Raw genomic sequence first — 1,069,961 nt, 5'->3', positions numbered from 1 at the left:
TGTGGCACCGGAGGTGGGGTTCATCTTACAGGCGTGCGCTTTAGAAGTGGTGGCAGACAGGACTACAATTTTAAGTCATCGTAGTCTTCGATGCTTTGGATTAAGAATTTCACTATTATATTTATGAATAAATCCAATATGTAAGAACAACATATAAGCATTGTTGATGGAATTTTAGTACTGCTTTGAATGAATTAAAGTTTCCAACCTTTTAATTTGGATGCGTATTACAATTTAAAAAAAAATGAGACGAAAGCTCTACCTTCCTTTTTTGTCTCAATACGATCAGTTTGTCCACCAAAAAAAAAATTGTCCAGAATTTTTTATTACAAGAAAATTAACAGACATCTGGATTTTTCAGAATAAACCAGACACCGTGGTTAAATAAAGGATGTAGATAGCGTATTTTACACTGTTTTCTTAATTTACCTACATTAATAGCTGCCCATGGCTGAAAGTTACGTACACCAGCATTCAACGAAATATGTAATGATATTTAATTAACCATTTCTTTTATTCAACGAATAATTCACAAGATTTAAGAATGTAATATTCTACTTATTGAACATCCATAATTCTGAAAACACTCCTGAGAAAATAATACAGCCAATAGAAAAAATCTTTTTCGAAAAAAGTAAGACACCCTTACGTAGCCGAGAAGATGTTTTCGCACAGTACTGATAGAAATATTTTAGATTTTTAATACCATACAACTGAATTTCTTAATAATAGAGCAACCATTACGCAAATAAAAATGTAATAAAGAATTAAAAAATAGTTAACGTTATTTTTTGTTTGCCGTAAATTTTCTGTGATTCAACAATTTCATTACCTTTACCTACTTCATATATTTTTTAGAAATCTTACAAAAGCAATTTTTTTTCATACTTACATAATTTTTGAATTAAAAAAAAACACTATTATACCTAATATTAATTAAGTTCACGTTCGCCACAAAGATCATACAAATCTTCAACATCAATTTTAATAATAAACTAAGAAATTACATATTTTATTAGACCATCAATCGAGGCAATTTATAACAGGGCTTCAAACCGTTATTTTTTTAGTTTCGGTTCAATTAAAAAATAATATATCGGTTCCGGTTTTCCTTCCGACAAAAATCACGTTTTTCCGGTTCCAGCCCGAAACCCTGTTATAGGATCAACTACTAGACACGGCTTATATACTTGCCGCCGCCCCTTTCAAATCATGCAAACCGGAAGCAGGTATGTTCGGAAAACAGAAACATTAATATCTTTGGGTTGCCATTTTATTTGTCTGCTCCGTTTTTTGCCCATTTCATTATTTACTCTTTTTATTTATCGTAATTTATTTTTTAATATGTTCACCTGTTTAGATTTGTCCCAAAGAAGAAGATACTTATAATATTATTATTATGTTGTGATAAATACAAAATATTATACCTAGCTAAATTAGCAACACCAGTTCCTTGTATTTTTTCTGACGGAAGATATTTGACACGGCCAACTTGGCGCTAGTGTTCCCGTTTTAAGAATGTCAGATATCTAACATGGCGGATTCCGAAACCGACGAAAACATAGGTGTTCGAAACGAAAATAACAGTAGAACGCTTATAATGTCCCCTAATGGACCCCGTAGTGTGACAATTTATAAAACAGATACTGGGTTCGGTTTTAATGTGCGCGGTCAGGTGTCTGAGGGTGGTCAGTTGAGGTCAATAAACGGTGAACTGTACGCACCTCTTCAACATGTCAGTGCTGTGCTGGACCAAGGAGCTGCGGAACAAGCTGGCATCAGGAAGGGAGACCGAATATTAGAAGTGTAAGTCAAACTACCCTCCAATACATTAACCCTCCTCTAAAATACCACTTTCGATTTTCATTTGTCAACTTTTCATTCGCCAGCTAGAGAGTTAAATGTCAAACGTTTAACTACTACTCCATATATTCTTATGTTTTTGTCTCTTTTGTGCAAACCTTTTCATAATATTATGCAGTTTTGTCGTATTGCCGAAGCGGAAATGATAGGACAGAATAATTAATACGATTATATTCAATTATTTTGTTATTTTGCGATTGTTTTGTGTCATTGGGAACTAGGTGTATGATTTGTTGGCTGTCAGATAATACCTACCACCACATCGATAATACAAATCAAATTAATCAAACTTATTTACAAAACAACAAACCCATACAATATAGTGTGGGAATTACATTTAAAAATTAAAACCTTTAATTTTATATTATTTTGAATATGTATCTAGATACCTACGTAATTTCATTTTTTCAGGTAATTATTTAGGTTCTTGTGAAGTTTTTCTTACCTAGTAGGCTGTGAATACAGTACCTACCTATCTAGAATTAATTAACGTAGGTACCACGAAAATAAACTACACGTCGAATGTCTCTTGTTAGCATGTTTAAAATTGAGTTGATAATAATATTATGCTATTTTCAATTTATTATGGCCAATGTATTACATATCACTAGGGTTCAAATTATAAGTGAATAGTCAAGTATGTTAGGGAAAGATGTTAAAAAACAAATAAATAATTCTTATCAATCATTACCCAATTCTTCAATATTGTTAGGTATCAGAGAAAAGCTCATATTCTGCATCCAATTCTCGTCCAGTTGCCATTGGACTCATTATCAACACCAGTGAAGATCATGTCACATTGGTTCGATCGTACTGGTACTCAGTGGCGCACCCAGGATTTATTATTGGGGGGGGGCCCAAGGAGGAGAATGTAAATTAGTCCCATAGGCTCTTTTTCTTCTTCATATAAATATTTTTACATATTTTCACAATACACGGCGATATATTTGTACAGTTTCTCCTAGTTTTTATTAAATTGGAGGCATAGTGGCGGTAACCGTTGAGCGTGTCATCAGCGACTGGCGGATTGGAAGTGAACAGCAACCATGCTGGACGTGTGTACCTAGTATGCTAAAAGATTACTTAAATAATATCTTAATCTAATAAAAACTTTATTAGGAGATGCAAGGCCATTATTCACATTGAGTTTGTCAGTCATTGTCATGATTCAATTTTATGGATACCTGACTTACAATATAATTTATATTAATAAATAAGACCATTATTACGTATGATATTCAGTTTTATTCAGTGTACCTACCTATAACTTAATTAGGACTTAAAACTTTAACTAAAGTTTATTAAGTAAATTAGCAGTGTACCTACTTACTACCTACGTATATAATTTAAGCTTAAGAAATTTGGCTCTCAAAAGAAATCTCAATCGTTGTACTGTTGATATTTGGCTCTATTGACTAATGAGTTTGCCGACCACTGGGCTAAGGTATTTGACGGGCCCCCTATCCACCGCTTAGATTAAAGGCAGTGTGAAATACTACATTAACGTTTTTCAAATTGTGTTTTAGTTCAAATTGAGGGTACTTATACAGTGAATTATTGTCAATTTTCAATACATCTACTTTAATAATAAAGCTGTCAAGTATCGACACATAATAATCAGAAAATATATTGGACAATTTTATAAATTAAAATGTTCATAGTCATGAAGTACAATAGCGCCGCAGGCGACTTTTTTTACTTTTAAAGCTAATTTATTATGTGTGTTTATCTCACTTATCTGGTCAACCCGACACGCCAGGCCCCCCACAGCCCGGGCCCCCAGGTTAGAGCATTGTCAACCCTCCCCAGCCATGACCTATAATCACTCCGAAATTCGGGTGGACACCGAGAATTTCATTAGGGAACGGGTTTCTAAAAAAACCTGACATTAGTGTTTCGAAATTTTTGTGTTAGAAATTAAAATCTAAGAAATTTTACTAAAAAGGGTGCTAGAGAATTACAAATCATTTTTTGCCGTGTTGTTTGTCTAAGCCCAAGGTATAGTTTATTGGCTTTCGATTTCAATGTGTAAAATCATTCTGATGATTTTCATATTTTGGGGGGGGCCAAGGCCGCCTGCCCCCCCCCCCCCCTGGGTGCGCCACTGCTGGTACTCTTTTCTTTTACCGCTTATACCTACGTAAGGGTGGAGGTAGTCTATTAAGATCCGCCATAAATAGAGCACACTAAACTTTGTCAGTCATACATATTTGTTTTCAATGTAATAAGACTATAATTATTTATAGATGTTGTTGGTTAACTTTTAAAATTCAATTATTAAACCCTGTGAAAACCAAGCCATAATAGATAATAGTCAAAAAATACTAAAATATATCTAAAATTATGCAATTAAATTATACATACCCAACTTTGGATATTTTATAGATTGAATAGGATTTTGTATCTATTATAGGCAATGTAATGTCATTGATTATAGGTAGTTTGTAGAATAGTAGGTATGCATTCTCAATCCAACGAAAGCAAATACCTAAGTAGGAATGAAAAAGTGTGCACAATTTCGTCGTATCGGCGAAAGTATACCAAAACTATTATGGTTTGGTTTAGGCAGGGCTTAATTAACTTTTAAAAACTAACTAACACCATCTGTAAATTGTAGTCTTATTTCGATGAAAACAAATATGTATGACTGACAAAGTTTAGTGTGAACTATTTATGGCGGATCTTAACAGCCTACCTCCACCCTTCGATACTGCCTCTTCTAATCCAAGTGAAATGGCCAAAGGAACTGAAAACTTTATCATTTATCATTAGTTCTTCAAATATGAACTTTTCAGTACTCATGAGACAGCTCAGAGGATCCTGAACATACACCTCTAATACTGCACCTCAAACGCATTAATTCTTTCTGCCGTTTATAATATGGAAAAGACTAAGCCGGGTCGCACATATAAACTCGTCTCAACTGCAATATGTTGAATATGTCGATGTGATTTTGTTAGTAAACACATATTTACGTAATGTACCCTCCGCACACTGCTCGAATGCGACATTTTAGTTTGTGTGATGCCCAGGTATTTGAAGCTGTCGACGCTCTCGTTGTTTGGCCGTCGCTAATCAGAGAGAAATCTGGATCAGGACAGGTGCTATTGCACAAAACGTTGGGTTTTTTCGCGTTGATTTTCAAACTAACGCGAGACGAGTTGTCATGCAGCCTGTCTATTGTCTCTTGAATTTCCTCGATTGAGTTGTCGAATGTGACAGCGTCATAGGCGTATTCTAGCGGGTCTATTCTATACACAAGGCGACTATCGACTGCTAAAGGGATAAAGACAAGTGATAGTATTTATTACATATTTGTATTGAAGTATTATAATTGTTACAATAAGTTAGCCGTCTAAATAGTCAAAACTGTCTATCTCGCTCTAAATTTTATCACAGCCAAGAGAGGTGCTGCTTAAATATAGCACTTATTGCAACAATTACATTACAATAAGTGCTAATACGTTGATACAACCCTACCCTAAGTTTGATAATATTTATCACTTTATCACTTTAGCGGTCGATAAGTATAGAATAGACCCACTGCTTCACTGCTCGATAGCTTCACCGTGGGGGTAACAAATATGCATTGGTCAAGTAGTATTGACTTCCGTAGTATGAAGTCAAAGAGGATGATGAAGAGAAACGGAGCAAGGACACAACCCTGTCTGACTTCGGTCGTATTACTGAACCATTTCGTGACAGTGTCACCAATCCCAGAGGATTTTAATTGCCACGATGATAGATAGACATTACGTGGACCGTCTAAATCGGATATCACTTCATTTCTGAACGTCCAATCACCGATCAACACTATTCATTACATCAGTTCAGATTTTGTTCACAATAGTTTAGGTCCGCGAAAATAAACATAATTTAAGGGCGGACATGCTCAGCGTGGGTCCAAATGGAGCTTTTATTGCATTTTCAAAAAAAAACACACACGTTAACATCATTTTACTCCCTACTTCAATTATAGTTTGTCAATTTATGCCTACGGCCGTATGTTGTAGCTTAACCACTGGACAATGCCAAAAGAAATGGCGTATTTAAAAACAACACTACCTTATTCTTAGGTCAATAATTATTACAAAGCAATCACTATTCGTAGGATGTTTATCTCACTTGAATGGTCAAAGACATAGCTTATAATTAGTATCTTTATAATTATCTTCAAATGTGTTAATCTTGCCAATTTTTTGAATAGTAAAATGCCTAATTCTTGTAAAATTTGGGATCACAGAGATTATCAATATATATTTTTTTTATTGTAAATATTTCACTATAATAATGTCGACATAAATTATACTAATGGTTTTATAAATGCATTTAAAAATTAATAAATGTAAAAAATCTTAACACCACTGCACATGTATGTACTGAAATATGACTATATTCTAAAACATTAGAGCGAGAGGTTTAAAAGAATACTATTTTATGTAATAAAAATAGTTTATGCAGTCATCAAATGTTTATAATAAATATAAAGGATAATAAGGCTTCAAAATTATATAAATAGATTATCTACAACATTTAAGGAATGTCCAGGATCATACTTTGAAAATGCAATAAAAGCTCCATTTTGACCTACGCTGAGCATGTCCCCCCTTAATACGCCAAATACAACAAATTTGTAATTCGGAAATGTACTAAACATACAAGTAAGTATGTAGTTATAATCCCAAGATATTTCTGGAACTAGACAAACTCCGTACATGCCAGCCACATTGATAGTAAATATTCGATTAGCATATTAAAATACATACAGGATTAAAAATACAGGAGATACTGTACAGAAATTTTTCAACCAGCAGCTCGTTAGAAATAAATACGGGTCTCAATATTGCTTCTGAAGGTAAAATTTTCAATTAATTCGTTGATTGAAAATATCGCTAACTACCCAAAATATGTCTGTCTATAACGCGAATTGTATTTTTAAGAAAACACTATCGACGAATGCTAAAACAGCGATACATCGTTGTTCATTATAACAACGAGAAATGCTAACAGCGATCGTTATTGACGTTATAATGCTTGTTTTATTTCGTTGGTTTTGCACATTTTAATAACATTTATTTACATTTTTTGATTGGAAATTTATTGGAAATTAAAGTTAAAGTAAAAAACGTGTTGAAAGAATATTCCGATGTCGTACAATCAATAAAAAGATAGGGTGATGATTATAAATAATACCTTTTTTTTTTCATCAACATTAATTAGTATAATAATAATGGTCTACTGGGAATATGAAAAAGTTTGAAAGTGCTGTTTTAGGTATGCAATTCATTTTAGTCTTCCGGTTCACTAAGTCATATTGTAATATATTTATTTATTTGTTGTCGGTGTGTAATAAATGTAATAATCTTATAAAACCGAGTAATAAGTAAATAATCAAATATATTCTAGGTAGGACTTAGGGAGGTTTAATACTGAATATTATTTCTTTGAAAATAGTATTAAATGTTAAAATATCGCGGGTTATGAGATTCTACGTAAATTCGGCGCAATATAATAATAATAATATGTAACGTGGAATCACAAAGTATGAAGCTAGAAGTACTTACAGAATATCGACGAAAATATTATTATATTCTTTCGGCCAAAATCGGCTTATCGAGAAAAAAGATCCTTTGTGTTCGGGGATTACCAGTATTGCCACAGAGAGCGAATTGCCTCGTTTTCTTCGCGTATTATTTATTTGTTTATCCCTTTCTTGTTTTTTTGCTATTTATCTTACAAAAACCACAATCTTCGTTCATGCTGAATGACATCGTACTACAGAGGATTTTATTTATTTATTTATTACGTTGCCAGCTGATTAATTAAAAGTTAAACGGCCTAATTTTCATGTCTACAATAATTGTTCTATATTCTTATTTTGTGACTAGACATAACAGGGTCGCGTTTACACTATTTGAAGGGGCCATAATAAATGTCATTGGGGCCATAAGAACGCCACCGATCAAAACTTTGTTTTAATGATGCTCATAGTGTTTTGGGATCCGGGGGCCATGGGCAGCCAGCCCCTTCAGCCTTATCGTCGCTATAAGAATGGTTTGTCGAATATCCTATTTTGTCGAAATCGACCTTTGAATGCAGAATGATTTTTTGTATCTAAATGGACCATAACCACCCTTTTCTTTAAATTGCTTTGTAATGATTACAGCATATAATAACATATAAAAATAACAATTTAAATACCTTCATGTATTTAAATATAGGATAATCAAATTTGTTTTTCGTCTCCTGAACATTTGACATTTGGTCTATTCGACAAACCAATCTTCAGCGACGTATATGTCAAATCCGGGCCTGCATTGCCACTAACACGGTGTACGTTTCGTTTGCTTTCAGACCACTTCCAATTTTTTCCCCTAGTTTTTGTTAAAATACACACTTAACTACTTACTAATAAAATTTAAAGATACATGTACCTAATGGTGGGTTTAAAAAATTGGAAACCCAAGGCACTGACTGATTTTGAGTCCCCCACGTTAAAAATACTATTATCAATAATTCATGGTGGAAATTCATTGTACCTACATATTAATAATTTTAATGAAACACATTTTTTGTACTGAATCCACTTTTTATATTAAACAATTGTATCGGTTTCAACTGATAAAAATAAAATTAAACTGACAAATAAAATACAACAGACATTTAAAATAACCAAATTCAAAAAAGGGAGACAAAACATTCACAAATATATTAAGTATTACAATAATATTAAATAAAATTAACCGCTGTTGTGTTAATCACCCGTTCAGCAAATTTTATGTTATTCAGTTAATATATAGATACTAGCTGACCAGGCAAACGTTGTTCTGCCATATAAATTATTTCTAGTGAATATTTTGGTTGTTAAATAAAAAGTAACGAATGTATCGTAAGTGTGTGGGGATGGGATCTATGACAGAAAGAGGAATAGAGCACTGTAGACGATGACCGCCGATAAAAACAAAAAACATCAACTTTTCTTGAAAAACAAAATTTTCTCAATTCAAAATGAGTAATGATGTTCATAATGAATGAATTACCTGTGACAGGATCTAGTTGTTTAATGTTTATGCAATATCCGTCTTGTCCCTTCCAGAAAATTAGCGGATATTGGAGAGCGTCGTATGAACGGTGTGTGTCAGCGATGAACTCCAGATTATTGTTTCTTCTTCGAATCACGATTTCTCGCGTCGATGTGCGGTCGCCAACCATGATTCCAGCAATGTCGTCAACAACAGTCGCATTGAATCGACGTATGTGCTCTCCAGCTGGTATTTTATCAGGATTGATGACAATAGCGTGATTGTCACTTTGCAATTCATGCATGTGTGCTTTGAAGAATTTCAATAATTCATTGTGCTCATTCAACAGACGCCTGGCATTAGGCGAATTGAGGCTATTGTAGCCGCAACGTGCATCCACATGATTGATGTCCTCACCGCCGCGCCCATGAAGTAGATTTGTAAAAATGTATGTGGTTCGTTTGGCATTAGCAGCAATGAGCCTACTTTGTGGTATACTTGACCTTTGATTTTGAACGTAGAATGGAATTGTTGACCATTTGCCGCAGTATTGTGAACTATTTCTGTTGCTCCGGACGAAGTCATTTGGATGCATGAATTGAATGTGCGAATGGACTTCAGGAACAGGTTTGAATCTGGAACCGTGCCAATGAGCAAGCTGTTCAATGGTTCTGGTGGTATCTCAATTTCTGGTAGTTGCACTTTTCCTGATGCGCAACACATCCCGGCTGACTCATGTTTGAATTTGAGCGCATGACAATGGGGACATTCTTTGTCCATAGCACCAATCAGCACTTTCGGATGAGCGGAATATTCAATATCTGGCTCGTACTCGAATGCGAGACGAAGGAACGAAGCGGATGTAAATGTTCGATGTACTTGTTGGCGTTGTCGGTCATTTTCTGTGCGTGTGTTAACTACGAACCGGCGCGCTTCGCTCCGTTCCAATTGTCGTTGTTGATTTCGTTCAGCTCGTGCCTCTTGTGATTGAGATGCACGCAATTGCGACATGCTTACACGCACGTTTTTGTTATCTTGTTGGATTTGTTCGTCTGTTCTTTCTACTCTACTATTTCGCATGTTTGTTGCTTTATTCGTTCGACGGCCCAAATGGCCCCCCTTGCGTCTTGCTGGCATTGTGCACTGTAATACACGCACATAAAAATAGATAAATTAAAATAAATCGTACAAAATTTTGCACGCACTGCGTTGTGATTTGCCGAATGAAATGTCAAAATGACGCGACGCTTCTCTTGAATTCTTCTCGGACGTAGTGCCATCTGTCATTCAACAACATAAATAATTTCGTTCTGTTTGAAATACGAACGACGGTTAAATTTTTTCATACAAAAATAATAAAATCGCGATTAAAAAATGGGAGGATGGGGGTAGGAAAGTGAAAATTTGAGGTTATAGGTATTTTTTATGCCAAATAATAAAAAAAATACAAAAAAAAAATTGTCAAAAAAATAAAAGAAAATTTTTCTGGATAGAGATACCCTAATCATCTAGCGGTATGAAATATACTTGTTGACCTATTCTCATACCTAACAAATATACATAAAAAAATTCATAAAAATCGGTCGAGCCATTTCGGAGGAGTTCGACCACAAACATCGTGACACGAGATTTTTATATATATAGAGATATAAAAATCTGCTCGTCGCATAATATTCTAACCTACAATTGTGCCCCTGATCACAGACCAGTTGGGAACCCCTGGTTTAGATATTATAGGTATAATCTCTAATAATTTATGTCAAACGCGTATGTCATTCGTGTAAAAAAGTGAAAACGCAGATTGCGGCTATAATCATATCGCCATGTTTTTATTCCAATCCGTCAACTTGTTACCGAACATCAAGTCGAGCACAGTAGAAATGTACCAAAAATGTCAACGGTCTAATTGTCTAATACAAGAGCATATTTCAGTGAAACGGCTAATAATTTTCAACTATAGCTGCGACGAAATTTCGGACTCGCTGCCAATCGGAGAGCGAAAGTCGAGCTGTGAACACGTCAATTTGTTTTGTGATGGCGTCGGGGGAATTAATTCTTAAATCGTGTAAATATGACTAAAAAACGTTACCCATTTACTTGAAAAATAAAACGTCAATGAATATATTATTATTATTAGATACTAATAGAACAATAAACATAACATTAAATGGACGCATGTTGAATTTTTATGACAAATTATGTTTTGTTCTGCTCGCGTCGTTTGGACAATCTTCACGTCGCGTAGTCACGATCGTTTTAGGCCCGTTTCAGACGGGACACCGGTGTCGCGCTCGATATAATATAGGAGGCCTTTGTATTATGTTTATGAAAGCCCTAGACCTAATGATTCAACGCGTGTTCGGTACACTTTTCCGTCGGCCGCTACATTCTCAAGCCGCCGATACACTTGTTTTTGTTACCGCAGTAGGTTTTATGTTCTAATTTATAACGCAAAATTATCCGTTGACTCATTAGCTCTGGGGCGTTCATAAACATAGTACAAAGGCTCTTTTATTCGAATACAAATGCCTTATTATATACGAGCACGACACCGGTGTCCCGTCTGAAACGGGCCTTAGACCGTGCCCCAGCTGAAGTATAGCCTTAAATTGCATAAAGCTCTTGGTATAGTTAAATTGTTCGTCCAAACGAGACAAAGGCGCTAGGATAATGTTAATCATAGCGTTACGACTCTTTGCAAGTAATAGTACATATTTTAACTGTTTGGCGAGCGGCTTTCGCTGATAACTGGTTATGCGAGTAGTCAAGCAGTTGAGGTACTTGTTGCTTTGACGAAGGAGTAACAAGAAGCAGCGGAGGGCCTCGGCTTGCACCTGCCGTCCCTGCGTTATGCACTCAGTCGCGGTGTGTGGCTGAATAGCCGTAATGCAACATTCTGCACTATCTCACGGCCCCTGCCAGTAGACGCACTGTCGCTGTTACGGCGACAATCAAACTTTTTTGCCAATGCAATAGTTATATTGTATAAATCTTATCTAAACACTTAGATATAATAATTACAAGATAAATACAACGTTTTTAAATTTTATGTTGAATTAGTATGCTCAATATGCTCAAACTTGTACTTGATAATATAAAGTAAATAAAAAACAAACAAATTTAGAATACTGAAATGTCATTTTGATATTTCATTTTGATTTCCATAGTAACGCACGTATAGATTAATAATTTAGTTGCTAGGTCCATCCCCTTAGCAATCAATAATAGTCTTTTACTTTTTACGGATTTTTCTGAAATAACTTTCGATTCCTAACATTATAACTATATATATGTATAATAAATATTTATTATTACCTTATCGATTACTTATGATGATGCGCGCATATACAGCATAATATATAGACCGCACGCCACTGACTGACGTAGTACAGTATAATGTTAGCAGTGGCGTATATAGTTTCACTGAAATGGTGATTTACCTTTTTAAATACTTGACTACTGTACGACAACATCTTCTTGGCTATGCTTCTAGGCGCTGTTGTCCACTAAATGGGAGGAGCTTTTAGTTTATAATGTCAATGCGGTTAAAAATGGGCGGAGCATGTTAGTTCACAGTTTTAACACGTAGCCAAAAAGATGTAGTACAATAAAAGAGAGGAAAGAAAATAGTGTTCTAAAAAAAAGAATCGGATATATAAAACAATTTTAATCCAAGAATTTGTTGCTATACGTATTATGGCAAAAAGTAACGATATCTATAATAATTAGCATGATATTATTTATTTTATCCTGACTAAAGATTATATGAAATTCATGAAATCCTATTTATTTTGTTCATGTAGCTGCAGTCATTAATATGTGTCGATGACTCCATGACCATTGAACACCTACCCGACGTGGTTATATGACATTGTCGTAATGTATTTCGCCACATGCACCAAAAGTTCCTTTTTAAAAAAAGCAGAATGAGTCAGTTTATCGTAATCCACATGGCAATCCTCCGGCTGTATGTGTATACGTTGTCTTTTTCAACAAAAACTACAACATAATAATTATAATATTCATTATCTGATTGTTTAACTTGTTTCTATCGAGATGTGGATTGGTGAATTGGTAGAAGTTGGTCATCACTTATGGCCGGGATAATCGGGGCTCGCGAGCAGCGTTGATAAAAATATGCTAGACAGAGTAAGAAAATAAGCTAGTTGGCAAAAAAAAGATAGATTGTCTTGTAATTAAAAAAAAAATGTCTAAGAACTAGCACTTCAATTTCTCCTAAAACAAAAATCTTATTAATACAAAGCCAATAATATGATCTTCCTAGGATCGGACATAGTAAAAAAAATATCGTATGTTACATTTATTTAATTTATTTGGTAAGACATTATAACGTACGAGGGCCAGCGTGTTGATTTTCAAGCAATCTTTTTAGTGAGAAATTTTGAACTGTTTGCGGTGTCGAAAAACGCTAGTTGTAAAGTCGTACGCCAGATGCGTGTTTTTCCTATTAAAAAAATGTTAGATCTGGCAAGAAAAATGTTAAACTGGCAATGGTGCTCGGGAGAGTCACATGGCTCCTGGTTTGTAGATAACGCTTGTAACCATGGCCAGTATTTCTATGCTGTCACCAAAGCCAAAAAATATATGTCTCTTGAAAATATAAAAATCGTTTCTGTACTCATATTAGGTTCTTCTGTGTTGTAAATCTGCCGACCCCTGACCTATGGTAGTCCTTCGGAATATGGACAATGACCGAATTTGTTGTCGTAACAACTATTTAGAAAGGAAAACCCCCAAATGTATTTGTTTTCATGTTTACCTCGATCTCCATTTTATTTTGTCGATTTGCCGGTGCACATACGATCCAGAAGCCCATAACGCCACCGCTTCTTAAACTGGGTGATGCAGATCAACTCTTCGTGGATTTTGCAACGTTTTATGTCTGTATTGTTGTTTTATAGCCGCCATCTTTGATAGCTGTTTTGACTATGCACGTATGACATACGCGATCTGTCATGTCGCATGCGACTACGTTCTTTTAGCCGGCTCTCACATCTAAACTCGCCTCGTCTGCCGCACAGCCATAAATCAAACCTTCCAAGAACGGCGATCCGGTGTTGCATATGAAGACCGCGCAGATCTACATAGCGACAGTCGCACGTGACCTTCGTAACGTATAGATATTTGGATGCGGCGGTCGGCGAGCCGGTACAGGAATGACCAATTCGTATGTGTTTGTATGCGACCTAGCGTTTTCGACTCGGAGCCCGAGAAGCATGCAAATTGTCGATTGCAATAGCAGATGTTTTTTTTCAAACTAAACAGTCGCATTCGACCAATTTGCGGAGCTCCATTTGGCAACATGTGATTTGTGAATAACGATGTCGTTATATCGACGTATTCGACACGTTGCAGGCGAGGCGAATTTTGATGTGAGAGCCGGCTTAATGTAAATGTTTTGGTTTTAGTACAAGTCGAAACATATTTCGTGTTTGAAATGGTCCATTTGTATAATACACAAAAGTGCTACTATCGACTGATGGTACTATATGAGCATTGAATTTAAATTCTAAAAACAGTAGTGTAGTAGGTAGTAGATGTGAAACAATCGCACAAACACCTAGGCTTTGAAGAAATCAGATAAATGTATAGTTACCTCATCGGGAACCGAACCCAGAGCCGTCGGCTCAACAAAATAATAAATTCAAGTTTCGGAGCTTAATTTTTTAATATCTTTTAATTGTAATTGATTGTTTGAGTGAATCTCCAATACCTATATTGTGGTTAAATTGCTCGCGGTTTTTGACTAATGCGAGCAATGTGCTATAAACGAATCTGCGATGCTACATAATTTTCAGCTTTTTAAATTCTTTGTCGTAGTAGTCTTTTTCACTCTCATAACACTTTAGTCTTAGGGTTTTCTTCAACGTCTTTAAATTGTGATTAAATATTAATGTTATTGTTTAACTCGTCGTGCATGACGTGCAAATTTTCTGGTTATCATTTTTACTTTATAAAGGTTATAGAGGTGACGATATGGAGTGACGTAGAATGCTGATACGTGTAATGTATTGTATGAAACTGTTTTTGTGATAGCTATTGTACATTATATACATCACATTAATTGTTTTTGTATTAATTCATCATTATCAGGGGTATCGAATTTGGGCGAAGTAGTATCATTGTGTAGTATAATAAAGTGGACACACGATAGTAGATTCCTTATCCTTCCCTGTTGAATTCCGCCCAAGCAAGACGTCCTATAACAATGTGTTAGGTACTCTGAACGCGTAAATTTATCTTGTCATTATTTTCGGGTGTGATATTCCTCAGTCCCCGTGGCAGCTAATGTGTTCACGATTAATAAAACTTTTCAAATCAAGCCATAAAGCCCACCAAAAATGCGTTCGGTGCGCTCACTACTGAGTAGGCCCCCTCCCACCCGCGCATTACCCTTCACCTATGTAATAAGGGGCCCAAGAAGCACAACATAATTATTATTACCAGCGTCTCTCATATCAAAGCAATAAAAATATTATATTATTTCTCGGGGCTTGTAATTACGCAATAACTAAACAATGAGTTCTCTGTTATTAAATAATGGCTTCTCGCCCGTCTATCGACGACGCTTCCAGAGCGTGATTTTGCTCGCCGTGTTCAATGAATGGACTACGTTGTATTTTCGTTAATTCGTCCGGCTGAAAAGCCACATAACGGTGACTCATGGGGCAGGCGGGCACAATGCGTCGTCAAATCCAGTGTGCGCTGGCGTATTTGATTACGTTGTATTTTCGATGATTTACACGCCACTTGTGAAATGTTGCGCGAGAGCCCCACTCGCTCCATTAAGTGGGTTTTACTCCTTATGATTATAATTTGTAATAATAACTGTTGAAAAATCTAAATGAAATTTCGAATCCGAAATATGTTTGACCGGAATCAAACATTGGCATTATAATACAAATAATGTAGATATATCTGCCTGGGAATGGACAGACCGCCTCACGACAGTGGCGAAGGGTGGAGGTACGCTGTTACGGTCCGACATAAATAGTGCACACTAAACTTTGTCAGTCATACGTATTTGTTTTCATTGAAATAAGACTGAAATTTACAGTGGCTAGTTTTTAAAATTCAATTAAACCCTGCGAAACCAAGCCATAATAGTAACAGAATAATATTGTTTATCTATTATACTTTGGTTTAGACAGGGCTTAATGAATTTAAAAAAAATGAACCTGAACCAACAACACGTGCTATATTATGTATTCTTAATCCAAAGAAAACAAATAAGTATGTATGAAAAAGTGTGCACGATTTTGTCGTATCGCCCAAAATATACCAAAACTATTATGATTTGGTTTAGGCAGGGTTTAATTGATTTTTAAAAACTAACCACTACCATCTGTAAATTGTAGTCTTAGTTCAATAAAAAAAATACGTATGACTAACAAATTTTAATGTGCAATATTTATGGCGGATATTAACAGCCTACCTCCACCCTTCGCTACTGCCCCACGTAGAGGTTTCTTAATAGATTTTTGACGAGAAATGGATGTTAGCCACTTACTCAAACTAGTGGGACCATTCTGACAAAAAACAACACGTGAGTTTTTCAGAGCCCGGATTCGCACCCGATACTTACGACCTCATAAGCGCACACGTTACAAATCGTCTATCACGGTGCGATAATGAGCGATGGGAGGGACGGACTTCCGCAACCCCTGGAGTAATATCCCCATGTCCGAATCGTCCCCGAAACATATAGTGTTATTTTTTTGCGATTTTTGGCAATGTCTAGCCGTCGTAATGTAATTTATATTCATACTGCTCCCGCCTGTTTCGTCATATTATCATAATTTTGTTTTTGGTTATCAATAATATCACTGTTTTTATCAAAACTGGTTTAATTAAAATGCTTATATGTTTTTGATAATTTTTGAGAATCGCCAGTTCGCGATCGACACTTACCTGGGCGTTTGGAATTCTCGTTTATTGTCCGTTTTGCGGGTCCAATCTGTTCGCGGGCCCCAACTATAAAATACGTTTTTTTCGACTCCTTGCAATCACTGCGGCCGAGTTTGCAAATATCAAAAGACTATGTTCATTTCGCACGTACATAAGTGTTTTTTTATTTATAAAATAATTATATATTAACGAAAAAAATACGTGAATGCTTATGACAACGCAATAAAGATATTTAAATGTATTTTTTTTAAATTATTTTTTAATAGTTTCGTTGTGCTGGACTTGTTAATAGTAATCCATGCATCGGTTCGAACGAATGTGACATTTAAAAGTGAACGTATAAGAAATTGACAATAGTGGCGAAGGGTGGAGGTAGGCTGTATATACGTTTTCATTAAGCTAAGACTACAATTTACAGATGGCATTGGTTAGTTTTTACAATTCAATTAAACAATGCGAAAACCAAACCATACTAGATAGTAGTCAAAAAATACTCGTCTATCTATAAAATATCTAAAATTATGCCATTAAATCATACATAAGTTTGGATATTTTATAAATAAAATAATATTTTTTTATCTATTATAATTTGAATTAGGGAGGGAGGGCTTAATGAATTTAAAAAATAACCAACAACATGTTTGATATTATGTATTTCTAATTCAACGAAAACAAATAAGTGTGCACAATTTTATCGGATCGCCTAAAATATACCAAAACTACATGGTTTGTTTTAGGCAGGGTTTATTTGATTTTTAAAAACTAACTGACATCTGTAAATTGTAGTTTTAGTTCAATAAAAACAAATACGTAAGACTAACAAAGTACAATGTGCACTATTTATGTGGGATCTTAACAGCCCACCTCCACCCTTCGCCACTGATTGACATAGTTATGTAAAATGTGAAATATATCGAGTGCATTTTCTGAGATTACTTTAATCATCACATTATTTTTACTTCTTTGGCGATGATTCGTTTTATCAGTTTATCGAATCATAAAATTATATTGTTCAGTGGTGCATAACTTGTTTCATCATGGTATGATTTTATAGAGAATATTTTGGAGTGCCAATCATCGAACTGACACCTTTTTAAAAATATTAAAACAATAATAATGTTTAATATAAGTAAATGGCTTGTATAACAAGCTAAGAAATCCTAGAAAAACTCTTTGTCCGAGTGGTACACACGTGACAAACAACTTTCGCTTTTTGGTGACAGTTGGGTTACCCATTAGAATTTGCTCATTGGAATAATAGTAGGTATGGTAATTTACTTGTTTGTAACCAAGCGATATTGTGATTTGTGACATATTATAATTCTAGTTTTTAATAATAAAATTGTCTTTTCTACTATCGGAAATAACGCATAAACATTATGCACCATCCGGGAAGTCAACTAGACAACTTCCACTTCCTGAATTCAATTTTGGTTTAGGCAGGCTATAATTGAAATTTAAAACTAACCAATACTATCTGAAAACTGTAGTCTTAGTTAAATGAAAACAAAATACGTATGACTGACAAAGTTTAGTGTGCACTATATTTATGTCCACCCCTCGCCACTGTATGGCAGAAATGTACCTACATAATATTCTGTGCCACGAAGTATGTAATTAATTAAAAAATAATAATCAATCAATTGATAAATATATAGTAATCATTGTGCTACTTTATCGATAGATTATAAAAACGTACATTGGAATCTAATGTTATCTATATAATGTATATTTTTTTAATAATAAATACGACAATGTTTTTAATTCAATAGACGACCTGAGATTATTGCTTAGAGCAAACGTTAAATTTTGAAGTTTTGTTTGTGGTGACACATATATGCGTTTCGTTGTTATGGACGTCATCGTCAATGAGTGATCCGTCAAGATGTTGAGCCAACTGCACAGCGTGTGCCATCCTGCGAGTTTCCTGCCAAAGGTCACATATCGTCAATCTGCAGCGATCCTCCCTCCTCGGTACTGTATTTTTTTTTATAATTTTATTGTATACCTATCTACAATCAAAAAAGTTTGAACTACTAAGTATGTATATCGTCACTGTTCTGGCAGAAAACACTAATTCGAAAAAATTACATATTGAGTTAGTACCAAAATGTTCCTTTTTTCAAACTTTACCGTCTGGAAACCTTCTTAATAAATAAAGTCTTTATTTTAAAGTCACCCTTTTTACGATTATTTAATAAACTCACACGATTGACCATTATTGCAAACATTTTAACAATTTCAAAGTCAAATTACTCAAAACTAGTATTCTCCAGTTAGTGTGTTCTGCCAGAACAAAGACGATATATAGTAGAGGGAATTATAGGCACTTTTATTAAAGCTTTTATTTTATAAAAACAATTATTACACTAAACAACGTTTTTAATGATATGGTTGAATTGCTGCTATCCATAGAAAATTAAGAATCTCTGTTAGAGTCAAAAAACAATAGCAGTTTTCCCTTGATGATACTTAGGTTACTTTGACTTGACTACGGAACAGATTAATAAAAATAATTCCGATATGCTATAACTCAATACACTTTGACGCAGGGTTTTGAATGTGTGAGTGTCCTATGAAAATGAACCACACATCATAGACGTGCAATAGTGTGTGTTGCAATTTCAAATACACCAATATTGAATGAGCGTCAGTGCATCAAACGAGAGCAGTTGATAGAACGAAATACAGGCGTATTTTTAACATGTGTTTAAGTTCATCCCATATTCTTCCACGCTCGAGATCGGTTGCCTGTATCTCCACACCCGTCAGGTATTTCAGTTGCCATTATTTCTGAGTTCCCTGGTATTGTCATAACTTCATTTATGTCGGCAACAGGAATACAAGACATCTATTTGTATTTATGTGCAAATAAATCTCAGCGCACAACTGTGAAATTTGCTACAAGTGAACTTTCGATGTCATTAAGATAAGATAATGCCCATACGATTTTCTTCAACATGTTCGCTACTACTGTGGGAAAACATCTTCTTGGCTACGCTTCTAGGCGCTGTTTTTACTAAATGGGAGGAGTTTGTTAGTTCACAGTTTTAACACGTAGCCAAGAAGATATTTTCGCACATACCATTGTTTTTCCCCACAGTTAAAATTCTAATTTTGCGCCTTATATTTCATTAAAGGTGGTCGAAAAACCTTCTAAAACCTTCTGCCCATAACAGGTATCTTGAGTGTTTTCTTTGATTCACTTCCCTAATGTAGTCAGCATTGATTATCTTCTTGTCATTCATCGGTGTACGCCTCCATTTAGATTATAAGCTCTTGTCGTTCAATATAAGTCTGATGTTTTAAAGTTTTATTTACTTGTTTTTATAATGTTTTTTATTTTCATTAAAATTGATGAGTTTTACACTTTGTACACCCATATAATCCAGTTCAGACGAATATACATTTGTCGCAATCAAATTAAACATACATGTATGTCGATATGGATTAGCCTTGATATTATGTGCAACATTTGTATGTAAAATATCGCAAATCCCTTGCGAGATCGCATCACTCACATAATACAATATCCAAATGATTGATTACATTTTCGTTACAATGGTACATTTTTTTCTTCTCACAAATTGTGGATTTTTATAAAACGTGTATTGTTAAACGAAAGAGCATACAATTGTGTTGGTTTATATATTTTATTACAATACCTACATAAAGACAGTAATTTCCATTCTATATTAATTACTTGTGAGTAATCGGTTAATGGTTAATCGACTAATCGCAGGGTATTACGTCTGTTATTTCGACCGGTTATGTTAGCGTTCTTGTTTCATAATGGGGTACCGGTACCCCAGCCATAAAGTGTTCGACATATTGTACCTACTGTACAATAAAATTTTGATTGAACATACATAATTTGAAAACACCTCGGATAAAAAATATTGAACTACTAAAGCTGGGGAATTTTAACCGGTGAGGATATTTCACGTGAGTGTGTTAAGACTGTTAAGGTGCAGGTTGTCAGTCATAATATATGATGGTCTGCCCTCGTATCGAGGTCATAGAGAAGAGGACCAGTCTGAAAGGCAGAATACCCGCTGAAATGCTTTGGAAGTAATAATCGAACATGAATTTTTATAGGAATGTTCCCACATATTAATGAAATTGAATCGATAAATGAATGATGACTCACAAGTCACAATTGAATCGATTTAAGTAGAAAGGATCTCGACTTCATTCAATTCAACTTAGAGGTTGATCAAATTTACTGTTTAAATGTGGTTCCCTCTTTTGAATTTAGTTACAACGGTCATTGGAGTGATCCGGACACTTACTTGATCTCTCTACCATGTCCGATCGTAATAAGATCATATGGGCATCCACAGGGTGGAGGTTTCTATTAAGAGACTTTATTTATACGAGAAGTTGATGACAGCCACTTGCTCAACTCATCAGGTCCATACTCTGACTCAAACACAAATTGAAAAACAATAGGTATGTGTATTTGTCAGACCCAGGTTCGAACCTGGGACCCACGAAGCTATAGGCCGACGCTTAAGATACTTGATTTAAAACACAAAAACCGATAGACAAGCAATTGATAAGCATGTCATGTAAGAACTACTAATTAACTTCGTCGAAATTATGTCGGACGCCCGTAGCTTAATCGGTAAGGCACATTGACGCGAATCCAGTGGTTACAGCGTCGTATTTTTTCAAAAAAATTCAAATTACGTATATTAACCCATAGCTTACGGGCCGCACAAATTGTGTTTTTGCTAATTACTTTTCAAATGCAAATTAACACGTTAATTACAAAATTAATTAAAAGGGCCCGTAAGCATTGTGTTAAATAAAAATCATCACATTACGTGTCTCACTCAGCTTATTATTAGTATATTGCAGTGGTCGACAAACTGCGGCTCGCGAGCCGCATGTGGCTCTTTGGCCCCTTGGTTCACAGCACAAGTAGTCTGCTTTGAAAGACCTGGAGAAAGAAGACACGATGATTTTTAACATCTGGAATAGTATTCCTGACTCATATGATCAGTTGAAAAAACTAGCGTTTGCTTTACTTTCCCTTTCCGGTTCTACATATTCATCCGAACAATCTTTTTCAAGCATGAACTTGATAAAGAGTAAATTGAGAAGGCGTCTTATTGATGAGAACCTGGAATCGTGCCTAAAATTAAAAACAACAACATACCAACCTGACTTCCCCAAACTTTTCAAGGAGATGGATATTAAGTGTTTGCCATGATTGAATTGTATATCTACTTACCTTACTTACAATTTAATTTTTATCGATAAATAAGATCGTTATTTAGTATGATATCAAGTTTTATTGAGTGCACTTATAGTTTAATTAAGATTTAAAACTTTAATTAAAGTTTATTAAGTTAATAAACAGTATACCTACATATATAGTTTAAGTTTAAGAAATTTGGCTCTCAAAAGAATTCTCAATCGTTGTACTGTTGATATTTGGCTCTTTTTACTAATCAGTTTGCCGACCACTGGTATATTGCAAGCACACGAGAAAATGTTTCGTAGCAACATTCGGTGACCACACTTATTTGGGAAACGCTGGTATAGAGACGAATATTGCAGACAAAGTTGTTAAATTCAATCTCTAGCAGCAACTTTTGACTGCCGGCCGTAACTGTCTTATAAAAATGATATTACAGCATCGTTTCACTGCTTTTGACAAGAGCTACAGGGGTGCGGATATTAAATATATCCTTTTATTAATACTAAAACAACATATAATCGTCGACATGGCGTAAATATAGTATCGTAAGCTAGTTGATATAATTAAATTCTTGTAGAGCTTCAAAGCAAATGTACTCATTATTAAAAGTATGATGTATAATATTATGTACCTATATGTCGAAGAAAAACGAGTAGGTATATAGAATATTATAGTTTCGAGTTTTTATATTTAGGCTCTATTAAGCCCTTTTGATTTATCCCTAAGGCCATTATATCGAATGAAAAAATAACGAGACTTTCTCATATTACAAAAATACGATATGTTCGTGATAATAATAATCATCTTAATACTAAATTTATATAGTCATTCGGGATGACCATTTAACAAAATTTGAAACTAAAAACATTAATAAGGTAGAAAAATATAATGTTTGAGTCTTTCACGGATGTTTTTTTATCGTAATAGATTTTTGGGTTTCCACCGTGTGTACTTCTTTCCTCGACGTTCCAGGCACGTTGCAGAGGCCATTATCAAGAGATGATATGTTTGAGATTCTTAGAGCAAGGTTTACATTCATATACCTACACTACACTTCATCATAAAACACATTAACATTTAAAAAATGAGGTTGTAACTTGTGAGATGCTGAGTGTTTTTTGTTGATACTAGACAACTCCATAATTCAAGTAGATTTATTAAAACTACATAAAATCTCTAAAAAATAAATCGAAGGCCTTTACTTAACACAATTTTGGAAACTCTTCTGTTATGCGTCACATATGCCATTAAACTTAGCGATGGGTAGGGGGGGGGGGCGCCAAACATACTGGCCGAGGAGCCTTTTTAGGGTGTGGGGCCATGATTACGACTAGGGATTCCAATCCCGGGCTATTTTCGATACCTATGAATCCCGGGATTGATAAACATAATCCCGAAGCTTTCGGGATTGATTTTTTTATCAATTGTTATGGAAAATAAAATATAACAGAAAAAATACTTTTAATAACTACATTAGAAATAAACTGAGTTTGAATGAAGTTTGATTTATACCCATGTGTAAGTTGCCGATTCATTTTATTTTTTCACATAAATTAATAAAAATAAGGAAGATTGGAAAAAACAATGCTTAGCACTATTAACAAAGTAATTCCACCATGATCTTACGGCAGTTTCATATTTGGCTGACTAATTAGATTTATGAAGCGGAAAGGCCATAAGTACACCATGATTTGCTTTACTATTTTAAATCTCGCTAACCCATTCATTAAATCTTCACTATCAAAAGCAGCAATCTCATATTAAATTCACATTATTATTTATATTACAATACTATTTACTCCATTAACTTATGTATTTCCAAGATTGAACGTATACAATATTAACAATGGAAAAAAATGCCAATCCTGGGACCAGTCCCGGGATTGTCAAATTGTAATACCGGGATCAGAATTTTGGCTCGGGATTGGATTCCCTAATTACGACGAACTGCATACGTACAATTTTCCTGACACGGTATACAAAGTATACATACACAGTTGTTTTGGCATACTATTGATGTTATTCTTATAAATAATTGTTATTATAATATGTATTTTAAAAAGGGGAACATAATATATTCGTACAATTAAAATAGACTGTTTTCACAGAGTTCCGACAACATATTTAAAAAATATAAAATTCACATCGGAAATGGGTGGTTTCACAAATGAGATACTTACAATAATTGCGGAATGGTAGATCTTTAATATGGAAATAAATAGTTCTCATTTTGTCAACACTCAAAAACGAATAGATGTATCGGCGGAAAATATATGTTGCTCTTTTTTGCGGTTAAATTAATATTTTAACATGAGTATACTTAATAGTTTTTTTAAAACGACAATTTATACAGTAATATCTTACTTTATTTGACAGATCTGAAATATTTTGACGTGACGTCTCGCGCAATGGCGTGACCATAGCGCAGGGGTCGGCAGTTTGTCTAGTGAGAAGAGCCACATCGTTAAGGAAATAGGATAACAAAGGTATCAGAGAGCCGCATATATAATATACATATGTATATGGATTTTTAGGGAGGGGGGGGGGAGTTCAAGATTTTTTTATTAAAAAACATAATTAGACCGGCGTCCATGCATCGCTTTTGATAGCTTTACTATATCTGGCAAATAGCTAGTTATTTTTACTTGAATACATGATGTAATTTTTCATCAGTTATTCTGCTTCGAAGTTTATTTTTTATTTGGTTCATAGATGAAAATGTTTGTTCGCATAATATATAATATGTAGAGCCAAAGATTGTGAGAATACCAAAAGCTAGTTTTTTTTAACGCGTCATATGTTTTAGGCAAACTATTCCATGTATCAAATATTATTGTTTCTATTTTAGGCAGTTGTTTTATATCTGTCCACTTGTGCTGATAAATTAAATTGGATTTCACTCTTTCAATAATTTCTTCCAAGCGGTCAGATCTGTGAATTTGTTGCTCCACAGTTCCTTGCTTTGTAAATCTATTGACTGCATCTGCAGTGAACCAGCATCTGTGTCGAACGGTGTCAAGTTAAGTTCATTGACATTTATTTTGAGAGCACGTACGATAAAAGCTATTGTAGTCTTACTTGCTATGAACTCTGAACTAAAACTGTTCTTCATTTTTCTCAATACGTTATAAGTTATAAGGCTGCTTGAGATGAGGTGAAATTGGAGTTTATGTTTGAAGAGCCGCAAACGTCAATGCAAAGAGGCGCATGCGGCTCGCGAGCCGCTTCTGCCGACCCCTGCCATAGCCCATCATTGTACTGAAATATTGTTTCGCTTTATAAATTTCCTTCTTTTATATGTGACTAGTTGTCAAAACTTAGTTGACTTATATTTTTTAGTTTATGTGAAAACAATTTTTGAAATGTTTGAATATTTTTTTTTATTAATTTTGACCAAGGCAATGTGCGATTAATGCCCACCATTTTTAAAATGGAGTCAATCCGATTTTGTCAACCCTGCGGCTGGCTCTGCCATGCGGCGAACTAATGCGAAGATAATAATCTTCAATGATTATTATGTGATGTAATTATGTCAATGTTCAAATTGTTATTTATTGATCCGATGCGCAAACACAGTTTATTGGAAAATGCCAAAGTTTACTATACACATCCGACCCGAGGGATGGCACTTATTATCTGGCCGTAGTTAAATAATTTATTTGCTCATTCTGTAGTTTTCTTTCTCAGCCTCACGACACTAACAATAAATTATTAAGTATAGTAAGTAACTGAGGCGTGGAATTTTTGGTTAGTGTCTAGTTATACGTAACTGTTACCCTTCTGGTTTATTAGGAGAATCCTCTCGGATGGTTAGGTATCTTTCATCTTTCAGACATTTCCTGCCTACCCAGGCGTATATAGTCCCGCCAAGTGCCATTGTCACATACGGTTCTGAAGACGGTGAGTTGGCCATTACGGGCCTGATAAGTGTTCGAATTTTAGTTTTATATGAGAAATAACTGGTATTTTTTTCAAAGAACTTACGAAACGTTAACCATGGAGGTATTAAATAAAAAGAGTGGCAAGAAATCGGCTTTCTCATACAACTGAATGAAGCAGGCCAACAATAGCCGACAACCTACGAGAAATAGTGACGCGATAAATAAAATTCAGTGCATCACGGAGGATTTACTTTGGTCATTATAATGTACCCATATAATATAATGTTAAGGTGGATATTTTGCCGCAGCTTGATTATCAGCCCGCCTCACCATACTTTTTCACCATACCAGCCTGCTTCACCATACTTTCATATAACCTGCCGCCCCTAGGGGTTAGCTGACAAATCACCATGCAAGTCAAAGCTTGAACAACTCTACCAAATTATGCAAATTTACTTTGAAAATCTGTCATCAATTCGCGCAACTTGTGAGGCTCATTTTTGGCTTGACGAGTTTGTTAATAAAAAAAATCTCACATTTGGGGTGGGGTGCGGTGGGATTAATCCAGAAAAGACACTATACATACATCCATAAAAATGCACCGTTTGTTGCGGCTTACACCCTGGTGGCATCATCGGACCTTATTTCTTCAAGCCAGAGCTCGCGTTACGGTCATTGGAGATCGTTACCGGACTGTGATATACTTTTTTTTTTATGTGGATGGCATTGATCTTGTCGAGATGTGGTTTTAACAGGATGGCGCTACGTGCCACACGGCGACCGCAACCATGTACTTATTGAAATTAAAAATTGTCGATAACTTGATTTCGAGAAATAGACCCTCCAAGGTCGTGCGATTTAACACCTGGACATCTGAGCACCTGGATTATTTCCTGTGGGTCTACGTGAAATCACTGGTTTTTTGCTGATAAGCCAGCAACAATAATTGATTGACTCCATCGAAGCCAGCATTGTTCGTGTTTTTCGTGATATGCGGTCAGCAGTGGTCGAAAAAGTGGCCTGAACGCGCTTCGTCGAGTACAGCCGTGGTGGCCATATGCCTGAAATCATTTTGAAATGTTAATCCCATATTACATATTATATAGATCTTGCGAATTAATTCTATAGGGCTTAAAAACACCTTTTATATTTTATATTATGTACATACTGTTGATTAATCTTTCCATCTAGATTGGTCAGGTGGACTATTGCTTTGAAATATTTATGTGAACCGTAGCAGCGTTTAGTTGCCAGTGTACTTCTCATAGACATTGACTTTGATAAGTGATACCAAAGTGTTATCCCATGCATTAATAGACTTTTTTTAAATACTTACCCATTGATAATTAGTGATTAGTAAGGAAACTCAGTTACAGGCATCTTCTATTAATAGTTAGATAAATTTATTATATTCGGTTTTGTTTCGGCATAACCTGATAACTGCGTTTTCTCATTTCATTTAATTTTATTTTAAGAGTAAATAATTACAACATAAAAAGAACTTTTTATATACAACGTTTTTACATTTTCTGTTGAATCATATAAACTTGACTTGACTAGCTTAAACGATCAAAAAAATTTGTACTTGATAGAAATACTGAATAATGAAATGTCATTTCATATTGATTTCCATAGTAACGCACGTATATATTATTTAATAATTTAGTTTCTAGGACCCCCTAGCAACCAATAATCGTATCGAAATAACTTTTCATACAAAACAGAATTAACTGAAAATGAATTCAATTCTACTTAAAGATGGCTAAAAGTATTAAAAAATGCATTGGCATCGTGTTCTGATACATTCTAAAAGTTTCAAATGTCTAGCTAGTCCGGAAGTTAGTTAAAAATCGATTGAAAGATTTGTACTGGACAAATAATAATACGACCTAAGAAAAACGTTGTAAAAAAATGAACTGAAATTTATGTGGGCAATTCAAAGGCTTAAAATGGCTCTCCTGTAAATTCAACATTTTGCAATTAACAGGTTATGCCCAAACATCACCGCTGTATCCCTGATTTGCACGAATATTAGTTTATTATTTTAATTTTAAAATATGGCATACGACGATATCAATCATAACGCACACAGATCAAAGTGCATTGTGTACAATTATATTCAACTGACATAATATAAGGACATATTTTTCCATTCATCTGTCATAATAACAATATTTTAGTTATTATCAATTGTAAACAGACCGACTGTCGTGTGCCTAGGCCCTAAGCCTAGACAGACTTATCATACATTGATATTCTGTTTTTATTGTTAATAATTTAATTAGTCTGGTTTTTAACGTCACAAAGAGTACGCGTACTTTGCAATGTTGTTAATATTATTTGTTACTTGTGATTTTCGTTTTTGAATTGTTGAAAATTATTGTGTATTAATCGTAAATAGCCAATAATAGTGCGTCATTGATGATTATTTCTCTCGTATCGTATTATTGAATAATTTCATATAATTTCGGAGCATTAAATTTGCAGACAAAGCAATCATATTGATGTTGTATTATGACTTTTTGCCAATACTCTTGCTTTTCTGTAAAATTCATTTTAGATTCACCATACAAATTCATTGTTATAAAATTATCTATATTGTTGGTAGGTGGGGACAAAATTTCCATAACACAGCGGCAATCACGGCTAGGGATTCCGATCCCGAGCTATTTTCGATACCTATGAATCCCGGGATTGGTAAACATAATCCCGCAGATTTCGGGATTAATTTTTTTATCAATTTTTATGGAAAATAAAATAAAAACGAAAAAATTACAGAAAAAATACTTTTAATAACAAATAACTAAATTAGAAATAAACTTGAGTTTGAATCAAGTTTGATTTATACCCATATGTAAGTTGCCGATTCATTTTATTTTTTTACATAAATTAATAAAAATGAGAAATATTGGAAAAAACAATGCTTCGCATTTTTAACAAAGTAATTCCACCATGATCTCATACGTTTTACGGCAGTTTCATATTTGGCTGACTGATTAGATTTATGAAGCGGAAAGGCGATAAGTACACCACGATTGCTTTACTATTTTAAATCTCGCTAGCCCATTGATTAAGTCTTTACTATCATAAACAGCAATCTTATATTACAATCACATTATTGTTTATATTACAATATTATTTACTCCATTAAACTTGTGTATTTCCAAGAATGAACGTATACAATATTAACAATAAATGCCTTAAATAGTATAAATTATATTAGATTTATTTTTGACCGATTTTATTAATATTATTTGTAAATATTAAAAAATATATTAACTATGGAAAAAATGCCAATCCCGGTATCCCGGGATTGTCAAATTGTAATTCCGAAATCCCGGAATCAGAATTTTGGCTCGGGACTGGATTCCCTAATCACGACTGGTTCGGTTCGCTTTCGATTTCAATTACATTAATTATTGGCATCTATTGACATTTTTTTATTAAATTTACACTATACTTGACTATACAATGAAATAATATTAAATTTAGATTTTTAAATCGATCATATTTCGGTTGTAACACCATTTTAAACACTTTATCTTTGCTTATATATAATATGTACATAAATATACAAGATAATTCTTTTTATACACTTCACATAAAATACCAGTATTCCGGAAACAATTATTAACGATATTAGCGTTAAAATTTCTTTTTATTATAGTTTCTCAAACTTCATTCGTGACTTCGTGTATTTTCTGGCGTTACTAAATTAAACATGTCTATATTTATTTGTCCACGTATTTACGCGGTGTAAATGAACACTCTGTCATTCTCGATAGTATTGACCTGTCGTCGCTATAGGATTGGTTTGTCGAATATCCGTTTTTGTCGAAATCGACCTTTTAGTGCAGAATGTTTTTTTTTTTATCTAAATGGACCAGAACCATCCTTTTCTTTAAATTACTTTGTAATGGTAATGAATACACCATTCGTATGCTGTAAAAATATCAATTTAAATATATCCATGTATTTAAATACCTATAGGATTATGAAATATGTTTTTCGTCTCCTGAACATTTGGTCTATTCGTCAAACCAATCCTACAGCGACGCTGTGTGTCTCTGATGACTTTATTAGAAATCGGGAGCATAAGTTGTTCGTTCTCCCGAGGTGCAGAAGTAACCAGCCTTCAGTGATGCCAATTGGGAGGGGAATAACTTTGTTTAACCTTCAAACAAATCGCTTCGGATGTTGAGTATAGTTGGGCATTGTTTTATAAAATCTTAAAATTAGGTCTACTTAGCTTATTCGGCATACTTCCACATATCTACTCCATAATTTTTGTTTTTACTCTTTATTGTACTGTGTTTAATATATAATGCGTATATTTCTTTGTTTTTTATATCGTTTTAATATTATTACTTACTTTGTTTTAAAATGTCATGTTGTGAACCTCTTCAATATATAATTTGTAAAGTTCACTATAAGTATATAAATAAATAAATTTGAATTTGCGAACAGTTCGCTGAAATAATTAGCGCTACGATCGAATTTGCAGTTTAGCTCCGTGGCCAACGCGCACACGATAACCACTTGTGTGTGAACAGGTCACAACGACACGTAGGTAAGCATCCCACCGGTGGTAATAACTGTATGCAAACAAATTGTAGAGTGTATGGACATGGGAAATTTACTCGGGAAAAACGCTGGTGGTAGTGATGATCCAAGTGGTAGGAGCGGTAGTCCTTCGCGCCTGCCAGCTCTGGGCTTTCCTTTTTTTAAGTCGCACCGTTCTTCGTTACTACTCAGTGTCCGTACTCGTCCCATATAAACAGTAGGTATAGTAAATACAGTCCGCAGCTCATGCGTTATCGTGGTTCGTAGTTCGTCCTGCAACGGTCCGGAAGGATAGTCTAGGAAACTGTCTTAATACAATACATATGATTTTACCACACTGCGAAGTTTTACAGCGGCAAGTTTTTACATTTGCATAGATTTAATTAGTTCTTAAACTTTCCGTTTCCTGTGTTAATGTATTATTTTATCAACACCTGATATTCATAAATGAACACAGGAAACTGTGAATTAACATAACCTAACTGCGCATATTCAGTAATACGGAAAGAAAGACTATCGATGTCTTTCCCTACTTTAGAATCAATACTTTACTTCCGTCCCGATTCAATATCGATAATTTTTGTGACAATATCAAGTCATACGGTATTTTTCATCCGCGAAGGAAAATAAAATTGAAGCCTCCGTCATTAAATGCGAGGTATGTTCATAAACAAACAGAAGGTTTGACCACTTTAAAATAACACAATATACTGGTGGAAATGGTTTTAAATGCGATGTTCGTTCATATATTATTATAAGCCAGAAGTAACCACTTAAAAACGCTTAAATGAGACAAATAGGTACGGGATAACAATGTTTAAATATTATGTTTATTAATACTATCGAATGAGGGTAAGTACTTGATGGAATTTGGATTTAAATTGTAATCGATTTAAGTTTTGTATCATTAATTCCATTTGAGTGTTTTTTTTCGTCCCGCCCTTCGGCATCTTCAGGCATTATGCGCACTAAAATGGTAAATGCACACTGACAATAGGTATTACGAATACAGTTAATTTCCGCTAATTTTGATGTTTGTTCATATACAAACAGAAGATTTGGACCATTGCCCACTGAAGAAGGAAGCCGATACATTACCGTTGTCCCGTTGTCTATGGATGACCTGTCATTGCCTGTAATTGTCTATAGAGTGCTCATACTGACGCGTCTGCCGTGTTCACTAGTCGGAGTATTCTTAGTTTCAGATTTCTTTCAGATTATTTTAACGTATCTTGTAGACCTTGGAGTTCATCTGATTTAGTGGTTATGTGTTATTAATAATTTGAACTGACGATAAAAGTAAGTAAACTTCTTCTGTGTATAATAATATCATAATAAACTAGGACGTTTGTCAATGTGACAGTCGATTCTAAACGACAATAACTAATAACTTATTTATTTTATACTCTTCAGTAATTATAGAATACCAAACTCTGCTTGCAAGTACGTTATCAATAAATAGTATGGCAGTGGACCACTCGTTGCTTGTGCAAAAAGTAATGCTCAGACTTTATTAATCTAAAGATGGCGTTGTTTGGACACAAAATGACAACTATTGGTGTCCATTTACACCAGTAAAATAATGTCTTTCGATTTGTACTGTTTACCCCTTTTGGGTAACCTAGCGCCATCTTACTACCTACCAATGGCGCTGTAGCATTCACTCCAATAATAAATACTACTTTAAATGACAAAACTTAATAAAGGACAAAGGACATCGCACTAGTAGTAATCGGGATTGTACTCTTCTCGTGACTAGGGATTCCAATCCCGGGATCCCGAATCCCGTTTTCCCGGGATCCCAAGCTATTTTCGATACCTATGAATCCCGGGATTGATAAACATAATCCCGGGATTTCGGGATTGATTTTTTTTATCAATTTATATGGAAAAGAAAATATAACAGAAAAAATACTTTTAATAAAAAATAACTAAGTACATTATAAATAAACTGAGTTTGAATGAAGTTTGATTTATACCCATGTGTAGGTTGCCGATTCATTTTATTTTTTCACATAAATTATTAAAAATGGAAAGATTGGAAATAAACAATGCTTCGCACTTTTAACAAAGTAATTCCACCATGATATCATACGTTTAACGGCAGTTTCATATTTGACTGACTAATTAGATTTATGAAGCGGAAAGGCCATAAGTACGCCATGATTATTTGCTTTACTATTTTAAATCTCGCTTATTCATTCATTAAGTCTTTACTATCAGAAACAGCAATCTCCTATTAAATTCACATTATTATTTATAGTACAATATTATTTACTCCATTAAACTTGTGTATTTCCAAGATTGAACGTATACAATATTAACAATAAATGTTTTAAATAGTATAAATTATACTAGATTTATTTTTGACCGATTTTATCAATGTTATTTGTAAAAATAAAATTTTTATATTAACAATGGAAAAAAATGCCAATCCCGGGACCAGTCCCGGGATCCCGGGATTGTCAAATTGTAATCCCGAAATCCCGGGATCAGAATTTTTGCTCGGGATTGGATTCCCTACTCGTGACTGTAAATTTAGACAAAAATAAAGATTTATCCAGAAGGAAGTATCACAAAAAGGAATATACAGAATTATTATATTATGTGGTTTTCAGTAAGTATATTATTATTCTGCATATTTTCCATGTCATTAATCAAGTAATCAATTGAAAATAAATAAACTTATTTAGACGATTTTGCCTTATTTATTATAATATGTAGATACTAAATTCCACTCGTCGGCGACAGAGGATAGCAGGACATTCACTCCGCAGGCGGGGTTGACCGCACGTCTGAATGACATTTTAATTTAGCCCAAAAACGCCGTTTGAAAGAGTTTCTAAATATTAAAAATAAAACAAAATATAATTTACACGGTATCTGCCGGAAGGAAATGCGATTAACACGAAACATACACCTGTCATTTCGATTGTCAGTATCATATTATTGATAATATTACACATAGAAAGAATATGAACGTATTACGTAATACGTACTGTAATTTGGAAGTTAGAATAGATCTTTATTTGTTTAGGTACGTAGTCGTATTTTGTTGTAAATAAGAAGTCTGCCATTTCTACTACTTTTGATCGCTGTGGCCCTGATCTTAGATATTGGTAGCATCGGTTGTTTGTTTTCCTACGGCGCAGAACTAACCTGCAATTATTGTTTATCCAATTAGGATCGCAACAACTGTATTCATACAAATCGATATATTATATTATGTATTCCACTTACGTAAAGTGACTTTAGACGAATGTTATTTGTATATATATTTAATTATTGTATATTTAGCTCATTCAGTGTAATATATTTACATGTAAATAAATACTTTGAATCCAAGAAATATCGCGTTTAAATAAGAATATTAAATATTTCTCCGCGATGTTTTAAGAAGGTTAAATAGCACAATCACAAGTGATAAATAAACTTTATTTTAATAAGTTTTAATTCCAATTTTCCGCATGAATTTGGCGTTGTCGACTTTTATTCATCCTCTTTACATCGAAGAAACTGAGACACCAATATCGTCTGCCATTTTGATTTTACATATAGGTATCACAAATGCTGGGAAGACAGCACAAAAAATGTTAAATTAAAATATAACTGCTCAACCGTAACATAAGTAACTCGTTTAATGATTTTCCATTAGTATTTAGTATAATTAATATGTCTGTGTAATAGTAACACCTATCGACATAAAATCTAACTAACGGTGTTAGTCGATATCACACCTTACAACCAAGCAGTTCATAAAATATAATAATTTCTCAATTGAATAGTCCTTCCTCGCATACTGTGTTTGTCCGCAATATACATAAAACTACCAAAATAATAAAGCCACACTATCGTATAATATTAAAATAAACATGAATCAATAAATTACCATAAAAATAGTTCTGTGTTATTTTATAAGTATCCATATAAAAAAATCTAAACTTAGTAATTGGATGTAATACCAAATTAAAATAACGAACAACTAGTGTCATTTTGTTGTACTTTAAAGTGATTAATATTATATTTCTACAATTATTATACCTACGTGAATATATCGCCCCTTGGAATCAGACTGTAGTATCTCAAAAATTACGGCTTGAGTTGACTATGAGTACACTTTTTATAACTATTCAATCTTCTATCCAACAGTCAAACTAGTATCTAAATTCAATTGTATTCTGGAGTTATTCATATAAATACGATGTTATGCGTCTATCAGTGGCGAAGACTCTATACCAGGCGATTATTTGAAGCCTACCTTATTGAGAAAAATATTTTTTAATTGCACATTGACTTTTTTATATAATCACTTGATTATATATTATATAAAATAATTTATTTTGCCAAAGAGAGATGCCGTATGCGTAGGAATGCTGTATTACACAGATAATAAAATTACAAAACCATCTGCAAATATTTTTAAAAACATACCACAGGGTGCCATCTGTCTTGACGTAAATAAAGGTCGGATTATAAATAATTCTCATTTTTTTCATATGGACTTTACGTCACGTAGCCCCGCCCAGTCTATCGAATTGTATGAACTAAGGTAAGCTTCGATCGCAGAGCCTAAAACTTAATAGTTAATAAATTAGATAATTTTAAAAAATAATTTATGTGGTGTGTAGTCGAATAGATATTAATAAATATAGACTGTTTTTTTAAATAAAATTAATTTTTATCTAATGATTTTTGATGTGTATAAATGTTTTGAAAAAATACGTAATTTAAACTGATCGCTTAATTTTATGTCGTCAGTGAGTTTTTGAAGTTCATTAAATTAGTGTGTCGTTTTCATTAGTGTGTACCTGTTCATTAATAGTAATATCGTATTATCTTCTCATTTCTCGCAAGTATACCTGACAACTGTGTTCTTTTTATCAGATCTCCACAGCCTACCTCTTTCCAAAAGTCACCCTTCGCCACTGGCGTCTATATATAATTATGTAGGTCCTAGAGTAGACTGTAGTATACTTATTGCTTTTTACTTTTCTATAAATATATAATAACAGTATACACGAATGTCTGATTCAGTTCTATTAGTGTGGTTACTGGGCTCATCGTTTTTATTTTACTAAATTATTTATAATTTCACCTAAATAAATATTCTATTATGTTGTATGGTTTGGTTTAGTGATGTTAAAATCTATATGATTTTTCTCATCTGGTTCCAGGGCGGCTATATGTACCTATATCCATTGCATTTAAGTGGATTTAAACTTAAACAATATAATATATCAGTAGCGACGGGTGGAGGTAGGCTGTTAAAATCGTTTTAATATTTTTTTAATGTTTATTTTAAAAAACATCGATTTTTATAAAAATATGAATGTTTATAACTTGAAATCCTTTTTATTTATATCAAATCGAGCTTATAAATCAAATGGATTTCATGTTGAATTAGTCAAAAATCTACACGGTGAAAAATTGAAAACTTAATAAACTAAATTTTAATAATAAATATGACCATAAAATATAATGTAATAATAACGTAACTGTGGATATAAATATGTAACAAATTCAATTTTTTTTTACAATTTATTGTAAGTCTATCTTTGACTTGATTAAAAACAAAATCTTTTCAATGTTTTCAGATACATATTTATTAATTTATACAGTTGAAATTGTAAATTATCAAAAATATTTACAAGATAAAAATAACTTTTTAATACAACTTTTTTTAATTTTCTGTTGAATTATTATGCTCAATATGCTCAAACTTGTACTTGATAATAATTAAATAAAAAACAAACAAACAAACAAATATAGAATACTGAAATGTCATTTTGACATTTAATTTTGATTTCCATAGTAACATTAGTAATATTAATAATTTAGTTACTAGGACCAACCCTTAGCAACCTTCTTCTTCTTCTTTGTTCATATCCGCCCCTTAACTGGAGCATACTCATAGCACGCGGCGCCTCCAAGAATCCCTGTCGCTCGCCAGTCTTCTTGCTTCGTTCCAGGTCAAACCAGCATCCCGTAGCTCCGCTGTATACACTCTGTAGATTATATTTAGCGGCCTTCCAGGTCGCCGGAATCCGGTTGGCTTGAAAAACAGGCAAGCCAGGTTAAAGTTCTCTTCTGGCATCCGCAGCACGTGGCCGAGCCAGGTCCAACGTCGCCTCTTCACTTTAAGCGTGATGAGAGGCTGCTTGGTGCGTTCTCTTATCTCCTCGTTGCTCCTAAAGTCATACCACCGCACACCCAGTATTCGTCGCAAACATCTGTTTTCGAAGCTCAGTTTACGGTTGTTCTGAGCCTTCGTAAGGTGCCATGATTCGCTACCGTAAAGCAGCACCGTCAGAATGCAAGCGTCGAATAGGCGGCATTTGGTTTTGACCGAGTACAATCGTGAGTCCCAGACATTTCGCATCGAGTTGAATGTTGCTCCAGCCATTCCCATTCGGATAGTGAGCCCTTTCTGCAAAATGCCATCTCCCGTGATGTGTACCCCCAGGTACTTGAAGCTGTCGACGCCCTCGGTGTTTTGTCCATCGCTAATCAGAGGGAAATCTGGATCAGGACAGGTGCTATTACACAAGACGTTGGTTTTCTTCGCGTTGATTTTCAAACGAACGCGAGAGGAGTTGTTATGCAACCTGTCGATTGTCTCTTGAATGCCCTCGATTGAGTTGTCGAATAGGACAGCGTCATCGGCGTATTCCAGGTCGCATAGCTTCACCGTGGGGGTAACAGGTATGCCTCGGTCGGGTGGTATTGACTTCCTTAGTATGAAGTCAAAGAGAATGATAAAGAGAAACGGTGCAAGGACACAACCCTGTCTGACTCCGGTCGTGACCCAGAACCATTCCGTGACAGTGTCTCCAATTCTGACCAACCAATAATAGTATTTACTTGTTACGGATTTTTCTGAAATAACTTTCCATACAAAACAGAATTAATTGCAAATTAATTCAATTCTACTTAAAGATGGCTAAGAGTATTAAAAGAATGCATTGGCTTCGTGTTATGATATATTCTAAAAGTTTCAATGTCTAGCTAGTCGGTAAGTTAGTTTAAAATCGATTGCAAGATTTGTACTGGACAAACAACCACCGGACAAACAAGAATACGAGCTAATAAAAACGTTGTAAAATGTCTCAAATTGCAAGCTTCGTGTATTTCCGCTAGGTCCCTCCGCTGGTATAAGGATCCCCCTTAAGAATGTATGAGAAGATTGTATAACTTTCCTACTTGAAAGTCAATGTCCTTGAATAGCAAAACAACCGAAAGTCTTTCCTTGGTAATGCGTAATAATTTTCGATTCGTGCATTTCGCAATCAATGCAGAAATTCGAAAATTTCAAATTGGCTGTACATAAATAGATGTTGCGCGATAATATTATAGGCTTTATCCTAGATTACCACGCGAGAATGCGCTAGAAAGATAAAGCGATTTCTAATTCTATTTTTTTAATGTTAATAAATAACTTGCTTTTCAATCGGCCCAGTTTTGTTTGTTTATTGACGATGTTTGTGTTTAATTGATTGATTCGGGATTAATTTCATTCAGGCTAAATATTTGTGTTGAACGGCTAATGTGGGTACCTAATGGAGATGTATTAATTCGTAAATAGCCCCGCACCATTGACGTATGCCAAGTCACATACTGCCATACAATATTACCGTTGACACGTTAGCAGAATGGGTGCATGTAAATTATACGAAAACAACTTATTTAGTAATATATAACATGTATGTCTAAAGATTCTGATAGGCGAATCCCGGGTCGCATTTTTCCGCGCGGTAAATTTGTACGAATTAGAAAGAAATAATTACAAGATAAAAAGAACTTTTTATGTAACAACGTTCTTAAATTTTCTGTTGAATCATATAAACTTGACTTGACTTGCTTAAACGGTCAAAAAAAATTGTACTTGATAGAAATAATACTGAAATGTTATATTGATTTCCATAGTAACGCACATATATATTAATAACTTAGTTGCTAGGACCCCAGACCCCTAGCAACCAATAATGGTGTCGAAATAACTTTTCATACAAAACAGAATTAACTGAAAATGAATTCAATTCTACTTAAATATGGCTAAAAGTATTTGAAAAATGCATTGGCATCGTGTTCTGATATATTCTAAAAGTTTCAAATGTCTAGCTAGTCGGGAAGCTAGTTAAAAATCGATTGCAAGATTTGTACCTGACTAATAAGAATACGAGCTTAGAAAAACGTTGTGAAATAGGTACTTACTGTAATTCGTAACAAATATCGTGAAAATTTTAAATTTTGGTTTTAATATTACATAATGACGATTATTCTTGGTAATTGTGCCGCAGGTGCCGTCGTGAGCTTTTTTTTACGAAAACAGTTTATTTCATGTAGAAGTAGGATGTTGAAGTCGTGCAAATAATGTTTGGTGACAGATTGAATCTGTTGTAGTGTCCCCGTACAGCCTCCGTATGTTTATTTTCTTCCCCGTTTAATCGAGTCCGATTCTCGAGGCCAGTCGATTACCTGTTACCGGTGATTGCCACTCAATCGCCACTTTGCTTGATCAGCACTTCAACTTTTATTGGAGATACGACAGAATTGCTGACTCTGCTATAATTCCTCAGTTCTGACGTAATTTCCTCAGTTTCGTTATATTTTACGTACACTGTTTTTTGAGGATTACTTTTTTTTATGTGTACCGTTGGTAGACTCTGTAAAAATTTATAAGACGATTTTGTGTAGCTTTTTGTGCTCAAAAATAATAGTTTAAACTAGAAGATTACATATATACAATAAAATTTAATTAAATAACTATTTATATCGGCCAATGGGTTGCCATATAAAGAAAATTCTATCGGATAACAAATATTATGTTGGTGTTAATCACCGTCTTAAATATTAAATTCACCTCTACACCTGATTCGTCTTAAAACATCGATTGTATTACGTAATTAGTAGTGTTTCTATCAGTGGCGAAGGGTGGAGGTAGGCTGTTAAGATCCAACATAAATAGTGCACTTTAAACGTTGTCAGTCATACGTATTTGTTTTCATTGAACTAAAACTACAATTTGCAGGTTGTGTTGGTCAGTTTTTTAAATTCAATTAAACCCAGCGAAAACCAAGCCATCGTCGTGAATTCAAGAATGAAAACCTAACCTAACAAATAAAAGAGGTTGGACGGTCTTTAATATACGGCCATATATTTCCGATACAACATTTCACGGTGCAGTGTGATACGGCGAACTGCATACCTACAAGTTTCCGTACACGAATTCGACCATGGTTTGTGAGACTTGCAAAAACCCTTGCAAATTATTTGTAGCATTATAGCGCAAGGTGGTGGTGATTCTGATGAATATTATGTTGTATTCATTGGGAAATGGGAACTGTTTTCTCCAAACTGCTATTTATGGCTGCATTGTTTGTAGTTTTACCGTGGAAAAAATATCACATGTGGACTGAACTTTTAAGCGTATATGCTGCTACTTGATTAAGATTTGAATCTAATATACTTATTTATTACCACGTTTTTATTAGCTCGTTTTCTTGTTTGTCCAGTACAAATCTTGCAATCGATTTTTAACTATCTTCCCGACTAGCTTTGATACTTTTAATTATTTTCAACTACAATATGTCAAATAGACTACTGAACCGTCAATCAGAAATTAAAGACCTTGGCATATTGTTTGACTCACGTTTATCATTTCGCTCGCACATCACTTCTACGGCATTGCGTGCGAGCAAGCTTCTAGGATTCGTCATGAGACAAGCCAAGTCATTCAAGAATCCAACTGTTTTACGCACTCTCTATGTGTCGTTAGTACGGAGTATTCTTGAGTATGGCTCCATCATCTGGAGTCCTTATGAAGTTTCCTATAAGCTTGTTTTAGAGCGTGTTCAGAAAATGTTTCTTCGTCATCTCTATTTTAAAGTTTATAATTATTTTCCTTTTGACACCTTCTCAAACGAGTATTTTCCGACTAACTTTCTTCAAGGCATGCTCACCTTTCATTCTCTTGAAGCTCGTAGGTCACTTCTGCTCTTAAAGCATTTTTCCCTGCTCTCACGTGGTATCATTTTCAATCCCGATATTCTAGAAAATTTAAATTTTTACACACCCGTCAATTACATGCGTGGTCGCAGCCATGACCTATTTTGGGTGAAAGCTGTTTCCTCATGTCAGGCTCACCAGGCACCAATAGCAAGGGCTGTGCGGTTGGTCAATGCACTCCCTAGAGATGTAGATATTTTTGGCGATCCATTATATATTCTGTTTTTTAAATTCTATTTTATTGTTTAATTTGTACTTTTTGAATCATTGTTGTTTTCTTAAATTTTATTTCTTTTGTATAAAACTATTTTTGCTTTCTTTTTTTCCTCCACTTTGTTTTTTCTGATTTTCCTAACTGATTACTTGTAATTTTTATTCTAAATGTCATGTTGTGAACGTCCTGAATTAATAATTTGTTATGTACTCAACGTGTCTTTTTCAAATAAATAAATAAATAAATAAATATATCAGAATACGATGATAGTGTATTCTTTTAATACTTTTAGCCATATTTAAGCAGAATTCAATTCATTTTCAGTTAATTCTGTTTTGTATGGAAAGTTAGTTCGGAAAAAATCCGCAAGGTGGCGCTTCGATCGAATTCAATGCTTGCACTTTTGCGTAACGGCGTTCGACGATTTTGAAAAAAGAATTAACTCGCTTTCTTGTTTTTTATATCATATCAAGTACAAGTTTTAAAAATATCATGCCTATATGTTATTCAATTAATAAATGTTTGAAATTTTCTTATAATTGCTCTCATTATTACGCAGTTGATCATTTTCTTTCAAGTTGATGGGATAATTCATCAAAAAAATAAAAATAAAAGTATTTATAATACATAGAATTGTCAAGTTTATAAAATTCAACAGAATTTAAAAACGTGGTATACCTATAAAAAGTTCTTTTAATCTTGTAATTATTTTTCATTTATCACCGTTTATTCATCGTTATTATTAGTGCTAACGATGATGTTTCTTCAACATCTTTGGTTGTGGTTTTGTAAGTTTGATAAACGCTGTATTAATGGATAATGGCGCGTACATATTAATAACATAACTATTATTATTATAATACATTGTTTCGAACTTGGAATCAGTTTATTTTTCTTGTAACTTCGGCAAGTTAATACTATGTGATTTCCAGTCGCGTGCGTGTTGTGAATCGAAAACAATTTGGCCACCAGTCACTTTTTTCATACGTCTCCCATAGAAAATACGTCAGTCAGGAACGATTTCCTCGGGAAATTCAATGCTTGACTTACCTACATCACTTTTTACTTTGCAGTCGTTCAATCTTTTTCGCATTGGCAGTGTGTCCACACCCCGTACAATAACTACCTGCGTATGTACAGACGTTTACATTCATACACCTACACTACACTTCATCATAACACATATCTCTTGATAATGGCCTCTGCAACGAGCCCGAAACGTCAGGGAAAAAAGGAAGAAGTACAAAGTAGAAGATAAAAAACAACCGCGAAAGTCTCGAACATTATATTTTGTCACATTTGGCAAAATCGTAATTATAATATTGTACTATTATTACAGCACGGTTAGCAGCACTCGTCATATATGATTTTTCGGTAACCGGACAAAACAGAACATGACAAAACAGGACAGTGACAAAACAAAAAATAACAAAACAGAACAGCCCGGGGAAAAATGAAACATTAATTTTTGTGAAATATATTTAGGTTAGGTCATTATTTCATTGTACCTAGTCACCCAATCATTTTGAATATATTATATTGATTAAGATGAGATATCCTAATCTTTCCGGCAACACCGAGTTAAGTCCCGTTTATTTGAGGCTTTCTAGCGATTAGGAATGCAGAAATTAGGTATATACCTAATTTGATTTATTATGGCGTATTGAAAATCTGTGCTAGTAAAAATATATTAACCTCCTATAGAGATAAGACAATTTCAATATTAAATTTATATTTTTCCTGAAAGGTCATAGTTATATTTATCGTTGTTCTGTTTTGTCACTGTTCTGTTTTGTCATGGAACCGATTTTTCTGAAAGATAGAAACGCACAACGCCGAGTTAAAATCGCTATCAACTGTTGTAATAATATGTACTCACAAGAAGTTTATATGAATTTGTCTAGTTATAGTTTCATTGTGATTTTTTTTATTCAATTCAAGCATTGATTATTCAGAAGTTGACCGTAATTTATTATGGCACTACCTTCTCTGTTACAGTAAAACTTTGGTGTGCCGGAAACCTTGTTGCACAAACTTTATACTGCAAGTCTTGTTTTTCAGAAAACTTTGTCGCTTTTGCACAAAAAACGTTTTAAGAGGAAACTTCGCTGGAACGCGAGAAATGGCAGGGTTCGGAGAAACAATAATAATTGTTCTTAACAAATCGCTAATAAATAAAACAAAATACGTATATTTTAAACTGGTGATCGCCCACGACTTTGTCCGCGTGAAATGTGAAAGAAAAAGTAGACGTATAAGTTTGACAATGAAGAAATACACCGATTCGTATTATTAATTAATTTTTTTATGGGTGGCAACATTTGTCACCCGGTCAGTCCAAGGAATTTTGAGGATGCGTCTATACAGCCACATCTCGAAAGCTTCAAGTCTCCGTGACATTTCTTGGTTTATCGTCCCTACTTCCATACCATAGAAAAGAATTGAGAGCACATAACAACGTACCATACGCCGTCTCAGACCTAGGTTAAGATCTCGATTGCTAAGGAGGCGTCTCATTTTGAGAAAGGCGCTCCTTGCGATCTCAATTCTAGTTTTTTTCCCTGAGACTGGTCCCATTTCTCATTGACCCATGTACCTAAATATTTATAATGGGTCACACGTTCGATTGGTTCGCTGTTAATGACAAAATTTGTGTTGGTGTCTGGTGTCTATTTTTGATACTAGTAATAGTTTTGTTTTCTTGGGGTTCATTTTTAAACCATAAGAATTACTGACCTCGTTAACCTTTTCTACCAGTTCATGTAAACTCTTTCAACTATCAGCAATTAGCACAGTGTCATCGGCATATCGTATATTGTTAATATTGTACCTTGCGTTTTACGTGGTGGATCTCTTACAAAATAAAACATTGTTTCCAAAACCATGATATGGGTATTTTCGCGACTAGCGGATAGCCTGTCTATAATAATGGCTGTTTTCGGTTGGTAACCTTGCTCGCATAAGGGCCGCCGGAAATAATTCTAGAAAATTATTTCCCCCGGCAGGCTGCAAGGTTGCCAGACAATCGACAGAGTAACTGATTTCCCCCTCGAATCTCCCCCTTCCATATTTTTTCCATTTCATTCTTCTCTTCCCTCTCTTGTTGCTCGTTCGTCGCTCTTGATTTTGCAAATTTCCGCTTGTGTTGCACTTGTCGTGCGTTATTTCTTAGGGATGCGCTGTTGAAGGAAAAGTATCTACACAATAAAATTAAAAAGAAAAAATATAATACGTGTTCAGTGTGTGTGAGTAATTTTGTATTATTGAAACTGTCCCAACATTTTCGGGTTCGAACGATCGCATTTCATTATACCCCAGTGGTTGAGCTTTTGTGGACTGTAATTTTGAAGGATGCTTGTGGATTCCGGATCTGGGGGGGGGGGGGGTTACACGAGAATACCAGGCACTTACCTATGATGTTGAGTGGGCTGGCGCGCGCTGGAACTGATCCCGGCTCGTGCACTCAGGCACTAGTAGCTAAATAGTTTCGGAATGTCACTCTCACTGCTACACTTGGGTTAATATGGATGATGATGACGTTTGTATGAATGATCAGACACCCTGTGCCGGTAACACGGCTTGAATAGGTGCTCTGATTTACTGAGTTCGTACGGAGACTCGTATTGAATTCTTGCTTAAGCGACGGCCACACAGTAGCAAGTTGACTCTTTCGTTGTCTACTAATAACTCGCTGTCATTAAATCACGGTCTGTTGATGACCCGTGATTGTTAAGTGCCTGGATCACAATAATAATAAAGGATAGTAGGTGTGACATAATTTTGCGGGGAATATGGATGGGTTTGGGATCCTAATCGGCCCAACCACCATGTTATAGCAACATACTTAATACTCTTAATTATTTTATAATATTACAAAATACTTCATGATATTCTCGAAAACTATACACTCGATTCAGTTATTATAAACATACCATATTATCGTGAAGTTCGATAGTTTAAATAATAATAAAATAGGCTTGATGTAAGTGCAGCGTAATCCCGGTCGCACATGGAAACTCATCTCAACCGCAACACGTCGAATTTGTCTATCTGATTTCGTCTAAAGGTTCAAAATGTGCTACGGGATGGGAGCATCAGTCTGATAACATTTTAAGCACCAAGAAAAACGACATTACAGACCTACAAACTTATCTTAATAATGGACGGGGGAGCCACAGTCGAAAACTACCCAATGACGACTCGCAACTGGACAGAATCTGACATTCGAATGATGTTTTCAAAATGGCGTCCATATGGTAGTTCGTAGTTCCATTTTTGACCGTTCTTTAGATCAGTTTGTAGGACTGTACACACTTTTTCTCCGTAGCGGCAGCTTACTGTGATGGCATGTGACAGTACGCGACGTGCATCATAATATATTTGAACCTTAAGCCTCACTAAACGGTCACCATATCCTCTAACTGTAGCTAAATAACTATATAACTGTCTGTAGATAGGTACGTACTGATGACCCACCTTTCAACTTTTTGTCATCAGCCTGAATCTATCCACTGCTGGATGAAGGCCTCTTCAAGCTGCTTCCACTTCTCTCGGTCCTGTGCATTGCATTGCCACGTACTTCCGCAGAACTTTATTATTTCATCGATCCAGTGGCCTCTAGGTCTACCTTGTGGACTTCTTGGAAACCACTGGATGACTAGATTTGTCCAACAATTGTCTCTTCTTCGAGCTGTGTCCATCCCATCTCCATTTAAGGCTTTTAATAAACTCTATTATATCGCAAACCCTTGTCTGCTTCCTTATCCACTAATTCCTCTTTTTGTCCATTAGTGTTATGCCCAGCAAGCATGTCTTATAGTTTGGTGGAAATATTCCAGACAATTTTTACATAGTTTCTAAAATATCCAAGAGTATTAATAAGACTACCAGAGTATCGAGAAACGTATGGATGAAAATGTAGATACTTTTCTGTCAGCATTGATTATTGGAGTGCTTACTGGGCTGCCTCTCAAATGATATCCTTCAAACTGTCAGGAAAAAGTCTACCCGTGCGGAAGAATTTTAATTGTACCCATATATACCTTTATAGGACATTGAAAAATAAATGTCGAATTTTTTAACTCAACCTATCCGACGATTCATTTTCTTTTTATAATAATATATAAATATTTTTATTTTACGTAAATTTAATCGAACGTCAAAAAACATCTTTTATTCAATGCGTCCTCTACTCGCGGTATGGCTCATTGGTTATTATTTTAAATTGTAATTCAGAATCTCGCACGATTTTTGGTTTTTGAATTCCGGAAATGTAAATGACGGAATCACCGGATTTCCGCGGAAGTATCTTTCAACAATAATATTCCTAAGGGTTATAACGATATCATACCTACATATTATATACAAATACACATTACAGAAGTCTTCGACTTACGCAAATTCGACTTACGTGAATTTGTACTTATGCGATTTTTTTAAATAATATGCTTTTTTTTTGCTGTAGTTTGTTTCTCTGTACTTGTGTTTACATGGAATATTATGTTATATAATATGGAGCATGTAAAAAAATTAGTAGTAATGCTTTCTACGATTATTACCAAGAAAAAAGGAATATTTATAGAAGAAATGGAAATATTGGTTATTTGGATGGAAATGTGCAGAAACAACAAATTTCGATAAGCCTTATACTCATACAGGAAAGCCTAGAGTCGTTTTGAAGACATAAAATGTAAAAAAGTATGATAGTTTTAATACATTCACTGCTAGCCACGGACGGTTTCAAAAATTTAAAAGACGTAATAAACTACACAGTATCAAAGTAACAGGTGAGGCTGCCGAGCTATGCAGATACCTACAGAGGAAGCTATGAATTTTATCAAGAGTCTAGCAGAAATCGTAAAAATGAGGATTACCTGCCACAACAATTTTTGGGGCTGAGGATTGCAAAATCATACCATTTCATCAATCAATATTTTTTTCTTAAATGTATCTATGTAGGTCCATTTTATTTTCACTTATCCTTTGCAACTAACACATATTATTTAAACAAATGCATGATTTTAAGTTTTATTCGACTTACACGAAAATCTTCGGAACGAATTAATCACGTAAGTCGAGGACTTATTCCTGAAAATGCTATACCTACTTACGGCTAATTTATTTTAAGACACACGTTAACAAAAACATATTTTTAAGATGTCGCACTTACAAACTCGTCTACATCTAGAACTTGTCGATGTGATTTTGTTTTTATTCATAAAATACATACTTAATGGACGTCGATGCGACATTTTTGGTAGAAAAAAACATCTGCTTGTTGCATAGGCACATGTGCAGGTGCTTCTTTTTCATTCGTTTCGGCAAGCCGCGTGACGTCGCTGACCTTGTATGATGCCGCATGTGTGCGCAGAAAAAAGTTGCAACATTTCCCGCTGTTTTGATTTAATTACGTCCATATCCCAGTCGTGACGACTTTCTATTTGCGACCGGGCTTAAAGTGCGGCCACACCGGCAACAAGTCGCGCGACAACTCGTTAAATTTTACGATAATTATCATAATTGCTTAAGAAATTTTACGATAATTATCATGCTTATCGTAAAATTTAACGAGTTGTCGCGCGACTTGTTTTCGGTGTGGACCCGGCATTACGCACAAAATGCAAATTTTTCCAAATGTCATTTATACAAAACAATCATTTTATTCTTCACGACAGTGGAAAGCGTCATGCACAACATATTTTTTTTTAATATTGGACATAATTTTTTGGTGATTTGTTTTTTAAACTCTCTAAGCACCGAGGTGTATGATTGATACATCAGTCTCCTGCAGCTTCGTTTCGGGACTGGTAAGTGTGGCATTAAAATATTTTCATTCTGGCACGTTTATAGCGTCATGGAAGCGGTCGCATCATATACATGCGGATGGAGATGGGGTAACTCAAATCATTGGCCCTTTTCCTGTACTGCTGTACTCCTGTTTCTTAAGCTTTACTAAAATTATCCGTGACCAGTATTCCTCCTTAAAAACGTCTATTTTTTAGCTTTTCTTCGTAAAACATGTTTTTACTGTTTTCCTCGAAAAACCATTGTCCTTAAAAATTCAGATTTTTTATAACTTTGCTCCCAAAAAAATATACAACAAAACCTTTTTTCGACTAGGTATGTACTTGCCAGTTTCTTGGATGACGAATGTTTTCTCAGGACAGACAAACATAAAGGACCAAAGTAGATTTTTCAAAATGAAATATATCCTAGTAGGTACCGTTTTCTTCTTGTAGTACTTCATATTCTTAAAAAAAATGTTGGCTCCTCATCCATAGTATAAGATTATGAAAAATAATTGATGATTTAAATAATCATTGTTTAGCAGATATATTGAATTTTATTTTGATGTTGACTGATCGCGAGTGGAGAACTACAAGGTTCTAAGTGTATTTTGTCCTTGATGAAACAAAAGTAACAATGTGGCAGCTTAGAATATACTACATTGTTGGATTTGTTTTCTCAAGGACGAATACTTAGAACCTTGTAGCATTAGGTTAGGCTCGCGTGATATCTTTATCATCACCTTTTTTAATCAAACCTTTTCATATACGAACAACAGAAAAAATGCTTCGTTTTTCGCAACCAATCTAATTAAAGTACAGTGCGATCATAAAAACTATTAATCGTTCTATATGTGATACTAAGTAATTAAATCTCAATAATGAGTGAAAAGATGAAACTGCGCGTGGAATTCGCCGAGGATCGACTGATGAGTTCCTACTGCTGCCGGAGAACTGGCTTCGTCATTTACGACGTCGAAGCGAAGATAGCAGCTGAGTCAACATCCTCTAGGTTTTTTAATTTTATTGGGAATATTATTCTAATATATATTCTTATTAGGGATTGCAATACCGAATGAAAATGTCAATACCGGTTTTTCGGTATTTCTTATTGAATACTGGTATTAATACCGATATTTCTTAAACATTAAAAAAAACAGAAGTAGGTGCTTAACAATAAATATAGCTATTAAAATCTTTTTAAAATATTATTTTATTCCAAAAACCTACATTTAAAAATATGTATTGATCATAATTATTGTAGAACTAGTGATTTTTTACAAATAATTTGAATAATACCTATATTGATAATTTTAACTAAAGCCCTCAAAAGTTCATCAAGTGCAAATACGTCCCGGCTGCAGGAAAAAGATGCTTGTACGGTCATCAACAATTATAGAATAATTGAACAATTTTGTCATGGATGTTTTCTATTTCAAAATAATATTATGATAATTCATCGTGACAATTACTTATTAATTATTATTAAATACCGGTATTGCAACCCCTAATTCTTATGAAGCACTGGCGGAAAAGTGTATAATCTCAATTCAAAAAAATACTTGACCAAAGTTAGCCGTAGGGCGTAGACCATTTACCCAAACGAATCTGTCACCCATTACTCTATACTGGTCCACATTTTTTTTTTCTTGATTACTCGTATACATTTATCTAACAGGCACTCTTCGCCACTATTATGTATGTTTTTCTGCCAGACTTTGGGTATAGGTACATGACTTATGTGACATATACTGTATCAAAAAATATCGATAGATATGATTTATTATGTCGATTTCAAGCTACAAGGAACAACATGCATTTAAGTAGGGTAATTCTTTGGGTGAAATCTAAAGCAAAATTCCCTCCATCGGTTCAGCCCCTCAGTATTGTTTATGTGTCTCAGCCTAAACCAACCATCTGTGTAATTAAGACAGATAAACGTTGTTAACGATTGTGGCTATTTTAAAAACTGAACATCGTTTTATTGTATTCTAAAGATACCATAATACCCACTAACAATTTTGCTTGCGATGTTTCGATGCATAATTTAAAAATTTGTTGTTTTTCTTTGTTTCAGAAATGGTGTGACAGTAGAAGGTGCCACCCACAAACAGGTGGTAGATCTGATCAAATCCGGAGGAGACTGTTTGACCCTCACAGTTATATCTGTAACACAACAGGTAACTTGTAATCTATATTAATATTATATTGTTTTTCTCCGTTTTTCCACTATTGAATGAGAAAGAAACGGTCTATTTGATGATTAGTATGTGTATAGAGCGCGCATGGTGCCTGAAGATGCCGAAAAGCGAAACCCAGGTCGCAAAATAATGACAAATGGAATAGTACAAAACATAAATCCATTAGAATTCTAATTGAAATACCATCAAGTACCGTTGGTTGATAGTATTAATATCATATCATTATAATTTGAAAATACAATATGGTGGAAAAAAAAAACCAATCTTTTAAGCTTAAAACAGAAAGAGTTTATTTGTCACAAATATTCAATATAGGACATATTTGTATTTGGAAATAGAAAGTTTCAAATCGCCACCTAAGTCCATTTGGCTTGGTATTAAAAAATAAAATAAGTATATTTCGATAGCTATATATGTCTTTGACTAATATGAACATGTGCATATAATTCAAGTACCATAGTCGATTCACCACGTTACCTATGTTCAAGACGTTGATGTCTTCTGTTTGATTGTCCAGGAAGCCGACCGGCTGGAGCCGTGCGACGATGGGCCCGGCTACAGCTATGTGGACTACAGCGAGAAACGCTCTCTCCCTATCTCAGTGCCCGACTACCAGAGCGTGGAGCGCGCCGCACAGAAGTATGTGGCATTTAACATCTACATGGCGGGGCGCCACCTCTGCTCCAGACGGTACCGGGAGTTCGCCAACCTGCACGCGCAGCTTCGGAAGGAGTTTGTCGGTAAACAACCAACACTATCTATTAATTGGGGTCTTGGCCGTCTTCCGAAAAGATTGTTTTATGAGAAACGGTTGTCAATTATTTGCTCAATTTATTAGGTTAGGTTAGAAATTAGATCACGAGTTGCAACTTCTATTGAAAGTTGGCTGTGACCAAATTGTGGTACATTTACCTATTTTGGGCAACTCGTATCCGTTTACCAACTCCTTCCAATTGAGCAACTTACAGAAGTTGCATATAAAAGAGGATCTACCTCTGCTGCCCTCTACCTTTCTCTGCATTATGAGCTGGAATAAATCATACTTCTCATTGCGGAAAATGTGACTAAGTATGAAGTCTTTCTGCGCTTGATAGTTTCCATAAGTACTCTTCGCTTATTGGCTTATCTTAAGACTTATATAACTCATTCACTGCAGACCAGTTAATTACTATTTAATTACCACATTTAACTCATTTAGTGCTGACACCGCGACTGGCACGTTTACGTTACTTGGCCATTAGATGTAATCAACATGATATTTAAATGTAAGTAATTAAAAATTAATTAACATGTCAGCAGTGATTGTGTTAATTAACATACTAATAGTATCTGATGGCCATTTAATGGCAACGCACCAGTTGCGTTGGATGCACGGAATGAGTTAATGGTGATATGATCGGCCCCGAAAATTCTCATGGTACACGGAGACAGCCCACATCAGGAAATAACCGGTATAAGTTTCTGATTGTCTACTCCTTTAACGTACAGTTTTCCATATTTATCTGCTGCTCCAAATACTCGCCTGAATGACGTTTACCTTTTCTTGATAGGGTAAATAATAAAGATACCCCCCTAAGCCCTTCTCCAAATCATAATGTAGATTTTGGCAAATTGTCAATTTTGTGTCGTAAATATTGAATCTCAATCTATCATATCTGACTCGCATCGGAAAGTGGGTCACAGACGCTGATTGTAGTTTTTTTGTTGTTGATAAAATATGGCCATTAAGTGTATATTATTATTTTTAATATTTACATAAATATTATTACCGCTTATCTCTTTAGCTGATAGCCAATTAAAATGAAAATTGAAACATTGTTCAATTACTCTTGTGCAAACATTTCACATCTCGTAATTAATTTTTCCTTTGACCATTGGTGGAAAACGCGGATGTGAAGCAGAAATAAGTAGGCGAACAGATTGTGAAAAATGAACTTCAATTGCCACGAAAATGATGGCAAACATTAGTGTTCTCCATATTTTTGTGCAGTGTCAAGTCATGGATCCTGAGAGCAAGGGTGCGGAAGGCAATTAATGCTTTCGATCAACTCAATAAATATAATATGTAACACTGAACTTTCGTTGATCATATTTGAAACGTATTTTATTTTATTAGAGTCGTGATGTCCTGGCATGTCGTTCCTCTGTCTTTGTTGATGTCATCATGAATCACTGATGTATTCATCCTTTCTATGATTTCCACCCAGCTGATGGTTTGGATCTTTCACTGTATCCAGCTCACCAGACTCTGCACAATTCATGATTAAAACAAACACTCATTTGCACAAATTAACCCAAGGATCTTTCTCAGTACCCTGCACTCAAACACCATCAATTTCTGACAATTAGTGGAACACAGGGTACATGTGTTAGCCCCATATGGCAGCATCACTCACACTCAGCAGTCTCACGAGAGTTTTGTACAGGTGTATCTTTGTTTTTCTGAATGATGGTTTTAAATCAATCTTTTGTAGGAGACAGTTAAAAGGACCTAGGTATTAGAATTGAATACTCTACATCTGATTTCATTGTTCACTTTATTATCGTTATTTACCAACGAGCCTAGGTACATAAATTCATTCACCTCTTCAAGAGCGACTATCAAACGTTAGGTGAATTTGGTTATGTTGGTAAATTTGGTTTTTTATGATCTTATTTTCTTCTTTTCAGGATTCAATTTCCCCAAGTTACCTGGAAAATGGCCGTTTGCTTTGAGTGAGCAGCAACTAGACGCTAGACGAAGAGGCTTAGAACAATATTTGGAAAAGGTAAGATAATTTGTTATGAACTCTATGTGGCTTTACAGCCCGGGGTGGAAATTGGCTATGTCAAGTAGACTTCTTCAGTTATCAACACCTAGTAGTCTCAGATCCTTCACAATCATCGATTCTTGAAGGGACAGGGACACTGCCTACGACCCTAGCCCGGCGCTTAACATACTGGTCCGTTCAGTCTGCAGCTTATTTTATGAGAGAATCTGATTCATATGACTTACAGGCCATCCATAGACTGAAACTGTATGCGGTTTAGAACGGTGTGCCATTCTAAACTTGATGTGAATGATTTCTGTTCATGGAAATATATTTTCACATAGTATATTATAGGCATCTGATCGTATCCATTTATAGTTTTTACCCTACATTTACAAACTTAGTGAAAATATATTTTCATGAACAGAAATCATTCGTTTAGTATGGCACACAGTTCTAAACCGCATACTGTTTCAGTCTATGGATGGCAGAATCTTCTGATATAAAAATACATCACATAATGTGTAATGTATATAAAGTTTACAGTATTCAAATCTACCGAGTATGCAAAGTACATATTTCTATAATTCTTTATATTTATATAATGTTTGGCCCATTGAAGTTCTTTAGTTTTGATAAAGCCATTTCGATGTAGATTGAGGATAAATGAAATGTAACACAAATAACTTAAATCATTCTCTGATTCAGATAAGTATACGCAATTAGATGCGACACACATAGCTTAGTTGGTAGAGCACCCGCTGGGCGTCATATTTTTTTCAAAAACGATTTTTTTCTAGTGGTTAGTTCTCTAAAGTATTTTCAGATTATGTATGTTCAATAAATAATGTTACATTATCAAATATTGTCAATTATTCTTTGAATAAAAAAAAATAGTTTATCTAGCAATTCTCAGAATTTATTTATGTGTAATAAATACTTCCCAGGTATTTATTGCCTGCACTGTATCAATTAGCTCCTCTGAATACATCCTGTAACGATATTTATTGGCCTTCCTGGATGCCAAAATCTTGCCGATATAAAGAAAAGACAGATAATTCATCCAATGTTCAAGTTAAAGCCAAATCTAAATCCACGTGTTGAACAGTGTTCCATAATCTGTTTCCTTATTTTTAACAAATCAAATCATTATATGCTTACTAATGTCTATTTTAGGTTTGTGCTGTGCGTGTGATAGCAGAATCAGATCCAATCCAGGAATTCCTGACGGATTCCGACGACTCGATCAATGCCTCCCCCGTAGACTTGAAAATTCTTCTGCCCGACCGGGAAGTCGTCACCGTTTCCGTAAAGAAGTCCACAATTGCCGAAGACGTTTACCGGGCCGTTGTGGAGAAAATTGGACTGTCGAAAGCAGTCGCTAAATACTTTTATCTCTTTGAAATCGTCGAATACAATTTTGGTGAGTGAAATAGTATAATTTAATTAGTTTTTATTATTATTGCTTATTATTAAGTTCAAACTGGAAAGTACAAGGAACCTTTTACTCAAAGTCGTGTATAGTGAGTAAGGAATACCTTTCATAGTTCACTCACAACACGGCTATGATGGCAACAGCAGTCACTTGCCTGCACATCAAACGACTGTTAACATCTGATGATAACATCGCCATCTTTATTTATTTTTTATTGCTGCCATCGCCTGTCACAGTCGCGTTCCTCGACTTGTTGCATTTAACCAGATTCAAATTAAATAACTGATCTTCTTTCTCAAATGGTGTAAGGGTGATGGTGGCTTGTGCTTCTCTGTGATATTATTTTATTCAATTCAAGCATTGATTGCACAGGAATTTACCAAAACTTATTATGTCCAAAAACGTTGGAAGAAGCTGCAAAAAGGACCCTTGGGCTATTGTTAGTTGCAATTTGTTTGGAGCAAACTTCACTATCTTTGCCCGGGTTTGTTAAAAAACTGCACGCATTGTGATACAATTTTTGATTCATTGAAACATTCGAATTCATAATTTATTATGCATTAGTGCTATGATTCATGAAGTTGCCGAATCCATTTAGTTACATATAACTTTAAATGTCATAATCACAACTACCTATGTCAAACGTCTGTCATTCCTATAAAAAAAATAACACAAAATTTCAATTCCGATGTGGCAACTAACAAAATATTAATTTTGTTCTAGCTACCAAATCCAACACACAAAAGAAATCCAGAAATGGCATTATAGTGTATTTCATAAGGCATCCTCTCATAGTCGATTTATTTTATTTTACATTTGTGCATTCTGGGGTATTCGAATGACTTTTAAACAATTCATTTGTTATTTCAGAACGAAAACTACAACCAGAAGAATGTCCGCACGCTCTCTACATCCAGAATTACTCAACAGCATCAAGTAGCTGTCTCACAATTAGGAAGTGGCTTTTCAATCTCTCCATCGAAGCCGAGATGCTGAGGAATGACCCACTGGCTGCCACCTTTGTCTTCTGGCAGGTGCGTCACCTTTCATTTCACTCTCAGACCTTCTCTAATCAATGCTGAACACATCCACATGATCAGTGTTGCCGAAAACGTTTTTTCCCAGATAAAAAACGCATTTGGCAAATACAGTTACTTATCGAATACCTATACCGAGCAAAAATATCGACAAAAATTTTCTTAAAACTGTTAATGTGTTGATCGTTTAAAAACATTTTCAACCCTAAGCAATAAAATCCTACTGTAGAACTATGCCGCCGGGATCGGATTACGTTTATGACACTAGTTAAGTGTCTAATTACCTAATTGGTGTTTTTGCCAATAACATTGAAAATGTATCCACGCATATGGTTGAAATTTCATGTAAAAAATCCAAGCTGAAGTCAGTAGGTACCTACCAGCGTTCATTACAACAAACAACTTCTTTTGTAGTTTATGAATGCCATGCTTGTTTCGGGGAAAAATTCTAATTGTGTATTATTGTTTGAATTGCGACTTTTTGTGTTATATGACTGCTCATTTAAAAATACCTATTCTCTGATATAACGAGTAATGCTTATAACGAGCAAATTCAGTCGGTCCCATCTTCCTCGTAATAACCAAGTTCGACTGCAGTTAAATCTAACATTTTTTGGTCCCATCATAGAGTCTACATATTAGCCGACTAGCTGCAAATATTAATTAATAAATGCCATCAAATTGTTCCAATGAATTTGTTCTTATTGTACTGTTGTCTTACAGGCGGTAGATGAGGTAAACCGTGGCACATGTGTGGCCGGTGAAAGACTGTACCAGCTAAAAGCTCTGCAAGATCTGTCCCGTGTCGGTGAATACCTTGCCCTTGCCCGAGCGCTGCCAGGATACGGCAGAGCTCATCTTCCACCCTGCCATACCGACTCGCGGAAGGAGGGGAAGGTCATGCCCACTGTTGGTGAGTGACTATATATCTTCACATCATATAAGAAACAGTATTTTATGTTGAGTATTAATTGGTCCATATAATTTTTTTAATTTTATTATTGAAAAATGATTATCATTTTCATTATTTGTAATACATACATTGTGACACTACCACCAAAGTATCACCTCAAGTTATAGTCGTCAGTCTATAGTAATTGATGAACTGTTTTTTATGATTGTTTATCTGTGTAAAATACTTATTTTAGGCTTATAACACTAACGTAAGGTTGTTTTTTATGTCAGTGCGGTAATAAATCTCACAGCACAACAGTTTAAACAAATTAATTCACAATACAAAATAACTTGCAGTTGTAAACATACCTTATTATTACCACATTAGCGTGAAGTTTTATATTTTATGCAGAAAACTAGTCATAGTCGAGAGCAGTGCCAAGTGATGCAATTGGCTTGATGTAAGTATAGTCGAGAATAGCAATTCAATGATTAATATTATACAATATATATTTAACATCCACGGTGGCCGCGCGGCTTAAGCGTAAGACTGTCACGCCGTGGGTCCCAGGTTCGAATCTTGGGTCTGGCAAGTACACATACTGTTTTCCAATTTGTGTGTGAGTCAGGGTATGGACCTAATAGGTTGAGCAAGTGGCTGACAATTCATTTCTCGTAAAAAACAAAATCTGTTAATACAAAACCTCTACTCTGTGGAGGCCCATATGATCCTATTAGGATCGGACATGGTCGGGGGGATTAATATTATAGTCTTGTATGTGTAATTGTCTTGAAATGCACAGATTGCGATTTCTTCTACTACGCACGGTTTTTTTTTTGACCATGTTGAGTCCCATATGATTTTATTAGGATCGGACATGGTTGAGATCCTAATAAAATCATATGGGCCTCCACAGGGTGGAGGTTTGTACGAGGGTGGGTCAATAAGTCCTTAGAAAAGCCGACAGGTGGCGCGACTAGTACTGTAAGCGGTTTGTTTTCATGCAGCGGCACTACCAATTCAGTATGCTGCGAAGTTTCAATCAGATTGGTCGGGTTGTTGTGTGTTTCTCGTACATTTAAAAAAAAAATTTGCTTGTGGAAAATGGAGAAAATTGAGTTTAGAGCTGTTATTAAACATTTTAATATAAAAGGGTTAACAGCAAAGGAAATAAAAAATGAGTTGGATTTAGTTCACGGCATATCTGCTCCTTCACTTGCAACTATTTATAACTGGTTAGATGAATTTAAACGTGGTCGTACATCAACAAAGGATGAACCACGCTCAGGACGTCCTGTAGAGGTGACTACACCAGAAATGATCAATAAAATCCACGATATGGTGTTAAGTGACCGAAGATTAAAGTTGAGTGAGATAATTGAGGTTACAGGGATCTCAAAAGGTAGCGTCATTTCTATTTTACATGACAAATTGGGCATGAAAAAAATTTCTGCAAGATGGGTGCCGCGTTTGCTCACAGTCGACAATAAACGCAATAGGGTGGTGGCCTTTAAAGCCCTGTTGTCGCTCATGCAACGCAATCCGGATGAATTTTTTCGTCGCTTTGTGACTGTAGATGAAACATGGATACACCACTATACTCCCGAGACGAAAGAACAGTCAAAGCAATGGATTGCGAAAGGCGAACCATGTCCAAAGAAGGCGAAAACCGTAAAATCAGCTGGTAAGGTTATGGCTACTGTATTTTGGGATGCACGTGGAATTATTTTCGTTGACTATTTGGAAAAAGGAAAAACAATAACAGGGGATTATTATGCATCTTTATTGGACCAGCTAAAAAACAAAATTGAAGAAAAACGGCCTCATTTAAACAGGAAAAAAATCCTCTTTCATCAGGACACACATGTTTACGATCAATGGCTAAAATTGAAGAATTGAAGTTCGAATTGGTCGACCACCCACCGTATTCGCCAGATTTAGCCCCCAGTGACTTTTTCCTTTTCCCAAACTTAAAAAAATGGCTAAGTGGACAACGTTTTTTTTCAAATGAAGAAGTCATCGATCGGACAAATGCTTATTTTGAGGACCTTCCGAAAACTTATTTTTCTGACGGTTTAAAAAAAATTGAGAAACGTCTAACCAAGTGTATTGAGCTCCAAGGAGATTATGTTGAGAAATAAAAAAAAAATACAAAAATAAAAACTGTTTTAATGCTTTTTTCTAAGGAATTATTGACCCACCCTCGTATTAACAGATTTTTGTTTTTACGAGAAATGATTGTTGGTCACTTGCTCAACCTATTACATAGGTCCATACTCTGACTCCAAACATAAATTGTAAAACCAGATGTGTATTTGCCAGATCCTGCGCACAAATTACATAGGGTAAATTTAATTATTCATACCGTTATTATTTCCAACTGCTCTTACATGCAGCTTATTGCATCATTTTCTCTCGCTTGGCGTCATATTTTCTGTCAAAACTATCACACTTATTTATGTTTATATTATGTAGTTATGTATACTAACTATATTTTTTATTCAAGATTTATTTAGAATGTAGCATCCTTTATTAATATACATAAAGCAAACTGGTCTGATTATGATGGTTATAGGTTTAATTTCCATTCTGTGCAAATATTTTTTTCTAAGCATTATATTTTTGATGTGTTATGAAAAATTATTAGTTTTAATTTGTCTTTAAATGGTTCCTCTCCAGAAGGTTTTTGTGTTACGAGATACCTTAACTAATTATGGTGTATTTTGTTGCAGGCTTTGCGTCACTGGCTCTGCACGCGTGCCGAGCTGACGGCTCGCTGGAGTCTCAGGTCCTGGAGTTCCCCCTGAGCTCGCTTCGCCGGTGGAAGGCCGACCCCACCACCGGCTCCCTCTGCCTGCACTGCCACAGGGCCGACAGACCTCCCCGATGCCTCAACATCTTTACTCCATATGTGAGCATATCTTGCCGTATTAAAAATATACCACTTAAGAAAGCTTTGATAATTTTAGCACGAATAAGAAAGAGTAGGAATGCCGTTGAGAGAGACAAGGCGATCCAACAGTCGTTACCTGTGCAACAGAAATATGATGTAGCCAACAAAACTATAACAATTGGACATAAAATTAGAAGGATTTTGGAAACTAGTGATTCATTAATTAGACATGACTAAACTCATCATCCTGTTCGTATATGAATGGCAGTGCCAATATATACTCTTGACTATCAAAAATAATTTAATTAGGTATGAGAATATATTTGAAATAAATAATATAAATTGATTGAAGTGGATAACGGAATATAAATAGTTAGTTTATGAAATTATTGATCAGTTAATGCTTACTAAATTTTATAAGAAAACCACTAGCGCCGTGCTTTGGAGAAATATAAAAGTTAGGAATTTCTGTACAAAATAGAATTTTAAATAAATTGAAAACATTCCAGTTTACTGCGTTATTCAGCATATCGGTTGTACGTAAAAAACCTATTTACAAAATAAATTGATATATGTAATTATAATCAGGGCTTCGAACCGTTATTTGTTTTCGTTTTGGTTTTCATTCTGGTTCAACTAAAAAAAAAATATTGGTTCGGTTCCGGTTTTCGTTTCGAAAAAAATAACAGTTTTTCTGGTTTCCGGTTCAGCTCCGAGTGATTAATTTTTAAATGTTTTTATTTGTATTAAAAAATATTTTCCACCATAATTTAGAACATTTTATAGTAGTACTTGAATGATAGCCCTGTTCCACGCTCCGAAACCAATGGTTATGTTGCACCACATGTCCATAGCCATAAATGTAAAAAGTAATACATATGTTATAAATATAAATTATGAGAATTATATCGAGATGCATCATGACAACTGAAGTGGGGAGTAAGATCATGTTAACGTGTGTGTTTGAACATGAACCGAATAAACCAATATTTTTTTTCCAGGTTCGGTTCCGGTTTTCGTTCCGACAAAAATAACGGTTATTCCGGTTTTCGGTTCAGTTTCAGTTCGTAGCCCTGAATATAATGTTTTCAACGTTTTGGTATCAATTGTTTTTTTTTTTTAAATAATAACTGCGATTAATTATTGTGTGTTGTCACTTTACAGTTCCAATACCTGAGCGACTGCCTGGACAGGATAGCCGAAGAATCAAAATGGGTGGACACGGGAGAATAACACGGCAACATCCCTAAGGAAACTATCCCTAAGTGAAGTGATTTCTCACTTTACCCCCTCTAAAACTCACAACCCCATCCCCTCCACACATATACAACAATATAGTATTGTCACAATTTGACGACATAAATAATATATTATTATACATAGTATGTTTGGAGAGAAGTGACCCTAGTATAAGAAGATTTCGCTTTATGTGCCACAGCTGCTGTCCAATTGATATTATTTAGGCTTATTCTGAATGCAGTGTTATATGTAATGCTAACTTATTTCATATGTTTCATTTGTGAATGAATGACACATTGATGAGACAACTCAAAACAAAGAGCGGCTACGCTAAATACAACTCATTAGTTTGACAGACCATTACGTAAGATGCGTCCTTCAATCTTATAAAAATTGCGGCCGCAGCCTGTTTTCAACCACTGTAAGAGAAGTGTAGAAAACAAGAGGCTTCTGAAACGTGTTTTTCCACTTTTCCTAGTCCCGTCCGTTGACATCCATGTTGGCTAATGGATAATCGTCTAATGTAGTCTCACCTGTCGAAGTATATTATATTAAGAGTTCCATGGCAAGAATAGTTTCAACAAATACTCAAAAAATCATATATAGACAAAATAGTGTCGAAACTAAGAATTATTGTCGCGGTTGACACTATTTTGTTTGAGGCCACTCATATAATGTGTAAAGCCGCATTTAGACCAAGCGAGTGAATGTTAGTTCTTCCCCCCACCCCGCTCAAGAAAAAGCGTTTACGTCAAGAGAATTTCGCTGGAGTGGGGGAAGAACAAACATTCGTTCGCTTGGTCTAAATGCGGCTTAAGGTTATGACATGAGCTCATTCCTTTCTTGTGCCATTAAAGTGACATTCTACATTGTATGTACATTACTAAACGTCTCGTCTAAATGTTGCATATCAATGCACAATTGCTTTACAGCAAATAATGGTACTTTGATAATGGTAATTGAACCTAACCTTATTGTATAGTATTTAATACTGTCTCTTTTGGATAGCGGTATCCAAATAACACATGTGTACATATTAAAGGTATCCGTAAAAACAGTGTCTGAATAGTCACTCGTTTATTTCTTAGGCTATGCTGATTTATTTCTGTAGAATAACACTGACCATATAAGTACATAATATAATATTATGTATTATAAAACGGCAAGTGGAGGTGAGGTTATCTCATTGTATTGATAAGAAACTGTTGTTCACCACCGCTCGAACATCACCACTCCATTTTTTGTATATAAGCCGTGCGCAATCCCAAAACTCCGCGATTTGGAATAATTGTTTCTGTCGAGCTTTTGAAATAAATACATTTTAAAACCTTTAGTATGAAAAAAATATGGTATTGACTCAGTAAAATTGGGTGAAATTAGACTTTAAATAAACTGGGTTAAGCAATGCATTCTTTTAACTTTAAATTAATACATTTTGATCGCCAATTATATATGATTTGATAATCATATAAAAACTGATCATTATTTTTAATCCATAAGACAGTCTTACATTATTCTGTATTGAGCAGATATAAATTGAACATACAGTAAGTTTCAATACATCTTTGAGCTGTCAGATACTGTTCAGTTACGAATTCACTGTATCATGTTTTGACATGAAACTTTTTGTTCAGCTTATAGATTATCAAAGATTAATTATGGTTGAATCCGTCGTGTCCTAACGACATGATTCTTATTACATCAGTTAATTTGTGTTGCATCTGCAGTACAAACTTCCTCAGTTAGCGCCTATGTCACAACAGTGGATTGTGAATTATCAAATTCACTATACCCCCGGAAAACCGCGCTGATCCTGTGATTTACTAGCAGCGATTATTTTACCGTTGTTATTACATTTTCCTGCCATAGGAAATGTTTAGAATACTTTAGTTTAATTAAAGGAATGATGCTAATTATAATTCTACTAGGGTCTGGATGTTATTAACAATTATTATAAAATCATGTATTACGTCATAATATATTTATCAATAAGTCACTGTATAAAATATAATAAACAATGTTTAGCCCCAAGAGGATGTATGAAGGAATGTTCGGTTCTTGATAATTGTCTTCTGTTGTATGCATGTTTCATTCTCGTTGACCAATTATTGATTACCTATTCTTATTACGCATGAAACATGACCAATCTTTTTTATTTTTTCTTAATTTAACGTTTCATTAAATAAATCTTGACATTTTTCTAAGTGAACCCTATATGGGTTTTAGCCTCCTCTAGCATCTGCTTCTTTCAGGTCTGCTTCATCTGCTTCACTCCAGTTTTGGACGTCTAAGGTCTTTAAATCGAACTCAACACTACACCTCCATCTTTCGTTTGCATACCGACTTCTTATATGTTCATTTCGCTGTCTCGCCTGTCCTGTCCCAATTAGATAGACCATACGATGCTCATGTATTAGATTTTATCCACCTCGCGTGTCATTAATAGATTCGAAGATACCAAACAGTACGCTTCGCTCAAATGAGCCTACTTAGCACATGTTTTTGATCATGCACCAAGTTTCTGTAATATAACATAATATGTCAATCGGTCTTTATTAGTGTTTTGTACAAAATGCATTTCATATTTTAGTTAAACATAGCACCTTCGTTCAGTATTTGTTACCTAACACAATTATTATTCTTCTCTTTATTTCGATTTATAGGCTACTCTGTTAATGGACTATCCTAGATCCTGCTCTGAAACGATTTAAATATGTCTATAACGAATTTTTGTTATATATGATAATCTTACCGTCATTTCTCACTTGTTTGGGAAATTATACAAATTTCAATGTCTCGTTAAGGGTGTATATACAGCGTTTCATGACAATGTACGTGCCCCATGGCAATGTGTGAATTTTAAATTCAAGTCACCATTACTTTGTGAACAGTTAATAAAACCATTATGTACAGGATTCTTTATAGCTTTATTTAATTGCAATACTAGTTTCTAGAGTCTAGAACTCAGTGAGATTGTTGGACTTATTGTTTTGAAACCCAGCAGTTCAATTTGTGGCTATTCATTTAAATAATATACTGTGGAAAAAAGGCTATTCACCATTCTGAGATTTGGCAATAGACTGAAATAATGTGCTCCGGACATGATCTTTAAAATTATATATTATCTAACTCCTCAGCGGGTACTTCTTATTTATGACTAATTTAATATCCAAGAATTTCTTTTTACAAGATTTCAGTGATATTAAAATTTTCACTTATCTTTCTGACTTTTTATGTGGTGTGTGAAAAAATATTTACGACCATTGTACAGATAGCTTCCTGTAATGCAACTTTACCTTACGTCATATATACATATATGTATGAGGATTCTTCTGTTTATAGAAAAACTTATAATTCAGTTACGGAGTGAAAATATTATTTATTTCAAATTATTATGTAAAGGTCGGTACTGACTTGAGCAAATTTGCGCGCATGAATCGTTTACGGATATGAACGTTCGTGCGGATTTAAATTTTTGTACGCAAACGTGTACACGCACGCAAATTTGCTCAAGTCAGTATCGACCTTTATACGTTATTTTCTTCCTTTGACAAAGAGAAATCATGATAATTATTATTTTTATTAAGGTATAATCTAATATAAACCGACGTTTACATGCGATATTGGTGTTATTATTATTATAATAAATGTTAAATTATAAGGAATTGTCTTCAAACAGATTCTGTATATTGTAATTTTTATGATCATGTTTGAATTAAGGAAATATGCCATTCTCTTAAGCATTTAATTTAGATAACTCTTAAGTATTCGAATCCACTAAACTTTTAACCGATTTGCAAACATCAGACTTTATTGTTACAATTTGTCACAGTATCCATAATCACTTCCACATCACCACTTTGCATCCGCCGTTACCATTTAATAACTGTCTCTTTTAGAATTGGAATCTAGTGTTTTTGGTGTGTCATTATAATAAACAAACGCAGCTTCATCCGAATTAATGTAATGCGAAATGTAAATTCAATTTTTATATCTATCGTGTAAGGCTTCTGCTACGTATTAATTACCCAGTGTGAAAATTACCCATATTTTATGAAATAGCGTTATATAATAATGATAACATAATATATATATACGTATGTATTTGCACCACAATATAGTACATTCCTAAATTCAATATAATGATAACAGTTATTTAAGAATTGCATTCTATAATACTCTATAATATGTAATGTATATATATACATAACTAGGAATTAAATCCAATCATTTCGGTGTTTACATTTCGGTAATTGGTGATCAATTTATATATTTCTTTCAATCACTTATTTACCATGAAATGAAATTAACAACACAACACGTGTTGTAAAAAAAATCGATTGAATAGTCTGGGATAAAATAGAGTCAACCGTCAACCTTTGGTTAAAATTAATTCGGCAAAGTATGCCATTCATAAGAAATGTCTCTAAAGACAAACTGAATTATAAAAATCATCTGATAACGGTGTTTTCGGATTCATAATTGGTGTCACACAATTTTGGGTAATTTTGACCCATCCGCCATGTACTAATTACATCACATTTTTAACCCCTCATTCGTTGTAAAATAAATTCATTGAAAATTTAAAATTTCAGTACCTATAATATTATATCACAGAATGTTATTCTCAGAAAATAACGAGTTTATTATATTTTGTTGGTTTTGTGGTGTCACATTTTTTTATGCCCGGGTCCCCACCTGTCCCCATTGCCACAAAATCATCACATTATATCAGACCTCCCTGCCCCATTAAGGTGTGATATTTCGATAAATATTTATTTGAAACAAAACTGCTTTTGTTAATTCTACTTTAATTGAGTCATTTACGTTGACAGCTGTTTCAGTCTATCTATGAATTGGTTGGTTATAATGCCTGTACAATTAATATATATTTGTAGTTTCAAACCACAAATTGGTAGCAGATAATGTCATGATAAATAAGCCATGCAGAAGAATACCTGTTTTCAGGTTAATTAAATTTGTTGTTTTGATTTATTTATGAAGAAAGTTTAAATGTGATTTTTATCAAAACTAGAATTAAAAGGCTTGACATTAATATCCCGGACCCTTCAATTATATATGAGCTGATATTATGATATTGCAGGACTACTTACAGCTAACTATCATTTCATTTAGGGATGAAATACTTCGTAAAATAATATTTTCTAATTATTGTGTAATACATTTTTACTGTACATAATTATTATGAATACCTTAAAGGGAGAAGTGTACTAACTTTAACTATGCCGTGTTATATATTGGGCTTTTAAATCTAAACTTTATTATTTTTAAGGAATACGATTTTTCCATTTTTTACGAAAGGAATTTTTAAAACACAAGAAAAAAGGGTAAAGTAACATTTTTTGGCTTTTCTTGTTGGGAGTATATAAAAAAAAAACCTATGTGATAATGATATTATGTGTAACTGTTAGATCTAAAAGTATTTATTATTTGATTATGTATGAAAAAATAACATGTGTTATAAGATGATTAGTCTAAATACATTTCTTTTATTATTGTTTTTGTTGTATTTTTATGTATGACTAATGAAGAGTAATGACATCTGTTGGGCACAGTTAAAAATGCCATCTTATTACCCATTTATACGAAAGCATTTATTTTTTTTGTAAATTATTATACCAGCTGTCTCGGTTTCATAATGTTTATTAGTCGTAAAAATATTCTAGAAAAATGTTTTGGGTGTTACTTATTCATAATATGTTTAGGAAAATGTCCTCCTTTGAATGTTACAGCGTCATTTTAACGAACCGTCTTTGATACACGTACGTGTAGGCAAAATATTAGCGAAATCAAAAATTGTTTATTTTTATTATCCGTTACTAAAATAATGACTAGCCAAATTTTTTCATAGTTAATTCATGTTGACTAAAAAAATATTGTATTCACTTACTGTAGCCATTTGAAATATTATTGATCGTGTAGGATATAATATGTATTAATTTCAATTAAGAAATATTTCATGTAAGACGACACCGTGTTGAGAAAAAATCTATATTCAACACTAAATTATATGAAACTTCTTTGATTTACCACATCTCCACATCTTTTAAATATACCCATAGCTCGTAATACCGGTTTGGTTTTTTTCTATTAGAAAACTTCCCTTGTTGTTTCAATGTGTATTAAAACTGTATTTTTATTTGTTGTTTGTTGATCAAAAATGATCAGATGTCTTTTAAAGTCTGTAACCGTGGAGATAATTAACAAACTTCCTTATAACACCGTCTCCCGTAGTCTACTACTAAAATACTGATAATCCGTCATCTCAGACCATGTCCGATCATAATAAGCTCATATGGGCCTCCAAAGAGTGGAGGTTTGTATTAATAGATTTTGTTTTTACGAGAAATGGATGTCGGCCACTTGCTCAACCTATTAGGTCCATTGACTCGTACACAAATTGAAAAACAATATGTGTACTTGCCAGACCCAGGATTTGAACCTGGGACCCACGACTCTATAGGCAGGCGCTTAAACTGCACGGCCATCGTGGGTGTTATAAGCTATAAACACATTATAACTTTTGGACGGAGCTTTATTCGGTCTCCGACATAACAAATACCACGGGTTTTTCTAGGTTCTCCTAAAAATGTGGAGAGCATGACGAATATGAACCAAAAATACTTGACTGGGCTCGTTTATCCTTTTGGCTGTCCACAAAACTATCAGCCATGAATTATGACTGATTTACTTACTCTTAACAATTTTTCTATGATTTTACGCCTTGTTTTTACTTGTTATTCTAAAAACACTCATGTAGCATTTCTCTTGTTACATAGTCTATTATTCTAAGTGTCTGAACATTCCAACTCTTTGAAGATTTTTTCACGTTTTATATTTTGTTTTGAAATAATTGTCGTCTCGTTGTGTTCCTTTCCTTGCATAGTTTTTAGCCTTACAGAACGCAATATTAGGCACTAGCGTTTAGAAGGTATTATTATCAATGTATCGACAAATTTCTCATATACATATTTAGAGGCTAAGGTGTCTTTTTGTTTTTATTACATTATTTTTTTAATCCTGATGAAATTGAAATGTACCTATACAATTTATTATTATCTTAATATCCTAGTTATTATATTATAATATATAAAATGATCATCTTTATTATTAAACATATATCTACTTTAAAATGATAATTGAAGTACCTATAATAAAAAAAAATATATGTTAAAACAATGTGTTTCATTTCCATTAGACAATCCAATCTCGGGATCCCGAATCCCAGACAATTTTCGATACCTATTAATCCCGGGATTAGTAAACATGATACCGAAACCTTCGGGATTGATTTTTCTATCAATCACAATCAATTAGTATCTCTACAAAATTATGTTAGTGAAGTGTATGTACCTGTACATGTCACATGAACTTTATGAATGTTATCTTTTCTTAAATAATAAAAAAAAAACTGTTTTACTTTCACATTATCTATATTACTTATTTACTCCATTAAACCCATGTATTTCCAAGATTGAATGTACACAATATTAACATTAAATGTCTTAAATAATAGTATAAATTATACTAGACATTTTTGACCGATTCTATCAATGCTATTTGTATAAATAAAATATTAACTATCGAAAAAAAAATGCCAATCCCAGGATCAAAATTTTGACTTCGGATTGGATTCCCTAATTTCCATCATTCACCCAGTAAAAATATCTATTTATACCATACAGCAATAACGATTCCCAATTGGGACTGCGGAACCCTGGAACTCCGCAACTGTCCTTCCAAAACCTTGCAAAAAACATACAACTGTAAACATTCTTGTAATTGAGTAAAAAAAGGTGAAACGAGGAGCATTTTGAAAGCTTAGTTTGATTACTGATTCGATATTGTGTCATAATATGTATTAGGATGCCATACTGCTCGTGAATCACTGGCTTTAGTGCGTGAAAAGTTCGATGGCCGCTTAATATGAAGACTTAGTGACTTTAATTGGCCATCAAGATATTATGACACTGTCAGATTTCTTTTGGAAGGTTACGTGAAAGGAAGTGTATATGCCAACAATCAGCAAACTCTTGCAAACTACATCCGTAACGTTATGGCCAAGATGGAGCTGAAATGTGTGAAACAGTCATCGAAAATTGGCATACGCAGATCGTAAGCCGCATCGTAAGGTCCGGGTATCATTTGAATGATATTGTGTTCCATGCGTAATTAATTAGAAAGACCAAATTGTCAATTGAAATAAATATATTTGCAAAAAGTTAACGATATGTTTAAAATTTGCACGCTATCATTACAAGTACCACAAAGTAGTGATGTATTCAGTATTGTGACACATCCTTGTTACAGGCGGGCTTCTCCCGGTGTAAAATAATCATTTAGTAGTTATAAACATAGCATAATTTTGAAAAACACTTTCTGAGAAAATATATTATAACCAAAAGAAAAAATCTTTTTGAAAAGAGTAAGCCACCCCCTGGCAGGGAATCGAACCCTGCATATCCTGGGTTTACTCCCCGTCCGTTGCATTTACCTCTATGCTACAAGGCGACGTATTAATTGCAACAAATTTTAACTATTGGCCTTTTTAATACGTACTCATCAGCGTTCTTCTAAATCAAGCTACTTTGGGAATCGGTTTTTGTTTTATTAAATCTGAACTTGCTAATAATTTATAATTAACTTTTTCTTTTATTCAATGAATAATTCACAAGATTTAAGAATGTACCATTCTGATTATTGAACATACATAATTTTGAAAAACACTTAAGAACTTCGAAAAACAAAAAACACTGAAGTAATAGGTATCTACTTTGATTTAATAAAACAAAAACCGATTGCTAAATTGCAACTAACATTTGAAGATAATTCTAAAGATACTGATTATAAGCTATGTCTTTGACCATTCAAATGTGATAAACATCCTACGAATAATGATTGCTTTATAATAATTATTGACCTAAGAATAAGGTAGTATAATTTTGAAATACCCCTTTTCTATTGGCATTTCCTAGTAGTTAAGGTGACGCATCAGTGAAACGCCAAATAATTTTCAACTGTATGCGCGACGAAATTTTGGACTCGCTTGCATTCATTGAGAAAACGTCGAGTCAGAAGCACGTCACTTTGCTGCGTGATGGCGACGGGCCAATTAATTCTAAAATCGTGTAAAGATGACTAAAAACGTTACCCATTTACTTTAAAAAGAAAACATGTCAATGAATATATTATTATTGTTACCAATAGAACAATAAACAGAACATAAAATGGACGTATGTTGGATTTACATGACAAATAATAGTTCGTTTGACAGGCGTCATTTACACCCGCGACCCGCAATCCGCGCATCGCCTAGCAACGATCTTTTTAGACCGTGCCTCAACTAATGCATGGCCTTAAGATACAACATACGGCCGTAGCCATAAATTGACAAACGATAAATGAAGTAGGGAGTAAGATCATGGTAACGCACGTGTTTGAACATGTATCGTTTTTAAAAAAAAAAAAAAAATTCGGTTAGGTACATGTTCTAAAATGTGATGAATGTCCAGGGTTATGCTCTGAAAACACCATAAAAACTCCATTTTGACCTACGCTGAGCATGTGCGCCCTTAAGACTTACCATATACATATGAGCATTTCTTAAATTAATGAATTTGCACAAAAAGGGCACTAAAAATAGTAAATTGCAGCATTTTAGTCTGTTTATGAGATTTACGTGTATTTTTTATTGCCTACTTGTTTGAGTATTAGACCTTCATATGGGTTGTCGACAAGGTAGAGATCACTGAGATTTCTGAATGCTGGTGTTGAATATTATATTCTTCGACCATGTCCGCCCCTTATTCGGTGTATATGGACCCCACGCGGCGCCTCCAAGAATCGCTGTCACTAGCCAGTCTTCTTGCATTGTTCCAGGCCGTACCAGCATTCCGTAGCTCCGACATATACACTCTAGATATTATTTAGCGGCCTTCCAGGACGCTGGAATCCGATTGACTTGAAGAACAGGCAGGCCAGGTTGAGGTTCTCTTCTGGCATCCGCAGCACATGGCCGAGCTAGGTCCAACGACACCTCTTCACTCTCAGCGTTATGAAAGGCTACTCGGTGTGTTCTCTTATCTGCTTGTTACTCTTAAAGTCATACCACCCACCGCACACCCAGTATCCGTCGCAAACATCTGTTCTCGAAGCTCAGTATACGGTCGCTCTAAGCCTTCATAAGGTGCCATGATTCTCTACCGTGAAGCTGCACAATCTGAATGCAAGCGTCGAATAGGCGGCATTTAGTTTTGACCGAGTACAATCGTGAGTCCCAGGCACTCCGTATCGAGTTGAATGTTGGCTTCAGTCAGTCCCATTTGGATAGCGAGCTCTGAAAATGCCATTCCCGTGATATATAATATGATATAATTACAGTAAACTCCTGATTATCCGTGCACGATACAGTGTATATGACGATATAATAGCTCTTAGGAAAATTCGAACTGATATTAGAAAGATTTCTGAAAATAAACCAAAATCACAGATTTTCTAAATAAATAATGAGTATTCATCATCATCAGCCTGAATCTATCCACTGCTGGATGAAGTCCTCTTCAAGCTGCTTACACTTCTCTCGGTCCTGTGCGTACTTCCACAGAACTTTATCATTTCATCGATTCATCGGGCCTCTAGGTCTACCTTGCGGACGTTTTGTACCTCTAGGATATCACTGGATGACTAATTTGTCCAACGATTGTCTCTTCTTCGAGCTATGTGTCCAGCCCATCTCCATTCGAGGCTTTTAATGAACTCTATTACATTGTGTAACGATGCATGTTAAAATCGGCAGCAACGTCTTCAATTATTGTCTCTGGTGCAGCAATTTTGTGCACTAGCAATAATCACGATGCGATTGGTACGGCCAGACATACGCTTTGATGTTGGTAAAACTGTCGAAAGCGGGTATGACGAAGGAGGAGAGGAGAGCAACGCCAAGGAACCGTTTGCGGCTGGGTACATGCATGCACGTATATATTATCTATGCATGCAGACCCTTGAATAGCAGACGCGGACCCGGATGGACGCATTGAAGTGCGGTCCCTGCGGTGGGGTGTCAACGCATTTAATTATCATGTATTCTTAAAGTGTAAATTCTGAAGTCGAAGTTGGAAACTGGAGACTTGGTCACGTCCCGTCACCAGGCGTGTAATTATAATTTGTATCTTTCGTATTATGTAATTTCTGTTATTAACGGGAGGTGCATTTACTGCGCACCGGTCCTTATTGTTGTAGATTGAACTATGTAGCTTGTGAGACGCAACGATTAGTTTTAGAATTTAATTCCCTGTAATCTTAAGTTTATGTATTTCACTGTATTAATGTGTATTCATACTTTGTGTTTATAATACAGTGAATTTGTGAAATATTGGTCTTTCATTTACTATTATTCGCTTCTAATATTTCAATAGTATGTCCTTTTGCAGTTGGTCTACATTAGAGAAAAACTTGCTGGCGCTCAAAAATGAATATTCTAATACTAGTCTTATGGTTAACAGTTCACACATGCACTCATTCAGGACTCATATTGAGTCTGGGAGATCACGCCTTGGTGATTGCTTCCAAGGGTGGGTTTCGCTGCACAGGAGAGCGCACGTGCCTACAACCCTGAGAAAGAGATATCATGACGTAAGAGCGCTCGACAGCAAAGGGAAACCTAGCTGTTGTGAAAATATTTAATTATTAATAGCTATTGCTTTATTTCTTTTCATTACAATCGCAAACCCTTGTCTGCTTCCTTATCCACTCATTCCTCTTTTTGTCCTTTCGCATTATGCCCAGCATGCACCTCTCCATACCACGTTGTGCTACTCCAAGTTTCTGGATCTCTCTTTTACTTAGGGTCCATGTTTCACAAGCATATTATGTGATTACGGGAAGAACACACTGGTAGAACACTTTGCGCTTTAGGCACAGTGGAAGGTCACTTTTAAAGACATTATTCAGGCGGCCAAAAGCACTCCAGCCTAGCTTAGCTCTGCGAACAATTTCATCAAATATACATCCATCTATAGACACTTATTTTTCACCTGTTCGAGCTGAGTGCCATTGATGAGGATCTCTTTTTGTCCCGCAAAGCAGTTGAACATGACTTTCGTCTTTGTTACATTTATTTTCAAACCTACTTTGTTGCTTACTTCAGCGAGTTCCTGCATTCTGCTTCCAGTCAAGTTGCCTGTAGTAACATGTTAAAATAATTGTCTTAAAAAGAAAAAATCACAGTTCGGATTATTCGTGTTTTTTGTTTATCCGTGCCGCCGCTCCCCAATATTAGCCCCGATAATCGGGAGTATAGTGTATATTATATAAGGGCAACTATGTCATAATACACTCTTACCCAACTATGACATTTCACGAATGAATAGGGTGTAATTTGATTTAAAACTCATACAAGACTATTTTTCAATGATATTTGTTTCAACATTCAATCTCTGGAATTCATAGATAATTAGTAAAACTAGTAATTACAAAAAAAATATGTTTTATTTCAAAATACTCTTATAAGCATTGACATGTTTAATAGACTTCATTATCACAGAATTTAGTTTTTACAAAAAAATATAAACACATATAGAAAACATAAAATAAATCATTTGTATTATATACAATAAATATATTGAAAGGTGTTGTCATGTTGAACCAGTCATGGTCATGATATTTCAATTAACTGCATTTTGGAATGAATAATAATATATACATACAATATTATAAATCACATTTTAAATCAATGATAATGCACATTCAAGACTGTAGGACCTCAACTGCAATTCATTTATTTTCAGAGGGATCCCTATTTGAAGATAAAATCGCATCGTGGCACCAAGGCATCTGCAAATATTTCAATTTCGAGATTAAATGCAAAACAACTGCAAGTCGTGAACTTGATAATGTGAAAGTGAAGTAACTGAAAGAACATGCAGTATAATGTAACCAAATATTATGGTTTTTTTTATAGAAACTCTATTTCTCCTAACAAAACGAAGACTTCAAACCCTAATATACCCAAAATATGTTTTTTGCAGATGCCATGGTTTTACACTCACAATGCGAAATGTTAATTCAAAATAAGGTTTCAAAGAATCTTTATAATTCTTTGGATAATATATTTATCAAATGGCCATTTCTTTAATTTTTTTTTAAATGACGATTAAGTCCCATTTGGTTCAATTTCAACTAACTTAAAGTTATAGTTGGACGTGGCTTTATACTGTCCGACAACAAGAAATCGGCGATAACATGAAGTCGCTGTAGTCGCATATAGAAGACTTCTTAGTGACGTACCTGTCATAGCGGCAACGCGTGCTTAAATAATGTATCGGCTCTACTTTTAGATGTGACTCCTTTTGTACTTCGCAATAAACCAAAAGTTTACTAATGATAATTCTAACATCACTCTTGATTGTTTTAGACATTTTTATTATAAAAAGCTCAAAATTAAGTAAACTGATAGATCCGTACACCATGGAAGCGTAAAATGAAATAATAAATTTTGGGCGTTCCTCACTTGAAAACGGAAGTGCGATTAGCAGCACTGGGGGAGATTGTAAATGTAAATTGTAGAGACTGTAAATTATTGTTGGAATATTTATAATTCCATACGGAGACAATTCACGGGTGGAGAACTACAAGGTTCCAAGTGTTTGTCCTTAGCGAAACAAAAGTAACAATGAAGCAGCTTAGAATACTACTACATTGTTGGGTTTGTTTTCTCAAGGATGAACACTTAGAACCTTTAGGCATAAAGCCCACCAAAGCGGCGCTCGGTGCGCTCACCACTGAGTAGGCCCCTTCCCACCCGCGCATTACCCTTCACCTATGTAATAAGGGGCCCAAGAAGCACAAAATAATTATTATTATCAGCGTCTCTCATAACAAAGCAATAAAAATATTATATTATTTCTCGGGGCTTGTAATTAATATTCACGATGACATCATTCTACCAGCGAAATATCGGACACGCAATAACTAAACAATGAGTTCACTGTTATTAAATAATGGCTTCTCGCCCGTCTATCGACGACGCTTCCAGAAGCGTGATTTTGCTTTACGTGTTCAATGAATGGACTACGTTGTATTTTCGTTAATTCGTGCCGCTGAGAAGCCACACAACGGTGAATCATGGGGCAGGCGGGCACAATGCGTCGTCAAATCCAGTGTGCGCTGGCGTATTTGATTACGTTGTATTTTCGATGATTTACGCGCCACTTGTGAAATTTTGCGCGAGCACCCCACTCGCTGCGTTAAGTGAGTTTTACGCCTTAGGCTCGCAAATTGTTTTTTACCCAAATTCAGAGATTTGGCTATCAGCCAATGACAATAAAATTCCCTGATCTGTACCACGGACGAGTTAACTCGCCAAAGCATGTATGTCGCGTTAGGCTACGGACAAATTAACTCGCGGGTTCTTGTAAACGTCGTAACTTCTGAATTAACTGTTCGTGTATATTTTCTAAACAATATTCATGATTTTAGTGTGAAAATATTCACGATAAACTCGAGAAACATGTTGATTTGGTAAGTTTTCACAAATATTTATCATTCTGTTCCTATTTTATATTTTTTAAAGGATCTATTTTATTCCAAAAACAGCTGGCCTACAAGTGTCCACCTAGTAAAAATTGGCTGGCAGTGATAAATACGAGCAATGAAAATTTTGCAGTCATGGCCCTATAGTCGTCAGTGTGTGAGAATACATACTACAAAAATATTCCATAAGATAGTTCAATTTAAAAATAATACAATATCGAATAGAATATAATATAATATAAATAAACACGCAAAAACCTGACTAAACAATTGGGAGGCTTATCAAGGTAATATTGGATACATACCTTTTTGATAACAAGCAAATTTTAAGTGATTTGATTATCTTACATTTCTATTCCTATTATCTATGAAACAATATTAATATTTTCTTTGATATGAAATTTAAACACAAAGAGCGGAATGCAGAAACATTTGTCATAACTAAAATTTCCTTAGCAGAAAACGCTATGCAGAAACATTGTCCTTAGTTAAGATCATTGAAAATTTGAAATATTGAAAATAATACCATATTTAAAAATTCTCTTTCCTATAGTTAAAGTAAATTATTTTATAATTGTTAAACGATGACAAAAATATGACAACTGCATTTTATAAATGCAATAACTATAAATACATATTAATATTTAATTATAATACTCTTATGTTTCCGTTATAAGTCATTATACGTGATTCCACAGGCACCGCAAGATATTTTGTTTAACATGGTAACACTAGCGTCAAGTGTCATTCTTCACCTGGCATTTTGTATTTATGCGGGCTGGCGTATAAAAGTAAAATAATATTCTGCAAGTACATGCCAAAAGAATTAACACTATCAATATCCATATTGAGATACATTGTTAAATGAATTTGAGTGTACAGACTGTTTTATAGACATGCGAATTTATTTTGACAGCAGCTGTCAGTGGTAAATGGTAATACAGAAGGGGGCGTGTTCATAACAAAAGTAGTCTATGGTTAAGGATTCCTTAACTCTATACTCAGGATTGTCTATAGTTAAGTCATGCTTTTCGGCGACTTATCCTTAGGATCGAAATCTCAGATTGTGCATTCCGCTCAAATTGTTTAAATTTCAAACTTTGCGCAGGTGCAATATAAATACTAGATACACATATTTTAAATTAAGTAATTTTTAGGACATATATACATAGTAGAACCTCAATTATCCGGACTAACTGGGGATAAAGATGGTATGGATAACGATAAATAATAAAAAAACCATTTTACATACGGAATAAGCCTTTTCCGTAACAATTTTTAATCGTACCATTCTCCTATAAACATATTATTATAAAACTGGTTGTTATATAGAAATATGGAAAATTGAGATTCTATTGTATAATTAATTCAATTATCTAGTCAAATTTGGACTAATAGCAAAATTGCTGTTTTTTCGAAAATTACTTGTACCATATTTTTTCCTTCTATATATATATATATAATCAGTGGTTATTTTTGAAAACTGGACATGTCCACTATTCACTCCTCAGAAATAAATGAACTTTTCAAATAAAAACACAGAGCGAAAACACGCACGCGACAAAAACCAAACTGTCAGATTGTATGACAACATACTTGGTCACGTGGTGTTTTGTGGCTATTTTTGAAAGTCAACAAAGTGTGTATGAGGTTATAGAATGATATTCCAATAATAACTCATTTTCAGCATTATATGGGACATGTCCAGTTTTGAAAGTTAACCACTGATATTGTAATAATTTATTTCAGAAGCAAAAATAATCTTCTCTATTTACTTTTCAAGTCATGGGTTATTTGTAGCAGTTCATCAATTCATAACAAGAAACTTGATTAAACTACTATACATCCACAAAAATAACAAGTGACATTCCGTTGTGACGGGCAGATCATGCATTATCTACTTGAGGGCGGCAAATGAAAGAAAGAATGCAAAATAGGTATCGTCACAATGAGAAGATTTTGCATTCATCGGATTTTTAATAATTTTTATTACATTTTTCTGCAAATACCCAGGAAGAAATAATAAAATGACAAAGGGAATGAATTCACATAAAATTTTAAACTTAAACATTGCAGAGGGCGATAATATTTTAAACCTGCTTAGGGACGTCACTGAATAACAAGACTACAAAGTATTCTTTCAATTATAAGTATATCGTTTGATAAAAGAAACAAAATAATTATGTTATTGTATCTGTCAGTTTAAATAAGATCAAATACTTTTGTATTATTTTTTCAGAATTTAGTTTATGTCATAAATTAACCTATTTTAGTAACTTTTGCAACAAGCGCTTATTATACAATAACAATATGATACTTATTTAAAAGACAAAGAGGGGGGATTTATTTGTGTAATAAAGATTACTTTATTAATTATTGTGAAATAGTTGCATTTTCGAAAACAACAGCAGTTATGTACACATTTTGACTTATTGCTATTTTATTAAGTAATCGTTTTCGCATTATTTTAATAAACTCACGACTTTTTCGTTTGTTTCAAGCATAAATTGTCACTTCACTTGAAGTATTCTAAAATATTGTAAAAATATGGATACCCTTATCATGGACACTGAATTGAAAAAATAACTCATAAACTGACTGCATACTGGGGTTCAAACTCGACTGGACATGTTTACGTTCAAAACTTTTTCTATGCTTCACGATAATACAATGGCAGTATCTGACGGGTACCGCAGATTTTTTACGAAATACATTGAATGTAGAGCGAAGCTTTTACTACAATCACTGTAATAAAGATAATTTGTGTCTTAGTATTTCATCATTATTATAACAGATGTCACTGTATGTTTAATTTTTTAGATTATGCAAATCAATCGACAGTGGCTAGTAATTTGAGTTTTAAGTCCAGACAAGATAACGAAATTTGTATGTGCGGCCTGTCGATCATGGCCTCATAGAGCGAGAAAACTCGCTGAAGGCATAAAACCGGTTAACTGGATAATATAGGTAATATTATAGTTACCACTAACATTATAACACCAGTGCATACTTTTAACATCAAAAGATTAATAATGAATGAAGGATATTTTAATTTTCAGAGACATAAAAACAAACATAATCTTTTTTATGGCCAAATGTGCAAGGTTACGGTCGGCAGAGAATAAAGAAAAAAAACTATATTTCCAAGTGAACTTTATACAGATATTCAACTCAATGAATATACAAGTCACAGAAAAAGGAATATGCTAAAGAAACTTTCACAAATTTTGTAAATTGTCAGATTTATTAAAAACCGTTAAAATTTTTATATTATCATGTTTTTTAAAATAATTAAAAATTTTATAATTTATATTCAACAAATGTAGGTAATAGATCGGGTGCTCTTAATTTTGCGATAATATTTACATTTCATAATCCTCAATTTATATTTTAAAATACATAAGTAATATCTGTTTGTATTTTGTATACAAATATTTCAGAGGCAATTCAGATTATATTATTTAGCATTGAAAAAATAGAGCCAATGTACTTAGTATATTTTATAATGTGGGCAGTATAAGAGATAAACTTTGATTAAGACTTATTTGTTTATATTTGACATGAACTGATACATTGTAAATGCATGGATTCATAAGCGTATCCAAGGAGTGACGGGTCGACGAACATGAGATAACATTTCTTGATTCTAAACAGGGGTGGATTCACCAGTAGTCTATTCAGACAAGGGGCGTCAAATTAAAAGATTCCATAACATAGTAATAAAATTCTTTTGTACTTTGGTACAATATTATAAAACTACTCATTGAAAAGAATGAGTAAAATTGCTGCGATGCAGTCAAAAAACAGTTAATTTATTGTTGGATATAAAATTGTTATAGTCTGTTTTTTTTCTTTCCAGACTGATTAAATCCCTTGGTTCATAACTTTTATACGGTGAATACAACATAAAAATTATCCCCTAATCACCCTTCCTCTACTAAGAATCTGGCAATTAGCTAGGATACCGATTACATCCTCTGGCAATGTCCATGTATTATGTCAGTAGAAAGGGAAGAGATTCCCAAGTCAGTCCAATCGCCCAGTTCAACCTGGTGGTCTACAAGGGAAAAATCTGAACATGTACGCGACGTCTTACGGCGAACGAGCAGGTCTCTTCATCAAAGCTTGACCATGATAAATTAAATTAGAATAAAAATCACACACTCCACCGCACACTAACCGAGGTCTTGAGAGGTTACAGGATACCTAACATTCGTTATACTACAGTATGCACATGTATTACAGACAGGTGGTGAAGACAAAAGCAAATCCCTGCTCCTTGGCAAGCATCGCATCAACAAATCGCTTATAATACATAATATATACTCGCTCAAAAACACTTTAGACGTCAGAATTAAACCTAGTAGATTCCCTATCCCTCATTCTCCGAAGGTACCAATTGGATTTGTCTTTTCGTTTTCTGTTGTTCATTTCGTCATGCTGATTCCACTTCCTGAACTCTTCTCTTGCGGTAGACATTTTGTAATACCAATCCGAATCGACATCGTTTAACTTCAAAGACTCTCGCTTAATCTTTTCAGAGTTGTTACCGTTCTTGGAATAATCCTTTTTAGATTTCACATCTTTAGATCGTTTCTTTTCCAACTTCTTCAACTCTCCGTCCTTATTCTTGATGTCTAGTTTTTGTTTCTTAACGGGTGATATATTATCAGAATCGACAGCATCCACTTTCTTCTCCTCTTTCTCTTTACGCTTATTATCCTTCTGTGAATTAAAATTAAGTAAGACTTTTCGTTGACGTTTTTGAAGTTTCTTATTCATTACAGACTCACAATAAGTTTTAGGTCCAAACGAAGAAACTTCATTATCCATCGGGATCTTCGAACACTCGACTTTATCATGTTTTTTTTTAAAACGTTTAGAAAGTTTTGAATTCTTCTCTTTATCGTTACGTGAAACTTTAGAATTGAACACTGATCGCTGAGTTTCCAAAATTTCATCCGATGTTTGATTTTCGACCCCGGAACTCAACCGATCGTTAATATTAAAGCTTTTGACGCTGGGATATGTCGATTCAAAACTGGAATCAAATTTATAGGAGTCGAAATCATTCAATTTCCTCTTGCGGACCTGTTTAATATTATTTTGAAAATAATTTTCTGTACGCTTCTCCGCATTCTCGTAGAGATTCTCACTGTTCAGAAACACGGACGGATCTACGGAGGGCCTCTGATTATGGTTCGATTGTAATAGCATGATTTTCGATTTAAGCATGTCGTTTTCCTGCTGCAGTTTTTGCATGTTGGATAGAATACGACTGACAGAATTGACAGCGCTCAGGGAGCAATCATCGGTGGTTCCCCACATGTGTCCGATGGCCAGAACGGTGGTGACCATGACGGTGCTGAGAAGAACAGCATTCAACATGGAGCTTACCCTGTCATTCTTTCTGTGGACGTACGATTTAATCTTGAAGTCCGATAAAAAGAATTCATCCGAGAGTTCTTGCTCGCTCTCTCGTATTGTGCAAGTAGAATTCGTTTCCATCTCATCGTCTTTGCATTTAGGAATAGAGAAGTCGCTGAATGCACTCGAGGATCGCATGCGGTCATTAGTGACTGTTCCGTCACTGAGATCCGATTCGTTTGCGATGGGATTTTCGGGCGTCGTGGTTGTCACTTCATTTTCGTCTTCACTTATCACGGCAATGCTTCCATCGGTATCCGTATCATTTTCATTATGAACTCTGTAAAAATAAAAAAATATAATTAGAAATTAAATATACATAATTTGAAAGAACTTCAGAAATGTTCGTATTAGAAATTTTTAAATGAGTGATTGATGTCTAAATCTTTTCGTAATGCGCCGGCTAGACGGCAGCGACTTGCCTGCGCAGTATAGTCTGTGCAAAACATACGGAATACTTTTACAGCACTTTTCGGTTTGCGCGAGCTACAGTTTTCCCGTCCATAAACACGGGCTTCCCGATACAAACCGGTTTGCGCAGGTAAGCTTGTGGTAAAGCATGAGCGTCCAGCCAGCGCTTAAGATTATTTTTTATTGAAGGCTTCAAAAATACACAATATTTAAGAATGTAACATTATTCATCGGATATATATAATTGAGAGATCCTAATACTTTGACCTTACAAAAGATTTTGACCAAATTTGAAATAACACCACAGATGCATTTCAGCATGTAGTATTTGAGCTAGTAGTTTAATTGGTAAAGCTATCTGCCCGGATTGCGTTAAAAGGTGGGTTCAGGTTCCATTTGGTTCAAAAAAAATTCTAGTAGGTAAATTTGGAAATTTCTTTCAACATAATAGGTTGTTTCAAATGATTTATGTTCAATGTGGATTGTTATACCCCGTTTACACGTGCATGGATGTACTGTGCACAGTAAGAAAATGTATGGGGAAACATGTATTATCCTGCAGTTGGCAAGATTGCGTGCATAAATCAAACAAGATTGGAAGATTCCGAATTTCCAATGCTACAGTAAGATTATTTTCAATCTGCGCCTGCGCAATGGAGCGGTCGTAGCGAACCCGCCGGCAAAAAAACGAACTACTCATTTTCAGATAGTAGTATAAAATGACAAACTTGTGTCTCGCTTACTCTTGAAGAATGAGATTGGAGAGACAGTCAGCACTTTTACGTGTAAACAGTTATTGTCATGATAGTTTAAAATAAGCACGATTGCTGACAGTAATTCCATGCATGTGTACAGGCGCTATTACATTCAAAAATGTTGCATAAAATAATAAAAAATAATCTAATTAGAAATTGAACATTAAAGAACACACTGTTTTATTTAATTCAGTCAAATGTTACAATGTTGCAATGGAATGAATGAAGAAATATAATACAATTTATATTCTTAGAAAATATTATTAAAATAATTCATGGCAATAAATATACTCATATCAACTACATGTAATCATTTACAAGAAATAAATTAATTGTAAATAAACTTGTAAGATGCCCCTGATTTATAATATGTACCCTCAATATTTTAGTAAAATAAAAATAAATCATGATAAAAAGCAATATATTATTATTTATGTACTTTCATCCATAATATCATTTCAGTCAGAAATTTCATCGATTCAGTTTCACTAAACAGTTCCACTTTCCGGAATATGTTCAGAAACCTCTTCATAAACCAGCGGCTCCACACACTGCCCATTGGCATGTACTACCAATAATGATGACAGATTTTTTGACAAAGTATGTCTTTCTGTAGCAGTGACAAATATTTTATCACTTTTGATAATGTCATAAGAACGGAAATATATTTTTTCCGATGCGGTGCCAATGAAAAGTCTGCCATTCATGGTAATATTAACCCATGTGTAATCCCCCGTTGGTAATGTCGATTGGGAGGGTAAAACAGTGTTCAACCAAATCGTCAGGTGAGTTTAGGTGTTCTTTGATTCATCTTATTGATCTTATTTAGCTCACTCGGTTGTACATTTTTTTGTTTCAATATTGTTATTGTTAGTTAATACTCTCAATTTCTTTGTTTTTCATGTCATGTTGTCAATGTCTTGAATCTATTACGTTTTTATTAGCTCGTTTTCTTGTTTGTCCAGTACAAATCTTGCAATCGATTTTTAACTAACTTCCCGACTAGCTAGGCATTTGAAACTTTTAGAATATACCAGAACACGATGCCAATGCATTCTTTTAATACTTTTAGCCATATTTAAGCAGAATTGAATTCATTTTCAGTTAATTCTATTTTGTATGGAAAGTTATTTCAGAAAAATCCGTAAAAAGTAAAAGACTAATATTGGTTGCTAAGGGGGTAGTCCTAGCAACAAAATTGTTAATATTATATACGTGCGTTACTATGGAGTCAAAATGACATTTCAGTATTCTATATTAAATTTGTTGGTTTGTTTCTTATCAAGTATAAGTTTGAGCATATTGAGCATAATAATTCAACAGAAAATTTAAAAACGTTGTATATAAAATGTTCTTTTTATCTTGTAATAATAATTAGTAACATTGACAGACAGAGCAACATGATGCCAGCATGACCTAGGAAGACGAAAGACGTCTGGCCAGCGATGGGGATGATCGGAGGCGCCGTGCGGTGTCCACATGCTCCAACTGAGGAGTGGGATATGGGGGAAGTAACGCTCAATACTTACATATTGTAAAATAAATAAAATTTTAATTCAAATGATTATCGACAAATCTTTAAACAATTTGCAAAAATTGTAACTAATCTATGTGACTGATATTTTACATTATTTAACCAAGGTGAATTAATTAATGTTTGTCAAACTGACTTAGGCATGAAAAAACTTGATAAGAAGTTTTACATAACAAAAAGGAAATGTTGTTAACTTACAAAATGACACATAAGACAACTAGGCATCATCTAAATCTAAGCTCAAAAGACCACGAAGCCATCCTAAAGAGATTAAAAAATGGATTACGCACTTACAACCTCCATTAGGAATGAATTGGTACAATAAAAGCTCTATGACAATAACTGTTTACTCTTAAATGTTTTATCACTTTGTTGAGAAGTGTTATAATTATAACTTAAGTATAGTCTCTTTAACATTGAGATTTAACCGATTACACTTCTGAGTCCTACACATTTATATTCCGTGACACTGCAACGATCTCGTGAGGGATACTGTATGCTTTCGGTACCCTCCATCCCTTCAAAACAAAAGACATTGTCTACGGACATTTCACACACGGTTATATGTTTGAGTTGCATGTCCCGCTGCCGCCCCGCGCCTGCGCGTTCTAGAAGGCTTTCATCAGTCTACACCATCCTTCCCTCTGGAGGGTACCGAGAGCATATGGGATCCCTCCAAAGATCGTTGCAATAATCAAATCTCTGCATGAGAATAGCGAATGCTGTGTCAGAATTTGTAACAGTATCACGGAATATGAATGTCTAGGACCCAGAAGATTAATCTACCACCCCAGGCGCCCGCGTATTCACTCTGATCGAGCACTAATGGATATGCTCATCCTTGTGGGAAACCAGCCTGAGAATGTGTGCTAAAAATTTAGCTGGGACGCTGAGTAAGGCAGTGGTGAAGGGTGGAGGTAAGCTGTTAAGATCCAACATACATAATGCACACTAAACGTAACTAAACGAAAACAAATAAGTATGATTGGAAAAGTGTGCACTATTTTGGCGGAATGCCTGTAGCATACCTAAACTATTATGGTTTGGTTTAGGCAGGGTTTGATTGAATTTTAAAAACTAACCAGCACAGAAAACTCATAAGTATTTTTAGTGTGCACTATTTATGTCGAATCTTAACAACCTACTTCCACCCCTTGTCACTGGAGCAAGGTGATACCACAATAATTTTCGCAGATATTCTAAATATATTTTTTTAATATCATTGCTAGGGAAACTAAAGTATATGATGAAATTCTTTTGAAATAAATATCACATTGAAAATAATATTATGTACCTACTTACATACATACAAAAAAAAAAAGAAATAAATTTATTCGAACAATACAAAGCACTTAAATGTAAAACTAACAAAAATGTGGTGCATGATGAGTCAAGCATCTTTTTTGAGTTACAATCCTAATAAAGGAAAAACTGACAAAATTGGCTGGCTTCCAAAAAAGTCACATTGCAAATGTTTGAAATGCCCAACGGAACAATGAGAGCTTGCAAAATGTATCTCTCTTATGAAAGTATGTGCAAAGTTTTCTTAGACTAACCAACTTCCTCGAGACAGTGGTAGACAACCCGCAGCCAGCCATGCTATTTATTGTGGCCCAGACTATATTATTAAATATGCGGAAAAACTATCCTAACATTATACCTACTAATAATTAAATAGACTGGATTTTCATTGAAGCATGGTAAAATGATTTAATCCATTAATTGTGTTATTAACAGACAGCAATTATATATTGTAAAGCAGAGGTATAGTTTGCCCTGGTTATAGCTTGGTGCCCACGATGGCCGAGCGGATAACGTGTCAGCCTGTACTTTTGTGTCCGGGGTTCGAATCCTAAGGCTATCCGCTCACGTGAATACTCAAAAAAGACGAGACTGAAACTCCAGTATGTAGTAATACCTCAAAAGGACTCATGTGTAGGCTGCGAACCGTGGACGAGATGCTATGATTTGTAAAATCCATTGTCTGCGGCATCACCTCTGCCGCATGGCGGGCCAGAAACCGTTTGTTGATATCGACTTGGTGGTCGTTTTCGTACTGTCCACTTGTCTCGTATTTTTGAAAAATGCATTCCTTCTAGCGGATGGGCAAAACATGCAGTCAGGGCAAGGGGAGGATTTGGCTCAAAAAAAATGCCAGCGCATCTTCGACCTTCACCGAGTCCCGTTAGGTACTCGGGGTGCATTTTGGGTTGCCTGACCGGCCACTAACCGGTAGGTAGGATTTTGTACATAGGGCTTGCTCTTTGCAAAGATCGCTTACGAAATGTTATTTGTGATATTATTTTGTAAGGCAGGGCTTTTCAACCTTTAGTTGGGGGTGTTTCGATATTTTTGGTTTGATTACTGATTTGATATGGAGTTCTGATGCGTGATTTGAGGCATACTTTGAGGGGGAGGATATATTTGGTGACACTAGCTAATATATTTCAATGGCGGCTCGCTGACGGCAAGACTGGAATCTCTCAGTTTCAAAACGTCAGCAACTGAAACCGAGGAGACGCGACATACTAGTCTCCCAGTCTCTCAGTTGCCAGTCTCTCAGTTGCCAGTCACCCATTAATCAGTGGTACCAATATCAAATTTTCTCACCAAAATTGGTAGCACTGAACTGAAATAAACAAGCAATAACAAGTCAACACATCAAAAGTTATAGATGGGTGGACCGATTTTTAATCTAAAATATGTGGCAGATGTTGAGAAATACTCCTGCCTGTATAATTACAGGTCGCAAAATATTCCCGTAAGGATATTAAGAAAAAATGCGTAGAATGAAGTAGGAAAGACAATGGGTTTGAGTTTGAGGTTATGAGATTATTAGGTTTCAGTAGCGCCGTGTACAGAGCATCAGTCATTGGCCAGTTTATGAGTTCCATCACCAACCAGTTCGTCAGATTTTAGTATCTGCGTGAGTGAATGCCCTAAGTTTGGCAAAGAAAAAAGACATGCTGTTTTTCATTGTGTGTTTGGACCTAATTGGTTGAGCAAGTGACTATCCATTTTCATCTTCATGGGATCAAACATGGTAAAAAAAGAAGAGACACTAGAGTATGTACCTATTACAATTATATTATTTTGACTTGGACTTAAGTCGCGGTTTTCGAATAAGCCAGTTCACCGGTCGGGTCCAGCGCATCTATTCTATACACAAGACTGCTATAGGTTAGTTACGTTAGTTGTAATAATTGTTACTATAAGTGCTATGTTTTAGCAGCACCAGATAGAACAGTTTTGACTGTTTAGACCAGTGGTAGTCAACCTGGTCCCTACTGTCCACTAGTGGGCGTTCCAGTTTTCATGGAGCGCGCTAATGGTTTTAAAAACATTTTCATTATGTTTTCATAAAATTCCCCGTGACAATTTAAATTTCAGAAAATATACTATTTGTGTAATAATTTAATTAATTAAATGTAATTTCATAAGACTTCATGCTTCTATGTATGCAAAGTATAAATAAAAAGATAGATTTAACTACAGTAAGTTGTCTTATAAAGATTTATTCTGCCAAACTTAGCGAAAGTATGATATAAAGTGTTTGGTAAGTTATTATCATTATGTGCTGTAACTTGCTGTAACACTGCTTTATAAATTTTATAAAGTAAAGTTACTTTCGTACTTTATAAATCATCATTACTGTGGAACCGGTGGGCGGTTAGAAAATTTTACTACCTACTAACAGAGATACAAAAGTGGGCGGTAAGTATACCCCTGGTTTAGATGGCTAACTAATTGTAAAAGTTACAAGTGCTAATACTTTCGGTAAGTGGCCATGAAATTTGACAATTTTCTTTTTAGACCAAACCTAACCTAACCTAACCTACCCCAACGTAATATTAACTCATATAATCTTAGTTTGTGATAATCAATGACATATTAAATGGACAACTCACTTCATACCCGGCGCGCACGAGAAATTGTGCATGAAAGTCATTCACAGATGTATAGGTAGATGTCACGTGACCATATGACGTATCCGTTTCCATTATGCGATACAAGCTTCGAGAATTTATAGTAATATAACCTTTATTGTAATGGCGTATTAGTGCCATGACTCATTGCGTTAGAAACAGATTCTCGGTTACTTACGACTTCTCGGAGATTAGACGCAAGTGAGCCCAGCGAATCACAGGCAACTGACTGTCCAATGGTTCCTGTCATTCAATTGCATTGAATAAACATTCATCAATATCTTAAAATGGCATTTTATAAATAATAAATAATACTAACACATGAAAAGTGATATCCCATCTTTCTTGGAGTGTTTAGTAGATTTTTTTACAATTTTTAACTAGGCACATTGGCATTTTGTAACTCAATAATAACGGTGGAGTCGAAACCTGACAGTCAGAAATTTTGTATGGGCAGACCCAGCGGTGTCGCCAGACCGCTTGCAAGCAGAATGTTCATTTGAGCGTAGGATACCGATATTAAAATATGAATTTCATTCAGTGAGTGTCATTTTATTTTCTAGATGCTTCGTCCATTACATTAATAATGTCATTGGTGGTAATGGTGTATCAAAATGTATGAAAATTTCAAATTTTCAATTAACGATTATTGGATCGAAAAGCCGATGCGCCGACAGAAAAGGGTATTTATTATAATTGTCTGCATGGTATACTGTTTTCGCAAAAAAAAATATATAGAAGCTCTTGGCTACCTCTGCGGCACAATTACCATAGTTTGAAAAAATGAAAAACTACCCTCGATAGCTGTTGATAGCAGTCTTGTGCAAATATAGAATAGATGGGCAGATAATATTATGATTCAATTGTTACGAAATACATTTGCACGTAAATTACCAAGCAGGCTAATAGATAAAACTTAATTTTACGGACATTACATCGCAATTGCGAAAATGTATTTCAAAAAGATACAGCAATAAAAATTGAACTGGGCCACGAAAATGTCGAAATGTCCATTGCACGTATGAGATTGTAAACAACTTTCATGAAGGACGAATTGTTTCAAATATGGCTTCGACATGCACCCGTAAATCTGATTAATCCCAATATAAATAATATTATAAGAAATGTAATATTTAAAATTATTCTTATTACTTAATTTTTTGAAAATTCACACTAGAAGTATTGTTAAATAATAAATAATTCTACCTTGTAGTGGTAATGAAACACGCCGATTTTTTCTATATGAAGGAAAAGGAATTATAGAAAGAACATCAATTTTATTGATATTGATGGGAAGAAATCATAGGAATAAGTGAATAAGGACTACATACAAAACATTGTCGATGAAAGTCCACGTCTCGCTGGAATCCGAATCGCTATTGCTATTGCTGACTTGCTCGTCCATTATACGCTGGAATATTGGACAATAAACGTCTTAAAAAATGCAATGTTTAAGTATTTCACTTTTATGCTAACAAACCGGGATATTCAAACGCATATGGCACGAGTCAGGCACCTCGTGCTTAATGCCGCACCGCGCTATTATTATTTCAACCTGTGATTGACGGTCACGAATATTTTAATTTGTGTTTACGACACAATACGAACACAACACAGTCTGCTTTGTTTTGTTTTCGAATTGCGTCACAGAATTTTTTGCCTGTCAAAACCATAAAGCTTAATATTGAAAATGGCTTCATCCGTATATTTTTTTCAAGTGGCAATATTGGTATTGTTCAAAACTTTGTCTTTGAAAATATTTTATTTTGTGAAAATAATCGGGATTGGTAGGTACCTATCATAGAGGTACTAAAGAATTGAGGGGAAACAAACGTCTTTCTCATACAACTGAATGAAGCAGGCCAACAATACCCGACAACTTACGAGAAATAGCGACGCGATTAAAAAAATGCAGGGCATCACGGAGCATTTACGTTGGTTATTATAACGTACCCATATAATTTAATGTTAACGTGGAAATTTTGCCGCAAATTGATTACCAGCCTGCCTCACTATACTTTTTCACCATACTTGCATGCTTCACCATACTTTCATATAACCTGCCGCCCCTAGGTACCTATACTGTCATCAAAAGTTATTGTACCTAGTATTTTTTACCGATTTATTATTTTTACAAATTAAAAATTGAAGATATACAAATTTACATAGGTACCTACCTACTGCGAGATACTTAAAACTTTTCATATTCAATATGTGTGTTACCCAAAAAAAATGAATTCCTCCCTTCAATCTCTTTGGTACGTCGATTGGTCGAAATATTGTCTCAGATCCAAAGAGATTGGACTCCTCCCCTAGAGGTAGCACACAAATGTCAGTGTGTACTCGTTTTGTGAGAGAAAGTTTTACTTCTCTGAAATTAGGTACACTTTGCTGCAAATGGGCCATACTTGGACATAAAAACGCCCCACTGAGTATTCTTTTTTATCAACACAAGCTTACAACCAATTTATGATAAACGTATTTTCATTATAAAAAGTTCCCGCAATAAAAACTTTATTAGGATTCAGGTTAAGAAAAAATAATGCAAATGGATGTAAGTATTTTATTTTTAATAACACAAAAAACACAATAATATTATGAAAAATTATTCACAAATCAGTTAATAGCAAATGGTTAAATATTGGAATAAGAAATATGGTCTTGTTTTTACATATTGTTATATATAAAATAACATAGCATTATTGTTTAGATAAAACGGTTAAATAAAAACACGAATAATTACAGTTAATTACAAACAAAAAAAAAGTTTATTATATTACCTACCTATTTACACATTTGTGTATTTTGAAAATATTTTATGAAACAAAAATATAACATGGGTTCGCTTTTGACATATTGTGTATAAAATTACTTGTTTATACAAACCTATTAGAGACAAAATATAGGTAGGTATGTTGAAAATTTGATTATATAGTTAATTACAATATTTTATCTATTTAACTCACTTTTTTAACTCTCATTTAACTTTAACACTCATTTAACGTCACTTTCCGAGAAATGCTTCCCACACAGTAATGAATATTTAGATGGCACCCAGCTCTCCCGCCCGACTGCATCAATCCACAATTTCCGAAGAACTTCATTTTTCGGAAATCTGAAATAATTTAATTTGTATAACATTATAAAATTGCTACATACACTCCATTACATACTTCATATAAATACAATTTTTTGTTTGGTATTCTTAAAAATATATTTAACACTGAAATGAAATATAAAATCTATGTAAATAATGAATGTCATTAACTAGCTAGTTTTTACTTTGAAAAAGACATCGTATATTTTGGGTTCAAAATAATATTATGCATACGGCCCTGGATTTTTTGCAATAAACAACTATTTGACGTTTGATGTAAAAGTTTTGAATTGTTATTGTAAAAGATCTTTTAGGAAAAACTATCAATGTATAAATAATTAATAGTATGCATATTGTTCCGAAATGCTGTTACTCATTTGTATTCTTCCATTAATAAACATTTTTTTACCGAATAATAACGTATAATACGTATAAATCGAGAGAATAACAATATCATATCCGCCATATTGTTTTACCACACGAACTTGAAGTAGCTCCAGAATACCAACATTACCAACTGTCTTTCTCCGATTCGCATTTTTTAGTACATAAATGATGGCGTGTTCCCTCTCCAGTCTTTCAATCTCTTTGCTCAGATCCTAATTGTTTTTGGAAATATATTCATTCGCTTAGCTCCAGTAGTAATACAAAAAACAATGCCGTGGTGACGTTGAATAATGATCCTATAGAGAACCTTGGTATATTATCTGACGCATTTGCTAAGCATTTTGAACCACTTTATAGCCCGATAGAAACGCTACTTGACCCCAATTCTGCTGGTCCGTCGTCTGCAACGCAAGATCTTCAAATCTCAGCATTAATTGACGACAAAGATATGGAATATGGGTTTTCAAATTTGTCTCCCAAAAGTTCATTTGGAGCAGATAGCTTGCCACCTTATGTTGTTAAGGGCTGTTACGAACATAATATATCCTTTCCGCTTAAACATACTTATATTTAATTTAATCATAGCATCCAGCACTTTTCCTGATGCATGGAAAATTACCCGCCTGAGGCCACTTCATAAAAAGGGATCTAGATCAGAGATCTCTAATTATAAACCAATAGCAGTTCTTTTGGCTCCATGTAAATTATTTGAATCGATATTACATATACACATCAACCCTCAAATAGACTCTCGCCTCTCCGATTCCCAGCATGGTTTTCGACTTAGGCGGTCCACAGTAACAAAATCTTATAGTGTATAATAATTTTATTTCAAATTCTATGGATAAGTCAATTCAAGCTGATTCTGTATGCACAGATATTTTCAAGGCATTTGATCGTGTTGATCACGATCGACTTGCGGACTGGCACCCGTCGCGAGCAGTCGCATTGTAAGCGCTCCGATACCCGCCCAGATCAACTCAACCTACAAGATACCTCGCATAATCTACAAGATACATCGCAGAAATCCGCCGACCAAGCAAATTACCTATTTGGTGCCACCGCCGCAAGTGACCAGACGACCAACCTACCTACTTCACAATGGAGCAGATCACCACAGAGATTACCAGACTCGCTGCATTCAAATCAACCAGGCTACGGGACCTCTTGATGCTGCACTTCCTGCTCTTGACGGCATATCAAGAGGAAGCCGAGGCAGCTTTTCACGCAGATCCACCCGCCCGACCACATACCAGGAGGACCAACAACGCTAGATCGAACACGTCTCAAATATCATCACACACATGGACCAACAGGAGCATGAAACACTACTACAGATCACCTTCACTCACGCCGATCAAGGAAGCAGACCCCGTCATATACACAAGACATGAGGACGACCGAATATCCGTCGTTATCAGGGGCTTCCCGATCGGCATCAACACGGAGGATGACACGGGGCAGGAGCCAGCATCCGATGCCTCTTGTCCTAATCAAACTCCGGGACAACGACAGAGGGAGGCTGATCTACACTCTACATCACGCATTACACCGCAGACTAAGCATTGAAACACCGAGGAGGAGCTGCAATACTCACTAAAGCCCAAATCGACTCAACTCTACAACTCAAACCCAAACCGACATATCACCAACGGTGACTCCCAAGCACCGCCTGGACTACACTGCGAAAGATAAAATTAACCTAGACGATACAGAACATCACACGGAGACTCTCACGGATGATGCCATCAGCCTATCATGCCTACGCCGAACTCCCACCCACACCGACCAGATCAACAACAGCGTCACTGTCTAGATCACCAACCAAATCACCAAGCACCAGAGATACCCCAGAAGTAGACTATTCCGACATCCAGATAACCGAACCTGACCAGACCATAAGCGAAAAGTCCAAAATAGAGCTACCCACTGAGCCACAACTCCAACAACTTCGCCAAGAACTGGAGAGAATTAAGACCACAGGCGAAAACGAACAAACATCCAATGTTCACATAAATGCAACAACTAAGCTCATGATTACCCTCGCTAAGACCGATAAAAAAGAAACCTCAGTAAAACTCTACCGAGAATTTCGCCAATTACTCAAGGATTACCGCCCAGAACAAGACGAGTATTTTAACCAAATACGAAAACCGAACACCGAAATAGTAGATACGCCAACTAAACCAGATTCGGATCCAGAACCAGACGCTGATCCAGAACAACCGGATTCGGACCCAAATCCAGACGCTGATTTAGATCAACCATTCTCCAAGCAGAAAAAGAAGAGGCAGAGAAGAAAGAACAGACGATAGAACGCGAATCCAAGCGGACGGCCGGTGAAGAACGAAGAACCAAGAATGAAGCATGCCGACAAAAATTAAAATTAAAATCAATTGAAACCACAACACTTGAACCTGGAGGCAACATCCTCTCCCGGTCCTCATCAAGAATCGGGAACAAGAATAAAATCGCCACGTAGAAGCAGTCATAACCTATATTCCAGACATAAGATGAAGGGGATGTGGGACTTGCCCAGGTGCCCTGAAACCGAGGATTATCAAAAGTCAAAAAAAAGTTGATCGCGATATTTTATTAAAGCTTTGTACATTTGGCGCGTCATGTAGTATAATAATGTTTTTTTGCTTCTTATTTGAAAAATCGCCGTCAATTTTTTGATTATCATGGGAATGAATCGCGGATGTTTAGAACAAACTCTGGTGTTCCTCAAGGTTCAAATCTTGGCCCAATTTTATTTTTAATTTTTTTTGATGATGTTGTCAAAGTTATAACCAATTCTTCTTGTTTGGGATTCGCAGATGATCTTAAACTTTTTCGAACTATTGAAACCCCATTATGCTGTGTCATGATGCAGTCTGATCTAGATGCTATCTCGAAATTGTCTATTTTGAATAAACTTGAATTCGCTACCTCCAAATGTAATATTATTTCATTCGGTCATTCAAGGCACGCCTTATTGTTCCCATACACATTATCTGGTATAATATTGAGTAGGGTAACGGAGATAAAAGATTTGGGTGTATTGTATGATGCAAAGTTCACTTTCAATCAGCATATTCTTAACATCAGTACTAGATCTAGCAAAATGCTTGGTTTTGTTAGGAGGGTTTCAAAATCATTAGAAAACGTCCGAGTGCTACGTACATAATTATACGTATCGTTTGTGTTGAGTATTCTTGAATATGCCAGCATTATTTGGAGTCCTAATAGGTCCATCCACACAATTAAATTGGATCGAGTCCACAATAGATTTCTTAGATTTCTCTACTTAAGAACATACGGGTTCTTTCCTTATGACAATGATAATAAAATGAATTTCCCGACTTGTTTTCTTCTGGGTATGCTATCAATCAGTGGCGCACCCAGGGGGGGGGGGCAAGGGGCCCTGGCACCCCCCAAAAATGAAAATTATCAGAATGATTTTAAACATTGAAATTGAAAGTCAATAAACTATACCTTTGGGCTTAGACAAATAAAAACACGGCAAAAAAATCATTTGTAATAATTCTCCAGCACCCTTTATAGAAAAATTTCTTAGATTTTAATTTCTAACACAAAAATTTCGAAACACTAATATCAGGTTTTTTTAGAAACCCAAACCCTAATGGAACTGTCAAAAAATTCTCGGTGTCCACCCGAATTCCGGAGTGGTGTAGGTCATGGCTGGGGAGGGCTGACAGGGCTCTAGTCTGGGGGCCCGGCGTGTCGGGTTGACCAGATAAGTGAGATAAACACACATAATAAATTAGCTTTAATAGTAAAAAAAGTCGCCTGCGGCGCTATTATACTTCATGGCCATGAATATTTTCAATTACTTATATAATCGTGCAATATATTTTTTGATTATTATGTGTCAATACTCGACAGTCCCATTATTAAAATAGATGTATTAAAAATCGCCAATAATTCATTGTATAAGTACCCTTAATTTGAACTAAAACACAATTTGAAAAACATTAATGTAGTGTTTCACACTGCCTTTAATCTTAGCGGTAGGTAGGGGGGGGGGCAAATATCCTAACCTGAGGGCCCGCTTCAGGATGTGGGGACCATGGTGTAGGTACACCGAGTGCAATAGAAAAAAGACCGATAAACGAGAAATTAGGCTGTGGAGAAGAAAAAGAGCCTATAGGACTAATTTACATTCTCTTCCTTGGGCCCCCCCTAATATTAAATCCTGGGTGCGCCACTGCTATCAATACAATCAATGCCACCTCTTTTTACTTTTTCGTGGGTTCATTTACAATCCGTATATACTGGCAATATATACCTTACGAAGGCTCAGAGCAACCGTATACTGAGCTTCGAAAATAGATGTTTGCGACGAATACTGGGTGTGCGGTGGTATAACTTTAGGAGCAACGAAGAGATAAGAGAACGCACCAGGCAGCCTCTCATCACGCTGAAAGTGAAGAGGTGACGTTGGACCTGGCTCGGCTAGGTCCTGCGGATGCCAGAAGAGAACTTTAACCTGGCTTGCCTGTTCTTCAAGCCGACCGGATTCCGGTGACCTGGAAGGCCACTAAATATAATCTACAGAGTGTATACGGCGGAGCTACGGGATGCTAGTTTGACCTGGAACGAAGCAAGAAGACTGGCGAGCGACGGGGATTCTTGGAGGCGCCGCGTGGTGTCCATATGCTCCAGCTAAGGGGCGGATATGGCTAAAGAAGAAGAAGAAGATATACTGGCAAATATTAATTTTCATGTTCCCACTAATATTACTCGCAACTCTACGGTCTTCATGATACCTCGTCGGAGGACAGATGTTATGTTTCATGATGCTGTGTATCGTGCGATTAACTTATTTGATGGCACCATAAAGGTTGATTTATTTTTTATTAACTACCTATATAATGTTTGTGGACGTGTTAAATAGAATAAATTTATAATTGTATATATTATCATGTTTCTTTAATATTTACGTAAACACATGCTGTCTTTTCTACTTTCTTGTTATATTAGTTGTTATTTGTAATTCAGATATTTTTATAATTTTGTATTTATTATGTATTATGGCGCATTGGCCAATCGCTGTAATGCCGTAAAACTCTTTTTCTAAATAAATAAGTATTACCTTTCTTCCTCTGTGATTGATGTAATAATAGCAATATTTTAGGACCATCAGTAAATATTATGGCATGTTTAAGTAGTATCACAAAAGGTACTGATAACTCGATTAGGTCCGTACCTATATGGCAGAAGCATATAAGTCATTTTTTCGCATTTTACAGGAGACGGTTTTTAAGGTTTAAAGAAGTGTCATAAATCAGGATATGAAGGAAATTGGATTGTTTAATGTTATTATTATGAAAAAACTAGTATAGTTTTAAAATATATATAATAAAATAAGAAAATCAAGTAATTTAATGAGTTATTGAGCATTTAATGACATATGAGGTTTTGGCATAAAAATATTTTCAACATTTTGACATATCATTTACAATAATAGATGTTTTATTATAGAAAACTTATGAAATTAAAACAAGATCTTGGAAATTAAATGAACACGTGATAAAATGAAACTAACAGTATTAATAATAGTTGGTAAAAACTAATATATTTTTAAAATATATTTATAAAAAAAAAGAAAATTAAGTAATTACATGAGTTATTGAACATTTAATGACATATGGGGTTTTGGCATAAAAATATTTTCAACATTTTGACATATCATTTACAATAATAGATGTTTTATTATAGAAAAACTTATGAAATTAAAACAAGAGCATGGGAATTAAATGAAAACATGATAAAATTAAACCAACAGTGATAATAATAGTTGGTAAACAGTTGTTTATGAGTATTACTTATAGTATTTATATAAAAAAATTAACAGGTATTAAAATTTATATTATAAAATGGATGATAAACCGGATCTATCAATGGCAATAAACTGATGAAGTCATCTTTCTTAGATTGATTTATTGGCAGAGGACTGTTATAGCATTGCTTGATTTATTAACAATGTTCCTTCTTCCTCTTGTCGTATGGCGTAAATCAAGTTGAAGAAATGGGTCATCTTCATGTAATGAATATTTAAATTTTATTAAACCAAACTCCTTCTCATACCTGAAACATCTAATTTTGTTCCAAACGACATTTTCTCCAACTGTATTAATTTTTTGCTTCACCAGTTGATTAGAAAGAAGGCTTGAATACTTGTAAATCTCATCCTGAGACATCTCTTTAACAATAAAAGATTTCTTGCCCCTTATTGTTCTAACAAACTGATACCAATCATGGGCAATATTAATTTCTATGTTGGAAGTTTTCTTGGCTTTTTCAATTCGTGAATGGTCAGTGTCACATTCAAGTCGCGTATGGCTGGGAGCAAATATTTATGATCCATGACATGGATAGTTGGTGATGTACTTACAAAGTAAGATAGAGCTGCAGTTATAATGTTATTTTTATTTTGTCCCGGACAAGAATCAGAGGATGCAATAACACTTTCAACAGTTGGACTTAAGGTATTCAGAAGACTTATCACACAAAACGCTATATTGTTCAGCTATTCCCTCGTGCCACATATAATAACATGAGGTTTGGTTCGATATGCAATTTCTTACGGTCAAATTATATGTGTACAATTACTTTTTATAGTATATATAGTGATATTTGAGTTAAGAGAAGGCGTTGGCAAACACTGCTGCAGGTCGAATGCTAAAAAAGCAATAATACCTTCAGATTGGAGAGCTTTGGTCTTATTGTTTTTTTTTAATTCATAACTTTTATCTGCCACTTGCAAACTTGTCGATTTTCAATTTTTGTTTTATTTGTAAATCTGTAGCACATTTTAATTGAATATTGTATGTATCACATGTTTTTCATGTGTTTTTGCTAGGTACTTTAAATTTATATCCGGTGTTTTATTCATCATATTTTATCGGTCATATTTTTTCCGTTTGCATATCACAGTTCATTTCAAACATGTTTAGCTGCCCAGACAGGTATTCTTTGGATGTGCGACGACGTGAATAATGACTTTCATGCTTAGTAAAGCTTTTTATGTGTGCAGTAACTTCTTCCCTTTCGTTTGTTTTCTTGTTTATGGGTTCGTGTTTTCCACGATTATTTTTCTTTCGACCATGTCCGATCCTAATAGGATCATATGGGCCTCCATATAGTAGAGGTTTGTATTAACAGATTTAGTTTTTTACGAGAAATGGATGTCAGCCACTTGCTCAACCTATTAGGTCCATACCCTGACAGACACAAATTGAAACACAATATGTGTACTTGCCAGACCCAGGATTCGAACCTGGGAACCACGGCGTTATAGTCCAACGCTTAAGCCGCGCGGCCAATACCAATAAATCCTGTATCTTTACTTTGTTTGTAGTGATTCCAAAGACATGTTGAAACATTTTTTTGCATACTTTATATTCCAGTCCCTCTGTACTGCTAATTCTATAAATTCAATAACAGCTGCCAAAAATGCAGAATACCATAAATAAGTCTGCGCATGCGTAATTTTATGTTATGCCAAAAGCGTATATGTCAGACATATATGCTTTTGCCTTGTTAGAGTTTGAAATTTTATATTATGCAAAAGCGTATATGTCAGAGATATATGCTTTTGGCTTGTTAGAGCTTGACATTTTATGACTTGTATTGTTTTTCCAAGTCGTTTTACGAGAAATCTATAGGTTTTAGAGATATATGCTTTTGCCATAACATAAAGTATGTATTTTTTGACATATTGGCATTCAAATCTCAAAATCGCCAAAACACGACTTATATGCTTCTGCCATATTGGTACGGACTGGTATTTTAATCTTTCGTCGATCTTCACCGGTCATAGCCAAAAGTGATCCAGACGAATTTTAAGCCACAGTATTTTGCAATGTTAATGGATCGCCTACATAATAATTATTACATAGACTATTTATAGGTACCTACCCACTACTATATTATTATGTCAGTGCCTTTTAAACCCCATATTATTTTATTTATAGGTAGGTACCAAATAAATTTTCTTATCACTTTCTTCTGTATCACTCATCTGTTATACTATTGTCTCTGTAATATTTTTTTCAACCGTTGTTGGTACTGTTGGTAGCAGTGACTGACCAAATTGTCTATGTTCAGTATTTAAAGCGCCAAACACAACACTTGTGTCGGTGAATGTCAATGTGAAAATAAGTCATTATCATTATCATAATAGATTAGTAGTATACAATTGAATTTGAATGTTTATTCCGACGATTTGTAAAGTTGTTTGTTTGTTTTTAATTTATAGAAGCAATCAGTGTTTCTAGGAAAAGTGGCACTAGGTGCGGTAACTACGCCGCCTGTATTTCAGGAGAAACTTTGTTTCAATCTGTAAAACTTTTATGTGAATCCATTGTCATGGAGGTTAAAGTGAATATCGATTAATGCAGTTTTAAGAGCTCCATCGAATTATAGACTCATGTGTATTGTAAAGATTTGAAAAAATAAGTTTGCGGTCTCAAAAAAGGTATTTTCATTCCACCGTCGCCGTGATGGCTGATTGGGATACCCTCGGCGATTTCAATGATGACGAGTTTTATATTGGAGCTCCATCGTTGACGACTCCAATATTGTGTCGTAAACGGCCGCGGGAATCTTTGAAGAGATGCATTGGAAGCGTTTACAACGAATATGGCAGGGAAGATTTCATTTATAAACATTGCCCCGGGTCCCCAGACTATGCACCTTATGATAGTCATGCGAGTTTCTTTAAGAGCCCATTGGGCGTTTTCCTCATGGAAATTGGCACCAACTTGGTTTCACAATTTGTCTACTCCGACATAAAGAAAAGCAATGTGTCCTCGTTGAATACAGATAATATTTTGAGCACAGCGTTAAAGGAAGAATGTGAACGATTTGATAAAATGAATCCGCAGTCTCGTTTCGAGATGAAGACTTGTAGACATTGTCAATTTCAAACGGAGTCTGCGTTGATTCTTTCACATCACAAAGAGATTCCCCACAAAGTTAAGAGCATGTACAAATGCAACGTCTGCCCATTTAAAATTGGAAACCTTAAGATTTTAAAGCATCACATGAAAACGGAGCATAATATCACTGTTAAGCTCCCGAAACCGACACTTTTACAGTGTTCATTCTGTGAATATGAAACGAGTTCTGAAGAAAAGTTGGAAATCCATAATTCCCGTTGTTTAGTAAAGTACAGATTGAACACGATATTGATGCCCGGAGAAGATTGGGAACCACCTGCTAAAATTGTGGGCATCGAGTTGATATCGTATGAAAACAACAATCCTCCAGCGAAGAAATTGATTAAAAAGCCACATATTATCGAAGAAACGGATCCAGTTTCTAAAATGTCAGATAAAGTCAAACCGATACTTTCAGTTAAAACATTGACAACTTTAAAGCAAACCGGAGACAATGAACCATTGCTATTTGATGATATGGAAAATGTTGATTCTTTATTTGTTACAAAGGCTGTGAAGAAATATCTTATGGATATTGATAAAAAGCAGATCTGTACTCCGCTGCTACCTAAAAATGAAAAAAAAAATACTCTAGACTTGGCATTAGCCAGAGACAATATTTTAAAACCTATATTGGATGTTAATCAAATATCAGCGCCGAAGCCAAAACAATCTTTTACAAAGGAAACGCAAAGTCCTGCTTTTAATTTAACGATTGCTGATGCAACATCCGGCGGCAAGAGTAATACAAATGTGGACGCAGTGACTATTAAACCTGCAAAAATAAATACCCTTGACAGATATCTGAAACATGTTACACAGATTCAAAAAGAACAAGAATTGAGAAACAAAATGATCAATGCAAAATTATTATTAGAGAATACAAATATAACCAAAGAAAAAGAAATCGAACACAAATTATTGATAAAAGATCTATTGCATTTGAGCAAAGGTATAACCGTTAACCAAGAGATTTTTAATGTAGATTTGCTATATTGTGAGATTTGCCATTACGGTTGTAATGATACACCAGATTTACTGACACATATAAAATCTAAACACCCATCGGAGATGTTTTGCACTCCGTTTGCAACTCCGGATAAGCTTTGTACATTTTGTTCTGAGTCTATGTACACTGATAAAGGTTTGGAACGTCATTTGTTGTTTGCTCACGGGTTTGTTGGTGCTGAATTGAAGGAGGCTGCGGACAAAAAAAAAGACTCGGGGCTATGCAGATACTGCAAACAGTTTTCATCGCAACTCTTGAAGCATGTAAAGATGTTTCATAAGAAGGCTTTTAATTCTGCGAAGGAAAGTGCTAAGAAAGTCTCGGTAGCAACTCAAATGTAACATAATATACCAAAATAATTTAGTTTCGTTGTCGTGAGTTGTGGTTTTTATATTTCAAAATACAGTCGAACTTGGTTATTACGAGGAAGATGGGACCAACTGAATTTGCTCGTTATAAGCATTACTCGTTTTATCAGAGAATAGGAATTTTTAAATGATCGGTCACGTAACACAAAAAGTTGAAAATAAAAAATCTGAAAACCATCGTAAAAATCCCCGAAACAAGCATGCCATTCATAAACTTCAAAAGAAGTTGTTTATTGTAATGAACGCTGGTAGGTACCTACTGACTTCACAAACCTTGGATATTTTTTTATTTCAACCATATGCGTGGATACTTTTTCAATATTGTCGGCGAAAACAACAATTAGGTAGGTACTTAGACACTTAACTACATTACCTTACTTTGAAAAGGTTCTAACTGACATTTTGGCCTAAAATGACTTTTTGGTGTGCAAAGGTTCCATTAGCCTTATTCTATCATATACATTCATTTCAGAGTCATCTATTGTCAAATATGGGAATTAGCAGCATTCCGGAGTTCTATCTACATGTCTTTTTATATTCAAAATATGACCATTCCAAATTTCAAACGCTCATAGTTCAAAACATGATCAACTGCAATTAGAATCTTTTCAAAGTAAGGTAGCATAAGTGCCATAAACGTAATGCGATCCTGGCGGCATCCCGTCCGGCCGGATTTTATTGCTAAGGGTCGAAATGTTTTTAAACGATCGACACTTAACAGTTTTAAGAAAATTTTTGATGATATTTTAGCTCGGTATATCCGATAAGTTGCTCATTATACTGCCCTTCTAAGGAAGAAGGCAGTAACTCGCAAAATTTGTGAAATAGAGTTATGAATTCCATCTGTTAGGTAATTTTGAAAGCTATATATTCTGTTCACTTTAAAATCAGTATTATCACTAAAATACCGTTAAAATCCTTAGTGAAAAAATAAACATCTAAAATAATACATTTTTTTTAGCAAAAAGGCATTAACTGCACCTATTCATTGCAGTTACTGCTTGTTTATTATTACTTTGTTTGTATTTTAACATCCTACTAATAAAAATTACCACCGTTTTTTATTAATTCACAGTACTAAAGTTTGAGAAAAACCAGATGTCATTTATCTCGAAAATCTGTGAGAGTCAGTTACTGCCTTATTCATTGCAGTTACTGCTTGTTTATTATTACTTTGTTTGTATTTTAACATCCTACTAATAAAAATTACCACCGTTTTTTATTAATTCACAGTACTAAAGTTTGAGAAAAACCAGATGTCATTTATCTCGAAAATCTGTGAGAGTCAGTTACTGCCTTCTTCCTTAGAAGGGCAGTATAACAGTGAATAAACATATGAAGAAAATCATAAACTAAAATGTCAACGAATGTTTCTTCATTACATCCGAGATCTCGCTATATCCGTGATCGTAATAACCGAGTTCGACTGTAGTATGATGGAATTATAGTAGCTTAAACAAATATGTTTGTTAATTCCACAGAATTATTGTTGTCGACAGTCGCTGTTTCAGGTAAATTGTACATATTACATTTCACCGTAGCACAGTTCGCCGTGAGCTTTCTTATCGGAAAAAGATGACTATACTATAAGGTCATCTCTATAGCACCAAGATGAAAAAATTACGCATTGTTCGTGAAGCATTTTCATAAGTGATTTTGGCAAAATTCATGAATGAAAACCTAACCTAACCTAACAAAATAATCTGGTATATCAGCTATTTTTTAAATTTGTTTGTAAACTTCCTAAAGGCTTCCTGTAAACCGCCGAGAACCGTGTTTTATGTAGACATGAATTGTATCTCATTACAATACAACTCAAAGAGGTTGGACGGTTTTTAATATACGACTATATATTTCCGATATAACTTTTCACGACGAACTGCGTATGCACAAGTTTCCGGACACAATTTTTCACATTTATATAATATGTAATATTATTATGGTGCCGTTCATTTTACTTCATAAGAATAATAGTTTGTTACCTAAGCAAAGATACTGCTTAAAAATATTTTCCCAAAAATACACATACAAAAATGTAATTGTAATGCAAAATTGTAAATTAGAAATCACCAATGGCGGCTCATCCATATGCATTGCGGAACTGCAGCACCCCCAAGCAAATTGAGAAAACTGTAGTATTATAATATACATAAATTTATGTATATTATATGAAAATATCAATATTATTTAAGCGTGTTCAACTCGCCCGCGCACCTATACATCCAATAATAATTATCATAGACCGCGATGAAAATAATGCATCGCGTGATTTCATGCAGTACCATTTTTGATAGAATATGCTCGAATAGGCGAAGGAGGGGCGCAGGCAGCGGGGCTCGCCGCTCAGAGCTTAGTCTGATACTGCCGCTTTGGCAGTATTTTTGTGTCGCGAACGTTGTCAGGTACCGCGACTCTGAGCTAGACGCGAGTCGCGACAGATGTTAAGAGCAACTAAAAGGTGATAGACCTTCTTTTAAGGAAAAAAGACAGAAGAATCAATTTTATAATGAAAAAAAAAACACTTAAGTATAATGTTTAATTTTAATAATTTTGATGTTAATAGTAAAATATCAACCAAATAAACATTTATTTTTATTTTTAATCAACCCCAGATATCCACGAGCCGCCACTGGAAATAACTAAGTAGTTTTGGAATATAATAATAATGTTAATTTCAATTTATTGTTGATTTAAATGTTTACAATGATTTTATTTTTGCTTCCTCACTAAAGCGTCAATTACATTGAGCTTCTTTACGAGCTGTTTGTTGGCGAATTTAAAAACGGGCTATCCAGCTACTGTGATTTGATGATTACATACAAAACTTTCTATTCGCTGAGAAGCCACAAGCCAGCGACTATTTTGACAGAACGTAGTTTGCTTTTTTACCAGGAGGTTGCTACTGCGCAGACGCAGTAGGCCCACACGCCGGCGTGTAGCGTGTAAAGTTGACCGGCTTTCAACTTTTCTCGGTAGAGTGTTTACAACCTGCTTGTTAGCTTGTTCGATGATTACACTGGGCGACTTTACAGGCAGATTTTAAATTCGCCAACAAACAGCTCGTAAAGAAGCTCAATGTAATTGACGCTTAAGTGATATTCTAACTACCTCAAATATTATCTTATCTCCTGTTATTGATCTGGAATGATGAATAAAACACTTCTAATTTATAGTTACCGGGGAATGCAGTGCTAAAATAACTGGTCACGGCATTAGGTGAATGTTTCAGTTGCTTTTTATTGTTTCTGAATTAAGTGTTACGCTAGAATGGATCTACAGGAGGAGGATTTAAACCGTAGATATGACAAAGTCATTGACAACACTTGTGGAAACAAACCTTTTGCCATAGATCGGCTAGAATAATAATTTATCTAAAATTATATGTAAAGCTAGCCTGTATGTCATTCATTAGTATTATATTAACCCAATGTTTACGGGCTCTTTTAATTAATTTTTTAATTAACGTGTTAATTTGCATTTGAAAAGCAATTAGCAAAAACACAATTTTGTGCGGCCCGTAAGCATTGGGTTAAATTGAATTAAGAAGCATCTATTTTAAGTTTTAACCTTGCAAATTTATTTTAACTTGTTTTGTCTTTGAGACATTATCAATGTACATTTTATTAAATATTATAGTTTGTTTGCATGTGCATGGATTTGCTGACAGTACGTATTATCGGGCAAGTTGCAAGACTGCGCATGCATCGACCAAAAAAGTTCAGCAGTTTCTGAATTTTCACACGATAGTTGCAACTTCAGGACAATATCAGCACATGTAATACAGTGGCGTCTTGATGGAAAAAATACAAACTACACCGCGCAGAGCATTTTGACGTTTACCGATTTTCATAGCCTGTCCGAACCTGTCAAATGGCACCACAATGACAACAAGAATGAGATTGGCTCATCTTGAGGTTAACCGATTTTCACAACCTGTCAAATAGTACCATAGGACATCGCGTCTCACTTACTCTTGAAGAATGAGATTGGCAAGACAGTCAGCACTTTTGTGTCTAAACAGTTATTATCGTAATAGTTTAATTTACACATTATTGGTGTAAGTAAATCCATACACATGTACAGGCGCAATTTTTAAATAATTGTTATTAGAATACCAAATGCACACAAAGTGCCGCTTGAAAATTTATGATTTTATGATTTGGTACAATTGCCATTTTTTTTTAATATACCTGACAAACGATCCTAATTATCCTCTAAATTTTTTGCTTTCAATACTGCCTTTATAAGATATATAACTTTTGAGCAAAAATTTTGGGGATTTTATGGGGGTCCATTTCAAGTCCTGGTCAGGATGGAGTTATGTTTTTAAATACATATTGTTTGTTTTCCATAGTTTTTTTTACATTTGTATAAATTCTGCATTTGTATAAATAATTCTTTTCGTTTGTTGCACAACTTTTTTCGAGTCATGACACCCTGTGTAATAAGGAAAGTAACATGCGACATTTATAAAAAAGGTATCTTCCACAGGACCGAAAAAGCACATTAAATAAATTTTACATGTTGATTATCAATCATCATAATTTCTTTCAGTTTACTGTTTAGTAGTCGGCGACCCCTAGAAACCACCCTTGGAGGTCCTTACACATGGGTTGAGAACCTTTGTTCTAAGCGGACGAAACTGAAAGTTGTATTTTATTTTAATTAAGAAAGAATAATGTAGTATTTGCAAAGATATTATGACCATTTTTGTGTCCATAACTGTATTGTCTCAATAATCTAATTTGTACCTAATATTGTTAATTATTTTAAGAGTAAAATAGATACTCAATTGATTTTTATTGTAATTAAATACAATATTACTATGTAATGTTAGTTATTATATTATTATATGAAAATGTTCCTGAATTATTTTATAAAAATAATTGAGATGGTTACAATTGAACGAATACAAGTGACTAAGTTGAGTAAATCAACTTCAAAGTTAAATATGCAATTATTGTAAATTCTGCATAACTGTTTTCAACATTCTGTTATTACTATTCATAGGTCATGTTAGCATTCCGTAGCTCTGCCATCTACACCCTGTAGATCAGGGATGGCGAACCATATTGAGAAGTGGGTCAAATTTTGTTAATTTTTTTTTTTTTAGTACTAGCTCGTGGGTCACTACGTCACATATTTCAAAATATATCCATAAAAGAAAATAGCTTTTTATAAAACTTTTTTTTATTAGAGACAATTTATTTGTACCCCTCCGAATACTAAAAAACATAAAGAAATAATATAGTATTTGTCGATATAAGAATTTAACTACCAAACTTCATTTAAGTACCGATCGTTTAAAATAGTTGTGTCGAATAAAATAAATAAACGCAAATTTATCATTAAAGTCGCTTTACTAAACTTGGTTACTATCCACTTGGATACCAATTGATTTATTTAAGAATGTTCATTTAATCTGACGAATCCGGTCCTGAAATGTGATAAAATTGTTTACATGGCAAATTACACACAGCCATGTACTACAAGCTGTCCGAATTTAATCAATATTACTCCATTAGTTTAGAATTATAACATACAGGCTGAAATATATAAAAAACCTATAAATAATTGCAAGATAAAATGAACTTTTTATATACCACGTTTTTAAATTTTCTGTTGAATCATATAAACTTGACAATTCTATGTATTAATAAATATAGAACACTGAAATGTCATTTTGACATTTCATATTGATTACCATAGTAACGCACGTATATATTAATAATTTAGTTACTAGGACCCACTCGGCAACCAATAATAGTGAGTAGTAAATATTACTTTTAACGAATTTTTTCCGAAACATACAAAACAGAATTAACTGAAAGTGAATTCAATTCTGCTTAAAGATGGCCAAAAGTATTAAAAAAATGTATTCCCGTCGAGTTCTGATATATTTTAAAAGTTTCAAATGTCTGGCTAGTCGGGAAGTTAGTTAAAAATCTTGGACAAACAAGAAAAAATCTGTAAGTACAAACAAGAATACGAGCTAATAAAAACGTGGGTCATTTAAAAAGCCTGCGTGGATCAGTGTCTGACCCGCGGGTCATAGGTTCGCTATCCCTGCTGTAGATGCTATTTGGCGACCTTTCAGGAGCATATACATAAAAATGTCCTCATCGTCCCATAATACATTATAATGGTATTATAATAAAATTTGCATGTTCTCTGTAAAATGATATGTTTTCGTGTGACATACAATAAAACATTGTATAAATTGGAACATTCCACATTCTATAAAATGGAACATTCCAAATTCTGTAAAATGGAACATTCAACAATCTATAAAATGGAACATTCCACATTTATAAGCTTATTAAAAATTATTTGTGTGTACTTTTGTTTTTTGTATGCGGTAAATTTTGCGTGAATTATGGGGAATGTTTCTTTCATTTTAATTGAATAAACAACATCAAAAATATAATTATTGTCTTTTATTATGTAATATTCCTTAAAAATATAATATATAATTTAAAGCGGTCCTTAACTATTCTAACATAGTATCTATTTACAAATTATTAATATCACTTATTATAAGTACATATTTCTTCAAATAATAGCTTTTCTATCTACATAATTTTTAGCTAATTTTTATAATATTAATTTTTTTACTAAATTTTAATAGCATACTTTATTGTAAAATATGCGTATCGTAAATGTTCATTCTAAAAACTTCATTTCGTCCTGTCTCCACCTCTTGACCATTTTTGAGATCTATAGGGTCATAACTGCAAATAACATGATCTTGAGTAATTTAAGTTTGAATGTTAAATAATTAACTACAATTTAATTAATTGCAGTAGACTGCTGAAAAATATGGCGGTCTAGCACATTAAATATTGTACCAAAGATGTAATATTTTTTCGGCAAAAGGGTCTCATGTAAGATAATGCTTCTAAATTAAAATTTGAAATATAAAATAATCATGGACACAATTGTGTAGGAGGTCACTGCTTCCAAGTAGCAGTTAATGCCATACAGCATTAAAAAATAGATTTTTTTTTCTATTCAACTGCATTCATAAGTCATTTTTGGGTTTTTTTGCAGTTATGACCCTATAGATCTCAGTGTGAGATAATATTACAAAAACTGTATATTCTTTAGCAGTTTCTAATGTAATATTTTTCATAAAGTGTATTGTCTTCTGATAAAAATATATTGCAGACGTCTATGGCACGAATGGTTTGTTTTATCCAATGCTTATGGTTAGGGATGACATATCGTCACCTTACTATTAAAACCTCGTAAGTCTGTTTGAGACGAATGTTGAGGGGAAGCAAAAAACGTAATAAAAACAATATTTTAAACACCTCTCTAATTGATGAATCTGTTAACACTGGTTGTGAAATATGAGGTTTTAATACCATGTTTGAGACCTACGAGTTTTTAAAATTTGTCTATACTAGTGAAGAGAACTGAGGTTTTGATATGACTTGAAATGTTTTTTTGTTTAAAATTTGTCGAACAAACTTGATTTTTCCATAATATCGGACTTACGAGGTCTTAATAGTGACAATATACAAATACATAGTACCTATTAATACTAAGTATAAAGTAGCATATTGGAAGATTTTTTCCGCGAAACGTTCTATTTATTTAGAGGTTGTCCATGTATGATAGGGGGGGGTGAGTTAAAAATGTAACGGCACAAAACCAACATAAGGAATTTATTTTTTTTATATATATTTAACAAATTTTGTAATGAATGGGAAGAGAGTTCAAAATTTAAACAAGGGGGTAAAAGATTTTGTGACAAATGTCAAAATTGTGTGACGTCATTTATGGACGATCCTTCAGGTACGCCGTACGGCCATAATCCTTTTTTAGGTTAGGTTAGCTTAAATTATTGATTTATCATTGACGTTTTAGGATCAAATAAAATGGTGGGTATTGCGTAATTTTGAACATACAAACTTAACGCAATCACAACAGATTAGAATTTATCAGAGTTTAGAGAGTATTTACAGTCAAACTTGTTAAGAAATGTGAAGTTTTCCGCCCCGATAAAGTATCATTTATGATAAGGGTCTGAAATGATAATATGCAGACACTAATCTATAGCCTCATGGAAGATATACTTCATTCGATGGGTTGGTGCATAGGTGTATGTCCAGTATTGAAAGTTATCAGAAGATCGAAGGCGACATATTATACATGTATTTAAAAAACAAATCTCCAATAGCCAATTTGGATGTACAATATTTTTACATTATAAAAATATAACATGGGTGTAATAAATAACTGGATATACAATTTATGTGTACCTACAACTTTTTGATAAACCTATGCATCTTTTGTTGTAATAAATAAATAGGGAACTACGAATAGAACGTCAGAACTGATGTTTGATTTCCCCTAACTAGAAGGAATGGCGGCATGTCTTTGGTTAATACTTCCAGCCACGCCATGTAGAGTGGAGCGGAGACTGTGCCCTTGCGGGGCATAGGCAGAGACATCACCACCAGCGACGCATCCATTGAGTTCTCCAGTAAAAGCTCCCTCAATCGAAGCTGTCTGTTGGTCTTTTCCTGCAGAGTAATTAACTCTGTGTCGGTTATTCGGCATTCTGAAAAAATCATATTGTAGGTATTAATACAAATAGTTTTCAATTAACTACGAAATTAATGTTACACTTAGTTATACCAGCGCATTTATTCCATACACAAGACTGCTTTCAGCTGCTACGGCAGCTATCTAGGGTAGGTTTGTATCGAAGTATTAGCACTTATTGGAACAATTACAAAAAGTTAGTTTTATTTGTTACAATATGTCCTATGTTTTAACAGCACCTCTCTTGGCTGTGCTAAATAGAGCGAGATACAGTTTAGACGGCTAACTTATTAGACTTGTTTGAAGTCAGTAAATTAAATTAACATTGAATTAACCTCTAAAAATTGATAAACCGTTGTCATACGAATAATTTGTTAAAAATTCCTCCCTCCCATAGATGTCAACCCCTCTTTATTTAGATGATAACCAGGACAAATACCCCTGGACATTACCCCCCCCCTATAAATAACCCTCCCGGACAATTAATAACCCCCTGTTTAAAACCCCCCCTCATAAAAATAAAAACAGATACAAAAAATTTACTGGACCCAACCAACAATGGATACAAAAATTTATTTCACAAATTTAACACCATATAAGTATTTTTACCTGATGTGTCAGATTCTGATTCTCTAAATCCAGTGATAAGACTATCAAACAGCTGGGTTGTTGAGGCCTTGGGCTTATCTGTGATATCTTGTACCATCGTCAGGCTTGAATAATCTATCCGGAACTTTGACAGTAAGTTTGCCATGCTGAAAATAAGAATTATAACAATGTTTTAGGTGAAAACAATCATTGAATCGCAGTAGTGTTATTGGATTTAAAGAGAAAAGTGCTGTGAATCTGCTCAACAATGTTTCCTCGTAAAAAGCCTGTTCATATATAAACTTCTTCGCTCTATGGAGGCTCCTCTATTGTTTGTATTGAGAGTTTGGGCTTTATCCAGAGTAATCCATATGAACTTTTCGTGTTGCAACACTTGATAATTGAAATTGAAAATTCTTTAGATTGGGACATTCAAAAATGGTGGCTTGTTTTGACATTGGGTAGTAACTCTGTATAACATACTGTCACATAAGTGTTTGATCGTGATTGTTCATCTAAATTCATAAAAACGTGGGTCATTTAAAAAGCCTGCGTGGATCAGTGTCTGACCCGCGGGTCATAGGTTCGCTATCCCTGCTGTAGATGCTATTTGGCGACCTTTCAGGAGCATATACATAAAAATGTCCTCATCGTCCCATAATACATTATAATGGTATTATAATAAAATTTGCATGTTCTCTGTAAAATGATATGTTTTCGTGTGACATACAATAAAACATTGTATAAATTGGAACATTCCACATTCTATAAAATGGAACATTCCAAATTCTGTAAAATGGAACATTCAACAATCTATAAAATGGAACATTCCACATTTATAAGCTTATTAAAAATTATTGAAATTGAAAATTCTTTAGATTGGGACATTCAAAAATGGTGGCTTGTTTTGACATTGGGTAGTAACTCTGTATAACATACTGTCACATAAGTGTTTGATCGTGATTGTTCATCTAATATTGAAATATTTTAATGTGGCTTATTATATAAAAATGATTTTAAGCTTTTCTTTCTTTAGGATCTTGGTAAAGCTCTGGCAAATAAATCTCAGAACACAAAAGTGGAAATGAATTTTCAATGTAGAATGATATACAGTTAATTTCATCATTAGCTTTAGTAATTTTTTAATCAGTTTTGTTTTCATATATTTAGAAACAGTTCTTACTTTCTCTCTTCTAGCTCCATTTCATTTCTTCTATTAGTAAGAGCAAATATCCTCATTTTGCAGCCTGCCCAATTGCTTCTCGTTGAAATAATATAAGGCAGAAGGATCGTGAGGCCTCCGTCATCATAAAGCCACCAAACATCGATGGTGCCTTTGTTGGGCTTCTTTTGGAAGACACTCATCTTGCTAAGGACTTCCTTGGAGAGCTGGACCCCGTTGCGGCTTTGGTAGATGATTTGTTTCTGGAGAGCCTTTTTCTTTGGCCGCAGCTCATTCAAAGCAAAGTGTCGAGCTGGAGCTATGAAAATTCAATATATTCATAGGCATTAATCTTTTATTAGCGGTGATCTTTTTCTACCAAAAAAATGTTCGAGAAACAAGCATGTATTTTAATCAAATCAAATTTCAAAAATATATAAAGGTATGGCGAATTCATTCACAGAAAAAAGGACTGTATTGGTAGGAATTCATTTGAACAGAATATTGCTTTCAAATCGAATTAAATATAGAAAATGTATATACCTAACAATTATACATATTTAGTGTCCACAGAAAATTAAGTTACATCAGACAATATGTTAATATTATGAATTATTTATTTTACTTAACATAACCTTACAAACATACATATTATTAGAAAATTTTTAGAAAAAAATCTTTTACAGAATGGAATTAGAACAAAAAAATTTGCTTGCAGAATGATTTGCTCCATTCAACAAGCTATCGCACCAGCGTCTCAATATTGTGGATAACTTCTAACAGACAAATTCTGTCAATATGGCCACCATAAAAAAATAAGACTTTTCTTTAGCAATCGAGACCTGAGACTGTGTATGGTTCGCTGTTATATCTTCCTAATCACGGAGAGTTGAGGCTTTCAAAATGTGACTGCATACACTTATCGACAAAATTTCTTGAGCTGAAAGGGTGACAAATGATTACATCCTCAAACAAATGGGAAAGGACTGAGGAGTTCTACGTAGTATCAAAACCAGAAAACTACGATACCAGTACTAGACAATTGGAGTGGTTCATGCCGGAAGTTTGTCAGATAAGTGAATACAGTACTCTCTCAGTAATCCGCCACCCCAAAAACCAGACAAGTGTCCAATTAGTGAAAGCGGCGGATTAGAGTGCATACATACAAAATATGGTAAAAATTAAAACAGGTACCTATCTCATAAAATTAGTTTATTTGAGAAATTTGTACTAGCAAATTGAGATGTCCGGGGTTCCAGCGGCTAGCTCAGGTGTCCATCGAACCCCAGATTCACAAAAAAAGGTATTTTTAAATTGAGGAGAAATTAAATGCAACCACGTCTGTCTCGTGCGTAACTTGGTATTATCTTATATTTTAAATTTTCTTTACAGGTTTATATATTTGGTTTTTACAATAAGTTTCGCAGGTCCGTACATGTTGGAAAAGGGACGCTTACTCCCTTTTTTTTTTCTTTTTAAATTTCCTGTACCCACGCCGACTAGTAAAAAGGACTCGTGATTGGCCAAATCTGATCGCATGATCTTTGATTCAGCGAATCACGAGCCTGACCCTGGCGCCGGCGCGCGAGGATTTCACCGTTGCGCAATGCGCGGCAAAATTTATTATATTTGAATACTTATATTTAGTCTTAAAATTATCTCTTTCATCCATCATCATTTACACTTTTTAAATTAAATTAAATTTATCTTAATTACACCTCCGCCCAATATGTGATTTTCACACACCGGACGAAGGCCTTTACTTATGAATAAAAAATACTTACGTGGTTGAGCAAAGAATCAGATTAGATGTTTTATGAAGCCGTTTCTAGAGGTCAGGGTTACGTTTCGACTTATAGCTACTAAATGATTATTTTACACCGGGAGAAGCCCGCCTGTAACAGGGTGTATCAAAATTATGGTTTTATTTATAATCAAAATCAAGTATTTACTAAATTATACATATTTGTGTCGCTGAGTTTCAAAACCCGCTATAACACCTTTTTGAAATAATTGAGATATATATATCAATGGATTCGTTATTAAAATCTCTACATGAAAATTTTATTGTCTCTTTCAAAGTCCGCTACGATTGACTGTCATTTATGAAAGAAAATCAATGTGTCAATCAATTCACGCTATAACACTATGTGTTACATTCAAAATCCCCTATAACACAACTGACCAATAAGAAGCGAGAATCAGACAAAATGCAACATGGCCGCCAGTACATTTATGTTGTGAGTTGCGGTAGGAGTGCGGTTTTGTTGATTTGATATTCTTACGATTTATAGTCTTAAAATGTGTGACGAATTTATAAATATGGTTAAATCTCCAGTTAATAAAGCTAGGAAGAGGTTGAGCCAACCAAAATCTTGGAAAGTCAACGAAATAAGCCGTAAATGGTAAGTTAAATTAGACATAAATGTGTTAAAAATGCGCGGGTCATCATATGAATTTCCAGTGGCGTGTAACTCAATTATGAACTGGTTAAAACTGTTCTTTTCTCTAATATATTTTTATAATTTATAATAATAAGTTTATTTTTCTGTATAAAACTCTATAAAAACCTTTTGATGGGTAAACGTTATCACCTTATCACTTATCACATATTCAGCAGTGGCAGTGTTATGTTATTTAGAATATTTTCAGTATGATTTTGTGAAGAAAACAGTTTGTTTGTCAAGCACGCCACTGTTTTAAAGAAAATATTTAGCTCTACAGTATTATTCAAATGGTTGCTCTGATATTAAATTTGAGACTTTTCATAACATGTGAGCACCAAATTCCATAAAACCGATTTATTAGTCAGGCACTAATGCGCGACGATAAACCATGTAAATTATTATATTTTGGAGCATTTTTCAATGGCAACCCGCACTTATAACTTATAAGCATAACAAATACCTTTCACATTCAAGTTCAAGTGGTGATGCTACTGGCTCAGCGCGGTGACAGATTATTTGACTCACTTATTTACATATTATCGACTTATAAAAAATGTTATTAAAAATAAAGAAAGCAAACAATTAATTTACTCAAGTAAAATATAAAATAAATGAATGAAACATGTTTGCAGTCAAATTATGAGAGTACCGCGTCACTCATATTTTTTAAAACCAATGTATATATTTTATTTTATATTATTTTTGTGAGAACGAAAAAATATGCTATACATACCTACAGTGTTTTTATGTAAGTTGCATTGTATTTTTAATTGAATTATTTTTACTGAACAATGAAAAATTGTAACATTTTTAATAATTTTTAATGTTTCCTAATTTTTAATTATGTCTTTTATGTAATATAGAAACAAGATGATAAGGTTTTTTTTTTCATTTTAAACTGCTATTTTAGAATATCTACCTACTTATAATACTATTTTTAAATGAATAAAACGTTTATTAAATAAAAATATGTAACTCTTTTTCATCCTACCACGCGCCACCAATGGAAGATTCCGACTTTAAGTTGTCAAAAAAGCCGCTATAACCAAACATTTAGTTAATCAATGGACTAGAATACAATATAAATAGATATGCAAAATATTTTCAAAAATAATCCATCATTGGGCAAAAAAAGAAAAACATCGATAATCCCTTTATCCATAAACTGAGAAGTTTTTATTGATTTTCTCAACAAAATGAAAAGGTGTTATAGGGGGTTTTGAAACTCAGCGACACATTTATAAACTAAGTTTATTAACTAAATATTAAACAGTAAATCAATTGACACAACCAGTTGTTCAGTGAGGCAGATAATATTCTTGAATGGCTTAGGATTCCTGGCTTTCCCTATGACCAAAAGCTTCATTTTGTGTGTCCCGGTTGCATTGGAGCATGGCATAATTGTAATGCGGTCCTTGGGCACTTTCCTCCCTGCTAGAGTATCCTCCAGATAACCTTGCCATTGTACACAGTGACAAGGATTTGTGTGTATACGCGACCGTATAATTATATTAGTAAAAGCTAGGCACTTGATTGTATTAGTAAATTCCAAGCACTTGGTTGGTTTACTCACGTTTTTATTCAAAAAAATCGATTCCAAATGCAATGTTAGGTGGAGGATACTCCATATTACTTTCTTCACGATGAACATACGTTTTATGAAGGAGAAGTTTCCAAAATAAGCCCGTCTCATCTGCGTTGTATACTTGTATGCGGTGGACTACTGAATTTGACAATCGAATACCTGCGAATTATAGAGCTTGATTTTGTGCTTTCAACTAGTACAAATAACGGTGGGTTATAGTAGTTGTAGGATAATCGAGCGGTGGATTAATGAGAGTACTGTAAGTGAATATTGACTACCAAGTATTAAATTTGGCTACTTACGATTGGGCAATGTGTTGCTGTATGCGGAGAGTGGATCAGTCTGAGTCATGTGCACTATATCGAGGTTTGAATCGGCGTGCATCATTTGACCTCCTCCATTCACAAGAACTCGATGAGCGACAGTGAGGTCTCCAGTGGAAGTTCCACCGGTGAGCACGCCTGCGGGAGTACCGGGCTCATCGTCACCGGTTATCTTGGAGAAGTCCAGTCCACCTGATAGTCTTAGGATTGTTACTGCCATTCTGTTGTCAAATGCATTGCTGAAAATCACAAGACATTAATGATTTTTTTAACTTAACTATATTTTATATATAACGATATATTTTATTAATTGAACTGACATTCAAATGGTATTAAGTTAAGAGAAATCATATCTAATCCAGACCTAGATAAATCTGTGTGTGAACAAACTATACAAATGTTCTGTAAACAATTGTCCCAATACAAATGTCCGTGCACAGTCAACTGTTTGAAACTCAACTATACACATCTCTTGAGGACAAGAGAAAACCTGGACGGCCGAAAGTAAGGTGGCCGGACTGCACTACAAGGGATTTAATGATGGTCAGCCAAAGTAGTTGGAAATGATGTGATTTATAAAAAAAACGCATCCTCAAAATTCCTTGGACTGACCGAGTGACAAATGTTGAAGTTCTCAATCGAATGGGGAAGGACCGAGAAGTTCTACGTAGTGTCAAAACCAGGAAACTACAGTACCTCGGCCACATTATGAGAAGACAAAAGTACAGCATTCCCCAACTTGTCATTCAAGGAAAGATCAATGGTAAGCGTAGCAGAGGACAGCGCCGCATTTTGTAGCTTAAGACCCACCGTGATTGGTACAAGTGCAGCTCCACTGAACTGTTTCGGGTAGCAGGCGACAAAGCTAAGATCGCCTTGATGGTGGCCGACCTCCGCTAGGGGATGGCATAATAAGAAAATAAAAAAAATTCTTTGTAGCACTGATGTAATATTTTTTTTTTCTCAGTGTGGACTTGGCAAATGTATCTCAGAGGGCAAGTGTGCATTTTGGTCATCATATTATAAAGGTTCCATTTTTTCATTTGACTTACTGTAAAACGTTAAAGTATCCATTCAGCTCTTCCCAATGACAAGTCCCCCAGTCTTGCTTGAAGCCCATCATCACAACATTTGGTGTGAGCTTCCCAATTCCAGCCGCTTGGAACAGAGCTCTCGCCCCCGACTCGAACCCAAACCCTTCCACCGATGCTACGAATGCTTTGATTTTCCTGTCCCTCAGCCATTCGTATCCTGATTTGTCTATTATTGCCTTCTTGCGATGGGAAACTTTTAACTGGAAAATAAAAGAATTATCGTACTACATAAATATTTTTATGCATCGAATTTAATTTTGGTATGATCACAATATTGAGCTCGATTTGATATAATTAAAAAGGATTTCAGGTTATAGACAGTTTTTATTTCTTTTAAATCATTGTTATTTAAAATAAATACAAAATACATTAAAAATATTTTGTATACATAAACTAAAACTAATATTTAATGATAAACATAGGCAACTATAAAATAATACAATATGTAATAATAAGATTGAAGAGCGAAGTCTTCACTGAGCCTTTTTTAAAGAGGCACCTAGCGGAAAAATACGAAGCTTGCAATTTGTGACATTTTTTTGATAATTTACAATTTCAACTGTATTAATAAATAAATATGTATCTGAAAACATTAAAAATAAAAATATTTTTTATTTTAAGTCAAAAACAAACTTACAATTGTAAAAAATGTAATAAAATGTGAATTTCTTCTATCTGACCGCACCCTATTATTATATATATTTTATGGTCATATTTATTATTAAAATTTAGTTTATTAAGTTTTCTAAGCATCACCTAAGCGATTTTTGACTAATTCATAGTTTTAATATTTTTTATATCTATTTTAAAAAACATCGATTTTTATAAAAAATATAAATGTGTATAACTTGAAATCCTTTTTATTTATATCAAATCAATTATTTTTATAAATATAAATAAAATATTTATATTTATATAAATAAAAAGGATTTCAAGTTATACACATTTATATTTTTTATAAAAATCGATGTTTTTTAAAATAGATATAAAAAATATTAAAACTATGAATTAGTCAAAAATCGCTTAGGTGATGCTTAGAAAACTTAATAAACTAAATTTTAATAATAAATATGACCATAAAATACATGTAATAATAGGGTGCGGATCGATAGAACAAATTCACATTTTATTACATTTTTTACAATTATAAGTTTGTCTTTGACTTAAAATAAAAAATATTTTTATTTTTAATGTTTTCAGATACATATTTATTCATTAATACAGTTGAAATTGTAAATTATCAAAAAAATGTCTCAAATTGCAAGCTTCGTATTTTTCCGCTAGGTGCCTCTTTAAAAAGGGCTCATGAAGACTTCGCCTTATTTTTTGTTTAATTGTATTTAGCTTTATCTTTGACTTCAAATAAATAATTAAAACATTTAAAATACATAATATATATTTTTTTAATGTTTTTAGATATGTGTAGATTAATTAAAACATTTTAAACGTAAATTATCAATAAATTAATTGTTTGCAAGCTTTATATTTTACCGTTAGGTGCCTCTGGTAGGCTGAGCATTCACCTTAATTAATATTCTCTCCTAAAATAGTAATTGATTATTTTATGACACAAAATATCGGACAAGAATGTTTTTGGTTGATTGGAAATATTTTAAGTTAGTTTTCTATATAGCCACACTAGATACGCCGTGAAATCGCTGCTTATCTTAGTGCAATGCCGGATTACTTTGATAATTGGTCAATAGATAGTACCATATTTTTTGCATAGATTTTTTAATAAAGACTTTTAATAATTTGATACAATCAACGATTCATCGATTGCAAACAATCATATCAATGCTGTATTGTTGAATAATATTTTTACCTGTGAAATATCTCCACAAAGAAGCAGTGAGTTGTTCTTTGTGATGAGATTAGCAAGATCCATAAGTGGAGGCCTCGTCTGCGGTTTTCCAGCCAGGACCAAGATTTGTGGGTGGTAATTCTTGACGTGTTCTGTGGTACTCGTCATTCTGTAGGCTGCTATCAGTGTTGTTTTGTAAGTCTGAGCTTGTGTTGACGAACCCCAATTGACATCTAAAAAGGAATATGTTTCATAATTAACCATTCTCAGTGAACAAAGTGTCAGCTGAATGTAAAACTATTCTAACTCACATTTTAAATATTTTAGAAGGGAGTTCTTTGAAACAACCTATTTAAGTTATTTATTATTTGTACAGATAAATGTATACAGTGAAACCCCGATTCTACGGTTTTCAAGGGACCCTAAAAAAACGATAAATCGTTTTTCTCCTGAATTTTTTTCGACGTCTTAAATTATTTTCAGTTCCCCAGCTAGAGTTCTAGTTTTCTTCTTGGTGTCATTTTAGTTGTGACTGAAAAATTCGTTATACGAGATAAGAGACAAGCCTGAGCGCCGACCGACCTGTGCAAACAAAGCGACGCGACTGAAAGGTCTGTATGTACATATAAACAATTCTACAAAAGCAAAATGAAAAATATTCAACAAAAACAGTCAATCGGGATAATATTTGTGACGGGACCATAATATTTAGATGATAGATCGAGGAAAACGATAAATCGGAGAACGGTTAATGCGGGATTATTTAACATTGTTCTTATGGGTGTTTGGCAGGACTTTCAAAAATGAATGATCCGTGCGGGAAAACGATTTATGCGAGAACGGTAGATCGGGTTTCCACTGTACTATTATTTAGTAGGACTATTGATGAACATAATGATGCACAAATGTGGCTATATAAATAATAAATAGCTTAAATAGGATGTTTCATGAACACTTCTGTAAAACATTTTAAATGTAAGTTAGAATAGTTCTGCATTCATTATGTCATATATCTCATATATCATTCATATATCTGCATTAATTAAAACATTACTATCCCTACTAGTTGCCAAACATAAAACAAACTTTAAAAGACCCTAATAAACCCTTGAAATTCCTTGGATTGACCAGATGACAATCAAACGAGAAAGGAAAACCAGAAAACTATATTTCTCACACTATGAAAGGATAAAAGTACTGCATACCCTAACTTGTCATCTAAAGAAAGATCAATGGTAAATGAAGCATACGATGACACTGTATTTCATGGATGAAGAACTTCCGTGATTGGCACAAATGCAGCTTTATGTTCGTGGTAGCAGATGATGGAGCAAAGATTGCTCTGATGGTGGCCGACTTCCGTTAAGGAATGGCACGATAAGAAGAAATTACGTTTTATTTTAATTAATTCAAAGTCTTACTATCAAGAATAATGATAGTTTAGTGTTTACATCATCAAAGATAAAAAAAAAATCCGTATAATACGAATAGACATCACAGAATGGGCAAAAGTAAAAAGGTTTTATCGTTGCTACTATATTATTGTTTTAAAAACTATTTTATAAAACAGCTTCCATCCAAACCCCACGCAAGTGTAAGTGGATATCAATATCCGGAGCTATTAAATTAGGTATTGTGACAGTTTATTTTTAAATTTCATGTTTATATTGAATTTAAAAAATATTTAATTTTCTGTTCAATGTTTTTAGTTGAATTGTGTTTCGTAATTTCGTTATATTTATATTAATTATATTAATGCTGCAGATCAACTCACCGGGTTTCCTGTACACCACAATCAGATAAAGTGCAAATATTATGATGAATGTTATGAGAGATGTTGTCCAGTCGATCAGGAACATGATCGCCACACACATTATAAAGCCAGCCAAACTCAGCCATACATTGTAATACTGAAAACAAAATGATGATAGATTTACATATTACTACATTTGAATACAAAAACTAACTAAAAATGGCAATAGATGTCAGTGTTGTCCAAATTTATGAATATTTTATACTTGATAATATGATAATCAACAGCTGATAGAGATGACTATTTTTTGCTTGTATAAAAAAAAGTTTAAATTTACTAATACATCCGTGCACCCACGATGGCCGCGTGGCTTAAGCGTCGGCTTATAGCATCGGCCAGGTTCGAATCCTGGGTCTGACAAGGGTGACAAGTACACATATTGTTTTTCAATTTGTGTATGAGTCAGAGTATGGACCTAATAGGTTGAGCAAGTGGTTGACATCCATTTCTAGTAAAACAAAATCTGTTAATACAAACCTCCACTCTGTGGAGGCCTATATGATCTTATTAGGATTGGACATGGACAATAATAAAATTAGATCTTTTAACAAATTCACATTTTATAATGTTTTTTGTAATTGTAAAATATTTTGCTTTTTAATGTTTTTTCTCTTGTATCTCACCTGACCGTGTCCGATCCTAATAAGATCATATGGGATCACAGAGTGGAGGTTTGTATTAACAGATTTTGTTTTTACGAGAAATGGATGTCAGCCACTTGCTCAACCTATTAGGTCCATACTCTGACTCATAGACAAATTGAAAAAGAATATATGTACTTGCCAGACCTAGGATTTGAACCTTGGCATCGTGGGTGATATGTATAGATTAATTAAACTACTTAGTTAACTTAATAAACTTAACTCTCAAATTGCAAGCTTCTTATTTTTCCGCTAGGTGCCTCTGGTATGCGGAGCATTCACTTTGAGAATGGAAATTTAATAAGAAGGTTGATATTAATTTAATTACTTACTCTGAATGTTGGCCTCCAGCCCAAAGGCTTAATCAAGGCAGCATGGAATGTACAGAAGTTGATGAGGGCATACGAAGCGAGATAGAAGTTTGATATCAACGGCGCAATTAAATTCAGCTCGGCTGGAATAATTTAAAAATCACTTTTAGTCACATTGTGAATAGCTAACGAACTATGTAATTTTATTACACTAGTCAGCTACATTCAACCGCAGGAGGCCACAGACAGTTTGAAGTTGTATTCATGCGGTGGAGGTCTGTGAAAAAAATACTTCTTACCTATCAATAAAAAGATGGCCGCAACGAAGAACGTCAGCACATATCCGCGGTACGGCTCTCCAGATTTTCCATATCCCTTGGAGAAGAAGATAAGTCCAGGGTAGATTCGATCAATGCCGAGAGCTTGGATCAATCTTGGAACGGACAGTAGATTGGTAAGAGCCGTACTCAGAGTGGCGGCGAAACATCCAGCGTAGATAAGTGGACCCCATCCCGACATCAATTGCATTACCTGTCAAAATAGGTAATTGTCACAGATTTTCAATGCAGAGGAATTATTCATTCATGAGCAAATTCAATAAGTAATAATTATAGAGGTTCATAATATTGTTTCCTGCGGATGTCACCATTAACCTATATCGAGACAAGAATCTATTTGGGGCCGTCCACGTCATCATGATGTTACACGATTTTGGCTATTTTTTAACCCCCCCATTGTCACATTTCATCACATAACATTTTACCCCCTGTCTATATTACGTCACATTTTTGAAACCCTTCACCCGTAAACGTTTTTTTTTAAATATTTATCCTTAAATCCCCTTAAATTTTTGGTTTATTGTATGACAACATCTTTTTGGCTATGTGTTAAAACTATGAACTAACATGCTTCGCCCATTTTACCCGCAATTCCATTATAAACTAACGAGCGCCTCCCATTAGACAACAGCGCCTAGAAGCGTAACCAAGAAGATGTTGTCGTACAATACTTTGTGACGTCGCATTTCCTCTGACCCCCCCTCCCCTCTCAGTTACAAATCATCACATTATATCAACCCACCCCCCCGAAGAGCGTGACGTCATATGTGGACGGCCCCTTTTATAATAGTCGACTAACCTGCGATCCCGTGCCACATTTCCATATTATATAACATATAAAAAATAAAATAAAAGTTTACACGTAGATTACTCATGACATTTTCTTTCACTTTATTATACCCCGTTTACACGTGCATGGATTTACTATTGACAGTAAGTATTATCGCGGCCATAACAAGAAAATGTATGGGTTAACATGTATTATCCTGCAGTTGGCAAGATTGCATGCATGAATCAAAAAAATTTGGAAGTTTCTGAATTTTTATGCGACAGTAGGATTTTTTCGATCTGCACCTGCGCAGTAGAACGATAAACGAATTTTCAGGATGACCGATTTTCACTACCTGTCAAAAAGTATGAAATAGTACCATAAAATGACAACATCGCGTCTCACTCACTCTTAAAGAATGAATTGAGTCAAGGAGAAGTCGTGTGAGCCAACCGACATTTTTGAAAAAAATGAGTTAGGTGTGTTATGGTATTCTACATGTCATAAACTATCATAAAAGTGAAGTGACCTAAGTAAATATATACTAAAATAGTGTTTTATTGGTAAAAATAAAAATATTCATTGAGCTACCGTATTATATTGTCAAATGGTGAAGTGAGCCAAGTCATTAGCTCACTTCACCATTCTCACCAACTGGTTAACGTGTTGTAATCCTATAGAAGTGAACACGGCTAACACGCATGTTGCTATGGTAACATGCTTGTTAGCTGTGTTCACTTCTATGCATTGATGTAAGTTTACCACATAATGGTGAACATGACTAACTTATCTAAAAGTGAGCCAAGTACTATTAGTGTTGAGGTGAACACGACTAACATAGGCTAAAGTGAGCCAAGTGACATTAATAAGTAAAGGTGAAGTAAACTCACCTCTTTTATTATCTTATCAATATTATCCATAAATACTTTTTTTCTATTTGTTTATGTAATAAACTTCCATTTAATATAAAAAAATGAATACAGCTCCATACAAAAAATTATGTAAAAAGTTCATTAAACTAAAACCTTCAATAAGAAAGTTTCATCATATTGTCATTTGGCCTACTTCACTTCTTGAGGGTTATTGTCACGATAGTTTAAAATACTCACTATTGCTGCCAGTAAATCCATGCTCATGTACAGGCGCTATTGTCTCTGTTTGTTTACTGTCAGAAATTACACTTTTATAGTCATAAGTTTTTTTTTTTTTTTTTAGAATTATTAATAACCATGTCCTTGCTTTTTCGTACAAGGTGGTTGTTAGTAATTTTGAACAATCACAAACACCCAGGCTTTGAGAAAAACACATAAATGTTTTTGTCATGACCGGGAATCGAACCCAGAACTCTCGGGTGGAAGACCAGCGCCTTACCCACCGCACCACGAGAGCCGCCTTATAGTCATAAGTTAATAAGTTTTTTAAGACTCATTATTATTATTTCCTCCGGCAATTGACTTGGTGTGTGTTTACATTATTTGTTGCACTTTAGTTATATATTATTTTATACTGAAACTTTAGTTTTAGTAAAAAAAATTAAATTACCTACTATGTAAGAGTTTGGTTAACACTTACGGAATAGCTGTTGTGTAGCCCATATGTGCAGTTTGGAGCGCAGTCTGATAAGGTTCCGTTTATCAGGTCAGAAATGTTTCCGGAAGCATCCCTGATGGCTGCTCCTCCAGCGAACATGACAAATATTGCATAACTCACCATGGATAATAATAGAGCAAGCATTGTTCCCTTGGGAATTGACGAAGCTGGATCCTGAAAAGAGCAATAATAATTACATATCAGTGGATATAAAACTTTTTCGTATAATGACCATTGCTCCACATCCTAAAGCGGGTCCCCAGGCTAGGATCTATGGCGGGCCCCACTACCTATCGCTAAGATTAAGGGCAGTGTGATTTTTTACAGCAGTGTTCCCCAAATGGTTTCCACGGAACCCTAGGGTTAAGGGTATTCCGTGTATTTTTACCGATTTTTAAATAAATCCAGTTGATTTATTGAGTTGTTGGCACTCAGCATATTATGAAGCACTGATCGCGACCACATTTTGTGGTAGGTACCCAAGTAACACGAAACCCTTCGCCATATTCGCCAGAAAACACACAAAATAATTATATAACAAAATTCTACGCGTGAATTATCATTTAATTACATCAATCAAAATATCACATCAAATTATATCGCACGGACACAAATTTTTAAATGTTAATAATCATTTAGGAAAATAGCGCCAAATTTGTGGTGTATTTTTCTCATTTAACTGGTCGTAACTGTAACTTGCCACGCCGGGCCCCCTCTAAGCCCGGGCCCCTAGGATAGAGCCCTGTCAGCCTCCCCCTTGTGGGGGCCATGATAATGACCGATAGTCAACATTAACGCAGTTTGATAAGCAAGGCCCTGGCCGAATTCAAATTAGCAATACCCGATGCAGATTAAAGAATAGTCTTCAATAAGACATATGTCTCAGCCGGCACCATTTTCATTTGACTAGCATCGGATAGAGTAGTTTGCGTCAAGTCCTGAAAGAAACCTCGATAGTAAATGTGAGGTATCCATAAAGGCATTTAGAAAAAAAAACATTTCACGTAAGAACTACCTGTTAAATTCGTCGTAATTAAGTAGGATGCCCGTAATTAGGACATTGATGCCTGGCGTCGTATTTTTTTTTCAAAAAAGATTTTTTCTTAAAGGTGTTTGGAGGAAAACTGAGGTGTTTTCAAATTATGTATATTATAGCGTAATGACTTCAAAAAGACACCCATAGATGGCACTGCCCATTGACTGGACACCGCAAGCGCTATGTAGACAGATTAGTTTTTAACTCTATGTTTACCAGCGTGACTTCGAAAAGAGAGTAAAGAGACCCATATATGGCACTGTCTATTGACTGGACGCCGTAAGCACTATGTAGACGGATTTGGATTTAACTCTATGTTGACTCCGTAATTGGTATCTCTTGCAGATCTCTCACAGTCTTACAGCCAATCAGCTTAGTCTGATTAGCTCTGACCCTTTTGATCATACAGGTCCTCTATTTTGAAACTAAGCATCTTACACTATGGAGATTCATTTTTAGTGATAAGTGTGGTTTCTAGTTGTCAAATATAATACCTACATGAACTGAACTAATCCTTTGGCAAGTTCATCTGGTTATTTGGTCGGACGAGTCATCTTATCTTGTTAATCTATTTTTGTGTACCGTTTGAAGTATTTTCAGTTATTGTTGATTAATCTCTGTGAACTCTGAATAAATACTAAAGCCGGAAGTGTTTCTATTTTTTAAATACTATAACTGGCGACCAACGTGGGCCCTGAGTGTTTCATATTATGTTATAAATAAATAAAACCATCCTATAATATTCAATATTATTATTTAGCAAATAGTAATAGCATCCCCACAAGTAAAAGTCACCGCACGCCGCTGGTAGATAGGCATTTTTATTACGAGTTGTTTGTTACTATGGAACAATGTAGTGAAAAATATTATGTTCATGTTCTTGTCCGTCCAGATTCATTGGAATTTAAATAAATACACGTAGGCGATGTAGGAATTTTAAAATTTGGCGCCCCCTAATTTTCAGCGCTTTGGGCGGTCACCCGTGTCGCCCTACTTACTGGGCCGGCTCTGGCACCATTGAAGAAAGAGATTAGAAGGGACTAATATACTAGTTATTGATATACTTTCTTACTTTTAGATCTCCTGAAATATTTGCTCCAGCCTGGATTCCGGTGACGGATGGAAAAAATATGGCGAACACCGAAAAGAAGTCCTGGTTCACCTTTTCACTGTATCTATAGTCAGGTCTCCAATTTGAATCGAACACATCCACTAGAAAAATAAATAAAAACAAATTCTGTTATGGCATAGTAAAAAAATCGGCATATTATGTAAATATATTTTAAGCTAAGGTTTTTATAGATTTATTTTAACAAGACTCTATAAGTACAACAGAACGTTATGAAATTTAAATTAATATTAATAGTCGGACCAGTCGGACAGTTTGTGTGTACGTGCCCTTAGGAAATGAGAATAGTAATAAATTACCGCTGAATCCAACAAATCCTTTTGATTTCTGCTCATCGCTTACTGGACCAATTCCCGTTCCGACCAAGAAATCCAAAATGGCTGCAAGAATGATCGCTACCAGGAAATTCTGAAAAACATCAAATTTGTTAGCACACTGTACAATCAATGTAGGTACATCATAGATGGGTCTAGGACGATTTGGCGCCGGGACAACTGGGCACGCAATCGAATGAAATTCAAAAATACCTAGACATTTAATCTTATTATTTATATTAAAATTATTATCTAATACTTAGTGAGAATGTAAATATACACACGTAAAAATAATGATTTAATTGTGCAAATGTTTAAGTTTCAATGAGAAGAGAGTTCTTCTATTTTACAACGTTTTTATTAGCTCGTATTCTTGTTTGTCCGGTGGTTGTTTGTCCAGCACTAATCTTGCAATCGATTTTTAACTAACTTCCTGACTAGCTAGACATTTGAAACTTTTAGAATATATCAGAACACAATGCCAATGCATTCTTTTAATACTTTTAGCCATCTTTAAGCAGAATTGAATTCATTTTCAGTTAATTCTGTTTTGTATGGAAAGTTATTTCAGAAAAATCCGTAAAAAGTAACAGACTATTATTGGTTGCTAAGGGGGTGGTCCTAGCAACTAAATTATTAATATATACGTGCGTTACTATGGAAATCAAAATGACATTTCAGTATTCTATATTTGTTTGTTTGTTTTTTATTTACTTCACATTAAGCACAAGTTTGAGCATATTGAGCATAATAATTCAACAGAAAATTTAAAAACGTTGTATATTAAAAGTTCTTTTTATCTTGTAATTATTTATATGAAGCCTCAGGCTTAATAATTCTCAATCCGCAATAAACAACATAATTTTAAGAGCAAAATTAATTAAAACCACTAAGTAGTAGATAAATGTCTCGTCTACTTAAAACGTGTAAAATCGTAACGAGCGTCTATTTATTTCATTCGATAGTGCGGTGCCAAATTGTCCTGGCGTCCAGTTGTTCCAGTCTCTCATAGATGGCATTGGCGAAGGTGGCCTGTTAGATGGATGTAAACGTTGAGTAAATGAAAAAAATAACCACTTGGAGGGTCATACACAGTGAATTTCATTATAATTATTTTAAATAAGTGGGTTAATATTTTCCTATATAAATTATAAAAAAATATACATTTTCTAGCAAAGGTTATTGGACGAACAGTTTCTAATATAAATAGATGTCAGTGGTGAAGGGTGGAGGTAGGCTGTTAAGATCCGACATAAATAGTGCACACTAAACTTTGTCAGTCAAACGTATTTGTTTTCATTGAACTAATACTACAATGTGTTGATAGTGTCTTAGTTAATAAAATTCAATTAAACCCTGCCTAATCCAAGCCATAGTAAATAGAAGTCAAAAAATATTAGTTTATCTATAAAATACCTAAAATTATACGTTTAAATCTTACATCATTTTTATCTATTATGGTTTGGTTTAGGCAGGGTTTAACGAATTTAAAAATACGAACCAACACCATCTGTAATATGTATTCTTCACTGAACGAAAACAAATAACTATGACTGAAAAAGTGTGTACTATGTTTGTTGGATCTCCCATAGCGTACGTAAACTATTATGGTTTGATTTAGGCAGGGTTTAATTGAATTTTTAAAACTAACCAGCGCCATTTGCAAATTGTATTCTTAGTTCAATGAAAACAAATAAAAGAATGACTGACAAAGTTTAGTGTGCACTGTTTACGTCGAATCTCAACAACCTAACTTCATTACTCGCAACCGATAGATGTTGCTGGTTTCTTATAAGGTATCTGGAGACTGGAGACTAAGACACAAGGAAGGAAGAGCTCATATAGTAAGCTGAGGGAGGATAATTGTGGAACCCAAGGCTTGACTTGGACAGTGGCGCCATTGGAAATTAGGATGGATTTTTGACAGGTTACACAGTTAGGTTTACCTGAGCCTTGCTTTCCCACTCCATTCCGACGGCGCAGATCAGGACCATCACGACAAGCGCTATGCAGCCTATAATTCTGACATCATTGTCGCCCCCGTCGACGATCTGAAGACCCTGGCTCTTCAGGAGGTCGTTGAGAGAATTGCAGAATCCTATCGTGTTCATACTAGCTGCTACAGAGTTCGCAAAAGCAAACACTATACCGACTGATGCCCCGAACTCTGGTCCGAGAGAACGCGATATTATATAGTAAATTCCACCTGAAAAAATAACGATCATTCACGATTAATACTTTGGACGCTGAAGACGCACCTGGCGCGTAATGATCAGGCGGCCGATCGATGTAATTAACGTGAATTTTAAAGGTGGTAATTAAAAACTCATTATCTAGTCAGCAGCAAATGAGACTGTTCACGAAATTAAGAACATCTGATAAGTATTTCTACATACACCTCCTACAAGTGTAGGGAAACCACGAACAGATTAATAAGACAGAGTTGCGAAAGCATTTTAGTTTATGACTTAAGGGCGATGCTTATACCAGCAGAATACCAGCAGAGGCACCTAGCGGAAAAATACGAAGCTTGCAATTTGATATTTTTTTTTGATAATTTACTATTTCAACTGTATTAATAAATAAATATGTATCTGAAAACATTAAAAAGATTTTATTTTAGGTATGGTCCCAATATTGAAGCTTGATTTGATATAAATAAAAAGGATTTCAAGTTAAAAACATTTATATTTTTATAAAAATCGATATTTTTTAAAATAAATATAAAAAATATTAAAACGATGAATTAGTCAAAAATCTACACGGTAAAAAATTGAAAACTTAATAAACTAAATTTTAATAATAAATATATCCATAAAATATAATGGAATAATAACGTCACTCGTGACATACAATAATTGTAAGTTTACCTTTGTCTTAAAAAAATAAATCTTTGTAATGTTTTCAGATACATATTGATTAATTAATACAGTTGAAATTGTAAATTATCAAAAAAATGTCTCAAATTGCAAGCTTCTTATTTTTCGGCTGGTATAAGGATCCCCCTTAATGAATGTCAGGTACACTGAATGTCCTCAAATATTACGAATATTGAATGCGATAACTAATGCATATTATTTTATCACAGACGAAACTATTAAAAATAGAAATTGTAACCTCTTAAAGCCACACTCGGAAGATAACCCACGTCTATTATTTTTGTGTTCCCTATGTTGCAAATTAAATGTTTCCTGTAATTTTATGTTCGTTATAATTAAATGTATCTATTTATTGTGAAAAGTATGATACGTTCGCAATATGAAATGAACATAATACAAATAAAGCAGTTGAAACAGTAGGTATGTCCATTTAAAAATTAAATACTTACTGAAAAGAATTTTGTAATGAAAAAAATCATAATATAAATTCACTCTCAATAAGTATAATTGATTTATTTATATAAAATTACAATTATGAATTCAGGAGGTTTAAATTATGACAATTAAATTTAAAGATAAGTGATTAAAATAAAGCAAAATGTAATGAAAATTTCAGAAGAGAGAGAAAGTATTACCTCCTTTTACTTCTCCATTTGTACTTATGGCTGATAATGAGAGGGTTGTGATAATGCAGACAACTGACGATATTCCGATGATTAGAAGAGTATATCCAATTCCTGACTGCGCCACTACCCAGGAAAGCCTGAGGAACAGCATCACCCCCCAAATGTTGAGAAGGCATGGTATCAAGACTCCCTGTAGATTATAACAACAAAATAACATCAGGGGGCTGGTTTCTATAAGGGAGGACGTGTGCCGCGTAGGTCAAAATGGAGATTTTATACTATTTTCAAAGCATGATCCTGGACAATGTTGTAGATAATCTATTTAAGTATATAAATTGAAAAAAAAACGATTTTTTTCCGGTTTGGTACATTTTCAAATACGCGCGTTAACATGATCTTACTCCTTACTTCATTTATCGTTTGTCAATTTATGGCTACGGCCGTATGTTGTAGCGTAACCACTGGGAAATGCCAATAGAAATGGCGTATTTCAAAAAAATACTACCTTATTCTTAGGTCAATAATTATTATAAAGCAAACATTATTCGTAGAATGTTTATCACATTTGAATGGTCAAAGACATAGCTTATAAACAGTATCTTTAGAATTATCTTCAAATGTGTAAATCTTGCCCATTATTTGAATAATAAAATGCCTAATTCTTGTCAAATTTGGGATCACACAGATTATAAAATATATTTTTTTATCGTAAATATGTCACTATATAATGTTAACATGAATTTTACTAATGGTTTTGTAAATGCGTTTAAAAATTAATAAATCTAAACAATATTAACACCACTGCACATGGATGTAAGTACCGAAATATGACTATATTCTAAAACATTAGAGCGAGAGGTTTAAAAGAATACTATTTTATGTAATAAAAATACTTTATGCAGTCATCAAATGTTTAAAATAAATATAAAGGATAATAAGGCTTCAAAATTATATAAATATATTATCTACAACGTTTAAGGAATGTCCAGGATCATGCTTTGAAAATAGCATAAAATCGCCATTTTGATCTACGCTGAGCATGTGGGCCGTTAAGCCGTTTCCACATTGGCAACAAGTTGTTGGCAATCTCACTAAATTTCGATTAAAATAATTTTTGGTCAAACAAATTTTGATAATTATTATTACAAGGAAATTGTCACATGTTTTATTGCAGTGCATATTTCTATTTCTTTTAACACTAACAAACAGTCGCTATTTAACTTAATAAACTGTGAGGTTATTTACCTGAATCCATCCTAATTTTATTCCGACGTGCTGATGACCTTCCGGTGCATTTGGGTCTACAACGTCTCCCGACTCGTCCTGAAAATAAAAACAATTACTTTACAATCATTATCTTAACCTTGTATTGACTGAAATAATTTAACCTAAGGTTACATTGTAGTAACAGTGACAGTAAAATGTTGTCAGGATTTTTATGTTTCGATTATTTTTTAAACTGAGATATTGCTACTTTCTCATGATGCAACAGCATCCTCTGCTTCGTGGAAAACCGTCACTGAGTGGTAATATTTGTATTCGTTCCTTCATTCGCCGCCTCTATGAAACGCATGACCTGCCTACCCCCACGAGTCAATACGTTTAATAAAATTATATAGTTTATTAGTTTCTTTTTTTCAATTGATAGAAAAAGTGTTACTTGCCCGATGTGCTGAATGAGGAGTGTGCGCTTTACTAATCGAAAGATCTACGAAACGATTCTGCCTGTAGCCATTGGTTTTTATTTCGTTTGTCGTGCAAATCATGACGGTTTGTTGTTACTTACTAGTCACGCTTGCATTATAACGGCGCTGATTTACGGTAGCGAATCATGGCTCAGAGCAACCGTATACTGAGCTTCAAGAACAGATGTTTGCGACGGATAATGTGTGTGCGGTGGTGGTATAACTTTAGAGAAGTAACGAGGAGAACGCACCGAGCAGCCTGTAGATGTCAGAAGAGAACTTCAACCTGGCTTGCATGTTCTTCAAGCCAACTGGATTCCGGCGTCCTGGAAGGCCGTTAAATACTATTTATAGAGTGTAACAATGCAAGAAGACTGGCTAGCGACAGGGATCCTTGGAGGCACCGTGTGGTGTCCATATGCTCCAGCTAAGGAGGGATATAGCCGAAGAGAAAGAAGAAAAAGACTAGTCACAGGGGATCACTTACATAAGAATTGTGTACCGAGTATAGTTAAAAGTAAATCGCGAATTTTTTGGAGTTTCCGAACCGAGAAAGGACTTAGTCAGGGATGTGTTTTATCTACCCAGTTATTCAATATATATGTAGAGCATATAATGCGGAGAGCCCTAGATCATTGGCAAGGCGGAATAACAATTGGTGGCCAGAAAATAAACAACTTAAGATTCGCATAATATGATAACACATTAATCGCTGCGGATGAAAGAGAACTCACAGAGCTGCTACACCGGGTAGAGGAAGAGAGTTGCAAATACGGCCTCCTTATTAATAGGATTAAGACCAAGTTAATGGTTGTCGATCGGGCTGACCTTCTACCAACAGCAAGTACACCACAACGTAGAAACAGTGGATGAGTTTGTGTATCTGGGATCGACCATTAGTGGAAAACGCGGATGTAAAGCGGGAATATGAAGGCGCATGCATACAGATTGCAAAAATGGGATGACACGTCTTACGACTACCTATAGTGAAGGATCGGGGAATTTCGATTTCCACAAAAATGATGCTTGTGCAAACATTAGTGTTCTCTATATATTATTCGGAGTCGAGTCATGGACCATAAAGGCAAGGGAGCGGAAGGCAATTAATGCATTTGAGACTTGGTATTGGCACCGAATGCTTTTCATTTCTTGGAAAGAATACTGGACGAACCAGTAAATCATCCAAAGACTGCAGATAAAGGAACGGCTCTCAACAATATGTCTGAGACGCATTCTGCAGTCTTTTGGACATATCGTCCGGTGCGGACCGGAAAACCTGGAGAGAGGGGTGGCCTCCAGGAAAGGCAAAGCAGAGGAAGAGCGTCTGCGCGTTGGAACGACCAAGTGAATGAACTGACTGGGGGGCAGCATTCATTCTGATATGAGAGAAGCGGAAGATCGAGAAGAATGGAAAGTCTTGGTCACTTAAAGGATGGCAAAATTAAAAAGTGGTCACAATCCTCAACCATGAGTGTACGACAAGAAGAAGATAGTTAAATATTATGGTATTATATTGTGTTGCACGGAGCTTTATATGTAAATTTGTTTGAGTGACTAATAATTATTAATTTCTAGTTTGTCTGTTCAACAAAGCAATAACACAACTCTAAGGCCGTTAATCTATAGAACTGATAATACCAAATGGTAAATACCAATAGGTACGATCTATTAAATATTTGTAATCACCACATCATAAGTTTTCATGCAAACAAATGAATTGTCATAACTACTAATAAATATCTTTATTTACAAACAGTTGCCACCCGTCATAATATAATAAACAAAATGAAACTAAGAACTGCAATAAACTTTCTGCTTTTGTAAGTAAACTATAATTGTGAAGCAATACAGTTTACACAATTCATTTGTCATTTAATTTCACAAAAAATTGCATACTTTTCGAATTATTAATACAGAGCGGAATTGAGACTCGGTTGTTCTTTTTTTTTTTTTAAATAAAATTTCATCTATAAAGGAATCTGATTTTTTAAATTTTAGAAGTTATACCTTATGGGTAGTGGGTGAGTAAAATTGAGAGCTGCGCGCGCACAACGTTACGAAAGTGCGCGACAGTATGAAGTTAGCTGCGAATCAGTCAGTTTGATAGTAGAATTTTTCCGTTGCCTAGGCAACGAATTTATTATTGTCGGCATTTGCAATTCCTTACGTAGACAAACGATTAAACGTCAGAGTGACAGTAATGTTGTTACTTTCAAAATAAAAACAACGAGATATAATTATAAAATTTAGTAATTTAAGTTAAAGTGTACAGAAATAAACAAACGGCTCTCCAATAAGCGGCCCTTTTTCTTGAGTGTGTAATTTAACAAGACAATTAAGAGCTAGTCGAAGAATCTAGGTTATCACAAGTTTTGTTTTTGCTTTGTTACGCCAAAGTAGTATAACTTCTAACGCACGTAAATAAGTACACACGCCGATTTTTTTTTATCAAACGTCTACTCTGTAGAGACATATGATTATCTTAAAATCAGACATGGTCAATATAATATATATATATATATTATATAATGTACCAGGGAAGTCAGAAATATTGGAAGTGGGTTGAATCCTGGGTGAGGATGTAATAAGCTTTAAATCTCGAGTGTGGAGGAATATGTAACACACGTTAAAGAAGAATTATGAAATTTTCAATAGCTTGATTTGTATCATAACGCACATTCAATATTGGTAATATTTCAGGACACTCAGCGCGCTTTGCGTTCTTGAGTGTTATGGCCTGACCGTCATAAAGTAATAGCATTTTTTTAAGTGAGCGATTATGTTTGCTGGAATGAAAAAATATTATGAGCAGACCTGTTAGAACCCCCATTTTTGATAGGTTAAAAAGTAAAAAAAAATGAATGGGATTCGATTTTAGTTCTTTAACAAATCGAAATACAAACCCACTTTTTTATACCCACCCACCCATAATATAATTAAATTAGGAATAGGTATTTTATCTCAATTATAAAACACAAAAAGGTGTATTTTCAAAAAGGCGTGCTTAAGTGGACATCATGATTTGTGGGTATTCAACTATATTAGTAAAAAAAAAAAAATTGTAGAAGATTACATCGAAACGTACAACCGTTATGCATATATAATTAATTAGTATTTTTGGAATAATTGTATTCCGATAGTTTAACAATAATATGAAAAAACATTAATTTGATCTTCTATATTCTCTAACAATGTCTCAATGTTAGGACGTGATAGGATGGAAGCAGCGCTCGAAATGGAAAGTTTTACGAACCGGAGCGCTCGATAATTTTACGAAAATATCAACTATATTATACTATACTACATTAATTGTAAATGTGATTTATAAAAATAAGTGTTATTTTTTTATTATATGAAATATCTAGCTCAGACGGTCAAATTAATATTTCCACGAGACGGAGCGATAATTTTGTGGATTTTATGAACCGGAACGGCGCTCCGGTGCGTTCCGGTCCATTTCAAGCTTTGGGTGGAAGAAGAGAAGAAGAATGTGTTCTCTAACATCGACATTATACCTACAAGATAAGAGGGTTATGATATCGGTTCTAAATTAATTGTAGGGTTCTAATGGTACCAATCTTCGGTTATATAACATACATAATTCTGAAAACACTCATGACAAAATATAGCCAATAGAAAAAATCTTTTCCGAAAAATTAAGACACCCGGCAGGAATCGAACCTACGTCTCTTGGGTTTCGCGCCCTGTGCATTAACTATGCTACGACTGCCATGCTTAATTGCGACCAATTTTAACTATTGGCCTTATAAATACCTGCTCATAAGCGCTCTCTAAAATGAGTTACGGTAGGCAATCGATTTCAAGAGACGTGGGTTCAATTCCTGCCGGGTGTCTTACTGTTTTCGAAAAGGATTTTTCCTATTGGCTATATTTTCTCATGCGTGTTTTCAGAATTATGTATGTTCAATAATTAGAATGGTAAATTCTTAAATATTGTGAATTATTCGTCGAATAAAATAAATGGTTAATCACAATATGTAAGATAAGTCATAATAATTCTGGAATCTGTCTTACAATTTTCATGAATGTACTACTAGGTATTTGTAGATAGATAACTAGATACATATTATTATTTACCCCTTAATCCAGCTCTGGTCTGAATTGAATATTATTTATACAATTTACATGGAATCATTAGCAAGTCGTGAGAATAGAATTGAGAGAATTTGCTCTTTTATCATAATTGTGTTTGAGATGGACGGCCTCGCGTGGCCGCCATTTTACCTAATGGACAACTCGTGACAGCTCACTGGTTACTTCCGACATTATCCGCTTCAGACTGCAAGCCGCCAGTCATAAACTAAGGCTCTATTCAGACTTGGTGCTGAAGTAAATGTTGTAACAAATTAGCTGGTAAAACTTTACGCAAAGAAGTTTACCAGCGCATCTATTCTATACACAAGACTGCTATCGGCAGCTATCGAAATATTAGCACTTATTGTAACAATTACAATAAGTTAGTCATGGTCTCCACATCCTGAAGTGGGCCCCCAGGCTAGGATTTTTGGCGGCCCTCCTACCTATCGAGAAAGATAATGGCAGCGTGACGCTCTATAGTAGCGTTTTCCAAACGGTGTACGCGGTAAAATTAATGTATTATATTTAATGTTTTTTGTATATTTTAATAGATCTATTTGAATTATGGAGTTGTCGAGTATCGATACACAATTATATATTGTATTGTAAAATTTTAAATAATAACAGTATTGAAGTAATTACTTTATTTTACTATTATAGAGAATTTGTGATTGTGTTTATATCATACATCTGGTCGACTCGCCGCACCGGGCCCTTCCTGAGCCCGGGCCCCCAGGGTAGAGCCCTGTCAGCCCCCCCTTTGTGGGGCCATGAAGCTAGTTGTAGTTGTTACAATAAGTGCTATGTTTTAACAGCACCTCTCTTGGGTGTGTTAAATTTTAGAGCGAGATGGACAGTTTTGACTGTTTAGACGGCTAATTTATTGTAACAATTATAATCCTTTGATACAAACATGTGAAAACTACCCTTGATAGCTGCCGATAGCAGTGTTGTGTATAGAATAGATGCGCTGATGGGTTGGGTAATTAATTATTTAGTTAGCTGATCAACGAATGTGTTTATGAATTAATATCGCTGTTCGGCTCGTATAGTGAACTTTGAAACCAAACTCAAATCCGTCAATTTGGATAAATAACCAAACGAAGATAAAACTGTGCTCTTACTAGCTTGCATATGATAAAAATAGGCATCTACCCACTTTAAATGAATATGGTAATAATTGGATATTTCGTAAAGGGGTTGGAATTGAAATAAAATTACGCTGTACTATGTGGCCAGAAAATAAACAACTTAAGATTCGCAGATGATACCACACTAATCGCTGCTGATGAAAGAGAACTCACAAAGCTGCTACACCGGGTAGAGGAATAGAGTCGCAAATACGGCCTCCTTATTAATAGGAATAAGACCAAGTTAATGGTTGTTGATCGAGCCAACCTTCTACTAACACCAAGTACACTCCAAAACCTCGAAACAGTCGACGAGTTGATATATCTGGGATCGACCATCAGTGGAAAGGGCGGATGCGAAGCGGAAATAAGAAGGCGCACACAGATTGAAAAAAATGCGATGACACGCCTTACCACACTATATGAAAGAATTGCGGAATTTCGATTGCCACAAAAATGATGCTTATGCAAACATTAGTGTTCTCGATATTTCTATACGGAGTCGAGTCGTGGACCCTGAAGGCAAGGGAACGGAAGGCAATTGATGCCTTTGAAATGTGGTGTTGGCGCTGAATGCTTCGCATTTCTTGAACGGAGCACAGGACGAGCCAGTCAATCATCCAGAGACTGAAGATAAAGGAACGGCTCTCGACGATATGTCTGAGAAGAATTCTGCAGTTTTTTGGACATATTGTCAGGCGCAGACCGGACAACCTGGAGAGACTGGTATTTTTGGGTAGCCTCCAGGGAAAGCGAAGCAGAGGAAGAGTGTCTGCGAGATGGAGCGACCAAGTGAAAGAGCTGACTCCATTCTGCCCTGAGAGAAGCGGAAGATCGAGAAGGATGGAAAGTGTTGGCGCTCAAAGGATTGCGAAATTTAAATGTGGTCACGATCCTCAGCCATGAGTGCACGACCGAGAAGAAGAGAGATGTATACTATAGTAGGTAAAGTACCAGAAAATTGATCTTGAAATCACGGGAATAATAGTGGAATCTCAGTGTTACGGAAGTAGTAGCGGTCATGCGAGTTCTGATTTTTATTTGACAGTCTATTTTTGTTAACCAAAACATAGCAAAAATGTATAAAATTGGTAATGCGTTAAACTTTTTATAGGCACATAAATTTTCTAATTGCATTTTTATTGTTCCAATAAATAACTATATTTCTCTTCATCAAAGATATCGTAGATGTTATTCCTTTTCATCACAATAACGGAGACGTTAAGCTTAAAAGTTATATATACGCAGTAGCGAGGGGTGGAAGTAGGCTGTTAAGATTTGACATAAATAGTGCACACTAAACTTTGTCAGTTATACTTATTTGTTTTCGTTGAATTAATAATACATATTACAGATTGCGTTTGTTAGTTTTTTTTAATTCATTCAGCCCTACCTTACCAAACCATAATCGATAAAAAATATTCTTCTGCCTATAAAATATCTAAAATTATGTATGATTTAATGGCATAATATTAGATATTTTATAGATAAACGAATACTTTTTGACTGTTATTCAATATGGCTTGGATTAGACAGGTTTTAATTGAATTTTAAAAACTAACAAACATTATCTACACATTGATACACCTACACGTGGATTATGCACGGCCGCCTTCCACAGCGCTGTATTGCGACATAATGAATATTTAATTGCTCACATTTTTTCCCGAACGGAGCCGCACGGGACCGATTATTTGCAACCATGAACCTCGGTGCTTAAGACTGACTCTAGGAATGTGAGGAAGTGAGGCAGCCGGCGTGATGCGCCCTGTGTACCCGCGTACTGATGCTTAAGATTTTAATCTGATTCTACGGAAGAGTCGGGATTATCCCGCTCTCCATACGACGCTGCAAATTTTTCAAATGCCGCAAAATTGGCCTCTGTTGCAATCAGGTCCGCGTGGCTAATTGGGCCCATGTGAGGACGGACCCTGGCAAACAGCTCCGCTCGTTCGGTTTCCATAAACAGGCAATCCCAGAGGACGTGTTCAGCGTCTTGTTGGTCATGCCCGCAGGTACAACCCGGCCCATCTTCGATTAAGCGAAACCCATGAAGCTTGGCGGCGAAGTTGCCATGGCCGGTGAGGAACTGGCTAGTCCAGTGCGACGGTTGAAGTCTCCGCGTTTGGTGCCTGCGGTATACGTCTGGAGAAAAACGATAAGTATGCCTCCAGTTCAATGAAAACATATTCGTTTGACTGACAAAGTTTAGTATGTATTATTTATGTCAGATCTTAACAGCCTGCTTCCACCCTTCGCCACTGATATAACGAATCTTTAGTCAGACTTACCTACGTATATAACTATAAACTATCTTAAAAATTATATTCTATTATACTAATTTTATAATATGTACAATAATTCATAATTAAACATCATAATGAAATAAAGTAGTGTATCTAATCCCGGGATTGAAAAAATTTAATCTCTAAATCCAGAGATTGTGAAAATTGGATCTCCTATTATTTACATGATATGTTATAATAATATTAGAGAAGTTGTAAATTAAAAACAACATATTGATAAGATATAAAAATGTGTTTGGACTGAATATGATAACTTTGTAATCATATTATACATTATTTCACAGAAGATCGATTTCAATCTTTCAAAATCCGCTTTATATCAAATACTTATTTACGATCAAAGTGATTACTTAGTCAAAAGTAAATAATTAAAAAAATAATGATAAATAATGTAATCATTATGTAGTCATATAACGTATCTCAAAATAACCCAAAAGTAATACAGTTTTAATCCATAATTTGTAACGTCATCTCAAAAACATACCATGTATGTTTCTTAGGTATTCTGAATTAAGTGTGTTTAAGGGGGGACATGCTCGTCGAAGGTCAAAATTGAGTTTTTATTGTATTTTCAAACCATGATCCTGGACACTCCTTAAACGTTGTAGATAATCTATTTATATAATTTTGAAGCCTTATTATCCTTTATAGTTATTTTAAACATTTGATGACTGCATAAAGTATTTTTGTTACATAAAATAGTATTATTTTAAACCTCTCGCTCTAATGTTTTAGAATATAGTCATATTTCGGCACATAACTGTGCAGTGGTGTTAAGATTTTTTACATTTATTAATTTTTAAACGCATTTATAAAACCATTAGTATAATTTATTACGAGATAATTTTTGTAAAATATTCACGATAAAAAAATATATTGATAATCAATTTCGGCCTACGACGAGCACGTGGGCCGTTAATAACTTATTCTAAATGCATCCCTAAATCTAGAATACAAAATAGTTCTATTAAGTTCTAATTAATTTTTATTTCCAACAACAGTAATAGTTGTATCACAGTTCATCGTAAGCTATTGTATCGGAAACCGATGGACGTATAAATAACATTGAGATCAAATTCATATCCAAATAAGACTCTTATCCATTTCGTCCATTTCGAAAAAATATCCATAATAATTAATCGGGTATTGATTGAAGGCAGTCGTAGCCGCCGGGGCTTAAAAAATATAACAAGTGTCACTGACTTCCATATTTACCCAACCTTCTACTTAAAACGTCTCGTCGCTTCAACTATGAACTAATGTACTTTTCCGGGTACATTCCTCATACTTAGACACTCCGCGTTATGATAATAGCGACAGACACATGGTCTGCAGTTGTAACTTAGGATGGTCACTTACGAGTTATTGTGAACTGCTGCATCCCAAAAACGGTTATCGAATGCGCGTAGCACAATGATCGTTAGTGTCCATTTGTGTCGTCCGCGCTGTTTTGTCTTTTAGACTCGTCGTGACAAAATATTAAAGCAAGAATTGGAGAACCCAGCTGGTTGCACCAATTTATGAGTACCACGGGTTTTAAGGAGGTCACAGGACATGCGTATTGTACAATGCCGAAAGGAGTGGGACCAACCCACTCAGAAGGTTATACAGTCAAATTATCCGGCTCATGAGGTCCTGATGAAGAATAAGAAGTAATCTTCCATTTACCTAAATAGTTTGTGTTTTTGGGTGGGGGTTCGGACCCAAAACTACCCCCTTTATGTGCGCGCCTGACCAAACCAATAAGAGATGGAAATTTTGGAATTGCAACACAATGATGTTTTAAAGAAAGTACCTACCTATTTTAGTAGGAAAATGTTATATTGGCGAAGAATCATTTTTTTGCCACAAGTTTTAGAAATGATAAATTTTCATATCGCATGATTGATTAACATAAAAATATGCATGCATCATTTTGAATTTACACATCAGATTTTAAAGTGGATATAGATAATTTGACCAAGGAAAATCAGTCACAAAAATTTCATTAAAACAGGTCAAGTTAAGGCAGTGATATATTATATAAATTGTGTTCTGTTTTTAATAGTGAAATTAAAATTTGAACTTTTCATAGGAAAGTTAATAATTATAATAAGATTGATCCACCGTGGGTAATACGCAAATAAAACGGTTTTACAAGGCCGCACAATACCATCTCTCTTTAATATTAATGCTCTGAGGCTGCGAAGCAATTAAAATAAGAATATCATATAATTATAATACCTTGGGATAATAATATAATATTAAAGTGTCGATAAAAATTACTATCATGACAAAAACAGATTTCAAAGTGTTGCAATTTCTCTAAAAATACGAGTCAATATTATTGTAAACTTACTCATACATATGGTTCTATTAACATTACTGTTGCATGTGCAATGTCAATCTATATATATATAAAACAAAGTCGGGTTAGTTACACCATTTATAACTCAAGAACAGCTGGACCGATTTTTATGATCTTTAATTTGTTGGATTTGTCTCCACCCCGAATAGCAGAATAACTATTAAAACATTGGATAAATCACAGAAAAAATGAATTATGAAGAAAATTCATTTTCTCATATATTTTGTATGGAACGGCTTTTGACTGATATCGATGAATTTGAAGGATGAACCTCGCGCGTTGAAAAAGTAAGAAAATCACAAAAAAATTAAATCCATATACAACGCCATCTCTGATACATGACAGAAACAATAAACAAGAAACAAACAAACAAAAGAAAGAATGATAGTCGAAACGACTAACTATCAATTGTGTAGTGTGCCCAACATTTCGTGCTTCATGTCAACAGCTCAATTTGCTTGAAAACGATACTCATTGGGATGTGACAATCGCTGAAGCAATTATTTTTGCATCGAGTACAAGGATGACATGTTAGAAGACATTTTACATCGAATTCGTGTCAGTTCAGGAAATCCCAATTTCGAGGTGAATGAGGAGATACATAACCAGGCTTTGCTTCTGATCGAATACATGTGTTACCTCATGTGCGGTAGTTTGTTAGTCAAGTTAGGAATGCCAACGCTACATCGTGGAATGAATGACGCTTTCAATCGAGAATTGGAACGTGAACGTGAATATGATCGAGATGCATTGAACCAATCAGTTCGAACGAATGTGCCACTGTTAAACCACCAACAGAAAGAAGTGTACGATACGTTAATGAAGGCAATTGATGATGGAAATGGTGGCTTATTTTTCCTCGACGCGCTCGGTGGAACTGGGAAGACATTCTTTATGCCATTGATTTCGTTTCCGCTGAATTTTTGCAATTTCATCTCAACTAAGGACGAACTCATCAACAAAGTGTTCCCGAACATCAATTCCAACACCCAAAATCACAATTGGTTGAGTGAACGAGCATTCTTGCGGCAAAGAACAAAGATGTGGATTACTTAAACTTTACAATTCAAAATCGAATCGTTGGTCCACTGCATTCCTTTAAATCTATCGACTGTGTAACAAACGAAGACGAAGCAACCAACTATCCAACTGAATTTTTAAATCCATTGGATCTGCTTGGTTTGCCACCACACAATTTACAACTGAAGGTTGGCTCGGTAGTCATTATGCTTTGATGTACCATCCATCCACGAGAAATAGATGTCAGCCACTTGCTTAACCTATTAGGACCATACTCTGACTCATGCACAAATTTAAAAACAATATGTGAACTTGCCAGACCCAGGATTCGAACCTGAGACCCTCGACACTATAGACCGGCGCTTAATCCACGTGGTCATCGTGGGTGTACAGTACAGTGTGTACAGTTCAATGTAATTAAAATACTTTTCATTTTGATTTGATTTTTGCACATTTATAGAACTTATTCATGTTGAGTATTCATTTAATTCAGCTAATAAGTTAACACAAGATTATTGATTCTGAGGCGGTGCGAAGTTCGCCGGGTCAGCTAGTATAAGAATAATTTGAAAAAGTGTTAAAGATAGGGTAAGACAATAAGCTAGACTAGACTAGATTATTGTTTTACCCTATCAGCGCATCTATTCTATGTACAAGACTGCTTTCGGCCCTCTACGGCAGCCAACTATGGTAGGAAAGTATCGAAATATTAACACTTATTGTAACAATTACACTAAGTTAGCTGTCTAAACAGTCAAAACTGACTATCTCGCTCTGAAATTTATCATAGCCAAAAGAGGTGCTGTTAAAACATACCACTTATTGTAACCATGGCCCCCACAAGGAAGGGGGTTGACAGTGCTCTAGCCTGGGGGCCCAGACTCAGGAGGGGCCCGGCATGGTGACTCGACCAGATAAGTGAGATAAACACACATCACAAATTTGTTCTCATAGTAAAAAAAGTCGCCTGCGGTGCTATTTTCCCTCGATAATGTTATTATTTAAATGTATGTGCTTGTACAATACAATTTTTAATTATATTTCGATACTCGGCAACTCCACAATTTAAATATATTAAAAGATACAAAAAAAACACTAAATACAAACATTAATTTTACCGCGTACACCATTTGGAAAACGCACAGTGCCTTTATCTTTAACGATAGATAGGGGGCCCCGCCAAAGATCCTAGCCTGGGGGCCCGCTTCAGGATGTGAGGGCCATGATTGTAACAATTACAATACGTTAGTTGTAATTGTTACAATACGTGCTAATATTTTGATACTTTCCTACCCTAGATAGCTGTTTTAGCGGCCGAAAGTTGTGTATAGAATAGATGAGCTGGCATATTATGGTGTTAAATCTAGCGTTTTTTGACACCGCAAACAGCTTAAAACTTCTCATAATAAAGTGAGATTAGTATTTTGTACCTTCTATCATATAAATAATTTTACATACAAAATCATTAAGTACTACATTTCTTACGTTCATTAATTGTATGACTAATTTTATTGGTTCTAAAATGCGAAACAATTTGAATAATTACTAAGTACATATTTTTTTGAAATGCTGGTTTTAGACACTTTTATCTAATATCACTAAAATAATGTAGCCATCGGTTCGATAATGGAAAATTGCTGGAATCTATTTTCAAATTGCTCTAAAAGCGTCTTTTAAAAGTTATTAATAAATTTTATGTCAAAAATATTTTCACCAATCACTTTTTCCATCCTTGGAAAAGGTACAAGAGAAATTTTCGAAAAAATATTTATCTAATACTGTATTTTAGCTTTGAAGGCTTTTATAGAACTAATCATTTCTGCTTTTTCTTTATTTTTTCCCTGAAGTTCAAGATTTAAATTGTTTAATTTATCACAAATTAATATCTGTCAAAAACAGCCAATGATGGTTATCTAATTGTTCGAATGTTTAACCTTTTGAAATGATTTTTTTTGTCTCAAATTTCAAAAATATGGGTATTTCTAGGTATAGGTAGGCGATTTCAATAAATAATTTTATTAAAAAATAAAAAAATATTTTTTTTCATTATTTAATACTTTGCCGGTGGCGCACGAAAATGGCTCCGCGGGCGCATGCGCGCTCGCGGGCACGCGGTTAAGAACCCCAGGTGTAGACCCATAAAAAGGTCTATAAATATATTATTTTATCTAGAAATGGTTAAAATGAGGGTTATAAACGGTGAAATCGTCACAAATAGTAGACATCGATAACCAATTTGGTTGGTACTCCATGTCTCCGTCGGTATGGACGTGGAATTTGGATCCAGAGTAATCACGAGAAGAATAGAGGCCTTTGGGCTTCGGTATCTAGGTACCATAGAAGAATTATGCGAATATGTTGGCCGCAGCGAGTGAAAAATGAAACTGTTCCACACAAAATCAATATTGAATGAATCATCGTAGAACTTGATACAACTTTATGCGCACCTCTAAATCTACATTCTACTTTACCTCCGTCGAATATGTATCCTTCAATACTGCCATTTAGACTTTAGAGAGTGGAAGTGTCAAAACAATAATATATTTTTTAATTAGGTAACTATTTTTTTTATTCAACGAATAATTCACAAGATTTAAGAATGTAATATTTTAATTATTGAACATACATCATTTTTAAAACACTTCTGATTATAATCAATAGAAAAACACTCACAAAAAAGTAAGACACCCCTACCAAAATTGAGCTACTATTGGCGATCGGCTTTTGTATTTTAAATCAAAGCAGGTATTAATTAAATTACTAACCGACATCACGGATCACTCCAAGATTTTTTGTTGTAACTTACTTGAACTTGCTAATAATTTTTAATTAAACATTTTTTTATTCAACGACTAATTCACAAGATTTAAGAATGTAACATTCTAATTATTTAACATACATAATTTTATAGTAGGATTTGTAAAGCCCTTCAGTGAGTATTGAAAGCCATTAGTTAAAACTTGTCGCAATTAAGTTTGACTCCTTTAGCACAGTGTCATATTATGTGCGTGGGCGTGATACCCGAGAGATGCAGGTTCGATTCCTTTCTTACTTTTTCAAAAATATATTTTCTATTGGTTATAATATATTTTCTCGGAAGTGTTTTCATAATTTTGTATGTTCAATCATATGATTTATTGAATATACATAATTTTGAATATTATAACCAACAGAAAAAATCTTTTTGAAAAAAGTAAGCCACCCGGCAGGGAATCGAACCCTGCATCTCCTGCGTTTACGCCCCGTCCGTGCATTACCTCTATGCTACAAGGTGACGTACTAAGTGCGACAAATTTTAACTATTGGCCTTTTTTTAATACCCACTCATCAGCGTTCTTCCAAATCAAGCTACTTTGGCAATCGGTTTTTGTTTATTAAATCAAAGTAGATACCCATTACTTCAATTACAAACCGACGTCATGGATTTCTCCAATATTTTTTATGATGTAACTTACTTGAACTTGCTAATAATTTATAATTAACTATTTCTTTTATTCAATGAATAAATCATTAGAAACCATTAGAATGGTACATTCTTAAATCTTGTGAATTATTCGTTGAATAAAAGAAATAGTTAATTATATAATTTATTTATTAAATTATACAGGTTGAAAGTGTAAACAACCTTTTACACGACCACTATAATTTAACAGGTGATTTGTCAACAAGAAAGTAGGAAGCGAGACTCGACAAACTGGCCAGTTAATTAATTATTGTAGTTTAAATAAGCGTCCGTAATTATTGTTTACCGTCACCGATTATGATCAAATAATATTGGTTATTGCCCCGCGCGTGTAGTTTCCCCTGATTGATCAATTTATGTCTTCTCGGTCATTGATTTTATTAATGATTCATAATATATTATAGTACTATGTTCATTTGTTCAACGAACCGGTGTATCTTGGCATAGAAAACAACATTTCATAACTCCTTCAGTAACAATAAAATTATTAACTCGCTGATAAAATTCGATGAAAGCAAAATACTTTATTCGCACATAAAAATAATATACTGATTTCATTAAGTGGTATCAACATTGGAAAATATATAATATATAGCGTCGTGGGTCTCAGGGTCGAATCCTGAGTCTGACAAGTACACATATTGTTTTGTGTATGAGTCAGAGTATGGACTTAAGGCTATATCTCAGTTGAGGCATGGTCTAAAAAGATCGTGGCTAGGCGATGCGCAGATTGCGGGTCACGGGTGCAAATGACGCATGCCGAACGAAATATAATTTGTCATATAAATCCAACATGCGTCCATTTGATGTTCTGTTTATTGTTCTATTAATTGTCAACATAACTCGACGGCCGCCCACGGTTCGTTTTGGCCAGACCTCAGTGCGTTTCTCCGAAAGGGTTACGTATCTGGGAGTAATTATTGATGACAAGCTGTCTTTCGTTCACCACGCCAAGACGGCCGTCTCTAAGGCCAATTCGGCCTATCAGAGAATGGCCCGAATGGCGGGCAGCAATTGGGGACTTAAGCCTAGAGCCCTTAAGGTTGCATACAGCGCAATTTTCATGGGAATTGCCGGTTACGCCTCCAGCATTTGGCATTCCCGAGTAAACTCCTTAACTCTCGTGAGACGCGCACTACTAAGCGGGCAGCGACTTGCGCTGATCTCGCTTACCAAAGCCTACCGCATAACTTCTACTGACGCGCTTGCCGTACTCGCGGGGGTGCTACCCCTCGATCTGCACGTCCAAGTCAGAGGATCGATCACCCTCCTCTTGAGGGGGATCAGCACAATACTCGCCGGTGTCCATCTGACACCACCGCAGAGATCCGAGGACGTTCCTTACAGGAAGACTGTAAGTGACATTGTGTACAAGACCGCATTTGCGGCATGGCAGGCGAGGTGGACCGCCTCCCCCAAGGGGCGGCACACTTACCGTTTTTTTCCAGACGTATTCTGCAGGCACCAAACTAGAAGACTCCAACCTTTGCACTGGATTAGCCAGTTCCTCACCGGCCATGGCAATTTCGCCGCCAGACTCCACGAGTTTGGCTTGATAGTAGATGGGCCGGGTTGTACCTGCGGGCATGACCACCAAGATGCTGAACACATCCTCTGGAATTGCCCGCTTATGGAATTCGAACGAGCGGAGCTGTTTGCCAGGGTCCGTCCTCACACGGGCCCAATTGGTCATGGAGATCTGGTAGCAACCGAGGCCAACTTTGCGGCATTTGAGAAATTTGCAGTGTCGTATGGGGAGCGGGATAGTCCCGACTCTTCTGTAGACTCATCCATTTCAATTCTTGACACTCAGTATGCGGGTACACAAAGCGCTTAACGTCAGCGGACAGCAGAGCCAGTCCAAAAACAAACATTTTCTTTCTTAACTTTCTTCTTTCAGCACTACGGTGCATGGTTGCAGCATCAGTCCCGTGCGGCTCCGTCTCGGGACGGAATGAGCACTTAAAATCACTTCTTTCAGACACGTTTAAAGTGTCATAGAAAGCGGCCGTGCATATCCACATGTTTACTTTTTCAAGTAAATGGAAAACGTTTTAGTCATCTTTACACGATTTAAGAATTAATACCCCCGTCGCCATCACGAAACAAATTGACATATTGACACCTCGACGTTCGCTCTCCGAACGCCAGCGAGTCCAAAATTTCATCGCGCCTATAGTTGAAAATTATTTGCCGTTTCACTGATGTATCGTCTTAATAGGTTGAGCAAGTGGCTGACATCCATTTCTCGTAAAAACAAAATCTGTAATATGATCTTATTTGGATCGGACATGGTCGGATATACTTATATTATTATCACTAGAAAATATCTGGTGGCAGTATCACCTGTCAAAATTCTTGGATTTGGGTCAAACTCAGTCATTTGTCAAGTGGTGATGCTTAGTTGATGATTCTTCATCATCTATAATGTTTCCATTTTTTGATTAGTTGTGTACGTATTGGTACACAATTTGTACATTGGTAATTTCTTATATAAACGCCACTTTGTTGATTTTTAATACTTTCACTTCGATTTATCCACTCCTGAAATATTTTTTTCAATATTTGAATCAAGCGTATTCTTATAGAAATTGGGGTGCCGGACGAAATCCCGATGGCCGAAATCCCGAATGCTGAAATCCCGAATCGCCGAAATCCCGAATGGCCGAATTCCTGAAAGCCTAAATCCCGAAGGCCGAAATCCCGAATGCTAAAATCCCGAATGGCCGAAATCCCGAATGGCCGGAATCCCAAAGGCCGAAATCCCGAAAAATAAAAAAAAATACAAACAGCAATAATTGCGCAATCTAATCACTTATTCTGAATTGCGCAAATTTTACAAGAGAGACAAAAAACCATTTTTTTGTAGAACAAATGGGTTTTTGTCTCTCCTGTAAAAATTTGCGCAATCTTAACATTTATCTTGAATTACGCAATTATTACTGTTTTTTTTTTTTTTTTTTTTTTGGGATTTCGGCCTTCGGGATTCCGGCCATTCGGGATTTGGGCCTTCGGGATTCCGGCCTTCGGGATTTCGACCCAAACCCTAGAAATTGATATAAAACCGTGCTTCCTGTCTGACATCATACTTATTTATACCTTTTCGTCAATCTCTCTCAAATTAATTATTATAATGTCGTTTAATACCTTCTCTATATACTGGATATACTAGTACTGCACTGTAAGTATCTGTCAAACTATTATGACACTATCTTATCATTTGTTTTTTGCCACAACCCGATATAAATGAACTTATTTATTTACATTTGTTTTCTATCATGCGTTACAGATAAATCAAGACAAATAATTATTATAATATGTAAGAGAAAGTGTAATAGGTGTTATATAATATTATCAAACTTTCTGAGATATTCGATTTATAGTGTACCTAGATATAACTTGTTGATTGAGTCCAAACAAGAAAGATAATATGAACCATAGTTTAAATTAAATTTTCAGAGTAAGGTTTATACATAAAACTTGTGCTATTGGAGTTTCAAGAAATATAACTTTAAAGTTTCGCAGAGTTGAAATCAAATGAAAGAAGTTCGGTAGGTAGATACTCTGTGTACATATTCTCTTCTTCTTTGTGAAATCTGACTCTTCAGTCAAGAAATGTGCCATTTAAAAAAAAAATAGTGTCAACGCACTCCAGTGGTTGATAACACCATATAAATGGTAGGTCTTTAACGGGTGGGAATTAATCGCACATCGCGTTCGTCAAAATTCACATCAACAAAAAATATTCAAACATTTAGAAAATAGTTTTCACATAAACTAAATAATACCAAACAAAAGTAACGTATCTCGTTTAAAAAATACAAGTAAACTTAGTTTTGACTAGGGATTCCAATCCCGGGATCCCGAATCTCGGGATCCCGAGCTATTTTCAATACCTATGAATCCCGGGATTGATAAACATAATCCCGGGATTTCGGGATTGATTTTTTTATCAATTTTTATGGAAAATAAAATAAAAGCGAAAATAAAACAGAAAAAATACTTTTAATAAAAAATAACTACATTAGAAATAAACTGAGTTTGAATGAAGTTTGATTTATACCCATGTGTAGGTTGCCGATTCATTTTATTTTTTCACATGAATTATTAAAAATGAGAAAGATTGGAAAAAAACAATGCTTCGAATTTTTAACAAAGTAATTCTACCATGGTATCATACGTTTTACGGCAGTTTCATATTTGGCTGACTAATTAGATTTATGATGCGGAAAGGCCATAAGTACGCCATGATTATTTGCTTTACTATTTTAAATCTCGCTAATCCATTCATTATGTCTTTACTATCAGAAACAGCAATCTCATATTAAATTCACATTATTATTTATATTACAATATTATTTACTCCGTTAAACTAGTGTATTTCCAAGATTGAACGTATACAATATTAATAATAAATGTCTTAAATAGTATAAATTATACTAGATTTATTATTGACCGATTTTATCAATGTTATTTGTAAATATAAAAATTTCACATTAACAATGGAAAAAAATGCCAATCCCGGGACCAGTCCCGGGATCCCGGGATTGTCAAATTGTAATCCCGAAATCCCGGGATCAGAATTTTGGCTCGGGATTGGATTCCCTAGTTTTGACAACTAGTCATATAGAAAAAGGAGGAAATTCACAAAACGAAACAATATTTCACCAAGCAAAATAATCCTTAGTCTATCTATGGTCATGTTATGTTTCATATCTGTCAAATAAAGTATAATAATTAGAGTACCTGTACGTTTTATAACTTTGCACCTTTTTTACACTTTTTACTATACTAATACGCCACGCTGCCTGATTATCTCGCATAAAATTAGATCAAATGATATTCACTTGTATTCAGTGACGTCCCGTGGGGGCGGCAGTTACTCAAAGGGTGGCAAATAGATGAGAATCATTAGGTATATATAGAAAGCTACCTAAACTTAGTAATAACGGAAATATCTTTCCATTAAAAAAATCAGCTCACTAGTTGAAAACAAAATATATTAATTAGGTATGTACTATAAAATCTTCAACAGGACTTTATTTTTTTGTCAGGTTCGCGATGTTTAGTTTACTTCCGTTGTCTTTGGAGGTCACGTTATTCACAGTCACTCGCGAGTTATGGAAGTTGTCAGGTGTATTTTTAAATGTACCTATCTGAAACCGTAGACTAACAATATTGTCTATTGAAGCAGAGATGATTTTATATTGGATTTAGTAGTATACCTATATCTTGTTAGTAATGTATCCATTCTACACACTTCTTAGATATTCGAGTCATGAAAGGATATAAAAAGTACTGTATAAAAAAATGTGGCGGCATTTTGTCTAGGGACGTCACTGCTTGTATTAATAAATGTAGTAATAATTAAATAAATAGGTAATATATAAAAAAAGTATTTTTGGAATATATTACATCATTTTCATCTTGGAGCCGGAGTGCAAAGTTATGAAGCATATACTCTAGTGTAGAAATTATTGTATTAATAGCCCCAAATCAATAAAATAGAATATGGATAGATAATATATTTTTGAAGACATACAAAATACCATTTATGCTCTATCTATATAATAATTATAATCTTTCATCAAATTGATCATTTATTTTTGAATGATTTAATAATATTATATCTCAATATATTACCATTGAATAATATACTCATGTTAAATAATATTCTTTTAATTATCTAATTTAACCGTAAAGAAGAGCAAAATATATTTTTGTCTATACATTTTGAGTGTTACAATAGTAAGTATATTGACATGTGGGAATTATTTCTTTCCATAGTTATAAATCTACCTTTTGACAGTTGTCGATCAGTGGCGAAACCATCCATTTTTTATGTGAATTTCATCTTTTTGAAGGTTGTCGGCACTTTGTGAAAACTGTCTATTTAATTGTACGAATATAAATATACCCCGTTTTTGAATAGCTCTGGTGGGGTTTTATCCAGCAATTGATATCCCGACTGATGACTGGTATATCGTTTGACTAAATGTATCTGCATAGTGCCAATAAACTTTCTCTGGAGCACATACATTTGAGTGCTTGTAAAATCAATAACACAAAAAATTAAACAAATAATTAACGAGAGTGTTGACATCTGCTCTTACACATTAAATTTATCGTTGTTCCAAAATACGCAAAGAATTTTCAAAGACAATGACGTAGGTCGGTTTTGTATTCGCGTTGATATTATTTATTAGCTATGGTTGATTAGCACAATTTATACAATGTAGGTACGTTCTTGAAACGAATTTAAATAGCTTTTATTTTGTTAGCGTTTATTCGGAATAATCAAATTTTCGACGATTGAAATGTTGGCGCCAATCAAAAATGCTGTGCGCGAAAGATTGGTTTTGAAAATATATTTTTTTCTTTAGAATATACACGCTAATAATAGGTAGGTGGATATTTTAGATAAATAACATGGTTATATAGTCTACTTTTAACGGTGACAAGGTAAAAATTGTGAATATTCAATTAAAAGTCGCGATCTTTTTCTAGTAATGGGTATCACATCAGAATATTATACAACATTGTTATTTTGGAATCCATTAACATTTGAAATCTAAATTGCTATCTTGGAACACCAGAGCATCTATTCTATACAGAAGACAGCTATCGGCAGCTATCGAGGGTAGTTTTGTATCGATGTATTAGGACTTATTGTAACAATTACAATAAGTTAATTGTAATTGTTACAACTAACTTATTGTAATATGACCTGGCAAATTACAGGGATTTTGAAACCTGCGTGTGGTGTCCTACTTTGGACTGGATATGCACTAAGAAGAAGAGCATACTTTGCGATATATTGAAACTTTGTGTTATATTATCTACCCTGCAGTCAAAAAATGATTTTTTTCGTTTCGAGATTTTTTTTAGTATTTTCGTAGTATATTACAATGGACAAGATTTTAGAGTGTCGTGAAATAATCTTAATAGGTACTCTCAGGGCGCCATGAAAGCGCCATGAAATAGAAAATGATTGAGAAACACTGAAATATAATATTAAGAAAAATAGTATAATTCTTAGTTATATTTTTGATAGAAACGGCTCATATAATATACGTAATTTTGTGATGTCAGTGTTTGATTATTCTCCATACGTGTATTTACTCCACACCTCTAATGTGAATACGTAATGGCATGGTTATGAATAAATGGATCACGTTTATATCCCAACGGACTGAGTTTTAACATTAACGTGTATGCGAGGAGAGTATAATGAAGGATCGATAGCTAATTTCGTTATATAAACAACATATTTTATGAAATAACATTTTGCAGTTAATACTGTTAAAAATTACTTTATTTTCAATATAATAATCGATTCTCACCTGACACAATTTATATCCAAAACAGGAAAGTAAAAAATACCACGTGGACAGTTAATAGTGATAAATACCCAAAAGGCTCAATATTAAACATACCTATATAGTTTATGGTTCCATGAATAAACAGAAGGAGATATAATAGAACATGAAAAAACAGAACGGTGGCAAAACAGAACAACGATAAACAGAACTATGACAATTATTCAGAGCAGAGGAAAAATATTACATTTAATATTGAAATTGTCGTATCTCTATGATATTATGTTGTATATATTTTTAATAATAATGTGGCGATAAGAAACGGAAATCTATCTATTTGAATATGTATTCTAGAGTAATAATATAAAGAGAGTGGGTATTATTCGCCAAAATGAAGCCGTATTTCTTGCGTATAACGCATAGTAGAACATCAATTTTATTATTATTAACTTAAGTATGAAACGTTATACCATCATGTTGCTTCTCAGTACGGCTAGCAAATTTAATCACAGCATAGTTAACCGTATTTTCTACTAAATTAACTAAAAATAATTACCACTAACTTTATATTTAATAGAAAAACTATAAATTTTAGCAATATGTGCTTGTAGTTTTTAAATGCCTGTAGTCATCCAAATCAATATTTACCGGTGACGTGTAGAAAAAATATTTATTTCAGTCATGCTTATTATATTATATTAACTCTAACGCGAATATTGCGGAGAGGAGCGTGCCGAATGCTTTCTCACTCGCACTTGTGGTTCTTTTTTGTTCAGACATTGGTCATCTGTCTATTAGTATTCTGTTTTGTCACTGTTTTGTTTATTCATGTGCCTGTTATATCATATTATTTTTGTCCGGTTGTTTATGATGACATTGATATAATAAAAAGACGTGAATTTTCCAAACTAATGAATAAACTAATGAACTAAGATAATGCACATTATAATAAAAAAAAATATTAACGTAGCTAATAGTAAGTGCTTGTGGGAGAATAAACCGCGTTAACTATTGTGCATAGATATACCAGATAAATTGAAGTATCATTATTGTGAATGTCCATTAAAATTGCGTAGGTATGTCGTACGTTAATAATGACGAAACGTCAAGATGCGACCAAAGATGGCGGTTTTATTGCTGCCATTTTATAATGCGCCAACGTTCAGAATATTAATTTTGATATAGTTACCAATTCAACTACAATAAAAAAACGTTGAAAATAGTGTTGTAATAGAAAAAGTTCATAAAACTCTCTGTAGTTATAGTGATATAGTCCAAACTCTTTGATAGACATACTCAAAGGTTTATGAGTTTTTTATTAGGCTGGGGTGCACATAATGCTTGGTCTTATATGAGGTAACTAATCCAGAGCTTCTCAACCAGTTTGCCGTGAGTGATTGGGAAGTGTGTCATAAGAAATTATTTTGTAAAAACAGTTCTGTCAAGTAACGATATATATATAAGTTTTCTCCAAACAAATGAATATCTGTCAATTAACTGTGTAAGTAGTTTTAATGGCGGTATATTATTTAAAATATCTGCTCAATTTAGATAAGATTTTTTTTTAAATTTGTAATATAAACTGATTATAACAATTACCTAGCAGGTATCCACTACAAGAAAAAATATTGAAGAAACCTTTTTCTGCTAGATGAACCTTATATGGTTTTAATTTTTAAAAACATATTTTTTTATTCAATTACAATTTTTATTCAAATAATTAACAAAATTTAAGAATGTTACATTCATCAATGTTAATTATTCAACGAATAATTCACAAGATTTAGGAATGTAACATTTTTTTTTAATATACATCTCTGTAACCATGTCTGATCCTAATATGATCATATCGGCCTCCACAGGGTGGAGGTTTGTATCAAAAGATTTTTGTTTTTACGAGAAATGGATGTCAGCCACTTGCTCAACCTATTAGGTCTATACTCATACACAAATTGAAAAAGAACAGGTGTACTTGTCAGACCCAGGATTCGAACCCGGTACCCACGACTAGAGTTGGGTTTCGGGAATTTCCCGACGGTAATTCTCGAGAAATTTTCGAGATTTTCCATCCCGAATCTGGAGAATTGAAATTTTTAACATTTCGGGAAATCGAATATTAATTGAAAAAAAAACGATGTTATATATGAAAAAAGGGGACACTAAACAAAGTGTACAGAAAACACAAAACGTTCAAAGACTGGTCGGGGCATTTAACATAATAATTAAGCCAACGTCAACTCAAAATGAGCGCAATTTTGGAACATCAGGGAATTTTGTGTCTCAAAAATGTACGTGATTGACAGTCTGTGTTTTTTGAAATTCTATTTTAATAAATACTGTTTTGAATTATTTTTGTTTTCCTACTTCTATTTTGTTTGTCATATTATATTATATTTTTCAAATCATATTTTTTTGGAATTTGTCTGTTTTTACACTGATTTTAGGATTTTTACAGGTTTTTTTTTTTTTAAATTTCTCGATATATTTTGAGAATTCTCGAGAATTCTTTTCTGGAAATCCAGAATATCGAGATTGAGATTTTCTCGGGAAATACCCAACTCTACCCACGACGCTATAGGTCGACGCTTAAGCCGCGTGGCCATCGTGGGTTATATGTTATATATACATACATAATTTGAAAACACTTCTGATAATTATATAACCACATGATTGGAAACTTCACTTAGTGGAGGTCTATTATGCTCTGCTTAGTATCGAATATGGTAATTTATTTTGTTTAATTTTCGTGTTCTTGGGTGTGTCGAAAATTTTATAACATGAATAGTGTGCCGTGACGAGAAAAAGGTTTAGAAGCACTGCGCTAATACACCATCAAAATTGTTCGCATAAACGAGTTTACTGTCCCCTTTTTATTGTTTTCGCGAAAAAATGACGTGTTGTACGAAAAATAAGAACGGCCTCAGACAAAATCGATCGCCGGACTAATTTGCTAATCGTCACTTTCGCGGTGTGATACTTGATCCCCCGGGGGGACTAAACAACATCTACTAATTAATCTGATTAATCCGCTTTGAAGTGAGACCAACAATTTGTGGTAGTTACGTATATTTGCAAAGTATGAAGACAATTTAATAAACCGCTTACAATAGGGATGTTCGACAAAAATATCGATTCGATTCAAGTAGGTAATAAAATATCGATTCTACACAAAGAATTTCGACTATAAATAGAAGGAATTTTTTACGTTATTATTTATATGCCTCTGCCATTCTGGGCAGTGTTGACCTGTATGTCCCTGATATCTTAGAAATAGGGAGCATCAGTTGTTTATTCTTCCAAGGTGCAGATCCAACCTGCCACCGGTAATGCCAATAATTGGGAGGGTGATATCTATGTTCAACTAAATTGCTTCGAGTATTGATATATTCCACTTGCGTGAGGGTGAGTTAAGGTGGACGCTATTTTATAAATTCTTAAAATACGGTCTCCTTAGCAAATTCGGTGTACTTATTTGAACTACTATAGATGTATAATTGTATTTTCAGTGCGTTTGTATGTTTATATTATGTTCTCTTTTTATATTTTCATTTTTATCCACTTTGTTACTTTTCTTTCTCTTTCTTTTTTATAACAATGTTTCATGTCATGTTGTGAACGTCTTAAACTTATAATTTGTAATGTCCACAAAATGTAAAAAAATATTATTTAGCAAATGCATGAAGTATGGTTAAGTTGGTATACTCCACAAATATTAATATCGTTCAGTTGGCAATACGATTTTCTGACACACGCAATGGCTGCCATTGTTTTATGTTCATTGTTCTTTAGGCGCTCATAGATTGCATAAAATGTGATGACACGTCTTACAACTATATGGAAGGATCGGGAAATTTCGATTGCCACAAAAATTAGGCTTGTGCAAACTTAAGTGTTCTCTATATTTTTATACGGAGTCGAGTCATGGACCCTGAAGGCAATTGATGCCTTTGAAATGTAGTGATGGTGCCGAAAGCTTTGTATTTCTTGGACAGAACACTGGACGAACCAGTCAACCATCCAGAGACTGCAGATAAAGGAACGGCTCTCCACAGTATCTCTGAGACGCATTCTGCAGTTGTTTCGACATATTGTCGGCGCAGACCGGACAACCTGGAGAGACTGGTGGTTTTGTGTGGCCTCCAGGGAAGGCGAAGCAGAGGAAGAGCGTCTGCGCGCTGGAGCGACCAAGTGAAAGAGCTGACTTGGAGCACCATTCATTCTGCCCTGAGAGAAGCGGAAGATCGAGAAGGATGGAAAGTCTTGGTCGCTCAAAGGATGGCAAAATTAAACAGTGGTCACGATCCTCAGCCATGAGTGTACGACCAAGAAGAGAGTTGTTTAGGAGTGGAGGGTGAACATATGAACGAATCCCGTCGTAGATGAGTGGCAAAATGTCCGCATAAAAAGCCGTGTGTGTGTATGAAGCTATTCTGTGGAAAATTTATATGTCGTGTATTCAGATCTATAGATTTTGTTGCAATTGGCCAACACAAATTTGTTTTTAAATAATATATCGGTAATTCGGTTATTACGTCATTGTCATACCTGACTTAATTAAGATAATCTTGATAGTGGTATGACAAGTGAAATTGCTTAAAACTAAAAAGACGCCATTGCTGTTATGTGCCATAGCAAAATTACATGGCCATAAAAAACAAAATTAAAAAAAATAAACACTAATCATCAAGATAAATAATATAATAAAAAATAAATCAAGAAGATCGACGAAGATAATCAAGAAATAAAATGGTTCTGTGATAAGATAATTGTTTGCTCGTTGAACGTATATTTATAAAATTCAAAAAAATATACATAAACTCACTTTAAATAATTAAAAGATAAAAAAAACTTTTTATATACAACGTTTTTATATTTTCTGTTGAATTATTATGCTCAATATGCTCAAACTTGTACTTGATATGAAGTAAATAAAAAAACAAACAAATATAGAATACTGAAATGTCATTTTGATTTCCATAGTAACGCACGTATATATTAATAATTTAGTTGCTAGGACCACTCACTTAGCAACCAATAATAGTGGATTGGATTATGGATTTCTTCCGAAATAACTTTTCATACAAAACAGAATTAACTGAAAATGAATTCAATTCTACTTAAAGATGGCTAAAAGTATTAAAAAAATGCATTGGCACCGTGTTCTGGTATATTCTAAAAATTTCAAATGTCTAGCTAGTCGGGAAGTTAGTTAAAAATCGATTGAAAGATTTGTACTGTATAAACAACCACCGGACAAACAAAAATAAGAGCTAATAAAAACGTTGTAAAGAATGGAAAACAATATCAATGCTATAATATAGTAGTAATTAAATAATGATATTGAAATATTTTTTCAGAAAACCGGGAAGGGTCGGAAACTGGGGGTAAAAATAAAAATCTTTGGGATGACGAAGGCTTTGAACAAACATATGTATTTTTTAATATTAATATTATCCACCAATATTACTTGATTGAATTTGAATTTAAATTCTAATGGATTTAAGTTTTGTACTATTTCATTTGAGACGTTTTTAGCGACCTGAGTTTCAGGGACTATGTGCATTCACCAATGGTAAATACACACTGCCAACAAATACAGTTTATTTTATCTTACATAATTAATCAATACAATAAAATAGGCAAAAACTTTGTTACCTACCTAGTGAAAGATCACGACTAAAATAAAAAATATAACAAACAAATTATGAATAAACAAATAGTTGACGTGTTTGTTAAAAACCCTACCACTAGGCATATACAACGTATTGGGAATTTATGGAGTTAACCAATGAAAATAATTGTCAATAATATAAGTAATAAATAACAATGGGTTTTAATAATCTATAATCGGTAAACTGAATGCAACAATCGCTGTACCAAAATGTCATCGATTGTTGCATTCAGTTTACCGTTGTTACAGATCAACACATATCCATATTTTGTAGCATAATAAAACCTGCAAAAGCTTTCAAAATTGCACACGAAGAAGCAACAAAAATGTTGCAACAATTTGCAACAATCTGTCTTTGCAAAAAAGTATTTTCCAGTTTTGTGAACTTAAAAAAACATCATACAGAAGATGATTGCACCCCGACGATTGTTTTAAAACTGCAATAACATTAAAAAGCTTCAATTTTGATGGTCCAAAAAGTGAAAATAGTACTTATCAATGGAAATTATTTTTATTATTGCCATAATAAGATTTTTTATTAATTTATCTGCTTTTTTATTTCGTTCTGTGTTATATTATTATCGTTTATTTTCTGTTTAAATAACGACACATTATTTAACTTTAAAATTATATTCTTTTAAAATGATTTGTCAGTAAAATATTTTTTTTTTGTTGGTTTTATGCCGTCACATATTCTGCAACCCTCTCTACTCTATACGTCACAATACCTACTCCATCCCCTTAAAGGATTGACTACAATATATGGACGACCCTAAAACCAATATTTCAAATCAATTATTGTACTTTATTAGTGACACGGTCATGGCCCCCACATCCTGAAGCGGGCCCCCAGGCTAGGATCTTTGGCGGGTCCACCTACCTGTCGCTAAGGATAAAGACACTGTGACTATCTACAGTAGCGTTTTCCAAATGGTGTACGCAGTAAAATTAATGTGTATATTATAGTGTTTTTTTAATATTTTAATACATCCATTTGCATTATGGAGTTGTCGAGTATCTATACACAATTAAAAATTATATTGTACAACCACACAATTTTATATAACAGTATTGAAGAAAACTTTTTTTACTATTAGAGAGAATTTGTGATGTGTGTTTATCTCGCTTATCTAGTCGACTCTCGGGCCCCTTCTGAGCCCGGGCCCTCAGGCTAGAGCCCTATCAGCCCCCCCTTTGTGGGGTCCATGGACACGGTATTATATTGTGTCTAGCCATAATCAACAATTCGGCAATTGTGCCGCAGAAAAGGACACGAGCTTTTATATATATTTTTTTTACGAAAGCCGTTTATTCCATGTAGACAATTATAATGAATTCCTTTTTCTGTCGGCGCATCGGCTTTTTGATCCAATAATCGTTAATAGAAAATTTGAAATTTTCATACATTTTGATACACCATTATCACAAACTAAGATTATATGAGGTAATATTAGGTTGGGGTAGGTTAGATTAGGCTAGGTTTGGTTTGGTCTAAAAAGAAAGTTGTAAAATCTCATGTCCACCTTTGCTTCACATTTACCAATAATTCAATGGTTCTAGCGGTAAAAAATAATGCACGAATGTTTTAGCTATTATAATCAGATATTAAGTTACATACCTTTTCCCGTATTTCTCCATGCAGTTCCCCCAGACTGGGCCTTTTTAAGGCCCGTTTCGAATTCCTGTAATTGTCTAGCCTCGGCAAGGCTTCCCTGGTCATCTGCGCCAGGGATCTCTTGCGTCCGGCGCCATCAGCGATCGATGAGGGGCCAATTCCATCGGCCCTCAAAGGAATCGTTATCACACTTGTGCTAAGAGCTCCGTTTGTGGATTTGTCAGTCATATCTGGCGCACCTACTTTAGTAATACTGAATCTGCCTTCCATTTTAAGCTTTACAGATAGTATATATCAGCAATTTTTGATAAATAAATATTATCTAATTGTTTTCACTGATTTAATCACTCATTAGCTTAATTTTTATCAATACATCATTTCATAATATTGTATAATTTTTTAGTTCATTCACATTATTATAAGAGTTATTTCGATATATATTTTTAAATCAAATAATTTCGGTTATATTAGCAAATAATATGGTAGTTAACTCGATGTGTTTCACTTAATTTAATCAAAACTGCTACAACAAGAGTTATGAACTTTTTAAAATTTGAAGGTTAGCTTTTATATCAACACATAATTTTATTATTATTATATTGTATAACTATTCAGTTCATTCACTGTATTATTGAAGAGTTACTGAGATATAACCTTTTAAATCGAATAGTGATTTATATTTAATTTTTATTAGTAAATATTATAACACAGAATTTGTTTAAAACTGGTACAACTAGAGTTACGACCCTTTTAACTTGAGATCTTGATAGTCTCGTCTAGGTTGTATTTCGATATATGTACGAATGTACAGAATTTCATGTTTGACGTTTTAAATAGATACATTAGGTAGGTAGTTAATTTTTCTTTCATAAAAAGAAGCAATTGCCGAACGATGAAAGTGTGCGACGAAATAATCTGAAAAGAGAAAATAAAAATATATTAGAAAATAATATGCAGCATTTACAGAACAAGTGAAAAATAATTTTAATTGAAATCTGTTACATACTTAATATATAATTATATTCTTTTTAATACTACAACAGGCCACGAGGCCAAATGCTAATAGTGTAGTGAACTAGTAATGGAGTGGTAGAAGTGAAACAATCAAATACCTGGGCTTATATAAACATATTGTGACATTATCGGGATTGAACCCGAAGCCCCCGGATGAAAAGCCAGTGCCTTATTTACTGGACTACGAGAGCAAATAATACAAATTTAAGTAGTCAGTCTACATTAATACATCTAATAAATAAAAATAAAGTAGGTACTTATTTGTAATTTAGAAATATTTGTCTTTTTATAAGCGATTTGATACCTAAGCCTAAAATATAGTTATATTTTTTTTCTGTCTGTTTAATTTGGTAGAGTTTATCTCGATTATCTCAAAAGTTTTTAAAACACTTGCAACATTCATAACGAATAATATAGCAGCAGTGGAGTGGTGAGGTGTGGGTAGAGGGAAAAACGCCTACACCCTACCGTTGTCAAATAACTATTTGCAATAATTCATGACGATTTTCCAATAATTATTTATCTGTAAAGTATACCTGGGATCACTCCAAGGCCGACTTTATTCAGGCCGCGGCACTGAATTGCGAATAACAATGGTAGTGCTAGTTATTGATTATCTTCGAATGTAATGCGGTGATCTGTCGGCAATAAATAAACATGGATTGCATATTTCGTTCAAATTATTACCATTTATTTCAATATGCAACAACCATAATTTTCTAGAAACAGTTTACCATATTGCATTCGAAGTATGAGCAATAACTAGCACTACCATCGCAGCTTACATTTTGATGTCACGGCTTGCTTTTGGTGGATCTTGAATGCTTGTAAAATGTTACACTATACTGACCAATGTAGATATTAGATACGTATTATAATGTATATTAAATTCTTATTGGTAATTCCGCGAAAAACTTTTAAAGCGGGACAGCATGTTTATTCCAGTGAACTGCCATCCTAAATTGTTTTAACTTCTGCTGAAGTCGTTTTAAGGAGTGATGATGTGGAATTATGTTCATACATTTTATAAAAGAGAAATTAGTAAACACTCTTATAGCTTTGTGTAATTATCACGTGTGAATGTAATATGTAGGTGTAAGTATATACCCTACTTGACATTTCCTTGTTTAGCACCAATAAATACTTGATAAAGAACAAATAAAAAAATATTATATGTTGTTGACTTGTCAAATGACTATAATATTCAAATCGTCGTATAAAACTCATGCTTTTGATTATAGGTATTATGTAGTATATTTTTTAACGTTTAAAACACTATCTAGTTTTATGAATCATAAATAGTTAAGTATACACAATCATTTACGACCAGCTCAATTACTTATTATATGTAAAAGGTTCAGTTATTGTCGTACAACGTGACCCAAAGTGGACTCGTCATCCCACGATGCGTGGCGTAGAAGGTCTACGGATGATCGTAGCAAGCGTAGAAGTTCAAAGAAGATTTTTTAAATTATGATTTTTCGATACTGAATGATATACACAATATGAAAGTAAGTTAGTTTCTTATCATTGAAAATACATATTTTTGAAAAATTACTTACTTACTAGAAAACATATTGAATCCAGTGCGATTTGAACTCTCATCATTCACTGTCTAAGTGAGTGCCCTTATTTTTTAATAATATATTTAAGTTTAAATAACAGTATTTCAAATTCAGTCATGTAAAATTTACCAGGTTTGCTATTTAAAGCAAGGTTATTACTAATTACTAACATCATTCAGAGGAGTTTCTCAAATGTTAAGTGTGACGTCCTTGAACTTTGAATTTATTTATTTAGAAAAGAGTATTATGACATTACAGCGATTGGTCAATGCGCCATAATACATAATAAATACAAATTATAAAAAATGACTTAATTACAAATAGCAACCAATATAACAAGAAAGTAGAAAATAAAGTAAGTATGTGCTTATGTAGATATTAAAGTAAAATTATAAATACAATTATAAATTTAACATCTTTAACACGTCCACAAACATGATATAGTTCTTCATGATATAATCACCTTTATGGTGCCATCAAATAAGTTAATCGCACGATACACAGCATCATGAAACCATTCGTCCTGCGATGGGGTATCATGAAAATCGTCGAGTTACCAGTGATATTGGTGGGAACACGAAAATTAATATTTGCCAGTATATACGGATTGTAAATGAACCCACGAAGAAGTAAAAATAAATGCTTTAAAAGGGCAATCACTCTTCGGGTGGACAAGGTTTGATAGCATATCCAGAAGAAAACTAGTTGGAAAATTCATTTTATTATCATTATCATAAGGAAAGAATGAAAGGATGAGAAATTTAACCAGTGTGAGGAAATAAAACCTTTTCCTTATTGTACGTATCGTAACGGAAGCTGGCCAACATTAGGACAATCTTTGTTTTATCATATGCTACCCGGAACCGTTCAAAAAATCTGTATTTATACAAATCTGTTGATGTTTCATAAGACGACAAAATTGGAAATGCTGTATTTTTGTCCTCTCTTAGTGTGACCGAGTTACTGTGGTTTTCTGGTTTTAATTATATGCAGAATTTCTCAGTCGTTTCCCATTCGATTGAGAACGCCAACATTAATAAAATTATCACAAGAATTTTGTGGATGTGTGTATACAGCCACATCCCGAAAGCTTCAACTTTCCGTGACATTTTCTGGCTTAACGTCCATACTCCATACCATAGAAAAGGATTGACAGAACATAAAAATGAACGATATGCAGTCTCATACCTGGTCTCGGTTGCTAAGGAAGCATCTCATTTTGAGGAAAGCTTTCATTGTGATCTCATTTCTAGTTTTTCTTATCTTAAACTGGTTCCACTTCTCTTTGACCCATTGTTCTAAAATTAATATTTAGGGGTCATGTCATAACATGTTTAATCGGTTCGCTTTTAAAAACAAAACTTTTGTTGGTATTTTAATTTGGCGCCGCTATTTTTGATTGTTTTTTTTTTTTTTTTACCCTGTCCGATCCTAATGTTGTACATATTATGAAGCCTATGTTTCTAATAACCTGATATGTTTACGTGGCGACAAAATCTAATAAAAAAAACATATCCGACCATGTCCGATCCTAACACGATCATTTATGGGCCTCCACAGAGTAGAGGTTTGTATTAACAGATTTTGTTTTTTACGAGAAATGGATGTCAGCCACTTGCTCAACCTATTAGGTCCACACCCTGACTCACACACAAATTGAAAAACAATATGTGTACTTGCCAGACCCATGATTCGAACCTGAGACCCACGGCGTGTTAGTCCAACGCTTAAGCCGCGCGGCCACCGTGGGTGTAATTTTTGATACTGTTCATAGTTTTGTTCATTTTTAAACTATAAGCCTAACTTGCTGACCTCATTCTACCATTTAATAATAACCTAAATTTAAAAAAAATAGCACCCGTTTGGTGCTATGACTCTCGAAGGCATCCGTTGTTTGTTCTCCCAAGGTCCAGAACTAACCTGCCATTGGTAATGCTAATTGGGAGGGCAATGAATCTGTTCAACCAAACCACTTCAGATATTGACATATTCCACCTGCGTGAGGATGAGTACAGGTGGGCATTGTTTTATACATTCTTAAAATAAGGCCTGCTTAGCTCATTCTGTGTACGTCCTTGTATATAATTATTTTTCTACTATACACTGTTCTACTGTTTAATTTTGATCTATTTCTTTTTCTGTATATAATTCTGTCTTATTAATATTTCTTTTCTTCTAAATATTATGTTGTGAACGTCTTTAATTTATAATTTGTAATGTTCACTATAATACTTCTGTAAAAATCAACGAATATAAAAAGAAAGGAATGAATATACTGATTCATTACATTATAAAAACGGGCAACCAAATTCGCCATCTTGGAAAGAGACGATATTGCGTAAAAAAATATCACGAGGTATTTACGTGTGCGTATAAACTTTGCGTGTGTTTGTAATTTTGTGTATTTTATGTTTGTGTATCATAAAATGTCGGCCATATTTTCCGGCCTTTCTGATTGCCGTGATTTGTACATTATGCTCATTCATTCTTTTTTTTTATTCGTAGATAAAAATAAATAAAATTTAAATTTGAATTGCTGTTTATTTTTAGTGACGACATTTTTGTTGGATACCAGGCAACCGGGGCACACAAACCGATCAAGGCACTCGAAATAGATGGCTAATTATTTGGAGATTTGCGGGATTCTGTAATCGATTGATCAAAACGGGCATAAACTTTCATACATGCGCACACTGATAACATTAATTAAAAAAGCATTACACTGTAAGGTTACATTACTGTTAAGCTTTTGTACACATCCTGTTGTACATTATATATTATTACATAGTTTTATATTATTATATTAAGTATACACATATTTCAATTAGATAACAACCCATATTGATAACACTGATAATTTATTATCATTTCGGTTAGCTTTGATATTCATCTGATCACTGGACCTTTTAAATAATACGCGTGTATGTATTTTATTGATTAGGATATTGTAATAATTGAGATAAAGTGCAAAGTTATATGAATGTTTATTTTATCATTAAAATCTGTTGTTTCAATGTACATATAAAGGTCATAGGATATTTGTTCTATAATATGGTTACATGTAAGTAGTACGTAAAACATTTCACCGTAGCACAGTTCGCCGAGAGTATTCTTATCGAAAAGAGATAACCGTTGTTAGTAGAGGTTTACTCAACTCTACAACTGACGTTGTCTATGCTCATTTATATAGCATAGACAATAATACGAACAGGGAATGACAGTCAATAATCCAGTTGCATTTTTGCCTTTCAACAATGTAGTCAATTTACGCGTGCAACTCCGTGTAATATTCAACTTATCATTATCATCAGCCGGGGTCAATCCACTGCTGGATGAAGGCCTCCCCAAGCTTCGTCCAACTCTCTCGATCCTATGTCGTTCGCTGCCACGTATTTCCGCCGAACTTTACCGGTTCGTTAATCCAGCGGCTTTATGTGCGACCCTGTGGCCGTTTTGTGCCCCTTGGGTACCACTGGATGACGGCATTTGTCCAGCGGCCGTCCTTTCGGCGAGCAATGTGCCCCGCCCATCTCCATTTCAGTTGTTTGGCAACGTCTATTACATCGCGTACTCCTGTCTGCTTCCTAACCAATTCGTTTCTCTTACGGTCCTTTCGCGTAATGCCCAACATAAAAATCTTTTTTTTTTAAACGGTACATGTTCAAACACGCGCGTTAACATGATCTTACTCCCTAATTAAATTTTAGTTTGTCAATTTATGGCTACGGCCGTATGTTGTAGCTTAACCACTGGGGGATTACAAAAGAAATGGCGTATTTATAAAAAACTCTACCTTATTCTTAGGTCAATAATTATTATAAAGCAATCATTGTTCGTAGGATGTTTATCACACTTGAATGGCCAAAGAAGTAGCTTATAATTAGTATCTTTAGAATTATCTTCAAATGTGTTAATCTTGCCGATTTTTTGAATAATAAAATGCCTAATTCTTGTCAAATTTGGGATCACAGAGATTATCAATATAATTTTTTATCGTAAATATTTTACTAAAATTATCTCATCATAAATTATACTAATGGTTTTATAAATGCGTTTAAAAATTAATAAATGTAAAAAATCTTAACACCACTGCACAGTTATGTACCGAAATATGACTATATTCTAAAACATTAGAGCGAGAGGTTTAAAAGAATACTATTTTATGTAATAAAAATAATTTATGCAGTCATCAAATGTTTAAAATAAATATAAAGGATAATAAGGCTTCAAAATTATATAAATAGATTATCTACAACGCTTAAGGTATGTCCAGGATCATGCTTTGAAAATAGAACAAAAGCTCCATTTTGACCTACGCTGAGCATGTCCCCCCTTAAGAGGACGTTCTACAGAAATGGCCTTGAGAATTGAAAATATGATTTTTTAACATGTGGTCCATAATATCTGGTCTACTAGTTAATATAAAAAGGTCGTGTCAAAGTTGTTTGTGTTAATAAATTTGCTCTGTGACTGATCCGACTCATATTTCACATTTATTTCATCAGGGCTGTCGAAGACATAAATCATAATATATATTTATAATTTTAAATTTTTATTTATAATATATATTATTTAAGTTTTGTGCATCTAATGCCGGGTCCACACTGGCAACAAGTTAATTTGCTGGCAACCTCGTTAGATTTTACGATAATTATTGTAAAATTTCTTAAGCAATTATGGTAAGTATCGTAAAATTTAATGAGGTTGCCAGCAACTTGTTGCCAGTGTGGAAATGGCTTAATATCCACTGTGGTTCACGTAGTGGCATGGACCTGGGGTTAGCTAATTCAGGAAGTCAACACCCATGATAGAATTTTTTCCAGTTTTGGTTGCATTATATTCCAAAACTCTTCTGTAAAAATCGTTTCCGAGTTTATAAATGGAAATTTCTCGGTGTACATAGTAAACAAACCTACGAATAAAAAAAGACAAAAAGGAACATACTGATTCATCGCAGTAAAATCTGGTAATCAAATTCGCCATTTTGAAAAGCGACGATTTTGCGTAAACAAATATCACGTGGTCTGTACGTGTGCGGCAAACTTCGAATGTGTTTGTAATTTTGTGCAAAGTGCGAATGTAATGTTTTCAAATAATTGATATGGATTAATTATACCATCGTATTATTTTCTCGAAATCATAAACATACTATAATAGTATTTGAGTATCAACCTATGTTCAATTTGAATTGGGTTATAATAATAATATACCCGTATATATATCAATAGTATGTTTGCTACAAAATCCACCCAAGTTATCAGTACGTACTTGCACAGGTTTGATTAAAAACCATGATGAAATTAACATTTAAAAAATATGAATGCTTAATATTATTTTGACAGCCCTGTTTTCTGATCGGCTTCATGTCGCAGGTGTTCATAAAATAATAATAATTCTCCGCGCGGCAGAAATTATCAGTAATAATAATAATATTTCTTGAAATAAAATCTCCGATGATTAGTGATTTTTGCGAAAAGATCGATTTAAATTGACGTAGTTACGACGCCGAGGTCCTTTTTATACTAAATTATATTTGAACGGCGGGCTCTTCAGCAGGCCCTTAAGACTCAATGGTAGGTCACTCTTGAAGATACTATTCAGACGTCCGAAAGCACTCCATCCCAGCTTTGTTCTTCGAGCAATTTCATCGTGCATGCTTCAGTCTATGGACACCTGCTGTCCGAGATAGACTTAGCTGCTGACTTGCTCGAGTTGGGTGCCATTAGTACAGATAATCGCAGGGTCCGAAAAACAGTTCCTCATCACTTTTGTCTTTGATAAATGTTTATCTTTAGGCCGACCGTTTGACTGACATCCGCGAGTTCTTGCACTCTACCTTGGAGGTCTTTCGGGTCTTGTGAAAGTATAACAACATCATCTGCAAAGCGCAGATAGCCTATATTCAAATTATAATGTAAACCTTCCAACGCAGCATAAAACTAATGTGATAGTCCTTTATTAGTGCCGTGTTTATCAAAACTTTATTTCTAAAATATAAAACCAAGAAAATACTTACACCGTGTATTATTCAACTGTTTCCCGAATATATAATATCATGCACACCCAACGCAACCTTCTAAATAAGATAATCTTAATATCGGGACAACGTCGGCATCTTCGACAAACCCCGATACCGTATACTATACGGTCTCCAATTTTATTAGATTCAATATGAAAATTAATTCAATTTTAATAGCTGATTTTGGCAAATTTCATTAATTCAAGAATGAAAACCTAACCTAAGAAATAATCCAGTATATCGGATATTTTCAAAAATTGTTTGCTGCTGGCTTTCTGTAAAGTGTTAACCGTCAAGAACCGTGTTTTAATCAGACATTAATTTTATGTCAGTAGGTACCATACGACCCAAAGAGATTGGACGGTATTTAATGTACGGTCATATATTTCCGATACAAAATTTCACGGTGAAGTGTGATACGGCGAACTGTATACGTACAAGTTTCCGGACACTTTATAATATTATACAACGTTTTGTTATAGCTGCTATAATTAACGATTTGATCTTATTAAAATACTCTATTGGATTCATTTATTAGACAATTGTATAAACAGGTAAAAAAATTAACGTACATAAGTTATCAGTATGGGGTCTGTAACAAGAGTGCTTAAAATTGGCCAGATGCCCAATATATAGGTTGGAGAACTCAATACACATTTTGTTGAATTTGCAATATATTCACATGGTCAATGATTAGGTGAGCGTCCCCTAATCAATAGATTTTACACAAAGGCGTCATAATTATCGACCCCATGATATAAATCACAATTTATTATTACGTTATACCACAATACTGTGGAAACATACCTACTCTGTAAAATAACAAAATAAATCTAACCTATAATCGGTACTTATTCTAGAAGGTATCACTTATTTAATGATAGAAAAACTACCCTTGCGATATTACAATATAACATATTACCGTGGGAATCTGGTCAGTTATTGACTTACATTGTATTATAATAATTATATTGGTTCACATCTTATATATAATAACAGTTTTTAGTGTAGTTGAAAATGTAACCATATAAAAATTTTAAAAGCCACAAATTTTGTTATAGTTCACGTGTTTATTGTCATCAATTCATGTGCGGTATTTGCGATTGTACACTAATGTTTATCTAAAGCAGGGGTAGTCAACCTGATCCCTACCACCCACTAGTGGGCGGTAGGGGTTTTAAAAACATTTTCATTGTGTTTCCATAAAATTCCCCGTGACAATTTAAATTTCAGATAATATCAAATATTGAAGACGCTGATACAACTTTCCAAGAAGGACTGTTAGAAATTAGATATGATGAAGAAAGTAAACATAAATTCGATAGTGGTGGATATGAAAATCTATGGCAAAATAAAAAAAAATGCCTGTCTTATATTCAAATATGTGGAAAATGATAATCAGTATATTGATACCTTTCCCTACCTCATATCTTGTGAAATCAGGTTTTAGTGCTGTTAATCATATTATGACCAAAGAAAGAAATTGCCTGAATAGTTCCGAAAGAAGAGACTTTTGTTTGTTCTTCACAAAAATTGAGCCAGATATTCAGTATTTAGTTTCGCAGCATCAGCCTCAGGGATCTCATTAATAATTTAATTAATTAAATGTGATTTCATCAGACTCAATGCTTATTATGTATGCAAAATATAAATAAAAAGATAGATTTAACTACAGTAAGTTATTTTATAAAGATTTATTCTGCCAAACTTAGCGAAAGTCTGACATAAAGTATTTGGTAAGTAATTATTATATGCTTTAACTTGCTGTAACTCTTTACAATTAAATTTTATAAAGTAAAGTTACTTCCCTACTTTATTAATCATCATTACTGTGGAACCGGTGAGCGGTTAGAAAATTTTACTAATAAGAGATACAAAAGTGGGGTGTAGGTGTAAAAAGGTTGACTACTCCTGACCAGAAGTTATTTAGTTTGACAAATGCAAATTTAGAAGCTTACGTTTTTTTGGTGCGTTTGTTTTTAGGGATTTTTAATTTTGATTCGCGCCGATTGTCATGACAAATCGTTGACTTTAAAATAGTAATTACACGCAACGATTCAGTTACCAATTCGATCGTGTTAACGCTTGGTTTGATTGGTTCATAACACACGTTGTGTTGGTACCTATTGATTACGTTACACTAAGCAGTGTTTTTTTCACTTTAAATGCCACTACAAAGAATATCAAATTGAATTGGACAAGTGACAAATAATTGTATTCGGACGAGTTCGCCTCCCTATGTGCGATGTATGGATATTATGGGAGTATTGCTGCAGGCTGTAGGGCTCTTCCAACATATGACTAACCCCAAAATCAATATAAGAGTGATAAGTAAATATGCTAGTCGTATTTCGATATCGTACCCCGGAATATGAACTATCAAGCGTAACGTTTTTTAACCCGGGGCAGCCGCGTTATCCGCTCAAACAGAGGACAACAGTTAAATATTGAGATGCGGTGATTTGGAAGTGAGATGTCGATAACGCGAAATAGTTTCAACAACTTATATAGGCAAAGTCCCTTTGATGAATTTAAAATGTAGGTTGTACTATATATCGCACCCCTAGTTTTAAAGTATGACAAGTCAAAAAACAGCATTCTGAGATAATTGGATTCAAAGATTCAAACCTTCTCAACTAAATCTAAAAATGTATGTACCAAACCGATTTTCTTGCTCAATGTGTATCAGGGCTTGTATTTTTGTATGAAATAATTATTATATTGAAAAATCATACAGAAAACATATTTTAGTAGTATTTTTGAAATGTCATAGTCTAAAATTGGACTATTTTGATAAATTTTGAAATAACCCATCATGCACACAACACAAACTAATATGAAACAACATAAAATCTCTTCAATATATTATGCATATCAAGTAAAATAATAAACAAAATGGTTATTTGAAATTTTTATTTCATAATAAAATAACTGGGATAGATAAATCATCACATACGAGGGTGGGTCAATAATTCCTTAGAAAAAAGCATTAAAACAGGTTTTATTTTTGTATTTTTTTTTTATTTCTCAACATAATTTCCTTGGAGCTCAATACACTTGGTTAGACGTTTCTCAATTTTTTTTAAGCCGTCAGAAAAATAAGTTTTCGGAAGGTCCTCAAAATAAGCATTTGTCCGATCGATGACTTCTTCATTTGAAAAAAAACGTTGTCCACTTAGCCATTTTTTTAAGTTTGGGAAAAGGAAAAAGTCACTGGGGGCTAAATCTGGCGAATACGGTGGGTGGTCGACCAATTCGAACTTCAATTCTTCAATTTTAGCCATTGATCGTAAACATGTGTGAACACGGGCATTGTCCTGATGAAAGAGGATTTTTTTCTTGTTTAAATGAGGCCGTTTTTCTTCAATTTTGTTTTTTAGCTGGTCCAATAAAGATGCATAATAATCCCCTGTTATTGTTTTTCCTTTTTCCAAATAGTCAACGAAAATAATTTCACGTGCATCCCAAAATACAGTAGCCATAACCTTACCAGCTGATTTTACGGTTTTCGCCTTCTTTGGACATGGTTTGCCTTCGCAATCCACTGCTTTGACTGTTCTTTCGTCTCGGGAGTATAGTGGTGTATCCATGTTTCATCTACAGTCACAAAGCGACGAAAAAATTCATCCGGATTGCGTTGCATGAGCGACAACAGGGCTTTAGAGGCCACCACCCTACTGCGTTTATTGTCGACTGTGAGCAAACGCGGCACCCATCTTGCAGAAATATTTTTCATGCCCAATTTGTCATGTAAAATAGAAATGACGCTACCTTTTGAGATCCCTGTAACCTCAATTATCTCACTCAACTTTAATCTTCGGTCACTTAACACCATATCGTGGATTTTATTGATCATTTCTGGTGTAGTCACCTCTACAGGACGTCCTGAGCGTGGTTCATCCTTTGTTGATGTACGACCACGTTTAAATTCATTTAACCAGTTATAAATAGTTGCAAGTGAAGGAGCAGATATGCCGTGAACTAAATCCAACTCATTTTTTATTTCCTTTGCTGTTAACCCTTTTATATTAAAATGTTTAATAACAACTCTAAACTCAATTTTCTCCATTTTCCATTTTTCCATTTTCCACAAGCAAATTTTTTTTTAAATGTACGAGAAACACACAACAACCCGACCAATCTGATTGAAACTTCGCAGCATACTGAATCGGTAGTGCCGCTGCATGAAAACAAACCGCTTGCAGTACTAGTCGCGCCACCTGTCGGCTTTTCTAAGGACTTATTGACCCACCCTCGTACCTACCGATTTTTTAAAATATATAATTGTATAAGATTATGATTACCTATTCAAGATTCTTGACATTATGTTATGAAAATTATTATATAATTTAGAATTAATCAGAGTAATTTCCATCACTCTCTTCGTGAACGAAGTCATTTCTTGCCACTTGAGTACTATTAGCGACTTTCAAATTATTGTAAAAAACGTGGTACGTCATCGGTATCATTTTTTTTGCATAAGGTTAAAAGATCTTGCTTTTTCTGCATGGTTATTCCTGGTGGCTAATTATAAGTTTTCAGTATAATTATCATATTCATAGGAACCGGACGACCCGTCATGCGATGCATTATATTAATTTCCTTATAGGAAGAATCATTAAAATTGGTTTTAATGAAAAAAACTATACGGTGATTCTTTTTTCAAATGCATGACTTTGATTGCTTGCCATGTTACCTTCGTACCTACGGTAGTTATAACTTAATTTTGTCCCAGCTCATCGGACAGCAATTTCAGGTCAAATATATCATCAGTTGCCATTGCATTAACTCTATAAGGTTCACCATTCTTTTCATCCATGGTTATAATGGGTATCCATTGAGCTGGTATGAAGACTGGAGCACTTTTAGTTTTTTTTTTTTTTTTTGAGTGCATCGCTATCCAGTATCCACTGATTTTGGGTGTGACCCGTGATCAAATATTTTTGCGTTACAGACTTTATATTTTCTGTTTCCAATAATAAATACAACGCAATTAAATATTTATTCTTATTTTGTCCAACACAGTTATCGGACCAAAAATGCCCATTCTAATTTAGAATTCCCTTTTCAAGTAATGGTTTATAAATACAACTACCAATTTCATTAGAACCTCTTTTAGCAGTCACTTCGTTCCAGATACAACAAAACCCTTTTTCGCAGCAATATCAAAGATAGTGAAATATGTTGCAAGTTTTTTGGTGTAATAGAAATTTAAGACTTCACCACAGGGTTATGAAAGAACTGCTTGCAAATCGAAGCATGAAACTATCATATCTGGATCAGGGATAGCTCCATTTTTTACGTAATTTTTTCTCCTCTCGTGCTTTTTCTTTATTTGGGTTATGATTATTGAACGAAGTTAATTGTTTTGTTTTTGTGTATTATTTAAAATTGTATATGCTGTGCTGACCATTGATCTTTTTTTGACTGAAATCGCCCAATATTAAATTCTGTGTTAAATATCGTAGAATACTGAGATACTATATTTATCAACAAACTACTGTCAAATTGTCAATGTTTTCAGAATGACCAGTCACCAGTGTGACCACAACACAAGTTTTATTTACTTTGTCCATTCCTGACCTATGATAATTCAAGATGTCATAGTCGTAAACTCGCTGAATTTTTGAATCCTAATTTAAGACCATAACAACTCAAAATAGCATAGTCTTTAAATATCACACAATACTATTTATAAAAATTATAGACTATTCTTTCTGTCTTGTATTTCCGTAGAATTTATTTAGACTTGTGATAGTCTTTGACCAGATAGATAATGATATTTTCAACCTTTCTGCATTATTAACTCAAAATGTCAATTTTTTGACTTGTAATAGTTTAAAACTAGGGGTGCGATATGTATTATATATTTTTAAGATTAAACAAACGGAAACAATATATAATAAAAAATAATGGGAGTTTTGTATGTGTAATATCTTAGTAAGTAATAATTAATGTTGTATTATATATCGCGTTTATAATATATACTACATTGTACAAATGTACATTATCTTTGTAAGTAATCTGTTGAAAATATTTCGCGTAATAAAGTAAAGTAAAAGTAAATTTGACAGCTTACAGGCGAGTAATGCGACAACTGTGACTTGACGAGTGACGCGGCGCTATTGTTAATTCTCCAAATCATCGCATCTAAGGCTATAATACCTCAGCTGAGGCATGGTCTAAAAAGATTGTGACTACGCGACGCGCAGATTATGCCAATGTCGCGTGCAGAACAAAACATAATTTGTCATAAAAAGTCAACATGCGTCCTTTTAATGTTATTTTTATTATTATATTCGTAATAATAATAGTATATTCATTGACATGTTTTCTTTTTCAAGTACATGGCGAACGTTTTTTAGTCGATTTAAGAATATATTCCTCCGATGCCATCACAAAACAAATTGACGTGCTCACAGGTCGACTGTCGCTCTCCGACTGGCAACGCCGCCGAAATTATGTCCCACATACTGTTGAAAATTATTTGCCGTTTCACTTATGTATGTCATTTCCATTTGAGATTTTTAGCGAAGTCTATTACATCGCAAACCTTTGTCAGTTTCTTTATCCACTCATTCCTCTTTTTCTCCTTTCGCGTTATGACCAGCATACACCTCTCCATACCACGTTGTGCTACTCTAAGTTTCTGGACCTCTCTTTTACTTCCATCCATCCGTGTCCATCAGTGGTGAAGGGTGGAGGTAGGCTGTTAAGATACAACATACATATTGCACATTAAACTTTGTTAGTCATCCGTATTTGTTTTTATTGAACTAAGACTACAATTATTTACAGATCGTATTGGTTGTTTTTTTTTTAAATCAATTAAATTCTACCTAAACCAAACCATAATAGTTTTGGATTATTTTGGGCGATACGACAAAATTGTTTATACTTTTTCATTCATACTTAGGTATTTGTTTTCGTTGGATTAAGAATATATATTACACATATTGTTGGTTCATTTTTTTTAAATTCATTAAACCAAGCCTAACCCGACTATAATAGATGAAAAGTATTATTCTATCTATAAAATATCCAAAGTTATGTATTGTTTAATTGCATAATTTTAGATATTTTATAGATAGACGAGTATTTTTGACTATTATTTCTATGATGGCATGGTTTCGCAGGGTTTAATTGAATTTTAAAAACTAACTAACACCATCTGTAAATTGTAGTCTTATTTCAATGAAAACAAATACGTATGACAGACAATGTTTAGTGTGCACTATTTATGGTGGATCTTAACCGCCTACCTCCACCCTTTGCCACTGTCATATACACGTTATGTATACCTAGAATTATTCTCAATTTAAAACGATAAAGTGTATATTAATATACTTTTTTGATATTAATATATTTTATATAATCATCAAATAAATATTGATTTATTAGATGAGAAAAGATAGGACGTAGTCATCATCATCATCATCAGCCTTAATCTATCCGCTGCTGGATGAAAGCCTATCCAAGCTGATTCCACTTCTCTCGGTCCTGTGCGTTGAGTTGCCACGTATTTCCGCGGATCTTAATCATTTCATCGATCCAGCGGCCTCTAGGTCTACTTTGCGGACGTTTTGTACCTCTTGGGTACCATTGGATGACTAGATTTGTCCAACGATTGTAAAGCCCATTTCCATTTGAGGTTTTTAGCAAACTATATTACAAAGCAAACCCTTGTCTGTTTACTTATCCACTCAATCATCTTTTTACCCTTTCGCGTTATTCCCAGCATGCACCTCTTTATACCACGTTGTGCTACTTTAAGTTTCTGGATCTCTCTTTTATTTATGGTCCATGTTTCACAAGTATGTGTGATTAGTCATTGGGCGTAGTAATGACAAATATATCTTTCATAATATAGCGTTGATAGATTATTTAGACTTAGCCACCAAAGGTAGCCTAAATTATTCATTTTCGACGTTCATGCGGCACGTGGGCTCATAAACTAAACACTTGAAACAGAAAAGATATAATATTGCACTAGGAATATAAATATCTCTACATAGCTCTCTTATGACTTATGACGTTGCAATGTTACTTAGTACCTAAGTGTACATAATTCGAATGATAAGTGTACCAAGTAGCTTATCGAAAATTTATCATGCATCGTAAAAAATACTAAATATCTGATGCAGAAAAGATTATAGGAAATGCAATAAAAGTAATTTATTTTTTATTATAATCACTAATCAGAATGACTTCGTACTAGAAACTAGAATGTAATTAGGTCAAGATAGATTTGTACTAGACCGTTTGGGGGCCCCACTCGCATAACCAATTAGGGGCACAACAATATTTTAACTAAATGAAATTACACAACGCGTTATTCTAAAATATTAGAGCGAGAGGTTTAAAAGAATACTATTTTACGTCATAAAACTACTTTATGCAGTCATCAAATGTTTAAAATAAACATAAAGGATAATAAAGCTTCAAAATTATATAAATAGATTATCTCCAACATTTAAGGAATGTTCAGGCTAATGTTTTGAAAATACCATAAAAATCTCCATTTTGACCTTCGTTAGGCATGTGGGCCCTTAAAGAAGTCCAACCTCTTTGGGTCGTATAGTACTGACATTAATTATATATATATATTATATTATTAATAAGGCCAATAGTTTAAATTTGTCGTCATTAAGCATAGCACTTGTAGAATAGTGGGAATGCACAGGGCGCCAAAACCAAGAGATGCTGGTTCGATTGCAGCCGGGTGTCTTACTTTTTTCGAAAAATATTTTTACTATTGGCTATATTTTCTCATGATTGTTTTCAAAATTATGTATGTTCAATAATTAGAATAGCACAATTCTTAAACCTTGTGAATTATTCTTTGAATAAAAGAAATAGTTAATTAAATATCTGTTTTTGCTTTGTTACCTTGCGCTCTGTTCATTTCGACACGTCACTCACTAAAATACTGTGTTCGGACACTTTTCAGTTACTAAATCATTTAGTGGTAACTAAATTACTCGCCACTCGACTAAATTACTCGACTAATCTGAACCAGCCTTTTCTGAGTTGTTTGTATTTACTATGTACAATTCTCTATAAACCTAGCCGAAAATAAGATCGGGAAAATCGCCTAAAACGATTTAAATGTCAAGAAGTTAAAATCTGTTAGGTGCTTCTATGTAAACATCTTCAATTATAATCCGCAATTACTTAGTTAATGGTTTGGAAAAAATGTCGCGTACTTACGATGTTCTGGCGGAGAGTTATAGCTCTCAATAAAATTCTGCGTCGCTAGGTAAAAAGGTCGTAAATTACTCGACCAAACAATTTCGCCTCATAAAAAGGCGATTTGAACACTTCCCAAGGTGAAAATTTTTCCGGTAAATAATCCATGTCATTTCAATGACTGTGACTTTGAAAATGACTGCAATATTGACTTTATTATAGTGAAACGTTGATAGTCATTGATAGCGAAGGCACGCCACGGAAAATGCCCGCTGCGGCCAATTGAGCGTACACGAACAACGTAATAAAGTCTTAATCCATATGCAGCAATTCAATTTGGTGAAAGAAGATAATATAGAAGCGGTCAGCTAATATATTTGTCTTCAGTCGAGCATTTCTGCCAATTTTTCAAAACGGGTCAAGGAAGATTTGGCGCCGGGACAAATGGGCGCCACGCAATCGAATGAAATTCGAAAACAACTAGACGTTTGTGAATTATATGTACTTTAAAATGTGTACTAGCGGAAAAATACTAAGCTTGCAATTTGGGACATTTTTTTGATAATAATTTACAATTTCAACTGCATTAATTAATAAATATGTATCTGAAACATTAAGTCAAAGATAAACTTACAATTATTGTTAAAAAATGTTATAAAATGTGAATTGTGTCACAGGACCACATCTTATTGTTACATTATATTTTATGGTAATATTTATTATTAAAATTTAGTTTCTTACGTTTTCATTTTTTTCTCGTAAATATTTTTGACTAATTCATAGTTTTAATATTTTTCATATTTATTTTAAAAAATATCGATTTTTATAAAAATATAAATGTGTTTAACTTGAAATCCTTTTTAATTAAATGAAATCTTATTTAGATATGGTACCAATATTTAAGCTCGATTTAATTTGATTTTACTATATTTTTTATTTTCTATACGTACCCCCATGTAACATGCATTGATTTAAAAGAATTAGTTTAATTGTATTTGATTTGATTTTGTTGTACAGTGCACAATCTTTGTATGTAAACAATCTGTGACTACTTTTAAAACTAATAATTATGTATTGTCTCCTATTGGAAACGTGTACCCTACCAGTGGCGCACTCAGGACTTAATATTGGGGAGAGCCCGAGGAGGAGATCGTAAATTAGACACATAAGCTCTTTTTCTTCTTCATATAATTATTTTTATATATTTTCACAATACACGGCGGTATATTTGTACAGTTTCTCCTAGTTTTTTTTTATTAAACTGAAGGTATAGTGGCGGTAACCGTTGAGCGTGTCATCAGCGACACGCTTGGACACAGCGACGGATTGGAAGTGCAAGTGAAGATTGGGCCCTCAGGCTAGAATATTTGGCGACCCCCCTACATACCGCTAAGATTAAAGGCAGTGTGAAACACTACATTAACATTTTTCGAATTGTGTTTTAGTTCAAATTAAGGGTACTTATACAGTGAATTATTGGCGATTTTTAATACATCTACTGGAGCTGTCATATTATCGACACATAATAATCAGAAAATATATTGCACAATTATACAATTAAAAATGTTCATGACCATGATATATAATAGCGAGAATATTTTTTTTTTACTATTAAAGCTAATTTCTGATGTGTGTTTATCTCACGCCCCCACGGGCCCCCCACAGCCCGGGCCCCCAGGCTAGAGCCCTGTCAGCCCTCCCCAGCCATGACCTACACCACTTCGGAATTCGGGTAGATACCGAGAATTTTTTGACAGTTCCATTAGGGATTGGGTTTCTAAAAAAACCCGACATTAGTGTATTAAAAATTAAAATCTAAGAAATTTTCCTAAAAATTTTGTTGCTGGAGAATTACAAATCATTTTTTTTTGCCGTGTTTTTATTTGTCTAAGCCAAAGATATAGTTTATTGGCTTTCAATTTCAATGTCTAAAATCATTCTGATAATTTTCGTGTTTGGGGGGTGCCAGGGCCCCTTGCCCCCCCTGGGTACGCCACTATACCCTACTATATCAGTATTTCTCGATGTGGGCGATAACACCCCTTGGGGGTTGGGACCTTCCAAAGTGGCGTTGAATATACATAAAGGTGGGCGGTGGAAGTAAAAATAAGTTAGGATAAAATGTTCGTTCGTACCTATATGTTTCAATTGCGTTGTGTAACATACAGCTAAATTCGTAGTGATTACTATATTTAACAATATTGGTAACAAATCGGTTAGGTAACTAAAAAAAGAAACAGATTAATCGCGGTGATTTAAGAACACTGCTGACAAAAATAGGGCTGAACATTAAATTTATAAATTGGTCGCAGCGCACCAGGATCATACTTTTCATTAAGATTATTTTTTAAATATCATTCGTAATTTTTAATATAATTATGTTTTTTCAACTTTCTATGTTAAATGCGAATGTTATAATGGTTGATTTCAATAAATAATTTTATGATTTACGCAACAAGGCATTTTATTTACAACAACATCCTTCTATAGTGGCAATGTAGCTACACATAATAAGATACATTATTCAGAAACATATACGTTCTTTTTAACACTTTTCGCTGACGATTTTTTGTTTTCAATATCCTGAATTTAGATTTGTTATGTCCACAATGTTATGTTTTCTTAAATAAATAAATAAACATGCCATGAGGTGAATGACAGTAGTGTATTTAGTAATAGAAAAGAAACAAACACAACCCCCCAGGCTGTAAGAAAATCACATAAAATATATATTGTCACCTCACCGAAAATCGAACTCGGAGCCCCCGGATGAAAGAGCCGCCATTTTCTGTTTGTCAATGCATCTTTCTGTATGTTTGTTTTAAACATATATATATGTAGCTGCAGAATAATAAGCGATCAAATATCTATTGTTTATAAAGATATCGAATTAGTATATTCCCAGCGAAGTAATATATTCCCAGCGAATCCATTTCCAGTAAAAAATCTTAGCTAAATCAGCAAGTTGTTTGGCGATATTAGATACGGTATATTATTACATCATATCACAGCACATTATACCATTACGGTGTATTAGCCGAATAATCATTTTTCATAGTATCATATTTTCTTACAACTGTAATAACAAATAATATTTCATTTCGCTACTCAATTTAAAACGCTGATTCTATAATTAGTCTAATATGATTATGTACCAGAATTTTATGTTAATGTGTTACTTTTTATTGTATAAATAACGAAGAATAATTTATCTAGAGGTCACTCGAATCAGAGTACTTAGCTAGTAACTATCATGTATAACATACTATTGTACCGATACGCTGCTAATAAATCTCACCCTGCTACATCGTAGACTTCGTCATTATCATCATCCTCTACCTACACATCGAACACCACACTAGAGTGACCCAACATATATATTCTGAAAAGAGGGCAGTGGGTCTAATAAGTTTGGAAATACCTACACTATATTATTAATTTGTCTTCTTTATTGTAACAAGATTTATTTATACTGTCCCCCGTAAATTGCCCATAAAAGATCCGTTCCTCCAAATAGCAATTAACTCACTTTTAGAAGCTGTGTTTTAAAATCCAGCCCCTGGTTTAGGTACGTAGTCTCTGATTGTTTAATTGAAATTAAAAAATGAAAAATATAATAATATATTAGTTAAATAATATATAACTAATGATTATTTAGTAATCAATAATTATTTTTGTACTAGTGTACCGTAAACATTCTGCAGTGAACTGTTACACTGTTCAAACAAGTTAATTAATTTTAGTCCCTCTGCCGATTTTCTGATATTGTCAATGGCCTTGGATAGAGTATTCATAATCCTTGACATTGAGGAAAGAATACATTTTTATAATATAATACACTCGTACATATTTACAATACAATTTATAATAAATACGTTTTGAGACTTCCCTTAGGTATGCTTACATACTGTAGTCTAAACGCAAGAAGATTATTATGTATATTTGGCCACGCCATTCTTGGTAGAAATTGGTACATGTAAGTTGTACGTTTGCAGTTCATCGTGAGACACTTATTCGTGCGCCGCAGTACGTGAAACATGAGTTCGTATGACATTTTATCAAATGACGAGTTCTTCGTTGAAGATTTCACCGTGGAATACATTTGTACTTATCTTACAAAATGCGGCGATAGTTTCCAAATAGTACTGTTCCAATTAGATTAACCCTAACCTAACCTAACCTAGTAAAGACATCTCCACATGTTGTAGCATACGTACAAATATACTCCACGGTGAAATGTTCAATGAAGAACTCGTCATTTGATTAAATGTTACACGAACTCATGTTTCACGTACTGCGGCGCACGAATGAGTGGCCTGCGGTGAACTGATTACGTACAAGTTTCCGGATACGGTAGAAATTAACGTGTGTCCTTGATAACTATCGTATAAATCGGTAGTATCAATTGTTTGTTCTCTCAACTAACCTGCCGTTGGTGATGACATTTGGGAGGGCCATAACTGTGTTCAATCAAATCGCTTTGGATATTGATATATTCCACCTATGTAAGGACGAGTATAAGTGGACGTTATTTAATGAATTCTTAAACTAACTAAGTAGACCGTAGCTCATTCGGCGTACCTTTATATTGTATATAATATTCCATAATTATTGTATTTACTCTTTATATTATACTGTTTTTCTTTATCTTTAAGTGCCATATTGTGAAGTCTTGAATTTATAATTGCTATTATAAATATTATTGAATATATTATGTAAAAAAATAAATTTGAAGTTGTGGCAATCAAATAATATACTAACATTATTTCTTTTTCATGTGTATTTCAATCAAAAGTTGGTAATTAGTATTTTAATTTAAGTACTTATATAAATTGAGGTTCTGAATAATGCTAACGTCTTCTTCTTGACCTTCTTTTGATTAAAAAGTAGATAATACAAGTACGGTCTCTTACATGGGACTAATCTTGACTACGGAACATGGAATGTCAACATTTGATTGAGAACCATGGTAGGGTGCACCTGAAACAATGTAGTGAAATCCAGGGAACTCAGAAATAATGGGAACTGAAATAAGGAGACCTAACGAGTAAGGAGAAGCATGCAACCGATTTCGAGTAAGGAAGAATACGGAATACATTTAAACACTTGTCAAGAATAGGTTATTATGTCGAATACTGACAACTGCTCTCGGTTTATGCATTGGCGCTCATTTAATATTGGCATATTACACACACTATAGCACATCTATAATGCGTGGTTCATTTTCGTAGGACACTCTCCCATTCAAAACCCTGCGTCAAAATATACTGTATTGGTATACAGCCTATCTGAATTCTATTTATTATCTGTTTTGTGGTGAAATCTTTGATGACTGAACCTATACATATTAATTTTCATGTACGCCAAGCGCAATAAAAAGCATTTTTAACTACATCCTACAAGCTAAAATGGCATGGTCTTTGCAAACTTAATTCTGTAGTCATTGCAGACCCCACGCAACAAAAAAGAGTACAACATAATCGAAATATTGACCTCTCAATAAAGAATTTTTATATTATTAAATAATATACATTCCTTGATTATAAATAAACTGATTGATAAGATAGTGTTAATAAAGTGTATTGCGAAGGACAAACAAATCGAATAGCTATTGATATCAGTATGATACTATCTATCAATGTTCGCATAGTGCGATTCATGTGCGAATAACAAGGGGCTAAGTAGCTAAAATCAATTTTTTTAGTGGAAATAATATCACAACTACTAGTGTCAATTTAATAGATAACTGGGAGTGAAAGAGTGGATAGGTACCCATTTTTTGTTGATAGCTTTTATGCATATTCGTTTTTGTCAACTGAGGGGCTTAATCACCGGGTCAATTATTAGAAATATTCATATTAGAACTCAAATCTGGATTAATTGGATTCCGGTTAACGTGGTTTGCCAATTAAGCCACACGTGACATACATAATCACGACGAAATTAACCAATACCTATGGGATTGAAGTGTTATCAAATTTTGTTAATTTGGCGATCGATTTGTGGTTTGAATCTAAGTACTTATTAATGATAGTTACCGAATAAACTATTTATTTTAATCAACGAATAATTCACAAGATTTGAGAATGTAACAATTTTTTTATATCTCTCTCGACCGTGTCTGATTCTAATAAGATCACATGGCCCTCCACAGAGTAAAGGTTTGTATTAACAGATTCTGTTTTAACGAGAAATGGATGTCAGCCACTTTCTCAACCTATTAGGACCATACTCTGACTCATAAACAAATTGAAAAACAATATGTGTACTTGTCAGAACCAGGATTCAAACCTGGGACCCACGACGCTATAAGCCGACGCTTGAGCCGTGCAGCCATCGCGTAGGACATATAGGACATACATAATTTGAAAATACTTCAGATATATACCTACAAGAAAAGTTTTTTTAATACGACACCCGACGGGACTATACGGGCTACAGACGTCCTATCTAATTCCGACAAAATTAACCAGTAACTACTTTTTACATGAAATGCTTATCAAATTGAGTAAAATTTTGGCTAACGGTTTTTGTATTTTAAATCAATGTATTAATTAATTGGCCTAATTATGTATATTATAACTAAACTTTGTAGTGATGCTGGTGTCGTGGTCGGTTATTGCACAGAGTTACTTGTAAATTGTACGTAAAACATTTCGCCGTAGCACAGTTCGCAGTGAGCTTTGTTATAGGAAAGAGATGACCGTATACTATACGGTCTCCAATTTCATTAGATTCAATATGAACATTAATTTAATTTTCATAGCTGATTTTGGCAAAATTACGTGCTATGTATTTTGTATTCGAAATTTCATTTTTCTGAATAAAATTGTACTTACTTACCTATGTTTTTTTTAAATTATTATTATTATTATTAATAGTTTTATATATTAGGTATAATCCCTTCTTCTCTCTTGTGAGGGTAATATTATGTATATATAATTACAATATATATTATGTATATATAATGTTTTCTTTTCCTAAATAAATACATACTCTGTCATCTTTATTATTGTATTTATTTATTCTTCTAGTAACTACAACATTATCTCCAAACACCTCATTATCCCAAAGTGGTGACCCCAAGGTAATACCACCGTTGCATTCATCAGCCTTATGGTGGAGAGAGTCCAAAAGAAATTTTTGAGACTCCTTTACTTTCGGCTGTATGGATATTATCTATGGCTCTATCCGACTGACTTTCTCTTAGGTATGCCTACATACTGTAGCTTAAAATTTTGAAGGGATTTTTATTTAGCTACATATTGTTCCGGCGTATAAATAACTTTGCCATTCTTAGTGGTGTTAGCTTGTGTGTCTCTGATACCTTAAGAATCGAGGGCATCCGTTGTTTGTTCTCCCAAGGTGCAGAAATAACCTGCCATTAGTGATGCCAATTGGGAAGGCAATAACCATGTTTATTGAAATTGCTTCAGATATTTATATATTCCACTTATGTGAGAGTAAATTTAGGTGGACGTTGTTTTATAAGTTTTTAAGATAGGGTCTATCAATAGTTCACTGTGTGTGCTTCCATCTACTTTTATTTTTGTTATTTTATTTTATTTATTTTCTTATTTTATTACTTATTGTATTATTAACTCACATTTTTCTGTATTTTTATTTAAAAAAATTAGTAAAACCAATAAAAGTAATTACAAGAGAAAAAGAACTTTTTATATACCACGTTTTAAAATTTTCTGTTGAATCATGTAAACTTGACAATTCTATGTATTAATAATTTAGGACAAATAATGCAATAAACAAATATAGAATACTGAAATGTCATTTTGATTTCCATAGTAACGCACGTATATATTAATAATTTAGTTTCTAGGACCACCCCCTTAGCAACCAATAATATTGGATTGGATTACGGATTTCTTCCGAAATAACTTTTCATACAAAACAGAATTAACTGAAAATGAATTCAATTCTACTTAACGATGGCTAAAAGTATTTAAATAATGCATTGACATCGTGTTCTGATATATTCTAAAAGTTTCAAATGTCTAGCTAGTCGGGAAGTTAGTAAAAAATCGATTGCAAGATTTGTACTGGACAAACAACCACCGGACAAACAAGAACACGACCTAATAAAAACGTTGTAAAATACCCGGTTTTTATCATTACAAAAAACCGGTATTCTAGTCCCTAATTTAGCGGTTATCGTTATCCAAATTCATGGCCGATACCCTTCAAGTGCCAACGAAAGCATGGATGTGTGAAGATAGCCGAATCGTAACACCGATGATTGGAAAATTGATAAACGGATAACAATATTCTACTTAATACTCTACCTAATATAATACCTTGATCATAATCAGGAAGAAATGTTTTTATCTCTATCATTGTACCTAACTATAAATTAAGATTACTTAATAAGTTTTATTTATAAATTTAATCTTTAAAGGCTTAAATTACTATCACTAAAATAACCTTGAGGTTTTGAGATATTCAACGTACATACCCACCTACTTTACTATTTATTCGAAAGATATTATATTATATATTATATACGGATATTATTTATTTATTTGTTTATTTAAGAAAACAGAACATTGTGGACATTAGAAATCTAAATTCAAGACGCACACAACATGAGATTTACGCTATAACCACAGAACAGATAATAAATAGAATACCGATAGGCTATATTCAATACGCCGCATCTTGATGCAGGGTTTTGATTGTGTGAGTGTCCTACGAAACTGAAGCACGCATTATGCACGTGGAATAGTGTGTGTAATACACCAACATTAAATGAGCGTAATTGCATAAACCGAGAGCAGTTTTTAGTACTCGAAGTAAAACGTATTCTTAACACGTGTGTAAGTTTAACCCGGATTCTTCCTTACTCGAATCGGTTACCTGCTTCGCCTTACCCATTATGTATTTCAGTTCCCATTATTTCTGAGTTCCCTGGTTATAACAAATATTACCCTCACAAGAGAGAAGAAGAGAATATAGGAAATAATAAAAATAATAATAACAAAATAAAATTAAAATAATTACCTACACCTGTACCTACAATTTTATACAGAAAAATAAAATTTAGAATACAAAATACATAGCGCGTCACCGAAAATATCTACGTCTCTGGGAAGCGCATTGACTAGTCTTGCACCCCTCGCTAATGGTATAGGCTTGACACGAGGAAACGGTTCCGATCCATAATAAATCATGGCTGCAACTAAAGCTGCAAGTCATTCCGCATTGCAAATTCATTTCAAGTTGAGGTAATTTCGTAACAATGTCAATTTAATAAACTACTTCTTTTATTCAACGAATAATTCACAAGATTTGAGAATGCAATATTCTATTTTATTAAACATACATAATTTGAAAACATCTCGTGCATATACCCACTAGAAAAAAATCTATTTTAGAAAAAAAAATACGACACCTGACGGGACATGAACCTGTAACCGCTGAATTCGCACCACTGTGCTTTTCCAATTAAGAAACGGACATCCTACTTAATCACGATGATTTTAACTAGTAGTTCTTACATAAAAGGCCTATCCCGTCGGGTGTTGTATTTTTTCTAAAAAAAATTTTTTTCTAGTGTGTATAGCACACAGAACAGATTAATAAATATAATTCCGATAGTCTATACCCCAATACAATACATTTTGAAGCAGGGTTTTGAATGTGTGAGTGTCCTACGAAAATGAACACACATTATAGACGTACAATAGTGTGTATTGCAACCTTAAAATATACCAATATTGAATGAGTGTCAGTGCATAAACCGAGAGCAGTCGTCAGAACGAATCAAAAGTTTAGAATGACGTATTTTTTACACGTGTTTGGGTTTATTCTGTATTCTTCCACACTCGAGATCTGTTGCTCGTTACTTCGCTTCCGTTAGGTATTTCAGTTCCTATTATTTCTGAGTTCCTTCGTTTAGTATAAGATGTTTTCAAATTTAATTAAGTATGTATGTACAATGTAAATTTTTCGAGAAATCAAAAGATATTCTTGATTTGAAGAATAATCTCGAGAAATTACTATCTCTACTAATTATAATAAGGTGATTGTGAGTCGTGAGCTGATTTCTACTAGGTACTTGCATAAAATAGAGATAATCTAACATAATAAAATAATATTAATTAGCATTCATGTTTGAAAATTTCTACATTATATTACGATAGTAATATGGATAATACGACATAATACATAGTAATTATGACTAAGTTAAAATTATATGTATGCAAACCACTTAATAACGCTATGGATGTCTAGATAACAATAATTATTATGTACCTATGACGGTGAAGTAGTTCCAACTAAATTGACAGTATATAGGTAGTTAACGAACACCTCCTCATAATATTTGTAATGCAATTAGGTACTTATCGTTTGCACATTAGTTTAATGAGTTTCTGTGTGTACTATCTATTATGACGGACACTGTCGTATCACGGACGCGAACCGAGCTGTATGTTTTCTTTAATTAGGTAATAAAATTCTGCATAATACATTATACAAATTCTGATGATAAAGGTAAAAATATTATTGGCGACAGTATTATCAACTATCATTGACTAGAACAGGATTGGTCAACTTTACTACGTGTGCGTGTCAAAATTATTATTTTTTTAGACGTCTGACGTACCGAGCATTTTTTCATTGGAAAAAAATGAAAAAGTTAAAAGAAAAAATACAATTCAGTTTTTTGGTCGAAGGCATATATTTTATTCTTTGAATATTTTTTTTCTTGTATTCAAAATTTTCAAAGAGATCGTGGCTTATTCGTGGATAATTTACAATAACTTTGGTAATACACAAAACGTTTAATCCAGTGACGGCCCTAGACAAAATGCCGCCCCTAGGCAGCGTAAAAATAAAGCTCCATTTTTTAATACTTTCAGCATTTTTTATCATCCTTTCATGACGAAAATATCTATGAAATGTGTTGTATGGATAGGTACATTACTAACAAAATATATACCACTAAATCTAATTTAAATGGCACCTCTGCTTCAATAGACAATATTGCGAGTCTACGGTTTCAGATACATTTAAAAATATACCTGACAACTTTCAAAATTGGCGAGTGACTTGCAAAAATATTTGCATACATTTTAAATTAGGTAAATATGTACCTACCTATAATTCGCAAATCAGCACGTATCATTGCTGGTCATCAAGGACGTGATATCCAAGGACAATGGAAGTAAACTAGACATCGGCAACCCGACAAAAAATACAGTCCTGTTAAACCTTGTATGTCAATTAATAGATTTTGTTTTCAACCAGTGAGCAGAATTTTTAATGGAAAAATATATCCGTTGTTACTTAGTTATAAGTTTAGGTAGCTATTTATGTATATACCTAATGATTCTCCCCTATTTGCCGCCCTTCGAATGACTGCCGCCCCCAAGTGACGCTCAATCTGCCTAGCCCCACGGGACGTCACTGGTCTAATCTAACATATTTATTTATTTTATGAATGTTGTTTTTGAGAGAACACAATTTAAAATTGACGAAGAAAAAGTCATACCAACGAAAAAACAATTAAGGCTAGTATATTGATTTCCACATAAATATGGGCTGATCTAACTTGGTTTATGAGAAATTTTAAGCTGCCTGTGGTTTGAAATAAATACTAGGTTTAACACCATATACCAGTATATGCGTATTTTGCAAGTTATCTGGCTATTAAAAAAATATTAGATCCAGCAAGAAAAATGGTAGTTTCCAATGCTGTTTGGCATACTACTATATACTAATATTTTGCAGAAAATAATTTTGTATCATATCTTTCAGAGTCAGATTCTATTCATAATGGAGACGATGTCCATGGATATTCAAGCAGTTGAAAAATCTTAAATTGAGTTTTCTCAAAAATGGCTTTTTTAACATGCGACGCACTGGCTCTCAGATACACGTATATTATATTGTGCCAAATTAATAATATGAACTAATAACTCGCACCCACGGTGGCCGCGTAGCTTAAGCGTTGGACTATAACGCCGTGGGTCCCAGGTTCGAATCCTGGGTCTGGCAAGCACACATATTATTGTTTTTCAATTTGTGTGAGAGTCAGGGTATGGACCTAATAAGTTGAGCAAGTGGCTGACATCCATTTCTCGTAAAAAATAAAATCTGTTAATACAAACCTCGACTCTGTGGAGGCTCAATGATCCTATTAGGATCGGACATGGTCGGATATATTTTTTTATTAGATTTTGTCGCCATGTAAACTTATCAGGTTATTAGAAACATAGGCTTCATAATATGTGGGCTAATGCTTCAAATACATTATCATCACGTTATGTGCTATTACGTGCTGTCACAGTAAGATGCCACTACGGGGAAAAATGTGTGATATCGCTTGTCTTGGTATTTAAAATGTTATCAGACTGATGCTCCCATCCAGTAGCCAAACCAAAATTTAAACCAAAATTGTCAGTTAGTAAAATCTGCCGGATTCGCCAGAATAACAATGAGGTTCCCTCAAGCGTATCGCGCTACACCATGAAGCGCACTAGTGAGTGAACCTTTATTTTTCTATTATCTGCAAGCCTACACATTTTCGACTAGCGTTGTTCTTTGTTTTCAGTGTTTTTTTTTCTGTGGATTTTCTATTAAATTATTATCTCTGTCTGTTGTTTACGTCTATTATCTATGGTCGCCTGGTTGGCTTTTGTTCAAAATATTATCTATGTTTGCAATGGAATATCGCAAGTTATTTCAACGTACGCACACGTAGAAACTGTTAAAATTAATTGAAATTAGCATGAATAATTATTCATATTACGTATATATTATACTGTCCAACAAGAAGATTTAGGCACAAGCCGGGGCGCTGTCGTCGACTAGATAGGAGGAGCTTGTTAGTTCACATGTTTAACACGTAACCAAGAAGAACTTGTTGGACAGTAGTTGGCACCAGAGATGGGAAAACTGGTCGATTTTGAAGACTAAGTATACTTACTACCAGTATAAAAAAATACTTAGTATATAAACTTGTTCCAAAATACTTACTAGTATTTGGAATACTATATAGAGCTTTTGGCGTGCGAATGCTGAAACTGAAACTAAAACCAACTCCATATTAGTATTTGAATTACCTATCGGCTCAGGGAACTCAGACTGTGTATCGCCTACTAATAGAATCGTTAAAAATATGCTGAGCGCCGCTTGCCGAAAAGTCCCATTTATTATAAAATTTTAAACACATTTTAAATTTATGAGTTTTTCTGTTAGCTTACAATATTCTTGTTAAGGCCATGCATTAGTTGAGGCACGGTCTAAAAAGATCGTTGCTAGGCGATGTGCGGATTGCGGGTCGCGGGTGAAAATGACGCCTGTCAAACGAAATATTATTTCTCATATAAATCCAACATACGTCCATTTTATGTTCTGTTTATTATTCTATTAGTATCAATAATAATATATTCATTGACATGTTTGCTTTTTAAAGTAAATGGGTAAAGTTTTTAGTCATCTTTACACGATTTTAGAATTAATTGGCCCGTCGCCATCACGCAGCAAAGTGACGTGCGTCCGACTCCACGTTTTCTCAATGAATGCGAAGCAAGTACAAATTTTCGTCGCGCGTACAGTTGAACATTATTTGGCGTTTCACTGATGCGTCACCTTAACAAAAATGAATAACAGTGATTTTTTTAAAATTTTAAACATGTTTTGAGCCGTCATATAACAAGCCTGTGCGTCATCTCACCACTGTGCTGCGACACAAAATTTAGGACCTATTATTCATACATTTGAACGCAATAGACTAATAAATTAAAATATACCTATATTAGAGTGATATCTCGTTCGTGCGCATTTAATGTCAATAGTGTTGAAAGTGTACCAACTCATTGTCATTCTTCAGTGAATTTACAGAGATGGTGATCGTTCAAAATATTATGCAAAATGACAAAACCATGTGACAGCACATAACGAAATGATATAATGACATTTTGCACGTTCATTGATGAGTATTATCACGATCTTAGAATAGGTGAGGTTTAGAAATAATTCAAATGTTAAACAATATAAAATGTCGTCGATATAGAAAATACTTTTATTTTCTCATTGCATCAGTGTTAGCTAAATAAATGATACCTAATATAGTTTAACGGTCCACATGCTCAGCGTAGGTCAAAATGGAGCTTTCATGGTATTTTCAGGGCATAACCCTGGACATTCCTTTCCTAACAAAACCTAACCTAACCGAATTTTTTTTTTTTTTTTTTAAAAACGGTACATGTTCAAACACGCGCGTTAACATGATCTTACTTCCTATTGCATTTATCGTTTGTCAATGTATGGCTACGGCCATATGTTCTAGCTTAATCACTGGGAAATGCCAATAGAAATGGCGTATTTAAAAAAAATACTACCTTTTCTTAGGTCAATAATTATTATAAAGCAATCGTTATTCGTAGGATGTTTATCACATTTGAATGGTCAAAGACTTAGCTTATAATCAGTTTTTTAGAATTATCTTTAAATGTGTTAATCGTGCCCATTTTTGAATAATAAAATGCCTAATTCTTGTTAAATTTGGGATCAAAAAGATTATAAAATATAATTTTTTATCGTAAATATGTTACTATATAATGTTAACATTAATTTTACTAATGGTTTTGTAAATGCGTTTTAAAATTAATAAATCTAAAAAATCTTAACACCACTTCAAATGGACGTACCGAAATATGACTATATTCTAAAACATTAGAGCGAGAGGTTTAAAAGAATACTATTTTATGTAATAAAAATACTTTATGCAGTCATCAAATGTTTAAAATAAATATAAAGGATAATAAGGCTTCAAAATTATGTAAATAGATTATCTACAACGTTTAAGGAATGTCCAGGGTTATGCTCTGAAAATACCATAAAAGCTCCATTTTGACCTACGCTGAGCATGTGGGCCCTTAAGTATTAAGAAAAATTTACGGATACACCTAAATTGACAAATATGGAATATACATTGTCTATAAAAGATACCAAGTGAGATATATCATAAAGTTCGTTAAAAATATCAGCATTCTTATAACTTTGTAAACGGGTTGATTTTTTATATCACTGTCGGATATACGACCATTATTATTGACAGATGTCCTTGGCACACCTTTAGTTTAACGGAGCAACGTGTGAGCACAATACGTATAAGTCCACGGATGATAATAGTTTTGAATTTATTGCAGTTTTATTAAAAATGATTATACTCGTGACCCTGTCCGATATTATTAATCAGTATCATATGGGCCTCCACAGAGTGAAGGTTTGTATTATTATAATTTGTTTATACCCAAGTCCTGAACAAAAACGAAGGATAAGTGCGAGTGAGAAAGCATTAGGCACGCTTATATCTCCGAAATATGCGTTAGAGTTAGATACAATTTCTACCGCTGAATTAAATATTTTTTGAACGCGTCGCCGGTAAATATTGATTTGAATGATTACATTTATTTAAAAACTGCGAGCACTTATTGCTAAAATTTATTGTTTTTGCATGAGATATAAAGTTAGTCGTAATTATTTTTAGTTAATTCAGTAGAAAATATGGTTATCTATGTTGTGTTTAAATTTGGTAGCCGTACTGATAAGTAACATGATGGTACAAATTTAATAATAATAAAATTGAGGTTCTACTGTGCGTTATACACGGCTTCATTTTGCTGAACAATATCCACTAGTTTTATATTTTTACTCTTGAGGTTTTTACGATAAATGTATGTTAGCCACTTGCTCATTCTATTAGGTCCATACTCTGACTCTGAATACAAATTGAAAAAAAAATGTGAATTTCTCAGACTCAGGACTCGAACCTGGGTCCCACGACATTATAAGCTGACGCTGAAGCTAATCGGCCATCGTGGGCGTATCTACACATGTAATCCGTCGCATTTCAGTATTGGTATACTACATTGGTATTATAGTACAATAATTCATTGTATTTTTATGTTTTAACAATTCTGTAGGAACACAGTCACTATGCTTTTTGAAGAAATTGTCATTTTTATTGATAATATATAAATTACAGATTCCCAATAGTTTGAGTCTTATGTGGAAAACTGTGATATTTGGTCAGGTCGAAAGTTAGAGAAGATGACGAAGAGTTCCCTTCAGATGAACGAAACATACCAAGAATGGTGCTAGTTTTCCACTGGCAGGCTCTGCATGATAAGAGGTGCCAAGCCGCGGAGAAATCTGTCAGCCATCATTCAAATCATCCCAACGTTGTAGTATTAATGTTTGTTTTACTCATCCGTCTTACTATAGTATTAACTATAGTCTCCCGACCATGTCCGATCCTAATAGGATCATATGGGCCTCCACAGAGTAGAGGTCTGTATTAACAGATTTTGTTTTTTACGAGAAATGGATGTCAGCCACTTGCTCAACCTATTAGGTCCACACCCTGACTCACACACAAATTGAAAAACAATATGTGTACTTGCCAGATAGAGGATTCGAACCTGGGACCCACGGCGTGATAGTCCAACGCTTAAGCCGCGCGGTCACCGTGGGTGTTAAAACAATGGCCCCCACAAGGGGGGGAGGCTGACAGGGCTCTAGCCTGGAGGCCCGGGCTCAGGAGGGGCCCGGCGAGGCCAGTCGACCAGATAAGTGAGATAAACACACAACACAAATTTGCTTTAATAGTGAAAAAAGTCGCCTGCGGCGCTATTTTTCCTTCAATAATATTATTACATAAAATTACCTATATGGTTGTACGATAAAAAAATTAATTGTGTATCGACACTCGACAACTCCTTAATTCAAATGGATGTATTAAAATATACAATAAAAAACACTAAATATACACATTAATTTTACCGCGTATACCATTTGGAAAACGCTACTGTAGAGCGTCACACTGCCTTTATCCTTAGAGATAGGTAGGGCGGCCCGCCAAAGATCCTAGCATGGGGGCCCGGTTCAGGATGTGGGGGCCATGTAAAACTATAGTCAACCAGTGGCGAAGAGTGGAGGGAGGCTTTTAAGATCGGACATAAATAGTGCACATTAAACTTTGTTAGTCATATCCAATGACATTATTAATGGACGACTCACTCAATACAGTAGTTAGCAAATAAATTCACGCATAGCGACATTCGCACGTGTATAGGTAGACGTCACGCAATTTCCATTATGCGACATCACGCATCGGGAATTTATAGCAATATCACCTTTATTGTAATGGCGTTAGAACAGTGTTTCTAGTGACAATCATCATTTGAGCGAACCCGTTCGAACCGAACCATTCGGCAGACCCGACACAAAGCATCGGGAATTTATAGCAATATCACCTTTATTGTAATGGCGTTAGAACAGATTATGCCATTCGGCAGACCCGACAAAAAAGTGAGTGTCATTTTTCTTTCCAGATGCGTCGTCCATATTAATATGTCATTGGTCATATCTATTTGTTTTTATTGAATTATGACTACACTTTACATATGGAGTCGGTTAGTTTTTTTAATTAATTAAACCTTGCCTAAACCAAACCAAAGTAGTTTTGGTAGAGCACTTTAGGCGATACGACAAAATTGTGCACACTTTTTCATTCATATTTATTTGTTTTCGTTGGATTAAACATACATATTCCACATATTGTTGGTCGATTTTTTAAATTCATTAAGCCTTGCCTAACCAAACTATAATTGATAAAAATATTAATATATCTATAAAATATCCAAAGTTATGTATGATTTAATTGCATAATTTTAGATTTTTTTATAAATTGACGATTATCTATTATGGCTTGGTTTTTGCAGGGTTTAATTGAATTTTAAAAACTAAACAACACCATCTATAAACTGTAGTCTTCTGTCGATGGAAACAAATACGTATCACTGACAAAGTTTATTGTGCACTATTGATAGCGACTCTGAAGTGCCTACCTCCACCCTTCGCCACTGTAGTCTACTGTATACAATAGTGTGGCATACTCGATTGGTGATTAACTGATTAAAATGTGGATTAGTGTTATTAATTGAGCCCTTCATTTACTAAATCGTCAATAAACAATAACCACCTACTGACATTAATTAATTTCATTGATTTGCGGTTAGATTGCTATTTTAATAAGTCAAATTAGAAATAAACGTTGTAATCCCCATATCTATTTGAAGTAGACACCTACATAGTACAATAATACCTAACCATAAATAATAAAATGAGTTTTATCACCTTTATTGTTTGTATAAGATAGTGATAATTCGAAATAAATCGTGTTCATTTTTATTTATCGCTTTTTGATACATTACTCTTTTACACTGCGAACTGCGCGTATTGAAATTCCATATTAGAATGTTTCTTTGTGTTGTTTATGATCAGTGACGTCCCTAAATAAAATGCCGCTCATAGGCAGCGCCAAAATGCCGCCTCATTTCTTTATACATTATTTTTATCATCCTTTCATGAGTCCAATATCTAAGAAATGTGTTGTATGGAATATACATACATCACTAACAAAATATCAGACTAATTATTAACAAATCTGCACGTGTCATTTCTGGTCACCATGGACGTCGAAGGGCAATGGAAGTAAACTAGATATCGCAAACCCGATAAAACCAGTGAGCTGATTTTTCAGACTGGCAAAAATATTTGGATACATTTTAAATTAGGCAAGTATGTATGTACCTACCTACCTATAATTCGCAAATCTGCACGTATAATTGCTGGTCATCAAGGACGTGACATCCAAGTACAATGGAAGTAAGCTAGACATCGTGAACCCGACAAAAAAAATACAGTCCTGTTAAACCTTGTATGTTAATTAATACATTTTGTTTCCAACCAGTGAGCTGATTTTTTTAATGGAAAGATATTTTCGTTATAACTAAGTTTAGGTAGCTATTTCTATAATGTATTCCAAATGATTTTCCTCGATTTTCCGCCCTTCGGGTAACTGCTGCCCCTAAGCGACGCTCAGTCTGCCTACCCCCACGGAACGTCACTGTTTATGATGTATGTTTTATGTAGTTTTAAACAAAAAAAAAATGAAAATCTTCTTAGTTGACAATAGTTCAATAATTGAAGCTTACCCCTCAATAATGATATATTATGTATGTTACATTTTTGCAGTTTTGAACTAAATGCAGATCTACATCACATTGCCTCTGTTTTGACATATTAATTTTTTTGATCTAGCAACATCAAGTTACTTGTTTTTGATCCGTTATGTTGGCCTCCCTACAATAATGATTTACGCATCTGTCAAAACTCAAAATGGACGATGACACGAGAGTTTTTGTTAACGCTGCGGATGCCAAAGACTTTACAGAGAACAAATCACATGGAAAATTGGAATAGTAATAAAAATAAATGATTAAGGAATTAAGGAGAGGCTTTTTAATTATAAATAATTTCTTATCAACAAAATAGTTTTATTTATTTGATTATCTCAAAATGCCCAAATGTAACATAGATCATTATTGAAGGGGGGGGGCTTCAATTATTATCCTAATAATGATACCACAGTCCACTGTAGACCCAGACCACCCCCAATATTGCTCTCCATCATCTCTACTTTGTCTTGAAACACTAGTTGAATACGCCGGGTCTAGGGGTAGTTTTCTACTCCGACTAGTAACCGAATTAATTTTTGTGTCGCTACAAAGATGTTGAAGAAACCCTTTTTTGTAGATTGACCTTTTATATATGAAAGTGAAGGTGACAAATAGGTTTATAGGTAATTCTAATGATTATATTAACTGTCATTTCTCATTTCATGTTAATTTCTAGCAATTTCGACACAGCAGTGGTGAAGGCCGGGGGTAAGCAGTTGAGATCCGACATAAATAGTGCACACTAAACTTTTATCAGTAATATTAATTGTTTTTATTAAACTAAGAATATAAATGGTTTTGATTAGTTTTTAAAATTCAAATAAACCCTGCAATCCTAAACAATAATATATTTAAGTAAAAAATATTCTTCTATCCATAACATACATAACAACTAATGATATATAACTTTACATATTTTATAGATAGTATTTGGTCAATGAAAATAAATACATATGACTAACAAAGTGTGAAATATTTTTGTCGAAATTCCACACCTTACCTCTACTATTATGGATATGGTCTAGGCATGGATTAATTGAATTTTAAGAACTAACCAATACCACCAAAAATTTGTATTCTTAATTTAATATAAACAAATAATTATGATTGACAAAGTTTAGTGTGCAGTATTTATGTCGGATCTCAACGGGCTGCCTCCACCCTTCGCCACTACTTCACACGTGTAGGGGCAAGTCGTGTATCTTTGGACATATTTTTTCACGTATCCGGAAATTTGTACGTAAAGAGTTCACCGCAGGACACTTATTCGTGCGCCGCAGTACGTGAAACATGAGTCGGTGTAACATTTAATCAAATGACGAGTTCTTCGTTGAACGTTTCACCGTGGAGTATATTTTTTACGTATGCTTGTAACATGTGGCAAATTTTATGAGATGTCTTTACTGGGTTAGGTTAGGTTAGGGTTAATCTAATTGGAACAGTACTATTTGCAAACTATCGCCGCATTTTGTAAGATACTCGTACGTACAATTCCATTCCAATCCGTACATTTCCACGGTGAAATGTTCAACGAAGAACTCGTCATTTGATAAAATATTAATCGAACTCATGTTTCAGGTACTGCGGCGCACGAATAAGTGTCCCACGATGAACTGCATATGTACAACTTACATGTAACCATTTTTTCATCATTCATGATTTTTTTCCTCAACAACAAAACATGATAGAAGAGAAAAATGTTTTTGTATTTTTGTTTATCAATCAATTGTTTATAAAATTCATATTTTTAATTATATAAAACAGCATCATATTCTGCATTAACATAAATTTTCCTTACATGGAGGTTTTCGTCAATAGGTACAATCTCATGTACCTTTGGACATTGATTGTACCTGTGGACACGCTAATTAAAAAAGGTTAAAGGTATCAATAAAACGAAGATTCATATAAAATCAAACGTTATTACAAACTGTTAAACGTTAGTACACTCTAAAAAGGTAATTAAAATATTTATTAATGTATAATAGGAATATGTGTCGCTAGATTTCAAAATCAGCCAAGTCCATAATGGATGAATATTAGAAAAAAAGCTTTTTGTTTTCTCAAATACACAGTCACAAGGGTGAAAGTTTATATTATTTCAAGTATAGAATATTTAAAATTAATAAATTCCACATTTTGATAATGCAGAAATCTTAGAAAGCAGTAGTTCTTCAGCAATTCACAAAAAAGTCAAAAATACCTAAAGGTGGACTTGGCTGATTTTGAAATGTCGTGAGTAAGATAATTACAAGATAAAAAGAACTTTTTATATACAACGTTTTTAAATTTTCTGTTGAATTATTATGCTCAATATGCTCAAACTTGTACTTGATACGAAGTAAATAAAAAACAAATAAACAAACAAATATAGAATACTGAAATGTCATTTTGGCATTTCATTTTGATTTTCATAGTAACGCACGTATATATTAAAAATTATTTGATAGGACCACCCCCTTAGCAACCAATAATAGTCTTTTATTTTTTACGGATTTTTCTGAAATAACTTTCCATACAAAACAGAATTAACTGAAAATAAATTCAATTCTGCTTAAAGATAGCTAAAAGTATTACAAGACTGCATTGGATATATTCTAAAAGTTTTAAATATCTAGCTAGTCGGGAAGTTAGTTAAAAATCGATTGCAAGATTTGTACTGGACAAACAACCACCCGACAAACAAGAATACGAGCTAATAAAAACGGTGTAAAAATGGAAAACAATATCAATGCTATAATGTAGTAGTAATTAAATAATATCTATCTAGTCGGGGAGTTAGTTAAAAATCGATTGCAAGATTTGTACTGGACAAACAACTACCGGACAAACAAGAATACGAGCTAATAAAAACGTTGTAAAAATGGAAAACAATATCAATGCTATAATATAGTAGTAATTAAATAATGATATTGAAATAATTTTTCAGAAAAACAGTAAAATGCAGTTTTTTCAGTCGCGCCTATAAATGATTTTTTTACAGTTTAAATGTGTTATTCGCATTTTTGTTGATTAATCACTACATGAACTGTTAATGTGTAATATTATGTACAATTAGAGTAACTCTGTTTTATAAGAAATATTTTTTTTTTTGGCATGACTGAAAAAGTTACGTTTTTCACTTATGACACATAGCGACATGGCCCCCACATCTTGAAGCGGGCCCCCAGACCAGGATCTTTGACGGCCCCTCTAACTACCCATCGCTAGAGTTAAAGGCAGTGCGACGCTTTATAGAATCGTTTTCTAAATGTAGTTTCAGGTAAGATTAAGTGTATTGGGTGTATTTTTAGCGATATTTTTGTATAGTTAAATAAATCCACTTGAATTATGGAGTTGTCGAATATCGACACACAGTAATCAAAAATTTCATCACACAACTAGATATCTGAACATGTTAAGACTCTACAAATAAAATAGTGCCGCAGACTACTTTTTCCCATTAGAGCAAATCTGTGACGTGTGTTTATCTCACTTATCAGGTCGACCCGTCACGCCGGCCCCCCAGGCTAGAGCCCTATCAGTCCCCCTTGTGGGGGGCATGCATACCGACACTCTCAGAAGTAGATATTATTAGACAAATTAGCATTTATGTATCTTTGTTATTCATATACATTTGAAATAATTCTGCAGCATCCATAGAATCTTCCGTAGCACAAAACAATTCTGACATACAAAACCGTCGCCGTCCTCAGCTACTGGTATATTTTCTTGATGTTTTTTTGACATGCATGCATGTTTCATGAAAATATTTCTTACATACCTACGTCACAAATTAATGCTTTTTGTTTATGAATGTGACCACAATTTCATTGAATAAAATCTTATGTGTTTGTCCTGTTACGCCATTCTGTTGTTTTTTTTGTTTTCTGTTTCTTTTTTAAAGCACTTATTTTCACATCTTTTTCTGGAGTATCTTTAAGTATTCGAGATTTTCCTTTCTTTCTTCCTCCCTGCTTAATTTTCTTTCTTTCAGCGGCCTTGGGAAAAGGCATAATTATTTCAGATGTTAAATTCTCACAAAACCCGAAGGACTTCCAAGGTAGAATGCAAGAACTCGCAGATGTCAGTCAAACGGTCGGCCTAAAGATAAATGTCTCAAAGACAAAAGTGATGAGGAACTGCTTTTTGGACCCTGCGATTATCTGTATTAAGGGCATCCAACTCGAGCAAGTCAGCAGCTACGTCTATCTCGGACAGCAGGTGCCCATAGACGGAAGCATGCACGATGAAATCGCTCGCAGAACAAAGCTGGGATGGAGTGCTTTCGGACGTCTGAATATTATCTTCAAGAATGACCTACCATTATGTCTTAAGCGTAGGGTGTTCAACCAATGTGTGCTGCCCGTGCTCACGTATGGCTGCAAGACGTGGACCCTCAACACGAGAGATGTCCAAAGCCTAAGAGTCACACAGCGAGGCATGGAGAGATGTATGTTGGGCATCACGCGAAAGGACCGTAAGAGAAACGAATGGGTTAGGAAGCAGACAGGAGTACGCGATGTAATAGACGTTGCCAAACAGCTGAAATTGAGATGGGCGGGGCACATTGCTCGCCGAAAGGACGGCCGCTGGACAAATGCCGTCATCCAATGGTACCCAAGGGGCACAAAACGGCCATAGGGTCGCCCTAAAAGCCGCTGGATTGACGAACTGATAAAGTTCGGCGGAAATACGTGCAGCGAACGGCACAGGACCGAGAGAGTTGGAAGAAGCTTCGGGAGGCCTTCATCCAGCAGTGGATTGACCCCGGCTGATGATGATGATTTCAGGTGTTACAGGCGTTGCAAATGAAGTTGATGGTATTGGGCTTTTTAAATACAATGGACGGTATTGCTTCGGTTCTTGTGGAATCTGTAGTAATAGCTTCTATAGTAAATATCATGATATTATTATCTTTGACAAGTGAAACCACGCTCTGGTCTGCCTGATATAAATGATTGTAAAAAATCTTAGTCGCTAAATGCGTTAGCATTGATTGGCCAAATTCCGCATGACCTGAGACCAGCTGTAATATTCTCAGGAGTAAAATGATTTCAGGCAGGCTTTACCAATAAAGCCTACCATAGCCTGCAGCATCCATTCTTCAGCTGCTTGATTGTAATTTTTTTAAACTGCCCAAAAACTCCTTTATCTAACGGCTGCATTTTGTGAGAAGTGTGAAGGTGAAGTGATAAAATAACTATACCAGATTCCCTCCGGAACCTCAAATTTATGTATTCAAAATAAAATAACTACAGTTACCTGTGTAAATAAAAAAATTCTATGTACCTACAACGCTTTATTTAATTTTCTTATTAAGATTCTTTTTTTGTTTAAAAATATATCAATTATATGATACGTGCTATACTTATATATATGTCCTTAATTTCAGAAAAATTAGATCGCGGAAGAATTTTCTTTTCCAAAGTAGATCTTATGTAAAAATAATTACAAGATAAAAAGAACTTTTTATAAACCAAGTTTTTAAATTTTCTGTTGAATCATATAAACTTGACAATTCTATGTATGAATGAATACTTTTTTTTTGGTACTTGATAGAAATATTGAATAAATATAGGATACAGAAATGTCATTTTGACATTTCATATTGATTTCCACAGTAACGCACGTATATATTAATAATTTAGTTGCTAGACCCCCTAGCTAGCAAGCAACAATAATAACTTTACATACAAAACAGAATTAACTGAAGATGTATTCGATTCTGTTTAAAAATGGCTAAAGGTATTAAAAGAATGCATTGTCGTCGTGTTCTGATGTATTCTAAAAGTTTCAAATGTCTAGCTAGTCGGGAAGTAAGTTACAAATCTTCAATCGTCCAATACAAATCTTGGACAAACAAGAAAAAAATGTACTGGACACAAAAGAAAAAATCTGTACCGGACAAACAAGAATACGAGCTAATAAAAACGTGGTAATTAGTTGACACCCCTGATATAGAGTATAAACTATTAAACAAGTGTACATATAACATATATTATATAATTGGGTGCATATGCGTTAAATTTAATCACCTTGAACGTGCGAATAAAATTGGGACCTATGAGTTTATCAACGTAGATTAGTTACGCTACGCAATATTATAAATTTATTGTAAGTGAGATTACAAATCATGCAAATACGCTAAACGCTTTAAAGAAGTTTTTGTGTTTTTGAATTAGGCTTTTTAATTATTATCACAGTTTGAATAAATACTTCCATTTATAATAATATATCACTCTTTATTTAATTACAATTTTTTTTGGTGTAGGTACCAATTGTTATTCTGGGATAATTAATAGCCAAGCCAGAGAAGATTAACCATCCCTTACGATGCTGATAAATGACGTCCATTCCGGTGATGTCACCGTGCGATATTGACAATATTACAATTGGTAAAAAGAAAATGTCTATTTTGGCAATAAATATAAGTTTAATAAGGATTCATCATCATTATTGAATCTTTAAAATGATCAAAAACGCAAAAAAACTTAAATTATAATCATACGAGTATTTCTATACATTCCTACAGCCTAGAAGTCATAATATTAATATATTTTTCAATGTGCATTTAAAATTTATGACAGGTACCTACATGAAATCTTGCGGATATCTATCAATTATATGTATTTACTGGATAATGCTATCGATTTTGAAAATAATAACATTTTAATTAGATGTTATATTGCTGATTTTAAGAACAGTCAAAATATGAAAATGACAAAGTACATTTATTAACTGAAATATTTGCAGTTTAATGGAGTGGGTAACCTAAGGTGACATTACAGTAACGGGAGGGTTAAGTAATTGTCGAATATAACCGCTCCTAAAATGGATTTCGTCCTACCTGGACCGATGCATATTTATTTTTCGTAATAAAGAAGTCCAAAAACTTAATAGTATCAAATTTCAGTTTCCTACCTTGAATATAGAATGTTGATTAAACTATACCCCTTTATGGAAAAGGGGAAACATTCAAACGACCGATATTTTTATTTTCTAAACACTTTATACTACCGTTATAAACATAAATTAAACGGTTAAATAATAACAAATAAACGAGTAATTTTAATAAAATACACAATATGTTCGACTGCAACAATATTATATTTTTGACAAAAAACCTGAGGAACATGGTCTACTGACTACTTATAAGAAAACATCCTAGAGATTTTTTTTGAACGAATGAGGTTTAAACTCACGTCTTTTATTTTCCAGGCGACTGTACTTATCGTTTAAGCTACCAATATACCTATACGAGCTAAAAGGAAAAGGGCCCTACACCAAGATAGTGGATATTTTTTATTATAGGTTTGCAAAAAAGATTTTTATTAATAAAATTCTAACATTCAATCTTGTATAAGTTTTTCTTTTATTGTTTTAACTTTACTGTCAATTCATGGTGGTGATGTGTTGTATCATTGATTTAAATTAATAAAACGCAATTTTTTTAGTACTTATTCCACTTTTAATAACTAACCTGGATCGGTGTCGTCCGCCTCAGAGGGAAAATGTCACTAAGTGAAAAGTGGAATAAGTATCAAAAAAATTTTGCATTTACATAAATATTATTTTTCAAAATTTTAACTATTATAGTTTTGTTTTACAATAAATAATGTTCCAATGATTGTTATAATTTTATGTTGTGTAAACAATCTACGTATATTATTTTAAAATCGGCTTCATTTTATTACTTTATAACGTCACTCTTACAACTTTATCATCCTCTGTGATAAAAACGCATTGATTATAAGTAGCTAGCAATTCAATGATAGTAGATTAATAAGTACTTACGTTTTATCAAAATTAAATTGTCAATCAGATTGTCTATTCAATATGTCCGGCCGACATTGAGAAATAACAAAACTTTCACAATAACCATAAAATCACTGATAAGAGCACACTTTACACAAATGTTCGCAAAATGAATGCATTTGCAACGGTGCGCGAAAACAGATTGCGGTTCTGATTTTAAATATTGTTATTTGATTTCCGCGCCACAATTATTTAAACGTGGAACGTCTCGAGCGACGACCGGATATGAAGTGCGGCGCGTCCGTCGGACAGGCGTCGGTTTTATAGATGATAGCTTCGAAGCTCTGATTTTCCAATACGCGTGCGTCCGTCAACCAGCTAATTGCCGGCCGATTCACGATTCGGACGTTTGAAACAAAGTTAGGTAGTAGAATACAGTCACCGGAATGTCAGATGCAGGCGCAACAGGTGTTTAATAAATATGAGATGGGTTTTGATTTACGAACGATATACCAGGAACCTTCTAGCTCTTCGCTAGCATATTTTTATGTTATCTTGCTACAATATTTTCGCCCCTGTTGTTTGAGAAGATTCTTCATCATCAGCTGGGATCAGACCACTGTATCAGACCACGTAGAGGTCTCCAAGCTGACTCCGTCTCTCTTGGTCTCGCGAGTTGCGTTGCTACATACAAGCTATTTCTACATATACCCTTAAGACATTTTTTTATATTTTCTACGATTGTATGACTAGATTTCCTGGCAAATTCCAATACATCGCATACCCTTGTTTATTCCTATAAGGGAATTATTTCGTTTTTCATTCTCATTTCATCATCAGAGAGCTCATTTTTAAGCATAATATGCAATTACGGAAAATGCACACCAGATAAGTGAGATAATTTTTTTTCTCAAATAATTATATCCCGACCATGTCCGATCCTAATTAGATCATAATATGGGCCCCCACAGAATGGAGGTTTGTATTAACAGATTTTGTTTTTACGAGAAATGGATGTCAGCCACTTGTTCAACCTATCAGGTCCATACCCTGACTCATACACAAATTGAAAAACAATATGTGTACTTGTCAGACCCAGGATTCCAACTTGGGACCCACGACGCTGCAGGCCGACGCCATCGTGGGACTGTAATAATAAAAAAAGTCCATAATTCAAGTGGGTGTATTAAAAAATACAAAAAAAAATGCTAAAGAAATACACTCAATACCCATAATTTTACCTTGAACACCATTTGGAAAACGCTTCTATAGAGCATTACACTGCCATTTACCTTAGCGATAAGTGGGGTAGCCCGCCAATGACCCTATTCTGGAGGTCCGCTACAAGATGTAGGGGGAATGGGATATATCACACATAAGCTTATTTATTCAGGCAAGTACGCAGTGACGCCCCTAGACAAAACGCCACCCCTGGACAGCGCCAAAATGCCGCCCTCTTTTTGTATACAGTATTTTTTATTATCCGTGCGCGTGTCGTTTCTGGTCACCAAGGACGTCGAAAGGCGACGGAAGTAAACTAGACATCGCGAACCTGACAAAAATACAGTCTTGTTAAACCGTTTATGTTAATTATTTAATTAATTATTTAATACATTTTGTTTCCAATCAGTGAGCTCATTTTTTTAGAAAGATATTTTCGTTATTACTAAGTTTAGGTAGATATTTCTATATATACTAAATGATTCTCCTCGATTTGCCGCCTTTCGAGTAACTGCAGCTCCCAAGCGACGCTCAATCTGCCTATCCACATGGAATGTCACTGCAAGTACGGTACGCATAGGGTTCTTAGTCTTGTAATATGGATGCATGATGTGTTTTTTTAAGGACTAGAGAACAGACGTCGGACACAATGGACCAGTCCAGCCGAAGGAGACCAATGGTCGGCTCAGTGACGTCCCGTGGGGGTAGGCAGATTGAGCGTTGCTTGGGGGCAGCAGTTACACGAAGGACGGCAAATCGAGGAGAATCAATGGGCATATGCAGAAATAACTAGTTACCTAAGCTTAGTAATTACGGAAACTTTTCATTAAAACATTCAACTCAATGATTGGAAATAATATGTATTAATTACTATAAAAGTTTTAATATTACTATTTTGTCGGGTTCGCGATGTCTAGTTTACTTCCGTTGTCCCTGGAAGTCACGTCCTTTGTGAACAGCGATGACACGTGCAAATTTGCGAATTATATTTGAATTATAGGTAGGTACATACTTACTTAAGTTTGTGTAAAATATTTGCCAGTCACTCGCGAGTTTTGGAAGTTGTCAGGTATATTTTTAAATGTATCTGAAACCATGGACTCCCAATATTGTCTATTGAAGCAGAGATGGCATTTAAAAATTAAATTTAATACCTACTTAGTTTATATTTTGTTAGTAATGTGTCCATAGAACACATTTCTTAGATATTGGACATGAAAGGATGATAAAAAATACTTTATAAAAAAATGTGGTGGCATTTTGGCGCTGCCTAGGGGCGGCATTTTGTCTAGGGACTTCACTGGGTCGACTTGAGTTTTACCGTCATCTAAGACGAGGTTTAATAAGCTTTAATAATACGTACTGTGATTCAGGTCATTTGTGGGTTAACATAAAAGTGCTTCACATAAAACCGGTTATCTTGTTGTTTCTCTGAATCTCCCGTGACCAATCGTTCGCGGAAATTAATTACTTATTTGTTTTGTTATGTTGTCATCCCTTGAAAGCATCCCAGGATAGCCACATTTCAGGAAATCAATACTCTTTAATCGAAGCCTCCATTGTATAATTGTAACTGTCACAACCATGGCCCCCAAGTGGGTGGGGCTGATATGACTGTAGCCTGGGGGCCCGGCGTTGCGGGCCGGGTCAGCCAGATAATTAATATTAACAGAAGACAATAGTTTTAATAACTGAATATACATAATTTGAAAACATCTCATGCATATTATACACACTAGAAAAAATCATTTTGTAGAAAAAAATACGACACTTGACAGGACTTGAACCTGTAGTTACCGATGTCATGACCCCCACAAGAGGGGGGCTGACAGGGCTCTAACCTAGGGGCCCGGCGTGGTGGGTCGACCACATAATTGAGATAAACAGACATCTTAAATATGCTCCAATAGTAAAAAAAAGTCGCCTGCGGCGCTATTTTATTTCGCAGTCATTACCATTTTAAAATACATGGTCGTGTGATGCAATTTTGGTTTAATGGATGCTGATAGTCGACAACTACACTGAATTTTTATTGACCTCGAATACCATTTAGAAAACGCCACTGTAGAACGTCAGATGCATTTAACCTTAGTGATAGGTAAAGGGGCCCGCCAAAGACCCTGGCCTGAGGGCCCGCTTCAGTATGTGGGGGCCATGACTGACGTCGGTTAGTAATTAAGGAATTAATTAATACCTACCTTATTTTAATATACTAAAACCAATAGCCAACCTTATAACGTAATTTGATAAGCATTTCATGTAACAACTACTAGTTAAAATCGTCGCAATTAACTAAGATGCCTGTAATTTAATTGGAAAAACATACTGGCGCGAATTCAGTAGATACAGATTCAAGTCCCGTCGTATTTTTTCTACAAAATGATTTTTTCTAGTGTGTATATGCATGAGATGTTTTCAAATTATGTAAGTATATTCAATATACTATAGAATGTTACATTCTGAAGTCTTGTGTCTTATACGTTGAATAAAATAAATAGTTTATTAAAAAAAGTTTTAACAACTTTACTGTTGCGTTTGTTCACGTTCCATACGCCACAAATTTGTTCCATGAATAGTAACAAAGTTCCTACCAATATTAAATGCGCACTTCGTTTACTTGACAAACTTCAATGCATATTATGATACACACGTATAATAAAAGTTGCTAGGGTCTTCATAACTTTGCACTCCGGCTCTAGGATGAAAATGATATAATATATTCTAAAAATATTTTTTTACATATGTTATCTATTTATTTTCTTATTACTACATAATTATATTAATATAAGTGAATAACATTTGATCTAATTTTATGGGAGATAATCAGGTAAAGAGGCGTATCCGTGTAGTAAAAAGTGCAAAAAAGGGTAATATATAATTATATAGTTTTAAATTTTAATAATGATAGTTCAATATATTTAGCCAATTATGTGGTCTATCTTAATCTTCTGCAGTCAGTTATCGCGATATTAAAGTTGCGTGAATGTTTTAGTTTCAATACGAGTCGAACGTGTTTCATATTCGAAATAACTAATACTTATTTTATATGAAACATTTTGTCGTAGTTAATAAAATGATATAGGTAACTCATTCATAACATTTTTCCAATATTTGTATTTAGAGTATCTGAGAATCAACAGTGCTCATACTCCATTTATGTTTTTATAACAAGCTCTGGTAAGGTTTTATATTGATTTTGAGATTGCGTGACATAACAAATTTTTGATTATAAAAAAACATATTAATTGTAACATATTTTTTATGTAAACAGAAATATTTAGACCTCTGTGTGAATCATTATTTTTTATATTATATTTGTGAGAAAACTGGTTTGACGATATCTATTACATCGCATATTAAATCTTTCTTGTATGTCCTCTTTTTCATTGTTATTTTGTAATCTTTTTACGTTATCCTACTGGTTCTGATTCTGCTGATATTATACTGGGTTCTATAGAATACCAGTTGCCCTCATATCTTATCACACTGCCCTCTAAATTAACGATGGGTAGGGGGGCCTGCTTCAGGATGTGGGGGCCATAGTCACAACATAACGCGGATACAGATACCATTAACTTTAATCTTGTCAATTTTCAACTGTCTTCTGAAAGCTTTCATTAAAATGTCAATTGGTAATTTAGTAATTAATTGATACACCTACTTACCTATAAAAGACCTCGAGGTTCATTGCAGGCTGAATGTTTTACAAATTGAGAATATGTTTATTTATTAAAATTATAATATCTATGTTATAAATTACAACGATTAAGACTGTGTGGATATTCAAAATGTATAATTTCTATAAAATCTTTCTAAATATTATAAAATAGGTATTTCCAGTATCAATTCACGTATGAATCAGAGTGCTGGGCACTCATCTAACGTGATAAGAGATAGATGGATATCTTTAAGTACCTATACTGAGAAGAGACATTATATATTTATGTTAAAGAAAGTGGCATTTGGAGTTCGTGGTATAATGATAAGTTCTACACACTTTCAGTGGAGGAAAAAATACGTGGCACATTATGAAAATACGGAGATTGCACTGGATCAGCTACGTGTATAAAACTGTGGCGAAGGGTGGATGAAGGCTGTTAAGATCCGAGATAAATAGTGTACACTAAACTTTGTCAGTGATACGAGAACTGCGACTGAGAGACTGAAAAAGTTTAGTGTCCCCTATTTATGTCTGATCTTAACATCATATCCTCCACCCTTCGCCACTGGTATAAAATGTAGAAGAAGTTAGCAGTAAGGCATGTTCGCATACTATGCGGGCAAGAGATGACCTGGCCTGATGAAACTGAGATCGCTGCTCTGCGTCACTGGGGATTTAAAGATGCTCGGCCAATGAAACTGGAAAGCGGTGGTAATACTACCAAAAATGATGTTGATTAAAAAAAATACTGATGTATATGTTTAATTTGAAAGCCTTTTGTAGATAAACAGATAATACAGAAGAAATTTTCTTGATGTTTTATTTGAGAACATTATAACTATTTTACTTACTGTCTTTCGTCGTAGCTTTTCACTCTCTTGAAGGTCGTAGGTCACTTCTGCTCTCACAAAGGAAGGTTTCCAATCTTGACATCCTCAAGAATTTGTATTTATATGCACCCCTTAATTACCTGTATGGTCGCAGCCATCTCTTCAGAATCAGAACTGTTTCCTTGTGTCAGGCTTATCAGGCACCATTACCGAGTGGTGCAAGACTAATCAATGCACTTCACAGAAACATAGACATTTTCAGTGATGTACTGTGTATTTTATTATTATTATTACAGCGTTTTTTCTTAGCTCGTATTCTTATTTTTCCGGTGGTTGTTTGTCCGGTACAAATCTTGAAATCGATTTTAACTAACTTCCCGACTAGCTAGACATTTGAAACTTTTAGAATATATCAGAACACGATGCCAATGTATTTTTTAAATACTTTTAGCCATCTTTAAGTAGAATTGTATTCATTTTCAGTTAATTCTGTTTTGTATGAAAAGTTATTTCGGAAGAAATCCGTAAAAAGTAAGACTATTATTGGTTGCTAAGTGGGTCCTAGCAACTAAATTATTAATATTAATATACACGTGCGTTACTATGGAAATCAATATGCCATTTCAGTATTGTTTATATCAAGTTCAAATTTTTTTGATCGTTTAAGCTAGTCAAGTCAAGTCAAGTTTATATGATTCAACAGAAAATTTAAAAACGTTGTATATAAAAAGTTCATTTTATCTTTAAATATTATTTTATTGTCTAACATTGTTTATGTTTTTTTATTATTTTCCTTCTCTCTCCTGAGGGTTAAATTTGGTATCTATATTTAGAACCAGCTTTTTTTAAATTCAAACCTCATGTTGTGTACGTCCTGAATTCCAATTTGTTATGTCCATAATGTTTCGTTTTTAAATAAACAAATATACTAGTCACGTATTAACAGGATAGCCTCCCCTCACGCGAATAAAGATACTAATAAAATAATGATTAAATATCTCCAATAGTGTCCTTATTAGGATTAATTCGCGTGAGTTATAATTTCACTCGTTCAATTTTTTATAGATTTTTTCCGACCAAGTTAGTTTCTCAAGTTTTCCAAAATTACCTATGTATTTTCAATTAAGTATTGAATAAAGAAAATATTTAAACAGAACAAAAATCTTTTTTAAAATTAGAAGTGCCTTCTTACTAAGAAATTGATAAACTATTTTTGTATTCAACGAATAATTCACAAGCTTTAAGAATGTAACATTCTAATTATTGAACATAGATAATAATTTCGAAAACACTTATAAATAAATATAATAAAAGATAAAAGTAAGCGAATCAATGTCAAATCTTGTGAATTAGTCGTTGAATAAATAAAATAGTTAATTAAATATTATTAGCAAGTTCAAGTAAGTTACAACAAAAAATCTTGGAGTGATCCGTGACGTCGGTTAGTAATTAAAGTAATACCTACTTTGATTTTAAATACAAAAGCCGATCGCCAATAGCAGTTTAATTTGGAAAGCGCTTCAGCGAGTATTAAAAACCATTAGTTAAAATTGGTCGCAATTAATTATTATGACTCCATTAGCATAGTGGTATATGCGTGTGGGCGCGATACCCGAGAGATGTGGGTTCGATTCCTGCTACTTTTTTCAAAAAGATTTTTTCTATTGGTTATAATATATTTTCTCCGAAGTGTTTTCAAAATTATGTATGTTTAAGAAATTGATAGTTTTGGAACATTGATTTGTAATAGAATATCTTACCAAAGACTAAATAAGTAAATGAAATGGGAACTCTGCCCTAATAAACTATAAAATTAAATTTTAGAGCAATCAGATTAAGAAAGTCCATTGAAGACCCTCGCATTGGATAATCCATGGAAAAAACGTCATTGTAAAACTGTATAGGTATATTTTTTGTCAGAATAATGTTTTAGAGGATATACCTAATATTCGCCTTGAATTCCGAAATTTCTTAGAATAAAAAAAAACAACACATTCATTTGCGTCCGATCTGAACTAGTTGCATCTCGTGATGAGAGGTCATGAAAAATATTGAATAATATTGTTTACAAAATACTTTTGTTTATTGAATACTAATGAATATTTTTGTGAAGCATTATTGGTTTGACAGGGTCTGACGTCATAATAGTAGAAATAATGATAACCAGTTTGTAAAATTAAAATTTCGTTGACTAATACCTAAATCCTAATACGAGAATACTCGTATTATAATAGTGAATAGACAATTAAAGTCAGGGAAAGTCTCTTTAAATCACACGAAACTCACACGTCATATGCAAATTATTTTAACATGTCGTCGATACTGTAAGTGGATAAACCCAGAGCGTTGGAGAAGGAGCACGGAGCAGTGGAGCAATGGGATTTTACCCGGAGTACAGAAAATTTGTAGGGCTCCACTGCTCAGGATGTTGTTTTTTATTATCCATTTTTCGTATTAAAATCCGATGAAAATATTACATTGTGATAAATAACTTTTTTGACAGAAGAGACAGATAATGAAAGACAATTTGCTGCCGAAATTTTGAAAAGGACGAATATTAAACCTTATTTCAAAACTACTTATTTTTTAACATTTGTATACATATTATTATATAAACTTTTTACCCGGAGCGGAGCAGACCCTGGAGCAGAGAGATCTATGACTCCAACCCTCTGGATAAACCACCACGTGTTACGTGGTTTCTTCAGCGTCACATTGTCAGTTTGTGAGATCATCGTAGTATCCTTATTTGCTTCTACCTAATAGTTCTCTCCATACCTACCAGCCACGCACCACACTCGGTCTAAATCAAGCGTATCACGATGCCAAACGTTTGGTGTGAAACATCGGTAATTGTTTACGTCTGGGAATATCTCAGGAGCAGATGCCTAAGACTAAGGTCACCACGCACTCAAGTGTACTTTGACTGAGTTTCTTCTTCTTCTTCCTCCACCTTGTCTCGTCCCAATGTTGGGGCATATGGCAAGCACAAGTTGGCGCCACTTCCCTCGGTCCATCGCCAACTCCTGCGCCTCCCGCCATGTCAGACCTGCAGCACGTAGGTCGCTTTTGTAGCACCGCTGAAGGGTGAGGGAGGGTCGGCCACGGCGACGGAACCCTTGAGGCTGTGCCACAAGGGTACGAAGTGCCGCACTCTTTGGCGGCATCCGGAATACGTGTCCCAGCCACGTAAATCGTCTCTTCGTGATATATTCAATCACCGAAGGCTGTTGTGTCTGCTCACGAACTCGGGTGTTTGTAACGCGGTCGTACCAATGTACCCCCAAGACTCGGCGGAGACATCGATTATCTAAGCTCAAAAGCCGAGACTCTTGAAGCTTTGTAACATGCCATGTCTCACAGCCATACAGGAGTACAGGTAGCACGCACGCGTTAAACAAACGACATTTGGTCCTCACAGAATACAGCCTTGACCTATATGCGACTCCAAGTTGGTTGAACGCAGAGCCCGCCACGCCCATGCGGATTCCAAGCTCACTAGTCTTAGCCGCATTCAGATGAAGACCCACACGTTTCGAGTTCGCGGCGAGCCCGTTCACGGTTACCTCCAACCTTTCGATCGTCGAGTCAAACACGACTGCGTCGTCTGCATACTCCAAGTCGCACAGTCTTTCTTCGCATAGATCGGTTGTGTCATCATGATGTAGGCGTATCCCACTGTCGGGGCAAACCGTCTTACGCATTATGAAATCCATCATGATGATAAAAAGAAAGGGCGCAAGTTTACTTTACTGAGTTTACTGAGAATTAATTTAATAAAAAAGTGCCCATGAGAGAAAGGAGCATGGAGAATCAACAAATATAAATGATTCATATTAATTTACATAATATAATATGTAAAAAGAAAGTTAAAACAATACAAAAATACTAAACCATGTTAAGAGATCTTTCATGTATTGTTTATCGTCCTCCAAAGTCATGAATAAACCCAAGCGAAAGCTTTTCATCTGGTCACATCATCCGCACCACATACCCATTCCTTTTACGAATTTTCTGAAATCTCTTGGTGTCACAAACCTTTTCCTATATTTCAGAATATTGCGCCCAAATGACGGACGTCTACAGCTCTGTGGACATTCAGTGGTGATACTTCAGCCAAAATCCACATTTAGCACATGGGTGGGTTTATATATATTACATATCCTCATAATATATTGACACATGTCCAGACCTGTTATATTTTTTGATTTTCATAATTTCAATAATATTCTTTCATGCAGATAAGAGTATTAATATATTTCCCACGCATTATACACAATATCATATTATTAACAATGACATTTGACGTTTGTATGATCAAACAGAAATATATTTAGTTCAAAAATGTCAAATTATTTACGCAGTTTCTTTTGTTTTGAAAAAAGCGAATAACATTCGAAAGATTCAAATCGACTGAAAATTTAAAGCAATACCAATGACCATATTTTGTACATACAAACTTCTTTTGTTTGTAGGTCTATATAGTAGGTTTACAATTTTATTTTAGGTGTGGTCCCAATATTGAAGCTTGATTTGATATAAATAAAAAGGATTTCAATATGTGAGGCTTTCACGGTTGTTTTTTTTATCGTAGTAAATTTTTGGGTTTCCACCTTGTGTTCTTCCTTCCTTCCCAAAAATGTACTACGATAAAAATGATTTCAGGCTACACACATTTATATGTTTATAGAAATCGATGTTTTTTTTTTTAAATAAATATTAAAACGATGAATTAGTCAAAAATCTACACGTCAAAAAATTTAAAACTTAATAAACTAAATTTTAATAATAAATATAGTCATAAATGTAATGTAATAATAACGTTATTCGTGACATAAATATGTAACAAATTCACATTTTTTGACAATTGTAAGTTTATCTTTACAAAAAAACATTAAAAATCTTTTTAATGTTTTCAGATTTATATTTGTTAATTAATACCTACAGTTGAAATTTTAAATTATCAAAAAAAATGTCTCAAATTGTAAGCTTCGTATTTTTCCGCTAGGTGCCTCTGCTGGCATGCCTCTCCCCCTTAAGTCCCGCCTAAACCAAACAATAATAGATAAAAATATTATTCTATCTATAAAATATTCAAAGTTATGTATGATTTAATTACATAATTTTAGATATTTTATAGATACCAAGACGAGTATTTTTTGACTATTATCATTATCTATGATGACTTGGTTTTCACAGGGTTTAATTGAATTTTAAAAATTAACCAACACCATCTGTAAATTGTAACCCTATTTCAATGAAAACAAATATGTATGACTGACAAAGTTTGGTGTGGAGTATTTATAGCGGATCTTAACAGCCTACCTCCACCCTTCGCCACTGCTTCTAAGTATGGTCCCAGTTATCAACTAGAGTAGGTACAACCGAAGTATTGAAAATGAAGTACAGTATCCAAGGGTACTCCATTTACTTCGCCAGCTCTACCATATATGTCAGGCACGACCAATTTTTAGGCTGTGATCTAACACGTATCCGGAAATTTGTACGTAAACAGTTCACCGCAGGACACTTATTCGTGCGCCGCAGTACGTGAAACATGAGTTCGTGTAACATTTAATCAAATGACGACTTCTTCGTTGAACATTTCACCGTGGAGTATATTTGAACGTATGCTGCAATATGTGGCGAATTTTATGAGATGTCTTTACTAGGTTAGGTTAGGTAAGGGTTAATCTAATTGGAACAGTACTATTTGCAAAATATCGCCGCATTTTGTAAGATACGTACAAATTTATTCCACGGTGAAATGTTCAACGAAGAACTCGTCATTTGATAAAATGTTATACGAACTCATGTTTCACGTACTGCAGCGCACGAATAAGTGTCCCACGATGAACTGCATACGTACACCTTACATGTAACCGATCTAACACCATTATTAGTCTTAAACTCTAATAAGCATTTGTATTATATTTGGACGAGAATAGTAAGGCGTTACAAATTAAGCACTCAGCCACGTTTTTCTTAGCTCGTATTCTAGTTTGTCCGGTGGTTGTTTATCCAGTACAAATCTTGCAATCGATTTTTAACTAATTTCCCGACTAGCTAGACATTTGAAACTTTTAGAATATATCAGAACACGATGCCAATGCATTCTTTTAATACTTTTAACCATCTTTAAGTAAAATTGAATTCATTTTCAGTTAATTCTGTTTTGTAAGAAAAGTTATTTCGGAAGAAATCCGTAACCCAATCCACTATTATTGGTTGCTAGGGGGTGGTCCTAGCAACCAAATTATTAATATATACGTGCGTTACTATGGAAATCAAAATTACATTTCAGTATTCTATGTTTGTTTGTTGTTGTTGTTGCAAAGTAGCAAAAAAATGATTTGTTGACAATTGCCTTATTTGTCCTAAATTATTAATACACAGAATTGTCAAGTTTATATGATTCAACAGAAAATTTAAAAACGTGGTATATAAAAAGTTCTTTTTATCTTGTAATTATTTATAAGTAGGTAGGTGTAGGTAATTTTTGACACTAACACTGCTGCAAAGTGATTTCATCGTGGCTGCAATGCCAGAAGAATATGTCCTTGCTCTACCTATTTGAAAACCTTCCCGACTGTCTGCAATTATCACACAGTTTCCGAATACCGCATGTCATTAACAGGGAACGCAGAAATAATGGGGACTGAATTACCTAATGGGTAAGGAGAAAGGTATATGCATTGACGCTCATTAAATATTGGTGTATTAAACACACTATTGCACGTCTATAATGCATGTTACATTTTCGTTTGACACTCACACATTCAAAATCCTGCGTCAAAATTTACTGTATTGGTATATAGCCTATCCATGGCCCCCACAAAGGGAGGGCTGACAAGGCTCTGGGGGGGGCGGCGTGGCAGGTCGACCCGATAAGTGAGATAAACACCCATCACAAATTTGCCCTAATGGGGAAAAAACTCGCCTGCGGCGCTATTTTATTTGTGAAATCTTAACATTTTAAAATGTCTGGTTGTGTGATGCAACTTTTGATTACTGTGTGTCGATATTCGACAACTCCATAATTCAAATGGATTTTTTCAATACAAAAAAAATCGCTAAAAATACACCGAATACCCTTAATTTTACCTGAAACAACATTAAGAAAACGATTCTGTAAAAATTCACACTGCCATTAACCCTAGCGATGGGTAGGGGGGCCCGCTTCGAGATGGGGGGGCCATGAGCCTATCGGAATTCTATGTATTATCTGTTATGTGGTTATTAGTAAAGACATCATTTACGTTGATCTCATCTGTAGCGAGTTTAGGGACGTTGATCAATGATTTTGAGGCCAACTACGATAAAAACTAAAATAAAAACCAGAAAATCCTTTAACCAAAAATAAATGTCGAGGATGACGCTGATGACGTCATATTATATTAATATGAGTGGATTATTTTTTGTGTACAAGTATGTAAGTATCTGTTATATATTTGAGTGGTTGTGATACGGGGCTGTTTGATGCTAGTTGCAGGGATTTTGCCAAGTTTTGGGTAATATTTTATACTCATAGTGTGGGAACTACGCATTTTTTTTCAAAGATTTTGGTGAGTATAATTTAATAATAATTATATGACCGATTTGAACTGTTTCTAGGCCCCCTTTTTAATTATTTTGACGAATCAATTGCATAATTTGCATTGAAGCAGTAGGATCTCACCAAATATTTTCTGAATATGAGTTAAACATTCATTAAAATGAACTCAATATTATGTAGTAGGTACTAATTCTACTTAATTTAATATTAATCAGGACCAGCTTAAGCGTCGGCTTAGAATGTCGTGAGTCCCAGGTTAAAATCATGGGTCTGGTAAGCTTTTCAATTTGTGTTGGAGTCTGAGTATGAATAAGTTGACCAAGTGGCTAACATCCACTCTGTAGCTCTACTCCAGCGATACTCAACCTGCGGCCCGCGGGCCACATGCGGCCCTTTAAGCTTTTATATGCGGCCCGAAACACATTTATTATCAGGAATTTCGTACATCTTGAGATTCGTTTCGACTTTTTCGACACCCGAAGAGGATTGTCATTATGGTCCACATCAGATCTGGTATAAGAGTGTTGCTATTGCACACGATTAATTTAAAAAACACACATAATTTTTAAAATCTCGAAAATATTTTGTAAAAAAGGGGTTTCATGATTTTTTCGTCACACCAGTAGTGATGCGGTCCACGTTACTTTACAAATATATGTATTTGGCCTGAAGAAAAAAAAGGTTGAGTATCATTGCTCTACTCTGTATAGGCCCATATGATCCTTTTAATTAATATTAATTAATACAACGTATTTTCACTAAGAATTAACAGTAAACATTCAATTCAAATTCAAATTCGATTTACATTTACATACCGTGAACATTACAAATTATAAATTTAAGACGTTCACAACATGACAATTAAAAAGAAACATTGTAAAGAAGAAATAAATATAGGTACGCAGTATCATAATAACAGTACGAAAAGTAAAGTAAAAGGTACAAAAATTATATTTTTTTTTATAAAAAATATAAATTATAAAGCATGGAAGCACACTGAATGAGTCAAGTGGAACCTATTTTAAGAATTTATAAATCAACGCCCACTTATACTCATTCAAAAACTAGAATTGAGATTGCAAGGAGCGCATTTCTCAAAATGAGACGCCTCCTTAGCAATCGAGATCTTAACCTAGGTCTGAGACTGCGTATGGTACGTTGTTATGTGCTCTCAATTCTTTTCTATGGTATGGGAATATGGACGCTACACCAAGAGATGTCACGGAGACTTGAAGCTTTCGAGATGTGGCTGTATAGACGCATCCTCAAAATTCATTGGACTGACCGGGTGACAAATGTTGAAGTTCTCAATCGAATGGGGAATGACCGAGAAGCTCTACGTAGTATCAAAACCAGGGAACTACAATACCTCGGCCACATTATGAGAAGACAAAAATACAGCATTCCCCAACTTGTCATTCAAGGAAAGATCAATGGGAAGCGTAACAGAGGACGGCGCCGCATTTCGTGGCTTAAGAACCTCCGTGATTGGTACGAGTGCAGCTCCACCGAACTGTTCCGGGTAGCAGACGACAAATATAAGATCGCCTTGATGGTGGCCGACCTCCGCTAGGGGATGGCACAATAAGAAGAAGAATACTCATTCTCACGAAGGTGGAATATATTAACATCCGAAGCGATTTGGTTGAACAAGTTATTGCCCTCCCAATCGGCATTACCAATGGTAGGTTAGTTCTTCTCCTTGGGAGAACAAACAACTGATGCTCCCGATTTCTAGAGATAGTTATTAGGGACACACAAGTCAATAGTACCAAGAATGGCAGAGTTCTCATTTACACCACACATAAGTCGAAAAAAATAAGTGGCCAAATACATAACACCATAAAAGAGATGTAATTATCAAACATCATTGCGGATCGAGTTTAGAGTGAAAATTTTCCAAATAACCAATCGATATGTTGGATCTCTTCGCAAAGGTTTGACAGTACTGCCCGAGGTGACGAGAAGTTATGGTCGATTAATAAATCTTGTTTACTTTCAGCATCAATCAAATAAATCGATGCATTCATTCATTAGATGCGTCAATCACATTTTTCGTATACAATTTGTAGCCATTTAGGTAATAGAGTGTGTTGACATTGTTTGACTAATTTATTTGTAATTAGCTATTAATTCAGCGATTTTCAAACTGGGAGGCGCAGACTGTCGCTGAGGTAGGCGCGAAAATTTTAACACAAATGTTGACACAGGTTTGCAGTTTGCAAGAGCATAGTTCTTAAAACGGCCGCTAGTTATAAACTACATAAAAACAGTCTTATAAAAGTTAGGTTGTTTACAAACCTGTCTGAAGATATGGTGACTTTTATTATACCTCACTTCTATACTTAGGTACTATTGTGAAGTGCGCTAGCTATCTCATGAAAAAATGATATAAAATGGTGAAATCATATTGAAGAGACAAATTTGTTTAGGAACGATAACTTTATTGCAAAACTTGTCTATTTGGTTCAAATTGAGTGAATAAATCAATGCAGGTCCGTTTGGTAGAAAAGAGCACTTTTTGCCAATAAAAATAAGCACATCAATCGCATTAAAAACAAATAAATTTAAAAATTAATATTTAGTAAAACCTTGTTTATTTTCTTAATAAGCTTTCTTTTCATTTTTATATTAGTATATTATTGTAGACGTAAAAATGTGTTTTTTAATTTAATGGAGGGGGAGGCGCCAAGATTTTTTTTTTCAAGGGAGGCGTAGTTACATAAAGTTTGAAAACCACTGTATTAATTAGTGTTAATTGAGGTGTATGTGATTAAACGAGTACATACAGGTGACATATAATTGAACAAAAATGAGCTTGGAACAGTTTTCACATCATCCAAAGAATTTATATTACCTATATATGCGCATCTATTCCATACACAAGATTGCTATCGGACGCTATCGTCGATTATTGAGGGTAGTTGATCGTATTGAGTTAGGTATTATAATTGTTACAATAACTTAGCCGTCTAAATTGTCTATCTCGCTTTAAAAGCTAGCACAGTCAAGAGAGCTGCTGTTAAACATAGCACTTATTGTAACAATTATAATATCTCAATACATAAATATGATAAACTACCCTCGACAGCGGCCGATAGTAGCCTCGTGTATAGAATAAATGCGATGGTTGTATCAAGAGGGTCGGAAAACTTGTGACACTTTCAGGGTGCACAAAAGCGATTTTGAAAGGGTCACGAATTTCATGTAGGTACTCAGAACTCTCTACAGTGATAGTAGTCTAGAAATTGAAATTAAAAATAAGAATAATTGTGCCAGGCAACAAAATGTCGCTTTGGTCCAATGAAGGTGTTGCGGTCTGAGGCATTGAATCGAGACTTGAAATGCATTATTTTGTACGAAACACTAATAAAACCAGTTGCTATGTATGGCTCAGAGACCTGTTGCATGACCAAAAGCATGGAAATAGTGCTGGGCGTATCTTCAGATTCATTAAGCCTCGTATTCACTAGGGGGCATAATGTCCCTCAACATGACGCGCAAAATAGAGTCTACACGACACTGTAACGTTGTGCACTATTAATTCTCCAACATAACACGCAACATATTGCGTCATTTCTACGTGACGTGGGACATGTTGCATGCTGTCGCTTCGCAAGCGAGCGCACGAGACACGCGTCTGTCCCGCGCCAGATCTGATGTTGGCGAGTGTAGACGGGTGCGCAACGTTTCGCTTAACATGAGTCCATGGTCCCCACAAGAAGGGCGCTGACAGGGCTCTAGCCTGGGGCCCCTGCGTGGCGGATTGACCAGATAAGTGAGATAAACACACTTCACAAATTTGCTCTAATAGTGAAAAAGGTGCTACTTCACTTCAGATGTTTTAAAATATTAAAATACGTGGTTTTGCAATGCAATTTTTGATTATTGCGTGTCAACAATACTCGACAACTTCAAGTGGATTTATTAAAAATACAAAACATCGTTAAAAATACAATGAATACCCTTAATTTTACCTGGAACACCATTTGGAAAACGCTACTGTAAAGCGTCACACTATCTTTAATCCAAGCAATAGGTAGGACGGGCCCACCTCAGGATGCGGGGCCATGAATGAGTCACTCGAATATCCACTCTTCTTTCTCTTTTAGTAAGTAGTTCCACACCCACCACATTTTGTTTATATTACGTTTCGATAAACTATTCGTTAGAATAAATACGTGGCCAACACTGACCTACATACAGCCAGTTGCTCCATTTGTCCCACAGTGAATACATGGATTGAATGACACATTGATGGGGTAGAAACGAAGATGTAATTACGAGATATATGCTTTGTACGGGGCCTGAAAATCGTAGTCCATTAAATTGGACCGATTTAGATGGCTGAAAGAAACTTACATTCCGGAAGGCAAAGGAAGACCTGATCGACCTTGTACAATATAGATGGATAATGTCAAGTTATTTACCTTAACATGTTTGTTAGTCTTGTAAAAAATCATCCTCTTTTCTTTCACGGGACCAAATAGATTCATGTACGTGTTACAAAACTTTGTATATTAATATCACATTGCAAATAATGCGAAAATTCCTGAATAGGTTTTTTGAATAAAGAACAATACGTCATTATAATGAGTTTTATATTATAGACACGCCGTAAAAGATATGACAGTTTCCTTTTTACAAAATCTAATACGAAAATAATATGGTACGTCACTTTTTAAGCAGCGGCTTCAAAACTGTTGAGATTAAAAGGACGGAAATATTTTTCTAGAAACATGATTTTCAATTATATTATATACGAGATACGAAGGTGGTAGTTTTAATGGTGTTAAAACCAAATTACTGAAACCTTCATTTAGATAGCGTTAAATGTGTGATAACTTCATCATCTTTCAATATAAGACATGTCATACTATTGTATATATTGTATCTACCTAGATCAGTGAAGTAGCTAGATATATTTGGCAGTTATGTAAAAATAATGCTAGTAATAATTGTGTGTATTCAATATATTATATAATGTTACATTCTATTAGGCGGCTTTTGTGGTGCAGTGCGTAAGGTGCTGGCCTTCCACCCGAGAGCTCTGGGTTCTTAATATTTATGTGATTTTCTCAAAGCCTGGTTGTTTGTGATTATTCAAAATTACTAACAACCACCTCGTACGAAAAAGAAAGGACATGGTTATTAATAATTCAAAACAAAAATGTTACATTCTCAAATCTTGTGAATTATTCTTTGAATAAAAGAAAATGTGTGAGTCAGGGTATGGACCTAGTAGGTTGAGCAAGTGGCTGACATCAATTTCTCGTAAAAAACAAAATCTGTTAATACAAACCTTTACTCTGTGGAGGTCCATATAATTCTATTAGGATCGGACATGGTCGAAAATTATTACCAAATTATTACAAGTACGTTATAATTAAAAATTTGGTAAGATCCGGGCGTTGGTTAGTAATTAGGGCAATTAATGATACATTAATTATTTAAAACACAAAGACCGAAAATCATCATTAACGCATATTGATTGGTTAAAGCGTATTAGCACGAATCCAGTGGTTACAGGTTCAAGTCACATCGAGCTTCGTATTTTTTTCAAAAAAAAAAAATCTAGTACGTATATATATGAGATGTTTTATATTAATACTATTGGACTGTGATTTAAGGCCCATTGTCAAACTGGGCCTCAATACGCCACTGTTGTAAGTATTCTAGGTTAGATTAATTTTCATGAATGTTTTATAGGTCATTAATATTAGGAGTACCTTAAATAAGAAGGTTATGTTAATTATTGTTGAAACTACGTCAATGACAAGATATATAATCAATAAAAAAAACTTTAAAAGTCACAAAGAAGATATAAGTAGTATTAGTTCAAAATGTCGTGCATGGAGTGATTGATCAATTAGCGCAATATATTTTCTTGCAAAAACAAAAAGATGGTTTGCTGAAAAAATTCTCACAACAACAAAATGATTTCATTTTTTATTTCTCTCATGAGATATGAGACAGTTATTACCTATGGTTCAGGTCTTCAGGACCCTCATCGATCTAGTTTCTTCTTGAACATGTCAATCATGAAATCTATTATTTGGATCAATTCCAGCAGGTCTACGTCCTTCCAGAAAATACAACTTTGATTTCTTCTCTTAAAGAATCTGATTAAAGGTTGTCCTCATAACAACCCTTTGTTGGAAACTTTTTGTTAATAATACTGGGAAAAATACAAAAATTACAACAATTCTTCCTCTTACTTTTGTTGTCGTTATTGGAAGTTGTGCGGTAACTTAATCCTGACGGACGGAACCTTCGCGAACCAAAAAAGCTGTATCACCATTCATGCTCCTTCACCGGTCACTCCGGTACTCCGTAACTTTGATGACTAAGAAGAAACACGTGGCATCCCTCGCTTAGCAATTTAGAATACGTTTGACTGACAAAGTTTGGTGTGCATTATTATGTCGGATCTTAACAGCCTACCTCCACTCTTCGCCACTGACTTATACTCTTATTCGTCGGGACCTCATGACTGAGGACAGCAAACGTCCACCAGTTGACGATGTCCCTCTGAAGCGGACGAAACCGGTCCTGGTTATTATTAAAACCACCTACGTTGAATAAGTACTATATATTAATGTGTTTTATTTTAATTCATACAATGTATTTCCATCAATAATTGACAGTTAATACCATAAACAAGTACGTAGTCACGAAAATAAAACGTCAAAACAGACCTATCATTTCTTCATTTTTACAGACAATTCAGTGGTACCAACGGAAAGAATATTATTTATTTTGTAACTACCGTTTCCTACCACTCCCATTAAATAATATAGGAAAATACAAATTCATAGTTTAAAAATGTTCCACTAACTAGTAATGTATTAAATCTCTTTGGTCTGATAGTATTGTGTAGAGGTTTTTCTCATCTTTGATATTTTATTTTAATTGGACGATTTGCCATGAAAATAAAGAAACCTATGTCATTGACATATTGGTGATTTGGAATAAATTATATTATAAATAAAAAGTGTTTTTTTTTGTCCACAATACCATTAAAATATGTATGTTAGTTGTGCGTGCGACTTGCCTTTGAGAAAGGAAAGTGATAAAATAATATAATGTAATGGTCGATTGATCAGATTCAAATAGATTATGATCGATTGCCAACCGTGACGTCCGTGTATCGATTCTCAGTTTTTTTGTACAAGCCAAAATATAATATCTCATAATATTATCTATGTAGGCACACTTAATTCCAATCATTTGAAAATCAACGCGGAGAATACCAACGTTAAAGGCGGACGTGCTCAGCGTGGGTCAAAATGGAGCTTTTTTTTCTATTTTCAAAGCATGATCATGGACATACCTTAAACGTTGTAGATAATCTATTTGTATAATTTTGAAGCCTTATTATCCATTATATTTATTTTAAACATTTGATGACTGCATAAAGTATTTTTATTACATAAAATAATATTCTTTTAAACCTCTCGCTCTAATGTTTTAGAATATAGTCATAATTCGGTACATAACTGTGCAGTGGTGTCAAAATTTTTTACATTTATTAATTTTTAAACGCATTTACCGTGTACGTGAACATGTACCGTTAAAAAAAAAAGACTTTTTTTTTCGGTTAGGTACATATTCAAACACGCGCGTTAACATGATCTTACTCCCTACTTCAATTTTAGTTTGTTAATTTATGGCTACGGCCGTATGTTGTAGCTAAACCACTGGGGGATGACAAAAGAAATGACGTATTTCAAAAAACACTACCATATTCTTAGGTCAATAATTATTATAAAGCAATCATTATTCGTAGGATGTTTATCATACTTGAATGGTCAAAGACATAGCTTATAATTAATATCTTTAGAATTATCTTCAAATGTGTTAATCTTGCCGATTTTTTGAATAATAAAATGCCTAATTCTTGTCAAATTTGGGATCACAGAGATTATCAATATAATTTTTTATCGTAAATATTTTACTAAAATTATCTCATCATAAATTATACTAATGGTTTTATAAATGCGTTTAAAAATTAATAAATGTAAAAAATCTTAACACCACTGCACAGTTATGTACCGAAATATGACTATATTCTAAAACATTAGAGCGAGAGGTTTAAAAGAATAGTATTTTATGTAATAAAAATACTTTATGCAGTCATCAAATGTTTAAAATTAATATATAAAGGATAATAAAGCTTCAAAATTATACAAATAGATTATCTACAACGTTTAAGGTATGTCCAGGATCATGCTTTGAAAATAGAACAAAAGCTCCATTTTGACCTACGCTGAGCATGTACCCCCTTAAGTAAAATGGCAGATGTCCAGATCAAAATTACTATTATCAACAATTATTATAACAGTTTTAGATATTTCGGGGTACCTATGCATAGTGACGTCCCTAGACAAAATGCCGCCCCATTTTTTATACAGTATTTTTTATCATCCTTTGATGACTGCAATATCTAAGAAATGTGTTGTATGGATACCACAGAAAAGACTGAGTTCCCTGATGGATACATTACTAACAAAATATATACCACTAAATCTAATTTAAATGCCATCTCTACTTCAATAGTCAATATTGTGAGTCCACGGTTTTAGATACATTTAAAAATACACTTGAAAACTTTCAAAACTCGCGAGTGACTGGCAAAAATATTTGAATAAATTAATTAGGTAAGTATGTAGTACCTACCTATAATTCAAATATAATTCGCAAATCTGCAAGTGTTATTGCTGGACATCAAGTACGTGGCATCAAAAGCCAACGAAAGTAAACTAGACATCGCAAACCTGACAAAAAATACAGTCCTGTTAAACCGTTTATGTTACCTAATAAATACATTTTGTTTCCAACCAGTGGGCTGGATAATTTATTGGGAAGATATTTCAATTATTACTAAGTTGATGATTAAATAACTAATGATGATTCTCGATTTGCCGCCCTTGGAGTAACTGCCGCCCCCAAGCGACGCTCAATCTGCCTACCCTCACGGGACGTCACTGCCTATGCATCACTGAATATCCAAATGGGAATGGCTGGAGCAGCATTATCTAGGACTATATAATTACAGTGGTGAAGGGTGGAGGTAGGCTGTTAAGATCGGCCATAAATATTGCACATTAAACGTTGTCAGTCATACGTCTTTGTTGTTATTGAAATAAGACTACAATTTACAGATGATGTTAGTTTCAAAATTCAATTAAACCCTGCGAAAACTAAGACATAATAAATAATTGTCAAAAACACTCGTCTATCTATAAAATATCTAAAATTATGCATTTAAATCATACATCATTTTGGATATTTTATAGATAATTAATATTTTTTTATGTAATGTGTACTTAATATGTATTCTTAATCCAATGAAAACAAATAAATATGAATGAAAAGGTGTGCACAATTTTCTCGTATCGCCCAAAGTATTTATAGGTAAATCGTTTTACAGTGGCACCATAGGTACGGCAATTGCGGCTTGCAGTTGTAGTGGTATTGTTTGCTAGCATTTAAACAGGCATTGTCGCAAGCAATTCAATACACGCGCGAATCGCCTATGGTGCCACTGTAGAATGATTTACCTATACCTATCTATACCAAAACTATTATGGTGTGGTTAGCTTAGGTTACGTTAAACTAACCAACACCATCTGTAAATTGTAGTATTAGTTCAATAAAAATAAATACGTATGACTAACAAAGTTTAATGTGCACTATGTATGGCGGATCTTAACAGCCTACCTCCACCCTTCGCCACTGGTAGGCATACTTTTAATTCCAATCAATTAAAAATCAACGTGAAGAATGCCAATGTTAAGTAGAATGGCACATGTCCTGATCCAAATTACTATTATCAACAGTTTTAGATATATACTTAGGTATTTAGGTACACATCACTAGGGATTCCAATCCCGGGATCCCGAATCCCGGGATCCCGGGATCCCGAGCTATTTTCGATACCTATGAATCCCGGGATTGATAAACATAATCCCGGGATTTCGGGATTGATTTTTTTTATCAATTTGTATGGAAAATAAAATAAAAGCGAAAATATATTAGAAAAAATACTTTTAATAAAAAATAACTGCATACATTAGAAATAAACTGAGTTTGAATGAAGTTTGATTTATACCCATGTGTAGGTAGCTGATTCATTTTATTTTTTCACATAAATTATTAAAAATGAGAATGATTGGAAAAAACAATGCTTCGCACTTTTATCAAAGTAATTCCACCATGATATCATACGTTTTACGGCAATTTCATATTTGGCTGACTAATTAGATTTATGAAGCGGAAAGGCCATAAGTACGCCATGATTATTTGCTTTACTATTTTAAATCTCGCCAATCCATTCATTATGTCTTTACTATCAGAAACAGCAATCTCATATTAAATTCACATTATTATTTATATTACAATATTATTTACTCCATTAAACTTGTGTATTTCCAAGATTGAACGTATACAATATTAACAATAAATGTCTTAAATAGAATGAATTATACTAGATTAATTTTTGGTCGATTTTATCAATGTTATTTGTAAATATAAAATTTTTATATAAACAATGGAAAAAAATGCCAATCCCGGGACCAGTCCCGGGATCCCGGGATTGTCAAATTGTAATCCCGAAATCCCGGGATCAGAATTTTGGCTCGGGATTGGATTCCCTACACATCACCAAATATCCGAACCGGAATGGCAGGAGCAGCATTATCTGGGATTATAATATTAATATCTACCCCCAGTTATACTCGGTCAAATTTAAATTTTAAATTATTAATTTAAGACGTCCACAGCATGGCGTTTAGAAACAAATACATATTTTTAAAACAGTATTATATAAAAAAAGAAATAGATCTGTATTAAGTTATTAAACAGTAGAAAAGCCAGTATGTTTTTCCAATTAAACTACGGGCATAATTATTCTAAAAAAATACTGGCGCGATCCAGCAGATGGGCATTTTCGCCAAAGTTTGTACATTGCGTTTTTGGCATGTCCCATGACTTTGATTGATTTTTTCATAGTTATTATATTATAAAATGTTGGAAAGTTATGTACTTTTAACATGCAAATTTATTAATTTACTCTATTCAATCAGTTAAATACAACTATCTGACCTGTATATATTTTTAATTGATTATTTAGATCGAAAGGTAGTGCGTTTTTACCATGTCCCACCCATAAATTCAAATAAACAAAGTCTGATTTCGTCATTAATTTTGAGTGTGTAAAATTAAATTCGTAGTGTTTTCAACAGCTTACATTATATATTTTTGGAAAATATATAGTTTTTTCGTAAATTTGTACCAATATTGAAAAAAAATCACGTTTAAAGTGTGTCCCAGGATATTTGAAAAAGTGGAACTCCACATTCCGTTACCACGATTTTAGCATGAAGGCGAAAAATTTTCACTATAAATATGTTTTTTTTTAATGTAGCAACATTTTTGTATAACACTGATCGCCATGTACACTTTAAATTGTTGGTGTGTGTCGGTATCGCTATCGGAACAGGTTGCTTTCTGGGTTGGTCATTTAAGAAGTTCCACTACTGTTACCACGATTTATAAGGTAAGAAAACACATATTTCTATTTCACATACTACACATATGGAGCTTATCTTTCATACTACAGATATAATAAAACATATCGCAGGTTTAACAATAAAACTAAGCTAAATTTTGGCTTCAAACACTTCTGAAACAGAATCCGTTACTTCCACTCCGAAACTATATTGGTGGTAACGTATATGTGGAATGTAAAAGTAACGAAATGGCATGCATAAAGTTGGGTTTACAGTGTGTGTTTAGTTCTTCATAGATTATAAAAAAAATTATTTTGTCTGTTCGTATGAAAAACAAAAATATTTTCATTAAAAAATATAAAAAATAACCTGACTATAATATAATAATATAATAAAGATTAAAAAAGTATGTGATATGTCTGAATACGCAAAAATAGCGCACATAAAAGTATGGAGATAAAAAAAAACAACAGAAGGAAAAGAAAAAACACCAGACTGAAATAATTGCGAGACAGGCACTGGCTCTGTCATACTCTTTCTGTTATACGCCACCAAAATTTTAAAACTTCTCCATACATTTTAGGCATAGAAATTTATAAAAATGTATGAAAAAGTATTTTTTTGTCACGTTTAACAGAAATGTGTACTCGATTAGATTTAATACCTAGAACTGTAGGTATTCACGAAATGTCAGAAAAGTACGTCTTGATTACAATCAACCTGTATAGCTACATTTTATGTTGATGAATACAATTAAATTTCAAGACAACATAAAGTCGAACTTGGTTATTACGAGGAAGATGGGACCGACTGAATTTGCTTGTTATAAGCGTTACTCGTTATATCAGAGAATAGGTATTTTTAAATGAGCATGTCACATTACACAAAAAGCCGAAAATAAAAAATTTGGAAACCATCGTAAAAATCCCCGAAACGAGCATGGCATTCATAAACTACAAAAGAAGTTGTTTATTGTAATTAACGCTGGTAGGTACCTACGGACTTCACAAACCTTGGATTTTTCAACCATATGCGTGGATACTTTTTTATTATTGTCGGTGAAACACCAATAAGGTAGGTACTTAGACACTTTACTAGTGTCATAAACGTAATCCGACCCCGGCGGCATCCTGTCGAATCGGATTTTATTGCTTAGGGTCGAAATGTTTTAAAACGGTCGACACATTAACAGTATTTTAGCTCGGTATATCCGATAAGTTGCTCGTTATAACAGTGAAAGAATTAAATGTATGGCGAAAATCATAAACCAATTGTCAACAAATGTTTCGTTATTACATCCGAGATCTCGCTATGTCAGAGATCGTAATAACCGAGTTTGACTATAATTATTTTCGTAAAAGTTATATACTCCGTGCCGCGCTAGGAACTCGCGTCTGAATCCCTTGCTGATTTTTTTTTTCATATATTGTTAATTTGCTTAAAAATATTTTTTATCTGAGTTACAAATAATATAAATGCCAAATAAAGTTATGGTAATGTATAGTGTGTCAAAATTATTACCTACCTTATTTTACAAGTATTGTGAAATTTATTATAAAATATGTCTATTTTAGTGATTAAGTTTGATTTGTTTTGTTATTTTGACGCACGTTGAATATTTATCTGTCTATCAAAAAATTCAAATAAATTTCATAAAACAAAAATTTGTTTTTATGGTAACATGTAACTTAAGCTTTACAAATTACACTCCGTTACCATTTCGTTCCATTCCGAAAATGTCCCCAAAAAAGTTGAACGTTAACTATTTTTCATTTGATTATTAAATAACGAAACTTATTTATTTTTCCAATAAAATTTAGTAAAAGTGATTATTGTCTTTAAAAAAATAGCAGAACGAACATTGATTGGTTTTTTCAAATACTAAAGGAAAAATGCTCTGCCATTATAGACATAGGGTAACGGAGGGGAACGAAATGTGCCCAAGAATTAAAATTCAATAATATTTTTTGACTATTTGTAGTTTTATTTTGAAGTGTATGGTTTTTTTTAATCTAATAGAGCTCTTTTAAGTGATAAAAAGTGTTTCATTCATGTTTTAAAAGCTAAGTTTCGTAGTCACGGAACGGAAACTTATTATGCCCAATTTCATAATAAAAATGATATAAATATTGTATTAATCAATATTTTGCTGAAAAATTGCTATCACCAATTCAGCAATAGAACAAGGAATCTGCTAGCTATATAAAAATGGTTAATTTGAGTGAAAAAATAATATTACCCAAATTTCAAACATGTACAAACTTTGGCGAAAATGCCCAGATACAGGTTCAAGCCCTGTCGGGTGTCGTATTTTTTCTACAAAATGTTTTTTTCTATTCAATTTATTTCAATTTAATTTAATTTCAATTTATTTAATTTTCAATTTTTTTTAACATATTGTGGACATTACAAATTATAAGTTTAAGACGTTCACAACATGACATTTAGAAACAAAGATATATAAATATAACAGTATTACATAAAAAAGAGATATATCAGTAGATAAATTAGATAGGTACAAGGAAGTACACCGGATGAGTTAAGCAGACCCTATTTTAAGAATTTATAAAACGACATCTACATAAACTCATTCTCACGTAGGTGAGAACATCCGTGTAGAACACCCGAAGCAATTTCGTTGAACATAGTTATCGCTCTCCCAATTGGCATTACCAGTGGCAGGTTGGTTCTGCACCTTGGGAGAATAAACAACTGATGGTCACTATTTCTAAGATAGTTATCAGGGACACACAGGTCAACACTGCCCAGAATGGCAGAGTTCTCATTTATACCTCGTATAAGTCGAAAAAAATACGTAGCTAAATAAAGATTTCTTCTAAGTTGCAGACTGCAGTATGTAAGCATGCCTAAGAGAAAGTCAGTTGGATAAAGCCACGGATAGTATCCATACAACCTCAAGTAAAGGAGTCTCAAGAATTTCTTCTGTACCCTCTCCACCATAAGGCCATACTTCAATTGATGCGGTGCCCAAACAATAGACCCACTCTAAAGTCTCCTTCGAACTAAAGAATTAAATAAAAGTTTTAATACCGTAACATCTGAAAAGACCCGGGAAGTGTGTATATGCATGATATGTTTTCAAATTATGTATATTCAGTATTATAGAATGTTACATTCTCAAATCTTGTATTTTATTCGTTGAATAAAAGAAATAGTTTATTGAATTATTTTGTTTCGAAAGTGAGACAAATTATGCCACTTTCTTGCGAGATAATAATTGAATTGACACACCAATAAGTCTTAAAAAGTTCGGGCAACATAATTAGTAAGTATCGCAACAACAAGTCGATGAAATAAAAAATATATTCGATATCACCTGACCATCGTCCAAATTTTACCGCCCGTAACCAGAAACAACCGACATTTTTCTCGTGCAGTTTGACGTTAGTTAAATATTGCGGGTTTTTTTGAAAATGGAATATTAATTTAATAAATCCCTAATATTATTATGACAGTTAAAATATGACATTATCTGTCAAATTATACTATACTCAGGGGTAGTCAACCTGGTCCCTACCGCCCACTAGTGGGCGTTCCAGCTTTCATGTTGGGTATGGGTTTTAAAAACATAAAATTGCCCGTGACAATTTAAATTTCAGAAAATATACTATTTGTATCGCCCTCGCATAAGTTTAGTTGACGTTACGTAAGTGAAACTATAGTGCGATCGCAAACAAAAGAGCCTCGTCCCAGAAAAGCGTTTGTTCCTCAAAAAAATTGACCCAGATATCCAGTATTTAGTTTCGCAGCATCAGCCTCAGGGATCTCATTAATAATTTAATTAATTAAATGTAATTTCATCAGACTTCATGTTTCTATATATGCAAAGTATAAATAAAAAGATATATTCAACTAGAGTACGTTGTTTTATAAAGATTTATTCTGCCAAATTTAGCGACGGACATAAAGTATTTGGTAAGTAATTATTATTATATGCTTTAACTTGCTGTAACTCTGCTTTATAAATTTTTAAATTAAAGTTACTTCCCTACTTTATCAAACACCATTACTGTGGAACCGGTGGGCAGTTAGAAAATTTTACAACTAACATAGATACAAAGTTGGGCGGTAGATAAAGAGGTTGACTACCCCTGCTATAAATGAAAGGTATCTCAATATTATACCGAAATCGACATTTTACATTATCATTTCAAATTTATTTACTTTTTACATACCTACCGTGAACATTAAAAAGTATAAATTTAAGACGTTCACAACATGACATTTAAAAACAAAGAAACAGTTTAAAGAAGAAATGAATATATGCAATATCACAAAAACAGTATGAAAAGTAAAGTAAAAGGTACACAATTGTAAAAAAATATATAAATTATAAAGCATGGAAGCACGCCGAATGAGCTAAGTGGACCCTATTTTAAAAATGTATAAAACAACGTCCACCTATACTCATCCTCACGTAGATGGAAGATATCAACATCCGAAGCGATTTGGTTGAACAGAGTAATTGCCCTCCTAATTGGCATCACCAATAGCAGGCAGTGGCGAAGGGTGACTTTTGGAAAGAGGTAGGCTGTGGAGATCTGATAAAAGGAGCACAATTCAATGAAACTTCAAAAACTCATTGACTGTTTGATGTGTTTAAATTACGTATTTTTCAAAACATGTATACCCATCAAAAATCATTAGATAATTTTTTTTTTATATAAAAACAATCTATACTTACTTATTTATTAATATTCGATTAAACGCCGTTGAAATTATTTTTTTAATTATCTAATTATTAATGATTTTGGACAAAGTGCGCAATCGTGACAACAATATTATGCGCGAATGTTTTAGGCTCTGCGATAGGAGCTTACCTTATTTCGTACAAATCAGCAGACTTGCTGAGGTTACGAGACGTAAAGTCCATATGAAAAAAAAATCAGAATTATTTCACACATAATCGGAAATTTATTTACGTCGAGACGTCGCGGCGTTTATTATTTATTTACGGCGCGCTATGGTATATTTTTTAATACCTTTGCAGATTGTTTTGTAAACTGTGTAATATTGTAATACATTCCTACATATACGACATCTCTCGTTGGCAAAATAAATTATTTTTATATAACATAAAATAATGAAGTAATTAAGTATATAAATATGTCAATATGCAATTAAAAAATATTTTTCTTAAGAAGGTAGGCTTTAAATAATCGCCTAGTATGGAGTCTTCGCCACTGATGGCAGGTTAGTTCTGCTCATCGCTATAGGTACAATACAAAACAAAACCGTTCGTATAGGAAGGTAAGGCAAGCCATGTTAATTGGAATACCCATGTTTAAATAGACACACATCATATATATAAAATAATAAGGAAAATTTATAAATTACTTCTGTACCTACCTTAGAACCAGTGTGTTTTAATAATTTTATTGTTGTTGATGTTGTTGAAAATGAGTAAATTTTGTATAAGTATAGATTAACATGTCTGTCAGGGTTACATGTTAATTGTACACATTACATTCCACTGTAGCACAGTTCGCCGTGAGCTTTTTTATCGGAAAAAGATGACCGTATACTCTACGGTCATCTCTATAGCATGAGATGAAAAAAATATGCGTTGTTCGTGGAGCATTTTCATAGCCGATTTAGGCAAAATTAAATAATGAAAACCTATCCTAACCTAATCTAACCTCATCTCACCTTACCTCACCTAACCTAACAAATAATCCAGTATATCGGCTATTTTCAAAATTTGTTTGCCGCTGGCTTCCTGTAATCCGACAAGGACCGTGTTTTATTTTGACATGAATTTTATCTCAGTACTATACGACCCAGAAAGGTTGGGCTGTCTTTAATATACGACCATAATGTATTTTTGATACAACATTTCACGGTAAAGTGTGATTGAGCGTCGCTTGGGGGCGGCAGTTACCCGAAGGGCGGCAAAGCGAGGAGAATCATTTATAGTACCTATAATATATATATAAACAGCTAGGTACCTAAACTTAGTAATAACGAAAATATTGTTCCATTAAAAATATCAGCTCACAGGTTGGAAACAAAATGTAATAATTAACATAAAACTGTATTTTTTGTCATGTTCGCTATGTCTAGTTTACTTCCGTCGTCCTTCAACATCCTTGGTAACCAGAAACGACCGCTTGTGGGCGGCAGTTACTCGAAGGGCGGCAAATCGAGGAGAATCATTTGGTCAGAATCACGAAAATCACTCTCCTTTAAAAAAAAATCAGTTCACTGGTTCATATCAGTTCACAAAATGCATTAATTAACATATAGGGTTCAACAGGACTGTAATTTTTTGACAGGTTTGCGATGTCTAGTTTACTTCCGATGCCTTTCGACGTCCTTGGTGACCAGAAACGACACGAACACGGATGATAAAAAATATTGTATACAAAAATGGGGCGGCATTATGACGCTGCCCTGGGGCGGCATTTTGTCTAGGGACGTCACTGCTAAAACAGTTAATGCATTACTTCTTTGGATGTCTATGCTTATTCGCTGTCTCAGGCACCTACTCAGTTGAATGGCACTTTCTTATTTTATCAGACAAGGGACGAATGATCACAGCCACCGTCTTCAAAGCAGACGGAACCCAAGGGACAGACAATATAATTAATAGGTTGTATTTTTTGGCTAGCCAAAAGAGCTGCCGAACTTGACGATTGAAGTGATTTATTCAGGTGAGAATATGCCGCGAGTGTATCCACCACAGTGGCATCCCAAACCATACACTTTCTTTCCTTCCATGGAATCATCGTCTCACCAGATCGCTTGCCATCTTGTCGACAGAGTGACATCAAGAGGATCGTAGGAACTACCGACGAAACCAAAGATCGACAGATTAATTCATCAATTTACAAACTGGGAGGCGCGGAGTGTTGCAAAGGGAGGCGCGAAAAGTTTAACACAAATGTAGCCACAGGTTTGCAGTTTGAAAATGCATAGTTTTGGGGCCCCAAGCTTGGGGCCCGGGCATAACACACATCACAAATTTACTCTAGTAGTTAAAAAAGTCGCATGCGGCGCTTCTTTGTTTCAGGACTATTAAATATTTTAAATATGTGGTCGTGGGTTGCAATTATTTTATGTGATACCTATATGATGATTGCTATACTTAAATGATAACTCCCGTGTATAATTTGGGAAACACTACTTCAGAGCACATCACTGCCATTAACCTCAGCGATAGGTAAGTGGGCCCGCCAAAGATCCTGGCCTGGGTGCCCGCTTCAGGATGTGGGGCCCATGATAAAATCCATTTGTCAATGAACGATGATGATTTTGGATTGACTACTATTGAAAAGTAAAAATTGATAGAATTATCATGCGATATTTCATTGAAACAAAAACCCTAGTTCAATTTTGATTGAATCGAAGTGAAGAATAATAAAATACTTTGTCAAGAAAAGCAATGCAAGTTGTAAGTAAAGTACTGCTATCATTGATTCGCAACATCATATTTATGCGAAATGGGATTTTCTGCATTATCTGCAATGAAATCCAAATATCGATCCGTTTAGTAGAAAAAGAGCACTTTGTGCTAATAAACAAGCACATTCATCGCATGAAAAATAAATTAATTTAAAAATTAATATAATATACGTAAGTAGTAAAATCTTGTTTATTTTTATAATTAAGTAAGTTTTTTTTTCATTTTTGTATTAGTACATTGTTGGCTATTTAAAAAGGTGTCTGTATTATTTAATGAAATAAACGGGGGGGGAGGCGCCATAATTAGATTTTTTCAAAAGGGAGGCGTAGTAACATAAAGCTTGGAAACCACTGGATTAATTAATCATTGATAGCAGAATGCATTATAGGTATTCTGATTTGATTCTGTGTCGATACAAAGATTAGAAATAGGATTGCATTGCAAATAAAAATATAACAACCTTCGTCAGAGTAATAATGAAATATGATGTCAAGGACAAATGCAGGAGTGTTTTAAATTTCCCAACGGGGTTTGAAATCATAAATAACGCAATGTTGTCTCTATATTATTATATTAACCTATTTATTTATATACATTGCGATCATAATTTTGTCACTTTATGAATCTACATTGTAGATATTAATTAACACAAAACACTATAATATATTATAATATTTAATGCACATGTTACGCCGAATGTGTGAAATTGCGTATTACATAAAATCGGCAAAATGTTGCCTATTTCATGAAAAATGCAAGCCCGTTGCCTTATTCATGAATTAGGCAAAATATCTGTGAATAAATATATATGATATAATAAATGAGTGCGTGAATACGGAAGTAATTTTTCTGAATAGTTCATGCATTGGGCACATTAGATAGCGCTACGCTGGTGTTTTTTGCAACTAAACCAAATGTGTCAAATGCTCACGCATTGGTCAAAATAGATGGTCGTTCTCCGGTGGTGATTTTTGCAACTAATCAAACTAACCAAATGTGTCAAACGTGAAACGTCATGGATTATGTAAAAATATACCAATCAATAACTACAATGACGTTCATATCCATTTACTATGTTCAAAAAAAACTAGAACTATAATATGATAACGGAAGAATTTTATTAAAAGGTATTTTCGGGATTTGATTCGTGCTTGGGTCTCAGGCAATGGTCGATTGTTTGTTTGTGATAGTACGATTTGACAGTTTGCTGACACTTGTTAGCTAACCTCAAAATGGACACTCATTTGAATTCAGAATTAAAAAACCTAACCTAACCTAACCTAATAATAATAATATTATATTATGTCCAATTATAACTAATAATACCATCCGTATTAAATTTACTTTTTCTGTCATGTTGACAGTTTAAGAATTCCATTCCCTGCCAAATTCACGCACTCGGCAGATAAATTGCCTAATTCATGAATAATGCAAGCCCGTTGCCTTATTCATGAATTTGGCAAAATATTGCCGATTTCGTGTAATACGCAATTTCACACATTCGGTGTAACACACATACCTAGATTAATAACGATTGCGACGATTGCGATAAATATAACAAAGTCGTGTTCAACTGCTTTGCGGGTCAAAAGAGATCCTCATCAATTGCACTCAGCTCGAACAGGTGAAAAACTACATCTATCTGGGACAACAAGTATCTATAGATGGATGTATATTTGATGAAATTGTTCGCAGAGTAAAGCTAGGCTGGAGTGCTTTTGGGGGCCTGAATAATATCTTCAAAAGTGCCCTCCTAATGTGCCTAAAGTGCAATGTTCAACCAGTTTGTGCTTCCCGTAATCAGATATGCGTGTGAAACATGGACCCTAAGTAAAAGAGAGATCCGGAAACTTAGAGCAGCACAACGCGGTATGGAGAGGTGCATGCTGAGCACAACGCGAAAAGACAAAAAGAGAAATGAGTGAATTAGGAAACAGCAAAGGGTTTGCGATGTAATAGAGTTCGCTAAAAACTTCAAATGGAAATGGGCTGGACACATATCTCGAAGAAAGGACAATCGTTGGTCAAATCTAGTCATCCAGTAGTACACAAGAGGTACAAAACGTCCGCAAGGTAGACCTGAGGCTGATGGATCGATGAAATGATTAAGATCTGCGAAAGTACGTGGAAACGCAACGCACAGGACCGAGAGATTTGCAATCAGCTCAGAGAGGCCTAGATCTACCAGTGGATAGATTCAGGTTGATGATGATAATGAGTATATTGCATTATCATGTTGCGTTTTGTTTCAATTGAGTCGTATAGTATCAAAAGTAGATCTGTGCGTTATTCATCATTTCGAGAAAATTACGAAAAACGTTTTGTTGGGTTTTTTAGTGTTATGAAATATGTTTCTACTTTTAGAAATTAGAAATTCAATCGAAATTCAACAGTTCTTCTTTTGTTTCCAAAGTATTAAACAGTTCTAATTTTGATACCAAGCCCTATTTTCATTTACAATTTTATACCACACAGATATGATTTTGATTCGAATATTATATTGCTAGTCGTACATTATGGTCAGAAGAATAATTTGGCATACTTAGTTAAATTTCGATATATTTGCGACAGTTCTACTTTTGATACTATACGACTCAATTAGAGAATCATTCTAGATTAAAGATGATTTTGACATTAGCCTGCGCAGGATTTACATTTGAAAAACCCAAAGATGTTGAATTAACCATTATATTATTAGGTTACATGTAAATTCCACGTATAATATTTCGCCGTAGCACAGTTTATCGTGAGTGTCTTACCGGAAAGAGAGTCCCGTATAGCATTAAGATAAAAAACATACGCGTTTTCCCTGGAGCATTGCAGACATTACTGTTGAATGTTTGATAATAACGCCGTCACTATAATCATATATTATTCGATTTTTGTATTTTGTATGGATTAGAGAAAATATCAGAATTTGATATAAATTATACTGTATAATTGTATTTCTAATTTACTTATCTAGTACCTATTTTTTCTGTCTTTCCCTTGTATTCCGGTGGATTTTATGTGGTCATGTCATGTCATGTGTTTCCCGTGTCCGGAAACTTGTACGAATGCAGTTTGCCGTATCACACTTCACTGTGAAATGTTGTACCGCAAATATATGGCCGTATATTAAAGACCGTCCAACCTCTTTACTAAAATTTACAGGAAGCCAGCAGCAAACAAATTTTGAAAATAGCCGATATACTGGATTATTTTGTTAGGTTAGGTTTTCATTCTTGAATTCATGAATTTTGCCAAAATCAGATATAAAAATTGAATTAATCTTCATATTGAATCTAATAAAATTGAAAACCGTATAGTATACGGTCATCTCTTTCCGATAAGAAAGCTCACGGCGAACTGTGCACAGTGAAATGTTTGAGGTACAATTTACATGTAACCTGTATTTCCGATACAACATCTCACGATGAACTGTGCTTCGTACGTACAAATTTCCGGACACAATTATTCTATCCCACACTTTAAAATATTTGAAAATAACAAATTGTTCTTAGCTGAAGAATAAAATTATTAATTTCACTTAAATCGGTGTATAAAATAATATGACCGTGTCTATATCCAACCGTTATGGAATAACGCACTTGCAACAAAGGTAAAGTGGTGAGATATCAGCAGTATGGTGAGGTGCGGGTAGAAGGGCGTGCGCCTAGGTCTAACCGTGGATTACTCATTGATTTAAATGATACAAATTAATTCAGAATATTGTTTATTTGTTATGTGTAATTTCGTAATTTGTAATTCGTAATTTACGGAGATGAAGACTTGGGGGATGACTAGTTTAGATTTTTTAAAACTATAGATATCTCATATTATTAGAGTCATGTGGCTGTCTTACTGTGAAATGTTTGATACATTAATTTCACCTAACTAAGCAACAACAAAAGGCAATAATAATTAATACGGCCACCATAGCAACAAGCCACACATTGGTTAGTGTTCTTTAATAATTAAAAAAAATTACATGTCATTCTAATTGGTTTAAATTGTGGCGTATGTAAATGCAAATGATGTCTTTGAGTGAACTGATATTCTACACGCAACGTTGCCAAATTAGCGTTGCTATTGCCAGATCTAGTTTTTTTTTTTTAAATAGGCAATCTAGCTTGGAAAATACACATTGGCGTATTTATAGCGTTAAGGGCCCACATGGTCAGCGTAGGTCAAAATGGAGCTTTTATGGTATTTTCAGAGCATAACCCTGGACATTCCTTAAACGTAGTAGATAATCTATTTATATAAATTTGAAGCCTTATTATCCTTTATATTTATTTTAAACATTTGATGACTGCATCAAGTATTTTTATTACATAAAATAGTATTTTTTTAAACCTCTCGCTCTAATGTTTTAGAATATAGTCATATTTCAGTACATGCATGTGCAGTGGTGTTAAGATTTTTTACGTTTATTAATTTTTAAACGCATTTATAAAACCATCAGTATAATTTATGTCGGCATTATTATAGTGAAATATTTACGATAAAAAATTATATTGATAATCTCTGTGATCCCAAATATGACAAGAATTAATATGAAAGAACTCTGCCATGCATATATATTGAACATCTGTCATAATGTACATTTTGAGTAGGTATATATATACCGATATACCTACCAACTAATGACTTAATAAATGGTAAGTCATTTTATTCTCAAAGATGATGCGGAAATACGGGAAAATGTATATAGGTACGAATTGATACTGAAAAGTCTAATTGAGGATTCATTAATTTGTAGAGACACACTACTAATTGTCTTGTGCTCTGAGATTTATTTAACTTTAACAGGACTGTACTGGGATAAAAGCCTCGTGTTAGTGTTACAAGTATAAAAGAAGTGTTTGTTTTAATTCACCATGATTATTGAGATTAAAATATTCAGAGCATGTGGGATGATGTATGTAGCCAGTGACGTCCCGTGGGGGTAGGCAGATTGAGCGTCGCTTGGGGGCGGCAGTTACTCGAAGGGCGGCAAATCGAGAAGAATCATTACGTATATATAGAAATAGGTACCTAAACTTAGTAATCGCGGAAATATCTCTCCAATAAAAAAATCAGGTTGGTTGGAAACAAAATGTATTAATTATCGCAGAATGTTTAACCAGAGTGTTTCTTTGTCGGGTTTGCGATGTCTAGTTTACTTCCGTTATTCTTGGACGTCACATCCTTGATGACCAGCAATGACACGTGTAGATTTGAGAATTATATTTGAATTATCGGTGGGTACATACTTACCTAATTAATTTATCCAAATATTTTTGCCAGTCACACGCGAGTTGTGAGGTGTATATTTAAATGTATCTGAAACCCGTGGACTCACAATATTGTCTATTGAACTAGAGATGGCATTTAAATTAGATTTAGTGGTATATATTTTGTTAGTAATGTATCCATACAACATATTATTTCTTAGATATTGGAGTCATGGAAGGATGATAAAAAATACTGTATAAAAAATGGGGTGGCGTTTTCGCGCCGCCTAGGGGCGGCATTTTGGCTAGGGACATCAATGTAGTATGTAGCCCAGCTATTTCACTGTCATTGTATACGCCTGAAATCAGGGTGCAGAAAGATGATGGGTGATGAAGGGAAATCCATTTAAATTCCAAAGATTACAGGAAACTTTCATGGTCATAAATATATAGATTACAAGACTATTCCTTAATATTATCTTCAATTGAATGAACTTAGCTGATAAAATTTTATGATGTTGTATTATTGAATTAATGCATTTCGAGTGTTTGCTTGACACTTGACATACATAACAATATGTTCTATCGATCATGACCTGTTAATAAACATAATGTTTTCTACCGTGTAGAGATAATAATTGGTAGGTACCTAGATCAGTGCTTCAAAACCGTGGCACGAGCACCTACTTCGTGTCCGAAAACTTGTACGTATGCAGTTCGCCGTATTACACTTCACCGTGAAATGTTGTATCGGAAATATCGCATCCTCGCAACTAAACCGCCACAAGTCCAAATTTACGTGTTTTGAGTTAATTACTACATTTCATTGTCTATCGTTAATAGTATATGTACCGAAAATTTCATATCTCTAAGTCATCAGATTCAAGTCAAAACTTCATTCAATATCTAAACATATTTCAAAAACATAGTACTTACAAAAATGCGAAAGGTAAAAACTTCAAAGCTGATTTTCTCTGTTTGACGTTTTTTGGATTGTGGCAGTTTAGTTGCGATGGTGCGATATATGGCCGTATATTAAAGACCGTCCAACCTCTATGGGTCGTATAGTACTGACATACAATTCATGTCTAATTAAAACACGGGTCCTATCGGTTTACACTTTACAGGAAGCCAGCAGCAAACAAATTTTGAAAATAGCCGATATACTGGATTATTTTTTGTTAGGTTAGGTTAGGTTTTCATTATTAAATTGATGAATTTTGCCAAAATCAGCTATGAAAATTTAATTTATATTCATATTGAATATAATAAAATTGGAGACCTCATTAGCTCTGGCGCGTTCATAAACATAATACAAAGGCCCCTTTATTCGAATACAAAGGCCTCCTATATTATATACGAGCGCGACACCCGTGTCCTGTCTGAAACGGGCCTTAGGTCCATACTCTGACTCTAAACACAAATTGAAAAACAATGTGTATTTGCCAGGCTCAATATTTGAACCTGGGACCCACGACGCTATAGGCCGACGCTTAAGCCACGCGGCCGATATTTTGTAAAATGTTGCTAATGTAAAAAGTTTATGGTTTTTACTTCTCTCATTTTTCCTTTAGTCTTTGTCAATGTAAGTATTTAGTGTTTTGAAAAGGACAAACTAGGTCAAAACATTTAAATTACAGACCTACAAACTTATCTGTAGAATGGCCAAAAATGGAACTACGAACTACCATAGGACGCCATTTTGAAAATTTCATTTGAATGTCAGATTTTGTCAAGTTACGAGTCTTGATTAGGCAGTTTTCGACAGTGGCTCCCCATCCCATTCTTTAGATAAGTTTGTAGGTCTGTAGGTATATAATAATATGTTGCTATGAAAATAATAATATTTTATCAGGCGCCCACGGAGAAAAATAGTTAGGGCTGTCCATTTCGAAAATATCTACATTATAATAATTTATTGTAAGTAGATTTTTTAAGGCGGTTTGGAGCCCATTAACAAAATCTAGCAGGTACTAATGACTTCTGCATTTATCCTGTCTACTGCCCACACTTTTCCAGGTATATTCCCCATATTCACACACTCCGATTTTTGAGTCTAGCAATAAGCACCTGGCTTGCGACTGTGAACTAAGGTGATCACCTGCGACTTATTGCGACCTGTCACATCCACAATGATAATCAAATGCGCGTGGCCTAGCGGTCATAATTATCAAAATCATTAGTGTCCGTTTGTGTCGTCCGCGCTAGCTATCTTGTCTTTTTGACATGCCGCTTCAGAATATTGAAGCAAACATTGGATGCCTCAGATGATTTCGTCTCGCGTGTCGTAGAATGCTGAGAGGAGTCAACACGTTGAAAAGGTTATTTGACAGCCAAATTAACCTGGTCACAATATTCAGTTATGAGGTCCTGATGAAGAAGAAGTTGTATTATTCCATTCACCTAACTAATTTGCACTTTTTTCATTCCTGGGGGGTTTGGACCTGAAACCCCCCATTGTGTCCAATATATTATGTAATAAATAATGGTTATAACTTTGCATAATACATTGAAAGTAGAAATACGTTTGTACCCTGTTTTGTATATAAATAATGTATGTGGCGATATTATGAAAACTGCTCCTTACTTTTTAATTATATTGTGTCGCTTATACTGGTTTAATCCTCACCACCTGTTATTTTAATTTACACAGATTCAGATAGGAATATTATAATAATATGCATTGTTTTGCATCATATCGACCAACGCCATCTATGATCTTTAATTAAAATTCAAGAGATAGTACTGCCATCTATAAAAATATTATTTTAGTACAACAGAAAGATGGTTTGTTTCTGAAGTGCGACAAAGAACATCTAGTGATGGAATTACAAAACATGGAATTTATGAATATTCACATTCTCAAAAAGTGTTATAAGCATCTAAAAACAATATAAATAATCATGATTTTTATGTAGATTCAAAGATATACTTACAAGTAGTGTTAGTGGTAATGCTTGGTAATTATGCCAGATATGTAGACACAAATGGAACTAAAACTTGAAAGGCAAGCATCGTTACATTTGTGTATGAATGATACATACCACACCAGAATTGTGTGAGCAATTTATCATTAAACAAGTTACGTGCCGAAGAATCATTCCGCAAATCCAAGAATTCATCGGGAATGCTGGCTACATCAAGGGAAGCAGAGAATGGATTTCGTGTCAATGTAGTTTCTTATTCTTTCAGCTCATGGAAGTAACGCTGAAGTTCGTTATCAAGGGATTGGAGATGCCCAGCAATATCCTCCAAACTTTCATTTATTTCACCTTCAGATTCATCTACCACACAGCAGAGTTTCTTAAACATGGCAATGTTACCAAGATTTATTTTTCTTCGCCAGTTTTGGCGAAACTCTCAACACATGTTTCAACCAACTGTGACAGAATAGCATACCTAGATTACTTATTTTAATTTTAAAAAAATGTATGAAATTATTCAAATTTCAAGACACCATTAAAAATGCATTATAGTGAATATTTTTTTTAGTTGACTGTATAAGTTGGCGACCCCACAGAAAACACGTTGCGACCCATAGGTTGGGAGCCTGTGCTCTATCATCTCTTAATGTTGATGAGTACTGGTCTAGCTTCGATATTATGCAGAACTACCCAATTCTTTCCCATTGATTTGATGACATAACATTCGTCACCGGATTAGTCCAAGGAAATTTGAGCATGCGTCTCCACAGACAGTAAAAGTGTCATAGGTTGCCATTCAGAATTGGGCATGTACAGTAGAACCTCGATATAACCGATAAAATATCCAGTCAAATGTGAAAATTGTTAAAAATAACCTGTTTAAATCCAAGCGTAAAGAATGTTCTGCACATGATAATAAAGTCACACCTCTCGCACTCAAATTCGAGTCATAATGCCGTCCTGCTCGTAGATTGAACGCAGTACTGACGTTTGCAACGCTAGCCGCTAATTATCACAGCAGTTTACTCGAAGTAAAGGATTTTGTTTGTGTCAGTCCGTTATATCGAGGTTCTACTATACTCACTTTTACACGATTTCAGTACCTAGTGTTTCACCATTACTGCTCTGGCTTTGGGAGCGTGCACCATTAAAGGATGTGATTAGGAATAAATCGATAAGACAAATATATTGAAAACTGATTTTATTCATAAAACTATGTCACATTTGAATTGAAAACATTTCATGTACATTTCTTCAAAACAATCCTGTGTATTTTGAATCAACGCTCAAGGCAACTGTCAATATATTTTATAACGGTTACCGCTGTGGTCACATCGCAGTGTGATCAAATTAATTAAATGGATTTATCGACAGCTTTATATAAATAATATATAAATATTACAATTTTTAAATCAAGTAATTTACTATTACTTAAATGCGAATGATATTGTTTTTTTCAATAACATAGACCTATTGAAATATTACTAATTAGTGAATCGGTAAAACTTTGAACGACTAATGTTTCACGTTTTCAGTACAGTTTATTTTTAAAACGGAATAACATTTATTTTAAATGGCAACATTTCACTGGCAAAAGAATGATAATGATAATAATATAATAACTACCTACTATTGCACTGACTATGGTTACTTATATTTTAGCCAACAGCTTAACAGAATTCCGTGAATTTTAATTATCCTTTTGCATTTTTGTATCGTCGGTTGTGAGTAATAATTTAAAGAAAAATAATTACCATCCAAATTGAGTTATAACGGTTTTAAAAACATCAACTGAAAATGTGCGACACTACGATGAAAAATGAAAACGAATCATTCAACGACTTTGGAGAATTTTATGCTGTCCAAAAATGAAATGACGTACATTTTATTTATACACAAATTCATTTCTACAAACATAAAACATACAAAAATATTTTTGAATTATTTACAATGATCAATATATTATTTTTGTGAAATAATATTTTACAACAATGATGATGGCCGGGATGAAATTTGATTTACGAACAGCTTTAGACGATTTAAAAAAAATGAGTCGCAAAAGTCAGACTATTGTAAAAAATATTATTACAAAGATTCAGACAATTCGAACTGGCCCAGGTGATTTGAAGAGGCCGAATGGTGTAATTAAAATACCAATGATGATGATTTTTAACAGCAGTGTTCGCAAGCACCAACGATATTATGAAGTACGTTCATTACTGCACTTTGTTTACATCTCTTCAATATGCAATATAAAATAAATGCGTAATAATAAAGGGTTTGGCTTTGTCCGATAACATGCGACAGGGTTACGTATGCCCTTACAAATGTCTTCCAGAATTTCACGAGTCACCGGTGTTCACTTTACTTAAAAAGACCAATGAATAAAATACACCGCAATCTGACTATTTCCTCTTCAGGATGTATAGTTAAAATTATATTTACTGAACTAATATAACGTTTATAACACACTTTTTCTCTGGCTACCGTAAAATTTAATAGACTCATCGAAGAAAAAAAAATTTTTTAGAACTAAATCTATGCTTAAAAAATAATAAGATACAAATTGTGACGCCGCCACGCCGTCGTGGTTCGGAAACCGACGGGCATCGTGACAAATTGCAGCCCCTGACTAATTATATTTACACAAGCGTCAAGCCGGAGGGCGGGTCCTATCTCTCGTCGTCGAATGTGAAACTATCATCGCCCCGGACGGAATCCCGGGGCGATTTCTTCTCCGAGTCATCATTCTGTCTTTCGTCAGTGCACATCATGGTCTGTACGAGGTGTTGACTGACAGATATGCTCGGCTGGAGCGGAATCTCCATCGAGTCATCGCTCGAAGAATCAGAATAATTCTGGGTCAATTCCGGAGAGGGCGTTGAATTGAGGTTTGGGGAGAGAGATGCCTGTTCCGGATCGCACGACACATGTAACCGGTCCATGTGAGAATCGCTATCGGCGTGCGGCAGGCATATTTCATCATTTGGAGTGTGGACGAGTCTATAAGGTGTGATAGGTCTTCCTGGACTGTCACCAGCCTCACTGGGAACGGACGAAGGTTCAATGACATCACTGTCGAGTGTTAAATCATCATTGGTGTGTTCTTCGTTGTTTAATGTCGCAGTCGCTGTTTCATGATATTCATTTATTCCATCACCATTGTTTGAAATAACAGGTAATGATGATTCATGATCTGTTTCATTTATAACGGAATCTGTCATCTCAAAATCTTCTTGTGGTTTCTCGATGTCATCATTTTGTTTCTCGAACTCATCTTGTTTCTCAAAGACTTCATTTTGCTTATCAAAGTCTTCATTTTGCTTATCAAAGTCTTCATTTTGATTTACAAAATCTTCATTTTGATTTACAAAGTTTTCATTTTGTTTTAGAAAGTCTTCATTTTGTTTCTCGAAGTTTTCAGTTTGTCTCTCCAAGTCTTCATTTTGTTTCTCAATTTGTTTTTCGAAGTCTTCGTTTTGTTTCTCAAAGTTTTCATTTTGTTTCTCAATTTGTTTTTCGAAGTCTTCATTTTGTTTCTCAAAGTCTTCATTTTGTTTTTCAAAGTTTTCATTTCGCTTCTCGAAATCCGAATTTTGATTCTCAAAGTTTTCATATTGTTTCTTGCATTCAATAACTGCCTCTGATCCAGTAACATTATCAGTGCTAATCTCGTCTGCAACTATTTCCATCGGTTCTATTCTATCACTCTCTTCAACATTATCGACTCCATCTTCGAAAACCCTAGTTTCTGTCTCGATATTGCAATTATCAGTCTGTGTAATATCGTTTTGCTGCATAACGAAACCGTCTTCAGGGTGATAGCTATAATCCTGTGAACAATTACTGTTTTCTGTTTCAATATTAACGTCTTCCGCCACATCATGCTCGGATTCAGCAATATAACTAGACTCTTTACTATTTTCGGGTTCGATCACTCGACTTTGCATTTCAGTTCTATCACTTATAAGTTCATCTACATCATTATGAGTTTGTGTTGAACAATCAATCTCCGGTTCGATTAAGTCAGTATTCCGTGAGGGACTAAGCCTTTCTGATTCTAAACCACTATACTGCACTTCTTCGTTACATTCAGGCAATTCTGTAGCACTTTGGGGCTCATCTAAAATCATTTCTTCGGAACTAATAATAGATTCGACAACATTGCTGTCAGGTTCATCCGCAAAGTCTTTTCCCTCACTTAAAACACTGGTCACCGTGTCGGTGACTTCATGTAAGATTGGTAAATTTTCATCTACTGCATGATGTTGAACCTCAGGTGCAATGCAGACATCGGAAACACTCAAATCTTCAGGTCGGCTAGTAATTTCAGTCACGTTTGATTGTTCCAGGCTGTCTTCGGACATTTTCAATTCTTCAGGATAATTGTCGACTTCAGTGACAGTTTCCTCGATAGAAAAACTGTTGACTTCTGCAACCATATTTACATCTGAATTGGTAACTTCTTCAGCAACATCCGACACTCTTTCAATTTCCTGGTTATTAACTTCATTGTGTACTTCTGAAGGTTCAGCACTACTCTGAATAGGCATAGGAGCTACAAAGGTTTCAACATTTTCAGTTTTACTGTTATCAACTATTTGTTCCTCGTCTGGCATAACAACTTCACCAGGCTCCTGGTGTAGATAGGAGTCAGATTGTTCTAATTCATTCAGCTGAAGATCGGTAGTTTCCACATTTTCGACATTATCATTCGAAACATCGGTATCTTTAATAATGATATCAGTGTCCTGAGCAGGTTCTGGTTCCATCAAAACAGGCATCGATTTAGTTTCGGAATATGCGAAGCCCTCTCCAGTTGATATGTAAGAATCTGCCGGGTCTTCTCTTGGGGCATCCGCGGGGGTCTCATTCGGACCAGGTCGATTATCTGATGTCAGCTCATCGACAGCGTCCTCGGTCAAAAGAGGCATTGAAATAGGGGAGTAGGTTTTGGATTGCACAGTTTCGGCAGGTGGCCGTGGATGATCGTCCGCATAACCGTCAGAACTTGAGTCGTCCAAGCGTGGCATAGACGAAGACAGGACGGGCATGGAGGGGGCGACCGTTGCCTCCCTCTTGGCCCTCTCGGCTTGACTAGATAAAATAGGATCAGAGCCCAATTTTGACGAAGACTTCTTGTGGATATATTCACTTTTTCCGGAGAGTACCGAACCAATTTTATCAGTTGTGTCTCTGTGGCAGTAACCGTCGTAAGTGTAGTCGTATCTGCCGCGTGAGGAGTCAGCGTCTGACATTCTCACACCTGGGGACAGCATGCTGTTGCTCAATGTGCTCGAAGACTGATAGACGACTCCGCAAGACAGGCTCAGAGGATTAACTGACACCTTGGGGGCTATCCGAGGATCCGTGACGGTGATGGGGAGGTCCAGTGAGGTTGGGACGCTCGGAGCCGTTACTCCTATCCCAGCGAGGCTATCTTCTAGATTTTTTGGAGGCGAGGGGATGCCTTCCCTGGACCCATCTGTCCGCCCGCCTGCTCTTCTCTTGGTCGGCACCTCCAGGGGAGACATGATGGGCTGGTTGAGGGTCGAGCTCGTCTCTGACACATGACTATGCACGGAGACCGAGGCATTCAAATTTTGGAAATCGGGACTCATGGAATCCATATCCGCAAGTGTGCCGTCGTGACCTCCAGGTACGACATTCAGAGAGTCAGAGACGAGCGGCTCCTGCTGGAAGACATCCGTTCCAGCTAAAGCTGCCGCCAGAATGTCCTGATTGGCAGATGGCTGAATTCCACGAGGGAAAAGGAAATCGTTCCCGATGGAGGTGTCTACTGGAGGGGCTGCGGGTTGGGCGGCATCACTCGCATCCAGCAGTATCTGTTGACCGCCTGAAAGGAGGCCGGCTATCTCTGGATTTCCAGCAAGAGCAGATATCAGTTGCTGGACGTCCCCCTGGAGGATGAGGCGCTGGCCATCCGCAGTCACTAGCTGCTGGCCCTCCCCAGACAGGAGTCCGAGGAGGGTTTGTCGGTCAAGGAGGATCTGTTGGTCTCCGGTGTTCAAGATAATGCCAGGTGTCTGCCCCTCTGCCGGTTCTCCGGGGAGGGTGGGTGGGAGGGGGAGCGGGGCGACAGGCTCTTCGATTCTCAAGCGGGGCGGTGGAGGGGGTTCCGTCACCATGGGGACCAGCTGGTTGTTTTCCAGAACGAGCGGCTGATTGTTGACAGGAGTTAGTGTCCCATTTTCCTCAACACAGAGGAAGAAGGAGTCAGGTGGGCCACCAAAGTTCTCTCCGGGCACTGCCAGCAACTGACTTTCAGCAGGGGAAGCGACTACCTCCGGCATCTCTTGGGGGATGGGTGCTGGGGCTGTTTCAACAGCTGGAATAATTTCCGGTTGAGGTGCGATCCTATCGGACTTCTGATAAGTGTTCGATAAGCGGTCAGGGTGGCGATCAGCTGTGACCATAGGCTGCGGTTGGACTGTCAGCCGTGGTTTCGTTTGAATGATGGGAGCCTTGTGTTCAGAGGTCCGGCTCATTTGCGCGCCAACTTCTGGTTTAGTGGTCAGCAGCTCCCGGAGTTTCTGCCTCTTCATGGGGGACTCAGATTGGATCAAAGCAAGCGGGGGCACGTTTCCAGTATAGGCGTTCAACCCTTTCTGCTTGACACCAGCTTGTTCAGCGGTCCGTTTGCTGTTAGTGTATTTCTGAATGATGAATTTTTGATTCTGCCCCTTGGGAGAGACTTCGGTGACCTGTCTGGGGGGCGGGACTGCAGCCTTTGGAGCGACAGACTTGTGCACAATTCGGCCTGTCTTCTGCATGTGCTCGAACTGTGCCACAGTGAGCTGCAGGACTCCACCTCTCTGCGGAATCACAAGGGGTCTCTCTCCAGGAGCCCGGATGATCGTTTGCCCTTTCCCTGGCGAACTCTTGAGCAAAAGAGTGGTGGGCTCTCCTTGAGTGCCTATTCCCGTTTTGTCCGACATCTGCTGGAGCAACCCCTGCTTGGATTTGACCATCGATGGCTTGGCAGGTGGCGAAGTCTTTAAAAGTTTGAGCTGCCGACCGGGTTGCGACAGAACAGTGGTGGTTTTGACGACACTCGACATCTTACTCTGTGAAGTGACTACACTTGATTGGGTGATCAGTTGCCCCTTGGATGTCAGAATGGTCTGACCGGGTCGACCCGTTACGAACGTCCTGGCATTGGGATTGTTCGTCATGATCAGCTGACCTTTTGTGGAAGCTGCGGGACTTTTTTTCGGGAGTAGACGCGATGGGACGAGTTGGCCAGAGCCTGACACGATGACGTTGCCCGTAACAGGATTCATCATCTGGCCACGCGGCGCAATGATCGACTGCGAAGTCACGTTGATGTTTTTGTTTCGATTGGTTGCAATCGGGCTAAGGATGGTCCCTTTGGAAGTGACGACACTCTGAGGGGTAATGGCTGTTGTCTGTATAGATTTCTTCGGGAAGAACAGCCTTTGGTGCTCAGAGGTGATAACTAACTTGGACTGGATACCCTGGGCGTTAGTGAGAATCATGATAGTGTTTCCGGAAGACTGCGCATTGGGCGACCTGGTTTGGACGATTTTGGCAACAGTCTTTTGCGGCTTCCCACCAGGGAAGTTCTCGGCCTGCGCCAGATCATTCACTCTTCCGAGCAGCACCTGTCCTTTGCCTGTTTGAGGATTCAGAATGATTTTCTGGGTTCTTTCTCCGGAAGTCATCTTCCCTCCCGACGGAACGATGATGTACTTTTCCGTTTTGAGACCTTGAGAGGCGGGACCGGTCTTAACTATTTTCCCAGTCGCCTCTTTGGGATCTTCCTGTTTGGGAAACTTCTGTTCGACGGCGGCCTGCTTGTCCATCAGAATGAGATTTTTGTAGGACTTAACTTTGGATTTGGAGAGAATATTCGGACTTGCTGATTTCTCCATCACTGGCTTCAGAACAAAGTTGGAGGAAGGCTTGGAAACAGTCGGTTCGGCGTTATACTTTTTGACTGGGCTCAGTATTTTGGTGACCGTATCGGTCTCTGGTTTCTTTATTATTTCAGGGACATCAGAGATTTTGATGAGGCCAGCTGTCTCCTGAGACCCGACCGCGGTCCCGAGAGCTTCCGGCAAAATCTCCTCAGAAAGAACGATTGGCATCGAATTAATATCAAACAGAATATCTTCATCTCTCTTGATCTCTTTGGGCTCAGCTGCGTGTAAAATCATTCCAGTAGAAGTGATAACGGCACCGCGCGGTTTGATGATAAGCTTCTGCTTTGCGGGGAAGAATTTTTTCACCTTATCGATTCGGCCGGGGAGAGAAGGTTCGATGGGCTCAGAAGCCGGCGTCTCAATGGTGAAAGTTTGAACGTTTCCGTCTTGCCCGGCAACAGTCTTATTGGACAAAACGAGCTTCTCATGCGAAGTATCGCCGAATCTGTCTCCGCCAGAACGTTGAATTTTGGGAACAGCTGTTCTCCTGATGATGACTTTCTGCTTTTGGCCTTTAGGGGGAAGGCCGGCGGTCTCGTTAAAGTTCAATATCTTCTCCCTTCCTTTCGGAGACATAATTTTCGGCGTGATAACTTTCGACGGCACATCCACCTCCGGCAGAGAGAGATTTGGAGAATCGGCAATGGAAATATCTTCAACATGTTCTACAGACGTCGCCAAAATATCTGGCTGGCTAGTATTCAAAGAATTGTCGATTGGGGTAGATTCCAAGCCGACATCAGGTAACACAGTTATCTGCTCCGGTTCATTGATGGCACCGGTAAAAGCATTAGGAGTAATGCTACTCGGAACTGGCTCACTGGCAAAAGTCTCAGACATCCGAACGAGAGACTCGGCAGCATTCAAACTGGGATCGCTCTCATTGAATTCCATGGCATTGCCTTGGACGGGGGGTGTGTCATCTGGTGGATTTGAGGATTTTTCAACAGACATCAAGCAAGATCCAGCCCTTGCCGGTAAATTGATAAGAGCTTCGGCTATCTGAAGATCGGATTCTGTAGGAACGTTGTCAGGCTTAATTTGCGGCTGTACATCCGATAAAACCGAAATGACGGTCTCTTCAGGAGGAATGACATTAGAAACTTCATCATCTTTATCGTTCTCGTCACTTTTGTGAATATCGACATGATTAGCAGAGGCATCAGCATTATGAAAGATTCCAGCAGGGACTTCTTCAATGGTGCCCAACAAATCGTCTGTCGTTCCGTAACTTTCCATCTTCTTTTCGTCTACCAAAGAATCTGTCTCGAGCAGTTTGTCCAAATTTTCACTACTCCATTTATCCTCACTAATATCGGGAATAGGTTTAACGGGAGACTTTTTTAACTCTTCGATGGCTATTTTTTTCGGCAACACTACTTCTGGAACAGACAATGGAGGCGTTGATTCTTTTTTCGGCGCCATGATTATTTTCATCTTCTTCAGCATAATCTTGGGCGCAAGTTTTGTCATTTTCACTTCAGCAACGGGCGGTTTCTCTTGAGCCGGTGGCGTCACGACCGGAACAGCAGCAACAGGTTCACTGTCGCTCTCACACGAAGCGAAACCATCAGCAGGTGTCGGGGCCACCGGGGCGTCTTCCATGTAAGTGGGCCTCTTGTCAGCCCCGACATTATCAGCTACATATTTTTCAATGGCATCCTGACTCCTCGAATGCCTGCTCCTAAAAAACGTTTTAGTCTTGAAGATGGGCAGCCTCTCTGCGCCATCCCTCTCTTTATCGGGAAATTTTATTGCCTTGCCTTTTTGAAAATTTTCCCCGAGCTTAAGATCGCCGGGCAGCGATGGAAGTTGGGGAACAGCCGTCTCCTGCAGCAGGCTGTCAATTTCCGCGTCCAGATCGCGACTCTCCGCCTGCTTCGTTTCTTCGCCTCCTGCGTCTGAAGATTCTTTTCCAGCGAGCCTGTCGATGGGATCTTCCGCACGTTCGGAGTCTACAGATTTCTTAATATCATCACTCTTTCCGGAGATCCGCGGTATCTTTCTTCCGAGGCTCTCGATGGGCAGTTCAGTGTCATCATCGTCGTCAAAATCAAAACACGAGGCGTACTTTCTGGCTCCAACGTTTTCAGTGACTTTGGCGGGTCCGGCTTCGCTCTCTTTGTCTTCATCTTTCTGTGCAGGCTTATCCGCACCATCGTCCGCCGCTTCTTCAGGCTTCTCCGTCTCCGCGGTTTGATTCTCGGTGAGCTTGAGCGAGCTGAGAATGTCCATAGATTCATCGCTGTCTTCGCTCCAATCAGCGAGAAGCGAATTCTTAATTTCTATATCTGTCTTTGGTTTTTTAACTTCCTTGTCTTTAATTTTGCCACCTTTGCGTTTGGCAGTAACAGGCGCAATATCATCCCCGATTTCATCCGTCACCGAACCCTCCGCAATATTTCTGGGCTTCCGAGGCTTTTTGTCAGTCGTCCCAGTGGACGATCTCCCGGGAGTCGATTCCGGTTTGACAGACTTCGATTTGATCGGAGAGGTTTTGATCTTGTGTTTCTTGGGTGGAGTGTACGGCACGAATCCGGCGCTGTGCGATTTGTTGTGCAGGATCATGACATTGAGCCGCGTGGCGGTGAAACTGCACGCGTGACAGGCGTACGTTCCGGGAGCAGGGGTGCTGTTTCCAGGCGGGGTCCTGGGGGAAGATTCTCCAGCCACAGGCGTCACATCAGAGTCTCCATACGGCCGCTTCAGACTGTCAGGCGTCGCCGGAGTTTCTTCTCGCTTCGGTTCCTGCACCAATATGTGCGCCTTGTAGTCTGACGTGCCTTTTAAAAACTGAAAACAAAAACAACATTGCATTTAATATTTAACAATATTCCAGACGTATTTAAAAATAACCCATCACTAAGATCAGTAATCACAGATCAGCAATCTATAAGTAATAGTGGAATGCAATAATTAAATGTACACGATTTTTCAAAATTGATGAGTTCAACAAACAACGGATTTTTGTGTTGTGTCCCTGTGATCGTTTAGTGCGCCTTGGGTATTGTCACTGTATGACAGCCTTAGATTATAGAAAAATATAGATAGAGCGATAGTGAGTGTTTGTTCCTGAACAGATGACGAAATTTTTCTAGCGCTTGGGTCGACCCCACCACGCGTCCTTCACGCCCCTTTCAAGGGTTTTTCGGAAATACGTGACAGTGTGCGTGAACATTTGCTTGGCGTAGTGTTGCCAGATTTCGAATGATTTTACAGGCGATTTATTTTTATATTATATTAATAAATATTAGCAGGGTGAATTTTGGTAATACGAAATATATTTAGGTAACACACAATCTCAAAAATACGATTAATATTTATTACATTCCTATAGGAGAAATAAAAAAAACATGTTTTCATAAAATTTTATTTATTATTAATCAAATAATACATTCAATTAACGATTCAAACATATTTGCTATATAAATTATGTAGCAGGTACCTACCTACTTAGAAGTATAAGTAAAGAAAAATATAAAGCGTCAATTACATTGAGCTACTTTACGAGCTGTTTGTTGGCAAATTTAAAAGCGGGCGATTCAGCTACTGCGATTGTGACAAAACTTTCCATTCGCTGAGAAGCCACAAGCCAGCGACTATTTTGACAGAACGTAGTTCGTTTTTTCACCGGGAGGTTGCTACTGCGCAGACGCAGTAGGCCCACACGCCGGCGTGTAGCGTGTAAAGTTGACCAGCTTTCAACTTTTCTCGGTAGATTGTTTACAATCTGCTTGTTCGATGATGACACTAAGCGACTTTACAGGCAGATTGTAAATTCGGCAACAAGCAACTCGTAAAGTAGCTCAATGTAATTGACGCATAAGTAAACACAAAAATACCACAACCTATAAAGATTTTAAAAATAGACCCATTATGATAATAATCGGTTTATTCTGAATTTTAAATATCGAAACATTAGGTAATGACTATATTGGAGAAAAAAAGAATTACAAATCTATGGATACATGCTTTCCCCTCCACCACCCGCCACGTCTCAACACCCTTTCAGGCATATACCGTGGCGTAACGAACGAGAAGCGTCCTTCAAAATTGTGCTGGTAGCATTCCCTTTCAACCGATGAATGGGAACACTACCAGAGGATGTGATTGGCACCCTGCTATTTGCCACATAAGCATGTATCGAATTTTATAAAGCCAAGCTGACAGAGGTTAAGAACTAGGAAGTCCAATGGTCTGGAGTCTTTTGGTTATCTCCATGCGCCACATACTATTCGGAAATAACAAAGACGTTTACACAAATCTAGTAAATCTAAAAAAATAACCTAGTCAAATCAGACACATAAAACAAAATTAATAATTCACATTTACGTAAATTTACAATCATATAGTAGGTACATCGGAGATGGCGCGTTTTAAAGAGGCAAGTGTCGCGTTCAATAAATGCTGGAGAACACGTTATGAGTAGCTAAAACTAAAAATGAGACATATTTAGTTTAAATGCGAATAAAATATGTACTGGAATTTGCTAGGAAAATAATTCTGAAAATTAAACATGAATTTTAATATAAAACGAAAATTCATATAGACATTCAAGGAATAAAAAATTATAGCCCTTGGTTTTGGATTAGTTTTTTAAAAAATTGTCGTTTTGTATACAAGTTTTTTAACAAACTCTGACGTTTCGAAATATAGTGTAATCTTATATTTAAATATTTTTCAATTACAATCCTTATTAAAGAAATCTTATGACCATTCATAACATCTTCTTGATGAAGCGATCCTAATATTATATCATTGCCAATAAATTTTTTCAATATTTGTAATATAATTGACATTCGCTGTTGAGATGAAGTTATTATAACGTCTTCTTTCACAAGTTTTTTAATAACGGCTTCACACGTACAGCATATCTCGAAAGCATCTAGTGAAGCATAACATAATCCGCCTTTATCCCTTAATCCTATTAATTTATGGAACCACAACTTTTCGGTAGCCATAAGGCTAGACGTGCAAATATCACACTTAATTTTTTTCAGTATATATTTAACTACACACCCTGATATATACCCTACAATATATTTACTCAACTCTGGCAAGTGAGCAGTGTCCAACAATTGTGATAAACTGCCTCCATAATATAAATATTATTTTAAAACAGATGAAATCAAAAATCACAAATCTGGCAACATTTTTACCCACACTTGCAGAATTCTGGCGTGTACGCGACATAGATTCGACGAAATGTAATCATGCAAGAAAATAATTTCAGATTACAGAGTAATATAGAATAATCACTGTTTATGAAGTACTTACAAGTGGAAAGTAATCCCATGTTCCTTTTTTTGGTTCCTAGATGTGTTTTGACATCGTTTTATAGAACAAGACGGCATATTTTCTGATTTTCGTGTAGATGTTGTCGGCACAATGTCAGTTTATCGACTGACTGCCATTTTCGTGGCGTGTTGGCTATGCACTTGCTAAAACATGACTCACTAAAATCGCCTATTGCGGAGGGCTTGATGACAGCATTTGTTCAGCTGTTATCCATTCGCTGAGCGACATGCCATGTCAAGTTTGTATAAATAATATAACAAAATTATAGAAATATTGGGATGTGGGCGACCATAATTGGCCCAACCATTGTAATTAAATCAAGAGCAATAATTGTAACAATGGCCGTATAGTGGTAAACTACAATGGACGACTTATTTTATGTGCAATTAATATCGTTAAGAATGGTAATTTTCATCGGAGAAGGTGTTGTGATTTGGTAATTTATACAGGAGGACTCGTATATAGAATATGAATAAAAATACCTTTTGGATGATTCTGGGATGAGTGATTTTTTGCTGGGAACCTGGACTCGAATCTGATTTCCGTTTTGCAGATCCTATAAAAAAAAACATTATTATTCTCAAAGATTCATCTCTCTCTCTTCAAGTTTTCTCTCTAATTACATCTTGCATGTGTGCATTGCAACAAGTTTTTGTGCGGTAAGAATATACTGTCCCAATGAGTTAGGTGAATGACTAAAAACTAAAGTTCGTTAAAAAAGTTAACTAACCTCTACCCTGTGTAGATAGATATATATTATGCTCTGCTTAGAAGTGAACAAAACTTAAAAATAAATAACGTAGATTAACAATTCTGTATCAGTGCACATTACCTATCGATAAAGATTTAATCCATCTTCGTTTTATATATTATAAAATTTATGAATAATAGAGTTTATATGAGTTGATAATAATATGTTACCAGAGTATCGGCCTCTCTTGAGAGGGGAATTGACGGGCGGTGTCTTGGCGGGCGTTCCGAAGATGCCTGCGTAGCTAGTCTTGCGAGCCTCCACGGCAGAGAACTGCTCGCTCTGCAGAATATCCTCGTCTCCGTTCGTGAGCCGCTCCGCCTGCACCACGTCCGTCGGGAACTTGTCCATGTGAGACATATGGGACTTGCCCCGGTGGAGATCTGTGTATTCAATAATTTATGTTGAAATTATTCGTGCTTCACATATTGGTTCACCAATTCTTTGTGGCCAGTCTCCAGAAAGAAATGTGAAAGAAATGCTACTGATCTACTCTCTGAGATAATTAAAAGGACACATTTTAGTACTTGACACTGCAGTGGGCGTCTCTTATTTTGATGTGCCAAGTAGCTCGCAAATTTCACACCGTGCCGTGCCTTCTATGAGGTTTCTGCCTCAAATTAGTGACATCAATAATATAACAAATTATAGATGTCAGACATGGTGTCTAATATCAAAATCCGTTAAGTCCACAATTCAATATTAGTGAGAAATTATATTTTGCACGTTATTGGTTGCTTTTAATGATTCGTCTGAATAACTCTCTCCCTTATTTTAAATAAATTCATGAAAACTAAAATTGGACACCTTAACAAGTATTTTATGTGAATATAGGGCGTTTATCGAGTCGTGGGTCCCAGGTTTGAATCCTGGGTCTGGCAAGTACACATATTGTTTTTCAATTTATGTATGAGTCAGAGTATGTGCCTAATACATAGGTTGAGCAAGTGGCTGACATCCATTTCTCGTAAAATACAAAATCTGTTAATACAAACATCCACTCTGTGGACGTCCATATGGCCCTATTACGATAGGACATGGTCGGTGGGGGGGAACATATCGGTAGTCATATGGCAGAAGGGACTATCTGTCATTTTCGAGAATGTTCAGGAGAGCAAAAATAAGATTTCAATTTACTCTAGTAAACAAAATAGTTGAGTGATATACATAAAATTTTAGAATTGTTTAACCTGTTGGGGTGTTATTTGTTTAGTTTAAGGAAAAACATAATTATATTCGGTTTAACCGAGATATTTGACAATATAATGCAAATGGCCCCTTTGCTATGAAAATGTTTTTGCAATTTTGTACGAAGTCTGATTTTGTCTTGTTCAAATTGGTAGTAAAAACATTAAATTTTTCCATTATTGTGAGATTGTGTATTTAAATCGATATTTTTTAGGTTGTAGAATATATCTATACCAGTGGTCCTCATATGCGGCCACAGTAGCTGCAGAAGTCCACCAGAGGACACACTATTTTCATTTCCAAGTTATACTAAATATTGTTCATAAGGTGCATATTAATTTATTTTGATGGTCCGCATGTGATGTATAACGTGCCATTGTAAAAATCCTCAGAAGTTTCTATGGCAGAAGTGCCAACTGGCATCTAGTACGTTATTTTTTTACATTTTCAGATGGCTCTTTTGACATTTTTAGAGTTTGTAGTGCACTTGCAGATGTGTCCTTTTGCCACATTGAAGATTAATGCATTTCAAAGCTTTTGTAGAAGAAAAACTTACAAAACAGAAAAATTTGCAGATGATCCCTTCTGCCATATGACTACCGATATATTATGAGAAATTGCATTTAGAATATGAATATATTTTTTTTAGATTTCATTAACCATATTATGTGACTAGACATATTGGTTTTTGTTATTAAACACCACGTATAGATCTGCATTATTTGTAGTTAAGGCTATACTTCAGCTGGGGCATGGTCTAAAACGATCGCGACTACGCGACGATTGTGCAAATGACAGAACAAAACATAATTTGTCATAAAAAGTCAACATGCATCCATTTAATGTTATGTTTATTGTTCTATTACTAATAATAATAATATATTCATTGACATGTTTTCTTTTTCAAGTAAATGCGTAACGTTTTTTGGTCATCCTCACACGATTTAAGAATTAATTCCCCCGTCGCCATCACAAAACAAATTGATGCGTTCACAGCTCGACTTTCGCTCTCCGATTGCCAGCCAGTCCAAAATTTCGTCGCAACTATAGTTGAAAATTATTTGCCGTTTCACTGAAGTACCGTCTTAAGCAATATATTTTTGAATATTGAATGACCTTGAAAGTGTTAAAATAGTAATAAACACAACAATGGCGAAGGGTGGAGGTAGGTTGTGGGGGGAGATCCGACATAAATAGTGCACACTAAACTTTGTCAGACATACTTATTTGTTTTCATTGAACTAAGAATGCAGATGTCATTAAATCATACATAAGTTTAGATATTTTATAGATAGGAGAATATTATTTATCTATTTCGGTTTGGCTTAGGCAGGGTTTAATTGAATTTTAAAAACTAACCAACACCATCTGCAATCTGTATTCTTATTTCAATCAAAAAAATAAATATGACTGACAAAATGTGCATTACTTTTGTCAAGTCTCCACAGCCTATCTCGACTATTATGGTTTTAGCTTAGGGAGGTTTAATTGAATTTTAACAATTAGCCAACACCATCTGCAATTTGCATTCTTAGTTTAAAGTCCACCCTTTGCCACTGAAACGCGATATGAAAAGGCTTTAGGAATTATTGCATATGATCTCAATTAAACAGTTTCAAATTTCTGTGATCATATTTGGAATCTATACGAGTTGTGTTATTCACAATTTGAAATAAAAATGTTACAAAACTGTGAATGTGCCTGCGTAAAACATATTGGGTATTGTCGAAAGCCGTCTTCTATGTGATATCTCAATGGATGACGATGTTAAAATCGATGCATTTGTTTGGCGTGTGCAGTTCGTAATGCTCGGTTACCATAGCATGCCACATTGGCGGAGGTGTTAGTTAAAGTGTTAATAATAAAAAAGAAAAACTCACCCATTCCTTTCTTGATAAATTCATTCTTACGGCTACAATTGTAGTTGAAAATTAAATTGGCGTTCTTCACATATTCACTAGAAGCAAAAGGAAAAAAAACACTGAAGCCTTTAAGTATATGATATGAAATTAACGCTAGCAATAGGGTTACTATGGTTAGTGTATTAATAAATTGAACGTAGTTATGCAGAATGTAGCCAGTCCACAATAATGTCGAGCTGAAATAATGGCACTTTAGTAACAACATGATTGTTAAAAATGTATGTAAAATGTCAAATTGTAAATAGTATTTTATTTCAAGAATAATGCGGCTTAGCTATTTTCAGCAGAATGTAGAGAAAACCTTCTCGCATCTGATCTATATTATCATATCTCATTTTTTTATTTTTTGTGGACTGGCTACTTTCTGCATAACTATGTCCAATTGCAAATCTTGCAGGTTCGAAAATATTCACACCGAGAATTGCAAACACTTGCATTACAATTACAAGCCCAAAAGAAGGTTTTTTTTAAACAAGTTTCTATTCCATCCACACTCGTTATGCGTTTGTGCTAACTGTCCCAGGTGTAACTTCCCAAGACTTTGGTTTTCTAGATTAGAAGACACCCTTTTGCTTGCCGTAAGACACTGTAAACTTTGTGAAGGCTGAGAAATCTTGTCTCATAAATATCAAATCGCAATGGCTGACTAGCCTGCTGAAGATCTTCCCTTTCAACCTGATATGACATGCTTTAGGTGCTTAGGTGCTGAGCCTTGCTCGAATGCGTGAGTAGCCTTTGGGCTTTTCAACTGGGGCTATCAATATGATTCACAGCACAATCGGGGAACACAAAAACAATGCAAGGTGAGTTACCTTCTGGGTGTAGTTGTACAAAGTTATGATTCTCGAGTGTGAAGAAATATGGGAAAAAATAATTTATGTTATTTTCAATATTTACATCTGTATCATAATATGGATTAAATGTGTTAATTAAATATCATGTTAATCATATCAAATGGCCAGGTAATGTAAACGCGCCAGTCGCGTTGTCAGCACTAAATAAGTTAATGTTTAATTAAGCCTATACCACGTTTACACGTGCATGGATTTACTGTTGACAGTAAGAAAATGTATGGGTAAACATGTATTATCCTGCAGTTGGCAAGATAGCATGCATGAATCAAACAAGTTTGGAAGCTTTTGAATTTTCATGACAGTTAAGATTTTTTTGATCTGCGCCTGCGCAGTAAAACGACTGGTGAACCTGCCGGCAAAAAAACGAATTTTCAGGTTGACCGATTTTTACTAACTGTCAAATAGTACTATAAAATGACAACATCGCATCTCGCTTACTCTTAAAGAATGAATTGGAGATAGTCAGCACTTTTACGTGTAAACAGTTATTGTCATAATTTAAAATAAGCACTATTGTCGCCAGTAAATCCATGCATGTGTGTACAGGCGCTATTAAGTCGGCTCGCACATCTAAACTCGTCTTGACTGCAATACATTGTATATGTCAATATGCTTTTGTTGGCATTCACAAAACACATGTAACTAAATGTACCGACGCACACTGCATGATTGTCACCTTTTAGTTTTGAAAAAAAAAACAGCTGGTACCACCGCATGCAACAATTTTGCAGGGCAGGTATAATCATCTAATGTTGCACTTCATCTTTAATTTTGGGTGGCCGTGTGACATCACTGTCCCGGCATGGCCTCACCTATGCGCACGGAAGAAAGTTGCATATTGCGTACAGTTTTGATTTATGACTATATCGTAGTCGAGACGGTTTTCTATGTCAGACTGGGCTAATATTTAATAACATTAAAGTTTGTTTGTAAATGTATTGCACATTCAATATTGGTAATATTTGAAGTCATTCAGGGGCTTTGTATATCTTGAAAACTACCGTGAAAATCTTGGCCTATGGCGAATGGCTTTCACATTTCAATCATACTAATCTGTTCAGTGGGCACAATTCATATAATTTCATGCTACAAAAAACAAAATTGTGTGTATTTTTAATCTAACCTGATTCAAAAAAGAAATTTTTCTCTTTCTTGACTTGAAACAGGGTGACATAGTTATTAATTGAATCATATTAAAAACATTCTAGAATAGCTATCAAGTGTTGTAAAGGCCATATTCCATTGGCAGACGCACAGACCCAACCCGATCCAACGATCGACGCCAACCGTCGTCGCTAGCTATTTGCAATTACACGCAACGATTCAATCTCGTTGGTCCTTGATTTGATTGGTAAAATAATACTAGTGTTGCTATTATTAAAAATATAGGTTGAGTGAAAACTAGATATTTCTTAGATTGGTGGCTACACTGAACGCATTCCCGCGCAATTTTACGTCAACAAAACTGAGCTGTCAGCTGTCAAACCTAGCGAGCATCAGATCTGTTAAAATTTATGCGGCCGTTTGACATTTATAGAAAGTTTGTATACTTATTGTTAATTTACATCATGAATAACTGGGCGAGCTTGAATCTCCAAACCAATTGAGTAATTCGAATAATCCAAAGACTAATTTATTGTAGCGAGTATGGCTATATTTCAACTGGCTCAGGCGGTCAGGACTCGCCGTAAACGAAAACACTGGGTCAAAAGTTGGCTAACTGAAGAACAGCGTGATCGCCATTGAATATGGCGGATTTTTTTACGTTCCACACTATATCTTTGGCGTGTATTTATTCGGCGAGGACTGTGTCCTCGGTGATACTCCATATATATTTTTTAAGTTTTCGCCATCTTGTAGTTGTTCAGTTGAAATCGACCAGTAGAATGAAATGAACGACCGTTTGCATGACTCAGGCGCATATTCGGCTATTTTCGTACGCTTTCGGCAATCTTCGCTTGATAATGAAAGGATCGCACGACGGATAATAGAAAATTTTCCACTTTCGACCCGATCGCTCACGATCCTTGAAAACCATAGAGAATAGAGTTTGACAGTCGTGGCAGACGATCGGGCCAGACGCAATCTGCCAATGGAATATGGGCTTAATACAGAGTGTTCGATAGATTTCCAGTTTATTAGTATAAATCTTTGGTAAAAATGCACAAAACAACTCTTTGATAGAACTTACAATGAGTCCTCTTCGAAGAACTTGACTACAGCAATGGGAGTTTTTCTGAAGGACTTGGTCATTTCATTGGGCAGTTTGTCGAGAGCCCACACTTCACCGGGCCACCAGCAAGAGCCCAACTTCACCCACACAATGTCTCCATCACCGTACGATACCTCCATCGTATCGCACATTTATCCTACACCTTAGTTTTTCATATCTGCAACAAAAGAAAGCCATTTAGTTATTTTATTTCACTTTGGTTTACCATTTGCTTAATTCGTAGAGCAGGGTTCTTTAATGTGTATTTGAACCAGTGCAAGGACCCAATGGGTTGGACGAATGGCTGAAAACTATTTCTCGTAAATATAATTACTATACAAACAAGGTTATAAAACCAGATATTTAAAATATGTTTTGGCCACCATGCTTAATGTGGGTCCAGTTCAGTGAATTTGCCTGCAGCTGGTGGGGTATCACCCCTACAATTGATTTACCATGTAGGATAGGCATGACAACAGTCCGTAATATAACTGGGGTCATTCGTTGGTCGGCCTATTTGTATTAGGCTATTTGCAGCCAATGAGGTGTCGGCTGATTATTATAGAGCAGTTTTCAGCCCCAATGAGATTTTATATTTCTATGATGTAGCTGAGACATTTGGACTCATATCCACAGCGCAAAAAAAAATCTCAAACCTCATTACCCTTTTCTGTACATTTTGGTAGTGGCAAATGTAAATTCAACCTGACAGGTGTACTGATTTTTCGAGGGTTGACAGTGTTACTTTGTCTTCTTTCCAACAATTTGTTCTTTACTATACCCAAGTATTATACAACAATTTTCTTCTCTAGAAATAATCTTTATTATTAAATAACATAAGACATGCAATGCAACACCATTTGCCATCAGCAAAATTGTGTTTTACAGAATACATTATACCTATAAAAGATTGATATTGTATAACTTTCAAATAAAGTATATTTGATAGGGAAGCCGAGGGAAGCCCTCGTAATCTAGTACATATGGTGCTAGCCTTTCATCCGGGGGCTCCGGGTTTGATTCCCGGTGATGTCACATTATATTTTTGATTTTCTCAAACCCTGGGTGTTTGTGACTGTTTCATACCTATGCATTACTGATAACACTACTATCGTTGGATTTCATGGTTTGTTCTAGTATTAAATGTATATACTTAATTATATAAACATAATAAATTTGAATTAAAGTTTGGAGCAGGTATTTTAATGCTGGGAGTGGACCAATTAAAACTGCTTAAATTAAGAAATTGATCTGCTTCAAATCCCTAGAAATTAGAACAATCCTGACCTGACACTTCACCATGAAATGTTGTATCGGAAATATATGGCCGTATATTAAAGACTGTCCAACCTCTTTTGGTTGTATAGTACTGACATAAAATTCATGTCTAAATAAAACACGGATTTGTCAGCCAGCAGTAAACAAATTTTGAAAATTGCCAATATGCTGGATTATTTGTTAGGTTAGATTAGGTTTTCATTCTTGAATTCATCATGAATTTTGCTAAAATTAGTAATGAATATTGAATTAATGTTCATATTGAATCTAATAAAATTGTAGACCGTATAGTATACGGTTACCTCATTGTAACACGGTGAAATAATGTTTTACGTACAATTTACATGTAACCATCCTGACCATAGTCAAAATGTAAAAAATTATAGGTATGTACGTAATGCTGAGAATGTTTCATTGCAAAAAAATGAAAACAGCTTAAAGTCTGCAATCATAATGTTAAATAAAATTAATGGATGTACCTAGTATATTTAATTTTGTTCACAGCAGTTTAAAAGTAACTTGTTTCTGGCAATTGCAGATTATCTGTCATTCTTGTCACTTATCTAACCCACCACGTTCCTTTTTCTATCCTCTTATTTTAATTGTATGCGTAAATTGTAAAAGATAACCTTAATAAATGAGACAATGTTGTGCATTTATATTAAACAAGCAATGTTTTTGTAAACTTCAATATTATCGTTTCTAAAGCCGCGTTCACACGGTCCAAGTACACTTGGATCGAGTGCCATCCAAGTGACAGCTTCATACTATATATTCCTATCCAAGTGCACTCGTACGAGACATCTTCATACTAATTATTCCTATCCAAGCTACTTGGACCGCGTCCTACTCATCCAAGTTAACTTGGATAGGAATAAATAGTACGAAGCTGTCACTTGGATGACATCTTCATACTAATTATTCCTATCCAAGTCTACTTGGATCGTACTTGGACCGTGTCAACGCGGCTTAAGTAGTCTTTGATATTAAAAAAATTCAGTCAAAATCTGTATGTAGTAATACTAATTATTGTATTTTATTCATCATGCATAAAACTTATTTAATATATTAATTGCCTACCTACCTACCTTACTTTTACTATTAATTTAAGCCATAAACAGCAGAGGAATAAATGATTATATTGGTATTAAATAAATGATAAAATTTGATGATTTCATTATTTTTTTATTAGAATATAAATCTAGGTATTTGACATGAGCTTATATTATTCGTGCCAGTGCAGTGAAATAGTGACAGGTCTCGTCCTAATGAGGACTTATATATTATTTTAAGTCTATTAAATAGTTTGACAGCAGTCTTGTTTACTCAAAATCAAGAAGAGTGCGACTGCATGTTAGGTTACTATGTGAAAAAACAACAGTTTTTGAATTACTATTTTTTTAAGGGAAAATGATTTGCAATGGAAATTTAAAGAATAGAAATTAATTAAAAATAGTGTCTACCAGGTCAGCGAAAGACAGAACGGCCTCGGCAGCCTTCGGTGGAGAAATGGCGAGGCAAATCACTTCTCGGTGGTGCGAGCTTGAAGATATTCAGTATTACGTTTCAGAAAAAAACAACATGGGAAGAGTTTAGAGCGGTGCCGGCAGGGAAATGAACGTTGCGTAAGGAGCTCCGGCCGCCGACCACTTCATCGATGCAATTGCGGTTAATATTAATAACAATTCACGGAGAAATCCTCAAATTAGCAACACACTGCATGTTTTTTCCACAATGCACTGTTTTGTTAAGCGTCATCAAATACAGCCAACCTTAAAACGGAATATGTGAGGTGAGATTATTTTGATGCAAACGTAGGGCTGCTGGTAAATTAAAATATAACCATACTCGAATGTTTGATTATATTAATAGTCGAAGTTCATTCACCATAAAACAAAAATGACATTTGCAGGACCGAGAGTACAAAATCAACGACACGACGCCATCTTAAGAACTGCCACTGAAAAGAAGTTCACTTTTTTGTGTTGGTCATCATGAATCGTGATGAAACCCAATCCACGCGTGTTATCACTTATCAGCCAGTTGAAATAAAATTCATATTATATAAATAAAATATTCTTCAATAGGCATGTACTGCAACTATGATAAATAGCAAGCTACTCTACCAAGAATACCGCGAGCTTATTATATTTAATCAAATATAACAAACAATTTGACGCAATATGATCATGGGGCTACATAATACCAGCAATACAATAATTACAAAGCTATTAGCGGCCTTTACACACACATTCTTTACCACATGCTCAGGAGCGTACGCGCCGGAACCCATTATTGAGCGCGTAATATCACACGTGTCAGATGTCTGGGGCCCGATTTCCTAACTATCGTCTCGTGTGGCACCAGACGACATGACGTAATTGTGACGTCAGCCAATACATGCCGCCCGCTCGAGCGTGTATTGGCTGACGTCACAATTATGTCATGTCGTCTGGTGCCACATGAGACGATAGTTAGGAAATCGGGCTGATGCTGCTACAATTCACATGTCAACTATATCCTGCGCGATAGCACAACGTTTTGCGCATGTTTTGAGGAGCGCGCGCCGGGATTGAGCGTCTAAAGGCATATCGCGCGTTCATTACGGCGTGATAGTGGAAGTCGTTGCAGCGTAGAACAATTCAACGGTTTTAGTAAGAGTGTGTGTGAGTGTGTTATTTTGACACACTGCATTTTGACATTAAGCTCACAGTTTCGTAAACAAACCATTCTTGAGATAAAACAATTCAATCAAATCATTCCGCACACAACACAACCAAAATATAACGCGTGAACAAGTTTAGCTTTATTTTTATATAAGAAGGCAACCTTGTAGTACAAGTAAGTACACACTTAATTTGTACATTATAAATGGATATAGGTACTAAGAAGAAATATTATACTAGCTGAGCTTGTGCAGGGGCAAGTATAAGTTTAAGTCAAAACAAAAAACGAAAAGTCTGGGTTAAAGACTATAGTATAGACGGTGTTTTGGTCACCTACCCTTAATTCGTGAATTACGTCAAAACTATCCCGATGATTTTAAAAATTATTTAAGAATGAACAGTAGTTCATCACTTGATTACAGATTCATCCTCATTATCCCCGATCTCCTAATTCATATTTGACATATTTTTGCCGTTGGAAGCTCTTGGTCCTTCGTGAAGAGCAGCAGATCATAATACCATAATGATGGCTCATATACCTACTTCATCTCTTCCGCTACTGCCACGTCGACTTTCCTCTACTTTTTTAAACTCTCCGAAAAGAACCCCTAAGGCTTTGAATTTTTTTTACTACAAAGTCTCTATTAGCCTCGGGAAATCCTCTCTCTTTGAAGAAATTAATTATTTTTGCATACGCCACATCGCGTTAATTTCTATTTTCATATGCCGCCGATTTGATTTTCCACAGACTTGGGAATATTTTATATATGTCCATAGGTCCGTAATAAATTGGCGAGAGAAATTGCGAACGTCCATTTGTGATGAACGTAGTAAAACGATTTGACGTACGGCACACGTATAAGATTAAACGTGGTAAAATGTGTTAAAAAACGACTTGACGCACGGGACGCGTGAAAGATTGGACGCGACTAACCTCACTTTTTCCGCTGTTTGCTACGCGACTTAGTGCTCGGTCGTAGTGGTTTGGCGGGCGCGGCGCAGCGGCGTCTTGCGAAACTCAAACGTATAACCGTGTGTATTATTATGCCCCAAAAAAGACACTGTCTACGAACATTTCACACACGGTTATACGTTTGAGTTTCGCAAGACGCCGCCGCGTCGCGCCCGCCAAACCACTACGGCTGAGCACTTAGACACACGATCATTCCCGTGCGACATCGCGTACACGAGGGTTTCACGCAGACAAGATTGTGTGTGTGCAGGCCGCTATGATCTTAATTTCCAAATTAAAAATAACATATACTTTTTGTGGCATCGTGACAATTATAATACAGCTTAAAATGTATTCTGATAGGATTTACCAAAGAGATTTGATCTCATTGAGATTTACACTAATTTATTAGCGACAGAATAGTTTGAACGTAGCAGTAATCAGTATAATTCTTTAGTACGAAATTTCTTAGGTGTGGCAACTTTAACGCCTGTTTTGTGATTGTTTATTATTTGTCAATTCAACAGATTCTCTCAGTTTTGCGAGACCTCCGATACTTATATTCGATTAATTCTGAAACTTGACTTAAAACACAGAGTAAGTAGTCAGGCGTATTATTCTAATTTTATTGACACCTCTTTGAATAGATTCTTTTTCATTGAAAATTTCTCTGTCGTCTGAAATCGTTTAGCTTATTCACCCAATTTGACAAACACAATATTTTTGCCAGCACGATTTTGAGTACCTATCTAATCTACCTACTGATTGTGACGTGAATATTTTTACCGGCGTTTGTGTTTTAATAATAAATACCACTCGTTCGGTTATTCTCTCTAAACCCCGCCGAACCTCGAGCTCGCTTACAAAAATCCATTATGGCTCTCTAGGTCTCGGATGGAAATAAAAATAAAATAAACCCTTTAATCGTCATTATTTCGTTTTAATCACGTATAATCTTTTTACGATGCATTTGTTATGAAACGTCATTCAACGTATACTCATTAATAAAGCCATGCACATGTCAGTAGGTACCTTCTACTTTGCTGGATGGCGGCATTTTTCTCGTGTTTTATTTTACTGTTCCTGACCTTAGAATTTTCTAGAAACTATGTGTTTGACATGGCGGCGATATATAATAATATTTCTAAATATCTACATTATATTGAATTCATTAGTCCCAAATAATATTTAGGGTACCTACTATTAGATTATACCTGTTCAATTATAGGCAACAAAACGCATGGCTACGAAATAGGCTATTATTATGTATGTATTTATTATCTATGGTTGTATTTTAAGAAATGTGTACAAAGTGACTGAATGTAGCTTTTTTTCGTTGGTAGCATGTCAATAGTTCAATTAAAATGATATAACTGAAAATTATTAATCATATTTGTTTAATTTTCACAAAGTAAACATTACAAATTGTATTTTTAATGCATTCATGCACCGCCATCTTTAGATTAATAAAGCCTGAGCATAACTTTTTGCGCAAGCAACGAATGGTCCACTGCCATACGATTTATTGATAACGTACTTGCAAGCAGAGTTTGGTATTGTATAATGACTGAAGAGTATAAATAAGTTATTAATTATTGTCGTTTAGAATCGAGTGTCACATTGACAAATGTCCTAGTGTATTATGATATTATTATACACAGAAGAAATTTACTTTGATCGTCACTTCCAATTATTAATAACACATAACCACTAAAAAGAGGGGCGAAAAGTAGGACCAGTCGTGTAATGTATCGGCTTCCTTCTTCAGTGGGCAATGGTTCATGACTTGCCATGAAAAAAATATGTATGTAGGTAAAAAAAAAAAAACCTATACTTACACCCCGTTTACACGTGCATGGATATAGGTAATGTGCATAGTAAGAAAATGTATGGGGAAACATGTATTATCCTGCAGTTGGCAAGATTGTGTACATAAATCAAACAAGTTTGGAAGGTTCCAAATTCAACACGCAAGTAAGATTATTTTTGATCTGCGCCTGCGCAGTAGAGCGATAGAGGCGAACATGCCTGTAAAATAACGAACTACTCGTTTTGAGCTTAACCGATTTTCAGTACGACCTGTCAGATAGTAATATAAAATGACAACCTCGCGTCTCGCTTACTCTTAAAGAATGAGATTGGATAGACAGTCAGCACTTTTACATGTAAACAGTTATTGTCTTGATAGTTTAAAATAAGAACGATTGCCGACAGTAATTCCATGCACGTGTATAGGTGCACAATGTGAATCAAATTAATATAAATGCAGTGTGGTACAGATAGAAATTTAATGTTGTGTGAATAAGGTCGTCTAAGGGAGGTTCAGGTGATAGGATGGGGGACGGCAGGTATTGGAATAGTTGGTATCTTCTGGGTCATGCCCTGTCCTTGTGGCGTCACATACGTCTTCGGACTTGCAGAATCCAATATAATAGCGCCTGTACACGTGCATGGATTTACTGGCAGCAATAGTGAATATTTTAAACTATCGTGACAAGTCTCTCCAATCTCATTCTTCAAGAGTAAGCGAGACACGATGTTGTCATTTTATGGTACTATTTCATACCATTTGACAGGTAGGTAATGAAAATCGGTCAACCTAAAAATTCATTCGTAGTTCGTTTTTTATGCTGGCAGGTTCGCCACTATCGTTTTACTGCGCAGGCGCGAATCGAAATCCTGTCGCATGAAAATTCAGAAGCTTCCAAACTTTTCTGATTCATGCATGCAATCTTCCAACTGCAGGATAATACATGTTTACCCATACATTTTTCTGTTATGGCCGCGATAATACTTACTGTCAGCAGTAAATCCATGCAAGTGTAAACGGGGTATATGGTAATAGTGCCGCAGATGATCGCATAACCATTTATCATTTTTTTTTGGCGGAAACAGTTTATCCCATGTAGACAATTATATTAAATACCTTTTTCTGTCGGTGCAGAGACTTTTCGATCCAATAATAATTGTTAATTTAAAGTTTGATATTTCATACATTTCGATGCATCATTATCACACACTAAGATTAAGTTAGGTTTGATTAGGTTGGGGTAGATTAGGTAGGTTAGGTTGGGTTTGGTTTAGTCTAAAAAGTAATACCCATTTTACACGTGCATGGATTTACTGCTGATAGTGAGTAATCGAGAAGCTTTCAATTTTTTTTTGATTCATGCATGCAATCTTGCCAACTGCATGATAATACATGTTTACACGTACATTTTATTATTATGGCCGCGATAATACTTACTGTCAGCAGTAAATCCATACATGTGTACGGGCGCTAAAAGTTATAAAAAGTCATGCGGTCATCTGCGGCACTATTACCAAAATTTTAAATGGTTGTACAGGAGGACCTCGACTTTCGCACATAATTGGTTCCTGAAAAGGTGTGCGAATGTTGAATGTTCGAAAGTAGAGGGAAGTAAAAAAAAATTAAATTGTGTGTATTTTGAAATATGTATTTATCAAGTAAATATAAGATGTTTAAGAGACATGTTTAAGTGGGGTTTGCGGATGTTTCCCTTAAAAAGTTATCAAGAGTTAACTGTTTGCCACTATTCTTTTTCTTATTTTAAGTGGTAAATTATTAACTTTACAATATTGCTTAACTGCTGGCACGAAATGTAAAGTGAACCAATCTTTTAATATTAACGCAGTAAACCCAGGTTTTTTTTTTATCTTTATTTGATTACTGGATACAATTCTTTATCCTTCCCTTTCAATGCCCTGGTATTTTCTGGTTGATAAATTAACATTGGCATCAATTTTAAATCACCAGCCAAGTTTCCACCAAGAAGCAATGTCAATCGGTTTTTAGAAGGTTTATGCCCAGGGGCAACTGATTCTTCCTTAGATAAGAATGTACGACTAGGCATTTTTTCCAAAATAAACCTGTGTCATCTACATTAAATATTTGGCTAGAGGAATATTCTCCATCTTCAATAATTTTGGATAATGAGGAAATAAATTCTCCGCGAAAATCAGCCGATTCTCCAGTGAATTTAATATAAACCAACCGTTACTTGCTTGAAAATTGTGTTAGAATCTTCTTTTAATCTAGCCTTCCAATCTCTGTGCAAACTAAGAGCCTTCGCTTGAATAATTGAAATATTTAGAGGGACATCTTTTTGATGTTGGTCGTCGATCCATGATGACAAATATTTTTCCATTTCATCCATAACTATGCCGTGTCTTTTGGAAACAACCTTTAAAGATATATTTCCACAATTTTGAACGTATTCTTTAATTTTTATTTTATTTTTCAAAATTGAACATAATATAGTAGTAGACCTGTTTGTATCATACGAACGTCCGATTGAAGAAAAAGATTCACCGCAATCAGAACGTCGTGCGAAGTTTATAAGTCCTTGATTTCTCTTTGTTCGTACCTATCAACACTGCAGTTTTTCTGTTTCTCACTTGTTTATAAATCTTATTATGTCTTAACCCCACGGCCAGCGCGACGTTTTAAAAAAACGTTTTTTTTTGAAATGTGCGAAATAGCGAATTGTGCGAAAGTCGAACGTTCGTAAGTCGCGGTCCGCCTGTAATTTTCAAATAAGTACTTAGTTGTAATTTTTAAATGTACCTAATGTGTGTATTTCTGTTGCAGATAAAATGGCTTGTGTTGTACCGTCACGATTTGCTTCCCTCAAGATTGTGGAGGACGATTTCGTTACCTCCAAGGTAAAGGAGACCAGCAAAGATAAGAAAAATGACCAAACCAAGAACGTAAAGAAGAATGACGACAAGAAAACTAAAGCTACTTCTAAAAATAAGGTAATCCTTTTTATATCACATATTTATCTGAGAAGAAGATGCAACTTAACAAATAGATATGTTGAATTTAATGTTTAGAAACCGACATGTTTAATGTGAGGCAACGTGGCAACCACAGAACAGATAATAAATAGAATACCGATTGGCTATATTCAATACGCCGCATGTTGAAGCGGGTTTTTGAATGTGTGAGTGTCCTACAAAAACGAAGCACGCATTATGCACATGCAATAGTGTGTGTAATACACCAACATTAAATGAGCGTAAATGCATAAACCGAGAGCAGTTTTCAGTATTAGACGTACAACGTATTCTTGACACGTGTGTAAGTTTAACCCGGATTCTTCCTTACTCGAGACGGTTACCTGCTATCGCCTTACCCGTTGGGTTTTCAGTTCCCATTATTTCTGAGTTCCCTGGTGGCAACTATGCAGCGGAGCCTCACGTTAAACTTGTCGGACTCTACCTCTACTTGATTTGCCACAAATAGTTTATTCCTATCTATATATTTTTCCGCCCATAAGTATTGAAATTACATCACAAGAAACTACAGTCGAACTTGGTTATTACAATCACGGAAAGAGCGAGATCTCGGATGTAATGGGGAAACATTCGTTGACATTTTAGTTTATGATTTTCTCCATACATTTATTCACTTTTATGACGAGCTACTTCTCGAGTATACCGAGCAAAACTGTTGTGTCAATCGTTAAAAAACAACATTTTTGACCCTAAGCAATAAAATCCTACCGGGCAGTTAACTAGACCGATGCTGCCGGGATCGGATTATGTTTATGACACTAGTTAAGTGTCAGCGCCCGCTGGCATAGCACTTCATTACAATAAACAACTTCTTTTATTTGTAGTTTATGAATGCCATGCTTGTTTCGGGGATTTTTACGATGGTTTTCAGATTTTTTATGTTCTATGGTTAAATAGAACGTGGCGTGAAAAATGTTATATAACAATATAACGAGTAATGCTTATAACGAGCAAATTCAGTCGGTCCCATCTTCCTCATAATAACCTAGTTCGAATGTAGTAACATCTATAATTAGTATTGGTCTTATGATTCTAATCATGTATAATCGTCATCATCATAAACCGGGGTCGATCGACTGCTCGATGAAGGCCTTCCTGCTATCTCCCTCCACTCTTTTCGGTCTCTAGTTCTTTGTCTATCCAGCAGGTTTTAGGGCCGTTTAGTGCCCCTTGGGTACCACTGTATGACAGCATTTGTCAAGCAGTTGTCCACTTGCTGAGCGATATGTTCAGCTCATTACCATTTCATCTGTTTAACGACCTCTATCACATCGCATACTCTTGTCAGCTTCCTTAGCCATTGTTTTCTTTTTATAAGTTACAGTATTTTTGCAAACGTCTTATAAAAATTGACCCCGAAATTATGATTGAATTTACTGAGATTCCAGGCTTGTGAAAAAGGGCGGTCAGGTTGAGACCCTTTTCTATGCCGCACGATAATACTATGGCAGTATCTGACTGGCCGCAGATTTTTAACTACACACGTTGGATGTAGAGCGAAGCTCATACTACAATTGCTGTAATGTCGAAAATTTGTGGTTTAGTATTTCATAATTATTTAAACAAATGTCACTGTGTGTTTAATTTTTTAGATTATGCAAATCAATCGACAGTGGCTAGTAATTTGAATTTGAAGCTCGACGAGATAACTCTTTTTGTGTGTATGTGCGGCCTGTCGATTAACGCCTCATAGGTTTAGATAACCTCGCTCAAGGCATGGAATATTTAGCCGAGCCAGGTTTAACATCGTTGCTTCGGCTTAGATGTGACAAGAGGGCTACATTGTCCGTTCTTTAATTCCATCGTACACCCTTTGAAAATAAATTATGGATGAATTTATTGGGATCCCATGTTTGCAAACGTTTCTTCCTTTTAATTTTCCTCAATATTGGGTCCAATTCAACGAGTACTGCTACGTGCTACTGTCTGAGGGAAACCAATGTGGTAATTCCTGCCAAAATGTTCATTATATGTAGTGGAACAATTTAACATTGTACATATGCAGATGCGATTTTGTCTAGTGTGCAGCAAATAGGGAAGGCGAATATGATTAGCGTCAATTGCATAGCTTTCTGTCTCTCGATGCCTGTCTGAGTGTGTCTTGTCTTGTCTATAGTAATTTTTGTGTGATCCCAACACATTTAGCAAGTTTTAACTTGTCTCTTTTAAGTGAAAAAACATTGAATTAAATGTTAGGTAACCTTTTATTTCATTAAGAGAGTGTAATTTGAATCTTGTAACTTGATAGTTAATGACTCCACAGACCTGTCTGGAAAATTCGCAAAGCAACCACACTAGCGAAAACATTGTACTTGCATTTGATGCAAATTTCGTGTTTGGTGTACAGTGAAACCCCGATTCTTCAATTTTCAAGGGACCCTAGAAAAAATACGATAAATGCGGGAAACTTTATAAGTTTTTTTTTTAAAAAACTCGTTTTTCTCCTGGATTTTTTCGACGTCTTGAATTATTTTCAGACTTCAGCTAGAGTTCTAGTTTTCTTCATGGGGGGCATTTTAGTTGCGACTTATAAAACTTCGTGATAAGAGATGTGAGGCAAGCCTGAGCGTCGACCGACCTGTGCAAACAAAGCAACGCGACTTATAGGTCTGTAATAGTCTGTAATCATAAATAATTCTACGAAAGCGAAATGAAAATTATTCAACAAATACGATCCATTGGGATAGTACTTGTGACGGGACCATAAAATTTAGATGATAGATCGAGGAGAACGGTAAATCGGGGAACGGTTAATGTGGGATTATTTAACATTGTTCCTATGGGTGTTTGGCGGGACTTTCAAAAATGACGATCCGTGCGGGTAAACGATTTATGCGAGATCTGTAGATCGGGGTTCCACTGTACACGTAACTGATATTTAATGGCTTCACGTTCTAAAACCTATCGCCTTTATTCATATGTATTCTATCTCACTCTAACACATATTGCGGAGATTATTTGCGTGCCGAAAGCTTTCTTCTCACTGACACTTATGGTTTGTTTTTGTTCAGGACTTACTAGACATATTATATTGCGATGTTTGGTATTTAAATGTCTGATAGTTCCTCTTTTGCCTAAGGGCCCACGTGGAATATAATGGTCGAACATCAAGAATTTGGTTTATTTTTTTGGAGCTTTGCCTGAATAGTCTCAAGAATCTTGCCTCTCGTTCTTGCATTATCATTACTGTCAATGTCTCATTTTTGTAATGGCATTAGGAGCCCACGTGCTGTTTGAATGACAAACATGAAGGATTAAAGGTATCTTTAAGGCCTAAGCCTGAGCAATCTGTAGATTTTGTAAGAAAATATCATTATAATGCTGTCTCCTTGTTGAATGCTAAATTATGGATAAACACTAGAGGTGAGTTGGAAATACTGTCACCAGTTTGTGTACTCAAGTCTCGGATGAAACTATCCATACTCAGTATGTGTGGCCCAATAAACTTGTTCCAAAAAACTTCTGTTGATATCATCGCGAGTCGCTCGCCAGTTGGTAGACTTTCAACACTATTGACATTAAATGCGCGCGAGCGAGATAGCACTTGAATATAGGTATATTTTAATTTATTAGTCTATTGCATTCGAATGTATGAACAATACGTCATAAATTTTGTGTCGCAGCACAGTGGTAAGATGATGCACAGGCTTGTTATGACCACTGAAAACATGTTTAAAATATTTAAAAAAGTTACTGTTATTCATTTTTGTTAACAAGAATATTATATTATAACCTAACAGAAAACAACTCATTAATTTTAAATGTGTTTAAAATATTATAATAAATGGGAAATTTCGAAAAGCGGAGCAGAGCTCAGTATATTTTTAGCGATTCTATTGAAACCGATATTGCAAATACTAATATGGAGTTGGTTTTAGTCCCAGTTGAGTATGAGACTTATGTCGCATACGCATGCCAAACGCTCTATATAGTATTCCAAATACCTACTAGTAAGTATTTTGGAACAAGTTTCGATAACAAGTATTTTTTATCCCTTACAGACCCAAGCCTAAAATTGAATACTTTTAACGGTTTTCTCTTTAAAACATATCTAAAATGAGTTTGAAAAAATCAAAAATATTTTTTTTTTTTTTTTACTTTCTTCGTTATTTAGAAAAAGCGACCCTCACATTTGTGATGGTCGGGTCTCAAACACTACAATAATAGGAATGGAAAGTTGAAATGTAAAATGTAAAGAACTGTTTTTTACGATTTTGAGACATTTTTTTATTTTTAATATGGGGCACAATGAACAATTATAACAATATATATTAAATACAATATTAATTAGTTAGAAATTACTAATAAAATTGATGTACAAGAATAAAACCTATGGTTGTAGTGGATGGTTGTGGTGCTACATCTGAGTTCCACAAATTACCATCGGTGTCAAAATTCGAATCTGATGAGTCATCTTTGTCGATAGTTGGCGGAATGTAATCAAAATCATTCTCATCATCGTCTTTTTACTCAACATCGGAATTATCTCCATTTCCTATTAAATTATTTATCAGCTTCAATATTTTCCATTTTGAAATCTAAAATAAATATAATAAATATAAACAACATGTATAACAACATAAATCAATATAATTAAGTTCTTTAATCTTCAAATAATATGAAATTCCCAATGAGTAAAAAGATGAAAATTGGTAATTTAGTGACTGTTGAGACCTGGCACTCACAAACGTGAGTCACAAGATTGAACATGTCAAAAACATAATAAATTAATAGTTATGACTTCAAAAACTAGTTAAATATGTTGCAGGATATGTTTATTACATTATTCATCCCAAAAATATCATTGGGAACAATTTTTTGGTAATAGAATCAATAAAGTACTCACACAGAATGCTCCTTACACAGTGCTGTCAAAATGTCACTTTGCAATGTTCCAGTGTCGCCAACCGACGCACGTGTAGAATTAAGGATGACTGTTTTCACTCTGCCAACTACACTCACTTTCATGTGAGCCAGGGCCAAACCACATACACTACCAAAATAATTATTTATTCCATACTAAAGTGACCCTCACAAGAGTGAGTGCAGGGTCTGTAAGGGTTATACTGGTAGTAAGTATACTTAGTCTACAAAATTGACCAGTTTTCCCACCTCTAATAAACACTATCCATTTTTATCAATGAATATACAATCTTATTATGTCTTCCCAGTGAATAGCGGGCACAATTAGTTATAACGCACTGCCAGCGTATTGTCGGTTCTCACAAAGTCCCGTTAGGTACTCGGGGTGCTTTTTGGGTTGCTTGACCGGCCGCTAACCGGTAGGTAGGACTTTGTACCCGGGGCTCGCTCTTTGCAAAGATCGTTTACGAAATGTTATTTGTAATATTTTTTTCTAAGGCAGGGCTTTTCAACCTTTAGTTGGGGGTGTTTCGATATTTTTGGTTAGATTACTGATTTGGAATTTGAAACGTTTTCATGCTAATAACATATATTGAAAAAAACAAGAAATTTTAAAAATCAAATTCAATAACTAATGAGAACCTTGAGCCTGATGCTGTGTGACTAAATATTTTATGTCTGGTTCAATTTTTGTTAAAAGCAAACGAAGGTCTCCTCTTTCAGTGATTTTCAGACGATTTCTTTGTTTTGTCATGGTGTTATTCTCCACACTGAAATCTGATTCAACAAGATAAGATGTGGGAAAGAGTCTTTGTTTTGTCATGGTGTTATTCTCCACACTGAAATCTGATTCAACAAGATAAGATGTGGGAAAGAGTATTAAAATATCTTTCATTGTTTCCCACATTTTTTTACACAAACTAGGCATTTTTTTATTTTGCCAAAGTTTTTGGCTTCCAGAAATATTGAAAATATTTTTGCTCTCCTCGTCATATTTCAGTTCATCAGTAAATTATATCGAGCTCTTCCAAATTTATGGTGAAAGGATTTATCATCCAATTATATGTCTTTAAATTTAAAATGTCTTTGAATCTTATTTTCATATCAATTGTAAGTTCGCTGATATGGCAACTAAACCTTTCGATTTCTTCTGGTGTTATATCTTCATTTATAGATAACAATTCGGGAAATTGATAAAATTCTTTCTTCAGAAGCTTACGATGGAGAAGATCAAGTTTTCCGATAAATAAGGACACAGCATTTTACAACTAATAAGTGTTTTAGTGGCACCTTGAAGCTGCAGGTTAATTTCATTAAATCATTTGCAAATATCTGCCAAATAAAAAGCATCATGCTTAACTGTTTTCAGTTGGTAGATATCTCCCTCGTGATTTTCCTCTAAAAACTGCATGATACTGTCATATAATGCTACAAAGCGAGATAGGCATGCACCTTTAGAGAGCCAACGTTAGAGAGTCAAAATTGCTCATCATTGTCCTCGCACAAAACAGCTGCACATTTGTGAGCATTATCTTACCTTTTTTTGCAAAGATAAAGCAATTATTTCAGCCTGCGTTCGGTTCCCAGGACGAAATTCTAAGAATTTGCAATTAGGCACGTGTTACTTTCTAAATGCAGCAATGAAAAAAGTCAATCCGATCACAATGTGTTTAGTCCATGGGTGAAGCTATGCCGAAAAACAAAAATTGTGAAGCAAAATTTCCAAAGATTTTGGGGTAAAAGTAAAAACTGCCCACCGCCCACCATGGAAGCCTTACGGACCAGGTTGACGATCCGTTGTCTAAACAGTCAAAACTGTCTATCTCGCTCTAAAATTTAGCACACCCAAGACATGTGCCGTTAAAACATAGCATTTACAATTACAACTAACTTATTGTAATTGTCATAATACAGTAAAACCTCGTTAATAAGAACACGGATAATTCGAAATTCTCGCAAAAAAAAGTCCCTTGAACATTATTTTCATATAAAACCATACCTTTAATTCAAATTTCGTAATTTGAAATGATTTGACTGTCCTGATATACAAAAATATTCAATACATCCTAACAAAGTACACTATTTCATGAGCCAGTCATTGAAAATTGTGACAGATTTTTCTTAAAACAAATTACTTATTTTAAGAAGGTAATATAAATAATCCTGACATTTTATGACCCATTAACACTCACGGAATCGGAAATTTCATGGGCACATCTATGATCGTAAACAAAATTAATGAAAATCAAAAAAAAAGTTTCAAAATTTTATTATTTTTCACCAAACATATCATATTTCGTAATTCGAATTTTTTTTCGATTTTCGGTCCCGTGGAATTCGTATTAACGAAGTTTTACTGTTAGTGCTAATATTAAGATACAAAAATATGAAAAACTACCCTTGATAGCGGTTGATAGCAGTCTTGTGTGTAGAATAGATGTTGTCATATAAGAGAAGGGATAAGGAGAAGGTGGGTAGGATTTATGACATTTGGCGCCCCACGTTGGGCGCCACTGTCATATTAGGAAAGGATTGGGAGAAGTAGGGAAAGAAGGTGTAAATTAATCAAATCAATTACGGGCGGCTAACGTAGTATAATATTCAGACCATTTAGAATACAAATAAAATGCTAGTTCGGTGGACCGTAACGTAATGAAATAATATAACAAATACCACAACAAATATGCTCTCAGCCCATCGCCGTCCTCACACGTGTCGGGACCATGGGCTTCCTTCGATCTCCTGGCCTCAGGGGGACGTCCTTCGGTTGGACAATGCGCAGGAACCATTACTCATAATGTTGATTTTCTTTACATTAATTTTTTTGTTGATTCGTGTCGTAGCCAAATCATCATCATCATCAGGGGCGCGACAACCCGGTGTGGGTCTTGGCCTCCTCGAACAGCTCCCTCCACCTGTCCCTATCCAGTGTGGCCGCTTTCCAATTCGGTACCCCCAGAATACGGCAGTCACTGGCAGCTCCATCCAACCAGCGAATCTTTGGCCTGCCTCTTCTTCTACGCCCTATTGGATTGCAGGACATCACTCTCTTTGCCGGTTCATTGTCATTCATACGGTGTACATGACCTAGCCATCGCATTGTTATCTTAATTGATTGAACTGCGCTGCAATCTTCGTACAGCCCGTAGAGCTCAGCGTTATATCTTCTCTTCGAATAGGTGCCGTCCCTGATCGGTCCATATATACGGCGGAGAATTTAGTAGCCAAATAATTGTTCATAATTATTGTGGTATGTAATAAGTAAACGTTTCATTTTAGCAAACCAATAAAGCGGCACCCTCTTCCCACAGCGGCTCCCAAGGCAAGAAAAAGCACCCTCCTCCGAGTGCCGAGCAGTGGGAGGCGTGGAAGGAGAAAGATAACCAGCTTGTAGATGGAAGTTATGAAGACGACTTAAGCCAGGTTGAGCATAATATATTTTATCTAACAGATCAAAGGTAATCATTATAAATTAGATTAGTTCTTTGAAAGTTTAATCTTCATTCTCGTGCCATACTCTTAGCAGTTGTCATTCATCATTCGGGCGATCTTTGCCTTATCGTCCGCTACCCAGAAGCACCTGCCTTTCTCAAAATGAAACGCCTACGTAGCAACCGAGACCTGAGACTGTGTGTAGTTTGCTGTTATGTCCTCACAATCCTTTCTATCCCATGGGGACATGGATACTAAACTAGGAGATAACACCGAGAGTTATGGCTTTTAAGATGTGGCTGTATAGATACCAGGGTCCTTGACTCAACACTACAAAAATATAGAGAACACTAATGTTTACACAAGCATCATTTTCGTGGCAATTGAAATTCTCCTATCCTTGCATAGTAAGGCTTGTTATCGCATTTTTCTTTGTGCACTCTTCTTGTTTCTGAATGGTTGATCCCAGATATACAAACTCGTCCACTCTTTATAGGTTTTGGAGTATACTTGCTGCTAGTAGAAGGTTAGCTCGATTGATAACTTGGTCTAATACCCCGTTTACACGTGCATGGATGTACTGTGCACAGTAAGAAAATGTATGGGGAAACATGTAGGTATTATCCTGCAGTTGGCAAGATTGCGTGCATAAATCAAACAAGATTGGAAGATTCCGAATTTCCAATGCGACGGTAAGATTATTTTCGATCTGCGCCTGCGCAGTAGAGCGATCGTAGCGAACTTGCCGGAAAAAAAACGAACTACTCATTTTGAGCTCCGATTTTCAATACGACCTGTCAGAGTATAAAATGACAACATCACGTCTCGCTTACTCTTGAATAATGAAATTGGAGAGACAGTCAGCACTTTTACGGGTCATTTTATAGTACTATTTGACAGGGCGTGAAAATCGGTTAACCTCAAAATGAGTTTTTTTAGCAACAGGTTCGCCACTATTGTTCTACTGCGCAAGCGCAGATATAGAACAAGTCCCAACCGTCACATGAAAATTTAGAAGCTTCTGAACTTTTTTGATTCATGCATGCAATCTTGCAACTTGCATGATAATACATGTTTATGGCTGCGATAATATGTCCTGTCAGCAGTAAATCCATGCAGGTGTAAATGGGGTATTATTTCTATTAATATTGGGGCCGTATTTGCGAATCCCTTTCTCTACCAGCACATCTATTCTATACACAAGACTGATATATAGACCGCTATCGGCAGCTATCGAGTGTAGTTTTTCATTTTTTGTATCAAAGTATTAGCACTTATTGTAACAATTACAATAACTTAGTTGTAATGTTACAATAAGTGCTATGTCTTAACAGCACCTCTTGGCTGTGATAAATTTTAGAACGAGATAGATAGTTTTGACTGTTTAGACGGCCATCTTATGAACTCAATTGTAGTTTTTAAACTTTTAGCATATAGAATTCCTATAACCATCTTTTTAAAAATTTTTACCTCATGAAAAACTGCTTGGCACGTTGGACAGTTGAAAAATAATATTTGGGAAATTTTGGCATGCGCACGTAAAAGGGTTCGCCAACTTTTACCATTGTGGAATTCTGATGCATTATTTCGGTTAAACTAAATAATTGTTTCACTTAGAGCTAGGCCACACTGGGCGACTCTGGTCTCGAGACAGTCGCGCGACTGTGGTCTCTCGGGCGACTTGCAGGCGACCAGAGAGGCAGCCATTAAATATTAATAATGAATGTACACACAAGTTATGCAAAAAATACGTCTCTCCGCGACGTGGCTGCCCGCGACTGATCGCCCAGTGTGGCAGCGCTCAATACATAGCTATATGTTTTCATACATCGCTACCGATCGCCCGACCAGAGAGACCGGGAGACCAGACCGAGCGCAAAAACGAGACTTTACTGATCGCCCGACTTTATTGCTTGCGCGACTACTGGGCGACCAGGTGTGGCATGGTCCATATAACTGCATACATCGGTCTGGTCTCGGCGACTGGTCTCGAGACCAGAGTCGCCCGGTGTGGCCCGGCTCTTAAACAGACCGAGTTTAATTTTATTTATTTCAAAATTCCCGCGCTTTCTTGACAACATTAAAATATATACCAATAAAGTTATTGCAGGATTACCTGCAACGAAGACCTTTAGTCGCGAAGGGGCCGGGAGTTAACATGGCACTTTTATATAATCCGCCCACAACATTAAACAAACCGACTAGTCGGTACAGACATTGGATTGATTGTGATATTAGAGAAAAAATTCGTTTTTGCCTAGTTAACATTAATTGATGATATAATATTTTTGTAGACATACAAAATACCATTTATGCTCTATCTATATAATAATTATAACCTGTCATCAAATTAATCATTTCGTTTTTAAATGAGTTTGTTTTTCGACTGATATTCACCCGATCCTCTTTTTGCACAGTTTCGAAATAACACGGTTTAAAACAATTACTGACCATTTTTTATTTACACTGATTTTTTTTTACTTTAACACGGTTTAAAAAAGCTAAAAAGAATAAAAATAGGTATGTATGTACATATTTAACAAAAAAATTGTGTTGCAATGGACCGCACGACACTGTTGTCATACATACATATGTATATACATGGCGCCACTAGTCAGTCACTTCGCGTTCGATACGAGAGGAAAAGCCGCGTGCTTCGGCATCAGTGTCATTAAGCCAACGAAAAACAGCAGTAAAATGGCACGTTTATTGTCAAGGAGCGACACTGAATGAATATATTTCTCTATGCTAAATTTAATTTAAATCGAAAACTGTGTATATTTTATGTATAATTAATAAATACATTCGATTTATTTTTGAGTTCAAGATTTTCGTATTTTGAGTTGATTTTAAGTAATGAAACCTATCTACCATTTTTGTATGGGCACCTTATCTTTTTTTACACGGTTTTGTTTTGCACGGTAGTCTTTGGAACGTATCGTACAATATAATATTATATCTGAATACAATAAGTATACTCATGTTAAAATATTCTTTTAATTAATTTAAGAGCTATTGTACGACAACATCTTCTTGGCTACACTTCTAGGCGCTGTTGTCTACTAAATGGGAGAAACTTGTTACTATATAATGGAATTGCAGGTAAAAATGGGTGAAGCATGTTAGTTCATAGTTTTAACACGTAACCGAAAAGATGTTGTCATACTATATATGTATTTTTCGTCGATATACTTATTCATTTTTGAATGTTTCAATCTATTGACAAGTGATAACTATTTTATTCCGTAGTGAAAATCTACTATTTGATGGTTGACGATCATTTGTGAAAACCATCCATTTTCGATGTGACTTTCATCTTTTTCAATGTTGTCGGCACACTTGGTGAAAATGGTCTATTTTATTGTGCGAATATATATACCCCCTTTTCATACCAGGCTATTCTTCTCTCCAAGTTGGACTTTGAAGAGAAGAAGAAAATTTACAAATCCACCAAGAAAGAATCAGACACCGCAAAAAAACTCGAAGAACAGCTGAAAGCGCAAGGAAATAAGAAATCGAAGAAGAACAAAACGATGAGTCTAGGCCAGTTTAACGAATTAGTAACGGAGAATAACGTTGACACAAACGTTGACGAAGGTAATGTCCTCTATTATTAATATTAATTAAGCCTTTATTAGACTATAAAAGATCTAACAAACCCTAGCCGATAAGCTTGTATTAATGAAGTTTTAAATAATATTGAAAAACATATAATAAAAAATGACAATTAACTTAGTGGGATCTTTGAATTGGATTTTTTCCATCTATTTTTCATAGTTAGGATTCTAGGTGTGGATTGTATTCTTAAACAGTGAGTCGTGATCTGTATTTAGATTTTATTATGTTCATTGTTGAAAATAATGATTTGCATAAATAAGTTGAACCAAAGCATAATAATCTATATATGAGGCGTCTAATTCCAAAAAGCGATAAGTCCACATTTGGTCAAAATCGAGAAAAAAATACGTACGTGTCCTTTGTATAATTTTACATAATATGTATTGATCTATAAATTCCAAAACGCGACATAACCCCATGAAAAAAAATATTTTAAATTTCGATTTATTACAAAAAGCGCCAAGTCCGTGTTTCATATTATTTAAAGCTTGGATGATTTCGCGCGTGTTTAATTCAACCAATAAAGGAACGTTCAATATTGAAAAGGGCGTCTCCCATGCAGCAGCATCTTGTAAACTCATAACAGTGCCACGGAAATATGTGCCTTATGCGGAGTAAATTAAAAAGTGAGAATAATGAGAATGAGTGAGAATAAAAAAGAGAAAGTTTTATTTTACCTATATTTATTACATTTAAGAGTTTATCGGCTGAAACAAATTGCCATATGGTTCTAATTTCGACATAGAATACAGCGGAAAAAATAATCTAACGTTAAAACAAATAATTGAAGCTTGAAACATAAAAACGTTGTTTCCCGAAAATATTGAATTGTGGACTTGTCGCTTTTTGTAATTAGACGCCTCATATATAGTATGTCCCAAACTTTAGGGAGAGATGTTTTTTTGCTTGTTCAATCATACATCGATGATACATTTAATCAACCAACACAAAGATTCAATTCAAAGATTTATTAATCGTTTTAAAGTATTCGAACAATTATATTTTTTTTTTTTTAAATAATGCACAAATGAGTCCATGGACGCACGCAAAAGTGCTCATAGAGTATTTTCCAGTGTTAAGGTCAGTACTGACTAGAGCTAATTTTGCTTGGGCTTAATTAGGCTTTTTCGATTTCATCAAAGAACTTGTGTGCTCAGTCTGGACAGTCAGTATTCACTCCTGTGTACGGCTGTCAGCTGTGCGCTTAAAATAATATTAATTAACATTGGAATGGAACAATGACGATAAACTTTTTTGAAACTTCTGATTATCCATGCACGATACGGTGTAAACAACGATATAATAGCTCTAGAACTGATATTAGAATATAATTTAAAGATTCCTGAAAACAAACCAAAGTCACAGATTTTCTTAATAAATAATGACTAATGAGTATTAAACATGTTAAAAATAATTGTCTTTAAAAATGCATAATAATAATAATGTATTTTAAAAAGAAAAAACAACAGATTATCCGTGTTTTTCTTTTATCTGTGCCACCTCTCTTTACCATGAGCCCGGATAATCGAGAGTCTACTGTATGTGCATTACTAAAATATGCTGCACTTATCACGTTACATTCCGTCATTGTTCACACCACTGGATATACACAAACAACTAAAACAACTGGATTGGGGTTTTACGCTCACGAAAAAGAAGTTGTGTGTTACAAAATTTTAATCCGCACGAATGTTCGTACGCGTATACCATTTGTGCACGCAAATTTGCTCAAGTCAGTACTGACCTTTAGATATATTTTTCAAATATCAGTAGATTGGCAAAAATGTATAAAAAATCGCCGATTTTACTTCATGACAATTAGATTAGTGGCCTTCATAGTGACCTATTGTTATAATCTCACAAGAACCTGATTTATACACAAACAACTAAAACAACTGGATTGGGGTTTTACGCTCACGAAAAAGAAGTTGTGTGTTACAAAATTTTAATCCGCACGAATGTTCGTACGCGTATACCATTTGTGCACGCAAATTTGCTCAAGTCAGTACTGACCTTTAGATATATTTTTCAAATATCAGTAGATTGGCAAAAATGTATAAAAAATCGCCGATTTTACTTCATGACAATTAGATAGTGGCCTTCATAGTGACCTATTGTTATAATCTCACAAGAACCTGATTTTTAAAAAAATCTTGTAAACTTACCTTTGGTTTAATATTAAATATCAGTAGGTAGGTGTACTGAAATAACTGTAATTATGTTAGGTACTTTTTTTGATATGTTTACTTTCCTGCGATTATAGAACCGGAGGACCCAGACGAATCTTTCCAAGAATGTAGAACGTTCTTCGACAGAGTGAAGAGGGACGCGACCGATGAGCTAGTTAAGGAAAATTTAAACAGAACCGAGACGAGGTCGCCGTCGAAAAAAGCCGGCCGAGAACCCCCTTCCAATGACGAGATCAAAGGCTCCAAGCTGCAGAGCGTCCTCGAGATCAAAGACAAAGAGATCGAGGAGCTCAGAGCGGAGGTGGACACCTTGAAAACAGATCTGCTCAAAGTCAAATCCAGAAACAAAAAACTCTGCAGTATCATCGGACAAGGAGAGAGTAAGGATACTTATGTCATTTCTTATATCGTCGCTAATTTTCTACAAACACCTATCTCAATTTTTGTCAGTTATGAGTTGTTTGATGTAATGAATTCGGAATTTTAATACGCACCTATTCCACTAACATGTATCTCAAAACGTACTTTATAACATAATAGAATTAAGCAATAACAAAAACTCGTATCACAATAAAAGACTTTTATAAATATTATAAACTCATATCTTGAGTTACGTGTTTGTAAGTATTCAGAATACTGAACTCCGACAGATGATTATACTTTATTATTTATTATTTTACTAAGTACTTTCTCATAAGTCAAGATATACATACGTGTTTGCTGCAGTAATATTCACAGTAAAGTTGCAACGCATTCTCGTATCTTTGACAATATGACTGATCGGTCGAAAGTATAGTGCGATAAATTGAAGAAACATTTTTTACATGAAAATATTTGAGGCGCCGAGTGCCAAAGGAGCTCAAGCGCCAACTTTACGATTTTTGACATTTGAATGTAGGTTTTTTCTATAAATCGATATGTATCATGCCACAAAGTCTTATCGCTCAAATAATTATAGATATTTTACAAAAGAGATTTATTTTCTGTGGCATAATTGTTTTGGTCGTTATGTCGGCACGCCACAGAAGCTTATCCGCCATTATACTATGGAGAGCGCGAGATCAAAACAGCTGTCAGATTTGTCTTATTGAATATACGTTCTCAACAGTGAAAAAAACTAAAAATGAGGTCAAGAAGGATTAGAAAAATAGTTTCGATGTGTGTTAAACCTGTAAACGAGGAAAATCGCGCTAAGTTTAACAAGTTTTATCCGTTTTACTTTCACATACCTACGTTGTTGTTTAAAATATTTTAGATTCTTTTGAAATATGGTTATTAACGTCATTTTAGTAATTTTGTCCACTAAACTTTTACTTCCATGAAGGAAAATAACTCTTACTTCTAATTTCATCTTGTTTTATATCCAATTACGATTGATATACACTAAAAAAAGTATTTAAAAAATCACCCGAATCCTTGAGAAAAAATGATGAGGTTAAATTTGAATAATGATTTTCTTATTTTGGCCAGTTTGGAGTAACGATTTGATTTAGTATTATTAATAATATTGGGTATATAGACGGTTATTACAAAAAAAACAATCCAAAGGCTTTGAAATCATTTCTGTAATGGCAAAAACGTATTTAATATTATAAGGCAAATTTTATGCCAAACAAACTCATGTAACAATCATAACAAATTTGACCATTTTTTTCAGTGTTTATTTGGCATAATTTTTTTTTTTATATCAAAATTTTTTTTATTGCTATCCAAACCCTTACATTAAAACATTTTTTTAAATGATTTATTTTTTTAAATTAATGCCATTATTTGAGTTCGAAAATGTTAATGCCACAGAAGCTTATGCAACAAAAAAAAGTATCAAGTGCCACCTTTTTTCATTTTTCTATATGCCAAAGAGGCTCAAACACAATTTTTTTGGAATCCAATAGATATTTTTCATTAAATATTATTGCAAATAAAACTTTAATTTTTTTAAATTTGCTTTGCTTAGAAAATAATTGTCCATTTCAACATTCAAGTTCAAAATTAAAAAAATAAATTCACTGAAAACTTGTCGGCCATTTTGTAGCACTTTTGTTAAATGGTGCTTGAGCTCCTTTGGCGCTCGGCGCCTCATTTGTAACTATACTAAATGGATATTTCATAGAAGAAAATTTATTTCTAAATTAATTACTGAGAAAATAAAGTTGTTATTTGCCTCTCCTGAAAAGTAGTATTTTTTGAGATACGTATTTGTAGAAAATTAACGACGATATATAATTTTATATTACTTATCCAAAAGATGAAGCCTGAATTTTGACCGATAAAAGAAGATGGCGACCATAATTTAAAATTTCCTATAGCTGTTGACACACGTCTTTTGTGATGCTGAAAACTAATTTGAAGTTAAATTTGATATTTTGCAAATAGATGGTATAATGAGTGTAATTGAGGAATAACCGATTTTCTGTTTTTTGGCTAAAGTCTCTATAGAATAGGGTTTTTCTTCAACATTTATAGTAAAATGATATCTGTTATTTGTGAACACAGTGAAAGACAAAGCGGAAGTGCTAGTGGAAGTGGAGAGGCTCCGGGAGGTGCAGGCGGAGCTGACAGCGGAAGTGGCCTCCCTCCACGCCCAGCTGGAGCAGCAGAAGTCCAGGGGGTCTGCAGTCAGACCCGACACCAAACAGAAGGACACTAAGGTATTTTTTTTTTTTTTTGTGATTTTACCGAAGCTTTGACTGCGACTCGCTGTCATATCGCCTCTTCTCGATCGAAGGGGATTCGTCGATCAGGTCCTCACTCCTATTCTGTTAAATAACTTTACAATTTTGCCTAGCTCTTCCGTCTTACCCACCGCCAGGACACCCTTCAATTCGTCGACATTCTCATAGATATCCGCAATTCGCAGCTGTACTCTGTGAAGTTCATATTTAGGGCATTGCAGTGCTATATGTACAATGTCCTCTAAAATATGACATTCATCGCAGAGCTGCGATTCGCTTCTTCCCATGAGGACATCAATTCTTTTGCCCATGGTGTGCCCTGTTCTTAGCCTCAGTATTAACTTAAGCTCATTCCTCGTCAAAGAAGAGTCCACAAACCAGGGCACCTCTCGTGGTGATGGTAGAATAGACTTACTCCATTTCCCCTTTTCTAATGATGCCCTATGGTGAAAATCTATCCACATACTTTGGCACATTTTCTTTATAGCCTCATTCCAGTCCAGGTTTTTTGGTATCTACTGATATGGTACCCCTGAATGCCCAGCTTCCTTTGCCAGATCATCTGCCCTTTCATTGCTCTCAATGCACATGTGCGATGGGATCCATTGAAGGCATAGATCTCCTCCTCTATTTTTCTTGCCTTCACTAAGGTATTGACCCTTTTGCATTACCACAGTGGAAGGTGTTAGGTGTTATCTGTCATAATTGTTGCAGTGGTCGTCGGACATAACTGATCTGATCGCTGACGCTCCTGCAAAGAAGGGGAAGATCGCCTGCACACTAGACTAGACCTATCGAATCAAAAATATTAAATTCATTTTTCTTTTATTATGTCAGCGTTTGTTGAATAAGAATGATAAAGAATAGGCCTTTCTATAGAGATAATGGTATCTTAGAATATGGATGGCAAATATAGATCACAGTACAATTTTTAACCTAATTATGAGTCAATTACTGATTCCAATAGAAAGTTTTAGCAAATTTAATACATTACATAGCAATATGTATTTGGTGAAAATTAAATTACATATGTATATAAAGGTCGGTACTGATTTTAGCATTTTCTACGAACGTTTGTGTGGATTAAAATTTTGTACGCGCAACTTTCTTGTTTGTGTGCATAAAACCCCGCTCCAGTTGTATACAAAACACATGCAGGAGTGAACATGTCCAGACTGAGCACACAAGTCCTTTGATGAAAACGAAAAAACTGACAAGCCACGGATAGTGTTTGTGTGCGCAAAAACATTTTCTACAAACGTTCGTGTGGATTAAAATTTTGTACACGCAACTTTCTTGTTTGTGTGCGTAAAACCCCGCTCCAGTTGTATACAAAACACATGCAGGAGTGAACATGTCCAGACCGAGCACACAAGTTCTTTGATGAAATCGAAAAAACTGACAAGCTACGGATTTTGTTTGTGCGCGCAAAAATGTATGCGCACGCAAGTTTGACCTTGTACTAATGTGAGCAAATTTGCACGCGCAGCGTTCGTGTGTGCAAATTTGTGCCAAGTCAGTACCAAACTTAAGGGGAGGCGTCCATATATGACATCATCCTAGGTGGGGAAGGGGTCTTAGTATAATTTTAAGAAAAAATGTAGTTTAAAACTTGGGTTTTAATTTCACTAAAATCAGGAACACTGTCTTTTTACTTAGCTGGGCAGTATTGTCCTTAATTTTAAATCATATGATTAAAACACGTAGCTACTGAACAATATCTTCGCCTTTTGTGGTTAATTAAATTAGACTCATCCATATTTGAAATGTAATGAATGTTTCTTTGGTTGGACCCCTTGGATCGTTAAAAAATAACTGCGATTGCCCACAAATTGCTTCGCGACCATTATATATTTTGATAGATACAATTATGCATGTTTTGTTTACAGAAAAAGAAAATTGAGAGGGAATCGTAGATCTTCCATTTTCACGTGCCATACCCACACTATGAAGAAAACAACAAAACAACATTTGGTGCAGACGACCAAAATAAACAAATTTATCATTGAGAAGTTTTTTTATCACTGCATTATGACAGATTTATTGACTTGAAATACCGCATTTATCATCCAGGATATACAGGCTAACTTTGAATGTTCAAAACTGTCACCAAAACCTATCGTAACCTCCACTAATATAATGGCTTCAATATTGTCTCTTATAACGGTTGTGAAGGTTCATTTTTAGCGTTAGCCTTGATTTAAAAAAAAATCTGGCTTAGAATAGGCGGACACCATACCCAATTAATATTAATGTATCAATAAACCATTTGTTTTATTCAATGAGAATAATTCACAAGATTTTGAGAATGTAACATTCCATATTTTGAATATATATAATTTGAAAACACCTCAGATATAGCCTGAATCTATCCACTGCTGGATGAAGGCCTCTCCAAGCTGATTCCACTTCTCTCGGTCCTGTGCGTTGCGTTGCCACGTACTTCCGCAGAACTTTACAATTTCATTGATATTACTCAGATATACCCACTAGAAAAAATCATATTTGAAAAAAATACGATGCTCGACGAATGCACATTTGGCGCGGTGGCTATATGGATTCAAATCCTGTCGAGCACCATATGTTTTTCATATATGATTTTTTCTAGTGGGTATATACCCAAGCGACTTTGGCAAAAAAAAATTATGTGTGTTCAATAAGCAGAATGGTACATTCTTAAATCTTGTTATTCGTTGAATAAAAGAAATAGTTAATTATAAATTATTAGCAAGTTCAAGTAAGTTACATCATAAAAAATATTGGAGAAATCCACGACGTTGGTTAGTAATTGAAGTAATAGGTATCTACTTTGATTAATAAAAACAAAAACTGATTGCCAGATTTCGAAGAGCGCTGATGAGTGGGTATTTAAAAGGCCAATAGTTAAAATTTGTCGCAATTAGTATGTCACTGCGTAGCATATTGGTAAATGCGACGGACGGGGCGTAAACCCGGGAGATGCAGGGTTCGATTCCCAGCCGGGGTGGCTTACTTTTTTCAAAAAAGATTTTTTCTATTGGTTATAATATATTCTCTCGGAAAGTGTTTTTCAAAATTATGTATGTTCAATAATCAGAATAGTACATTCTTAAATCTTGTGATTTATTCGTTGAATAAAAGAAATAGTTAATTATGAATAAATATATTTTTTTTTGAAAAAGTGAGTCACTGAGCTCGAAAAAATTGCCATACCTACATTATTTGACGTTACCATTTATTACATATTATAACTCTGACACTTTTCGTTTACTAATCGTCTTCGCCACAGATCTAAAGGCTTGCTAAAATGAGAGTCGCAGGTTTGCATAAAATAATATCGACATTCAGGATAGTTTGGATTTCTTTATTTGGCAACCTTTCAGAATTAAATACAAAATGGCATCCTGGTCAATAAATCTGGTATTTCATAGCACTCTCCTGAATATTATTCTTCAATATTTATTATTTTATCTCATTTGGATTGTAACGATATTGTCAAGTAACTCACTTCCATTGATTGATATTGAATGTAAGCGTAACGTATTATTATAAAAAGGGGAACCCAAATGTTTTAGATCTATTTTATCTCTTGGCGAGAAGTGAATGTTATATTTATATGTCAATTATTAACAATATGTATAAAATTTTCCAACAAAGCATGCATCACTCTTTCTACTAAATGGACTGCGTTATGCATCAGTGGCGAAGGGCGGAGTAGGCTGTTAAGATCCGACATAAATAGTGCACACTAACCTTTGACAGTCATACGTATTTGTTTTCATTGGACTAAGACTATAATGTGTAGATAGTGATTTTTAGTTGTTAAAATTCAATTAAACCCTGCCTAATCCAATCCATAGTAGATAATAGTCAAAAAAATATTTGTTTATCTATAAAATATTTATCGTTTATGGTTTAATTAGGCAGAGCTTAATGAATTTAAAAAAAGCTAACCAACACCATCTGTAATATGTATTCTTTATTCAATGAAAACAAAAGTATGACTGATAAAGTGTGCTCTATTTTTGACAGATCGCCCATAGCATACCTAAACCATTATGGTTTGGTTAGGCAGGGTTTAATTGAATTTTAAAAACTAATCATCACCATCTACAAATTGTATTCTTAGTTCAACAAATAGCTATGGGTAACAAAGTTTATATCGAATCTTAAGAGCCTACCTCCACCCTTTGCCACTGGTATGCATAGACACTAAAAATGAAGTAAACCCCTTATTAATCAAAATTGATTACGGAGAACAAAATATATTTGATATTACGAATTTCACGTTTGATATAAAAGTCGTCCTAATTTGAAATTGAATTACAAAATATAAAGTGTATTTGAAGTGCCTAGTTTCAAAACCCCCGAAACCGATTTTAGGTAGTTTTGAGAAAAATGAGAAATACTCATACTTATCTATTAAATCTGTGAACTTTATGTTATGAAAGAGTATTCTGGCTTATCCATTTTAGGGGTGTTTGAAAAGCACACCCAACCATTTTAACAGGTTTTGAAATTTACCCTAATTTTTGATCGTATGTATGATGGTTTTTGCCGTTTTTTAAAGTTTAATCTTTGGCCATATAGGTAACAAAAATATCCATCTAAATACATTACTAACTCAAAATTATTCAAAAACCGTTTTAGGGGGATTTGAAACCAGGCGCCTCGCCTCATTCATTACTAATTTCGATTAAACCATGTTTGTTTTAGCGGGGTTTTACTGTCATTAATTCAAACTCTTTCAAGGGAATGTGAATTTATTTTATTGCTTGTTTAAATATTATATTAAAGGGTTTATTAGCAATCATGTATTCTCTTCTTTTGGATCCGTTTATGCGTTGTGAAGTCCAAACGGACAATGTTATAATAATAAAAATGAATCTATTGTTCAGCCATACTATATCTTCGTTTGATGTCTAATCTAACCTATTATTAAATGCTCAGGTAACATCATATTTTAATTGGTCCACATACCAGTCACCGTAACATAACATTTCCAAAGTAGTTTTGTTACGTACTATGTACATTTTTTAAAAATATACATATTGTTTTTCAATTTGTGTCTGTCAGGGTATGAACCTGATAGGTTGAGCAAGTGACTGACATCCATTTCTCGTAAAAAACAAAATTTGTTAATACAAACTTCTACTCTGTGGTATGTAGTTCTCATGCAACTTTTTAATCAAAAAAAAAATTATATTTTGTTGGTTATGTAACGTCATATTCTCTAAACCCCCTTTGTCACATATCACATTATATCAGACCCCTTCGCCCCCTAGGGCGTAACTCCTATATTATATTGTATGGGCTGAAAAATATATATACAAAACAATTATAATTTAAGGTTTGGCTCTCCGGTGATCTTGCAAATTCACTTTACATCCCTTTGGCGTGACATTACAGTCTTTTATTATTTTAACATAGTCTATAAAGGACATATAAAGCATGTTCGCACTAATTACAGAATAGTAATTAGTATCATTCTGCAGTGTATTTACATATGTGGTCTACAGGCTTTTAGGATCACAGGGGCCTATCTACAATAACATGAACGCAATTAATGATTTTGCTACTATGAAATTCGTTAAATAAAGCACACTTCACTTAAATATATCTTGTAAACGGATATATGCACGACATAGATCTTTGTGTCATCAATAAATATAATTACGGCATTATCGAAACCAGGGCTAACTCAAAACATGCATTTTGGTAGTTAGGCCCCTTGTGATCCTAAACCTTGCATTATATATATGTAGTGTCTAATTTCATTTCTCTACTTGCTTAATATACTTCTTTTGTATTGTTAAATTTAAGATATTTACATTCCTGCTTCGTGCAAATATTTTTTCTCATTCATTCCAAAAAAATATCTTTTTTAGCTCCGTCGTTCTGTATGTAGTATTATGTAGTGGTAATTATTCTTCCAGCTCAAGAGCCAAGGCTAAACTAATTTATAATAATTCTGCAATTATTACGCTCTATGATGGGATTTTTGAAAAACATAGACATGTAGGCCATCCGCTCACGCAGAAACTAAAATCTGACGAACTGGTTGGTGATGAAACTCATAAACTGTCCAGTGACTGATGCCTCACATACAACGCTACTGAAGCCAAATAATCTCATAACCTCAAACTGTTAAACTCATTGTCTTTCCTACTTCATTCTAAGCTTTTTCCGGAATATCTTTACGGGCAGGAGTATTTCTCAACTTCTGCCATAAATTTTAAATTAAAAATCGGTTTGCCCATCTTTAACTTTTGACGTCTTGGCTTGTATAGTTTAATTCTAGCCTAGCATGATCAAGACTAGCATGCCGCGTCTCATCGGTTTCGGTCATCGACATTTTGAATCTGAGAGATTCCAGTCTTGCCGTCAGCGAGCCGCCATTGAAATACATTAGGTAGATACTGGAGTTTCAGTCTCGTCTTTTTTGAGTAGTGAGAGGATGGCCGTAGATTCGCTGTTTCAATTTTACCAGATCATGTCATGACTAACACATTTCAGTTTTTTATGGAAATAACGTAAAGTATCATTTTCACGTGACAGTCCTTCAAATATACCTGAAGTTTTATCAAAGGTAGTTTCTTAAGAAACGGTGTTCACCGGTTGTAGAGAAGTACCCAAGAGTATATGAATAGTTTAAAAGAAAATACACACACGGTTTATATTATATTTGGATAGGATGACTTTGAAACAAACGAGAATAATTTAATTGAAATTTTAAGGTGATGTTACTTGGCAACGGATCTTTCTAATAGAGAGAATGGGTCCAGAAATGAACTGGTTGTGAAGTTAGAATTGAATTTTATATTACATTGACTTATTCTCGGGTGTTTACTAGATGTTTATCATCATGCTACAAATACTAGAAAAGGCAAAATTACCTTACATACTATAAAAATATAAGCTACTGTCTATACCCTTTTTAAATATTTTAGAATTGATATGACATATTACATCCATGTTACTTATACTACATAATTGTAATATTGAGACAGCGATCTATTTAAAGTTTTTAGGTTGAAGCATTGTAGAGCAATATGAATGTGTTTCTTAACGTGTAAATTCGAGTCGTCTCAGTATACTTCCAGTGATCTTGCGTAAAATTCGGAAGAACCCATGAAAAACAAAACTAATGAATATTTTTTTATATATTATTATACTATTACATAACTGATATTTTTTATTATATCAATATAATTTTGTTTCCTTATATTTACCAGTTTATTTAGCATGGATTTTCAATTGAAATAATAAGCAGTACTGTGAGATTACCAAATTTTTTTCTACTTTGCTAAATTTCAAAAGCCTGACAGTGTGGCAAGCTAAAATAAACTTAGATTATTAAGATATTTATGTTCTACGTCAAGTGAGTTTGTGCCATGTTTTAGAATGGAAAATCTTTACATTTTTCACACTCAAATGGGTGAAGGTAATCTTTATCAGATTTTGGTTGTCAGGCATTCATTGAATCCATTGGGACCTTGCTCTGGGTCAAATAGTGGGTTTACACACTCTGTTAACTTGCACAATACGGCAGAAACTTTTTGGATTGTGCAAGTCGCACAACTCATTGCGTATATGCAATGCAATGATGCAGACAAAAATACAACTCTATTTAGACAAACTATTTGTCTGTGTAAACTGTAAACCCTTTAAAATACGCATTGATTTCAACAACTTCTCGTAGCTCTGCCGTATAATATGCTCTATAGATAGTACATATTTAGCTGCCTTCCAGGAAGGACCGGAATCCGGTTGGCTTGAAGAACAGGCAAGCCAGGTTGAGGTTCTCTTCTGGCATCCGCAACACGTGGCCCAGCCAGGCCCAACGTCGCCTTTTCACTCTCAGCGTGACGAGAGGCCACTTGGTGCGTTCTCTTATCTTATCATTACTCTAAAGCAATGATACTCAACCTTTTTTTTCTTCGGGCCAAATACATATATTTGTAAAGTAATGCGGGCTGCATCACTACTGGTGTGACGAAAAAAATCATGAAACCCCCTTTTTTAATAATTATGCGTGTTTTTTAAATTAATCGTGTTAATTAATCTCAACATATACGAAAATCCTGATAATAAATGTGTTTCGGGCCGCACATAAAAGCTTAAAGGGCCGCAGGTTGAGTATCGCTGCTCTAAAGTTATACCTCACACCCAGTATCCGTCGCAAACATCTGTTTTCGAAGCTCAGTATACGGTTGCTCTGAGCCTTCCTAAGGTGCCATGATTCGCTACCATAAAGCAGCACCGTCAGAATGCTATCCTCGAATCATGTGTCCCGGATACTGTGCCAGTGACGTCCCTAGATAAAATGCCGCCCCTAGGCAGAGCCAAAATGCCACCTCATTTTTTTATACATTATTTTTATCATCCTTTCATGAGTACAATATCTGAGAAATGTGTTGTACTACCAAAATAGCAGACTAATTATTCGAAAATCTGCACGTGTCGTTTCTGGTCACCAAGGACATCGAAGGGGAACGGAAGTAAACTATATATCACGAACTCGACAAAACCAGAGCTGATTTTTTTAATGGAAAGATATTTTCATGAATACTAAGTTTAGGTAGCTATTTCTATATATTCCGAATGATTTCCCCCGATTTGCCGCCCTTCGAGTAACTGCCGCCCCAAGCGACGCTCAACCTGCCTACCCCCACGGGACGTCACTGCACTGCGCATTGACTTCAATGTTGCTCCAGCCATTTCCATTTAGATAGCGGCATTTGTCGGCAAAATGCCATCCAGCACCTCATCTTAAAACATGGTGGCAAACTCGTAGAAAATATTTTTTGTTTCATAATTTGAATTGTTTGACTCCATTATATAATTTATGTCTAAATACTAATTTAAGCATATTCTTTTTGCATCTTATCTATTTCATTTCAGTATTATCATTGCATTTAATTTAATTCATATCTTGATATGACTATCGAAGCTTATACATATCGGCATAACTGTTCATTCATTGAAATTGGTCTAGTTAAGTATTATTTCTTTTGTATACAATTTTTATAATATAATGTCTAATCCGTCGAGTGGGTATGAATAATATATATATATAAAACACTGGCCGATGTAAATTAATATCTTATGTTTTAATTTTATTTAATGTTGTCGTATGAATAATATGTAGTAAAAAAAAAAAACTATGTATCCACAGTAAAAACAAATAATGATTATTCTTTTTGGAGATTTATATCAAAATTATTTCATTATAATATTATTATTGACATGTTATTGTTTGACATCTAAACTAAATGTTCAGAAATTTAAAGATTATTAGTTGACATGATTACATCTTTTTGTATGGTCGGTTGACTCGTCGATTCTGTTTATTACATTATTTTGAATAAACTATAACTTAATAAAGTTTGTGTTGTGTTTTTTTTTAACTTTTCATTTTATCATTATGACAGGCTAATTGACGTAACCCTCACTTTTCACCGAAGTGACATTTGATTGCAATGGACTTATTTCTGAATTATTTCATATCAAAATAATTCAAAACTAATTTTTAAGCCATTTATAACTTGACAAAAAATATTCCAGCCAAGTGCTGTAACCCTCTAATTGCAAGCTACTGGTGTGTCAATAAAAGAAAATTCTCAATGTATAATAAATATAATAATAAATAAATTTTATATAAACTAATAAGTAAATCCAATGCCCAGTTTTTTTCACTTCCAGAACAATTTTGATATTTGAGGGTTACGCCAATTGGCCTGTACAGTGACGATGTTATGAAATAAAGACACTGCTCATTTATTGTCATGTTTATTGAGAACCTTTTATGCGGCCATACTTAAATCGACCGTGTTTAGGAAAAAGGGCATAACCCTCACAGAACAAATTTTACAGGAGGGGCAAAAAACGTTTTTTGAATGATTTTAGTTTAATATTTTTTAAAAAATAGGCACAGACATTGGGTGCATGATGATTGATGATTTGGTGTAATATATTTTCGATCTAATAATAATTAAAGAAGTTATTACAGAACAATCATTAAAATTGAGGGTAAATGCTTTTTTCCTTAAAATAAAACTTGATTAATCTCAATTAAAACCTGAATTTAGATAATAATTCAGCATTTGCGGCTTCCTTCCTTTTTATAGAACGTGTATTTAGTTGTATGCATTGTTAATATCTAATAAAAGCATTTTTTGAAAAATCGAGGGTTACGCCCCCTTTTTCCTAAACACTGTCGAAATGAATTCATATGAAAATATTGTGGGGTTACTGCCAAAAGTTGGTAAGTCTTGAAATCATGTTATGGAGTATTGTCTGACAAGATATCGGCGATAGTAGGAAGTCGCTGTAGTTGCATGTGGAATACTTCTAGTGACGTATCTGTCATGGCGGTAACACATGCTATAGGCATGTTTAAATAATGTGTCAGCTGTCCTTTTGGATGCTACTTTTCTTCTTCGCAATAAACCAAAAGTTTATTAATATTTTATATATTTATTTTTATTATAAAACACTTCAAATTACATAAATTGATGGAGGGAGCGTAAAATGAAATGATAAATTTGGGGGCGTTCCTCATTTGAAAACGGAAGTGCGATTGGATCCACTGGAGGGGATTGTTAGTTCACAGTGTTAACACGTGGACAAGAAGTTCTTGTTTGACAGTAATTGCAATTTTTGTTTCTAGTATAGGTACATATTTATATATAGACACATAATCCGTTGTTCACTCTAAATACCTAAACTAGCAACTTACCATCTTTTCGCATCAACACCATGATATAAGTCTCTTTATTATTTACGTAACCGCAACATCGTCTGAAGTCAGGATACCATACAAATCAGTATGACCTGGAACGATAAAAGAAGACTGGATAGTAACAGGGATCCTTGGAGGCGCCGAGTGGTGTCCATATGCCGAAGAATAAGAAAAACAATTTTTATTTTATGTATATTTATTTTCATAAAAAAATCAATAATTAAATTAATACTTCAATAAAAATACATGTTTAATATACATATGAAATAAATTTATGAAAATTAATAGTGACAAATAATAGAGCGTAGAGTACACATTGAAATAATGTCCTTACAATATATCATTATCATCACTTTATATTATAAAATTATAAATAACGACTTCAAAGGTCTAGGACTCTTAAAACTGAGTTCAGACCTTCCCTATAACTATAAATACGCAAATTTATTTTAAATATTTTGTTAATATTATAAAAAAAACACAAGCGAATTTTCTGTGATTTTTAACTAATTTAACATTACAATATCCTCAAACTGAATGATATCAAGTATTGTTAAAAAAAACTATTTTAAATAATTTACACATATTATGGAAGATTGAGTTTTCATCAATAATATTTCGTTGTAATTAATCTTGTAGTGTATTTATATTTTTTAAATACATATTAATAATGCACTCAAAATCTTTTAAACAAACGATTATTAATTAAATAATTTTTAATTAACAATACATAATATTAATTAAGAATTTAAAATTTTTCATTAAAAATACATATCTTGGAAAAAGCATCAGAAAAAAATCTAAATTTAGGATTGATTTAAATTAAGAAAGCCAGTAGCCATTATTGACATATTTAAAAACACCTCAGCAGGTCTATTCTTAACGGTTATCACTGTGGCACATTTCTGTTATTTTCATTCTTACAAATTAGCGCTGAAGGTATTCTTTACACTAAACGGTTAGCGGTGGCTATCTCTAATTCTTAATATGGCGAAAATTTAGGTTGGTAAACATGTCGGTCAAATTCGGATATGTTCCTACTGCCGAACCCAAGCGGATAAAGCTGAACCAGCGCTATCTAGTCGGTAATGAGCCGAACACAAGGATTTTGTATTGACATGTCAGACGTATCAACATAACCTACTATTTTATTAGTCATAACAGTCAGATCTTGCGTCTCAATTCTCAATATGTAAAATTGACATACTCTGTTACATTCTCGAAGGAGGTTCAAGCGAGTGGCTGTTAAAAGATATCACCTTTTGACAGTTCAGACGGTTAACTTTTTTTACATAATTAATCGCCAGAATACGTAAAGTGATAAATGTGTTATATTTATCGCAATTAGCTTTGATGTTAAGAGATATGTTAAGAGATATGTTAGAATAGGCCTGCAGATAAAGCACATGTTTGGTATGATTATTAAATGTAACTAAAACCTCAGCTCGATCCAAGGATTTTTCTAATTGTTTTGTTTCTGAAGCATTACCAAGTTATGTGTTTTCAAACGATTCTTGCTTTGTGCTCATATTATGATTGGAAACTTTATCAGAGGAATTATTGTTTTTAAAACCAGTCAATTCTCTATCAAATAGACTGTTCGTAAACTGTCAATTATATTGTTATTGATAGAGTAGAGGTTATTTGAAAAAATATTTTTAGCTGTTGAGTATATAAATAATTTAGCCTAATACAACAGAAAAATATTTTTTACAGTATGAACTAAATGGAAGCACCTCATGCTTGATAGAAGTGTTGCCATAAATACGGATGTTTTCCCCTAAATATTGATTGGTGTACGAAATATTAATCATAATTTTTAATATTAAATTAGGTTCATAATATTATATTACATTTTTCAATCAATAACTATTTCTAGAAAAAATATGGCAGCCTGTTAATTCACAGTTTGGTGTGAACTTAATTTTATAACGAAAAATATAAGATAAGTTAATAAACTACCGTTACGTCAGTGGTCGTAATGCATCGGACTTCAAGTTCTAGCTTCAATATAAATGCATCAATCCGTATTTTCATTTTTAGTCTGTAGATTAAAAAATAATACACATTTTCCTTGACTTATGAATAAAGTTTTCCAACGAATTCCACCATTCATTACCTCGGTGGTGACCTGAGCCATTCCACAATTGTAAACATCGGAGATATGAGGTGTCTATTTTCAAATACCGATATGTCCACAATTTAATATTTGTGGTAAACAACGCTTTTGTACTATTTTTTCATTGTGTTTGTGGTGGATTTTGGAAGTTATAGCTGTTGAAACGTCAGATGTGACAATTTAATAATTATATTTACTGAACATTTTTTCTTTCGACCATGTCCAATCCTAACAGGACCATATGGGCCTCCACAGAGTGGAGATATATATCAACAGATTTTGTTTTGACGAGAAATGGATGTCAATCACTTGCTCAAGCTATTAGGTCCATACTCTGACTCATACAAAAATTGATAAACAATATGTGTACTTGCCAGACCCAGAATTCGAACCTGGGACCCACGGCGCTTAAGCCACGCGGTCATCGTTTTATAATAACATCAAAATTAAAATATAATTAATACCTTCGATTTACCACGTTTTATTTTCATAACACTGAAATATTCACCAATTTACGTAGTGATCACATCAGAGCTATTACAAACACTCAACGATGACAAGCCCTTTACTACCCGTTATTTAGATATCTCAAGTTATTCACACCTTGCAAAAAAAATGAAAGCACCTTCGTGTTTTGTCCTTCACCATGTCGGCTTAGTCGGTAGAGCGACAGTCCTTGTATAAATACGAAGACATGGGTCGGAGGTTTTAACACATGGCTGGTCAAAAAAATGCATGTTGTTTTCGCAATGTAAGGCAATAACTATTCTTCGTAGAAAATTCTGTGATTATAACATCCACTCTGTGAAAGCTCATATACCCGCGCTTAGGCGTGTTGGAACATGGTTTACTAAAAATTTAATTTCGTCACATCAAAGGTTTTAACAGATAAATAACGATATAGAATAAGTACATATTTTTTTGTTAGATTTTAAGCATAAGTCGTCTAGTCGGTATTTGGAAATAAACATATCATAAATGGGCGTTTAAAAAATTAATTAACCCTGGATGAGAACAATAGTATTGGATGTTACGTGGTATGCATTGGTATTGTAAATAATTATCAATTCTTGCCCAATGGAATTAATACATATCTGGAATTTTTAAAAATGCTTCGTCTGGTGTTTATTCGTACCCTATGGTAACCAATAAACGAAGAGCACAGCAAGAATTTTTTTTCATTCATCGGTTGGCCCCACTGCGTATAATCCTCAAAGTGCCGAAAGATTTCGTCTTCACAATACTTTTATAATGAAATGCCATTTAATCTAAGTCATGTTTATTCACAAGCGATAAGTTACATTCATATCGCTAATCGACCCTTAAAAGAAAAAGTTTACTCATAATCAGGCCGCTCGATGTTCAATATCATTATATACTCAATTTTATACTAATTGCCTCTGTTATCACTATACAAGAAGTCAGATTAAAATGCTTTTGGAATAACTGCACGTGTTTTTGTTCGGAATCTCTTTGAAGTAAACGAGTTAATTTTTAAAATATTTCGTTATTTTTGCATCAAAAGTAAGGTATTGTTGAATTATTTTTGCAGTCACTTTAATTATTATGCGTAATATATCATAACTTTACGTCAGTTGATCTATGCCCTATGGACACAATGAAAAAATTCCATTTTGGCATAAAAGTTTAAGCAACTTGTAAGAATAATTATGGTAATATTGTACAGATGCAAAACTTCAAAGAGATACATTACTAACACATCCTGACACAAATATACGATCCAAGCTTTCGTAAAACACTTTCGATATCCACTCTTCGTTATGGCTTACAAGTGATGGAAACATAACAGATCCAAAGTGTAAAACATTTCGAAGTTACTATCAAAATTCATACACAGTTTTTGAGATTCGGTAGAAAAACACTCGCGTAAAGCTAATAAAAATGCTACAACATCCAGCCATAAGATTCTAAATAACTGAAACAGCTACTGCCAACAACGCTAGATCATTGATGTCTTATTTTGTTTTTAGATGAGACGAAAACAAAAAAATTGGCTCTTGTACGTAACTCGTTTTCGTGCAACAAACTTCGATTCCCATGCTTCTTTTTATACAAGATACGGATTCAAACCAAAGATTTAGAAGAAAAACAGACATTGTATACAGTAAAACACCGTTAATATGTACACGGTTAATTCGGAATTCAATGTAGATCGAAATTTTTGGGAAAATTCATAAAATTTATATCAATTTCGAATTATCGGGGTTATACTGTATCAAGATTTGAAATTCAATTCAAAGCAATAGATAATATGATGAAATTTGACAGCAGAAATATATGAAGATGTGAGTTTTGTGTATAAATTGGATATACAAATTATATGTACTAATCGATAAATGAATGTGATGCTAATAATGGATTACGTAACAGATGCTAATAATTAAATTAGCTTGTGCCTTACATTAAAGTTGAAAACCAAAATGTAAAGTTTATAATGCAATGAACCATCATTATTTAAACGAAACATTGAAAATAACAGAATGTAAATATACGTAAGCAAAGAATGTCAACAGGTTTTCATTTTCATTTTATTTACATACACTAATGCCAATGTGAAGAATTTTAACTTTTCTATTGTTACCAATACAACAATCGTAAAAACATTCTAGAAATATTGCTATGAAGTGTTATAGTAGGTAAAAAGAATGTAAATATTATGTAGCATTTGTCCAAAATCTTTGGTTAAAAGAATTTAATTCTATCATGGCGCCTAGCATTTTATTCATTTTCTTTCTTGTGCCAATTTTTTTTTACGTCTCATATAAATGCAAAATATTAATGCGTCAGACGTACAGATGGGCAGAGACACACGCAGTTGTTTTGTTAAATACACATTATACTATCGCATATGTAGAAAGCAAAAAGTCGAGGTTGCAGATGACGGCGGCCTTCGTTGCCCGTGAGAGCTCGGCCATTTCACCGTCCCTCAAGTGCCTTTTTTGGAGAGAGCGAGAGGGTATCCGCAACGTGCGATGGCAACATTCGGGATGTTGGTTCATTGTAGCGTGCCGACGGACGCTGGAATCAATTCCGGTGTGAACACTTGGCCAGTCCCGTGCATGGGATGTGGAGGGTGGGCTTATACTTGTGATCGCACTCGTCGTCTGCCAGTAGGCGGTTGTCAGTTCTGTGCAGGCAGAACACGCGTCGCTTTCTCTGGTGAGTGTGATGATTCTAAAAACATATAAAATATAATCATGAGCATGTAGAAATGTATGAGCTCTGGTGAAACTCGAAAAGAAAAGATCATAAATTTCCACAGTACTAGAGAAAAATTATTAAATTGAGAAGTCTTTTAGTAGTTAGAATTTATTTTAATTTTTATCGTGGGAGGGACACAAAAGCAGTTAGTACATCGAGCCTCCACCTACCTAAATCCCAGTGGCGAAGGCTCCATACTAAGCGATTATTTAAAGCTTAACTTCTATTTTCAAGTATTTAATTTAAATAAATAAATATCTAAATTGTCTAGGACTAGGTTATAATAAAAATATTGAATGTCATCTATCGTCGGTATTTAGAAGTAGAGCGCTTAATTTAGTCAAGTTTCGAATCAAAAATAAATGACGGAACGTAACAACGTGAGTGCTATTTTTAGAATTATGTCGATCATAATCGAAGCCGAATTTTCTACCGCAATTCAGTTGCCAACTTCATACATGTCTGCGTTTTTGTTCCAGACTTGATAGCGTTACAGGACAAGCTTACGCGCTATGTTGATTTGTTTATTGTCTATGATTATCTTTTTAAGCAAATAATAAATAATAAGGATGATTAAAAAAAAAAACTATTGTGTTCGATCACATATAATTTATAAATTGATATTAAAAATAAATATTGTATTAATTCGCGATTATTATTTAGGTTACTTCAGTCATAGACAAACATAACATGCTATTCACAGTTCATGTCATATTGACATTTCAAAGCGGTGATAAAGTTTTATTTTATAATACGAGGGTGGGTCAATAATTCCTTAGAAAAAAGCATTAAAACAGTTTTTATTTTTGTATTTTTTTTTATTTCTCAACATAATCTCCTTGGAGCTCAATACACTTGGTTAGACGTTTCTCAATTTTTTTTAAACCGTCAGAAAAATAAGTTTTCGGAAGGTCCTCAAAATAAGCATTTGTCCGATCGATGACTTCTTCATTTGAAAAAAAAACGTTGTCCACTTAGCCATTTTTTTAAGTTTGGGAAAAGGAAAAAGTCACTGGGGGCTAAATCTGGCGAATACGGTGGGTGGTCGACCAATTCGAACTTCAATTCTTAATTTTAGCCATTGATCGTAAACATGTGTGAACACGGGCATTGTCCTGATGAAAGAGGATTTTTTTCCTGTTTAAATGAGGCCGTTTTTCTTCAATTTTGTTTTTTAGCTGGTCCAATAAAGATGCATAATAATCCCCTGTTATTGTTTTTCCTTTTTCCAAATAGTCAACGAAAATAATTCCACGTGCATCCCAAAATACAGTAGGCATAACCTTACCAGCTGATTTTACGGTTTTCGCCTTCTTTGGACATGGTTCGCCTTTCGCAATCCACTGCTTTGACTGTTCTTTCGTCTCGGGATCCATGTTTCCATGTTTCATCTACAGTCACAAAGCGACGAAAAAATTCATCCGGATTGCGTTGCATTAGTGACAACAGGGCTTTAGAGGCCACCACCCTATTGCGTTTATTGTCGACTGTGAGCAAACGCGGCACCCATCTTGCAGAAATTTTTTTCATGCCCAATTTGTCATGTAAAATAGAAATGACGCTATCTTTTGAGATCCCTGTAACCTCAATTATCTCACTCAACTTTAATCTTCGGTCACTTAACACCATATCGTGGATTTTATTGATCATTTCTGGTGTAGTCACCTCTACAGGACGTCCTGAGCGTGGTTCATCCTTTGTTGATGTACGACCACGTTTAAATTCATTTAACCAGTTATAAATAGTTGCAAGTGAAGGAGCAGATGTGCCGTGAACTAAATCCAACTCATTTTTTATTTCCTTTGCTGTTAACCCTTTTATATTAAAATGTTTAATAACAGCTCTAAACTCAATTTTCTCCATTTTTGTAAACAAGCAAATTTTTTTTTTAAATGTACGAGAAACACACAACAACCCGACAAATCTGATTGAAACTTCGCAGCATACTGAATCGGTAGTGCCGCTGCATGAAAACAAACCGCTTACAGTACTAGTCGCGCCACCTGTCGGCTTTTCTAAGGACTTATTGACCCACCCTCGTACAAAATTCAGTGTGTTACTGTGTTTTGAATGTGGATAAATTATCTCATATTGTACCGAAATCATTCGCCAGTGCTTTAAATATATAAGTATTTATTAAATTGTGTAGTGTCCCGTTCGAAGATGTGCGAACGATTGCATTTAAAAAAAATCATTCCCGAGTTTGACGTTTCTTCAAAAATTAAAAATTATCAAAGCTTGACCTTCCAAGGGTTCATTTAGATTTGAATACAGCAAAAAAACTTATATTAGACATTTCCACAACAATTTATATGATAAATATTTGTTTTTAACTGGCAGTTATAAATTAAACAAACTTTTTTGTTGGCGATGCGTATTGTTTGCTAAAGAAAAGTCTGCGTGGAATTCTACTGCCATAAGTGATTTAAATATTTTGACAAATTCAGTGGTGAAACCTATGACCAGTGTGTCGTTGTTATTAGTGTGCACCTATTCATCAGTAGTAATATCGTAAGTATTACCTTCTTATTTCCCATAAGTTACCTGACAAGTGTGCTCTTTTTCTCTGATCTCCACAGCTTACCTCTTTCCAAAAGTCACCCTTCGCCACTGCTAAACCCACCACTGTGCATATACCTAATTTGATATTTTCTAAGATGTGTTTCTTTGGATACTAGTCCTAAATAATGAGGTTAGAACGCGATGCAGATCCGTTGAGGTTAAGCGGCCGTGCTAACAAGAAAAACATGTCACAAGTTCTTTCTCTCTTCCACTTAGGCGTTCTAATAAGAATTATATATGTTTTATCACTGAAACTTAGGTCATCGAAATCAGCCCCAAAGTTAGATGCGTATCTTATTTCGCTCAGCTCTTAGGTTTCAGTTTTATTGGTCGAGTTGATAAATCATTTTAATACTACCATCTCGTGATGCAAATCCAAACTATACAGATGGCAAAATGTCAATTACATATTTTTGTATAGATGATAAATTTATTATTATAAATTTGTTGGGTTGTTATAAAAGGTGTTTTAATGTATATAATAGATTAAATAAATCAGAATACAGGAATAATAATTTATATTGATGAAATTAAATTTGTTTTTAAAATATTAATATGTAGTGAAGAGGACAATATACCTGTTTTAAGCATGGTGGACATTGAGACCATGGTCCAACTGACCAGTAAGCGCTGCACGACCTTGAATTGCAAACTCGCATCAGCTCCGAAGGTTTCCCATGGTCATTATTGTTAATGCAATACTCTTGGTCCACTACCGCTGCAAACCAATTAAAAATACACACATTAATAATAATCAATACTGATTTACATATTAGAAAATAGGAGCCGAAGAAAGTGTTACTGCGGTAAGTGATGAAATTAGTAGCAAACTATTTCTCATTGTAGATTCATGAATAGAAAACTTGTGCTCTGAGATTGGTTGTTTTATATAATGAACCATCATTAAGTACCTATCATGTGAATACGTAAATAACTTTAATGTAACAGAAATTAACTTAAATAATTACAAGATAAAAAGAACTTTTTATATACAACGTTTTTAAATTTTCTGTTGAATTATTATGCTCAATATGCTCAAACTTGTACTTGATATGAAGTAAATAAAAAACTAACAAACAAACAAATATAGAATACTGAAATGTCATTTTGACATTTCATTTTGATTTCCATAGTAACGCACGTATATTATTAATAATTTAGTTGCTAGGACCACCCCTTAGCAACCAATAATAGTCTTTTACTTTTTACGGATTTTTCTGAAATAACTCTCCATACAAAACAGAATTAACTGAAAATGAATTCAATTCTGCTTAAACATGGCTAAAAGTATTAAAAGAATGCATTGGCATCGTGTTCTGATATATTCTAAAAGTTTCAAACGTCTAGCTATTCGGGGAGTTAGTTAAAAATCGATTGCAAGATTTGTACTGGACAAACAACCACCGGACAAACAAGAATACGAGCTAATAAAAACGTTGTAATAAAATATGCCATTACACAAAGATGTTAAAAAAAAACCTTCTATATAGAGATGAAGCCTACACGAATTAAATTGAAGTTAAAAAAAGGAACTCTGGTTTACTGATTAAGTTAGCTACAAATGACAGCATTGCACATTCATTTGCTGAGAACTTCATATTACTGCTATGACAATTATTTCAAAACAAAAGACAATCTGTCATGATGAGTATCCAATAATACTACACTGTGGCATTATTATTTTGTTGAAAAATTTGTTTAAATCTGTTTATAACGGCACTCGAGTGAGTCATAGTAAAAAATGGCCACCATTGCGTGAGTATAAGATTCGGAATTGCAACTTAACGATGTTAATATTTGTGAAGTTTACCAACATAACCACGCTTCCTGCGTTTGGTAATAATTTAAAATGTCATAACAGGAGTAACGTATAAAGGCACCTTCAATTTATATTCCAAATTTCTGCTATTATATTGTTCGCTAGAATTTATGAATTTCCTCGATCTCATGGATAATGTTGTGATATTAATAAATAATTCAAATGAAACTGAATTATTAATAAAAAGTGTGGATTTCAAGTTAAATTCAATATGGTATAGAAATCTATTAAATTAATACAATTAAGATTCATTCATTTGAAAGGGCAGTTTTTAGTTGGAATATAGGAATGTCTGTTCTACCTGTATTGCCGTCATAACAGACGACAGGCCGTCTCATGACTCCGCCCCCACAAGTGGTATTGCAGGGCCCCCACTCAGCTGTCCCCCAGTGAAAGTTCTCACTCCGATTCTGAGGGGCTTTGTCCACCGTGTACTGGTACCGGACTCCAGGGTTGCGATGTCGTCCACGATAGATCATTTGCTAAAAGGTTAACATTGGAATATTTCAATTTGCTAATAATTGCATTGTATTGCATTTAATCGAAAATCAGAACTTATATTTGCTATCGTAGAGACAACTTAGATAATATTATTTCTTTTTATAATATTATTAGTTGTTACCTTGTTATAAATTTTTAAGTGGTTTATAAGCAATATTTTTACATAGATAAGAATGTCTTCTTTGATTGGTCCTGGAATCCTGATCTTCTCCCAATCTCTGTCACGTTCGTAAAGAGCCGGAGTACCAGCCACTAGATATTCTCCTGCCAGTGTGATTTTTCTGCAATTGAATAAGAAAATCCTGTTAATTTGAAATCTATAAAGCCAAAAAATTCAAATTACGAATCACAAAAGATAGCAAAGACATAATTTTTTTTTGTATTTTTAATAATAATAATTATTGCAAATATGTAATTTATTTTTCTATGCGTGTCTTACGAAACTTCAACTTGAGGCCATTAATTTCTTGATATACTTTCTCAAATATTAGTATCCACGATGGCCGAGTGAATACGTGTCTGGCTTATTATATCATGGGTTTTGGTTTCGAATAGTGCGTGATTGAACGCAAACAAAATAAATGGACAGGTATAGAAAAAATTTAATGATTCTAAACTTCACAATAATGTACTTCTCAGTGGCAGTTTTTCATGAAACAGATGCTTCATCAGAAAATATGAGAATCTTTAAAAGATCACAATCTGAGTGTAAATAATTACAAGATAAAAAGAACTTTTTATATACCACGTTTTTAAATTTTCTGTTGAATCATATAAACTTCACAATTCTATATATTAATATAATTTATGACAAATAAGGCAATAAACAAATATAGAATACTGAAATGTCATTTTGATTTCCATAGTAACGCACGTAATATTATTAATAATTTAGTTGCTAGGACCACCCCCTTAGCAACCAATAATAGTGGATTGGATTACGGATTTCTTCCGACATAACTTTTCATACAAAACAGAATTAACTGAAAATGAATTCATTTCTGCTTGAAGATGGCTAAAAGTATTAAAATAATGCATTGGCATCGTGTTTTGATATATTCTAAAAGTTTCAAATGTCTAGCTAGTCGGGAAGTTAGTTAACAATCGATTGCAAGATTTTTACTGGATAAACAACCACCGGACAAACAAGAATACGAGCTAAGAAAAACGTGGTAAAAATTACCAAAGTATAAGCATATTCTGTCAACTTTTAACATTCAATGACAGTTTATGACTAAAACCATTTTTTTACAAAGGTCTCTAAATCTGTTGGCTCTGGGCGTTTACATAACTAAAACTGTAACTGCTTCTTATTTAGATAATAATATATACTGACATATTATGTCAGTAACAATAGGACGATGTTGAATGAATTAAGAGTATCATACAATAATTAAGAAGTGAGAAAAATGCGTCTTCAGCTTCTAAGATGACATACCTTCTTCCATTTAAGTAGAATCGCCGAGACCTTGCGCTTCCGATGCCGATATAGTTTTTGGAATTGGACACCTCTTCAACTTTTATATTTTTTGATCCCGCCGGGATTACAGCAACCTGTTAGACCAAAAAAGAATCATAAATTATTAATGTAAATGTCCATAACTGACATTTTTTATAAATGACACTTGAATTGCAATGATGTGCAGAAGTTATTATTAGAATCATTCGGTGAACAATAATAAATTAGTCAATGAATAATTTAAAATTCACTTTTCAATGATACCCAATATGACATATTATAATATACAGTAAAACCCTGATTTTACGTTTTTGAATATCAGGAAAAATAAAAATAAAATTAGTTTTTTATTAAAAAATCTTTCAAATTGGTTTGGTCATATTTTTTTTTTTAATATTATTGTGAATGTCATAATGTAGGGTACTACAGTCCGACAACAAAAAATCGGCGATAACTGGAAGTTGCTGTAGTCGCATATAGAAGACGTCTCAGTGACGTACCTGTCATGGCGGCAACGCGTGTTAAAGGCGTGTTTGAATAATGTATCTGCTCTCTTTTTAGATGCGACTCCTTTCCATTGTAATAAACCAAAAATTTACCAATAATAATTCTAACATCACTCCTGATTATTTTAGACATATTTTTATTATAAAAAGCTTAAAATTACATAAACTGATACAACGCGGGAGCGTAAAATGAAATGATAAATTCGGGGCATATCTCATTTAAAAATAGAAGTGTAATTAGCTGCACTGGAGGGGATTGTTAGTTCACAGTTTTAACACGTGGACAAGAAATTCTTGTTCAACAATAGATATGGGTACAAATTTTTTTGGGCCGATTTTAGCATAAGTATGATCATTCTAATGGATTTAAGTTTTGTATCTACTGTTCTATTCGAGTCGTTTTTTGCGACCTGGGTTTCGCCTTTCTGCATCTTCAGGCACTATGTGCATTCATTGTCAGTATGTATTTGCCTTTTGGTGAGAACACATAGTGCCTGAAGATGCCGCAAGGCGAAACCTGGGTCGCAAAAAATGACTCAAATGGAATAGTACAAAACTTAAATCCAATAGAATTTAAATTCAAATTCCGTCAAGCTCCTTTGGTCGATAGTATTAATATTATAAGTATGATATAATATGATATTATATTAATCAATACGTATCCAGAAACAATTTGTAATATGGGTGCATATATCAAGATTGCATTCATGTCTTTGACCTATTCTGCTAAATGATCACATATAGATTTTGCATGAAATGCTGTTTCTAATAATTAGTAAAAGTCATTGGAAGATAGTGTATTGGATGGACTGGTCTCATATTTACCTCGCTGTATCCTGATTCTTTTGTGGTCCCTTTGCTGTAAATGCCCTGCACTTGTTTGCACTCGTTTCCGAACCCATTGCAGATACCGCAAGCATCTTCGGTGGCATTGGAATCCACGATCCAGTCGCAGCCAACTTTCCGGCATATGCCCATTATGCACATGTCTCTCGTGCCCAAATTGCAAGGCGTTCCGTCCAGAGCGAACTCTCCGAAAGGCACGATCACTGTGTCTTCTGCCGTGCTGCAGTACAGCTCGCAGGGCTCATCTGAAGATAAGAAATTGTGAAGAATATATTTTAAAACAATATCAAGTTCGATCACTTTGTATTCACTACATAACAGAATTATTTTACGATATATATTTCATCCGTATAGTAGGAAGGTTAATCAAGTATTTTTGGCGGCCATTGTAGTCCAATCCACAAGGCACAGGCTTATTACACAAGATTTCGGGATCAATTCCTGGTGAGGTTGTAATAAATAATAATATATTATGTGATTTGTTTGATGGGTGTTTCTGTGATGGATTTTAGTACATACTGTAATCGGTGCCTTCGTGGCATGTTGTAGTGTTAGAAAATGAGTAGGTACCAAAGTTTAACCGGATGGCTGCCAATGACGTCTTAAGACGTGAACTTTTCCGTGAACGGAACGCCGCTCATACAAAAATGACGTCTTTGGATGTCCCGCTTTAAACGGGGGGTAAATCAATTATTTTAAAAATACAAATATGTTGAACATATATTGGGAATGTCGTCAAATCTCAGAATTGAAACAGAATTCGTTTATATCACTTGAAACGTAAATTGATTTTATTTTTGCAACAAAATTCGCAGCATGCAAGGTACATACATACACCTACCGGCTGTAAAAAAGTTAATACTAGGAGAGATCCATTTTGATGGACATATTATCATTCTTCTCTGATCAATTTTTTGCCCAAGAAAATCATTCCATACAATATTCTTATTAAGCCCAATCTAACCATGTAAATTCATTCTTCCATATTTCAGGGACTATGAAATGAATAATTACTCAGCCCTACGTCAGCGTTTAATTGTGTTTTATAATAATTTATACTAAAAATCAGAGGGTTGGAGCGGACCCTTTGTTGAATTGCTCCGCTCCGGGATCTACTACTTGCTACAGCTCCGCTTCAGGGTCTGCTCCGCTCCGTGTAAAAAGTTTTAATAGGTATTATATGTATACAAATTTAAAAAAAATCAAAAAACAGATTTTTTTCTTTCATCATAGAACTGCACATTGATTGCAAAAACATTTCTATTTCCGCGAGTTGCCGTGTTCATTTTTAGGTACTATAACTTTCCCGCCAAAACTTTTTTGAGATTAATGCGAGCTGATTCTGCTGCGCTGATTACATAATGACGAACAGCATCGCATCATCATTTCACCTGCAATTTTTTGAAATCATTTATTCTCTGTAATAATAAAATAAAACATCCGGAGCAGTGGAGTACAACAAATTTTTCGGTGCTCCGGGTAAAACCCCATTGCTCCACTGCTCCGTGCTCTTGATCCAAGTTCCGCTCCAACGCTCTGCTAAAAAATCATATGACTGCTTTGTAGTAATTGTGAAATTTCTGTATAAACAAATATTTTTTCTGGGCAGACAATATTGTGGAAATTTTTGTTGTTATCAGATGTCAAGTGGCTCGTTCGCAGTTGAAATGGAAGGTAACTGGAGGAGGGTGGATACGATATTGTATGTATATTTATAAAGAAAAAACGTAAATTACCTTGATCAAAATATGGTTGCCATTTCTGCACCAGTTTGTCTTCATGAGTGGTGTTGTCATATTTGGAGCATTGCGATTGTCGGAATGATGGTTCACTCTTCGAACATGGATCCGTGTTGCATATTTGATATCTGAGAAAAGAATTGGCTATGATTAGCATAAAAGATTTAGTTGGTATTTCAAATTATATTAAACATGACAAACTATATTACAGTTGTTGAAATACTATGGAAAATGAACGCAATTTAGAAAGCACTTTAGCTTTAGAGAGTATTGTAAAGACTACTAATTAATCTTGTTGCAATTAGATAGGACGCACATAGCTTAGTTCGTAGTGCACGTGGGCACGAATTCTAGGGGTAACGGTTCGAATACTGCTGGGCGTCGTATTTGTTTTCAAAAAGATTTTTTCTAATCGCTGTATATTTCTCTTGGACAAGAGTACGCAATGTAATCGAGGTTGCTAAGCAGATGAAATGATAATGGGTACTAAACGCCCACAGGGACGCCCAAAAACCCGCTGGATAGACGTACTCATAAAGTTCGGTGGATGTACATTGTAGCAAAGAACTAGGGACTGAGAAGAGCGGAGGGAGCTGGTGGATGCCTTCATTGAGAAATAGATCGACCCTGGTTGATAATGATGATGATAATATATTTTTCTGAGGTGTTTTTAAATTGGATTGTATATTTTTTATAAATTGTGATAATGAAGTAATGACGTTGCGAGTGATCTCTAGCTACGGATGCGGATCGAATCCCTCATCTGGCAATGATGACATATCAATGTGTATAAACAAATCGATCATAAACTTTTATAGTTAGATAATTTTTCGAAATCACCCTAAACAATTTTCTGTGTGTGCGTCTGATAAATTGTCAAAAAATAATTTAACAATCTACCTTAATACCCCGTTTACATGTGCATAGATTTACTGTTGACAGAAGAAAATGTATGGGTAAATATGTATTATCTTGCAGTTGGCAAGATTGCATACATGAATCAAAAAAGTTTGGAAAATTCTGAATTTTCATGTGAAGGATTATTTCGATCTAGATCGTAGAACGATAGTGGCGAACCTGCCGGCAAAAAAGCGAACTACCAACGAATTTTCAGGTTGACCGATTTTCACTACCTTGTCAAATAGTATGAATAGCACCATAAAATGACAATATCGCGTCTCGCTCACTTTTAAAGAATGAGATTAGAGAGACAGTAAGCACTTTTATACATAAACAGTTATTGTCACGATAGTTTAAGGCACGCACTATTGCCGCCAGTAAATCCATGCACGTGTACAGGCGCTATTAGTACATCATTTTATAGAAGTGACATAGGTACCTAAATTATATCTGTAAAAAAAAAGTTTAATATTATAAAATAAGATTCGAACCTCGTTCTCTCTCCTGTACAAAAGTCTCCGCCGTGACTAGGCAGCGGGTTGTTACACTGTCTTCTGGTGATGGAAACTCCGGCTCCGCAAGTCCTAGAGCAGGCTGACCACGGACTCCACGCACCCCATCCTCCGTGTTCTGGCGGCGGCGGAGACGCTCGAACAACGCACTCCTGATTCTGGCACCACTGTCAAAATAAGACCATTGATAATTTCTTAAAGCAATAGGCAAAACTTAACTAAAAGATTATCGATAACATGTTAAAAAATAATTAAATTTTACACCTACTTACTGTATTTATGACATTTTCAAAATGCTTTATTGTTTGAAAGCACACAATTTAAAAAAAAAATTCACGATTACCAAAATGGTTTCAAGTTTTACATAGTTTTACACAGCTTCGTGGAGCCCCAGGTTCCGTGGAACCCGGTTGGTTGGCCTGAATCACTTGTCTATAACAATGGCAGAAATTGAAATGAATTACTAAAATCATTGCCGACATCTGATAAAGGATATGGCACGGAAAGAAGAATTTTATTGACCCTTAAGGTTCAAAATAATTATATTATTATGATGCACATCGCTTAATGTCACAGTAAGCAGCTGCCTATGGGAAGAAAGTGTCTAATGTCGTTTTTCTTGGTGTTTAAAATGTTTTCAGACTGATGCTCCCATCCCGTAGCACATTTTGAACCTTTAAATGAATATTGTCAGATTGTCAGCTAGTAAAATCTGCCGAAATCACCAGAACAACAATGAGGTCACCCCACGCGTGCCGCACTGCATCGACACCCGCATGACTCAATGAACGTTTTTTATCATTTTCTACATGCTTATACATTTTCGACTCTTGTCAAAATTATTGTTATTGTTTTTAGCGGTAAGCATTATGTATTTTCTATAAGAATGTTGTCTATTATTTATGGTCTGCAGGTTGGGTTTTGTTCAAAATATTATCTATATATGCAATATCCCAAGTAATTTTAACGTACGCACACGTAGAAACTGTTAAAATTAATTGAAATTAGCATGAATAATGAATAATAATTCTAAATACTAATACATTAGAGTTGGCACTCTCCATCATTGAATTTATAAAGATAGCAGTGGCGATAGGGTGGAGGTAGGCTGATAAGCTCCGCCATAAAATAAATAGTGTACACTAAATGTTTTTAAAATTCAATTAAACCCTGCGAAATCCAAGCCATAAAAGATAATAGATAAAAAATACTGGATATTTTATATTATTAAACTGGCGCTAGGGGCCGTTCAGGTCCATGGCCGACTGCACAACGTTTTTCCAGGCATCTCTGTCCAGCGCTCTCTCTTCCCAGTTGACTATCCCCAGCCTTTCCGCATCCCTTTGAATGTTGTCCGCCCATCTCCGTCGAGGGCGGCCAAGAGGTCGAGTGCCAGCTGGTGTGCCTTTGTAAATGCTATAGAGAGTTCTAGATCGTTCAGATCGTACAACGTGGCCCGCCCATCTGAGCCTTCTTGACCTCAGAATATTAGTGATTCTAGGTTGGTATCGGTCGAAGAGCTCAGCGTTTGTGCGGATGCGCCACCGGTGGTTCTCATTGACGGGTCCAAGTATTCTCCGGAGGATTCTGTTTTCAAACACTTGGAGCGCCTTTTCTTGTTTTTCTGTTAAACCCCACGTTTCACATCCATACATGACGATTGGCTTGATGACCACGTTATACACCCGGAATTTCGTTTTGATGGACAGCATTTTGGACCTGAACAGACGACTCAGCGCGAAGTACGCTGCATTTCCACTTCTCAGTCGGTCAGAGAGCTCTAGGGACATTTCATTTTTAGAGGTAATGTTGGAGCCCAAGTACTTGAAGAGAGAGGTTCTCTCGAACGAGGAGTTTCTTATTCCAATGTTTCCAGAGGGTTCAATGCCTCTTGTCATTTTCAAATACTTGGTCTTTCCCACATTTACTCGTAGGTTCAACCTTTTCGCTGTGTCCTCCAGAGGAGTGAAAATATCTCTGACTTCTTCTTCAGATTCTCCGAGCACCACCAAATCATCTGCGTAGCCCAATATTTTATGGGACCCATTCAGGGTAACTCCACCTTCTGCTTTCAGAGCTTCTCTAACGGCTTTCTCTAAAGCTAAGTTGAACAGCATTGGTGATAAGGAGTCGCCTTGTTTTAGTCCTGCTGTCACCTTAAAATATTCTGATATACTACCTTGCATATGAATTCTACTTCTGGATCCGTCCATGCATACTTATTTTATAGATAGAATAATATTTTTTATTTATTATTGTTTGGTTTAGGCAGGGGTTAATGAATTCAAACAAATTAACCAACAACGTGTGTAATATTATGTATTCCTAACACAACTAAAACAAATAAGTATGAATGAAAAAGTGTGCACAATTTTGTCAGATCACTCAAAGTAAGTATACCAAAACTATTATGGTTTGGTTTAGGCAGGGTTTAATTGATTTTCAAAAACTAACCAACACCACTGTAAATTGTAGTATTAGTTCAATGAAAACAAATACGTATGACTAACAAAGTTTAATGTGCACTATTTATGTCAGATCTCAACAGCCTACCTCCACCTTTCGCCACTGAGAGATAGTGATCGTTCAAAATATTCTGCAGAATGACGAAACCATAGATTAATTAACCGTAAATTTTTCGCCGTGACAGCATGACAGTACGCGACGTGCATCATAATGTATTTGAAGCATTAGTATCTTACCATATTATTTCCACAAGATGTTCCTGGTGCTGCTGGTCTTAACATCGTGATGCAGGTCCCATTGACCATACACCACAGTCTTAAGCAGATTTCTGACAGACTCGTACAGACTTCGTCGACCTCAGCACCGAATTGTAGCCTACATTGACGTCCTGCATCGTACAGGGCACCTAAAAAAGAAATATAAAAAGGTTAAGTAACATAATATAGCTTTAGCTGTTTGTTTCAGTGTCCCTCACTGTCGAGGACAGTGGTTCTCACGTGAAATTTAACTATGTCTGCACAATTGACATTGACAGGTAAAGTTCTATGGAAACGTCTGGTGGCCGCACCAAATTTCACTTTTGTTGTGATTGAAAAAATTAAAGCCAAATTTAATTTACTAAAAAAATGGATCAATTTATTTATAGACCGTAGATCCATTTAATAGAAGACATTTGAACATTTCAGTAGGTACCATTGGCGGCCTTAGGCCCGAAAAAGTGGTAGGTCAAATTTGAATATATTATCTTAATTTGCCTTTTCGTTGTATACTTAAAAGACGTATTGCAAATTGGCTTTTTATACATTATAGAAGAAGTGCTAGAAATTGTTATAAAAAGGAGGTTTTATAAAAATCGATGTTTTTTAAAATGAATATAAAAAATATTAAAACTATGAATTAGTCAAAAATCTAAATGTTAAAAAATTGAAAACTTAATAAACTAAATTTTAATAATAAATATAACCGTAAAAATAATGTAATAATAACGTAACCTATGACATAAATATGTAACAAATTCACATTTTTTTACAATTTTAAGTTTATCTTTGACTTAAAAAAAAGTCTTTTTAATGTTTTCAGATACATATTATTAATTAATACAGTTGAAATTGTACATTATCAAAAAAAAATCTCAAATTACAAGCTTTGTATTTTTCCGCTAGGTTCTCTGTTGGCATAAGGATCCCCCTTAATTAAATTAAAATTAAATTAAATACTGAAAATGATGTTGGTGGCCGCATTATGGAGTGTTTTTCGAAAAAAATAAAGACATCTTAAAACTGATTCCATGGTTTTTTGAAAGAATTGAACCAATTACCTGGAGGCAATTCTGGATAAATGTAGTCTACTTGCGCTGGACGATCAGCAAGGCACTCTCCCATTCCAGAACTGTAAGGAAAAAACACTATTAATTTTTTTTTATTATAATATTATACATAGGTAGATGCTATTATGTCAAAATAATCCAATGATTTTACATACTATAAGAGAAAATGTAGTTTAATACTTGGGTTCCTTCTCATTTCACCAAAACCCAAAACACTGTCTTTTTACTTGGCAGGGCAGTAATGTCATATAGATTATAGGGACTGAATTAAACTTCTAACAATAATATGATGCTACAGAATTATGATCTGAATATAGGGTAACCGGACAAAACAGAACACGACAAAATAGAACAGTGACAAAACAGAACATAACAAAACAGAAAATGACAAAACAGAACAGTGACAAAACAGAACAGCCAGGGTAAAAATGAATCATTAATTTTTGTGGAATCTATTTAGGTTAGGTAAGGTTAGGTTAGGTAGGTTAGGTCATTATTTCGTTGTACCTAGTCACCAAATCATTTTGAACATATTATTTTGATTAAGATGAGATATCCTAAGCTTGCCGGCGACACCGAGTTAAGTCCCGTTTATTTGAGGCTTTCTAGCGATTAGGAATGCAGAAATTAGGTATATAATTTGATTTATTATGGCGTATTGAAAATCTGTGCTATTAAAAATCTATCAACATAATAGAGATAGGACAAATTCAATATTAAATTTATATTTTTCCTGAAAGGTCATAGTTATATTTATCGTTGGTCTGTTTTGTCACTGTTCTGTTTTGTCATATTCTGTTTTGTCATGTTCTGTTTTGTCATATTCTGTTTTGTCACTGTTCTGTTTTGTGATGGAACCAAATATAGGTACCTACTTATCCTAAGACTGCAATTTCTGACTTTGAAAGGTATGAATCATTTTTATCTGTCAATGAAGTAACTGCTCGTCAGTTTCAATTTACACAACATTCTACACAGTGAGAATGCATCGGGACAGCGTTTCCCAAATGATATGAAATTAAGGATTCTTTGAAAAGGATATATGAAATCTTATTTCGGTATGGTGCCGATATTGAAGCTCGATTTGATATGAATAAAAAGGATTTCAAGTTATACACATTTATATTTTTATAAAAATCGATGTTTTTTAAAATAAATATAAAATAATTACAAGATAAAAAGAACTTTTTATATACTTACAATGTTTTTAAATTTTCTGTTGAACCATATAAACTTGACTTGACTAGCTTAAACGATCAAAAAAATTTGTACTTGACATGTCATATTGATTTCCATAGTAACGCATGTATATATTAATAATTTAGTAGTTGGTTGCTAGGACCCCTAGCAACCAATAATGGTGTCGAAATAACTTTTCATACAAAACAGAATTAACTGAAAATGAATTCAATCCTACTGAAAGATGGCTAAAAGTATTAAAAAGTTCTGATATATTCTAAAAGTTTCAAATGTCTAGCTAGTCGGGAAGTTAGTTAAAAATCGATTGCAAGATTTGTACCGGACAAAGAACCACTGGACAAATAAGAATACGAGCTAAGAAAAACGTTGTAAAATATTAAAACTATGAATTAGTCAAAAATCTGTATGAGGAAAAATTGAAAACTTAATAAACTAAATTTTAATAATAAATATGACCATAACATAATTATAATGTAATAATAACATAACTGGACATAAATATGTAACAAATTCAGATTTTTTTTACAATTATTGTTTATCTTTGACTTAAAAAAATATATTTTTCTTTTTAATGTTTTCAGATACATATTTATTAATAATTAATACAGTTGAAATTGTATATTATAAAAAAATGTCTCAAATTGCAAGCTTAGTATTTTTTCGCTAGGTGCCTCTGTTGGTATAAGCATCCCCCTCAATTATTATTTTCAATCTTTAAATTAAGAAAATGATGGAGTTTAAATGGCAGTACTCACTCGAGGAAGTTGGTGAGATCTCTCCTGCTGCACTTGGACCAGGCGACTTCAATTGTGTCCGCTTCGAAGATCGGAGTCATCACGTGAAGAGTTGACCCCACGCGACGATGGCATCCTATCTTCAAGGTGTCATGGTACATGCCGAAACTGTTGGAAACAATATTTCCATATTATACAAATTACTCTAACTGAACCAGTTTTACACATCTTAGCACCTATGTAGTTCATTAGGTAGGTATCAAAAGACAATATAAACTAAGTAGGTAATAGCGCCTATACACATGCATGGATTTACTGGCACCAATAGTGTGTAATTTATCGCGATAATTGTTTACACGTCAATGTCTCTCCAATCTCACACCCTGTTTACATGTGCACGGATTTACTACTGACAGTATGTAATATTGCAGCCATAACAATAAAATACATGTGTAAGTAGAGTTGGGTTTCGGGAATTTCCCGACTTTATTATTATTATTTATCCCGAATTCGGGATTTCTTTATTATCAAATATTAATTGAAAAAACGATTTTCTATATGAAAAAAGTGGACAGAAAACACAAAACGTTCAAAGACTGATCGGGGCATTCAACACAATTAAGCCAACGTCAACTCAAAATGAGCGTAATTTTTGCAACATTAGGGATTTTTGTGTCTCAAAAGCGTACGCGATTGTCAGTCGCAGCGATTGCGAAATTTTTAATAAGTGATGTTTTGAATTATTTTTGTTTTCGTACTTCTATTTTGTTTGTCTTCGTACATAAATAAAAAAAACATATTTTTTTGAAATTTGTCTGTTTTTACACCGATTTTAGGATTTTTACAGGTTTTTTTAAATTTCCCGATTTCTCGAGAATTCTTTTCTGGAAATCCCGAATCTCGAGAATTCAAAATTTCATCATTTCGGGAAATCCCGAATCTCGAGATTGAGATTTTCTCGGGAAATACCCAACTCTATGACGTGTAAGCACATATTATTATTGTGCAAGTTGCAAAATTGCATGCATGGATCAAAAAAGTTCAGAAGCTACTGAATTTTTACGCGACTGTTGGACTTGTGAGATTTCGCCTGCGCAGTAGAACTATAGTGGTGAACCTGCCGGAAAAAAATGAACTAGACCGCGGAAAACATTTTTGGTTTGGTGGACTCAAACACAAATTTAAAGCAATACAATATAATATCATGTATTTGCCAGACCCAGGATTCGAACTCACATCATTCTCACTCACAACTCACAACGTTATCTGGCCATTGTGACCATAAGAGTAATAAAATTATTGAAAACTTACTATGGTATTAAATATATTTATTTCAACATAATATTACTTACATTATAAATTATTGGTTTTATATTTTTGATAAAAAGTTATAAATTCAAATGTTAAACAGACCTTATTATTAAAAAAAACTACAAAACTACTTAATATAAATTATATTATAAGTAAAGGTATTAACACCAACATAAAATACCGTTTAAATATCTATGATAATATAATATATATTTGATGGCCCAAACATTGTCACCTAATCTTTACCCCGGCGGCTTTATAAAACTCGTAACTAAAATCCCTTGGAAAATCGTCAATCTATCTTTCTATTTCAGTTTAAGTCCTCGCCCTGTGTATGCACTGGTGTACACTAGGTGGGAAGAATTTGGTAAATTGAAACAAGTATGCGAGGTGACGAATGGAGTCAATAGATTAAGTAAATATTTAAATTGTTTAATTATGATTTCAAATAATATGGTATGTACCTAGCACGTAAGTTTTAAATAAAGAAATATCTTAATAATAAATATGTATACTGGTATGTGAGGAAGATGTAAAATTGTTATACTATAAAGGAGATGAATGCCGGAGTAAATGAGAATTGAGATAAATAAATGTAAGCGAGGATTAAAATATAATAATATGTATAGCAAAATTACCGAAGAGGGTTACTATTAAACTCAGTAGTTTTGTTTTGTATAATTAAATTCAGTAGCTGCATTTTATAATTTAAAATAAATAACGTGTTTAAATAAAATCTGTAAATTTAAAATAATACACGCACTGCACTGCGTATTCTGTCAATCACTCGATATGCGTGAATCGGGACTATTTTGATAGTGTGTGTGCACCGCTCACACCGATTCTAAACAAAGAGACAATTTTCGGCGGGAGATATGTTTTTATAATTTGGAAATTGAAATAACTTCTTAAATACTTAACTTTCTACATAGCTTTCTTCCGTAATTATGCTTTAAATAATTTTACCTAATTGTTTATAGATTAGAATAAGAGTTTATAACAAATTAAATGTTAAGGAATAATACGCGCGATCGCACTGCTAATTAGGTGGTGCCTCTGAAGGGGGACAGGCTTTAAAAAAATAAGGCCTCTCCCGAGATCGAGTGCGTCAATTCAAAAGTATATTAGTCTAAGATCAGTTCGATTCTGTCCTTCTAATAAGGTAGTAATGCAGTTCGATTTCGCTCTTCTAACAAGATAGTTGAGTTCGATTCGGCTCCTCTAGGAATATAGTATAAAACCCACGCTCCTTTATGGCGTGCCAGTTAATAACTAAATAAGTAAAAATTATCAATTGAATATTAAAAAATAAGTTCCTAAATAAATAATCCTTTTTATATAAAGTTAAAAATTAGATGTATAAACCCTGAAATGTTTTAAATGATAAAAACCGTGTTATAACAAAATAAATAAATAAACAGATTTTAATATTTTCTTTAAGACTTTAATTCACATTGTATACATTTCCAAAAAAAAACTATAAACATTTAATAACCACCCTATGGTACGTGCACTAACAAGTGAGCTAGCCAGATTTGTGTCGTGCTATTGAGGGTGTGTTAGTATGAGTAATATATAGCAATATCCGAAGTAATTTGGTTGAACACGGCCAGTGGCGGGTTTAGGTACGCGGAAGCCCGAGGCATAAGACTAATTCTGAGCCCCCCATAATAAAATATAAAATAAAAACCAAAAACTAATGCACTTAGTAAAAATATCAATGTATCATATTCCTAGAATTACAGCCTGCAACTAGTCCATAATAGATGAATAGGAGAAAAACAGCTTTTAGTTTTCTCAAATACACAGCCACAAGGGTGAAAGTTTATATTATTTCGAGTATAGACAGTGACGCCCTTAGACAAAATGCCTCCCCTAGGCAGAGCCAAACTGCTACCCCATTTTTATACAGTATTTTTTATCATCCTTTCATAACTTCAATGTCTAAGAAATATGTTGTATGGATACATTACTAATAAAATATATACCACTAAATCTAATTAAAATGTCATCTTTACTTCAATAGACAATATTGCGAGTCCACGGTTTCAGATACATTCAAAAATACACCTGACAACTTTGAAAACTCGCTAGTGACTGGCAACAATATTTGGATAAATTAATTAGGTAAGTATGTAGGTACCTACATATAACTCAAATATAATTCGCAAATCTGCACGTGTCATTGCTGGTCATCAAGAACGTGACGTCTAAGGACAACGGAAGTAAACTAGACATTGCGGACCCGACAAAAAAAAATCAGTCCTGTTAAGCCTTTTTTGTTAATTAATACATTTTGATTCCAACCAGTGAGCTGATTTTTTAATGGAAAGATATTTCCGTTACTACTAAGTTTGGGTAGGTACCTATTTCTATATATACCTAATGATTCTCCTCGATTTTCCGCCCTAACTGCCGCCCCCAAGCGACGCTCCATCTGCCTACCCCCGCGGGACATCACTGAGTATAGAATATTTAAAATTAATAAATTCCACATTTTGATAATGCAGAAATGTTAGAAAGCAGTAGTTCTTCAGCAATTCACAAAAAAGTAAAAAAAACCTAAAGGTGGACTTGGCTGATTTTGAAATGGAGCACACATTATTGACAATATGACAATATTATTATTTATTATAATTAGACCATGTCCGATTCTAATAAATTCAAAAACACAATTAAATCATAATATTAATATTATTACAAGCTTTTTACATTTTCTCGACTTAATTCCCATTAGGTACCCATGCTGCGATTGTTCAAATTACATCCCAAGATCCGTGTTGGACAAACATTTTGTAATTACAAATTAATATACTCATCAGTTTTATTATTTTTGAAAAAAAAAGAGTTTTTAATTTTTGAATCGCCTCCACTATACGGAAGGTGTAAGTAAGTATAGGGGAAACCTTGCAAATAAACCAACTGTCAATATGCATTCCCCCTACACAGTTTATACCTATAATTAATTATTTTTGAAACCACTTAATGTGTCTATAAAAAATGATGTATCGAGATAGATAGATGATAGTGAATAGTGATACAGAATGAGAATGGCTTCCGTGTAGGCACATATGCCGACATAATTATATTTAAAAGTGTTAAGTCATTTATATTTTTTCCTAAAGAATGTCACAATTTGTCGCTTTATTGTGAGTGCTAAATTAATATAAATCTTTCAAGAAGTGAAATGAAATCATCGATGAAATCACAGTACTTAATAAAACTCTTTTTTTAAATTTCGACCTTTTGTATCTAGTTATGTATTCAGATTCTTTGTTAAGATTTACAGTTGATTTTAAGAAAAATACAAAACAGAATGTTTGTTATAAATTATTAGAATATTGAGGTATATAATTATTATCATAAAATCGTTACTATAATAAATTGTTGTCAGGAATTATTTATTCAGATATGGAAAGAAGAAAGAGCAACGGTGTGCGGAAAATAAGTTGTAAATAATGAAGAATTTTTTGGGGGCAGCGAAAGCCTAAAGACAGATAATATTGAATTAATTATCGCACTGAATAAAGCTGGTAAGGAAATTGGACTTGAAAGCCCATGACGCTCACCATACGATTTTGCGAGTTAGTAATTTGAAATGGTAGTAATCTATAACGATTTACATAGATACTGCAGATTAGAGGTGAGTTGGAAATACTGTCACCAGTTTGTGTACTCAAGTTTCGGATGAAACTACCCATACTAAGTATTTGTGGCCCAATAAACTTATTCCAAAAACCTTGTGATGATATCATCGCGAGTCGCTGTTCTGTGCACTCGCCAGTTGGTAGACTTTCAACACTATTGACATTAAATGCGCACGAACGAAATAGCACTTGAATATAAGTATATTTTAATTTATTAGTCTATTGCGTTCGGATGTATAAATAATAATAGGCCATAAATTTTATGTCGCAGCACAGTGGTGAGATGACGCACAGGCTTAGGCTTATTATATACCGCTCAAAACATGTTTAAAATTAAAAAAAATTCACTGTTATTCATTTTTGTTAACAATAATATTGTAACCTAACAGAAAAACAGCTCATAAATTTAAAATTTAATAATAAATGGGACTTTTCGACAAGCGGAGCTCAGCGTATTTTTTTAGCGATTATAATGAAGCTGATACACAGTTGGTTTTAGTTTCAGTTGAGTATGAAACTTTTGTCGCATACGCACGCCAAACGATCTATATAGTATTCCAAATACTAGTAAGTATTTTGGAACAAGTTTCTATACTAAGTATTTTTTATACTGGTAGTAAGTATACTTAGTCTTCAAAATCGACACGTTTTCCCATCTCTACTGCAGATGATAAAGTTATACAAAACAGTTATTATACTCGTAGTTATATGGATTGGAATGCTTGGCATTATCAAAAAGGGGAGAAATCTGTAGATTTTTTAAAGGAACCGGAACCGGTGTACGATGAAGCTTGCACGAGGCGAGGAAGGTGTATAATCACGAACTTGTAGGATAATAATAATAATTAGAGGTTGTCAGTGACGTCCCGTGGGGCTAGGCAGATTGAGCGTCGCTTGGGGGCGGCAGTCACTCGAAGGGCGGCAAATCGAGGATGATCATTTGGTATATATAGAAATAACTACCTAAACTGAGTACTTAATAACGAAAATATCTTTACTTTAAAAAAAAAAATCAGCTCACTGGTTGGATACAAAATGTATTAATTAACATAGAAGGTTAAACAGGGCTGTAATATTTTTGTCGGGTTCGCAATGTCTAGTTTACTTCCGTTGCCCTTCGAAGTCCTTGGTGACCAGAAACGACACGACCACGGATGATAAAAAATATTGTATAAAAAATGGGGCGGCATTATGGCGCTTCCAAGGGGCAGCATTTTGTCTAGGGACGTCACTGGAGGTCGTGATCGAGAAATTTCATCTTGAAATTCTCGAGAAATCATTAATGACATTCTTGAATATTCGATAAATTGTCACTATGCTAAACTGCCAATTTGATGTAATTGATTTGTCGGTACAAAAAACCCTTCGATTTCTGATTTTGAATGGAATAATTTTGTTAAATTTTCCGGTTAAAAAACAATTTCTCAGCAAAATCTATTTTTGCCCGGAAGACCTAAAACGCGTTCTTAACCTAATACTTTTCCCTGCACACACGTTGTGTAAATAAAATACTGTTTATGTGTACATAAATGGCGAGACATTTAAATTTGTAGAATTTAACCTGGTATCTTTAGATTATTTGTCTCATAGACGACTGTTACCACTGTTACCAGCAAGTTGTAACACAATAGCTTCCAAATTCATTGGCAGTAGCTCGATTCCAATTAGAACTAAAATTTATGGACGGAAAAAAGGTTGCATTTTTCAATGACCGCATTTATGCATGAGTGACCTTCGAAAGATATATTTAATGTTTGATCATAAGTCAGCAGAAATCTCTGAAAGTCTATCTATATAATTATTGTTATTTTTAATCGGAGTTACCGATCTGCACTTTTTTAAATGTCATTGGTCAGCAGTGATTCCAAACCAGGTTCGGCGAAACCCTGGGGTTCCACCAGCCGTGTCAGGGGACAGAGTACAGAGAGAGCTTTTTTTGTATCGCGTTTTGCATATTATAATAAATTGTGAGATCTACCGCAAATTATCGAAAACAGATCGGCAAATTGGTTAGATCAGTGGTCGCCAAACGGTCGCTCGCGAGCTACCGGTAGCTCTCGGTAGATATTTTATCACATTTATATAATATAAATTTTATTATTGGACTCCGAAATGAAATATTTCTCGAACTAAGTTTCAAAGAAATGCTTAAAAAGTTGGTTCCCTCAAATATATCAAATAAATATATCAAAATAAATAATTAAAGTAGGCATTTTATGTTTTATTGGAATGTCCGATGTCCTAATTTATTTTAAGAAAGTAATATAATAATATTATGTACCTATGCTACGATAAAGGACGATGATAAACAATTATTATAAATAAGGAATATGTATAGGTAACTCACCAGACAATTTCAATTTCTAAAAGTAGCTCACATCCTAATTGAGTTTGGAGACCACTAAGTTAGATCATTTCAAAACGTTTTTCTCTACGTTAAATTAAGTATGTATATGCAATTTTAGATACCTAATTATTATTAAAAATAAAATTTTAATTGTATCTCGTATGGTATTTTATTCAGGATTTATTTAAAATTTAAAAACTAACGAACACCATCTGTAGTAGTCTGTAGATCTGATCAGAAATTGATGTAGTATCTCATTAAATTCAAAAACCTATATTTATTTATTCATATAGTGAGCTTTAAAAATTATAAATTGTATTACAAAACAGTATAAGAGTAAATAGGTACAAAAGTTAAAAAGTATACATGTAAGTACACCGAATAAGCTAAGTGGACCACATTTTAAGAATTTATAAAACAACGCCCACATATTACTCATCCTCACGTAGGTGGAATATGTCAACATTCGAAGAGATTTGGTTGAATAGAGTTATTGCCCTCCCATGTAAGTAGCCCGTAAGATAAGTAGTAAATAACTACCTATGCACTGTGACCCTGGACCACCATAGTCTATCTACTTCCAAAAGTCACTCTTCGTCATTGGGACTTGGAAGATAGAAATTTTTGTAGCAGCAAGAAATGAAGGTATAATAGTTAATACAACTCCATAGATATGACGATATTTTCTGCCAATATTTGTGGATGTTGTAAGCAGTAGCGTTGGGTGAAGGCAGGCTGTTAAGATCCACCATAAATAATGCACAATATATTTTGTTAGTCATACGTATTGGTTTTTATTGAACTAAGACTACAATTTACAGATGGTATTGGTTAGTTTTTAAAAACCAATCAAACCCTGCCTGAACCAAACCATAATAGTTTTGGTATATTTTGGGCGGTACGACAAAATTCTGCATACTTTTTTAGTCATACTTATTTGTTTTAGTTGGAATATTACACATATTGTTGGTTCATTTTTTTAAAATTCATTATGCCCCGCCTAAACCAAATTATAATAGATAAAAGATATTGTTTTATCTATAAAATATTCAAAGTTATATATGATTTAATTGCATAATTTTAGATATTTAATAGACAGAGTAATATGTTGACTTTTATTTATTATGGCTTCGTTTCGCAGCGTTTAATTAAATTTTAAAAACTAACCAACACCATCTATCTGTAAATAAAATTGTAGTCTTATTTCAATGAAAATAAATACGGATGACTGACAAAGTTTAGTGTGCACCATTTATGGCGGATTTTAACAGCCAACCTCCATCCTTCGCCACTGGTTGTAAGTATCTATGAGAAATCAAAAATCTGTAAATATATTATAAAACGTAGTGGGTAATGAATTTACGCCAGTCATGTAGGGGTTCCCTATGAATAAAGGTTCCTCCAAATAAAACGTTGGGAATCACTGTCTACTAACTAGTGGTTCCAAGAATTGTTCCTTTTTTGTTTAAAAAATATGCCGTAGATTCTTATTTAGAGGTCAAAATAAGAAAAGGTTAAATCTTATGTAATTTTATATCGGTTTGGTCGAAAGTTATTTTGTTGCCTTATTAATAAAAATGTAAATTAAAAATCCTCAACAACAAAACTATGTGCGGAATTTATAATATTTACATTTTACCATAATTAATAATTATTGTATCAATTAATACGCCAGGGATATCGCTTATTTTTTTAATTTTTAGTTATAATAATGTCCTAATGAATTTGAATTTACATGAGCCTGTCAATTACCTACGTGGTCGCAGCCATGATTTATTCTGGATCGAAACCGTTTCCGCATGTCAAGCCTATTAGGTACCATTAGCGAGGGGTGCAAGACTAGTGAATGCGCTCCCTAAAGACATATCGGTAACGTGCTATGTATTTTGTTTTCAAAATTTATTTTTTCTGTACTTATAAAAATGTACTTACTGAAATATTTTTTTTTAAATGTATTATTATTATTATTTTATATATTCTCTTATTCTCTCTTGTGTGGGTAATATTTGTTATAATGTAAATCTCATGTTGTGCACGTAGTGAATATATATTTGTTATGTCCACAATGTTTTGTTTTCTTAAATAAATAAATAAATAAATTACAGTAATACTTATTACTATTTTAATAATACGATTTTGTGTATTATGTATCAAAAGATTATGCTCGTTATGCATTATGTATTATTATTATGTTGTTTATTTAACTGACCACTAACGACAACAATCGCAAGCCATTTATATGAATTAAAAAGAAAAACAAAAGTGTCGCATAGATGGCGCCTGTCCTTGACATTGGCCATAAACAATAAACATTTCCGGTTGCCTGGGAAGCGCAATTTGGCGGGTCGCATCGAAGAAAGTAAATATTAACATGGTGTCAAGGTTAGCGGCTGCTGCTTCAGATGGTGGCGTGCCCGCAGCCGATTTCCACATGGCGATGACATCAGCGCAGTGAGTATAGCGCGGACACTACGCAAATCGGCGGAAAGCTTTAGGGACGGCGAAAATCGACCTGCGATTAATTTTATTATGGTCACATTATACGAACCGACGTGATTCCAACGCAATTGTCTAGTCCAGGGTTTCCCAAACTTTTTCTGCAATGGAACACTTCGCAAACCCGGAAATTTTAACGGAATACTTAAGTTTATTTTGCAGGTTATTTATTAGCGCAGCTAACCGTTCTGCCAATTTTGGCAACTGTCGTTAAACTGACAAGACTTGTCAGCCGGTCAGTTAAAAACAATATACCCCTTCTTTTTCATGCGCACGGTGTGAGAAACTATGGTCCTCCGTCTCCGGTACCTAGATCATGGCCTCCACATCCCGAAGCGAGCCCCCAGGCTAGGATCTTTGGCGGGCCCCCTACTTATCGCTAAGGTTAAAGGCAATGTGACGATCTACAGTTGCATATTTCAAATAGTGTTCGAGGTAAAATTAAGGGTATTTTTAGCGATTTTTTTGTATTTTTAATATACCCACTTTTATGTTGATATGCACAATTATGGACATATACAACAATAATCAAAAAATGTAAGTATGGCAAAACCACATATTGTTAAATGTTAGTACCCATACTTATAGTGAAGACATTTTTTTACTATTAGTATAATATGTTTGTGATGTGTGTTAATCTCACATGGCTGGTCGATCTCTCACGCCGGGCCACGTAAGCCCAGGCCCCCAGGCTAGAGGCCTGTCAGCCTCCCCCTTGTGGGAGCCATGACCTATCTAGATACTTAACGTCATAAGCATCGGTGGAGATTGATCATCACTCGCCTTTTAATAAAAAGTAGATTCTTTAATTATTTTAGTTGTACTTATTTTACTTCTACTTAGTAGAAGATCTTTAAATGTGTTACAGTGTATAAAACGTTTCCAAATGGCCGCAGAACACCTATTCAGGTTCGGCGGAACATAGTTAAGGAAACCCTGGTCTAGTCTAGTCCAGTGTTTGACGGTTTGACCGGAATTGTCCCGGTTTCACACATTGGATCGGGGCGTTTTGACATTCTGTCCCGGCTGTTCCGCGTATGAATGATTGTCAATAGGTAATAAATTGTCATGATTGACCGTAGTAGCGTATATTATGTGATGAGACAGCGGGGAAGAGTGCGCAAAAAGTTCATTCCAGCGAAAAGTACGGACTGGTACAATAAATAAATAAAGTTTCAGGATTCTAATAATTCTATATTATTTACTCATAGTGATATTATTGATGTTCTGATTTAAAGTATATTAGTTCCAAAAGTCGCGAAATGACCAATACTGTTCCAAAGTCCGTCTTTTGTTTTTTTTTTAAATTCATTTATTGCTTTAAGTATTTGGAGTACATAATATTATGAATTTTGATTTTAATTAAGTAGGTTCTATATTGTTTTATACAATGAAGTCTTTAATAAATAACTATTTCAGTGATAAAAGACAGTCAAAATCGTTTTTCGCAGTTTTCTCAAAAAGAGCAAAATGCAATAAGGCGGATTTTGGAACTGGACGCTTTATATAATATGGCATATTATATTATGTGGCAACCGAGAGAAGTGGAAGGAGCTTGAAGAGGCCTTCATCCAGCAGTGGATAGATTCAGGCTGAAGATGTCGATGATGATGATGAAAGAATTGAGATGTAATAATTTAGTGACTTAAGTTCATTGAAATGAATATAAGGGTGTTTAATTATAAGCCGAAAAGAGTCGTACATGACAGACTATTTGCTAATTATATTTTATTCTAAAGAAATTTTCCATAGGCAGTGACGTCCCGTAGGGGTAGGCAGATTAAGCGTCGCTTGGGGACGGCAAATCAAGGATTAATCATTTGGAATATATAGAAATAGCTACCTAAAACTTAGTAATAACGGAAATATCTTTCCATTAAAAAATTCAGCTCACAGGTTGGAAACAAAATGTATCTATGAATTACTATAAAAGTTTTAACAGGACTATATTTTTTGTCGGGTTCGCGATGTCTAGTATACTTCCATTGTTCTTGGACGCCACGTCCAGCAATGACACGTGCCAATTTGCGAATTATATTTGAATTGTTGATAGGTACATAGTTATCTAATTCAAAATTGATCGAAATATGTGTGTTTACCTGTCACTCGCGACTTTTGGAAGTTGTCAGGTGTATTTTTAAATGTATCTGAAACCGTGGACTCAAAAATATCGAGGATATACTGACAGAAAGCATTAAGTCATTAAAACAAGTTCTGAGATAATCAAAGGACTTTAATTTTTTTCAAAGCGTTCTCCCACGTACATTTTTTTATGATTTAAAAACATTTTTTGTACATTATAAAGACTAACCTTTATGGCAAACACAATGTACGACAATATGTTACAAGTCCTGTATTTTGTATACGCAGAACGCATTAGGTCATTATCATGCTTTCTATCAGAATAAAAAAATAACAATATGATTTAATGATGTTTCTATTTTCTCACCATTATATCCTATGCCTTTGTGCGTTTTACCAGGACGTAGAGCGTAAAATTGTATACATTTTGGCATTTAAAACAGAAAAACAGCAAAAACTGAGTTAATGCGTTCTGTCAGTATAACCTCGATATTGTCTATTGAAGCAGAGATGGTATTTAAATTAGATTTAGTGGTATATATCCATACAACACATTTTTTTTGCTATTGGTGTAATGAAAGGATGATCAAAAATACTGTATACAAATATGTGGCGGCATTTTGCCACTGCCTAGGGGCGCCATTTTGTCTAGGAACGTCACTGTCTATAGGTATGAAGTTTTCCGCAAGTCGATAAAACCCAGAAGCGAATTAGCATTAATTTCGCCTAATCGCACACATACATATAACACGGCAATTGGAGTTAATTGATTATGTTTCCAAAATTAATAATAGAACCACCCGAGGCCGTTATCTGGTGCCGAAATATAAATTACACCGGTCGGCAGAATTGACAGAACGCAGGCATATCCTCCGTTTATCTTAAGGCCGAGGTCGGACGCAGCAAAATAAATACTAAATTTATTTTATTACTCATCCGAAAAAAACCATGATCAATTATTTTTTTTATTAATAATAAAGAATATAATCCTCGCAAGGTCAACACTGCCAATATTTTATTTCCGCGCGTAAATGAACGGTTTTGACATCTGGTTTTTTGTCTATGATGTTTTTTTTATTGCAAATCAAAATGGGAACTATGATTATTTTGTCACTTTCTATTCTCTAAGTATAATATTAATTATAGGGAAATCTCAGCCAGATAAAACTTAAGAAGGTATAATAATTTTATTAGTTGCTCTGGTTACATACTTATGTACAGTTATTTATGTATTAGTGCGAGTGTTCATCTAAATAATAATTATGAAACATCTTTAAACTAATGCAGTGTGAGCTCTGAGAAATAAAATATCAGAGCACGGTTTCGAATAACGAAATCTGCAATACGAAATGGCTTGCGGCTAATTTAATCACTGGCCTTAGAAACCCTTTTCAACGGCGTCACTTTCATACGTATATCGTATATAACTCTATGTATTTACAAGGAAGAAAGATTTATTGAAAATCTTTAATAATTAATATTATTTTTTAACAACAAAACGTCATCATGAATTAGACCATTAAATCGCAAATAACAGTAAGTTAGTAGGTATACATAGGTATACAACGCTGCCAACGCAGGGAATGTATTTTATTAATATTTTTTGACCATGTCCGAACTAAGAAGATCATAAATATGGGCATCCACAGAGTATAGGTTTGTATTAATAGATTGGTTTTTACGTGAAATAGATGTTAGCCATTTGCCCAACCTATTAGGTCCATACTCTGACTCAAACACAAATTGAAAAATAATATGTGTATTACCCAGACTCGGGATTCGAACCTGGGACCCTCGACGTTATAGGCCGACGCTTAAGCCGCTCGGCCATCGTGGGAAAATGTTCCTGAATCGCTATTGACGCCAGGCATGATTTATACTTTATATAATGGCCTTGGGCTTAAACTTATTATGTCCCAAAAAACGTAACTGATCATAACGTATTTTAAATAAATGGTGCTAAAATTTGTTAGGATTTATTTTTTAATTCTATGGTGAATTCGACCCTATATAAAATATAATAATATATGATAGTAGGTTAAATCTTTTTCCTAAGCAGTAACCAGTGCTCGATTTGTAGATGATTTAACCCCGGATTACTGACTTCTTTAAATCGATGTTTATTTCGTGTTATATTATTTATTTTTTGGCAGATTTCAATTCATACTGGCAAAATTAAATAATATTATATAGGTATGTGATTATTATGTAAAAACGTGTTTTTGATTAGGATAAAGCATGTGTAGCCAACCTTTTCAGCAGCCGGGCCAGATTCTAAAAACGAGACTTCCTACCGGGCTGCACAACCGATTTTTTTATTATACAAAACAAAAATATATATTATATATTAATAAAAAAAACAAAATTGAGAATCCAACATATTTATTAGATTAGACGTTTTTTTTTAAAATAATACAACATAATATAAAAATAATAAATTTTAGTGAGAAGTTTGATTTTGTGTGGCAGAACTAAGTGCATCAATATCGATATCGAGTGAGGTTGTTCCTACACGCAAACAGTTTTCCAATTGCACATCAGTGATTCATGTTCTCACGCGGCATTTGATATGCTTCATCCGACTAAAAAGCTGTTCACACGTGTAGGTGTTTCCAAAAATAGCGAATTCATCAGTAGAGCATGTTTGTAAAATGCAGGATATTTTTCTCCTTGTCCAAATAGGTTTTGTAAAACTCTTCCAAAACAACCTGATGGAATTTCTCCTTCAACTGTTCATCGCAACATATTTCACAATGTTTCATTTGTAAATTTCCCGGTAATAAATTCACGTCTACGGAGAATGGCGTTGCAAATGCAGCAAAAAGCACATGGTGATTTTTAAAATCTTGAGCCAATATCGAATCTCAATTTGTGAAATTAGCACATCTAGCGGCAGCATTTGATAATATTTTTATTTTCTCACTGCTCCACGGGCCACAAGTTGACACCCAGTGGGCCGCGGGTTGGCCACCCATGGGATAAAGCGTTATCTTTAGTCGAAATCAAAATCTGATCAGAATAATTACGTTAAATAATATCATTAATATATAATGTAACTGGAAATACAAGAATTAGGTAATACCTACATACTAACTAAAACAGGAATTTGTTAATTTCGCAATTCCGATGCAAATCTTCTTTCGCGTTACCGAATTTAAACGAAATAATGAATTGGAGCGGAACATAACAGAAATGGCAAGTTATCTAAAATAATAATAATATCAATTTATTTGTCAAGTTGTGCATAATGTCAAAATGGCACATAGCGAAGAAAGAATGGGAGAACTGGACGCCAGGACAATTGGGCTCCGCACTTTCGAATGCAATAAATAGACGTTCGTTACGATTTTATACAGTTAATTAGTCTCTATCTCCTACTTAGTAGTTTTAATTAATTTTGGTCTTAACATCATGTTTTTTTTATTGCGGATTGAGAATTATCATGCCTGAGGATTTATATAAAAGTAAAAGAACTCTCTTCTCGTTGGAACTTAAATATAATATGTTTAAGTTCATATTATGAACAATTAAATCATTATTTACGTGTGCATATTTTAATTCTCACCAAGTATTAAATATAAATTTTATTAGGACCTCGTCTATTTATTTTAGAATTTCATTCGATTGTGTGGCGCCCAATTGTCTCGGCGCCGAATCGTCCTAGACCCAGAGAAGAAGGAATGCATGCATGTAAAAGAAAGAAAGAACTTGTGTATTATACGCTATAAGATAAGGTACAACTTCTATGAAAGTATGGTAAGCATAAGAAAATTCTTGAAATCGAATATAATATGGTAAATTTTGTTGAATCAGTAAGGCCGCTTTACCATAGATTAATCTTTGATAAAACGTAATATCGTGCTATTTACCTTTTATTATGTAAGACATATTTTATAAAATATAGACTATTACACTGTAAAAGATTTTATAAATTATCATTCATAAAATATATCTGCAAAAGATCATTGGGAGTGCGCACACAAAAAAAATGGTTTGGAGGATGGTCCATTTTGAAAAAGTATCAATATTTTTTATTGATTTTTAAGGCAGCGGGAGGGGATGTAGTAAGAAAATCTAGCCACTAAGACTGACTTTACTGACACAGTTACTCCACCTACTACTTAAAGCTTCTTGTCGCTTCAACCGCACTTTTACAGGTACCTGCATTCCCCATACTCAGATACTCATAAATTTTAGTCTAGCGATAACCACCTGGTCTGCATGTAAAACTAAGAGTGTTCACCTACGAGATATTGCGAGCCGTCGCATCCTTAAGTGGTTATCGAATGTGTGGGGTTTAACGGTCATGATTATTAAGAGTTTTAGTGTCCGATTGTGTCGTCAGCGCTGTCTTGTCTTTTAGAAATGCCGAATTGTAATATTAAAGCAAACTTTGGATGTCTCAGATAGTTACACTGATTTATGAGTGGCACGGGTCTTCCAGTGGCCACAGACCTTGCGTGTTGTAAAATACCAAGAGGAATGAGTCCAATCCATTGAGAAGACTGTTCGATGACAAATCATCTGGGAAACCATTCTTAATCAAGAGATCCTGATGAAAAAGAAGAAGTAATATTCCATTTATCCACTAGGCTTCTCTTTTTTTGAGGATAGTCAAGAGACTGTTTGGATTGTAGATCATCGGACATAAAGCAACGGAGATAGGATGATGCAACCTAATGAAAAGTTAATATTATACTGACTTGTGCCCTAGCTCATGAGTGATGGTATGTGCAAGGGTGATGCCATTGTCCTCGTTGACAGAACAGCTTCTGTCTGGTAAGCACATCCCAGCAACGTGCGCCACTCCCAGGGTGCTAAAAATAAGTAAAAAAATCATATTACAACTTTTGATAGGTACATAATTGATATAATATTTTATAGCACCAGAAAATAACTGTATTATTACAATTCTGATTACACCAATAACTGTGTTCGATGTTCGTTTGGTATATTTATATATTCCACTTGCGTGCGGTGAGTTTAGGTGGACGTTGAGTTATATATATATATATATTTTGAAATACTAGAAAAAAATCACAATGTTGAAAAAGAATACAACACCCGACGGGACTTGAACCTGTATTTGCAGGATTCAAGGTTCAAGTCTTGTCGGGTGTCGTATTTTTTCTACACACTGATTTTTTCTAGTGTATATATGCATGAGATGTTTTCAAATTATGTATGCTCAATATTATTATGTATTTCAATGATACAATATAATATGTTAAGTTCAAATAGGATGTGTGAGAAGATATTATCTTCTCACACAACCTATTTGGACTTCGACGATATACGATGCAGACGAATGTTTTGCGTACTTATGTTCATTTAATTTCGACGAAAACTGGACATACACTATCTTTCCACTAAGCCATAATATATCAGAGGTTGACACTGAAAAGTTTATTTATAGCACGTTACAATACAGGTAGTGAGTACTCGTAAAGCATAAAGTTTTATTCAAATTTTAACTTGATTTATTATAGGTATCAACAACTATAACTTGAGGTGCGGCAGTTTTTTCTACTTAGCTTGTTCGGCGTACTTTTATGATGTTTCTTTTTGCTCTCTTAGTTGGTAGGTCCTCTGTTTTTTTGCATAAATATTTTAACATTGTTACATATTTCTTTATTTCCTTGCCTCCTGTAACATATAGCGAATATCTAGAATATATAATATCTACGATTCATCATGCGACAATCCAAACCATTCAAGAATACAAATGTCTCACGTACACTCTACGCCTAGCGTAGCATTCTTGAATATGGGTCGATTATCTGGTGTCATTATGAGGTTTCCTATAAGCTTATTTTAGAACGCGTCCAGAAGAAATTTCTTCGATTTATTTATTTTAAGACATATACCTATTTTCCTTTTGATAATTCGTCAAATGATTATTTTCCGACTGCCTTTCTACAAGGCAGGCTTACTTTTCACTCTCTTGAATCTCGTAGGTCTCTTCTGCTCCTGAAACACTTTTGCCTGTTATCGCGAGGGATGGTTTCCAATCCTGATGTCCTAATGAATTTTAATTTACATGCGCCTGTCAATTACCTACGTGATCGCAGCCATGCTTTCATTAGCGAGGGGTGCAAGACTAGTCAATGCGCTCCCCAAAGACGTATACATTTTCGGTGACGTGCTATGTATTTTGTATCCGAAATTTTATTTTTCTGTATAAAATTGTACTTAAGTATGTTTTTATTTTTATTTATTATTATTAGTATTTTATATATTCTCTTCTTCTCTCTTGTGAGGGTAATATTTTGTTACAGATACTTAATGTAAATCTCATGTTGTCCACGTCTTGAATTTAGATTTGTAATGTCCAAAATGTTTTGTTTTCTTAAAAAAAATTTGAAGTTCAGTAAGTAGGTATGTGTAATTTTTTTTTTTTGAATTTGAGAATTATTTTATCAGTTTTTCTCGACTTGCTGCTGTCTGATACAGGTGCACAATTTTATTGCAGTGTTGAATAAAATTAGCTGCTGGCTTTTAAAGGGCGTCCCGCAAAGATGTGCGAAGACAGGAGAGTATGCAAGTCGTCTAAGCACTCCATTGATCGTGGCACGAGTCAAGAGACACTCCTATTCAACTTTGCAGATAGTTTGGCACTGGCCTGATCTAAAACTGCACGTAAAACTGCAGTCTGCGAACTTTTATTTGGCAGGTTGAGTGCATTGCTGAGAGTCATTTTAACAGGTGGCAATACCACGGGTTTCAGCCGATTGGATGAGTAGAATTCTTAAATGGTAAGCAACATCACGGTGATATAATATAAACTATCATATAATCATAGAATAATATTATCTATTGATAAATTGTCACACATGGATAAAAAATAAATATAATATTAATTAACTATTTCTTTTATTCAATGAATAATTCACAAAATTTAAAGAATGTACCATTATAATTATTGAACATATGTATGTCTATTCTGAATTTCTAATACTGGACTTCGAAAATATAGCCAATAGAAAAAAATCTTTTTTGAAAAAAGTAAGACACCTGGCAGGAATCGAACCCGCGTCTCTTGGGTATCGCGCCCTGTGCATTACCACTATGCTACGACTGCCATGCTTAATTGTTACACATTTTAACTATTGGCCTTTTTAATACCTGCTCATAAGCGGTCTCCAAATTGAGTTACGGTAGACGATCGGTTTTTGTATTCTAAAATTAAAATATTTATTACTTTAATTATTAACCGACGGATTTTCTGTTGTAACTTACTTGAACTTGCTAATGTAATTAAAGTAATAAACACTTTAATAAGCAACTACTTTCATGAAAGCTGAATGTGTTCTAGCATATTGTAACAAAAATATAAATATTCGTCATTTAATAATATTATTTTTAGAGATTTTGTCCTAAAATAACAATAAAAGTTTGTCAGTCGAAAATCCTCATCAATGTGTCTAGCAGGCAATTCGGATTAATTGAAAGATTTACTATACTTACATCCAAAACATGAATCGAATAAAGTCAACGACTTTCCTTTATTTAAAAATTTACTGATTTTGAAAGTCAAGAAAGAAAGTCAGTATGAAAAGAATGTTTATGGTTAATATAATATGTCAACAGATCATTTGAAAGAATTTCTTATAGTAGTAGTTGAGTAAAACTTATTATCATGTATAAATTTGTACGTTTCTTTAACTTTCTAAGTTCTATTGTCTGTCACAATAAATCAGAGTTTATCTTGACAGTCCCTCACGTGATTCGTCCGAAGCCAGACAGCAGTTTGTTACTACTGTTGAATAAGAACTTCTTACCCCTCCTGTTAAGTTAATCGCACTTCCGTTTTCAAATGGGAACGCCCATAAATTTATCATCTTATTCTACGCTTCCGTGGTGTACAGATCTATAAATTTACGTAATGTGATGCTTTTTATAATAAAAATATGTCTAAAACGATTAGGAATGATATTAAAATTATTATTAGTAAATTTTTTGTTTATTGAGAAGAAGAAAAGGAGTCGTACCTACCTAAAAAGAGAGCCGATACATTATTTAAACACGCGTTGCCGCCTTGACAGGTACGTCATTGATAGGCTTATATATGCGACTACAGCGACTTCCGGTTATTGACAAAATCTTGTTGTCGGACAGTATAATAATAATATATTAAAAAATGCGAAAAATGTTTTCATTATACAAATTTGGATTCCTGACGATTTTTGTAAAGCTTTTAGTTGTTCCCCACGCTATATAGTGCAGGATCCCATAGACTTGTCGTATACATAATATGCGGAACGCATTCTGACAATTGGAAAAGGTTTTAGGGGTCACCAAGATATATAATGTCGATGTTGCCAGGCGATATTAGTGGTCAATTTTTTTTTATTGAGGTTTTAATTTTTTTTCTTATAACCCACCAAAAATTGTTCTGAGTTCTTCAATAAAACCATGACCGAATCAGTAATTGATTGAAAATGCAATAATTGTACCATGCCATCGGCATGGTCGTAGAACGGTTCGTCCCATTTGAAAAAATAAAAATAGCGGGTACTGCAATGTGTTCAAAATTATCGATTCTTAGGATCCTCCTTGGCTTAAATTATATTTTTTAGTAGCATTTGTGTATAGAATCACCCAGATTGCTTTCTTTACCATGTTATATGCATATGACATTGTTTTAGTATTATGGTTAAAACAGAAATAGTGTAGGTTGCACATATAGGTTGGTGAATAAATGAAATAACGATAACGACTAACCACACTAAGTAGACACTTAATAAAAAAAAGAAACAAGTCAAGTGTTCAAACTGCTTTAAGTATAATGATCACAGTTTTTCCAACACTACTTACACATTTGCACAATGATATGCACGTCAAAGCCGATTTCTTATAGCTACATGATAGTGTACGGCAGTTAGAATTTATTACAAATAGTGGATCAGATGAGCTTTTCCATAAATTAACTTGTGCTGAAGCCTAACAGTGTAAATACAATGAATCATATGTGCATATCACTCTTGACAAATTTAAACTAAATCCAATATTTTGGGAAATAAATTTATATCGAAGTTCATCCGCTGTTGTTTTTTGTTTACATAATAAGTAAGTGCAAACTTTTTCCAGGTCTTGAAACTGCTGTGGTCTCCAACAAACCATTTCCTAAAGCTGAAAGTGCATCCTGAACAAAACTCTTTGACGAGATGGTTAAAGCTTGTTTTTTTGTACCTATGCAACTAGTGGTGTAGTAGCCGGTTAAAGAATGTAATACTGGCAAAATATTACAAATATTTTCACCAAGAGATTCAGCTGCCAAATGGCATCCTAAAACACGGGATTTCTTTTGAGATCCCTCAAACCATAATCCACGGCAACCAATCGTTGCAAGTTTATTCCAGAAATAAATGCCTAAGATTAAAACATCTGTATCGGGAGTGTGTTAATCTCCAAATTTTGCATTTTTTACAGCATGAAATATATAACAGAACATTATAGAATCTAATGATTTTGATTTTAAATCAATGGCGTCATTAAAAATTGATCACTACAATTTAAACCATTGTGTGGGGTCGTCAAATCCACCACAAATCTACAGCTCACTTTCTTCGTTGATTTTTGCAAATGTGGGAGCATTTTCGCAAATAAATTTAACAAGCTGTAATTTATTTTGAGGGCTCACAAAATAATCTTTGCAATTAATCCACAACATCTAAGGGAAAATCTTCAAGGATCTTTCTTTATCTTTAACGCTGTTTAAGGGCTTCAACACAAGTTTATTTATGGAAAAGCTCATCTGATACACTATTGAGCCTACTGATTTCCTACAACTTGGCTTTGAGTTACGAGAAAATAATTCGTATCCAAGAAAAATGACGAATGAACCTCTACCAAATTATTTAGTTAGGCCATGCAAATGTAATTCTAACTGCCGTACATTATCATGTAGTTATAAGAAATCGGCTTTGACATGTATATCATTGTGCAAATGTGTAAGTAGTGTTTGTAAAAACTGTGATCATGATACTTAAAGCAGTTTGAACACTTGACTTGTATCTTTTTTTTTTAAATAAATGTGTACGTAGTGTGGTAAGTGGTTATCGTTATTTCATTTATTCACCTACATATATGTGCAACCTACAGAGTTTCTGTATTAACCATAATACTAAAACTAATGTCATATGCATATAATATGGTAAAAAAGCAATCTGGGTGATTCTATACAAAAATACTACTAAATAAAATAATTTAAGCCAAGGAGGATCCTAAGAATCGATAATTTTGAACACATTGCAGTACCCGCTATTTTTATTTTTTCAAATGGGACGAACCGTTCTACGACCATGCCGATGGCATGGTACAATTAAGGTATTTTCAATCAATTACTGATTCGGTCATGGTTTTATTGAAGAACTCAGAACAATTTTTGGTGGGTTATAAGAAAAAAAATTAAAACCTCAATAAAAAAAAATTGACCACTAATATCGCCTGGCAACATCGACATTATATATCTTGGTGACCCCTAAAACCTTTTCCAATTGTCAGAATTCGTTCCGCATATTATGTATACGAAAAGTCTATGGGACCCTGCACTAATAACGGTATGCTTGGAGTTGATAAATTTGACAAACTTTATGGCAACATCGACGGATTGTTTCATTTTCACGATTTGAATTTCGAATGCGAACAGCGCTGCGGCTTTGACCGGATAAATTCAAATGATGTGAGATATTTTTTTAAACGTTTAAATATTTTGAGATCTTGTCATGGTTGCTACAAATATGTCAATCAACTTTTTTTTCTTATGCAAAGATTTTTTTTCTTTTCTATAATGATTTGAAAATAGCCAACGCTACATCTGCATGTCTTTTTATAACCTCGATATTTTTAATTTACTCATTACAGCCAATATACGAATGGTGTATTTTAAAAGTAAATTCAATTGCGAAAAGAAACACACCGTGGAACACAAAATTAACGGGAACTGGCTAACCCTAGGTATCAGTTTTGAATCAATTCGTCGCATATAATATGTATTGAATTGAAATGATCTCTAAAATTTGTTAAAAACACTATGTAACTATATTCATTACGATATATAGCGCCTGTACAGGCCGCATAGATTTACTGGATTCAATTGAATTGGAATTAAATTGGTAAACGTCAAAATGCTCTGCGCGGTGTAGTTTGCATTTTTTCCGGTATGTTCGTCACTATCGTTCTACTGCGCATACGTCATTCAAGTTGCGACTATCGCGAAAATTCAAAAGCCGTTACTTAAAGTTTTTGATTCATACTGCAGCTCGCACGATAATACGTGTTTAAATTTGCATTTTATCATTATCTTCGTGACAATACGTATTGCCGCCAGTAAATTCATGCACATGTTAACGGGGCGGTATACTTAGTAACAGCGAAAATCAAACAAACGCCAATTATATAAATTTTTAAGGCTCATTTCAAAAGAAATTAAAATTTATTTATTTACAAAATTACAAAATATAAATTCAAAGCGTTTACGACATGACATAGATTAAGTGTTAAGAAATTTCCAAATAAAAATACAGGGTAATATGAATAAATAATACAATAACAAAATAATATAAATGAAGTAGGTGGAAGCACACGGTGAACTAAGTTGATAGACCCTTATCTTAAAAACTTATAAAACAACGTCCATCTAAATTCACCCACGTAAGTAGAATACATCGATATTCGAAGGGATTTGATTAAACACAGTTATTGCCTTCCCAATTGGCATAACTAATGGCAGGTTAGTTCTGCACATTGGGTTACAAGATAATTATCAGAGACCACAAGCCTATACTACCAAGAATGTCAGAGTTTCCATTTACACGAAACAGCTCTGATAAATGTAAATGAATACAACCAGTTTATATAAAAAAAAATGGTAGGTACGAGTCTGTTATGGGGAAGTCAGCGGCAAACACATTTTGAAAATAGCCGATAAACTGCGTTATTTGTTAGGTTGGGTTAGTTTAGGTGAGGTTATGTTAAGTTAGGTTATGTTAGGTAAGGTTAGGTTTTCATTCTTGAATTCATGATTTTTGCCAAAATCGGCTATGTCAATTAGCACGGTACCCGCCTGGTTTCCCATAACCGACTTGTACCAAAAAAATATTTGAATAAATATGCAGTGAAGAATTTTCCAGCCGAAAAATTGTGGGCAAAGAATAAATTATACGTTCCACGATATTGCCAACCCTGCTCGAATACATAAATTGTATTAAACACCAAAAAAAATACTCATCATGCGCAAAAGAGCGATGATCCCATGCGTCTTAAATATTTCAGCGAAATAATATATTTTACGGAGAAATAAATCAAATAATTTATTGCTCGAAATTGAAAAGGAACAATGGCCTGCAAGATAATACAAATTTTGGCCGTTAACAAACCGGAGCGTAAATATTTTTACAGGGCATAATAAATAATTCGGGAGAAAATAACCACGCGATGAGAATATCAGATTCTTTTTTTTACAGACAAAGCATAAATCCATTGTTTTGTTTACATCATTGATGCAATGCTAGTGATAAAATAACAATAACACCTCCCGTCAAGAATATGTAGGTACAGCGCAGTCTTTAGGCAAAATGCCGCCCCCAAACAGACTCCAAACGGTGCCCCCTACCATTTTTAGTCTTAAATCGTATCTAAATCTATTTTAACCTATGATAATGAATTCGTTTATTTCGCGAAGGCGTTCTCCTACCCCCTGCCGACCGTGTGCCTAGGCAATAAGAAAAATCATGTCTCCTTAAGGTCATTTTAGACGATCAGTTCAGTTGTCCGTTCAGTCTCAGTTGACAGTTCAGTTGGGAAACTTGTAATGTATATTTAAGTAATCTCCATTTCCACGATGGTCGTGCAGCTTACGCGTCGGCCTATAGCGTCGTGGGTCCCAGATTCAAATCCTGGGTCTGGCAAGTACACATATTGTTTTTCAATTTGTGCATGAGTCAGAGTATGGACCTAATAGGTTGAGCAATTGGCTGACATCCATTTCTCGTAAAGACAAAATCTGTTAATACAAACCTCCACTCTGTGGAGGCCCATATTATGATCCTATTAGGATCGGACACGGTCGAAAGAATAAAAAAAGAATATTTACGTATTTTTTATCCAATAAAATTAATGTTATATGGTTCTCGACGGTTTAAAGGGAGCCAGCGGTAATTTTGTTTTGAAAATAGCCGACTGGATTATTTGTTATGTTAGGTTAGGTTTTCCTAATCCGCTATGAAAATTAGCGTGTTTCCCGCCTGGCTTCATGTAAACCGACTTGTACCTGTTATTTCTATAATAACTTTATAAACAAATTAGTTTTTATAATGCAAATTCTTATTTTCTCCAGACGTATTAGCAGGCATCAAACGAAGAGACTTCGACCCACGCACAGGACTATATTACGGCAAGTATAACGTGAAGCGTGGCCGTTTCGAGAACTACAATCCTCCCTATCCCTTTCCTTTTCGTTCCCTTTGCCGTGCAATCATTTGACGTCCTTTATTTGTGCGTGCTGCAAGTTCGTTTAAACGTGTTAATAATGCAAAAAGTGTTGAAAATTGGTTGTAGGAGAATTATAACCTACTGCGAAGAAGAAAAAAAATGATCTCATGTGGCCTATAAATAAGATCGATGATTTATAGTCGTTGCATTGACAGGTAGATATTCTTTGTCATTTCAGTATTACCATATAACCAAAAATATCCCGACAGATTGGAAAAAATATTGTTGTCTGGCATTGTCTTTCATTGTAGGTTGTAGGTAGGTAGTACATACTGAACCAATGTAGGGGGAAGAGTCTTCTAATACCTACTGGCAATCCTTTCATAATATATCGAAGCGCCACGACGGCGGCCATGCCACTTCAAGTTATAATCTTTGCACTCTAGTCAGTTTCTTACCGGCCATGGCAAATTCACCGTGAAACTCCACGGGTTTCGTATGACAGAGAATGGACCGGATTACACCTGTGAGTAGGGAATCCAATCCCGAGCCAAAATTCTGATCCCGGGATTTCGGGATTACAATTTGACAATCCCGGGATTGGCATTTTTTCCATTGTTAATATAAAATGTTTATATTTACAAATAACATTGATAAAATCGGTCAAAAATAAATCTAGTATAATTAATTTATACTATTTAAAACATTTATTGTTAATATTGTATACATTCAATCTTGGAAATACACAAGTTTAATGAAGTAAATAATATTGTAATATAAATAATAATGTGAATTTAATATGAGATTGCTGTTTCTGATAGTAAAGACATAATGAATGGATTAGCGAGATTTAAAATAGTAAAGTAAAGTAATAAAATAATCATGGCGTACTTATGGCCTTTCCGCATCATAAATCTAATTTTTCGACCATGTCCGATCCTAATAGGATCATATGGGCCTCCACAGAGTAGAGGTTTGTATTATCAGATTTTGTTTTTTTTTTACGAGAAATGGCTGTCAGCCACTTGCTCAACCTGCAAAATCTAATTAGTCAGCCAAATATGAAACTGCCGTAAAACGTATGATATCATGGTGGAATTACTTTGTTAAAAGTGCGAAGCATTGTTTTTTTCCAATCTTTCTCATTTTTAATAATTCATGTGAAAAAATAAAATGAATCCGCAACCTACACATGGGTATAAATCAAACTTCATTCAAACTCAGTTTATTTCTAATGTAGTTATTTTTTTATTAAAAGTATTTTTTCTGTTTTATTTTCGCTTTTATTTTATTCTCCATAAAATTGATAAAAAAAATCGATCCCGAAATCCCGGGATTGTGTTTATCAATCCCGGGATTCATAGATATCGAAGATAGCTCGGGATCCCGGGATTGGAATCCCTACCTGTGAGCATGACCACCAAAACTTTGAACACGTTATCTGGGATTAGCCGCTTATGAGATTCAACATATTTGATAAAAAATAGATTTTCTAAGATGTCACTGTATATAATTGAGTTGTTTAATAATATGGTTCCATCATCACTAAAGCGATTTGTCTTTTCTTTCCTATTTCTCCACTCAACTTCCAGACAAGATTGAATAGCGGATTATGTACAATGTCTATAATAAACGGGTAATACTATAGTTATACCCACAGTATGGTTTGTAATATATCCCGAGTAAAATGCTTTCATCGACGTATCAAATGATTGGAAAACTGACAGTTACATCTAACAGCCTCGCAGAAAAATAAAAAAATATCAAGTTTCCCGTGTTTATAATATTTCATTCGGGTCATGGTTGAATCCGAAATCATAATATATGACCGTGTTTATTTTGCGAATAAATCAAAGTCGTATAACATGTCATTATTTGAAGTTATACATTTTCTTTCATAAACTTTCTACGACATGAACCATTGGCGAAAAGCTCATGCAAAATTTTCACGTGAATAAACATGGCACACGTAAAAAAGCAATTTTAAATACGGAACATAATATTATTACTATCTATATGTATAATATAATTATAAAAGGGTATCAAATTAGTATACAGCAAACAATCATAAGATACTGTAAGTCCCAAAGACTACGATGGGCGGGACATGTGGAGAGAATGCCTAAAGTTAGAGCGCCAAGGATCATGACGAAGTGGCTACTCCAACGGAAGAGACCCAGAGGCCGTCCAAGAAGGAGATGGGCTGACGCCGTAGAAGTGGACTGGCTTCATATAGGAAGACCCGGTAACTGGAGAAGTGTGGCGAGAGACCGGAGTGAGTGGAGAGCGGTTGTGGAGGAGGCCAAATCCCACCCCGGGATGTAGCGCCGTGGAAGAAGATCAAATTAGTATTATAATTTTTTAAAACGTCATAGTACCTAGTCATTTTTGAAGTTATACTTCTTTTGGCGCGTTTGGAAAATCAGATCAGAGTGTATTTTTGGCGTGTGACATGACATGTAAACACATAATTATTTTTTTCACACGAAAAAAAAACACACTCGATTGGATTCGAGCCACCGATTGTTCGGTTATCAGCCGAACGCACTACCTTTACGCTACAGTATGATACTGCAATCGTGACGATTATACAGTATAATATTATAGGTTAGAATTGTTCCGTTGCCTAGGCAGCGAATTTATTATTGTCGACCATTTGCAATTCCTTACGTCAACAAACGATTAAATGTCAGATTGACAGTTGGTACTTTAAAAATAAAAACAACGAGGAACCATTATATAATCTAGTAATATACGTTAAAGTGTATAGAAATAAACCAACGGCGTTCCAATAAGCGGTCCTTTTTCTTGAGTGTGTAATTTAATAAGATAATTAAGAGCTAGTCAAAGAAACTAGTTTATCACAAGTTTTGTTTTTGTTTTGTTACGCCAAAGAAGTACCTATAACTTCTAACGCGCGTACATAAGTGCACACACCGATTTTTTTTCTAATTCCCACCAAAATTGACATTTGTTTTCAGTATTGCTTGGCAAATCATCATGGAAAGGTACACAGTTGTACAGCGTAGGTATATAATTCTATTCGAGCTACGTTTCGGGCATTACGTGAAATTTATGGTCAAAATTAATCGACATACAGAAATTAATACTTATTCTTAATTTAATTAGATAATTCGAGTCAAATGGTAATGTTTGTGATGTTAAGAATCCAATTCGTCAAAAATGTTAACGTACTGTTGAAAATATCGATGTTGTAGATGAAAATCCAGAACAATGAATTACATGTCGTTCTCAAGAACTTTGAATATCTTATGGGCTATGCAGTGGCGGCTCGAAGACTTTCTAGGTGGTGGGGTTCAGCCATTAATTATTAAATATACATACCTACCTGCTTATAATAATTTATGATTTTATTAATGGGAAATGAGTAATTTTTCATTGATTCAAGTATCTAAATCGTTACTTGTCTTAATCACATCTAAAAAGCGTGCTTAAAAATATCAACTTAATAAATAACAATAATAATTAATATAGACTTACCATTATCGGTTTTGATCAACGACATAGTACAGGGAGCTTTTTTATTCACCTCGGGGTTATTTGAATCGCTCCCGGTATGCGTATACCTACTAACGCTAGTGCATTCGCATCCTTTATAGAACGAGATTTATAATTTTAATCATATAATGAAGTAGGTATATTATATCTAATAATAATGATATTTGACGTGTATTTTTGACATGATAGGGATGTGGGGATGGTCCCTACGAGCCCTTAAGGTAGAGCCGCCCCTGGGGCTATGGCATTACATGGAGTTATTCTTCATAGATTTGCATTTGCGGGCGTTATAAAATACAATTAACACAATAAATTAAACCGAATGATCATTTTGGTGCGTCGAAAATTTGCTGATTGAGCTTTATAGAAACATGAAAAGAATATCCCTTATTTATAACTCTATAATAAGTCATAAAATAATGTTTGTTTGATTTCCCTTCCTACTTGGCCCTAACTTACATGCATATAAAAATAAAAAGATACAAATAATAAAATTGTTGGTTCAAATAACCTTACATGTCAATTCAAAATTAGAATTTTCACGACTAGGGAATCCAATCCCAGGATCCCGAATCCCGGGATCCCGAGCTATTTTCGATACCTATGAATCCCGGGATTGATAAACATAATCCCGGGATTTCGGGATTGATTTTTTTATCAATTTTTATGGAAAATATAACAGAAAAAATACTTTTAATACAAAATAACTACATTAGAAATAAGCTGAGTTTGAATGAAGTTTGATGTGTAGGTTGCCGATTCATTTTATTTTTCACATAGATTATTAAAAATGAGAAAGATTGGTAAAAAAACAATGCTTCGCACTTTTAACAAAGTAATTCCACCATGATATCATACGTTTTACGGCAGTTTCATATTCGGCTGACTAATTAGATTTATGAAGCGGAAAGGCCATAAGTACGCCATGATTATTTGCTTTACTATTTTAAATCTCGCTGATCTATTCATTATGTCTTTACTATCAGAAATAGCAATCTCATATTATATTCACATTATTATTTATATTACAATATTATTTACTCCATTAAACTTGTGTATTTCCAAGATTTAACGTATACAATATTAACAATAAATGTCTTAAATAGTATAAATTATACTAGATTTATTTTTGACTGATTTTATCAATGTTTTTTGTAAATATAAAAATTTTATATTAACAATGGAAAAAAATCCCAATCCCGGGACCAGTCCCGGGATCCCGGGATTGTCAAATTGTAATCCCGAAATCCCGGGATCAGAATTTTGGCTCGGGATTGGATTACCTATTCACGACTGATAAAGTATGCATATTTTGGAATCGATTTTAATTTGATGTTCTTTTATTTGGCTTAGCTGTCAGAATTGTTTTTATTTTGACATGTTGTATATCTAGATACCGATATTTTAATATTGAAGAATGTAATTACCTATTATTGTTTTGATAAGTAAGATGGATGTATATGGATCAATGAAATCAATCGTGCGAAGCCGGATACTTTGGTTAGTAGAATATAATATTACTATGTATTTATTTAATCTATGATTACAATTTTATTAATACTTGAAATTTTAACAGATTTCTACAGGGATTGAAGCAATAAGGTGCTATATTAAAAGGAGTAATGGTAATTTAATGTTGTACTACAACGACTATTCATTATTGAATGGTGATGGGTGCCTAGAGATTCTGGAACCTTTTTTTTCTTTTTAGTATGCTTGAATTATTGCTAACTTTGTATGATATCGTATATATAAGAAATATCACCATGGGGAAGGAATGCAACACGACGAATTGATTTATCAGTAAAATCCGTCGCCACCTACTATGCACCGTTAGTTTTGCTTCTTTAAAAATCGTTTAACATACGCTCGCTAACATTACAGTTATGAACAGCAAACTATCTATATTCTATACATATTGTTTATGTTATAAGATAACAATTATTTGAATCTGATTACGAGCGGCATTCACTGCCTACTAATTCACACTTTTTGTTGTTTTAAGTAAGTTACTCCACTAGATTCAGATAGGGGTTCTCCGAGATAAAAAAAAATGCTCCCAGGTTTAGCTAACCAAAATAAAAGTGAACAATCACTGTGGTACACCCGAGAGTTCTGGTTTCGATTCCCCGTCAGGACACAATATTTACGTGTTTTTCTCAAAGCCTGGGTGTTTGTGATTGTTCAAAACCTTCAACCACCTTGTACGAAAAAGGACATGGTTATTAATAATTAAAAAAAAAATCATTGTGGAAACTATGAATAAATAAAATATTCTGTGCAATAGAAACGTTGAATGAATATATTTAAAATAAAAGAAAATTTTGACATGCCGTTGACTTCTTGCTTTGGCTATATGCGATTTAAATTCTAAATAATTGAGGTTGTAGGTACCTATTATTAAGCATATTTTATAGTTTTTTTAGCTATTTTCAGTCATATTTTCACCGTTACATGTTAAAAACTTAAAAAAGTTAATTTTTAATGTTTTAGATTTGGACTAATATCTTCCCTTTATTTTACACAAATATATCGTGTCCGGAAACTTGTACGTATGCTACAGCGCTCAATATTTTATAAAAATGTTAACATAGTTATCTAATTGCTTGTGTATTTTATAAAAATAAATGTGCTATGCCGTGTCCACATTGGAAACAAGTTGCTGGCAACCTCACTAAATTTCGATTAAAATCATTTTTGGTCAAACAAATTTCGATAATTATCGTGAAATTTAATGAGGTTACCAGTGTGGACAAACTTTTAGATTTTTACATTAAATGGCAAATCTAGCTCACTGTCAATTTAAAATGTCCACGAGACGGAGCGATAATTTTGGGGATTTTACGAACCGGAACGGCGCTCCGGTGCGTTCCGGTCCATTTCAAGCCCTGCGTATGCAGTTCGCCGTATCACACTTCACCGTGAAATGTTGTATCGGAAATATAAACGGCCGTATAGTAAAGAACGTCCAACCTCTTTGGGTCGTATATTAGTATCGTAAAATTCGTGTCTAAATAAAACACGGTTCCTGTCGGTTTACTAGGAAGCCAGCAGTAAACAAATTTTGAAAATAGCCGATATATTGGATTATTTGTTAGGTTATGTGAGGTTAGGTTTTCATTCTTGAATTCATGAATTTTCCCAAAAACAGCTAAGTATGAAAATTTAATTAATGGTCTAATACAATAATTGGAGACCGTATATACAGTCATCTCTTTCCGACAAGAAAGCTCACAGCGAACTGTGCTACGGTGAATTAATGTTTTATGTACAATTAAATACTTGTAATCCAAAGATATATTATCTCCTCACAACATGTCATAATATTATGTTTCGCCTATCTAGTCATATTCGCAATATATTATGCATATTATACTGTTGAGTGATATACATCAAGGACAATCAATCACCAATAAATACAGCGACGGCCTACGTAACAGGATGCATATTAATACACATATTCAATTCAATTCATACAAATTTCCAAGATAATCATAACTGACTTTGATCTTCACTGATATCTGATATTATATTAGGTATACTATAACCATATATAAATAAAATAACCACGGCCGAAGCACATATTTATTGTGCGAGGCGCTTTTGTGGTGGGACACATTGGGTCACGCTCGACGAGTTCAGACGGACGTCAGATGATCCTGCGTGACAAGAGAAAGACGAAAGACAATAATACTCGTACAACAGATAGAAAGACTCACACGGAGATCTATCTGCTCGAGTGCAGCGACTGACAATGGTCCAGTGGACTAATTTAAACTAATCGGCCAGTGGCGATTTTACCACGTTTTTCTTAGCTCGTATTCTTGTTTGTCCGGTGGTTGTTTATCCAGTACAAATCTTGCAATCGATTTTTAACTAACTTCAATAAAATAAGGCAATTGTCAACAAATCATTTTTTTTGCTATTTTGAAACATACAAACAAATATAGAATATTGAAATGTCATTATGATTTCCATAGTATCGCAAGTATATATTAATAATTTAGTTGCTAGGACCACCCCATTAGCAACCAATAATAGTGGATTGGATTACGGATTTCTTCCGAAATTACTTTTCATACAAAACAGAATTAACTGAAAATGAATTCAATTCTACTTAAAGATGGCTAAAAGTTGCATCGGCATCGTGTTCTGATATATTCCAAAAGTTTTAAATGTCTAGCTAGTGGGAAGTTAGTTAAAAATCGATTGCAAGATTTGTACCGGACAAAGAACCACCGGACAAATAAGAATACGAGCTAATAAAAACGTTGTAATTATAAAATGATCCAACACCATCTGTTATAGGTATTATGTATTTTTAATTAAACAAAAACAAATAAGTATGACTGAAAAAGTGTGCACTATTTTTGTTGGATCGCCCATAGCAAACCTAAACTATTATGGTTTTGTTTTGGCAGGATTTAATTGAATATTTAAAACTAACCAGCACTATCTGTAAATTGTATTGTTAGTTCAATGAAAACAAATTTTGTATGAAAGACAAAGTTGAGTATGCACTCTTTATGTCGATTCTTAACAGCCTACCTCCACCCCTCGTCACTGGTTGACAGGTAGTACTGACATCTGGTAATATTGGCTAGTATAATAATAATAATTGTAAGTTTATGAAAGTAGGTAGGTACCTATGCTATTCTCCAAATAAACTATATTATTTTGTAAAAGGATATTCAACAAACTTGTATTTAAATTGCTTATGTCAGCGCTCCATTGGCGAGCCAATAGTCCGAGGACAATAAATCGTCCGATTTGTCTATGCTCTGCTACTGATCAACGAACGAATACAAAAGTCGAGCTGTCAAAAGTTGCGATTATCGTAATGTCTTCTGATAATCCTACGATTTTGTGTTATTTATGTAGACTTGCATAAAATTATATATAAGTGAAAACAATACAAGTTTTACGTTTTCCTTTATGAATTTCATAAATACAAATAAAAAAATAATTGATAAATCTCTCATTCTCTAATATGTAAATTAACATTTTTTTTGACCATGTCCGATCCTAATAGGATCATATGGGCCTCCACAGAGTAGAGGTTTCTATTAACAGATTTTGTTTTTTACGAGAAATAGACCCTGACTCACACACAAATTGATAAACAATATGTGTACTAGCCAGATCCAGGATTCGAACCTGGGACCCACAGCGTTATAGTCCAACGCTTAAGCCGGCGGCCACCGTGGGTGTAACAAATTAATCAATATAAATGTTTAAAACATTTTTTTTCGGTCCGAATGATCGCGTATTAATGTTAAATCGAATTTGCATAGTGATCGACGGACGGAGTCTGGCAACTCGGAGAGTAAAATATCAAACATGTTAAAAATCCAACGAGCCTGTTCTGCGGATTTAAAAGTCCGCAGATCTGGGGTGCTCCACGCGATAAAAAAGTCCGAAGACTGTAAATCGCCTGACTTGCGTGCCAATGGAGCGCTGGCATTAAACTTCATAAGCTTTCGTATAATACTTTTGCTCATTGTAAATTATTGAGTTTGATGTTCATACTAGCCATAGTTGTCGGTCTACATCTCGGCACGTCACACCATGTCATTCGAAATGACATGACCACGACATCGGAAGTCTAGTGGACAAACGGAGTCTCGTCTTACCATTTAGGACCAGTTCACAATAACACGCGCATGTCGCTGTGACTCTGCGTAAATACTTATTCAACCAGCAATTCTACGTGTTTTTACTAACCAATATAGGTAGGGAGCTACCTAATATGATTTTACATTGTCCAGAAAAATAACTGATTTTAAAAACATTAGTTACTTTGAAGTCGACGACAGATGAACAAAGTAAACAAATGAAAATATCGTTGCTGTCATTCGCAGTACGCACTAAAAATAGTTAAGGGTGGAGGTAGGCTGTTAAGATCCACTATAAATAGTGCAAATTAAATTTTGTTAGTCATTTATGTATTTGTTTTTATTGAACTAAGACTAAAATTTTATTTATAGATGGCGTTGGTTAGTTTTTTAATCAAATAAACCCTGCCTAAGCCAAACCATGTAAGTTTTGGTATATGTATTTTGGGCGATACGAAAAAATTGTGTACACTTTTTCACTAATACTTATTTGTTTTCGTTGGATTAAGAATACATATTGCACATATTGCTGGTTCATTTTTTTAAATATCCGAAGTTATGTATGATTAAATTGCATGATTTTAGATATTTTATAGATAGACGAGTATTTTTTGACTATTATCTATTATTGCATAGTTTTCGCAGGGTTTAATTGAATTTTAAAAACTAACCAAGACCTTCTGTAAATTGTAGCCTTATTTCAATGAAAACAAATACGTATGATTGACAAAGTTTAGTGTGCATTATTTATGGCGGATATTAACAGCCTACCTCCACCCTTCGCCACTGGTAGGTAAGTGTAGTTAATAACATTTCTTATTAGCTAACTTTATTAAATTCCCATTCCGTTACCTATAGTTCCATTGTTTGTGAGTAAACACAATTTAATGTGTTATATACGAGTATTATGCATATTTTGATCGTGATTTATTTTAATTCTGCAGGGGTCATTTTGGTATTTCACACAGAGGGAGTTTTTTTAGCATCTTAGTTCCTAGCAGCGGGCCTACCCATTATACATAAACAAATATACATAATAAACTATTAATTATACCAAAAAAGCTCTGCGAGGTTATTAAACATTAAAGTATAATCCGATACCCTACCTCCACATTAATATCAATAATACGGAAATGAAACCTCAAATACATTTATAATGAATGATTATTTCGAAGCTCAAATTAAATTTTAGTGCCGCGCAGCAGTAGGCAGGTTAATATTACTTAGGTACGTGCTCTATGAATAACTTGGTTAGTGCAATTGGATTACAACAAACTTTCGACTCACTCAACCGGAAAAAGCTCGCGCGTTCCGCCTGACGGGAGCTTTTCTGTGAGTAATCGCAACACAAAAATATTCGTACAAAAAATAACGTGAATATTTTCACTATCATAACATTGTTATGTGTGAATAATATATTTTTATATACATAGAAAAACTTACGGTTCTTGACTATTTAGTGGAAGCCAGCGGCAAATAAATATAAAATAATTACAAGACAAAAAGAACTTTTTATATACCTACAACGTTTTTAAATTTTCTGTTGAATCATATAAACGTGACTTGACTAGCTTAAACGATTAAAAAATTTGTACTTGATAGAAATAATACTGAAATGTCATTTTGACATTCATATTGATTTCCATGGTAACGCACGTATATATTAATAATTTAGTTGCTAGGACTCCAGACCCCTAGCAACCAATAATGGTGACGAAATAACTTTTCATACAAAACAGAATAACCTGAAAATGAATTCAATTCTACTTGAAGATGGTTAAAAGTATTAAAAAAATGCATTGGCATCGTGTTCTGATATGTTCTAAAAGTTTCAAATGTCTAGCTAGTCGAGAAGTTAGTTAAAGATCGATTGCAAGATTTGTGCCGGATAAACAACCACCGGACAAATAAGAATAAACCGAATAAAAACGTTGTGAAATAGCCGATATACTGGATTATTTGTTAGTTTTGGTTACCTATTCTTCGATTCATGAGTTTTGTCGAAATCTGCTATGAAAATTGCCGCCTAGCTTCCAGTCAATAAGCTTGTACCAAACGTACGTGAATGTATGAACATTTTTCGGGACAATACGAAATGTGGGGAAAGGAATACATATCGAGAATGTTTATAAAGTGAGTCATATTATCAATTGCAATCTGAGTTAGCACTGATTTATTGGGTAACATGCAGTCATTTAACAGTGAAACCGGTTCAGGAAGAAATATTGTGGAAGTAGTACGTATTTCTGCGCATTGTTCACATTCCTATGTAATGCTATGTATTTTGCAACTTCCAGGTGTCAACGGCACATTTAACTGGTCTAGACTGTAGAGCAGTAGCTGTCAACCATACCGTAGCAACATTGCCATCTGTGTTATGACTAAATTACATAATAAACTATTTTTTTATTGAACATACATAATTTTGAAAACACTTCTGAAGAAATATATTATAAACAATAGGAAAAATCTTTTTGAAAAAAGTAAGACACCCCACCCCGCAGGAATCGAACCAGTATCTCTCGGGTTTCGCGCCCATCCACATAAACCACTATGCTAAAGGTACTATAATTAATTACGACTTTCGCGTATTCTAAATTGAGCTACTATTTTTCTTTTGGTTATAATACATTTTCTCAGAAGTGTTTTCAAAATTCTGTATGTTCAATAATTAGAACGTTGCATTCTTAAAGCTTGTGAATTAATCGTTGAATTGAAGTAATTACTTAATTTAAAAAAAAAATATGTAGTGTGCGCAATATTTTTCATATTATGTATATTAATAAATTACATTCCTAAATCTTGTGAATTCGTTAAATAAAAAAAATAGTTAATTAAATTATTAGCAAGTGCAAGTACGTTATAATAAAAATTTGGAGTGATCCTGATACCGGTAAGTAAACTGTAGCAAAATTCGCCCCAACTATCGTCAATTTGCGAGTGATTAGGGCACTAAAAATTTGTTTTTTTTTCTATTTTGGCCACAACTCCATGGAACGATCCAAGTGACGTTTCACGATCGTCGTTAGAAACTGCCTATGTAATTTGAGCTCTATCATGCCAACAAAATAATCAATCTCTCAATTATTCTTTTCTATGGTATGGAAGTATGGACACTAAACCAAGAGATGTCACGGAGACTTGAAGCTTTCGAGATGTGGCTGTATAGACGCATCCTCAAAATTCATTGGTCTGACTAGGTGACGAATGTTGAAGTTCTCAATCGAATGGGGAAGGACCGATAAGTTTTACGCAGTATCAAAACCAGGAAACTACAGTACCTCGGCCACACAATGAGAGGACAAAAGTACAGCATTCCGGAACTTGTCATTCAAGGCAAGATCAATGGTAAGCGTAGCAGAGGACGGCGCCGTATTTCGTGGCTTAAGCACCTCCGTGATTGGTACGAGTGCAGCTCCACTGAACTGTTCCGGCTAGCAGACGACAAATCTAAGATCGCCTTGATGGTGGCCGACCTCCGCTATGGCATGGAACAATAAGAGGAAGATGCCAACATTGCCAACGGTGTACAAATGTTTATTAAGGGCTCGTAAACGAGCACTATTTTTTTGGCAATTTTATCGGCAATGTGCAATTTTTGATGCTCGTTTACGGGCCCCTTTAGGTTGTCAGAATTGAGCCCCAGAGATCCGCGCCACCCGTTTGAATATCGAATGTCATAGACTAAAATTTCAGTTGTTCTGCGTTAATAGACTTTGCAGTTTCTATATTTAGAGTATTGCCAGCGTAAACACAAATTATACGGCTCGCATTATTTCAAAATCACTCTGCGGCTAGCGCAAAATCACACGCGCGCGAAGTGTCATAAACTTTGCTTCGGCCGAGCCGGGAACCAAACAAACGTGCGTAAATCTATCATTGTAGTGTTATTTCGATTCTCCAGAACGTTTTCGTGTTCGTTTTTCAAAATTTAAAAAGAAAAAGAACATAAATAACGGATTTATGTCAGCACGCTATGCCAGAATGATAAATAGACAATATTATGTGTCATTCAATTTGTTTTATATAAGTAGATACCAGTAGTGAAGGGTGGAGGTAGGCTGTTAATGTCCGCCATAAATAGTGCACAACTTAGCTACCTAGTCATACTTTTTTATTTAATTAAGACTACAATTTACAGATGGTGTTAAGAATACGAGCTAACGAAAAACGTTGTAAAATGAGCCAACAATATGCGTACTAAAACAAATAAGTATGAATGAAAAAGTGTGCACAATTTTGTCGTATCGCCCAAAGTATACCTAAACTATTATGGTTTGGTTAGGCAGAGTTTAATTGATTTAAAAAAAATAACCAACACCATCTGTAAATTGTAGTCTCATTTCAATAAAAACAAATACGTATGGCTAACAAAGTTTAATGTGCACTATTAATGGCGTATCTTAACAGCCTACCTCCACCCTTCACTACTGGGGCCTTATGTTGTAACTTGCGAGTTGAAGTCGCCCGGTCGACATGACGTCATATGACATCATTGTGACGTACTACCGGAGTGAGTCAATAGCATTCGAGAAATTAACGCTACTCTAATACTGGCGTTATTCATTGTCCCCATACACAAATAGGTGTTTCAGCATAATAATATATATGGTGAGCCGTGAACATTGGGCGGCTCACCTCGATGCGTGTATTGAGCTTACGTCACAATTACATCATGTCGTAGGGTGACTTCATGTCACAAGTTATAACATAGGGCACCTGGTACCATGTAAATATGATAAAGAGAAACTTCTGTTACCATGTAAATACGACAAAGAGAAACTTAATTGGATAAAGCCAAGGATTATTATCCACACAGTCCCAAGTAAAGAAGTAGGTATACACAGTTTAATAGATGTTTTCGTTTTTAATATAATATGTTGCTTGTTTTTTGTAATGCACACAGCGGTTCAAAAAAAAACTTAATAACATAATTATGTTTAAAACTATACTATAATGAGTATAATAAAGCCATAATAATTTATATAAAAAGCTACTAGTAGATAATATTTATTTGAAGTATTTTCAGATGAAAAAATGTGACAAGGACGTTTGACCAATTAGATAAATATTTACTGTTCGAACAACTCGACGACAGCATTTCATCACCACAATGTTAAGTAGGTAACAAAAAATAAATGCATTAGATTTAGCACTCTATTTTCTCTCTCGATGATTGATAGCCTATGCTTCATATTATTATATTTTTAGGTTTTAATAATATATTGTATTATATAATATTTTCTGATACAGTTCAAATGATTTCTTATCCTACCAGTGGCGAAGGGTGGAGGTAGTCTGTTAAGATCCGCCATGAATAATGCACACTAAACTTTGTTAGTCATACGTAGGGATTGCAAATCTGATTTGCAAATTTGATTTCAAAACCGGTATCTCACTATTTTTCGATACCGAAATACCGGTTTTAAAAATCAGACAATACCGATATATTCGGTATTGAAAGTGAAAACAAAATGTATTAACTTACATAACAGGTTTAACAGGACTGTACATTTTTGTCGGATTACGCGATGATTAGTTTACTTCCGTTGTCATTAGACGTGTAAGTGTAAAACCATAATATTTTTGGTCTATTTTGGGCGATACGACAAAATTTTGCACACGTTTCTTATTCTCACTTATTTGTTTTAGTTGGATTAAAAATACGAGTACATATAAAAATAAATAAATACCATTGCTGGTCTATTTTTTTAATTCATGAAGCCCTGTCTAAAATAAACTATAATAAATAAAAAAATATTTTACATATAAAATATTCAGAGTTAAATGGTATGATTTAATTGCATAATTTTAGATATTTTATAGAGAGACGAGTATTTTTTGACTATTATCTATTATGGCTTGGTTTTCTCAGAGTTTAATTGAATTTTAAAAACTAACCAACACCGTCTGTAAATTGTAGTATTATTTCAATAAAAACAAATACCTACGTATGTCAGAAAAAGTTTAATGTGCACTATTTATGGCGGATCTTAACGGCCTACCCCCAGCCTTCGCCACTGTACCCAACCTATGTTAAGATTATATTTAAATCACATCGCGATGTGATTGTGGTCGCTAACCATATAAAATGGCAATGGAGTGGACATATCTATCGGCGAGTGGACAACCGCCTTCATACAGTTCATCATACCCAAGGGGCCTAACCGTCCACAGGGGCGCTATAAAACCCGCTGGATGGACGTGGCGTCAAAGAACTAGCGACGGAGAAGAGTGGAGAGAGTTAGGGGAAACCTTCGTCCAGCAGTGCATCGACCCCGAATGATGATGATGCAGCGGCGCGTTTCTTTGTCGCAAAAAACACAACCGATTCGTCAGAAAATTTAAACCAGTCACGAAGAAATTAAATTTTAAAAAAGATGGAATATCTCACAAACTGAGTGTAAAATATTACCACAAGCATGACAAAATTCCTGTATTTATAATTTGGAAAATCTAAAATACATTGTCATTTTTTTAATCTTATGGGGCTTCTAAATCAGTCAGTGCGTCAGGCGTCTACGTCACTAAACGCACCACTGGGCCAATGTAAAAGATTATGTTTCTTTACTTCACTTAAGGTTGTTGGCATGGCCCCACAAGGGGGGGAGGCTAATAGGGCTCTAGCCTGGGGCTCCGGGCTCATGGGGGGTCCGGCGTGGCGAGTCGACCAAATAAGTGAGATAAACACACATCACAAATAAAATAATAATGATTATATTTTAAAATATCTGATTGTGCGATATAATTTTGAATTGTGTCATTACTTAATAATTAGTGAACGCCATTTGGAAAACGCTACTGTAGAGCGTCACACTGCATTTAACCTTGGCGATAGGTAGGGGCCCTGACAAAGATCCTAGCCTTGGGGCCCGCTTCAGGATGTGAGGGTCATGGTTGTTAGTTTCAAAGTTGTTGAACCTCTATTTTATTCCACAATTTTGAGATAATCGCAAAAAACCATCGAATACATGTAGGACTGCAAACATATTGTGGTAAAATTAAAATGATATTGAAAGTTAGTCTTATAATATAAAAAAATGACCCAAAAAAAACGTTAGGATCCTCAGAGCTCCGATAACTGCTCTCTGCCCTACGACCTATGTGATTGACCCGGTAAGTATTTACCCATTGTCTTTGCTTTTTCTTTAGTAATAAATTAATCTAATATAAAATAGGCGTTACAATAATATATTTAATTCCCTACCGTTTACCACTAATATACTTCAATACATATTATATTGTAATATTACTTTGCTATAATTTGATTATCGTCAAAGGTGTTGCTAGCTGTTGGCAGTTACTCAAGCACTGTAGATCGTTATATAGGGGCGTCGATTTTTCACGTCTATTTTGTTTATTTACTGCGACGGGCGCTGGTTTTTCTTCGGGCGCCGGTCTACGCAAAACAAAGTGTGTTTGTTCTAAAAATAATATTGGCCATTGGATAACATAGAATGGAAGCTATGTTAAAATATCAATAAGTATATTATTTGTCTTTTTTTGTGATTTTACCGAGGCTTTGACTGCGACTCGCTCTCATATCGCCTCTTCTCTTCTAGAAGGGGATCCGGCGATCAGGTCCTCACTGTTAAAGAACTTTACAATTTTGCCAAGCTCTTCCGTCTTACCCACCGCCAGGGCACCTTTCAATTCGTCGACATTCTCATAGATATCCGCCATTAGCAGCTATACTCTGTGAAGTTCATATTTAAAACATTATACCTACTGCTATAATATGTACAATGTCATCTAAAACATCACATTCATCGCAGAGCTGCGATTCGCTTCTTCCCATGAGGACATCAAATCTTTTGCCAATTGTGTGCCTGGTCTTAGCCTCAGAATTAGCTTAAGCTCGTTCCTCTTCAAATGAGACTCTACAAACCAGTGCACCAACCGTGGTGATGGTAGAATATAATAGACTTACTCCATTCCCCCTTTTCTAATGATGTCTTATGGTGAAAATCTATCCACATACTTTCGCACATTTTCTTTATAGCCTCATTCCAGTCCTGGTTTTCTGGTATCTACTGATATGGCACCCCTGAATGGCCAGTTTCCTATGCTAGATCATCCGCCCTTTCATTGCCCTCAATATCCACGTGTATTATTTATCTTATATTGTGTATTTGTTTTGATTATTGACATTCGTTTAACACTTTTAACTCTTTGATAGCCAGCCATCTGAGTGAACTACCTGCGCATCTATTCTATATACAAAACTGCTAAGGGCAGGTATCGAGGGTAGTTTTTCATATGTTTGTATCGAAGTATTATAATTGTTACAATAAGTTAGCAATCTAAACAGTCAAAACTGGCTATCTCACTCAAAATTTAGCACACCCAAGAGAGGTGCTGTTAAAACAGCACTTATTGTAACACTTATTTTTCTTTCTATGACCATGTCCGATCTAATATGATCATATGGGCCTCCACAGAGTGGATGTTTGTATTAACAGATTTCGTTTTTACGAGAAATGGATGTCAGCCATTTGCTCAACCTACTAGGTCCATACTCTGACTCATACACAAATTGAAAAACAATATGTGAAGTTACCAGACCCAGGATTCGAGCCTAGGACCCACGACGCTATAGGCCGACGCTTAAACCGCGCGGCCATCGAGGGTTATTGTAATTGTTATAATCAAACGTGTTAATACTTCGATACAAAACTACCATCGATAGCTGCCGATAGCAGTATTGTGTATAGAATAGATGCGCCTATCCATGATTATAGATTGACAGCGTAATTTCGATTTATGGTAAAATATAAAGTGTTAATACCACTTGGTTTAAACACATAGTTCAAAAGCGAAATTTCAGTACCCACACGAACCTGGTAGGTATGATAAATAATATCGGAAAATGTATCCAATATAATTATTGTATAATTTTCTTTCCAGCTTAGTCTATCGCAGCGATTTCCAAACTGGGAGGCGCGGAGTGTCACAAAGGGAGGCGCGAAAAGTTTAACACGTCATGTAGCCACAGGTTTGCAGTTTGCAGATAAATATTTTATAAAACGGCCGCTAGTTATAAGCGACATAAAAACCGTCCTATAGAAGGTTGTTTGCAAACCTGTCTGAAAATATGGAGACTAATTTTATAAAACCTCACTTTTATAATACTATTGTGGAGCGCGCAGGCTATCTTGTGAAAAAATTAAATAAAAGGGTCAAATCATAATGTTGAAATTAGAGGAACGATAATTTTGCTGTTAAACTTGTCTATTTGATTGAAATTTTGTGAAAAAAATGAGTGAATAAATCAATGCAAGGACTACTAATGAATTCACTGATTTAAATAGACAAAGTGAAGGCATTCATAAAAAAATTGGAGCTTCGGAAATCAAAATTACAAAAAAATAAGTTAGCCATGTCTCCACTTTTAAATGATTTCTGCGCCAGATATATTGAAGCAAACAAAAATCGGTACCGTTCGGTTATCAGGAATACAGCGGAAAACACATTTTGAAAATAGCCGATAAACTGAATTATTTTTTAGGTAAACCTAACCAAACCTAACCTAACCTAACACCTAAACTAACCCAACCTAACAAATAATCTAGTGTATCGGGTATTTCCAAAATGTGTTTTCCGCTGTATTCCTGATAACCGAACAGTACCCAAAAATCTATTTACTGAGTTCTTGGTTAGTTTGCCAATGCACTTTTCACATTATTTTATTAATAGTAACGCTGCTTTGTTTCAGGGCTAGGTGTCTGTATTATTTAATGAAATAAAGGGGGGGCGCCAAGATTAGATATTTATAAAAGGGAGGTGGAGTAACATAAAGTTTGGAAACCACTGGTCTATCGGATTCTGAGTGAATCCAAAGTCTGGCGCTATTCCCGGAAACAAATCTGACCGCCACATGGCAACACCGAGTAGCCAAGGTCATATGATTTTACTACTTACAGTATACACATATAATTTGTATGTTATTTATTTACTATAGCCGTTTTCTTTTGAATCCGGCGTTTAATGACTGACTGAATTAACATATAATTACTTTTTCATGTTCCGTTTAATAGTAGGCAGTATAAAATGTTTTAATTGTACAAACAGTAGTATGTATATTTTATTATATCAACACTGGAAAACGATATTTGAATGAAATCAATTAAATTTTGTAAGGTTTTCCTTTTTGGTTTCAAGGAGCTTGAAGTAACAAAAGTAAAATAATTACAAGATAAAAAGCACTTTTTATATACCACGTTTTTAAATTTTCTGTTGAATCATATAAACTTGACAATTATTCAATGTAAGTATTAATAATTTAGGACAAATAAGGCAATTGTCAACAAATCATTTTTTTGCTATTTTGCAACAAACAAAATATATAGAATACTGAAATATCATTCTGATTTCCATAGTAACGCACGAATATATTAATAATATAGTTGCTAGCACCACCTCCTTAGCAACCAATAATAGTGGATTGGATTACGGATTTCTTCCGAAATAACTTTTCATACAAAACCGAATTAACTGAAAATGAATTCAATTCTACTTAAAGATGGCTAAAAGTATTAAAAGAATGCATTGGCATCGTGTTCTGGTATATTCTAAAAGTTTAAAATGTCTAGCTAGTCGGGAAGTTAGTTAAAAATCGATTGCAAAATTTGTACTGGATAAACAACCACCGGACAAACAAACAAGCTAAGAAAAACGTGGTAAAATGCAGTATCTCGAGCATAGTTCGGTAGAAAACTTCTGATCTTGCCACCAACTCTCAATCCACTGTTGAATGGAGACATTTCCTTGCTGTCTCCACTATTTTCGGTTCTTTCACTTTGTAGGTAATCTAATAATTATCTTTTGTGGTTACGTGAAAAATGGAAGTAAAACATTTCACCGTGGCACAGTTCACCGTGAGCTTTCTTATCGGAAAGAAATGACCTAAAGCCTTAAATGGAGATGGGCTGGACACATAGCTCGAAGAAGAGACAATTGTTGGACAAATCTAGTCATCCAGTAGTATCCAAGGAGTACAAAACGTCCACAAGGTAGAACTAGAGGCAGCTGGATCTATGAAACGATAAAGTTCTGCGGAAGTACGTGGCAACGTAATGCACATGACCGAGAGAAGTGGAGAAGAGGCCTTCATCCAGCAGTGGATAGATTCAGGGTGATGATGATGATGATATATGGTACGATAAAGGACGATGACAAAAAATAATTATAAAGAAGGAATATGACAACTACTGACCAACTAGACAATTTCAATTTCTGAAAGTAGCTCACATCCTTATTGAGTTTGGAGACCACTGGTATATTGGCTATTAATAAATATTCTAAGTTTAAAAATGAAACATAAACAAACCGAGGATTAAAAACGGCGAATGAAAATCAATTTAAAAAAAAAACGCATCAAAATAGCCATAAGTGGCGGATCGACAACTACTAGCAACACTTGACCAGTTCCCATTTCGCGTATTATTTTTTTCTGCGTTGTCTTTGATTTTATTTTTACAGCGATCTTCTAGTCGGGCACGTGGTCGAGCTAAATATAGCTGGCAATAATGAGTGACGCCATTTTGCTTTTTTTCAAAAGTAGTTCGTGACTCGCCCGCCCGATTCCAGAGGCGTTTGTTTGGACGTGATAATAATTTATTGAGGCGGGAAGGGTGTCGTAAGCTCTATTAACTACTGGCTGGGAACGCTCATCATTTCAAATGAGAATTTATGGACGTGATTAGATCAAGCATATTAATGGATTTAAGAATTAACGGAGAGCGAAAAAACTTCTTGATGTAATTTATCAAAGCCGTTTTAGTTTACGGCCAGTGTTAGAGCATCGCGGATGAAATCTGTAACGGAAACCTTGACTGATTAGTCACTGTTTTTGTAATTATTATTACACGCATTTTTACATGTTTTATTAGCTTCCGATGTAAACTGTGTTTAACCGTACAAATTATTCTTCTTCTTTCTTCTTTCACCCCTGTCACGACCCAGCGTTCAAGCGGCAAGCACAAGTTCGCGCAACTTCCCTCGATCCATCCCCAACTCTTGCGCTTCCCACCATTCCAGACCTGCAGCGCGTAGATCACTTTTGTCGAAATCTTGACGGAATCCTTGAGACTGTGCCACAAGGGTACGAAGTGTCGTAGTCTTTGGCGGCATCCGGAACACATGTCCCAGCCACGTAAAACGTCTCTTCGTAATTACGCCAATCACCGAAGGCTGCTGTGTCTGCTCACGAGCTCGGGTGTTTGTAACGCGGTCGTACCAATGTACCCCTAATATTCGGTGGAGACATCGATTCTCAAAGCTCAAAAGCCGAGACCTTTGAAGCTTAGTAAGATGCCATGCAGGAGCACAGGTTGCACGCACTCGTTGAACAAACGGCATTAGGTCCTTACAGAATACAGCTTTGACCTCCATGCCGCTCCAACTAATACGAAATACCACTATCGTCAGCAACCGTGGCACCCAAGTATTTAAACATGGACACCAGCTCGACGGGCAAACCCGCAACCCGCAAAGGAGTGTCGGCGTCAATGCATGCAGCACCGCACATTACTAACCGACTAACCGAATGCTATTCACATCATAATATTAATATACAACATGAGGATACAACGTCGGTGTTTTGTAAAAAGTGCGAATCAACCATTTTGAGGAAATTGAGATTTTAATGAACAAAAAACAATATGTACCTACCTCACTAGCTTTGTTGTGTAAAAACGGCGAATTTGTATCTCCACAGGAAAGTACTTACAACGATAATCGTAAGGGCGAATATCCACTTATAAGTGGTACGGATAAAAAGCGAATGTGACATTAGGCATTTAACATATTATATTATAAAGCCTACAATAATTATAAACACAATATTCTTTCTAAGCTTTATTATAAACTTGGTAGACATTTTATAATCATCATGTAATTAATAAATATATGTCAAAAGTTAAAAATCCTTTTACTGTAAAATAGCATTTTGGTTAATTCTCCCTTTTAATAAAACAACGATGATAATTTATAATCAACTATTTATTTTATTCAACGAATAATTCACAAGATTTAAGAATGTACCATTCTAATTATTGAACATACATAATTTTGAAACCCACGGTGGCCACGCGGCTTAAGCGTTCGACTATAACGCCGTGGGTCCCAGGTTCGAATCCTGGGTCTGGCAAGTACACATATTGTTTTTCAATTTGTGTGTGAGTCAGGGTATGGACCTAATAGGTTGAGCAAGTGGCTGATATCCATTTCTCGTAAAAAACAAAATCTGTCAATACAAACCTCTACTCTGTGGAGGCCCATATGATCCTATTAGGATCGGACATGGTCGAAAGAAAGAATTTTGAAAAACACTTTCTGAGAAAATATACTATAACGAATAGAAAAAATCTTTTTGAAAAAAGTAAGCCAGCCCGGCAGGGAATCGAACCCTGCATCTCCTGGGTTTACGCCCCGTCCGTGCATTACCTCTATGCTACAAGGTGACGTATTAATTGCGATACATTTTAACTATTGGCCTTTTTAATACCCACTCATCAGCGTTCTTCTAAATCTTTTTTAGATTTAGAATTTTAGAATTTAGAAGAACGCTGATGAATGGGTATTAAAAAGGCCAATAGTTAAAATTTGTCGCAATTAGTACCTCGTGTACATGATAATTATTATTGCTGGACATAATTTAGTAGTACATAATTTTCTTCAATGCGGCTAGCAGGAAAATTCTCTTGCAAGCCACTGCGACCTCTATTGCCGAAGTTACTATTTGTAGGTTCGGTTCACTTTTAGCAAGTAGGTCAATCGGGAATAAATGAGTTAATACTCTTAGTACTTTTTCGCCAAGGTTGAAAATACTTGAAAACAATGTGCGCATATTATTATCGGGATATAATGTATGTTTTATATCTCGAACTGTTCCGTTTATTTATTTTTTTAAAGTTCCGTATAGTCTAGCTAGAATGTTTTGGGTGGGAAGTAATAGTTTGTTTTCACAGCAACCAAACGCCGTTTGTTTTATAATAATATATTATGTACTGTAAAACTTATTTTCACCAACCATTTAGAATTTTAGATCGTAAAAAAGCGTAGGTATATCAATTAATCCAAACACATTAAGAATAATAATATTAAGACAGAATCATAGTTACAGAAATAAAACTTTTGGGAGTTGAATATCTTCTTTCTTCCTTTGACTAATAGGTACTATATACGCCTATACGGGGATAAACAACTCAATCCGTGTCAGCTGATTGATCGGCGATATTAAGGCTATTAGTGTCGCTAGATTTTGAAATCAGCCAAGTCCATAATAGATGAATAGGAGAAAAACTTTACTGCTTTTTGTTTTCTCATATACACAGTCACAAGGGTGAAAGTTTATATTATTTCGAGAATAGAATGTTTAAAATTAATAAATTCCACATTTTGATAATGCAGAAATGTTAGAAAGCAGTAATTCTTCAGCAATTCACAAAAAAGGAAAAAATACCTAAAGGTGGACTTGGCTGATTTTGAAATGTAGCGACACATATATACTTCAGCTGAGGCATTGTCTAAAAAGATTGCGACTACGCGACGCACAAATTGTGCAAACGACGCGTGCAGAACAAAACATAATTGGTCACAAAAATTCAACATGCGTCCATTTAATGTTATGTTTATTGTTATATTAGTAATGATAATAATATATTCAATGACACGTTTTCTTTTTCGAGTAAATGCGTAACGTTTTTAGTAATCTTTACACGATTTAAGAATATATTCCTCCGACGCCATCACAAAACAAATTGACGTACTTACAGCTCAATTATCGCTCTCCGATTGGCAACGAGTCCGAAATTTCGTCCCACCTATTGTTGAAAATTATTTGCCGTTTCACTGAAGTATGGCTGGCAATCGGAGAGCGAAAGTCGAGCTGTGAACACGTCAATTTGTTTCGTGATGGCGACGGGGGTATTAATTCTTAAATCGTGTAAAGATGACTAAAAAACGTTACCCATTTACTTGAAAAAGAAAACATGTCAATGAATATATTATTATTGTTACTAATAGAACAATAAACAGAATATTAAATGGACGCATGTTGAATTTTTTTGACAAATTCTGTTTTGTTCTGCACGCGTCGTTTGGACAATCTTCGCGTCGCGTTGTCACGATCGTTTTAGACCGTACCCCAGCTGAAGTATAGCCTTACCGCCACTGTTGTCAAAAATTGTAATATTTGATTCGTTCCTTCATGGACGTCACTGGTAAAGGGTGTTTCTTGAATTGCACTTTATGGTTCGATGACAGAATATAATATAGAAGGGGCGGGAAGCTTACGGTGTTTTGAATTTAGTTTTTTTTTTTTTTTTAATTAAACCGGGATTATTAGCATCTGTGGGATTCAAGTGAAACTTTTTATAATAAGATACGAGTATTTAAAAAAAATATTATGTCTTTTCATTCTTCAGTCTTAAATCTCAATTATTATATGAAACAGCGTTCTATAAACCTTACCGATGTAAGAATAGGTAGCAGTGGCGAAGGGTGACTTTTTGAAAGAGGTAGGCTGTGGGAGTAACCATGCTTGTCAGATATATTTACGGGATATAAGAAGATAACCCAATATTACTACTGATGAATAGGTACGCTAAATCGATGAAATTTTAAAAGCTTAATTGGTTTGTTATAATTAGTTTATAAAAATAAGCAATTGGTTTGAATTACTTATGTATTTTCCTAAACATTTATAAACGTAACATACGCTTAAAATGTATTACCTATCATCTTTGAAAATATCCGTTGCTGTGTATATATTATGTTCCATAACAATTTATAATTTAACCCGTAAAACTAAACATTTTAAAATACTTCTATATTTAAAACACAGACTTAGGTAGTTACAATATCAGATATATAAATTGTCTAATGAGTGAACTAATAAATAAATAAAAATCACGAGATAAATTATTTTATATTTTTAACAACAATCAATATGTGATTGACTCACATAGAAATTATTTTGAATAAATGTACTCTAGCAATGTAAGCGCTAAGGAAACAATTTGTAGATTTGTATGCAGGACGCCAGACATTTTGAAATTATGAGAAAAAAAAACTTCATATTGAAAAACCCGACGATTCACGCCAAAATAATCCTATACAATATGTGAAGCAAAACGCGGTGTGTTTTATTTTTTTAAACTTTCGAGAGATGGTGCTTATTGAAATATAGGAAAAGATCGTAAAAGTATGACAATTATACGATAGATGTCTTTCGGCATAATATTGAATGTATTACTATTTGTGATTATGAAAATAAAAATTATTTTTCTTAAGAAGGTAGGCTTTAAATAATCGCCTAGTATGGAGTCTTCGCCACTGATAGGTAGATATACTGTTCATATTATTATCATAGTACCTAATACAAAAACATTGTCACTGATCATTCTTTCCACAAGTATCAATAAGTAACGTAATGAAGAGTGACAGGGTAATTAGATAAATAATAATTCTCATAATAATTTAACTCAACTTAACTGAAGTGTTGACTATGTGTCTTTGACTTTGTAGTTGACAGTTTGCCATTTTGATTCGATTGTAAATCAAATTATTTTGACAGACTCAAGGAGCATTGCTATCGGCTATAAAAAAATGGCCGACAAGTTAGCATTGACATGTCAACTTATGTTTGTGACTTTTATCGCGAAATTCATCAAGTAATATAGCGGTAATTAATTCAGAGTTGTTAGCCATTGATTGTAAAGCAACTACTAAGCGATCGAAAGGCTCTGTATTCAATTTACTGAGCGCTACGAGTACTTTAACTCTTGATTGATGAATAAGCCGATGACTATTATCAGAGAGATAAACGAATGGATGTTTACAATAACTGCAGATTGTCCGTTGGACAGAATAATCTGGTGTCGCGAAACCGGCCCGAAATGGAAATTAATACGAAGTAGGGCTCGAAATGGGCGGAGCACCGTTCCGGTTCATAAAATCTCCAAAAATATCGCTCCGTCTCGTGGAAATATCAATTTGACCGTCTGAGCTAGATATGTCATAAAATAAAAAATCTGACAGGCTTATTTTTATAAAATACATATACAATTAGATACCAACGTTAATATTTTCATAAAATTATCGAGCGTTCCGGTTCGTAAAATTTTCCATTTCGAGCGCTGTACGAAGCGGATAATTTTCAGAAAATATTAACACATTTATCTAATTTAATATAAATTATATTCAAATAATAATTATTACGCAGTTTTCGATACTTCGGTACAGTGGCGAAGGGTGAAGGTAGGCTGTTAAGATCCGCAATAAATAGTGCACACTAATGACTAAACTATGTCAGTAATACTCGTATGTATTTGTTGTTGTTGAAATAAGACTACAGTTTACAGATGGTGTTGGTTAGTTTTTGAAATGCAATTAAAATCTGCGAACCAAGCCATAATAGATAATAGTCAAAAATTACTCGTTACCTATAAAATATCTAAAATTATACAATTAAATCATATATAACTTTTGATATTTTTTAGATATAATAATATTTTTACTATTATAGTTTGGCTAGACAGGGCTGAATGAATAAAAAAAACCAACAATATGACGTGTAATATGGTATTATTAATCCAACGAAAATAAGGAAATATGAATGAAAAAGTGTGCATAATTTTGTTGTATCGCCCAAAGTATATCAAAACTATTATGGTTTGGTTTTGGCAGCGTTTAATTGATTAAACTAACCAATATCATCGGTACATTGTATTCTTAGTTCAATAACAACAAATACGTATGACTGACATAGTTCAGTGTGCACTATTTATGTCGAATTTTACCAGCCTACCTCCACCCTTCGCTACTGATACCTACCTGGTTTAGACGGTCATATGGAATAGCAGTCTTTAAAATTATTGTATGCAAATGTTTTGTCAGCGCCGCAGGTGAAAAACGGAAATACGTCTTAAATATATACTATTTTTTACAATGAGTCTTGACAAGTTTCGTATTAAATTTAAATATGTATGTACTTAATATAACGTAAGTAAGTGAATTTATAAAATATTTAATTTTTACACGAAACGGAGCGATAATTTCGACGATTTCACTAACCGGAGCTGTGTTCCGGTGCGCCCCGTCCCATTTCGAGCGTGTGGAGACTGGTGTTCTTTTGTAACGAATCAGAATTAAAGAACTTTTTGACATAATCATATTAGTCAATTTTTCAGACACAAAACTTTCTCACGAGTATAGTGCTACATTAAATTGTATTCTCATTACTGAATTGAAATCAGCGCTCGAAATGGAAAAGTTTACGAACAGGAAGCGCTCGACAAATTTTCTGAAGATATTTACGTAGTTATGAAATCGTATGTGTATTTTATAAAAATAAGAGTGTCAGATTTTCTATTATATGGCCTATCTAGCTCAGACGGTCAACATATTTTTTCCACGAGCGATGATTTTACAAATTTCACGAGCCGGAACGGCGCTCCAGTGCGTTCCGTTCCATTTCGTGCCCCGATTGAAATGTACATGTTTCACATTGAATTTAGTTAAAAAAAAATAGTTAATGTCACTGACATGTTGTGTTTTGTCAAATAAATAATACTAAAGTCATACTTATTAGGACGATATTATTGGTCTGTTTGCTTATTGCTAAACATCTTGTAACTGTCTCTTTTTATTCAGGTTAAAAAAGTAAAAAAAGAAGGTAATCCGTAATCAGGTAAATTGATAAGATTGAATAAGATGTAATTTTTTTACTTAGTTAAATCATTTTCCGGGTTCCAATCTATTGTTTCAGTGAATGGTAAGTTTAGCTGGTATCATGAACTCCATTTACCTACAATCTCATATTTTATGAGGTTACGTACATTATTAAAGAAATATTAACATTATTAGCCAGATCTTCGGCTTCGAACCGGTGTAAATGTCTGAGGAGATATCGTTTAGATTGACAATATTATTTTAGTTTTTCGCGACAATCCCAGATTTCTTGGACAAATTGAGTTTTATCGGTTAATAGCCGTTGACAAGTGGTGTTATGTAAGTAATTATCAACATTCCGTATCTTTAATTAGGACATACGGTATTCTGTCAAAAAACTGAGAATATAGAAATATACCTACCTACCAACGCAATGTATTCATCTGCATTGTTAGTTAAATTCACTATTTTTTTTGACAAATGGGTATCAAGTCAAAAAGCCCTTCAATTGCGATGAAATTCGCGACTAACATTCAGTGCTTATGCAGATGTTATACGATCGCAAAGTTGCAATTTTTCTTTTGGCTCCAGTCCAATATGAGTAATTGAAAGGCGATCTGATATTTTGTACTTCACTCCGCGAGCGCAGTTCACTTCCCGGCTGGAAACACTTCAAAGAAAATACTTACATCAGAACCGCAATCGCCTATAATCAATTGAAATTATAAATTATAAACAAAACTTTACTTTGAAGATTTAAAAAAATGATTAACTTACTTTTATAATATAGATGTATTATTTATGTAGAAAATATAAATCTTTGACTATAACATTAATTCGTTGTTCAGCTAAGTTGAATATTCGGAGGGTGGTTTTTAAAACACAGTAAAGTTGGTCGCTGAAAAATGGTTGCATTTTAAAGTAGTCCATTGCCGTCTCAAGCAGAAAGCCGATACATTTACAACGACTAGTCCTACTTTTTCCGCCCCTCTCGTTGTTGTCGATGGATGACCTGCAATTGTTCTATAGAGTGCTCATACTGGCGCGTCTGTCGTGTTCACACAGGGAATGGTTTGATTTGGATAGATGAGTTACATGATAAATAATGCACTAGCATTAACACACCTTCTACAAATGTAATGCATATCTCAATGGTACATATTTTTTGGAAATCGATATTACCACCGGTTTTTGTGTGAAGGACTAGTCTGAATTTGACAGCTGATGAATAACAGGAATGTATATTATTTATTGATAACACTGATAGTTAATATATTTGATGGGATAATTTGTTATAATTCAATTTGAAACGAGAAAGGGCGAATCAATGTGTCAAGCAATCTGGGATCTGATTTTGACAGCTGAAAAGTGGACCACTCGTTTCGTTGCGTGTGCAAAAAGTTATGCTCAGGCTTTATTAATCTAAAGATGGCGGTGAGTAGTCACAACACTCTACTAATTACCATTCTAATTTAAATATACCGCCTTTTAATGACGGTACCCCTTTGGATTCGTCTAAATATTTCCGAAGAAAGAGGAGACAATCTTTTGTTCCTCACAAAAACTGAGCCAGATATCCCAGTAATTAGTTTCGCAGTATCAGCCTCAGGGATATCATTAATAATTTAATTAATTAAATATAATTTCATCGGACTTCATGCTTCTATGTATGCAAAGTATAAATAAAAAGATAGATTTAACTACAGTAATTTGTTTTATAAAGTTTTATTCTGCCAAACTTAGCGAAAGTCTGACATAAAGTATTTTTTTTCCGACCATGTCCGATCCTAATAGGATCATAAATGGGCCTCCACAGAATAGAGGTTTGTATAAACAGATTTTGTTTTTTACGAGAAATAGATGTCAGCCACTTGCTCAACCTATTAGGTCCATACCCTGACTCACACACAAATTGAAAAACAATATGTGTACTAGCCAGACCCAGGATTCGAACCTGGGACCCACAGCGTTATAGTCCAACGCTTAAGCCGCGCGGCCACCGTGGGTGTAAAGTATTTGGTAAGGTATTATTGTTATATGCTTTACCTTACTGTAACTCTGCTTTATAAATGTGATAAAGTAAAGTTAATTACCTACTTTATAAATCACCATTACTGTGGCACCGGTGGGCGGTTAGAAAACTTTACTACTAACAGCGATGACATTATTAATGGAGAACGCACTCAATACAGTAGCTAGCAAGTAAATTCGCGCATACGACATTCGCACATGTATAGGTAGACGTCACGCAATTTCCATTATGCAATATAACGCATAGGGAATTTATAGCAATATCACCTTTATTGGAATGGCGTTAGAACAGTGTTTCTAGTATCAATGTTCATTTGAGCGAATCCGTTCGAATCGAACCATTCGGCAGACCCGACAGAAAGCATCGGGAATTTATAGCAATATCACCTTTATTGTAATGGCGTTAGAACAGATTATGCCATTCGGCCGACCCGACAAAAAAGTGAGTGTCATTTTTTCCCAGATGCTTCGTCCATATTAATGCCATTGGATAACAGAGATACAAAAGTGGACGGTAGGTATAAAAAGGTTGACTACCCCTGAACTATATCATTCAACAGTGCGGTGCCCAATTGTCCTGGCGCCCAGCACCGCGATTTCCTAACTATCGACTCGTGTGTCAGCCGACGACATGACCTAATTGTGACGTCAGCCAATGCCAATACACGCTCGAGGCATGCCGCCCAGCACACAGTGCTCACCATAGATATTATTATGACGAAACACCTATATGTGTATGGTGACAATGAATAACGCCACTGTCTGACCAGCGTTATTTTCTCGAATGCTATTATCACTCCAGTAGTACGTCACAATGATGTCATATGACGTCATGTCGACCGGGCGGCTTGCACTCGCAAGTTCTAACATAGGGCCCCGTAGCTAAAGTGGTCGCACTACATAAAATAATAATTGTTATCGTATTTAATTTATGATAAGTCCATCCCTGAGTAATATATTTCAATACCGAATTAGAAGAAGGCATAAAATTTTAAAGGCCCGAGCCGGGACGATACGGGTCGCAATAAAAATCGCTTCCATATAGTAAAATGTAAGTTGGACTCCAATATTTTACAGTCCTACATACGCCTTACGAATCAATATCTATATGTAAAGTAGTAATAGGCATTATTATTAACTCTCACTCAGCCGTGAATAAGCAATAAAATCAAGGGTTTAACCTGTTTTATTGTCCATATTATTGACATGGAGTTTATTAACTTTTACTTTATAGTGCAAGGAAAACCAATTAAGTGCAAGTGACCAGTGCCACAGTAGTTATTTAATTATTTGTCACAAGTTACTACCGTAGAGAGACATTTGATGGCAGTTGTCGAAAATATGCATTATTATTATAGAACCCCCAACAAGAATGTCATTAACTGTTTACAAGATTTAAGAATGTAATATTCTTTGTTGAATATAGTATATCTACATTCTACATAATTTGAAAACACCACAGAAAAATATAAATGAGATCAGGGGTGCCATATCAGTGGATATTAGAAAACCTGGACTGGAATAAGGCTATAAAGAAAATGTGCCAAAGTATGTGGATAGATTTTCACCATAATTAGGGCATCATTAGAAAAGGGGAAATGGAGTAAGTCTATTCTACCATCACCACGAGAGGTGCCCTGGTTTGTAGAATCTCCTTTGAACGAGTTTCAGCTAATACTGAGGCTAAGAACAGGGCACACAAGGCCAAATAATTTGATGTCCTCATGGGAAGAAGCGAATCGAAGCTTTGCGATGGATTTCATGTTTTAGAAGACATTGTACATATAGCAGTACAATGCCCTAAATATGAACTTCACAGAGTACAGCTGCGAATTGCGGATATCTATGAGAATGTCGACGAATTGAAAGGTGCCCTGGCGGTGGGTAACACGGAAGAGCTTGGCAAAATTGTAAAGTTCTTTAACAGTGAGGACCTGATCGGCGGATCCCCTTCTAGAATAGAAGAGGCGATATGAGAGCGAGTCGCAGTCAAAGCCTCGGTAAAATCACAAAAAAAATAAATATTAATGTGATCATCGATCATCCACATAATGGAGGTTTGAATAAACAGATTTTTGTTTTTACGAAAAATTGATGTGTCACTTGCTCAACCTATAAGGTACATACTCTATTCCAAGCACACACTGGACAACAATATGTGTATTTATAACCTTATAAGTCTGACGCGTAGCCGCTCGGCCATCATGGGTTTACAATAATCATATCATAATATGACTGTGGCTAGATTTAAAAATCAGCCAAGTCCATAATGGATGAAAAACAGCTTTTTGTTTTCTTAAGTATTATAGTCACAAGGGTGAAATTGTATATTATTTCGATGTATTGTAGGTATCAATTTATTATAAAACGAATTAAATCATAAAAATTATCGACAGTCAGGGTTGCCTCCCCTAGCTCCTTTCACTCTTCACTACTCCTTTACACTAGTTCTACGCTGCCATGCATACCGCCGAACTTTGTGAGTTCGTTTATTCACCAGGCTTTAGTTTAGGGCGTCACTGTGGTTGCTTAGTGCCCTTTGGTAGGGAATGGGACAACTGGACGCCAGGACAATTAATTGGGCGCCGCACTGTCAAATGAAATAAATAGACGTTCGTTACGATTTTATACAGAAAGTCGACGAGGAATTTTAATCAGTTTCTATCTACTACTTAGTAATTTAAATTTATTTTGCTCTTAACATAATATTTTTGTTGCGGATTGAGAATTATCATGCCTGATATTTTATATAACAATACAAGAACTCTCTTCTCGTTGGAACGCACAATTAAATCATTATTTACGTGCGAATATTTAAATTCTTTTCAAGTAAGTTGGTATTAAATAATAATATAATAATTTAATTAAAAATAATGATATTAAATATATATTTTCAAAGTATCTATAATTCACGAACGTCTATTTATTTTAAAATTTCATTCGATTGTGTGGTGCCCAGTTGTCCCGGCGCCGAATCGTCTTAGACCCCCTTTGGTACTACTATATGACGACTTTTGTCCAGCGGTTGTCCACTCGCTGAGCGACATTCCAGTCTATCGCAATTTCATCTGCTTAGCGATCTTATCATCATAATATTGTTATATTTAAAAAAAAGATTGTTTATTTATTTTCTTAAACTAGATTTCAATTATTTTTTTTTGAAAATAAACATTAGATATGCTTCGAAAATATTATCATGTAGGTACATTTATCAAAATATACATATAGACAATTTTAATATTATTATTAGTGAAGTATACAAATAACATTTCATTATTTGGAAATTGCATTATTTATAAACAAATTATAAAAGTGAATTTGCCAATTTTCAAAGAAACGCAATCAAGTTTACAGGAGTTACATCGTAAATAAAACAATCGTGTTTCTTCGAAGAAAATGATTTGGATTTTCCACTATTTTATCAGATGTTGTTTGATTCTCTCATTTTGTTTGGAGTTAAATTCGTGGAAATGCAAAAAGGTTGAATAAATAATTTTATTTTACCGATAGTTGGAGACGTGCCAAAAAGTGAATTTGTGAGATACGGTAACTGCAGTTCCAAGTATTGGATATATTCATTAATTGAGATGTAGTTTTAAGAGTAAAAATCATTGCATTCAATTAAATTGCGGCAGAGTTGTCCAACCACAGCGCTATTTGATGAACAACCATACTAATTCTATTAATTAATTCTACCCACAACAATGTCAAATAAAAATAATTACAAGATAAAAAGAACTTTTTATATACCTACAACGTTTTTAAATTTTCTGTTGAATCATATAAACTTGAATTGACTAGCTTAAACGATCAAAAAATTTGTACTTGATAGAAATAATACTGAAATGTCATATGGATTTCCATAGTAACGCACGTATATATTAATAATTTAGTTGCTAGGACCCCAGACCCCCCCCTAGCAATCAATAATGGTGTCAAAATAACTTTTCATACAAAACAGAATTAACTGAAAATGAATTCAATTCTACTTAAAGATGCATTAAAAATGCATTGGCACCGTGTTCTGATATATTCTAAAAGTTTCAAATGTCTAGCTAGTCGGGAAGTTAGTTAAAAATCGATTGCAAGATTTGTACCGGACAAAAAACCACCGGACAAATAAGAATACGAGCTAAGAAAAACGTTATAATAATAAGAATTAGGCTATTTTTCCGTTAATTATAGGTATAACGGATAGCGAAAAAATGTACATAAACGAACGTGGTGCGCACAGATTAACAGATCAATAGGATATAAATGTAATAGCCAGTCGTCATGGGCTAAAGTTTTAAATCGCAAGAAATACAAAGAGTGTCGTAAAAAATGTCCTATATTGAATGCGCGTTTTGCTTAGGTGACACACTGTAATACATACGTGACTATTGAAATTAACATATTCATTAGCGCGTGCTCTTTATCCAGTGCTCGAAATATAAAAATTTTCGAACTGGAGCGTTCGATAATTTTCCAAAAACATTGAGTCATGCAGGTGTCGAAGCAGTGCAGTTCAACGTGAGGTGACTTCATTGTTGTTCTGGTGATTTCGGCAGATTTTGCTAACTGACAATGTTCGTTTAAAGGTTCAAAATGTTCTACGGGATGGGAGCACCAGCCTGATAACATTTTAAACACCAAGAAAAATGACAACACACTTTTTTCCCCATAGCGGCAGCTTACTATGACGTCACGTGATAGTAGACGATATGCACTATAATATATATTCGCGCTTATACGTTGAATAAAAAAAAAATAGTTAATTATAATTGTAATATTATAGTAATTATAAAAACACGATTTTTGTACTCGAAAAAGAAAGTATTCCAATGAATATTGGTCCAAGAACGACAAAAATTAAAAACAAATCGATAATTTTAATACTATCGACTGAAGATACTTGATGGAATTTGAATTTAAATTCTAATGGATTCAAGCTCTGTACTATTCCATTTTAGTCGTTTTTTGCGACCCAGGTTTCGCCTTTCGGCATCTTCAGGCGCCGTATACACTCAAGGTAAACACACACTGACAACGAACTCTCTTTACTCTAGCTTATATAATAAATCAATACAATAAAGTAGGTAAAAACTCCATTACCTACCTATCAAGTCAAAGGTTACAAAAAATACAATAAACAAATTATGAATAGTTGAAGTGTCAGTAAAAAACCTAATAAGGGTCGCAAAAAACGACTTAAATAGAATAGTACAGAGCTTGAATCCATTAGAATTTAAATCGATAATTATTTTAAATTAAGTGTCCAGAAATAAAATTTTATAATACCTATGGTGCGTTGCGTTTTGGTCACCGCATACAATCTCTCACCGTTTCGCATATCATCCGCATCAAACGGTCGACATAAGCTTGAAAGTGTAAAAAATCGATCTCGCGAAGCTCGCTCGTAAAAGAAATTAAAGTCATTCATTTTAATGTGGCTATTTTATGGAACTGTTTTGACAAATTTTCTCTAAGGACACAAACAAATGAGCTTCAATTAAGATCCCTTTGAATAATCTTGATTGGACAAATTGGTCGTATGTAAATCTAAAGTAATATTACGATTTAATGGTCAATTTAAATAATCTACATTCTAAAAGAATAACGCTTTAAAATGTCAAATGTATTTATTGCTTTTTCGACTGTTATTTCTTTTTAATCGTGGCACTTAACAATGAAATTCTATTTTGTACTTAGCCTAGTTTAAAGGTACAGTTTCTTCTTTCATTTGAACAGAAGCATGTTAGTGTTTTTTTATTGTTAATTACGCTTGCCCTATATAAAGTTATACATGTAAAATTTAAAATATATCAAAATTTACTATTAATTGAGTCAAAATTTACTTACTACAGCAAAATGATAACAATATATTAAATTACACTTTTTAATCGATATTGTCCAGACTACGAAAATAAACGACTTGTATAGGTACGTTTAAAGATAAAACTCGTCTCGAGAATTCTCGAGAAATTATCAGAAAAGTCCAATCTCGAATCTCGAGAAATAAATTATCTGAAATTTCTAGAATTCTCATTTCTCTCAATCTCAATCAAGAAATTATCACATTAATATGTGTAAGAAAATGTGACAATTCGATAAATTGGACGGGAGAGCGAAAAAAAAATATCGGCTGAGTGGACGGAATTCTTTAAATTCCCTAGGGAAAGAGTTTTTTGGTAGGAAGAGCTAAAAAAAGTAATAAATTTTATGGTCAGAAGATCTAAAAAAAAATTAAAAAACCGACCAGAGTACGTAATTTCGTAATAATTACGATTTCTCGAGAAATCAAAAACCAAAAATTCTTGAGAAAAGAAAAATTCTCGATTTCGTGAATTCTTTAATCTCCAGAAATGAAAGAAGTTGAGAAATCACAAGCTCTATGAATAGGTGTAAGAAATGGTAGGTATTTTATTTTTTGGAATGTGAAATAATGCATTATTATATTCTCTTCTACGCGTGTATGATTCAATTAGCAGTGGCTTATTCACTGAAAAACTTTTACAGACGTATTTTTGGGACGCTTCAGGTGATATTCTAAACAATCTAACCTTTACCTGGAGTATATCCAGGGATATGATTCCGGATCATAACACCGATTCCAATGGTATTCCATTATTGTATACTATTGCATTAAACTTTAAACAATAAAAATGTCAAATATTATGCACCTGATTATTGAATTTTACATATTATTATTGAAAGCCCCTGTCTATAAGCACTTTCGGAAACGCTTCACAGATTGAACGATCGCACAGAGGTCGAATTGGCAGTTTTATCTCAGAAGAAAACGATATTTCTGTCTGGAAATTCTAATTCGCATATTCTGAGCTAGGAGTGATGTTCTTTCAGCGAATAAGTGCCTATCAAAAGGAAATCAGGCAATTGATACTTGAGTCCCTTGCCAAGTGTAATATTTTATTTTCAAAGAAAGTGAATACATAACGTCGCGCTTTATACATAAGATGACAAGAAGGTTTAATAGGATATACCTATATGATGTTAGTTACAGCCAGTGGCGAACGGTGCATATTGTAGGGAGGTAAACTATTATAGGTATCAAAAAAAAAATACTGGGACAATCATACATAAGGGACATGAACTTTGAATTCAATGACATTCTTATATGCTACAGAAGGCTTGCAAAACGCGTAAAAATAAATAATTATATAAACTAAATCAAAACTGATTCGAAAAACCGTAAATTAGCACCGCCAGAACGTAATCGTGAGTTGACACTCCGTGTGAATGTTGCTCCAGTTTTTCGAATAGCGAGCTCTCAGTAGCGAATCGTAAGACTGAGCTTCGAGAATAGATGCTTGCGGTCAATGGCGAAGGGTGGAGGTAGGCTGTTAAGATCTGACATAAATAGTCCACAGTATACTTTGTCAGTCATACGTATTCGTTTTCATTAAACTAAGCCGACAATTTACAGATGGTGTTGGTTAGTTTTTTAAAATTCAATTTAACACTGCGAAAACCAAGCCATAATAGATAATAGTCAACAAATTATCGTCTATCTATAAAATATCAAAAATTGTGCCATTAAAACATACATAATTTTGAATATTTTATAGATATAAGATTATTTTTAAATACTATGGTTTGTTTTAGACAGGGCATAATTAATTTAAAAAAACTAACCAACAACATGAGTGTAATAATTATGTATTCTTAATTCAACGAAAACAAATAAGTATGAATGAAAAAGTGTGCTTTTGTCGGATCACCCATAGCATACCTACACTATTATGGTTTGGTTAAGGCAAAATTTAATTGAATTATAAAAAGTAACCAGCACCATTTGCAAATTGTATTCTTAATTCAATGAAAACAACAAGTATAACTGACAAAGTTTAGTGTGCAATATGTATGTAGGATTTTAACAGGCTACCTCTACCCTTCGCCACTGCTTGCGATGGATACTGAGTATGCCAAAGTAGCCTGAGTAAACCAAGCAGTCTTTCATTGCGCTGAGGGTGAAGAAGCAACAATGTGCCTGGCTGGCCTGTTCTTCAAGCCAACCGGATTCCGGCATCCTGGAAAGCTACTAAAAACCATCTACATACAATGTGTATACGGCAGAACTACAGGATACTGGCGTGACTTGGAGTAACGCATGAAAACTGGCGAGCGAAAGGGATTCTTGGAGATTCCGTGTGGTGTCCATGTTACAGTTAAAGGGCAGACATGGATGAAGAAGAAACCAAAGTGGACAATGGATATTTTGATACGCGCTTCTCTTTCGCTTATAAAAAAGCAGGAATAATAATTATTAGTGACCTAATTTTATGTTTTCTATAGACGCAGAATTTTCAAAATGCAATATATTTATTAGTAAGATTACTCAAAATGTACTTAAGGGGGAACGTGCGCCGCGTAGGTCAAAATTGAGCTTTTATGTTATTTTCAAAGCATGATCCTGGACATTCCTTAAATGTTGTAGATAATCTATTTACAAAATTTTGAATTGTATTATCCTTTATATTTATTTTAAACATTTGATGACTGCATAAAGTATTTTTGTTACATAAAATAGTATTCTTTTAAACCTCTCGCTCTAATGTTTTAGAATATAGTCATATTTCAGTACGTCCATGTGAAGTGGTGTTAAGATTTTTTATATTTATTAATTTTTAAAAGCATTTACAAAACCATTAGTAAAATTTATGTCGAAATTATTATAGTGAAATATTTACAATAAAAAATTACATTGATAATCTCTGTGATCCCAAATTTGACAAGAATTAGGCATTTTATTATTCAAAAAATGGGCAAGATTTACACATTTTAAAGATACATAAGCTATGTTTTTGACCATTCAAATGTGATAAACATTCTATGAATAATGTTTGCTTTATAATAATTATTGACCTAAGAATAAGGTAGTATTTTTAAGAATAAATACGCCATTTCTATTGGCGTTTCCCAGTGGCTAAGCTACTACATACGGCCGAAGCCATAAATCGACAAACAAATGAAGTAGGGAGTAAGATCATAGTAACGCGCGTGTTTGAACATGTACCTTAATAATATATCATTAATAATACCCGTTACACCGTTAATAATATATCATTTATCCGTATGTGAATACATATTATCGAAGCAAACTTATTTTTTATAATTAATTACTTATACAACATTTCGATTCCATGAATAATTATAATTTTATTTACTTGTCCATTCAATCTGGAAAATAACACGAATAGTTTTATTATTTAGCATAATAATTATGTATGCTATATTATCTTAGTTGATTTGTCGAGTAAATCATGTTTTTAGTTTTCCTTGATGGATAATTTTCTTGTTTTTCCTATACGTAATGTAAAATTTCAATATGAATATTAGATTATTGAATGTAGAATAGACGAGGAAATGCTGAATAAAAATGACCCAAGTGCATGAGTAAATCGACTTTGAATTCAAAATGTGATTATAAATTCTACATAAATATTTTTTTTAATCTGGTGCGTGCGTTTTTTCAAATGATCCATAATAAAATTACTATACTATGCTAAGAAAAAGCGAAATATTATAATATAATATCGTCTCTGTTCTGGTAGAACACACTAACTGGAGAATACTAGTTTTGAGTAATTTGACTTTGAAGTTGTTAAAATGTTTGAGATGGTCTATCATGTGAGTTTATTAAGTAATCGTAAAAAGGATGACTTTAAAATAAAGACTGTTTATTTATTAAGAAGGTTTTCGGACGGTAAAGTTTGAAATAAGGAACATTTTGGTATACTTAACTAACTCAATATATAATTTTTTTGAATTAGTGTCTTCTGCCAGAACAGTGACGATATATATGTTATATATTTTTATAAATCTTGTGTATATTCGGCTTAAAAATATATAGATTAACAAATATTATATTTACTTACCTACAAAATATTTGCAAATTAAAACTTTGTGACTACTGTATCCATTGTTGAGGTTGCTTGTTTGAAATTTTACGGTATATCAAGAATTCACAGAAGAATCACCTACGCGCGGCAGAAGTAAAACATAATAATAAACACGAAACTACAGAATAATCAAATAACAAAAGGTACCGAAAAACCTATTAATTTAAAGAGAAAAATTATTCTGTGTTTTCTGAGATTAGTAAAATCGTCTTCTTCTCATATATATATATATATTTTAAAATAGTAAATATACGTATTTATGTTATATCAATTTATTGATCAGACAGGAAAATTCTTTTCATAATATCTGTTGCCAATGATCCATTTTTAAAACTTGAATTTATTTCAGTTACTGAAATACTTAAAGTCAAATGAATCAAACACCTCCTCGCATATTATACTACCCTGATATTTAGTGATACGATTGGGGCTCCGTTTCCTATCGGCGTGTTTCGTTTCATACCGCAAAATGACCCCTAACCTCCCTTACAGGAACTTACAAAATATCTAAGTGCACTAATCCAATATTTAAGTTCTATTATCTCGAAAAATAAATCGACGACATACATGTTTTTATACCAGCTGAAAAAACCGTGTATGAGGAATCTATTAGCGATTATTTTGATGTCATTATTTCGTGACAATTTAAAAAAAAAAATTCCATCACCCGATTTTATGCCACAGCTAAAGAAGTTTTCATTCAAAACATGTTGAAAATCTCTGTGTTATGCAATAATATCTACTTAAAAAAATACAAAACGATAATAATGTATTCAGCCCATGTAAATAACGCAATAATTGATTCTTTTTACGATCGCAGACACTCATAGTAACAAAAAATGATTGCGATGAAACGTGATTGTGTCATACAAATGTGTGCATCGGTATTCGCATAGTAATAATATAAATGACATTCATTCAGAGCGTCATTGTACCGGCAGACAGATACTTAGTAACGTCGGTCGCTTCCCAGACGGGGAGTGCCCGGTTCGATTCTCAGTGGGTGTGTTAAAAAGCAGCCATCGAGTTATACGTGCACACAACAGGGACCTATTAAGGGGCTTGTTGCTGTAGGGCGCTATGCATACTAGGCGGATGGCCCTCATAGTCACCTTTTTTTTTTTTTTTTTTTTTTTTAAATTTCATGTTGTGAACGTCTAAAATTTATAATTTGTATTCACTAGGTATATGTAAAAAAAAAAAAAAATTGAAAGTTCCTAAAATCTAATGGTATGTCTTTTCAGGGCCAATATAACTTTTATTCATCGAGTTTGTGTCCAGCTATCACATTCATTTAGAATAATTATTGTTTATAGAGATAGATACTTGTAGTTTCGTTTACATTTATCTTCCTATATCTATCCACAAAATATCATATGCGACGCAATTTTGTAATAAACGAGCAAATCGATTTCAAAGTAGAACATGCGATTGTAAATTATACATAACTGTTTTCCACATTCTTTAAATAACACACTGCTCTCGTTAATTTGTTAATTGAAATATTGAAAAATTATTTCAATATGTAAATTTAATTCGAAATGATAGTGAAAATAAAATAAATCTTGTTGGTCAAAGTTGATTCTGTTTGTCGATTTTTGGGTTGTGTGAGTGAAAATATGACACATGTACTACTTTTTTCCCATGCGATGATTAAACATATAATCTTAACTTCAAGAAATCACCAAAAAAACAAAAAAAAATACCTGTATTTTATTTACATCTGATTTTCCTTATATTTTTTGATGTGAGTTATTTATTAATAAAAATAAAAAATCGTCAGAAGTCTCTTAATAAGAAAAAATCTTTTTATGGCAACTCTGAAGTGTATATTACTATAATAAGCCTACAGATGCTTTTATTGATGCAATTTTACAGACGCTGGGCGCCTCAATGTCTACCGACGACCCTGCTTACACACATACTGTACTGTTAATCGCATCCATTCATCTGTAAATGATATCTTGAATAAATTCATTTATTTATTTATATAGCGGTTACTTTTAAATATTCTGCATTGATTCGTTTCGCCTGTGTCTAAAAAGGCATTAACCGTACGCCAACGTTTTACAAACTGCGCTCTACAGAATACTGGACGGCAGTGGCGAAGACTGTCTGTTGTACGGAGGGAATTAATTATAATAAACGAAAAGAATTGTACTTGGTAGGTTCACATTTAATGTAGTACATTTTTGTAGTATACATAATTTAAAACATCAGTAACAGTACACATTTGAAATTATATACGCCCGAGAGTTTAAGAACATAGAACTACGTTTATTAGAGAGAGCATTTCGGGGGGGAAATATATTATTTTTTTGGTCAGTTGAAATATCACAGTTATGTGCTTAAAACGGCCGCTGAACTGCAGTAATCGAGGTCCGTTTTTCTCTATCCGTTTCGTCGACCATGAGAATTTTCTTGGATATAACATCAGGATACTCATCTATTTAAAAAATGGTATCATTCATCATATCAAAAATTCATATCGATTTCTTTCTCGAGAAATGAAAAAAGTCAATGTGTCGTCATCGTTATTCACAAAACACACGTTGCCAAATAGAGCTCCGCAGATAGGTCGAATGCGAATGTTTAGTTTGAAAAAAAAACATCTGCTGTTGCAATCGACAAGTTGCATGCTTCTCAGGTTCCGAGTCGAAGACGCGAGGACGCATACAAACATCTACGAATTGGTCATTCCTATATCGGCTCGCCGATCTCCGCATCGAAATATCTATAGCTGTGCGTTTCGAATTTCCAATGTTACTTGCGACTGCCGCTAGGTAGATCTGCGCAGTCTGCATATGCAACACCGGATCGCCGTTCTTGGAAGATGTGATTTATGGCTGTGCGGCAGACGAGGTGAGTTTAGACGTGAGATCCCGCTTATAGCGTAAGTTGACTACAAATTAATCCGCAGTGTGACTTGTGCTGTAGCTTGGAGTTAATTTAATCATTAAAATATTTACAAGATAAAAAGAACTTTTTATATACCACGTTCTTAAATTTTCTGTTGAATCATATAAGTAATGACAATTCTATGTATTAGTAATTTAGGACAAATAAGGCAATTGTCAACAAATCATTTTTTTGCTATTTTGCAACAAACAAACAAACAAATATAGAATACTGAAATGTCATTTTGATTTTTTGACCAAGAAGTTAACAACCAATAATAGTGGATTGGATTACGGATTTCTTCCGAAATAACTTTTCATGCAAAAGAGAATTAACTGAAAATGAATTCAATTCTACTTAAAGATGGCTAAAAGTATTAAAAGAATGCATTGGCATCGTGTTCTGATATATTCTAAAAGTTTCAAATGTCTAGTTAGTGGGGAAGTTAGTTCAAAATCGATTGCAAGATTTGTACTGGACAAACAACCACCGGACAAAAAAGAATACGAGCTAAGAAAAACGTTGTAATTAGTGAAGATTCTTCAGTGCAACTTTCATATATCGTCACTGTTCTGGCAGAAGACACTAATTCGAAAAAATGACATATTGAGTTAGTACCAAAATGTTCCTTATTTCAAACTTTGCCGTCTGGAAACCTTCTTAATAAATAAACAGTCTTTATTTTAAAGTCATCCTGTTTACGATTACTTAATAAACTCACATGATATAGACCATTTCAAACATTTTAACAATTTCAAAGTCAAATTACTCAAAATTAGTATTCTCCAGTTAGTGTGTTCTGCCAGAATAGAGACGATATTATGACTGTATGATTAATATTTTAATGGAGGAAGATTTAATTCAATATCTTTTATTTTGATAATTATAATAATCTTACTCGTATCTTGATAATAAGACGTACATACAGAATAATAATTTAGACACCAATTTCAAAATTTCCGTATGATTGATGATATTATTATGAAATTAAAATGTTAAGTTGGTTTATTTGTGCACAACACTGGCTAGTTAGGTATTTATGTATGCAATAATTTTTCCATGCACCCGTATAAAACCTATCACGATTATGTCAACGATGATTTGATTTGTCAAAGCAAATAATATTCTTAAGAAATCTCCAGATGTGATTGACAGGATTTGACTGCAATATTTCCATAATTTATTACATCGCTGCATTTTTATTATACGTGCGTCTCCGAGTTATATTTGAGGGGTTAAGAAGAAAAGATTAATGCGTCAATTTTTTTAAACTTTTATTTTTTATTTTTTTAAATTTATAATTATATTATAATGTTTGAGGCTTTCACGGTTATTTTTATCGTAGTAGATTTTTGGGTTTCCACCGTGTGCCCTTCTTCCTTCTTTCCTCGACTTTTCGGGCTCGTTGCAGAGGCCATTATCAAGATATGATATGTTTTATGATGAAATGTAGTGTAGGTATATGAATGTAAACGTTGCTCTGAGAATGTCGGAAGGAATCCAAATAGTTAAGAGCAAATGTTGCAAATAATGTCGTGTCAAACGTCGAGGAAAGAAGGGAGAAGGACACACGGTGAAATCCCAAAAATCTACATTAGTAGATGTATGCTAATATATAGCATGAGCATAACGTCATGTTTTATACAAATGGAAAATTAGACAGGTACCTACGTGGAAAATTATTTGTAAAAAATGAAAAGTTTTTTTTATTTTGTACCTATACTTTAACAACAAATTTAATATTGTGCCAAAATATTTAATTACACTTGAGTCAGTGGCGAAGGGTGGAGTTAAGCTGCTAAGATTCGACATAAATACTGCAAACTTAACTTTGTTTCAGTCATACTTATTTGTTTTTATTGAACGAAGAATACAATTTGCAGATGGTGCTTGTTATTTTTTAAAATTCAATTACACCCCGCCTAAACCAAACCATAATAGTTTTAGTATGCTATAGGTGATCTGCCAAAAAGAGTGCACACCTTTTGAGTCATATTTATTTGTTTTCGTTGAATTAAGAATAGATACTGATACCAAATATCATAATGCCTAAATCCCCCATCAAAAATCCTCCAATCGGCAGAGTTGGGAATATAATGATAATATTATTGTAACTGTAAATGAGTCAAGGCTAGACCAGGATGCACAGCGAAACAAACAAAAAGAAAGTTACCGTTATCTGTTTTTGGGCGGACGAAGGATCGAGTGTAGGTACGGTCAGTCGGTAACGTACCTTAGAGCCTCGAACGTCGCCTCTAAAAATACAACTTGCCACCTTTTCGCGCCAAAGTGTGCGTTTACAAAATAATGTTGCTAATAATTAATTGTTACTTCAGTTACTTGTCAAGCGAAATATACTGACGTAATAAATACTTAATGTCCCCCCTGAATCAGTGTTTTTAATAAGTGGAAAAGTGTAAATCAACACGCTACGTAAACCCATACCTATCAATACCTACTATTACATGTGGTGTAGATTAGTTTTTTTAAACCCATTAAGGGCCCACATACCCAGCGTAGGTCAAAATGGAGCTTTTATGGTATTTTCAGATCATAACCCTGGACATTCCTTAAACGTTGTAGATAATCTATTTGTATAATTTTGAAGCCGTATTATCCTTTATATTTATTTTAAACATTTGATGACTGCATAAAGTATTTTTATTACATAAAATAGTATTCTTTTAAGCCTCTCGCTCTAATGTTTTAGAATATAGTAAAACTACTAAAAGTACACTAAAAGTACACTAAACTTACATACCCACATAATTTTTAATTTATAATCGTTTTAAACACGGTCAAAATTGTCGCCCGTGGACTTATTCTTATTGTGTTGATAACCCTCCATTTATATAATATCTAGATTCTAGGTACACGAATATATTGAGTATTGACAATATACAGTTTAAAAAGATATTATAATAAAGTATAATATATTATATTATTGTAAATATAGTTCTTGGAGACAAAATCATAATAATACACAATCGCAAATATGAATACAAAACAGTCATATATTATGGACCGGTTAAAGACTGTTTGTTGAAGTGCATTCATTATTGTCCTTGTAACAACAGTGTGGCATTGTACAAGTTATATCTACCAGTGGCGAATACTCGATACTAAATGATTATTTAACGTCTACGCTCAACTTAAGTTAAATAGACATGCTACAAAACAGTTTGCCATGAAATAATTTAAGGGGGGACATGCTCGTCGAAGGTCAAAATTGAGTTTTTATTGTATTTTCAAACCATGATCCTGGACACTCCTTAAACGTTGTAGATAATCTATTTATATAATTTTGAAGCCTTATTATCCTTTATAGTTATTTTAAACATTTGATGACTGCATAAAGTATTTTTGTTACATAAAATAGTATTCTTTTAAACCTCTCGCTCTAATGTTTTAGAATATAGTCATATTTCGGTACATAACTGTGCAGTGGTGTTAAAATATTTTACATTTATTAATTTTTAAACGCATTTATAAAACCATTAGCATAATTTATTACGAGATAATTTTTGTAAAATATTGACGATAAAAAATTATATTGATAATCTCTGTGATCCCAAATTTGACAAGAATTAGGCATTTTATTATTCAAAAAATCGGCAAGATTAACACATTTGAAGATGATATGTCTTTGACCATTCAAGTATGATAAACATCTTATGAATAATGATTGCTTTATAATAATTATTGACCTAAGAATAAGGTAGTGTTTTTTTGAAATACGCCATTTCTTTTGTCATTCCCTAGTAGTTAAGCTACAACATACGGCCGTAGCCATAAATTGACAAACTATAATTAAAGTAGGGGGTAAAATTATGTTAACGCGCGTGTTTGAACATGTACCTAACCGAATTTTTTTTATTTTTTTTTAAACGGTACATGTTCAAATACGCGCGTCAATATCATTTTACTCACTACTTCAATTATAGTTTGTCAATTTATGGCTACGGCCGTATATTGTAGCTTAACCACTGGGGAATGACAAAAGAAATGGCGTATTTCAAAAAAACACTACCTTATTCTTAGGTCAATAATTATTATAAAGCAATCATTATTCATAAGATGTTTATCATACTTGAATGGTCAAAGACATAGCTTATAATAAATATCTTTAGAATCATCTTCAAATGTGTTAATCTTGCCGATTTTTTGAATAATAAAATGCCTAATTCTTGTCAAATTTGGGATCACAGAGATTATCAATATAATTTTTTATCGTCAATATTTTACAAAAATTTTCTCGTAATAAATTATGCTAATGGTTTTATAAATGCGTTTAAAAATTAATAAATGTAAAATATCTTAACACCACTGCACAGTTATGTACCGAAATATGACTATATTCTAAAACATTAGAGCGAGAGGTTTAAAAGAATACTATTTTATGTAACAAAAATACTTTATGCAGTCATCAAATGTTTAAAATAACTATAAAGGATAATAAGGCTTCAAAATTATATAAATAGATTATCTACAACGTTTAAGGAGTGTCCAGGATCATGGTTTGAAAATACAATAAAAACTCAATTTTGACCTTCGACGAGCATGTCCCCCCTTAAGCTAATTCCGAGAATCGCGAACTACACGTCGTAACATAACTCGTTATGGTTTTTTACACAACGAACAATTTCGTTATGATACGAGGGTGGGTCAATAAGTCCTTAGAAAAGCCGACAGGTGGCGCGACTAGTACTGCAAGCGGTTTTTTTTCATGCAGCGGCACTACCGATTCAGTATGCTGCGAAGTTTCAATCAGATTGGTCAGGTTGTTGTGTGTTTCTCGTACATTTAAAAAAAAAATTTGCTTGTGGAAAATGGAAAAATGGAAAATGGAGAAAATTGAGTTTAGAGTTGTTATTAAACATTTTAATATAAAAGGGTTAACAGCAAAGGAAATAAAAAATGAGTTGGATTTAGTTCACGGCATATCTGCTCCTTCACTTGCAACTATTTATAACTGGTTAAATGAATTTAAACGTGGTCGTACATCAACAAAGGATGAACCACGCTCAGGACGTCCTGTAGAGGTGACTACACCAGAAATGATCAATAAAATCCACGATATGGTGTTAAGTGACCGAAGATTAAAGTTGAGTGAGATAATTGAGGTTACAGGGATCTCAAAAGGTAGCGTCATTTCTATTTTACATGACAAATTGGGCATGAAAAATATTTCTGCAAGATGGGTGCCGCGTTTGCTCACAGTCGACAATAAGCGCAGTAGGGTGGTGGCCTCTAAAGCCCTGTTGTCGCTCATACAACGCAATCCGGATGAATTTTTTCGTCGCTTTGTGACTGTAGATGAAACATGGATACACCACTATACTCCCGAGACGAAAGAACAGTCAAAGCAGTGGATTGCGAAGGCGAACCATGTCCAAAGAAGGCGAAAACCGTAAAATCAGCTGGTAAGGTTATGGCTACTGTATTTTGGGATGCACGTGAAATTATTTTCGTTGACTATTTGGAAAAAGGAAAAACAATAACAGGGGATTATTATGCATCTTTATTGGACCAGCTAAAAAACAAAATTGAAGAAAAACGGCCTCATTTAAACAGGAAAAAAATCCTCTTTCATCAGGACAATGCCCGTGTTCACACATGTTTACGATCAATGGCTAAAATTGAAGAATTGAAGTTCGAATTGGTCGACCACCCACCGTATTCGCCAGATTTAGCCCCCCCAGTGACTTTTTCCTTTTCCCAAACTTAAAAAAATGGCTAAGTGGACAACGTTTTTTTCAAATGAAGAAGTCATCGATCGGACAAATGCTTATTTTGAGGACCTTCCGAAAACTTATTTTTCTGACGGTTTGAAAAAAATTGAGAAACGTCTAACCAAGTGTATTGAGCTCCAAGGAAATTATGTTGAGAAATAAAAAAAAAAATACAAAAATAAAACCTGTTTTAATGCTTTTTTCTAAGGAATTATTGACCCACCCTCGTATTCTGCTAGTTAGTGTAAATATCATACTAAAATTTACATCATTTTCAATCCATCTATGTTTCGACAGCAACGTTTACCATGATACAGTATAATATTTGTTTTAAATATCGAGCTTTTAGCAAGATAACATAATTTAATTTTTATTTTATTTTATTTATTAAGGAAACAAACAGTTACATATTGATTACAAAAATTTAAAATATAATAATGAAAAGTTATTGCAACCAGCAAAGTTTCCATGTGTACATTATAATATACTCGTAGTTAAGCCTAACAAGATAGAGTAAGAATAACATAAATATAAAGAAATTACATAAGAAAATTACATGAGAAAAATGAGGATGAATAATGAATAATTAAATTATATACAAAAAAAGTAACATAAAATATATATAAGTATATAATATATATATCTATTTATACCAAATGTTGGAGATAGCGCGTTTAAATGAAATATGTGAATTATTAAAAGGTTCAACGGTGGAGAATACATATTATAATTTAAACAAGAACGCCGAATAAAAGAGTTTTGTGCATAATTAGAATCGCTACGACTGACATGGTACAAAGTTTGGTTTCGCGTAAATCTTGATGGACAATGGAAACCCACCCTTTCGAGTAGGTTTGGCGAGTGAACAAAACCATTGATAATTTTAAAAAGAAAATATTGATCAGATATATAGAACGTCGACTTTCCAAAGATGGTACCATAAAATTTGCAGTGGACGAAATAGAATTAGATAAATCATAACAGTAAGCTTTAAAATTGACGTGCTTACGAAATCGCTTTTGTACCTTAAACCTTTTAACATAAGTAAGTAAATTACTATAATTAGCATAATGGTAAAAGTCTGTTAATACAAACCGTGGCATTAGTTGTATGTGTATGTTTTGATTAAAACGATTATCACACACCTCTTGGAACACAAAAATAAGGGAAATGGATTACCCTTTGGGTGTGGAAAAGCTTAATTACATAAAAAAACTGCAATCAGAAAATATGCTCAAAAAGCACTATCTTTGATTTATACAACTTAAGCCCCCCAGCAGCTCATCTGTCGATTTTTCTAATTTATACCAGTTGAATTTTTTATATATTTTTTTGAAATTAACCTATGTATTTTTTTTATATACAATTCCCATCCAATTTTAGATATTTTCTATTACTGTTAGATACTGTTCGCCACTGAGAATATAAATTATGTATTATGTTTTATATTATAAACGTGACATTGAACTTCAATGCAGATCCTGGGACGGGTGTGTCTGATATCTACTGTACATATTCCTAGAAAAATTCAGTATGCCATTCAATCGATTTAATTAATTCAGAGCACATCAAATGAAGAGCTGAGAGAGATTTTATTATACTATAGGTACTCTGCGCTCATAAATAATTAACGTATGGAGAATTATTATGGATATCTCTGAGAGGTGAGTACTGCGAAGAATCTTTGGCGCTGTTCAAAAATATGGCATTTGGAGGTCAATATATAATTTGGTCTTAAGCGTATGGTGTTCAACCAATGTGTGCTGCCCGTGCTCAAGTGTGGCTGCGAGACGTGGACTCTCAACACGAGAGATGTCCAAAGGCTAAGAGTCAAACAGCGAGGCATGGAGAGTTGTATGTTGGGCATCACGCGAAAGGACCGTAAGAAAGACGTTGCCAAACAGCTGAAATGGAGATGGGCGGGGCACATTTCTCGTCAAAAGGACGGCCGCTGGAGAAATGCCGTCATCCAATGGTCAACGAAACGGCCACAGGCTCGCCATTAAAAGCCGCTAGATTGACGAACTGATAAAGTTTGGCGGAAATAAGTGGCAGTGAACGACACAGGACTGAGAGAGTTGGAGGAAACTTGGGGAGGCCTTCATCCAGCAGTGGATTGACACCGGCTGATGATGATGATACGATTTGGAGATGTACAGATTTTATGGGGCGAACAGATCGCGTGGGATGGTAGATGGGAAATAAATGATAACATCCAGCTATATCAGTGGTTCTCATGTGCGGCCACCAACATCATTTTCAGTATTTAATTTAATTAACTGGTCTAACGTTAATTATGCGATATTGAAAACGAGTTTTGACCAAGTACGTAAAAACCATTTTAATAATATGCCACGGTTGAAAAATTTTGGTCGAAGTTGTACGTTGACCAAGAATCAAGTCAATTCAAAGAATTGGAATTTTTTTCTACTACTGTATACTGTGAAATATCATTCAGTGTATTGCACTTCATAAAAAACAAATATCGACGCCAGTTGACAGATGTAAACTTAGAAACCGCCATGCGGCTCGCGTTGGAAAAAAGGAGTATTGAGAAATTTCCATTTGCATTATTTTTAAATAAATATAAATATGTATTAAAATGTTCAAATGTCTTTTATTAAATGTACTTGTCTATAAAGAAATTGATCCATTCTTTTTAGTAAATAAAAATTACCATAATTTTTTTCAAACACAACAAAAGTGAAATTTGGTGCGTCCACCAGACGTTTCCATAGAACTGTCGATGTCAATTGTGCTGCCACAGCTAAATTTCACGTGAGAACCACTGAGCTAGATCTATGTGGAGCGAAGAACTATGCATAGTAGCTTGGGATAGTCTTCATCAAGCAATAGATCGACACCGGCTGATATATGTTCACAAGAAGACGTATCAAAAGCTTTATAGGGATTAATTCTCTGTTGCTCAATCTGCTTTCCCAATGTTTTAGAGCCATGATTTTATTAGTATTGTCTGAATTTACTGACAAACCGTTCACAACGGTTTTTTTTCATTTAAAATAAATTATTATTAATATGCGATTACAATAAATCAACAACTGATTACAATCGTTCATTAAAATCTATAATTACATAAATTAAAAAAAAACCAGAGCATATGGAATAAGCTTACATTAGATATGCAGTTTATTCGCATATTAATATAAAACACTGTATGTATACATTTCTATTTCATCGCAGCGCAGAACTAATATACATACTCTAAACAAAATTTTAACAAGGATTATTGTTTGATAATTAAACAACAACCGCATTCAGAAAAGGTGAGATAAGTCAATTAAGATTGGCAAGCGATATATTATTCTCGGAGACGACGTTTGGTGTCCATATTCTCCGCCATGTGAGGGAATATGGGCTATAATTTGGATACACCTATATTTAGGACTTCCTATCATCATATTTTTTGGCGTAATAAACGAGAAACTCCTTTAAAATTTTCGCTGGGAACGTCGCAGGAAGAAATTCTCAAGAGCTTTTTGATATATCAAGCGTGATAGATATTATTTTATCGGTACTAAAAATTCAACATGGCGATTTCCGACAAAGTTTTCAATCCCCACTCCCCACTAGCAACTGAAAGCTCTTTCCATTGTTTGAAAAGTTCCATTTTTTAAAGGAAATTTTAAAAAGCTTAATTAAACGTACGCAATGAAAATATGATCACAATTCATAAGTAGTTATTGAAAATGTGCATACTTTTAATTAATACATAAATGATATCTCTTTATTGTAAATGCAAGAACTATGTAAAAATGTGACTATGAAATATTATGGGTTCGTTTTACCGTGATTTATCGAGGAGATTTACATTTTCCCCAAACTGGTGGAATGGCAGTCAGAAAAGGTTACATGTAAATTATACGTAAAACATTACACCGTGGCGCAGTTCGTCGTGAGCTTTCTATCGGAAAGAGATGACCGTACTATACTATACGGTCTCCAATTTTATTAGATTCAATATTATGAACATTAATTCAATTTTCATAGCTGATTTTGACAAAATTCATGAATTCAAGAATGAAAACCTAACCTAACCCAACAAATAATCTAATATATCAGGTATTTTCAAAATTTGTTTGCTGCTGGCTTCCTGTAAAGTGTAAAGTAAGCCGACAAGAACCGTTTTTTATTTATACATGAATTCTACGTCAGTTCTATACGACCCAAAGAGGTTGGAGGTCTTTAATATACGGCAATATATTATTTCCGATACAACATTTCACGGTGAAGTGTGATACGGCGAACTGCATACGTACAAGTCTCCGGACATTTTTTTTTCAATTTATTTTCTGAAGGGTTGGCTATGTTATAGTCTCCATGCTTTTATCTTGAGATGGACTCGATGACGACGATGGAATCGGCTTTGGATAGTCCTAGATAAAGGCGAACGCTGGAAGAGACCAAAGCTCTGTTGGGATGTAGCGCCAGAAAGAAGAAGAAACGCTGATCGTTTTGAGAAGACATTTAATTAATCCACATAGGTTATACTTCTTAGGGATATTAGGGATTGTAATACGACCGGGATTCCGGTATTGATCGATACCGAAATACCGATATTTAGAAATTGAAAAAAAACCAAATCAATGATTCAATTGTCTGACAAAATTGAAATAATAACAATAAAATCCAGCAAATATTGATTTTGGGCGCAAAAGCTTTCGGCAGGAAGTATTTAACAAAAGCTCGAAAAAGTGGATTTCTTGGCAAGAACTACAAAATGCTCTCTCTCGACTTTGATATCTGGACTGAAATTTCTTTCATTTTGTACGAAAAGCACAGTGACGTACAGTGACGTCCCTAGACAAAATGCTGCCCCTGGGCAGCGCCAAAATGTCGCCTAACTTTTTTATACAATATTTTATATCATCCGTGCACGTGTCATTTCTGGTCACCATGGACGTCGAAAGGCAACGGAAGTAAACTAAGCATCGCGAATCCGACAAAAAAATACAGTCCTGTTAAGGCTATACTTCAGCTGGGGCACGGTCTAAAACGTTCGTGACTACGCGACGCGAAGATTGTGCAAACGACGCGTGCAGAACAAAACATAATTTTTCATAAAAATTCAACATGCGTCCATTTAATGTTATATTTATTGTTATATTAGTAATAATAATAATATATTCATTGACATGTTTTCTTTTTCAAGTAAATGGGTAACGTTTTTTAGTCATCTTTACACGATTTAAGAATTAATTCCCCCGACGCCATCACAAAACAAATTGACGTGTTCACAGCTCTACTTTCGCTCTCCGATTGACAGCGAGCCCGAAATTTCGTCGCTCCTATAGTTGAAATTTGCCGTTTCACTGAAGTATGCTCTTAAACCTTTCATGTTAATTAATACATTTTGTTTCGGACCAGTGAGCAGAATTTTTTTATGGAAAGATATTTTTGTTATTAGGTTCTAAGTTTAGGTAGCTATTTATATATTATCCAAATGATTCTCTTCGATTTGCCGCCTTTCGAGTAACTTCCGGCCGCAAGCGAAGCTCAATCTGCCTACCCCCATGGGACGACACGGGTCTAGGACGATTTGGCGCCGGGCACAACTGGACGCCACGCAATTCGAAAATAAATAGACGTTAGGTACTTATACGTACTTTAAAAAAAAAAATATTTTTATTTATATTTAAATTATTATAATTATTATTATGATTTAATAGTTGGTGAGAATTTAAATATGCACACGTAAATAATGATTTAATCGTGCATATTATGTTTAAGTTCCAACGAAAAAAGAGTTTTATTTTTATATAAAGCCTTAGGCATGGTAATTCTCAATTCGCGATATAAAAATATTATGTTAAGAGTAAGATAAATTAAAACTACTAAGTAGTAGATAGAAACTGAATTCATCGTCTACGTTCTTTTTACGTGTTTACGACAGTGCGGCGTCCAATTGTCCTGGCGTCCAGTTGTCCCATTCCCAGACGACACTGGAAAAGCATTAGGGTACCATGAGGAAATAACGATTACCGGTATTCAATATGAAATACCGAAATACCGGTTTTTTTAATGTTTTCATTAGGTATTGTAATCCCTAACGACCTAGGTACCTAATATGTTACGAAATTGGCAAGCGGAATCATCCGACGGCGTGCGTACAACGCGGTAAGACGGCCGGAATGCAAGAGCAAGATTAACCCGACGCATTAATTATAGTCACAGACAATTATTTTCCCCTCCGAGAGATCGAATTGTCGATTGCTCGGACCATTGCGTGCCTGTCAACCGGCTGCGAATGGGCGCATCTGGATTCCTTTATTGTCTGACTGCCTTGCCAAGTGTACTGAACAGACTGCACGGAGCCGGCAAAACTTAAAACGTTTAATTATTCTTGCAGTGGATTCTATTATGAATACTTAATCGGTGTCGCAGGCGAAATATTAAATGCATTGTCTGTACGGCTTACTAATTATGCTGTTTTTCATGCCAAAATTAATGTTTTTTTTATTATTCGTTATATAAACGTTGTCTACTACTCGCGAAAATCCACACGACAACTCAAATTAATCATTTTTTTAAATCATCATTAGCCTGAATTGATCCACTGCTAGATGAAGGCCTCTCCAAGCTGATTCCACTTCTCTGGTTCTGGGTCTGGCAAATACACATATTGTTTCATAATTTGTGTTTGAGTCAGAGTATGGAACTAAGTGGCTAACATCCATTTCTCGTAAAAACAACATTCTGTTAATACAAAACCTCCACTCTGTGGAGGCCCAATGATATTTTTAGGATCGGACATTATTTAAAAAAAAAAAAGTTAATGTTTCTGAGTGATATCATGCTCGAGACATATTATGTTTTGGACATAGGTAATTAGACTTCAGCATGGCCCCCACGTTCTGAAGCGGGCCCCCAGGCTAGGACCTTTGACGGGCCCTCTACCTATCGCTAAAGATAAAGGCAGTGTGACGCTCTACAGTAGCGTTTTCCAAATGGTGTACTTGGTAAAATTAATGTGTACCTATATTTAGTATTTTTGTATATTTGAATTCATCTATTTGAATTATGGAGTTGTCGAGTATCGATACACAATTAAAAATTGTATCGTACAACCACATAATTTAAAATAATACTCATATTGAAGATAAATGACTTTTTTTACTATTCGAGAGAATATGTGATGTTAAATTTGTGTGTTTAAATCACTTATCTATCTGGTCAATTTGCCACGCCGGGCCCCCAGGCTAGAGCCCTGTCAGCCCCCCCTTTGTGGGGGCCATGTTAACTTCAGCATAGATTTGTGGTCGTGTATATCATACTTAGTAAGAGGTACGTTTTCAGTCTATCTAAGCGATGGTGCCCACAGAACGCGTCAGGCGCCGCACTCGCGCAAAATTTCTACAAGTGGCGCATAAATCATTGAAAATACAACGTAATCAAATACGCCAGCGCCCACTGGATATGGCAACGCATTATACGCGCGCGCCGCATGAATCATCGTTTTTTCGCGAATCACCGCTTCTCGGCGATACGAATGAAATAAAATACAATGGAGTCCATTCATTGACCACAGCGAGTAAAAACACGCTGCGCGAGGCATTGTCGATCGACGGGCGGAAAGCAATTATTTAATTACAGAGAAGTCATTGTTTTATTTCATTGCGTGTTCAGTTTATCGCTGGTTGAAGAATGTCGTCGTAAATTTTAATTACAAGTCCCGAAATAATATAATATTTTTATTGCTTTGTTATAAGAGGCGCTGTAATAATATTTATTTTGTGCTGCTTGGGCCGCTTATAACATAGGTGAAGGGTAATGCGCGGGAAGAGACGTGTGATTATGGTTATGAATAAACACTGCATTCGCCGACTTCGCGCGCCCGACGCGTCTGTGGGCACCATCGCTAAGGGTGGCAAATTACCAATACATATTGTAACTGTACCTATACTGTTTTACGTCAGTTTTATAATTCATCCTTCAGTAGGTATTTTACAGTTAAGTAACGGTTACCAGGTATTTAAAACAATACTTACATCAAGCGTACTACATATCAAAAAACGGTTGTGAATCACTGCATTAACTGATTAAAAACAACTCTTTAACGAGAAGTAATATATGTGGGGATCATGGTGTGGTGGATGAAGAGGTCGAGACTTGCTGGTTGCTCCAATGGATGGAGGAGCGAGTTTTATTTGCAACGTAAACAGTCGGTACAAGTGTATGTTACAGTAGTTATGTTATAATACTTATGATACTGTTCTGAAGTGCGAGTCTCGGTAAAATGAGATGTTGTGCGGAGCGATACAGAGACTGAGATACTAACAGACCGGGAACTTATATTCTAGTGAAATGTCCGATGAATTATGATCCGCTATTTATTCACGTACTCACAATCAAAATAATACTCGTAGCTTGAAAAGAATATTTAGGAAATAATTATTATAATTGAGTCAGCTATATGGAAGTTGCGTAATCGGATATTAGTTGACTATGTGGAAATAATCATTGCAGTCAGCTATTTACTGAAATTGCTATAATTGGACAGTACGGGAAATGGATATTAAGGAATTTATAATTGCGGTCAGTTATTTAATACCGCCGATCAATATGCTGATACGTATTGAGTTGTTTATCCCCATCTAATATATAAAAATCAATATTTGTTTGTTTGTTTGTTTGTTCGTATTTTATGCGCTGCCATACCATTCATCCGATTGCGATAAAACTTTGTTAACTTATTGCTTGCACTTTCGCGAAGAGTATAGGCTATATCTTATATATAAAATGATCTCTGTCTGTCCGTCTATATGTCTGTTTGTCTGTCTGTCCGTATGCGTTTCTATACTATTCATCCGATTGCAATGAAACTTTGGTAAGTTGTTGTGTGCACACCCGCAAATGTTTCTGAATTAGAAAAATAATCATCTTTTCTTCTTCATTCTATCTTCTTTTATTCGTATGGCTCCTATATCATTCATCCGATTACGATAAAATTTTGACCAGTTGTTGTGGTAACACCCGAAAAGGTTTCTGAATTAGTACAACCATCTTCTTCTTCTTCATTCTATCTTCTTTTATTCGTATGGTTCATATACCATTCATAAAATTGCAACGAAACTTTCGTCAGTTTTTATGCCCACACCCGCGAAGGTTTCTGAATTAGTTTTTTCTTTAACCATTTTCTTCTTCTTCTTCTATTCTATCTTCTTCTATTTGTATGCATTCCTATACCATTCGTCTGATTGCAATGAAATATTTTGATCAAGTGTTGTGCTTACGCCCGCAAAGGTTTCTGAATAGGTACAACCATCATCTTCTTCGATTGTATCTTCTTCTATTCGTATGCATTCCTATACCATTCATTTGATTGCAATGAAATTTTGATCAAGTGTTGTGCTCACGCCCGCAATGGTTTCTGAATTGATACAACCATTTCTTTTTCTTCTATTCTATCTTCTATTCGTATGCGTTCTTATACTATTCATCCGATTGCGATGAAATTTTGACCAGTTTTTGTGCACACACCCATGAAGGTTTCTGAATTAGTACAACCATCTTCTTCTTCTTCTATTCGTATGCGTTCCTATACCATTTATCCGATTGCAACGAAACTTTGGTGAGTTGTAGTGCGCATGCCCACAAAGATTTATGAATTAGAAAATCATCTTCTTCTTCTATTCGAATGCGTTCCTATAACATTCATCCGATTGCGATGAAACTTTTGTCAGTTATTGTGCGCACACCTGCGAAGGTTTTTAAATCAGTATTATACAAAATACAAAGTTTGCTGTTTGTTTGTTCCATCCAATTTTGATTTTTTTTACTACGTAATAATACTATTAATAACGTTTGCATATTTTGGATTCGATTTTAATTTAGTGTTCTTTTGTTTGACCTTTACTCCTATTAGAATTACTTTCATATTGCCATATTGTATTACACAGATATTTTGGTATTAAAAAGATAATTACTTATTATTGAATTAAATATTAATTATTGAAGCCGGGTCCTTCAGCTTGTATATTATATAAATTACTTTAAAGATGTCACCACTTCTTCGAATTTCCAAATAGGTACATATTTCGTCATTCCAGATAACAAATCACGTAGGTATATACTACTTATTGTGTTTTATTAAACAATGCGTAGTTTCGAAAAACCTCTAAGTATATTATATTAGTTACTACCGCGATAGAGAGTATACAATACAAACACTTAAGTACGAGATAAACATAAACAAAATACCCGGTTGTAAAACACACTCTTACTTCATTGTTTTCATTTAAAATCTCAATAATAAATCTCTCCTAAGTACTTTGACATTCTACAAATTTGTGCGTAGACACAAGTATGGTTGTAATATTGTCATCTGCTACTGTCAAGTGATTTATCATTTTCTAAAACGCTGCCTGAGTTATTCAAAATATAAACCAATGCAGCTTGAAACACGAGTAATACATTATCTGTCTTAAAAGATTGTAGCGTTGCACAATGATTATATCGCGGTGCATTTAAACAGAATGCAGTATCTCAGAATGCATTGCAAACGGAAATTTAATAAAAGAGAATATTATGAAAATTAAAGTTTTTTTTTGTGATTTTACCAAGGCTTTGACTGCGACTCGCTGTCATATCGCCTATTCTTTTCTAGAAGGGGATCCGTCGATCAGGTCCTCACTCTTATTCTGTTAAATAACTTTACAATTTTGCCTAGCTCTTCCGTCTTACCCACTGCCGCCAGGACACGCTTCAATTAATCGACATTCTCATAGATACCCGCAATTCGCAGCTGTACTCTGTGAAGTTCATATTATTATTATATTATATATTATTATTAGCACTACAATAGTGCTATATGTACAATGTGCTCTAAAACATGACATTCATCGCAGAGTTGGGATTCACTTCTTCCCATGAGGACATCAAATCTTTTGCCCATTGTGTGCCCTGTTCTTAGCCTCAGCATTAACTTAAGCTCATTCCTCGTCAAAGAAGACGCTACAATCCAGGGCACCCTCTCGTGGTAAAATTAAAGTTAAAAATCTATAATTTTATTTTAAATGGGCGGGGATTGATAGCACATCGCGTTAATCAAAATTCACATCAACAAAAAATACTCAAACATTTATAAAATAGTTTGGTTGGGCCAAATATGGTGCCCGTCATTCCTTATTTCCCCATCTACCTCATATCCTTATATATTTTATTATTGTCACAAGACCAGGGCGACCAGAAGTTATGGGTCATGATACGACCGTGATTGCGAATAACATTTAGTTAGCTCGAGTGACATCAAGAAAGTGGATGCGAGCAGGCTTGTTATAGCTTTACCGTCGTTAATTGGCAACTGGTAAATTGATCGTCAACCGCTGTGCGTACAGGTACGGGTGATTCGTCTATCGAGTACCTTTTCCACTTCTAAGGCAGTTATATCAAGACAACGGGTTCATATTATAGGATTATTGCAGTTAGCTGTTTACCGCCGTTTACCACAGAGTGACTCAGACAAAATACATATATTCGACCTTTGTTGCGCTAAATCTGATACGGTTTGAGCCAATGTCGCGATATAATCCATCCTGAACATTCATCCATTCACAAAGAGAAACAATTTTAGCTCAGCACTCCATTCCTAGTCACGGCAGCGACAAACAGAGAAATTATGACCAAAACTACTGTCGACATCCAACAGAAAGAAACCCTCTCATTGCTGTAATGTCACCTTAGTTCCAGACCATTAAACTGAAAATATTTCAGTTAATATGTACTTCGTCATCTTCATATTTCGGCTAATTCCAAGAATCAGCAATATAACATTTAATTAAAACGTTATTATTTTAAAAATCTATAGCATTATACATAACATGATAGATATCCGTTTGATTTCATTTACCTGCCATGACAATATAAATGCACATTTCATACATAACGTCTCATTCCATTACTTAGTATATTCGACAAAGAGAGACATGCTCAATAGTGAGAAATAAAAATATGAAAATAATGTGTCAGATCAACATAGTATTATGACTTGTAGTTGTAGGCTTTAAGAATGTACGCAAATACTTGAGTGATTACAATTAATTAAGTTTTGATGCTTTTTTGATAATTTTAAACTTAGGTAAAACAGATGATAAAACTTTATTAGACTTATTTATGATGCCAAACTAAGCATTTCTCTTTTTTCTATTGTAATATTAATTGTCAACTTCGTATGGTAGGTACCCCAAGGTGACTTCAGCGGTTCAGACGGAATTAATCATCAACGTAAAGGGAAAGTTAAAAGATTAAATGAAGAAATTATGGTAATATTGCCACTGAATTTAAAAATATATATTTTGAGAACAGCTGAGAAATAAAATACCTACTTAACGTTCAATTAATAATTTAATAATGACATTAATATTATCTGTTGATTTATTTATACAATGCTTAGAAATGATACAGTTTTTTTGGCTGTGCTCGTTTGCAAATTAAAATCATATTTAAATGATAATCATTTGCTTACGTAAGCTTTTAAATTTACATATGGCGTTGAATAGAAAAATCTCAGAATGTACAAACAAAAAAATCTATTAAAACATGATACACAGTGGGAACGAAAAAAAATTGTTCTGTGGATATTAATTATTTCGCTTTATGAAAAACATATTTTTACATAATAATATATGGTCAAATGATATTTTTTCAATTGAATTAGTTTTTATTTAAATTAAAATTATATAAGATTGAAGGAGACTTCATAATATTAAGCGATACATCAGTGAAACGGCAAATAATTTTCAACTATAGGCGCGACGAAATTTTGGACTCGCTGCCATTCGGAGAGAGAACGTCGAGCTGGGAACACGTCAATTTGTTTCGTGATGGCGACGGGGGTATTAATTCTTAAATCGTGTAAATATGACTAAAAACGTTACCCATTTACTTGAAAAAGAAAACATGTCAATGAATATATTATTATTGTTACTAATAGAACATTAAATGGACGCAAATTATATTTCGTTTGGCATGCGTCATTTGCACCCGCGACCCGCAATCCGCGCATCACCTAGCCACGATCTTTTTAGACCGTGCCTCAACTGAGGTATAGCCTTAAAGCGTCAAGATTTCTCAAAATTTAAATTTTGACCGCCCTCGTAGGTACTTGTTAATAGTCATTTTTTATTCAATGATGTGAGAACGTAAAATTCTTCGTAGTCCACCCCCATTGTCACATTTCGTCACATAACCCCCTGTCTATATTCCGTCACATTTTTGACACCACCGCCTTAACGTTAAAAAACAGATAAAAAGTTGTTTTTTAATATATACCCTTATAACCCCGATCCCTAATATTGTGTTTTCAAATCTTTTTATATTTTTGTTTAGTTTGTGACGTCACATTTTCTCTGACCCCTCCCCCCTAGAGGGTGACGTCATAGGTTTTGGGAAAGCATTAATGGAATTATTATATCACAATCCTTAAAAAAAATTGAACCAAATGGGATTTGAACACATATCTTTCGCTTGCAGTGTTTTATTCTTTATTCAGTACCTATGCATCGACCAGGGAACTCAGAAATAATGGTAATTGAAATACCTAACGGGTAAGGAGTAGCAGGTAACCGATCTCGAGTCAAGAATACGTCATACGTCGAATAGTGACAACTGCTCTCGGTTTATGCATTGACGCTTAATATTGGTGTATTACAAACACTATTGCACGTGCAAAATGCGTGTTTCATTTTCGTATGACACTCACACATTCAAAACCCTGCATCAAAATGTGGTATATTGAATATTGCCTATCGGAATTCTATTTATTATCTGTTCTGTGGCATCGACTTATTATTTTGATTCATCTGCTGAAGCCTTTGTTAACCGAATTATGCTCTGTAGTACCTATATGCTAACATCGTATATTATAATATATAGTTAGTATTCCATCTTGAAACTCTATTGCACCTTACGATAAGTTAGAATCGGCGGGACAATATACTGAATTGATTTGTCGCCACAGCTGGGGGTTAAAAGCGGATCAGTTTACACGACGAAGAAATGAAAAGCAAAATCCGCGGGATTATAGAACAAATTTATATGGTTGACTTATTTATGGTACGGCAATTTAAATAAGTGAGTACTCGTGCAGTCTCTCTTGTTCTCAATCTGTGGTACGGTATTGATAGATTAAAAAAAAAATCATACCTAATGATAAGGCACTGTTTTTTTGTTTAATTGAGGCATGTGATTTCAACAGATATAAGTGACAACTTAGCTGTTTTCTATAAAATGTTATATTATTTTAATACGTACAAATAATAAAAAAAATAACTGATACACTAACACACTTTAATAATTAGAAATTTAATTAGAGCATATCGTAGAAAATAATGATGACCGAGCGGCTAACGCGTCGGTTTATAATATTGTGAGTGACAGGTTCGAATCTGCGGTTCCTGCAAATACACATATCGTTTTTAATGTGTGTTTGTAGTCAGAGTATGGACTTGATGGGTTCAGCAAGTGGTTAATATTCATTAATTGTCGTAAAAACAAAAAAAAAAATAATACAAACCTCCACCATGTGGAGGCCTAAATGATCTTCTCAGGATCGGATATGGTATAAAATATTATTTAATTTCTAACATTTCACGATGGCCGCGCGGTTTAAACGTCGGCCTATGACGTCGTGGTTCCCTGGTTCGAATCTGGGTCTGGCAAGTACAGATATTGTATTCCAATTTGTGTATGAGCCAAGTATGGACCTAATAGGTTGAGCAAGAGGCTAACATCCATTTCTTGTAAAAATAAAATCTGTTAATACAAAACTCCACTTTGTGGAGGCCCATATGATCTTATTAGGATCGGACATGGTCAAAAAAACAAAACATCTCCTGTGTACCAACTATTAAATAATATGCTGTTGATATGGAATTTGAATTTTTGTAGGTCTTTCGTGTCGTTAAAAAAATCTACCCGCATACAAATTTGACCGCGACTCCGGTATTGATTTTAGCTTCCTATTAAAATAAATAATCGCACATTTTTAACAAAAACATATCTGATGGTTTTAAAAATATTTTTTTGTTTGTTCTACGATATTTGAGAAATGTATATTGACAGCACTTTAACGTAACAGTGTTTATTTTTAAAATCATTGTTATTGAGGTTTACCACATGAATACTGGTTTAATTATAAATTTGTCTAATATTGATCTTTTTTCGATTAAAATTGGTAAGCACTTACGATATAGTTGGGTACAAATAATATATTTTGATTTGGCTAATTAATATACCTAATGTTTTTACAAAAAAAGAAATCGCAGTTGATCGCTTTTTATGACACTATCAAAATATAGTAGTCCACGACTCCAATTTTGACCCAACTATCGAAGTATCCATTGACCCTTTTTTGATGGGAAAGAAATTATTTTTGAAAGCTTAAAAATATTAATAGGTAGGTAAACATGAATTATTAAAAACATTTTCTTCTGAGATAGGTAGTAATAGTCTTCAAGAATCATGGTCCTATCTACAGGTGTCCGATAATAGTAAGTTATTGAAAATTTGCAAACACTCTAATTTGAAAACATATACACACTAGAAAAAATCACAAAGGGAAAAAAATGGCGCTAATCCAGCAGATACACGTTCAAGTCCCGTCGGGTGTCGTTTTTTTCTACAAAATGATTTTTTCTGGTGTGTATATGTATGAGCTGTTTTCAAATTACGTATATTCAATATAAAAAATGTTATATTCTCAAATCTTGTGTCCTATTCGTTGAATAAAAAAAATAATAGTTTATTTAACAACATATTATTATTTATCTTTGAAATAAATTTATAGACTTGATATTATGTGCACTTGGATACCTTCGGCCCCAATTACTAGATTATGTGCAACGGTTTCAATATAATATTATGCTATTAATACCATCGACTGAAGGTACTTGATTTAATTTGAATTTAAATTCTAATGGATTCAAGCTCTGTACTATTCCATTTAAGTATTTTTTCCCACTTAAATGGAATAGTACAGAGATTGATTCCATTAGAATATAATATTATGCTTTAAATAAAATTTTATTTTAAATACGAGTACATAAAAGCAAATGGATTTTTATGGTCAGTAGAAATTAATTTCATTACTCGTCTATGTTATATTCTGAATTTGTGTTGTAGTCCAGTTCTACTGGTAACATTTGCCTAAATCACCAATAAGGAAGGCTGGCTACCTGTGCAATGTTGCCTAATTTATGAAGTTACCTTACTGTAGTTTATTAAATTTAAATTAGCGTATTTTTAAAAGTTTACAATATTTACTGTAAAATACAGTTGCAAAATAAAAACGCATACATATACTAAGTTAAAATACGCGGAAATTTACAAGTAATAATTTATTAATGAATATAAATTTCAAAATCAATCTATTATTATTTTATTCAGATATGCCGTTGTCTAAACACTACATTCCTTTACACAATATAGAATATTTAAATCTGTCCATATTTTTAACAGTACGTATGAAATTATAGTAAAAAAATCTCATTATATTTTAAGTTATGTTGGACTATAAATTTGAACTCTGGAAGGAAAGGAAAAATTTACATATTATTCGAAATGATGCCCGTTTCTGTGAATGATTTCATATTATTACTATTTTATACCTTTGCAGTTTTTTTCTGAATTTAATTATCGTGAAATGTGATACTATTTACATAAATAACAAAAAAATAAATAAAAAAAATTGAAGGGGCACTGAATGATTTATATATATCCTGGTGGGTTATGCAACCGGCCCAGTGGAATTTTATTGAATGGGAAAATAAACGAGTGTAATTTATTCGTGGGGTGTGGGCGTTGAAAAGTTGCAATATTGTTTTAATCGCGATCGGTACAGTTTGGCAACATCTTTAAAATCAAATTACCATTGCATTATTTAATAATACAAACAGCCATAAATTATTGAAAATAAACAATTGGCTTTCAGAATGCAATGAAAAGTGATTCTAAAACTTTTCCATGGGTGACATGTAGGGAATCCAATCCCGAACCAAAATTTTGATCCCGGGATTGGCGTTTTTTTCGATAGTTAATATAAATTTTTTATTTATACAAAGCATTGATAAAATCGGTCAAAAATGTCTAGTATAATTATTATACTATTTAAGACATTTAATGTTAAAAGCATACATCAGTGAAACGGAAAATAATTTTCAACAATAGGTGGGACGTACTCGTAGCTGTGAGCACGTCAATTTGTTTTGTGATGGCGTCGGAGGAATATATTCTTAAATCGTGTAAATATTACTAAAAAACCTTACACATTTACTCGAAAAAGAAAAAATGTTAATGAATATATTATTATTATTATTATTACTAATATAACAATAAACATAACATTAAAAGGACGCATGTTAAATTTTTATGACAAATTATGTTTTGTTCATCACGCGTCGTTTGCAGAATCTGAGCGTCGCGTAGTAACGATCTTTTTAGACCATGCCTCAGCTGAAGTATAACCTTAATATTGTGTACGTTCAATCTTGGACATACATACGTTTAATTTAAAAGAAAATGGAATTCATTCAATATGCCGTACAAAATAGCCTAGAAGGCGCGGGTTCTGAGGTAGAGCGTAGGAAAGCAATAATAAATCAACTAAATAATAATAAATTAGTCGATGAATGTAAATAAAATACGAAAAAAATAATTTTAATTTGAAAGGGTAACACACAGGTTGAGGATTACTAGTAAAATAAATATTATCTCGGTTCCTAGGTTGTGTGCAAGGTTAACAGAACAGCTCTCGGTATTGATTCATTTATCGATACTAGCTTTTCTTATTTTCTTCCTTTTTAGTTATTTTCACCCACTGGGGTTGTGTACATTTATTGTATTCTTGGTTTAATTATTGTAATATAATAATTACTGTTTATCATATAATAATAATAATTTATTATATCAACATATTCAATTATAGACGCCTTAGCAACCAAGGAATTTCCAGACGCTGCATAAACATATTGAATAGTATATACAGTGAAGCCACAGCATGCGTGAAACTCCACAAACGATCGCGTAAATTCCCCATTAACAAAGGTGTCCGGCAAGGTGATACCATTTCACCTAAACTATTCACCGCTACTCTTGAGGACTTATTTAGGAAACTTGATTGGGAGGAAAAAGGTGTTCCAATTAATGCGGAGCACCTCAGTCACCTGCGCTTTGCAGATGATATTGTTATACTCTCACAAGACCCGAAAGGCCTCCAAGGTAGAATGCAAGAACTCGCGGATGTCAGTCAAACGGTCGGCCTAAAGATAAACGTCTCAAAGACAAAAGTGATGAGGAACTTTTTTTCGGATCCTGCGATTATCTGTATTAATGGCACCCAACTCGAGCAAGTCAGCAGCTACGTCTATCTCGGACAGCAGGTGCCCATAGACGGAAGCATGCACGATGAAATTGCTCGAAGAACAAAGCTGGGATGAAGTGCTTTCGGACGTCTGAATAGTATCTTCAAGAGTGACCTACCATTATGTCTTAAGCGTGGGGTGTTCAACCAATGTGTGCTACTCGTGCTCACGTATGGCTGCGAGACGTGTACCCTCAACACGAGAGATGTCCAAAGGCTAAGAGTCGCACAGCGAGGCATGGAGAGGTGTATGTTAGGCATCACGCGAAAGGACCGTAAGAGAAACGAATGGGTTAGGAAGTAGGCAGAAGTACGCGATATAATAGACGTTGCCAAAAAGCTGAAAAGGAGATGGGTGGGGCACATTGCTCGCCGAAAGGACGGCCGCTGTACAAATGCCGTCATCCAGTGGTATCCAAGGGGCACGAAACGGTCACAGGGTCTCCCTAAAACCCGCTGGATTGACGAACTGGTAAAATTCGGCGGAAATACGTGGCAGCGAACGACACAGGACCGATAGAGTTGGGAGAAGCTTAGGGAGGCCTTCATCCAGCAGTGGATTGACCCCGGCTGATGATGATGATATCAACATATAAGCATTAGTTTATTGATGGCCCAGTGCTCTAAACTTGGGTTCACATGCTGCCAAAAAATATCCTTCGTCTAAACTCTATTCAGCTATTCATATGAGTGTAAAACTCAATTCAGTTATAAGAAACAAAAAATGTTGCGTTTGCTATTGAATTACTAAAAATAATGATATGTTCGATAAAGAGACATATTTATGATATTTTGTAGAAGGGCGACTTTATTCCTTGGAGAGGCCCTGGTTAATAACATCATAACAACTGATTTGAATAAAAAAAATGATATTATGCCGATTAATGCATTTTGGTAACCAAACGTAGGTACAACATGACAATAATAATGAGATATAAAAATCTTCTTTTCATAAAGTTGTTTCATTAGAAAAAAATATTAAAATTTATTACGGTAACTCCGGGTCTTAAAGAGTTAAAGGATTTCAAAGGATTGAACGTTATTTATATGCGATGCTACGACCACGAGATACTTAATTCTGTATTGTATTGTAGGTTCGTGTAATAAATGGATAAAATAGTATAATGTAATGTTAGATCTTTACTGAGTTCATGTTATAATAGTGTATAGAAATATTGCGAAACATAATACAGACAAGACAACTTATGAAGAATCAAAGCTTGTATGTTCGTGTATACCCCAACAATATATATATATATATATATTTAAATAAATTTGCATGAAGGGTTGTGGAAATAATTGTAAATCTTTAAGATAGGTATGTAGCAATTCTTAGAAGGTACAATACCATTTTGCAAATCATAATATTATATATGAATTAAGTTACTCTTTTCCCACGATGGCCGAGCGGCTAAAGCATCGGCTTATAATGTCGTAGGTCCCAGGTTCGAATACTGGATCTGGCAAATATACATATTGTTTTTCAATTTGTGTTTCGAGTCAGAGTAAGGGCCTAATAGGTTGAGCAAGTGGCTTAGCATCTGCAAAAATCTGTTAATACACAAACCTCCACTCTATGGAGGTCCATACTATGATCTTCTTATGATCGACCATCCAGTAGGTTGTATCATGAAATTCCTTACTATTCCTTTTAATTAAACCATAAATGATTTAGTGCAAAGATGCCCAGTTTTGTATGTTTTGAGAAAATCGAATTTTAAGATTTAAGATGCATGAGAAATGGACATATTATTATGTATTTGAAAGATACAATATTTTCTCAAAATATATTATCCTATTTGAATGTACAATATTTTTACAGTATATAAAGATACGATGCAGACGAACGTTTTGTGTATGTTAACTCAATTTCGACAAAACCTGGACATAAAATATCTTCGATGTGATATGTCTGCTCATCTTAACTTGGAGATCTTTACGTATGTCACCCGATGACTTTCATATCTTAATATATGATATTGACTAATAATAACAGCCGTATTCATATAGTCTTGAACCGCGCTCAACGCAGTTAGTGGTTTATCGGCCGAATAAGAAAACTATAAAAAATGCATACGTCACGAAGATGCGTACAGGAATGCGCACCAAACTTAAAATGGCGGCGATCTGCGTGATCTGTCAGTGTCACTTTAATATACGTCTAAAATGAGTTCATCACAACAAGCGTTTTGTAGGTTTAGTTCGTCTTGATTGAAGTCGTCGTCGTTGGGCTATAGATGTATACGTGATGTTAAAAATGCTAAAATTGTAAAAATGTATACAGACATCGAGGATCGATGGAAATGGTAATATTGTCAATGATCCCGCGAAGCTGTATTGCCATATTATGTAAATGTTTACTGGGTATACTTTATCATTTTGTGCATTAAGTTAAGTATAAAATAAATATGGTATTATAACAAATAAATTATTTAAAGTTCATGATAATGATTATTCATTTATAATTATTAAATTTATATGGTACCGTATGCACAGTTTTACACCTATTCACAATTTCAAAATTTTAATTATCGGGAATCAAAAATTAAAAGTTGTTAACATTACATAGTCACGGCATGACGATTATTACGTCAGCGACGTGACGTCACTATTCAATGGACTCTATTTAGGTTTATGCATAATGTGACCATTTATTTTTGTCCTCAAAACGGGACATCTACTTATTTTTAGGTAATAGTATGTGTATTCAAGAACACGCATATTTCTTCATAGTTGTTATTTAATAATGAAAAGCAGGAATGAACACGATATATATATATATATAAATATATGGTTCTGATTTCAAATAGGAATGAAATTCTTGGCAGGATTTTTTTTAATTTTCTTTGGTTTATAACATAGCTTTAAGAACTGTGACTTGCAACTGTGTTTTTTCTTGTTAAAGACCCTTTCTACCAGTGCTTTTCTATCGGTTTTTTTTTTAATTTTTCGCGCCTTTTTTTTGAAATTGTTACCGTGGGTTGCTCTCTTTCTGAAAACGGGACATTTCGGCTTCCCGAAGCTGTGCCTAGGGATAACGGAATAGGCTACCTAAAACGGGACGAATGGTCACATTATTTATGCATGCAAATTTGCATCAAATAGCTTGAATGCAGTTTGCTGTTATATGCATACGCCAGTAAAATATTAAAAAAATGTTGGAATGATCCATTTGAATGTCCAAAATAATAGCATTTTCAGTATGCATTTAATTCTCACCCTACATTAATTCTTGAAATATATTATTTCAGTAATTAAATGTCGCTAATATCTCAAATACGTTAGTCGATGTCGCGCAATCTCGAGTGGCATCTCATTTTATAAGCTTTGAAATGTAATATTATGCAGGATAAATATAAATCCGAACAAGACATTCCGGAAGTGTTACTTTTGGCAGACCGAATGGTGACTTCGGAATAATATTATGATAATTATTTCGCTGACTCTTCACGCAGAGAAATGAATCTCTGCTAAATTTAATGCGGACTTAAGTATATTATTTGTCATCGTGCCGGAGTATAACAACAATTTCTTTTTTCTTTCGACCATGTCCGATCCTAATAGGATCATATGGGCCTCCACAGAGTAGAGGTTTGTATTGACAGATTTTGTTTTTTACGAAACATGGATGTCAGGCACTTGCTCAACCTATTAGGTCTATACCCTGACACACACAAATTGGAAAACAATATCTGTACTTGCCAGACCCAGGATTCGAACCTGGGACCTACGGCGTTATAGTTCAACGCTTAAGCCGCGCGGCCACCGTGGGCATAATTAAATAACAACAATTTAATCAACCAGAAATTTTATAATTCTGCATATCTGAACAAATATAATAATGTGTAAAAATAATTAATGTCAGAAATCAATTAACATAATTATAAGATAAAAAGAACTTTTTACATACAACGTTTTTAAATTTTCTGTTGAATTATTATGCTCAAACTTGTAGTTGATATGAAGTAAATAAAAAACAAACAAATAAACAAATATAGAATACTGAAATGTCATTTTGACATTTCATTTTGATTTCCATAGTAACGCACGTATATATTAATAATTTAGTTGCTATGACCACCCTCTTAGCAACCAATAACAATCATTTACTTTTTACAGATTTTTCTGAAATAACTTTCCATACAAAACAGGATTAACTGAAAATGAATTCAATTCTGCTTAAAGATGGCTAAAGGTATTAAAAGAATGCATTAGCATCGTGTTCCGATGTATTCTAAAAGTTTAAAATATCTAGCTAGTCGGGAAGTTAGTTAAAAATCGATTGCAAGATTTGTACTGGACAAACAACCATCGGACAAACAAGAATACGAGCTAATAAAAACGTTGTAAAAATTGGAGGTGTTCCCTGTCTTTTGATGTATGCAACATCCATAAATCCAGTCATGTCTCTAGGTAAAGTGGCGCCCTTAAGGCGATGTATTTACCTACCAGACTCACCTAGCGGAAAAATATGAAGCTTGCAATTTGAAACATTTTTTTGATAATTTACAATTTAAACTGTATTAATTAATAAATATGTATCTGAAAACAATAAAAAGAAAAATATTTTTGAAGTTATACTTCTTTTGGCGCGTTTGGGAAAACAGATCAGAGTATATTTTTGGCGTGTGACGAAGTTGCGCGCGCCGACGCAACACATAATTTATAATTATGATTATATTCATTTTTTCTCAGGTGTACATGCGCATGCGCATAGTGTCATTTAGTTAGTCGTTCAATACAGCCAAGTAAACGGCACGTGTTGTAAACATAACCAATATTGTGTTATAATAAATATATATGTTTATATACAAATTTCTGGAGACTAAGATTCTACACTTTAATGTATATTCATAAAACTTTATTTATATTGGAGTGTATATTTATTTTTCATTGTAAAGATTGTGTATAAAGATTTGAGGCTATATTTATGTAAGTATTATGTATGAGTAAAATTAAATATCAATAAATAAATAAATTTTGTGAATGTTGAGTTGGTAAATAATTCAAAAAATATATGAAAATTTGATTTTTATTAATTCATCATGGGCACTTCTGAATCAATTATAACCGCTGTATGGCAAAGATGAGTTTTGGTCCAATACAATAATTAAATTACAATTATCATGTGCTATATGAGACACAGATGAATCGATGAATGTACTATGAAAAGACTTAGGTAACGGCTTATTTGGTTTTGTTACGCCAAATAAGTATAACTTCTAACGCGCGTACATAAGTACACACACAGATTTTTTTTATTTGAAGTCAAAGATAAATTTACAATGGTAAAAAATGTGAATTTGTCAAAGGACCCCATCTTATTATTACAACATATATTTTATGGTCATATTTATTATTCAAATTTAGTTTATAAAGTTTTCTATGTTTTGACGTAGAGATTTTTGACTAATTCATAGTTTTAATATTTTTTATATTTATTTTAAAAAACATCTATATTTATAAAAATATAAATGTGTATAACTTGAAATCTTTTTTATTTATATATATTATAACTTTTTAGGGTTGGTGAATGAGTCCGAAATGTTGTTGGAATCCACAGGACGAGATATCCAACATGGCAACCTAAATGCCCACCGTGTAATAATTATGTTTTGATAGTGTTTTATCATTATTTTTTATGTTTTATTGTACGTTGCTAGCACAATCAACTAATATGTATATAATAACATAATAAGTTTCTAATGTACCTAAAAACTCATCAAAATAAAACGGGGTTAAAACATTATTTACATACTATAAATACATGGAAATTTGACATTGTTAACACCGCGACAAGAAGTAATCAAGAAATCAATGAAATAATAGTATTATAAAAGAGGCCATACCTACAAGGGACACTCTGCCTCGCGCATATGTCCTTTCTGGTGATCAAGATGGCGACATCGTGATGATTAGGGTGGGTGTCGTCCGCGGGATTCAGATCTCTCTGCCAGCGACAGAAGTTGGACAGCGTCGTGTCCGCGTTGGTGGTGATGTTCAGCCGTGGCTCCGGCGCTTCGTCTTCCAGAAGGATGATCTTAACCACGACGATGTTGATGTAGTTTCCGATCGTTGGATCCTGGTAGAGAGATGAGACCTGGGCAAGAAATGGCAATATGATAATATATTCAGTAGGTACAAGATAGTACCTACATACATATATAAATGATTTTTAGATTAATTTTTAAATAAATAAAATACACACATGTTATGTATACTATTAATATATTGTATAGGTATACATATAACACTACAACAGACCCCGAGGCTCAATAACTGTAGTATTGTAGTGGAAGTGAAAGAATCAGATAAATATCCAGGCTCATAAATGTATTGTGACCTCAACGAGAATCGATCCCGGAGTCCTCCGAGGAATGGCCAGTGACTTACGCACTGGACTACGAAAGAGAAACATTATGTGACTAATGCAAATTTTCAGTACCTACCTATTAGAATAATATTTTCTTTGATACGAGTATTACCAAAACTACCAGTGTTCAAAAAGTCCGCCAAGGGATCATTCACATAAATGATGACAAGTCTTAAAGGCTGGCTCTGATTTTTATTTAATGTGATGGTATGTGAAGATACCTCCACTTTGCCCGGGTTTCTCTTACTATTAAATTAATTCAATGTCGAATCTAAACCAAAGCATATAAAATTACTTACCATATTCATAATGGTGAGCAGATAGGTCTCGACGTTTCCTTTGTGGTGGAAATCTGTCATAGTGCTATCGGCCACCAGCAATACCTCTACGTGTCTCTTTCGACTGACGGACCGCGGTCCACGGCCAGCCCGCTGACCGCGACCATCACTTAAGACATCGTTCGCCTGCTATAAAAAGACAAAATAACACAGTGTTAGTAAAATGAGAAATAATCTTACAAAAATGGCCATATTTCTTCGTTGTATTTTAACCATTAACGGCGAATTAAATACGTTCATGGTGGCCGCGCGGCTTAAGCGTTGGACTATCACGCCGTGTGTCTCAGGTTCGAATCCTGGGTCTGGCAAGTACATATATTGTTTTTCAATTTGTGTGTGAGTCAGGGTATGTACCTAATAGGTTGAGCAAGTGGCTGACATCCATTTCTCGTAAAAACAAAAATCTGTTAATACAAACTTCTACCCTGTGGAGGCCCATATTATGATCCTATTAGGATCGGACATGGTCGAAAAAAAGTTAGATAGGGGTTTACGGCTGAACCAATCTGTTAATTTTGTAGGGAAAGTTTTAAACAATTATACAATAATATATTCTACGACGGGTATATAAGCATAGATAGCAATCTCCGAAAACTCGAAAAAAAAGTTGTGAGTACAGTTCCATAGAGATTATAATTGCGAACCAAATAAATAATATTTAGTGGCAAACCCAGCATTCTCTCATTAAAACGCACCTTTGAAAATCGCTTTTAAAAGCAAAGGCAATAATCTCACTGTCCTTTCAAAAGCATACACAGCAATCTCCAATTCAACCAATCAAATGCAAGGGAATGTCACGCCACAGGATGGCCACTCCATACTAAGCAGACGGTTAGCGGTGATTTTGTTGGTGCTAATTTTAAATCTTTTTAATATCCTTTTCCAAGGTTTTCCTTCGAGCTGATTAACACACAGCAAATGTGTCGGTATTTTAGAAAGTTTTATGGTAAACACAGCAATCTCCAATTTTGTAAGATGCAAAGGCAACAATCTCCACCGCTTGGTAGCAAAAGCAGCAATCTACCGATTTAAAAATTAATTATCTTTTTATAGAATTAAAAAAAAACTGAGAATGAATTATTAGTTCCTTGATATTAAAATACTAAAATCATGAAATTTTCTTTAATATTTATAAGTTTTTGGACTTTTTCTCTCAAAAAGATAAAAGTGGGAGATTGCTGCCTTTGATTTTGTACCTCTCATATTCTCGTCATATGTATAAACTTTTATTGATAAAAACAGAATATTTTATACTATAGAATTATTACAATATAAATATCATATTTGTCTTGACTTATCTGTCTGTCTGTAACGTACGAGAGGAAATGTGTGAACATGTTCTGCCTGCTATGTTTTATAGGCACAATGCAATCTGTCATTTAAGTATGAATTTCGTCGTTTCTGTTTGCTAATCGATTGGTAAATATTATTGGTATAACTATTATTAAAAATCGAAGAAAATACGCATGGCAATGTCGACATTATTTTTTTTATAATATTTCTTTTCAACATAAAACAATCACGTGCAATAGGTTCGCCATCACTGGCCTATATCGTCTCTGTTCTGGCAGAACACACTAACTGGAGAATACTAGTTTTGAGTAATTTGACTTTAAAGTTGTTAAAATGTTTGAAATGGTCTATCATGATGGATGACTTCAAAATAAAGACTATTTATTTATTAAGAATTTTTCCAGACGGTAAAGTTTGAAATAAGGAACATTTTGGTATAACTAACTGAATATGTCATGTTTTCGAATTAGTGTCTTCTGCCAGAACAGTGACGATATAACATAATATTACGCATATTAATATTTGTGTTCATACATTTAATGCAGAAAGATGCATTTGACTTTTCCGTTTGTTTAATCTGCGCTAGATTTATGGCGCGTAAATATTTCTAATAAACCATAAACAATAAACAAACTAGTCCAGACTATATAAACAATTCTATGATTCATGGCATAGATAGATAAACATATTAATAATGGCACGACTGGGCGTCGATGTCAATTGAAATAGTCCATTTTAGTAAAGCTTGACCCCGATATCAAGTGGAATGACGGTGTGATGGGGCGATTTGACTATGATGGTTCCAGAATGATCTGATATGATGATGTGTGACGGGCCGATGAAGATTATCGCGAAGTATCCATATTATAATGGGCTTGCCAATTAAGAAAACGATTATTCAACCCAGCATTTGACCATAGACAATAATTTGCCACAATATTATGCAATTTTTACGTTCAGTTGTATCGTCCATAATTATTAGCCGTGTCGCACATATAAACTCGTCTCGACTGCAACACGTCGAAAATGTCGATGTGATTTTGGTGGTATTAACGAAACACAATATGTACTGAAAAGCACACAGCTCGAATGCGATATTTTAGTTTACTTTAGTTAGTAAAAACAGCCGATGTCGCAAGCAACAAATTTCACTCGGCCGCTCTAAATTTGTCGAAAAGGAATCTGTGTAGCTGAGAGCAAACGTTGCTCTGGGTAATACTGAGTGATATTTACTGTGTCAGTTGTGATCATCAGATATATCAGATCGGATATTGGATATTGCGCAAATTATCGTTGGAAGCCATGACACTTTATCTTATAACTTATGCAATTTCTAAACCCATTTGGACCTGCTTTCACTAGTTTCTGCATTATTTTTCACCCTTGTATCCATTAGAAATATTTTCAAATTATGTATGTTCAATAAAAGAATGTTACATTCTTAAATCTTGTGAATTATTAATTGATTGAAAAAAGTAGTTTATTAAATTATTAGCAAATGCAAGTACGTTATCAGAAAAATTTGGAGTGATCCTAACACCGGTTAGGTAATTCAATACTTTGGTTTAAAATAAAAATGCCGATTGCCAATAAGTAACGCCATTTAGAAAGTGCTTCAATGAGTATTGTGAAAGCTATTAGTTAACTTCTTTACAATTAGATGGGACACGTGTAGCTTAGTGGGCAGAACACATGGGAGCAAATCTTACTGGGTGTCTTTTCCAGTAGTTTTTCTATGGTAGATAAAATAGTCATCATGATTTATGGCACTACAATCCTTGGTGGGTCTTGGCCTCCTTCAAAAACTTCCTCCATCCCGGACGATCCAGCTCGACACTCTCCAATTAGTTTGACCGAGCATTTTCAATCTTCCGTGGTACAGTCCGATGAAGTAGTAGTCATTGGATATTTAACGCAAGTATAGTCAAGCTCGCCACTTTTGGAATTAATTAACTTTGCTAATGGTAAAAAAAATGCTAAGAAACCTCTTCAGAAGGCAAGAGAGATTCATGTAGAAAAGTAGAGAGGCAATTGAATAAAAAATATTACTAATTAGTAATTAAATACACCATACGAACATATAATTATATTATTTAAGTAGCAAGGCGTCACGAGGGTGTTTTGATAAATTAATCAGTTAGCTTAACAATTAAAAGAAATATCGCGGCGCTTTTGAGGGTTAGTTTAATGTGACAGACGGTCAATCAAAAAGTCGCGCGATGTTAGATAGCTTTGTGTGACTTGGCCTATTGTGATATCTAAACTAGTCGACGTTTCTAATTGAGAGGGTTATAAAACAGTTAACGCTGATTAAATATTAGCACTACGTATCCACTTATTAAATAAATGACCACTTGAGGAAATCTCTAAAGCGCAATGAGAGAAGTTACAATAGTTCATAATAAATTATAATATGCACATAATTTTGAAACAGTATTAATAAACATAAGTATTACATAATTTTGAAAACACTTCTTTGCGCAGGAATCGAACCTGCATCTCTCGGGTATCGCGCCTATGCACATATGTGTCGCTAGATTTCAAAATCAGCCAAGTCCATAATAGATGAATAGGAGAAAAACTGCTTTTTGTTTTCTCAAATACATAGACACAAGGGTGAAAGTTTATATTATTTCGAGTATAGAATATTTAAAATTAATAAATTCCACATTTTGATAATGCAGAAATGTTAGAAAGCAGTAGTTCTTCAGCAATTCACAAAAAAACTCAAAAACACCTAAAGGTGGACTTGGCTGATTTTGAAATGGAGCGACACATATACCACTATGCTATGCGATCCGTGATGTCGGTTAAGTAATAAGTACCGACTGTGATTTAAAATACAAAAGTCGATCGCCAATAGCAGCTCAATTTAGAAAACGCTTCAGAGAGTATTTAAAGCCATTAGTTATAATTTGTCGCTATTAAGTATGACATCTTCAGAATAGTGGTATATGTGCATGGTCGCGATACCCGAAAGATGCACGCTCGATTCTTTCGGGGTGTCTTACTTTTTTAAAAAGATTTTTTCTATTGGTTTTGGTTATAATATATGTGTCGCTAGATTTCAAAATCAGCCAAGTCCATAATAGATGAATAGGAGAAAAACAGCTTTTTTCTCCCTCAAATACACAGTCACAAGGGTGAAAGTTTATATTAATTCGAGTAGGTATATAATATTTAAAATTAATATATTCCACATTTTGATAATGCAGAAATGTTAGATAGCAGTAGTTCTTCAGCAATTCATAAAAAAGTAAAAAATACCTAAAGGTGGACTTGGCTGGTTTTGAAATGAAGCGACACATATTTTCTGAGAAGTGTTTTCAAAATGATGTATGTTCAATAATTAGAATATTACATTCTTTAAATCTTGTGAATTATAGGTTGAATAAAAAAAGTTTATCAATATTAATAAATTAATTATAATTAAACACAATTAGACGTTTTTTACATTTAAAAAATAAGCCAACAAATTTTAAGTGCAAGAACTTTTCAGTGCACTCCCAACGAAAATCGTAAAAAAATATCACCGAGTGAGAAATAAATAACTATATCTACAACACCTACAATTTTTATTTTATAATGAAAATCAAAAATTAAGATTTAGCGTCATTATTCATTACTGCAGATAGCAGTGGCGAAGAGTAGAGGTAGGGTGTTAAAATTCAACATAAATAGTGCACACTAAACTTTGTCAGTCATACTTATTTATTTTCATCGAACTAAAGACTACAATGGGTAAATATTATTTTGTTAGTTTTTTAAATTTAAGTAAACCCTGTCTAATCCAAGCCATAGTAGATAATAGTCAAAAAATATTCGTTTATCTAGAAAATATTTTTATCGATTATGGGTTGGTTTAGGTAGGGCTTAATGAATTTATAAAAAAATAACCAACACCATCTTTTGTAATAATATGTATTAGTAATTCAACGAAAATAAATAAGTAGGACCGAAAAAATGGTAAAAATGGTCCGATAAAAAAAACTTTTTTTATCGGATCGCCTATAGCATACCTACTTAAACTATAATAGTTTAAGCCATAATAATTATGGCTTACGCAGGGTAAATTTTTTTTAAATTAACTAATACTCTCCGCATGTTGTAGTATTAGTTCAATGAAAACAAATACTTATAACTGACAAAGCTTAGTGTGCACTATTTATGGCGGATCCTAAGAGCCTACCTCCACCCTTCACCTCCAAAAGTTTTTATTAAAAATACGTTATTTTCATATAGTAATATAGATTAACACAAAGACGTGAAAGAAAACCTTGCTATATTATACGGATGGAGATTCAATATTATTCCTAAGCTGAAGTCAACCTGACAGCAGCTGTTATTAGTTATTGACAAAGATATTGAAGAAATCCTTATTCTGCCAGATGGAGTCTTTTGTCGGCTCCTTATCAAGTAAATTTTAGGTTGTTGTAAAGGACATTTTTTCTAATATTAATACTATCGACTGGAGGTACTTGATGGAATTTGAATTTAAATTCTAATGGATTTAAGTTGTGTACTATTCCATTTGAGTAGTTTTATATATATATCTTTTGTGTGTGTTTGCCTTTTGGTGAGTAAACACAGCGCCTGAAGATGCAGAAGCCCGGGTTGCAAAAAACGACTCAAATGGAAAAGTACAAAACTTAAATCCATTAGAATTTAAATAACGATAGTTGAATCTATAAAAACAAACTTGTATCACTAATATAAAGCATTTTTATCTAACTGTGATCCTAGAAAATAAATATAGCATGACAAGAGTATGATGTTAACTACTAATATAAAATTTACGAATCCGAAGTAAAATATAAGCCAATTTAATCATTATTCTTTTTAACCACTTTTTAAGCATCATTTCTAAGTTTTCAAAGATAGTTTGACAGTTTTGATGAGTAAATTACATAATATTATTTGAAAACTTACCCTATTATGCCTTTCTGGCCTCGTCTGTTGGATCAAGAGTTTTCCTGGTCCTTCTCTGTACTGGACTTCCAGGGCATCTCGCGGAGGCTGTTTGGTACCGCAGTTCTTATTCCTCCTCTTGCGATGCCCTCGTCGTTTCTTTCCTCCTCCTTTCCTCTTTTTATGCTCTCCATTTTTCTGATTGTTTCTCCTTTTGTGATTATTAAATTTGAATTGGTTATTGTTGTGTCCAGGGTTTCTCACGGCAGACCGCTTGTAGATGACGTGTGGATGATCAGCGCCGTCTTCAGTTGGTGTATGCTGGAGAGAAGGCTCCACCCAATATTCGCCGTGCTCCGTTCGCAAAAGACCAGCCTGTAGAAAAACAGAAAAACATAATTATTTAATTGTACTATAAAACTGACGGTGTGCCGCAATATACATTGTGATGCGAGCAATTAATTGGCAGGTGTGCTATAATTTTTAAAGTGTGTTTATGTATGTGGTTCATTTTCATCTATTGGGGAAAAGACAATAAAGAGTATTCTCAGAGATGTGAGAGAAATCGTCATAGTCGATTTTCACTATCAAAAATTGAAATCTTTAATAATATTTGAGTAGCTCTTTCAAGCATCGATTTAGACAAAAAAAAGTATTCTCTTTTATTACTTATCATTATCAGTTATTTTCTTTTATTTAGTTTTAAAATAAAATATGAATAAACATTTTAACCCATTGCCAACCGGAAAGAGATGACCGTATACTATACGGTCTCAAATTTTATTAGATTCAATATGAATTCAATTTTCCTAGCTGATTTTGGCAGAATTCATGAATTCAAGAATGAAAACCTAACCTAACCTAACAAATAATCCAGTATATCGGCTATTTTCAAAATTTGCTGCTGGCTTCCTGTAAACCGACAAGAACCGTGTTTTATTTAGATATGAATTTTATGTCAGTACTATACGACCCAAAGAGGTTGGACGGTCTTTAATATAGGCCATATATTTGCGATGCAATATTTCACGATGAAGTGTATTACAATATTAGTATTACAAGTGTATATACAAGTTTCCGGACACGTTGCCAACGATGGGTTGACGATGCAACACATATAGATGAACAAACACTGACGAATCCTATCACATTTTAATAGTTCGAGAGAAAAACTTTATATAGAAACACTAGTGAGTACTATTTTCTATATTCCTTTTAACACTATAACAAACTATGCGGCAACAATGACAGTAGTGTAGTGAAAGTAGTGAAATATAAGTGTAGTAATAATGAAGAATATCAGAAAACCGGACAGAGTGCAGGCGTCTGCATGATGCGACCAAGGTCAACGTCTATATAATTGTTATGAAACATTTCTGTTGACATGACGTCAGTGACGTCCCTAGACAGCAGGCCGCCCCTAGGCAGCGCCAAAATACACCTCATTCTTTTTTATTTTTATTTATTATTTTACTTTTTTTATTATTTATGTTACACAGTATTTTTTATCATCCTTCCATGACTCCAATACCTAAGAAATGTGTTGTAGGGATACATTACTAACAAAATATAGACGGTAATTATTCGCAAATCTGCTCGTCTCGTTTCTGGCACCAAGGATGCCGAAGGGCGACGGAAGTAAACTAGACATCGCGAACCCAACAAAAAAATTACAGTCCTGTTAAACCTTTTATGTTAATACATTATGTTTCCAACCAGTAAGCCGAATTTTTAATGGAGAGATATTTTCGTTATTACTAAGTTTAGGTAGCTATTTCTCTTCGATTTGCTGCCCTTCGAATAACTGCCGCCCCCAAGCGACGCTCAATCTGCCTACTGTCATCTCCCTCCATTTTCGAAAGTGAAAAGATGCTGTCACTTTTATTTTTTCGTCTGGGTTCGGGACTTGGAGGTGGACAAATAACACACCGGAATTGTGGTCAGAAACGACGAGTTTTATTTGCGTTAATATCTACTAAGTTACTATATTTTATATATTTTTTTACAGAGGACGAAATGTATATGTTTACGATTTGGCTGTCTGCCACGTTCTGTCGCGCCAAAAAAAAACGGCCGCTTACGAAGCGATACCAATGCGGCCGTTGCCAATATGAAATTTTGCCGCCAACCATGTACAACGTTGCCGGTTTATTATTATTTATTTTCGTAATCAACCCTTACTATTTGTCGGCCCGGTACTGATTAGGGCTTCTCCAGATTCACAGAGACATCCCCAAATGGGGACCATTTGGGAGTGTAACACTACCCCCACGGGACGTCACTGCATGACGTAATAGAATAGTTTGTCGTTACAAAAAAAGGTTACGAAGCACTGCTCTAGAGATAGTGACTCAGTTCAATTAATTAATTTCAATTAAATTAATTAATTTGCGAAAGTACACTGAGTCGTAAATATATGAGAATTTTCAACGTCATCCAAGACATATGACATCACGAATTAAAGCATGAAGTTCAGAGTAGTTACTTAATAATATGATCAACAATTTGTTGAATACTATTTTACGTGAAACCGGTTCTGAACTAGATACACACACTTCCAGTGGCGAAGGGTGACTTTTGGAAAGAGATAGGCTGTGGAGTAACCACGCTTGTCAGATATATTTACGGGAAATAAGAAGTTTACCCAATATTACTACTGATGAATAGGTACACTAAATCGATGAAATTTCAAAAGCTCAATTAGTTTGATATAATTAGTTTATAAATAAGCAATTAGTTTGAATTATGTATTTTCCTAAACATTTATAAACGTAACATACACTCAAAATATATTTATTACCTATCATCTTTGAAAATATCCGTTGTTCTATAACAATTTATAATTTAACCCGTACAACTAGACATTTTAAAAAATACTTCTATATTATTTAAAACACAGACTTAGATACAATATCAGATAACTGACCAGTAACTGATAAATAAAAATCGCGAGATAAATTATTTTATATTTTCAACAACGGTCAATATTTATATGTGATTGAATCCCATAGAAATTATTTTTTAAATTACCTTTTTATTAATAATTATTTGAATAAATGTGCTCTTGCGGACGTAAGCGCTAACTAAGCAACCTATGATTTCAGAATAAAAAGCCAGACAGTGACTGGCGTCGCGTGACTGAAATGCATACAAACCAAATCTTAAATTCCCATCGAATATTTCATAATATAGTTGAAGCCAAGCGGCGCTATTCGCGTTAGTTATGGTTATAAACCTTACTAAATAAAATAAAACTATGTACTTCCAAATTCTGACGATACGTCATGACTCTCAATTGTCTTGGATTTTTCAGTGTATTTATTTATTTTTTAAATTAAATTATTTACTTGAAGATCTATTTTTCTTAGAAGGTAGGCTTTAAATAATCGCCTACTATGGAGCCTTCGCCACTGTACACTTCACCACAATACAAAACTGCTGTATACATTCCAACCATATCCGATCCTAATAGGATCATATGGGCCTCCACAGAGTAGAGGTTTGTATTAACAGATTTTGTTTTTTACGAGAAATGGATGGCAGCCACTTGCTCAACCTATTAGGTCCATACCCTGACTCACACATAAATTGAAAAACAATATATGTACTTGCCAGATCTAGGATTTGAACCTGGGACCCACGGCGTGATAGTCCAACGCTTAAGCCGCGCGGCCACCGTGGGCATCACATTAGTGATAACTAAATTTATTTGATAATCTATTGAATTCTATTTATATTATTTACTAGTTATTATTAATTTATTTTATTGTGTTAACTGTCAATTCATGGTGGAAATGCATTGTATTATTAAATTAAATAAAACGCAAATTTTATCGTACTGATTTCTCTTTTATTAAATATAACTTGACCGGTTTCGTCCGCCTCGGAGGGACATTTTCAGCTTCAATTTGCGTTTTATAAGAATTAATAATAGTTGTAATTGGTTTATTTTTTACTATTATTTTACTAACATAATCAATAATCGCTCTATATATGAGTATATCAGTGGCGAAGGGTGGAGGTAGGCTGTTAAGATCCGCCATAAATAGTGCACACTAACTCTGTCAGTCTTACGTATTTGTTTTCATTCAAATAAGAAAACAATTTACAGACGGTGATGGTTAGTTTTTAAAATTCAGTTAAAAACCCTGCGAAACCAAGCCACAATAAATAATTTATTAAATTATTTATAAAATATCTAAAACTATACAATTATTAAATCATACATAACATTGGATATTTTATAGATAGAATAATATTTTTATCTATTATAGGTTGGTTTCGGCATTCGGGCTTAATGAATTTAAAAAAATTAACCAACAATATGTGTAATATTATGTGTCCTTAATCCAATGAAAACAAATAAGTATGACTGGAAAAGTATGCACTATCTTTGTCGGATCTCCCATAGCATACCTAAGCTATTATGGTTTGGTTTAGGCAGGGTTTAATCGTTTTTTTTATAACTAACCAGGAGCATCTATAAATTGTATTCTTAATTGGATGAAAACAAATAATTAGTATGACTGAAAAAGTTTAATGTGCATTTTTATGGCGGACCTTAACAGCCTACCTCCACCAATCGCCACTGCTATTAGCTGCCAATTGAATTTCCGTCTTCATAAAGTTCGTATGTATAACCACAATTCTAACTCCTTTAGCTATTAAAATAATTGTGTTAATATCCCAAGTTAGTGCAAATACAGTGATATTCGTTCCTCAGACGATATTGATGCCCATATTAAATGTATTTAAGGCATATAGCATGGGTAGCCAACCTTTTCAGCAGCCGGGCCAGATTCTAAAAATCAGATTTCCTACCGGGCCGCACAACCGATTTTTTTATTATACAAAACAAAAAAGAAATATATATTATATATTAATGAAATAAAAAAAATGAGAATCAAACATATTTATTAGATTGGACTTTTTTAAATAATAAAACTTAAACAAAATAAAAATAATAAATTTTAGAGAGAAGTGTGATTTTGTGTGGCAGAGCTAAGTGCATCAATATCGATATCGAGTGAGGTTGTTCCTACACGCAAACAGTTTTCCAAATGCACATCAGTGATTCATGTTCTCATTCGGGATTTGATATGCTTCATCCGACTAAAAAGCTGTTCACACGTGTAAGTGTTTCCAAATAGCGAAGTCATCATGAGAGCATGTTTGTAAAATGCAGAATATTTCTCCTTGTTATAAAATTTCAAACCAACCTGATGGAATTTCTCCTTTAAATGTTCATCGCAACATATTTCACAATGTTCCATTTGTAAATTTCCCAGTAATAAATTCACGTCTACGGAAAATTGCGTTGCAAATGCTGCAAAAAGCACACGGTGCTTTTTAAAATCTTCAGTCAATATCGAATTCTGCTCCACGGGCCACATGTTGACACCCAGTGGGTCGCGGGTTGGCAACCCATGGCTTATAGTATTCCTTATTCTTTAGTTAATAATATTACACAAACATAATACTATATTTAAGCAAATATTTGATGTCTTGTATTCTTTTGTGTGATAGTTGTTTTTTGTAAATTAGTATCCTTAAATATAAGTTAATGGACACTACATACTGACTTCGGAATTGTAAGATTTTAACCTTAAATTATTTTTTATTCAAATAGCGTAGAACGTAAACATATTATCCATACAGCACCTTGATTTTAAATCTTATTGCCTGTAATATTTTAAGGACGGCTTCCAAAATACTAATTATTATGTATTTTTGAGGATGATCCTGTCTGTTTCGGTAAGATGTGTAGGACAAAACTGTTATAATTAAAGTCTTGATAATAAGTGTGACAACCGAAATAGTTCTCGACTAATAAACTATTTTGTAATATTTTATCAACAATAATTATAAGCTGTCAAAAAGGGTTACATGTAAGTTGTACGTATGCAGTTCACCGTGGGACACTTATGCGCCGCAGTACGTGAAACATAAGTTCGTATAACATTTTATCAAATGACGAGTTCTTCGTTGAACATTTCACCGTGGAATACATTTGTACGTATCTTACAAAATGCGGCGATAGTTTGCAAATAGCACTGTTCCAATTAGATTAACCCTAACCTAACCTAACCTAGTAAAGACATCTCATAAAATTCGCCACATGTTGTAGCATACGTACAAAAATACTCATGTTTCACGTACTGCGGCGCACGAATAAGTGTCCTGCGGTGAACTGTTTACGTTAGAGGTGGGAAAACTGGTCAATTTTGATGACTACGTATACTTACTGACAGTATAAAAAATACTTCGTATCAAAACTTGTTCCAAAATACTCACTAGTATTTGGAATACTATATAGATTGTAGAGCGTTTGGCGTGCGTAGTCTCATACTAAACTAGAACCAAAACTTAACTCCATATTAGTATTTGAAATATCGGCTTCAATAGAATCGCTAAAAATACACTGAGCTGGTCTTTTCGGAATGTCCCATTTATTATAAAATTTTAAACACAGTCATTTAAAATTTATGAGTTGTTTTTATGTTATGTTATAATATTCTGTTGACAAAAAATGAAGAACAATCATTTTTTTATTGTAGACTGCGTCACCTCAGTCACTCACCACATTTCCGAGGGAATAATATGCTGCTACAGAAAATTTATGAACTATTGTTCATACGTCATAAGATGATGTCATTCGCATGCATAGACTAATAAATTAAAATATATTTGTATTCGAGTGCGCATTTAATGTCAATAGTATTGAAAGTTTACCAGATAGCCAGCGACTCGCGATGATATTATGTTCATTGGGCCACACGTACTGAGTATGGGTAGTTTCATCCGATACTTGAGTAGACAAACTGGTGACAGTATTTCCAACTCACCTCTAGTTTACGTACAAATTTCCGGATACGGTCAAAAAGAGTTTAGAAAGATTTAACGCTACATTCCATATGCGTTTTTTTTCTAAATGCCCATTCGAAAATGTTAGATCCAGCACCAAAAAATTAACACTTAATTGGCAACGATAGATACAGCGCTCTTACGATCAATTAATGATTATTTGTATATATTGGCGAATGAAACAATTTTTGTTGGCGAAAAATCATCAATTTTAACTTGGCCAATGAAAAATTTCACGGTTAGCAAGAAAAAATTGCCAGAAATCAATTTACCGTGCGTATTTATTTATTAACGGCCGGCTCTGTGTATAATCAATTTGATAATGATATGTTTTAACCACGAAAACTACACATGTTAATAAATATATATATATAAAAAAAACAGAGTAATAAATGAGTTAGCGAACATGTTAATATTGAAACAAGATATTAGATGGCATATGGCAAACAGGGGCAGATTGGCAACAACTTTAATCAATATTTATATAGGTAATATTAACAATATTGAGCTGTATGTCTAGTATAAATAAATATTAAAATAGTGGTTAAAACGCATTTCTTTTTTCTTTCGACCATATCCGATACTAATAGGATCATATGGGCCTCCATAGAGTAGAGGTTTGTATTGACAGATTTTGTTTTTTACGAGAAATGGATATCAGCCACTTGCTCAACCTATTAGGTCCATACCCTGACACCCACAAATTGAAAAACAATATGTGTACTTGCCAGACCCAGGATTCGAACCTGGGACCCACGGCGTGCGCGGCCACCGTGGTAACGCATTTAATGAGGCATTAATCGATACAACTTAGTCGCAAAATCTCAAAATGTAAATGTTTCGTTATAGGTATACGCTACATGCGAACATCCCATATATGGTAACAATATAAGAAATATGCAGTCTGTACACCATGTCACTACATATTATGTTCACGGTTATTGGTCGTGTATGAATGTTGCTTCACTGTACTTTCATATACTTACTTACATTTCATGTATAGTAAATAAGTCGCCGGTGGCGCAATTTTTTATCCTAGATATAAATTAAAAAAGTATACTTGCTCAATACTACATATTTTTGTATTTAGCCTTTTAATTGCTCTATAAAAATGTTGTAGACAAAAAATTAAATAGTCACTGAAAAAACCTCAATATTAAATTGAACACGTTAGCAGAATGGGTTAAAGACATGAATGAAAATTTACGATATCAACCCTTATTGAAATGTACATATTATAATTTATCTTTGGTATGAAAGTTAATGGATTAACTGATAGACTGGTGAAAAATAATAAAAAATGTTGAAGGTAGCTGATGGAAAACCATTGTACAATAATCCACATGGTATTATATTGTTCAGGACCCGTTTCGTAAGCTTTAAAGAGTATTGACTACATCGTTTTATGATATCTAATTCACGTAATTTATATACAACAAGGGCGAAGAAAAACATGTTACATAAATATATTATATGTGTAGGCATACTTTGTTTTTATAGTACCTATCTACATATTGCTGTATAGATACAGACATCGATTGATTACTAGTTCGACTCTGGCGGCGAATTAAAAATAATGAATAAATGATAACATTTATTTTGCATGTAGCCTTGCAAAAAAAACCAATGATTCTTTCCAATATGTAATACACTATCTATATTTACATAGGTATGTATACGCTAATGATTTTTATTGATTATGTTGTTTTTACATATCTATTTACATTGAATAAAAAATGTACATGATAAATTTGGAATGACTTGGTATTTACATTAAATTGCATCTAGACGTGTGTATGTGTTTTTTAGATTTAAATTTTTAATCAATAAAATTTGTATTCAAACATTAAATTGGATGTTTTAGTAAGTATCTAGTAGGGATTTCAATACCGGGATTTAGGGTACAGTATTTTAAATTCAGATTCCCGGTATCTTAAGTATTTATTTCAGTTCCCATTATTTCTGAGTTCCCTGCTTAGTAACTAGTAGGATACAATTATTCATTGAATCCGCAAAGCTATACCGAAAAAGGTGTACTTATTAATTTTAGATAATATGTACCATTTTACAACGTTTTTATTAGCTCGTATTCTTATTTGTCCGGTACAAATCTTGCAATCGATTTTTAACTAACTTCCCGACTAGCTAGACATTTGAAACTTTCAGAATATATCAGAACACGATGCCAATGCATTTTTTAATACTTTTGACAATCTTTAAGTAGAATTGAATTCATTTTTAGTTAATTCTGTTTTGTATGAAAAGTTATTTCGATAGCATTATTGGTTGCTACGGGGTCCTAGCAACTAAATTATTAAATAATATAAACGTGCGATATGGAAATCTATATGGAATGACATTTCATTATTCAGTATTTCTATCAAGTACATTTTTTTGATCGTTCAAGTTTATATGATTCAACATAAAATTTAAAAACGTTGTATTTAAAAAGTTCTTTTTATCTTGTAATTATTGTAGATTGACTTCAAGTATTTCCATCCGATAATCAATATTTAAAATATTGTTTATCAGTTTGTTTCCATTCGTATGAAAAAAACAGACGAACAGAAACGTGAGAAGTGAGAAAAAAGCTTTTCAAACTTGGAACGAAATAAGATATCTTTGAATTTATTACGTGTCTGAATAAACTTTTACTAGCAAGAAAAACTGAACTTTCTAAGTTTAAGTGTTATTTATATACGTAACAAATGTAAAAGTGTTATGTAGTCCCAGAAAGAAATTTATAAAAGACAGTGAGAATTTATTACAAAAAAAGATAACGAGGTAAAAAAAAGTTTTCAGCTGATATAGATTCAAATTTTAATTTATTAAAGTTTTTCAGTTTACCATTATCATTTTTTGCGATCCGGATTCCGTCTTTAGGTGTTTTCAGGTAATATTTTCACACCCACCAATGGCAAACGTATGATATAGGTATACATAATATACGTATACCTACATAATTTTGAAAACACTTCTGAGAAAATATAGGTACTATAACCAATAGAATTTTCGGTACTGTTCGGTTATCAGGAATACAGCGGAAAACATTTTTTGAAAATAACCGATAAACTGGATTATTTGTTAGGTTAACCAAACCCAACCTAACCTAAACTAATCCAAACTAACAAATAATCCAGTATATCGGGTATTTTCAAAATGTGTTTTCCGCTGTATTCCTGATAACCGAACAGTACCGAATTTTCTTTTCTAAAAATCGTAGGAATCGAACCTGCATCTCTTGGGTATCGCGCCCATGCACATATACCACTATGCTAAAGGCGTCATACTTAATTGCGACAAATTTTAAATAATCACTTACTCTTCTGAAGCGCTTTCCAAATTGAGATACATTTGTTATTTATAAAAGGTTGTGAAGATACATTATGCCTGGGTAAAGCTTTTTTAAACACCCACGATGGCCGCGCGACTTAAGCGTTGGCCTATTGCGTCGTGGGTCCCAGGTTCGAATCCTGGTTCTGGCAAGTACACATATTGTTTTTCAATTTGTGTATGAGACAGAGTATGTACCTAATAGGTTGAGCAGGTGGCTCACATCCGTTCCTCGTAAAACCAAAATCTATCAATACAAACCTACACTCTGTGGAGGCCCATATGATCCTATTAGGATCGGACATGGTCGAAAGAAGAAGAAAAAAAGCTTTTTTTTACCCATCCATTGAAACTTTTGTACATAAAAGTATAAAACAACAATTTTCTAAGCAAAAGCGATAAGTATGTAGAAGAGTCAATAATTTTTCACAAAACCATTTCGGTGTTGGACTGATCAATCGCATCCCCAGTATTTTTACTCTCAGTTTACCATACATATTTAAGTATGTTCTAATTATTTTCCCGAAGTTAATGACATATTTTTGCATGTTCAATACTGATGAGAACTGTTTGAAAAAGTGCTGGAGCGCGCTTGGACCTGGAAAAAAAGTTCCGGGTCTCTACGCCGGCCCCAAAACACCAATGCTGTTGTATTTAAGAAATACTATTTAAATAAAATATTTATTTTATTCATTGAATAGTTTGGAGCTGTCAGTTAGCAATTACGGTAATTAATTGATACCTTGATTAAAAAAAAACATAAAAACCGATAGCCAACATTAACGCAATTTGATAGGCATTTCATGTAAAAACTACTAGTTAAATTCGTCGTTATTAAGTAGTGTGCCCGTAGCTTAATTGGTTAAGTACATTGGCGCAAATCCAGTGGAAACAGGTTCAAATCTCATCGGACGTGAAACAGGATTTTTTGTAGTAGGTAGGTATACCTATGAAGGGATTTCAAATTATGTGTATTTAATACCATTTAAAATTTAAACAATCTTGAGATATCGAGATATGAGTACCTATGTCAAATAATGGTACTAGCCATGTACTATAAGCTGTCCGAATGTCATCAATATTACTCCATTAGTTTAGAATTATAACATATAGGGTGAAATATATAAAAAACCTATAAATAATTACAAGATGAAAAAAGCTTTTTATATACCTACCACGTTTTTAAATTTTCTGTTGAATCATATAAACTTGACAATTCTATGTACTAATAAATACTTTTTTTTGTACCTGATAGAAATACTGAATAAATATTATAGAATACTGAAATGTCATTTTGACATTTCATAATATTGATTTCCATAGTAACGCACGTATATATTAATAATTTAGTTGCTAGGCCCTTAGCAACCAATAATAGTGAGTAGTAAATATTACTTTTAACGATTTTTTTCCGAAACATACAAAACAGGACTAATTGAAAATGAATTCAATCCTGCTTAAAGATGGCCAAAAGTATTTATTAAAAGAATGCATTGTCGTCGTGTTCTGATATATTCTAAAAGTTTCAAATGTTTAGCTAGTCGGGAAGTTAGTTAAAAATCTTCAATCGTCCAATAAAAATCTTGGAAAAAATTTGTACTGGAGATACAAGAAAAAATCTGTACCGGACAAACAAGAATACGAGCTAATAAAAACGTGGTAAAATAGTCAACGTTGATCAAACGGGGCAGGTACCTTAAAATCATAGACAGACATCTATACGTATTGTTATTATAGATATACGAGGAAACTTGAAAAAGATTAAAAATAAAATAAAAGAACAGTACAAAATAATGTAGTAGACAAAAAAAATGTATCTACTCGTATTTTTTTTTAGAATAGTAGTTTGAAATGAATGGTTTCAGGCATTGCATTCGAATTTGGTACAATTATTATCAATTTAATTGCCATTATCATAGACATTGCTGCAATTTTTTTAACCGCAAAAAATGGTGCAGAAAATAATTAGACGATAAAAAAGACATTAACGATTGCAGGGCAGGTACAGACTTTGAGATTCACATCAGTTATAATTATACTACATAAAACTAGGGTTGTACCAATGACAATAAGGATAATAACATTATTATAACTATATACTATTTACGATATATATTATTATATAGTATTTCTAGGTGAATTGTTATGTATAACTACCTACCTATTATAGCCGCATAAAAATTACTCTTTCAACCACACAATTATTTTATTTTGTCTATGGACATCAGTTCTAAAGCAGGTAAGTCCAAATTTAAGTAGACTGTGAGATACAATCCACAATACATAATAGTGTTGCAAACGGTACTATAATTATTATTATAACACTATAATTTTATTTTGATTCATTCAACATAAAATACCATATTATTTTAAACCCAAATATGCTAAAATATCATAATTTTGAAGAATTCAAGACGAAAAATGTTTCTGTACTGTAATTTTTTTCAGAAATACTATATTTCTTACAATTTTGTATTATAATAATCATATAAAATCATAGCATCACTGATATACATACAATTCATGTAAATGTTAAAAGTAAGCCTCCTTAAAAAGCTTTTATCTTCTGATTCAATCAGCTTACTATATTATACTATATACTTATTAAATGCTCATCCAAAATTGAAAACGATAGCGTTTTTTCATTCCTTGTATTTTTTTATTTCGATAATTATTATGTTTCCGATGTCGGGAATAATTTAGGCATTTTTTAGATTTCTCCTGTCCTGCGACAAATTCACATTTCATTACATATATTTACAATTATTGTAAGTATATTTTTGACTTAAAATTAAAAATATTTTTCTTTTTAATGTTTTCAGATATTTATTTATCAATTATTATAAATTATCAAAAAAATATCCCAATTCGCAAGCTTCGTATTTTCCCGCGAGGTGCCTCTGGTAGGTAAAGACATCGCTTTAACAACTATCGCTACTGAATGATATTTTAATATTAATTTTATAAAAATATATAATCAGTATAATCAGTAAAGCTGTCCACCGACATAACCACAAGCCGTTGAGTTTTTACACGGTGCATGGTACATAGGTGCACTGAGGTATGCGGCATCAAACACGACGGCTAGACGTTATAGGCTGTAGGTACACATGTTTGATAATTTTAAATAAAATTTTTGAAATAAAATCATGACCAGCTTTCTGCCGTTCACTGTAAAGTACCATAAGTCCTAGTGTGATAACGTATATAATATACAATGTCGTTTTAAAAATGCTCTCTTGGTCGGAAATTGAACATTTGAAAAATGTACGCAATATTGTCAGGAAAAAACGAACATCTATTATGGCAACCCTAATAAAAGGGACGTGAGTTCAATCTACGGATGGTACTAAATTATAATAGTATTTTTCAGATCAGGATATAGGATTCGATTTATAGATGACGCAATATGTAATTTACGAAATGGAACCTATCATCTCAAAATAAGATTGAATCTTGACTACAATGATTACAATAAAGAGCACAGCTGGGCGTCTTGTAGAATTGTATCACAATTTGTAGTTGTATCACTAAAACTTGAACTATGTTTATATATTATTTAAATTATTGACGAATGACAAATATGATTTAAATGATAAAGTTCGGGGGGACATGCTCAGCGTAGGTCAAAATGGAGCTTTTGTTCTATTTTCAAATTTCTATGATCCTGGACATACCTTAAACGTTGTAGATAATCTATTTATATAATTTTGAAGCCTTATTATCCTTTATATTTATTTTAAACATTTGATGACTGCATAAAGTATTTTTATTACATAACATAGTATTCTTTTAAACCTCTCGCTCTAATGTTTTAGAATATAGTCATATTTCAGTACATAACTGTGCAGTGGTAAGATTTTTTACATTTATTAATTTTTAAACGCATTTATAAAACCATCAGTATAATTTATGTCGACATTATTGTAATGAAATATTTACGATAAAAAATTATATTGATAATCTCTGTGATCCCAAGTTTGACAAGAATTCGGCATTTTATTATTCAAAAAATGGGCAAGATTAACACATTTGAAGATAATTTTAAAGATACTAATTATAAGCTATGTCTTTGACCATTCAAGTGTGATAAACATCCTACGAATAATGATTGCTTTATAATAATTATTGACCCAAGAATAAGGTAGTGTTTTTTTGAAATACGCTAGTCCACCCTTAATGAATTAAAAAAAAAACCAACACCATCTGTAATATTATGTATTCTTAATTCAACGAAATAGGTAAGACAAAATTGATCGCTGAACGTTAAAAAGCGGACACGTCCAGTTTTGATTATTAACCACGTCTCATATCCATATTAACTATTATTTTAATATTTTTTTACAAAAAAAAAACATCGAAAATATCAGACATTAACTACACAAGTGAAAAGCAACTTCTTCTTGTGATACGAAATCCGCCATGACACTTTGAGAAATAGAGCTCTCTGATTGGTTAGAAAGGCCTTGGTGACATAACTCACATTACTCGTTGAAAATGTGAGTTATGACACCAACAGTCAATTTTGTCAATGATTTTCACATGGTTTAAACGTTTAAAGTGACTTTTGATACCCTACTATTTTTCTTTATATATATTAATGCCTTTAGAATCACTATATATTTAACTAAAAAATGACAAAATTGCAAAATGTGAGTTATGACTCCAGGCGACTCAAATAAGTAAGACTAAACAGTGTACACTATTTTTGTTGGATCGCCCATAGTTGCATACCTAAACTATAAAGTATTTAACTCTAGTCTGGTTTAATTGAATTTTAAAAAGTTACCAGAACCATCTGCAATTTATATTCTTAGTTCAATGAAAACAAAATAAGTATGACTGACAAAGTTTAGTGTGCACTATTTATGACGGATCTTAACAGCCTTTTCCACCGTTCGCCACTGGTAAATAGCTCTTATTGGTAGGTACCTTGATCTAAAGCAAAAAGATAATATTAATGCATTTCATTTCGTCGTAATTATGTCGGACGCATATAAGACGGAATCAAATGGATGCAGGTTCGAGTGATAACTATTGTCATACTTTTATTACAACGTTTTTCTTAGGTCGTATTCTTATTTGTCCGGTGGTTGTTTGTCCGGTACAAATCTTGCAATCGAGTTTTAACTAACTTCCCGATATTTGAAACTTTTAGAATATATCAGAACACGATGCCAATGTATTTTTTAAATACTTTTAGCCATCTTTAAGTAGAATTCAATTCATTTTTAGTTAATTCTGTTTTGTATGAAAAGTTATTTCGATACCATTATTGGTTGCTAGGGGGTCCTAGCAACTAAATTATTAAATAATATATACGTGCGTTACTATGGAAATCAATATGAAATGACATTTCATTATTCAGTATTTCTATCAAGTACAAATTTTTTTGATCGTTTAAGCTAGTCAAGTCAAGTTTATATGATTCAACAGAAAATTTAAAAAAGTTGTATATAAAAAGTTCTCTTTATCTTGTTATTATTTTCTAGTAAGTATGTTTCTGAATTGTTTGAAAATTATATGATTATAGCTTATTTTATAATTTTTGAATCTCCCTTTCAAGACGTCTTACTAATTGTATGTGTCTACGTTTTATTTATAAATCTCACATCATCTGTTCCTAATTCAGCTACAACACATGAGGGCACAAGTAACAAGTCCGTTAGTTATTGCTATTAGCCATCCCCGTTAAGGGAAAATGACTCATATAGCCATAGATAATCGGCCATTAGCATTTTTAAATTAAGAAAACGACCCATTGTCTATTCCCTCCGACTAATCGATTGTCTATTGTTTTCACATCAGCTGCTAATAGAGCAGGGCTAGGAAACATTTTTGTATTAAGATTGACGATTAAGACATTAGCAATTATATTGCTGAATTATGCTCGTGGTAATTATTCAGAGTTCATTGTCAACGACCTTGTGGCGGTGACATCGAATGACCCGGTCACTAAAATCGTCTATTCAAACCAGAATCGTACTCAGATAATTTATCAGTGAAAAACAAACATTATTTAACAATTTACACACATATCACCATGTTTAAACCAATGACGATCGTATGGGCCTCCACAGAGTGAAGGTTGTATCTATTATTGACAGATTTTTATTTTTACGAGAAACAGATGTCAGTCACTTGCTCAACTCATTAGTTCCATACTTTAGGTCCAAATTAACACACTAAAAAATTAATTATTATATAATTTTGCCCGAGTTGGGATTTGAACTCCTGACTTACGTTATTATAAGGCTACACGTTACTACTTGGTCATCATGGTCGTAAACATACAACGACAAGAAAATAACGCATGATAATAAAGTTATTAATAAAAGATATCAAAGTATTGATGGTTAAATAGATTGGTATGGTAGGTATACATAATATCGTAGGGTTACTGCTAAAAGTTGGTAAGTATTGAAATTATGTTATGTAGAAATTGCAATTTGAAGTTTGACATACCCTCTAACATCAGGCAGAATGTTGAATTGTGCTAAATGTGTGTGTGTGTGTGTTCTATATTATATCGGATAAGCTTGATTTTTTTCTAGTATATATACATATTTATATAATTAGACACATAATCCATTGTTAACTCTAAATACTTAAATTATCGACATATAAACTTTTGGCAGCAACACCACGAATTATGTACTAATTTAATGATATATTTTCAAGACTGATTTACTAGTAGGTATAACATTCTTTTTATTAATAACTAGCGATGGTTCCCGATTTCGTCCATGTGAAATACGAAAAGAAAACGTAGACAGATGTTTAAAATGAAGTAATAGTCTCATTCGTAATAATTAATATAGTTCGATTTCGCACCTAACCTCATATTGTTGCAACTTATTGACACAATAGTTCGATTTTGAGTTTCATAAATACAATACGACGCCCACGGTGGCCGCGCGGCATAAGCGTTGGACTATAAAGCCGTGGGTCCCAGGTTCGAATCCTGGGTCTGGCAAGTACACATATTGTTTTTCAATTTGTGTGTGTCAGGATATGGACCTAATAGGTTGAGCAAGTTGCTGACATCCATTTCTCATAAAAAAAATCTGTCAAGACAAACTTCCACTCTGTGGAGGCCCATATGATCCTATCAGGATCGGACATGGTCATTAAAATACAATATTAAAAGTACGTTATTTCTTACGATATCATAATGATTGATCTATGTTCGTAGTAACAATGTATTTTATAAGCTGTGCAAGTTTCAACAATATTGGTCTAAACTAACAGAAATTACGATTTTTTTTTTACTATATTTATAATTTTGAAAAACCTCAAATAATAAGTAAAAAAATAATAATAAGAAATATAACTTAAATATATAAGAAATATAACTTAAATATATATAATATAAATATAAAGAAATATAAATTAAAACGCTCACTATATTCTTTCGAATGCTACGTTTTGCTATTCAGGGCATGTTAATTCATACCAATGGGTACCATGTTAATTCATGGCATAATATATTTCTTACCAATGGGCACCATCTTAATTCATGGCATAATATATTTCATACCAATGGGCACCATGTTAATTCATGGCATAATATATTTCTTACCAATGGGCACCATGTTAATTCATGGCAACATATTTTTCTTACCAATGGGCACCATCTTAATTCATGGCATAATATATTTCATACCAATGGGCACCATGTTAATTCATGGCATAATATATTTCTTACCAATGGGCACAATGTTAATTCATGGCATAATATATTTCTTACCAATGGGCACCTGACTTCAAAAATCAGAGTAAAAATGCCACATCTTTACGTTAATACTTATGTTAAGTCGACAATGATACAATTAGCGAATAAACAACACTATCTTATCTATGACGATTATGTATTTGCGATGGTTTAATCATTGGTTGTCATACCGTATCTAAATCTTTATTATATTTAATGTAAGGTCGTTATTGACTCTGTGAGTAATGGTTACTATTAAGTAGTGACCTGACTCGAATAAAAATCGGCAACACGGATGTGTAATATGTATTCTTAAGGCTATACTTCAGTTGAGGCATGGTCTGAAAAGATCGTGGCTAGGTGATGCGTGGATTGTGCAAATGACGCGTGCCGAAAGAAATATAATTTGTCATGAAAATCCAACATGCGTCCATGTAATGTTATATTTATTGTTATATTTATAATAAGAATAGTGTTAAAGACATGTTTTCTTTTTTAAGTACATACATAAAGTTTTTAAGTCATCTTTACACGATTTAAGAATATTTTCATCCGACGCCATGACAAAATAAATCGACGTGCAGACACCTCGACTCTCAGTTTCCGATTGGCGACTAGTGAGAAATTTCGTCGCACCTACTGTTGAAAATTATTTGCCGTTTCACTGAAGTACGCTCTTAATCTAACAAAATCAAATAAGTATGAATAAATTAGTGTGCATAATCTTGTCGTATTGCCCAAAGTACACCAAAACTATTCTGGTTTGGTTCCTTCTTTCTTTCGACCATGTCCGATCTTTAGGATCATATGGGCCTCCACAGAGTGGAGATTTGTATTTATTAGGTCCATTCTCTGACTCATACACAAATTGAAAAACAATATGTGTACTTGCCAGACCCAGGATTCGAACTTGGGACCCTTGACACTATAGACCGGCGCTTAAGCCATCGTGGGTGTTTGGCTTAGGCAAGGTTTAATTGATTTTTAAAAAATAATCAACATCATCTATCATCTTATAGTCTTAGTTCAATAACAACATATACGTATGACTAACAAAGTTTAATCTGCACTATTTATGGCGTATCTTAACATCCTACGTCCACCCTTCGCTACTGGTCGGTACTTATGTCGTTTTTGTATTTAATTTTTATGCATACACAAGCTTTTGGCTTAAAATTTTTAGGAAAATTTTCAGACGTCGAAGTTACTTGAAAAGCTTTTTTGTTGGGTCATGGAAAACGTACAGTATTTTTTCTAGAGATTTAGTTTGGAACGATGTATTTTGGATACTACTTACTTACTAATGTGTTGTAAAATATATTGTGATAATCTAAAAGAAAACTGTTAAAAAAGAGCACATCGTTGAGAAGGCACGAGGTATTCCATCGGCGGGGAAATAACATAGTAACTTACTATTATTTGGTGTAGTCTTTTAGAAAATATTTAGATATATTTATCGGTTTGCAGAGCAGGTAACATCTGTGGCAATTATATTAACTTTATTTATCTTTCACTGTGGCATGAGAAGGTGCATATTTGTCATAACGCGAAAATATCACAAAATAAATCAATGGTTAATGAGGCAGATTCGAATACATGATGCTTAGCAATTATTGTACAATGTATATCCTATTAGGTTACATGTAAATTGTACGTAAAACATTTCACCGTGGCATAGTTCGCCGTGAGATTTCTTATGGGAAAGAGATGACCGTATACTATACGGTCTCCAATTTTATTAGAGATTCAATTTGAACATTAATTTAATTTTCATAGATGATTTTGGCAAAATTTATGAATTCAAGAATGAAAACCTAACCTAATCTAACCTAAAAAATAATCCAGTATATCGACTATTTTAAAAATTTATTTGCTGCTGGCTTCCTGTAAAGTTAGTGTAAACCGATAAGAACCGTATTTTATTTAGACATGAATTTTATGTCAGTATTATACGACCTAAAGAGGTTGGACGGTCTTTCATGTGCGACCATTATTACAACATTTCATGGTGGAGTGTGATACGGCGAACTGCATACCTACAAGTTTACGGACACGATCCTATTAGGTATAGTGATGATCATTTTCTACCTAACTATATTTATCCCTAAGTGGCCGCAAACATTTTTTATGACATAGGGGTAGGCCCAGACATGGCCCCCATATCCTGAAGCGGGCCCCCAGGCTAGGATCTTTGGCGTGCCCCCTACCTATCTCTAAGGATAAAGGTAGTGTGGCGCTCTACAGTAGCGTTTTCCAAATGGCGAACGCGGTAAAATTAATGTGTATAATTAGTGTTTTTTTTACTTACATCCATTTGAATTATTATGGAGTTGTCGAGTATCCATACACAATAAAACATTGTACAGAAATTGTGTAAAAACATTATTGAAGGAAAATAGCGCCGCAGGCGACTTTTTTTACTATTAGAGCAAATTTGTATAGTATGTGTTTATCTCACTTATCTGGTTAACTCGTCACGCTGGGCCCCACCTGACCCCGGGTCCCCAGGCTAGAGCCCTGTCAGCCCCCTCTTGTGGGGGCCATGGTCCCAGATATATATTTATGATACATAACTGCTGTTTATTTTTTCAGTTTATAATATTGACTATATATTACTTTCCTATAATTAATATTCATTAGTTAAAAAGCAATCCGCTTCTGTGGCAGACTCAACACTGTTCGCTGAACATCTTCATTGTGGTGATAATGGCAGAGGTTCAAATAATTGGCGTGGGCACTCATTACTTTCAAGGCCAGTTGGGTACAACGACCAACGGCTTACGACTTGTGACTAATGGCAACACACGCGAATAAAATAGAATTGATCCCAATCAAACGGTTGATTTCGCATCGATGCCGGGAGGACGCGTTTCCATACAAGGCGAGAGGATCCTAAATCAGATGATCTCAATGGCGGGTACTACGCAACGCGTGTATCAATCAAAAAATCTAATTAGATTTTGTAATAGGTAGGTAGATGGACTAGAAAATTACAGGATTATAATTCATGCAATTTATTTCTAAATCGATATAAGCCGGCCGGCCAAATTCCATAAATTTTTATACTTATTTTGAAGATACTGTAAAGTCAAACAGTGAAGCACGGATTTGTTATGAGTGGATGTTACCAATTATAATGTTTGAGGCTTTCACGGTTGTTTTGTATCGTAATAGATTTCTGGGTTTCCACTGTATGTATTTCTTCCTTTTTTCCTATAATGGATACAGGACACAAATTTGACTTTGAAACCAAGATATTGGGTCGGAACTCGGAATAAAGGATATTTTACACGATTGGTAAAGGAGGCCATTGAAATCTACAGAAACCCTGAAAATATTAAGGCTATACTTCAGCTGAGGCATGGTCTAAAAAGATCGTGACTAGGCGATGCGCGGATTGTGCAAATGACGCGAGCCGAACGAAATATAATTTGTCATAAAATTCAACATGCGTCCTTTTAATGTTATGTTTATTATTATATTCGTAATAATAATAGTATATTCATTGACATGTATTCTTTTTCAAGTAGGTACCTGCGGAACGATTTTTATTCATCTTTACACGATTTAAGAATATATTCCTTCGACTATCAGTCTCCGATTGGCGACGACTGCGAAATTTCGTTCCACCTACTGTTGAAAATTATTTGCCGTTTCACTTAAGTATGCTCTTAATAGGGATGATGGGTTACGGGTAAAAACGTCATGGCTTCCAACACTATCAGCAAAATCAAATATTCGAGATCTCTGGTCGTAACGATTGACACATTACTCTGAGCAATGTTTGCTCAATTAATCGAAACACAGAGATTAATATTCGTTCGGTAATGTTTGTGATGTCTTTTAAGAATTCAACCCGTCGAAAATGTAAACGTACTGCTGAAGATATCGATGTCGTGAATCAAAGTGTGGATGAAAATCTAGAACAATCAATTACACACCACTCTCAAGTACCTGCTTGGACTTTATTATGATACTGCATGGAATATTATTCATAAAGATTTGCACTTGAAGGCGTATAAAATACAGTTAATACAAGAACTTAAACCTAATGACCGTTTGGTGTGTCGAAATTTTGCTAATCAACTTGAAAAAAAAATATAAGTAGATAGATATCTTATTTAATAACCCTTTATATTGATAATTCGATTCACGAAACTTAACCAATAGCATTAAAAGATAATCATACAATCAGTAGGTGGTTATTTTCATCAACAACGCGGGTGGTTATGGCTCCAGCCTCGGGGCTATCGTCTACCTCCTTATTGGAGTCTGCAGAATGGCTCTTCCGGCCGAGCGACTCTTACCTTTGCCCAAATCGGGACCCCAGCCATATAAACTCTCGTACCGAGCCAAATACAGATTGTACCAGCGTAATGTGGTCGCTTCTTTACTCAGATGTGAAATTTATTACTCTCCGAGTATGGGTTTATTAAAAAAAATAATGTTAGAGTTTGAGCGTTTGATTTTTCTATAATGGTTTGATGTAAGGCGATTAGCCTTGTATTGTGCTTGTTCCCGTCAGCGTTGCCAATAGTGCTATCGGCTAGATCGATCATTTTTAAATGATTCACTCAGGGGTGGATATAACCAATTGGTGACCCTTAAGTTGTGATCAAATTGAGATGCATGTCACGTCACTGTCACGCTGTCACGGCGACAAATTTAGTCCACGGTTTCGTCATTTTGCAGAATATTTTTTCTCTCACCTCTCTAAATTCAATTATAGAGACTGCCAATTCTAATGTATTAGTAGGTATTTTGAATTATTGTTAATTTTTTATGCTAACTTTAACTAATTTTAACAGTTTCTACGCGTGCGCACGTTAAAATTATTTGCAATATTATATCCATAGATAATATTTTAAACAAAACCCAACCTGCAGACCATAGATAATAGACAATATTCTTATAGTAAATACGTAGTGCCAACCACTAAAAACAAAAAAAACGTGATTTTGATATGATTCGAAAAAGTGTAGACATCTAGAAAACGATAAAAACGTCATGAAGGTGTCGATGCAGTGCGGTTCAACGTGAGGTGACCTCATTGTTGTTTTGGTGATTTCGGCAGATTTTGCCAATTACTGACAATGTTCGTTTAAAGCATAGAGGTATTAAATAAACAGAGGGGCAAGTAATCGGTTTTCTCATACAACTGAATGAAGCAGGCCAACAATAGCCAACAACTTACGAGAAATAGCGACGCGATAAAAAAAATGCAGGGCATCAAGGAGGATTTACTTTGGTCATTATAACATTCCCATATAATATAATGTTAACGTGGAAATTTTGCCGCAAATTGATTACCAGCCTGCCTCACCATACTTTTTCGCCATACTTGCCTGCTTCATCATACTTTCATATAACCTGCCGCCCCTAGATTGGGCCCCTCCATAGAAAATAAACAACCGGAAGGCGCGACAAGGTGATATGATTCAGAGGGCGGTAGTATAGGTAAAAATGTTTTTTTTTAAAACATGTTTTTTTCAATTACATAAACTGAATCGTATGTTGAAATATATGGAGTACCGACATGTATGTTGCCTAGTACTGAAAGGTGGAAAAAAATACAAATGCATCACAGTTGTACGCAATAAAATGAAAAGCATAGTTTTAAAGTCTCAAAACGATGGGTCAGTTCAGTGTAATTGTACAATAAATCGTCGAAGAAGAGAAGAAAGAGTCGAGAAGGCCACTATGACTGTAGCCAAAACCTAAGTTTGTGACTGAGAATGCAATTGTTTCTTTAGTCCTACCATACGGGTCTAGGACGATTTGGCACCGGACAACTGGACGCCACGGAATTCGAAAATAAATAGACGTTAGGTACTTATAGGTACTTAAAAAAATTCAATATTATTATTTATACTTCAATGATTATATTATGATTTAATAGTTGGTAAGAATGTAAATATGCAGACGTAAACAATGATTTAATCGTTCATATGTTTAAGTTCCAACGAAAAAAGAGTTTTTTTATTTTATATAAAGCCTTAGGCATGGTAATTCTCAATCCGCGATAAAGAATACATTATGTTAAGAGTAAAATGAATTCAAACTACTAAGTAGTAGATAGAAACTGATTAAAATACCTCGTCTACATGTGTCTACGACAGTGCGGCGTCCAATTGTCCGGAGGCCAGTCGTCCCATTGCCTACCATACGGAGTGAAAGCGTGGACACTCACAGGAATAACGCTCAGAAAAATGGAAGCTTTCGAAATGTGGATTTATAGACGAATGTCGAGGTGATATGACAAAAAAACAAGAACGTTGGCATACTTACAACATGCGGCATCCTGAGAGATATCAACTGTTTCCATCCCTATTGATACCAGAGCGTTAGAGCGAAGCTCGGGGCAGTGGAGGAAGGGAATGGGACGATTTGGCACCGCGAACTGGCCTCCGCCGATTGGCCTCCGGTAATTGGCCGCCGGTACAATCGGACGCCGGCCCAATTGGACGCCGACCCAATTTGACGCCGACCCAATTGGCCTCCGGGAGGATTGGACGCCGCACAGTTGAATTAAATGCGCAAAGGAATAGACGTACGTTACGATTTGTTGGAGTAAATAAGCAAGTCAGTTTAATATGCTTCTATAGTCTCAGTAGTTGTACCTTATACATTTCGCGCTTGACACATTTTTAATATAGATTGAGAATAATTATTATGCCTTATGATGTTTATTAAAAGAAAATAATTCTTGCCTCGCTAAAACTTAAAGATGTGCATAATCAATTAATTTATTGTCTATACATGGGTACTTATTTATATTTACAACAAATATTAAAAATAATGTTAGATGTTAGAATGAAAATTACATTATATTTCAGCGTTTTATCGACTTAATATTATAATAAAGCTTAAACATGTATATGCTTTTTATGCATAAATGCGTATTTTAAGATAGTATGAAATTGCAAACAAAATATTAAATAAGTTATATGCTAAGTATAAATGTTTCAGTAGTTTGATTGATAAACTACTTAGGTACTGGATTTCGGTCATTCGGGATTTCAGCCTTCGGGATTTCGTCCGGCACCCAGTACCTAAGTAGTTTATCAATCAAACTACTGAAACATTTATACTTAGCAGATAACTTATTTAATATTTTGTTTGTAATTTCATACTATCTTAAAATACGCATTTATGCATAAAAAGCATAATATACATGTTTAAGCTTTATTATAATATTAAGTCGATAAAGCGCTGAAATATAATGTAATTTTCATTCTAACATCTAAAATTATTTTTAATATTTGTTGTAAATATAAATAAGTACCCATGTATAGACAATAAATTAATTGATTATGCACATCTTTAAGTTTTAGCGAGGCAAGAATTATTTTCTTTTAATAAACATCATAAGGCATAATAATTATTCTCAATCTATATTAAAAATGTGTCAAGCGCGAAATGTATAAGGTACAACTACTGAGAAGATAGAAGCATATTAAACTGACTTGCTTATTTACTCCAACAAATCGTAACGTACGTCTATTCCTTTGCGCATTTAATTCAACTGTGCGGCGTCCAATCCTCCCGGAGGCCGATTGGGTCGGCGTCGAATTGGGTCGGCGTCCAATTGGGCCGGCGTCCGATTGTACCGGCGGCCAATTACCGGAGGCCAATCGGCGGAGGCCAGTTCGCGGTGCCAAATCGTCCTAGACCCGTGAAGGAATGGGGTTTTACCCAGAGCACCGAAAATTTTTAGTGCTCCACTGCTTCGTATGTTTTTTTTATTAGGATTAAATTTTCGTCCTAAAATCCACTGAAATTGTTATATTTGTCACTTTGCAACTCTGGAATTTCGCCGAGTGAGAAATAGCCTCACTTTATTTAACAGAAGAGGCAGATAAAGAAAGACGATTTGCTGTCGTCGGTCTTGTTTAATAAAATTAATAATGTAAAGGACAAATAATAAATCTTATTTAAAAACTACCTATTTTTACATACATAAAATACCTATTAAAACTTTTTTAGAGCAAAAGAGCAGACCCTGGAGCGGAGCTGGAGTATGTATTAGGTCCCGGAGCGAAGCAACTCAAAGAAGAGTCGGCTCTAACCCTCTGCTCGATACTCAGATGTTGTGTTACCTTTCGGAGCTTTTTAGATGGCTGGTATTAACCGGAAATGCTTTCCGAATATCAACTATGAACAACAGACTATGAGGAAGAGTGGAATCAAATAGCAGAGACTTTAATCCAGCTGTGAATAATATTCGCTAAGCTCGTTTTATTTTCATGGCCGTTTCGCCTAATAAACAAATAATTTACTGGTAGATAATATGTACTTAAAGTCAGATATTTATAGTATTATCTATGCTACCATTATAAACAAACCATAGGCTTTGTTTCTCATTTAGTTTTTTTTATTTTACTTGTATAAAGAAATACAAATATGAACATTACCGTGAGTTTAACAATTAATTGTCGGATAATTATATTTAAAAAAAACGCAACACAATACCTGTAATGTTGAGGAACTGATATAAAAAAGCGTATGAATAGAATTAGTATAAAAAATGCCTAATTACACCAGCGAGTTGGTCAAATTGATTAAGTACATTGTACAAATCTGTAAGGAAATTAGCACGTTTTGAAAACGTAGTTTTTTGTTGGGTGTGTTTAAAGCTCTATGCCACAGTGTTCTCCAAACTTACAGCTTGCTCGCACCCCTTTGAAGACACATAGGTAACACTTTAAGTGTCTAAGACGATTCGGCGCCGGGACAACTGGGCGCCACGCAATCAAATAAAATTCGAAAATAAATATACGTTCGTGAATTGTTTTAAATTTTTTAAATTTATTTATTTGTATCATATTGTCCACATTACAAATTATAAGCTTAAGACGTTCACAATATTACATTTAGAAACAAAGAAATATAAAACGGTATTACATAAAAAAGAGATAGATCAGTATAGAGATAGATAGTAAGTTATTAAACAGTAGAAATGTGTAAATACAAAAAATATAAATTAGATAGGTACATGGAAGTACACCGGATGAGTTAAGCAGACCTTATTTTAAGAATTTATAAAACAACGTACACCTATACTCAGCTCACGTAGGTGGAATATATCAACACCCGAAGCAATTTCGTTGAACATAGTTATCGCCCTCCCAATTGGCATTACCAGTGGCAGGTTGGTTCTGCACCTTGGGAGAATAAACAACTGATGCTCTCTATTTCTAAGATAGTTATCAGGGACACACAGGTCAACACTGCCCAGAATGGCAGAGTTCTCAGAGTAGGTATGTTTAAAATATATATTAAACATTATTATTTATAATAAAACTATTATATTATTATTTAATACATGTTGAGAATTTAAATATGCACACGTAAATAGTGATTTAACTGCGCATATGTTTAAATTCCAACGAGAAGAGATTTCTTTTATTCTTGTATAATGCCTCAGGCATGATAATTATCAATCCGCAATAAAAAAAACATTATGTTGAGAGCAAGATGAATTAAAACTACTAAGTAGTAGATAGAAACTGATTAAAATTCCTCGTCTACTTTCTGTATAAAATTATGACGAATGTATATTTATTTCATTCGACAGTGCAGCGCCTAATTGTCCTGGCGCCCAGCTGTCCCATTCCCACTTTGAAATCTAAATTAGTAAAAAAATGTCTCAAATTGCAAGCTTCGTATTTTTTGCTAGGTGCACCTCTGGTAGGTAGAGTATTCACCTTAAAGCGCCACGGACAAAATACTGATTAGATATGTCATAGATTTTACCAGCATCCTCAGACAGCTTGGACTACAAAAGGTAGTCTTATAAACTAATGGAGTTATAGTATTAGAACCAGAGTTTTGGTGCGGAGTTAGGTTAGGTTTTTTACCCGGAGCACCGAAAATTTGTAGTACTCCAGATATTTTTTTTTGTTATTATTAATTTTTCACCCTAAAATCCAATGAAAATATTATATTTGACACTTTGCAACACTGGAATTATTTGAAATACGGAAACTGCCGAGTGATAAATAAACTCACCCTTTTTTTGACACTGGAGCTCGAGCAAATATTAAGTCCCGGAGTAGAGCAACTCAAAAAAGGGTCCGCTCCAACCCTCTGATTAGAACACTTCGTAATTTTAGGTATTGTAAAATTGGTGGGCACAGAAAAAATATTTTGTTCGTTGGCGCATTGGAAGATTTGAACATGGTGGTTATAAACTTTTGTTTGTTTAATGCTTCTTCATTAGCTGCTGTTTTGACATTTAAATATTATTTTTTTATAACAGACGTGATTTAAGTAATCGCTCATCTAAATATTCAAGATAGTAATAAGTAGTTCTTATAAAAAAAACTTATTTTATGCTTGTATCACTATTTACTGTGGTTATCTAGATTTAATCCTCGGACTTATTGGTCCTTTGAAATAGTTTCAATAAGTACATTAGTGGCCAAGTCAGTTCAAAGAATTTTGAATATAGGTCTATATGACATCTTGAAGGCCGCAATTCTTCGAGATATTATTTGTTTCTTATTGTTTTCACTTCCATGGCATATAAACTATTTAAACTTCTTCTGTGTGAGGTTTTATTAATCCTCTTTGGGTGTATTACATTTTTGTCAAAAAATAAGGATATGCGGTAGTATTGTGTGATAGTTACAGAATGTGTTCACGTGATATACCAATAGCTAATTGAAGCCTCCCCCTCATAAATGATCTATGTTATATACGGCCATTTTGAAATGATCAAATAAAATTATTTTGTTGAGAAGAAATTATTTACAATAATTGAAAGGCTTCTCCTGAATTCTTTTTATTCCTCTTCCACTTTTCTGTGTGAAGTCTTTTTGCATCCGGAGGAGGAACAAAAATTCTCGTGTAATCCTCCATTTTGACAAATGCATAGATAGATCATTATTGTAGGAGGGGTGTGGGGCAACATAACGGATAAAATAATTACAAGAGAAAAATGACTTTTTACATACAACGATTTAAATTTTCTGTTGAATTATTATGCTCAATATGTTCAAACTTGTACTTGATATGAAGTAAATAAAAAAACAAACAAACAAACAAATATAGAATACTGAAATGTCATTTTGACATTTCATTTTGATTTTGATAGTAACGCACGTATATATTAATAATTAAGTTGCTAGGACCACCCCTTTAGCAACCAATAATAATCTTTTACTTACGGATTTTTCTGAAATAAATTTCCATACAAAACAGAATTAACTAAAAATGAATTCAATTCTGCTTGAAGATGGCTAAAAGTATTAAAGAATGCATTGGCATCGTGTTCTGATATATTCTAAAAGTTTCAAATGTCTAGCTAGTCGGGAAGTTAGTTAAAAATCGATTGAAAGATTTATACTGGACAAACAACCACCGGAGAAACAAGAATACGAGCTAATGAAAAAGTTGTAAAAAAGTGACTTAATGTTGATAGATCAAAAATAAATATGCCAAAACAGAGGCAAAGTGATGTAGATCACTCTTGCATATTTAGTTCAAAACTGCCAAAATGTAACATAGATCATTATTGAGGGGGAAGCTTAAATTTAATGTTATGTTAGTGTAGCGATGTCAGCAACGCAAAAACTTTAAGGCTATACTTCAGCTGAGGCATGGTCTAAAAATATCGTGACTAGGCGATGCGCGGATTGTGCAAATGACGCGAGCCGAACGAAATATAATTTGTCTTAAAAATTCAACATGCGTCCTTTTAATGTTACGTTTATTATTATATTCGTAATAATAATAGTATATTCGTTGGTATGTTTTCTTTTTCAAGTACATGCGGAACGTTTTTTAGTCATCTTTACACGATTTAAAAATATATTCCTCCGACGCCATCACAAAACAAATTTACGTGCTCACACCTCAACGATCAGCCTCCGATTGGTGACCACTGCGAAATTTCGTTCCACCTACTGTTGAAAATTATTTGCCGTTTCACCTATGTATGCTCTTAACCGCGTACGACTTCGAACCTTTCGCGTGCAATTTGGGCGATTCGTACAGTTTGAGAAACACTGCTATATAAGAAAAAGTTTTCTTGATATGTACACGTTAAACGTTACGAATTAGCGATGTTGTTGGCCATTAATCATAAATTTAGAATGTACGGGTGGTCAAAATTCTGTATTGTGTGATTTTCAATTGAAAATATTTTAGCGTACCTACGCGGACAATTGACCGCCGTGAAAAATTGCACACGTGGACAGATCTCATAAGCTTCTCTAAAAAAGTTATTAGATGTTATATTCAAATTTAGAAGAAAAGTATTTATTTCAATTTATTTAGATACAAGAGTTTAATATCATAGATTTGAGTAGGTAGGTACATAATAGCTAAAAATTGGTTATCACTTGGTATTCTCCATGCCATATAGATAATATTAGTGTTTCTACAACATGTGTTTCGCTCACTGTAAAAGCTTACCACGTGTCGTAGAAACAATATAAGTAGAGAAATACCACGTGATAATTAATACATTCTAAATACATAATTTTATAAACACTTCTGAGAAAATATAATATTATAACCAATAGAAAAAATCTTTTTGAAAAAAGTGAGACACCCCGCAGAAATCGAGCCTGTATCTCTCGGGTATCGCGCCCACGCACATACACCACTATGCCAAAGGAGTCATACTTAATTACGACAAATTTAAACTAATAGCTCTTAGAACTCTCACTGAAGCGCTTTCCAGATTGAGCTACTATTGGCGATCGGCTTTTGTATTTTAAATCAAAGTAGGTATTACTTTAATTACTAACCGAACGTCACGGATCACTCCAAGATTTTTGGAGCAGTGGAACTTTTCACAGAATTTTTCAGGTAACATTAAGGTTATTCGGTCTATTTTTAGCGATTTTTTTGTATTGTTGTATGAATCCATTTTAATTATTGAGTTGTCTAATATCGACACACAGTAATCAAAATTTGCATCACACAACTAGAAATTTTCAAATGTTAAAACTCTACAACTAAAATAGCGCCGCAGGAGACATTTTTTCCACATTAGGGTAAATTTGTGAGGTGTGTTTATCTCACTTATTAGGTCGACCCGCCACGCCGGGCTTCAAGGCTAGAGCCCTGTCAGCCCCCCCTTGTGGGAGCCATGCGGTGGAGCAACAGGATGTTGGCATGACTTCAAGAAGACTGGCAAGTAATAGGTATTTTTGGAGGCGACGTGTAGTGTCCATATTATACTCCAGCTTAGGGGCGATTATTTTTATTACAAATTTATCTAATGTTAAAACGTCAAAAAAATATCCATCATGTCGGTAGAAAATTATTAAAAAAAAATATGCTTAAAATTTGCATATCAGAATAATTAAATGCAGTATGAAAGGAATGTTTATTAATAGCCGCTATTTGTAGATACATTGTGGATTTATTTGTAGAATCAAACATAATATAAATAACAAAAAAAAAACAGACAAACACACAAATGTTTTTTAATTATTTTTTGACGTCTTAATGATAATTTGTCAAAATATTTCCGTGTTAGAGGAAATCACTTTAGCAAAACAACAATGGAAGAAACAAGACAACTTCTGATTTGTTTATTACTCTCATTATTAAATGATTTTATCCTCGATTATTTCAAGGGTAAAGTGGTTGACTAAGTAGAGAAGTCTTAATGGTGCAATGTACTGGTTTGATTATTAATATAAGACAAAGAACATATTTCTTGGAAGCTGTACTTTAATCTAAACGCATTTATCAATCAATGATTATATTTTATTAGGATTTATGAGATCAGATACATTAAACCGGTCATGATTGTTTTTAGATTTGGTGGATTAAATACAAGTTAATGACGCTTAAAATTAAGCACAAACATATCCGAAAAGGTTGAAATTCATGTTATTATTCAGATCAGTGATATTCAAACTGTGTGACGCAGCGCCTTGGGATGAAAAGAACGCGCTAATGCACGATCAAAATGATAGATCCCGTTGCTGCTTCGTTTGTGACTTTCAATATTTCTTATCATGATATAAAAATGATTTAGATAATGTATAGTTCATACGGATTCAAGATCGAAGAAAAATGAGGATAGCTGCAGTGATGTACCGTATGGATAGGATATAATGCGTTGTTTGGGGGCGGCAACTTAAGGAAGGAACGCGAATAATAAGCTACTTTTTACCAACAAGATTTAAAAAAACAAAAAAACTTTGCGTGTCTCTTATATAGCAAATTAGAAGACTATGGGGCGATAGTTTAAGTCTATTTAAGGGTGGGTTGATAACAAGATTAAAGAAACTAGGGAGAAAACAGCAGTCCCACAGATTCCATCAATTGGTATTTTTGAGGGAGCTGTGATTTTCTCTCTCACAAAAACGGCTCTGAAAAAGTTTGTAAACCATTGAATTCTAGAAAGCATGAATGTTTTGTTGATTATGTTTATTAAATTTTGTTTTATTTAATTTATGATACAATTGTGTACGATAAAAATATGTATGTGATTAAAAAATCATCGGCCCCAGTGTTTAGGTGGTAGAATTCATTATTTATTATTTCGATTCGAAGTTTAAATTTTTTCTGACAACACACCTTTTCGAGTCGAGAATTAACGGTAACTACGTTAATACCTAGTTAATTTTATTTATCGCTATATTGTTCAAAGCACAGTTTTGTAGCCTAAAACAGGTGTCTAAATCAATACCTCAAAATGGTAACTTCTTTTCGAGACCACGGTGTATACGGATTAATCTATTGAGAGTATAAAACCAGTAAAAACACTGTCTAGTAAATGATGTAGGTGTCAAAGAATCCAGTAGTTTGGATTATAAAGATTATCTAAACTTTAATAATGTGATAATTATATCGCCGCGAATGAGTTGGGATTTGCACCTGCGACGTCCGGTTGGTAAGCCGTCGGCCTTCTCAAAAAAATGCGTGGGATTTCACTAAAACAGCTATTTATTATTATAAATAGTTGATTTAAAAAATATATAAAAATTCTTAATAATATGAAATTGATATCGGTAGTAGGCTGTTAATTGTTTATCATTCGTTCATAAATCCACTACAGGTTCGCTAATGTTATTTTATATTTAGTGGTTTACCATAGTGAAAAATAATATATATATTTATGTACACAAATCAGTTAAAGCATTTTCAATTACATATATTTCAAATTTCATTTTATTTAAACATTAAAAATCCTCTTTCATCAGGACAATGCCCGTGTTCCCACATGTTTACGATCAATGGCTAAAATTGAAGAATTGAAGTTCGAATTGGTCGACCACCCACCGTATTCGCCAGATTTAGCCACCAGTGACTTTTTCCTTTTCCCACACTTAAAAAAATGGCTAAGTGGACAACGTTTTTTTTCAAATGAAGAAGTCATCGATCGGACAAATGCTTATTTTGAGGACCTTCCGAAAACTTATTTTTCTGACGGTTTAAAAAAAATTGAGAAACGTCTAACCAAGTCTATTGAGCTCCAAGGAAATTATGTTGAGAAATAAAAAAAAAAATACAAAAATAAAACCTGTTTTAATGCTTTTTTCTAAGGAATTATTGACCCACCCTCGTATTACATAAGCACAATTATTTTTTTTTTAAAGATATTAACACGAAAGACATTTGAAAGCTTTTTAACGATAATACCATACTTTTTATAACAATTATAACAAGGGTCGTTTCTTTAGATGATTTAGTCATTTAGGGATGAGAGTTACACGTTCAACAAAACTCCATTTCTGTCCACATATCCAAACATATCCAAGCTGTGATCGGGACGGCTGATTTGCTAGCACAAGCCAATAGACAAAATGCTCATCGATGAAAACTCCATTCTACTTTTATGCTTTTCTGCCATTTGTAAATCACCATAATAGCTTCGGTAAATTTTCTTTTGTACATGTATTTTTTCCTAAAGAGTATTGGACGGGTTTGGGTCAAAATTCCGAAGGCCGGAAACCCGAAGGCCGAAATCCTGAATGCTGAAATCCCGAATGGCCGGAATCCCGGAGGCCGAAATCCCGAAAAATAAAAAAATAAAAACAGTAATAATTGCGCAATCTTAACACTTATCTTGAATTACGCAAATTTTACAAGAGACAAAAAAAACATTTTTTGTGGAAAAATGAGTTTTTGTTCTACAAAAAAAATCGTTTTTTGTCTCTCTTGTAAAATTTGCGCAATTCAAGATAAGTGTTAATATTGCGCAATTATAACTGTTTTTATTTTTTTATTTTTCGGGATTTCGTCCGACACCCGTATTGGACACGCTTAACGATTGATAAAAAACGTGATATTGTGTATAATATAAAATAATACATTTTTATAAATATTATCGAATATTTAAAAGATTATAATGGCAATACATAATAGTAAATCATACTTAAAGTACTGGCATTTTAACGTTGACGTCTTATTACTATGAGTATTATGTTTTTATATTTATTAATATGTATCTTTCGATAAAATCAATAATCAATTGAATAAAATTACGATAAAATCAGCGATGCTAAACTTTCCACTTATTTTGTGATTTTTATTTTTTTATTTTTTAAAGGGAATCACAACAAGAAATAGATTTCTTCTGCATAAACCGAGATCAGTTTTCAGTATTCGACTTAAAACGTATTCTTGACACGTGTGTCAGTTTAACCCAGATTCTTCCTTACTCGAGTCGGTTACCTGCTATCGCCTTACCCGTTATGTATTTCAGTTCCCATTATTTCTGAGTTCCCTGGTCATTCCTATACCAATTCGGTCGCCGCATCTCAGTACATCCACATTTCAAGAGGCTACGTGCACAGTCTTCATATGCAACATCGGAGCGACGTTTTAGAAGGTTTTATTTATGCATGTGGCAGACGAGATGAGTTTTGATGTGCGAGCCGGCTTAAAAGATAATATTCGGATCTATTTTACGAAGTGGAAACGTGGACACTTACAGAAACAACGCTCAAAAAAAATATTGTAAGTCTGTCGCGAAAGTATAAATAAATACGTCCCGATGTATATTGGTTGGCGACAACTGCTTATGCGTAGGAGACATTAAACAACATATTTATTATATTAATCAGAAATTAAAAATATTCGATGACAAATATTATTAAAGGTTTTGTGCGTGATGGTTTCCAGTATCCATCCAGTGTAGAGTGAATTTAAAAATAATAATATTTTATTATAAAATTCTTAATAAAATTTATAACTGACATAAAAATATACTTAACTAAGTATTTTTTTATGTATCGTTTAATATATTTAAATTATCGGTAGCTAAATACCGGTCTGGCAAATACGCATATTGTTTTTCAATTTGTGTGTGAGTCAGGGTATGGATCTAATAGGTTGAGCAAGTGGCTGACATCCATTTCTCGTAAAAAAAATAAATCTGTTAATACAAATCTCTACTCTGTGGAGTCCCATATGATCCTATTAGGCTCGGACATGGTCGAAAAAAAAATATACCGTTTAGACACACATATAATATAAATAATTACAAGATAACAATAACTTTTTATATACAACGTTTTTAAATTTTCTGTTCAATTATTTATTATGCTCAGAAGTAAATAAAAAACAAACAAACAAACACATATAGAATACTGAAATGTCATTTTGATTTCCATAGTAACGCACGTATATATTAATAATTTAGTAGGACCACCCCCTTAGCAACCAATAATAGTGGATTGGATTACGGATTTCTTCCGAAATAACTTTTCATGCAAAAGAGAATTAACTGAAAATGAATTTAACTCTACTTAAAGATGGCTAAAAGTATTAAAAGAATGCATTGGCATCGTGTTCTGATATATTCTCAAAGTTTCAAATGCCTAGCTAGTCGGGAAGTTAGTTACAAATCGATTGCAAGATTTGTACTGGATAAACAACCACCGGAAAAATAAGAATACGAGTTATTAAAAATGTTGTAATATGTGATAATAAAAGTAGATTCCTTTAATCAAAATCTTTAAAACATTCATAAAAGCTTGTATTATAATAATTATTGAGGCTGAACACATCGTTAACACCGAATTGAAAAAGTCTCACGTCCACGGAGTCTGCTGCATACCTACATCAAAGAAATAATATTTGCATTTCTGCATAATGTAATAAAAATATTTATGAATATTTTTCTACTATCACATCCTGTCATTAAAAATAATTAACACTGCCAACGTGTACATTAAAAATTACAAAATATATTATTGGGAGTTTTTTTTTGCGACTTCTATGTCAAGTCTTCTACGTCACAACGGTCGATTCTGGAACTAAAACGCTCTCCCCGCTTTAAATTCCCCGCGCACATAATTCAGTGTGCGTTCGATATCGTGTGGAGTTTTATTAACAATAAAATACATAAACCTTACCGGGAAAAGACGAAGGATATTGTTATTCATAATATATAAGTATTGTGAGGAGAAAAACAGAAACAGAAAATAAAGCTTTAAATTCCTCTCAATATTTCCAGGGATTGTATATCTATGAAAATTCGGTAACCGAACAAAACAACATAACAAACAGAACGCCAGGGGAAAAATGAAACATTAATTTTTGTGGAATCTATTTAGGTTTGGTTAGGTTAGGTTAGGTCATTATGTCGTTGTACCTAGTCACCCAATCATTTTGAACATATTGTATTGATTAAGATGAGATATCCTAAGCTTGCCGGCAAAGTCCCGTTTATTTGAGGCTTTCTAGCGATTAGGAATGCAGAAATTAGGTATATAATTTGATTTATTATGGCGTATTGAAAATCTGTGCTATTAAAAATCTATCAACAATGTTCAGTTTTGTCATTTTCTGTTTTGTCATATTCTGTTTTAGTCATGTTCTGTTTTGTCACGTTCTGTTTTGTTACTGTTCTGTTTTGTCATGGAACCGAAAATTCAACACGCAAAGATCACGTGACGTAATAGTACCAGCGCATGCAGCGCTGTGACGTAGACGACTTGATATATAAGTTGGTCTGTTCATATTTATTTATGTGGTAAAGTTAGAGGTTTTATTAGCTGTTATGTTGTAGGGATTTTGTTATGTTTTCTATAATATTTTACACAAAAATTCTGAGAAATACGCATCCTTTTAAGAATTCAGTATAATTTTACGACTGTTTTGAATTGTTTCAAGACCCTCATTTTAATTTACTGAATAATCAGCTGCCTAATTTGCTTAAAGGAAAATTGCCCTTGGTAAAAATAATAATAAAATAAAACATTATTTTTATAAATGTGTTTTTATTCATAAATGTGTTATTTTATTATATTTCCCAGCATGGAAGTATTCATAATTTGATTAAATTTATTAAGTAAGTGTTCTTTGATCAGCATATCTCAACCTTGACACATCATCAAAAATGGTCAAATACCTATATATGTACATAATAATAATTTTATAATACTGTTTAACGATAATCAATAATTACTACTCTATCTATACAAATTCACGCGATGTCACGCATTTTCACTCAAAGATGACTTTACTCGTTCTCTGCTACAAAGTCACGCTAATTAGATGATTAATAATTGATATTTTATATCAGTTAATGTGATTTTATCCACTTCATAATTATTTAACTATCCCTGGACATAGTTAAAATATATTGCCGAAGAAACATTAATAATCCATAATATATTATAAATTAATCAGAAACTGAACTGAAAGTAAGTTAAAAGATAAATGTCTCGAAGACAAAAATAATGATAAACCAAAATCGATCCTCATCAATGGCATGGGGTAGAAGTGCACGTTAGACATAACACGGAAAGATCACAAAATAAATCAATGGATAAGGAGGCAAACAAGAGCGCTCGATTTGAAAGAGGTCGTTAAGGGGATGAAATGGCAATAGAGTATACATGTCGGTCGGCGAGTGGAAAAATGTAGCCATACAATAAAAAGTACGCGCTGAATCGACAGATTCATAAAGTTCGGTGGATGTAGGTACGTAGAAATGATGAAATACGGACTGAGAAGATGGAAAAGAGCTAGGGTAAGCCTTCATACAGCTGTGATAATAATAAATGTGAAATTGAAAATAACCAAAACCTATTAATTGTGAGGAGTATGCGAATGTAGGTACAAACAGTAAAAAGTACAGCTACAATAATAATTAGAGGTTTTGATTGAAAATTCTCGAGAAATAATCAGAAAAAAACCAATCTCGATCCTCGAGAAATTAAATTACTTACCGAAATTTCCAGATTTCTCATTTCTCGAGAAATTTAATTTATTCTAATCGAGAAATTGTAATTTGTCGAAATTGCCAACCGCAACTGGAATTTAATAAAAACTGAATGGAAGCTATCTAGAATTGATTTTTCGATAAAAAAAGCCTTGACTTAAATTTACAGGTTATTTTTTTGGCCGGAAGAAGTAAAAAAAGGTGTCGAATTTCAATCGATATGGAATTTCTAAAATTAAAAATGATAATCTGAAGATTTATCTCGAGAATCTCGAGGAATCACAAGCTTTATTTACAATATTGTCAGTATGTGAAAATCATGACAGGTAACTTTACTCATTTGGTAGGACTGACAGTGGCGCACCCAGGGGGTGGGCCAGGGGGCCCTGGCACCCCCCAAAATTAAAATTATCAGAATGTAATTCACCAGCACATTTATAGAAAAATTTCTTAGATTTTAATTTCTAACACAAAAATCTCGAAAATGTCGGGGTTTTTTTAGAAACCCAATCCCTAATGGAACTGTCAAAAAATTCTCGTTGTCCACTCGAATTCCGGACTGGTGTACACCGAGGACAATAGACAAAAGACCGATAAACGAGAAATTAGGCTGTAGGTATTGTGTTGAAGAGGTTTGTGTATGCAATAATACTTTTTTTTGTCCATTGTCAATTAATATTTTGGAACCTCAATATTAAAAAATCGACAATAAAAATTCGGCGAAAAGAACGACTAAAACCACCACAGTCGGCGGTGGTGTAAATCAAAAGAACATTTTTTTCGGTGGAATTTGGCATACATATTGTAGCTCTTGAGTCTAGACCAGTGCTTCTCAAACTTTTTCATACCACGGGCCCCCGAAATCAGAAAATAAAAATTCAAAGCTCACCTCCCCAAAAATTTTAGTCTTTAGTGACCAACAGTCAGTGGCGCACTCAGGGGGGGGGGGTGGCAAGGGGCCCTGGCACCCCCATTTTAAAACATTTTAAGCTTTTACCAAACTTTAACAAACCCCCGTTTTAAACATTGAAATTGAAAGCCAATAAACTATACCTTTGGGCTTAGACAAATAAAAATTTCTTAGATTTTAATTTCTAACACAAAATTTCGAAATACTAATGTCGGGTTTTTTTAGAAACCCAATCCCTAATGGAACTGTCAAAAAATTCTCCGTGTCCACCCGAATTCCGGAGTGGTATAGGTCATAGCTTGGGAGGGCTGACAGGGCTCTAGCCTGGGGGCCCGGGTTATGGGGGGCCCGGCGTGTCGGGTTGACCAGATAAGTGAGATAAACACACATAATAAATTAACTTTAATAGTAAAAAAAAGTATTTATTATAGCTATTATTCTTCATGGCCATGACCATTTTCAATTACTTATATAATTGTGCAATATATTTTTTGATTATTATGTGTCGATACTCGACAGCTCCACTATTAAAGTAGATGTATTAAAAACCAATAATTCACCGTATAAGTACCCTTAATTTGAACTAAAACACAATTTGGAAAACGTTAATTTAGTGTTTCACACTGCCTTTAATCTTAGCGGTAGGTAGGGGGGCCGCCAAATATCCGAGCCTGAGGGCCCGTTTCAGGATGTTAAGACCATGGTGTAGGTACGCCGAGTGCAATAGACAAAAGACCGATAAACGAGAAATTAGGCTGTGAAGAAGAAAAAGAGCCTATGGGACTAATTTACATTCTCCTCCTTGGGCCCCCCCCAATATTATATCCTGGGTGCGCCACTGAGGACTGATGTACATAGACAAATTTCAATAATAATAATAATTATGTATGGCTGCTAAGAGTAAATACTATGTGACCATAAAATTATTAATAGGTAGGTAATAAATAACAAGCCACCTAGTAATAGACTGCAATTTCAGCTTATGATAAATCACTAAAATAGAGTCATGGATGCCATAATACCATATTATTTAATAATATATTTACAACGAATGATACGATCTAATAGAATAAAAAAACGAATTAAACATGTTTACATAGCATGTTTATTTTTTGTGCATTGTAAATAATGGATTAAATATAATGTTTTTGCGTAAAAGATCAAGGTGGATATATTATTTTTCCCTACCTGCCGAATAATTTCCCTGTCGCTAATAAAACGTTGTTTTTTTGACAGACACGATTTTTTATTTATTTTTTTTGATACCCACAGACAACATAATATTCTCATAGCCTTCAATAATTAATAATGCCACAAATAAATCATCGCAAATTAATTATATGACTTTTATTATTGAGCTTAGTGGCAATACTTCCTTGGTCGCTTCCAATACAAAGGCGTAGTCATACATTGCACATTTTCGATACATTAATTATTCATGCATTCACTCATTTGGCGACATGATGTTAGTGAAAGCATAGCAGTGGCGAAGGGTGGAGGTAGGCTATAGAGATTCGACATAAAAAGTGCACACAAAGCGTTGTCAGTCATAGTAACTTATTTGTGTCCATTGTACTAATAATACCACAGAACAGATAATAAATAGAATACCGATTGGCTATATTCAATACGCCGAAAGTTGAAGCAGGGTTTTTGAATGTGTGAGTGTCCTACGAAAATGAAACACGCATTATGCACGTGCAATAGTGTGTGTAATACACCAACATTAAATGAGCGTAAATGCATAAACCGAGAGCAGTTTTCAGTATTAGACGACGTACAACGTATTGTTGACACGTGTGTAAGTTTAACCCGGATTCTTCCTTACTCGATATGGTTACCCGCTATCGCCTTACCCGTTGGGTATTTCAGTTCCCATTATTTCTGAGTTCCCTGAATAATACTATTGCAGATGGTGTGGGTTAGTTTTTAAAATTCAATTAAGCCCTGCATAAGCCAAATCATAATTTTTTTGATATCAGATAAAAAAATATTCTTCTATCTATAATATATATATTATAAAATTATGCCATCAAATCATACATAATTTTAGATATTTTATAGACAGAAGAATATTTTTTTATCTATTCTGGTTTGGTTTAGGCAGGGCTTAATGATTTTTTTTAAAAAGAAACCATTATCATCTGTAATTTATGTAGCCTTCATTCAACGAAAACAATAATAAGTAGGCTGAAAAATTGTGCACTATTTTTGTCGAATCTCCAAAGACTACCTCTACTACCATGGTTTGGCTTGGGAAGGGTTTAAGTGACTGACAAACTGAAAAACTAATCAATATCATCTGCAATTTGCATTCTTAGTTTAATGAAAATAAATAAGTGTGACTGACAAAGTTTAGTGCGCATTTTGTCACATCTACAGCCTATCTCCACCCTTCGCCACTCCAGTATAGAGATATTCAAACAAAAGTCACAAGTTACAGCAACATAAAATCACAAACACACCATGTCAATCCATGCCAATGTCATTCATTAGCTTGGTGGGTGTCAGAGATTCTACCCGGGAAAGCATACCTACATACAAGGCACAGGTCTCAGCGGTTTGGAAGTCTCCGCGCTCACACTAAACGGACGAGTTTAATTTCCACATATGCAGCATGTTACATGCACATCGGGTATGTCTGCAGCGTATACGGTATAATAGGCCTTTGATGTATTTGTGGGGAGTTGGGCTTTTGGAAGCAGAAGGGAGTTCCTAACCCAGATGTCGAAAGACAGTGACTTCTGTTAGCAGACGACAAATTTAATCATAGATTTCCCTGATAGTGGCAAAACTCGGATAAGGGGTGAGACAATAATAACAAATTAATAATAATTTTTAATATTTTTGGCAAAGTTAATTAAGTATAACGTGAATGTCGAATTCGTCAAAACATGTTATAGAAACAAAGTATTACATATCAATAGACATAACTATTAAAATCTATTTAAAACACTCTTTTATAGGAACCTAAAGTACCTACCTAAATTTATTTTGTTGACCTTTGTAAGTATGTATAGCTCATATTATTTTAGAACTGCTAATTTTTACAAATGCTTTAAGCCCGGGTACAGAGAAATCTGTCTGAAATTTAACGTTTGTTGAATGTACTATTAAAGTTGGATCAATAGTTATAGAATAATAATTGGAAATATTTGCCACGTCGAATGTTTTCTTTTTCGAAATAGGTATGTTAATTCATCGCGACAATTATATAAGTATATTTGAGAGATTTGTTTTAATGTTATTTGACTTTTGTTGATTTCAGTCAATATATTTGCGTTAAACTAAACGAAGACCCAATAGAGCTATGGAACCACAGACACACAACATCCGCCACAGGATCAATAACGCAGAAATTTATTCCAAACATAGACAGCTCTGCCATCACTCTTGCCAGGAACTTAAAAATATCACACGAACTCACACAGATACTAACAGTCCACGGAGCGGTGCGAGCTTATCTAAAAAGATTTAAATTGAGGGATGATGACTGTTGTCCATGTGACGGCAACGCATCTAAAACTGTGTGGTATGTCATCAACGACTGCCCTATACTTGAAAGGAGAGCGATGGACTTTCAGGACTCGATGTAGACAGCATAATCATGAAATTGACCTCCAAAAGCCTCACGAAGTGGGTACTAAGTAATAGAACAACACAAGAAACACTACACAAAATATTTAATCCTGGCCATAAAGAAAATTAAATATAAAAATGGAGGAACCTAATTAGCCCCACATCAATGCAACTAACCCACCTAACCACCTTGTACGAAAAAGCAAGAGCATGGTTATTGATATTAAAATATATATATATTTGCGTTTTGGCAGCATACAACTTATACACTAAATTTAATATACAATATCGCGACAATTATATTAGTATACCTATTTGAGGGGTTTTGTTTTAATGTTATTTAATTTTTGTTGATTTCAGTCAATATATTTGCGTTTTGGCAGCATAAAACTTATACACTAAATTTAATATAAGTACAATATAATAGTAGTAAGTAATGAAAAAATAACATTAAATTCATTTTTGAAAAACATATACATGTATGCTTTCTTAATACTGAAAATACCGATATATATATACCTATATCGGTTTAAAAAATATATCGATACATAATTGAATACCGGTATTGCAATCCCTACTGAAACCCGCTTATTTGTTACTAAGTAAACCTATCAATAGTTACTCTATTTTAGTGAGGAGTAATTAAATGTTATTATTTATGGCTGATAATATTATTATATTGATTTTAATAACATCTAGTCATTTAAAATTCACATGTTTTGCAAAATTCCCACTTAACACTTCACCCAGATGGGAAATAATTTTCATTCAGTGAGCCATAAAGATAATTCGTATGGCGCCAACTGTACCTACACTATGATGTAATAAATTTTAATAAGTAATACATAACACAATTCATATTTTAAATCTACAAGAAAAAATAGAAGGAACAATATGGTAACATGCCTACATCTAATTTAAATTTTAGCTGTTTTAGCTACTGTAAGAATAAAATAACACTCTCTGCTTTTGTCTTGTCTTTGCTTTCGGACTGGTTATTATTCTTATAAACTTAAAATAATAATAGCCACTCAATTTGACACAATGAAAACAAAAAAAAAGACCAAAATAAATAAACAATTGATTGAAGCTGTCTAAATACATCCAAGACAAAAGACATTAATCTCGATTGACTTGTCCAAACATTAAAGGCGTTACATTGGTACTAGTGAACTGGGGTCAACTATATGACGGTCATCGACATCTCTATTATTTTAATTATATTGACTTCCATAGTGATTAAAGCTTTAATTAGAATGTTATTTATTTCATTTCGAATAATCTTTTAAATACGCGCGCGCGCGCCATTTTTGGATATACGAAAGGAAAAAGAAATATTATGTATTTTTTTATTACCGCAAGCTCTTTTCATTCTGAAATATACACGAGCATGGGTAAGTGTTTATAATCATTCATTTCAAATACTTTTAGATTAATTATCACATTTGAGACTAGCACGGACTAAATTTCCCATATTTTACGGATACCTCGCCCCATCTACTTATTATCTTGTCGTAACCCGTTGCTCTGTGGCATGTCATCAACGACTGCCTTATACTAGGAAAGGAGTGATGGACTGTCAGGACTCTATGTAGACAGCATAAACATGAAATCGACCTCCAAAAACCTTACGAAATACTAAACAATAAAACAATAAAACAACACAAAAACACTACACAAAATATTTAATTCTGGCCATAAAGAAAATTAAAGATATAAATGGAGGAACGTAATTAACTACACATCAATGCAAAATGCAACTAACCCTCCCAACCACCTTGTGCGAAAAAGCAAGGGCATGGTTATTAATTATATATATATATAAAAACCCGTTGCTCACCATCGTGCTTTTACTGGTACATTTTTCACATGACGTATACACTTCGCGCTTTGATTCATACGATGAACATCACCTGTTTTGCAGCTAAAGCTACGAGTCATTGTAACCCGTTGGACGCAAAAGTGACAATCGTGTGCGCGTGGGTTTCGGAGCAATTTCACACTCTTCTCAGTTTGCTTGTACCTTAAGCCCTAAAGTCTAAAAGAAGACTTGAAATCTAGAAAAAAAAACTCCTGGTAATTGGTCAGGTCGAAGGTTGGAGCGGACAAGGAATAAATCGTCCAGATGGACGGGCCAAATCAAAAGTGTCATATTAATGTGTATATTGTATGACTTGAAATCTTTTTTATTTATATCTGTAGTAATCATACCACTCAGTATTAAATTAATGACACACTTTAATAATATGTAGGTTTTGTTGTTAAAACAAAACATTATAACCATAATAAGTTAGTATAATCAGTAGTGTTTGTTTTGATTTGGTATTACGACAATATCTATTAATTATAATGAAAGAACTGCATTAATATAAATAAGAAGGAAAATCTATGAATCCTTACTCAACTCATCGAGTCCGTCACGAGATGTGCTTGTTGCTATTGTCACGAGTTCTTCACTCGACATAGTACATCCGTTATTCCACTCAAATCAAACCTCTTGATCATATCGATCTCATCAATATATCATTACCTCGCAATTATAATCTCACGTCATCATCCTTATTAATGTATTCCGTTTATTCTTGTATCAACCAATAAACTATCCTCTTAACAACCAAACGGCAACGACCTCCTATCTACCACCACTAGCTTATCTACCTCCAAATATCGAATAGTTTCTGTATGGTCACAATTAATATAGAATCGCGATAATTTGATATAAAACGTTTCATTAATTAATTAATTTTCGGTGGATGACATATTTACCAATAACCTACTTTACATGAGCCGTATGATATAATATTACACATGCGTAATTTTAGTTCGTCTTCATGAAGCGATGTCTTAAATTTGATAATAAGAAAACTAGTTTTTGTTTTCTTTACATGTTTTGTATTGTTCTAAAAATCGTCGCAGACCTAATGGGATTGCGCAGGTAGACTCTGCTTACACAAATCATTGTAAATATTACAGGTATTTCACAAATCAAACTCACTGACACCTTGCAAAAACCGGTTGTTGTGAGATGTCATGTTGACAGTGGTCCATTCACGCATGGACAATGTTTGCCAGATGACCGAGTCTCACTCGGCATACTTAGCATTATTTCATTCTCTCGGTTTTATTATCATTTCAAGCCTTCGAGCGATACCTAATGAATGATTATTACTAGCTGTTTCGTAATAAAACAATATAATTCAGTATTTTACAATCAAAATTGTCAGTAAACCAGCTACTAAAATGAAATATGAATACATTATGTTTTTAGCGTATAAGTACTTAGACACATCATTGCATTATGATATCTCAATATTTAAGGGTGATAGTCATATTTTTAGCAAAAACTGTAATTAATTTTAAATATTTAGTAAATACATTAAAGAGAGTCCGATTTTATTAGTTCATCGTATTTTAAGGATATTTTTATCATTCAAATATGGTTTGACAAGATTGTTATTAATATTTTTAGTTAATTTATACCTATATTATAATGTTTGAGACTTGTTGTTTTTTTATCGTAATAGATTCTTGGGTTTCCATCGCGTGTATTACTTCTTTCTTTCCTCCATGTTTCGGGCTCGTTGCAGAGGCCATTATCAAGAGATATGCGTCAATCCGATTGGCTAAGAGAAAAAGTTGCTCAGAATAATGTATCAATCGTTACGACCAGAGATACCGACCGGATCGAATATTAGATTTCGCTGACAGTGCCGGAAGCCATGACGTTTTTAACCGTAACCCATCATATCTATTAATATTTTCAGGGTTTCTATGGATTTCGAAGGCCTCCGTTACCAATCGTGAGAAATATCCTTTATTCCGACCTAGTATCTTGGTTTCGCAGTCGAATTTGTGTCCTATATCCATCGAGTGATCGGCAATAATTGCTGACATAGTGTAGTGTTTAAGTCGATATGCCCTCTCGTGTTCACTCACACGTTTAACGTTAATGAAATAAAATGACAATTTATAGCTCTCTGTCGTCCATTGAAAGATAAACTGTAGTAAAAAGGTTATAGGGCTTGTTTTTCTTTCGCGGAAAATTGTTGTTCTTTGTTCTCAATCATACATTCTACGACATTTATGGTACGCTGCAGAGTATAATCTGAACAACAGGAGAGAAATAAGAAGAACGAGGCAAGGTGATAGTTTAAATACCAATAATGATAGGATAAGTATGTAATTAACTGCATTTATAAAAAAGTGTCTACGTATCGTATATGTCAAATTGATTGTGAAAAAACTAAATAAAATAAAAATTAAATTATGCCAAAAATCCGAATACGTGACGAAATAACAATGGTGGCAACACTCAGTTTCCAACGCGAGTAGACGTTTGTAAAATGTGATTGACCCTTGCATGAGACAGGTGTTTATAAGGCGTGGGTGTTGGCCGGTTTGAAATAGCATAACCACAACTCAAATAATATCGTGTAAGCCTCTTACGCGAAGTGATCGTGGCAAAAAAATGATCCACTTGTTACGATGAATCTGAAACATAAATGCGTCTACGGGCATCTGGATATAATTATTTTTAATATCATTTTAAATCCAGTGACATGTGAAAGAAAAAAAAACGTGATAACTGAACATAACATTTTTTTGTTTATTATTTTTATCTTGAGATGTCGACATATCATTATTTATACTCGAAGAACATTTTCTTTGTACCTTTTAATTATTGATTCATTAACAAATGTCTTATACAAGTATATAGCATTAATTTTCATATTTACATAGATATCGACACCGACTCATAATTCTGCAGTTTTTAAGATACCTATCACATGATGCTGCCTATCGTGCGGTATGCATATTTGAAGATTCCATTTAATCTTAATTATCTAATACATTTATAAATATTTGTATTGTATGATTTTATATGTTGTTTGCATACTCAGTATTTTTGTCTTTTAATTTAATTTTCGTATTGTGTTCTTTGTACTTTTACTTTACCGTGTATTATGGCGTATTGGCCATACGATGTTTTGCCATAATACTGTTTACTGAATAAATAAAAAAAATATCACACTTTATTATATATTGTAAAATGATAAAAATATGTAACTAAATGGATATTGAATTTATAGTTAGATATCTATTTCTAGGCTTCAATATAAAGATCACGTAGAACAAATTTGTTTTAGTTATAGCGTTTTAGCTGAACGCCGTTGAATCATTACCTAATTAATCTGTGGGCATTTGGATATCGTGTTAAAATAATTAAACGTGGTATGTAACATGAAATAATATTAATTCGTTACATATTTGTAACGCTGTAACGCCTGTAACTAATTAATGAAATAATATTACACAATGAAACTTAATTTTATAGCGAGACATTTAATAAAACGAGTAAGCAGTTATTTTTTACGACCTTCAAAGCAATACAGCCAATATTCAACAAATTTAATATTATTATCTTTTTAATTTAATAAAATACTTATCTCGATATATCTAGAATTATTATAGGAAATATATAATTCGAAGTGGTTGTTATTATATTATGTCATTTTATGGCAAAGTCAGTGTTTTAATGATTGTAATATAATCTGCATTTTCCAAGAATTTTTAAAAATATACATTAAATTAATGTGCTATTTAAATTATCTATGATTCTGTTTCCCTTCTAATTTTGAATTTTTACCACATATTAATAATAAGATACAGTATGCATATTTCGGATTCGATTTTAACTTGACGTTCTTTTGTTTGGCTTTTTCTGCTGTCAGAATTATTATTTTCATTTGACATATTGTATACAGTTATTTTTATGTTGAAAAATGTAATTATGGATGATTATTGTTGTGTTAAATAAGAATATTATAATACATCTATCTATCACCGAAGTGACCTTAGTGAGTACTTTAGTTAGCATATTGAATGAAGGTAAGATTTTTGCTACCTTTTTGATAATATGTTATACAATACAAAAAAATATGTACCTAATGTTTAAGATTTAAAAATGAAATTAACACAACAAGGAGGGGATTTTTAATCCTGTGATTGATATTCCCAATTTTGACTCTGATTCCAGGACTTTCAGTGTATAATATGATATGAAGTTACATTTTTTCAGATTTTGAATAATTTACACTCAATGAGGTAAGTCGATATTTACTATCAAAATTGATAATCTTAAATTCATTGTCCCTTTTAAATATTAAATGAATAATATCTACCATATTTTAAATTTAAATAAACAAAAACAACGTTACCTATAAGCAGAAAATTATTGGGTACTGTTCGGTTATCAGGAATACAGTGGAAAACACATTTTGAAAATACCCGATATACTGGATTATTTGTTAGTTTGGGTTAGTTTAGATTAGGTTAGGTTTGGTTAGGTTAACCTAACAAATAATCCAGTTTATCGGGTATTTTCAAAATGTGTTTTCCGCTGTATTCCTGATAACCGAACAGTACCAATTATTGTAATATCACAATTTTTGTATTGACTTATAGAGAAACTAACCATTTTCTAAACTTCATAATACTATGAAAGCTATTCTATTCTAATACACGAGGCGGCTATAGGCAGCTGTCGACGATAGTTTATCATATCTATGTATTGAGGTATTATAATTGTTACAATAAGTTAGCCGTCTAAACTGTCAAAACTGTTTATCTCGCTCTAAAAGTTAACACATCCACGAGAGTGACTTAAAATATAGCACTTTTTACAGTTTATACGGTTAACTTATTGTAATAATTACGTATCAATATATAAATATGACAAACTACCGTCGATAGCCTCCGACAGCTACCTTGTGTATACATAGAATATAACCGCTGGTTATGTACGATACCAATTATAATTTTGTACTTTTACTTGAATATATTATTAACAGAAGAAAAATAGAAATATATTAATATGGCTTATGATTTTTGAAGAATAGAATTTCACCCAGTAGTAAATTCCACATACCTATTTATAAGTTTATATACCAATATACTTTAGCTTATTTTCTATTCAGATATTGAAATGTCACTAACAGCATGTCGAGTCATAAAAAAGTAGGATTATCAAATTATCATATTCAGTAGTCGATGAAATATAAATGATTAAACATTGAATAGGCCTTTCGGAGGTAAGACCTCACCACAGCCTTCTCAATGCCGCCGCTCCGCCTCGCGGAATGAAGTGACATCATAATTTTAACAATCCGTAGGTAATAATAATAAATAATATTGTTATATGAATGCACAGAAGAAAGGTATATTCGTTTGCCAATATTAAACCTACACGCGTATGCCTTATTTACATAAGCATGGCCAGCTTTAGTATATAAAGCCATGCACAAAATTTGACGCCAAAATTAGGTGGACCTCTTTCGAAACTGTCAAAATCAAAAGCACACGCTCAAAAAATTGATACCGTTTGATTCAATGACAATTATTTTGCTTATTGGATATTTTAATTTATTTAAGAAGTATCATTGTTTGTTAAATATCTACGTAGAATTATTGAAATCAATGAATATGTAATAATAAACTATTTCTTTTATTCAAATGAATAATTCACAAGATTTTCGAGGATGCACAGATTGGCGCGACGCCAATGGTTATACGGGTTCAAACCCGTCGAGGTTCGTATTTTTTTATGTTGAATATGTACCTAATAGTTAAATCATATATTTTTTCTTAAGATATTTTTTGAGCACTAATTATTATCACTTAATACTTTGGACGCTGAAGACGCACCTGGCGCATAATGGCGGCCGATCGATGTAATTAACGTGCATTTTAAAGGTGGTAATTAAAAAAATCATTATCTAGTCAGCAGCGAATGAGGCACTGAAAAAGGTTTTTTCGTTAATCGCAGAATAACGGTTTGTATCATATAATTTTAAAAAATACTCAAAAATCTGATTGAATCATTGTTTTTGGTTTTTATATCGAATAATATGTTCACCCAGACCCGGTCTTAGGGCGATTGGAACGATTAGGCACAATCGGGCCTCGCGCTCTATGGATGGGGGGGGGCTCACGACCTAAGTGATTTACGCCAGAGAAATATCGAGGTTTCTTTAAGGACTTTGACATGCAAACTACTCTACTTGATGCTAAGTCAAAAGAAATTTGTGCCGGCTGAGAATAATGCCTTATTGAAAAACTATTCGTCTACACTCACATCGGGTATTGCTAATTTAAATTCGGTCTGGGCCTATGAAACCACTTTACAAAAACCCTGGGTATTTTTTGTAGCGTAAGGTGGTGGTGATTTTGATGAATATTTAGATTATATTTTTTATAGCCGCGGTTTTCCCGTGGAAAAAGAAATCTCGCATATGATTGATAATATACTAAGCATATAGTTAATCTAACTTAGATATGACAGCAATCACTAGATCTGAAAGTCATGAATCATAGTTATATTATGTCACCAATTTTATTAATTTGATTCTTTTTTATAATACAGATTTCACACGCTTGCGCAGTAGAGAATTAGAGAATCAGAGTATGAAAAATTCAACCAAATTATTCAAGAACATCTTCAGTACCTATGTTTCTGATAAATATATTAAGGAAAACAGTTTTATCAGCACCACGAAAGATGGAGTACGAAATAATATTCCTGGGTAAATAAAATAAGTTATTTGCTCTCTTGAATTTTTTTATAATTATTTCTGATGGATGAAAATTTCAAATTTGAAAAAGTATAATTGATTTTGTCGATTAAAAGCAAAAAAGGGCTGATGAGCAGGTATTAAAAGGCCAATAGTTAAAAATTGTCGTAATTAGTGTGTCACCTAGTAGCATAGTGGACAATGCGCGGACGGGGCGTAAACCCAAGAGATGCAGGTTCGATTCCTGCCGGGTGTCTTACTTTTTTTAAAAAGATTTTTTCTATTGGTTATAATATATTTTCTCAAAAGTGTTTTTCAAAATTATGTATGTTCAATAATTACAATGGTACATTCTTAAATCATGTGAATTATTCGTCGAATAAAAGAAATAGTTAATTTAAAAAAAAGGTTGGATAAGTAGATATGTTATTTATGTATTGAGTAGGTATTAAATGTCCAGGAAATCGTTTGTATAGTATATAGTTTTTTTCGTTAATTGTTAGGAGTGTTAGGACCAGCCCTGGGTCCGCTGAGTTTTTGCGCCAAACTTTGTGCATGGCTTTATCTTTATAGTAAAGAAGACATGGTACTCGTACCTACGTATATTTACAGAGTACACATTTGCCTTAAAATCACTTATTCTTAAACACGCGTGGGTTTTGTTGATATTAATACTTACATCCTTCGTGAATATTGTAAAGTTCATTCACTATCCAATGATAGTATGCAAATTATTAATGTTGAATTTGTTGGTACTATCGCATGAATGTGTTTATAATAAATATGAATTTTGCTTATTGAAAATGTATACTTGACAACTATTGTATAGAAATCGTCGCTATAGGATTTGTTTCCCAAATATCCATTTTTGTCGAAATCGACATTTTAATGCAGTTCAATTTCTTTTATCGAACTCTACCGAAATCATTTATAAAAAAAATATTTTTTTATCTAGGAACAGAGATATTTTTTTGAAAAACCCGAATACGCCATGTTAAGTTACAATTACTCCGTGTTGTTCTCCCGAATGTCCAACTATTCGTACCTGAATATCCAAGTTAATTTCGGTCGAAATAAATCTCTGGCTGAGTTTTTATTTCCCGAATATGACTTTTAGCCAATCAAACCGCGCTGACGCCGTGCATCTCGCTCCCACATTCACGCTGTCTAGCTCTAAAACAATCACGCCCACTCTCATATTTTTCGGCCGTCTGGAATCCTCTTTCAAATTTCGTCTTATTGATATTGTTTTTAAAGTTACTATTGTTTTAATAGTGAATTCATCTAATTTTAAGAGATCGTTTATAGCTGATACATCACCAGTTTGCCCTGAACTTATAGTAAAGTTATGGAAGTGAGTATTTTAACCTAAATAACTGCATTTTGTTTTGATAAATGACACAAAATCCCAACGGTTATATGAATTCTACAGTATGACCCGGCAACTACTATGACGTAAAAAATAATTATTATTTCAAATTATTATTAATCAAACATTGTTTGTCTTTATTTTACTTTTAATCTAGGTATTTCTATGAAAATAAAGGCGATGCTATGATTTATTTTTGAATGCGCTGATAGTTAATTTAATTTAATATGTATGTTAGTAACTATTTATTTGGTGAATATTATATACTTAGGATATTGGTACCTACCTAATATTAGCAGCCAATGGTAATTAATTTATAGATGCTATTATTTTGTGTTGTCATTCCAATAGTAAATATATAATATTTATTTGGTGGTTTGTAATAAGTTTAATTGTTAATTATAGAAATATATAGGTATACGAATATACAGATATATATACATAGTTTTTTTTTTTTTTGAAAAAGTATTAATATAACATTGTTAGCAAGTACGAGTAAGTACCATCATAAAATATTGGAGAAATCCGTGACGTCGGTTAGTAATTGAAGTAGTAGATACCTACTTTTATTTAATAAACAAAAACCGATCGCCAATAGTCGCTTGATTTTGAAGAATACTGATGAGCAGGCATTAACAGGCCAATAGTTAAAGTTTGTCGTCATAAGTATGTCACCTCGTAGCATAGTGGATAATTCGTGGACTTGGTCGTAAACCCAGGAGATGCAGGGACTATTCCTGCCGGGTGTCTTACTTTTTTCAAAAAGATTTTTTCTATTGGTTTTAATATATTTTCTCAGAAGTGATTTTCAAAATTATGTATGTTCAATAATTAGAATGGTACATTCTTAAATCTTGTGAATTATTCGTTGAATAAAAAAAAAAGATTATTAAAAACTATTTTATTACTTATTACGAAAAAAACCGAAAAAAGCGAATGCCGCATGTTATTATTACCTACGAACTTGGGTTATTACGATCATTAGGTATTTAAATAGTAAAAGTAATCATTACCAATTATCGTGTAAATAAATATAACATTTGAGGTGCGTACTTTTTAACCACTCAGTAATCCGTGGGCCGTGCAGCAATACGCTACGGTCTTAAGTCCCGAACGTCCATGATTTGTCCCGAATATCCATTATTCTGAGAGAGCGCTAAAAATTTCCCGAATATCCACAACGAGTACTTGTAAATAAAACGCATTTTCTGTGCATTTACTGATTTATACCAGTATATCATTCTTGGAATCTATTCTTAGATAATGTTGCAATCATACAGTGTAGAAAGAATGATTGATACATCTACTGATATTTCAATATACGACAATGAAATTTGTTTTTCGTCTCCTGAAAAATTGACATTTGGTCTATTCGGGAAACAAATCCTATAGCGACGAAATGTTAACACCCACATGGAAACGTTCAATTATTATTTATGTACATCTTATGTTAATTAATATATACACAATGGATACTACTTAATCCACATAATTGAATAACGATTAAAACAAGATTGTCCACTCAGTAAGATAGATATTTTTAAGTATTACAAAGATACAGTGGGGTATGCAGGTCATGTGCTGCATAGGGGTAGTAGATGAATGAACGAATATAAATATTACAACTTTTGAAAGCAGTAGCGGTATTCTATGAAGCAGACGACGTTGTCGCTTCAACATCATCAATCTTAAAGAATAATCTTAACAATAAAAAATCCTGACAGCATAACTATTACTGTGATATTTGAACATACATAAGGGTGCTGGCGGGGTAAGCGAAGTGGGGGCCCTTTCTCATGATAAAATGAGTGTATTATTTATTATTCTTATATTGTGTAGGTACATATAAGTATCTGTTTTAGCCGCGTCGCACATCTAAACTCAACATGACTGCAACACGTCGAATATGTCGATGTGATTTTGTTGGTACTCACAAAACACATGTAACATAATGTACCTCCGCACACAGCTCAAATGCGACTTTTTAGTTAAAAAAAACAGCTAGTCTCAAATAATACCAAAATTTCTCAACGACAAATGTGGGGAAGCTGTTTTTCATACGTTTTGGCTAGCTGCATGATGCCACTGTTCCGACATGTTCTCGATTGTGCGCACGGAAGACAGTTGCAACATTGCGCCCAATATTGATTTATGACCATATCCCAGTCGAGATGATTTTCAATGTTCGTGGGCATAGCCCCTACATCCTGAAGCGGGCCCCCCTATCTATCGCTAATGTTAAAGGCAGTGCAACGCTCTACAGTATCGTTTTCCAAATAATGTTCCAGGTAAGTGTGTTCCAGACTTTTCGTCACTAGTGGAGCAAAATTGTGATGTGTGTTTAGCTCACTTATCTGGCCGACTCGTTACGATGGGCCCCTCTAAGCCCGGGCCCTCAGGTTAAAGCCCCGTCAGCCCCCCCTTTGTGGGGGCCATATTGTGCGTGGGCGTAGGCTTTAGTTAGAAGTATGATACTGATTTTGTGCAGGAGACATTAATTACGATGTCAAAAAAATCCCACGTTAATTTATGTCTTCTTACGTATAAGTAATATGATTTATAAATTACTGCACCTTATTCTATCAGTTTCTCGTGTGTCACTGATTATTTGTGTTAAACATTTTCACATAATAGATTGGGTATGTTTGAATGGCAAATGGCGAACGGAAAGTGACATGAGGCGAAAATGACGAATCCGGTTGCGACAGACCTGTGTTGTAGCGGTGAGTGGCCTGCAAACGACCTCAAACAATTAGCACCACTCAGAGAACTGTTTGCACACGCATTTGAACATCTGTCCAATTGACAGGCGTTTTTGATTTCGTTTTTATGGCCCTTGTTGACAAAGTTTACGGGCCATTTGAATTTTCTGGGCTGGTAAATTAACGTTCTTAAACGGTCCGTAACAAGACTGTCAAAACCACAAGATAGACCAGTGTTTAATAAACCATTTCTTATATTCAACGAATGATTCACAAGATTTTGAGAATGTAACATTCCACATAGGTATTGAATAATATGTATAACTTGAAAATACCTCAGACATATACCCACTGGACTCATGGTTGTACTCGGTCAAAACAAAATGCCGCCTATTCGACGCTTGCATTCTGACGGTGCTGCTATACGGTAGCGAATCATGGCACCCAGTGACGTCCCTAGATAAAATGCCGCCCCTAACCAGCGCCGAAATGCCGCCAGGTTTTTATTTTTACTTACAGTATTTTTATCATCCTTTCAAGAGTCCATGTGTTGTGTGGATACTTTTACTAACAAAATATCAGACTATTTATTCGCGAATCTGCACGTGTCGTTTCTGGTCATCAAGGACGTCGAAAGGCAATGGAAGTATTCTAGATATCGCGGACCCGATAAAACCAGTGAGCTGATTTTTTTAATGGAAAGATATTTTCGATATACCCACGATCGGCCTATAGACTTATAGGCCTATAAAATTCGTTATTACTAAGTTTATGTAGCTATTTCTATATATTCCAAATGATTCTCCTCGATTTGCCGCCCTTCGAGTAAATGCCGCCCCCAAGCGACGCTCAATCTGCCTACCCCCACGGGACGTCACTGATGGCACCTTACGAAGGCCCAGAGCAACCGTATACTGAGCTTCGAAAACAGAGAATTTCAGGTTGGTAACAATCCACTCAGCCACGAGTGAACTGTTTCGAGGTCCATTTGAAAAATCATCTCACAGATCGTTTGTGTGGTGATCTGCGTTATAGAAAATCACCGCCGGCAAAAGTGCTAAGTGTAGTTTTTAATCGTAATACTTCTTCCAATATAACCTGCAAATAGTTAGTGATGACATTTTATGTAATAAAATAATAAGAAGGAATATTGATTAGTGAAGCCACTAAGTAGATATGATTTACGAAAATGAGATTAGCGAGAAAAATTAAGATTTTTGAAATAGACAGGAGATAATTTTTCAAATTTGGTCAAACCCACTGCTTGACAAGTGATAAATTGAGTTATTTTCTTTCCTTTTTTCCTTTCATTAAGGCTATACTTCAGTTGATGCATGGTCTAAAAAGATCGTGACTAGGCGATGCGCGGATTGTGCAAAATGATGCGTGCCGAACGAAATATAATTTGTCCTAAAAATCCAACATGCGTCCATTTAATGTTATGTTTGTTATTATATTACTAGTAATGATAGTATATTCATTGACATGTTTTCTTTTTTAAGTACATACGTAAAGTTTTTTAGTATCTATACACGATTTAAGAATATTTTCATCCGACGCCATGACAAAACAAATTGACATGCGGACACCTCGACTGACGGTCTCCGATTGGCGACTAGTGACAAATTTCGCCGCACCTACTATTGAAAATTATTTGCCGTTTCACTGAAGTACCTACGCTCTTAACAGTTTGTAGCATAATGAAGACGTCGTCTTTCTGGTCACCTTCATGACGTATTACATTCACCAATATGTTGTCTGCCTTTGGGATGAAATGATTGGATTAAAATGTATTTGACACAGTTTGAAAATAAACTTGTTGGATTTGGCCACTATCAAAAATCAGTCCAATATTTAGCAGGTTTTTTTTTTTAAAATGATTTGCTGTTGAATTTGGTAGGTTCTGAAAACCACAAAATTTAAGTAAAAAAAGTAAAGTAAATATTTTTTTATTCCCAACAATTTTTTGGAATTGACCACTTTTGAAAATTTTCTCCTGATTTAAGATTGATTGTTCTACGATCATCGGCATAAGTCGTCAAATCTGCTCGTGTAATAATTAGAGCATGATCCCCACAAGGAGGGGGGGGGGAGGATGATAAGGCTCTAGCCTGGGGGACCGGCGTGGCAAGTCGAACAGTTAAATGAAAAAAAACACACACCACAAATTTTCTCTAGTTGTAAAAAAAAGAGTCGCCTGCGTGCTATTTCAAAATATGTGGCTGTGCTATGTAATTTGATGTGATATGATGATTGATATAATTAAATGATAATTCACGTGCTGAATTTTATTTTATAATTATTTTAAGTGTGTTTCCTGACGTAAACTTACAAAATGGCTTTTCATCCAATATGGCGAAGGGTTCCATGTTACCTGGATACCACAAAAGGAGGTCGCTTCTGTACTTCATAATATGTTGAGTGCCGCGACTCAATAAATCAAGTAGATTTATTTAAAAATCGCTAAAAAAACACGGAATACCCCTTGGGTTCTGTGGAAACGACTTGGGGAACACTACTGTAGAAAATCACACTGGTCTTAACCTTAGTGATAGGTAGAGGGGCCCGACATAGATTCTGACCTGGGGGCCCACTTCAAGATGTGGGGCCCATGAATTAGAGCATACAAATTATTGTAACATTCCCCTAATATTAAGGTTTACTTTAGCTGGGGCACGGTCTAAAACGATCGTGAATACGCGACGCGAAGATTGTGCAAATGACGTGTGCAGACCAAAACATAATTTGTCATAAAAAGTCAACATGCGTCCATTTAATGTTATATTACTACTAAAAATATTATATTCATTGACATGTTTTCTTTTTCAAGTAAATGGGTAACGTTTTTTTAGTCATCTTTACACGATTTAAGAATTAATTCCCCCGTCGCCATCACAAAACAAATTGACGTGCTCACAGCTCGACTTTCGCTCTCCGATTGCCAGCGAGGCCTAAATTTCATCGCACCTTTAGTTGAAAATTATTTGTCGTTTCACTGAAGTACCGTCTTAATTTTCTTCGTGAAATAACTAGAGTGAAAATGTTACAAATTGACCTCATGCGATAAAATGTGTACGGATCGATTCTGAAAGATATTTTTTATTAAGGCTTCATAAAACCAAATGCGTTAGAGAACGTGTTTACCAAATATTTATCTATAGTGGAACTATCACCGAGCGTTGGGTAATCACAGCTGTTTGCAATTATAAATAAATTTAATGGACATTTGCACAATCCACTACTGACAAGAGCAAATTAGCTGTGTCAACGGACATATTAATTTCTAGGGGCATACAAATCACTCAATACTATTTTATATTTCATCTACCATTAATTTGTCTGAATTAAACGCGGATTTGATTTTAGTATTGGATTCTGAGTATTGCGAGCAGTGTTTTGCCAACTGCCTTTGACAAAAATATGGTTGATATTTTATAATTAATACAAATTTATGGAAATTAGCACTTCAAAGAAAGAAATATTAATTTTGAACATAGTTTTAGTGTGAGCAAAATATGCCAGATACGTACATTACCAGAGGTCTAGGACGATTTGGCGCCGGGACAACTGGACGCCATGCAATTCGAAATTAAATAGACGTTAGGTACTTATAGGTACTTAAATAATATATTATGATGAGAATTTAAATATGGACACGTAAATAATGATTTAATCGTGCATATGTTTAAGTTCCAACGAAAAAAGAGTATTTTATTTTATATAAAGCCTTAGGCACGGTAATTCTCAATCCGTAATAAAAAAACATTATGTTAAGAGTAAAATGAATTAAAACTACTAAGTAGTAGATAGAAACTGATTAAAATTCCTCGTCTACGTTCTGTATACGTGTCTACGACAGTGCGGCGTCCAATTGTCCTGGCGTCCAGTTGTCCCATTCCCATTACCAGCTAAATGCCTATTAAAAATTCTAGATCTGATAAGAAAAACGCTAAGTTGTCAATGCTGATTGCGAGACAATTTTACAATACGTCACGGGTAAGACCCGCATATCGAATGAACAAAATATCGATAGGTATTTGGCATCAGTAAAAGTATCAATTATTTTTGAATGGTACTTCAATAATTTTGGAATTTCTGGAACCGGAATGGCGCTCCGGTGCGTTCCTGTACATTTCGAGCCCTAGTTGGTACCAGTAATATAATAAATCTATAAGCTCTGTCAATATAGCGATCCAGTACTTTTTTAGTTATAAAGGAACAAATAAAAAAAATGTTAAAATTATGATTTAAGGCCAATATTTCGAAATTAAAAATAACTAATTTATTAACACATTGATCGCCAACTAGTTTTACATAAAATAGTTAAAAAATGATTATTTGTCTCTAAGGTATTATTTGATAGGTAATGAAAGAATATAATGTTTTTTTTCATTTTGATGATTTTTTTACGTAAATATTGGTTTTTATGATGTGCCGGCCACATGTGTCCGTCGCGGCGCCAACAAGTTAATTTATTCTATTGCGCCGGGCCGGCCACTTCGCCGGTCACCTGTCCATATGTGTTGACGAGAGCATGGTGCCATTTCGCGGTCGAATTATATTTAGATTTAGATAGTATAATAAACAGAAAAGGCACAAATACGGAATAAAAGTTTTCAAATTGGGTAGTATAATACCTGGATACACATAAACTGGAAATATACGTATACATACCTTATAATCATTTTTTTTATTCTATTTTTTTATTATTTACATATTTTTTATAACTTACATTTTTATAATCTATTTAATTTTAATTTTTATATCAACAAAAACACATTTAAAATTTAAAAGGAAAACTATTTTTTTCATTATGTACATTCTTTACATTAGTGAGCCTATATTTTGTGACTGGGAAGACATATTTTCAGGCCAAGTGGCAGTAATATACAGAAGGGCCATGCCGGTCACCGCGTATCGAAAAATGCACAGCGCGCGTGCCCGCCGGCGCTGTAGAACAACTCTACGCAGGTCTTCTTTGCCGGTCACCGGTGACCCCCATGGCCCCCTGAACGTAATCCAATGCCGGTCACCGGTGACCCCCATGGCGATCAACGTGTTAAAAAAAAATAGTATGGAATTACAACAATTGGCCAATGTGCCATATTAAATAATAAATACGATATACATATATTATTATATACATACTAAAATAAAATGATAAAAACAATTTTAAGTTTAACCTATTTAATACGTCCACAAACATTAAATAAAATAATGATATATAAAATAATAAAAAATCTATCTTTATGATGCAATCAAATAAATCGCACGATACACAGTATCACGAAATATCACTATAGTGATATTGGTGGGAAGATGAAAGTTCATATTTGCCAGTTATAGACGGATCGTAAATGAACCCACGAAGAAGTAAAAAGAAATGCTTTACAAGTGCAATCACTAGTCAGACAGACAGGTATTGCATTGGTAGCATTAAGCATACCCAGGTAGAAAACGAGTCGGAAAATTCTTTTTATTGTGATTAACATAAGGAAAGAATCCATACGTCCTTAAGTAGAGAATATTAGTTATACGTTTTGACTTGTCGAAGCTATTAAAACATGTCAGCCAAGATTTTTCAACATTATAATATGTTACTATAATACGTTACTACCAGGGAACTCAGAAATAATGGGAACTGAAATACACAACGGGTAAGGCGATTGCAGGTAACCGACTCGAGTAAGGATGAATCCGGGCCAAACTTACACATGTGTCTAGAATACGTTTAACGTCGAATACTAAAAACTGCTCTCGGTTTATGCATTTACGCTCCTTTAATGTTGGTGTATTACACACACTATTGCACGTGCATAATGCGTGCTTCATTTTCGTAGGACACTCACACATTCAAAAGGCTGCTTCACCATGCGGCGTATTGAATATAGCCTATTGGTATTCTATTTATTATCTGTTCTGTGGTTACTACAAACAACAAAAGGTTGGGTGACCCTGGATTAGATGAATAATTATTGTTAAATTATTTTTTTATATACGCGGAGATTCGGAATGAGATACAAAAATATTAAATAATGCATGCAATTGTTTCATCGTGTTTTATTTCTCACTAAAATAGGTACCGACCTACCTGCATGAAGTTAAGTAAGTAGAAATTTGATGCGCATGAAAATTAATAAACTAAATATCTAGCGTTTTTTCAACACATTTAAAGCTGTTGGAGGCATCAAAAAAGCTAATAAAAAATAATACATAAGTATATAGGAAAAATATAATGTAAACGCAGCAACGAAAGAAAATTTTCTAGGTAAAGACCTTTCGATACAGTAACTGTAACTGAGTCTCAGTTTATAACTGTTGTTTAAGAAGAATACTTACAATAGACCAGACATACATACTGGTATGTTTATTTTAATATTTGTATTGAAATACATAATTTTGTAACAATAATAGTACTATTAACACCCACGGTGGCCACGCGCCTTAAGCGTTGGACTATAACGCCGTGGGTCCCAGGTTCGAATCCTGGGTCTGGCAAGTACACATATATTGTTTTTCAATTTGTGTCTGTCAGAGTATGGACCTAATAGGTTGAGCAAGTGGCTGACATTCATTTCTCGTAAAAAACAAAATCTGTTAATACAAACCTCTACTCTGTGGAGGCCCATATAATATGATCCTATTAGGATCGGACATGGTCGGGAATAGTATTATTATTGACCGTGCATAACAAATCATATCAAATAATAAAATTAAATCGTCTGCTATTATACTATACGGTTAATAAACGTTGATTGCGATGATTTTTGTTTTATAATAAATTCACTAATACAATTATTTATTTTCACCAGCTTTAAATAATATAACTAATAGACAATATAATCAAATCTAAAAAAATGAGACAATCGAATATCATTATTACAAAGGTATAAATACGACGTCATGTGGCTATTTGTAGGTACATGAGAAACTAGAGAGGGAGCAATATACCGAACCGAGAGGTCACGAGTTCGAATCTCCGGGTTCCAAAACTAAAGGTCGGCACATCAAGGCCATTTCTAATGCTGCAATTTTTTATGCCGCTGCGAATGCAATGAAAGTAAAAATAACGATTTAAAATAACAGATATACTATTATACCTATATAAAAGAAATCAATTAAGTCGAAAAAAACAAAGGTCGCGAAAGATCACATCGTTTTTTCTAGTTTATTGTTCTGTAAATAGGATTTTTTTAGCGTCATTAGTTTTATAAACAAGCCATATTGTCAATTTTATAAATTCAACGTTTAGTTTGCATTTATTATTCACATTTTTCTTTTTTTAGAATAAAATTATTGACAACGATAAAATAACTTTTTTTCCGACCATGTCCGATTCTAATGAGATCATATATTGGCCTCCACAGAATGGAGGTTTGTATTAAAAGATTTTGTTTTTACGAGAAATGGATGTCAGCCACTTGCTCAACCTATTAGGTCCATACCCTGACACACACAAATTGAAAAATAATATGTGTACTTGCCAGCCACAGGATTCGAACCTGGGACCCACGGCGTTATAGTCCAACGCTCGTGGGTGTCAAAAAAATATATACCTATTGAAATGAGATATACCTATTGATATTTGTACAAGGTTTTTTATGGTTTTTATTTTATTTTAATCTTGAGAGGCTTCAGGCCTCTGCGTCCCTAAGCCCGCCTCTGACTACATAATTAATTTGAAAACGGCTTTCACGTAACTATAAATTGGAATGGTTAATACCTACTTCCATTTCAAAATCTCAAAGAGATCATATTATTGAACGTATACATTTTTTACATGTCCACCACTCAATTCCTATGGTGTAATCCAGGGGTCGGTAGAAGCGGCTCACGAGCCGCATGCGGCTCTTTGCATAGACGTTTGCGGTTCTTCAGACATAAACTCCAACTTCGACACAAATGCAGGTTCACTCCAGAAGTAGTTTATAGATTTAAAAAGCAAGAAACTATGGAGCAAAAAATTAACAGATCTGACCAACCAACCCGCTTGGGAGAAATTGAAAGAGAGATATCCATTTTGATTTCTCAACATAAGCGGACAGCTATAAAACAACTGCCTAAAATAGAAACAATAATATTTGATACATGGAATAAATGCCTGAAACATATGACGTGTTTAAAAAAACTAGCTTTTGGTATTCTCACAATCTTTGGCTCTATATATATATGCGAACAAACATTCTCATCTATGAACCAAATAAGAAATAAACTTAGACGCAGAATAACGGATGAAAATTTACAATCATGTATTCAATTAAAAATAAATAGCTATTTGCCAGATATAGCAAAGCTATCATAAGTGATGCATGGAAGCCGTTCTAATTAATTTTTTTAATAAAAAATATTGAACTTTCCGCCCCTAAAAATCCATATTCATAATAATTATGTATATTACATATATGGAGCTCTCTGGTACCTTTGTTATCCTGTTTCCTTGATAATTTGGCTCTTCTCGCTTAACAAACTGCCGACCCCTGGTGACCAAAGCGTCGGAGATGCCTGATGTATATAATTTTAGTTGAATAAATACTTAATGTACCCATATAAAAACCTTTATAACTTGCAATTAGTTAGTTGTGAATAAGCCAGTAGGCCCTAGGTAGGCTAGGTAGGAGCATTAATGACTACCTACTTCTTCATTAATCAGCTGATTCCGACCGTCTTTCACACCGCGCTGAGCAAGTCAAAGTTCATTGTACATTAAATCGCCCATATGTATTATACGGACCCAAGCAAGTTTAGAGGTCGCTTTCCGAGAACCGCATTCAAATGAGCGATTCTCTTAAAATGCCTCTTTCAAGTTGCCAGCATGATAACTAATTCATTTTTCCTTTTTTATTTGCAACACTGCTCTGCACCACTCCATTTTGGATGAGTCAAACACGGTTAATAACTAGAAAAATTATAAAAAAATAAACAATGAATTATTTAATTAAAATTAAAGGGGGTTTTTAAACATAATAATCTGCAAATTTTATTAACACATTTGCAAATAAAACATAATAATTGCAAGATAAAAAGAACTTTTTATATACCACGTTTTAAAATTTTCTGTTGAATCATAATATAAACAATTCTATGTATTAATAATTTAGGACAAATAAGGCAACTATCAACAAATCATTTTTTCGCTATTTTGCAACAAAAAAAAAATATAGAATACTGAAATGTTATTTTGATTTCCATAGTAACGCACGTATATATTAATAATTTAGTTGCTAGGATCACCCCCTTAGCAACCAATACTAGTGGATTGGATTATGGATTTCTTCCGAAATAACTTTTCATACAAAACAGAATTAACTGGAAATGAATTCAATTCTACTTAAAGATGGCTAAAGGTATTAAAAGGATGCATTGGCATTGTGATCTGATATATTCTAAAAGTTTCAAATGTCTAGCTAGTCGGAAAGTTAGTTAAAAATCGATTGCAAGATTTGTACTGGACAAACAACCACCGGACAAACAAGAATACGAGCTAAGAAAAATGTGGTAATAATAATAATATGTCTTTTGAGTGGAACGTTTGTCTTGCCCTCCATTCTCAGACATGTATGAAGGCTAATAATGTCGTGGATCCCAGGTTCAAATCCTGAGTCTGGCACATATTGATTTTCAATGTGTCTTAGGAGAATGTGGACCTAATTTGGTTGAGCAAGTGGCTAACATTCATTTCTTGAAAAAAAAAAAATCTGTTCCATGGAGGCACTTCTTAGGATCGAACATGATCATTTTTTTAAATTAAAATTTGAATGCATATTCTGTAATGTCACCTATTAAAATATTTTTACATTGTCCATTAACACAATGTAATATTTTTAAAATCGATACTTTATTAGTTTGCGTCTCCAATAATAGCTTTCTTCTACGTATAAATAACAATTGTCACACATTCGATGGGCGAAGTAAAGCCATGCAGCATGCACGCACGCTAATGGAAAAATCGATGGATCGATCTGCTCACTGCCTATGATTTTTAATTTTGTTTGTCGGGTAAATCATGACGGATTTTCGTCACAGATCAATGAAGCTCACCCTCTTGGGAATTTTTGTGTACCGTGCATTATGAGCCGGCTAGACGGCAGCGACTTGCCTGCACGGAACACTTTTACAGCGCTTTTCGGTTTTCGCGTACAGTTTTCCCGTCTATACACACGGGCTTCCAAATACAAACCGGTTTGCGCAGGTAAGCTTGTAAAGCATGAGCGTCTAGCCTGCGCTTAATATAGTTTTATTTCAAAAACAGTTTTTAATATAGGTACCACACCAAACATTAAAATTCTATTTTGAAAAATCAAATGGATCATTCCAAGAATTTTACATTTATGTAAAAGGATTTTTCGTACATTGTCAATAATACTTACTTTTGATTTTTGTCTGAATGAATAGAATTTTCGGAGTCAATAGAATCTGATGGATGACAAAGATACAATTTGGAGTCAAGAATGGCGCAGTTTGTAAAGGTGGAACGGTTACAATGGTTAGGTCACGTCGCAAGAATGAAGAAAACGCAGCTCCCACAAATCCAAATGACAATGGAAGATTCAGGTTGAGATAGCTTGACTGCGAATATACTTCTCTATCTTCTAAAACGAAGAACTACAACTCAGGATAGGCAAGCGTGGATTCTGGAGGCGAGCGTACTTCATACAAGATTGCGAACAATGGTGGTAATTAATTGTGCCAAAAGCGCAAAGTGTTTAACCAGTGTGTGCTTCCCGTAATCACATATGCGTGTAAAACATGGATCCTAAGTAAAAGAGAGATCCAGAAACTTAGAGTAGCACAATGTGGCTTGGAGAGGTGCATGCTGGGCATAACGCGACATTGAAGTTAAATTCCCTCCACCAAAACCCGCCCCGTACCACCCTCGGTCTTAATCGAGAGTATCACGGGACCCATCAATTGGTGATGTGAAGCATCTAAAAATTGGCCTGGGAGTGTCCTGGGAGAAGATGCCCAAGACTTAGGTTGCTACGCTCAAAGTGAGCTCTGACTGAGTTTACTGAGTTTACTCTAATGCAAAGTGCCAGGGAGAGAAAAAGCACATGGAATTAATGCGACAGAACAAAAAGAGGAAGTAGTGGATATGGAAGCAGACAATGGTTTGCGATGTAATAGAGTTAATTAAAAGCCTCAAATGGACATGGGCTGGCACATTGCTCGAAGAAAAGACAATCGTTGGACAAATTTAGTCATCCGGTGGTATCCAAGAGGTACAAAACGTCCGCAAGGTAGACCTAGAGGGCGCTGGATCAATGAAATGATTAAAGTTCTGCGGAAGTACGTGGCAGCACAACGCACAGGACCGAGAGAAGTGGAAGCAGCTTGAAAAGGCCTTCATCCAGCAGTGGATAGATACAGGCTGATGACGATGAATTAGTAGTTATACTTCGATTATTTTAATAAGCTACGTATGTTATGTTAGTAAAAAACTTATCTACGCGTATCCGGGCGGTGAGTTATATCAATTAAGTTACCGATACAACTGCTAATCACGAGAAATTGTCCTAACCTAACAACTACTAAAAATGTGTTTAAGTACTATTTATAAGGTCTTTAAGTAGCTAATATGATGTATCAATTTGCCGTAACCATGCAAGGAAAACACATATTTTTACAGTAAGAATATAAACGGAAACAATTTTCTTCATAAATCTATCTAGCGCCTATCGACGAGTCAGTGTCACCTTTGAAAGTGAGCACCTGCAATTTTGACAACTAGGAAATAAATTTGAAAGAAGATAATATATGCATTTTATGATACTAAAATGACAGTTCACTGTATGCAAATTTTAAATTCTTTATTGGCTCTTTATCTGTTGACGTTGATATGTGTACAGATGGACGTTAGAATATTCACAAACTTTCTTTAAACCTGTAAGCATTCATTACAGATTAATAATTTCCATAAAGCTGGTAATAAATATGCCGATTAAATAGCTAGTCTTTATAATGCGTCGATCAATGTCAGCGCGTCATTTTTATGTCGAATGAATGGGAAATAAAGCTTTTTTGTGTCGTAAAATTTAATGATGGTATCTGATGTTAATCGTTATTTTGACTCTTCGGCGATACAAAGAAAAGCCGCTGCCAGGAGCTCAGTCACTTGTCCAATAAAATCCAGATAATTTGATATATCAAGGCAATTAGTCTTCGTATTTTGTAGTTGACTTTTAATGTTATTCTTTTCTTTGAATATAACGTTGTTTTTGGTTTGTATAACTCAAAGATATTCAAGAAACCTTCTTCCGTTTGAATACAATAAAGATGAAACCGTAGGTTTAGGCTTTTGATTAGATTAGCTGGAAGTCATTTTACTTTCATCATCATCATCTTCACTAGCCTGAATCTATCCACTGCTAGATGAAGGCCTCTCCAAGCTAATTTCACTTATATTGTCTTGTGCGTTGCGTTGCCACGTCTTCTTCTTCTTCTTCCACGGCGCTACATCCCGGGGTGGGATTTGGCCTCCTCCACACCCGCTCTCCAGTCACTCCGGTCTCTCGCCACTCTTCTCCAGTTACCAGGTCTTCCTATATGACGCCAGTCCACTTCTACGGCGTCAGCCCATCTCCTTCTTGGACGGCCTCTGGGTCTTGCCACGTTGCCACGTACTTCCGCAGAACTTTACCATTCCGTCAATCTAGCGGCCTCTAGGTATACCTTGCGGACGTTTTGTACCTCTTGGATACCACTGGATGACTAAATTTGTCCAACGAATGTTCTTTCTTCGAGCGATGTGTCCAGCCCATTTCTATTTGAGGTTTTTTGCGAACTCTATTACATCGCAAACCATTGTCTGCTTCCTTATCCACTCGTTCCTCTTTTTGTTCTGTCGCGTTATGCCCAGCATGCACCTCTCCATACCACGTTGTGCTACTCTAAGTTTCTGGATCTCTCTTTTACATAGGGTCCATGTTTCATACGCATATGTGATTACGGGAAGCACACGCTGGTTGAACACTTTGCGCTTTAGGCACAGTAGGAGGTCACCTTTGAAGACATTATTTCGGCGGCCAAAAGCACTCCAGCCTAACTTTAATCTGCGAACAATTTCATCAAATTTAATATACATCCATCTGTAGACACTTGTTGTCCCAGATTTTACATTGAGTACATTTATCCTACGGTGGCCGGTATGATAGAACGAACGTCTTAAATGCCGTGCTTTTAATGTGTGTTTAATTTTGTATAAGGACGCATTTGGTTTTGTTCGAATGCCTAACAATGATTTATAATATAACCACAACCATTTGATAGTAAAAATGCTCCATTTAGAAACGTAACTGGCTCCATTGGTATTCAAATACTATGTTGAGCTTTCAATAAGAATTACTTAAGAGGTTTTATGGCGATCAACGATTCAGAGATTTTATTTATAATTTATTTAGTAGTGTGATTACAAGCGTATAATTAAACTTTACGCATGAATTTGAGATATATTTCGATCAATGCCGAGTGTTCAGAGCCGCGATGAATAGGACGCAAATTAAAACAATTATAACCAACCTTCGATTAGAAGACGAAGATCAACTTATCATCATAAAATCAGTCTAGACACTTTCCAAATTTGGAAGTAGGTCTCCACTGAATATAATTGAACATTGTCTTCTATGCGATTTTTCAGACAAACTTCACATAAAGCCTCGAATGCATCGTTATGTATATATTTTTTTTAATTGTGTGTGCGGATCATAAACTCACCCGAGCAGTAGATATAGTACAAAAAGATAATAATATGTGCGCAAATATTCACCATTTTTGCGTAGATAAATGAACTCGTCAAATTATTATGCTACGAAAAAAGTACGCATGTAAATTGCATAATATTCTAATATTTTAGTGCTACCTATATCTCGTTTGGTTCCCATATATTATAACATTTATATTTCAATGAAAACAAAAGACTGATATTGCATACTTACTACTTTTTACATTTTTTTATGTGCGAAGGTTAGAAACAATTGAACGGTCAATTTTTTACACCTTAGAGCAGTGGTATTGAAACTGTGTACCGTGGCGCTCTCCGAAAAAATAATATTTCCAGAGAATGGATTATAATATTATAATCGTATGTTTTTGGAGGCTGTCTTCTTACGTCGATAATAAAATATAATTTGCTTTTCTTTTATCGCCGTGGTTGACTATTGATTCTTTATTTTAGTCAGCCATCTTTTACAGAAATACAGTAATAAACAAAGATCTCGACTTTTTTTCTCAAAATGTTGTAAATTAGTGGGTCATCGGAAAAACCTAAGATGAGAATATACATTTCAGAGAGTCGTGAAAGAATTTTTGTTTTAAGGGAATTTTGCTTGAAAAGTTAATGGATAAGGGCAGTGTACCAGACTGAGTGTTCAGTTGAAGAAATTGGCTGTAAAACACATAGTACCTGCCACAAGGCTTGCAAAGGAAAGGGTAAGAAGGGTAAAGTGTTTCAGAATTTTGCAGTATTTCAGAGTGATTCCAGAGTCATCGTGGCCACCTTCCATGAGAGAGGCAGTAGACTGTCAGTGTTGCTAACCGAATGATTCTACATAAAATGTATAATGGTAATTGAAAATTATCTGACAGTTGACGCGATGTGTAACACACTTTCAATCTAACTAAAGGAACTTGTGAAACAACTGTGTAAAAACTAGAATAAAAAAAGTTGAAGTGGAGTAGAAGATGAAGTGATCAATTATTGACATAGCTATAGTTGCAATCCTAAACCACGAGAAAACGTCCAAGAATGTGTGATTTAATATACGTAACTAAATTTTGATTTTCATGTTGTTATAGGTACTAACATTAATAAGCTTCGCAAATAATGGTGTCGACTGGACCATTGATGAACAAAATTGATACAAAATATGTTATTAACCCTAGCTGTTCTTTGAATGAGTGAATGATGATTTCGAGGTCGAGTTAACTGCTAGATTTCGTACACGATTTCTTTCGCCGACCAAACCGTGCGCAAACCATCGGTGACATGGAATAATAATTATAATAATAAAATAATAATTTAAAGACAATTTAATATTATCAAGATATTGGTCGGATTTCAATAATGAAGGATATCGACAAAGCCTGAGATGTAGTTATAGAATGTCAAGATACGTTGCAACGTTAAATTGACATACATACCTACATACATCAATATAATATGATGACAGCTTTTGTGAAAGACGCGAAGTATTCATGCTATATTGCACACGAAGCCTTTCTATGTCTTGCCATTTTTAAAATTTTTGACTCCCGATATTTATTGCAATGTTTTTTATTTGTTTTCATACCATGAAAAACGCGCATTGTATAATAAAATTATAAAATGTTAATTAAAAATAATTTAATGATTGCTTTATTTGTAGTTCATTGTATCATTTAACGTATTGTATACTTGGTAAGATAGAAGAATACTAGATCCATATTTTTTTTTATTAATATGGTAATACAATTCATATTTTCTTCAAAACGTCCTCTGCTTACGTTTTAGATGTGTGTAGTGAAATTAATATAATGTAAGACATTGTATTTTCATACTGCGAGTGTTTTATAGTATGTATTTAAATATTATTTTTGTCGTAAACAAGTGAACGACATTTAAAATCTATTTAAGTATTCAATTTTGTTATGTTCAAAATGAACATAACTAACATTCATACTCTGGCAACCCCGACGAATATTTATGGTCACGTCATGGAGCAACGCGATTAATGACAGATGTCGCTGTTGGAATTTCCGGCCGCAACGGAGGTCGCAAGGTGCGAACGCAGCAACCAGGCTTTTTGATTCTGTCTGTCATCCAGTATAGTCGTGCTCTGCTTTGGTTCTACCCAACATTTATAATGGACGTCACTTAAAGCAGCACGATTGCAGCCGCAGTGCTTGAGGCCTCTGTGTCGTTCCAAGTTTGGTATTTTAAAACTATTATTATTTGATTCACTTATCTTCTAATGTTTCTTTTAAAACTTAGCTGCTTGCCTTTATTATAGTATTTCCGTATAATGTAATATTCTTGTTTTTTGCTATAATATAGTTTCGGTCAAGTACATAAATTGCTCTTTCATTTATTATTTCCCCTTTATTCCACACTGTTATAAAATTATTATCTTCCACGGTTTCAATATCGTGTGGCGCCCAGGTACATCTTTTAACCATAGATTGCACGTGCCTTCAGCCGTGCAATTCCTTTTTGTATTCTAATTTAATTTTTACAGTTGTCAGTTGCGAGGTTACGGAAGTAATTATTGTTCAGCTTGAAAAGGATGCATGTAACCCATGGCTCTTGCTTATGTCTCATGCTCTTTGCTATTTAACTAAACTTTACTTCAATCCTACTTAGAAACTCTTCCCATTTATTTTGTAGTTGTGACGATAAGGATCACAACTACAAAATATTAATATATCAATTTATAATTAAAAATTACATAATATGCCAATTTTCAAGCGGATGCATAATATGTCACTAATCCGTGGCACAGCTTTAAGCGTGTACTATATTCGTATACATGGTAAAATAATATATAAATTTAGGGATTTGTGACATTCCGTACAGCAGGCTCTAATAAAACTTATTCTTGTTTAATTTAATACATAATCGAATTAGAGTTTATAATATGTTTTAATTACTTATCTAAATAGTGTTTACCGATCACACGATACATAATATTATTTTATATGCATATAATATTATATTATATTCAGAGTGCAACAGTTCTTTGGACAGATATGTAAGTATACAAGACAACGACGGTTTGAAATATCAAGAATCGGCTTGAAGAAAGAAGGTCCCCATCTCAGGGCTTCACAATTCTGTTAACCATGCTGACGTCCAAATTCAAAGATACACCGAGAGGAGTTTTTCAGCAGAGAAGAATCGTATCCGGAAATTTGTACGTAAGCAGTTCACCGCAGAACACTTCGTATACATGAGTTCGTGTAACATTTAATCAAATGACGAGTTCTTCGTTGAACATTTCACCGTGGAGTATATTTGTACGTATGATACAACATGTGGTGAATTTTATGAGATGTCTTTACTAGGTTAGGTTAGGTTAGGGTTAATCTAATTGGAACCGTACTATTTGCAAACTATCACTGCATTTTGTAAGATACGTACAATATTGTACCTATTCCACGGTGAAATGTTCAACGAATAACTCGTCATTTGATAAAATGTTATACGAACTCATATTTCACGTACTGCGGCGCACGAGTAAGTGTCCCACGATGAACTGCATACGTACAACTTACATGTAACCGAGAAGAATGCGGTAGATAATAAAGAAAGGTGCAGAATTAATAAACGAATACATAATATTATGAATTTCTATTCTAGAATTAGTTAAATTATACTTTTGTTTCACAATTTTACATACAATTTCTCAGTTTCTATAACTCTATATCAGAATCAGATAGACAATTTCATCTTGATTAATATATTGGAATGGTTGTTTATTTTGTAAAGCATAATATTGACTGAAATACTGGGTCTAATATTGGATCAGCTACCTGCGTAAAATGTTATCACGTTATTAATTTATTTTGCTTTCATTCGTCATTCACTTTAGACAAAAATAAAAAATATGTTGACATAATAAAATTATGTATGTTAATATTATAATAATATCAAAAAAAAATACCAAATGCGTGAGTGAGTTGTCTACCCCTTTGACGTGCGGCTTATTGAAAGGCTCATGCAAATCAAATATAATAATATAAACACGGCTGTGCATTTTAATACGAGAGAGAGAAAAAAAAACGTAAAAGATCACAAGGTCTTCTCAAATCTTTTCATGAGAATTAAACATGATGATGAATCGCTGATTAGAACTGTGGAGATTAACAATTTGTTGAAATTAAATACTGGTTAATGGCATTGTCCGCTGACTTGTGATTGAGACAAAGTGGATCGAGTCGACTGGAATGTTTTTGTTTTTGTTTCGGTTTATAAAGATAAAGATGTAATTCAAAGTATAATAATATCTTACGTTTTTTAATTTGACATTATTCTTTTTAACGTAATATTTCAGTTATTATTTGCAATACAAAGTAAATCATTATTTTCTACAGTGGAATTCAAATGTTATAGGGCAGAGATTCTTAAATTTATTTATCCCACTGCCTCCTTTACAGAAAAAAATACTCAACGTCTCCCTGGAAGGAACAAACAGAAAGATTCACTGAAAAATAATTTACTACAATTATTTTAAATTTTGCCTCTACGTGCTCCTCTCTCCCACGGATACTCTATTTTAAGGTAAAGTAAATTCAGTCAAAGCACATTTAAGTGTATAAACTGGTAATAGGTGAGGTGATAATAAATAACGTGACTGCTCCTGAGACATTCCCATTAGCAAGGGGTGCAAGACTGGTCAAAGCGCTCCCCAAAGACGTAGACATTTTCCACTTTTTGACATTTTCGTTGATGTGCTATGTATTTTTAATCGAAATTTTATGTATAAAATTGTACTTTATGTTGTGTTTTTATTTTTATTTTTTATCATTTTAATTATTTTATATAAGTATTCTCTTCTTCTCTCTTGTGAGGGTAATACCTATTAGTTATAATGTAAATCTTTGTTTTGTTTTCTTAAATAAATAAATTTTAATAAATAAAAAAAATATGCTTCAAACCAAACGTAGGGTCCTGTGATCGCCCGATTAAGACCGGGTGTGGTTTGGTGGGGGCATTAACTTCAATGACAAATAATTTGCCCACTTTTTATGTAGGTATGTACCTATCTATATTTCTACAACATAGTAAAGAAATGTGTTGTAATTTCACAGAATTCGTATTACACACAGAAGAAAACATAATTATAAGTACTAAAAAATACGATAAGAATGAATTAAAAATAAGGATATCGAGAAAGAGGGATCTTATGAGCTCCTATCAATTTATTTTGTTCGGTTCTACTTTTGTCGAAACGGTTTTGAAACATTCCCTTTACTACTTTAGGACCTTTAGGCAATAAAATCCAAGCGCGTCGACTGTCATTAAATATTGAATGAATGCGTGTTTCGTCTACGTGACAAAGTTTAATGCATATTATAATAACACACGTAACTATTGAAAACAAAAAAGTTTTTAACACGTGTTTAAATAATTTATCCTATATTTTCACTCCAAAGCAGTGCCCTGTTATACCATACACGGTTAAGTTTCCACTATTTTTTATTCCTTGATCACTAGATGATCTGCCGTGTTATTTAGATACATACTAGATATATGTGTGCAATACTAAGTATTTTTTTTCTTCTATAACTGCGTGTTATAGTTTATTTTCCCCGATGTGATCTGTTTGTATGTTTAATGACTGATAATTGCTTTTCTGAGAAACGTGTCGATCCGCGGTGAGAAATAATTATCTTCAATTAAACCACTGCACTTTGGATTAGATTTATCTGAGCGAATTAATCATTTTAAATTACACGCGGAAGAGGGTTATTATTGGAAACTGCCATAGTGTTATTTTTTTCACCGCGGCACGTCTCTAATCATCAGCTGAGATTGCAGAGCTGGAAATGGAATCGGAACCGAACCCTAGAACCATCATGAGAACGCCGTTATTATTTTTGAACTGAAAACGGTAGGTACATTTCATTAAAAATCGAGAGAATCTTTTAATGTATTCTCTTTTATCGTTTTCATTGAGCATATCCGCTCCTCAGAGGCTATGGACACCACGCGGCGCCTTCAAGAATCACTGTACCTCGCCAGTCTTCCCAGGCAATGACAGTATCCACCGTATACACTCTGTGAATGATATTTAGCGAACTTCCAGGACGTCGAATGCCGGTTGGCTTGAAGAAGAGCCAAGCCAGGTCCAACGTCCTTTCTTCATTTTACTGCCACACACCCAGTATCTGCCGTAAATAGCCGTTCTCAATAGTATACAGTTGCTCTGAGGCTTCCTAAGGTGCTGTAAATCGCTTCCACAAAGCAACACTGTCAAAATGTATCGTATAATATAAATTTCATTTGGTTTTAATTGAGTCCCAGACATTCCACATCGAGCTGAATGTTGCTGATAACGTGATAACGATAGTGAGCTCTCTTTTCTGTTTTAGTCATCATTTACTTACTCATGTTGGAAATAGTGATTCCGAAAAAATATTATACTTACATACTATCTAAGTTGCTAAATCAAAAAGGCGTAAATCAACATGTGTAGGTAAAATAGTGAGGATTATGAGGTTAAATTATTTAGAATGTTATCTCAATTATCAGAAAGCATGTCAGCAATAGTTATTTTATCATTAAGTTACAATTACCTACTATTTGGTGGGGTAGTAAGTGGTATGACGAAACCAACAACATTCTTATTTCACTTTTTATACATTCCAGCGTAATATTTAAAACATGTTTATTTTTACTGATTTGGTTGAAATCTAGAAATTATGGAATATATAATCTACCTGGCAATAAATAATAATATCCCGAAAAAAATGTAGACATCAATTTTTATCTGGTTTTGAAATTAAAATAAAATATCCATAATATATCTATAACATAATAAATAATATTGATACTAATAATAAAGAACCGTACCTCAGAACTGAACCTCATTATTGATTTGTTCACTTGCACTAAGCCTGGAACCCTTTGAAAAAACTGTGGGTTCCAACAGCTCTGTCTGGGAAGCGTGTTTTGGAAATAACATTAACTGAGATTTATTATTAACCTCATGATACGGGAGACAGAAAAAACGATAAATTGATTAGATTGTACTCTAAAAAAAGTGTCGAAAAAACACTTCGATAATTAATTTTTAATAAGAAGCTAGAATTTTCAATTAACACCTTCCATTTTCAAGGGCATTAAAAGAGTTAAAGTCTACCTAAATCAATAATAGTTACACCACAGAAATGTGTGCTTACATAATGGATAAATAACATTATTAATTAACACAAAGCATGAAATCAATTATAAGATATATTATTTATGTTCTTCGAATCTTGCATTTATAATCTTACTTAGGTGCTCATTATAATTATTATTATTTACGTATATACAATATACTTGATGGTTTTGAAACAATGTTTTTGTTAAGGGGGAGTGTATGTATTATATATATCTGCACAGCTATATTTATCACTTTAGCACGTTTCCGTTATTTTTATTTGTCCAAATTGACACGAAAGCAATTCCATACAAGCGGTTTTCTACAATATTGGGTAAATTTGTAATACGGCGAAAATTAAAGTTGGTAGACACGTCGTGTGAAATACGTATCTTATTTGCGGACCTCGGTCAATTTCGGGTATGTTCGTGCCGGCGTATATATGGTTTTCCCACCCGAACCTCGAAATTTTATTAGTAGTGTCATTGCAGTATGTACAATAAAAAAAATACTATACCACTTGCCACTTGATATTTCACAGCTCGCGGGGAACTATAAATTCAGACAGTGGTCATGACCAGTGACCAGTAGTTATTTTTCAAAATAGTCGCATCTCAATTTTCAATATGTAATTGACGTACTCCATATCGCTCTGAAAGTTAACACAGAGAGGGGGTGGTGTTAAAAGATAGCACTTTTGACAGTCAACTTCTTGTAATAATTAACTCCCTGAATAGGTACACAAATGATATTATTATGTCAGAAAAGCCTCGCAAGTGCAATTTAATAGAGTTGATTTATTTTGTTGACATCATTATTTCCGTCCAGTCCCATATACAGTCCCACCATGACGCCAGGTTTATTAATATTATAATTACTGTAGTTTAAAATGACTTCGTATACATATCATTTAACGGGGGATCGTAAAATCCAAAAGTACAAAAACAAGGACTACAATAATTTTGTAGTGGAAATACTTTAGCTACGAGTGCAAGTAGTTCTTTCAATAAAAATCTAAATGAAATGAAAATTTAAACCGAGGACTTTCAATGGTTAGAACAAGGTATTTCGCTCTCTCTGTCATACTGACAGTATCAGAGAGTCTGAAAGAGAATGGCTAACGTAAGCTACGTGCATTGTGGATTAATGACATACCTGTTATTTGCTACGGTTTGACGTTGGTCTACGATTTCACAATATTTTCTAGATATTTATAACAATTGCAATCATATATTGTTTTAGTCATCATAAACTGATAGCTTAATTTTTAAATTGTTATACAATCGATTAGTACATTAACGAATTGACAATTTTCTAGATATACCATCAACTAACCACGAATTTGTAAGAAGTGAATTGACAATGCCTAAATCAGATATGTATATAACGAATTTAAAAAGGGTGTACACGGATTTGTAAGTTTCACTATCGCCATGCATATTCTACACACTACATTTTTGATTGCCTGGCGAGCATTATCAATTACCCGTACGGCATTCAGATAGGTAAGAAGTTAGTTAATCCCAAATCGGAGTGGAATCCGCAAAGTAAAGAATATATTGTTTATATGAGGAACGGTTGTTAGACATTACTTTAACTCGAAGAGTCATTATTTTCAGGTATTTCGGGTATCATGAAGACCGTAGAGCTACGAGTGATATTGGTGGGAACATGAAAATTAATAATTGCCAGTATATACGGATTGTAAATGAACCCACGAAGAAGTAAAAAGAAATGCTTTAAAAGAGCAATCACTCTTCGGGTGGACTGGGATTGCATTGATAGCATACCCAGAAGAAAACTAGTCGGAAAATTCATTTTATTGTAATTATCATAACTAAGGAAAGAATCCGTATGTCCTTAAGTAGTGAAATCTAAGAAAGCTACTGTGGACTCGATCCAACTTAATTGTGTGGACGGACCTGTTAGAACTCCAAATAATGCTGGCATATTCAAAAATACTCAACACAAATGATACGTATAATGTACGTAGCACTCAGACGTTTTCAAATGATCTTGAAACCTTCATAACAAAAGCATTCCGTGTTTGAAGAAATCATTTCTTATACTTATTTGATTATTTTTTTATTACCACAGATGGGATGGGATTCGTACCCACAAATCACGACTTATCTAGACAGATTTTTCGCCAATACTAGATCGCGGGTACTCAAGCGATAACGTATAATTTAGTTTCTGGGAGTGTTGAGAAAGTCAAAACAATGCCGACGATAAAAAAACGTTTAGCCTTTACGACCTGTTCTTCAGTGAACATAAAAAAATACGCAAAAACTTGAATATTGAGCCATCGAGTGCAATCCGCATTGACAGATTATCGGCGACATGTCAAAAAGTCGTTTAATATTTTTAAATCCTGATCAATGAGTTGGAAACACAATACGACTCTGCGATACGGATTTTGCGTTTAACCTGTTCTGTTCAATTTATAATAATTAACCACTAGTGACCGGTCACTAGGAAATGATGAAGACAAGGGCCGGATTGTGATTCCTTGGTGCCTAGAGCAGACGATATCTTCACATAAAGAATATTCTTTTAGGTGAACGTGGTTGTTTTAAAATTTAAAATAAAGCCATACTTTGGTAAATAATACTTTTAATTGTTAGCTTGTATTATATAATTAATCTCACCTTCGTCACGCCCGATGGCCACGCGGCTTAAGCATCGGCCTATAGCGTCGAGTGTCCCAGGTTTGAATGCTGAGCCTGGCAAGTACACATATTGTTTTTCAATTTGTGTATGAGTCAGAGTTGGCCTAATGGGTTAAGCAAGTGGCTAACATCCATTTCTCGTAAAAACTAATTCTATTAAAACAAACCTCCACTCTATGGAGACCCATATGATCTCATTAGGAATGGACATGGTCGAAAAAATATAATAAATTATATTCGGTATACTTTCCATTGGAGTTTTCCATTGAATCATAATTTTGAATAAATTGGAAAATTTTGTGTTCCGTAGATATGTGCCATCAAATAATATACCTATATAGGTATTGGTTTTTAAAGTGATTTAATACCACAGAAAAGAATTTATACAATGTATATTCGAAATCCAGTCGTTACAGACCCAAAAGTTTGAAACCAGTTTTGGTTTATGATAAAGGTCATAAAATACAACAAATCCAAATCCTCTGAAATGTCCTGAAATATTGTCAATATTGAATTCGCGTTTCGTTTACGCGACAAAGTTTAATGAATATTATGATGCACACGTATAACGTGTTTAAGAAGTTTATCGCATATTTCTCCATACTCAGAAAGACCCACTTAATTTTGTGTTCCTTGTTGAATACATTATAATATTATCTTAACGTTCATTAATTCCCATTCAATAATGCTAAAATACAGCACACGGGGCCTTAAGAGTTATAGAAGGTATGTTTAATTTACATAATAATTAATAATAACAGCTTGTATAATATATATTTTTTAAATAAGTAATATTTATGGCTGTTTATTTAAATACAATCCGCGTGAAAGAGTTAGATTAAAAAAATCGCGATGTTTATCAAATTTTCGCAACTTATTTTAAAGCTGTCAACGTTTTTTTTATCCGTCTGACGATCGTGTTGATATCAGATCGCCAACGAACAATGACTATGGGGAGAATATTTCATCACTGATCCACCCAAAGATCAATATTGAAAAATAATATATCTACCGACAGCTAATGATAAATGAGTCCCCTGACCTTTGCGGGTTAGGTATTTCAACGCATGGTAAGAATACGAACTCATAAGGGAATTTTTGAAATATGATTTTATTCGATTAAAATTAAGAAACATACCTATATTAATTAAACTATCATTTTATTAAATGAATAATTCATTAGAATATAGCATTCTTTATTGAACATACATAATTCGGAATACATCAGAAACACATCTAGCTATTAGAAAAATAAAACAAAATAATACTGGTGCCGAGCAGGATTTGAATCCGGATCCATCGGATTCCGGCTCAATTTTATATATTTTTTCAAAATCTCTCCATATCTTATACTAGTAGCGAAGGGTCGAGGTAGGCTGTTAAGATTCGACAGAAATAGTGCACATTAAATTTTGTTAGTCATGCGTACGTATTTGTTTTTATTGAACTAAGACTACAATTAATTTACAGATGGTGTAAGTTAGCTTTTAAAAATCAATTAAAGCCTGCATAAACCAAACCATAATAGTTTTGGTATACTTTAGGCGATACAACGAATTTTTCCCCATTTTAAAATTCATACCTACTTATTTGTTTAAGTTGAATTAAGAATACATATTACAGATGGTGTTGGTTAGTTTTTTTTAATTAATTCATTAAGCCCTTCCTAACATCCTTTCATGGTATAATTTTAGATATTTTATGGATAAACGAACAATTTTTGACTGTTACCTACGATGGCATTTATTAGGCAGGGTTTAATTGAATTCTAAAAACTTACAAACACTATCTACACATTCAAGTATTAGTTAAATGAAAACAAATATGTTTGCCTGAGAAATTTAAGTGTGCACTATTTATGTCGGATCTTAACAGCCTACCTCCACCCTTCGCCACTGCATACAGACTCCAAACACTTACAGAGGAGATTTAACTCTAGCCTTATTTAATGGCTGAGAATAGATGAGGAAAGTTGGAAAACGTAGAAAATTTTTAAATAACCGTATCCAGATGGTCATTGATTCTAAATTTAAATAAATAACTTATTATGAATTTTTGTTTGTTGGTTACATTTCCCGCAGGAAGTATTAAAACTAAAAAAAAATATGATATTTGGACAGATCAAATTTCAGAGAGGACGAAGAAATATGTGGATGAACTAAATCAAGAGTTTTACGGGAATTCTATTGCCATAAACTCTTCGTGCTGGTAAATGTCCAAAAGGGTTGGAGTTGGGCCTTGGAAAAGACTGGTCGGTATCCAACATATCTGATTCGCAATGTTTAGTCATAAAGCCTCGACAAAGAAGAAGATATAATTACTTGAAACTAAAGAATAATCTTTCATAATACAGGTAAAAAATATTCGGTAAGGTAGTTTGGCAACGGCAATTTTGTATTTATGTGGAATCGCCAGGCACTTATTCTGTCTTTTGTGATACTGCTAGACAATAATGAGTTGAATCAAAATATATTTTTCAATCTCATTATTGACATCAACTTCCGTTCAGTAAGTTAACAGTTCGTAACAGCTAAGTACCTACATTGAAAATTTTTAAGAGGTTGGGAATTAATTGAGAATGGCTTTAGACGAATTCATAGACCGATGATGATTGTAGATTAATCATAGACAATATTTGAATTTAATTTCAAAGACCGTTGACAGTTCAAACTATCGTTAATGCTAATTTAATCGCGTTGGCTTATTTTAGACGGCACATTGCATCAGTGGTGTATCTGAGAATATTAATCTCATTAAAAAAATTTTATAAAAAGGTCCAATTATTATATAATTTAATTTAAGTGAAATATTATTGTTCTCACAAAATAATGTCGTAACATATCTGACATCAATGCAAGATACCTACTGACATATTGTTTGCAACTTGTCATCACCTATAACAGGATTTTTTCATAAATACGACTATTCGATGTATTTTGGTATTACAAAACATTTTAAGCAGTCGCGGGTTTGAAGTTTAGAACCCTCAATTCACAAATACGCATTTATACCAGAGCGTTGGAGCGGAGCTCGGAACAGGAGAACGGAGCAGTGGAGCAATGGAATTTTACCTGGATCAGGAGCGGAGCCGGAGCACCGAAAATTTTTAGTACTCCACTGCTCCGGATGTTTTTTTTATTATTAAATTTTCGTCCTATACTTAATTCGATGAAAATATTATATTTGACACTTTGTAACACGCAGACGGCGGAGCAGACCCTGGAGCGGAGCCGGAGCAAGTATTAGGTCCCGGAGCGGAGCAACTCAAAAAAGGGTCTGCTCCAACGCTCTGATTCATACAGCAACGGCCGTTCTATTAAATACGACAACGCTCACAAAAATCCTTTTGCTAGTACGTATGTAAATCCGTTTGTAGGTATACCAGGGAACTCAAAAATAATGGGAACTGAAATACATAACGGGTAAGGCGATAGCAGGTAACCGACTTGAGTATGGAACAATCCGGGTTAAACTTACACACGTGTCAAGAATACGTTTTACGTCTAATACTTAAAACTGCTCTCGGTTTATGCATTTACGCTCATTTAATGTTGGTGTATTACACACACTGTTGCACGTGCATAATACGTGCTTCATTTTCGTAGGACACTCACACATTCAAAACCCTGCATCAAGATGCGGCGTATTGAATATAGCCTATCGGTATTCTATTTAATATCTGTTCTGTGGTATATACCTATCCTTTTAATATGTGCATACCTTCATGCCTGTCTAAGCAAATTCTGTATAATAATTGTGTAATCAGAATTTTAGTAAACTTAAGTTTTATAAACAATTAGAAAATGTTAGCGCAGCAGGTGAAATTTTTGTCAATTCAACGGAATCTACTACTTATCAAAAACTGTGTTATTGGCGTTTTCTTAATTTTCCGTTCTACGATAACGTGCTGTCCGTATATAAATGAAGATCTACATAACTGTGTGACATTTATCATTGGAAATGGATTATAAATTGTTCGCGGTATCACAACCCGCCCCGCACCACATTCGGTCTTAATCGAGCGTATCACGAGGCCCTACGTTTGGATGTGAAGCATAAACAGTTGTTTACGCCTGGAAATGTCTCAGGAGCAGATACCCAAGGGCTTGAGTATACTAAAAGACGTAATTTAATAAAAAGTGCCATGGGAAAGAAAGGCACGGAGGCTTTACAGACATAAATGAATTTAATGATTATAAGATACAAAAAACAAGCCTAAAACAATACGGACAAATAAAACTATGTGAAGAGTTCTTCACGTCCGCAATAAGACGCCGCAATTTTTTTAAATGCTATATAATTGGCCTCTGTGCCTAACTGAAGGGGGAACAACTGGTTGGGCTGACTTAGCCCATTGCCAAACAGTGTCGTACGAATTATGTGTTACGAAAATTCCAATAATTATGCCTAAATATATTCCACTCTTTTCTGCCTTTTGTAATTTGGTCTAATGCTTTCGGCTAATTTTACTTTCGTACAAATTACATGTTGCCGCCGTAGCAAAATATCATTATGTACGGTGGTCGTGGGGTACATTGGCACCCGACATTGCTACCAAGCGGTTAAACGCGGTTAACTAACGACGCATTGTATCGAAAGATGGTTAATAATACTTCCTACTGGCTTACGAGGCTGCACTTCACTATATTTTAACCGATTTATACAGAAAGTATCCAACCTACAACGACAAAAAAAGTATGTATGCATGTATAAATACAATGTAGTTTTTTTATGTCCACTCATAAAATTGCGAAATTTATGCGATACGTATTTCGCGTTCATTTAAAAGCTAACTTAACGTGCACACCTACTTAAGTAACTATCCGTCGCTGTAGGATTGGTTTGTCGAATAGACCAAATGTCAAATTTTCAGGACAGGAAACAAATTTCATTATCCTATGGAGGTATTAAAATTGTTGTTTTTACAGCATATGAATGCTGTATTCACTACAATTTAATTCAAAGGAAATGATGGCTCTGGTCTATTTAGATACAAAAAATCATTCTTTATTAAAAGGTCGATTTCGACAAAAACGGATATTCGACAAACCAATCCTATAGCGACGTATCTACGAAATTCACATAACTCAAATTTTACAAGAGTCACAAAACCGTTTTTATTATGGTTTTCGGTCAAAGTTAAAATACAAAAAAAGGTATTGGTAATTTTTCAGTGCATGATAATTAATAATATGGTTTTTATATACCTACTTACTCTGATATTAATAAATGAATTAATTAAAAAAAAAACAACAACAACAAATTATGGTTAAGTAATTTTTGTCCCACGACAATTCCTTTTTGTTTTTTTAATCGATAGTTAAATTTAGATAATACATCGGAATTTGCAGCTTACATCCTTTGCACACAACGTGTATTTGGGTTACGCCCCCTTTTTCCTTTCAAAATTCGATGTATTTTTAATGCGAAGAGGGTAGAGATACCGAGAGAAAAAATGACTAAAAAAATTGATAAATTGACATACTTAACACAATCACTGATAACCTTTTAATTACCACATTTAAATTACACGTTAATTATATCTAATGGCCAACGACTCCAAACGCGCCAGTCGCGGTGTTAGCACTAAATGAGTTAACTAAAATTCGGTTTCGAAATATTTAAAATAACTATGAATCAATTGTAGTTTAAATGCACACCAATAGTTGTATAGTAAATTTATGATCATAATATGATGTTTCCTCTCTTTGCTGATGATACGAGACGGTGGAAACCGCAATGTTAATCTGTAAATATGATATGCGTGAATGAATTAATTATTAGTTTCATACTAGGTAGGTACCTATAATATAAATAATTTTACCAAATTTACCAAGAAACCACAGTAATGAAAATAATATTACATTGTAAGTACCTACTTGTGGAATCAAAGAATGATAAATTGAATGCCAATTATTATGCCGGATGTATTTATTGTAAGAAAATTTTCAGATCTGAAAAACTTAACTAAGTTTATGCGTTTTTGCTTTGATTTGGAGCATGACTAGTTGGTGTCTAGGCACTAGTCCTTTATCGTCTTTATCTCTGTATGTTAGTAAAAATACGTGCGTGCCAGCGCTCAAATTGGAATAGTTTACAAACCGGAGCGCTCGATAATTTCACGAACATATTAACATAGTTATCTAATTGTATGTGTATTTTATAAAAAAAACGTATGTTAGATTTTGTATACTATATGCATATCTATCTAATACGGTCAAATTAATATGTCCACGAGACGGAGCGATAATTTTGGGGATTTTACGAACCGGAACTGCGCTTCGGTTCGTTCCGGTCCATTTCGAGCCCTGGTGCGTGGGGTCTTGCGCTTGGATGGCTGATGTAGTTCCCTCGAGTAACATTTTATTTTTTATGCTTGATTTAGATTATTTTAATACCTAGGATGGATGGGTGCTGGCTCTAGTACTTATGCCATTTATCAGGCGGATCACCATATTTTCTTTTAATTAACTATTTTTTTTATTCAACGAATAATTCACAAGATTTAAGAATGTAACATTCTAATTATTGAACAATATATTTATTAATATATTTTCTCAGAAGTTTTTTCAAAATTATGTAGGTATGTTCAATATTTTATTATTATGTATTTTATACTCGAAGGCAGTTTGGTCTCGTTAATGTTGTGGTTTATATACTTTATGGATAACTGCGTTCATTCAGAGCTATAGCTTATTTAAAATAACGAGTCATTATATCGTCATACTCCCCGTCGGGAACAATGTGTCTTTAATAACCATTCCGCCGATATGTTTATGGTAAAAAAATACACTTTGTTTATTTCAAGATCTCAAAATACCGATGATGTATTGTATATTATATTTTTTTATCTCAAATAAACGATACAATTGTTCCGTTGGTTATTTTCAATACAGAATCGTTAACGGAACTTCTGAAAGAATATGAATTCTGCGCATGCGTCACAAGGAAACTGACAACGTTCTAACAGTTAAAGTCATTTATATTAAGTATCTACCTATCAAGAATGAGATCGTTAAAGTAATAAATATATTTATTAACAGTGGCGGTTTTATATGGCCGACATATTATTATTAGAGGCCCCCTTGCGAAAACTGCTGATGCGACCGTCATTGACAGGGTAGGGTGCACGCAGGAGTACGTACTCGCTCTGATAAGGGGTCCTTAAAATGAGCGTAGTTATATACAAAGCAGCTAGGCCACGATTTTGAAAAATCAGTTATTGTTATTTCCATAATCTCACACGTTTGTTTTACGTTCTGCACAAATCAGTCAAGCTGCTATCATACAAAAATCTCATATAAATGCGTTTTAAAGATTTTTAAAAACGCAGAATATGACATTTTCGATCTGCATAAAGCGACCACATGATAATATTATGTACTTAATTATTAAAATCCTGACTGTGTAAGGTGTATTTTTCTACATTCAATTAATAAACATTATTTTCTCAATTACATTATATGTTTTTTATTTTATTATAATTATATAATATATATATATATATATGTATGTAAAAATTGGTGCAGGAAGCTAAATATTAATTTATAATTTATAAGTTTTTAGAATTATTTTCAGAACTTTGAAATTCCCATAATGCTTGAGTAATTTAGAAGGTTTTTTTTAAGAAAATAAATGCAATAATAAAGATTTTTCTTACAAAAATAAGAGTTAGCTGCATTCCGGAATGACTATTCTAAAAAAACGGTTTGCACAATACAGCCTGGACCGCTAAAACACTAAGATTTTATGCTTGTATCTCTTTAAAAGTTGCAAAAAAATAAATCATATTTATATATATAATATCTATCTTTCAAAAAGTATAAGGTAGGCTTTGTAGATTTAAAGAAACACAATTTATATAAAAGTGCTTCCATCTCTGTTTGAGGTTTGTGTGGACTGGCTGCTTTGCGTTTAACTACGCTCAAATATCATTCCGTATAATATATTACGCCCAGAGTCCCAGACATAGGTACTTGTAGGGATATTCAGCTTTCCAGTAGTAGTACCTATTCCAGTTTGTACATTTCTGTAGGACTCACTTGAGCTACATTTAGTTTAGTCAGCAAGTAACGTGGACAAAACAATGTTATGAAGGTAAAAAGAGCCGACTATGTTGATTATTAGTTGTTACGTGAAGGTACGGCACAAACAATTTAACATTCTATATTTAATTGAATATGACTTATTTCTCTTTGAATGTCGTGACGGTTGAGATAATTGTCATGTGATCCATTCAATTTGTAAGCAAAGCTGTGATTGGTTGGTATTTTGAACTAGATCAATTAAATCGTTTGTTCGATCAATTAAATTATTATGTTATTTAATAAGACAAGTACCTACTCCTGGAAGGATATTTTTTCTAGATGCCTTTATAGATACCTCTCATTTACTATAGAGGTTTCTTTAAGGACTTTAGGTTTCTTTAAGGACGTAAAAAAAGAAAAATTTGTTAATACAAACCTCTACTCTGTGGAGGGCCCATAGGATCCTATTAGGATCGGACATGGTCGGAAAAAAAGATAATGTTTGCCTACTTTTTTATTTGAGGGAGAGTGTGAGAGGATGTTTATCATGGCAATAGCTGCATATTATTTAATATTATATGGTAAGTACCTATTTGCTGATATAGTGAATCTAACATTGTGGGCGATATGAGGTTTGATACAAATGGAACAACAATATAAAATAACTTGCAGCTAATTTATCATACCTAAGTATATGTTTTCATTATATACGGCAAAGAATTGTTGGCGAAAAATTATTGCCGAAGAATTGTTAGCGAAGAACTGTTGGCGAAGAATTATCGGCGAAGAATTGTTGGCAAAGAATTGTTGACGAAGAATTGCGATCGAAGTAGTTATATTCCAAGACCCGAGATCACTATCTGTGTATGTGTTACGCCGAATGTGCGAAATTGACTATTACATGAAATGGGAAAAATTTTGCCTGCCCGTTGCCTTATTCATGAATTAGTTAAAATATCTGCCAAGTGCGTGAATTCGGCAGTAATTTTTCTGCCTAGTTCATGCATTCAGCAAATTAGATTGTAGCGCTACGGTGGTGTTTTTTTGCAACTAAACCAAATGTGTCAAATGCTCATGTATTGGTCAAAATAGATGGTTGCGCTCCGGTGGTGTTTTTTGCAACTAATCAAACTAACCAAATGTGTCAAATGTCATTGATTATATAAAAATATATCAATCAATAACTACAATGACGTTCATATCCATTTATATGCCCAAAAAAATCAAGAATTATATGATAACGGAAAATTTTTATTAAGAGGTATTTTCGCGATTTGATTCGTGCTTGGGTATTAATCGTGCAATGGTTGATTGTTTGTTTATGATAGTATGATTTGATAGTTTGTTGACACTAAACTTGTTAGCTAACCTCAAAATGGACATTCAGTTGAATTCAGAATTAAAAAAACCTAACCTAACCTATTAATAATAATATTATATTAAGTCCAATTATAACTAATAAAACCATCCGTATTAAATTTACTTTTTCTACTGTCATGTTGACAGTTTAAGAATTCAATACCCTGGCGAATTCACGCACTCGGCAGATAATTTACCTAATTCATGAATAAGGCAACGGGCTTGACTATTACATGAATTAGGCATAATTTTGCCCATTTCATGTAATAGTCAATTTCGAACATTCGGCGTAACATAGTATATTATATCGATAATATAATACTATTTTCCTCTCAGATGCGACACCAAACATCGAAAATGACAGGATTGATGCTCTCTGTACAATAAGTCAGTCTGTCTGGCCTCGTTTTTTTCTAAATATTTATTTGGCAGCCGCGTCTCTGAATCTGCAGACCACTGTATCAAATTAAATTTATGGTCATTGACTGCTTCAGCGGTAATTTTTGGCTGAGGCTATTTTAACACACGCTACGATGTACATTATAGGTATATACATAGATAATTATTTTCATTCCCAGACGCCGCGATGATTTTCTGCCATTGATATTTTCCGGTATGTCTGTCACTTGGCGATTTGATAATGCTGTGGCTCTCAACCTTTTTTTTTGGGTAGAGGGATTTTTGTGGGATAATCGGCTTTTCAATACAACTCGACACTTTTTCACAACTTCGTAGCAATCTGTCAAAAAATGATATCGAAGACGTTTACAATGTTTTATTACTTAGTTTTTTTTAATATTCGACATAAAAAAATATATTGGTTGCGCTAATAGATATTATTTATTTATTTAAAAAAGACATGTTGAGTACATAGCAAATTATTAATTCAGGACGTACACAACATGACATTGAATAAATGAACAAAAATAACAAGTAATCAGCTAAGAAAAAAGAAGGTAGAGAAAAAAACAAAGCAAAATATAGTTTTATACAAAAGAAATCAAAAATGTCTACATCTCTAGGGAGTGCATTGACCAGCCGCACAGCCCTCGCTATTGGTGCCTGGTGAGCCTGACATTAGGAAACAGCTTTCATCCAAAATAGGTCATGGCTGCGACCACGCATGTAATTGACGGGTGCATAAAAATTCAAATTTTCTAGAATATCGGGATTGAAAACTATGTTGAAAAATGCTTTAAGCGTAGAAGTTGTAAAATTCCCACCAAACATTTCACCATTTGTGTAACTCACTTTTCACTCACGAGTCACTTTTAGCAATTTTAGTTACCATTCGACCAACAACACGTAACATCACCGTAGCTCACTCATAAATTAATAATTAAGGTGATGTCTTTATGTACATACCAGAGCTAGCGGAAAAATACGAAGCTTGCCATTTGAGACATTTTTTGATAATTTACAATTTCAACCGTATTAATTAATAAATATATATCTGAAAACATTAATAAATTATTTTAAGTTAAAGATAAACTATAATAAATAAAATATTAAATGTTATAAGATGTGAATTTGTTACAGGATCCCATCTTATTATTACATAATATTTTATGATCATATTTATTATGAAAATTTAGTTTATTAAGTTTTCTATGCTGACCTTAAGGCTATACCTCAGTTGAGGCACGGTCTAAAAAGATCGTGGCTAGGCGATGCGCGGATTGCGGGTCGCGGGTGCAAATGACGCATGCCGAACGAAATATAATTTGTCATATAAATCCAACATGCGTCCATTTAATGTTCTATTAGTAACAATAATAATATATTCATTGTTTTCTTTTTCAAGTAAACGGGTAACGTTTATAGTCATCTTTACACGATTTAAGAATTAATACCCCCGTCGCCATCACGAAACAAATTGACGTGTTCCCAGCTCGACGTTCTCTCTCCGAATGCCAGCGAGTCCAAAATTTCGTCGCGCCTATTGTTGAAAATTATTTTCCGTTTCACTGATGTATCGTCTTAAGCGATTTTTGAATAATTCAAAGTTTTAATATTTTTTTTTTTATTTTGAAAAACATCGATTTTTATAGAAATATAAATGTGTATAACTTGAAATCCTTTTTATTTATGTCAAATCGAGCTTCAATATTTGGACCATACATAAATAAGATTTCATACCTAAACAAGAGATTTTACATGCTCACTCTGCTATCCTTATAAGGAGGCGCACGGGATTGATGTAACAACCATGCATGATGCTTAAAGAAAGAATTTAGAGAGAAAAGAAAAGGGTTGGACTGCTCAGCTAGTCTCGGTGACATTGGGTGTCCTCCGTATATGCAAACTTAATATCAAGATTTGAATACGATGATGATTCTGAATGAGCCTGCTCTGCATACAACGCTGCAAATTTAATTTCTCAAATGCCTGAAAGTGGGCCACGATTGATATAAAATCACATGGAAAACAGCTTTAAATTGTATCTTCTTCTTATTGTGCCATCCCCTAGCGGAGGTCGGCCACCATTAAGGCGATCTTATATTTGTCGTCTGCTACCCGGAACAGTTCGGTGGAGCTGCACTCGTACCAATAACGGAGGTTCTTAAGCCACGAAATGCGGCGCCGTCCTTTGCCACGCTTCGCATTGATCTTTTTACTATTTTTGACTAGTTTTAACTGTTTCGAGGTCCCTTTTTAAATTCTCTGATGAATCTATTGCGCCAGCTGCGTCAAAGGTTTTGACCGTACGGCTAAAAATCGAACGGTGACGTCATTCTTTTAGTGGCGTGAAGAAGAGTATATGGGCCCTTTTCACATTACATGACGACGGTTAAAAACCGAAACGGTGACGTATAGCAGCCAGAAATTGCCACTGCATTGCACGGAAGCCGGACATGACTGTGGTATTGGACCTAATGCACGCTTTCACAATATTATTGTTATACGGTTTTAACCAAACAGCACAACACTCAACCACAAACTAAGTTCGTGGCGGAAAAAAACCGTGCATAAACTATATAGTGAGAAAAGAGAGTGAACTTGTTGCCAATCCGGATTTTGACCGTTCGATTTTTTTCCGTACGGCGAAAACCTTATAATGTGAAAGGTAGATAAGGTTTGACATCAGCAACGAAAATAATAATAAGTGAGATCATTTATTTTTACATACATTATAATATTAATATTTCACAATATATAGACGAGGATCATCATTCATTCCATCATAATACCCGTTTTGAATGACAAACAAACGTTTAAGAGGTCGGGAATGCGAACGGAGTTAATTAATGGTGAATCGGTAAGCAAGTCACGGAGTCGAGACTCAAGACTTCACTCCAGGATTTCTTTGGCCAAAGTGTGTCACATGCATTGATACATCAATGGTCACACAAGACAATGGCAATTGTTTTAACCGACTCTAGAAATTTCAAAGAGATCGTATCTGGCCACGTAAGTTGTTCTACCAAGAATTGTAACAAAAGTTATTAAGTAACTGACTGATTATAAAATGACTACTGCAGGTAAATACGTAAGGGTGTGGACGATAATATACGGAGGGTTATGTTTAGCGTACTAAGGCAATATACCTTCAGAGATTTATGCAGTTCTTTGATTACATTGCCAAAAAATGATATTATGCCAATTTAATTAGGCTTATTTTTACATGGTTTGCTCACACAACTTGACGAGTTTAGTCGGGTTTATGTCACGTATATCGTCTATGAGCTTTTAAAATTGCATCGAGCGGTGGAGCTTTGAGCGGCGCGCGCAACTCAAACGTATAACCGTGTGTGAAAATGTTCGTAGAAAATGTCTTTTTTTGGTAATAAGTTTGAGTTGCGCCTTCCGCTCAACGCTCCGCCGAACGCGCCTACGCTGAACGGCGTCTCAGAGCCAAAAGGCACTGGCGCCAACTGTGCATTAACCAATTATGCCACGAGCGTCCTATATAATTACGACAATTTAAACTAGTAGGTCATTCATGAAATGCTTATCAAATTGCACTATTATTGACTATCGATTTTTGTGTATTAAATCAAGGAATATTAATTACCTTAATTACTAACCGACGCCCGGCTCTGGCCAAATATTTTCTGTTATACTGTCTACTTGACCATGCTAACAATTTTTATTATACCATTACTTTTATTAAACGAATAATTTACAAGATTTTGAGAATGTAACATTCCACATATTGAACATAAATAACTTGAAAACACCTCAAATAAAAATCATACGGGTTCAAATCCCGTCGAGCATCGTATTTTTTTTCAAAATATGATTTTTTCTAGTGGGTATATAATATCTATTACCTGAGGTGTTTTCAAGTTAGGTATATAAATTATGTTCCATGGCCCCCACAAGGGGGGGGGGGCTGACAGGGCTCTAGCCTGGGAGGCCGGGTTCGGGAAGTGCCCGGCGTGGCGAGCCGACCAGATAAGTGAGATAAACACAGATCACAAATTTGCTGTAATAGTAAAAAAAGTCGATGCAATTTTTTACTGTGTGCCGATACTCGACAACTCCATCATTCAAATGGATGTACACGTACATATTAAAAATATAAAAAATCGCTAAAAATACACCATTTAGATTACGCTACTGCAGCGCGTCACACTGACTTTACCCTTAGCGATAGGTAGGGGGGCCCGCTTCAGGATGTGGGGGCCATGGTATGTTCAATATATGGAATGTTAAATTCTCAAACTATTGTGAATTATTATTCGTTGAATAAAATAAATGGTTTAATAAAAGTAGAAGAAATTAAGATTATTTTTATTATGACAGTTGACATAATCTGTGGGCCGTGAAATGGTCTATCAATTCTAAACTATCCTAAACGCCAATTTTTCGAAATACGTTTTTTACATCAATCGATTCTCTATGAAATTTCCAACATTTCTGTGTAAACCTAAATGCATAGGATTATATTGAATTTAAGAAACAATTATTTTCATGCCACTTCTTAAGTATCCTAAGTGACATTATTGGCCAATGTATTGAATTTTTCATAAATTTGAAATTTGAGAAAATTCCCCATAATTTATTGTAATTTGAAACACAAAAAATGATTTTTTAAATATTTCGATATTACAGAACTATATCGAATTAAGTATAGGTTCATAATTTCTAAATTTCGATCGAATAGACCAGGGGGGGGCAAACTTTTTGGATGGAGGGCCAAATTCAAGAATTCAAAATGAGCGGCGGGCCGCAAGTAAAATACCAATTTTAGATATACACTATTTATTATCACGAAAAATAAACATTACAAAAAAAATAATGAGAAGAATGAAACTGTTGTACATTTTTTAACATTTTTTTAAATTCAGGGTGTTAATTTTGTAGTTGATATGCTCAAAACTGCTTGTAAATGTGCATCGGAGATATTTGATCGTAAATTTTTTTTATTGAGTATTGATTATTTATTTTTCTTGCATAATCTTTAAGTTGGTCGAATTTGTCTGAATTAAGGGTATTATAAAATTTGGAGATTTCTTCACGACGATGCAATTCTCTTAAATCAGTGTCACACTGCAGATCAATAATATCAAGTTGTAGCTCTATCGATACACTATCAAAATCTATTGAAAATGGATCACATACTATTGGTAAACAAATTTCAATCTATTATCAATATTTTTTAAAAAAATATACAAAAATATTCGTAATCAGAAGTACAATTAATGATGGCGGGCCGCAAAAAATACCCGGCGGGCCACATGCGGCCCGCAGTTTGCCCCCCCCTGGAATAGACGAAATATTGAACAGATTTATGTATGTACCTATACAAAAACATTCATAATAATAATTGTGAAGCGTTATAATAATGTAGGACTGTACTAATTAACAGCCTCATCAATCATCGTCATTAATAAGATGCATGGTGTATAATATAAAAAACCTATCGCCTGTTGTAAAGCTATATTAGAATTAATTCGCCTGCAGACTTCATTTGTTTTATTAGAATTAGACAGACATACGTAGCTGGCGCAGGTCAAGTGGTATTGCATCTAAACAATAATTAAAATTGACTGATAGCATAAGCCAAAATGAATTATTAATAATAGCATAACTGCATGATGAAAGAAATTCTTGTTTAAATTCCGAGCAATAAAGAACGAAAATAAATCACTTATAATGCAGATAAGTCAGTGGCGAAGACTCTATACTTGGCCATTGTTTACTTTAAAGCCTACCTTCTTAAGAAAAATATATTTTAATTGAATATTAACGTATTTAAATGATAACTTGATGATTTTATATTATACAAAAATAATTTAATTTGCCAACGACATCTATTGTATATTTTAGGAATGTATTATAAATTGACTACCGGCTAGGGCTAGATGGACATATTGTATCTACTTCTGGCCCAATAGCAGTGGCGAAGACTCCATACTAGGCGATTGTTTGAAGCCTACCTTCTTAAGAAAAATATTTTTTAATTGCATATTGACTTATTTATATAATCACGTGATTATAATATATTCTATAAAATAATTTATTTTGCCAACGAAAGATGCCGTATGTGTAGGAATGTATTACACAAATAATAACAAAGGTTTTAAAAAATATACCACAGCGCGCCATCTGTTCTTGACGTAAATAAACGTCAGATTATGTTTAAAATAATTCTTATTTTTTTTCATATGAACTTTATGTCACGTAGCCCCACCCAGTCTATCGAATTGTATGAACTAACGTAAGCTCCAGTCGCAGAGCCTAAAACTAAATAATTAATAATTAGATAATTAAAAAATAATAATTCTGTGGTGTTTAATTGAATATTAATAAATAAAGACTGTTTTTAAAAATAAAAAGAACTTTTATCTAATGATTTTTATGTGTATAAATGTTTTGAAAAAATACGTATTAATTAAAATTGATCGCTTAATTTTATGTCGTCAGAGAGTTTTTGAAGTTTCATTAAATTAGTGTGTACCTATTCATTAGTAGTAATATCGTATTATCTTCTTATTTATCGTAAGTATACCTGAAAAGTGTGTTCTTTTTATCAGATCTCCACAGCCTACCTCTTTCCAAAAGACACCCTTCGCCACTGCCCAATAGTAACACAAAGGATTCAAGTAATTTGCTACATCTTACGCACACAACACATACACACAATATCACGTAAGGATTTTTGATATTAAGCCCAACAGGCTCTTTTTGTATATATGTAAACATTCATTTCGGCGTGCTGGATTCGTCCCGTGGTCCCGGGGACTGAGCGTTCGAGTTTCGACTCTTGTAGACAGAATTCAGCGTATGCACTAAATTGACTAAATAATATTCACGACTGAATAACTAATCACCAATCCTCTTAAAATTCATGTTTCTCATCGAGTTTTGATTGTGGTCCAAAATGTAAAAAACTATGTGCTTCAGAAACCATAATAAATTCAGCGCAAAATTTCTTATGACATGAAATAGTAACTATATTTTTTATTCAACGAATAATTTACAAGATTTAAGAATGTAACATTCTTTTTATTGAACATACATAATTTGAAAACATTTCTGGAGAAATTTCTTTTTTGAAAAAAATGCAACACCCAGCAGGAATTGAACCTGCGTCTCTCACGGTTCGCGCCCACGCAATGCTATATGCATCTCATCTAATTGCGACGAATTTTAACTAATGTTCTTACAGGCAGGCGCTTTAGATTGGGTATATTATATTTCGCAGAAGTGTTTTCAAATTATCTATGAAATGAAATATGTTTAAAATCGACAAAGTTTACAGATTTAATTCTGTTGATGGCCAATTAACGTAAGATGCAATTTGGATAGCATTTACGCAAATATTAAGTATCACATCAAAGAATAAACTACTAAAATAACGGAGTAATTGTATTTTATAACTGTGCATTCTATTCTTAAAATAAAATACACATTGATTGTTTTTTTTTCTCATTTTATTCGTAAGACAGATACCGTCTTTTTTCAGTCATCCAGCCAAAAAACACAGTCGTCTGGTAAAAACGGTCCAAATTCAAAACATGATATTAAATTTGTTTTGAACTCTAATTGTAATTAAACTTTTTCCTGTTGTCTTCAATAGAATTAATACAGTCTTATGCACCCTTTACTTAGATAGCAGAAATGTGTTTTCTTCATATCAATTTTAAATACATTTTATACAGATGCCGTTATTTTATTCAAAGTATTACCCAATCACATTCTAAATGTAATGTGTGTTAATAAAATGCTTTGGGGTAAAAACCTTTAGCCAGTAGCAGACATTTATAATTATTATATGTCAAAGACAATAAATACTACATATTTTTATTCTCACTATGATATTTTATTCTACATACATAAACTTACCATCAAGCATTGAATGCGTGTATAATATAAAATGGTGTTTAGGTGCTTCAACCATATTTGGAAATGGGACCGGAACCAATCCACGAGAACACTTTGATAATTTTGAAACCGGAACCGTAATCCTCGATTCCGAATAAGAACCGGAACCCTTGATTTCGAACCGAAACCGGAACCCATTTTAAATATTATATTCAATCAGTTATTCCGAAATATATCATAATTAATAAAATATTATTATACATTCCGGACTCCGGTGTAATTTAGAAATATTTTTTTACTAATGTGGCTCAATATCAAAATATTTGTGGTTTCCGTATGCAGGGCCGGTTCAACCATGTCACTACCTAACCAGGACAATATTTTTCTTGTTGTTTTATCGCGACACATTATTTAAAATTTAAACTTATAGTTTTTCCACAATATACACATAGCTAGATAGGTACGTAGGTACCTATAAATATATTATATTGGTTTTACGTAAACTGAACCGAACCTGGTACGATTTGTTTACTGGAATAGATACTTATTATCAGTGACGTCCCTAGACAAAATGCCGCCCCTAGGCAGTGCCAAAATGCCGCCACGTTTTCTTATACTTACAGTACTTTTTATCATCTTTTCATGACTCCAACATCTAAGAAATGTGTTGTATGGATACATTACTAACAAGATATATACCACTAAATCTAATTTAAATGCCATATCTGCTTCAATAGACAATATTGCGAGTCTACGATTTCAGATAGTTACATTTAAAAATACGCCTGACAAATTCCAAAACTCACAAGTAACTAGTAAACATTTTATTTGGATAAATTTGAAATTATGTAAGTATGTAGGTACCGACCTATATTTCAAATATTATTTGCAAATCTGCACGTGTCATTGCTGTTCACCATGGACAAGTGTCCAAGGACAACGGAAGTAAACAAGACATCGCGAACCCGACAAAAAGTCCTGTTATAACTTTTATAGTAGGTAATTAATACATTTTGTTTCCAATCAGTGAGCTGAATTTTTGAATGGAAATATATTTCCGTGATTACTACGTTTCGATAGCTATTTCTATATATAAATAATGATTCTCCTCGATTTGCCACCTTTCGGGTAACTGCCGCGCCCAAGCGAAGCTCAATCTGCCTACCCCCACGGGACGTCACGGCTTATTATACCAAAAATAATTGGGTTTCTATCAGCTCTGATTTTGACAAAATACATGCGTGTGATGTGAAGGGCAAGTGTCAAACGAAAATTTTCTTTAAAATATTGAATTTTTACTCAAGATTTATTGAAGCAAAAACGGTAATATAGTTTTAACATTGTAAAACTTAATTCTTCTGCTAAGTAGATATGTATTATATTGAGAGTTGTTTCGACATTAAAGACCAACATAGCATCCGCCAATAATCCCAAATGAAACCATAGATTTACTGCCTTTCAACATCGATCGGATTTTTTGACTATAATAGTCTTTTCCTTGTGCTGGTCATATTATTTTGGGAATACAAAAATGCGAATTGACTCACGTCTCGTGCTGATTTTTAATGTTCACTGATCGTCTCAGCGATTTGGACAACGTGATAGTCAACTTTAGGAATCAGTAATAAAATAACCAATAATTCTTAGGTAAAATTTACATTTTTTTAAATCCATGATGCTAAAATAAATAAGCATGTTATTACAGTTATAAGCTAGAATATTTTAAGCCTCATTGGTGGATAACGATTCACACAAACATTGAACATACAATAGACAGGAGCATTATAGAATTATTATGTAGATATAAATGGAGAAACACCAGTCCTAGATCAGAGAAGATTCTGCCAGAATCAGCAAGATTGAATTTGATAAGCAACATAAAAAAGAAGATAAAGATAATATGAAAACAATTATTTTCGTTAATAATATAATAACAATAATAAAACAGTTGTTAACAATTAGAAACTGCAGGGCTATTCTAACATATCACCTTATTCCAAAATCAATAAAGAAAAGTAATAAAATATGCTTTGTTGTATTCCGTTAGTTATTTTCATGGAATATGAACTGTCAGTCGTCAGGATACGGACAGCCGCGTTACCTGGCTAAGCGAGATGGAGGATGACAATAACATATTGAGATGCGGCGATTTGGGAAATTAATAATAATATTGGAAATGAGCTAGCAATATTTTTAACAAATTGCAAGGGTAATGTATAATACAACAGTAAAACTAACTGAGGTATAGTTCATACTTAATTCAGTTATTTTTTATGTCAAACAATCGTCAAAGTGATATAATATTAAAGAAAATGTTAATGACATGGCACGTGGTATGCAGCATTGTTATATTCTTGGAACACAATTGAGATTTCTAAAAATCTTGTTGAAAACACAAAAATTAGGAGGCATATTTAAGGTTTTTGAACTGAATTACTTAGTACCTACTAGAGAACGCAAAAATAAGGGAAGTGGGTATAATTCACGAGTGTGGAGGAATATGGGATAAATTTAAACACGTGTACGTATTAATTATTAACGGTGGTATTTGAGAACAATCGGCCGAAAACCGAAACTGCAGTTTAAATGCTAGAAGATATCAATATTTGGCCACGTGTTTTTTTCGACTTATACGTGGTGTAAATGAGAACTCTGCCTTTCTTCGTAGTATTGACTTTATTCCTTGTGTGTCCCTGATAACTATCTTAGAAATCGGGAGTATCAGTAAGTTGTTTGTTATCCCAAGGAGTAAAACTAACCTGCCATTGGTGATGCCAATTGGGAGGCCAATAATTCTGTTCAACCAAATCGCTTCGGATGATATATTCCACCTACGTGAGGATGAGTATAGGTGGACGTTGTTTTATAAATTCTTAAAATAGAGTATGCTTAGCTTATTCGGTGTACCTACTTCCTTGTGTCTAATTTATATTTTTTTGTATTATTTACACTTTTCTACTATTTAATAAATTAATAGTGATCTATATCTTTTTTTTATATAATACTTACTGTTTTAATAATATTTCTTTGTTTCTAAATGTCATGTTGTGAACTTCTTAAATTTATAATTTGTAATGTTCACTATATTATGTAAAAAATAAATAATAAATAAATTTGAAGTTTGATTTTGAAACAATAAAATTTGAATTTGAAAGCCTTGGTCTCTATGATGGCATAATATCATATTACTTAGTTCTGTGGTAAATGGTGATTTTTTTTCGACCGTGTCCGATCCTAACAGGATCATATGGGCCTCCACAGAGTAGAGGTTTGTATTAACAGATTTTTTTTTACGAGAAATGGATGTCAGCCACTTGCTCAACCTATTAGCGATGGTGCCCATAGAACGCGTCGAGCGGGCGAAGTCGGCGTATGAAGTGTTTATTCATAACCATCATAATCACACGTCTCTCGCCGCGCATTACCCTTCACCTATGTAATAAGCGGCCCACGCAGCACAAAATAATTATTATTACAGCGCCTCTCATAACAAAGCAATAACAATATTATATTATTTCGGGGCTTGTAATTAATATTTACGACGACATTATTCAACCAGCGAAATATAGGACACGGAACAAAGAGTTCCCTGTTATTAAATAATTGCTTTTCGCCCGTCGATCGACGACGCCTCGAGCAGCGTAATTTTGGTAGCCGTGTTCAATGAATGGACTTCTTTGTATTTTCATTAAATCGTATCGCCGAGAAGCGAAAAACGGTGACTCATGCGGCAGGCGGGGCGCAAGGCATCGTCAAGTTCAGTGGGCGCTGGCGTATTTGATTACGTTGTATGTTTGATGATTTACGCGCCACTTGTAGAAATTTTGCGCGAGCGCCGCACTCGCTGCGTCAATGGGCTTTATGCCTTAGGTTCATACCATGACTCACACATAAATTGAAAAACAATATTATGCGTACTTGCCAGACCCAGGATTCGAACCTGGGACCCACGGCGTGATAGTCCAATGCTTAAGCCACGCGGCCACCGTGGGCGAATGGTAATTGGTGCATATTATACTATTTTCAGCGAAGAAAAGTTTTACCTCTCTGACAGAGTTATACGATACGAAGACCGACTTGCAAATTACCTAGATGTATTATACACAGAATATAATAATATGCAATAGAATCTATTGTATGAAAAAAAAAACCAAAGAGAATTTTAAAATGCATCCAGTTTAAAACGGAATAGACGAACATAAAAACAAATTGGACGAGTCTGCACTGTCCATTGACCATTGATTATTTTTATGACAATGGTTGCAAATAATCACTTCTTGATCAACTATAAATAACCACAAAGAGTGCATTGATTTCCAACGGTAATTCAAAATATGTATCAACCAGAGCGTTGTAGCGGCCCCTTTTTTGAGTTGCTCCGCTCCGGGACCTAATAATTGCTCCGGCTCCGCTCCAGGGTCTGCTCCGCTCCGGGTAAAAAGTTTTATAATATGTATATGTTAAAAAAATAAAAAAATAAGTAGTTTTAAAATAATCTTCATTTTCTTTATTAATTCTATTAAACAAAATTCCCGGCAGCAAATCATTTCTCATTATTTGCCTCTTTTGTTAAAAAGTGAGGTTATTTGTCACTCGGCAGTGTAACCATATTTCTAGATTCTGTGTTGCAAAGTGTCAAAATATAGTACAATTTGCATTGAATTTTAGAACTTTTAAAATTTTATAAAAATCAATATGCGTCGATTTAATGTTATGTTTATTGTTATATTAGTAATCATAATACTAATATATTCATTGACACGTTTTCTTTTTCGAGTAAATGCGTAACGTTTTTTAGTCATCTTTACACGATTTAATAATATATTCCTTCGACCCCATCACAAAAAAAATTGACGTGCCCACAGCTCTACTATCGCTCTCGGATTGGCAACGAGTGCGAAATTACATCCCACCTATTGTTGAAAATTATTTGCCGTTTCACTGATGTATGCTCTTAAAGCATGTGCTGCTCTAGAAATAGTAGCGTACCTAGGACAGATATATGTATGCAATGTTACACGCTGATATTTTTACTTGTTATTGACAAATATATTTTTCTGTAAATTACTATACTAAACATAATATATAAAAAGATCTCTAACCGATGCATCTGTCAAATCAATCACAAGCTTTTCCCACAAGATTCAGCTGAGGTGTGAAAATAGTTTTCCGTCGACATATTACATGAAAAGTTAAGCTACATTTAAAAATAGCTTTCCGATAATTCATGTCAACTGAAATGAATAAAAAAAAACACGTGAAAGAATCTATTTTTTGGCAAAGCAAAGTGTCCATTGACATCAAGTATTTTTTATAAATGCTTCGGAAATTCAAATTGGAGCACATGTCTTAACCCTTTTAGAACTGTGGCAATTTGAAAGTGAATTGAAATATTATATAGCTTACAAAACATACATAAGTTTGAAAACGCTTCAACCAATAGAAAAAAATATTTTTGAAAAAAGTAAGCAGGAATCGAACCTGCATCTCTCAGGTATCGCGCCCACGCACATAGACCACTATGCTAAAGGAGTCGCACTTGATTGCGGCGAATTTTAGCTAATGGCTTTTAATACTCTCTGAAGCGCTTTCCAAATTAAGCTACTATTCGGCCTTTGTATTTTAAATCAAAGTAGGTATTACTTTAATTACTAACCGACGTCATGGATCACTCCAAGATTTTTTGTTATAATTTGAACTTGCTAATAATTTTTAATTAACTATTTTTTTATTCAACGAATAATTCACAAGATTTAAGAATGTAACATTATAATTATTGAACATACACAATTTTGAAAACACTTCTGAGAAAATATAAGTTATAACCAAAAAAAAAATTTTTTTTTAAAAAACGTGAGACCCTCCAGGAATCGAACCTACATCTCTCGGGTAACTAATATTTCACAAAGTTCCGCTTCGGTGCATCAAAATAATTTTGCTTCAGCTGAAGAACATTCGAATTTAGGTCCAATTTAAGTAGGTTCTGTCAGCAGCTCTGATTAAAACTATTATTTATCATTTCTAGTTGATGTAACATAGTAAATAAGCCATTGATTCGCCATATCAGAATATAGTTTAACATCCCCCGCAGGAAGCTCTTTATTTAAATACATTTTTATAATATGCATACACACGTAACTTGCGTGCGATAAAGAAGCTTCTTTATCGCGCGCCGTAGTGACAATCACGCGACAGCAAGGCAGTAAAAGCTTGTTGCATGTGAGTGAGGTTTTTTTTAAGGACAGTCGCGGTGATGAACATAGCAATAAACTTATTATTTTCCAATGAGTTACCTGTTGGCATAAGTAAACATATATTGTGTATGTTTCAACAAAGCGTTTTAAAAGTGTTGAATACTCCCCTTTACTAAGTATTATTACCCCGAGCTGAGTACACACTAAAACAATTATTACTTTGATCTGGAATAACGATAAGTAACTAATGTGCTTTCGTTGCTCACAATGTGTTAATTAAAACATTATAAAAAGATTTCTGAAAAAAATAAACTTTCTCTTTCAGCTGAAACCACAATAACCTCTTTGGCAATGAGTCCTGAGCCAATTAACGGATAAACATAAACGCATTTTTCACAAATTAAAATAAACAGACTATGCAATCTACTGAGGTCGCTTGGCGAATTTCGAAGACGTTAGATTAAACGCTACTTATTATTATAATCATAGAGTAAAATGTCCACTCTGTGGAGGCCCATAATATGATCCTATTAGGATTTGACATGGTCAAAAGAAGAAAAGAAAGAAAATGTAAGTCAAAGTGATTTTTAAATAAGTAAATTTACGTTTGTCCTACTGTAACTGGGTATAAGTATAATTAATACAAGTTAAATAAGAATATTTTAATAAAATCAATTACCAAAATAAACATACCTACATAATATTAGAAAAATGTACCAATTATGGCTTCAACCCTTAACTATTTCTGAGTTTGTTCGTTCACAATGTTCAATAAAGAATGTTACATAATTAAGAGCATCCATAGAATAGAAATGAATAAATTATTAGGAAAAAAAAATACATGAAAAACCATGTGAAATGTAACTTAGAGTTGGTAGTTTAGTATGCAGAGTTCTTACCAAGTAAGCAAAAGACGTGTTTTTGAACCCAACTCGGCAAAAGATTTTTTATTGTATTTCTAGTAGGTATATTTGTGAATTTTTTTCAAGTAATACATATTAAAAACGTTGTAATATATACAGGAATGGGTTACCTCCCTATTTATACCTTAATCTGTTCTGTGATCCCCACCGTATTCGTCCGTAGCCAAAAGTGCGGTTTGTTAGTAGGTAATAAAACATGATGTTATTTGTAATGAATATACATCGTTACTGAAAACACTCGTAATATTTTTTTATGTTATTCCGTAACTGATTATGTAGCTAGAAATTTACGATAATCGCGGTAGAGAAAATTGGGAGCAATGCTAATAATATCAACGAATTCATAAAAAAAAATCTAAAATAATATTAATACCGCAGACGAATAATAAGTTAGACGAGTTTTCCTGTAATGAGTCAGTCCCAATTTCATCCTGTCATTTTATTCTCGTACGCTAAGAAAAAAATGTGAAGTTTTAAAATTGGATCATTAGAGAAAATTCAGTCGCTGTAATAGAGAACGGACGTAGGTTATAATTGGACTGTATGCTTCAACGCCACGGCAATAATTGGAGCTAACTATCATTTGGGGGGGGCTTAAAAACTACTACCTCAAGTAAATATATAAGGAATTAAAATATGTTTTTTAGCGTATGAACTCTAAACTGGGATATGTCACATATAGTTAGAGGCTTTCGGAATGTGGCTGTATATAGAATAGACCAGTGGTTCCCAAAGTTGACTGGGCTCTGACCCATCTAACAAAAAATTCCAATCTTGGGACCCACCTCTTAGCTGTCTTAGAGAAAAGAGGGCATACATATTGGTAATGCTCAGATTTCCTAGTGGCGAGTCGTCGAACTACTTAATGCTGTCTTATTTGTTCTAATTGAAATAATTTTTTTTATAAGTGTTACCAATATGAATGAAAGACTGTTGAAATAAGAAACACAACTTAAATAAAAAAAAATATTAAGTACCTACTAAAATACCTACACCTGCAAGGTATTTTACAAAGTTATTTCAATGGGAAGGATGTATTTGTTTCTTATTTTTCTTCATTACAGTTTTAGCATCAACTTCAACTTAAGTTACTTTTAATCGCAGTGAGTTTGATATATCCAATTTATTTCGGTATTTAGTTTTAATGTTAACCATAGCCGAAAACCCGACCTCACGTAGATATGAGGTAGTAAAGAGGTTGAGGACTTTCATAGCTTCATCGAACAGGCAAGGGTAATTATAAGCAACTGAGAGCCAGAATTTCGTTAACTGCTTACGATTGAAACTATTTTCAGTGACGTATCTTCTGATAAATCAATGAGTTCTTCACTTGCTTTTGTTGACATACTAGATGGTAAGTCGTCTTGAAAATTTTTTTAGGAATTATAAATAGCTGAATAAAATATCAAATTTATCACTTCCTATTTTTTTAAATTCATGTATACAGTGGCGAGGGCCCACTCAATATTCGCTCGCGACCCACTGGTGGGTCGCGACCCATAGTTTGGGAAACCATGGTATAGACGCATCCTGAAAAATCCTTGGACTGATCCTGTGACAAATGCTCCAAAATCTACGACTAAATTGTATCTGGACGACTGCTTTTTTATTGTATTATTTAAAATTGCATTTTTTTATTCATATCTATATCGTCACGTCACTATTAAAACCTCGTACGTCTGTTTGAGAAGAATGTTGAGGGGAAGGAAAAAACGTAATACAAACAATATTTTAAACACCTCTCTAATCGATGAATCTGCTGATACTGGTTGTGAATTACGAGGTTTTAATTCCATGTTTGAAACCACGAGACCTACGAGTTTTTTTTTAATTTGTCGATAGATGAACAGTATACTAGTCTAGAGAACCGAAGTTTTGATATGATTTTAAATGTTTTTTTGTTAAAATTTTGTCAAACAAACTTCATTTTTCCATAATATCGGACTTACGATGCCTTAATAGTAAGATGACGATTTATATACTTTTTATGTTTTTATGCTTTTTCCTCTATTTTATCTATTCTATTTTATCTGTTTTTCTTTTTTAAACATTTTCAATAACTCTCCAATTGTATACATTTCAGCTGTACCTATTATTTGATCTAATTTACTTTGATTTATTATGCTTTTTGTGTCCGCCTGTTATTGGGACCATCGCACTACATTATAATTAATTATGTTTATTCTCTGTTGGTCTTGGTGTTGGTATATCCTGTTGGTTGACATAAATAAACAAAATGTTAATGTCCTCAAATGGGAAATAACTGAGAAGTTATGTGTAATATCGAAGCCAGAAAATTACAGTACCTCGGCCACATTATGAGAGGAAAAAATACAGCATCCCCCAATTTGTTAAACAAGGAAAGATCAGTAATCAATGTAGCAGATGATAACGCCACATTTCGTGGCTTAAGAATCTCACTGATCGGTACGAGTGCAGGTCCATCAAACTGTTCCGGGTGACAGGTGATAGAGCAAAGATCCTGATGATGGCAGACCTTCAATAGGGGATATCACCATAGGAAAAGGATAATATACTAACTACCGTGCATTTTATTTAGACGAATTTCATGACTAACCAAATTTTTGTATGTTTCCCTTTCGAATCATTTTTGTGACCCGGATTTCACCATTTGGTAGCAAATTATTTGATTTCAAAGTAAACGTTGCCGACGACAACGCAATATCTCGTGATTTAAGAAAATGTCCCTCGTAGTCCAGTGCGTAAGGCGCAGGACTTTCATACGGAAGCTACGGGTTCTGTGATTTTATGTGATTTTCTTCCGGTGTTTGTGATTGTTTCACTTATATTTCTACACTAGTGTCATTGTGCCTCATGGTCCGTTGTGGTGCCAAAAAGAATATATTATATATAACGCGTCAGCTTATAATGTCATGGGTTCCAGGTTCGAATCCTGGATCTGGCAAATACACATATTGTGTTTCAATATATGTTTGGAGTCAGAGTGTGGACCTAATAGGTTGAACAAGTGGCTAACATCCATTTCTCGTAAAAAGAATCTGCTAATACAAACTTCCACTCCGTAGAGGCCCATGTGATCTTCTTAAGATCGGACACGGTAAAAAAAAATATATATATATTTTTAAATAAAAATAATTTGTATATACGTTTTATACAAATAAGAGTTTTTAGCTTGTAAAGATGGACGTATTGTACTAGTTCGAAAATATAGTAGGTACTTACAATGGAACGCTCGAAATATAAAAAGTCGTAAGTATATCAAAAATATTTAATTGTGGACTTATCGGTTTTCGAAAATATACGTCTCGAATATTTAATTATATCTTACAAATTATTAATCGTATCATACCGACTCTCATCCACCTTGTAAGCAGCATATCGTCACCTCAATACTACAACTAGATAACTTGATTTTCACTGTTTTTGAGATAGCTATTGAATATGACTATAACTAAATATTAAATAACTTTAAAACAATAAATAATGCCTTATACAAATAAAATATTATATCTACAATATTGAACATTATTTAATTGTTCCCAATTAGACAAGCATAATTTTCCATTTTAATTTTAAATACTAATTATAGCCTATATAGTGGCCTAGATTTATATTAATCAAGTAGAGTTTAAATTTCATTTTCCCAATAATGACCAAATCAGAGTTACAGTAAAAACAAAACAATGATTCGGTTGGTCGGTGGTGTGCGTGTGAATTTTTACCCTTACTAGTGCTACTAATTACCCCTGGTAGCCGATGTACTCGTAGCGCTGACGACGGTATACGTATTCGTACGCATACAATCCACGAACCGAATCATTGTTTTGTTTTTACTGTACCTAGTTGTAGTATTGAGGTTACGATATATATTATATCCCCAGGGGTTAATACAGTTGCCAAAAATTGACACAGTGATGATAGCCTGTCAATAAGTTATCAATTGATATTGCATGTTTTAAAGGCGTAACTACACAATACGGCGCCAATTGCATACTTCCGATTGTGACAAGACTTAAAACAATGTTTTATGTTCACGTTTATTCATGTTTGTTGTCATGTTCATGTGACCTCTTCATTGGTCGCGCGACCCGTGATAAATGCGGCTGTTGTATCCATAACAAAGATAATAATAATATACAGAACAATATAATATTATTTACAAATTATTGGTTTAATATCGACGCTGAAAAATACAAACTAATTAATATAAAGTTGATGAAGAAACCTTCTCTAGACCTCTCAACCTTTTCACGTCACAACATATAGGTATATTATATAACAAGTAAACTAATAGATTTTTCGGGTTTCATTCTAGTTGAAAAAAGGCAATTTTGGCTGCATTGTTTAAAAATTTAAAAATATTGGTGAAAGCTGTGACGTCGGTTAGTAATTAAAGTAGTAGGTACCTACCTACTTTGTTTTAATAAACAAAAACCGATTGCCAGAGTAGCTTGATTTCGAAGAGCGCTGATGAGCAGGTAGTAAAAAGGCCAATAGTTAAAAATTGTCGCAATTAGTACGTCGCCTTGTAGCATAGAGGATAATGCGCGGACGGGGCTTAAACCCAAGAGATGCTGGTTCGATTCCAGCCGGGTGGCTTACTTTTTTCAAAAAAGATTTTTTCTATAGATATTCTTCTTCTTCGATGGCGCTACAGTTCAAGTAGAGTCTAAGCCTCCTCCACAGCCTTTTCCAGTTTCTGATTTTTAGCAGCTGGTTGGCATCTTTTGTAATGTTCTACGTAGTATCAAAACCAGGAAACTACAATACCTCGGCCACATTATGAGAGGACAAAAATACAGCATTCCCCAACTTGTCATTCAAGGAAAGATCAATGGGAAGCGTAGCAGAGGACGGCGCCGCATTTCGTGGCTTAACAACCTCCGTGATTGGTACGAGTGCAGCTCCACCGAACTGTTCCGGGTAGCAGACGACAAAGATAAGATCGCCTTGATGGTGGCCGACCTCCGCTAGGGGATGGCACAGTAAGAAGAAGATTTTCTAGATACTTTTCCCGCATGCCATAGCTTCGCCACTGCTGTTTTAGGTAGGTATAGACAAGACGCTTTGGGATATTCATCTTTGAAAAAACATTATAGAACGGTATATTATATACGTGGGTTTCAATTTACGAAACATACAACATATTATTACCATGAAAAAGAGTATGCAATATAAAAAAAAATTGAGTCGTCAACTCATAGATTGAAACCAGTTACATTTCACATTGCATCAGATATCGCAATTTACGATAATAAATAAACAGCGCTGCAAAAACAGAGTGATTTGCCATAATATTATAATTATTATATGAGTGAAGGTTTTGCAAATTGATTTAATTACGGTAATTTCTGGCTCACCTGTCTACCATTAAACACCGCTTTTCAAAATGCGCACCTGTGTTTCTTCAAAACGATCGAATTAAACGATTATCCAATCGAAATTTTTTCCCCGCCTACTTCCGATTTCTTAAAAACAATGTCACAAGATTACTGAATACAATTTACGATTCCCTACTTGCACCAGTGGCGAAGATTTTATATTATTTATTTTATTATTGAAATTTATTTATGATACAGTGAATTAGAAGTAACATACTCATGAAATGTTTTGTTATAAGTGTATTTTTTACAACGTTTTTATTAGCTCGTATTCTTGTTTGTCCGGTGGTTGTTTGTCCAGTAAAAATCATGCAATCGATTTTTAACTAACTAGCTAGACATTTGAAACTTTTAGATTGTGTCAGAACACGATGCCAATGCATTCTTTTAATACTTTTAGCCATCTTTAAGTAGAATTGAATTCATTTTCAGCTAATTCTGTTTTGTATGGAAAGTTATTTCAGAAAAATCCGTAAAAAGTAAAAGACTATTATTGGTTGCTAAGGGGGTGGTCCTAGCAACTAAATTATTAATATATACGTGTGTTACTATGAAAATCACAATAAAATGTCAAAATGACATTTCCGTATTCTATATTTGTTTTTTATTTACTTCATATCAAGTACAAGTTTGAGCATATTGAGCATAATAATTCAACAGAAAATTTAAAAACGTTGTATATAAAAAATTCTTTTTATCTTGTAATTATTTTCTATTGTAAGCATATTTTATAAAGTTATAATTTTAATACACTTCGCTAAGTTATCGATGTTATGTCATTTACCGTAATTGCCTCCTGATAGACAGAATGGGTCCCAGGTTCGAATCCTGTGTCTGGCAAGTACACATATTGTTTTTCAATTTGTGTATTAGTCAGAGTATGGACCTAATAGGTGGAGCAAGTGGCTGACATTCATTTCTCGTGAAAAACAAAATTTGTTAATACAAACCTCCACTCTGTGGAGGCCCATATGATCTTATTAGGATCGGACATGGTCGGAAGAAGAAGATAGACAGAATTTGAAGTACCTCAGTTTAAACGTAAATAATATATAAGAAATAATTCGTATGAATCATAGACCATTAATTATGAAATAAGAGGTCAAAGCACTTGCCCGGAAAGTGATAGACGTGAGTTCGAGTCCCACTCGGTTTAGATTTTTTTTTTAGAATTTTTACTAATGAGGTTTTTCAAAATTAAGTAATTATGTTATTTCTATTATAAATAAAAAATTTTAATTATTTGTTATTTTATAATAACATGACGCTACTGTCGGTTGCGGATACTCGATACTATACAAATATACTGCGTTTCCCTCGAGTCGTAACAAAAATATAATGTGAGAATCTGATAAACATACCTACCTACTTTTAATTTTAATAATACCATGCGATTATTATTTTTTATTCAACGCTGAGTGTATATAAAGATTTCATAAACACAATTTTGAAACACCTCAGAAACGTACATATTAGAAAAAAGGTAAGCCCGAGTGGGACTCATATATATATAGAGTATTGAAAACAAAAAATATTCATAAATATAATCAAAAAAGACTAGCGTCAGACATCTGTTTATGGATTATGACATCTGATTATGGATTATGTTAATCATATTGTAATAATTTATCTTGATTGATCATAAAGCAGATTGACTCTTCCACAGAGTGTGGAATTTGATGTAACTCAGGGTTAACATACATCCTAATTAAATCATTCTTATATTCATATTATGTTACATCAATAAACGCATAAAACCTATGTAAAACTATGTAAAATTATCTCCCATATAATATTATTATCATTTCATTTTATTTACATCGAAATGACCTCCACGTGTCACTGGAGACTATCGTTAATTTATATCGATTTACGAAAAAGCTCGCATTAAAAAACTGAAACACGTAATATTAATATTTATTTCGCTAAACAAAACAAAATTTCAAAATATCGGTCACCCACAATATAAATAATAAAAAAACACTTTATTCTGAATTCAGACGAGGCTCATGGAAATGGTTTCGCGATAATATTAATACGAAACCTTGGAACAGATACCGAAATTTGAAACTTATGAATATGTATAATTTTTCAAAAAAAAAGAGGCTTGTCTATCAGTTGATAAAACGTGTTGCCAATACCGAGAATATATTAAATTTAATATTCGCGATACTATTTAAGTCATTAATAATAGACCTACTATTTTGTTTCAAAGTATTTCTGGCTTCAACGTTAATTTTATTCAAAATATATAATTTTGAAAAACCCCAGAGAGATATTCTTATAAATTTATAAGAAAAAACTGCTAAAAAAAGTTAGACCAGTTATTCGATTTCGAGCTCACATCTTCCACTGTTCTTCTTCTTCTTCGACCATGTCCGATCCTAATAGGATCATATGGGCCTCCACAGAGTAGAGGTTTGTATTAACAGATTTTGTTTTTACGAGAAATGGATGTCAGCCACTTGCTCAACCTATTAGGTCCATACCCTGACTCACACACACATTGAAAAACAATATGTGTACTTGCCAGACCCAGGATTTGAACCTGGGACCCACGGCATGATAGTCCAACGCTTATGTGATTTTATTCATTGAGCTATCGATCCGTCTATACTCTATATCAGTGCTCCGCAACCGGTGTGCCGCGGTGCAATAGCCAAATTTTCGTACATGGCTGGTAATATATTTGAGCACCTGCATGAACTTAATAAAACAATGCCAGGTCAGAATGAAAATATATTGACGTGCTCCGATAAATTAGAAGAAGTCAAAAATTAAATGGAACTTTGGCAGAAGGAGTTAAGACAAGGATCTCTACAAATGTTCCAAAGGAACTACCAAACCACCATTGAAAACAAGCAATTAATTTTGGATCCGTCTCAAAAACATTGAACTTTGCTGCAAAAGAAATTTTATCAGTGCTTTCATACAATAAATGCGACAGGATACGAAACCTTTTGCAACCAATGCCGAAAATTCTATAGAAGCGCTTTTCCTATAAATTTGAGAGGAATTTGCTGAATTGATAAACGACGGGACGCTAAAACTGTAGTTCGCCGATGTTCCATTGGCTATTTTCTGGATTTCGGTTAATAAAATAGTATAGACTCTATATAACACATGCGATTTAATTCTAATAACTATATAATATCCGAGGTGTTTCATCATGATTGTATAAGTACAATGTTCAATAATACCAATATAACGTCTTAAATGTTGTTATTTAGATGAAGTGGCGAAGAATGGCTTTTGAAAAAAGATAAACGATTACAATTGAATAAAAGAATAACAATATAAATACTTTTTATTATAATACAATCGTAATCAAAGGCAATCACATTCGAATATTTTAAAAAATAAAACATTTGGGAAATAATTTTTGTGGGTAGATAAGATGATGTTTTATATATTTCTACAAATTGCGTCCCATGTTCATAATATAAATATTGCTTACTATTTATCACAGGCTAAATACTTTTATAGAATATTTAACTTTATTATTGACGAATGTACCTATAATAGAATTAATATTGTTATTATTTTTAAAAACTTCTAATGTTTAAATTACTTTTACGTCAAGGTTACGTTAAATAATCAAGATTCGCTACTAGCCCTTGCACGCTGACTAGTTACATAATAATAACGATATATTCAGATGCATTTACTTGGTTGGATTCCATTTTTTGTAATATGAAATAATATTTTGAAATATCCCCGCAAGTGAAAATTATTTTGGAAATTTTGATTCTCCTATTTCGGTTTTTAGTTAATATATTATATTTAGAAAATTCAATAAAATAAACGTATTGAATAAATCGTTTTTGACAATCAATAATAAATAATTCTAAATAATTATTTGGCTTGAAGCTTTCTTGTGCTTGTATCGTTTCTATCATAACGGACCCTGCGATTATCTGTATTAATGGCATCCAACTCGAGCAAGTCAGCAGCTACGTCTATCTCGGACAGCAGGTGTCCATAGACGGAAGCATGCACGATGAAATTGCTCGAAGAACAAAGCTGGGATGGAGTGCTTTCGGACGTCTGAATAGTATCCTCAAGAGTGACCTACTACTGTGTCTTAAGCGTAGGGTGTTCGACCAATGTGTGCTACCCGTGCTCACGTATGGCTGCGAGACGTGGACCCTCAATACGAGAAATGTCCAAAGGCTAAGAGTCGCACAGCGAGGCATGGAGAGCTGTATGTTGGGCATCACGCGAAAGGACCGTAAGAGAAACGAATGGGTTAGGAAGCAGACAGGAGTACACGATGTAATAGACGTTGCCAAACAGCTGAAATGGAGATGGGCGGGGCACATTTCTCGCCGAAAGGACGGCCGCTGGACAAACGCCTTCATCCAGTGGTACCCAAGGGGCACGAAACGGCCACAGGGTCGCCCTAAAACCCGCTGGATTGACGTACTGGTAAAGTTCGGCGGAAATACGTGGCAGCGAACGACACAGGACCGAGAGAGTTGGAAGAAGCTTGGGGAGGCCTTCATCCAGCAGTGGATTTACCCCGGCTGATGATGATGATGATATCGGCTTGTTACGTTCGTTATACCCCACCCCCCTTCGCACTCTTTCTTGACGAACAATTTTTATACTAGATCATTACATTTTGTTTGTTTTACATCCAATTCCTGAATCACGAAATCCTGGGATTGAAATATTATAATACCATAATCACAGGATTGAAAACATTCTCTCCGGGATTACACTCGATGGCGCTCAGATATATTTTTTTTAAGAATTTATCTCTATCTAATCTGTTTTAGTTTTCTGAATTATTTTTCCTCTTTCGATATTTTTAGCATTTATTTTAAGCGCCGCGATAATTATGTATTCCATATTGTCATTAAGCGAATTAAACAAGAGCTTTGTTGTCTGGCAACACTGATTAGCCTGGATCCGGTCTATCGACGCAGCGTATTTTTGATTATCATTTTATGCAGATTTTGTAAACTGCTGGAATTCCCAAGATATATTTTTAATAAAATTATATCTGAATCAAAATAGATTGTGGACACAGTCCTTGTAAATGGATCTCAGGTCGAAAGAGTAAAAAATACTTATACCTTTATGGGACAGCCAATTTTAATGGGGGGGGGGGGGGCGGAGATATAGATCAAAGAAAAGAAAGAATATAGATCTAAAACAACACCACTTTCTTCTTTCTTATTGGGAGTTATTATTTTTAATTTTACTGATTAGATTAATAGGCAGTAGTAGTGGCGTACAGTGAGATTTGCTCGTGGGTATACCTTTTATTTAATACAAATTATCAGCACCCCAGACCGTTGTCGGTACCCTTTTTTAAATGATACTATATTCAGTTACATCATTTCAGAGACAGAAAGTCAAAATGAACGTTTTGACATAAAATTATTCAAGAAAAACACAATCAAAATTTATAATACGTATGCATACATATAAAGCCATTAGAAAAAAATTTATACAGTACATTACAATATTATTGCATACCTACTACGTTGTTTAGCATTTCTGGGCATGCTCCACATTCATAGCATCTATTGACTGCCTTCATGCCTTATATTATTTTATCAATCTTGTGTGTTATGTACAATTTCACTGTAATTAATAAATGTTTAAATTCTAATGTATTTAAGTCTTGTATTATTCCCTTTTAATAAAATGGAATAGTTTTTGAACAGTAATTGAATCACATGGAATAGTACAGAACTTAAATCCATTAGAATTCAAATTCCATCAAGTAGTTTTGGTCGATAGTGTTAATAAAATACATATTTACTTATATAATTTCAGTTCTTTCCAAGTTGTTTTATTTTCAATATAAATTTTGGAAATTTAAAAATGACATACATATTTGGGAATATTAGAAATAAGAACATTTGGAGGACCACTTTATTCCGAGATTGTTCATATATCTAAGATGGATTAGGCTTTAATATTCATGAAACGTAAAAGGGTGGGAAAAATTATCTGAATTAAATTAAATATTATTAGTAGGTATACTTATTAGTTTGCTTTTAATAACAACATAATAATGAACCCTTTTACGTAGACCAAGTTGAAATTATTTGAATGCAGCCTTATTGGACTTAGTAACATGAAAAACTTCTTCGTTTAACCAATGTGTTCATCAATTCTAATGTAAGACTACGAAACATTTACCATAAAAGAGTTACACAACGCGATATGAAGATGTTATGCATGTTGGATAAAACATACATTATTAATTGTTCCATTTACAAGTTGTAAATGTAGCCCCTGTGAGACATGACATCTTACTAAGCTTCAAAGGTTTCGGCTTTTGAGCTTTGAGAATCGATGTCCCCGCCGAATCTTAGGTGTACATTGGAACGAACGCGTTACAAACACCCGAGTTTGTGAGCAGACACAGCAGCCTTCGGTGATTGAGGTAATTACGAAGAGACTTTTTCGTGGCAGGGACATGTGTTCCGGATGCTGCCAAAGAGTGCGACACTTAGTACCCTTGTGGCACAGCGTCAATGGTTCCGTCGTCGTGGCCAGCCCTCCCCACCTTGCAGCGGTGCTACAAAAGCGATCTACACTCTGAATGGCGGGTGACGCAAGAGTTGGCGAATGCAACAATGCTGACAATGCTGGGTCGTGACAAGGTGAAAGAATAAGAAATGTAGCCCCTGTCAAGAACGAGTAATTATCATTTTAATAGTAGGTACCTACAATAATTATTAAAAAGTGAAAAAAAAATGAATTATTTTTTTATATTTTGCCCCTAACATATTTTCCGTTATAATTTATTTAAAACACCTCCAATGTAATTTAAATTGTCTTTTAGTTCAATTTATCTCAAGTAATGTCAAACGAAATCTAATTTATTGCCTATTTATATTTTTTTATCAGTAAAACTTTACAAAATACAGAGTATAAAGGAAGATAAAAAATCCCAAATGACCGGTCGATCAATTTAAGAATGTGATTTAATAATAATAACATAATAAATGACAATCAATCGGAATTTTTGATTGCAAAGTTTGAACAAATTGTCTATGGTCAGTCGATTTAATTTAAAATGATATGTCATTGTAATAATATTATTTGAAATACTTATACGATGTTTTATTAGAACATATTAGTATGCCATTAATTCACGTAATTGTCTATGGTGGCTATCGCCGACAGTGTTTATATAGTTGCTGACGTAAGTATAAGTATGTCTCACACGGTCGTGTTCTTTCTTTCTTTCTTTTAGTCACTCGAATTATCAAACCTTACTTACAAATTAGGGATTGCAATACCGGTATTTCTTTTTGAATACCGGTATTGTCGGAGTAGATTTTTGGGTTTTCACCGTGTGTCCTTCTTTACTCGTTGCAGAGGCCATTATCAAGAGATGATATGTTTTTATGAAAATTTAGTGTAGGTATGTGAATGAAAACGTTGCTCTAAGAATGTCAAAAGGAATCCGATTAGCTAAGAGCAAACGTTGCTCAGAGTAATCTGTCAATCGTTACGACCAGAGATACCGGCTCGAATATTGGATTTTGCTGATAGTGCCGGAAGTCATGACGTTTTTAACCGTAATCCATTATCCCTATTAATATTTTCAGGGTTTCTATGGATTTCAATGGCCTCTTTTAGAAGTAACTACTTACTTCGTAGAAATAAATACTATTACTAAAATCTATATACAACACTTTGTTTGTTAATTGCTATTAATATCTACATACATTTATTATGTTGACCTTTATAATCATTTATAGATCATAATATTTTAGAACTATTACTGATAATTTTTACATATACTAAAAATTCATGTACAAGAAATTTTTTCTCATTGGATGTTGGATGTACTACCAACGTTGGATCAATAGTTATAGAATAATTGAAAATATTTACCACGAATGTTTTCTTTTTCGAAATATTTTAATTAATCACGACAATTATTATTCTATACATATCATGTACCTATATTAATTTGAGGGATTTTATTAAAATATAATTCAACTTTTGTTGATTTCAGTCATATTCGCATTTTCACAGCAGTCAACTTAAACAATAAATTTAATATATCTACAATGTAGTCGCAAGTAATGAAGAGATATCATTAAATTAATTTTCGAAAAAAATAAACGTGTACCGAAAATACCGGTATTTTGGATTTTTGAAGCCGGTATTTCGGTATCGATAAATAATCGAATACCGGTTTTGAAATCCCTACACCCTAACATTTAGGGAAACTTTGACATATCGATCTAAGTTTGCCCTACATGTCTAACTTTGGTCCGTGTATCTAACTTTGACCCACCGGTCTAACAATGACCCAATCGTCTAACTTTGACCCAGACAGTTGTAACAATAAAATAGTAGTGAAAAAGTCTTACCAGTCCATCGCAAGCTGAGAGCGCGACGGTGGACGCTGGTTGTCCGGCGATATTCCCTCGGAAGTGGCACTTTGAAGACGTGAAGTCGGCATTGAAGCGAGACCCAATGCCACCTCCCCTTCTCTCAACCACCAGATGAGGGGAGATAAATCTCAGTTCGGGCCTGTTGATAAAAAAAAAATACTCAAATTAGTACCAACTCTCATACTTATGCGTTAATACCGCGTGTATGAAATGAATGTCAGAATTGTCAACATAGTTTTTCTGTTGTTCCTATTTCTTACTAATTTCCATATGTTTATGTCCTAGTGTCACCGTGATCATGTGTTCGTATCCGTCTTTCTAATGCCTGGTCCACACCGAAAACAAGTCGCGCGACAACTCGTTAAATTTTACGATAATTATCATAATTGCTTAAGAAATTTTACGATAATTATCATGCTTATCGTAAAATTTAACGAGTTGTCGCGCGACTTGTTTTCGGTGTGGACCAGGCATAATGTCCAATGCGTAACTATGGAAACCAATATGAAATGTCAAAATGACATTTCAGTACTTATTCTATATTTATTCAGTATTTCTATCAAGTACAATAAAAAGTTTTTATTAATACATAGAATTGTCAAGTTTATATGATTCAACAGAAAATTTAAAGACGTGGTATATAAAAAGTTCTTTTTATCTTGTAATTATTCTGTATAAAATTGTACTTAATTATGTTTTTATTTTTATTTTTATTTTTTATTATTAGATATTATTATTTTATAATACATTCTCTGCTTCTCTCTTGTGAGGGTAATATTTGTTATAATGTAAATGTCATGTTGTGTAGGTTTTGAATTTAGATTTTTTATGTCCACAATGTTTTGTTTTCTCAAATAAATAAATTATGAGTAATAAAAAAAATCTATCGGTTAACTTGGTGACTACACTAAACAGTCTTCCCTCATATTCAAATAATGTCACCGAAAACATTTGAGATTATATTTAGATAAGATTTAGGGAACAGGTTACTGATTGTTTTTACTGGTACATATATTACATCTATTTCGTATTATTATTATTATCATCTATTAAAAATAATAAATAAAGTCAAGCAAATATCATTATAAAACCATACGTCAAACTGAGATCGCTAAATCTGACGAATTTAACGCCATCGATTGGATCATGCTAAAATAGAAACTGATCGGTCCAGACGGTCAGTGGGAGTCTGCTCGTATCAGTGGCGAAGGGTGGAGGTAGGCTGTTAAGATTCGACATAAAGAGTGCACACTAAACTTTGTCAGCCGCACTTATTTGTTTTCATTGAACTAAAAACGAAATTTACAGATGATGCTGATTAGTTTTTAATATTCAATAAACCCTGCCTAAACCAAACCATAATAGTTTAGGTATGATATGGGTAATCCGACAAAAATAGTGCATGCTTTTTCAGTCATACTATTATTTGTTTTCGTTGAATTAAGAATATATATTACAGATGGTGTACCTATTCATTAAGCTCTGCCTCAGCCAAGCTATAATCGATAATACATATTATTATATCTATAAAATATCTAAAATTATGTATGGTTCAATGGCATACTTTTAGATATTTTATAGATAAACGAGTATTTTTTGATGTTATCTACTATGACTTGTATTAGGTAGGGTATAATTGAATTTTGAAAACTAACAAACACTATCTACACATTTTAAGTTCAATGCAAACAAATACGTTTGACTGACAAAGAATAATATGCACTATTTATGTCGGATCTTAACAGCCTACCTCTACTTTTCGCCACTGGCTCGTATGGAGCCTTTGTAGTCAATTAAAAGTAAAACATGGATACATTTGCATTTAAAAAATAAACGTCTGGTTTAATAATAAATTGTCTTATACCTACCTATTTTGCTTCAACGAATAATGACAATAAAAAGAAACAGTGATTAACTTTCACCAATCAAAAAAAGCTCCGACATTCTTTAGGGACCGTTCACAACTTACTGATAAGTTGTCTGTCACATTGATTGCAATTTTCGGTACCTACGCATTGTGCATTGTGCCAAATCCACTCCAAACCGGTAACATTTAAGCATTAATAAAAACTTGTACATTTTTAATAAATCGAATGGTATATTATGTGCACCTATACAGTTTATTATTTTATACAGTATACACGATCAATCTTGGTTTAAACAGTTCATTATTTATGGTGTTGACAGGATAGCATTGAGAATTGGCAATAATGACATCATACGTAAAAATATATCATAATTACTGACATTAATAAAATTCGGTAAAAGCTATGGTTGAGAAATAACTTATAAATTATGTATAAGTATAGAAATAATATATCATTTTATAAAACAATAAATAAAAACAAGCTTAAGAAAAAAAACTTTAATGCAGTATACTGTACTCGAAATGAAATTTATTATAGGATTTTCATAATCTTAATTTTCTTTAACTAAATTGATACTTGAAGCGCCTAGTTTCAAAACACCCTAAAACGATTTTAGGTAGTTCTGAGAAAAATGATTTTAGGTAGTTTTGAGAAAAATGAGAAAAACTCATGTCTATTAAATCTGTGAACTTTATGTATTTATTATTTAATACGTATATTAAGATTAAAGAGTATTTTGGCTTATCAATTTTAGGCGTATTTGAAAAGCACACTCAACCATTTTAGCGGGTTTTGAAATTTACCCTAATTTTTGATCATACTACGTATTGACGGTTTTTTTGGCTTTTTTTAAAGTTCTATATTATAGTATATATAGGTCGCAAAAATATCCATCTAAATACATATCTAACTCAAAAATGTTCAAAAACCGTTTTAGGGGCTTTTGAAACTAGGCGCTTCACTTATTGTATAGCCTGGGACTAATATTCGCCGGAATATTTTATTTTTCAAGTGTAATCATAAAGTTTTTAAATCATGTTTAAATAATTTTGTAATACAATTATTAAACACGTAAAAGTGAGTTAATTAATATCGTGCAGTTTTGCTAGGTAGTACAACTATACTAAGTAATCTTTTGGTTGGAACTGAAGAAAATGGTCACGAAATATGTAATAATGTATGAATTAGTGATCTAATTTCTAAGTAAAATAAAAAAAAAAAGTAGTTTAATATTATTTCAATATTGCCGATATAAAAAAATACATGTATTTCAATATTTCCGTGCGAACTTTCGAGGTTTTTTAATAACGTTTGAACATATTACTAACTTGGCGACCCTCGTAGTCCAGTTCATAATGGTATATTACACCAGGGTTTCCGGGTGAGGTCACAATAATATATATTTGTGCTTCCGTGAATGTTTCACTACTGTAATTGATACTCCAGTGACGTCCCGTGGGGGTAGGCAGACTGAGCGTCGCTTGGGGTGGCAGTCATTTGAAGGGCGGCATACCGAGGAGAATCATTTGATAGATATAGAAATAACTACCTAAACTGAGTACGTAAATGTATTAATTAGCATAAAAGTTGAACAGGACTTTAATTTTTTGTCGGGTTCGCGATGTCTAGTTTACTTCCATTGCACTTCGACGTCCTTGGTGACCAGAAACGACACGAGCATGGATGATAAAAAATGGGGCGGCATTATGGCGCTGCCCAGGGGCGGCATTTTGTCTAAGGACGTCACTGTGGTACCCTCGTGGTATATTAATTTGTATTGTCACTTAAAACTAAACGAAAATTCGAAAAAAAAACATGTAGATAGTTGATTACTTCTCAAGGAAATATATATCTTTCGATATAATGTATATATTAGGTAAAAAGGTGAGTCGAAACCGGGCGATTTGTTTGCATTCAAATAATGTTTTGTTATGATTGTAGTGTGACGAATTTTGGTATTACATTTTTTTCCTCCAGATGATTTTTACTTATTTACTTAAAAAAACTAACAAATAAAAATAGTCTAGTTATAATAATATAATAATAAATGTTGCATACAGAGCTTGCAAATATTGCATCCACTAAAAACCAAAAAAATATATATTTCGTCAAGTGGATTCCAGTTAGCTTCGAGATCCATATAAGGATTTGACGCTGAAGCCAGTCATTCATTATTGGCAGTAATGAAAGCTCGTCTCAGGTTTTTATGGAGTACGAGAAATGTCTCTTAAAGTGGTGGAAATTCTGTGTCCTACTTTAATCGTAAATAATGTATATTACTTTATATGCTTAATTTGGATGAATAGATAATATGATAGATACTCAATTAATTTATTATGTAACAGTCTACCTAAAGGTATAAAGATCGCTAGTAAAATATAATACTTGAGACTTGTGGCGACATAAAAGCATGGATAAACCCTTGGGTAGGATTATATAATTTAGTACCTTAGTATGGCACAAGGGTTAATAATAATTAATCTTTCATAGGCCTAATATTTAACAAATTAAATTTTAATTATGCAATACTTTTTAAAAATTACATTTAAAATGCTAGAATAGAGCAGAATATTATTAAGAGCATACTTCAGTGAAACGGCAAATATATTTCAACTACAGGTGCGACGAAATTTCGGACTAGCTGCCAATCGGAGAGCGAACGTCGAACTGTGAACACGTCAATTTGTTTTGTAATGGCGTCGGGGTATTAATTCTTAAATCGTGTAAAGATGACTAAAAAACGTTACCCATTTACTTGAAAAAGATAACATATCAATGAATATATTATTATTATTACTAATAGAACAATAAACATAACATTAAATGGACGCATGTTGAATTTTTATGAAAGATTATGTTTTGTTCTGCACGCGTCGTTTGCACAATCTTCGCGTCGTGCAGTCACGATTGTTTTAGACCGTGCCCCAGCTGAAGTAGCCTTGACACTAAGATACAATAATATAATTTTGCATAAATCAAAAATGCGTATTCACACCACAAAATTTGAGTCTAGATTGCAGGATTTAGTTTCAAACAAACAATAATATTGCATAAATCACATGGTGAAAAAACTTATATACTATTTTTAATACAATAATAAGAGTAATAATATTGTATATTTAGTTAAAAATATAAGTTTACGCAATGAAGTATTTTTTTATTTTATTGCCGTATGTTTCTTAAAAACAGAATTTTTTTACAAAAAGCCGGCCCGCCAAATATATTTGATTTCAAAAAGGACCCTTTGACGAAAAAGTTTGTGAATCCATGCTCTAATTATTAGAGCATGGGTTAACAAATATTATATATTAAATATTAGAGTCTAATAATATATGAAGATGGAACCATGCTATCTGCATTTTAGTAATTTCTCATGGCGTTTTTTCTTTATTGATTTCATGTTTTGATTGATTAAAAACATGATTCATTGGTTAGGATGAGCTGTGCATGTTTCGGATATTAGATGTTATTTTTACTGAAGACGGGAAGACAGCTGACTGATTACTTGCTACGCTTTGCGGAAGTGGTAATCAATTATTACTGTACTACAACATCTTCACAACGTATAGCACACTTGAAGGAAACGATTTGTAAGAAAAACTGATTAATATTGGTAATAAATAGTACATAGGTACAACCAAATAAGTTATAAACTCTAAATATTCTAAATGATAGTTGTATAAACAGATTATTAACAAATTCATGTCAAAATTTGATGACTATTAATTATTATACTAATAAAAGTTCATTCGATATAAGGGTAAACAGATTTCAATGCTTACATCATCATCATCAACTTCAGCCTGAATCTATCCACTGCTGGCTGAAGGCCTCTTCAAGCTGCTTCCACTTCTCTCGGTCCTGTGCATTGCGTTGCCACGTACTTCCGCAGAACTTTATCATTTCATCGATCCAGCGGCCTCTAGGTCTACCATGCGGGCGTTTTGTACTTTGTGCTTACTTCAGCGAGTTCCTGCATTCTGCTATGGAAGTCTTCTGAGTCTTGCGAGAAAATTACTATGTCATCGGCAAAGCGCAGATGACTCAGGTATTCTCTATTTATGGGGATCCCTTTGTCATTCAAGTCAAGTTGCCTGAATAAGTCTTCAAGGATAGTTGTAAATAGTTTAGGTGAGATTGTATCACCTTGTCGGACTCCTTTGCTGATAGAAAATGCGCGTTGGTTTATGGAGATGTTGTTACGCTACTGTATATATTATTGAAAATATTTATATAGCGCCCGGGGATTCCTTGATTTCTGAGTGCATCGAGTATTGAAAATTTATTTATGTAATCGAACGCTTTCTCATAGTAAAACCCATGGATAGCGGCAGCTTGTATTCCTATTACCGCTCTGATTTCTCTGATGACTTGGGACGAGAAGAGAGAGAGAAGAGACGGAGAACGAGAGAAGTGAAATCAGCTTGGAGATTAGCGAGGCCTTCATCCAGCAGTGAATAGATTCAGGCTGGTGATGACATAATAAATTTAAAAAAAAAATGTGTTTTGCTTTGTTATATTAATTATACCTATAATTTTTTTAAACTTATAAATTGTTTTATTTTGGCTAGGTAAATAAGATACAAATCCACATTAACAAAATATCTTTAGAGGCAGAAGGATTCAAATCCACACTACGTTTTTTATTTTATTTTTTTTAGATATAAAATTGTATTATATTTATTCCTTTCTTACATATTCCAGAAGTACTTTAATTGAATTAGAATAAAAAAAATAATGATCATTATATGTATATTTTCTTAGAAGTTATGAGAAGTCGTTTAAAATAAAAAATGTTTTTTGGCTCTCCTGAACAATTGGGTATTTGGCACTTGAGGTACAGAGTTTATTGTGCACGTCCCAATTTGAAAAAATATACACTAAGAGCTTCTAAAAGTAAACCAACTCAATAAGCATCTAGAATAAAAATAATAATTTAAATATTTATATTCCGAAATGAATTGACAAAAAAAGAGTTCTATTGTAGCCATGAATCTGATGGATTTGACATGAAACGAAATAGTAATTGAAATATAACTCAATTAATGTCATAAAAGACTTGAAGTCAACATTGAAATGATAGATTGCATCTGTGTACGATTGAGTTGAAGTTTTAATCAATCAATTTATTATGACGTCTTCTGTAGACGCAATCTCAATTTTTCGATTATTGAAACTCAAACATATATTATATTATGATATATTATATGTAATAATGAATTAATAAATTAATTGAAGACTTATTTCCTTTCATACAAAAAACCCACTGTTTCTAATTACAATGTATAATTTAAAATTACTTTGTATATTGATTGATATTTGAATTTGGAATATTATAATGATATAATAAACATAATTTATTCGTTTATATCGATAGAATTTTTAGGATGTTTGGAAATCAATAATTAGCTGGGGTCAATCAAAAGTTGATTCAAGAACTCTCATAGTTTCTTCTATTCCTCTCACTGCCATTTGTACTAATTATTTTTTTAGATAAACCAGAAAACCTTACATAAGTCGGTGCTAGCGTGATTAGGAATATAATTCTCGAGGGTTTTACGTGACATTACTAAACAAACACTAAAAATTAGTCGCTCACCACATCGTTAGTAGTAGTAGTGACCTACACCAAAGTAGTACAATTGTTGCCATTTATTATCTCAGAAAGTAGATCGACGCAATATGTTTTTGTATTCTATCTGAAATCCGACTAAGAAAAATCGATTGACGATAATTTCAGATCGATGAGACCAATAATAAAAATATAGGCGAGTGTAGTAAACTGAGCGGCCTGCGTCCCCTTTCTGCCCCGGCATACTTATTGGGCTCTACAGTATTATGACGAAATTAATTCAATTACTTATTGCATAATGTTTTATATAACTATATAATTATATAGTCATGATATAGCACAGTGTTGCACTGTGTGTGGCCCGCGGGCCAGATTTGAATAATTATGCGAAAATGGGGTCCCTAAAAAGTTTTTGGTATTCAATTTTAAGTCTCGTGCGAAAGAAATGTAAATGGGTAATAATCAGTGGCGGCTCGTGGATAAGATATCTGGGGGTGCTGCGTTTGATTAAAAATAAAAAAATGTTTATTTGGATTATATTTTACTATTAACATCAAAATTAAATATACTTAAATAATTAATTATATTAATAAGTAATTAAAATAAAGAACTTTGCATAAATTTCTTGCAGAAATAAATTTTAACAATGTTAATACATCATGAACGCAGATACGGCGATACACTGCCAGGCCTGCAGTACCGATCAGGCTCCAATATTGATATTTTCATATAATATACATAAATTTATAAACTTATATTATAATATTTAAATTTTCTCAATTTGCTTAGGGGTGCTGCAGTTCCGCAGTGAACATGGACGAGCCGCCACTGATAATAATTATACATTCTTCAATAGGTGCTTATGAATTACTCAGTTTACCATAATTGAATATAAATTACAACTCTGGTTATTATCATCTCTGTGGTTAGTGGGTACATTCGAGTTTTATTTCTCTGATTCAATGCGTTGTTTATTAGAATCGTACTGCACGATTGCAAACTGCATAACTGCAGTAACTAACAAAGAAGCAATAATCTTCCCAGGTAGGGTCAACACACACGAAGGTATAAGGCACGTCGGCTTACGCAAAATGCATGTAAGCAGGTAAGCACCTGTCACGTTGTGGATACGTACCTATACGTAATTTGAGAGTAGGTAAATTCTCACCGATAGAAGAGGAAGCAAGATCAATTCTCTTTCACACAAACCCCCACCCTGCGGCCGTTGCTGATACCTACTTGTACTTTGGCGGACAGGAGGGTTGCACCTTTATCGATCTCGTTCACTTTTACCCTGACTTCTCAACTGGATGGATCTTTCAACTTAACCTACTTTTTGTACATGGCCGGACGGACGCCGGCCACATAAAAATCAGTTTTTCTTTCACTTTATTGAACTTTTATTAACATTAATTTCTAAAATTCAGTGTCTACAATTTGAAGGGATGCAGAGCAGATGAGTACCCTATTATTTTTATTTATAATGTTTCTTGTAGAATAGCATGTCTTCGCATAAAAAAGATCACCGAGTCTCCTTAATTTCAATTGTAATACTTGTCAAAATAAATTTAATGTTTTTTTTTCCCTATAATAAACGACTATTGTTATCTCTAAATCTAGTGTTTTCTTTATTTACATGGTGTTTAATTATGTACACACTTAGACAGCACTTGGCGCCCTTTTTATCAATTCAATTTTATCACACACTTATAAGTCTCTTTTATACATAGTTTTCTCAGTCTATTTAAATTCCTTTTTTTCATATTTTATAGATGCTAGTTCTCTGTTAATCACATACAATTGTCAGCGCGATCTCATGGCCCTGAATAATTCAATTATCCGATTTTACTATTCACGCTTAAATCTAATCATGCTCTACCTTTAACTTGCAATTTCTACAATTTATATTTTTATTCACACATTCTCTCCTCTATTTTATTCACATATTTATTCACCATTTTTTACGTAATATTACAATTGGCGCTACAACTTAGGACCGATTGTTGAACTATTTGAACATCGATTGTCAATTGTGTGTGATTTTTCAGTGGAACTTGTATTTAATTTAATTGAGGCTTTCTCAATTGTTTTATTCTCTTAAATTATTTCTTTTATTCTCATAAAACGGATGATACGTGATCTTTGGCTTGCGGAGATAGATATTTTAATTACTATGTTAGGTTATTTTGTAATCTATATTTTTGTATATTTATTTCAGCAGTGCTAATTTTTTCGCTTAGATATTTTCTATGTTGTATTTTTTTTAACTAATGCATTATTACATTTTATCATCATACTAGTTTTTAATCAGTGTATATATAATTTTGTTGGGAATATTGTAGTTTATAAGGAGACTTATAATCTATATTGTTAGGTTTGTTAGTCAGAAAATTTTCATGTCCGACGGCATTTGACTCTAGTTATTAAATCTGTTATAGTATTTTTTCTTAGTGAATTGTTTGAATTATGAATTTTATGAATGTCCGTTGAAAAATGAAATGCTTGACCGCAAATCCTATCTAAACATAGTTTTTGGTTCTGTGTTTTCTCAAATTTTGGTTAGAAACTATTTTATAGATGCATTAGTTTGAATTCTATAAATAATGCTAGGTTTATATATTTTTTCTTAGCCAAAAATTCTTAATTCATGTTATGTTAAAGTTACTGGATTGTATTATCTTCGCTTGATTATTTATATTAATTACATTGTTCGTTTATTTTCTAACATCCAATTAAAAGTACATAGATAATATCAATAGTTCAGTGAAATTCATATAGTTTTGTTTGTTGAGGCCGTAGATGCTTCGAATGCAGATTTTTAGTTTGTCCACATGGCACTGCATTTTTACTGTATATTAGGTACGGGGCAGTTCGCATCTTTCATTTCAATCTTACCTTTCGAAGTGTCAACATCTCAGAACTTAATTGTGTTATACTATCTATACCTACTCTTTTATATATTTTCTATACTAGCTTACATTGTGCTTAGTGTCTACAAGTGGTTTGATTTTTGGTAAGTTTTTGAACTTTTATTTTAATCTTATGTTTGAACTTATATTCTTTTCAGTAATTATTTTTCATAAAAAGTGTATGGTTTGTAGATAGCTTGCGGCATTGTTCATTGCAAAATCTGCTTGGTGGTTATTTTTCTGGTTATTAGTTATTATTTTAAATCAGTGATTGTTTTATATTATTGAGTGTCATATTAAATTAGATAAATCTTCTGTTTGAATAAGTTTAATATTTAAAAGTTTCAATTAAAACTTAGTTATTAAAATTTTAATCAATTTTAGCGTCAGTGAGTGTATTGTTTAGTTTTAGCAGATTAGAATATCTACTAGACCTAGTCTTTTCTCAATTAACTATTACATGTGTTTATAAACATAATTAATTTCATCGTCTTTTATCTTTTATTGCTGATATTCTATTATAGAGCATGATCAGCAGGTATTAATATTTTTTTTTAAATATCCAATTTGTTACAAATGTTTCTAATTTGCTTTTTAGTAAGTTTCAATTTAGTGGTAGATTTGTCTACATTTAATTATATTAGGAATTATTATCATCGCAAACTTTAATTAATATAATATCATAGTTAGATAGCTTTGTTGTAATGGCGGATTGTCAATTCATTTTGATTATTTTTCTCTTATTATTTCGACTGTAATTTTTTAGATAAACTACGTAGGTAGGTATATGAATTTATTTTCCCGCGTAAATTATTTCCGTAGATCTCATTCTATTTTTTCATAAAGTTTTTGTTGTTAAGGCAATGTTAAAATTTAATAACCGTCATTTTTGTCAAAATGTGTAGTTATGAAAACATTCATGTAGGTATATTCCTATTACTTCCAAAAACCCATTTCAGGTATAAAACCTTAACATTTTGTTGCAAATAGTCAGGCAGGGACAAAATAGAATTATAGAAAAATAGTAAACAAGGTCGTTACCTACTTTATGCATTTCAGAGTAATTTGAAACCGTCATTATGTATTTTACCCTTGGTTTTTTTTCCACAATTAACAATTGTTTAGTTTTTGTATCTCTCACTTAAATAATATTATTTATCTGCTTTCCAATTATATTTACGGCACTTCGGAGAAAAATTCTTTGAATTCACCGCATTTATTTGTTATTGTTTAAAATCTTTACCATTTCTAGGTAGTGGGTTTATTTTTATTAGCCTATTGTCACATTTAGCTCTAGACCCTCTTAATTGCACCCCAATTTAGTTTTGGGACTTTTACAACTTTATTGTTATTGCTTTCTCTAAAATATTTGAAACGGATGTGTTTTTATTTAAAATGCAGTTTATTTTGCACAGAAACACATTAACTCAAGGTTTAAAACCCTCGATTTTATTACGGGTATTTCTTAGCATTCTGGTTTTGTATTGTTTTTTATTGCGGTTGGAGAAATTTGCTGCATTTTTATTGTTTTGAACCACTTAGTTCTAGGTATCTGATATTTTATTACATTGTTTACTTAGACCTTTTTTAATTGCCCCTATTTAGGCATTCGGTTTTTCTTTTGACCATATCCGATCCTAATGGATGTTATCGGTTTTCACAAAACCCAGTTCTTGTAAATGCTTTATTAATATTCTTTTAAACAAATGTCTTTACATTTAAAATACATTAATTTTATCTACCTAGTAAATACATAAACCTTTGTATTATTCCAAGTAGATTTTAAATTGTTTTTTGTAAACTTTAGTAACTTAAAATAAGCTAATGGTTATATTTACCTACTGTTCAATAGATACTGCTCAGTATAAAGTTTCAAGCATTCTCATTACTATTACAAAAATATAATCATATTATGCAGTGGTAATACCTACTTTTTAAAACTACTATAATCTGCTTACAATGATTCTCACGAGAGTTTTTTTTCTCTTTTCTCTGCATTCTTATTAATTATCACTTAAAATACAGGCATTTTATTTAATTTTTTAATTTGCTTATAGTTTATTTCTCAGATGGGAAGCTATATAATGCTATAATATTATTACAGTAGCACACCTTTTTTTATTTTTTTGTCAATTTAGAAAGGAAATAACCTAGATATTTTTTCAGATAAATTAAACCTCGAAGAGGGCTACAGAAATAAGTTACATCATTTCCATCATTCTTCTTGACTTAGAAAGAACGGATTTCACCATATTTCGCCCACCTTCAATACATCGCAGAGGATTTTTGCAAAAGCTAAGTGTCTCTTTTAAATTTGATTGTTCATATGTCATTGTTATTGATAGGTCTGCAGTAATTAACTTTTAGTGTGTCGATCTTCAAGAAACGCGTCGAAGATTCATCAATTGCTTTACAGATTTATAGTTTTTTTTGGAAACTTAGTTTTTTTGTTTTGTTTACAGCTTGTTATTTTTTTTCGCAATAGATTGCATTTCAAGCTATATTTGCTTTTATTTAACTCAGATTTACTTATTACAATATTAAGTTTAGTTCGGCGATTGTATTCCCATTTGACAGGGGTTGTCATTTATTTTTGGTGTGAATCATCTTCGTTGGTGTGAATTATTTTCATTGGTGTGAATTATTTTCATTGTTGTGAATCATTTTCGTTGTTGTGAGTTATTTTTCGTTGTTTTCAATTACTTTCGTTGTGGTCTTCGTCCGTGCTCTCACATTCGTGTGTAGTTTCCCTGTCTAGCAGTTTGATTGTTTTTACATACTCAAGTACACTTTATTATTGAACAATGGAGGATACTGTTGCACAGCTTCCAATCAGCATGGCGGAGTCATGGAAGCCTAGCACTCTCAGGTCAGCTCTGATTGCGAGAGGTCTGGAACCAGCGGATAAACTGTCGCTGATGCAAGATCAGGCGCAAACGTGGAATGATTCTATTGCAGCTAGAGAGGAGCTACAGAAGAACACGGAGATCGTTTCAGATATCTCGCAAGAGGACAATCCAGAATTTCAGCAAAAGGCGTGCTCACACAATTTCCACCAGTCTTATCTCAAATCGTATAACGTTTCATTCGATGGGGAATCTTCCGTACACAAATTCGTGCTGCGGATAGATGAGCTGTTAGAGAGTCGCAACACTCCTAACAGCATGCTGTTAGCGTGCTTTCCTGACTTGTTAAAGGGAGAGGCTTTGACGTGGTTTCGCATGACGAAGGGTCAATTTAAAAACTGGCAGCAATTGCGTGCGGCTTTATATTTACAGTTTGAGGATGTGGCAATTCTCACTGACTTGGCGAACAAAATTCAAACTCGCAAGCAGCGTAACGATGAGAAAGTTACGAGTTTCATTATTAGCATGCAGGAAATTGCCAACCGCTTAGGAACCAGGTACACAGACGAGGAGGTGTTAATTTTTATACAGAAAGGCCTACTGCCTAAATACCAGGCGGTAGTCATAGCTCGGGAAGTGAAGTCGTTTACAGAACTATCGGCTTGCTGCAAAAACGTGGATCGTATCACCGGAACTACTACAGCGCCGGCGGATACGAGAACCAAACCTCATAGAGGCAATGTGGCGGCTGTTCAACAGAGCTGCATTCCCTCATCTACAGCAAATAAAACTTTTTCCAATAGGCATACCAGCAAACCGATCGTCACTCAAGCAGCGAATATTATTTGTATGAAGTGCCAAAAGACAGGGCATCACTATTCTAGTTGCAGGACTATTACTCATCTTTTATGTTTTCGTTGTCGTAAAAGCAAGACAATCACAGCAAAGTGCCCAAATTGCTCGACACCTACGGTCGCGCAAGCTCAAAAAAACGAGCACAAACATTCGGAAGCCGCCCAACCGTAATTGAACAAAAGGCCGAATGGAAATCGTGGCTGAAAGTAGTCACCGATTTTTATAATTATTCTTATTTAGCCCCTATGTTACCCTGTGATCATGACGATCCAAGGCCTTTTGCAGACATATTTGTAAATAATGTTAAGTTGATAGGTTTATTAGATACGGGAGCCTCCGTTAGTTGCATTAGTAAAAAAGAATCGGAAAAATTATTAAAAATAGGCTATAAATTATTACCTTCTAGTATGTATATTAAAACAGTCGACGGTAGATCCCAACTCGCGAAAGGAGAGTTGCGGGTACCTGTCACCTTTAATAATATAACTTTTAATTTATCTTTAGTAGTAGTAAATAACATTCATCCAGAGCTCATACTAGGTATAGATTTTTGGAAAATTTTCAGTATTGCACCTCATGTTTTCTCATCACTGCAACAGCAGGATAACAAACATACTGTTTCCTCTGTTTGCACATTAAATAAAATTGTTTTAACCGACACTCAGCATACTAAATTAGAAAATTTAAAGGAAAAATTTTATGCAATATCTTTTGAAAAGGTCGGACTAGGTAGAACTCATCTGGTTTCACATAAGATTGAAACAACTGGCCCGCCTATTAAACAGCGTTATTACCCTTTGTCACCAGTCAAGCAGCAGCTAGTTGAAAAAGAGCTTGATGAAATGCTAGCCTTAGGTGTAGTCAAGCCATCAATTTCTGCTTGGTCAAATCCTATTTTAATTGTACCGAAAAAAGATGGAACAGGACGACTTTGTCTCGATTCCAGAAAACTTAACAGCGTCACAAAATCAGATAATTATCCTCTACCGTACATTTCGCAGATTCTGGATCATCTTAGGGATGCGAAGTTTATTTCTTCAATAGATCTCTCTAAAGCCTTCTGGCAATTACCTTTGTCACCAGAGTCTTGTGAAAAGACTGCTTTTGTTGTGCCCAGACGGGGACTTTTTGAATTCAATGTTTTAGCTTTTGGTCTCAGAAACAGTAGTAACGTCATGCAGCGTCTTTCAGATAGTCTTTTTGGACCGGATTTTGAGTCAAGAGTATTTTGTTATTTAGATGATATTTTAATAGTTTCGGAAAATTTTGATAACCATTTAATTTTATTAGAAAGAGTCCTTCAAAAATTTATCTCATCAGGATTGACAATTAACTTTAAAAAATCTGAATTTTGCAGATCTGAATTGAAATTTTTAGGTTATGTAGTAAATGAGCGCGGTCTGCAGTGTGATCCAGTGAAGCTGGAGAGCGTAAAGAATTTTCCAATTCCAAAATCTTCAAAGGACATTAAATCATTTATAGGCTTATGTTCTTATTATAGACGTTTTATTAATAACTTTTCTTCTATATCTGCCCCTTTATCCCGTTTAACAGGACAAAAGAAAGGCATCTCAAATTTTCAATGGTCATCGGAGGCTCAAATAGCATTTGAGGCTCTGAAACAGGCTCTAATTACAGCACCTGTTTTGTCTTGCCCAGATTTTGGATTGGAATTTTCTGTACATTGTGACGCAAGTGCATACGGTATTGGATCAGTCCTGACTCAAAACTTTGAGGATGGCGAGCATCCGATTGCTTATTTCTCTAGAACCCTTTCAAAATCTCAACGTAATTATACAGTAACCGAAAGAGAGTTATTGTCTATTATAGAATCAGTACACCATTTCAGGCAGTATATTGATGGGTGCCATTTTACTATCTACACAGATCACTCAAGTTTAAAGTGGCTCATTAGCTTAGATAATCCGTCAGGTAGGCTAGCGCGCTGGGCTACTAAACTTTTACAGCTTGATTTTGATATTAAACACCGACCGGGTAGGTTAAACACCGTACCAGACGTCTTGTCGCGATTAGAGCTGGCGGAAGTCGCAGCGCTAAACAAAAAATCTGAAGACGATTGGTATGGCTTTAACTTCGAAGGATGTGGTGCGAATCCTCTTAAGTTCCCTCGTTTCAAAATTTTTAACAATAAGCTTTTCAGATTTAAAGCAGGTGATCTTCCACTTAGCGATGAAAACTGGAAGGAATGTGTTAAGTTTCCTGACAGGATAGATTTAATTAATAAATTTCATTGTGATGTTAATTTAGCTCATCTAGGTATCTATAAAACGTTTAAAAGAATTGCTTTATACTATTATTGGCCCGGAATTTTTAAAGATGTAACTAACTTCATTAGTAAATGTAGCATTTGTAAGAAATTTAAACATTGCACCAAACCACCTTCAGGTTTGATGACAAATCCTAAAATAGTAGATCGACCGCTACAAACGCTGTCGATTGATCTAATTGGACCTTTTCCCAAAGCTATGGATGGAGCTATGTTTATTCTTTCCGTGGTTGATGTATTTTCAAAGTACGTTTGGTTAAAGGCTTTGAAAAAGGCAACCTCAAAACCGATCATTCAATTTATGGAGTCTGAAATTTTTTTGAAGCACGGCGTACCTTTTTGTATTTTAGCGGATAATGGTAAGCAGTTCATCTCTAAAGAATTTAAAGTTTTTTTAGCTAAATATAACGTTCCAAAATTGTTCCTAAATGCCTTCTACTCTCCACAGAGTAATACAGTGGAACGCTTTAATCAAACCATAAATACCTCTCTAGCCATTTTAGTTGGTAAGAATCAGCGTCTTTGGTCAGAAAATGTGATTCATGTACAAACAGCGCTGAATTCTACAGTAAATATTGCCACTAAGTTTTCCCCTTATTTTTTGTTACATGGAAGAGACATCATTCTTGATGGTCGCTTTCATTTTCCTCACCATGTACCAACTCATGCAACTTCTGGTCAACCAAACATGGTCGAGCAAGATAAATTTACTAACAAATTACTCGAACTCCCATTTATTTTTGATATAGTACAGGAAGAATTATTTACTAATTTCTTTAGAAACGCCAAACGTTATAATCTCAGGAGGAAATCAATCCAATACAGCGAAGGAGATACTGTATACAGGAAGAACTTTGTGCAATCATCGGCAGCTAATTATTTTTCTAGTAAATTGGCGCCGAGATTCGTGGAAAATGTTGTTTTAAAGAAAATTTCGCCTTTAATCTACTTGCTTGGAGATAAAAATCTCAAACCAATAGGGAAATTTCATATTAAAGATATTGCCAAATCAGCATAATATTTTTTAAATTACTATTAATCTTTTCATTCAATCTAAATATAACTAATTTTAATTGCACATTACTTTTAAATTTCACTTTTTGTTAAAATTGTACAATACAATTTAAATGATTTTGACAAGCTACTTTACATTATTTTTTTTTTTCTTAAACGCTAAGATTCTACTTAATTGTGCTTGTTAATATTGCTACCATTTTCTTTCTTTTTTTCAACATAATTTTACTTTTGAGTAAGCTAATCACTTAATTTGCATTTATTAATCTTGGAATTAACATTGTCACTCAAAGACAATAGAAAATTCTTTTTTTTTCAAACTCATTTCGAAGGGGGTGATTCTACCCATTATCATGTCTAGAAACTAAGTTTATTCTTATCTATATCTATGTTAATGATTCTAATGTCATATATTTTTTTTTTGCAAATTTTCATGAATCATGATTAATTATGCTCTTATCATATATCGAAACTGATATTTATAATTTTTTTCTCAATGAACTTGTGTTTAAATTAGGTGTGATGATTTTGTAATTTTGTATTGTAAATAATATACTTAAATGACGTATGAATTTCTTAAAATATTGCATTTAAGATAATACATTTACTTTTTTCTCTTTTCCAATTAGTTTTATCTTTTAGTATTATACGTTACATCTGATATCGAGATTTCTTTTCTTCAAAATTAAGATTAAAACAAAATCTTACAAATTATATTATATGTTTTCAAATATTCTTTCAACATGTTGTGACAATTTTAATCTACATAATTGTTTTATCTCATTCAAGGTTCACAACTACAACACTGAAAAGCTTTTATTGGATGAAAAGCAATGTCGGCTTGCAGAGATTTGTGTCGCAGTATTCCAGTGGTCAACAGCCAAATGCAATCCTGTTTTTTTTAATTGTGTCTATTATTTTATGGTTGAGGACGTTCAACATCTTCAATTTTAAGTTTTGCTAGGTTGTGGTCATGAGGGCTTTTACGCAAATGCTTGCAAGGACAATTCAGTTTTCACACTAAAACATGTATTTTTCTTTCTTTTTTATTTCTCTTTTTACAACTGTACTGTGTACAGAATTTTTCTTTTAATTTATTGTTACTTGACTATCTAATTTGTTAAATCAATCTGCAAAATGGTTTGGTTTCACTTTAGGGTTATATATTTTTTATTTTTAGTATTATTAATTAATTTTGTGAAATGAAAATTGAGCTTGTATTTGATAGGAAGTAAGTGTTAGTGACTATAAGTTCAGAGGTCTAGTTTTTTTTCAATCTTACTCTATTGTGGATGATTTCTATGCAAAACTTTAATTTTCATACATCTCCATACTCTCTTTAACTGCGAAGTCGCGGACATTTAGGATTGGTCCTTTACTTTGTAGTTTATCTGTGTCGCTCACAGATACTTTGATTTGGGTCGGGAACATTTAGTGAGGAGCTTTACCCAATCACTCTATTTAGTCATTAGTCTTATGGCATGAGTTTCATAAGCTATTGCACTACTATTCTTATTTAAGGTTGAGAAGAAGCAGATCTTATGAATGAATTTGTCACGTAACGGGCTCTAAATTCAGAATGTTTTCTTTGCATGAAAGCATAGTGGTTGGCTTGTCTAGCTTAATTCTCGAAACATGAGTAAATTCTTTGTTTTGTTATGGATTTTACTCAAATTAGTAATTATCTATAGATATCGTTGGTGGTATCTAACAGTAATTTCGCACTAGCTTACGATGTAGTTTTTGATGTGGCTGTGTTGCAGCTCTCGTTTATTATGATTTCTTAATAGATTCGTTTATTTTGTAATTCTCGCACATTTTTGTTCATGAATGGTCTCACATTAGGTTAATTTTAGTTAGTAAAAAAAATGAGTCCAAGAAAGGGCATATTTGTCGTAATAAGAGAAGTCTCTTTGTTTTTCTTTGCAAGCTTGATGTCCACTTCTACCTTGCAGTAATTAAGTTAGAATTAAATGTGAACCTACCCTTGGTTGTCTCATGTAACATGTCAAATGATTTGTGCATGGAACTTCTGATGGATATACAACGAGCAATAATTCACAGTTATGTGACTTGTATAAAACTTAGTGTACCCTTGAAGAAAGAATTGTTGAGGTGTGTTGAGGTGTGTTTCGTAGAAGATTTCCACGCATCATCACGCTGGATTAGTATCCTCGTGGGATAAACAGAAAAGTCTGCATACTGATCTGAAATTTCAATTGTATTTAGTTTTAATTATAAATGTACGGACTGCTTGCAATCAGTGAGATAGTATTATAACCGTTGAGTGAAAACCTTGAAGTGAACACCATTCCAGCAACTAAGAAATTCATGGGAAGTAGAATTTTTATTTGTGGCAGTGGCTTGTATTCTTTTTATGCATTTCATTGTACTGCTTCAATCTTTTATGTTATTATTTTTTCCACCTGTTATCCTTATGTGCTTATCGCAGGATCTACTGGTTATTAATAACAAATCTTTAACGCAATAATTGACTTGGTCGCTTTCTGTTTTTTTTATACCAACACAATTTTTTTGCACTAAATCAACTTCCCAAGAGTTATCTTATCTTTATCTAAACTTATCTATGCATTTCTCTTTGTAAAATATTACTTATATTATCAAAGAATTGTAACTTGATACTTTACATCTTTAAACTTTTATGTTGTATAAGTCATCATTATTATGATGTTGCTTGTGCAATACTAGATTTTGTATTATTTTAAATATCACATTGTCTACTTAATGTAATGTATTTACCTAAGCATTACCATTGAACGGTAAGCTATTTTATCAAATCAGTCTACTAAATTGTAAACATATTTTCCCTTTGTTTTTGAAGCTATTTCAACTCAATCAAATGAGAATGTCATAAACTATGGCGAGCTTAAAGATAAATTAATTAATGTTCTCGATATCACGTAACGGTATTAAACTGAAGACTGAATTAAAAATAGTATTTTTTTTTGCTGGTAGTTTTTTAATTTGGAAATGGACATACTGATAGATGTTATTTTAAATTGCTTATGTATCGTTTTCTTTCATTTATTTGATAACTTATTACTACGCTTTAATTTTATCTTGGCTTGTTCTTCATAAAGCTTTTTATTATTGACGAATCATTTATCATCTTTTGCAAATGTTTTCTATTTGAAAACTTAAAACCATTTTTTTTGCTATGCTGGCAGACTAACAACATGTATAAATTGTATTGGTATTGTTTAGCATAAGTTTTTGAATTTTTGTATATTTACTGTATAATTTTATTATTATTTTTTCTGAGACTTTTTGAGACTTCGTGATCAATTTTACTTTCTGGTATTTGCTATCATTATCATCAACATCAAGATTTTTTTTTCTCAACGTGAAAATGACAATTTTACCTTTGAAGAAACATTCAGTGAAAGTGAAAACAAGGAACGTAATTTCCTTTAGTGAAAAAATAAGGAACGAAATTTCCTTAAGTGAAAAGAATCCAAAGTGAACAAAACGCCTGTGTTGCGAAGTGTTTTTCTCAAACGATGCTCAAAGATTTTCGAGGAAAGACAAACCCTTGGAACAAACCACTCTGCAAGATGAGGAACTGCTCTCCACTACTGATCTTGGGTCAGTGTATCACACGATGGTCTACTACTTAGCTACTCTGGCAGAGGCAACTGAACTTCAATGGTCGAGATGCTGACGAGCCGTGGGCAAATTCAACCACGATAAGTCACACCATGAACAGCTGACTGCCAATGGAAACCCTGGGAGGAGTTCAATCTTTTTTTTCTTTGAGTGGAAAAGGGGTGTTGTCACGTTGTGGATACGTACCTATACGTAATTTGAGAGTAGGTAAATTCTCACCGATAGAAGAGGAAGCAAGATCAATTCTCTTTCACACAAACCCCCACCCTGCGGCCGTTGCTGATACCTACTTGTACTTTGGCGGACAGGAGGGTTGCACCTTTATCGATCTCGTTCACTTTTACCCTGACTTCTCAACTGGATGGATCTTTCAACTTAACCTACTTTTTGTACATGGCCGGACGGACGCCGGCCACATAAAAATCAGTTTTTCTTTCACTTTATTGAACTTTTATTAACATTAATTTCTAAAATTCAGTGTCTACAATTTGAAGGGATGCAGAGCAGATGAGTACCCTATTATTTTTATTTATAATGTTTCTTGTAGAATAGCATGTCTTCGCATAAAAAAGATCACCGAGTCTCCTTAATTTCAATTGTAATACTTGTCAAAATAAATTTAATGTTTTTTTTTCCCTATAATAAACGACTATTGTTATCTCTAAATCTAGTGTTTTCTTTATTTACATGGTGTTTAATTATGTACACACTTAGACAGCACTTGGCGCCCTTTTTATCAATTCAATTTTATCACACACTTTCTCTCCTCTATTTTATTCACATATTTATTCACCATTTTTTACGTAATATTACACACCTACTTACCTGGTTGTTAGTTAGTCAGGCACTTACGTATTGATTATCGCGATTGTTTAACACGTTGCGGCGGTCGTAAAGAAGCTGCCGGTACGTATGCGTTAACGATAAATGATTATATGCTATGGTACGCGACTGCTTGCGGCAGCGCTTCTCAAAAGTCTAATCCGGACAGGAGGTGGGAAAACTGGTCGATTTTGAAGACTATGTATACTTACTACCAGTATACAAAAATACTTAGTATCAAAACTTGTTCCAAAATACTCACTAGTATTTGAAATATCGGCTTCAATAGAATCGCTAAAAATACACTGAGCTCGGCTTTTCGAAATATCCCATTTATGTACGTATGGAGTTTTGTTAACATTCTCGTATTTAGGGCTTGAACAGACAGAGAGCGGTCAGGCTTTCTGCGTTCCGCGTTCAGAGTTCTTTGTAGTGTATGGACTTCGTCGAAACTGTGCACACAGCAGACAGTCAGACTACGTCGGTCCACACACTATAAATAACGCTGAACTCTGAACCCGAAACACAGAACGTCTGACCGCTCTCTGTATGTTCAAGCCCTTAACATTGCCATTAGCATAACCCCTTCGTTGCAAGCTCACACACGACTTACAAAAACAGCGTTGCCGGATATTTTTTCAATGGCGTGACACTTATCTATTCTTCAAGCAAACCGGATTCCGGGGTCCTGAAAGGCCGCTAAATACTATTTATAGAATGTATAAGGCAAAGCTACGGGGTGCTGGTATGACATGGAATGACGCAAGAAAACTGGCTAGTGAGATGGATTCTTGGAAGCGCCGTGCAGCTCCAGCTAAGGGGCGGATATGACCGAAGATACTAAAATAGGCGTATTTCTGACAAATTGAGTGTGGGGCCCTGTCGTGCCGGACCTCACCGTAACCTACTAAATACTGAGGTTGTCTGACTGCCAAATCACCCGTGCCACGATTCTAAGCCATTTGATCCAGATAAAGAAAAATATTTAAAGAACTATGCACAAGTTTGAGAGTCACCGGTTTTTATGACTATAGAATAACCTCAATATACTCGTAGCATACTATAAAAATTGAAATAACTTTACGAGAGCGTTAATAGTTAACTTATAAGTAACTTATTGGGAAATTTTGTTGAAGATTATATCAAATAGATAATAAATTATGTGTTTATTAGTTATGCAATATTGAAGGTAACAGTTTTGATAGCGGCGATAAGGTGGATAAGCCGTAATAACACTAATAACACCAATAACGATAACACTTAATCGAAGATGGCCTGAATAATTAAAAAAAATAGTTACCTCCTAATAACTGTAATATTTCTCAATTCGAGTAAATTTAAATGGCGTCCACCAGTGGCGAAGGGTGGAGTAGGCTGTCGAAATTTAACATAAATAATGCACTTTAAACTATGTCTGTCATACTAATTTGATTTTATTGAACTAAGAATACAAATTGCAGATGATATTGGTTATTTTTAAATGCAATTAAACCCTTCCTAAATGCTTCGAATAGTTGCTATATCTTGTTTTGAAGTTAAGTGTCCCTAGTACTTGGACAATACTTATTGAATTGCAAATATATTCTGTTAGACTACGTCGTCTGTCGACAATATACATACAATATAATATGTCAATCAGATTCTACTATATTAAATAATAAAATATGTACATAACAATACATCTTATTTACTTGTTTCTGTTTAGAGTAAGTAATAATATAACTATCACTTGTTTTAATCTCGCTGTAAAAGTTCGCTGTTTCTCGCTTTGTGTTACTTATGCCTTATTTCAAAATCGACAGACAGGCGCATAGCCCAGTTATTTTAATATTTTATGTTACTATTAGACCCGTAGGGATGTATTTATCGGACAAAATCTTCCTTTTTAAAGACCCAGTGTGATCGCGTCTCCATTTATGTGCTCAAGTCATATAAACCTTGGGTCTTACATTCTTCCTGCTACGTCCCGATGCCCGTTCGACTCTTTTCTTTCCCTGGTTCTTCTTCTGCCATGTTTTAGTGTTTTAGGTATTTCAATGGTCGACATATCTAGTCAATTACATTTTCATCAGCTTTATGACGTCTAGCACATCGCGTACCCTTGACTGCCTCCTTATCCATTGATGTACGTGAGCACTGGAATATATAAGAGCAGTCGTTGCTATATCGTCTGCTACACGGAGGCTTTGTAGCCGCACAGTGCGACTATAAGCTAAATAACTTAAACATGGACCTGCGCAGAAGCACACTTACTTTCGTGCGCATAGAGTAGGCGTGTAAACGCTACGTCTATGTGTGAAAAGTCTGTTTTACACGATACAATAGTATATTTACAGTTTTACAATGAATACCCCATCTCGATTGGGGTATTACAAAAAACCTTTACAAAGACAAGCACGAGAAATTATTGTTTTTAATGTGACCGAATATTTTATAGTGATTAAAAAACAGTGCAATTTATAATATTGTTAAATCGGCAAACGAAGCAACTGAGGTGCTCATTAGCACCAGTAATGCGGTAAGGCAACGGATCGATAGATAAGATATAACATCATTTTTTTTTGGTTCTTTCGGTTATTTCTTAAGTACACTCTGAATAAATTGAAAAAATGCTGTGAGCACGATATAAAAATCGAAGATTTTTATAGGACAAGTGATTTAGGAATAGACACAGAAGATTTGATAATAAACATTGGTGCAGAGTCGTACGACAGCGATGATTAGTATTTTCAGAACAGAACAAATCAGATGAGATGTTATAGTAATGCGCGATTTATATTGTAAGTAATTTAATAATTCATATTAACGAATTGATACGTGTAATATGGGCTGCTGTTTTCGTAACTGACCGAAAACTTGTGAACCCAACCGAACTTCAAAAACGCCATGCTTATGTTGTCTAGTTATACCTCCTCTGCTACGTACACCGTTAATATGTCCTTGGATAAGTAGGAATTGTAGTAGGTACCTACATAATAATATGTCCTCTCATGTGGCACCTACTGTGGTTTTTGGTTTTGATCCTTTTCCATTCGTTTCCATTCCTGACGTTCGTTAATAATAAAGGAAAAAATAGGATTTTAATTGACGCTATCAGTTAAGTTACATAACATTACCAATAAATTATAGTAAATTAGCTAGCGTATCATCAAACCCGTTTAGATTAGAATAAATGTAGAATATTCGAATAAGATAATGGAAATATTCACGGCTATAACAGTATTTAGTAATGAATATGGTAGATTATTTTAATTAAAACGAGATACCTAACAAATTAAAATATTATTAAATTAATTACAAACATAGTTCACAGGTGATTAAAATAATGCATTTCTTTAATTCCAACAAATATATGAATATTTATACAAAAGTCATTCATTACGGAACATTTTTTATTATTTAATAGAATTTATCTGATTTCAAAATAATAATTGTTTTAAGTTAGACGAGAGGAATGCAGTAAAATGCAGATATGAAAAACCTTTTATCAGTAATTTAATTAAGTATATAGTAAGTATTAAATATTTCATAATCCACTTGTCAAGAGCTATATTATAATCCCAAGACGACTGCAATAGCTGACTGAATTTGCAATTCTGGGTTAAGGATTAGTATTTATTTCCACCCACGATGACCGCGCGGCTTGAGCGTCGGTCTATGGCGTCGTGGGTCCCAGGTTCGAATCCTGGGTCTGGTAAACACACATATTGTTTTTCAAATTGTGTTTGAGTCAGGGTATGGACCTAATAGGTTGAGTAAGTGGCTGACATCCATTTCTCGTAAAAACAAAATCTGTTAAGGCCTCTGTGGAGGCCCATATGATCTTATTAGGATTGAACATGGCCAAAAAAATAATATTTGCAATCCGAATCCCGAGATTGGTGAAGATAAAATAAATTTTCCATAACAAACCTTGTTAGGTATTATGGCAAAGACAACTAAATATTAACATTAATTTCTCAAATTGTGGTAGAACCGTTTAAATTACCAAAAATATATACGATACATTTTTTATGTAGAATTTGACGATCTTTATTTTATCTCAGAATAAAATTTCTGTAAAGATAACGGTTATGAAAATATTACCCAAAAACGGTTTTGGTCGCCATTTTACCAAAATGGCGTCGTTTGCACTAGAATGCCAAAGTGGCACCTGGCAGATTCGTAAGCAAGCGATATCAGGTCACCCTCACTCATAACCAGACTAATAATAATCAATTGAGCAAACATTTTAGGATTTAACACCCAAGATGTCAGCGTCTCAGCTATGCATAGATAATAATTATTCAATTCAGATGGTTGACTACGAGCTGCGCTTTATAATAATTGCTGCAATACTGGCGACGACAGGAAAACCAACATAGAATTAATACACGCTTCGTGTAATTAAACATAATTAGAAAAATGTCTTTCTAATTAATCAAAATCTAGGTTACATAGTTCGTTAATTAGTGAGCTTGAAAAATCTTGAACAGCATTTAGGCCCAATTATCTTGTTGTTTATGTTGATGTTGTTTTTGCCTCTGTCGAAGGGCCTGGACGTTTGTTTTCATAATGTGCAGGGACAAATATAACTATTAGGCGGCTCTGGTCAGCGACGTCACTAGCCAAATTCCCACCCCCTTTCATTTCAGTCTCAAATTATATTACGCGAAATTGTTAAGTGTATACCCATAGAGGTATTACATAAAAGAGGGGCAAGGAATCGACTTTTTCATACAATTGAATGAAGCAAGCCAACAATAGCCGACAACGTACGAGAAATAGCGACGAAATAAAAAAAATCAGGGCATTCCGGAGGTTTTACTTTGGTCATTATAACGTACCTATATAATTAATAATGTTAACGTTAATTTTGCCGCAAATTGATTACCAGCCTGTCTCACCATACCTTTTTATATAACCTGCCTGCTTCACCATACTTTCATTTCACCTGCCGCCCTTAGTGTATACCTATTTTATCATGTATCTTAAACTAAATAGCGAATGTAACAAACATCTTGAAAAAAATAACGTAAATACAATCTACTGTCCGCGTATGGAGTCGTGGGTGTTGGTTCGAATCCTGGGTCAAGCAAAGTCATATATTGTTTTATTTTATTTGTGCTTGGAACAAGAGCATAGACCTAATAGGATGTGCAAGTGGCTAACATTAATTTAAGAAACCTATTCGTGAGGCGGCCAAGATCCAAAACCAACGAGATAAAAAAGAATCTGCAATGGGAAATGACTAGTCAATTTAATCATTAGGCTTGGTAAACTATTTTCTGCATCAGTTTCTCATGTAATATTAATACATAGAAGATTTTTGGTATTAACATGGTATTGTTATTCAGAAGGTACCTACTCTTTTTGATTTATGTTATATGGGCCCAAAAGTATTTTTTTTTATCAAGGCAGTCTTAACCTTGCACGCTCTGTGACGTCAAGTCGCGCGACACAGGTTTTTAAATATTTAATATTTCGGTTAATGAGCATTTTACCTATTTTATATTAGGTAGTTGGCTATTCCTGAAATCACCGATAAAACAAATATAAATTTAATTATATATATATTATAATAATATATAAAACAAGCATTTTCATTTCATGTAATATACACATTCCTTATTCTGGGCTAGTCGTGTTAGGTCATTAACGCCTTGGAGATAGTGCCACTTACAAAGTTTGTGTAGCCAAAATAATCTATTTCAGCCTACACACCTCAAAATCTTTCCGTCTACCTATTATTAGCTGGAGAAATCATATTTATCATTGCGGAAAGTATGTAATTTTTCTATGTTTGGCGGTATAAGTACTCTTGGCTTATAGGCTTGACTGAAAACCTTCTCATTGGTAATGTAATTAACCCAAGAAATTGGTAGTCATCGTATCCTAATATATTTATCCAGTCTTTTGATTGTACAACTCGACAAATAGTAGGAATGATTTCACAATTATTAAAAAGAATATTGTATCTACTTTATATATAATTATTTATGAAAGAAATATTACCAATACAATAATTCAATGTTATCTTTACAGGTGTGATATTTATTATATTATATCTATTAGAGGTTTCAATTAGGGATTGCAATATCGAATAAAAATCTCAATACCGGTTTTCGGTATTTATTATTGAATACCGGTTTTAATACCGGTATTTCTTAAACATTAAAAAAACAGAAGTATGTGCTTATCAATAAATATTGCTATTAAAATCTTTTTAAAATGTTATTTTATAGCAAAAACCTACATACCTACATTTATTATGTTGACATTTAAAAATATGTATTGATCATAATTGTAGAACTAGTGATTTTTTACAAATAATTTGAATATATTGATAATTTTCTAAAGCCCTCAAAAGTCGATCAAGTGCAAATAAATCCGGCTGCAGGAAAAGCTTCTTAAATTCAACGCTTGTAAAGCTATCAATAATTATTATAGAATAATAATTGAACATTTTTGTCACGGATGTTTTCTATTTCGAAATAATATTAATAATTCATTGCGACAATTACTTACATACAAAAATTATATTTGATGAAATTTGTTTTATAATTTTTTTCACCTCTGTTGGATTCACTACATAATTTATAATTCATTTACGAAAAGTAAACGAGTGTGCTTTCTTAATAACGAAAATTCTGGGATTTTGGATTTTTAAAACTGGTATTTCGGTATTGATAAATACTGTAATACCGGTTTTGAAATTCCGGTATTGCAATCCCTAGTTACAATCCGAATAAATTTATTAATATTGTACCTACCTAATACTGTGATTGAAAATATGAATATCCTGGAATGTTGGGATTATAGTTTTTCACAACAACAAAAAAAACTGGTTTAGTCAAGTAAATAAGTATAATTATTACATAATGTCATATCGTGAATGATGGTTGAAAATGTGACAGAACGGACGAAACGTGATTTATTAGCACAGTAAGAGAATGGTTGAATAACTTGTGCAGTATTCCCTGACAAAGAATGCACGATTAGTCAGCGCATATATTCGCACGAGGATATCAAGTTACACACTCTTTATCAGGTAAGCAGGAGGTGTCAGTGTGTTTCAAACGGGTTAATAACATTAACACTAAGCAAAGGTAACCACGGCGGTGTTTAAAAAGCATAATTTGTTATTTTTAAAATTTAACATAAATAATATAATAGTCGTGGAAAAATCTCAGTAAACATAATATATTCTTAGAAAAAATCGTGGAAAAGCGGCCTGTCATATTTTCTCTGTCTGTATGAGTGCTCGCACTATTATTGAGCTATCGGTGCACTGATTATGCGTGCAAATTAAAGTTAATATCGACGTCATTGGATGTCGCTAATAGTATTATTTGACTAAACGATTTTTTTAATTCGGGGATTGGAGTAAAAAAAAATTAGCATGCTCTAGTTTCACTCTATGTTACGAGAAAAACGTTTTATTCGAATAACCAAAGTAATTTATTTAAATAAACAATTTTGAAAGAGAGTTCCATATATCAATATTGAACATACATCATTTTGAAAACACTTCTGAGAAAATATGTATATTACTTTAATTCTTTCTATGCCGCAATTAGTTAATTGATAGTAATTAACATAAGAATCGGTGTAATTAAGGCGTCCAAAGACGCTCTGGGCACTTAACCGGTTAACCAATAGAACACATCTTTTTGAAAAGTACGACACCCCGCAGGAATCGAACCTGCATCTCTCGGGTATCGCGCCCTTGCACATAGACCACAATGCTAAAGGCATCATACTTAATTGCGACAAATTTTAACTAACGGCTTTTAATACTCTCTGAAACGTTTTCTAAATTGAGCTACTATTGGCGATCGGCTTTTGTATTTTAAATCAAAGTAGGTATTACTTTAATTACTAACCGACGTCACGGATCACTCCACGATTAGTTAAATATCAATATTGATTTTATAGAATATAATTTTGGATAATAAATAATCATGTTAACCGTTTTCCCTATAAGGTATAGGTATCATTTAAAATTAAAAAATAGCAGTTAAATTTTTGCGTGTGAAGTGGGCAAGTTAAATTGTAATATTTTTTTTATTATTTATAATAATACAGTTGTGTTTACACCCATGAAGAGGTGGTCCTGGGCTGAAACGTAGGTATTGACGCCCCTAGAAAACATAACTGGTCTATAATCCCCTTTACCTACATGGTTAAACCCTAACCTAGTTATTAATAGTGATATAATATGATAATAATATTCCATTCGTATGTAATATTCCAAATTCAAAATCTCCTAGCCCACACCGCACTATATATTTTGCTTATATATGGAGCAATACCGGGTGGCTAGTATGTAATTAAACATAAACATAATTGAACATACATAATTTGAAAACGATCTCATGTATATACAATATTATAAAAAAAACATTTTGTAGAAAAAAAATACACCAGACGGGACTTAGTAAAATAATTTAGTAAAATACCCGTAGCTTAATTGGAAAAGTATACTGGCGCGAGCCCAGCAGATACAGGTTCAATTCCCGTCGGGCGTCGTATTTTTTCTAGTGTGTATACTCTATATGCATGAGATGTTTTCAAATTATGTATGTTCAATATATAAAATGTTACATTCTCAAATCCTGTGTCTTATTCGTTGAATAAAAGAAATAGTTTATTATAAATATAATTATAAATTAATGTGTAAATTCTTACTTGAGATCCAATCGCAGTGGCCTCCCCCCGACTGTGATGTTATAATGAACAGTCTCCCGACTGGTGAAGTCATTCACATCATCCTCATCATCATCATCGTCGTCGTCGTCTACTGAGAGGTTATTTTTGAGGCTTCGCTTGGAGCGGTGGACCTCATCGTGCGTGGCTCTAAGGTCTCGCGACAGAAACCCTCCGTCTTTCGCTACCCTTACTGGGACTGTGACCTCGTAGTCTTCTTGTGCTACGTATTGCTGAGAGTAGAGGCCTGGAATATAAAGAAAACATCAACTATTAATAATTATTATGATAGTTATTTCTTCACTGTTGATCCATTTAATAATTCACCTACTTCTTTTAAACTAGGGGTTGCAATACCGAATGAATATATGAATACCGGTATTTATTATTGCATACCGGTGTTAATACCGGTATTCGTCAAAACTTATTATAGAAAAAAAGAGGTACCTATCAATAAATATAACTATTAAAATCTATTTGAAATACTATTTTTTTGCAATCTATAAATTTTTACAAAATAGTACTCCGGGTGCAGGAAAGTCTTTCTGAAATACAACGTTTGTTGGATGTACTATCAACGTTGGATCAACAGTTATAGAATAATAATTGGAGACATCAGCCACGAATGTCTTCTTTTTCGAAATATGTTAATTCATCGCGACAAATATATTTGAGGGATTTTGTTGTAATATTATGTAACTTTTGTTGGTTTCAGTCAAAACGTTTGCGTTTTAGCAGCATACAATTTATACACTATATATGTATGCAATATAGTAGTAAATACTGAAAAAATTGCATTAATTCATTTTCGTGTATGCTTTCTTAATACCGAAAATATCGATATTTCGGATTTTTGAAACCGGTATTTCGCTATCGATAAATAATTTAATACCGGTTTTGAAATACCGGTATTGCAATCCCTATTTTAAACACGACATTCAACCACTTTCTGTTTTCATCTGTATTTATAATATTATGTTATCGTGATATAGAAAAACTAGTATCTGCAACAGTGTTGCCAACTGTCATTCACAAAAATATTCATGATAGAGTAAGAAAATAATATCTAGAAGGTAGAATAAAACGTTACATTTTTTTCAAAATTGAAACCAGCATTTCAAAAAATGTGCCTCAATAACAGAGAGCAAAAAAGTTTATTAACTAAAAAATGACAGTGATAATTTAATATGAATGCAAGCAATATAAGCACTTAATTAAAAAAAAAAATCTAAATGAAAAGTATCTAAATGATATAATTATATTATTTAACTAATACTAATGATCATAGCAAATAAATAAATGAAAAATCATTAATTATATGTACAGTATATTATGCTATACCAGTTATCTATATCAGAGTTTCTCAACCGGTTAAGCGCGGTACACTGGTGTGCCCGCAAGAATGTATATTTTATTCCAAACAAGCTGAAGTACCCGGGTTCGCACAGGGTCGCGTCGTGGATACATTTAGCTTAGATATTTAAAAAATAATAACAAGTAATCATCTTTTTAATATTAAAATATCTGTGTAATACAATATAATATGGCAATATGAAAGTAATTCTAATAGGAGTAAAGGTCAAATAAAAGAACACTAAATGAAAATCGAATCCAAAATATGGAAACGTTATTGATAGTATTAATTTGTAGTACAAAATTGGATGGAACAAACAAACAACAAACTTTGTATTTTATATAATACTAATTTAGAAACCTTCGCAGGTGTGCGCACAACAACTGAAAAAAGTTTCATCGCAATCGGATGAATGGTATAGGAACCATACGAATAAAAGAAGATATAATGAAGAAGAAGAAGAAGATAGTTTTTCTAATTCAGAAACCTTCGCGGGCGTGCGCACAACAATTGATCAAAATTTCATTGCAATCGGATGAATGGTATAAGAACGCATACGAATAGAAGAAGAAGAAGATGGTTGTACTAATTCAGAAACCTTCGCGGGTGTTGGCACAATTACTGACGAAAGTTAAGTTAAATAAATGTTAATTGTATGTATTAACTATTCCTTTTATGGTGTTAATTATCAATATTATTCTTGGAGGAGATACATTGTATTAATTTAAATTTAAAAAAATATATACCTTTGTGTTAGTACCTACTAATTCTATTCAGTTTAATAATAATCAGTATTTCATTTAATCCATTTCAAATGGATATCATCAACTGCTGTAGAATATACAATAATATTTTATTAAACTCCTCATAACTTCCATAATTATTGCAATATTAAATACCTAAATAGGATTATATGAAAGGCTAGATAAAATTGATAATAATAATATATATAGATACCCCTTTTCTGTGTCTTTCTTTCATACCTGAGGATCGTGACCACTTTATAATTTATATACTAAAAAAATATTGGCAATTTTTTTATTGAATACAATGATAACAATTAATATTAAAATCTGATCAATTTTAAATGGTCTTTCAGAAAATATGAATATAATCGTATTCAGCAACTTAATATTCAAATAATGCGAGTTATATGCATTTTAATCAATATTAATAATTGTATATTCTATACCTCTATTCTAATGTATTCTGTGTATTGTGTATTATTATAATATATATATATAAACTAAGTGGATTATTACTACATAATATTTTTTTTTTAGAATTATTAATAACCATGTCCTTGCTATTGCGTACAAGGTGGTTGTTAGTAATTTTGAACAATCACAAATACACAGGCTTTAAGAAAAACACATAAATGTTTTTGTCATGACCGGCAATCGAACCATAAATTCTCGGGTGGACGGCCAGCGCCTTACCCACTGCACCACGAGAGCTGACTACTACATAATATAATGACGTTTTCTTTAAATTAATTGTATTAAACATTCTTCAGTATGCATAGAGAATTGTATAATTTCGTTAGTGTGCCGTTAGACGAAACAGGTTGAGAAGCACTGATCTATATACTCAGAAAATGCATTGAATTAATTTGACAGAGATAACTTTACTGTTTTAGCCGTAGCACTATTATTGCATCCTTGCACTAGTTTCGGGGGAAAAAAACTGCTTGTTATAATGCATTTTTGTTGCTAATACTAATCAATAATGATATTCACTGTTTATTCCTACTTTGATCTAGAAATGTGATGAAATAAACACATAGAAAAAAACATACAACATGTAATATAGCTGATGGCAGTTTTTTTGCAGGTATCACGCGTTTAATGACAGCATGAAATTATTATCATAGAGGTTTATTGAATTAAATTACTTTTATTATCTATGATTATGAATTATTCTTGGAAATTATTTTATTGCTTGTTGCATAGTCTTTAATCTCTAATCAAGAGTAGCTAATGTGCTGAAATGTGTATTACATTTATAATTAGTATTTATTTAATAATAAATTAAATATAAACACTACGTATGAATTGGCTTACAGAGGTATACCTTATTCCTTGATATTAGAATATAAAAAAAAGAATTTGACACAGTTCACTTGTTTTTTTAGAATGTTTGCTGAATTTATAATAATAATAATTAGGTATTATCTTTATTTGAAGTCAATTTACACAACTTCATCACCTAAGTATGCCAGTGTTTCCTAACCGGGGGTATATTAGGGGCTCCGCGGGAATTAGGAAAAGCTTACTCCAAAGATAAGTAGGTACACCTTGAAACCTTTTTGGTAGTATTTATAAAGTCCCTATTTGGAAAGCTGAGCTTGTTTAGCTATTAACTAGCAAGAACTAGAGTGAATCGTTTATAGGAAGACAAGTTTTCCGTAATACTATTTTTTAGGAATATTAACAGCTATTTGGAGGAACAAAAAATAATGATATCAGTTGTTTTAAGAATAGTTAAGTATATTATATTTTTAACACGAAGTTATTTACTAACCTTACTGGCAGTGACCAGTAAGGCGTGCCAGTAAGCTTAAAAACTAAAAAAATGTTTTCGAGTTTGATTCTGCCTGAACGGAATTTCTTAAATCTCTTTGTTCATGTTTTTTCGGTATGGAGAGGTAAAATCACAACCTCTAGATGTGACAGTGAAATGTGATTCTGTATATATTTAAAAAGCCTCAACTTTATGTGATATCTCCTGGCTTAACGGATATAATATCCATGCCATAGAAAAGGATTGGGAGAACATCACAGCGAACCAAATGCAGGTCTAGGTAGAGGTTTTGTTTGCTAAGGAGGCGTAACTCAATTTTTGTTTTTATTTCATGAAACTGGTCCTATTTCTCACTGACCCGTGTCGCTAAATATTTATATTGGGCCACACGTTCGGTTTTTAGTCCATCGTTAATTGCAAGACCTGTGTTTGGTGTTGCTATTTTGGATTATAGGTAGAACAGAAGAACAGTTTTAAAAGAAAGCGTCAGTAACATTTTTCTATTGAGTTAGTGCAACTAGACATTGTCCATCCGCAATTGATGTACAACAAATTAAATTTATTTTGTTATATTATAAGCTTGCAGTTCATAATATTACACATGTGTATCGTGATAGAGCCAATAATAACAAATAAAACGATAAAATTAATAGTTGAGCGCAATAAATTAAAAAAATAGATTTTACTATAGACCAAATAAAAAATGGTTTACCTCGACAATAGTGAATAAAATAACTACACACTATAATAACATATAAAAGCACCAACTGCATATAAAAAAGATTTTTCCAACACCTTTATCCACGAAATGATAATGTAAATCATATTAAATTCCACAAGATCGTTCATTATACGATTTATACTTTGGATTATACACCATCATCTAGACTTAACGATTTGTCTTTTAAATTATCCAGAAACAGGCGGGATCCTTCTCCTCTCTAATTGCAGAAACTATCCAGGAATTAAAATACCAAAAACTTAGTTTTTGTAAAGTATTTTTGGAAACCGTATTTACTTAGGAAATTAATATTAATTAAAAATAAATTATAAATATTGCAGTATCAAAAAAACAGTATGCAAAGTAAAGTAAAAGAAAAGAAACATCCGAAGCAATTTGGTTGAACAGAGTTATTGCCCTCCCAATTGGCATCACCAATGGCAAGTTAGTTCTGCTCCTCGAGAGAACAAGCTCCCGATTTCTAAGATACCTATCAGGGACACACAAGTCATTACTACCAAGAATTGCAGAGTTCTCATTTACGCAACGTATAAGTCGAAAAAATACGTGGCCAAATATTGATATCTTCTAGCATTTAAACTATAGTATGTAAGCATACCTAAGAGAAAGCCAGTTGGATAAAGCCACGGATAGTATTCATATAACTTCAAATAAAGGAAATACATTATAATAAATATTATGATATTATTATTTTTGGATAAATATTTATTAATTTTGGACGTCTTTTATTACAAAAATTTAGACATTCGGTGATGGATCAGTCACTATATTCTGTTAATAATTGTCAATCAGATGTTTGGCAAACAAAAAAACAAAAAAATGTGCAAATACATTACATACTTATATTTATTTAGGTTTATTACCTATAAATGATTCACTAATTTAAGCAGTTGTCTTGACTTCGTAAGTGTCTCTTTTCTTGAGGCGTTCATACATTATATTATGAGATAATTGAGTGAAGTAATAGTGATAATAAGTGTTCGATTATGTATTCGGCTTTCTGGTCCACATAATATTATTAAAATAAATTTTATTGGCTTTTTAAAAAATCAGGTCAAGTATGCTTATTATTTTTCAGAATAAATTGACAACATTTTTGCGGCAAATAAATTGCAGCGCTCTGTATGACCGCTGCAATCGATAAATTTTATTGCACGAGGGTTCAATTATTTATCTGCAAAAAAAATGATGACTAAATTATACGCACAGACTCTCCGATTTGCCGAATCGTCCGATCGTCGTGTGTAAGTCGACAACCATAAATAACTACTAAACGTAACGATTCGAGCACTGGCTAGATAGTATTGTTATATGTATGTTGACCATGGCTCTAGCCAGGGGCCCGGCGTGGTGAGTCCACCAGATAAGTGAGATAAGCACACATCACAATTTTGCTTTAATAGCAAAAAAAGTCTATGTTCCTTCAATAATGTTATTATTTAAAATTATGTGGTTGTACGATACAATTCTTAATTGTGTATTGATACACGACAATAATTCTATAATTCAAATAGATGCATTACAATATATTTAAAAAAATACTAAATATGTATAGGTACACATTAGATTTACCGCGTACACTATTTGGAAAACGCTACTGTAGAGTGTCACACTGTATTTATCCATAGCGATAGGTAGGGGGGCCCGCTCCAGGATGTGGGGCCCATGATGTTGAGTAGGTAGTAATTATTTTTCAGAAATATAATGAATACCCAATATTAATACTATCGACCGAAGGTACTTGATGGAATTTGAATTTAAATTCTAATGGATTTAAGTTTTTTACTTTTCCATTTGAGTCGTGTTTTGCGACCCAGGTTTCGCCTTTCGGCATCTTCAGGCGCTGTGTATATTCACCAAAGGAAAACACACACTGACAACGAACACTCTATATGCAGACCCTATTTTAAGAATTTATAAAAAAATACCCACCTGTACTCATCCTCACGCAGGTGGAATATGTCAATATCCGAAGTGATTTGGTTGAACAGAGTTATTGCCTTCCCTATTAGCGTTCCAAATAGCAGATTATCTCTGCACATTGGGAGAAAAAAAAACTATGGTCCCATCCTCACGCAGGTGGAATATGTCAATATCCGAAGTGATTTGGTTGAACAGAGTTATTGCCTTCCCTATTAGCGTTCCAAATAGCAGGTTATCTCTGCACATTGGGAGAAAAAAAAACTATGGTCCCGATTTCTAAGATTGTTATCAGGGACACACAGGTGAATACTACCTAAATGGCAGAGTTCTCATTTTCACCGCGTATAAGTTGGAAAAAATACGTGGCCAAATATAAATATTAATGAATGATCAAGTGTGTACTAAAGAAATGAGTAAACTAGTTTAAATTATTATGCACAAACGTAATTATATGAACCAACAACTTCTCCAAACATTTTCGGTTATTTTCGGTAATATTCGTAGGAAGTCGTCAGATCATAATCGCTGAGTCGGGGTGGCAAGTGACATCTCTCCATCGAGTCGAATGGTCGGTGGGAGCCGGAGTGTCTGCTCGTGTAATCTGGCTATGTCGGCAAAAATAATGCCGTAAAATATTGCGCGGGAATTTTTCAACTGTCAAGCGTTTAGACAGGATTTAATATTTCAGCGGAGTTGAAATGACACGAGGATTTACTCATTTAGTTCGAATTTCAAAATAGATTGTTAAAATAAATATTGGGCACGTGATAGGTTGAACTAATGAGACAACTAATAAAATTTAAATTTTGACATATTTTAATTTTTCACAATATATACCCACGTGTGGCATTTTAAGTATGAGGAATATATACAATATTAATGAAGTATTTCACTTTTCAAAATTAACACAATATTGACTACAGCAATAGTGGTATTACTATAAGAATAACTCGCCATAACGGTTGTTTGTGCAACTAAAAATCACAATTGCGTAGGTATAGGATACATTACCTCTCTAGTGCTCATTTAGGAAGGTGTAGTATTGACTTCTTTGCCAGGAGGATAGGCACACAAGGAAGACATTAAGGGTCTACGTAATATTACGAATTTGTGGTATCTTTGGGAGCTACATCTGAACAATCTGTAGAGTTTTTCCATATGAGAAATTATGACAGCCGAGCAGATAACGCGTCGGCCTGTAATGCTGTGGATTCCGGGGTCGAATCCCAAGCCTGGTAACAAAAAAATACATGTTTTTCAAATTGTGTTTGAACCTACAGTATGGACCTATTGGGTTGGGAAAGTGGCTAACATCCATTTCTCGTAAAAACAAAAATCTGTTCATACAACATCTGCTCCTTGGAGGCACATTTAGCATCGGACAAGGTATAAAGAAGAAAAGAAAAAAAAACACTAAAAACTCTATTGGAGTTTTTAATCGACTCATTTTACGTTTTGTTTTTGCCATTATACATTATATTATATATGATCATGTCCGATCCTAATAGGATCATAATATGGGCCTCTACAGAGTGTAGGTTTGTATTAATAGATTTATATTTTTACTAGAAATGGATGTCAGCCACTTGCTCAACTTATTAGGCCCATACTCTCACTCTTATACACAAATTAATACATTATCTACTTGTGATTATTTTTTAATTTGAATTACGTCTGTTTTGGCTTGTAATTTTAGTAGACTAATTATTGTTTTGTAAACTTTTTTGATAACTTAAAGGATACATTTCTGTCGAATTTCAGCTCTTTACCTCGGAAGATATCAAATTTTTGACTACCCTAGCAGGGATTCAAAATGATGAGTATTATTTATAGTACCTACCTATATAGAATTGAGTATCTCTACATTCTCTACTTGTAAATATTTCAATTTTCAATTTCAATTTCAATTTATTTATTTTTAACATATTGTGGACATTGCAAATTATAAGTTTAAGACGTTCACAACATGCCATGAAACATTATTATAAAGAAGAAGAAAAAGCAATAAAAGCGATTAAAATGAAAATATAAAAAGAGAATATAATATTATAAACATACGAAAGCAGTGAAAAGACAATTATACGAGTACATATAGCTGTATAGAGAAGTTCAAAGAAGTACACCGAGTTTGCTAAGGAGGCCATATTTTAAGAATCTATAAAATAGCGTCCATCTAAACTCACCTCACGCAAGTGGAATATATCAACACCCGAAGCAATTTGGTTGAACATAGTTATCGCTCTCCCAATAGGCATTACCAGTGGCAGGTTGGTTCGGCACCTTGGGAGAATAAACAACTGATGCTCTCCATTTCTAAGATAGTTATCAGGGACACACAGGTCAACACTGCTCAGAATAGCAGAATTCTCATGTATACCTCGTATAAGTCGTAAACGTTAACGCCCACGGTGGCCGCGCGGCTTAAGCGTTGGACTATAACGCCGTGGGTCCTAGGTTCGAATCCTGAGTCTGGCAAGTACACATATTGTTTTTCAATTTGTGTGTGTCACGGTATGGACCTAGTAGGTTGAGCAAGTGGCTGACATCCATTTCTCGTAAAAAAACAAAATCTGTCAATACAAACCTCTACTCTGTGGAGGCCCATATGATCCTATTAGGATCGGACATGGTCGAAAGAAGAAGAAGAAAGAATGAGTCGTAAAAAATACTGTCGTGTCAGAAAAAAAATTCACGCGAGAGTATTGTTGGCGGAAAAAATAGTATTCTTAGAGAGTATTGTACGTACTTATCGAAAATATTTATACAATTTTGATATCCTTAGCTGTTGTAGTAAACTAGTATGCTTGGTCAGCAAAATACAAGTCGCTCCAATTCCTTTCATGAGTAGGTAAGTATTTGTTCGGAGAATTTATTTCCCACACTAAAAGCAAAAAAAAACATCGTACGATTTTTTTTCTGCTAAATTTAATATCAGAGGGATCAACGAACTTGACTTGTCGCTGACAGTGACAAAAATAATACTAGTTAAAATAAGTGAACCACATTATTTGGCATAGCTCGCTTGCTAATCAGTTTTGCAACCATTAGACAGCTGTTGAAGATCTATTGGGAAGGTGTGTCAGAAAAATATTGACAGTTAGTATTTTGATGTCACGTGTCTTCCGTTTGAAAAAAAAATTTCAGTGGACAAATCCGACCTAAAATTGTAGAGTTTTATTTATTTAATTAAGAAAACTTTGTGGACATAATAGATCAAAATTCAGGACGTTCACAACATGAGATTTTTTTTCGACTATGTCCGATCCTAATAAGATCATATAGGCCTCCACAGAGTGGAGGTTTGTATTAACAGATTTTGTTTTTACGAGAAATGGATGTCAGTCACTTGCTCAACCTATTGGGTCCATACTCTGACTCATACAAAAATTGAAAAACGTGTACTTGGTAGTTAAGTGCTTAAGTTAGTTTAAGTTCAAAACCAAATGCACAATACATCATTGTAAATATCTCTGTCGTTGACTGGTCTTGCACTTCTCGCTAATGATGCCTGATAGGTTTGACTCGAGGAATTTTTGAACTGACTAGATGGGAGTTTATACCTTTTATTAACATGACGATTTGTTAACATTTCAATGTGTATGATAATATATATATATTCCATCGAGGCTAGAGCAAACACAGCCAAAAACAAAATAATATGTTCCTATGTTACGAGTCTAGAAATGTGGAAACACTCAGAGACCGCGCAATGGAAAATGGCCAGATCAGAAATTTTGTGAAATTAATGATGTAATCACATAGAGAGTGAAATTTAAAAAATCTGCAAAAATTAAAAAATAACCAAATTTGTACGGAAATATAAAATACAAAATAAAATGAATCCTAGCTATATTGCAGTCAACTCCTAGTTATAAAACCGTCAGACGCTGGATTTAGCCTATTTCAGTGGTGTCACTACGTATACAAATAAGTAAAAATATGAAAAAATATGACTTTTTTCCGTTTTTGAATTCCACAATTTCACAATTCTAATAAAATTTGAACATTATAAGGAATTTAATAATGACAATTGATAATATATCAGAAAAAATATATATTTATTTACTTTACGATTGCTGGATTATTCTGTCCTTTAAATATAAACCAGAATTCAAAATTATAGTTCGTATTATTGAACGATATTTATATTGATTGTGAAATAAAGAGTGTCAATCAACTACACAAGTTGTTTTTTAATAAGCCTGTGAATCTGTCCGCGTGGTCAATTTATTGTCCGGGTACGATTATTAACCGTTATCTTTTTTTAGTACCGCGCCAATAAATGCCAATTATTCAAATCATCTCCTTTCAATTATTATTCTCCGGGCAAAAGAAAACCCAAGGGAAATAAGCAAGACAGCAACTCGGTCGACTGTCCGCTTGACAGTTGGGACAGATAAATGACTTCTGGCTAGACTGTCTCCAGACAAAATCTCGACGCTTTTAGGTTTAAAAATAATGAAAGAAAAAAATCAATATAAACCAAGTCAGAGGAACAAAACGGGTTTTGCTTGCATACCTAACGCTTGCAAATTGACTCACGTTATCTTGCCTGCATAAAAATATAACAGTGTTTTACCTTTTACCTGGTATTTTAATTAAATCTGTGAATTAGATAACAGTTTAATACTAATGCATTAAATTTGCTGTTACTTTAGTTTAAAAGCAAAGCCTCAGATTTCTTTTATTTTGTTAACTATCAATTCATGGTGGAACTGCATTGTATTGTTTTTATTTATTAAAACGCATTTTTTGTAGTGTTTTTTTTTGTGTGTCCTAATCTATTGATTAAAAGTGGAATAAGTACTACAAAAAAAAATGCGTTTAATAAATAAAAGCCTCAGATGTATAGAATGTCGAGTTGCATAAAATCGACATGTTTAGACCAAAATAGAACGACATCTATAAAACTATTAATAATAAAATAACTAAGTTTATCATTCATTATCATAATTTTTGCCATTTTTACAATTTTGTAAAAAAGTATGAAAACTGTAGAATATAAATTGAATAATTAAAGTTAATATAAACTTTAAATAACGTTGCTTCATCAGTGGTTAATTAAATCAGATACAGTATACCTAGTAAGGTGTACTCGCTGCGTATATTTGTACATCGACATGGCAATAAAGTAGTGTGTTTACGAAAGTAATTTTAATGACAACGTTGTTGATAATATAATAATGAGAATGATTTAATACTGATAGTCTTTCGTATTTGCGTATTTAATCGACACTCAAAATATTTTAAATATGTACTTGCAAGGTAACCATAACTTTTCGGTTATCATTATAACTATGCGCACCACGTTTATTTTATTTTTTCGCTTTTATCTCTTAGCTGCAAACTTGCGACAAAGTAATCTGCAATGCGAAATGACTTGTAGTTAATTTAATCGTTAGTTTTAGTTTTTTTTCAGATTCACTTTTATAAATTTATGCTCTCACTTATTACAAGAAGGGTTTCATCAATAAATATGTTGTCCTTGCATCTTACATATTATTATATACGTGAGAAGTATTGGCTAGATGGGAGATCACCTTTGAAAACATTATTCAATATACAATAATGTTTTTCTTATTACATATTTTTATATATTAACTATATTTTTTAAATTGACTTTAGGTGCAATTACATGCGTAGTTTATATTTTTTCTTTTACCAACAAATTGTCTTTAGCATGTTTTAATGCGACATTATATGACAGATGATATTATGTATGAAATAATTACAATAGTTATTTCCTTCAATTTAGTTCTGAGATGACACAAAATAGTATTAAACTAGTTTTGTATTTCTAATATTATTTTGTCATAAAATATATATTATGCAGATTCTAATATCCCTAGATATTACACACTAACATGTGGCACAACATGTTAAGTTGTCTTTCAATCAGTAGTGGACGTTTGAAAATAGTTACAATGCAATATAATTTGAAATGACAGAAGACAGACTCTTTAAAAAAATTACAGTTTTTTAAACTCTGAAGATATTGGTGACCCAATTTGTAATTTTAAATATGTACATATACTTATAAACACCCACGATGGCCGTGCGGCTTAAGCGTTGGCTTGTGGCGTTGTGGGTCCCAGGTACGAATCCTGGGTCTGGCAAGTACCCATATTGTTTTCCAATGTGTGTGTGTGATTCAGAGTATGGATCTAATAGGTTGAACAAGTGGCTGATGTCCATTTCTAAAAACAAAATCTTTTAAAACGAACCTGCTCTCTGTGGCGGCCCATATGATTCTATTAGGATCGGAATTGAATTGAAAAATAATTACAAGATAAAAATAACTTTTTATATATCACGTTTTTAAATTTTCTGTCGAATCGTATAAACTTGACAATTCTATGTATTAATAATTTAGGACAAATAAGGCAATTGTCAATAAATCATTTTTTTGCTATTTTGCAACAAACAAACAAATATAGAATACTGAAATGTCATTTTCATTTTCATAGTAACGCATGTAGGTATATATTAATAATTTTGTTGCTAGGACCCCAAACTTAGCAACCAATAATAGTGGATTGGATTACGGATTTCTTCCGAAATAACTTTTCATACAAAACAGAATTAACTGAAAATAAATTCAATTCTACTTAAAGATGTCTAAAAGTATTAAAAGAATGCATTGGCATCGTGTTCTGATAATATATTCTAAAAGTTTCACATGTCTAGCTAGTCGGAAAGTTAGTTAAAAATCGATTGCAAGATTTGTACTGGATAAACAACCACTGGACAAACAAGAATACGAGCTAATTTGACATTAATCGTTAGATTATTAAAACGATTTTTTTATGTCAACGATAAACTTAAAATAAAAAAGCCGCTATACCTAACATAATATGAATTCGTTAAAGAATTCCATATTATTTTATGGCTGTATTTATAATTCAAAATTTGTTTATTAAGTTTCACTCATATACTAAAAATATTTTAAATAATTTAATATATAATTTTAATGTATTTTATTTTATTTTATAGGTATTTAAATTAAAAAACTTTTCTAAAAATTAAAAATGTGATTTTTTAAAATATCAAATCGAGCTTCAATATTGTGAACATACTGAAATTAAATTTGAAATGATCCATAATCCTGTGACAATACAAATAAATTTATAACTGTAAAAAATACACGATATAATACGATTTCTTAAATCATTTTTCATCTACTGAGTCCTATATTATCAAGTTTTTTTACGATGTGACAAATATTCAAATGTATTTTCGAGTGCAAGAATAGAATTTTACGTAATGTTTTTGTTAACGGCTAAAAATGCAATGCGTTGACTTTCCACTATGATTAACGGAGCCCTTAGCTCAAAATATTTCCACAAAATGTAAATAATTCGATCAGATTGCAATTTATAATGTAATTTGATATAACGTCAACTAGCATATTTTGATAAATAACCATGCCCTTGCTTTTTCGTACAAGGTGGTTGAGAGGGTTAATTACATTGACGTGCGGTTAATTATGTTCCTCCATTTTTATATTAATTTTCATATTTTTGTTTGCCACGGCACGCCACTGGCACTGGTCAGTTATCCCTGCCGTATATCATAATAGTATTGTGTGGACATTAGTGCAATGAGCAATGACACCTCAAATGACAATGCTTGTCCAGGCGGATGAACCAGGCCCTGATAGAAATAAGTACCATATTGTATTTAATAAATGTATGACTATAGATACTAAATTATATTATGGCGATAGCAAGATGTAAAATTTTATAAAAAAAACAAAAAATAAATCACAGAACTGGTCACATCAAAAGTCCCAGTGAGACCGGCAAAGCATCATTAATGCAACAGCCTCAAGAAGGCATGCAAGTTCCAGGACCACACGAAGTGCTACGTGGTCTATTATAAATATTATGCCTGGATAATTAATAAAATATGTACACATATGGTATGGCCACACTAGAAATACGTTATATTTAAAAGGAAGATTAAAAAAATGAATCTCGTCAATTAAATCCACATTTAAATAAAGATTTTATATGATTTCCTAACCTTGTTAATGGAATATTGGAATGCATTAATACATTCTCACGGATCATTGGCAAAATATGAAAATTTTTGCCTTTTACAGAAATACAAGAATTTATATTTGCATGTTAATGATGTTATATTTTATTGCAATACACGTATATAGTTCAGCTGTATATAATATACATAAAATCGCATACACAGTTATGTTTTTAATTGACTGAAAATACTCAATAAATATCTCCGAATAAATGTCCAACATCGAAGGTTTGACTGTTTTATTACACGGGACATGTAAACACCAGCAATTTATTGCTTGTTTAATACAATTTAATTAATAACTAGCAACCGAAATTCGGAGTCCAGTAAACAGAAATACAGGACTGAATCGAGGTATATTTAACGCCACTTCTAGTCGATATCAAAAAAAAGTTTGTACACAAATTATTTAGTGTGTTAAAGCAAGTACCCAACATGATTACTTAATAGGGTGTTTTTTTTTTAAATTCAACGAATGATTCATAAAATAATTTAAAAATTTAACTTTTTGGAAACACATCAGAAAAATAATATGGTACCGGACCGGATTCAAATTCGGCAAATGTGCTTTATCAATTTAGCCACTCGCACCAGTCGCACCATTTCAAATTACGAAGAATTATTAACTAATTGTCATGCAAGTAAAGAGTGAGTTTTCAAATGCTGTTATGTATACTGGCCCTGCCATGTAAAAATACATTTTTTTTAGGTTTAGCGAAATGATAACCTAAGTTTTTAAATACAATTTTCTCTTATAGTACTTTATATAAAAATATTGGATTATTTTAATATAATCTTTAAATATACACTGTATATTTACTATTTAGAGATTATGTCAAAACAATCAAATAATTTCACATAACATAAGAGATAGGGTAGTATGAGACTTGGGTTCTAATTAAAACCAAATACACATTATTTTTACTTAGCAGGATAGTATGGTTATAATTTTATTTTAATCTTACTTGTTACGTGACTAAAATAACAAGGAAATATGTATTATCTCAATTCGACCCTGGTGAAAATAAAAATAAATTATTTTTACTATTGACCACTTGTTTATTTAGTGATTAACGATTCTGGCAGTGGTCCACTGGTATGCATTGTATTTTTATTGTCAGTTTAGTTTCGGATAAAATAATACTTTACCATTTTGAAAAATACATTCGAAACTTAATATTATATTTGACAAATTTCACATGTTGAGAATCAGGTCTGGCATCAACACGTATTTTAGTATAACTCACCAAAAAATTATGAGAATAATACAGGTATTTTTATTATCTTATATATCGCATAGGTGTTTGCGATATCGATAAAGCGCCGCAGGCGTTATGATTTGGGTAACGTATGAAAAAAATATTTTACACAATGTTTGAAAATTCCGCTTACTGTATTAATATTTATAGTGTTGCCATATACAAGGATGCGTCAAGGGTGGCTACAGCTTCCTCCCAAATAAAAAAAATAGTTTTAATATCATAGAAGTCAAAGATGAATTTAAACAATTATACATATTTTACCTATTAAATTTAATAATATATCATCCTGAATGATAATATAAAACACGCCTTCAATCGATATATACTTATATGTATCGAATAAATCACTTAAGCATATTAATTTATAAAATAATATTGAATGGCACGTAAGGCGCAGGCGACTTTTTTCATCGTAAAGCTAATTTTATGTTTTTAATAATAATGTATTATCAAACTTTAGCCGCCCCCCGAATCCTACCGCCCGGGTGTTTAATACGCCTGTTTGGCGCCTCTGGCGATATTTTTCTTAATTAATAGTAATTAACAATGGCCCAACAATTAACATTATACGTACATCATCATCAACCAGAAACGATCCACTGTTAGATGAAGACCTAATGTCTCTAATACATCCCATTATTCTCGGTCTTCGTCGCTTTGTACATCGTCCGAACATGATAAGTTTATCGATCCAGCAGATCGACGGTTGTCAACTTCTCGAGCGGCAGTCCACTGTATTTTCATCAGCTTGGTGATTTATCATATCGCATATTTTTTCAGCGTTATGCCTAACATGCAACTTTCATGGCACATTGCATTACACAGGGTTTTTTTTTTCTTGCGTTATATACTTATATGTGCTTCTTGTGATCATATATTATGTGGACCTTCAGTAAAAGGAAACCTTCAGGAAACTTAAGAGCATACATAAGTGAAACGGGAAATAATTTTCAACAGTAGGTGGAACGAAATTTCAGACTGGCTGGCAATCGGAGAGCGAACGTTGAGCTGTGAATACGTCAATTTGTTTTGTGATGGCGTCGGAGGAATATATTCTTAAATCTTATAAAGATGACTAAAAATGTTCCGCATGTACTTGAAAATGAAAACTTGTCAATGAATATACTATTATTATTACGAATATAATAATAAACATAACATTAAAGGGACAAATGTTGAATTTTTATGATAAATTATATTTCGTTCGGCTCGCGTCATTTGCACAATCTGCGCATCGCCTAGTCACGATCTTTTTAGACCATGCTTCAGCTGAAGTACAGCCTTAAGAGTAGCACAGCGATGTACTTATGTAGAGTTGCATGCTTGTCATAAGAAACGAAACACATAACAACGAAAACAAATAAGTATGAATGAAGAAGTGTGCACAATTTTGTCATATCGCCCGCAATATACCAAAACTATTATGGTTTGGTTTAGGCAGGGTTTAAATGATTTTTAAAAACTAACCAACACCATGTGTAAATTGTAGTCTTAGTTCAATAAAAACAAATACGTATGACTAACAAAGTTTCATGTGCACTATTTATGGTGAATCTTAACACCCTACCTCCACCTTTCGCTACTGCTAGACACATAGCTCGAATGGTCAATCGATGGAAATACTAGTCATCCAGTGAACATGTCGATAGGTAGAGCCACGGAATTCATGAAATAAATTCTGCGGAAGAGAGAGAAGTGGAATCAGCTTGAAGAGGACTTTATCCAGCATTGGACAGATCCAGGCTGATGATGATATGGTGATATAATTATAATTTAATTTATTTCAACATCTAATTCAAATATTTGATCTGATCTTCCGATTCTAACACAAACAGTAACCAACGACGTAATGTTTATCGCAGAATATAATTATTTTTTTTACTAGAAAATTCGAACAGCTGTTAATACAAGTCAATAATATTATCGCATGTTTAATAAATGATTGATTTAAACTGGTATCTAACTGAGTTTGCCAAAACAATTAATATTTAGTGTCAAACAGCGTCTTCGAGATCGCAATGGGACTAGGAAAAATAATTCACCGCATAAATTGAAAAAAAATATTTTTGATAAAAATATGACTGTTTTCATTTGTAATGTCAAATTTTTCAAAGCTGTTTCGAATACATTGTAATAATATATTATATAAAATTGTGAGTGAATTTTTTCTAATAGGGACTTCTATTTTACCACGTTTTAATTAGCTCGTATTCTTGTTTGTCCGGTACAGATTTTTTCTTGTGTGTTCAGTACATTTGCCCAAGATTGGACGATTGAAGATTTTTAACTAACTTTCCGACTAGCTGGAAATTTGAAACTTTTAGAATATATCAGAACACGACGACAATGCATTCTTTTAATACTTTTAGCCATTTTTAAGCAGTATTGAATTAATTTTCAGTTAATTCTGTTTTGTATGGGAAAGTTAATATATACTTGCGTTACTATGGAAATCAATATTAAATGTCAAAATGACATTTCAATATTCTATAATATGTATTCAGTATTTCTATCAAGTACAATAAAAAGTTTTTATTAATACATAGAATTGTCAAGTTTATATGATTCAACAGAAAATTACAAAGGTGGTATATAAAAAGTTCATTTTATCTTGTAATTATTTAAATTTGAAAATTACGAATTAAGACAAAAACAGATGAAAACTCCAATAAAAACAACTCTTAGTATACCAATAATAATAATAATAAATAAATAAAAAACAGCATAATCATTTTAAGAGGTTCTATGTCCAATTTATAAAACATACATCACGGTTACAATATGTAAATTTTACCGTGGCACAGCACAGTTCACTGCAAGCTTTCTCATCGGAAAGAGATGACCGTATACTATACGGTCTCCAATTTTATTAGATTCAATATAATGAACATTAAATTTCAATTTTCATAGCTTATAAAATTCATAAATTCAACAACGAAAACCTAACATAACCCAACAAATTGTCCAGTATATCGGCTATTTTCAAAATTTGTTTGCTGCAGGCTTCCTGTAAAGTATAAATTCGAAATTTTATGTCAGTACAATACGACCCAAAAAGGTTGGACGGTCTTTATTATGCGGCCATATATGTCCGATACAACATTTCACAGTGAAGTGTGATACGGCGAACTGCATACATACAAGTTTTGTTATACGATACATTATATTATAATCATGTAATCATTTGGTACGTATTCACCACAAAATTGATTTGCGACTCGTTCACACGGTGAGCTTTATTTTGATAAAAGCTCACCAAACACATTTTATAAAAAAAACTTACCAGAAATTAAATTTAGTAGCACTTGTTTAATTGTTAATAATTATTATGGATATTTTAATGTATTTTTTCATTACATACATGTTTAATTTTAGCATTTTTGAAAATTGTGAGTTTTTAATTATTAAAATCAGCGTAAAGAGGAACATCATACGTCATATAAATGTGGCTAATAGTTATCAGTGTGTTGTACTATTTAGGCATTGTCCACATGCCGCAATTAGCCGCGAGTGAATGTGGACACCTCAATGAGGTCATCTGTACCTCGACCGCGCGCATCAGTCGTCACGGCGCAAGTGCATTGTGGACTGCTCAATTAGTTTACATTTACCTGGAAAACGCGCCATGTGGACAAGTCCTTATATCCGAAAGATGCATGTTATCGCAAAGATAGTTAACAACCATCGCATATAACGAATAATAATTTATATTATTTTTATTTAAAAAAGACACGTTGAATACATAACACATTATTAGTTCAGGACGTTCACAACATTACATTTAGAATAAAAATTATAAGTCATCAGTTAGAGAAAAAACAAGGTAGAGAAAAAAAACAGAGTAAAAAATAGTTTTATACAAAAAAAACAACAATAATTCAAAAAACAAAAATGATACGAGTGTCCTACTTTCGTCAGATGATGGCTTATTTTACTTGAATTAACAATTTCTTTTATTCAACTAATAATTCACATGATTTTAAGAATGTACCATTCTAATTTTATTGAACATACATAATTCTGAAAACAGTCATTAGAAGATTATAACCAGTAGAAAAAAGGCAAGAATCGAATCTGCGTCTCTTGGGTATCGCGTCCTGTGCATTACCACTATGCTACGACTGCCATGCTTAATTGCGATACATTTTAACTATTGGCATTTTGCTACCTGCATACCTGCTCATAAGCGCTATACAAATTGAGTTACGGTAGGTGATCGGTTTTTGTATTCTAAATTAAAGTAGGTATTGTGTAAAGGGTATCTTACTATTTACAAAAAAGATTTTTTCTATTGGCTATAATTTTCTCATGAGTGTTTTCAGAATTTTGTATGTTATTTTACTTGGTTTCACTTTATCTTTTGTGCGCCGAGATACGTACGGTCAATGGCGGGTGTGAAACGTCTGAACTTGACATTGCTTGGCCTGTCCTATCAATCGACGTCGAATCGCCAAAGATGCAACCTAACAGCTGACTTGGAAGGCGATCAACCATATTGATACGCTCATTTAAAAGCTTGGCAACACTTCAAGGATTTTTCTCAAAGAAATTCAAGGAACATATCGACGGATTATAGTCTACAACGTGGAATTTATACGGATTAAAATTTTGATTTGATGACAAATTTGTGCGTACTTGAAAAAAAGTAACCTTGTGTAATAGCTTATATTTTCGACACTTTAACCTACTTAATATGTTGCCAATTTCAATCAAATTTCCGAATGCCTGTCCAGTGTGGAGTATAAGTAAAGACTAAATGTCAGCATACTGATGGATCTTAAGACCGTATTAGGATAACGAATCCGATAGTAGGTACATAATTATAACATAACATTTAAACGCGCTATCCACAAAATTTTGTAATTTTAGTTTTTTGTATATAATTTAATTATTCATTATTCTTCCTCATTCTTCTCATGTAATTTTCTTACGTAATTTCTTTATATTTATGCCATTCTTACTCTCTATCTTGTTAGGCTTAACTATGTTATAATTTATACATGGAAACTTTGCTGGTTGCAATAACTTTTCATTATTATATTTTAAATTTTTGTAATCGATATGTAACTGTTTGTTTCCTTAATAAATAAAATAAATAAATAATAATACGAGTGGTCAGGCCAATTGTGTTCGCATTGATTCTTTCCTCCCGCCAACCCTCGAATCCTTATTTATTATTGTCGCAAGACCAGGACGACTAGCAGTTACGGGTCATGAGACGACCGTCATTGCGAATAACATGCAGTTAGCTCAAGTGACATCAAGAAAGCGGTCGTGTGCGGGCTTGTTATAGTTTAGTCGTCGTGAACTACCGAGTGACTCAAAACGCATCTATTAGACCTTCGTTGCGCTGAATCTGATACGGTTTGAGTGAACGTCGGGTCTATCATCCATCCTGAACTTGTCATCGTCATTCCTCGTGAAACAGAGTGAAACCGTGAGAGTGACATTCCGTCCGTTTACCAGTGCGTGACCCTCTTTCACACTATGCGGTTTTGACCGCGCGTACGTAAAATCCATTAAAAAAGGTTTAAAATATAATTGAGTTCTAGGGTATTAATTAGTGTATTACTTAGAGTATCTGCGTGTTATTTTTTATACAATGCGATCTGTGATTTATGCATGGATTTTGACTTCGTCCTTTCCGTTTGCGCATCGATCGGTACATATTATTGGTAAAAATATTATTAAAAATCAAAGAAAACACGCATGGCTATGTCGTATTCTTTTAGAATGTTATTTTATAACTTCGTTAAAATAAATATTTAATTGCTATTATAATTGAGGCTTTAAGTTCGGTGACATCCATATTTCGCCATTTTAAGATAATCGTAAAAACTGTGTAGCGCATTAAATTTAGAACTGTAAGTAATCGAATATTTTCGTTTTGAAAACGTATAAGGAAACAGTTAAAAAAGCAAATAGCGGAATAAAATTTTCTTAACGTAATTAAAATGAATAAAAAACCACGTTTAAAGTTTGTCGTAAAATATAAAAAAACCGACGGCTGATGAATATCAACAACATTGCAATCAACCCACGGTTTAATTATATATCATTAACTGATCTTTATTTGATATTTTATGAATATATCTCTACATACGATGGAAAAATACCATAAAAAGTAAATAAAAATAGAAATTTCAAATGAATAGCCACAATTTTATTGTCTGATACCAGTATTGAAGGGTGGAGGTAGGTTGTTAATATCCGCCATAAATAGTGCACATTACACTTTGTTAATCATACGTAGTTTTTAAAAATTAATTAAACCCTGCCTAAACGAAACCATAAGAGGGCTCGCACATCAGAACTCGCCGCATGCGTCTTACGACGAATTCGTCGATGTGACGTCATCGTAAACCAAGAAACAAACGTTATCAAATGGAGCTTCGCAGATTGGCCGATGCAACTGCAACGCGAGACGATCCGCAGATGCAACATGTCGCATTTGGTACAGTCTGCATGTTGTATATAAAAAAAGTCGACTCAGCGCAAGCGCACAATTGGCGGATCGGCCATTTCTCTCCAGACTGTCGCCGCGTTCGGAGCAGCCACGATGCGGCGAATGTCGATATCGCTAGGCAGATGTGCGAGGTTGTATGAAGTAACGCCGGCTGCCCGTTCTCAGACATTTTGATTTATGGCGGTAAGGCACACGAGGCGAGTTGTGATGTGCGAGCCGGCTAATAGTTTTGGGCGATACGACAAAATTGTGCACACTTTTTCATTCATACTAAACTATTTTCGTTGGATTAAGAAAACATATTATATTGCTGGTTAATTTTTTAAAATTCATTAGGCCCGGCATATTAGGCCAAACTATAATAGATAAACAATATTATTCTATCTACAAAATATTCGAAGTATTGTATGATTTAATTGCATAATTTTAGATATTTCATAGATACACGAGTATTTTTTGACTATTATCTATTGTGGCTTGGGTTTCGCAGTATTTAATTGAATTTTAAAAACTAACCAACACCTTCTGTAAATTGTAGTCTTATTTCAATGAAAACAAATACGTATGACTGACAAAGTCTAGTATGCACTATTTGTGGCGGATCTTAACAGCCTACCTCCACTGATCTGATAGTGCAGATTACGGTTATCAATAGGTAGAAGTATTGTCCTAAACATGATGTAAAGCAATCTAGAATACGGAATTTATTAACAATATTGTAAAGTAATTTCCAACCAGGTTTCCATAGATGCCACGAGAAAATTACTGCACCATTCAACAATAATATATTATTAATATACACGATTGTAGGTTTCCATACTATATACAATATACATACCTATAAAAAAAGTAGTATTTTGGAACACTTCAGAAACATACATAATTGAAAATATAATAGAAATTATACCTGCTGAGCAATATTATAACGACATTAATATATACATATCAACCGTGTTTAGGAAAAAGGGCGTAACCCACACAGAACAAATTTTACAGGAGAGGCAAAAAACGTTTTTTGAATGATTTTGGTTTAATATGCATGTGCAATATAATGCATGATGATTTATGATTTGGTGTAATATCTTTTCGATCTACTAATAATTAAAGAAGTTATTACAGGAAATCATTAAAATTGCGGGTAGTAAATGCTTTTTTCCTTAAAATAAAACATAATTAAAGCTCAATTAAAACCTGAATTTAGATAATAAATCGGCATTTGCAGCTTACTTCCCTTTTACAGAACGTGTATTTAGTTGTATACCTACATTGTTAATATCTAATAAAAGCACTTTTCGAAAAATCGAGGGTTACGCCCTTTTTCCTAAACACAGTCGATATTAATTTTTTTAAACCGAAATCTATTTACTCATTTAATGCTAACACCACGACTGGCGCGTTTGGAGTACTCTGCCATTAGATATAATTAACGTGTTATTTAAATGTGGTAATTAAAAGGTCAGCAGTGATTGTGTTAAGTATATGATTATATGTCAATTAATAATAGTTGGATACTCAATTTGTAACCAGTAACCCAGACTTCAAAAGAAAATGCTTGTCTAAATAATGATGATACCTAAACCTATCGAAATAGCTATCGACTAAAAAAGTAAATTTGTTGGGTTTAATATTATTAATAATATTGTTATTAAGCCTCTTCAAATTTTTAAGTATGCCAGACAAATAGAGGGAGTTTCCCAAGATTTTACAAATTATCTCAAGGTTTCTACAACCAAGAAAGGTTTCCAAGTTAAGTACATATTAAAATAATTACAAGATAAAAAGAACTTTTTATATACTTACCACGTTTGTAAATTTTCTGTTGAATTATATAAACTTGACAATTCTTATTAATAATTTAGGACAAATAAGGCAATTGTCAACAAATCATTTTTTTTGCTATTTTGCAACAAACAAATAATATATAATACTGAAATGTGATTTTGATTTCCATAGTAACGCACGTATATATTAATAATATAGTTGCTAGGACCAAGCCCTTAGCAACCAATAATAGTGGATTGGATTACGGATTTCTTCCGAAATAAGTTTTCATACAAAACAGAATTAACTGAAAATGAATTCAATTCTACTTAAGGATGGCTAAAAGTATTAAAAAATGCATTGGCATCGTGTTTTGATATATTCTAAAAGTTTCAAATGTCTAGCTAGTCGGGAAGTTGGTTAAAAATCGATTGCAAGATTTGTACTGGATAAACAACCACCGGACAAACAAGAATACGAGCTAAGAAAAACGTTGTAAAATGGAGAAACATAATTAATGTTAATAATAATTTTGTATTGAAGTGGATAAATTATGTAACACGGATTATGTTATAGTATCTACCCAAACAAAAACCTTCACGAGATCTGTCGATTTAGAAATAAGTATGACTTTCAGTCACGTGGGAGGAATAGCAGAAGCTTCTAAAGAAGTCATGGTGCAAATTGCCATAAATTATTTCATGAAAAGCTCGCGTAAAATGGATTAAGTACTATATCACACGCTTTACGAGCCTTTTTGACATATGTTCATATTTCATAATTAGTTGTACATTACTAGCATCTCCATTTGAATATTTATATGTAGAGCAGGGTACTTAAACATACTGTTAAAAATTTGTTATTTGACTTGTATATTTCTTATGTCATTGCCGTTATGGACGGTAAATAATTGACATGGCGGACAAATTTTGATCAGATGATTGATATGATAACATAGTATAGTACCAAAGTACCTAAATATTCCTAACATAGTTTAAATGAGGCTTGTAACTTGCAATACAATTTGCAATTCAAATGGTTTTAGAATATATTGGGTGATACGACAAAATTGTGCACATTTTTTCCTTCATACTTATTTGTTTTCGTTGGATTAAGAATATATTATTACACATATTATTGCTGGTTCCTTTTTTAAATTCATTAAGCCCAACTATACCTAATAGATAAAAATATTATTCTATCTATAAAATATCCAAAATTATCTATGATTTAATTGCATATTAAATTTTTAGATATTTTATAGATACGAGTATTTTTTTTACTATAATCTGTTATGGCTTGATTAACAAATACGTATGACTGACAAAGTTTAGCGTCCACCATTTATGGCGGATCTTAACAGCCTACCTCCACCCTTCGCCACTGACTCCTTTGTGTATGGATATGCTTTATGACCAAGGTGCAGAACTAACACATCATTGGTGTTGTCAATTACTAGGATAATAGCTGTATTGAATCGAATTGATTCATAAATCGATATATTCAGATATTTTATAAATTATTAGAGTACCTAGGGTCAATTAAGTTAATTCAGTGTATCTCTCTGTATTGGGAGATCATTTTGTTTTCATGTTAACATATTATTATTTTTATTAAACCTAAAAACGTTTGATTAATTAAGCTTTTGAGTTTCACACGCTTCCCGGTAGAGGCGCTAGTATTTCGCTAGCGGTCGTCTATTTTAATAATTGTGACAAATCTAAAACATAATGAATGTCCGAACTTAACGTCGCAAAGTTCCGTTATTTATTGTTTTTTTGGCTTTCAAATATTATCGTTGGGAGCATTATGTTTTATATAAGTATTTTTTTTTATTTTGTATGATACTGCGTGTTTCAAAAATTACCCTCCTGATTGTTGGTTAGCCTAAATGCCCTAAATATAATAGCAGTATAATAATGTCACAAATTCATTTATTATAATATATATCCGCACATATTTTTGTAGAAGATTTACTGCTTTAGAATTTCAAGGATAATAACATTAAACTTTTGATTTTTGTGTGTCGATTCGAGACAACTCCATAATTCAGGTGTATGTATTAAACATACACTGAAAACCCTTCATTTTACCTCGAACGCTAGCGAACAGAAGCGTTTTACATATGGTGTTACATTTTAGTGATGGAGGGGTGGCAAAGATCTTATCACGGGGGCGCACTTAACGACTTGGGGATAATGCATATACCGATAAACATAGATTATTCGTTTACTATGAAGTTGCATTATTCGCATCCCGTCTTTAATGCACTGTTTCTAAGTAACGCATTACCTATATACTTTCTCAAACGGACATCACTGCATTTTAGATTAGTAAATAATATACGATGTGCTGTAACGTACTGTAACACAAGTTCTCTCTATTACCAAAAAGGTTTAAAATTGTAATATTTTATCAATTTTTTGAGCATTCTTTCTTACTGGTTTAAAAACAATAGAAAAAATGAAGCGCATAGTTTCAAAAGCCCCTAAAAAGATTTTAGGTGGTTTTGAGAAAAATGAGAAAAAAAACATCTATTAAATCTGTGAATTTTGTGTATTTATTTTTTAATTCGTTACATTCTAAAGAGTATTTTGGCTTTCCATTTTAGGGGTACCTATTTAAAGCACACCCAATCATTTTAGCGGGTTTTGAAATTTACCCTGATTTTTGATCATACTTAATACGTATTGACGGTTTTTTGCGTTTTTTAAAGTTCAATCTTTGGTCATCATATAGGTAACAAAAATATTCATCTAAATATATCAGTGGTTAATTTTCAAAACTGGACATGTCCACTATTCACTCCTCAGAGATAAATGAACTTTTCAAATAAAAACAAACACAGAGCGAAAACATGCACGCGACAAAAACCAAACTGTCAGATTGTGTGACAATATACTTGGTCACGTGACTCAATACATTCCCGCGATTAGCTGAAAGTGACACGTCTCATTTCGAATGTCAACAACGTTGGACGTGTCCCTATTTGAATGTCAACCTACTTTTTGAAACCTCTTTTCAATATGAAATCGGTGTTTTGTGGCTATTTTTGAAAGTCAACAAAGTGTGTATGAGGTTATAGAATGATATTCCGATAATAACTCATTTTCGGCATATATGGGACATGTCCAGTTTTAAAAGTTTACCACTGACATATCTAACTCAAAAATTTTCAAAAACCGTTTTAGGGGTTTTGAAACTAGGCGCTTCAAATATAGTATTAAAGTTCTGGGCCCAGTGGCGTCCGCGACATGTCAATTTAGATGACCTGACAGTACAGAGTGTACACGTTTTATGCCAATTATGTAAGCCTTTGAAAAGTCGTTAACACTGTTTGGACAACTGGCAGACGCTTCGTGAATTATTGTTGTTGTTTCTCAAACGCACACAAAAACTTGTTGCAGATAATAATTCGCATACAGTGTGTACAGAAAGCATTACTGTATTATTTGATTGCAATAAATCATTATTTTACGAGCAAATATTGGACGCGCATGTGGCGTGCATTAATAAGATAAGCAGACGACTCTCCCGGCACAGACGGTTGGCTATTTTTGTACGCCGAATCTACAATAATTCTACAATATTTACATTCGGTATACATGTGTTGCGAAATTAAGGCCCGCGCCAAATACGATAAAAATGCAGTAAAAACTGCATTAACACATCTGTACATAAACTGTCTCTAAACAAAAAAGAAATTGGGGAAAATGATTAAATTTGGCATTTTAAATGACAAATAAATAAATATAACACAAGTGATGTTGAAACCACATCACTTTTAGAATTTGTCAGTGAAACCCAACCGGTTGCTCCCAGGGAGGCATTCAGGCAGACAGAAAAATAGGTCAATTTTGAAAAACAAATATTCGTAATATTTTTTATTGATTTTTTAAGGGGGATTATCAAAAAAAAACCGCATTTGTCCGGGTGTATTCCCTGTACGCAGGCATTCCATACGTTGAATCTTATTATGTCTGCATGTAAAACTAGGGGTGTTCACTTACAATATATTGCGAGCTGTCGCATCCACATGTGGTTAACGAATTCGCGTGATTTACCGGTCATAATTACTCGTAAAGCAAACGTTCCATTTTTACCAATTTATGAATGCCACAGGTCTTCCAGTGGCCCCAGACCTTTGTGTCGTAGAATACCGAGAAAATGCCTGATAAGGCTGTTCGACAACCAAATTGTCCGGGTTACGATCCTCATTTATGAAGTCCTGGCGAAGACTAAAAACAAGTAATATTCAAATTACCTATCTAAATAATTTGTATTTTTCCGTTTCAGGAGGGCTTCGGACCCGAAAACCCACCCTCGTGAGCGCGCCTCTGGATGTGAATGAAGCTACTGAAGAATATTTTATTTTTCGAAATTAACCTAACCTAACAAAGTCCCTGAACAAATTGTGTATGTTCGATAAGAATACTGTTAAATGGGCAAATAAAAGTTAGTACAAAATAATTTAGATTTTTTTTTAAATTATTATTATTTAGGTACTTACTGTATATGAATTAATATTTTTTTAAATTTATAAAATTCTGAATTTCATGTAAGTATAAGTATTATTTTGTTTTAGTACAAACTGAATAAACTCGAGTTGCAAAAACAATCAATATTGATATAAATTTCACAATGTTCATTATGCAAAAGCTGTCACTAACAGGTATATGGTAGAGGTAATTTTCTGTTACTAAACTGAATAATATAGAGTTATTTTTACTATGTTTAGTCCTAAAATGCAGAGCGTTGGAGCGGAGCTCGGAGCAGGAGCACGGAGCACTGGAGCAATGAGATTTTACCCGAAGCAGGAGCGGAGCCGGAGTACTGAAAATTTGCAGTGCTCCACTGTTCCGGATGTTTTTTTATTATTAAATTTTCACCCTAAAATCCAATGAAAATAGTATATTTTGACACTTTGCAACACTGGAATTATTGAAATACGGCAACACTGCTGAGTGATAAATATCCTCACTTTTTTGATTAAAGAGGCAAATAATGAGATACGATTTGCTGTCAGATTGTGTTTAATATAGTTAATAATGAAAAAGACGATTATTTCAAAAACTACATATTTTTTATTTTTCAACATTTGTATACTTACATAATATTATAATACTTATTAAAACTTTTTACCCGGAGCGGAGCAGACCCTGGACCGGAGCCGGAGCAAGTATTAGGTCCCGGAGCGGAGCTGGAGCGGAGCAGCTCAAAAAAGGGTCCGCTCAAACGCTCTGCTAAAATGTTATTGTACTTTAAATTTTTTAAATCAAGATTGATATCTGAACATTCACATTCAGACGTACAATAAAACTAAAATGTCAAGTAATACATTACTGATGTTATATTTTTTGTACGGCGTAACATTTTTTTAAAAATAATAATATATCAAAATGTAATCTGATAAAAAAAGGATTTTTTAAAATTAATTAGTGTAGCAATAAATTAAAATTCACAAAAGGATTCCAACAATAATCTGTCCAGGCACAGAAGCGATTCGTTTGTTAAAAGGACACGCAAAAAATACTGTTTCATTTTTAAAACAACCTACACAAAGCATGACAGATACTAGATATGAATCATATTATATTTTATTACACTTTTGTATAATTTTAAAAATAAAAAGGATGTAGTTGTATTAAATGTATATTTTTTACCGTATATTTATAACACAGATTGATGTAAGTACCTGTCTAATTTGTTTGACGTCAAATAAAAAGATCAAGCCGAATACAATTTGCAAGATCAATTGTTTTCAAAGATGATACCGCAACGATTATCTTAATAACCTATAATATGCTTAGCTTTATGGAATTTATTCCATAATAGAAATATATTAGTTTGATAAAATGTATCTATAATTTAGTGTTCACAACAGTGGTGCGAAGACCAAATCCATGTGTAGTCCTGCATTCATTGACGCCAACACTCCTCTGCGGGCAGTGACGTCCCGTGGGGGTATGCAGATTGAGCGTCGCTTGGGGGCGGCAATTATTTGAAGGGCGGCAAATCGAGGAGAATTATAAGGTATATGTAGAAATAGCCACCCAAACGTAGGAACAGCGGAAATATCTTTCCAATATAAAATTTAGCTCACTGGTTGGAAACAAATAATTAACATAAAAGGTTTAACAGGACTGTATTTTTTTGTCGGATTCGCGATGTCTAGTTTACTTCCGCTGTCTTTGGACGTCAAGTTCTTGATGACCAACACTGATACGTGCAGATTTACGAATTATAGGTAGGTACACTTATCTAATTTAAAATTTATCTAAAATATTTTTGCCAGTCACTCGTGAGTTTTGGAAGTTGTCATGTATATTTTTCAATATATCTGAAACCGTGGACTCGCAATATTGTCGATTCATTGAAGTAGAGATGGCATTTTAATAAAATTAGATTTAGTGGTAATTATATTTTGTTAGTAATGTATCCATACATCACAGTTCTTAAATATTGGAGTCATGGAAGAATGATAAAAATACCTACTCTTTAAAAAAAAATGAGGCGGCATTTTGGCCCTGCCTAGGAGCGGCATTTTGTCTAGGGACGTCACTGTCTGCGGGTATCTGGTCTGCCCGTCGAGCTGATGATCAGGTGTAAATACTTAGTTGCAACAGTTGCCAACGTTTTCGTCTTTCCAGTGAACTTAGAATCCTCATGGCTATGGCGGGAAGTCCTAGGGGTGCATTGGTATGGTAGTTCGTGAGTGAATATGGCAGTCCTCGGTGATTGAAATAATCATGAAGAAACGTTTCACGTGGCTGGAACGCGTGTTCTGGATGCCGCCAGAGAGTGCGACACTCATACGTAGCATAGTGGATAATGCGCGGATTGGGGCATAAACAACCCAGGAGATGCAGATTCGATTCCTGCCGGGTGTCTTACTTTTTTCAAAAAAGATTTTTTCTATTGGTTATAATATATTTTCTCAGAAGTGTTTTTCAAAATTATGTATGTTCAATAATTAGAATGGTACATTCTTAAATCTTGTGAATTATTCGTTGAATAAAGGAAATAGTACATATTATTTATTAATAAAAATGATTTTTTTTAATCGGATGGTTTTATCGGTTAACCGATTGGTTATTCGCAAAAATCGTTAATCGGTTAGTATTTTTCCACCGGGTAATTAGACGCCCTTTCTCATCAAATATACGAATACACCGCATTTGTTATCATCCTTAATTTATTGACATATTTTTTTAGTGTATTATTTAATTTATAACATGGTTTTTGTGTTTGTTTAAAAAAAAACATCTAAATTATCATAGATATTGTGAATTATTTCAATTAATTATTATTAATGCCCACACTATATACCTTATAATTCATAATATTTTATAGGAAAATTAAAATGAAACTCGTGTTTATCTCGACGTTTGTTTATTGTTTATGCACACAAGCGACGATGATGATGGGTCATAGTTAATCCTTCAATTTTATTAATGGCTTTCCTTGTGGTTTCATTAAAAATATTAAATTGAGCAAAACAAAAAAAAACACAAGGAGCCAAGAGTTCTGAAGGGTTATCGCTGAGGTTGGAATAAGACAGATTATGTTGAGGTTAATTCAGTGTCTTTACAAACAGTTCGTCTCAAATGATGGGCCCACAGATTGAATGTTATTAAATTAAATCGAAATTCTTAGATATAAATAGCCGAGCAGTTGCAAGTAGGAACCAAATATAGCCATTGTAACACAGTATTGCTAACTATCAAATTAATAATCTACCATAAAATAAAAAAAATACAAGAGAAAAAGAACTTTTTATATACAACGTTTTTAAGTTTTCTGTTGAATCATATAAACTTGACTTGTCTAGCTTAAACGATCAAAAAAAATTGTACTTGATAGAAATAATACTGAAATGTCATTTTGACATGTCATATTGATTTTCATAGTAAAGCACGTATATATTAATAATTCAGTTGCTAGGACCCCTGACCCCTAGCAACCAATAATGGTATCGAAATAACTTTCCATACAAAACAGAATTAACTGAAAATGAATTCAATTCTACTTAAAAATGGCTAAATGCATTATAAAATGCATTGGCATCGTGTTCTGATATATTCTAAAGGTTTCAAATGTCTAGCTACTCGGGAAGTTAGTTAAAAATCATTATTTGCAAGATTTGTACCGGACAAAGAACCACCGGACAAATAAGAATACGAGCCAAGAAAAACGTTGTAAAATAAAACAAATTTTAAAAACCCTAGCCGTATAATAGGGATGAAACCCACAGAAAATAGAAAGATCATTTTTCTCATTGTACGATTATGGTCACCGGATATTATATTGAATAAAAACTAAGATATTTTTTTACGTAAATCCATGACGAATACGGCATCGTCATAAATGAGAACATTTCGATATCCCATTTCAATAAGGAAACAACTCAAAATTTCAAAGTTTTGAGTTAATAATGCCATTCGATATAATATACATATCTTCTCTTTATAATTCACGAAAAAAGAGTCAAAAATTTCTTCAAAGTGTAATAAAATTTCTGGGTTAATTACTTATTAAACTGTAAAATTTCACCGTGCATTGCTGAATTCCACTAAACTAAATATAAAAAATATACATTTTCATAAAAATCAAGGTATTAAAATAAAAATGAGAATTTCTGCAAAAAAATCAAACGCCATTTATCTTGGACAAGTTTTTTTTGAGTTGTTACCTATTGAAATGTGGTATCGATTTATGCATTTTACATATTAAGCGTGAGACATTAATGTAATTCGCAAATAAATACCGTAAGAAAAATACTTCAACGGTGTTTGCTGTCAATTCATGGTGGAAAGACATTATATTAATTAAAAAAAATCAATATAATTAATTTGATGATTGATTTGGAATGCAGTGGTAAGATGCTGGAGCGGGGGGGGGGGGGGAACCGCACAACAGCATAAAGAATACGCACTCTACGTATCTGGTAGTCCCATCCTCACTCTGCGCCGATGATATAGAGTTAAACTTCTTGCTTGGCTGAGCAGGTACCATAGCATGGTGTAAATACCTGCAGCTACATCCTGCAGTTTCGACCGTTTTACCCTAATGCAGGGGTGGCCAATCTTTTGCATACCATGCGTCAATTTTGTTCACAGATGAGTTCAGATGCGCCATACAACTCAAGCACCTTTTCTACCTTCTTACGTTCATGGTTGGGGTTGGAAAATAGGGTAGGAGTAGGATCTGCTTCGCTTAGGAGAAGAAAAGGAATAACTGAATCACGCAATTAAATCAATTAATTTACGCCAGTTCAAAAAACATACGTTTATTGGAGCACCAATCTACGATAGTCAGAAATGATCTCTTGGACGAGAGGGAGATCGCTGTTGTGGATCCCGCTGATGGTGCTACTGCCAAAGCGTCTCGTTTGGTGAAGGTATCTCTCGACCACAGTTGTTGGATGTGATGAGTGAGAGAGAGCACTGAGCGGGATGGAGAACTGAGAGCTTTTGAGCGTTTGGTTTTCGCTAGCCTTTCAATGTTTGGTGTTAAATTTGTTACTGCGAGCAGCAACGAATTCTTCAAATTTGAATCAGATATTCGTGACCTTGTTTTGCTTTTAATCAATTTCATGGATGAAAATGCTTGTTCACATCTGTATGTCGATCCAAAGCGATATATTATATAACTTTTGGCAAATTTTCTTAGCTCTGGGAAATGTTCACAGGGTAATGAACGCTAGAAATTAATTACGTCAGAAACATTTTGATCTGGAAAAAGCTCATCAAATTTCATTTTCAATAATGAAATTGTTCTTAAATCAATTAGTTCCATTTGTATGTTACTAGGCATATGCATTACATTTTGTTTACTAAGTGAAAGTGAGTTTATAAATGCGAGCATGCAGTTTTCATGCAAAATCATGAAGACGACTTTCAAATGACCTTTGCAATATCTTGAAATTTTCAATATATTTGGTCAAATTGCTATTATCCGCAGCACATTAATTCTGCTTTTTCAAGTGTGGAAATTGACTCAAATCCTCATTTTCTAACTGAGAGGAACAGGTTTAATTTCATTTTTTTTCAGTTATGGCGCCTACTTCAAAAGAATAAGTAGGCGCAAAGATGCAATGCGCCACTTGTAATCATCCAATGCGCCACGGTTTGGCCACCACTGCAGTATAATGTATAGTTACGTGATAGTTCACTCTTGGCGGTATTTTAAAAATTATCCTACCCGTTAGTAAATTTAAAAATACATGCCTGTCTATGTCACACCACGAGAAGTCGCACCAAAGTTAGATATTGGCGCATACAAGTTTGGTACGGTCGACAGTTTCATATACCTTGGATATCTTGTAACTCGACATAATGATATTACTGAAGAAATCAACAAGAGAATTATGTCTGCGAATAAATGCTACTTTGGCCTGTTAAGACATTTTAAGTCCCGCATGCTATCTCGCCGAACTAAAATCACTCTTTACAAGACACTTGTAAAGCCAGTGCTCACCTACGCATCAAATCTGGACATTAACTCTGCGAAATGAACGAGCCCTGAACATCTTTGAAAGAAAAATTCTCCGCCATATATATGGACCGATCAGGGATGGCACCAATTGGAGGAGAAGATATAATGCTGAGCTCTACGGGCTGTACGAAGATTGCAGCGCAGTTCAATCAATTAAGATTGGGAGACTGCGATGGTTAGGTCATGTGCACCGTATGAATGACAATGAACCGGCAAAGAGAGTGATGTCCAGTAATCCAATAGGACGTAGAAGAAGAGGGAGGCCAAAGATTCGCTGGTTGGATGGAGCTGCCAGTGACTGCCGTATTCTGGGTGTACCAAATTGGAAAGCGGCCACACTGGATAGGGACAGGTGGAGGGAGCTGTTGGAGGAGGCCAGGACCCACACCGGGTTGTCGCGCCCCTGATGATGATGATGTTAGTAAATTTACGGTACGTAGATTATGTTTATGACGTATGTTGTTAGATATTTTTAAAACTTTCACTAACTGTATGAATTTTAATCATCCGATTAATTATGATAAACTTTTTCACCTTGGCAACACGAGCTTTTGATTTACCGACGAGCTTTCACTTTAATTACTATGAATTTCGTTTGATGACGAATCGTTTGTGCTCGGACTCGACGGTGGACAGGCGCCAGTGGGAATCACGTCGAGTTTAGACTTTTCTGAAGACACAACACAAACTCTGATGAGATTTGTAATGATGTTTTGTGTGGTTTTTGAGTGAGGTTAATACCTCGCTTGATTAGGGTTGCCAGGTTACAAAAAACACGTCGAGGTACTATTTTTATTTTATTTAATTAATTCAATGAAGATTCGTACTGTGGGATGTTATAAGTGCCAGCATTCAATCAAATCATTGATGTTTATTTTTTTTATTTATATATGAACTTGAGAAGGTCGTTATGTCTCGCTATCTAATATCCCTATTATAATAAAGGGTTTTATTATACACAGTTTTAATTAAATTATATTTTTATTTAGCGAATAATCTACAACACCAAACTTAAGAATGCCATACTTTGTATTGAATGTAATAATATATAATTTGGTTTAAATTAGTAAATACGCTCCCTAAAGACTTAGACATTTTCAATGATGTACTTTGCACGGTGGCCGCGTGGCTTAAGCGTTGGACTATAATGCCGTGGGTCCCAGGTTTGAATCCTGGGTCTGGCAAGTACACATATTGTTTTTCAATTTGTGTGTGTCAGGGTATGGACCTAATAGGTTGAGCAAGTGGCTGACATCTATTTCTCGTAAAAAACAAAATCTGTCAATACAAACCTCTACTCTGTGGAGGCCCATATGATCCTATTAGTATCGGACATGGTCGAAAGAAAAAGATTTTGCATTTTGTTTTTGAAACTTTATTTGTCTGTATAAAATTGTATGTTTTTTGTTTTCAAAATTTTATTTTCCTTTATTAAATTGTACTTAAGTATGTTTTGATTTTATTTTATTTTTTGTTATACCGAACTTAAGGTGACGCATCAGTGAAACGCCAAATAATTTTCAACTGTAGGCGCGACGAAATTTTGGACTCGCTCGCATTCAGTGAGAGAATGTCGAGCCAGAAACACGTCACTTTTCTGCGTGACTCGTATTATTACTGTTAATATTTTTTTTTCTATTTTCTCTTCTCTCTTGTGAGGGTAATATTTGACGTATAATGTTAATCTCATGTTGTATACGTCTTGAATTTAAATTTGTTATGTCCACAATGTTTTGTAATCTTAAATAAATAAACAAATTTATTAGAAAAAAAATTAATTGTACCAAACTCGAACACACATTGCAATCTGGCCTCTATCGATTATTTATATAAGTATAGATATAAACAGTTTTTTATCCTATACCTACTAGCTAATCGGTACTGTTCTATATGTCAACAAAATAATGTGTGTGAGACTTACTATAACAACGTGGAACATTAATCATATATCACTATTAATAATAATTTGTAAATAAGTTGATAATATTTAGCTTGCCCACTCCACATACAGACAGTGACAGTAAATACTACATTAATTTGTTTTAAAAATCTTTCGCGTCAATGATTGTTTAAGTCATCAGTGCTAAAAACGCGCTAGGCATGATATTTAAAAATGTGGTAATTAATTAGTGTTTATCTGTAATAATGTACACTGTATCGGATTTAATTTCATAGTTTCGATGTCTTGGTATATGCTTTACGTTTTAAAATAGGTACGAAATAATGTTAAATAAAATTATTTACACTAATTTTTGTAAGAAATGCGGTGAATTATTGAATTCCGTGAGTAATGTATCCATCCATCCATCACAAAAGAAATTGACGTGCTAACAGGTCGACTATCACTCTCCGAATGGTAACGCGGCCAAAATTTCGTTCCACATAGTGTTGAAAATTGTGACAATTGTGTGAAAAATATGTACGCTCTTAATTAAAATTAATCTACTTACCTATATTATTTAAAATTTATAATTACATTTTTTAAACGTAAATGAAATAATTTTTTTGTAAAAATTACCAACGAAGACCATTGTGCCAACCCTAGTCTAAATTATTATTTTTGGGGGCAGGGAGCCAACTAATAATATCCGGCGCTTCGTTTAATTTTTTATGTTTTATTGTTTATTTTAAAACGAGAAAAGATTTCAGACGGATGGAGATGAGGCAAGGTCGCCTCGTGACGGATTACCCTCGCTTAACAAAAGAAAACAAATGCTATTTCGTGCATTCTAGTAATTTAGTATTTTTTTTAAGTAATTTGGTTTGGTTCCAGCAATTTGTGATAGATTCGGTATGGCAAGGTATAAATGACTTTTTTGTATTGTGAAAATTAGCAGTATCTGTTTTTGTCTTACACAACTTTAAAAAAAATCTTGGACATTGTTATTTTTTTTATTTTTTATAAAATGGTATTTAAGTACCACATATATATTATATCTACCAGTGGCGAAGGTTGGAGGTAAGCTGTTAAGATCTGACACCAATAGTCCACAATAAACTTTGTCAGTCATGCGTATTTGTTTTTAATGAACTAAGTCTACAATTTACAGATGGTCTTAGTTAGTTTTTAAAAATCAATTAAGCCCTGCCTAAACCAAACCATAATAATTTTGGTATATTTTGGGCGATATGACAAAATTGTGCACACTAACACCCAAACCCGGGTCGCAAAAACGACTCAAATGGGATAGTACAAAACTTAAATCCATTAGAATTTAAATTGAATTTATACTGTGTTGATATCACAACACCGATAGACGTCTAAAAATATGAAAGGATTGAATACTCGTATTAGAGAATATCACAAAAAGATTCATAAGAATACTTATGAGAAGAAGGATAACCGTTGCCTGAAGATTTTTTTTTCATCACAAACCAGTATCCATCGATTACAACAGTTAATGAATAGCACATCAGTCTAATTATAATTACAAATAATCAAGAACGTGTCTCTAAAGAATCAATTTATTTTAAATTACATAATAATATTATTATTATATAATACCCTTCACTGCATAAGTGCATAATAAAATGCAAATAGTATGTTGTTGAGAAGTCAGTAGAAGATTAGAGAAGAGACATTAGCAATTTAAAACAGGCAGCTAGCAGTAAACACAGGTAAATAAGTACAGCTGTTAAAGACTGTCATACCACATGATTCCGGGCAGTCAAGCAATATTTTGCTTCTTTCGGTGAGATTTAAGAATACAAAATTGTATAAAAAGTATAGTTATTTGCAAATAAAATCTGTACAGACCTATTGATACCTCCTGCAATATTATATAGGTAATTCATCTGTACACTTTTATGGAATTCATCATGAAATAATTCCAAGAACATTTATTTACCTTGATATATTTCGTATGTTTCTCTGATTAGCGACGGGCACAACGTTGAATAGTTTTAACTAGCGGCTAAGTTATGTCACGATATATTTATGTAGTTTTCTCAAACCCTACGTATTTATGTGATCGTTTCACTTCTACTAGGTACCTACTGCACTTTTGTTCCACTACTACATAATTATAACAATTGGGCCTCATATTGTAGTATTCAAATTCAAATATTTTTTTACATAATATAGTGAACATTACGAATTATTAATTTAAGACGTTCACGACATGACATTTAGAAACAAAGAAATATTATTAAAACAGTATTATATAAAAAAACAAATAGATCAGTATTAAAATATTAAACAGTAGAAAAGTGTACATAAAAAAATATATATAAATTAGATACAAGGAAGTACTTACACCCAATGAGTTAAGCAGACCCTATATTAACAATTTATAAAACAACATCCACCTATACTCATCCACACGTAGGTGGAATATATCAAAATCTGAAGCGATTTGGTTGAATAGAGATATTGCCCTCCCAATTGGCATCACCGATGGTAAGTTAGTTCTGCTCCTTGGGAGATCAAACAACTGATGCTGATGTACATAGAATATATCATATATATTTCTATTATTGAACTTTACTGAGGTTTACTGCAGTGAGTCATGGCACCATCCAAAGACACGTCATCGCAACCGTATACGAAGCTTTGAGAATAGATGCTTGCGTTTGATATTACATATTATTATTACATATTTGAAATATAACGAGTAGATAAAAAGGGGGACCATATAGCCTCCCATCTCATTTTAAGTAAAAAAAGCTACGTTTGACCTCGTTCAGGTACATGCGACAGATGCCTCAAAGGGGACTTTAGCTAACCTGCCTTTTATCTGATGTAATATATATGACATGCCATAGAAAGACGCGTGAGGATGGCAAGCATCAGAGCATTCTTCCACGCGCTGTGTGGTGCCCACGTGGCGACCAGATAAATGATATAACCACACATCTTAAATTTTCTTCAATAGTAAAAAAAGTCGCATGCGATAAAATTTTTGGTTGTTGAGTGATGATACTCGACAACTACATAATTCGATGTGTTAAAATATCGCTAAAAATACACTGAATTTTATTTGATCTCGAACACCATTTGAAAAACGCCTCTGTAGAGCGACAGACTGCCTTTAACCTTAGCGATTGATAGGGGAGACAGCTTCACGATGTGGGGTCTACGTGGCACTGATTAAACATAATAAATTATGTATGGGTATTGAGATAGCTTTACATACTATTTTTATGATTTACTAGCGTTGTGATTCAATAACCCGTCCGCCTTTAGTCTTTAGTGTGCCTACAATACAAATGATAACACTTACTTAAATTATATTATGCCTACTTTTTTAGGTATACTTTTCACACAATCACTGGAATCACTTCGTGAAACAGAGTCTAAGCCTAAGTAATATTATTATACTTTTTCAAAAAATGAATGCGTAACAATGAAGCAACGAGGCGCCACTGTAATTTTGTACGCCTATGACTGGCATGGAACAAATAGGCGCCAGGCGCCAAGCCCTTTCTCAGGGATCTACAACATTTTAATTAAAATAATACGTTATATTTAACAGAATTAAATTAGTATGGTTAAATATTAATATCTCAAGTGCAGGCCGGCATAGCGTGGTGCATTACCACAGTATATTGTAGTAGATTATTATTATCAAAATAAAACTGGATAAATCAGTAGTTGTGTATTTAATTAATTTGCAATTGATTGAATTCCGCGTCCGACAAATTAACATGTTGTGTTTTTAATAAGCAATGAAAGCAAACTGTTAACTCCTCTTATGAAACCTACTCGAGATGCATTCAAGATCTACACCGGGCTACCTATAGAACTATAAAATGATACAAATTAGACAGCTATTAAAACGCCTAAATGTCCACTAGATTATTTAGAAAATTATACAAAAATTCAATTAATTTTCATTATATCCATTCCTGAAGAACACACGACTAAGGAACACAACAGTAAGCTTACCTTATCAGCGCATCTATTCTATACACAAGACTGATATCGGCGGGTATTGATGGTAGTTTATTATATATTATGTTTGTAGTGAGGTAATATAATTATTACAATAAGTTAGCCGTCGGAACAGTCAAAACTGTCTATCTTGCGCTACAAGTTAACACAGCCAAGATAAGTACTGTTAAAACATAGCAATATGCAATACAAAAATATGAAAAACTACCATCGATAACCGCCGATAGCAGTCTTGGGTATAGAATATAGGCGCAGGTGTGGTATAACGGGAAGTTTGTTACGTCAGTATAATGCGCATTTCATATTTTATAAAAGTCTTCTCATTTTGTGTCCCTTGGTTTTATGGCCTAAAGTAAAAATCCAAACCATGCTTTAAAACTGCTATCACAGTCCACATCCGGTAGGGCATTCATTTCCCATTTATTTTGTCTTACCCGATCACTAATCATGATATACCTAATATATTATGTTAAATTCTATTCAAACAATTTTTTTTTTACGACCATGTCCGATCCTAATAGGATCATATGGGTCTCCACAGAGTAGAGGTTTGTATTAACAGATTTTGTTTTTTACGAGAAATGGATGTCAGCCACTTGCTCAACCTATTAGGCCCATACCCTGACTATCACAAACATTGAAAAACAATATGTGTACTTGCCAGACCCAGGATTCGAACCTGAGACCCACGGCGTGATAGTCCAACGCTTAAGCCGCGCGGCCAACGTGGGTGCTTCATACGTTAATAAAAATTGTGTGGATACAATAAATTATTAGGTAAGTATCTAATATTTTCGATCAAAGCCTCCGTCCCTCTCAAAAATAATAATATAATATTACGCATATATTTCTCGACATACATCCCCCTTACCATTTTCCTGTGTTCACATCTGGTTGACATAATTATAAAGTCATTGAAAATATAATAATCAATAACATTTCAATATATTACATTAATCACTTTAATGGTGTTAATTGACAATAATTCTTAGTAGAGATAATTATTGTATTAATTAAACAAGTCACGTCGCATACACATTAAAAACAATTAGTTGAAATGTAGAAGAGTGGTAGAATGATACCTTTTCTTATGAAACTAAATCATTCTAGGCCATCGGTGCCATACCGATGGCCTATTATAAAAAATTAAACAAGTCACGTCGCATACACATTAGAAACAATTAGTTGGATAAAATTAATAATTTATATTTCAACTGTTGACAATATCTGAAATTTGAGATAATAATGCATCTAATCTTGGGATAAAATCACTTTTTTTAAATTATACTCTTTTAGCCCTTATATATTAACTCGGCTACCGTCTATTTTGATTGCTTGCCTCTTCCAATAAAGATTTCTAGACGTGATTGTTATCAGCCAGGAATATAGGGGTAAAAAATAACAAACATTGTCTTTGGAAATTCATGAAACCTTTTTTTTATGAATCCAAATCATTCTAGGCCATCGGTATGGACTCCTGAATAAATGTCGTATATTATCCTTTCATCATTTTCAGTTCTTATCTACTGCTGTGTACATTAGGTGTAATACTTAAATGAAGGGAATAAACATATATATTTATATTAATTACTACAAGTTATTACAAAATTATATGTGTAGTTTTGATTAAACGTCAGTAAGCAGCATTAACATATTTTATCAATCTTTCAATTCAAATTCAATCAATCAAGTCTTTGATATCCGTTGTTAAATTATATCCTGCTGTATACAGTGAGACAGCATCAGTTGTTTGTTCTCCCAAGATGCAAGACTATCCTGCCATTGGTGATGCCAATTGAGAGGGGAATACCTCTGTTCAACCAAATCACTTCGGATGTTGATATATTCCACCTACGTGAGGATGAAGATAAGTAGGCGTTGTTTTATAAATTCTTAAAATAGGGTCCACTTAGCTCATTTGGTGTGCTTCCATAATTAATAATTTATAATTGTCATAAATTTTGTATTTTTTAGTTTACTTTACTTTTCATACTGTTTTTATGATAGGTAGGTACTGCATAATATATTTATTTCTTCTTTACACTGTTTAGTACAGGGCCTGAACAAAAACGATGCATAAGTGCGAATGAGAAAGTATTCGGCACCCTTATAATCTCTGCGACACGCGCTGAGTAAGATAAAAGGTTTACAGATGTGTAAGATGATTTGCTGTGGTGTCGCCGCCAAATCTTAGTTTGTTGCATAGCTAAGCGTCGATAGCCTGCGAGCGTGTATTGCTAAAATTGATATTTTTTTATGTTAAACATAAAGTCAGTGGTAAATATTTTTAGTTAATTAAGTGTAAAAGATGGTTATGTGTGTTGTATTAAAATGTGGTAACCGTACTGATAAGCAAGAAGATGGTATTACGTTTCCTAGGTAAGTTGATACATGTTCGTGATAATTTATTTGTATATTATTATATATATTAATATCAGTGACCTAGTGTTTCTTTAAAATAACTTAAATTATGGATATCTTTACCTAATGGTTGCATTTTGACCGATTAAAAATACTATATAACGTAAAAAAATAGAAAATTATATTTTAATTCTGAGCGTCTAGTGCGAGCACTTTGGGCGAGCACTAGCGAAATGGTCTATGGTCTCAAACACTTGTGTACGAATGCGTTCGCTCGCCCACAAACCAAAAGCACGGCACGCATCTTCATTTAGCAATGCAATGGGTGGCGTCTAGATGTATCTATAGTCTAAGGTTTAGTACTATTTCTTTGTTTTGAAATGTCATGTTGTGACCATATTAAATTTATAATTTGTAGTGTTCACCGTATGTAAAAATAAATAAATTTGAATTTGAATTGAATTTGACAGTATTATACGAGTGACAGGAACTGGAGGTGCAGTGTTTTATGCTCCAACTAAGGAGTGAGCATAGGATCAAGAAGAAGACGTCGTATACTATTCATATCAACTTCACATATAGCTATATTAAATTTAAACTTACCTCACTAAAAACTTATAAGTCGCATATTATGCAATATCGCTTGATTAGTTAATTAGATACGGAAACTACTCAAAACCCGCTTTACTAAAACAATGGTGCCTGAAATTTTTTGAAATGTTTTAGAAAATTTCGAAACAGTTCAATTAACAACGACTTTTGGAATATGTCTACATACAATTTCATGCTTTTATACAAAGGTGCACACTTCTTTGACTATGCCGTCGGACTATGATTATTAGTACAGATTGGTCTGAATCCGATGGATGAATGCTCATGTGACACTCGGTACATAAATGTTAACAGGTACGTTTCGTTGGAATTCCAAATTATATATGTATTTATTACCAAAAAAATACTAATAATTCCAGTTAGCTAATAATCAAAAATAATTTCATGATACAAAGAACTTTTTATATATAACGTTTTTAAATTTTATGTTGAATTATTATGCTCAATATGCTCAAACCTGTACTTGATATGAAGTAAATAAAAAACAAACAAATATACAATACTGAAATGTCATTTTGATTTCCATAGTAACGCACGTATATATTAATAATTTAGTTGCTAGGACCCTAGAGCCCTAGCAACCAATAATGGTATCGAAATAACTTTTCATACAAAACAGAATTAACTGAAAATGAATTCAATTCTACTTAAAGATAGCTAAAAGTATTAAAAGAATGCATTGGCATCGTGTTCTGATATATTCTAAAAGTTTCAAATGTCTAGTTAGTCGGGAAGTTAGTTAAAAATCGATTGCAAGATTTGTACCGAATAAACAACCACCGGACAAATAAGAATACGAGCTAATAAAAACGTTGTAAAATAGTTTTTGGGAACATTTTTTCGGTATTGATTTCGATACCGGCCAATGATCTTTAATATGTTAAAATATGCATTTTTTCAGTGACACGCCTTCTTAATAGTATATAATATAGCCTGCATTATGAACCTTGACCTCTTTTGGAAGCGATTTCGACTATGACAATTCAGTGTATCACAATGCAAATGGATTGAATATATCACAATACATTTGAATTGCATTATTTATGAACGGTTTGACGTATCTCTCCGAGCCAAATTATTAACATAGTCATTATATTATATATACCAAAGAAGCTATAGAAAACTTTCTCTATATAGACAATTAATAGACAAATCATTTCGCATTAGGTACATAATATTCATGTACATAAGTATTTCAAAATTCAAAATTATAATTCCTTAGTACGAAGTAGATAAAGTTATTTTTTTGACAGTTGGACAGTTGACTGTAAGCGTTGTTTGTTGAGACAGTAGAAAGAATTTGTTTATGTTTACAATAACGCCTGTACATGTAAACTATCGTGACAATAACTGTTTACACGTAAAAGTGCTGAATGTCTCTCCAATCTTATTCTTCAAGAGTAAGCGAGATGCGATGTTGTCATTTTATGATACTATTCGACAGGTCGTACAAATCGGTTGACCTAAAAATGAGTCTCTATGAGGTGTAGTTCGTTTTTTGCCGGCATGTTGCATATAAGTAGAGGAGAAATTTTTGAGATTTTCCATCCCAAATCTCGAGAATTTAAATTTTTAACAATTCGGGAAATCCCGGATCTCGAGAATGTTTTTTCGGGATTCGGAATTTCTTTATTATCAAATATTAATTGAAAACAACGATTTTCTATTTGAAAAAAGTGGACAGAAAGCACAAAATGTTCAAAGACTGATCGGGGCATTTAACACAATTAAGCCAACATCGACTCAATTTTTGCAACATCAGGGAATTTTGTCTCAAAAACGTACGCGATTTACAGTCTGTCTTTCTTGAAATTCTATTTTAACAAGTAATATTTTGAATTATTTTTGTTTCCTACTTCTATTTTGTTTGTCTTCTCACATAAATAATTTTTTTTTTTTGAATTTGTCTGTTTTTTACTGAATTTTATAGTTTTTTTTTGAAATTTCCCGATATCTCGAGAATTCTCGAGAATCCTATTCTGGATATTTCTCGAGAAAATCTCAAACTCGAGATTTTCTCCTCGGGAAATACCCAACGCTACGTGTGATTCCATTGATGAAATAATAAAATGTATTTGTGTATTTGGCCACCCCATTAATTATGCCGCCCGAGTGCAGCGCACCCTAATACCCCCGCTTGGCACGTCCCTGGCTGGCATATGTATCAGCTGCATAACAATGTAATTAACATATAACAATTCCAATTTGTACAGATATTATAGAACAAAGAACACGTATTTGATACTGGTTATAATAACATTATGCATCTTGACTGTCTGCGTGATAATAATTTCACTGCTCGCATTAAAGACAATGTCAGAATCGTAACAATTTGCAGAATTGTTAACATGTCCTAGCAAACATTCTGTTTTACATAAGAATTACTAAAGTTAAATGTCAATTATACGACCGCTCGACAACAGTAGGTACATACATATTTAATTTATTTTACGTCATTTTCGTATCATTTAGCTGTTGATATTGAGGCTTAGGCGTCCCGCACATAGATAATACAGGCGACGTCAACTTAATTTAGGAATAGTTCAACAAAATTACTTTGCAGTTATCGCATACAGAAGCGATTTATTCCATATAAATATAATACCTGAAGCGCCTATATGTAGATATTTAGTTAGATGCATATTTTTGTGACCTATATGATGGCCTAAGATTGAACTTTAAAAAACGCCCGAATTCGTCAATACGTATGACCAAAAATTAGGGTAAATTTCAAAACCCGTTAAAATGGTTGGGTGTGCTTTTCAAATACCGCTAAAATGGAAAGCCAAAATACTCTTTAGAATTTAACGAATTAAAAAATAAATACATACAGTTCACAGATTTAATAGTTATGATTTTTTTCTCATTTTTCTCAAAACTACCTAAAATCGTTTTTCTCATTGTTATCAGAACTACCTAAAATCGTTTTAGGGGCTTTTGAAACTAGGCGCTTGACATGTCAAATTTAATATTACAACTCCATTATTCAAGCTGACTAAACGTCATTAAAGAAAATAGTATCTGACGAAGAAGCAGCCATCTGAATATATACTAAATGGGTATACATATTGGGTGCATCGATTCTTCTTCTTCTTCTTCTTTCTCGGCACTACATCCCGGGGCGGGATTTGGCCTCCTCTACAATTGTCCTCCACACGCTCTTTTCCCTGGCTGCTCCTCTCCAGTCTCCAGCCCGCCCCATCTTTCTCCAGTCCTCTTCGATACAGTCAGCCCACCTCTTCTTTGGTCTGCCCCTAGACCGTTTCCACTGTGGGATCCACTTGGTCATGATTTTTGGCGTCCTGTGCTCAGGCATTCTCTCAACGTGTCCAGCCCACCATAGTCTTTGGGATCGACAGAATTTCACCACCGTTTCATGTTTTGGGGGTGCATCGATTATAATATTCATATATTCATGCACACTAAATAATCTTGTAAGGGTACAAACTTCTCAATCTACTGCCCAAAAAATATTGTTATTATTAGCATATTAGCATCAGACGTTTTTTGACAGTCACAGTATCAAATCGATTTTAGTATGATTAACTTAATAACTACATATACTATAATATTATTGGCCTGATGCTTGATTCGTTGATTTGATTACACTTAATTCATTCTAAATATTCTAAATAATTATGATTGTTCTTATATAAATAAAACAAACTTATTTTATGCTTGTAACACTAGCTACACTTGATGCATATTTATATCTAAGTCCAGCCTAAGGAAAAACATATCAGAGTACGAGTGTGATGGAAATACATCTGCAATGTGAAATAACTTAATAGAGGAAGATTTTAATTATCGAATTTTGAATATTACTCTCGACAGTCATTGTCGTGAAGTACCTTTTGACAGGCGGGTAATGGTAACTATAACCGAAACCAAAAAACAGGGCCGACTTTATCATAGGGCTAAGCCCAGGACCCCCGAATTGATAGAGGACACGGAGCCCAACAATAAATTCAAATAATGCTGTTGATACGAGTATAATATCCCACCGAGACATGGGCGAACACCTAGAATTTGTGGGGAATCACGTTTAATAATATAGTATAGTATAATAGAGGAGATATCGTGTTGCATTTCAGTTGTTATTTTTAGAACGTTTTTATTAGCTCGTATTCTTGTTTGTCCGGTGGTTGTTTGTCCTGTACAAATCTTGCAATCGATTTTACCTAACTTCCCGACGAGCTATACATTTTAAACTTTTTGAATATATCAGAACACGATGCCAATGCATTCTTTTAATAATTTAGCCATCTTTAAGCAGAATTGAATTCATTTTTAGTTAATTCTGTTTTGTATGGAAAGTTATTTCAGAAAAATCCGTAAAAAGTAAAAGACTATTATTGGTTGCTAAGGGGTGGTCCTAGCAACTAAATAATTAATATATACGTGCGTTACTATGGAAATCAAAATGAAATGTCAAAATGATATTTCAGTATTATATATTTGTTTGTTTTTTATTTACTTCATATCAAGTACAAGTTTGAGCATATTGAGCATAATAATTCAACAGAAAATTTAAAAACGTTGTATATAAAAAGTTATTTTTATCTTGTAATTATTTATTACATTTTAAACATGCATAATGAAACATACACAATAATGATCTTTTTTAAAATCACGTTTCAATAAGCTATGTTTGAGGGAGGCAATGAGTATTAGCCCAGGGCTCCTTCAAATGTAAATCTGGCCCCGGGTGATCAACCATTATTGCTCCAACATAAATAATGTTACGAGCTTATAGTATATATAGTATATAGTTGGGTTGAGTTAGGCGACTTAACCGATGTCCGAAGTCACTTATAGTTGAAGATGTGTGGAAAAAAGTAGACAGTATGTATGTATATGCAACTATTATTAATTGAACTTCAATATTTGGAATCTCTACCTACTTAACTCCAAAACTGTTTTAATTTTTGAAGTTATACTAATCTAGTTATACTATAGATCAGAGTGTATTTTTGGCGTGTGACATGTAACACATGATTTATTTTTTCACACAAAAAAATACACTCGATTGGATTCGAACCACCGATTGTTCGGTTATCAGCCGAACGCACTACCTTTACGCCACAGTGTGATACTACAATCATGACGATTATACAGTATAATATTATAGTTTAGAATTGTTCCGTTGCCTAGGCAGCGAATTTATTATTGTCGGCCATTTGCAATTCCTTACGTAAAAAAACTATTAAACGTTATAGTGGCAGTTGTTACTTTAAAAATAAAAACAACGATAAATAATTATATAATATAGTAATATAAGTTAAAGTGTATACAAATAAACCACCGGCGTTACAATAAGCGGTCATTTTTCTTGAGTGTGTAATTTAACAAGATAATTAAGAGCTAGTCGAAGAATATAGTTTATCACAAGTTTTGTTTTTGTTATGTTACGCCAAAGAAGTATAACTTCTAACGCGCGTACATAAGTACCTACACACACCGATTTATTTATTTATTTGTGTAATGAAACAGAAAAATGATCTCGCTACAAAACTGCCTTGTATATTACATATATAACAATATATAATTATATATATATTATAAATTATAAAGAAAGAACGTAATTTGAATTCGTTCGAAAAAGAAACGTGACAGCTAGCTATCTAGTTCATTCAAATAAAATGATTTAAAATTGAAAGAATCACGACTATTTTATTTATTACTATTTTTTTAAAATAAAGAACACTATAAACCAAGTGTAATACTATACTGTTCTATTTTATCATAGACAACTTTGACGTAAACAATAATTTACCTAGTCATAGGTAAATTATGAGAAATTCTAATAATATTCATGAATTATTATTTATTTATAAAATTAATTTAATGAATTTGAATAATATGCAGTCGCTATTATATAATATACATACATTATACCTACATATCATCACGGAATTATTAGACACGTATATGGACATCGTTGATGAAAATAAACTTTTATGATATAACGTGATAATGTCCCACTCAGGACATTGTTATGTGATATTATGTCATATTATGTGACACGGCATTGCTATGATAAAATATGTTCATACCGACGTAATGTTAAATGTATATTGTAAAATTATACCTATGTACCTACATAATAATTATGTTGTGATATATTTTAATTTAGACATTTTTTTTCGATACACAACACATGGCAAGCGACTAGTTTTCTATATCGTATTATTAATCTGGGTGGACGTGCTGGATCCTGAGGCAGGAGTACGCTTGTATGAGCAAGTGAAGGTTCCCGATAGGATTTTATAGCATCGCGTTTATTTGACGCAGGTGACGCAATCGATTCGTCTGAAGATTCAAAAGGGGGTCTCGAAACAGTTCAAACCAGTCACACAATTATTAATTTATATAAAATTCTTAAAAATGTGCATATAAAATAATACTCAAATCATAACAAAATCCCTGTAAGTGAACTCAAAAAAACCTATAACATGACCACTCAACTAGATAATGTCCGTAATTATTAATTGTATAAAAAATAAACAACTGATATTATTATAATATTAATGTTGTTATTTTTACTTTGTACTTACTGAATTTAGGTATGATTTTTATTTTATTTAATGATTTTAGCTCTCAAAATCTATCAATGCCTCGGGCCTCCAAGTCTCTAAGTCCGCCACTAGGATTTTAGAGCAATTGTCGAGTGCCGAAGAATCAGTATTTGAGTTATAAGTAATCGCAAGTTATCGACAAACGAATAATCTGTACCAAAAGTAATAATGAAAATGGATTTAGTGCGCTCTTCTTCTAAAAACAAGAACCAACTGCTAATAGTTGACCACGGAAATTTGACGATCCTGCTGTCAAAACACTTGTTTAGTCCATATTTTTCAAAAAGCTTTTTGAAATTAAAAAAAATTAAACTTTATTATAGGTAATCAAAAAGTTTGGGAAACTATGGAAAATACCTAATATTTCTTTTTCAGATTTTTTTAGACAGTTCGTATTTTATAGATTGTTTTGTTTATCACTATCTTGAATTTAAAAATAATAGGACATGTCTGGTTTTGATTCTGAACGTCAAAATAATTAAGGCTATACTTCAGCTGGGGCACGGTCTAAAACGATCGTGACTGCGCGACACGAAGATTGTGCAAACGACGCGTGCTGAACAAAACATAATTTATCATAAAAATTCAACATGCGTTAAATGGATGTTATGGTGTTATGTTTATTGTTCTATTTGTAATAATAATAATATATTCATTGACATGTTTTCTTTTTCAAGTAAATGGGTAACGTTTTTTCGTCATCTTTACACGATTTAAGAATGAATTCCCCCAACACCATCACAAAACAAATTGACGTGTTCATGGCTCGACTTTCGCTCTCCGATTGGCAACCAGTCTGAAATTTCGTCGCACCTATAGTTGAAAATTATTTGACGTTTCACTGAAATATGCTCTTAACTGTAAATCATACTCAGCTACAGAATTATTGCTGTGGTTACTAAACCAAAATGTCTTGTTTTTTGTGCCTATTTATTACCTAATTTATGAAACTTCTGCATTTCTTAAAAACGAATTAATAATTTTATTATGAGAGGTTTATAAAAAAAGGCGTTACCGAATAACTATGTTTTATTGCCAATATAAAATATTATTTTAATATTTATGGTCGATTTCGGGTGACCTTCGATTGTTTTATTTTCCTTCATATTTACATGAAATTTCATTGTCGCAACACCAACTTAGCACTTATTAATATTTTATTAGGCTGTTATTGAACTCAATTGTTGAAAAAAAATCGCGTGTTTTCATTGAAAAATACAACACTAAGATGGAAGTGTGAATAATTTGTTTACGAAACTCGTTCTGAGGTAGGCGGATAAAAGAGAATTTTCTACGTAACATTAGACAGGTTGACCATGGTCTCGGTGTAATAAAAAAATCATTAAAACCTTTTCTACTAATAAAACTTTCTTTGAAGAAAAACTGTAAATTAGACAGTATTTAAATTATGTAGTTAACTCTTTAAAAAATACATAAATTATTGAAGACAGCAAACTCGTAAACATGGTAAATAATTAACTTATGTCTTGACTTGTGTCTGCTACATTGCTAAATCCTCACATTCTTTTATAATATATGACATGAAGGTATACTAGACCAGGAGATATCATTCATATCAGGAAATATCAATTTTGAGGCCTTCAAGATATGGCCGAATAGAATATTAATGTATCCTCAAAACAGTCAAAACTAATGAACTGACAGGGTGACTAATATTGACGTCCTCAAATGAATGAAAATAAAACGAGAAGTTTTACGTTGCATCAAAATTATAAATATTCTGCACCCCAGTCCATGTTGTTTATTTAAAAAGAAAACATTGTGGGGATAAAAAATCAAAATTCAGGAGGTTCAGAACATAACAAATATTACCCTTATAAGAGAGAAGTAAAAAAAAAAAAAACAATTTTAGATATCCGTCAAACAATTACGTTTTGTAAACAGAAATATTAATTACAGTTTAGGAACCAAAACCAAAAATAACTAAATAATAAAATTTACAAGCATTTGCAATAATTTGTTAGTGGTCAATGGTTTTTGAAGAGTTATGTTTGGATTAACAGATGGGGTGAACACGATAAGCGTGTTGCCATTAATCTGTAATGAATACAAATCTGTAGTAAAATGGCAATACCCAATATGTCCGTTTTTTGGCAAATTGAGTTATGTATACCACCAGACTCGTCTAGGTGAGATCTACTAGCTGTCAGAATATGGTATGTCTAGTTCTTATAATATGTTCAGAGAAATAAGCTGTGTCAATATGTGATTTGTCCATTATTTGAATTTCTTAAGATGGAAAACTATGATATGTCATGACGTGACTTATTTTGGCTTTCTACATTTTTACACTTTTATCCCAGATAAAAAGGAAATTTATGACATGTATGATAATATATCATATTTGGTCACCATTTTTGTAATTCTCAATTTGGCAGAATACGATGTGTCTCTAAGCCTGCACTCACTACCCTGTAAAGCTACCCACAACGAAAGAGGCTCCAGAGTTTAACGAGTTAGAAGATTTAGATCCGACCTGTGGTGATGCTTAATGTAAAACAATTGTAAACCTTGTGTCTTTTGCGTTATACAATGTGATCTTTTTATTACAATAAAATTATATGTTTGTTAGAACATGCAGTCTTCTTTCTTTTAAAAAAAACCTTAAAAATCAACTTAAAAATACAATAAACTACTATGTAACTTGATCAATATTGCCATGTCATATCATGTTTTGCCACCTAGGTTAGATGGTAAAATATGATATGTCATGAAAGCCTGGAGATATTTTGAAAATTTCAGCATTTTTTCTATAGATACCTCAATTTAAAAAAAATATTCCTCTGTAAACAACAACTATTTTATACACATTTAACAATAAAGTAAGGCTTTCAAAATTAAAACTCTGATTTTTCAGGGCCCGTCAATGTTTAAAATTGCTCTCCTGAACAATTTATAAAAAGGAACATATTGGGGATTGCCATCTTACTACAGAAATTATGGTTTGGATTTTCGAATAGGTATCTACTTTATTCGCAGTTCGTGCTTTTGAAATTTAAAAAAAACTGATAATATAACTATTAAATTAATAATTAAAGTTAATATGTACCGAATTAAAATTAATTTATAATTTTATACTATGCAGTTTTCATAATATGCACTCTTACCAATACCTAATTTTCAAAAAATCGGAATTTAAAAAAACGGGAAAAATTTTGTTTGCGGGAAGTAACGTATTCAATTTATTATTATACGTAATAATAGCTACGTTATTCACGGGTTTGTTATCTATCATTTTTATTTTTATCTATGCATAGCTTGGTTACAATATGTAAGTTGTACGTAAACCGTGGCACAGTATGCCGTGAGATTTCTTATCGGAAAGAGATGGCCGTAGACTATATTATTATGGTCTCCAATTTTATCAGATTTAATATGAACATCAATTCATTTTTCATAGCTGATTTTGGAAAAATTCATGAATTCAAGAATGAAAACCTAACCTAACCTAACAAATAATCCAGTATATCGGCTATTTTCATTTTTTTTGCTGCTGGTTTCCTGTAAAACGTAAACCGACAAGAACCGTGTTTTATTTAAACATGAATTTTATGTCAGTACTATACGACCCAAAGAGGCGATAAATTTCCGATACAAAATTTCACGGTGAAGTGTGATACGGCGAACTGCATACGTACACGTTTTCGGACACTACATAGATCACGTCGTTAGTTAGATTTATATAACGTCTAAAATCTATGCATAAGGCCAATTCAATTCTTTTAGAGAACTTTCATTGTATTTCACTGTGACAAAGCACAAAATTAATTATCACAAACGTTTCAGCAAGCGTTGGTCACTTTTTCATTCAAAAAATAACCATAAATAGTCTATTGTCAAAATGTTTTATGAACGTCAATAGACAAACTTCCATCCTTGAGCGCGTAACAGGTAGCAACGGCCTGAATAATTTCGACATCAATCATGAATAAATCACAAAACAAAAACGGGCGATTGAAATTCACTCACGTAAAATGTGGTCACCGCATCTGTTTATTTATTTTTTTCACTTCCTACATGGCGATTTTTCTCAACTTACAGTTCAGTGTGTCCCAAAGTGTGGTACGCGTGCCCCCTTGGGTACGGGAAGAGCTTGGTGGGGGTACGCGCTGCACCGGGCTTTGGCTGCGTCCATGCTAGAAGGTTTATAAACTTTATCGCATACGGAAGAAGAGCAATTGTTGAAATTAGCTTCATTCATTAGTGTACTTATCATTCTGGTTGCAAATGCAACATGTGAATCCAGTTTTAACAGAGAAAGTCCTGAAATACATCTTGCCTTTTCCAACTTCATATCTATGTGAAGTTGCTTTTTTCAGCATTAGTAGACATTAAGTCAAAAAAAGGAACTGGCCTTTGGATGTGGAACCGCATCTCAGATTAAAATTAACAACCAGGGAACCAAATTTAATTATGATAATCTGTCTCAACTTAAACAATTTCATCCTTATCATTGATTATAATGAATATTATTGATAATATAACTTTTATTTATTGTGTTTATATTTTGTTATGAATGAATTTTATTTTTAGTTTAGTATTATTTTATTTATGTACTAAAAAAGGATAAAATAAATAATATTTGATTGTTATTAAAGTACACATATGCAATTTTTTTACGTGGATTACTGAGTGTTACGAAAATTATAGAAGGGGTACACAGATGTCGAAAGTTTGGGAAACACCGGCATACACCATCGCCTCGTGGCTGAAACGTCTTGTGTCATTTTTCATACAGGAAATCCAAGTCTTCAACGCCCATTTTAGAGGCAAACGCTGTCATATTTATTAAGACAGATCATGTTAATAATAATATTACGTTAATTAATCACGTTATTCAAATAATTCTGCGAGCACATCTAAATATTATTTTTTTTAAATGCTTGAATGAAAATGTATTTTTGGTATTAAAATAATAATTTACTTATTTACAACTGACAGGTAAAAGTGAACAAACCGTATGGCTGTCGTTTTAAGTCAGTTCTAGCGGTTATTCGAATTAATCATTTTTTCCTGTTGCATTTGCGTCATCTTGATGATAAATTAATCCGGTTATTAGGATTCACTTTCACATTAATATTACGAAAACTGCATACAACATAATATGTACCTATAGCTAAATACCACCTATGAAGTGTATAAAACAGGGATGGCGAACCTATGACACGCGAGATGATTTTACATGGCACGCGATATATATTTATATCTATTTAAAAAATGTTTTTACCAATAAGTACTTAAATAATATTTAAAAATAATGACGACATAGTCATGCGTATTTTCTTCGGTTTTTCATATTATGTATCATATTTTCATATATTTATATCGATGCGCAAACAGAAACAACAAAATTCATGCATAAACAATGTCAAATCGCATTATATAAGAAATTGCAGGCAAATCCTATATTCAAGAATAATCATTACGTTTACTGTAAATATTATAAAGTTGCATAGGTCGGTCCTTAGGATAATTAAAAATAAAAATATTCAATCGACAAACCTTATGAAATTAATTATCGGCAGTCATTCAAATAATGTAACTGCTTGTTATTTTGCCTCAAACGTAATCGCTATAAATGGAAACCCGTTCAGTGATGGAGAATATAATATGAATGAAGATTGCCTCCACGATCTCTTTGACTAATTTGAAAACAAGGAAACATTTCAAAGAATAAAAGATATGCATTCGGTTAGAAATACGGTGAAACATAGAATATCAGAAAATCAATTGTAATTTTAAAACTTTTTTTAATGGAATTCTTAAAAAACTATTTTTTCGAAATATTTTAAAAACTTTTTTTTCGCCACGAAAAAGTGCGTGGCACGTCAGGCAGCTGAAAAATATTATTTCGGAAATTTTGGCACGCGTTCGTAAAAAGGTTCGCCATCCCTGGTGTAAAACATTAATTTATCAATACCCACAAAAGTGGATATACCCGGTGAAACTTCTTCTTCCTTCTCCTATGTATCAAGCAGTTATCAAACAGTTTAGCACATCAACCAGTTCCAACGTAAACCAGTGCAAACCGTAAACATGAATAGATTTTAAAAATGAGATTACAGACATTTTAAACAGTTGAATGGGATCATAAGTAACAAATCCTGTCACCTTGTCGTGTGCTTATTCCATTTTCCGAGCCATTCAATATTCGAAAATAGAATTCACTCAGTTACACCCTTTCAGTTTAATTAAGGACCGATTAACTTCGAGCTGGATTCAGATCACCAATCCAACCCTGAATAAATATATTAAGAATTTAATTAAAGACAGTTAAATTTACCCTATTCATTTATCTACATTTATTTTTACAAAAATATACCTAGCGTTTGAGGAACTAAATATACAGATTTAGCTAAATAAAACGAATATTTCATTTATTTTGTGTTCAAATTAGCTGTAATAATTATTGTAATACAAGCTACCTGTGTCGACTGCCCAGTTCCGAGAAGGCTGACCGTATGTTTAATATACGTATATGTTTAATGTATTCTCCCTGTCTCGTTCTCAAGACATAATTATATGATTATTGTGAAAACAATACTGTTTATAATCAACGAAATATGTGATATTGCAAACATCTGTAGCGTTATCGTTACTTTAATCGGGAGCATTTTCGGGAGGCAAGAGAAAAAAATACTAATCAGATTACTGCTGCCATTCAAAATATTTTATAAAGTGTAAAACTGCAGTATAACTCATGGTCATGGCCCCCACATCCTGAAGCGGGCCCCCAAGATAGGATATTTGGCTGCCCCCCCTACCTATCGCTTAGGATAAAGGCAGTGTGATGCTCTATAGTAGCGTTTTCCAAATTGTGTAGGTATGCGGTAAAATTAATATGTACGGGTACCTATTTAGTGTTTTTTTTGTAAGAATATTTTAATACATCCGTTTGAATTATGGAGTTGTCGCATATTGATACCTACTTAGACAATTAAAATTGTTTTGTACAACCACATAATTTAAAATAAAAATATTTAGTATTGAATGAAAATAGCGTTGTAGGCGACTTTTTTTTTTTACTAGTGAAGCAAATTTGTGATGTGCGTTTATCTCACTTATCTGGTCAACTCGCCTCGCCGGGGCCCTCCTGAGACCGGGTCCCAGGCTAGGGCCTTGTCAGCCCCACCCCCCTTGTAGGGGCCATGCTCATGGTACTATAATGATTTATCCAGTTAAAGATTCACACGAGGTAATAATTGTATTATTGTTCATACAAAGAGACATGTCAGTTACTCATCAACTCTTCTGACAGGCAAATCTCGTTTAATTCAAAAGCAAACAGATTTAAGATGATAGCATTATTATAACAGCACAAAATTATGTCATAGTACTCGTATCGTAATAACGTAATAACGTCATAAAATAACACAAGTATAATATTTACCCCCATTATCTTTTTGTAGTACCGGTGAGTTATCGCGTTATCAGTTATCAGATGGCGGGATTTATCTGGTTTTGACAGCGTCGAATTCAGTTACATCCGTATTTATATTCAAAATTTAATTCATTATCTATATATTTTAATAATTTCATTTAATTGTGCGTCTGTGAATTCCAAAATGCTCACATTTGATGACCGTTTTGACTATTTCCACGATGCATAATTAAGCAAAAGAAATAATAGTTATTTTTTTTCTGTGTATTTATTCCGCTATGACAATCCCACGATGGCCGGGGTCTAGGACGATTTGGCACGGGACAACTGGACGCCACGGAATTCGAAAATAAATAGGCGTTAGGTACTTATAGGTACTTTCAAAAAAAATATATATATATACGTGCATATGTTTAAGTTCCAACGAAAAAAGAGTTTTTTATTTTATATAAAGCCTTAGGCATGGTAATTCTCAATCCCCGATGAAGAATACATTATGTTAAGAGTAAAATGAATTCAAACTACAAGGTAGTAGATAGAAAATGATTAAAATACCTCGTCTACACGTGTCTACGACAGTGCGGCGTCCAATTGTCCGGAGGCCAGTCGTCCCATTCCCGATGGCCGCGTGGCTTAAGCGTCGGCCTATAGCGTCGTGGGTCCCAGGTTCGAATCATGAGTCTGGCAAGTACACATATTGTTTTTCAATTTGTGTATGAGTCAGAGTATGTTCCTAATAGGTTGAGCAAGTGGCTAACATCAATTTCTCGTAAAAACAATAAATATAATAAAAATAATAAACAGATTAACATTGATGAAACTGCGACTGCTTATAGACTACGTTGTTGGTACCAATCGTCTCGATAATTTAAAAGGTTCAGAAGTAAATAGGTATCGTGGGTAGGTAGAGTGGTAGCTGACTTAGATGGTTGGGCCATGTACACAAGATACACGAGTCATGTAAATTATGTAAAAACTGGCATTCGGAAAGCAAGAAGGCAAACGAAGATCTGGGAGATCTTGCTAAACCTGGATAAGCTAAGCAGATGTATACCTACTAGGGAAGGGATTACAAATTAACACCCTTCGTTTTATGGCGGCATTACTCAGGATACGTCTCCCGCCTGCGCAAGCTCGTAAGAACCATTTAGTCACAAATTTCTTAACGACTCCCAGATTCCATTGACTCAGTTGAATTGAATAGTTTTTTATGTCAGTTCCGGCTTCCTTTTCCGAACTACGAAGACGCGTTCATCAGCAAATACTTTTTCACACAAACGCGATGACGTGTAATAGAACAAATTTTGAACCACAGTGTCTCAGCAAATTAATTCACCTTCTACATTGTTGGTCCTGCAACAACCATCCCCAACAAAAACATGGGAATTCCCCGTATTCCCTGAATCAAAAAGCGGTTCCAAAGAGTTCTAGCAACAATACGAAGAAGTATAAGACAAGGTGGTCCGATGGCAGCAATGGGGTGGTGGAATTATAGTATTGTGATAAAAAAATATGCTATATTTATAATTAAATACTTACAAGATAAAAAGTACTTTTTATATACCACGTTTTTAAAATTACTGTTGAATCATATAAACTTGACAATTCTATGTATTGATAATTTAGGACAAATAAGACAATTATCAACAAATCATTTTTTTGCTATTTTGCAACAAACAAACAAATATAGAATACTGAAATGTCATTTTGATTTCCATAGTAACGCACATATATATTAATAATTTAGTTGCTGGGACCACCCCCTTAGGAACCAATAATAGTGGATTGGATTTCCGAAATATTTTTTTATAAAAAACAGAATTAACTGAAAATGAATTCAATTCTACTTAAAGATGGCTAAAAGTATTAAAAGAATGTATTGGCATCGTGGTTCTGATATATTCTAAAAGTTTCAAACGTCTAGCTAGTCGGGAAGTTAGTTAAAAATCGATTGCAAGATTTGTACTGGATAAACAACCACCGGACAAATAAGAATACGAGCTAAGAAAAACGTTCGTGTTCTGATATATTCTAAAAGTTTCAAATGTCTAGCTAGTCGGGAAGTTAGTTAAAAATCGATTGCAAGATTTGTACTGGATAAACAACCACCGGACAAACAAGAATACGAGCTAAGAAAAACGTGGTAAAATAAATCAATTCGGTTCTGTAAACGCTTAGAAAACCCATTGTCTAGTTATCACGTTTTACTTCTTAATACATAATATTATGCAAACGGTTAAGTTCACTTTCTACACTTTTCGCCGGGCAAAACGTTCGAGAATACTTTTTATAATTTGCGTATGACCTTGGAGGTATCAGTTTTTATCTCGTCTTTTGTCCTCAATTCGAGCTTATCATTTTAATTTTGGCAAGTACACATGACGGAAACAGGCTAACTTTACTTAGATGGTTTTTATTAACACCGGTACTTATCACCAGTCTGAGTCGATATACGAACGCCTCCCTAAGCTACCTTTTCTCATTACCTACCTTTTTACTGTCCGGTATTTTTCTGAAATGAATCGGTTAGTCAATCCAATCCCGTATAATTTTAGTACTTCTTGGGTAGATACATAGAAATCTATCTTATTTAAGCAAAAAAACAGAAAGATGCTGTAAAAAATTTGTGGTTCTTTGTTTACCTATCTATATTTTTACTTACTAAACATAAGTACATAGAAAAGGAAGGTGGTGTTATAAATCAGCGACTGTGTTTAGGAAAAAGGCCGTAACCCTCGATTTTTCGAAAAGTGCTTTTATTAGATATTAACAATGTATACAACTAAATACACGTTCTGTAAAAAGGAAGTAAGCCGCAAATACCAAATTATTATCTAAATTCAGGTTTTAATTGAGCTTTAATTAAGTTTTAGTTTAAGGAAAAAAGCATTTACACTCAATTTTAATATTTTTTCTGTAATAACTTCTTTAATTATTGTTAGATCGAAAAGATATTACACCAAATCATCAATCATCATGCACCCGATGTATGTGACTTTTTTTTTTTTTAATATTAAACCAAAATCATTCAAAAAACGTTTTTTGCCCCTCCTGTAAAATTTGTTCTGTGATGGTTACGCCCTTTTTCCTAAACAAGGTCGAGATGATGTCTACATTGAAACATAATTAGAATAAAAAATACAAATACCAATAATCCTAATGAGAAGTATGAACCTGGTGTGAAGCCACAAATTTATTAATGTTCAGCTCTATTTTTGTCATCAGCATTCTTAAATAACCAGGATTTGATATTTGCAGTCGGTTTCTTAGAGCGGAATGCAGAAATATTTGTCATAACTAAAATTTCCTTAGTACAAAACACTATGCAGAAAGATCGTCCTTAGTTAGGATCATGTTGTCTATGGTTCACCTCGTCTAAATAGCATCGTTCGTTTTTTCACCTCGTCTTAAAAGCTTCGTTCGTTTTTTCTATTGAAAATAATACCATATTTAAAACTTCTCTTTCCTATAGTTTAGGTAAATTATTTTGTATGACAAAAATATGACAACTGCACTTTATAAATGCTATAACTATAACTATAAATACATAATTATTATTTAATTATCAGTCATTATACGTGATTTCGCAGGCACCGCAAGATATTTTTTTTAACATGGTAACACTAGCGTCCAGTGTCATTCTGTCTGGCATCTTGTATTTCTGCGGACTGGCGTATAAAAAGTAAAATAATATTCTGCACAACATTTGTCATAACCAAAATTTCCTTAGCAGAAAACACTATGCAGAAACATTGTCCTTAGTTAAGATCATTTCTATTGAAAATAATACGTTAAACGATGACAAAAATGTGACAACTGCATTTTATAAATGCAATAACTATAAATACATATTAATATTTAATTATAATACTCTTACGTTTCCGTAATAAGTCATTATACGTGATTCCACGGCACCGCAAGATATTTTTTTAACATGGTAATACTAGCGTCAAGTGTCATTCTATCATACTGGCGTATAAAAGTAAAATATTATTCTGCAATACATGCCAAACGAATTAACACTACCAATATCAATATTGAGATAAATTGTGAAATGAATTTGAGTGTACGGACTGTTTTATAGACACGCGAATTTATTTTGACAGCAGCTGTCAGTGGTAAATGGTAATACAGAAGCGGGTGTGTTCATAATAAAAGAAGTCTATGGTTAAGGATTTTTTAACTCTATTATAGTCAGTATAGTCTATAGTTAAGTCATCCTTTTCGGCAACTTATTCTTAATACAAATTGTCAAATAAATGAATCAATATTTTAACTTATTTTAAACTAATTATAGTAGCCTGGTCAAACTGTGCTATAACACCGTCCCCCTTTGGGAATCACTGAGCTAGAGCAACGCCGGATACATCTGATGGAATATATTATTAAGTTTTTGTTAAAATGTAAAATTTTCGAAGCGTCGAAAATTTTCAATATTTTTTACGAGGCGAAACACCGATAACTTACAAAGTTAATATGTTTTCCTTAGTATGGTTGCACAAATTTTTAATCCCGTTTCACATATAAATTGACCTCATCCTAAATAAACCGTCGCTCTCAAAATATAATTTGCTTACAGCATCTCGGAAGCTTTAAAAATAGAAATGACCCATTTTGATATCAATCAAATCATTATAATATTAAATGAAGTCTTAATGATTTCCCATGCAGCTGTATTAGCTGCAACGGAAGCTGTATGAATAATAATTTATCTCGGAAACATTTAATGTTTTGATTTACGAAACGCCACTGCCCCCAAATAAACTTTAAGATTAGACTGACCCAGTTCAATACAAATTATCGATTATCCTATGACATAACACCTATACGTTTGATAATAATAAAACAAATAGCAGGTAAAAACTTCTTAAAAATACTGACTTTAAGATGTAGTTATCACTGTGATATTCCTATGCATTATTACGGTTTAAAATAAATAATTGTATTACCTAAGCACACCAGGTTTCTTTTTTTTTTAATTCCCGCGTTTTTTGGGACAAAAATCGTAAAAATACCAATAGAGTTAGAGACTGCTACCAAAGGAAGAACCTTTAACGGCCCACATGCTCAGCGTACGTCAAAATGGACCTTTTATGGTATTTTCAGAGCATAACCCTGGACATTCCTTAAACGTTGTAGATAATCTATTTATATAATTTTGAAGCCTTATTATCCTTTATATTTATTTTAAACATTTGATGACTGTATAAAGTATTTTTATTACATAAAATAGTATTCTTTTAAACATCTCGATCTAATGTTTTAGAATATAGTCATATTTCAGTACGTCCATGTGCAGTGGTGTTAAGATTTTTTAGATTTATTAATTTTTAAACGCATTTACAAAAATATTAGTAAAATTAATGTTCACATTATATAGCGACATATTTACGACAAAAAATATATTTTATAATCTTTGTGATCCCAAATTTGACAAGAATTAGGCATTGTATTATTCATAAAATAATTAACATATTTCAAGATAATTCTAAAGATACTGATTATAAGCTATGTTTTTTATCATCCAAATGTGATAAATAGCCTACGAATAATGATTGCTTTATAATAATTATTGACCTAAGAATAAGGTAGTATTTTTTTGAAATACGCCGTTTCTATTGGCATTTCCCAGTGGCTAAGTTATAACATGCGACCGTAGCCATAAATTGACAAACTATAACCGAAGTAGGGAGTAAGATCATGTTATCGCGCGTATTTGAACATGCACCGTTTAAAAAAAATATTTTATGTAATAAAAATACTTTATAAATATAGTCATCAAATGTTTAAAATAAACATAAAGAATAATAAGGTTTCAAAATTATGTAAATAGATTATCTACAACGTTTAAGGAATGTCCAGGGTTATGCTCTGAAAATACCATAAAAGCTGCATTTTGACCTACGCTGAGCATGTGGGCCCTTGTAGATAGTCGAGAATGGAACGCGGGTGGATGAATACTCCATATTATCTAATCTGCCCAAATGTAAATTTCTATTAATTTCATTGTTTAAAAAAAATCGAAATAGTCAATTTTTTATTCTGTTTAGGTACATACTGTCTAATTTCTAACACCACAACGCGATCGAAATTCCAGGCTGCATTCAGAGTGCATTGAAAACATAAGTGAATAAAACGGACCGAACAACCTGGAGAGACTAGTAGTTTTGGGATGGTGAATCACATGAAGAGCATTGGCGCACTGAAGCGATCATCTGAAGGAGCTGACTGGGGTTGGGATTCACTCTGTTGTGAGAGTAGCAGAAGATCGAGAAGAGTGAAAAATCTTGGTCGCTCAAAAGATGATAAAATTGAAAGGTGGTTACGATCCTTAGCCATGAAGGAACGACCAAGAAGTGAATATGTTGTTATTATCATTCTGCGTGTTCTGTTTTACTATTTTATTGTACCTATAATGCCTATGTTTATGCTTCCTGTCTTATGTGCCGTTTATAAATAAACGAATAAATACTTAAATAGATCTGGAAACAGAAAAATTATATTATTGATTTAATTTAATAAAACGCATTTTTTAGTACTTTTTCCATTTTTACAACGTTTTTATTTGCTCGTATTCTTGTTTATCCGGTGGTTGTTTGTCCAGTACAAATCTTGCAATCGATTTTTAACTAACTTCCCGACCACTTAGACACTTGACACTTTAGAATATATCAGAACACGATGCCAATGCATTATTTTAATACTTTTAGCCATCTTTAAGAAGAATTCAATTCATTTTCAGTTAATTCTGTTTTATATGGAATTTTATTTCGGAAAAATCCCTAAAAAAGTTGCTAAGGGGGTGGTCCTAGCAACTAAATTGTTAATATATACGTGCGTTTCTATGGAAATTAAAATGAAATGTCAAAATGATATTTCAGTATTCTATATTTTGTTTGTTTTTTATTTACTTCATATCAAGTACAAGTTTGAGCATAACAGAAAATTTTAAAACGTTGTAAGTATATAAAAAGTTCTTTTTATCATGTAAATATTAATAAATAAACTTGGACCGGTTTCGTCCGCCTCAGAGTAGTTGAAAATGTCCCTCTGAGGCTTATTGAAGATTTATTTATTAAAAGTGGAAAAAGTACTAACAAAAAAATGCGTTTTATTAAATTAAATCAATAAAACAGTGCATTTTCACCATGAATTGACAGTTAACACAATAAAAGAAATTACTTACAGAAAAATTAATTACCATATTATTCAATGAAAAAGGTTTAAATAATAATATGGCAATATTGTCGTATGGTGCATATCTTCAATAAAATAAACAACGTGACGTCTTCATTACAAGAAAAATTAAGGTGACATTTAATTTCTTTGTATACTTTTTAATACCAATCACATGCATGATAGCTACAATGGCGTATTCTGGATTTAACTAAGACTTATTTATAACGTTATAACTTTACTACCTGCGTCAGACTATTACAGCGTCACTACCGTTGTCATATTGTTGAAAGAGTGTTATTTCAACAATAATTTTATTAAGTTATAACTGAAAATAAAACGTTATCATTTTAACGCATCAATTATTTTAACTTTTCGTCGCTACGAGTATTTATATGACACGGAACCTTCACACTGGCGCCATTTGTTTGTCTTATCTCGACGTATGTTTTGTATATTATTGTATCATAGATGATATTATTATACACATTAATTTATCTATCTATTTTGTTAAACATCGAGATAATTAGTGTTTTTTTATATTTAGTTTAGATAAATTTGTAAACATTATCAAAACAGACCACCACGAATTGCCAATATCTCCTATTTTCACGAAACGTTTATTTTTATTTCAATGTCATTCAATATTCAGAAATCTAAACATTTATAGGATGTATACTACATACTGTAAAATAGGTAACTTCTTATTTACGTATAGAATAGTAACTAAACCATCCATAGATTATTGCCATATAATATAATAATATAGTGACATGTTTTTATTGTGATGTCGGTTAAGAAGTTTAGTACTTCCATATTAAAAAATTGACGCTCATGATAACCGCGCGGTAACGTGTCGGATTATAATGTTATTGGTCCCAGGATCGAATCCCATGTTTGGAAAAAAAATACATGTTGTTTTTTCAATGTGTATTTGGAGCTAGTAAGTATGACTAAGTATGATTGTAATAAATTGAGCAAGTGACTAACATCTATTTCTCGTAAAAATGAAATCTTCTACATTGTGGGGGTCCATATTATTATGATATTCATAAGTTCGAGCATGGTAAAAAAATATTCGATACCATAGTTCAATAGGGGAATAACTCAAAAAACCTTGTTCCAAGATAATGGCGTTTGAATTTTTTGTAGAAATTCTGATGTTAATTTTAAAGCCTTGATTTCGATAAAAATGTATATTTTTTTATATTTAATTTGGTGGAATTCATCAATGCACAATGCAATTGTACAGTTTTATGAGGAATTAACTAATAAATTTGATTATATAACGGAATTACTGATAATCTCAGAAAGGGTTATTAGATTTTATGACACATGAAGACATTTTCGACTATTTATTTTTGCTGAATTATAAAGAGAAGACCTTTCTGCATTGAATAGCATTCTTAACTCAAAACCTTTAAATTTTGAGTTGTTCCCCTATTGAACTATGGTATCGAATTATTATCAAGTACCTACTTAATTTAATTTTACAAATTCATATATTATTTCTGATGTTGTTATCATAAAGTTATAATAAAGATCCTAATGTTCATTTTGTGTATATTCAGTATTGAATAAAAATAATCGTATTAAAATATGTACATTTTGTTAATCCTGTAATCCTGAGGAAATTATTACTATAAGCTTATTGCTTCAACACAAACTTTCTCCTTTATCATTTTTTTTACTAAGATAGTGTATATTATATTTACACACAGAGAAAAAATCTTAAGTAAGGAAAACAGATTTTACCAACAATTTGATATAAAGTAATGCAATTTTTAACGATTAGAAACAAAAAGGCTAAGCCACAAATTTCATATCATAATTATTTTATAGAGGTTCATTTAGAAACTATTTAACACTTTTTAATGTAGTTTAATTTATCCTTATTAATTACAGAGATAGGAGCGCGCCAAAAGGAGGTGTTATGGGTGCGAAACATCTGGGTGGCATGGCTCAGGGGGCGGCAAAATCCGAAATAATGTTAATAAAAAATGAATGCTATTCAATTGGGTAGGTACATAATATGCTCCATCGCCACACATCTAGCAATTAAAGACACTTGTCTTTACATTATAATTCAGAATGTTATATTTACGTAACATGTATGATAATTTTAGTTATATTTTGAGTAGTAGTTTCAAGTTTTCTTTACTTTTGTCATATTTTCACTATTTTTTTTATTTTTAATATTTTTGAGGGGCGGTAATTTCGGGCTAGCACCCGGGCGATAACCACCCTTGGCCTGTCTCTGTACAAAAATAATAATGTATTGTACCTATGTTCAGTTTAAATTTTTAACCGAAATTGAATTTTTTTATACACAAACCGCTCATCTGAACCATACCTTAAAATTATTAGGAAGGTATCTAAGTATATGAGCAAAATATTTTTTTAGTAACTTTATTTTTTTGCTTATTTATTAAGTGAAGAAGTTTTCCCGAATAAAACTAATGTAAATATATGTTTTTATTGTTTAAATTATAAATATAATTTTTACAGAACATGAATTATAATTTTCACGCATTCTTTAAAACTAATATGGCAATGAATGACCTTCCTTGCATTTCTTTGGAGAGTTTCTGTATGTTTGGTATGTAACCTGTAGTTTTTAATTTCAAGCGCGACTCCAAATTCTCATCGGTTATTATTTGGCTTCCTCTAAATGCTATTTATATTGGTCATGTTTGAAAATGATTGTTCACATACATATTATATAGACTCGAATATGCGTACGGAAAGCTATTCCATGTATTAAAATAGTAGTATATACCTTATATAGATCTTTTAGAGCGCTCCACTAACTTGTGTTGTGAAATTCAATTGCATTTTTCTCTCGACATTAACCCTCAATTTTGGTGGCAAGACCTAGAAATTTGGAGCTCCATTACTCTTTGCTTGTCCACCAATCCACCAATAAAATTGTATTTCAAAAGTGCTCGTGTCAATATCAAATGGAGAAAAAATGTTATTGGACGACTTTTGCAATGGGCGGCTTTAAAACAACAACAATCATACCTTTTTGCATCAACCATCACGGTGGAAAAATTAGGTTCGCGATAATGTCATTATATAATAATATAATAAGTGTACAAAAAATAAAAATTGTAAATTTTGCAATAGTTTTTGTAAAAATTGTGAATTGGGAATTTGGCAAAGAGCCGCACGCCAATACCGAAAGAGCCGCATGCGGCTCGCGAGCCACGGATTGCCGACCCCTGCCTTAGGGCCTAGATCCTAAGAATCCTAATGCATAGTGTGCGATTTAAATCAAAAAACTTAATTTACGTGTTCTACCGCTTTCAGTCGATATATTCTATTTTTTCATAATATAACAGAGGTTTTTATTCGAATGTGATTGACTGATGAATTATTGATATGTATACTTAATTAAAAATGACTTATATCGAGATTACACATTTTTATCCCCATCACTAAAACGTGTGTCAAATTTGTGTTGATTATCATAACAACTAATGACTAAATTACGTAGGTAACTTTTATTTACGGGGTAAATTGGATACTTATCAATGTAATCCCGTTTTATCGATTAATAATTAATGTGTCAAATAAACGCCCACTTTGGAGAAGATGGGTCAGTAATACAATGTCTGATTGCACGCGGATCGGTGTCACGATCGCTTCTGGGAAAAACGTCCAACGTCCACTTTCAAGAATGCTAATTCGACGCCCGATACTGTAAATCTTGTATCACCTCACCACAGTCAGGTGCCGTGTTATTTTATCTCCACTTCCGTGTTTTCGATAAATGATAGTGTACGTTTTTTTATTAGATGTTATCAAAATACGTAATTTGTATTCTTCGCGCGTTCGATGCATTGAATATTTTTGTTGTTCTTGAGTTATTAACCATTTATTAAGAATTAACTACAAAATCTTGTTTTTAGTATAGCTGTACCTAGTAGTTGCAAAATGATCCATAATACAGTACAAAGACGACAATGTAAAAATTTAGGCAATTCGTTATGGTATTTCAATTGATCATTTTTAGTGTACTAAATCTAAACTTAATTCAATTCAATATATTCAATTTATTTATTTTATATATTGTGGACATTACAAATTATAAGTTTAAGACGTACACACAATGAAATGAAACTGTATAAAAAAGGAAAATGAAAATATTAAAAGAGAACATAATATAAACATACAAACGCAGTGAAAATACAATTAAACATTTTTTTTTTTTTTTTGACCATGTCCGATCCTAATAGGATCATATGGGCCTCCACAGAGTAGAGGTTTGTATTAACAGATTTTTTTTGTTTTTTACGAGAAATGGGTGTCAGCCACTTGCTCAACCTATTAGGTCCATACCCTGACTCACACACAAACTGAAAAACAATATGTGTACTTGCCAGACCCAGGATTCGAACCTGAGACCCACAGCGTGATAGTCCAACGCTTATGCCGCGCGGCCACCGTATTATATAGTACATAGTAGTTCAAAGAAGTACACCGAGTTAGCTAAGGAGAGCCTATTTTAAGAATTTATAAAATAGCGTTCACCTAAGCTCACCCTCACGCAAGTGGAATATATCAACACCCGACGCCATTTGGTTGAATATAGTTATCGCCCTCCCAATTGGCATTACCAGTGGCAGGATGGTTCTGCACCTTGGGAGAATAAACAGCTGATACTCTTAATCTACTTCTTATTATCACTTTCATGCTGGGATAACTATCGATTTTAATGATTTATTTTTAGAATGAAAACGTTCAGTATAAATTAACTATTTTTTTAATATTTAAGAATGTAACATTCTATTTATTTAACATACAATGTAATATGTTCTTAAATCTGGTGACATATTCGTTGAATAAAATAAAATTAAGTTAATTAAAAATTATTTGCAAGTACTTAAGTTACAACAAAAAGTCTTGGAGTGATCCGTGACGTCGGTTAGTAATTAAAGTAATACCTACTTTGATTAAAAATACAAAAGCCCATCACCAAATACTATCTAAAATTGGGAAACGCTTCAGTGAGTATTAAAATGTCAATAGTTAAAAATTGTCGTAATTAAGTATGACTCCTTTAGCATAGTCACAGTGGACTATGTGCGTGGGCACGATACCCGAGAGATTCAGATTCGATTCCTGCAGGGGGGGGGGGTGTCTTACTTTTTTCAAAAAGATTTTTTCTTTTTGTTATAATATATTTTCTCAGAAGTGCTTTCAAAATTATGTACTTATGTTTAGTTTAAAGTTTAAAGCCTTCAACTAAATGAAAGTTAAAAATTGGCTCAAAATGGTGCACAGCCACTTTGGTGGACTTGCTTTGACTGAGGATAAGCAATATTATTGAGAATAAAAACTATTGCAATCATATTTAAATTATTTATTAATACATTTTAAGTAATTTAATTTGTTAATAATTAAAAAAAAAACAAAATATAACCGACACCATCTGTAATTTGTATCTATTATTAGTGCAATGAAAACAAATACATATGATTGACAAAGATTCATCATCATCATCATCATCAGCCCGAATCTATCCACTGCTGGATGAAGGCCTCTTCAAGTTGCTTCCACTTCTCTCGGTCCTGTGCATTGCGTTGCCACGTACTTCCGCAGAACTTTATCATTTCACCGATCCAGCGGCCTCTAGGTCTACCTTCTGGACGTTTTGTACTTCTTGGATACCACTGGATGACTAGATTTGTCCAACGATTGTCTCTTCTTCGAGCTATGTGTCCAGCCCATCTCCATTTAAGGCTTTTAATAAACTCTATTACATCGCAAACCCTTGTCTGCTTCCTTATCCACTCATTCCTCTTTTTGTCCTTTCGCGTTATGCCCAGCATGCACCTCTCCATACCACGTTGTGCTACTCTAAGTTTCTGGATCTCTCTTTTACTTAGGGTCCATGTTTCACACGCATATGTCATCACGGGAAGCACACACTGGTTGAACACTTTGCGCTTTAGGCACAGTGGAAGGTCACTTTTGAAGACATTATTCAGGCGGCCAAAAGCACTCCAGCCTAGCTTCACTCTGCGAACAATTTCATCAAATATACATCCATCTATAGATACTTGTTGTCCCAGATAGATGTAGCTTTTCACCTGTTCGAGCTGAGTGCCATTGATGAGGATCTCTTTTTGGCCTGCAAAGCAGTTGAACATGACTTTCGTCTTTGTTACATTTATTTTCAAACAGCACTATGGACCATATCCAAGTCGTCAGAGAAATCATAGAGCGGTACCAGGAATACAAACTGCCACTATGCATGGGTTTTATAGACTATGAGAAGGCGTTTGATTCGATAAAGAAATGTTCAATACTCGACGCACTCAGAAAACAAGGAATCCCTGGACGCTATATAAATATTTTTAATAATATATACAGTAGCGCAACAGCATCTGTAAATCTCCATAAACCATCGCGCAGATTTCCTATCAGCAAAGGAGTCCGACAAGGTGATACAATCTCACCTAAACTATTTACAGCTACCCTTGAAGACTTATTCAGGCAACTTGACTGGAATGACAAAGGGATCCCCATAAATGGAGAATACCTGAGTCATCTGCGCTTTGCCGATGACATAGTAATTTTCTCGCAAGACTCAGAAGACCTCCAAAGCAGAATTCAGGAACTCGCTGAAGTAAGCAACAAAGTAGGTTTGAAAATAAATGACAAAGATTAATGTGCACTATTTATGTCAGGTCTCTACAGTCTACCTCCGCTCTTCGCCACATTTACTAAATAGTTAAATATTATTACGAAAGTAAAATATAAAAGAAACGTAAGTAGGTACATTTAGTAGGTACCAGTTTTGCTTATTAAATGGGTACATTTTAATAAATATTTGGCTATTAGGTATATCATTCAGAAGATTAATATTCTGTTTTATTCGTGTGTTAAATTGTTTAAAAGTCCTGCATTACATCCACTTAAAATATGAGTCATCATCATCAGGGGCGCGACAACCCGGTGTGGGTCTTGGCCTCCTCCAACAGCTCCCTCCACCTGTCCCTATCCAGTGTGGCCGCTTTCCAATTCGATACCCCCAGAATACGGCAGTCACTGGCAGCTCCATCCAACCAGCGAATCTTTGGCCTGCCTCTTCTTCTACGCCCTATTGGATTGCTGGATATCACTCTCTTTGCCGGTTTATTGTCATTCATACGGTGCACATGACCTAGCCATCACAGTCTCCCAATCGTAATTGATTGAACTGCGATGCAATCTTCGTACAGCCCGTAGAGCTCAGCATTATATCTTCTCCTCCAATTGGTTCTGTCCCTGATCGGCGGCGAATTTCAAAAATGTTCAGGTTCAGAGTACTGATTCATGAAAAAGATTCTCTACAAAAGTAGCACAACACCAAAAACTACCTCAGGGTATTATTAATCTCTTATTGGTCATAAACTCATTTTTAACGTATCATAATATATCTACCTACGATTAGCTGACAAACGAGGTTGCGTAAATTTAATATCAGATTATACGTCCAAAAAATCATTGCAAGAAGATAGATTGAATCGCTAAAATAGGGGACGACCTTTTGTATTAGATAGAATAATTAGTTACTAATCCAGATGTAGATATTTACAGAAAATTATTAATATACTTAATTCAGGGGTTACTTGGTGTTAAATCATGACAATTTATAAATACATAACTACTAGGGCAATACCGGTATTTAAAAACCGGTATTCCAGTATTTATCAAGACCGGTTTTAAAAATCCAAAATATCGGAATTTTTCGGTATTAAAAAAGCACACTCGTTTACGTTTTTGAAAAAGAATTATAAGTTGTGTGCTGCTTAAATGAAAATATATTGAGTGAATCCAACAGAGGTGAAAAAATAATAAAACAAATTTCGTCAAATATATTTTACAAATTATCATAATGTTATTTCGAAATAGGAAATATCCGTGACAAAAATGTTCAATTATTCTATAATTATTGATGACTGTAAAAGCGTTTAATTCAAGAAGCTTTTAATGCAGCCGGACTTATTTGCGCTTGATGAACTTTTGAAGGCTTTAGTTAAAATTATCAATGTATTTAAATTATTTGTAAAAAATCACTAGTTCTACCATTATGATCAATATTTTTAAAAGATTTCAATAGCTATATTTATTGATAAGCACATACTTCTGGTTTTTTAATGTTTAAGAAATACCGGTATTCAATAAGAAATACCGAAAAACCAGTATTAACGTTTTCATTCGGTATTGCAATCCCTAATAACTGGTATAATAATTGGTATTTACCACATATAATGTAATTGTCGCAAATAAATATTTATAATTCTAACGTGCATACCCCGTTTGTAAATAAATAATATATAATATGAGCTGAATATAAATTAATACTATACACAACATGTATAAACAAAAAAAGGCCTGGTATTGGTAGTTTTCTTTGTTTATTTACTTACGTACTACCCATTGCTATCTGCAATTTAATGTGATTATTCATCTAAATAAAGTTCAATATATAAAGAAAGACATAGTATGTACTTTTTTAATGTCTGTTAAAATTCAGGTAAACAAATCTCATGTCCAGGAGCGCGCATAGGAAAATGGTTGGGGGGGGGGGGGGGAGGATTATAAATATCCATATTTTTTTTATTAATTTTTAAAGCTCTGAAAAGGGGTAGGGTTAAAAAAATCTATCAGGTGCTACTGACTTCCAAATTTACTCAGCCTTTTACTTAGGAGGGGCGGATCTGGACCCTAAATCCGCACATCTTGTGTACGCGCCTGTTCATCTCATAATAATTCATGTTGAGTTTGATATAATTGATTTTGAATTTATTTGGTTTACTTTCATTGTAATATGAAATGTCCTATCTCATTTCGTTTCTTCAACATATTTAAGACGGTACTTCAGTGAAACGGCAAATAATTTTCAAATATAAGTGCGACGAAATTTCGGACTGGCTGCCAATCGGAGAGCGAAAGTCGAGCTGTGAACAAGTCAATTTGTTTTGTGATGGCGACGGGGGAATTAATTCTTAAATCGTGTAAAGATGACTAAAAAATGTTATCCATTTACTTGAAAAAGAAAACATGCCAATGAATATATTATTATTATTAGTAATAGAACAATAAACATAACATTAAATGGAGGCATGTTGACTTTTTATGACAAATTATGTTTTGTTCTGCACGTGTCATTTACACAATCTTCGCGTCGCGTAGTCAGGATCGTTTTAGACCATACAGCTGAAGTATAGCCTTAATTATGTTGTATTATATTATTTATTAGGCTTTTTATATCATCAAAAGTAGGTGTATATGTTTAGTGAACACACCTTCGTACAGGTATGCATAGTAAGTCATAATATGTTGATGCATAATTCATAAAAAAACCTGTATAAGTGTTTAAAATGCAATAAATGCACATAATCAATTATTGCACATTTTTATTTTACCCTAAAGCCAGGTATGCCCCATTTTCCCCTCCAACGCGTCGGCAAGTTGTCACGCCGAAAGCAAAATAATTACACGACTTATAACGTTGTTTGTTTTAACAGCGGCCGAGCCGGTGTAGCGCAAAAAAAACACGTCATAACATTTACAACCGCAAACAGGTGGTCCGTTCAAAAATGAAGCAAAATGCGAATGTTGCCCGTCGGTGAGAACTTGCCCTGTGATACCGTTCCGTTATCAAAAGTGTTCATCTTTTATGGACGTGAAATTGGTACATGTTGTTTTATCGGGTCAATTCTAATATTTGGGGGTTTTCAACACGTACACAAATGTTAAAAATAAATAGTTTTCAAATAAGGTTTATTATTCGTCCTTTGCATTAGTAATAATTATATTACTTATTATATGATCTGCCTCTTCCATGGTAATTTTCACATTAAGAAATACACAGAGTTCCGCGGAGTATCATTTGGGGAACACTACTATAGAATATTACACTGCCCTTAACCTTAGCCCGTCAAATATCGTGGCCTGGGGGCCCGCTTCAGGATGTGGGGGCCATGGCCTCTTCTGTCAAAAGAGTGATGTTATTTAACACTAGGCAGTGTTGCCGCATTTTAAATAATTCCAGCATTGTAAAGTGTCAAATATAACATTTTCATTGGACTTTAGGACGAAATTTTAATAATAAATAAAGCATCCGGAGCAGTGGAGCACTGCAAATTTTCGGCTCCGAGCTCCGCTCCAACGCACAGGATTAATATTTACACTCAAGATATGATTTGATATTCGGAATAGTCTATCTCATGCGAGCAAGCATAAAAATGGTTTGGGGTGGGGATTCAATTTAAAAAAATATATACACAATACATATTTTTATTTGATTTATATAACAGCAAAAGTGGGCGGGGTTGAAAAAATCTAGCAGGTGTCACTGACTTTCACATTAACCCGCAACTACTTATAGCTTCTTTATTCTCCTTACTCAAGAATAAATATTTCAATTAAAATTGTGTTTTTTTTATTAAATAATAATTATCGATTGATTTAAGTATTTTAAATTATTTTATGGGGGCCTGGTGAAATAACATGAGGGATTGCAATACCGAATGAAAATGTTAATACCGGTTTTTCGGTATTTGTTATTTAATACCGGTATTTCTTAAACATTAAAAAAACAGAAGTAGGTGTTTATTAATAAATATAGCTATTAAAATCTTTTAAAAATATGTTATAGCATAAACCTACATACCTAAATTTATTATGTTGACATTTAAAAATATGTATTGATCATAATTGTAGAACTAGTGATATTTTACAAATAATTTGAATATATTGATAATTATTTCCCTCAAAAGTTCATCAAATGCAAATGGCTGCAGGAAAAGCTTCTTAAATTCAACGCTTGCACAGTCATCAATAATTATAGAATAATTGTACATTTTTGTCACGGATCTTTTCTATTTCGAAATAATATTATGATAATTCATCGCGACAATCATTTATATAAATATATTTGATGTAATTTGTTTTATTATTTTTTTCACCTTCGTTGGATTTACTCAATATATTTGCATTTTAGCAGCACATAACTTATAATTCATTTTCAAAAACGTTAACGAGTGTGCTTTCTTAATACCGAAAATTCCGGTATTTTGAATTATTAAAACCGGTATTTGATAAATACTGGAATAGCGGTTTTGAAATACCGGTATTGCAATCCCTAAATAATATACACTGTAAAAAAAGATGGTACCTATTCGAAAATTTTTGGAAAATTCTGTTCTACACAATTTGTTCTTTATGAGTTTTACGGTGGTAGTTTTTTATTATTGTATTACAGGCCGAATACATTATGGATGGTTTAATAATTATTCTTTATACTTTTCAGTAGGATGTATTAAATATTTATACTTATGTTTATTGTTATAAGGTTATAAGTCGAATTGAATCAATTCCATTTTAAAGTTTCAGTCGTCCGAAATGAAAAAGATGACAACTCTAGTTATAATACTTTTATTTTTAATTTGCGTGATAAAATTTAAAAAAAAATACAGATCAACTATTAAGCGACCCAATTCAATTCTGTGGCTTGCGAGATAAAAAAATGATATCGTATATTAAAATTTACATATCATTATATTGTGTAAGAGATTTTATTATATTAATTTTTAAGTGTAATAAAACGTAATAATAATAATAGATATCAGCTTTTGAAGCGTTTTAGAGAGGCGCCACTTAGATATGGCAATCGGCCAAAACATCTCGCGATTGAAATAAACCAATTTATCATGCCACTATGCAAAATCGATCATTTATATCGAAGTGAATTCATTTTTAAGATATGTATTACTTCATCGAACCGATTTTAGGGCAGTCTCGAGCATGGCAGCCAGAAATCCCCGGAAATAATCGACACAGTACCATCCAATATAGGGTTGGCGAACCTTTTTACGTACGCGTGCCAAAATTTCCCAAATTTTTCAGCAGCAGTTTTCATGGGGAAACAATTTTTTAAGGATACTATTAATAAATGAATGTTAGAAACATGGCATACATATATAAGTAGATATATCACTTTTTTCAATTGTGTCACTAAATTTCAAAACCGACGATAACACGTTTTTGAAATAATTAAGATATGTACCTATATCGTTGGATTCGTTGACATGAAAATTTTATCGCCTCTTTCAAAAGCCGCTATGATTAACTGTCATTTATTAAACAAAATAAATGTGTCTATCAAATCCTGCTATAACACTACTGAAACATTCAAAAACCTTGTTAGTTCATATAGTTTTTATTGATTTTCTCAACATAATGAAAAAGCGTTATAGCGGGTTTTGAAACTCAGCAACACGCCATACATTTCGGTGCACAAATTTAATTTGGAAACTGTCTGCCAGAATTACTACTACTAACTTTTTTATTTGATACAGTCAATTTTGTGAGTAAAAAGTGTGGTAAACTATTGTTATTGTATAACTTAGTTTGGTTCTTTATGCATAAATTGACATCAGAATTGGTCAGTTCAGACGAGGCATTCTCTTGCTACAGTGGTCTCAAACATTGTAAGTCGATCAAATCAGAAGTTCGCGGCGCGGGTTCCCCCACCGCCTGATGAGGTAAGTGCGATAATATTATATGTGACGCACAACGCCTAAGAACCGACCTATGCAACTATATATATTTACATTGAACGTAATGCTTATTCTTAAATAGTATTTTTCTCTTCAAAATAAAACATTCGCGTGCCATGCAAAATCATCTCGGGTGCCACCAGTGCCACGCGTGTCATAGGTTCGCCACCGCTAATCTAATAGGTCCACCTATGCCTCCGGTGTATAAACAAGGAAAGGGGCTGACAAGGCTCTCTCTACCTTGGGGGCCAGGAGTGGTGAGTTGACTAGATAAATTTTATAAACGCACCCACAAATTTACTCTAAAAAAGTCGCTTGTTATTTCATTAGAAGAGTATTAACATTTTAAAATATGTGTTTGTGCTTGGGATGTGCGATGCAATTTTTGATGATTTTGAGTCAATACTCAACATCTCCATAATTCAAGTGGATGTATTTAAAAAAAATCTCCAAAAATACCCTTAAATTTACCTGGAACATCATTTGGAAAACGCTACTGTAGTACGTCACATTGCCTTTACATAACCCTAGCGTTAGGTTAGGTGCCCATAGGTACAACTGAGCGTAGTTATACGCAAAGCAGCCAGTCCACACAAACCTCAAACAGAGGTAGAAGCACTTTTATGTAAAATGTGTTTCTTTAAATCCACAAAGCCTCTGTATACTGTTTATACCTTTTGAATGATATATATTACACAATAAAATTTAATATAAATTTTGGTGTTTTAGCAGTCCAGGCTGTTTTGTGCAAAAAGGGTTTTTTAGAATGTTCATTTTTGAATGCAGCTAACTCTTATTTTTGTAAGAAAAATCGTTATTTTTGCATCTATTTTCTTTAAAAAAAAACCTTCTAAGTTATTCAAGTATTATGGGAATTTCAAAGTTCTGAAAATAATTCGAAATACCTGTAAACTATACATTAATATTTAGCTGCCTGGCACTAATTTTTACATGAAAAGTCTATATATTATATTATATATAATATATTATATAATATATTAAAATGAAAAACATATAATGTAATTGAGAAAATAATGTTTATTCATTTAATGTAGAAAAACACACCTTACAGTCAGGATTTTAATAATTAGGTAAGTACATAATATTATTATGTGGCTGCTTTTTGCAGATCGAATACGGCATATTTTTAGAACGCATGTATATGACAATTTTGTATGCCAGCAGCTTGGTTTCTTTATGCAAATCGAAAATGTCATAGTATTTAGTGTGAAATTTTATTGTCATTATCTTCCTAAATAATATACTTCTTAATAATTTTAGAATATCGAATTTGCCACTCTGCAATAAACAATATAATGTTATACTTCATCAAAGGTAGGTATATAATATATATGAAGCATTTCACCAACATCCCTACGCCGAAAGTTACCGCATTCCGCTTACTAGTACCCAGGACCAGATTTTCACTTAAAGTAACCCTGGACGTATAGAGACAAATCGGAAGATTAAAAAATCAAAACGTACTTAAATTTATCACATTTTATAATAGGTAATCTTGTATTTAAATTGAAACATCAAGAACAGTGACAAAACAGAACAGCCAGGGGAAAATGAAACATTAATTTTTGTGGAATCTATTTAGGTTAGGTTAGGTCATTATTTCGTTGTACGTAGTCACCCAATCATTTCGAACATATTATATTGATTAAGATGAGATGTCCTAAGCTCTCCGGCAACACCGAGTTATTCGAGGCTTTATAGCAATTAGGAATGCAAAAATCTGTGCTATTAAAAATCTATCACATAATACAGATAGGACAATTTCAATATTAAATTTATATTTTTTCTGAAAGGTCATGGTTATATTTATCATTGTTCTGTTTTGTCATGTTCTGTTTTGTCATGTTCTGTTTTGTCATGTTCTGTTTTGTCTCTGTCCTGTTTTGTCATGGAACCTATTAGAGGTAGTGAATGTATTCCTATTCAAGTTAATCTAGATTCTAGTTAGAGGAAACTTTTGTCCTTCATCAATTTTTTCATCATTCATCATTTTTTTCAATCACCTGCCAAGAAACTCTGGGTTTCATCCATATTAACCCCATTGTAAACGCAGTCTTCAGTACTTTTCAAGAAATCATCAGATTTAGTACGAAAAATATCGTCATTATTTCTGAATGAAAATGAAACTCATACTACAACGAAAAACACCAAAATAACCGTGAAAAGTCTGTTACGTTAAAGTCAGTCATATTATAATTTTAAAATTTGGTTCTCAAAATGTATATTGAGCCTAAAAACATAATAAATAAATTTATTTTAACTTGCCCCGATACTCAGTTTATGCCAAGTTTACTCTATATTCACGTGTTTATTGGATAACTGCAGAATAAAAAATTTATTGTACGAGGGTGGGTCAATAAGTCCTTAGAAAAGCCGACAAGTGGCGCGACTAGTACTGTAAGCGGTTTGTTTTCATGCAGCGGCACTACCGATTCAGTATGCTGCGAAGTTTCAATCAGATTGGTCGGGTTGTTGTGTGTTTTTCGTACATTTAAAAAAAAAAATTGCTTGTGGAAAATGGAAAAATGGAAAATGGAGAAAATTGAGTTTAGAGCTGTTATTAAACATTTTAATATAAAAGGGTTAACAGCAAAGGAAATAAAAAATGAGTTGGATTTAGTTCACGGCATATCTGCTCCTTCACTTGCAACTATTTATAACTGGTTAAATGAATTTAAACGTGGTCGTACATCAACAAAGGATGAACCACGCTCAGGACGTCCTGTAGAGGTGACTACACTAGAAATGATCAATAAAATCCACGATATGGTGTTAAGTGACCGAAGATTAAGGTTGAGTGAGATAATTGAGGTTACAGGGATCTCAAAAGGTAGCGTCATTTCTATTTTACATGACAAATTGGGCATGAAAAATATTCCTGCAAGATGGGTGCCGCGTTTGCTCACAGTCGACAATAAACGCAATAGGGTGGTGGCCTCTAAAGCCCTGTTGTCGCTCATGCAACGCAATCCGGATGAATTTTTTCGTCGCTTTGTGACTGTAGATGAAACATGGATACACCACTATACTCCCGAGACGAAAGAACAGTCAAAGCAGTGGATTGCGAAGACAAACCATGTCCAAATAAGGCGAAAACCGTAAAATCAGCTGGTAAGGTTATGGCTACTGTATTTTGGGATGCACGTGAAATTATTTTCGTTGACTATTTGGAAAAAGGAAAAACAATAACAGGGGATTATTATGCATCTTTATTGGACCAGCTAAAAAACGAAATTGAAGAAAAATGGCCTCATTTAAACAGGAAAAAAATCCTCTTTCATCAGGACAATGCCCGTGTTCACACATGTTTACGATCAATGGCTAAAATTGAAGAATTGAAGTTCGAATTGGTCGACCACCCACCGTATTCGCCAGATTTAGCCCCCAGTGACTTTTTCCTTTTCCCAAACTTAAAAAAATGGCTAAGTGGACAAGGTTTTTTTGCAAATGAAGAAGTCATCGATCGGACAAATGCTTATTTTGAGGACCTTCCGAAAACTTATTTTTCTGACGGTTTAAAAAAAATTGAGAAACGTCTAACCAAGTGTATTGAGCTCCAAGGAGATTATGTTGAGAAATAAAAAAAAATACAAAAATAAAAACTGTTTTAATGCTTTTTTCTAAGGAATTATTGACCCACCTACGTAAGATGTCTGACTCACTGACATAAAGGTTTCATCAGACGCCATAAATCCACGACAGGAAAGTAAACTTGTAAATTAGCACTACTATCCATCATCTTAAAGGTGTGTATTCGATAACACTTATTCAACTTCGATGGATACTCGTATTATCAAAACTATTGATTAAAAATCTTGTGATCTTTCAACGATTACAGAGAAACACATTTCAAACATAAAAATATTTATTGAATTTGATAGTTTCAGATATTTAGATTTTGGATACAAAATTTTAATCTTTAACTGCCGATAAATACTTTTTAGAGAAAAAGATTTTTTCTATTGGCTATATTTTCTCATGAGTGTTTTCAGATGTTAAGTTATATTATAATAACCAGTTAACACTTTTATGTAAATATTAAATTCACACCAAATAGCAAATCCCACACCAAAGCATATTTGCTCATATAGGTAGTAGTACCAGGTAGATAATTTTTGATGTATTGAATACAATTGCATACAACAAAATCTGAAATCTTAAGTCGGCTTTCAAAAATGTGTTGTTTAGTAAAATACAATCAACACGTTTCTATGAACTATTATTTTCCATCGTTACAATTATAATATGTGTCAGATAAACCTACGAAAACCGATATGTATGAATTAATTAAAATCTTACCCGTATAGCTGTCCTCATTACTTTTGGGTGGCGAAAGGTCCTCCGCGTTTAAGACTTGCGCGCCAAAAAACTTTACATCCCTCTCTAGCGCCGCCGCGACGCCGAAATCGGAATGGACGTCGTTCGTAAGTAGGGGATCGTCTCTGATAATTCCCCCGAAGCACTTCACAATAAAACTCGCACACCACACTAACAACATCGTTCTCATCACCACACCCATCGTGAAAGATTTCGTTTAATGTCCCCGGCGGAAGTGATGTGACTGAAGCACTCGTAAATGACTTCCTGTTTCGGACCGGAAGTGAAGGACGCGTCGCCGCCTCAGCGTAGCGGAAGTGAGGTCCTGAGCTTCTTCATTGTCTCGAAGACGTTTGCAAATCAGCAGAGAACCTGAAACATAATTATATATTATATTATTATTCAACGTGCCTAGTGTACGATATGACACAAACATTTACCAAAAGGCAACAGTTTCCGAGAATCGAAAAAGGTTTTATAGATTTGACCAGGGGTAGTCAACCTGATCTCTACTACCCACTAGTGGGCGTTCCAGCTTTCATGGTGGGCGTGAGGGGTTTTTAAAACATTTTCATTATGATCATTTCACAATTAATTGCAAAAAGTGGTTAAAGCTATAATATTGGAGAAACTATAATAATGACGAATTGAAGAAATTCCAGTTAATGTTGAAAAAAAATAGTATCCTCCAAAACTCTTCATTTTCCATGCAATTGTACGAGTCTACCATTGCAGATAATATTGACGAAAACAATACATTCCTTCCCTACTTTATAAATCACCATTACTGTGGAACCGGTGGGCGGTTAGAAAATTGCACTACTAACAAAGATTCAAAAGTGGGCGGAAAGTATAAAAAGGTTGACTACTCCTGGATTAGACGCATCAGAAATATTATTTTTAAATCTAAAAACTTTGTACTTTAGATTCATAGTATGAAGTTCAACTAGTGGTAATTGAATTGGAATTAAGTAGACATTAAATAAATTAATTCTGTACGTTGGCGCATTGAACAATGTAACTACAAACAAACTGGCAACCTATTTTTACATATCGTCACTATAGGATTGGTTTGTCGAATATCCGTTTTTGTCGAAATCGACCTTTCAATGCAAAGTGATTTTTTGTATCTAAATGGACCAGAACTATCCTTTTCTTTAAATTGCTTTGTAATGAAAACAGCATTCATATGCTGTAAAAATATCAATTTAAATACCTCCATGTATTTAAATATAGTATAATGATATTTGTTTTTCGTCTCCTGAACATTTGACATTTGGTCTATTCGACAAACCAATCCTTCAGCGACGATATATGTAGTTATAGTGTATTGCGAATAGTAATAATAAATTATTGTTAATTATATATTATATAAACTACTTTTTGGCCTGTATCATTGATGAAAGGCGTTGTTTTATATCAGTGCGGCCCTGGTAAATATACCTATGGCAGAGTAAACGTATGATTTTTTTTGAATCCATTTTTTCCATTCACTCCCTTTTCCTTTGTCATCTACGTAGGTATTTTTCATTATCATAATATAATTTATCAAATTTTGATTAAGTACCTACTTATTTCCAAAAATATTAACTATAATCTCTACTTTAAATTATATATCTCAAAATTTAACACTGCTTAATATTCATAACATATTTTAGTGATATATTTTGGTTAATATATTTTTCTTATATACTCATGCTTCATAAAATCATATAAAAGTATTATAACCTCACTGGGTCGAACCCGGCAAACCCGAGAAGCCAATGTCTTAAGCCGCATTCTCACATGTCGATTTATGTAAATCAACTATTTACTGCCTGTTGGACAACGGTTGAAACTTAATTGATAAGCGAGAATTACATTATCATACAAGGTTAATCAACCTATAATACCCACAATGGCCGCGCGGCATGAGCGTCAGCATATAGCTTAGTGGGTCCCAGGTTCGAATCCTGGGTCTGGCAAATACATATAATACTGTTTTTCAATTTGTGTAGCGTCAGAGTATGGACCTAATAGGTTGAGCAAGTGGCTGACATCCATATCTCGTAAAAACAATAATCTATTAATACAAAAACCTCAACTCTGTGGAGGCACATTATGATCTTATTAGAATCGGATATGGTCGGAAAGACATATTGTGGGCATCAAAAATCATTAATTGAACATTCACAATATGAAAATTTAAATGTTTTTAACACACTCAAAATCATATTATAAAGTAAATAATACACTAAGAAAAATATATCAATTAATTAAGGATTAAGTGGCTGATATCCTTGTCTCGTGAAAACAAAAATCTGTTAATACAAAAACCTCTACTCCGTAGAGGCCCATATTATGATCTTATTAGGATTGGACATGGTCGGTAATCAGTTTGTAAGTTGCATTGAATGAAGTTAGGTCCTTTTTACGTTTAATCGATTCAACTGTGAATTTGTGACTACAATTCATTGACACGTGGGAACAATTTGTTTCGACTTTCGCCACTTAAAATCTTGAATTCGACTAACGATTGAACTCGTTGAGTGCGGACACCGCGCCTGGCCGACGGCCATTAGAGGTCAATATGTTATCGGATAGGGCAATTAAGGGGTAATTAGTATCACAGCAGTGAATGTATTAAACTGTGGAAACAATCATATTCAATTTATTCTTCGATAAATTATATTGTTCAACATTGAAAAGACAGTTGATCAACAAAATCTGACGTGTGGGAACGCGGCATTACGCATTGGACTACGAGGGTCGCCTGTCAGCTGTAACATTTTTAATATTTCATTAAACATATATTTGCTGTCGCTTTGCATGTATTATCAAAAATAAAGCTTTCAAGCGAATAGGTTTATAAAATTAATACTTATTGTATATTTATATATGATATAAAATGTTTATGACAGACGGTGTATCATTAAAAATAGTGTTGCCAATTAAAATTACATCACATATTACTTAATAGTGATAGACGATTTTATTGTAGGTATAATAAAAAAACATACCAAAAGAATAAATCGACTTCACGTTTGAATCGCCCACTATATTATAATATATCTCGTCTAAAATATACATTTATATGATTGACTTTATATATGCTACGCCTAATATGTGAAATTCCGTTAAAATCTTTTTAGAGTTTCATCGACTCACATTTTTTAAAATATATCTTAGCTCTGCTGTATTTCTAAGTAATTACTGCCATTGATCTACAAACTTCATAAATGTCATAATAATTAAAATACCTAATATAAACTTTTATTTATAGACGGTAATGTCTATAATATTTAGAAGATCTCAACATTTTTACTGAATCCGAGAAAAAATTCGGCACAACACACCTTAAGCGTCAATGACATTGAGCTACTACATTTACAATCTGCCTGTAAAGTCGCCCAGTGTCATCATCGAATAAGCTAACAAGCAGATTGTAAACAATCTACCGAGAAAAGTTGAAAGCCGGTCAACTTTACACGCTATACGCGGGCGTGTGGGCTTACTGCGTCTGCGCAGTAGAGCGTAGTAGCGACCTCCCGGTAAAAAAACGAACTACGGTCTGTCAAAATAGTCACTAGCGTGTTGGCTTCTCAGCGAATGGAAAGTTTTGTGTGTCATCATCACAATCGCAGTAGCTGAATCGCCCGCTTTTAAATTCGCCAACAAACAACTTGTAAAGTAGCTCAATGTCATTGACGCATTACATCAGGGGTAGGTACTGAACTTGCTTAAACGCTCACGTTTTGGAAGGTGAATAATTGTAATAACTAGAGCTTGTGATTTTTCGGCAATTTTCATTTCTTGAGTTTCAAGAATTTTCGAGTTCAATAATATTTGTTTTCTCGAGAATTCTTGAGACTTAAAAAAAATATATATGATTACGAAATTGCATCGCCCTGTCGAATTTATTTTTCATTGCGTAGAATGTTTAGATCTTCCGGCCAAAACTTTTTTTGTTGAAACGAGTATACTCAAAATGTCGACCCATGATAATATTTTACACGTGAATTTCATGTAAAAGTTATTACCTACTTCCTTCAATTACATTATTCTGCCATTTAAAATGAATGCATGCAAAGATGTTGCATATTAATATGGTTTACATAATATTCATAGATCGTCAGCCAGTGGCGAACGGTGGAGGTAGGCTGTTAAGATCTGCCATAAATAGTGCACATTAAACTCTGTCAGGCATACGTATTTGTTTTCATTGGAATAAGACTACAATTTACAGGTGGTGTTGGTCAGTTTTTAAAATTCAATTAAACCCCTCGAAAGCCAAGCCATAATAGATAATAGTAAAAATACTCGTTTATCTACAAACTATCTCAAACAATGCCGTTAAACCATACATAACTTTGGATATTTTATGGATAGAATAATATTTTTATCTATTATAGTTTGGGCTTAATGAATTTAAAAAATAACCTCTTAGCTCCTTAACGTTCTTAGCTCGTATTCTTGTTTGTCCGGTGGTTGTTTATCCTTGCAATCGATTTTTAACTAACTTCCCGACTATCTAGACATTTGAAACTTTTAGAATATACCAGAACACGATACCAATGCATTATTTTAATACTTTTAGCCATCTTTAAGTAGAATTGAATTCATTTTCAGTTAATTCTGTTTTGTATGAAAAGTTATTTCGGAAGAAATCCGTAATCCAATCCACTCTTATTGGTTGCTAAGGGGGTGGTCCTAGCAACTAAATTATTAATATATACGAGCGTTACTATGGAAATCAAAATTATATTTCAGTATTATATTTGTTTATTGTCTTAGTTGTCCTAAATTATTAATACATAGAATTGTCAAGTTTATATGATTCAACAGAAAATTTAAAAACGTGGTATATACAAAGTTCTTTTTATCTTGTAATTATTTGAAATCAGTAGCTAAGATGAGATGGTGCTGTTTAATAATTTCCTGTCGCGAAAAGAAGTATTGGAGGTCACAGACAGGTGCAACAATGGGCTATAGTAATTTGATAATGCATCACACACAGCTTGCGGCGCCCTTGGATATTGTTTTGGCGCCCTAGGGCGCCGCGGCACACAGTGTGTATATCACTGAATTAATATTTTTATTAGCAAAAAATCAGTGGGTATTGTAAAAATCTCAAGTTCAATTATAGCTCCATTTTCTCAAAAATATGTGTGAATGATAATATTTATTTTACTGGGGTATATATAATAATATAATATATTATTATAAGGTAAGGTATGCACATTATTTTACATATATTTATGGTTATGGCATAGTGTGGTTATATATCAAATAAAATAACCGACTATTAGGGAATTTGAATCGGTCATTAAGAACAGGTATAATAAAGAACATACATATGACAATATAACACATACTAGATTATAGAGTATTGGTCAACATCGCAGATTAGGCATGCCATAAAAATGTATATAAAATGATAATTTAAATAATATATTATCATATTATGAGTGTAGATTTAAGTTATTTGAATGAGATAATCTCATTACATTGTCTTGGCACATATATATCACATTATTTGTGTCTCGAGAAGTTTAATGGGTATATGATTTACTTTAAAACCATTAAAATGACCACATCGCTCGCATTTTTTTAGCTTTATTTATATTTTATGTAGTTTTGATTTAGATTTTGTTCAGTTGGCACGTGGGGGGCATGGGCTCATCATAGTATCGATCAAGGTCAAATATATAAAAATATATTTATAATTGAAGTACGTACCTCATTTTCAAAAACCTTAGAGCAATTACTAAAATTGGGGTTCTAAAAATCATTATTACTTTCCGAAATGAATTAGGCTCTTTATTCACTCCGGATTTTTACACTTTAAAATACCATTATACCTGATTATTTACTTAGGCAATAAGGCTTTTACTTTCTTTTGATGGATTAAATTGCTATATAAACAATAAATAACTGTATTCCTTGTCAGTGTGTATTTGAAACTCCTAAGTGCGCATAGTGCCTGAAGTGTCAAAAGGAAAAACGCAGCAAAAATGACTCAAATAAACTCAAATCAATTAGAATTTAAATTCAAATTCCAACCGTTCCAATACCTCAGTCAATAGTAATATATATTTTTAATAATTTTATTATTCTCATTATTGTAATATTAATAATATTCTCCAGCACAGTTTATTTCTGTCTATTTCTGGCTCAATATTTCATGTGTCTGCCTTACAATACATATTTATATATTACGAGATTTGATGGATATGCTTCAAAGAATTAACACTATCATGAGATTATTTTTTCTTAACAATAAATATTTTTAATTAGGACACATTCCCAGTTAACTGTTTGATTTATAATAGTCTAATAAAATGCTTGATAGATTGTTGAAAAACAACCTAAGTATATAGGTACCTGCAGATATCGTTATTTTTATGAGTCTGTATCTACTTTGGTAACATCGGTTCTTATTAATACTTATATGAAATTTATATTATAATACGATACATAATAATATAACTTTTAATAAAACGTTGTTGAACGTAGAATTAGGCCCGTTTCAGACGGGACACCGGTGTCGCGCTCTTATAAATATATGAGGCCTTTGTATTAGAATAAAGGGGCTTTTGTATTATGTTTATGAACGCCCCAGAGCTAATGAATCAATGCATAATTTCGCGTTATAAATTAGAACACAAAACTGGCTGCGGTAATAAAAAAAAGTGTATCGGCGGCTTGAGAATGTAGCGGCCGACGGAAAAGTGTACCGGACACGCGTTGACTCATTAGCTCTGGGGTTCTTATTAATAATAATGAAATTTATATTACAATACGATACGTAATATAACTTTTAATAAAGCGTTGTTGAACGTAGAATTAGGCCCGTTTCAGACGGAACACCGGTGTCGCGCTCGTATATAATATATCGTCGGTGTTCTGTAAAAAGGGTGAATTAACCAAAATGCTTTTTTACAGGAGGATTTTTAACTTTTGACATTTATTTGCTAACTACCTGTGGATGATTATACATGTCTAACATGTTTATAATAAAGCTTAGAAAGAGTACTGTCCTTATAATAGGCTTTATAATATAATATTTTAAAAGGCCTAATATGTCACATTCCCTTTTTATTCATAATACTAAGTGGATATTCGCCCTCACGATTATTGTTGTTAAGTGCTTTCCTGTGGAGATACAAATTCGCCGTTTTTACACAACAGAGCTAGTGAGGTACATATTGTTTTTTAATTAAAATCTCAACTTCGCCAAAATGGTTGATTTGCCCTTTTTACAAAACACCGACGATATGAGGCCTTTGTATTAGAATAAAGGGGCCTTTGTATTATGTTTATAAACGCCCCAGAGCTAATGAGTCAATGCATAATTTCGCGTAATAAATTAGAATATAAAACTGGCTGCGATAATAAAAAAAAGTGTACGGCGGCTTGAGAATGTAGCGGCCGACGGAAAAGTGTACCGGACACGCGTTAGCTCATTAGCTCTGGGGCGTTCATAAACATAATACAAAGGCCTCCTTAATTAATACGAGCGCGACACCGGTGTCCCGTCTGAAACGGGCCTAAGATGTCTGGCACTTGTGATAAATTTCTCGGGTCGGGTTATTAACTCCAATTAGCTGCACACAATAATTTTCAGTGAGGTATCACAAAACAATTATAATGGGGATAACTTTATGATTTAAGATGTATAGCCAAAATCAACGTGACATTTATTTCCCAATTCAGAATAATGTAATATTCAAAATGGGTATTTGCCTTTGCGATATAAACTCAGCACGATCAGAAAGTGTCAACACTATGTTTTATTTTTAAATTTACTCCATATTTTTTGTCAAGTTGCATTAACCTTTATACCAGTGGCGAAAACTCCGTACTAGGTAATTATTTAAAGCTAGCCTACCTTCTTAAGAAAAATATTTTTGAAGTTATACTTCTTTTGGCGCGTTTGGGAAATCGGATCAGAGTGTATTTTTGCGTGTGACATGTAACACATAATTTATTTTTTCAAACGAAAAAAAACGGACTCAATTATTGGATTCGAACCACGATTGTTCGGTTATCAGCCGAACACACTGCCTTTACGCCATAGTCTGATAATGAAATCGTGACGATTATACAGTATAAAATTATAGTTTTGGATTGTTCCGTCGCCTAGGCAGCGAATTTATTATTATATGTACGAAGAATTGTTCCGTTGCCTAGGAAACGAATTTATTATTGTCAGCCATTTGCAATTTCTTACGTAAACGAACTATTAAACTTCATAGTGGCAGTTGTTACTTTAGAAATAAAAACAACGATAAATAATTATATAATTTAGTAATATAAGTTAAAGTGTATAGAAATAAACCAACGGCGTTCCAATAAGCGGTCCCTTTTATTGAGTGTGTAATCAGCGCTCGAAATGGACAGGAACGCACCGGAGCGCCGTTGTGGTTCGTGGAATTCCAAAATATACCGTTCCGGCTCGTGGATTCATTTAAAATTGCGTTGCGGTTCGTTAGATTGAGATATTTATGTGTGAATGTATGTTTTAAAGTTTTTGTCAAAATTTAAAATTAACGAAGTTATGTCATGCCGGGCGTGCAAGGGTTAAAAATAAAATTTATGACATCCCTAAATTTCTTTCAATTTTCTTTTTTGTGTCGATACATCCGTGTCTAAATGCATTGTCTAAACACTCCAAATAATTGCATCATCATCAGCCTGAATCTATCCACTGCTGGATGAAGGCCTCTTCAAGTTGCTTCCACTTCTCTCGGTCCTGTGCATTGCGTTGCCACGTACTTCCGCAGAACTTTATCATTTCATCGATCCAGCGGCCTCTAGGTCTACCTTGTGGACGTTTTGTACTTCTTGGATACCACTGGATGACTAGATTTGTCCAACGATTGTCTCTTCTTCGAGCTATGTGTCCAGCCCATCTCCATTTAAGGCTTTTAATAAACTCTATATTCAGGCGGCCAAAAGCACTCCAGCCTAGCTTTACTCTGCGAACAATTTCATCAAATATACATCCATCTATAGATACTTGTTGTCCCAGATAGATGTAGCTTTTCACCTGTTCGAGCTGAGTGCCATTGATGAGGATCTCTTTTTGTCCTACAAAGCAGTTGAACATGACTTTCGTCTTTGTTACATTTATTTTCAAACCTACTTTGTTGCTTACTTCAGCGAGTTCCTGCATTCTGCTTTGGAGGTCTTCTGAGTCTTGCGAGAAAATTACTATGTCATCGGCAAAGCGCAGATGACTCAGGTATTCTCCATTTATGGGGATCCCTTTGTCATTCCAGTCAAGTTGCCTGAATAAGTCTTCAAGGGTAGCTGTAAATAGTTTAGGTGAGATTGTATCACCTTGTCGGACTCCTTTGCTGATAGGAAATCTGCGCGATGGTTTATGGAGATTTACAGATGCTGTTGCGCTACTGTATATATTATTGAAAATATTTATATAGCGTCCAGGGATTCCTTGTTTTCTGAGTGCGTCGAGTATTGAACATTTCTTTATCGAATCAAACGCCTTCTCATAGTCTATAAAACCCATGCATAGTGGTAGTTTGTATTCCTGGTACCGCTCTATGATTTCTCTGACGACTTGGATATGGTCCATAGTGCTGTATCCTCCTCTAAATCCGGCTTGTTCTCTCGGTTGGTTCTCGTCTAGTACATTTGGCAGACGGTTTGAGAGAATTTTTGTGAACGTCTTGTAGAGAATAGGGAGAAATAATTGCATACTTACATAAAAAAAGTAACTACAGCTGCAAGCTACAAAAGAATTGTGCCTTTGCTGACATTGTTTGAAAACCTTTTGTACTTAAATAACTTAAATTCAATAAAAAATAAAGTTGGCACCTACATATTTGTATAATAATTTCTAAAGTATGAAATATCTCAGTACAGTCTCGCTTTTACCTTTGACTGGTATGCATTGCGAATTTACTTACCTACTAATTTATTACTTATATTTTATTGTGAGTGATAAAACTTATTTATTTTCATCGCCATCTAATCGCCGTGTTAATTTTATACCCACGTCTATTTTTGCGGGCAAAATTTTCGGTGGTAAAATTAATATGATAAAGTTTGGTAATTTAAATCGTACAATTCCGCTAAAATCTACTTATTAGTGATAATCGCTTGTTTTTTAAAACATTATTTTTTGTCGTTGGTATCCAAACTGATTTAACATATAATGCTGTTCACCAGTGGCCACAAGCAGAATTTTTTCGTTTTGAAAATGATAAATCTTCTCTTCTTCTTTCACCCTGTCACGTCCCAACATTGGGGCATAGGGCAAGCACAAGTTGGCGCCACTTCCCTCGGTCCATCGCCAACTCCTGTGCCTCCCGCCATGTCAGACCTGCAGCACGTAGGTCGCTTTTGTAGCATCGCTGCAGGGTGAGGGAGGGCCGGCCACGGCGACGGAACCCTTGAGGCTGTGCCACAAGGGTACGAAGTGCCGCACTCTTTGGCAGCATCCGGAATACATGTCCAATACATATATACAGTCCATATATACAATGATAAATATGAGTGGATATTTATAAATTTTATGAAGGTTTAATTAAGTAGTAGGTACTTCTTGTAAATCTGCTAAAAAAATAAGAATTCACTCCGATAAGCATTTAAGATCGACAATACAGTTGAAACAGGGTTTTCTGATTCAATGTGATTTCGACAATTGACTCGACGTGTTAAAAAATATTTATGACGTGTCGTAAACCCTTATTTTTACAATGAATAATAAATAAATGCACCATTATGCCATTTTCCTACAAAAATGTTTTTGGTATGAAACTATTGAATAGCCTACCGTAATTAGTTTATTTTTAAGGGACGTTTCTATTGTGTTATAATTACATACGTTGTAACTTGCTACTTTAAAAATTATAGAAATAATAGATACCTACTATGTAGAGAACTTTTATTTAATTTTTGTTTGTAAATTTGTTTAAAAAAAAAGGAATATCCTCCAATAAAATTTTATTACTATCATAATAATAAATTATTGTTCTGTATTATCATTATTCATCACCGTGGCAATAATAATGACTATAATGAGACAAGGTAAGGACAAACATCACAAATTGAATCGTTTAGTTTAAAATACACTCACAAATTAGGTAGGTACGTGTTCAGTGCGGACAACAAATAATTTTAGATGGTAGTCATAGATTAAATAAATACGGTGGTAAGTTCTTTAATCTGAGGTGGTAAGTGTACGTATATTACAATAATGGTAACCAAAGCATCATCATTGTAACATATATGTCATGGTCTCCACAACGAGGGGCTGAAAGGGCTCTAGCCTGGGAGCCCTTGCTCAGGAGGAGCCCGGCGAGGCGAATCGACCAGATAAGTGAGATAAACACACATCACAAATTTGCTTTAATAGTAAAAAAAAGAATTTTCTTACAATACTATTATTTATAGTTATGTGGTTATACGAAACAATTCTTAATTGTTTATCAATACTCGACATCTCCATAATTCGTATGGATGTTTTAAAATATACAATAAAACACTAAATATACAGATTATTGTTACCCCGTACATACTGCCTTTATTCTTAGCAATAAGAAGGGGGCCCCACCAAAGATCCTAGCCTGGGGCCCAGCTTCACTATGTGGGGCCTATGGTATAGGTATATACATACACTACAATATTAGTCCTTATAATGTTGAATAGAGGCAGGTACCTACTGATTAATGACAATTTTATATTATTCTATAGGAATCGTGTTTAGCAACTCGAGTTGCACCTTCCGTCATGTTTTATCTTATATAATTAATGATACTTCTTCTTCTACTCTGTCATGTCCTAATATTGGGGCATAGGGCAAGCATTGGCGCCACTTCCCTCGGTCCATCGCCATGCGCCTCCCGCCATGTCAGACCTGCAGCAAATAGGTCGCTTTTGTAGCACCGCTGCAGGCTGAAGGAGAGGCGGCCACGGCGATGGAACCCTTGAGGCTGTGCCACAAGGGTACGAAGTGCCGCACTCTTTGGCGGCATCCGGAATACGTGTCCCAGCCACGTAAATCGTCTCTTCGTGATAACTTCAATCACCGAAGGCTGCTGTGCTCACGAACTCAGGTATTTGTAACGCGGTCGTACCAATGTACCCCTAAGATTCGGCGGAGACATCGATTCTCAAAGCTCAAAAGCCGATAATTAATGATACACCATTGGTAATTTAAAATGCTATAATTACGTAGTTTGGTGTTGATGGCTTGAAGCTTTTCTTAGAAGTAGGTATGGCCTAATGGCCCTTATGGTGGAGAAGGTTCAAAAGAAATCTTTGAGGATCCTTTGTTTGAAGCTGTGTGGATGCCACCCATGGCTTTATCCGATTGATTTATCTTAAGAACGCTTACACATTGTGTTCAACCAAATCGCTTCGGATATTGGTATATTCCTCCTGCGTGAGCACGAATTTATGTGAACGATTTATAAATTCTTTGTTTTATAACTTCTTAAATAATTAAATGGCATAGTTAGCTCTATCGGTGTACAGATATGTACTGTATAAATTTTGTATTTACTCGTCTCTGTATAGGTACCTACTATTTTTTCTAATAGTTGCTGCATCTATTTCTTTATTTTTAAACACCATTTTAATACTATTTCTTTGATTTTTTTTTAAATATTCTGTGCTCGTCTTGAATCTTTAATCTGTAAAATTTGTTATATGTAAATTAATTTTTAATTTGAATCTTTATGGTAGGTATGTGGATATGTTGTTTTTTAAGTTTAATTAATTAACAAACTGAACTATCCCTAATGAGACAGTAATATAAGTTATAAGCAGTGACGAGTGGTGGTAGAAGTAACATGCCTGCTGATTATGGGTGGTAGATAAAGTAAGAGTAAAGAATAATACAATTCTTGACGGTATACTTTGTTGAGACGAGGTTCTTTCGCCTGCGGCGCTGACAATCCTTGCCCACTTGCTCAATATACATCCACGTAAGAAGTTCAAAGTTTATTGTTGCATTTATACATCCAACGTACGTACGTATGTAAAGAAAAAAATTAAGCATACGGTTTTTTCGGAAAATTATAGAGCGTTCCTGTTCGTGAAATTTTCCATTTCGAGCACTGTGTGTAATTTAAAAAGATAATTAAGAGCTGGTCGAAGAATCTATGTTATCACAAGTTTTGTTTTTGTTTTGTTACGCCAAAGAAGTATAACTTCTAACGTGCGTACATAAGTACACACATTTTTTTAAATAATAAAATCGTTTTGATAAATCTATATTTTTTGCAACTTGTATAACAGTAATATTTGGATATTGGGAATTTCTCCTTGATAACTTGATTATTTCATATTCTTCAAAAATAATATAATATGCCAACGACATTTTGTCGTAGGTATATATATGTGTAGGAGTGTATTATAAATTGACTGCCAAGTAGAGTTAGACGGACATAATAATATGGTATCTACTCCTACTAAACTAATATTATTGATACTAATACTTAGCAGAAACCAACACGATCATACAAAGGCTTCAAAACATAATTTCGTACATTTCACGCACACAACACATACATACACATACTATCAAAACATTCTGTTACAATATGACCTGAGGCTTTTTGTATAAAGCTCAACAGGCCCTTAGTTTTATATATTATGTTATTTAATTATTCGACGCGCTGAATTCTTTCCGTAGTCCCGAGGTCTAAGCGTCCGACTCTTATGATAACACAATTTTCTAGATCGAGTTTGAATAATTGCGGTTGATACGGTTGGGCATTACTTTTTTATGTTAATTATTTAAATATGTTAACGCGCGTGTTTGAACATGTACCGTTTGAAAAAAAAACGATTTTTTTCCGGTTAGGTATATGTTCAAACACGCACGTTAACGTGATCTTACTCCCTACTTAATTTATCGTTTGTCAATTTATGGCTATGGCCGTATGTTGTAGCTTAAACACTGGGAAATGCCAATAGAAATGGGGTATTTCAAAAAATACTACCCTTTTCTTAGGTCAATAATTATTATAAAACAATCATTATTCGTATGACGTTTATTACATTTTAATGGTCAAAAACATAGCTTATAATTAGTATCGTTAGAATTATCTTCAAATGTGGTAATCGTGCCCATTTTTTGAATATGTCAAATTTGGGATCACAGAGATTATAAAATATATTTTTTATAGTAAATATTTCACTATATACCTAATGTTAACATTAATTTTACTAATGGTTTTGTAAATTCGTTTAAAAATTAATAAATGTAAAAAATCTTAACACCACTGCACATGGATGTACTGATATATGACTATATTCTAAAACATTAGATAGAGAGGTTTAAAAGAATATCTACTATTTCATGTAATAAAAATTCTTTATGCAGTCAAAAATAAATATAAAGGATAGTAAGGCTTCAAAATTATATATATATAGATTATCTACAACGTTTAAGGAATGTCCAGGGTTATGCTCTGAAAATAGCATAAAATCTTCATTTTGACTTACGTGGCGCACGTGGGCCGTTAACATCAATTTGTTCATCAAATTTTGTATTGTTCTTTGCGTGGTAAAAAAGGTTGCCGACCTCTGTCGCAGTTTATCGTAGTAAATGTTCAAATTTATGTCAAAAAATACATTAAACAATAATATTATTACCGATAAATTTACATTATAATAAAAAACGCAATCGATTGCTGCTGAATCCAAATTACATAACATTACTTAGTGATTATCTAGTATGTTTTATAGATACACCCCTCTGACATTAGACCCACGATATATTAAATAAAAATAAACACCTAATAAATATTTATCTTTTTTGTTTTATTAAAACACAATTAAATTAACAAGACATTGTCAATTTTTCTGCATTTTATGTGTTTTTTATTAAGCGACATGATAAAATTGTTTTACGTCTGTTTTATCGCAGGAGTTTTTTTTTAACATGAAAACAAGAAATACATTTGCGGTTATATAATGATTATTATCATTTATACCTCGTCGATTTTATAAATGCCTTGCAATCAGACGGGCATACAGAAAATGGTAGAAGCGATTCATCTTGAAAAATATTCATGATATTTTTTATTGATTTTTAAGGTTTGCGGGTGACTAACTTCCACATTTGCCCCGCCCACTAATTATACCTAGTCGTCGCTTCATCTTCGAAATACTGCACTGTTATCATAGCCCCCACAAGGGGGGGCTGACAGGGCTCTAGCTTATGGGCCCGGGTTCAGGGGGGTCCGGCGTGGCGGGTCGACCACATAATTGAGATAAACACATACCTTAAATATTTCCTAATAGTAAAAAAAAGTCGCCTGCTGTGATATTTTACTTCGGGGTTATTACTTTTTTAAAATACAAGTATGGTTGCGCGATGCAATTTTTGGTTATTGTGTGTTGATACTCGACAAGTCCATAATTCGATGTGTTAAAAATCGCTAAAAATACACTGAATTTTTATTGACCTCGAACACCATTCAAACGCCACTGTAGAGCGTCAGACTGCCTTAACCTTAGTGAAAGGTAGGGTGTTCCGCCAATGATCCTGGCCTGGGGGCCCGCTTCAGGATGTTGGGGTCATGACTGTTATATGTACATGCCCCATACCCCGACACTTCACACTTTGAGTCTACCTGCAGGTATAACTAAGGGTGTTCACCTATGAGTTATTGAGAATTGTCGTATCCACAAGTTTTTATCGAACGAGCGAAGCTTAACAGTCATAGTTTTATTATTAGAATGGTTAGTGTCGGCTTGTGTCGTTCGCGGTGTCTTGTCTTTTAAACATGCCGCATCGGAATATGAAAGCAAACATTGGACGCCCCAAATAGTCGCACAAATTTATGGGGTCAAACCGATGAAAAGTCTGTTCGATAGCCAATTCATCCAGACATTATTAATGTTTATCCTTTAAAATCTCCATCATCTCCATAAACTCAAATTATTATTGTACAACTAAATGTATGTAATATATGACACCCACGATAGCCGCGTGACTTAAGCGTCGGTCTATAGTGTCGAGGGTCCCAGGTTCGAATCCTGGGTCTGGCAAGTACACATATTATTTTTCAATTTGTGTATGAGTCAGAGTATGGACCTTGTAGGTTGAGCAAGTGGCTGACATCCATTTCTCGTAAAAATAAAATCTGTTAATTCAAACCTCCACTCTGTGGGGGCCCATATGATCCTATTAGGATCGGACATGGTCGAAAGAAGAAATGTATACGGTTTGTGATTTTTTAGACGACTTAGTGGCGAGGGGTGGAGTTAGGCTGTTAAAATTCTTCAGTCATACCTACCATTTGTTTTTATTGAACTATGAATACAATTTTCAGTGGTGTTGGTTAGTTTTTAAAATTCAATTAAACCCTGCCAACCAAACCATAATAGTTTAGGTAAACTATGGACGATCTGACAATAATAGAGCTCACTTATTTGTTTTGGATGAAATAAGAATACATATTATTACAGATAGTGTTGGTTAGTTTTTTTATAAATTCATTAAGCCTTGCGTAAAGCAAATCATGAGAGATAAAAAATATTTTTCTATTTATGGAATATATAAAATTATGTACGATTTAATGGTATAATTTTAGATATTTTATAGATAGATGAATATTTGTTGACTATTATTATGACTCGGTTTAGGTAGGGTTTAATTGTGTTTTAATAACTAACCAGCACCATCTGAAATCTGTATTCTCAGTTCAATAAATACAAAATACGTATGACTGACAAAGTTTAGTTACATTATTTATTAGTAGCATTACATTATTTGTGTCGAACAGCCTACACCCACCCTTCGCTACTACTGTGTAGCTATCGACCAACATACATCCCCCGATCGGCATTCCTGCGATAGATTTCAAGCTCTTCATAAGGTTTACGAAGGAACCGCAGTATGTAGTTGGTACTTGGGTAACCTCCAAAAGAGATGGTCGTACATCACAAACGTCAAGAAGTACTGAGAAATTAGAGTGTTTTATTCATAACAAATAGAGCATTGGAGCGGTGCTCGGAGCAGGAGCACGGAGTAGTGGAGCAATGAGCTTTTACCCGGAGCACGGAAAATGTGTAGTGCTCCACTGCTCCGGATGTTTTTTTGTTTATTATTATTAAATTTCCGTCCTAGAATCCAATGAAAATAATATTATATTGGGACACTGCAACACTGGAATTATTTGAAATACGCCAACACTGCCAAGTGATAAATATCTTCACTTTTTGAAAGAAGGACACACGATTTGCTGTCGGATTTGACGAATAATAAACCTTATTTTAATACTATTTATTTTTTAACATTTGTATTGTGTTCATTTGCCTGAACCTATCCACTGCTGGATGAAGCCCTCTACAAGCTGATTCCACTTATCTAGGTCCTGTGTGTCGCGTTGTCACGTATTTTTGCAGAAATTTATCATTTCATTGATCCAGCGGCCACTAGGTCTACCTTGCGGACGTTTTGTATCTCTTGAATACCACTGGATTACTAAATTTGTCCCTTCTTCGAGCTATGCATATAATGTATACATTATAATACCGATTAAAACCTTTTACTCGGAGCGGAGCAGACCCTGGAGCGGAGCTGGAGTATTAGGTCCCGAAACGGAACAACTCAAAATAGGGTCCGCTCCAATCCTCAAATATAACAAATGCCTCGGTATTTATTTATGAATACATCTAAATTGAGTGTTTATATGTCTATAAATGAATAAGTCTTTCCGCTTGACTCGCGCCATACATATCGTCTGACCCCGGGCTATTGCCAGGACGCAGGTCTGGCAATATCAGCTGTTCTGCTTGACATAATGGCAGACCTCTACGATGCCAGAGGTCTCAACATAACGATAATTATTACTTGCCATTCATCAAACATGTCGATCAAAATGTATTCGCTGACTATTATCGCCGAAATAACAACCGTGTCGTGTATATGATTTTTTTCATCGTTGCAATAAATAAATATCATTTGATAAAAGATAAATGATTCTGTCTACTGACGTATTCTACACGTAAATATCTATATTAAAAGATCACTATGTCTGATCATGACCTTCTTCTAACCCAGAGCTTCATAACAGGGGTGCCGAGGGATATTTTTGCGTAGGTACAAAAAAAGTCAAACGTCTCTTCAATCTCGTGCGATGATATCGATATAATTTATGTTTGAACATTCATTTACCTCTCTGGTTTTCGAGTAGCTCATTCAAGCATCGACACAACATATAAAATAGTTATATTGTCATTGAAAAAAATATTAGGTCCCTATAATATAGCTTCGTAATTATTTTAAATATCAGTCAATTTTTTTACTGCTACAAAAGTTAAATCAAATTTATTTATTTTTTACATGTAATGAACATAACAAATTACTAATTCAAAGCGTTCACGACATGACATAAAATAAGTGTTAACAATTTTTTAAATAAAAATACAGAGAGATGTGACTTAATAATACAATAAGTAATTAAATAAGAAGCAAAATAAGAAAAGAAATAAAATAAAGCAACACAAATAAAAGTATATGGAAGTACACAGGGTGAACTATCGATAGACCTCATCTTAAAAACTTATAAAACATATTGTTATATATTATATATTAAAAAAGTAACATAGTATCCACCATAGCACTATGAATATTGTTATAGAACAGACTGTCGACATATTTCTCATGTTTTGTATGTAATATATGTATTATTATTATAATATACGAGCCATAACACAACCCGCGAGTTTATCCACGTGGAATGCAGAAATAAAAGTTTGACAAATGAATAAGTAATGAAGAAATATACTGATTCAATTTGATTTTTTTATCGAAATACTGAGTTATATAATCGTTTGGATTTAAGCACGCGTCCTTCTGCCAAACACCTCACCCCACCACTCTACCAGTGCCATCGGCCCAGTTTCCGTACTCGTTATGTTAGTTACAAATGTGTTATTTTCGAAACGGTTTTAATTGCCAAAAATATTGGCAAGAAACCTAACTAAACCGGTATGTGCCAACATTGTATTCTACGAGTTGTATAAGTTTCGTCAATATTGGTCAAGTAGTGTTTAAGTTAAAGTGGAATAAATAGATAAAATAAACCGTATTTGTATGTATGAATTATTATGGAGATACGTAGTCAAAAAGTTGCGAGCAAAAAGCAGATATTTCTAAATTACTGACGTTTCAATTTTATTTTGAGTATAGATGTTATTTTATTACGGGTAACTTGTAGGATTACTAATATTTCCATCTGGATAATTACGTAAAGTATGTAAAATTTGTCAATAATTGAAGAGTTCGAAATAAATGATAATAAGTATTTTTTAGGATACTAAAATACTTTTATATATTTAATAGTGTGCCGTAACGCGAAAGAAGTTGCGAAGCACTGTTTTTGATTTCAAGAGCAATGATTCAAATAAAATTAGCCCCCTAGCCCCCTAAATATTTTTATCAGTCTATCAACGTATAACTCAGTCTAATTATAGCAGTGGTCCTGTCAAGAGCATAGTTTTATTTTGTTTCTAATTGTTATGAATGGGCACATGTGAAACTTACGTATTACGTAAATTCAAAGAATCTAACTCATTCACAAAAACAATAACTCATAAAAAACCAACTAATTTGAATAAAGAATACACCTATCTTGTTTATTGGCGCGTTATCATATTCAAAAAAAAAATAATCTCTACTTAATTAAAAATTTAAGAAATCTTTTTACGGAATGAGATGGGCGGTTCTTTTTTGAATAAGCCGACGAGATAACTGAAAATTTATATGCGGAAATGAGTTTTTATGTCAAAAATCATTATTTATAATATTATTACCGGCGTTTAAATGATAGGTCTAGATTTTTTTTTTGATATCTTAAATTAGTTTAATATGTTAATTAAATGAGATAGCATTTAGGTGATAGAACTCCATTTTACAAAGTTCCTATCTTTTTTTTCTAAACATTAGAATAATTACATTTTTCATTGAAATTATTTGAAACTTACTAGAAACCCTGAATTATTGTTGATTTCAATAATATTATGCTAATCCCAATTAATAAGTTAATAAATTAATAAGTTAATCCTAATCCGGGATTAACTTTTATTTGAATAAAACAAGCAAAACAGCGAAAATAATAAAACGGTTAAATTAAAAAAAATATCTTTGGAAAAAAAAATGTAAAAAAGCGCGTTGTTTGAAGATCATGACAATAGGGTTACATGTAAATAGTACGTAAAACATTTTACCGTGGCACAGTTTGATAACCGTATATTATACGATCTCCAATTATTGTATTAGTTTCAATAATGATAAATCAATTTTCATAGCTGATTTTGGTAAAATTCATGAATTCATGAATGAAAACCTAACCTAAGAAATAATCCAATATATCGGCTATTTTCAAAAACTGTTTGCTGCTGGCTTCCTGAAAAGTGTAAACCGACAAGAACAGTGTTCTATTTAGACATGAATTTTATGTCAGTAATATACGACCCAAAGAGGTTGGACTGTCTTTAATATACGGTCATATATTTCCGATACAACATTTCACGGTGAAGTGTAATACGGCAAACTGCATGCGTACAAGTTTCCGGAAACGACTTGACATATATGTACAGATGTTTTTATTTGAAATCAGTCTTATTACTAGCTTTCAATAAAAAATATCTCAGGTGATTCGTTAATCCCGGGATGCCGGACTAAAATTACTTATCCCTAAATACCGAGATTACAATCCCTAATGCTTATATGTATCCACATATAACTACCTTTATTTCCATAAAAAATAAAATAAAATTTTAATTAATTTACATACTTACACAAATTATAAATTCGCGACGTCCACAACATCAGTGTTAACGAAAAAATGGCATAAGAAGAAGAGTAAATAATAAATCAAAAATTCTTAAAAATAGTAAATGGAAGTACACGCGATGACCTAAGTATATCCTATTTTAATAATTTATAAAACAACGTTTAACTAAACTCACCCCACGCAAGTGAAATATATCAATGTCTAAAGCAATTTGGTTGTACACAGTAGTTATTGCTAATACCTGTCGTATTATAAATTTTAAAGAAGCCAGATAACACTACTGATATAAATATCTAATATATTATAATGTACATAGTTACTAATAGGGTGCGGTGACTTACATTATATGACTACTATTTTCTACAAAATCAACTACTTAAGGTTTTGTAACTTAGTAGATACTCAAATGAGTGGCTAATTCTAAAAATATATATGTACGCAATGTTTATAGTGAATCTCTAAAAGAAGTAAATACAAGTAATATATTACCATAAAATTGCACAATAAATACATTCGTAATAGTATTACATACCTATATATAATTTTATTGATTATTTCTGGGCGTGCTCTGCATCTACAGCTATGTGAACCGCACGCCACTGCTGGTCACAGTCAATGCCTATGCCCTAAGGCAGTTATGTACATTGACCCGACAGTGTATATTATATAATGTATTAATTAATATTAACAGTTTGTATGGAGAAAAGTTTACTTATATAAAATTTAGATACCTATAATTATTATTATTAATCAACAATCCAATACTCAATTAATAATTTTTTTAGTGTAAAATTTCTTCTTTCAATTAGTGTTATTTTTTTTAATCACAAAACAAACACTAAAAAGTGTTAGTTTATAATACCACATGCCCATCTGAGAACAGTTTATTTTTAAAATTAGCATCGCTACAACCTTGAAAATTATTCACACAGATAGGTAGTTAATATAGTGTTTTTTCTTGTATTATATTAAAGTGCTAAAACTAGGAGTTATTTCAAACAATATAAAATAAACGGTCGGTGAAAATAAATAATTAAATTTTTGAATTATAATTTAACTTCACAAGAGAACGGAAAATTGGTCTAGTCTGAGTGCGTCTTAAAACATGGGTACTGTATTACCATTGGAACATTTCCAATTTTTCTTATTTAATGTTTTATAATTCTCTTCAGAACCAGAAGTTTATTTTTTAATAGTCAGACCTGGCGTCCGAACGCAATAATGTTTAACATACAAGCACTGCTGCGGGGCACATGCGGCCCGAATTAAATTCGTAAATATTTATATTACATATTATTAATAATCCAATATATCGCCATTAGTCATTCGTTGTTTAGTGCTATATCAAAAACTCTCCAATTCCTCCCATCGGAACTGAGATGCTAAAATTACAAACAGAATAATATATCGATGGGTTTAATAAATTCAGTGTTCCTTAATACTTTGGACGCTGAAGACGCACCTGGCGCGTAATGACCAGGCGGCTGATCGATGTAATTAACGTGGATTTTAAAGGTGGTAATTTATTGTCTTCTTATAAAGTGATTATAAGAAGAAATATTAGGCGAACCGCTGACAAGGAAATAAAAACTATTATTTACATAGTATTTCGCAGTGGCGAAGGATGGAGGTAAACTGTTAAAAAAAACCGACATAAATAATGAATACTAAATTTGTCAGTCAAACTCATGGCCCCACAAGGGGGGGGGCTGACAGGGCTCTAGCCTAGGGGCCCGGGCAGAAGGGGGGCCAGGCGTGGCGGTCGACCAGATAAATGAGATAAACACACATCTTAAATTTGCTCTAATAAGTAGTAAAAAAGTCGCATGCGGTGCTATTTTACTTCATGTTTATTCACATTTTAAAATATATGGTTGTGCGATGCAATTTTTGGTTGTGTGTTAAAAAATCTGCACTGAATTTTATTTGACATCGAAAACCATTTGGAAAACGCCACTGTAGAACATCGGACTGCCTTTAACCTTAGGCGATAGGTAGGGGACCCACCAATGATTCTGACCTGTGGGCCCGCTTTAGGATGTGGGGGCCATGGTCAAACTTATTTGTTTTCATTGACCTATGACTACAAGAGAGAGATAGAGCGTCGACAGCTTCAAATACCTGGGGGTACACATCACGGGAGATGGCAATTTGCATAGAGAGGTCGCGATCCGAATGAGAATGTCTGGAGCAACATTCAACTCGATGCGGAGTGTCTGGGACTACTATTCGACGCTTGCATTCTGACGGTGCTGCTTTACGGTAGTGAAACATTGCACCTTACGAAGGCTCAGAGCAACTGTATACTGAGCTTCGAGAACAGATGTTTGCGACGGATACTGGGTAAGACTTTAGAAGTAACGAGGAGATAAGAGAACGCACCAAGCAGCCCCTCGTCACGTTAACAGTGAAGAGGCGACATTGTACCTGACTCGGCCACGTGCTGCGGATGCCAGAAGAGAATTTCAGCTTGGCTTGCCTGTTCTTCAAGCCAACCGGATTCCGGCATCCTGGAAGGCCGCTAAATACTAGCTATATAGTGTATACGTATATATGAAATACCTAAAATTAAAATCATACATAATTTTACATATTTTATAGATAGAAGAATATTTTTTATATTGTATGGTTTGGTTTGGCAGGGCTTAGAAGACTGGATAATTATTATCCTCATTCATTTTAAAATGGGCGATAACTATGTTTGGACCGGCAGGAAATTTCTCCCGACCGGTGGTTGCGAAATACTGGGTTAGTGCACACGTGTTGTATTTTGAGTTCTGTGTGGATTAATAAAATTGAGTTTGAATGGTTCTAATCTAATCGATTGAAAACCGTAGGCAAATTGGACATAATATGTTAATTAACTAACGAATAATTCACAAGATTTAAGAATGTACCGTTCTATTATATTGAACATACATAATTCTGAAAACACTCATGAGAAAATATAGCCAATACAAAAAATCTTTTTCGAAAAAAAATTAGACACCCGGCAGGATCGAACCTGCGTCTCTTGGGTACCGGATACGGTGCTACACAAGAGATAATAAGCAATCACAGGGATGCTCTAAAATACATGTGGATCGACAAACTCAGAAATGTCAACGAATGTAAGTGCCAGGTAAGAACTACAGACACAGATGAATGTAAGGAATTTTGTGCATGCCTTTACCTGGGAATGGATCGATCTTGTCTGACGATGACTTCTGTTCAAATACTCCAATTAAAGGGTTTAAAGTATGTATATATAAATAAGCGAAAAATACAAATTGAATAGTAAGAAATCCTTTTCAATTCAAATTTATTTCCATTCCAATCTACAGGTGTCTTTTTTTAATTTGTACCTGCGAGTCATATTATTAAACTCTCGGCTTGTCTCGTGCCTAACGTCACTTCAAACACAGACATCTTCAATTCAAACAGGTGCTAATTAGAATTTTATTCAATTCCGGTCCTTGAACCGTCATAATTATTTTATTAATTCTTCTATATGCTTATTTGAATGTATAGTATGTTTAGTTCATTCTCGTCAAAATCTACTCAGTATTTGAATACAGAACGTAAATATTTGAATAATATATTAATATTCCTTGAATGAAGTGAAGAACCAAATTGTGTACGAAACTTATTAAAAATATATATATATTTTAGTCCTACGACATAACGTGTCATCTAAAAAGATTCTAATTGTTTTAGAATAAAGTGTTAGTTGATTCTATTCTATAATATGTTTTGATTTATTGATGTTGATAGTTCTTTTGATTTACAAACTCATCTACACAATAATCGCAAACTAAAGCAAAATACTTATTCGCTGTATCCGTGATATACCTATACATGACAGCGGTATTAGTTCTAATTAATATGCTCGCTCCCAAGCTGAGCCAAAGGGTGGAGTATAGTCATAGAGTGGAGGTTATATTAACAACCATTGGCCCAGTCCATTGCGATTTTGCAATATATTAAACACACATCGAAAAAAACATGCATTTTTGCCAGTCACAGTGTCCAGCCTATGACCTATCAACCAGATCACTGTGAATGCTGGGTGGGTCCCCTATACAGTGGCGTAATCAGGAACTATTCTCATTTTATAATAATTGTTATTTTAGGGAGGTACACAAGATCGGTTATTGAAACGATTAGTTTCTATATGTACTGATTCATTAACTATTAGGTATATTGGCAGAGTGTAAATGCCAATATATTCAGGGTAGTAAAACGACAGTTACCAACACAAAATCAGAAAATAAAGAAATATTTTTATTAGCTTGTCACCACTAATTAAAATATTTACCTTTATTATAATTGACACAATAATATTTGACCATTTTTTACAAGATTTACCAATATAATTTATACTATTTATTCATTGAAAATGTTTCTATCGAACCTAATTTACTGACAATTACAGGTAATTATAGGTCTACTATATTATCTCCAGTAACTTTTTATAATTTCCATCTGAATAAGGTATACGCATTACGTAGGTAGTTATTGAACTGGAGACACAGTCAACACAAAAAATAGGTACCGCTTAAAATAAATTAGATGGGACCTAATTAGAAGATTGTATTTTGAAATAACTAGTGGACAAAAAAAAATGCGTGGGCAAAGATTTTTTTTAATCGAATTAATCCACCCACCTCTTCAATAATTATGGAGCGGTGGTGAGCAACATAAGGTCCGCGAGACTCAATAAAATTAAGCGTCATATGAATATATTTGAAAGAAAAATATTGATGCCTTCTTTTTCGAGTGCAAGCATAGAGTCTTTAAATAATGGTTTTTTAAATGCGCGTATCGACATTCTACGTTTTTGATACGACTAGTTTCTCTGTCTGTACTGTCAAGAAATGTTGCCGGAATCTTACTAAGTGAATTTGTTTAATTTGTAGATGGTCCTAGAAATTTGGAATGATTTATATGTCATCGATCTAATATCAAGTGATTCTAAACATTAATGTTGGTTTTATATAAAGATAAATATTATTATGATATTATCAGTGGCTTACGTGTCGGCTTATGCTTATAATGTCGTGGGTCCCAGGTTCGAATCCGAAGTCTGCTAAGTACACATATTTTTTAATTTGTGTACGAGTCAGAGTATGGACTTAATAGGTTGAGTGGGTAACATCAATTTCTCGTTAAAACAAAAATCTGTTAATACAAAGCTTCACTCTGTGGGCCCATTATGATCTTATTGGGATCGGATATTCTAATTGTGCTTCTGCATGGCTGTGAGTCATGGCATCTTACTAAGCTTCAAAAGTCTCGGCTTTTGAGTTTTGAGAATCGATGTCTCTACCGAATCTTAAGGGTACATTGGTACGACCACGTTACAAACACCCGAGTTCGTGAGAAGACACAACAGCCTTCGGTGATTGACGTTATCACGAAGAGATGTTTTACGTGGATGGGACATGTGTTCCAGATGCCGCCAAAGAGTGCGACACTTCATACCCTTGTGGCACAGTATTAAGAGCTCCGTCGTCGTGCCCGGCCCTCCCTCACCCTGCAGCGGTGCTATAAAAGCGATCTACATACTGTAGGTGTGGAATAGCGGGAGGCACAAGAGTTGGCGATGGATCGAGGGAAGTGGCGCGAACTTGTGCTTGCCCTATGCCCCAACGCGTGACAGGGTGAAAGAAACAGAAGAAGATAAAAAACAGATAATATATTTTTTTGATATTTAGTCGCAAAATTTTGATATTTTGTTCGTCATGGATTATTAAAAAAATATCTGAAATTCAAAAAACACAGAAATATAATATTCTTGAACCCAACAGTTTTTCGTTTTTACTCATATTATAGTATTTGGTACTTCGAACTACATAGCAATAAATTATACTTACTCACATTTAGATTAAATCTTGAATCTCGATGAACCAAACTAACAGTATATAAATGCCATGTTTCATATTTAATTTAAATCCATGTAAATTTTATGCTAATCTGTGAATAAACAAATATATACATAAAATAAATAATTAATATCAAAACAGTAAATTAATGCCTTGGATTCATCACCTGTGGCTTCGACTAAATGAAGTCATACTAATTATGTATAAGTTTTTTTTTTAAAGATTTAAGTTTTGCTAAATTAACTGAAATTAAATATTATTTATTTTATTTTGTGAGCTCATTCACCTTTGTGATAATTAATTTTATACAATATAATTTTAATAATATATAATAAATTAGCTGGATGCCTACAATATAAACGTTCGTATTTTTTTTAATATTGTAAGACAAATGACATAACAAAAATTCGCTTCAAAATAGAAGACGTAAACACGATTTCGCAATATTTACTGGGAGAAATTCCCAATATCCAAATATTACTGTTATACAAGTTGCAAAAAAAAAATGATTTATTAAAACGATTTTATATTTTTTTTAAAATCTGTGTACTTATGTATGTGCGTTAGAAGTTATACTTCTTTGGCGTAACAAATCAAAAAGTGATAACAACTAGCTCTTAATTATCTTGTTAAATTACACACTTAAGAAAAAGAACCGCTTATTGGAGCGCCGTTGGTTTATTTCTATACACTTTAACTTATATTACTAAATTATATAATTATTTATCGTTGTTTTTATTTTTAAAGTAACAACTGCCACTATGACGCTTAATAGTTTGTTTACGTAAGGAATTGCAAATGGCCGAGAATAATAAATTCGTTTTCTAGGCAACGGAACAATTCTTCGTACATATAATAATAAATTCGCTGCCTAGGCAACGGAATAAACTATAATATTATACTGTATAATCGTCACGATTTCATTATCATAATGTGGCGTAAAGGTAGTGCGTTCGGCTGATAACCGAACAATCGTGGTTCGAATAAAATCGAGTGCGATTTTTTTCGTGTGAAAAAATAAATTATGTGTTGCATGTCACACGCCAAAAATACACTATGATCTGATTTTCCAAACGCGCCTAGAGAGGCATAACTTCAAAAAGTTTTCATTGATTGCTACATAAAATGGTTGTCAATGACTTATCGATAGCCATAATATAATTATGAGGTACAGCTCTACATAAGACATATTTTTTTATACATGAAGAATCGATTGATTAATAATTACTTCATTTTATATAATTGATTCGTTCAAATAATATAACAGATACAGATTCCGAATTAAGATATGCATATGTAGATACATAATTATGTTTCATTATTTCCGATTTAATTGGTTTAATCTAATGTATTCATTACAATGCGTCTAGACCAGACACGAGACATAATTATTTTACTAATTAAGCGGGTAATTCATTCACTAGAACAGTGGTTTTCAAAGTGTGTGCCTTGGTCATGACAGCCACAAAGTGGGGGCTGACAGGGCTTTAGAATGGGGGGCCGGGCTCAGGAGAGGCCCGGCGTGGTGAGTCGACTAGTGAGATAAACACACATCACAAATTTGCTCTAATAGTAAAAAAAGTCGCCTGCGGCGCTATATTACTACAATAATATTAATATTTAAAATTATGACGTGCTTGTGCAATACAATTTATAATTTTGTGTCGATACTCGACTACTCTAGAATTCTAATGGATGCATTATAAATATTAAAAAATCGCAAAAAATGCGCATTAATTTTACCGCGTACACCCATCACACTGCCTTTACCCTTACCGATAGGTAGAGGGGCCTGCAGCCTGGGGGCCCACTTCAGGATGTGGGGGCCATGGCCTCGGCATTCTGGGCGTCGCGATTAATTGAGTCAATTCAATATGCTGATCGGTTGTGCTTTTTTATGAATCAGTCGTTTCGCCAGAATAATTTTTTCTGTGACAATTTAAGTGCCATACCTAATTATTGTTTTTAACACCTAATGAAGATTTACAATGATGGACTCGCATGCTTTGGTGGCAGAGTTATTTTCAGATTACAACAGTTGAACATAAATCATAATGCTTTTCCCTTTTTGCAGTCATTGTCAGATCCTGATGGATGATCATGAATTTATTGTAAAATACTCATCATAATTTGATTGGAAAAACCACAAAAATAATGAATGAAAGAAGGAAACATATAAGAAAATACCACGATATAATATATGTCATCAAGCCGATGTAAGATTTACAGATTTTCCTACACAGATACCTATATAAAAATTCCTTTTTTGATCAAAATTACCATATTTTTACAGTATAAAAAATAACCAGATTAAAACGTGGTAGCGCGCATGGGCGTCGCGACCTTGAGTTGGGAACTCGTGGCCTAGAAGATACTTGCGATTTCCAAGCCGTTCGCCCAATATTGAACGAAATTAGTATCCATATGATTATTGAATCATCGCCTAATCACTATGGCAACCGCGTCAACACGATTTCAATTGTATAGCCATTGCCGATATCACAGGCTTAACTTATATGCATGTGAGTAAATTTCAGATCGTCTGGTAATTTGGTGTGCCATGTCCCGTTCCGTATACATACTACTTATATAAACCTATATTATCAAACTGAGAAACCAATACAGTCAAACATATTCACTCATCGCATATAGACTGGGATAAACATAGATTTTGAATTCGCAGTTGTGCCCACAAGATAATATAATTGTATAATCCACTATAGATGAGCTAAATTGGAAAAGAGCGGATTAACTTTTTATATACAAGGTTTTTAAATTTTCTGTTGAATTATATAAACTTGACTTGACTAGCTTAAACGATCAAAAAAATTTGTACTTGATATAAATACTACTGACATGTCATTTTGACATTTAATATTGATTTCCATAGTAACACACGTATATATTAATAATTTAGTTACTAGGACCCCTAGCAACCAATAATAGTGGATTGGATTACGGATTTCTTCCGAAATAACTTTGCATACAAAACAGAATTAACTGAAAATGAATTCAATTCTACTTAAAGATGGCTAAAAGTATTAAAAGAATGCATTGGCATCGTGAATGCATGTCTATCTAGTCGGAAAGTTAGTTAAAAATCGATTGCAAGATTCGTACTGGACAAACAACTACCGGACAAACAAGAATACGAGCTAATAAAAACGTTGTAAAAAAATAAAAAATAGAAAAAGATCGTAAACAATAAAATTAAATTTTAGTAATTAGCACATTAGTAAAAATGACTATGGCTCTGGGGAGCGCATTGACTATTCTCGGACCCCTTGCTAACGGTGCGTAGCAAGCTTGACGCACGGAACCAGTTCTGACCATGGCCCCCACAAGAGGGGCTGACAGGGCTCTAGCCTAGGAGCCCGGGCTCAAGAGGGGCCCGACGAGGCGAATCGACCAGATACGAGAGATAAACATACATCACAAATTAAAAAAAAAAAAAAACAGACAAACACGCATCACCATTAAAAACAGATTTTCAGTTCGCTAAACATTTGATATCAAATTCGCATAGCATCAGTAACAACATAACGCCAGAATGTTTGCATATATGTAACAAATGTGTAAAATTAAATTTCCTCGAACAATTGGAAATTAATCGCGACTTATCCAAAAGTAATCACATAATTATTAATGAAAATTTGGTAATGCATTCGTCGCCACTATTAATTATAATTTAAGCACATGATTAACACAATTTGTTATACTAATAATATTTTAATTGATTAATAATGTCAAGAAATAACCAAAGCACTCGAAAATTGTACTGTCGATAAATTTTGTAAATTTTGATATCCATTAAAAATCCACTTAGGGTTTTCAAAGTATTGATGTTACACAGTCATAATATTGTTAAAACGAATAAGAAAATGTATTCTGTCTCTATCTATACGTATAGTATTTAAGAGCATACTTCATTGAAACGGCAAATAATTTTCAGCAATAGGCGGGACGTAATTTCGCTTGCGTTGCCAGTCAGAGAGCGATTGTCAACATGTGAGCACGTCAATTTGTTTTGTGATGGCGTTGGAGGAATTGATTCTTAAATCGTGTAAAGATGACTAAAAAACGTTAGGTATTTAGGTACTCGAAAAACAAAACATGTCAATGAATATATTATTATTATTACTTGAATAACAATAAACATAACATTAAATGGACGCATGTTGAATTTTATGACTAATTATGTTTTGTTTGTCTTCTCACGTTTGTTTCGTCACGATCGTTTTAGTTTTAGACCATGCCTCAGCTGAAGTATAGCCTTAAGCAAAGGCAAACGGTCCATCTGAATAGTCTTGATAATGGTGTTACAACCGAAATAGCTATCGACAAAACCTTTTTTAAAAAACCTTGTAGAATGTAATATTATTTATATTTTCATTTCTTGTAAAATGGAATTCTACCAAGTAAATGCTAACTCAATTAATCATATTGTGATATTTAAAAAGTTATAATCCAGAAGTCTTTCGATATCTCCCTAACAATTTGACGAGTCTGTGTTGCTAGGTGCTCATCTCTTCAGAACTAAATTATTATCTTTTCTCGTATACCTAGCTTGCGGTTATAATTAGCAAAACGTCTTTCAGAAGAGTTTAATTTATTTTGCCGGCCGGCATGGCATGTCTGTTTCGCTTTTATGCTTCATTTTTCTTCTTACAAACGCGCCGGAGTCTTCCATTCTCCTACTGGCCCACAGGTCGATAATAGATCTTCGCCAGACAATGGGATAGGTAATGTGTTAAATGCTAATGAACATTCATTAATTAGGTGCCCATTCGTGAACCGAAATTCGGTTTGAAGGCTGCCCAAAACACACGATTAACCCACGCGGAGTTGAAACAGAGTAGGCGGCAATTTTGTGAACTACACATTTACCGAATAAAATTTGACAGTAAAGTTGAGGTAGAAAGTGGCGCTCCAAAAACGATGCCTAATTATTTATGCTTGAAAGTATTTACTATCACCGCTAACATGTCTTTCTTGATGCCATCTAACTATCACGCTGTCTTCCTTCAGTCCATTTTATCTTCAATCCTTATTTGTTTCTCCTTAAAACACATTGACTGCTGACCAGATAATTACTAATTAATTACCACATTTAATTTAAAAAAATGCTAATTATATCTAATGGCCCCTTAGTCGTTACGCGCTAAGCGCGTCTTCAACACTAAAAGACTTAATAATATTAAAAATATTACTGCTTGTCTGACCCAAATAAGAAGATTTACAAGTTCCACACCGCAGCGAATATTCATTATACTACCTTCTTCTTTTGTCATTTTCTGTTGTGTGTCTATATGGTGAAGATCCACTTGTACCAATCACGGATCTTCCTCTGCAACCACCGTATAGTAACATACCACATTATTAAGCGTGAAGTTTTGATAGTTTTGAGAGAAAATATGACGTAGTTAGAGCGACGCCGAGCGAGAGAAAACGATGCAATAGGCTTCATGTAAAAGCAGTCGGAAATGATGACGGTGACAATCATGGCCCCCACAAAGGGGGGGCTGACAGGGCTCTAGCCTGGGGGCCTGGGCTTAGTAAGGGCCCGGCGTGTCTAGTCGACCAGATACACGCATCAAAAATTCTCTCCAATAGTAAAAAAAGTCGCCTCGGGGCTATTTTCCCTCATTTGGAAAACGCTACTGCAGAACGTCACACTGCCATTATCTTTAGCGATAGGTAGGGGGGCCCGCCAAAGATCCTAGCCTGGAGGCCCGCTTCAGGATGTGGGGGCCATGGTGACAATAGTTATTAAATGCAACCTATAAACGTGCGGAGTAGAAGTAGAAGAAATCGTAAACTGCGCAATTTAAAGGATTTATATTAAGTATTTCTATTAAGTTTTAGTTTTAATATGTGAAACAAAGTTTTAACGATTGATTTGTAGCCTTAAACAGCGTTCAATATCATCAATTCAAAAATATTGTAGAATTTAAAATAACTCAAAGTCATTTCTGTCGCGTATATTATGACTTCTGATACAATAATAGTTAAGTTTTAGTTCACCTCCCTTTGCATATTTAAATCTTCATCTGAAACAGTTTCCCTTATAAAATTATCATCGTTGACAGATTAATTATTAAAGACTTTTTTTGTTCAATATTATCTACCACTGCTAATGCACGGTTACATGTAAGTTGTGCGTACGAACTCATGTTTCACGTACTGCGGCGCACGAATAAGTGTCCTGCGGTGAACTGTTTACGTACAAATTTCCGGATACGCTAATTCACAAGTTGGTAATACATACTTAGGTTAATTTTATGTAATAATACTAATAATAATATAATTTATATAAGCATATACAATCATACATTCTATTTCATTTCATCACCTGTCATTTTTATTGCTTTATAAGTAGGCGCCTGGAAGCATTATTAATTTATATTATATTTTATTTTATTACAACCAAAGTCCGGTTATTGCAATTAATAGCTAATTAAAATTGATATACAGCGCCATATAACAATGAGTATTTAATTAAATGAGGCTTGTTTTTATTGCCTAATTATAATAACAGACTTAATCAAAGTCTTCGATATATTAAGGCAACGATAAAACACAATAGGTACCTTTCGAATATAAATCATTAGAAATATAATAAATAATTTCTTATATTGTATGAGAGACGCTGATTTATAGGCGAAGATAACGACTTAGTATAAAAAAATACGGTTAACACTTATAAACCATGAAAACAATAATAAATATGTATTCTTACAGCATTTTTTTGTACGACAACACGTCGTCTTGATGGCAACTGTGGTTATAAACTCTTAATTATAAGCGCCATCTTTTGCAGTCTGTTTTGACGTTTTATTATTATGTATGATACATTGTTAAAATGTTTCCGATTTTATCAATAATGCTGTATAAAACTCTAGTTTAGCTCTGACAAATGAATCAATTGTTAAAGTTTTATGTTTAAATATAATATGTGGCTTCTACGACTTTGTGTGATTATTTACTTATTCAAATAACTTAAAATAAAACATAATATTAAAGTACATCATACTTCTTCCATAAATTTAAATAACGATTGGAAACAATATATTGTCATTGATAGTATGATTAGGCGGGCATATCTGAAATTATGTGGAGAAAAATTGACAATTACTACTATTGAAGTGGTTCATTAAAATAACAATAATAATTTACCATACATTCCTAACACATCAAGTTTCATGATTAATCTTGGAAATATAATATGTATGTTTAATAATTCATGGAATTGCATGAGTAAATCTAAAATAAACGAAATAGAGTCTGGCAGATGCGAGCGATAGCATTGTGAAATCTTATAGAAATAAAATTTCAAAACAAAATGACTTACAGCTACCTAATTATTTTGATCTTTTACATTTTATAAATCAAAGATAATAATATTATTCTTGAAATCACAAGAGATGGTTGCCACTAGAGATGGGTATTTCCCGAGAAAATCTCAATCTCGAGATTCGGGATTTCCAGAAACAATGAAATTTTAAATTCTCCTGATTTGGGATTTCCAGAAAAGAATTCTCGAGAATTCTCAAAATATCGAGAATATTAAAAAAAACTGTAAAAATCCTAAAATAAGTGTAAAAACGGACAAATTCGAAAAAATATGATTTTTTTCATTTAAATACTTATTTAAGACAAACAAATAAAAGTACCAAAAAGGAATAATTCAATAAATTACTCATTTAAATAGAATTTCAAAAAATACACTGTCAACGACTGCGTCGAACAATCGCGTACGCTTTTCAGACACAAAATTCCCTGATGTTGAAAAATTGCGCTCATTTTGAGTCGACGTCGGTTGGCTTAATTGTGTTGAACTAAAAACACACTATCGCACACTCCCACACACTCGAACTCAAATTTGGTTACTTTATTTCAATTTAAAAAAAAACGTTTTTTCAATTATTATTTGATAATAAAGAAATCCCGAATCTCGAGAAAAGATTATCGAGATCCGGGATTTCCCGAAATGTTAAAATTTTCAATTCTCGAGATTCGGGATGGAAAATCTCGAAAATTTCTCGAGAATTCCCGTCGGGAAATTCTCGAAACCCAACTCTAGATCCCAATAGTAAGGGAATTTGAAATTGCACCTCAAATTCACAATGGTATAGACATACTATTATAAACCATATATAAACATACTTAGGTACTTACTCGTATATCATTTAATTTTACACTTTTTTCACTGTTATTTTGTTTTACTCTTTTATTGCTATTATTGTGTTTTAATTCCACATGTAATTCTCTATGCATTTTACGATTTTATTAAAAAATAATGTAATATTGTATTATTAACTTTATAAAGATATATTTAAATTCGAATTAGAGTCCAAAGGGTTAACGAAAGATTCTCAAAGCACCAATCTAAACAGATATTTATCTACGAATTCGATAGATAACATTTATTAAGTTGAGGCCTCATATTTTTGATTTATTGGTCTTCATATTTTGTTGAATAAATTAAACAAAAAAGATGTCATGGCAACGTATTCGATTTGCAATAGTGAAATTTAATGAAAGTATTCACTTCAAAATGAATACCACATTGCTGCATTTTTCGCTTATAATATTTTGCACTTACTGTCGTGGCACTCCTGAATTTTTTTAAACATATTATATTATACCTACTAATATGACATAAATGTAGGTCAATTCAAATATTATGTTGAGAAACTTTTGCAACATGTAAAAGGTTTTTTTCGTGTTTTTTCAGTTTGCTGTAGGTAAATAGAATAATTCTATAGTCGCGATAGATTTTTCAGCTGTTTTTTTTGTTTTTGTTTTCGTACAAACCGATTCTAAGAAAACTTTTAAAATCAGCTTTATAAAAAAATGGACCTTATGGAGCAATAAAATATTCTGACATAATAGAAAATAATATATAAGACAAAAATATATGGCAGGCATGATAAATTTGATTTATAATCAGCTTATTTCCGTGAAAATAGTAATTTGACTGACAGATTCCCTTTTAATATAACGGGGAAAAAACAGCTAACTAACACAATTTAAATTATATTAAGTATTTCAATCTATGGATTGTAATACCGAATGAAAATATTGACACAGATATTTAAATATTTCTTATTGAATACCGATATTTATACCGGTTTTCGTTAAAACATACAGAAAAAAAATAGTAGTATAGATACTTACATCAATCAATATATTATAATATCTACAAAAACTGTTTAATACATTAATATTGAATGGAAAATATATCTAAGTATTTGGACTGCAATTCTTCTTCTTTCGACCATGTCCGATCCTAATAAGATCATAAAATATGGGCCTCCACAGAGTGGAGTTTGTATTAACAGATTTTGTTTTTACGAGAAATGAATGTTAGCCACTTGCTCAACCTATTAGGTCCATACTCTGACTCATACACAAATTGAAAAAAAAATGTATTTGCACAGACCCAGACCAAACTCTAACATTGTTGATTGGTAGGGGGCCCGCCAACGACCCTAGTCTGGGGACCGCTTCAGGATGTGGGGGCCATGGTCTACTTACCAGTGGCGAAGGGTGGAGGTAGGCTGTTAAGATTCGACATAAATAGTGCGCACTAAATTTTGTCAGTCATACGTATTTGTTTTCATTGAAATAAGACTAAAATTTACATATGGTATTGGTTAGTTTTTAAAATTCAACTGTACCCTGCGAAAACCAAGCTATAATAGAGAATAGTCAAATATAATAAAAATATCTAAAATTATGCAATGAAATCATACATAACTTTGGATATTTTATAGATAGAAAAATATTTGTTATCTATTGTAGTTTAGTTTACGCAGAGCTTAATGAATTAAAAAAATGAACCCACACTATTGTATTCGTAATCCAACGAAAACAAAATATAAGTATGAATAAAAAAGCGTGAACAATTTTGTCGTGTCGCCCAAATTATACCAATACTATTATGGTTTGGTTTAGGTATGATTTAATTGTTTTTTAAAACTAGCCAACACCATCTGTAAATTGTAGTTTTAGTTCAATAAAATCAAATGCGTATGACTAACAAAGTTCAGTGTGCACTATTTTTTGCGGATCTTAACAGCTTACCTCCACCCTTCGCTACTGCTACTTACATCTTGTACATATTAGGATACATAATGTGTATTTTTCTTTTTGGTAAGTAGGTACTTAACTCATAGTTTACCTCTCGTCAACAGGCATACTTCGCCAATGGTATGTAACGTCCAAGAATCGTCTAAAAGCCTGTTAACAACCACTAGATACCGCTAGGTTACGAGAGGCGTCAGACCATATTTGTATATAATATCGGCAGTCTGTATCTATTGTCTATGATCGGCAGACATTTTTTATGACATTCTAGCATTAACAAGTGAGTGAGTGATACGTACGCATTAGCGACCTAGCAATATTTACATTAAAATCAAAAGATTATTTACAATGTAAACACTAAGGGCTGTAATTGACTCTGGGTGACTCTGAGGCGATTACCTAGTGCGCTAATTGATGAGGGAGCCAAATTGAAAGAAAGCAATAAAACATGGGATACCTACATAATAATATTACTATTATGTAATCAAATCGCTTCGGATATTGATATATTCCACTTGTGTTAGAAATGGATGTTATTTTATAATTTGTTTTAAATATCATTCGATGTACTTCCATGTATTTTTTAGTTCTTAGTTAGTTCTTACAAATAATTTAAGTATGGTTCACATTGTTATACATTTCTTTATTTTTTCCTACTCCATTAAATGAAAAATATATAAATTTAGGTTAAATTATTTGGTACATATACCTCGTTTACACGTGCATGGATTTACTGCTGATAGTATGCATTATCGCGGCCATAACATTTTATGTAATTGTTTATGTTTTTTTATATTATTATTATTTTCTTCTCTCTTGTGAGAGTATTACAAAAATATCAAAAACAAGTTGAGTATGTATACAACAAATATCATTTACTGCAGTACTTGAACTGAATGGAGGTATTGAACATGTCAATAGAAGAACTATTCGAATGAGAATGAATCGTTGGTATGATATACTTTAATGATTACATATTTTTATTTTGAAATCTAAATGTGCATATTCTTTATAAACTCTTGAAAACATTTGAAAAGAAGAATAATTTAGGTGAATGTTGAAGAAAATGGCATTTGAAGGTTTGGGAGATGAGAAACAATTAAATTTAGAAGGCCATAAATATATTTTTTTTTACCATATCCGATCCTATTATCATATGGGTTTCCACAGAGTGCAGGTTTGTATTACTTAACAGATTTTTGTTTTTCCGATAAATGGATGTTAGCCACTTGCTCAACCTATTAAGTCCATACTCTGACTCCGATCACCAGACCAAAGATTCGAACCCGGGACCCACGACATTATTAATATTGAAAATAATATAAATATATTCTCGAAAATTATGTTGATTTTACACTGCACAGTGAGACAGCTATGTATATAATCATTTTATGATTAATTAATTAAATAAATAAAGAAATAACAAAGCAAAAACGATAAACACAGAAATAAATAACGCTTAATATAGCAAATTATTTGATTGACACATGTCGTTGATTTTATTAATTCATTTTTAAATAATCCACGACTGTACGTACTTTTGACCTATCGATTACCTCTAATGTCCTTCCATGCGGGGTTTTTTTATAGACTCATTCATTATAATAGTTGATATAGTGTATTCAACAAAATAACAATTAATATAACGAGGAAATTACAAACCTTGACCACAAGACTTGATAAGTTATTCCCTGTCAACTGATATATTTATAATATAATGGGATTCACTCAGAGGGTGTGATCTATTATATCCTTCAAAGGAGCAAGTTTTAAGGTCAAGCTGATAGGACTTGGAGGCAAAACCATAGTTAATAAATTAGAAGTCCACTAATCTGGAATCACTTTGGTCAACTCCGTGCGTCACTTCACATTGAAAAAAAAATCGTTTGTCTGTATTTTTTCAAAAGGCTATAGCCCTCATCAATAATGCTAGTATAACCTAGGACAGGGATGGCAAAACTATGGCACGCGAGATGATTTTGGGTGACACGCGAATCTTTTATTTTGAAGAGAAAAAAATACCTATAATTTAAAAAATATTTTTTTACAAAAAAGTTTTACAAATAAATATATTTAGGTATCTATATAATAATAAAGAATAATGACGACTTAACTATGCGTGTTGTCTTCGGTTTTTCATATTATTAAAAAATAATATATGACCAGTAATATTTACCAATCGATGCGCAAACGGAAACGACGAAACTTATGCATAAATGACAGATCGCATTGAATATAAATATAATACTCTTCAAGAATACGCATTACGTTTATTGCCAATATATAATTGGATAGGTTTGTCCTCAGGCTTTATGCATCACACATAATATAATCGCACTGACCTCATCAGGCGGCGGAGGAAATCGCACCGCGAACCTCTGATTTCGATCAAACCACTGTAACGAGAGAATGCCTCATGCTGATCGGAGTAATTCTGGTGCCAATTTGTGCGTAATAAAACAAGCTAAGTAATACAATTTCTTTGCTACGCACGAAAATATGGTTGCACCAAATAAGAAACAAAAGCATGCTGGAGCTAGTAGTAATTCTGACAGACAGTGAAAATGGAAAACCGTTCAGTTATGGGGAATATATGAAAGAAGCGTGCTTTAAACGCTCCCACGAAAAATGAAAATTTTGAAAACGAGGAAAAAAATATTCGAAGAATAAAAGAAACACGTTGAAAAATAGAATCTCAAGAACTCGATTGTAATTTTTAAACTTTTTTAATAGAATCCTACTTTAAACGACTTTTTCATTTTTTCCCATAAAAAACTGCTCGGCACGCCAGACTGTCGAAAAATAATATTTGGGAAATTTTGGCACGTAAAAAGGTTCGCCATCCCTGACCTAGGAACAAACCGAAAACATGTTTCACTCAGTGCTTCTTAATATTTTTCGCATCACGGCACACCATTAAAAGTAAACAAAAAATCCGGCACACTGAAACAACGTAGGTAGATATCTACCAGGGGTGAGGGATAGGCTGTTAAGAGTGTAAACTAAGCTTTGTCAGCCATACTTATTTGTTTTCATTAAACTAATGATGCAATTTCCAGATGGTGCTGGTTATTTTTTTTAATTTAATTAAACCCCGTCTAAACCAGATCATAAAACTTTAGGTATGCTACGGGCGATCCGACAAAAACAGTATACACTTTTTCGTTCATACTTATTTGTGTCGCTAGATTTCAAAATCAGCCAAGTCCATAATAGATGAATGGGAGAAAAACAGCTTTTTGTTTTCTCAAATACACAGTCACAAGGGTGAAAGTTTATATTATTTCGAGTATAGGATATTTAAAATTAATAAATTCCACATGTTGATAATGCAGAAATGTTAGAAAGCAGTAGTTTTTCAGCAATTCACAAAAAATAAAGATGGACTTGGATTAAGTTTAGTATACATACATAATAATTATTACAGATGGTGTTCGTTAATTTTTTTATATTCGTTAAGCTCTGCCTAACCAAACCATAATTAATGGATGAAAAATATTTTTCTATCTTTAAAATATCTAAAATTATGTATGGTTTAATGGCATTAATTTTAGATATTTTATAGATAAACGATTATTTTTCGACTATTTTCTACTACGACTTTATTTTGCCAGGGTTTAATTGAATTGCACATATTAGTCTTAGTTCAATGAAAACAAATCAAGTATGACTTACGTTTAGTGTGCACTATTTATGTCGGATCCTAACAGTATACCTCCACCCTTCGCCACTGGTATCTACCAATCACTTTATATTAAAAAATACATATTATGCGTATTTCACTTGAAAAAAATAACCAGATGTAATTATTACTACAAATGGTTTTCATAAAAGCATAATATTATATTATAATATTATTTCTATAATAAACATATACACATTCAAGTTGGATGTCAATAGGAATATTATTGTAATGATTGATGGTGCAATAATTGTGGATATTTACGCTTATTTCAATTTATCTTAGAAGTAAAATGAAAGAGCTACTTTGCACTAATGATGGAAATCGTGATACACTATAATTTCAATGTCAATGTCGATGATGCTTGAATTTGACTGTAACAATATCTGATGGCACACTTCCCAAATGCTCACGACACACCGGTTGGCAAGCTCTGAGTTTAATTAATCATATTGTCTAAATTACCAAAACTAAATTTGGTATTTGGGTGGAGATCATAATGTGTGCAATTATTACACCAAATAGAAGTATATAATATTATTACAAACATATTTACGAATTTAATATGAATTATTTTTGCTTAAACGTAAACATAAAAAAAACTAAGTAATTCCCTGACAACTACAAAAATTCAATGCTATTTTACATTTGTGTAAATATTGCAATACATATTATATTACACACTCTCGTGACAATGCACACTTTTTTTTTAAATCTTGGCATATAAATGACACTTCGAATTAAAATGACAAAGAAGAATACTATAAACGATTCGTTGACAACGGTTTCTCACACCAGCCTCAAGGACTAACAATCATTGGAAAATAAAATATAAACATTACCATAAAGTATAAAAATTCTGTTTATATAAGTATTCTTAATCGGACAGTCGTTTTTTTCTAGTTATGATATCTTATCTCTAAAAGTTTTTATAAGAAAATAACACACCAGCGTGTATTTTATTTTGACAAATTTAATATTAACTATGTTTTTATAATAATATTTAATGATTATTACTAGGGATTGCAATACCGAATGAAAATATCACTACCGGTTTTTCGGTATTTATATTTGAATACCGGTATTAATACCGGTATTCTTTAAAACATAAGTACCTACTTATCAGTAAATATAGCTATTACAATCTCTTTAAAACATTATTTTATAGAAAAAACCTACCTATCTACATTTGTTATGGTGGCATTTGAAAATATGTATTAATCACAATATTGTAGAATTGGTAACTTTTACATATAATTTGAATAGGTATATTGATAATTTAAACTAAAGCCTTCCAAAAGGCTTGGTCATTAAGTGTAAATAAGCACGGCTGCAGGAAAAGCTTCTTGAATTCAACAATCATCAATAATGTTATTATAGAATAATTGAATATTTGTCACGGGTGTTTTTTATTTCGAAATAATATCAGGAGGTTAATTTATCGAGACAATTTTATAAATGGGTATATTTAATGAATTGTGTTTTATTGTTATTTCACCTATGTTGGATACAGTAAATATTTTGCATTTTATCAGAACACAACATGTATACTCAATTGAATATGAAACACATAATGAAGAAATAACATTAAATTTATCGTCTAAAACGTGAACGAAAATTTCGAAAATTTTGGTATTTTGGATTTTTAAAACCGGTATTTCGGTATTGATAAATACTGGAATACCGGTTTTGAAAAACCGGTATTGCAATCCCTAAATATTACAATATTTTTTTAAATAACTGTTCCGTTGCTAAGCTAAGCAACGCTGGAGTCTCCTGGTATCTGTCGACAAGGTGGACGCGACCTGATGGTATCACGATGATTCCATGGAAGGAAGGCAAATGTATGGTTTTGGACGCCACTGTGGTGGATACACTCTCAGCCTCTCATCTGAATAAATCAGTTCAATCGTCAGGTTCAGAAGCTATTATGGCTGAGTATAATAAAGCCAACAAATACGACTGTCTGCCATCTAATTATATTGTCACTCCCATGGGTTTCGAGACATTTGGACCCTGGGGAAATCGGTCGTCGTTTGACTGATAAAACAAGTGAGTACCGTTCAATCGAATACCTGACCCAGCGAATAAGCATATGAATCCAAAGAGTTAATGCACTCGCTGTTTTAGGTCCTCTCAAAGTATCAGGATGTATTTTATATAATCGGGGAAACCTAGTATATCAACAGTTTAATATAATTAATTATTTTTTTGTTTTTCTATTTGATTTGTTTTTATGCAGATTATAATAATTATATTGTTTTTGTGGTATTATTATACTCTATTATATTTAAAAAAAATAATGATTTAATAAAACATAATTAATTGTAGAATACATACTACAAATTGAGTTTTGTACTACTTAATTTAATGAAGAAACACAATTTAAAGTTATCTCCTAAGTGCTAACATCTAAGTCTTGTTAAAAATATCTAAAGACCATTCTACTATATTGAGGCCCCTTGTTATTTTATTTTTCTACCGTGGACCTAAGTAAACTACCTGATTTTTCATTCAGTTCAACCATTTCGCTGTTGCATTGAACCAGGGAATAATAAAAGTAAAGAAATGCTATTGGTAGTTGTGAACCTATTCGACAGTAATGAGATGGTTATCAGTTTCTATATTGCATTGACTTAAAACGCTTGGCATTATATTATCAATGTTATCATCAAAAGAATATGTTATAATGTAACCCGTATTGCATTAATTAGGTTGACTAATCTTATTTTAAAAAAAATACATTATTATATATTATAACCATTCTCTATAGAGATCTAGCTTACTTGTAAAACGCAGAAATGCTTAAAATGTAAGAAGATATAATTATTATTTTAGTTTATCGTGAAAAGAAATCCCATAAAAATATAGTTGCGTTTTACAAATACGTTGATCGTGCACGTTGAACGCAAAAGCTTAAATTAAACGTAATTGTGCAGAAAGCAACCAGTCCACACATAACACAGACTGAGAAATAAGCACTTTACGTTAGGGGAATAATAACTATTTAAAACTATGCATCCGAAATTACATTGGCTTTTTTCATAATAGGTACATAGCAATAACATAATTATCTATGTTTGTGAATAATTAGTGTTTTAAGAAGATTAGATTAAATGGAAAAATACATTTATGTTAATTTAGTGCTTTAGTATATTACTATGCTATTTTAGTGTAGTGTGACTGTTTTCTGCAAATATAATGTGGAATATTCTGTGATCATCTTTACGGATTTGTAGGGAGCCTATGTGATTTATGTTCACTGAACGTATAAAAAAAAACATTTTATATTAATGTCTAACACGTTAACTCATTTCTGGCGTGAACTGGCTGCATTCTGCATAACTACACTAAATTTTATTATTGTAATTACTGTACAGATTCAATAGCACTAATTTTATACACAATTCAAATTCAAATTTATCTATTTTACATATAATGAACATAACAAATTATAAATTCAAAGCGTTCACGACATGACATAAAACAAATGTGACTTAATAATACAATAAGTAATAAAATAAGAAATAAAATAAGAAAAGAAATAAAATAAAGCAACAAAAATAAAAGTAGATGGAAGCACACAGAGTGAACTATTGATAGACCGTATCTTAAAAACTTATAAAACAACGTGCACCTAAATTCACACTCACGTAAGTGGAATATATCAATATCCGAAGCGATTTCATTAAACATGGTTATTGCCCTCCCAATTGGCATCACTAATAGCGGGATAGTTTTGCACCTTGGGAGAACAAACAACGAATGCCCTCGATTCATATGGTAACTATCAGAGACACACAAGCCAACACCACCAAGAATGGCAGAGTTCACATTTACGCCGCGTATAAGTCGGAAAAACATGTAGTTAAATAAAGATCCATTCTAAATTTTAAGCTACAGTATGTAAGCATACCTAAGAGAAAGTCAGTTGGATAGAGCCACGGATAATATCCATACAGCCGAAAGTAAGGGAGTTTCAAATATTTCTTTTGGACAATTATTATAAAAGGCCCTACTTAGTATGTTTTGCCCAAAGGGTTATTACGATGTTTGACATGCAAATTTCAACGCGACCAATTTACAGTTCATCAAACGCAAAGGGACATTGTTAAATTAGTATAACTTGCCCACTACTGGTAGCCCGTTGCTCAATTCTAATTGAAATTATTGAAAGTGACATCACAGTTACACAAATTGAATCCTAATTGGTGTGACGTCATCGGTGATCATTATTATTCTTAGATCCGTTTGATTACTGTCTATGACAGCGGCTTCCAAACTGGTAGGCGCGAAAAGTTTCACACAATTAATGTAGCCACAGGTTTGCAGTTTGCAAATGCTTATTTTATAAAACGGCCGCTATTTATAAACTACATAAGAAAAACAGTGTTATAAAAAGGTTGTTTGCAAACCTGTCTGAAAATATGGAGACTAATTTTATAATACCTCACTTCAATACTATTGTGAAGCGCGCTGGCTATCTCGTGAAAAAATGAAATAAAAGGGTCAAATCATAACGTTGAAATTTGAGGCAAATTTGTTTAGGAATGATAATTTTATTGTTAAACTTGTCTATTTGGTTGAAATTAAAAAAAAATAGTGAATAAATCAATGCAAGGACCACTAATGCATACACTGATTTAAAAAGTCAAAGTGAAGGCATTCATAAAAAAATTGGAGCTTTGGAAATCAAAATTACAAAATATAAATCAGATATGTTGAAGCAAACAAAAATCTATTTACTGAGTTCTTGGTTAGTTTGCTAATGCACTTTTCACATTATTTTATTAACAGTGAAAAAAGTCGCCTGTGGCGCTGCTTTGTTTCAAAACTATTAAATATTTTAATTATGTGGCTGTGCATTGCAATTTGATGTGATATCTATATGTTGATTGATATACATAAATGATAACTCCCGTGTATAATTTAGGAAACACTACTTTAGAGCACCACACCGCCCTTAACCTCAACGATAGGTAGGTGGGCCCGCCAAAGATCCTGGCCTGGGGACCCGCTTCAGGATGTGGGCCCATAATAGAGTCCATTTGTCAATATACGATGATGAAATTGGATTGACTACTGTTGAAATTATTGATTGTGTTAATAAACAAGCACATTCATCGCATGAAAAACAAATTTATTTTAAAATGAATATACCTAATATAAGTAATAAATAAAACCTTGGTTATTTATATATTTTTTTTTCACTTTTGTATTAGTACATTTTTGACTATTTAAAAATGTATCTGTATTATTTAATGAAATAAAGGGGGAGGAGGCGCCAAGATTAGATTTTTTTAAAAGGGAGGCGTAGTAACATAAAGTTTGGAAACCACTGGTCTATGGTAAGCGGTTTACCCCAAAAAAACTTTTATGAATGGATTTAAAAAAATATATTATAATATTATACATAGAGGCACCATTTTTTTTTTGAAATATAATAAAACATTCTACATGAATGTTTTAAAAGCTAATTATAGATACCAGAACGAGTATTCAGCCCACTTAAATAATACGTATACGGTATAAACCTAAAATTTACAGCGAATCAAATTTCTAGTTTCGCTATCCAGACACGTTGAAAAAATATATTTTTTTTAATTACAAGTTATGAAATTTAATTTAGCTAATGCGTTGCCAAATCGCGGAGATCGTGAGTTTTTTTTTAGTATTTTTTTTGTACACACGTTTTTTTAATTCGCGGAGAAATTTGAAAACGAGAGAAGTATTATTATTTCTGTGTTGCCATCAATCAGAGATTAGCAGAAAATAAACATTGAAAAATATTGGGTCAAGTTATACATAGAATGCTTAAAAATAGTACCCTAGGATTTGTTTTGCTTATTCGCATTGAAGTCTCAATTATTTATTAGTATAATATCGTCTCTGTTCTGGCAGAACACACTAACTGGAGAATACTAGTTTTGAGTAATTTGACTTTGAAGTTGGTAAAATGTTTGAAATAATGGTCTATCATGTGAGTTTATTAAGTAATCGTAAAAAGGGTGACTTTAAAATAAAGACTGTTTATTTATTAAGAAGATTTCCAGACGGTAAAGTTTGAAATAAGGAACATTTTGGTACTAACTCAATATGTCATTTTTTCGAATTAGTGTCTTCTGCCAGAACAGTGACGATATATTATTATGTAGTTTACTGAATCCGCAATGGACGAGTGGGTGAATTTTTGTTTCTGAAGCCGTTGTTTACAGGTTCGAATCTGAAAAGCTCATATTATATTTTTTTAATTTGTACGTTGGACTCATTATTACATAGGTTGTAAATCTATTAAAAAAATATTGGATTTTAGAGCCAATTATGATAAGGGTGGTATTTGAATTATTTTTCACTCATGTCATGTTTTTATAATACAGATAGGTGCATTTTTTTTAATTTATGGACACTACTAAATGCGTATAAGGATAAACTTAGTAATCGTATTAGTAAGTGGCGAAGGGTGGAGGTAGGCTGTTAAGATCCTTCATACCTAAATAGTGCACACTAAACTCTGCCATTCATACGTATTTTTGTTTTAATTGAAATAAGACTACAATTTAGACTGTAGTTAGTTTTTAAAGTTTATTAGACCTTGCGAAATCAAGCCATAATAAATAATAGTCAACAAAATACTCGTATATCTATAAAATAACTAAAATTATGCAATTAAATCATACATAACTTATAGGTATTATGATATTTTATAGGTAGAATAATATTTCTTTTTATCTATTATCTTGGTTTAGGGCGTTTAGGCTGTGCTTAATGAATTTAAACAATGAGCCAACAATATGTGTAACATGTATTCTTAATCCAACGAAAACAAATAAGTATGAATCTAAAAGTCTGCACAATTTTGTCGTACCGCCCAAAATATACAAAAAAAAAATGGTTTGGGCTTAGTCAGGGTTTAATTGATTTTTAAAAACTAACCAACACCATCTATAAATAAAATTGTAGTCTTAGTTCAATAAAAATAAATACGTATGACTACTAAAGTTTAATGTGCACTATTTATGGTGGATCTTAATAGCCTACCACCACCCTTCGCTACTGGTATTAGTAGAGGGTATCTAAAGTTAATGTACGATATTTCCAACACTCCAGATTTTCAATTGACATACTTCTCCACATAATTACGATGTTTTCGCGATCTTTTAATTGATTTTAATTTGAAATATAAACGAAAATTAACTTTCTTCATTAATTATTGTAAGTTGTGTATTTGCTGTTGGTAAGTGTGTACTCTATCTATACTGACTGAAGATGCTGAAAGGCAAAACTCCGCAAATGTACAGTAGTACAATAGTATAAAACAAATTTATAATTATTCACGAAATTAAGTTACCGACTATCTTAAAACGAGGGTATGTTTTTCGGATTGAGTCTCTTTCGTACGATGCTACAATAATGATCTACGCACTCGAGCCTCTACGGCAAAAGTTCGACATGAGGATACTGAACTGAGGAAAATTGTGATCTTGTCTTATACTTCGAAACTACAACTGGATTGATAAAATAATGATGTTAACAAATATGCATTGCTTAAGATCACATGCGCTTCGTAACATGATGCTCAACGACTGTACCATGCGGTCGTGACAGCTAACGATAGTCTTAATATATCCATGTCTTTTTCTCGGTGGATATTAATATGAAAGCCATGCGGGTTCTTCATTGAATACCATCTATTCTATTATGGGTTGTCTACAGACAGTGAGGTCCCTAGACAAAATTCCGCCCCTAGGCAGCGCCGAAATGCCACCCCATTTTTAGACAGTATTTTTTATCATCCTCTCATGACTCCAATATCTAAGAAATGTATTGTATGGATACATTACTAACAAAATATATATTATTAAATCTAATCTAAACGCCATCTTTACTGCAATAGACAATATTGAGAGTCCACGGTTTCAGATACATTCAAAAATACCCCTGACAACTTTGAAAACTCGCGCGTGACTGGCAAAATAATTGGATAAATTAATTAGATAAGTATGTACCTGCCTATAATTCGCAAATCTGCACGTGTAATTGCTGGTCATCAGGATCATCACGTCTAAGGACAACGGAAGTAAACTAGACATCGCGAACCCGACAAAAAAAATCCTGTTAAAACTTTTATAGTACCTAATTAATACATTTTGTTTCCAACCAGTGAACTGATTTTTTTAATGAAAAGATATTTCCGTTATTACTAAGTTTAAGTAGCCATTTCTATATATATCAAACGATTCTCCTCGATTTTCCGCCCTTTGGGTAACTGCCGCCCCCAAGCGACGCTTAATCTGCCTACCTCCACTGGACGTCACTGGTGTACAGATAGGGTCGTACATAACGCTGTTTTTTTATACATGTACTATAGCGGTTTGCAATCCCGGTATCTTGGTACAGGGCCGGTCTGTGAGTAAGTGCGATCACTTAAAGCGCAGAGATTTAGGGGCTTGACGATTTAAAAAAAATATATATAATATTATATTAGTGGAAAACGGTGACATTTAGTTTTAGTAATATTATTGAAAAAAAAAATATATTTATATAGGTACCCACTGGTTTTGACATTTATTATTATTAGGGTTTCTTTACCGGCGGCGGTCTATAAAATAATATGGTGTATATTATATTGTGAAAATATTTACGTAATATTTATAATCCACGATGGCCGAGCGGCTTATAATGTCGTGGGGCCCAGGTTCGAATCTCGGGTCTGGCAAATACACATATTGTTTTTCAATATTTGTGTTTGGAGTCAGAGTATGGACCTAATAGGTTGAGCAAGTGGCTGACATCCATTTCTCGTAAAAACAAAATTTATTAATACAACCTCCACTCTGTGGATGCCCATATGATCATATTAGGATCAGACATGGTCAGATTGATTATATTGACAGCATCTATAAAGAGTACGCCACAGATATTCTTGATGTATTGTATATTTAAATACCTACTTAGATGTAATTTACAACAGTTATCACATCTTTACTCGTGAAACCAACATAAGAGGATGGGTAGATAACAATACAACGCAGATGTGCGCTTATGCTGATGACATAGTAATTACAAGCATATCCAAACAGAGGATGATCAACCATAGTGGCACTATGAAAATAAAAGCAGAAAACGCTGGGCTGCATATAAACCAGTCAAAAACTAAGTATATGGTCAGCACACGCGATCAGGTACCGCTGCAGAATATAGACATAGGATAGCATGCATATGAAGGGGTGAACAAGTTCACGTATCTCGGATCCAGCCTAAATACCAAAAATAAGACAGCAGAGGAGATAAAAATCCGCCTTATCTCCGGGAATAAATGCTGGCATGCCTGCAAGCGACTGGTGGGGTCGAAAATTCTAGGCCGAAGAAGTAAATTTCTAATTTATAAAACAATTATAAGGCCATTGGTCACTTATGGCTGTGAGACTTGGCGCTCAACTCAAAACGAGGAAAACAAATTAGCTGTCTTCGAGCGCAAAATACTCCGCAAAATCTTTGGACCCACGTTGGGAAATGGGAACTACAGAATAAAAATGAACCACGAATTGGAAGAGCTGATTGAACAGCAAACAATCATAATATACTATAAGTCCCAAAGACTACGATGGGGGACATGTGGAGAGAATGCCTGAAGTTAGAGCGCCACAAAGTGGCTACCCCAACGGAAGAGACCCAGAGGCCGTCCAAGAAGGAGATGGGCTGACGCCGTAGAAGTGGACTGACTTCATATAAGACCCGGTAACTGGAGAAGTGTGACGAGAGACCGGAGTAAGTGGAGAGCGGTTGTGGAGGAGGCCAAATCCCACCCCGGGATGTAGCGCCGTGGAAGATCACATCTTTACTGAGATTGTGGGATGTTAAATATTTGCGTATTTATGAAACAAACAACAAATCAATATCTAAAATCAATAATCAAGAAAGACTAACTAAATGTGATTTTTTTTAGGTAGGTACCTATGTATTTTTTTGCTATTATAGTGTTATTAAATATATCGGTATCAGACTATAAAACTTTTTTGAGAGAACTTTTGTTTAAATCCGGCAAAAAAAACACTAACCCGGGAATGACATTTCTTACGGAGGCTACAATCCTTAATACAACTCTGCACATTTAACCAGATATCGACAATAATCATAAAAGCAGATAAGTACATATTTTTGAAAATATATGCAAACATATTGCAATGCACACAAGTATAATAATAATATGTAGTAATTACCAATGCGTTTAAGTGTGTGTTTTTAGGCATAATAACTTTCTTTTTAAATTACCCATTATTATCTGTCTACGGTTCATTGTCATTTGTATTGATGTGGGATGTATCTGCGTTGGTTGATAATATTTTAAATGTGAAACCTGTCGTTAAGAAATCTAGTAAATAATTAGTGTCATTGTCTTGTGGAATTTCTACGCTGTCAATCAAAAAATTAACGTGATGATTTAAAAAAAAAATAACCTCATTTATTTTAAAAACATAAATTACAAATCGCTCGCACCTAGTAGTATCGGAAACGTAAATATTTTATTATTAATTATTGTCTTTACTTTTATCGTTTATTCTTAAATGTATGAAATTTGTATATAAACTAGTATTAACTCTATCCTGTGTGAGTGTTTGTACAAAACTTATATCAATTAGAATAATTTATATCCATGTTTCAATCTCTGGTATTGGTTTTATAGTTTGAACGACTAAAACAATATAATTACAAGATAAAAAGAACTTTTTATATACAACGTTTTTAAATTTTCTGTTGAATCATATAAACTTGACTTGACTAGCTTAAACGATCAAAAAAAATGTACTTGATAAAAATACTGAACAATGAAATGTCATTCCATATTGATTTCCATAGTGACGCACGTATATATTATTTAATAATTTAGTTGCTAGGACCCCCTAGCAACGGCAAGCAATGGTATCGAAATAACTTTTCATACAAAACAGAATTAACTGAAAATTAATTCAATTATACTTAAAGATGGCTAAAAGTATTAAAAGAATGTATTGGCATAGTGTTCTGATATATTCTAAAAGTTTCAAATGTCTAGCTAGTCGGGAAGTTGGTTAAAAATAGATTGCAAGATTTGTACCGGACAAAAAACCACCGGACAAATAAGAATACGACATAAGAAAAACTTTGTAAAAAATAAGGATACATTTCTCAATACAGTTTAACGCATGTATTCCCAAAGTAGTTACAGTCACCCTGGGGACGCTGGAAGATAAGGGGTGAAGAGAAAACTAGGTTAAGTACTCAAATAATATAATATATTGATACCTTATTTTTTTGGGTATGGTAGGTACCTATATTATACGTGCTTCTGCGATCATGTGACTTTATGCATGCAGACGTACACGCATCACATTTAAATGGTTTTACAACACTATGTGATATAATATGCTTGTAGAACAGGGGTCGGCAAACCGCGGCTCGCGAGCCACATACGGCTCCTTGGCTATTGGCGTGCGGCTCTTTGCCAAATTCCCAATTCCTATTTTTTACAAAAACTTTTGCAAAATTCACAATTTTATTTTTTTCATTGATTATACACTTATTATATTTAATAATGACATTATCGCGAGTCTAATTTTTCCTCCGTGATGGTTGATGCAGAAAGATATGATTATTGTTTTAAATCCGTCCATTGCAAATGTCGACATTTTCAATTTTTCTCCATTTGATATTGACACGAGCACTTTTGAAATACAATTTTATTGGCGTATTTAACAAGCAAAGAGTTATGGAGCTCCAAATTTGTAGGTCTTGCCACCAAAATTGATAATTTGGAGACAGAAAAATGCAATTTAATTTCACAACACAAGTGGAGCGCTCTAAACTACATAAGGTAGAATGGTAGATACTACGATTTTTAATACATGTAAAAGCTTTCCTAACTCATAATCGAGTCTACATAATATGTATGTGAACAATCATTTTCAAACATGGACAATATAAATGGCATTTAGAGAAGTCAAATAACCGATGAGAATTTGGAATCGCGCCTGAAATTAAAAACCACAAGTTACATACCAAACATACAGAAACTCTCCAATGAAATGCAAGGGAGGTCATTGTTCACATTAGTTTTAAGGAATGCATTAAAATTATATGTAATTCATATTCTGTAAAAATTATATTTATAATTTTAACAATAAAAACATATATTTACGTTAGTTTTATTCGGGAAATCTTCTTCACTTAATACGTAAACAATCATAAAATGTAATTAATTCATTTAAATATACATATGGCTCTCGAATTATTTTTAACCGTTGTGCCACTCATATTTGGCTCCTTTGGTCCAAGAGTTTGCCGACCTCTGTTGTAGAAGAACAAACTTAGCATTTTAAATAGCCTCTTATTATATTGACACCCAATGTTCAATGTGTCTTTTTAGCTCACTTTATTTACAGTTTCTGGTGAAATAATTAATTATACACTGGGTGACAATGGAAGCTACCGTTAAATATAAATCACAGGACTCTGTATTCATAGTTCGTAAAATGAAAATATCCTACTAGATTTATCGAATTTATTTGTAGAAATAATTATCTAAAATCTATTACGATAGTTTCTAGAGCCATATTATCTTTTTAACCTATCATAATTAATGAAACGCAAATTCTATATTGTATACATTTACGGTATCAGCATAATAAATATTAAAAAATTTAAACACTTAATATTAATATGTTCAGTTCTTTCAAATGCGTGAAAAAATTAATTGTTATGTGTACATAAAACTCCATACAACATTTATGGCTACAATTTGGTTATTTATTTTGTACACAGAAAAATGTTGAGTAGAGCCGTGGCCCAAGACTAACTAATCTGTAGGCCGTGGCACTCAATTGCAAATTACGATTAGGTACTAGTTATGTTTAATTATCGAATGCAACGCGCTAACCTGTTTGCAAAAATTGAACATTTTCGATCACACATTTCGTTAAAATTATTACAATTTATTTCAATATGCATTTTACCATGTTGCGTTCGAAGTATGAGTAATAAACTAGCGCTAAGATTGAAGTTTACAGTTTCGCGTCATGGCCTGACTATAGTGAGCCTTGGCAGTGATCATAGGAATTAAAAAATCTCTTTGACTGAATTATATTCGATCCTAAGAAGATCAAAAATAAAAGAAGTTATATTAACGGATTATTGTTTTTACGAGAAATGGATGTTAGTCACTTGCTCAACCTATTAAGTCCACAATCTGGGTCCAAACACATATTGAAGAACATGTGAATTTTCTAGATCCAGGATTCCTATCCGGGACCCACGACAGTATTAGCCGACATGTTACCGCTCGACCATCATTGACTAAATTATGAAACTATAAAGATAATCGTAATAGATTTTTGGGTTGTTACCGTGCTACTTCACTCGACGTTTCGGGCTCATTGCAGAGGCCATTCTCAAGAGATTTAAAAGTTTCAATATATTGCAGAAACCATTATAATCTATTGAGAATGGACTCTGCAACGAGCCCGAATCGCCGAGCAAAGAAGGAGCAAGAACATGACCATGAAAGTCTCAAGCATTCATTTTAAAGAAAATAATTATAATTAAAATTTTCTTTATATTTCCACAATGCCCAAGCGGTAATGTTTCGGCTTAGACAGTAGTTCGATTTCCGGGTCAGGCAAATTTACATGTTATTTTTTCAATGTGCGTTTGAACCCAGCGCATAGATCTAATATGTTAAGCAAGTGGCTAATATCCATTTCACGTAACGTAAAAACAAATATCTGTCACTCTGTGGAAGCCATATACGCCGCTTACAATCGAACATGAGAATTCACTCTTTTTTAATAAAATTTTATTTACTGTTATTTCTTGGTGAAAAGACATGATAGTTCCTCTTATACAATACTTATTCAATCAATATATCTGATAATGTCATAAGAAGGAACCGGTCTTGATTTTGGTATTTTTTTTAACTGTGGAAAGATTATTGAACAATAAAAATATTTAATAATCACAGGTGAAAACTGTGTTGTTAGCTGGTGGTTATTATTTCTAACTTTAATAATCATATCGATTTTTTTATAGTAAAATTTCGATATTATTAATCAGTTTATGTCTCTATGTAACACAGAAGAGATACAGCAATGGAAAATTAACTAAGTAATCAACAAATTGATACAATACTTGTGTGAAAATGGTATACATATCTCATAATTATTATTACCATTTCTGCACTTATAATTTAACCAATGATTAACAAGGCATAGCGTAAAACATCTACAACTCACTTGTAAGTATCAGAACGGGTTTCACACATAAAGAATTCTAGTAACAGCTGACCGTTTATTACTGTGAGAAAAACATTACCTATATTATATTTCATAGTATTATAATGGAGTTCTATGACGTATAATTTACGTAATATTGGTGTAGGTAATAAAAAAAGAATAATTAATTATATAATGAGCTTCCATCACGGAATGAATTAGGTAATAACAATTTGCGAAACAATTCATAAAATACCTGTTTTTTTTTTTAAATAATGTGTATTATAAATTTTACATAAGAAATGAAAAAAATAATTAGTAAGTATTCATATTTATATTTTTAACTTGAAACCAGGATATTTAATTGATGAAATATGTCATAAAAATATTATAAAAATAAACGTGTAACAAAAAAGAATTCCTAAGTTATTCTTATTTTTAAAATAGGCGGCAATCGTATAGCAGTGCGTAACAGTATATTATAAACACGTGTATATTAAATTTTTGGTGTAAGTTATGAAACAAAATGCTGATTGAAGAATAATAAAATTTAAATTACCTGTTAAACACCGATAGGTCGATGTATTTGTTCCAGTAATATGATAGCTGATGTCTCCAGATAAAATAAAAAAAAAACAATTTTTTTAAAATAATTAATAACAAAGTGTCACTTTTCACATGGAACCGAACTTTTTTTTTTTTAAATAACTTTTCAGTTATTGTCGAGCGCACTTTAAATAATTATTTTAATAATACTGTCTATTTATGTGGAATAAATTGACAATCACACACATTTAAAATGTTCGATTAAAACATTGTTTTAAATTATGATATTTAAAAAAAAAACTGTAATCAATTTTATTATTCGTACGTTTTAATCAGTAATACACAGAGTTTATCAATATAATATTGTTTTATTAAAAAAAAATATATTATTATGAAAGCTAAAATAGTTTTTTTATGTACTTAAGTATATATTTTTTTAATTTTGATTTTCAAAATCAGCTCGATCGATGTTGTTAATTTTTACGTAAGTAATAAGATAACGGAGTTTTTTTCGTCGTGATTATTTTCGCGGGTTTTTTTAATTAATGATAATAAAAATGAACTGCGTTGGGCTGTTGGATGGTTGGTGTGACGGAGAGGCATAAGAGAAGCAACACGTCCGCTCTACCGGATAGTCGCCGGTCCACTGAACGTTTTAGGTTGATGTTTGCCGAACGGGCATGCCGTCGGCGTGCGAGAAAAAAACTCATGCGGCGGCGTCAGGAAAATCTGCACCGCTCTTTTAGCGCCGACGCCTCGGGAAAGTGGGCGCCGGAAAACTGTTGTCGTCGTTGTCAAAGTTTAGACGGACACGTTGCACTTAACAACTAGATAACTATATATATTATGCATTAGCTTTTTTGCCTGGGCTAGCATCTAGCTTGCTATATATACATCTGAGTTATTGCTTATTATATAGAAATGCCTTACTTGAATTTGACAATAAAATAAATATTGGCTTATGAAAATAAAATATAAGTTACGTTTAATAAGATTATGAGTGGTTGAAACATGCCCTGATTTTTTACCACGTTTTTCTTAGCTCGTATTCTTGTTTATCCAGTACAAATCTTGCAATCGATTTTTAACTAACTCCCCGACTAGCTAGACATTTGAACCTTTTAGAATATATCAGAACACGATGCCAATGCATTCTTTTAATACTTTTAGCCATCTTTAAGTAGAATTGAATTATTTTTCAGTTAATTCTGTTTGTATGAAAAGTTATTTCGGAAGAAATCCATAATCCAATCTACTATTATTGGTTTCTAAGGGGGTGGTCCTAGCAACTAAATTATTAATATATACGTGCGTTACTATGAAAATCAAAATGACATTTCAGTATTCTATATTTTTTTGTTGCAAAATAGCAAAAAAATGATTTGTTGACAATTGCCTTATTTGTCCTAAATTATTAATATATAGAATTGTCAAGTTTATATGATTTAACAGAAAATTTAAAAACGTGGTATATAAAAAGTTCTTTTTATCTTGTAATTATTTTATTTTATTTTGTGTACCAATTAGTGGACAATGTGCATGTTATATAAATAATGGTATATTATTAAATCTTGTGTATTATTTATACTTAAGTACTATTTACGAAACAATAAAGTATTCTTTATAAAATATTTGTTTCGTAAAAAGTGCGTAATACTATAATCGGTATTTATCCACATAGAATAGAATTAAATACAGTTTTCTAATAATTGACATTTGAAAGTATTTTAATTAAATAATACAAACTTGTCAAAAAGTATTAAAAACAAAAAAATATTGACAATATAAAAAAAATCAACCTATTTTATTGTTCTTTTTATATAAAAATGTAGTTTATTTTTCTAAAAAATAAAAAATTGTATCACTTGAAATTTGCTCAAATCAAATTACTCTTCAGCATGGTCACAATATCAGATTGATTAGACTTACAACTAAAAGAGATTTCAAGTTATACAGATTTTAATTTATTATACAAAATCGATGATTTTTTTTTAAATTAAATATAAAATACAATAAAATTGGAAATTATTCAAAAATCTGTACAGTCAAAAAAACTCGTAAAACTACATTTTATTAATAATAATTACAAGATAAAAAGAACTTTTCACATACAAAGTTTTTAAATTTTCTGTTGAATTATTAATATGCTCAATATGCTCAAACTTGTACTTGATATGAAGTAAATAAAAAACAAACAAACAAACAGACAAATATAGAATACTCATCTCGTCATTTTGATATTTCATTTTGATTTCCATAGTAACGCACGTATATATTAATAATTTAGTTGCTAGGACCACCCCCTTAGCAACCAATTATACACTTTTTTTCTGAAATAAATTTACATACAAAACAGAATTAACTGAAAATGAATTCAATTCTGCTTAAAGATGGGTAAAAGTATTAAAAGAATGCGTTGGCATCGTGTTCTGATATATTCTACAAGTTTCAAATGTCTAGCTAGTAGGGAAGTTAGTTAAAAATCGATTGCAAGATTTGTACTGGACAAACAACCACCGGACAAACAAGAATACGAGCTAAGAAAAACGTGGTGAAATAACCGTAGTATATAAAAATTATTGTAAGGGATATTCTCAGAAAATATAAATGTAAAACCAAATCACAATATTGAAATAAATAATTTCGTTATTCATTTTATACTTACACGGGTTTCCAATCAAAATGAATAACTTATTTACAAATATGATGGTAAAATTCTACGCAATCTATGCGATTCTATGCAATGTTGAAGTTGAAACCAATATTTAAAAAATGCACTAAACTAACAATTTAATTTTTCACTACCACATAGTAAATCTCACACCATACCACATTTGCTTTCATAGGCAGCAGTACCGGTCAGTTAATACTACACGTATTTTTTTCAACTTATACGTGGTGTAAATGAGAACTCTGCCATTCTTGGTAATACTGACTTGTGTGTCCCTGATAACTACTATCTTAGAAATCGGGAGCATCGGTTGTTTGTTCTCCCAAGGAGCTGAACCAACCTGCCATTGGTGATGCCAATTGGGAGGGCAATAACTCTGTTCAACCAAATCGCTTCGGATGTTGATAATATAGTCCACCTACGTGAGGATGAGTATAATAGGTTGACGTTGTTTTGTAATTTCTTAAAATAGGGTCTGCTTAGCTCATTCGGTGTACTTCCTTGTATCTAATTTATATTTTTTTGTATTTACACTTTCCTACTGTTTAATCTTTAATTTACTTAGGGTCTAGATCCAGGGATCCAGAAACCTAGAGTAGCACAGCGTGGTATCGAGAGGTGCATGCTGGGCATAACGCGAAAAGACAAAAAGAGGAATGAGTGGATAAGGAAGCAGACAAGGGTATGCGATGTAATAGAGTTTATTAAAAGCCTTAAATGGAGATGGGCTGGACACATAGCTCGAAGAAGAGACAATCGTTGGACAAATCTAGTCATCCAGTGGTATCCAATAAGTACAAAACGACCGCAAGGTAGACCTAGAGGCCGCTGGATCGATGAAATGATAAAGTTCTGCGGAAGTACGTGGCAACGCAATGCACAGGACCGAGAGAAGTGGAAGCAGCTTGAAGAGGCCTTCGTCCAGCAGTGGATAGATTCAGGCTGATGATGATGACTCTTTAATACTGATCTTTTTCTTTTTTATATAGTTTTGTTTTAATAATATTTCTTTGATTCTAAATGTCATGTGAACGTCTTAAATTAATAATTTGTAATGTTCACTATACTTATGTAAAAAAAAAAAAAAAAAAAATGAATACTATATTGACAACTGTAATGCCATTTTTTAATTATGGCAACTTTATTTGAAACAGCACACAGCTCGAGATAATGTAAATGTTAATAAGACGCTAAATACAAAATGACATCTTCGTGAGTATTGATCGTAATCTCAACATAAATAAATAACTCCTAATCGAGATTGAATAAATAATATTTGTTATAATCTATTACAGGGTTGGCGAACCTTTTTACGTACCTACACGTGCCAAAATTTCCCAAATATTATTTTCCGACTGTCTAACGACTCTAACGTGCCGAGCAGTTTTTCAGGGGGACAAGTATTATATTAAAAAAAAATCATTATGTCCTAGTTAACACTCACAGAACATAGCTATAGCACATATAATAATTATAGCCCTTGCACTTTTTTCAATTAAGCCAAACATTTCGGTCCACTAATTTTGAAACTGTCTGTCAGAATACTACTACTAGCTCTACCAAGTTTTTTTTTCTTATTTGGTGCCGCCATTTTGTTGTGGATATAAATGAAATTGTTTGTTAATGTTTTAATTAGTTTGGTTATTTACGCACAAATTGACATCAGAATTGTTCCGATCATATGAGGAATTCTCTCGGTACAGTGGTTTAAAGCATTGTAAAAAAAATAGAGGTTCGCGGCGCAGCATCCCCTGCTGCCTGATGAGGTTATTGCGATAATATTATATGCGATGGATAATGCCTAAGGCTTCGGCCACATAGGCAGGTGCTTTGCTAGTCCTGAGCTAGATGCTACGCTTGTCTACTAAAAACAATACTGCCACATTGCAGGCTACGTGTCAAGTCAACAACGATATGTCACTCTCAAAACTAACTAGAAAGCTACTTCTCACAGAGAATTTATGTTTAAAATTTCGAAAGTCTCAAATTCGAACTTGTTAGATGCATTCATCTCATGCGTAATTATTCATAACCTCAGAATATACGGTGTTTGACGTTTGTCATACTGAAGAAACATCCGCCATCTTGCAAAATCCATAGACAATGGCAAAATCACTAGGTGACCACAATAAAAATAACCAATACGTTTGTTCGCCGGGAGACTCACGAGGTGACTCATAATCACGTAGCGAGGCGCGAAGCGTGCAGTGTGGTGCGATAAAATAGTGTGCGTTCGTTCACTAGGATATGTCACCTAGCACGTCGCCACCAAGCAAGGCACCTGCCTATGTGGCCGAAGCCTAAGAACCGACCTATAGAATTATATATTTACATTAAACGTACCTAATTTTTATTCTTGAAGAGTTTTTGCCTGTTATTTTTTATGCAATACGATCTATCATTTATTATTATTATATGTATTTTTTTAATCTTTTAATCGTGCCATAGGTTCGCCACCGCTGATCTATTATAATATTGCCATACTAATATGCTGTATCCACTGTTATAACTTGTAAGTTATAAACTTCATACATAAATGGTTTTAAAAATCATTAATTATATTCCAGATAGATTGTCGGTCATGATCGACTGACTGATTTGAATCATCAATAATTAATTATTATCATTGAGATAAGTACAAAGATAGTCAGCTATATTATGAGTTATTGGATTTTTTTACTGTCAATATACGTCATGATAATATTCATAACAGTATTCCACATTTAACTACAATAATATCTATTAAAAATTAAAAGAAAAATGAAGAGCACACGATAAAAGCCCAAATAATAACAAAAATTATGGACCAAGATATTGACCGTGTCCGGATACTTCGCCGTATCACATGTTATGTTCAAAATGAACATAACCAACATTTATACTGTTGGCAACCCCGACGATGATCTATGGTAACGTCGATGGAGCAACGCGATTAATAACAGATGTCGCTATTGGAATTTCCGGCCGCAACGGAGGTCGCAAGGTGCGAACGCAGCAACGAGGCTTTTTGATTCTGTCTGTCGTCCAGTATAGTCGTGCTCTGCCTTGGTTTTACCCAACATTATAATGGACGTTACTTAAAGAGCACGATTGCAGCCGCAGTGCTTCAAGCCTATGTTCGTTCCAAGTTTGGTATTTTAAAACGATTATTATTTGATTCACTTATCTTCCAATGTTTCTTTTAAAACTTAGCTGCTTGCCTTTATTATAGTATTTCCTTAATAACCTTTTAATGTAATATTCTTGTTTTTGCTATAATATAGTTTCGGTCAAGTACATAAATTGCTCTTTCATTTATTATTTCCCCTTTATTCCACACTGCTATATAATTATAATCTTTCACGGTATCAAGACCGTGTGGCGTCCAGGACTTTAATAAGTACATCTTTAATCATAGATTGCACGTGCCTTCAGCCGTGCAATTCCTTTTTATATTCTAATTTAATTTTTACAGTTGTCAGTTGCGAGGTTACGGAAGTAATTATTGTTCAGCTTGAAAAGGATGCACGTAACCCATGGCCTTGCTTATGTCTCATGCTTCTCTTTAACTTTATACTTTATTCCATCCCATCTAGAGAGACTTCTTTTTTCTCTTTTATTTTGTAGTTGTGACGATAAGGATCACAACTACAAAATATTAATATATCACACACTTCAACGTGAAATGTTGTATCGGAAAATTTTGGCCGTATATTATAGACCGTCCAACCTCTTTGGGTCGTATAGTACTGACATACAATTCATGTCTAAATAAAACACGGTTCTTGTCGGTTTACACTTTACAGGAAGCCAGCAGCAAACAAATTTTGAAAATAGCCGATATACTTGATTATTTGTTAGGTTAGGTTTTCATTCTTGAATTCATGAAATTTGCCAATATCAGCTATGAAAATTGAATTATGGAATCTAATAAAATTGGAGACTGTATACAATACGGTCGTCTCTTCCCGATAGAAAGCTCGCGGTGAAATATTTTAAGTACAATTTAACATCACTTTGTCATCTTTATCATTGTATTTATGTATTCTTGTAAAATAAATAAACTCTCTTCACACAACATCCAAGCAACGACGATCTTCCCTTCTCACACCTCCTTATACACAAAAATGTTTTTTCTAATATATATGTTGGCAACGCAACGCACAGAACCTAGAGAAGTGGAAGCAGCTTAAAAAGGCCTCCATCTAGCAGTGGATAGATTCAGGCTGATGGTGATAATGATATGTTTCTTAGTTGTTCAAAGTATAAATTTGTGCTAGATTATAGTTTTGTTACAATCGGTGGCAAACCAAATATGAAAAGTTTAGAAATGAATAAAATTTTTTCATAAACCATTATTTATTTTATTCAACGAATAATTCACAAGATTTTGAGAATATAAATGTATTTATGTTTAACCTACTAGTTTATATTGTCGCAATTAGATAGAAGGCTCGTAGCATAATTGGTTAATATACAGTGGGCGCGATACCAGTGGTTATACGGGTTCAAACCCGTCGAGCATCGTAATTTTTTTTTCAAATATGATTTTTTCCAGTGGGTACACTATCTGAAGTGTTTTCAAGTTATGTTTCTTTTTATTTATAAGGGTGTTTTTTTTAGAGGTATAGAACTTTGAAATGGAATAAAACAAAGATGAATTTTTATATTGACATGAAATTTACTTTATTCGAAAGATGCTCTTCTGGCATTATAATTTAAATATGACTTCTGGCATATGACCGCCACGGCTGGCTCGGACGTAGTCTAATCTGGAGGTCCAATTTTCGATGACTTTTTCCAACATTTGTGACCGTATATCGGCAATAACGCGGCGAATGTTGTCCTCCAAGTGGTCAATCGTTTCGGGCTTATCGGCGTAGACTAGCGACTTCACATAACCCCACAGAAAATAGTCAAGCGGCGTTAAATCGCCCGATCTTGGAGGCCAATTCACGGGTCCGAAACGTGAAACTATGCGGTTACCAAACGTTTCCTTCAATACATCAATTGTGGCACGAGCTGTGTGACATGTTGCGCCGTCTTGTTCAAACCACAGCTCCTGCACATCATGGTTGTTCAATTGATGAACGAAAAAGTCAGTAATCATGGCTCTATAGCGGTCACCATTGACTGTAACGTTCTGACCAGCATCGTTCTTAAAGAAGTACGGACCAATTATTCTACCAGCCCATAAAGCACACCAAACAGTAAATTTTTCTGGATGTAACGGTGTCTCAACATACACTTGAGGATTATCATCACTCCAAATATGGCAGTTTTGTTTATTGACGTATCCATTCAACCAAAAGTGAGCTTCATCGCTAAACAAAATTCGCTTATGAAAATCGGGATCAACGGCAATCTTGTTTTAAAATAAATTTTCACAATTTGGAAGCGTTGTTCAGGCGTCAGTCTATTCATGTTGAAATGCCAAACCAAACTAAACATAAATCACTTAACAGCTGACAAAATGGCCGCCAATTAAAAAAGTGCTGCCAGCTTAAAGTTCTATACCTCTAAAAAAAACACCCATTATAATGTAACGTTTTTCATAACATGTTTATAACAGTTAATGTCAATTATAAAATTTACAATATTGTCAGGTTATAGGTATTTGTTTCAAATGTTATTGTATCAATCGTTCGTAGATAATTTTATCTGGTTCGTGAGCACAGATCGTAATCTTTCAGCAAAACAGCTTATTTATACAATTTCTGAATAGCATGGAATTGATTATTTTCTTAATACTCACTATAATGATAAGAAATAACTACCTGTAGGTAATCATCTCATGATTTTAACACAATTTATTCACATCTGATTATCTTCAATAATAGAGATATAAATGTGATGTAGCTACGCGATGTTTACATTAAAGTTGTGATCAAATTGAGATGCATGTCACGTCACTGTCACGCTATTACGGCAACAAACTTAGTAAGTATATGGTTTCGTCATTTTGCAGAATATTTTGAACGATCACCACCTCTCTTAATTCAATAATAATAGAGAGTGCCAACTCTAATTTATTAGTATATTGAATTATTATTAATTAGTCATGTTAATTTCAATTACTTTTAACAGTTTCTACGGATGCATACGTTAAAATTACTTGCGATATTATATCCATAGATAATATTTTGACAAGAACCCAACCTGCAGACCATAGATAATAGACAATATTCTTATAGAAAATACATAGTGGCAACCACTAAAAACAAAAAACGTAATTTTGACATGAGTCGAAAATGGGCATGCATGTAGAATATGATAAAAACGTTCAAAACGTCATGCAGGTATCTATGCAGTGCGTTTCATCGTGAGGTGACTTCATTGCTGTTTTGGTGATTTCGGCAGATTTTGCCAACTGACAATGTTCGTTTAAAGATTTAAAATGTGCTATGGGATGGGAGCATCAGTCTGATAACATTTTAAATACCAAGAAAAACGACATCACACACCTTTTTCCCGTAGCGGCAGCTTACTGTGACATCACGTGATATTCCGCGACATGCACCATAATATATTACGCGCTTTATGGGGATAAACAACTCAATCCGTGTCAGCATATTGATTGACGATATTAAATAACTGACCGCAATTATTAATTCCATAATATCCATTTTCCATAGTGTCCAATTATGGAAAACTCAGTAAAAAGCTGACTGCAATGATAATTTCCGCAATATCCGTTTACCATATAGTCAGCTAAGTAAATCCGATGACGCAAACTCCATATAAAATAGCTGACAAATTATCGGTCAACACCAGGTTCACTTCCTACAATGTCAATTTTTTTATTTTAAATAGGTTTAAAAAATATATATGACTTTCGAATTAAAAGACAATATAAATAACTTCTTTTTTCCCATGTCTGATTCTAATAAGACCATAATATATGGGCCTCCACAGAGTGGAAGTTTGTTTTAACAGATTTTTGTTTTTACGAGAAATTGATGCTAGCCACTTGCTCAACCTATTGGGCCCATAGACTATAGATATATCTAGACGCCACCCATTGTATTGCTAAATGAAGCTGCGTGCCGTGGTTTGGTTTGTGGGCGAGCGAACGCATTCGTCTACAAATGTTCGAGACCATAGACCATTTCGCTAGTGCTCGCCCAAAGTGCTCGCACTAGACGCTCAGAATTAAAATATAATTTTCTATTTTTTTACATTATATAGTATTTTTAAGCAGTCAAAATACAACCATTAGGTAAAGATATCCATAATTTAAGTTATTTTAAAGAAACACTAGGTCACTGATATTAAAATATATAATAATATACAAATAAGTTATCACGAACATGTATCAACTTACCTATGAAACGTAATACCTTGCTTTATATTGTATAATTGCTTATCAGTACGGCTACCATATTTTAATACAACACACAGAACCATCTTCCTACTTAATTAACTAAAAATATTTACCACTGACTTTATGTTTAACACAAAAAATAGCACTTTTAGCAACACGAGCTCTCAGGTTATCGACGCTACGTGAAGCGATTCGCCACGATTTGCCAGCGATACTTTTGGAAACTAACTCACAAATATGTAGACCTTTTATCTTACTCTAGCGCGTGTCGCAGAGATTATAAGGGTGCCGAATACTTTCTCACTCGCACTCATGCATCGTTTTTGTTGAGGCCTTGATTGGGCCATAATTTGACAATATTATGTGTATTTTCCAGACTCAGGATTCGAACCCAGAACTCACTCACGACATTATAAGGTGACGCGAAAGCCACTATCCCACCGTGGGCGTATTTTGACAATAACAAAACTACAGATAAAAAACAATATTTTTCTAACCTTTCATCGGAAAAATCATTCATCGGCGTCGGATGAAAATATTCTTAAGTCGATGAGATATTCTTAAGACGATTAGATGACTAAAAACTTTAATTATGTACTTAAAAAAGAAAACGGTCAATGAATATTCTATTATTATTATTATTAAAACAACAAGTTTACCAAAGCAGCTGTTAACATTAGAGGTACCAAATCAGGCACTGCCTCCTGCTCTGGTATCGAGAAGACAAAATTAATTCACGTTTGGTCGCTTCATCCTGATACTACCGTGGAGGCATTGACTAGTTTTTTAAACGACAGTGTAGCTAGTGTGAAAATATCTGTTCATAAACTTCTAACAAAGAAGAATTATGCTTCATTTAAAGTTGTCGTTCCGGAGTCGGATGTAAACAAATTTATGATACCCGATATTTGGCCTGTTAACTCGGTCGTAAGCGAGTGGCAGTGGAAACGGCCTTCTCGTAGTCCGAAACTGTGACGTCCAAATAATATTAATTCATTTCAGAAGCTAGATATCTATTATCAAAACGTTCGGGGTCTTCGAACTAAGTCCGTTGATCTGCGAAATGCTGTTCTAGCATCTGACTTTACAGTCATATGTCTGAGCGAAACTTGGCTCAACGACTCAATGTGTGATTCCGAGCTGTTTGATGAAAGATATCTGGTATTTCGTTGTGACCGTAGATTTGGACAGAGAGGTGGTGGCGTTCTCATTGCTGTACGCTCCGACCGAGTGGACAGTATATCTGTTGTTGACTGTCACTTTGCTGCAGCTATTGACGTCGTTATTATTCGATTACGGTGCAATGGGTCATTTTTCACTGTTTGTTGCGTGTATTTTCCACCGCGATCGTCTCGCGATGCATATAATTCGTTCTTTTCATACTTTGAAAACTTGCCAGTTGAAAATTGCATAACCATCATTGGTGATTTCAATTTGTATTCATCCTCGACAAATATCGATCTGGAGTTTGCCCATTTTTTGTCCTGTATGAATCTCAAGCAGTTTTCAGAGATTAGAAATGTAAAATCGCGAATTTTGGACTTAGTTTTGGCGGATTCAGATTGTTGTGTACCGGTACATGCCTGTGCCGACCCACTTATACCTGAAGATGCATATCACCCCCGCGCTCTCAATAGATTTGCCATTAAATTCTTTACGGTTCACAAATAGTCGTATTCAACATCATAATGTTGGAAATGGAGACAGTGAATGTATTGAATCGAAGTTTATTAATAATAATTTGTGGAACTTCTTTAAGGGCGACCTATTGCATATGTATTACGAATTTCAGAATGTTGATTGGGAAATTTTATATTCAATTAGTGACGTCAATGCTGCAGTGAAGGTATTTTACCAATGTATATATAATGTATTTGACAAATCATTCTTTATAAAAAAATCATCGGGCTCTTCGCGCAGCTACCCAAAATGGTTCAATTTTGATTTAATTAAAAACATTCGACTAAAGCACTTGCATCACAAAAAATGGAAGAAATCGAAGTGTCTCAGCGATTATATTTCATTTTCTAATCTGCGTAGGAGTGTGCATAGTTCCATTGGTGCTGCGTATAAGTCATACATTGATGGTATCGGGGGGAAGTTAGCGTCAGATCCTAAATCATTTTGGAATTACGTTAGAAGTACGCGCGACTCTTCTGCTCAATTATCATCTATGTCTCTGGAAGGGAATGTTTTGAGTGGCTCCCAGTCCATTGCTAACGGTTTCGCTCAATATTTTATGTCTGTATATTCTAAAGCTCCTTCGATATTGCCCACACCTCACCCGGATAGTATTTCATCTTCCTGGCCGGTACTAGATATTGGTCTTCTGGATGAGACTGACATGGTGTATGCTTTCTCTCGACTATATCCAAAATCCTCAGTAGGTCCTGATGGTATCCCCCCTTGGATTTTAAAGGGCTGTCATAAGCTGTTAACTGACCCCCTACTATATTTATTTAATCTCAGCCTAAGTACTTCTGTCTTCCCAGATTGTTGGAGCCTAACCCGTATTCGTCCGGTGCACAAAAAAGGCTCGCGCTCTGAAATAATAAATTTTCGCCCGGTGGCTGTTCTATCTGCACCAGCTAAGTTATTTGAGTCTATTTTGCATAGGTATATTTATAAACATGTAGACGGTCAACTGACTGACGCTCAGCCTGGATTTCGATCAGCTCGGTCAACAGTTACAAACCTTATGACGTATACTGAGTACATATCTCATTCGCTGAACGTAAATTGTCAAGTGGACGCAATTTATACAGATATGTCAAAGGCTTTTGATCGGGTAGATCATGATATTCTCATTAACAAATTAAGTGCAGTAGGTGGATCTATAAATTTTATCAACTTTTTCAAATCTTACTTTTCGCATCGCTGTCAATATGTGGAGTATGCAAGGTGTAGATCCGACGTCTTTCAAACTTATTCAGGTGTTCCCCAAGGATCAAATCTTGGTCCAATTATGTTTCTTATATTCATCAATGACATTGTCAATGTTATAAATGGAATCCAGTTTTTACTCTTTGCAGACGATTTAAAATTATATGCGTCAATTCACAGTGAATTAGATTGTCACATATTACAAAATAATCTCAACTCAATTGAAATTTGGGCGAAAAAAAATAAACTCGAATTTAATACTGATAAATGTGTGTGTATTAGCTTTTCGAAATCAAGATCTCCAATTATTTTCAACTACAATATGTCAAATAGATTACTGAACCGTCAATCAGAAATTAAAGACCTTGGCATATTGTTTGACTCACGTTTATCATTTCGCTCGCACATCACTTCTACGGCATTGCGTGCGAGCAAGCTTCTAGGATTCGTCATGAGACAAGCCAAGTCATTCAAGAATCCAACTGTTTTACGTACACTCTATGTGTCGTTAGTACGGAGTATTCTTGAGTATGGCTCCATCATCTGGAGTCCTTATGAAGTTTCCTATAAGCTTGTTTTAGAGCGTGTTCAGAAAAAATTTCTTCGTCATCTCTATTTTAAAGTTTATAATTATTTTCCTTTTGACACCTTCTCAAACGAGTATTTTCCGACTAACTTTCTTCAAGGCATGCTCGCCTTTCATTCTCTTGAAGCTCGTAGGTCACTTCTGCTCTTAAAGCATTTTTCCCTGCTCTCACGTGGTATCATTTTCAATCCCGATATTCTAGAAAATTTAAATTTTTACACACCCGTCAATTACATGCGTGGTCGCAGCCATGACCTATTTTGGGTGAAAGCTGTTTCCTCATGTCAGGCTCACCAGGCACCAATAGCGAGGGCTGTGCGGTTGGTCAATGCACTCCCTAGAGATGTAGATATTTTTGGCGATCCATTATATATTCTGTTTTTTAAATTCTATTTTATTGTTTAATTTGTATTTTTTGAATCATTGTTGTTTTCTTAAATTTTATTTGTTTTGTATAAAACTATTTTTGCTTTCTTTTTTTCCTCCACTTTGTTTTTTCTGATTTTCCTAACTGATTACTTGTAATTTTTATTCTAAATGTCATGTTGTGAACGTCCTGAATTAATAATTTGTTATGTACTCAACGTGTCTTTTTCAAATAAATAAATAAATAAAAATATAACAATAAACATAACATTAAATGGACGCATGTCGGATTTTTATGACAAATTATATTTCGTTCGGCACGCGCCATTTGCACAATCCGCGCATCGCCTAACCACGATCTTTTTAGACCATGCCTCAACTGAGGTATAGCCTTAATAATAACAGATACAATTATTACAAGGCGGTAAAATACTTGACTGATTTTATTTCCAACAATAAGGTTTCATACCGAATCTTCTATGATGCTAATGAATTGATTTAAATAGTGTTTTCCTGACTATTTTAGTGGAAACACGATTAACGGATACTAACTGCTGAAGTTGGCTGACTTTTTAAATTAATATTTCAATCAATATAAATATTTAGGGATATAGGTTAATGAGAAATGCGACCAGCTCATGAAATCATAACAAGAATGTATTGAGATAGCAGGGAATGCCTTTTTTTAAAAATAAAATGCCTTCTCAGTAATCGAAGCTTTAAGCTATACCTGAGATTGCATATTATTATGTTAAGCTATTTTGTCCTCTCAATCCTTTTCTCTGGTACTCACGTTAAACTTTCGCGAAGCTTTCGAGATATGACTGAATATACGTATTCTCAATACTCTTTGGACTGAAGGGTAACTTAATGTTGACGTAAAGCTAACGAGAAGCTTTCCACAGTATCAATACCTACCGGTTAACGACAATATCTGGGCCACATTATGACATACAGCAATCCCCATCTCATTATCTAAGCCTAAGGCAAGGTTTCCTAATTTTTTTCTGCAATGGAACACTTCGCAAACCCGGAAATTTTAACGGAACACTTAGTTTATTTTTTAGGTTATTTATTATCGCGGCTAACCGTTCTGTCAATGTCAATTTTGGCAACTATCGTTAAACTGACAAGACTTGTCAGCCGGTCATCTTCCTCATCTTTTTCATGCGCACGGTGTGAGAAAAGATGGTCCTCCGCCTGTACCTAGATCATGGCCCCCATATTCCGAAGTGGATCCCAGGCTAGGATCTTTGGCGGGCCCCCTACTTATCGCTTAGGTTAAAGGCAATGTGACGATCTACAGTTGTATATTCCAAATGGTGTTCGACGTCAAATTAAGGGTATTTTTAGCGATTTTTTTGTATTTTTGGTACACCCACTTTTATGTTGATATGCACCAAAATCACATATTATTAAATGTTAGTACGCTTGAAGTGAAACAGCGCCGCAGGCGACATTTTTTTACTATTAGTGCATGTTTGTGATGTGTGTTTATCTCACTTGGCTGGTTGATCTCTCACGCCGGGCACCCCCCAGGCTCGAGGCCTGTCAGCCCCCACTCTCCTGTGGGAGCCATGATCTAGATATTTGAGGTCATAAACATCAGTGGAGATTGATCATCACTCACCTTTCAATATGAAGAAGATTCTTTAATTATTTTAGTTTTATTTATTTTTCTTCTACTTAGTAGAAGATTTTTAAATGTGTTGGAGTGTACCTTCCCAAATGGTCGCGGAACACCTATTCAGGTTCGGCGGAACACTGGTGTTCCGCGGTAGTTTGGGAAACCCTGATCTAAGGGAAGATTGACGGAAAAAATAGAGAACGACGCTGCCAAGATAGGGGTTGCAAGAGAAGGATAACGTTTGCTATACTGGTGGGCAAACAATAATATTACGATGAAGTAGGTACCTAACTAAGTTACTTATGCTAATCCTGATTCTGGAGTTTTGATATTACTGTGTGGTCTCTTTGGGTGTATTGGTGCGCGATAATTGTTTCAGTGTGCGTAGACTATTCTTGTATTTCTTGGAATATACAAAACAGAGACGCATTGTTATATTATTTGGCCCACATATATCTTTAGAATTAATACAAGTCAGTACAGTAGGTATATATTAATAATTTTGTGAATACATTACATATATTAGGTATATTACGTTTATATATAATGCCAGATACTTTTTCCCTCATAATATTTTTTTCTGTTTGACATGTCTAATTAATTATTTCGGATTTTAAAAAAAAGTATTTTTTATGATTTTACCGAGGCTTTGACTGCGGCTTGTTGTCATATCACCTCTTCTTATCTGGAAGAGGATCCGCCGATCAGGTCCTCACTCCAATTTTAAAAACTTTACAATTATTCCAAGCTCTTCTGTCTCTGTGCCAGGGCACCTTTCAATTTGTTCTTTCATTCTCAAAAATATCTGCAATTTGCAGCTGTACTTTGTGTCGATCATATTTAGGGCATTGTACTGCTATAATACAGGGGTAGTCAACCTTTATATACCTACCGCCCACTTTTGTATCTCTGTTAGTAGTAAGTTTTTCTAACCGCCCACCGGTTCCACAGTAATGGTGATTTATAAAGTAGGGAAGTAACTTTACTTTATAAATTTTATGAAGCAGAGTTACAGCAAGTTAAAGCATATACCTAATAATAATTACTTACCAAATACTTTATGTCAGACTTTTTTGAATAAATCTTTATAAAACAACTTACTGTAGTTAAATCTATCTTTTTATTCATACTTTGCATACATAGAAGCATGAAGTCTGATGAAATTACATTTGATAAATTAAATTATTAATGAGATCCTTAAGGCTGATGCTGCGAAACTAAATACTGGATATCTGGCTCAATTTTTGTGAGGAACAAACGAAGGTCTCCTCTTTTGGAAATATTCAGGCGGTTTCTTTCTTTGGTTATAATATGAATAACAGCACTAAAGCGTGATTCCACAAGATATGAGGTAGGGAAAGGAATTTTATGAAAACATAATGAAATGTTTTTAAAACCCCTACTGCCCACCATGAAAGCAGGAACGCCCACTAGTGGGTGGTAGGGACCAGGTTGACAACCCCTGTGCTATATGAACGATGTCCTCCAAAGCATCACATTCATCGCAGAGCTACGAATCGCTTTTTCCCATGAAGACATCAAGTTTTTTACACATTTTACTTATTTCTCTTCAAAGGAGACTACAAACCAGGGCACCAAATGTAAAAAAAAAAGTATATTTATGATATTTCTCCATTGTTAGAGCAATTGTAATTGAGATTACCTAGCTTCAAGAAGACGAAAATATACTGATGATCTCCCGGAATAAAACTTAAGAAAATACTTCATAATAATATACAGTAGTATGAAAATAAATAATAAATCTATAAATAAATTGGGTGTTATTTGAACTAGTTCATTCCTTGTTAATTAAACACATAAAATTTTATATAAAATGGCGTATATGCGTCTGCAAAATGTATGTAATTCTAATAATATTTACTCGTAAAGTTTCCCAACACGTCTTCAATTCGGCGCCATCTTGTTGAAAGTTATAATAATTATTAGTCGATATAAATGAACTGAGAAACATTTTATTTGTGTATAGTCTACGGTTAACTAAATATATGACCGGTATCAATTAAAATATCTAAATAAATATAATAAGTATTTCTACTCTCGTATCATTGCGACCACATAACAGATTAATAAATAGAATTCCGATAGGCTTTACCCAAATACACTACATTTTACTACATGCGCCTGTCAATTACCTACGTGGTCGCAGCGCAGTCATGATTTATTCTGGATCGGACCGTGTCCTTGTATCAAGCCTATCAGGCACAATTAGCGAGGGGTGCAAGACTAGTCAATGCGCTCCCCAAAGACGTAGATATTTTCGGTGACGTGCTATGTATTTTGTATTCTCAATTTGATTTTTCTGTCTAAAATTGTACTGACCTAAGTAAGTTTTTATTTTTATTATTATTATTATTTTATATATTCTCTTCTTCTCTCTTGTGAGGGTAATATTTGTAATAATATAAATCCCATGTTATGTACGCCTTGAATTTAGGTTTTTTATGTCTACAATGTTTTGTTTTCTAAAATAAATTAATTAAATTTTGAAGCAGGGTACTGAATGTCTGACTGTCCTATGAAAATAAACCACGCATTATAGACGTACAATAGTGTGTGTTGCAACCTCAAAATACACCAATATTGAATGAGCGTCAGTGCATAAACCGAGAGCACATGTCAGAACTAATGACAAGCTTAGAATGACGTATTCTTGACACGTGTTTAAGTTTATCCCAGGTTCCTCCACACTAGAGATCGGTTGCCTGTTACTCCACAACCGTTAGGTGTTTCAGTTCTCATTAATTCTGTGTTCCCTGATTGCGACTTTAAATATAGGGTGGCGCAAATGTCGTCATGTGATTTAGTACCTACATCTACAATTTTGAAAATATGTTTATTATATTATATACGTATAGCTATCCTTACCATATTTATTCCATTCTCTTACATGAAGAGAAATCCAAAAATTACGAGTTGCATTACGTGGTGTGGAATGGTACATATTGGGCACAACGCGGAAAGTCAATAAAATAAACCAGACAAGCAGACAAAAGTACATGGTGTCATAGAGATCGCCAATAAACAGATGAAAATAAATGACAATAGGCTGGACATGTCACTCGGCGAAAGGACAACCTCTAGCTAGACAAATACTGTAATACAGAGGTATCCAAAGGGAACTAAACGACTAGAAGGACATCTTAAAACTCGCTGGATAGATTAACTCATAAAGTTAGGTAGAAGTAGGTGGCATCGAATCACTAGGTTCCGAAAAGTGGAGGTAGTTGGGAGAGGCCTTTAAAAAAGACGATATGGGTTCTATAGACCAACTTATAAATCAAGTATTCTACGTCACAGCGCTGCAGGCGCTGACACTGTTGCGTCACGTGGTTTTTGCGCCCTGATACTATTACATCACTTTCTCTTTGCGTGTTGATATGTCATAGCAGGGGCCTTATGTTAGAACTTGCGAGTTGAAGTCGCCCGGTCGACATGACGTCATATGACATCATTGTGACGTACTACCGGAGTGATAATATCATTCGAGAAAATAACGCTACTAAAATACTGGCGTTATCCATTGTCCCCATACACAAATAGGTGTTTCAGCATAATAATATCTATGGTGAGCAGTGTACGTTGGGCGGCTTGCCTCGAGCGTGTATTGGCTTACGTCACAATTACGTCATGTCGTCGGGTGACTTCATATCACCAGTTATAACATAGGCCTGGGGCCTTATGTTATAACTTGCGAGTTGAAGTCGCCCGGTCGACATGACGTCATATGACATCATTGTGACGTACTACCGGAGTGAGTCAAAGCATTCGAGAAATTAACGCTACTCAAATACTGGCGTTATCATTGTCCCCATACACAAATAGGTGTTTCAGCATAATAATATCTCTGGTGAGCCGTGTGCGTTGGGCGGCTTGCCTCGAGCGTGTATTGGCTTACGTCACAATTACGTCATGTCGTCGGGTGACACACGAGTCGATAGTTAGGAAATCGCAGGCCTGCAGGTACTCTATCTCTGGTACTATTGCGAGGAATTAAAAGCTTTATTCTCTATTTCTCCTCCCCACAATACTTCTACATTTGAAATATTGCTCTTAGCCTGCTTTCGTAAAGGTTTAGGCATTTTTATGTTATTAAACTCCACGTGATATCGAATACACAGTGAATTATCGTAGCGGGGTAAATAAATGCGGGCGGATGGTTTTAGTTCCAGAAACGACCGTGGTAACGTAGAAGACATGATATATAATTCGCACTATAGTTGTATTCGTTCGCCAGGCGTAATTTGCCTCAATGAGTGTAATGTCTAGAAAGATAAAACAAAAATTTCTCGCGTTAACATTAAAGATAAAAAGTTACAAGTTACAATGTTACCCACTCATAAAAAGTCTTATCTTTTTTGGTTATTTTGAAATATTGTTTTAACTTAGTCTCCTTAATATACTAGGAACGTCTGACAACTCGAGTATTATTATTTATTAACTGCTGTTATCAGTGCACTATTAATTATTTAATTATACCGCTGGCAGTGTTACTGGGCTCCATTCATCATTATACCGCAATAAAAACTGATATATGATGATCTTGAAGGAAACCATCTCTACATACATGGTGACTGGTATTCAGATTAAATGCTTGATAAACTTACCATTCATTTCGCATTGCAGATGTTTTGTGGCAAGCTAAACACTAGACATCCTAAACTTCTCGAACTCTTACAGGAGAAAGGCATCGATGCAAGAGACATTCAACTGATAGCTAAATTATATTGGAATCAAACAGCGAATATAAAGATTGAAAACGAAATCAGTGGAGAGGTAAAAATTCGTCGCGGTGTAAGACAGGGTTGTATATTGTCACCTTTGCTATTTAACATGTACTCGGAAGCTATTTTCAAGGAAGCCTTACAAGGTGAATCGGTGGGTATTATGGTTAATGGCAAATATATTAACAATATACGATATGCCGATGATACTGTGCTGATTGCTGATAGTTTAAAGAGTTTACATCAACTGGTAGAAAAGGTTAATGAGGTCAGTAATTCTTATGGTTTAAAAATGAACCTCAAGAAAACAAAACTATTACTAGTATCAAAAACAGCGACACCAGACACCAACACAAATTTTGTCATTAACAGCGAACCAATCGAACGTGTGACCCATTATAAATATTTAGGTACATGGGTCAATGAGAAATGGGACCAGTCTCAGGAAATAAAAACTAGAATTGAGATCGTAAGGAGCGCCTTTCTCAAAATGAGACGCCTTCTTAGCAATCGAGATCTTAACCTAGGTCTGAGACTGCGTATGGTACGTTGTTATGTGCTCTCAATTCTTTTCTATGGTATGGAAGTATGGACGCTAAACCAAGAGATGTCACGGAGACTTGAAGCTTTCGAGATGTGGCTGTATAGACGCATCCTCAAAATTCCTTGGACTGACCGGGTGACAAATGTTGAAGTTCTCAATCAAATGGGGAAGGACCGAGAAGTTCTACGTAGTATCAAAACCAGGAAACTACAATACCTCGGCCACATTATGAGAGGACAAAAATACAGCATTCCCCAACTTGTCATTTAAGGAAAGATCAATGGGAAGCGTAGCAGAGGACGGCGCCGCATTTCGTGGCTTAAGAACCTCCGTGATTGGTACGAGTACAGCTCCACCGAACTGCTCCGGGTAGCAGACGACAAATATAAGATCGCCTTGATGGTGGCCGACCTCCTCTAGGGGATGGCACAATAAGAAGAAACACTGTTATCGCTCTCATCTGTAAAAACCAAAAATATTTCAACTCAATTTCAGATTCACTCAACAAAATAAGTCAATTTCATAAATTATTGAATGTGTAGATTTTGCCACTTGAAACCTGAGTTTTCGTTACGTACGGATTAACAACTTAATCACGGACCTGCGCAGAAGCACATTTACTTTCGTGCGCATAGAGTAGGTGTGTAACGCTGCGTATGTGTGTGAAAAGTCTGCTTTACACGATAAAATAGTATATTTACGGTTTTACAGTGAATACCCCATGTCGATCGGGGTATTAAAAAATTCTTTACAAAGAGATGAACGAGAAATTATTGTTTTTAAAAATGAAAAAAAAATAGTACAATTTGAAATAAGTATAATATTGTTAAATCGGAAAACGAAGTAACTGGCGTACCTATTAGCACCATTCGGAGAATAATACGGGATGCGGAAAAATTGATACATATGACGTAACATTAAATTTTTGTTCGGTTATTCCTTAATAAAATTATTATACTCCGAATAAATGGAAAAAAATGCTGTGACCATGATATAAAAATCGAAGATCCTTATAGGGTAAGTGATTTAGGAATAGACACACATATGGAAAACTTGATATAAAAAAAATGGTGGAGTCGGATAACAGCGATGATTATTATTTTCAGAACAGAACAGTGAATCAGATGAGATGTCATTAGTAATACGCGATTTATATTGTAAGTAATATAATAATTTATATTGAAAGTAATTTTAACTATTTACTACGAGCTGTTGTTTTCGTAACTGACCGAAAATTTACGAACCCACCCGAATTTAAAAAATGTCATGCTTATGTTGTCTAGTTTTATGAAACGTCAAAACAGGACAAAGATGGCAGCTACTAGCAAAAGAATATTTATCAATACCTACAAACAATCTAAAGACGTCTAGAAATCGCCATAAATTATTGTAATATACAATGTTCATAAATAGTCCAAAGTATTTGTAGATAATATATATTATACGTAATACTTACATACACCAAAGCTTCTCAAGTCGATCCGACCCTTAATTGGACCAGTTGGCCATTACGAATTCTCATCAAACCTTGACCATAAGAGGGCTCGCACATCAGAACTCGCCGCATGCGTCTTACGACGAATTCGTCGATGTGACGTCATCGTAAACCAAGAAACAAACGTTATCAAATGGAGCTTCGCAGATTGGCCGATGCAACTGCAACTCTGCGACCCTGCGACATTCGTCTAGTTGCATTGGCCAAAGCCTGCATGTCGATGTCCGGCCAATATCGACTCCGCGCATGCACACAGCTGCAGAATCGGGCGAATCGGCCATTTCTCTCCATACTGTCGCTGCGTTTGGTAGAGCTAGAGCTAGCAGCGCTAGGCAGATGTGCGAGGTTGTGATCGTGCAACATTCACCGGCAGTCTCGAAGGTTTTAATTTATGGCCGTCAGGCACACACGGTGACTTGTGATGGCTCGTCCGACAAGAAGATCTAGGCAATGACCGGAAGTCGCCAGTGCGGTTAATAGTAGGAGGAGCTTCTTAGTTCACAGTTTTAACACGTGGACAACTCGTCGCTAACCAGAAGGTGCTTCAATCGAAATGCGGTTAAAAATGGGAATAGGTTGTTGGTTCACAGTTTTAACACGTAGCCAAGAAGATCTTGTTGGACAGTAGAATAAGAACCATGCCAGTCGAGATCTTTGAATGTTGCTGATATTTTGATATTTCAAGTGTGTGGAGTTTAATTGTGGGAGGGGGCAGGGTCCAAGCTTGGGGTTGGCGGATCGACCAGATAAGTGAGATAAACGCACATAAAAAAAACTTACTTCAAGAATATTAAAATTTTAAAATATGTGTTTATGCAATACAATTTTTGATTATTGTGTTTCTATACTCGACAACTCCATAATTCAAGTAGATGTTTTCAAAAATACAAAAAAACGTAAAATTATACCCTTTCGAAAACTATTTGGAAAACGCTTGTATAGCGTTAAATTGCCTTTAACCGTAGCGATAGGTAGGGGGGCCGCCAAAGATTCTAGCCTTTTCCCTTTTCAGAATGTGGAGGCCATGGGTGGAGACATTAATCTTGTCTGTGGGTTTTTTCAGGGGCTTAATATCCTGAAGGTTTATTCCAGGGGGATACTGCCTTGTTGAGGCTATACTTCAGCTGAGGCATGGTCTAAAAAGATCGTGACTAGGCGATGCGCGGATTGTGCAAATGACGCGAGCCGAACGAAATATAATTTGTCATAAAAATTCAACATGCGTCCTTTTAATGTCATGTTTATTATTATATTCGTAATAATAATAGTACATTCATTGACATGTTTTCTTTTTCAAGTACATACGGAACGTTTTTAGTCATCTTTACTCGATTTAAGAATATATTCCTCCGACGCCATCATAAAACAAATTGACGTGCTCACACCTCGACTTTTAGTCTTCGATTGGCGACGACTGCGAAATTTCGTTCCACATACTGTCGAAAATTATTTGCCGTTTTACTTATGTACGATCTTTACCATTTAATACGTCAATGTTGATACCCAATATTGCCCAAAAAGATTGAGAACGGCCGGTATAGCGGATTGTTATGGTACTTAAATCTTTCTAAAACATATAGCACGTTTTCTTGAGATTAAACTGTCAACGCAGACGTGGAACCTCGTGTTTATTAGAAGGTATCACATTAAATAAATACGGATTAGTATTGAAGGGATTGCAATACCGGTATTTCAAAACCGGTATTCCATTATTTATCAATACCGAAATACTGGTTTTTAAAATCCAAAATACCGGAATTTTCGGTATTAAGAGAGCACATTTGTTGACGTTTTTGAAAATGAATTATAAGTTATGTGCTGCTAAAATGCAAATATATTGAGTAAATCCAACAGAGGTGAAAAAATAATAAAACAAATTTCATCAAATACTTATATTAAGTTAGTTATATTATATTAATTAGTAATTGTCGCGATGATATCATAATATTATTTAGAAATAAAAAACATACGTGACAAAAATGTTCAATTACCTATTCTATAAATATTGATGACTGTACAAGCGTTGAATTTAAGAAGCTTTTCCTGCTGTCGGACTTATTTGCACTTGATGAACTTTTGAGGGCTTTAGTTAAAATTATCAATATATTTAAATTATTTGTAAAAAAATCACTAATTCTACAATTATGATCAATACATATTTTTAAAAGTCAACATAGTAAATGTAGGTATGTAGGTTTTTGCTATAAAATAATATTTTAAAATGATTTTAATAACTATATTTATTGATAATCACCTACTTTTGTTTTTTTAATGTTTAAGAAATTCCGGTATTAATACCGGTATTAAATAAGAAAAACCGGTATTGACATTTTCATTCGGTATTGCAATCCATAGTATTGATAGCATACTATTTACCTTATAAAAGTATTCGTATAGAAATCTATTAAATTATTTATTTTATTTATGTATTAGTTATGGCTGTGAGACATTAGCGGTACATTGGTATGACCGCGTTACAAACACTCGTGTTCGTGAGCCGACACAGCAGCTTTCGGTGATTGAGGTAATCACGAAGAGACGCTTTACGTGGCTGGGGCATGTGCTCCGGATACCACCAGAGGGTGTGACACTCCGTACCCTTGCGGCACAGCCAGAAGGATTCCGTCGCCGTGGCCGGCCCTCCCTCACTCTGTAGCGGTGCTACAAAAGCTATATGCCCGCTGCAGGTCTGGCATGGTGGGAGGCGCGAGGGTTGGTGATGGCCCGAGGGAAGTGGCGCGAACTTGTGCTCGCCCTAATACTGGATCGTGACAGGGTGAAAGAAAGAAGAAAGATTAGTTAAAATATGTGTGTGTAATACACATATATTATGTATATTCTTCTTAACAATACAACCGGTCATGATGCCCGATGATAGTAGTGTAGTGAATGAATACACCCCGGCTTAGATAAAACCACATAAATAAATATATTGTGACTTCACTGGGAGCCCCCGGGTGATAGCTCAGTATCTTAAGCACTGAATAACAGAGGCCACGCTGTCCACCTGTTTAATATGTATCTACTAGCAGCGAAGAGTGTGTGTTGGACGGATGTGAACGATGGTTAATCGAAAAAATACGCACTTCAACAGATTTTTTTGACCATGACCGATCCTAAAAAAATCGTATGGACCTTCCACATAGCGAAGGTTTGTTTTGACAGAGATTTGTTTTTACAAAAAATGAATGTTAGCTACTTGCTCCACCCATTAGGTCGATACTCTGACTGCAAACACAATGTGTAAAAAACAATACCTACCTATGTGTATTTTCCAGATCCAGGATTCGAAGCTGACACCCACAACATTATAAGCTGACGCTTTAGCCGCTCGGCCATCGTGGGTAACCAGGCGTTGAGAAAACCATATGCATAATATAATGTGTGATCTCACTGAAGTCGAACTCGGGACCCCGGATGAAAGGCTAGCGCGTTACGTACTGGACTACGAGCAGATATTATAAAGGTGACTATTAATTATTTATGTTTCATCTTATGATTGATTTCGATATTGATTATGATTATATATTATAAATGTTGCGGACGTCTTAAATGTATCTATAAGTGTATAAATATTTTTAACTAGACAACAAAGAAAGATATACCCCGTTTACACGTGTATGGATTTACTGCTGACAGTACGTATTATCGCAGCCATAACAAGAAAATGCACGTGTAAACACGTATTATCGTGCAAGTTGCAATAATATATCATGCATATAATCAAAAAACGTTCAAAAGCTTCAGAATTTTCATGCAACAATTGGAACTTAAATGGCAATGTGCATGCGCAGAAGAACGTTAGTGGCGAGCCTGCCGGCAAAAATACGAAATACACCGCACAGAATATTTTGACGTCTACCGATTATCTACGAACTTGTTTGAATCTGTCAAATAGCACCAATACGATGGCACCATTGCATCTCGCTTAAGCTTGAAGAATGAGAGTGGAGAAACAGTAACCATTTTTACTTATAAACTGTTATTATTACGTGCGTTACTATGGAAATCAATATGACATTTCAGTATTATTTCTATCAATTACATTTTTTTGATCGTTCAAGCTATTCAAGTCAAGTTTATATGATTCAACAGAAAATTTAAAAACGTTGTATATAAAAAGTTCTTTTTATCTTGTAATTATCTTAAGTAATTTTGATGGTGGACCTCGTGGTTGTGACGTATTTATTACATACGTTAGAAAATTAGAAATTTAATCTTATTGAAGTTTAAAAAAAAACTCTCAAAAAATTATGCATTGGCAAAACAATTAACACGTAATATAACGGCATGTTATGTGGTACTCAACACATTTCGGCGCTTCAAACAAACTCGCTTTTAACAAATAAAAAAAAACTATTATTTGACTGGCAGTAGTCCATAATGTTAATTCAGTGTAAATACTTCTTAGGGGGTACATCGTAGGCGGCCTAATGTGCATGATTCTACTTTAAGTCTCATGATTAGTAATATTATTATAATAATATCTCTCGTAGAAATACAATCATGACTTACTAATTGACGGTAAATATGTTTGTGGAGTTTATTTAAGTTATGCTGCACATCTGTCTAGGTGGGCTAGAATGTGTTATTACTTATTATTATTATGTATCCATATTACTCTAGTATAATAATTTAATATAATATGTTTTGAAGGATCGGTATATAAACATAAAGTGGTTTATGTATATAGACAGCAGTGTTGCCAACTGTCGTTGAGAAAAACATGCCAGAGAAAATGAACTTGTCTCTACCAAAATTGAAATCGACAGGTACTTATCTTTTTTTAAGTCTATCGAGAAAAGTGAAAAATTTGAAAAATCATTAGCTATATCTACGGGAAAAATTCACACTAAATTATTCCAGGAACTCATCTAAAAATTTACAAAAAAAATCCCAGTCTATCCTATTATCTGTATACTTACATCCAATAGGTGCCGCACTATAAATAAATACAAGATAAAAATAACTTTTTATATACAACGTTTTTAAATTTTCTGTTGAATTATTATGCTTAATATGCTCAAACTTGTACTTGATATGAAGTAAATAAAAAACAAACAAACAAACAAATGTAGAATACTGAAATGTCATTTTGATTTTCATGGTAACGCACGTATATATTAATAATTTACTTGCTACGACCACCCTCTTAGCAACCAATAATAGTCTTTTACTTTTTACGGTCTTTTATTTTTTATTTAATCATATAAACTTGACAATTCTATGTATTAATAATTTTGGACAAATAAGGCAATTATCAACAAATCGTTTTTTTGTTATTTTGCAACAAACAAACAAATATAAAATACTAAAATATCATTTTGATTTCCATAGTAACGCACGTATATATTAATAATTTAGTTTCTAGGACCACCCACTTCGCAACCAATAATAGTGGATTGGATTACGGATTTCTTCCGAAATAACTTTTCATACAAAACAGAATTAACTGAAAATGAATTCAATTCTACTTAAAGATGGCTAAAAGTATTAAAAGAATGCATTGGCATCGTGTTCTGATATATTCTAAAAGTTTCAAAGTCTTTTTTTCAAAGTTTTCATAGTCAACATCGATTGCAAGATTTGTACTGGATAAACAACCACCGGACAAACAAGATTACTACCTAATAAAAACGTTGTAAAAAATGTGCTGGTTAAGTTCAATTAATTGATTTATGCCGACCAGCCCGGAAAGTTTTTAACATTCCCTTTATGATGCATATATATTCCGTCCGTTCTGGTAATGTCACCTTGGGTTACCGTACGAGATTGATATTACAGTAAGTAAAAAGGAAATGCACATTTTTTTATATACAATATAAATAAGTCTAACAAGGTTTCATCATGATTATTTGCCATTTGTATTATCTATTAAATGGTATCAAAATTTAATTTTAATTACACCAGTATTTCTATACATTCTTACAGTACACTAATTATAACACAATCTTGATTATCACCCCTTACTTTAATATATTCTCTTTCTCTCAATTGGGTATGTTTCTCTTTGTCGAATATTCTTTTAGATCTATTTCTTTTGTTAGTAATAGAACGCGACGCTTTGTTTTCAATGTGCATTTATAATTTGTAACAGGTAAATGAAATCTATCAATTATATGTATTTTCTGGATAATGCTATCGATTTTGAAAAAAACAATATTTTAATTAGATGCAATATTGATGGTTTTAGGAATAGCTGAAATATAGAGATGGCGAGGAGCATATTATTAACTTAAAAATTTGCAGTTTATTAGGCTAGGTAACCTATGGTAATGGGAGTGTTAATTCAACGCCGTCTGATCGGAGGAGTGTTGGGAGAGCCAAATTGCAGTTGTTGATGATGATGCAGATGATGTGGCCCAAGATGCACGCGTATCCGGAAATTTGTACGTAAACAGTTCACCGCATGACACTTATTCGTGTGCCGCAGTATGTGAAACATGAGTTCGTGTAACATTTAATCAAATGACGAGTTCTTCGTTGAACATTACACCGAAATCCTAAAATCAGTGTAAAAACAGACAAATTCCAAAAAAAAATATGCGTTTTTTTATTTATGTAAGAAGACAAACAAAATAGAAGTAGGAAAATAAAAATAGTTCAAAACATTACTTATTAAAATAGAATTTCAAAAAACACAGGCTGTCAATCGCGTACGCTTTTGAGACACAAAATTCCCTGATGTTGCAAAAATTGCACTCATTTTGAGTCGACGTTGGCTTAATTGTGTTAAATGCCCCGATCAGTCTTTGAACGTTTTGTGTTTCCTGTCCACTTTTTTCATATAGAAAATCGTTTTTTCAATGAATATTTGATACTAAAAAAATCCCGAATGCCGAGAAAACATTATAGAGATCCGGGATTTCCCGAAATGTTGAAAATTTCAATTCTTGAGATTCGGGATGGAAAATCTCGAAAATTTCTCGAGAATTCCCGAAACCCAACTCCAATCGGAGCAACCACCAAATCTCGACTTCTTTATCCACTACACCATGACTCCTACACCCATTTAAAAGACGATGCTGTATAATATATAAATGTTGACTGAGGAAACGTGTTCAACATACAACGTAATTAATCCAAGTCGGATTCACTGATCGCAAATAGTTACAACACGCTAAGCCCTGCTCTATCGTGGACGATGATTCTGAAACAGGTAGATTCATGGTACCTATATGTATTCCCATATTAATTATTCTTTCCAATCTATTGTCAACAGTTATTGTTTTCAATTGATTGTTTATGTTAATCCTTGTTTACTTCGCACAGACAAAGCAATCAAGGTTCCGTCACGTTTTAAAGATACATCGAAATCATCGTGATTCCTTTTCAAATACTCTCATTACAATCTCGGTAATGCGGCTTACACGAGGCAGTGTCCAATAAGGAAAGAAATGAGACACCATCGATTAACAGAAAACGTATCTGAGTAGGTACTCGGCTTTTTATATGAATTGTATGACTATATCAAACTGCTTAAAATCAATAATACATTGAAGTACTGGATTCATGCCTTTCAGATCCAGTGACTGCAGTCATATAAGATAGGATAAGTATAATGCTGAGAATATCAGTCCTATGCGACATTTCTTTTACCACGGGAAAAACTCGGCTACAAATCGCAGTCCTCAGTTTCCAATGAATACGACATAATATTCATCAGAATCACCACCGCCTTGCGCTACAAAGAATTTTCCAGGGTTTTGCAAGGCGGTTTCATAGGCCCTGGCCGAATTCAAATTAGCAATAGGTACCCGATGCGGGTAAAAGAATAGTTTTCAATAAGGCATATTCTCTCAGCCGGCACAATTTTCATTTGACTAGCATCAAGTAGAGTAGATTGCGTGCAAAAGTCCTTAAAGAAACCTCGATAGTAAACGCGAGGTATCCGTAAAGGCATCTAGAAAAAGAAAATCTAAGAGATTCAAGCGATATTTCTTTTCTTTTGAAAATGACCGATCCTAATAAGAATTCCACAGAGTGGAAGTTTGTATTGACAGATTTTTGTTTTTACGAGAAATGGATATTAGTCACTAAGAGCGTCAATGCACAAACCGGGAGCAGTTATCAGTATTCGACGTATGACATATTTTTAACACGTGTTTAAGTGTATCCTGTATTCTTCCGCACTCGAGATCGGTTGCCTGCTTCTCCACACCCGTTAGGTATTCCAGTTCCCATCATTTCTGAGTTCCCTGGTATGAAATTTACTCTAGTACCCACACCCAGTTATATGATACAACTACTATCTAATATATAAAAATTAATATTTGTGTGTTTGTTTGTTCGTATTGAATGCGCAGCCATACCGTTCATCCGATTGCGATAAATCTTTGTAAACTTATTGCTTGCACTTGCGCGAAGAGTATAGGCTATACTAATATATAAAAATGAATGTATGTCTGTCTGTCTGTATGTCTGTCCCGTATGCGTTCCTATACCATTCATCCGATTGCGATGAAATTTTGGTAAGTGGTTATATGCACACCCATAAAGGTTTCTGAATTAGAAAAATCATCATCTTCTTCTTCTTCTTCTTCTATTCTATATTTTTCTATTCGTATGGTTCCTATACCATTCATCCGATTGCAATGAAATTTTGGTAAGTGGTTGTATGCACACCCATGAAGGTTTCTGAATTAGAAAAATCATCATTTTCTTCTTCTTCTTCATTCTATCTTCTTTTATTCGTATGGTTCCTATACCATTCATCCGATTGCGATGAAACCTTCGTCAGTTGTTGTGTTAACACCCGCAAAGGTTTCTGAAATAGTACAATCATCTTCTTCTTCTTCTTCTTCTTCATTCTATCTTCTTTTATTCGTATGGTCCCTATACCATTCATCCGATTCCAATGAAACCTTCGTCAGTTTTTGTGGTAACACCCGCAATGGTTTTTGAATTAGTACAACCATCTTCTTCTTCTTCTATTCTATATTTTTCTATTCGTATGCGTTCCTATTCCATTCATCCGATTGCAATAAAATTGTCGTCAGTAATTGTGCCAACACCCGCGAAGGTTTCTGAATTAGTACAACCATCTTCTTCTTCTTCTTCATTCTATCTTCTTTTATTCGTATGGTCCCTATACCATTCATCCGATTGCGATGAAACCTTCGTCAGTTGTTGTGGTAACACCCGCAATGGTTTTTGAATTAGTACAACCATCTTCTTTTTCTTCTTCTTCTTCTATTCTATATTTTTCTATTCGTATGCGTTCCTATTCCATTCATCCGATTACAATAAAATTGTCGTCAGTAATTGTGCCAACACCCGCGAAGGTTTCTGAATTAGTACAACCATCTTCTTCTTCTTCTTCTTCATTCTATCTTCTTTTATTCGTATGGTTCCTATACCATTCATCCGATTGCGATGAAACCTTCGTCAGTTGTTGTGTTAACACCCGCAAAGGTTTCTGAAATAGTACAACCATCTTCTTCTTCTTCTTCTTCTTCATTCTATCTTTTTTTATTCGTATGGTCCCTATACCGTTCATCCGATTGCGATGAAACCTTCGTCAGTTGTTGTGTTAACACCCGCAAAGGTTTCTGAAATAGTACAATCATCTTCTTCTTCTTCTTCTTCTTCATTCTATCTTCTTTTATTCGTATGGTCCCTATACCATTCATCCGATTCCAATGAAACCTTCGTCAGTTTTTGTGGTAACACCCGCAATGGTTTTTGAATTAGTACAACCATCTTCTTCTTCTTCTATTCTATATTTTTCTATTCGTATGCGTTCCTATTCCATTCATCCGATTGCAATAAAATTGTCGTCAGTAATTGTGCCAACACCCGCGAAGGTTTCTGAATTAGTACAACCATCTTCTTCTTCTTCTTCATTCTATCTTCTTTTATTCGTATGGTCCCTATACCATTCATCCGATTGCGATGAAACCTTCGTCAGTTGTTGTGGTAACACCCGCAATGGTTTTTGAATAAGTACAACCATCTTCTTCTTCTTCTTCTATTCTATATTTTTCTATTCGTATGGTTCCTATACCATTCATCCGATTGCAATGAAATTTTGGTAAGTGGTTTTATGCACACCCATGAAGGTTTTTGAATTAGAAAAATCATCATCTTCTTCTTCTTCTTCATTCTATCTTCTTTTATTCGTATGGTTCCTATACCATTCATCCGATTGCGATGAAACCTTCGTCAGTTGTTGTGTTAACACCCGCAAAGGTTTCTGAAATAGTACAACCATCTTCTTCTTCTTCTTCTTCTTCATTCTATCTTTTTTTATTCGTATGGTCCCTATACCGTTCATCCGATTGCAATGAATCCTTCGTCAGTTTTTGTGGTAACACCCGCAATGGTTTTTGAATTAGTACAACCATCTTCTACTTCTTCTTCTTCTATTCTATATTTTTCTATTCGTATGCGTTCCTATTCCATTCATCCGATTGCAATAAAATTGTCGTCAGTAATTGTGCCAACACCCGCGAAGGTTTCTGAATTAGTACAACCATCTTCTTCTTCTTCTTCATTCTATCTTCTTTTATTCGTATGGTCCCTATACCATTCATCCGATTGCGATGAAACCTTCGTCAGTTGTTGTGGTAACACCCGCAATGGTTTTTGAATAAGTACAACCATCTTCTTCTTCTTCTTCTATTCTATATTTTTCTATTCGTATGGTTCCTATACCATTCATCCGATTGCAATGAAATTTTGGTAAGTGGTTTTATGCACACCCATGAAGGTTTTTGAATTAGTACAACCATCTTCTTCTTCTATTCTATCTTCTTCTATTCGTATGTGTTCCTATACCATTCATCCGATTGCAATGAAACTTTGGTGAGTTGTCGTGCGCACGCCTGCGAAGGTTTCTGAATTAGTGCAACCATCATCTTCTTCTTCTATTCGAATGCGTACCTACACCATTCATCCGATTGCAATGAAACTTTGGTGAGTTGTCGTGCGCATGCCCACGAAGATTTCTGAATTAGAAAATCATCTTCTACTTCTATTCGTATGCGTTCCTATACCATTCATCCGATTGCGATGAAACTTTTGTCAGTTGTTGTGCGCACACCGGCGAAGGTTTCTAAATTATTATTATATAAAATACAAAGTTTGTTGTTTGTTTGTTCCATCCAATTTTGTTTTTTTTTTTACTACATATTAATAACATTAATAACGTTTTCATATTTTGGATTCGATTTTAATTTAGTGTTCTTATGTTTGACCTTTACTCCTATTAGAATTATTTTCATATTGCCATATTGTATTACACTGATATTTTAATATTAAAAAAATAATAACCTTTTATTATTTTTCAAATATCTAAGATAAATATAACCACGAAGCGACCCTGTGCGAAGCCGGGTACTTCAGCTAGTATTATATAATATGTACCGTAGAGCTGAAAGTCTAGAAGTCGCATATTCAATATTTTGCAGGAGAGTAGTTTTAAAATAGTTAATCTAATCTAGTTAAAATACTCACTCGCGTTCGGACTAAAACTCCGTATGTTGGACTTAGATTAAAGCGAAAATGACTTGAATTGGACATCCACTCTTTCAGCTCTTAAGTATAATAATTGGACTACCGTCGTTTTAGAAGTAAGTCATTTAAAAACCATGTGACATTGGACTCCCAAATTTTCAGCATTCAGAGAACGTGAAACATTTTTGCCTGTTATCGCGAGGGATGGTTTTCAATCCTGGTGTCCTAATGAATTCGAATTTACATGCGCCTGTTAATTACCTACGTGGTCGCAGCGCAGCCATGATTTATTCCGGATCGAAACCGTTTCTTCGTGTCAAGCCTATTAGGCACCATTAGCGAGGGGTGCAAGACTGGTCAATGCGCTCCACAAAGATGTAGACATTTTCGGTGACGTGTATGTTTTTTGTATTCGAAATTTTATTTTTCTGTATAAAATTGTATGTTTTTTTGTTTTCAACATTTTATTTCTCTGTATAAAATTGTACTCACCCCACATGCTCAGCGTAGGTCAAAATGGAGCTTTAATGGTATTTTCAGAGCATAACATAAAAATTAATGTTATCATTATAAATTACGATAAAAAATTATATTTTATAATCTTTGTGATCCCAAATTTGACAAGAATTGAGCATTTTATTATTCCAAAAATAGGCACGATTAACAGATTTGAATATAATTCTAAAAATACTGATTATAAGCTATGTTTTTGACCATTCAAATGTGATAAACATCCCACGAATAATGATTGCTTTATAATAATTATTGACCTAAGAATAAGGTAGTATTTTTTTGAAATAAGCCATTTCTATTGGCATTTCCCAGTCGTTAAGCTACAACGTACTGCCGTAGCCATAAATTGACAAACGATAAATGAAGTAGGGAGTAAGACCATGGTAATGCGCGTGTTCGAACATGTACCGTTTTTAAAAAAATATTTTTTTTCGGTTAGGTTAGGTGTTATGTTATGTTATGTCCACAATGTTTTGTTTTCTTAAATAAATAAATAAACAATTAAATCTGCACACTTAACTCAAAAATGATAAAAATATGACTTTCGCACTTTCAGCTCTAAGGTACAGTTTAGTCCAACCTCTTGCTATATTATAATATACGATTGTATTTCGTACGCAATGAATCCTAAATTAATAAGATGACATGATCATGATCTTTCAACAAAATGCGTTATCAACCACAAGATAAGATAAGGTATGATATAATTCAAGATATGATATAATTATTAGAGTGAGTAAGGTTTTTTTTGGTTTACTTGCTATGTCTGACATAACACCGTTTTATCTTTACAAATTAGTTCAAAATAGACCAGATCAAACAAGTATGGTTATATAATACTAAGATGCTGCAATCGAAAGATAATGGTATAAATATAGAAGGACTGTGCAGTCTAATGTAAAGTAAAAGTATGTATGATGATTTTTCTTCATTACTAAATTAATATATACGTTGACATTATAACATAATAATATGCTTATTAGGCAATGATGCCCTCCTAAAGCAGACTTAAAATGCCTTCCGCTTTCATTTAGTTTAAAATTATTCAATTCAATTCAATTTATAATTTTTAACAATATTGTGGACATAACAAATTATAAGTTGAAGACGTTCACAACATGACATGAAAGATTATTATAAAGAAGAAGAAAAGGGTAATTAAAGCGATAAAAATGGAAATATTAAAATAGAAAATAATAATTATAAACATACAAAAGCAGTGAAAATATATTTATAGTAGTTCAAAGAAGTACCTTCACCGAGTTTGCTAATGAGAGGTTAGCGTCCACCTAAACTCAGCTCACGCAAGTGGAATATATCAACACCCGAAGCAATTTGGTTCAACATATTTATCGCTCTCCCAATTGGCATTTACAGTGTCAGGTTGGTTCTGCACCTTGGGAGAATAAACAAGTGATGCTCTCTATTTTTAAGATAAATATCAGGGACACACAGGTAAACACCGCCCAGAATGGCAGTCCTCATTTATACCTCGTATAAGTCGAAAACAATACGTAGCTAAATAAAGACCTCTTCTAAATTTCAGACTGCAGTATGTAAGCATACCTAAGAGACAGTCAGTTAGATAAAGCCACGGAAAGTATCCATACAACCTCAATTAAAGGAGTTTAAAAAATTTCTCCTGAATCCTCTCGACCATAAGGCTATACTTCAACGGATGCGGTGCCCAAACAATAGACCCACTCTCAAGCCTGCTTCGAACTAAAGAATTAAACAAAAGTTTTAATACCATAATATCCGAAAAGACCCAGGAAGTACGCATGACGAAGCCCAACGGCCAACATCTTAAGCGCCTTGTTACCAATGACATTCATTGCTTGTTACAAATGGTATCTGCAAATTCGTTTGGCAGCTAGTCCAACTTCTATATCAAGTGTTCTACGTCACAGCGCTGCATGCGTTGATGCTGTTACGTCACGTGGTTTTTGCGCATTGATATTAGTACGTCACGTGTTCTTTGCGCGTTGACTTGTCATCGCAGCGGAGCTATTCTATACACAAGGCGGCTATCGACGGTAGTTTATTATATTTATGTATTGAGATGGTTAACTGTTACAAAAAGTTAACCGTGTAAACTATCAAAAAGTGCCATGTTTTAAGAGCCACTCTCTTGGCTGTATTGACTTTTAGAGCGAGATAGACAGTGTTGTCAGTTTAAACGGCTAACTTATTGTAACAATGATAAAACTTCAATAAATAAATATGATACAGTGATAATATTTATCACTTTAGACGTCGATAGCTTGTGTGTAGAATATACCCACAGATGCTCTATCTCTGGCAATATTGAGAGGAATTAAACGTTTTCTTTTCTGTTTTCTCCAATAATGCACTTCGTCTGTTTCCGTAAACGTTTAGGTGGGTACTATAATGTTAATAAAACTCCACGCAATATTGAACACACACTGAATTATGGGCGCTGAGAATTTATAGTAGTGGAGAAAGTGATTACGGGGTTGCGGATTTTAGTTCCATAAACGGTCATAGAAGACTTTATAATATAGAAGTTGCACATCGACGTATTCGACATGTTGCAGACGAGACGAGTTTATATGTGCGAGACGGCTAATGGGCACACAGGCTTGATTGTAAGAATTTTGTCGTGCTTTGGGTAATATTTATAATTATTTTTCATATTTTTTATCATTTTGGTATCATTTAATGTGTGTCAATGGTTTGAACTGTTTCGAGGCCCCCTTTTAAATCTTAAATTTAAAATGAAATATTTTTGGTTCAGTAAAAATACTGAAGATGTTTTCTTATTATAAAAAAAATCTTATTCAATACTTGTAACTATGGCTGTCCTTGGACTTTTTCAGTTATCTACCACAGTCTACCGTCAACAGGCACCCTTCGCTACTTAGTAATAATAATACTATGGTTAATATATAGTAGTAAATAATTTAATTTAACTACATACACCCACGGTGGCCGCGCGGCTTAAGCGTTGGATTATAAAGCCGTGGGCCCCAGGTTCGAATCCTGGGTCTGGCAAGTACACATATTGTTTTTCAATTTGTGTGTGTCGGGGTATGGACCTAATAGGTTGAGCAAGTGGCTTCTCGTAAAAATCTGTCACTGTGGAGGCCCACATGATCCTATCAGGATCGTACATGGTCAAAAAAAAAAGAACATAATTAAGTTCGTTAAAATTTGAGTGTAGTTTTTTTTCTGTAAAATCACAGCAACGCGTCAAACAAATTAATGGATAATTTCAGAAAGGAACCAACTAATGTACCGAGAAGGCCTACTTATTTTCACACATGTAAGTCAATTGACAAGAGCATTTTTTTATCGTAACCGTTTAAATTTTGACACTGCGAGGCTATGTATTTATCAATGTATGAACTCGGCAGTAGCGTAGGAGAAATCTGTAAAGAAAACTCGAAATAAGAATTTCCTAAAAACTCTTTTTTACATTTTATCGATATGGGATTGGTGTGGTAGGTGACCAGTGAAACTCGTGAGGGCACTTTTAATATTAGATTTATTTGCTTCGGTTAAATAAAGATGTAATTTTGATTTGTGTGCGTGAGTGTGTAATGCGCGTATTATGCTTCAAATACACTCTATGACGATCGGTCATATATATGTAGAAAAACCCGTTACTTATGTTGGCGTCCTGTGTCACAGGGTGTCACAGAGTGTAAATACGATGTCTCGTACATAGCTCTCATACAATATGTATGTATAATATGTCGGAATGGCATAGATTTGATCATAGACACTAAAACGCTCTTAGCATATATGTGCCCGATCGTTATATAGTCTATTTGAACTTTTAGTCATGCGGGACCCTACAGCACCCCCCTCGTTGATACTCCATGTTAAAAAATAAATCAGTGCATAATAGAAATGTTGAGTAGGTAACTTATTTTTGTTTTGATACTATACAATGTGGTAAATTTCATCCCTCATTAACCAATTTATATTATATTATAAATATTAAGGGCCTACGTGCAATGTAAAAGTCGTTTGTGGGTATTTTTGGGAGCTAATTCTGAACTTTGTACGAAATATATTGATACATAATATACTATAATTATGATTCCCTATCCTTTTTCGTGTTAGAAATCTACAGTAACTCATCATCATATAAATTAATGTGTATTAATACCACAAAAAGGTATCATTCCGCACATAACTATTTGCAATTGAGACCAAAGCCATTATTGGTAGATTCTGGACGACCTAGCGCCGACACGCTCCAGTTGCTTTGACTGACCATTCTTAAATCTCGGTCCAGCGCAGTCTCTGCATTTTCATATGCCACGTAACCTTTTCCCCCTTATAAAGTGTATACAGCTCCTCATTAAACCTTGACCTCCAAATGTCACCAACTTGAACAGCGTCAAAGATTCTTTTCAAAACTCTCCTCTCAAATGTATACATATTTCTCGCATCCTGTTTGCTGAGTACCCAGCATTCTGATCAATATGTTAATAATGGGCCCAGGAGAGTTATTTCTTGAGAGTGCCCTGTTCTTTAGAAGCCTTTGGAGACCAAAATAGCACATAGCGAGGATGATTCGATGATTTATTTCGTCACTCATGTTATTATTAGTGTTTGTGACAAAGGACCCTACACAAACAAAATGAATCCACAGTTTCAAAAGCATCGCCGCTAATGATAAAGTTGTTATTGTCATAGCTTACACTGTGGTGAAGTAGCATGTATTTTATTTTACTTTCGTTTAATCAGAGTCCAATTTTTTCGTTTTTCGTGAGTCTAAGTACGTTATAAAAACTAAAATATTGCCGTGACGCCGGTTAGTAATTAAGGCATTTAATTATTTTTTTCCCGACCATGTCCGATCCTAATAGGATCATATGGACATCCACAGAGTAGAGGTTTGTATTAAGAGATATTTTTTTACGGGAAATGGATGTCAGACACTTTCTCCACCTATTATATCCATACTCTGGCTCATATAATAAATTAATTAATACTTACCTGAATTTAACATACAAAAACCGATAGCCAACATTGTAACGCAGTATTTCATGTAAGAACTACTGTTTAAAATCGTCGTAATTAAGTAGGTTACCCGTACTTTGTGTGTCATATTTTTTTCTTCTAAAAAAGACTTTCTAGCGCAGGGTTGGCGAACCTTTCTGCATACGCGTGCCAACATTTCCCAAAAAATATTTTTCGAATGTCTGACGTGCCAAAAAGTCGGCTCGTTTTTTTAGTTAGCACAGTCGCACAATGAAAATCGTCTCGACTGGAGTATAGTCATAAATCAAAACAAGGCGTAATGTTGCAACTGTCTTCTGTGCGAATACGCGAGGCCACTCCGGGACAGTGACGTCACGTGGCTAGCTGAAATGAATAAAAAAATATTTTCGCCACGGGCCGCACGTTGGTCAATTTTTCAGAGTCAGCTCGTTTTTTTAGGTATATATTTTCACCGCGGGCCGCAGGTTACACAATTTTCTCAAATGTCGTCATTATTATTTTATATGTAGGTAAGTATAATATTCATTTCTAAACCTGTCTTAATTTTTTTTTATTGGTTTTCGTTCGCGTGCCGTGCAAATTCATATCGCGTGCCATAGGTTCGCCACCCCTGTTCTATCGGGTACATTCATGAGATGTTTTCAAATTATGTTTCAATATACCTAATATATTGTGTTAAATTCTCAAATCTTTTGAATTATTCGTTGAATAAAAGAAATGGTTTATTAGACTAATAATTATTAATAGACAATAATTTTTATCTTCAGTGTGAAATGATATAATATTGTCTGCTCCACTGATACTGTCATAGTTCATAACGTATGAAAAAATTTCAGTAGGTAGGTACACATCATATCAGTCAGAAAGAAATACGAACGTTTTGCAGAAACATTACTTATGCTAATTTAGCGTATAATTATTACTTATGTACAGGCTCCGGTATTAATACTGCAGCCAAACGTCGATCCTTGGCCTAAATTTCTATTGTGGAAGCAACGAGGAACCTTGACTCATATCATCATAACAATATCATGGCAGCGCCGCAGAAGTGGTCCAATCATCATTGTACATGCTGAATTGGTTTTGCCGTGTTGTTATTACTGTCATTTGCAACGTTTCGCCTGGCCATTTGTCTAGGTCCCCCGCCCGTGCATCAATTTTTCGCCAATTCAGCTAAACCAATAAATAATCATTATACACGCGCCCATAAATCTGACTGTGGCTGTTGACGTACCGTTCAATCTGTTCAGCGGTTCCCAAAATAGAATAATATCGTCCTCTCCAGGGAATTCAGAAATAATGGGAACTGAAATACCTAACGGGTAAGGAGAAGCAGGCAACCGATCTCGAGTAAGGAAGAATACGGGATAAATTTAAACACGTGTCGATAATTCGTCATACGTCGAATACTGACAACTGCTGTCGAATTATGCATTGATGCTCATTTAATATTGGTACATTACACATACTATTGCACGTTTATAATGCGTGGTTCATTTTCGTAGGACACTCACACATTCAAAGCCCTCCGTCAAAATTTACTGTATTGGTACATAGCATATCGGAATTCTATTTATTATCTGTTCTGTGGTCCACTCCTAAGATGTTGGAGAGAAACTCTCTTCTACGACCTAGGTATCTAGATCAAGCTTTATGCAGCGAATTTGAATCTTAAATTCCATTTTTTTTATCCAACTGGAAATTCTAATCGGATGCATTTGGAATCAAGTATGACCTGTGTTGACACGCTGCAACTGCAATTGTCTGAGCCCTTAGCGATAAATATGAAAATATAAACAGGAAAAAATGGAATCATTTGATTTGATTTGTATTTTCAAATCAATTATAATATAAGCCATGGTTTGACTTTAGCGGATGTTTCTCACAACCCAACCCACTCTCCACCCTGAACCTGCAACTCACCTCACCATTCAACCACTGCTATCTGATCACTTTACCTACTCATGACGAATAATTGTATTAGATTATAATTATGTACGTGCATTATTTTCGTAAAAAGATATCGACATGAAACTCTACACCAAATCTATACATAAGTAATACAAATTAAATTACATTAATATGTGTCGGGAAACTTGTACGTATACAGTTGGCTATATCACAGTTCATCGTGAGCTGTAGTATCAGAAATAGATGGTCGTATAGTATTGAGATCAAATTTATATCTAAATAAAATACGTAACCCATCGGAATACAAGAAGTTGAAATAATAAGATAACATACTAAAGATGCAGCATTACGATGATATATTTTTTTAATTATCGATAATATTGGTGCTGCGAATGGTTAAATCTAAAGATTAAATCCAGAGCGTTGGAGCAGAGCTCATAGCAGAAGCACGGAGCAGTGGAGCAATGGGGTTTTACACGGAGCACCGAAAATGTGTAGTGCTCCATTTCTCCGGATGTTTTTTTTTTTATTAATATCTCCATAATTCAAGTGGATTAATACAACAATACAAAAAAATCGCTAAAAATACACCTAATACCCTTCATTTTACCTGAATGAACATTTAGAAAACTTTTCTGTGAAGCGTTCCACTGCCTTTAACTCTAGCGGTGGGTAGGGGGGCGCCAAAGGTCCTGGTCTTGGGGTCCGCTTCAAGATGTGGGGGCCATGGAGCAACTATTAGGTCCCAAAGGTGGATCTGAACAACTTAAAAAAGGATCCGCCGCAACCCTCTGGTTCAATCCTCCCAATGGTTAAATCCACCATGTCGCTGGTAAATGAATTACATAATATTCAATAATTCTTTGGTAAAATATAAAAACAAATCGGTGTGTGTACTTATGTACACGCGTTAGAAGTTACATATATTTCTTTGGCGTAACAAAACAAAATAAGCCGTTACCTGAGTCTATTAATATTACAGTGGATTAGGTTGATGAAAACGTACGTAATTCATCTGTGTCTCATATAGCACATGATAATTGTAATTTAATTATTGTGTTGGACCAAAACTCATATTTTTTCATACAGCGGTTATAATCGATTCAGAAGTGCCCATGATGAATTAATAAAAAATCAAATTTTAATATATTTTTTGAATTATTTTCCAACTCAACATTCACAAAATTTATTTATTTATTGATATATAATTTTACTCATAAATAATACTTACATAAAAATAAAGCCTCAAATCTTGATACACAATCTTTATAATGAAAAATAAATATACACTCCAATATAAATAAAGTTTTATGAATATAAATTAACAGTATAGAAATATTGGTTATGTTTACAACACGTACCTCCTGTTTACTTGGTTGTATTGAACGACTAACTAAATGACACTATGCGCATGCGCATGAACCCTCGAGACCAAAATGAATATAGTCATAATAATAAATTGTGTTGCATCGGCGCGCGCAACTTCGTCACACGCCAAAAATACACTCTGATCTGATTTCCCAAACGCGCCTATTGAAGTATAACTTCAAAAATAAATTAAACCCGCGATGAGTAGTTTGGTAGTCACTGAGTTACATTAGACAAGTTAGTAGTAGGCTAGACACATTATGCCATGAGAAATGGGTCATCGACACGCGGCTCAGAGTAATTGTGCAAAATAGATCGTTTAATGCTTAATGCGTCTGACACACAAAATATTGCTACGAGTGACGAGTATTACGCTGGCTCCAGTCGAAGCATTAATTAAAGGGGTGGGGGTTGTAAGAGATACCAGAGACATCTATTAATTGACAGAATTATGAGACATGCGAAAAAATACAATTACCCGTAATATATGTAGTTTTACAACAATATACATACTGGTGGAGCTTTTAGCAGTGGACTGTAATTTTAAGATGATGGTGGATTCCGGATCTAAGGGAGCGGCGCTTTAACAGGATGCCAGACACTGGCCTTTTATGATGTTGATGATGGCTCCGTGGTCTGGTTGCACTATGACTCGCGCGTTATTGTTTGTTGGGTTACCCGGTGCGCGGCACTTGACGGTACACTGTTGATGGATGATATATGAGGTTGATGAATTATGATGATCATGGCCCCCACAAGGGGGGGGGGGGGCTGACAGGGCTCTAACCCGGATTCCCGGGTGGTGGCGAGTTGACCAGATAAGTGAGATAAACACAGATCAGAAATTTGCTCTAACAGTGAAAAAAAGTCTTACTTCAATGATATTAATAATTTAAAATTTTTGGTTGTACGATGCAATTTTTAACTGTGTGCCGATACTCAACAACTCCACAATTCAAATGGATATGCATATTAAAAAATCGCTAAAAATACACCTTAATTTTACCGCGTACACCATTTGGCAGCGCGTCACACAGGTAGGGGGACCCGCCAAACATCATACCCCGGGGGACCGCTTCACGATGTGGGACGCATGATGATGATATGCTGTATGAATGATGAGAGTCGGTATCACGGCTTGCCAGGTATTCAGAAGTATCGCTTGGACGACGATCACACTATATCAAGCTGACTCGGCCGTGGCCCATGAACAACTTCTGAATCAGTATGTATAATCGAATAATTAATCAATAAACTGTGGTTTAGCGGTAAGAGGCCAACACACGCCAGTTGTCTTGAGCTAACTGAATGTTATTCAATCACGGTCGCCTGATGACCCGTAATTGCTCGTCGTCTGGTCTTGTGACAATAATTAATAATGGATTTGGAAGTAGGTGGGAAGAGAGAAATGTGGGCTAGCATATTTGGCCCAACCACCTACTATAGAGAATAATAAATAAATTGCATTCAAAGTTTTGTACATAATAAGTGTCTGGAATAATATTTCCAACTGTCAATCACAAAAATATGTCAGACAGAATAATAAAATAAATGGCAAAATTTTAATATCTGACAAAAATTAAAACTCTACTATTTCTTTCACCCTTCATTCATTCAAGTACCAACCTAAATCAATTTAACATCAAAAATAAAATGATCGCAAATTTTTAACTTGTCGGTTTGACGTTTTACATAAAATTTGCGGTTCAGACGTAATTTTAGTCCTCGCTTTTTTCAATATGTAACGTAGAATTTTCCATGCGAATAACTGGGGGAAAATGGTTCAGACACCGTACCAATCGTCTTGATCGTAGACCGTGCCTTTCATGTAAAGCCGGCTATAGATGTAACCACTTACTTGAGCAGATTTTTTTTTGTTGTTGGACTGGTATACATAACGGCGATATTAATATAATAATAGCCTCGATATGGCACAATTATAATATATTATGAATGGTGTCAGTTTACACTTGAACTATGCCGTGCAACACATCCTCGGTTATATATGCGCAAGTATACAGTAAAGAAATTTAAACGTTCCCATGTGCCTTATACAGTCACTAGACTTGTGCAATATTATTATACATATTTACGATCATGTACCTACTTATACTTGCGCAAGTAAGTAGTTACGTTTGAAGCTAGCTTTACCGAATGAAAATTCTCAAAATAATAACACTGTTTATTTATAAATTACAATCATTTCTAGTTTTCGCTACAGGGCTGGCGTCTGCCAATATTAAAACCCGTTCAGACTGGTGATAGAACTCACAAATCTTAATTGTTCTGTTTTTAACAAATAATTTATTTATTTACGCTGACACACCTATTACTTCAACCTTCAGACAATGTGAATCTATTTGTTTATTGACTGATATGTTTAAAATAATATAATATCACTAAGTAACTGCCTACTTACCTACTTATGTCATGGGGACCCTCGTGGTACTCTTGGTTCTCATATAGGGGTTCCAGATTCGATTTCCGGTGACGGCACAATATAAATAATATGTGTAACTTTCTCAAGCCTGGGTGTTCATGTGATTGTCCCACTGCTACTCTACTGTTTGACTACTGACACTGAAACTCTTGGCCAATTTCGGTGTTAACAATGTTTTAATGACGTGATTCACACTCCCTGTCTCCGATGTCTTGGTGAAAACAAGCACGACTGTATCCAAGTGACGGCTATCAGTCACGTTATTTTTTAAAGATATAATCATGATTTGAGTTAGGTACCCCATCTTCATCCCGTCATATATATGAAACCCCGAGAAAATCTTACGTCAAAAATGTTAAAGAGCTAGTATTAGGTTATGTATTGATCATCATCAGCCAGGGTTGATCCACTACTGGATGAACGCTTACTGTAGCTCCTTTCACTTACCTCGGTTCCTACTTCATCTATCCACCCGATTGCCATTTCATTTGCTTAGTGGCCTCTATCACATCTAATATTATTGTCTACTTCTTTAACCATTGGTTTATTATGTGGTCTTTCTGTCTAACGTGCACCTTTCCGTGCCACGTTGCGCTACTCGTAATTTTTCGATTTCTATTACACTATGAGTCCATGTTTCACATGCATACACAAGCACATAATGGTTAAACACTTTACGTTTAAGACACAGCGAGAGGTCACTTTTGAAGATACTACTGAGATGCCCAAAAGCGCTCCATGCTAATAAGCTTCTGTGAGCAATATTGTCGTGTAAACGTAGTTGTTGACGCGCTCGATTTGAGTGCCATTAATGAGGATCACCTTTGGTTCAGCAAAGTAGTTTACAATTATTTTTATTTTCGAGACATTAATTTATCTTTAAACCTACTTTGCGACATTTATAGATCAGATATGTACCGGTGAAATGTATGAAATAATAAGTCATTTCAATATTATATGACAATCTAATCTAATCAAATACTTAATCAATATTTAGGTAGGTACTCGATTTTAACAATAGTTCGTTTTTTTCTAGGTCAATGAATCCCAAAGTGGCGCGATTCCCACCATGTCCTCCACAAAGCGGGGGCTGACTGAGCTCTAGCCTGGAGCCCCGGGCTCAGGAAGGACCCGGTGTAGCGAATCGACCAGATAAGTGATATAAACACACAACACAAATTCTCTCTACTCGTAAAAAAGACGCTATTTTTCTTCAATAATGTTATTATTTAAAATTATGCGGTTGTACGTTACAATTTTTAATTGTGTATCGATATTCGACAACTCCATAATTAAAATGGATGTATTAAAATATACAAAAAAAAACACACTAAATATAGGTACTCATTAATTTTACCGCGTACACCATCTGGAAAACGCTACTGTGTCATACTGCCTTTATCTTTAGCGATAGATAGGGGAATCCGCCAAAGATCCTAGCCTGGGGCCCGCTTCAGGATATGGGGGCCATGATTCCCACCCTTGGAGGCGCTAGGAGCCAATACGGCATTGGAAAATAGTAGTCGCTTGGATGCTCAAAAAGACAAATAAGACAAATCGAGACCTGCCCTATTCATAGAATATGAATTGTTTTTTATGTACTTTGGACTTGTCAAGAATTATATTCATGATTTTTGGTGGAAAGTGCAAAGGTCGCATAATCCTCGTAGTCTGATGCGCAAAGTACTGGCTTTTCATATTGGAAGCTCCGAGATAGATTCCCAATGAGGCCACAATACATAATATATTATATTATGTGATTTTCTTAATCCAGAATGTTTCTGTGATTATTTAATTACCGTTATTGGAGTTCGTGGCTTGTTGTATTAAAAATTGTGTTTTCTTCAGTAGATACCAAAAGTATGCAATTTATGTGGTTGCCCGGTGGATACGTTCTGCTTTTTTTCATTTTCAATGTAAATACTCAAACATTTTTTTTAGTAAATAACAGCGAATAATAGTGAAAGGTGGGAGGTATGCTGTTCAGATCCGACATGTGCACTATACATTAATCTTTGGTAGTCATACGTATTTGTTTTTATTGACCTAAGACTGCAATGTACAGATGGTGTTGGTTAGTTTTTTTTTTTTAAATAAAATAAACCCTGCCTAAACCAAACCATAATAGTTTTGGTATACTTTGGGTGACATTGTAAAATTGTGAACATTTTTTCATTCATACTTATTTGTTTTAGTTGGATTAAGAATAGATATATATTACACGTCATATCGTTTGTTAATTGTTTTTAAATTCATTAAATCCTACCTAACCAAACCATAATGGATAAAAATATTATTCTATCTATAGAATATCCAAAATTATGTATGATTTGATGGCATAATTTTAGATATTTTATAGATAGACCAGTATTTTTTGACTATGATCTATTGTGGCTTAGTTTTCGCAGGGTTTAATTGAATTTTAAAATCTAACCAATTCCACCTGTAAATTGTAGTCTTATTTTAATGAAAACAAATGAATGCAAATATTAGTGTGCACTGTTTATGTCGAATCTTAATAGCCTACCTCCATCCTTCGCCACTGGTAAATAATCTAATTTTAAATGACATATACATTTATCGAATATGTTCCATCATTAATTAAATATATTTTTTTTCGTATTTATTAGTATTTTTTTTTAATTTTAGCTGAAAAGTGGTCCGAATAAACCTAGTCTACCCTATTTATATGTTGATTAATCGCCGACCTTAGATTGTTTTTGCTTCTTAGTAAAGATTAGGGATTAATATAAATACATGTATATTAATCAGGTGAGCTGGAGTTCTCGTGTAATTCCTCATATCATCCATTATTATAAAGAGAGAGAAAATATCACAAACAAAAATCGCTGTGTCTTCTTATGTACGCGCATTAGAAGTTATACTTCTTTGGGGTAACAAAACGAAAACAAAACTTGTGTTAACCTGAATTCTTTGACTAGCTCTTAATTATCTAGTTAAGTTACACACTTAAGAAAAAAGGCCGCTTATTGGAGCGCCGTTGGTTTATTTCTATACACTTTAACTTATGTTACTAAATTATATAATTATTTCTCGTATTTTTTTATTTTTAAAGTAATAACTGTCATTCTGACATGTAATCGTTTATTTACGCCGACAATAACAAATTGCCTGCCTAGGCAACGGAACAATTCTACTATCAAACTTGCGTTTGTATACAGCTGACTGATTCGCAGCTAACTTCATGCTATCGCGCACTTTCGTAACGGTGTGTACGCGCAGTTCTCAATAACTCTCTACCAAACGCCCTAAAAGAAGTATAACTTCAAAAACTTATATTTCTAGATTTTTTTAAATTACACATTCCATATGCTCCGCCTGGAATGGATATGATAATGAAAATACTGATGCTTAACGCACACGTATCAACGATTGACTTCGCGGTTCAGTAACACAAAACCAGCACGAGTTTGGCTTAAATAATATTGGCTCAGCGGTCGGAAACTATGAGGCTATCCATAACTAGAGATGGAACGGTGAAATGATGAAACTCACATATAAATTTAAATTGCGGGTTTTGGGATTAGTATTTTATCTACCCCACGATGGCCGCGCGGCTTAAGCGTCGGCCTATAGAGTCGTGGGTCCCAGGTTCGAATCTTCGGTCTGGAAAGTAGACATATTGTTTTTCAATTTGTGTATGTCAGATTATGGAGCTAATAGGTTGAGCATGTAGCTGACATCCATTTCTCGTAAAAACAAAATCTTGTAATACAAACCTCCAGTCAGTGGAGGCCCATATGATCATATTATTAGGATCGGACATGGTCGGAAAAAATACTTCTTCCTTCTTTCCTCGACGTGTCTGGTTCGTTGCAGAGGCCATTATTAAGATATATGTGTTATTATGAAGTGTAGTGTAGGTGTATGAATGCAAACGTCGCTTTAAGATTGCCAAAAGGAATACGAATACATAAGAGCAAATGTTGCTCAGAGTAATGTGTCGCTTGTTACGACCAGAGATACCGGATCGAATATTGGATTTTGCTGACAGTGCCGGAAGCCATGACGTTTTTAACCGTAACCCATCATCCTATTTACAGCATTCTTAGAGCAACGTTTGTTGCAAACCAAGAATCGATCTTTTTATAAGAATCGTGATTAACTGATTAATGCGATGTTCAATTTGTTTAGAAATACTTTTTCAACGGTTGTCAATCTGTTCAATTTAATTCAATCTGAAATAATAAATACAATTCGATATACATCATAATAGGTCGGACAATATCGTATTATTATTATCAGAAAAACGTTACCGAGTCCTTCGCACGGTACGTGACCATTGAAGTAAAACATGATGTATAGCTGGTATCTATTACAACACTTCCTACTATGTTAATGTATACATTTCAATGCCCAGCAGGTTCACGAATATGTGATCATGATCAATTATTATTATAGTGTTACCAATGATACTTTAGGTAAAAAAGAAGTGCCATATCAATATGGACCATAACTAACGTGACCATTTATTTTTTTCCCCAAACCGGGACACCTAAAAAAAGGTAAATACTTATCCATTTTTGGTGCCTCACACATTCATTCAATACAATTGACAAGATACCAATGTTTTTTCATGACATATTTCATATTAGGTTACCTATTTTATTAATTTATTTGAAGATTATCGGTAGGTATGTGTGAGTAGGCGCATACAACGCTTGAGTTCCTCGATATTTTTTAATAGTACATATTATTTTATTTATTAATGAAAAGTACACACAGGTATGAATAAATGAAAATTTATTTGATGCTATATTTTTCCGAAGAACAAATTTAGTAGGAATATCTGGTGTTGATTTAAAAAACGAATGAAATTCTTGGCAGGATTTTTTCGAATTTACTTTTATAATTAACATTGCTTCTACTTTCAACTGTGTTTTTTCATTTGTCTACAACTTATTCATAAGAGAGAAGACCCTTCTACTGGTACATTTGTGCGGGCAGACATAAAATATATTCAATAATTATAATACGAAAATTTTTGTGATCCAAATTATTGGCGCGAAAGTGTTTGAACAACTCCACCCAACGACTTTCAGTTGAAACATTCCCAGTGTTCGATTCAGATACTTTTTGCGGTGTAATGTAATTCTAATTAGAAAAAAGTCAATACTCTATATGTTGGTCACAAGTTTTTATCTTTTCGAAAACGTGACATTTTGGCGTCCCGAAGCTGTGTTCGGGGACACCGGGACACGCCGCCTGAAAACGGGACGACTGGTCACATTAACCATAACTCGACTTGTCACGACTTTGGTGTTATTACTTTCATTATCGGTGTTGAAAAATCAACATATCTATTAGATTATAGTACCTAGTTGCATAAGCTACTGGATTCTCATCCAGTGACCCCGGGATCAATAATAGGAATTATTCCTGATGAGGTCATAACGCCTATATGTGATTTCTTCAAAGTATATGAGATTTTGTGGTCAATTCGCTGCTGCTGCTACTATATAGCTAACTATATAATTTAGGAGACATCGTTAATTAGCTACGTATTTTTTTCGACCTAGACGATGTATAAATGAGAACTCTAAAATTCTGAGCAGTGTTGACCTGTGTCCCCCTGATAACTATCTTAGAAATAGAGAGCATCAGTTGTTTATTCTCCCAAGGTGCAGAGCCAACCTGCCACTAGTAATGCTAATTGGGAAAGCGATAAATATGTTCAACCAAATTGCTTCTGGCGTTAATATATTCCACTTGCGTGAAGTTATGCGTAATAAAATCTTAAAATAGGGTCTCCTTAGCAAACTTGGTGTACTTCTTTGAACCTCTATAGATGTATAATTGTATTTTCACTGCTTTTGTAGGTTTATATTATGTTCTCTATTCATATTTTCATTTTTACCGTTTTTATTACTTTTTTCTTTATAATAATGTTTCATGTCATGTTGTGAACGTCTTAAACTTAAATTGTAATGTCCACAATATGTTCAAAAATAAATTGAATTGAATTATTACACTGCTGTTATTGAACCTAATGTCCTGTTGTAGTGTTAAAAAGAAAAGAAAAATAAATAATTGCCATATTGGCGCCGGTAAAGATTAATGAAATGTATAAAGAAATACATGACGGTTGAAAGGAGGATGGATACTAGAAGGTGAAGAATGACGAATTCAGGATAGCCTGGAGCTTTACAAGTTCTTCCAAAATTAATATAATATCTCCCCATTCGTTAAGTTTGATAGGATCTGATGGGCGAGCCATGTAGCAAGAATATTGACAGTATTCAGCCGCTGAAGGGAATTTTGGATACCAGGCCAGATGATCGGTAGTAGACTGACAGGCCCAGAATACGGTGGTTGGACGGTTTCAATATAGATGCTAGAGCGGCCGGTGCAGACTCCTGGAAGATACTGAGCCAGGATAGAGGGGGTTGGAGGAAGTTCTTGGTGGAGGTTAGGAGTTTTAGGACCCGCCCTGGGTATTTGGACGCATAAATGATGATCATGTGAAGAAATACAATATGTAAGTTATGAATAAATGGAAAATAAAACGTCTTAGAATCTTAGATCCACACCCAAATGTGTTCGAAGTGATATTACGTAGGTACTTAATTTAAAAACATTAGTCTAATCGTTTTTATTGTAATCGATTCCAATATTGGAGGCAAACCAACATTTAAGTTGTGTTATGCATATTGCGTACGTACACTTAAACTATCGTTGATTCTATTATACTATTGTAATGTCACACGGATACAATATAGCCGTGTCATGACTTCTTGTAAGCAATGTGTATTTTTATTTTTTTCCAAAAAAGGACAGTGGATTCGGCTTCTGGTTGACAACCCCAAAGAAAATATTTGCGACAAAATTGGTATTGATGGGTCTAGAGTCTAGAGTCTAGACATCGATAATATGGCATACACATAATAACATATTATTACATTATTACGCTTATACGTGCAGAATGTTACTTTTGTTAGAACGACAATGGGGTTTGCGGACCTCCCACATTATTTAATAATTATACAGTAATGGCTATTATCACCAAATGAAGACAGTATAGTGCCCCGACAACAGTGACGCACCCAGGATTTAATATTGGGGGGGGGCAAGGAGGAGAATGTAAATTATTAGTCCCATAGGCTCTATGGGACTAATATTTCTTCTTCACAGCCTAATTTCTCGTTTATCGGTCTTTTGTCTATTGCACTCGGTGTACCTACACCATGGTCCCCACACCCTGAAACGGGCCCTCAGGCTAGGATATTTGGCGGGTCCCCTACCTACCGCTAAGTTTAAAGGCAATGTGAAGCACTACATTAACGTTTTTAAAATGGTGTTTTAGTTCAAATTATGGGTACTTGTACAGTGAATTATTGGCGATTTTTAATACATCTACTTTAATAATGGAGCTGTCACATAATAATCAAAAAATATATTGCACAATTATATAAGTAATTGAAAATGTACATCGTCATGAAGTATAATGGCGCCGCAGGCGAATTTTTTTACTATTAAAGCTAATTTATGATGTGTGTTTATCTCACTTATCTAGTCAACTCTCCCCAGCCATGACCTACACCACTCCGGAATTCGGATGGACACCGAGAATTTTTTGACAGTTCCATTAGGGATTGGGTTTCTAAAAAAACCTGACTATGTTTCGAAATTTTTGGGTGATGTGATTTTTGAATGTGATTTTTGGGTTTTTGGAAAGGGTGCTGGAGAATTACAAATCATTTTTTTGCCGTGTTTTTATTTGTCTAAGCCCAAAGGTATAGTTTATTGGCTTTCAATTTCAATGTTTAAAATCATTCTGATAATTTTCATGTTTGGGGGGTGTCAGGGCCCCTTGCATCCCCCCCCCCCTTTTTGTGCGCCACTGCCCGACAGTGCGATATTAGTATTAGCCAGTTTACATTACAGTGAAGTTTCGTAACATATTTCAACGATTGCCGCCAAACCAAACGAACCCGAACCAGTCCTCTTCAATACCGCCCGGACAAATCCGCCTAGACAAAACCGCCCGCAAAAAATACAAAAATATATAAAGTGCTTTTTTGGTTTTTCGAATTGCGTATCGATAGAAATTTACTTACGATATTCAGTGTAAATTGAGATTTAATCCGTTGCAGGTGTTAGTAGAGTAATAACTTAATAATTACAAGATAAAAAGAACTTTTTATATACCACGTTTTTAAATTTTCTGTTGAATCATATAAACTTGACAATTCTATGTATTAATAATTTAGGACAAATAGAGAAATTGTCAACAAATCATTTTTTTGCTATTTTGCAACAAACAATAATATAGAATACTAAAATGTCATTTTGATTTCCATAGTAACGCACGTATATATTAATAATTTAGTTGCTAGGACTACCCCCTTAGCAACCAATAATAGTGGATTGGATTACGGATTTCTTCCGAAATAACTTTTCATACAAAACAGAATTAACTGAAAATGAATTCAATTCTACTTAAAGATGGCTAAAAGCAGGGCTTTTTTTCCATTTAACGCGGTGGAACGGCGTTCCGGCACCTTTTTTCACGGTTTTATTTCAAAATCAATTAAACGAAAAAATATTTGCGCTTAAGTAATTACAATAATAATTCGTTAAAATGATAAAATAAGGTACAGGTGGAAGCCATTTTGAATGTTGGCGTGTTAGTGTTAGTGAAGTAACCGTATAGTTTAAATAGCAAACATGCGTATGTAACTAGCTTCATACGTATGCTGCGTATTATGATTTTGACAGTTTGACGTTTATCGCATGGCAGCATCTGCGTATATTGTTATTTACGTTTGTTTAGTCAGTTTGTGTTACGATTACGTGTTGTGCAACTATTTTATATATTATTTAGTGCAACCCCAAGTTTAAATATGAAAAAAATTTCCTGTTACTTCTCAACCACCGGCAGCGGCGCCGATTCCGCAAATAAAAAGCTCAAAACAGAAACGATGACAGAAGATATGGAAATATCGGTACATGTAGATGTTCCTGAATCATCTCTAGCTGATCTCGGGGATCAAGGTCGAACTCAAAACGATTGGCCAGACTGCTGGTCATTAGATCAAAAAAACGATTTTTGCTCAAAAAACGAATGGTTGAACGTACACAAAATGAAACTTGGCTGCACAATTTGCAGAAACGTTGGAACTCTTGGAACTGAAACGACAATGGGAATGAAAATATCCAAAGAATGGGCCAATAATGAAATCACGTATTCTGGGAAAGAGAGGAAGCTACAATTGGGGTCACTTCGAAAAAATTTTTTCGATCACAGAGGATCTATTGCACACAAAGCAGCGTTAAAAATCATTTCTGAAGCCAAAAAAAAGCAGATTGAAAATACTTTTTTAAAATCGTTATCTCGCGAAAAAGTAATAACAGCAAACATTTTTCGAACTGCATATAAAGTAGCTAAGGAAAATCAATCATTCAATATGTTTGAAAGTGAAATTAATCTCCAAGAACTAAATGGGATCGAAATGGGTCATATTCTCCATTCCACTAACGCATGTGTTAACATTGTAAATCATATATGTGATGAAATGAGAAAAAATGTTTTCAAAGAAATTGTTCAATCGAAAAATATAATTTCTTTGATAATTGATGAGTCTACCACCATAAGCCAAAAAACCACCCTCATTGTGTATGTTCGATGCTGTGTCGAAAGTGTTGGAATGAATTCACCAATTAATTTGTTTTTGGATTTGATTGAACTTAAAGACGTAACGGCAAAAGGAATATTTGAATCATTACTCCAATCTCTTGATTTATATGGGATGACAGAAGAATATTTAAAAAAATATTTAGTTTCGGTTGCATGCGACGGCGCTGCTGTGATGTTAGGTTCTAAAAATGGAGTGAAAAAATTGCTGACAGAAAAATTTCCTTCAATTATAGTTTGGCATTGTACTAATCACAGATTAGAATTATCAGTAAGTGATGTTGTAAAAAAAATTTCAGGGATCAATAGATTCAAATCATTTATTGATAAACTTTATGTTTTATACCACGCGTCGCCGAAAAATAATAGAGAGTTGCATTTATGTGCAGAATCACTAGGCGTTGAGGTACTGAAAATCGGAAGAGTTTTAAGTACCCGATGGGTGGCATCTAGTTTTCGTTCAGTTTCGGCTGTGTGGAATAATTATGAATCCCTTGTGCGTCATTTTGAAGAAGCGATGAATGACCCTACAAGAGATAAAAATGACAAGTGTACTTACAGTGGCTTAAAGAACAAAATAACATCAACAGCATTTTTATTGGATCTAGCATTGATGTGCGACGCTCTCCAAGAATTGTCGGAACTTAGTTTGGACCTACAAAATCGCAATGTGAACCTTTACATTGCAAATCGAAAAATAAATGAACTCGTTCAAGTTTTTGAAGAAAGAAAACAGAATTTTGGACCCTATTATAAATGTGCTGCAGCTGCTATAAGCAATCTGCATTTTCGTGGAGTTTTACTTCACGAAAAAGTTTCTAAAAATGATCCTCCTATTGATCCGAAAATATTTTATTCCACGTTGAAAACGTCAATTGAAAAAAGGCTGCTAGATAATAAAGATGTTGAGTTTGCACTTTGGGCTCGCGTACTTGACCAAAAATATTGGCCTGAAGACATTGATAATCAGTTGACATTTGGAGAGATGGAAATTAGAAACATTTCGATCAGGCTACAACTAGATGAACGAGAAATGATTCGTGGATTTCGCGAATACATTCTCGAAAAGACATATTCTGAAAAACTCTTGCGTTTGGTATATGCTCTGAATTCTATTCCCATTTCTTCAAGTGAATGTGAACGGGGGTTTTCGCAAATGAATCTTATTATTACCCCAACAAGAGCTTCGTTAAACACTAAAACAGTTTCGGCACTCTTGTTCATCAAACTCGTGGGACCACCCTTGACACTTTTCGATCCTTCAAAATATGTTGATAGGTGGTTACTTAAAGGAAGACATTCGGCCTTAGACTCTAACACTAAGAAAAGGAATCGAGATGATGTATCAGACGAGAATTGGAAAAAACTTTGGAAATCACTCTAAACTTTTATTCAAGTTCATAAATAAATACATTACATATGTATTTACAATTATATTTTAAAGTTAGTCTTATTTAGTCTTATTTGTACAATATATTTCAAATATAATGTATGTATTTTATTGTTTCTGTAGCTTTGTTTTGACTAAAATAAAAAATTATCGTAAAAATCAACCTTTTTTTGTTCGCTTCGTGGCATAGCTCCTTTAAATTTCATTTAAGTGACATTTGAATATAATTTTATTTAGTAAAAAGCTTGACATGAAGTGAGTTCCGGCACCTTTTTTTTTAAAAAAAAAAGCCCTGGCTAAAAGTATTAAAAGAATGCATTGGCATCGTGTTCTGATATATTCTAAAAGTTTCAAATGTCTAGCTAGTCGGGAAGTTAGTTAAAAATCGATTGCGAGATTTGTACTGGATAAACAACCACCGGACAAACAAGAATACGAGCTAAGAAAAACGTGGTATTAAAATATGTAAATATCATGGTACCTATACTCAAAATTTCGAAGCTTTAAACTCGTTAAAGGTACAGTTCTAATTTTAAAAACATTATTTTGAATTCGATGACAAATGAACAAACAGATGAATATAGCTTTAATGTAATTCGCATTTCACACTACAAAAAATATTGATCAATATTCACTTACACGTGCATATTAGATTGTGGTGGTTCCTTAATTCATTCGGATGACTTCATTAACTTTAGTATTAATTGTGTAAATAATACTTTTACTTACGCAAAACATTTTCCTCGGTAGTGATAAAAAAATGATGCTGACTGAATGAAATGACGGACTCTTTGGATGCATTTCAAGCTACGCCTTAGTTCATATAGCTTATTCTCCCCATTTTAAGTATTTTTGAAATCAGTACCGACATACCTGTATTGTTGTTTAATTTAATAAAACGCATTTTTTTGTAGTACTTATTCCATTTTCAATCAATAAATTAGGACCGGTTTCGTCCGCCACATTTTCAAGTTTAAAATGTCCCTCTGAGGCGGACGAACCCGGTCGTAATTTATTGATTAAAAGTGGAATAAGTACTACAAAAAATGCGTTTTATTAAATTAAACCACAATACAATGCAGTTCCACCATGAATTGACAGTTAACACAATAAAAGAAAAAAAAGACCGACATACCTGTCGAAGTAATAACTTTTCTTAATACTTCTCCCCGCACACGCGTTGTGTAAAAAAAATATTATACCTACTTACATATATTTTTAATTCCTACTGTGTCAATATATCAGTTAACCAAAACACGTCACCACCACCAAAAACATTCCACCACCACGATGGCGGTTTGTTACTAGGTACCCACGTTATATGAAGACTATAGGCAATCTTTTCCTGTTATTTTAGATAATAAAATTAACACAAATTTAGATATTTTTAATTTATCTTTGGATGAGCTTTCTACTTAGTACAGATAACAATAAAAACATTGAACCTCTTATGGGTATCATGATCATTATCTGGAGATGTTAGATATTATAAAACACAGTTCTGAACATTTTTTTTTCAATCAGTTTTAACCATCGATAAGTAAATCTATAAAATCAATCATAAAAAAACATTTCTCAATATAAATATATTGTTTTATCATTCGCATATTAATTTCGTTGTGGTTTAATCAGCAGAATCAGGGGTCACAAACATTCTTTACGTTTATTGGTATAATGAAGAAGCTTAACCAAACTACTAACTACATTAAAATATATTTTTTTAAAGATATATTGAACTTTACAAATTATTAATTTAAGACGTTCACAACATGACATTTAAAAACAAAAAAAAGTATTATAACAGTATATTATATAAAAAAAATAGATGAAGTACCTATTAATTTATTAAATAGTAGAAAGAATAAATACTAAAATGATTCTTTAGTTACAAGGAAATACACCGAATGAGCTAAGTAGAATTTATAAAAAAATTCCCACCTATACTCATCCTCATGTAGGTGGAAGATATCATCTTCCGAAGCGATTTGTTTGAACAGAGTTATTGCCCTCCCAATTGGCATTATCAATGGCAGGCTAGTTCTGCACCTTGGGAGTACAAACAACCGATGCTCCCAATTTCGAAAATAGTTATCAGGGGGACACATGTTAATACTAGCATGAATGGCAGAATTCTCATTCACACCGCCTATAAGTCGGAAAAAATACGTTGACAAATCGTCGCTGTGGGATTGGTTTGTCGAATAGACCAAATGTTCAGGAGACGAAAAACAAATTTCATAATCCTATATTTAAATACATGGAGATATTTAAATTGTTATTTTTACATAATACCAATGATGTATTCATTACCATTACAAAGTAATTATAGAAAATAATGGTTCTGGTCCATTTAGATACAAAAAAACATTCTGCATTAAAAGGTCGATTTCGACAAAAACGGATATTCGACAAACCAATCCTATTGCGACGAAATATAAAAATCGTCTAGTGTTTAAACTACAGTATGTAACCTTTGGCATATGTATGTACCTATACACCTACTCACTGTCTAAAGGGGTTATTGCCCAGGACCCGAAAGATTAATTGAAAATCCTTGAAAGTTATGGATTAGGTTTGGGTGAGTTTTTCCAGTTTTAGGAGTTATTTAAAAAAAATCAAAACGTCAGAAATTGCGTTAATGTGCGACTTTTTAGAAAATAATACCCCAATTCTAAGGACTTTTAAAACATTCGAAATTCCTTTTTTTTCATCAATATATTTTTTAATAATTATTACTAAGGTGGCAGGTCATTTTCCATATTATTTCGATATTGTTGTAATAGCATTAGACGGGATGAGCATTTTTTTACTTGTTAACAAGTAGTTTTTCGAGCCCCACAATATAATACTATTTTATCCTAGGTCCCAAAATATGTAAGCCCGGCCTTTTATATTCGTAGATACTTAAAACAAATAGTGTATACGAAATTCAGATGATTGCAGATTATTGCACTTCACCGTGCGGATGAGTGTAATATCCCCGTGTCCAAACCGTCCCTGCAAAGAACGCGATGCCTGTGACTTCCTTCTAATTGAGACAACGGCGTGTCTTTTAAAATTACAATCATTTCTAAGTCGCAGAATCAGTGAACCGACCAAGGCATGGATTCACAAATAAAACGCGAGATTAAAAATACATATTTTATACAGAATATTTATTTCGTTAAGAATATAGCATTCGATTTAAAAGCCCAGTCCTATTTTTCCGACCATGTCCGATCCTAATAGGATCATATGGGCCTCCACAGAGTAGAGCTTTGTATTAACATATTTTGTTTTTTACGAGAAATGGATGTCAGCCACTTGCTCAACCTATTAGGTCCATACCCTGACTCACACACAAATTGAAAAACAATATGTGTACGTACCACACCCAGGATTCGAACCTGGGACCCACGGCGTTATAGTCCAACGCTTAAGCCGCGCGACCACCGTGGGCGTACTGTACTATAAACGAAAAATATCGCTCTCCGGTATATTTTTAAAATTATATTAAATATATTATATTAAAAAAAAACAGATATCAAACGTTGTCAACACCTTCTAAAAATACTATCGCAGCACAAATATTTTACTCTATGGGTCAAGTGTATCAAGTTCTAAATTTGAATGATATTAAAAAAAGCGTTTTAAAAATGTCTACCGTCACACCCCCGTTATTATGCATAATAACTTCGTGCCGAGAATTAACAATAATTATATTTTATATAACATAACTTGTTTTTTTTGTAATGATTAGATTTCACAGCGAATTTTTGCGATTATTACGCAAATATAATGATTGATTGGTACTAATTGTGTCAGGATCATTACAATTAATATTTCAGACCAGAAATACTATTAGAAATAGTTAACATGATTGCTTATTAGCTGTTGAAATTGAATGGTACAGCATGATCGCTGCTACAAGAAATGAAAATATAAATAATATTAAATTCTACAGGTTTTTAAAAAAATAAGGTTTTGTCGATAGCTATTTCGGTTGTAGCACCATTATCAAGACTATTAAGATAGCTTGCTTGCTTGGGATATTGGCATAATTAAGATAGGCTGTTTGCCTTTGCTTAAATACCAGGGAACTCAGAAATAATGGGGACTGAAATACACAACGGGTAAGGCGATAGCAGGTAACCGACTCGAGTAAGGATGAAACGGGCTAAACTTACACACTTGTCTAGAATACGTTTAACGTCGAATACTGAAAACTGCTCTCGGTTTATGCATTTACGCTCCTTTAATGTTGGTGTATTACACACACTATTGCACGTGTATAATGCGTGCTTCATTTTCGTAAGACACTCACACATTCAAAAGCCTGCTTCACCATGCGGCGTATTGAATATAGCCTATTGGTATTTATTATCTGTTCTGTGTTAAATACTATACGTATAGATAGAGACAGAATACATTTTCTTATTCTTTCCAGCAATATTATGACTGTGTAACATCAATACTTTGAAAACCCTAAGTGGGTTTTTAAATGGATATCAAAATTTACAAAATTTTTTGGTTGGCGAACCTTTTTACGTACGCGTGCCAAAATTTCCCAACTAATATTTTTCGACTGTCTGGCGTGCCAAGCAGTTTTTCATGGCGAAAAAAAGTTTTTTAAAATTTTCTTTAAAAAAATAGTGTTTAAGAACCTATAAAAAAGTTGAAAAATTACAATTGGGTTCTTCTTTCACCGTATTTCTAGCCGAAGGCATATCTTTCATCCTTTGAATATTTTTCCCTTGTTTTCAAAATTTTGATAGAGATAATGGAAGCATTTAAACCACTCTTCTTTCATATTATATTCTCCATCACTGAAAGGTTTTCCATTTATAGAGATTATGTTTGGGGCAAAATAACAAGCGATTATTATACATGAATGACTGCCGATAATATTAATTTCACAATAGTGCAGGATCCCATAGACTTTTCGTATACATAATATGCGGAACGCATTCTGACAATTGGAATATGTTTTTGGGGTCACAAAGATATATAATGTCGATGTTGCCAGGCGATATTAGTGGTAATTTTTTTTTTATTGAGGTTTTAATTTTTTTTCTTATAACCCACCAAAAATTGTTCTGTGTTCTTCAATAAAACCATGACCGAATCAGGGATTGATTGAAAATGCAATATTGTACCATGCCATCGGCATGGTCGTAGAACGGTTCGTCCCATTTGAAAAAATAAAAATAGCGGGTAGTGCAATCTGTTCAAAATTATCGATTCTTAGGATCCTCCTTGGCTTAAATTATTTTATTTAGTAATATTTTCGTATAGAATCACCCAGATTGGTTTCTTTACCATATATATGGATATGACATTAGTTTTAGTATAATGGTCAATCCAGAAACAGTGTAGGTTGCACGTATAGGTAGGTGAATAAATGAAATAACGATAACCACTAACCACACTAAATGCACTTTATTAAAAAAAAGAAACAAGTCAAGTGATCAAACTGCTTTAAGTATCATGATCACAGTTTTTACAAACACTACTTACAGATTTGCACAATGATATAGATGTCAAAGCCGATTTCTTATAACTACGTGATAATGTACGGCAGTTAGAATTACATTTACATGGTTTAACTAAATAATTTGGTAGAGGTTCATTCGTCATTTGTCTTGGATACAAATTATTTTCTCGTAACTCATAGCCAAGTTGTAGGAAATCAACATGCTCATATAGTGGATCAGATTAGCTTTTCCATAAATAAACTTGTGCTGACAATTTTTGGTGGGTTATAAGAAAAAGAATTAAAACCTCAATAAAAAAAAATTTACCACTAATATCGCCTGACAACATCGACATTATATATCTTTGTGACCCCAAAAACATATTCCAATTGTCAGAATGCGTTCCGCATATTATGTATACGAAAAGTCTATGGGATCCTGCACTATAAGGTTTGTTGATTGAATATTTTTATTTTTAATTGCCCGATCCATGGACTGATCTATGCAATTGTATATTTACATTAAACGTAATGATTATTCTTGAAAAGTATTTACCTACCTGCTATTTTTTATACAATGTGATTTGTCATGCATGCATTTCTTCGTTTCCGTTTGCGTATCAATTGGTAAACATAATATGAAAAACCGTAGAAAATACGCCAGGCTAAGTCGTCATTACTTATTAATATTATAATATATAAGTAAGTTTACTTATATATTTATTTGTAAAACTTTAAAAAAAATCAAATATAAATACAATAGTAATTTCTTTTCTCTTCAAAATGAAACATTCGCGTGCCATGCAAAATCATTTCGCGTGCCATAGGTTCGCCATCTCTGGTGTAGGTACTCCAGCCACGATGACTTCTTAGGAGAGTACCATGACTTTTAGAGTTTACTATCATCTCAAATAAACGAACCACAAAATAAATTGCGCATATCATATTAGAATGTAGACGGATTCGATATGTCCACCTGGATTTAATAGTAACAGTGCGTAATAGGCAGCGACATTTATTATTGAGACTCAATATTAAATTTATTGTTGAAAAAGAACATGTTCCTTGTTTCTGTATTTTCAAATCATGTCCAGCTAAATATTTTTGTTTTAATTAGGTTCTATCCATCTTATACGGCTTAAGCGTCGGCCAATAGTGTCGTGGGTCCCAGGTTAGAATCCTGGGTCTGACAAATACACATATTGTTTTTCAATTTGTGTTTGAGTCAGAGTATGGACCTAATAGGTTGAGCAAATGGCTTACATCCATTTCTCGTAAAAACAAAACCTGTTAATACAGACCTCCAGGCGGCTCTCGTGATGCAGTGCGTAAAGCGCTTGCCTTCCACCCGACAGCTCTGGATTCGATACCCGGTCAAGACACAATATTTATGTGTTTTTTTTCAAAGCCCGGGTGTTTGTGATTGTTCAAAATTACTAACAACCACCTTGTACGAAAAAGCAAGGATATGGTTATTAATAATTCATACAAAATTCATCAAAATACAAACCTCTACTCTGTGGAGGCCCCTATTATCCTATTAGGATCGTAGATGGTCGGGATACTGGATCTATCTTAGTTTACGATAAAATTTTAAACAATAAACGATAGATAGGTATATAAAAAACGGTAAAACATACAATAAAATAATTTGATATATAGATAATATAATTCATGTTTGAACTAGTTCAAACCGAATACGTTCAACCTCTCAATAATGCCAATAATCTATCACTTAGATCAAGTTTTATCCTATATATGATATCGTTTGATTTTTTTTATATAGTTCTGTTGTGACAGCAGTTATGCTATCCTTATTTTTTTCTCCCTCTAGCGCTGTCAGAGGAACGTATAAATTACTAATTGGTGAACTTACTACTGACCGCTTTATATACGTTTATCTAAAACTACTATCAATTGGCATGCTAGTAAACAGGGTCAGAGCACGACATTATAACGCCCAATAAAAATAAGTAACCGTTAGGGAATCGAATACTTAAGAATAAGGCCCCATCCATGGACTTAACCCGTATGCGGTTTAGAACCGTGTGCCATACTAACCATTTACTTTACGTATGTACGTTCTGTCATTTTTCTTATAGGTGACTTGCTAAGAGGCCATCCATGGACTGAAATCGTATGCGGTTTAGAACCGTATGCCATACTAAACTTATGATTTCTGTTCATGAAAATATATTATTCCAAAAAATGGAATTAACTGATGAAAATTTTCATGTGATTATTTTTCACAACTTTCGACGTCGATTATCGCGGGAACAGTGCTTCGCTGAACTTAGTGCTTTATATAGCGATGAAGCACCATCAAAATCTACGGTGTATCGCTGGTTTAACGAATTTTATCGTGGCCGTCGTTTGCTCACAGCCGAGCCGCGTGAAGGTCGTCCAAAATCGGTTGTTTCTCCAGGGACATCGATGCTGTGCGTGAACTGATAATGCAAGATCATCATGTGAAATACCGTGAGATTGAAACATCCCTGAGTATTAGTAACACCAGCGTGTATACGATCTTGCATGAACATTTAGACGTGAAGAAACTATGTTCGCGTTGGAACCCACTTCCCACATAATTTGACAATCGCACAAAAAAGGCGCGTGTCGATTGGTACAAGGAAATGCTCAAACAATACGATCTAGGTGCTTCAAAAACGTTTATAAGATTGCTACATGTGACGAATCTTAGATCTATACGTACGAGCCCGAGAGTAAACAGTAGTCGACAGTATGGGTCTTCTAAAATGAGCTTAAACCAACAAAAGTTGCTCGCGCTCGAAGCACTTCAAAGCAAATGGGCGTCAAATCATCCTTCAAGACAATGCGAGTTCTCATACATCGGCTCAAACAAGCGCCTATTTGAGCACTCAAAACATTAAATTGACGGGTCATCCTCCGTACAGCCCCGATTTGGCACCAAATGACTTCCTTTTATTCACGACAGTCAAAGATAAATTGCGTGGTCAACGATTTTCTACACTAGAAGAGGCGGTTGATGCATTCAAAAACCATGTTTTAGAGTTACCTTCTGCAAAGTGGTAAACATGCTTTCCAGATTGGTTCAAACGCATGGAAAAGTGTATAAATTATCGTGAAGATTATTTTTAGAAACTTCATTTATAAAAAAATCATTTTTGTTGGTTATTCCCGAAATATAAACGGCTACCCTCGTACTACTACTTCTTTACCCTGTTACGCACAAGTTTTGGTCGCGCCACTTTCCTCGGTCCATGGCCACGTCTCGCATGTGAGACCTGCAGGGCGTAGATCGCTTTTGTAGCACCACTGCAGGGTGAGGTAGGGTTAGCCATGGCAACAGAATCCTTGAGGTTGTGCCAAAAGTATACGGAGTGCCTCACTCTCTGACGGCGTCCGGAATACATGCACCAACCACGTTAAGCGTCTCTTCTTAATTACTTCTGTCACTGAGGGCTGACTTGTTCGCTCATAAACTCGAATGTTTGTAACGCAGTCGTACCAATGTACCCATAAGATTCGGCTGAGACATATATTCTAAAATCTCAAAATTCGAGACTTTCGAATCTACGGTTATTTAGTACGGAATTTAAGGTTATAAAGATATAATTTCAATAGGTATTATAGATCAATAACTATCACCTCAATATTAAAAACTTATTGATTATTATAGATATTTTAATATAATATATTAAAATATAATATACTATTGCCTATATTATTACTTATTAGCAATAATTGTTTAAACATTTTTCATAAGCCCTGAATGCGTCTCTGATTTTATTAGCTAGAACATTGGCATCACTTTTTTAGTCGATGCTCCAATTTTTTCTTATTCGCACATATGATTCCTTGGGCTATATTATTAATTCATAAATTTTGAATAATTTACGGCTTGAAAAAAATAAATAGGCAAAAATACGCACTCGTGGACAGTGCGGTCTAAAATAATTAACCACGGAGTTGTATTATTAAACTTATTTTATTATTTACTTATGTATATCACTGCAAATATATTATTTATTAATTATTGCTTTAATATATTACTCAGTTATTATTATCGTTAACAGAAAATCACAACCACAAATCAATAACTGTATTTTTTATTGTATGTAATGACATCTTAATAAGCTGCACATTCTTATACAAACGTTTGTAAACAATTTTATACAATATTATTGATTTGTTCACGCATAGGAGATCCAATTAGCCGGGGGGGGGGGATTTCAACCGATTAGTGATTTACTACGAATACCTAACAGATTTAAACCGTCAGATTTAAAAAAATATATATTGCATGTTTAAGTGTTTTGAATATAACTTAGTAATAACGTCACACAATATTGTTATGAATACTATGCGAATAAATATATTCGGTATGTTATATACAAATATTTACTTGTATTAGGTACTTGAGTTAAATTATTTTTCATTATATAATAGACGTAAGAAATATATCTTAATGTGTACCTATTTAAAAATAATTCTATGTTTTTGTTCGCACAAATATATACTAAGAATTCGGTCGGTTAACTGCGTAAAATTACGCGCGGTTACCCAGTTACCGGGTTTCGGTTTAATACGGTTTGATATTTTAAAAATACCAAATAAACGTAGTGTTCAGCCAATGTGTGCTACTAGTACTAAGAGCCCTATGCAGAATCCAAGATTTCGATCTTAAGGATAAGTTGCCGTAAAGTATGACTTAACTATAGACTATACTGAGTATAGAGTTAAGGAATCCTTAACCATAGACTACTTTTATTATGAACACGCCCCCTTCTGTATTACCATTTACCACTGACAGCTGTTGTCAAAATAAATTCGCGTGTCTATAAAACAGTCCATACACTCAAATTCATTTAACAATGTATCTCAATATGGATATTGATAGTGTTAGCTCGTTTGGCATATACTTGCAGAATATTATTTTACTTTTTATACGCCAGCCCACAGAAATACAAGATGCCAGATGATAGAATGACACTTGACGCTAGTGTTACCATGTTAAAAAAGTATCTTGCGGTGCCTTTGGAATCACTTATAATGACTTATAACGGAAACATAAGAGTATTATAATTAAATAGTATGTAATATGTATTTATAGTTATTGCATTTATAAAGTGCAGTTGACATATTTTTGTCATCGTTTAACAATTATAAAATAATTTACCTGAACTTTAGGAAAGAGAATTTTTAAATATGGTATTATTTTCAATAGAAAAAAACGAACGATGCTTTAAGACGAGGTGAACCATAGACAACACATGATCTTAATCAAGGACAATGTTTCTGCTAAGGAAATTTTAGTTATGACAAACGTTTCTGCATTTCGCTCTAAGTCTAGTCGCTAATGTATTACTCTTAATGCAAGAAAAATACAAAAATGAATAGCAGCACAACATGATATGGAAAGGCAAAATGGGGCCAGACCAAAAAAGAAATCCATGGATAAGAAGCCAGAAAAAAGCACCCGATGTGACAGGAAGTCAACCTGGCGAAATAACAGGGGGCTGGATTTTCCTCTCGACGGGTGGACAGCCGCATTAATACAATGGTACGCAAGTAGCACTAGACGGTTACAGGGCTGCACTACCATAGTACGAGGTAGTGAAGAATTAGGTACCCAAAATAGAGGAATATGGAGTTATGATGCATACACAGAAAATATTATGATACGAGAACCTCCTTGCGTGCTGAATATGTACTTGGTAAATGTTTTTAATGGTGTAGTTCCTCGGCCACACTGCTCCGAATAAATTTTAATGAAGAGATTGACCTGTATGTAAATTGCACTAATTATTGAATAATAAAAATCTGGTTTTGAACAATTATTTAATAATTATTTATTGAATAGTTTTATTGGACGGATATTAACAGTTATGATGGAATATGGACTTATCATTATTGTTATTTACTTACAAAGTTAACATAGTTTGTAACTAGCTATTGAATACTACCAAAGAGATACTATTTAATTATTATGATAGTTAAAACTAAACTATTTGTAGATTTTACTTGATAGCCATTGCAGAATGTTTTAGTAGGTACCTATAGTTGAAGATAGGGATGTTTTTTAGTAGTATCTGCTTGGTTAGGTAACGTACAATATTGAATAAAATTCATTGTTTAAAAATTTAATTATTGTGCTTTGGTTATTATTTTGCATCGGTAATGGCGTATTTTGATTACAATGATGTAAAGTGTTTTTTTATATAAGCGTCGTGACAAATAAATGTCACAGCACTAGCTTTTTTTTTGTGCGCGTGATTGAAAATTCTCGAGAAATTATGAAAAAAAATATTCAAATTTCTCGAGATTTTTTATAAAAATTTAGAGATTCTCATTTCTCGAAAAATCGATAATTTTCCACGACATCTAAATTATTGTAAGTGCTCTGAAAATAATTATTGTTACTAATGTTACTAATACATGATGATCATAATATGAACGATGCTTGAAATCGAATGAATTATACAACATTTACACGGTGTTACATGCTTTAATCTATATTTCAAATTTCTGTTCCCCAAATTTAGTTCTATAATAATGATTTATGCAATATGGCAATTGGCTTTTCATTTTTAAAGACAATATAAAAAAGCTCACACATTATTTTTAGCGGATAACCTAAAAAATGTCATGCTTTGTTACTGCAAAATCATTGGTTTTTCCTGGAAGAACTAAAAATAAAGTTCTGACATTTTTCGCCAGAAGAAAATTTTACCCTGAGAAACCAGAAAAAATAGCGCCAAGAATGCTCCTATTGTTTCACTGTGTTGTTTTATTTCCAAATACCGACCTACCTTCATTAAATATCTAAATAAATATACTAAATATCTAGCTTATTCTCAGTACATTAAACGCTGTTGAAGGCATAAAAAAAACGCTAATAAAAACGCCATAAGCTAGATGCATTTTTTGCAAGCTAGATTCCTATCGAAAAATACTAGATCTGGCAAGAAAATTAATAAATCCAATACTAAGGACGGACTCTCACATGTTGCACTAGTATATTGAAAAACTAATGTCCAAAGTCACTGATTGACTGTCAGCGATACTTTGTAAAAACCAGTATCAGAAAAAATGTCTGACAAAAATGTCAACTAGTTGCCAATATTGGCCACCCTCTGTGCATAACGGTACTTCTACTCCGCGCTATCACTATACTGCGTCTACGTTTTGTAAAAAAACTTTATTAAACAAAAGCACCGTCGGTTTTAAATTCCTTATCCTTTGGTGAGCAGAACTGGTTGTGACTTTTGGATATCGTAACCCTCAGAGGACTTGGTATAATCAGACGTGTATAACGGGCACAAATAGTGACACATAGGTTTGATTTATAATTCCGCGCAGAATTATTTTTTTTATTACACTAAATCATGGACAAGCATTGGACTTATTACAACAATTACATTTAATGAGGTCTTAGATTAGGCACTACACTGACGTTATTTTCTTAGGCTGATTTATTGGGAATGGGATAACTGGACGCCAGGACAATTGGACGCCGCACTATCGTAGACACGTAAACAGAAGGTAGACGATGGATTTTAATCGGTTTCTTTCTACTACTTAGTAGTTTTAATTCATTTTACTCGTAACATAATGTTTTTTTATTGCGGATTGAGACTTACCATGCCTAAGGCTTTCTATAAAAATAAAAAAAATCTTTTTTCGTTGAAACTTAAACATATGCACGATTAAATCATTATTTACGTGTGTATATTTTAATTCTCACTAATTATTCAATCATAATATAACAATTTAAATATAAATAATAACATTACATCTTTTTTTTTAAGTACGTATAAACCTAACGTCTATTTATTTTCGAATTGCGTGGCGTCCAGTTGTCCCGGTGCCAAATCGTCCTAGACCCGATTTATGTAGGTACCTTGCGGTGTTCGCGGTGTATTAGGTTCACGGATCACTTATTATTTATTTTGCTTTTTCGTGGTAGAGGTTATACGATTATTTATTAACACGAGAACACTGCAAGAGACATACTGATTTGAAAAATCGAGACGGGTGGAGTTTTTTTTTTAGGCAGCCCCCTTCGCTAAGACACAAGGAGGCGCAAGAGACGTGCCTCCCGGTTTCGCGGGCGAAATCGTACTACTAAAAAATATCTAAAAATCCAAAGGGCGGGGGGCAGGGGGTGGGCTTAACGAACTGCAAGCTTATCGACGAAACAACAGGACTTCTGCTTCTTGGGTTTGCTCGACCGGCGACTAACCGGTAGGTGTGCTCTGTACCTGGGGTTCGAACTTCGTAAAGATTGCTTTCGCAGTATTGTTTGTGAGGCAGGGTTGGTAAACTTTCATCAGGGGTTGCAAACTTGCGGGGCTGGTCATTTTACGGGACGGTAGGCGTTGTTTTATGTAAGGTTCTTGATATGGAATCGGCGGCGTATCTTCGCGAAGGGTTGTATTTAGTATCAGTACCTACTATAAATTTTTCCCGGAAAATTTTCTTCTGACGTTGGGTTAATTTCTATGGACGATAAAGAGTCAAGAGATCATCGTTATGTGGAAGTTCAGCGAATTAAAAAAGAAATAGATCTTTCCGCAATATAATTTCACACATTTATACAATACATTGATACAGAATGTGAAAAAGCCTCGAAGTATTCGAAATCCGAAGAATAGATGTCGTGCTTACATTTTCAAAATAAAACGCGCGCAAAACGCAAGTGCTTACCAGACTCTTGAGTACGCGTGAGTCGAGGTCTAGTGGTTTTAATAATTGCCGATGTTGAATACTGTCTAGTATAAACTCACACTTATGAGACGCATTATATGGCGCACACATTGGTACTCTCGTGGTCAGTTATTGTGTCTTTGTGATTTTCCTTCAGCAAGTCCTCTGATACGAGGATTGACCAGCATATAACTCGCAATACTCACACGAGAAGGAAATAATATATTGTGACTCTTCGTTTTTCATCCGTTAGATTTTAAAAGCCCTCTCTGATTATTTCAGTTGAATTAATAGCAGGTTCTTATTATTGTCAATAAGACTTAGTCATAAACTAGTGTGTATCGATAAGGCATGACTCCTCCAGGGTTAATGGCTGGAGTATCTGATGAGTGGTGAGTAAGTGTCAGGCGATTTTAGACTGCGAGGCGGCACGTCATTGCCAAACAAACGAGTTATTGCTTTTTTATACTCTACATTTTTTTGCTGGCCACTTCTTGGGTGAGCCACAGACGCTCTTAACACATTACGACTGCAAAAAACTAAAGAATATGTAAACATTTTGTAGAAAACTATTTTATGGAGATAGTGCATTTACATAATTATTATGAAAGTGATGCTGAAAGAATCATCAAATCATCAATCTTGTGAAGGGACACATATCAGTGACGTCATAGGCAGGTCATTCATTGCTTATGGGCGGCACTTAATAAATGAATGAGTATAAATATTACAACTTTTGTAAGCAGTGACGCGGTTTTCCATAAAGCGGACAATGCGGTCCCTTAGATAGAAAGTACCGATAACTTAGTTTAAAAAATAACTAAAGCAGGGTATTAACCCTACAGCGCTTTATCTTACGGGGAAAAAATCCACAAGGGGGCCTCCAAACTTGTCAGCGCTTCAAATCTGCGCGTACCTAAAATCGCCATTGTTTGAGAGTCTGTTTCACAGTGGAAATTCTCTAATCGTCAGTAGATTATGTGTGCCTATGTAATTATTTCAAGATTTCCGTTGCATTTGTCTGTTTAAGATAGCCGAAAATAAATAACAAAATTAGTAGGTAGGTATTTAACAAATCTGCATACGATTCGATACTAAAAAAGAAAGGGGACGGCATTCTAAGTCTGTCTAAGGGCGGCACTTTTCCTAGATAAGTCACTGACAAATGCGTTAGAAAATAGAAAGATATTGAATGAGAACTATTTCTCATTGGATTAATAAGAAGGATTATGACAATAGAATTTATATTGAATATATATGAAGATATCTACATATTAAATAAATCAAAGAATCCATCGTCATATGAGAGGACGTCATTGCTTTTGCGTACTACGCTTTGTAGAGTAAAGTTCATAGTATTATTATAATAAATGAGGTTATGGTATTAATTAAATTAAAATACAACATACTGTAATTATTATTGTACATAGTTTTACAATAATCAGGACCGGTTTTGTCCGCTTCAATGTGGCTTTGTCAACTGATAGAAACTATGTAACAGGAAAAGTTGTATAACATATAACGAATATTGTGTATTTTGTATCAATTGATAATGTTCCATTGAATCGGACGAAAACGGTCTTGATTATTATTAGCCACAGTTCAGGAAAGTAAGTATTTACACAATTTGGCAAGCCTCGTAAATATTTCTACAAGAAAAAATCTTTAAAAAAAAAGAGGGACACGAACCTGTATCCATCCGATTCCGGTCAGTGTACTTTACCGATTTGGTTACCTTCACCCTAGTATCCAATTACGACGAAATTAACTAATACTTATTCAAGCAATAATTGAAAATCAAATTTCGTTCATATTGGATACCCGTTTTTGTGGTTTTATGGTACTATATAATACTAATAATAGGTAGATTCATAGACGACGTTTGGATCTTTCAAAATTTTGGACTCAATTCACTTGTACTTGCTAATAATCTACTACATTATTTTTTTAGTCAACAAAAAAATTACAATATTTATGAATGTAACATTCTTTTTACAGCATACTTATATAATTCGTAAACATTACTGGAAATCTTTCTGAATTATGTATGTTCATTAAGGTGAAGCCTTAACTGAGCCGTTTTTAAAGAGGCACCTAGCGGAAAAATACGAAGCTTGCAATTTGAGATTTTTTTTTTGATAATTTATAATTTCAACTGTTTTAATTAATAAATATGTATCTGAAACCATTAAAAAGAAAAATATTTTTTATTTCAAGTCAAAGATAAACTTAAAATTGTAAAAAATGTAATAAAATATGAATTTGTTGAATCGGACCGCACCCTATTATTACGTATTATATTTTATGGTCATATTTATTATTAAAATTTAGTTTATTAAGTTTTCTAAGCATCACCTAAGCGATTTTTGACTAATTCATAGTTTTAATATTTTTTATATATATTTTAAAAAGCATTGATTTTTATAAAAAATATAAATGTGTATAACTTGAAATCCTTTTTATTTATATGGAATTTTATTTATGTATGGTCCCAATATTGAAGCTTGATTGAAAATTACTACTTGAAAACAGTATTCTGTTAAACCTCTCGATCTGATGTTTTAGAATATAGTCATATTTCAGTACATCCATGTGCAGTGGTGCAGATAATTTTTGTAAAATATTCACGATAAAAAATTATATTGATAATCTCTGTGATCCCAAATTTGACAAGAATTAGGCATTTTATTATTCAAAAAATGGGCAAAATTAATACATTTGAAGATAATTATATAGGCACTGATTATAAGCTATGTATTTGACCATTCAACTGTGATCAACATCCGACGAATAATGATTGTTTTATAATAATTATTAAACTAAGAATAAGGTAGTATTTTTTTGAAATACGCCATTTCTTTTGGCATTTTCCAGTGGTTAAGCTACAACATACGGCCGTAGCCATAAATTGACAAACTATAACTGAAGTGGGGAGTAAGATTATGTTAACGCGCGTCTTTGAACATGTCCAGTTTAAAAAAAATCGGTTAGGTATTCAGGATTCAGTATTCATTATTAGGTCATCTACAACGTTTAAGAAATGTCCAGGATCATGCTTTGAAAATACCATAAAAGCATCATTTTGACCTACGCGCCGCACGTCCCCCCTTAAAAAGAATGTTTCATTCACAAATCTTGTGATTTTTTATGAATAAAAAAATGACAGAAACACATAAAAATAATTCCAAGATTTCAGAATTTCTAATTCCAGGATAGCGGAACCAAGAAATCGTGGGACAGTAGGTATGTGCAATACGTATAAAATTGGTAGAGAACAATGGCCGACTCTCAATGTGTTCGATCAGAAACAAAATGCTTTGAACATTACTTTTTATATCGTTATATGATTGACTTATGTAAAACACGATGTTGTTTTTTTATTGTCTATTGCTAAAAGTACTTACCTGCTTTACGCAGGTGTTGTCCGACGATTTAATTGATGCGAAATCGCTCCGTTGTCCGTAGAGCTATCGAATGTCAAAACTGAATTAAATATATTTACTGCGCCTTGTGAAATATACATTCTTCGAGAATTGGTTTTACAAATTGGAATAACAATACAGCGGTGGTGCTCAAACATTTTCTTGTCATGGCGCCCTAAAAATACTAATCACATCCCAGCTACGTCCCATTGCAGTTTCGCCCTTAATTAGAATTAAAACGCCACCCACTTCCAGTTTTAGTCTGAAGTAAAATTGTATATAATTAATTCTGCTTGCCTAAAATAATAATCTATCACTGCTTCTCAACTTTTTCACATGTAGATCTGGAAAACAATAAAACTCTGTAAAATTTTGACATCGGTACACATCAACCAATATAATATATACCTACAATATACCTATTGATACCAAATATCATAATGCCTAAATCCCCCATCAAAAATCTTCCAATCGACAGAGTTGGGAATATAATGATGATAATATGTAACTGTAAATGAGTCTAGGCTAGACCAGGATGCACAGCGAAACAAACAAAAAGAAAGTACCGTTATTTGTTTGTGGGCGGACGAAGGATCGAGAGTAGGTACGGGCAGTCGGTAACCTACCCTGAGCATTGAAGGTCGCCTCTAAAATACAATTAGCTACCTTTTTCGCGCCAAATCGTGCGTTTATAATTAATTGTTACTTGTCAAGCGAAATATACTTACGTAGTACTTAATGTCCCTGAATCCGTGTTTTGATAAGTGGAAAAGTATAAATCAACACCCTACGTAAACCCATACCTATCACTATATATATTAATTTGACCATGTCCGAGCCTAAAAAGATCATATGGGCGTCCACAGAATAGAGGTTTTCATTTAAAAAAAATGTTTTTACGAAAAAAGGATGTTAGCCATTTTCTCAACCTATTATGTCCACACTCTGACACCAAACACACATGTGTGTATTTGCCAGACTCAGGATTCGAACCTGGAATCCACGATATTATAAACCGATGCGTCAGCCGCTCGGCCATCGTAGGCGTGAATATTTAGAACAGATAAAACAGTATTGAAGGCTAAAAAATATCCATGCCTGAAAACCTACTGTAACTTTCAAAGATTGTTTTATATTCTGTCCATCTTTTACATATTGTTTGTCGGTATGTATATGGATGTATGCTATCCTATAATATAACCAGTGGTGCATGGCTTGCCTAGCCCATACGGGCATTTAAAATAGACACATCTACCCTCATTTTTCTCAGATGTTAGAAGGCATGTGAACTCATACAATTTATATTACATATTTTGGAAATTATTTTTTAAATGAGCGAATCTGAGATACATAATATTACATAATTATGCTTAAGACGAAAGTCATGTTCAACTGCTTTGCGGGCCAAAAAGAGATCCTCAGCAATGGCATTCAGCTCGAAGAGGTGAAAAACTACATCTACCTGAGTCAAAAAGTGTCTATAGATGGATGTATATTTAATGAAATTGTTCGCAGATTAAAGGCTGGAGTGCTTTTGGCCGCCTGAATAATGTCTTTAAAAGTGACCTCCCACTGTGCCTAAAGTGCAAAGATTCAATCTAAGTGTGCTTCCCGTAATCACATATGCGTGTGAAACATGCACCCTAAGTAAAAGAGAGAGTAGCACAACGTGGTATAGAGAGGTGCATGCTGGGCATAACGCGAAAGGACAATAGAAGAATAAGTGGATAAGAGAACAGACAAGGGTTTGCGATGTAATAGAGTTTGCTAAAAACCTCAAATGGAAATGTGCTAGACACATAGCTCGAAGAAAAGAAAATCGTCAAGAGGTACAAAACATCCGCAAGGTATACCTATCGGCCGCTGGATCGATGAAATGATAAAGTTCTGCTTAAAGTAGGTACGTGGCAACGCAATTCACAGGACCGAGATAAGTGGAATCAGCTTGGAGAGGCCTTCATCCAGCAGTGGATAGATTCAGGCTGATGATAATGATGAATTATGAAATTAAATTAAATTAAATTAAAAATTATTTCTAAAAATAGTTTTTGTATTGTATCAGAAAACAACATTGGAGTTCTCGAACTGATCGAATGGGAATAATTGGATCAATCATTACGATAATATGGCGTGTTAGTATTATATTGTTTGGAATTATTAAATTGGTCGAACAGCCTTCGATGCCTCTTGGAGGTGGTCGTGGCGCCCCGGGGTGCCGCAGCACACAGTTTGAACGCCACTGCGATACACAATAAATCGGGGCATTGGCACGCTTGCGAACTTAACTAGGTGCTTCCAGATTGTAAGCACGTAAAAATACAATCAAAACAATCTGGACACATTATATTTATCATGGCGAAGACTGCCTGTTGGAGGTAGTAAACAGTTATTACAAGAATTGCAAAGAATGTCGATCTTACAACACATCCGAGAAAATTGATTACTTACGAGTTACTTACTTAAGTAGGTATGTTATTCCATTATTTTTTACCATTTTTTTTCTTCTAATGCCATCCCCGATTGGAATTCAACCACCAACAGGGCGATCTTTGTTTTTCCGTCTGCCAACCGGAACAGTTCGGTTGAGCTGCACTCGTACCAATCACGGTAGTACTTAAGCCACAAAATAAGGTGTCGTCTTCCAATACGCTCACCGTTGATCTGTCCCTCGATAATGAGTTGGGAATGTTGTCTGTTTGTCCTCTCATAATGTGACCAAGGAAGTAGGTACAGTGTTCTGGCTTTGAAACTACGCAGAGTTTCCGGCTACCCTCCTATTAGCTTTAGGGCATCAACATTTGCCACCCTATAAGTCCAAATAATTATTATACCTGCTTACAATCAGTTTTCGAAAACCTCAACTCACAGGCGATATCTTGGTTTACATACGTCCATGCCTGGTGGTAGGTAGGCTGTTAAGAATCGACATAAATTTAATAATAGTGCACACTAAATTTTCTGTCATACTTATGTGTTTTCATTGAACTAATAATACAATTTGGGGATGGTGCTGGTTAGTTTTTAAAATTCAATTAAACTCTGATAGTTTCAAATCAAACCATAATAGTTTAGGTATAAAATTGTGCACACTTTTTCAGTCATACTTATATTATATTTTCGTTGAGTTAAGAATGCATAATTATTATTACAAATGGTGTTAGTTAGTTTTTAAAAAAACCTGCCCAAACCAAACCATAATCTATAAATTTATTTATATTCGTCTATCTATAAAATATCAAAAATTATGTTAATTTTAACAATAATTAATGGCATAATTTTAGATATTTTACGGATTAACGAATATTTTTTGACCATTATCTACTATGGCTTGGATTAGGGATCTCATTTGAGAATTGTTTGGCATTAACACCAATTACACAAGAACACACGTTCAGTCAAAAGGCGAGAAACACTGAAGTTAATCCTATTTTTTTTTCAAACTAAGAGACGAAAATATGAAAAACAGTTATTCATCATAGTGATGATTGTAGATACGCGAAAGTTGGAGGCTCTGACTGGTTTGGAGGTCTCAATGTGAGAAATTTTCCGACAAACGACAATCGGCAAATAATAATCAAAGATTACATCGCATAACCACAAAATTTTTAATGTTAGATATGCCGCAGGCGACTTTTTTTACTATTAGTACAATTTTTTATGTGTGTTTATCTCACGCCAGGCCCCCAGGCTAGAGCCCTGTCAGCCAACCCTTGTGACCATGCCTGAAACACAATGAACACTTGCTAAATTAAATATTGTATATTATAATATGACATAGGTCGGCCGCATTCGTTTATAAATAATGTAACGGTCAGTTTAAAAAATCAAGAAAAAAATTCTGCATTCTATACTAAAATATCTAAGTTATACCGTTTTGTTTACTGTTGTTTAATTTAATAAAACGCATTTTTTTTGTAGTACTTATTCCACTTTAAGAAATAAATTTGGACCGGTTTCGTCCATCTCAGAGGGACATTTTCAACTGAATATATTTTTAAAACAGTATTTACCAAACAAAATCAAAAGCGACAGATATAATAGAACAATTATTATAGATACATTGAATTATCCGTCCAATAATACTTTCTTAATAACAGATTAATTTAAAATTAATGAGGTTGGATATTAATATTGCATACTACATCATTAAGGGCACTAAACATATTATTCTAAAATAATATTAACATAACACAAAATATGAAACAATCAGCACTTACAATAACATTAAAAGAGCATACATAAGTGAAACGGCAAATAATTTTCAACAGTAGGTGGGATGAAATTTTTTACTCGTCGCCAATCGGAGACCGACAGTCTAGGTGTAAGCACGTCAATTTGTTTTGTGATGGCGTCGGAGGAATATATTCTTAAATCGTGTAAAGATGACGAAAAAACGTTACCCATTTACTTGAAAAAGAAAACATGTCAATGAATATACTATTCTTATTACTAATATAACAATAACATAACATTAAATGGACGCGTGTTGAATTTTTATGATAAATTATATTTCGTTCGGCTCGCGTTATTCGCACAATCCGCGCATCGCCTAGTCACGATCTTTTTAGACCATGCAGACAATTTTAACACATTTTAGACAATCACATTAATATCAACAAATATTTATGATTAGTCAAAATTGACAATAAAAAATATAAAATAAAATAAACAATATTATCACTTGAAGTACGATGGAATACAGATACCTACAATTGAAACCGAAATATAAGTCAAAATTAAATAACAATTAAAATAATACAAAATGTATAATATATAAAGTCATGTTACAACAATATAACAATCCCAAACATTAAATAGGATAATATAATAACGGATAAGACACAAAATATAATTGATCATTTAACAAATTAGAATTGGGCAAAAATGTATACATATTAATCTCTAGGATTCCCTGTATATCCAATTTTATAGATTTCTCGTTCAAATGCAGGATTTTAAAATTTTTAGTGATATTAAACGAGTGATTATTTAAACATAAATGATTTCCAAAAGATGGAGACTCATTACCATTTTTGTCACATGCTAAATGTTCTTCGACCGTTTGTCCAACATATTTGGCATCACAAGAGTCACAACTTAATAGATAATATAAAAAGGTTCCTCGTGTCTAAATAAAAATGAGAACCGCTGCACTAACTAATAATATTGTGAGCAGAATGCAACAAAGGCGATATATTCTTCCTAGTGATATAATGCAAATGCCACACGATGATTGATTTTCAAGTTAAATATTTCATTCAATACTAATTGTATTTTGTATTCAGTACAAGTTGTTAACGTTTCAGTCCACACATTGTGTGTAGTACCTATATAGGTATGCAGTCTTCAAGTAAAGAGCCGTCCACACATTTTATGGGGCATTGTAAGTTATTCTATCCCTAAGATGGACATTGACCACTATTGCCATACGTAGGGTCACCACACTCACCACACCACTCACCAAACTGCTTTTTTATAACCCTTCATTATTCTATTGACAAAATTTCAAAATTTAGTTACGATTGTAATGTTGTTTGTTTTCTATAGTTATTTTATAAATATCTGTCGACAATTAATTTAGTTTCAACTTAATTATTCCCAACCGGGGTTTTATGTTAGGGGCTCCGCGAGAAGTTGCAAAAGCTACAACTTAAATTAATTTGATAATAGAGAAAAAAGGTCTAGCGGGACTTATTAAAATAAAAGCATTCGTTAATTTATTCGCCACCTTTTTATGTGACCACTAAGCAACGTATGGCCTGCTTACCCCCAAAGGACGCCGTGGCGAAGGGTGCAGGTAGGTTGTTAAGGTCCGACATCCAACAGTCAAACGTATTTGTTTTCATTGAACTAAGACTACAATGTGTAGATAATGTTTATTAGTTTATAAAATTCAATTAAACCCTTCCTAATCTAAGCCATAGTAGATAATAGTAAAAAAAAATTGTTAATCTATAAAATACATATTATATAAAATTATGCCAATAAGCCATACATTAATTTTAGATAATAAAATTTATTTTTAAATATTTTTGGCAGGGCATAATGAATTTAAAAAAAAACTAACCAACACCATGTGTAAGAAATGTATTCTTAATTCAACAAAAACAAATTATAAATATGACTGAAAAAGTGTGCATTATTTTTGTCAAATAGCCAATAGCATGCCTAAACTATTGGGGTTTGATTTAGGCAGGGTATAATTGAATTTAAAAAAACCAACCAACTGATAATTGCATTCTTAGTTCAATGAAAGAAAACACATAAGTATGACTGAAAAAGTTATGTGCACTATTTATGTCGAATCTCCACAGCCTACTTCCACCCCTAGCCACTGACGGGACGTCACTGTTTTTGGACCCTATTAAGAAGCCATATCTCACAGTCCTTAAACGGATACATGTTTAAAAGAAAAACACTTTTAAAAACACATTATTGTGTTATAGAGTATATTACGTTTTATAACTGTGTACTACAACACTGATACGCCTTTAGCCTGATTATCTGGCATGAAATTAGATCAAATGATATTCATTCGTATTAATATATACCGTAGTTATTAATAAAAAATAATTACAAGATGAAAAGAACTTTTTATATACAACGTTTTTAAATTTTCTGTTGAATATTAGGTATGCTCAATATGCTCAAACTTGTACTTGAAGTAAATAAAAATCAAACAAATATAGAATACTGAAATGTCATTTTGACATTTCATTTTAATTTCCATAGTAACGCACGTATATATTAATAATTTAGTTGCTAGGACCACCCCCTTAGCAACCAATAATAGTCTTTTACTTTTTACGGATTTTTCTGAAATAACTTTCCATACAAAACAGAATTAACTGAAAATGAATTCAATTCTGCTTAAAGATGGCTAAAAGTATTGAAAGAATGCATTGGCATCGTGTTCTGATATATTCTAAAAGTTTCAAATGTCTAGCTAGTCGGGAAGTTAGTTAAAAATCGATTGCAAGATTTGTACTGGACAAACAAGAATACGAGCTAATAAAAACGTTGTAATAAATACATAATACCTACATGTAAAAAATAGGTATTTTTAGAATATATTAAGTACTTACATAATTTTCATCTTAGAGCCGGAGTGCAAAGTTACGAAGCATACCTATACTCTACTAAATAATGCTTGGTCATCCTATGGTTTATGGCGCGAAATAGACAACAAAGACTTTCAATTTCATGTTATTATGGAGTGCAGCGAGTGGCGCCACCTCATGTAACCTCACCTCACCTCTCACCGACAGGCTTTTTGTCTTCCTTCAACCGGTCCTTTTCTTGTCCTCAGACCCTATCCCTCACCTTCTATGGCGTTAGTAGAGATGGGCTGCCCTTCCGCCCGCTGCGTCGTTATTGGAATCGATATTCAGTAACTGCTCGGAATTCTAACCAATGCCTATTAATTGGATACTAGTTATATGCATATTATAAGTTAACAGTGATATTATTTTTTTATATAATACTTTTATTTGATTATTGAATTCTTGACTCTTGTCAGTAAAATAATATTCTATTGGCAAGACTAAATTATAATTTGTTAAATATTATAGGAAATGATCAGGAGCTCTAGGGGCCTAAATGTTAAAATCAGTGAGGTTGTTTGAGAGCAGGCAGATTATGCGCTACTAAGAGCCAGTAAATTAAGGCAGACATTGCGAATATTATATACCTACTGCTACCATTGTGTTATTACGGTAACTAAGGTTACGGTCTAGTCTAAGTCAAAGATAAACTTACAATTTTAAAAAATGTGAATTAGTTAGAGGATTCTATCTTATTTATTACCTACATATTATTTTATATTTTATAGTACATATTTATTTTATTAAGTTTTCTATAATGTCATGAAGAGATTTTTGATTAAATTAATGTTTTAATATTTTTTATACTTATCTATTTTAAATAACATCGATTTTTATAAAAATATAAATGTGTATAACTCGAAATCCTTTTTATTTATATCAATCTTAATTAGCTATGGTCCCAATATGCTCGATTGATGCTAGATGCCTCTGGTAGATCGAATAAAATTATATTTATAACCGGGCGGCGCCCATTTGTAGCCCATTTAATAGCCACATAAAATATGTAATATTATACCTATATGTACACTCACGATGGCTGCGCGGTTTAAGTGTCAAACCTATAACGTCGTGGATCCTAGGTTCGAATCTTGGGTATGGCAAGTACATATATTGTTTTTCAATTTGTATATTACGAGGGTGGGTCAATAAGTCCTTAGAAAAGCCGACAGGTGGCGCGACTAGTACTGTAAGCGGTTTGTTTTCATGCAGCGGCACTACCGATTCAGTATGCTACGAAGTTTCAATCAGATTGGTCGGGTTGTTGTTTTTTATTTTTGTACATTTAAAAAAAAAATTTGCTTGTTTACAAAAATGGAGAAAATTGAGTTTAGAGCTGTTATTAAACATTTTAATATAAAAGGGTTAACAGCAAAGGAAATAAAAAATGAGTTGGATTTAGTTCACGGCATATCTGCTCCTTCACTTGCAACTATTTATAACTGGTTAAATGAATTTAAACGTGGTCGTACATCAACAAAGGATGAACCACGCTCAGGACGTCCTGTAGAGGTGACTACACCAGAAATGATCAATAAAATCCACGATATGGTGTCAAGTGACCGAAGATTAAAGTTGAGTGAGATAATTGAGGTTACAGGGATCTCAAAAGGTAGCGTCATTTCTATTTTACATGACAAATTGGGCATGAAAAAAGTTTCTGCAAGATGGGTGCCGCGTTTGCTCACAGTCGACAATAAACGCAATAGGGTGGTGGCCTATAAAGCCCTGTTGTCGCTCATGCAACGCAATCCGGATGAATTTTTTCGTCGCTTTGTGACTATAGATGAAACATGGATACACCACTATACTCCCGAGACGAAAAAACAGTCAAAGCAGTGGATTGCGAAAGGCGAACCATGTCCAAAGAAGGCGAAAACCGTAAAATCAGCTGGTAAGGTTATGGCTACTGTATTTTGGGATGCACGTGGAATTATTTTCGTTGACTATTTGGAAAAAGGAAAAACAATAACAGGGGATTATTATACATTTTTATTGGACCAGCTAAAAAACGAAATTGAAGAAAAACGGCCTCATTTAAACAGGAAAAAAATCCTCTTTCATCAGGACAATCCCCTTGTTCACACATGTTTACGATCAATGGCTAAAATTGAAGAATTGAAGTTCGAATTGGTCGACCACCCACCGTATTCGCCAGATTTAGCCCCCAGTGACTTTTTCCTTTTCCTAAACTTAAAAAAATGGCTAAGTGGACAACTTTTTTTTTCAAATGAAGAAGTCATCGATCGGACAAATGCTTATTTTGAGGACCTTCCGAAAACTTATTTTTCTGACGGTTTAAAAAAAATTGAGAAACGTCTAACCAAGTGTATTGAGCTCCAAGGAGATTATGTTGAGAATTAAAAAAAAAATTCAAAAATAAAAACTGTTTTAATGCTTTTTTCTAAGGAATTATTGACCCACCCTCGTAGTTAGAGTATGGACCACAGAACAGATAATAAATAGAATACCGATAGGCAATATTCAATACGCCGCATGGTGAAGCAAGCTTTTGAATGTGTGAGTGTCTTACGAAAATGAAGCACGCATTATGCACGTGCAATAGTGTGTGTAATACACCAACATTAAATGAGCGTAAATGCATAAACCGAGAGCAGTTTTTAGTATTCGACGTAAAACGTATTCTTTACACGTGTGTAAGTTTAGCCCGGATTCTTCCTTACTCGAGTCGGTTACCTGCTATTGCCTTACCCGTTGTGTATTTCAGTTCCCATTATTTCTGAGTTCCCTGGTATGGACCTAATAGGTTGAGCAAGTGGCTGACATCCATTTCTCGTAAAAACAAAATCTGCTAATACAAACCTCCGCTTTGTGGAGGCCCATATGATCTTATTAGGATCGGACATGGTGAAATAAAATGTACCTTATATACTTGTTTTAAAGAATAAAAGTGTCTCCACGTGCTAAATGCAGTTTTTGAATATATTATCAATCCCATCCTAAAAAAATCTAGCTCGATCGTGTTTGTATATTATTATATTTTATAGTAGATTTTGTTGACGTGAAATTGTTTTATCGTGGGGGGAATCAAAATTAGTCAATGCATCGAGCCTCTACGTCTATATAATGTTATGTACCTCCTGTGCCTATAGTATAATAATCAGTCACTGTCAGAGTAGCAGATGACATAACTAAATGTTGTATGAGACGGTGAAGTGCCAGTGTTACCGTGTCAAATTAACGCATTTTACGTGTTTTCAGTAAAACACTTAACTTGTCATCAAAAAATTACATGTTTCATCTACCTCAGGGTTGGCGAACCTTTTTACGTACCTACGCGTGCCAAAATTTCCCAAATATTAATTTCTGACTGTCTGCCGTGCCGAGCAGTTTTTCACAGGGAAAAAATGAAAAAATTGTAACAATTCTATTAAAAAAAGTTTAAAAAATATAATTATCGAGTTCTTAAGTATAACTGTATTACTTAGTTTGTTTTTTACATACAAATTTACGCCAGAATTGCTCCGATCAGACGAGGCACTCTCGCTACAGTAGTCTCAAGCATTGCAAAATGATTGTAAATTGGTCAAAATCAGAGGTTCGCGGCGCGGCTCCCCCCGCCGCCTGTTGAGGTCAGTGCGATAATATTATACGTGTCGTATAAAACCTAAGGACTGACCTACGCAATTTAAATTAAACCTAATGCTTATTCTTGAAAAGTATCTGCCTGCTATTTTTTATACAATGCGATTTGTCATTTATGCATGAATTTCGACGTTACCGTTTGCTTATCGATTGGTAAATATTATTAAAAACGGAAGAAATCACTCATGGCTATGCCGTCATTATTTTTTAATAATATATATTATATTTAAGTATATTTTTTTGAAAAACTTTTTTGTAAAAACAAATATTTTTACACATACATCCTAATTTTGAAAAACACTCCTGAGAAAATATATTATAACCAATAGAAAAAATCTTTTTGAAAAAAGTAAGACACCCAGCAGGAATCGAACCTGCATCGTCTGTTGGGTTTACGTCCCGTCCGCGCATTGTTCACTATTAGTGACAGCTACTAGGTGACATACTAATTACGACAAATTTTAACTATTGGCCTTTTAATATCTGCCCATCAGCGCTCTTCCAAAGCAAGCTATTTACGACAAATGTTAACTATTGGCCTTTTAATATCTGCCCATCAGCGCTCTTCCAAAGCAAGCTATTAAAAGGCCAATAGTTAAAATTTGTCGTAATTAGTATGTCACCTAGTAGCATAGTGGACAATGTGCGGACGGGGCGTAAACCCAAGAGATGCAGGTTCGATTCCTGCCGGGTGTCTTACTTTTTTCAAAAAGATTTTTTCTATTGGTTATAATATATTATTTTCTCAGAAGTGTTTTTCAAAATTATTGTAATAATTGGAATGGTACATTCTTAAATCTTGCGAATTATTCGTTGAATAAAAGAAATAGTTAATTAAAAAAAATATTTTTAAATTATTATAGGTATCTATTTTTTTTTTCGTTAACATAAAACATTCGCGTGCCATAGTTTCGCCATCTAGCTAGCAAGTAGGTATTTGAATTATCACAAAACCGTTTTGCACACACAAAGTGTCAACTTTAAATAAATTGCTTTGTAATTTATTTGCAGGAACAAATCAATATTATATTGATAGTATGTATAATAATAATTTAAGTAACGTCTTAAGATGGAAGGCTGTACATCCCTAGTAATAGGTACGTTAACCCTAAGGGCAGCTATGTGTGTCCCTCTGCCTCTACGTCCTACGATCTCGCACCAGTACCAATAGGCATCTATATCTAAACCGGTTAAGTGAACAAGTAAAAAAAATCCAGATAAATTTGATATTATCCACCGAGGGCGCTTAATCATACAGCAATGTTTTAAATCTTTAAACGAGTTTTAATTAATATTATGCGATGCTTTGCTATGGATTCGGGTTTGGTGTTCACGCCGTTAAGTTGTGTTAACTGCTTCAGTTGTTGAATACCTGCGTTACGATCAATTTTATTCTAATTGTGTCCGGAAATTTATACGTATGCAGCTCGCCGTAATCCACTTCACCGTGAAACGTATCGGAAATATATGGTCGTATACCAACTAAAGACCGTCCAACCTCTTTGAGTCGTATTTTTTTTCCGACTATGTCCGATCCTAAAAGGATCATACATGGGCCTCCACAGAGTAGAAGTTTTGAAGGCTTGTGTTAACAGAGTTTTGTTCTTACAACAAATGGATGTCAGCCACTTGTTCAACCTATTAGGTCCATACCCTGACAGACACAAATTGAAAAATAATATGTGTACTTGCCAGACCCAGAATTCGAACCTGGAACCCACGGCGATATAGTCCAACGCTTAAACCGCGTGGCCACCGTGGGTGTATCTGGGGTGTATTTGGATCGTATAGTACTGAGATAAAAATGTCTAAATAAAACACGGTTCTTGTCGATTTACAGGAAGCCAACGGCAAACAAATTTTGAAAATAGCTGATATACTGGATTATTTGTTATGTTAGGTTAGGTTATGTTTTCATTCTTGAATTCATGAATAATTTTGCCAAAATCGGCTATCAAAATTGGCGCGGTTCCCGCCTGGCTTCCTATAAACCGACTTATACCCAAAACACTTGTATATACACAAAATACGTAATAAAAACTACCGAAATACAAGGGAAAGACAGTAGAAAATAGGTATGTAATTAAATTAGAAATACAGAACAACGCGTATTTTTTCATCTTGGTGCTATAGAGAAGACCGTATATTATACGGTCATATCTTTATGATAAGAAAGCTCACGGCAAACTGTATTACGGTGAAATGTAATACGCACAATTTACATGTAACCAATTCTAATAACTTACTTTCATCCGGTTTCTTATTAATTATTTATAAATGCAAAGAAATACGATATTTCCTATAATTCATGGATTCTAAACCTTTTTCGGATGGCGATCTTTATAACAGCCAAATAACCTGTGAAATTCTGTAATGTGAGCTGAAAAGGCCAATATATTAAAGATATGCCATTTCTATTGGCGTATTTCAAAAAAATACTACCTCATTCTTAGATCTATAATTATTATAAAACAATCATTATTCGTAGAATGTTTTATCACATTTGATTGGTCAAAGACATAGTTTATAATCAGTGTCTTTAGAATTATCTTCAAATGTGTTAATCATGCCCATTTTTTGAATAATAAAATGCCTAATTCTTGTCAAATTTGGGATCACAGAGATTATAAATATAATTTTTTATCGTAAATATTTCACTATAATAATGTCAATATAAATTTTACTAATGGTTTTATAAATGCGTTTAAAATTTAATAAATCTTAACGTCACTGCACATGGATGTACTGCAATATGACTATATTCTAAAACATTAGATCGAGAGGTTTAAAATAATACTATTTTATGTAATAAAATACTTTATGCAGTCATCAAATATTTAAAACAAATATAAAGGATAATAAGGTTTCAAAATTATATAAATATATTATCTACGACGTTTAAGGAATGTCCAGGGTTATGATCTGAAAATACCATAAAATCTCCATTTTGACCTACGTGGGGCATGTGGGCCCTTAATCACCAATTTTTTTTTTGAATACGACAATATTCTAATTTCTTATATAAGTTATATTGTGCAAATACATAATTATGTACGTAATACAACGTAGAGAGTGATTACATTAGCTTATATTATGTAACTATGTATATATTTTTAAATAATAAAATGTTTGTCTCCTCTGGGATGATAGATCATTATTTTCCAACACTTTTACCCTTTGCTACCCGTGAAAAATTAGAAAATACATAAACTATTGGCCCTTCTTTCAAATATGTTGTGCACCACTGGTCTACTTAAGTGAATTCGCAATCATCACATTTTATCTCATAATACGTTTACATTTGAATTCACAGTCATCACTTCTGCACGTCACCTACTATTTTTTTATTGAAGTTGAGACCTAGGCAGTTATATTTAATATTATGACATGGGTGGTTAATTGAAAAAAAAACAATTAAGCCTTGCTGAACCATGCCATAATATAATATAACATAACATAAAATATTATTCTATCTACAATTATGTATAGATCATAATATTATTTTAGAACTAGTAGTAAGTAATGAAAATATAACTTAATTCTCTTTCTTATTACCGAAAATACCGGTATTTTGAATTTTTGAAACCGGTATTCTGGTATTGAAAAAATAGAATACCGGTTTTGGAATACCGGTATTGCCAACCCTACGTTTAACATACCCCAGAATAATTGCTGTTTTACGTGTTACTAACTACGTACTTAAAGTAAACAGAATAATATGTATATTGAATTCTTCAAAATACAATATGTTATACAGACATAATATTATATAGTACAAATTTTATATATTATATGTGTGTATTTATGAGTGGCGAAGGGTGGAGGTAGGCTGTTAAGATCCGATATAAATAGTGCATACTAAACTTTGTCAGTTAAACGTATTTGTTTTCAATGAACTAAAGCTACAATAATTTACACTGTGTTGTTTAGTTTTTACTTAGTTTCGTTTAGTGCAGATGGTGGTTAGTTTTTAAAATTCAATTAATCGAAAACCAAGCCATAATAGATAATAGTCAAAAAATACTCATCCCTCTATAAAACATCTATAATTATGACATTAAATCATACATAATTTTGGATAATATTTACTAATAATTTCAACATAATAAATGTAGGTTGCTATAAAATAGTGTTTTAAATAGATTTTAATAGTTATATTTATGGACAGGTACTTCTTTGTTTACCTACATAATATGTTTTGACGAATACCGGTATACAATAAGAAATACCGAAATACCGGTATTGATTTACTTATTAATTATTCGGTATTGCAATCCCTAGTTACACGTGCTTTAATACCTATATCTATACCAAACGTCATAATGTTATTGTAATATTGGGAAAATACGCAAATTTTTAATTGGTAGTTCTTTATAGGTTTTTAATAGTTTATTGTCTCTGTCTGTACGCATAGAATGTAAATTACTCATTATGTGAAATGTCCATAGTGAATGCGGAATAATAATTCTACATACAAATGGTGCTATTTTGTTGTCATTTATGGCAGAACTCGTCCCAAACAAGACATACAATTCGTTATAAAGACATACGTGTGGCGCCATCTATTCCCTACACTCAATGCCATTTTCATTTGAATGTTGCCATTTAATTGCAATCATTAGTATTGGATTATAAATAAATAATTACCTACAAGTTTTATTATTCATAATAAGCAGTATTAATATTGCTGTAATTTTTATTTGCATTTTTTTCTAAACAGATAACAAATTTGCATACAATAAGATAGGAAATAGGTGGCATGTAGATACATAGATTAAGTATTTTTTTGTGATTTTACCGAGGCTTTAGCTGCGACTCGCTGTCATATCGCCTCTTCTCTTCTAGAAGGGGATCCGTCGATCAGGTCCTCACCCCTATTCTGTTAAATAACTTTACAATTTTGCCTAGCTCTTCCGTCTTACCCACCGCCAGGACACCCTTCAATTCGTCGACATAGATATCCGCAATTAGCAGCTGTACTCGTAAAGTTCATATTTAGGGCATTGTAGTGCTATACAATGTCCTCTAAAACATGACATTCATCGCAGAGTTGCGATTCGCTTCTTCCCATGAGGACATCAAATCTTTTGCCCATTGTGTGTCCTGTTCTTATGCCTCAGTATTAACTTAAGCTCACTCCTCGTCAAAGGAAACTCTACAAACCAGGGCTCCTCTCGTGGTGATGGTAGAATAGACTTACTCCATTTCCCCTTTTCTAATACACTTACCTAGTCAATTTCGTTGGGCCGTAGCTGAAAAATCCAACAGTAGTTTTGTTGATGGATCTATTGTTTTCTTAGTGTAGGTATTTTACATATACAAATTATGCATGTCTTTCAGATCCATGTAGCCATATATCACTCCCCTCCATTTTGGTAAGAGAAATTTCTCAACTGTCACTTTGTGTTTTGTTTTCTTTTTTATCGTCTGTATTTGGGATGAAGGTAGATAATTATGTCACCGGAATTGTTATCAGAAACGGCGAGGTTTATTTACGTTTATTATACTATATGGTTACATTTTTAATAATTTTATTCTACGGAGGGCGAAATGTACGCGCTCGCGATTTTGCTGCTTGTCGCGATCTCCGCGCCATCTTGAAAAATCATTCCCAACGGTTTTTTTTCTTGGGCGACGTTGCATATCTCCAACGGTCAAAGACAATGTTGCCGGCCGACTATTAACATTATTTATTTTCGTAATCAGCGCTTTATTATTTGTTGGCTTTGATACCGATTCGGGCGTCTCCAGATGCACAAAGACATCCCCAAATGGGGACCATACGGGGGTGTCACAAGCGCACCTCTCCGGAAAGGCCCGAATGGGGATCGGGCCAACTAAGGGCTGATTACGATAGCGTGTGTAACTGGACAGTGCGGCGGCTTGATAAGGGGGGGTTGCATTTCTAGACGTTGAAGGATCGAAGCCCTCCCGGTACGTCGGCGGCTGGAGAGACTCGGATGCAGCACTGTAGCATAGTGGTTCGCGGTTCCCAGGCCTACCGTAAAGCTGCTGAGAGAGGAGGGCGTCGCGCCCAGCCCTCTCAACACCCTCGGACCGTCGGCAACCGGAGAGTTTCGGATGCAGCACTACGCCGCTTTGTGGGCGTAGTGGTTCGCGGCTCCCCGTGTCTACCGTACGGGCGGATGCTGAGAGAGGACGTCGCACCCAGCCCTCCCAACAGCGACCGTCCGAAAATCAGTCGATCCCTCGCGAAAATGCATACCGGCGCATTACTCGACCCCCTTTTTTGCTCGCTTGCCCTGCCGCGGCTATCGAATTACACGCACTACACTGATATTACACTAATATAATATGCAGAAAACTTAATTTAATACTTAAAATGGCTTTAAAGTTCATAAAAATAATTTGAAAAATATATCAGGGCCCGAAATGGACCGGAACGCCATTCTGCCTCATACAACCGCTCCGGGTTGTAAAATTTTCCACTTCGAGCACTGAAATAACTTATTATACATCGCTTCCAAACACAAAACACTTAAAACTAACTAATCTATGATGCTAATGGCTGAGGATGCTGCTTGGCTGCTATCCGCTGATGGGGGCTGCTTTGCTCAGCTGAAGAAGGCCGCTTTGTAGCTCTTTTCATCATGGTGCATCTGGGCCAGGGCTGCTTGCAAGGCTCACAGACACGCTGCTGTTGACGAAGAGGGCTCAAGCGGCTGATGATGCAGGGCATTTGACGCCGTTTTCCCTCGTTGGAGCCAGGGTCTTGCCCGATACACTCGTCCGTGGGCCAAGTTCGCTGGCGGATGCAGTTGGTCGGGAGTACATCGGGAGCCATGACTTCGCAATCCGGGTGTTTCTGCTCTTTTCTTCACTGGCTTGGCTTTGGCAGCATCCTCTTTATACTGCTTATTATTATACTTTTGTTGAGCGCCACCAGAGGCAAGCCTCTGGATGTTTTTTCCTCGCCGTTTCCTATTCCGGTGTTTGGATCGCAGGGTGTGTGTCCGGGTGAAAGAAATTTCACCTGCTTCTTGATTCCAGACGATCAAAATCAAGAAGCGTAGTCCCACGTTGATTGGGGCCACTTATCACTCCCCTCCATTTTGGTAAGAGAAATTTCTCAACTGTCACTTTGTGTTTTGTTTTCTTTTTTATCGTCTGTATTTGGGATGAAGGTAGATAATTATGACACCGGAATTGTTATCAGAAACGGCGAGGTTTATTTACGTTTATTATACTATATGGTTACATTTTTAATAATTTTATTCTACGGAGGGCGAAATGTACGCGCTCGCGATTTTGCTGCTTGTCGCGATCTCCGCGCCATCTTAAAAAATCATTCCCAACGGTTTTTTTTCTTGGGCGACGTTGCATATCTCCAACGGTCAAAGACAATGTTGCCGGCCGACTTTTAACATTATTTATTTTCGTAATCAGCGCTTTATTATTTGTTGGCTTTGATACCGATTCGGGCGTCTCCAGATGCACAAAGACATCCCCAAATGGGGACCATACGGGGGTGTCACACATACCTATAGGGTGTATAAATTGGTTACAAGTAAATTGTACGTATTACATTTCACCGTAGCATAGTTCGCCGTGAGCTTTCTTATCGGAAAGAGATGACCGTATACCATACGCATCTATAGCACCGAAAAGAAAAATAATTACAAGATAAAAAGAACTTTTTATATACAACGTTTTTAAATTTTCTGTTGAAACATATAAACTTGACTAAACTTAAACGATAAAAAAAATGTATTTTATAGAAATAATACTGAAATGTCATTTTGACACTCATATTGATTTCCATAGTAACGCACGTAAGTATATATTGATAATTTCCTAGCAACTAATAATAGTGGATTGGATAACGGATTTCTTCCGAAATAACTTTTCATACAAAACAGAATTAACTGAAAATGAATTTGATTCTATTTAAAGATGGCTAAAAGTATTAAAAATGCATTGGCATCGTGTTCTGATATATTTCTCAGTGGAAATCAGAAAAAAATGCCTTCTATGAAGATTTTAAAATTACCTATAGTGGTCTCTGCCATATTTCATTCGTAGACGTATTTTAATAATAATTATAATACTTATACAGAACAAGATGTTTTTTTTCTTTCGCGTGTAATAGTTTCAAAATTTCGTTTTATTTTCGAAACCACGTACTCATGTATCCCTTTTGCGATCCCAAAGGATAGCTTTAAATATTTTTGAACACAGAACAGGACCACTCTGGATGTTTATTTAGTGATTGATATCAATGTTATTCTATTTTTTTTATCTTGTATACATTGAGAATGGTAAGTATCAATATGATTATGATGTGATGACATTGATGATGACACACCCTTCAGAAACATAAAGCTGACACTCTTTATCAATATTATCATTGATATTATACCTACTCGTTGAGTTTATGTTGACGAGTCATGAGTCAGAAAAATCCATCCCAATTCAGATGATTGTCAGAATTAAAAGATCGTCTTAGAAAAATGTGTTTTATTATAATGATATAATTTTGATATTATATAATTATTGTTAGCCATTCGCTTACCGTAATTCAAATGCCCAGGTAAAGGAGAAGGCAGGGAAGCACATTAATATAGTATACGTTTTGTAACGTTTTATAACTTTGGACTTTGTACTACACTGATACGCCTCTTTGCCCGATTACCTCGCATAAAATTAAATAAAATGACATTCACAATATGTATTAATATACATATTATGTACTATGTAGTAATAATTAAATAAATAAATATAATACCACGTTTTTAAATTTTCTGTTGAATCATAATATAAACTTGACAATTCTATGTATTAATAATTTAGTACAAATAAGACAATTGTCAACAAATCATTTTTTTGCTATTTTGCAACAAACAAAAATATAGAATACTGAAATGTAATTTTGATTTCCATAGTAACGCACGTATATATTAATAATTTAGATGCTAGGACCACCTCCTTAGCAACCAATAATAGTGGATTGGATTACGGATTTCTTCCGAAATAACTTTTCATACAAAACAAAATTAACTGAAAATCAATTCAATCCTACTTAAAGATGGCTAAAAGTATTAAAAGAATGCATTGGCATCGTGTTCTGATATATTTTAAAAGTTTCAAATGTCTAGCTAGTCGGGAAGTTAGTTGAAAATCGATTGCAAGATTTGTACTGGATAAACAACCACCGGACAAACAAGAATACGAGCTAAGAAAAACGTGGTAAAAAATGGTAAAGCATATTGGCGCGAATCCAATGTTTACGTCATGTTCAAGTCCTGTCAGGCTTTGTATTTTCGTATGTATTCTTAGTACCTATGTATATGTTTTTGAGTTTTTTTTCAAATTATGTAAATTCATAGTTTTAATGATATTTTATATTTAGTTTTTTTTTTTAACATATCGATTATTCTAAAAAATAAAAATATGTTAGTATGACTTATTTTTTTTTTATTTTTTCAAATTCCATGTGGTTTTGCATTGCATCAAATTACGTGTGCCATTACTTACAACAGCGATTTCCAAACTGGGAGGCGCGGAGTGTTGCAAAGGAAGGCGCGAGAAATTTAACATAAATGTAGCCACAGGTTTGTAGTTTGCAAATGCATAGTTTATAAAGAGCCTGGGGCCCGGGCATAACATACGTCACAAATTTAATCTAATAGTTTTAAAAAAAGTCGCCTGCGGCGCTACTTTGTTTCAAGACTATTAAATAGTTTAAATATGTAGTTATGCATTGCAATTTGATGTGATACCTATATGATGATTGCTATAGGTACTTAAATGATAACTCCCGTGTAATGTATCTATAATTTAGGAAACACTACTTTAGAGCACCACACTGCAATTAACCACAGCGATAGGTAGGTGGGCCCGCTAAAGATTTTGGCCTTGGGGCCCGCTTCAGGATGTGGGGCCCATGATAGAATCCATTTGTCAATGAAAGATGATGAATTTGGATTGACTACTATTGAAAAGGAAAAAAAATGATAGAATTTTATCATATTTTTATGCGAAACGGGATTTTCTGCATTAGCTGCAATGAAATCCAAGTATCGACCCCGTTTAGTAGAAAAAAAGCACGTTGTGCTAAGAAACAAGCACATCCATTGCATGAAAAACAAATTATTTTAAAAATTAATATAATAAAAGTACTTAGTAAAATCTTGTTTATTTGTATACTTAATTTAGTTTTTTTTCTTTGTTGTATTAAGTAGAACATTTTTGGCTATTTAAAGAGGTGTCTATTATTTAATGAAATAAAGGGGGGAGGCGCCAAGATTAGAATTTTTTTTAAAGGGAGGCATAGTAACATAAAGTTTGGAAACCACTGACTTACAACGTGCCCTCAATGCACCCAAAACTATGATAACATAAAACATGTAACTACTTTGCATTTGAACAATAATTCAGTCTTGAAAGAGTATGACGCCAATCTACAAATATAAAAAGATTAATAATTCTATTCTATTTCGTAAATCGTAAAACCCACAGCAGACAAAAAAGAATATACCTACGCCATAAATATTTCAATCAAATCGTTCAGAGAAAGTTTATATACGGATTACTAGGCGTAGGGACTTTAAATATGTATGTACCGTCTACCTTCATGAATCATGACTAATATACAGATACTCCAAAGCACTTTTAAAATTAATAATATATCGTCGGTGTTTTGTAAAAAGGGCGAATTAACCAAAATGCTACTTTACAGGAGGAGGATTTTTAACCTTTGACATTTATTTGTTTTTTAGCTGTAGATGATTATAAATATCTAACAAGTTTATAATAAAGCTTAGAAAGAATACTGTCATTATAATAGGTATTATTATATAATATTTTAAAAGGCCTAATATGTCACATTTGCTTTTTATTTCGTAATTTTAATTAATTTAATTTTAGTCGATTATCGTTTTTAAGTACTTTCATGTGAAGATAAAAATTCGCCGTTTTTACACAACAAAGCTAGTGAGGTACATATTGTATTTTCATTAAAATCTCGATTTCGCTAAAATGGTTGATTCGCCCTTTTTAAAAAACACCGACGAATGTAGGTACTATTATCTACCTCTACGCCACTGGTAACTAATTCACCGATTTCCAACTAAAATCCGCAATTTTATTTTAAACTATTAATAAAATGATGAGATGAGATGATTTTGATGCTGGGATGGGGGGTTTTACAGGGATGCAATCCAGGCATTAGCCTTTATTGTTGATAAGGTGGATGCGCTGTACTCGCTCCATGTTCCGGCACTCAACCACTAGTACTATAACTCTCGCGGTTACATAATTATTATAATAAACCTCTTTAGTCATAACAGTAAATCCAACCCTGAATACATACTATATTAAAGTAGCGAAAAGTACCAATTATTGATGGAGGGTAGGCTATGGTAGGTAACAGAAAAATGTTACCATGTTTGATCAAAGAAGATCATAATATTATAGGCATCCACAGAGTGGAGGTTGTATTAACAGATTTTTTGTTTACGAGAAATGGATGCTAGCGACTTGCTCAAAGCATTAGGTCCATAATCTGGGTCCAAACACACATTTAAAAGCAATTTGTGAATTTTCCAGACAGAAATCATTAATATGGACAGCCATACTTACGGGACTTTTGTTTTATATTCAGTATTAATTTACTGCTACAATTTATTATTATTTATTGACCAAGTCCAATCCTGATAGTATCATATGGGCCTTGACAGAGTGGAGGTTTTGTATTAACAGATTATGTTTTTACGAGAAATAGATGTTAGCCACTTGCCTAACCTATTAGGTCCATACTCTGACTCATACACAAATTAAAAAAGTTTGCCACACCCAGGATTCGGAACCTGGGACCCACGACGTTTAAGCTGCGCGGCCATCGTGGGGGTGAGTTTAATGGACATAAAATATTACATACGTTAAATGCCGAACCGGGAATCGAGCGTACACTAAAACCTCTATGGGTTCGCTAGTTGGACGTCGTATGCGGTAATCCAGTCAGGGTTTGCGTAATGTGCGTAAAATAACATACATAACGCTTAATCGTAAAAGCATTACATGTTTCAAATATTCAGTTGACAAGTCTCAAGGTCAAACACCACCACAATTCATGTGAATCATATTATAGACGAATAGGTTCGAATCACAGACCAGATAAATAATTATTTCTGAGTTCCCTGGTTCGAATCCTGGATTTGGAAATACACATATTGTATTTCAATGTTTGTTTAGAGTCAGAGTATGGACATAATAGGTTGATCAAGTGGCTAACATCAATATCCAGTAAAAAACCTCGTAAAAATCTGTTAAGGCCATGCATTAGTTGAGGCACGGTCTAAAAAGATCGTTGCTAGGCGATGTACGGATTGCGGGTCGCGGGTGAAAATGACGCCTGTCAAACGAAATATTATTTCTCATATAAATCCAACATACGTCCATTTTATGTTCTGTTTATTATTCTACTAGTAACAATAATAATATATTCATTGACATGTTTTCTTTTTAAAGTAAATGGGTAACGTTTTTAGTCATCTTTACACGATTTTAGAATTAATTGGCCCGTCGCCATCACGCAGCAAAGTGACGTGTGTCTGACCCGACGTTCTCTCAATGAATGCGAAGCGAGTACAAAATTCGTCGCGCGTACAGTTGAAAATTATTTGGCGTTTCACTGATGCGTCACCTTAATAAAAAGCGTCACTCTGTGAAAGTCCATATTATGATCTTCTTAGGATCGGACATGTAAAAAAAAATGGTGCTTGGAGAAAAGCTGTTCACTTTGGTATTATGTTATCTATGAAATGTCTAGGTTATTTGAATTTATATTTTTTTAGAAGATGGGAATGGAAGAAGATTTTTGGGATGTCATATTCATCTAGTACACTCTAGTATGAAATCTTCACCTCTGTCATATTATATTTATAAAGAAATAGTAAAAATCAAGTGATTAATAGATCTTCTGCGATCATTTTTGCACGACCCTATTTAGGTGCATCATAATACGTCATTTATGATAAATTTTAACCCTTTAATTGGGGGAGGGCAATTATTATATCCATCGTCATGTTTATTATTAGTAATTACTTAGATACTTTTGGTTGATGGCCGACTACTTAACCTTAACTCAGGCTATGTCATGATTAACGGTCTGTTGCGTTTTATCGACAATATCGTAGAAGGAAAGTGCATCGCGTTGCAACTACATGTGGCGTACTAACATTTGTATTAATATTTTATAAAACCCAATACTGAATAATAATAAATACAAAATTTGTTAATATTTGGCTATTTTTATTGAACCTACATAATTTTGAAAACTTCATTATCTCACGAATTAAAAATACCCGTATGGATGAAATGGGTATTATATATAAAAAAAATATATAAATCAATCGTGAAAAAGTACAAAAATAAATTTATTACAACTTATCAGCTATCAACGCTCACATAAAAGTGGTATGGGGTCCATTTCGAAAAACTAACCATAATAATTGTTTATAATTGATTTTGAAAGCCATGGGAGGGGGCGGTTAAGAAAATCTGGCAGGTGCCACTTACTTCTACATTTACCCCGCGGACTCTCGTAGTTTTCCGTGCACATACCCCATACCCAGATACTAAACTTTGAGTCTAACGATGAGCACCTGGCTTACACCTACGAGTTATTGGAACCCGTCGCATCCACAAGTGGTTATCGAATACGCGTGAACCAACAGTTATCATTATTAGAATCGTTAGTGTCCGTTTGTATCGTACATTCTTTAGACATGTAGCGTCAGAATACTAAAGTAAACATTGGGTGCTCAGATGAGTGACATGAGTGCCATGGGTCTTTCGCTGAAACAGACATTACGTGTCATAAAATGCCGAGATGAGTAAGGCTAACAGTATTGAGAAAATTATTTTGTATTTTCCGTTCTTGGGAAGGGTCTGGACTTGAAACATCCCCTTCCTCCTTGTGTACTGTAAACACGTATATTATTGAAGTATTTGCTTTTTTTTATAATACTATATCTTTTCATCAAGTGCCTATAAAAAGTAAAAGGATAATAATATAAATAATGGACGTGATAGGATTCTAATTCACTATGAAGGTGAAAGCTTTTTTTATCCATTACGCTATCGATCATTCTATGATATGTGAATTAAGTAAGCTCTCCTGTGCCCAGTAGTTTTCATAATACTTAGTTTATTTGGCTTTCGAGGTACCCCCTCTGTATAAAATGCATTTGCACTTCACTGGCTTGTCCAATAAACAATATTAACAATTCTGTGTGAGTGAAAGACGTATATAGGAATTGTTTTGACACAAACGTAATGCGTTTGACCCTCGTCTGATGGCTCATTGACTGACGATTGCTGGAAACTGGACGATTACTGTCTCCAACTTCTGACGCAGAAGACAGAAATGCAGGACAGGCGGAGGAATAATCAAAATCAATTCCATCAAATTAAAAACAATCAAGAGAATTCATTATTTTTTAGCAATATAATATTTCGTTAGTTGACATTAAGATTATTGTATTTATCTATATTTTTAACATTCCATCGTTCACTGTGTCACTCTAAATTAATTTGTGTAGTCAAGGCCGGTTCCATTTTCAGCTGTGATCATATGGCTAGGCCGGGAAAGGCAAAACTTTTTCTGTAAATGGTCCTTTTTTATTTAAACGTGAAATCTGCTATTACTTATTTGACGACAATTTTTTTATGTGACGTCTTTAATCTTACACATTATTGTAGCAGTCATTTCTTTGCTACATCTCTGCAGATTTGATAAAATTCACTGAAGAAAACAACTGCTCACACATACTGAAACTTAATGTACTTGTCGGTGAATGGCAAGGCAATGGACACAATGTTGATTGGAGGGGTATGTAGTTGATAACAGGCACTTCGTTTACGGACGGATTTATTACACATACGACAATGCCCGAAATGTAAAATTTTATGAACCGGAGCGCTCGATAATTTTACGAAAATATTATTAACATTGTTATCTAATTGTATATGAATTTTATAAAAATAAGTGTGTAAGATTTAAGAATTAGATTATGCCATATCTAGCTCAAACAGTCAAATTAATATATCCATGAGACGGTGCGATAATTTTTGGGATTTTATGAACCGGAACGGCGCTCCGGTGCGTTCCGGTCTATTTCGACCCCTGACATATGACTAAGCATATTGTTTGTGATTTTACAGGTTAAGGAATTGATTTTTTTTCTTATTGAAAGGTGTTTAAGTATTGGTACACATTCTCTCGCCCTGAAAAGAAAACAAGCCTAGGGAAGTTAGATTTTGGATGGAATCTTTGTTCGTATTCGCAATAGTGAATGACAACTCACCCTTCTTAGGTATCTGAATTAATGTCTGAAATCGAAGACAACGTCATTTATTTTCGCCGCAAGGCAGTTCGTCTTGCTAAAAATGCGCCGATTTCAAATAAAATCAACTTGACTTTGCATTGGTCAATTATTATTCACAATAAGAGGTGTGAATCGATATATTATTACGATGGTAACCAGGGAACTCAGAAAAAATGGGAACTGAAATACATAACGGGTAAGGCGATAGCAGGTAACCGACTCGAGTAAGGAAGAACCCGGGTTAAACATACACACGTATCAAGAATACGTTTTACGTCGAATACTGAAAACTGCTCTCGGTTTATGCATTTACGCTCATTTCATGTTGGTGTATTACACACAATATTGCACGTGTATAATGCGTGCTTCATTTTCGTAGGACACTCACACATTCAAAACCCTGCATCAATATGCGGCGTATTGAATATAGCCTATCGGTATTCTATTTATTATCTGTTCTGTGATGGTAACACTAGATTTTCTATATTTATATTGATTCATACTATAAGCCATTGGGCGCTGTTGTACATTAGAACCCCTGAAAACTGACAACATTTGTTACAACTGACGTCATCACATTAGAAAATAACATTTTTTCACTACTAGGTACTATGTGCAAAAAAAGATTAATACAATGAAATTCTATTAAGGTATATCCGATATTTTGCTAGATTTAAAAAAAAATAATTCAACGTTTAGTTGCCGTGAAAAATGTTTTCACGTCTTCATTTCGGACACCAAGACACGCGGGTCATGAGTACGCCATCCCTACAATAAAATTGTGCCCTGTATTTGCACCGGCCCTGACTGCGCCTGATTTAGTACTAACTCTTTACGTTCCAAAACGACCATAAAATATTTGAAATTCTCATGGCATTGATATGGATAGAGATTAACATTTAAAAGTGTATAGAAATTTGCAAAGGTCTCCCTTTTGACCTAAATCATTTTGACATTCTCGGTTATAATATTATGCAACCCCTCTCTGGTTCTACGTTTCTTTAATAGCAATGCAGAAACAATAAGAAATTGCAGCCTTTTATATTAAATGTTAGAATTTATAATCCACAAAAGGCATCCGAACCCAGCGAAATCGTTAACCTTTTCGAAAGGGGAATAACGCTAATTAGCCATAAACTATATCTAGTTGTATTATTCCTTCTAAATATTGCCGAAGGATAGCCGGTACGCAATCCAATCGGACGTATCCAAAATTCTATATTCTATACTATAGCTTCTCAAACATTTTCTTACCACGGCCCCCGAATACAGAAAATAAAAATCCAAGGCTCCCATCCCCAAAAAAATAGTATTTAGTGACCAACAGTATTTTATTTACATAGGTACATTTTTATTAAAAATAATACAACATATTTCATTTACTAGCTTGTAACGCAAAAATTTAAAAAAAAAACAAAAATTAACTTTTTAACTTTAACTTAAAAGTTATTACAGCTACAGCCTACAAACACAATTTAATGAGAGGGGAATGATTGAATAGTTTTACATAATAAATCAATATCCGGTACAATGTTTGAAATGATAATTCGGAGGGTTTGCTTCAAAGTCACTATTGAAAGAGACGACCTGTGTTTATTTCGTATTACCAGCATGGCCCCCACAAGGGGAGGGCTGACAGGGCTCTTGCCTAGGGGGCTGGGTTCAGGGGGGGCCCGGCGTGGCGAGTCGAACACATAATTGAGATAAACACCCATTTTAAAATATATGCTCTAATGGCTTAAAAAAGTCGCCAGCGGCGCTATTTTACATTAGGATTATTGCCATTGTAAAATATAATATGGCTCTGCGATGCAATTTTTGGTTAATGTGTTGATATTCGACAACTCCATAATTCGATGTGTTAAAAATCGCTAAAAATACACTGTTTGACCTCGAACACCATTTATAAAACGCCACTGTAGATCGTCAGACTGTCTTTAACCTTAGTGATTGGTAGCGGGGCAGCCAAAGATTCTGGCCTGGGGCCCGCTTCAGGATGTGGGGGCCATGATTACCAGTAATGATGAAAATGCTGTTGTCGCAATTAGGTCAATATAAAATTGTGTGTAATATTATTTTGTTTAACTAAAAAATCTAAATAATTTATAAATATTAGTAGATTATTTATCCATATCGGATAAAGTATTGTGATCGCGTGAAAATTCGACCTCGAGATTTTGATTAATTTGTATCAGGTATTCGTCCAGTGATCACATTTTCATGGTTTTTTTTTCAAATATTGAAATATTTCGCGGTTCCCGGCCGGAGCTCCAGGGCCCCCTAGGAGGCCGTGCCTCCCAATTTGAGAAGTACTGTAATCTATAGTACACTATTATAGTCGTAAATTTCGATATCTGGAGGGTTGTGTGTTTAGTTGCTCAAAACAGACACTGAGGTTTAAATACAGAATAGATAATAAAATATAGTAACCTTGATCCCCACGGTGTCTTAGTTGGTAGAGCGGCCATCTCTATATAAACGCTTGCTGCGTGTTCGATATCGCGTCTGGTCAAAACGCACAACAGTTCAGTGCCACAGAACAGATTAATAAATAGAAATGTAAAAGCCATCGCCATGGACCAAGGTTTTGAAGCAGGGTTCTTAAAAAACAAGTTAAACAAAGCGCGCCGACTTCTCTGTAATATTGAATGCACATTACAAACTTTAATGGTTTAATGCATAATATATTTTTATTATAGCGTACCTATCTATTGAAAGTTTAAGTTTATCCCATATTTTTCCATACTTGACATCCATAGCCTGTTATTACCACGCCCATTAGTGTAAGCCAGTTCCCATTAATTGTGTGTTCCCCGTTAATGTGTTGGGCACAAAAAGTGAATTAATGTAGTTCATTTTATCGCTTAGGAACAAAAATCGTAATTTAGTTTATTTCATCCATTACTGGATGAAGGCCTTTCCACCCTCTCTTCCTTAGTGCTTTGCTGCCACGTATTTCTGACGAATTTCATGAGCGATGTAGATCCAGCGGGTTTTAGAGGGGATCGGTAATCGTTTAGTGCCCCTTAGGGCAAAAACACACGGCAACGCAGCCGGCGTTGCGACAACGCATGTGTTACTTGATTTCAAATGTATTCTATTAGAATCAATCTAACCAATTGGAATGGTCTTTCTTGATTCATATTGGAATCAAATAAGATCTGCGTTAATATAGCACCGTCATCGTTGCCGTGTGTCTTGGCCCTTATATGTAGGTACCACTGTATAACATTTGTCCAGCGGTTATCTATTCACCTAGTGACGTAGCATTACCATTTCATCAACTTGGCGACTAGTCCAGTATGTAAGGCTCCGGGTTCGATTGCAGATGAGGTCGCAATATATCCATTTGAATTTCTCAATGCTACTGTTTCCACTACACTATTTAGGTACTATCACCGAGCCCAGCACCATCTTTAGATTAATAAAGCCTTACCATATCTTTTTGCACAAGGAATGAGTGGTCCACTGTTCAGCTGTCAAAATCAGATCCCAGATTGCTTGACATATTGATTCGCCTTTTCTCGTTTCTAATTGAATTATAAAAAAATCTCAAATCAAATATGTTAATAAATTATAAATAATACACATTCCTGTTATTTATCAGCTATCAAAATCAGACTAGTCCTTCACACAAAAACCGGTGGAAATATCGATTTCCAAAAAATATGTAGCATCGATCTATGCATTACATTTGTAGAAGGTGTTTTAATGCTAGTGTATTCTTTATCATGTAACTTATTTATTCAAATCAAACCATTCCCTGTGTGAACACGACAGACGAGTCAGTATGAGCACTCTATAGAACAATGACAGGTCATCCATAGACAACAACGAGAGAGGCGGAAAAGGTAGGACCAGTCGTTGTGAATGTATCGGCTTTCTACTTGAGTCGGCAATGCCGAGCCTCATGGCCTGTTGTAGTGTTAAAAAGAATCGAATATCACATCGCGTTACTTCATCCATTGGTTTCTTTTGTGGGCAGTCTTCAACACACATTTCCATGACACTGCACTATTGTCGATTTTTGTCTAAATAAATAAATACATAAATTGAAATGAACACATTTCATTTAGCCTAAAACATAATAGTTTACAAATTCAAAATCAGAGGTATTTCAACCAATAATGAAGGTAATTTACATTAAAACTAGAAAACGACAGAGGCGGCGTTAGCAAGTCTGTGGAAAGGTTTTGTCTAGGGACGTCACTGTTAGTCTGTGGTTTTCTATTTTTACAACAAACTAGGTAGATTTCTACCTAAAAATTTGATCAACGCCAACACTGTTACAGTATTATTTTTTTTGTTGTTATCTTATCAACGCATTATCAGTAAGTTAGGTTAAACAACAAATTCATAAAGACGTCAACGTAGGTCAACCTCTTCAACAGTTTCTTATTTTTTAAGTGAACCCTTTTAAGATTAGTCCGAGTAAATAAGAAAAGATAAGATGGTTTACGTTGGGTAAGTATCTAATCTATCTACAGAGATTCAGAAAGACACCGTCGCTATGTATTATTATTTAAACAAATAAATGAATTACCGTTCATAAACCATAAATCTTACCTACATTATTGACGTTATACTTCTTTTGGGGCGTTTGGTAGAGAGTGAAATTGAGAGCTGCGTGCGCACACCGTTACGAAAGTATGAAGTTAGCTGCCAGTCAGCTGTATACAAACGCAAGTTTGATAGTAGAATTGTTCCGATTCGTTCTGATAGTAGAATTGTTCCGTTGCCTAGGCAACGAATTTATTATTGTCGGCCATTTGCAATTCCTTATGTACACAAACGATTAAACGAGTGACAGTTGTTACTTTAAAAATAAAAACAACGAGAAATAATTATATAATTTAGTAATATAAGTTAAAGTATAAAGCAACGGTGTTCCAATAAGCGGCCCTTTTTCTTGAGTGTGTAATTTAACAAGATAATTAAGAGCTAGTCGAAGAATCTAGGTTATCACAAGTTTTGTTACGCCAAAGAAGTATAACTTCTAGCGCGCGTACGTAAGTACACACACTGATTTTTTTTATTATTACAAATCCCTGCCTTATTTTTTTTGACAATTATGATATTGTATAAATAAAAGTTTCGCAAAAGCATCATAATCAGGTAGGTACATTTAGTTAAAGGGGGCACCTAAGATCAGGGGCTCTCAACAGTTCCCTGATAACTATCTTATAAATTGAGTGCATCCTTTGTTTGTTCTTTGGCGGTCTCATTGTAAAGTACGAGAACCACTTAGAGGTGACCGGTGTAAGAAGAGTGTAGAAAGAGGCTAGTTGGAGGTTGCTCAGATGAATGGAGGAGCGAGGGTTTATTGTTGCGTAACGGTATACAGTTGGTACAAGAGTAAATGATATAGGAGAGATGTTAGTAGTCCGAGGCTCAGTGGAAGTGATGCTTGAGTCGCAGGCACAGTGAGAAAATGCTTCCGGGTAAGGCGCGTCAAGAGTGCGCCGGTCCGAGGTTCGGTGGAAGTGAGAACTGTGTGGTGTGATACTGAATCTGGTCTGAGGTACTGGACGGACTGAGATAACCCATCAACTATGACTCGCTATTATATATACTTACATGAATATTCGGTAAATTGCGAGTCATTTTTGATGTAGTTTCTAATTGGGAAATCTGCTGACCGCCGCATCGTTGCAACTTCGAGGCGTTTCGATGGCAATGCCCGAGATAGTCGACATTTATCGAAGTATGTCACACCTGTAGAATACGCTAATCACACAAGTTGTCATGCAGCCTGTCGATAGTCTCTTGAATGCCCTCTTTGAGTCTAATACAAACATATTCTAAATCTAATTTCACAAAACTGGTCCAAATTTGTTTTTGCATAATATCATCTTTGGGATGGTCAAAACCTCCATTTGACAATTTTGTCAAAATTGTTGTTGTTATATTCATTTTCATTTGTTCATTTATTAGTCAGTATAGTTTAGTAAAACTCTCAATGCTCTAAATAACACCAAAATTTAAATAAAAATAGAAATCCTCAATGTAACATGTCTAATTTGAAAATTAACTGTAACACTTCTAATTTAAATTTTGTCACATCAGAGGTTTTGACAGTTTAACGGATGTCTGATAAATATGGGCATAATATTCTAGTTTGAAAATACTTTTCGTTGGAAAAAAATGTTAAAACCCAGCATTTGCACTTCTAACATAAAAGCGTTGCTAACCTCGGTTAATATTGATTTGTGGACAGGGCAGTATTTGAAAATAGACATATCATAATCTATTGATAAATATTATAAAAAAATTATACATGAATTGAACCCAAATAGCAGGATTCAAACCCTGTGATTTATCACTCAGAAATGCCGCACGGTAACCTCTGTTTGACAGTATTGTTTTAACGGTGTCAAAATAATTATTAATACATAATGTTCAAAACAGTGGCCGTGAGATTAATGATTCAATTTCAGTCGATCCAGGCGGGCAAATTCGCTTGCTTTGTTCGCTCCATTACCTTGGCATAATATTATGTAGCCATGCTTGAAAGTAAATGACTCGGAAACACAATGGCTGTCGACACTTATTCTTTATGGCCGAATGTCAAATGTAACACAAAATAAAGATTTACACAAATAAAGTGGAATGTTTTATTTTACTAAAAGTCAACTACATGATAGTGTGCAATAAATAATAAATGAAATGTTATAAAAATACATATATATATATTATATAAATGACAATACTCAAATCAGTGCTTTTTTAGAATTCATGTCGTCACGCTTTAAACGAAAGTTTAAAAATTATCCTTATAGCGAGTCTCTTCGATGTTGACTAAAGGTGACATGCTTAATCATACTTACATAAATATGTGGGCTTAAGGGGGGACATGCTCGTCGTAGGTCAAAATTGAGTTTTTATTGTATTTTCAAACCATGATCCTGGACACTCCTTAAACGTTGTAGATAATCTATTTATATAATTTTGAAGCCTTATTATTCTTTATATTTATTTTAAACATTTGATGACTGCATAAAGTATTTTTGTTACATAAAATAGTATTCTTTTAAACCTCTCGCTCTAATGTTTTAGAATATAGTCATATTTCGGTACATGAATGTGCAGTGGTGTTAAGATTTTTTACTTTTATTAATTTTTAAACGCATTTATAAAACCATTAGTATAATTTATGACGAGATAATTTTAGTAAAATATTCACGATAAAAAATTATATTGATAATCTCTGTGATCCCAAATTTGACAAGAATTAGGCATTTTATTATTCAAAAAATCAGCAAGATTAACACATTTGAAGATGATTCTAAAGATACTTATTATAAGCTATGTCTTTGACCATTCAAGTGTGATAAACATCTTATGAATAATGATTGCTTTATAATAATTATTGACCTAAGAATAAGGTAGTGTTTTTTTGAAATACGCCATTTCTTTTGGCATTCCCCAGTGGTTAAGCTACAACATACGGCCGTAGCCATAAATTGACAAACTATAATTAAAGTAGGGAGTAAAATTATGTTAACGCGCGTGTTTGAACATGTACCTAACCGAATTTATTTTTTATTTTTTTTTAAACGGTACATGTTCATTAAAATAAATATAAAGGATAATAAGGCTTCAAAATTATATAAATAGATTATCTAGAACGTTTAAGGAGTGTCCAGGATCATGGTTTAAAAATACAATAAAAACTCAATTTTGACCTACGACGAGCATGTGGGCCGTTAAAGGTTGTATCGATATCCATAATACATAACGAGTACTAGGTGTTAAATGCATACGTATTGTACACGCCGTGTCAGAATACTAAAGCAAACATTGTATGCCACAGATGAGTGACCAAGGTGCCACAGGTCTTCCACTGACACAGGCATTACTTGTCATAGAATGCCGAGAGGAGTAGAGCTAACCCTTTGAGAATGCTAACAAGAGAAAACGACAGATGGCCCTAAAAGCTATAGAGTGGTGACGCGCAACATGTATCATAGTAGTTTTCAACCGGTGCATCGCGTTTAATCGCCAATATATCAAACCAAGGATAGGATAACTCTATGTTTCCGGAGATGAACTCAATAATTTATGTTCTGATGATAATATGAGTAATTAAGTACAACTTCTATCACAATGACAATAATAATTTCAGTGGTATTTACCCTATTATTTATAAGTGAAAAACTGATACTTTTAATTACAAGAGTTTGAACCTTTTAATTACAAGAGTTTGAACCTTTTAATTACAAGAGTTTGAACCTTTTATCTTTAAGCTGAAAAAAGGAACTATAATAATTGTAAAGTAGGAAAGTAAATCAATTGTTTTAAAATAATACGGATTCCAAGTAAGTAGGTATTATTCTTGAATAGTCTCAAGGTAACGGAGAGAGATCATTCCGTCTCATTCTATGAGTTTTATACTTAACTGTAGACAAGTGGTTTATTTTTGTAGTCTTGATAATGATGTTACAACCGAAATAGCTATCGACTTAAAAGACATCCCTGTAAAATTTAATATAATTAATATTATTATTTTTTAATTAAATACTGTCATTATTTCATTAGTTTTAGGGATTGCAATACCGGTATTTAAAAACTGGTATTCCGGTATTTTTCGATTCCGATATACCGGTTTTAAAGATCAGACAATACTGACATATTTGGTATCGACAGTGGAAACAAAATGTATTAATTAACATAAAAGGTTTAACAGAACAGTTATTTTTTTGTCAGGTTACGCAATGTCTAGTTTACTTCCGTGTTCCGTCATAGTCCTGGTGACCAGCAATGACACATGTGCTATAAAATATTTTTGCATATATTATATTTATTGGTAGATACCGGTATTAATACCGGCATTAGAATTTTCATTCGGTATTGCAATTCCTAATTAATTTAACAAGGAAAGAATCACACTTTACCTGTCAGTTTATAAAATTACAAAAATATATTGCCTATATTACAGCTAAGTAAATGTGTAAAGTTTTTAACAATTAATATTGGAATATTAACAGTATATTATTGTTTAGTAATAATCTGGGACTGGAGCACAAGCAATTTTGACAAAGTCTTCATAACGGACGAGTCCATTGTTAGACACGTTTGCCTCACGGAAGATGTTATCGACCTAGAATAAAAACAATCATTTGGTATTAATTTCTAACAATTTTTGTTAAATGAATTGGTGTGATGAAATTTTTAATGCAGTTGACTATCGATTCACTTGAGTTGTAATAATTACTAAACATCAGTGGCGAAGGGTGGAGGTAGGCTGTTAAGATTCGCTATAAATAGTGCACACTAAACTTTTTTAGTCATATTTATTTGATTTTATTGAACTAAGACTACAATTTACAGATGGTGTTAGTTAGTTTTTAAAAATCAATTAAACCCAGCCTAAACGAAACCATAATAGTTTTGGTCTAATTTGGGCAATACGACAAAATTGTGCACACTTTTTCATTCATAGTTATTTGTTTTCATTGGATTAAAAATACATATTACACATATTGTTGGTTAATTTTTTTAATTCATTAAGCCCTGCCTAAACCAAACTATAATAAATAAAAAATATTATTCTATTTATAAAATATTCAAAGTTATGTATGATTTAATTGCATTATTTAAGATATTTTATAGATAGACATGTATTTTTTGACTATTATCTATTATGGCTTGGTTTCTCAGGGTTTAATTGAATTTTAAAAACTAACTAACACTATCTGTAAATTGTAGTCTTATTGCAATGAAAACAAATATGTATGTCTGAAAGAGTTTAATGTGCATTGTTTATGGCGGATCTTAACAGCCTACCTCCACCCTTCGCCACTGCTAAACATGTAATCTAATACAATTTACTGAATATTTACAAGTGCTTTTAATTAATCGCTATACATATTATATCTAAATACATTAAAAACAATTTTCTAAAATAAAAGAAATAATACTACTTTCTAAACTATAAGAGAATAATAATTTATAAAACTACATTTCAATGATAAAATTAATAATAAGATGAATTCTTGTTTTGTAGCAGCTTTTTGTCAATTTGTAAGTTTAATTAAATTGTAATTATTAAGATGTTGAATTAAGATGTTTTACATATTGATTACCTAATTAAAAATGTAAATTTTCAATTATTGTATCAAATTGCACGATTTGCAATTCTATCACTATAGTGGAATAACTTAACATTGAAATTTCGCAGATTACGATTTCTTCTACTGGGCACAAATTACATAATATGGTAAATTTAATTATTGGGACCGTCATTATTTCCGACTGCTCTTACATGAAATCAATTGCATCATTATCTCTCACTCGGTGTCGCTCGAACTACGTCATATTTTCTGTCAAACCTATCGTACTTTATGCTTTTACCTATCGAGGCTTATGTGGTATGTTTATAGATATCCTAGTACATAGTACCTACCAGTGGTGAAAGGTGGAGGTAGGATGTTAAGAGCCGCCAAAAATAGTGCACACTAAACTTTGTCAGTCATACGTATTTATTTTCATTGAAATAATACTACAATAATAAAATTGGTGTTGGTTAGTTTTTAAATTTCAATTAAACCGTGCGAAAACCAAGCGATTATAGATAATAATCAAAAAATACTCGTCTGTCTATAAAAAATCTAAAATTATGCAATTAAATCATACATAACTTTGGATATTTTATAGATAGAATAATATTTTTTATCTATTATAGTTTGATTTAGGCATGGCGTAATGAATTTAAAAAAATGAACAAACAATATGTCTGAAATGAATAAGTGTGCACAATTTTGTCATATCGCCCAAAGTATACCAAAACTGTTATGGTTTGGTTTATTTTCTTTTCTTTCGACCATGTCCGATCCTAATAGGATCATATGGGCCTCCACTAAGTGGTTTGGTTTGGGCAGGGTTTAATTGATTTTTAAAAACTAACCGACACCATCTATCTGTAAATAATTGTAGTCTTAGTTCAATAAAAACAAATACTTATAACTAAGAAAGTTTAATGTGCACTATTTATAGCGGATTTTAACAGCCTACCTCCACCCTTCGCTACTGGCTACAGGTGATGGCGTGCACCTGGGAAGACACAAGACTGGCGGGGATTCTCGGAGGCACTGCATGGTATCTATTAATGACCGGACGTGGACTAAGAAGAATGAACTTACACTAATGCAGTCACAGACACGTAACCAGCCACCGATGATAAAACTTGATATATTATCAAATGTCAAAACATAAATAATGTACCTACTTAATTTTCATTTTTACTCAATTTGTTAAATATTTATTTAGAAATATAGAAAATGTGGTTACATAACACTTTTGATAAAAAAAAAAAACACTTCTCTACTGTACCTACTATCATATATTTTGACTTCGCAGATTTATTGTGATGAAAAAAAGCTTTTATTATAGATATCATTGTTTCCACAGTACATAGTAGATAGAGGAAAAAATTCTTTTAATGCGTTTCCAAAAAATCTGTTTGTGGTAGCCCTACTAAGAACTGCTGAGTGATCCGCTTGTATTATCCCATTTTTATGAATTAGTCATTTCCTATCGGCGCAACTGTATTCTGTAAACGTTTAACACATGCAACTGAGGAATATATTTACCCATCTGACTCGGTAAGCCGAAAGTCAACTTTATTGTGATTTAGACGTATTACAAAGCATATATTTATTTATTGAATCTTGTTCTAAAATATAATAATAATAAAATAGAATATATATAGTAGAAATATTAGTTTTAAATTTGTGCCAAAAACTTATTTTTTTTTATTTTTTTAATATTACAAATTAGTAAGCAGGAATTATTTGACAGAGATATATCTTTCCAATTTGTAAATAAACTATTAGATATTTTCTTATTATCACATCATTTAATTTCAAAGTCGGTGCCAAAATTTAAACACTTTTAAACGTATCTAATATATTTGTTTTCTCCTATACTTGAAAATATTAATATCGTCACCTCAATACTACAACTAGATAACTCTGATGTGGTCATTGTTGGGAAAATGAAATTTAAATGTTACTTGATTAACATAATTCTAGGCTATAATTATTATTTAAAATAAAAATGGAAAATTGTGCTAGTCTAATTGAGAACAATTAAATAATGTTCAATTTTATGAAAAAATATTGTAGATATATTATTTTATGTATTTAATGGATTTATGGTTTTGAAGTTATGTAATATTTTCAAACATAAAATTAATACAGTTCCCATTAACTTCTGACTTACCTAGTTTTATCATTTTTTAGAGAAGGAAATGATGCAACATAATATTCAATAGTTATCTCAAAAACAGTGAAAATCAAGTTATCTAGTCGTAGTATTGAGGTGACAATATGTATTTAGATTTCATTATGATCATCAGTTTCATATGAGCAGTGGAACACGGGTTGAATATCTGTGTTAGTGGATGCCAGTTCAAGTCCTGCTTGGCACCAATATTTCTTCAAAATGTTTCTGAAGTTCAATTATGGTGAACGATTATAATACATAATAATACATAAGGAACTGTATTCTTCATGCCCATCAGAGATAAACCAGATACATAATCAAATACACAAATTCCAAATAGATATCAAAAATTTTGCTGTATAAATTTCCAATTCACATATGTAATATAGTAAGTTAGTTGCCCCCGAAACTCAGGCGGTCATTTGAATTTTATTTCATCATCATCATCATCAGCCGCGGTGGATCCACTGCTGAATGAAGGCCTCCCCATAGTTCTCTCCACTCTTCTCCATCCCTAGTTCTTTGCTGCCACGTATATCCAACGAACTTTATAAGTTTGTCTATCCAGTAGGTTACAGGGTGCCCATGTGGACGTTTAGTGCCCCTCACTATATGATGGCATTTGTCCAGTGGTTTTCCACTCCATTTTTCTAGTACAGACTTTTTGGCTTAACACGATTACTTACCTCTCGCGTTGAAAGACCTTCGCCCCAGTTCTGAAGCAAATTTCTCAATTGAGTAGCCGGGACTGTACCGCGCCCAGTTGCATCACCGGCTTTGAACGCATCCACCACCTATTCCACATCATAAATTGAAACATTTAATAAGATAATATGTACTGATTGAAAGAAGTGACTGTTAAAATCTATGGGTCAGATGCATAGTTGTATATTATGTGGCCTTATGTATCTCTTACCGATAAATTCGATTTTTGTTTAAAGAATATTGATTCAAATCTTTGTATTATAAATTTCAGCGAATATCATACAGTCAAAATAAAATGTTGTCAAGTGCAGTTGTTCATACTTAATTAGGTATAATAAATAAGATTTTTTTTTAAAGAGTATACTTTAACAGATTCGCACACACAACGTCTATAAATGTCATCTGCTGTGAAATGGGATACGACAGAACGTCCATTGACGTCCTGTACTGTGGAACGGAATACGACACGACATTTATAGAAGTCATATTTTTGATTAAAACAATATGTTCCCTGTCTACTTGTGTCACAATGCAAACATATTTCCATTTGAGATCCCCGGGGTTCCAGCGGCTAGCTCAGGTGTACATCAAACCCCGGATTCACAAAAAAAAGTACGATATATTTGAGGGTGGAATTAAATAAAACCACGTCTGTCTCGTGTAACTTGGTATTCCTTATATTTTACACTTTCTTTACATGTTTAGGTTTTTACAATTAGTTACGCAGGTCCGTATATGTCGGAAAGGGGACGCTTACTAATTTAAATTTCGCGTACCGACGCCGTCCAGCAAAAAGGACTCTCGTGATTGGCCAAATTTTATCGCGTGATCTTTGATTCGGCGAATCACGAGCCTGACCCTGGCGCCGGCGCGCGAGGATTTCACGCACAATGCGCGGCAAAATTTATTATATTTAAATACTTATATTTAGTCTTAAAATTATCGCTTTCATCCATCATCATTTATACTTTTTAAATTAAATTAAATTTATCTTAATTACACCTCCGCCCAATATGTGATTTTCACACACCGGACGAAGGCCCTTACTTATAAATAAAAAAATACTTACGTGGTTGAGCAAGGAATCAGATTAGATGTTTTATGAAGCCGTTTCTAGAGGTCAGGGTTACGTTTCGACTTATAGCTACTAAATGATTATTTTACACCGGGAGAAGCCCGCCTGTAACAGGGGTGTATCACATTACATAGTGTCATATCTTAAGATTTAACTCATTTCTATAATATACCGGGTAGTCCCAGAAGTACCCGACCTGACGTATAGATGGCAGTTGTTGTTTGAAAATAATGACCATGCTAGAAAGTACCAACCTTATAAAGCTTAAATTTGAAGTTTGACGACGCTACATTGGTCAGTAATTGTTTGTAAGACATCAATAGTGAACGCTCTCAGTGAATTTGTAAACATGGAAAAAATTAGTCATCGTTATGTGATACAATACTTTCATTTGAAAGGCTTCAGTCCAACCAATATCAAAGCGGCGCTAGATTCTACTCTGGGGGTGTCTGCTCCTTTGTTTACAACAGTAGAATATTGGGTGGCCGAGTTAAAACGAGGCCGGACGAGCTTCCAAGACGAACATCGCAGTGGTCGACCAAATAAGGTGACCACGCCAGAAATGGTGACGAAAATCCACAAAATGGAGAGAGAAGAGGTGGAGTCTGCGGATGATGGCTATTTTGAAGAGCTGGACTATTCTCACTATAAACAGGGTATCGAAGCTATTGAACATCGCTGGGAAAAGTTTATCGACCTAAAAGGAGACTAGGTAGAGAAATATATATATTTTTTCCCAAATTTTTTGTGTTTTCTTTGTTAGGTCGGGTACTTCTGGGACTACCATCGTATATAAACATTCTTAATACATTAATGTCAATATGTGTCACATCTGTAACATTTATTGGCTAACATGTGGCCGCGAATGTGTTAACAAGAAATATGCCAACAGCATATTTGGGTTAGGACAAGATTGTGAGAAGAAATAAACTAGGCCTAGAACCTGTCTCAAAAATCTTCTTGTGGAGCATGTCAAATGATATAGAAATCATAAAGATAATCTGAACAAAAATTTGAAGATCTTCTTTCTTGTTATTTTCATTATATTGTTTTTTCAGACATCGTCAAATTTTCTACTTAAAGTTCTTTAGCGATAGAAGATATAGTTACTTCGTAAGCATCATGACTTTCATAGGAGTCTAATTCATGATTCCGCAAACAATGATAATTTTTATATAGATTCAAAAAATATAAAACTATATTCAGTAACAGAGTAACAAGAGATTTTCTAACTTTCTTTTTAGACCAAACCAAACCAAACCTAACCAAACCAAACCTAACCCAACCAAACCTAACCAACCCCAACCTAATATAACCTACTATAATCTTAGTTTGTGATAATGATGCACAAAATGTATAAAAAGTTCAAATTTTCAATTAACAAATATTGGATCGAAAAGCATCTGCGTCGACAGTAAAAGGTATTTAATATAATTGTCTACACGGAATAAACTGTTTTTGTTTAAAAAAAATTATAAAAGCTCACGCAGGCATCTGCGGCACAATTACCCCACATTCTGATGAAGCTTTTGTAACGCCTGCAGTAATTCAACTCAACTGAGGAGTGAGGACATGTTCCTATATGATTAAATCATATTTCAACTTGTCCGTCAGTTGCGATGACTCATGAGTTGATCGATAAAGTTGTACTGCGTTGTACTTGGTAGAATCAACTTTTATCAATAAGTAATAATAAAGTTCAATTTTAATTGCGGATGTTTACCTCCTTGGGTAGATTCTCCGCCCGTGAATGGACATGCATAACTTCAAGGAAATCGGCAAAGGTCATCTTTCCACGACGGCTCTTGAGGTACGAAGTGAGTTCCGCAATTGTCGGAGACAGACCGAGAGACCTCATCACAACTGTCAGCTCGTCCAAGGTGCGGATTTGTCCCGATCGAGCAAACAGGTAGAAGCACTCCCTGAATTCTAAATAATATTGACAGTGAAATAATATCAGAATGAAACAAAATAATGTAGGTATTAAGAGTAGTGTGATTATGTAGTAGAAACAATCTAGTGACAAAATAAAAAGACATGCAATTATATGCAGTTAACTGAAAAATCACGTAATTGCTTGTGCGTGAAGTGTTTTTTAAATAAAATTAAAAAAAAAAACTTAATATTTTGATTAATAATTGTTCACAATGGTGGAGACAAATAATTGAACATTTTATTGATAAATTTATTACATAACAATAAACACACAAACATTCAACGAACACTCATTTGTTTAGAAGCTTTTTTTAAATAAAAAAAAAACAAATTTGTATTCTATTTTATATATGTATGAATTATATAATTAAAACACTTTTAAAGACAATTTCTTTAAATTGTATATAACTGTAAAGTTGTGATTATAATATTATGCTGCACATCGCGTACTATCATGTGACATCATAGTAAGCTGCTGCTACGAAAAAGTGTGTAATGTCATTTTTCTCAGTGTTTAAAATGATGAAGACTAATGCTTCCATCCAGTAGCACATTTTGAACTTTTAAACAAACATTGTCAGTTAGCAAAATCTGCCGAAATCACCAGAACAATGAAGTCACCTCAAGTTGTACCGCACTGCACCTGCATGACTCAATGAATGTTTTTTAACATTTTCTATATGCCTACACATTTTCGACTCATGTCAAAATCAAGTGAATTTTGTTTTAAGCGATTGGCACTATGTATTTTCTATAAGAATGTTGTCTATTATCTATGGTCTGCAGGCATTGATATACTACTGGATGAATCATATGCTTCTTAAAATGACGCCCGATTTTCAGCGAGTTGGCCTTTGTTAAAACTTACTGAGTAAGCCCGGTCTAGCTTGCATCTTACTCTAACTAAGGCCATCCTCCCACGGCGTAACTTATGTTCGTCGAAACTGAAACTAAAATTCCAGCCAGTATCTAGCTAATGTATTTCAATGGCGGCTCGCTGACGGCGAGACTGGAATCTCTCAGCTTCAAAACGGTCGCGAAGAGATGCGACATGCTAGTCGCGCGGTCTCTGAAGTTTCCAGTCACCGTAAAACAGTAGTACCAACATCATTAGATTTCGGTGAAAAATCATATTTTCTTACCAAAATTGGTAGCACTTCGTAAAGCCGCTAGCGTCATATCGTAAAAACCAAAACAACCAGAGACGTCAAAAGTAAATATTAATCGGAAAATTAAAATAACATAATTGTAAACGCTGCAGCGCGCGTATTGTCAGTTTTTGTACAACACAGCTGACAGTCCAGTTTGATAGTTTGAGGTTATGTGATTATTATTTCAACTGGGTTTCAGTAGCGCCGTGTGCGAAGCATCACATTGGTCAGTTTATGAGTTCCTTCACAAACCAGTTCCATCAGATTTCAGTTGCGCCGTGGGAGGATGGCCTAATAGTCAGCGCATGACGACTTGCTCTGTCTGTTTTGCGTTGCAGCACCCTTAGGTTCACTATTCCAAGAACGCAAATTTAGTTTTACAGCCAGGGCAATACGGGTGAAATTCGGGAATCCATGTTAACAGTCTTAACGCATTATACCTACAAGGAAATATTATAAGACGATATTCGTTATATCTTTTGTGGTACATTTTTAAAATGACACTTGTATGGGAACTGCTCATCTAGTAGTATATCAATGTCTGCAGGTTAGGTTCTGTTCAAAATATTATTGAATTTATAGAGACTCGTTACTAGGTTACCTACTCCATCATTGAATTTACATGGATCGTGTTTGTTCAAAATATTCTGCAAAATGATGAAACCATAGACTAAATTTGTCACCATGATAGTGTGACAGTACGCAATATGCATCTCAATATAATCACAACTTAAGTAGAATATGAATGTATTTCTTGTTAGATGTTGACTATGTGTGGTTTGGTGCTAAAGGTCTTATAATTTGTATTTAACATACCGTCAATGTCCTGTTCCTTGAAGTAGCGTGCCTGGAAAAATATTTTTTTATTTAGTCACCAAACTATATCAAAATTCTTACTGAAAATAAAACTAAAACTAACTAACTAGTAGGTGCTATATTATGTAGGGTTCTGCGTCTCGAATTATTATAATAATCGTTATATATTGATTATGTTCATTAATCACTTCCAATCAACATTTTTCATATTTTTAATGAGTGTTGATAGTAAAGTATTAATGATAATAATATAATGATTTTGTGGATGTCACAGTCATCAGTAGGTATAATAAAACATGTTTAATTATACATCAATACAATATGCTAGATACGTGGGATCGTAATTGAATCATAAAACTCTTATCTATTCAACAGGTGACTCCATAATTTCCAAGATTTTAAAATCTACATAACACACAATATGTTTTTAATAACATTTTAAAGAAGTTTTAAAAAACTTATCGGTGGTACGACTCCAATTAATATAATGGTTTTTTGTTTTGTTATATATGAAAATAATTACCATTGTACCGAAGTAATATTTACGTTGGCAGTAAAACTTTTACCGTTTTGACACTTCAGTTTTGACAGCTGTAATAGGGATACCATATATTTATAAAATATTCCCTAAGTCAATCATTTTTTGATATGGGGAATATTTTATAAAAAAAAATGAGTTGGCTTAATTATTGATTATTGATCGTAATAAAATATTTTTTTTATTCATTGTTTTATTTTTAATTAAAGATTCCTTTATTTTATGTATCGCATACCAGAATAATAAAAGTATAATAATTTAGTTGAAGGTACGAGGGTGGGTCAATAATTCCTTAGAAAAAAGCATTAAAACAGTTTTTATTTTTGTATTTTTTTTTTATTTCTCAACATAATCTCCTTGGAGCTCAATACACTTGGTTAGACGTTTCTCAATTTTTTTTAAACCGTCAGAAAAATAAGTTTTCGGAAGGTCCTCAAAATAAGCATTTGTCCGATCGATGACTTCTTCATTTGAAAAAAAACGTTGTCCACTTAGCCATTTTTTTAAGTTTGGGAAAAGGAAAAAGTCACTGGGGGCTAAATCTGGCGAATACGGTGGGTGGTCGACCAATTCGAACTTCAATTCTTCAATTTTAGCCATTGATCGTAAACATGTGTGAACACGGGCATTGTCCTGATGAAAGAGGATTTTTTTCCTGTTTAAATGAGGCCGTTTTTCTTCAATTTCGTTTTTTAGCTGGTCCAATAAAGATGCATAATAATCCCCTGTTATTGTTTTTCCTTTTTCCAAATAGTCAACGAAAATAATTTCACGTGCATCCCAAAATACAGTAGCCATAACCTTACCAGCTGATTTTACGGTTTTCGCCTTCTTTGGACATGGTTTGTCTTCGCAATCCACTGCTTTGACTGTTCTTTCGTCTCGGGAGTATAGTGGTGTATCCATGTTTCATCTACAGTCACAAAGCGACGAAAAAATTCATCCGGATTGCGTTGCATGAGCGACAACAGGGCTTTAGAGGCCACCACCCTATTGCGTTTATTGTCGACTGTGAGCAAACGCGGCACCCATCTTGCAGAAATATTTTTCATGCCCAATTTGTCATGTAAAATAGAAATGACGCTACCTTTTGAGATCCCTGTAACCTCAATTATCTCACTCAACTTTAATCTTCGGTCACTTAACACCATATCGTGGATTTCTGGTGTAGTCACCTCTACAGGACGTCCTGAGCGTGGTTCATCCTTTGTTGATGTACGACCACGTTTAAATTCATTTAACCAGTTATAAATAGTTGCAAGTGAAGGAGCAGATATGCCGTGAACTAAATCCAACTCATTTTTTATTTCCTTTGCTGTTAACCCTTTTATATTAAAATGTTTAATAACAGCTCTAAACTCAATTTTCTCCATTTTCCATTTTCCACAAGCAAATTTTTTTTTTAAATGTACGAGAAACACACAACAACCCGACCAATCTGATTGAAACTTCGCAGCATACTGAATCGGTAGTGCCGCTGCATGAAAACAAACCGCTTACAGTACTAGTCGCGCCACCTGTCGGCTTTTCTAAGGACTTATTGACCCACCCTCGTATTTGAAAGTTTTACTGACTGGCAATGTAGTAATTTCAAACATTATTATCTATGGCAGTACTACGTGCCTTTACGATTTAAATAAAGATGTCTCTGCTTTGCGTAAATTTCATTTGAGAACTTTTATATTTTTCTTCTACTTCCTTGTCGTAACTGCTGTGGCAGCACCGGCTACAGGCGGAAAATAGGAAAGCAGGAAACCATAGAAACCAAAAACAATAGAACAATAACACCAAATAACACAAAGGAAAAACAGTGACATTGTTTGCCAGATATTATTTACCCATTATTAATTACTGTGATTACTTATATATTTATAATCGATAAATAAAATATTAAACTATTACCTACCTATCCTAAACCCCCATTACTGAGAATCGTGATCACTCTGGAATAGGTACTCTGACATTTTGGATCAGTCTTTCCCCTATCCCTGCAAACCTTCTGGTAGATGTTATTCTTGGTTTTTATTGCCATGCATTATCGTTGTTCGCCGTTTGCCTCTTTTACCAGGCAGATTGTGCAAAGCAAAAATTTTAAAACTATTTTATATTTACACATGTATGTATGTATTAATCGATTCTAATATTCAATTATTCTCATTACATTTAGAAATACTGTCAGATATTTTATATACTTGAATTTCAACAAAAAGAGCATCTAAAAATATGACAAACGTGCCACAAAACCGACATACGCACTGCAGGTCTGACATGAAGGGAGGGAGGCACCAGAGATGGCGTTGGACCGAGGAAAGTGGCACGAACTTGTGCTTGCCCCATGCCCCAACACTAGGCTGTAATAGGGTAAAGTAGTAGTAGTAGTACCTAGTAGTACAAATAAAACAGCTGTGATAATGAACTTCTTGACTTACGTTGGTATATTATCTATGTTCCTGACCACTGCTGCATACGCTACTGAAGGTTTACGTATATTATCTATGATGGTTCAGATTATGCTAGCGTTTTAATCGAGTGGTGAGTAATTTAGTACTTAACTAAATGTACATGAACTGAATTTTTTACTCGAGTAGCAACACTCACCATTCTTCACTAAATACCAAATATAAGCCACGAGACAATTCTGAACACATTATCTTTAGTCAAGTTTATTATATTGTTGCCAAGATTTTGTGGGTGTATTTCGTTATCATAAATATAGATATAATATATCTTTCTGTTACTATTAATGTTAACATGTATTCTTTGGGATCTTCCAATTCTAATTCCTTGAGAAGAACGTTATTTGTAGCTCATAGTGCATTTCTCTTATTGGTCCATTTTCTTGTACACATTTTCTTTTCATTTGTCTCGTCTTTCTCCACTTCTAATAAAGACATTACAAATAACTTTATTTATTAATTATTTATCTTTACGTTGTATTTTGTTAATCTTGACACGCTACTGGCTACTTACTAATGTAACTACTGTGTTTGGACACTTTTCAGTTAGGTACTAAAACATTTAGTGGTAAGTAAATCACTTGTCACTCAACTAAAATACTAGTATAGTCTGAACTAGGTCTTTAGTGGGTATTATTCACTATTCATACATGTCATGTGGTTATCTACTATATAATAATATGCTATGATGGATATAATTAGTGGAATTATTATATACTTTTTGAACTCTTTTATACCCCTACGATATTTTGTAACTGTGCTTCTGTGATAATAATTATGATATAAAAAAAAAAATGTTTTCTACCTAACCTACCAAGGCCCACTATTAGTCGACTTTGTAACCTACCCTGGAATATCATAAGATACGCGGGGGATGGCAGATAAGTGCAATAATATTAAAAATAAGAAAAAATAGTTCTTTGTAAAATCAAATAATTTTATTTAAGTAGGTAAATACTATTCATCCATATTTATTTATCAACAATATAATATTCTTAAAATATAGGTATACATGCAATAGATTATTAACTAAGTTCCTTGATATTGTACCCACCGTAGTGTCTTTTCCATAGGTCTGTCGATGTCAGTGGCGAAAGGTGGAGGTAGGCTGTTAAGATCTCACCCTTCGCCACTGGCCGATGTCAACCGCAAAAAGCGGTTTACAAAGCGACCAGAACTACAAGGCTACAGGCTTAAAAAAAGCTCTCTACCTATTTGGTTTCTGGACAATTTTCTTTTTGCAGGTAGGGCTAACTGACTTGTGGATTGTAGGCAAGCTATACGAGAGCTAAAAAAACTCATGTGGTCCAAAAAATTCCATTTCCAGTACTCAGTGCCCGTAAAAATATAGTAAACACAACACGACACCGCACCATGAATTATTATTGTATTTAATCTCATTCAACGATTGCAAATTTATGTTATATCTGAATTTAGAAATCCAAATATTTATTGGCACATGCGTTGCTCATGTTTTGTAATAAAAATGCTTGCATTTTAGACTTACCAGCAAATTTATTGTAACAATTACCATAAGTTAGTTGTAACTGTTGCTATGTTTTAACAGGACATCTTTTGCTGGTGGTAAATTTTAGAGCGAGATAGAGAGTCTTGACTGTTTAGACGGCTAACTTATTGTAATTGTTACAATAAGTTTTAATACTTCAAAACAAACCTACCCTAGATAGCTGCCGCAGCGGCTGAAAGCAGTCTTGTGTATAGAATAGATGCGTAGGTCTACTCCAGGTGTACGTAGCCAGCCCAATCCCTTTTGTGAGTAACAACTCAGATAACAAAGTCACATAATAATAATGATAGTCTATCAGCTAGGTTGAATGAAGGTTGTAGGTAAGCCAAAATATTAACTAATAGGATGTATGTTTTTTCATGGTGTGTATACCTACCTATTATTATAACAATACTCAAGATACAAAAATTTTCAGAAGAAGGAAGATTCCCATAAAATTGTGTGCAATGTTTTTCATTTTTCTTAGTCGATTGCCAATGAACGGAATGATCCTTCCATGGTCTTAGATGATTTTGTTTTACTCTCTGCTGGTCTTCGAGATTCGTCCACCGCCCATTTATTTTCTTCCAAAAAGTAGTCCCTGAAAATAAATTCATTACTAAAATTACACCAGTCTTGCCAACTTTGTGTTTTTCTTTCCAGATTTAACAGTTTTCACTCGTGTCCGGAAACTTTTACGTATGCAGTTCACCGTGAAATGTTGTATCGGAAATATATGGCCATGTATTAAAGACAGCGCAACCTCTTTGGGTTGGATAGTACTGACATAAAATTCATGTTTAAATAAAACACGGTTCTTGTCAGTTTACACTTTACAGGAAGCCAGCAGTATACAAATTTTGAAAATAGCCAATATTATTTGTTAAGTTAGGTTAGGTTTTCATTCTTGAATTCATAAATTTTGCCAAAATCAGCTATGAAAATTGAATTAATGTTCATATTGAATCTAATAAAATTTAGCGACCGTATAGAATACGGTCATCTCTTAGCTCACGGCGAACTGTGCCACGGTGAAATGTTTTACGTACAATTTACACGTAACCGTTTTCACTAGTCATATCAAGTCGGAGTTGTCGATGGGGCTGAATTTGGACGGACCTTGGCAAACAGCTTTGCTTGGTTGGATCCCATCAGCGGGTAATCCCACCACACGTATTCAGCGTCATGATGTTCATGCCAGCATGTGCATTTCAGCCCATGTTCTATCAAACTAGAATACCAATCCATGCACTACTATAACTAGAAGAATGTAAGGGGCATGGTGTAAACACTGTAAACATTCTCAATCTTGTTGTTAATATGCGAAGGTCAGCATCTTTGATAATAACTGGTAGGGGGTGGTAGTAGGTACCTGTGCTTTTCTAACCGCGTTTTCCAGGACTGCTTTATGGTATCTATGGAACCAGCTGAACCTCCATACTCATCAGGAAGCAACTCCTGGGGCACGTATTTATACAAAGTGTCTGATCCTGGCTGATGAAAATGGAGCTGAAAAAAATTTTACATATTTTATTTACCGATTTAACAACATTATATTTCAAATTGTACTGTTTTTTCATCACTTTTAAAATTATTATAAACAATAATTTCTCGTGCTTGTCTCTGTAAAGGTTTTTGTAAAACCCAGACACGCAGCGTTTACACACCTGCTCTATGCGCACGAAAGTAAGTGTGCCTCTGTGCAGGTCCGTGCTTAAGTTGTTTAGCTATAGTCATTCGCCAACTAATTGGGTGCTTGTCATAGATAGCCGGCTCTCACATCTAAACTCGCCTCGTCTGCCACACAGTCATAAATCAAACCTTCCAAGAATGTCGATCCTGTGTTGCATATGAAGACCGCGCAGATCTACCTAGAGACAGTCGCACGTAACCTACGAAACGTATAGATAATTGAATACGGCGATCGGCGAGCCGGTATAGGAATGACCAATTCGTAGGTGTTTGTATGCGTCCTGGCGTCTTCGACTCGCAGCCCGAGAAGCGTGCAACTTGTCGATTGCAACAGCAGATGTTTTTTTTCAAACTAAACAGTCGCATTAGCCCAATCTGCGGAGCTTCATTTAGCAACGTGTGTTTTGTGAATAACAATGACGTCACATCGACGTATTCGACACGTTGCAGACGAGACGAGCTGAGAGCCGGCTTACGCAAACTTAAAACACATCTGGAGAAGATTTTTGATGTACAGAAGCCACTGGAAGAGACATGATAAATCATTTGTTGGCATATATCGCCGGGAAGATTTCTTGATTAGGTACATACCAGTTCGAGGACTTCAGATTTTACTAGAGGTTTAACCATAGTGAAAACCTTATCGAAAAATGGCATCATATTGATCATGTGGATGTGTCTCAGTCGAACGGGATGCGCTTCCTGAAAACAAAGACCAACTAAATGAGTCATATAGATCAGTGCTCCGCAACCTTTTCTCACCCACGATACACTTAAGGTCTTCCCAGAATTCCGCGGCACACACGTAAACAATGTATACACCAAAACATGGACCCCAGGCCAGAATCTTCGGCGCCCCCCCTACCTATTGCTAAGGTTAAAGACAGTGAGATACTTTAAAATAGCGTTTTTTAAATGATGTTCGAGGTTAAATTAATCGTATTGATTCTACGTTTACCGATTTTTTGTATTTATTAATACATCCACTTGAATTATGGTTAGTTGTCGGGTTAACAATAATTATTTGTCAAGTATTGAGACAATAATAATAAATATTGTATCCCACAATCGTAGTTTTTTTTGCTATTAGAGCAAATTTGTATTTTGTGTTTATCTCACTTATCTTCTTGACCTACCACGCCGCCCCCCCTGAGCTTGGGCCTGCACTAAAATTACATACTTATTTGATAAATAATTAAATATACATAACACACGACGATGAACCAAATGTATGTATTCCCATGTATTTGTATTATCAATAAAATATCTAATTAATATGATACCTGAGCTTGCTTCAATGATCGTAAAAGTTTTTAGCCTTACTTACTTAGCTTGGTAGCCTTGTCAGAAATACGTGGATATTCTTTATTAGCCGAAATCTAGAAAATAGCATAAGTGCTTCTATAGAATTTTCGGCATTGGTTGCAAAAGGGTTCCGAATCTAGTCATATTGATTGTATGAAAGTAAAAAGGTATGAAATTTCTTTTGAAGCAGAGTTTAATGTTTTTGAGACGGATCCAAAATTAATGCTTGTTTTCATTGGTGGTCTGGTAGGTTCTTTGGTACATTTGTAGAGATACTTGTCTTAAATCCTTCTAATTTATCAGATCACGTTGTTTAATTAAGTTCATGCAGATGCTCAAATGTATTTATTACCAGCCATGTACGCAAATTTGGCTATTAAGTAAGTATTGTATAATATACAAAATTATTTGAGTTTTTTTAAGCAATGCTCCGCGGCACACCTAGCATCGTCTCGCGGCACACCGGTTGCGAGCACTGATATAGATGACAGTATCAGATTAAGATAATTTGGAACCCTAAGCACAACCTTAAATCTGGAACACAGAAAAAAATATGAATATTTCGAAGTTGTTTATATTTTAGCATATTTGGTTTGTCATCGGGTGCTCTTCCTTCTTCTTTCCCAACGTTTCGGGCGCATCGCAGAGGATATTCCCAAGCATGGCCCCACAAGGTGGGGGGGGGCTGATAGGACTCTAGCCGAAGGGCCCTGGCTGAGGGGGACTCGGCATGGCAGGTCGACCAGATAATTGATATAAACAGACATCTTAAATTTGCTCTAATAGCAAAAAAAGTCGCCTGTGGCGCTATTTTACTTCGAGATTATTATCATTTAAAAATATACTTATGGTTGTGCGATGCAATTTTTGGTTGTTATGACGTGTTGATACTCGATAACTCCATAATTCGATGTGTTAAAAAATATACTGAATTTTATTTGATCTGAACACCATTTGAAAAACGCCACATTAGAGCGTCAGACTGCCTTTAACCTTAGCGATAGATAGGGGGGCCCGACAAATATCCTGGCCTGGGGGCCTGTTTCAGGATGTGGGGGCCATGGCCTCAATAATTATGAGTAGATGCATTTTTTGGCGAATCGAGACCTATCTTATTTAGTTTTTCTGACAGAACAAATACTATCAAAATTTGTCATGTCAGACTTTGGTGTAAATGGTTTTTCTTGTGTCAATAATAATATAACATAATATTATAAAAACCCTACCTGCATATATTCCATGTATTTCTTTAATGTAGAAAATACAATCTTTGTCAAATGTTTTATAGACCCGCCACTCATGTCATATATTGGAATCTCTCCTTCCGTTAGTGGTTCATCAAATGTTATTCGTACATCAGCCATCATGAAAAACAACTTTGTCGCATTAGAAAAATTATAATTGTCTGGATTATGGTCCCTGAGCCTGTACAAGAACACTTGATAGTTGTCTTTTGTTCGATTCGGAAGCGGGAGGAAATCACTGAAAACAATGAAAATGAAAATTAATATACTGACAACAAATTTTACATTTTACAGGGCTGGCGATTTTTTCATACAAGTGCCCCTTCATTCGAACATCTTATTTATTGACTAAATATGCATTTTCAAATTTCTACCTTGTTTTTTCTACAGTTGATTTACTTGTACTTTTTATTCTAAATGTCATGTCGTGAACGTCTTGAATTAATAATTTGTTATGTGCTCAACGTGTCTTCTTTTAAATGAACAAATAAAATAATTATGTGAACACAGTAAGAAATATCTGGGGTAATAACACAATATAATAATTTTAATAGTATGTAGTGTGAGGTGCTTTGTCAGGGCTACTTTATTTTGTTAAGCCTAATTTGTATTACACCCACGATGGCCGCGTGGCTTAGGCGTCGGCCTATAACTTCGTGGGTCCCAGGTTCGAATCCTTGGTCTGGCAAATACACATCTTGTTTTTTCAATTTGCGAATGAGTCAGAGTATGGACCTAATAGGTTGAGCAAGTGGCTGACATCCATTTCTCGTAAAAACAAAATCTGTTAAAACAAACCTCCAATCCGTGGAGGCCATATTTTTATATTTTTATAAAAATTGATGTTTTTTAAAATAAATATAAAAAATATTAAAATTATGAATTAGTCAAAAATCTGTATGAGAAAAAATTGGAAACTTAATAATTTTTTACGAGTAAATATGACCATAAAATATCTGTGTACATAAATAGGTAACAAATTCACATTTTTTTTACAATTATTGTATGTTTATTTTTGACTTAAAATAAAAAATATTTTTCTTTTTAGTGTTTTCAGATACATATTTAATAATAATTACTACAGTTGAAAATGTAAATTATCAAAAAAATGTCTCATATTGCAAGCTTCGTATTTTTCCGCTAGGTGCCTCTGGTAGGTAGAAGCCTCCCCCTTAATGCGAATATTAATGGTTCGCAATATTTGCTATACTTAGTTGTTTCGTAAGATAAAGTATCCATACGGTATCGTACATTACTGAGTAGACCTGTTGTATTTCTGGAGCTAGTGGATCTCTGTTGGTGAACATTTCTGGTGCCTGGAAGCGCAATGTGAAGAAGAGGTCCATCGTGGATTTGGTGACATGGAGACTGTGCGCGCAGCAGTATAGGAATCTCTCAATTAGCAGGTCGTCTGTAAGGAAATCAAAACAATGTTGGTTAATTGGTACAATTATTTATTCATTCACCGACTGGACTTTAACTTGAATATAATATAGCTGTATATAGAGTCCATGGCCCCCACATCCTGAAGCGGGCCCCCAGGCTTTGGCCATCTTTGGCGGCCCCCCTATTTATCGCTAAGGGTAAAGTTGGTGTGACGCTTTATAGTAGTGTTTTTTAAATGGTGTATTCAGTAAATAAGAGTGTATTTTTAATATATTGAAGCAAATTTGTGATGTGTGTTTATCTCACATATCTGGTCGACTCACCACGCCGGGCCCCCAGGCTAGAGCCCTGTCAGCTCCCCCCCTTGTGGGGCCCGTGATAGAGTCCGATTTTGCCAAAAATAAGTCAACTACAGACTTCGAGCGGAATGCAGAAACATTTGTCATAACTAAAATTTACTTAGCAGAAAACACTATGCAGAAACATTCTCCCTAGTTAAGATCATTTCTATTGAAAATAATACCATATTTAAAAATTCTCTTTCCTATAGTTTAGGTAAATTATTTTATAATTGTTAAACGATGACAAAAATATGACAACTGCATTTTATAAATGCAATAACTATAAATACATATTATTAATATTTAATATGTTTCCCTTATAAGTCATTATACGTGATTCCACAGGCACCGCAAGATATTTTTTTTAACATGGTAACACTAGTGTCAAGTGTCATTCTTCATCTGGCATTTTGTATTTCTGCGGGCTGGTGTATAAAAGTAAAATAATATTCTCCAAGTACATGCCAAACGAATTAACACTATCAATATCCATATTGAGATACATTGTTAAATGAATTTGAGTGTATGGACTGTTTTATAGACATGCGAATTTATTTTGACAGCAGCTGTCAGTGGTAAATGGTAATACAGAAGGGGGCGTGTTCATAACAAAAGTAGTCTATGGTTAAGGATTCCTTACTCTATACTTAATGCATGCTTTTCGGCGACTTATCCTTAGGATCGAAATCTTAGATTGTGCATTCCGCTCTTCGTGCCTAAATCATTAGGTACGTCATATTTCAGACCCAATAATTATTCACCTTTTGAGACTACTTACTACTAATAACAGAAACCCAAAATTCTCAAAACCATACAGCTATACGTCGTGTCCGGAAACTTGTACGTATGCAGTTCGCCGTATAATACTTCACCGTGAAATATTATATCGGAAATATATGGCCGTATATTAAAGACCGTCCAACCTCTTTGGGTCGTATAGTACTGACATAAAATTCATGTCTAAATAAAACACGGTTCTTGTCGGTTTACATTTTACAGGAAGCCAGCAGCAAACAAATTTTGAAAATAGCCGATATGCTAGATTATTTATTAGGTTAGGTTAGGTTAGGTTTTCATTCTTGAATAATTCATGAATTTTGCCAAAATTAGCTATGAACAGTGAATAATTAATGTTAATATTGAATCTAATAAAATTGGAGACCGTATAGTATACGGTCATCTCTTTCCGATGAAAAGCTCATGACAAACTGTGCCACTGTAAAATGTTTTACGTAAAATTTACATGTAACCATAAACTTCGGGATCTTATCATTCGATAGAAGATATCTTATTTATCAGAAGAAGAATGTCCTGGCTGAAGATTCTTAGAAACGGGTTTGCTTTCAGCAACATCTATGGTTAGAGTAGTGAATGTCAAGAAAATGATGCTCGAAATCATCTCCAACGTTACGTCCTGTTATGTCCTCAATTCAAGAATAAAAACCTACCCTAACCTAACAGATAATCCAGTATATCGGCTATTTTCAACATTTGTTTACTGCTGGCTTCCTGTAAAGTGTAAACCGACAAGACCCGTGTTTTATTTAAACATGAAGTGTATGTCAGATAAAGGTTGACCAAAGAGCCTGGACGGTCTTTAATATACGTACATGTGTTTCCGACGCAACATTTCACGGTGAAGTATGATACGGCGAAATGCATATGTACAAGTTTACCGGGTACGCTATTCATGACGTACGTAGCAAGTATTAAAAACTACTAAACATTTATATAAGTACAAAAATCGAACTCTGTGTCACATAAAAATGGTCCTCATATCACTATTGACTGAATGATACGCGTCTAATAGGTTCACTATCCCTGCTACAGACTAATGAGTGATTAGTCAACTCAGTATACCGTCAAATAAATTCAATACCTACAACACGCAACATGCATGATAATATTATAATAATATGATGAAAGGATTTTTTTTACATTCTGTGGCACTACATTTTAAAAAGCAATGTCGCAATTTAGAAATAGAATTTTTTAGACACGGTTACAAAATATTTTACACAAAATTTATTATATTTTTGTTAAATAGGTACCTACCTACGTATGTATTCTGTACTAATATTAGGTAGGTATATTATAAAAGCGTAATTTCAAAATGGTAATTATTATGAAAATTTTGTTTGAAATGAAAATAGTTTATTGCATATTATTTTGGCTGCCTGAATAATGTCTTTAAAACTGACCTCCCACTGTGCAAAGTGAAAGTTTAAAGCGCAAAGTGTTCAACAAGTGTGTGCTTCCCGTAATCACATATGCATGTGAAACATGGACCCTAAGTAAAAGAGAGATCCAGAAACTTAGAGTAGCACAATGTGGTATGGAGAGGCGCATGCTAGGCATAACGCAAAATGACAAAAAAAAGGGAACAGACAAGGGTTCGCGATGTAATAGAGTTTGCTAAAAACTTCAAATGGAAATGGGCCAACAATCGTTGGACAAAAAATCGTCACTGTTCTGGCAGAAGACACTAATTCGAAAAAATGACATATTGAGTTAGTACCAAAATGTTCCTTGTTTCATACTTTACCGTCTGGAAACCTTCTTAATAAATAAACAGTCTCTATTTTAAAGTCATTCTTTTTACGATTACCTAATAAACTCACATGATAGACCATTATTTCAAACTTTTTAACAACTTCAAAGTCAAATTACTCAAAACTAGTATTCTCCAGTTAGTGTGTTCTGCCAGAACAGAGACGAAATTTAGTCATCCAGTGGTATCCAAGACATACAAAACGTCCGTAAGGTATACCTAGATGTCGCTGGATTGATGAAATGATAAAGTTCTGCGGAAGTACGTGGCAACGCAACGCACAGGACCGATATAAGTGGAATCAGCTTGGAGAGGTCTTCATCCAGCAGTGGATAGATTCAGGCTGATGATGATGATGATGAAGTATGTAAGGCCCGTTTCACACGAGACACCGGTGTCTCGAGACGCTGCATTTATACATAAATGCATAGGCGCGTACCATGGCCCCCACATCTTGAAGCGGGCCCCCAGGCTAGGATCTTTCGCCCCTCCTACCTATCGCTAAGGGTAAAGTCGGTGTGACGCTTTACAGTAGTGTTTTCTAAATGGTGTATTCAGTAAATAAGGGTGTATTTTTAATACATCCATTTGAATTATAGAGTTGCCGAGTAATCGACACACAATGAAAAATTGTATTACACAACCGTATATTTTAATATAATAATACTATTGAAGTAAAATAGCACTGCAGGCGACTTTTTTCTCTATTAAAGCAAATTTGTGTTATGTGTTTATCCCCCATGGCCCCAGGCTAGAGCCCTGTCAGCACCCCCCTTTTGTGGGCGCGTTCAGACGGAGACGCTAGTGTCTTGCGGCACGGACACCGTGTTCCGTCAGCGGCTGCCGCCGAGACACTTTTTTACCGCATCCAGCTTGTATGTTTCCTTTGTTTATATTTATAATTTTGGACGCGAAAATATGCGTTGACTCATTCGCTAATGAGGCGTTCATATACATAATACAAGAAAAACATACTATATTTAGTAACGACGGACATTCCTCACGTACCAGTTTTCACTTCAAGAAAATTGAGATCATTCAGACGTACCTATCACAAATTCCCAATCATTTTTTTATTTCTCCATTGTTTGTTTCATGTAAGTAAATAAGTTTTCCGAAATGTGTGTAGTTGATTTATTCGGGAAGCACCCGTATTTTCCTATTAGGTTATTTTTCTTACAAAAATTTGCACAATGCATATTGCAGCAATTGCCTCCATAGGTTCCAACATACTGAACCAATGGGGAGATAAGGATATACTAAAATGGGACTCCTGGGACTACTGGGAGTGGGAATTATATAAATGTATTTTTGACATGAATCCGCCCCTACGTCATATAACCATTAATAACATTGCTGTAATTTTATAATCGTAGGGCCATTTTAACCATTTTATCATCGCCACTGGATTTACATACAAAAGATTTCAACGCAAAGACAATATACAAACCTAATATTTTTGTAGCATTATAATATTTCTCTTTTTCTTCATCCACACCTATTTCTTAGGTGGAAGACTTGGATATGGTCATTATATTGACACAATATGAATAAATAAAATTGTTAATCATTACGCAATGATAGATTATCAGTATATCATTTTTAATGGGGAGAAAAGTAAACACAGAAAACTAAGTAAAACACAGAACATAATATTCTTGTGTTCTATCTTAAAATTATAAATGCGTCAGATAACATGGAAAACCAGCAAAATTCCATTCCTAGGCAGTCCCCATTTTATTTTTACTTTCAAATTGTCTGCAGATGTATTAGGAACATTCTTACCCGTGTCCGGAAACTTGTACGTATGCAGTTCGCTGTATCACACTTCACCGTGAAAAGTTGTAAGTATCGGAAATATATGGCCGTATATTAAAGACCGTCCAACCTCTTTGAGTCGTATAGTAGGTACTGGCATAAAATTCATGTCTAAATAAATCACGGTTTTTATAGGTTTACACCCTACCTTACAGGAATCCAGCAGCAAACAAATTTTGAAAATAGCCGATATACTGGATTATTTGTTTGGTTAGGTTTTCATTCTTGAATTTATGAATTTTCCCAAAATCAGCTATGAAAATTGAATTAATGTTCATATTGAATCTAATAAAATTGGAGACCGTATAGTATACGGCCATCTCTTTCCGATTTAAGGTGAACTGTGCCACGGTGAAATGTTTTACGTACAATTTGCATTTAACCATTCTTACTTACAAAAAATATCACAACGGATATTGTTGTCTGAGGATGTCAAAAGAATGGCTTAAATGCCGGCCTATTGAGTCGAGGGTCCCAGGTTTGAATCCTGGGTCTAGCAAGTACACATATTGTTTTTCAATTTGTGTATGATTCAGAGTATGGACCTAATAGGTTGAGCAAGTGGCTGACATCCATTTCTCGTAAAAATAAAATCTGTTAATACAAACCTCCACTCTGTGGCGGCCCATATTATGATCCTATTAGGATCGGACATGGTCGAAGAAGAAGAGAATGTCAATGTTTGTTTTATAATATACTTTTTATACTTAATCAAAATAGCTTTACAATTCTTTATTCAGTTTAAATCCAACCGTAGATACACATCGACTGCATTCACAGTATTAAACAATACTGTAACAAGTTATCTAAAATGTAATCTGCTTTATATATTATATTAATTAGCTTTAAATAAAATCAGTTATATTAAAAAGTGTTTATGTGAAAATGATCCCGTCATTCCATAACACATGTCATCTATAATATGCCACCCCTATGTAACGCATGGCCTGCCTGCCCCCGCGGGACGTCATTGACATTCGTGGCCAGCAATGAATGAATAAAATATGAATGCTCACCAATTTCATCAGGTAAGTGTGGTTGTTTTTTCAACCATTGCTTGATAGCGGTGACATCTTCCGGTGTTGCCTTCAGACGTCGTTTCTCAGACATTTTATTAAATCTGAAAGAATACAAAAATATCAATTTTGGTTTACCTCAACAAAACTGCTAATTTTTAATATGAAAAAATCTTACATTTAAAAAATTGACCACTATCCTCTACCATAGAGGCATTTTCGACTGTCACGGACATGACCATCACATTCCGAAGCGGGCCTCCCTACCTATCGCTAAGGTTAAAGACGGTCTGACGTTCTATAGTGGCGTTTTCCAAATAAAATTCAGTGTATATTAACACATTGAATTATTAAGTTGTCGACTATCAACACATAACAACCAAAAATTGCATCGCGCAACCATATATTTTAAAATGGTAATAACCGTAAAGGAAAATAGTACCGCAGGCGACTTTTTTTACTATTAGAGCAAATTTAAGATGTATGTTTATCTAATTTATCTGGTCGACCCACCACGACGGGCGCCTAGAGCCCTGTCAGCCCCCCTTTGTGGGGGCCATGGACACAGATGTCATAAATTATATTTGTATACACTAATAACACAAGCGACGAAATAAATCGCTGGTCAATTTCGCCAACGTGCTATATTGATATGCATTTTTTTCGACCATGTCCGATCCTAATAGGATCATATGGGCAACCACGGGGTAGAGGTTTGTTTAACAGGTCTTTTTACGAGAAACGGATATCAGCCACTGGCTCAACCTATTAGGCCCATACTCTGACTCACACACAAATTGAAAAACAATATGTGTACTTGCCAAACCCAGGATTCAAACCTGAGACCCACGGCGTAATGGTCCAACGCTTAAGCCGCGCGGCCACCGTGGGTGTTTGAGGATATGCATAAGCTTCTGAAAAACAAGGCACTCTCAAGTAAACCAACCCGACCCTATTATACAACTCTCCTGTGCCTTTACTATATGGATGTATTACTGTATGGATCAGAATGCTGGGCATTCAGAGAACAGGATAAGAACAATATAGATATCTTTCAGAGGTGAGTATTAATAATCTTTGCAGCTGTACAAAACAAAAATACATTTGGAGGTCAATGTATAATGAAGAACTGTACACACTTTATGGAAGCGAAAAGATCACGTGGTATATGAAAATGCAGAGACTGCGCTGGATCGGCCATGTGCATAGACTGCCGGAGGAGATATTATCAGCAAGGCGGACTATATACACAACTCCCGAGGGCAAGAGAAGATCTGGCCGGCCGAAACTGAGATAACTGGACTGTATAATGAAACCCTTATTAAAATAAGCCTATCCCAAGCCTCCAAATGAACCGGAACGCAACTACGGTCCGGTCCGTGAAGTACACAGGATTATTGTTCCGTGTCGTGGAAAAAATAAATATTGCAAACCGGTTTTTGAATTTTTAATAAGAAATTAAATTTAATATACTATTATAGGTAATCCTATTTAATACCTTAATATTGGGTGACGTTTAAAGGCAGCTATTTCAAAAAGCTAAGTAGGTGTAGGTATAGCAAAAAATCTAACACACCTACTTTTATTTAAAATAATATAAATATATTAATGACGAGTTGGCGAGTACATACAAAAAAATACAGCATTCCCCAACTCGTCATTCAAGGAAAGATCAATGGGAAGCGTAGCAGAGGACGGCGCCGCATTTCGTTGCTTAAGCACCTCCGCGATTGGTACGAGTGCAGCTCCACCGAACTGTTCCGGGTAGCAGACGACAAAGATAAAATCGCCTTGATGGTGGCCGACCTCCGCTAGGGGATGGCACAATAAGAAGAATAAAATATATTAATATTTTCAGACAATTATTATTGACCGTTCCGGTTCGTCAAATTTTACATTTCTAGCGCTGACCTACCTGCATAGGAATTATATTGAATTGTTTATTGAATGTATGTATCCAAAATATTTGAATAATTTGCCACCCAATGACAGTAATACAATAGTTATGAAAAATCCGTAGTCGCAGTGAAAGAATTATTACGATAATATTCATACATGTATAAGTAATCTCATCGAAATTGAACCCGGAACCTTCGGATAGTAAACCAGTGCCTTACGCAAGGCTTACTAGAATTTAGTAACTATACAGATAACAATTTTAATATTGTTAACCTGAGCTTATATGGACTCCGTCATTTGATAGAATATATTATATATAATTAGTTAGATAAACAAAAAAGAGAAAATATTTAAATTTTAAAGCATCTACCAAAGGGTCAAAACACACCAAATGGGAAACGAGGTCGATACTGACTAAAAAACGTCTATCATAATAACATTATAATACGATCGTATTTCTTGATCGGTAGGTAACGTCTTGATTTCTATCCGTTCACATTTTGGCGAAGAGTGGAGGTAGGCTATTAAGATCCGACATAAATAGTGCATACTAAACTTTCTCAGTCATATGTATTTGTTTTCATTGAACTAAGACTACAATATACAGACAGTGTTCGTTAGTTTTGAATATTCAGTTAAACTCCTCCTAAGGAAAACCATAATAGTTTTGGTATGCTATGGGCGATCCGACAAAAATAGTGCACACTTTTTCAACAATACTAAACTAAATGGTTTTCGTTGAATAAAGAATATGTACATAATATTATTGATGGTGTTGGTTAATTTTGTAAAATTCACTAAGCTTTGGATAAACCAAACCATAATAGATAAAAAATATCTCATTATCCATAAAATAACCAAAATTATGTATGATTTAATTGCATAATTTCAGATATTTTATACCTAAATAAATGAATAGTTTTTGACTATTATCTAGTATGGCTTGGTGTACGCAGGGTTTAATTGAATTTTAAAAACTAACGAACATTGTCTGTATATTGTTGTCTTAGTTCAATAAAAACAAATACGTATGACTTAAAAATTTTAGTGTGCACTATTTATGTCGGATCTTAACAGCCTACCTCCACCCTTCGCCACTTATTGTGAACTTTACAGTATGTTTTATTTGCTATATTCTAAGTGTTTGAAATGAAGTGGGCACTTGTGTTGTTTTAAATTACTTTGACAACAAAAAAAATTGGACATCACTGCTATACTTAACATATTATCGTATTGCTGATTCGCAGATGATACCATGATAAACGCTGCTGAGGAAATAGAACTCACAGAGCTACTACACCGGGTAGACTGGTAGAGGAAGTGTCAGAAATGCGGCCTCTTTATTAATAGGAATAAGACCACGTTAATGGTTTTCGATCGAGCTAACCTTTTACCAGCAGCAAGTATACTCCAAAACCTACAAACAGTGGACAATTTTGTATAAATCTGGGATCGACCATTAGTGGAAAAGGCGGATGTGAAGCAGAGATCATTAGGCGCACATAGATTGCGAAAAATGACAAGTCTTATTATTATTCGGAAGGTTCTAGGAGTTTCAATTGTCACAAAAATTATGCTTGTGCAAACATTAGTGTTTTCCATATTTGTATACAGTGTCGAGTCACGGACCTTGAAGGCTAAGGAGTGGAAGGCAATTGATGCTTTCGAGATGAAAAGTGTTGGTACCGAATGTTTCGTATTTCTTGGACAGAGCACAGTCCGGTCAGTCATCCAGATACTGCAAATAAAGGAACGGCTCTTGACAATATGTCTGAGACGAATTCTGAAAATTTTTTAATAATATATTGTTCGGCGCGGACCAGACAACGGTGCGCTGGAGCGACCAAGTGAAGTAGGTGACTGAGGTCAGCAATCACTTTGTTCTGAGAGAAGCAGAGGATCGAGAAGGGTGGAAAATTTTGGTCGCTCAAAAGATGACAAAATTCAAAGGTGGTCATGATCCTCAGTACAAGAAGAAGAATGAAAATATATACCTATAACATTTTCATTACCGTGTCCTCGTGTCAAGCCTATCAGGCAACCATTAACGAGGGGTGCAAGTCTAAGTCTAGTCAATGCACTCCCAAAGACGTAGATATTTTCGGTGGCGTACTATGTATTTTGTAAGTATTCGAAATTTTATATTTCTGGATGAAATTGTACTTAAGTATGTTTTTATTTTATTAATTTATTTTGTTATTATTATTATTATTTCTCTCTTGTGAGGGTAATATTTGTTATACTAATGTAAATATCATGTTGTGTACGTCTTGAATTTAGATTTGTAATGTCCACAATGTTTTGTTTTCTTAAATAAATAAATAAATAATTTTTTTAACTGACGGCCTCCTTTGCAACAAAAACAGCACGTGAATTTGCCAAACGCGGGATTCAACGACTCACTTGACTGCTTCATAAGATACTTGTACTTATATCTTTATACAGATATCATGCACCTCACATGCCAAATCGGGCCCCCAGGCCAGGATTTATGACGCCCCCCCCCCCCTATTTATCGCCAAGGTTAGGGCGGTGTGATGCTCTACAGTAGTTAATTATTATTTAAGTACTTAGGTATAACAATTATCATACTTCATTAAATTGCATGGCATAATCACATATTTTAAAATTGTAGTATCATTAAAAGCAAGTAGCGCTAGCTATTAGAGCAAGTCGATGTGTTTTTATCTCACTTAGCCTGTCGACCCACTACGCCGGGCCCCTAAGGCTAAAGCCCTGTCAGCCCCCCCCCCTTTGTGGGGGCCATGACAGATATATGTATGTATAATATATATTACATTGTGTTTAAAGGAGGAATAGTACATAGTACCTATGTAATTCATTAGCCAAGACCTAACTAGATAATTAGGTATATATTTAAATCCTCATTAAGTTTTTTCTTGCTTTAATTTACAATAATTTGATTCTATCACATAATATTTTAGATGCGTCGTGCATCGTTGGTCGCAAATAATTTCAATCGTTCCGTTGTTTATTTTTTTAATATAAAAAAATATTATTATTTATGAAACAAATGAATATGAACCAGGGTCGGATTAAGAGAATTCGAAAACCTTATCACGACCTAAATGCGGCTACTTTGATAAATTATAACATCTCATATTTTAAGGATATAATAATTTACAATATGTTATTATGTTTTTTCCTCTGCCACGAATTATAATGAATTTTGAACAGTTGAAAGTTAGTTTGAACCCGTGGGGGTAAGCAGGTCATACGTTGTATGAAGGCGGCACATTATAAAGAGCGGCGAATGAAGGAACGAATACAGAATATATTATACCATACGACGCGGTCGCTCATTAGAAAGTATCGATATTTTAGGTTAAATTTTATTATTGGTGTACCTAATTGTCTGAGTAATGTAGCCAAAAATAGCTACATAATAAAATATGTAAGTAGGTACTTATGGAATTTTCAGACAATTGATAGATTATTTTTAGAACTCTTAAGGGGGGACATGCTCAGCGTAGGTCAAAATGGAGCTTTTGTTCTATTTACGTGTTTGAACATGTACCTAATCAAAAAAAAAAAATTAAACGGTACATGTTCAAACACGCGCGTTAACATCATTTTACTTCCTACTTCAATTATAGTTTGTCAATTTATGGCTACGGCCGTATGTTGTAGCTTAACCACTGGGGAATGCCAAAAGAAATGGGGTATTTCAAAAAAAACACTACCTTATTCTTAGGTCAATAATTATTATAAAGCAATCATTATTCGTAGGATGTTTATCACACTTGAATGGTCAAAGACATAGCTTATAATTAGTATCTTTAGAATTATCTTGAAATGTCTTGCCCATTTTTTGAATAATAAAATGCCCAATTCTTGTCAAATTTGGGATTACAGAGATTATCAATATAATTTTTTATCGTAAATATTTCACTTTAATAATGTCGATATAAATTATACTGATGGTTTTATAAATGCATTTAAAAATTAATAAATGTAAAAAATCTTAACACCACTGCACATTTATGTACTGAAATATGACTATATTCTAAAACATTAGAGCGAGAGGTTTAAAAGAATACTATTTTAAGTAATACAATTACTTTATGCAGTCATCAAATGTTTAAAATAAAAATAAAGGATAATAAGGCTTCAAAATTATATAAATAGATTATCTACAACGTTTAAGGTATGTCCAGGATCATGCTTTGAAAATAGAAAAACAGCTCCATTTAGACCCACGCTGAGCACGTCCGCCCTTAATAAAAATATTTTATCAATTATAATATATTATCTCGCCCGTATCCTAACAAAACTCTGACAATTATTGCCTAGTCTGCTTTGTAATATTACAGCGCTGGAGGTACGAAATAGTTGAATATATAAAAAATAATTAAAAATAACAAGAGCGCTAAGTTCTAAGTCGTATGTATTAATAGTTATTTTTATTTCAAGGCCAATGTTGTGGATTAATAATGGATAGATAGATACCCATTAAGTCGTGTCTGGAAACTTGTACGTATGCAGTTCGACGTATCACACTTCACCGTGAAATGTTGCATCGGAAATATATGACCGTATATTAATCCCATTCGCTGCGTCCAACGCAACTGGTGGGTTGCCCATCAGGTGGCCATTAGGTATAATTAGCATGCTATTTCAATGTGGTAATTAATTATTAATTAAAAGGTCCGCAGCGAATGGGAGTTCATCTAACCTCTATAGTACTGACATAAAATCCATGTCTAAATAAAGCACGGTTCTTGTCGGTTTACACTCAGATCACAAATCTTACAATCTCACAAAAGATTACAAATCAGCTATGAAAATTGAATTAATGTACATATTTAATTTAATAAAATTGGAGACCGTATAATATACAGTCCTCTCTTTCAGATAAAAAAGCTCACGGCGAATTGTGCTACGGTGAAATGTTTTACGTACAATTTACATTACCGATAATATTCGGTAAGTATCTACCTATAAAAAAATGCAACTCGTTGCACTGCACTCGAACGCATTGCAATACAGGTTGATTTGTAGATACCAAACTTAACATCACACATCTGTGGTTTTTTGATATTTAATTTCTAATTGACTGAACTGATTTCAAAATTGAAAGTAGTTACAAAATCGTAGGTATTAAGTTAGTAGTTAATGTTAGTTTAGTTCTTAAATTAATAAAGCTAGGTCCTAGCCTGGCAACACTGTGTGTCATAAAAGAAAGAAATATATTATGTACTATAACAAGTATGCCAGATGCCTTATTTTATTGAATAGAGTTGCAGATAACTGTTGGGTTACTAGAGCCCGTAAAACAGTGGCGAAACTACATGGTGCAAGTAGTCAGTGACGTCCCTAGACAAAATGCCGCCCCTAGGGAGCGCTAAAATGCAGCCCTATTTTTTATCCAGTATTTTTTATCATCCTTTCGTGACTCCAATATCTAAGAAATGTGTTGTATGGATACATTACTAACAAAACATACCATTAAATCTAATTTAAATGCCATCTCTACTTCAATAGACAATATTTCATGGTTTCAAATAGGTACATTAAAAAATACACCTGACAACTTTCAAAACTCGCGAGTGACTGGCAAAAATATTTGGATAAATTAATTAGGTAAGTACCCATGTACCTACCTATAATTCAAATATAGTTCGCAAATCTGCACGTATCATTGCTGGTCATCAAGGCGTGACGTCTACGGTCAACGGACGTAAACTAAACATCGCGGATCCGACAGAAATATAGTCCTGTTAAATCTTTTGTTTCCAAGCAGTGAGCTGAATTTTTTAATGGAAAGATATTTCTGTTATTACTAAGTTTAGGTACATATTTCTATATTTACTTAATGATTCTCCTCGATTTGCCGCCCTTCGACTAACTGCCGCCCCCAAGCGACGCTCAATCTGCCTACCCCCACGGGACGTCACTGCAAGTAGTGTCCGAAGTGCGGTGGATGGGAATTAATTTATTTTAAATGCAGATACCTATGTAGATACTTAGTAGGAATATTAAAAGAAAATTGATATTTTAAAATAGTTAATTTTAAGTAGGCACATATTTAACATCTTATCGGAGTAGGCATGTTTTAAGTTGACTCACATAGTTAAACGCGTCAAAATGTAAGTACGTATTTCTGTCCAAACGATTAAATTCCTTATTTGTATAAAGTATACATCCCTCACCTCAAACAAACCATTTTCGGGTATTTGAGATATTCTGAGGTGAAAAATGGTTTGATTTGGCAGTGGTTTATTTGAGGTACTACCAGCCAGTGGCGCACCCAGGTTTTAATATTGGGGGGGGGCCAAGGAGGAGAATGTAAATTAGTCCCATAGACTCTTTTTCTTCTTCACAGCTTAATTTCTCGTTTATCGGTCTTTTGTCTATTGCACTCGGTGTACCTATACCATGGTCCCCACATCCTGATACGGGCCCTCAGGCTAGGATATGTGGCGGCCCCCCTACCTACCGCTAAGATTAAATGCAGTGTGAAACACTACATTAACGTTTTTCAAATTGTATTTTAGTTCAAATTAAGGGTACTTATACAGTGAATTATTGGCGATTTTTAATACATCTACTTTAATAATGGAGCTGTCGAGTATCGACACATAATAATCAAAAAATATATTGCACAATTATAAAACTAATTGAAAATGTTCATGGTCATGAAGTGTAATAGTGCCGCAGGCGACTTTTTTACTATTAAAGCTAATTTATGATGTGTGTTTATCTCACTTATCTGGTCAACCCGACACGCCGGGCCCCCCACAGCCCGAGCCCCCAGGCTAGAGCCCTATCAGCCCTCCCCAGCCATGACCTACACCACTCCGGAATTCGGGTGGACACCGAAAATTTTTTGACAGTTCCCTTAGGTATTGGGTTTCTAAAAAAACCTGACATTAGTGTTTCGAAATTTTTGTGTTAGAAATTAAAATCTAAGAATTTTTTCTAAAAAGGGTGCTGGAGAATTATTACAAATCATTTTTTTGCCGTGTTTTTATTTGTCTTATCTATTGGCTTTCAATTTCAATGTTTTTGGGGGGGGGCAAGGCCCCTTGCCCCCCCCCCCCCCCCTGGGTGCGCCACTGCTACCAGCTATATAATCAGTGACGTGCACTAGGGTAAGGCAATATGTTATGCCCTATTTAATCCTTTCTGTGCTGCAATTAGTTAATTAGTGTAATTAGTGCCTTCGATGGCCGGGCCTATAGCGTCAAGGGTCCCAGGTTCGAATCCTGGGTCTGGCAAGTACACAATATTGTTTTTCAATTTGTGTATGAGTCCGAGTATGGACCTAATAGGCTGAGCAAGTGGCTGACATCCATTTCTCGTAAAAACTAAATCTGTTAACACAAACCTCCACTCTGAGGAGGCCCATATGATCTTATTAGGATCATGGTCGGAATGCCTAATATGATGAGGAGCAGAAGTTCCGTCACTGTGGTAAAACTATAGTTACTAATTTGTTAGAAAGTTAGTATAATTAATCGAATTTGAATCATTGTCAATGGTAATAAATTAAGTACTTAACTAACTTAAGTCAAATAATATTATTTTAAACAAACTAACTAACAACTTAACAGTGCTTACTTACCCAGTATTAATAAATCTTTATTTTTATAACACTCACTAATTGTTCAATATTTATATCAATTTTCACAACTGTTTTCTATCTACAGGCGACTTGTAAATTCCAACCAGACACTAGTATAGTATTTCCATCGGCCAAACGGATTTTTATATGATATTTTTTCCATAAAATATGACACGAATAAAACGCACTATTCACACGAAACTTGTCATTATTATTGTTAGCTGTTTACGAAGACGTGGTCGCTCAACGACTGACTGGACGATTGGAGAGTGGAACTGACATTGGTGCATGGAGAAAGAGCTAGATTCAATACTCGTCAGCCAACACACACCACAAAAAATACAACTGCATTAAAATATGTACGAGTAACTGTACAGTGGCGTCCTTATCGATATGATAAAATATTGTTAATAATATAATTAGTAAACAGATTCAAGATTCAACCAAGGTTATGCAGCCCGCAAATTAAGCCGCATCCAAATTGTGATCACGTCACGTGTACCTACTCTAAATTATTTTGCAATTAAAGTTTTGTGGCACTTCGCAATGTTATTGGTTATTTTTGAAGTTATACTTCTTTTGGGACGTAGTAAAATTGAGAAACCGTTACGGAAGTGGAAATAACGTCGGCCGCGTATGGTTCACCTCGTCATATAGCTTTGATACCTCCACGTTTCTACGTGAATGGAGGACCCCTTTAGGGTAAAGTACGAGCGAATATATGGATGCCACATTCATGGTTCTTATAGTCCTTCAAGCCAAAGTCCTTCTATCGCCGTTCTATGCATAAGATGCTTTTTATTAATTATCTATAAATATTTTAAAAAAATGCTAGATAGGGAGATAAAGGTTGTACCTGCGGGATTGGTATGATCGAGACTCAAAGGAAATAGCTTTAGTTTTAAATCGTATTTGTATTAAGATACCTAGTGTTGTTTTTTTTGGGCTCAATCCCTCCGAAATCGCTGTAACTTTCATCTACCTGGCAAAAAGGTGACTTGGACGACCCTTTAGGTAAAACCCAAGTAAAGGCCCGAGCGTTCTGCCGCAGGCGAGAACGACAGAGAGGGATGAGCGTCCAGGGGTAGATCGAGAGGGACAGCGATAAGGCTGGAACGGGGACATAACCAATCTGGCGGTTTAAATCACTGAGCTAGTCGAAGTATGGAAGCTAGTCGTGTGACCCACACGAATCGACCGACAGCACGCTACCGAGGGCATCATTGACGCGCGGTCGACCGGAAAGTTGAGCGCGGAGGTCGGATGGGCTGTGTAGCCCCGACTCCCCTCCCTACCCGGACTTCCGGGGTGTCAGCTTTATATTTAAAACTTCTCTTTTTATTATTTTTTTTCTTTGTTAAACACCACAACAGGCCGTGATGCCCAATTACAGTAGCAAAACTCCCAGGCTTGACGAATTTACATATTAGATTATGTAAATATATTTTGACTTCACTGAGGGAATCGAACCCGGAGCTCCCGGATTGAAGGCCAGGGCCTTACGCACTGCACCACGAGAGCCGAAACCATATAGCTGAAACAGAAATAATGGAAAGTGCATTACCTTTTGGACGTGGTTGTGAGAAGATACGATTTTCGAATGTTACGAACGTTTTAAAGAATATGTTATTTTCAATATTTTTACATCTGTGCACTAAAGTTTGTCATGTAAACGTAACGCGCATTCAGTATTGGTAATATTTGTGGATATTCAGGGGGTTTTGTATTAATTTATATGTACATATTTATTTATTCATTTATTTAAAAAAAAACCATTATTTTTTGACGTTCACAACATGACATTTAAATTTAAAAAAAGTACTGGTTATAATAGCAGCGCTCGATAATTTTACGAAAATATTAAAATTGTTATTTAATTGTATATAAATTTTAAAAAAAAGTGTGTTAGATTTTTCAATTATAATGACATACTTATATTGCTCCGACGGTCAAATTAATAGTTCCATGAGATGGAGCGATAATTTTGGGGATTTTATGAACCGGAACGGCGCTCCGGTCCATTTCGAGCAATGGGTTATAACAAATCAAGTTATAGTAAAAAGGGAGACAAAAAAACAATATAAAATAATGTTAAAAAAGTAATAACGAAATACTATCTCACTCAAATACTCACTTATTTGGTCGACTCGCTACATCGGGCCCCCTATTATCCAGGGCCCCCAGACTAGAGCCCTGTCAACCCCCCTTGTGGGGGCCATGCCTGGGTGTCTGATAAGCCTGACACAAAGAAACAGTTTTGATCCTGAAAACGTCAGGTCTGCGACGATATTTTATTTAAAAATAATGATGTTCCACATAGATTAAATTATAATTAAAATAATTATTTAGAGACAAATAATGTATGGCGTGTAATCACATTTTATTTATCAGAATGAATTAAAATTACAGGCGGTTTAATAAAGAAAATCGTATTAAAAATAGGTAGGTACCAACCGTAATTATTATCAAATTTAATATTTATTTCGATGTAATATTCACTACTCTAATTTAATCTAAGTGGAACATCATTGTTTTCAAATAAAATGTGTCATTTTATCTCAAATTAATTATATTTATATTTACTGTGTTCATTGCTATAAGATAAGGGACGTCACTGCCACAGATGAGTGAATGATATTGCTGCGCACTGGCGATCTAGCACGGGGAAGGTATTCGGATTGAATCCCAGCTAGGGAAAAAAATTACATTTGTTTTTTTTGTACATTTGGAACCAGGCAATGAGCGTTTTTGGGAAAATATAATTACACTAATAGTTCAGTGATTGCAATCATAATGTAGGATATCCTGGCCTTAATTACATTGGTGATTCTGTGCTGGCATCAACAGTTTTTATGATAAGCGACAACGTTATCAGTGCATGGGATATTTACAAATATAATCCTAATTTCGATACCATTATGGACCCTTTTCGGGAAAAGTTATAATGATCTCATTTTATAAGAGGAGTATATTTTCCAAAATCGATACGTCTACAGTTCGATATTATAATAGCAGGCGCGCACACAGAAAAATGGTTTGGGGAGGTCCATTTTGAAAAATTATCCATACTTTTATTACTAATATTAAGGCAGGGGAGGGGGCACGGTTAACAAAATCTATCAGGCGCCACTGACTTCCACATTTACGACTTATAGTTTCTCGTCGCTTCCACCACGGAATACTGCGCTTTTGCAGATACATTCATCGTACCAAGACACTCCGTATTTGACCTACATTTAGATATAACTAAGTGTGTTCACTCACTGTTATTGCGAACTGCCGCATCCACAAGTGGCTGTCAAAAATGTGCAGTCATAATCACAGAACAGATAATAAATATTAAAGATATTTATTATATAAAGATATTTACTTTAAAAAGAAAACATGTCAATGGATATATTATTATTGTTACTAATAGAACAATAGTTCCCACCACCACCCGTCATATATGCACAGCCGTGGATATGCACGGCCGCTTTCCATGACGCTTTAAACGTGTCTGAAAGAAGTGATTTTAAGTGCTCATTCCGTCCCGAGACGAAGCCGCACGGGACTGATGCTGCAACCATGCACCGTAGTGCTTAAAGAAGAAAGTTAAGAAAGAATTTTTTTTACTAATAGAACAATAAACAGAACATTAAATGGACGCATGTTGGATTTATATGACAAATTATATTTCGTTCGGCATGCGTCATTTGCAGACCCGCGACCCGCAATATGCGCATCACCTAGCCACTATCTTTTTATACCATGCCTCAACTGAGGTATAGCCTTAATATCTGGGCTTATCTCTCTGGGAAACTCTGTGTTACCGACAGATAACGCTATTTCGGTAATAGTAGTTAAATTCAAATCGTCACGATTCAATCTTCATTACCCATTGATCAATTAAAAATATAATTGTAAAAATAACAAGTACGAAAATGTAATCAATTTATTTTATTATGCCCGCTACTCGCTAGATTCATACAGGTTTCTCATTAGAATGGACTCAAAGTAGGCCCCATTGGCCTATAAGTAAAAATGTGCCTTTATGTAATTATTTCCCCACCAGGATTGTGGTTCAGCAGCCCTATGTTGTAACTTGTGACTTGAAGTCACCCGGCGACATGACGTCATATGACATCATTGTGACGTACTACCGGAGTGAGTCAATAGTCTTCGAGAAATTAACGCTACTCTAATACTGGCGTTATTCCTTGTCCCCATACACAAATAGGTGTTTCAGCATAATAATATATATGGTGAGCCGTGTGCATTGGGCGGCTCGCCTCGATGCGTGTATTAAGCATACGTCACAATTACGTCATATCGTCGGGTGACTTCATGTCACAAGTTACAACATAGGGCTGCGGTAAGGTAATTTTATAGCTAATAATAATAGCTCGAAAAGGGGACAATCGCTGGACAAATCTAGTCATCCCTAAGAGGTATAAAACGTCCGCAAGGTAGACCTAGAGGCCGCTGGATCGATGGAATGGTTAAGTTCTGCGGAAGTACATGGCAATGCAACTCACAGGACCGAGAGAAGTGGAGTCAGCTTGGAGAGGCCTTCATCCAGCAGTGGATAGATTCAGGCTGATGATGACGACGATGGAGGTAATTTTTAATTACCCGCTTACATAATATTATTCCGTTGTTGTTTTGTGGTAATTGTCGTAAGTGATTTCAGTTTGTGCAGTGCTCGAAATGGAAAAGTTTACGAACCGGAGCGCTCAACAAATTTTCTGAAGATGTTTACATAGTTACCTACCTTATTTAATTTTATGTGTATTTTATAAAAATAAATGTGTTAGATTTTCTATTATATGGCCTATCTATCTCAGATGGTCTAAATATTTTTTCCACAAGACGGAACACTAACTTTAGCAATTTCACGAACCGGAACCGCGCTCCGGTGCGTTCCCGTCCATTTCGAGCCCTGAGTTTGTGGCATTAAAAATACAATATTTAGGTACTTACAGTCATGTCATTTTATCATAATACCTACGTACCGATTTATGAAGTGAGTTTGTAGGTAGTGACATGCCCATGGACTTCCCGTCTTAAATGGGAAGTCGGAAATAAGGTTTTGTAGGCCTAAAAAGCGGCTCTTGACCTCCTAAGTCAATTAGCGGAGCAAAAAAAAACCTATGATCGTATCACTTGGTTATTTAGCGGGATTTTGCTGGTGTGTAAGGGATGAGCGGAAGCAAATAATTAGATATTAAGTATTAGGAATAGTAAAATTGTAACTTACCAGTATGCGATTTAATAGTATGTGAGATTTAGATTAAGAATGTACCGTATAAGTCGGTGTACAAAAATAAACAGCTGGAAACGATTTTCAAATCGATCATAATTCCGCGAGCTCGTAATTGTCTTGGTATCTGTAAACGCCAGTGACGTCCCGTGGGGGTAGGCAGATTGAGCGTCGCTTGGGGGCGGCAGATACTCGAAGGGCGGCAAATCGAGGAGAATTATTTGGTATTATATAGAAATAGCTACCTAAATTAGTTATATTATAACCAGAGCGTTGGAGATGTTTTTTTCCGGATGTTTTTTTTTATCCAGTGCTTACTAGAGTACATATTTTAGTATGATGTCACCACGCTTCGCGAGGAATTTTTGTTTTATTTTTGACTGCTCGGTTTCGTATACAAAATGCCTATAAAAAATATTTTTACTACTCTTGGCACGTAGACGCATTATGAATGATAAATGTAAAACACCAAAAATCCATAATAAATCAGTCATAATATAATAATATAATGTCATTTACTCAGATTAAAGAGTTCCTTTCATAACAGTGATATTATGTAGGTATACGCGCAAAAGCCGTCGCGCCATGGGTGGCGCCGAACAAGCGACGTAGATAGGTATTGAAACAAAATAATATTACCTATATAGATTTCAACGTTGGTGACGAAACAAGGAAAATTATGGTAGAGATTTATAGATAGGTACATACTTCCGTATTTTTTAATTTATCCAAATATTTTTGCCAGTCATTCCCGAGATTTAAAAGTTGCCGGATGTACCTATTGCAAAATAGATATTCATAATTATTATTAATCCATTGACATTTGTCATAATCAATTAGTATTCGTGCATATAATACTATTTACATTAAGTACCAGCTAATTGTATTAAAAATGTACACTAGTAGGTACCTACCTAGATTATATCGTATTTATCGTGCTGTGAATAACAATACCTTCTTTTAAGTCATTTTTTTGTAAACATATTTTGTGCTGATAATAGTGTGGATTTGGGTATTTTATTTCAATCATCAACGGTTGAGTGTTGAGACTATTAGTTAATAGTGTATTTATGATTAAAAATAGGTTTATATTAAATAAATAATGAGGAAAATTATTGTGTTTACATATTGTAGGGTACAATAATAGCATAGAAAAAATGGTGTAATGCGTGCGTCTGCGTAGGTATTACTAAATGGTACAGACCAAACTTGGAGTCATAACTCACATATTGCAATTTTGTCGTTTTTTAGTTAAATATGCCAAATGATTCTAGATGAATTAATCTATATACCGAAAAATATTTGAGTATTAAAAGTCAATTTAAACCATGTGAAAATCGTTGACAAAGTTCATTGTTGGTGTAATATCTCGCATATTTCAAAGAATGGAGTTTTGTCACTGACGCCTTCCTAACCAATCGGGGAGCTCTATTTCTTATAGTATGCTGTATGTCTGCAACGTTAGGAGTATTAGGTATATATATTTTTAAAAAAAGTTATTCGACTCTCTCACTCATTAATATTCAAGGGAGTTCAATACTGTTCTTCTTATTGCAAAAAATAGTGCTCTGTTGGTTTTTAGCGATTATCTCAAAACTTGATTTTTGGAATATGTGAGTTATGATTCTAAGCGACTCAAATGTGTCAGACATATCAACCAAATGGCATCTCAGACTCTGGTGATTTGGGTAAGTGTTTAACTAATATTATATTTATTCGCTTATTTATTTATTAATATCTAAATTTAATGTTTTATGATTCAGCTTAGTGGTAGGTATATATTTTGTTAGTAATGTATCCATCCATACCATGCCCCCCACAAGGGGGGGCTGACAGGGCTCTAGCCTGGGTCCCGGGCTCGATAAGTGAAATAAACACATATCACAAATTTGCTCTAATAGCAAAAAATTCGCCTGCGGCGCTATTTTATTCAATAATATTAATATTTAAAATTATGTGGTTGTACAATACAATTTATAATTGTGTAGCGATACTCAAAAACTCCATAATTCAAATGGGTGTATTAAAATATACAAAAAAAAAACACTAAATATACGCATCAGTTTTAACGCGTACACCATTTGGAAAACATTACTGTAGAGCGTCACACTGCCTTTATCCTAAGCGATAGGTAGGGGGGCTGCCAAAGATCCTTGCCTGGGGGCCCGCTTCAGGATGCGGGGGCCATGCTTCATACAACACATTTCTTAGATATTGGAGTAATGAAAGGATGATAAAAAAAATGGGGCGGCATTTTGACGCTGCCTAGGGGCGGCATTTTGTCTAGGGACGTCACTGTGTAAACGCAATCCCATCTGGATTAAGATCACCTATCTTTTGACTCTTCAATGAGCTGATTCCGAGAAGGTTCATTTTTTTCGGAATGTTCGTCTGACAGGTGCAAGAGGGGGTGAGAAATTTTCAAAAGAATTTAAATGAACAATTTACAAAGTACCTACACCCACTTATATGAAGGGAAAAAAACTACAGCCTTTGGAAATGTCGGTCGCTGCTCAAAGTGGAAAAAATAGTGCAGCTTTTTGTAAACGCATGGCGTCCGCCATGGACGCTTTGAAATCGATCAATCACAACTTTGCAATGGCCGCTCTGGACCTATGAGACCGCCCATTTCTTTTAAATAAAACAGTTGTAAATTATCATCACGCCCGTTTAATCCAAGTTTCGTGGCCATTCTAGAATTCTCCGAACTCCGGATGTAAATAAAGAAATGTCACTTTGACACTTAGCTATTTATAAAAAAAGCATTAATAACCAATATAATAATTATATATAATTAAATAATAAGTGAAATATACTAAACCAGAGGTACTCCAATTAGGACCCTAAATTTAATTGACAATATTAACGAAGTTTATTAATTTAAATAAAATTAACTTTACCGTTTGATGTGATAAGTAAAATATACTAAATCAGAGGTACTCTAAGTGGGACCCTAAATTTAATTGGCAATATTAACGAAGTTTATTTAAAAAAAAAAAAAACTTTACCCTTTGAAGTTGGAAGCGAAACATACTAAACCAGAGGTACCTACTCATATTAGGACCCTAAATTTAATTGACAATATTAACGAAGGGGACCCTAAATTTAATTACGAATATTAACGAAGTTTATTTAAAAAAAAAATTAACTTTACCCTTTGAAGTTGGAAGCGAAACATACTAAACCAGAGGTACTCCAAGTAGGACCCTAAATTTAATTGACAATATTAACGAAGTTTATTTTAAATAGAATTAACTTTAACTTTTGATGTTGGAAGCTAAGTATATTAAGCTAGAGGTACTCTAAGGGAGAACCTAAATTTGATTGTGAACTATTATCGAGATTGGTAATAAATTTTATCTAATGACATATAGTTATAAATGAAGCATAATAAACCAAGGGTTCACTGAAAAGCTAACTTTTTGTGGTTTGTGACTATCAAAATAATTGAAGAAAACAATGTTAATGTGTACTTGTGTTCTGAATAAACAATAACTCGAGAAGTTCTGAGCGTTTTACTACTGGAAATAAAATAAAACTGTGTTACACACCCGGATATACATAATCAACGAGCACGACTAGAAATAACAAGTTACTAAAAGTAAAAAGAAAAAAAATGTAGGTACTATCGAGGGGTGCTAAACACCACCACCTGAGCTACCCGACACCCCCTAGATATGTCAGTAGGTACCTACAGATGCTATCTATTATAATAATGTACCATTGTACCAATCACCAAAATATTTTCACACTTGGGTGGGATGTAAAGACGTATTTTTTTAAACGTAGAATACGTTTATTGACAAAATTTAAGTAAGTACCTATATCTAAAAATGTTAACGTGTTCACTCCTATTTTATAAAATAATTAAAAAAAAAAAAAAGAATAAAAAGCAGCATACGGGTGCGAGTTTTAGACGTAAAGATCGCGTACGCTACCAATACGCTATTGCCGACATCGCGTTAAATGGCAATTGTTTATGTACAGTAAAAACGAAACAATAATGCGGTTCGTCGCTTGCATAATTATGTACGTATACGTACGAATACGCGGTCATCGACTGCCAGGCATTTATCACGGCTCCCCATACTCACGCACACTATCGACCGACCGCATTATTGTTTCGTTTTTACTGTACCTACTTATAAAAAAGATCTAGAATAAAAATTTCTAACGATCAATACAATTATTATTACTTCACCATGTTTGATTCTATGTGTCTTCATAGAGTGGATGGTGTCACTTCTCAATCTATTAGGTAGGTACAACCTCAGCGTCCAAACACACATTGGAAAAATACCTGAATTTGCCAGACTCGGGATTCAAACCTGGGACTTAAACGCGAATAAGATTTTTATTAATTATTTTACACAAAGTTGCTTTGTAAGTACCTACCTACTGCATCGCATGAGAATGTTATGAAAAATTAAATTTTGTACAATTTATTACTATAACCTGCCAAATAATTACGACAATTTGCCAAAATTAAAATAAATTATATAGATAAAAGTATGAAAGAATTAATAGTAAACAGAGGAGTGCTCTATCAACTCGCTGAATAATTATTAATACTACAAAAAATATTTTTATTTGATTTTTATATTTTTATAATGTTCAAGTAGCCCTTGATATAAAATGTGTTTTGTCTTTATGTTGCCAGTACTGAACTAAAATACACCATGAACATCGTCTAACCTAAATCGGTGAAATGTCATTTTTTAATTTCCTGTCCAAGTTCCTCGTATAATACAGAATATATAATATTAACAGCGTTTCAGATTCATTTAAATATAATGCCGGCTAATTCATATTCAAATATCAACAACACATTCTCAATTTCAGCTGTCAGAATCGGGTGTGTCTTCAACGTTGAAATATATTTGTCAACTTCCTCAGTCAGCTAAATGTTTAGATTTTCGTTTATTTTACTTCGCTGATGGGTCTAATGTTGATAAACACTTATTTAATATCTAGTTATGACTGTTATAAAGGGATGTAAATAGTAAGTTTATTATTTTATCGTGATTTAACTGTCGTAAACATGAATGAACGGAAATTAGTACACAACTTCAAAAGCTATTTGGGTCTTGAAGACTCATCACTAAAGGTAAGCTTAAACACAGTATAATTATTATAATAATTCATTAAAAGGTGTTTATTTGCCATTACGAACTATTGAAAAGATCCTGTATCAATGTATAACAGATTTTTTACAACCTTGATTTGATTGTAGGTAGGTGTAAACATTGTGCAAATTTGACAGTTTTCAGCAATAGATTTTAATACATTTATTTTGTATCAATTATCAGTTGTGTTTATAATCGATAGTTAAATATGTATGCTGGTGTTATCTTGATGTTATTAAGGGTATTTTGAGGTACCTAGGTATGTAACGGGCCGGGAGCTATCTCCTGTCAGATCCGTCCATGAAAGAAGACAACATTCCAGACTTAGTTGTAATAACGCCTGTACATGTGCATTAATTTACTGGCAGCAATAGTGCGTATCTTAAACTATTGTGACAATAACTGTTTACATGTAAAAGTGCTGACTGTCTCTCTAATCTCATTCGTTGACGCGATGTTGTCATTTTATAGTACCATTTGACAGGTAGTGAAAATCGGTTAACCTCAAAATGGGTATAGGTAGGTCATTTTTTTGCCGACACGTTTCTTTTATTATTATTTGTTTTTTTATTTCTTTATTAAACACCACAACAGGCTGTGAGCCCAATAATAGTGGTAAAACTCCCAAGCTTGAGGAATTTACATATTAGATTATGTAAATATATTAAGACCTCACCGGGAATCGAACCCAGAACTCCGGGATGGAAGACCAGCGCCTTACACACTGCACCACTAAAGGTTTCCCACCATCGTTCTACTGCGTAGGCGCAGATCGAAAAAATCCCTATTGTCGCTTGAAATTCAGAAGCTTTGAAACTTTTTTGATTCATGCATGCAAGCTTGCAACTGCAGGATAATACATGTTTACCCATACATTTTCTTTTTATGGCCACGATAATACTTAGTGCCAACAGTAAATCCATGCACGTGTAAACGGGGTATAAATCTAAATTACTTATTTTTTAATTTACAGATCAACAATGACAAAGATACGCCCCTGGAAGAATTGAAACCAAAGTTACTCGGAGGTAAATAAATGTTATAATAATTTTAATATAATCCGCTTTCGTCCCAGTACGAAAGTTACGATAAAAAGGTTCGTCCAAAAACTTAATACTTACACCAAAACTGATTATTTCAAACATCATAATGATTGATTATATTCTTTGTATCGGCGGCGTATTACTAATCGTTTCGCGATTATTTGACAGCTTTAACTAAAGTACCTAGTAAATTAAAATAGTTTCGCTCTAAACTAGATTATTATAATATTATGCAAGTGGTTATTAACAGAAAAGAATATATTATAGTGAAACAATTCAAAACTAGTAGTTTGGTATGTTTATATAGATCCACCAGTATAATTTGTCCGCTGAGTGGGGGCGCCACATGCTAACATTTGACATATCATTCAATATTTTTTATATTGTGATGAGCTCAATTCTAAATTCGAACATCGGATGATTTATGACGGTATATCTATAGTACAATTCTATGAATAAAAAAAAGAAGGAATGAGCATAATGTACAAATCACAGCAATCAGAAAAGCCGGCAAATCTGGCCGACATTGCATGATACACAAACATAATAATTACAAGATAAAAAAAACTTTTTATGTACCTACTTACAACGTTTTTAAATTTTCTGTTGAACCATATTATAAACTTAACTTGACTAGCTTAAACAATCAAAAAAATTTGTACTTGACATGTCATATTGATTTCCATAGTAACGCACGTATATATTAATAATTTAGTTGCTAGGACCCCGGACCCCTAGCAACCAATAATGGTGTCGAAATAACTTTTCATACAAAACTGAATTAACTGAAAATTAATTCAATTCTACTTAAAGATGGCTAAAAGTATTAAAAAAATGCATTGGCATCGTGTTGTGATATATTCTAAAAGTTTCAAATGTCTAGCTAGTCAGGAAGTTAGTTAAAAATCGATTGCTAGATTTGTACTGAACAAAGAACCACCGGACAAATAAGAATACGAGCTAAGAAAAACGTTGTAAAATACATAAAATTACAAACACATCCAAAGTTTACCGCACACGTACAGACCACATGATATTTGTTTACCTGATATCGTGTGTGATACACAAAAATAAAATACACAAAATTACAAACACATACGAAGTTTACCGCATACATACAGACTACGTGATATTTGTTTACGCGAAGAAAAAAAAAAGATGGCGAATTTGGTTGCCCGTTTTTATACTGCAATAAATCAGTATGTTCCTTCCTGTCTTTTTTTATTTGTTGGTACAATTGAATAATTTGAAACAGAAAGATTAACTGTTATCTGCAACATTTTTTGCAACAATGATATATTAAAAATTAATTAAATTTGTCAATAAATATGATTTTAGTACAATACATACCTACTAGATACAAATAATAGCCTTTTAACATTATTTCATTTAATGAAGAATGAAAATATTTCCGGTGGCAACACCAAGAACTACTGGTGGCTACATTTAAAAACTGCCAATGGAAATAAAAAAAATAATTTTGAGCAAATCAACACATTATTATTGACCATCAAAGATTGCGGTATGTTATTGCTTTTGGTAACTTTTTACCAGATTCTGTCGTACAGAATATATTTGGGAAATTATTTTGTGCTGCAATAGTTTTACGACAGTCAAAATTCACTTATACAGAATTGAATGTGGGCGACGTCAGTGTTAAGAGGAGTAATATAAGTAGCTATCATTAACCCATTAAATCTTTTACTATAATTTACAAAATATTTGATAAGTATGTATGTAAGTATGTTATGTTAAAACTGGGGAACTTACCATACCAGTATTGCCATATGAGTCATTATAAGAATATGTTAATTAAATTTAATTAAATAGTGTGATAAAAGTTTATTCAAAAGATATATAAGTACAAGGATGTACATAGAGTGAGTTAAATATGTGTTAAATATATCAAGCGAATTTATAAAACAATATCGTCTCACGCAAGTGGAATATATCAATCCCAAACAATTTGGTTGGAGCAAAGAGATTAGACTACTTACCATGCTAGATAGGGTTTTTTGAACAACAATTTATATTGTAATTGATTATGATTCCAGAGCTTTTTCAGTGTAGTTGAATTGTTGATTCTGGAGTTTTCTTTATTAAAGGGGGCCATTTTGAAAAAATATATAAGTATAAAATTTAATTTTTGATTTTTAAGGCGGTAAGAAGGGCGGCAGGGTCAATAAAATCCAGCAAGTGCCACTGACTTCTGTATTTACCCCACCTACTATGTGTAGGTTCTCGCCGCTTAAATCACTTTTCTGGATACATATCCCATACCGAGACCGTTTGTGTCGTCCGTGCTGTCTTATTTTTTAGACCGCGTCGGAATATTAAAGAAAACATTTGATGCCTCAGATGGTAGCACTATTTCATGATTCGATAGTTTTATTGATGTAAAATTTATTATTAAAATATTTCATTATACAGGTCGCGTGTTATGTTAATGTGGTCAACTATTTGGTAACTGGACAAAACAGAACAAGATATAACAGAACATGACAAAACAGAACGGTGACAAAATAGAACAGCGATAAACAGACCTGTGACAATTCAGAACTATGGAAATTCAGAACAGATTACATATTCGAATAGTTAAGGGGGGACATGCTCGTCGAAGGTCAAAATTGAGTTTTTATTGTATTTTCAAACCATGATCCTGGACACTCCTTAAACGTTGTAGATAATCTATTTATATAATTTTGAAGCCTTATTATCCTTTATAGTTATTTTAAACATTTGATGACTGCATAAAGTATTTTTGTTACATAAAATAGTATTCTTTTAAACCTCTCGCTCTAATGTTTTAGAATATAGTCATATTTTGGTACATAACTGTGCAGTGGTGTTAAGATTTTTTACATTTATTAATTTTTAAACGCATTTTTAAAACCATTAGTATAATTTATTACAAGATAATTTTTGTAAAATATTCACGATAAAAAATTATATTGATAATCTCTGTGATCCCAAATTTGACAAGAATTAGGCATTTTATTATTCAAAAAATCGGCAAGATTAACACATTTGAAGATGATTCTAAAGATACTTATTATAAGCTATGTCTTTGTCCATTCAAGTGTGATAAACATCTTATGAATAATGATTTTTTTATAATAATTATTGACCTAAGAATAAGGTAGTGTTTTTTTGAAATACGCCATTTCTTTTGTCATTCCCTAGTGGTTAAGCTACAATATACGGCCGTAGCCATAAATTGACAAACTATAATTAAAGTAGATTAGTAGTAGTAGAGTAAGTAGATTAGTAGTAGAGTAAATTATGTTAACGCGCGTGTTTGAACATGTACCTAACCGAATTTTTTTTAATTTTTTTTTAAACGGTACATGTTCAAACACGCGCGTCAATATCATTTTACTCCCTATTTTAATTATAGTTTGTCAATTTATGGCTACGGCCGTATGTTGTAGCTTAACCACTGGGGAATGACAAAAGAAATGGCGTATTTAAAAAAAAACACTACCTTATTCTTAGGTCAATAATTATTATAAAGCAATCATCATTCATAAGATGTTTATCACACTTGAATGGTCAAAGACATAGCTTATAATAAGTATCTTTAGAATCATCTTCAAATGTGTTAATCTTGCCGATTTTTTGAATAATAAAATGCCTAATTCTTGTCAAATTTGGGATCACAGAGATTATCAATATAATTTTTTATCGTGAATATTTTACAAAAATTATCTCATAATAAATTATACTAATGGTTTTATAAATGCGTTTAAAAATTAATAAATGTAAAAAATCTTAACACCACTGCACAGTTATGTACCGAAATATGACTATATTCTAAAACATTAGAGCGAGAGGTTTAAAAGAATACTATTTTATGTAACAAAAATACTTTATGCAGTCATCAAATGTTTAAAATAACTATAAAGGATAATAAGGCTTCAAAATTATATAAATAGATTATCTACAACGTTTAAGGAGTGTCCAGGATCATGATTTGAAAATACAATAAAAACTCAATTTTGACCTACGACGAGCATGTGGGCCGTTAAATTTCCATTTTTTATCTTCACAGAATTAATTATTAAACTCATTATTTCGTTGTAGTCACGCAAGCATTTTGAACATATTAGAATGATTAAGACGAGATATACCTACCTAGCTTGCCGGCAACACCAAGTTGAGTCCCGTTTAATTAAGACTTTCTATTAGAAATGCAGAAATTATATAATTTGATTTTTTTACGGCGTATTGAATACCTGTGTTATTAAAAATCTATACAACATAATATAGAGATAGGTAAGCCTATTTCAATACTAAATGTTATATTTTACTCTGTTCCGAATTTTCATAGTTCTGAATTGTCATAGTTCTGTTTATCGCAGTTCTGTTTTGTCACCGTTCTGTTTCTTCATGTTCTTTTTATTCATGGAACCCAACTATTTATATGCTGCAAAAAATCACGATTGGGCCGAAGGGCCGCCAGTTGCTAACTTCTGCTCCGTATGGTTAAATGGCATTCAAGAAAGCTGACTCAAAACACGAAATGGAGGTCATTTATGTATACCTATGTCAACTAGATTTTCTTGGAAGTTTCTATCAAAAAATATTATTAATGTGTGTGGACATAATTGGTTATTATCAGCTGTCTGGAAAGAGATAATGTAACCACTCCTACGTCAGCTGTTCTTATATATTCTTGTCACAAGATTAACTACTTACTTCCGGAAATATTATTAACTCAATGAATAGTTTTATCAATCTTGTTGATACTGATAAGTATTTTTAACATAGTCATTTATAATATGAGAGATCTATTTCCAAATACCGATGTACACCATTCAATATTAATAATTGTGATAAACAACATTTTTGTGTTTCAATCGTATATGATTGGCTTAACGTTAGCTTTTCTTTTTGTCGTATTTTATTTTCAAATTAAAACATTTTCCCTGTTTTTCTTAGTCGATTGATTCTTAATTATTGGAATAAATATAAGTAAATTCATACTATCAACAGAGGGTACTTATGGAAATTGAATTTAAGTTTTCTACTATTCCATTTGAGTCATTTTGTGCACACCATCGGTGAGTGCATGGTGCCTGAGGATGCCGAAGGGTGAAACCCGGGTTGCAAAAAATGACTCGTATGGAATAATACAAAACATAAACTTAAAGTGGTTATATTTTTTTTTCTAACCATGTCTGATCCAAAGATTATAATATAGGCCTCCACATAGTGGAGATGTGTATTAACTCATTTAGTGCTAAAACCGCGACTGGCGCGTTTGGAGTAGTTGGCCATTAGATATAATTAACATGTTATTTAAATGTGGCAATTAAAAGGTAATTAAAAGGTCAGCAATGATTGTGTTAACATATTTTTGTTTTTACGAGAAATGGATGTTAGCCATGTCTTGCGTATCCTATTAGGTCTATACTATGACTCCAAACACTCATTGAAAAACAATATTTGTATTTGCCAGACTGGTATTTGATATATCTATTTTTAGAGTGTTGTGAATTTTTTTTTTATACACAGGGCATCGTGAAATAGTATTATTTGAAAATGACTGGCTCTTCTCTTCACTCAAAATTTCAACACAAACTTGTTAAGATATTTTCCCGAATGAAAAACTTTAATATTCAACTATTAGCAAACTGGAGAACTTCTGATCTTGTTCACTTGCCTCATTTAAAAAACAAATTGCTCTGATACTAATTACTGTTCCTAAATACTGAATAACTCTGTAAACTGTCTAGCTATATAATTGCTGCTCTCTGTTATTGGGACCATTACCGTAATTTATTTAATTTTGATGTTATGATTGTCATGTTATTTTCCGCTGTTTTTTGGCAGACCTTTATTAAATATTTGAATGTGTAATAATTGTTTGATTTGTTCCAGGTGAGTTGGTGATCGGAGTGGCTCACAATGTCCTTTTGTTCTCGCCCGTCAGTGAAAACCAACAAGGAAGATTTGGATCTCTGTTCGTCACCAACTACAAGCTGTCATTCGTCACTTCTGATGAGCTCGTAAGTGATTTAAGGGCCACCACCAAAGGGTTACAATTAGAGATGGGAAAACTGGGCGATTTTGAAGACTAAGTATACTTACTACCAGTATAAAAAATACTTAGTATATAAACTTGTTTCAAAATACTTACTAGGATTTGGAATACTATATAGATTGTTTGGCGTGTGTATGCGACAAAAGTTTCATACTCAACTGAAACTAAAACCAACTCCATATTATTAGTATTTTAAAATACGTATCGGCTCAGGGAACTCAGACTATGTGTCGGCTTCAATATAATCGCTAAAAATACGCTGAGCTCCGCTTGTCCAAAAGTCCCATTTATTATAAAATTTTAAATTTATGAGTTGTTTTTCTGTTAGGTTACAATATTATTGTTAACAAAAATGAATAACAGTGATTTTTTTTAATTTTAAACATGTTTTGAGCGGTATATAACAAGCCTAAGCCTGTGCGTCATCTCACCACTGTGCTGCGACACAAAATTTATGACCTAATATTATTCATACATTCGAACGCGATAGACTAATAAATTAAAATATACCTATATTCGTAGTGCTATTTCGTTCGTGCGCATTTAATGTCAATAGTGTTGAAAGTCTACCAACTGGCGAGTGAACGGAACAGCGACTCTCGATGATATCGTCACAAGTTTTTTGGAATAAGTTTATTGGGCCACAAATACTTAGTATGGGTAGTTTCATCCGAAACTTGAGTACACAAACTGGTAACAGTATTTCCAATTCACCTCTAGTTACAATGTTAGGAATAATCTACTAATAATAAAAAAAGCTGGCTTTACACAGATGAAATAGTCTGGACCAAGAGAAATGGAATCAGCTTGGAGAAGCCTCTATCCAGACTAATGATGATGAATTGTAGATAAGAACTTTATTGAAAATGATTACGAATGAATCATTCATGAAGACAGCCGAATTAAGGGGCGGACGGTGTAAAGATATTCAAATTTCACTGCTCGCGTGCACTTAAGGACATGGCGGTATTCAGACTGCAAAACTTGCAAAAAGACTGCAGACACAAACAACGTTGTTCATATTATATATTAGCCGGCTCGCACATCTAAACTTGTCTCGTTTGCAACATGACGTCAACCTCAGATGGCAGATGAATGCAACACTATTTTACAACGTTCAAGAAAATTATAACTATTTGTGTATATATGACTGTACTAGGAGATGTGCCTAATTGATGGATGAAACCAATATTTTCGGCTACTATTTCAATTTCTGCAGTACCAATACATAACGACTTTAGCAAATCAAATTTTACAGGAGGCACAAAAACATTTTTGTTATGGTTTTCAGTGAAAGTTAAAATACAAAATAAACATTACCTTAAAGCGCATAATAATTAATTATTTGGTTTTTATATTCCTCACCAGATATTAGTTTTTGAGTTAATTAAAGAAAGTCCAACAAATATGTTGTAAGTTGTTTTTTCGACTTCGCTTCTTTCTTTTTTTTTAAATTGCCAGCTATATTTAGATAATAAATCGGCGTTTGCAGCTTAAATCCCTTGGACACAATGTGTATAATGTTATTATCCAATAAAACCTATTTTGAAAAAATGAGGGTTACGCCCTTTTTCCTTTCTACAGTCGTTAATAATCGCTGTTTCTGATACTCTGATGATTTTTGGCGTTTGACTACTTTGACATTTCAAGAAGTTACGCACGTCGCCATCGCTAGGTTTCTATGTGTGCGGTCAAATATGCAACATTCTACGACATTCTAACAAGGTTTGATTTTTGACTGTGCCGCAGACGAGATGAGTTTAGATCTGCGAGCTGGCTTAATTCCAAGAATACTTATATTTTATCATTTCTTTGTTTGCTACTATAATAAAGACTGCATTATTCAGTAATGAATAAATAGAAAAATTGAATCATTCAATTGGCTGTAAATTGGATTTATTTAAAATAGACTCCAATCTGTATTATCAAACTTAATACTATTTATTGTGTGACACAAAGTGGTTAAGTGGTTTCTGCACGATTATTATTATATTATACTATCATAGAGATGATTAATACTCTTTGATATCATAGTAAGTTAGTTTACTTAGGAAACTTATAAATCCGTCCACTCAGCAATTGTCTAAATACGAGTCAATTGTGAAGTTTAATCATTCCACAGAGACTTACTGTGTAATTGCAATTTGCAGGCGCTAGGAGGTTCACGGCAGGAAAGTCTGGTGTTGGGGCCTTACGATGTGACGCTGAGTATGGTGGCGTCCGTTGCGGAGGTGACTGGCGGTGGCAGCGAGGAGCTGGGCAGTCGGAGACGGCCTCTGAGGCCCATGCAGCAGTTGCCTCGACGGGTGCAAGGATTACAGATCATGTGCAAGGTGGGGACTGACTATAAAGCATTTGAAAAGTTGTTCATGCCTCTAACCGGTTGCAGGATCTCTCCAAATTTTACTTATAACATACTTGCACTTATAAGCATTTCAGAGAGTATTGTATAAAACACTAGTTAACTTTGTCGCAAATAGATAGGACACATATAGCTTAGTGGTCAGGCACATGCACGCAAATCCCAGGGGGAGCAGATTCGAATGATTTTCAAAAAGATTTTTTCTAGTGGTTATATATTTCTCAGAAGTGTTTTCAAATTATGTATGTTCAATAACAAATGTATTAGCTTGAATGAAATTTGTGACGATCTCCACATGTTCTCTCAGTGTGGATGTAAATTTCAAACGATAATCAAAGATGATGTTTCAAAAGCAATTTGCAGTATCTTTTTTTGATTTTTTTGATACTATTTTCACTTTGTAATGTCTTGCTAGATACAACATTAAAAATACCCATAGTGTCATATTTCTAGGGTGTTTCTTTGCTTTGTGCAGAACATGCGAGTACTGTCGTTCGGGTTCAAGTTCTCCCCGGCGGGTCAGGGCCGTACGGTGGCCGCCGCCCTCCTGCACCACGCCTTCCCCCGCCGCCATGACCTCCTCTTCATCTATGACCAGAAGCACCACGCGGCTAAGGACGTGCGGATGGCGGGCAGTGCCGACGTCAATATGTTCCTCACGCCCAACGATTGGCGCCGTGAAATGGAAAGGACCAACTGCCAAAAGTAAACTTGCAACTTTTAAATCTATAGACATACAATCACATTATAAACCTAACTCAACACTTTATTACATTATCTCTTGAGAATGGCCTCTGCAACGAGCTTGAAACATCGAAGAAGAGAAAGAAAGAACGCACGGTGACAGCTCAAAAACCAAATACATTAACAAACAACAGTGAAAAAGCAATATATTTTTGTCGCCTTTTCTAAGTTCAGATTAAGTTGAAGTTGGGTCAATTATCTATCTGCGGATCACCTATAATATTACATGCAATCAGAGTGTAAGAATTGAGGTGATAAGACCAGTTCCACTTAGGGTGAAGGGGTTAAGAGCAAAGTAAGACAAAGATTTATTTTCAGTTGGCGGCTGTCCCGTTCCAACGGCACGGCAGATGGTTTCTGCAGTGGCGCCGGAGAGTCTCTGGTAGTACCAGGAAGCGTTCTGGATTGCTCTTTGCAAGACGCTGCCAGGCATTTCCGTAAAGGCAGAGTACCTGTTTGGGTAAGTCATTTTGTTATCAGCTGAGGTTTTTGGTTGAGCTTCATCTGTAATTCTGTGAACGTCGTAAAGCGATCACTTGCATTGATAAAAAACCATGATTAGTTTGGATTTACTACATCAGATTATTTGATACATGCCATTTGATGAAAAGAATCTATCTTAAAGAAAGATCTGGGAATATTCTTGTGTTGGATTTTCGTGGTTGACAACCTTAAGTGAAAACAAGCTTGACAGGGTAGAACAGATATAGTATGAAAATATGTAAATAAAAAAGTAAACTACCAGTTATGCTCCTAAGCGAAGCATATGGACATCCACAGAGTGGAGGATATATTAACAGAATTTTTACGAGGAAAGGTTGTTAAAACTTTTGGGTAATAGTCCTGGATCAAGCACACTGAAAAAACGTTTATGTAATTTATCAATTATAAGGCCTTATGTTACACTTCATAGGTATGGAGTACTCCAGGTGGTGCGGCATTAGCTCGCTCTGGGGAACTTTCCACGATTCAATCATCCTCATCATCAGCCGCAGCGCACGCGCCTGAGTCCACTCTGTTGGAAGCCGTGCGGAGAGCTCATCCAAACAAGACACCCCTCAAGGTCATCTCCCTCACCACACAACCCCTCAGGATGGCCAGCGAGCGACTCAGCAATCTATGTGCGCCGAGAGGCCTGAGGAACTTTTGGGTAATATAATATCTTATCTACTCGTTTCATCACTGAGGATGGTGATCAATGAATTTACAGGCTTTGCCCATAAGATCTGGTTGCTTCACCTACTGTTAATACAGTCCCCTTCCCCCTGTAGGGCGCATGATCCTGCGACTTCATTTCTTTGATGCCACCAGCTATCACTGTCCTTTTCCGACTTGTTTGATCTCTTCTAGCAATGTGACTGAAGAATTGAAGAATGCATTTTTACATGTAAGTACTTGGTGCTAAGGATAGAGGCATTTGAGCGTATGGCCGTACGTGAAATGCAGAGAATCCTCCAGCAATACCACATCCCAAACACATTATTTCTCTTCCTGTCGGATTTTCAGAAAATCCAGGTTTCAGCACCTTATAAGAAGATTAGGATACCAGTGTATTGATGTGTCTTTCTTTGGTGGTTTTTGATATGCTGTGATTTTTCTATATCTTGGGATGATGACTCATCGGTTGACTACCCCTCTAAAATTTAGATGAAAGTTCTGGGATGTTCAGTATTTGCAATCCTGGGTTTTTATCAATAAATCAGTTGAAATTCTGCAATTCGCGATTCTGGATCTGCAAACCATTTAGTTTTAAAGAAACAAGGTGACAAAGGTATATAGTTGAAATGTATGGTTTATTTTGGTTTGATTTTTGTTTCAGGAGCAAGACAATCAATTTTACTCGTCTCTGGAGAGCTCTCGCTGGCTTCGATACGTCTCCGAGTGTCTGGCCAACGCCGCACTGGCTGCTCACCATCTCGCTGATAATGTCACTGTCGTTCTCCAAGAAGGTTAGCCTCATTCTATTAACCGACTGTGTGCTTAGAAAATATACTATTCATGAAAAAATAATTTGGACTGTAAGTAGTGGACGTCTTGTAAAATTAGATCGCGATCCCTGTCTTTATAATCTGGTTGAATTGATAGTTATCCCACTGCAATTCACAAATACACTTTGGATCAGATTCGTCTCAAAGGAAAGTAAAGAGAAGCTGTATAATGCCCGTATTTATATATGGATCTAAATGTTGGGCCGTATATAAAAAGATAAGATGAAACTGAATATCTTTGAAGGAAAACATAAAAACTACAGTGATTGTTTATTTTGTACAGTTTTACTTTTTTTACATGAGCTTAGAGTTTTTGATTTAATTGTACAAGACTGTTATAAGCAACATTCCCTCTAATTTTTCTATTGTGTGTGCGGATCATCAACGCATCTGAGCAGTGGCGTAACTAGGGTTGGTGTCACCTGTCAGTGACTGGCCATCACCCGGTGCGGTAAATTTACACGCCACCACAAACACCCCCACACTTTTTGGCACGAACACTTTTACCGTTTAAAAAATATTGTAAGTACTGTGATGTTTTCACAATAAGGACTACTATGGGACTGTACTGACAATGTTTCTTGCAAGTTAAAACATGTCAAAGACTAAGAAATGTAGAGATCTAGTGGATATAGTGATCCTACTCGACGTAAAATTTCACTTGCGTGCTCCCGTTAGTCGCACTCGACCTTCGCTTTCCAAGAAATGAGTCGAAGAATTGTGCGGACACATTTTGGTAAGTTTGCGCGTGCATAACCGCACACCTTACAGGGAACATTGGTTATAAGTAGTTATTAACCTTTTCTATGCCTCATAATATTACTATGGCAGGATCTGAGAAGCCGCAGATTTTTAATGACACGTTGAATGTAGAGCGAAGCTCTTACTAAAATCGCTGTAATATCGATAATTTGACGCTTAGTATTTCATAATTATTCAAACAGATGTCACTGTGTGTTTAATTTCTTAGATTATGCAAATCAATCGACAGTGGCTAGTAATTTGTTAAAGGCATAGAACAGGTTACCTAATTCAATATAATTTTTTTTTCTGTTTACTCTCTTCCACAGGTGACGGTATGGACTATTGTGCAGTGGTATCATCTCTCACCCAATTACTATTGGACTCCCATTTTAGAACTATTAAAGGATTTCAGTCTTTAATACAAAAAGAATGGATTGCATTGGGTCATCCTTTTTGTGACAGGTATGGAAACCAACCGAACAATTTGAAGCATTAATATTTTATCCTTGAAATGCCTTCTTTGTACCAACTGTCAAAATACATGGAGAATTTAAAGTTTGTGTTGGTGGTCATAACTTTTTACATCAGATAATTGAAATGCACAGATTGATAAAAGTATCAAATAAGTTTATCTTCGAGTTGCAATTACTACATTTATTAACACTGAGGATCGAGAGGGTTTCTCACCATGCTAAATATGAATCCAGATACTGAACGTAACCAATCATAGGTTTTTGTGCGTTGTTTCTTAACCTATTCCTCGCGCGTGTCATGTAGAGATGCCGGTGATCGCCGTATACGTGAGCCGCGAGCGTCGCCTAGAGGTGACAGTAAGTTTCTACTGCTGTATTTTCGTTATTTGGTAAGCAACAGAGACGAAATTTGTTTTACGAACTTGCTTCATTATTATTCTACTGACATCTGTTGATTTTTGTCATCCAAACATTATGAAATAGTTCGTAATATAGCAAAGACTCGACCCATATCGACTTCCTTCAAAATACAAATAATCAGTTTTGTCGATTCAAATATCTCCGCTAGTTGGTTGCGTAATATGCGCAGCGCGTGATATCATTTCCGACTTGGCTTTGTTTGGAATAGTGCGGTGATACTATTTCAACAGTGTGTGTCTGGTTTCGTACGGTTATCGATACCATTCAGTTTCGGCTTTTATAAAATTACTTTGAATACGCGATTCTGTGATTAAGTGTAATTATTTTAATCATAATATTGGAGATTTCATGCATTTTACCCATTGAAATTAGTGTAAAATGTGATTAAGTAGTATTTTAAATTTCAATAATATAATTTCGAGTTCACAGATTCTTCATATATATTTTTATATACATTTGTAATAGTGACAATAAGTTCGTGTAGGTACATTGTGTAGTGAAATATTTAAAGTTAATTTTTGTACATTGCGATCAAAATGTCTGCGCGTGATAGTGTATCCGATGAGGAAGCCCAAGAATCCATTGAATACTTGGATTCCGATTATGAAATGGAAACTGATGATGAAGGAGAAACAGGGCTGGCAGAACCACACAATATTGACGACCCTTCTGATGTTGACCATAATGTGGGAGAGGCTTCCACTTCCACCTCTGGACATGAAGCACCAGAGGCTCCACGTCAACCGTGGACCGCGGGACCATTTGTGCCAATTGTGTATGACTTTGACAGTTTTAACACTGATGTTAATCCAAGTGTAGGCTTGAATGAGAATTCAAGTGAAATGGAGTTTTTCACACACTTTTTAAATGAAGATATAATGGGTAAAATAGTGAACTTTACCAACGGCTATCACGATCATCTGACCAACACACAAGTCCACACACCTAACGCCCGAATTCATAACTGGTATGATACTTCCATAAGCGAATTGTACATATTTTACGCTGTTACCCTGTTGATGACGAGAAACCGCCGTCTTACAATAGAGGAACACTGGAGTACCGACCCTTTGTTAAATGCAAAAATTTTTAGCCAAACGATGGTCAGAGATCGTTATGAGCTAATTTTGCAAATGCTTCATTACTCTGACAGTGAAACCCCTGCCGGTGATAGACTTTACAAAATTAGAACACTTCTCGACCACTGCAGAAATTTGTTCAAAGACTCGATGTTGCCGAATGAAAACCTCTGTATAGATGAAAGTATTATAGTATTTAAAGGACGACTTATATTTAAGCAGTTTATACCTTCAAAAAGACATAGGTTTGGGATTAAGTTATTTGTGATTTGTGATGTTGAAACTGGATATATTTTAGATTTTATAATTTATTGTGGCGACGGAACGGAAATTACCGATAGTGAAAAGTTGGGTGTGTCTGGGGCTTTTGTGACCACATTGATGAGGGACTATTTTGGCAAAGGCCATAAACTTTTTTGCGACAATTGGTACAGCAGCCCAGAATTATTTGAACATTTGTTTAAACAAAAAACAAATGCGTGCGGGACAGTTCGCAGCAATCGGAAGCAAATGCCGAAAATTCAAAAATTAAAAAAGGGTGAAATAAAATCTTTAAACCGACACCCTTTGCTTGTGTTGAAATGGCATGACAAAAGGGAGGTACACATGATAACTACCATGCACGACGACTCAATGGTGCCCACACATAAAACCAATAGAGCCACAGGACTACCCATTATAAAACCGAAGTGCGTTGTTGATTACAACAAAAACATGGGCTCTGTCGATAAAGTTGACATGATGTTGAGTAGTCTGTCGTGCATGCGAAAAACAATTAAGTGGTACAAAAAAGTTGGTTTCCACATCATTGATTTATTTTTATTAAATGCTAGTATTATTTACACAGTCATAACCGGTAAAAAAACTTCTTTGGCCGATTTTCAGATTAAAGTAATTCGTCAATTAATAGAAAAATATGGTAGTGCCTCAAAACCTTCAACATCATTAAATATACCTTCTTCCAGTAATAATCCAAAAAGAATGTTAAAAACCGAACTTTTAAAACATTTGCCACGTCAAGTTCCCCCAACTGAGAAAAAAGTCAAAGCATTTAGGCGGTGTCGGGTATGTTCCCAATCTACCATTAAAAATACAAAAAGAAAAATGACAAATATTATGTGTCGAGAATGTGATGTAGCTTTGTGCCCTCAGCCCTGTTTTTACGATTACCATGAAACTATTAAATTTTAAATTCTTGTCGTTAAGTGTTTTGAAATAACCCCTCAATAATAAATAAAGTGATTTCGTAATATTTTTTATGTGCTCTGTAAAATATTAATGTGTTCTGTGTTTGAAGTGGGGTTCCCACGTATCGTGCCCTAATAAACTTGTCATCGGCGCAAGTGTTCATGCCACTTGAAGTACGACAGTGGCCGCCTGGTATGTACCTATGCATGGTTTTTTTACTATGGGACGTGTTTGTTCAAGCTCTATCGCCTCATTTAAGTCGTATTTGTTTATTTTTAGATGTCGTAAAATTATTAGGAATGTATATTTATCGGTTTTACTGCTTCTCGGATTTTTAATGACAGTTTTTAACGAGTTATGATATGATTTATGATTTGTAAAAATCACGCCGCCGACAAATGATATACATTGGGGCGACCATTGGCGCGACGAAAAGGTTAAGCGCGAAATATATTATACTGCATGTCACGTACTATCACGTGACGTCACAGTAAGCTGCCGCTATGGGTAAAAAGTGTGTAATGTCGTTTTTCATGGTGTTTAAAATGTTATCAGACTGATGCTCCCATCCCGTAGCATATTTTGAACCTATAAACAAACATTGTCAGTTAGCAAAATCTGCCGAAATCACCAGAACAACAATGAGGTCACCTTACGTTGTATTGCACTGCATCGACACCTGCATGACTTAATGAATGTTTTTTATGATTTTCTACATGCCTACACATTTTCGAATCATGTCAAAATTTTTTATTTTTAGCGGTTGGCACAATGTATTTTTTATAAGAATGTTGTCTATTATCTATGGTCTGCGGGTTGGGTTCTGTTCAAAATATTATTGAATTTACAGGGACTCGTTACTAGGTTACTCCATCATTGAATTTACAGGGATCGTGTTCGTTCAAAATGACGAAACCATAGACTAAATTTGTCGCCGTGACAGCGTGATAGTACGCGACATGCATCTCAATATAATCACAACTTAAGTGTTTAGGTAGGGGTCATACAATACAATTCTTGTAATGTATGTGCTTTGGATTATAATTACAAAGTAAAGTTTAGTATACAAGCTGTGCAGTAAAAGCAATTTGATCCAAAATTTGTTTTGTCCACTAAACATAAGTTCACCTGTGATATTAATGTGTAGGTACTTAAAAAATATTAATCTTTTTCTCTTAGTTTAACTTTCTGCAGAACCCATTTAGGAAACGTTGTCATGCAGTGATAGGACAGTACAGGTATTCCAGTAGAAAGATACTGATATTCAATATTTGCATGTATGGATTCAGGTTAGGTCACATGGCGTTAGAGGAGTCAGAGATATCGGACGGCAGCCGAGAGATGTCGCCGGTGTTACTGCTGTTCCTGGACTGCTGCTGGCAGCTCACTCAGCAGTTTTCCTCCGCCTTCCAGTTCACGGGAGTGTACCTTACCACCGTCTGGGACGCCGCCCACAATCAACTGTTTGACACTTTCCTTTTCAACAACCCTCGAGACAGAGAAGTCGCTGAAACCAAGGTCACATATTCATCTATTAAATATTAGTTTACTGGAGACAATATAGCTTCAGCTGGAATACCAAGTTTGAATTGAATAAAATAAATGGAAGTAATTTAAGTTGACAGCTTTAGTTTAGTTTGGAGGTGAACTTTAATTTAATATTGTCTTATTATTATTTTCAGTGTCATGTTTTACGGTCTGTTTGGGATTGGGAAGATCAGCTGACCGAAAAGGAAATTCAATACTTCTACAATCCTCTGTACGCCCCATCGCATACACCCCTTCATCCACCCAAATCTGGTGAGCCTGGACCTAACCTCTACTCCTTTTTTTTTTGTTTTATAGATAGAAAGATATGATAAAAACTTTACATTATTGTTTGAAGATATTGACAAGTTGTTTACGCCTGTGTGTAGTGATACCCCCATCGGCGATTCGGCTGCCTGGCCTGGCGAGTCCGCAGAAGAATCCCAAACCCGAACTACTTCTGGAGCCGTCACCCTCTCGCCTCATCCCCGAGGTGGGGGTGAGTTGCCTAGAGCTGTGGTCGCAGTGTTACCTCCGCTGGCTGCCTCCACTCAACCTGCCCGCTTCTGGTGAAGTTCAATCGCTTCTGCACAACATGAGGCTTGTTAGAGAGGTAAATAACATTATTTAACTTGCTGACCGCGGAGCATTTAATTACTTTTTAATTACCGCATTTAAATAGCATGCTAATTATATTGAATGGCCAATTAATTAATGTACAACAGGTGTTCTGTCCGCGTGGAAAGGATTAAGGCTATACCTCAGCTGAGGCATGGTCTAAAAAGATCGTGACTAGGCGATGCGCGGATTGCGGGTCGCGGGTGTAAATCACGCAAGCCGAACAAAATATAATTTGTCATAAAAGTTCAACATGCGTCCTTTTTATTTTATGTTCATTATTATATTCGAAATAATAATAGTATTTTTAAGTACATGCGGAACGTTTTTTAGTCATCTTTACATGATTTAAGAACATTTTCATCCGACTCAAATCAGAAAAGAAATTGGCGTGCGAACAGGTCGACTATATCTCTCCGAATGGCAACGCGCCGCAAAATTTCGTTCCACATAGTGTTGAAAATTATTTGCCGTTTCATTTATGTACGCTCTTAAGGCAGTAGCCTTCAAAATTAATAATATAAGAAATTATAGTGAAACTACAAAATCTTTAATTCTTCTGAATTCATTAGGTTGCATATTTTTCCCAGCATTAGGGAACACAGTTTCTATGCGTACATTACATATATGTAATATAATATTGTAATAATTTTATGTTGAATTACGGTAGCGATTAACATAGAAGCAACTTTCTCATGAGACTCCTTGCCCACTTTTTATGGCGAAAGGGTCTAAAAGGTATGAGCTTTGACGATTCAGGCTAGTGCGGTTGTTATTTAATTATTATTTATTACTACATGTGTCGATAGCGTTACCTTATTTTCAAGTTTTCTTGGAATTGCCTTTAATTTTATGTCGGCTCTCAGATCAAAACTCGCCTCGTTCGCCGCGACCGAGTTTCGAGACGAGTGAAAAATTGTTGCGTGTGACGAACGCGCACATCTATTTGCGACACTCGCTTCTCGAAACATCAAAATAATAAGTACTCTGGCCAGACGCCATTAAGCAAATATGTCATCAGACGCTGAAACAGCGATTATTATGTATTGGTATCGCAGACATTTAAGTGGAAGGTGAAAATATTGGATTCATCCGTCAATTAGCAATATATCAATGCACAGTGCATCATTTATCGCAGCAGAACGGCCACCGGCGAACAGTGACGTCTAGATATGAATGGCAAAAATGGCCGAATCGAGTGCTATGCGCAGGCGCGCGGTCGGCTTTATCGCGTCTAACATGTTCGTGGAGTCACTACTTGATCTGTCGCTTTGCAACATAGATGTTTTTCAGTCGCATTCGACCAATCTGCGAAGCTCCTGATGCTCCTGAGTTCTGATGTGCAAGCTGGCTAAGATATTCCAGAGGTGTAATTCACACGGGATCCACTCTTAAAGATTTTGAGAATGTTTTCGAATCGGCTTTGCCAATGCTGAAATCTGCAGGCATTCTCATGTGGGAACAGGTCCAATTTTAAGTATTATATAATTGATATCTGGTTTTCTTTCAGATAACTACTCTTCAGCACAATGCGATCCACACCAGCCACAGCCGTCACAACATCACAAACGGCTCGCGTTCTCGCAACGATTCCTCAGAAGACGAGCCCCCTACTCCTGAGCATCCGCTCTCCGTGTCGGCATTCTTCCCCTTCGTGGGCGGAGCTCCTCTTCCCAAGGGACAGGTTTCCCCCCTCACCGCCGAAGATCTTCGCTTGGATTCGCAGTCCATTCTCAACGCCCCCGATTAAAAGTCACCACCTATTCAAATATTTACCATGTCAGGAAATTACTGAAAACTTTTAATGCAAACATAATTACAATTATATGTGATCCACTTAAATATACGTCTCCGGAAAGCGATACTCCAACGGAGACATTTTTTTTAAATTCTGGAGGCCAGTACAACAAGTGTTCTTTTCAATAGTTATTTAGTCAGTTTGTAACACTGTTTTGAAGGGTGTTGACTGGCTTTAAAATGAATTAAGATTCCATTCTTGATAATGTTTGAAGACACTGATCATTAAAAGGAAGTAAGGGATACCTGATACAACTTACTTTTCTTTTAAATATAACTGCTATGAGGCGGAAAGGATAAGACGTATATTCTATTTTTTTTATTATCCATGTATATTTTAATTTTTCCATTCGTTTGAATGAGAAAAAAAATTACCCAAGAAATAAATAATATAACAATCTTTTAGAATATTATAATGATATTAATTAGAAGAAAAAACCAATCCACTATGGCAAACATTCAAATAATAATATTCTCTTTTAACTAATTCTTAATTACCTATTGTATATTTAATTGTAATAATATTATTATAGAAATTTATCGTGCAATAGTGTGTAGGAACATTTTTTATATATACAGTAAAACCTCGTTAATACGAATTCTAATTCTACGGGACAGAAAATCGAAAAAAATTCGAATTACGAAATATGAAATGTATGGGGGGGGGGGTGGGGGGGAATACAAAAATTAAAAAAAAAAATATTTTCATTAATTTGTTAACACAATTATTGTTTGGCATTGGTTTTCTAATAAAACTATATGAAAATCCAATAAACAACCCACAATTAAATACCTACAGCCCTAAAACATGTGAGTTATTGTTTTTCCTTTGAGTGGAGTGCAGTTGTGCCACTTGATGTGTTTATGATTTTAACATTTAAGATGTCAGGATTATTTTTATTACCTTCATAAAATAAGCAATTTATAATGTTTTATCTGTCACAATTTTCAATAACTGGCTCATGAAATAGTGTACTTTATTACGATTTATTAAATATTTTTATATGCAAGGACTCTGAAATCATTTCGTATTACGAAATTCGAATTAAAGGTATTGTTTTATATGAAAATATTGTTCAAGGAACTTTTTTTTTGTGAAAAATTTCGATTTACGGCGAATTTCGAATTATCCATGTTCTTATTAACGAGGTTTTACTGTAAAAGTTGATTGCATTTTCTCTTCAAGCGATTATATATTTGCATTTATCTTTATATATTTTGTATTATTTGCAAATATGAATACCTTATATCGTTAATTGAAGTTTTTTGTACCTTTAAATATTAATAATTAAGAAGTACAATTTATGCATGTCACATTTTGTCTCATAACAAAGTCATTCTTTTCCTATTACAATTTTTGGCATCTCTATACTAATGTAAGTTTTTGTAATATTTAGAATTTGTAGTCAGTTTAAATTATAGAAGATTGTGTAAGAGGAATTGATACTAATACCTTAGCAGTAGGTAAATCAAAAAAAAAACTACATCACAATCTTAATTCAAACACCCATATTTTGCTATATAAGTATAAAATTATTCATTTTCTTGAAATTTCTGTTCCTTGAAACTGACTTAATACCTTTAATATATCTTTCACGCAAAGAATAATATATCATCACTTTACTATTAAAACCTTGTAAGTCTGTTTGAATGAAGAAGAATGTTGAGGTGAAAGAAAAAAACATAATAAAAACAATATTTTAAACACGTCACTAATCGATTGCTTAGTGTCCACGCACATTCTTTTTCAATGGTTTTACGCTCATTTGAACATGTCTCAATGTATCTAACATCTTGCTTGACATGCAAATGTGCAATAACTTTTAATTATTATATTTTAAATTTTTGTAATCAAAATGTAACTGTTTGTTTCCTTAATTTAAAAAAAAATGTGCGCTTTGACTGAGTCCTGTGTCGAGCGTGTGGACGCAACGACGAGCATGCTTCCAAGTCAACATGTTCGATCGAGCAAGGACATGCGTGGGTACTTAGCAGATGAATCTGCTAACACTGGTTGTGAAATACAAGATTTCAATTCCATGTTTGAAACCACGAAACCTATGAGTTTTTAAAATTTGTCGATAGATGGACAACATGCTAGTCTAGAGAACCGAGGTTTTGATATGATTTAAAATGTTAAAATTTTGTCTAACAAACTTCATTTCTCCATAATATCAGACTTACGAGGTCTTAATAGTAAGGTGACGATATGTGCATTCTTTTCAATATGCATACAATTCTTTCAATTACTAATATCTTTTATTTCAATGACATGACCTGACAGATTCCTGTTGTCAGAAATGTCATTTAGACTGAAGGTGCTGTTACAAAGACATTTTTCATAAAGCATCAATATATAAATATTATAGATTCTTGATATTTTCATTTCTAGAAAGTTTCAATTGATTTATAAGTATTGAAAGATGCTATTATTAGAAGACTCTTGACTACTGGTTATTAATTTAAACCAAATTCCCGACGAATGCTTGTGACATTGGATACTTTTAAAATAAATTATTTAGCTTTGTTGAAATAGTGCCTAAAAACTTATCTTTATCTAATTATTTTCTAGACAGCTCCGGTCAATCCACTGCTGAATGTAGGTCTGATTCAGCTACCTTTACTCCTTAGTTTTTCACTCCCATACACTTCCACCAAACTTGATTAGATTTGTCGATTTGGCAGGTTTTAAGATGGCCGTTCTGCTAGTGTCCCTTGAGTACCACTGTATGCTGCAATTGTCCAGTTTCTATCTCCCCCGTACCAATGTGTTGACATGTTGCATAAAAATTCAACGTTCCATGCCATGTTTCACATATATAATATGTTGGCAAACATTGATTGAACACTTTACGTTTTATGCATATTGGGAGGTCACGTTTGACACCCAGATGTGTTCGATGTCAGTTTGGTTATGTGAGCAATCTTGTGATACACACATCTGTCTATAAACATTTGTCTAAGATATACAATTGTTATTGAACCGCTTGATTTGAGTGCCATTTATGAGCTTTGCTTTATACCCCGTTTACACGTGCATGGATTTACTGCTGACAGTAAGTACCTATTATCGCGGCCATAACAAGAAAATGTACATGTTAACATGTATTATCCTGCAGTTGCAAGATTGCATGCGTGAATCAAAAAAGTTCGGAAGCTTCTGAATTTTCATGCGACAGTTGGGATTTTATCGATAGTGGCGAACCTGCCGACAAAAAAACCAACTATACTCATTTTGAGGTTAACCGATTTTCACCACCTGTCAAATAGTACCATAAAATGATAACATCGCGTCTCGTTTACTCTTGAAGAATGAGATTGAGAGACAGTCAGCAGTTTTACGTGTAAACAGTTATTGTCACGATAGTTTAAAATAAAATACACACTATTGCTGCCGGTAAATCTATGCACGTGTACAGGCGCTATTACTAATATGTATTGCACGTATAAACAAACAATACATATCTGACGTTCGAGTTACAACATTCATTTGGTTTACGATTCAGTATCCTACGTAGTCAAGAGTTACTCGTAGTCTTTTATATATAATCGATAGTGTTATAAATATAATATCTTGTTCATATGCACCGTGTCCTTGTTTTTAATATTTTATACTGTTGACGAAATGTATCTACTCTGTTGGCTTGTTTAGTTAGATAGGCGAATTGAATATTGTATTGGGATTAATAATTATTATTCATAGTTCAAAGAATCGTTGGTAGAAAATGTTTAAATATCTATTATAATGTTATTACCCTATGAAGATTACTGCTTGTTAATGATTGAATTATAAATACTTAAACTTTTCAACGCACTTATTAAGACTAAACTTTATTCTCTTCTAAGACAATTTATATTATAATGAATAACTGACATTAGAGAGGATCTATTATTAAAATATTTAGCGAACAAACACATCCTATCACGTATTACATAATATTATTTATTTTAATACCCTATACAGTAAAACCTCGTTAATACAAATTCCACGGGACCGAAAATCAAAAAAAAATTCTAATTACGAAATGTATGGGGGAAAAATATTAATATATAAATATATTTTGATTTTCATTAATTTCGTTTACTGTCATAGATGTGCCTACGAAATTTCCGATTCCGTGTGTTAATGGGTCATAAAGTGTCTTATTTTTTAAGTGATTATTTTTATTACCTTCTTAAAATAAGTAATTTATGATGTTTTAAGAAAAGTCTGTCACAATTTTCAATGACTTGCTCATGAAATAGTGTACTTTATTACGATTTATTGAATATTTTTGTATGCCAGGACTCTGAAATCATTTCGAATTACGAAATTTGAATTAAAGGCTTTTTTTTTCCAAAAATTTAAAAATTACGGCGAATTTCGAATTATCCGTGTTCTTATTAACGAGGTTTTACTGTATATTATGGTATGAGGTTTACAAATGGCTAAATTTTTAATGCCCCATAAACAATCATAAATAAGTGAGTACCTTGGTATCAAAGTGGGACATAAGCCACATTCCACTAAATTCATATTTTTATTGATTCTGGTAGTGTTAGTGATGCTCTTTTCAACAATGCCTTCGACAGTATCGAAAACGGTCGTTTTCATAGAGATTTTTGTGTTTAAAGTTCGTGTATAGTATCAAAAACGGACACTTGACTTATATGTGCGCGCAGGCAACGGACATTTGCATGCCAGCCAATCACTGAGCTGGAATCTACTCAAACTGTCATGGCTGCCGGGATTTTGGCAGTCTGATAACATTGTTCTAAAATAGAGGTTCTGTGTCAGTTTTTTTCCAAAATAAGTGCATTTATAATGGTTTTCAAGAATAAGTATTGTATTTAATCTTCTGAAATGGACTCAAGGAATCCTAAAAAAGGTGTAGTTAAGCCCAATGAGTGGAAAAGGGCCAAAGAAAAGACTTTAAAGTAAGCACTACCAGAATACCACCACAAAACTTTTTCGATCACAATGCATCTTTTTAAATGCGGTTTATTGTTAAAATATGATGTGCCCAAGGAAAATTTTATGTTTTTATCAGAATAATAATATTTGAATATTAGCCTTTGCGCATTTTCACTCGTTATTTACGAGTATTTTTCATTATTGACGCATGTACACACGCTATTACCTCCATAGAAATACTATGGACACAAAAAGGGTGGTTCAATGTTTTTTCAAACTGTGGTTTCTAAGTTGAATAAAACTGTGCCTACCTTTCCTAAATGCGGCCATGCGGATTATTGACAATGCCAGATATAAGGAAGTTTCACAAATCCTTTTATTCTACACTAGCTAAAGACAAGCAAGATTCTTTTATATTGAAATTCTGTAGAACTCTCGTACCAAAAAGACGCCGTCAACGTTTATAAAACAAAAAATGGCAACATTTCAATACAGCATTTTAAACGATGCTGGAAATTGTCTTCCAGTATGCAGGGCCACATTTTTATCAATGTTAAATGTTACAGAGTTATCAGTCTTCCAAAGGTTTAAAAAAGATATCCTCATGTTAGTACCCATTGAAACAAGAGGTGGACCAATAAAGATAAACTCTTTGAAAACATGATGAATTCTGTCATTGATTTCATCAAATGTCTCAAGGGAATTGAGTCACATCATAAACGGCTTTTCATTTGTTAAATTTTGTCAATAAAAGAAATCTGAACTACCTTGAAATTTTATTAAAAAAAATTACTTTCTGTGAATTGTTATCTCCAGAAAATGAATGATTATTAATTTTACGACTTTTCATTTATTGTAAAGTTTTGTCATTTAAAGAAATCTGAACTACCTTGAAATTTTATTTAAAAAAATTAAACTTTGTGTCAAAAGCGGACACGTACGGCCGTTTGCGTATCAAACACGGACAAACGCAAAAGTTAGTGTCAAAAGCGGACATAAGCAATTTTGAACGATTATATTTGATATTTACAAAATGAATATCTTAGATTTAACTTAATAAATGTGATTCTGAACCTCTAAGCATTACTCAAGTATTTTTTTTATGTAAATTATGTTTCAATATTTATATGAAATGAAAAATCACCTCTCCTGTAAATTATTGCAGATGGCTCATGTCCCACTTTGATACCAAGGTACTCAAGTATGTATGATTCAGAAACCAATTGGATCATCTTGACGCTTGTGTTTAGCTTATAATGTATGTTTGTGTTGCTAGTGTTAAAAATTGCAAGTAGACCAAAAAGTATCTTGTAATCAGCTTGTTAAACAGTCTTCATATTTTCTTATTTAAAACGTCGCCGCAAACTGTCGAAAATTGTATTTGGACGAGTAATATAGCTACTGATTGTGTTTAATATATTGTTGTCTATTCAAACAATGAATAGTGATAATTATGAAACCAACGACGGATTGCATGATGGTGACACTGTAGTGTCATGTGGCATTCTGCGGTCTGGCGATAATATCAACTTTTTAATTTTATTTCACTATGTCCGACCAGATTTAAAGTGACATTTTTATAATGCTGATGGTCGACAGAAACGTGTCATTACATGTAATTTTAACGTAATACTTGGCCTATATATTTGCTCCTTAAATGTAGCATATGGATACCACATCCACACGATACCTCTAGGAATCTCCTGTCACTAATAAATCTTTCAGATTAAGTCATATGAGCACCTATAGTTACACCGAATACTTCCTAAAGACGGTAAGTATTTAGCAGCCTTTCAGGATGTCAGAATACAGTGGTTGCCTTGAGGAAGAAACAAGCTAGTCGGCATGATGCCGAGTATAATTATTCAATATTATCTTTTGGGTATTTTAAGAATCACATGTGATTTCGCTAACTGAAAGGTTGGGGGCCACTGGAGCGTAGTCATCCACTATATTAGGAGTAATCAACCTGGTCCCTACCGCCCACTGGTGAGCGTTCCAGCTTTCATGGTGGGTGTTATGAGTTTCAAAAACATTTTCATATAATTCCCTGTGACAATTTAAATTTCAGAAAATATACTATTTGTATTGCCCTCGCATAAGTTTAGTTCACGTTATGTAAGTGAAACTAAATGGCGTTATAGTGCGACCACAAACAAAAGAGCCTCGTCCCTGAATAGCTCGCGCATCTCCTCTCACAGCACCCAGCTGTAACAGTGCTTTAACTTACTGTAACTCTGCTTAATCATCACTGTGGAACCGGTGGGCGGTTAGAAAATTTGACTACTAACAGTGATATAAAAGTGGGCGGTTGGTATAAAAAGGTTGACTACCCTTGCACTATATGATGCCAGTAAGTAATTCAGTATTATTTAAATTTACTAAACACAATTTTTATCGTGCCATCGTTAGAGTGACCGGCACGGAATCAGACAATTGCAAAGTCCAACATTTCACACAAAGCCCTTTTGTTTTGTATGAAATATTGAAATTTGAATTATCACGATTTCATGCGGTGGCTGTACCAATTTAAATTGAATTGATTCATTTTGTGCCTTATAAACGCTATTGGTAGACTTTCAAATTTTACTCGTTCCCAGAGGCTGTTATTGAAAAATATTTCAAATACAATTTTAACTCTCGGATAATTCTGTAAAATCAAATAAGTATATTATATTTTAATTTACAATTTTTGTAACTGTACTGTATTACCAAATAATATATTCATCGAAATCCATAAAATTTATTTATATTCAGTGTTTTTGTTATTATGTATCTTATCTTTTTATTTTGATGTAGCATTGATACTGTTAACAGTGAACGTTATTTATTATGATTTGAAATTATATTGAATTTTACTATTTCTTTCATATCAAACCTCGTTACGTATCTGAAAATACTGAAAGGAGAAACGTAATCCGTAAGCCAGCTCGCACTTCAAAACTTATCTCGTCTGTAACGTGTCGAATACGTCGATGTGACATCATCGTTATTCACAAAACACACTTTGTCAAATGGAACTCTGCACATTGGTGGAATGTGACTTTTTAGTTTGAAAAAAAACCTCTAGTACCGCTAGCAACATATCGCAGCCGAAGTCGAAGCATATGCACACCCACGAATTGGTCATTCCTATACCGGCTCGCCCGTCGCCGCATCCCAATATACACGTTTCAAGAGGTTACGCGGGACTCGATAGGTGCCTATGTCTTCATATGAGTTTAGATGTGAGAGTCGGTTAAGCCTATATACAAATGTTTTCAATTGATATGAATTTATATAATTGCACGTTCACCCTGCAGTTTCAATGTTATATCGTTAACTTATGATTCCTAATTCTGTCATATACAAAAGTCACTTACTTATATTGTGTTATTTCAACTTATAAATAACATATATATATATAAATATTTTATATGTTAATAACACTTATATATAAATATGTTATTAACGATATTTCAGTTACCCACTTCTTGTAGTGATTTTGTGAAATAATTTTACTTCCGATTGCTTTAAGAAATCCAACTATGTATAAATTATTCTGTGTGCGAACGGATAGGGGAGATAAGTCAGATTCTATTTTAAATAAGTTCAATATGTCAAATTACCCATTATTCATACATTCATGCAGAAAATGGATGAGTCAAATCAACACGGCTCTCAACAACATAGACATTCACGTACATACAATATTGTTCCAAAACGAATCTGTTTTTGTCTTTCATGAAAAGTAAAGATTTATTACAACGTTTTTCTTAGCTCGTATTCTTATTTGTCCGGTACAAATCTTGCAATCGATTTTTAACTAACTTCCCGACTAGCTAGACATTTGAAACTTTTAGAATATATCAGAACACGATGCCAATGCATTTTTTTAATATTTTTAGCCATCTTTAAGTAGAATTGAATTCATTTTCAGTTAATTCTGTTTTGTATGAAAAGTTATTTCGGAAGAAATCCGTAAAAAGTAAAACTATTATTGGTTGCTAAGTGTTTCCTAGCAACTAAATTATTAATATTAATATATACGTGCGTTACTATGGAAATCAATATGACATTTCAGTATTATTTCTATCAAGTACAAATTTTTTTGATCGTTTAAGCTAGTTAAGTCAAGTTTATATGATTCAACAGAAAATTGAAAAACATTGTATATAAAAAGCTCTTTTTATCTTGTAATTATTTCTCTTTTCTTTTCGCATACAGAATTATTGGTAATATGTAATTTTAATATCTCGGTACTGTGATGGCAGATGGTTATAACTGTGTTTTTTCACTTTTTAAGTTTTCTTCCACAATATATTCCAAATTGTTTGATGTGGCAAAATATTGGAGCTGCAGCTTTATTGGTCACAAAAATGTTAAAAGATGACCAAATGTGAAAAAAGTTGATATGTCAAAAAATGCAAGATATATAACAATAAATCCTGTTTAAAAGTTTGTTTTTGGATGCTGATTCCGCTTATTTTGATATAAGATACTTCAAAATATATTGTAAACTAACTTGTCAGACTGATTATAAAACTTTCTTCTTCTGTAAAATTGTGTAAACAGCAGTTATAACCATTTGCCATCACAGTTCCGATCTGTGAAATTATCTGGACATCTTTCAGGTTTTTCAGCATATTTTTTTATTTAATCCATTCAAAAGTAACAGTTTGAAGGCACTAATAATTCATTATTAGTTTTTTCAACAGAAATATATGTAAATAAATATTTGTTAATATTCATTGTCATATCTAAAAAAAAATTGGGAACATTTTCTATTATGAGATATTGTGTTCTAACGGCAACTAAATAATTAATGTATCCTGTTACAGATATAATATATTATATTGTTAAATACATACTATGAAAGATAGAATTGAGGACAAAATGTATAAAAGAGAAGATAATTCAATACCAAAATAGTGGTGTTCAACATTTATTTATGCAGATTATGTATAATCTTTGGATAAGCCACTGAAATGTAAGTAAGTAATTCGAATTATTTTTTAATTTTCATTATAAAAATATATGTTTTAAGACGATACTTCAGTGAAACGGCAAATAATTTTCAACTATAGGCGCAATGAAATTTTGGACTCGCTGGCAATCGGAGACCGAATGTCGAGGTGTGAATACGTCAATTTGTTTCGTGATGGCGATGGGGGTATTAATTCTTAAATCGTGTAAAGATGACTAAAAATGTTACCCGTTTACTTAAAAAAGAAAATACGTCAATGAATATATTATTATTGTTACTAATAAAACAATAAACATAACATTAAATGGACGCATGTTGAATTTATATGGCAATTTATATTTCGTTCGGCATGCGTCATTTGCACCCGCGACCCGCAATCCGCGCATCGCCTAGCCACGATTTTTTTAGACCTCAACTGAGGTATAGTCTTAACCAGTTGAAAAGTGTTTGTTGAATTGCGGTTCATTGCCAAATTTATTATTCTTAGGAAATTAACAAAAGACATAATGCTCTTCTCTACAAACGAGTATACCTTTTCAGTGACATCGAGTATTAAAAGTATAATCTTATTTTGGTTCTTGACTCACATTTTCTTTTTTTTATACTACGAGCATTGGTACCTACATAGAATGAATTTAGTAAAAAAATAATAATGTTCGACCTTTTGGCAATTGGACCCATTTCTCCAAACACCCCAGTTGCCATTAATATATTATTATTGGATAACTAAAATAAATAAAGCTCTAAAGGTCGTCCACATATGATGTCATAAGATGGGGGTAGGGGGTTCTGATGTCATGCGGCATAAAATTAACTAAATCGATACCTCTTACGTATAAGGGTTAGGTGCATGTAATTCAATTTTCATAGCTGATTTTAGAAAAATTCATGAATTCAAGAATGAAAACCTAACCTAACCTAAAAAAGTAATCCAGTACATATATCGGCTACTTTCAAAATTTGTTTTGAACATGGGGATAAAAATTAAAAGGGGGAGTTGTCAAAAATACTCAAAATCGTGTGATGTTTATCAAAACAAAAATTGTAGTTGGTAGATTTTAAAAAAAAAATGTTTTTTGCAAGCAGTCACAGGACTTAAACTCAGTAATTTGAGTGCTGCCATGTGGCACTTAGGACCTTTCATATAATAGCACATATTGGACTTACATCTTGTCCGAATTTATTTTATGTTTCTTGGCCACACCGATTTTATTACCACTTGGACCTTTTATAGGGTATTTATCGATGGTTATTTGTAGTTTTTTTTTTTTGGGACTTAGTGCTTTATTTATTTCAGCGCATCTCTTCTATACACAAAACTGCTATCGGCGGTTATCAAGGGTAGTTTATCATATTTTGTATTGAAGTATTATAATTGTTACAATAAGTTAGCCGTCTAAACTGTCAAAACTGTCTTTCTCGCTCTAAAAATTAGCACGGCGAAGAGAGGTGCTGTTAAAACATAGCACTTTTTGTACAATTACAACTAAGTTATTGTAAAAATTATAATACTTCAATACAAAAATATGAAAAACTACCCTCGATAGCTGCTGATAGCGGCCAATAGCAGTGTTGTGTATAGAATAGATGCAATATTGCACTGGCTAATAAGGTCTTACTGTTTTGTTAATGTTTTAATGAAGCAAATACTACAATCATATACATAATAATATATACTTTTAAATTGTAGGTATATTATTATAATGCTTTCATTTCAGTGGCGACTTGAATAATAAACTTAGTAATTTCTTGAATTATTTATGATATAGAAAATGTTTTTTTCCATTACCAGTATGTTTGTGAATTCATTTTATACTTATTTTATAAATATACCTAATATGTTTGATTTAAGTTTGTTTTGTTTTAAATATATCTAGCTTTAAAACAAGTCCAATGTTAATTCTTAATCTTTAATTTAATAACTTGGCAATATGATAATAATATATTAGTTAATAAGTGAAAAATACCAATTACTCCAGTCTCAAAGTGTACATTTCCAGTAAAATGAATCAAAGTGATTTCCTTATTTATTGTCTATTCCTATGTCAAAACTTATTATTATTAATAAATCAAAGATATGAAAGCATTATTGTGTAACCCTTTTATTATCCTGTACCTGAGAGCTAGTACGGCTTTATCTTTTCTGTCTCACAATATTACTATGGCAGTATCTGACAGGCAGCAGATTTTTAACGACATACGTTGAATGTAGAGCGAAGCTCTTATTAAATTCGTATAATACTGATAATTTGTGGCTTAGTATTTCATAATTATTCAAACAAATGTCGCTGTGTGTTTAACTTATTAGATTATGCAAATCAATTGACAGTGGCTAGTAATTTGAATTTAAAATTGGACAAGATAACTTGCGAAATTTCTACCAATCACGGCCTCCTAGAGCAGCGATACTCAACCTGCGGCCCTTTAAGCTTTTATGTGCGGCCCGAAACACATTTATTATCAGGAACATGATTTTTAAAAATCTGGCTTTCTAAATTTCGTATATCTTGAGATTCGTTTGGACTTTGACACACAGAATGATAGTGACACCCGAAGATGATTGTCATTATGGTCCACATCAGATCAGGTATAAGAGTGTTGCTATTGCACACGGTAGATTTATTCCCAAAAAAACAAATATTTGGCAGACAAGAACGCGCGTAAAAAATACAAGACTACAAAATTGTGCCTTCCTACTGCATCAACATATCTTTGTGAATCATCGTATTCCAAAATGAAATATGCAAAAAACGTATACAGGAATCGACTTACTGATTCTCACCTTGATGACGTATTGAGGGTAGCATGCAGCAATTATAAACCCGATTTGTCTAAAATTGTTGAAAATTTATCTCAATGTCAAAAATCACATTAATTTTGAAATAAACGCTTGGATACACATTACTTTTGAGTTTTACTTTTTTCACTATTGTAATTTTTGACGAACAGATATGTATATTATTATTATTCTGTTTTAGTTTATAATTTTTAAAATCTCAAAAATGTTTTGTAAAAAAGGGGGGGTTTCATGATTTTTTTCGTCACACCAGTAGTGATGCGGCCCGCGTTACTTTACAAATATATGTATTTGGCCCGAAGAATAAAAATGTTGAGTATCATTGTCCTAGAGTGAGAAAACTCATTGAAGGCATAGAACTGGTTACCTAATTCAATATAAACATTTTTTTCTGTTTATTCTCTTCCACTGGTAATGGTATGGACCAGGGAACTCAGAAATAATGGGAACTGAAATACTTAACGGGTAAGGCGATGGCAGGTAACCGACTCGAGTAAGGAAGAATCCGGGTTAAACTTACACACGTGTCAAGAATACGTTGTACGTCGAATACTGAAAACTGCTCTCAGTTTATGCATTTACGCTCATTTAATGTTGGTGTATTACACACACTATTGCACGTGCATAATGCGTTCTTCATTTTCGTAGGACACTCACACATTTAAAAACCCTGCATCAACATGCGGCGTATTGAATATAGCCTATCGGTATTTTATTTATTATCTGTTCTGTGGTATGGACTATTGTAACTACTTACGAAGTCGGATGAGATACACGCGAGATTCGTATGTGCGGCCTGTCGATCACGGCTTCATAGAGCGAGAAAACTCACTAAAGGCATAGAACCGGTTAAGTCCAAAAAGAATACTTGATGGAAATGCAATTTAAGATTTTTCAAGTGGTTAATGTCACATAATAGGCTTTACGGTTCTAGGAATTTTAGGTCTCTGTTATGAATAGTCTCAAAAGGTGAATAATTGGCTCTGTAAGATATGATCATTTTATTCAACCATGTCCGATCCTAATAAGGTCGTATCGCACCCTCGCAACTAAACCGCCACAAGTCCAAATTTACGTGTTTTGAGTTAATTACTACGTTTCATTGTCTATCGTTCATAGTATATGTTTCATATCTCTAAGTCATCAAATTCAAGTCAAAACTTCATTTAATATCTAAACATTCCATAACACAGTACAAAAAAGCGAAAGGTAAAAACTTCAAAGCTGATTTTCTCTGTTTGACGTTTTTTGGATTGTGGCAGTTTAGTTGCGAGGGTGTGATATGGGCCTCCACAGAGTAGAGGTTTGTATTAACAGATTTTGTTTTTACGAGAAATGGATGTCAGCCACTTGCTCTACCTATTAGGTCCATACTCTGACTCATACACAAATTATTGAAAAACAATATCGAATTTATTTATTTTACATAATATTATAATGAACATAACAAATTACAAATTCAAAGCGTTCACGACATGACATAAAATAAGTGTCAACAACAAGTCAAACAAACAATGTCAAGATAAAAAGATCTTTTTATATACTTACAACGTTTTTAAAAATTCTGTTGAACCATATAAACTTGACTTGACTAGCTTAAACGATCAAAAAAATTTGTACTTGACATGTCATATTGATTTCCATAGTAACGCACGTATATATAAATAATTTAGTTGCTAGGACCCCAGACCCCTAGCAACCAATAATGGTGTCAAAATAACTTTTCATACAAAACAGAATTAACTGAAAATGAATTCAATTCCCGCGCGCGGAGAATTATTATTATTTTATGAACACCTGCGAGATGAAGCCGATCAGAAAACAGGGCTGTCAAAATAATATTAAGCATTCATATTTTTTAAATGTTAATTTCATCATGGTTTTTAATCAAACCTGTGCAAGTACGTACTGATAACTTGGGTGGATTTTGTAGCAAACATACTATTGATATATATACGGGTATATTATTATTATAACCCAATTCAAATTGAACATAGGTTGATACTCAAATACTATTATAGTATGTTTATGATTTCGAGAAAATAATACGATGGTATAATTAATCCATATCAATTATTTGAAAACATTACATTCGCACTTTGCACAAAATTACAAACACATTCGAAGTTTGCCGCACACGTACAGACCACGTGATATTTGTTTACGCAAAATCGTCGCTTTTCAAAATGGCGAATTTGATTACCAGATTTTACTGCGATGAATCAGTATGTTCCTTTTTGTCTTTTTTTATTCGTAGGTTTGTTTACTATGTACACCGAAAAATTTCCATTTATAAACTCGGAAACGATTTTTACAGAAGAGTTTTGGAATATAATGCAACCAAAACTGGAAAAAATTCTATCATGGGTGTTGACTTTCTGAATTAGCTAACCCCAGGTCCATGCCACTACGTGAACCACAGTGGATATTAAGCCATTTCCACACTGGCAACAAGTTGCTGGCAACCTCATTAAATTTTACGATACTTACCATAATTGCTTAAGAAATTTTACAATAATTATCGTAAAATCTAACGGGGTTGCCAGCAAATTAACTTGTTGCCAGTGTGGACCCGGCATTAGATGCACAAAACTTAAATAATATATATTATAAATAAAAATTTAAAATTATAAATATATATTATGATTTATGTCTTCGACAGCCCTGATGAAATAAATGTGAAATATGAGTCAGATCAGTCACAGAGCAAATTTATTAACACAAACAACTTTGACACGACCTTTTTATATTAACTAGTAGACCAGATATTATGGACCACATGTTAAAAAATCATATTTTCAATTCTCAAGGCCAATTCTGTAGAACGTCCTCTTAAAGATGGCTAAAAGTATTAAAAAAATGCACTGGTATCGTGTTCTGATATATTCTGAATGTTTCAAATGTCTAGCTAGTCGGGAAGTTAGTTAAAAATCGATTGCAAGATTTGTACCGGACAAAGAACCACCGGACAAATAAGAATACAAGCTAAGAAAAACATTGTAATAAAAATACAGAGAGATGTGACTTAATAATACAATAAGTAATGAAATATGTGTAGGTACTTGCCAGACTCAGTATTTGAACCTGGGACCTATGACGTCATAGGCCGACACTTAAGCCACGCGGCCATCGTGGGTTTTATGTAGGTTTCGACAAAATCGGACTTAAGACACATTGGTCCTGAGCTACAAAGTTGTTTGTGATATTCTCTCTCTTTTCCCATATTCCTAAGCTCATGAATTAGCTAAATGGACTACTAATGGACAGTTACCAGAATAAAAGTCTTTTGTGAAAAAAAACTATATATTATTAAGTATTACAATACAAATTTAATGGTTTAAAATATTTTTTTCAAAATAATTAATGTTGCCTTTTAAATATTCTGTGGATTCAGAGAATGGGGATTTGCATTTTATCTCGTGTTTTCTAAAAAAATGACTGGATATCGTTGGCTTAGCCTACTGGCCACACGACTGTCTCGATCCACTTGAGATAATGCGCCACACTGGTGTAAACTCCTGGAGAATCCGGAGATGCGCATCCTGTCCCAAATGAGGTCACGCCGACGATGCGGAACATACAGTAATTGGTGTCATCTGATGTCTGAAGGGGCCCACCGCTATCACCCTACGGGTAGTAATGATAAGTTATGATAGGTCGTGATAAAAAGTGCCTATTAGACAAATGTAAACGATTAGCAACCGAAAAATATAATGCACACTTGATCAGTCAAAATTATGAGACATGTCATGTTCGTAGATAATAATATGATATTATGTATTACTATAATTGATGAATATGTACTACGACATACGAAATCAATGATATTTCAAAATCTCACTGACAGTATAAAATATAATTTGAATATTTCTTTAAATAGTTTATTAATTCTAATTATTTTTAAATAATATAGGGCCTTCCCAAACTTGTCATAAAATACAAACAATTAACACATGAAACATGAAATTCTGGTTCTATGTATGTGTTACGCCGAATTTGCGAAATTGACTATTACATGAAATGGGCAAAATTTTGCCTAATTCATGTAATAGTCAAGCCCGTTGCCCTATTCATGAATTAGGTAAATTATCTGCCGAGTGCGTGAATTCGCCAGAGTATGGAATTCTTTATCTGTCAACATGACAGTAGAAAAAATAAATTTAAGGGCGGACATGCTCAGCGTAGGTCAAAATCGAGCTTTTATTGTATTTTCAAAGCATGATCCTGGACATTCCTTAAATGTTGTAGATAATCTATATAATTTTGAAGCCTTATTATCCTTTATATTTATTTTAAACATTTGATGACTGCATAAAGTATTTTTATTACATAAAATAGTATTCTTTTAAACCTCTCGCTCTAATGTTTTAGAATATAGTCATATTTCGGTACATAACTGTGCAGTGGTGTTAAGATTTGTTACATTTATTATTTTTTAAACACATTTATAAAACCATCGGTATAATTTATGTCGACATTATTATAGTGAAATATTTACGATAAAAAATTATATTGATAATCTCTGTGATCCCAAATTTGACAAGAATTAGGCATCTTATTATTCAAAAAATGGGCAAGATTAACACATTTGAAGATAATTCTAAAGATACTAATTATAAGCTATGTCTTTGACCATTTAAGTGTGATAAACATCCTACGAATAATGATTGCTTTATAATAATTATTGACCTAAGAATAAGGTAGTGTTTTTTTGAAATACGCCATTTCTTTTGGCATTCCCCAGTGGTTAAGCTACAACATACGGCCGTAGCCATAAATTGACAAACTAAAACTGAAGTAGGGAGTAATATCATGTTAACGCGTGTGTTTGAACATGTACCTAACCGAAAAAAAAATCTTTTTTTTTTAAACGAATGAATGAATTCCCTTCGAGAAATTCCCAAAACCCAACTCTATGTACGTATGTTTGATAGTAATCTCTATTTACCTGACATGTGTCTTTCCCATCATCTCTGGCGCACAATTGCTGTTCTACAATTCCATCAGGAAGACTCCTTGAAGACTTTTTGTACAGCGGACTGCACAAATTATTTGGCATCACTTTCAAATCCACTTTCAAGAGAACGTCTGATCCCGCTCTGGCTGGAATTAAATAATTACAAGATAAAAAGAACTTTTTACATACAACGTTTTTAAATTTTCTGTTGAATTATTATGCTCAATATGCTCAAACTTGTACTTGATATGAAATAAATAAAAAACAAACAAATATAGAATACTGAAATGTCATTTTGACATTTCATTTTGATTTCCATAGTAACGCACGTATATATTAATAATTTAGTTGCTAGGACTACCCCCTTAGCAACCAATAACAGTCTTTTTCTTTCTATGGACTTTTCTGAAATAACTTTCGATGAAATACAATTGCGGCTGCCGGGATTCTGACAAGGTGGACAGCTTAAGATAGGATGAATCAAAATGGATTTACTGACCGTGTCGAACGGCTCCCCAGCCTGTGGCGGTGACTGTTTCATAGTCGAGAGTGATTTTTTGGACTAGGCATGCAGGTCTAACGAGTATTCCAAATCTGAAATCAAAGATGTTGTAACTTTCTCTATATAGATGTAACCAAAATATCCATATGAAAAAACTATAACTATAAAAGTACACATATTAGTAGAAAAATTGAATTCCGGATACATAAAATGGGGTTCCACTGTGATGTTTTCGATTGTATATTTGGAACCAAAGTATCGATGGTCTATCCTTGACACCTTGAAACAGATTTAAAACCAAAGACATTGGACTCCTTTGTTTAAAACCTTTTTTACAATTAGAGAGTGAAAATGATTTTTAAAATACAACTGTTTCCACTTAATTGAGACACATTGAGTCTACGGCATTTTGGTTCAATTAAGCGAATTCCACATAAAATTAAACAATGGTTATTCTTTTCAATAGTCAGAAAAAAAATCGGTGTGTGTACTTATGTACGTGCGTTAGAAGTTATACTTCTTTGACATAACAAAACAAAATGAGTTGAGCGAATGGTCAAATGTCTAGAAACCATTCCTTGTAAATAAACCTCTGGATGCCCAAAATGTGTTCGGCTTAAGAGTAAAAAATACCAATTTTATTTTATTCAAAGTTTCAACAAACCTTGCAGGTATTTCAAGTTTTATCACAGCGATGTCGTGATACTTTTTGGGCGGATCGTAGTTGGGGTGAGGTATGATGGAAGAAATTCGAATGTCTTGAAGTTCTTTGCTGACATTAACGCCAATCTTGTGTTCTCCTAATCGGACGACTGTCGGCTCTGAACTATAAAAGAAAAATGGTGCTTTTTATAGTGATATCTCTGGGTGGTGAGAGAAAGACTTTACTCTGATTCTACAGTGATAAAAAAGGTCACAGAGGTTATTGATTAAATTATCTGAAAGGCTTACCTACACTAACATTAAAGCAGCCAAAAAGAAGTCATTGAACGTTGGTCTTTGTAAAATATATTTGCACAGAATAGATTAATAAGATAGAAATGTATAAAGCCATCACCATGAACCAAGGTTTTGAAGGAGGGTACTTTATGACGGTTAAATCATGTAACACAAATAAAAGAAAGTGCGCCGACTGCCCTTAAATTCAATGCGTGTTACATTTGCGTGACTAACTTTAATGCATATTATTATGATACAGACAACTATTGATTCTTTAACACATGTTTAAGTTTATCCAATATTTTTCCACATTTGAGATCCGTACGCCTGATAACACATTAATAATTAATGGGAAACAGGGAACACAAAATTCTACATTTGTTTTGGGTTAATTGAGATTGTAGATATAATTCGAATAAATGCAATGTTGTATAAATATACGAAAGGGTATAATAATTTTGGATAGCAAAATCTTAAGCCTATTAATAATAATTACTTGATAAAAAGAACTTTTTATATACAACGTTTTTACTAGCCTTGACTAGCTTAAACGATCAAAAAAAATTGTACTTGACATGTCATATTGATTTCCATAGTAACGCACGTAGAGGGCTCGAAATGGACCGGAACGCACTGGAGCGCCGTTCCGGTTCGTAAAATCACCAAAATTATCCTACGTCTCGTGGACATATTAATTTGACAGTGAGCTAGATTTGCCATTTAACGTAAAAATCTAAAAGTTTGCCCACACTGGTAACCTCATTAAATTTCACGATAATTATCAAAATTTGTTTGACCAAAAATTATTTTAATCGAAATTTAATGAGGTTGCCAGCAACTTGTTGCCAATGTGGACACGGCATAACACACATATTTTTATAAAATACACAAGCAATTAGATAACTATGTTAACATATTCATAAAATAATGAGCGCTCCGGTTCGTAAAATATTCCATTTCGAGCGCTGCGCACATACCTATATATTAATAATTTAGTTGCTAGGACCCCAGACCCCTAGCAACCAATAATGGTGTCGAAATAACTTTTCATACAAAACAGAATTAACTGAAAATGAATTCAATTCTAAAAGTATTAAAAAAATGCATTGGCATCGTGTTCTGATATATTCTAAAAGTTTCAAATGTCTAGCTAGTCGGGAAGCTAGTTAAAAATCGATTGCAAGATTTGTACCGGACAAAGAACCACCAGACAAATAAGAATACGAGCTAAGAAAAACGTTGTAAAATATGGGAATGCCTACGGAAGAGACACCGATGCTACGTGCGTTTCTAACTGCCATTCCAAAAAGTACAATAAGGGGTGATAATTATGTGTACAACACAAGTTTGTTATGTCGGACGTGTATATTTTAAATCAAATAACTAGTTTTCATACTTAGATGCCCGGGGTTCCAGCGGCTAGCTCAGGTGTCCATCGAACCCCGGATCCACAAAAAAAGATAAAAAAAGGATTTATATATGTTGGTAAAATTAAATAAAACACTAAGTCTTTCTCGTGCGGTCTTAGCGTTATATATTTTAATATTTGGTTGGACAACGTTACTTTATAGTCCATTACATATTTTGTTTTTACAATTAGTTACGCAGGTCCGTACACGGTTTACAAAGGACGCTTACTAACTTTCTTTTTCTTTTTCAAATTCCCCGTACGCACGCCGTGGCCAAATTTTATCGCGTGATGCTTTTGATTTGACGAATCACGGGGACCACCCCGGCGCAGGCGCGTGGAGATTTTAACGTTGCCGGCAAGCGCGGCAAAATTTATTATATATGAATACTTATATTTATTCTTAAAATTATCTCTCTCATCCATCATCATTTAAACTTTTTAAATCAAATTAAATTTATATTAATTACACCTCCGCCCAGTATGTGATTTTCAGACACCGGACGAAGGCCTTTACTTATGAATAAAAAAAAATTTACGTAGTTGAGCAAGGAATCAGATTAGATGTTTTATGAAGCCGTTTCTAGAGGTCAGGGTTACGTTTCGACTTATGACTACTAAACGATTATTTTACACCGGGAGAAGCCCGCCTGTAACAGGGGTGTATCAATACCTGGAAACCGAATTGTCTCTGAGGAAGGTGCAATGAGCTGCGGTTAATACGAACTCTTCACTGATGAGAGAACCGCCGCATGCCCACTTGAAGTTGTTCTCTTCGATCAGCGGCCATCCAAGGAGGGCCTAAAGGGTACGTAACGTAATTATGATGATGTGCAGTACTACTGTAGTTATACTAGTCAGAATACAAAAGATGAAATTTGATATATCGTCGCTATAGGATTGGTTTGTCGAATATCCGTTTTTGTCGAAATCGTCCTTTTAATGCAGAATGATTTTTTTGTATCTAAATGGACCAGAACCATCTTTTTCTTTAAATTGCTTTGTAATGAATACAGAATTCATATGCTGTAAAAACAACAATTTAAATACCTCCAAGTATTTAAATATAGGATAATGAAATTTGTTTTTCGTCTCCTGAAAATTTGACATTTGGTCTATTCGACAAACCAATCCTACAGTGACAATATGTATTTTACAGTTTAAAGTGTTTTCATTAATCGGATGTATGCCAAAAGCACGTTTATGCATTCTACAATTCCGTACACGCTAGATTGATTAAGTTAAATAATTACAATATAAAAAGAACTTTTTATATACAACATTTTTAAATTTTCTGTTGAATCATATAAACTTGACTTGACTAGCTTAAACGATCAAAACAATTTGTACTTTGACATGTCATATTGATTTCCATAGTAACGCATGTATATATTAATAATTTAGTTGCTAGGACCCCAGACCCCTAACAACCAATAATGGTGTCGAAATAACTTATCATACGAAACAGAATTAACTGAAAATGAATTCAATTCTACTTAAAGATGGCTAAAAGTATTAAAAGAATGCATTGGCATCATGTTCTGATATATTCTAAAAGTTTGAATTGTCTAGCTAGTCGGGAAGTTAACTAAAAATCGATTGCAAGATTTGTACCGGACAAATAAGAATACGAGCTAAGAAAAACGTTGTAAAAAAATGTAAAATATCTTTTACTTAATTATTTACAAAGCTGATCGCCTTTGATTTGGCAGACTTTGAAGTAGCCCAGATAATCTTAGTTATTTATTAGTTTTAATTTGCATGAATCATAATATGCGAATTTATAACTTAAAGGATAAGGTACCTACTAATTCAGACAGTGAAAGATATGAGTTTAAATTCCATTGGTTCCAAGGAGTTTTTCTAATAGGTATGTTTCTGAGGTATTTCAATAATAATAATCCAACATTCTTAAAACCTTGAATAAAAAATGATGTAGTACAAGACGTATGCATACCATATGAGGAAATTCTCCAGGAGTAGCTTCTGTTCCACCGACTATTAACGGAGTCACTCCGTAACTGCATGTCGGAATATCCACTGCTTTTTGGGTCACCATGCCTTTAGTTATTGTCGTTAGGCTTCTACTGTACTCATCGCATTCTGTAAGTATGAAGTTAGTTTTAAGTCGGCTCCAGGCAATTATATAATTAAACACCTATATTTTCATCCAACATATTCCTCAGTACTCGAAACAGAATGCATCGATTCAGCTGATGAGTTTGTTTACCTCAGATCACAGGTCAACACTAATAACAATAAGCAGTGTAGTAGAACAGTAGTGTTTTAGCAATAGAAATGAAATAATTACAAACACACAGGCTTTGAGAAATCACATAAATATATTTTGACCTCAGCAGGTATCGAGCCCAACGCTCCCGGATGAAAGGCCAATGCCTTAAGAGCATACTTCAGTGAAACGGAAAATAGTTTTCAGCTATAGGTGGGACGTAATTTTGCATGCGTTGCCAGTAAGTTGGAGAGCGATAGTCGAACTGTTTGCATATCAATTTGTTTTGTGATGGCGTCAGATGAATTAATTCTTAAATCGTGTAAAGATGACTGAAAATGTTACGTATTTACTCGAAAAACAAAACATGTCGATGAATATATTATTATTATTACTTAAATAACAATAATCATAACATTAAATGGACGCATGTTGAATTTTTATGACAAATTATGTTTTGTTCGTTACGCGTCGTTTGCACAATCTGTGCGTTGCGTAGTCACGATCGTTTTAGACGAATATAAGAAATCTAAAAAGATCGTGACTAGGCGATGCGCGGAATGTGGGTTGCGGGTGCAAATGACGGAAGCCAAACGAAATATAATTTGTCATAAATGTTCAACATGCGTCCTTTTTATGTTATGTTTATTATTATATTCGTAATAATAATAGTATATTCATTGACATTTGTTTTCTCTTTTAAGTACATACGTAAAGTTTTTTAGTCATCTTTACACGATTAAAGAATATTTTCATCCGACGCCATGACAAAACGAATCGACGTGCAGACGCCTCGACTATCGCTCTCCGAATGACAACTTGGCCGTAATTTCGTTCTACATACAGTTGAAAATTGTTTGTCGTTTCACTTATGTACGCTCTTAAGTACTGGACTACGGGGGAAATATTGAAATGTGGACATATTGGTATTTGTAAATAAACAGCTTAAAATAAAATAAATAATAGTCTTACTCAGTTCGCTGATGGACTTTGTCGTATTGATTTTGCTATTGATTTCAAGAGAACTTTGACTGTTTGATGTGTTATCAAAAATCCTATCAATGAAAAAATTTCCACGTAGAGGCATTTCTTGATTAATTCTCAAAGTTGTGTTCTCTAGAACAGGGTTGTCAGGAATTTTGCTATTATTTAGAAGAGAATTTTCAATGTGTGTTGGATTATTGAAAAATCTATCCAAGAAATAATTTCCCTGTAGAGACATTTTCAAAGTCGTATTTTCAATAACAGGGTAGTTGGGAATTTTGCTATTATTATTATCAAAAGAACTATGAAAGTTTGTCGAGTTATTGAAAATCTTATCCAAGAAATAATTCCCACGCAGACGCATTTCTTGTTCAATTTTCAATATCATATTGGGATCATCAGGAAATTTTCCATTGTCTGAAATTAGATAAACAATATACTGTATAATATGTTTTAGATCAGCGATTTCTAAACTGAGAGGCGCGGAGTGTTGCAAAGGGAGACGCGAAAAGTTTAACACAATTAATGTAGCCACAGGTTTGCAGTTTGCAAATGTATAGTTTATAAAACGGCCGTAAGTTATAAACTACACAAAAAACAGTCCTATAAAAGGTTGCTTGCAAATCTGTCTGAAAATATGTAGACTAATTTTATAATACCTCACTTCTATACTATTGTGAAGCGCGCTGGCTATCTCGTAAAAAAATGAAATAAAAGTGTTGAATCATAATGATTTCAGGCAAATTGGTTTAGGAACGATAATTTTATTGTTAAACTTGTCAATTTGGTTGAAATTTAAAAAAAATGAGTGAATAAATCAATGCAAGGACCACTAATGCATTCACTGATTTAAAAAGACAAAATGAAGGCATTCATAAAAAAATCAAGAGCTTTGGAAATTTTGGAAATCTTTGGAAATCAAAATTACAAAAAACATGAGTTTGCCATGTTTCAGATATATTGAAGCAAACAAAATTCTATTTACTGAGTTCTTGGTTAGTTTGCTAATGCACTTTTCACATTATTCTATTAATAGTAAAAAAAAGGCGCTACTATTAAATATTTTAAATATGTGGTTAAAGATCCTGGCCTGGGGACCCGTTTACGGATGTGCGGCCCATGATAGAATCCATTTGTCAATGAACGATGATGAATTTGGATTGACTACTATTGAAATTGATTGTGATAATAAACAAGCACATTTATCGCATGAAAAACAAATTAATTTAAAAATGAATACAATATGAGTAGTAAAACCTTGTTTATTTTTATATTTTTTTTCATTTTTGCATTAGTTCATTGTTGACTATTTAAAATGGTGTCTGTATTATTTGATGAAATAAAGGGGGGGAGGCGCCAAGATTGGTTTTTTTGAAAAGGGAGGCGTAGTAACATAAAGTTTGGAAACCACTGTTTTAGATCAAGAAGAAATTCACTATCTTAAAAATATACTGTAATTATTTTTTTGCATTATTATTATAAAGTAATCATTTATTACCAATGGCCACTAGCACTTCATCGTCAGTACAGCAGATCAAGGCAGATTTTCCTGAAAATGTTAAGAATACAGTATGTAGTATCACCACCATTTTAGGCGAGATATATAAACCGATGGGTTAGTTAACGTGACAATCAAGGCTCGATTCATTTTAGTTTAAATATATTTCGCTAGTCCTAGCAGTGTGCAAAAACACCAGAAGAGGCAGTTGAACCCGCAACACAATGTACTTTTTGGCCGTTGGGCAAGTAGGTACTCGACTCTTTTTGAATCACCCGGGAGTTTCTGTCCGGCATAATAGTTACATGATGTAATCTTGCATAATTTTTCCTGTCTTGAAAAGGCAGGAGAGATTTATTACCCCACCTTCAGGGCTGGATTTACCATAAGGCTAAATGGGGGCTAAATATAGTCCAGGGCTCCGAGGTCTAAAACTATTTTTGAAAATGTGAAAAATCTTGAAGCAGATGACACAGCTGCCCCTATGTAACATAGATCCACCAATATCAGAAGCCACCGTAGTGTAGATGTTATGATGTGCAAAAATAATCAATTTTACATACAATATTCGTATTTGAAATATGTACATCCAATATCATACAGCAAAAAACCAAAAAAAATTGATGTGTGTACTTATGTACGCACGTTAGAAGTTATACTTCTTTGGCGTAACAAAACAGAAACAAAACTTGTGATAAACTAGATTCTTTGACTAGCTCTTAATTATCTTGTTAAATTACACACTCAAGAAAAAGGACCGCTTATTGGAATGCCGTATTCTATACACTTTAACTTATATTACTAAATTATATAATGGTTTCTCGTTGTTTTTATTTTTAAAGTACCAACTGTCACTCTGACGTTTAATCGTTTGTTTACGTAAGGAATTGCAAATGGCCGACAATAATAAATTCGCTGCCTAGGCAACGGAACAATTCTAAATTATAATATTATACTGTATAATCGTCACGATTGCAGTATCATACTGTGGCGTAAAGGTAGTGCGTTTGGCTGATAACCGAACAATCGGTGGTTCGAATCCAATCAATAATCAAATAAATTATGTGTTACATGTCACACGCCAAAAATACACTCTGATCTCATTTCCCAAATGCGCCAAAAGAAGTATAACTTCAAAAATATATATTATTATTTCATAAAATCCTGATTAAATTACAGTAGACTCCCGATTACCCGGGCTAATGATGGATGGAGGCAGCACGGATAAACACAGATAATCCGAACTGTTGTTTTTCTTTTTAAAATACTATATATACATTTCTAAAGCAGACAATTATTTTAACATGGTTTGTTTGTAGGAATCTTTTAATGACTTTCTAACATCAGATCAAATTTTCCTAAGAGCTATTATATCATCGTATACATCGTATCGTGCACGGATAATCGGGAGTTTACTGTAGATATTTTTCTGGGGGCCCCATTATGTATTAGCTCAGGGTACCTTTAAGTGTATAGTGTATAGATAGATAAATGTAAATATGACAGTTTGTTATTTAAACACCAAGATATCGATTAAAAAAGAATTTTGCATTATTTGCAGCCAATATTTTTTTAAAGTAGGTATATTGTTTATGTTTAGATGATGAATCCCTAGAAAACATCTTTCACCCCCTTGGGTTGGGAACCTGCACGCTATAGACACTTATTAGTTGAAATAATACAATTTTTGATAAAACTATCTTAGTTTACCAACAGAACTACAGATGGTGGGCTTGACACCGGAAAATTTCAGCAGCCGACTTTGCTTTGGACATTTCTCTAAGGTGATGCATACACCTTTCCCATCAGATAGTGGAATGAAGCATTCTTGAATTTCTGTAACAGTAATTGGAATAACACTGACTCATTAATCAGGTAATAAAAAATAATAATGTATTATTCATTATGATTTGCCTCATTACTGAGGACGGCGATCATTGATTAATTACAAGCATTGCCATCAATCCCCTTCCATCTAGACTCTAGAGCGATCCTGTACTGATCTTGTTGCTTCACTCGCTTTCTTGATGGTGTCGCACCAGTTGGAAGGCGCACGCCCACGCAACCACCTTCCTTCGACGCCACCAGAGATCTTGTCTTACCATGTGACCGATGAATTGGATAATGTATCTCTTATAGTTGGCTGAGAGACGTCCTTTAATGCCAAGCTCTTTCAGTACAGAGACATTTGTTAATATTGTGAATTAAAATTACAAAAGATGGTCGATGATATTAATCGATTTTGAAATAATGGTTGTTGGGAATGTCTGCAGATTCTAATTTTACTAGAAGCTTAATTGGTAAAGCTATAGGAGTATAATGGATGTGGGTTGATGTCCCACCCAGCACTTTCATTTAGTTACAAGTTTTATTAGTAGATACTGTCACCTCCAAAAGGAGGGGGGGCGTAGGTGTAGCTCTGGACCTTATCACTTATCACATATTCAGGAGTGGCAGTGTTATGTTATTTAGAATATTTTCAGTATGATTTTGTGAAGAAAACAGTTTGTTTGTCAAGCACGCCACTGTTTTAAAGAAAATATTTAGCTCTACAGTATTATTCAAATGGTTGCTCTGATATTAAATTTGATACTTTTCATAACGTGTAAGCACCAAACCACATAAAACCGATTTATTGGTCAGGCACTAATGCGCGATGATAAACCATGTAAATTGTTATATTTTGGAACATTTTTCAATGGCGCCATTCACAAACCGCACTTGTATGTTATCAATGTGTAGGTACTATGAAATGTTTTATAATTTATTACATATAATAACTTAGTTACTTTATAAGTATAACAAATACCTTTCACATTCAAGTTCAAGTGGTGATGCTACTGGCTCAGCGCGCGGTGACAGATTATTTGACTCACTTATTTACATGTTATCGACTTATAAAATATGTTATGAAAAATAAAGAAGGCAAACAATTAATTTACTTAATGAAACATGTTTGCAGTAAAATTATGAGAGTACCGCGTCACTCATATTTTTTAAAACCAATCTATATATTTTATTTTATATTATTTTTGTGAGAATGAAAAAATATGCTATACATACAGTGTTTTTATGTAAATTGCATTGTATTTTTAATTGAATTATTTTTACTGAACAATGAAAATTGTAACATTTTTAATAATTTTTAATGTTTCCTAATTTTTAATTATGTCTTTATATTAAAGTTTTCCCTTAAATTTGTATTTATGTAATATAGGAACAAGATGATAATGTTTTTTTCATTTTAAACTGCTATTTTAGAATATCTACCTACTTATAATACTAATTTTAAATGAATAAAACGTTTATTAAATAAAAATATGTAACTCTTTTTCATCCTACCACGCGCCACCAATGGTAAATTCCGAATTTAAGTTGTCAAAAATTTCCCTAACAAAATACGCTATAACCTTCAATGCGTAGTTCAAAAACCGCTATAACATTATGTAACTTATAAAAGCCGCTACAACCAAACATTTAAGTCTTTTATTTACTCAGTGGACTAGAATACAATATAAATAGATATGCAAAATATTTCCAAAAATAATCTATCATTGAGCAAAAAAAGAAAAACATCGATAATCCCTTTATCCATAAACTGAAATGTTTTTATTGATTTTCTCAACAAAATGAAAAGGTGTTATAGGGGGTTTTGAAACTCAGCGACACAAATAAAGTATTTAAAGATTATAAAGATTCAGATGTTGGTATTCCGGTATCTTTGCTACAGTCATCAGCATTTTGAGTCTGCCGTTGTCAGATTTATAAAAAATAAACACGTATGTGCCAATCACATAACACCTATGCAGCGCTCGAAATGGAAAAGTTTACAAGCCGGAGCGCTTGACAATTTTTTGAAGAATATTAACGTAGTTATCAATTTTAATAAAAATAAGTGCTCTAGATATTTTCTTATATAGCATATCTAGCTCAGTCGGTCAAATTATTTTTTTCCACGAGCCGGAGCGATAACTTTATTAATTTCACGAACCGGAACAGCGCTCCGGTCCATTTCGAGCCCTACACCTATGAATTATCTAGGTTCAGCGAAGTGTCTCATTGCTTAGTGGTTCAGAAGCAAAATGGTGTGGAGTATGGGGTCCATGTCTCAACTCCATATGTCAGCGTCGGTCACACAACAGTTTTGTACAGCTGAATCTTTGTTTTGATTTAATTTTAATTTAGTAGATCTTAGAAACATCTATTACCATTTACTGTTGAACAATATCTTCTTGTCAACATGTTAAAACTGTGAACTAATTAATAAGCCCCTCCTGTTTTTAACCGCACTTCGACTGCAACGACTTCCGGTTATCAACGAGTTGTCTACGTGTTAAAACTGTGAACTAACAAGCCCCTCCTATTTAGTTAATCGCAGTTCGACTCCAGCGACTTCCGGTTATTGCCTAGATCTTCTTGTCGGACAGTAGTTTATTTTTATGACACTGCAATAGGAAACATTGGCGAAAAATAGAGTAAAGTAACCGCTTTTTTAAGTGAATACTACTGGGTAGAGAAATAACTTATTGGACTTATAGTAAACCACAATATTAAAATGAAAATAGGTACTCACGTTTAGGTTTTTCTCCTTTCGTAAAAAGTAGTATGGAGGCAATTATTATAAATAGCAATAATTTACGAATTACAGATTCCATATTATTATGCAGATTAATGTTTTTACACTATTTCACAAAACATTTAATACACTTCAGTATAATAATAATATTATAGTATTCGATTAGGCCACAGTCAAATGTTATAAAATGGTATTAAATCGTGCTAGGAAGAAATTTGAAGACAGATTGTCTCTATTCAATATATACTACAATATAATTAACTATTATATTGTAAACAATTCAATAGTCAAAATATATTGACAATAAACATCATTCTATGAAAGGCACAGACTGTATGTCATAAACTAACAAATAATATTTGAGTAGTATTATAATGTAAAATGTTTTCTCATTTTAGAAACCAATGTATTGACATGCTATTTTAAATATCAAAATACCATTAGGTGGGTTTAATTACAATTTAATTATATATTTGCTTTGTTTACGATCATTAATTACAATATACCAATTAGTGTATTTAATTATATACATGTGAATGCCACTTTACTAAGTGATAGTAGATATGATTTGTTACAAGTCATAATAACTGGCGGACCTTATAACTCTTTTGTCAGTCATATTTAATTAATTTTGTATAACAGAGAAGACCCGAAAAATGTAATAAACTTCTATATTTTTCAAATATCTTTCATCTTCCTCTACGATTTTCAACTTAAAATAGGTTCTGATGTTTCCTTCAATGACCATAATAATATGTTGTTCTTATGTAATTCCATCTAGCCAACGGACCCTTGCCCATGTTTCTTCTCCGGTTTGAATTCCTAGACATTATTATATTATAGTGCATTCAATGTGTGCATAACAAAACCGTATGAATAACAAAACCTAGCAGTGTAATCTCGCAACATGATATTGATTGAACCGTGCTTTAATCTTCATACGAGGGTAGTCCCAGAAGTACCCGACCTAACAAAGAAAACACAAAAGATTTGGTATTTTTTTTTTATTTCTCTACGTAGTCTCCTTTTAGGTCGATACACTTTTTCCGGTGATGTTCAATAGCTTTGATACCCTGTTTATAGTGAGAATCGTCGAGCTCCTCAAAATAGCCATCAACCGCCGACTCCACCTCTTCATTGTTGGCAAATCGTTTACCACCGAGCCATTTTTTCAAGTTTGGAAACAGAAAATAATCCGAGGGGGCTAAATTTGGCGAATAGGGTGCGTGAGGAAGCAATTCAAACTTTAACTCATTGATTTTGGCCATCGAGATAACGGATGTGTGAACTGATGAATTGTCCTGATGAAACGAAACTATCTTTTTCGCTAAATGCGGTTGTTTTTTCTTGATTTCATCACTCAAACGCTGCAATAACTTTGCATAATACACGCCACGCCGTTGATTGATTTTCCTTTCTGAAGATAATCAATGAAAATTACCCCACGCGCATCCCAAAAAACTGACGCCATGACGTTGCCTGCAGATGGAACTGTCTTCGCCTTTTTTGGAGCCGATTCTCCCTTTTCAGTCGACTGTTTTGACTGTTCTTTCGTCTCAGGTAGTGATGGACCCATGTTTCATCCATGGTTATGAATAGACGCAAAAACTCTGCTTTATTGCTGTTAAACTTCGTCAAACACTCGATTGAAACATCCCCACGATGCTGTTTTTGATTCATTGTGAGTAATCGCGGCACCCACCTTGCGCACAGCTTTCTCATGTCCAAATTTTCAGTCAATATGTGATCTACAGAACTTTTTGAAATGCTTACCATGTCTACTAGCTCGCGCAATTTCAGTCGACGTTCATCCAATACCATTTTGTGGATTTTCAGCACCATTTCTGGCATGGTCACCTCATTTGGTCGACCACTGCGATGTTCGTCTTGGCAGCTCGTACAGCCTCGTTTAAAGTCAGCCATCTATTTTTTTTTATTTTATTTTATTTATTAAGGAAAACAAACAGTTACATATTGATTACAGAAATTTATAATATAATAATAAAAAGTTAATGCAACCAGCAAAGTTTCCATATATACATTATAATATAGTTAAGCCTAACAAGATAGAGAGTAAAATAACATAAATATAAAGAAATTACATAAGAAGATTACATGAGAAAAATGAGGAAGAATAATGAATAATTAAATAATATACAAAAGATAAAAAAGAAAAACAAAAAAGTAACACAAAAAATAAAAGAATTAATATATATGTATAAGTAAATACATTATATATCTATTTATACAAAATTTTTGAGATAGCATGTTTAAATGAAACAGGTGAATAATATGTTACTGTTGTAAACAAAGGAGCAGACACCCCCAAAGTAGAATCTAGCGCCGCTTTGATATTGGTTGGACTGAAGCCTTTCAAATGAAAGTATTGTATCACATAAATATGACCAATTTTTTCCATGTTTACAAATTCACTGAGAGCGTTCACTGTTGATGGCTGACAAATAATTATTGAACAATGTAGCATCGTCAAACTTCAAACTTAGGCTTTATAAGGTTGGTAGTTTCTATCATGGTCACTATATTCAAACAACAACTGCTATCTATACGTCACGTCGGGTACTTCTGGGACTACCGGTACAAACCAAAGAGTTTGACAGTGTATCTTATATTATTGATTAATTTAATAAAACGCATATTTTTTTTGTACTTATTCCACTTTTTTATTTAATAAATTTGGACCGGTTTCGTCCGTCTCAAAGGGACATTTTCATCCTTTGAGACGGACGAAACTGGACCAAATTTATTAAATAAAAAAGTGAAATAAGTACAAAAAAATGCGTTTTATTAAATTAATCAATAATAGAATGCAGTTCCACCGTGTATCGACAGTTTACACAAAAGAAAATTGTATCTTATCATCAAATTATTACAATCCCTGATTGGCCGATAGATGCGGCAAGAGAATTTTTCGTTCAAAAATTAAAAAACAAAATTATGTACGATTTAATGGCATAATTTTAGATATTTTATAGATAAAAGAATATTTTTTTATCTAATATATATTATGGTTTGCTTAAGGCTGGGTTTACTTGAATTCTAAAAATTAACCAATACCATCTGCAATCAGTAATAAGTGTGACTGACAACGTTTAGTTTGCACTGTTTATGACATATCTCCACAGCCTACCTCCACCCTTCGCCACAATTGTAAGACATATGAAGCGCTTACTTTGAAAAGCGGCTAAAAAAAACATATATCTTTTACTGATTTTGCTGTTTTAGCCGATTTTGAAATTAAGCTAGATTTTTAATAATTACTAATATTGACGTATTTAGCTGAGTTTTGAAATTAAAACTCAGACCATACTATGGTAGATGTTACACTCCCAAATGGTCCCCATTTGGGGATGTCTCTGTGAATCTGGAGAAGTCCAAATCGGTATCAAGCCTACAAATAGTAAGGGTTGATTACAAAAATAAATAATAATAAAGCTGGCAATGCTGTAAATTGCGGCCGTTTAAAAATATCTGCAACGTCGCCATTGTCGACAGCGCTTTCCGTTGAAAGCGAAACATAAAATGGCGGACAGAATGTGGCAGACTGCCAGAGAGTAAGCATTGTTAACTCGCGCTACGCATAAAAGAAATTATATAAATGTAACCATTAGTATATATTAACGTAATTAAATCACAATTCCGGTGTGTTATTTGTCCACCTCCAAGTCCCGAATCTAGACGAAAAACCATACAAAGAAAGTGACAGCATCTCACCACTTTCGTAAATGACGGGAGATGACATAGACTAATATATTTATCAAAATATATATCCAACTCAAAATACTCAAAAAACCGTTTTAGCCGCTGTTGAAAGTAACAGCATCATAATATATGCTTCAATGTTCAATTTAGTTATAGGTTTCTGTGGTGTGATTAAGGGCAAGTGGATATTTTGTTTTCACTACAATTATTTATAGATCCATTGTTACTGAATGAGCTTTTCAGCACCGATTCTGATGTGATAATATTGATATCATCGAAAAAGACAAGTTTTAAACATATCACATAAACGCGATAGTTTTGACAGATATTAATATGACATATAATGACGCAGATCGAGAGAAAACAATGCAATAAGCTTCACGTAAGACCAGTCGGAATTAATCACGGTAACAATAATTTAATAACCCTATGTCATTTGTGAGCAGTAGAAAAAATCGCAATCTACACAATTTCAAGTTTAAGGGTTTCCACTATAATAAAAAAAATGTCAATCTCAAGTAATTTATTTTTCAATAAACAAGGAAACATTTCACAAGGTTTTAACAAATATACATTTGTGAAAAAAACATGACATAGTAAAATAGTTACATAGAATGTGCAAAATTGCTGTCAATATTACAAGATTGTATGTAAGATTTTTATTATTTTCAGCTTATCAAAGTTAAATATTTGAATATATTATATTGAATGATATTTCACTATATTTGATGCTTCTACAAATATAGGTTTTTTTTTTTAAATAATTCACTTGTCGTGAATTTCAATGAACACTGTTAAAAAGTTACATACATACAACCATGTAAATATAGATTAGCGAATTGAAACGGTATACTATACTTATTCATACAAAATGCATATTTATATAAAAGGCAATCGAAGGAAACAATAACACATACAAAAAATACATAAATAGATAATAAACAAAATATATCTGTCATAATTGTAGTAGAAATTACAATTGTTTTATTGTAATAAACTTCGGTATAAAATTATTACTTGCTTGGTATAAAAAATATCGGCAAAATTCTGTGTAGGTATAGTTTCTAAAAATCCATTTTCGTTTAGTGAATATTTAAAATTCATTAATCTTTTGTTTATAATTTGTACAATAAAATTACATTATTATAAGAATATTAAATGCGGGGATGTAGCCATTGTAAATTAAATGAAAATTTCTGCTTTAACATTACAACGTTGTGAGGGGTGAATTTTCAAAGTGAACTTATTCCACTACTTGACGAACATGAGTTATGAATGCCAGAATTTAAAGGATAAAGTTTTGAACAAGTATTTTTCGTATAGAAGAACCTAATAGCATTCAATCCAGTAGAAAAATCAACTTCAAAATCGATGTTAGTTACAAAAGTAACTTATTCCAATAAAAAAAACATATGTAACGTCAACACTGTTGTTTCTTGGCTTTTGCCAAAAATTTGTTGAAGTGGATTCACTTTAAAAATACACGCCTCGTATATAATAAGTAACATGTATACATAATAATAATATGACTTCATTTGACATTCCCATGCATTTTATATAATACAAGAGTACAAAATATTATGTACCTAACTATTAAAAAGTTAAATGTATGTTTTCTATGAATAGTTTAAAAGTCTTGAAACGTTGTATACATACATGATTTTGTAATATTAAAGCAGGAAAGTATAATTATATCCTGAAAGTTAATGGGTAATGCACCAAATCAATTTAATTTTCACTTCTGGAAGTTGTTAGCCATAATGTTATATTCTGAAAAAATAAACGTAATCGACGAACTTCAGGCAAGTCACTATCAGCAGACACCATGCACTATGTATAACTAGGGAGCCTTATGAACATTTTGTATTAGAAAACTTGATGACAATTATTCTTCAAAGTGGCTGAAGAACCTATAGAAAAATTAATATTACATTTATTATGTTGGCGCATTGAAAGATGGCGGGAATCATTATATTAATTAAACCATTATAAAATACATAACGAAAGTACTACACTACAAAAATTACAAGTCTAATAGAAAGTTCGCCGAATAATATTGATAAAATTAAAGGCATAATATGTACATGTAATGACTAAAGAAAAGGTTTAAAAGGTGCTATAACCACGAATGGCCGAGCGGCTTAAGCGTCGTGGGTCTCAGGTTCGAATCCTGGGTCTGGCAAGAACACATATTGTTTTTAAATTTGTGTGTGAGTCAGAGAATGGACCTAATAGGTTGAGCAAGTGGCTGACATCCATTTCTCGTAAAAACAAAATCTGCTAATAGAAACCTCCACTCTGTGGAAGCCCTATGATCTTATTAGGATCGGACATGGTAAAAAATTAAATAACCACAGACACCCGATGTAGAATGGTGTCAGATTCTTGTGGCAGTGCAGGCGACTCATTGAGGTGTTGGTATCATTACTTTCAAATGACACCAACACCATTGGAAAATGATTTCGTCGTGGCTGCAATCCCAGAAGAATCTGTCATTCGTCATCTAAACCATAGCTTTGCATTATCAACAAAAATCTAAATATGTATTGTATGAAAAAGCGAATTGTACGAAAGTTGAAAGTACGAAAGTCGATGTATTTAATAAATTACTTAAGAATAATATTATTATGATCTGGAAATGTTGATTTCTATGAATGAAAAAGATAGGGCATAATAATGGTATGTAGCTCTCAGAGATATCATAACTTTCGTATTTTTGACTTTTCTACGACACGTTGGCTCTTACAGTATTTTTTCTTATTCAGAACTGTCCTTTCTGCTGATAGTGACTTTCACTCGAAGAGCGACATAGTGACCTACTGATTATGGAATATAGAAATTGTTTTAACTTCAACCGAATGTAGCTTAGTTTTGGCATTTAGACAAGGCGTTCATATAATTATTTTTGTGTTATCATAATATTATTATATACAATTAAATCCTATAAATTAATTACTAACATTATATTAAATTTGTATTGCATATACACTACGTTACGAGCTTATACATACTAAGACAATTGGGCACAAATACTGGCAAACCTTTCATTCCACAATAGTTACGATTAAATTTGAGATTAACAATAATTGACAATATTACAAAGAGATATTCCTATTTACATGCAGTAACTCTGGTCCCTACTTTATGCCACTATTATTAAAAATTATGAAAATATTTACATAATGTTACAATAAACACACGAGTGACAAGAATAAGTACAGATGAATGTAACGTCGACCATCCGGATGTCTTTCGACTCCCGATTTTGCAGCCAGTGGATCAAATTACCTATTTTCACAAAATGTATACAGATATTCATCTCATTGGCCACTCAAAAAAAAATGCCATTGAAGGTTTTGTTATTCTACAGCAGGCATTTCCATCTTGAAGTAGGCTGTGATCTACTATCCAGTATCCAAAACTGGCAGTGATCTGCCACACTCTCCGATTGTCATTCTTCAACTTAAACAATCATATCATATTTGTCTGACATTGAGGCGTTACAAATTAAACAACAACGCTTGTTTTACAGTTAACAACATCACAAAGAAATACTTTGGTCTGCTTTTGGACATTCATTGCAGTCATCGTCAAACTAGTCTCCTACTCTGCAAAGAGCCTACCCTACTGCATCATTGTAAAATTAAATAGCGCCTGTACACGTGGATGGATTTACTGGCAGCAATAGTGTGTATTTTAAACAATCATGACAATAACTGTTTACATGTAAGACTGTCTCTCCAATCACATTCTTCAAGAGTAAGCAAGACGCGATATTGTCATTTTATGGTACTATTTGACAGGTAGTGAAAATTGGTTAACCTCAAAATGAGTATAGTTTGTTTTTTTGCTAGCAGGTTCGCCACTATCGTTCTACCGCGCAGGCGCCGATCGAAAAAATCCCTACTGTCGCATGAAAATTCAGAAGCTTCCCAACTTTTTTGATTCATGTATGCAAGCTTGCAACTGCAGGATAATACATGTTTACCCATATATTTTCTTGTTATGGCTGCGATAATACTTACCGTCAACAGTAAATCCATGCACATGTAACGGGGTATGAATCTCAGTTTAAAAGACAGGGATTAACATTATCTTTTTCTCTCACTCGTGCGGCAGGTAGTGAGCGATGCAATATGAATCAAGTGTAACAACAAAATCACACAGGTTTTATCATGGTTAATTTGATAAATACTTGTACATAAACCAGTTCAGTGAATATGTCTCAGTGTGAATGTCTCTTCAAAATCTTAATGAAATCATATTATATTAGAACCAAATATAATATACGCTTTTTAGATTTGCATGACTAAATTCTTATTGGTCAATCAAAATCCACCTGTGATTGACACGTTGTTCACGCCTGCTCTTCACCAAGCGGAAGAGAGAATGGGACTAAAAGTGAACATACAAAAAACCAAATTAATGCTTTTCACTCAATTAACTAGACCAGTGATGGACATCTGTTTTTTATTCTGCGGCCAAACAAGGATTTTTAAAATAATCATTTTGGATATCTATGCGATAAATATATTATGTGTGTAATATAAATTTGGCCCTCGTTAAATCATAGGTTGCTCATCGCTAGAGGACGCCTCATACTAAACGTCAAATGCATCGAGACAGTTGATGAGTTTGTCTAGCTCGGATCACAGGTGACAGAACATTCTATAAAAAAATATGACTAAATTAAAAGAAGAATCATATCCGCCAACAAATTTGCATTAACATTTGTTGAAATTCGTGTATTATTGTAAAAACAGTGTTGTCAAAGTTCAGTGTTTTTTACACTAAGCTTGGATTGAGCACCGTGTGAGAATTGATAGAATACACTAAGTGTATGGAGTGAGTGGACAGTGTTTGGCGGGGTGTAGAGCGGCATGCGAAAATCAAACGTATAACCGTGTGTGAAAATGTTCGAAGACAATGTCTTTTTTTGATTATACGTTTATATGTTTGAGCTGCGCACGCCGCTCAACGCCCCGCCGAACGCTGTCCACTCAGGCCGTAAACTTAATCGTACATAAATACTTGTAGTGTGTTACTAACAAGGTCGTCCATATTTGATATCACATCCTAATGGAGGAGAGGGAGCCTGATATAATGTGTTGCACTATGCACTGAAGTTTGTAAGGGAACTATTTTCAGATAAAGGGTTATTTCATCTACTTGGACTACAGTACGTTGTAATCAATATGTTGGTGTGTATTGCCGAAAATCCATCAGCGACAAAATATGTATTCATTTTACAGTTATTATACATGGATCCGAGAAAATGAGTGCAATAGAAAATAATTTATAACACTATTATTACTTATTATTATAATATTTGATATGTGGCATTATAAAAATATTTCTACAAAAAGAAAATGACCATGAAATTATATTATATGCAACCATTTAAGACACTCTTTATACATCAACTTAAACTCACAACATATCGTAAAATGTCAAATAACTCAAGATACAACACCTTTTTATGTATGTAAATATAATTCAAAATTCGATTTTTTGACCTGTCACAAATCTAATGAAAGATGGCAGTATGCTTTCAACGTTATTCCTGATGAATTCTTCACTTAAAATTAATAGTATAATAAGCATTTCATATTATCAAAATACAAATTTCAAATTCCACGCATACATTTAGTAATTCGTAATTCGAAATTTCAGTCCATTTAATTTCAAATTAACAATGTTGCACTGTATTATGTTTTCATAAATACAGTTTATATTTAAAATTGTTAACGATAGTCAGACCTGTGTCAACATATTTTATGTACAACTAACAAAAAAGTATATAGATATACTTATATATTAAACAAAAAAAAAAAAAATCTGCGGTCAGATTTAATGTCTTGTATTGCAATTCCATGTCCCCCCGTTTAAACACTGTCGCAGTGTATCATATCATTAAATAATGTGCAACAATGGTACGATACACAGATATATAACAGATGGATACCGGCCATTGTTCCGTCCCATATTAGCATGGTGCTGTCCATATCAATATAATAATATAATGTTGCAGGACAACGAAAATACAACAGTTATTCCAATTCTGTAGTGAGACCTGACCCTAAAACTGTCACTTAGGCCATCCGCTCACGTGAATACTCAAAAAAGATGAGACTGAAACTCCAGTATCTAGCTAATTTCATGACGGCTCGCTGACGGTAAGACTGGAATCTATCAGTTTCAAAATGTCGTCGGCCAAAACCGAAGAGACGCGACATACTAGTCTCCCGGTCTGTCAGTTTCCAGTCACCCATAAAACAGTAGATTCGATGAAAAATCATATTTTCTTACCAAAATTGGTAGCACTGAACTGAATTAAACAAGCAATAACAAGTCAAGACGTCAAAAGTTAAAGATGGGCAAACCGATTTTTAATTTAAAACATGTGGCAGATGTTAGAAATACTCCCGCCTGTATGATTACAGTCTGCCAGAATATTCCCGTAAAGATATTACGGAAAAAGCTTAGAATGAAGTAGGAAAGACAATGAGTTTGACAGTTTTAGGTTATGAAATTATTGAGTTTCAGTAACCCCCGTGTGCGAAGCATCAGTCACTGGCCAGTTTATGAGTTCCATCAGCAACCAGTTTGTCGGATTTTAGTTTCTGCGTGAGTGGATGGCCTTAAATAACACAAGAAAGAAATACCTCAAGAAAAAGAAAATGTAATACAACAGTCAAATATTATGATTATAAATAAATGTCATAAACATAAAATCCGCAGAAATTATAACTCTTAAAATTATATAAATACAGTATTATAATATACATAGGCAGTAAATTAATAATGTATTCATAGAGCAGCATAAGCTCACAGTTATAGAATATGTACATAACAATGTAGTACCATGTCAGAAGCATCTTTCAACTAAAATTATATTATAAATGCACATGACATATTATAATATGTGTACTGTATTTGAGGGGTCTAACAAAAAGCGACAAGTCCACAATTCAATATTTTCGGGAAACAACGTTTTTATGTTTCAAGCTTCAATTATTTGTTTTAACGTGAGATTATTTTTTCCGTTGTATTCGATGTCGAAATTAGAACCAAATGGCAATTTGTTTCAGCCGATAAACTCTTAAATGTAATAAATATAGGCAACATAAAATTGGACGTAGCGCTATTTGTAGCTCACTTTTTAATTTACACCGCATAAGGCACATATTTCCGTGGCACTGTCATGAGTTTACCAGATGCTACAGCATGGAAGACGCCCTTTTCAATATTGAACGTCAACGTCAACGTCAAAATCAACCAAGCTTAAAATAATATGAAACACGGACTTGGGCCTTTTTGTAATAAATCGAGACTTAAAATATTTTTTTTCGTAGGGTTATGTCGCATTTTGGAATTTATAGATCAATACATATTGTGTAAAATTATACAAAGAATACATGCATATTTTTTTCTCGATTTTGACCAAATGTGGACTTATCGCTTTTTGGAATTAGACGCCTTATTTGTAATCTGCACATATGAAGATATATTAATATTACATTCACCAATATTTTCAAATAGTTTCTCTCAAGACTGCCAAACCTTTTGTATTACATACAAAACATAAATTCCAGTTTTTTTTGTAGGTTAGAATTGATTACTATAGTATACATATTATACTGTTGGAATTTGTTGGTTTTGTACTACTTATGCCATATTGTGAATTGTTGTTTGCAATCTGGGTTTTACCTTTTGATATCTTCAGGCACTGCGCACTCATCAATAGCAAATTTACAACATTCAATGAATAGATAATTATATAATAATTTAGTACTTATATAAATCATAAGTAATTATATTCTATGTCGATCATACATTTGCCATCGGTAAATGTGCATAGTGCCAGAAGATGGTGAAAGGCGAAATTCAAAACTTTAATCGAATAAAATGAAGTAAAATTCTCTCATTGGCAGATTGAATGGCAGCAAATAGTAGTTTGCTGTCAACGTCTTGCCTGATTAATTTATGTCATTTGTTGTTATTTGAAATTTTATGTGAATTTTTCATCTAAATAATAATGGTTCAATCTATAAAAACTTCATTTTGGCTTGTGCTCCGATACAAGTGTGAAACTTGTTACAAATGAACCTGCAATGCTAAATGACTTGTAGCTAATTTAATTACATATTATGTTTTTATCACATTCATTATTCATACAAAGGAGTGTGTCTTAGAATTTTAGTTGAAAATTGCTTCTAAACTTTAGTCAGTACAACCATATTGATGAATTAGTGCATAGATATTGTATGTCCAATTTTTACCAAAATTATATACATTATAGTGTCTGTACACGTGCATGGATTTACTGGAACCAATAGCGTGTAAATTAAACCATCGCAACAATAACTGTTTACACGCAAAAGTGCTGACTGTCTCGCCAATCTTATTCTTGAAGCGTAAGTGAGACGCGTTGTTGTCCATTGTATGCTTTAATAGGTTGTGAAAATTGGTAAACGTCAAAATGCTCTATGCAGTGTGGTTTGTATTTTTTCCGGCAGGTTCGCCATTACCATTCTAAGTTCCAACTATCAATTCGAGTGAAAATTCAGAAGCCACTAAATTTTTTTGATCCATGCAACTTGAATGATAATATGTGTTTACACATGCATTTTCTTGTTATGGCCGCAATAATATGTACTGTCAGCAGTAAATCCATGCACGTGTAAACGGGGTATAATAGCCGATTGACTGCTGACAGTACGTATTATCGCGGCCATAACAAGAAGATGTACGTGTAAACATGAATGATCTGTAGTTGCAAGATTGCGTGCATGAATCAAATAAGTTGGCTCATGCGCCAGTTAGGATTTTTTCGATCTGCGCCTGCGCAGTAGAAGGATATTGGCGAACAGGCTGGCAAAAAACGAACTACATCGCGGAGAGACTCATTTTGAGGTTAACCGATTTTTACGACCTGTCAAATAGTACCATAAAATGACAACATCGCGCCTCGCTTAATCGTGAAGAATGAGATTGGAGGGACAGTCTTTACACACTTTTACATGTAAACAGTTATTGTCATGATAGTTTAAAATGCACACTATTGCCGCCAGTAAATGCACGTGTACAGGCGCTATTAAACTCAATTGCATTATGCCTTATTTATGTTGTAAAAATGTTGTGCATTCAAATAAGGTTTTCGAGAAGAAATTGCCTCAATCAAATACATATTATGTAATATGAGTCCTTTTTGGTTTTGATTCTCTCAAATCATTCTAAATCTATGCATTACATACCACATCAATAATGTATCGTGATGTAAACACATTTGATAAAAGCACGACACGGTCAATTTTAAGACGAACACTTCCAACGCAATCGGTGTTGGTCAATCAGTCATCGTTGTATGTAAAATTATATTTGTGGCTGGCAGTGTGTTTGCAGATTCTGCCTTCGATAAGGCACTGCACGACCCAGATGGTGGAGACCAGGGGGATGTTGTCGAGGATGGCTTTATTCTGCACCTCGTGGGGGCAGTCGCTCTCCGTCACCACCACCAGACCCCCGTCCAGCTGCAGGTTGTCGTCACCGATGACGCGCGTGTTGGCCCCTGCCATGGTGCACACCCTGTCCCAGAACTTGGTGAAATTGTCATTATCGCTGCACAGCACGATCAGTTTGTCCTTGAAGGGGGTCGAGCTGCTTCTTTCGTACGTACATGTCTGCAATCAAAGTGTTCAGACATTAACTAGAGACCCATCAATGACATAATATATTCAGGGAGGATACGGAGATACAAAGCTGAATGCTTTCTCACAGTTCATTAAATTGGGTTGCTCTAGATGACTAATGATAATGTAAAAATCTTATTTAGGAAGCCAGAAGGCAAATGAAGACCTGGCCAACCTCTTACAAGACAGAAGGGTCGTAACGAGTTGGATTTAAAGATCCTGGGTGTTAACTGGAGGGAAGTGACTTTAGGTGGAGGCGAATGCTGAATTCCCACCTAGGGTTAATAAATATTTTTTAAGTTGACGCATTGAAAGATACAACTGCCATCTTTGGCCTGTTTTATTAGAGAAATAAGAAGGATGATTTTGTGTGATTCTGTAACGTAATATATTAGTACGAATAAACAATAATATACATACATATTGACATACCCTAGATCAGGGATGGCGAACCTTTTTGAGAAGTGCGTCAAATTTTGTTCATTATTTTTTTTAGTACTAGCTCGTGGATCACTAAGTCACATATTTAAAAATATATCCATAAAATAAAATAAAACTTATTTGTACCGTCAAATGGGGCGACATTGAAATCGAGGGGCTACTTTGATACTTTGAAAATGTTTTTGAAATTGGCAACACAGTACCCATCGGAACGGTATAATTATAAGTTACCGGTCTATTTTAAAAGATATATCTATGGTCTACCTGTCAAACTACAAATACGGTAATTAAGTGTCCGATTTGTTGTATATCGGAATCCGTAAACATCAAGGTGAATTTGGTGTCTTATTTGAAGAGCTATAAAATGTGAGTACCCTTTTATTATCATCGTAGTAATCCAATGATTATTTAAATACTATAGTGATATCACTATTTCTTTTTCATATTTTAAATTCAAATTTATTGAGGTGAAGTACACTTTTGTGTAACATGCTGATTTAGAGTATGGGGCGTCATTGATACGGGGTATCAAAGTCGCCCCTTCACCTAATACCTATACTGAAGATGGTGTAGTTGCTAAATTTGAAGAATATTCTTGTGATTTTTTTTAATTTCAGAATATGATGGTGCGACAGTACAAAAGAAAACTAGGTTCAAATTATTTTATTTTAAGTTTTATTGGTTATTTTGTATTGTAATTTTGGTCTCGTATAAAAATGTTCCTAGATCTTTGTTTTTTAACCTGTACTTTTTTGATAACATGATGAATAAATGCTATAATGCAAATCTGTACATTTTTTTGTTTATTTTTTTGATTGAGAATACGTTTTCATATTTTTATTTTATTTAATGTAGTTTGTAACTAGTCCCACATATAAACTAACGAAAGCATAAAAAAAATAGGTATCAAAGTAGCCCCACCCCATGGTGTGACTTTGATAGGGTACATTTTATTTTTTATTTCCATACGTATTCGTTAAAATTTAAATTTACTAATATTATTCGGTTGGCATTTATAATGCAATATTTACATTATTTTTCCAGTCTATTCCTATAGTCGGTTTTCAAAATATCGTAAATATAAAATCAAAATCGATCAAAGTCACCCCACTTTACGATACCCCTCCGAATACTAAAAAACATAAAGAAATAATAATAGTATTTAAAGTTGCTTTACTAAACTTGGTTACTATCAGGGGGGTGAAAGTTCCATACAGCGAACGTGACCACCTAATACATCACAAATACTCAGTTTTCAGAATAGATGGCAGCACGGTCACACACGAAGTCGCATAATATAAGGCCATTTCAATGACCAATCAGAGCTCACCCATGGTCCAGCCAATCAACATTCGAGCTTTAGATCAGTCTTTTCAAATTTCATGTCAATTCTACATTATATTTTTAAAACAAAAGCATTTTTTGAGTTGACATAATGTCAAGTGTCAGAATAATATTGCTGTTCGGCGTTTTTAAACCATATTGATAAAAAGGTTTTGCAATCCGATAGCTGATAAAATAAGATAGTGGGTAAGTCTTCTTTTATTATATTATGTTTATAGGTATATACACTTGTATGCCCCTTGAAATTTCTTTGCAGTCGTGGCATCAAAATAATGATAGTACCTACCTATTGTAATTTTCACGTTTGCAAATCTACCAAGGCAAACATAAAAAATAGGTAGGTATATAAAGAAGATTATGTTTGAGTAAATTACGTACCTACCTATATAAAATGTCTATATTATATTTGCGCATTCATACAAAAGTGTAAATGGCGAACTGTCATTTTATATTTTGACATTAATAAGTAGATTTCAAAATTATTGTTTCAGATTCTACATCAATATGTTGTCGATCGTTGGGGTTTTCACTGCGAGAATAACAGCAAGCGATGGAAATTTATAATGGTATACAATATGAAATACTTAATGAAGTCATCAATCTGACGGTAAGTGCTGACAAATAATTTCCATGGTGGGAGTGCGTTACTATTATTCTTCTTCTTCTTTGGCCATATCCGCCCCTTAGCTGGAGCATATGGACACCACGCGGCACCTCCAAGAATCCCTGTCGCTCGCCAGTCTTCTTGCTTCGTTCCAGGTCAAACCAGCATCCCGTAGCTCCGCCGTATACACTCTGTAGATTGTATTTAGCGGCCTTCCAGGTCGCCGGAATCCGGTCGGCTTGAAGAACAGGCAAGCCAGGTTAAAGTTCTCTTCTGGCATCCGCAGCACGTGGCCGAGCCAGGTCCAACGTCGCCTCTTCACTTTCAGCGTGATGAGGGGCTGCTTGGTGTGTTCTATTATCTCCTCGTTGCTCCTAAAGTCATACCACCGCACACCCAGTATTCGTCGCAAACATCTGTTTTCGAAGCTCAGTATACGGTTGCTCTGAGCCTTCGTAAGATGCCATGATTCGCTACCGTAAAACAGCACCGTCAGAATGCAAGCGTCGAATAGGCGGCATTTGGTTTTGACCGAGTACAATCGTGAGTCCCAGACATTTCGCATCGAGTTGAATGTTGCTCCAGCCATTCCCATTCGGATAGCGAGCTCTTTCTGCAAAATGCCATCTCCCGTGATGTGTACCCCCAGGTACTTGAAGCTGTCGACGCTCTCGATGTTTTGTCCATCGCTAATCAGAGGGAAATCTGGATCAGGACAGGTGCTATTGCACAAGACGTTGGTTTTCTTCGCGTTGATTTTCAAAGCAACGCGAGAGGAGTTGTTATGCAACCTGTCGATTGTCTCTTGAATGCCCTAGATTGAGTTGTCGAATAGGACAGCATCATCGGCGTATTCCAGGTCGCATAGCTTCACCGTGGGGGTAACAGGTATGCCTCGGTCGGGTGGTATTGACTTCCGTAGTATGAAGTCAAAGAGAATGATAAAGAGAAACGGTGCAAGGACACAACCCTGTCTGACTCCGGTCGTGACCCCGAACCATTCCGTGACAGTGACTCCAATTCTGACACAGCATTCGCTATTCTCGTGCAGGCTATTGATTATGGCAATGATCTTGGGAGGGAACCCGTATGCTCCCAGTATCATCCAGAGGGAGGGGCGGTGCGGACTGTCGAAAGCCTTCTCATAATCCACAAAGCAGCAAGCCATCGGACTGTTCAGCTCATGGCTCTGCTGGAGAAGACATCGAAGGTTGTGGATTTGGTCTGCACACGCTCGACCAGGTAGAAACCCGGCTTGGTTTTTCCTGAGGACGTGCATTATTGGGTCCCTTATTCTCATCAAAATGATGTTTGCCAAAATCTTTCCCGGAACACTGAGTAGCGTAATGCCTCGGTAATTGTCGCAGCTTAGAGGGTCACCTTTTTTAAGAAGTGTGATGATTTCACCGTTCACCCAGTCTCTTGGGCAGTGCTCTTCTTCCCACACCTTTGTCATCAGATGAAACATAGGGTGCAGGTTTGCGCTCAAGCTGTACTTGAGGAAGTCAGGATGAATCCCGTCTCCCCCAGGTGCCTTACCGTTCTTCAGCCTTTTCACAGCCGATTTTATCTCGGTGTGCGTGGGCGGGCAATCGGAAATGTAAACTTCCGCAGATATGTCAAGGGGATCCAAAGGGGGTGGGCGGTTCAGCACTCCGCAGAAATGATTTTTCCAAATCTTCTTGACGCATTCTGCGTCAGACTCTATTGCTCCACTGGGACCACGAATGGCTCCGGGAGTCGGTGGTCGCCTGCCGGGTGAATTCTGAATTTTGATAGAATTGTTTACATGGCAAATTACACACAGTCGTTTTATTTTTGTCAATCACACCATATTTATCAAAACCATTTTGTTTGATATGGTCTGGAACTTGTATCGTTTGTTTTTATTTTTTTACCCGCCGACATAATACAGGGCTACAACTAAAAATATTTATATTTAGAACACAATAATTTGAGAAGAAATTTCTTATTATACATACATAATATGTAGATGAGAAACTTTAATAATAAAAAATAAGTAATATTTTATTAACATTTAAATAAATAATAAACACTTCTAGACGCGTACAACAAGACTGCCATTTAGTTCAGCACTGGTACATCTCCCCGTTCTACGATGCAACGAATATGTATGCGTGTCAAGTTCATGACTAACTGTCATGAGTCATACACGCTTCGCGACAAAAGAACGAAACATGACATTTTAGGACCATGTACGTCATACACAGGTGCAGTGACACGATAGAAAATTAACTAGCCAATGTCCACATAGAAATATTTTTTTATAATTCGACATTAGATATTATATAAACTTTATGTTTTCAATATTTTTGATTCTCTCATTTATGATATAAAAAATAAGTGTATATAAATTCATTTTCAAATTCATTTAAAAAGCACGCATGTCAGTTTCTGACCCGCGGGTCACAGGTTCGCTATCCCTGCCCTAGATAAAGGTGCTATAACTGAAATAGCTATCAACTAAAAAACTAAATTTGTAGAATACAATATTGTTATTGCTTATTATCCTATAGTAAAATGGAATTCTACAAAGTAAATGTTAGTATAGATGAGTTGCTCACCCTCCAATTGATAAAGCGACTCCGTTCGATGGACCATCCAGCGGGCAGTGCGTCCTCGCTCATGTCCACGGGCTGATTGGCCAGACAACTCCTGACCACCCAGTGATGTGAGAGGGACTTGATGTCAGCACTCAGACATTGGATGTATTTAGCTGTGAGGCAGGGACGCGGCGCAATCAGTTTACACACGCTATACTTGCTCTTAGGGATGTCCTCAAAGTGGCTGTGCACCGTCCCTCCGCCCATCTCCAGCTGCTCCTTGATCCTCTCCTTGTGGAAGGGGATGGTAGTGAATGGGTTGTCTTCCTTTTCTGTGCTGGGCGACGAAGAGTTATATTGTGACTCGCTGTCGCTCCATGACGGTGATTTTCTTTTATCCTGTTTTGCAAAAATACAAATATTATTACTAACAAAGACATTGCGGATTCATTTATAGTAAACTTTAATTAACATTGGCGAGTCTGCTCATGTATTTTAGCCATTAGGGAACATTATAACTGTTGTATTCATACTAGGAGGCAGTGGCAAAGGGTGAAGGTAGCCTGTTAAGATCCATCATAAATAGTGCACACTAAACTTTGTCAGTCATACGTATTAGTTTTCATTGAAATAAGACTGCAATTTACAGATGGTGTTGGTTAGTTTTTAAAATTCAATTAAACCCTGCAAACACAAGACATAAAAGATAATAGTCAAAAAATACTCGTCTATCTATAAAATATCTACAATTATGCAATTAAATCATACATAACTATGCATATTTTATAGATAGAATAATTTTTTTTTATTATATTTAGGTTTAGGCAGGGCTTAACGGCCCACGTGCGTCACGTAGGTCAAAATGAGGATTTTATGGTATTTTCAGAGCATAAGCCTGGACATTCCTTAATCGTTGTAGATAATCTATTTATGTAATTTTGAAGCCTTATTATCCTTTATATTTATTTTAAACATTTGATGACTGCATAAAGTATTTTTATTACATAAAATAGTATTCTTTTAAACTTCTCGATCTAATGTTTTAGAATATAGTCATATTTCAGTACATCCATTTGCAGTGGTGTTAAGATTTTTTAATTTTTAAACACATTTATAAAACCATTAGTACAATTAATGTTAACATTATATAGTGAAATATTTATGATAAAAAAATATATTTTATAATCTCTGTGATCAGAAATGGGCACGATTAATACATTTGAAGATAATTCTAAAGATACTGATTATAAGCTGACCATTTAAATGTGATTCAAATGTGAAATATGTTTTATAATAATTATTGACCTAAGAATAAGGTAGTATTTTTTTGAAATACGCCATTTCTATTGGCATTTCCCAGTGGTTAAGCTACAACATACGGTCGTAGCCATAAATTGACAAACAATAAATGAAGTAGGGAGTAAGATCATGTTAACCACGTGTTTGAACATGTACCTAACCGAAAAAAACGATTTTGATAATAAAATCTTCATTTTGACATAAGTGGGGCATGTGGGCCCTTGAACCAACTTAAAGCCTTGTTGTGAACCAACAATATGTGTAATACATATGTATTCTTAATCCAACGAAAACCAATAAGTATGAATGAAAAAGTGTGCACAATTTTGTCGTATTGCCCAAAGTATGCCAAAACTATTATGGTTTGGTTTAGGCAGGGTTTAATTGATTTTTAAAAACTAACCAACACCATCTGTAAATTGTAGTCTTAGTACAATAAAAACAAATACATATGACTAACAAAGTTTGATGTGCACTATTTATGGCGGATCTTAACAGCCTACCTCCACCCTTCGCTACTGCTAGGAGGTGACCTCAATTATATTTAAAAATGGGAGAAAGACATTGAGCTTATTTTACAGTGTTTGTGGCGAGTGTGAATATGTTAGTTATGAATATCAGACTTACGCATTGTGATCTAGGCCTAGGCTTGGGCACGTCGGTGCAGGTGAGGAGGAAATGGAGCCCGTTGAATATAAGGCTACCATCGAGCGGGATAGGGCCGAGGCGCGACACCGTGTCATTATCGTTCTCAAACTTGGTCACTTTCGAAGACTTCTTGCCCAAGTTTTGCTTCGACATACCTTTGATCTGGAGGGCCAATACTGAAACGAAATACGCTACATGGGGCAAGCAGGTAGACATTTTACCAATACTATAAGAAATATATCCATTTATTATAAGTGTCGCTAAATTTCAAAACCAGTTATAACCTTAGACTATAGATAAATCTAGACGCCACCCGTTGCATTGCTAAATGAAGCCGCGTGCCTTGCGTTTGGTTTGTTAGCGAGCGAACGCATTCGTCTACAAATGTTCGAGACCATAGACCATTTCGCTAGTGCTCGCCCAAAGTGCTCGCACTAGACGCTCAGAATTAAAATATAATTTTCTATTTTTTTACGTTATATAGTATTTTTAAGCGGTCAAAATGCAACCATTAGATAAAGATATCCATAATTTAAGTTATTTTAAAGAAATACTAGGTCACTGATATTAAAATATATAATAAAATACAAATAAATTATCACGAACATGTATCAACTTACTTATGAAACGTAATACCATCTTCTTGCTTATCAGTACGGCTACCACATTTTAAGACAACACACAGAACCATCTTTTCTACTTAATTAACCAAAAATATTTACCACTGACTTTATGTTTAACACAAAAAATATCAATTTTAGCAACACGAGCTCGCAAGACATCGACGCTATGTGAAGCGTTTCGCCCCGATTTGATGGCGATACTTTTGGAAACTGGCTTGTAGCTAGTAGACCTTTTATCTTACTCTAGCGCGTGTCGCAGAGATTGTAAGGGTGCCGAATACTTTCTCACTCGCACTCATGCATCGTTTTTGTTCAGGCCTTGGTTATAACAGTTTTTTGAAATAATTAAGGTATAATTATCAATGGATTTGTTTTTAAAAACCTTTTTAGTTCAAAAAGTTTTTAATGATTCTCTCAAAATAACGAAAATGTGTTATAGTGGGTTGTTTTGAAATTTAGCGACACATAATAATATGCTTATTACAACAGATTCACAATTTGTTAATTAGATGGTAAATAACATGGAAATTATAAATAAAAACAGTTTTGCTTTTCTAGCTAATTACAGAAAGAAAGTCATTATATGACACTATGGATGGCCGGCCCTCCCTCTCCCTGCAGCGGTGCTATAAAAACGATCTACTTGCTGCAGGTCTGGAATGGCGGGAGGCGCAAGAGTTGACGATGGATCGAAGGAAGTGGCGCAAACTTGTGCTTGCTCTATGCCCCAATGCTGGGTCATGACAGGGTGAAAGAAAGAGAAAGAAAAAAGATAGATTTTTAAAAAATATTAAAGTATAGACCGACAACTATAACTTGAGGCGTGACCTCACTGTTGCAATGTGAGTATCGCCGTACCTCAAGTTATAGTCGTCAGTCCCTAGCTCTGGTATGATGTGTCAGTCCAGTTACCTTTACTTTCACTTGTTATGGTCTCCATACGAGGCAGGAGTAAAAGTTGATAATGACTATTGCAGCGATGAAAACACCATTTGAAACATGTTAATATATAAAAAAAGCCAGAAGACATATTATATACTGATAAAACCAGGTAATTAAAAAAAATAATGTTTTTTTAGGACATCACATCGATGACAGATTTATATAAATTCACTGAACTGACCGGAAAATTCATTTCAGATGTTTCGACTGTTCTATATTTCAAATTCCTGCATTCAAATCGAACACTCGCATATCATGCTGCCCTGATACTTCACTTCATAACACGCTTTTGGTCTTATATTCCTTTCCTTTAAACGATTTTAAGTTGCCACAGTTAAAGAAGCTTTCTTTCAAAAACAGATATGTATGCCCGCCGGCGGAGGCGTTTCATCTTCTCTGCCAAGTTTTAATCAGTACATAATCAAAGAATAGTACCATCAAAATCAGAAAACACAGTATCTTGGAATGTTTTTTAGGATAAAAGTACAGCATTCCCCAGCAGAGGAAGACGTTGCATTTTGTGGCGAAAAAATCTCCATGATTGGTATGAATGCAGTTCCACTGAACTGATTCAGGTAACAGACGATAAAATGAAGATCGCCGTGATGAAAATTGACCTTTGATAGAAAATGAGACAATAAGAACCAATAGTTAGTTACCTTTGACTCCATCAATCTTGCGTGGTGTCTTCTGCACTTCGGGTTGCACCCCGGCTACTTCCTCAAGGGCCGTGCTGGAGGCTCGACTAGCTACATCCCCCCCCTCACTGCTCTCACTCTCCTGCCTCCGTTTACGCTGCGACACGGGCGTACCCTTGCGAGCCCCTCTGCCACGTGTTCCTGCACATAATGCTACATTTTTATAATCGTTTTCTATTCACTGGCAGATACCAGATACGCCTCTTTCACGTAAGCATAAAAAGGTTCGCCATTGCTAACCTATATGGATGTACAATATTTTTCAAATATCAATACATCTGTCTACATATTATACGGACATACAATATCAGCTGATTTGCGGATATAAACCAAAAACAAATAGTAAATGATAATATCAAATGTATTGAATTTATTAAGTAAAATGTACAAACCGGACGTGGAAGCCTTAGGACTGGAAGGTGAATTCAACGCCCTTCTGGAGGGGGTGTTCCCCTTGTCCCTGAGTCGAGCGCTCCTCGGTCCTTGGATGATATTGTCCAGATCCAGTTCCCGATTGCCTCGTCTGCGCGGCGTTCCGGGAGCGGAATGGGGCGATTTGGGCGTGAGGCTCTCCTTGATTATTCGCGCCTGGTCTTCCGTCAGGCATATTTGTGACGCTGCGACACTTACTGTACTGTGTCTGAATATAATCAACAAAATATATGAGTGTGATAAAATTTCGAAGGTAGGGCCGTGAGATTGTAGTTTTGAGGTTAACCTGATGTTATCACATCAGCACATATCTATTTATGCGTGAAAATGGATTTTAATATACAGTCGAACTTGGTTATTACGAGGAAGATGGGACCGACTCAATTTGCTCGTTATAAGTGTTACTCGTTATCAGTGGCGGCCGGTGGTCTTCAGAATAGCATTTTCTGGTAGTGCGCAATGGTTTACCTTCTGGGTATTGGAGCATAGGGCAAGCACAAGTTCACGCCACTTCCCTCGGTTTAACGCCAACTCTTGCGCCTCCCGCCATGTCAGACCTGCAGCACGTAGGTCACTTTTGTAGCACCGCTGCAGGGTGAGGGAGGGCCGGCCATGGCAACGGAACCCTTGAGGCTGTGCCATAAGGGTACGCAGTGTCACACTCTTTGGCGGCATCAGGAACACTTGTCCTAGCCACGTAAAGGTCGTAAAGCGTCTCTCCATGATTACCTTAATCACGGAAAGCTGCCGTGTCAATAAGCTAAGATGAAATGACTGAAATGTTGAACTTCTCAGAAGGTAAATTAAATATGTCTTTGTTTATTTATTATATTTCTTAAAAAGAGTTTTTAAACAGTTCAAATGATTTAATATCAATAAAGAAAAATAAATGTCACGGTTTACGACTTTACGCTCTGAGCAAACAATGCTTCAGCCAAATAAATAACCGCTGATGTGTTTTTTTGTTTATTGAATGTATTTGAGTGGTTTAGAAATAAATGCGGTAGTTTGTATTTTCGTAAAAGTTTGGCGATTCATTAAATCTTAAATGTAAAATTGTTAAAAATTAACTCGCCAACATTGTTATAAAATGGAAATTGGCGTTTTTGTTTCTAGAGTCCTAATTTCGTGCGCCGATCTAAAAATGTGTTAAAAATTCTACACAAAACGTCATTACAGGAACATTCGACCACGGTTTAAGTAGTATATTGTAATCATGTATTCATTGTAATCCTGTGCAAACTGAAAATCTGTTTGGATCGTAATCGCTTTGCGCACAAACGGAGTATTGTTCATAGTTCGCGAAATGAGTGATACACGTATGAATAACAATGAAAAGTTAAGCGATGTCTTCAAAGATGCAGGCGGTGCGTAGCACTTGCATGGTATTAGAGGAGCCGCCGCTGTTCGTTATATCAGAGAATAGGTATTTTTAAATGAGCGGTCACATAATACAAAATGTCGCAATTCAAACAAAAATACACAATTAGAATTTTTCCCCGAAACAAGCATGGCATTCATAAACTACAAAAGAAGTTGTTTATTGTAAAGAACGCTCGTAGGTACCTACTGACTTCACAAACCTTGGATTTTTTACATGCAATTTCAACCATACGCGTGTATACTTTTTCAATATTGTCGGCGAAAACACCAATTAGGTAGGTACTTAAACACTTAACTAGTGTCATAAACGTAATCCGATTCCGGCGGTATCCTGTCCGGTCGGATAAACTAAAATGTTAACGAATGTTTCGTCATTACATCCGAGATCTCGCTATATCCGTGATCGTAATAACCGAGTGCGACTGTATATGTAACTGGTTTATGTGAAAAGTTATGAGCACATTGTTCCTAACATTGGATTATATTCCATGAATATGGTGTAGAAAATATTTGAGACTTGTTGTTTCTATCGTAATGGATGTTTGCATTGTTCGCATTCATACACCCAACGGTTACATGTAAATTGTACGTAATACATTTCACCGTGAGCTTTCTTATCGGAACGAGATGACCGTATACTATACGGTCTGCAATTTTATTAGATTCAATATGAACATTTATTCAATTTACATAGCTGATTTTGGCAAAATTCATGAATTCATGAATGACAACCTAACCTAACAAATAATCTAGTATTTCGGCTATTTTCAAAATTTGTTTGCTGCTGGCTTCCAGTAAAGTGTAAACCGACAAGAACTGTGTTTTATTTAGACATGAATTTTATGTCACTACTATGTGACCCAAAGAGGTTGAACGGTCATTAATATACGGTCATATATTTCCGATACATTTCACGGTGAAGTGTGATGCAGTGAACTGCATACGTACAAGTTCCCGGACACCATGCTCAACAGTAGTATTTATTTATATCTCTAAGGGAGGGGTATGGTAAAAATGTCAATGGTGCCAATTTAATTTGCATGGCCGATTAATCTCGTTCAATTGGGGAAGGTATACAAAGCCGAGGGTGAATCGTGCACTTACCGGTCGGTGGTACACTTGTATCGGACGTCGCCGGCCTGGTCAGTTTCCACGGCCAGCACAAGACCGGGCTCGTAGTTGTGGTGGGCATCCACAGCCGCGTAGACAGACTGTCCGCTTACCGGTAGCTCGCGAGCGTCCCCGAAGATAATGAAATCGTCCAGAAGTGGCTTAGTGTGGCCGTCGTCAAACTCGATCAGGTACTTGTTGGCCTCCACGCAACGCTTCACCTTCCCCGAGTAGTATTTCCGGTCCACCCATCTGGCGAGAACTAGAGTGCCTTCCGGGTGAGTCATCGATTCAGTTTTGATGGCAGCATCCGGTGGAGGAAGCGGAATTGCAGGGACGATTGGGGACGGTTCCGAGATGTTTTTCTCATTAGTTTTCAGAGCAACAGGATCGCCTGCCAAAGGGGATGCTTCCGGTTCCTTTTCCCTCTTGGTAATACGCCGCCTTTCGGGGTCGGTGGGGATCATCTCGGGCGAGTGGATGGCTTCGGCAACGTCGCGCTCCTCGTCGGTGACGGGGAGAACGGCCCTGGCCATTGTGGGTCGCTTGCCTCTCGTTTGAGTTTTCTTTTTGGAGCTCTTAGGAGTGATTCGGTGGCCAGTATCGGCCTCATCCGCGACTCCATTCTCCAGGTCAACCTTCTTTTCCGTTTCGAGAGAGTCATCGGTGGCGAGGGAGCGCTGTGAGTCGTCACCCGCATAGGCATCGGCGAGACCAGAGAGGATCTCGTCCACCCGGCGGCGCAGGGCATGCCAGCCCCGGACAGGAACGGGGCGTTGCCCGGAAAATATTTTGCGGGGGCGCTGCGGAATGGCGAAGGCGCCGTCGCTGGTGCGCGATGAGGACGTGGAGGTGGTGGATGTGAAAGAAGAGCGTGGTTGTGCAGGGAGGTGCAGCAGGCCGCCACTCGTCACGCTCGAAGGGGAAGTGCCTTTAGAGGCATCGGCCAAGTATGGGTCTACGGCCAGCCGCCTTGACAGCCGCTGATACTCCTTGCATACGTCTCCACCGAGATCCGTGTCGGTTTTCACCACAAACAGTGACAGAAACTCATTATTCTCATCGCAGTATATTTGGACATCAAATGAGGGGGCGGTATTGGCAAAGTAAGAAGTGTGGGAGTGTCCGTTGCGGAGAGGAGACGCTGAGGAGTCGGCACGCTGCAGGCTGGAGTCAGATTTGGGAGTGAGTGACCGCTTGGAGCGGGCATAGGCGGGCTTGCTGTAGTCGAAATTTGGTGGCGTGCCGTCACTCTCGCTGTCGCTGATGTGAATGCCGTGATGCTTCATCGTCTTGAACAGCATATTCTGGGTGAAAGGCTCCGGAGTGGAGGAGGTGTGACCATTTGACAGGTACGGTTTGCCCTTCTTGGCGAGGAGGACGGGTGGCCCTGTCTCTAGAGGAGAACTCGTGTTTATGTGGTCCATCAATATTGCTCCGGACGAACCCTGCTTTGCTAAATTGTAGCTGTCCGACAGACTATGCGAGTCGCCATGGTCATTTGAATTCGACAGGTGTTCATCGAGCATGCCGACAGGCCTCTCTGTAACCTTTGAATCATCTTCTGCGAGCAGGGCGACATTGCCAGACGTGTCGCCCGTTTTTGAATCATCATTAACGATCTCACTATTCTCACTGGGGGTGGGTGAAAAATGCAAATGGACATTTTGCGAATCGCTTATAAAGTGCTGTGATTCGGAACTGGAGTTCATGAAGGCGGCGGCATTAGACTCTGAACTAGTGCCGTCGGGCGCTTTTGCCGCTGGATCGATCTTCTCCTCCCTGACGATCTGTTGAGCCTCCAGGCTTACGGATTCAATCAAAGTAGGTAGTGGATCTTTCAAAGGAAGAAACATAGTTTTGTCGCGAATCTTAGGGGAAGCCCCACGGGCGGACAGAAGTTTTTTCTGTTCTTTCTCAATGTCTGCGCTCAGACATCTCTTGAGCCGCTTTCCTACTGAGGCGGTTCTCTCAGAAGGCGTGCAACTGTTGCTTCTCTTTGCCATTAGTCGGGGGCTGGACCTCAGCGCTGTGGGACTTTCACATTTACTTCTTTCGTTAGAGCTACCAGGCTGAAAATCATTATCCTTCCCTTGACCCATTATATATCTCGGCGAATCGAGACGGAGACGTTTGGACGAATCGGTGATGACCTTCAGATCCAAGGATGCCGAAGGAGTCGATTCGGACTGACGAACTTCGGCGGAACATTCCACTTCATCGTGTCTTATTCTTTTCAAAGAGAGCGGTGATTCAGATCCTTTTTTGCCTGGAATAAATGATATTTTATGTAAAATCAAATTTCCTGGTAATCAAATAAAGGGGGCGAAAGAGGTGGAGGAAGAAGAGTGGTGAATTATGTGAGTACGGTGTAATGCAGGGATGGCGAAGGGCAACCGTGGATACGAGAGGTTTCTAAAGCAGCATTTAGACCAAGTGAGCGAATGTTCATTTTTCTCCCACTCCAGCAAAATTTTCTTGACGTAAACGCTTTTTGTCAAGCGAGCGAGCATTCTTTTTGATTCTACGGAGATTCGCTGCATTTAGCTAAAATGCTCTAAGAATGCTCGTTCGTTTGATCTAAGAGCATGCTAGAGCTAGAGCACAGTTGCGTTGAGTATTCTTTCGTGTTCGGTCGCGCTCGCTGCTGTAGCAGTATCATCAGTGTTCTCCGCTCGTTGCCGAACATACTTATACGATTACTAAATAGATTATGTTCTCTATTCTAGCTTTTTTAGTTTAAACTTGTTCTGTGGATATTGATCACTAGGTGTTTACATCAGCCGAGCATGAACAGAATGCTCTAGCTATCGCTCTACGTTCTTGTTCGTTTGGTCTAGTCTAAAATGCACCTTAAGATGCTAAGAACGATAAGCTCGTTTTAGTATATATTAATATAATTAAGTTATATAGAAATATAGTTTACAGTGGGACTTTAATTATTCAGACAAATTGGGGATCAAAGTATTCAAAAAAGAAATTGGACTACAGATTATATAAAAGGAGTCTTATGCACTATTTCTACTATGAAAATGTACCATGTACCCAACGGAGCGTGGTTGAGTTCATAAACTGCACAAATATTGACATTGCTAAGATGGCATTTCCGATTTCCTAACTCGAGCAATAACTATTACTTATCGATATTGATTGTGTACTTAATCATGCTATTAACAGTGTTGCCAACTATCGTTGACAGAAACGTGCCAGACGGGATACGTAAAGAATCTTTTTGGCAGGAAAAATGCTAGATTTTGTGAAAATAAAATTTTAAATAAATTTACTTATTATTATTCTACCAAGAACGAAATCAATACCCCACCCCTTCTTTCGTGTATCGAACAGAAGTGCAAAAATCGAAAAAATATCTGTACGTGTAAAAATCACACATTTTAACAGAAAACGGCGTTGAAGTTTCGTTTCATGTCATTCCAATAATCATCAAATTGTGTCACATACCTAAGCACAGATTAAACTATATGATTCCTTTTCACTACAAGGCCATGTATGCTGTTGTTGTTTCTATGTGTTAAATTATGTTATTTCATTTTTCACGTTACATACCAAAATAGGTACAAACCTACCTGCATTAAGTAGGTATCTGATAGTCAGAAATTTGATGCGCGTGACATTTTAGCTCGGTATATCCGATAAGTTGCTCGTTATAACAGTGAATAAATGTATGGAGAAAATCATAAACTAAAATGTCAACAAATGTTTCCTCATTGCATCCGAGATCTCGCTATATCCGTGATCGTAATAAGCGAGTTCGACTGTGCCAAGTGTCCCGAGAGCAACTTCCCAAGACCTTGGTCGGCGTGCACCAGAGTGTGCGTGATTCCTACTTCGATATAATGTATTACGGTCAATTCTCGATGAGAAAAGACCTTCTCACTCGCCGTAAAATGTCGCAAACTGTTTAAAGGCTGAAAAATTTTCCCTTGATACCAAGTCGCAATGGCCGACCGGTACAACTGTGGGTTGGACCGACTTAAGAAGCTCTTCCCTTTCGATCGACATATGTGGACACTCCCAGAGGATGTGATCGGCATCCTGCAATTCGCCACATAAGCAAGTTGAAGATTTAATGACATGACTACTAAATTATAGGTTATCTTGATAATATGTTCAATTCATGTTTGACGTTTTAATACAAAACTTCGGGATTAGGGTGGGAAAAAAATAGATACGCTTGCACGAGCATATCCGAATTTGACTGGGCTTCGCAAATAAAAGATATATTTCACACGACAGGCATACAACTTAAATTTTCACCGCGTTATGAATTAGCAATTACAGTAGATAACCGCCTTGTCTATGAAATTTCTTCTGTGTTAATTTGGACCAATAAAAATAGCAGAAAAGTGTTACTGCGATAACAGTTTAGAATAGCTCTGCAGATGTAGGTAAAAATTCTGATATGGCCCGATAGGTGTCATAAAAAAAGCAAATTGGAAGAAATACCGTTGGATGAATCCGAGAGGGTGATGGTTTCAATCTTGTCACTCATCGACTCCGTTCCGCTTTCCAAAACTATCAGTGGAAGGGTTTGTTTAATGATCTCCACCTGAAAACAAAAATATTTAATTTAACAGGATGTGCTGGGAGTATAGCCTCATGAAAGGTGCCGTAAACCGGAGACTAGAAAGGCTTGAAGAAATCTGTGGAGGATGCTAATGCCTGATCTAAGCCAAGATACTTTGTCTACTTAAAAATAAACAACAAAAAACTCTTTTCACTTTATACCTATTATGTAAATACATATTATAATTGTATTTACCATCATATTTATTGACATAAAACGGTGATGAAAAACTCAACGGCCATTCATTCACGCCTGTGATATCATGAAATTAAATGTAGTTTTAAATTGAATGGGCAGTCCACGTCATACAAAATCTGCACGTTAAGCAAAACCTCACAGTATTTCTGATAATAAAGTATTTTTTTTTTTTATCAAATATGGCCACACCTTCTTTGATTGACAGTACATTTGCACGTTTTTTTTCCGCTGCGGATACAAAAAAAATCGGTGTGTGTACTTATGTACGCGCGTTAGAAGTTATACTTCTTTGGCGTAACAAAACAAAAACAAAACTTGTGATAAACTAGATTCTTTGACTAGCTTTTAATTATCTTGTTAAATTACACACTCAAGAAAAAGGACCGCTTATTGGAACGCAATTGGTTTATTTCTATGCACTTTAACTTATATTACTAAATTATATAATGGTTTCTCGTTGTTTTTATTTTTAAAGTACCAACTTTCATTCTGACGTTTAATTGTTTGTTTACGTAAGGAATGGCATATGGCCGACAATAATAAATTTGCTGCATAGGCAACGGAACAATTCTAAATAATAATATTATACTGTATAATCGTCATGATTGCAGTATCATACTGTGGTGTAAAGGTAGTGCGTTCGGCTGATAACCGAACAATCGGTGGTTCGAATCCATTCGAGTGTGTTTATTTTTGTGTGAAAAAATAAATTATGTGTTACATGTCACACGCCAAAAATACACTGATATGATTTTCCAAACGCGCCTAAAGAAGTATAACTTCAAAAATGAGTTAGACGCAATTTTCACATCACCACATACTTATTTATGCGTGAAACTGAATTCAAATACATAACTGCCTTGTATAAAAAGTTATAAACGTTTTAATCCTAATACCCCGTTTACATGTGCATGGATTTACTGCTGGCAGTACGTATTATCACAGCCATAACAAGAAAATGTATAGTAGGCGCTCAGTAATCCGGCACCCATATTTTTTCACCTATGACGGATTGTCGGAAATGCCGGATTATTGGATTTCTATAGGAAATAATTCTATCACAGTCAAGGTCGGGCACCGAACAGCCAAGCGAACGGCTCTCCGCTCTGTAATCCGGCAGTTTAATGTGAAACCTGCCGGATTATAGAACAGGAGAGCTCAGTTACAAAATGCCGTACTATTGGACATGCCGGATTGGTGAACGCTGGATTACCGAGCGCCTACTGTATGCGTAAACTTGTATTATTTTGCAGTTGCAAGATTGCATGCATGAATCAAAAAAGTTCTGAAGCCTCTGAATTTTCATGCAACAGTTGGGATTTTTTCGATCTGCGCCTGTGCAGTAGAACGATAAAAGTGAAGCTGCTGGCAAAAAACGAACTACACCGCGGAAAGACTCACTTTGAGGTTAACCGATAATTAAGACCTGTCAAATAGCACCATAAAATGACAACATAGTGTCTCGCTCACTCTTGAAGAATGAGATTGGAGAGACAGTCAGCACTTTTACATGTAAACAGTTATTGTCACGATAGTTTAAAATACACACTAGTAAATCCATGCATGTGTACAGGCGCTATAATATCGGATTACACTACACTCTTTTTATATCATAAAATGTTGTTAATGTTTTCATAGCAGAGTGTCTAATTTGAATGATTTGGCTTTCAAATATTAATCAACAATATATATTTTTTAAATAGTAATAATGGATAATTTCAGAAAAAAAACAAGAACTCATTTCTATAATGTAGAAATCAGTTTATTTACAATGTGACTTTTAGGCCGCTTCTCTTAACTTGATCACCAGTGCACTTGTATTCGTTTAGTCCTAAGCACATCAATTAATAATAAAATCAATGAATCAGGTAAAATTAATTAATCAAGTGCTCACCTCATTTGAACTTATTTCCTTTTCAACGACTTCAGCCACAGGAGAATCACTGAATCCTGACGGCTGCATACATTCAGTTTCTTGAGAAAATATAGACTCACTGTCTTTCATATCCTGTGAGTAAATGTTTTCGGTATTTTGTGTACCAGGACTCCTAACCTCACAAAATGTATCTTGGCTATCTGGATCTATAACAAGGTAAAAAGTGTTAAGTTCATTGTATTATATATTATTTTTAATGAAACACAAGAACATACGAATAACATGATATATTTATTACTTAAAACGGTTATTTACCACTATCTATGGGTTCCGAGATCTCTGTCGTGACAGTTAACTTTTTCTCATTATCAGTTGGTTGATCACTGGATAGACTGTCTTTGGATTCCATGTTTGATGTGGGATATTTATTATTCGGTGATGTATGCCTGTATCGATAATATTACATATTTTTGGAAAGAAATGAAAACAATAACATGTTTTCCCGGCAAAAAATATAGTATGTTGACAGTAGTAAATGTCACGTTATGGATAATGGCGATGTAAAAGTATAGACATTAAAGATTGATACACAACATTTATTAAAGCATACAATGACATGCTATGAAAAAAAATATGGAATCCGCTTTATTGAAACTGACGTAAACAATAGAAAGCGGCTTCAACATCGGGATTTAGAAGAAGATAAGTACGTCAGTATGCGTACGAGGAGCCTGATGATTGATATCGTCTAACATTTGTTGCCATATGTAAAACAAGTATTATTAATAGTGTATGTGTAAATGGAATACTTGATCATACATTTTACTTCATTTAATCAAAGCATTATTTATTTTCTAATGGTAATAACAAAAAATAAAAACCAAGTTCAAACATTATTTTTTTAATTTGATAGGTAATAAAAATAAATAAGACATTGATTTTCAAAATTTTCATTTAATCTAAGTATGTCATACTAAGTGCAAGAACGTAGTGGTCGCGCGGGGGCGGCGCGGCGGCGTCTTGCGAAACTCAAACGTATAACCGTGTGTTAAATGTTCATGGACAGTGTGTTTTTTGGGGCATAATACACACGGTTATACGTTTGAGTTTCGCAAGACGCTGCCGCGCCGCATCCGCCAAATGACTACGGACGAGCACTAAGATGTCGTAATTAAAAGAATGCAAGCTCAGAAGCCGTCGTATGCGGGATCGATTCTTCGTTTTGAAAAAAAAAATAGTAAACAAATTGTTTTTTTTTAATGGGGGTTGGTCCAGATAACAAACTCAACCGGTTGGGTGAATTAATTGCCAAAAAACTATTTACTTAGAATACAACAGATTCACTTGTGGAAGGCCATATTATTATGGCGAACGTAATAATATTTATTATTTATTAGTAGGTACCTACTTAGATGAGTTAGCTACATTGATATACTACTAGATGAGCAGTTCACATACAAGTGTCATTTTAAAAACGTACCACAAAAGATATAACAAATATCGTCTTATAATATTTCCTTGTAGGTATAATGCGTTAAGACCGTTAACATGGATTCCAGAATTTCACCCGTATTGCCCTGGCTGTAAAACTAAATTTGCGTTCTTGGAATAGTGAACCTAAGGGTGGCTGCAACGCAAAACAGACAGAGCAAGTCGTCATGCGCTGACTATTAGTTAGAGTAAGATGCAAGCTAGACCGGGCTTACTCAGTAAGTTTTAACAAAGGCCGACTCGCTGAAAATCGGGCGTCATTTTAAGAAGCATAATTATGATTCATCCAGTAGTATATCAATGGTTAGCTACAAAAAATACCACAATATAATATTTAGCTAAGGAAAAATAAATAGTTTAGCTTTGATAGAACGTGAAGAAGATAGGTACCTACTAGAGCAGTGGTTCCCAAAGTTGACTGGGCTCCGACCCATCTAACAAAAATTTCCAATCTTGGGACCCACCTCTTAGCTGTCTTAGAGAAAAGAGGGCATAAATATTGGTAATGCTCAGATTCCCTAGTGGCGAGTCGTGGAACTACTTAATGCTGTCTTATTTGTTCTAATTGAAATGAAAAAAATATTTTTTATAAGTGTTACCAATATGAATGAAAGACTGTTGAAATAAGAAACACAACTTAAATAAAAAAAAATATTTATACCTACACCTGAAAGGTTTTTTTACAAAGTTATTTCAATGGGAAGGATGTATTTGTTTCCCTTTTTTCTTCATTACAGTTTTAGCATCAACTTCAACTTTGGTTACTTTTGATCGCAGTGAATTTGATATATCCAATTTATTTCGGTATTTAGTTTTAATGTTAACCATAGCCGAAAATCCGACCTCACATAGAGATGAGGTAGTAAAGAGGAGGAGGACTTTCATAGCTTCATCAAACAGGCAAGGATAATTTTATCAGCAACTGAGAGCCAGGATTTCGTTAACTGTTGAAATTATTTTTCAGTGACGTATCTTCTGATAAATCAATGAGTTCTTCACTCGCTTTTGTTGACATACTAGTTGGTAAGTTGTCTTGAAATGGGTTACAAAACCAACGCAACGAATCAAACTTTTTCATCTCTTCCCCAAAATAGTCGTTAAAGTTATTTATTAACAGTGATAAATGACTGGAAATTTCAGACAGTACGTTCATCTTAGGCTGCACTTGGTTTTCAATAATAAAAGTTTCAAATGTTTCAAAACAATCATACTTGCCATTCTCAATACAACTTTTCCACAACATAAGCTTTTTCATGAACGCTCGAATTTTATCGTGAACTGCAAAAATGTCTGATCCGTTTGATCCTTGCAAATACAAATTAAGGCGTTGTAATGTATGGCGGCTACCCATTTTTTCACATAGTTTTTTAAATAGGCGGGCTTGTAAGGGTTTTATTTTAATATAATTTACAATTTTTATCTAGCCAGCTAGCGCTAGCTCCAGCTGCTGGCTATATTCCGCGACTGTACTGCCATCTGTAGTGCATCTCTTCCCCAAAACATCTGTAGTGCATTGGTTATTCAAATTATTATTATTTTATCACAATATTTTTCGTATTTTACGTTTTTAGGAATTATAAATAGCAGAATGAAATATCAAATTTATCACTTCCTATTTATTAAAATTCATATATATAGTGGCGAGGGCCCACTCAATATTCGCTCGCGACCCACTGGTGGGTCGCGACCCATAGTTTGGGAAACAATGTACTAGAGTAATAACTTAATTTAGATATTGGCATAGAAACGCCACAAACATCCATCTCGAAATTGGCGCCATTTTTTTTTCAAATAGGTAGGTATATTGTATGTGTCACATCTAAATGCATGTAAATATTATTAAGAATGCGTACATAATATGTGGCGGGCGTTTATTGCGCTTCTACGAACAAAAAACGTTAAATGTGGGCTCTAAAACTGCCGTTGATCCATAAACAAGCAAACTCGAAGACTTTTGGATCGTATATATTTTTTCAGGTGGTTCACTTCGTAACCGCGGTATAAAATACCAATTAATAGCGAGCGTTCGTTTTGATTTAAAACATATTTTTATGTTATTTCACTCGAATTATAGCATTGTCGAGATACCGTCTGGACTAGGGTTTGCTATTATTAATATAACTAAATAAAAATGGTTCCCATTGTTCTGATTTAATTTCCAGCTCTGATTAAAAGCGTAGCTTCGGTAAATTTGGTGATTATTAAGTAGCCACCTAGGTAGGTACTTATATATTATTTTTGACGTAAAATATGTTTTTAGCAGGACCTACCTTGAACAATAACCTAACACGATGATGTGACAATTTTTGTTAATATCGCACGGCATGGTGGCTAGGAAGTTATTATTAGTTTGTCCGTCTGCTTTTACCTAGGAAAAACTTATTGTAACAAAATTACAACTAACTTACTGTAAAAATTATAATACCACAATACAAAAATATGAAAACTACCCTCGATAGCTGCCGATAGCGGTCTATAGCAGTCTTGTCTATAGAATAGATGCGCAGGTATACAGGCCATTCGCGCAACCTCAGTCTCAGTACAATGTCACATAGTATAACGACAGCGTAAAAGTAATCTGTTTATAATGTGTTACTTTATAATAATACTAGTTGACCCAGCGAACTTCGTACCGCCTCAGAATCAATAAATCTTGTGTTAAGTTATTAGCTGAATCACATTCAGTTTTTATTCAGTTAAAATGAATAGGTACTCAAAATGAATTAAGTTCAATAAATGTGCAGAAATCAAATCAAAATTAAAAGTATTTTAATTACATTGAAATGAATGTAATTCACGTGGCAGCAAGGCATTTGCTTTATTGAAGCGAATCAAAATAATTAGCGTAGCATAGTTGCACTACTTTCTGTTAAACTATTTGCTGGATGGGTTGCACTTGGGTCGATTCTCTTCATTGAAGCACCTTGTGATATACGACATTTTTTGTTTTGTTGTCAGGTGCGAGAACGAATAAAGCGGATGGTTTGCACGTGAACATGCTACGTACAATAATTACCCGTAAGAGAAACATTCATTTTCTAGATTCAGGCCACAAACACTCGAGGAATTGCCTTGTGATTTGTTGATCGTCATGGCGAATGCAAGACGAATCGGAAATTTAATTCGTTTAAACTCGAATGGCGTATCGGTTGGATCATCGGGATTCTCGGAATGAAAACTTCCTCACCTTTGAACATTCCTTTGATTATCACAGATCAGATCAGAATCACATTGCCCATGAGATCTCTCACCACCAAACGCGTTCCGTTACATAGTTTTGGTTGGTTCAGATTTCGAAACATGATGACTACCGAGCCAACATTCAGTTATAAATTGTGCGATGGCAAGCCAGGCAGATAATTACAATGAGTTATAAAATCAGTTGGATAGTTGGTTGCTTCGTCTTCGTTTGTTACACAGTCGATAGATTTGAAGGACTGCAGTGGACCAACGATTTTATTTTGAATTGTGAAGCTTAAGTGATCCATATCTTTGTTCTTTGCCTCGAGAATTGCTCGTTCACTCAACCAATTGTGATTTTTGTGCTTAGCAATGATGTTCGGGAACACTTTGTTGATGAGGTCGTCCTTCGCTGAGACGAAATTGCAAAAATTCAGCGGAAAAGAAATCAATCCGTTCGATTCGTTGACAGGAACACGGCCGTTACCAATAGTCAGTAATTGCTTGGAGAAATCTTCGGCAGATGGATCGTTTAGCAACTCGCATGTTTGTCGTCAGCTGAAGTTTCTTCACATAGCGCTACAGAGTCGATGATTTGAGGCAAGCATTTATTTCATCGGCAGCGGTCGATCTTGGAATAACAGGTAGTGTTTGGCGGAAATCGCCAGATAGAATAATTGCGCCTCCAAAACATCTTGAGTCATTGCGCAGATCTTTCATAGTTCGATTGAGTGCTTCCAATATGCGTTTGTGCACCATTGTGCATTTATCCCAGGTGATGATTTTACTTGCTACCAAAACTTTGGCCATTCCTGAGTGTTTCGCAATGTTGCATGTCGGTTTTTCAGTCGTTTGAAGGTTTAACAGCAATTTCAACGCTGAATGAGCCGTTCGGCATCCTTCTAGCAACGTGGCCGCTATCCCAGAAGAAGCAACTGCTACAGCAATTTATGATCTCGCACGAACAGTAGCCAAAATCAATGACATGAGGAATGTCTTCCCAGTTCGACCGGGAGCATCGAGGAAAAATAAGCCACCATTTCCACCATCAATTGCCTTCATTAACGTATCGTACACTTACTTCTGTTGAGGGTTCAACAGTGGTACATTCGTTCGAACTGATTGGTTCAATGCTTCTCGATCATATTCACGTTCACGTTCCAATTCTCGATTGAAATCGTCATTTATTCCACGATGTTGCGTTGGTATTCCTAACTTTACTAACAAACTCCCGCGCATGAGGTAACGCATGTCTATATAAAATGTCTTCTGACATGTCATCCTTGTACTTGTTCTACAGTTCAGGTGGATTCGATGGGAAGCATGTCGAAATAATGATAGCAAATAATGTGCGTATCTGACTTGGAGATGCAGAAACAATTGCTTCAGCGATTGTCATGCCCCAATGAGTATCGTTTTCAAGCAAATTGAGCTGTTGACATGCAGCACGAAATGTTGGGCACACTACCCCATTGACAGTTCGAAGTGATTCAAATGATGTCGGCCCACGAACATTCACCAGCAACAACCGCAAATGGAAGCATTCGTCATTCTTCGGATTAACTGTGTAAATGCAACCAAGAGCATCAGTAGAACGCACATTCCGATGATCAGGAACCGCATCGCCTTGCTTCCGACGTTTAAATTTCTTCGATGAAGCATCCCAAGTGCAAACGGATCGCTTTGGCAAATCGAAAAGAAACTGGTCAATTTTGTCGCTGGATGTGTTTCAGCACGTTGAGCAACATCCGATACGTTGAAGTAAACTCGTTGACCATTCTCCAGATGCACCACCAAATGTACAGCAGTGGGATGACGTTCATGAATGGTGAAAGAGAAAATACGCCAAATCGCATCATTGCAGCTCACATATCGACCAACTTGATAGTGCGTCATTTCTTCGTTGGTATTGGGAGTTTGAACGTCAAAAACCGCCATATCGCTGCCTTTGGTGACATATTTGCAAATGCATGATGGACTTCACTGAATTGCAATACTCCACGTTCCAATGCGCCTTGAATATTTTGGAAAGAAGTGGCGAATACGAAACAATCCAAGTGTTGTCGACCACAATATCGTTTCCCTTCACTTTCGTTGTGATAGTTCTACCGTTATCATCGGGTGATCGAGGCCGATACAGTGGATAACCATCGTTGGCAGTGATAGTCTCCGCCGTCAAATTTCGTGGATAACGCTTGGAACACTTACCGTCGACCATGCACGGTGATTTGGGGTTGATAGCGCTACACGGTAATTACAACATCATGTAGGTGGACCGATAATAATTCATACATTTCAATAATTGAAATTTTGTTTATACCCAGACTGGCATTTATATGTATACCTACTTAGTAAGTATCTTTTCACAAAATCTAATGCGCTACAAAACTCTGTACCTATCAGTGGCGAAGGGTGGAGGTAGGCTGTTGAGATCCGTCATAAATAATACACACTAAGCGTTGTCAGTCAAACGTATCTGTTTTCAATGAACTATGACTACAATGTGTAGATAGTGTACTTTGTAAGTTTTTAACATGTACCTAACCGAAAAAAAATTGTTTAAAAAAAAAACGGTTATCTTAACAGCCCACCTCCACCCTTCGCCACTGGTAAATTTTAGTCATAGTTCAACAAAAACAAATTCGTATGACTAATAAAGTTTAATGTGGACTATTTATGGCGGATTTTAACAACCTACCTCCACCCTTCGCTACTGGTACCTATAGTATGATATATTACAGAAAGGCGTATTAGATAATGGGTAATTTGAAAAAATATATATCTTTAGAAGATCGCTGAACCAAGAAACAATATTGGTGCAGAGGAACAAAATTTCTAAAAATGACTCAATCGCCCTTTAGATCGACCGCACGGCATGTGTGCTGCAGATATTACACATAAGTGTGCGGCGCCCCTAGTGGGGACTATATTATTAATATTATGTATATTTAATAATATAAAGCTCAAAGTCAAAGTGCAGTACATGATTAACTACAAGTAATCCCTATGGGGCACAAGGTCCCCATGTAAAGTGCGCATGGTTTTATTGCCTTTGACTCGAGACTTGATACTAAATTAATATAGGTAGGTAGGTAAATCTATTATGTACTTACTCATAATATATTATAAGGTAGGAGTTAATATTTTATATTTCAATAATAATATTCAATGGACATCTGATAATGTAGCTGTGGAAAATTGCCAAGCATTGTTTGTCTGGATAAAAAAATCTGTTTCTAAGCACCATAAAATTCCCCCGATTTTTTCAGATACCTAGTTGACAATCCTTCCTTTATTTCATATAATACCTATATTCAAGAAAAAAACGAATCATAATATTATGAATAAACTTTTGTAATATCGCAATGTTATGTGATTATTCATTTTAATCAGCAGTCTCCAACAGCGCTCGAAATTAAAAAATTACTAAATTTACCGAAAATGTTAAGATTTTTATATAATTTTATAATATAAGAATATTAAAAAAATGCGTTGACACGTCTTACCGCTATATGGAAGGATCGGGAATTTCGATTGCCACAAAAATGACAATTAGTGTTATCTAGAGGTGAGTTGGAAATACTGTCACCAGTTTGTGTACTCAAGTTTCGGATGAAACTACCTATACTCAGTATGTGTGGCCCAATAAACTTATTCAAAAAAACTTGTGATGATATCATCGCGAGTCGCTGTTTTGTGCACTCGCCAGTTGATAGACTTTCAACACTATTGACATTAAATGCGCACGAACGCGATAGCACTTGAATATAGGTATATTTTAATTTATTAGTCTATTGCGTTTGAATGTATGAATAATAGGTCATACATTTTGTGTCACAGCATAGTGGTGAGATGACGCACAGGCATAGGCTTGTTAATATGTATCACTGTTATTCATTTTTGTTAACAAGAATATTGTAACTTAACAGAAAAAGAACTCATAAATTTAAAATGTGTTTAAAATTTTATAATAAATTGGACTTTTCGACAAGCGGAGCTCAGCGTATTTTTAGCGATTCTATTAAAGCCGATACACAGTCTGAGTTCCCTGAGCCGATACGTATTTCAAATACTAATATAGAGTTGGTTTTAGTTTCAGTTGAGTATGAAACTTTTGTCGCATACGCACGCCAAACGATCTATACAGTATTCCAAATACTAGTAAGTATTTTGGAACAAGTTTATATTATACTATATATGTATTTTGTATTTTTTTTATACTGGTAGTAAGTATACTTAGTCTTCAAAATCGATCAGTTTTCCCATCTCTAGTGTTCTCTATATTTTTTATACGGAGTCGAGTCATGGATCCTGAAGGCTATTGATGCCTTTGGGATATTGTGGTGTTGTTAAATGTAGTGTTTATCAATACCGCCAACCACTTAAAATTTCTCATAAAAACCTATAATATTATGTCGGGTCCACACTGGCAACATGTTGACGGTAACCTCGTTAAATTTTACGATGCATGATAATTATCGTAAAATTTAACGAGGTTGCCGGCGACATGTTGCCAGTGTGGATCCGGCATTACACTATATTTGCTTGAAACTTTTTATGCTGACCTTTATAAGGTCTTACTTACTAACTAACTACCAAAACTAACAGTGATCTTTTTTCTCAAATTCAAATTTTATTTATTTTTTACATGTAGGTACCTACTTAGTGCACGTATTACAAATTATTAATTTAAGACGTTCACAACATGACATTTAGAAACAAAGAAATATTATTAAATCGGTATTATAATATCATCATCATCATCAGCCTGAATCTATCCACTGCTAGATGAAGGCCTCTTCAAGTTGCTTCCATTTCTCTCGGTCCTGTGCTTTGCGTTGCCACGTACATCCGCAGAACTTTATCATTTCATCGATCCAACGGCCTCTAGGTCTACCTTACGGACGCTTTGTACTTCTTGGATACCACTGGATGACTAGATTTGTCCAACGGTTGTCTCTTCTTCGAGCTATGTGTCCAGCCCATATCCATTTAAGGATTTTAATAAACTCTATTACAACGCAAACCCTTGTCTGTTTCCTTATCCACTCATTCCTCTTTTTCTCCTTTCTCGTTATGCCCATTATGCACCTCTCCATACCACGTTGCGCTACTCTAAGCTTCTGGATCTCTCTTTTACTTAGGGTCCATGTTTCACACGCATTTGTGGGAAGCAAACACTGGTTGAACACTTTGCGCTTTAGGCACAGTGGAAGGTCACTTTGAAGACATTATTCAGGCGGCCAAAAGCACTCCAGCCTAGCTTTACTTTGCGAACAATTTCATCAATATACATCCATCTATAGACACTTGTTGTCTCAGATAGATGTAGCTTTTCACCTGTTCGAGCTGAGTGCCATTGATGAGGATCTCTTTTTGGCCCGCAAAGCAGTTGAATATGACTTTCGTCTTTGTTACATTTATTTTCAAACCTACTTTGTTGCTTACTTCAGCGAGTTCCTGCATTCTGGAGTCTTGCGAGAAAAGTACTATGTCATCGGCAAAGCGCAGATGACTCAGGTATTCTCCATTTATGGGGATCCCTTTGTCATTACAGTCAAGTTGCCTGAATAAGTCTTCAAGGGTAGCTGTAAATAGTTTAGGTGAGATTGTATCACCTTGTCGGACTCCTTTGCTGATAGGAAATCTGCGCGATGGTTTATGGAGATTGACAGATGCTGTTGCGCTACTGTATATATTATTGAAAATATTTATATAGCGCCCAGGGATTCCTTGTTTTCTGAGTATTGAACATTTCTTTATCGAATCGAACGCCTTCTCATAGTCAATTAAACCCATGCATAGTGGCAGTTTGTATTTCTGGCACCGCTCTATGATTTCTCTGACGACTTGGATATGGTCCATAGTGCTGTATCCTCCTCTAAATCCGGCTTGTTCTCTCAGTTGAAAAGTTATTAAACGGTAGAAAAGTGTAAATACAAAAAATATAAATTATATACAAAGAAGTAGGTACACCGAATGAGCTAAGCAGACCCTATTTTAGGAATTTATGAAACAATGCTCACCTATACTCATCCTCACGTAGGTAGAATATTATGTCAGTATCCGAAGTAATGTGGTTGAACAGAGTTATTGGCCACCCAATTAGCATTACCAATGGCAGGTTGTTCTGCACTTTGGGAGAACAAACAACTGATGCTCCCGATTTCTAAGATATCAGGGAACTACCAAGAATGGCAGAGTTCTCATTTTCACCGTTTCAGCGTATAAGTCGATTGATCACAATCATCTCAAAGTGTCATTCTTGAACTTGAACAAACGTATTATTATTATTTGATTGAAGATATCGAGGCGTTTCAAATGAAATATTCCTTGGTCATCTCAATGAAATAGGTACCTAAGTACTCAATTTCCCATTCGTTCTGAAATTGATAAGATTTTTTTTCTTTTGGGCACTCATTACACTCATCGTCAAACTATGTTTCCTATCGCGCAAAGGGTTACATGTAAATTGTACGTAAAACATTTCACCATGGCACAGTTCACCGTGAGCTTTCTATCGGAAAGAAATGATCGTATACTATACGGTCTCCAATTTTACTAGGTTCAATATGAATATTAATTCAATTTTCAAAGCTGATTTTAGCAAAATTCATGAATTCAAGAATGAAAACCTAACCTTACGTAACAAATAATAATCCAGTATATCGGCTATTTTCAAAATTTGTTTGCTGCTGGGTTCCTGTAAAGTGTAAACCGACAAGAACCGTGTTTTATTTAGACATGAATTTTATGTCAGTGCTGTATGACCCAAAGAGGTTTGGACGATCTTTAATATACGGCCGTATATTTCCGATACAACATTTCACGATGAAGTGTGATATGACGAGCTGCATACGTACAATTGCGGACACAGACATTTGCACAAAGAGCCTACTATATCTCAGTTTAACGCGAGAGGATTTACAACATCTCTTTTATTCTTCTCACTCCTGCGGTACGCCGTGTGTGATGCAATACGCATCAAGTCATACGACAATATCACTAAACTCAGTCAAAGCACACTTTAGTGTGTGATGATCTCATTCTTGGGTTATTGCTAATGGTATATCCTCAGTCATAAACTAATAATATGCCTCACATTCAATATTCTTTTGAGTAAGACCGGATTTGATTGGTACAGATAAATTGGTAGTGAGAAAATGTTTTTAATAAAATGAAGCTGTGCTTAAATACTTTTTTTCAAAATTTGAAGTCCCGCTACTGGTGAATATATAGGTATATCAGGGTTTGCGAACCTTTTTATGTAACTGTGCCAAAATTTCCTAAATATTATTTTTCGACCGTCTAATGCACGGTTTCCCAAACTATGTTCCGCGGAACACCAGTGTTCCGGCGAACCTGGATAGGTGTTCCGCGACCATTTGGAAAGGTTTTATACACTGCAACACATTTCAAGATCTTCTACTTAGTAGAAGTAAAATAAGTAAAACTAAAATAATTAAAGAATCTTCTTCATATTGAAAGGCAAGTGATGATCAATCTCCACTGATGTTTATGACGTCAAGTATCTATATAGGTCATGGCTCCCACAAGGGGGGGGGCTGACGGGCCTCTAGTCTGGGGGCCTGGGCCGGCGTGAGAGATCTACCAGCCAAGTGAGATAAACACACATCACAAACATGAAGTAATAGTAAAAAATGTCGCCTGCGGCGCTGTTTTCCTTCAAATTATCTATATTTGACATGTCCATATTTGTGCATATCAACATAAAAGTGAGTGAATTAAAAATACAAAAAATCGCTAAAAATACCCTTAATTTTACATCGAACACCATTTGGAATATGCAAAACCCCTTTAAATGCCTTTAACCTTAGCGATAAGTAGGGGGCCCGCCGAAGATCCTAGCCTGGGGACTTGCTTTGGGATGTGGGGACCATGATCTAGGTACATACGGAGGTATCGGATCTAGGTACAGACTCACACTGTGCGTATGAAAAAGATGGGGTATATTATTGTCTTTAACTGACCGGCTGACAACTCTTGTCAGTTCAACGAAAGTTGCCAAAATTGGCAGACCGGTTAGCTGCGCTAATAAATAACATACAAAATAATAAAACTAAGTGTTCCGTTAAAATTTCCGGGTTTGCGAAGTGTTCCATTGCAGAAAAAGTTTGGGAAACCCTGGTCTAATGTGCCGAGCTGTTTTTAATTGGGAAAAAATATATTTTTTAATGATGATGTTTAGATACCGCACACATATAGCTTTATCACTTTTTTCAATTACGCCATACATTTTGGTCCACCAATTTTGAAACTGTCTGCCAGATCTACTACTAACTACTAGATCCACCAAGTTTTTGCTTCTTGTGTGGTGCAGCCATTTTTTGTAGGTAGCCATGAAATTGTTTGTTAATTAGTCTGGTTATTTACAAACAAATTGACACCGAAATTGCTACGATCGGATGAGGCATTCTCTCGCTATAGTGGTCTCAAGCATTATAAAGCGATCAAAATTAGAGGTTCGCGGCGCGGCTTTCTCCGCCATCTCATGAGGTTATTCAGCGCCATATTTAGATTAATAAAGCCAGAGCATATCTTTTTGCACAAGCAACGAGTGGTCCACTGTTCATCTGTCAAAATAAGATCCCAGATTGCTTGACATATTGATTCGCCCTTTCTCATTTCAAATTGAATTATAAAAAAATCTCAAATCAAATATATTAACAATCAGTGTTATTTATAAATAATATACATTTCTGTTATTCATCACCTGTCAAAGTCAGACTAGTCCTTCACACAAAAACCGGTGGTAATATCGATTTCCAAAAAATGTGTAGCATTGAACTATGCATTACATTTTTGTAGAAGGTGTGTTAATACTAGCTAATATTAATGTTAATCTGAAAGAAATCTGAAACTAAGAATACTCCGATAAGTGAACACGACAGACGCGTCAGTGTGAGCAATTGCAGGTCATCCATAGACAACGAGAGGGGCGGAAAAGGTAGGACCAGTCGTGAATGTTTCGGCTTTCTACTTGAGTCGGCAATGGGTTATTGCGATAATATTATATATGTGCCGCATAAAGCATAAAGACCAACCTATACAAGTATATATTTACATTAAACGTAATGCGTATTCTTGAAGAGTGTTTGTCTGCTATTTTTTATACAATGCGATCTGTCATTTATTATTATTAAAGGTTTTTTCTCTCTTCAAACACGTGCCATGCAAATCATCTCGCGTGCCACTGGTGGTACGCGTGTCATAGGTTCGCGACCACTGATGCATATTATGACATGATTGCACAGATATAACATTATTGAGTTAGTCAATAGTTGTCGTTTCAACCTGACGGCTGATAAACAATGGTGGTTGGTACGAAACGGGGACTCAGGCTTTTGAAGGCGATCCAAGAATATGGAACCAAATATAAAACATGGGATACGGTGAATGTTTTTGATAAGGTAATTTTATTTACTATTAAAGTGTATTATGTCCTTGAAATGTAGTCGATATCCCATGTAGGGATTGCAATACCTAATGAAAATATTAATGCCGGTATTTTAAATTGAATACCGGCATTAATACCGGTATTCGTGAAATATATGGAAAAACGGAAGGATCCACTAATAAAATATACTTAGATATAAAAATATCTTTAAAATATTAATATTTTATTTAATATTTATATCAAATATAATATAAATATTTATATCAAATATAATAAATATTATAATATAATATATTATTTATATCAAAAATATATAGCATAGTTATGTAAACCGTTAAATTTGGCGAAGGTATGATAATAATATAGCAGTGGTAAAATGGTGGAGGTAGGCTGTTAAGATCTGACATAAATAGTGCACACTAAACTTTATTAGTCATACGTATTTGTTTTTATTGAATTAAGACTACAATTTTACAGATGGAATTGGTTAGTTTTTAAAAATCAATCAAACCCTGCCTAAACCAAGCCATAGGAGTTTTGGTAAATTTTGAGCGATACGACAAAACTGTGCACACTTTTTCATAAGAATACATAATATCGCACATATTGTTTTTTTTTTTTTTTAATAATTCATTAAGCCCTGCATAAACCAAACTACAATAGATAAAATATTCTATCTATAAATATCTAAATGTATTTTTGTATTTATATGTATATTTTATAGATATACGAGTATTTTTTGAATATTATCTACTATGCCTTGGTTTTTGCATGGTTTAATTGGATTTTAAAAACTAATCAGCACCACCTGTAAATTGTAATCTTATTTCAATGGAAACAAATACGCAGGCCTGACAAAGCTTAGTATGCACTATTTATGGCGGATCTTAACAGCCTACCTCCACCCTTCGCCACTGAAATACGTAATAGTAAAATGGAATGCATTTAAATGTAGGACTATCGTTTATAGATTATTATAGGTACTATTATTAATTTCTAACATAGTGCAGTGGTTGTTGTTTAATCATGATATTAAAGTAAAGTAGTTTAGTAGTCGAACTGGGAATAATGCAGACTGTAGGTACCTATACTGCTTTATAGGCTTGTGTGTACATAATATGTGCAGTTATTTAATTTTATATAGTTAATTAAATTCGCCATAAATATACAATGTATATTATACGAGAAATACGCCTATTATATACATATAATCATGGCCCCCACATCCTGAAGCTGGTCCCAAGATCAAGATCGTTGGCGGGCGCCCTACCTATCACTAAGGTTAAAGGCAGTTTGACACTCTATAGTAGCGTTTTCCAAATGTTGTTTGAAGTAAATTTAAGGGTATTCAGTGTATTTTAGCGATGTTTTGTGTTTGAATTGTGCTTGAAATTTGTAGTTGTCTAATATAGACACAATAATCAAAAATTGCATTGTACAACCACTACCCTCGAAGTAAAATAGATCTACAGGCAACTTTTTTTTTACTATTAGTGTACATTTGTGATGTGTGTTTATCTCACTTATCTGATCGACCCGTCACGCCAGGCTCTCTTGATCCAGGGCCATCAGGCTAGAGCCTATAGAGCATATTATAATACTGTAACATGGGAGAGAAAATACATACATATTGAATCCTTCCGACTCGCGTCAATTATTTTATGATTAATTATTAATTATCAGTGACAAATTTTGAATTTAATAATGTTAAATTTCCCATCGCTACATAAGCTCTTTTACTTATAATTTCTTTTATTTTGTTAACTGTTAATTCATGGTGGCACTGCATTGTATTGTTGTTTTAATTTAATAAAACGCAATTTTTTTGTAGTACTTATTCCACTTTTAATCAATACATTAGGACCGGTTTCGTCCACCTCAGAGGGACATTTTCAACTGAATATTAATATTCCGTTGAAATTGTCCCTCTGAGGCGGACGAAACCGGTCCTAATTTATTGATTAAAAGTGGAATAAGTACTACAAAAAAAATGCGTTCTTTTATTTATATTTAGGGATGTTTACTTGGTCAATGAGGTATAAATGTATCGTACATACCTAAAGATTACGTTAAATCGATTCATGAATTTTATATCAGAACTATACGACCCAAAGAGGTTGGACGGTCTTTAATATACGACCATAATATATTTCCGATACAACATTTCACAGTGAAGTGATACGGTGAACTGCATACGTACAAGTTTCCGGACACGGTCCATTAGATGAGCATAAATTGAGAGTATCGTAAAAACTAAATGATAATATGTAAAAACGTCAAATAAAAACATAGGAATGAAAAATAGTTATTTTATTAAACTGTCACAAACATAAAATATAATTTGTTTATATTTTACAATATTCAAATACCTATAACATAATAATAAATTTATATAGAATCCCATACAAGGAAGTACGAATGATTATCTAAATTCTTATTAGTAACTTTTTGCAGGCATCTATTTAGGAATGTATCACATGTAAATTAACAGAAAAAGATTGCACACAGTCCCCTTTAAAGTTGGTACATGATCCCATCATTATTTTGTTTTCAGTTGAAGATTAAATCATTTGGCGATGGCTGTTTATCAGGGACGTTCGTCGCGACAGAAGAGATGTGTGACGTCACCGGAAAACTACACAGTGCGTTTTCATCTTCGATGATTGATGTAGTCTCTTCCTATGGAATAATGCAGCACCCACAAGGAGAATTGCAGTTTACAACATCCATGGATATTTCGTAAGGAACCCATATTATTACCAATGTGCAGAATACCTGCGATTTGTGAAAAACATGATTAATCAGTAAGAGCAGTGGCATAGCCATGACTTCATGAAAAAGGTGTGTTATCACAGTATAATATTACTGCACTCCTTATTTAAATATATATATATATTAAGAAGTATGCTTGTTTATTAGACATTACCGTATAGACTCGTATAGTGCTAAATTTTAGCAGCAACAAGAGAGGTGCTGTTAAAATATAGCATTTATTGCAACAATTACAAACATCTTATTGTAATTGTTTCAATACGTGTTAATACTTTGATACAAACCTACCCTAAGTTTGAAAATATTTATCACCGTATCACTTTAGCCGTCGATAAGTATAGAATAGACCCGCTGAACTAGTGTTAGTCGAAAATTCGGACAATAATTTAAGTGATTATAAGTGAGGCCATGTCTGTATTTTATGTCTGAACGTGAGAGGCATCAGAAAAATTATACAACTTAAACATTTAATTTTTTGAATGGTGATTTTTGGCACACCTATTTAAATAATTACAAGATAAAAAGAACTTTTTATATACCAAGTTTTTAAATTTTCTGTTGAATCATATAAACTTGACTTGACTAGCTTAAACGATCAAAAAAAATTGTACTTGATAGAAATAATACTGAAATGTCATATTGATTTCCATAGTAACGCACGTATATATTAATAATTTAGTTGCTAGGACCCCAGACTCCTAGCAACCAATAATGGTGTCGAAATAACTTTTCATACAAAACAGAATTAACTGAAAATGAATTCAATTCTACTTAAAGATGGCTAAAAGTATTAAAAAAATGCATTGTCATCGTGTTCTCATATATTCTAAAAGTTTCAAATGTCTTGCTAGTCGGAACGATAGTTAAAAATCGATTGCAAGATTTGTACCGGACAAATAAGAATACGAGCTAAGAAAAACGTTGTAAAATAGGCGACAACACGAATAATTGAGGATTGACGTTTGGGAACGACTGGTGTAGATTATGTTAACATCGATGTCAGTGCAACGGTGCAAAGTTCGAGAAATAAAAGAGTGTTTTTTTAAACACTAAATAATGTTTACTCTATATAATGTAATTTACAACCAATACAAAGTACATAACATTCAAAATAATATTTTTCATATCGGTGTTTTCGATAAAATTTTGCTGCTGTTTTATGCTTTTCGTATAGGTAGCAAAAAAATAAATTATCGTGGTCGGGTATGTTCGGAGAATCACGGCAACTACAAGAAGTAAAATTTTAAACGACTTGTATGCATTAAAATTGTCTACATGTACATAGTAGGTATCAGTAGCGAAGGGTGGAGATAGGCTATTAAGATCCGCCATAAATAGTGCACATTAAACTTTGTTAATCATACGTACCTATTTGTTTTTATTGAACTATAAATACAATTTACAGATCGTATTAGTTAGTTTTTAAAAATCAATAATTAAACTCTGCCTAAAAATCCATAATAGTTTTGGCGTATTTTAGTCGATATGACAAAATTATGTACACTTTTTCATTCATACTTATTTGTTTTAGTTGGTTTAATATTAAGAATACATATTACACAATCATATTGTTGGTTCATTTTTGAAAATTCATTAAGGGCCCACATGCCCAACGAAGGTCAAAATGGAGATTTTATGGTATTTTCAAAGCATTAGCCTGAACATTCCTTAAACGTTGTAGATAATCTATTTGTACAATTTTGAAGCCTTATTATCCTTTATATTTATTATAAACATTTGATGACTGCATAAAGTATTTTTATTACATAAAATAGTATTCTTTTAAACCTCTCGACCTAATAATTTAGAATATAGTCATATTTCAGTACATAAATGTGCAGTGGTGTTAAGATTTTTTAGATTTATTAATTTTTAAACGCATTTATAAAACAATTTGTAAAATTTAAATCGACATTATAGTGAAATATTTACGATAAAAAAATATATTTATAATCTCTGTGATCCCAAATTTGACAAGAATTAGGCATTTTATTATTCAAAAAATTGGCAAGATTACCACATTTGAAGATAATTCTAAAGACACTGATTTTAAGCTATGTCTTTGACCATTCAAATATGATAAAACATCCTACGAATAATGATTGTTTTATAATAATTATTGACATAAGAAGAAGGTAGTATTTTTTTTAAATATGCCATTTCTATTGGTATTTCCCAGCGTATCCGGAAATTTGTACGTATACAGTTCACCGCAGGACACTTATTCGTGCGCAGCAGTACGTGAAACATGAGTTTATTGTAACATTTAATCAAATGACGAGTTCTTAATTGAACATTTCACCGTGGAGTATATTTGTACGTATGCTACAACATGTGGGGAATTTTATGAGATGTCTTTACTAGGTTAGATTAGGTTAGGTTAGGGTTAATCTAATTGGAACAGTACTATTTGCAAACTATCACCGCATTTTGTAAGATACGTACAAATGTATTCCACGGTGAAATGTTCAACGAAGAACTCGTCATTTGATAAAATGTTATACGAACTCATGTTTCACGTACTGTGGCGCACGAATAAGTGTCCGACGATGAACTGCATACGTACAACTTACATGTAACCGTTTCCCAGTGGTTAAACTACAATATACGGCCGTAGCCATTAGTTGACGAACGATAACTGAAGTAGGGAGTAAGAGCCTGTCCACATGGCGCGTTTTTACGCGCGAGTGATAAATCGCGCGTTCTCCAAGTACATGTGATCCAATTCAGCTGTCCACGACGGCTCGCGCGTGACGACTCTCGTGCGGAATGCGCCGGGCAAACGCCAGACTCTCGACCTCGCGCGTGTCGTGTGCGAGTCGAGGTACTATGCAGCCAATTATTGCGCCCAGTAACAACGCGATCGCCAACGTGCGCGGAAGTGAATAACTCGATACAGAATTATTTATTGATGAAATGGAAATAAAGAAAGGCTATATGGGACATGGAATCTTCTGATTATTCTAATAGAAATATAAAACGCACAAGCTGAGAAGAGCTCGTAGAAATATTTTGTAAGCCTGGTAATTCGGAAGAACAAAACAAAATTCTATGCAAGTGAAAAACTTTATTTAGAAAAATTTAGGTGCCCTAACAATGAATTATAGTTAGTTATATAGTTATAGTAACTCTCAGTACCTAGAGCTGTACATCAATTAAATTTACTTATTATTATTATTATTATTATTAAAATAACAGTTTGTTCAATAAATTGGTGACAGTGTATTTTTACTTGTTATTTAAGTAGGCTCGGTAGGTACATAAATATCCTAGATTTTTGGGCCGAATGACCTAAATAAAATATTTACATGTTGACCCTTTTCAAAAAAAAAAATGGTGACCGCTGCATTAGATCATCTTGTATGACCATTGACGGTACGCAAGGCATAGTTTCCTCGGTTTCCATGTTGAATAAAGCATTTTTGCTACTCGCGCGCTCGATCATATTAACGCGCGTGTTTGAACATGTACCTAACCGTAAAAAACGATTTTTTTTCTGTTTGGAGCCACGGTGGAACCCCACTGGTTGGTAGTTAAGAAAATATATCTATATTGTCTAATGCATGGTTTCCCAAACTATGGGTCGCGAGCGAATATTGAGTGGGCCCTCGCCACTGTATACATGAATTAAGTTATTTATAATTATATATATAATTATTACAAGTGATAAATTTGATATTTCATTCAGCTATTTATAATTCCTAAAAATTTAAATAAACTTAAGTTACGGAAAATATTGTGATAAAATAATAATACTCGTAATTTGAATAACCAATGCACTACAGATGTTTTGGGGAAGAGATGAAAAAGTTTGATTCGTTGCGTTGGATTTGTAACCCATTTCAAGACGACTTACCAAGTAGTATGTCAACAAAAACAAGTGAAGAACTCATTGATTTATCAGAAGATTCGTCACTGAAAAATAGTTTTAATCGTAAACAGTTAAAGAAATTCTGGCTCTCAGTTGCTGATAATTATCCTTGCCTGTTCGATGAAGCTATGAAAGTCCTCCTCCTCTTTACTACCTCATCTCTATGTGAGGTCGGATTTTCGGCTATGGTTAACATTAAAACTAAATACCGAAATAAATTGGATATATCAAACTCACTGCGATTAAAAGTAACTAAAGCTGAAGATGATGCTAAAACTGTAATGAAGAAAAATAAGAAACAAATACCTACATCATTCCCATTGAAATAACTTTGTAAAAAAACCTTTCAGGTGTAAGTATTTAAGTAATATTTTTTTTTATTTAAGTTGTGTTTCTTATTTTAACAGTCTTCCATTCATATAGGTAACACTTATAAAAAATATATTTTTTATTTCAATTAGAACAAATAAGACAGCATTAAGTAGTTCTACGACTCGCCACTAGGGAATCTGAGCATTACCAATATTTATGCCCTCTTTTCTCTAAGACAGCTAAGAGGTGGGTCCCAAGATTGGAAATTTTTGTTGGATGGGTCGGAGCCCAGTCAACTTTGGGAACCACTGGTCTAATGAATGTCAATTATTACTGGTCTAAACATGTAATGAGCAAAAACGAGATTATTGAAAAAAATCGATTTAAATAAACATGAATAATTATTAAGTATTGTTGAGTTTTCGTTTATCTTACTAAACTTAGTCATCCATAAATTGTAAATAAATATTTTTATCAATTAGTACCTTTATTTATGATGTTACCTGCAGGTGTAAAATGGTATGTAACGCTGGTGTAAGGAATTGTGATATTATATTAAATATTTTATGTTTTCAAATTTGCAGGATATGTGCTGACGCTCACATTGGGGATACGATACATGTGAATCTGAGGCCAGTATTCGTCGACAAGAAGAGGAGTGTCATGGAATGCATTTTGACAAACACTGGATGTGGTTCCACGATTGCCAAAGCTACAAGCAGATTTCAAAGTCCGAACAAACCGTTAATTTACGACTACTTCTCCTATAATTCTCAAGAAAAGGATTAGTTATATAGTTTATAATATTATAGAAAAAAACATAATTTTCAAAAACCTCAGAAAAAATGAAAACACACCACCTACCTACCTATCTCTACGTCAAAATACAGAAAACTTAATAATTACTAAATTTTAATAATAAATATGATCATAAAATATATGTAATAATAAGATGGGGTCCTTTGACAAATTCACATTTTATAACAGTTTTTACAATTATTGTAAGTTGTAAGTAAAGTTTATCTTTGACTTAAAATAAAAAATTTTTTTTTTAGTGTTTTCAGATATATATTTATTAATTAATACAGTTGAAATTGTAAATTATCAAAAAAATGTCTTACATTGCAACTTCGTATTTTTCCGCTATATGCCTCAGCGGGTCTATTCTATACAAAAGGCGACTATCGACCGCTAACGTGCTAACGTGATAATGACGTGTTAGTATTTATTACATACATTTTAAATTGAAATATTATAATTGTAATTGTATTGCGATCAGTTAATCAGTCGAAACTGTCTCTCTCTCACTCTCTCTCTATCGCTCATTCTCTAAATTTCAGCACAGGCAGGGGGCATGCTGTTAAAATATAGCATTTATTGCAACAATTAATACCAGCTAATTGTAATTGTTACAATACGTGTTAATAATTTGATACAAACATACCCTAGTTAGCGGTTTTAGCGGACGAAAGCAGCCTTTTGTATAGAATAGACCCGCTGGTAGGTGAAGACATCGCCTTAAACCGAGGTACCTACTTCAAATTCCACCAATCAGGAAATTTTCAAAATTACGTTTTTTCTATAATAAATAATCTAGCATTCTTAAAACCTTACATATATGTATATTCAGTATTTAAAAAAAATAATATCATTCATAAGTAGGTACGAGAAAGTCAATAATACAAATTTGGCTAGCTTCAGACGTCTGTTACGGTTAAATTAGAGATATCATTACAGCATTACTCATTAGTCATTACGTTAATTGATCACAAAAGACAATGCTTTCTGATTGGTGTAATTTGAAATAAGTACCTCAGTTAAAACGTAGTACCTATAAGAAATAATTCACATAAATAACAGATGGTTTAACTGAGACGAAAACACTCACCCAGAAAATAAAAGACATACATTCGAGTCCTAATGTATTTTTGAGGCTAATTTAAAAAAAATATAAAAACATATTTTTATTTATTCGATAGTACCTACTTATCTACAATCTAGAAAAAAATATTAGATCTTGATGATATGATTTAACCAAAAAATAAGCTAGAAGCTTAAAATCAAATAATTACAAGATAAAAAGAACTTTTTATTTACCACATTTTTAAATTTTCTGTTGAATCATATAAACTTGACAATTATATGTATTAATAAATACTTTTTTTTTTGTACTTGATAGAAATACTGAATGAATTATAGAATACTGAAATGTCATTTTGACATTTAATATTGATTTCGCACGTAACGCACGTAAGTATGTATTAATAATATAGTTGCTAGGACCACCCCCTTAGCAACCAATAATAGTGGATTGGATTACGAATTTCTTCCAAAATAACTTTTCATACAAAACAGAATTAACTGAAAATGAATTCAATTTTACTTAAAGATGGCTAAAAGTATTAAAAGAATGCATTGGCACCGTGTTCTGATATATTCTAAAAGTTTCAAATGTCTAGCTAGTCGGGAAGTTAGTTAAAAATCGATTGCAAGATTTGTACTGGATAAACAACCATCGGACAAACAAGAATACGAGCTAAGAAAAACGTGGTAAAACGAAGGGAGCAACGCGCATTAGTCAGGGACCATTTAAGTTTAAATCCAGCCCAGTTCATATTACTGTTTACAATTAATACCTTTTAACGATCCTCGATTCCATGTTTAGCATTATTTATTTTGTGTTCAATGGATGGCCAGTTCTTGAAAGTGTTTTTTTTTTATCTCAGTGCTGTAAAAAAGTGTGATATTTGTTACAAATAAATTCACAATGCAAAATAACTTGCAAATATTTTAATTATTAGTCTTAGTATGTAATCCCTTTTACAGCTTCACTCTCATAATATGTATAATTATTTCGATTAAACGTTACCTTCAGTGTCTTTGGACACAGCATTTATTTTCCATAAAAAAACTACCATCATATTATATTTTTTAATAATTTTATTTATTATTATATAGTACCTACCTATACCTCTTTCGCTTTCAGCTTTTCAAAGATGGGTCACAGACACACGAGACTAAAATTACATATTACTCTTAAATTGAAAACACAAGATTGCTCATTTAAAATTAGTGGCTTGGACACGCCATTATTTATTATAATATTTATCAAGACTTATCAATATCATTGTACATAGTCCGTGACTAGAGTTGGGTATTTCCCGAGAAAATCTCAATCTCGAGATTCGGGATTTCCAGAAAAGAATTCTCGAGATATCGGGAAATTGAAAAAAAAAACTGTAAAAATCCTAAAATCAGTTTAAAAAGAGACAAATTCGAAAAAATATGATTTTTTATTATTTAGTAAGAAGACAAACAAAATAGAAAAAGGAAAACAAAAATAATTCAAAACCTTATTAAAATAGACTTTCAAAAAACACAAACTGTCAATCGCTGCGCCTGACAATCGCGTACGCTTTTGAGACACAAAATTCCCTGATGTTGCAAAAATTGCGCTCATTTTGAGTCGACGTTGGCTTCATTGTGATAAATGCCCCGATCAGTCTTTGAACGTTTTGTGTTTTCTCTCCACTTATTCCATATATAAAATCGTTTTTGCAATTAATATTTGATAATGAAGAAATCCCGAGAAAAGATTCTCGAGATCCGGGATTTCTCGAAATGTTAAAAATTTCAATTCTCGAGATTCGGGGTGGAAAATCTCGAAAATTCCCGTCGGGAAATTCCCGAAACCCAACTCTACTCAGGCAGTGGACATAGAATGGCGCCCTTTTTCATTTAGTCTCAAATTGTATGTGAAATTGTTAGGACTATACATACCTATATATTTTATCATGTTAAACTAAACAGACAAATGCATCAAAAATCTTGTACATACATACACAAGTAACCTACCGAGTATTAAAGATTCTTCACGATATCTAATCTCAAAAAATGGTGGTTTTAAGTACGCGGCGGTCTGAGGCGCTAACAATTAGAATGGACGCCTCCTCCTTTAACCATCTAGTTGGAGCATAGACACCGCAAGACGCCTCAAAAAAAACCCTGTTGCCGGCAGTCTTCTTGGATCTGATTCCAGGTCATGTTGGCATCCCGTAGCTTCGCCGTATACACTTTCCTTTTTGCCTTCTAGCTAGAATGCCGGAATCCGGTTAAAGCGAAGAACATTCAGACCAGGCGTACTCTCAGCGTGATGATTGGCTTACTTGATTCGCTCTCTTATTTCATCATTACTCTTAAAGTAATATTACCGCACACATAGTAGGTATTCGTCGCAAACATCTGTTCTAGAAGCTTAGTATACGGTTGCTCATATTAGGTACATTAGTACATAGTGTATGACAAGTACATACTTAAAACTGAACTCTACCTAGGTCAATGGTATTAATATGGACGAAGCATCTGGAAAAAAATGACACTCACTTTTTTGTCGGGTCTGCCGAATGGCATAATCTTTTCTAACGCCATTACAATAAAGGTGATGTTTCTATAAAATCCCGATGCTTTTTGTCGGATCTGCCGAATGGCATAATTGATATTTTAATATCAATACGTTCGCTCAAATGAACGTTGACACTAGAAACACTGTTCTAACGCCATTACAATATAGGTGATATTGCTATAAATTCCCGATGCGTGATATCGCATAATAAAAATTGCGAAATTTTGTCACGTGACGTCTACCTATCGCTATGCGCGAATTTACTTGCTAGCTACTGTACTGAGTGCGTTGTCCATTAATAATGTCATTGACCTAGGTATCTACATTGCAATAAAGTTGATTTTTAGAGATTTTCTGGAAAAAAATATCCATTTTCTGTTAGATATTGTATGGAATCGTGCATTCTGTAAATATATCAATGAAACCGGGATATGGGTTACGTCCGAGTGGGTTCTGGAAAAAACGAAACAAATAAAAGCACTAAAAACTGCAAAAGAGATAAGGTTGGGTTATTATGATAAAAAGAGTAAATGTGACATAGCTTTAGCCCAAGGTTATTAGATCTACAAGGTGTGTTCCTGCACAATTTTGCACATACGTGTGTACATACAACACATACATACAGCCAGGCCTCGAAATGGACAGGAGCGCCGTTCCAGTTTCTCAAATAAATCGCTACAACTCGTGGAAAAAATAATTTGATAATTTGAGCTAGATAGACCATATTAGAAAAAATTAACACACTTTTTATGAATAATACACATAACATTATTATAACTATGTTAATATTTTCGTAAAATTATCGAGCGCTCCAGTTCGTAAAATTTTCCATTTCGAGCGCTGCTTATAGTGACAGTACACTAGAGTCTAGTGTATCAGTGGTCGGCAAACTCATTAGTCAACAGAGTCAAATATCAACAGTACAACGCTTGAGATTTCTTTTGAGAGCCAAATTTCTTAAACTTAAATTATATATTATGTAGGTACACTGTTTATTAGCTTAATAAACTTTAGTTAAAGTTTTAAGTCTTAATCAAACTAATAAAACACTGAATAAAACTTGATAGCATGCGTAAAAATGATCTTATGTATTGATAAAAATTAAATTATTGTAAGTAAGGTATCCATAGAATTAAATCATGACAATGACTGACAAACACTCAATGTGGATAATAGTCTTTCATCTCCTTGGAAAGTCTGGGTAAGTCAGGTTTGTATGTTGTTGTTTTTAATTTTAAGCACGATTTTAAGTTCTCATCAATAAGACGACTTCTCAATTTACTCTTGATTTCCTCTCTAGAAATCTCTTTACTAACAACAAAAATTGCTATATTAAAATTATTGGAAGCTTGTATTCAGTAATGAAAATATACAGAACTTGATTTTCTTGACTCTTCTAAGGTTCCTCAACTGCTTTCTTCCTTGCATCACCGACAGGATGTTTAGTACGAAATGACGCGTGTTTAGTTGTAAAGTTTCTCTCTAAATTTGAATGCGCCAATTTTCCCCGACAAATAATACAGGTCGGTAAGCCATTTTAGGCTATACCTCAGTTGAGGCATGTTCTAAAAAGATCGTGGCTATGCGATGCGCGGATTGCGGGTCGCGGGTGTAAATGACGCATGCCGAACAAAATATAATTTGTCATATAAATCCAACATGCGTCCATTTAATGTTCTGTTTATCCACGGTTGTGCATATACGGGTGGTGGTGGGCACTACTGTTCTATTAGTAACAATAATAATATATTCATTGACATGTTTTCTTTTTCAAGTAAATGGGTAACGTTTTTAGTCATCTTTACACGATTTAAGAATTAATACCCCCGTCGCCATCACGAAACAAATTGACGTATTCACACCTCAACGTTCGCTCTCCGATTGCCAGCGAGTCCAAAATTTCATCGCGCCTATAGTTGAAAATTATTTGCCGTTTCACTGAAGTATCGTCTTAAGTTTTGAATAAACGCGAAAGTCTCAGTCCATTCAACTTTAAATTCACGGTTTTCTTCTTCCGTCTTTCTTTGTTTCTTCTTTGTAGCCATGTCAAATAGGGAAGAGGGCATTTATTTGTGGCAGAGCCTCACTCAAGGAGCCAAATAGCCGCATGTGGCTCGCGAGACGCGGTTTGCCGACCAATGCACTAGACCAATTGCCTGCCTGGTTTGACATGACTTTAATAGAGCACGTTTCTTTTTTGTCTTAATAACTAATTCTAAAGTGTAAACGATACAATGGTAACGTAACTAGTAGCGATAAAAACGCATGTTTTAAAGAAAACATTGGTAAAAATAAAACTTTTTTGCTTTCCAAAAAAAAAATGAACATAAAAAAACGGTGGATTCAATTTTGTGCTAGAAAAAAAGGCCATTTTAATATTTAAACATCAACAGTTTGTTAGAAACATTGTAGGCGCTCCATTGACGAGCCAAAAGTCCAACGATAATAGTAAATTGTCCGATTTATCTATGCTATGCTCTGCCACTGGCCTACGGACTATAAACGAACAAGTAAAAACGTCGTCTTTGACAGTTGCGATAATAAGTTAACAATACCGTTATGTCGTCCGATAATCCCAATATTGTTTTATTTTCATGCAAATTTGCATATTGTAATAACATTATAGGTGTGGAAACGATACAAATTTTACGTTATCTTTAAGAATTTTATAAATTCGAATAAAAAAATAATTGATAAATCTCTCATTTTCTAACACGTAAATTAACAAATCAATCAATAACACTTTTTAGAACAATTACAGGTGCTTTTCGGTTTGAATGATTGGTAATGTTAATTTATTCAGTGACCACAAGACTTGCGTGTCGTAGAACACCGAGAGGAGTAGGACCAGCCCGTATCGCTGCCTGGTAGCAAATATAATTCGATTACAATACTTGTTTACCACGAGCTTACATTATGGGCTAAGATCGTACTTCAGTGAAACGGTAAATAATTTTCAACAGTAGGTGCGACTAAATTTCTCACTAGTCGCCAATCGGAGACCGATAGTCGAGGTGTCCGCACGTTGATTTGTTTTGTCGTGGCGTCGGATGAAACTATTCTTAAATAGTGTAAAGATGACTAAAAAACTTTACGTATGTACTTAAAAAAGAAAACATGTCAATGAATGTACTATTTGGATGAATGGAATATTTAATTATTGTTACTAATATAACAATAAACATAACATTAAATGGACGCATATTGCATTTTTATGACAAATTATACATACATTGGGCACGCGTCATTTGCACAATCCGCGCATCGCCTAGCCACGATCTTTAAAAAAAAAAAATTTAAAAGTTTATTAAGTTTTCCATTTTTCCTCGTAAAGATTTTTGACTAATTCATAGTTTTATTATTTTTTATATTTATTTTAAAAAACATCGATTTTTATAAAAATATAAATGTGTATAACTTGAAATCCTTTTTATTTATATCAAATCGAGCTTATATATTGGGAACATACCAATATTTTATGTTTCAAATTGCAAGCTTCGTATTTTTCCGCTAGGTGCCTATGGTAGGTAGAAGCATATGCCGACTCTGAAAGATGGTACTGGGCCGGGCGAATAGCAGCGCCTCTATTGGCATTATTTTGAAGTTTGTCCCGAAAATGCGGGCATTTTGAAATAATTCAAATAATTAAAATTGGTCTAATTAGGTGAAACAATTATTATTTAGACCGCAATAATGCATTCAAATATCACAATGGTAACACTACTGATTCCTACAAAATGTATGTATGCGGAGGTCGGGACGCGCACATCTTAGTGGGAATATTGTTCTGATACGTTTTATGGAAAAATCATAGATGGCAGTGAAACAGTTTTAAAGAATTAAGGACCGGTTTGTGAACTAGTAGAATCCCACCACTATTACAACACACCTATCGATAAAATCGGATGTATTTTTTTAATTAGCCATGATATCATAAAAAATAAAATAAAATAAAATAAGACGATACTTCCTACTATATACTAGTAATATATTGCAGTGTTTTCTAAATTTATAATATGGTGGCACCTCCTTAGAGAAATAGATTTTACCAGCGTATCCAAGATAGTCTAAAATAATAATATTATCGTATACATAACCTTGTACCACCAGCAAGTACCTATACTTCAAAATCTAGAACCAGTGAATGAGTTTGTATACCTGAGATTGGCCTTTATTGGAAAAGGTAGATGTGGAGCAGAAATAAGAAAGCGCACGCTGATTGCAAATAATGCGATGACACAGATGATTATACAGAGCATAAGACCTAGAGACTCCAGCTAAAAGAACGGCTGCCGACAATATTATGTCTGAGAGGCATTCTACAGTTTTTTTGGACATATTTTTCGGCGAGGACCGGATAACCTGGAGAGACTGGTGCTTTTGGGTAGCCTGCAGGTAAGGTGGAGCAGAGAAAGGATATTGGCGTTCTAGAGCGACCAAGTGAAGGACGTTACTGGGCCAGCCTTCACTCTGTTCTGTAAGCCGGCTCTCACATCAAAACTTGTCTCGCCTAAAACGTGTCGAATACATCGGTGTGACGTCATCGTTATTCAACACAAATAACAAAACACACGTTGCCAAATGGAGCTCCGCAGATTGGTCGAATGCGACTATTTCGTTTAAAAAAAAACATTTGTCTGTTGCAATCAACAAGTTGCATCCTTCTCTGGCTTCGAGTCGAAGAGTCGAAGTCACGTACAAACAACTACGAATTGGTCATTCCTTTACCGGCTCGCCGATTACCGCATTCAAATATCTATACGTTTTGAAGGCTACGCGCGACTGTCGCTAGGTAGATGTGCGAAGTCTTCACAAGCAACACTGGATCTCAGTTCTCGGAAGGTTTGTTTTATGACTGTGCGGCACACGAGACGAGTTTTGATGTGAGAGCCGGCTAACAAGCAGAGGACAGGAGGTATGGAGAGTCTTTCTCGTTCAGAAGATGACTGAAATTCAAGGTGCTCACGATCATCGCTCATGAGGGAACGACCATGAAGAAAGTATATAACTATTTTATTTGTGATTATTTGTATTTTTTTAAATGTATGTACCTATGTAGCTATTATTAGCTTATTCGGAGGTGTATAAAAGATTTTTTAATTAAATAAAAATATAAATATGAATTCTACAGATTGTTTTATAAGTTGGTGACTATTTTATTTACCACGCCATTATTGAGACTTATAGTTCTTCGTTATTTCAATTACATCTATTTTAATTTGACATTACGTCCAAATACTAAGTTTAGATTTTTTATAGTGATGCATATTTGATTAATAAAGACATAACTGTTCTTATGGTTGTTTATTGTTTTATGGCTGTTTTAATATTACTAGTATGGCTTTATTATTTTGGTAGTTTTACGAGGGTGGGTCAATAATTCCTTAGAAAAAAGCATTAAAACAGTTTTTATTTTTGTATTTTTTTTTTATTTCTCAACATAATCTCCTTGGAGCTCAATACACTTGGTTAGACGTTTCTCAATTTTTTTTAAACCGTCAGAAAAATAAGTTTTCGGAAGGTCCTCAAAATAAGCATTTGTCCGATCGATGACTGCATGAAAAACGTTGTCCACTTAGCCATTTTTTTAAGTTTGGGAAAAGAAAAAAGTCACTGGGGGCTAAATCTGGCGAATACGGTGGGTGGTCGACCAATTCGAACTTCAATTCTTCAATTTTAGCCATTGATCGTAAACATGTGTGAACACGGGCATTGTCCTGATGAAAGAGGATTTTTTTCCTGTTTAAATGAGGCCGTTTTTCTTCAATTTTGTTTTTTAGCTGGTCCAATAAAGATGCATAATAATCCCCTGTTATTGTTTTTCCTTTTTCCAAATAGTCAACGAAAATAATTTCACGTGCATCCCAAAATACAGTAGCCATAACCTTACCAGCTGATTTTACGGTTTTCGCCTTCTTTGGACATGGTTTGCCTTCGCAATCCACTGCTTTGACTGTTCTTTCGTCTCGGGAGTATAGTGGTGTATCCATGTTTCATCTACAGTCACAAAGCGAAGAAAAAATTCATCCGGATTGCGTTGCATGAGCGACAACAGGGCTTTAGAGGCCACCACCCTATTGCGTTTATTGTCGACTGTGAGCAAACGCGGCACCCATCTTGCAGAAATATTTTTCATGCCCAATTTGTCATGTAAAATAAAAATGACGCTACCTTTTGAGATCCCTGTAACCTCAATTATCTCACTCAACTTTAATCTTCGGTCACTTAACACCATATCGTGGATTTTATTGATCATTTCTGGTGTAGTCACCTCTACAGGACGTCCTGAGCGTGGTTCATCTTTTGTTGATGTACGACCACGTTTGAATTCATTTAACCACTTATAAATAGTTGCAAGTGAAGGAGCAGATATGCCGTGAACTAAATCCAACTCATTTTTTATTTCGTTTGCTGTTAACCCTTTTATATTAAAATGTTTAATAACAGCTCTAAACTCAATTTTCTCCATTTTCCATTTTTCCATTTTCCACACATTTTTTTTTTAAATGTACGAGAAACACACAACAACCCGACCAATCTGATTGAAACTTCGCAGCATACTGAATCGGTAGTGCCGCTGCATGAAAACAAACCGCTTACAGTACTAGTCGGGCCACCTGTCGGCTTTTCTAAGGACTTATTGACCCACCCTCGTATGTCTATTGCGGACAAACACAGTATGCAAGGAACGATTATTTTATCGAGAGATTATTTGTGAACTGCTTGATTGAAAGGTTTGATATCGACTATTCCTTATAATTAGTATATGTCAATTGTTTTTTAACGAGTATATTTTCATTATCGGCTGAGATAGTTAGTATAAATATAATAGAAACATTCAGAGTAAGATTCGAACTTTTACTTGCATGAATTATTTCTTATAACGTCTTCCTTATAAGGGATCTAGAGATCCTGCCAATCAGGAGGCAATTAACTCTGTGATAAATGACAGTAGTAAATGAAAATACTAAAATCGTAACCGACGTGTGGTGAGAGCAAATTTATTATTGACGTTTTTATACTAAATCATTGTTTTTTTTTTATTAAATACTAAATAATGTGTCAATAATCTTGGATTCTTTTTTATAGAAAATTAAGTTTTGAATATTATAGTAAATTTTGATATAACTCCTACCCATGACTATGAGGTTATATTATTTTCTTTTCTTTCGACCATGTCCGATCCTAATAGGATCATATGGGCCTATACAGAGTGGAGGTTTTGTATTAACAGATTTTGTTTTAACGAGAAATGGATGTCAGCCACTTGCTCAACCTATTAAGTCCATACTCTAACTCAAGGGAGGGCAAACTGCGGCCCGCCGGCTATTTTTTTGCGGCCCGCCATCATTAATTGTACTTCTGATTACGAATAACTTTTTTTATATTTTTTAAAAAAATATTGACAATAGATTAAAATTTGAAGAATTTCTTGTTTCGTTAATGTATTATCTCAGTACGTCTTCCTTGCGTCTCGTCTCACACTATGTAATCACTATTTTCTATGTTGAACATCATGACACATTTAAATACTTTTAACTCTGCGTTGCAAGGAAAAAAAATATATACCCACGATATGGTGAAGAGTTTGAATGGATTTCAATTAAAACTCAAGTTGTTCCTTCGACAAATATCGAAAAAGAACGTGGACCACTTTCCAACTTTGAAGTTGCTGAATATACCAGAATATAAATTTGAAGAATATGGTAAAATTATTAAAGCTCTGAATGACGATTTTTTACAAAGATTTGGTGACTTCCGAAAAATTGAGACAAGTTTAGCAACAGTACGCGATCCATTTTCAATAGATATTGATAGTGTACTGAGAGAGCTACAACTTGAGATTATTGGTCTGCAGTGACACTGATTTAAGAGAATTGCATCGTCGTGAAGATATATCCAAATTTTACAATGCCCTTAATTCAGACAAATTCGAACAACTTAAAGATTATGCAAGAAAAATGTTCGTTGTTTTTGGATCAACCTATATATGTGAACAAACATTTTCGATCATGAACCTCAATAAAAATTCTTTACGATCAAATATCTCCGATGCCCATTTACAAGCAGTTTTGAAAATATCAACCACAAAATTAACACCTGAATTTGAAAAAATGTACAACACTTTCATTCTTCTCATTAATTTTTTTGTAATGTTTATTTTTCGTGATAATAAATAGTGTATATCTAAAAATGGTATTTTACTTGCGGCCCGCTGCTCATTTTGAATTCTTGAATTTGGCCCTCCATCCAAAAAGTTTGCCCGCCCCTGCTCTAACTCATATATAAATTGAAAAACAATATGTGTACTTGCCAGACCCAGGATTCGAACCTGGGACCCACGACGCTATAGTCCGACGCTTAAGCCATCGTGGGGTTATTATTTTAATAGAATATTATAAATTATAAGGCTCTTAGTTTCAAAATCGGTAAAAACTTTATTACGAAAGCGGCCGTGCATATCCACGGCTGTGCATATATGACGGGTGGTGGTGGGAACTTTGTGCCATAGTTTGGGAAACACTATATTGTAAATTAAAAAAGAATAGAGCATGTATGATAACATGGCTAAAAATGTACGAGTAGGTGAGTATTTAATAATATTAGGTATAATTTATCCAATGTTAACGACTTTTGCCATCGTGCGCACTTTGTATGCGGCCATTAATTATTCTAAAAACAAAATAAAATCAGTAGGTGAGAGATAATATTTAAGTCAGTCTAGTGTTGTCAGTTCAGTGTATCTATTAGTGAACAATGGTCGTTGGTACAAAACGAGGGCTTCGGCTTCTGAAGGCGGTCCAAGAGTATGCGACAACATACAAAAGATGGGACACGGTGAATCTTTTTGATAAGGTAATCCGGTTTATTATTCATTTGCATTACAGCCTTGAAATTTAGCCATTATTTCATTTCCGATAGTGAATCAGTGAAGTGTGGAGTTTATATTAGTACGATGTGAAAAACAGAGAAAATAAAAGACATGAACAAAATCTAATATACATAATTTGAAAACATCTCATGCATATACCCATATCGACCATATCCGATCCTAATAAGATCATATGGACCTTCACAGAGTGGAGGTTTTTGTATTAACAGATTTTTGTTTTACGAGAAATGGATGTTAGCCACTTGCTCAACCTATTAGGTCCATACTGTGACTCTACGCAAATTGAAAAACAATATGTGTACTTACCAGACTCAGGATTCGAACCTGGAACACACGACGTTATAGGCCGACGCTTAAGCCGCGCTGTGTTTGTGTTATTCGTTGAATAAAAGAAATAGTTTATTAAAAAAATCGGTAAATATGCCGCAGATGCTCACATGAGATTTTATAATTTTCTTTTAGACCAAACCAAACCTAACCTACCCCAACCTAATATGACCTAATATAATCTTAGTTTGTGATAACAATGCATCAAAATGTATAAAAATTTAAAAATTTATATTAACAATTCTTGGATCGAAAAGCATCTGCGCCGACAGAAAAAGGTATTTATTATAATTATCTAAATGGAATAAACTGTTTTCGTAAAAATGCGGCAATGACAGTGAGAAAATACTTAGTGTGTGCTTCTTCTTTTGGGGATTCTGAAGACCCTGAAATGCAGTTATCTTCTGAGCGACTAAAACTCTCCACCTTTCTTCGCTTTATGCTTCTCTCAGGTTAGGGTGGAGGCTGGCTGTGAGGTTCTCCACTTGGTCGCTTTTTTTCTAGAGGAGAAAAAAAATCGGCGTGTGTATTTATATACGCGCGTTAGAAGTTATACTTCTTTGGCGTAACAAAACTTGTTGATAACCTAGATTCTTCGACTAGCTCTGGTGTGGTGATTAGAATCAGGTTTACAAATTAAATAAAAGTGTTTCTTTGGTTCATCGAACAATCCAATTTATTTGTTTTTCTTATTGGTAGGAAGTTGAAATGGAGTGCCGCTGGCATAAAATTATCTTATTGCTTCATCCCGTAATTATTAATATTATTTACTATTACTATTTTAATTATCTTGTTAAATTACAACTCAGAATAAGAGCCGCTTATTGGAGCTCCGTTGGTTTAAAATTATTTCATTGCTTCATTCCGTAATTATTAATATTATTTAATATTACTATTTTAATTATCTTGCCAAATTACACACATAAAAATGGCCGCTGATTGGAGCGCTGCTGGTTAAAAATTATTTTATTGCTTTATACCGTGATTATCAATATTATTTAATATCACTATTTTAATTATCTTGTTAAATTACACACTCAGAAAAAAGGCCGCTTATTGGAGCGCCGCTGGTTTAAAATTATTTTATTGCTTCATTCTGTAATTATTAATATTATTTACTATTACTATTTTAATTATCTTGTTAAATTACACACTCAGGAAAAGAGTCGCTTATTGGAGTGTCGCTGGTTTAACATATTCTTTTGAGACCGAAATGAATATAATCATAATAATAATTATTTACCAACTCAACATTCACAAAATTTATTTATTTACTGATATATAATTTTACTCATAAATACGAGTAATACTTACATAAATATAGCCTCAAATCTTGATACACAATCTTTACAATGAAAAATAAATATAAACTCCAATATTTTTGAATAACGTTAGGAAAGTTAACAGAAACAAATTTGAATCCGCCTAACACAACGATAAATATTTCAAAGTATTACGCAACCCGAATGCAATTATAAAATTATGTGTTACATCGGGGCCGGTCACACACCAAAAGCGTTATATCGGCACGTCACACGCAACAAATACACTCTGATCTGTTTTCCCAAACGCGCCAAAAGAAGTATAACTTCAAAAACTGCAGAATGCGTCCCAGACATATTGTCGTTCCTTTATCTATAGTTTCTAGACGATTGACTGGTTCATCCTACATTATGTCCAAGACGTCATACGAAGCATTCGGTACCAACACCACATTTTGATTGCATCGATTGCCTTCCGTTCCCTTGCCACCAGAGTCCATAACTCGACACCAGAATATAATATAAATATGCATAGTAAATCCATGCACGTGTAAACGGGGTATATTATTATCTATGTTCAATATAATTAATATAATCGTCGCTGCATATTCAATAAATCGTATGTGTCATTTGACACATTCTGAGATAATCGAAAAAAACTGTTTTAAAAAATAACTAAAAATATTTTATACATTTTTTATTTTTTTTAAATTCGACCTAAATATTTCACATGTTATTTGAGTTTGAAAAAACAAAAAAAACAACTATTTCAACATAAAATACGCGATTTTCCGATTATTTTGCACATACGACTTATTCTATGCATCATTTTGTGCACATACGATTTATTTTATACTGACACAATTTGTTAGAATTCATACTAAAATAGATTCATCTAAACATTAGAATATTGCATTTAAGCATGAACGAAAATTGTGTGTGATATTATTATAATATTATTGGTGTACCTATACTTATAAAAAATATTAAAAAATAAGTCACCATTTTTCTGTGCCAAGTCAGAGCGTCCACAGAGTAGTGGTTATATTATTAAGATTTTTTAGGAGAATTGTCTTTAACCAACAGCCCGACCTATTGGGTCTTCGCTTTCGATCAAACATACATTGAAAAAATAACATGCATATTTTGCCAGCCGAGGGATTTAACCCTCAACCCAAGCTCCAGAAATTGACTACCTGTGGGTATGCTTATGTAGCAAAAGGAGTTTTGTATGATCATTCAATAAAAGAAACTTTTTGTGGAAAGATTTAATAATTATTTTTTCACAAAAACATATTAATATAAACGAACAAGATAATAAAACATTGGGCCGATATAAAAAAGTATATACTTAGGTAGTTATTAGAAATACCTACATTGTTACAGTTATAAAAATAAGAACAGGATAAAAATATTTTTTTATAATGTCATTCCGTCGTCTTCCGTAACTAAATGGCACAAATATGAGGTTTTCAATATTCTATTGGGTAGTTTGTGCTGACACCGTTCGCCCAATATTTTTCTAGGTTTCACAGCATCGAGTACATATTTATCATTCACTTTTCTGTACCCAATGTATGCCTCTCCTAACGTTCTCCTTATTTTATTTCGTTTCATCAAATGCGTAACAGGAATGTCCAACGACAATGACGTATAGTCCATACTGTTCATAGTATGTAATATTTCACCAGTATTTTCACAAAGCACAATATTAGTAGTTATTGTCTTCAGATGATGATGATGATGATGGAGGCATTACGTTTTCTTTTTCTGCTTCTTTTTATAATATTAACTCTCCTGAAGTTTCACATAGTATATCATCATCATCATCAGCCGGGGTCAATCCACTGCTGGATGAAGGCCTCCCCAAGCTTTCTCCAACTCTCTCAATCCTGTGTCGTTCGCTGCCACGTATTTCCGCCGAACTTTATCAGTTCGTCAATCCAGCGGCTTTTAGGGTGACCCTGTGGCCGTTTCGTACCCCTTGGGTACCATTGGATGACGGAATGTGCCCCGCCCATCTCCATTTCAGCTGTTTGGCAACGCCTATTACATCGCGTACTCTTGTCTGCTTCCTTACCCATTCGTTTCTCTTACGGTTCTTTCGCGTGATGCCCAACATGCACCTCTCCATGCCTCGCTGTGTGACTCTTAGCCTTTGGACATTTCTCGTGTTGAGGGTCCACGTCTCGCAGCCATACGTGAGCACGGATAGCACACATTTGTTAGAACACCCTACGCTTAAGACATAATGGTAGGTCACTCTTGAAGATACTATTCAGACGTCCGAAAGTACTCCATCCCAGCTTTGTTCTTCGAGCAATTTCATCATGCATGCTTCCGTCTATGGACACCTGCTGTCCGAGATAGACGTAGCTGCTGACTTGCTCGAGTTGGGTGCCAGAAATACAGATAATCGCAGGGTCCGAAAAACAGTTCCTCATCACTTTTGTCTTTTGTCTTTGAGACATTTATCTTAGTATATAGTTTGATAATATACCTTTTCGCAGAGTGTGGGCATATTATAAATTTCCTCTGGTTGATGTGATGATGATGTAGGCATTTGGTTTTCATTTTCTGCCTCTTTTTGTAATATCAATCCACCTGCAGTTTCACACATTATGTTATTACAGTTTGATAATATACCGTCTTTACAGAGTGTGGGCATATTATAAATATCCTCTGGTTAATATGGTGTTGAAGGTTGAGGATTAATTTCATTACATTGCGAGGGTGGGGTAAACGTTAAAAATATATCGTATTTGAAACATTTTTTACTTTACGTGATACTGACGATTCAGTGTCTTCAATTCCATTTTGTTGCCTCGAAAGAAGTAGGTACCTAATATTTTATACCCGCGACTCGATTCTAACCTACACCTTTATTAGTTCCCTGCATAAAATAAGAATACTACGTAATGTTGATGTATTATTAACAGTTTATATGTAAAAATAAAATCTTTCCCTAATTTGAAAAAAAATATTTAAATAATACTAAAGAAAGGCCACTACATTGTGATAAACATGACATATGTACCGAGCGCTTCAAGAACATAATCTAAAAACGATGCGTGAATATTTTCACAGTATTATTGACGAATTAATGGATAATAAGGATTTTATAAAACGTCAATACGTAAGTATAATGTATTGTAAATTAAGTCTTTGAAAGATGATAAATAATAATCGATAAATTGTGATGTCTTTAGTCTGAAACAACACCTTCGACGGCAACGAAGTCGATTTGTAGCAAACCGTCAAAATCATAGTCAGTGTGAAATAAATCGGATGTGCTCTACGGTAAAAAATTTGTGCGAAATGAAATGATCGTATGTGCAACATTGCTCACATACGACTAATTCAGATGCATTTTTAGAATAGCTGCACATACGATTTATTTAATATGGTATTCATGCTGTCTCAGATTTTTTTTTAAATATAAGCATACGTTCAGATTGTGGGGAAAAAAAATCCGCTTCGAGTGGTATCATTAACTCATTTTGACCAAAAACTGCACATAGGTCATATTGAATATGCAGCGACGTTTAAATATAATTTATTTTTCAGTTGAAAATTTCATCTATTGGCGATGGATGTATTTCGGGGACGTTCGTTGCGACAGAAGAGATGTGCGACGCCACTGGAAAGCTGCACAGCGCGTTTTCATCTTCTATGGTTGACGTTGTCTCTTCATACGGAATAATGCAGCACCCGGAAGGAGAAATCCAATTCACAACTTTTATGGACATTTCGTAAGGAAACCATGTTATTATTGAGTGGGAATTAATCGCACTTTTCATTATGTTGTCAAAATTTATGATAATATCAAACAGTTAAAAATAGTTTTACAAATAAATAAACGAATTCACCTTAAATAGTGTGTAACGAAACCAAAACTATAAGTCGCATTTTAAAAATATTGTTGCTGGCTACTAATATTATGTAGGTACTAACAGTGACGTCCCTAGGCAAAATGCGGTCCCTAGGCAGTATCAAAATGCCCCAACATTTTTTTATACATTACTTTTTATCATCCTTTCGTGACTCAAATATCTAAGAAATGTGTTGTATGGATACATTACTAACAAGATATTATATAGCTCTATATCTAATTGAAATGCCATCTCTGCTTTAATAGACAATATTGCTAGTCTACGGTTTCAGATATGTACCTAGCCTACAGTTAAAAATACACCTGACAACTTCCAAAACTCGCGAGTGACTGGCAAACATATTTGGATAAATTTTAAATTAGGTATGCACGTGTCATTGCTGTTTACCAAAAACGTGATGTCCAAGGACAACGGAAGTAAGCTAGACATCGTAAACCCGACAAAAAAGACTAATAATACCTAATTAATACATTTTGTTTCCCCTCGATTTGCCGTTCTTTGGGAAACTGCCGACCCCAAGTGACGCTCAATCTACCTACCCCCACGGGACGTCACTGGGTACTAAGGGATAAAGGGATAAATCCGCCTGGATAAAACCGCCCGCAAAACATAAAAAAAATACATAAAACATGTGCTTTTTTGGTTTTTCGAATTGCGTATGGATAGAAATTTACATTCTTACGATAATCAGTATAATTTGAGATTTAATCCGTTGCAGCTGTTTGTAGAGTACCTAATAACTTAATAATTTACAAGATAAAAAAAAACTTTTTATATACAACGTTTTTTAATTTTCTGTTGAATTATTATGCTCAGTATGCTCACACTTGTACTTGATTTGAAGTAAATAAAAAACAAACAAACAAATATGGAATACTGAAATATCATTTTGACATTTAATTTTGATTTCCATAGTAACGCACGTATATATTAATAATTTAGTTGCTAGGACCACCGCCTTAGCAACCAATAATAGTCTTTTACTTTTTACGGATTTTTCTGAAACAACTTTCCATACAAAACAGAATTAACTGAAAATGAATTCAATTCTGCTTAAAGACGGCTAAAAGTATAAAAAGAATGCATTGGCATCGAGTTCTGATATATTCTAAAAGTTTCAAATGTCTAGTCGGGAAGTTAGTTAAAAATAAATTGTACGATTTGTACTGGCCAAACAACCACCGGACAAACAAGAATACGAGCTAATAAAAACGTTTTAAAAATCATCAGTTTTTGACACTTAATACTTAATCCAATTAAAGGAAAGACTGCAAAAGTTAATGCCTTTGTATAGTAGTATTTCTAATTTAGAATATTTAAGAAGGTTAGTACACAAATTGAAATTTAATTTTAAATAATTTATATATTTTCTATATATTCTTTATTCGTATGTTTTTTTTTAATAATAATTGTGTATCTAAAATACAATATTATGTAAAAATAAAAATAGTCTCATTTCTAATTATTTTGGCGGTAATGTCTGGGCGGCTTTGGTTCGGGCGGTTTTGTCGGAAACCCGTTTGAAAGCATTGTTGTAACGTGGAAATGACTTTCATTATAATAATTGTAAGGCATTTATTAGTGGTATAGATTACTGGTTCATAAAACATATCTGACCCCACTATCGGAAAAGTGCTAGAGCCACAACTGCATATAGAGTTTGAACTATTAATTGGGTTTTCTACTTTTACTTTTAAACTTCTTATCGATGACAAAAGTCCACAAGTCCACAAAACATCAGACGATTAGCGTACGATTATTGTTGACAGTTCTGATAGTAAAACATTCCGTTATCTGTTTTGATGATATTGAAATGAACTATACTGTTATTAGCTATAATACGACAGTAAAAACTTTGCTATTCTATTAAAATTAACCATAATATTACAGTTGGGGTTGATTTGCGAAAACCATCCATTTTTAATGTAATAATTTTGTTTTTGAATGATGTGTGTGCAAAACAAAAAAAAAATTTCAAGTCATATATATTTTAATTTTCTTTATTGTGTTAACTGTGAATTCGTGGTGGTAATGCATCGTATTAAGTATTAATTTAATTTAATAAAACGATAAATTTTACAGTAATTTTTGCACTTTTATTAATTAAATCTGGACCGGGTTCGTCCGCCTCAGAAGGACATTTTCAAGAATAAATGAAGCTATTTTAAATCAATAAGACAAACCCGAACATTATATAGGATACAATATCGGAGATGACATAACATTCAATTGATCATTTAATAATTTAGAGCCTATTAATCTCTAGGATTTCCTGTTTATCCATTTCTTTAGATTTCTCATTCAATTGTAGAATTTAAAAATTTAATGATATTAAAAGAATGCTTATTTAAAAATAAATGATTTCCAAAAGAAGAAGACCCATTTCCATTTTATCCCAAAAGTGGAAAAAGTAGTACTTAAAAAAATGCGTTTTATTGAATCAAATTAATACTAAATACATTTTTACTTGAAAAAAAAACATTCTTTTTAAAATAGGCAAATACACCTTAACTATGACTAATATTTTTCTGCATAAGAGAAACTTAATAAAATAAATTCTGTAATAAACATGGCTTTAAAAGAATATTTAACAATGAAATGGGATCCTCGAATTCACATTTCATAAATTTTGTCTGTGAGTTAAGTAAAAAATATGTTTCTTTTTAATGTTCTACCTTAAAATACCTTAAAATGTAAATTATCAATAAATGGCCTCAAATTGCAATTTACGTTTTGCGTTTTTTGCTAAGTTCCTCTGGTAGACGAACTGTTTACATTAAACATACGAAAATCTGTTTTAAAAAAATGCAAAATACTTTTTTTAAATTATTTTCCATTACATAAATTCTAGTTGGTAGATAATTGCTAGTGCAAACATTTCGAGTCCGAATTTTCTCAAGGTCCAAGTATCAATAAATTTTAAATTTAATAATAGGTTTACTATATTCAACTAAGGCTATCCAATAGTCACGAAATTATACATAATACAGCCTATGGATACGAACCAATTTAATAATTTAGAGAATCGTACTGTTCAGATCAGGTCAAGAATATTCGAATCATAAATGAGTGAACTTTACATACAAAACTGTTATTAAAAAAAATATATCAGCATTGTTCACGAATATTTTTTGCAAATATATTTTATGAACGTTTAAAGTTTTCTGATACAAATTTCCATGTCTTTTTTGTATCTCGCTGTAGACTGATAATATTGTCTTGGTCTGGACCAGGCATGGCACCCACAAGGGGAGGGGCTGACAGAGCTCTAGCCTAGGGGCCCGGGCTTAAGCGAGATAAACATACACTACAAAATCACGCTAATCGTAAAAAAGTCGCCTGCGGAGCTATTTCATGGCTGGAATTTTATTTTATAATTATTTTTAGTGTGTTTCCTGGCTAATAAAAACGACTTTTTTATCCAATACGGCGAAAGGCTGCATGTTATTTGGCTATCACAAAAGGGAGTCACGACCATTGCTTCATAATATGATACCGTGCCGACAATTATTCTAGTTGATTTATTTAAAAATGCCAAAAATCTCGGAAAACCCTTTATTTTACACAGAACCCTGCAGTTCTTCAGAATACCATTTGGGGATCACTATTGTATTCGTAGAAAATTACACGGATCTTAACCTTAGCGATAGGTAAGGGGGGGCGCCAAGCATCTAGGCCTCGGGGCCCGCTTCAGGATATGGGGGCCATGGGACCAGGTAACATAAAATTAATGAGAACTGGGTTACCCTACTGGGTTCGGTATAATAGGCTACGGATTTCGAGTATGTAAAATATGGGATAAACTAAAACACGTGCTAAAAGATAGTATGTTATTTTCAATGCTTACGTAATATGTCACGGAAACGTAACGCACTTTCAATATTTGAGGAAAGTTGCAGCACTCGAAATGGAAAATATTACGAACCGGAGCGCTCGATAATTTTACGAAAATATTAACACAGTAATCTAAGTGTGTGTATTTTATAAAATAAGTTTGTTCTATTTTTATTATATGGCATATTTAGCTCAGACGGTCAATTTAATATGTCCACGAGACAAAGTGATAATATTTAGGATTATATGAACCGGAACGGCGCTCCGGTGCACTCCGGTCCATTTCGAGCACTGGACAGTTGCGAGTTGTCTTTTATGGCTTGATCGTCTTAAAGTATCCTGTTTCAAAACCTAAGTCCATGGAAAAGGTTTTTACATTATTTCTATCTTATTAATCTGTTCCGTGGTCTGGACTAAGCCTTATGATGTTTAAAATAATCATTTTTGGTGTATTAAATCTAAATTGAACGTACTCGTACTTTACATATCGCCATTTATCATTTATGTTTCGAGTGCAAGCTTAGAATTAAAAAAAAAAGTTTTTGAAATTTACTACAAAAATTTTTTTTGGAAGGAAACACTTTGGAGGATGTAGTAAAGAAGAAAATATTGAGGTCGTCTTTCAATTATTAATCATAATATAATATCAACGATTAAATGACTAAATTAATAAAAAAAATAAATAGATTTAAAATAAATTAAATAATATCCGTGACGTGAAATTACCAAATTAAGATTTTAATATCATAAAGAACTGTGTCCGTTTTTATGTATTCCTACTGAGAAAAATTACCTACTTACCTACATAAGTTTTGAAAATTATTTTTAATTCCGAGTAAACTTAGTTATTTTTTTAATATTCCACAATATCAGGAATTCATACATAACTACGGTAAAATAAATAAAGTAACATGTACATAATAATATGATCTTTGAATGTAAAGTACGAGTATTAAGGTACCAGCTGTAACCATACTGACATGTACGCCGCAACCATTGACATTATAGCCTTAATTTCATCATAAACAAATATGATTACCGGTTGTTTTTAAATAATTGTTTCAACGTAAACTTTTTATATTTCGTTTGACATGACTCTTGTAAAACCTTTTAATTTTGATAATTAAGGCTATACTTCAGCTGGGGCACGGGCGAAGAATGTACATACGACGCGTGCAGAACAAAACATAATTTGTCATTAAAATTCAACATGCATCCATTTAGTGTTATGTTTATTGTTATATTTGTAATAATAATAATGTATTCATTGCCATGTTTTCTGAATTGTGCAAATGACGCGTGCCGAACGAAATATAATTTATCATATAAATCCAACATGCGTCCATTTAATGTTCTGTTTATTGTTCTTTTAGAAACAATAATAATATATTCATTGACATGTTTTCTCTTTCAAGTAAATGGGTAACGTTTTTTAGTCATCTTTACACGATTTAAGAATTAATTCCCCCGACGCCGTCACAAAACAAATTGACGTGTTCATAGCTCGACTTTCGCTCTCCGATTGGCAGCCAGTCCGAAGTTTAGTCGCACCTATAGTTTAAAATTATTTGCCGTTTCACTGAAGTATGCTCTTAAACAGCTGTAAATCGAAAATATATTTAGTTTATAATTGAAGATATGTATAATATTATATTTCTATATTTTAAAATATTCATGTTTTTGTTTAGTCTTGAAACGTATTTATAGGTACTATGAGAAAAACTGTGATTTTTTGAATTACACGGATGTTTGTTGTTTCAGTAAAATTCATAAAACATTGCGTCAAATGAATATTAATAATGCATAAATATGCAATTTAATAGCATGTGATTTTAAATATTTTTTTTTAATTTGACCTTCCTAGTATTATTGTATACTTTGTTTTTCATTATAATGTTTCAGTAATAATATTATATGCTAACTAAAATAAGACTTATTTTTTTTACTTTATTTTATTCCATAGATGGTTTATCAAACTGATTAGTAAGTAGGACCTTCTTTATAGTATGTCCGGAAATTTGTACGTATGCAGTTCGCTGTATCACACTTCACCATTAAATATTATATCGGAAATATATGGCCGTATATTAAAGACCGTCCAACCTCTTTGGGTCGTATATAGTACTGATATAAAATTCATATCTAAATAAAACACGGTTCTTGTCGGCTTACACTTTACAGCAACAAATTTTGAAAATAGCCGATAAACTGGATTATTTGTTAGGTTAGGTTTTCATTCTTGAATTCATGAATTTTGCCAAAATGAGCTATGCAAATTGAATTAATGTTCATATTGAATCTAATAAAATTGTAGACCGTATAGTATACGATCATTTCTTTCTGATAAAAAAGCTCACGGTGAAATGTTTTATGTACAATTTATATGAAACCTCTTTATAGTAACATTTTATATGTAACATGTGGAACCCTGGTTACCTTAGGTAGTTTTACTAACCATTAAAAGGCTCCAACTATTGGCTGTATTAGAACCCCTGTCAATGACCCCCTAAATCTATTATTAGTGAAGGTTTTGAATAAATAGGATCATTAACAAAAAGTTTTTTTTTATAAAATATTGTGAGAAGACCCCATGGATACTGTCCATGGGTAAGAGAAAAAACTAAGATCACCGTAATGGTCGCCGAACTCCGTTAAGGGATGGAACGATAAAAAGAAGAATAATCAGAACCTAGAATTTTAATAGTGATTAAAATAATAATCTTAACTCGTCTTCTTAAATATCTGACAAAAACCAAAAACCCTCGCGAGACCCTTAATTTTTACGGAACCCCGCTTAGTAAACGTTGATTTTATTATTGTAATACCTATATTGTAAGGGTAACCGAACAAAACAGTATATAACAAAACAGAACATAACAAAACAGAAAATGACAAAACAGAACATAACAAAACAGAACAGCCAGGTGAAAAATGAAACTTTATTTTTTTGTGGAATCTATTTAGGTGAGGTTAGGTTAGGTCATAATTTCATTGTACCTAGTCACCCAATCATTTTGAACATATTATATTGATTAGGATGAGATATCCTAAGCTTGCCGACAAAGTCCCGTTTATTTGAGGCTTTCTAACGATTAGGAATGCAGAAATTTAGTATGTAATTTGATTTATTATGACGTATTGAAAATCTGTGCTATTAAAAATCTATCAACATAATAGAGATTAGGAATAATAAGACAATTTCAATATTAAATTTATATTTTTCCTGAAAGGTCATAGTTATATTTATCGTTTGTCATGTTCTGTTTTGTCATGTAAGATACTAAATATTATGCGTTTTGGAATTTGCAGGATATGTGGTGATGCCCAAATTGGTGATACGATACAACTGGAACTGAAACCGGTATACGTCGACAAGAGGAGGAGTGTTATGGAATGCATTTTAAGAAACACTGAGTGTGGTTCAATGGTTGCCAAAGCGACAACCAGATTTCAAAGCCCGGTTAAACCTTTAATTCCTGATCACTTTTTATATAATTCACAAGAAAAGGACTAGTCACAGAGTTTAACTGGATTACTACTAATTAGTTAAGTTCAGGTCTGTTCCAAATAGTTTTAACTGAAATTTATAACTTTACTATTTCAAGTAGATATTCAGAAAACAACTTTTTCTGTAACTTTTTACGATAGCAAAATTTTTATTTTTGTTCAATCTACCTTTAATATTCCCAGATTCTGTCTTCTGCAATTAATGTCTTTTCCATTATAACACTTTTTTCTAAATAATTTACTTGCTGAATTGAATTGTGAACGTTCAAGACGAATTATGTACATTATCATTTTTTAAATAAATAAATACGAGTCATCTTCTTCTTCAGCGTGTCGGGGCTTCAATAGCTACAATCAATGTTCCCTTTAAGGTATGCGCGTGTGCGCGCGCACACCTACGAAAATGTGTCCGCACACATGTTTTCATTCCCCGCACAGTTCTCAGACAAAAATATTGTAAAAGAAAGTTTCCTTTGCCAGATTTTATTTTTTTTCGAATGCACGAAACCATCACATGCGCAATTATTTTTCGACTCATTTCTCAAAAGGCGGAAGGCTGAAATTAATAAATACCTTAAAATATAAGTTTTCATGAAAAATTGTATGTGTGTGTTTATGGGGGGAGGGGGGGCGTAAATTTACCTCCCCGGGTGACACCAACCTTAGTTACGCCACAGCTCAGATGCGTTGATCATCCGCGCACACAATAGAAAAATTAGAGGGAAGTTGGCTACAATGTGTTGCAAAGTTGGCAAAAGCGACACTATTTTCCTCGGTTTGTAGGATCTCGTTGAAATTGCAGCCAGTGACTTCCCTAGACAAAATGCCGCCTCTAGGCAGTGCCAAAATGTTGCCATATTTTTAATACTGCACTTTTTATCATCCTTTCTTGACTCCAATATCTAAGAAATGTGTTTTATAACAAGATACCACTTCTATAGAGTACTTCTACTCTGCTTCAATAGAGAATATTGCGAGTCTACGGTTTCAGACAGATACATTTAAAAATACACCTGACAACTTCCAAAACTAATGACTGACTGGCTAACATATTTGGATACATTTTAAAGTAGGTAAGTGTGTACCTACCTACCTATAATTCGAATATAATTCGCAAATATCCACGTGTCATTGCTGCTCACCAAGAACGTGACGTCGAAGAATAACGGAAGTAAACTAGTCATCACGAACCCGACAAAAAAGTCTTATAATACCTAATTGATACATTTTGTTTCCCCCCGATATGCCGCCCTTTGGGAAACTGCCGACCCCAAGCGACGCTTAATGTGCCTGTCCCCACGGGACGTCACTGATTGCAGCTTACTGCGCAAGCCTTGCATGAAAATAGTTGCCATGTCTTGTATTTTATAGCACTCGCAGGTTTGGTCAACGGAGAACCCCAGTTTCACCATGTTGTCTCGGTTGCGTCCTACCATGGTTCTCAGTCTGTTTATGGCTTTCCATGTACAGTACCCATGACTGGATCTGAGTGGTAGTGCTCTGCTGGCTTTACCCAATCTTCGAGACCCTCAGAGGCTAGGTTCACCTCCCATGTGGACAATACGGTTCATTCGCTATTGTAACGTTGTAACGCGTCAGTGTCTCGATTTTTAGTGATATTCGTCAATATCGCGTGTAGCGGTGACGGGGGTTGATCGGGTTTGACCATCTTTCTCTGTCCACATTAGGTTAGGTAAAAGGTTTTCCTACTTAGTGTAGGTCAGCGAGTATCCCTTACCAAGGTGTATATTGATACAATCTACGCTCAATATATTAGCTAACAACATATTATTTCCTCGGCAATCATAAATTATTGTAAAATTTTTCACTTACATGTTTCTCATTTTTATTGTTAAAAACAAAAATAAATGTTACCTACATAATTATGTCATTATAATGAAAACTGTATATTGTTTTAACTACGAATTTTAATTACGAACTGTGTAAACGATCTAATTAAAAATGCTTTTTATATCCGCCTATTATGGGTTTTTAACAACACGTATTTTGTATTTTATAATCGCATAATTCTGCAAATGGTCATGCTAATTGACGTCACGGGGTTATTGCCAAAAGTTGGTAAGTTTCGAAATCATATTATGGAGTAATTGCAATTTCAAAGTTTGATATGCCATCTAAAATCAGACATAATGCTAATTTATTTGTGTGTTATATGCATGTTCTTATCAGATAACCTATAATTGCAAATATAACGCATTTATGCATGCATGCATTGTTGCAAATATTAACATGTTGAAAATATAATAAAATATAATATCCATTATGCAAAAAGCATGTTTCCACCAACGTAACTCATAACTCTGCTGTTTTCAAGATACTCCATCGCAGAATGTATGTGGTATTTTATGATGCTGTTTATCAGATGGTTAACCTATTTGATATAACAATGGTACTATTGTAAATGTATTTTTTTTCGACCATCTCTTATCTTAATAAGATCATATTATGGGTCTCCACAGAGTCGAGGTTTGTATTAACAGATTTTATTTTTACGAGAAATGGATGTTAGCCACTTGCTCAACCTATTAGGTCCATACTCTGACTCATACACAAATTGAAAAACAATATCTGTACTTACCAGATCTGGTGAATGTAAATTGATTTATTTTATTTAACTATTAACAAAAAATATTATTGTATATTTTTTATTATTTACTGCTATACTGTAATATACCTACTGTTTTTTTGTGTTACATTATGTAAAATAAGACGTCTACTTAATTACTTAATATAACAACATATTATCATAAATGTTTGTATAAATAAATGTTTTTTGACCCAACAATTTAATAGTGATATAATGTCCATTTTATGTTATATAAATTTATTGCAAAAAGGGTCTTCAGCTATTACATTAAATGTTCATATGGTAATAATTTAAATATATAAAACGATAGAAAAAATAAACTGTTACGCTTGACGCATAAAAACGTCAATTTCCAGTAATGTTGAATTTGTGGATTTTCGATTTTGTAAAACGATGTATACCTAATCACATTGAAAGTGATTAGTATTTATTTTAACTTATACATTTATATTATAATAGATATAGTATACTATTATGTCAGTATTATAATGTAGGTACCTCTACCTTTTCTAATTTATAACATATGATCGAGAAAGACAATACCTATGTGCTTCTTGTAAAAAAGCGGATGTTACTTTTGTTCCAACTATTTATATATTATTTTCAAATTGTATGTATATTATAATATCCATAATTTATTAAAATTAATACATTTGTTTACGAATTAAGAAACTTTTTATTTACTGGTAATTAAAAATGTTGTATTTTTACCAGGGCTTCGAGCCGGAACTGAACGAAAACCGGAAACGAACCTGAAAAAAAAATCGGTTTTTGGTTAGTTACATGTTCAAAAACGTGCGTGAACGTGATATTATTCCCCACTTCAGTTGTCGTAGTATTTTTTTTTATTTATGGCTACGACCGTGCAGTGCAGCATAACCATTGGTTTCGGAGCGTGGTGCCGGACTATCATACAGGTAAAATAAAATGTTCTAAATTATGGTAGAAAATATTTTTTTATACAAATAAAAACATTTAAAATTAATCATTCAGAGCTGAACCGAAAAGCGGAATCGAACCGATATAATTATATGTTTTTACTTGAACCGGAACGAAAACCGAAACGAATAAAGTAACGGTTCAAAGCCCTGATTTTTCGTCACCAGTAATTAACTTACCATGATCCAGTTTAAAAAAGATAGGTAAAGGAAAATAAATATTTAAAAAAAATGCCCTGTCATTATGCATATCCGGAAATAATATGTACGTAAACAGTTTACCGCAGGACACTTATTCGTGCGCCGCAGTACGTGAAACATGAGTTCGTGTAACATTTAATCAAATGACGAGTTCTTCGTTGAACATTTCACCGTGGAGTATATTTTGTACGTATGCTACAACATGTGGCGAATTTTATGAGATGTCTTTACTAGGTTAGATTAGGTTAAGTTAGGTTAGGGTTAATCTAATTGGAACAGTACTATTTGCAAACTATCGCCGCATTTTGTAAGATACGTACAAATCGACTACCTCACGGAATAACACACCAATTCAAAATAGTGTGTTTTATGTTTTTGAGCTATTGTTGCATAGAAAAAAATACCACACCAGCCAATTTTTTTTTGGATTTATTTCTCGAAAAACACCAGAAATACTGTTTAAAATAATACTCCTAAGTAGAGTTATGTTTATATAACATGTTTTGTAATATCTTAAATAACATGGAATAATAGTCCACCTGTAGTTGGTATCACAAGTTATTGTTATTAATTTTTATGTGACTTTGAATATGACACTATGCCGAGTTGGTGTGATATTACTCGGAAAAAATATACACGCTGCCTACACAAATCATTTTAGTGTATCATTTAACTATGATTTCACCGTGGAATATGACACTAATTCAACTTTCACCTTCAAATCTCGCCTTTATCAACATAAAACAACACTGTATTGAAAGATCATTAACCTTTGTAATGAATCGCACCTACTTTCATTATCGCTAATTGTTTTTGTGACAGTAAAGTTGTATTACTTTTGTTATTGTGAACAAGTGACTAATTTTAATATTAATATTAATACTATCTACCGATGGTAGGTACTTGATGGAATTTGAATTTAAATTCTAATGGATTTAAGTTATGTACTATTCCATTTAGTTAATATGTCTCCAACTAGATCTCGGCGAATATTACAATTAGCTCAAGAGACTAATAAAATAAAGGATGGAAACAATAAAGGTAGATAATATGTAGCTTTAATAATCTCCTACTTCAGACAACACATTTATAGGTTATAATTATAAATGATTCAACCGTAAATATTCTGTCGGTACTATTGGCTCCTACAGGATTTTCAATGTTTATAATATTCTGTGTTTCGTAATATAAACTATAACGTCTTTCTATCATTAGTAAGCATCGTATACATGCATATTTGCACCATTAGTTTCTAATTTACAACCTACATTAATTATTCTTATTGTATCGATTCCATGACGACTTGTGATAAGTGGTAAGGTAATACTTGCCTATTTTTGCATATGTATTGACAATACTTTGTACTATACTTTTATGATAAATATGAAAAGTATAAATACTAAAAGAATCATTGCATGTCTGGATGAAAATTGCATAGTCCACGATGATATCCAGGTTGATTTTACCGCATCTGAAGACTCCGAATACATATCAAATTCCAATAATACTCCTAGTGATCCTGGATTGTCGGGTTTTAGCTGTTCTTCCAGTGTGCCAGATATGACACAAACATTTGAAGGAGATTTGGGAATGATTGATGATTTGATCGAATAAATTACGAAATCTCCAGCAGATCTTACACGGAATAAAATATATGGCTCTACTTCAGAGCATATTAATATTATACTTATATCTGAGTACTTTGCCACCTTTAGACACAAATTCATTTGTAGACATCACATCACCAGACATGACGTTGTCCTTACCTAGTACATCTGTACAGAGTATTTCCACCATTGACAAACCTGAATCGATAAAAAAAAGAGAGCTGTAATTTAAGACTTGTGGAAAAGGAAGAAAGTCATAAAAATATTCAAGTCAGGTGAAGAATATTTGAATGAATATTAGAATATTTGAATACCGTGGAAGCACCGTGTAAAAATTCTTGTCGATTCAAATATGTGCCCCAAAAATGAGTGAATCCGAATGTCAAGTTAGTTTTGATTCATTTTGGATGATTGGCAATCATGAGAGACAATGGGATTACATCTTACGATATGTCAAGTCAGTGCAAAAGAAAACCCAAAAACTACCAGTTTCTTCAAGACGTTCAAAAGCACTTAATAATTTGCCATGCAATAACGAAATAATAAAAGTGTGTAAAACCTTTCCTTTTTTTGCCCTAAAAAGGACCTGTGTTTTATTTACAAATCGTCTGAACAAGAACGGAAACAATAACTGGAAAGTGATTATCAGCAACATTTATTATTTACAGAACGTTCGAGAGAGATGAAACAGGGTGATATAAATCGTGCAAAAGAAAATCGCATTACAACTGTTACAGGATGCTTTGATTTACAAAAAGTTTTTACTGTGTCACAAAGTGTGAGTCTTTCATTATAAGAGATAATACTATGCCATCTATAATTTCACTATTTATGATATTGTTAGCAAGGATGGCTATTATTATCTTTGGCATCTACAAACAGCTAAGCAAGGTGCGATAGAAATAAGTAGCTGCATAGAAGTATAAGTCTTATAAGTAATATTTTTACATATTTTAAATCTAATTTTAAGAATACAGTTGTATGTTAGTTGATAGTTTTCCCACACTTAATATAAAAGAAGATTTATTTACATAAAGTTTATAATTATCCATATGGGTACCTATTTAATTGACAATGCTGCAATGCAAACGTAATTTACGTAAAATATATAGGTAACTAACTATTCTAACATTTTTTTAAATTTACACTATCAATCATTATTATGCTGAGTGAAATATTCATTTAGTACCTTTTGCAATTATCTTACTACAATAATATGTTCTGTAAAACAATTACATGAAACTGACTGAATGGTTAAAATACAGTTTATTGAGATAAAATATTGTTTAATTAAAAAATTTCCTCATATTCCATCAGAATATCTAAACATATTTTTGGTTTTATCAAATATCATCGAGAAAAAAAACACTAAGAGCACATAGTATGTTATTTCTCGTAAAATTCAAAACAAAAATCTCTCTAAGTCGAGATATTTGAGATTATCGTTCAAAATTAGCATGAAAAAAAACACTATTTCAAGTTACGTCGTACTTTTTTTATGAAAAAAAAAATAATTACGTGGAAAAACACCCTAAGTATAGATATATACACTCTCTAAAAAATATAAACGGGAAAAATCACACCAAATCTAGATGTAATATTTTAGTTATCAAACTTAACGTGGAAAAAGACATTTAGGGTGTTATTTACTAAATTATTGTCATGCGAAAGTTGATTGTCTGCTTAAATGATACGCTATTTAAAGATATAAATTATAATTTAAATAATATTTGCACACAATAAACGGCTTTTGCTACACATTTTTTTGAATGGTTTTTTTGCTCTCCTGAAAAGTTGATAATTTAGAGTTAGTGTGTTATTCCATGAGGTAGTCGAAATGTATTCCACGGTGAAATGTTCAACGAAGAACTCGTCATTTGATAAAATGTTATACGAACTCATATTTCACGTACTGCGGTGCACGAATAAGTGTCTCACGATGAATTGCATACCTACGTACAACTTATATATAACCGTCTTTATGACGTCCTTAGAACGGTCTATAATACCGCCTTCTATAATTTTATAGACAAATGCATTAAGAATTTTGAAAATTCTGACATATGCAATATCAACAATTATATCTTGGTAACGATCGTACATTTAACCATCTCACCGGAAAAGGTACTACTATCCGCATTGGAAGCGAGTATGGCCACTTAGGAATTCTACTGCGAAGAATGGGTGAGGACTATGAAATCTATCGGGCGGTTACGATATACATACATGAAGCATACCATACGCCTGTAACTAGGTAACTAACCTTCAAATGCTTTGTAGGATAAATTGCTCCTGCGTTTTGCCATGCCACAAAGAGTCCTCCAAAAACGACATACATGACAGGGGTGTCAACAACATGCTCAGCGGTTTGGATTTATCCGTAATCACTGATATATTATTATTAAATATTTATAAATTATTGGTAAGTAGCTACGTCTTGCACAGTTCAATAAATTACGTTTTGAGGGTAAATTAAGTCTAACAAATTGATTCACACTCCGGGTCGGCGTCCAAGGACTTTTTTTCCAGACTGGAGTATGCTCTTCACTTGTCCTCTTTAAACAATGCTTATAATATTACACACATAATTTTAAATCACGTAAGTAAATATATAATATAACGTTGTTAATGTTCTTAACTTGAGGAATAATCGAATCGACAGCATACGAACTGGACGTAAAATATGAAAGAATCGATGAGTCAGTCCAATTATGAAGTTATTTATTATTTTAGTGTCCTTTGCATACTTTCTCAAATATTATGAATGGCTAGTTATTTTGATTTCTTTTATTTTGTTAACTGTCAATTCATGGAGGAACTGCATTGTATTGTTGTTTAAATTTAATATAAAATATTTTTTTGTAGTACTTATTCCACTTTTTTCAATAAATTCGTTTCATCTTCATCAAAATTCACAGCTGTTGGCGTTCAGATTTTTTTTCCCTTAATTATTATTTCCTAATAATTTATTAAATTAAAACAACAATAGTTATTTTCACCAATCATATTTTCTTGTTTCCACTTTACACGGTTTTTATTTAAAACATATTTTTTGGCGATCTATTTATTTCCAATTCCATTTTTTTTACCTGTAGTAGTTTTGGTTTGTTTTTTGCTGTTTTATCTGATAATTTGTAAATCTAATCAAAAATTTTGTTTGAAAATTTTTAATAACACGAATGAAATATTGCTTCTATGTGTTTGCCAATCAGCTGCATACAGATTTGTGACATACAAAATGTGTACATTGTCTTCGATCATTTTATTCATATACCTATATATTACATTTTTTTTGGTAGTTATGCACAACCATTTACGTGCTGAAAATATGAAAGTTTTGGCCACATGTGGCTCGTGTCACACCTGTTGCTGGCCACTGGTCTACAAGTTTACATGCGGCCTTGATATTGCGAGTTCCACACCCCTGACATAACTAAACTTGTTTTTTTTTTTATTATATAATAATACTATCATTTAATTGAGTGAATGATCCGCATTTGTTTTGTTAAGGCCTTATAATAAATAACTGATATTTTAATGAATGCATGAATAAAATTGTTCGCGACTAATAAAAATATATAGTCAACGTCATATTAAAGCACATGTGAATTTCATTACATTATTATTTGTGTTGTCTTAACATTCAAGAAAAAATCACAATATAATCAGGCCCGCTTCAAGTGATGGTTCTTTTTTTATGCATAGCGATCGGGGAATAGAATCCAGGCGTATCCGGAAATTTGTACGTAAACAGTTCACCGCAGGATACTTATTCGTGCGCCGCAGTACGTGAAACATGAGTTCGTGTAACATTTAATCAAATGACGAGTTCTTCGTTGAACACTTCTCCGTAGAGTATATTTTGTACGTATGCTACAACATGTGGCGAATTTTATGAGATGTCTTTACTAGGTTAGGTTAGGTTATGGTTAATCTAATTGGAACAGTACTATTTGCAAACTATCGCCGTATTTTGTAAGATACGTACAAATGTATTCCACGGCGAAATGTTTAACGAAGAACTCGTCATTTGATAAAATGTTATACGAACTCATGTTTCACGTACTGCGGCGCACGAATAAGTGTCCCACGATGAAACTGCATACGTACGACTTACATGTAACCGGATCCAGGAGGTGGCAAAATATTGTTTAATAATTTATTATTATATAAAAAAATCAATTGGGTACATATATATTATACTGAATGATACACTGAAATATACAATTTACGTTCTTAACAAAATTCTGGCTGTGTTAAAAATAATAATTAAACTGTCGCCTACTTCTAGTTTTAAAACTTGTATTTCAGTATTCTTCTCATTCTCTTGTTCCTGTACATATTTTGTCACCGCGAAAAAATCTTTTTTCCAAGACACTTAAAAGTTATATTATTCACCATTGATTTACCAACCAAAATATTGAATTATTTAAGTTATTTTGATTTCGATATATCGAATTAAAAATGTTTAATAATGAAATGGTATTTCGGGTGTAACTAACTGAAGACGAAAACTTTGCCAAGTACCTATGTAATTATACAAAAATCACTGAGTAAAAAAAAGATAGTCGCTGTAAAAATGCAATATTATGAATGTATTTAACTAGATTTTTACATATGAGCTGCTTCGTAACGATTAAAAAAATGATGGAAAGTTATCATAAGTCTCATCTGGTAGATAAAACCCTCCCTTAGCTCGTATCGCTCTTTTCATACGACTTTTAAATCAGTTTTATCAGATCACACATCACTGGGGATGTCAAAAACGTATCGATACTTTTTTTCGATAGAATACATATTTTTGCTTTTTTTTTTTTTTTGAAAAAAGCTTTCGCAGGAAAAGGTCATCGTGGGCGAGATATTTTAATTTTCATAGAATGACAAAAATTGTTTTGACTTAAATTTTCTTACTTCAAATACTAAAAACATTATTAAACATAGATTTTTTCGTTAGGGTAATTTCAAAATAAAACCTCTTTCAAATAATTTAAAAAAACAGTTATTAATCCGAATATCGAATTTTGAACAGCTTCGAAGTGAATTTGGTTAAAAAATCTAGTCATATTATATAATATACTAGCTGACCCGGCAAACGTTGTTCTGCCATTATTATTTCTAGTGAATATTTTGGTTGTTAAATAAAAAATACCGAATGTATCGTAAGTGTGTGGGGATGGGACCTATGACAGAAAGAGGAATAGAGCGCTGTAGACGATTAATTAGCGGATATTGGAGAGCGTCGTATGAACGGTGTGTGTCAGCGATGAATTCCAGATTATTGTTTCTTCTTCGAATCACGATTTCTCGCGTCGATGTGCGGTCGCCAACCATGATTCCAGCAATGTCGTCAACAACAGGCACAGTGAATCGACGCACGTGCTCTCCAGCTGGTGTTTTATCAGGATTGATGACAATAGCGTGATTGTCACTTTGCAATTCGTGCATGTGTGCTTTGAAGAATTTCAATAATTCATTGTGCTCATTCAACAGGGTGTCCAGTTCGCCGACGATGCGCCTGGCATTAGGCGAATTGAGGCTATTGTAGCCGCAACGTGCATCCACATGATTGATGTCCTCACCGCCCATGAAGTAGATTTGTAAAAATTTATGTGGTTCGTTTGGCATTGGCAGCAATGAGCCTACTTTGTGGTATACTTGGCCTTTGATTTTGAACGTAGAATAGAATTGTTGACCATTTGCCGCAGTATTGTGAACTATTTCTGTTGCTCCGAACGAAGTCATTTGGAAGCATGAATTGAATGTTCGAATGGACTTCAGGAACAGGTTTGAATCTGAAACCGTGCCGATGAGCAAGCCGTTCAATGGTTCTGGTGGTATCTCAATTTTCCTGATGCGCAACACATCCCGGCTGACTCATGTTTGAATTTGAGCGCATGACAATGGGGACATTCTTTGTCCATAGCACCAATCAGCACTATCGGATGAGCGGAATATTCAATATCTGGCTCGTACTCGAATGCGAGACGAAGGAACGAAGCGGATATAAATGTTCGATGTACTTGTTGGCGTTGTCGGTCATTTGCTATGCGTGTGTTAACTACGAACCGGCGCGCTTGGCTCCGTTCCAATTGTCGTTGTTGATTTCGTTCAGCTCGTGCCTCTTGTGATTGAGATGCACGCAATTGCGACATGCTTACACGCACATTTTTGTAATCTTGTTGGATTTGTTCGTCTGTTTTTTCTGCTCTACTATTTCGCATGTTTGTTGCTTTATTCGTTCGACGGCCCAAATGGCCCCCCTTGCGTCTTGCTGGCATTGTGACTTTGATACACGCACATAAAAATAGATAAATTAAAATAAATCGTACAAAATTTTGAACGCACTGCGTTGTGATATGCCGAATGAAATGTCAAAATGACGCGACGCTTCTCTTGAATTCTTCTCGGACGTAGCGTCATCTGTCATTCAACAACATAAATAATTTAGTTCTGTTTGAAAATACGAACGACGGTTAAATTTGTTCATACAAAAATAATATAATCGCGATTAAAAAATGGGAGGGTGGGGGTAGGAGGGTGAAAATTTGGATTTATAAGTATTTTTTTATGCCAAATAATAAAAAAAATACAAAAAATATTGTCAAAAAAATAAAAGAAAATTTTTCTGGATAGAGATACCCTAATCACCTAGCGGTATAAAATATACTTGTTGACCTATTTTCATACCTAAAAAATATACATAAAAAATTCATAAAAATCGGTCAAGCCATTTCGGAGGAGTTCGACCACAAACATCGTGACACGAGATTTTTATATATATAGAGATTAACACTAAAACAGGCCGTGAGGCACAATGACAGTGTAATAGTAGTGTATTTAGTAATCTAATTACAAACTTTGAGAAAATCACATAAATATATTGTGACTTCACCGGAAATTGAACCCCGAGCCCCGGATGAAAGGCCAACGCCTTACGCACTGGACGACGAGGGCCGACGTTCAATCTTCAGCACACCATTTATTTATGGGCAGATGTAATATGTCAGTCTGGACAAGGCTTTATCAGTAATTTACAAGATGTTAACTTTTACCTATCAATCTAATTAAACTCAAATTGTAAATAACACTGTGTCGTAATACTGATTATACTGATTTTATACAAAATCGGACATATTACGATTCTGACTAGGGATTCCAATCCCGGGATCCCGAGCTATTTTCGATACCTATGAATCCCGGGATTGATAAACATAATCCCGGGATTTCGGGATTGATTTTTTATCAATTTTTATGGAACATAAAATAAAAGCGAAAATATAATAGAAAAAATACTTTTAATAAAAAATAACTACATCAGAAATAAACTCGGTTTGAATGAAGTTTGACTTATACCCATGTGTATGTTGCCAATTCATTTTATTTTTTCACATAAATTATTAAAAATGAGAAAGATTGGAAAAAACAATGCTTCGCACTTTTAACAAAGTAATTCCACCATGATCTCATACGTTTTACGGCAATTTCATATTTGGCTGACTAATTAGATTTATGAAGCGGAAAGGCCATAAGTAGGTACGCCATGATTATTTGCTTTACTATTTTAAATCTCGCTAATCCATTCGTTAAGTCTTTACTATCACAAACAGCAATCTCGTATTAAATTCACATTATTATTTATATATATATATACCTATATTTAATATTATTTACTCCATTAAACTTTTAGTATTTCCAAGATTGAACGTAGATATACAATATTAACAATAAATGTCTTAAATATTATTAATTATACTAGATTTATTTTTGACCGATTTTATCAATGTTATGTGTAAATATATTTTTTTTATATTAACAATGGAAAATGTCAAATTGTAATCCCGAAATCCCTGGATCAGAATTTTGGCTCGGGATTGGATTCCCTAATACTGACTACCTTTGAGATACGAATATCTTGATAGATCCAATTAATTGAATATTGTTAGTATGAATTGATGTATTTATCACTTAGCTTTCACTTTTATCTTCTATATTATTAACATAGCGATAGCCCGCGACTTCTTCGACGTGAAAGACGGAAATAAAAAGTAGACTTATACATGGAGTGAAGAAATATACTGATTCAAAATGATTTTTTTTGAATTCTATTAATATTCAGTCAGAGCCTTCAAATGTGTACGTAAGTATCACACTCTACTGATAGATAGAATGAGCCTTTGTGATTAATAATGATTGGGTGCGGACGCGCGCCATTCTACCTCACCTCATCCACTTTACCTACTCGTGACGAATTGTTGCAAGTACGTTATTTTCAATAAGTAATCATGTAACTTTGGAAGCTATTTAATGAAATTCTATTAAATCGCTAGATAGTAAAAATTGTTTATAATGCAAATTTTCAAGCGCTTGTAATGGCCGAGAGTTTTTTAATGTATGATTCGACAAAGAGCATGTACCTACTAGACTGAGATAGTGGCTAACATCCATTTCTCGTACAAACAAAAATCTGTTAATACAACCCCCACTCTGTGAAGGCCCATTATGATCTTCCTAGGATCGGACATAGTAAAAAAAAATGATATAGAAATAGTCATAATGCTGGATGAAATACAAATACCTATATAAAAAAAAACACACACATAATCGAGTGGGATTCCAACATACATCTTTCGCTTGCCGGGCGAGTGCTCTGAACAAATTTACGTTATCTGCTTTCTTATTGGGGATAATTCAATACCCATGTAATGCGTCGATGACATTGAGCTACTTTACAAGCTACAAGCCAGCGAATTTACAATCTGCTTGTAAACTCACCCACTGTCATCATCGAACTAGCTAACAAGCAGATTGTAAACAATCTACCGATAAAAGTTGAAAAACCGGGCTACTTTACTCGCTACTCGCTGGCATGTGGGTCGATCTGCGTCTGCGCAGTAGAGCGACAGTGGCGACCTCCCGGTAAAAAGACGAACTACTCAATACGTCCTGTCAAAATAGTACCAAAACTGACGGTTTCAACTCGCTAGCTCGCTGGCTTTTGAGCGAGTGTAAAGTTTTGTGTGTCATCATCACAATCGCACTAGCTGACTTGCCCGCTTTTAAGCTCGCCGACAAGCAGCTTGTAAAATAGCTCAATGTCATCGACGCTTAACTGAAGATTTTTTGAAATTCCGTCGGCATATGATTATTGTTACTTTAAGTCAGGTGATTATATTCTTCTTTTCTTCTTCTTTTGACCATGTCCGACCCTAATAGGATCATATGAGCCTCCACAGAATGGAGGTTTGTATTAACTTATTGTTGTTTTTATGAGTAATGGATGTTAGTCAACCTATTGGGTCCATACTCTGATTCGATCACAAATTGAAAAACAATATGTGTACATGCCAGACCCAGGATTCAAACTTGGGACACACGACGCTATAAGCCGACGCTTACATTTTTTTTATATAGTAACAAGATTGCTGCAAATTATAATTGTGACGTCCGCTTCACATTCCAATACACAATTTGATTCAGAATGTACATTTTAAATTAATAATTTTATCAAGCGATTTTTTAAAATAATGCATAAGTACCGACATACTTATTGCCGAATCAATAAAATAAAATTTCTATTCATTCATTTTACATTAAATTTCCTTTATTTTTTTTTATTTGGGAAGGGGTAGCAATATTGGATCTGCACCCATGTGGCAATTACCACGAAGCAACCCTGATTATTAAATAAAAGGTAAATAAGCAAAACCATCGTAAAATTTAAATGTATATTGGCCATGTGGTCGTTTTGATAGTAAAGTTGACAGTGTGATATTGATAAGGTTATAATAAATAGTATTTTAATATTAACGATATCTCAGGTATTATGAAATGAGTTCAAAATTGTCAAAATAAATTTCTATCGGTTTCCTACAAAAACCTGTTTTACAACAGAGTAATGCAAAAAGTATCCACCCCACAGATTGTAGAATTAGTCGCATGATGGAAAATAATTTTTAGAATGTAAACTTGAATAATAAAAATATACATACATTTTTTATCTATCGTTATTTTTGTAATCGAGTATTCTTTACATTAGGGGAAAAGGGTGGAGGTAGGCTGTAAAGATCTAACTTAAATAGTGCATACTAAACTTTGTCAGTAATCATTGAACTAATAGTAGGTACAAATTGTATATGGTATTGGTTAGTTTTTACAAAATAATTATGCTACAGATACCTCAAAAAAGTCTAAAAAAAATTTCCAACTGGATTTTGGCGCCTTGTGAAACCGCTAAATACCATTCACAGGGTTTAAAAGATTTGATGAAGTTATTGGATGCTGTCATGACCTAAGAAGAACATTGAATACATCAGATATTCAGATGATCAGGCTATTCGGAAATCCTAAACTATTAAAATAATACTATTCTCATTTTTTTTTTAATATTAGACAGATATTGCCATATTAAATACTATAATAGTATAATGTTGCTACAAAAAATAGAAATTGTTGATGGTAGCAGCATTTTTATTCTAACGTGGCTGAAGCTTTTTTCTGATAATAACGTCAGTAATTCTAAAGCGGCTTTACTAAAACAATGCCGAAGAAGTAAAGGTTTGACTAGATATAGCAACATATTTTTCTATTCCTTCTTGACCATTTCCGATCCTAATAGGCTCATATGGGCCTCCACAGAGTGGAGGCTTGTATGTATTAGCAGATTTTGTTTTTATGAAAAATGGATGTCAGCCACTTACTCAACCTATTAGGTCCATACCCAGACTCATACACAAATTGAAAAACAATATGTGTACTTGCTAGACCCAGGATTATATAAGAATGTCTTCGGTTAAGCTCAAATTGCATTGTCAGGTTCGCAGATTCAATGACTCACGCCAATCGTCTGCCTTGATCACGAAATGGTATTGTATAGGATTTATTCTCTGATTCCAGAGAATGATAAAAAAGACAATTTACGATCAGCATAAGAATCTGTCAAAGTAATTTAAGATTTATGAGTATCAGTATGCAAGATTTTGCATACTACTACGGAACCTAAATTAAGTTAATATTATTTAGCATAAATTGAATTAATTACAGTTGGAAGTTGGAATGGAACAAGACGTTAAATACAATTTAACATGATGTACCTTGCTACCTTGTGATGAATTTTAGCCTTTTTGAGGTTATACTTCTTTTGGGGCGTTTGGTAGAGAGCGAAATTGAGAGCTGCGCGCGCACACCGTTACGAAAGTGCGCGACAGTATGAAGTTAGCTGCGAATCAGTCAGATTTATACAAACGAAAGTTTGATAGTAGAATTGTTCCGTTGGCTAGGATATAGATAACGAATAGATAGATAGAGAACGAATTCACTAATGTCGACTATTTGCAATTCCTTACGTAAACAAACGAATAAACGTCAGAGTGACAGTTGTTACTTTAAAAATAAAAACAACGAGAAATAATTATATAATTTAGTAACATAAGTTAGAGTGTATATAAATAACCAACGGCACTCCAGTAAGCGGCTCTTTTTCTGGAGTGTGTAATTTAACAAGATAATTATTAAGAGCTAGTCGAAGAATCTATGTTATCACACGTTTTGTTTTTGTTTTGTTACGCCAAAGAAGTATAAGTTCTAATGCGCGTACATAAGTACATGTGCCGATTTTTTTTGTGCTATTAAATATACAAACAAGTGCAGAGAAATGTTAAATTTTGAATGTACCTACGTCATATACACACATTTTCTAAAAAACATATATAAATATGTAAACCTTCCTTAAGGCTATACCTCAGTTGAGGCATGGTCTAAAAAGATCGTGGCTAGGCGATGCGCGGATTATGCAAATGACGCGTGCCGAACGAAATATAATTTGTCATATAAATCCAACATGCATCCATTTAATGTTCTGTTTATTGTTCTATTAGTAACCATAATAATATATTCATTGACATGTTTTCTTTTTCAAGTAAATTGGTAACGTTTTTTAGTCATCTTTATACGATTTAAGAATTAATACCCCTGTCTTCATCACGAAACAAATTTACGTGTTCACAGCTCGACGTTCGCTCTCCGATTGCCAGCGAGTCCAAAATTTCGTCGCACCTATAGTTGAAAATTATTTGCCGCTTCACTGAAGTACCGTCTTAACCTCGTTAAATAAAATATAGTTATCAAACATTTTAAGCGTGAAAAAATAATAGAGAAAAGAAATTATTAGTTTGCTTTTGTGGGATGGCTCCTTCACGCTGTACGTCGATTTATTTATTATGGTTAGTATTATTTACACCAGTCAGAAGCTATATAAGATTTGTCGGTGTTCAATGTTATTCAGAATATTATAATTCGTAATAAGCGTGGTTTAGTTCGTGGTTCGAGAGTTTATAAGCAAAATGTCTAAATTTTCTGCGAGGGCCGGTCGGTTGTTGAAAGCCATCGACTCGTACAAGGACAACTACAAAAGATGGGACACTCTACATGTTTTTAATAGGGTACATAATATTTTAAATAAATTATCTTTTTTTTTTAATATGTGCAGTGACAAAATATATTTATTATAGCCAGGTTCGTTATTAAAACATTGGAATTTCTTACAAACGTATTTAAAAAATATAGAATAACTACAACTTAATTATTACTCATGAATAAGTGTGTGTTGTGTTTAACGAAATTTGTTTCTTTTGAATCTCTTTCGGGAAGGTAGTAAAGTAAGTATGGTAGGTGTTACTATTATAATCGTTCGAGAATTATATTAAATTTGTAAAATAGTATAAATTCAACTGTATTATTTTGTGTATATTAAGAGCGTACTTCAGTGAAACGGCAAATAATTTTCAACAGTAGGTGCGACGAAATTTCTCACTAGTCGCCAATCGGAGGTCGACAGTAGAGGTGTCCGCACGTCAATTTGTTTTGTCATAGCGTCGGAAGAAAATATTCTTAAATCGTGTAAAGAAGACTAAAAAACTTTACTTATGTACATAAAAAATAAAACATGTCAATGAATATACTATTATTATTAGTAATATAATAATAAACATAACATTAAATGGACGCATGTTGGATTTTAATGACAAATTATATTTCGTTCGGCACGCGTCATTTGCACAATCCGCTTATCGCCTAGCCACGATCTTTTTAGACCATGTCTCAACTGAAGTATAAATAGCCTTAATGATAAAATGGCGTATTCTTGAAAAAAGGGTATCCCTTAAGGGTGATGCTTCTACCTTCCAGAGGTACCTAGCGGAAAAATACGAAGCTTGCAATTTGAGACATATTTTGATAATTTACAATTTCAACTGTATTAATTAATAATTACGAGTATGTATCTGAAAACATTAAAAAAAAATATTTTTTGTTTTAAGTCAATGATAAACTTACAAATTATTGTAAACAATGTTATAAAATTTGAATTTGTCACAGGACCGCATATTTATTATTAAACGCGTCATTTGCACAATCCGCGCATCGCCTAGCCACGATCTTTTTAGACCATGCCCCAACTGAAATATAGCCTTAATATAATCTAATTATTTATATGTTTTAATAAATTCGGGGTTAACCTGGTAGAAATTAATTATAATTACTTTGTTAATGTCTATTATGTAGGCGGCTCTCGTGGCGCAGTGCGTAAGGCGCTGGCCTTCTACCGGAGAGTTCTTGGTTCGATTCCCGATGAGGACACAATATTTATGTGTTTTTTTGAAAGCCTGGGTATTTGTGATTGTTCAAAATTACTAAAAACCACCTTGTAGGAAAAAGCAAGGACATGGTTATTAATAATTCTAAAAAAATGTCTATTATGTTGAAGAATCATGTCCGGTAAAAATAAATTCATAATGGGGTTGTAGGTACACATTAAAGGGGAGGAAGGGGAATGGTATTAGTGTGATGATTTGTATTATAAGAAGTGTATTATAGTGGGTTGAGTAGCAGAGAATAAAATATTCCGGAAATCGATTATGTACTACGAATTTTCTGAGAGGGGGGGGGGTAAAATATTCTGTGACAATATGTAACAATTTCAAAAATAGGTGCCAAAAATGATGTGAAGTCATTTATGGACGACCCCTAATGTGTTAGATAATTAAACACTTACAAAGTTATTTAAAACAAGATGAAAATACGACGTTTTTAAATTTTCTGTTGAATTATTATGCTCAATATGCTCAAACTTGTACTTGATAATATTATGAAGTAAATAAAAAACAAACAAACAAATAATATAGAATATTTAAATGTCATTTTATATATATTATAGTATATATTAATAATTTAGTTGCTAGGACCACCCCCTTAGCAACCAATAGTAGTGGACTGGATTACGGATTTCTTCCGAAATAACTTTTCATACAAAACAGATTTAACTGAAAATGAATTCAATTCTGCTTAAATATGGCTAAAAGTATTAAACGAATTCATTGGCATCGTGTTCTGATAATATATTCTAAAAGTTTCAAATGTCTAGTTACTCTAGCTAGTCGGAAATAGGGAATCCAATCCCGAGCCAAATTTCTGATCCCGGGATTTCGGAATTACAATTTGACAATCCCGGGATCCCGGGACTGGTCCCGGGATTGTCATTTTTTTCATTGTTGATATAAAAATTTTATATTTACAAATAACATTGATAAAATCGGTCAAAAATAAATCTAGTATAATTTATACTATTTAAGATATTTTTTGTTGTATACGTTCAATCTTGGAAATACATAAGTTTAATGGAGTAGATAATAGTGTAATATAAATAATAATGTGAATTTAATATGAAATTGCTGTTTCTGATAGTTAAGATTTAATGAATGGGTCAGCGAGATTTAAAATAGTAAAGCAAATCATGGTGTACTTATGGCCTTTTCGCTTCATAAATCTAATTAGTCAGCCAAATATGAAACTGCCGTAAAACGTATGACATCATGATGGAATTACTTTATTAATAGTGCGAAGCATTGTTTTTTCCAATCATTCTCATTTTTATTAATTTATGTGAAAAAATAAAATGAATTGGCATCTTACAAATAGGTATAAATCAAACTTCATTCAAACTCAGTTTATTTATAATGTAGTTATTTGTTATTAAAAGTATTTTTTTGTTAAATTATTGTTTTTATTTTATTTTCAATAAAAATAGGTAAAAAACTCAATCCCGAAAGTTTCGGGATTATGTTTATCAATCCCGGGATTCATAGGTATCGAAAATAGCTCGGGATCCCTAGTCGGGAAGTTAGTTAAAAATCGACTGCAAGATTTGTACTAGATAAACAACCACCGGACAAACAAGAATTTGAGCTAAGAAAAATGTGGTAATATAGACGCGTCAAATCGGGTTGTTATTAGCATTTACGCACCTTCATAGTTTAACGTATAACATCCATCGCTCGTAAAGTGAAAGAAGTGTATTTGAATTCCATTCAGCCCAAATTTTTATAAAATAATTCTAAAAGGGTTCGGGATAATAAATTATCAAAGATATATTTTAGAAATTGACCCCCCAAACCATTTTCCTGTATGTGTGCCTGATTGGAAACAAAAAGAATCTTACATTCTCAAAATATGCCCAAGCTAATGAAATTATTTAATTACACATTTTTATTAGGTTTAAAGTTTATATTAATATAGTGTGATTTCTATTTCTTCTATAAATTCTAATTCACAATAATATAATGTACATAATTTTGGTTCACTTAAATTAATCGTCTACATTTTTTTAAAATTCTGTTTTTTAAAACAATTTTTGATTACTTTATGATTGCAGTCATTTGTTTATCAATATATTAAAAAAATAATATACTGAATTGACTGTACACTCGAATAATTAAATTCTAAGGAAAACAATAAAATATATATTATGTATCCGGTAGGTATTAATTATTAGAGTCCATAGTAATTGATACTCACAATGCAAAACTGTACTAACTATATATATTATTATATTATATTACACTACAAAATAAAATTGTGAAGTCAAAGATCAAGAAAAGCAGTTAAATAATATTAAATAAGTAGGTACTTGGTGATTGTTATCTACATTATGAACATGTGAGACATATTATTGCCTACACATTTATTTTTAATATAATATTTTTTTAGCAGTTGGTATTGTACTAAGAGTTTGGACTGCAATAAAAGCAGGTCTTTTGAACTTTGGTTTTACAATATTTGTTAACTAGAACATCATTTTGTTCTTCTTTATATACGTATTATTGAAATTTTATTACATAATGTTTAAAAAACTTACCAATTAAAAATAAAATCCTAAAAAAAAGTTCGTCCGATTTCACCTCTTTCATTGCCCTGAGTGATTTTATCCTGTGAGCTATCATGCGAATTAATTGTAATAAACACGCTATCCGAAGGTTCAAAATTAAGCTAATAAAAAGCAACCAGGGTCCTATTCTAAGCAAACAAAATTATTTGATCATTAAATGGGGCGGTACGAATAAGTTAAATCGATTCTTCACCCCTTATATTGACGACTAAATTTAATATTGTTGTTTTGGAAATCATATTTTGTGGTGTAGTGGGTTTTCAAGCATAAGTGAGGCGGGTTCGAATCCTACGTTTGGACAATAATTATTAGCGTTTTAAATGTTTGTTTATTTTTTCTTGGATATTACATAATATAAGTATATAATATGTCAGTACTGTCATAGCAAACGGTTATAACTGCTGTTTACACAAATTTATAAGAGAGCAAAAACAATGTTTTGAAATTTTTGAAAAAGTTAGTTTATAAGATATTTTGAAGTATTTTATATCAAAATAAGCAGAATTAACATGCCAATACAAACTTTTAATCATTTATTTTAATAAGATTGTAGTTTTATTGTTATCTTGCATTTTAAGCAGATATATATTTTTGCTATATCAACTTTTTTCACAGTTGGCCAGATTCAGATAAATCTTTTAACGTAACTTTGTGACCAATAAAGTTGTAGCTCTAATATTTTTCCACATCAAAGAATGTAAAATTTGGAACATATTATGGAAGAAAACTTAAAATGTGAAAAAAAAACTCCAGTTATAACCGTCTGCCATCACAGTACCGATGTCTAAGAGTTAACAACAATTAAATTTATAAAAATATGTACGTATTTACGAAAGAAAAAATAAATATGGATTTTTATTCTAAATATTATAGTCTCTTTGGACAATAGCTTGGACTTGAATAGACTATTCAGTGCGAAGAATGCTGCGTTTCTACTCTTCAGTATGCTGGCAAGTTCAAGGTTCATCTCGTTCTTTCAGGAAATGTTGGTTCCCAAGTACTTAAAAAAAAATCGGTGCTTTCAAATGTCGAGTTCACCAAAATATTTCCTAAGCACTCTTAAGTAGGGATTGCAATACCAGTATTCCAGTATTTATCAATACCGAAATACTAGTTTTAAATACTTATCCAAAATACCGGAATTTTCGGTGTTAGGAAAGCACACTCGTTTACGTTTTTGAAAATGAATTATTAGTTATGTGTTGCTAAAATGCAAATATATTGAGTGAATCCAACAGTGGTGAAAAAATAATAAAATAAATTTCATCAAATATATGTTATGGTCGCGATAATAATATTATTTCGAAATAGAAAACATCCGTGACAAAAATGTTCAATTATTCTATAATTATTGATGACTGTACAGCAGCCGGACATATTTTCACTTGATGAACTTTCGAGAGCTTTAGTTAAAATTATCAATATATTCAAATTATTTGTAAAAAATCACTAGTTCTACAATTATGATCAATACACATTTTTAAATGACAACATAATAAATGTAGGTTTTTGCTATTAAATAATATTTTAATAGCTTTATTTATTGATAAGCACCTACTTCTGTTTTTTTAATGTTTAAGAAATACCGGTATTTAATAAGAAATACCGAAAAATCGGTATTGACATTTTCATTCGGTATTGCAAACCCTAATATTATTAATATTAATATTAAAATAACAATAATTTAAAATTTGATGTTTGCGTTTTACGATTTACGATTTATGTTGATTTTTTTTTACAAAGCAGGTAATTAAAATGAATATTTTGCTGTTGATATTATCTTTTTGATGATTTCAGTGATGATGGAATTGAATTGACATAATATATATAATTACATCCTGCAGCAGGAGACTGGATTTTTGCATAGCATTTTTGCGATCTGTGAATAGCACTCGGACGTAGATTTTTATATCTTTAGGCACAATATATCATTTATTTGGCGGAGCAAAACCATCTGTCCATATCCATCGTTTGCGTACATTAAATAACTCTTTTGGATAATTTAAATAGATAAATATACTATATTATACCCTTATTGACAGTATATTTTGTTTCAGGTAAATATAAAAGAAGCAGCTGGAAACGGAGTATTCAAAGGTTCATTCCAAGTGACTGAAGACATCACAAACGTGGCGAAAAGTCTACATGGTGGTTTCACATCATCGGTGATAGATGCTTTCTCAATTTTTGGATATGCCCAACATTCTAAAGGTCAACTAGCATGGACCACAGATATGAATATCCTGTAAGACTTTTGATATTTTTTTGTTTATTATTATTTTTCTACTTCTAATATTGCCTTCTTCGAATATATGTACCTACGTGGTTTAGAAAAACTTAATTTTTTATATGAAAAAAAAATTACATCTGGATACAAATGCACATCTTTGACTATCCGGGTTAAGTGCTTTTACTCGTTAAACTACCGATCAATCTATAATCCTCGCAAAGTAATTCTACAACCGGAACTATTTTGAAATTTTATCGTCTCCATTTCCAAAAGACATCCAGATCGAATTGACAACATATTGATAATATATTGTCATAGTGGCGAGGGGTGGAGGTAGGCTGTTAAGTTCCGACATAAATAGTGCTCACTAAACTTTGTCAGTCATACTTTATATGTTTTCATTACAATAAGAATACATATTTCAGATGTTACTGATTTATTTAAATTCAATTAAACCCTGCCTCAACCACACCATTATAGTTTAGGTATTCTATGAGTGATACGCCAAAAATAGTGTACATTTTTCAGTCATACTTATTTGTATTCGTTGAATTCAGAATACATATTACAATAATATAGTGTTGTTTTTTTTTAAATTCATTAAGAACTGCCTAACCAAACCATAAAATATGAAAACATATTCTTCTTTCTAATATCAAAAATTATGTATGAATAATTAATGACATAATTTTGGATAATTCTCACTATTATTATTTACTACTTATTAATTACTATTACTATTAATATTTTTCACTATTATTGACTATGGTTTTGATTAGGCAGGGATTAGTTGAATTTTTAAAACTTACAAACACTATCTACACATTGTATTCTTTTAAGTCAATGAAAACAATTAAGTTTGACTGAAAAAGTTTAGTTTTTATTATTTATGTCAGATTTGACAGCCTACCTCCACACTTCGTCACTGATGTGTAAGATGCAATGTGATAAAATTAGAAATATCAAGGTGTTGACTATTTATTTTAAATGCACAAATCTTTACGTAAATATTTTTGTGACTTCTATTATTGAGTATTTAATTCATTATTATTTTACGACTCAACTTTTGCATAATATTTTGAATTTCAAACTTTGCACTTATGCATGTCATAGGTTTTGTTGTTACAAAAAATACTGCAAAAAAATATACAGAATTTTACCAAGTTTTCACCAATTCCCTAATCTTGACTGAAAATGCTATTCCCGAAATTTTGAGATAAATTTTTCCCGAGTTTGTAAGGATGTGAGAAATAATCAAACATATTATAAGGGTGTGAGGCATATACAAGTTTAGGAACTCCTGATTTACACGATGGTCATGTACAAATTTACAAGTTGAATACACACAATACACAGCTACCAGCTTATAAAGTTACATGGAAATCGGATAGTTTTTTTTAAATGCGCATCAATATTATAAATAACAAGTATCTAATAATCAGTCGCTCAGAACACAGCTGATATGATTGATTTTGACCGATCTAATCTGGATATTTTTTGCCTCTGTTATGCACTTGTTTATTGTTGATACATCCTGTTTTCGAAAAAAACTACATTCGTGAGTTTTTATTTTTTAGTCGAGACAAAAATCTAATTTTCAAACAACTTTTGTTTATTTGGTGATCAATTTTGACAGGTGATATGTTAGGGTATAAAAATGATGCATTTCAAAGGTGGAATACGACATGCAGTTAGATACGATCTATTGAAATCTAAATCAATCTACGACATATTATATTATATGCTAGAATGAATTCGTACATTGTTTATAATCTACCCTAGCAGATAAAGTAGGTATTATATTTCATTAATACGATGTAGATATTTCGAATTGGCAAGCAATTGTATGCCTTATTTATTATGTATTTACCGATAAAAAAATGAAGCAGTCAGAGCTCCAAATAAAAAAAACAAAAAAAAAAAGTTTGGAATTTGAGGACGATCGGTCAAACTCTTCATGTTCAAACACGCGCATCAAAATCATTTTACTCCCTACTTCAATTATAGTTTGTCAATTTATGGCTACGGCCGTATGTTGTAGCTTAACCACTGGGGAATGACAAAAGAAATGGCGTATTTCAAAAAAAAAACGCTACCTTATTCTTAGATCAATAATTATTATAAAGCAATCATTATTCGTAAGATGCTTATCACACTTGAATGGTCAAAGATATAGCTTATAGTAAATATCTTTAGAATTATCTTCGAATGTGTTAATCTTGCCGAATTTTTGAATAATAAAATGCCTAATTCTTGTCAAATTTGGGATCACAGAGATTATCAATATAATTTTTTATCGTAAATATTTTACTAAAATTATATCGTCATACATTATACTAATGGTTTAAAAATTAATAAATGTAAAAATTTTTAACACCACTGCACATTCATGTACTGAAATATGACTATATTCTAAAACATTAGAGCGAGAGGTTTAAAAGAATACTATTTTATGTAAAAAAAAAATACTTTATGCAGTCATTAAATATTTAAAATAAATATAAAGGATAATAAGGCTTCAAAATTATATAAATAGATTATCTCCAACGTTTACGGCATGCCCAGGATCATGCTTTGAAAATAGAAAAAGCTCCATTTTGACCCACGCTGAGCACGTCCGCCCTTAAATGTAGCTGTTAATCAATTCAAAAATATACCACTTTGATTTTAAACCAAAATTTTCCTGAATTTTGTTTAAAATTTCGCTGTTCTCAGTTTGAATTTATGTAACGATTAAAAAAAGTATATTTCTTTTATGGCTGATTCATAAGCAGTTGGTTTTTAAATACTGCATAATATAAAAAGGTTAAATTTATATTTTATGTTTGTGATTTTTATGGAAATTTGTATTTAAAATCAACTAAAAATAATGTAGGTATATTGTTTTTTAATTTACTGTAAAAAAACAACTAGCTATTGCCGGTTGTTCTGCTAAAGATTCAGATTTTTCAAACAACCTTCTAATATTAAATATCCGGTAGTATTCATTGCAGGATATGCGTAAAATTCAATTCGCAGTTGTATTTGTTAATTTTGTTTGTTAATTCAAAATATTAAAAATAACGTGGATTCAACAACACTAGTGATTTTATGTATGTAAAAATGTTCATTTTATTATCAGTAATAACCGGTGATTGTCGGCCGTCGTATCAAAGTCAGTTTTGTTTCTTGGAGCAAGCTTGCAGACTAAATTATTATTGTGTGACATTTGGAAATAATATAACAATCGAGTGATATTGAAAATATTTTGATTCGTACAATTATAAAATAATCATTATAAATCAAAAATATAGACTACCACTCCACCTGGCTTTCATTGATTATAAAATGCATTCGATTCTATTAAAAAACCTCAATTATAAATCCCGTATTTATACACAGGGCTAGAAATGGACCGGAGCGTACCGAGGCGCCGTTTCGGTTAGTGAAATCGGCAAAATTATCACTGTTTCGTGGAAAAAATAATTTTACAATCTGAGCTAGATTATCTGAGGCCATTTAACAAAAATCAAACACACTTATTTTTATAAAATACACATAACATTAGGTAACTATGACGGTACTTCAGTGAAACGGCAAATAATTTTCAACTATAGGTGCGAAGAAATTTCCGACTGGCTGGCAATCGGAGAGCGAAAGTCGAGCTGTGAACACGTCAATTTGTTTTGTGATGGCGACGGGGGAATTAATTCTTAAATGTGTAAAGATGACTAAAAAACGTTACCCATTTACTTGAAAAAGAAAACATGTCAATGAATATATTATTATTATTAGTAATAAAACAATAAACATAACATTAAATGGACGCATGTTGACTTTCTATGACAAATTATGTTTTGTTCCGCACGCGACATTTGCACAATCTTCGCGTCTCGTAGTCACGATCGTTTTCAGCTGAAGTGTAGCCTTAATATTTACATTTAGAGCGCTGCTTGTGCTTGCACAATAAAAGAATTAATAGGGGCTAGCCTGCGTAAAGTTCCATAACCCGTTTGCATGTTTCTTATTTGCAAAGGTATCCGGCAAGGCAACACGATCTCACCCAAGTTATTCACCACTACTCTGGAAGATCTATTCAGGTGACATGACTAGGAGAAATGTAGAATCGCCATTAACACCGAATACGTTGATTACTTCAGCTTTGCAGACGATATTGTTGTCTTTACAAACGACTCAGGAGACCTTCAGAATAGGATGCAGGAACTTTCAAATGAAATCGCAACGTAGATATTTAAAGATAAATATCTCAAATACAAAAATGATGACAACCTGCTCTGTTGCACCAAAAGCGATTCTCATCATTGGCACTTAAATCGAGCGCGTCAACAACACGTTAATCTTGGAAAATAAGTGTTTAATAATCTAAATAATTTACGTATTATTGAAAACTTGGCACTTAAATCGAGTAAGTAAACAATACTTTAATCATGGGAAATAAGTGTTTAATAATCTTAATTTAAGTATTATTGAAAACGTTCATTATATTATTAGTGCTTCGTCATGGGTTTGGGTTGAAATATCAAATGTTGAAATCCCGAAAGCCTAAATCCCGAAAACTAAAATCCCGAATGGCCAAAATTACGAAAGTTGAAATCCCGAATGCAGAAGTCCTAAAAGCTGGAATCTCCAACGCCGAAATACCGAAAAATAAAATATGTAAAAATAGAATATGTAAAAGCCATTCAATTACAAAGTCAAATTTGGTAGATAACTTTAAAACGGTTATTAAACTACTTATCTCTATCGACACTGATCTGCTTGGCTTCAGCTATGTTAACTGTATTGTAGTTTTATTGGCAATATCGCTTCATATGGAAGGCGGTTACATGTAAGTTATACGTTAGTTATAAATAGTACGTATGCAGTTCATCGTGGGACACTTGTGTCGCTAGATTTCAAAATCAGCCAAGTCCATAATATACGAATAGGAGAAAAACAGATTTTTGTTTTCTCAAATATACAGTCACAAGGGTGAAAGTTTATATTATTCGAGTATAGAATATTTAAAATTAACGAATTCTACGTTTTGATAATGCAGAAATGTTAGAAAGCAGTAGTTCTTCAGCAATTCACATACATGACTTCGTATAACATTTTATCAAATGACGAGTTCTTCGTTGAACATTTCACCGTGGATTACATTTATTTGTACGTATCTTACAAAATACGGCGATAGTTTGCAAATAGTACTGTTCCAATTAGATTAACCCTAACCAAACCTAACCTTACCTAGTAAAGACATCTCATAAAATTCGCTACATGTTGTAGCATACGTATAAATATACTCCACGGCGAAATGTTCAACGAAGAAATCGTCATTTGATTAAATATTACACGAACTCATGTTTCACGTACTGCGGCGCACGAATAAGTGTCCTGCGGTGAACTGTTTATGTACAAATTTCCGGATACGATGGAAGGCACACGTTCATGCGACCACTTTTATTGTGATTGTGTAGATTGCAGGTAGCATAGCCTGAATTTTTAGTAATAACAATCCTTAGTAATGAGCCAAAGTGCTGAGTGTCGACATATTATAGATAAGTAATTTACCTATATACAAGGGATATTCCATAATATTTTATTTTTCGGGATTTCACCGCTTGGGATTCCAGCTTTTGGGATTTCGGTATTCGGATTTTCACCTTTCAGGATTTCGGCCTTCAGGATTTCATCTGGCACCCCTTCGTCACAAAATCGAAACGAAACCTTTTTCTTTAAATTATATTTGACTAGGTTACATAGATTTTGACTTGAATCGTATTCTAGGTAAATGAATAAACACGTGTTCCGAGATTTACATATTGCTCAAGGCCCACTGTAGTCAGGCCATGACACGAAACTTTAAATTTCGTTCGTAATGCTAGTTATTCCTCACACTTAAAGTGCATAATATATTATGATAAATACTTACTGTTTGTAAAATTGACAATTGTGTAATATGGAAATATACATTTCGTCACTGTTCTGGCAGAAGACACTAATTCGAAAAAATGACATATTGAGTTAGTTAAAACCAAAATGTTCTTTATTTCAAACTTTACCGTCTGGAAACATTCTTAATAAATAAACAGTCTTTATTTCAAAGTCATCCTTTTTACGATTACTTAATAAACTCACATGATAGACCATTTCAAACATTTTAACAACTTCAAAGTCAAATTACTCAAAACGAGCATTCTCCAGTTAGTGTGTACTTCCAGAACAGAGACGATATTATGGTAATAAGTTATTGATATGAATATCTTCATTATGTATGGCTAACACCATATGAGGCGTCTAATTCCAAAAAGCGATAAGTCCACATTTGGTCAAAATCGAGAAAAAAATACGCACGTATTCTTTGTATAATTTTACACAATATGTATTGATCTATAAATTCCAAAACGCGACATAACCCCTACGAAAAAAAATATTTTAAGTCTCGATTTCTTACAAAAAGCGCCAAGTCCGTGTTTCATATTATTTTAAGCTTGGTTGATTTCGCGCGTGTTTAAGTCAACCAATAAGGGAACGTTCAATATTGAAAAGGGCGTCTCCCATGCTGTAGCATCTGGTAAACTCATGACAGTGCCACGGAAATATGTGCCTTATGCGGAGTAAATTAAAAAGTGAGCTACAAATAGCGCTACGTCCAATTTTATTTTGCCTATATTTATTACATTTAAGAGTTTATTGGCTGAAACAAATTGCCATTTGGTTCTAATTTTGACATAGAATACAACGGAAAAAATAATCTCACGTTAAAACAAATAATTGAAGCTTGAAACATAAAAACGTTGTTTCCCGAAAATATTGAATTGTGGACTTGTCGCTTTTTGTAATAAGACGCCTCATATCAGGTTGGGGCACTGAATTGTGAGTTACGATGGTAGTGATAAAATTATCTTCAAATGCAATGGGGAAACCCGTTAGCAATACATAAGTTAAGATTTTAGATTGCATTGTTCGTTCTAATTATTATGCTTTATTTCAATATGCGACAATCATAATTTTCTACAAACACTTTGACTGGCACTTTTGATTGAAGTTTACAGTTTCGTGTCACGGCCAGACTATATAGTACGCCGTATGGCTTAAATCATGCCATACAAAACTGATTTCAATATTATTATATAAGTACCTACGTTTTATGACTGTTTGTACCATTAGACTCTCCCTTAAATAAAAAAAAAGTCATTATTTGCCTTTGGCAAGCAAGTTACCATATCTGTCTTATTATTGCTATCGATCTTGATTCCGATTGTTGATAAATATTATATATACAACGCAATTAAACAACAAAAAGTGGAATTCTGAAATTTAAAAATTCATTAAAATAAAACGAGTTGCACCAAGGTTACTTTAAAGCACTCACTAACAATATTTAAAAAATATATTAATGTATAATATATAAGACAATGATTCACAATAATTATGAAACTCTTAATGACAACTAAAACATATTGTAACGATTTTATTTTGGATACAATTGATTCAATATTATAATTGTTAGTATTATTATTAGCTTAGTTAAATCACTGTTTGATGAATGCATCTCCACGCTGATTCCATTCCTTTTTATTTGTGGGTGTAAATTGTCACGTATTTTGCTGAACATAACTATAATATTATCGTCTAGTAACAGAACTATGCCCTTATTTTATGTAAAAAATGTTATGTGATAAAACTCAATTAAATGATGTCATTATAGTCATTAGTCGAGATCGATTCACGGTTGGATGAAGTCCTTCCCATAGTTCCCTCCGCTCTTCTCGGTCCCTAGTTCTTCGTTGCCACATACATCCACAGAACTTTATGAGTTCATCTAAATTTGCACTGCAGGCAACTCTCTCGCTGTGCATGGAACAAATTTATTATAAATATATTTTTTCTGATTTGATTGGAATTTACAATATTTGAGAGTAATAAAATAGCACATTAAATATTTTACTATGATTGATATAACCTCAAACAATGGAATGATTCAATCGAGTCACCCTACCTATTGTAACAATGCTAAAATTATATTCGATATACTTACATAAAAAGGATTTCAAATACACACATTTCTATTTTTTTTAGAAAAATCGACGTTTTTTTATATGATGAAACTAAGAATTATTAAAAAAATATATTAATACATATTTTTTTTATTGATAAACATAATCATAAAATAATATACGATGTAATCCTTTAATCTTTTTAGTGTTTTTAGATATACTTAGATTAAATAATATTTAGACTCGTAAATTATTGATAACTTGTCTGAACGAGCTTCATATTTTTCCGATATGTGCCTCTAAAATGCCGACCTGCTGATCTGTTAATTATTATTTAATTACCACATTTAAATATCATGTTAATTATATCTAATGGCCAGTCGCGGTGTGAGCACTAAATAAGTTAATATAAAAATGGTGTAACATTAATAATAATTGTTTGCTGTTATGATTATCTGGTTAATTTTCTTAACGTAATTTACATCTGGCGATAATTATTTATTTATTTGACATGGTTAACTGTTAATTTTTTGTTTACTTTATTCCAATTTTTCTTTTTTTCAAGTTATCTCAATCCTGGACTAGTGGGTGATGAAATTAGCGTCGAAGTCAAACCTTTCAAGCTATCCGGAACCAGAGCTGTCATGGAGTGCATGCTTATCAACCAAACAAGCGGAAAACCCGTTGCAAGAGGAACAGTTGGATTATCTGTTCCACCAGAACACATCATGTTCCTGAAGACTCTGCCGTTTGACTCAACGGTGAAGGACGAATAATGATCAATGTAAATAAATAATATGTCCGTACACCGTATCAGTTCAGTGTCCGTATTGTCTTGACGTCTTTAATTTAATATTGCGTACATAACACTATGTTATTAACAAAATTATATTAAATACTAAAACTTTAATTATAGACTAATACTATACATATTGATGATCAAGAATGAATTTGTATTTTGGAAATAAAACTACGTTAGTCGTTGGTAGCGTAAATCGACTGTAGAAAAAATAACTCTTCGCTTCGTCCCCCACGCCCCTCAGAAGATGGTTACTTAAACCCTGACGGCTAAAATTATTAAACACGGAACATGCTTTGGCTACTGATTCTCTGAATGCTGGTTGTCCAAATTAGAAAGAAAATTTATTTGTCAAAGTAACTGAATCCAAAAGATTCAAACAATTTTACTTTTCTGAAAATTATGTAATTACAATAATAAAACTAAAGAAGTAATAATAACAGACGAACAATTCGTCGCACAAAATGTAGGCTACTGAACGTAAAATGAAAATAATCGGCGCGCGTAAGTAATTTGGGCGGAGCGCGTGCCGCGGGCGGGCTGCGCGTCTATAGTTATTCTACGTCTATTTTTCGTAACGCTTTTACGTCGGAGATCATGAGTAAAACATGTTCCATATTAAAAATGTGAGACCAAAATTTGTTACAAAATATTGTAAAATATCAAGATACTCGTAGCATAATCTACGAGGAGGTGTTCGATTTTTAGGTAAACGAACATAAAAACAATAAGGATAAATAAATTTTAAATATGGAACATTATTGGAAACAAGTGAAATGATTTTTTCTGTCAAATAAATGAATCGATTACAACAAAAATGTTCATATTGATTGTAAATCTTTCTTCCATCTGAATGGAAGGCAGTTATAAAATTCTACAATTTTATTAAAATTAATAGTTTTTATTGCAATTCTCTTAGTGTTTTATGACGATTCAAATATATATATAGTGATTATTAAATAATTATAGTTGCGTACATGGAGGCTTTTATAAAAACTAAAGCAAACTGTGAATGTCATAAAAGGTGAGGAATAAATACGATTTAATTACAAGTGATACATTTATTGCGAATTAAATTAATTTGACATGGAACTTTCCAACGACAGATCAATTGATATACATTTTTTGAATACCCACAGAATATATTATTGTGTATTTGATATCTCTTTAATGCTATCAATGAAATTATATTATAATATTGAGTCCAAACCACAGAGAAAAAGAAACCTGCTTTAAATTATAGGTACTATTGACTCATTTCGACTCAAAATGGTAACTAGACCTTATATTACTTCCGATAAATTTATTCATCAAGTTTGTCGACCTTCAAGACACAAAAATTATGTAAAAAAAGTTTTTTGATTGCTATAACATTTAATTATTTTGAATAATAATTATTCATGTTGTTAAATACGTCAATTTATAAAACTTTTTGTTAATTTTTGGTACTTAAGTAGTTAATTTTAGTCACAGAGGTCAATATAACCATAAAAAATAACATAGTTAGAAGTAGACCAACCAAAAATTTGAATGGCGATTTCACAAATGGCTAAACTTGACAGAAATTATGTATAAATAAAACGCATATCTCTGAAGACGTCTGCCAAAAAAAACAAGTTATTTTTCAACATGTACTTGATTCAGACCAAGGAACAAATGAATACCAACCATTTCTCGTAAAAAGTCTATTTCACTTTCCATTCTGTGGATATATTTAAAAAAAATGTAAACATTATTTAATTGGTTATTTAGGTATTAAAGTACGCAAATTAACTACTATATATTATAATTATTTTGTTATACACCTACCTACTAATAATGGTCAGTTTGGCAAAAAATATTATATTATTTATTCCCATTTTTACAACGTTTTTCTTAGGTCGTATTCTTATTTGTCCGGTACAAATCTTGCAATAGATTTTTAACTAACTTCCCGACTAGCTAGACATTTGAAACTTTTATATCATATCAGATCATCAATGCATTTTTTTAATACTTTTAGCAATCTTTAAGGAGAATTGAATTCATTTTTAGTTAATTCTGTTTTGTATGAAAAGTTATTTCGATACCATTATTGGTTGCTACGGGGTCTTAGCAACTAAATTATTATAAATAATATTATATACGTGCGTTACTATGGAAAACAATATGGAATGACATTTTATTATTCAGTATTTCTATCAAGTACATCTTTTTTGATCGTTTAAGCTAGTCAAGTCAAGTTTATATGATTCAACAGAAAATTTAAAAAGTTGTATATATTATAAAAAGTTCTTTTTATCTTGTGATTATTTATGATTGTTTTATAGTCCGACGTAGATCTTGGTCGACTCGTGAAGAGGTTTCTTAGTGTTTTTTTTTATGAGTTATAATTAGATCTGTGACAGTATGGATACCGAATTGATACTGGAATTCGTAAATGTATTTAAAAACATAAGTGAAAACGAAAAGTAGGTAATATTAATATTTATATTCATCGTCATTCTTTGAATTCATAACTTGATCATGATCTCGCTAAGTAGCAGGCTCCAGGATCGAAGGTTCTTCGTTGCGACGGGCTAATCATGGATATCGGTATGCCGACATGCACATTAATGGCAGCGGCCGATGACAAATCGATCATATTATATTTATTAAGCATGGTTTCAATATTGACTTATTGGTTTTAGACGCATTTCATAGATCCCACAGCTATCGGCTATTTATCGTGTACTCAGAGACTTGAAAGTCGGTACACAAGTGCTAATGCGGTGATAATTCATTATGATTATAACTGAGATATAATTGACATAATATATAGACGTTGTGTTGAATATAAATGCCACAATATTATTAATCAATAATGTTATTTAAAAGGCATATTAATCTATATTTAATTTATTTTGAGGTCGTAATCGTATCTATCGATTCAACAAGGAAAGATTTTAAAGCTAAAACGTAGTACAGGCTTACGTACATCTTAACGCAAACAAATTACGATGATTCACAAACTATTGCCCTTACACAAAATGCTAGTACACATACATTTGTTTCAGACTCAACGCGTGTCTACATCTTACAAATATTGCTATCAAATTAATTTTGTTTTGATAGTGTACATCGTAAAATATTGGGAATTTAAATCAAAATAACACTCAACAGGACTACGGGTCACTATTTCCGATGAAATTGTATTTTTCTGCAAAAATGTCTATACGTCATGTTTTTTTTGTTTGTCAATTCGTTTGCATATGATTTCTATCAATTGAATACGAAAAAACGTGAGTATTCTAATGAAAATATTACAAATGTTTATACCACTTTAAAAAGTATTTATACATTGTTTAATTGTTTGTGGGCACATGTATGTTGGTCTGTACTAGGCTTACGGTTTAGATTTTTTACTGTTCTGATTTATTAGTTCCTATGAGTGGTGAGGTTTTGAAAATTTGTTTTAATTTTTTCATGTCGATTTTTAAGTAAAAGTCCACTGTTGGGTGATAATTTACTACATTTTTAATTGACACTATAGTATTTTGTGTATTCCGTGTTATAGTATTATTATTCGGGAACGAAACAATTCGGCGCCGCCAACTAGACAACAGGACAACTGGGCGATGGAAAATCTAGGCGCCTCACTTTCCACATGCTTTCACATTCGATGATGACATAACGAACTTACCTAATCATCATTGGAAACAAATCCTGATGTCCATAATATGGCGGCGCCGAGTTGTATTGGCGTTTAGTCGGCGGCGTCTAGCCGGTGCCGAATCGACCTAGACCTATAATTATTGTGCAAGTGCTAATCTACTTGCATAGTACAGTTAAATTGTGTCCTACCATTGTTTTAGTATATAAGAATATTATAGTTAAGACGTGCTTTGTGAATCTAGAACAGAGCTTTCCAACTGATGGCGCATAATGCATACTGTTGTCCCGTCAGAAATTGAGAAGTGTGCCATAAGTGTACCTATCCAGTAGCAAGGGTGGAGGTAGGCTGTTAAGATCCGCCATAAAAAGTGCACATTATACTTTGTTAGTCATACGTATTTGTTTTTATTGAACCAAGATTACAATTTATAGATGATATTAGTTAGTTTTTAAAAATAAATTAAACCCTGTCTAAACCGAACCATAACAGTGTTGGTATATTTTGGGCGAAATGACAAAATTATGCACACTTTTTCATTCATACCTACTTGTTTTCGTTGAATGAAGAATACATAAATTACACATTTATTTTTGGTTCATTTTTTTAATTCATTAAACCTTGCCTAAACCAAACTATGATAGATAAAAAATATTATTCTATCTATAAAATATTCAAAGTTATGTTATGAGTATTTTTGACGATTTTCTATTATGTCTTGGTTTTCGCAGGGTTTAATTGAATTTTAAAAACTAACCAACACCATCTGTAAATTTTAGTCTTATTTCAATGAAAACAAATACGTATGACTGATAAAGTTTTGTGTGCACTACTTATGACGGATCTTAACAGCATACCTCCACCCTTCGCCACTGATGTCCCACCTTCCACACTGTCCACATTTATCTGAGAGAAATCGTCAATGATGATAACATCAAAAATTCAAAAATGTCATCTTAAAAATATGTTTACCAGAAATAAAAAGAAGCTCTTTTAAGCATTGACTCATGCATAAATGAGTTGTGTGCCCAAGAGTTACACTAAAATAAATGAATAGGTATCTGCAATTATTTATCATTGCAAATATTTTTATATCACTGTAATACACAAATAAAGTTATACTTATGTTTTTTCCTGATTATTTTATATGTAAATAAACAGGTAATAAATATTAGTGTCCCCTATAACAGAAATTTATATTGTTTAAATATTTGTATGATAATTATATTTTTATGCTATTATGTAAAAAAAAATCAAAAAAAAGGTATTTAGTTATCTTTTGAGCGAAATACTCAAATATGATAATTTTAGAGTTTAATAAAAGTTATAGGTATCTATAAAATATTCTTCAATGTGTCTCAAATTTTTTATAATTTGGTTCGTGTGCCATGACAGTTGACTTTATAATGTTGTTGTCCATGACGCGAAAAAAGTTGGGAAGCACTGATCTAGTACACGTGTTGATTGTTTTTGAGAGACTAAACGTTAATGACAGTCTCACTAGTATTAAATAATAATTTGATTGTTTGTGCATATCTCAATAAATAATTTATTACCATTTTCTATTGTGTTATTGAATTATGTCCCCATGTCCCTGATCAATGTCCAAATTAGATGGTTGCAAAGTCAGCTATCTCCATAAAATATTATTTAAACCACCTGTCATACTTACTAGAATCTTTGGTTTGAAAAACATAATATTAATACTTCATATTCAATTCTTTCCGGCCAAAATTTTCTGCCTATTTGAAAAAAAAACACATTTTTAATAACTTCAAAATTGTTTAAAAAAAATATACCTACGACGTACGAAGTCGTATTTTTTAAAAAGATTTTATCTAGTGATTATAAAATCCTAAATAGTCTTTTGAAATTATGTATGTTCAATAAAAAAATGTTACATTCTTATATGTTGTGAAAATTCGTTGAATAAAATAAAATTGTGTAATTTTTGTTTTATGATCATCATTATCATCAACCGGGGTTGATCCACAGCTGGATGAAGGCCTCCCCAAGTTCCCTCCACTCCTTTTGGTCCCTAGTTATTCGCTGCCACGTACATCCAACGGACTTTATGAATTTGTATGATTTAAATTATTGTTTAAATATATATTGTGGCTGGTGGATATTGCTGGATTTGAAACTGATTTTAATCGGATTTCACTGGGGAGGGAAAAAAGCTGAATTTGGTGAAGCTAAGTAGGTACTAAGTAAGTAAAAAGAAATAAACTTTAGTTGGAAAAATGCCACTACAAAATAATTCAATAATAACATTCCATGCTCCGCTATTATCTAGTTTGGACTTCATACATGATTTTAGATACATTTTGTGCAGGTAGCTACAAAAAATATTTAAATTCAACTCAAGCCAAGTAACAAGTTTTTTTCAATGCAGAAAATCATTCAGACATACCGGCTGATGTAATTTTATTAGTCATTAAAATATATATTTCGCAAGATAAAATCAAATGCCAAAAGTGATACAATGACGTCATCAATTTTTCGCCTGAATTTATAAATATTTGCGATATAGTGCAGGGTCCCATAGACTTCTCGTATACATAATATGCGGAACGCATTCTGACAATTGGAAAAGGTTTTAGGGGTCACCAAGATATATAATGTTGATGTTTCCAGGCGATATTAGTGGTCAATTTTTTTTTATTGAGGTTTTAATTTTTTTTCTTATAACCCACCAAAAATTGTTCTGAATTCTTCAATAAAACCAAGACCAAATCAGGGATTGATTGAAAATGCAATAATTGTACCATGCCATCGGCATGGTCGTAGAACGGTTCGTCCCATTTGAAAAAATTAAAATAGCGGGTAGTGCAATGTGATCAAAATTATCGATTCTTAGGATCCTCCATGGCTAAAATTATTTTATTTAGTAGCATTTTTGTATAAAATCACCCAAATTGGTTTCTTTACTATATCTATGCATATGACATTAGTTTTAGTATTATGGTTAATCCAGAAACAGTGTAGGTTGCATATATAGGTAGGTGAATAAATGAAATAACGATAACCACTAACCACACTAAGTACACATTTAAAAAAAAAAAAAAGAAACAACAAGTCAAGTGTTCAAACTGCTTTAAGTAAAGTATCATGATCACAGTTTTTACAAACACTACTTACACATTTGCACAATGATATACATGTGAAAGCCAATTTTTTATAACTACATGATAATGTACGGCAGTTAGAATTACATATGCATGGTTTAACCTTGCGTTAAGCCTTGGAGATCGTCCCTTAGATGTGGTGGATTAATTGCAAAGATTTTTTTGTGAGCCCTCAAAATAAATTACAGCTTTTTAAATTTATTTGCAAAAATGCCTCACATTTGCAAAAATCAACGAAAAAAGTGAGCTGTACATTTATGGTGGATTTGACGACCACACACTATGGCTTAAATTGAAGGGATCAATTTTCACTGACGCCATTGATTTAAAATCAAAATCATTTAGAAGCAGACTCTAGAATGTTCTGTCATATATTTCATGCTGAAAGAATGCAAAATTTCGAGATTTTTACAGTCCCGATACAGATGTTTTAATCTTAGGCATTTATTTCTGGAATAAACTTGCAACGATTGGTTGCCGTGGATTATGGTTTGAGGGATCTCAGAAGAAATCCCGTATTTTAGGATGCCATTTGGCAGCTGAATCTCTTGGCGAAAATATTTGTAATATTTTGCCAGCATTTCATTATACAAGAAATGAAAATATAATTAATATTAAATTCTACAGGTTTTTTTATAAAAGGTTTGTCGATAGCTATTTCGGTTGTAACACCATTATCAAGACTATTCAGATAGGCCGTTTGCCTTTGCTTAAATACTATACGTGTATAGATAGAGACAGAATACATTTTCTTATTCGTTCCAGCAATATTATGAATTTTTTTACATTATTATTAATTGTAATATTATTAATACTTTGAAAACCCTAAGTGGGTTTTTTAAATTGGATATCGAAATTTTCGAAATTTATCAAAATTACAGTGTTCGATGGTTATTTATTGACATTATTAATCAATTAAAATATTATTAGTATAATTGTCTTAATCGTGTGTTTAGATTATATTTAATAGTGGCGACGAATACATTACCAAATTTTCATTAATTATGTGATTACTTTTGGATAATTCGCGATTAATTTCCAACTGTTCAAGTAAATTTAATTTTAGACCCTTATTACATATATGCAAACATTGTGGCGTTTCATTGTTACTGATGCTATGCGAGTTTGATATCAAATGTTTAGCAAACTGAGAATCTGTTTTACCATTCCTAAAAGACCGGAGGTGCTCTTCAAAACGAGTTTTTATTGACCTGCCAGATTGACCAATGTAGCATAGACTACATGTGCCACATGTTATTTTATAAACTCCGCTTTTCTCCAGTTTGTTGATTTTATCTTTACTATTTTTTAAGTTTAATCCTAGATTATTATTAGCTTTGAATGCTACGTTAACGCTATGTTTAATTTCTTGATAAATTTTGTCTGAAATAATGCCGTGATAACCAATGGACTTGTAATAACGATTTGAATCTTTAACGTTAGGGTATATTGTTGATCTACAAGTCCATTGGTTATCACGGCATTATTTCAGACAAAATTTATCAAGAAATTAAACATAGCGTTAACGTAGCATTCAAAGCTAATAATAATCTAGGATTAAACTTAAAAAATAGTAAAGATAAAATCAACAAACTGGAGAAAAGCGGAGTTTATAAAATAACATGTGGCACATGTAGTCTATGCTACATTGGTCAATCTGGCAGGTCAATAAAAACTCGTTTTGAAGAGCACCTCCGGTCTTTTAGGAATGGTAAAACAGATTCTCAGTTTGCTAAACATTTGATATCAAACTCGCATAGCATCAGTAACAATGAAACGCCACAATGTTTGCATATATGTAATAAGGGTCTAAAATTAAATTTACTTGAACAGTTGGAAATTAATCGCGAATTATCCAAAAGTAATCACATAATTAATGAAAATTTGGTAATGTATTCGTCGCCACTATTAAATATAATCTAAACACACGATTAAGACAATTATACTTATAATATTTTAATTGATTAATAATGTCAATAAATAACCATCGAACACTGTAATTTTGATAAATTTCGAAAATTTCGATATCCAATTTAAAAAACCCACTTAGGGTTTTCAAAGTATTAATAATATTACAATTAATAATAATGTAAAAAAATTCATAATATTGCTGGAACGAATAAGAAAATGTATTCTGTCTCTATCTATACACGTATAGTATTTAAGCAAAGGCAAACGGCCTATCTGAATAGTCTTGATAATGGTGTTACAACCGAAATAGCTATCGACAAACCTTTTATAAAAAAACCTGTAGAATTTAATATTAATTATATTTTCATTTCTTGTAAAATGGAATTCTACCAAGTAAATGCTAACTCAATTAACAGCATTTCATTCTTTAACCGGCTGCGACACCGAGTCGAATATGTACAAAAAAACAAGCTGTAACCATCTCGTTAATGAGTTTTGTTCAAGATGCACTTTCAGCTTTATGAAATGGATTGTTGGAGACCACATCAGTTTCAAGACCTGAAAAAAGTTTGCACTTACTTATTTATAAACAAAAAATAACAGCGGATGAACTTCGTTGTAAATTTATTTCCTAAAATATTGGATTTAGTTTAAATTTGTCAAGAGTGATATTAACATTTATGATTCATTGTATTTACAATGTTTAAAGGCTTCAGCACAAGTTTATTTATGGAAAAGCTCACCTGATCCACTATTTGAGCCTATTGATTTCTACAACTTGGCTATGAGTTAAGAGAAAATAATTTGTATCCAAGACAATTATTAATCACGAATGGACCTCTTAACAAATAATTTAGTTAAACCATGCATATGTTATTCTAACTGCCGTACATTATCATGTAGTTATAAGAAATTGGCTTTTACATGTATATCATTGTGCAAATGTGTAAGTAGTGTTTGTAAAAACTGTGATCATGATACTTTACTTAAAGCAGTTTGAACACTTGACTTGTTGTTTCTTTTTTTTAATAAAAATGTGTACTTAGTGTGGTTAGTGAATAGTGGTTATCGTTATTTCATTTATTCACCTACCTATATATGCAACATACACTGTTTCTGGATTAACCATAATACTAAAACTAATGTCATGCATAGATATAGTAAAGAAACCAATCTGGGTGATTTTATACAAAAATGCTACTAAATAAAATAATTTAAGCCATGGAGGATCCTAAGAATCGATAATTTTGATCACATTGCACTACCAGCTATTTTAATTTTTTCAAATGGGACGAACCGTTCTACGACCATGCCGATGGCATGGTACAATTATTGCATTTTCAATCAATTCCTGATTCGGTCTTGGTTTTATTGAAGAATTCAGAACAATTTTTGTTGGGTTATAAGAAAAAAAAATTAAAACCTCAATAAAAAAAAATTGACCACTAATATCGCCTGGAAACATCAACATTATATGTCTTGGTGACCCCTAAAACCTATTCCAATTGTCAGAATGCGTTCCGCATATTATGTATACGAGAAGTCTATGGGATCCTGCACTAATATAAAAAAAGGTATTATATGTACCTATGTACGCGTAAATGTGTTTGGTAAACATTTTTTTTATTTCTGTTTATTTTCTAATATGTTTATATATTTTGTCAACAAAAATATAGTTACAGCCGTTGTTTGACGTATATCACGCCAAAACCGATAAACATTGGAGATTTATTAATTATTAATCGATGTTATTCTGACAGGATAAACAAATTTCCATCTTAATGTAAACATCTTGCTTAATTTTTATTGTCAATGCAAAATAAATAAAATTGTGCATTGTTATTAAACTTATTATGAAATTGTATTTTTTTTACGGTGTAGTTACATTGACATAAGAAAAACACATTTTAATATGTTATTATATAATATTATAATAGTATATTATATTATTACAGTGTGTAACTATATTATTTTGCAGATAATGTATTGTAAAAAAATATTTAAACCAATGAAGACTGCATAGATAATTATTATTATCTATACTGGAAGAAACAACCGACCCTTGCCTGCCGTTCTACTAGACTTTGAATCATAATGAATGTGAGACTTGCAAAAATGTGTGACTTTTGAAATAATATGAAAATTTTACAATATTATTATTATTTTGATAACTTACATCTTAACCAGGCCACAGGAATTTATTAAAGCAATAATTATAAATTTATACAGCTCACGATGGCCGCGCAGTTTAAGCGTCGGCCTATAACGTCGTGGGTCCCAGGTTCGAATCCTGGGTTTGGCAAGTACACATATTGTTTTTCAATTTGTGTATGAGTCAGAGTATGGACCTAATAGGTTGAGCAAGTGGCTGACATCCATTTCTCGCAAAAACAAAATCTGTTAATACAAACCTCCACCAGGCCCATAATAATGATCTTATTAGAATCGGACATGGTCGAAAAAAAATATGATTTATTTCGATGAAATATAATATTATACTTTATTCATATGTGGATTATAATAATAATATATTTAATATACTTTAAAAGATTTTGAGTATGCATATGACGTAGTCGTGTTTGACTCGACGATCGAACGGTTGGACGTAACCGTGAACAGACTCACCGCAAACTCGAAAAGTGAGGGTCTACATCTGACTGCGACACTCCTCTGCGGGTTTCCGGTCTGCCCGTCGAGCTGGCGACCATGTTAAAATACTTAGGTGCAATGGTTGCTGACGATGGTAGTATTTCCAGTGAGGTTGGAATCCGCATGGGTGTGGCGGGTGCATTCATCTAACTTGGACTCGCATGGAGGTGAAGGTTGTATTCTGTGAGTACCAAATGTCGTTTATTCAACAGGTGAGTGCTACGTGTGCTCATGTATGGCTGCGAGACGTGGCATCTTACTAAGCTTTAAAGGTTTCGGCTTTTGAGTTTTGAGAATCGATGTCTCCGCCGAATCTTAGCGGTACATTGATACTGCCGCATTACAAATACTCGAGTTGTAAGCGGACACAAAAGCCCTCGGTGATTGAGGTAATCACGAAGAGACGCTTTACGTGGCTGGGACATGTGTTCCGGATACCGCCAGATATTGCGACATTTCCTGCCCTTATGGCGCAGCCTCAATGGTTCCATCGTCGTGGAAGGGCCTCCCTTACCATGCAGCGGTGCTACAAAAATGCGCTACAGGTCTGGCGTGGCGGGAGGCGTGAGAGTTGGCGATAGACCGAGAGAAGTGGTGCGAACTCGTGCTTGCCCTATGCCCTAATGCTGGGGCGTACCAGGGTGAAAGAAGAAAGAATAAAAGTACTCCTGAAAAACTAACGGGAACGATTTTCCCATAGCCTGATTGCGGGGAATATTTTACCATTGCCCGATAAAAACAACCGATTTGTATGTTGGAAGGATAATTATAACCATGACTTGATGAAAAGTTAAAATAAGTGGGTATATACATAACCTTCTAAATATTGAGTAGGTACTACCTATATATCAAAAAATCAGAAAGATTGTAGATTGTGTGTTGTAAAATTGTATCGGATAGCAATTTTGATTTTTATTTTACCCGTAGATGTAGTACCTACATAACATTTTAAATATTATAAAAAAACATCATAAGCAATGAATGAATATCTGATAGTCATTTACAATTACTGTTGTACTCAAACATTCGTTTAAAATTTAGTAATTTAGTTATTATTTCACCGTAAAAAATGGGTAAAGCTAAATTTCTGTCTACATGACATACGTAATAGAATAATTATTATTTACTAATCAGTTATTTTAGAGAGGACATAATAATTCAACCTATAGATTTATGTTTTATAAAAGTATTACAAAACTAATGAAATAAAAAATACGTAGTAATGAAGTGATGTTATTGCTATAAATAAGATTGCACAAATGTAAATCTGTTTCAGAGATATTCGATGATTTAATTTTAATTAATATTACTCATAAATATTATTTACGCAAATTTTCAAGTATGCTAGATAGTACAATATTTTCATTCAATAGTAAACATCCCTAACAGCTGACAGTTGAGGGATGATGTACCTTGATTCTTCTTCTTATTTTGCCATCCCCTAGCGGAGGTCGGCCATCATCATCACCATAATAGTTGCATTGTTGTTAAGATATACCTATTTTATAAGTACACATACAAATTATCTTTTTATTCAGTACCTACATACTAAATACAGACAATATTATAAAAGTATGAATGTAAATTATGTATAAAAAATATGTAATTTTGAAATTTCCCAGAAATATAACGCAGTTATTAGAAATAATTAATTGAAATGCTGGCACTCACCTGGAAAGTGAAATGTGTAAATTCGATTCCCACCCCATCCAACTTTTTCTAGGATTTTTGAAGTTATACTTCTTTAGGCGCGTTTCGGAAATCAGATCATAGTGTATTTTTGGCGTGTGACATGTAACACATAATTTATTTTTTCACACAAAAATAAACGCACTTGATTGGATTCGAGCCACCGATTCTTTATTTATCAGCCGAACGCACTACCATTACGCCACAGTATGATATTCCAATCGTGACGATTATATAGTATAATATTATAGTTTAGAATTGTTCCGTTGCCTAGGCAGCGAATTTATTATTGTCGGCCATTTGCAATTCCTTACGTAAATAAACTATCGTATTAAACGTCATAGTGGCAGTTGTTACTTTAAAAATAAAAACAACAATAAATAATTATATAATTTAGTGTATAGAAATAAACTAACGGCGTTCCAATAAGCGGTCCTTTTTCTTGAGTGTGTAATTTAACAAGATAATTAAAAATCTAGGTTATCGCAAGTTTTGTTTTTGTTTTGTTACGCCAAAGAAGTATAACACTGATTTTTTAAAAATATATAATGTATATTTCAGAGGTTTTTCTAAATTATTCTATTTTAAAACTATGTTATACATCAATAATGAATTGGATGAAATAATTGTCATTTTATTAGTGTAGTTAGTACAATTTATATCATTTCAGATAAATTACAGCGTTTGGACACGTGCATGGATTTACTGGCACCAACCAATCTCATTTTTCAAGCGTAAGCGAGATGCATTGTTGTCATTGTAGAGTGCTATTTGATAGGTTGTGAAAATTGGTAAACGTCAAAATGCTCTGCGCGGTGTAGTCCAGTAGCCGATGAACTTTTTTGATCCATGTTTGGAATCTTGCAATTTCCACGATACTATGTGTTTACAGTAGACTTTCTTTTAAGGCGGTGATAATTCGTATAAATAAGTGTAATAATAGGTATTACTTAAACCGGCGTAAATCGCGTCGGTAAAGTGTGTCAGTTAGCAGCGGTGGATTGGTGAGGTGAGATGCGCGTAGATCGTCGATCGCACGTTACACTTAGACATAATTATGATAACTCTAGAGAGACTTACGATTATGTAAAGTGATAAAATAGTGCTATCCAAGATTGGTAAATTATAAACAAATATACCTAATCAGTTTATTTATTTATTGTGTACATCTGTTTTTTTGTTTTTGCATTTTACGAGAATGGAGTGGGTATAATAATATTATATTAAACAGTGTTGGCATGTTATTTTGCATAGGTTTCTATAATTGTCGGATTGTTTATTTCATTACTTATTATTTTAGTAGGCAGGAATGTAAAAATAATTTATCGTTCAAAGTTTTGTTGTCTACTGAAGGCTATATAATATTATAAATATTCCTACACCATTCTATGGCTATATTAAAATGTTGCCCTTGATTATATAAACATGTGTACACAATAATTATATATTATACTATTAGTGAAAATTTGACCTTAACTTTCGTTTGCCTGTGATATTCAGAATATATTAAATTTCATTTTTGTCAATATTATTATTATTTTTTTTATATCGTGTGTAATAATAGACGTACTGGTACTAAAATGCATAATGGTAAGTACTGAAACAGGGGCTGATCTACCATGAGGCTAAAGAAGCTTTAGCCCAGGGCCCCCAAATTGGTAGGGTTCCCGAGGTCGTAAAATAAAATTTGAGGATATTTAAAAAAATATCTTGCCGCCGACAAAACAGCTGCCTCCACGTGAATACCTTTGTCAAATAATTTAATTAAAGAAGGTTAGGTTAGGTTAGGTTTTACTGTTATTAATTGATAAACAATTATTGCAAAAAAATGTGCCATCGTATCACACATTTACTATACTCAAATTAATATAGGTATCAGAAGCCATTATAAAAAGGTAGTCGTTATGACACGTAAAATCATCAACTTTACATGCATTAGCCAAAACATCTATCATTAAAAGACATGCAATATCATTCACCAAATAAAAAGGTTATTTAACATGTTTAATGCCATTTTAATAAGTTGTTTTTTTAGGGTTTCAAATATGTGTTATCCCAGAGCATTCTAGCATTAATACGGCCTTGACTGAAATCTTGTAAGTTCCTAAATTTAATTGAGAAAAAAACTCGAAAATTTCAGAATAATCCGAATAATAATAATTATTGTTCAGTTTACTTCAAAATATTAGTTACAATAATTATTGGAGGTTAAATAATTTAACAGTATTTAAATGTCTACGACCTTCCTTATAATTTCATCAATTATAAGTAAAATAATGTTTAGGAAATTCTCATATATATATTATTTTTACAATTCAATATTAACTGTATCTAACTAATTTGTTTCATATTGAGTCTTCGCCACTGATATTATATGATACATTTTCAATTTAGTACGTTTCTGAATATATTATAATATATTTCCCTCATACTCCTGTATATCCCATTTTTAGTGAGATACCAATTGTTTCATTTTTTTTTCATTTTGTGAAAGTGTTTTTTTATATGTATATATTCACCATATAATATTATATATATATATATGTAAGACAAGTATTTTTCTTTACGTAGACATGTATGTGTATATTTATTATAATATTTGAAGGGGTAAATTTGGGATTTCAACTCTGTGAAAATGGAAGGCTGTTTTGCGTATGAGCCTTCGTCTGACATTCTTGACCCTTCATAAATAACAAAAAATATACATATATGTGTTGTATATACGTATATATACGTACGTATCCACCGACGAAAATATATAGAAAAAGTGGCCCTTCCTAGCAGGGTAATATTTTATGTGGATATAAAAATGAAATTTTCTTTTACAAAACTATTTCGAAACAGGGCCACCGTTGTGATATATTTTACATCTATTTGGGTCGTACAGTTAGCGGAAATAAAACGATGCTATCGAATATACAATATATTTGTTTTATTAATTTCTTTACATGTGCTAAAAAGTTTGACTATAACAGCCAACAAGTCTTATGCAATTTTATTATAAAGCCTGTACAAGAGTAAAGTTTGTACACGTGGTGGTTCTCCAAGGTAAAGAGCTGAAATTTGGCAGGAATTTTGCCGTTGACCTCTTTATTTGTAGCGCTAGGCCTTTTTTGGGGCGATACTGGTCCTTCTTTTGATGTTGAGACATAATCTTGCCTGACTCGGCTAAAAGACCACCATTTTGGAAAAGTGGTCACAACAAAAGGTTTTTGGATAATATTTCATTAACCATCAACCCTGCAGAAAGTTTATTTTAAGGTAAAGTAAAAATCATAACTTGAAAACACCTAAACCCACTAAAAATAATATTAAAAAAAATACTATGGTAGGACTTACTAGTTTAAATTTTCGCAATTAGATAGGAGGCTCGTAGCATAATTGGATAATGGACAGTGGCGCGATATCAGTAGTTATACGGGTTCAAATCCCGTTGAACATCGTATTTTTTTCAAATATGATTATTTCTAGTGGTTATAATATCTTAGGTATTTTGAAGTTGTGTATGTTCAATATATGGAATGTTACATTCTCAAAATCTTGTGAATTATTCGTTGAATAAAAGAAATGGTTTATTAAAGTAAAAATCATTAAATTTTAAACAAAAATGTATCTTATATATTTTTTAAGGTGTTATAGTTTATCGCAATGTCAAAAATTAATGTAATTAAACAAATGAATCAGAATCAGTCAAACACCTTTTTCCTTAACATTTCCAGGTCCCCTTTCTCTGGCGACCTGACTAACATAGGTACATTTTTAATATTGAATTTTATATTGATAATAGGTACATATACCTATTACATACTATTATAGTAAGTTATTATCACAAAATACCTTTATTTTAAAGCAAAGGTATCTACGTAAGTTATTTTTAATGTGCCCTGAAAAATGTTGAAATTCATTGCAATAGCGAATTATTTTCATAAAAAGTGTGGCTTTATTCAGAAGAATTTTATATGTCCCAATTTCGAATGACTTTTAGAACACGAATGACTGTCAAATCAACAAACTACTTAATTACATTTTAATTAATGTAAAGTCTTTGAATCACCGAAATGTTGTAAACAATATCATGTGATTTTTTAAAGACAATTATAATTATTGCGCATTTAAAAAATATTGTATTACAAATTACAATATCTTTGCGGTAAAGAACCTGTGTGCTATTTTAAAAAGTAAACTATGATACAGGCATGTCCAACTTTAGCTAGACTGTGATTTACTATTCGGTATCAAAATTGGCAGTGAACTGTCACACTCCTATTAATAATTGTCATTTGAAGCGCCTAGTTTCAAAAGCCCCTAAAACGATTTTTGGTTGTTCTGAGAAAAATATTTTTTTAGGTAGTTTTGAGAAAAACCCATTTCTATTAAATCTGTGAACTTTATGTATTTATTTTTTAATTCGTTAGATCCTAAGGAGTATTATGGCTTTTTATTTTAGGAGTATTTGAAAAGCACACCAAACGGTTTTGAAATTTACCTTAATTTTTGATCATACGTATTGACGGTTTTTGACGTTTTTTAAAGTTCAATCATTGGCCAAACTCAAAAAAAATCAAAAACCGTTTTAAAGGGATTTGAAACTAGGCGCTTCATTTATGAACATGTGGAAACGTATTATATTTGGTTGAGGACATTGAGGTATTAAAAATTAAATAAAAACACTTGTTTCTCACAATCACAAAGAAATACTCTATTTCCCATTCGACGTAAAAATGATAAGTTTTAGTCTCCACTTACTCATTGCATCAGTGGCGAAGGGTGGAGGTAGGCTGTGGAGATTCGACACAAATAAAGCAAACTACACTATATATCAGTCATACTTATTTGTTTTCATTGAACTAAGAATACAAATTGCAGTTGGAATTGGTAAGTTTTTCAAATTCAGTTAAGCCCTGATTAGATCAAACTATAATGATAGTCGTAAGCTGTGGGGATCCGATAAAAATAATACAAACCTTTTCAGTCATAGTTTTTATTGAACTAAGAATAAAAATTGCAGATGGATTTTAAAATTCGATTAAAACCTACTTAAACCAAATCATAACAGATACAATCTACATATTTTGAAAATGTCTAAAGTTATCAAATCAAATTTATTTATTTTACATAAATGAACATAAAAAATTATAAATCTAAAGCATTCACGACATGACATAAAATAAGTGTTAATAATTTAAAAAAATAAAAATACAGAGAAATGTGAGTTATTAATACAATAAGTAATAAAATAAGAAATAAAATAAGAAAAGAAAAAAAAATAACAAAAATAACAAAATAAAAGTAGATGGAAGCACACAGAGTGAACTTTGATAGACCCTATCTTAAAAACTTATAAAACAACGTCCACCTAAATTCACTCTCACGTAAGTGGAATATATCAATATCCGAAGCGATTTCATTAAACATGGTTATTTCCCTCTCAATTGCAATTACTAATGGCAGGTTAGTTCTGCACCGTGGGAGAACAAACAACGGATACCCTCGTTTCCTAAGGTAAGTATCAGAGACACACAAGCCAACACCACGTATAACACAAGAATGACAGAGTTCACATTTTCGCCGCGTATAAGTCGGAAAAAATATGTAGCTAAATAAAGATCCCTTCTAAATTTTAAGCTACAGTATGTAAGCATCCCTAAGAGAAAATCAGTCGGATAGAGCCACGGATAATAACCATACACCATACAGTTATGTGTGATTTAATGAAATAATTCTAGATATTTTGTGAATAGAAGAATATTTTGTATCTAATATCTATTATGGTTTGCTTTAGGCTTGAATTTAAATAAAAAAACAATACTGCCATTTGTATTAGTATTAATATTAGTTAAAAGTATGACTGACAAAGTTTAGTGTGAAAAATTTATGTCAGATCTTTACAGCCTATCTCCATTAGATTACACTAAACCGTTAAATACATTCTTTTACACTAAGCTACGCCCAGAATAATTGATGCCTACAGTTGGTATTTAAAAAAATATATTACAAATTTGATTTTTAATAAAGCAGACATTTTATTTTGTTTGAAGTAGGTGGGTACCTACTTACAGTAAATTAATATCGAGACCCTTTTTTTGGTATGATAGCTTTCTTTTTGCGACCTTAGAGAAAATATGTTTTAAAACCATTTCAATATCTGAGCCTGGAAATAAATTGCAATAGCTGTTTAACATTTTTTATCACATCCATTTTGAAAAACATGCCTTTTTCTTGTACCAGTAGATATGTCATGTAAAATATGTGCTGGAAGATAGTGAATTTACGGTAACGTACTGTATTTTGATTTCGTTTTGTTGCATGCGAAGACAAGAGTTATATAACTTTTGAACGAGGTGAGTAATGTGTATTTTTGCAACACGAAATAAGAACAGAGTTATTTATTACTCAGGTCATTGCCCACTGAAGAAGGAAGCCGATACATTACACTATTGGTCCTACTTTTTGCCCCTCCCGTTGTCTATGGATGACCTGTCATTGTCTATAGAGTACTCATACTGACGCATCTGTCGTGTTTACTTGCCGGAGTATTTCTTAGTTTCAGATTATTTTAATGTATATTGGAGACCTTGGAGTTCATCTGATTTAGTGGTCATGTGTTATTAATAATTGGAAGTGACGATCATAGTAAGTAAACTTCTTCTGCGTGTATAATAATATCATAATACACTAGAGAGTTTGGCAATGTGACAGTCGATTCTAAACGACAATAACTAATAACTTATTTATACTCTTCAGTCATTATAGAATACCAAACTCTGCTTGCAAGTACGTTATCAATAAATAGTATGGCAGTGGACCACTCGTTGCTTGCGCAAAAAGTTATGCTCAGGCTTTATTAATCTAAAGATGGCGGTGCTCAGGTATATTCAAACCCCCCTCCTTTTACATTCTTCAACGCGTGCGTGATACCTGTTCTCCAGTATGGCTGTGAAATGTGGGACCTTAATAAGCTTCAAAGGTCTCGGCTTTTGAGTGTTGAGAATCGATGGTCTCCGCCGAACCTTACGGATACATTGTTATGACCACTGTGTTATAAACATTAGAGTTTGTGAGCGGACATAGCAGCTCTCGGTGATTGAAATAATCACATTGGGTTTCATGGGGCTCGGCATTGCCGACTCAAGTAGAAAGCCGATACATTCACAACGACTGGTCTTACTTTTTCCGCCCCCTCCCGTTGTTGTCTATGGATGACCTGTCATTGCATGTAATTGTTCTATAATTCTGTCGTGTTTACAATTGGAATGGTTTGATTTGAATAAATAAGTTACATGATAAATAATACACTAGCATTAAAACACCTTCTACAAATGTAATGCATAGATCAATGCTACATATTTTTTGGAAATCGATATTACCACCGGTTTTTGTGTGAAGGACTAGTCTGACTTTGACAGCTGATGAATAACAGGAATGTATACTATTTATAAATAACACTGATAGTTAATAATAAATTTCCTTTGAGAATTTTTTATAATTCAATTTGAAACGAGAAAGGGCGAATTTAATATGTCAAGTAATCTGGGATCTGATTTTGATAGCTGAACAGTGGACGACTCGTTCTTCTTCTTTTTCCATGGCGCTACATCCCGGGGTGGGATTTGGCCTCTTTCACAACCGCTCTCCACTCACTACGGTCTCTCGCCACACTTATCCAGTTACCGGGTCTTCCTATATGAAGCCAGTCTACTTCTACGGCGTCAGCCCATCTCCTTCTTGGACGGCTTCTGGGTCTCTTCCGTTGGGGTAGCCACTTTGTCATGATCCTTGGAGCTCTAACTTCAGGCATTCTCTCCACATGTCCCGCCCATCGTATGCTTTGGGACTTACAGTATATTATGATTGTTTGCTGTTCAATCAGCTCTTCCAACTCGTGGTTCATTTTTATTCTGTAGTTCCCATTTTCCAACGTGGGTCCAAAGATTTGCGGAGTATTTTGCGCTCGAAGACAGCTAATTTGTTTTCCTCGTTTTGAGTTAAGCACAAAGTCTCACAGCCATAAGTGACCACTGGCCTTATAATTGTTTTATAAATTAGAATTTTACTTAGTGGACCACTCGTAGCTTGTGCAAAAAGATATGCTCAGGCTTTATTAATCTAAAGATGGCGCTGGGCTGGGACATGTATTCCGGATGCCGTCAGAGAGTGCGATACTCCGTACCCTTGTGGTGTAACAGGGTGAAGTAAGTGAATAATATTCAAAAATATTACATATTTTATTTTGATATACTTTCTCATACATACATTAATTATTTAGAAAAATATAATTAGAATGTATTTAATTAATATCTGTAGCTACCAGCTACACCAAGAAATATAATATAGAGTCATAGTATTAAACGGATGCTACTTTGGTTTACAAAATCAACTATTATCTGGTATATTATACACTCTCCCGTCGTACAAATTGCTTTATTTGACTCACCAATATCGATATAAAGGAAAATAATGCTGTATACGACATAACCTTAAATTATAAGAATAATGTATCATGATAGAGTCTGATGATGGGTAGGTCATCTAGCCTGGATACCATACCGTACAGTTGTAGGTTGACTGGTAGTTTCAGACTCCGGTGGTTGGAATTTGTCAACGAGGTTGCTAGACAAGTTGGTGTTTACAGCTGGATGACACTGGCCTAGAATTGGTGGATATCATATCACGTTATTAGAGGAGATTCGGACCCGAGTGTCTTGTAAAGCGACTGATGATGGTGATGCGCTTGCTGGCTTCATGGGCAGTGTGTGTAATGAGGAGCAAGTAGACGATATATCCTGAAAAATCTAAAATGGTTACAAAATGTTCTTGTTGCAAAAGTAAAAACCCACACGACGCCATTGGTTATGGGCTATGATAAGAAAAAAATAATTACAAGATAAAAACAACTTTTTATATACAACGTTTTTAAATTTTCTGAGAATTATTCTTCTCAATATGCTAAAACTTGTACTTGATATTAATTAAATAAAAACCAAACAAACAAATAAATATAGAATACTGAGATGTCATTTTGATTTCCATAGTAACGCACGTATATATTAATAATTTAGTTGCTAGGACCACCCACTTAGCAACCAATAATAGTGGATTGGATTACGGATTTCTTCCGAAATAACTTTTCATTCAAAACAGAATTAACTAAAAATGTATTCAATTCTGCTTAAAGATGGCTAAAACTATTAAACTGGTATCGTGTTCTGATATATTATAAAAGTTTCAAATGTCTAGCTAGTCGGGAAGTTAGTTTAAAATCGATTACAAGATTTGTACTGGATAAACAACCACCGGACAAATAAGAATACGAGCTAATAAAAACGTAAAAACGTAACTTGAAAAATGATTGCATTACGTCACCTGTTTAACTGGACGTGTATTTAGTTTCGTCCAATAGGAGTCAATTACAAATAATTAATTCATCACGTAGGTATATTATTTGAAGATGCTATTGACATATATATATCTACATAATAATTGAATAAAGACATTGTGTTATAAAATCAGACAAATAAAGACTCGTATACACTAGGGGAAAAATGTCCCTCAATATGACGAGTCTACGTGACGTTGTAACGTTGCGCACTGTCCCTCAACGTTGCATGCAACATAGTGCGACATGTTGCATGTTGTCGCTTCGCAAGCGAGCGCACGGGTCGCGTGTCAGTCCCGCGTCAATAATGTACGGGCGCGCAAAAATGTCGCTCAATTGAGTCACTTGAATATCCACTCTTCTTTCTCTTTGTAGTAAGTAGTTCCGCACCCAACACCTTTTCTATCTCTTACGTTTCGATAACATTAGAATAAATATGTACGCAGCACTGACCGACACAACCTCTTTGGGCGACATTTCTGCGACAACTTATGTGACTTCTGGTGTGTACAAACAAAATGCATCGCGATATTTTTCCCATGATATCGACGTAGATGTTGAGCGTCATATCCCGCGAAAAGTTGCTGCATTTGTCTCCTAGTGAATACATTATTATGAATACTACTACTAAACTATTACTAAAAGTGTGCAATCTAGTGTAAATATTTTGTGCAATTTTATATTTATTTAATTTAAATACTGAAATGAATTCAGTCATTTGTAGTTAAGTTATTTTTTTATAAGCTAAATAGTTGGATGAAATTAAAAAAGATTCCATGATGTCATGTCATATTCCTCTACTGCCATTTGGGCCAGAAACACATCCCCCGGATTTTTCAAAGCCCACTTTAAAATACATTTTTACTGAAACTTAAAATAATATGTGAAGTATGTTGATTTGATTTAACTAATTCTGATTATAATTGTGTAACCTACCTATCAATTTAACGAGCAAATATTTATTTTTGATTAGAAAATAGTACATATAAGATTATTGTACATTCATACTTGTTTTAATATTTTTTTATAAGTACGTTTCCATCAAGTAAATCATAATTACTTTAATAATGTCAACTGTCATTTATTGACATAGGTAATTAACATAATACTTATAGTTTAATACTGCATAAGTATGTATTTTTTTGTCTATTTATCCATAATTATTGCACACTCCACACTTCTACTGTGATTTATGGTGTATTGGGAAATCGTTTTTATATTATAATACTGTAAATAAATATCTCATAATACCTACTTGTACTTAATCCACATACATTGACGACCAACACCGAATATGTCCATACTGATCGACATTACCTTTTAAGCCAAAGTTTCCCATCCGGAGTTGACCATATTCCTAGGGGATGCAAGATGGCATTACGGAGGGTGTGAGAACTTTTTAAAACATAAGTTCGTTGATTGGATAATTTTAAACCCGTTTCTTTGAGCTGAGAAAAGAATGAATTTGAACTGGTTGGGTTGAATTAAATAATTTCTAGATAAAAAGAACTTTATATATACCACGTCTTTAAATTTTCTATTGAATCATATAAACTTGACAATTCTATGTATTAATAAAAACTTTTTATTGTACTTTATAGAAATACTGAATAAATATAGAATACTGAAATGTCATTTTAACATATCATATTGATTTCCATAGTAACGCACGCATATATTAATAATTTAGTTGCTAGTACCCCCTTAGAAACCAACAATAATAACTTTCAATACAAAACAGAATTAGCTGAAAATGAATTCAATTCTGATTAAAAATGGCTAAAAGTATTAAAAGAATGCATTGTCGTCGTGTTATGATATATTCTAAAAGTTTAAATTTCTAGCTAGTCTGGAAGGTAGTTAAAAATCTTCAATCGTCCAATACAGATCTTGGATAAACAAGAAAAAATATGTACTAGACAAACAAGAATACGAACTAATAAAAACGTGGTAAAATACAAGAATTTTCCATAATACTGACTTACTTAACTCAAACTATCAATGGCATAATTACTAAGTAAGTTTTTTTGTTGTTCACCGCGGATGGAAAATAATATATGCGAATACACTTACAAAGATAGTTTTCGATTTTTTAAACTACTTCATCGGTAGTAGCGACGCGCGGTCTTATGAAATGTGTACGATGTGGACTGTCTAAACTACATTTATTTTTTTCTTTTGACCAATTATCATATTATTAGCTTCCACAGAGTGGAGGTTTATTTTATCAATTTTTTTTTACGAGAAATGGATGTTAGCCACTCTCAACCTATTAGATCCATATTTGCTAGATCCAGGATTTGAACCTGGGACCCACGACATTATAAGTCAACGCGTAAGCTGCTCGGCCATTGTGGGCGTAAAGTACATTTAATTTGATAGACAAATATTTGAATAGCAGTGAATGCTTACGAATAATTCTATAATTTGTTTGCGGACAGATGTAAATTGGTCTGAAAAAGGCGTACTTAATACAATTATTTTGCTTTATTTTGAAATGAGTAGTTTGGAAACACCTGAACAAAAAAATAATGAAGAGTTGGTAATCTATACTATTTGTACAACTGTATAAATGTATAAAAACATACTACTTTTATGAGGTGGGTAGATAAATAATATATCAATTTGACCATGTAGTGTAGACAGACATGAGTGATATGACATTTACACGATGTTTACGAAAATCAAATTTCATCAAAATATACGTACCGACCTACTACGTAAAGAACGAATTTTTGTTTCTACTTCATGCTGCTAAATGAAAAACGTGGGTATACATAATAATACGTGTAGGTAGTAATATAAAAAAAATATTCGCAAAAACTCTGGTATGACTGACAGATGTGATCAATTAATAGAATAATCTTTCACATCAAATTAATTGATATGACAGGTGATTTTGTGATTTGAACGATCACCACGATACAAAATTATTACAGTTGACCAATAGTCGCGAATGGCCTGCAAAGTTATGTCTACATTTTCATCACTTCATCTTCCACTTTACTGAAAATTTTTGGTTTTAACACCGAGTAGTTTTGCGTATGGTTTAGGTTAGGTTAGGTTAGGTTAGGAACTGTCTATGATTGTACGTCAAATAGTTTTCAATTTTAGTTATCATCTTTATATCAAAGATGTAAAAACGAAAGTATATTGAAAAAAAAACTATATAACACCCAACACGTATTGTTTTTTAATTCGTCAAAATTATAGTATTTTTGGTTAATTTAGCGTAGTACAATTTTTGGTGATTATAGTATAATTTGCTATTAATGCTTCAAATACACTCTATGACGATCGGTCATATATATGTCGAAAAACCCGTTTCTTATGTTGGCGTCCTGTGTCACAGGGCGTCACAGAGTGTAAATACGATGTCATAGCTCTCATACAATATGTATGTATAATATGTCGGAATGGCATAGATTTGACCATAGACACTAAAACGCTCTTAGCATATATGTGCCCGATCGTCATATAGTCTATTTGAACCTTAAGACGGTACTTCAGTGAAACGGCAAATAATTTTCAACTATAGGTGCGACGAAATTTTGGACTGGCCGGCAATCGGAGAGCGAAAGTCGAGCTGTGAACACGTCAATTTGTTTTGTGATGGTGACGGGGGAATTAATTCTTAAATCGTGTAAAGATGACTAAAAAACGTTACCCATTTACTTGAAAAAGAAAACATGTCAATGAATATATTATTATTATTACTAATAGAACAATAAACATTTAGATGGACGCATGTTGACTTTTTATGACAAAATATGTTTTATTCTGCACGCGTCATTTGCACAATCTTTGCGTCGCGTAGTCACGATCGTTTTAGACCGTGCCCCAGCTGAAGTATAGCCTTAAACATTTTTACTATTATACATCATTCGGTTGGCAAAACTGACGTGATATTGAACATAAATTCATCGGTGATAAAGCTACGTACACTAGCACTTTCGTTAGGAAAAAACAGCCATTTTGAAAGATGTTTAAGGCAGGCAATGCGCAAACTACGCATGCACTGCAATGCATTTATCTACCGAATAAATACAAATGCCCGAATGTAGACAGAGGTTAACACAACGCCGATATAATTAAACAAAAATATAAGAATTCAGGCAATTATTTCAATAATCCTTTTTGATGTAGGTACACATTATACTATAGGTATGTAATTTTTATCTTCACTTTCGTGTTGTTGGAATAATTATTAACTACCATAGTGTAACTTTTCAAGTGTAAGCATATTGTATTTAAGGCTATACTTCAGCTGGGGCAAAGGTCTAAAATGATTGTGACTACGCGGCGATTGTGCAAACCACGCGTGCAGAACAAAACATAATTTGTCATAAAAATTCAACATGCGTCCATTTAATGTTATGTTTATTGTTCTATTAGTAATAATAAAAAATATATTCGTTGACATGTTTTCTTTTTTCAAGTAAATGGGTAACGTTTTTTAGTCATCTTTAGACGATTTAAGAATTAATTCCCCCGACGCCATCACAAAACAAATTTACGTGTTTTAACTTTTACACAATTTTTTTACGTAATTTATTTTTACAAAATGACAAATTTACAGCTAGACTTTCGCTCTCCGATTGGCAGCGAGTCCAAAATTTCTAAATTATTTGCCGTTTCACTGAAGTATGCTTTTAATTAATGTTTTTGGAATTCACTGTTTTCGATAAAACATAATGAAAAAAAAAATCGTACAGAAATAGGTGTTGCCATTTTGGCGGATTTGCTCTGACATTTTTGCATACGTCAAAATGTTGCGATCATGTTTAAATTAATTAATGATGTCTCAGCGAATTGCGAATAAATAAAAAAAGATTGACAGTATAATAAGGATTCGATACACGGTTTTGATATTTCGTTTGAAATGTCTTTTAAAAAACCACTCAACTCAAAATATTTATATAATTTTTAAACGAGAAAGTATTATATAAGTATATCTTTTAAAGACATTTATTGTTATATATTTATTAGACGTTTGGTATGCGAAATTTGTCTCAAAACCATGTGACTTTTTGAAGTTCATTTCCTCAAAAGCATGGTTGTGCTAAAATCATGACAGTCTTATTCGCTGTGTGTTTTTGAGTTATAAGGCCAAGAATAATCAACGAAACTTTGTAGACAAGACGTGTAGATAAGTAGCTGAAAAAATAATAAACATATTTACTACATGTGAAAATTATTTGATTATTATTTCATATATTTTACTACCTATTCAAAATGAATTACAATGGACATATTATATTATACCTACCGATAATTTTAGAATTAAACATACACAAGTATATCTGTCACTTTCAGTCTTGTGTTTTTTTCTATTTACAATGAATAGTTTTATTAAAAAAAAATGGTTTACAGTGACACCCCGTGGAGGCACGCAGGCCATGCGTTACTTAGGGGTGGCAAATGAAGGTGTGAATATTATCATTACAACTTCTGAATGCAGTGTCGGTTTTCCATTATGCGGACGATGCGGTCGCCAAATTTCGGTTTAAGTACCGAAATTTTAATTTAAACCTATAAGAAGGCCTCCAGACTTATCAGTGCCTCTGATCTCCATGTATTTAAAACCGTTGCTGTTTGAGCGTAGGTTTCGTTTCTCCGTAGATGATTTAATATGTGTCTTTTTTTCACGATTGTTTTACATTTCGATGGTCTTACATTCACACCTCGTATCTGATATTCAATATTTTTGATAGGGGGTTATTACAATACTATAAATGATAATAAATAAAAACAAAAATATAGTTATATAAAAAAAAACTAAATTATTTTTGTACTAAGCGTATTTTTGTTTTTATTTAATATCATTTAATAGTTTTTGTATAACATTTTAACTACCCCCTGTCAAAAATATTGAATGTCAGATACGAGGTGTCAATCTTTGACGATCGATTTGTCATTTTAAGGTAGTAAAATAGGTAGATATGTACCTACTGTTACACTCCCACTGTGAATCTGGAGAAGCCCAAATCGGTATCAAGCCTTCAAATAGTAAGGGTTGATTACGAAAATAAATAATAATAAAGCCGGCAATGCTGTAAATTGCGGCCGTTTAAAAATATCTGCAACGTCGCCATTGTCGCCGTTTTCGACAGCGCTTTCCGTTGAAAGCGAAACATAAAATGGCGGACAGAACGCGGCCGACTGCCAGACAGTAAACATTGTTAACTCGCGCTACGCATAAAAGCAATTACAAAAATGTAACCATTAGTATATATTAACGTAAATAAATCTCGTCGTTTCCACCACAATTCCGGTGTGTTATTTGTCCACCTCCAAGTCCCGAATCCAGACGAAAAACCATACAAAGAAACAAAGTGACAGCATCTCATCACTGTCGTAAATGGAGGGAGATGACACAACCTAACAATTTTGCATACAATTTGAGACTAAAAATGAGACAAAAAGAGGGCGGTGCTTTGCCTAGGGACGTCACTGCTGGCTACAATATGAAATTTATTTTCTCTATATTTTTATATAAGTACCTACACACATTCAATACAGTATAATTGTTTGTTTTCCTCAATAAAAGATAATATTTTTTTTATTATTTTAATAAGTGATTATTATTTCCGTAATATAATGAAGATGCATTGAAATTATTCTACACCATAATTTATTTTTTAAGTATCCTTTGCAACATTGTTTTATTTAAACGCACTGTAAAGTTCTATTATAGTCTATTATATTTTTTTCATACTATCTATGCATCCCACAATGTTAGCTTGTCTATGCAATTGTCAAAGTATGTTGATTCGTGTGGAGGAGTGGACCCACAGCAGTAAACATAATTAAGTACTTACCTAATAATAGATTTAAAAATTACGACGAAAAAACCATTTTTCCCTTTTTGTTCTTTTTGAATTCATTAAATTTCCAATCATTCCAATTGTCATGCTCCCACCAATATTGCTAATAATTCTGTGGTTTTTATGCTACGTACGTCTTGCGATATTTATGCCATAGTTAACATAATTAATAGCATAATAATATTTATTAAAATTGTCTTAAATTATTTCATATTTGTGCTGTACGAAATAAGTTGATTCTAAAAATATCTTTTTTAAATGAATGGTAGAATTTTATATGACTTTATTATACGGGTGGGTCAATAAGTCCTTAGAAAAGCCGACAGGTGGCGCGACTAGTACTGTAAGCGGTTTGTTTTCATGCAACGGCACTACCGATTCAGTATGCTGCGAAGTTTCAATCAGATTGGTCGGGTTGTTGTGTGTTTCTCGTACATTTAAAAAAAAAAATTTGCTTGTTTACAAAAATGGAGAAAATTGAGTTTAGAGCTGTTATTAAACATTTTAATATAAAAGGGTTAACAGCAAAGGAAATAAAAAATGAGTTGGATTTAGTTCACGGCATATCTGCTCCTTCACTTGCAACTATTTATAACTGGTTAAATGAATTTAAACGTGGTCGTACATCAACAAAGGATGAACCACGCTCAGGACGTCCTGTAGAGGTGACTACACCAGAAATGATCAATAAAATCCACGATATGGTGTTAAGTGACCGAAGATTAAAGTTGAGTGAGATAATTGAGGTTACAGGGATCTCAAAAGGTAGCGTCATTTCTATTTTACATGACAAATTGGGCATGAAAAAAATTTCTGCAAGATGGGTGCCGCGTTTGCTCACAGTCGACAATAAACGCAATAGGGTGGTGGTCTCTAAAGCCCTGTTGTCGCTCATGCAACGTAATCCGGATGAATTTTTTCGTCGCTTTGTGACTGTAGATGAAACATGGATACACCACTATACTCCCGAGACGAAAGAACAGTCAAAGCAGTGGATTGCGAAAGGCAAACCATGTCCAAAGAAGGCGAAAACCGTAAAATCAGCTGGTAAGGTTATGGCTACTGTATTTTGGGATGCACGTGGAATTATTTTCGTTGACTATTTGGAAAAAGGAAAAACAATAACAGGGGATTATTATGCATCTTTATTGGACCAGCTAAAAAACAAAATTGAAGAAAAACGGCCTCATTTAAACAGGAAAAAAATCCTCTTTCATCAGGACAATGCCAGTGTTCACACATGTTTACGATCAATGGCTAAAATTGAAGAATTGAAGTTCGAATTGGTCGACCACCCACCGTATTCGCCAGATTTAGCCCCCAGTGACTTTTTCCTTTTCCCAAACTTAAAAAAATGGCTAAGTGGACAACGTTTTTTTTCAAATGAAGAAGTCATCGATCGGACAAATGCTTATTTTGAGGACCTTCCGAAAACTTATTTTTCTGACGGTTTAAAAAAAATTGAGAAACGTCTAACCAAGTGTAGTGTATGTATAGCTCCAAGGAGATTATGTTGAGAAATAAAAAAAAATACAAAAATAAAAACTGTTTTAATGCTTTTTTCTAAGGAATTATTGACCCACCTACATTGTAATACATTTGTCTTTATCTGTTGTGTCTGTAACACAGCACAATACAGAACGGTTACATGTAAGTTGTACGTATGCAGTTCATCGTGGGACACTTATTCGTGCGCCGCAGTACGTGAAGCATGAGTTCGTATAACATTTTATCAAATGACGAGTTCTTCGTTGAACATTTTACCGTGGAATACATTTGTACGTATCTTACAAAATGCGGCGATAGTATGCAAATAGTTCTGTTCCAATTAGATTAACCCTAACCTAACCTAGTAAAGACATCTCAAAAAATTCGCGACATGTTGTAGCATACGTACAAAATATATACTCCGCGGTGAAATGTTCAACGAAGAACTCGTCATTTGATTAAATGTTACACGAACTCATGTTTCACGTACTGCGGCGCACGAATAAGTGTCATGCGGTGAACTGTTTACGTACCTACAAATTGCCGGATACGATACAGAACACACACATTCTCTGTCTGCCAAAGGTATGCAATCTAACAATACGTTGTCTGTCTATGATACAGTCACGTGAAATTGCGTGGAAAAGAGTTGGCGTCTTTGTTGTGCGATCGCATAAACATAACACACTTTTTCATATGTGCTGCACGATTAACGGTCATTAAACCCCATAACTTGTTTAATAAGAATGCGTTATTGAAACTGTGCAAACTTTATTCCTATTATGGACACAATTTAAGTCAAGAAGAATACAAAAAGGCTAAGTGTGACCAACTGGAGAAATAGAGAGCGTTAGGTAGAGATTCAAGACGCTTGTTCAGTCGGTTATGGATCTGAATGGTCGGCAGCGCCAGCTTAAGTAAGTAAGTATCACTATTAATAGATACCTAACTAATTTTAACTGGTTTTGACATTTTTTTTTTTTTTTGAATTTTGTAACCTTAAATAATGAAATGAACCTTGTAATAATGTCATTGCTTTTTCTTACAAGGTGGTTGTTAGTAATTTTGAACAATCACAAACACCCAGGCTTTGAGAAAAACACATAAACGTTGTGTCCTGACGGGGATTCGAACACAGAACTCTCGGGTGGAAGGCAAGCGCCTTAAACACTGCACCATGACAGTTTTGACATTGTGTGTATGTGTATAATTGTACGTATGTGTTGTTAGCGTGAAATGTAATTAATTTAAGACTTTGTTAGAGTGTGTTGGTGACGTTGGTGTAATAAATGCATATGTGCCAATAAGCAACATATCCGTCTAGCTAAGTAACGCGACAGTCAATTAATAATATAAACCTATAAAAAATGTTGTTGGGTAATTATATCATTGTTTTAGAATATAAAATAATGAAGTTATTATATAAATACGTTAATTCGTTTGGCCAAAGTCTCAATTACCTTATATGATTTTAATAATTGACTGGAATAAATAGACACTCAATGGCACTCAACTCGAACAGGTGAAAAACTACATCTATCTGGGACAACAAGTGTCTATAGATGGATGTATATTTGATGACATTGTTCGTAAAGTAAAGCTAGGCTGGAGTGCTTTTGGCCGCCTGAATAATGTCTTTAAAAGTGACCTCCCACTGTGCCTAAAGCGCAAAGTGTTCAACCAGTGTGTGCTTCCCGTAATCACATATGCGTGTGAAACATGGACCCTAAGTAAAAGAGAGATCCAGAAACTTAGAGTAGAACAAGTTGGTATGGAGAGGTTAATGCTGGGCATAACGCGAAAGGACAAAAAGAGGAATGAGTGGATAAGGGAACAGACAAGGGTTGCGATGTAATAAAGTTTGCTAGAAGCATCCAATTGGAAATGGACTGGATACATAATTCGAAGAAAGAGTCATCCAGTGGTATCCAATAACTTTCTTCTTTAAGCACTACGGTGCATGGTTGCAGCATCAGTCCCGTGCGGCTCCGTCTCGGGACGGAATGAGCACTTAAAATCACTTCTTTCAGACACGTTTAAAGCGTCATGGAAAGCGGCCGTGCATATCCACGGCTGTGCATATATGACGGGTGGTGGTGGGAACTTTAACGTAGGTACAAAACGTCCGCAGGGTAGACCTAGAGGCCGCTGGATCGATGAAATAATAAAGTTCTGCGGAAGTACGTGGCAACACAATGCACAAGACCGAGAGAAGTGGAATCAGCTTGGAGAGGCCTTCATCTAGTAGTGGATAGATTCAGGCTGATGAAGATGATGATGATATACGTATGTAGTATTAGGATATTTTCTGACGATATATTTGTTAGAGTATAGTTTTTAAACAAGCCATAGTTTCGTAATACCTGAACCGGTATTTCATCTGGCAAAAGGATAAAAAAAGAAGGAATATGACGCAAAATAGACGCGGGATATGTCTCACTCATCCGCTCAACAGAGCGATTTAGTTGGACGGCTAAATTTCGCAAAAACATTTTTCAGATAGTTCACTGAATTGAGCGCAGCGCAGGTATCGGAATCGAGAGATTATTTATTTTATCAATTCGCTGGAAACAACTTCCATAATATTATTATATTTGATCCCCTTATAAAACTCAATATTTCAGCATGTTTTGTAGGAGTTGTGTTAAATACGGATTAAACTAATATTCATTTTAAATGATATTCCATATTTTGTATGAGAATAATAATAAAATTCTCCATACTTGACCAGATTAAAGTCAAACACTTAATATATTTTATCACATATAGAAATTGTGGGATGTGAAAAATGGATGACCTGGCAAAATAAACTAGCCAATCAGGTACGACATAATTTCAATGGATCAAAAATTGGACTGCCATACTTAAATGGATCCATAAAGAGATTCCCACCACGATGTATGCATATAGTTGGGTTTCGGGAATTTACCGACGGGACTTCTCGAGAAATTATCGAGATTTTCCATCCCGAATCTCGAGAATCTTTTCTCGGGATTTCTTTATTATCAAATATTAATTGGAAATACGATTTTCTATATTAAAAAAGTGGACAGAAAACACAAAACTTTCAAAAACTGATCGGGGCATTTAACACAATTAAGCCAACGTCGACTCAAAATGAGCGCAATTTTTGCAACATCAGGGAATTTTGTGTCTCAAAAGCGTACGCGATTGTCAGTCTGTGTTTATTGAAATTCCATTTTAAAAAGTAATGTTATTAATTATTTTTTTTCCTACTTCTATTTTGTTTGTCTTCTTACATAAATAAAAAAAATCATATTTTTTTCGAATTTGTCTGTTTTTACACGGATTTTTACAGTTTTTTTTTTTAATTTCCCGATATCTCGAGAATTCAAAATTTCATCATTTCGGAAATCTCCAATCTCGAGATTGAGATTTTCTCGGGAAATACCCAACTCTATGTATGCATAGACAGATAGAAATTGAGCGAGTCCATAGTATCTTTATTATATCCAGTGTTACAGGTTTATCTTGACATTGTCATGGTTATAGAAGGTTTAAATATAAGTGGCGTATAATACTTTTTGAAGGGAGGTAGGAGAGATAGGGTAAATGAAAAATAAAGTTTTATAATTTGAAAACACACGTAATAAATATATAACTACTAGAAAAAAAGCAAGTGCAAGTACGTTATAGTAACGTTATCGGGTCTTAGAATCCTCATTGAAGCGCTTTCTAAATTATTGTGTTATTGTTTTGGCAACCGGCGTTTGTATTTTAAATCGAAGAATTAATAATCTACCCGATGTCAGGATCTATACATTTTTTTTACGTACTGGCACTTGCATTTTTTCTAGTGGTTATATATCTATTACAATAATATATAATATATTAAAATTATGTATTTATAATAAAGAATTTTACATTCTTAAAATCTTGTAAATTATTCATTGAACAAAAAAATGCTGGATAGTGAATATTTAATGTGTGTTTGGAGTCAGCGAATGGACCTAATAGGTTAAGCAAGTGGCTAAAATCCAGTAAAAACAAAAAGAAAAACTATTAATTCAACCCATAATATTACAACGTTTTTATTAGCTCGTATTCTTATTTGTCCGGTGGCTCTTTGTCCGGTACAAATCTTGCAATCGATTTTTAACTAACTTACGGACTAGCTAGAAATATGAAACTTTTAGAATATATCAGAACACGATGCCAATGCATTTTTTAATACTTTTAGCCATCTTTAAGTAGAATTTAATTCATTTTCAGTTAATTCTGTTTTGTACGAAAAGTTATTTCGACACCATTATTGATTGCTAGGGGTCTGGGGTCCTAGCAGGGGGGTGAAAGTTCCATACAGCGAACGTGACCACCTAATACTCAGTTTTCAGAATAGATGGTAGCACGGTCAAACACGAAGTCGCATGATACAAGGCCATTTCAATGACCAATCAGAGCTCACCCATGGTCCAGCCAATCAACATTCGAGCTTTCGATCAGTCTTTTCAAATTTCATGTCAATTCTACATGATATTTTCAAAACAAAAGCAGTCGTCCAAGTGTCAAGTGTCAGAATAATATTGCTGTTCAGCGTTTTTAAACCATATTGATAAAAAGGTTTTGCAATCCGATAGCTGATAAAATAAGTTAATGGGTAAGTCTACTTTTATTATATTATGTTTATAGGTATATACAATAATTGTATGCCCCTTGAAATTTCTTTGCAGTCGTGGTATCGAAATAATGATAGTACCTTCCTATTGTAATTTTCACGTTTGCAAATCTACCAAGGCAAACATAAAAAATAGGTAGGTAGGTATACAAAGAAGATTATGTTTGAGTAAATTACGTACCTACCTATATAAAATGTCTATATTATATTTGCGCATTCTTACAAAAGTGTAAATGGCGACCATTGTCATTTTATATTTTGAGATTAAGTAGATTTTTAAATTATTGTTTCAGAATCTACATCGATCGGTTGATCGTCAAGCGATGAAAATTTATAAAGAAATCTTCAAGCTACACAATATATGAAATAATTAATGAAGTCATCAATCTGACAGGAAGTGCTGACAAATAATTTCCATGGTGGGAGTGCGTTACTATTATTATTACATAATTATGTCCTTATAAATTTATATTGTTACTCATAATTTGTCAATATGATTGTCATTTCAATAAAGTGTACCTATCTGAATTGAAATATCGACTCTTATTCATTTTTGTCACAATTACGATTTTATAATTATAAATACTTTTTTGGGTTCGGATCTATGGTTCTGTCATAGCCAAAACTTCTAGTCACGCCAATAGATGGTGCCAATTATAAGGGGCATCTTCTTGTATGGAACTTACAAATCTATATATATATATATATATATATATATATATATATATATGTACGTCTGTTATCTATGGGTCCTAGCCATTAAATTATTAATATGCGTTACTATGGAAATCAATATGACATGTCAAGTACAACATTTTTTGATCGTTTAAGCTAGTCAAGTTAAGTTTATATGGTTCAACAGAATTTAAAAACGTTGTATATAAAAAGTTCTTTTTATCTTGTAATTATTAGTATTATGATCGAAAATGGTGATCTAATTTAATCTTTGAAGCTGGAGAATAACGAGTGAATTGTTTTATAAACAATTATTTTCGTAAGACTTTTCATTAGTAACAGAAACCGGAAACGTCTTCACTGCCTAATAATATAATTACTATCAAGCGATGATAAATTAGCTAAAATTTAATATTACTGAGGTGTCGCTTGTCATACCAAAGTAATATAAGAACAGTAAAATTTGCGTAGATATTTTTGGATATATCTTTCTTGTAAATGAGCAAAATTGTTATTTCGAGATATGCTGTGGTTTTATTTAGATTTGCTTATTTACGACATTCATTTTATATTAAAACTACGTATATGCAATCTGTATTTACGGAGCTGTAGTAATTAAATTTGAATAATTAATTGTAGCTTCGTAATTAGTCTTGGACCAAAATTGAGAACTATAAAATGCTACTGAAACCGGCTTTAGTTATTGTGACTAGGGACTCCAATCCCGGGATCCCGAGCTATTTTCGATACCCATGAATCCCGGGATTGGTAAACATAATCCCAAAACTTTCTGGATTGAATTTTTTATCAATTTTTATGGAAAATAAAATAAAAACGAAAATATAATAGAAAACTACTTTTAATAACAAATAACTACATTAGAAATAAACTGAGTGTGATGAAGTTTGATTTATGCCCACGTGTAAGTTGCAGATTCATTTTATTTTTTTACATAAATTAATAAAAATGAGAAAGATCGGAAGAAAACAATGCTTCGCACTTTTAACAAAGTAATTCCACCATGATATAATACGTTTTACGGCAGTTTCATATTTGGCTGACTAATTATATTTATGAAGCGGAAAGGCCATAAGTATACCATGATTTGCTTTACTATTTTAAATCTCGCTAACCCATTCAATAAGTCTTTACTACCAGAAACAGCAATCTCATATTAAATTCACATTATTATTTATATAACAATATTATTTACTCCATTAAACTTATGTATTTCCAATATTGAACGTATACAATATTAACAATAAATGTCTTAAATAGTATAAAATAATTATACTAGATTTATTTTTCACCGATTTTATCAATGTTATTTGTAAATATAAAAATTTTATATTAACAATGGAAAAATTGTCAATCCCGGGGTCAGAATTTTGGCTCGGGATTGGATTCCCTAATTGTGACCATATTATTTTTTTGAAAAAAATATAGGACAACTTTCTAAATCGTTCATAAAGTTGTGATTATATTGAGATTGTTCTGGTGATTTCGGCAGATTTTGCTAATTGACAATATTCGTTTAAAGGTTGGAAGCATCAATCTGATAATACTTTTAACCCTAAGAAAAACGACATTACACACTTTTTTACCGTAGCGACAGCTTACTGTTACGTCACATGATAGTATACGACATGCACAGACGATACATTTCGTACATATTATTTTTAAATATATTTCAATGCGTGTTTGTTCATACAGGAACAGATGGTTTGAAGACTAGCGAAAAATAATTATATATGTAATGTTTGCTCATAGTTACCTATGTTAACGGATTGATTAATTATTAGCACGCATAAAATGGCATTACTGCTGAAGAAACGATTAAATACGATATATTATTATTGTGTCCTGACATTCGATTATTACGATTGATAATTTTAAATTATTTATTTAGAAAAATAAGGGAAGTGGATTTAGTGGCAGTAAGCACAGTCGCACATTGAAAATCGTCTCGACTGGGATAATAGTCATAAATAAAAACTGAGCGCAACATGCAACTTTCTTATGTGCGTATAGCAAGGCTGTGCGAGGACAGTGACGTCACTCGGCAAGCCAAAATGAATGACGAAGTGCGACATTTCGGGATTATACCTGCGAAAATATTTGCATGTACCAATGCACGGAGCTCCATTTGGCAACGTGTGTTTTGTGAATAACGATGACGTCACATCAACGTATTCGACACGTTGCAGACGAGATGAGTTTAGATGTGCGAGACGGCTTAGAAGGTACAATTCTCGAGTGTGGAAATATAATATGGAATAAACTTAAACATGAGAGTATGTTATTTTAATTATTTACTTGTGTGCGTATTAAAATTTGTCACGTAAACGAAACGCGTATTAGATATTGGTAATACTTCAGAAAATTTTATTTTTTACGTTTTATGGCCTGACCGTCATTAAGTCATAAACCAAAACTTTCTATAAAGTCTTGGTCTATATCAACTTATTAACCTGTTCTGCGGTGAACTTACTTTTAAAAAATATATTAACACATATTAGGGCACATTTTTTTAGTGAATTATTATGTTCCTACTAGGGAACTCATGAAATAATGGGAACTGAAATACCTAACGGATGAGGAGTAGCAGGTAACCGATCTCGCGTAAGGAATAATACGGGATAAAATTAAACACGTGTCAAGAATACGTCATACGTCGAATACTGACAACTGCTCTCGGTTTATGCATTGACGATCATTTAATATTGGTGTATTACACACACTATTGCACGTGCATAATGCGTGTTTCATTTTCGTAGGACACTCATACATTTGAAACCCTGCATCAAAATGTAGTGTATTGAATATTGCCTATCGGAATTGTATTTATTATCTGTTCTGTCGCTCCTACATAACAATATACTATACTTTTTTTAGAATTATTAATAACCCTGTCCTTGCTTTTTCGTACAAGGGGTTGTGAGTAATTTTGAACAATCACAAACACCCAGGCTTTGAGAAAAACACATAAATATTGTGTCCTCACCGGGATCGAACCCAGAACTCTCGGGTAGAAGGCCTGCGCCTTACCCACTGCACCACGAGAGCCGCCTTGATATATAATATACGTTGTATGACAGAAAAATGTATGACATTACTTATGTAGAAAGAGAAAACTTTAAATGCGATGTATGTATGCAAGCACAAGGTTTGAGCAATTCAAAAAATAGAATAACATATTTTGGCGAAATACTATTTAAATGCGACGACACAGGGTGTGAAAAGGATACCCGCAATAGAGACATAGACGGATGTACGCTGTCTTGCGGTACCAGTCTTTTATAGTTTTTGTCCGGTGGTTGTTTATCAGGTACAAATCTTGCAATCGATTTTTAACTAAATTCCCGACTAGCTAGACATTTGAAAATTTTATAATATATCAAAACACGATGCCAATGCATTCTTTTAATACTTTTAGCCATCTTTAAGTAGAATTGAATTAATTTTCAGTTAATTTTGTTTTGTATGAAAAGTTATTTCGATACCATTATTGGTTGCGACGGGGTCCTAGCAACTAAATTATTATAAATAATATTATATACGTGCGTTACTATGGAAATCAATATGGAATGACATTTCATTATTCAGTATTTCTATCAAGTACATTTTTTTGATCGTTTAAGCTAGTCAAACCATTATTGGATGCTAGGGGTCTGGGGTGCTAGCATTTAAATTATTGATATATACGTGCGTTACTATGGAAATCAAAATAAAATTTCAGTATTCAGAATTACTATATTTTTAATTTATTATATTAGTAAGTTTGAGCATATTAAGCATAATAATTCAACAGAAAATTTAAAGACGTTGTATATAAAAAGTTCTTTTTATTTTGTAATTATTTATTAATAATACCTTAATAAATTGTAACCAAGCTTAGGTAAGTAGGTTTGTGAAACAAAATATAAAATTAATGCTGTATATTATTATGTTACGAGTAATCGTAAAATATTTATTGTACAATAATGATGTTTTCTAGTTTTATTTTCTATAAAATTGAAGTGGGGACCGTTCCTTTTAACCCCAAATGTAAAACCCCCCCTGGCGACGTATATATGCATATACAAACGATACTTCGGGATTTAACTAAACAGTAAATACAGGACAAAAACGGGTTTTTTAGAAAAAAAAGTAAATCAAAAGACAACGTGCTTAAATTTAATAAATAACTGTCCTCTATTTTAAAGAATTGATGGTCAGCGTAGCAGAAGTTTGTTTTGTGTGCCCATCGGCCATCACATTGAAAATTATCCTTGGTAAGTGAATAAGCAGGTTACAAAATATAAAACCACAGGTGGTGTTGTATTACAAACATCACTTTTCTATTGTCAGTTGGTGAAATTAATCCATAATGAAATGACGTTTGGATAGCTCGAGTAGTTGATTGCCCTAGGCCAGGGGTTGGCAACGCGGCGCCCGCGGGCGCCAGTGCGCCTTCGGAGAATATTCGATGCGCCCTCAAGATACCATCAAATTATAACACTCACTCCACTAATAAGTTGAATTTCATGAAAAAAAATGATTATGCCCGCGAGACAACAAATGAAAAATTAATCATGATTCAATTGGTGGTCCCGTGACAAAAATATTACCAGCTTGAGTCATAGCTATATAGTTGAAAATGTCCCTCTGAGGTGGACGAAACTGGTCCAGATTTAATTAATAAAAGTGAAAAAAGTAGGCACTATACAAATTTGCGTTTTATTAAATTAATAATAATAATGAAAAAAACATCATCACATTTCCTAAATCTTAAATATATTATTGAGAAATTGGGAGGAGAAAACTCTATTTGTATATCATATATAAAGATTATGGATACTCATATAGAAGAGTTTTCTTCTAGATTTGAGGAATTTGTGTTATTAGAACCAGTGGTGAGATTTTTTGTAAAGCCATTTAATATTACTGAAAATAATATACTCAGTATGATTTCAATATATTTTGAAATCAGTAACACCGAAGACCTAGAATTTGAAATAATAAATATACAAAATGATACTGTATTAAAAGCACATTATACCCAATGATAAAGTGTTTTGGAATTTTGTCAAAGAGAATAGTTATTCTAATTTAAGTCAATGTGCATTAAAAAGTATCTTCACGTGCAATGACTTATTCTTGCGAGTCTTTGTTTTCAATCAAAATATAGATCAAGACTCACAGACCCTCACTTGGATAATTGCTTAAGGACTGGTAATTCTAAATATTTACCTGACTATATTAAGTTAGTGATTTACAGTGTCATGTGTCGCATTGTTTTTTTTTGCATAGCATGTATGTAAATATATGTATGTACATTTAAATACTCGAACACCCATTTTAAAATACATATTAACAATAATTTAAATTTATAATAATGTTGAAAATTTGAATCTTGGTTTATTGTTGAACTTTTTTAGTATTTGTATTTTTTATTTTAAAAATTATTCTTGAAGTCTTGAAATATTAGTTATACCTATATTTGTATGTTGATTTGTGTCGATATGTGTGTATCTTCTCTTTAATAAACA

General features: G+C 33.9%; 13 protein-coding genes and 1 long non-coding RNA gene across 21 annotated transcripts; 6 read left to right on the top strand and 8 right to left on the bottom strand.

Annotated features, from left to right (window-relative positions):
* The first annotated feature begins 1,503 nt into the window (after positions 1 to 1,503).
* On the top strand, positions 1,504 to 60,511 carry Snx27 (sorting nexin 27). Of its 2 annotated transcripts, none has more exons than XM_085946129.1 (9): positions 1,504 to 1,806; positions 49,549 to 49,651; positions 50,190 to 50,412; positions 52,343 to 52,440; positions 53,599 to 53,845; positions 54,728 to 54,891; positions 55,618 to 55,807; positions 58,522 to 58,700; positions 59,847 to 60,511. In XM_085946129.1, exons 1-9 carry the CDS (start codon positions 1,535 to 1,537, stop codon positions 59,913 to 59,915), a joined length of 1,545 nt encoding a protein of 514 aa, XP_085802255.1. In that variant the 5' UTR covers positions 1,504 to 1,534; the 3' UTR covers positions 59,916 to 60,511. The 2 variants fall into 2 exon arrangements, with proteins under 2 accessions (XP_085802255.1, XP_085802256.1); XM_085946130.1 differs by lacking the exon at positions 1,504 to 1,806 and adding an exon at positions 18,605 to 18,788.
* Positions 60,512 to 78,007: 17,496 nt separating this feature from the next.
* LOC147072643 (uncharacterized) lies at positions 78,008 to 88,170 on the bottom strand. The gene is made up of 2 exons (XM_085945835.1): positions 87,856 to 88,170; positions 78,008 to 80,178 (listed from the first exon to the last, which is right to left on the bottom strand). Exons 1-2 carry the CDS (start codon positions 87,927 to 87,929, stop codon positions 78,813 to 78,815), a joined length of 1,440 nt encoding a protein of 479 aa, XP_085801961.1. The 5' UTR covers positions 87,930 to 88,170; the 3' UTR covers positions 78,008 to 78,812.
* A 19,864-nt stretch (positions 88,171 to 108,034) lies between these two features.
* On the bottom strand, positions 108,035 to 160,217 carry NKCC (sodium potassium chloride cotransporter). The gene is made up of 16 exons (XM_085946252.1): positions 159,993 to 160,217; positions 130,581 to 130,658; positions 129,345 to 129,525; positions 127,777 to 128,036; positions 125,816 to 125,924; positions 125,460 to 125,599; positions 123,334 to 123,525; positions 120,954 to 121,185; positions 120,676 to 120,797; positions 119,664 to 119,799; positions 117,911 to 118,122; positions 116,044 to 116,285; positions 114,971 to 115,230; positions 110,658 to 110,955; positions 109,496 to 109,641; positions 108,035 to 108,902 (listed from the first exon to the last, which is right to left on the bottom strand). Exons 1-16 carry the CDS (start codon positions 160,215 to 160,217, stop codon positions 108,655 to 108,657), a joined length of 3,081 nt encoding a protein of 1,026 aa, XP_085802378.1. The 3' UTR covers positions 108,035 to 108,654.
* An 86,391-nt stretch (positions 160,218 to 246,608) lies between these two features.
* LOC147072641 (uncharacterized) lies at positions 246,609 to 268,316 on the bottom strand. 3 transcript variants are annotated; one of them, XM_085945782.1, is made up of 6 exons: positions 267,824 to 268,316; positions 265,062 to 265,260; positions 261,975 to 262,051; positions 259,077 to 259,289; positions 258,638 to 258,711; positions 246,609 to 255,650 (listed from the first exon to the last, which is right to left on the bottom strand). In XM_085945782.1, exons 2-6 carry the CDS (start codon positions 265,232 to 265,234, stop codon positions 247,563 to 247,565), a joined length of 8,625 nt encoding a protein of 2,874 aa, XP_085801908.1. In that variant the 5' UTR covers positions 265,235 to 265,260; positions 267,824 to 268,316; the 3' UTR covers positions 246,609 to 247,562. The 3 variants fall into 3 exon arrangements, with proteins under 3 accessions (XP_085801908.1, XP_085801909.1, XP_085801910.1); XM_085945783.1 differs by having other exon boundaries at positions 268,133 to 268,316; XM_085945784.1 differs by having other exon boundaries at positions 268,248 to 268,316.
* Positions 268,317 to 270,481: 2,165 nt separating this feature from the next.
* LOC147072640 (G kinase-anchoring protein 1-like) lies at positions 270,482 to 296,742 on the top strand. 3 transcript variants are annotated; one of them, XM_085946135.1, is made up of 7 exons: positions 270,482 to 270,575; positions 274,591 to 274,757; positions 282,942 to 283,085; positions 286,508 to 286,691; positions 288,976 to 289,281; positions 291,395 to 291,549; positions 293,463 to 296,742. In XM_085946135.1, the coding sequence occupies exons 2-7, from the start codon at positions 274,596 to 274,598 to the stop codon at positions 293,487 to 293,489; spliced, it is 978 nt and encodes a 325-aa protein (XP_085802261.1). In that variant the 5' UTR covers positions 270,482 to 270,575; positions 274,591 to 274,595; the 3' UTR covers positions 293,490 to 296,742. The 3 variants fall into 3 exon arrangements, with proteins under 3 accessions (XP_085802261.1, XP_085802260.1, XP_085802262.1); XM_085946134.1 differs by having other exon boundaries at positions 286,490 to 286,691; XM_085946136.1 differs by lacking the exon at positions 282,942 to 283,085 and having other exon boundaries at positions 286,490 to 286,691.
* Positions 296,743 to 304,337: 7,595 nt separating this feature from the next.
* On the bottom strand, positions 304,338 to 714,215 carry AdamTS-B (ADAM metallopeptidase with thrombospondin type 1 motif B). Its single transcript, XM_085946122.1, has 19 exons — positions 713,581 to 714,215; positions 658,355 to 658,744; positions 576,867 to 577,131; positions 546,373 to 546,535; positions 429,204 to 429,557; positions 422,943 to 423,110; positions 422,120 to 422,370; positions 340,795 to 340,908; positions 324,230 to 324,376; positions 322,266 to 322,336; positions 321,184 to 321,353; positions 318,461 to 318,648; positions 317,067 to 317,197; positions 315,310 to 315,575; positions 313,958 to 314,073; positions 312,683 to 312,800; positions 312,320 to 312,500; positions 310,778 to 310,917; positions 304,338 to 307,610 (listed from the first exon to the last, which is right to left on the bottom strand). Exons 2-19 carry the CDS (start codon positions 658,572 to 658,574, stop codon positions 307,461 to 307,463), a joined length of 3,213 nt encoding a protein of 1,070 aa, XP_085802248.1. The 5' UTR covers positions 658,575 to 658,744; positions 713,581 to 714,215; the 3' UTR covers positions 304,338 to 307,460.
* LOC147072639 (uncharacterized) lies at positions 704,461 to 707,077 on the top strand. The gene is made up of 3 exons (XR_015070558.1): positions 704,461 to 704,663; positions 704,913 to 705,244; positions 705,842 to 707,077. It is a non-coding gene; the product is annotated as an uncharacterized LOC147072639 (long non-coding RNA).
* A 107,418-nt stretch (positions 714,216 to 821,633) lies between the features above and the next one.
* On the bottom strand, positions 821,634 to 831,621 carry LOC147072637 (calmodulin-like protein 4). Its single transcript, XM_085946082.1, has 5 exons — positions 831,553 to 831,621; positions 831,030 to 831,060; positions 828,851 to 829,056; positions 826,034 to 826,141; positions 821,634 to 822,222 (listed from the first exon to the last, which is right to left on the bottom strand). The coding sequence occupies exons 1-5, from the start codon at positions 831,553 to 831,555 to the stop codon at positions 822,121 to 822,123; spliced, it is 450 nt and encodes a 149-aa protein (XP_085802208.1). The 5' UTR covers positions 831,556 to 831,621; the 3' UTR covers positions 821,634 to 822,120.
* Positions 831,622 to 834,945: 3,324 nt separating this feature from the next.
* Positions 834,946 to 856,622, bottom strand: LOC147072636 (alpha-tocopherol transfer protein-like). Of its 2 annotated transcripts, none has more exons than XM_085945824.1 (7): positions 856,371 to 856,622; positions 846,884 to 846,987; positions 841,023 to 841,182; positions 839,754 to 840,009; positions 837,814 to 837,924; positions 836,903 to 837,039; positions 834,946 to 836,131 (listed from the first exon to the last, which is right to left on the bottom strand). In XM_085945824.1, the coding sequence occupies exons 2-7, from the start codon at positions 846,975 to 846,977 to the stop codon at positions 836,014 to 836,016; spliced, it is 876 nt and encodes a 291-aa protein (XP_085801950.1). In that variant the 5' UTR covers positions 846,978 to 846,987; positions 856,371 to 856,622; the 3' UTR covers positions 834,946 to 836,013. The 2 variants fall into 2 exon arrangements, with proteins under 2 accessions (XP_085801950.1, XP_085801951.1); XM_085945825.1 differs by having other exon boundaries at positions 856,407 to 856,622.
* Positions 856,623 to 866,312: 9,690 nt separating this feature from the next.
* Positions 866,313 to 887,295, top strand: LOC147072635 (myotubularin-related protein 10-B). Its single transcript, XM_085945779.1, has 13 exons — positions 866,313 to 866,719; positions 867,712 to 867,766; positions 873,665 to 873,792; positions 875,978 to 876,160; positions 876,665 to 876,894; positions 877,252 to 877,393; positions 877,847 to 878,083; positions 878,753 to 878,882; positions 879,992 to 880,127; positions 884,115 to 884,343; positions 884,508 to 884,625; positions 884,742 to 884,965; positions 886,481 to 887,295. Exons 1-13 carry the CDS (start codon positions 866,654 to 866,656, stop codon positions 886,718 to 886,720), a joined length of 2,118 nt encoding a protein of 705 aa, XP_085801905.1. The 5' UTR covers positions 866,313 to 866,653; the 3' UTR covers positions 886,721 to 887,295.
* A 15,582-nt stretch (positions 887,296 to 902,877) lies between these two features.
* On the bottom strand, positions 902,878 to 909,289 carry LOC147072634 (serine protease snk-like). The gene is made up of 6 exons (XM_085946251.1): positions 909,188 to 909,289; positions 907,904 to 908,031; positions 905,548 to 905,709; positions 904,881 to 904,975; positions 904,373 to 904,527; positions 902,878 to 903,051 (listed from the first exon to the last, which is right to left on the bottom strand). The coding sequence occupies exons 1-6, from the start codon at positions 909,287 to 909,289 to the stop codon at positions 902,878 to 902,880; spliced, it is 816 nt and encodes a 271-aa protein (XP_085802377.1).
* Positions 909,290 to 929,457: 20,168 nt separating this feature from the next.
* Positions 929,458 to 949,442, bottom strand: LOC147072633 (uncharacterized). 2 transcript variants are annotated; one of them, XM_085945830.1, is made up of 9 exons: positions 948,993 to 949,427; positions 948,696 to 948,883; positions 946,483 to 946,585; positions 942,013 to 944,287; positions 939,486 to 939,733; positions 939,055 to 939,234; positions 936,810 to 937,006; positions 934,905 to 935,282; positions 929,458 to 929,921 (listed from the first exon to the last, which is right to left on the bottom strand). In XM_085945830.1, the coding sequence occupies exons 1-9, from the start codon at positions 949,084 to 949,086 to the stop codon at positions 929,592 to 929,594; spliced, it is 3,993 nt and encodes a 1,330-aa protein (XP_085801956.1). In that variant the 5' UTR covers positions 949,087 to 949,427; the 3' UTR covers positions 929,458 to 929,591. The 2 variants fall into 2 exon arrangements, with proteins under 2 accessions (XP_085801956.1, XP_085801954.1); XM_085945828.1 differs by having other exon boundaries at positions 929,469 to 929,921; positions 939,055 to 939,246; positions 948,993 to 949,442.
* Positions 949,443 to 982,826: 33,384 nt separating this feature from the next.
* LOC147072632 (uncharacterized) lies at positions 982,827 to 998,733 on the top strand. The gene is made up of 3 exons (XM_085945810.1): positions 982,827 to 982,979; positions 988,173 to 988,357; positions 995,642 to 998,733. Exons 1-3 carry the CDS (start codon positions 982,881 to 982,883, stop codon positions 995,844 to 995,846), a joined length of 489 nt encoding a protein of 162 aa, XP_085801936.1. The 5' UTR covers positions 982,827 to 982,880; the 3' UTR covers positions 995,847 to 998,733.
* Positions 998,734 to 1,013,466: 14,733 nt separating this feature from the next.
* Positions 1,013,467 to 1,030,252, top strand: LOC147072631 (acyl-coenzyme A thioesterase 13-like). The gene is made up of 3 exons (XM_085945909.1): positions 1,013,467 to 1,013,630; positions 1,019,467 to 1,019,654; positions 1,028,187 to 1,030,252. Exons 1-3 carry the CDS (start codon positions 1,013,532 to 1,013,534, stop codon positions 1,028,395 to 1,028,397), a joined length of 498 nt encoding a protein of 165 aa, XP_085802035.1. The 5' UTR covers positions 1,013,467 to 1,013,531; the 3' UTR covers positions 1,028,398 to 1,030,252.
* Positions 1,030,253 to 1,069,961: the final 39,709 nt, after the last annotated feature.

This window comes from Rhyacophila brunnea, unplaced genomic scaffold (assembly GCF_057557595.1).
Source record: "Rhyacophila brunnea isolate RB1 unplaced genomic scaffold, BYU_Rbru_1.0 scaffold_19, whole genome shotgun sequence".
Classification (NCBI taxonomy): domain Eukaryota; kingdom Metazoa; phylum Arthropoda; class Insecta; order Trichoptera; family Rhyacophilidae; genus Rhyacophila; species Rhyacophila brunnea.
This window is presented reverse-complemented; position numbering and strand designations above follow the sequence as displayed.

What these genes read in the sequence shown, in the direction of transcription:
- LOC147072643 (XM_085945835.1), bottom strand. Translation starts at nt 87,929, where the DNA reads ATGGACGAGCAAGTCAGCAATAGCAATAGCGATTCGGATTCCAGCGAG. An exon ending in ACTTTCATCGACAATGTTTT is followed by an intron (nt 80,179 to 87,855) that starts GTATGTAGTCCT and finishes TTATTTTTACAG; the next exon opens with AGTTCATAATGAAAATGATA.
- LOC147072633 (XM_085945828.1), bottom strand. Translation starts at nt 949,086, where the DNA reads ATGGAATCCAAAGACAGTCTATCCAGTGATCAACCAACTGATAATGAG. An exon ending in AGGAAATAAGTTCAAATGAG is followed by an intron (nt 946,586 to 948,695) that starts GTGAGCACTTGA and finishes TTTTGTTTTCAG; the next exon opens with GTGGAGATCATTAAACAAAC. An exon ending in CAAGATTGATGGAGTCAAAG is followed by an intron (nt 937,007 to 939,054) that starts GTAACTAACTAT and finishes ATTTCGTTTCAG; the next exon opens with TATTGGCCCTCCAGATCAAA.
- NKCC (XM_085946252.1), bottom strand. Translation starts at nt 160,217, where the DNA reads ATGACTGACAAATCCACAAACGGAGCTCTTAGCACAAGTGTGATAACG. An exon ending in AAATGGAGAAGTAAAAGGAG is followed by an intron (nt 128,037 to 129,344) that starts GTAATACTTTCT and finishes TTATTTTTTCAG; the next exon opens with GTGGAATTTACTATATAATA. An exon ending in CAGCAACACATTGCCCAATC is followed by an intron (nt 110,956 to 114,970) that starts GTAAGTAGCCAA and finishes GAATTTTCATAG; the next exon opens with CTCCAGCTCGACACTTTGCT.
- AdamTS-B (XM_085946122.1), bottom strand. Translation starts at nt 658,574, where the DNA reads ATGGGTGTGGTGATGAGAACGATGTTGTTAGTGTGGTGTGCGAGTTTT. An exon ending in AGGCAGAGTGTCCCTTGTAG is followed by an intron (nt 340,909 to 422,119) that starts GTATGGCCTCTT and finishes ACTTATTTTTAG; the next exon opens with CACCCTGGGAGTGGCGCACG. An exon ending in TTCTACTTAAATGGAAGAAG is followed by an intron (nt 312,801 to 313,957) that starts GTATGTCATCTT and finishes ATTCAATTGCAG; the next exon opens with AAAAATCACACTGGCAGGAG.
- Snx27 (XM_085946129.1), top strand. Translation starts at nt 1,535, where the DNA reads ATGGCGGATTCCGAAACCGACGAAAACATAGGTGTTCGAAACGAAAAT. An exon ending in GCTTCGGAAGGAGTTTGTCG is followed by an intron (nt 50,413 to 52,342) that starts GTAAACAACCAA and finishes TCTTCTTTTCAG; the next exon opens with GATTCAATTTCCCCAAGTTA. An exon ending in CCACCTTTGTCTTCTGGCAG is followed by an intron (nt 54,892 to 55,617) that starts GTGCGTCACCTT and finishes GTTGTCTTACAG; the next exon opens with GCGGTAGATGAGGTAAACCG.
- LOC147072634 (XM_085946251.1), bottom strand. Translation starts at nt 909,289, where the DNA reads ATGGTGACCCAAAAAGCAGTGGATATTCCGACATGCAGTTACGGAGTG. An exon ending in CTGGGGAGCCGTTCGACACG is followed by an intron (nt 904,528 to 904,880) that starts GTCAGTAAATCC and finishes ATTTAATTCCAG; the next exon opens with CCAGAGCGGGATCAGACGTT. An exon ending in ATGGGAAAGACACATGTCAG is followed by an intron (nt 903,052 to 904,372) that starts GTAAATAGAGAT and finishes TACTACCCGTAG; the next exon opens with GGTGATAGCGGTGGGCCCCT.
- LOC147072635 (XM_085945779.1), top strand. Translation starts at nt 866,654, where the DNA reads ATGAATGAACGGAAATTAGTACACAACTTCAAAAGCTATTTGGGTCTT. An exon ending in GAGGCCTGAGGAACTTTTGG is followed by an intron (nt 878,084 to 878,752) that starts GTAATATAATAT and finishes TTTTTGTTTCAG; the next exon opens with GAGCAAGACAATCAATTTTA. An exon ending in GGTCATCCTTTTTGTGACAG is followed by an intron (nt 880,128 to 884,114) that starts GTATGGAAACCA and finishes GTATGGATTCAG; the next exon opens with GTTAGGTCACATGGCGTTAG.
- LOC147072637 (XM_085946082.1), bottom strand. An exon ending in CAAGGAACAGGACATTGACG is followed by an intron (nt 829,057 to 831,029) that starts GTATGTTAAATA and finishes AATATTATTTAG; the next exon opens with AATTCAGGGAGTGCTTCTAC. An exon ending in CGGAGAATCTACCCAAGGAG is followed by an intron (nt 826,142 to 828,850) that starts GTAAACATCCGC and finishes GATGTGGAATAG; the next exon opens with GTGGTGGATGCGTTCAAAGC.
- LOC147072640 (XM_085946134.1), top strand. Translation starts at nt 274,596, where the DNA reads ATGGCTTGTGTTGTACCGTCACGATTTGCTTCCCTCAAGATTGTGGAG. An exon ending in AAGCTACTTCTAAAAATAAG is followed by an intron (nt 274,758 to 282,941) that starts GTAATCCTTTTT and finishes GTTTCATTTTAG; the next exon opens with CAAACCAATAAAGCGGCACC. An exon ending in CCAAACAGAAGGACACTAAG is followed by an intron (nt 291,550 to 293,462) that starts GTATTTTTTTTT and finishes TTTTGTTTACAG; the next exon opens with AAAAAGAAAATTGAGAGGGA.
- LOC147072632 (XM_085945810.1), top strand. Translation starts at nt 982,881, where the DNA reads ATGGTCGTTGGTACAAAACGAGGGCTTCGGCTTCTGAAGGCGGTCCAA. An exon ending in CGGTGAATCTTTTTGATAAG is followed by an intron (nt 982,980 to 988,172) that starts GTAATCCGGTTT and finishes TTTATTTTTCAG; the next exon opens with TTGAAAATTTCATCTATTGG. An exon ending in ACAACTTTTATGGACATTTC is followed by an intron (nt 988,358 to 995,641) that starts GTAAGGAAACCA and finishes TGGAATTTGCAG; the next exon opens with GATATGTGGTGATGCCCAAA.
- LOC147072631 (XM_085945909.1), top strand. Translation starts at nt 1,013,532, where the DNA reads ATGTCTAAATTTTCTGCGAGGGCCGGTCGGTTGTTGAAAGCCATCGAC. An exon ending in CTCTACATGTTTTTAATAGG is followed by an intron (nt 1,013,631 to 1,019,466) that starts GTACATAATATT and finishes ATTTTGTTTCAG; the next exon opens with GTAAATATAAAAGAAGCAGC. An exon ending in ACCACAGATATGAATATCCT is followed by an intron (nt 1,019,655 to 1,028,186) that starts GTAAGACTTTTG and finishes CTTTTTTTCAAG; the next exon opens with TTATCTCAATCCTGGACTAG.
- LOC147072641 (XM_085945782.1), bottom strand. Translation starts at nt 265,234, where the DNA reads ATGTGCGATACGATGGAGGTATCGTACGGTGATGGAGACATTGTGTGG. An exon ending in TTCTTCGAAGAGGACTCATT is followed by an intron (nt 262,052 to 265,061) that starts GTAAGTTCTATC and finishes TTTTGCTTCTAG; the next exon opens with TGAATATGTGAAGAACGCCA. An exon ending in ATCCCAGAATCATCCAAAAG is followed by an intron (nt 255,651 to 258,637) that starts GTATTTTTATTC and finishes TTTTGTTTTCAG; the next exon opens with TTTTTAAAAGGCACGTCAGA.
- LOC147072636 (XM_085945824.1), bottom strand. Translation starts at nt 846,977, where the DNA reads ATGTCTGAGAAACGACGTCTGAAGGCAACACCGGAAGATGTCACCGCT. An exon ending in CAACAGGTCTACTCAGTAAT is followed by an intron (nt 840,010 to 841,022) that starts GTACGATACCGT and finishes CATTGTTTTCAG; the next exon opens with TGATTTCCTCCCGCTTCCGA. An exon ending in ACGCGGTTAGAAAAGCACAG is followed by an intron (nt 836,132 to 836,902) that starts GTACCTACTACC and finishes ATTTATTTTCAG; the next exon opens with GGACTACTTTTTGGAAGAAA.